At 46.2% G+C, this 1,153,433-nt stretch overlaps 1 long non-coding RNA gene across 1 annotated transcript; it reads left to right on the forward strand.

The window, feature by feature from the left end:
- Positions 1-38,204: 38,204 nt before the first annotated feature.
- On the forward strand, positions 38,205-539,113 carry LOC138581969 (uncharacterized). Its single transcript, XR_011304909.1, has 4 exons — positions 38,205-38,316; positions 106,785-106,858; positions 159,103-159,210; positions 538,352-539,113. It is a non-coding gene; the product is annotated as an uncharacterized lncRNA (long non-coding RNA).
- Positions 539,114-1,153,433: the final 614,320 nt, after the last annotated feature.

Consider the following 1,153,433-nt stretch of genomic DNA (forward strand, 5'->3'; position numbering starts at 1 on the left):
GTTCCTCAGTGAAGACGAACAAGCACCAGCCTCATTGCTGAGATATGAGCGCCATCTCACAGGACACACTCTGACCCTCAGTGAAGACAAACCAGCACCAGCCTCATTGCAGAGATTTGAGCACCATCTCACAGGACACACTCTGACCCTCAGTGAAGACAAACAAGCACCAGCCTCATTGCAGAGATATGAGTGCCATCTCACAGGACACACTCTGAGCCTCAGTGAAGGCAAACAAGCACCAGCCTCATTGCAGAGATTTAACATATGAGTGTCATCACCCAGGACACCCTCTGAGCCTCAGTGAAGGCAAACAAGCACCAGCCTCATTGCAGAGATATGACATATGAGCACCATCTCCCAGGACACATTCTGAGCATAAGTGAAGAAAAAGCAAGCACCAGCCTCATTGCTCAGATGTGAGCGCCATCTCCCAGGATACACTCTGAGCCTCCGTGAAGACAAACAAGCACCAGCCTCATTGCAGAGATATGAGCACCATCTCCCAGGACACACTCTGTGCCTCAGGGAAGGCAAACAAGCACCAGCCTCATTGCTGAGATGTGAGCGCCATGTCACAGGATACACTCTGAGCCGCCGTGGAGAAAACCAAGCACCAGCCTCATTGCAGAGATATGAGTGCTATCTCACAGGACACACTCTGAGCCTCAGTAAAGGCAAACACGCACCAGCCTCATTTTTAAGATATGAGCGCCATCTCACAGCACACACTCTGAGCCTCAGTGAAGACAAACAAGCACCAGCCTCATTGCTGAGATATGAGTGCCATCTGAGAGGACACGCTCTGAGCCTCAGTGAAGTCAAACAAGCACCAGCCTCATTGCACAGATATGAGCGCCATCTCACAGGACACACTGAGCCTCAGTGAAGGCAAACAAGCACCAGCCTCATTGCAGAGATATGACATATGAGCGCCATCTCACAGGACACAATCTGAGCCTCAGTTAAGGCAAACAAGGATGCAGGGATATGACATATGCGTCATCTCACAGGACACACTCTGACTCTCAGTGAAGGCAAACAAGCACCAGCCTCATTGCAGAGATATGACATATGCGTCATCTCACAGGACACACCCTGAGCCTCAGTGAAGGCAAACAAGCACCAGCCTCATTGCAGAGATTTAACATATGAGAGTCATCTCCCAGGACACACTCTGAGCCTCAGTGAAGACAAACAAGCACCAGCCTCATTGCAGAGATATGAGCGCCATCTCACAGGACACACCCTGAGCCTCAGTGAAGGCAAACAAGCACCAGCCTCATTGCAGAGATATGACATATGAGCACCATCTCCCAGGACACATTCTGAGTATAAGTGAGGAAAAAACAAGCACCAGCCTCATTGCTCAGATGTGAGCGCCATCTCCCAGGATACACTCTGAGCCTCCGTGTAGACAAACAAGCACCAGCCTCATTGCAGAGATATGAGCACCATCTCCCAGGACACACTCTGTGCCTCATGGAAGGCAAAAAAGCACCAGCCTCATTGCTGAGATGTGAGCGCCATCTCACAGGATACACTCTGAGCCTCCGTGGAGACAAACAAGCACCAGCCTCATTGCAGAGATATGAGTGCTATCTCACAGGACACACTCTGAGCCTCAGTGAAGTCAAACACGCACCAGCCTCATTGTTAAAATATGAGCGCCATCTCACAGGACACACTCTGAGCCTCAGTAAAGACAAACAAGCACCAGCCTCATTGCTGAGATATGAGTGCCATCTGAGAGGACACGCTCTGAGCCTCAGTGAAGTCAAACAAGCACCAGCCTCATTGCACAGATATGAGCGCCATCTCACAGGACACACTCAGCCTCAGTGAAGGCAAACAAGCACCAGCCTCATTGCAGAGATATGACATATGCGTCATCTCACAGGACACACCCTGAGCCTCAGTGAAGGCAAACAAGCACCAGACTCATTGCAGAGATATGAATTCCATCTCAGAGGACACACTCTGACTCTCAGTGAAGACAACAAGCACCAGCCTCATTGCAGAGATATGAGCGACCATCCCACAGGACACACTCTGAGCCTCAGTGAAGGCAAACAAGCACCAGCCTCATTGCTGAGATATGAGCACCATCTCACAGGACACACTCTGACCCTCAGTGAAGACAAACCAGCACCAGCCTCATTGCAGAGATTTGAGCACCATCTCACAGGACACACTCTGTTCCTCAGTGAAGACGAACAAGCACCAGCCTCATTGCTGAGATATGAGCGCCATCTCACAGGACACACTCTGACCCTCAGTGAAGACAAACCAGCACCAGCCTCATTGCAGAGATTTGAGCACCATCTCACAGGACACACTCTGTGCTTCAGTGAAGGCAAACAAGCACCAGCCTCATTGCTGAGATATGAGCGCCATCTCACAGGACACACTCTGACCCTCAGTGAAGACAAACCAGCACCAGCCTCATTGCAGAGATTTGAGCACCATCTCACAGGACACACTCTGTGCCTCAGTGAAGGCAAACAAGCACTAGCCTCCTTGCAGAGAAATGGTCGCCATCTCACAGGACACACTTTGAGCCTCAGTGTAGACAAACAAGCAACAGCCTCATTGCAGAGATATGAGAGCCATCTCACAGGACACACTCTAAGCCTATGTGAAGACAAACAAGCACCAGCCTCATTGCTCAGATGTGAGTGCCATCTCCCAGGATACACTCTGAGCCTCAGTGAAGGCAAACAAGCACCATCCTCATAGCAGAGATATGAGCACCATCGCGCAGGACACACTCGGAGCATCAGTGAAGACAAACAAGCACTAGTCTCATTGCTGAGATGTGAGCGCCATCTCACAGGATACACTCTGAGACCCCGTGAAGACAAACAAGCACCAGCCTCATTGCAGAGATATGAGTGCCATCTGAGAGGACACGCTCTGAGCCTCAGTGAAGTCAAACAAGCACCAGCCTCATTGCACAGATATGAGCGCCATCTCACAGGACACACTGAGCCTCAGTGAAGGCAAACAAGCACCAGCCTCATTGCAGAGATATGACATATGCGTCATCTCCCAGGACACACTCTGAGCCTCAGTGAAGACAAACAAGCACCAGCATCATTGCAGAGATATGAGCGCCATCTCACAGGACACACCCTGAGCCTCAGTGAAGGGAAACAAGCACCAGCCTCATTGCAGAGATATGACATATGAGCACCATCTCCCAGGACACATTCTGAGTATAAGTGAAGAAAAAACAAGCACCAGCCTCATTGCTCAGATGTGAGTGCCATCTCCCAGGATACACTCTGAGCCTCCGTGGAGACAAACAAGCACCAGCCTCATTGCAGAGATATGAGCACCATCTCCCAGGACACACTCTGTGCCTCAGGGAAGGCAAACAAGCACCAGCCTCATTGCTGAGATGTGAGCGCCATCTCACAGGATACACTCTGAGCCTCCGTGGAGACAAACAAGTACCAGCCTCATTGCAGAGATATGAGTGCTATCTCACAGGACACACTCTGAGCCTCAGTGAAGGCAAACACGCACCAGCCTCATTGTTAAGATATGAGCGCCATCTGACAGGACACACTCTGAGCCTCAGTGAAGACAAACAAGCACCAGCCTCATTGCTGAGATATGAGTGCCATCTGAGAGGACACGCTCTGAGCCTCAGTTAAGTCAAACAAGCACCAGCCTCATTGCACAGATATGAGCGCCATCTCACAGGACACACTCAGCCTCAGTGAAGGCAAACAAGCACCAGCCTCATTGCAGAGATATGACATATGAGCGCCATCTCACAGGACACAATCTGAGCCTAAGTGAAGGCAAACAAGGATGCAGGGATATGACATATGCGTCATCTCACAGGATACACTCTGACCCTCAGTGAAGGCAAACAAGCACCAGCCTCATTGCAGAGATATGACATATGCGTCATCTCACAGGACACACCCTGAGCCTCAGTGAAGGCAAACAAGCACCAGACTCATTGCAGAGATATGAGTTCCATCTCAGAGGACACACTCTGACTCTCAGTGAAGACAACAAGCACCAGCCTCATTGCAGAGATATGAACGACCATCCCACAGGACACACTCTGAGCCTCAGTGAAGGCAAACAAGCACCAGCCTCATTGCTGAGATATGAGCGCCATCTCACAGGACACACTCTGACCCTCAGTGAAGACAAAACAGCACCAGCCTCATTGCAGAGATTTGAGCACCATCTCATAGGACACACTCTGTGCCTCAGTGAAGACAAACAAGCACCAGCCTCATTGAAGAGATATGACATATGAGCGCCATCTCACAGGACAAACTCTGAGCCTCAGTGAAGGCAAACAAGCACTAGCCTCATTGCAGAGACATGAGCGCCATCTCACAGGACACACTTTGAGCCTCAGTGTAGGCAAACAAGCAACAGCCTCATTGCAGAGATATGAGAGCCATCTCACAGGACACACTCTAAGCCTATCTGAAGACAAACAAGCACCAGCCTCATTGCAGAGATATGAGCGCCATCTCACAGGATACACTCTGAGCCTCAGTGAAGGCAAACAAGGATGCAGGGATATGACATATGCGTCATCTCACAGGACACACTCTGACCCTCAGTGAAGGCAAACAAGCACCAGCCTCATTGCAGAGATATGACATATGCGTCATCTCACAGGACACACCCTGAGCCTCAGTGAAGGCAAACAAGCACCAGACTCATTGCAGAGATATGAGTTCCATCTCAGAGGACACACTCTGACTCTCAGTGAAGACAAAAAGCACCAGCCTCATTGCAGAGATATGAGCGACCATCCCACAGGACACACTCTGAGCCTCAGTGAAGGCAAACAAGCACCAGCCTCATTGCTGAGATATGAGCGCCATCTCACAGGACACACTCTGACCCTCAGTGAAGACAAACCAGCACCAGCCTCATTGCAGAGATTTGAGCACCATCTCACAAGACACACTCTGTGCCTCAGTGAAGACAAACAAACACAAGCCTCATTGCAGAGATGTGACATATGAGCGCCATCTCACAACACACACTCTGAGCCTCAGTGAAGGCAAACAAGCACTAGCCTCATTGCAGAGATATGAGCGCCATCTCACAGGACACACTTTGAGCCTCAGTGTAGGCAAACAAGCAACAGCCTCATTGCAGAGATGTGAGCACCATCTCACAGGACACACTCTAAGCCTATGTGAAGACAAACAAGCGCCAGCCTCATTGCTGTGACATGTGCGCCATCTCACAGGAAAAACTCTGAGCCTCAGTGAAGAAAACAAGCACCAGCCTCATTGCTGTGACATGAGCGCCATCTCACTTGATACACTCTGAGCCTCCGTGAAGGCAAACAAGCACTAGCCTCACTGCAGAGATATGAGCATCATCTCACAGGGCACACTCTGAGCCTCACTGAAGGCAAACAAGCACCAGCCTCATTGCCGAGATATGAGTGCCATCTCACAGGAAACATTCTGAGCCTCAGTGAAGGTAAACAAGAACCAGCCTCATTGCTGAGATATGAGCGCCATGTCACAGGACACACCCTGAGCCTCAGTGATTGCAAACAAGCACCAGCCTCATTGCTGAGATATGAGCGCCATCTCACAGGACACATTCTGAGCCTCAGGGAAGGCAAACAAGCACCAGCCTCATTGCAGAGATATGTGTGCCATCTCACAGGACACACTCTGAGCCTCAGTGAAGACAAACAAGCACCAGCCACATTGCAGAGATATGACATATGAGCGTCATCTCACAGGACACACTCTGAGCCTCAGTGAAGACAAACAAGCACCAGCCTCATTGCAGAGACATGAGCGCCATCTCACAGGACACACTCTGAGCCTCAGTGAAGGCAAACAAACACCAGCCTCATTGCAGAGATATGAGTGCCGTCTCAGAGGACACACTCTGACTCTCAGTGAAGACAAGCACCAGCCTCATTGCAGAGATATGAGCGCCATCTCACAGGACAGTCTCTGAACCTCAGTGAAGATAAACAAGCACCAGCCTCATTGCTGAGATATGAGCACTATCTCACAGGACATACTCTGAGCCTCAGTGAAGACGAACAAGCACCAGCTTCATTGCTGAGATATGAGCGGTATCTCACAGGACACACTCTGAGCCTCAGTGAAGACGAACAAGCACCAGCCTCATTGCAGAGATATGAGCCCCATCTCAGAGGACACACTCTGACTCTCAGTGAAGGTCAACAAACACCAGCCTCATTGCAGAGATATGAGCGCCATCTCACAGGACACTCTCTGAACCTCAGTGAAAATAAACAATCACCAGCCTCATTGCAGAAATATGAGCACCATCTCCCAGGACACACTCTGAGCCTCAGTGAAGGCAAACAAGCACCAGCCTCATTGCAGAGATATGAGCGCCATCTCACAGGGTACACTCTGACCCTAAGTGAAGACAAACAAGCACCAGCCTCATTGCAGAGATATGACATAGAAGCGCCATCTCACAGGACACACTCTGAGCATCAGTGAAGGCAAACAAGCACCAGCCTCATTGCAGAGATATGACATATGCGTCATCTCACAGGACACACTCTGACCCTCAGTGAAGGCAAACAAGCACCAGCCTCATTGCAGAGATATGACATATGCGTCATCTCACAGGACACACTATGATCCTCAGTGAAGGCAAACAAGCACCAGCCTCATAGTAGAGATATGAGTGCCATCTCAGAGGACACACTCTGACTCTCAGTGAAGACAATAAGCACCAGCCTCATTGCAGAGAAATGAGCGAACATCCCACAGGACACACTCTGAGCCTCAGTGAAGGCAAACAAACACCAACCTCATGCTGAGATATGAGAGCCATCTCACAGGACACACTCTGACCCTCAGTGAAGACAAACAAGCACCAGCCTCATTGCAGAGATATGAGCACCATCTCACAGGACACACTCTGTGCCTCAGTGAAGACAAACAAGCACCAGCCTCATTGTAGAGATATGAAATATGAGCGCCATCTCACAGGACACACTCTGAGCCTCAGTGAAGACAAACAAGCACCAGCCTCATTGCAAAGATATGAGAGCCATCTCACAGGGTACACTCTGAGCCTCAGTGAAGGCAAACAAGCACCAGCCTCATTGCAGAGATATGACATATGAGCGCCATCTCACAGGACACAATCTGAGCCTCAGTGAAGGCAAACAAGCAACAGCCTCATTGCAGAGATATGAGTGCCATCTCACAGGACACACTCTGAGCATCAGTGAAGACAAGCACAGCCTCATTGCAGAGATATGATCGCCATCTCACAGGACACACTTTGAGCCTCTGTGAAGACAAACAAGCACCAGCCTCATTGCAGAGATATGAGCGCCATCTCACAGGACACACTCTAAGCCTCTGTGAAGACAAACAAGCACCAGCCTCATTGCTGTGACATGTGCGCCATCTCACAGGAAACACTCTGAGCCTCAGTGAAGAAAACAAGCACCCACCTCATTGCTGTGACATGAGCGCCATCTCACAGGAGACACTCTGAGCCTCAGTGAAGGCAAACAAGCACTAGCCTCATTGCAGAGATATGAGCATCATCTCACAGGGCACACTCTGAGCCTCAGTGAAGGCAAACAAGCACCAGCCTCATTGCCGAGATATGACCGCCATCTCACAGGACAAACTCTGAGCATCAGTGAAGGCAAACAAGCACCAGCCTCATTGCAGAGATATGAGCGCCATCTCACAGTACACATTCTGAGCCTCAGTGAAGACAAACAAGCACCAGCCTCATTGCCGAGATATGAGCGCCATCTCACACGACACACTCTGAGCCTCAGTGAAGGTAAACAAGCATCAGCCTCATTGCTGACATATGAGCGCCATCTCACCGGACACACCCTGAGCCTCAGTGATGGCAAACAAGCACCAGCCTCATTGCTGAGATATGAGCGCCATCTCACAGGACACACTCTGAGCCTCAGTGATGGCAAACAAGCACCAGCCTCATTGCTGAGATATGAGCGTCATCTCACAGGACACACTCTGAGCCTCAGTGAAGACAAACAAGCACCAGCCTCATTGCAGAGATATGACATATGAGCGTCATCTCAAAGGACACACTCTAAGCCTCAGTGAAGACGACCAAGCACCAGCCTCATTGCAGAGATATGAGTGCCATCTCAGAGGACACACTCTGACTCTCAGTGAAGACAAGCACCAGCCTCATTGCAGAGATATAAGCGCCATCTCACAGGACACACTCTAAGCCTATCTGAAGACAAACAAGCACCAGCCTCATTGCAGAGATATGAGCGCCATCTCACAGGATACACTCTGAGCCTCAGTGAAGGCAAACAAGGATGCAGGGATATGACATATGCGTCATCTCACAGGACACACTCTGACCCTCAGTGAAGGCAAACAAGCACCAGCCTCATTGCAGAGATATGACATATGCGTCATCTCACAGGACACACCCTGAGCCTCAGTGAAGGCAAACAAGCACCAGACTCATTGCAGAGATATGAGTTCCATCTCAGAGGACACACTCTGACTCTCAGTGAAGACAAAAAGCACCAGCCTCATTGCAGAGATATGAGCGGCCATCCCACAGGACACACTCTGAGCCTCAGTGAAGGCAAACAAGCACCAGCCTCATTGCTGAGATATGAGCGCCATCTCACAGGACACACTCTGACCCTCAGTGAAGACAAACCAGCACCAGCCTCATTGCAGAGATTTGAGCACCATCTCACAGGACACACTCTGTGCCTCAGTGAAGACAAACAAACAAAAGCCTCATTGCAGAGATGTGACATATGAGCACCATCTCACAGGACACACTCTGAGCCTCAGTGAAGGCAAACAAGCACTAGCCTCATTGCAGAGATATGAGCGCCATCTCACAGGACACACTTTGAGCCTCAGTGTAGGCAAACAAGCAACAGCCTCATTGCAGAGATATGAGCACCATCTCACAGGACACACTCTAAGCCTATGTGAAGACAAACAAGCGCCAGCCTCATTGCTGTGACATGTGCGCCATCTCACAGGAAAAACTCTGAGCCTCAGTGAAGAAAACAAGCACCAGCCTCATTGCTGTGACATGAGCGCCATCTCACTTGATACACTCTGAGCCTCCGTGAAGGCAAACAAGCACTAGCCTCACTGCAGAGATATGAGCATCATCTCACAGGGCACACTCTGAGCCTCAGTGAAGGCAAACAAGCACCAGCCTCATTGCCGAGATATGAGCGCCATCTCACAGGAAACACTCTGAGCATCAGTGAAGGTAAACAAGCACCAGCCTCATTGCTGAGATATGAGCGCCATGTCACAGGACACACCCTGAGCCTCAGTGATTGCAAACAAGCACCAGCCTCATTGCTGAGATATGAGCGCCATCTCACAGGACACATTCTGAGCCTCAGGGAAGGCAAACAAGCACCAGCCTCATTGCAGAGATATGTGTGCCATCTCACAGGACACACTCTGAGCCTCAGTGAAGACAAACAAGCACCAGCCTCATTGCAGAGATATGAGTGCCGTCTCAGAGGACACACTCTGACTCTCAGTGAAGACAAGCACCAGCCTCATTGCAGAGATATGAGCGCCATCTCACAGGACAGTCTCTGAACCTCAGTGAAGATAAACAAGCACCAGCCTCATTGCTGAGATATGAGCACTATCTCACAGGACATACTCTGAGCCTCAGTGAAGACGAACAAGCACCAGCCTCATTGCTGAGATATGAGCGCTATCTCACAGGACACACTCTGAGCCTCAGTGAAGACGAACAAGCACCAGCCTCATTGCAGAGATATGAGCCCCATCTCAGAGGACACACTCTGACTCTCAGTGAAGGTCAACAAGCACCAGCCTCATTGCAGAGATATGAGCGCCATCTCACAGGACACTCTCTGAACCTCAGTGAAAATAAACAATCACCAGCCTCATTGCAGAAATATGAGCACCATCTCCCAGGACACACTCTGAGCCTCAGTGAAGGCAAACAAGCACCAGCCTCATTGCAGAGATATGAGCGCCATCTCACAGGGTACACTCTGACCCTAAGTGAAGACAAACAAGCACCAGCCTCATTGCAGAGATATGACATAGAAGCGCCATCTCACAGGACACACTCTGAGCATCAGTGAAGGCAAACAAGCACCAGCCTCATTGCAGAGATATGACATATGCGTCATCTCACAGGACACACTCTGACCCTCAGTGAAGGCAAACAAGCACCAGCTTCATTGCAGAGATATGACATATGCGTCATCTCACAGGACACACTATGATCCTCAGTGAAGGCAAACAAGCACCAGCCTCATAGTAGAGATATGAGTGCCATCTCAGAGGACACACTCTGACTCTCAGTGAAGACAACAAGCACCAGCCTCATTGCAGAGAAATGAGCGAACATCCCACAGGACACACTCTGAGCCTCAGTGAAGGCAAACAAGCACCAACCTCATGCTGAGATATGAGAGCCATCTCACAGGACACACTCTGACCCTCAGTGAAGACAAACAAGCACCAGCCTCATTGCAGAGATATGAGCACCATCTCACAGGACACACTCTGTGCCTCAGTGAAGACAAACAAGCACCAGCCTCATTGCAGAGATATGAAATATGAGCGCCATCTCACAGGACACACTCTGAGCCTCAGTGAAGACAAACAAGCACCAGCCTCATTGCAAAGATATGAGCGCCATCTCACAGGGTACACTCTGAGCCTCAGTGAAGGCAAACAAGCACCAGCCTCATTGCAGAGATATGACATATGAGCGCAATCTCACAGGACACAATCTGAGCCTCAGTGAAGGCAAACAAGCAACAGCCTCATTGCAGAGATATGAGTGCCATCTCACAGGACACACTTTGAGCATCAGTGAAGACAAGCACAGCCTCATTGCAGAGATATGATCGCCATCTCACAGGACACACTTTGAGCCTCTGTGAAGACAAACAAGCACCAGCCTCATTGCAGAGATATGAGCGCCATCTCACAGGACACACTCTAAGCCTCTGTGAAGACAAACAAGCACCAGCCTCATTGCTGTGACATGTCCGCCATCTCACAGGAAACACTCTGAGCCTCAGTGAAGAAAACAAGCACCCACCTCATTGCTGTGACATGAGCGCCATCTCACAGGAGACACTCTGAGCCTCAGTGAAGGCAAACAAGCACTAGCCTCATTGCAGAGATATGAGCATCATCTCACAGGGCACACTCTGAGCCTCAGTGAAGGCAAACAAGCACCAGCCTCATTGCCGAGATATGACCGCCATCTCACAGGACACACTCTGAGCATCAGTGAAGGCAAACAAGCACCAGCCTCATTGCAGAGATATGAGCGCCATCTCACAGTGCACATTCTGAGCCTCAGTGAAGACAAACAAGCAAAAGCCTCATTGCCGAGATATGAGCGCCATCTCACACGACACACTCTGAGCCTCAGTGAAGGTAAACAAGCATCAGCCTCATTGCTGACATATGAGCGCCATCTCACCGGACACACCCTGAGCCTCAGTGATGGCAAACAAGCACCAGCCTCATTGCTGAGATATGAGCGCCATCTCACAGGACACACTCTGAGCCTCAGTGATGGCAAACAAGCACCAGCCTCATTGCTGAGATATGAGCGCCATCTCACAGGACACACTCTGAGCCTCAGTGAAGACAAACAAGCACCAGCCTCATCGCAGAGATATGACATATGAGCGTCATCTCACAGGACACACTCTAAGCCTCAGTGAAGACGACCAAGCACCAGCCTCATTGCAGAGATATGAGTGCCATCTCAGAGGACACACTCTGACTCTCAGTGAAGACAAGCACCAGCCTCATTGCAGAGATATAAGCGCCATCTCACAGGACACACTCTAAGCCTATCTGAAGACAAACCAGCACCAGCCTCATTGCAGAGATATGAGCGACCATCCCACAGGACACACTCTGAGCCTCAGTGAAGGCAAACAAGCACCAGCCTCATTGCTGAGATATGAGCACCATCTCACAGGACACACTCTGACTCTCAGTGAAGACAAAAAGCACCAGCCTCATTGCTGAGATATGAGCACCATCTCACAGGACACACTCTGTGCCTCAGTGAAGACAAACAAACAAAAGCCTCATTGCAGAGATGTGACATATGAGCGCCATCTCACAGGACACACTCTGAGCCTCAGTGAAGGCAAACAAGCACTAGCCTCATTGCAGAGATATGAGCGCCATCTCACAGGACACACTTTGAGCCTCAGTGTAGGCAAACAAGCAACAGCCTCATTGCAGAGATATGAGCACCATCTCACAGGACACACTCTAAGCCTATGTGAAGACAAACAAGCGCCAGCCTCATTGCTGTGACATGTGCGCCATCTCACAGGAAAAACTCTGAGCCTCAGTGAAGAAAACAAGCACCAGCCTCATTGCTGTGACATGAGCGCCATCTCACTTGATACACTCTGAGCCTCCGTGAAGGCAAACAAGCACTAGCCTCACTGCAGAGATATGAGCATCATCTCACAGGGCACACTCTGAGCATCAGTGAAGGTAAACAAGCACCAGCCTCATTGCTGAGATATGAGCGCCATGTCACAGGACACACCCTGAGCCTCAGTGATTGCAAACAAGCACCAGCCTCATTGCTGAGATATGAGCGCCATGTCACAGGACACACCCTGAGCCTCAGTGATTGCAAACAAGCACCAGCCTCATTGCTGAGATATGAGCGCCATCTCACAGGACACACTCTGAGCCTCCGTGAAGGCAAACAAGCACCAGCCTCATTGCCGAGATATGAGCGCCATCTCACAGGAAACACTCTGAGCATCAGTGAAGGTAAACAAGCACCAGCCTCATTGCTGAGATATGAGCGCCATGTCACAGGACACACCCTGAGCCTCAGTGATTGCAAACAAGCACCAGCCTCATTGCTGAGATATGAGCGCCATCTCACAGGACAGATTCTGAGCCTCAGGGAAGGCAAACAAGCACCAGCCTCATTGCAGAGATATGTGTGCCATCTCACAGGACACACTCTGAGCCTCAGTGAAGACAAACAAGCACCAGCCTCATTGCAGAGATATGACATATGAGCGTCATCTCACAGGACACACTCTGAGCCTCAGTGAAGACAAACAAGCACCAGCCTCATTGCAGAGACATGAGCGCCATCTCACAGGACACACTCTGAGCCTCAGTGAAGGCAAACAAACACCAGCCTCATTGCAGAGATATGAGTGGCGTCTCAGAGGACACACTCTGACTCTCAGTGAAGACAAGCACCAGCCTCATTGCAGAGATATGAGCGCCATCTCACAGGACAGTCTCTGAACCTCAGTGAAGATAAACAAGCACCAGCCTCATTGCTGAGATATGAGCACTATCTCACAGGACATACTCTGAGCCTCAGTGAAGACGAACAAGCACCAGCCTCATTGCTGAGATATGAGCGCTATCTCACAGGACACACTCTGAGCCTCAGTGAAGACGATCAAGCACCAGCCTCATTGCAGAGATATGAGCCCCATCTCAGAGGACACACTCTGACTCTCAGTGAAGGTCAACAAGCAACAGCCTCATTGCAGAGATATGAGCGCCATCTCACAGGACACTCTCTGAACCTCAGTGAAAATAAACAATCACCAGCCTCATTGCAGAAATATGAGCACCATCTCCCAGGACACACTCTGAGCCTCAGTGAAGGCAAACAAGCACCAGCCTCATTGCAGAGATATGAGCGCCATCTCACAGGGTACACTCTGACCCTAAGTGAAGACAAACAAGCACCAGCCTCATTGCAGAGATATGACATAGAAGCGCCATCTCACAGGACACACTCTGAGCATCAGTGAAGGCAAACAAGCACCAGCCTCATTGCAGAGATATGACATATGCGTCATCTCACAGGACACACTCTGACCCTCAGTGAAGGCAAACAAGCACCAGCTTCATTGCAGAGATATGACATATGCGTCATCTCACAGGACACACTATGATCCTCAGTGAAGGCAAACAAGCACCAGCCTCATAGTAGAGATATGAGTGCCATCTCAGAGGACACACTCTGACTCTCAGTGAAGACAACAAGCACCAGCCTCATTGCAGAGAAATGAGCGAACATCCCACAGGACACACTCTGAGCCTCAGTGAAGGCAAACAAGCACCAACCTCATGCTGAGATATGAGAGCCATCTCACAGGACACACTCTGACCCTCAGTGAAGACAAACAAGCACCAGCCTCATTGCAGAGATATGAGCACCATCTCACAGGACACACTCTGTGCCTCAGTGAAGACAAACAAGCACCAGCCTCATTGCAGAGATATGAAATATGAGCGCCATCTCACAGGACACACTCTGAGCCTCAGTGAAGACAAACAAGCACCAGCCTCATTGCAAAGATATGAGCGCCATCTCACAGGGTACACTCTGAGCCTCAGTGAAGGCAAACAAGCACCAGCCTCATTGCAGAGATATGACATATGAGCGCCATCTCACAGGACACAATCTGAGCCTCAGTGAAGGCAAACAAGCAACAGCCTCATTGCAGAGATATGAGTGCCATCTCACAGGACACACTCTGAGCATCAGTGAAGACAAGCACAGCCTCATTGCAGAGATATGATCGCCATCTCACAGGACACACTTTGAGCCTCTGTGAAGACAAACAAGCACCAGCCTCATTGCAGAGATATGAGCGCCATCTCACAGGACACACTCTAAGCCTCTGTGAAGACAAACAAGCACCAGCCTCATTGCTGTGACATGTGCGCCATCTCACAGGAAACACTCTGAGCCTCAGTGAAGAAAACAAGCACCCACCTCATTGCTGTGACATGAGCGCCATCTCACAGGAGACACTCTGAGCCTCAAGTAAGGCAAACAAGCACTAGCCTCATTGCAGAGATATAAGCATCATCTCACAGGGCACACTCTGAGCCTCAGTGAAGGCAAACAAGCACCAGCCTCATTGCCGAGATATGACCGCCATCTCACAGGACACACTCTGAGCATCAGTGAAGGCAAACAAGCACCAGCCTCATTGCAGAGATATGAGCGCCATCTCACAGTACACATTCTGAGCCTCAGTGAAGACAAACAAGCACCAGCCTCATTGCCGAGATATGACCGCCATCTCACCGGACACACCCTGAGCCTCAGTGATGGCAAACAAGCACCAGCCTCATTGCTGAGATATGAGCGCCATCTCACAGGACACACTCTGAGCCTCAGTGATGGCAAACAAGCACCAGCCTCATTGCTGAGATATGAGCGCCATCTCACAGGACACACTCTGAGCCTCAGTGAAGACAAACAAGCACCAGCCTCATTGCAGAGATATGACATATGAGCGTCATCTCACAGGACACACTCTAAGCCTCAGTGAAGACGACCAAGCACCAGCCTCATTGCAGAGATATGAGTGCCATCTCAGAGGACACACTCTGACTCTCAGTGAAGACAAGCACCAGCCTCATTGCAGAGATATAAGCGCCATCTCACAGGACACTCTCTGAACCTCAGTGAAGATAAACAAGCACCAGCCTCATTGCTGAGATATGAGGACCATCTCACAGGACACACTCTGAGCCTCAGTGAGGACGAACAAGCACCAGCCTCATTGCTGAGATATGAGAGCCATCTCAGAGGACACACTCTGACTCTCAGTGAAGACAAGCACCAGCCTCATTGCTGAGATATAAGCGCCATCTCACAGGACACACTCTGAGCCTCAGTGAGGACGAACAAGCACCAGCCTCATTGCTGAGATATGAGAGCCATCTCAGAGGACACACTCTGACTCTCAGTGAAGACAAGCACCAGCCTCCTTGCAGAGATATAAGCGCCATCTCACAGGACACTCCCTGAACCTCAGTGAAGATAAACAAGCACCAGCCTCATTGCTGAGATATGAGGACCATCTCACAGGACACACCCTGAGCCTCAGTGATGGCAAACAAGCACCAGCTTCATTGCAGAGATATAAGTGCCATCTCACAGGACACTCTCTGAGCCTCAGTGAAAACAAACAAGCACCAGCCTCATTGCCGAGATATGAGCACCATCTCACAGGACACACTCTGAGCCTCAGTGAAGGTAAACAAGCACCAGCCTCATTGCTGAGATATGAGCGCCATCTCACAGGACACAGTCTGAGCCTCAGTGATGGCAAACAAGCACCAGCCTCATTGCTGAGATATGAGCGCCGTCTCACAGGACACACTCTGAGCCTCAGTGAAGACAAACAAGCACCATCCTCATTGCAGAGATATGACATATGAGCGTCATCTCACAGGACACACTCTGAGCCTCAGTGAAGACGAACAAGCACCAGCCTCATTGCAGAGATATGAGTGCCATCTCAGAGGGCACACTCTGACTCTCAGTGAAGACAAGCACCAGCCTCATTGCAGAGATATAAGCGCCATCTCACAGGACACTCTCTGAACCTCAGTGAAGATAAACAAGCACCAGCCTCATTGCTGAGATATGAGGACCATCTCACAGGACACACTCTGAGCCTCAGTGAGGACGAACAAGCACCAGCCTCATTGCTTAGATATGAGAGCCATCTCAGAGGACACACTCTGACTCTCAGTGAAGACAAGCACCAGCCTCATTGCTGAGATGTGAGCGCCATCTCACAGGACACACTCTGAGCCTCAGTGAGGACTAACAAGCACTAGCCTCATTGCTGAGATATGAGAGCCATCTCAGAGGATACGCTCTGACTCTCAGTGAAGACAAGCACCAGCCTCATTGCAGAGATATAAGCGCCATCTCACAGGACACTCTCTGAACCTCAGTGAAGATAAACAAGCACCAGCCTCATTGCTGAGATATGAGAGCCATCTCAAAGGCACACTCTGACTCTCAGTGAAGACAAGCACCAGCCTCATTGCAGAGATATAAGCGCCATCTCACAGGACACTCTCTGAACCTCAGTGAAGATAAACAAGCACCAGCCTCATTGCTGAGATATGAGGACCATCTCACAGGACACACCCTGAGCCTCAGTGATGGCAAACAAGCATCAGCTTCATTGCAGAGATATGAGCGCCATCTCACAGGACACTCTCTGAGCCTCAGTGAAGACAAACAAGCACCAGCCTCATTGCCGAGATATGAGCGCCATCTCACAGGACACACTCTGAGCCTCAGTGAAGGTAAACAAGCACCAGCCTCATTGCTGACATATGAGCGCCATCTCACAGGACACACCCTGAACCTCAGTGATGGCAAACAAGCACCAGCCTCATTGCTGAGATATGAGTGCCATCTCACAGGACACTCTCTGAGCCTCAGTGAAGACAAACAAGCACCAGCCTCATTGCAGAGATATGACATATGAGCGTCATCTCACAGGACACACTCTGAGCCTCAGTGAAGACGAACAAGCACCAGCCTCATTGCAGAGATATGAGTGCCATCTCAGAGAACACACTCTGACTCTCAGTGAAGACAAGCACCAGTCTCATTGCTGAGATATGAGCGCCATCTCACAGGACACACTCTGAGCCTCAGTGAGGACGAACAAGCACCAGCCTCATTGCTGAGATATGAGAGCCATCTCAGAGGACACGCTCTGACTCTCAGTGAAGACAAGCACCAGCCTCATTGCAGAGATATAAGCGCCATCTCACAGGACACTCTCTGAACCTCAGTGAAGATAAACAAGCACCAGCCTCATTGCTGAGATATGAGGACCATCTCACAGGACACACCCTGAGCCTCAGTGATGGCAAACAAGCACCAGCTTCATTGCAGAGATATAAGCGCCATCTCACAGGACACTCTCTGAACCTCAGTGAAGATAAACAAGCACCAGCCTCATTGCTGAGATATGAGGACCAACTCACAGGACACACTCTGAGCCTCAGTGAGGACGAACAAGCACCAGCCTCATTGCAGAGATATGAGCGCCATCTCACAGGACACACTCTGCATCAGTGAAGATAAACATGCACCAGCCTCGTTGCTGGGATATGAGTGCCCTCTTACCAGACACATTCTCTGAGCCTCATTGATAACATATGAGCCCCCCCTCACAGGACGCACTGCGCTTCAGTGACGCTGATGTGCAGAGAGAGCCTGCCCTGTGAGGGCACGTCCAGTACGGGCGCGGCGCTGCCATTTCCCGCGTGACTCCTTGTTTACAACCGAGAGCGCAACAGGCGTCCCATCACAGCAGGCCGTTTATAAGCATATCTGACATTAAGACTGTCCGCGGTAACGCACTTGCTAATTAATGATTTTTTAACGTGTGCGTGGCCGGCTCCTCGCTATGGAGAGATTTGTCCCGCAGGTCCCATTAGCCCAGGATTAAGAGCCTCGGCCAGTCCTCATTATGTGGGCTGGATAATGTCTTATAAATCACAGCCCGTCCCAGGACGCGGGTAAAAGCTGCCTGGGTCAGCAGCCGAGCTCCGCAGCAAGCCAGTTACAGGGACCATTGCTGAGAATGTCCGCGATGACCTGCTGCCACCCACCATCGTCAGCTGGTGGAAGTTCCACTTAACAAGATACAAATTACGTACACTGGATCCAGTTGCCAAGAAACATGTTTATTGAAACATAGCAAAAGGATTTGAAGAAAAAAAAATGTCGATAGTGGCACCATGACAGTGATTATTGATGTATATAGCCTGTTTAGTTTCTATTTTTATTTCATAAATATAATTTCATATTTTGTACACTGGGCAAGCGCAGTACATTGTAAGAACCCTTTGCATCTGGTTCCAGTACAGGCCTATTCATTGTTCTACTATAATGTATATGAGGGGAGTTTGTCTAGTTTATTATTTTGCTCTCCCTCTCGCCTCAATGCTACTAATCTAGACATGCGACCCCTCTCTTGTGAGCCCCTCCCTGTCTACAGAGGACTAGGGCTGCGAGAATAATTTCGGGTAAACCCTGATTTGCTCAATTGACCGGATTTCTGTGGATCCGTCACAGCAGGCGCCTTATTTTTAAAAGCCTTCAGGAAAAGGGAATGCCTCTGCAAGCCAATGCAACATTTTTAAAAATGCCAGGCTTCTACTGCATGGGCTAAAGGTTCACATAGGAATTGAGGTACTGCACTAGAAGGGCTCAGGTCTTCCTCCGCGACCGCTCACCGCGTATAACGGATAGATTTACATATGATAAATCTCCCTTTACCTGTGAGGGTTCCTCACTAGATTTGTTCTTTCACTGTGGTGTTTAGATGTGAACGTGATACCCTGCCGCTCCCTCCCTGAAACATTAAAACCGCAGGTCCCATCTGAGGATCAGGCTGGGGAAAGATGACAGCAACCATCTGAGGATCAGGCTGGGGGAAGATGACAGCAATCATCTGAGGATCAGGTTGGGAAAGGATGACAGCAACCATCTGAGGATCAGGCTTGGGGAAGATGACAGCAACTATCTGAGGAACAGGCTGGGAAAGGATGACAGCAACCATCTGAGGATCAGGCTTGGGAAAGATGACAGCAACTATCTGAGGATCTGGCTGGGAAAGATGACAGCAACCATCTGAGGATCAGGCTACGGGAAGATGACAGCAACCATCTGAGGATCAGGCTGGGAAAGGATAAGAGCAAGCATCTGAGGATCAGCTTGGGAAAAGATGAGAGCAAGCATCTGAGGATCACCTTGGGAACAAATGACAACAACCAGCTGAGGATCAGGCTTGGGGAGATGACAGCAACCATCTGAGGATCAGGCTACGGGAAGAAGACAGTAACCATCTGAGGATCAGGCTGGGAAAGGATGAGAGCAAGCATCTGAGGATCAGCTTGGGAAAAGATGACAGCAACCATCTGAGGATCAGGCTGGGAAAAGGTGACAGCAACCATCTGAGGATCAGGCTGGGGGAAGATGACTGCAATCACCTGAGGATCAGACTGGGAAAAGATGAGAGCAACCATCTGAGGATCAGGCTGGGGAAAGATGACAACAACTATCTGAGGATCAGGCTGGGAAAAGATGACAGCAACCATCTGAGGATCAGGCTGTGGAAGATGACAGCAACCATCTGAGGATCAGGCTGGGGGAAGATGACAGAAACCATCTGACAATGAGGCTGGGAAAAGATGACGCAACCATCTGAAGATCAGGCTGATGAAAGATGACAGCAACCATCGGAGGATCAGACTTGGAAAAGATGAAAGCAACCATCTGAGGATCAGGCTATGGGAAGATGACAGCAACCATCTGAGGATCAGGCTGGGAAAGGATGAGAGCAAGCATCTGAGGATGAGCTTGGGAAAAGATGAGAGCAAGCATCTGAGGATCTGCTTGGGAAAAGATGAAAACAACCATCTGAGGATCAGGCTGGGAAAGATGACAGCAACCATCTGAGGATCAGGCTGGGGGAAGATGACTGCAATCACCTGAGGATCAGGCTGGGAAAAGATGAGAGCAACCATCTGAGGATCAGGCTGGGGAAAGATGACAACAACTATCTGAGGATCAGGCTGGGAAAAGATGACAGCAATCATCTGAGGATCAGGCTGTGGAAGATGACAGCAACCATCTGAGGATCAGGCTGGGGGAAGATGACAGAAACCATCTGACAATGAGGCTGGGAAAAGATGACGCAACCATCTGAAGATCAGGCTGATGAAAGATGACAGCAACCATCGGAGGATCAGGCTTGGAAAAGATGAAAGCAACCATCTGAGGATCAGGCTATGGGAAGATGACAGCAACCATCTGAGGATCAGGCTGGGAAAGGATGAGAGCAAGCATCTGAGGATGAGCTTGGGAAAAGATGAGAGCAAGCATCTGAGGATCTGCTTGGGAAAAGATGAAAACAACCATCTGAGGATCAGGCTGGGAAAGATGACAGCAACCATCTGATGATCAGGTTGGGGGAAGATGACTGCAATCACCTGAGGATCAGGCTGGAAAAAGATGAGAACAACCGTCTGAGGATCAGTCTGGGGAAAGATGACAACAACTATCTGAGGATCAGGCTGGGAAAAGATGACAGCAACCATCTGAGGATCAGACTGTGGAAGATGACAGCAACCATCTGAGGATCAGGCTGAGGAAAGATGACAGCAACCATTGGAGGATCAGGTTGGGAAAAGATGAGAGCAACCATCTGGGAATCAGGCTGGGGAAGATTAAATGAAATTAAATGAAATGAAATGATATTTTATTTATAACGCGCTCATACACAGGTGTTTCAGGGTGCGACCAGACAGAAAGGGAGGGGAACAAGGGCAAAAAAACAGAAAAACAGTGATCTTACTAGGCTCAGTAACATTTAAGAAAGCACAAGTGCATGGGAAAGGAAAATGGGGGAAAAGTCCAAGGAAAAAGGGGTGGAGTGGAAAGTGCGAAGCAGAGGAGAGAAAACATAAAATATTAAATAGAATAAATAATAAATAAAGGCATTAAGCCATGGTAGTGCAGCCAGCAAGTGGCATGTGAAAGTTAGTCAGAAAGGTATTTCTGATAAGTGCAGAAGAAACGTGGGAGGGGGACTATATGGGTACAGGTAAAGAACCCTAGTGCAGATGCTGGCCTGGAGGCAGTGTAGGAGGGTGGCAGGGTGAGCAGGTACCTGGGCCCAAAAGAACAGAGGGTGGCCAGGTGCACAATGTCATGAGAAGAAACAGATCAACAGGGGAGAAAGGGGGCAAAGGCAGAGACAAAGAGGAAGGTCTTGAGAGTTTACGGAACCAGAGATGTTTTTCCTCAAGTTTCAAGATGGCCGGGATGCTGTTCCAAAGGGAGGCACCAGCCAAAGATGACAACAAACATCTAAGGATCAGGCTGGGGAAAGATGACAACAACCAGCTGAGGATCAGGCTTGGGAAAGATGACAGCAACCATCTGAGGATCAGGCTGGGGGAAGATGACAGCAACCATCTGAGAATGAGGCTGGGGGAAGATGACAGCAACCATCTGGGAATGAGGCTGGGAAAGGAAGAGAGCAAGCATCTGAGGATCAGCTTGGGAAAAGATGAGAGCAAGCATCTGAGGATCAGCTTGGGAAAAGATGAGAGCAAGCATCTGAGGATCAGCTTGGGAAAAGATGACAACAACCAGCTGAGGATCAGACTTGGGAAGATGACAGCAACCATCTGAGGATCAGGCTGGGGAAAGATGACAACAAACATTTCAGGATCAGGCTGGAGGAAGATGACAGCAACCATCTGAGAATGAGGCTGGGAAAAGATGACAGCAACCATCTGAGGATCAGGCTTTGGAAGATGACAACAAACATCTGAGGATCAGACTGGGGAAAGATGGCAACAAACATCTCAGGATCAGGCTGGAGGAAGATGACAGCAACCATCTGAGAATGAGGCTGGGAAAAGATGACAGCAACCATCTGAAGATCAGGCTGAGGAAAGATGACAGCAACCATCGGAGGATCAGGCTGGGAAAAGATGAGAGCAACCATCTGGGAATCAGGCTGGGGAAGATGAAAGGAAATTAAATTAAATGAAATTATATTTTATTTATATCGCGCTCGTACACAGGTGTTTTAGGGTGCGACCAGACAAAAAGGGAGGGGACCAAGGGCAAAAAAACAGAAAAACAGCGATCTTACTAGGCCCAGTAACATTTAAGAAAGCACAAGCGCATGGGAAAGGAAAATGGGGGAAAAGTCCAAGGAAAAAGGGGTGGAGTGGAAAGTGCGAAGCAGAGGAGAGAAAACATAAAATATTAAATAGAATAAATAATAAATAAGGGCATTAAGCCATGGTAGTGCAGCCAGCAAGTGGCAGGTGAAAGTTAGTCAGAAAGGTATTTCTGATAAGTGCAGAAGAAACGTGGGAGGGGGACTGTATGGGTACGGATACGGAACCCTAGTGCAGATGGTGGCCTGGAGGCAGTGCAGGAGGGTGGCAGGGTGAGCAGGTACCTGGTCCCAAAAGAACAGGGTGGCCAGGTGCACAATGCCATGAGAAGAAACAGATCAACAGAGGAGAAAGGGGGCAAAGGCAGAGGCAAAGAGGAAGGTCTTGAGAGTTTCCGGAATCAGAGATGTTTTTCCTCAAGTTTCAAGGTAGCGGGAGTCTTTTCCTAAGGGAGGCACCAGCAAAAAAAGACAGCAACCATCTAAGGATCAGGCTGGGGAAATATGACAACAACCAGCTGAGGATCAGGCTTGGGGAAGATGACAGCAACCATCTGAGGATCAGGCTGGGGGAAGATGACAGCAACCATCTGAGAATGAGGCTGGGGAAAGATGACAGCAACCATCTGAAGATCAGGCTGAGGAAAGATGACAGCAACCATCTGAGGATCAGGCTGGGGAAAGATGACAGCAACCATCTGAGGATCTTGCTGGGGAAAGATGACAGCAACTATAGAAAACAAACATGCTTGCTCCAGATCAGGGTTGTCCAACTGCAACATGTCAGAGTTTCAGGATACCCCTCATTAATATTCATGAGATAAATTTGCATACAACGATTCTAAATATATGCACATTTATCTCAGGAATTTCAATGATGGATATCCTGAAACCCCATCCGGTTTGCAGCCCTCGAGGACTAAAGTTGGACGCCCCAGCTGCAGATCATCCATGACTGGATAAAAGAGAACAAATTAGCCATAAATGTCTCATAAACCAGAATTCCGCTCTGCGGCCTAATAGACAGGCCTCACCTTCAATTCTCTTGCTCTCCCAACAGGTTGGCCGGCTTCCTCAGTAGATAAGTAGAGAAACATTTGACACACACCACTCGTTTGTTCCACAAATCTAATCTCACTGAGCCTTGCCACCACCTACTTCACCTTCTCAGGAAAGGCCTCCCTCTTCACGACCTGCCGAGCCAGAAAGAAGCAGAGCAGACCTTGGTTTCGTTGAAACTGCCCAGCTGCAATGCCTCTACGTGGGCCCCCCAAAAAAGGCACACAAGACTTACAGATGAATTAAAATGGAGCAACAAGCCTTATCTTCAGCTTAAAAAAGCAAGACCATTTGTCTGAATTGCTCCAGTCACCCCACGTGCTACAACAAAGAGAACTCATAGTCCTCTGCATCCCAAAGAGCACCCTGTGCAGAATTGCCCTGATCCGCATAAAGAACCACCCGAAACCTTGGATGCCTACAAGGAACCTCTGCTTTTCATCTGGAAGCCTTCTCCACTGAGGGTGCCCAAGCAAGAACTGGTGTGGCGAAGACAGTTGTCCGAGTGACGCTGCAACATGCTTCGCAATGTTATGTTAATGTTAATGTTAAAGGACATTTGTACCACGCACTATCACCACCGGAGTGGTCCCCTGGCGCTCTGGCGGCTCTGAAAGATGGAGGGAGGGCGGGTGAGTTAGTGGGTGGAGGTTGGAAAAGTGCAAGAGAGCAGTGATGTACTGTTGGCAGCCTCAGCCCGGTGGGTCCGTCGGCTGGGCCTGGGGTGTATGCGGCCGGTAGTCGTTGTGTACTGATGTGCGGGTCTATGTGCATTTATTGTTTTGTTGTTGCAGTGTGGTGAATTTGTGCGGTTTGTTGTGCTGGAGGTTTGTGGTTGTGTTTGGTGTGGAGTTTGAGAGGTGTATGCGGAGGAGGAAATTGTTAGTGGTCTCGGTTAGTTGGCATCTATATCCTGGTTGACCAGTTGTGCTCGCGTAATCTCGCTCGATGGGGGGTGCTTGAGCATCATGTGCCTCTGGAGGTTCGTGCTCGTTTTGTATACGAGGCCCCTTGAGCATCTCACTGCCTCTTCTGCCCGTTCTGTCAACAGCGTTGCATGCTCCCCACCCCCACCCACATGGCCAGTGCACCTGCCAGTGTCCATATCTTAGTTAGTGCAGTGATTGGTGGTATCTCGCTAGTTCCACAACCCAGTGGTACCTAGTTGTAGCTATACGGCGGTTGGGGATGGTAAGAATTGGCTGGGGTTGTTGCCTCTGTGGGTCTCGCATGTGTACCACTCTGTCTGGCGTCACCTCTCCTGGTGCCCTGAGTGCTTATCAGTCAGTTCTGGGGCTTGTCAGTGTCCTTTCTAGTTTAGTCGTTTGTCTTACTGCTGCTTTGGTTTTAGTCTCTGGTATCGAAGACAGGTTTTTAGTAATTTTCTAAATTTGAGGTGATCTTTGGTGTTCCTTATTTCTTTTGGGATGCTGTTCCAGGTTTTTGCGGCTAAGTGGTAGAAGGCGGTGCCTCTGAGTTTTTTCTTGATGTAAGGTTTTAGTTCCAGGCGGATTTCGTTAGTTGATCTGAGGTGTCTCGTTGGCTTGTAGATTGTTATTTTCTTTTGAAGGAATTCTGCTCCTTGTCCGCAGATTGCCCTGTGCGTTATGCACATTGTTTTGAAGGTGATACGTTGTTTTACTGGGAGCCAGTGTAGTGTTATTAGGGCAGGGGTGATGTGGTCTCATCTGGATAGTTTGAGGAGTAGTCTGGCTGCTGTGTTTTGGATCCGTTGTAGCTTCTTTAGTAGGTATTCTGGTATTCCTAGGTAGAGGCTGTTTGCATAGTCGATACTTGACATGATGTGGCCGACGATAGTGAGTGTTTTGTGTGTGAAGTAGAGGAAAGGTAGTATTTTTCTTGCCGTGTGGAGGAGGCAGAAGCATTTCTTGACTGTTGCGTTTATTTGCGGCTCTAAGGTTAGGGTGTTGTCCATCAGGACTCCCAGATTTTTTACTACCTTAGATGGTGATGGTGCGATTCCAATTTCCGTTGGCCACGGGATGGCGGTTTCCTTCTCTTGGTCTTTGGATATGATCATGATTTCTGTTTTTCCTGGGTTGATTTTCAGGTTGTTGGGATTCATCCAGTAGTAGATTTCTTTTAGACAGTCGGTTAGGTTAGAAAGATCGGCTTGGGTGTCTTTGATTTTGTAGATGATTTGAGTATCGTCTGCGTAGTTTTAGCATGTGATGTTGTGTTTCTTGAAGATTCTGATAACTGGGGTTTGGTAGATATTGAAGTACAGTGGTGCTAGTGAGGATCCTTGTGGCACTCCATAGTCATTAACTCGTGGGGTGGATTTGAAGGGTTTAATCCAAACGGTTTCCGTTCTGTCTGCTAGGAATGATTTAGTCCAGCGTAGCGCTGTGTCGGTTATGCCTATGTCTTCTAGTCTTTTGGTTAGGGTGTCATGGCTAACTGTGTCGAAGGCTGCAGAGAGGTCAAGCAGAATGAGGGCTGAAGTTGTGTTGGAGTCTGCGTTTGTTTTTAGGTCGTCCCAGATCGATAGTAGTGCTGTTTCTGTACCTCTTGTGGGTCTGAAGCCGACTTGAGTTTGGTCTAGCAGTTGGTGATTTTCAACGTATTCTTGCGTTAGTTTGTATACTTAGGTTTCAAGGATTTTTGCCGGGTAGGGGATGTTGGAGATTGGTCTGTAGTTGGAGAGGTCATCTACGTCGCCGCTTGTGTTTTTCAGAAGTGGTTTGATGTAGGCTGATTTGAAGATCCTTGGTACGGTGCCTGTTGCTAGTAATAGATGTAGAAGGTTTCTATAGTATTCCGCTGGCGTTCCTTGTGCGAGGATTGATTTGTAGATGTCCGGGGGGCAGGCATCCATCGGTGAACCCGCTTTCTTGCTGTGTTTTACCAGCATTGCGAATGCCTCAGATGATATTTCAGGAAAGTTATTGAGTTTGTGTTGTGCTTTTGAGGTAGGTTCGTTTTGTTGTATGTTGCTGTTGGCTGGCCTCTGTTGGATGGTTTGTCGGATGTCGTTGATTTTTTTTTTGATGTGGTCAGCATGGTCATTGCAGAGTTTCTCAGAGGGGGTAGGGGTGTTGTCACAGCCTGGTGGGTTTCTCATTTCTTTAATGATGTGAAACATTTCTTTTTGTGTGTTGGTGGCCTTTGTGATTCTGTTATCATAGTGCCTTCTTTTTGCTTTTAGAATTTCCTACTTGTATGCATGGATTTGCTTCTGGAACAGTGTTTTTTTGTCTTGGTTGTAATGTTTTCTCCATTCAAGTTCCATCTTTCTGTTTTCCTTTTTCATGGTGCTTAATAGTGGGGTACACCACTTAGCCATTGCTCTCTTTTTTGATGGTGTAAATGGTTTTTCCGGAGCTATCTTGCCAATTGTATCTGCAATCCATTTGTGTAATATCTCTGCTTTCCAGTCTAGATTAGCTAGCTCTAGTTCTGTTGTTGAGGGTTTGGTTAAATCCAGTTGTTTGAAGAGGTTGCTTTCTTTGACGTCTTTCCAGTTTCTTTTTGTGGTGGGTGAGAGTTTAGGGGGTTGGATTGAAACTTGCGTAGGCAGACTGATTACGAATGGGATGATGAGATGGTTGCTCCAAAGTATTTGTATTGGTGGTGCTGTGGTGATGAGTTTTTCCTCAGCGAAGATTGCGTCCAGAGGGTGTCCTGTCCAGTGTGTTGCCCCTTTTACTAGTTGTCGTAGTTTCATGGTGGTGAGTTGTTCAGTCAGTGAGTTTTGGGAGTTGGCGTGATTGTCTTCGAACCAGATGTTGAAGTCCACCAGGATGATTAGGTGTTCATGGTTGATGGCTATGTTGGTGAGGGCTTCTATGAAGTTGTCGATGAAGGATGCATCATAAGCTGGAGGTCTGTACACTAGGATGAATGTGATGTTGGTTTTTGGGCTCGCTGTTAGGTGTATGACCATGGATTCGCAGTTGACGATGTTGAGTGGTTCGCCTGTACTTATTTTAAGGTGTTCTTTGAAAGCTATCGCGATGCCTCCTCCTCTTTTGTTTTTCCTGTTTGTTTGAAGGCATTTGAAGTGGTGGTCAGTCATAATTTCGACAGTAAAAATGTCGACAGTCAAAATTTCGAAAAATAAATGTCGAAAAAAATAATGTCGACAAACAATATTGTCGACATTTTTTCAATATTTTTTCGAAATTTTCTATTTATTGTATAAATAAATAAATAAATATATATATAACTAAAATGTGTTGAGTATGAGGGGTGAGATGGTGGTGGGGGGTGTGGGGGGGTGGCAGGGGGTGTTGGGTGAGGGGGGTTGGGGGGGACACCCCCATAGTAAATGATACTCTTTTTATTTAATTAATTATTGAATAAATAAATAAATAAATAAATAAATAAATAAATAAATAAATATATAATTACTGGGCCTCATTCCGAGTATGGCGTTAAGGGATAGCGGCCACCGCTAACGAGAGCGGTGGCGGTAATCCCTTACCGCCATACTCCGAGTTCCCTTAGCGCCATGGTGCTTTTAACACCTGCTTTTAGCAGGCGTTAAATACCATGGCGCTAAGGGACCTTGATGTTAATTACGCCACCGTAATTTACGGTGGCGTAATTGACGCCTTCCCCACTCCCATTATGCCCTATGGGGCAAGAATGGGAATGGGGAAGGGTAAATGGGGATTGGGGAATTACCGCCCCGCCAACCTTGGAATGGGGCGGTAATTCCGCCAACCACCAAGGCGCTGCCGGTCCGGGTACGGCGTCAACCAAGGCGTTAATAGCGCCATTGGTTAGCGCCGTACTCGGAATGAGGCCCACTATGTGTTGAGAATGAGCGGTGAGAGGGTGGTGGGGAGGGTGTGGGGGGGTGTGGGGGGGTGGCAGGGGGGTGTTGGGTGAGGGGGGTTTGGGACCCCCCCATAGTAAATGATGCTCTTTTTGTTTATTTATTTATTGAAAAAATAAACAAATAAATATATAATTAGAATGTGTTGAGTATGAGGGGTGAGAGGGTGGTGGGGGGGGTGTGGGGGGGCGGCAGGGGCGTGTTGGGTGAGGTGTTGATAGTTCTAATTGACATTTTTCTACATTTCTTTTCGACATTTTTGTTTGTCGACATTTTTTTTTCGACATTATGACTATAAACCTTTGAAGTTTGCTGGAAGGCAGCTTTGGAGTGTGATTTTGTAGTTGTCGTCCAGCCAAGTTTCTGTGATGAATAGGATGTCAATACCATTGTCATCGAGTAGGTCGAAGATCTCTGTAGAGTGTTTTGACATGGATCTTGCGTTTATTAGGTTGCAGTGTAGTTTGGAGTTGTGGTTTAGTTTGGCTTTTCTTGTTAGGGTCGTCTTCTGATCTTGTTGAGGTGTAGGTTTCGGGTTGTTGGCGTCCTTGAAAAGGTCTTCTAGGTTTAGTCTTGGGTTTAGGTTTTCATCGAGTTCGTCTCCCAGGTGTTGCGGTTGTCGATCTGAGGGGCTACTAGCTTTGGTGATGTAAGGTGTTATCGCTTCGGTTTTGTGTTTGTTGTTTCTGGTGGTGTTCATCCTTCTTCTTCGTGATTTAGTTAGGTTGTTTGATGTTGCTGCTTCTGACGTTGCATTGGTTAGGTCTGGTGAGCCGTTCTCACCGAGGTATGGAGTTAGGTAGAGGGATTTGTCTCTTCTCTGAAAGTTGGTTCAATTTTTGATCCTGTCTGTGGGGTTGTGTTCTGTTGTTGTGGTTCTTAGTTGCAGTTCTGAAAATCAACGCACACAAAAAGATGCTGCGCACCAAGAAGACGCGCGTACAGGATACCAACATTGCTACATGAAGTGTTTTGGAGCTTCAGACCCTATCTATTCAAGTTAAATCGGGTGTTTTGCTGCTCCTAAGAAATAACTGGGATGCACGAGTGGAGCTTCGTGGAACATTTTGATTGCAAAATGGACTATGAAAAGCATTGTCCACTGCGGCTGGACTCTCTCCTCATACCAAGACTTTCTTAACTGCAGTGACACTTTCCAATGTGGTTGGGACTCTCTTTAGGCAACAGCGAGTGTGGGAAAGACTCTCCACAAGGCCCAACAAGAAAAGCTCTATTCCTGAACGATAAATAATGTCCTCCACGGCGTAGTCTTTTGCACATGGGGGGGGTTTGCAGTCTCATGTTCTTGAATGGGCTTCCACAGCATAATACTTCGAAGCAGTGCACCAAGACAGGACTCATTTTGCATGCCATGTTGGTACAGAGATATCCCACGATCAGGAAGACTTCTCAGGGCAAAACACCATTCATAGATAGGAGGGACAGATCTTGACTTTAGTGAGTGCGCACAGAGCAGATATTCTTGTAGGTCAGGCGGCCCTAAACCAAGACTTATTCCTACCACTGAATGAGGAGGTTGACTAATATTGTCATTTGTGTTAATGTCCTTTTAAAAGTGCTTTTTGCGTTGAATTGTCAAAATTATGTATGTGTATGATTGTTTTTCATGGTTGTACATATGGGTATGGTTGCCTGTATTGAAAAATATTGCTCATTATGGTAGTCAGACAAACAATATTGTTTCATTTTCCTCCTTCAATTTAGTTATTTTGGATTTAGTCTTGATTTAGTCAATATTTTGAATCAATTAATTCATGATTTTGATACCTTTGTAATTAATTCCTCTGGGTTTATATCTTTTCTGCTATTCAATGTATTATTGCCAGGCAGACATCCCACCACATCATTGCTTCTCAGACTCTATCATACAGGGCATTTTCCCAAAGGAGAGGTCACTGCCATCCTTCTCTCCAGCTGGAGTTTCCACTGGCAGATATTAACCATGCTATTGCGGCAATCAGATATTTCCAGCTACAAAATCCCAAACACAGCATCATTCAGCTTTTACTTTGGGCTGAGACTCAGAGGAACTATTTATTTAAGAGCTATGGCATACATTTCAGCTGTAGCAGGTTCATTTAATTTAACTTTTTTTTTTACATCTGTTTGTTTCGCTCACTGAGATTTCCCTGAGGGAGTCTCCACATACCTTATACTCACTACAAGATTACACTTCATTCCAAAGCATTATTTAATTTAATTTAATTTATTTTATTTTATTTCATGTGTTTTATTGAAAAATGTTAATTTTGTGAAAGTTCTTACTCTGTATAGATCATCTCACACAAAAACAAAGCTTTATCAATTGAATTAATATCAAGTTCACATTCTTATTGCAATGGGGCTTTCTTTACCCTAATGACATTGAAGCCAAATGCTGAAAGGTGTCTATAATTAAACTTATACCAACAATCTTGTCTGTTCTTGTTAATAGCACAGCCATCAATCAGCCCCATGACATGTTAGGACCACTGTGATTCGGGATAGGATGGTTTTGTCAGAGTAGAATTCATCAAATTCAGATTTGTCAATTTTCTTAGCCAAATTTGGCTGCAAATATATGTCGGGGGAAAGATACTAATTAAGGTGAGCGGAAGTCGGGTGTGGGGTTGCGTGGGGTCTCCCCTGCATACATTTGCGGTCAAATGGAATAAAAGAAAAACACACTTCGACAAAATTAAATTCAACTAAATAAACTCAACGAAATCATATAGAACCCTGTGATCCATATCTTGAGTCTACAGATGTTTGTACATCTCTGATCTCCAGGTGTCAATGACACATGCAGCAGTTAAAGAAGGTATAGGCTGTGGACGGTACTGGTAGCCTCTTGTTAAAACATAAATCAGGCCTAGAGGAATACAGCTTCAATTGAGCCTGCCTCACATTAAGATATGGGACCCTGGTGCTGGATCAGTGCCTTAGACACATAAGTATCGTTCTGGATTCAGAACCGCAGACATCTGTGTATAGTACTGGTTCAGGACTTCAGACACACAAATATGGCATTGGTCCGAGCTCCAGACACATGGTTCTGCTGGTTGTTCACGGCCTCGGACATATGAATCTGGTCAAAGTTCCACGCCCCATAAACTTGAATCCCATGATTGGTCAAGAGCTCAAGGTTTGACGCCTCTGCTGTGTGGCTCTGGTGATGTTTAAAGACCTTAAACACAAACATCTGGTACAGGTCAACAGCGTTTTACTTCTGCAACTTGTGAATATTTTTCCATCACAGATCCACCACTTTTGGAATCGATTGATTGTTCCACACTCACTGGATCTCACCTACCAGGATCTCATGGGGTTTGTGTCCTCCACCTTAGAGCCCATCAGCCAAGCACCAGATAGTATTACACAGCGCTGATCCCAGAACCCAGAATGTGCATGTCTGATGTCTACTCTGATTGGAAGGTGCCCGGATTCTTTCCAGGTTTGGGAGGTCAGGAGTGTTTTTCCATTTAAGTCCAACATTTACTCTCATGGACCAGACCTCTGTCCTCTTCCTGTGCACCTGTGTCATTTGGCTCCTGACCTCGGGCCGCTTCTTCTTCACGGGACCATCGTTGCTACCACATTTGCAGCCACAAACCTTTGCAAATTTGCTCTGTCTTGGTGTGTGTATGTATGTATTGTGAGAAACCTGAAGGTGTCTCACCCGCTGGTCCCTGGGGATTGTCATCCAAGTGGCCAGGACACGGCCATCGCTTTTGGATCCAGTTCCTGGGGGTGGACCAATGCGGGAGGATCAACTGAATGAGGGGTCTTCGGGAAGTGGTGCACCGGATGATGAGACTCAGTATCCCCTTTCCTGTAACACATTTTCCCCATCCTACCAGGTAGGATACATAGGAACTCAATCCTCACACCCCCTTTCCCGACAGGAACACTTTCTCAAAGACAGTTCACTGTAAGCGACAATAGACTAACACCAGAGCTGTATACCTGACATGTCCTAATATGATGGTCAGGCAAGGTCACGCAATTACTGATCATTACACACACTTCCCCACACGGATAAGAGGCTGAGCTGGAAAGCACACTCTGAGGAAAAGCACATGAGGAAACAGCATTTCCAAGATGGCAGTTTGATACAAGGAGAAAGTCGGCAAGACCAGAGAGTGCTCTTTGACCTTTAAAGACGGTTACTTTCGTGAACCTTGGAAAGTAAGAAGCCTAAGACTGTGAACTAAAGATGAACAAACCTACACTGTGCATCGAAGGTACCCGGGGCTCTCCCACGTCGATAACTGAGGCATGGAGGAGCAATTGCCACTGTGGTAGTGTCCTTGGCTCCTACAACAAAACAGTGCCAGTAAAGACAGCACAGCCGGTGAGTCGGAGAGACTGATACCAAACCAGCTTGTGTTTGAACCAAAGTAGCAAGCGGCAACATTGTATGAAGAAAACCAACGAGGACAGTGTGTGAAACGCATGTGATGAGCGTCGCCGATATAATTGAAAACCAAAGGAGTGAATGAACTTTGGGAGGCCAAGTGAGATACCATATACAGAGGGGTCCGGCGCCACGTGGGTGCTCATTTGAAGGTCTCTGTTAGGTATCCAATTGAATGACAACTATATTGTAAAAAGGAAGTTTTTATCAAAGTGGTCCTACAACGGGTCAAGATAAATCCTGTGCACATTCGAAAGTCTTCGATAAACTAAGGTGCAAAGCACTCTGGTTATGACCTCATGCATACAGGAGATTGTTGGGGGGACTCAGCATTGGATCATTATGGTAGGGTTAGCCCACACAAATCACTGTGGCCTATTTGGCTTTAATAGAGGGCTGAGACCTCTTATGGGCAGATTATCTGAAGACTTTGCAAGGAGTAACAAAAACTCATTTGGACCCTAGCGGAAGGTAAATTCCGCCTTACAGCTTCCGCCAGTAAAGGAAGACCAGGATTTCCAAAAAGGCAAGCGAGATCCCTCATCTAAACATTTCCCAGGGAACAGAGGGAGATACTGAATCTAGAGGACCCTCAGGCAGCTCCAGAAACCGCACCCACCCAGCACTCAATGTCCCTGCTAAACTTTGCAGCAAACTTCTGAGGTGGAGAGTGCCAGAGAGTCTCTGAACCAAATCAAGGACAAGGCAGCTACCTCCAACCCTCTCCTCAGCTTTGGGTGGTCCGCCTTAAAGGATGACATGAGGCCAGTGAAGAAGCTAGGAGGAGTGCATTGACAAGCATCTATCGACTTCCTCCTGAAAGGGCATTTTCGAGCCAGTCGAACCCCTCGAGCTGCAACCGACTGCACCACTGACTGTTGTTAAAACGCAGTCACTAAATCCGTCCGAGATGCCACAACCAGTGATTAAGAACCACCAACCACCACTGAGACAATGATTCCCGACCGGACCCGCCATGTAGGCCGGCCTGCAACTGTCCGTCCAGCCTCGCTTGCCAAACTGCTTGCCGCCTGATACCCACAGCTGTCTCTCATCTTAAACTCTGCCGCAAAAGCTGCAAAGCGCCCTGAAACCAACTCTACACTGTCGAGCACCAAGAACTTCCACAAGCCCAAGGTACATTGTGGTTCTGTCCCCCTGGTCCTTCTCCGAAGGCCCCTAGTGACATTTTATGATCCATTACTCCCTTTGTGTTGAAAGTATCCTTGAACTATTGTGATTAATTACTATATTGACTATCCTCCTGTCAGTATCCATAGTGCATCTTTTCCTTCTTTGAAACTGTCTACCCTCTGCATTCCTTTACAAGGGGTGTTGTATTTTGTAGTGTGCTAGAACTGTCTGTTGTGATAACAGTAAAGAAGATATTTGTATACAACCTTGACTGGATAGTCTCTTTTATTATTGGGTAATAATTGTATTTTCGCGGTGTTGCAACGTGATAATAGTAAAGAAGATATTTGTATACAGCCTTGACTAGACAGTCTCTTTTATTATTGGGTAATAATTGTATTTTCGCGGTGTTGCAACTAACCAACCATCCATGACCTTTCGGAGATAAGCCTGCCGTTCCGTCCACGTTACCAAAATTGGACATAGAGGTTTATAATTGCCTTGTGCTTCAAATCTGTTTGGATCCCTTCTGGTGTACTAGAGGTGTGGGGTTGATGGATGGTTTAGAAACCAATATTCATCCCTGGATCACTGAAGTTGATTCGTCACACCTCTATTCCTTTACCGGGCTCGTGCTGTGTTACCCATTAAATGCAAATGGAGTATTTCCAGAGAACAAAAGAAATGGGTGAGATCAAAAAACAAAAAAAATGAGGCAGCAATAGACAGAGGCAGAAAAAGACTTGATGACAGATGGAAAGAGCGTGGGAGGGGGACCGAGATATCACGAGGGGACAAAGGAGAACGGGGAAAAGTTGGTAATGAGCTTAAACAGTAATAACAGGTCTGACACTGGAGGAGGCAGCAAGACAATCATCAGAACACGGATGAGCCTAATGAAGACAGGGCCTTTAATTGTTCTGCGCCTGCAGAAGCCCCGGCTTCCGGAGCTCTCCCTTTATTGTTTAATTATTATTGTCTGCCTCCGATGACATCTCTCTGTGAATGTTGGCAGCGAGGCTCCTCTTCGCTTCGGAAGCCGGGGCGGTGCAAGTGCAGATGCCTCCATCGCGAGGCGTGGAAATATATGGGCCTCATCACAAGTTGGGCGGTGCGGGTTACATGCAGCGGTATTACTTTATGCCGCCGCATTACCGCACCGCCCAACTATAGGTCGGGAGGAAAGTTGGAGGGTTCACCACCAGTAAATCTGCCAGCTTTCCGCCAAATTTCAGCGGAATTAACACTGCAGTAATTCTGCCGAAAATACCCCATTGAGTCATATGGATTAAAAAAATTGAGATTTACACCGCCACTGCCACGTGTAAACTGGTGGTAATTCCGCCGGACCAAGTGGCACTAACAGTAATCCAGTTTGGTGGTATCTGTGTGGATTTACCGCCCAGATACCATCAAACTCGTAATGAGGGCTAGAGGGGTTCATGCGTTCTTCTGCCTCTGCGGGGTCATCTGCTCCTGACAACTCCACTCTCTTCTACCCTCTAGCTCTATTGCCCCTCCCCGCTTTCCCTCCAGCGCTTTGAAGCACCCTAGAGCGCCATAAGATGCTATATAAGAACATCACGTATCTTACCTTCCTTTTGCTTTCTGCCCCCATACGTCCTTCCCGGTCATCACTACGCGGTCGCGCAAGGATGTAAAAATGCTTTAGAGCAACAAAACCATAAGTGTTTTAAAGCCATTTAGTAACATGCGTTACCAAGCGCCATGAAACTGGCGTTTCTTGTGTGCGGCACTACATATAAAAGATTATTATTATTACCGGCAGCCGAATGACCAAAACACTTCCCCTTTCCTACTCCCCTGTACTCCAGCTGGGAGGTATACACTGGCACTCCTAAATTGGGTAGCATTGCTGGGTTACTAGGCGCTAGCCGGCGAGCAGCAAATCTCTAACCTTGGGCGGTGTGATGGGTTCTGAACCAGTAAGGGTCGCATGGGCGGAAGGGTTGAATCGGGAGATGGTCTATTCGGGTCTTGGGTGGGGGCTGTGTGCCTGGAAGCAGGGGGAACCCCCTATTGCCAACTGATTATCTATGCGTGTTTGGATGCTAGATGCTTTGGGCAAGCTCCCCAAAGACCACACGTGTAAAGTGCACCTTTTCAGGTGCGTGCAGGCCCCCCCCCCCTCACCCTCGCGCATCGTGTCATGTCTTCACCAGTCCTTCCAGCCGCCGAGGCACGCTCCAGACTGGGCCAGGGTGTCGCTTGGCCACGGAAGCCCTGCCACGCTGGCTGCTGATCGTGGTTCTCAAGAGAAGCGAGAGCCGGGGGTGCGGCCTACACCCGCAACGTGTCTGCAGGTGTGCAGGCACGATGTGTGTGGCGACAGAGCCAGCCACCCCCCACTATCATGCCTCCTGCCCCCTAGATCGCACTTCCAGTTTCAGCATCTCCCTCGTTGCTCGCCAGGGCTCTCTCGCTCGGGGCATATGGCAGCCATCTGCTGCAGACACCTCTATGCCACTGACGTTCTGAAGCCAGTGCTGCATCTTACGCGGGGTGGCCAGAACCCTACCGGTTTAGGGGAGGGGTGGACAGACCCGGTTTTACAGGCCCTCCCCTATAGTCGAAGGTTCCATTGAAGCTAGATCGCCGTCAGTTCCCCTGACCTCACTGATATAAAGGGGTCACTGCTGGTCAGTAAACGGTCTGGCCGGCTCTTTGCCATTATGCCCAACGGGCCAGTCCGAGTCTGACTTCACAATACTACCAGTAACAGTCGTTTTGTGCCTGCTTAATGGTACAGCTGGATAATCAAACTCTCGTGGTCTCAGGAGGATAGCTCAGGGGCAACGTGGTCGCCTTGGAAACAAGACGACATGGAGCAACACAGGTTCGATCCCCGGATCCGCGCTTAGAAGCCCCTCGGTATTAAGCGCGTTATGAATAACCGATCATATCACAAGGGGGCCTTGTGTACTGGGCGGAGAGGGAAATGGAGCCGTGTGTGCCAGGCGTACTGCATTTGCCTCTGTTTTCCACAAGTGCTGAGAAGGGGCACAGAGCAAATCCAAAATGTCCGCCATCTTGTGTCAGCAGTGAGTTTACACCTGCAAGAGATTTTCATACAGGAGTGAAATGAATAGATTCACGTGGAATCCGCCTCGGTTCAGTACCTTCTGCAAAGTCTAATCTGAAGGCAGCGCTTACTTTTTTGATCAATGGAGGGTAAAAGTAAAGAGTTAAGGAATGTGTACCTTCTTTACTCATTATTTTTGTACTGTGCCTTGCACATTGTTAGGGGTCCCTTGCATGCATTTAGCACATGTTTTAAAATGACCACCCCCCCAGAGAGTATTAACATTTCCCATCAATTAGGTGCTGAGATCTCAGGACCAGACCGTCGCGTGTCTGATTTTGAGCATCGACTGCATTCAGCAGATCAGAATAGAAATCTGTGGCCTTACCCAAAAGTCAATCGCAGGAGTAACTTACTGTAGAAAAATATCCAGAAACACTAACCGGCAAGAGCCCCTTAGTTCATCAGCCTCTGCTGTACATGTTTAGAGCCAAGATAGCTCAGACAGTTAAGCGCTCCCCTCAGACATCTGTTTAACCTGCAGGACACAGGTCTGAATCAAGGCAGGGCGAAATCCCTTAATTCTTCTGAGGTTGATCATTTGGATACAATTAATTTAGTCAATGAAAGGTTCTATGTGATTTCATCAGTTTTATTTCATCGATTTTTTTATAGGACATTTCATTAGCTGGCGAGAATGTCCCTCAAATCCACCCCATTGTAAGAAGCTCACTGCTTCCCATCAAATTTCATTTTTTATCCATTGTACGTTCTTTTGTGATCAAAAGAGCGGTGTTCCTCCTGTATATAAACAAATAAATAAATAAAATAAATGAACTACTTTCCTGCAAGGCACTCCCTACAGATTAATCTCTTCGTCTTATCATTCTGTACTCTCATACCACTTCCCCAACTGCCCTGCTGCTGCCTTGGCACGGCTCCAAGGGCGCTACCTTCGCCTCATCCTTGCCTTCTGTCTTGCCCAGCTCCTCTTCCTCCCGCTCTCAGCAGCACCCGGACGGATCCAAGGGCACGTTCCCAGCAATCACTGCCGCAAGGAAATAAGCAATGATATTCTGCTGTGCCAGCTATGGAAGCAGGGCCTCTTAAAGTAAGCCGCAGACAGCTTGGAACAATGCCTAAAGCCTGCTTGGTGGATGCCCGGGATCCTTTAAGACGAGGAGTCCGGCTGGCACAGCGCAGAGGAATCGGGCTGTGTAGGTATCTCCAAGACACAAATCACGGCTGAGGGTCTGAAAGCTTCATTCCTGGGAATGCTGCACCTGGGTAAGAAGGTAAGCAATCAGTACCCCTTCTATGGACCAGTGCAGTAACTAACCCTTAGATGAGCAATTTCTAGCCATATATGTTTCTATGCATATCTCTAGCCATTAAATGTCCTTATGCTTTGAGATGGGCCATCTGTAAGTATGAAGGAGCGAGGGTGGGTCTATGAATGGTAGGTGATCCCTTGACCCCGTGTCTAGATTGTAACAGTAAAGAAATAGCACTAGGAAACATATTTTGCCCAGGTTGTAAGAGGATTCAATTCAGCACTACAGCTAAGTTAACGCCTAGTCTAGAATACTGAATGAAAACCCTTATTGATATATCTTTAGGTCCAGTTCATGCGTTCTGGATGACTACCCCTATATAACACCCCTCTCTTGGAATCCCCCTGACCCCACTGAGCCAAGAAGTAGTTCTGTTTTGCAAGTTTAAAAGGTTTATTTGATAATTTAAAATAGATATATATATCACGCTTTATAATAAATTAATAATTGAATAGCACACTTAATCTGATATGATAAAGATCAACAACGGAGAATCTGGCACTAGCACACTTCTTATAATCAATAAGGAGTTGAGATGAAATGGATAAGGTAGCACACTGGTAAATAGGTACAGAAGTATAATGTGGTAGAGGATGCTTTATGTAAGCTCAGGTGGATGCAATATTCAATGAATGCAGTACAGAAAATACTCAATATGATTTCAACCAAACAATGTAATCACTTTTCTCTGGCTATTCACTCCCCCCCTCTTTATGCAATGCAAGGGAATGGGAGGGAAGCACACAGTTCTCAGAAATGCAATCAACTGTAATTCAGTTCAATCCAGCAAGCTTACAGAAAACAGATAGGAGTTTTGAAAACACAGGCCCAAATGCTTTGATATGTGCTAGCAATGGATGAGAAATATGCTGGAAATGCTTTTTAATTCCCTTTCAGAGGTTCAGGGTGAGTGGTATCTAGTTAATATTAGTCCAGGCTCACACTAGCAATGATGCAGGGATAGTTAGCAGGTTAAACGAATTTCTGGCAAATGGAAGGCAAGCAGCAGCAGTTTTTACATGTGAAGAAATTCGCAAATCGCGGTAAAATTCGCAAATGCGTGTTCCGCGATTGCGGTAAAACTATAAGGGGTAGGAATGCGGTTCTTGGTGCGATTCAAAGCTACGATTCTAAGCTATCAGAGGAAAGTTACTGCAAGTCTCTAGCCCAAACGGTCGCGGAGATATGAGCGATTTAATAAAGGTCGTTTTTGGGTTTGCAAATTTCAAAAGCTCAAAATGACAAGTGCAGCTTGCAACTAGCAAATCACAGGTGACAGCTTTACAAGTGACAGGTGACAGTTAGGAGACAGTTCTACTTAGATTAAAATAGGATTGAATTATATTATTTTAACTAAGAGATTGGTTCTGCACAGTTTTCTAGGTACTCACACTATATTCTTGAGTGAAATGGGCCTCGCCACGGATCTGGTCAGGGTTTTAGACTGGACTCTGGTCTGGTCCGGTCTGGCCTCTGCACTTCACAGTGATCTGGGTCAGCTCTCTCTGCTGGTCTGGGTCTCTCTGGGTACAGCACTGCTTTCTCTCTGGTTCTCTTAGTTCTGGATAGATTGAAGTCTCTAGTTTGGCTTTCTGGAGGTTGATGGAGGTAAGTATGGATTTTTCCGGCAGAGCGTCCCGCTGCAGATGGATTTGGAAAGTCCCTATCTGTCCTGTCTGTCTGCTTTTATGTGTTTAGAATGTGGGTGTGTTCTAGCATCACTGACCCTACCTCTCTCTCAGCTTCTAATTGGTCAAACTTCCATTTATCATTTGATTGGGGAATGAACTGTGAGTCAGAGTGATGTCATTTTACAGCCTGCAGAAAGTCCACTCCTCCTGTCAACTTACACACAAATCTAGATTTGAAACAAATACATATTTGCAGAGGTACATATTGTTTTAAAATCATATGCACCCATCATGCATTACAGGAGGTATACCCTGTTCAAACTCTGCTCTTCCTGGGAGCTTGCATTCAGAAATGGCACATATTTCACTTTTTAACTGATTTTGCAATTTCTGACATTGACCCAACTTTACATACATGTGCGCAGGGAGTAGGGACATTAACTGATGAAGTTTCAGATTTTTAACATGCATACATTTAGAGTTATATCCACTTTTCCGCTGACACCCCCCTGAACATGCCACCGGGTCGAAAAACCTCTTAAAATGTGGGCAGAAAAATCACAAGAGTTATGGTGTCATTTATAAAATTTTCACATGTCCGCTCTATGAGTTATTTATCTTTTTAGAGTTATGTTCTGGCTCCAAAGGGGTGTGGTTTCCTCTCAGCAATCCAGTTCTGCCAAGCCAGCTTGCTCTCACAGGCAGTGCTCCTCCCAGCTCCTGCCAAGAGGAAGCTACATTTTACGACTGCGGTAATAAAAACCTTTGCCTGAGTGAAGAGGGCTTTGTTCACTCTCCTGCAGAGCACAGATAATTCAATTATCAGATAGATGGCATATCCTTAGTGTGGGCAGCAAAAGGAAGGTTGGCCTGGGAACACAGTGGTGACTCAAGTTTCCCTCCTGATGGGGGTAGTTGCCAGGCAGAATTCAGTTCCTTAAGCCGGGTTTCAGATAAAATGTCACTTTTTGTTCCCCAGTTTCTGCATTCAAATAAAACTAAACATTTTTACATATGCATCTAGAAGGCTGATTCTAAGTTTAAAACTATGACATTTAAACAGTTACAAAGGCATGTGACACCAAACATAGCTCACTCATTTAATCTAAACATTTTCGATTTTAGTGTCTTTAAATCCAGTGCAACTTAAACTGCTGACTCCATAGTAGTTTTGTTATAAGCATTGTTTTGGGCTCTTCATTTCCCAGATTTTGTAGGCACACAACACTCCATTCTACCAAATGTCTGCTGGTGTCCAGTGAGTTTTTAGATGTGTTGCAATGTTTAAAATAGACAGTTTGAGCCTGCCTTCAGAGAAACACAGGGTGGTTTTAAACTGCCGGCTTTTGGATAGTGGTGAGTACTGGTACTGCACCCATTTTTGGGATTTAAGAAAATGAATTCCCAACAGTTATGGGTTTGCTTTTGGCAATCAGCATTGCCACTCCCAATGGTTTCAGACTACTGTGCGGGTAGTCCAATGGTGGTTTTAAAGCGCTTTGAAGCTAACCGGCGCTACTGTTTTTCCTTTGGCAACCCGGCCTTTCATTCTCGCACTGGTGGGTGGCAAGTGAGGCAACCATTTTGGTGGGCGCACAAACTGCGCAGCTTTCCTGGATTTCGGCGCACATGTGGGTTTTCCGCCATCTTGAATTTTCTAAGCCCACAGCACCAAATGTTGCAGCATGATAGCTTAAACGTGGGTCAGGACACCCAACAAGCCCCCCCACGCGACTACACTTTGAATTTGAGTCGATGGGGAGTCGGGTGCACAAGGGTTTTGACCCACGCACCGGTCTGTCCGCATAATCTTCTTCCTCTTCTGTAGATGGCACAGTTCAGCATCTTCTTCTCCATCCGGTACTGATCGATCGGTTCTCCTCGCCAGTCCTGATGGGAGTATTGGGCGGTCCACTGGGCCCATTGGATCTTCGTTCCCGGTCTCCGGATCGTCCTCCTTGGCCAGTCTCAAGGTCTTCTTTCTCCTAGGACGACAAAGGAAGAGCGGCAATACCTACTCATAGACGTTTTTCCACCACTGTTGAGATGGTGGGATAGCATATGCATTTTATCATAACGAAACTTTACATTCTTATTTTAATAAAAACAGTATGACTAAGAGACAGTTTCATACAAATCACAGTATGTTAGAGACTAGATGTGGTATGTTTTATGATTGGAACAGAATTAGTCTGAGACAATACCCGCTAGGATTCCAGAGGATTCCTCCAGTTGTTGCAGAGTGTGCCTGGGATGGCAACATTTCAACTGGTTTATGTGTACCCACTTGTCTTCCCCCGCTGCCAAAGGACCTTTGGGGATGTGGATTTTGTAGGCCACAGGGGAGATCTTGTCGATGATCTCAAAGGGTCCCTTCCATGTAGGCAAAAATTTGCGCTGCTTGGCCTGGTTCCTTTGGAAGTTGTATAGATAGACCCGGTCCCCCACCTGATATTCCTTCCTGGAAGTTTTCAGGTCATAATGGGTCTTCATGCTATCAGCCGATCTTTCTAGATTCCGCTGAGCATAAGCAAAAGCATGTTGGAGGTGTTTCCTTAAATTCTCCACATACTCATGAGTAGTGGAGGCATTTATTAGTGTCTGCTCTTGGGTCCTGTAGAGCAAATGCTGAGGAAGCACCATCTTGCGCCCAGTCATCAACTCAAATGGTGACATTTTGGTTGCAGACGAAGGGGTAGATCTGATGGCCATTAGGACCAGAGGTAATCGGATATCCCAACTTGGCCCAGAATCTGCCACAAACTTCTTTAATATGCTCACAATTGTCCGGTTATATCTCTCTACTGCCCCAGAAGAAGCTGGTCTATAAGCAATATGCAGCTTTCTCTTGACCCCCAGTATCTCCCACATCTTTGTCATTACTTCACTGGTGAAGTGGCTACCTCTGTCTGACTCAATCCTTTGAGGTAGACCAAAACGGGAAAAGATGTGGTTAATCATCAAGGCAGCTGCAGTTTCTGCCTTGCAATTTGGGGCTGGGAGACATTCCACCCACTTGGTAAACAAGCATGTCACGGTCAACATGTACTTATTCCCCCTAGCCGAGCGAATCACAGGGCCTGCAAAGTCGATTTGTAAATCTGACCATGGCAGTGTCATCCCCCTCTTTTGTAAAGGCGCCCGGTGCGTAAGGGATGATGGCTGAAATTGTGCACACACAAGACACCCCTTCAAGTATTGGTCGAGGTCCTGCCCCATGTGTGGCCAGTATGCAACCTCTCTTAAGATTTCCAATGTTGTGTGAAACCCCCTATGACCGGCGGTGGCCACATCATGGGCGTGACTTAACATCAGGCTTCGGAATGAGGTAGGAACCACCCACTGGTCGTGGCCAGCTTTGGATTTCCTTACCAACAAACCGTCTTGGATCCGGAACATTTTTGGACATTTCATCAACACTCTTAGGTCCTCTTTCCCAATGTAATCGGTATCCGTCAGGGGAAAGTTCTCAGGGTCCTCAAGGTGCTGGTAAAATTTACCAATAATTGGATCCCCCTTCTGAGCGGTAATCAAATCATCATCAGGGGTCTCCTTACTCCATTGTGCAATTGAAAGGTCGTTGTGAGCATTTGTCTGGGACCTAGTGATAGCAGTGACCTGGATTTCCCCCAACAGGGACTCAATCTCAATTAGATCCCCTTGGATGGCCCCGGTCTTGGCCAACTGATCAGCTAAGTCATTTCCAGTTTTGTCTGGTCCCTCTACTTTGGAATGACCCTTGATCTTCTTCCAATAGATGGTCATCTCATTCGAGGTGACCAGATCATCAATGTTTTGGATCAACTTCCCATGTTTCAAGGGTTTGTTGTTAGCACATAACATGCCTCTGGTTTTCCAATTAATCAGGTGCTCCACGAACCCGTTCCGTACATAATCCGAATCTGTGATTATGACCAGTTCGTGGAGTTGATGCTGGACAGCAGTGAGGATGGCCTGATGCACAGCCATCAATTCTGCCACCTGACTACTTCGGGGACCAATTTTGTATCCAGCGGAGGGTTCTGGGGACTCATTCACCCATGCATTCCCTACGCCAGCCACCAGTTCTTTCTCCCCGTTGTTGTCAACATGGTAAGAGCATCCATCCACATAGACAGTGGGCATTCCCTCACACTTGTCCTCTTCAAAGACTTGGTGTGGGGAATTAAGGTATGCCTCCGTGTTGTCCTTTATTTTTAGACTCTCGTCCTCGAGACAGTTTTCTCTGGCACAATCATGCAAGTCAGCCAGACCTTGCGCGAGGGGACTCTTCTTGTTTTGGCCATATCTGACTTCCACAGGAAAGCCTTGCATTGACAGAATCCAGGAAGTAATTCGGGAATTACTCACATTTCCGGCCCGGATTCTGTCACTTTGGAGATATTGCAGAGGCTGGTGTGGAGTCTCCACTATGATGTGTTCCCCCTGGATAAACGGGCGGTAATTCCTCAATGCCCACACCGTTGCCAGGAGTGCCTTCTCACAATCGTTGAATTTTTCCTCCACAGAGGATAAAGTTTTGCTCGCATAGGAGATTACTTTATTGACCTTGTCATGCTTTTGGTATAATACTGCCGTCAAGCACGTATTAGAGAACCCTGTCTCCAGGAAGAACTCCTTGTTTCTGACAGGGAAAGCTAGGCAAGGCGCTTGTGAGAGGCTTCTCTTGAGTTGTTTTACTGCCTCGGCTTGTTCTGAACCCCATTCCCACTTGACCCCCCCCTTCAGGAGATGAATCAGGGGTCTGGTGATCTCTGCGTAGTCCTCAATGAACTTTCTGCTGTAATTAGTCAGTCCAAGGAGGCTCCTTAGTTCCCGCAGAGTTGTGGGGTCTTTCAGTTTCTGAAGTGCTTCCACTTTCTTTTCCTGGGGACAGAGGCCCTGAGGAGTAATCTCATGCCCCAAGAAATTAACACGGGTTCTACACCACTGTGCTTTCTGAAAGGAAAGTTTTGCTCCGGCGGCCCTCAACTGTGTCAGAACATAACGGATCTCCGCTATATGTTCCTCCACAGATGAACTTTTGATGAGGACATCATCTACATAAGCCAGGTTACCCCTTGCACCCAGGTCGGGCATGGCCTTATGTAGGAAAATATTGAACTCATTACCGGAGTTAAGGTATCCGAAGGGAGTCCGGGTCCATGTGTACTGCTGGCCCCCAAAGGTAAAAGCCAGTTTGTATTGGTCCTCCCTACTGACAGGCACGGTCCAGTACCCATTGGTCAGGTCTATTGCAGTGAATACCTGTGACCCCTGGATCTGGGCCAGCCCTTGGTCAATGTAGGGCAGAGGCCATCGGGAAGTATGGACCCGTTTGTTGAGCTCCCTGAGGTCGGCACAGAGTCTCCACTGGCCGTTTGGCTTCAATATTCCCAGCACCGGATTATTGAAGGTGCTGTGGACTGGACGGATTATTCCCCGGGACTCAAGGTTCTTAATTATTTCAGTAAGGGACTCCATTGATGCGAGAGGCAAGCGATATTGCTTCACAAACACAGGAGTCATGCCAGGGTCCGTGGGGAATGTTGTTGTGTGGATGTCAGTGCGACCACAGTCATATGAGTCTACCGCAAAGAGATCTTGGAAATCCAAGAAAACTTGTTTCAACTTTTGCTTTTGTTCCAGAGTCACACAGGCATCAGCTAGGTTGACTCTCTCTTCCACCATCTGCCTGAAGCCTGGAAAGACTTCTGGTTTGGCTATCTCCGCGGCCTCCTCCAGCTGGGTGGAGAAGTCCCTGGTCAGAGTGCTGATTTGGACTGGAGGCTTCAGGTGGGCAAGGCAGCCTTCATGAACCTGGAAAATCACCTCCTCCCTCCTGAAGTCACAAGTCACATCTTCCTTACCATAGGGGCAGGAAGTGTACACCAGGAAGTTCCCCCCATGCCGGGTAAAAATCCTGTCTGGTGTTGTATGGTCCTCACTGTCACTGTCAAAACAGTCCTTGGGGATTGGTCCTAACAGTTCATTTACAAGATCAATGGAGAAATGTCGGTCATCAACCGCCATTCCAATAATGGTGCCTGCGGCTAGAGTAATACTCTTTAAGTCGCTGTTATCCACCTCTATTAGAATGGTTTCATGTTCTATGTTGACTAATGGAGTTGGGTTTACCCCCAACCCTTGCTGTTGGAGAGAAGCATTTAGATGTATGTAAGCATCAGGGTTTTTCAACTCTTGTCCCCTTTTAACTTTCACTTCCAGGGAGAATTGTCGGGTCCTTTCTGGGATGGTTACTTCCTCTTTAATCTGAATTTCAACTGCATAAGGTAGCAATTGAGCTGACCTAAATGCTTTTTCTGGATCATCAAAGCCCATGGGATTATCCGCTAATCGGGACCAAGCTTTGAAGTTTATTAGGTCCAAACTAATGGCAAAGCGATTGAGAATGTCACTGCCTAAGTAAAAGGCGGCAGGGACGTCTCGCACGACCCAACAATTATGGACAATGCTCTTGTTGCCAATGGAGATTTTGAGCATACACCTGCTTGGCAGGAGATGTTTGGAATTAGGTGCTTCCAGGTCCATTTCCCATTTGTCTATCAGTTTGAAGGTGGGAATGGCTGGATCTTTTGGGAGTTGGCGAAACATGGCTTCGCTGATGAAGCTCTTACCGTTGTTCACACACACTCGAGCGAGAACAGAGTCCTTCCCATCATTTAACTGAACAGGGATGAACAACTGCTCTTCAATTTGCTGAATATCAGCCAGGCTCTGAGCTGATTTCACATCTTTCTGGACTATAGGAGTGGGAGTTTCTGATTGTGGATTTGTAAAGAATTTCAGAGTGTTTCCTTCCAGTGTGGAATACCACCTTAAACTGGAAGGAAGGTTGATTTTCAGAAATAGAGAGGACCCCCCATCACCAGTCTGTTGTCCTACTGCTATTACTGTCACGTCTGGAATTTGGTTGTTCTGGAAGTGAAATTCTACTTGGTCAGATTTTTGTTCAACCATGTGGCAGGTGCCGTTTAAACTAACATGGTTGACACTCTGTTTTAATTTTATTGGTCGGCTAGTCTGGGTCCAGAGGACCTTGTTTACACAATCTATTAGGGGTGACAACCTTCTCAGGAGGTCATTCCCTAGTAAACAAGGGGTGCCCTCTGGGGTCACAACTATGACCGGGTGTTTCAACTTGTGTCGCCCAATTTTAATATCCAAATCTGCAGTCCCCTCAATGGGAATTTCCTTCCCGTCAAAGTTCTGGAGTTGTCCAGGAAGTGAGGTGAGAGGAATTTGGTAATTCTCTCCCCTTCCTGCATTCAGTTCGTCAAAGGCCCTTCTGGACAGAAGGGTAGCTTGAGATCCAGTGTCCACCAGTGCCAAAATTGTACCCTGCCCCTGTACTTGTACCGGGGCATAGTATCTTCCCTCCTTCTCCTCAAGGGGGCACAGATAATGTACATTTTTGGACAACTGGTGGGCTCATTTTCTGGTTTTGGACATTGCAAGAGAAGAAATTTGGGCAGAATTCTGTGGAGAGCCTTGGGAATCTGAAAGAAAAAGTTGGCAACTGGAGATCAGAGCCATTGTGGGTTCCCCTGGCTCCGGTTCTGGGCCACCCCCCCCTTTTTGGAGGCAGTCACCAGGATGGGTTTGAACCAGGGGATTTTCTTGCTGTTGGTTCTGGGATGAGATGGTGGGCGGCGGTAGCTCAGTCTCCACATCTCCCCAGTCTGGATTTGCATCCCTAGGGACCCATTTTTCTTTGGGAGGAGTTCCCCTCTCTCTGAAGGAGAAGATCCTTTTCCCAGGATCCTCTGAGGATCCCTCTCCCTCAAATTGGAAGATCTGTACCTCCTCCTCAAACTGGGTCTGTTTGGGTCTTTTGTTTCTCCTACCCCCCCTCTGCTCCTTAGGAGGCAGACTTTCAGGGGCAAGAGATTTTGTTTCCGGTTCCTGGGTTTCCAGGGGCTGTTTACAAGTGAGGAAGGAAGCTTCCTCCAAGGCTTTACACCCCCCTTCCCCTTGTGCCTCCTCCCTGGGAACCGGTGAGTTATCGGGGTGCTGCCCCCGTCATTGTTCTGGGGCACCAGGTCCAGAGTTGGGTGCGTTCTGCGCCGGCATGCCGATCTGAGGGTTCTGCTGAGCCCTCAGTATGTGACCCAGATCCCGCGCCATGTTTTGAACCTGGCGCTCTAACTGGGAATCCCGCTCAGGCTGATACGGGGCCCTGTTTTCTCCCCTGGGCTGATCCCGGGAAGGGTAGCTGTCCCTCCTCTGTTAATACCCCGGGTTGGGAAGATTTGGGTACCCCTCCACCCTTGGCCTCCCCTCTCCCAGATTAGGTTGTCTGGGCTCAGGGAATTGGGGAAAGAAGGATGGATGATTTTGGGGTTGGAAATTGGGTGGATACCTGGGGAAAAAGTTCTGCCCAGGATTTGGAGAATTTCTGCCCTCCTGTGGGAAGTTGGGAGGGAAGTTCCCTGGGTTAGGTGCTTGGCTGGATCCCCCCCCTTGGGCTGGAGGAGTCCACACATAACCCAGGATGGGTCGATTTGCCTTGTAACGGGGACTTACATAATCAGGAGAGCGAGGGACCCCATTTGTGGGGCTGCCTCCCTGGCTCCCTGTCTGTGACTGGCCCGAGGACCTTCTGGGCCTAGCATTATTAGGTGCAGGTAGGTTTTTAGGCCCCCCCATCTCCAACTCTAAAACGGGGGTGACCTTTACCTCTGCCACCTTGGCAGCAGCAGGGGTGCTGTTGGCTTTGGGGTTTTTCTGAGCATTATTTTTGCTATCTAACGGTTTCTGCACCTCATAGATCCGGGTAGCCTGTTCAAGGACCCAGTCTAAAGATCTTTTCTCGTGAAAATCCCTCACAAGCTGGGTCATTATGTATTTGGGCAAGGCATGAAAAAATGTATTGATGAATTCTCTACTGTCTGTGCGCACCCTTCTGGTGGTCTGCGCAAAAGCACGTTTCAGTTCTTGCACAAATTCTTGTGGGGCCTGATCCTCCCCACATTGCAAATTGTAGGCCGCCTTGCGAGCCTCTTGAGGATTTCTATGAATGGAAAAATGTTTCAAGATGGCCGCCTTATAGGTGGACCATCTTAAATGATTTTGGTCCTCCAGCCCCGCAAAGAAACTGGAGTATTCCGGGGAGAAGGTCCACTTTACATATTGAATACAGCTTTGGCTGTCCTTCAAATGCAAAGTCTCCATCATTTGCTCAAACAACTCTAAGTGCTCCCAAACAGAATACTTAGCGTTCTTATGGTAAGGCGTGATGACGCTCCTGATCGCCTTAATCTGCTTTAAGGGGTCCTTAAGCAAGGCCTTTTTTGCCTTATTGGCCTTTTTGGTTCGGGTAACTCTTGTCCATTCATCCTCTGACTCAGAGGCACTGCTCCCAGAGGTTCCCGTCAGATCTTCCAGGTTTTCCCGGATTCTGCGAGCCTGGGAATGGCTGGCAGAATGTGGGGACCTGGTCTCCTGTTTCCTGTACCGCTCAGAGGAGTCTTCAGATCCCTCCTTGCTGCCAGGATTTGCTGGGTACCCCCCCCACTGACCTAACTGGGCAGAGGTTTTCAGGATGCCCTTAATGGGCCTACTCTCCTGGGGTTCCCCACTGAACTGTACTGTACTTGGGTGCCCATACCCAGATGCCCACCCCTCCATTCCTGAGTGGTACTGGCCTATGAGCCCCATACTTTTAGCTGGATAGTAATCTGCCATCCCTGTGGCCCTGTGCTCATGTGCGCCAGGGGACATGGGGGTGGTAGAGTCCAGGGACTGGGAGAGATGAAGGCCCCTGGTGTTAGGGCTCCTGAGGTTATGGTCAGGAGTCTCTCTTTCCCAGCGGACCTCATCTCTATCCGCCCCTGCTCCCTGTTGCAATGCAAGAGCCTGCATTTGTGCTTTCAGTTCCTCAGTCAAGGCCTTACTAGACTCTATCAGTCTCTCCTGCATCGCTACCTGTTGTTGGAGCCTATCATTGTGTTGACAGAGGGCCTCATTTTCCCTCTGTGCTTCCTGGTTGGTCCTGGAGAACTGGGCCAGTCTTTGCTGCAGGAGGTTTACCTCCTGAGTCCCATCCCTACCGGCCTGCTCCTTTCTTGCCAGAGCATCTTCCACCCTTCTGGTGTGCTCTACCAAGTTCTGGTTTTCTTTTTGGAGGTCACCCAGCCCCTGGAGGGCCAGGTGATTTTCTTCAATTTCCTTTTTTAAGTGGCAGACTTCCTGGCCTAAAGTGTCTCTTTCCTGACTGAGAGCCTGCATCTGTGCTGCCAGGTCGTCCCTCTGCCTTTGAAGGGCACCAGCTTTCCGGCGCTCTTCATCAAACTCTGCCTGCTTATCCAGGTCTTTCAGGATCAGTTTATTGCTTTCTGCCTTTTCCCTATCTAGGTGGCCTTGCAGGGTGACTACCTGCTCAGCACATACCCTGTTGAAGTCCAGTTGTTGCTCCAGCTTTTTCTGGCTTTGCAGTAGGGAGTCCAAACCTTCTTGGTGTTCCTTCTGCAAGGCCCGAAATCTGGTATCCTGTTCTGACTTTTCCTTTTGCAGCACATCCATATCCTCCTTTATTTTAGCGATGTACTGTCTGGTCTCATTTTCTGACTCCTGGCTTCTGTGCAGCCTTTGCTCAGAAGAGTCCAGATCAGATTGGGCCTTCTCTAACGCCATCTGTTGCCTTTTTGCCAGATCATGGCCTTCAACACATTTATTCTGTATGGCTCCCATATATAAATATAAATATGCCGCTATCCTAACAATCTTGTCGTGTTCATCTTTGGCCTTAGGAGCCATATATAGTTCACTCAGGGCCACATGTAATGGACCCTGATCTCTCCATAAGTCTGACCCTGTTTCAGTGGCCTGTCGCGTGATGGCCTGCAACCAGGCCTCCTGGCCCTGCTCAGCCCATTCACCTCTCACAAATAACTTATGTAAGAAGTGCTCTCTGGCTATTTTCATGTCTACTAAGGTCGTCATTCTAGAGATTGGTCTCTGTCCTGACTTACAGAAGTTTGTATTTTATTTTTGCAGAACAGAACTTTTCTTGGAGTGTCCCTTTTGAGGAATGCTTTACAGCGTAACACAGCGTGGTGATCCGACCGGATATGTGTATCTGGTCAGCTGGCACGCTGTATTAATCTGCACAAATGGTAGATCTAACCCAAACGTCCGGCACGAGCCCCCAATTTGTAAGAGGATTCAATTCAGCACTACAGCTAAGTTAACGCCTAGTCTAGAATACTGAATGAAAACCCTTATTGATATATCTTTAGGTCCAGTTCATGCGTTCTGGATGACTACCCCTATATAACACCCCTCTCTTGGAATCCCCCTGACCCCACTGAGCCAAGAAGTAGTTCTGTTTTGCAAGTTTAAAAGGTTTATTTGATAATTTAAAATAGATATATATATCACGCTTTATAATAAATTAATAATTGAATAGCACACTTAATCTGATATGATAAAGATCAACAACGGAGAATCTGGCGCTAGCACACTTCTTATAATCAATAAGGAGTTGAGATGAAATGGATAAGGTAGCACACTGGTAAATAGGTACAGAAGTATAATGTGGTAGAGGATGCTTTATGTAAGCTCAGGTGGATGCAATATTCAATGAATGCAGTACAGAAAATACTCAATATGATTTCAACCAAACAATGTAATCACTTTTCTCTGGCTATTCACTCCCCCCCTCTTTATGCAATGCAAGGGAATGGGAGGGAAGCACACAGTTCTCAGAAATGCAATGAACTGTAATTCAGTTCAATCCAGCAAGCTTACAGAAAACAGATAGGAGTTTTGAAAACACAGGCCCAAATGCTTTGATATGTGCTAGCAGTGGATGAGAAATATGCTGGAAATGCTTTTTAATTCCCTTTCAGAGGTTCAGGGTGAGTGGTATCTAGTTAATATTAGTCCAGGCTCACACTAGCAATGATGCAGGGATAGTTAGCAGGTTAAACGAATTTCTGGCAAATGGAAGGCAAGCAGCAGCAGTTTTTACATGTGAAGAAATTCGCAAATCGCGGTAAAATTCGCGAATGCGTGTTCCGCGATTGCGGTAAAACTATAAGGGGTAGGAATGCGGTTCTTGGTGCGATTCAAAGCTACGATTCTAAGCTATCAGAGGAAAGTTACTGCAAGTCTCTAGCCCAAACGGTCGCGGAGATATGAGCGATTTAATAAAGGTCGTTTTTGGGTTTGCAAATTTCAAAAGCTCAAAATGACAAGTGCAGCTTGCAACTAGCAAATCACAGGTGACAGCTTTACAAGTGACAGGTGACAGTTAGGAGACAGTTCTACTTAGATTAAAATAGGATTGAATTATATTATTTTAACTAAGAGATTGGTTCTGCACAGTTTTCTAGGTACTCACACTATATTCTTGAGTGAAATGGGCCTCGCCACGGATCTGGTCAGGGTTTTAGACTGGACTCTGGTCTGGTCCGGTCTGGCCTCTGCACTTCACAGTGATCTGGGTCAGCTCTCTCTGCTGGTCTGGGTCTCTCTGGGTACAGCACTGCTTTCTCTCTGGTTCTCTTAGTTCTGGATAGATTGAAGTCTCTAGTTTGGCTTTCTGGAGGTTGATGGAGGTAAGTATGGATTTTTCCGGCAGAGCGTCCCGCTGCAGATGGATTTGGAAAGTCCCTATCTGTCCTGTCTGTCTGCTTTTATGTGTTTAGAATGTGGGTGTGTTCTAGCATCACTGACCCTACCTCTCTCTCAGCTTCTAATTGGTCAAACTTCCATTTATCATTTGATTGGGGAATGAACTGTGAGTCAGAGTGATGTCATTTTACAGCCTGCAGAAAGTCCACTCCTCCTGTCAACTTACACACAAATCTAGATTTGAAACAAATACATATTTGCAGAGGTACATATTGTTTTAAAATCATATGCACCCATCATGCATTACAGGAGGTATACCCTGTTCAAACTCTGCTCTTCCTGGGAGCTTGCATTCAGAAATGGCACATATTTCACTTTTTAACTGATTTTGCAATTTCTGACATTGACCCAACTTTACATACATGTGCGCAGGGAGTAGGGACATTAACTGATGAAGTTTCAGATTTTTAACATGCATACATTTAGAGTTATATCCACTTTTCCGCTGACACCCCCCTGAACATGCCACCGGGTCGAAAAACCTCTTAAAATGTGGGCAGAAAAATCACAAGAGTTATGGTGTCATTTATAAAATTTTCACATGTCCGCTCTATGAGTTATTCATCTTTTTAGAGTTATGTTCTGGCTCCAAAGGGGTGTGGTTTCCTCTCAGCAATCCAGTTCTGCCAAGCCAGCTTGCTCTCACAGGCAGTGCTCCTCCCAGCTCCTGCCAAGAGGAAGCTACATTTTACGACTGCGGTAATAAAAACCTTTGCCTGAGTGAAGAGGGCTTTGTTCACTCTCCTGCAGAGCACAGATAATTCAATTATCAGATAGATGGCATATCCTTAGTGTGGGCAGCAAAAGGAAGGTTGGCCTGGGAACACAGTGGTGACTCAAGTTTCCCTCCTGATGGGGGTAGTTGCCAGGCAGAATTCAGTTCCTTAAGCCGGGTTTCAGATAAAATGTCACTTTTTGTTCCCCAGTTTCTGCATTCAAATAAAACTAAACATTTTTACATATGCAGCTAGAAGGCTGATTCTAAGTTTAAAACTATGACATTTAAACAGTTACAAAGGCATGTGACACCAAACATAGCTCACTCATTTAATCTAAACATTTTCGATTTTAGTGTCTTTAAATCCAGTGCAACTTAAACTGCTGACTCCATAGTAGTTTTGTTATAAGCATTGTTTTGGGCTCTTCATTTCCCAGATTTTGTAGGCACACAACACTCCATTCTACCAAATGTCTGCTGGTGTCCAGTGAGTTTTTAGATGTGTTGCAATGTTTAAAATAGACAGTTTGAGCCTGCCTTCAGAGAAACACAGGGTGGTTTTAAACTGCCGGCTTTTGGATAGTGGTGAGTACTGGTACTGCACCCATTTTTGGGATTTAAGAAAATGAATTCCCAACAGTTATGGGTTTGCTTTTGGCAATCAGCATTGCCACTCCCAATGGTTTCAGACTACTGTGCGGGTAGTCCAATGGTGGTTTTAAAGCGCTTTGAAGCTAACCGGCGCTACTGTTTTTCCTTTGGCAACCCGGCCTTTCATTCTCGCACTGGTGGGTGGCAAGTGAGGCAACCATTTTGGTGGGCGCACAAACTGCGCAGCTTTCCTGGATTTCGGCGCACATGTGGGTTTTCCGCCATCTTGAATTTTCTAAGCCCACAGCACCAAATGTTGCAGCATGATAGCTTAAACGTGGGTCAGGACACCCAACAAGGTTATAGAGGGGTGGCTGGAGGAATGAGGGGATCAGCATCAGGATGTCTAGGCATACCCTCTGGCCATTTAGAAATGGTCCTTTCCACCCTTGGTTTGATTGCGTATGTCTGATACCACTGTGAGGGGAACCACTGTTCCCTTTGTTATAACTGTTGAATGCAGCGGCTTCCAGTCAAAGAATCCCAAACTTGGTGCTCTGGAGTTAGGTTTGAGGGTACTCACTCGAACCTTTCAGGTAGTCTCTTTGGTTTAACTGTGAATTGTTCTTGTGAAGGACCCCCCCTAGAGAACAAATGGTGTGTTCTTTGACGTTGCCGGGAGACGGTCGTCCATGACCCGGGACAGAGCGCAGCGGGTGGATTTTCAATGTCTGTCTGGGGATCCATTATCTCCTGCGTGCAATCAATAGCCATTACATTAACATTGTACGGGCAGAAGGTGCCAGTCTCTGGAGCCTTGATGAAAAACATTCTGTTGACCTTCTCCGGCCATTACACTTAGAAGTTCAACCCTTTAGATGAGCAAACATTTCTCCATACCCCAGCACTGTCTGTTCCTCACCCCGGGTACAAACCCCAAGACCTTAGAACCATTGACTGTCTCTAACCGGCCGACGAGCAGTTACTAGTCCATACATTAGTAGGCTCTGATCTACAAACCACCACTTGGATTATAATTTGGTAGTCACTGGATTAGTAATCTGTACACTTCAGATGGACATCTTGCCCTCCTATTTGGGTTTTATCTAGTTATTAAATTAGCCATCATTTGCCTTGTATGGCCATTCCTACTCCTTTGATTACTAATTATCAATTGAGAATATTTTTACATTTGTATTCTTGTTGTATGAACTGTATTTTATAATTTAAATCTTAAAATGCTGAATAAAAGTATGCTTGGTGATGATGCTGATGATTACTAATGGCAGCTCTTCGATTCTCATTTCTTGCTCTTGGTTTAGCAAGATAATGGATCTCTCCTGCTACAACCCGCAGTCTCTAGTCCATAGGGTACTATTCTTTTGCCCTTAATGTAGCTACCTCCATCCCCTAGATTAGTCACCTCTAGAGATTAGGCAGATATCTCCAGTCCATCCATTACACGTATTTTCTTCCGGGATAACAATAAAGATATCTAACCCTTTGATTGGCAATATTTAGATCTTAATTGAGCAATCTGAAGCACCCCAATGTTTAATCTATATTTCTTATGTGACCATCTCTAGTCCTTGGGTTAGTAATATCTAGGCATTTTATTATATGTCTCTAGCCATTAGATTAGCTAATTATAGAACCTGATTAGCCGCTTTCTGGTCCAGGGATTAGAGCTCATATTAGCACATGGAAATGCATACTGACCTCTTCTCAGCCAATCATAATGTTCATAGTGCAGTCAGTAACTACTGGCATAGACTGCATTGTGACTATTCTTTCTTCAAAATCATACATGGAAACAACAGTGCCGTTTGCAGACCATAATAGAGAAAACAATACAATTTCAGGTAACATACAGACAACTTTTATTTTTATATGGCCCCAACACATGCCCGCGTTAAACCTGCTCCAGTTTAACCAAGTTTGCAATTGAATTGCTTAAAATATGAAGACAGTCATTTTATTTAAATACTACAAAATAAAACCATATTTAATTTACTAACTCAGTTTTCCAATTTATTTTCTCATTATTAAACTCGCCAAAGCTCCAAAACATGTATTGGTGCAGCCATTATGAGCTAATAACCTTATAATAACCATATAGACCTTGGGAGGGGGCATCATCTTTTGAGATGATACCCTTCCCCAATGCATATCCCTCGACTTTGTCTCAAGCCGTAACTTGGTGGTGGGTCATTATACCACGATAATGACTGCACCCTTGGTCTATATGCCTATATTAGTACACCACTTATCTTTAAATTATCTTTATGTTACCAATCTCTGGTCCTGTGATTACCAATATTTAACCCTGGATTATTAACATGTATTTCTTATATAGACATCTCTAGGCAATGGATTCCCAGTCTCTAGCAATGGGATTATCTCTACCCTTCTAACTAATAATCTCTTGCAGATGTGTTGAAAATCTCTACTCCCATAATGGACGCTTTAGAGCCTTTATATCATCAATCGCTAGCACTTTCATTCCCCATCCTTACGCCTGATAACTCTCTAGCTCTGTGATTGCTTACCCATGACCCATAGACAGAAAATGTACTCCTATTAAATATGCCACTTCATAGACCAATGTTGGGAAAGTGCAGGGTTTTACCAGCCCCAAGCTTTAGTTCTTTACTCAGTCACTCTACACCAGTCCTTCAATTACCAACTTCTGGCTTCTTTTTATTCATCGCTAACCTTTCACTAGAAACCCCATCTTTATATATTTGTGTCAGAATAAATATGCCTTTGATTATGTACTTGACCTGTGATAGCTAGCCATGGTCATTAAAATGAAATCCCAACCCTTATGCTATTATCTATTAACCATCAGGGTTCAAGGCCCCTAACTCTAAGAGGTCTCCAACTTCTAGCACTCAGGTTGTTAGCCCAGAAGGAGATAACATGATCTGGCCAGGATCACAGCATTTGGTAGAATGGGAGTGATGGAATTTGAGCCTAGATTAACAGATTGACCATTAGTCAATGTTTTATCCTTACACTGTGCAGAAACCTGAGCTGAGTTGGGGGTCTTGTGAACAGTCTTCCTTACACTTGTAATATTCTATTTACAGAGAATTCCGGTGGGAACATTTACTGACAAGATTAATTAGGCAATCAAATCCTGAGGGAAGCAGGGGCTTTAACGTGAGCCCCGGGGCATTACCTGACCAGTAATGACTCCCTGCAAAGGTTCTTTTAATGGAAGCCTATTTATATATGTATTTGTGTTTTATAAAGTGCCAACTGCAATCACATTCAGCACCACAAAGCAATGGCACAACCATCTGATCTTTCTTGGGCTTTGGAAACATGCAGGTCAATAAAGTGCAAAAGATGAGGGAATGGAAAAAGTGAAAGTGCAAAATTTGCTACAATAAGTGCAGAATATGAGTGCAGAACACTTAGTGCAAAGCTAGGAATCGGGGCCATGGAAAAGCATGAATAGTGTGGGATTGTGATGCATTTGCAGATGGAAGGTGCAACAGGATGGGACAGTGTGAAGCTTTACAGGGGGTCCATAAAAGGCAGGGTAATAGAAAGTCATGTGTTCCTGTGGGGATATCTCCCGATCGCGGGAGCGTATTCTCGCGAGATCGCACCTAATGAGATCTCGCGAGCCCGAGCTCCGCGGGAAAACGTTCCCGCTTCAGAGCTGGCAGCCCGCCAGATGAAGCGGTCGCATGAGAGCGCTGCTCCTGATGAGGAGCCAACAAGGCAAGAACTTCCAGCAGCCGTACAGCCCAGCTTCTAGGGCGTAACACCACAGCCACAGGAGGTTACCTGGGGGCCCCAGAAGCTTACAGCGTGCCACCCTAGTGCACCCACTTCCCTCAGTGACTCAACTGGGGAAGCCCTGAACTGAACTGAACTGTAAGTACGCGCATGACAAGAAGTTGGACATATACAAGTCCCCACCAGCTGTAAAATAATAAAGTAGAGTAGATCCACTACAGCGTCCTGTCGTCCTTCTAGGCCACAACATAATTGGCGACGAGGATTCCAAAGACCCCACGGCCTCACCATGCAAGGCGCCACGCCGCCCCCTGCCTTTCTCCCGTCACTGGGGACACCAGCAATTCCATGGATGCAGTGGGAGCCCCTGTTCTCCACCTATCTGGAAGCGATAGGCGGCACGCGGTATGCCCCCGTGAGGAAGAAGGCGATGCTGTTAAATGCGTTGGGGGTTGAAGGGCAGCGCATTTTCGCTGGGTTGAAGGAGATACCTGCGGCCGATGATGACGACGACGACGACGTCTACAAGGAAGCGACCCGTCGCATCGTGAAGAGGTTCACCAATAAGGAGAACGTTGTACTGCACAGACTGAGGTTCTACACCCGCAAACAAGAAGGGAGCGAACCCGTGGACGACTACACCACCAGGATGAGGGAGCTGGCCTCTATTTGCGCCTTTGGCGAGAACGCAGAACAGGTCATCTGCGAACATGCTCGTCGTTCACACCAACTCGAGGAAAGTGCAGGACAAGCTCATACAAGAAAAGGAGGTCACCTTTGACAAGGCCATCCAAATCGCTACGGCGGAGGAGGAAACCTCCAGCAGACGCAAAGAGGCGGGAAGTCACCTGCCCGCGCCCGAACTTGCGGCGCTGCAATGGAGAGGGCGCAGAGACAAGCAGTCCCGCGATGGCCCCAGAGACAAAGGTCCCAGGCAAAAGGAGGCACCCAAATGCTATAGATGCACCAGCACCAAGCACATGGCGAATGATCGGGACTGCCCCGCGAGGAATAAGGAGTGCTCTAAGTGCGGACGCATTGGCCACGTGGCTCAGGCATGCACGTGGCGGGAGAAGACGGTTTCCTGTGTCGATGGTGACTGCGTTTCAAGCGACGATGATGACCAGCAGGACAGACCCATGGTGGTCATGGTCAACGCTCCCCAGGCCTGGAGGGAAAAGCCCCACTGCACCATTAAAGTTGACGGAATGGAAAAGCGCGTCATGGCAGACTCGGGATCCGACCTCACAATCCTCCCCATCAACACGTACAAGGAGATGATGGGTCGAGCGCAAGTAGAGATCAGAACGACCAGGCAAAAGCCGACGGTGTTCGGTGGTGCAACTGTCGACCTTTTAGGCTACATCAAAGCCCGGATCGAATTCAAAGGGAGGTCCACCACAACCAAAGTGTATTTTTCACCCAGAGGCCCAGCTGTACTGGGATGGGACGATCAACACAAACTCAGCATGAAACTGGATCCCAGCTCTCCGGAACAGGTTCTCATGGTCTCCTCAGGAGCAGCGCTGAACTTCAAGGAGATGTTCCCGGACCTGTTCTCCGAGAACCCAGGGAAAGTGAGAAACTATGTCCACAGGATTCGCCTAAAACCCAACGCCATACCGGTGAAACACAAAGTCAGGGCAGTGCCTGCCACAGCGAGAGCCGCGTTGGAGGCCCACCTTCGGAAGATGGCCGAAGAAGGAACCATCGAAACCGTGGAATCCTCACAGTGGTTGAGCCCAGTAGTTTTGATCAAAAAGAAATCCAGCAACGACCTTAGGATCTGCATCGACCTGAGAAGCCTCAATCTAGAGGTGATCACAGATAGCTTTCCACTCCCCAGTATCAATGAGATCGTCCTCATGATGAAAAAGGCGGCGATTTTCACTAAGCTGGACATGCGTGATGCCTATCACCAGATTCCCCTGCACAAAGCCTCTCGCCCCCTTACAGCGTTCATCACACCCTTCGGCACCTTTCAATATACCCGCATGCCATTCGGGTTGTCATCGGCGGCATCCGCATTTCAGAGAATGATGAACTCCTTACTCAAAGGACTCACAAATGTTTCCTTCTTTCAAGATGATATCCTTGTGTACGCCAGAGACAACGAGACCCATGACAAGGCACTCAAGGCTGTCTTGAGCAGGCTTCAAGAGGAGGGCATTCACCTACGCCACGAAAAGTGCGTCTTCGGAGTGAACAAGGTAGAATACCTTGGGTACTGCATTTCAAGTGACGGCGTAAGTCCCAAGAAGGACCTCATGCAAGCCATAACAGAAGCCCCGGCTCCGGTGTCCAAGGAGGAGCTACGCTCATTCCTGGGCCTAGCGGAGTACTATGCCAAATTCGTCCCCAGGTTCTCCGAGACCACGTCTCCCATGAGGGAGCTCCTGAAGAAGGGGGCAGCCTACTCGTGGGGTCTGGAACAGAACGAGGCGTTCCATGAAATCAAAAAAAGAATCTTATACGCGCCGTGCCTGAAACCATACAACCCTGAATGGGACACCTGCATTACCACAGACGCCAGCGCGTATGGCCTGGGGCCACCCTGACCCAGAAGAAGGGAGACGCTGAGAACATTGTGGCGTTTGCATCCAAAGAGTTATCCTCATCAGAGAAGAATTACTCCCAGTCGAGAAGGAAATGTTGGCATGTGCATGGGCTGTCGACTACTTCAGATCGTACGTATGGGGGACGAGATTCAAGCTGGTCACCGACCACAAGCCCCTTATCCACATGTTGAGCCAGGGCGGCACCAAGACGGCCACCCCAAGGCTGGCCAGGATCGCCGCAAAGCTTCAAGAATACAAGTACGAAATAGCGCACATTGCGGGGTGGAAAAATGCACAAGCGGACTGCATGTCCAGACTCCTGAGCCAAAGAGCCCCCGACACCACGTTCCTGGAGGATGAGTGTGTCGTGGCCTCCATCAGTGACTTGAGGAACGGCGAATACATGGACCTGAGTGAGCGCCACTGGCGGGAGGAGTTCGAACAGGACGAGGCCCTACGGCACGTCAGTACCTAGGTTCGCGAGGGATGGCCCAGCGAGAGAGCGATCCCCGAAAGTCTCCGTCCCTACTGGAAAGTGAACGAGGAAATCTCCACCATGAACGGCCTCATCTTCAGAGGGGATCAAATCATCCCTCCCAGCGGCATCCGCAAAGTGATAATGTGCAGGGCACATTCAGGCCACCTGGGGTGCAACATGACCAGACGCAGGATACGCGACACCTACTGGTGGCCAGGCATGGACCAGGACATAAGACGAATGGTCGAAAGGTGCCACGACTGCACCAACAGTGACAAGCGCCTAACCGTGAGGCAAGCCCCCATGCTGCCCACCGAAGTGCCCAAAGGGGTGTGGCGAAAACTAGGTTTGGATTTCATCGGGCCCCTGGACAACATGCCCCCAGAGCACAGATATGGGATAGTCATGGTTGATTACTTCTCCAAATGGGTAGAAGCTGACCTCACGTCAGACATCACCACAAGCACAGTCATTGAAACACTCACCGCCGTATTCCAGCGGGAAGGTCTACCAGAAGAACTTGTCACAGACAACAGAGTCCAGTTAGTCTCCCGAGAAAATGGAGAAGTTTCTCAAGCTCAACAACATTCGACAACGGAGATCAAGCCTGTACCACCCACAGGCCAATGGCCTGGTTGAGCGAGCAAACCGCTTCATCAAAGGGGCACTTCAACTGGCTCATGCCTCGGGCTCTGACCCGTACAAGACGGTCAAGGAAGCAGTAGCAGCACACCGCCTCACCCCCAACGCCGTCACTGGCTTCTCTCCATTCCATCTGCTGAGGGGGAGAAGGGCCGCATCCTCACTGGTACCACCCTGGCTCCATCAAGTGAGGGCTGACGAAGACGTGAACATGGACGACGTAGCATTTCGAATGCGGCGCAACAAAGAAGCAATGAAGGCCCAAGGGGACTTGCGTCGAGCCGCTCGACACACAACAATTAACAGAGGTGACCTGGTGAAAATACGCCTTCCCCACAAAGACAATGACACCGGCTCCAAGTACAGCAGTCCCATAGAAGTCATGGAGAGAGGGTCAAACCACATCTGCACCAGCGACGGAAGGAAGTGGAATCTGGAGGGAGTGGCCATGTACCGCAGAAGGGAAGACGTGGAACAACCACACTGGGACACTGGAGAAGAGCAAGACCGCCAAGGGCCATCCGAAAACCCCTGCCGCTCAGAAAGGGGTGTCTTGGAGCCACACCAGGGCAACGAGTTCTCAAGCCCCGACTCTCCAACCACACCCAGGGAGGCACAGCGAAGAGCAAGGGAAGAAGAACTTGAATCACCCGCATCTGCTCAAGGGCACTCCAGCAATCCTGTCCCATATACAGATATAAGCAGACCTCAGAGAGAGAGAAGAAAACCCAGCAAGTTTGCAGACTTTGTCATGGAATGACCATGCATCCTTCTTCCCAGCAAAGGAGGTGTGTGGGGATATCTCCCGATCGCGGGAGCGTGTTTTCGCGAGATCGCACCTAACGAGATCTCGCGAGCCCACGCTCCGCGGGAAAACGTTCCCGCTTCAGAGCTGGCAGCCCGCCAGATGAAGCGGTCGCATGAGAGCGCTGCTCCTGATGGGGAGCCAACAAGGCAAGAACTTCCAGCAGCCGTACAGCCCAGCTTCTAGGGCGTAACACCACAGCCACAGGAGGTTACCTGGGGGCCCTAGAAGCTTACAGCGTGCCACCCTAGTGCACCCACTTCCCTCAGTGACTCAACTGGGGAAGCCCTGAACTGAACTGAACTGTAAGTACGCGCATGACAAGAAGTTGGACATATACAAGTCCCCACCAGCTGTAAAATAATAAAGTAGAGTAGATCCACTACAGCGTCCTGTCGTCCTTCTAGGCCACAACAGTACCCTTTTCTGGAGCCTCGGGTGGTTCTTCACGGATCTGTGGACAATGAGGAGTCCAATGAAAGTGGTTGCCCTGACAGCGTCCAGTGTTTTCCCACCCTCTGTTTCCTGAAGTACCATTCACCAGGCTCCAAAGGCAGTGAATGGTAGTCTCGTGAGGACAGCTCAGGGGCAACGTGCTCGCCTTGGACCAAAAACGACGCATAGCAACACAGATTCGATGCCCGGGTCCGCGCTTAGAAACCTATGGATGTTAAGCGCGTTATAAATAACTTATCATATCAGTAGGGTGTGGGTGATAGATGGTATTGGCCACTGAATGGCCTCTGTTCGGGACACAAGAGAGAAAGAAAAAGCATCACTGCTGACCCCTGCAGGTGAGCATTAATAGCAGAAGCAGGACCTTCCCCCTCCCCCCTCAAGACACATGCAGGGCTGCTGAGTTGGCATTTACTGATGTTGGGTGGGCCTTCCCTACCCTGTCTGCGCCTCTGAGAACAGGGCCCCTTATAAGTCGCTTCACTGCTGCCTACCTATGGACAAATGACACTGCATTAAGCATTATGGCCAGCAGTAAATGGAACTCAATGCCAAGCGACATGCGGATCACCTCCCACCTCCCACCTCATGCATTTTTCACAAAAGGCAACAAACATCTTTAGCCACTTAGCCTTTTCAGGTACACACACAGCATTTAGATCGGATCATATGTTCCCGACCTAATCCCGCATTAGCGCAGGCAGCGCTCTATGTTTGAAATGCAATGGAAATAGATTGCGCTCCTCATCTCCCTTCCCCCTCTCTAACTCCATTGATGCAGTGCCCCCCTTCATCGCACTCCTCCCCTCATCGGCTCTCCCTGCTAGACATCCTCCCTCTCTTATTATATTTTAGGCAAAGTTCACCTTCAACCTTCAACTGGAATAATCACTATCAGTTGAGTCCCCCTCCTCCCACACCCAAACGAAATGGTATTCTTACTTTTTTTTTTTTGCATTTTTTGAAGCGCTCACACAGCCCACGGGCATCGAGGCGTTACAGGAATTGTTCGTTTTTTTTAGTTGCGTAATTGTTATTTTTTGTCTTAGTTGTGTATTTGTAACGCGCTTAAACACCCAGAGGTTTCTGAGCATAGACCCAGGGATCGAACCTGTGTTGCTTTGTGTCATTTTGCTTCCAAGGCGTGCACATTCCCATTAAGCTATCCTCCCAAGACGTATTGTCACGTGAGTTCAGCCTCTAACCACAAGACCGGGGTTGAAGCCATGCTGCTAGGGCATTGTAGGCGTAGACAGGGTAGGGCCTGAGCGGGGAATACCCAACCAAAATCTGTGAATGCCTGCTCAATAGCGCTGTGAGGGCATTTACAGTTGTTAATGCCACTGCGGTGGGCTCAACTACATTAACTTCAGACCCCACTTGTTAGACACCCGTGGCTATGCCGGGGCGACGGCAATGCTTGCCTAACCTCTGGGTTTTCCGGGCATAACCTCTGGGTTTTCCCCGGAAACTCTGGGTTTTTAGCCTCTTCTCCTGGTCTCCGGGGAAGACCCTGGAGTGTCTGGGATTTTGTGGGCGTCAGCAAAATCAACGTTGAATACTGTTTTCAATCCGGTGTTGAAAGCAGTATTACCACCTTTATTTTGCTTAAGTTTTCATTCTTTTTGGCCAGTTTGCCTTATGTTTTAGTCGCCCTAAATTGAAGGGGCACTAAGACATAAGGTAAACTGGCCAAAAAGAATGAAAGCTTAAGCAAAATAAACGTGGTAATTATTACGAGTTTCTTATTTTTTCGGCTTTCATTCTTTTCGGCCCGTTTGGCAGGGCTCAAGTTGAGGGTACACGCGAGTGCACAGAGTCCACCCACTTTTTTCAGAGGGTGGACTCAGTCCCCCCCGCCAGCTAAAAACAAGAAACATTGAAGGTCCTCTTTGAATTCATGAATTAAAGCAGACCTCAGGGATTGAACCTCAGTCGTCAGGCTTGCAGGCTGGACACTTCACCACTGCACCACATGACCTGACGAAAAACAGCGGACAAGTAAGGTGAAAAGTCTAAGTTCGGTACTGCTAGTTCCAGGGATAATCTTTGTATTAGTTCTTGGAGTTTAAATCATGCACACATTTTAACATTTGCAAAAACACTATTTGAAGAAAATATCCTCTCTTGGTTTTGTGTGTGTATTGATTTTATGGAAGGCATTTGCCATTTGTCCTATGCAATGTGGCTGGTGAATAGCCAATTTAATGATCAATTTAATTTAATGAATGTCCCTGGAGCATAGCTCAGCGGCAACGTGCTGGCCTTGGAAGCAAGAGGACACAAAGCAACTTAGAAACCTGTGGGTATTTAAGTGCGTTATAAATACGAAACTAAGACAAAACAAAAAAAAAACAACTATGCAACTAGAACAAACAATGCACCTTAATTCCCGAGGGCTGTGTGAGTGCTTTAAAATGCAAATAAAATAAATTTCATTTATTGCAGTCCACTGTAAACTGCAAATGTTGACATCTGGGCGGGGCATGTGGGTGGAGCCGTGTGCAAAGGGGCGGAGTCTTGTGTGGCTGTGGGCGGGGCATACAGATCAGGGTTTTGATTTTCAAATGTAGGCAGCAGGGGAGTTGCTAGGTCTGGCAAAGACCCGGGGCTAAGCTGATGTCAGAACTGTTAGGACTGGGGGCTAGCTAGTCTTTTGGCTGTAGCTCCTGAGATTCTATCCGGGGCTACAACCAAAAGATCAGGGGCTATAGCCCCCTTACCCCCCCCTAGCAACGCCCCTGGTAGGCAGGTATGGTGATGGCTGTTGTCCTGCTTCCAAGGCAAGAACTGGCCCTGAGCTAGTCCCGCCCCCTCCAGGAAAGGCAGTGGCTCACATGGTATGCGCCCTGGTGGATTGCTGGAGCTACTCTCATTAGTGATCGCAAAGGCAATACACTACACAGTGCTTCTTTTATTAAACGAGACAGTAATACTGATAGCCAGGCTCTTTTATAACAGCGTCCCTCCTTCATCTCAATTTTCTAATCTCCTGATTGTAAAGAAAATATCAAAATTTGTCTCGTACCATAGTTGAATGTCATCACATTTCAACACAGCAAAATGGGAAACAGGCTGCCAAACTGAAGGTGCATAGGCAATATCCCCCCAAATATTCATTTATTTATATAGCGCTCCAAACCCGAGGGCATCAGGGCGCTGCGTACAGCAAACTTTGCCGTGCATTGGAAGTAAATAGATCTTAGGTCCTTGGTTACAGTTACAGTATGTAGCATTATTGTAAAGGCAAAAACAGGGGCATTAGGCGCTGGTGACAGAAGGCCGCGTCAACTGCAGCATAACACGGGGGCCCATGCATTTCCTGACTTGAACAATAGTAACGACGTCTAGGAAGTCAGAATGATTGTCATTACCACACTGAGTGGTGGTTATGAGTCAAGTGGAAAGAGCCAGGTTTTGTGGGTTTCACGGAATTCACGGAATGTCCAGAAAGAAGGTTCCGTTCTTTATTTTGAATCACTTAAAGTTTTGTCATGTTTGCAGCAGTAGTGCCTGCTGGGAGGGCGTTACAGTAGTCTAGTCTGGAGATAATAAGGGCTCTTGCAATTGTCACACAGTTGTCATTAGTGATAAAGGGTCAGCAAGCATTAATGAGTTTGGTCGTGTAGGCTGCGCACAATGCAATTGCCTTAACGTGTCTTGTTAGTGACAGAGTTGAGTCTAGATAAACCCCTAATGTTTTAATTTCTTTGGTGACTGGGATAGTTCTACTGTCAATGAAGAATTATTTGTATTTAGTATCCAATTTGTTTAAAGAGTTTGTGATCCTACAAGGAGTAACTCAGTGCTGTCATCATTCAGACACAGAGAGTGAGTGCCATCCTGGCTTGGATGTCTTGGTAGACTTTGCCCAGTGATTGAGAGTCAGTGCCATATGATTCGGAGAAGGGGAGGAGGATTTGGGTGTCTTTTGTATAATTAATATAGGAGATACCCAGGGTGTCGAGGAGGTCATAACACATATCAGGGGGAAAAAGGTTAATCAGTAATTGACTAACATTGTTAATAACACTGAAGTTATTTCCCCATATATATAATCATTTTACTTTAACACTGACCTTTAGAATTTTTAATGACATTGAAAGGCGCAAACTCAATATTTGTTCAAGATTTAAGTGTTTTAGCGAAGTAATATTATAGTGTCAGCAATAAGGACCAAAAAGTTATTGCACAGGCAGAGTGCTTTTCCACATGCTTATAACAGTGGTGCTGTTCGACAAGATAGCACAAAATGGTCACCAAAAATATAGCCCCTACTCTGAATTGGAATGTTTTTGTGGTTTTGTAAAGGTTTCAAAAAGCTTCACAGGGTCGCATACATTGCATTTCCTATTCAATGTCTAACAGGGCAAACTTTGATCTCTCCTACAACAACCATAGCCACAGGACAGATGGGTACCAAGTCTTACTGAGTGGCTGAAGTTTGGCCCTGAAGAGCTGGTCTTCATTTGTTTGGTGCAAATCTGTCCAGCCGTTTTTTACAAATCTGATCAAAAGTGGCCAAACGCCTGTTAGGGATTTGCATAGAAATGTCTGTGCCCCACAGGGCTGTTAAAGGGTGCCGATGGCTACACATTTTTAGTAAGGGGCAACCACATTGCCTAACTCAAAAGCACTCAATCTCATTATTATAAGACCCAGAATATCTTTCCAAATGGCTGCCATTTTTGATCAAAGGCTCTGCCTTGCACATATCTTGAAAAGGGGCACATAGCAACCCCCTGGAAGATCCTCCACTCGATAAAGGGGTTTTTACAGTTTAACAGTTGCAGTTAAAAGCAACCCCAACTTGAGCACCGCCAAAGTTAGGCAACCAAAACTCAGGGGTGATAGTTGTGATTGCAGTTTGACCCTCCGTCATGAGGGAAGAAGCACATTTGCTGGCTCAGTATCTCACCCAAGTGGTCCGGCTCTGTGGTCCTCACAAGGCTATCACGAATACATGCATCTTACATATTTTCTTTATAATCAGTGATGAAGTATAATACATGTACCCTTGTAGGAGTAACATGTAATTACTTTGTATTTGTATGGACCTGATCAACCAAAAATATGGCATCTCTGTGATGAGTCCATGATATACTGTGCAAAGATTGTCACATTTACAACATGTGCAAGCCACCGTATTCACAATGACTGCGTAGCCGGTCCCTAATAACTGCATAAGTGTCGTGCACACAGTTCATTGGCTCCCAGCATCCCGGTGGGTGGTAACCTATAGCCTCCTGAAGTTATGTAGTTATGTCCTGTTTTGTGTCCTGTTTTATGTGCGCATTGAGGCCACTGGCGTGGTGCGTTTTACAATAAATAAATAAATCTCCTGGCATGCCATAGTGGGAGTGCAAGTCTTCACAATAGACCTTAAATGGTCAGTCATGAAGACATGTTTACATTAATACCAGCATGTTCACTCTTTACAAAAGTGTAGAAATGGTACCTGCTCACGCCACCGGCAAAGGAACCTACCACCACCAAAGAGATTGGTGCATTGAGTATTTTCCTACTCCGGTGTCCAAGAGAAGAAAGAAACTAAGTGAGTGCTCCCAGTAAGATCATGGATATACCTCACCACATTAAATTGCGTCAATCGACCGTTCCTCGGGTATCCGGTGATCTGGGTGAGCACGTATTTTAAGCTTGGTAGTCATTCAGAGTGTTCTCTTATGAAGAGGTGCTGCTAGCCATCCACAAGTTAAAATCTGCCTCCCCCGCTTATCGAGTCCAGTTGACCGTCATGAAGGACATTCTACGGTGCATGATCTCTTTTGTCACACAAGTGGTTAATATGTCCTATCAGTCGGGATATATTTAGCAAGAGTTAAAACAATCTATTGTAGTTCCTCTCTTAACAAAAATGTCACTGGAGTCTTCTGTTATGGCTAACTTTCGACCCATCTCTCTGCTTCCTTGCTTTATGAAACCTCTTTAGTCCTTGGTTGCTCAAATTTTGTCTTCCTTTGGGGAGGAGCAATCTTTGCTTGATCCCTGTCAGTCTGGTTTCTGGCCAGAATAGGTACCAGGAGTGTTTTGGTATCCTTGGGGGATGTTCTTACCAGTCTGGTTGATGCAGGAGGAGTGGGGGTCCTGATATTGTTAGATCTGTCAGCGGCCTGCAACACTGTCGACCATGCTATACTCCTGACCGCCTAGAAGCGGCCGCCATCTCGGGGCCTGTTGTCAAAACCAGACAATCTTTGTCACAACCCCCTCTTTGCCTGAAGCCAATTTGCAGCCAAACTTTCCTCATAAGAGCACAGTCTGTAGGAGTATGAGAAAGCACAGACTAGGGGCTTGAGTGAAAAGGCAGGAGCAGCAACAGAGCTAGAGGAAACAACAACAACAGCTGTTTACTACTTTGATCAAAAGTACCAACCGTATCTGACACCACCCCCTAATTCCCACTCTTACCTGCTCCGTGAAGAACAAGACCCGAAACCTGCATGGCCACAACGGAGGAAATGGAATGAAGAACCAAATAAAGAAGGTCCAGGAGAATTCCCGTAATCCCAATAGGAAAGGATTGACAACAGTTTGTGTCGTACTGCAGAGCGTCCAGGTATTTAGTGAAAAGGAGTGACCAAAGAAGAAAACCGTAGAGCGTCCACAACAGTCACTCTTGTGTCCAAATGAAATAATCCTCGTGGTTCAGCAGAGCGTCCCATGGTGGAGGTAAATGAGTCCGTGTATGGAGCTATGGATGGGGGGCAAAATAAACAAGGATAGAAGGAGTAAAGGAATGGAAATAAAAGAGAGGAAAATACAGGTAAGGAGCGGGTCCAAGCGGGAGCGGGAGGTTCTTGACCAGGTTTCAGAAGTGATACCGCTGAGTTGCAGAGTTCCGGGGTAGCGACGTAACAGAAGGGTAGGCAGTGGGAGTCCAGGTAATGTATGCCGGGTCAGGGGTAACAGGAATCAATCCGAAGGAGCCGAATACCAGAAATCAGGGGCAGTTCAAAATGGGCAATCCGTAATAACAGGCCAAAGAGTCAAAACAGGTTCAAGAAACAAGATTGCAGAAAACAGACACTACAAAACTGGCTGTAGTACTCAGTTAAGGAGCACCATTCAATGTGCACAGCAAGAATAAGTAGTACTCGCATACAGACGTGAATGATGGTCCGTGCGTTTCACTTGACCGTAACGCCTGACTCGAGTATTAACACGGAATGCTGGATGCTGCAGTCCACACAGAACCACGGTGTTTTTGGCGTTGAGACAGACGCCAAGGAATCTTCCAAGTGATTGGAGGGGCCATCGCAAGTCTTCGTGACTTTAAATAAGGTCGATTCACGACAGTACCCCCCCGCAAAGGGCAGCGCTCCCTGGAATCTCGCAGGCGTGTTTGCCAAAAGGAGCGCAAAAGTCGAGGAGCATGTAGGTTGGAAGCCGGGTCCCAAGTCCTGTCTTCCGGACCACAGCCTTTCCAATCGATCAAATATGAGCGCACCCCGTTCCTCACTCGGGTGTCCAAAATTGTGTTAACCTCGTATTCTTCTTCACCCTGCACTTTCAGTGGAGCTGGGGATACAGGGAGACGATTGCCAGAAACATATGGACGGAGTAAGGAAACATGAAACACAGGGTGTACACGGCAATTGGAAGGGATTCGTAGACGTACGGCAGCTGGATTGATGCAATGCGAAACCTCATAGGGGCCTAAATAGCATGGCAGAAGCTTCTTCTTGCCCCGAATAGTAAGGTGTTTGGTTGATAACCATACCCGGTCACCTGGAGTGTAAACAGGGGCTGGAGAGCGATGTTTATCCGCTTGTTCCTTAGTGCAATGCTGGGTGGCTTGGAGGTGGCAAAGAACAGAGGTACGTATAGAGAGCAGTGAATCCCTCATTTTCTTAGCAGCAGGAACCCGGTCTAAAGAGGGAAGGACGGCAGGAAGAGTCCTCGGGTGCAGGCCATACAAGGCGTAAAACGGAGAACACCCCACCGATGAATGTCGGGAATTGTTGTAGGCAAATTCAGCAATCCCCAACACAGACAACCAATCTGACTGATATTGTAGACATAGGCCCTCATTACAAGTCAGGCGTTAAGTGTTTAACGGCGCCGTCTGCGCCGTTAACCCTTAACGCCTGATCCACACTTTAACGCCTGCTTTTTGCAGGCGTTAAAGTCCAAGGCGCTAGGCGACCTTGGTGCTAATTACAGCACCGTAATTTACGGTGCCGTAATTAGCGCCTTCCCCATCCCCATTATGCCCTATGGGGCAAAAATGGGAATGGGGAAGGGCAAATGGTTAATGGGGAATTACTGCCCCACTCACCTTGTAATGGGGCGGTAATTCCGCCATGCACCATGGCAGAATCCGGCATGGACCATGGTGCTAATAGCACCATGGTCCACCGCCGGACTTGTAATGAGGGCCATAGACAGCAAAGGTACTGTTCCATGGTAGCATTAGTATGCTCCGTTTGACCGTCTGTCTGTGGATGATATGCTGAAGACAGACGAGCATCGATGCCCAGAGCAGTGGTTAATGCACGCCAGAATCGTGACGTAAATTGCGATCCCCTATCGGATATCACCACTGTGGGAAGTCCAAAAAAGCGGACTATATTGTTGAAGAACAAAGAGGCCAATAGGGAGGCAGATGGGATACCAGGACACAGAATAAATCGAGCCATCTTGGTAAACTTGTCCACCACTACTAGGATTGCCGTCCTACCCTGAACCATAGGAAGATCCACTACAAAATCAAACTTAACCATGTACCATGGGTGCGGAGGCAATGGCATATTCATCAGAAGACCGACTGGTTTACCTGGTTGGCGCTTGCATTGGGTACAGACGGCACACGTGGCAACATATAAATCGACTTCTTTTTTCATCCTGGGCCACCAACACCATCGGCTTAATAACTCATGAGTTTTGGTCCGGCCTGGATGTGCTACCAGTTTGGAATCATGGGACCATTCAAGAGCCATTCACCTTGTCTTGTTGTCTGGCAAATACAAGAGGCCATGAACATAGGGAAGACCCGACACCAGTGTAGCCCCCAGTTCTTCAAGAGAGGAGACATGATCCTTGGCACACTGCCGGACCAGATCCAATAGCGATGGAGAGGCTGCACAAACACAGACTACTGATGCAGTTGGCAAAATCCATGTTACCGGTTTGTTGGGAGTACAATCGGTGCCAATCCGGGACAAAGCGTCTGCCTTCCCATGTAGGGGGCCAGGACGATAGGTTACAGTGAAATCGAACATTGTGAAGAAATGTGCCAGCATATTTGTCGAGCATTGGTACATTTGGCCTGTGACAGAGCTTGCAAGTTCCTATGATCGGTATAAACGGTAACTGGATGTCGGGCACCCAAGAGATGATGCCTCCATTCCTTAAATGCAGCCTGTATGGCACAAAAACTCTCGGTCCATTATTGTATAATTGCGTTCAGCAGGGGACAACTTCCGGGAGAAAAATGCCACAGGGTTCAACTGTTGCGTAGAAGGTCAGATTTGCGAAAGGATAGCTCCTACAGCAACAGCAGAGGCATCAGTTTCTACAATAAACGGGACAGATGGGTTTGGATGTTGTAGAACAGGCGCTGTTGTAAAGGCCTCTTTCAAAGCTTGAAAGGCAAACTGTGCATCAGAGTTCCATACAAAAGGAACGGTAGGGCTGGTAAAACGTGTAAGAGGAGCTACGATTTCTGAAAAGGAAACAATGAATCTGTGATAAAAGTTCGCAAAGCCCAAGAAGGATTGTAAGGCTTTTACAGAAGTAGGAACAGGCCGCTCGAGCACTGCCTGGACTTTGGAAGCACACATATGGACTCCGTCTGCTGATATTTGGAACCCTAAGAATTCAACTGAGGATGCATGAAAAACACACTTTTCCAGTTTTGCGTATAAGGAGTTTTCTCGTAAACGTTGCAAAACAGAGCAAACATGCTGAACGTGTTGAGACAAATTATCAGAGAAAATCAAGATATCATCCAGGAATACCACTACATAACAATCCAGCATGTCCCTGAAAATATCGTTGACAAAATGCTTGAAGGTGGCTGGGGCGTTACAAAGGCCGTGAATCACACAGTATTCATATAGACCAAACTTGGTTTTAAACGCGGTCTTCCACTCGTCCCCCTTTCGCATCGTGACCAAATTGTAAGCCCCTCTTAAATCCAACTTGGTAAAAATGGTGGAGGATGTCATTTTGTCGAGCAGTTCGGATATCAAAGGCAGTGGATACTGATTCTTTACAGTGATTTTGTTTAGAGCTCTATAGTCCACACAAGGACGTAAATCCCCCTCTTTTTTGGGCACAAAAAAGATGGGGGACGCTGCAGGAGACCGAGATGGCCGGATAGGCCCCAGCCGTAGGGCATTGTCTATGTATTCTCGTAGATGGTCCTCCTCTTTTTGTGTCAGGGAGTAAACCCTGCCATGTGGAATCACTGCCCCAGGGACTAAATATATTGGGCAATCATAACTTCGGTGTGGAGGAAGCTTTTCAGATAACTTCTTGTCAAAGACATCAACATACTGCCTGTATATCTCAGGTAACTCCGGGGTAGGTGTTTGCGACGTGGCATTAACCGAGGACATATTTGCGACCATAGCCAAGCAAGGCGAGAGCTCTGGAGTCCATACATTGCTTGCGGCAATGTTCGGAAAAGAATTGCACTGTTTGCTCGAACCAATCAATAACAGGATTATGTGTTCGCAACCAAGAAAGGCAGAGAATAATCCCGAATTGTGGAGCTGAAATAAGGTCAAACATAATGTACTCCGAGTGACCTTCAGCAGTCGACATCCGAAGAGGCCCCGTCTGTTCCGTTATCTGACCTGATATCAGACGGGAACCATCAACGGCATGTACTTCTTCCGGGATCTCTTTGATTATAATGGATAATCCATGGCGATTAGCCAGCTGGACGTCCATGTAATTCCCACTTGCGCCGGAATCGATCATGACAAGGCTGGAAAATGCCTCCAAACCAGGAGCAGAAAAGGACATATGAAGGTATACGTGAGAGGGAGAACAACTGACCCCTGAGCCTTGTATCTGCTGACTCGTCCTGCAGACTCGAGTTAAGGACGAATCTTGGCGTTTCCCGCCAATTTAGCTGGTCTTTTGGGACAGACACGAATGTAGTGACCTGCCTGGCCACAATAAAATCAAAGGTTGTGAAGCACACGTCTTTCCCGTTCCGTCTTGGAAAAAAGGCCCTCTGATAGCCCCTATTTGCATGGGCTCTGCTTCACTTGAAGCACTGGCAGTACCCGTGTCTGGTTTGCCGGAGGTGCGGAGTTCCGGGTGTCTGCGTTCTCCCCGTCTCTGCCGCTGTCTGGCATCAACTTGTAAGACTAGGTCTACCAGTTCTGAAAAAACAGACGGTACTGTTGGTACTACTGCTAGGGCATCTTTAAGTTCGTCGGAAAGGTCCTTATACAAGACAGCCGCTTTTTTTTGTTCTGGCCACGAGGTTTCAACCGCTAGCTGGTTAAAGCGAGCAAGATAGGTCACAAGGTCCGTTTTTCCCTGAGGGGTAGCCAGAAATTCAAGATCAGAGGCTTGCGCCTTGTGTCTCATGTCAAACACTGCATCCATAGCTTGGATGAGAGTGTCAAAGTTATACAACACCTGGTCGTTCCCCTCTAAAAGAGGGTTAGCCCAGGCAGCTGCCGTCCCACCCAAATGGGACAGAACAAAGGCAGCTTTCGTTGTGGCATCTGGAAACGCAATGGGTCGGCAAAGAAAATGCAAACAGCACTGGTTTATAAAAGTGCAATACGTTTTAGGGTCTCCCATAAAACGTTCTGGTGGAGCAAGAGGAAAAGGCCCGGGCAATACCACTGGGGACGGAACAGGAGGGACAACTGGCGTTGTCGGGGGCCTGCAACTGCTGCAGCCTCACCAAATTCCTCATCAGGAGGTAACGGTTGTACAAAGCTCTGTAACACGTCCATACGTTGGTTTAAAGATGTATGGGCCGAAGCCATATCTGCACGCAAGGCTGACAGGCTTGCATGAGCGCCTGTTCTGGATCTGGCCCCAGATCCATTTCACAGGATGATAATAAAGGCTACTTAATCTGTGAAAACCAGACAATCTTTGTCACAACCCCCTCTTTGCCTGAAGCCAATTTGCAGCCAAACTTTCCTCACAAGAGCACAGTCTGTAGGAGTATGAGAATGCACCTAACAGACTAGGGGCTTGAGTGAAAAGGCAGGAGCAGCAGAATCAGAGCTAGAGGAAATGACAAAAACAGCTGTTTACTACTTTGATCAAAAGTACCAACCGTATCCGACACCACCCCCTATTTCCCACTCTTACCTGCTCCGTGAAGAACAAGACCCGAAACCTACTTGGCCACAACGGAGGAAATGGAATGAAGAACCAAATAAAGAAGGTCCAGGAGAAGTCCCGTAATCCCAACAGGAAAGGATTGACAACAGTTTGTGTCATGTTGCAGAGCGTCCAGGTATTTAGTGAAAAGGAGTGACCAAAGAACAAAACAGGAGAGCGTCCACAACAGTCACTCTTGTGTCCAAATGAAATAATCCTCGTGGTTCAGCAGAGCGTCCCAGGGTGCAGGAAAATGAGTCCGTGTATGGAGATATGGAGGAGGGGGCAAAATAAACAAGGATAGAAGGAGTAAAGGAATGGAAATGAAAGAGAGGAAAACACAGGTAAGGGGTGGGTCCAAGCGGGAGCGGGAGGTACTTGACCAGGTTTCAGAAGCGATAACGCTGAGTTGCAGAGTTCCGGGGTAGCGACGTAACAGAACGGTAGGCAGTGGGAGTCCAGGTAACGTATGCCGGGTCTGGGGTAACAGGAATCAATCCGAAGGAGCCGAATACCAGAAATCAGGGGCAGTTCAAAATGGGCAATCCGTAATAACAGGCCAAAGAGTCAAAACAGGTTCAAGAAACAAGATTGCAGAAAACGAACACTACAAAACTGGCTGTAGAACTCAGTTAAGGAGCACCGTTCCGTGTGCGCAGCAAGAATAAGTAGTACTAGCATACAGACATGAATGATGGTCCGTGCGTATCGGATGCTGCAGTCCACACCGAACCGCCATGTTTTCGGCGTTGAGCCAGACGCCAAGGAATCTTCCAAGTGATTGGAGGGGCCATCGCAAGTCTTCGTGACTTTAAATAAGGTCGATTCACAACACCTGTCCTGGCATGGTTTACCTCTTTTTGACTGACAGAGGCCCATCACTTTCTTTACCTCCTTTTCTCTCATCTTCCTATTCACTGTTTTGTGGGGTGCCCCAGGGTTCTGTCTTGGCCCCTATGTTATTTAACATCTACATCCAGCCACTGATTGCCCTCATCTGCTCCCACGGCTTCAGGTACTACTCTTATGCAGACGAAAACCAGATCATGGTCTGTCTAGATCAGGACAGCAGTGGGGTGTCATCTCCTCTGTGTGAGTGCCTAGGAGCCGTGAGGCGTTGGATGAGTGACAACTGGCTTAAACTCAATGGGGACAAGATTGAGGTTCTGGTAGTGGGGGTTCTTCGGGTCTGGATACTCAGTCTTCTTCTTTCTGTCTTGATTCACTGTGTGTTTTCCCTTCTCTAGTGCCAGTTGTGACACATCTCGATGTCTATCTCTCTTCTTCTCTTTAGATGGCCCATCAGGTGAGTGAAGTGTGCAAGACAGCACATTCTTTGTAAGACTCTGACTTTCCCGCCAGTGCACCTGCACCCTGCAGCGGTCGCCTCACTTGCCACCAGCCGCTTAGATTACTGTAATGCCTTGTATCTAGCTCAGCCCATCGGCTTGGTTCATCGTCTGCAGTTGTTGCAGAACCTTGCGGCTATGTGTTCATGGCCTCCCTCATGGCTCTTATATTAGCCCGGTGTTCAGATCTCTTCACTGGCTTCCGGTGAAAAAGAGGAACATTTTAAAATCTACTATCAAGTGGGGGCTGTTTTTTTGTAGATAAAATGTGCACCTTATATTTCAGCTCTAGTAATGGGTGTTTGCTCATGTTTAGAGAGTAGGGGGCGGGCTTTCTCTGTGGCTGCGAGCAGGCTCTGGAATCATCTTCCAGCCCGTTTGAGGCATACTGAGAATCATTTGCAATTTCGCTGTCAGCTTAAAACTGTTGTTTTAAAATACTGGCGGACCTTGCTTTTCTGTTGTGTTTGCCCGTGCCAAGATGCCTGTTAGGTGAACACGCATGCTACGAATACATATAAGATAACATAAAATAAACTGTTTTAAATACAAGTACACCCTCTCCACAACGAGCTTAGCATAAGGGCGCACTGGCTGTTACAGGTGCATCTGAGCATTCAAAAGCCCATTTGTGAATTTGCAATTGTGCGTATTTGCACATTATTCCCTTTGTGTTTGCACGAGTGCGCGCACAAATGGAACCCTTGTTTCTGAACTGAGCTCTATGGGTCTCATTAGGAATTAGGCTGTGTTCCTGCTAGTAATACTGCCACACTTATTTATTCAAGTATCTATTTATTTATATATACAGGGAGTAACAATGCTCTTTTGATCACAAAAGAACGTTCAATGGTTATGAAATCGGATGCGACAGGAAGCAGTGAGCTTCTTACATGGGGTAAGTTTGAGGGACATTCTGACCAGGTTGAAGAGGGTAGTAAATACAGTCATTGGGGACAATACATGACTGGACATACATAGATTAAGGAGAATCAACATTAGACATTGTGATTTGTAATTGTATTTGTATTTGTGAATTGTAAAGTTATTGATCGAACTATAGACAATAAATAAATAATAATAATTACATTAGACATTTTTAAGTGCAGCCAGCTGTCTCTGGGATGTGACCATGATTGATGAAGTGCTAGAGTGGAGGCAGAGGAAGTGAGGGAAAACTGTTAGCGGGAGGTCAGTTAAGAGGATAACTCAGAGGCGAGGAGGTTGGCTTTTAGTTTGGCTTTGAATAAATACAATTACCATTACCACCTACCAGAGTTTTTAGAGTCAAAATGTCGCATTTGGGCTCCATTTTAGAGTCCCATTGTCTCCACCGGGGACATGAACTGTGGACGCTAGTGATACTACCACATGGGTTTATACCGCCAATGTAAGTGGCGGTAACCGCTCCACTTGCAACCTGGCGCTTTTTATACATATTTGTCGTAAAACCCATAATTATGTGCATCAGTTAAGCCAGCAACATTCTTTCTGTTTCACTGCTACTGCACAGCTCGAAATGAGGCCCAATGTCTTTCAAAATAGATTGCTGTTTGAATATGACAGACAAATGTGTGCTAATGACCCTAATCCCTGTCATATATAATCCTAGCACTTTAGTTACTAAGCCCATCTGTACATTACATAAGCCCCTCTGAAGTCAAATGATTCCTGTGGCAAATCTGTCTGCAGCTAAGCCCGGGGATGTAGGCATGGGCGCCGGTGCACGGTACTCTTTATTTGCCTAAAAAGACCCTTTAACATTGAGACACTTTGGCATTCTTCGTTATCCTTTTGACAGCAGCACCCTGCTCATTCACACTAAGCATTCAATTAGCACCGTCGTTTGGCATACACACACCACTTTCTTCAATTAAGCACTACCCTCACAGTGGGGACAAAACGTGTATTGATAGAGTTAAGACTTTTAGAGATTACAGCAAACAGCACAGGCAAGGAAACATCAGAGATTCATCGACTGTTCGGTTAACAACACAGGTAAGAATACATCCCAGTATCATTAGACTACATAGTACAATATACAGGTCAGACTAATTCCCAGTATCCCTATACTATACAGTAAACAACACAGGTAAGAATGCATTCCAGTATCACTAGACTACACAGGACACAATGCAGGTAAGAATAATTCCCAATATCCTTATATTATACAGTAAACAACACAGGTAAGAATACATCTCAGTATCATTATACTACAGAGTACAACATACAGGTAAGAATACGTCCCTCCCAATTCCTCTCCATTATTCCCTCTGGCGCTACCCATTCTGCTGGACAGACGCTAGGTGCCATCATCCACTCCATCCTCAACCTCTCTACTCCCATGGTCACCCCTCTCTCCTGGTCTGACCCCTCTCTCATCACCACTCAGTTGGGTCCCTAAGGCCATGTGACAGCTCCTCATAATGCTCTTCCAACCTCGTTCATGAACATCCGTCCGTTTAAACGAGTGTCAGCGGTCACTTTCTCTTCCACCTTCTTTCCCCTCTGCCCACCCAACACAGACTCTTCCACTGATTCTGCCCTCAGCAACCTCTATCTGTCCATTACCACCACCCTTAGCATCCTTGCCCCAGTCATGAGGATCCGCCTGAAACCTGCCTACAAGTGTAACACCTGGTATGACTCCGAACTTGCAGACCAAAAACGTACGTGCAGGGCTGCTGGACAGAAGTAGCACACTTCAGGCTCATCCTCTGACAAACTGGCCTGCCACCTGATCCAGAGACACTACAGACTCTCCATCCGTGCCACAAAAAGAGGCCACATTCAGGCACGAGTGTCTAATATGTCCAACAACACGGCTGAACTCTTTAAAATCTGCTAGGGATTTGCCAACCCATCTGCAGTATCTTCTACCCCTACTCCTCTCCACAGGCCCTTTGCAATGTACTCGCTGCTCATTTCACTTCCAAAACCCCAGACATACTGAATAGCCTTGTCACACACTCCTCCAACTCTCCCCTCTTACCTCTGCCCCTCCTTCCTTTCACCATCCTCCTTCCTCCTCTACTCCTTCTCCCCTGTCTCCCCTGAAGAAGTCACCAGAGTGTCAACTCCATGAAGGTCTCTTCTAAACAAGTTGCCCCTTGCTCTTCCAGAACCATCAAGGAAAACATCTCCTCTCTCACCCCTGCTCTTGCTGATCTCTGAAACCGCTCCTTTGCTACTGATCTCTGCAACCACTCCTTTGCTACTGGTTCTTTTCCATCCTCCCTCAAGCACTCCCTTGTGTGCCCCCTCCTCAAAAAGCCCTCTGCAGACCCAACCTGCCCAGCCAACTACCGCCCCATTTCCATCACCCCCTTCCTGGGGAAACTGCTTGAGAAGTTGGCCCTTCCACAACTCACTTCCCATACCGGACCTGTTGGCAGTCTTCATGACCACCAGTCTGGATTCTGAGCATCCAAAGGCATGGAAACTGCTCTTCTGAACACCTGTGCAGAACTGCTAGCATCCCCTGATTATAAATCTCCTGCTGTCCTCATCCTACTTGATCTCTCTTCTGCATTTGGCACTGTGAACCATTCCATCCTGATTAAAAGACTCCATGATACCCTTGCTATCTTGGAGGGGGCACTGGGCTCAACTCCTTCCTTACCGACGTTCCTCCAATACCATTTTGGACCCTTTCTCCTCCCATACTTCCTCTTCCACCTGTGGCGTCCCCCAGGGCTCCATTCTTTCACCCTGGGTCTTTAACATTTACCTTTCCCTGCTGGCATGCCTAATTTCCTCCTTCTCCCCCAACTTCCGGTGCTATGCTGATGACACATAACTCTTCTTCAAACTTCCTACAGACACCCTTGCACATTCCCTCATCCTTTACTGCCTCTGCGCCATTCAGGCCTGGTGCACTACCAATGATCTCTGACTCAATGCCAGCAAAACAGAGATTCTCCCTATTGGGTCCCCAGCACCCTACTTCTTTCCTTCACTCTGGCATTCCTGCATGGGCTCCCTCCTTTCCTCCTCCTTTGTATATAGGAATCTCAGAGTCATCTTCGACTCCTCCCTTTCCTTAATTCCTCATATTTAGGATATTATCAAGAAGTCCCACTTTCAGCTCTTACTTCTCAATGGAACGCTACCCTTCCTCACCTTCCCCCAGAGACTCAATGCTACCCATGCTCTGGTTCTCTCCAGGCTAGACTATTGCAATAGCCTCCTCCTTAATCTTCCTTCGTCCACCTTGCGACCCCTCTAGCTAGCCAAGTGTTAGGGAGAATTCTCCAGAATGGCTAATTAAGCTTACCTACTGAGTCCCTCAGCAGCTTTGCTGGATTTTTAGGATTTATTTTTTTCACCTGGTAAGAGTGTGATCCTTTTTTCCCACTCTTACATGTTTTTTGCTGTGTGCGTTTTACATTTTTGTGTTCATAGACTGTGGAGCCTCACCTACTCCATAGGCATCATCTTTTTTACTGTGTTTCACACAGCACCTTTATTGCAGTGACACAGGGTTGTCTTTTTCAGACTTCCCACTTTAAACTCCATTTTCTGGGTATGACTATTGTCTCCCAGAACATATAAAGTTGCCATTGACTTTATTAGTCTTCTTAAATTCACAGACCCAGTACAAACTATCTTCCATAGAGTACTGGAAAGGGTTAATAGTTATCCCTTTTTGTCTGTCTCTCATGGAACATTGTTTAGTTCCCCTTTCTTTATGATTTGGCTGGTGGCAGTGGTATCTACCATATTTTTCCAACTGCGGTCTATGAAAATAGCCTTGGTACTGTTTTAGGCAATTTTAGTAGCCTAAACTTAAATCCGCTGGACCCCATTTACTTTTATTTGGTTCTGGCAGGGTTTATTCATCATTTCTATTTGTAAAGGTCTTTCTCGTGTTTTACTGTGAGCCCAAACCATGTTTGGTTCCTTTGTTCGCCGTCCTTTGGCGGGCTTCTGCACAGCAGCCCTCCTTAGGTGCCTGAGAGTCTAAGTAGACAGGATGTGAGGGAGGGGTTTTAGGTCCCCTGCACAGGGTCTCCTTGGAGACCCAAGTCACACTCTTGTTTGATTGGCTAGGTGACTGTCCTGCCAGGACAGCCACTCTGCTGTGTGATTGACAGCCAGGCTGTGTGAATGGGGGAAAACTGCATGAAAAGCAGGTCTCTGGGAGTTGGAAGGCAGAGTCACCACTGGATCGAGAGAACCGAAGAGAAGCTGAAGAAAGTGGACTGCTGCAACTACTGAACCTCCTGGTGAAGCCCTGCTGTGGGTCCGAATCTCCTAAACTTCAATGACAAAGAAGATCTGCAAGGAATCTTCTTCCCTTGAGCTGGTGGGACCAACCAGTTCGGCAAACACCAGGCTGTGCACCGCTGCAGTGAACCGGATAGCAAAGAGGACCGGACCTTGTTTGGGTATTAAGGAGCGCACCTTTTATTCGTTGCTTTGCTCTACTGCTGGTTTCTTCCCTGGGCAGTGCAGGACCCTACAGTCTTCCTCCTTCATGTCAGTCCAACATTCACATCAGGACCGTGAGCCTCAGCTACAGCATTCTTCTTCTTCTAAGGTACTGTTCAAACTCTGTTGTTCATTTTGTCTGACCACAGTGAAAGTGTTTTAAATCTTTTGCCAATCTGAGGGCTTGTCCTTCTCTACTCTTATAAGTAACTTTTCGTCCGACCAACTTCGTTCAAACTCTTGGCAAAGACTTAACAGCAAACTACTCTGAACTGTGTGATCCTCTGCAAAGACTCTAAACTATTAACATTGGCCCATGCCAATTGATCTGAATCCTAGTTGTAGTAAGCCTTTTCTAGATTGCCCTGCCTACTTACTTGTTGGTGCTGCTTGATTTTGAATAACCTTGTCTTTCCCTTTTTTTAAATGCTGGAGTGCCATTTTGCTCACACTTCATTTTGAGCTTAACTTGTCCAGAATTGATTGGGTGTTTTGTAGTATATTTAGATTGTGATTTTTTGCTGCTTTATAGTAGTGAATTGTTTTACAACTGATGGTGTAAATAAATGTATATTCTTTTACTCAGAAAAATTGAGTCAGTGTTTGTTTGAACCATAACAATTGCTGTCCTTTGTGTAACTTCTGATACTGCTCACTTTACTCTTGAGATAAGTTTGGCTGCTCAGCCATTGCTACCACTTCACTGTGTAGTACAGGCTTGTACCAAAGGTGAATCTGTACTTGCACTTGTAGTCTTAATTGTGTGTGGTGTTCCCAAAGGGTACTGCATATGATTCTGCCTAACACTGGTGTACAGTGGTGAGGATAAAGTATAGTGATTACACTTAGAGTGCTCAACTAACCACAAGGCTAAACATCACTAAAAAGCAAATTTTAATCATGTCTGATATGGAAAGCTGCAGTCAGGAGACCCTCCTTAGATATCAGAATCAATTAAAAGGTTGTTAGAGAAACAAAGTCTGGAGAGTGGGCTTGAAATACCAAACCCTCCAGCAAATGTGGAAAATGATGAGGTTGATAATGTGTCAGTTATTATGGATGAGTTAGATGAGGCAGATGTGTCTCACAATGTAGTCCTTACTGCTCCTCTACCTGCTCAGCAACCTCAACCTTTGTCCACTGGGACCCATCACGTCCTACACTGAGTCCTGAATTCATTGCTCTAGAAAAGATAAGGCTTGAATTGGAATTCAAACGTATTAATGCCCAAACTGAACAAAAGCATCAAGAACTTAAGCTCAGAGAAATGGACTAGAAATGAAGAAATTGTCTATTGAAAATGCTTCTCTCCCAGAGTCTTCTAGGTCTTCCAGTCCTAAGAGACCCTGTATGCCTAAAGAAATTGTTGGTATGTGTGAGGTTAAGCTTCATATTTTGGATTGGTTGGCAATGTTTGAATATAGCCATGGGATTCAAGACATTACAGGGAATCCGCTGCTTCCTTGGCTCTTCTCTAGGCTACCCACTGTTGCATCTGATGTTGTGATGGAGTTGGGGAGGTGGATAGGATGGTTTATGAGTGTGTGAAGCTAGCTTTAATTGCTAGATTTGGGAAGACCCCTTCCCAGTGCGTTAAGAGGTTTAGGACCCTAAAAAAAACATGATGGTACCCCTTGGGCTACCTGGGTATGTGAATGTTTGAACAACATAGATGGTTGGGTTAAGGGTTACATATTAAACACTTATGAAGGTATGAGAAATCTTGTTATGTTGGAGTCAATATATGATGCCTGCTCTCCTGAGCTCAGACAGCATTTAGCTGATTCTAAGGAGATAGAAGTTAGCTAAGGCTGCTGACTTGTGGGTTGCCAGCAGGGCTACTCACAAGGATTCTGGGGCAACTCAGAAGAAGGAGGAGGGAAAGCAGCCAAAGAAAGATAACAAGAAGAATTCTAATACCTCCAATCCAAAAAAGGCCCCCAAACAAAACAATAAGGGTAAACTACAAGGGAAACCGAATCAGGCTAGTACACCATATGGACCCAAACCAGATGGGGGTCAGAACAAACCCCCATTTATCAAAACATTTGGGAAATGTTATGTTTGTGGGTCAATTGATCATGTGAAAGGGGATCCCAGATGTAAGGGTAAACCTTCAGGTGTCCACACTGTCTCCTTAGCATTCTCCCCAGAGGAAGTAGTACCCATGATAAGTGGAAACTTTCACCTACTGGCTGAGTAACCCACAAGAGTCTCAGCTAGTGGTTCTTTAGTGTCAGTGGGTTTGTGGGAACAACAGAATTTAGATGTCAATAATTCCATCCCAGATAATACTAAAGAGTATTATAAATATAGTGCTCTTGTGAATGGCCAGGAGAGCCCTGTCATCGGAGACACTGGAGCCAGCATAACTGTGGTTGATGAATCATTTTCCAAGATGGAGAATGTTGCTAAGGCACCCAAACACCTAACCAAGTTAGCTGGAGGACCTGTGCAAATGCTTCCCCAGTTACCAGCTCTCATCCAGTGCAATGACATGACTGTCAAGATACCTGTTAGTGTGCAGAGTGAAGTGCCTGGGAAAGTCCAGTTGAGTAATGACCTAAAAACTCTTGGAGTTGCGTCCAGTAACCCCCAGGCCTCCCAGTAAAAGTAAACAGGAGCTCACTAGGCCTGCAAGGGAGAGGACTTTGAAAGATTCTCCAGTGGAATTGATAGAGGAAACTATCACCACCAGTCAACAGGAATTGCTCACTGCTATTTCTGGAATGAAAGAGGCAAAGGGGAAACCCAAGACCTCAAAGAAGAAGGCAGCTAACACCCCTGTGCTACCAACAAGGACATCCCCAAGATTGTCCAAAGTCACAGCTCTGACTCCTCCACCTGCTGAGGCCGAGTGTGAGGTACAACCCTGTGTGGTTGAGCCAGATTCTGAAGAGTCAGAGCTGGAAGAAGACATAACTCTAGTTGGAGATCTGGATCCTGTTGACCATCCTGAGCTGCAGTCTTTACTGGCAGAAGGTGGATGCAACAGGGCAGACTTCAGCAAAGGACAAAGAGAGTTTCCCATTCTTGAAGGTCTTCGACAACATGCAGCTTCTCAGCTTGATGGGCAAGAAGCTGGGAAGCATAGGTTGCACTGGGAGGATGGCCTCTTCTACAGTGAACCGACTGAGTCTACCCCTGGGGACTGCAAAATACTTATAGTGCCCCTAGAAAATAGACTCCAGTTCTAACATTTTGCCCATGAGATACCTTTGGCTGGTCATCTGAGTTTCAAAAAGACCAAGGAAAGGCTCTCTTTATACTTCTACTGGCCTAAAATGGGTTCAGAAGTTGACACATTCTGTAGGAGCTGTCACACTTGCCAAACCTCTGGCAAGAGTAGAGCCAAGAATGTGGCACCCTTGGTGCCTCTCCCAGTGGTGGGAGTTTCTTTTGAGAGGGTAGGCATCAACATTGTTGGTCCACTTGACCCTCTCACGTCTTCAGGAAACAGGTTTATCCTGGTTGTAGTAGAGCATGCTACTAGGTATACTGAAGCCATACCTATGAGGATTGGTACGGCTCAGGCTAGGCTAAGGCTCTACTTGGTATTTTTACTAGAGTAGGGTTTCCTAAGGAAGTGATATCCGAAAGGGGATCCAATTGTATGTCCCACTACATGCAAGCCATGTGGAAAAACTGTGGTGTCACTTGCAAGTCCTCAACAGCCTACCATCCACAGACAAATGGACTGGTAGAGAGGTTTAATCATACTATGAAGAGCATGATAGGTGCTTTAGAGGAACACCTTAAAAGAAAGTGGGACCTTCTACTGCCATGCCTTCTCTTTGCTTATAGAGAAGTCCCTCAGGAGGGAGTTGGCTACAGTCCCTTTGAACTACTCTATGGCCATCCAGTAAGAGGTCCATTGGCCATGATTAAGGAGGTGTTGGAGAGTGCTCCTTCCCCCAAGCCAGTCAGAGTGACTGACTATGTGATAGGTCTCCGGGGAGAATGTCACACATGATGGCAGAAGCAAGTGATAATTTGAAAGCAGGTCAGGCTCTAGTCAAACATTGACATGACCAGAATGCCAACATGGTTGAGTTTACTCAAGACCAGCTTGTACTAGATATGGTGCCAACAAGGCAGAGGGCCTTGCGGGACAAATGTATAGGACTTTTCAAGGTTGTGGGCAAACTTGGAGAGGTGAACTATCTGGTGGATTTAGGCAGACCTAAGGAAGCTCCCAGAGTCTTTCATACCAACTGTTTAAAGGCATATGTCTCGAGGCCAGAAGTGGGAGTTTTGCTTCTAGCTTCAGCTCAAGAGGAGGAGGAGACTGAACCTCTACTTGACCTACTCAGGGCCAACCTTTAGATGAGAAGATATAAGGAGTTAATCTCTCTTCTAATCTGGCATCTGAACAACAGGATGAGGGCACGTTTCTGTTAAACAAGTTTGCCTCACTGTTTTCACTTTCACCAGGCTTGACCCCTTGGGGCCAGCATGAAATTCTAACTGGTGACTTTTTACCTGTGCAAAACAGAGGTTACAGAATGGCAGCCTTTTCTAGATTGCCCTGCCTACTTACTTGTTGGTGCTGCTTGATTTTGAATACCCTTGTCTTTCCCTCCTCCCTTTTTTAAATTGCTGGAGTGCCATTTTGCGCTTACTTCATTTTGAGCTTAACTTGTCCAGAATTGATTGGGTGTTGTGTAGTATATTAAGATTGTGATTTTCTGCTGCTTTATAATAGTGAATTGTTTTACAACTGATGGTGTAAATAAATGTATATTCTTTTACTCAGAAACCTTGAGTCAGTGTTGGTTTGAACCATAGCAATTGCTGTCCTTTGTGTAACTTCTGATACACAGTAAACAACACAGATAAGAATGCATTCCAGTTTCATTAGACTGCACAGTACATCATACAGGTAAACATACATTCCAGTATCATTAGACTACACAGTACAAGATACAGGTAAAAATACATTCCAGCATTATTAGACTACACAGTACAACATACAAGTAAGAATACATCCCAGTATCATTAGACTACACAGTATAACACATAGGTAAACATACATCCCAGTATCATTAAACTGCACAGTACAGTACACAGTTAAGAATACATTCCAGTATCATTATTCTACACAGTACAACACACAGGTAAAAATACAGTCCAGCATCATTAGACTACATAGTACAACATACAGGTAAGAATACATCTCAGTATCATTAGACTACACAGTACAACACATAGGTAAACATACATCCCAGTATCATTAGACTGCACAGTACAATACACAGGTAAGAATACATTCCAGTATCAATATTCTACATAGTACAACACACAGGTAAAAATACATTCCAGCATCATTAGACTACACCGTACAACATACAGGTAAGAATACATCGCAGTATTATTAGACTACACAGTGCAACACATAGGTAAACATACATCCCAGTATCATTAGACTGCACAGTGCAATACACAGGTAAAAATACATTCCAGCATCATTAGACTACACAGTACAACATACAGGTAGGAATAATTCCCAACATCTGTATGCTATACAGTAAACAACACAGGTAAGAATGCATTCCAGTATCATTAGTCTACACAGCACAACATACAGGTACAAATACATCCCAGTATCATTAAACTACACAGTACGTACAAATACATCCCAGTATCATTAGACTGCACAGTTTAACATACTGGTAAACATACATCCCAGTATCATTAAACTACACAGTACAACATACAGGTACAAATACATCCTAGCATCATTAAAGTACACAGTACAACATACAGGTACAAATACATCCCAGTATCATTAGACTGCACAGTTTAACATACTGGTAAAAATACATCCCAGTATCATTAAACTACACAGTACAACATACAGGTACAAATACATCCCAGTATCATTAGACTACACAGAATTATTTTCAATATCCTTACACTATACAGTAAACACCATGGGTAAGTATGCATTCCAGTATCATTAGACTAGACAGTACAACATACCGGTGAGAATAATTTACAATATCCTTATACTATAAAGTAAACAACACAGGTAAGAATACATCCCAGTATCATTAGACTGCACAATACAATATACTGGTAGGAATACATCCCTGTATCACTAGACTACACAGTACAACATACAGGTAAGAAAACAACCCAGTATCATTAGACTACACAGTACAACATACATGTAAGACTGATTCCCAGTATCCTTCTACTAGACAGTAACAGCATAGGTAAGAATGCATTCAAGTATCATTAGACTACTCAGTACAACATACAGGTACGAATAATTCCCAGTATCCTTATACTCTACAGTGCACAACCCGGGTAAGAATGCATTTCATTATCATTAGACTACACAGTACAACATACAGGTAAGAATAGATCCCATTATCATTAGACTACACAGTACAATATACAGGTACGAATATATTCCAGTATCATTAGAATACACAGTGCAACATACAGGTAAGAAAACATCCTAGTATCATTAGACTAAACAGTACAACATGCAGTTAAGACTATATCCCACTATCATTAGACTACACAATACAACATACAGGTACAAATATATTCCAGTATCATTAGAATACACAGTGCAACATGCAGGTAAGAATATATTCCAGTATCATTAGACTGCACAGTACAACATACAGGTAAGAATTATTCCCAATATCCTTATTTATTTTGTTACTTCTTTATTTTCTATTAAGTGTCTCCGGTCAAAAGACTTTTACACTGAACTCATCACATCAGATAAGAAACGTTACCATTATAGTTCATCAACATTTCATCAAAAATTAGATAAGACACGTAAAAAACATTTAAACTCATCACCAATTAAAACAGTTAAGGAATGACAACCATCAACTTAATAAAACAAAAAAACTATTTACGCATAGGGACACACGCAAATTTGCCTAAGGGCCTTTATTCCAGAGGCTATGCCTTATATCTTGCAAAGTAGAATTGTTTAGGCTTTGCAGCAAAGGAGGGACTCACAGGGCAGCCAGTTTTGTCCACTTTTTGCCAAATGTGATATGCAGAGGCAGTTGTTACCATGGATCTTGCATAAATGACGGCACTCCAGAACTGGTCAGATGTATATTCCCTACATTCTGGATATCCCTTTTGATACAGGAAATGGGGCCTGTTTCATTGCGTAAGCAGATGCAGTGCTGGTTCCACAGCTACCGTGCAGAGATGACATAAATTCCCATGTTTTGCCAAGCCAGACCAGGCGCCAATATTCTCATAATCAGGCAGCCTAGCTAAACGTAGGGACAGAATAAAGTGAACCAATTGAGGGGAGTAAGTATTGGCCAGATAGTCACAAGCAGTGCTTAAATTCAATCCCTGGGTGGAAAAAAGAATGTATTTGCTCTTACTTGCAAGATAATAAATTGGCTGACAACGGTCATAGTCCCTAGATTTTCTGAAAAGTCTATAGCATGAACTTCTCCCAATGAACCGGGCAAGGGTTTCAGGCCTATATTCCTGCAATTGTTTAGAATAAGTTTTTGAATTTCAGAAAACCAAATGCTGGTCCCACAATAACGTGAGTGATTGTTAGCTCGAGGTAAGAGTCTGCCAATTGCGCATAAACAGATGGTACCCCTCAATTTACAGACAAACATTACCCAAAGTACGTGCACAGAAGGCAGTCCCAAAGGCATGGCTTCAATTGCTGCAGAGTTAAGAAGGCCAAGCAATGATTTAATAAGCTTGGCCTCCAATTTCATAAGCTACGTTACAGATCCCTGTGGTAATGTTTCCAAACCATACAGGATATCAGGAACTATAGATTGCCTGTAAGCAGAAAACGTTGCCTGTATCGATCACCCTCCTTGTCTGTCTATTACATTTTTTTGAGTTAGCCATTTTGTCCATGCCATGCAGGAAACCACTCCTTCATGTCTGGAACCATTCAAATTGTGTGAGATGTGCATACCAAGATAATTATAGGTCTCAACTTGTTCCAAGCTACAACCTCCCAGTTGCCAAGTAAACCTCTTCCCCGATAGGCACCCTTGCCAATGGTCATGATTTTAGTTTTGCCTGTATTAACACGGAGTGCGTTGAGATCAGCGTATTCCGCCAGCGTGTTCAGTGAGCTGCAGACAAATATAACAGTATCATCCATGTAAGTCAAACACCGTAACTTCTCACCCCCATAACTAAGTGGAAAACTACATACAGCCTCTAGGGCTCAAACAAAGTCATCCACATATAGATTGTATAGTGATGGGGGCGAGAACACAATGCTGCTTGAGGCTAACAGATGTAGAAATGGATCTTGTAAGCTTGCCGTCCTTTGTCAGCCTCACCCTCACAGTAGTATCCTCATCTAACAGCCTGATGAAATATAGCAGCGAAGAATCAATGCCCCATGCAGATAATTTTTCCCACAATCTGCCCCTATCTACTGTATCAAACGCAGAGCTATAGTCCACACAGCACAAATAAACATTTGTGCCTGGATCATGTAGGGCGTCTGAAATGAGCGTGAGGAATACCTATAAAGCATGACTTGTGCCGAGCCCTTTCCTAAACCCCTTCTGTGTACAGTTTAATATGGACTTTGCTTGAGACGACGTGGAGAGAAGCTCCAACAAGATTTTAGAGAATAGCATTGAACTACTGTCCAACATGGCCAGTGACTGGTAATTACAGGGGTCTGTTCGGGGGCCTTTCTTATAAGCAGTAATCAATATTGAGTATAGCCACGTTGAAGGATATACGCCATTCTCACATAGACATAGAAACAGGGCCCATAATAAGCTAGCCCAATAGCAGGGATTATTTTTAGGGACAGCGTTACATAGGCCATTTGGACCCAAGGCCCTCGATGATTTTAACTTCCCTATTAATGGGACAATGTCTGCCTCTTTAACATGATACAAGACTTTTGTGCCAATCTTGTTTGTTTTTACCACAGGGTGTTTAGGCTCAGAGGGCGAGTAACACATTTTGGAAATATGCATGGCCCAAGTCTTTTCAGAGATGCAATACACCGAACGGTCAGTGTTGGCAGTGCTAAGTTTTCTTAATAGGAACCAACATTCTTTGGTGTCATGAGTCTTAAGTAGTTGATTGATGGTTCTCCAGTTGCAAGCATTTTCATTGTACTTCTATGCGCGCAACCAATTTTTATAGTGGCTCCAGCTGTCCCTTTGAGGTATTTTGTTTTCGCTAATGGGAATTAAGTCATTTTTTTACTATATCACAAAGAGTAGATTTCAATAGTTTCTTCCTTTTAGCTATTGCCACGCCAATAAGATATCCAGGCCCCCTTAATTGTTTATACCTATTGACAAGTTTCATAGCGTGTACATCATATCTGTCGAGCAGGCATTTCAGGTCCCAGTCATAACAACTAAGGAGGTCTACTGGAGTCTTCATATATGATCGGAGTGTAGAATTGATATAGCTGATGTTAATGGTAGACCAGACAAGTGTGTTACTCTTAGAATTAACCATAGGATTTCCACTCAGGAATGTGCTGTGTTTCATGACTGATGCTTGACATCCGATGCTAAGTACTGCATGATCACTAAGGTCAATTGCACCCACTAACCAAATTGGAGAGAATTTACGAATTAAAAAGTTGGCAAAAATAATGTCAATACAACTTTTATATGTTCCATTTGACTAGGTCACCACTGGAACCCCAGAACCAACAACAACCATTTCCAGGTCAAATTCCAAAAGTGCAGAACGCCAAGCCAAGTCTCTTGACTGGGCTTCCAGAGCACGACTTCCCCTTCTTGCACCACGAATGCTTTCATACAATCTACATTCAAATACCCAGTGAGTATTACACTCCAGCGAGGATGACTTCTATACAATATTCTCAAAGTTTCAACAAATGCACACATGAGCGGGGGGGCGCTAGAGAGCCAGACGCCAAGATGGTCACCTTCTTCTGAGCTCCTGTGCAGCCCAATTCGAGGGGAGGACTAATCTGTGCCCATCGTCCAAATTCATGCAGTGAAACTAGCATTGCCCATGGGAGAGGCTGGAGAAGCAGAGTGCTGAGTTTGGGAAGAACCAAAGCCCCAGAACCTGCCCGACGAGCGGGTGTGTGGAGGGTGTCGGGAGGCCGAGAGCGCTGCTTGGAGTTGACAGTGTCCGAGTGCCTATGCGCGTCTGAGAAGGGCAACACAGACAGACCGCCATTACCGGCACCAAATCTGCATATTGTTGAGACTTGCCGTGGCCCCTGAGCGGAGTGACCCGGGAAGTGTCTCGAGTAGTAGTCCCTGCACGGTAGGGCGGCGTTGGTAGTTGGAAAGGAGGAGCAGAGAAGGTGACCCCTCTGGGGGTCGGAGGAGGTGGGAGTGAGGTGAAGTGAGCCACTCCAGGCCCCCGGTAGGAGGTGGCAGCAAAACGGCAGCGTCGGTTGCTGATATGGAGTGCAGGCGAACTCCCGACCCAAGACCGAAGGCTAGACCCTGAGAGCGGCCCCCAGCAGCCGACCGGGGGGCCACACAAGTAAGTTGCATTTGCACCGGCCGGGTAATGGGCGCAGGTCCCAGCGACCCCGACGAGAGAGTGTCAGCCATCCGCCAATAACCGCTGCAGCAGAGGGACTTAGAGTAGAGTGCCCAGGACCCAGAGACATATCCCGGCTAGCCCCGGTGTGGCAAAGGGCCTTATCACCTCACAGTAAAACACTGGCGAGAGCAACCCACGGCACCCTGTGGAGGGGGGACTCACTGGATAAGGGGGGCGGACCTCTGAGGGGGGACAAGCACATAAGCGGCTGCCCTGGCGGAGCTGGTGCATGTAGCCACTGGATAAACAACAAGGAGGAAGGAAGCCCTGCACGGGGGTGAGGCTGGGGACGCCTGAAACCCTCCTCCGCTGAGAAGACAAGCTAAGGCACTCACTGGGAGTGCCACAACCCGGCTACATCCATATCATACAGCAAGACAGCTACAGGTACTGCTACAAGAGGCACCACAAGACAACAGAAGGTGCATGCATCGTGGAAACAGCCACAAAGGTGGCGGCCAGTACCTTCCTCATTCCACAGAAACCGCAGCCAGCACAGTGAAGCCTGGAACCCGCACAGCACCTCTCCTGCCAACTCAGAGGCACTGGCATAGGGGAACTCCATAGCAAGTGCATGTGGCGGAGCGCGTTACCATGGTGGCTGAAAGGAATTAATTCCCCACGCCCCAACAGGCCCAACAGCAAAGACCATAGAAGACAATACAGGGGGGGATAACAGGGACGCTGGCCCCTCAGCACCCACATATAGTGGGGACGGAAACGAAGACTGATCAGAAGGGGTCCCCACCCTCTTGAATTAAGGCAACAACCACACTGTGCTGCAGCATACAACCACACTGTGCTGCAGGATGTGAGACGACAGGCATCTGCGATTTTGCTGCTACACAGTACTTGCCTGGCGCTGGGCAATAAGAGGCATATCCACCTGCCATATACGCAGACTGCCCCCTCGCAGCCCCCAGCCATGGTGACCTCCCCAGCATCAGGAGGTCAACGTCAGGCACGAGTATGTATGCTCCCATGTCGGAGCTGAGCTTAATCATTGCAGAAATGCGGAATGGCTTTGCCACCATCAACACAAAGCTGGATGGCCTGACATACAAAGTAGACAGGATGCAAGAATGAACTTATAAAGAGAGTAGTAGAACCTATGAGGTGGAAACCAGGGTCAGCACACTATAAGATAGCAGCAATGATACAGTACAGGCGGTCCAAGAACTGCGGAGAGAGGTAAAGGCAATAAAGGACAAGAATGAGGACCTTTAGGCAAGGTCACGCAGGAACAACATCAGGGTGGTGGTTATCCACGAGATGGTCCTGCAGCAGATCATGGAGGTCGTTATGGAAACCTTTATTACGGAGGTGCTGCATGGGCCTACTTTGTCATCTCAGTTTTTAGTTTCAAGGGCCCACAGAATCTCACAACTGGCCCTGAGACCAGGCCAAAAAACAAGACCGGTGAATGCTAAGCTAATTAATTACCGAGAACGGGATGCTATCCTGAGGAGAGCGCAAGAGCTCGGTGACCTCACCTTTGAAAAGTGCAGAGTTTCCTTCTACCCGGACTTCACTCCCGCCATCTAGAAGGCCCGTATGTAGTTCACTGTGGCCAAGAGGGCGCTCTGCGACTGGGCACTCCAATACTCCATGCAATACCCCTCCAAGCTACGGGTACAGTACAACGGAAGGGCACACTTCTTCACAAATCCAGAAGCCGTGCACAAGTTCATAGAATCACTCTCAAAATGACCTACAACACAGTTGTCCCGGTGCGGACGGAGATTTGACCACTGGAAGACTGTTGAAAAGAGGCAATACTTCAACAGCCAAAGACAGCAACGGCTCGATTTAGCTTGCTAGATTGCCATTGGTCCAATGGGCATAAAAACAATAGCAACAGTCATGTAATGATTCAGCCCAGCAGCATATCAGTAAAAGGAATGAGTAGCCCATCCTCCTCTCGATATCGGGAGAACAAGGGGCCACTTGGGCGACGGTGTCTGGCGCCCCCGGGCTGTTGCTCATGCAGATATTATTGTTGGGGCGATTTCAGGGAGGGCAAGGGGCCAATGCTAGTTGGGGTAGGGCAGTGTGGGTGAGAGGGGGCGTCTAGGGCATTGTTTGGGGTAGGATGGGAGTTGAGGGAATTCGCTGCCACTATGGCAGATTTGGGTTAATGCAAAATGGTTCACGTCGTCTCAGTTGGATCACAAGCTCATCAGCAGAAGGTATAGGCAAATGGAGCAGCTTAGCCTTTCTATTCAGCCTGCACCCAATAATGGCATATGAGGCAATCAGTTGGAATGTGAGGGGACTGAATGACTCACAAAAAGCGTGGAAAGTGATTCAATACTGTGAGAGACATGGGGGTGAGGATAGTCATGCTTCAGGCGACCCATCTTAAAGGCAAATGGAATGAAGGAGTGGCCAGGAGCTGGGGAACCAGTAAGTTCTACACGACATACTCAGCCTACTCGGCAGGGGTTTTGACGCTGGTCCACAGGTCACTGGGATTTCAGGTGAGTGACACTGTGATAGACCCAGGAGGGTTTTATATAATTGTGTCCGGTGCGATAGGGAACATGTCACTGACTTAATATATATGGGCCAAATGTAGATGACCCCGAATTCTTTATCACGTTCCTTGGGCTCTGCCTTAAATTCATGCATACCAACCTGTTGTGGGCGGGAGACTTAAATGTGGTACTGGACCCTCGGATGGATAGAACAGGAGGGGAGAGAAGGCGATCAAAGGTGGCGCAGGCAGTGCTGAACACCATGGAATCACTTGAATTGCAGGACGTCTGGAGGCAGCTACACCCACGGGTGGATGGCTTTACACACCACTCAACGGCTCACAACACCTCATCCAGATTGGACTACATTTTGTTATGCCTGTACCTGGTTCACTGCACGGGGGACTGCGCACTACTACCAAGGCTGCTCTCAGACCACACACCAGTTTCAAGGTCCTTGCGTCTAGAGGAAACACCTCCCCGCTCACGCTGGAGGTTTAAACCTGCAGCGCTGCTAGACATAGCCTTTAAAAGCGAAATACACAGTTTAATCAAACATTTCTTTCAGGAGAACCTAGGTACAGAAACCAGGAGGGGAACACTGTGGGAGGCCTTCAAAGTGGTGTTAAGGGGAGTATGCATGTCTACAGAGTTGGGGGTACTCAAGCCGATTCACAGGAAGCTAACCTAAACAGAACTCGATATTAAACATTGGGAGGTGGAGGCAGGGAGATTGAACACGCTGAGCATGCTCGCTAAACTGAAGGAGGGTATAAATTGGTTTCATGAACTAGCTAAACAGGAGGTGAAGTACTTTGCTCAACCAGCAATGGCGCAGAGATATGGGGAGGAGGGAAGGCCCGTAAACACTTAGCGACACTGGTAAGGCGTGAGAGGGGTCGCAGAGAAATCTCTGCAGTGAGGTCGACAGGGGTGGGGGTAGTTGTGAAACCCAGTGAGACCGTGGAGGTCTTCCGCGGATACCATGAATCCCTGTACTCAACGTGAGGCACTCTCCCAGCAACGGCTCTCACGGAATATATTGATGCAGCGGCTCTCCCCAGACACAGTGAAGAGGCGGCGGAGGCCCTGGCGGCCCCCCTCATGTTAGAGAATATACTGAGGGCAGTGCGAGATCTCCCATTATCCAAAGGGCCCAGAACCGATGGTATAACGGCAGAATTTTATAAAGAGTGGGGCCCAGAAGTGGCATGTCATTTGTTGGGTGCCTGGGAGGAGGGCATGGCATCGGGACAACTTCCATCTACTATGAGGGAAGCTGTGGTAACCTTAATCCTTAAACCGGGCAAGCACCCGCTGGACTGCTCATCATATCGTCCGATATCACTCCTTAACTTAGATACAAAAATCTTCGCCAAAATACTGGCAGACCGCCTGCTTCCGTACATCACGCAGGTAGTTCACAGAGACCAAGCGGGGTCCATTCCGGGGAGGTCTACCTCACTGAACCTGAGGAGGCTCTTTGCAATTCTAGCCCAGATAGACCCCTCCAGGCAGGTGATCGTGGCGCTGATGGACATGGAAAAAGCATTTAATTTGGTTGAATGGGACTACCTGTTTGAGGTCTTGTCCCAGGTGGGGATCCCAGTGTACTTCCTAAGGGTGGTAAGACTACTATACGCAGGCTTGGGCACCAGGATTAGCATCGGGAGCTCACAGTCAGACCTGTTTAGACTGGGGAGGGGAACCAGGCAAGGGTGCCACCTCTCCACCCTAACATTTGCTATAGCAATTGAGGTACTAGCATGCAGACTGCGGAAGTACCACAGGCACAGGGTCCTGCTTATGGGGGGGGGCAAACAAACTCATCTCATTGTACTCTGACAATGCCATTATGTACCTCAAAACCCAGAGTTCAGCCTGGCCCCTTGACTCAAGAAATAGCGGATTTCAGAGTAGCCTCGGGACTCCGATTGAATCGTTCCAAGTCCACGCTGTTCCCTCTCAATGCCAAGTAAAACACGCCCGCCTAACACCGAAGGGTTTGGGTGGGAACAGTCGGTCATCACATATCTGGGAATCAAGGTCAGAAGAGAGGTACAATCTCTACTCAGAGACAATCACATGGAATACTTGCAGATCCTAACGAAAAATGTAGACAAATGTTTAAGGCTCCCGCTCATTATGGCATATAGAAGTCCTAGTGCCAATTTGCGACATGTCCCTGGCATGGGATTGGGGAAGGGCAGGGATTGAGCAGATGGAGGATTTATACCCGAGCTATTTATTGATAGGATGGGGAGAGATATCCAGTGTAGACTCCACTATCTCAGGATGAAAGCAGCGTTTAGGGAGTGGTACCCAGCCTTCCCCGCCATGCCAGAAACCACGCCACTCCTACACTATATCAAGAATTCCCTTGGCTCTAGAGGGGTTATATCATCTATATACAAAATTATCCAGGCAGACACACATCGCGAAACCCATGAATGCAAAAGTAGGTGGGAGGAGGACACCGGGGAGTCATTTAGTACCAAACAACGGAAGGTGTTGTGCAGAGTTACCAACACGGGAGCCCTCAGCTCCAGGTTGCAATTATTACAACTCAAAACACTTCATAGAGCTTCTATCACCCCAGCACAGGTCCAGAAATACGATACCTCCAAGTCAGCCAGGTGCCCGAGATGTTCCACAGAGCCTGCAGACATCACTCCCATGTTATGGGTGTGTATAAATTGAAGCCCCTTTTGGAGGAATGTAATGCAGATAATGTCAGAAATGTTGTGGCACACAATCCCGTGTACACTAGTGTGTGGAATGTTTGGATGGTCTCCGGGGGTGCCGAAGTGTAACCGTAAACTACAGGTGACCTGTATGATACTAGCTAGACAGTGTATACTGATGAAGCGGACTAATGCATCTCCGCCAGGAACGTCCAGATGGCTGAGAGATTTAATCTGGATGAGCAATACCGACAGGGACTATGCTGCCCTCTGTGGGACCCAGAACAAACCAAAGAACATTGGGGGCCCCTCACGGCCTAGCTGTTGACACAAGATAATGCTCTGAAATGAGGGGGATCACACAGGGGAGGGAAAACAAGACTATCCGGCCCCCAGGGAGCTCCAGCGTGGAAGTACCTAGACCAAAGTGGGTTAATAATTGCATCCTACATGCTCATTTGTAAAGTGTACAATGACGGCTGGGGCGATGAATATATACTTTTCTCTTTGTACCAAGGTGATCTGATGAGGTGATGTGAACTGGTAAATAAAGACATGTTTAAAAAAAAGACTGCACACATGAGCGTCTTCTCACCTCCCGGGGGGTCGTACATAGTTACCAGCAAAAGTGGCTCTGGCCTTATGGGGATTTGGACAACGTTACGGCCAAAATATCTTTGTGCATCGGCCCATCAAAACTCTATTAAGTCATAACAAACATTTGCACCAATCCAAAGACCCCTTTTTGTGTGACCCTTTGGAACTGGAGTGGCCAGGTGGTGGTCCATATTATACCAATTTAAATCAGATGAGAAAGTCATCCAGGTTTCCTGAAAAGTAAAAACCTTAGCCCCTGTCAAACAAGCTAAGCCTCTCTGATTATTAACAAAAGTGTTGAAGCCTTTAGTGTTCCAAACACAATCTTTAGTAGGGCGGTGAACGGCGAGACAAGAATGCAGCGTCTGGGATGCACATTGACCAGCAACCCTCAACCCTTGTAGCCGTTGCTCTATAGCCAGAAGTCGCATACTCTGACGTTTGTCGAGCATGAGCGTCCATAGCCCCCATAATTGTTGACTCAAGGCCAATAGGCAGAAAAAAGATAGCTCGAAGCTCAGATCCGCAAAAGCATGAGCAAATTACAGATCCGTTCGATTGCAATTGATGAATAAAATAAACAGCCACCCAGTTTGACATACTCGAGTAATGAGGCAGCTGTAAAGACACTATGGGCCTCATTCCAACTGTGGCGGCCATGGTATGAACGGTGCCGGTAAGGGACCGGCACCGTTCATACCGAGCCGCCACATTACGAGTTCTGCAGCGGGTCCCGCTCTGTACGCCTGGCCAGACCAGACATGCAGAGAGGCACCTGCTAGCAACACAGGATGCTAACAATGCACCCGTCATTAACGGGTCCTTTGTTAGCATCCTCCCCATTCCCATTGAGCCCTATGTCCGGGTCCCGCGAATGGGAATTACCGGGCCCGCAAAGGTCGGAATGGCCTGGTAATTCCCATTTTGCTGCAGAAGGAGCAGAACCCAGGGGATTTGAGATTGATTTCATTGATTTAGGTGCAATTGATGTCAAGCCCTCTGTCACTGGCCTTTTTTTGCTCCAAGACACTAGGTTTATTTTTCCCCAACATCGCCTAAATTTCTATCTGATGGATAAACTCTGGAGAGGATGGTGTGTTCATCATTGACTATTCAGTGCACAAGGCCGAAAACACATGTTCCTCAGAGTCAGAAGATACTCTAACAAAGTCTACCTGCACATTAACCTGGTCCATGATATTCGATGACCTTGGACTTGGAAAACCAATTTTCCCGGTATTGAACTGGAGGTACCCACCTCCCCTGATGCAAAGGACATGACTACGTCCATTGAAGTTCTGGTTTTTGAATTCATGTGATGAGATTTGACTGTATTCACTGGGTGATAAACTTTTGGCAATTTCCGCTAATACCTTTTGGTTTTATTTCCCACCCCCTGGAATGCTTGTAGTGCTCAAGGACCTTTCCCAAGAGAGATCTAACAACCCTTTGATCTTCACCTATTCTGGCACAAAGATGGAATAAGGCCTCCATTTTACACTCCAGGTTGTTAAGTTTACTAGTTTTTACCACAGTCACATCTTTCGCTGTAGTTGAATTCCATCGGTTTTCGAAGTCAACAGAGGGAGCTTCAACTTCCGAGTCCTCATCAGTCGAAGAAAATTCGGAAGACCAGAGTATTAGAAAGTGCCGACCAATTACATTGCTATAGTTTAGTTTTTCATGGCCCACATATATGCGGCGGATGTTCAGACATTGATTCATTAAGGACCCATTGTTGTCCATATTTGAAAAAGTGGGTGAATGATCTATCACTGAAGTAACGTGATTCAGTGTATCCACTACCACTTGATCAGTCGTGGCTGGCATCTGTGGTAGGACTTCACTAGTCTCAGTACGTGCTCCTCAGATGAAAATGGTGATTTTTGGTTGTGTTGTGCCCTGCTACCCCGTGGGATCTTTTTGTCTCTCTGAGGGAAAGGGGGCCACCAAACACCTGCTTACCCGCAGCCAGATTTCTGGGACGGTTCCCCTTACGCTGCACTGCGCTGTGTAGACCATAGGTGTGGAGGTTGGATTTAGTGATAGTATCACTTGCCGCCTTCACTTACTGCCTTCGCACTTTGGCGTTATTTAAAACAATCCACGGCTTTGCGCAAACTGCCCTTCCTGGCAGAGTCTAATCGGCCGGTCAGTAGAGTATCAGCGATGTAGAAGTGAGGTGATGCAAATACCTATTGCCAGCCCCAAAAACAGTTTGTGTTGACCTCAATAGTGATTTTCTCACTGACAGTGAAGATACGCCTTCCTTCCGTCACCAGCAGACTCAGGCCTCCTCAATGCCCTTCTACCCGGCAACAGGAAGACCTTGCAGCTAGTAAGCCAGATGTGGAGGAAGCTGCCTCCCCTTTTCACAAATAATTAATACTGATTCACTCCATAGACTCGAAAACGAACTGCAGCTCCTGGGTGTATGCAGGGAGAAATATAGGGTGTGGTTGCACTCACTGCTCTCCGCGCAGGTGGATGCACTGGGCCCAGGGCACGGCCACAATTGCAGTGTCCCTGACCGCTCTCTGCGAGCGCAGGAACACAGAAGTCTCCAAAACACAGAGCAGCTCTCCATTTGCGCTGCAATTTGGCTCTCCAGTGTTCTCACCAGCTCTCATGAGTTCTCCGAGTCGTGGTCACGGTCAGCCTGCAGAGAAAAAGCAAGAACAGGTAGCATTGGCCCCTGAAGGGGCAGCAGATATCGGCCTGAGCAGCGCAGGCAGCTCCATTCGCCTCCCCGCTGCACCAATCCTCCTGCAGACTAGCGCAAAGGCCCTAGCAAAGTTTCAGCATGCGTCAAGCTGCACCGAGAGGACAATATCATTATACTATACCATAAACAACACAGGTAAGAATGCATTGAATGCATTCCGGTATCACTTGACTACGCAGTACAACATACAAGTAATAATTCCCAATATCCCTACACTGTACAGTGAACAACACAGGTAAGAATGCAATCCAGTATCACTTGACTACGCAGTACAACATACAAGTAATAATTCCCAATATCCCTACACTGTACAGTGAACAACACAGGTAAGAAGGTATTCCAGTATCACTTGACTACGCAGTACAACATACAAGTAATAATTCCCAATATCCCTACACTGTACAGTGAACAACACAGGTAAGAAGGTATTCCAGTATCACTTGACTACGCAGTACAACATACAAGTAATAATTCCCAATATCCCTATGTTATACCATAAACAACACAGGTAAGAATGCGTTCCAGTATCACTTGACTACGCAGTACAACATACAAGTAATAATTCCCAATATCCCTATATTATACCGTAAACAACACAGGTAAGAATGCTTTCCAGTATCACTTGACTACGCAGTACAACATACAAGTAATAATTCCCAATATCCCTATGTTATACCGTAAACAACACAGGTAAGAATGCATTCCAGTATCACTTGACTACGCAGTACAACATACAAGTAATAATTCCCAATATCCCTATATTATACCGTAAACAACACAGGTAAGAATGCGTTCCAGTATCACTTGACTACGCAGTACAACATACAAGTAATAATTCCCAATATCCCTATATTATACCGTAAACAACACAGGTAAGAATGCGTTCCAGTATCACTTGACTACGCAGTACAACATACAAGTAATAATTCCCAATATCCCTATATTATACCGTAAACAACACAGGTAAGAATGCGTTCCAGTATCACTTGACTACGCAGTACAACATACAAGTAATAATTCCCAATATCCCTATATTATACAGTAAACAACACAGGTAAGAATGCATTCCAGTATCACTTGACTACGCAGTACAACATACAAGTAATAATTCGCAATATCCCTACACTGTACAGTGAACAACACAGGTAAGAAGGTATTCCAGTATCACTTGACTACGCAGTACAACATACAAGTAATAATTCCCAATATCCCTACACTGTACAGTGAACAACACAGGTAAGAAGATATTCCAGTAACACTTGACTACGCAGTACAACATACAAGTAATAATTCGCAATATCCCTACACTGTACAGTGAACAACACAGGTAAGAAGGTATTCCAGTATCACTTGACTACGCAGTACAACATACAAGTAATAATTCCCAATATCCCTATATTATACAGTAAACAACACAGGTAAGAATGCGTCCCAGTATCACTTGACTACGCAGTACAACATACAAGTAATAATTCCCAATATCCCTACACTGTACAGTGAACAACACAGGTAAGAAGGTATTCCAGTATCACTTGACTACGCAGTACAACATACAAGTAATAATTCCCAATATCCCTATGTTACACCATAAACAACACAGGTAAGAATGCATTCCAGTATCACTTGACTACGCAGTACAACATACAAGTAATAATTCCCAATATCCCAATATTATACCGTAAACAACACAGGTAAGAATGCATTCCAGTATCACTTGACTACGCAGTACAACATACACGTAATAATTCCCAATATCCCTACACTGTACAGTGAACAACACAGGTAAGAAGGTATTCCAGTATCACTTGACTACGCAGTACAACATACAAGTAATAATTCCCAATATCCCTATGTTACACCATAAACAACACAGGTAAGAATGCATTCCAGTATCACTTGACTACGCAGTACAACATACAAGTAATAATTCCCAATATCCCAATATTATACCGTAAACAACACAGGTAAGAATGCATTCCAGTATCACTTGACTACGCAGTACAACATACAAGTAATAATTCCCAATATCCCTATATTATACAGTAAACAACACAGGTAAGAATGCGTTCCAGTATCACTTGACTACGCAGTACAACATACAAGTAATAATTCCCAATATCCCTATATTATACAGTAAACAACACAGGTAAGAATGCGTCCCAGTATCACTTGACTACGCAGTACAACATACAAGTAATAATTCCCAATATCCCTATATTATACAGTAAACAACACAGGTAAGAATGCATTCCAGTATCACTTGACTACGCAGTAAAACATACAACTAATAATTCCCAATATCCCTACACTGTACAGTGAACAACACAGGTAAGAATGCAATCCAGTATCACTTGACTACGCAGTACAACATACAAGTAATAATTCCCAATATCCCTACACTGTACAGTAAACAACACAGGTAAGAAGGTATTCCAGTATCACTTGACTACACAGTACAACATACAAGTGATAATTCCCAATATCCCTACACTGTACAGTGAACAACACAGGTAAGAAGGTATTCCAGTATCACTTGACTACGCAGTACAACATACAAGTAATAATTCCCAATATCCCTATATTATACCGTAAACAACACAGCTAAGAATGCATTCCAGTATCACTTGACTACGCAGTACAACATACAAGTAATAATTCCCAATATCCCTATATTATACCGTAAACAACACAGGTAAGAATGCATTCCAGTATCACTTGACTACGCAGTACAACATACAAGTAATAATTCCCAATATCCCTATATTATACCGTAAACAACACAGGTAAGAATGCATTCCAGTATCAGTTGACTACGCAGTACAACATACAAGTAATAATTCCCAATATCCCTATATTATACCGTAAACAACACAGGTAAGAATGCATTCCAGTATCACTTGACTACGCAGTACAACATACAAGTAATAATTCCCAATATCCCTATATTATCCCGTAAACAACACAGGTAAGAATGCATTCCAGTATCGCTTGACTACGCAGTACAACATACAAGTAATAATTCCCAATATCCCTATATTATACCATAAACAACACAGGTAAGAATGCATTCCAGTATCACTTGACTACACAGTACAACATACAAGTGATAATTCCCAATATCCCTACACTGTACAGTGAACAACACAGGTAAGAAGGTATTCCAGTATCACTTGACTACGCAGTACAACATACAAGTAATAATTCCCAATATCCCTACACTGTACAGTGAACAACACAGGTAAGAAGGTATTCCAGTATCACTTGACTACGCAGTACAACATACAAGTAATAATTCCCAATATCCCTATATTATACCATAAACAACACAGGTAAGAATGCATTCCAGTATCACTTGACTACACAGTACAACATACAAGTGATAATTCCCAATATCCCTATATTATACCATAAACAACACAGGTAAGAATGCATTCCAATATCACTTGACTACGCAGTACAACATATAAGTAATAATTCCCAATATCCCTATATTATACCGTAAACAACACAGGTAAGAATGCATTCCAGTATCACTTGACTACGCAGTACAACATACAAGTAATAATTCCCAATATCCCTACACTGTACAGCGAACAACACAGGTAAGAATGCAATCCAGTATCACTTGACTACGCAGTACAACATACAAGTAATAATTCCCAATATCCCTATATTATACAGTAAACAACACAGGTAAGAATGCATTCCAGTATTGTTAGACTAGACAGTACAACATACAGATAAGAATAATTCCCAGTATCCTTGTACTCTACAGTACACACTACTGTTTTTCCCAGAATACTTCCCAGTAACATAAGACTATGCAAAGCGGCAGGCCCAGACTTAATTCCATCTGACCTTTACAAGGACGAGGCTCTCATCTGGGCACCTATATTGTGTTGGGTGTTTAACACAGTATTGTCAGAACAAAACAGGGTGATTAATTTCAATCAGGCAAGGTTCCAAAAGGGGCGTGGGACAGTGGATCAGTGCCTCGCGTTATCTCTCATTCTGCAAAAATGCTCAGTCCAACAGAAAAGACGTTTGCAGATTTTGTTTGTGGACCCCAGGACAGCATTTGAATCTGTGCTCCGAGAGCGACTATGGCATGTGCTGGTGAATCATTAAGCACCAGATTATTTGATTAGTATAATATCATCACTCTACTCAAGCACTATGGCCCTCATTACGACCCTGGCGGAGATCCATGGTGCAATTTGCACCATGGACCATGGCGTAAAGCTGCCAACACCGCCATGGGGGTTGGCGGATTTACTGCCCCATTCCGACCTTGGCGGGGCGGTAAATCCCCAATCCCCATTTTACCCTTCCCCATTCCCATTCCTGCCCCATAGGGTATAATGGGAGTGGGGAAGGCGTTAATTACGCCACCGTAAATTACGGTGGCGTAATTAACAACAAGGTCCCATAGCGCCATGGATTTCTCCGCCCGGAAAAAGCAGGCGGAAAAAGGCTCCATGGCGCTACGGGAACTCGTAGTAGGGTGGAAGGGTCCGCCATGATTTCCGCTGGCGTAAACCCACTCCGCCAGGGTCGTAATGAGGGCCTATGTCCTGTGTTTGCTACCATTTGGGGCATGATCAAATATTGTTCTTTGAGGTGGCTCTGGGTGTTAGGCAGGGCTGCGCCCTGGCCCACCTTTTATTTTCTCTCTATATACATGAGATCATCGACGAGATATTAAGGGGGGCCAGGACTGCCTTAAGTTGTCTAGAACCAAATATCCGGCATTATTATATGCGGATGACACTGTTTTAATAGCAACTACACTGCAGGCCTGAAGGAATCCCTTTAAATCTTTCTAAGGAAATCCAGGGAGTTGGGTCTTCCAAAGCAATGCAGCAAAAACCGAGTCGATGTTAGTGAAGCCGAAATGTGGAAAGAATGTTTTGCTCCAATTGAAGATCGATGATATTTTAATCAAACAAATCCATAGGTTTGATTATTGTAGGGAGATTTCAGGCTACTCCAGGATGGGTCCATCAGATGATCAGGGCTGCTGTTACACGGAACATATATAGCAGAGCTATTCTATCCTTTTTTATTCCTCATGGGAGTGGTGCAATATCTCCAGCATTACAATTTTACCAAAGACATGCGGTTTCAGCTGCCCTCTATGGTTCAGAGCTATGGGAGTCTGACAAAGTTGAACCGATTCTTAGAACGGAAAACAACTTCCTGAAGAAACTGTTACTATTACCATCTAGTGCTCCGACCGGATTAGTTCATTTGGAATGCGGCACCCTCCCTTTGAGCACTGATATTATGTTTCGCCTGTCTGTTTGAACATGGGTGAGTTTTGGAAGGGCCCTGGAAGGCTTTGTGCATCGAGCTGGAGCAGATTTAAGCCCCTTATAAAACAGAGAGCAAGGGACCTGCACCTCCTCGAAGCTTTGAAGCTAAAGTTGGGCCCATGTTATCTGGATAAGAGTCACACAGAGGACTTTAAAGCCTACCTGGACCAGATCAGGCCCGCCTATGCGCGTTCCCTCTACATCAGGTTTAGATTAGGGATCCTTCCAATTACCGCTTTTACCTCCAATGCACGGGCACTGACTTAGTTAGTGGCCATTGTGTGGGGCCATCGAGGAGACAATTGCACACTTTCTTTTATTTTGCAAGTCCTACCTGCGGCTAATGCAGTTATATTTCAGACCCGTTCTGCTGGAGACGGGTACTACGAGAAGGGGTCACGCCCTAGACTTTTGAGTCCAAGGCCTCAATACCTCGATGGCGTTCTTGGTGGGCCGCTATTTACATAGAGCATGGTTGCTCAGGAGAGTGTGGCAGCACTTTACCCGGGATCCAGGCTGCAAGCATTCCTCTCCTGGTGTCTCACCTGTCCGGTGGTATGGCGATGCCCACTTGTTTGTGATAAACAAGACTCTGTACTGTCGCATTAACCCTTTCTAGTATCATATTATATTCTTTTATTTAAGCTCTTTTTTTAGTTATGTAACTTTGACTGTACGATTTTCTTATGTATTTTATTTATTTTTGCAGTGTCTTGTAACCTGATGACTGTATGTCGAATACAGGTTTTGTAACAGAATAAGACTATACAGTACACAATAAAGGTAAGAATACTTCCCAGTATCCTTTTACTATACATTACACAATGCAGGTAAGAGTACGACCCAGTATCTTTAGAGTATACAGTAAACAATACAGGTAAGAATACTTCCCAGTATCGTTAGCGTATACAGCACACAATACAGGTACCAATACTGCCATAATTCCAATTATCCTTAAACTATACTGTCTGCAATGGAGGCAAGAGTACTTCCCCGCATCCTTTTACTATACATTACACAATGCAAGTAAGAATATGCCCCAGTATCCTTAGAGTATACAGTACACAATATAGGTAAGAATACTTCCCAGTATCGTTAGCGTATACAGCACACAATACAGGTATCAATACTTCCATACTTCCCTTCCAATTATCCTTAAACTATACTGTGCATAATGCAGGTAAGAGTACTTCCCAGTATACTTGTACTACACAGTACACAGTGCAGGTTAGAGTACTTCCAGTATCTTTAGAGTATATGGTACACAATACAGGTAAGAATATTTCCCAGTATCGTTATCGTATACAGTACACAATGTAGCTGACAATACCTCCCAGTTTCCTTCCAATATACAGTACACAATACAGGCAGGAGTACTTCCCAGATTCCAAAGAATATACAGTACACAATACACGTAAGAATAGTTCCCAGTTTCTTTAGAATGTACAGTACACAATGCAGGGAGGAGTACTTCCCAGATTCCAAAGAATATACAGTACGCAATACACGTAAGAATAGTTCCCAGTTTCTTTAGAATGTACAGTACACAATGCAGGGAGGAGTACTTCCCAGATTCCCAAGAATATACAGTACACAATACACGTAAGAATAGTTCCCAGTTTCTTTAGAATGTACAGTACACAATGCAGGGAGGAGTACTTCCCAGATTCCCAAGAATATACAGTACACAATACACGTAAGAATAGTTCCCAGTTTCTTTAGAATGTACAGTACACAATGCAGCGAGGAGTACTTCTCAGATTCCCAAGAATATACAGTACACAATACACGTAGGAATAGTCCCCAGTTTCTTTAGAATGTACAGCACTCTGCAGGGAGGAGTACTTCCCAGATTCCCAAGAATATACAGTACACAATACACGTAAGAATAGTTCCCAGTTTCTTTAGAATGTACAGTACACAATGCAGGGAGGAGTACTTCCCAGATTCCCAAGAATATACAGTACACAATACACGTAAGAATAGTTCCCAGTTTCTTTAGAATGTACAGTACACAATGCAGGGAGGAGTACTTCCCAGATTCCCAAGAATATACAGTACACAATACATGTAAGAATAGTTCCCAGTTTCTTTAGAATGTACAGTACACAATGCAGGGAGGAGTACTTCCCAGATTCCCAAGAATATACAGTACACAATACACGTAAGAATAGTTCCCAGTTTCTTTAGAATGTACAGTACACAATGCAGGGAGGAGTACTTCCCAGATTCCCAAGAATATACAGTACACAATACACGTAAGAATAGTTCCCAGTTTCTTTAGAATGTACAGTACACAATGCAGGGAGGAGTACTTCCCAGATTCCCAAGAATATACAGTACACAATACACGTAAGAATAGTTCCCATTTTCTTTAGAATGTACAGTACACAATGCAGGGAGGAGTACTTCCCAGATTCCCAAGAATATACAGTACACAATACACGTAAGAATAGTTCCCAGTTTCTTTAGAATGTACAGTACACATTGCAGGGAGGAGTACTTCCCAGATTCCCAAGAATATACTGTACACAATACACGTAAGAATAGTTCCCAGTTTCTTTAGAATGTACAGTACACAATGCAGGGAGGAGTACTTCCCAGATTCCCAAGAATATACAGTACACAATACACGTAAGAATAGTTCCCAGTTTCTTTAGAATGTACAGTACACAATGCAGGGAGGAGTACTTCCCAGAATCCCAAGAATATACAGTACACAATACACGTAAGAATAGTTCCCAGTTTCTTTAGAATGTACAGCACTCTGCAGGGAGGAGTACTTCCCAGATTCCCAAGAATATACAGTACACAATACACGTAAGAATAGTTCCCAGTTTCTTTAGAATGTACAGTACACAATGCAGGGAGGAGTACTTCCCAGATTCCCAAGAAAATACAGTACACCATACACGTAAGAATAGTTCCCAGTTTCTTTAGAATGTACAGTACACAATGCAGGGAGGAGTACTTCCCAGATTCCCAAGAATATACAGTACACAATACACGTAAGAATAGTTCCCAGTTTCTTTAGAATGTACAGTACACTATGCAGGGAGGAGTACTTCCCAGATTCCCAAGAATATACAGTACACAATACACGTAAGAATAGTTCCCAGTTTCTTTAGAATGTACAGTACACCATGCAGGGAGGAGTACTTCCCAGATTCCTAAGAATATACAGTACACAATACACGTAAGAATAGTTCCTAGTTTCTTTAGAATGTACAGTACACAATGCAGGGAGGAGTACTTCCCAGATTCCCAAGAATATACAGTACACAATACACGTAAGAATAGTTCCCAGTTTCTTTAGAATGTACAGTACACAATGCAGGGAGGAGTACTTCCCAGATTCCCAAGAATATACAGTACACGATACACGTCAAAATAGTTCCCAGTTTCTTTAGAATGTACAGTACACAATGCAGGGAGGAGTACTTCCCAGATTCCCAAGAATATACAGTACACGATACACGTAAGAATAGTAACCAGTTTCTTTAGAATGTACAGTACACAATGCAGGGAGGAGTACTTCCCAGATTCCCAAGAATATACAGTACACGATACACGTAAGAATAGTTCCCAGTTTCTTTAGAATGTACAGTACACAATGCAGGGAGGAGTACTTCCCAGATTCCCAAGAATATACAGTACACGATACACGTAAGAATAGTTCCCAGTTTCTTTAGAATGTACAGTACACAATGCAGGGAGGAGTACTTCCCAGATTCCCAAGAATATACAGTACACGATACACGTAAGAATAGTTCCCAGTTTCTTTAGAATGTACAGTACACAATGCAGGGAGGAGTACTTCCCAGATTCCCAAGAATATACAGTACACGATACACGTAAGAATAGTTCCCAGTTTCTTTAGAATGTACAGTACACAATGCAGGGAGGAGTACTTCCCAGATTCCCAAGAATATACAGTACACGATACACGTAAGAATAGCTCCCAGTTTCTTTTGAAGGTACAGTACACAATGCAGGGAGGAGTACTTCTCAGATTCCCAAGAATATACAGTACACAATACACGTAAGAATAGTTCCCAGTTTCTTTAGAATGTACAGTACACAATGCAGGGAGGAGTACTTCCCAGATTCCCAAGAATATACAGTACACAATACACGTAAGAATAGTTCCCAGTTTCTTTAGAATGTACAGTACACAATGCAGGGAGGAGTACTTCCCAGATTCCCAAGAATATACAGTACACAATACACGTAAGAATAGTTCCCAGTTTCTTTAGAATGTACAGTACACAATGCAGGGAGGAGTACTTCCCAGATTCCCAAGAATATACAGTACACAATACACGTAAGAATAGTTCCCAGTTTCTTTAGAATGTACAGTACACAATGCAGGGAGGAGTACTTCCCAGATTCCCAAGAATATACAGTACACAATACACGTAAGAATAGTTCCCAGTTTCTTTAGAATGTACAGTACACAATGCAGGGAGGAGTACTTCCCAGATTCCCAAGAATATACAGTACACAATACACGTAAGAATAGTTCCCAGTTTCTTTAGAATGTACAGTACACAATGCAGGGAGGAGTACTTCCCAGATTCCCAAGAATATACAGTACACAATACACGTAAGAATAGTTCCCAGTTTCTTTAGAATGTACAGTACACATTGCAGGGAGGAGTACTTCCCAGATTCCCAAGAATATACTGTACACAATACACGTAAGAATAGTTCCCAGTTTCTTTAGAATGTACAGTACACAATGCAGGGAGGAGTACTTCCCAGATTCCCAAGAATATACAGTACACAATACACGTAAGAATAGTTCCCAGTTTCTTTAGAATGTACAGTACACAATGCAGGGAGGGGTACTTCCCAGAATCCCAAGAATATACAGTACACAATACACGTAAGAATAGTTCCCAGTTTCTTTAGAATGTACAGCACTCTGCAGGGAGGAGTACTTCCCAGATTCCCAAGAATATACAGTACACAATACACGTAAGAATAGTTCCCAGTTTCTTTAGAATGTACAGTACACAATGCAGGGAGGAGTACTTCCCAGATTCCCAAGAAAATACAGTACACAATACACGTAAGAATAGTTCCCAGTTTCTTTAGAATGTACAGTACACAATGCAGGGAGGAGTACTTCCCAGATTCCCAAGAATATACAGTACACAATACACGTAAGAATAGTTCCCAATTTCTTTAGAATGTACAGTACACAATGCAGGGAGGAGTACTTCCCAGATTCCCAAGAATATACAGTACACAATACACGTAAGAATAGTTCCCAGTTTCTTTAGAATGTACAGTACACCATGCAGGGAGGAGTACTTCCCAGATTCCCAAGAATATACAGTACACAATACACGTAAGAATAGTTCCTAGTTTCTTTAGAATGTACAGTACACAATGCAGGCAGGAGTACTTCCCAGATTCCCAAGAATATACAGTACACAATACACGTAAGAATAGTTCCCAGTTTCTTTAGAATGTACAGTACACAATGCAGGGAGGAGTACTTCCCAGATTCCCAAGAATATACAGTACACAATACACGTAAGAATAGTTCCCAGTTTCTTTAGAATGTACAGTACACAATGCAGGGAGGAGTACTTCCCAGATTTCCAAGAATATACAGTACACAATACACGTAAGAATAGTTCCCAGTTTCTTTAGAATGTACAGTACACAATGCAGGGAGGAGTACTTCCCAGATTCCCAAGAATATACAGTACACAATACACGTAAAAATAGTTCCCAGTTTCTTTAGAATGTACAGTAAACAATGCAGGGAGGAGTACTTCCCAGATTCCCAAGAATATACAGTACACGATACACGTAAGAATAGTTCCCAGTTTCTTTAGAATGTACAGTACACAATGCAGGGAGGAGTACTTCCCAGATTCCCAAGAATATACAGTACACGATACACGTAAGAATAGTTCCCAGTTTCTTTACAATGTACAGTACACAATGCAGGGAGGAGTACTTCCCAGATTCCCAAGAATATACAGTACACGATACACGTAAGAATAGTTCCCAGTTTCTTTAGAATGTACAGTACACAATGCAGGGAGGAGTACTTCCCAGATTCCCAAGAATATACAGTACACGATACACGTAAGAATAGTTCCCAGTTTCTTTAGAATGTACAGTACACAATGCAGGGAGGAGTACTTCCCAGATTCCCAAGAATATACAGTACACGATACACGTAAGAATAGTTCCCAGTTTCTTTAGAATGTACAGTACACAATGCAGGGAGGAGTACTTCCCAGATTCCCAAGAATATACAGTACACGATACACGTAAGAATAGCTCCCAGTTTCTTTTGAAGGTACAGTACACAATGCAGGGAGGAGTACTTCTCAGATTCCCAAGAATATACAGTACACAATACACGTAAGAATAGTTCCCAGTTTCTTTAGAATGTACAGTACACAATGCAGGGAGGAGTACTTCCCAGATTCCCAAGAATATACAGTACACAATACACGTAAGAATAGTTCCCAGTTTCTTTAGAATGTACAGTACACAATGCAGGGAGGAGTACTTCCCAGATTCCCAAGAATATACAGTACACAATACACGTAAGAATAGTTCCCAGTTTCTTTAGAATGTACAGTACACAATGCAGGGAGGAGTACTTCCCAGATTCCCAAGAATATACAGTACACAATACACGTAAGAATAGTTCCCAGTTTCTTTAGAATGTACAGTACACAATGCAGGGAGGAGTACTTCCCAGATTCCCAAGAATATACAGTACACAATACACGTAAGAATAGTTCCCAGTTTCTTTAGAATGTACAGTACACAATGCAGGGAGGAGTACTTCCCAGATTCCCAAGAATATACAGTACACAATACACGTAAGAATAGTTCCCAGTTTCTTTAGAATGTACAGTACACAATGCAGGGAGGAGTACTTCCCAGATTCCCAAGAATATACAGTACACAATACACGTAAGAATAGTTCCCAGTTTCTTTAGAATGTACAGTACACATTGCAGGGAGGAGTACTTCCCAGATTCCCAAGAATATACTGTACACAATACACGTAAGAATAGTTCCCAGTTTCTTTAGAATGTACAGTACACAATGCAGGGAGGAGTACTTCCCAGATTCCCAAGAATATACAGTACACAATACACGTAAGAATAGTTCCCAGTTTCTTTAGAATGTACAGTACACAATGCAGGGAGGAGTACTTCCCAGAATCCCAAGAATATACAGTACACAATACACGTAAGAATAGTTCCCAGTTTCTTTAGAATGTACAGCACTCTGCAGGGAGGAGTACTTCCCAGATTCCCAAGAATATACAGTACACAATACACGTAAGAATAGTTCCCAGTTTCTTTAGAATGTACAGTACACAATGCAGGGAGGAGTACTTCCCAGATTCCCAAGAAAATACAGTACACAATACACGTAAGAATAGTTCCCAGTTTCTTTAGAATGTACAGTATACAATGCAGGGAGGAGTACTTCCCAGATTCCCAAGAATATACAGTACACAATACACGTAAGAATAGTTCCCAGTTTCTTTAGAATGTACAGTACACAATGCAGGGAGGAGTACTTCCCAGATTCCCAAGAATATACAGTACACAATACACGTAAGAATAGTTCCCAGTTTCTTTAGAATGTACAGTACACCATGCAGGGAGGAGTACTTCCCAGATTCCCAAGAATATACAGTACACAATACACGTAAGAATAGTTCCCAGTTTCTTTAGAATGTACAGTACACAATGCAGGCAGGAGTACTTCCCAGATTCCCAAGAATATACAGTACACAATACACGTAAGAATAGTTCCCAGTTTCTTTAGAATGTACAGTACACAATGCAGGGAGGAGTACTTCCCAGATTCCCAAGAATATACAGTACACAATACACGTAAAAATAGTTCCCAGTTTCTTTAGAATGTACAGTACACAATGCAGGGAGGAGTACTTCCCAGATTCCCAAGAATATACAGTACACGATACACGTAAGAATAGTTCCCAGTTTCTTTAGAATGTACAGTACACAATGCAGGGAGGAGTACTTCCCAGATTCCCAAGAATATACAGTACACGATACACGTAAGAATAGTTCCCAGTTTCTTTAGAATGTACAGTACACAATGCAGGGAGGAGTACTTCCCAGATTCCCAAGAATATACAGTACACGATACACGTAAGAATAGTTCCCAGTTTCTTTACAATGTACAGTACACAATGCAGGGAGGAGTACTTCCCAGATTCCCAAGAATATACAGTACACGATACACGTAAGAATAGTTCCCAGTTTCTTTAGAATGTACAGTACACATTGCAGGGAGTAGTACTTCCCAGATTCCCAAGAATATACTGTACACAATACACGTAAGAATAGTTCCCAGTTTCTTTAGAATGTACAGCACTCTGCAGGGAGGAGTACTTCCCAGATTCCCAAGAATATACAGTACACAATACACGTAAGAATAGTTCCCAGTTTCTTTAGAATGTACAGTACACAATGCAGGGAGGAGTACTTCCCAGATTCCCAAGAAAATACAGTACACCATACACGTAAGAATAGTTCCCAGTTTCTTTAGAATGTACAGTACACAATGCAGGGAGGAGTACTTCCCAGATTCCCAAGAATATACAGTACACAATACACGTAAGAATAGTTCCCAGTTTCTTTAGAATGTACAGTACACTATGCAGGGAGGAGTACTTCCCAGATTCCCAAGAATATACAGTACACAATACACGTAAGAATAGTTCCCAGTTTCTTTAGAATGTACAGTACACCATGCAGGGAGGAGTACTTCCCAGATTCCTAAGAATATACAGTACACAATACACGTAAGAATAGTTCCTAGTTTCTTTAGAATGTACAGTACACAATGCAGGGAGGAGTACTTCCCAGATTCCCAAGAATATACAGTACACAATACACGTAAGAATAGTTCCCAGTTTCTTTAGAATGTACAGTACACAATGCAGGGAGGAGTACTTCCCAGATTCCCAAGAATATACAGTACACAATACACGTCAAAATAGTTCCCAGTTTCTTTAGAATGTACAGTACACAATGCAGGGAGGAGTACTTCCCAGATTCCCAAGAATATACAGTACACGATACACGTAAGAATAGTAACCAGTTTCTTTAGAATGTACAGTACACAATGCAGGGAGGAGTACTTCCCAGATTCCCAAGAATATACAGTACACGATACACGTAAGAATAGTTCCCAGTTTCTTTAGAATGTACAGTACACAATGCAGGGAGGAGTACTTCCCAGATTCCCAAGAATATACAGTACACGATACACGTAAGAATAGTTCCCAGTTTCTTTAGAATGTACAGTACACAATGCAGGGAGGAGTACTTCCCAGATTCCCAAGAATATACAGTACACGATACACGTAAGAATAGTTCCCAGTTTCTTTAGAATGTACAGTACACAATGCAGGGAGGAGTACTTCCCAGATTCCCAAGAATATACAGTACACGATACACGTAAGAATAGTTCCCAGTTTCTTTAGAATGTACAGTACACAATGCAGGGAGGAGTACTTCCCAGATTCCCAAGAATATACAGTACACGATACACGTAAGAATAGCTCCCAGTTTCTTTTGAAGGTACAGTACACAATGCAGGGAGGAGTACTTCTCAGATTCCCAAGAATATACAGTACACAATACATGTAAGAATAGTTCCCAGTTTCTTTAGAATGTACAGTACACAATGCAGGGAGGAGTACTTCCCAGATTCCCAAGAATATACAGTACACAATACACGTAAGAATAGTTCCCAGTTTCTTTAGAATGTACAGTACACAATGCAGGGAGGAGTACTTCCCAGATTCCCAAGAATATACAGTACACAATACACGTAAGAATAGTTCCCAGTTTCTTTAGAATGTACAGTACACAATGCAGGGAGGAGTACTTCCCAGATTCCCAAGAATATACAGTACACAATACACGTAAGAATAGTTCCCAGTTTCTTTAGAATGTACAGTACACAATGCAGGGAGGAGTACTTCCCAGATTCCCAAGAATATACAGTACACAATACACGTAAGAATAGTTCCCAGTTTCTTTAGAATGTACAGTACACAATGCAGGGAGGAGTACTTCCCAGATTCCCAAGAATATACAGTACACAATACACGTAAGAATAGTTCCCAGTTTCTTTAGAATGTACAGTACACAATGCAGGGAGGAGTACTTCCCAGATTCCCAAGAATATACAGTACACAATACACGTAAGAATAGTTCCCAGTTTCTTTAGAATGTACAGTACACATTGCAGGGAGGAGTACTTCCCAGATTCCCAAGAATATACTGTACACAATACACGTAAGAATAGTTCCCAGTTTCTTTAGAATGTACAGTACACAATGCAGGGAGGAGTACTTCCCAGATTCCCAAGAATATACAGTACACAATACACGTAAGAATAGTTCCCAGTTTCTTTAGAATGTACAGTACACAATGCAGGGAGGGGTACTTCCCAGAATCCCAAGAATATACAGTACACAATACACGTAAGAATAGTTCCCAGTTTCTTTAGAATGTACAGCACTCTGCAGGGAGGAGTACTTCCCAGATTCCCAAGAATATACAGTACACAATACACGTAAGAATAGTTCCCAGTTTCTTTAGAATGTACAGTACACAATGCAGGGAGGAGTACTTCCCAGATTCCCAAGAAAATACAGTACACAATACACGTAAGAATAGTTCCCAGTTTCTTTAGAATGTACAGTACACAATGCAGGGAGGAGTACTTCCCAGATTCCCAAGAATATACAGTACACAATACACGTAAGAATAGTTCCCAGTTTCTTTAGAATGTACAGTACACAATGCAGGGAGGAGTACTTCCCAGATTCCCAAGAATATACAGTACACAATACACGTAAGAATAGTTCCCAGTTTCTTTAGAATGTACAGTACACCATGCAGGGAGGAGTACTTCCCAGATTCCCAAGAATATACAGTACACAATACACGTAAGAATAGTTCCTAGTTTCTTTAGAATGTACAGTACACAATGCAGGCAGGAGTACTTCCCAGATTCCCAAGAATATACAGTACACAATACACGTAAGAATAGTTCCCAGTTTCTTTAGAATGTACAGTACACAATGCAGGGAGGAGTACTTCCCAGATTCCCAAGAATATACAGTACACAATACACGTAAGAATAGTTCCCAGTTTCTTTAGAATGTACAGTACACAATGCAGGGAGGAGTACTTCCCAGATTCCCAAGAATATACAGTACACAATACACGTAAGAATAGTTCCCAGTTTCTTTAGAATGTACAGTACACAATGCAGGGAGGAGTACTTCCCAGATTCCCAAGAATATACAGTACACGATACACGTAAAAATAGTTCCCAGTTTCTTTAGAATGTACAGTAAACAATGCAGGGAGGAGTACTTCCCAGATTCCCAAGAATATACAGTACACGATACACGTAAGAATAGTTCCCAGTTTCTTTAGAATGTACAGTACACAATGCAGGGAGGAGTACTTCCCAGATTCCCAAGAATATACAGTACACGATACACGTAAGAATAGTTCCCAGTTTCTTTACAATGTACAGTACACAATGCAGGGAGGAGTACTTCCCAGATTCCCAAGAATATACAGTACACGATACACGTAAGAATAGTTCCCAGTTTCTTTAGAATGTACAGTACACAATGCAGGGAGGAGTACTTCCCAGATTCCCAAGAATATACAGTACACGATACACGTAAGAATAGTTCCCAGTTTCTTTAGAATGTACAGTACACAATGCAGGGAGGAGTACTTCCCAGATTCCCAAGAATATACAGTACACGATACACGTAAGAATAGTTCCCAGTTTCTTTAGAATGTACAGTACACAACGCAGGGAGGAGTACTTCCCAGATTCCCAAGAATATACAGTACACGATACACGTAAGAATAGCTCCCAGTTTCTTTTGAAGGTACAGTACACAATGCAGGGAGGAGTACTTCTCAGATTCCCAAGAATATACAGTACACAATACACGTAAGAATAGCTCCCAGTTTCTTTAGAATGTACAGTACACAATGCAGGGAGGAGTACTTCCCAGATTCCCAAGAATATACAGTACACAATACACGTAAGAATAGTTCCCAGTTTCTTTAGAATGTACAGTACACAATGCAGGGAGGAGTACTTCCCAGATTCCCAAGAATATACAGTACACAATACACGTAAGAATAGTTCCCAGTTTCTTTAAAATGTACAGTACACAATGCAGGGAGGAGTACTTCCCAGATTCCCAAGAATATACAGTACACAATACACGTAAGAATAGTTCCCAGTTTCTTTAGAATGTACAGTACACAATGCAGGGAGGAGTACTTCCCAGATTCCCAAGAATATACAGTACACAATACACGTAAGAATAGTTCCCAGTTTCTTTAGAATGTACAGTACACAATGCAGGGAGGAGTACTTCCCAGATTCCCAAGAATATACAGTACACAATACACGTAAGAATAGTTCCCAGTTTCTTTAGAATGTACAGTACACAATGCAGGGAGGAGTACTTCCCAGATTCCCAAGAATATACAGTACACAATACACGTAAGAATAGTTCCCAGTTTCTTTAGAATGTACAGTACACATTGCAGGGAGGAGTACTTCCCAGATTCCCAAGAATATACTGTACACAATACACGTAAGAATAGTTCCCAGTTTCTTTAGAATGTACAGTACACAATGCAGGGAGGAGTACTTCCCAGATTCCCAAGAATATACAGTACACAATACACGTAAGAATAGTTCCCAGTTTCTTTAGAATGTACAGTACACAATGCAGGGAGGAGTACTTCCCAGAATCCCAAGAATATACAGTACACAATACACGTAAGAATAGTTCCCAGTTTCTTTAGAATGTACAGCACTCTGCAGGGAGGAGTACTTCCCAGATTCCCAAGAATATACAGTACACAATACACGTAAGAATAGTTCCCAGTTTCTTTAGAATGTACAGTACACAATGCAGGGAGGAGTACTTCCCAGATTCCCAAGAAAATACAGTACACAATACACGTAAGAATAGTTCCCAGTTTCTTTAGAATGTACAGTATACAATGCAGGGAGGAGTACTTCCCAGATTCCCAAGAATATACAGTACACAATACACGTAAGAATAGTTCCCAGTTTCTTTAGAATGTACAGTACACAATGCAGGGAGGAGTACTTCCCAGATTCCCAAGAATATACAGTACACAATACACGTAAGAATAGTTCCCAGTTTCTTTAGAATGTACAGTACACCATGCAGGGAGGAGTACTTCCCAGATTCCCAAGAATATACAGTACACAATACACGTAAGAATAGTTCCCAGTTTCTTTAGAATGTACAGTACACAATGCAGGCAGGAGTACTTCCCAGATTCCCAAGAATATACAGTACACAATACACGTAAGAATAGTTCCCAGTTTCTTTAGAATGTACAGTACACAATGCAGGGAGGAGTACTTCCCAGATTCCCAAGAATATACAGTACACGATACACGTAAACATAGTTCCCAGTTTCTTTAGAATGTACAGTACACAATGCAGGGAGGAGTACTTCCCAGATTCCCAAGAATATACAGTACACGATACACGTAAGAATAGTTCCCAGTTTCTTTAGAATGTACAGTACACAATGCAGGGAGGAGTACTTCCCAGATTCCCAAGAATATACAGTACACGATACACGTAAGAATAGTTCCCAGTTTCTTTACAATGTACAGTACACAATGCAGGGAGGAGTACTTCCCAGATTCCCAAGAATATACAGTACACGATACACGTAAGAATAGTTCCCAGTTTCTTTACAATGTACAGTACACAATGCAGGGAGGAGTACTTCCCAGATTCCCAAGAATATACAGTACACGATACACGTAAGAATAGTTCCCAGTTTCTTTAGAATGTACAGTACACAATGCAGGGAGGAGTACTTCCCAGATTCCCAAGAATATACAGTACACGATACACGTAAGAATAGTTCCCAGTTTCTTTAGAATGTACAGTACACAATGCAGGGAGGAGTACTTCCCAGATTCCCAAGAATATACAGTACACGATACACGTAAGAATAGCTCCCAGTTTCTTTTGAATGTACAGTACACAATGCAGGGAGGAGTACTTCCCAGATTCCCAAGAATATACAGTACACAATACACGTAAGAATAGTTCCCAGTTTCTTTAGAATGTACAGCACTCTGCAGGGAGGAGTACTTCCCAGTCTTATTAGAAGACACAGCAAACAAGACAGGTAGGAATACCTTGGAATATGCAGTGCAGAAAAGAGCTAGGGATACTTCTGAAGTTCCGTAGAATATATAGTTCCCAAAACAGATAGCAATACTTCCTGCTTTTGTTAGCACACACTGCATCCTGGTTCCATGTCATTTCAACAAATTAAATTACTTAGATGTATTTTACTTCGCCGGTATTACTTCAAAAGGTTACTTCCCTTTTTTAAGGGGGGCTTCCACTCCATCCCCCTCCATCCCCTTCTCTACTACCCCTACCACAGACCACTCTCCTCCCCCCTTTTGCTCCTTACCCTACACATACATATACAAATTAGTACTTCAAAGTAAGATCCACGAAGTAAATGAAAACAAAGTGATTTACTTTATGGGAGCAATGGGATACCCTCATACTATACCGGTACGACTACATCACAGGTCCCTTAGACTATACGATACTGAATAGAGACCGGAATACTCCTCTATTTCTTTAGAATATACAGTGCACAATACAGGTGGCAATACTCCTCAGTGTCCTTAGAATACACGGTACAAGATAGAGGTAGGATTACTTCCCAGCTTCGTTTGATTTTAGAGCAAAAGCACATCTAGGAAAGCCTCACAGTTTCCTTGCAATATACAGTGCAGAAAAGAGCTGGAGATAGTTCCTAATTGCCTTCGAGTATACAGGTGGCAGTGCTTCCTAATGGACTTGGAATATACAGTAAAGAATACAGGAATACAGTTTCATTTGAATATACAGAAAACAGTACAGGTAGAAATCATTTGCTGTGTCCTGAAACTATAAGAAAATATAACAGGTAGGAATACTTTTCATTTTCCGTACACTATACCTTATACAGTAAAGGTAGGAATGCATCCCAGGCACCTTAGAATATGCGTCCTGCACAGAGACGGGGATACTTTACAGTATACCTTATGCAATACATGTATCCCAGTTACCTTAGAATATGTGTTCTGCATGGAGACGGGGAAACCTCCCAGTACACCTTATGGAATACTGGTATCCCAGGTACCTTATAATATGCGTTCTGCAGTGAGAATGGATACTTTTCAATATACCCAATGCAATACAGGTATCCCAGTTACCTTAGAATATGTGTTCTGCATAGAGACGGGGATACCTCCCAGTACACCTTATGGAATACTGGTATCCCAGGTACCTTAGGATATGCGTTCTGCATAGAGACAGGGATACTTCCCAGTAGACCTTATGCAATACAGGTAGGAATACATCCCAGGTACCTTTGAATATGTATTCTGCATAGAGACTGGGATGCTTCCCAGAATACCTTATGCAATACAGGTATCCAAGGTAGCTTAGAATATGCGGTCTGCGTAGAGACAGGGATACTTCCCAGTATACCTTATGCAATACAGATAGGAATACATCCCAGAATATATGCTTGCCTTACCTTAGAATATGCGTTCTCCATAGAGACGGGGATGCCTCCCAGTATACCTTATGCAATACAGGTATCCAGGGTACCTTAGAATACACATTCTGCATAGAGACGGGGATAATTCCCAGTACACCTTATGCAATACAGGTATTCCAGGCACCTTAGAGTATGCGTTCTGCATAGAGACGGCAATACTTCACAGTACCTTATGCAATACAGGTAGGAATACATCCCAGGTGCCTTCGAATATGCGTTCTGCATAGAGAAGGGGATACTTCCCAGTATACCTTATGCAATACAGGTATTCTAGGTACCTTAGAATATGTGTTCTGCATAGAGACAGGGATGCTTCCCAGTATACCTTATGCAACACAGGTATCCTAAGAACCTTAGAATATTCATTCTGCATAGAAACAGGGATACTTCCAAGTATACCTTATGCATTACAGGTAGGAATGCATCCCAGGTACATTAAAATGTGCATACTGCATAGAGACAGTGATACTTCCCAGTATACGTTATGGAATACAGGTATGAATACATCCCAGGTACCTTAGAATATGCATTCTGCATAGAGATTGGGATACTTCCCAGTATACCTTAGGCAATACAGGTAGGAATACATCCCAGGTACCTTACAATATGTGTTCTGCATATAGACAGTGATACTTCCCAGTATACCTTTTGCAATACAGGTAGGAATACATCCCAGGTACCTTAGAATATGCTTTCTGCATGGAGACAGGGATACTTCGCAGAATACCTATGCAATACAGGTATCCCAGGTACCTTAGAATATGCGTTCTGCATAGAGACTGGGATACTTCCCAGTATACCTTATGCATTACAAGTAGGAATACATCCCAGGTACCTTAGAATATGCATTCTGCATAGAGATGGGGATACTTCCCAGTATACCTTATGCAATACAGGTAGGAATACATCCCAGGTACCTTAGAATATGCATACTGCCTAGAGACGGCGATACTTCCCAGTATACCTTATGAAATGCAGGTATTCCAGGTACCTTAAATATGCATTCTGCATAAACACAGGGATACTTCCCAGTATACCTTATGCAGTACAGGTATGAATACATCCCAGGTTCCTTAGAATATGCGTTCTGCATAGAGACGGCGGTACTTCCCAGTATATTTTAAGCAATACAGGTAGGAATACATCCTAGGTACCTTACAATATGTGTTCTGCATATAGACAGCGATACTTCCCAGTATACCTTTTGCAATACAGGTAGGAATACATCCCAGGTACCTTAGAATATGCTTTCTGCATAGAGACATGGATACTTCGCAGAATACCTATGCAATACAGGTATCCCAGGTACCTTAGTATATGCGTTTTGCATAGAGACGGGGATATGTTCCAGTATACCTTATGCAATAAAGTTAGGAATACAAGCCAGGTATTTTAGAATATGCATACTGCCTAGAGACGGCGATACTTCCCATTATACCTTATGCAATGCAGGTATTCTAGGTACCTTAGAATATGCGTTCTACATTGAGATGATGATACTTCCCAGTATACCTTATGTAGTACAGGTAGGAATGCATCCCCCGTACCTTAGAGTATGCGTACTGCATAGAGACGGTGATACATCCCAGTTTACCTTATGCAATACAGATATGAGTATATCCCAGGTACCTTAGAATATGCGTTCTGCATAGAGAAGTGGATACCTCCCAGTATACCTTATGCAATACAGATATCCCAGGTACTTTAGAATAAGCGTGCTGCATAGAGATGGGGATACTTCCCAGTAGACCTTATGCAATACAGGTAGGAATACATCCCAGGTACCTTAGAATTTGTGTTCTGCATAGAGACAGTGATACTTCCCAGTATACCCTATGCAATACAGGTATCCCAGGTACCTTAGAATATGCCTACTGCATAGAGACGGCAATACTTCCCAGTTTCCTTACAAGATGCACCGTATACCACAGTTATCATACAGCTCCTTTTCCTTAGTCTACACAGTACTGAATAGAAGTAGAAATGCGTTCCAGTTTCCTTTTAACACAGAATATGCAATACAGGTGGCAATATTTCTCATGTTTCTTAAAATGTACAGTACAGAATACAGGTAGGTTTTATTCTCGGTTTCATTTGAATATACAGCAAACAGCAAGGTAGGACTACTTGCCAGTTTCCACGGACTAGACGGGACAGAAAACAGGGAGGGGTGCTTCTCAATTTACTTATAATATACAGCATATAATGCAGGTGGCTACACCCCAGTTACCTTAACATATGCAGTTCTGAGTGGAGGTAGGAATATGTCCCAGTTTGCTTGGAATATACATCATGCAGGAGAGGTTAGGACACTTCCCAGCATCCTTAGAGCATAGGGAGCACAAAACTGGAGGAATTATTCTCAGTGCCATTACAATATACAGTGCACATTACAGGGAGTGACACTGGGCCTCATTACACGGATGGCGATAAGGATTTACCGGTACCGGTAAAATACCGGTACCGGTAAATCCTTACCGCCTTACTACGAGGTCCCTTTGCGGGTTGGAGACTTTAACGCCTGCTTTTTGCAGGCGTTAAAAACCAACCCGCAAAGGGACCCAGGGAGCTAATTACGGTACCGCAATTTGCAGTACCACAATTAGCGCCTTCCCCATTCCCATTATGCCCTATGGGGCAAAAATGGGAATGGGGAAGGGCAATGGTGGAAGGGGGAATTATGGCCCGCCAACCTTGGAATAGGGCGGTAATTCCCCTTTCCGCCAAGGCGGTGCCGGTATTTTACCGGCATGAACCATGGTGTTTATAGCGTCATGGTTCTCCGCCATCAGTGTAATTAGGCCCATTGTCTAGATTCCATAGAATACACAGTAGTGTACACAATCCAGATAGGTATACCCTCGAGTTTCCTTTTGTGGTTTGGGCATATGTTTATATAAAAAAGTCCAGTAGATTGTTAAAAGTTCAAGCTGATGTCCTGAACCAATCAAAAGTGGCGTTTCAAAAGTGACCATTTACGAGCACCTGTGTCCACGATTGATCGAAAGAAGAGTAAATACCGGGATCGCCTTGTCTGTAGATGTCTCTGGTGGTCGGAGTGTATAGGGACCCTACATTAAGCCCAGCTTTATCCTGGCTGCACCAGACGTCTGTCTACCCTCTGGGGGTCCCGGGTCTCTTTGAGGTTCTGCTTCTTTAACGCCCACCACTTTTGCAGGCAAAGGTCTGTTTTTTCACTTTAACAATTTGGATTCTAAAGGTGAGACCCAACCCATGTTATGAAGTCAAGAGCAACCAGGCTTGTCTTATTTTGCCACTGGAACAATGGGGGTCCCTTTTTAATGCACACATGTGTTCCATACAAACACGCATACCGAGAAACAGCCTCCCCTAGGCCCCAACACATTCCAAATTCGTATCTTTCGAATATTAAAAAGCACGTGGGGTCTCAGGTGGCTTAAGGGTGTAGCGTGTAGATCAGCAGGTTGAATGCCACCGTGAAAGGCTCAGCAGTGCTCCTTGAGGTGTATTGTGTGGTATGTAATTACAGACATATCCTGCCCACCCTGCCAGGGGCAGCGTATGATGTATCGTGGCAGCAACATATTACTATTAGGAGTGTCCAACGATTGGGTCCATGAAGTTTGCCGCCAACAATTTCCTCAACCGTAAACCTGAACCAAAAATCCTTACAAGTAGTCAACATCAAGCTGCACCTATAGTGCCTGTTCCAGTAAATGCCCCGTGCATGTGCACTCTTAGTATCCCCCACCTGTTCCTCTACCATCTTTTATCTTCTCCTGGGTTGGTATGCTCCAATCTACCCCAGGGTTTCAGAGATCAAGACACTAGGCCATTATAGCCAGATCCAGGAGTAGCTAGGCCGCTCGGTTCATCCATTGCGACCCCGGCACTGGGTGGATGGAGCAAGCGTGTATTTGCATGCGGTTTAGAAGATTGGGGTAAGAGGCAGTGTGATTTGGCCACTCAGTGTATGTCATCTGTGAAACGACGAAACATGTTTGGGGATGCTTGTGGTCTCATGATTAAGATTAATTCTAAACCTTCCTGCAATCACCTCTTTTGTTTTTCTTTAGTCAACCTTAGTGGGGCGGGTATGCCCAGGCTTGGGTCCTGTGCCTGCTGGCCCCAGAGACCCAAGCTACTCCTCACTGATGAGGTACAACAAGGCTGAAACATGTTTGGGGATGCTTGTGGTCTCATGTGGAGGGGATGTGAACTAGCAGTTGGGGCTGGACTGTCCCTTTTGGGGTGGGACCAAGCCTGATTTGCATATGGTCTTTCCCCTTCTGTAATGGCTTGGCAGGTGAAGAACGATGGTCTGGAGGCTTACCCAGAGCGATGCCAGAGGTTAAGTCTAAAGCTAAACCTTCCAACCATCACCTCTTCTGTTTTGCTAAAGCTCTGCACCCTTGCATTTCTATCTGTCACTCTGCCATCCTGTTGCAAGGGATACCCTCTTTAATGCCCACCATTTGCTGCCCTCTCCTAATCCTGGGGTGATGGTAGCTCAGAGGAAACACACTTGTCTTGCAAACAAGACAGCGAGGAGCATCATGTGTTAGATACCCTGTCCCGCACTTATAGGCTGAACTCTGGCATGAAGCACAATATTATTATTATTTTTGTAATCCTAGAGTGGCGGGTACCAGACTGCATACTCGCATATCACTAACACTCCCAAACTCTATGCCGAAATGATAATGATGTGTTATTTATATAGCGCCTTTATCCAAAGCATTGTAGCATTGCGCCCTGGAGCCGATGCCTGACCGCTCTGGCGAAGGCGGGTGTTAGGGTCTAATTCGCAGCATCCTGGCAATGGCGGCCTCTCTTTGTCCCTGAAGCCTTTTTGCGCCAAGAAGTCCTGCTGATCTAGGGAAAGTCACTGGTGGGCACATGCTCTGACCTGAGTTATGTAGGCATATTATCCATATTATGCATCAGGGTTATGGATGTGAGAGGGGGAGGGGCGCGGCAGGAGGGAGGGACGGTGATAAGGAACAAGGCTCTCGAGAGGGAAAGCAATGAGGAGGAAGAGTGATACCTGGTCCCGCTCTGCCCTAGTTCCCCTTCTCACTGCTCCCTACGTTCTAACTCAATTATTCTTCCCACAGTCGAACCCCTCATTTCTTCCCACCCCAACCACTCTCGTCTATTCCCGCACACTGCTTAGGAACTGGCTCAATGCAGTTTCAAGTGACACTCAGGAGTCCTACATATGTACTTTTATTTTTAGAATGGATTTACACATTCAGTTAATTGCGAGACATTGCAGTTGTCATACACATTCATGGATACGGCCAGGTGAATGTACTCATTAGAAATCACACATGGGCTGAAACACATTGGAATATCCCAATTAGGGCTAGCCATTTCAAAATATTCCCCACCAGCTCCTGGCAGCCACTGAGCATCTGTCACTATCCAGAGAGTTAAAACCTGTATGTACAATGATGACCCACATACACATTTCCTACTTAATTATAGCATAATATTTGGCAGAGGCATACCCTCCGGATCCTTTAGAGTGTAAGTAACCAGTATGTGAAGCGAGGCGCACCACAGCAATGTTCCCTTTGCCCAGGCAATACCCACCCTCGGATGCTAACTGTCCAACTCAACAGAACTTAGTAACATACATTCAAGTTCTGTAGGCCCTTCTTGCAAACAATGGCTCACAGAAATTCTTTTCATGGTGAATCAATGGTGATTAGTTACTCCATTAGTCAGCCAAGGCGGTGGTTGATGCCCTCTCTGGCCACTGAGCACAGCCTTGAAAATAAATAGAGGCCATGCCCCAGCCTACATAGGCTCTAGCAAAAGGAATGATGCATTAGTGCTTCCACCACAACTTTGCCCCAAATGCGTAGACACACATAGGCAAGGCTGATTCCTGGGGAAATGCTCTGAATAGCCTTCACTTGGGCCTGTTCAAGCCTCAACTGTACAAGGGTTCTCTGGTTCTCAATAACCAGCAGCCCACTCAAATAGCGCTGCATCCCGGCAAAGCATTTGCAGATGGTATATAGTCGACTGGCCATTTGGACTGAAGGTTGGTCAGGTCCAAGATTCCAAGCCTAGACATTGGGCATTAAATTTGCAGTTTGCCCACAGCTGAACATATTGCTGGTCTGTTTGTGGTTTGTACATACTACGTTCCCTGTGTGCAGCCTTTCCCATAAGTCCAAGTTTACCCTGTCCAACTCAAAACCTTGGTACGGCTCTCTTAGCTTGCTTAATATAATTAGCATTAATGTTTCTCTAGGGCCATATTGATTGCATAGGACAGGCTTGGACCGTACAACTGAGTTATTTGTGATTTTTCCCAGTCCCTCCTAAAGTTCTCCTTGCCACCTCCATCATTCCAGCTATGGACTAAACCATCTACCCTTCTGTAACCTCGGGAGTCCGTGACCATCGTCCCATAGAGCATGCGACTTCCTTGTCTCACCGGGAGCATCAAGTCTCTTTACTACTTAGAAGAACCACAGCGAGCTGCATGCTGAGACCTGAACTCCACCAGGAACTGGTGAACATGTCCTTCACCTGGTGATGCGCAGATCTTCCAATTCTGAAGGCCTTCGCCTTCCGCCATGCTGAAGGCCACAGCCTGCCACCATTCTGAAGGCCTCCACCTTCCACCAGGCTGAAGGCCTCAGCCTTCCGCCATGCTGAAGGCCTCAGCCTTCCACCATTCCGAAGGCCTCCACCTTCCACCAGGCTGAAGGCCTCCGCCTTCCACCATACCGAAGGCCTGAGCCTTCCACCCATGCTGAAGGCCTCAGCCTTCCACCATGCGGAATGCCTCAGTCTTCTATCATGCTGAATGCCTCCACCTTCCACCAGGCTGAAGGCCTCCGCCTTCCGCCATGCTGAAGGCCTCAGCCTTCCACCATTCCGAAGGCCTCCACCTTCCACCCATGCTGAAGGCCTCAGCCTTCCACCATGCGGACTTCCTCAGTCTTCTATCATGCTGAATGCCTCCACCTCCCACCAGGCTGAAGGCCTCCGCCTTCCGCCATGCTGAAGGCCTCTGCCTTTCACCCATGCTGAAGGCCTCAGCCTTCCACCATGCGGAATGCCTCAGTCTTCTATCATGCTGAAGGCCTCAGCCTTCCGCCATGCTGAAGGCCTCCGCCTTCCACCAGGCTGAAGGCCTCTGCCTTCCGCCATGCTGAAGGCCTCAGCCTTCCACCCATGCTGAAGGCCTCAGCCTGCCACCATGCGGAATGCCTCAGTCTTCTATCATGCTGAATGCCTCAGCCTTCCGCCATGCTGAAGGCCTCAGCCTTCCACCATGCGGAATGCCTCAGTCTTCTATCATGCTGAATGCCTCAGCCTTCCGCCATGCTGAAGGCCTCAGCCTTCCACCATGCGGAATGCCTCAGTCTTCTATCATGCTGAAGGCCTCAGCCTTCCACCATGCGGAATGCCTCAGTCTTCTATCATGCTGAATGCCTCCACCTTCCACCAGGCTGAAGGCCTCCGCCTTCCGCCATGCTGAAGGCCTCAGCCTTCCATCATTCCGAAGGCCTCCACCTTCCACCAGGCTGAAGGCCTCAGCCTTCCGCCATGCCGAAGGCCTGAGCCTTCCACCCATGCTGAAGGCCTCAGCCTTCCACCATGCGGAATTCCTCAGTCTTCTATCATGCTGAATGCCTCCACCTCACACCAGGCTGAAGGCCTCCGCCTTCCGCCATGCTGAAGGCCTCTGCCTTTCACCCATGCTGAAGGCCTCAGCCTTCCACCATGCGGAATGCCTCAGTCTTCTATCATGCTGAAGGCCTCAGCCTTCCGCCATGCTGAAGGCCTCCGCCTTCCACCAGGCTGAAGGCCTCCGCCTTCCGCCATGCTGAAGGCCTCAGCCTTCCACCCATGCTGAAGGCCTCAGCCTGCCACCATGCGGAATGCCTCAGTCTTCTATCATGCTGAATGCCTCAGCCTTCCGCCATGCTGAAGGCCTCAGCCTTCCACCATGCGGAATGCCTCAGTCTTCTATCATGCTGAATGCCTCAACCTTCCGCCATGCTGAAGGCCTCAGCCTTCCACCATTCGGAATGCCTCAGTCTTCTATCATGCTGAAGGCCTCAGCCTTACACCCATGCTGAAGGCCTCAGCCTTCCACCATGCGGAATGCCTCAGTCTTCTATCATGCTGAAGGCCTCAGCCTTACGCCCATGCTGAAGGCCTCAGCCCATGCTGAAGGCCTCAGCCTTCCACCATGCGGAATGCCTCAGTCTTCTATCATGCTGAATGCCTCAGCCTTCCGCCATGCTGAAGGCCTCAGCCTTCCACCATGCGGAATTCCTCAGTCTTCTATCATGCTGAATGCCTCCACCTCCCACCATGCTGAAGGCCTCCGCCTTCCGCCATGCTGAAGGCCTCTGCCTTTCACCCATGCTGAAGGCCTCAGCCTTCCACCATGCGGAATGCCTCAGTCTTCTGTCATGCTGAAGGCCTCAGCCTTCCGCCATGCTGAAGGCCTCCGCCTTCCACCAGGCTGAAGGCCTCCGCCTTCCGCCATGCTGAAGGCCTCAGCCTTCCACCCATGCTGAAGGCCTCAGCCTTCCACCATGCGGAATGCCTCAGTCTTCTATCATGCTGAATGCCTCAGCCTTCCGCCATGCTGAAGGCCTCAGCCTTCCACCATGCGGAATGCCTCAGTCTTCTATCATGCTGAATGCCTCAGCCTTCCGCCATGCTGAAGGCCTCAGCCTTACACCCATGCTGCTCGTCTTAAGGATTTATGAAATGGTCATCAACTTCCTTGGCGATATCAGAGCAGTTTGTGGGCACTGTATCAACCTGCAGTCGTTTGGGCAGTTACTCAGCGTTTCTTCTTCTCCTCGCACATGGAGCTTCAGGACTGCAGTCATCTTGCCCTTTATATTGCTGGACTCCCAAGCTGACCCAACCTCCCAGTGCTCGCCATCTTCCGCTTCCCACTCTCAAGCCCCTTTCTGTCATCCCTCCTTCCTTCCCGCACTCTGAAGCAGTTTCCTCTACATGCCGGGCCACACTGCACACAACAGTGAAGAATTACATTAAAAATAAATAGACTTTTGGAATGTGGTGTGGGTATCGCGTTGATTTGCTGACAGGAGTTTTTTCGAAGTAGTTGTTAAGAAAGAAATTACTTTGAAAAATCGAATCGAAATATATACGGGTTAAGGGGATTAGAGGGGTAAAGAGGGGGTTGGGGTAGGGATAAAAAATATACGGAAGAGTGGGTTGGGGGGGACACCAAAATATTTTAAAAAATATATTTGTTTAAAATTACTGAGTTTTGTAGAAAGACATTACTTCGAAAAAACTCCTGTCGGCAAATTGTGTTGCATTTCAGTGTACCATGCTGGGAGTATGTTATTTCTCTTTCCATGACAAGCACACGCCTATGGCATGTAAAGGCTTATGCAGCAGGGACCCTGGGGAAGGTGAAGCTGGCAGAACACAGCCACATTGCACTCTTTTCCGGTGTCCAGGTCCTTTTCCTTGCATCAGAAAGCTGGGTCCTCTTCCGTGTTGGTGGGCGGGAGAAGAGCAAAGTGACAGTGCCTGCTTCTCACGTGCACTGGCATTGACGAGAACAGGTGTCTTCATTGGGCAAGTACTTGGGTACATGGGTCAAAAGCTTAAGTATGGTTAAGGGGATCAACTGGAAATATAGCTACATTCGTAGTTCTCTTTCAGTTGTACAAAGCTTCTGTTGGAAACCCGCGTGAGTGCATATTAAGGGGACATTAAATGAACCACGCCGTCAAACTTTGTCCCACCACAAGGGCAACAGGAACCCAATCTTAATCTTAGAGAACGAGCATTGGTCGAAAAAGGAGTGTGAGCTGAGTTCCCCTACCATGCTCTCAGGTACTACATCCACCCCAATACACCTAGAGATGAGTTTCAACGCCATTTAATCTTCCTCAGGTTACATTCGGGTACCTGAAATTAAAAATAAATTCTATGATAATGCACAATGCCCCTTGCGCCACAGGTATGGATACTAACATTGAGATGGCAGTGTTCCACCAGCCACGGTCACCCCTCGGATTTCCAACATCTCGCCAGGGTGAGGGGAAGTCCAAGCTCCCTTGCACGCCTCGGGTTCCAGGCACTGAAATACCTCGCCAGAGAGCTTCCGTCTGGCCTATTCCTCTTTGTTACTTTATTTCTAGGCCGCGCTTAGATGAGCACCATACGTCACATCAGAATCCGCGAGGCACCATTAGAATCCTACTCTACATAATTTTTTCCAGTGGGTGAAAAAAATCCACCCGGCAACTTAAAAATACGCATATACACGTGGTGAGTCACTAATTGTGGCAGCACACATGGAGGAGGGGCAGCGAGGTGGTCATTTAAAATCTGAACCTTCCTTTGGCCTTGTTACGGGATGTGAACAAGACCCTGGAGCCCTTGTAATGTCTATTTGATGCAAGGAAAAGTGAAGAGAAGTCTGGCCATGCCTTGGCATACGATTATGGTATGCAACAAGGAGGCGCAGGGAGCTCCCCCTGCTCTCACCCGCAGCCTCCCTCCTCGACTCCACCACTGCCTCCAGTGACCATAATGCATATTTAATTAGTACTCCTCTTTAGTTTTAAGCACATGCCCCCCTAGATTATTGTTACCTTTGTAACTCACCGCTTTTCTTATAAACATGTAGTTTCTGTTTCTTTTGTTTTGTCCCTGCTATATGTGTTCATTTTTACACCATCATAAACTGGCTCACTACTTGGTCTCATCTTGATGCTATTGCACAGGCACCCTTCGTGGGAATGGTTTCAACATCTGTAAATGTGTTTGTTATTGTAAGTCATTTCTATTTGAAATTGACACCCCCTGCTATTCAAATAAAAACAAAATACATGTGAATTAAGACCAATAGGGTGCATTGACAGAGTGCTCCTAATGCAGGTTTTAGGACTCTGCAACATTAAAATGCAAACTGGCTCCGACCAGTCTGTGGTAGCAAGAGCAGTGGCGCGATGACAGCTGTTTGCATTCCCACTCTGGTGCTGTCGCCTATTGAGGCAGCGTTAACGAGGGAAAGCTCACTGTGGGTCGGCACAGTGACGTCATACAGGTGGATCGGTCGCCACCAGTCCCTGATTTGAAGGCTGACAATGCGTGAGACCATCTATGGAGCTCATGGCCATGCAGTGACGCGTGACTGTGGCAAATGCTGTGCCCGTGCAAGCAATTATTGCAGCACAGCCGGCCCAGACCAAATAGCCAATTAGGAGCAAGTTACAAGTGGAAGGCAGTGAAGTGGGGGAATTGAGGGAGAGGGCCAGGACCTACAGGGGCCACACAAACCTAAGCTTTTTGTTATTCATAATTGACATGAGTCTGAACATGGGCAACATTTCGGCCTTCATGCCAAGATGTGCTTCACCGGCAGTTCCCCCAAACATTGCTTTGAAATGCTTTAGACCATGCATGTGCGGCCTTCTCCAAGATGCAGGCGGTATCCAGCAGGGGTTAGTGGAACCCGCCTGTCAGGTTGTTAGTGAGGGCTCTGCAGCCCCCCCACATCGTTGTGTGGGCAGACCGCCGTTGCGGTCTTAGTTCCCCGGACAAGGGGAAGTGACGTTGGGCTAGGGAGGGGAAACGTTGGGGCAGTTCCTGTGAGAGCGACTAATAAAGAGGTCGCATTGTATCCCGGCTCCCGTGTGACTTTTGTTCAAAGCAGTTTACGGGGCCCGCGTAAAACCCAACATTTGGCGACGAGGGGTACATCGTACCCACTCGCATCCACAGGAGGCCCGCAGGCGACCAAAACCAAGAGAGGAAAGACAGGAAAACATGTCCAGGCTCCTGACACCAAAGACGCCGAACCACAAATGGCCGCTCACCAAAGTGACTGGGATCGAAAGGACCTATGTAGACCATGGAGTCTTACCGGTGAACTATGCCATGAGACAGATAGAACATCCATGTGTTTCCACTTGACAGTCAACCAGATGGACCCAGATCTAATGCATCTACAGAAATTACAGCCACACGCTTCCGCCTTCACCTGCAAGAGAGACCCACTCCGCTCCCTGGCCCCAACAACCATTGGATAAATGAGCGGACAGACCATCATAAGGCAGGACCACATACACACCATCTCCACACGGAGACAGGTCAGGCTTCTTTTGTAGGGGAAGAGCTTTTAGAGAATAAAACCACTGGCCCTTGCAAGATGGCCGTGGACATTCCGAGCATGCAGGCATGGAAAGCATCAGGGGCCGCCGGCGAGTATAGGGAATAACGTTGTCTCCTTAAAGAGTCAGACACTCATCTCTGATGGTTGGTGCCCTTGCCTGCCACAGAAGTCATGTTATTGACTTTTTGGAGAATTTTAAAGCCTCTGTTCTTCAGGTAGGCTTCCACAGTGTTGCTCTTTCACAGACCTGCACTTCCACAGGGAGTTTCCATGACCAGAGGATACCCAAGTCATCATAAGAGGCCAAAGACTGGTCCTTCTGGAAACAAGCAGTAGACGTAGGGACCCGTCCATGCAACCAGCGGAATCTACCTCCATCTTTTGCCATCATCGCTTGCTGTTCCACTGGTGCCAGGAGGACAGAAGGTGTCCAGCCAGCCATGGCAGCCTCGAATTATGAAGATGCACCATTGGGAGGGGTGGTTTAGGGTGAGCGACGGAAGGGGACTTAACACTGCTTAGTGCTTATCGGGGCAGCTGGAGCACGGCGCTGCGTCTTGCCAGATGCCTGGCCCTGCCTGGCACCGTTGCCAGCCGAATAATGATCACGCCAGATCCCGTTTCAGCCGGGGTCTGCTGGCAGCCTTGACTCACAGTGTCGATCACAACCAGAGTGGCGGGAAATGAATGCTCGAGCGGCCACTGGGGGGAACTTCCGCTCACCCCCGTGCCCCACATTCCAGCAGCCTGCGTGTCCCTGCGGGCATGCAGCGCACGGCTGGCGCCACTTTACCCCCTGCCCAGCTGTTACCCCACCACTCAGAGGCCGCCATTGACACGAAATTCAATTATGGCGCATTAAACAAATTGGCTGCCATCCTTCGCTGTATTTAATTATAAGACTGAAGTTCCATGTAGCATAAACTCTTGGCGTTCTGCTGCGTGTCTGTGTAAAGAGTTGTCTGTGATCGAGAGAGAGAGAGAAGTGAGCTTAAATTGGTCTTGATTTCGTTTCTGTGCTCGACTGCTCCTGACACAATGCTCCACCAGCGGAACGCCTTCTTCCCGCTGAGGGATGTTATGTTATTGGCAAGTGGCATCTGCGCAGGGCTTGGATCCTGTGACCGGTGGCTGCCAGGCTGTGATATGAAGAGGGGGGCAAAGAGCCACAGAGTTGTATGAACACGGCGCTATAGCAAAGCAGAGGGTTTGATTTCCCAGGAGGCTTTGTGGGGACGTGCGTCACAGAGGTGGGACCACGGGCCTCCAAGACCGCTGCCCTTCACCCCAAAAGACTGTGACAGGTCAGCCCACCTGTATGACATTGGCCCTCATTACAAGTCAGGCGTTAAGGGTTTAACGGCGCCGTCGGCGCCGTTAACCCTTAACGCCTGATTCACACTTTAACACCTGCTTTTTGCAGGCATTAAAGTCCAAGGCGCTAAGTGACCTTGGTGCTAATTACGGCACCGTAATTTACGGTGCTGTAATTAGCGCCTTCCCCATCCCCATTATGCCCTATGGGGCAAAAATGGGAATGGGGAAGGGCAAATGGTGAATGGGGAATTACCGCCCCACTCACCTTGGAATGGGGCGGTAATTCCGCCATCCACCATGGCGGAATCCGGCATAGACCATGGTGCTAAGTGCACCATGGTCCACCGCCTGACTTGTAATGAGGGCCATTGACTCCTCTTATCAGTGGCGCCAGCCCCCCTCCACTCCCTGAAATGTTGGGCTATGTTGACTCGACTTGGCTGACCTACGGAGCACACCTGCCTACCTTTCAAAATCATACCCCTGGTCAACGCCACGCCCAGAGCTATTCGAGACTCCACCCACCTGTCCCGCCGACATGTTAAAAAAAAGAACTTCAAACGCAGGCTGGGGGCTGTTTACCATGTTCTTGGCATAGAGTGCACGATAAGACTCCTCCTTGCCACATTGCACTTCTAAGGCTGCCAACATCTGCACCCATTCCCCATGGCCAGATAAATAGCAGCTGGCATATGAGCAAGTATACCCCTGCAAATGTTGCCAAAGGTGCTCATTGCATTATCTTTCCACAAAACACACCAAGTACCCATCAATGCATAAAAGAAAAATGCATTGTAAACTATTTTCATATCAACATTATTTAAAAAACAGATGTATTCATGCCTCCAAAACATTCCGTTTTAAATCCAAGAGTGTTCATGTGGACTGCTTTCCTGTTGTGATCCTCTGCCATTCAAGCCTCCTGTCAGCTCTTGCTGTTGTGATCCTCTGCTGTTCAGGCCTCCTGTCAGCTCTTGCTGTTGGGATCCTCTGGCGTTCAGGCTTCCTGTCATCTCTTGCTGTTGTGATCCTCTTCCGTTCAGGCCGCCTGTCAGCTCTTGCTGTTGTGATCCTCTGCCGTTCAGGCCTCCTGTCAGCTCTTGCTGTTGTGATCCTCTTCCGTTCAGGCCGCCTGTCAGCTCTTGCTGTTGTGATCCTCTGCCGTTCAGGCCTCCTGTCAGCTCTTGCTGTTGCGATTCTCTGCCGTTCAGGCCTCCTGTCAGCTCTTGCTGTTGTGATCCTCGTTCAGCCCACCTGTCAGCTCTTGATGTTGCGATCCTCTGCCGTTCAGGCCTCCTGTCAGCTCTTGCTGTTGTGATCCTCGTTCAGCCCACCTGTCAGCTCTTGCTGTTGTGCTCCTCTGCCGTTCAGGCCTTCTGTCGGCTCTTGTAATGTTATTAACAATTGGCAATGGGCGGTCTTCTGGCAGAACAAAAGCAGTGGGGTCAACACCGCTCAAGGTGGGCTCCAGTTTCCCAGATAGAAAAGCAGATTTCCATGCTGCCGTTTATAACCCTTAATTGTCTTTAATCTGCGGGTCACACGCTTGAGTGAAGCCACTCTGCAGCAGTGAATCACTGACAGTCATTACTTTGGAATCCCAAAGGTTTCGCACTCTTCCCTGGAGACCCGGAGAAGAACCTCAAAACCCTGAGTCTACAGGGTAAACCCAGAGACTAGGCAGGTATGCTACAGAGCCGTGGCCGGACAGAACAGGACAGAGATGTTAAAAGGTGCTTGGGTTTCTTTGTTAACAAAGGCCAAAAGCATTTCACTGTTAACACCTGCATTCATATGCATACATTTTAAAGCAATTTAAATTGTGATGTGGGGTTAGGTTAATGCTTGCTTGCCAGTGGAGTGAATGGAAGGGTAGAGCGGGGACAGGTGACCACTCATTCTCACAGCCTTAAGTGGGTGCTTTCAGACTTAAAGGAGAGAGTTAACTGCTTGTAACATTGAAGCTGCACTAGCATGGTCTCATGATGTGCAAGGTTAGCTGCCCCCCACACAAATAAGTTTGCCCCTCACCCACCGTCTCTGAAGTTAGTGCCTCTCACAACATTTGAAGGGTTTGCGCACCCCAAACCTGAAATGTAGGTTTTATTGCATCCCTGCCTATTATCTGCACCACTGGATGCAGTGGCATCACCCTTGCACCTACGTTTGGTAGCGGTTATATAAAAGTAATGATTTCATCTTACCCAGTGCTTTAAATGGAAATACAGAAGTGCAGCTACTCACTTTCCCAGAGTGCCTGCTTACTGTTGAGAAGTGCCGGTACTCCTCCATAAGCACGGATCTTACCACATAAGCCTGGCAGCGGATACGTAAAATAACCACTTAAGTCTGGCTACAGGCATATAAAGGAATTATTTCATCTTACCAAAAAAGCCTGGTAATGGGTGCATGAAGTAACCACTCAGAGCATATCCATTAGTCTGGCTGCCGGTGATAATGGGGGGCATCTGGATGCGGCTCCTTAACCCCTTAAGTGCCAAGGACGAGTATGCTTGTCCTTTTTGCATAGACTTGCATAATAGCCAAGCAGTTAATATGTGGTGTACAGTTTACAGTAATAGGGCTTCTACTTTGAGTGAATTTTAAAACACATTTTTTTTCTTTAAGGCTTTTTTCAAGCAAGGTTTTTCAGGTGTGTATATTTTCACCTAAACGTTTACTTTTAAGTATAGTGCCATGATGCCCTTGGGTGGGTGTTCGCTTTATACCTTTGTTTAATAATAATAATAATAATAATAATAATAATAATAATAATAATAATAATAATAATAATAATAATAATAAACCAAGATGTCTACTTTAATTCTTGTAGGAGAAGAATCCACTTCTCGATTCCAGGGAGGTGGGCATAGGATTGCGCCATTGAATATTGGAATGAGGGGTTTCTTGTCTGTCACCACCTGAAAGGGTGACTATAAAGACAAAAAGGATGCGGCAATCGCATAGAAGCACAGTGGCTTCTTTGTTTACTTATGAGTATCTGGTTTAATTGGGGAGGGCATAGGCTCTGCTTTAGAAGGGAACACAGAATGCATTTTCTGCAACAACAAGTTGGTTAAGTACCGTCCCAAGGTCATGGGGGCTGTCATCTTTTATGAGTTCAGTCTCTCTCTTTGGATCAAAATAGGCCATCCTTGGTCACCTAGAATGCAGTTGTCTTTCGGTCTGCTACCTTGGATAGTCATTGTAGCAGTTCCTTGAGTGACGCAATCTTGGGGGTGAATCTTCGACAGCAGTTAGCCATGCAGAGCAAGCTTTGGGTCTCTGAGTGTTTATTGGGGGACCAGTGCCTATTTGATGTCACTGAGCTTTTGCAAGTTTTATAGATGCTTCTGGAACACAAAGCTGATGAAATCTAGCCTGTCTCTGTTAAACTTGCACTTCTCCTGATTCAAGGTGATGCCTTGATCTTTCAGCTGCAGACAGATTTACTTGCGATGGTCGTGTCACAGAGGAGCTAGCACATAGAGGTCAGTCCAACCATCCACTCCACTCCACCTCATGTCACTTGACATTAAGCTATGAAATATTAATTAGAGATACATATAATTCATTTATTATTTTCACATGCAGGGCATCACCTAAAACAAATTGTCCTGAAGAAAGCAACAGTCAAATCTCTAGCGAGTTGCCGGAAACATCTTATAAGAGGAAGTTAGGTTCCTTAACATTGTAAAATTGTTAACCGGCACCTGCCCAGACCCAGGTTAATTCAGTTGAGACGTAGACCTGAACAAGAAGTTATCTCTTGGAAAGTTTGAACAATTAATTTCTTACAAATTATATGTAATGTACATGTTATGAAAAGATGTTTTGTTCTATGTTGTGTTTGAATTGTCTCTGAATTGTTTTTCTGCACCCAATTACGTTATTGTTACTTTTGTTCTTCAGGAATTACTCTGATTACTTGTTACCGCATGCAAATTATTAGCATACAGCTATAATAAAGATATCTTTTTCAAATTTCATGTATTGGTTAATGTGGGTAAGTTGATGGTTTGATTTGGAAATTAGGGGTAAAAATATCCTTTTTGGTTTCATTTGTTAATCACAAGGGTCAAAAAATACTTGTGTAATAAGGTATTACATAGCCATGTTTAAAACAATGTTGTGTTCATGTGTTGGGAACATACCCATATATGTTGATCGTTCAGCCGCTGCAGAGCATCTTGCATTCAATGGTGGTGTGCAGGGGTTTTTACGATGATGATGATGTCAGTGCTCACATTTGTTATCATGAGGTTCCCTGCCATGAATCCTTTGATCATGTTCTAGAAGTGTCTTTGCATTAGTACACCAAAGCTGAGGGGCTTATAGCATTGCAGGCTTATTGGTGAGGTAATTGTGGCCATAAGATAGGAGTAGTCTTTATGAAATGGGCATTATTGTAGAACAGCATTGAGGTTGAGTTTGTAAAAGTGCTGTGACCCTTCTATGTTTGAAAGCAGGTCATTGGGGGTTGGTGTGGGGAGTTTCTCTGATTTGATAGGCGCATTTCAATGCAGATGCACACTTAGTATAGTTGATTTGGTTTGCGCACTACCACAATCGGCGATAACCAGGGTGTCACCCCTTGAACCTTTTCATTAATACCAGCCCTCTCTAGCTTGCGTAGTTCCTCCTCCAGCTTGGGTCGATGGTGAAATTGGATGCACCAGTGTTTTAAGGCTATGGGTTGGATGGGTTTGTGGATGTAAAGGCCTACCTGACCTGCCATTTGCAGATGATGTCTTCTAACACTTCTTCATGGACATTGTATGCAAAGTGAAGGAGCTGTAGATCTTGCACTCTGCCAGTGCTGTGGAGCATGGTGGCATCCACTGATTTCACATACGCTTTTCCCTCCACCTTGACACCACCATGCTGAAAAATGTTGTGTGCAACAACTGCTGAGGGAATGGGTGTGTCTGCAAATATTTTCACCTTAGTGAGCTTCAGTTGAGTTTTTGGTCACAGCATTGCACATTGTGAGATACACATGACATTGAGTGAAGATCCTGTGTCAAATGAGTGCAGGCAAGAGAGTCTCTAAAATTAATATTCTGCAACAACCATTTGTTGTTGTGTGTATCCCTTGCTCAGCACTTTCCACATCTTCCCTCTCCCTTGCAATTTCCCCCTTCCTTTTTCCCTGCACTTGCACATTCTCAATGTCACTGACCCTTGTAAGATCATTGTTTTTGTCCTCATTTGTTGCCCTTCCTTGCCTTGTCGCGCTCTGAAACACATGTTTATGAGCATGATACAAATAAAATATCATCTCATATCATAGCAAGGCTTGCGACATCTACCTGGGTTGTGACTTAGGCCAGGGATGAATTACCCTTCATTTTCATCTTATGCAGGAATACCTCTTTCATCTGCCCTGCACAAACTTTTGCTGGTTCATCCAGCGGATATTTTTCAGACCGCGCTGGATTGAGAACTCAGCTTCTCACTGTATTCACCTACTCAGCTTGTTCGAGTAGCACCATTGTATTTGCTGGGCCCTTTGTTCATCCATATAGTCTATCAGTCTGCGAGTGGCGACAAGGTTCTGTAGCTGGGTTTTGGAAAGCATCAATGGGCTTATGTGCCACCTGCCATGCTTGATAGAGCTGAAATTGTTCAATGTCAGCATTGGCTCATGCATTGCAATAATCTGAAAGTACATGCCGTGTCATATTATGTGGTGGAAGTCTACAGTTAAAGTGAGTCGTACTTTCATGGGAAAAAATGAACTGCTAATAACCTTTGACTTCTGCAACAGATTTGGTGGAAATCCTGAAGACATCTAGGTACTCCAGGGAGCCCTCAGACTGCAAATGTTGGGAATGATATGTTAAAAAATAAAAAAGTTATTAAAAAAATAAAAAAACAGCTTTTTAATACCTGGAGCTGCGTTGCTATTTTGAAAGCACAAGTTTTTTCCTACTATTGCTGCTTATTTGACTGTTTTTGGCCCTTCCAAGATGGCCGCTGTGGTTTTTTTTGTTGTGTAGGCAGGCTGTGCTTAATCACCTCTACCTGTGCTGCACTCCCATTGGTTGCTGAGTGTTTTCTTCCATCCAAACAGGGACCGGCAGGCTTCAGCCAGCCCTCTCAGCAAAGGCCCACTTCCAAGGCCCCTGTCTGCTCCCTGTCCGCTTCCGGAATGCTAATTGGGGTCCTCCCTGCACCTTAACCACAATGATGCTGCCACCTCACTCCTCTAAGAAATCAAGACTGCCTTGACTTTGTCACCTCCAGAACTATGGGTTAGTTCCCTCCTTATGGACTCACTTCTACTGCCTTTGACTATCACTGTTCTTTCTGCTTGCTACTCCCATGTTGTCATCCTGCTGCACAGTGCTGCCTAAAACCCTTTGCTAACATTCGATTCCAAGATTGAAAAAAGTCAAATCTTGCTGTTTTTGCTTTGTTCAAAAAAGTCAAATATTGCAGCCCAATGCGAAATTCTCTGTATTTTGCTTGTATACTGTTTCTTCTCTGTAACTTGCCAGCCCAGTGACCTCACCACTCTCTTTTGTCTCACACCTACCTGCCTTAGCCCCCCCATTATCTCCATCCTCTCCTTACTTCCACCCCAATGGTGCTTTCAGTTTCTCCTATCTTCTCCAACTGCTTCTCCATTGACTATCCTTCCCTTCTCACTAAGTCTGGTAGGAAGAAGTTCAAAAAGGATATCTTGGCCTCTAATCCTGGTCTTTCTTCTTTGATAGGCGCTTCCCTCGCCTCATCAATTTCCTCTCATCACCTGCTGTCCCCTCCTCCCCCCCCTGGGCTACCTTGCCCTCTCTCTCCTCCTCCTCTGCTCCTCCTAGGGCTCTTTCTCCTCCGCAGGGCGTACCTCTGATCTGTACCCTCAGGGCGTACCTCTGATCTGTACCCCTCCCCAGAAGGTCTTTAAGACTGGTAACCTCTTCATATTGCCACTCTCAACTCTCGCTCTGCCGTCAAACACTCCTCTGACATCTGCCACCTCCTTGAAGAACTAGACCTTGATGTCCTTGGTCTTACTGAGACATGGTTCACGCCCAGCTCTGTCACAAGCTTTGACACTCTCCTCCCTGATGGCTACAAGATCCTTTCAGCACCCAGAACCTCCCGGTCTGGTGGGGGGGTAGCCCTGATTTTTCCTGAGTGGATTCCTGCCTCTATCATTCCCGCTCAGACCTACTCTTCTTTTGAATGCCTTGTCTGTAGGCTTTCTCTCTCGCCTACCCATTCTCTTAATGTGGTTACCATCTACTGGCCTTCTGGTCAAATCACCTCATTTCTCTCTGAGTGGGCAGACCTCTCCTCCTCCCTCCTGGCCTCTACCACTCAACTCCTCCTCCTCGGAGCCCTAAATATACATTTAGACTCTCCTTGCTCCTCCTCTGTACTCTTCCGTGACCTCTGTGACTCCCTCTCCCTGTCCCTCCTCCCCTCTGGCCCGACTCACTCTGCAGGTCACACACTCGATGCCTTGATCTCCTCTGACCTCCCCCTCTCCATCCCTCTGACCACTCCTCTCTCCTGGAGCGATCACTCCCTCCTCTCATCTCTCCCTCTCTTCCCCCCAAGCCAAGCCTACCCCAACACTGCCACCTACCTTCTCGGACATCCGGCCCATGAAGCGTGTGTCAGTTGAGGCTTTTGCCGCCACTTTCTCTCCCCCCCTCGACCTTTGGCTGTCTCACATCCTGACACAGCCCTGTCTCTGCTCTACTCTTCAATTTCTGATACGTTTGATGCTCTTGCCCCTGTCATGAGGATCTGTTTGAAGTCCAAAGCCAAGTGCAATTCCTGGTATGACTCTGATCTAGCTACACTTAAACGTAAGTGTAGGGCAGCTGAGAGGAAATGGAGGACTTCCTGTTCATCCTCTGACAAACTGGCCTGTCTCCTGCTACAAAGGCAATACCGACTCTCTGTCCTCACCAAGAAGAGAGTTAACATTCAAGCTTGTGTCTCTGCGGCATCTAACAACTCGGCCAAACTCTTTAAGATCTGCATGGAGCTGGCCAACCCTGCTGCAGTCTATACCCCTCCTGTTGCCTCCCAGGCTCTTTGCAATGCCCTTGCCTCTCACTTCATTTCAAAAACCCAGGACACACTGTCCACCCTCTCCACCCACACCCCTCCTCCTCCCTCTCCATCTGTGCTTGCTGACCCTCCTTTAGCCACCCTCCCACCATCCTTCTTGTCCTTTCCTCTTTTCACCCCTGACGAGGTTGCTAGACAAGTCCGATCCATGAAAGCCTCTTCAAAACAGGTTCATCCCTGTTCCTCTAAAACCATCAAGGACCACATTGACACCCTCGCTTCAGCCCTTGCTGATTTTTGCAACCACTCCTTTGCCTCTGGATCCTTCCCCTCCCCTCTGAAGCACTCCTCTGTGCATCCTCTTCTCAAGAAACCCACAGCTGATCCTTCTTCTCCAGCTAACTATCGCCCAATTTCCATTACTCCCTTTCTTGGCAAACTCCTGGAAAAGTTGGCCATCTCTCAGCTTAACCTTCATTCCAATTCTGTTGGCTGTCTCCATGACCACCAGTCTGGCTTCAGAGCTGCCAGAAGCACGGAAACTGCTCTCCCGAACATCCGTGAAGATCTGCTCTCCAACCTTGACTCTAACATTCCCTCTGTCCTCATCCTCCTCGATCTCTCTTCTGCCTTCGACACGGTCAACCATACCATCCTGCTCAACCGTCTCCGTGAAAACCTGGGTATCACTGATCAGGCTCTGGCCTGGCTGACCTCTTTCCTCTCAGATCGACCCTCCCAGGTCCAACTTGGGTCCTTCCTTTCATCTATCTTCTGCTCTACCTGTGGTGTTCCCCAGGGGTCTTACCTCTCGCCCTGGATTTTCAACCAATACCTGGAAACTCTCGCCCACTGCATTGCCATTTTCTGCTCAAATTTCCAGCACTACGCTGACAACACTCAACTCATTTTCAGGCTGCCCTCTGCCATCTCCTCTCCCTCTCTCATCTCTGATTGCCTAACTGCCATTCAAGATTGGTGTGCCGATAATGATCTTTGTCTGAATGCCAGCAAGATGGAGATCCTCTGGCCGGCCTCCCTTGGCCCTCCTCCTACACCAACCTGCGAGGCTAAGAACCTCGGGTCATCTTTGAAACCACCCTTTCCTTCTCTGCCCACATTTCAAATTTCTGACTGCACCTCCTCAGAGGTACTCTGCCTTTCCTCTCCTTCCACCAGAAGCTCATGGTATCCCAAGCTCTGGTTCTCTCTAGCTTGGACTATTGTAACATCCTCTTTCTAAATCTACCTGCCTCTACTCTCCGCCCTCTGCAACTAATCCAGAACAGGACTGCGAGACTTGGCCTTGGCCTCAAGCCCTGGGATCGTATCTCTCCAGCTCTGAAATCTCTCCACTGGCTCCCAGTGGATGCAAGGATTAAATTCAAAACCCTCTGCATTGTCCACAAGGCTTTCTGGGGCCTGGGTCCAAAATACCTTCAGCTATCCCTCCGCAAATACCTCCCCTCTCGAGCTCTTTGCTCCTCTACCTCCAACTCCCTCAGGGTCAGTCGTTTTTCTAAGAAACGAGCTGGGGGTAGATCTCTGTCTTCGGCTGGGGCCTCCCTCTGGAACAACCTCCCTGCCACTCTAAAACTTGAGGAGAACCATCTCCGGTTCCGGAAGCACCTCAAGACCTTCCTCTTTTCTTCTGCCTTCACTCCCCCTCTCCCCTGCTGATCTGTTCTCTCTTGGCACCGTGCACCTGGCCACCCTCTGTCCTTTGGGCCCAGGTACCTGCTCATCCTGCCACCCTCCCGCACTGCCTCCGGGCCACCCCTTGCACTGGGGTCTGTATCTGTACCCATACAGCCCCCCCTTTTTCTTCCTGCACTTATCAGACCTACCCTGTCTGCTGCCTTAAACCTAGCACTTGCAAATTGCTGGCTGCATTACCATTGTTTGTTGCCTTTATTATTTATTTATTGTTATTTATCTGTTTCTCCTCTGCTTCGCACTTTCCACCTCTCCCCCTCTCCATGCACTTTTCCCCTCCCCCCTCCCATGCACTTACGCGTTCTCAATGTCACTGGGCCTAGTAAGATCGCTGTTTTGTTCTCCCCTGTTCTCCTCCCTTGCCGCGCTCTGAAACACTTGTGTACGAGCGCGATACAAATAAAATATCTATCAATCAATCAATATATTTTCCCATAGACAAACAAGGTACATTTTCGCTGGTCCACACAGTCCAAACCGCTGGACTGATTTGGTCCAGGTCTGCAACAACTTGGGCACAAAGCCTTTACTGCAGGCCTTTTTGGGGTTATTCCATGCAGCAGTTTTTTTAAATATTTGATGGAGAAAGGTTGCCCTTTCTTCACAATAGACAGCTATATCTCGGGTAAATTGCCAAAACTGGGTGATTTTAGAAATGAAACAGCAGCCATCTTGTTTTTCTCTTGATGGCAGAGATAGACGCATCTGTAGCAGAGTATATCGAAAATCAAATGCAAGAAAAAGGCAATTTCCGATACAAAAAAAGCTGTGTCACAGAAACAGTGTGTATTGTGGGGGGAAGGGAAAGAGCAGGACAGGTGAGGAGGCCATCTGGGGAATATGGGGAGCTGGGACAGATGATACGGATGCAAGATAGCATTTTTATTTACCCGCTTTTCTGATATTCATGGCTATAAAAACTACAGATAACCGTGGCTATCTGTAGTCCATGCATAAAATGGCTACAGATAGCTGAGGGTACCTATAGTGCTGTACACATGGTTATAGAAACAAGTAAAAAAAAAAGAGATATCGTGACAGCTACAGTGACATCAGGATTGAAAAATCACTGACCATGCCCATCCAGGTCTCCCATCCATGCAGTAACCGGGACTGACCCTGTTTACCTTCAAAGTGAGGAAGGGGCCAGACCCCTCAGGCCATGTCGCCTAATAAATATGCCCCAGTTACAAGAATGCTAAGAGTAACAAGGCCTGAGGGTGACGTTCCCTTCCTTGCTTTGATGCTAAGCAGGGTTGGTGACGGTTACTGCATGGGTAGGGGACAGTCCACAGTCCCGGATGTTGTGTGTTTTCTTAGTTTTAAATATCTCATAACACACTAAGAAAACACACGGCACCACATGATTTTTTTAGAAACCATGCTACTGCCATTCTTTGAACGTTTTGCACACAGAGACCATTTTTTTGCCTTTTGCTGAATTGGAATCTGGTATTTGAAGTCTCTCAGTCAAGATGGGGGAAAAATGCCACAATTGTACACTTTCTAACTTAGTTCTATAAGGATTTATATATTTGTGTGACACTATGATATGTGTGCTTTTCAAGTTTTCTATATAATGTAGACTATTGTTGAAAGCCAGACATGGGGGTGAGGAGTGTAAGTCATTTCAATCCGGCACACACCCAAGTCAATGCCTATCATGTAATGCACAACTGAAATCCTTTTTTATTTTTGTCTAAAAGTTCTTTATTCTGAACGATGTACCACTCATATCACACCCCTCTCCTGGAGCCCCTCCCCGGTCACACTGACCAGGAATGAGGCTGGTTTGCAAAGTTAAAATATGTATTGATGTATTTACAATTGAATCACACTATGTTGTAATGGGTATACAATAATCACCAATGGGGTGATGTAACACAGAATAATCTCTTTAATACACAAGGAGTAATAGTGAGCAAAACAATTCAGCACAAAAATAATACTTGTGTGTGTGTGTGTGTGTGTTCAGGCCAAATAGCACTGTGGTTAAAGGTTCCCCCTGCACACCCTTCAACCCCACAATAGACAATGTAAAGAGATAGGAGGAGAGAACAGGTTTTCAGGAATGGCAAAATTCAGTAGTATATCAATCCCACTTTCTCCCTTTCAAACACAAGAGAAAACAGAATGGACTGTCAAGCTGTCTGAATGGCTTTTAAAGTTATCTTGAGAATGGATTGGGCAAAAACATGAGGCTGAGGATCCACCCCTGGCCCCTTGAACACAAAATCTACTTTTGGCACCATACATGTTTGCACATGTGCAACCTCTATAAGAATCACATATACAGATTACATATTTTATATAGCATCTATCCCTCCAAACCCCGTAGTGGTAGGATCGTGCCTCAGCTTTTCACAGAATTTTGCCCTTTTCATCAGGAACACAATGTCCAATTTATGAGCAGATTTATAGACGTGTGCGCGTTTGACATGGGCATACGTGTGTAAAGTTTCATACTTCTAGCAGCAATACATTTTGTGTAAAATCACATTTTCTGCCATTTCTTTCCAGAACATGTCACACGATTTTGCCGTCTCTTGAAACGTGCACCCAAAAATTAGATTCACAAATCTGTTACTGCTATATCTTACACAATTTTCACTGGCAAATTATAAGTCTTTTAAAAAGTGTTCTTTGTGAAGGTTCAGCCACAGATAGTTGTTTGTCTCCACCTCCTTCTGTCTCCCTGCAGTTCAGAAGCAGTGTCCTCCCTCTTTGCTTTTGGCAGAGGCTATTTACGACTGTCCTCACACCCGGCATTTCCTTAGTAGCAGCTGTTCATTGTTCCCTTTTGCCTCTGTAGACCAGGTTCTTTCCAAACCCTATAATTATCACTTTGGTCCATCCTTCTGGGGAGAAACCTGATATTCCAGTTTGGTCGCTTTTAGCTAGGCTTGATTTAATTGTTAATTCTGTTGCATTTTCCCATAGCTTAAAACAAACTTGTGTTTTCAAAAGAGCCAGTAGAATACGTATTCAAGGTTTTAAACCATGGGACCAAAACAATTACAACATAAGTTACCCTCAGTAACAGGCCTCTTAGATTGCAAACATTTGATTTCAGTTTATATACATGTTTAAAGTTTAATCAGGCAGGCTTCTGACAGCTGTCATTCAGGCGGCCCAGGGTACTGCACCCAGATTTTTGACAGATCCACAGACAAGCCACTTTTGCTGTGGAATTTTCTTTATGCTCTCAGCTTTTCAGGACCTTGCAAGTTCACAATGATTTCTTAAACTAAGTGAATTGTAGCACCCAGCAAGAATTTTGGGTGTTGGAGGGTGTTCTGCATTTTCAGTAGCAAAGAAAAAAGGATTAAAAGCAAGATTTTGGGGTTTCCTTTAGCAACACTGGTTTTTCCTTCTGTGCTCCATTTTTACTTGTTGTGGAGCCCAGTGACATATTCCAGGAGTGAGATCTCTGTTCCACCACTGACAACATGCGTGGCAGATTGGGCACCCATCTTTTTGGGCATTGCAAAGCGCGATTTTCAGAGGTTTTGGCTCGCACAAGGGTTTAGCGGCCATTTTTATGTTTCGGGCACCATCATAACACAGTGCAGCATCATAGCAGAGCAGAAAGTGGGTTGAAACATCCCACAGGAGGGAAATGATGAGAGGGCAAGTAAGTCATGAGTTTTTGCCCACGATGTGGCAAGAGAGTCTGCAATCCTGGACACTGGTGCAGTTAATTTCCACTGATTGTTGCTGCTTTTCAGGGCACAAGTAAAGGACACATGAGGGTGCACAGCAGTACTTTATTTCACAGCGCGGACACAATCCCTTGTTTTTTTTTTGATGTTGGCAAGCATGCTCAAGTATTTGGCTACCAGTATTTTACTCAGGCTTTCATGAAGCCATGGAGTGAAGGCCTGGAGGATAGGCCAAGCTCCCTCTATGCAGCTCTGCTGCGAGGGGAGGATCAGCTGTTATCCACATCAGCTGTTGGAACCCTGCGTAGAACACCGGAGTGTTCGAATATATCTGCCTCCGCCCAGAAGAACCACACGGCCCGAAGGAACCATAAGATGGGCGCCGCCGTGGTTGCTACAGTGACCAGGCATCAACAAAGCCTGGATTGGCTCCTGCACCCTGTCCGGCCCTCCCCTCCTGCTTTAAATGGAGGGGAGATGCGCTGGCAGACGAAGCCGTGGAGCGAAGGCCTGGAGGAAAGGCCAAGCTCCCTCTCTGCAGCTCTGCTGTGAGGGGAGGATCAGCTGTTATCCACAGCAGCTGTTGGAACCCTGCGTAGAACACCAGAGTGTTTGAATATATCTGCCGCCACCCAGAAGAACCATGCGGCACGAAGGAACCATAAGATGGCCGCCGCCGCGGTGCCCCGGTGAACAGGCATAAACACAGCCCGGATTGGCTCCTGCACCCTGTCCGGCCCTCCCCTCCTGCTTTAAATGGAGGGGAGGTGCACCGGCAGGCGAAGCCATGGATCGAAGGCCTGGAGGAAAGGCCAAGCTCCCTCTCTGCAGCTCTGCTGCGAGGGGAGGATCAGCTGTTATCCACATCAGCTGTTGGAACCCTGCGTAGAACACCAGAGTGTTTGAATATATCTGCCGCCACCCAGAAGAACCATGCGGCACGAAGGAACCATAAGATGGCCGCCGCCGCGGTGCCCCGGTGAACAGGCATAAACACAGCCCGGATTGGCTCCTGCACCCTGTCCGGCCCTCCCCTCCTGCTTTAAATGGAGGGGAGGTGCACCGGCAGGCGAAGCCGTGGATCGAAGGCCTGGAGGAAAGGCCAAGCTCCCTCTCTGCAGCTCTGCTGCGAGGGGAGGATCAGCTGTTATCCACATCAGCTGTTGGAACACTGCGTAGAACACCGGAGTCTTGGAATATATCTGCCTCCACCCAGAAGAACCGCACGGCACGAAGGAACCATAAGATGGCCGCCGCCGCGGTTGCTACAGTGACCAGGCATCAACAAAGCCCGGATTGGCTCCTGCACCCTGTCCGGCCCTCCCCTCCTGCTTTAAATGGAGGGGAGATGCGCCGGCAGGCGAAGCCGTGGAGCGAAGGCCTGGAGGAAAGGACAAGCTCCCTCTCTGCAGCTCTGCTGTGAGGGGAGGATCAGCTGTTATCCACATCAGCTGTTGGAACCCTGCATAGAACACCAGAGTGTTTGAATATATCTGCCGCCACCCAGAAGAACCATGCGGCTCGAAGGAACCATAAGATGGCCGCCGCCGCGGTGCCCCGGTGAACAGGCATCAACACAGCCCGGATTGGCTCCTGCACCCTGTCCGGCCCTCCCCTCCTGCTTTAAATGGAGGGGAGGAGCGCCGGCAGGCGAAGCCGTGGAGCGAAGGCCTGGAGGAAAGGCCAAGCTACCTCTCTGCAGCTCTCCGCTCCTCCGAGCTGCTGGATGCAGATTTCCATGCCCACCTCAAAGGTAAGGGTGACACTGCTCCCTGCGATACCCTCATCGCTCACACCCATAATGTATCCCGCCGTAACGGAAATCTCCGTCTGCGCACCCTGCGCCACCAGCTCCCCTGCACATACCCGCCTAGCGCCTCCATGCGTAATGCACGCCTCGGCTCCAGACCTGCAAAGCGCCGCACTGCAAACCCACACCCCAGCTTGCATAGGGATAGGCTCTTGTCCTTTCTTATCCAGGCCGCAGGCTCCAATGCTACTGCTATAATGCCCCACGCCCCGACAACCTTACTTCCACTATCCCTAGAGCGCTCCCGTAACCCTTACTCTAGGCTCCTCAGCCACGCTACAAAGGCACCCCACAAGGCCGTTATGTGGAGAGGCACAAACCGCAAGTTACTCGGGAAGGCGCCACTAGGCACGTAACACACCCGTGGGTGCTTACCCACATGCATGCAAGGCGCCTCATGTGATGCAGATGCCCCTACTGTTCTGCCGGGCCCTGATGCTCCTATTGCAATGCTGGACACTGATGCCCCCAATGTGCTGCTGGGCCCTGATGCCCCCAATGACTTACTGGGCCTTGATGCCCCTAATGCTCTGTTGGGTCCTGATGCCCCTATTGCAATGCTGGACACTGATGCCCTCAATGTGCTGCTTGGCCCTGATACCCACAATGTGCCGCTGGGCCCGGATGCCCCCAATGCTCTGTTGGGCCCTGATGCCCCTATTGTTATGCTGGGCACTGATGCCCCCAATGACATACTGGGCCCTGATTCCCCCAGTGACTTGCTTGGCCCTGAGGCCCCTTTTGCAATGTTGGGCCCTGATGCCCCCAATGCTCTGTTGGGCCCTGATGCCGTGATTGTAATGCTGGGCTCTGATGCCCCCAATGTTCTGTTGGGCCCTGATGCCCATATTGTAATGCTGGGCCCTGATGCCCTCAATGCTCTGTTGGGCCCTGATGCCCCTATTGTTATGCTGGGCACTGATGCCCCCAATGACTTACTGGGCCCTGATGCCCCCAATGAGCTGCTGGGCCCTGTTGCCCCCAATGACTTGCTTGGCCCTGATGCCCCTTTTGCAATGTTGGGCCCTGATGCCCCCAATGCTCTGTTGGGCCCTGATGCCCCAATTGTAATGCTGCGCCCTGATGCCCCCAATGTTCTGTTGGGCCCTAAGGCCCCTTTTGCAATGTTGAGCCCTAATGTCCCCAATGTTCTGTTGGGCCCTGATGCCCCCAATGTTCTGTTGTGCCCTGATGCCCCTGAAACTAGTGATACCACCCTGCCCATTGCCCCACCTGCCATGGCCACCAACCAAGGGTCCACTCAACCCTCCTCAGCAAGCCCATCTAGTGTCTCCTCCTCTTTCCTTAACTATGCCTTAGTGAACGCCCGTTCCATCCCTGCGCACACCCTTGATGTGCACAACCTCATCACTAGGGATAAGCTTGACCTGCTCTTTCTCTGTGAGACGTGGTTACAAGACTCCTCCGGACCAGCTCTTTCACTGGCAATCCCAACTGGATTTACCATATTTAGGCAGGATCGAGTAGGACAAAGGGGGAGAGGTGTGGCTATTATAGCTAAGGACACTCTTGACATCAGAAGAATTCAGGGTGAAATAGGACACAACTCAGAATACCTTCTCATCAAATTCAAAATCTCCCCTAACTCTACCATTGCATTCCATCTTGTGTATCGCCTGCCAGGCCCATCCACTGACTTCCATGAAGTCCTTATCCACTCTCTCTCAGACAACTTGAAAAAAAACACCAAAGTAGTACTACTAGGTGACCTAAATCTACGGCTTAACAACACTAATGATGCCAACGCCCACTCTCTGCAAAAAGCACTAGCCACACTAGGGTTTGCCCAAGCCATCACCAAGCCCACACACATTAAAGGACGTACCCTAGACTGGATTACACAACATAACTGCCCCATTCTCCTTCCCACCATCTCTCCTATCCCCTGGTCAGACCATTTCTGTATAAACATTCACATCGACACCTCCACAGGACCATCTAAACCCACCATCATACTCCCTGCCGGACTCTCAAGGAGCTCTAAAAAACTTACCAAAGATACGCTCCTACCTCACCTGCTTGTTCAAGCTATGCTACCACCCTTCCCTAATGATCCTGTCCTTTTAGCCAACACTTTTAACCAAGTCATAACAATGGCAGTAGATGCCATCGCCCCTCTCACCACCAAAAAAGCCAAGAAAACTAAACACTCCAATGCCTGGTTTTCCCAAGAACTCATGGACCTCCACACCTTAAAAAGGACATTACTTGCCACTTGGAAAAAGAACCCTACTGAGGCCAACAAAATTGCCTTCAAGTCCTTTGATAGAGAATGCAAAACAGACATCACGCTTGCCAAAGCTGAATCTTACAACACTAGGATTAACAACGCCAACTCAGGGACTAAGGAAATCTTTGCAATTTTCAGGGAACTGGAGGTGCCATCACCCCCTTCCCCCCATCTCCTCTCACCAAGGACGAATACTGGTGCAACCAAAGCCAAGCAGCAATGCTACACAAACTCGACTCCCTACAGACCAAAATATTAGCTCACCAAAAATCTCTATCTACCCTACCAGCCTGTCCAGCTGCACCCCTTACCTGTAACACCTCCAACAAGGTACCTAAATTTGAGTTCTCTGACATGAGCGAAGCAGAAGTCACTGCCCTCATAAAATCTATAAAACCCACCAATTGTAAGGGTGATGCATGCCCGGCCCACATCATCAAGGACTGTGCACCAGCCCTGGCTCCCTTCATCACTGCCTTCATTAATTAATCCTTCCAATCCTCACATGTACCAACATCCATTAAAGAAGCTTGGGTCCGACCACCCCTCAAAAAAACGACTCTTGACCCATTGATACCAGGGAATTACAGACCCATTACTATGGTCCTCTTCTTGCGAAAGATTTTGGACAAAACAGCTTACCTTCAGGTTCAAAAATGTATTGAGGATAACCACCTTCTTGGACTACGCCAATCCGGCTTCTGTCCTCGTCATGGCACCGAAACGGCACTACTTGACCTAGAAAATCAAATAGATGACCTAAGAGACAGAGGCAAACATGCACTCCTACTGCTCCTAGACCTCTCTGCAGCGTTTGACCTGGTAGAACATAAAACACTATGCCACCATCTCGCCGCTTGATATGATATGATATGATATGGCATTTGTAACGCGCCTATACAAAAGTGTTTCAAGCTTCAGCCAACTTCTCTCCCAAGGCATTTGAATGGATAACTTTGTTCCTTCAGGAGAGAGTAATGAAGGTCTTTTCTGACTCAGCTAATGCCACCCCCAGTCCTATCAAATGTGGTGTCCCACAGGGTTCCTGCATAGCCCCTACTTTGTACAACCTCTTCACGAGACCTCTGTTCAAAATCCTAGATGACCTGGGCATCTCATGTACGAATTATGCAGATGATACCCAGGTACTCATCCCCCTCTCTGGGGGCTATCTAACCGATATGAACACCCTCAACTTCATCTACTCCACCATTCAATCCTGGATGGATGACAATTGGTCTAAACAATGAAAAAGCCAAACTTCTGTTAGTTGGGTCTCCATCCACATTGGGCAAACTTGACAAGAAGTACCACTCGTTCTCCATTGACAATATCCCTATCACAGTTTCTCAAAACAATCAAGACTCTAGGCGTGTGCCTTGAACCTAGCCTTACCTTACCATGGGTAGGCAGGTCAATGCCATCGCCTCCTCAGCAGCATATCATTCTAAATTGATAAATGCTGTCAGGCCATTCGTGTCCCAGAAAAACTGCATCACCATAGCCAGAGCCATCATCGGCTCCAGACTGGACAACTGCAATGCCCTCTTTATCGGTACCTCTCAAAAAAACCTGGCGAAACTCCAGATTGCACAAAATAACACCTTACTTTCACGCAGGGAGCACATTTCTGGTTTTAGGAGGCAGGTACACTGGCTTCCCATGAAGGAAAGGGTTATCTTTAAAACACTTGCCCTAACACATAAATGTCTTCACGGTCTGGCACCTATGTACCTAGCGCAGAGGGTCTCCAAACAAACAGCCTCTAGACCTTCAAGGTCCGCCTATGCCAACCATATCACTGTCCCTTACACGCGCAGTGTGCGTGCGGGAGGCACCAGCTTCCCAACAATGGCTGTAACCATGTGGAACAACCTCCCAGCACAAATCAGATCCTTCGACTCACACGCAGCATTCCGCAAAGCCTTAAAAATGAGGCGCTTTGTCTAATGAGCTCACCCCTATAAGCCATTTATTACACATGCCACCCGTTCATCACCTGTGACCACGCTTCTGCTTTTCATTAATATGTCACTCCATTCTATGCATCACATAGTACTATGTAACAAAATGTGTCAACAATTGTAACCTAACTGTCTGTATCTAAGCACTATTCTTGGGCCGCTTATTGTAACCCTCAAGCAAGCCTTCTTAAGTATCCTTTAAGCGCCTCGATGCCTGTGGGCTGTAGTGCGCTCTACAAATCCAAAATAAATAAATAAATAAATAAATAAATAAATAAATAAATAAATGTTCCCAGTGCAGACGCTTCCCCACAGAACCACAAGCGCTTGTTTTGTATTGCAATTTTGTTTTCCTGGTAATATTTCACAACAGACTGCTTGGTTTAAAAGGTAGGCACCTTTTTTTTTTACTTTGCCAGCATATTTATTGGAATATTTCCTGCCTCAGGTCAGGTGTTCATTACTTTTTTAAAAATCCAATGCTATTTTGTCTTGCACACTTTCTTCTAAGGGGAAGGTCAATTGAACTACCTTTGTATATTTTACTTTAAGATATACGTTCACTTACTGTACGCATATTCATGGGTGCTATTTTTAGATTTTCGCCTTGAGGGAAAAAGTACCTGGGCATATGTTATTCTTGCAGATGGTCATTTTTGCCATGCTGCTAAAATGAGGTTAGTTGGGGTTGTGCGATGTATCACAACAGTCAACAAGGCAAAGGATATAAAACAAGGGGCTTGTAGCACGCTGCTTAACCAAAGTGTGTGATACTCAGAAAATAATTTAATCTGACTGCACAGTGCCTAAAAAATTGTGAGTTCTCAAGTCCTGCAGTCTTTTAAACCTAACAATATCAGTGTCAAAACAAGTCAAAATCAGTTTGTGATTGATGAATGTCTTTGAGTGATGGGTTGCAAGTATTTTAAAATATAGAGTGGCCGTGCCCACCGGCCTTGGCCAAAGGCCATGGCTCATGGTCTGGTGGTGTTCTAAAATGGACAGTGGGCACGTCTGAAGGCTGTGCCCACTGGCCATGGCCGAAGGCTCTGGCTAGTGGATTGGTAGTGTTAAACAATATGCAGTGGCACGGCCATAGGCCATGGCCACCAACCATATGCAGAACAAATCTATGGAATAACAAAACCCTTGAAATTCAAGGAAACAAATTTAGCTGCAGGGATGTTAAAGTGAGAACTTAACACAAGAAATCCCCTGAAATTCAGCTAAAGCCACCTTAAACTTGAACCCACTGTTGCACAGCCTTTAACCACAATGATGACATCACTGATAGCATCACTAATGACATACACAAAAGTCATTGTATCAAAAAATGTGATACTATTTAAGGATTACTTTTACTTTGTACAGTATGTGTTTTATCTAAGACACACAGAAAGAAATATACATCCATGTACATGTTTGCAAGCACATGTTGAATTTGAAAACTTCATTTATTTTCTATACATATATAAATCTAGAGTAATAATCACTTTGTTTCAATCCCTGTGTATGTAAATCTTAAAATATATCCTAATACCTAGGTGTTTCTTGTTTTGAAGCTTTTATCATGTCATTTAGAAACTGATATGTGTACACATATATCTTACGATCAAACAATTGAGTATTTACGTATGTTTATTTAAAAAGTAGTACATAAATAGGGTTCAACATGTGCCTCTATTTCTACTCATGTATATACAGATTATATTATAGTGAACATGTATGAGATATATTTGGCACAAACAGACTCATTCGAAGCAGTGTACTATGTATAATTCAAATATAATCTTTTACCAAAGTACTACAAAAGAAAGTAGTGATGTCATGCATGTGTAGATGTTTACTGTTTTAAACAATGAACTCACTGTTATGAACTATTCTAAAATGGTAATATCACATATGTAGAAACATAAAGGTGGTTTAAATATGGACAAATACCTACAGTGGTCTTATGTCTGATACCATTAGTTAAATCATCATTATGTCATATACAATGCAATTAGGGATGTCACCAGTGATGCCATCAGTGATGACATCAGTGATGCCATAGATGATGCCATTAGTGATGTCAGTGATGTCATCATTGTGGTCATAGGCTGCGCAACAGGGGACGCAAAGTTAAGGTGACGTTAGCTAAATTCAGGGGTTTTGTTGCAATAAGTTCTCACCTTAACATCACTGCAACTAGTTTGTTCCTACATATACATATATATATATATCTATATATATATATATAAATTACATGGCCTGTGGTAGCGGCCATGTAGTTATGTTTAAGTTGCTAAACCCACAGGAAGAGCCCTTTTTGGGTGGCTTATAGCTTCGCTCCCCCTGGACGGATCCTTTGTAAACAAAAGTATATGGCCCACTCTGAATTTATTTGCAAAGTTTTGTGAGGTTTGGTCGAGGGGGGGGGCAAAGTTATATGGGTCCCAAAATTTCAATTTTTTCCCATAATGGGAAAAAAATGTACCCACGCCTACAGCCCAAACCGCTGAATGGATTTTCACCAAATTTGCAGCAGGAGCGGCGGCTTGGTCCCGAAAGCGTGCTTTTGTTAATTTGGTGTAGATCAGTCTAGTAGTTTTTGTTTAAACAACGAAAATGTAAGGCAAAATAATTAGTGACATCTATGTCCGCTCCGGACACACTTCCATGTTCACTGCGTGCACAGGACACCGATTGGCTAATAGACTTGCGTCATGTCTGCAGACACACAACGTGTTCACTGATTGGTTGGCATGAAGCGTGAGGTGTGTCAGATTTTTGGAAACACCCCACATCTTGGATTAGCAGACATTGGCCGGTGTCCATGGACAATGCGGTAAAAACATATTAAAAAACACAACATTACATTTGTCAAATTTATCAAATAATCTCTGGGGAGGTGAGGGTTGATGAGGATGGGATGGAATATGGCTGCAAGAAGCAAAAAAACAAGTGTTTTTTTCTGCAAAAGTCTGTGAACAGTCCAGATGTTCACGAACAGTCCTGTGAAAGTTTGCGGACACCTCTGCATTACTGGTTTGGTGAAAAGCAGTCTTTGATGGCTTATAACTTTGGCACCACTTAATGGAACGCATGTAATTTTGCAGTTATATTCCTAACCTGATCCCAGATGAGTTTGCAAAGTTTGGTGGGATTCTGTTAAGAGGGCGCAAAATTCGAAGGGGGTCCCAAAATAATGCAAAGGCTTATAAATGAGGTGCCATTTGACAAAATATATACTTAATTTGGCAAACTGATAATAGATCTGGATATAAATGTTTTTGCGAAGTTCAGTGGGATTTTGTCAAGCGAGGGCAGAATTAGAGGGGGGGGTCCCAAAATATTGTAAAGGCTTATAAATGTGGTGCCATTTGACAAATCTACACAAAGGTTTGCAAAACGATTATAGATATAGGCATAAATAGATATAGGCATACATTTTTTCATACGGTCTGATAGGATTTTGTCAAGTGGGGGCTAGGTTATATGAAGATTGTATGTGCATCATTTGACACTATTGAAAAAATAAACCATGGGTGGATTTCCAGCAAACTTGTGTAAGGAGCATTGAGAAGGACCTGAAAGCATGGTTTTGCAAATGTGCCCGTGTTTTATTTTTTGACAAGTGTCATAATGTAGGTACAAAAAATAGTGATATACCTTTGGTGACTGAGGTGTAGCCTGTGGCCATGGGCAATGGCCAGATTGTCCGGGTCATGGAATAAGGTCATGATCCAGACACTCTGTCTACTGGCCATGACCACGAGGGACAAAACATGGGGTTAAAGTGGCCATGTCTACCTTGGACTGGCTTTGTGGTAAAGTTATTCGAAATTGGGATAGATTTGAAAAGGAAAAAAATGTGCTTGTGGTAATATGGTCATAGAGTTCTCTTTTTGCCTTCTGCAGGCTGCCATGGAAAGCGAAGAGTGGCCCTGTATGGAAACCCACTTTCCCTTTCCATGGTGGCCATCTTGGAAAAGGATTTTTCTTCCTACACCGGGACACCGAGGCATTCCGGTTTAGGAAGAAAAATCCTTTTTTTTAGCACCCTGGGTTCCCGCTTTGGGAACCTAGGGTGCGAATGGTCTTCATCCCCCATTACAGGAGCTGGAATGGGGGGATAATGGTCCAGAGACCTCGTTATCCACTCATGCTTCGCTTGGGCTGATAACTTGGTCTGCCAGGCCGGTATCCTCCATTCCATCCCTGGAACGGAGGATAAACGCCACAATATTGCCATTAGCATAACATAAAATGCAAATGGAAAAGTTGGAAAATCTTGTTGAGTCTATGTACTTTACTGAGAAATATAAAGTAGATGGAGTCTATAAAAATGTTTTTAATTCTATTTTTTAACTGTGAAAGTTGGTTCCTAAAGGAACATTTCTTTTATTGTTTTTTGATGCATTTTTTTATTTTCTTTTTGGCAGGAGAGCTTAGAACGAAACGTGGGGCGGGAAATGACGGAAGAGGCACCAAACACTAATATGGACGGGCAGGTGGACAGGGGAAAATATTGTGCATGTGTTATTTCCAAGGTAGGGGGCAGTGTTTCTCATGTGCCTTGATTACAGCAGTGGTGGTGTCTCTTGGGCAGGAGGGATGGCACTAGCTGATTCCATTCTAAAAGTATGTACCGTGTACTAGATTGTTAATGGATGAGTAGGAATAGGTGTAGGAGCTGTGCAAGGGAAATTTTGAAGTTGAAAGTTCCTAGATCAGTAGAAAATGCAGTTTCAAACTGTCTGCGAAGCACGGATCTTATCGTGAAGTGCAGATGGGTTCTCAGACACGTCATCATGCTGCGCGCCAGTATCTGGTCATGTGGCACTGTCCGGAAGGTCTGCAGTGAAGTCAGATGTTCATAGACGTTATGGTTATGTTGCACTAATAAAAACGTATGCAATTCAATGAAAAAACCTTGTTAAAGGGACATTATGGTTACAAGTAAAACCAAAATAAACCTGAAATTCGCCAGTTTTGGTAAGCTAAACAACCATAACTTGCTCCAACGCCGTGCACTGCTAAGAATAACACCCATGACATCAAATATGACATCACAAACATGATTGATGACATAAGAATTCCTTAAACACTTTATCAATCACATATAATAATTTGTTAGTGAATGGCAAAGGCTACCACTGGATAACATACAAAACCTTAGTAAGAAATGCAATTTAATAAGATTATTCTCCCTCACACCCTCAACCTAATATTCTTCCATCTATCAACATTTTTCTTAATATTCAGAACCACTTTCTCCACATTAACAGGCATCGTTTTCCTCATATCCCACACTAGTGTTATCCCTAAATCTACAACACTCTCCTTAGACCACTTGCAATACCAACCCTCAAAGTCACCTGGACAACAACCTTCAGCCAAGGGAAAAATGACACTCTTTGACCAGTAATTTCTTTTACCAGAACGTGAGCAGACTTCATTAAAAACACCCCACAAAATCAGACAACAAACACAAGGGTCCGATAATGCAACTACCAAGTCATTTGCAGAAGCCAACACCTTGAGTTTAATTGGTCCAAATCACAACCCCTGAATCCTAAATCTGATGGATAAATCTAATCAACAGTTCTAGGGCTATGTTAAACAAAAATGGTGACAAAGCTCAAACCTGTTGTGTGCTCCTATACAGTCGAAATTACTCTGAAACAGTACCTTAACCCAAATCCTCACCGACACACCATAGTGCAAACAAGTCACCATATTAATAAACGCCTTACCAAAACCCATCCTACCAAACGTGAATTCCAAAAACATCCACTTAACTCAAAGGCCTTTGCCACATCGAAATAAATGAGGGCCGCCTTTGAGCATATTTAGAAGAGTTCTAACTTATCATATCCAAAGCGTTGGCTTACAAACCCAGATTGTGACGTATGAATCACCTCACCAATACAGCCACTCAACCTATCTGCAAAAACCTTTGCTAAAATCTTCACATCAACATTAAATAAGGATATCGGTTGATCATTTTCACACCTAGAATGACCCCTGCCAGGTTTAGGAAGCAAAGTAATAAGAGCTTCCTACATCGTCAAACACAATTCCCCTCTCACCAGTAGAAAACTATAGAGATTGCAAAAGACTGGGGAAAGCACACTGGAGAAAGACCGACAGAACTCCACAGGCAGGCCATCAAGTCCTGGAGACTTACCAACTTGTAATTGATTAATAGCTAAAATAATCTCAGCCTCCATAACCTTTTCTTCAAGCCTTAGGACCTGATTCATGGAAATGTTTTATAATGGCGCAATCCCATAGGAAACGTTCCATGAATCAGACCTTTAGACTTTTAACCTCTGACAATGTGGTCAGATCAATTTTTACAATAAAGGGTTCCAATCCCTGACACATAGCCCGATTTTCCTGTCAGAGTGAGGCCATGGTGTCACTTCCCAAACCCCTGTGATGCTCTAAAGACAAATACCCCCCATTGCCGCGGCCCATCAAACACAGCAGGGCCCCATAATGACGTAGCACTTTCTCCTAGCAAAGCTTTTCATGTAGGAGTGCTTCATATGTCATGGCTAATTTGAGAGACTATTGTTTAGGACAAGGCGTTCTTAACATTTCCATGTGCTAAAGTGCAAGGGCGCATTTTTATTCTGGAAGCACACACAATGCACCAGTTAGCTGCCTAAATCTACGCCCATCTCCAGGTCAGTTGAAATATATCACACAAAACAGTTTTAAACTCCCTACATTATTTTCAGATGTTCATATTTAGCACAACAAAAGCGTTTATTTTTGATAGAATGGAATATTTACATCACATGATATATGAAGTCTGCATTTGACAAACATTGAAATGCAAAGAGGTAATCTTTTTACACATTACCTTGTCGTATGAGTCTTTAAGTGCTGAAAGTACAGTTCATTTTCTGCCTCCTGCTGAATTGCATTCTGGTATTTGGAATCTTCCATTCAAGACTGGGGGGGTGGGGGGGGATAATGCCCAATTATTGTACATGTTTTGCTTAATTTGTGTGAGTACCTCCCAATGGTTTGTGTACTTTTCAAGTCACCTTTATAAAACAGAGTATTGTTGAAAGCCAAACATGGGGGTGAGGAGACGAAATGATGAGAGGGCAAGTAAGCTATCAATATTTGCTGAGTATGTGGTAAGAGAGGTTGCAATCTTGGAGACTGGAGCAGTTATTTTTCCCAGGTTATATCCATGTGCTGCTTTTCATGGCACAAGTAAAGGATATATGTGGGTGGACAAAGTTGCTTTTTCCAGAGGGTCGGCACACCCCACCTTAGGTGTTTTTGAGGCCAGCAAGTTTGCTCAAGTGGATGTCTACCTACCAGGATTTCACCCATTATTATTATTAATATTATTTGGGTATTTATTGAGTATGGACCTAGCTTCGGGAAGCAAACTAGCGCTTTATAATCATAGGGGGGAGAGCACAGTGATGGAAGCAGAGAACAAGGAAGCAGGGAGAAAACAAGAGGGGAGGGCGGGGAAGTGGCACCAAACAAAGGATCTATAAGCAACCAGGGTAGAAAACAGCAAAAAGCAGATCACACAGTCTCAGGTTGGGGGGGAGGTGTAGGCTGTGTGGACCTGGGTGTTAGGGAGGAGCCATTCTTTGAAGAGGAGGTTCTTGAGCTCTTCCCTGAACTGTAGAAGCGATGGGGGGAGTCTGATTTTGATGAGGAGTATGTTCCAGAGTTTTGGGGCATCAACAGAGAGCCTTCTTCTGGTTCTTTCCCTTCCTGCTTCCTGCACCCCGCCACCACTGGATGTTGTGCTGCCACTGCAGAAGATTACATACAAGACTACATACAAGTGTCATCAAAGCACATGTCTTGTTTTTGGATTTTGTTTTCCAAGGAATATTTCACTATAGCTTGTTGGGTTGAACAATGTGGTCACCTTTTATACTTTACCAGCATAGTTATTGGAAAATCTCCTCTATTAAGTTATTTTTCTGGTGTTGATTATTTTTTATTATAGGCCAATGCTCTTTTGTCCTGCGCACTTTCTTCTAGGGGGAAAAGAGAAATTTAACTAAATGTGTATTTGTCATCTTAAGATATGTGTACTTACTCTGCATATATTCATGGCTTCCAGCTTTTGATTTCGCTATGGGGCAGACATTCTGAGTGAAGAGAGTGAGCCATTCTCATCCCCAGGTCGAAACAAAACACTGTGCAGCACATTTTACTCCAGGAATTGGAAAAAAAGCCATATGATTTACTTGAAGGTATAAACATATATCAACAGACCAACAGTCACCCAACCTGCTGAGCTGCCTTTGCAGCATTCTGCTATAAGATCACCTGCTTCCCCCTGCTATTCCTCCACCCAAAAATAGCTTTGGCCTGCTTTCCTCTTCCATTTAAGACTTAGGGGGTACATTAATGAGTCTCCCTTCTCATTTTGAAGTACACCACACTTGATAAGTTTGCAAGATGCTTCCTAACACATCACCTAGCCTGAACCCAGTAGGAGAAGAGACAGAAATCCTGCCACACCCAGCGATATAAAGGAACCCAGCAACCAATCTGGATTTATTTTTCATTTTTGGTAACCTCATGCAAATACTTTGCATAATCTCCATAGGGGCAAAATGAAACTCCTGCCCTGTTGTTCAAATTGATGGGTGCAACTGCACCCTTTTCCCCTTTGTACTCGGCTTCTATAAGCATATTTGTGAGCCTCCCACTTAGGACTTGAAAACTAATTGTGTTAACATTTGAAGACCTGGGAAATAGCTTACTTCCCTGCCTCAAGACCTCCCAGGTAAATAGGCTCTATCGCACTATAAGGCAATCCTGCAACATATGCAGCCTGCCCAGTCTGCCCCAGGCCCAATCCCTGCCCTGACATGACATCCATGGAGACTGCTTGGAGTTTATTTATTTTAAAGTCAAAATAATTCTTACCTGTAGATTCTGTAAATAACACATTTTTCTCCAAAAGACGTTTTGCAAACAATATTTCTACCAATTACATCTAGGAAAAGATGTGATCTCAAGTGCCTGAATTGTAGACTGTTCTCAAATCCAGGCTTCGCCTCTTACCAGAAGTGTATGCTTTCTGTCAAATCTCTTTATCTCACTATGCCTTATCTGCCAAAATCAGAAGTCTCTACAAGGAATTCAGTACATACTGCTACTTCACAAAAAAACTCACTCCTGATATTGCCACATAGGTAAATATTAGCAGAGACAATCCATTTACTGGGGGCACAGTTTATTTGTCTCCAGCCTTATTCATAGCAACATGCTATTAATGTAATTTCCCATAATACATTTACGTATTATAGAGTCATTCAGTGAGATTATTTTCTGTAATATCACTGATGTCACTATTCATCCTTTAAGAGAGGCCCCCAATACCGTTTGCTGCCCAGGGCACAGAAAATCCTAGGGCTGGCCCTGATTAGGTGGTAACTGGACCCCACCCCCACATCCCTTTTCCCACTACTGAAATGTATTCACGGTAGCAGTGTGTCAAATTGAAGTCCTTCTTTTCTGTCATTGGCCTGTCCCCCGGCAGTCTCAAAAAGTGGGGCTGAGCCGGGGCTCTGCCGGGACCCCGGGGTTCCAACACACCACAGCAGGACATTATCAGTCACAGCGGACTTCTTTAATCACCACAATTAATCTCTCCTCAAAAAATGGACGTATCTTGACACCATCATTTCTTCAGTGTCTATGATTCAAGTACACAGAAGCAGTTTCGTCTTTAACCAATTGCGGAGCACCAATGGTGGACTTCATGCAGCCCAGGGTCTGAGGGGCTCCAGAATTGTACCCTTCAGGTTTTGAAACAAATAGCACAGGAGTAACTGGCAGTTCAAAGCCTAACCGCGTGGATGTCTTTGGCTAGATTGGAATAGGGGATGTTGTGTAGCTGGGTGATGAAGGTTGTCTGGTTAAAGCACAGACGTTGAGCCCAGGGATACTCAACTGGACCACTGAAGCCAGGAAAGCCTTACCTTCCTACTCCATTAGGGGCAGCCAGCTAACCCGGTTCTGCAGTGGGAACTGGCCCTCCTGCTCACCCGCCACATCTGGGCCGTTCTTTGGCAGTGGTTTTCGCGTCTCCCGTTGATGGGAACGCTCTTAGAATTCCTTCTTCCCTGCGCAGGAGTTTGAATGCCAACGCGTGCTGTCCAAGACACCAAAGGGGGTTGCGATACATTTGCAAATATCTGGCGACTTTCAAACACCCCTATGAAATTAATAACCACTCCCAGGCGCATTATCTCACCGCAAACTGGCTAAAGGTGAACGGCAGCCCTTACACCTCTTTCACATAAAGGCCTCATAAATATTGAACCCTGCGTAAGAGCAGTCGCACTCTGCATGGAAGGGCACATTACTTCAAACTAAGTTATTCCATGTTACCAGTCTGTCGTGTTCCCTTAGATGGCAACTGATGTATACATGCTGGTTCCCAGTGCTTAGTGGGCCGGGGCTGAGACTCAGCAGTCCCCAAAAAGTGGTGGCTAAGCATCGATGCATGGAAAGCGGGTGCAGTCAGCAGGCTCACAGCAACACTTTTCTGGAAAAGAGCACATGCTGTACCTTTTCAGCGCTGGTTCCTGGAGGGCAACAGAGAAGGCCCAGATGTGCCTGAATGAAGAGACATCTCCTGATCTGCATGGCCTTCTCTGATGCGTCTTCCACTTCTAGGGGAATTCATATATACAGGGAGCTGGCAATGAAGGCGTGATGAACAACAAGTGCACAATATAGCTCGTGCACATTCGGATGGCAACTGTTGCCATATGCACTTAAATATTTAGGCCAGACCATTTTTTACATGTTCTTCTTTAGGCCACGCCCATCATGCACGCCACGCCCCCAAATGAGGGCCCCCCTCAATTTCTTACCCCACTTAAAGCACCCACCCAGTTACAGGCTGTGACTGGAGATTAGCTCTTCCATGCTGGAGCAGAGGTGTGTGGTAGAACAGCTCAGGGCACCTCGTCCAGAATGCCTGGGAGCCAGAACAGCTGGGGACAAATGCTTGCAGGCCTCAGCGTAAATGCGAAGCACATTTTGAGGTGCAGGTTACTTGAACAGGGGGCCATCCTGAGGGCGGTCATCCCTTTGCAATTTGATTTTTGCCCTATTTTACGAAAATGGATGCTCCATCTCTACTCTTGTACGTTTGCTGCAGGGGTTTCACACCTGGTCTGATAAGTTAAAATTGTCCACAGGTACTCCATAGCAATGCTAAGAGTTCCATTGCAATTATAGCACACTCTGCCCGTGATGTGCATTTAATGTACTCCACCAGCATGTTGCTCTGATGCGTTCCCATCCGATTTCATCTGTTCCGCTCATCTCCCACATGCAACCAGCGTCAACAAGCACAATGTGTGTTTCTCTGTGAAGGGCCTGGGGTTTCTCTTCCCACTGTCTCATCATAACCCTTCACCCTCCCTGTAAGTCATTGCCAACCTTTTGTTTCTCACACCTGTTGTGGGGTGTTGCTAGGTCTGGAAAAGATCCGGAGCTATGCTTAAGTCTGGACTGTCGGGACTCTAGGCTAGCTAGCCTTTTGGTTGTAGCCCCTCAGCTTCTATCCGCGGCTACAACCTATAGCCCCCCCACCCAGACCTAGGCCATGTCCTGATCTTCAAACTGTGAGGCGGGCATACCCTGAGAGGGCCCGAAGGGTGTCCAAGAGGAGCACGACACTCTTCCAAAAGGGAGTATGAAGACTGCTTTTATTAGAACATAGAAGCAGAAATGGCATTTGGGGGACCCATGAGCTATATGTTTACTGAGCAGGGGTGTAGTGCAGCAATTATTGCAGGCTCTGCTCCCCTGCCTTCCTCAGAAGAAACTAAATTCTAAGATAAGAAGTAGGGAACAGACAAGGCATTAGCTTGCACAATTAGTGTGTTTTGAAATAGAATAGAGTAGGTGACAGGAAGGCGTATAGACAGGATAGGGACTCACTACACAAGTAGGGCAAAACAACGGTAGGCAGTTAAGGTTGTTGTTACCAATAGGGAGAAATATAATGTGACATGCATGCACCAGGAAATTGGTAAATATCAAGCAAATGTGCCCTGCAGAGGAAAATAACGTGACAAGCAGTTGCCATTTTAAAACTTCACCAAACACAGCAGAGAATTAAACACTGCAGCTATAAGAGAGGACCCAGTTAAGCACACTATTTAAACAAATACATTTAATTCGGGAATATGCTTTGGCCAGCTAGATGGTCGCTGCCTCAAAGGAATGCCAAAACCCACGGCTCCGTATGGGACGGTTACATGGTGAACAAGATACCATTGCATGCATCCAACTGTCAAGGTAAATCAAGTTACGGTAACATGGCAGATTATTCAAAGTCTATGCAACTAACTGAACATCCCAGGAAATTTCATAAGTAGGTGGCTGATTAATGTCTCAGCGATCGGCTAGGTGTGACAGCGAAATGCGGATGTGGATAATTACCGAGCACATGGTGAAAGCAGAAGGATTCATAATAGCTGTATTCATATATGTTTCAAGAACAGAGTGGCGCTGGTACTGTTGTGGGTATAAGGTGAAGCGGAATTATTAGAAGTGGTCCCTGAGATTCAGCGACATCATGGCAGAGATAGCATGGGCTCTTTGATTTAATTAAGAACAAAGGTGACACGATTGTCTTCTCTTCCCATCTACATAAAGCATGTCATCATGCCGTCAGTTCACGGAGAGTGTGACCGCATGTTAACCGATAATCACATGTCCTTTTTCACTGCAGAAGTAATTTAGAGCCTACGGATAAAATTCAAGCATGATGATGTAGCACATTTTTATGGGATGGTTTATGGGTGGGATCTTAGATAAAGGATTGTCCAATTATTATTTCTGGACATATATAATTATATATGTAGCTCTGTAGAGAAAGCCAATGACCAGAAGCGATAGGTTTTCATAACTGTGACATCAAAATGCCTATAAAAACTGCAGTTTCCTGTTGAGATGAGGAGAAAAATCTTGAGTGAGAGCTTGGCTGTTAATCTTGTTTTCCCCCCAGTTTTACATTGCAATTAAAGCTGGGTTACCTTGCATTTGGCATACATCAATCCACTCTGTGTTGTCTCTTTATTGGCAAATACCAGTTACAGGACTATATGGCTTTTTGACCTCTGTTTCAGGGGCTTGGTATACAAACATTTGAATACCCCTAGACTAGGGAGTTGCAGAGGTATACTGGTCATAGTCCCACATCCCTCTTTCCTCTGTGCTTCTCCATGTACCATACATGTTTTCTAGTAAAAGGATGGAGGTGTGTTGTGTTTTGCTTGTATGAGGAACAGACTCTACAGTCTTTGTACAGGGAACAATGCCGGCTCAGCCTAGACCCTTGTAACCACATAAAACCATACACACTGAGGACCGTCCATTTGCCGGGGATGCCTACTGGAAAGTTGGAGGCTCAATAAAAGATGGAAGCAAGCAGGAAGAGTGCAGGAAGATGCCAGGTGATAGTTTTGGAGGATAATTGGACAGGCAGAGTATTAGAGAAACCGTTGGGGTAAGAAGAGATGAGTTAGCCAAAAAGAGTTTAGGTCCCCAGAACCTGCCCTACAACCTGACGGACCCAGTGGTGACTGTCTCACTGAGTCCAGTGGGTAGGTGTCACCCACTAGAACTGGTTGGGAGGCCATGTGGGTGAGACCACTAACTTAGAGGACGAAGGCAACCTAGACTGTGCATGACACGTCTCCAGGGGCGAGTTTGATTGGAACTAAGGAGGAAATCAACAGCACAGGACGGAGGATTTGAAATCTCAAAAGCTGTAACAGAAACAGGGATATGGAGAGAAGAACAGAGATGGATAGAACTAAGCACAACTAGCAGCCATGAATGTCAGGAATGGGTGTGCTATCTTAGAGCTAACAAATGAGTAAAGAAAGAAACCGAAAGGCACACCTGTTGTGCCAGCATGACAGAAATGGAAACCGGTGGGCTGGGTACTCAAGGGGGGGGCGGGGTGATGGGAAGTAAGTAACCACACAAAACCACACACACGAATACTATGCCTGAAAGCAGATGGCAGGAAGAATGCAAGTTTGTGGCAATCCTGCCTACATGCAAAGGTAAAACCCAGAGAAGAACATCCTTCAATGCCCCGCCCCTAATCTCCAACACTACAACCATCTGTATCACCCACATTTAAAACAAATAAATCTCAAACAAAACAACAAATTATGTCAGTCTGAGTGGGATTTACACTCAATACTTCGGGGGCTCATTATAATTTACCTGCTCTGGAAAAAATGTCAGAAAAATTCTGGTAATTCCAGCACTGGCATTTTTCCAGACAGGCAAAGAACATGTCTGCCAGTGTGGGCCACGGAGCTCCCGGCTGGCCTGACCGGCCTGTAGATCAGGCCCCCACCAGCAGATAAATGACTGAATCACCGGCATCGGTAAAGCCGGTGCCGGTGATTTAGTAGTTACCATCCCATGGCGTCCTAAAGGACTCTGTGGGAATGGGAACTTACTGTTACTTCTCCACCCCTAATATCCCGGTATTTCCAGGATATCGGGCAGCAGAGGCAGTATTTCAGCTTTCCCAGTATCCCGCCGGAAGGACCGGCGGGATATCGGGAGAACTGTAATGACCTCCTTTGTCTCTTCCCACACCGCCATGTGATTGGTCACTAGCGGTCCATTTGTAGCCAATCACATTGGGGCGAGGGTGGAGTTCCTCGGACTGCCAGAAATCCCAGAGAGTCCACGCTGTTCCCCGGAGACCCAGAGAAGAGCGTAAAAACCGAGAGTGTCCAGGAAAAAACCCAGAGATATACAGGTCCTGCCTGTGGCGATGTGCTGTGGGGGAGATGTGCTGCAGGGAGGCATTGGAAAGAACTGGAGTGGAAGACGGAAGGGAACACCTGACACTGTTAGAGGCAGGATAAGGGCTGCAATAAAGGGTTCCAGACGGAAGAAAGTGGCTGGAGGGGGGAGCAGACGAAGCAGAGGACCCCAGTAGCTAGACACGGAAGGAGTACACAGCACCAACACATGTGCAACCAATGAGGCTTTCAAGGCCTTACCTTCCTAGGGCAAGCACCCACATGGCCCTGGTCAGCATCTGACATATTGTTTGTTTGTTTGTTTGTTTGTTTTATTATTTGTAAAGCGCACCAGACCTAAGGGTATCAGGGCACAACAGATACAAGAATATGTGAAGCTTAGTTACAGTGATTCATACAATGAAATACATTACTATACATTATTATACAAAGCAGGATATACAGATATTTACAAATATTACAGGTATTGTACATAGAGGTGAAGTACCGCTATAGGATGGGATAAACAGGTAGGAGTTGCGAGTGAGTTGCATTTTGGTTACACAGTCGTGCAGTTAGTGGTCAGTGGATTTTAACCACGAGATGGTTTGGCTGCTTTCACAGGGAAGCTGTTGCCACCAATCGTAGATCATTTGAATCTGGGGATGGACGGGCAGTCCAGGTTTACTGATCTAGCTGGTCTTGGGGATGTCCGTTTGTGGAATCTCTCAGAGAGGTAATGGGTGTGGCGTTGTTAAGAGATTTATGGTTGAGCAACACCGTTTTTAGTAGGATTTTGTCATTTGTCCGGAGCCAGTTTTTTTGTCGTCTGCTCTCAGAGGTGTGCTCGGCCCTGTCTTCTGCCTTAAACCTAGCACTTGCAAATTGCTGGCTGCACTACCACTGTTTGTTGCCTTTATTATTTATTTATTGTTATTTATCTGTTTCTCCTCTGCTTCTGTTTCTCCTCTGCTTCACACTTTCCACTTCTCCCCCTTCCATGCACTTTTCCCCTCCCCCTCTCCCATGCACTTGTGCGTTCTCAATGTCACTGGGCCTAGTGAGATCACTGTTTTGTTCTCCCTTGTTCCCCTCCCTTGCCTTGTCGCACTCTGAAACACTTGTGTATGAGCACGATAGAAATAAAATATCAATATCAATATCTTCTGGAGATACCTAAGGCTGCTCTAAGGGCGTTGTTTTGTAAGGTTTGGATTCTAGTAATGATGGATTTGTTGGAGCCTATGTATAGGGCGTTACAATAGTCCAGGCGGGACAGGATGAGGGCTCTGGCTGGGATGGTACCGCTATTATTCGAGAGAAATGGTTTACCATTTTGAATAAGTTTGCAAATGTATGCTGTGGAGGACGCTAGCGTGTTGGCCTGTTTAGAGAAGGATAAGGTGGAGTCGAGGTAAAAACCTAATGTTTTTACCTCATGTGCTACCTTAATGAGGTTGCCGTCTATTATGAAGAAGGTGTAGTCAGGTCCTAATTTTTTTAGGTTAGTGGGGGTGCCCAGTATGATGAGTTCTGTTTTATCTTCATTCAGGCATAGACCGTGCATGGCCATCCATGCTTGGATGATGACGTACACTCTTTTTACCAAGGCCAAATCCGTGTCATAATCCCCTGTAAGTGTGAGGAGGATCTGAGTATCATCTGCATAGTTAGTGTAGGTGATACCAAGTTGGTCCAGATCGTCGAAAAGGGGCTTGGTAAATATATTATACAGTGTGGGCGAGACGCAGGACCCCTGTGGCACCCCACAGGAGATAGGTATGGGGTCTGCCGCTGTTGAGGGCGAGAAGACCCTCATTGTTCTGCCTCTTAGAAAATATCTGATCCAAGTTATGGCATCTTTGGAGAAGTGTGCTGCTGTGTCGAGATGGTTGCATAGGATTGTATGATCTACCAAGTCGAAGGCAGCTGAGAGGTCCAGCAGTAGCAGCAGAGCTGATTTGCCACTGTCTCTGAGCTCGTCGATCTGGGTTTTAAAATCAATGAGGGCGGTCTCAGTTCCATATTGTGGGCAGAAGCCTGACTGTCTAGCTCCTAACAGGTGGTGTAGTTCCAAGTATTTTTGTATTTGCATGTAGGCCTCTTTATCTAGTATTTTTAGAAGGAAAGGGAATGTTGTGATTGGCCTATACTTGGTGGGAGTTGAGGGATCAAGAGTAGGTTCTTTTAGGAGTGGGAGTACCCAAGATTCTTTGAGGTTACTAGGGATGGTGCCGGTGGCAAAGGAGGCGTTGATGAGCTTGGATATGAAAGGCGATAGGTCTCGAGCTGCATCCTTGATGAGTTGTGCCAGGCAGAGATAGCCGGTCAAGTGGCACAGCGAGTAGAGCGCCCGCTTTGACACCCGTGCAGAGCCTGTTAACGCAGGTTCGAATCCCGGCGGAGCCAAACTCAGCCTTTCATCCTTCCGAGGTCGATAAATGAGCACCACACACCGTGGGTAATAATAAGCAGCGCTCAGATACCTGAGGGTTTGTAGCGCTATATAAAAGCCTAATTATTAATTATTATTAGAGATCACCCTGGCAATTGGTTGGTTTGAGAGATAGAATAATTTTTTCCATCTCAATGATAGTTACTTTAGAGAAGTTAAATTGGATGGGGTGGTTTTGAGCGGTATAAGCGGACAGTTTAGGTGTGGGTGGAGTATTTAAAGATGCTTTTTTTTGGGATATTTTATTTTGTAATGTAGATACTTTATTAGCTAGTGTGAGCTGGATATCTGAGCACCATTTTTATCTTTGGTGTAGGTGTCTAGTACTGCAATGGGGCACTCTAGTTCTTTAAGAATAGTAAATCATTTTTTCATATTAGAGTTATCTTGGGAGATACGGGTGTCGTAGGTGTCCCTTTTGGCTAGGCAAACTTCTTTTTTGTAGAGTGGTAAAAGTTTTGTAAGCTTTAGTTTGTTGGCTTCTGATGGTAGTAGTGTCCATGCTGCATCGCAGTTTCTTTTTTGTTGCCTTAGATTTTTTAGGAATGGTGTAAACCATTTGTTTAGGTGTTTTCTTTACTTACTTGGTCTTTGTTTGAGAGGGGCAATCTGATGTAGGGAGGAAGCCATAATTTTGTTGTACTCATTGACCATGCTTTCAGGGTCATTATTGTTAGGAAGTGAGTTAAGGGTGGGGAGAATAGCGGGGATGAGCCTATCCGCTGTAATGCTTGTTTCTAGTTAAGGTGGGTGGAGCCCTAGGGGCAGGTATGGGTGGGGGTCTGTTGGTGGAGAGCGTAAACGAGAGTAGATAGTGGTCAGTCCAAAGTAGTGGTGAAGTGGAGAGGATCTTGGCATGACAGTTGTAGTCTGCTACCCAATCTAGTATTCTCCCTTTATTGTGGGTGGGGGTTTTGCTTCTTTGGTTAAGGCCATATTCTGAAAGGATTTTTGCTGTTGCTAAGGCAGCCTGATCCGAGGGGTTATTGAAACCTAGGTTGAGGTCTCCAAGTTGTAGTACTTGGGTAGAGCTTTTGTGGTTAATAGAGAGTATAGTGTGGATGTCTTCCTCAAATGTCCCGGTTGGGCCCGGGGGGGCGGTAGATCTAGTGGATATTGAGCGTCTGGGAGTTGATCAACGGTAATTTGACAGAAAGAACTTTGCACAAATGGATGTCGTAAGGGGGTGCTAGTCTCATAGAGAGGGTGCATTTGTGGATAATGGCAATGCCTCCACCTCTGGTTCCTTGTCTATCTTGTCTTAAGATTGTATATCCCTCAGGAACTGCTAGCATGAGCATAGGGCCTGCTGCAGCGCGCAACCATGTCTCAGTGATTGCGAGGAAGTCTAAATTATCGTTCAGGATCAGATCAGCAATCCCTGTGGCATGTGCTACAAGAGATCTGGAGTTTATTAGAGCTCCTTTAATAGGTGGGCTTGTGAGAGTTGTATTTGCTAGGTGGGAGGTTGGGTGGTCTTTACGTTTGGAATGCTGTTTGGGTGCGCAGTTTTTAGTCCTACGAATGCTTTTGTGTGCTACTTTTGTACTCGTGGGGTTTGGGTCGGGCAGGGTTTTTGGGGTCTTCTTTCCTGTAAGGGTGGGTAGCGATCTAATGGGAGGCTCGTATATTTTGGCTAGTCTTGCTCTGAGACGCGAGTTCCTGGCCTCTGTTGTGCAAGGGTTGCTAGGGAATAGGTATTGGAGGTCATTCATAACTAGGGGATGTTTGATTATAGTATTGTTGGTTATAGCAAGGTATGGCATGCTTGATAGGTCCCCAATGGATACTGTGTGGGGTTCTATGAAGCAGAGTGTAAGACTCAATGTGAAAAGTGAGATGCAGACAGTCTGGTAGGTGGCTGTAGTGAGCATAGGGCTTAGCTGTGTGCTTAATGCAGTAGTCAGATGGTCAGGCATAGTAGGCTAGATGCAATGGTCAAAAGGTAAGGCACAATAGACTAGATGCAATAGTCCAAAGGTAAGGCACAATAGGCTAGATGCAATGGTCAAAAGGTGAGGCACGATAGGCTAGATGCAATAGTCCAAAGGTAAGGCACAATAGGCTAGATGCAATTTTCAAAAGTTAAGGCACAATAGGCTAAATGCAATAGTCCAAAGGTAAGGCACAATAGGCTAGATGCAATGGTCAAAGGTAAGGCACACTAGGCTAGATGCAATGGTCAAAAGGTAAGGCACAATAGGCTAGATGCAATAGTCAAATAGTAGGGCACAATAGGCTGGGTGCAATAGTCAAGAATCGGGATTGCAATACACCAAATGGGACCAGTTGTATTACAGTGCCATGGGCATGGGGCACTATGGATGTGTGGAGCAGCATAAGCAGCATAAAACAGTGGGGCTAGGCAGTTACACTATGGTGCAGCGTAGAGCAGCAAGGCAGTACAGTTACAGTGAAGTATACATAGTGCACTGATAGGTAGTATGGCATGGAGCAGCCTGCAGTAGTGAGGCAATACAGTTGACATACAGTATGCACGGTGCGCTAATGTGGCGCGGCGAGCAGCAAGCGAGCAATGCAACTTGGTAGAAGTGGTTACTTCATATAATCAGGAAAAGTTGGCTGGTAGGTGGGGTAGAGTTAATAGATGCGCAAGTTGCAATTAGTGTAAATGGTAATGTTGGTCGTTGCTCCATTGGGTGCTAGGCAACCAATATAAACAAATTGGGCACCAGTGTGAAGGTGGCCATCTTACCTGCAGGAGATTCGGGAGCACACCATATGGCTATGATAGGGGCAGTATGGCCAATATGGTACAGACTTCGGTTTTGTGGCTGGTGAGACTGTTCGTAGTGCAGAGGGGTGTCACGGAAGGCAACAGGCAATGTGATGCGGCTGAGGGGAGAAGGCGTTTTACTGACCCTGCAGCGCTGATGCTGCTCGGTGGTCGCTTGTGAGGCGCTGCTCCTACAGCCCTGGATGGGTCAATGGGGGGCTCCTGCCCGGGTGAAGGACTGTTGTGGCAGGTGGAGGCTGAAGATTAGCAGGGTGTCTGACCGAGGGCTCGTACGGACACGGACAGACACAGACAGACTTTGGGTCTTCTGTGGCGAGTCCGGCTCTCACCTTGCGGTGAAGCCGGATCGAACAAGTGCTGCGCTCTGACCAATCAGGCTGCGTAGGTCAGCTGAGAGCGTTACTAGGCAACAGGTAAACAAATGGGATCAGCAGGCGGCGGCCATTTTCTCATCTCGTAGTACGGACAAAGCGATGGAGAAACAAAACGAGGAGGCTAATGCGTGAAAATTGCTTCAGGGCGCTACCTCGATCACAGAGCAGCACACAGCAGTGCAGGGGCACAAGGAGGCTTAGTGATACTGCATCAAGCGCAGTTAGCCTTACCCTTGATGACGGTCTGCTCCTTGCAAGGACGACAGTCGGGGGAAGGTGGGCTCCTGCCCTCCCTCCCAGGAAGAGATGTGACGAGACAGACAAGACATTGGGGGTCATTAAGACTTTGGAGGCAGCCATGGTGCTATTAGCACCATGGCTGCCTCCAAAGTCGTGTCCAGGTCCGGGTAGTCGGAATGGGGAATTACCGGGTGATTCCAACCTTGGAGGACCTGGTAAGTCCCCATTCTGAAAACCATTCCCCATTCCCATTCGAGCCCCCATAGGGCTCAATGGGAATGGGGAAGGAGCTAATAACGGAGCCGCAAATAGCGGGCCCGTTATTAGCTCCCTGGTTCCTTAGCGGCTCCCGCTAAGGGCGGCTGGTAAAACCACCCAGCCTTAGTGGGACCCGCTAAGGGACCTCGGAATGCGGCGGTAGGGGGTTAACGCCACTGGCATCCTTACTGGTGCCATTAACCTCTTACCGCCGGCCTCGTAATGAGGCCCATTGTCTTTCTGTGGTAAGAATGCTGGGTGTGTAGCGAGGGTGATGATGTGAAGCCTTTGAAGGAATGTCCCCTTCCTTTTGTGTTTTTTATAGCAGTTCTGGGATTCCTGGTTTTCAGGTTCCTCTTGACTTCCTTCTTCCTTTCATCTCACTAGTGCTACAACCTGAATACCAGTGCAGTGTCTGGAATAAAGCAACACACCTCTCTCACCTGGCTCTACATCTTACTGGACCCCAGACTACCTTACTTCACAATGCTGTACCAAATCTTTTCCTTTGAACTTATTATAAATAAATGGACTGATAGAAGAAACTTCTAGGCACCGAAATGTGCGACTAGAGACATGCTGAGTGCACGAGGAACACAGAAAGAGACAAGAAATGAGTCAGTCCTCGCCAAAGACCCACAGGCTCAGAGTGTAACAGTGACGCCCATCTCAACATAACCATGCCAAAAGCCTAAAGTGACTATGCCAACCAAGCAAGCAAACACTGAATGTCACCACACAGACTTCACACAAACCCAATCACCCACACACACACACACACACACACACCAGCCAATCAATGTACACAGGCCACAAGAAAAGAACAGTACAGGTGTTTTATTTCAAAAGATATAAGCACGCACCAATGCAGCAGTACAAGGACACATATCAATTGAAAAACAATGGACATGTTGTATTGTGAAAAGGAAAATGGCAGATCACACAGAACAGCATTGCTTTAAGTGGGTATACATGAGGGACTCTAAACAATAATATTGCCCTTGTCTGCACCCCCCACCTCCAAATGTCGAAGCCAATACACATCTGTACCCTGATGGCATTGGGAATACCCTAAGCCAATGCACATCTGTGTCCTGGTGGCATTGGGAATACCCTAAACCAATGCACATCACAAAGAAACACCTGCACAAATCATACAAAACAAGCAATATCTCATCTCCTCCAGCTATTGTACACAGACTGCCACTATACTACCTTTCGGAACACTAAGGCAGGGGCATAGTCATTCATGGATACTACAGGCACCAGGATGAGGGCACAAAAAGTTCACCAAGCACAGAACAATGTTACACTACATCAATCAATCAAAACCATTTTTTTCCGATTTCTCCATTAAAAAGACATCAGAAGGTGAAGATGTCCGTCGCCAGGGGCAACCTGGATTCTCCCAGGTGGCAGGTCCCCCAGTGCTGTAAACAGCTACACTACTATTAAGGTCCATAACCGACAGTAACGTCGGGTGGACAGGAGACAGGACGGTGCACCAGGGCAGTGAGGCGAAGCACGGGAGAGTGGGGATCTTGACACCTTTGGATTGTGGAAGGACGCCGAAGGAGTGGAAAACTCTGCTCGCATTTGTGTGGGGGAGCGAGCAACTGGAGAACACCGCGCCGCAGTAGAGTCCTCAGATGGGAGCAATCCATACAGGTACCTGACAATTGTGTGTGACGTTCACAGGCCGGGAGCTTGTGGTACAGTAGTATGAGAGAGGGCCAAATAACAGACGGAAGAACAAAAGGCTGCGTACTTTCAGAACTCCGGCCCGACACACAGTGGAGCCCCAGTAACCCGGTGTGCAGACCATGTGCCTGGGGTGCAGTGTGGAGACAAGAAGGGCCAAGTAATGAACAGAAGATACAAGGCACATATCCTTAGGAGGCCAGGCAGTACTACAGAAGGACCACTGATACCTCGTGCATGGGCCAAGCGAGGGAAGAGTGGTGGTAGAGGCAGCACCCGGCTCTTGCAGTTCTGAGGGTGCGGGAGGCATGGAGGTGAGGGCTGTCCAGAACCGAGGCTGGTGGAACAGGCACAGTTGAGTCGGGACACAACCCTGCCCACTAACATTGGGCGAGCAACAGGAGGCACAGGCTACCAGCGTGCCCCGATTTCCACGCTGCCCATGGGGGTGGGTACAATAAAGCAGAAACATTGACGGAGAGGGCAGACAGTGTCCGAGGAGTGGTGATCCTCCTGTTAAACTTGCACATCAAGTGTTCTGATGCACGGAGAAGCACTGCATGCATGAACCAATAAGAGGGCAGCACTGATAAGTCCTTGCAACTGCAGCACATTGTCAACCTCTGTCAGAAAACAGTACCAGGGACACCAAGTCGAGGCGGCATTGTATCTCCGGCTGACAAGACAGCCTTTGTTCGTAATAGAGCACACGCCGGGGTCTGGGTGACGGTGCAGAGCAGGAAGGATTGGGTGCGGTGTAGCCATCAAGTTAGACCTGCACCAAAATTTCGAAAGCCCAGGCAGCTAAGGCAAAGCAGTCCATACTGGATAATTTTACCAAAGTGGCAACCACAGCAGGAACTGCCTCTGTGGCAGATGAACCTCCATCGGACGAGCAGACACCAACAAAAGGAGACCAACAGGTACTGGATGCAATTGTGGTACTGATGATGGCACTGGAATTTAAGATGGATACTATCAGCACAGATGTGAACCTTTTGCTGAGGATGTTCGGGCACTCGCAGAGCGCACTGGAGTGCTGGAGGAGGAGGTGGCTAGCCACACCACAGGCCTTCAAGACACCGCCAGAATGTATCAGTGCTGCAACAACAAGTAAAGAACCTGGAAGGAAGAGTGGAAGATGTGGAAGGGAGAGCCAGGCGTAATAACGTCAGAATCATTGGACTTCCGGAGGGCGAGGAGGGAGCGAACCCAACAGAATACATAGAAACTATTTTACAGGAAGAAATTGGCCCTGGTAACCTTACCCAGGGCTTCACGGTGGAAAGGGCGCACAGATTCGTGACGAGGAAACCACCACCAGGAGCCCCACCACGGCCCATCATCGCCTGGATCTTAAATTACAGAGACAGGGGGCCTCATTACACGGAATGTGGTAAACCATGGTGCTATTAGCACCATGGTTGCCGCCGGTACCATACCGGTACCACCATGGAGGAAAGGGAAATTACCACCCCATTCCAAGGTTGGCGGGGCGGTAATTCCCCCTTTCGACATGGCCCTTCCCCATTCCCATTTTTGCCCCATAGGGCTCAATGGGAATGGGGAAGGAGCTAATTACGGTACCGCAAATTGCGGTACCGTAATTAGCACCAAGGTCCCTTTGCGGGTCCCAACTTTCATGGCTGGTCTACACCAGCCGTTAAGGTCGGATCCTGCAAAGGGACCTCGTAGTAAGGCGGTAAGGGTTTACCAGTACCGGTGCCCTTACCGGTACCGGTAAACCCTTACCGCATTTCATGTAATGAGGCCCAGGGAAAGGATATTGGAACATTTCTGGAAGGGAGGCATAATACAGCGAGCATTGGCCAATGTCACGGCATATCTGGACTACATCCTGCAGGTACAAAGGCAGAGGATAAACATCATTGCGGTGAAAAGGAGGCTGCACACGTCAAACCTCAATACATGCTGCTGTACCCGGAAAAACTTAAGATAATAAGCAATGGGAGATCGATTTTCTTTGACACCCCGCAAGAAGCCCAAAAATGGATGGACAAGGAGAATATGCCGACTGGGAAGAAGATCACAGGTCAAGAGAGGTGGGCACAGGCTGACTCGCCACAGATGCAGAGCTGGGCCATTGGCAGACGCTGTGGACTGAGCGTAGATGTTGGTGATGTATCAGGAAGAACATGTTTTAGATTATAGGAGTAACTGAAGGAGTACTCATTTGGGAGTGACTGGGGGGAGTGTTCTTTACCTATAGGGTTAGTTGTTTAGGATACTAAGTATAGGTATCTGCCTGTTACACCTGGAACCAGTATAGACGACTAGGGAAAGGGTGAGAAGCAGCTATGCCTGAGCGCAAAATATTGAGCTGGCCAATTTGTTTTGGGGGGGGGTAGGTTTATTTATGGGAATTTAGCCTATGGTAAAATTAAGGATATGCGAGTGGAGAACATTGCGCTGTTGAGACAGGAGGGGATGCCAATTCATGACCGCGGAACTTAAAGTAGCCTCTTGGAATGTCAGAGGCTTAAATAATTACATTAAGCAGGACAGGACTTATCTGAGGCGGCAGAAAATAGATATAGCACTGTTCCAAGAAACACATTTTACAGCAGAGGAATTAAAGGTCCTAGCCGGAAAATGGTCGGGGACAAACCTGTGTTTATCGTACTCCACATATGCAAGAGGTGTTCTGATATGGATTGCGCCGATGGGACCGTTTAAAGTGTTAATGACCTCAATGGAGATGGAGGGGAGGTTGGTGATAGTGCCGAGGCTTCTAGAACCTAGAAACATACGTATAATCAACACGTATGCACCAAATTGCGACACAGCAAATTATTTTCAAACATTATGTCCACATATTGGCGCACATAGAAATAGAATCGTAGCGTGGGGAGGAGATTTTAATTGTACGCTATGTCCAGCATGCAACATGTCCGATGGCAAATTGAAATAGCCTAGCCCGGCGGCCAAGGCCCTAAACACGCTCTTACAAGTGTTTAGTCTGACTGACATATGGAGGTCTTTAAATCCAACGACAAGAGGTTATTCACATTATACGGCCCCCTCAGATTTATACCCTAGATTGGATTATGTTTTTACAGGGGCAGAGACAATGGGCGAATTTAATACGGTGGACTACAAGGCATGGGTAATATCTGACCATGCCACAATGGTGGTTTCATGGCATAGCTTGCCCCCTAGGGCATGTATTCCGAAGTGGAGGATGCGTAGTCAATCTCTGAAGGACCCGGAGTCTCGGGAGCAATTGAGAGAGGGAGTGATAGATTATTTCAAAACCAATACGGGGAGCGTGGTGTCGGCGGGTATTTTGTGGGAGGCCTTTAAAGTTGTGATCAAGGGGACTGTGATAAAGAATGCAGGCGACCATTGAGAGAGATCTAAGGAAGACAGAAATTAACCTAGAGGAGATAGAAAAGGCAGGCACAGCTAGCAAACACCAGAACCGAGAGGTCACCCGATTGACACAGGAATGCTTGGTGCATTGGGAAAGGCTAGGCAAGCTGAGCTATAGGAAATATGTAGAGAGACAACACACAGAGTGAAACAAGCTGGGACAACTGTTGGCCTGGCTCTGTAAAAATGAAAAGAAACAGGAAATTATAAGTGAGATCACGGTGGAGGATGAGGTGTCCATAGGACACATGAAAGTATAAATCAGCAATTTCGGAAGTACTACAAGGTGTTATACCACTCTGCAACTAGATGCAGAAGCAGCCAGCCAGCTAGAAGCCCCCATAACTAAAGAAGAACTAGTTTCCACCATCAGAGGGCTAACGACAGGTTAGGCGCCTGGGACGGAAGGACTTCCCAGTGAATTCTATAATGAAGCAGAAGTGGTGCCCCTGCTACTGGCAATGCTGACGGAAGCTCTAGAAGGAAGGGAGTTGCCGAGGACGTTGCGAGGACGTTGCGGGAGTCAGTCATTTTTCCATTATTGAAGCCAAACAAGTCCCCCGGGGAATGTGGCTCATATAGACTCCTATCGTTGCTGAACCAGGATAGGAAGATACTTAGAGCCCTGCTAGCTAACAGGTTTAAGCCATTGATAGGCAAGCTAATACACACAGACCAGTCAGGATATGTCCCGGATAGGATCATTGCATGTAACCTGAGGAGACTAAATCACATTATAGATAGCACCCAACACAGCTCCGAGCCATATGTGATGGCCTCGTTAGACGCAGTCAAGGCATTTGACTCGGCGAGTGGCCATGACTGCTTGTGGTCCTGTGCAGGTTCGGCATGGGACCAACTTGCATAAGATGGGTACAGCTGTTATATAGCAAGCCAATAGCAAGGGTTAAAATGGGCACTCACATCTCGGACCAATGGCAGCTAGAGAAATGAATGAGACAGGGCTGCCCGTGGTTGCCCATGTTGTTTATTTTGGCCCTGGAGCCGTTGGCGGCGTATCTCAGGGTAGAATACCGGGAGGCGGGCATCGAAGTGGGAGGCATGGATAACTTGATTTCATTATACGCAGATGATATGTTGCTATATTTACAATATCCGGAAGTCAATTTGCAGTATTTTCTAGTTCTGGAGAGGTACACCGAGATATCGGGAATCATGATCAATGCACAAAAGTAAAGCTTGTTCTCCTTGGCTGGGTATATAGGGAAAACAGTGGAGGAATTGCGGTATTACTGATGCGGTATTACTGATTGTGTGGGAAGTGGACTCATTTAGATATCTGGGAGTGGATATATCGCATGACTCTAAGGTAGAACATGTGCGCAACAGGGCGATAGTGGCAGACACCATTGAGAAATCTATGATTTTTTGGGGTAGACCACCACTCTCGGTGATGGGCAGGGTGGCATTGTTGAAGATGATAGTACTCCCGAGGCTCTTGCACTTTTTTACTAACATTCCGTACAGCATACCCAAAGGTTTCTTCTGGAAAATCGATACAATAAGCTGTAGGTTCCTATGGCACAATACAAGATGCAGGGTAGCGCTGACGAAATTGAAAAGGCTATATGAACAAGGTGGCATCAGGGTACCCAATTTCGCTGCATATTTCCTGGCGTGTCAACTGCAGTTTGTCAGGAGTAGGCTGTCGGATGTGCAGACCCAGGAAACGCACATGCTGCATTCGGCCTGCACTCCATTCTTCCTAAAGGAGGTGATATGGACGAGGGCGCAGCGGGCCCCAGTAGCCCCACTATTGTTGACACTGGGGAAGATCATATGGCTAGGGGGGGTTCGTTTTGTACAGAATGACACATCCTACTCACCCCAGATCCCACTAGTTACACTGAAAGAGGAGGATACCCAGGTTAGACTACATGTAAGGAAATATTGGGAACCGAGGGCGTCATGACAGTGGGGGATTTTCTATAGGAGGGCAAACTGAAGTACTTCGGAACATTTTCACTGGAGACAAGCATACATGGGGGACAACATATAATATATGCCTCTCTCACTTCCATAGTTAAGCGGAAATGTCCGGAAAGGGAAGGGGGATTACAGGAGGATGACAAGCTGGACACTTTATATGATATTTCAGAGGAGGGATACGCCGTGTCAAGGATATATGAGCCACTGATGTCCCAGGACGTAGACATGCTGGAACAAACTAGGCTCGGCTCGGAGGCAGACTGTCAAGAGAAATTCAAGGACGCGGCTTGGGGCAGGGTGTTGATTTATCATAAGAAAGTGTCCAGGAATGCGAAGCTCCAGCTAATCCAAGTGTATATAACACACAGAGCGTACTTAACCCTGCAAAGCCACCAAAACGAAGTGTCCAAAATGTGGAGGGATTAACGCTGATCTGGTAGACATGTTCTGGGCCTGTAGTAAGATAAGGCAGTACTGGGAGGACATCGCTCAGGTCCTGGCCAAGGTGGGATGGGGTTGGACATAGGGTCTCCTAAAGCATGCATGATCGACCTGTTTGCGTGCCCTAAGCGGGCGAGTCATGTGTCTAAACTGAAGGGTATGGGCCCTCAATACGAGGTTGGCGGCAGCCATGGAGCTATTAGCTCCATGGGCGCCACCAAACCGGGCTCGTTTACCGGGTTCCTGCAATGAGGAATAACCGGGTCATTCCAACATTGGAGGACCCGGTAATTCCTCCTTGCAGGAACCATTCCCCATTCCCATTTGAGCCCCCATAGGGCTCAATGGGAATGGGGAGGGAGGTAACAACGGGCACATTACAGGTGTTTACCTGGTTTTACCAGGCGTGCGATCCGGGTCCTGTGATGGGAAGCTTGTGATTGGCCCTGACGGAATGAAGGATGCCGGTCCTGTACCAGCCCCCTTCATTCCGTCAGTGCCAGCCTTATAATGAGGCCCATGGTGTACATGCTGGAAACATGCAGGATAGTGATGGGGTGGAAAAGGCATGACGGTCCGGAACATAACTGAAACATGGGTACCAGGCGTGTCCTACATCAGCGGCCCACAATCTGGCAGAAGCCATCACGGTGTTCCATCAGCAGGCACAGTACACGGGTAACTCACGGAAGCTACCTATAGACGACTGGCAGATTGGGGAAGGGGGAGCGATGGGCTGTCTACGAAACACGTTCAGATTTCACCCCATAATCGCAAATTGAAAACCACATGTGTGAGGCCCTTTCAAGTGCTACGGTTCTACATGTAAGCTTTAAACCGCAGATAAAACACCTCTCAAGTCAGCGCGTGGCTCTAAGCGAAGGTCAGAGCACCTTCCGGCGTCAGTGAACAGTCCCAAAGCATGATCATAGGGAGCGATGCTGGGGAGCAAGATAAAGGCCCGTCAATCATTCTACAGATCTTTCAGATCAGGAATCCCCAGGAACTGGGTGCTTTCAGGGAGTGGGGCACTGTGCGTCTTCTCAGCAGCCTCCCGGTCAGCTGTGGCTCTCCATGAGTTAACCGTGCACTGCAAAGGGCTATCAAAGAGCAGCTGTCCAACAGGCTGGGGATTCGCATGCCGCCTGTGTATGAGGGACATTAATTGCATAGCTCCTGCACAACATACTCATTTGCCTGTCAGTCTGCTACACTCACGCCCAGCTCCAGCCCTCCTACCGTGTCACGTCCCCTGCCATTAGTGCCAGCCTACGGCTGTGTGTGCCACCACACGTCTCTTCAATATGATTATCAGCACTCATCAGCTGTCTGGCTTCGCTTTCCTGGCCCTCCCAGCCACATAGTTCCACTCGAACCCTTGTGGTGTGTGCCACTGTCCTTGCAGAGACTGCCTCTCAAACCTCATTTCACTGAGTGACTCCCTCTACCCTGTTTACCCCTGTGCTACCTCAACGATACCTGGGACACGTGACTGGGTCTCTTCTACTGGGGGGTGCATTGTCTGTTCCATTCCTCTTCTGGACTGCTACCACATAAACATCTGTCTGATACATTGCTTCTCATTTCGTCTGTCGCCTGCATGTACACACCAGCGTCCTGTTCCCCCTGACTGGTGGTATTGCTTGCTGGGCCCCCATCTAGCAGGTATGCATCTTTTCCAGGGAGCTCGTGGAGGGTAAGGCCTTCATCTAGACACTGCAGAACTACCTTAGGCCTCCCCAACTAACCCTCAAGTTATTGCATACCATCCCTCCAAGTAACTGCAACCGTGTCCTGCCAAGTAGTCCTGGACCAGCAAGGTCGGACTGGGCCATAGAATTGCCTCGGGCATCAATGAAAAAGTGGCCCACAGTTAGAATTGGCTATTCATTCCTTTTGTGACACTGCGGGAATAGTACCCAAGAGGGTGTTTTCTGATAAAGTGTGATGCAGATTGTGTATTTTAAAGATTATTTATTCAGCAACACTCGTCAAAACTATTAGCCGCACTAAGCAAAGTGGCCCAAATTGGCCAAAAAGTGGGCCACTTGGACTAAAAAAGCTGGCCTCCACCAGCACTTTGTGTGTTTCGCTCTGTCTGGACCTACTGGCCTATAGGCCAGTTCGAGCCTGTGCACTGGTGTGGCTGCACTGTCCATTATTCTGAAGTGGTCCCTCTTGTTGAGCCTTTAGATGAAGGACTGTGTCTGAGAGTGACATGTGCGCATGCAGGTTATTGTTCTTAATGGAACTGCTCATCTCGGTGCGAATAAAGGTCAAGATAAAGGACCAATTAAAATGGCATCCTTGACTGTGCTTCGAACTACAGCTATGCCAGACCACTCATCAAAATAGCATCCATTACAATGCAGAACATTGAGCTATCAGAAAAGAAAACAAAGCCACCTGCATTTCCGATTCACAATCCTGCATTGCTATGTCTGTTCACAAATGTAAAGGAACATCGCGTGGGTGTGGTCAGACAAGAAAGGCACCACAGCATTTTGCAAGACATATTTCCACATTGCGGATACTCACACAATCAGGTGTTGCTGTAAATAAGAATCCAGCTACACATGAACACAATAGCACAATATTTATAAATCCACACCATCAGGGAATTAATGAGTGGATATAGTAAATACTTTGGAATATGCTTTACTGAATAATAGTGGCTGAAACCCCCATTCCAAGATGGCAACCAATGTACAGTGCACTCTTTTTCCTTTTGGTTTTGAAAGAGCATATAAAGATATTGTATGATGAGCGTATTGTGAAAAAGGGCACATCATGTGTAGGTGAGACTACTCTATTTCATTTTCCATCCATGATAAAGCAAGCATAGTAAATGTTATTACGTGGCTACAATGGCAATTTGGGGCAGCCATCTTGGAGTTCAGTGGAGTGTTGAAGATTGACATGCAGCCGAGTGTTGGCGGTCTATAGAAGAGGAAGCAAACCGTACATGAGACACTGAGAGTAAACCATACCACTCAGGAGTCGCAAGAACCACAATCTGATGAAACAATGATGGAAAGGAGTCCAGAAAAGAGAGTGATCAACTACCGACATGAAGAGTGAAGCAGTTGGAGCAGAGAAGCCAACATAAGCTCATGAATACATGTGCGGGGAGAAAGCCAGAAGTCACCAAACGACTTCCAAGATGGAGACTGAAGTGAGGGAAGCAGAGAAGCATGTCTAACCTCGTGCAGAAGGCCAGAGTGAGAGGGACCACGAGTGCAGGGAGAAAGGTTGTTACTGAAGCACCCCCTGACAACAAAGAGGCGACATATGGATTGGGTCCAGAAAGGATTGCATGGAAGGTCTGGCAGACAATGATTCTGGGCCAAGAGAGATGACAAGTGAGTTGAGGAAATGCAAATGGAGACCAGATTCTGAAAGGCGCACTGGAGGTGAATTAGAGCCAGAATTGGTAATTGTGGTCCTAACTCTCTGAAAGTCTAGCAAAGTGGTGCTGAAAAGGTTAAGAGAAACATGGTTCTAACCCTTTGAGTGCCTAGCACAGTGACGCAGAGAAAGCTAAGAGAACCAGAGAATGATTGCATACTGAAGCTGTGACCCCACACTTCAAAAGCCTAGCACAGTGTTGTTGATGAAGATAAAACTATCTCAAGTAGAATTGCACACTGGGATTTGTGGCCCTAAAGCTCTGGAAGACCACTGAGGGAACGATGACAAAGAGAATAGTGTGATTCTAAACCTAAAGAGACATTGCTCATTGCGGCGGTTCATCTGAACGCTTCAGATGCCTAATGCCTTGCCTGTGACAAAGAAAGTCAACATATAATACAGCGGGATTGACATGACTCGGACACCCCAGGAACGCAGCGTGGTGAGGCTCAGAAGTGAATAACAAGCAGCTGATACTTTCTTCTCTGGCTCAGGTCTGATTTTTTCATGTAAGATTATTGTGGCAGATGTTTGAGGGCAGATTCACAAAAATTGCCCTTCAGCTAATCATAGGAAGCCCTGAACCTCTCAGATGTGTAACTGCTGCCGTATACCTTATTAGCAAAGCCAAGAATTGGAGCAAATCTGCAGCTTTGAGATGCTCATATGAAAATGTGATTCACAAAGATTTCATCTTTTAATTTTGGGAATCGGTTACAAGGTAGCAGGAGCACTTCCCAGATGCTCATGGCATCTCCCGATTTGCTCCAGTGCAAATCTTGATGAATAATGCGACGAACCGCTTGATCTGGAACCCCATGTCCACCCATAAATGTAATCATTTTTTGAGGGGTTGGCTTGATTCAACTCTGGTGAAGGAGGTAGAGGACGATCTCTCAGTCTTAAAGTTTGCACCCTTTATTAAAGGTGGAACTAGAGAGATGGGGACGGTCGCTTTTAGACCCCCTTGAGAGAAAACCATGGGGCCTATATATGATGTGATGATTCAAGTTCGGAAAAGGGAGCTGAGGAAGGACTTGCGTGATTTGAGTAATGTAACTGCACCCAACTAATCCAGGGTGAAGACTAAGAACCTAAAACAGACATTTAAGAACTGGGTCAAATGTCAAAAGGTTTATTTATTTCATCGAGAGGGTGAGAAGATCCACCATATTCTAAAGAATAAGGATACTAAAGAATTCTGAAGAGTTACGATTGATAAACCAGATCGGCAACAGTTTGTGCAGGCTAATGGCATAGCAGAAGAGGTATGGATAGAGAATCTTTTCTTTTTTTTAAATTAAATGATTTCGTTTTTTACAAACTTTTCATTAATTCCTCCAAGTTCATGTCTGTTCATAACAAGAAGTCCAGCAGTGTTGAACACGCAACAAAGAATTGGAAACAAAAGAAGAAGAAAAAAGAAACAAAAAAGGCCACTTTATAAAAGCAAAGGAGGATTATGGCTCAGTATAGATGTAACTAAAATTAACACAATCTGTGGTGTAAGAATCCATTTGGGTGATGGTTGCTATATGCAAGTCATTACAATCAATTCTCTCCAAAATTGAACAACTCTGAATAAGAGGCTTATATGTCCCCCCAACATCAAGGTGGCCCATCGATCTTCTGGGGATAAAGAGGCAGCTTCTGCTGGTAGCATGGCACTGTACTTTCTTCTTTTCTTGGCTAGGGCTTCGCATACCATTATGAGATGGTATAAAGATTCTGTTTGCCAACGGGTCTTGACGGAAAGGACATGCACTGTAAATGTCCAAGATTTGTTTGGTTTGTACTAAGACCTATCTTGCCGGTAATAGGTTGAGATGCATTTGGAGGAACAGGTTTCGAGTCTGTTGGCATGTGAAAAGCTGTAGGTATGGCGGTAACTGATTCAGAGATCTGCTTTCCTGAAAACGCCTGTTTGTATTGGCTTTTCTTATCTATGGTTTCAATCCAGTCGTTACGTTGTATTTTTGCCTTCACTGTCAGTGGTCGCAATTGCAGCGTTTTCATTGAGTATTCCAGTTTGTCAATCAGATGTGCACGGGCCAATTTCCATTTGTTGAGAACTATGTCGTGCAAGGTCTTGGATCTTGTTCTTAATATATCAATTGGTGGCAACTTGTCTTCCACTAGCTTATGCTCCTGAAAAGAAAACAATCAACTTTGTACTGAAGGTACACCTGGCAATTGGGATCTTGATTTGGATAAAGAATATTTAGAGCACCTGATTAGGGGGACAAAGCCCTCACATGCACCAGGCCATGACAAGATCTTTAACCTAATAATAAAAATTGATCCAGCTCTTTGGGTGAATATATAATTTGTCTTATTTAAGATATATTGGAAGGTAAAAGGATCCCGTAGTCCTGGAAGGTTGCGATTCTGGTGCCCTTTTTCAAGAAGGGTGATAGGCTCTTACCTACGAACTATCGGGCTATCCCTTCCTTGATTTGTGTAGTCCAATCCTTTCAACATTGCTTCTTGAGGCTCTGAACGAATGGACCAGAAATGTAGAAGGCCGTTATGATGATAACCAGTCTAGGTTTAGGAAAGGGTTGGGCACCCAGGTAAATGGTTTTATTCTGTCTATGATGGTGAAGATTACATGAATTGAGAAAAAGCCACTATATCTAGTGTATATAGACCTCTCATCCGCTTTTGATAGGGTTGTGATAAGTATCCTATGGCAGAAATTAAAATCTTGGATTATTGCACAGTTCCTGTTAGAGATTCTCATTCGGTTACATGAAAATGCAAAAGTCCAAGTATGATTATATGGTGAGGGAAGCCTCACAGTGCCAGTGAGGACACACCAGGGTGTTAGACAAGGGGGTGTCTTGGCTCCGGTCTTATTCAAATTGTACCTCTCGGATTTAGAAGTATGGCTGGCTGAGGCAGTAACCTTTCCTCCCCATAGTGGTTCTATGAAATTTCATTACCTTCTTTATGCACATGACCTTGTCATTATGGACCAAACTCCCATTGGCCTACTGCACGTCCTAAAGGCTTTATCAGTGTTTTTGCGCATGGCCTGGAAATCAGTTGCCAAAAACTAAGGTAACGTTCTGTGGAAGTAAAAAGAGGAACGTTTTGTTTGTTTGGAAAGTAAAGGAAAATACCATTGAACAGGTTGGCAGCTTTGTGTATCTAGGCTTTGCAATCCATGGATGCCCTAAAAAGATGACCTCATTTGAAACTATGAAAAACAAATTGAACATTTTTGTGGCACAAATGAAGAGGATTGTGTGGAAACTGGGGAAATTCTCTTTAGCACCAGATGTAAGCTACTGTAGGGCAAAGGTGTTGCCAGCCTTAATGTATGATGTAGATATCTATGCACCGAGGGGTGAGCCGGATTGGTCCCTATTGGAAGGACACATGTGGCGCAAAGTTTAAGGTTTGCCGAAAGATGTGCCATCTTCTATATTATTGTATGAATTAGGTCTTCAATCTATGAAATCCTGTTTTTGTAAGTGTTTGTCTTTTTTTTTGTAAGATCAGATTGCCTAAGGAGAACTCGCTCTCTATTTCAAGTTGTAAAATCTATTGGCAAATGAATCTGGGGTGGGCAAATAGTATCGCAGCCAATGTTTTGGATTTGGACAGAACGATGGAGTCATTGGATGCAAAACCGTCTAAAGTGAAAACGTCGGTGATCAAGAGGGACTGGATTTGTACAAGTAAGGCGGCAGGAAAATATTTTCTGTTTTGCAATGTGGTAAAAATCATAAAGCCCCACTCAGTTCTCGAATCTTATATTGAAAGATTCCCAGATTCTTTTTTGTTGAAGAAAGTTCATTCATTTTCGCATTAACCTGCTACTTACCAATGAGATTGTAGGTGCGAGAAATGATATAGCGAGAACTCATGGGAACTGTAGGTTTTGTAAAGATCAAAGGGTGATTGAAACATTGGAACATCTTTTGTTAGGTTGCCCCAAAACGGCATTGGTGATATGTAAATATGTGTATCCTTTTGTGAGACAATATAAACATTTAGAGCAGGAAACGTTTTGGGCCCGGATTGTAGGGAGGGGAATCAGTTGTGTTGACGCGGCAGCTGTCCGATGCATTGAAGAGATTTTAGGTTCCATTGTAGAAATATGAGGGATGTGAATTAGGGATGTATGACGGAATATTTTGGAGATTATAAATGTACATTTGAGGAGGTGGGATTGTATTTGATTTATTGCTATGGTGATGTTTTATATGCATTGTTTGCTCTTCTTTTTATATTTATATGTATATGACTGAATATTGTCTTTGGTGTTAAATATGTGTAAGGTTTCTTTGTTAAACCATAACACAATTAAAAACAACAGTATGAATCAGGGTCCAGGTATTTATCTAATAACATCTGACCATCATGGTCAATACCCTGGTATCTGGTAACTATTGCAATATGGTTTATTTGGGTCACATGTGATGTCAACAGCTAATTCCATTCTATACAACATGTGGTGACCACTGTTGCCTCTAGCCTCACCATGATGTAAAGGCAACCTATATCCTTCACAACATGAATGGCAAAAGATTCCTCTCATGCTGGTAAAGGCTCCCTCTAACCACAGCTTTATGTGGTTGCAAGAACTCTCGTCTCTATTCAACATGAAGTGGTGGCAAAGAATCCGGCCACGTCCAAACCTGTTTCTCTTTCTTCCCTGTACCTTCCGTTCAGGTCTGTCCATTGGCCTTACAGGGAGTGAGACCACCGGTGATTAGACAGAGGTAAATGGAGTGACAGCAGTCACTGTAGAATGGATGCCTGGACAAATCAACAGGGCAGTCATGGTTCAAGCGGAATTTGACTGCTATTTTAGCTGATAACATTTTAGCCTTTGAATGTGCAAAATCTTCAAAGGGATGCTGATCAGGGCACCTAACAGGAATTAACGCCCTTCTCAACAATGGGCAAATTCCTTCCTGAATCTCTTGGTCACCCAACATCATTTATACAAACCCTTCCTTCCGATGGTGCCTTGTATTGATTTAATGTTAATTTAATGTTATTAGGAATTACCCACCTTTGACTTTGCTGACCTGACTGAAGCAGAAATTATAGACCTTATCAAATCCATTAAGCCTTCCAAACTGTAAAGGGGATGCCTGCCCGGCACACATCATTAAAGAATGTGCCCACTCCCTGGCTCCCCTCATCACCGCTTTCATTAATTCATCCTTCCTTCAGGATAGCTCAGGTACCTACCTCACTGAAGGAGGCCTGGGTCCGCTCACTCCTAAAGAAAACTTCCCTTGACCCAATGGTCCCAGGAAACTACAGACCAATGACTACTGTCCCCTTCCTGCTAAAGATTCTTGATAAAGCAGTTTACCTGCAAGTTCACAAATTCTTGGAAGAATACCAGCTCCTAAGGCTACGCCAATCTGGCTTCAGACCACGGCATGGCACAGAAACTGCCCTACTGGATCTCAAAAATCAAAGCGATAACTTAAGAGATGCCGGCAGGCCTGCTCTCCTTCTCTTGTTAGACATGTTCAGCCGTATTTCATTTGGAAGATCACAAGACCCTATGGCATCATCTGTCCTCCACTGCCAACTTCTCCCCAAAAGCCTGCAAATGGATAGCATCCTTCCTCAAAGAGAGAGTGATGAAGGTGTTATCCGTCTCCTCTAGTGCTGTCCCTAGCCCTATCAAATGCGGTGTCCCTCAAGGGTCCTGCATATCACCAACTCTCTACAACCTCTTCACAAGGCCACTGTTCCAACTTCTTGACGCCATGGGCATCGCATATACCAACTATGCGGATGACACACAGGTGCTCATACCTCTGACCGGTGACTACCAGACAGACACGAATACTCTCAATCACATCTACTCCACAATCCAGTCCTGGATGGCTGAAAACTGCCTGTGCCTAAGCAGTGAGAAAACAGAACTCTTGCTAATTGGATCCACAACCACACTCAGTAAACTCGATGCGCAATACAGCACATTTCCAATAGACAACTTGCCCATTACTGTGTCCCAAGCCATCAAGACTCAAGGCGTATACCTGGAACCGAGCATGACCATGGACAGACAGCTTAATGCCATTGCTTCCTCAGCTGCTTACCACTCCAAACTAATTAATGCAGTGAGGCCTTTCATATCACAAGACAACTGCATCACCATTGCAAGGGCCATTATAGGATCTAGGCTAGATTACTGTAACATACTCTATGCCGGCACCTCCCAAAAAAACCAGGCAAAACTTCAAGTTGCTCAAAATAATGCCTTGAGGGCCACAACGGTATAGATCGCAGATAGCACATCTCTGGGGTGAGAAGGCAGGTCCATTGGCTGCCGTCAACAAAAGGATCATTTTCAAAACACTGGCCATTTCACACAAATGCATCCATGGACTGGCACCTACCTACTTAGCTCAGAGGATCACCATAAAAACACCCGCCAGACCGTCCAGGTCTGCGTATGCCAATCGCCTCACTATTCCACACACACGAAGAGTCAGAGCCGGTGGCTCCAGTTTCCCTACCTTGGCTGCAAGTCACTGTAACACCCTCCCTGCCCAACTCAGGATCAATGAATCACACACAACCTTCCGTAAAGCCCTGAAGACTAAGCTTTTTGCCTAAAATTGCCTCCCACTATTGTCTCACTTTACGACTGTCTATGCTTACTGTTCCTGACTTGTAACCTACTGTATTCGATGTAACTGTTTTATTAATTGTACTGGTTCGCTATCGTGTAACCCGCAAGCAAGCCCACATACGTATTCTTCTCAGCGCCTCTATGCCCACGGGTTGCGCGTGCTATACAAATACTAAAAATAAATTAATAAAAATAAAAAAGAATATTAGAAACGATTGTGAGAGTTAATTGTGTGATCTATGGAGAGTAGGCCTTCAATGTAATATAAAGCCATCTTGTAGGGTCCACTTATTTTGGTGGCCACATGGCGTGTGCCTCTGCAAATAGAAAGAGAGGCTACTAATAGAACAGAGGGAGAGGCATGAGTGCAGGGCTTAATTCCCAAGTCGTGAGCGCCTGTTTGATGCTGTGAGATGTGTGGCAGCGGCACCCAATATCTGTTAGCTAGCAGCACCGGGACACCCAGACATCCACTGGTGTGATGGGAGTGGGGTGTGTGATAGGGATAAAGGTATTGATGGCTGTGTGGAAGGATGATGTGCTGTAGGTGGTGCTGGCGGGCATAAAGCTGCACTGCGTTTGGAGCCTTAACATATAATGTAATACATAGTGTAACCGGGAGTGAGCACATATATATAGTGCATGAGGGAGGTGCGGTGGGGGATCCTCTTATTGGAGTTCAATATTGGTCTGAATTGGAGCTCCAGTAAGTTGTCGGGGTGAAAGAGGAGGTCCAGTTGTGTAGTAATGCATTGGGATAAGGTGTTGTTGCTATTCTGGGTTCCATTTTATGATAGTAAGTATGGTGTTGATGTCCTATGTCCGAAGACTATAAAATTGGGGAGGTTGACCTGAGTGAATCTGTTATCCAGAGTCTTCTTGATTTAATCCTTGTGTGCAGGTGTATTTGACATGTCAGTGAGGCTAACCTGAAAGTGTCCATTTCTATTTTGATCTTGTTTGTGAAGTTGGTAATTAGGTCGATCTTTGGGACAAATTTGTAATGGCTGTAATTTGATAGAAGTTACAATCATCCGGCTTGTGGCAGTTGAGTACCTTAATATAACTTTTTTGTAGTGTACTTTGTATTTTCTTTGTAATTTATATAGGGCTTTACACCAAAGTGCTGAACAAGGATACACTTACAGTAAACTCAAAGTGAATTAACGGAGTATACAACATTTCAATGTAGAGCTGAAGAAGGTAGCTTTTAAGAGAAGAACCAAGTAGTGAGTAGGAAGTAACAGAATGAAGAAAAAGCGGAAGAGAGGCCCCTGCTCCTCCAGACCCATCAAGGTCCACATTGACACCCTCGCTCCAGCCTTGGCCAATTTCTGCAATCAATCTTTTGGCACTGGAACTTTCCCCTCTCTCCTCGAGCACTCCTTTGTGCATCCTCTCCTTAAAAAGCCTTATGCTGATTCTGCCTGTCGGGCAAACTATCACCCAAACTCTATCACTCCTTTTCTGGGCAAACATCTGGAAAAGCTGGCCAACTCCCAGATTGCTGTACAAACTGAATCTGGTGGTTGTCTCCATGACCATCAGTCTGGCTTCATAGCAACCAGAGGCACGGAAACTGCTCGCCTGAACACCTGTGAAAATCTGCTCACTAATCTTGATTCTGTCTTCCTTCTTGATCTTTCCTTTTTTTCTGACCTGGTCAATCACACCATCCTGATCAATTGACCCTGTGAGAACCTGGACATCATGGATCAGGACCTGGAGTGGTTGACCTCCTTCCTCCTGGACCGACCCTCTCAGGTCCAACTTGGGACCTTTCTCTCCACCACCTCTCTCTCTTCATGTAGTGTTCCCCAGGGCTCTAACCTCTCACCCTGGCGCTTCAAAGTTTACTTGGCCACTTTGGCCCACCTAATCTTTACCTTCTCCTCTAACTTTCAGTTTTAATGCGGATGGTACTCAGCTCTCTTTCAGACACCACCGAGCTTCCTCTCCTCTCTCGCTCATTCATGACTGTCTATCCGTGATTCAGGAATGGTGCACCTTCAATGATCTCTGCCTAAATGCCATTAAGGCTGAGATACTTCTCATTTGGACCACTGCAACCACTTTCCCTCTTTCCCTCTGACCATCCTCCTTGAGCCCACTTCCTTTGCCTTTCTGTGAGGTAAAAAACATTGGTGTCATCTTCAACTCCACTTTCGCCTTCTCTCATAACATGACAGACCTTACCAAAAAGGCTTGCTACCAACTGCACATTTGCAGAGGTATTCTTCAGTTTATCACTTTCCCCAAGAAGCTCACTGTCTCCAGAGCCCTGGTTCTCTCTAGACTAGACTACTGCAACAGCCTCTTTCTCAATCTGCGTTCCTCTACTCTCCGCCCTCTGCAACTAATCCATAACAGGACTGTGAGGCTTGTCATTGGCCTTAAGCCCTGGGACCATATCTCTCCAGCCCTGAAATCCCTCCACTGGCTCCCAGTGGCGGAAAAGATCAAGTTCAAGACCCTCTGCATCATCAATAAGGCTTTCTAGGGCTGGAGCCTGCACTACATCAAACTCTCTCTTCCAAAACACCTTCCTTCTCGAGCAATCTGCTCAGCCACCTCCAACTCTCTGAGGGTCTGACGCTTCTCCAGGCAAAGAGTGAGGGGTAGATCTCTCTCCTCTGTAGGTGCCTCCTTTTGAAATGGCCTACCTGCCCTTCTAAAACTTGAGCCGGACCACTTGAAATTCCGGAAGCTGCTCAAGACCTTCCTTTTTGCACCTGCTTTCTCTCCCTCTATCTCTCGTCTTCTGACCCTCCTGTCCGCTGCACTGACTGGTTGCCTGGCTACCCCCAGACTCTCACTTGGTACCAGGCTCATCCATGACCAGTCTCCCCTGCACTTCCTCCTGGACTGCCGTGCACTTAGGGGCTGTAACTGTAACCCTACAGTCCCCTGCCTCCTTGCACTTACCCAGAGCCGCGCTTGCCTAGTTGCATGTCCTCAGAGCAAAGCTGCACTGATGGCACTTCCACCTACCCTATCCCTAGCACTTTGCGTTGTTTGCACTTGCACGATCTGAATGACACGTCCTAGTATGATCATTATTTTGTCCATCGTCTGTCTTCCCCCCTTGTCTTGTCATGCCTAGAAACACTTGTGAACAGGCATGTTATGAATGACTTATCATATCATATCATATGCCTATTTCCTTCAATGGCTTTCCCAGAAAACCTCTTAAAATGCACTCTGCCTAGCTAAAACTCCCCCTGGATAAAGACATACAAGTTTAATTTTCCATGTACTTGTTTATTTATAACAACATCCTATTGAGTCATATATGTAAATGGAGCAAAACCAAACAGCAAAACTATGTGTGTTTTCTTGGTCCTTCTGTAAGAATGCAAACTAGGCCTCAGACCTGTGGAAAATGCCATGCCACTTAACATTAGTAAGATTTGATTGATTTTGATTTTGAACATTTCTAATGCGCACCATACAGATTCAACCATATTCGGGCGCAGATGACAACTATTAAAAAGATGTTAGCAGTGTATGAATTCGTTATGTATTCTATGGGAGGGACGGTCTATCTGCACAGAAAGGTTTTCAACTTCTTTCTGAACAGAGTCAAAGATTTACATGCTCTAATCTCAAATGGAAGTTGATTCCAAAGTTTAGGCCCAAACACTCCAAGTCTCCTGTCTCCCCTGGAGACCAAATTGGAACGTGGAACGCAAATCAAATGTTTGTCTCCAGAGCAGAGATCTCTACTTGGGCAATACCGGACGATCTTAATCGCAAGGCAATCTGGGGCAAGCCCACTCAAGCATTTGTAAATCAGGTACGCCACTTTAAATTTGATCCTATCCATAAGCCAGTGGAGGGATTTCTGTAGAGTGGATAGATGGTCCCTCTTTCTAAGGTGTCTGATCACCCTAATTGCGGCATTCTGAGCCTTCGTCAGTCTGCTCATTTGCTTCGCTGAGATCCCTGCCAACAGGCTATTACAGTAATCCAGGTGGGGGTTAGTCATTGGTACCACCACCACTGCACGATCTTCCGCCGCGATGAAAAGGAGCACATTCCTCAGCAGCCGCAGTGCATGAAGTACTGCCTTAACCTTGGCCCCCACCTGAGCTTCACTACCAAGATTCTCATGCCATATGCAGCCCACATTTTGATTTTTTGGCATTATGGAGTTGTTCCCCCAAAATCAAAGGGGGTAACCTTTGTCTCTCAGTTAACATTTTACCCTTTGGGCCACACAGTATCACCTCCATGTTAGCTGTGTTCAGCTGACGCTGACTGTATCCCATCCAGTTATTAAGCTCATCCGTACACAGATTTATTTTCTCAAACGCATCCTCAATATTCTTTATCTCAATATAAATGTGTGCGTCGTCAGCATAGGAATGAAACCGCAGACCATGCCTCCTAAGAATGTTGAATACTGGATGGAAATACAAGTGGAAAGTCAGCGGAGACAGAGATGAGTCCTGTGGTACCCCACAGTCAAGACACACCATCTCTGAGGTAAAAGCCTTCGAGCACCACTCTTTGCATCCTGTCCTTCAGGAAGGAACCAAACTGCTTTGCCACGTGTTCCAATGCCTTCCCCACATTCCTGATGCGTTGAAGCATAATCCGATGATCCACTGTATCGAAAGCTGCGGACAGCAGTAATACCGTGGACTCCCCATTGTCCACAGCCTCCAGCAGATCATCGTGCACTGCCAGAAGTGCTGTCTCCATCCCGTATTTGGGGCGGAACCTAGATTGAAGCTTATCCAACAGGCTCTCCCCTTCCACAAATGCCTGAATTTGTGCACATACTATCTTCTCTAGTATCTTTGTTGGCCAAATTAGATTAGCGACTGGGTGATAATTCTTCAGGGTTTCCGGGTCCAAGTTAGATTTTTTTTAACAAAGGTCTCACCAATGCTGTTTTCAGGGCCTTTGGGACCTGGCCCTCCTGTAGTGACTTATTCACGAATGTTGTAATAAACGGTGTAATGTTAGCCACCAGATGTTTAGCAATACATGCCAGCATTGCACAGGAAAGGTCATTTGTTGGCTTCAATTGGGTAACAAGGGAGTAAATCATTTCCTCGTCCACACCTTGGAAAAAAAAGCCCTCTTCCACCACCCTCTTCTCCCATTTGTCTTCTTCTTCTTCCGCCGGCGCCTCCTGTCTCTTGGACCCTTCCCATGGCGATACTCTTTTGGATCATTGCTATCTTTTCCTTGAAGAAACTATTAAATTGATTTGCTTGGTCCTGTGCGGGAGTTATCGTAGTATCAGTGCAGGCTGGGCTTCCAAATCTGGAAACAACCTCAAACACTGCCTTTGATTGATTCCCAGCTTTCTTAATTTCCTTAAGTAAAAACTCCCTTTTCGCTTCAAACATAGCCATCTTATATGATTTTAAGACCACCTTTGCTCTAGTTTCATCACTGTTCCGTTTGTTTAATCCCCATGTTTTGTTAGCTTGACGCAGTTGTTTGCGTAACAAGCCCAACGCTGGAACAAACCAAGGTTTGGACTTTCTAGTTCTCTTTAGTTTCAATGGGGCATAATTGGAACAAATATCCTCCAAAATGTCCATCCCATTGGTAAAGAATTCTTCACACGGGAGCGAGGCGTCAATATTTGCTAGCCTCGCCTGTATTTCTTCACCTGGGATCTTAGCCAGGTCATCAGCTCTGCGCATCTAGACTTGCGGGCTTTCCCTTCCTTCTCCCCTCTGCAACTCATTCCCTAGTAGTCCAAATAATTGGTCACAATGGTCTAACCATAGTATGTGAACGTCTCAGAGAAACCAACAGTCTTTCCCCTAGAGGCTATGAAGTCTAAACAGTGTCCTTTATAAGTAAGCATCAGTGGTAGGCAACCGGTGGATACAATGATCACCTGGGCCCTGAGGAAGACTGGATCCTCTCCTCTACTTCACCACTGTGCCCTCAAGACTCCCTCATTAACAACGTAATGATATGATAGGTTATTTATAACTCACTTCATACCCGGAGTTTTCTAAGCACGGACCCAGGGATCGAACTTGTGTTGCTCCCTGTGGTCTTGCTTCCAAGGCGAGCATGTTGCCGTTGAGCTATCATGAGGTGAATATGATGGAATGATGGAATATGGACAGCTCCCACAATTACCAACAGTCGCAGCCAGCACGGTCAATGGTGAGGGACGATGGGAGTTTTAGGCTAAAACGTTTGGAGACCGTCAAGATGAGTAAAATGTGTTTACTGAGGCCATATGAATACACATGGGAAGATGCATATAGCCCTCAAAAGTGATAGAGTTTGACTGTAAATCTAATGCCTACAATATGTCCTGTCTGTCACAGTTCAGAATAAGGCGCTATCACTTATAAGAAGAGAGCAGCTGCTGCTCAGATGCTGTCTGTAGATCCAAAGAGTGAAGTAGTAATGGCTGTCAATTTGTAAGCTGCACAAGTAGCATGGATTAGCCCACACTATATTTGATAATTATCTGTTTATTTATATAGCGCTTTAATCCAAAGCACCTTACAGAGCACATATTTACATACAATATCACCCAACCGAAATTGGTACTCATTTAACGACCTCAGAAGGATGAAAGGCTGAGTTTGCTGGGATTCGAGCTTGCGACCTGCAGATCATGTTCAGATCGCAGCAGGAAGCGCTTAACGTGCTGCGCTATCTTACTGGCTATGGGCAGGCATGTGAATGCTGCAGCATAGGCAGACCACCAATGAAGGGTAGTCTATACTCTACTGCAACTCTGGAAGTAGAAGACAAGTGCCAACTCAAGCTACTACCATACCAGTGAGGAACTGCGAAATGATAAGCCGTGACTGTACAGAACATTGTTCTATGGGACATTTGCACCTTTCTGCCATGTGCATCATACATCATCACATGCAATAAGGTGTGATGAACCTGGACACAAAAGCAAGGACAGCACTTTCCATGGCAGAAGATGATGGCCAACATATTTCTTTTAATCGGCACCTGTGCCTGCAGAACAGTAAGTGTGATGTAGTGGTGGCCACAGCGTGAATGCAGTTATTAGTAATAGGATGAGGAACAGCTGCTTCATATGCACACATTGTTAACACAGAAGCATTGTTTCATGAAATCCCACAGAATTAATGATGTCAATAGACTGGGCACTTGCTTGTGTGCCTTCCCTCCAGTCCGCTCACTGCCCACCTCCACCTCGCCATGGCTGCACTTTCATGGGCTCTCTCACTACCGTACTGGGCGTCTGAAAGGTTTTGGGAGGTTTCACTGGATCCATTTGGTATCATAGGTCTCTTGTCCTCACACGTTGCAAGCCTCAAAGATCAAAGCACAGCTAACACCTTCCTAATCAGGGGCAATTGACCTGTGTATCCTGGGCAGACAGTAATCACCAATCTGAAAATGTGTGAATCGACATCACAGAAGGGGCACTGACCCCTTAGCCAACACAGGTCCATTATGCATGACAATGGACCGGGTCTGGGCTTATGAAACTTAAGCAAGGGGGTGGTTGAGCAGGTTGACCACAGTTCCCAATGTTAATTGCAGGCATATTGCAATATACATATGCTGCAGTGAAATGCTCAGTTGATAAGATAGCTCAGTGGGGTGAGTACTTGCTGCTGAGAGTTGGGTGCAATCTGCAAGTTGAGAAATAAGTATTGTCCTAAGTTGGGGGACACTCCCGTCCCCTGCACACTCTTAATACTGAGAAAGGTCAGTCAATATGTGAGGTTAACTGAAGCCAGTTTTCATATTAACAGGTACAATTCAATTGATCTGTGCAGAACTGACTACGGTCTGTTCATTTTTAATGTAGGGTTGATAATCAAAATGTAACAATAAACATAAACAGTGGTGAGCTCTACGTGTTTCGGGTGTACACCCTTCTTCAGGAACCAATCTGTGTGCCTCATTAGTCCAGATTCTTCGATTTCATGTCTATGAATCGAGAACACATATAACCAATAATGTATCCAAAGATTCTACAGTTACTACCATGTGATGAAGTTTATCATTCACCAGGACTTCATGGCAGGATAACCAAGAGCCCAGTGGACTTCTTCATGCAGTTGCCAAGGTGCTGTCGAGCAGTGCGAGGTATTAATGGACACTGCAAAATAAGAGTGTGTGGAACCTATGATCAGTATATTCTAGTGTGGCCAATTGATTAGAGATATGTTTATAAGAGGCCAGATGCCTTACCTTAAGGTCCTAGATGAGTTAACTATTCGGCCAATAGTTTCAAAGTGCCGGAATCTATACAGGATGTCAGTTGTGCAACAATGTATTATGCAGTGGTGATATCTAGATAAAGTGTATTACACAGTCCAACTATGGAACCTCAGTGCTGTCTCCAGTTTATAATTGTCAGTCCTTATAGGTAAATGAAGAGTATCCTCTTAAAAGGGGTGCTTACCTTTCTGTTGTGAAAAGAGATCAAAAAGCAAACTCCCGGCTATTCGTGATGCGGTAGCTGGCATTTCGGAAATGGCGACTATATAAACTGCACGCCTAGATTGATGGCATCATTGCATTAATGCGCGACGTCCGCTCATAATATTTACAAGCGTGGACTGGCGCTGGGTTTAAAGTCTATATGGATGTCCTCTAGCTTCAACTTCTAGAAGTGGAACTAGTAAAAAGATATAGGAATTGGGCGATGTGTAAGTGTAGTGACCCAACGGAGAGGGGAAAGGAAGTAATAATCATATGTTGTATTGAAGAGCTAATGAGATGTGGGAACGGGGCAATAGGTACTTTAAGGAACTCATGGTGGCAACAGTAAAGACAGACACAAGTGATCACAGTTCAAGGGTGTTTATTGAACAATAAATGCAGGGTGGATAAACGCCTAACCTAAACATAAATCTAAGATGGGAGGAAGCATCGTGTGAAATAAAAGGGCCCATACTAAGAAAAACCTGTTACCAAGTCCTTACAACTAATTACAGAAAGAAGTGTCCTTAAATCATAAGTCAGTATGGCTTTTAGCCAGAGGTCTCCCTTCCCCACGTTTTGAGCATGGTTGAGCATGGGACAAAGTGGATCTCCTGAGCAAAACACACGCTCCAGCTTTCCCAGCATGAGCCAACAGATCAGTATCAACTATCAGGTTCTTTGAAGGCCAAGTCTCTTTTCCCAAAAGTCTCTTGGCTTCGAGGCCTGATGTATCCAACAAACAAATACAAAGTTCTGCTTCACATATACCTTGGGTGATGGCTTCACCACTGGATATCCCACTTCTTGACGTAGACTCTTCACAAATTTGTATGCAAAAATCAATTAAACAGTTCCTTTTTCAATGCACTTTCAGTGACAACTTTGCACCCCTGATCTCCCTCTTTCAAAGTGGGACCCATTTTAGACGTTTGCCTCCCTCTTCCAAGCTCACTGTGGCTTTTCTTACTTTCACAAATCTTAATGTCTTTTTGAAGAGTTCTTCAGGCTTTGCGCCTTTTTGTCGGCTTCCCTCTGCCGGGTTAACTCTTGCCAACCTTACAACACACCGTTCATAGTGACTTCAGCAAATGTGACTCGTTTCCCTTAGCTTCTCAAACATCTGTCGGTCAAAGACTTTCAACGGTACAGAGGAATTTACAAGACCCCTCTTTGACCTCTTCTCGCCTCTTCCCACGGGCTTCTGGTTACGGTAGTTTCTACCATCGAGTAATCGCCCATAGTTTCCTGCCTGACCATCAATATGGTGCCGGACTCCTCTGTTGCTGGCTTTCCACCTCTCTCATCAATTGTAGCTTTAAGCTTCTCAAAAGTACAAATTAGCCATTTGCTATTTATCGTTCAACACGGTTAGGTTTCTTATCGGCTCTTCCCTCAACTCACCGGCTGTGATGAACTGCTTGGCTTTCTTCTCCTTCGAGTCAAGACTGGTACCATCGAGACCCGCATCTCTTCCTGGCTTGGTTATCGGCAGAGGAGAGTCTCATGATCCGTAGACATCTGCTGTAACACACGCTGGCTATTGTTTGTGGACCTATAATGCCCTCTGCTGAGGTTTCACAGGCCTTGGTCGTAAAGGGCAAAGTCGCACCTCTATTTGTCACCCTCTGGGTCTTCGTCGTCTTTCTCCTCCTATTGAACTGCCATGCTGAGTTAGCTTTCACGTCGCACGACTGTGTTGCTCGTCCTGTACTCTCGTGCTCCACCTTTTATCACTGTGGGGAAGGGAAAGGGCCGTCAGGTGTGTGCGATTCAGGTCAGTTGCCTGACTTTGCCTGACTCTTGTACTGGGCATTGGCAGGTAAATGGCTCCGGTGTTAGTCCATTGTCTTTCGTGTTGTGCAAAAGTGTTTGTGTGGGAAAGAGGGGGGCAGTGTTTTGGAATATCCTACGTGGTAGGATTGGAAAAAGGTGTTGAAAGAAGGGGTTTCCTCATCTCACATGTCAGTGATTCCTTCCCACTCCCCAAGGACCCCCCGTCCAGATGATCCTTCCACAGTGGTCCAGCACCAGGAACTTCATCCAATAACGATGATGGCCATGTCCTGGCCACCTGGATGACAGATCCCTGGGGACTAGCTAGGGCGACACCTTCAGGTTTCTCACAGTACCTCTAAGTGGAGTGCTCGGTCAGACCAGAAGCGAAAACCCCGGGAGTGAGCCAGTCCCGTTGGCAAAATATAAGATGATCTAGATGGAATCAAAGGAACAACCATCAAAGTAGGGATAATAAGAGTAAGATAGCCTGTTATGGTGTAAGCGGGCATGTTTGAGATGGACCATCTTCTGAAGGGGTGAGTGGCAACTTAAATGTGAATCCAGTAGCATGATTAGCGCCCAACATGTTCACAATTTAGTTTGATGTCAGTCGGAGATGTATTTGATTGCAAATAAAGTAGATAGCTCCTATTCCCTTGGGACTTGTGAAGGTCACTAATAACAGTGTCTGATAAAGTCTTACACATATTGATAACTGTTAAGGTGGATTTCTGAGCTCTGACCTGGAGGGGTAGAGGTTCAGAAGGCCAGCCTAGTTTCTTGGAACAGGGTAACCTCTGGACAAGCCAGACCAATCAGGGTAGCTATGGCAGGTGGTCAAGACTAAGTCTCAGGAGGGGTGAGGGTGACTGAAGGACCTCAATGAGAACACAAAGCAAGGACACTTACAGATTACTCCAGACAAATGTTATATCAAAAATATAGACACATTTATTACAAGGCCTTTGTAACATAAACCACAGCAAATGAATCACAGTAACACAAAGTAAACCAACACAACACTATCAACACAATGTATATACAAGACCCTTGAGGTCTGAAGGGTTAAATGCACAAAATATGTCGATAGCCTAGATGGGAAGGAAACAGGCAGTGCAGATAGTCTTTTAGGCCCTTTCGACATCGACAATACACCTAACTAAGAGGCAGTCCAAGCCCTACGAAGAGAGGAGCCTTGTGCTCAATAGTACATGCAATGCAAGCACATGCGGTTGTTCCAATGGGTAAAATAGGGTATTTAGCTGCTCGGGAAGGTGGATGAGGAGATGAGGAACAAGTTCCCACTATTCAGGGGGGACCTCCACTTGAAGGCAGAGGCAGCACCAGAGAGCGGGTTGGAGTTGGTAGTTCGCACTAGCAGTGGAAAGGAGAGGGGCCCCAGGAGCCACTTGTGTGTAAAAATGGGCCACCGGTTAGGGTAAGAAGTACTCACCAGTCCCCAATGCAAGCGGACTCAAACTTCCCCCGTTCAGTCCACTTGGGTTGAAGGTTCAAATACAACAAAAAGGATGTCTCTGCGGTTTTCAGTTCCTGAAATACAGCGATGATTCCCAAATGGGACAGCAGCGATTTCTCCACTTTGGGTGGATGAATCGGCCCAGTTTCAATGCAGCAGGCTTCAGGGGCAAGAGGGTCACAAATGCAGCATACTTGCAAAAGACGTTGCCGTGGCAGGGCAACACAGTAACTGCGTTCACTCAGGTCCTGGCGCACTCGTCTCAGTTCAGACCTGGGAATGCCAAGTGTACGAAATTCGGTGTGAGGGTGCCAGGGACACAGAGCTATCAGTATACTAAGTTTTGAGGGCCTCCTCGAAACGGCGGCGGTGACAGAGCAAAGCAACTGGGTAAGCTGGTCAGCCCACTGGTTGGCCCAGGGACACTTTCGAGAAAGCTTACTTGCAGGGTTTGATGAAGGTGCCGAGAATACTTACACTCTGTACACTCTGTGGCACCCAAGATGTGTATTGGACTCAGACGTTCCAGCCCACATTCTGGGGTCACACACACAAGGCATGCAGAAGTCAGCGAAAGCATTGGGTTTTGCGGGAAAGTGCATGACCAAATAAGGACTGACCCGGGTCGACTCAACCTGGGGAAGGTGAAGGGGGAAGATGGCCAAAGGACAGGATAAAGAACCTAGTGGCATGGCCATTTTGGAGCCAGGACACCTATTCGTGCCAAACGCGGTTAACATGGTTAACATGACAGGAAGGAAGATAGCTGCCACCAGTCCTGTCCATGACACATCTGCACAGTTCATAAAAAGTCCAGCAAGAGTATCTAGGGCCTTGGGAAATGACTATAGACCCATGTGAGCTGTATGGCACTTGTTACATGTTGCACAAAAGTTGCAACACAGGAAAAGGACTAAGACAAACAAAGTCTCCCAGTACTGACTGTCTTAAGGGCATGTCAGTTTCCCCATAAAAACTGAGCGAAAAGCCCAGAGGAGTGCAGCTGAAGGCTGTGCTTCTCTGGAAAAGTCAGTCAATGGTGTCTAATCATCAGCAACATATTTGGGGGTGTACACATGAAGGGAAAATTACATACAATTATGAAATCTTTCCTAACACTAACGTCATCTCTGATTGAGGACATCAGTCACATTAGTACAGTATTGTTCACAGTCTAGTTTGGTGTATATCAGAAATGTTATTAATTGCAAAATAACTTAGCATAGCTCCTATTCCCCTGTGACTCATGTAGGTCCCTACTGACAGTAGAAAAGGTGTGTATGAACCTCAAACACCAAGGGGCTTGTTGTGTATATTTCTAGTTCAACCAAATTGGTTTTCTATGTGGATCAAGAGAAATGATCAGTCTTAGTTGACTCAAAAGGTTTAGAGTGCTTGTTTTATTAACATCTGAGGTGCCGACATGTGTTTCAAACCAGCAGGGGTCTTAATCAAGGCATTTATTAATGTAATTATATCCGGTGTGGAGGACGGGCGGTTCTGGATTTCACTCTGCTGAATAGCGAGCGTGAGGGCCAGGATGGTACACCAGATATGCTTAAATTAATAACCGACTTGTTAAAGACCTCTGTTCGGGTTGAAACATGTGTCTGCACCTCAGATGTTAATAAAACAAGTACTCTTAACCTTTTGAGTCAACTAAGACTGATCATTTTTCTTGATCCACATAGTAAACCAATTTGGTTTAACTAGAACTATAAACACCCAGCGCCTATGTGTTTGTGGTTGCTACAAACCCTTTCTCTTTTCTAACCATTGGGACAAATGAGCACTGTCCCCTGGGAACTGGTGAACCGGCAGCAGGATGCTCTAAAAATAGGTTGATCAGTGCAGCAGCCCAGTGTTCCTACTGCTCTATTCCTTATGTTATTCTATAGAGACAGTGTCTGATGATATCTTACACATGCACATACTGATAAAGTTATCTATGATTACGGATATCAAACACATTTTTACAGTATTGATATTCCACCGTCTAAGCAGTAAAGCAGTAATGAAACATTAATTTGGAAAATAACTCCAATGTAGACTAGCTATCATTACAGTTTTGCTACATTGATAGGACCTTAATTCGGAAAGTGATTACAATATAGTTTGGATATTGTTGCAGTCTTGAAACATACACCATAGGTATCTTTGAAGTCTTTATGCATATATCATAGTTGAGTGTTCAGCTGTCCATTACCTCTAGTAAAGAGAGTAAATCATTATAGGAATACTGATGTTAGAAATTCCTCGTTCATGCCTGTTGGTTCTAGAGAATCAAACTTAGGTATCCAGAACATCTCCCTGCACATCAGTAGGTCATTCATATTACCTCCTCTAGGTGGTACTTTGACTGTTTCTAAGATTAAATATTTGAGTTGATCAATACTGTGTCTGTGCTGGTCAAAGCGTCTTTCTACAGGTGATTTATGGTTTTTAGTCCTGATATTGGACTTATGTTCTGTAAGTCTGTCCTTTATTTTTCGAGTTGTTTGACCCAAGTAGAAATGCCCACATGGGCATACCAGTCCATAAATTAAATTTTTTGAACCGCAAGTATCGTAATGTTTCAGAGATATTGTTTGACCTGTCAGTGGGTGTCTAATGTGTCAGGGGTTTGACACTTTCAAGGGGTACCATGGACCTACGAGGTGGTGTGGGGAAGCCGGAGGGGTCTCCTGTCCGTGGGTCTCCAGTATGCATGAAGCCACATATGTACATTGGTGCCTCCGTCCAAGACCAGAAGCCTATCAGCCTATGTTCTTGCAAAGGGTGAAGTTGGAGGAGCTGGAGGAAGACCAACTGGAGGTAAGGTATTGGCACTGAGAGGGCAGTACCAATTTGTTTTTGTGTGTGTGTGAGTGAGAGAGTGTTTGAAGATAATTTTGGAGAGATATAGGGAGGGATGTTGCGAGTAGGAGTGTGAGAGAGGGGGACAGACAGACAGAGAGAGAAAGAGAGAGATAGAGAGAGAGAGAGAGAGAGAGAGAGAGAGAGAGAGAGAAAAGTGAGAAGAAGGAGGATAGAGGAGTGTGGAGGCAGAGATATTGTTTGGAGGAGTGAGATACAAAGGGAACCGGATAAGATCAGAGGGAACTGGAGGATGACACAGGAAAAGGGGGATAAATCAATAAGACCAGGAGACAGAAAGAAGGGAGGAAAGAGGAGAAAAGTTGATAGACTGTCACAGAAGGTCCTTAGAAAATCCCTGAGGAAGACATATAGAAAAGGATATATAGCTTTTAGGCCTCCCTATCATAGGTCTGGAATAGACAGTAGTCACCTGGCTGTAGCGAGAAACCTGTGTTTACATCAGAACTGTTGGAGTAGGGAGTCTGGCTAGACACCTGGGCTAGTGAGGTAGGATCCCTCCTTACAGATGAGAGGATACATGGATCACCCCTAGACTGTGGCCTCAACTTGACTTGTTATTGTATCTTTATAAAATAAGTGGAAAATCTATTCTTTTTGTCTTTTTGTTATTTAGAATTCTTTTACAAGTTATATCAATCTGGGATATTGTATGTCCCACTTCAGAGACGCCCATCACAATAACATAGAAGAGGAGCACCCAGTCCTCATAGCAGTTAGAATAAAGAATTTGGCACACTCCGCAACCGAGTGACCCTCAAGCGGCAGGGTGTGGCTTGTGTAGCGATGAGGACATTGCTGAGGATACTAGTGGGAAGGTCTAAGTGCAGAGAGGGTTGAAGGCAGCCATAGCACCATAGAATTATGAAAGACTCACACCAATATCAGGAATGGACTGTGAATATACTGTAGAAGTGGGGGCTCGAGTGGTGGGTGGTGATTACACAGGGAATAGAAGGTGGTCCTGTTTACTCTCAGCAACTTTTCATATCAGATCCACCCAAGGCAGACCATAGCCTCGTTGATATGTGAGCACATTGATCAAATTATACCAATGATAGAGGGGGTAGAAGAATTGGAGGAGACAGAGAGAGGAGAATCTGTTTTTCAGAGAGAAGAATGTGAGGAACCATAGTAATCAGGGATCATGGGGATCCCTGCTCCTGGTGCCCCTGAAGTTCGCAGAGACATAAAGAATGGACTTCTTTTTTCAACAAGCCAGCAGGAACATTGTATCAGAAGCTGAGGGGCGCATCCCGAAGGTACCATATTTTACAACACAAAAACAGGGTGGTTGTAACTGGGGAAAGTAAACCCAAAAAGCGATGGAGTGCATCGATACCAGATCTTAGTTCCCAAACAATTTCAGAAGGTATTTCTGGAACTGTCTTACTCACACCTGACGGCAGGGTACTTGGTTATTTCTGGACAGGTATTAATGCCCGCATCAACAATTACTGTGAGATCTGGGCCCTCTTCCAGAAGACCTCAGCCATGGATGTGCCAAATGTGCGCTTCAACCCCAGCCAATACTTGACATCGCTTTTCAAAGAATTGGGATGGACAGAGTAGGACCACTGAGAGACCTAGATCTTGATATAAATGTGTCCAGGTAATCATGAACTCCACTACCAGGTATCCAGAGCCATTTCCCTTGCGGAACAACACTACCACAGCCATACTCAAGGTGCTAGTCCTGTTCATCACCAGAGTGGGGATTCCAAAAGAATTGCTGATGGATCAAGTGTACGGTTTTATGCCTGATGATGGAAATTAAGGCTCTTATGACCATTAAGACACTACGGACTTCAGTCTATCATACTCAGACTTATGGGCTTGTGGAATGGTTTACTCAAACCCTGAATTAGTTGCTGTGAAGGTTGTTGGATGAAAAAGCGTGGAACTCAGAGGAGTTTATTTCCTGGGTCGAGTTCACGGTTCGGAAGTCTATGGCAGGAATTCCAGAAATGCACACAATATCTTGAAGGAAGTTAGGAAAACTCAGAGAATTCCCAGACAAGTGTCCATCCCATCATACAGTCACTAAGGTGTCACAAGGCTGAGAAAACGCACAACAACTTACACAATAATACAGTTAAGGGTTTTATTAAGTAAAAGTAAAACATCAGACTGTTGCATGGAAATTGCTACAGTATGGCAGTAACATGAAGGTCCTTATGAAATGTAGTGCTTGAAAGCAGGAATATATATGAAGAACGGCAAATAAAAAGGCACATAGAATGTTCCAGAAAGGAAGGTCTCAAGCTTAGTGATTTCTAGAGCTCAGTTGCCATTTTTTCTCAGGACCACCATGCCACTCCTCTGTCTCAGGATTTTAGGGCTTCCTCCTTTTGCCAGGTGTCCTAAACGTCCTCCCCTTCTTGGGGCTTTCCTCTAGTCAGTATGATGGCTCAGTGGTTTGAGTGCTTGATGCTGTGATCGATCTGCGGTCACAGGTTCAAATCCCGATACGGCTACTTCACCCTTTCATTTTTCTGAGGTTAATAAATGAATATGAACTTCAGTTGGGTGACAATTGTATGTAAATATGTTCTATGTACAATGGTTTGGCCAAAGCGCTTTATATACATAACAAATCATTCTCTCTATTATTTATTTCCCTCTTGCTCCCCCCTCTGTTACATATTCACTCTCCTTGACATCAATGTCATTTTCTCTTTCGTTCTCTCTCTCTAGAGTAGCACACCCCTCTTCTGGGCTCAGCGGGCTCTCCACTCCCTCACTGGAGCACACATCTCCTCTGGCGTTCAAGGGGATCTTTATTTCTGTTACACATCCCCTTTTCTGGGGATCAACGTCACTCTCCCTCTCTTACTACTTCTCATCCACTGTTTTGGGGCCATGGGTCTCTTTCTTCTGGTCTAAAGTAGCTCCCAATCCTCTCACTGGGGCACATCTGTCTTCTGGGGATAAAGGCCCTCTTCTTCATCTCACTGCAGCACACCCCCTCTTCTGGGGTTAAGTGGGCTTGTATCCACTTCATTGGAGAACACTCCTCTTCTGGGCCCAGGGGGCTCTTCTCCCGTTCACTGGGCACATCTGTCTTCTGGGGATAAAGGCCCTCTTCTTCATCTCACTGGAGCACACCACTTTTCTGGGGGTTGAAGGCTATTCTCCTCCCACAATGGAGCACTCTCCTCTTCTGGGCAAAAGAGTTCCCCTTCTCTGGTGCTCTCCGGCTTTCTCAACCAATTCCTCCCCTCAGCTCCCAGCTCAGAGACACTGTCAGTGGAACTTAGTCTCTGTTTCAAAGCCCTCACTGTACTCCCCTTGGCTGGGGCAACCTTTTGAATTGATTAGTTAATTGGCTTTCTAATCCAAACCACGGGCGGGAAGATTTTGGATTTCTGTCAGTTTGTTTCCCATGCAGGAGCTGGTGTTTTCCTGCTGCTCTGCTCCTGCCTTGCTTCCTGGCTGTCTTCCGGTACAAAAGTTTGTTTTGTGGGTTCCTGGTGTTTAAAAGAGCATAACAAGGGACAAAAAAACCTCTAGTATTTTTCCACCTGTGTATAATCTTGTTTCCTTTGCGAAAGGAAAGGAAGTATTTCTCTCTTTAAATGCTGTAACTACAGTGGAGGGAGTTCTCCGCTCTCACTGTTCTCCTTCCCAAGCACTACTTCTGGGAGGAGGTTGGGGGGGGGGAGGGTTGGAATAAATTGTATTTTACTTTGTAAATCCACACCTGTTGACTAAGGGATCTCTAGAGGTGCTAGTGTTTCCCCGTAGCATACCCTTTTCTGAATCCCTGAAAGTCAGAAGAATCCTCTGTTGGTATAATAATCTCTGCCACCAGCTTCAGGGCCTAACAAAAGAACAGGGAAGGCCCATGGAGCCGTTGTAAGTTAATCAGGCTGCGCATGGCAAGGGGAAGTTTGTCCTCCCACTTCTTTGAGATGACATTGTGCCCTCCTATGTTGTCACATTCCATCTAAATATGACAGGGCGTACTGTGCCTATGCCAGAGTACACAGGCCTATGCTTTTGTTGTGGTTTGAGCATAGGAAAATTGTGGATTAACCCCACACATTTTCCTGAGGTCGCTCTACCAATATTCCATTTATGTAAAAAATGTCCAAAAAGCCCAGACGAGTCCATGGCCTCCATGCGGATGGTTGAATTGCTCACATGACTGATATTATAAATGTTGATAACAAGTACTGTGCTAATGTTAGATATAATCCTCCGGGCCCTTGCAGCCTGACCATCCCCTGCATGCTAAATCACTGATTGTTGAGCTTAGCCCTCCCTTTAGCCCTTCTCTGGAGACCACCATCCCCAATGACCTCTTCCAGGAAGCCCATCAGCCAAGCCGACTTTCCTTCCCACATGTCCCACTAACACTCCAAATCTCTCGGTCTGGCTCTTCCCCCATCATCTTACCAGATCCTGATGCACAGCAGCCAACAGCTGCCAAGAAGTTCACGTGCAAATTAGCTTGCGTTTCTTCCCCGGCTCAACCACATGATGGGGATCTCGCCTAATCCCCACCTCCCCCGCCCCCGCAGCAGAATGAGCTATTTCCAGTGATACAACATCCAGTGCCTGTTTAAGTATCAGCTGAGATCCCGCTTCTCGCAGGTGCCAGAAGCAATTGGCCTGCAGAAGGCAACAGCAACAGGGAAATGGATGCGGAAGCTCGGAGTTCGTTAGCAGAACGCTGACTCAGGGATGCTGGGAGCGCAGTGCAGGCCAAGACTTCACGGAGCAAGGGATGGCTGGTGGAACGGGGCTGGAGGCGGGAGAGGGCGCTGATCACGATAAGGAGGGGTAAAGAGTTAGTGGATTTGGGTAGGAAAGGAAGTGGTGTAGGAGGGGAGCAGGAAGGGATGAAGTGTGGCGAGAGTGTAGGAGAGGATGATGGGGAGGTTGTTTGACAGAGAATTCTGAGGGGAGGAGAGAAGGGGAGTCAGGATGAGGAGAGAAAGAGAGAGGGGGTTTGGGAGGGTGATAGAGTGAGACAGGAGAGGGCACAAGTAAAACTAGAGCTGGGAGTGGGGGAAGGCAGAGAGAGGCAGGCGTTGGGCAGTGGCATGTCCTGGGAGAGGCCTGGGGTTTCACGTGCTACCCATGGAGTTTCATTAGCCACCCAATGTACCACCCCAAAATCCTAAACTATGATCATGATGTGTGTGTGCATGCTCGTACTTCATGCCACCGCTGCATAAATCAGTGCCCCACTTGGGCCACCCCAGTCAAAAGATTCTGGACTTACCACTGTCGTAGGGGGCAGTGGGGTAGCCAGGGAATGAGGGGTGGCTTAAAGTTATGGTCAAGTTATGTGGAGTGAAACGGGTATAGAGTGAAAAGGACGGATGGGGAGATGCAGAGCAGAAAGGCAGAATGAGGCCTCGCGTAGTAAAAGGAGGGATGGTGAGGGGCAAGGCTATGGTGAGATAGTCGGGTGAGGGGGAGAGAAGAGGGGGATAACTAGAAGAACAGCAACAAGAAGCAAGCAGGGGAAGTGGATACAAGAGGGGGGATACGACGCAAGGAAAGGTAGAATCAGGGAGTTTAGGGGTGGGGGGATATAGGGTTTTAAGTGGGTTGGGGTATAGCCAGAGGACCCCAAATATGCCCCCAAGCCAGGGATCTGCCAGAGCTTCAGACCCGATATCCTCATGCTAAATGTCAATGAAAAGATGAGTAGCGACAATACTGACCTTCCTCACTAGATGTCACCTCTACCCATGGTTACATTAACCCAGAGGTGTTGCTGGGGGGGTGGGGCTAGGGGAGCTATATCCCCGGCAGGGGTGGACTGGGAACTAAAAGAGGCCCTGGAAATAACTACTGGGGACCAAAAGAGGCCCTGGAAATAATGTACAAAGTGGCCCTACATGACACATTTTCAGCAAGCCCAATGCTTTTCCTATGAGGAAATGTGGAAATGCCACACAAAAGAGGCCCAGGGTGCAGAGGCCCACCGGGAAATCTCCAGAGTTCCCTATAGGCCAGTCCATCCCTGATCCCGGGTCTTTTGGTTGTAGCACCGGATAGAAGCTCAGGGGTTACAACAAAAAAGGCTAGCTAGCCCTGAGTCCCGACAGTCCCAAAAGTAGCGTAGCCCCAGATCTTTTCCAGATCTAGCACCACTTAACCTCCTTAGTTCCAGGCAATATAGACAATATTAGATTTGATTATGTGCACCCTATTATTGTACTGAAGCCTTTTCATTGGAATGGTTTCATACAATTAACGAATATATAAGAGTTATATAGATTTCATTCAAAATGACTGTGGTACTTGAACATTCGTTGTCCCGTTTTGATTGTGATTTTGCTTATATTATTAGAAGATGTTACTGTCCCTTTGTTAGACTGCTGGTTACTTGTATAATAATGAACTCATTCTCTAAAACAGATGTGTTTCCCTTTCACGTCACCTCTCCCAGCAGTCCACTCTGCCCATTGGGCCTCGTTACGACCCAGGCGGTAAGGGGTTTACGGCAGCGTTAACAGCGCCGACCCTTACCGCCTGAGTACGAGGTCCCTTAGCGCCATGGCGCTTTTAACACCTGGGGCCTCATTACAACTCAGGCGGTAAGGGGTTTACGGCAGCGTTAACAGCGCCGACCCTTACCGCCTGATTACGAGGTCCCCTAGCGCCATGGTGCTTTTAACACCTGCTTTTAGCAGGTGTTAAAATCCATGGCGCTAAGGGACCATGGAGTTAATTACGCCACCGTAATTTACGGTGGCGTAATTAACACCTTCCCCACTCCCATTATGCCCTATGGGGCAAAAATGGGAATGGGGAAGGGTAAATGGGGATTGGGGACTTACCGCCCCGCCTAGGTCGGAATGGGGCGGTAAGTCCGCCAACCACCATGGCGTAAACGTAGTTTACGCCATGGTGGTAAAGTCACGGCCCAGGCGGTAACTTACCGCCTGGGTCGTAAACGGTGGTGACTTTACCACCATGGCGTAAACTACGTTTACGCCATGGTGGTTGGCGGACTTACCGCCCCATTCCGACCTAGGCGGGGCGGTAAGTCCCCAATCCCCATTTACCCTTCCCCATTCCCATTTTTGCCCCATAGGGCATAATGGGAGTGGGGAAGGCGTTAATTACGCCACCGTAAATTACGGTGGCGTAATTAACTCCATGGTCCCTTAGCGCCATGGATTTTAACACCTGCTAAAAGCAGGTGTTAAAAGCACCATGGCGCTAGGGGACCTCGTAATCAGGCGGTAAGGGTCGGCGCTGTTAACGCTGCCGTAAACCCCTTACCGCCTGAGTTGTAATGAGGCCCTTAAAATCCATGGCGCTAAGGGACCATGGAGTTAATTACGCCACCGTAATTTACGGTGGCATAATTAACGCCTTCCCCACTCCCATTATGCCCTATGGGGCAAAAATGGGAATGGGGAAGGGTAAATGGGGATTGGGGACTTACCGCCCCCGCCAACCTCGGAATGGGGCGGTAAGTCCGCCAACCACCATGGCGTAAACATAGTTTACGCCATGGTGGTAAAGTCACGGCCCAGGCGGTAACTTACCGCCTGGGTCGTAATGAGGCCCATTGTGTCTCCCGAGCACTTCCTGGAATTCTCGGCCCACTTAAAGCCACAGGAAGTGACGTTCAGGAGGATGGGAAAACTGGAGCCATGGGTGCGGGAAAGCAGAGAAGTTTTTAGTTGCAGTTCTCAGCGTGAGGATAGGGGAGGGGGGGGGCTTGTTGTAATGCAGCTGTGCCGGATAGAATCCCTGGTAAAGCAGGGGTCTGCCACTTCCAATATCCGCTACACTAACATGGCGCCTGCGGCGTGGAGGGGCTGCTTGCAAGGGCGGGGGGGCTCGTGTTTTCCAAATTAATCTGATCGATGTAATCCATCAAGGTCCCTCTGCGCAGTCAACCCCTCTCCCCTCCTCTCCTTTAGCCCCAGCGCCCCCATCAATCGCACTCTCGGCACCCCCTATGTTTACTCGCAGGTACCAGGGAGACGGGGGAGGCGACGCCAGCTTTTAGGCCGCGGGAGCAGCGTGACTGAGGCCGCCGTTTTCTTTGGGTACCAAATTAGATTTTTCCCTCTGCCTAGCTTCGAACAAACTGGGCCTGACGTTTGTAATCATAGCAGGGCGAGCGGGAAACGGCTGCGCCGCTGCCTGGCAGGAGCAGGAGACAGGGGGCTGCCCTCCCCATTGATTGCCTCTTAGTGATCCTCCTGCGAAGCTTTTAAGAGCTGCGAGGGAGAAGCAGTGGGCGGAGGGAGACGGACAAGGAGGCTTGGAGGCAGGGACGGCTTCTGGGCCTTTCGGCTTTTTTCAAATGAAAGGAGCTCTCTTGCCGTCATGTTGCCAGTCAGCAGTCTTAAAACATGGCAAAATATTAATATCCCTATTTTCGTTCTGAGGCTTCAAATGTGCGCTTTGCACTGCTCGCATTAAAGGTGTGTTTTCTCTTCCCACTGGATATACAGAAGTGTTATCATCTCATTACCTTCTTGAATTGGTTCCTCCACATTGGCCCTTAACCGACAAAGAAGGGTTTAGAGCTCTTCCGTGGGCATTAGTATTCAAGCTCACTGCCGGCTGGTCGTCTCGCGGCTATTAACCTTATCTTTGTCGCCATTGTGAGACTATTTTTGCTCTTAGCAGGGGCCCCCACCATCATTTTAAAATGGGCCCCCCAGCCGGGCCTGTCTGTGGGCAGAAAGAGACAGACCGGCGGGGCGAGAGGAGGAGGGACATGGGAAGAGAGGTGTAGACTATTAGGAGAGATGGACAGAATACGGTTTTGCAAGAGGAGCAGTCTTTTAAATGGAAGGTACTCATTAATCTAGGCTTTGTGTGGGACAGGACTCTCATCCAGTAAACTCCCCGCCCAGTCACGAAGTTCTCAATTCTTTTAACTTTCTACCTTGGTCTTTGTGTCTCACTGTCTATTCGTAAAACTTTATATCTCTCTCTTCCCGCTTCCCCACTCCCATCATATTATTTCACTCTATGTAATTTGCTTCTTTTCTGAGCTTTGAACACACAAACCTTACAATCAATGATTCCAACGATAAACTCAGTATAATTGTGTATTTCTAGGTAATTTGCTTGATATTTATGTGTTTCTAATGCAATGACCTTTCAAAGACGTCCAACAATCACAGACTGGTTTTGCCCTATGTTGGCACCAATTTTGTGATGTACAGAGGTTGGCAGGCTTTGAAGTAAAGAGGGTCCGAAAGACAACTAATACTATATGAATGACTTTAATCTATGGCTAAACTAGGGATCTTAAAGAGAAAAGTCACTGATAAACTCTTGCAATCCTCATTGAAACCTATTGAGGGACTCACGGTGGCTGCATAAAGGAAACAGTGAGCTGATCGGTGTGCAACGTGGCGCCAAACCTGTTCATCCTAATGAGTTGCTCTGCAGACTTAGATGTGTAACTTGGTTTCAAACCAGATCATCTGAGTAGCTGTGCAGATGTTACTGAGGGCAACGTGCCACGCCTACTTCATGGTTTGAAGTGGGTCATTTTCTTCCCTCTGCTAATTGCAGAGAAAGGACCACTCCTTAATGCTGGCGTTTTAGCAGTCCCCGGACCCAAGTTTCAGAGCTTTCTTTGAACTTCGTAATGCAATCCAACATGCCTCCTGCCATGTAAGTGCCTCCTCGCGCCTTGAAACACTTGTGTATAGGCGCGTTATAAATGCCATATCATGTATGTGCATGGCATGAGGCATTCATGGGCGTAATTTTAGGGGGGGGAAGGGGTGTTTGTCCCCCCGCCCCCAACTTTCACGGTACACTATTTTGTCCCCATTCATTTGGCTGGGGCACCTCTTCTTCAGCTGTCATGTCCCCCCAACATGTTCAGCAAAGTTACTCCACTGGAGGCATTCCATGAATTCCTATGGAATCCACCAGCCATGCCCGTTGCTAGAAGCTAGCCGATTCCAAAGGAATCAGGTGCCCACAGATATGCATTCATTTTTGAAAGATAGAGCAGATGGGGTGGTAGGCACTTAAATATTGCTCTGGGTTCCCATCCAAGCCAGTCAAAACCTTGAAAATCCCCAGGAATGGCAAAAGAGGTTAAAAAAAACATGGCCAAGTCTTGTACACATACTTTATTTGCCGCTCTGGGAGATTGAGAGGGGTAACCTTGTAGGAGGCAGGAAAAGGGGGAAATAAACAGGTTCTGGAAGAGATAGAAGTGCAGAGAGTCAGACACAGGGGTGGAGGGCAGACAGAAGGAACAGCAGTGTGAGACGCACATTACAGGAAGCAAGGGCTAGACGAGGAGAGAGGGAACGCAACAGGTTAGGGAGAAGCTGGGCGGAGAGAGCTGGGAACAAAGGCAAGGTGAGGAAAGAAGAAAGAACAAGCACTGAGAGAATGGAGGGAGAGAAGGAGGCAGTAAGAAGGAGGGGGAATCAGAGGGAGCAGTGAGAGGGAAACATTGTATGTCTTGGCTGGGAAGCTGGGCAGAGAAACGCAGTCAGAAAGACAAACAGCGAGAGATAGGTTGGCCAACTTTACCCAATGGTTTTGCATGGCACTATGCACTGGTACATCAGAAGCAACCTGTGGAGCACACAGGTCCTTATGACATCATTTGTGCTTTAGTAACATTAATGGCAAATGGCATTCATGGTGCATGATTTTCTTTTTCAAACATTGAAATAATCACCAGTAGCACCATGGGCATTGCAATTGACTATATGTAAATATGCAAATTAGTCCCCAAATTGAGCCCTCAAATTGATTCCTGTGGGAGCTGAGGACAGGCATTTCAGATTGAATAATTGTCACTATGCAACAATTATTACAAAGTAGCAAGAATAGATTGATCACTCGAAGTCTGGCGTTGTTCATCTCGGGTAACCTACTACTTGAGACACAGGGCACATCTATCATGAAAACACTTATTGAGAGAGGATTCGTCCGGACAGTAGGTGTCGCACAAGCGCAGAAGCTGGCTTCCCGAAGCAAGAGCAGGAAGTGACACGAGGCACCAAGTCGGGAGTGTATGGCCTCGCATTTACTGACCAATCCACCGGCCAGACACCAAATGGCAGCAAGGCCCGTGGAGCGCTGACTGTGCTGCACCCAGAGCAGCATCAAGCAACAGAGACGATGGGGCAGCAACATGGCTGATAGAGTCCAAAAACCGAGGATGTTTACAAGCTCTTATTGAACCTAGTGTCCTGATGAAGGTGGTATGACTGTAAACCCCCTGAAACTGGTAGACCATTGTGGGTGCGTATGCGTTGACAGCACGCACCACGTCGAATAAGTGAAAGTCAGACTCATGAGTGGAGGCTCTCCCTACTTACGTTTCTCTTTTGTTGCCAACAATCTATTTCGTCCTTTCTGATTTTTCAATTTTTTTCTTATCGTTCCTTCTCACAGGAACCAGAGAATTATACTTTTTCGTGGTACAAGTTTTTGATATTGTTTAATGCAATGGTAATGAACTTATAATAGACCACTTGTGTATCACAAACATGTTTAGATGGGGAGAGTGTCTGTCTTCCACCGAGATAAGCGGCCCGCCACCACCACCGACTACGGACAATACACTCACACACAGTGGGAAAGTTGGAGTCTGTGCAGAGACAGCTAGCTATGTGATAGATTGAAAAATAACATCCAAAGTTCCTCTCTCAATAAGTGTTTTCACCATAAAATGAGGGCGCCAGAGGTACAGGTGCACAGCCCTATAGGCCCCTAGTTGTTGTTTTTCTACGTTGTATCATCACACTATGCATTAGACAAGTTTAATATCCATCAGGGTCTATCTCGCACACTATCTGGAATGATCTTGTCTGCTGAGTAGTGCAGTAACTAAATGTGGGCCTGGGTTTACATTCAAGCAGGGTGCTGCCTCACATGATCCAGCCATGACTATATTGTTACATTGTAGCAACTGCTTCAGTGTAGCAAAGATGAATTCTAAAATGCACCCCCAGAATCCCAGGATTCAATGTTCTGCATTCAGGACACCGACATGTTAATTTCTCTACAAGGCCGGACCTAGGATTTCCTAGGCCCTTTGAGACAAAAGACATTGAGGGCCCCTTATTTGCATGTGAATTGACATCATCTGAAGTGGGCCATAGAAAGGTACACTACAAGGTGACATCATTCTTTGATACTCGGGAAATCATGGGAAGTGACGTTGCCATGTGTAAGACAATAGACAAATAACTTTGTGGTGTGTAATATTTGAATGGTCACTATTATATACTGAGCATCACTATAGTGGCTCATGAGCAAGGCTTTTTTTTAAAATAGCAGAGCTGAGAAATGAAACATCAAGGGACTTTAACTTTGGACAGAAAATATATTGTAGGATTCACTGATTTACACAGGGTCACACTTTGGTTCAGAGATGAACCTGGGATTTGAGCCCAATCAGCAATTTATAAAGTTAAACACATATCTTACCAGTTGTAATTGTTTGCAAATGTGTTGTAAGGTTTGGCTTTCTGGAGCTAAAATAGTACTTAGAGAATTATGCCTTAAAGAGTGCACGAATTCCATTATAGGTAAACAAAATAAATATGATTCTACCTTTATTTTCCACATCCCAAATAGAGGATTGTGGCATCAGTAGACAGTGTGTTGTAAAATAAACAAATGTCCTTTGGGTTTTAAAACTATATTACTGTTTCTTTCAATAAAGTTGCATGATACAACCACATGCTTGCAGTCATTATTTGTTAGCTTGCTGCTTATTTTGCACTACTCCTATTTCAAATCACCAACAATTTGCACATATTAAGGGCCAAAAGTCATCCCCCCAATGGCTCACTCATGGCTTTGTCTTTTGCAATCTACTTTTAGAGCTCGAACGAAGGACGTGTTACAATAAGCTATTTTACAGACACCAGAGACAGCCACGGTGTGTTTGAAATACAATGCAAATATAGACAAACGGAGCCCTTTCCAGGATGAACTCTGAGCACCGGGGAGGCAGTGGACTGCTGATACTCTTGTAAACGAGAAAAGACGAGACTTTTCTGCGTCCTGCACTGGTTGTGCGCAAGACCTGGGGCACAGGCCTTGACATTGGGGCAGTCTTGCAAAATACAGGATGGTTGCCCACCCTAGAGAGAGAGAGAGAATGAGAGGTAATGGAAAAGGATACGAGAAGAGAGCAAGATGATAAGCAAGAGTTTTAGGAAGAGATAGGCACAGGAAGAGGGTGAGGAGGCATGAGACAGGAAGAGGATGAGAAGCCCGAAGGCGGAGAGGATTTTATAGAGACAGGAAAAAGAGTAGATAAGAAGAGAATAGGAGGAGACCGGAAGGAAATTCAGGGAGGTCAGGTGAAGCGAGACATAGGAAAACTGGGACACAGGAAAAGGACATAGAGGAAACAGGTAGGAGACAGAAATTCTAAGAAAAAGACTGAAAAAGGGAGACAGGAAGGACATATGCGGGCGACAGGAACAAAAATGCAGGAAGAGTAAAAGAGAGACACAGAGTGGGAGACATGGAGAGTAGAAGATGTACACACAAAGAGGAAGATAAGTTGATAAGGAGACACAAAGAGCAAGACTTGAAGTGAAGCAGAAAGGAAGAGAAGTGGACAGGAAGAGGATATAACATAGGTAGCAAGCAAGGGAGGCAGGGAAAGAAATGGGGATAGACTCCACTTGCCCTCTGTGTTCCCTGAGGAATTAGGGCATTTTTGGGGGTAGTTTCTGTAGTCGTTTGCAACTTCACTGAGAAACTGATCCCTAGGAAGACAGGCCTTGCCTCTCTTGGGTTCTATAAGATGACAATCCCTCCTTCAATCACATTGCCGGGCAGGCTGAGTTCAACGCCCTGTATAATAGTTACTGACGGCTGCAATAGGTTTACAGGCCTGCAGTGTTAAAGTTGATAAGGATAACACATTTTATCTGCTTGGCTTGTGCAAAGAACAAGGGGCTCATGCTCAACGAGCAAGAAATGTAAGTGACCGCTATAAAAGCCTATGCAAGGCCCTTTCATTCATGCTATGGCTCATTTTCAATCATTTGCTTGGCGGAGAGGAGGGGCGGAACACAACTTGTGTTTACACCACCTCCCTTCCTCTCCGCCATGTCCAGGATTTGGGTCGGCATGGATTTTCATGCAAGTACAAATGCTGGAGATCCTTACGGGGTCCACCTGTCTTATCCACCAGCATAACCCATAGGGAACCATTGTACATGCTGCCACGTGTGCAATTACAATTAAACCCTGCCTGACATGCACGCACTGCCAGCCAGTGTTGACTCACATTGTACAGCAGAGTACAAAAGTGCAGGGAAAAAGGCAGCATACATACTTGTTCGCTACTTTTGCCCCCACCTTGCAAATTACAAAAATGTGGTGGCGTGGAGCCACCTGCATGTATGTCAACACATAACGGGTCCCCAATGCCAAATTACTAATTTGTATGAAACGCGGTCCCTGGAGTTTACCAATTGGAGGATAATGTAAAATGTTTATATCCTGCTAGGAGTGAGCTACAACTTTCTTTTTTCAGAAGTTTTATTTGATTTGTGGAGAAACAACACTTTCTGCAATCAACTTAAGTATAAAAGGGATTCAACTAACGGGGGTAGAAAATCTTATCTGGAATAAGGTATTTGGGCTTCCGAATTCAATACCTAAGCCCCTGCTCCAGTCAGTGTTTGGACTAACCTAACTCAAAGCCCATGTCCTCTGGTAGAAGTTATGGATCTTTATCAAAATCTCAAACTCTGATAAAAACATGTTATATAAGGAGTTAAAACGTGTGTGGTAAGGAGGGAATATTCCGCCCATTACTACATTTATGGCTTGCAATTAACTCCTACTGGCCAAGCTTAGTTGTGATGGTGATGTTCTGACAACTATTCCCCTCTTGGTGAAAAAAATTATTACTCAACATTCAATTAAAATTTATTTAATTTAATTGTTCACTTACATCGCGCTTAATACCAACAAATGGTTTCGAAGCGCGGGATCGGGATTCAAACCTGTGTTGCGCTGCGTTGTCTTGCTTCCAAGACAAATGCGTTGCCCCTGAGCTATCCTTCCCCCCCCAATGGCCTGGGTTAGCACTAAGACTAGAATTTGGAACATGTGCATCACGTCAAGAAAAGGCTAGAATCCCTAAAGGTTGGGATTCAATTTCTGCATGGATACTAAGATTTCCCTCGCCCCAGCATAGATTGGAGTACCTCCGATTTTGTCTAAACGTATTACTTACATTAGTGGTGGCTGGGGCCAGAGGCAAATTATATAAATGTGTGTGCAGATTGTGTTGCGGTGCGAAAATTGGAACCATGAAACATCCTCTACTGGAATGTGAGCCAACTCGCGAATTAAAATTGTTTTTAAATGTGTATATAATATTTCTCTGCTGTCAATGGAGTCCTTCTGGAACCGCCTGTTGACAGGAAATCAGTTATATTTAAAAATGTCCACAATGAAAGCTATCTATTATTTACAGAGAATATTACAAGTAACCTTGCCTTCCTTTTGGGAGGATTTACGTAAAGTATTTGATTGTATGTAATTTATGAATTAAATGGTTTTTGTAATTAGTAAAAATATTTGTACTTAAAGTGAAAATTTGTGTGAAAGGTTTTCTTTATAAACCAAAACACAATAAAAAATAATAATAAAAAAGATGCAAATATATGGTTTTGATAACCCATTGGATACCACTCAGCAGTCTAGACGGGTGAGATATATTTGATATTACCGAAGAAAATTTCAGAGTGGTACATTTCACCGCAACCAAAATACCGAAAAAATACAGAATTTTGGAAAATGCTGACTCTGCAAATTACTGTCTCCCAACTTTGCCACTCGACTGGTGCTTGCAGCACCCATCACCTCAACCTATCCCTGGGAAAACATGGATAGAAAATGTGAGAAACCTGAAGGTGTTTCCATGTTTAGTCCCCAGGGATATGTCATTCAGGTGGGCAGGACACGGCTATTGCTATTGGATCCAGTTCCTGGGGGTGGATTGGTGGGGGAGGATCACCTGGATGGGGGTCCTCGGGGAGTGGAAGTGGGACACTGATAGGTGAGATGCTGTATCCCCCTTCCTTATAACACCTTTTCCCCATCCTATGACGTAGGATAAGCAGACACTCCAACACCCCCGGCCCCCTTTCAGACAGAAACACTTTATTACACCACGAAAGACAATGGACTAACACCAGAGCCATTTACCTGACACGTCCCAACACAAGGGTAGCAAAGTCAGACAATTTACCAGAATCCCACACACCTGATGACCCTTTTCCTTCCCCACAGGGATAAAAGGTGGCATAAGAGAGCACACTACAAGCAAGGCTGACCTCACGACAAGACAGCTATCTAAGTACGTGAGTTGAAGAGGAGGAGAATGTCGGCGAGAGCCAAAAAGGGTGACAAGGAGAGAAGCGGCTTTGCCCTTTCCGACTCAGAACCGGACCCGCAAATCCTCCATGGAAGGAATCGTAACACCGCAAACAATAGCCAGCATGTGTTGCAGCAGATGTGAACAGTACACAGAGCATGCCTACACTGATAATCAGAACAGAGAGAGATGCTTGCTACCGGGGTACCAGGTTTGATTCTAGAGACAAGAAAAGCCATGCGGTTCATTATAGCCGGTGAGTCGAGGGGAGAGCTCATAAGAAACCGAACTGTGTTGAACGAAAGTCACAAATGGCAAAATAAGGGAAGTTCAAAGAACTGTTAACATTAAGTGAAAACCAGCTGCAAAGGCTTCCTGCATCACGTGGGTGCTTACACGAGAGACTCTGGTAGACCTCCCTTTTATTGAAACTACCGATACAAGAAGGCCTTAGGAGAGCCCCAAGGAAGAGGCCAAAGTGGTCATACAGGGGTCTAACAAAATCCTCTGTACAGTTGAAAGTATTTGACCGACAAACCATTGGAAAGCTAAGGGAGATGAAACCCGATAAATGCGAAAGCAAAAGGAACATTGTGTTGACACAAGTGAACCCGACAGAGGGAGATCCACAGTGAATTGTTTAAAAAGACATAACTTGTAAATGCAACAGATGAAATTGTTTGGAAAAGCTGTATTGAACCCGACTGAGGGAGACTAACATTCAAGAGGGGTCTGAGCCCGGGAGAGGGAGATCCAGGCGTGAAAAGCCATCACCCAATGACACGTGAATGCAGTAGTGAACCCGACAGAGGGAGGCAAACATTTGAGAAGGGTCTGAGCCTGGAAGAGGGGGAAACGGCTGAAGTCATCACCCAACGTACATTGGAAAGGAACTTTTTGTTTGTTATTTTTGGAACACATCTGGTCCTCGGAGGCAAGAGACTTTTCGTAGAAAAAAGACTTAACCACAGAAGGTCCTGATACATGAGAACAGAACTGGTGTCTTGTGCTGGGAAAGCTGGAGTGTGTGCTGTGCTCAGTGGACCTGCATTGTCCCGTGCTCAAAACATGGGGAAGGGAGACCCCCGGCTACCACATCCTGATGTATCATTTGTAAACAGTTCTTTCTTGTGAACACTATCCCACACTCTTTTGTATTTAGTTGTAAGGATTGGTAATATTTATTTTTGGTATAGGCCCGTTTATTTTACAAGACGCCACTAGGACTGCCTTATTATTATTTGATGCTCGTAGCTTGCTCCCATCTTAGATTTAGGTTTAGATTGGGTGTTTTTCCAAAATACCTATACAGTTTAATAAACAACCTTGACATGTGATCACCTGTGTCTGTCTTTACTGTTACCATCATGAGTTCCTTAGAAAGGTGACTGTAGACCTGTCTGCCTTGCTGAAGAAGCTTACCCAACAATACTCTGATTGCTGTGAAAGTTACTTAAGTCTGAAGGCTCGTCAGTAGGGCCTAGACGACTCAGAAACAATGGGCCAGAGCCAGCGCTTAGAATGGGTCCTGAAGAAGCTGGAACATTCATTGGACACTTTGCGGTATTACATGGGCTAGGGATTGTGAACTAGTGGGGGCCCAGTCAAATCCCTTTAGTCTGTCCAGGCCAGATAAGACCTCACAGGCATTGAAACAGTTGGAATGGCATAAGCCTTTTCATCACAATAAGAAGTGCCAGCAGGAAGCACCTGAAGATAGGTCTGACATTGCAGATCTCTAAGTGGTCAGCGTCTTGGGACTTCTCTGAATGGTGACATTGTTGCTCCATCCTAGAGGCTAAGTCAGAAGGTGATTGTGCCACAGAGGACAGATGTGTCCTTGGATTCGACCACGGGCAATCTCAAGTCAGATTTATCTTGGCCTACTGCTCTGGTTGGAGTCGCAGGCCAACATCTAGTAATTATTTTGTTATGTTTCGATTAACATTGCTTCTCGTAGAAATCCATGTTAATTATGATCTTTTAACCTCATTGAACCATTAAGCTTATTTTCCAGCGGGGTGCTTTTATCATTGATTTTCTTAGAATCTTATTGTGTAATTAGATTAACATATTAGTATTCTAATTAACTTGGTTTGCACATTATTACTCCTAACTCTTTTGAATGTTGAGCTTGTTTTTAACCTATAGTACCAATTGCACCCTTTATGTGTAAGCCTTTAGCTTGGCCCACGTTACCAAAGGGAAGATAAAGGATACCATTGTGGTTCTCGGCCTCCACACTCCTCCCAAATAAGAAACCTTTTTACATATATAAAGGGAATAGTGAGGGGACAGTATAAATGGAGACTCTGAGCATGACGGAGAAATTAAGGAGGAAACCTGAAGAGAGGGAGACAGGAAGAAAGAGAGCTAAGAACAGGATAAGAGGAAGACATGAAGGCAGAGTGACAAAAAGAAAGAAAGACATGACATGGGTAAGAGGGGAGAAACACATAGGAAGATGGAAAGAGATGGGAAAAGAGGCCTGAACACTGATTAAGAGTTGGAGACAGACAGGGAAGGACACAGGCATTGCTCGTCTGGCCACTTGGGACATAGGCATATTACCTGGGGGTGGGATTTGATGTGTGGCGTTAGGCTGGTGTTGGAGAACACAACCCTAACAAATCAATGGCACACTTCAATTTTGAACATTTTCTTTTATAATGTGATTTGGGTGTTTCATTGTTTGCTTCGACCTTTTAATAGACAGAAAGAAAAACAAATTGCATTACGTAAACAGGATTCTGGAGGAAAGAAAATGTCACTTGTGACAGCGACTGCCTTTCTGAAGAAAATTGGTGTATAATCACTTCTGGGATTTCTTCCAACCCCACACTCCCTTGTCTCTATCTTATATTATTACTATACTCCGACTATCCCCTGCACCCTTCAATTCCTGAGCTCTCTACTGTACAATTAGTAAGAGCGTGTTGTGGCTGCTGTGGGCTGCAACTTGCAATGTGGGAATAATAGATATAGTGCCTAACCGGAGTTGGGCAGAACGGTAAAAATGTGGCGGTCACGCTTATGCTGCCGCATGACTGTTCCGACCGATCCTGAGTTTGGGCGGAAAGCGGGAGGTTTACCTCCAGCTTTTTGCTGGAAGAAAAAACCTCCCCTTTCTGCCCATTTCCGGCGCTATTACCGCCAACGGTAATATTTATTATTTATTTATTGTTTGCTTGTTAGGCGCTTATGCAGTTAGTCAAATCTATTTTAAAGCACCCACAGGGCAACTGGGAGGGAACATGGGATTGAAAACATTAAATACATTGGAGGGAAAAAGGGACAAACCTGCTATGTCTTGTGAGTATTCAGAATGTGCAAGTGCAGCAAGGAAGAGGGGGTAGGTGCTGGGTTGTTGTGCTCATGGGAGAGAGGCAGAAGAAGTGCATGGCACAGTAAGTGCTACACGGCCTGTAGCCGCATTGAGTGGAAAATTGCGAGCCTCCAGGGCGGAGGCCGGAGGGTGCTGAAGTAAGTGCTGAAGGTAGACAGAAGCTGGGGAAATTGGGTGTTGGAGGTCAAGGCCCTGAGGATGCATAAGGGCCTAGGACACCAATTACAGCAACTGTGAGATTAGCAGAGGAGGGAACAAGGGAAGGAGCAGGTAAAGAGGAAAGTCTTGAGGAGCTTTCGGAATTTAACAAAGTCCTGCTCAAGACATAGAGAAAAGGTGAAAGAGTGATCCACAGGAGGGAGCCAGCTGATGAAAGCGATCAACCTCCTGCCCTTTGTTTAGTGAAATGCTTTTCATATAAAGAGTTGGTGCCAGAGGAACGTATAGGTCTAGAGGGAGATTATTTAGTGAGAGAGGTTTGCAGGTAGTGTGGTCCCCGGCCGCAGACAGCCTTGTGGATGATGCAGAGGGATTTTAATTTAATTTGTGCAGTAACCAGAAGCCAGTGACTTATTAGGGCAGGAGAGATGCGGTCCCTGGGCTTAAGGCCAAGAATACGTCTTGCTGCCCTATTCTGGATTAGCTGGATGGGTTGCAGAGTGGAAAAGGTAGATTCAGGAGGAGGCTATTGAAATAGTCAAGCCTAGAGAGGACCAGGGCTCGGTAACATTGAGCCTCTGGGGGAAAGTGGCAAAACGGAGAATTCCTTTGAGAAGGAAGAGTCGAAAGTGGGACTTCTTGGCAATGTCCTGAGTGTGAGGGTGGAAGGAGAGGAGTCGAAGATGACTTCAAGGCTTCTGGTCTTAGATTAAGGAGCAGGGGGCAGAGCCCATGGAGGAAGGCCAGAGTGAAGGGAAGAAGGATGGAGCAGGGGTCCCAATGGGCAGGATCTCAGTTTTGTTGGCATTGAGGAAGAGATTGCTTGAAGTACACCAGGACTGGATGGCAGATAGCCAGTCAAGTATGATGGAAGGTGCAAGAGGGTCAGCAGGAAGTTTGAAAAATTGTTGTGTGTCGTCTGCATAATACTGGAGGTTGGGGGAGAAGGAGGAGATTAGGAATGCCACCCGAGCAAAGTAAATGTTAAAGAGCCATGGGGAGAGGTTAGAACCCTGGGGTACACCACAGGTGGAGAAGGAAGTAGGAGAGAAGATGCCCAGGATGACTTGGGAAGAGCGGTCAGTTAGGAAGAAGGTCAGGCAGTCCAGTGCCCGTTCAGAGATACCAAGGGTATCGTGGAACCTTTATATGAGGATGGAGTGGTTGACTGTGCCAAAGGCAGATGAGAGATCGAGTAGGATGAGGACAGCTGGGGATTTGGAGTTCAGAGATGCAAGCCGTTCCTCGTGGTTGTGCAGAAGAGCAGTTTCCGTGCCTCTGAATGCTCGGAATCCAGATTGATTGTCATGGAGACCACCAACAAGTTCAGTGTGCGAGGTGAGTTAAGGAAAGGCCAACTTCTCCAGTAGTTTCCCCATGAATGGGGTAATGGTGATAGGGCGGTAGTTGGCTGGACAGGTAGTCTGCTGAAGGTTTCTTCAGGAGGGGGCACACAAGGGAGTGTTTGAGGGAGGAGGGGAAAGATCTGGTAGAAAAAGAGTGGTTGCAGATATCGGCGAGTGCAGGGGCAAGAGAGCCAATGTTGTCCTTGTGTCCTTGAAGGTCCTGGATGAGCAAGTGGAAACCTGTTTGGAAGAGACCTTCATGGAGCGGACAACTCTAGTTACTTCTTCAGGTGTGACAGGGGAGAAGGAGGAGAGGGAGGAAGGAGGAGGACGAGAGGCCACGGGAGGCAAGTGAGTGAGGGATGGGTTGGGAGGGTGAGTAATAAGGGATGTTCAGGATGTCCTGAGTTTTGATGGCGAAGTGTGTGGCCAGTGTGTTCCAGAGGGCATGGGAAAGAAAGAGGGGAGGAGGAAACTGCGGACGGGTTGGCTAGTTCCCTGCAGATTTTGAAAAGTTCAGCAGTGTTGTTGGATGCACCAGAGAGCACCGAAAAGCCCCATAGACTCCTATGGACTCTGAATAAATGGGGACTAACAGCACAACTGCAGCTTGGGATCTGGCTCAATTTGCGCCAGACCGAGTTGGGGTAACACTAATAGCTTTGGGTGTTATCCTGGCGCATTTACCGCCGGGATACCGCCCAACTTGTGATGAGGCCCATAGTTGTTTTGTAATAGTTATGGAAATGTAGAAAGGCCCAGGTAGAGGGCACACAAGATATTCTAGTACAGCAGTCAACATATAGTGTATAGGAATGATGACATAGACCCTGGTCTCAGAAGTGAGAAGTCCTGAAGCACTGCCATATTGGAAGTGAGGTCTAGTATTATGCAATCCCTGTTGAAAGTGTGGCAGCGTAATGCGATAGAAAGTTCAAATCATCTCCCCTTCCCAAGCCCCAGCAGTGAAACCGAGCATAGAGGCCTTCAGGCCAAACAGATAAAAGTTCAATTGTATCGAGATGGAAGCCTGTGAAACCAGAAAGGAATGTGTATGAACAAGCATAGATAATGCTGAGCCCGCCCTGAAGGCCAAACCCATGGGAGCAGGGGTAGAGGTATTGAGCTGCCAACATACCCAGTCTAGATTTAAGGGCACTAGAATCCCCCCAGGAGATTAGCCATCCCATTTTAACTCCCTGATGCCCATTCATCAGAATACCTAAATCCATCAGAATTTGGCTGATTAATGTGGTCCTCAAAAGACCCAGGGCAAGCTCCAGAGAGGGGCTGCTGATAAGGGGAGATCCAGAAGTGAAACACCCTGTGATTTGTGATATGAGGAGTAGGAGGTGATACCAACATACTTACTTCAGCGATGGGGAGGCATTGAGGGGGCACCCACATGTCTGGCATTAAGAGAAGTGTACCATTATTCAAAGGAGTCAATTTGACCTTGTTAACGACCAGGTGCACACCACGTGACCAAGCCAATGGGGAGGGTAACATTCCAGGTACCTCTCCAATCAGGTAGCGGAAAATCAAGATGACGGGGTAGAGGGGCCACGTGTTAGAGTACAGGGGTAAATTAGTCTGTGGCCAATCGGTCAAGTGACTATAGGGGACCAGTAGTATGTATAAATGTGGTAGCCAATGATGGTGGAGAGTTAACACTTTATATTCTGTAGGCCACAAGTAACTCTGCCTTTACTTAAAACCTCATACTTGCTTTGAACTAACAGTGAGCCCTGTACCATTTTGGTTCTTCGGTACCATTTGTCACCTGTTTTCCTTTTTGTATATAAAAGAAACTTTATTTTCTTTGCAAAGAGGTACACCAGGCCTTTTTCCTCAGAGGAGTGTTTTATATTGTCTGGTTGTCTGGAGGTCTTGCCTTTCACACTTCCATCTACATTCTAGGCCTCCCTATTCCATCTTCTCCTTTTCTCCATCCCTGTGTGCTCCTTCTGCTTTCCACTTCTGCACCTCCCCTTTTTTCTACTACCCTCCACAGTGCAGTCCATCTATTTCTTTCTCTCTCCCAATCGTGATTTCCACCCCTTCCTTACTCCCTCATAATTTCTGATTTTTATTATTCTTTCTCCCATTCTCACTTCAGCGTGGATCTGCTTCATTCACTTTCTTCCTCTCCATTCTTATGTTAGATCCATTTATTTCTGCCTATCCGTTTCTACTCTCCCTTCTCCCTTCTTCCTCTTGACCTCGACTATAATTTCTAAACATGGAGTGGAGGATGCCATTGTTTTTCTCAAATGTTGGTGTACAGTGATTTAGTCGCTGGAAATAACATTGATGATAATTTTTCAATTGGAAGCCAGTTGAAACTAATGTGACTCAATATTGTGACTCAATATTTTTTTTAAAGGCACTAGCCAACACTTTCCCCAAATATTCTAGCACTGGAGTTTGTTTGTATAATTGCACCAGTCCTAAAATATGTTGGGGAGGGTGTTTAGTGCCTTAATAAAATATTGAGTCACCCTCGATATTTTTTCCAGCGATTATACAACATATAACCCAAATGTCATGCAATGGAAGACAACCATATACATTAATATAAGCCCTGGGACAGGGAAGGGAAGGTGTCTTTACCAAACCAAGTTGAAATGTTATACTTTACTTTGTCGATTCCGACCTAGCTAAGAATGTATCATCATGATCTCAGATATTATTATTGGTTACCAGTCATTTGGTCGAAAACCAAATGATCGAATGACCATTTGATCGAAGTAAAATGGTTGAAAAAAAAGGTCACATTTTTTAAATTTATTTTTATTTTATTTTATGGGGGGGTTCCCCCCTAACCCCTCTTTTTCTTTATTAAAAATATTTTTTAACCAACCAAAACCAAAAAAAAATATGTAAATAAATAAATAAAAGAATTCGATCTTTTTTTTTTCTACCATTTTACTTCGATCAAATGGTCATTCGATCTTTTATTTTCTACCATTTGACCGGACACCATTATTATTATTAGGGTATTTATTGAACGTGAACCTAGCTTTTTCTTTTGTGGGGAGGGGTGTTCCCCCATCCCCTATTGATTTTTTCTCTATTCCTAACCCCGTCATCACTTATATGCACTCCCTGCCCCTATATTTTCTGATGATTTTTTTCATTGAAAAATTTTCATTAAAAAAGCAAAAAACGTCTGTCGGGGGGAAATTCTCTCGGGGTCGGCTGGCCCGTCCGCGGACCTCCGGGCAGGGAGGCCCCAACTCCTCCCGTATATCCCAAAAAATGAGTATGAGGCACACGCAAGAAGCAAGGTGATTCTGCTGTTTATTAAACAAAACGGCAGGGATGGGTCAAGGATCGTACGCGTCCGTCCTGACACTCTCTTCTCAATCGTGTGGCTCACAGGCCCTTTTTACCTTAGTATGACGCGCTACTTGTGTCACCTGGGAAAGTTACCAAAAAACCTATCGCCACTCTGGATTGGTTCCTCGAGTGGTAGGGTTAGTATAGCATACGTATAGAGAACGTTGTTAGTGGTTGAGGGTCAGTCAGGTGGTATACTTGGGTTGTCCCTTCAATTTGATACATGAAAATTGTTACATGAAGACCCCTGAGGATTGGCTAATGTTAATGGCGTCAGTGATAAGAGCCCCATGTTCTGATTGGTCCACTCGCCAGCCCCCCAGTTTGGGACCATCGCTGTTCCCAGCTCGCGGTGCACCTGTCATTTGCAGCAATGTATCACTATGGGTATGTGTAGACAATGTGGGGATTTATTCATATGCTGGAAGGAAGACTACTCCCACTGCCGCAGATGTCCATTGAGTCACTTAATTGTATCTGCCTGTGTCTTAAAATGTGGGATCCAGGCGCCTCCCTCCTCCTGGGCCTGGCACCCTGTCAGGTTCGGCTTGGTCACGTGAGGTGAGACCGTGGTTGAGGCAGAATTCTGCACATTTAATATTGCATTTTCCACTGTGTGCCTGGCTTAATTTGCAGGTGTGACCTTGGCGTCGGCGTGCGGCATGTGAGTTTGCAACATTGTGCCCTTGACTGTCTGCTCTCACCGGGCTCATTCTGCAGGGTCAGCAACTGTACTCTTGCTCATTCAATGTTCATGGAAGCTCTTGCTTGCGGCCTACTTGGGCCTGGTGCATAGGTAGAGGCGTTTGATGCACAGCGCTTTAGGTTATGGTATCATATTGCTTTATCCCCAGTATCATGTCTTTGTTATATTTCTCATTGCAATACATGGGTTTAGAAGAAGCGTGAGCAAGCATTTTAGATGAGTTCATTGTGCCTCTTGCGTTTCTGCATTTTGAAAAACCTATGTGAAAAATAATAAAGATGCGCGTCAGTGGGTGTGTCCGTCACCTACGTCATAGCACTGAATATGTTCTTCGTGTGGATTGGTGTGGGAGTGTCCAGTGTGCATGTTTGCACGAGTGTGCTGACCGTTGGCTAGGTCGTCATGGCATCTCTAACGATGTGTTCATTTACTGTTGAATGGTTCAGTCGAGTTCATCCATGCCGCAGGTGTCGGCATGGGCAGGGCAGGCTGGTGGGCAGGCTGGTGGGCACATCCGTATGTTCCTGTACCAGGGTATCTGGTCATCTGGTAGATGGGCAAACTCCTCTCGTGGCGGGTGTCTGGGCCGCGATCCTCTAGGCAGGGGAGTGAGGGGATTGGTGGGAGCCTTTTGTTCCATTCTCCCACTTCAGTCCCCCCTCTGGTCGACTTGTCGACCACAAACATATCCTTTTCCTTATCTCCTCTCACTCTCCATATTTTAGTTACTCCTCCCAAATGTCCATAGTGGTTGACATGGTCTTCAAATGACCAATACATATATACACAGGTTCCTCCAGGTGTGCAGTATACCCATTTCCCTATGTAGCTCCTTGGGTTTTCGAGCTTCACAGATGGTGGGTCCAGGTGGTTGGTGATGATCTGTTTGCGCAGTTTTTCTCTCTCTTTTATTATCGTGCCTGTGTGCTGGCCATCATCTGCCGGCATCAAGGGGTGCATACGAACCATTTCGATCATTTCATCTGTGGTGCGTGCCTTCCGGGCCTTCCAAAATCTAATTATGATCAGTGCAGCTCCAGCCAGTATTATGCATCCAACTATAATCTTCAGTCCGTCCGACAGCCAAGATTGCATCCATGACCATAATAGTGAACACCAGCTGTCATCCTTCTTCACTCCTTTACTTTCATCCATCATTTTGGAGTGCATCTGGGCCAGTTGTGATACTGCTTCTGTCAGTGTACCATTGTCAGCATCGTTAGCAGGAATGAATGTGCTGCATGATTGTCCTATCTTTGCGCAAACTCCTCCTTCCATTGCTGTGAGGAGGTCCAGTACATATCTGTTCTGTAGTGCTACCATCCTCACTGCTCGCAGTTCCTCTTTTATTGCATTGAATCCATTTACTGTAGAATTAATTGTCATCATTATTTCCCATTGAGTTATCTGGAACCATTTTGCGTTTGCGTAAGCTTGTAGTCCCGGATGTATTATTGAGGAGAAGAACATTGCTGCTCTGCTGAATAGTCTGTGTTCTGGTGGGATTGAAGTGAGTGCTGTTTCCGACCTTCCCCATAGGTAGTTTCCTGTAAGAGGTTCTCCTTGTCTTTTCTTTCTATTCAGGACAGTGTTGTTGCTGTTGTTTTGGTTCTCTGGCCCCTTCTGAGGTTGTACAAATCTCTTCTTCCTCTTGTTTCCTTCATCCATTTTAGGGAAGTTCGCCACGTTCACATGTTTCTGGGGCACCACTAGTGATGGTACATTAACGTGTACCATTGTGCAAACACCATTCCACAGAGGGGGCAGTGTGTGGTATGCCTTGTCTCCGCAGGCCCAGTGATGGTCCATTAATACTGCTGTTCCTGCTCCCCCCTCAGGTAACTCCATCACGCTTGCACAGTTGGTGTTGTATCCCACGTCCACTTCTCCTCTATGTTGGTAGCATACTTTAGGTGCAGACAACGGCAGTATTGTTATTGGGTCTTCATCCTTCTCTATCCACGTTAGCATGGGTACGTACTTGACCCAAGTCATCCAACATCTGTCATTGTGTTCAGCAATAGTTGTAATATTTTCTCTTGTTACCATGTTGCTGCCAACCACTCCTGTGTCCTATTTGTTGTCCAGGTACACCTTCCCTGTTATTGTTATCAGTGGTCTTTCCCAACATCCATGTTTACCAGGAACTTCAGTGGCGTACCAATCACATGGTAGGTTTTGTAGTGTTACTTTCTTTGTTTCTCCTTTTTCAGGGCCACTTGTCATGTATCTGAATGCTTCAGCATGCAAACCGGTCTTGTGGTAACTCAAATAAATCTTGAGGAAGTTGTTTTCCTATGGATATGTGTCTCGCGTTTTCCATACCAGGTGCACCACCGTCCCTTGAAATCTCCCTCTCGTTTGGAACAGTGCCAAGTATACTATACATCGTGCTGTCTTTTCATCTATTTCCGTGGCAACGAAAGTTCGAGAAGCGCTCATGGCGTATGGGATCAATGAGCAGACGTAGCAGCTGTCTTCTGTTGTCTGCTTACCTATTTGGGTCATGTGTTGGTACCACATGTTGTTCGAGACGTGTGCTGAATCTTGTATGTAGTTGTCAATACCTTTATTGTCTGAGTATGTGCTGCGTTTAACTCTATTTCCCTTGTGTGGAATTTTGATAGTACCACCTGACGTAACACCTGTTGCAGCCGTGGGTGGGGGTATATTAGGTTTGGGTGCAGCCAAAATTTTGATAGCATAACTTTTCTGCCATACAGAGGCAGCCAAAAACCCGGTGATCATCAAAATCCCTATCATCTTTATTACAGAGGCTAGTCTCACCGGCATTTTGCTCTTACCTTGCTGCAGTCCGGCAGCTTATTCTTGCGACGTTAAAGTTGCCTGCCTGAAAATTCTCAATATGCTTGTTATTAGTGTTAGTTGTTGTTTTCAAGCTCTCCCTATCAAGTAGTCGTTCAGTGCCCAGGCGAAGAGCTGTTCCCACGCCAATCTAAGCGATCTATCAAGTGTTGGTGAAGATGGGGCATTGATTGTTCTATGGCCACGAGAAATGCTGTGTAGTAGACATGCACCCTCCTTCTTTTCAGGTACTTTGGCCTTTTTATGTGATAGACAAATTGGTGTGATAGCTCTTCAGGGTAGTTATCGTCTGGGGGTAGCATCTACTCCTGGGCAATGAACTTTGTTAGTTATCTGTTTTCTTTAGCAATACAATAATACGCGGTACCTGCATGTGCGAGAAAGAAAAAAGAGAACATTCAAGTGTTTACATGTGTATATGTGCAAAACAATGTCCTTCAGTTGGGTGATTACTGCAGTGGGTAGGGGGTTGAAGGGCAGAGGGTTTGGGGCTCAACTGGCGGAAGTCTGTTTACTCTTTGATCGTGTGACCATGGGGTGGGCGGTATGGGAATTACCCCTTTCTATGTCAGTAGTTGTCTCTGGGGAATCTGGGGGGTGGTAGGGTATGGAGACACTTAGGTCGTCAGCTGTGGTAGAAGTCTCTTCCTCCGTGGGTGACGTTGTTGCTGTTCTTGAAATGGCCCTGTCGGTGACGCTAGGGCGGGTCTGGAGTTTGCAGATCTTTACGTCGTGTAGGTGATTCCAAGCACGTTTGTCCTGCAACTTTACTGCTCTCGTAGATACCTCCTCTACCAGGTGGGGGCCAGTGAAGCGTGGGCTGTTCCACTTTCTGTTGAAATTGCGGAGTAGCACCTGATCACATTTAGCAATTTTGCACAGTTTTTCCTTTTCAAATTCCTTATCCGCGTCTTCTTGTCGATCACTCTTAGACCCGCCCCGCGTGCGCTCGAGCTGTTGAGACACAAACACTACACTAGTAATCAAAGAAGACACATATTTGTACATTTCATCACCAAGAACAGTTGCAGTGTTTTCATAATCTGTTAATGCTCTTGATGTTGGCGTTAGAGGAAGGCGCATTTGACGTCCGGTCACCACCTCGTGAGGAGTGAGGTGGTGGTCGGAGCCTGGTCTATTCCTCAGCTCAAATAGAGCTAGCGGAAGGCAATACAACCAACTCTTCTTTGTAGTTTGCTGTATCTTTGCAATTGCCTCCTTCAGTAGGCCATTCAGGCGTTCGCATACACCGTTGGCCTGCGGGTGATATGCACATGCAAATTTATGCTTGATGTTCAGTAAGGATGTGATGTGCTGGAACATTTCATTAGCGAAATGCGGACCATTATCCGACCGCAGTACCTCGCACACTCCCCACCTGGGGAAAACCTCCCTCACTAGAAATTTAGCTGCTCCGAATGCATCTGGGTGTGAGCAGAGTCCTGCCTCAATCCACCTGGAGAATGGGCATACTACTACAATCATATACCTATTTCCTTGACATACGTTGATCATATCAACATAATCAATATGGATGTGTAGGAAGGGTCCCTCTGGCCGGGGTATAGTACCTTTTATCACTTTCAGCGTGTGACCGGCCGTGAACTGTTGACATGTGAGACAATTGCTGATAAAATTTGTCACATGGGAATTTAACTCGGGACAGAACCAATCTTCCCTAATTCGTGCTGCAATAACTTCCTTGCCTGTGCGGGCTGGGTGGTGGAGTTGGCTCAGGGCGGTGTTCAATAGTGCCAATGGCATTACCATCTTTCCAGTGTTACCCTGGCGCCATAGTGCGTCAGTTGGTGACATTGTACATCCTCTTTTTACCCATATTTCTTTTTCTGCCATTGGTGCAGCCGCTTGTAGCTCCATTATCTGTGTGGCTGGGAGATGGGTGTACCCCTCTCATCAACATCTCCTTAGCTATCCCCCTCCCTCTCCCTCTCTCTAACTCTGGGGGGTTCCATATCTCACCAAAATATGCAGCATACTTCGCATGTGCGTCTGCTGCTGCATTTCCTTTTGAGATATGATCTTCTCCATTAGTGTGTGCGGTACATTTGACCAAAGCTAATTCTTGTGGGTCATTTATTACTTCAATTAGTTCAGCTAATAAGAGGGCATGTTGCACTGGGGTGCCGTCAGCTCTCCTAAACCCTCTTATCCTCCATTTGGACAATCCTGAGTGGACAGTAGACGTGACATATGCGCTGTCAGAATATATAGTCACTCTTTTGTCAAAGCTTTCCTTCAATGCCAAGATCAGTGCAACCAATTCAGCTGCTTGAGCGGAGTAATGCTGTGGTAATTGTACGCATTTCACCGCCACACACACCGGTTCCTCTGTCATTTTTACCACTGATGCCCCCGTTCTCCTTATCCCATCACTTTGGTCTATTGTTGATGACCCATCAATGAACAAGAGCTCTCCTCCATCTAGTGCGTCCTCTTCAACTTTCCTAGTACATGAGTACATTTCGGTAGTCTGTGTACAATCATGTGCATAGTCTCCTTCCTCAATTACTTCTGCTATAAACCTTGCAGGATTAACTGTGCTGCATCTAACAATTGATAATTCTGGTCTAGATAAGATGATCTCATAACCGGACGCCCTCTGCGTGGTTAGTGTGGACTTAGGCTTGTTCAATATTGCAAATAGTGCATGTTCCACAAATAGTGTGGTTGGGCACCCCATTGTTATCGATGATGCTTTCTCTACCGCAAAGGCAGCTGCGGCGAGACCTTGTTCGCAAGGGAAATGTCCTAACATCACAGGATCCAAGTGGCCACTGTAAAACGCTACTGGTTTGTAACCCATGCTTGTTTTTTGAGCCAACACTGCTTTCATTACTGCTGAGTCGCAATGTGAAAATATAAAGAATTGTCGTTCATAATCTGGGGTGGCCAGTACCGGAGCAGTTGATATTGCATCTTTCAGTTCATCAAAGGCCTCTTTCATTTCCATTGTCCACCCCAATTTTTTCTCCCCTTTGTTAGCTTCTTTTAATGCCTCGAGTAGGGGTCCTATGTATGAGCTGTAATCAAATACCCAGGCTCTACAGTAGTTGCACAGTCCCAGGAACTGCTTCGGTTCCCTCACTGTTTGGGGCAGCGGCGTTTTTGAAATGGCCTGTGCTCTTTGTGGTACAATCTTTCTTCCGTATCGGGATATGAGCTGACCAATGTAAAGTACCTGTTCCTGACAGTACTGTAACTTTTCCTTGTCTACCTTGTAACCCTTTCCAGCCAATATTGTCAGCATCTTCAATGAGTCCTCTCTGCATCTTTTTCGCTTGTGCTGCAAATTATTATGTCATCAACATACTGCAACACTGTGCTTTCCACTTCAATGTTACCCAAGTCCATCTGTATTACTCTGTTGAAAATTCAGGGTGACTTGCAGTACCCTTGTGGCAATCTGGTGTGTTTCCATTTTGTGTTTCTGTACGTGAAGCTCGTCAGATCTTGTGAGTCTGGGTGCAGGGGTATTGAGAAAAAGGCATTTTTGAGGTCTATCACTGTAAATCGTGATGCCTCTGCTGGAATGCCACACAATATTGTGGCCGGGTTTGCTTCTATAGGGTATTCTGATTCCACTATGTTGTTCAAGGGCCTGAGGTCCTGGATGAAGCGCCAAGACCCCCCTTTAGCTTTGCGCACTGGGTATACAGCTGTGTTACATGGTGATTCTGATGGTACCAATATGCCATTATTTATAAGGGCCATTATTGTTTCATATATGCCCTCATCTGCCTCTTTTGATAGTGGGTACTGCTTCACTCTGGGGAGTATTGCACCTTTTTTCAATTTTATTCTTACTCCCCCTATACTTTTTATGCACCCCACATCATAGGGACTAGTAGTCCATAATGATGTTGGTACCTTTGCCATATCCTCCTCAAAGAAGGGAACTGGGGTGGATGTGGGTGCTTCAAGTGCCATTGCGATTTTCTGTGCCACTTGTTTGTATGTCACTCTTAGCCATATTTCTACACTCATCATAAATACCATTTCACCTTCTTCCTTTTCTTCTGAGAAGAGCTCCTCGTCTGACACCTGGGTGAGCCTACATCCCTCTGCTAGGGCTATCACTGCCCTCCATGCTCTTCCTTCTCTGTCTTGGGCATGAACTGCGATGTAATCAGCAGTTGCTATAATGCTCTCTAGGTTCACTGAAATCACCTTTCCTTCTGGTTCATTGGCTGGTGTTTCTGGTCAAAACAAATAGGCTGCTGGCCTCCTCCAGATCTTTCCTTCTATCCATGGCATCCATGCAAATGCCATGTCTGTCCCGTACTGGAACAGTTCACCATCTACTGGCTCAGCTCTAATCACTGTCTGTCCACAGTATGCTTGCATAATTTGTCGTGCAGTGAGCATGTTTATTCCTGGAGTGGAGCAAATTATGCCGTCCTCCGTAAAGGAGATCGTCATATTCAACGTGCTCATTATGTCTCTCCCCAGTATGTTTACTGGTGAGGCCCTAGAATATAAAAGCGGGACTGACATGTCATAATCCCCTATTGATAAGGGAATGTTATCAGTAAAGGGAACCAACCCCCTAGCCCCAGAGAATCCTTGGGTGTTCATGGCTTCACCTGACATCTTAAATTTACCTTCCCTTATGCAAGACCGGGTCGCCCCGGTGTCAACAAGGAATGATAATTTTTTGTCACCTATCGTAACCTCTATGCGTGGTTCCTCCGCACTATTAGGTGAAACCGACAGTATGGGACACACCAAGGCCGTCTGTGGGCTGTCCTATTGTGGGTATAATGATTGACCACTTGTGTAAGGGTTGTGTCCCAGGACCGTCACCCTTCCCAGTTGTGTTTGCTGTAGTTGTTTATTGGTAGAGGTTATGTTATGGTCTTGAATTTGGGCAGGTTGCTGTACTTGCTGTACTTGGGGTTGTTGTGTTATCGCTACCTGTTGTTGTGGCAGTGAATATGTCTGTGGCTGTTGTTGTGTTACTAGTTGTTGCTGCCCATTTCCCTGTTGCAATGCCTGCTGTTGCTGGATGCCCTGCTGTTCCTGTGTAGGCCCTTGTTGTCCCTGTTCTCCCCATGATGGTGTGCCTGGTCTTACTCTGCACGTGCGTGACATGTGCCCTACTAATCCACAAATCCAACACACCGGTGGTTCCCTGTTCTGCCATGGAAAGCTTCCTGAGTTGTCCTGGTATACTGGTTGCCCGGTGGGGTAGAAATTTCTAAATCCTCCCCCTTGCTGTTGTGTGTTATATCCGTATCCCCTCCCCCTCATCATTCCTCCCCTTCCCCTGTTGTAATTATAATATCCAGCTCCTGGCGTTGAGTATCCTCCTCCCATGTTAGTCGTGTATGGTTGGAGTGGCGGCAGCTGTTGTGTTACAATCTGTGATGATTGTATTTGGGAGGGATCTTGTGCAGCCACTACTTGTGTGGGGTTTTGAGTCATTGTTGCAGGTGTAGTTATTAGTGCACCTTCCATTGTGTATTTAGTAAGTTTTTTTCTGTACCAATTTAGCCTCTTCCGTTTTTCTATCCTCTTCCTTTTGTTTCATCTTTTCTTGCCATGTCCTACAATGATGCACTATCGTAAGTTGTATTTCTGGCCATGCTTTTGCTTCCATCCCCACTACTTTCTTCAGTTGTTTCTGAACCGCTTCTGGGAGCCCTTGTACTAGTATATGATAGAATATTGCAGGTGTTTTGTCCCATTGTTCTCTAGTTTCCATACGCCACTTCTCTTGAATTTCCTGGATATAATCAACAGGATCTTCGTTCTCACGCATCTTGCGTGAGGTTATTGCTCCTATGTCTGATGTGTCTGGGTACTGTACCCTCAGAGCTTGCCATAATGCATGTCTGCAGTTTGTGAATGGTGCCCCATCGTGTGATGTGTTTGTTATTGTGACCCCGGGGAAGCCTGCTCTCTTCCAGATGTCATCTGCTGCATCCCCCAATATTGATATTAAAAGGCACTTTACATCCCCCACTGCCAGTTTCTGTCCTGCGGTGTGTTTTTCCATTTCATATATCCACTTTCCCGCACCTCCACTTAAAGATGGGAGCCTGCACTTTATATTTTCCTTGTCTGCATGCTTCCAGGGGACGTATTGTGGTCTAACCCCTCCCCTCTCCAGAAGTGGCATTAAGTTGTGTCCTGGTTTGCCCCCTGGGTTCCACAGAATCGAATCCCTACACCCCTCCTCTTCTTCCCTGTCTTCTACATCGTCAATGGGGTCCATATTTCCCCTGCTCGTAACTGTTTCTCCTCCATCTCTTCCCCTTCTTTTATCATTTCCTTTATTTAATGTGGGCGTGTGTATTCGTTCTCCCTGCCTGCGTCCAGGGAGGTCTCTAAGCCTGCCTGCATAGGGTGTCAGTTCGTGGGGGAAGGGTGCGAGTTTAGGTGGGCATGTTGCACGTAATGAGCGTGAGGTAGTGGAGCATGTTGGACGGGATGGTGAGGGTGTAGCTGCACGTGTCTGCCTTTCCACCATTCCTTGCTCTTCCTCCTCACTTCCCTCCAGTTCTTCCTTTCTCCTGCAGATCCATGGTGATTCTCTATTTGTCCGGGTGATGTATAATTTATCTAAGCTTTCCCTTTCACTGTTTCTTTCTTCCATCTCCATTCCTTCTCCTTCCTCACTGCAAAAGTCCTCCATTAATGGAAATCCCCCAATCTGTCTTTTTCCCCCTAATCGTTACTGTTTTTAAGTCTATTAGATCCGTTCCTCCCTTGTCTTCTTTGCCAATTGCTCCCCTTTGTGCTGATGTTGTTGCTACTTCTGTGTCTCTGTATACATACCTCCTCACTTCACTCTCCCCTCTCCTATCTTCTCCTTCCCCTTCATTTTTCTCCGCTATTTCTCTACCAATTTCCTCTCTTTTCTTTTTCAATTCCTCCATTACTTCACTATTCATCTTTTCCATTATCCTTTCTTCTTCTTTCTTCCTTTCCCATCTCGCTCTTTCCCGCTCTAATATACCCTCTATCATCCTCCCTTCTTCGTATTTCCTTGTCGTTTCTGATAGTAATCTCCTCTTCCATATTTCCATTTCCTTTTCTTTCTCTTCTTCCTCTCTTTTCTTGTCACGCAGTGCTGCTCTGGATACCCTTTCTGCTACTGCCTTCACCCTTTCTGCTTCCCTCTTTTGCTCCTCAGTTCGTTCCCTCATTTTTTCCAACTCATTCTTGCTTTCTTTCCTTTCCCGTGCTCTCTCTCTTTCCTCTCTCTCGAGCTGCTTGATCAGTGCATTCTGCTCATCCCTTAATTCTGCTAATCGTTCCTCCAAAATCTCTTCCTTTTGTCGTAACAGTTCTTCCCCCTTTCTTTTCTCCTCTTCCCCTTTCCTTTCACTCTTCCTGGTGTTATCCTCGTCCATTTTCCTTACTACCTCCTCCTCTTCTTCTGTTAATGAACCTCGTAATTTTAATAATACCTGCGCAGCTACCCACTCATCCTGTCCTATTCCTGCGATCTGCTCTTCGCCAATCCCCCCTTCCCCTGCGGGCATTTTCGTATGAGCTGATCCCGTCGTACTAGTCTGCTCCCTTCCCGTGTGGCTACCTGTGGCTGTATATGGTGGCGGGCTGTATGCCGGGTTCGAGTACCCCTCAGCCGCCCTTAATTGAACCATGTCTCGTAGCTCTGTTAAAGGATATAACCCCCCTTCCTCCTTTTTCACTACCCTCGCTAGGGGTATATCGTTGCTCTGCTCCTTTTTTATTTCCTTTTCGTTTATGTTGTTCTCTCCTCCCTCTTGTCCGTTCCCCGTGTTCTGTGTGCCTTCACTCTCTTTTTCCCCATTCTCTCCTTCCTCCTTAATCTTCTCCTCTTCCGTTTTTTCCCCCATAATGAACATTCCGTTTGGTCCTGGTCGGGACCCTTGGAACATCCTCCATAAATTAAACACCTCCACGTGGTGTATCAACTTCTTCCCCTTGTATGTGTTATGCAGATGGGTTAATAGTGAATGTTGGGTATATGGATCGAAACTGCCATTAGGCGGCCATGGTGTCGTCATTTTGTTGTCCGTCCCCTGTGTCCATTCTATGCTATACTTGATGAGTTTCTCCCTATGGGGTGACAGTGTTTTACATATGTGCTATAGCGGGGTAGTGAGGGTGTTCCCCCATCCTCCCGATCCTGTCCCGTATGACATAGTAGCGCTTCACTTGTTATCCTTCCCCTATTTGGTAGCGGTTATCTTGCTAACAGTGTACACTATACAGTCTTAGATCTTTACCTGGCCCCGTAATTTTGGGGACTTGCGATTGTCCGCTAAGGAAAAATAGTAAAATACAGCATTTGCATTTGTATATTCTTTTCTTTCTTTTCTTGCTTTACCGAACACCTTTACGGCCCCCTGCGGCCGAGGCGCACGTAGCCCCCTGCGGCTGCGTGCCCCGTGTGACGTTCTTATACAGCCGTCCCACTTTCTCTTACCCCTCCTCCTCTTTCTTCACTTGCCGTGGCCGGCGTTCCCCGTGCGCAGCCACGTCCCCCTTTTCACCTTCCCCCGATCAACTCGTTACCGTTTATCTCCGTCTCCACTCCCTTACCATGATTCTCTTCCCCACCACTCTCCGAAAGAAAAAATGCCTTGTGTTCGAGATATCCTATGAAAGCCCTACTGGTGACGTCACCGATCTCTTCAAAACTACTGGTAAATTCTTCACATGTTTTTAAAAGTTCAAAATACGCTTGCAATCTACCCCCGTTAATCCCACAGCTGTCTTCCTGTCACGCCTGGAACAAGGTAATCAACAATATAATCGAACTGCGCACGCTGCGTCGCCTCGCGTGTGATACGCCCTTCGACAGGAGGGCTTAACCAGCCAATTATCTTCCGTATTAGGCAACCAGCTAGCTACCGTCTCCAGGAAAACGTCATCTATCTATCGAATTTCCTGCTCGATCAATAGGGATCCTCATCTACTCATTGATCAATAATCACCAAATCGTAGGAAACCGCACACACACACACCTTTACACGTGGTCGCGACCTAGGCCAATCAGTGTCTACGAGCGGCCGCACGTGATGTTTTCGTGCCCCGCCCCCTCCTCTTTCGTAATGTAGCGGACTGCTCTCGCACTTGTCCAGCTATCATTCACTTCACCGTCAACATTAATTTATCAAACCTTTGCTGCGCACCTGTGTAACACCTCCCGCCTCCCGTATTCAATTCCTCCCCCCTCCCTCACAATTTCACATTGCTTGTTGTGCGTGGCATACTCACCAAGTTCTCTTGATGATGGGTCGCTCGACTGCGTGCACCCCTCCAAGCGGCTCGCCACCTCCCCTCGTCTGGACCACGCCTGGACACTCGCCAACCGCGGGCGGGATACTTCTCAATCAGCTCCCGAAGGCCAATATCCGGATTGCGCTGTCCGGTCTTCTCGCAGTTCCGCGATGGTCCTGTAGTCCTCAAAAGGGGGCAGCGGCAGAGGGGGCCGTGCCGCCGGGCCTCCTCGCAAAGGGAGTACTCGGAAAAATAAAATAAAAGCAGATCTTAAACAGATCTCAGCAGTGCCTCCAACTTGTCGGGGGGAAATTCTCCCCGGGTCGGCTGGGCCGTCCGCGGACCTCCGGGCAGGGAGGCCCCAACTCCTCCCGTATATCCCAAAAAATGAGTATGAGGCACACGCAAGAAGCAAGGTGATTCTGCTGTTTATTAAACAAAACGGCAGGGATGGGTCAAGGATCGTACGCGTCCATCCTGACACTCTCTTCTCAATCGTGGGGCTCGCAGGCCCTTTTTACCTTAGTATGACGCGCTACTTGCGTCACCTGGGAAAGTTAGCAAAAAACCTATCGCCACTCTGGATTGGTTCCTCGAGTGGTAGGGTTAGTATAGCATACGTATAGAGAACGTTGTTAGTGGTTGAGGGTCAGTCAAGTGGTATACTTGGGTTGTCCCTTCAATTTGATACATGAAAATTGTTACATGAAGACCCCTGAGGATTGGCTAATGTTAATGGCGTCAGTGATAAGAGCCCCATGTTCTAATTGGTCCACTCGTGAGCCCCCCAGTCTGGGACCATCGCTGTTCCCAGCTCGCGGTGCATCTGTCATTTGCAACAATGTATCACTATGGGTATGTGTAGACAATGTGGGGATTTATTCATATGCTGGCAGGCAGACTACTCCCACTGCCGCAGATGTCCATTGAGTCGCTTAATTGTATCTGCCTGTGTCTTAAAATGTGGGATCCAGGTGCCTCCCTCCTCCTGGGCCTGGCACCCTGTCAGGTTCGGCTTGGTCACGTGAGGTGAGACCGTGGTTGAGGCAGAATTCTGCACATTTAATATTGCATTTTCCACTGTGTGCCTGGCTTAATTTGCAGGTGTGACCTTTGCGTCGGCTTGCGGCATGCGAGTTTGCAACATTGTGCCCTTGACTGTCTGCTCTCGCCGGGCTCATTCTGCAGGGTCAGCAACTGTACTCTTGCTCATTCAATGTTCATGGAAGCTCTTGCTTGCGGCCTACTTGGGCCTGGTGCATAGGTAGAGGCGTTTGATGCACAGCGCTTTAGGTTATGGTATTGTCGGGGGAAATTCTGCCGGGGTCGGCCGGGCCGTCCGCAGACCTCCGGGCAGGGAGGCCCCAACTCCTCCCGTATATCCCAAAAGAGATAGAGTATGAGACACACGCAAGAAGCAAGGTGACTCTGCTGTTTATTAGACAAAACGGCAGGGATGGGTCAAGGAGCGTACGCGTCTGTCCTGACACACACACAATCGTGGGGCTCGCAGGCCCTTTTTACCTTAAGTATGACGCGCTACTTGCGTCACCTTACAAAGTTTAACAAAAAACCTACTTCCACTCTGGATTGGTTACTCGAGTGGTAGGGTTAGTATAGCATACATATAGAGAACGGTATTAGTGGTTGAGGGTTAGTCAGGTGATATACTTGGGCTGTCCCTTCAATTTGATACATGAAAATTGTTACATGAAGACCTCTGAGGATTGGTCAATGTTAATGGCGTCAGTGATAAGAGCCCCATGTTATGATTGGTCCGCTCGCGAGCCTCCCAATCTGGGACTATCGCTGTTCCCAGCTCGCGGTGCACCTGTAATTTGCAACAATGTTTTACTATGGGTAGGTGTAAACAATGTGAGGATTTATTCATATGTTGGGAGGTCGACTACTCCCACTGCTGCAGATGTCCAATGAGTCTTTTAATTGTATCTGCCTGTGTCTTGAAACGTGGGATTCAGGCGTCTCCTTCCTCCTGGGCTTGGCATTCTGTCAGGTTTGGCTTTGTCACGTGAGGTGGGACCGTGTTTGAGGCAGAATTCAGCACAATTAATATTGTTTTTCCCACTGTGTGCCTGGTTTATCTTGCAGGTGCGACCTTGGCTTTGGCTCGCGGCGTGCGAGATTGCAACATCGTGCCCTTGGCGGTGTGCTTTCGCCGGGCTCATTCTGCAGGGTCAGCAACCGAGCTCTTGCTCATTCAATGTTCATGGAAGCTTTTGCTTGCGGCCTACTTGGGCCTAGTGCATAGGTGGAACCGTTTGATGCAGAGCGCTTTAGGTTACGGTATCATATTTCCCTATCATCAGTATTGTGTCTTCATTATATTCTTCATTATGGTACATGGTTCTTAGAAGAAGCGTGAGCAAGCCTTTTTAGATAAGTTCATGATGCGTCTTGCGTTTCTGCTATTTGAGAGCCTATGTGGAAAATAATAAAGATGCACGTCCGTGAGTATGTCTGTCGCCTACGTCATAGCACTGAGTATATTCTTCGTGTGGATTGGTGTGGGAGTGTCCGGTGTGCATGTTTGCACAGGTGTGCTGACCGTTGGCTAGGTCGTCATGGCATCTCTAACGACGTGTTGATTTAGTGCTGGATGGGTCAGTCAAGTCCATCCATGCCACAGGTGTCGGCATGTGCAGGGCAGGCTGGTGGGCACATCCGTATGTTCCTGTACCAGGGTATTTGGTCGTCTGGTAGATGGGCAAACTCCTCTCGTGGCGGGTGTCTGGGCCGTGATCCTCTAGGCCAAGAGCGAGAGGGGAAGGGCGGGAGCCTGTTCTTCCATTCTCCCACTTCAGTCCCCCCTCTGGTCGACTTGTCGACCACAAACATATCCTTTTCTTTATCTCCTCTTTCTCTCCATATTTTAGTTATTCCTCCCAAATGTCCATAGTGGTTAACATGGTCTTCTAATGACCAATACATATATTCACAGGTTCCTCCAGGAGTGCAGTATACCCATTTCCCTATGTAGCTCTTTGGGTTTCTTGGGTTTTCGAGCTTTACAGATGGTGGGTCCAGGTGGTTGGTGATGATTTGTTTGCGCAACTTCTCTCTCTCTTTTATTATCGTGCCTGTGTGTTTGCCGCCATCTGTTGGCATCAAGAGGTGCATACCAACCATTTCGATCATCTCGTCTGTGGTGCGTGCCTTCCGGGCCTTCCAAAATCTTATTATGATCAGTGTAGCTCCAGCCAAAATAGTACATCCAACTATAATCTTCAGTCCATCTGACAGCCAAGATGGCATCCATGACCATAATATTGAAAACCAGCTCTCATCCTTTTTCACACCTTTACTTTCATCCATCATTTTTGAGTGCATCTGGGTCAATTGTAAAACTGCTTCTGTCAGTGTACCATTGTCAGCATCGTTGGCAGGGATGAATGTGCAGCATGATTGCCTATCTTAGCGCAAACTCCTCCTTCCATTGCTGTGAGGAGGTCCAGTACATATCTGTTCTGAAGCGCTACCATCCTCACAGCTCGCAGTTCCTCTTTTATTGCGTTGAATCCATTCACTGTAGAGTTAATTGTTATCATTAGTTCCCACCTAGTTATCTGGAGCCATTTTGCGTTTGCGTAAGCCTGTAGTCATGGATGTATTATTGAGGAGAAGAACATTGCTGCTCTGCTGAATAGTCTGTGGTCTGGCGGAATTGAAGTGAGTGCTGTTTCCGACCTTCCCCACAGGTAATTTCCTGTCAGAGGTTCTCCTTGTCTTTTCTTCCTATTCAGGACGGTGTTGTTGCCGTTGTTCCTGCTCTCTTGCCCCTTCTGAGGTTGTACAGATCTCTTCTTCCTTTTGTTCCCTTCATCCATTTTGGGGAAGTTCGCCATATTGACATGTTTCTGGGGTACCACTAGTGATGGTACATTAACGTGTACTATTGTGCATACACCATTCCACAGAGGGGGCAGTGTGTGGTATGCCTTGTCTCCACAGGCCCAGTAATGGTCCATTACTACTGCTGTTCCTGCTCCCCCCTCAGGTAACTCCATCACGCTTTCACAGTTGGTGTTGTATCCTACGTCCACTTCTCCTTTATGTTGGTAGCATACCTTAGGCGCAGTTAGCGGCAGTATTGTTATTGGGTCTTCATCCTTTTCCATCCACGTGAGCATGGGTACGTACTTGACCCAAGTCATCCAACATCTATGGTTGTGTCCATCAATAGTTGAAATATTTTCTCTTGTTACCATGTTGCTGCCAACCACTCCTATGTCCCATTTGTTGTTCATGTACACCTTCCCTGTTATTATCACCAGTGGTCTTTCCCAACATCCGTTTTTACCAGGGACTTCCGTGGCGTACCAATCACATGGTAGGTACTGCAGTGTTACTTTCATTGTTTCTCCTTTTTCAGGACCACTTGTTATGTATTTGAATCCTTCAGCATGTAAACTGCTCTTGTGGTAACTCAAGTAAGTCTTGAGGAAGTTGTTTTCATATGGATATGTACCTCGTGTTTTCCACACCAGATGCACCACTGTCCCTTGAAATCTTCCTTTCGTCTGGAACAGTGCCAGGTATATTATACATCGTGCTATTTTTTCATCTATCTCCGTGGCAACAAATGTTCGAGAAGCGCTCATGGCGTATGGAATCAATGAGCAAACGTAGCAGCTGTCTTCTGTTGCCTGTTTACCTATGTGGGTCATGTGTTGGGACCATATGTTGTTTGAGATGTGTGCTGAATCTTGTATGTAGTTGTCAATACCTTTATTATCTGAGTATGTGCTGCGTTTAACTCTATTTTTCTTGTGTGGGATTTTACAAGTACCACCTGACGTAACACCTGTTGCAGCTGGGGGTGGGGGTGCATTAGGTTTGGGTACAGCAATAATATCAATAGCATAGCTGTACTGCCATACAGAGGCAGCCAAGAACCCGGTGATCATTAAAATCCCTATCAATTTTATTACAGATGCTAATTTCACCGGCATTTTGCTCTTACCTTGCTGCAGTCCGGCAGCTTATTCTTGCGACGTTACAGTTGCCCGCCTGAAAATTCTTAATATGCTCGTTAATAAGGTTAGTTATTGTTATTAAGCTCTCCCTATCAAGTAGTCATTCAGTGCCCAGGCGAAGAGCTGTTCCCACGCCAATCTAAGCAATCTATCTCTTAGGGCAGGCAAGTATGGTTGGAGGTGGGGCATTGAGTGTTCTATGGCCAAGAGGAATGCTGTGTAGTAGACATGTACCCTCCTTCTTTTCAGGTACGTTGACCGTTTTATTTCATATACAAATTGGTGTGACAATTCTCCCAGGTAATTATCGTCTGAGGGTACCATCTACTCCTGGGCAGTGAATTGGTTAGTTATCTACTTTCTTAACAGTACAATAATACGCTGTACCTGCATGTGTGAGAGAAAAGAAAGAGAACATTCAGGTGTTTACATGTGTATATGTGCAAAACATTGTCCTTCAGTTCAGTTATTACTACAGTGGGTAGGGGGTCAATGGGCAGAGGGTTTGGGGCTCAACTGGCGGAAGTCTCTTTACCCTTTGATCGTGTAACCATGGGGTGGGCGGAATGGGGATCACCCCTTTCTTTTGTAGTAGTTGTCTCTGGGGAATCTGGGGGGTGGCAGGGTATGGGGACACTTAGGCCGTTAGTTGTGGTAGAAGTCTCTTCCTCCGTTGGTGACACTGCTGTTGTTCTTTCAGTGGCCCTGTCGGTGGTGCTGGGGCGGGTCTGGAGTTTGTAGATCTCTACGTCATGTAGGTGGTTCCAGGCACGTTTGTCCTGTAGCTTTACTGCTCTCGTTGATACCTCCTCTACCAGATGGGGGCCAGTGAAGCGTGGACTGTTCCACTTCCTGTTGAAATTGCGAAGTAGTACGTGGTCACCTTTAGCAACCTTGCACAGTCTTTCCTTTTCCAATTCTTTATCCGCGCCTTCTTGTTGACCGCTGTTAGACCCGCCCTGCGTGCGCTCGAGCTGTTGAGACACAAACACTACACTAGTAATCAGAGAAGACACATATTGGTACATTTCATCACCAAGGACATCTGCAGTACTCTAGTGGTCAGTAAATGCTCTTGATGTTGGCGTTATGGGAAGGCGCATTTGACGTCCGGTAACCACCTCGTGAGGGGTGAGGTGGTGGTCGGAACCTAGTCTATTCCTTAGCTCAGATAGGGCTAATGGAAGGCAATACAACCAACTCTTCCTTGTTGTTTTCTGTATTTTTGCAATTGCCTCCTTTAATAGGCCATTCAGGCGTTCACATTACCGTTGGCCTGTGGGTGGTATGCACATGCAAATTTATGCTTGATGTTCAGTAAGGATGTGATGTGCTGGAACATTTCGTTTGCGAAATGTAGGCCATTGTCTGACCGCAGTACTTCGCACACTCCCCACCTGGGGAAGACCTCCCTCACTAGGAATTTAGCTGCTCTAAATGCATCTGGGTGTGAACAGGGCCCTGCTTCAATCCACCTCGAGAATGGGCATACTACTACAATCATATACCTATTTCCTTGACATACGTTGATCATATCAACATAGTCAATATGGAGATGTCGGAAGGGTCCCTCTGGCCGGGGTATTGTACCTCTTATCACCTTCAGAGTGTGACCGGCCGTAAACTGTTGACATGTGAGACAATTGCTGATGAAATTTGACACATGAGAATTTAACTCGGGGCAGAACCAGTCTTCCCTAATTCGTGCTGCAATTACTTCCTTGCCTGTGTGGGCTGGGTGGTGTAGTTGGCTCAGGGCGGTGTTCAATAGTGCCAGTGGTATTACAATCTTCCCAGTGTCACTCTGGCGCCATAGTGCGTCGGTTGGTGACATTGTGCATCCTCTTTTTAGCCATATTTCCTTTTCGGCCATTGGTGCAGCCGCTTGTAGCTCCATAATCTGTGTGGCTGGGAGATGGGTGTACCCTTCTCTTATCAACATCTCCTTAGCCATTCCCCGCCCTCTCCCTCTCTCTGACTCTGGGGGGTTCCATATCTCACCAAAATATGCAGCATACTTCGCATGTGCGTCTGCTGCTGCATTCCCTTTTGAAATGTGGTCTTCACCATTGGTGTGTGCGGTGCATTTGACCAAAGCTAATTCTTGGGGGTCATTTATTGCATCAATTAGTTCAGCCAATAGGAGGGCATGTTGCACTGGAGTGCCATCAGCTCTCCTAAACCCTCTTCTTCTCCATTTCGACAGCCCTGAGTGGACAGTGGACGTAACATATGCGCTGTCGGAATATATGGTCACTCGTTTGTCAAAGCTTTCCCTCAACGCCAAAATCAGTGCAATTAATTCTCCTGCTTGAGCGGAGTAATGCTGTGGTAATTGTACACATTTCATTGCCACACACACCTGTACCTCCATCATTTTTACCACTGCTGCCCCAGTCCTCCTTATACCATCCCTTTGGTCGATAGTTGATGACCCATCAATGAACAGGAGCTCACCTCCCTCTAGTGCGTTTTCTTCAATCTTTCTAGTACATGAGTACATTTCAGTTATTTGCGTACAATCGTGGGCATAATCTCCTTCCTCAAGTACTTCTGCTAGGAACCTTGCAGGGTTGACCGTGCTACATCTAACAATTGATAGTTCAGCTCTGGATAAGATGATCTCATAACCTGATGCCCTTTGCGTGGCTAGGGTGGACTTAGGTTTATTCAATATTGCAAATAGTGCATGTTCCACAAACAGTGTAGTTGGGCACCCCATGGTTATTGCTGATGCTTTTTCTACCGCAAAAGCAGTTGCGGTGAGACCTTGTTCGCAAGGGAAATGACCTAACATCACAGGATCTAAGTGGCCACTGTAAAATGCTACTGGTTTGTAGCCCATGCTTGTTTTTTGAGCCAACACTGCTTTCATTACTGCTGAGTCGCAATGTGAAAATATAAAGAATTGTCGCTCATAGTCTGGGGTTGCCAGTACCGGAGCAGTTGATGTCGCATCTTTCAGTTAATCAAAAGCCTCTTTCATTTCCATTGTCCACCCCAACTTTTTCTCCCCTTTATTAGCTTCCTTTAACCCCTCAAGCAGGGGTCCTATGTATGAGCTGTAATCAAATACCCATGCTCTACAGTAGTTGCACAGACCCAGGAACTGCTGCAGTTCCCTCACTGTTTGTGGGATTGGCGTTTTTGAAATGGCCCGTGCCCTTTGTGGTGCAATCTTTCTTCCATGTTGGGATATGAGCTGACCAATGTAAAGTACCTGTTCTTGACAGTACTGTAACTTTTCCATATCTACCTTGTAACCTTTTTCAGCCAATATTGTCAGCATCTTTAATGAGTCCTCTCTGCATGTTCTTTCGTTTGTACTGCAAATTATTATGTCGTCGACATACTGCAACACTGTGCTTTCCACTTCAATGTTACCCAAATCCATCTGTATTACTCTGTTGAATATTGAGGGTGATTCGCAGTACCCTTGTGGTAATCTGGTGTGTTTCCACTTTGTGTTTCTGTAAGTGAAGCTTGTCAGATCTTGTGAGTCTGGGTGCAATGGTATTGAGAAAAAAGCATTTTTAAGGTCGATCACTGTAAATCGTGATGCTTCCGCTGGAATGCCACACAATATCATGGCCGGGTTTGCGGCTATGGGGTATTCTGCATCTACTATGTTGTTCAAGGGCCTGAGATCCTGTATGAAGCGCCAAGACCCCCCTCTAGCCTTGTGCACTGGGTATACAGCCGTGTTACATGGTGATTCTGAGGGGACCAATATGCCATTATCTATAAGGGCCGTTATGGTTTCATATATGCCCTCATCTGCCTCTTTTGATAGTGGGTACTGTTTCACTCTGGGGAGTATTGCACCTTTTTTCAATTTTATCCTTACCCCCCCTATACTTTTAATGCACCCCACGTCATAGGGGCTAGTAGTCCATAATGATGTGGGTACTTTTGACATATCCTCCTTAAAGAAGGGAACTGGGGTGGATGTGGGTGCCTCAAGTGCCATTGCCATTTTCTGTGCCACTTGTTTGTACGCCACTCTTAGCCATATTTCCACACTCATCATAAACACCATTTCACCTTCCTACTTTTCTTCTGAGAACAGCTCCTCATCTGACACCTGGGTGAGCCTACATCCTTCTGCTAGTGCTATCACTGCCCTCCATGCTCTTCCTTCTCTGTCTTGGGCATGTACAGCAATGTAATCAGCTGTTGCTATAATGCTCTCAATGTCCACTGGAACCACCTTTCCTTCTAGTTCGTTGACTGGTGTTTCTGGTCTGAACAAATAGGCTGCTGGCCTCCTCCAGATCTTTCCCTCTATCCCTGGCATCCATGCAAATGCCATGTCTGTCCCGTACTGGAAGAGTTCGCCATCTACTGGCTCGGCCCTAATCGCTGTCTGTCCGCAGTATGCTTGCATAATCTGTCGTGCTGTGAGCATGTTAATTCCTGGAGTGGAGCAAATTATGCCGTCCTCCGTAAAGGAGATCGTCATATTCAACCTGTTCATTATGTCTCTCCCCAGTATATTTACTGGTGAGGCACTATAATATAAAAGTGGCATTGACATGTCATAATCTCCTATAGATAAGGGAATGTTATCAGTAAAAGGAACCAACCCTCTAGCACCAGAGAATCCTTGGGTGTTCATGGCTTCGCCCGACATCTTAAATTTACCTTCCCTTATGCAAGACCGGGTCGCCCCGGTGTCAACAAGGAATGATCATTTTTTGTCGCCTATCGTTACCTCTATGCGTGGTTCCTCTGCACTATTAGGTGTTACCGACAGGATGGGACACACCAAGGCCGTCTGTGGGCTGTTCTATTGAGGGTACAACGATTGACCATTTCCTGTGTAAGGGTTGTGTCCCAGGACCGTCACCCTACCCAGTTTTGTTTGTTGTGCTTGGGGTTGTTGTGTTATCGCTACCTGTTGTTGTGGCAGTGAATATGTCTGTGGCTGTTGTTGTGTTATTATTTGTTGCTGTTCATTTCCCTGTTGCAACGTCTGCTGTTGCTGTATGCCCTGCTGTTCCTGTGTGGGCCTTGGTTGTCCCTGTTCGCTCCATGACGGTGTACCTGGTCTTACTCTACACGTGCGTGACATGTGCCCTACTAATCAACAATTCCAACACACCGGTGGTTCCCTACTCTGCCATGGAAAGCTTCCTGTGTTGTCTTGGTATATTGGTTGCCCGGTGGGGTAGGAGTTTCTAAGTCCTCCCACCTGCTGTTGTGTGTTATATCCGTATCCTCTCCCCCTCATAATTCCTCCTCTTCCCCTGTTGTAATTATAATACCCAGCTCCTGGCATTGAGTATCCTCCTCCCATGTTGGTCGTGTATGGTTGGAGTGGCGGCACCTGTTGTGTTATTGTCTGTGAGGGTGGTATTTGGGAGGGATCTTGTGCAGCCAATACTTGTGTGGGGCTTTGGGTCATTATTGTAGGTGCAGTTATTAGTGCCCCTTCCATTGTGTATTTAGTAAGTTTTTTCTGTACTAGCTTAGCCTCTTCCGTTTTCCTGTCTTCTTCTTTTTGTTTCATTTTTCCTTGCAATGATGCACTATTGTCAGTTGTATTTCTGGCCATGCTTTTGCCTCCATTCCCACTACTTTCTTCAGTTGTTTCTGAACTCCTTCTGGGAGCCCTTGTACTAGTATATGATAAAATATTGCTGGTGTTTTGTCCCATTGTTCTCTAGTTTCCATGCGCCACTTCTCTTGGATTTCCTGGATATAATCAACAGGATCTTCGTTCTCACGCATCTTGCGTGAGGTAATTGCTCCTATGTCTGATGTGTCTGGGTACTGTACCCTCAATGCCTGCCATAGTGCATGTCTGCAGTTTGCGAATGGTGCCCCATCATGCGATGTGTTTGCTATTGTTACCCCAGGGAATCCCGCTCTCTTCCAAATGTCAGCCGCTGCATCCCCTAATACCGATATTAGAAGGCCCTTTACATCTCCCACTGCCAGTTTCTGTCCTGCGGTGTGTTTTTCCATTTCATATATCCATTTACCTGCACCTCCACTTAGTGATGGGAGCCTGCACTTTATATTCTCTTTGTCTGTATGCTTCCAAGGGACGTACTGTGGTCTAACTCCTCCCCTCTCCAGAAGTGGCATTAAGTTGTGTCTTATTTTACCCCTTGGGTTCCATAAAGTCGAGTCCTCACACCCCTCCTCTTCTTCCCTCTCTTCTACATCATCAATTTCGTCCGTATTTCCCCCGCTCGTAACTCTTTCTGCTTCATCCTTTCCCCTTCTTCCATCATTTCCTGTATTTAATGTGGGCGTGTGTATTCGTCCTTCCTGCCTGCGTCTAGGGAGGTCTCTAAGCCGGCATGCATAGGGTGTCAGTTCGTTTGTGAAGGGCACAGGTTTTATTGTACGTAATGAGCGTGAGGTGGTTGAGCATGTGGGGCGGGATGTGGGGTGGGATGGGAGAGGATGTGATGGTGACGGTGTGGTATCATGTGTCTGTCTTGCCGCTATTCCTTGCTCTTCCTCCTCACTTCTCTCCTGTTCATCCTTTCTCCTACAGATCCATGGTGAGTCTGTATTGGTCCGGGTGGTGTATAGTTTATCTAGACTTTCCCTTTCACTGCCTCTTCCTTCCTTCTCCATTCCTTTTCTTCCTCACTACAAAAGTCATTCACAAACGGCAGCCCCCACTCTGTCTTTTTCCCCTTGATTGTTACTGTTTTTAAGTCTATTAGGTCCGGTTCTCCCTTTTCTTCTTTATCAACCGCTCCCCTTTGCGCTGATGTTGTTGCTACTTCTGTGTCTCTATATACATCCCCCCTTACTTTACTCTCCCTTCTCCTATCTTCTCTTTCCCCTTCATTTCTCTCCTCCATCTCTCTACCAATTTCCTCCCTTTTCCTTTTTAATTCCTCCATTACTACACTACTCATCTTTTCCAATATCCTTTCATCCTCTTTCTTCCTTTCCCCTCTCACCCTCTCCCTTTCTAATATACTCTCTATCACCCTCCCTTCTTCGTATTTCCTAGTTGTTTCTGATAGTAATCTCTTCTTCCACATTGCCATTTCTTTTTCTTTCTCTTCTTCTTCCCTTTTCCTCTCTCGTAGCACTGCTCTTGATACCCTTTCTGCTGCTGCTCTTACCCTGTCAGCCTCTTTCCTTTGCTCCTCAGTTCTTTCCCTTATTTTTTCCAATTTGTTCTTACCTTCTTTCCTTTCCCTCGCTCTCTCTCTTTCCTCCCTCTTGAGCTGTTTGATCAGTTCATTCTGCTCATCCCTTAACTCTGCTAGTCGTTCCTCCAAAATCTCTTCCTTTTGACGTAACAGCTCTTCCCCTGTCATTCCACTCTCCCTAGTATTATCCTCGTCTATTTTCCTTACTACTTCCTTCTCTTCTCCTGTTAATGAACCTCGTAATTTTAATAATATCTGTGCGGCTACCCACTCCTCATGTCCTATTTCCACAGTTTGTTCTTCTCCAGTCCTCTCCTCCCCTGCTGTCATCTTCCTATGAGCCACATATGGTGGCGGGCTGTATGCCGGGTTCGAGTACCCCTCAGCCGCCCTTAACTGTCCTCTTTCTATTTCTCCTAATTCTCTTAAAGGGTACAACCCCACTCCCTCTGTTTTCACTACCTTTGCTAGGGGTATATCGTTGCTCTGTTCCTTTTTTATTTCATTTACTTTTGAGTTATTATTCTTATTCTTTTCTCCTCCCTCTTGTCCATTCCCCGTGTTCTTTGGTTCTTCACTCCCCTTTTTCCCATTCTCTCTTTCCTCCTTAATCTCTTTTTCTTACGGTATTTCCCCCACAGTGAACATTCCATTTGGTCCTGGTCGGGACCCCTGGAACATCCTCCATAAGTTAAACACCTCCACGTGGTTTGTCAACTTCTTCCCTTTGTATGTATTATGCAAATGGTTTAATAGTGAATGTTGGGTATATGGATCGAAGCTACCATTAGGCGGCCATGGTGTTATCATTTTGTTGTCCATCCCCTGTGTCCATTCTATGCTATACTTGATCAGTTTCTCCCTATGGGGTGACAGTGTGGTACATATGTGTTGGAGTGGGGTAGTGAGGGTGTTCCCCCACCCTCCCGATCCTGTCCCGTGTGACATAGTAGCGCTCCACTTGTTATCCTTCCGCTATTTGGTAGCTATTATCTCACTAGCAGTTTACAATATACAGCCTTATATCGTTACCTGGCCCCGTAAGTTTGGGGACTTGCGATAGTCCGCTAAGGAAAATTATAAAAATATACTATTTACATTTGTATATTTTCTTCTGTCTTTCTTCCTTTACACGACACCCTTATGGCCCCCTGCGGCCGAGGCGCACGTAGCCCCCTACGGCTGCGTACCCCTTGTGACGTTCTTATACAGTCGTCTATTTTTCACTTGCTCCTCCTCCTTCTTCTACACTTGCCGTGGCCGGCGTTCTCCGTGCGCCGCCACGTCCCCCGTTTCGCCTTTCCTCGATCAATTCATTACCGTTTATCTCCGTTTCCACTCCCTTACCACAGTTCTCTTCCCCACCACTCTCAGAAAGAAAGATGCCTTGTGCTCGGGATATCCTATGAAAGCCCTACTGGTGACGTCACCGATCTCTTCGAGCTACTGGTAAGTTCTTCATATATTCTTTAAGTTCAAAATACACTTGCAATCTACCCCCGTTAACCTCACAGCTGTCTTCCTGTCACTCCTGGAACAAGGTAATCAATAATATAATCGGACTGCGCACTCTGCGTCGCCTCGCGTGTGATACGCCCCTCGACAGGAGGGCTTAACCAGCCAATTATCTTCCGTATTGGGCAACTAACTAGCCACCGCCTAGAGGGAAACGTCATCTACCTATCGAGTTTCTTGCTCGAACAATAGGGATCCTCATCTACTCATTGATCAATAAATGCCAAATCGTAGGAAACCACACACACACACACCCTTACACGTAGTCGCGACCTAGGCCAATCAGTGTCTACGAGCAGCCGCACATGATGTTTTCGTGCTCCACCCCCCTCTCTCGCGCAACGTAGCCTACTGCTCTCGCACTCGTTCGGCTACCATTCATTTCATTGCCAACACTAAATTGTCAAACCTTCGCCGCGCACCTGTGCAACACCTCCCACCTCCCGTATTTAATTCCTCCCCCCTCCCTCACAATTTCACATTGCTTGTTGTGCGTGGCATGCTCACCAAGTTCTCTTGATGCGGGGCCGCTCGACTGCGTGCACCCCTCCAAGCGGCTCGCCACCTCCCCTCGTCTGGACCACGTCTGGACACTCGCCAACCGCGGGCGGGATACTTCTCAACCGGCTCCCGAAGGCCAATATCCGGATTGCGCTGTCCGGTCTTCTCGCAGTTCCGCGATTGTCCTGTAGTCCTCAGAAGGGGGCAGCGGCAGAGGGGGCCGCGCCACCGGGCCTCCTCGCAACGGGATTACCTGGAAAAAAGTAAAAATAAAAAAGCAGATCTTAAACAGATCTCAGCAGTGCCTCCAACTTGTCGGGGGGGGAAATTCTGCCGGGGTCGGCCGGGCCGTCCGCAGACCTCCGGGCAGGGAGGCCCCAACTCCTCCCGTATATCCCAAAAGAGATAGAGTATGAGACAAACGCAAGAAGCAAGGTGACTCTGCTGTTTATTAGACAAAACGGCAGGGATGGGTCAAGGAGCGTACGTGTCCGTCCTGACACACACACAATCGTGGGGCTTGCAGGCCCTTTTTACCTTAGTATGACGCGCTACTTGCGTCACCTTACAAAGTTTAACAAAAAACCTACTTCCACTCTGGATTGGTTACTCGAGTGGTAGGGTTAGTATAGCATACATATAGAGAACGGTATTAGTGGTTGAGTGTTAGTCAGGTGATATACTTGGGCTGTCCCTTCAATTTGATACATGAAAATTGTTACATGAAGACCTCTGAGGATTGGTCAATGTTAATGGCGTCAGTGATAAGAGCCCCATGTTATGATTGGTCCGCTCGCGAGCCTCCCAATCTGGGACTATCGCTGTTCCCAGCTCGCGGTGCACCTGTAATTTGCAACAATGTTTTACTATGGGTAGGTGTAAACAATGTGAGGATTTATTCATATGTTGGGAGGTCGACTACTCCCACTGCTGCAGATGTCCAATGAGTCTTTTAATTGTATCTGCCTGTGTCTTGAAACGTGGGATTCAGGCGTCTCCTTCCTCCTGGGCTTGGCATTCTGTCAGGTTTGGCTTTGTCACGTGAGGTGGGACCGTGTTTGAGGCAGAATTCAGCACAATTAATATTGTTTTTCCCACTGTGTGCCTGGTTTATCTTGCAGGTGCGACCTTGGCGTTGGCTCGCGGCGTGTGAGATTGCAACATCGTGCCCTTGGCGGTGTGCTTTCGCCGGGCTCATTCTGCAGGGTCAGCAACCGAGCTCTTGCTCATTCAATGTTCATGGAAGCTTTTGCTTGCGGCCTACTTGGGCCTAGTGCATAGGTGGAACCGTTTGATGCAGAGCGCTTTAGGTTACGGTATCATATTGCCCTATCATCAGTATCGTGTCTTCATTATATTCTTCATTATAGTACATGGTTCTTAGAAGAAGCGTGAGCAAGCCTTTTTAGATAAGTTCATGATGCGCCTTGCGTTTCTGCATTTTGAGAGCCTATGTGGAAAATAATAAAGATGCACGTCCGTGAGTATGTCTGTCGCCTACGTCATAGCACTGAGTATATTCTTCGTGTGGATTGGTTTGGGAGTGTCCGGTGTGCATGTTTGCACAGGTGTGCTGACCGTTCGCTAGGTCGTCATGGCATCTCTAACGACGCGTTGATTTAGTGCTGGATGGGTCAGTCGAGTCCATCCATGCCACAGGTGTCGGCATGTGCAGGGCAGGCTGGTGGGCACATCCGTATGTTCCTGTACCAGGGTATTTGGTCGTCTGGTAGATGGGCAAACTCCTCTCGTGGCGGGTGTCTGGGCTGTGATCCTCTAGGCCAAGCGCGAGAGGGGAAGGGCGGGAGCCTGTTCTTCCATTCTCCCACTTCAGTATCATATTGCTTTATCCCCAGTATCATGTTTTAGTTATATTTCTCATTGCAATGCATGGGTTAGGAGAAGCGTCAGCAAGCATTTTAGATGAGTTCATTGTGCGTCTTGCGTTTCTGCATTTTGAAAAACCTATGTGAAAAATAATAAAGATGCGCGTCAGTGGGTGTGTCCGTCACCTACGTCATAGCACTGAATATGTTCTTCGTGTGGATTGGTGTGGGAGTGTCCAGTGTGCATGTTTGCACGGGTGTGCTGACCGTTGGCTAGGTCGTCATGGCATCTCTAACGATGTGCTCATTTACTGTTGAATGGTTCAGCCTAGTTCATCCATGCCGCAGGTGTCGGCATGGGCAGGGCAGGCTGGTGGGCAGGCTGGTGGGCACATCCGTATGTTCCTGTACCAGGGTATCTGGTCATCTGGTAGATGGGCAAACTCCTCTCGTGGCGGTTGTCTGGGCCGCGATCCTCTCGGCCAGGGGTGTGAGGGGATTGATGGGAGCCTTTTGTTCCATTCTCCCACTTCACGTCTGTCGAGGAAAGGACATTGTACCACCAGGGCACAGGGACAATAGTCAGCAATGGATTTACAAGTAACCAGGGAGCAAACAGTGGGGATCATATCACACAGTCTCATGTAGGGTGAGGAGTGTGGAAGGTATGGACCTAATTGTTCGGGAGGAGCCATTCCCTTAGGAGGAGGGTCTTGAGCACCTTCCTGAACTGTAGAAGTGAGGGGTTGAGTCGGATGTTGATGGGGTGGAGAATCAAGAGTCTGGGGATATAGACAGAGAAGCCATGTATTCTGGTTCTTTCCTTCCCTCACTGGCAGAGTTCAAGTCTGCACATGTCCTTAATTCTGGTGGATCGTAGACCTCGAGAGATGCTGAGTTTCTCAGTGAGGAAGCTTGGGCACAAGGATTTGAAGATGATACAGACTTGTAGCAGGAGCCAGTGCAGTTCGAGGAGGGTCGGGGTGATGTGATCGAATTTTCACAGTCAGACCATATATCTTGAACTTGCTTTTCAGAATATATATTAAAAGCAACATTAACATAATTGTGTTCTTTTTGAATGATCTATTTCTTGTACCACACAATCGCTGTGTTTCAAGTACTTTTGAACTTTTCCTACCAGTAGCAGCAAAGGTTATGTAAAGGACTGGATTCTTAAAAAATTTTGGGCTCCAGTGAGGAGATGCGCAAATCATGGCAGGGTCATTTTGACGCTGCATGATTTGTTTTTGAAGGGTGACAGCTGCTGTCACACTTGCATTTCGATTCCACACATTTTTTTCTGATAATTTTTCAATTGGAAGCCAGTTGACACTAATGTATGCAGGGTGGCTGGACAGCGCATATCTGCCTAGCCCCTCCTAAAATGTGAATAAGTTGACCAGAGCATTTCTAAAAATAGGGCAAATTAAACAAGCACATTCTCTGCGCTACTTTTTGAGAACCTGACCTAAAGTGAATTGTGCACAATAGCTTCAACCATTTTTATGCACGTATGCACTTGTTTTTTATGGCAAGTTAATGCCACATCAGGTCACTCAAAATCCTGTGTTGCATGTCCAGTAGCTGATTGGGCGTGAGGCTGCATAAAGACAATGGGGTAAAACAGCTTTTTCGTTTTTCAACAAAAGTTCTGATCAGAGGGTTCTTGTCAAACATGAACTCACAACATGGAGTCACTTTTCAGTCAGTTCACCTTGGGCTGCTTGTCTGTCCCTAGGTTGATTAGGCTTCCGGATTCCTGCACCATTCTTCTACTCTTTGTGTTCATCAGGCTTCAGGTTTCCTGCACCCTTCTTCTACTCCTCATGTTGATTGGCATCAGGTTTTCCTGCACCTTCTTCTACTCCTCGTGTTGATTGGCATCAGCTTTCCTGCACCCTTCCTCCACCCTTTGTGTTCATTGGCATCAGGTTTTCATGCACCCTTCTTCTACTGTTTTTGTTGATCAGGCCTCAGCTTTCCGGCACCCTTCCTCTAACCTTTGCATTGATTGGCATCAAGTTTTCCTGCACCTTTCTTCTACTGTTTGTGATGATCAGGCTTCAGCTTTCCGGCACACGTCCTCTACCCTTTACGTTGATTGGCATCAGGTTTTCCTGCACCCTTCTTCTACTGTTTGTGTCTACCAGGCTTCAGCTTTCCTGCACCCTTCCTCTACCCTTTGTGTTGATTGGCATCAGATTTACATGCACCCTTCTACTCTTTGTGTTTATTTATTTGTATTTATTTATTGTTTGCTTGTTAGGAGCTTATACAGTAGGAACATACTGTTTCAAAGCGCCCGCAGGGAGGGAGAGTGGAAAATAAATTACAACAATACAATACAAAATTTAAGATCAGAGTGGGAGGGGGGACGAACCTACAATGCCTTGTGAGTATTCAGAACGTGCAAGTGCAGAAGGGAAGGGGGGTAAGTGCTGGGGTGTCCGAGCCCATGGGCGAGCCAAGGACGAAGTGCTAGGAATGAAGAGTGCTACATGGCCTGTGCCATGGAAGGTGTAAGTGAGAGTCTCCCGAGCAGAGGGTGTGCAGATGCAAAGTGCTGTGGAGAGACAGGAGCTGGTAAGAATTGGTGTGGGAGGTCCAGGTCCCAAAGACGCATAAGGGCCAAGGACACCGATTGAGCAACTGTGGGATTAGCAGAGGAGAGAAGGAGGGAAGGAGGAGGAAAAGAGGAAAGTCTTAAGGAGCTTCCAGAATTTGAGAAGATCCTGCTCAAGGTGCAGGGGGAGGGAGAGGCTATTCCAAAGGAGGGAGTCCACAGAGGAAAGTGAGCGACCCCTGCCCTCTGTTAAGCAAAACACTTTACACCCAGAGATTTGGTTCTAGAGGAGCGAAGTGGTCTAGATGGAGAGAACTTAGTGAGATAAAGTTGAAGATAGTGCGGTATCCGGGCCCAGACAGCCTTGTGGATGATGCAGAGGGATTTGAATTTAATCCGTGCAGCAACCGGGAGCCAGTGAAGAGTTTTTAGTGCAGGAAAGATGCAGTCCCTTGGTTTAAGGCCAATGATTAGTCTTGCTGCTCTATTCTGGGTAAGCTACAGGGGTCGCAGAGTGGAAAAAAGGAAGATTTGGGAGAAGGCTGTTACAGTAGTCAAGTCTAGAGAGAATCAGGGATTGAGTCACATTGAGCCTCTGAGGGAAAGTGAGAAAAGGTAGTATTCCTTTGAGAAGGAAGAGCTGATAGCTGAGGGAGGAAGGAAAGAGAGGAGTTGAAGATGACTCCAAGGTTCCTGTCTTCAGTTGATGGCGCAGGGGGGAGCCCAAGGAGGAAGGCCAGAGTGAAGGAAAGAAGGAGGAAGTAGGGGTCCCAATGGGAAGGATCTCAGTTTTACAGGCGTTGAGGCAGAGATCATTGGAGGCGCTCCCGGACCGGATGGCAGATAGGCAGTCAAGCTTGATGGAGAGTGCAAGAGGGTCAGCAGGGAGTCCGAAGAAGAGCTGTGTGTCATCTGCATATCACTGGAAGTGGAGGAGAAAGAGTAGATGAGGCGTGCAAGGGGAGCAAGGTAGATGTTAAAGAGCCATGGGGAGAGTATAGAGCCCTGGGGGACACCACAGGTGGAGATGGAAGTAGGAGAGGAGAAGGGGCACAGGATTACTTGGGAAGTGCTGTTAATGAGGAAAGAGGACAGCTAATCCAGTGCCCGTTATGAGATACCAAGTGTATCGTGGAGCCTTTGTATGAGGATGGAATGGTTAACTGTGTCAAATGCAGAGAAGTGTAAGGACTGCTGGGAGTTGGTGTCCAAAGATGCAAGCAGTTCTTCACATGTGTTCAGAAGAACAGTTTCCGTGCCTCTGGATGCTCGGAATCCAGTTTGATGGTCATGGAGTTCAGTGCGAGAGTTAAGTTGGGAGAAGGCCAGCTTCTCAAGTAGCTTCCCCAGGAAGGGAGTGATGGAGATAGGGTGATAACTGGCAGGGCAGTTAGGGTCAGATGATGTTTTTTTCAGGAGTGGGCGCAAAAGGGAGTGCAAGATCCAAAGATAAAAGAGTGATTGCAGAACTCAGCGAGAGCAGGGGCAAGAGAGCCAATAGACCTGTTTAGAAGAGACCTTCATGGAGCGGACAGCTCTGGTAACTTCTTCAGGTGTGACAGGAGCGTAGGAGGAAAATGAGAAAGGAGGAGGGAGGGATGTGCGGCGGGGACAGAGTGGGAAGGGTTGTGAGGCATTAGGTTTTTCTTCACCCTTCTTCTACTTTTTGTGTTGATTGGCATTAGGTTTTCCTGCACCCTTTCTCTACACTTTTTATTGATTCACATCAGATTTTCCTGCACCCTTCTACTCGTTGTGCTGATTGGCATTCGGTTTTTCTGCATCCTCCTTCCGCTCCTCATGTTGATTGGCATTCAGACTCCCCCATACTCTTCCCCTGCTCCTCTCTTAACTTCTCCCAGGTGCACCCATCATTTGTGAATCTCTTTATTTTATCCAAGGTAGATGCTAGGAATGTTCCTGTCCTAGCTAGATGCCTCATCTGCCTGACATTCTATGAACCTCTATTTGCCTTAGCTACCATCTGCTTCATCTACCATCTGATCCTTATCTTAACCAACTTCTTCCTGATGCCACTCTCATCACATCTTCCTGCTGTCTCTCTCCTGCTTCCTCCTCTTGATGTTCACCCACCACCTCCTGCTGTCTCCCTCTCCTCTTGATGCTATCCAACCTCCTCCTGCTGCCTCTGTCATGACACACACTTTCCGCCAGTTGTGGGCTGTCTGGAAAGCCTGACACCATATGGCAACGGCCATTTTGTCCCCCAATATGACCGCCGCAGCTGTTGACCCATGCCGTTGTAGCAGTCTAGTCTTTCAGGCGCTCCCAGTGCATCATCATGTAAGCGCCGGCTAACTGAGGGACAGCGTGTCTCAAGGCTCGGTTGTTAGCCTTTGCTTCGCCGTGCTCAAGGCTAACCTTTCTTTCTGGTTCTACGAACCGCTGCTCTGTTCCTTGTTTTATTCCTTCCTGGTCGCACTGCTCCTTCCTTTCCCACACTGCCGCTTGTACCTCGCCTTCTCATTTCTTCTGAATTTCTCTGTTTGCCGCTCTGCCTGCATTCAACCCTGGTTCACCCCCACGCTGTTGTATCCTGATATGCTCCTACCTGGCTCTTGGCCAAACTACGGAGCAGACTACTTCCTGGATCTACAACATCATGACATTGCAATCTGCATAATCATAGTTTTTTTTCTTCCCTTATGGGTTTTTGCCTGTTGCTGGACAGTTTCCCCGGTGCTAGTCTATTTGGTCATTCAGAGCCAGCAGAGTGGCATCAGGGGAGGCTCTCCCCTTTCTGCATGAGACCCGAACTACAAAAAAAAGGACAATCCTCCGTCGAAGAAGAAGACAGCCAACAAATCTCAGGTGAGCCAAGAACCATCACTTGCTAAACCTGACAGCCTCCCTCTCCTCCTCTTGATGTTAACCAACCTCATCCTGCTGCCTCCCTCTCCTCCTCTTGATGTTAACCAACCTCCTCCTCTTGATGTTAACCAACCTCCTCCTGATGCCTCCCTCTCCTCCTCTTGGTGTTAACCAACCTCCTCCTGCTGCCTCCCTCTCCTCCTCTTGATGTTAACCAACCTCATCCTGCTGCCTCCCTCTCCTCCTCTTGATGTTAACCAACCTCCTCCTGCTGCCTCCCTCTCCTCCTCTTGGTGTTAACCAACCTCCTCCTGCTGCCTCTCTCTCCTCCTCTTGATGTTAACCAACCTCCTCCTGCTGCCTCCCCCTCCTCCTCTTGATGTTAACCAACCTCCTCCTGCTGCCTCCCTCTCCTCCTCTTGTTGTTAACCAACCTCCTCCTGATGCCTCCCTCTCCTCCTCTTGATGTTAACCAACCTCCTCCTGCTGTCTCCCTCTCCTCCTCTTGGTGTTAACCAACCTCCTCCTGCTGCCTCCCTCTCCTCCTCTTCGTGTTAACCAACATCCTCCTGCTGCCTCCCTCTCCTCCTCTTGGTGTTAACCAACCTCCTTCGGCTGCCGCTCCCCTTCCACCTGCGCCAGATGTTTACCAACCTCCTGCTTCTGCCTCCATTCTACCACCTCCTTTTCTCTCTCTGGGCTCAACCCTCATCTCGTTCCTCCTGCCCCTTTCTTCACAATTCACCAAATCTCTCCAAACACCTGCCATAGCCTCCTCCAAACACCCAAACAGACAGACATAGCTTGTGTGTTTTAATGGTCTGAGCTTCTTCTCCTTGAGCTGGGTTCTTTGTGAGGGTTTTCACCCGGGTCCTAAAATTGGTGAGGAGCAGTCATAGGTTGCCACTAATGTGCTTGTCTGAGCCAAGTCTAGGTCCTAGGTGATGGACTAAGCCTTTAATTGGCCTGTTCACCAGATTGTCAGAGAGGCTGAGAGCTCTTCTGATTGTTCAACATGTGAAATTCCTTTAAAAGTTATTCTGAATCCTCGGTGTGTGAAAGAAATGGAAAGCCACTTTGAAATTGCAATTTTCCATCACCCACGTGGATTGATAACATTCTATCACTTGTGAGTAGTGTGTTATGGGGAACACCTCCCCCTGAAGCTGCAGGCCATTGAAGCTGTGTTCATGTATGTTCTCTCCCAGACTTTGGGTCTGGCTAGATGGAGCTCCAAGCTCTTTAATATGGGCAGGGGATCTGCATATTTAATTTTCTCGGTCTTCCAAATCCCATCAGGGCAGTTCCCCATAGGCTAAAGGAGAGGCTCCTGTGACTGTTGCCTTGCAAATAAACCGAAACTAATTGGGGTGCACCAGGGGTGCTTACCGCCTATATACCCATCATGCACTCCATTAGGTGGCTCCCAAGCCCTTTGGCCACCGCACTAGAAGTCCCCTGGGGCAGACATGAAGAGGAGGAAGGGAAGGGGTAGTGCAGGGTGAAGGAGACGTTGGAAAGGATGATGGCAAGTTTAGGTGACGTGGTGATGTTTGGATGAAGCATCAGGGTTAGATAATGGATGCAGAGTAATATGGCACATGTGAAAGTGGCATGGGGCCATGTTTTGGGCATGTGTACAGAATATGCCCGGACCCACTTTGTTAGACACATATTGAGAGATATAGTTCATGCTCGTGAACCCATAGTTTTCAGTTTTCCAATGAGCACAGGACTGACACGAGGCAAATCAAGCGCCACCTGAGCTTAATCAAATGAAGGAATGTCAGGTAGTCCATCAAGCTCCGGTTTTAATGACTGGGCCCACTCTGCGCGTGCCTACACCGCTCGCGGATGAGGGAAAACGAAGAAAGGCAGGCCACCTCCACCCGACAGCTTGAGAACAGCGAGTGGATACGGTTTCCATTGAGGTGCACTGAGGAGACGTGATTGTGCGTGGGAACGTCATGCAAATTGGCCGACAAGGGAACTGAAGCACAGGGGGGAGAAGCGATTAGGATTCAGATCTTCTGGTTCCAAAGTGAGGAAGTTGGGACTTGGGCAAGGCGAGGATTGCGCGGCGGCGTAGCATATCCTTGTGGCGCTACATACTGGTGCTTGCCTGATGCTATGCTTATTTCTTAGCATTCAGGCATTTGTCAAATAAGAATAATGTAGCAAAGGAGATCGGGGAACATACATTTGTCCAAGATCACACAATTATGTGTAAGTGGGGAACAGGGGATTGTAATCAACGACAGCAAATAATTCTCAGCCCCAATGATGGCATTCTTTCATGGAAACCTGCACACTGTTAATATACAGTCATTAATTACACTTTTATTACATGCTGAATACCAGAGAGTAGTCCCTAAGTGTGGGACCTGGATTTGAACCTGTGTTGCTCTGTGTTGTCTTGCTTCCAAGACAAACATGTTGCTCCTGAGCTATCCTCCCAGCCTACAGGGCTGTAAAGCAGTCGACAGTGATTGCAAGCAGTGACACCATAGTGGTAGTAATTGCTACATCAAACATGCAACCCACGAATGACTGGTGGGAGCTCTGTTAGGGCTGCAAGGCCCAGGAAATAAGGACGCACACCAGGAAGGAAACATACGTCTTTCTTTATTCGTACACAACAGGATACTGCAATGCTTTCCCTTTCCTCCTCCTCACTCCCACAACATAACCCACGTGACCCTGTCTCTGTCTTAAAGGGACAGGGCACGCTAACAACACCCCTGGACAAATGTCCTGCTTCCCTTTAACATTCCTCAACCAGGCAAAGCGGCTTCCTGATGGTTTGCTGCAGCCGGGAAATGGCGATACCACTTGGGGCCGATCCTGGATTGTCTGTCGGCTCTGTCACGTGGTGACTGGACAGCCCAGGGGGAATCCACGGATCATCCCTAGATTCACGAGGTTTGGGATCTCCTTGTGACATCTTTTTGGGAATTCGCAGCCGTCGCCATAGTCCCTTTAACTACGGTGACCTAAAGGGGGCAAAACGAGAATCTGTCTTTCTGGACATATCTTGCTGCACCCACACTTCATCTCCTACATGAAACTCCTTTGGTCTAGCTCCTCTCCTTTCGTCAGTTTCCACCCGAGCTCTTGCCTTCTGCTCCGTGTCCCTCCTGATGACTTTATGTTCTGCTTCTGGCCGGCCTATCGGGTGCCTCATGATGCACATGTCAACTTGATACTTCGCAGGGGTCTTGTTGGTGGCCTTGTGGGGTGTGTTGCAATAGTCCCACAGCAGTTGACAGAGCGCTTGGTGTGGGTCAGCACCCTCAATGCGGGCCCTTTGTATGGTTTTCTTGATTGAGGCCATGAACCTCTCAGCCATTCCATTAGCTTGTGGCCATCGGGGCGTGGTCTTCTGGTGGGTAAAACCCATATGCTTTGCGAGGTCGCAAACTGCCCACTGAATGGCGGGCCGTTGTCGGACTTGATGGTGTCCGGGATTCCCCACTCGCTTATGACCTCATCGAAAATCGCAGCCACCTGGGCAAGCGCTGTTGACGTTGACTTCTTCACTATTGGAAATCTCGAGTGTTCATCTATGAAGAGTAGCAGATATTCTCCCGATTCAAGGGGACCATAGAAGTCCACGGCCACCTTTTCCCAGGGGTGTTCAGGGATCTGCATTGGTTGAATTGGGACTGGGGCCTCGGTCCTGGCAGTGCATTGGCATCCTATGCAGTTTCTCACCCACAGGTCAATCATAGCATCCAGGAACGGGAAACACACGTGGCACCTGAGCTGCCTTTTTGTGTTGTCCGCGCCTCAGTTACCCTCATGGGCTGTCTTGATAACTTCGGACCGGAGGGTCGCTTGAATGACGAATCTGCACCCTCTCAGGAGTATCGTTTTGTCTTTTACAGCCAACTCTGAGTGCGCCTTGGCCAGTCTTTTCAGTTCATCTGTGCTCACTCCCAGATGGTTTAATACGGTGCGGCGGTAGTCCTTCCACCTGTTGTTTTCTGTCAGTCTGATCGACAGGGCCATGGAGGGGTCCACCGCTGAGGCTGACGCGACAGTTTAAAGGGAAATAGTCGGTGGAAGTGCGTTTGAGGTCACATAGTTAATGTTTTCTGTGTCGCCATGTGTAGGAATGGGCTTGCCAGCTGGGTGTCTCGACAGATCGTCTGCCGGATTGTTCTCTGTGGATGATTTCTAAGTCACATTCTTAGAGCCTGATGCCCCACCGTTCGATCCTGGGAGGCATCTTGGTCTTGGGGTTTCCAAAAATTGACAGCAGAGCTTGGTCATCGGTGATAAGGGTGAACCTTTTCCCTATCACAAAGTTGTGGAAATGCTTGCACGCCCATATGGCTGCCAGACTCTCCTTCTCGGGCCTGCGAGTAGGCGCATTCAAGTGTGGCCACTGCTCGGCTGGCATAGGCCACGTCGGAGAGGGACATCGGAAGCGGCCTCTACTGATTGCTCTGGTGGAGGTGCAGCTTTACGTTTTGTTGTAGCTGGAGTAAGGGTCCTTTACTCTGAATGCCGCTGTGTGAAGCTTGGTTTGCTGTACGACCACACTCCAATTCGGTGCAATTCTTCGGTGTGCCGAACGGAAGTCCGTGGCACCTGGGTGGCCGGCTGGCCGTGGCTGGAGCTGGAACGACCAGGTTTTCCACTCCGGCCCCTTTCTCAAAGTGCCTCCTTATACGCCTACCAGACATTGAAACAGAGGTGAGTGCTAAAGGCCAGAGGCACTGTGACAGACTAAGAGCCAAGTGTGCGCACAAGAGCTCTGATACTGTGTGGTGGAGTTTAAAGCAAGGACTGCAGTATTGCAGTGTGTTCCTGATTGGTAATTAGTGCACCCAGCGCTCTGTTAAGAGGGGTTTAGCCTATTCCCCATTTGAGATCATTAATTCTCAGAGCTGCAGGTAATTTATTGGCAACTTGCTGAATATCCAGTACCTTTTACAGGTCTGACCGTGCCCCCCGATGACCTGAATTGGTGTGTGCAGGACTAAGCATCTATAGGCCATGATGTGCCTGGGGGGAGCGTCAATCCCATTTGTCTGAGCTAGTATGGATCCTAGCTCTACGGGTCTTGCACCTACTACGATTTTGGTGTGCCAATCCGGGTCAAAGTAGGCAAGTCTCCGGACTTCCGCTAGGGCCTGCTTTACGTTGTCAAAGGCCCCTTGACATTCAGCTGACCATGCAAATGGGGCGTCCTTCTGCAGCAGTCTTCATAGCAGCTCAGTGATGGAGGCGTAATGTGGGTTATACATCGTGCAGTAGCCTGCCATCCCGAGAAACCATTGCACGTCAGCTTCTTGGCATGGTTCTTGAAGTTTGAAGATGGTGGAAACCTTGTTGGGATCTGCCGTCATGCCATTTCTGGAGTTAATGTGCCCGAAGAACTTCAGCTTGGTTCTGTTGAATCAGCACTTGTCGATATTGAGTGTCAGCCCCGCACCATGAATGGCGGCTCAGGTTTCAAGCAGAGCAGAGTCATGCTCCTCGCCCGACCTTCCAAAAGCGAGGACATCGGCACTGTAGTTCAGTGCCCCCCACACTGGCCTGATGACTTGTCTGATGGCCTCCTGGAAGATCTTGGCCGTCGATGAGATGCCGAAGTTTAGGCATTTGTAGCGAAAAAGGCCATTGTGGGTTGCAAAGGTGGTGATGCCTCTTGTTTTGTTTGTTTGTTTTATTTATTTCTATAGTGGACCTTAACCCAGAGGTATCTGGGTGCATTTGACAGTGTCAAGTGTTACAGGCATACATGGACATGGCATACAGAGTTTAGAGATATTTACATCACATCTTGGAAACAAATGAATAATTACATACAGTATAAAGACCACAAGTCAGCTTGTGGAACCGTGGTAAGAAAACGCAATTGATTGATTACATACACTTTGCAGGCCAAGAATCAGCTTGGGAATCTGTGGTAGTAAACAGTGAGGCGAAGTGTTATTGCTTCTCAGATAGCCATTAAATAGACTTGCTTCTGAAGTTGGTGAATGAATTGGTCGTTTTCAGTGAAAGAGGGAGTGTGTCCCACAGCTGAGTAGCCAAGACTGGGAAGCTACTCCCCCCTGATGTTTGTAATTTGTATCTAGGGACTAGCAGGCTGAGGATGTTGGAGGACCTGGTGACTCTAGTTGAAGACCTGAGGTTAACATTTTATGTTAAATATAGAAGAGCTGCATGGTGCAATGATTTATATGTGAGCGACATAGTTTTAAGTTGGATCTTATCATTAATCGACAACCATTTATGCTGTCTTCTTGTTTCCGATATATGAGCTCTGCTTGAGATGTTTAGAGCAGATCTCAGGGCGTTATTTTGCAATGTTTGTAATTTATTGAGAACATATTTACTTGCTCCCAAATACAGTCTGTTGCAATAATCCAGCTTGGAAAGTATTAGTGCTCCGCAAAGGTTAATGCCGCTCTCCTTGGAAAGCAACGGTTTACATGCCCTGATCATTTTCCCCATGTAGGCAGTATCCGAGGCTGTGGCGCTCACTTGTTTGTGCATATTTAATGTAGCGTTGAGATAGAAACCAAGAGTTTTTACCTCTTTAACCAATGGGATTTTGTTTCCATCGATGTTGAAGGAGGTGTAGTCTGTATTTAATTTGTTCAGATTGGATGAGAATCCCACAATCAGCAGCTCAGTTTTATTGTCATTCAGGCATAGGCATGAGTGGCCATCCATGCCTGGATGATTAGATTAAATTTAGTTCACTAGTAAAACATCACTGTCATAGATACCAGTCAGAGGAAGGAGGATCTGGGTGTCAACTGCATATTTAGTGCAGGTGACACCCAGATGGTCCAGATCATCGAATAACTGCTTTGTAGAAATGTTGTACATAGCGGGTGATACGCAGGAGCCTTGGGGCACTCCACATGTAATGGGAATGTGGTCGGCTGCTGCTGATGGAGTGAAGACTCGCATTGTCCTATTGTTTAGGAACTATTGTATCCAGGAAGTGGCATTCTGAGAGAAATGGGATGCTGAGGCGAGGTGGTTGCACAAAACGTTATGGTCAACCAAAGCGAAAGCCGCCGATAGGTCCAGGAGTAGTAGCAAGGTTACTTTCCCATTGTCCTTAAGTTCATCTATCTGAGCTTTTAAGTCAATTAATATAGATTCAGTTCCATGTAGAGGTCTGAATCCAGAATGTCGAGTCCCTAGGAAGAGGTTGGTCTCAAGATATTCCTGGATCTGTAGGTAAACTAACCTGTCCAGTATCTTCGGTTAAAAAGGGACTGTGGTAATTGGCCTATAGTTTGTACGGATGGTGGGATCCAATGTTTGTTTATTAAGGAGGGGTAAAACCCATGATTCTTTTAGGTTTCTGGGCACTATACCAGATGTTAGAGATGAAGGGAGCCAGGTCTCTAGCAGCATCTTTGATGATTTGCACTGGGCAGCTTTCGCCTTGGCATTTTGATGGTGTATGGGATGCAATGATTATGTGTACCTCAAGGACAGTGACTTTGGAGAATTTAAAGTCTTGACGTGGTTTGGTGGTAGGCTTTGAATTGTTGTCGTGGATTCCTGAATTTTGGAGGTTTAGGTGTTTTTTTCTCAATTCCAGCTTGTAGGGTGGCTATTTTGTTGGTTAGAGCATTCTGAATGTTTGCGCACAAGAGTTTGTCCTTGAAACACGGGTCTGTAGGGATAATGGGTGTCTCCATCTCTTTGAGGATGACAAATAACTCTTTAGTGCTAGAGCTGGCTTGATTGATTCTGTTGTTGTATGAATCGCGTTTGGTACGAAGAATTTCTTCCTTGCAGATACGTTTATTAGATTTGTTTTATTCTCTGTGGAAGGGATGTGTTTCCATATGGATTCCAGTTTTCCTTTTTCTGCACGTAGGGTTTTTAATTTAGGAGTGAGCCAAGAGTTCATGTGTGCTTTTAGTTTGCCTTTACGCAGTTTGAGGGGAGCGATGAGGTTGAGCGCTTTGGTCATGGAAGAGTTGTGCATCTCTACTAACTCGTTGAGATCCTTAATTCCCTCAAGAGAGCTCAATTTGGGGATCACAAGTGGCAGGACAGCATCCACCGTGATGTTGCATTTGTTCCTTGTGTGACAAGGAGGAGCTGTCAGGTTTTTTTTTTTCAGTGTTTATTGAGAGGGTAAATGACAATAGGTGATGATCTGTACAGGATTGGGGCGTGATGGCAGTAACTTTGGTGCCACAGTTAAGGTCAGTTACCCAATCAAGGGTTCTGCTTTTGCTGTGGGTAGGTTGGGTGACCTTTAGGTTGAAACCTTGTTCTGTAATAGTATTGGAGACTGCTAGTGCTTGGTGATCATTTGGGTCATTTAGACCTAGATTGAAATCACCTAATAATACCATTTGAGAGGATGATTTGATATTCTCCGTCATTAGTAGCAACAGATCTTCCTCGAAGGTGCCAATGGGCCCAGGGGGTCTGTATACTAGTTGTATAGTTATGGTGTGGGAGTTGTCAATTGGTATTTTTGCTGTCAGTAGTTTGCAAGATGAGAGTTTAGGGGTCATGGCTAATCTGGGCTCTAGGTTGGATTTAGCTATGATGGCGATTTCGCTGCCTCTGTCATCAGCTCTGTCAGCTCTTACAATTATCTGGTACAGCGAGTAGAAGGGATGGTCCTGCTGCCGCATGTAGCCAGAATTCTGTAATGGCCAGGAAGTCTAGATTGTCGGCAGTGATTAGATCAACAATGTCTGTCGCGTGCGCTACTAGCAATCTGGCGTTAATTAGTGCCCCCTTGATCGTCTGAGTGCAGACTTTATTAGTGGAGGTGATTTGCTTATTCTGTTTGGCTAACTTGGTCTGGTTAGTTAAGCTTTTCGTTGAGACCTTCCTAGGTCGAGTGATGTTTGTGGTGCTGGTTGTGAACAGATTTATATAATGGGTGTCCAACAATGTCTGGAGTCTAGTGCCTAGTCTGAAATTTCTGTCTCTGGTTGGGCAGGGGCGATTTGAGGGCACAGAGAGGATGTGTACCCCATTGTCATTGTGCGTGTTGGGTAGCGACTGATTTCTGTTAGCAGTCAGGCAAGACTGACTTGTGGTATGGGATCCATTAGGGTGCAGAGTAGGTATGAATGGAAGGTGAATCTCACCACTCAGGGGGCCTAAAGTTTGCGTGTTCTGGTAAGTGTTTAACTTGGGTAGAAATTATGATGGCCTAATGGATGAGTCCAGCTAGCTATGGTTAAGCACAGGTAGAAATGGTGTAGCCTTGATTTCCTTGGAGAGGGGGACCATGGTTGGCCACAAGTCCTCTTGATTCGGGATGGAGCTCCATCTGATGATACCCCTAGTTGAGGTCGAACTTGGAGAAAAGAACAGCCCTGTTTAACCGGACGATCATGTCCTCTAAGCATGGGCCTGGGTGTCGTTCTCTCTGGATGGCGGTGTTGGCCATCCTCATGTCCACACAGAGTCTCAGGAGTCCACTTTACTTTGGCACGATCACCAGTGGTGAGACCCACGGGGTCGGGCCAGTGGCTGGTTCGTTGATGCCATCATCCAGTAACTGATTGAGTTTGTTCGACACGGCCGCTTGTAGGTGAAAACCTTCTCTCCTCGGGTGTTGGGGGACAGGGCGGATTGATGTATCTACGTGCAGGTTTTACGGGGGGACCTTTCATCTTGCCTAGCCCTTTACACAGGAGTGGGAATTCCTTCAGAATCATGGCTTTCATGATGGGGCATCTGGACGGATGTCCATTCCAAATGGTGCAGTCCTGGTCCTTTGAGTCGGTGTGGGAAGCAGTCGAGTGGATGGTGTTGCCTTCCTGCAAATGGATGTCAATGAGTCCCAGACAGGACGCTGTGAGGTAGCTAAGCAGACATCTCCCTTTGATCGGGCTCTGGATCACATGGATGATTGTGTTGGTGGGCTATGAAGATTACCCCTGCTAACTGCGCAGGGAGTATTAATTCTATTAAAGACTAGGAGGCGAGCATTATGCTTCAACTTCTTTAATTTACTACTCCTCAGCAGTTTCAACAAAACCAATAAACTCAACAGAAAACAGAAAAAACGTCTCAACAGACTTTTCTTGCTTTAAAACTACAATCCCCATAGTCTCTGTAGTCCACCTTCTCCTTGCTCAGCTATGACCACTTCCTGTCCCTGAGCTTCTCTCCTCTTTACTTGCTCTGAAAAGTCATTCCCTAAACTCCACACAAAGTCCTGCTAACTGTGCGAAGACTTGAACCACTCCAAACCGAATGTCGAACTTCCTCGACTCCAGGCGACTACCGTTGCTAGTCTCCTACATCAATTATTCTTATGCTCTTCCCCTAGGAGAATGCAAAATAGAAATATCAGGGTAGTGTCCATGTATTGCTCACACTATAATATCACTTAACATATGACAATCAAATATATCATACAACAATACATAACTTGGGTGGGAATTTAATGCTCGCCTCCTAGTCTTTAATAGAATTAATACTCCCTGCGCAGTTAGCAGGGGTAATCTTCATTCTATGAAAGACTGAAGGCGAGCATTATGCTTGTTCAAAGCTTCCCAACAATGTCACCGCTAAACTCTTGGTCGGCTTGAAATAAAACTCTTTAAAAGTTCGAACATTCGCCCAATCCGCTGCCAGCATAATATCTCTAAGGGATACTCCTGACTTAAAGGTTTTAGATGCCATAGCCCCTCTTACTGAATGTGCTCCATACTTTCTCACATCTATACCTGCAGCCTGCATGATCTCTTTCACCCATCTGGCAATAGTAGCTGTGGATACGCCCTGATAAGGCCTCCTGCGCGCTATAAGCAGTTGCGTGGTATTCACTGCTCTATGTTCTGCTGTCCTGTTCTCATACTCTTTGACGCAGCTTGCTATGCACCATTTCGATGTACTCGTAAAATATGGATAGTGTACTGAAGAAGTCCCCGTCTTAGTCCTCTGCACTATGGTGTACGTTACTCCCTCCGGTCCAAATGACCTCCTATCCACTTCCAATGCCTTAACATCTGATACTCGCTTGCACGATACTAGGCACAGTAGTATCGCCAATTTTCCTGACAATTGTTTCAGGGATAAATATCTATTCCCGGGCCAGCTCTCCAATAGCGTAAGGACGACTCGAACGTCCCATACTGTATTATACCGAGGTTCAGGGGGAACTTTAAACTTGGCTCCTCGGATGAGTCTGACTACTGCCGGATGTTCTCCTGCCGGAACTCCCTCTATCGGCAGATGTCCTGCTGATATTGCGGACCTGTATACTCCTATAGTGCGAAATGCTTTACCATCTTGTAATTACAGTGCTAAGAAATTCAGAATCATCACTACAGGTGCAGAAATGGGATGAACACCTCTCCCCTTGCACCAGCTAGACCACTAGGCCCAAGCCGCGTCGTATCTCCTTCTCGTAGATGGAGCCCAGGATTCTGCGATGAGCTGAGCAGCCTGCTGCGAAATACCCGGCAGCGCCCAGCGTCTCCGGATATCCTGCACGCGATGAGTGGGAGAGTCCCTCTCACTCTCAGAGGATGATATGACCCAGCTGGGTCCGTGAGTAATCCCTCCCCTTCTGGGAGTATCCTCGGCTGATCTACTGCCAGCTCCATGAGCGTTGGGAACCACACTTGGGAATTCACAGCGGCGCTACTACCAACAGCTCCGCTTTCTCCCTCCGACACTTTGCCAGCACTCTGCTCAGCGATATAAACTGGGGAAAAACGTAATGGGGACCTCCGCTCCATTCCTGCAGGAACACGTCCGTCCCCAGAGCTCCCGGGTCTAGCCTCCAGCTGTAGTAAGATGCTGTCTTTGCGTTTAACCGAGATGCGAAGAGGTCTATGTGAATCGGGCCCCAGCCTCTGGAATACTGCTGGATCCAGCCTCCAGTCGCTGGAATCCGTGAGGTATCACGAGTTCCAATCTGCTACAACATTCAGTGTTCAGTGTAATGTGCTGTGACTGACGTCTCTGACTGCAGGCAAAAATGCCAGAAGTCCTTCGCTAGCTCGGCTAACATCCTGGACTTTGCACCCCCTAGATGGTTTATGTATCGAACTGCCGATATGTTGTCCATCCTCAATAGGACACACAATCTCAACTTCCCTTTCGTGAAGGCCCTGATCGCAAACGATCCTGCTAGTAGCTCTAGGCAATTTATGTGGAGCCGAAGATCTTCCTCGCTCCATTTCCCTCCTGTCTGTAGGTCTCCACACCTTGCTCCCCAGCCCAGCCGGCTGGCGTCGGATTCTATGATTAAATCCGGTCGGTCTCCGAAAATGGCACGCCCATTCCAGGCGTCTATATTCTTCAACCACCATTCCAGCTCTGTCTTGGATTCTGGGTCCAAGGGAACTGATTGATGATATCTCAAGCCTTGCTGAAGATGCCTGATCTTTAGCCTTTGAAGAGCTCGATAGTGTAATGGTCTTGGAAATATGGCTTGAATGGAAGCTGCTAGAAGCCCCACTATCCTCGTCAGTGTTCTGAGGGAGACTACTTCTCTTGCTAGACACCCTCTTAGTTCTCTCTTGATATCGCGGATCTTCCGAGCTGGGAGCTCCAGCGTCTCTTTCCGGGTATCCAATACAAAGCCCAGGAAATCTAGCCTCTGTGCTGGTTCCGTATCTGATTTATCTGTGTTCACTAGGAACCCTAAGGACGCTAGTAAACTCTGCACCCATTCCGTCTGATATCTGAGGGTCTCTTGGTCTTCTGCCAGGAGCAGGAGATCGTCTAGGTAGATGATTAGCCTTATTCCTTTCTCCCTTATCGCCGCTGCCACTGGCTTCATCAGCTTGGTGAAGGCCCAGGGAGCTGATGCAAGCCCGAAGGGCATGGTCTTGAATCGCCTAAGCCGCCCTTTCCAGCGAAAAGCCAGGAAATCCCTGAACTCTTCTGCCACTGGGATCATCAGGTAGGCATCTTTCAGATCTAATAATAATAATTAATAATAATTAGGCTTTATATATATATATAGCCTCGTCAGCCAATCTTTCTCTCTGAGAGAGTCTCGGAGCTGGTGGATGCCCTCCATCTTGAAATGTCGGTACACTACCCAGCTGTTCAGCTCCTTCAAATTTATCACGGGTCGGACCTTCTCTTTCCTGTGTACTAACAACATATTGCTTATGAAAGTGGGGTCTCCTGGGCATTCCTCTATGGTGATCTATTCCTCTATGGTGATCTAACAGCTCCTGCTCTGCACGTTCTAGCCGCTGCTGGTGAGGCCTGCTGCTGGTGAGGCCTGCGTTCTTGCACGGGGTGTTCTATGAATTCTAGCTGAAGACCTAGAATCGTTTGTAACACCCAGGCATCGCTGGAAAGCGCACACCAGTTTTCCCAGAACATACCAGTTCTCCCCCCCACTGGAGGGTAATGCGCTGCTCTCACCTTGTGTGAATCCTTGACCACGACCTGCTCCTCTCCCTCTGCGACCTCTCTGGAATCACCCTCTGCTCGGGAAGAAGGAGTCCTGTTGTCTATTCTCCCAGTATTGGGCCCTGGGATTCTGGGGTCTTCGTCCTCTCTGGTTATGACCAGCCAAGCGACCCCTGTGGTGACTGGACCCGGCAAAAACTCGGTTCGGGAAGATCTTACGAATCGAAACTTGTGCTTTCTCCAGCGACGTGTAGGTGCCGACAAAGCGGCCCATCTCCTTGCCTAAGGTTTCGCTGAAAAGGAGGCCTTGTGCTGCCTCTCCCGCTTCATAAGAGGCTTGGTCACTGAGCTTTGAGTCTATTTTCAGCAAAAGGCCTCTCCGGCGTTCTGAAGCGATGGCACAGTTCGCATTGCCAAGGAGGCATACTGGTCTCTGCGCCCATCCTGCCAGGGCGTCGGGGTCCACTTCCTCCACTATGTCTCTGGCCCTCTCTGCTAGGTCCATGATTTTCGCCAGTGGGCCCGCCAGATCGGGAACCTTCTCCTGAAAGCTACGCCAGGATCTATCGATACCCTTGCGGGGGTCCTTACAGGACTTCGATACAAAAGTTAGCATCTTAGGATCCAATTCCGGGGTCTCGGCTACCTTGCCCGGGAGGTCTGGTCTGGGACACTCCGCACGAAGGCGCTGTCGGACTTCTTTGTCTAGAGCTTTCCTCAGTCTTTTGGTCATGTACTGGACAACCCTTGGTGATGGCTGCCAGTCTGAAGACCTCGGGTTTCGGATACTGTCCGGATCAAACATATCCTCTTCTGCCTCCTCGAGGTGCTTTTCTTTGCGGATTCTCTTCCCTCCGCTGTGTCTTACTTCCTCCTCCTCCCTTAACTCGTCCTCGTCCTGGGAGAGAGGGTCTCCTTCCTCTGGCCCCTCTTCCGAGCCTGGGTATTCCTCTCCATCGTCTTCTTCCCCCTGGAGCGGGAGGTCCGGCACTGTATATTCCACATATGTTTTTTTTTTCTTTTTGTGGCTGCACCGGATTGATTAGTAATCTTTAAAGCCTGGAATGGGCTTCTGTCGTGATGGGCTCCTCAGAGAGTAGGGCACTGCGCTTCTATTAAGGCTTAGCCTTTCTTCACCTCACGAGGCTACTGCACTTCCTCGTGCTGTATTCACTCACAACGCACGGCCCTGGAAGGGTTTATTCATGGAGCTGCCTTGCTCTTTACTGCTCCGGCTTGTAGCGCTGGTTCTGTACACTTAATAATTAGTGTATTCTTGGCTGAAATCACCTCCGGGCCCAGCTCCGAGATGAAGCTCTGTTTCTTGTTGTAGCCAACAATGCGAGCGGAAATGGGCTCATTCTCAATCTCCTCCCTCCTAACGGAGGGGGTCGCCGCTCTCGTGCGGTTAGTTCCGCCTCCGCAAAGGAGGGGCTGGAGCGCTTCTACGCTGGGCAGCTCTCCCCCCTTCTGCGAAGGAGAGGGCTGAGAGCTTTTGCGCCTGTCGGCGCTCCTGAAAACGAATTATCCCCGCCGGCGCTGTACGAACCCTGCGGTGCCAGTCATGAGGCACGGGGTGTGTGCGCTGCGGGGCTGCCCTCTCGAACGGGCTCAACTCGATGCGCCTTAAAACTAAATGCTGCGCTCTACGGCTGTGTCGCGCTCGTGATAAAATGCTAAACTTCGTAAATGCTCTAAATGATCTGCAGCTTTACTCTGAGGCGCTGACACAGTGTATTATTCATTAAATAACATCCTTTCTACAATTGCTTTCTGCTAATCTCATCCATACATACACATAGAGAGATAGTCCAAAATAGTACTTTTCTGCTTGAAGAGCAGTAAAAGAAGAGGAGGAGCTCAGGGACAGTAAGTGGTCATAGCTGAGCAAGGAGAAGGTGGACTACAGAGACTATGGGGATTGTAGTTTTAAAGCAAGAAAAGTCTGTTGAGACGTTTTTTCTGTTTTCTGTTGAGTTTATTGGTTTTGTTGAAACTGCTGTGGAGTAGTAAATTAAAGAAGTTGAAGCATAATTCTCGCCTTCAGTCATAGAATTCTCTGTGGGAGAGCCGGCGCCTGAAATATCTGATGGAGAGTACGGTTAGGTCAGCTCCCCCTTGGAACATTTTGGACACTGTTAGGGCCAACGTTGACCTGTCGGGTATATGAAGACATTCTTTCTCCCCCATGATGTTTACAGTGGCCCCTATGTTGACCAGGAAGCATAACTGTCTCCCGTATATCTCCACTGGTATCCTAGGTGCCTCTCTTGCTTCTCTCTCATCCATGATGAGGTTTACCTATTTGTTTTGGGCATACTGGTCGTACTGGTCACTCTCGTACTCCAGTCCTTGGAGTGATGCCACGTACTGGCTTTGGCGTGGCTGTGGAGCTCCATCGTATTCATCCCTGACCCGCGGGTTCTGTTCGTAGGTTTCGAAGTCTTGTGGGTCGTCTTCAGGATACTGGTCCTCTACTACCCTCACATAGCTTCTCGGCCCTTGCTGGTATGGGTTCATCTGGTAGGCCGGGTACTGCGGGGTCCGATTGTATGCCCTTTACTGTGGTGGCAATGTCATGCGCAGGTAGGGGAAGGGCCTGTCTTCCCTACAGACTGACTGGAAATGGCCTTCTCTGCCGCAGTTTCCACAACTCTGGGTGAGCACAGGGCATGTCCCAGAGTGGGGAAATGCCATCCCACAGTGGTAACACTGCCTCTGCATTCTGGGGGCCGTCTGGTATCGCCCCCCTGAAGCTCCTGTCCCCAGGTCTTGGATTGCCTGGCTGGACCGGTGCAATGAGCTCCCCCTTATTTTGTTTGGACGTGGTGCTCCCTGACATCTGGGTTACTTGTACGTCCACGCTCTCAAAAATTCTGGCCATTTCATTGACTTCATCGATGGAGAGCGGTTTCTTAACCAGTTGTTTCTTGAGTGTCTGGGACAAGCACCCCTCAATCATCCTCAGGCGAATAGCTTCATCCAGCGAGAAGGCATGGAACTGGCAGTGTGCTCCTTTAATCCTCAGTTGAGCAATGAATTTGTCAACTGTCTCTTCGCCCCTTTGGGTACATTGATTGAACACGTACCTTTCGTAGTCCCTATTTGGCTCAATCACGAGTCTTTTGTTGAGGGCCGTGATCAATGTCTCAAAATTGGGCTGCTCGGCAGTGGGGATCATCCTGATGAGTGTCTTGACTTCACTGCCGGCTATGTTGAGGAACATATTGCGTAGTTTCTGAGAGTTTTCCTCACCAGCTGCTATAATAAAGTTATTGAAGTCTTCCAGCCATTCCACCCACCGTGGGCCCTTGTCGACCTGCGGTGTCATGGAGAATGGGGGTGGCAGTCGCCATGCAGTGGCTATGGGTCTCATAAGAGGGTCTAGTGCGGCCTGAGGTTGCGGGGCAGGACTAAGTGGTGAGCTCATGGTGGCAATCAGGATACTCTGGTGGCTGCACCACCTATCTTGAGCCCCACTATAGGCAGCAGTGGCAGCAGTGGCCCCTAGTGGTGGGCAGAAGTTGGCGAATAGCTAGCGGTAAGGCACGTGGAGCAGTGGCAGCTCCCAGGAGACTGTGTCCCCCCCACTGGGCTTGATGGTGGAGCCAGTTCCAGTCTCAAGGCTCTTGGGAAAAGGGGGCATGCTGGGCCCTCTCTGGAAAGCTAGGCAGCTGGTGAGCGGTGTGAGTCGCTGGCGTTTTGCAGGCTATCCAGGACACAAAAGGTGAAAGGGGTCACCCACCTGCAGTTACACGCGCTCCAGCACGTGTGTGGGCCCCGGCCGCTGGCGGATTGCTGCGCGGCAAAAAGAGAAGACGCTCTTCTCCTTCTGTGCCTTGTGCACAGAATGCCCGTGCTGCGTGCACGAGGGGGAGGGGGCCTGGAATCAGGCCTCGCCGTGTTGGCGGGATTGCAGGAGCAGCTGCGGATGCAGCCTTTGGGCGGCCGCTGGAGCAGGCACAGCAGAGTGGGATCACTCGTGTGAGGAGGAGGAGGAGGACTCTGGCATGCAAATGCAGTCAGCCTTGTCGCCAGTTGATAGGGATGCAAGGCCCAGGAAATAAGGACACACACCAGGAAGGAAACGTACGTCTTTCTTTATTCATACTCAACAGGATACTGCAAGCTATTCCCTTTCCGCCTCCCTGCTCCCACGTCATAACCCATGTGACCCTGTCTCTGTCTTATAGAGATAGGGCACGCAAACAACCTCTTGGTTCCAAAATGTATGATTTAGCCACTAGACCACACGCCTCGTTACCAGTCTCTTGTGCATAATATTGTACTGCATTTTGGTAATCAGCTTGCTTGAAAGCCTCCTGACCGATAGGCTGGCACAGGGAGTTAATGTGATGCGTCCAAGTTGAGAGTTTTTGGTCAAATGTGAAATTTGGGATTGTAACTTGGATCATAAGATTCTAAATTCGTAAACGTTGCTGATAGGCTGCATCCGGCACCATACCTCTCCTCTGATAACATTTTGATTTAACCTAGCACATTAAACGGATGATGGGTTTATTTCTAAGCACTCCCATCTTTAGCAGATAAAGACATTGAGTACAAGAAACTAAAGGAGCATGAGGAATCAGGAATGAAGCAATATATAAACCCTGTTTATCGTTATTAAAAAGTGATATGCTCAAATCACAACATTTTATACAAGTTTTCAAGACAGAACTAAAACTTTGGAATCGAGATTTCTGGTTTAAAATCTGACTAATTATCTACTAGACCTCATCTTGTCCTCTTCTTCCTGTTCTGTCTTCTTCTCTCTATACCCTTCCTGTGATTTCCCTTCCTTGTCTGTGGCTGGGGGCAGGATGACATAATGGGGAAGCTGGGCACGCCCCTCTGTGGGTATAGATGGAAGGTTATGCTCTTTCTGTCCAGATATGAGGTTGGATGTGGGTGGAGAGGTTCCTCCTCGGGTTGATGGAGGATGCATACGTGGAATAGTGTCGAGATGTGCCTCAGTCTGTGAGGGCGGTGCTGGAGACTAACGCTATGCCTGTAGGCAGTCCTCCAGATAAGATTTTGAAGTGGGGCTATTTTACTCCATATTTTTGTAAGTTGTGAGTAACAGGATTTTTAACAAATAAAATTAAGTCCAGTCCTAACGTGAGAATTGTATACGTGATAAAAAAATCTGTTTTAGTTCTACCTAGATGACCTCCACCTCTGCGTCACTCCCCTTCAGAGCCAACCCATGTATCCCCCACCGTGATACTAATGTGTACCTGCTGCAGAGCCTACACTGCGAGCTTTGTGTGTGTGAAAGAATGGACCTGGAGCTCTCTGGGATGCGTGTATAACCTTCCTGACATTTGAAGCGGTGTTGAATCTGGCCCGACCCGCTCTGCAGCTCCATACACACACCAGGCAAACACGCTGATCACAGGCGAGCCTGCAACGCCATACCCTTCAGCGGCCTACGAGGAGTGTGTCGGCGGCTGTGGGTCGGTGTGCCGCTTGTATGGGGGTGTCCTTCCTCCGAACCTGGAGACATCGCACTAGGGATATCGCCGGCCCCCGCTTGCCCGACAGCTGCTCTCCAAGGTCGAAGGCGCGGAGTGAGTGCACCCCTCTCTCACAACAAGAATACAGGCCTAAGGTGAGCTTTAGAGCGAGAGCGAGACCACGCAGCCTCTAAGCACACAGCCCCAGATATCCGACACTGCTGGAGATGAAGCACCCCAACAGGAACAACCTCCTTCTGTTCTCCCACGCTGCAGCTGCCCATCTCTTCGGCAGTGGAATCGGGGAGTAGACCTTGATCTCCCCAATCCGGTGCTGGTCCCCTCCCTCATGGACAGTGAGGTGAGCCTAATTCTACATGGTCCGGAGACAGGGACCCATGAGGCGGAACCTAGGAGAGAGCTGACCTGCCGCTAGTGCACTCAATTGATAACATCCCTGAACACGTGAGTAGTGACTCGGGGGGCAATACGATCCCCATAATTCAAACATTCTTCATCAAAACAGGGGGGGAGTCGGATGTGTCCCGTGGAGCTGAGTCTACCAGTCCCCCAATGTGCATTTTTAGAAGAATAGTCTCTCCAGATCACGTTAATGCTCCAAATCACCTCATCCTGCTTTTTTATTTAAAACAACAAGCCTGCAACAAGGGGGAGTGTATGCTGACCCTACTAACTCGGTTCCGCACAAACAGATATCATCTTGTCCAGCTGCACCCACTTCGGTCAGTTGGCCCTTAAACAGCGGCTGGTCACAATGCCTTTATGGGAACAGCGGTCCAGGGACAAGAGTGGACCCATCTGACCTCTCCTCCTTACCCCTCCAATATTTCCTCAGCTTTCTAGTGAGGCTGAGTGGGAAACGCTCACCACCCTATGGTCCAGTTAGTAACATTGGTGTAAAGCGCTACATAAGCCTAATAAATACAAATACAAATTGGGGCTCCAGACACTGCACTGTGTGAGGGAGCTGGGGGTACCGTGCATGATCTCCACTGACACGCAGCTACCGCACAGCTCTCACCGCACTGTCCCATGGAAAACAGATATCTATGAGTAAACCGGAACAAACAGCATTCTCGTCCTGGCACATCAATCGAACAAAGGATTTCAAATACCCACAAATTTATGAACTGGTCTGCCCCTCTTCAGAAATTAAAATTATCCCTGTCCCCCGACCTACACCAGATGTTGTGGCCATGACAGATTCGACCATGTCGGATGATGTGACGTCCATATGGAGAGACATGGCAGCAATAATGGAGTTAATCAAGGGCTTCAGATCAGACATTGGATGCCGGCTTGACGGTCTGGACAGTGTGGAAAACCTAAAGGTGTCTCACCCGCTAGTCCCCGGGGATCTGTCATCTGGGTTTCAAGGACACAGCCATCACTGTTGGATCCAGTTTCTGGGGGTGGACCAGTGCGGCAGGATTACTTGGATGAGGGGTCCTCGGAAGTGGAAGTGGGACAACAGAAGGTGAGATGCGGTATCCCCTTTCTTGTAACTCCTTTTCCCCATTCTAATAGGGATGATACCTAGGAACTCAACCCCCCCTTTCCCATCATGAACACGTTCTCATGAACAGTTCACCATGAGCGACAATAGACTCACACCAGAACTGTATACCTGACATGTCCCAACACAAGGGTCAGGCAGAGTCATGCAATTACTGATAATTGCACACACCTGACTTCAATCAGACTTCCCTGCACGGATAAAAGGTGGAGCACAAAAGCACACTCTGAACAAGGCAAAACACCTGAGGAAGCAGCAGTTCCGAGATGGCAGTTTAATACAAGGAGAAAGATAGCAGGACCAGACGGGGTTGCAAGGAGGGAATTGCCCTTGGCCCATCAAGAGGATAAAAACTGTTACGTCCAGGAGCTCTTGAGGATAAGAAACATAAGACTGGGAATTAAAGCTGAAGAAAGGGGCATTGTCTATCGAAAGTACCTTGGGCTTTCCTGCATCAACGGCTGAGGCGGGGAGGAGCGATTGCCACGGTGGATCTTGATGTCCGGGCAGCAGTCAGAGGGCTGAACTCATCCAGCGGTGGGTGCTTAGGTCGTGACGTCATAGGCCATGGTTTGGGCGGGAATCAGGGGAAGGGATCATCCCATTTTCCCTCTTCAGCTGCTTTATAATTTTTTAATGGTCGTATCTTGCTCCCATCTTAGGGTTAAATGGGAGTTTATCACACCCTTGATAAGGTTTAATAAACACCCTTGAACTGTGGTCACTTACTTTGATACCATGCCTTCCTTACAACAGAGAGGTAGATGACATGGATGATAGACTCCAGAGGCTTGAGGCCAATCAGTCCTCAGTAGATATCCTGGAATCTCAAATCGATTTGAGTATTTCAGAGTTAGAGAGAAGAGAAGAAGAATATGCCCTGAAAAGGGGCGATTTTGAAAATCAGGATCAGCGCAACAACCTTCGATTCTTCGGGTTCCCAGAAAAATAGGGTGAAACCCAAGGGGACAATATTAAAGCAATTAACAAAGTTATAAAAAAACATTTCATCAAGGATAACACCACAAAACCCACTGTCGACAGAGCCCACAGAGCAGCTCGTGGAGCTCGGGGCCCACACTCAGTGTTGGCAAGATGCGACTATTACTCTGAGAAAGCAAGAATCTTAGACAGAGCCAGGAAAGTGGGCCCAATAGAGTGGGGTATGATTTGTAACACCATCTACCAAGATCTATCAACATTGACTCTGTCTAGGCAAAGGCTGTGCGCCCCGCTGACGAAATGGCTTGCCACACAGGGGGCCCGATATAGGTGGGGTGGCAGACTCACTGATACGAATGGGGAAGGCAGACCCTCCGTATACATACTACTCCAAATTCCACAACACAAACTCTAGGATAGACTTCCTTGATAAATAGGGTAACAAAAACTATCACTAAGCCTATCTCATGGTCAGACCATGACCTGGTTAGAGTGAATGTAGGAGATAGGTCTAGAGAAAAAAGGAGGGGTAGATCTATATACAATTATCTACTCTTAAAAGACAAGGAATTGGCACAGGGCTTGTTGAAATTGATCAAAGAATTCTTCCAATCTAATGACAATGGAGAAGTAGGGCTACCGACAGTATGGAAAGCATTTAAGGAATCAATCCGGGAGGAATTAATGCGATCGGGGGCTAATAAAAAGAGAGAAAGAGAAAACGCGCTGTCAGAACTGAGGAAGCACATAGAGGCCTTAAATCCCAAGGGAACTCTGAAAACCCAAGTCTCCCTGGGAAATCTAGCAAAAGTGTAAAAATGCGAAACACAGTTAAGGGCTTTACTGGTATATCAAACAGAGAGAAAACTGGCATTCCTTATCAGAAGTATATTGATTAAGGGGAAGTGCACAGACAAGATACTTGCCTGGAGATTGCGTGATCAAAGAAACATCAGGAGAGTGGGGTCATTACAGCAGGCACAGGCTGAAAGAGTATATAAGGACGGCAAAATAGCAGAGGAATTTGGCAAATATTATGAACACCTCTCACGTGTGAATTTATGGGAGATGGCGCTCAGATAGATACATTCCTGGATAACCTACAAATCCCCGGGATCCCACCTGACAAAGCAGCCACATTAGATGACCCAATCACGGTAGAGGAAATCATCTTGGCTTTGGGGAATATGAAAGGGGGAACAGCACCAGGGGATGATGGTTTCACAGTACGTTTCTTTAAAGCATTCAACTCTACTGTAGCACCCTTTATGTCTAAAATGTTTAAACATGTGTTAAAAACAGGAGCCCTGCCTGACTCCCTTCTGGGGTCTTAATAGTAGTGATCCCGAACAAAGGAAGGGACCCAACACATTGCCAATCATACCACCCAATCTCCCAGTTAAACACAGACGAAAAGATATTTGCAAAAATACTGGGTAAAAGTCTAGAAAAACTAATGCCAATGTAGAGAAGGAGCCATGTGCCCCCACCTCAACCACTCCGCCCATATTGCCTAAATGTTGGGAACCAGAGTGTGAGACACGAGCAAAACCATTGAATATACAGATACCAAGGAGAATCCTGGAAGCAAGGTTCCCATTGAGAAAACCACACTTGCACACGAGACAGTATTTATTTATTTATTTATATTTATATAGCGCGCAAGAAGCCCAGGGGCATTGAGGCACTGTTACTTGCAATAACTTAGTTACATGGTACAGGCATGATAGCGATTGTTGACATATTATGAATACTACAAGATATCATACTGTTGTTATAGATATGGCATTTGGTTGTATATTACAACATATATGATAAGTATTCGTGCTGATGTCTCGGGCCTTATGTGAAGAGGGTAGTTTTCAGAGTTTTGCGGAAGGTGGTGAGGGAGGCCTCACCAGGGATAGTGGGAGGTAGTGCATTCCAGTGAGTGGGCGCGAGATAGGGGAAGCTGGATCCGCCCGCTTTTACTATTTTTACTAATGGCACAGAGAGCATGTTGGTGTACGGTGATCTGGTTGGCCTGGTAGTGGAGACAGGGTGGATCCTTTGAGAGAGGTATGCTGGAGCAGTGAGGTGAATGCACTTGTGGGTCAGTGTTAGGGCTTTGAAAACAATCCTTTCCTTTATAGGGAGCCAGTGGGGTAGTTTTCTGGCTTCAGAGATGTGTTCTCTTTTAGCAATGCGTTGGGCTGCCCGGAGAGCATTGTTCTGTATTACTTGTAGTCTCTCTATGTTTTTGTTGGAGGTTCCTAGAAAGAGTACGTTGCAGTAGTCTAGCCTGGAGCCGGTGATGGCTCTGGCTATGTTGGTGCAGTTCTCTTCGGAGAGAAAGGATCTGACTGCGTTGATAAGTTTGGCATGATATGCAGCTGCGGATGCTATTGTGTTGACTTGTCTATCCATGGATAGGCTGGAATCCAGGTAGACTCCCAGAGTTTTGACAGAATCGGAGACCGGAATTTTAATGGAGTCAATGGTGAAGTGGCTGAATTGGGCATCTAGATTTTTTAGCGTGTCGGGGGAACCTACCAGGAGGAGTTCCGTCTTGTCAGAGTTGAGGCATAGTCCGTTGTCTGCCATCCAGGCTTGGATGGTGTTGTAAAGGTTGTTGAGGGTCATGGAGTCAGTGTCATAGTTACCTGTGAGAGTGAGGAGGATCTGAGTGTCGTCGGCGTAGTTGGTGTATGAGATTCCCATAGCGTCGAGGATGAGGAAGAGGGGTCGTGTGAAGATGTTGTATAGGGTGGGGGAGAGACAGGAGCCTTGGGGTACACCACAAAGTATAATGGTTGGTGATGCGGCGGCTAGGTCAGAGAATACTTGCATGGTTCTGTCTTGTAAGAAGGAGGTGATCCAGGCTGTGGCCTCTGGGGAGAATTTGGCAGTGGAGGAAAGGTGATGGTATAGGACGCCATGATCCACGAGGTCGAAGGCCGCGGATAGGTCAAGGAGTAGGAGAAGTGCTCGTTTACCCATGTCTCTAGCATCATCCATCTGGTTTTTCAGGTCAAGTAGGGCGGTTTCGGTCCTGTGTGTGGGGCGGAAGCCAGATTGGCAGAGTCCAAGGAGTTTGTTCTCTTCAATGAAGTGCTGGACCTGCAGGTAGGCTTTTTTTCACATGATTGCCATTTGAATGAAATGCCAGAAGAAACAGGATAGCTGAAAGGAAGAAAAGAGTGGTGACGTCACTGTCACACAAAGCAACCTGACGTACATTAGAGATGCAGAGACAAGAGAATAAAGATATTCTATAAGGCATCAAGAAAGTATCAAAGATAAGTGACATCTTGGGATCAAGATGAAAAAACTTATTCTACAGAACTGATGAAGATGTCAAGTCATTTTACACGTGTCCATGTGCAAAGAAACGCAAGCAGACAAAGGCCCTCATTACGACCCTTGCGGAAATCGAAAAACGATGGCGGAAATGCAATACCGCCATCGAATAGCGCTCGGTGCGATTATGACCCGTCACCGTAAAGTACGATGCCATTAGCGACACCGTAGTGAACGCCAACGCTAACTGCACCAAGTACGCGCGCGCGCGCCATGCCAAACCGTAATTAGCACCATGGCGCAAGGGTACACGAATTCCGACCCTAGCGGACATGTACTTAACGCCATCAAGCACGGCGGAAAGTACCATTCCGCCATGGTGAGAAGTACGGCATCGCGAATCAACCGTAAACGGCCCCACTGAGTGCCTGTACACCGCTCCCTGGCCACATAGTACAACTCCCCGTAGGTGCAACGAAGTCACAATGCAACCAGTGAAATGTACAAGTCACCCATGCATGCCAACGAACAAAAGAATCACAAGAGGGGCCAATGGGAGCTGCAGGGCACAGATGGCACGAATACAGAAGCTATACCAATGGACATGACCTCAGTCTCCCACCAAGAAACGCACGCAAACACAGGCACCTGTGACCAGCAATATTCCGATAATCACATCATTCCACCAATCCACCTGGCTGACCGGCATCTGTTACACAAAACCTAATCCCCCGCCCCTGAGCATGACATCATTCAAACAGTCATATTGGCAGCCCTCACCCCTGACCTCACTGGGCTTCGTAGGCAAACGCGCCCAGCACAGTACCACGCAACTATACTCCGAAGCTGGAACCCAATGCAGATCTCCTCACAATACATCGCTCCCCAAATAGGAATATGCCACATCACTTGCAAAGAAGAACGCTACACGGCCCATATCAGAATAGAAATTTAATGCACAACAAATTCACCAAGCCCATACAGCCATTAGGCCATGAACTCCAAAACACATTTCACCATTGTGGGCTGCATCCGCAATAAATGACCAGCTACTTCTTGTGTGACGCCCTGTTCCTTCATGGTACACAGGGGCTACATTCTCGTACGAAAAGGCAACATGGAAGCGCCTAGAACCGCAGGGCCGTCCCAATAGGGAGGCACTAGTCCAGCTGAAAGGCCGAAATGTTGCTCCGAGCCACTAGTACTGCGTAAGGGCATGTGGCCCATTGGCGATCGTCCCATAAGATCGTAATGCTGCTCCACTGATTAACACGAAGCAGCAGGTGTCGGGAGTAAAACCCATCTGCAGGAGTGGCATACAGATGGCAGTGGCAAAAGGGGAGGAGATACCTGTCAACCAAAAGAAAAGAAAAAGAATAGAATGGCCATCAGAACTACATTCGAACAACTCACTTCAATGATCACACTAGATCCACAGCCATATGCATGCTAGCCCACTCCAAAGGATCATCACCACCCCAAAACCACTTGCGACTCATAACTATCCATATCGAGGTGAAAACACCATCACAAACGAGTGTACCTGTGCATGCGTCTGTGAAAACAGAATCCATCAGATGGGATTGGTAACGTGCATGGACACAAGTGTCTGAAGGCGCGTCGAGACAGGGAGGGCTCAACAAGGCCAGATAGACGATGATCCCACTATGGCAGCCCTGCATCACATAGCGCAGGGGAGGCGGACAGATTCCAAGAAGCCCTGTACATGGCAAACACCGTATCAAATCATCTGTCCATGCATCCATTCATCATTCCCTCATCCCGTAATGATAACGCCTGTTTCCATACTCACATAACATGTGAGAATTCCATTGAGTCTGTGCGTTATGCAGCCTGCAAAATCCACTGTGCCCCAGCCCGTAATTCCAGTGTTGTGAAGTAACATGTATTTGGGAACGTCCCGCCTCATCATCCACTTCGCTATTGCGCATCCCAAACTATTCATATCAATCATTGCATCCTCGCCATGGCCCCTGTCCCAAGGACACTGAACAATAGAACGTTATATTTGCAGTCAGACCTGTGGGCATCTCCTCGCCGCTAGCCGAAGACCGAAAGCGCCGCCCTTCGAATTCCTCATTTGCAACATCACGTCGAAAAGGCATCTGTGGCCGCTTGAAATCACAAATTAATCCATCTAGTGCGGCTGTGTGTGAAAATGGCAACTGCCTTCACTCACAAATGGCACGCCCCGCCCGTCGGTGAACCTCTGTACAGTGATGCATGAGGGTCCACCGTTACTCGAGTACTACGTTCCACTGACCCTTCACAAGTCTGTTCGCGACTGCAAAGAATGCATGTGTAACAATGGGACCATAGCCGAATGAACATATCAACCAATGTTACACGGCCATCGGGTACTAATACATGATTGCAATAGCAAGATGCCATTCCTCGAATTGCAGCGTTGTGTGCGGGACGTGCTCGCCCAAAGGGGAGAGCAGCTTGCATAGGTGGAATGAATCACCACAGGTGGAGGCCATGCAGCCTGAAAACACATAAATTGCACACCCAGTCTCCTCCCACAACCACACCCACTCCGAAATGCTACCGGCAGGACTCGCGATGTTGGCCCTGGGGGACCTGATAGCACTGCAAGTACTCCAACTCCAAGAAGAAGACGAACACCAACTACAACCGGCCGCACGGAGGAGACGCAGGAGGAGGAGGAGGGCAAGGCAGGGCCAGCAAGGGCTGCCAGCACAGCCACTACCACCACGCAGGCAGCCCGCAATCCCACGCCTCCGAGCACATCCGTTCAACCTCACTGATGAGCAGATCCACACCCTCTACCGTTTGGACCGGGACACCATAGCCGCCATTGTGGACATGACACAGGCTGACCTTGTCAGCATGATAGATAGCCCAACCGCCATCCCACCCCTACTGAAGGTGGTGTCTGTACTCCACTTCCTGGCCACAGGCACCTACCAGCACACAGTCGGACAGTTGCATGGCATTTCTCAGCCACTGTTCTCACGGACACTATTGCAAGTGCTCGATGCCCTCCTGCAGCACGCAGACGACTACATCTCTCTACCACGCTCGGAGCAGGAAATAACCAACACAAAAGTGGGATTCCATGCACTTGGCGGCATACCGGGTTGCATTGGTGCCATCGACTGCACCCATGTGGAATTGGTCGTCCCACATGCCATGGAGGCCCAGTACCGCAACCGAAAACAATTTCATTCACTGAATGTACAAATGGTGTGTGACTCCAACAGGATCATTACACATTGTTGTGCCCGATTCCCTGGATCGACCCATGATTCTATGGTCTTGAGGAACTCTACAATACCACGCTACATGGAGCGACACGCAGGGAACAGATCCTGGCTACTCGGTGAGTCTCATTTCATGCATGATGATGTGGGGTATGTGATGCGGCAATGACCTGGCAGGAAGGGGGGGGGGGTGCGTACGTAGCAATGGCATTCCACATAATTCGTTTATCGTCCACATACAGGTGATGCCGGATATCCACTGAAGAGATGGCTCCTCACACCAGTCCGGAACCCACGGGACCAGCATGAGGAGGACTACAACCATGCCCACTCACGTACCCGTGTAGTCATTGAACAGGCATTCGGCCTACTGAAGACCCGTTTCCGGTGCCTCAGCAGGTCTGGCGGGGCACTCCTGTACCGCCATGAGTAGGTTGCAAAGATGGTGATGGCATGTGTCATGCTCCACAACATGTGCGTACGTAGAAATGTGCCCATGCCCCCTGACGCAGAACTGCAAGCACCTGAAGATGGTCATGATGAGGGTGGGGATGTGGCAGCACCTCAAGGAGTCTGCGAGGCACAGGAGGGCCGTTAAATTCGTCAGCATCTCATAGATGCATGCTTCTAGCACTCACGCCTGGTGGCTGATACATGGACACGGGACTCGTGGCACTGTGTGTGTCTGGTACATGCACAATATGGACTGTACGCCTATGATGGCCTAGTACACAAAGATCATTGTCCACACATCTCATTGTTTGATCGTGCATTGTTTATGGCATATGTGATATCATGTTGAACACCCTATCGACCCGCCACCCAAGTGAGCCCAACACACCCCCTCCACCCTCCTACCTCCCCCCCGAACACCAGTGTCCAAAGATGCTCATTGTCAGTGGGCAGTCGCTATTGCAAGCCCCCTCTCCGGGTATCAGGGGCACCCCTGCCTGTGGAGCGCAGGTTCCTCCCAGATCTACGTTGGGGGCTGCCCTGGACGGAACTTGCAACGGATGATGTCTCTGCCTGCTCACGTCCATGCATGTCCCTAAGGGTTTGTGAGAGCTCAGTGAGCACACGGCGCACTGCGGCAAGTTCGGCACATACGTCTTCGGACGTCGCATGCAGTTCCCCCCTGAGGCTCTCGGTGCTTCTCTCCATTTGGACTCTCAGGCTCTCGGTGCTACTCTCCATTTGGACTCTCAGGCTCTCGGTGCTACTCTCCATTTGGACTCTCAGGCTCTCGGTGCTACTCTCCATTTGGACTCTCAGGCTCTCGGTGCTACTCTCCATTTGTGCCCTAAGTGTCTCAGTTGATGTTTCTATGTCTGCCTTAGTGCCCCCACATCCATCGGCATGGTCCTTGAGGAGCGTGGCCAGTTGCTGCTGTTGCACGATTAACTGGTGGAGGGACTGTTGCCTCTGCTGGGCCATGGCCATTTGCGGTGGTGTCACAGAGGGGCTGTTCGCCTCATGTTGCCCTGCCACAGGGCTTGTGGGGGATGGCCAGTCGTCGTCTTGTGGGTGCCCCTGCGTGGTATCCTCATGGTGTACGGGATGGAACAGACAGGGGGATTGGGACAGGTCATGGATGGATCTGACTTCGACATCCCCGTCTTCTGTGTCGGAGCATGCTGCCATTAATGGGGTGTCACCTATGGTGCTGCTGCCACCAGAGGCAGTACCTTCTGTGGCATCCATTGGGGGGACCTGTGGTGGTGCTGTTGTGGGCATGCTGGCTGCTGGGGTGCCTGTTGATGTTCCCTCCTGTGTGCTGCCACTTGATATGTGCTGCTGCCGTGTCTTGATGCGTGCAGCTGAGGTGGAGGGTCTTTGGCCGTCGGTCTTGGCCCTCTTTGCAGGTGTGCTGGTAGGGGTGTCCTGGAGCTCGTCGTTTGGATCGGACCCTGTGGTGGAGTAAAGGAGGGCGAGCGTTATTAATGGGTCTGTGGGAATTGGAATGGCAATGTATCACATGCATTGGGGTGGTACCTGAGGGTGATTTGGGTCGGGGCCTTGGAGGTGCTTTCATTTGTGTGTGGAGTGAGGGTGCAGTTGTTTGGCAGCCTGCAGTTAGGGTGTGCCTGCTGCACGTGTAGTGGGTGTTTTTGGGGTTTTTACTTATTTATGTATTTATTGTGAGTTTTAAAGTGCGCTATCAGGCCAATGTGTGTGGACGTTCTCCTGGCCATGTGTTGCTGTTGCGCTATGTGGACACATGTGAGTCACATGATTGGACATTGTGGATTTGGCATGGTTTTATTTGGGCCACCTACCTGATTCTCCGGATGTCTGCACTCCTTTCTCCATCCCTCCGACTCCCTCTATGCTCTCCATTCCAATGGTGGAGGCACAGATTTCTTCCCAGGGGGTCAACTTGATGGGTGATTCCGATCCTCCCCCGGTGGCTGTGGCAATGTTGCGGTTGGCAGAAAGTATGCTACGGACGCGTATCCGCAGGTCGTCCCACCGCTTCCTGCATTGCTGTGGGTTGCGGGGTGCGGTCCCCACCGAACTTACCCGCTGTGCCACCAGGGCCCATATGGCCTTCTTGTTCGCAAGTGCCGTCCTGGTCATTTGCGTGGAGAAGACGGCGGCGGCATTCTCCTGGAGGGTCTCTGTGAGCACGGTGAGTTCCTCACGGGAGAAGTGGACCTGCCGCTTGAGGTCGCACGCTTTCTTCGCTACTTTTCCCATTTTTCTTGGTTTCACTAGGGTGGATGACGGGTTGGGATGTGTCTCAGAGTGGTGTTTTTAGTGGTTGTGTGTATTTTGTGGTTTTATAGGTGTACGGGGTGTTGTTTCCCGTTCCGGGCCCATGTTTTTACTTCCGTTTCCGTATATTTACGGTCACCGTACTTTACGGTTGGCGCTCACTGCGGTGTCCGCTATGATGGGTGGCGGTATTGCACCTAGGGCGCCGTACGGCGGCGGTGTGGGCCGTTTTGGGGTCATTTCCGCCATCGCGGACTTTGCACTTCCGCCATGGCGTGGTGCTCGTGCCCGATGGGTCGGAATGGGCCGCACTTTGCTCCATCGTGCAATGGCGGAAACGCTATTTACGCTGTGGCGGTCCGGTCAGTCACTTTCCGCCAGGGTCGTAATGAGGGCCAAAGTATTCTGGAGGCTAGCTTTAGAGTGAATAGATTGAGGCATGCGCCAATGTATACATATATATATATATATGACCGAGTAAAGAATGGATGTTTCCATTACGTATTATAGCAGAGCTGGACTAAAAAAGGAAGGCCTCTTCTCCAGTGTGTCGCAGTTAAAAAAAATTGAATTAACAGGGGTGAAACTCATAAAGGCAAGGCTGGATGAGCCCAAGAAGCCAAGGTCGTATCAGGCTGGGGTGAGCAGACATTGAATACAAATCATGTGAAAGAACAAAACTCCTGTTCAGGAGACATGGACAAAAACAAGGAAGACGTCCGAGGTCTATTAGAAAATAGTATTTTAAATGCAACAGAAGCTCAATTTTGTGGTCTTCTGTCACGTGGAAGGATGAAGTTGGAGGAACATGATGACCACACCTACGCATGAGGGCAGAGCGTGCCTTCACTCCCTTGAATTCTCCAGAGCAAGGAACATTACCAAGGTCGAGTTGAGCGCCTTCATTGACGTGCAGACCACTGAGGTGATGATAGATGATATGCTAATTGGTGGGAAGCTATGGTTAAGACTAGCTCACCAGCACCTGGAATACCAGCCTGCGTGCTGCTAACGTAGGTGGAAACGTACTGACGGAGGTTAGAATACCAACCAATTGGTGTGTAAGTGGAAGCAGTCACTGCAGTCTCCAGCTTTTTCGTTTGGAATCTGTGCAGCAACTTGGTTTGGAGTCCTACCTCTCTGTTTACCACTACTGGCTGTGCAGGAGTTAAAAACTCCCAGGACCGCGAAGCGGAGCGAAGTGGTGTGTAAGTGGAAGCAGTCACTGCAGTCTCCAGCTTTTTCGTTTGGAATCTGTGCAGCAACTTGGTTTGGAGTCCTACCTCTCTGTTTACCACTACTGGCTGTGCAGGAGTTAAAAACTCCCAGGACCGCGAAGCGGAGCGAAGTGGTGTGTAAGTGGAAGCAGTCACTGCAGTCTCCAGCTTTTTCGTTTGGAATCTGTGCAGCAACTTGGTTTGGAGTCCTACCTCTCTGTTTACCACTACTGGCTGTGCAGGAGTTAAAAACTCCCAGGACCGCGAAGCGGAGCGAAGTGGTGTGTAAGTGGAAGCAGTCACTGCAGTCTCCAGCTTTTTCGTTTGGAATCTGTGCAGCAACTTGGTTTGGAGTCCTACCTCTCTGTTTACCACTACTGGCTGTGCAGGAGTTAAAAACTCCCAGGACCGCGAAGCGGAGCGAAGTGGTGTGTAAGTGGAAGCAGTCACTGCAGTCTCCAGCTTTTTCGTTTGGAATCTGTGCAGCAACTTGGTTTGGAGTCCTACCTCTCTGTTTACCACTACTGGCTGTGCAGGAGTTAAAAACTCCCAGGACCGCGAAGCGGAGCGAAGTGGTGTGTAAGTGGAAGCAGTCACTGCAGTCTGTGCAGTCGGCTGAGGCAAGGCGGGGAACTCCGTTGGATTATCCATCCATCCAAACTACCAGGTAAAATCTGCATTGACTTGAATTGCGATATCTACTAATTAGTTCAGTGGAACTGGTGGAACTGGTGGATTTCGGTATTGTCCGTCTTTTTAACTCAGCGAGTGCCCACTGTAATTGCTTGAATAATTGAGTAATTGAAACGTGTCGGTGTTCCCTCTACACGTTCAAAATATCTGAAAGATATCTGAAAGAGCCGGCGTGTGCGAGGAGTTAGAGGAACTTTGCAGAACGATTACGGGATACATTTCCGTTCGAACACAACCTCCTTTTCATCTCAGCGTGGGACGTAGGAGAGGGGCTGAGCGGCGACTGCGGGCTTTGAAGCCTTTGAGCCGCCAGCTGTAGTTTCGTGTTTTCTCTCCGTGCAGGCAGTGGGAGGAGCGCCATTCGGCGACTGCTGAGTCCTCTAACATCTGAGCCGATCGGCTCCACTGCGGCCTGTTCTTTATCTGATAAAGTGGGGGTGGAGCAGAGCGGCGCCTCTAAACATTGCTGCCTTTGAAGTGTGCTTTGAAGTGTGCTAGACAGTTTTACTGTGCTCCGCGCTCGCGCGTGGGCTTTTGGCTAACACACGCAAAAGACACAGCTGCTCTGCGCACTACACTTCCCCCTGCTGGTGGACTGTTGGAAATCTCTGATATCTTACTTTATTGCTGCTTACTATTTGTAAAACCGCTTCATGAAATTAAGGAGCACTCCATCTCAGGACGAGATGGGACCCCTAGAATGGGAGGATCCGGAATTGACGAAATCTGAATTGGAAAGTGGAGTTAAATGCCCCTTTGATGAAAACAGTATGGACAAAATGACGGAGGTTGGGGAATCGCAAACACAAATCCAAGCGCTTGTGCATGTAAATCCATGCCTCTCCCTTGCCTCCACGCCTGCCAGATGTGGGGAGTCCTTGGATTCTGAACCCTCCCTAACTGATAAATGGAAAAAAGGGCTTGAATACACGATAACAACGAACAAAATTCACAAAAAAATAAAAGATCATTTTGGGGCTACAAAAATAATGCCTGAGAAAGCTACTCATGAACTAAATGATATATTATCAAGCCCCTCAGAGGGCGAATGCCAGCAGAATGTTTATGATAATTGCCACTCTGCTTTGGACATGAATGCTCCAAGACTAAGCATTCTAAATCTCTCAAGCACTGAAGACATCCAAATACCTGAAAGTCCAGCGCAGGTTTTCCAACTGGCTGAAACACCTGCTGCACTTAGTCCAAATGCAACACAGGAAGAAACTGCAGCTGAGAAGACGGAGCCGAATATCAACACATTAACTGTTCTCAGCTACGTGTTGAATTCCTTGGTCTCTGTCTTTGAGCTCCTGAAATCGGAAGTTCAAATTCAATCTGGGTCGATGATGGAATTAACGAAAGAGGTAGCCACTTTGGATGGCTCCATAGCAGGTTGTTGTAATGCCGTTAATTCATGTGTTTTGCCGAAGTTACAACTGATGCAACTGGAATTCACCAAACAAGGTCTGGATATCTCTGCAATATACAGGTCCATTGCAGATATTCATAAATCCAAAGAGGCCGATAGGTCCTTAACACAGGAATTACTGAACCAACTCCAGATGTATAATCGAAACTCACAGGGACACGTGAGAACAGAGTCTATGGAGGCAGACCCCACAAATGATGGCGAGTCATCTCTCTCAGCGTCCACATTGGAAGAATTTATGAGACTGGCAAATATGAATGAGGATCTTTTCCAAGTAGTCTCGATTGAAAAACCCTTAAAAACAAACCGCCAGTCAGCTGAACTCCCGAGAGGTTGTAACAGAAGAAGTTACACTTGCGAGTCCACATCAAGATAAAAAGAAAATGAGGAAGAGGGCAGCAAGAAGGACCAAAAGAATTAAAGAAAAATCCGTTCAACGGAAAAGAGACAACTCACAGAAAAAGACAAAGAATCAGAGCAAGGCAAAACAAAATAAATCAGTTACTAACCTATTTGTTAAGAGAATTGGAAATAATCATTTGGCACCTACAGAGGAAGAGAAGAAGACTGGTGATCCAACATTCTCCGTCTGTCCATTGAAGGGAGGGGATTCACAGAGTAAATATAAACACATAAATCCTCCTCAATCTGCTCATGATAATAAAGAAACATCGAGCACTATTAAAGTTATGGCTGGACGTAATGTGCTTACGAAGGGATCTCAAACAGAAAATCTGTTGTATAAACCAGTTATAGCTCATGTACCATCTAAACCAAAGAAGTCAATTCCTTTGGCCCCCATATTTTTGAAAGGCAAACAAAAGTTGAGAGCAAATGTGTCACGGAATGCGGGTGAAAATGTGGTGGTAAGAAATTCAAGTGTGAAGATTGCGCCAATCTTCTTGAAGAAAAATAATACCCGGCAGATTCCAACTGTACCGAGTGACTGTGAGCCAAATAATAATACAGATGCGAGCTCGCGAGCCAGAGCCCAACCTTACTCACCATTGGACGCTTTGATAAAAGTAATCTCACATAGGGAGTCACAGAGCTTACAGTGGCCCTCATTACGACCCTTGCGGAAAGCGAAAAACGATGGCGGAAATGCAATACCGCCATCGAATAGCGCTCGGTGCGACTATGACCCGTCACCGTAAAGTACGATGCCATTAGCGACACCGTAGTGAACGCCAACGCTAACTGCACCAAGTACGCGCGCGCGCGCCATGCCAAACCGTAATTAGCACCATGGCGCAAGGGTACGCGAATTCCGACCCTAGCGGACATGTACTTAACGCCATCAAGCACGGCGGAAAGTACCATTCCGCCATGGTGAGAAGTACGGCATCGCGAATCAACCGTAAACGGCCCCACTGAGTGCCTGTACACCGCTCCCTGGCCACATAGTACAACTCCCCGTAGGTGCAACGAAGTCACAATGCAACCAGTGAAATGTACAAGTCACCCATGCATGCCAACGAACAAAAGAATCACAAGAGGGGCCAATGGGAGCTGCAGGGCACAGATGGCACGAACACAGAAGCTATTCCAATGGACATGACCTCAGTCTCCCACCAAGAAACGCACGCAAACACAGGCACCTGTGACCAGCAATATTCCGATAATCACATCATTCCACCAATCCACCTGGCTGACCGGCATCTGTCACACAAAACCTAATCCCCCGCCCCTGAGCATGACATCATCCAAACAGTCATATTGGCAGCCCTCACCCCTGACCTCACTGGGCTTCGTAGGCAAACGCGCCCAGCACAGTACCACGCAACTATACTTCGAAGCTGGAACCCAATGCAGATCTCCTCACAATACATCGCTCCCCAAATAGGAATATGCCACATCACTTGCAAAGAAGAACGCTACACGGCCCATATCAGAATAGAAATTTAATGCACAACAAATTCACCAAGCCCATACAGCCATTAGGCCATGAACTCCAAAACACATTTCACCATTGTGGGCTGCATCCGCAAGAAATGACCAGCTACTTCTTGTGTGACGCCCTGTTCCTTCATGGTACACAGGGGCTACATTCCGTACGAAAAGGCAACATGGAAGCGCCTAGAACCGCAGGGCCGTCCCAATAGGGAGGCACTAGTCCAGCTGAAAGGCCGAAATGTTGCTCCGAGCCACTAGTACTGCGTAAGGGCATGTGGCCCATTGGCGATCGTCCCATAAGATCGTAATGCTGCTCCACTGATTAACACGAAGCAGCAGGTGTCGGGAGTAAAACCCATCTGCAGGAGTGGCATACAGATGGCAGTGGCAAAAGGGGAGGAGATACCTGTCAACCAAAAGAAAAGAAAAAGAAAAGAATGGCCATCAGAACTACATCCGAACAACTCACCTCAATGATCACACTAAATCCACAGCCATATGCATGCTAGCCCACTCCAAAGGATCATCACCACCCCAAAACCACTTGCGACTCATAACTATCCATATCGAGGTGAAAACACCATCACAAACGAGTGTACCTGTGCATGCGTCTGTGAAAACAGAATCCATCAGATGGGATTGGTAACGTGCATGGACACAAGTGTCTGAAGGCGCGTCGAGACAGGGAGGGCTCAACAAGGCCAGATAGACGATGGTCCCACTATGGCAGCCCTGCATCACATAGCGCAGGGGAGGCGGACAGATTCCAAGAAGCCCTGTACATGGCAAACACCTAATCAAATTATCTGCCCATGCATCCATTCATCATTCCCTCATCCCGTAATGAGAACGCCTGTTACCATACTCACATAACATGTGAGAATTCCATTGAGTCTGTGCGTTATGCAGCCTGCAAAATCCACTGTGCCCCAGCCCGTAATTCCAGTGTTGTGAAGTAACATGTATTTGGGAACGTCCGGCCTCATCGTCCACTTCGCTATTGCGCATCCCAAACTATTCATATCAATCATTGCATCCTCGCCATGGCCCCTGTCCCAAGGACACTGAACAATAGAACGTTATATTTGCAGTCAGACCTGTGGGCATCTCCTCGCCGCTAGCTGAAGACCGAAAGCGCCGCCCTTCGAATTCCTCATTTGCAACATCACGTCGAAAAGGCATCTGTGGCCGCTTGAAATCACAAATTAATCCATCTAGTGCGGCTGTGTGTGAAAATGGCAACTGCCTTCACTCACAAATGGGAGGCCCCGCCCGTCGGTGAACCTCGGTACAGTGATGCATGAGGGTCCACCGTTACTCGAGTACTACGTTCCACTGACCCTTCACAAGTCTGACCGCGACTGCAAAGAATGCATGTGAAACAATGGGACCATAGCCGAATGAACATATCAACCAATGTTACACGGCCATCGGGTACTAATACATGATTGTAATAGCAAGATGCCATTCCTCGAATTGCAGCGTTGTGTGCGGGACGTGCTCGCCCAAAGGGGAGAGCAGCTTGCACAGGTGGAATGAATCACCACAGGTGGAGGCCATACAGCCTGAAAACACATAAATTGCACACCCAGTCTCCTCCCACAACCACACCCACTCCGAAATGCTACCGGCAGGACTCGCGATGTTGGCCCTGGGGGACCTGATAGCACTGCAAGTACTCCAACTCCAAGAAGAAGACGAACACCAACTACAACCGGCCGCACAGAGGAGACGCAGGAGGAGGAGGAGGGCAAGGCAGGGCCAGCAAGGGCTGCCAGCACAGCCACTACCACCACGCAGGCAGCCCGCAATCCCACGCCTCCGAGCACATCCGTTCAACCTCACTGATGAGCAGATCCACACCCTCTACCGTTTGGACCGGGACACCATAGCCGCCATTGTGGACATGACACAGGCTGACCTTGTCAGCATGATAGATAGCCCAACCGCCATCCTACCCCTACTGAAGGTGGTGTCTGTACTCCACTTCCTGGCCACAGGCACCTACCAGCACACAGTCGGACAGTTGCATGGCATTTCTCAGCCACTGTTCTCACGGACACTATTGCAAGTGCTCGATGCCCTCCTGCAGCACGCAGACGACTACATCTCTCTACCACGCTCGGAGCAGGAAATTACCAACACAAAACTGGGATTCCATGCACTTGGCGGCATACCGGGTTGCATTGGTGCCATCGACTGCACCCATGTGGAATTGGTCGTCCCACATGCCATGGAGGCCCAGTACCGCAACCGAAAACAATTTCATTCACTGAATGTACAAATGGTGTGTGACTCCAACAGGATCATTACACATTGTTGTGCCCGATTCCCTGGATCAACCCATGATTCTATGGTCATGAGGAACTCTACAATACCACGCTACATGGAGCGACACGCAGGGAACAGATCCTGGCTACTCGGTGAGTCTCATTTCATGCATGATGATGTGGGGTATGTGATGCGGCAATGACCTGGCAGGAAGGGGGGGGGTGCGTACGTAGCAATGGCATTCCACATAATTCGTTTATCGTCCACATACAGGTGATGCCGGATATCCACTGAAGAGATGGCTCCTCACACCAGTCCGGAACCCACGGGACCAGCATGAGGAGGACTACAACCATGCCCACTCACGTACCCGTGTAGTCATTGAACAGGCATTCGGCCTACTGAAGACTCGTTTCCGGTGCCTCAGCAGGTCTGGCGGGGCACTCCTGTACCGCCATGAGAAGGTTGCAAAGATGGTGATGGCATGTGTCATGCTCCACAACATGTGCGTACGTAGAAATGTGCCCATGCCCCCTGACGCAGAACTGCAAGCACCTGAAGATGGTCATGATGAGGGTGGGGATGTGGCAGCACCTCAAGGAGTCTGCGAGGCACAGGAGGGCCGTGAAATTCGTCAGCATCTCATAGATGCATGCTTCTAGCACTCACGCCTGGTGGCTGATACATGGACACGGGACTCGTGGCACTGTGTGTGTCTGGTACATGCACAATATGGACTGTACGCCTATGATGGCCTAGTACACAAAGATCATTGTCCACACATCTCATTGTTTGATCGTGCATTGTTTATGGCATATGTGATATCATGTTGAACACCCTATCGACCCGCCACCCAAGTGAGCCCAACACACCCCCTCCACCCTCCTACCTCCCCCCCGAAAACCAGTGTCCAAAGATGCTCATTGTCAGTGGGCAGTCGCTATTGCAAGCCCCCTCTGCGGGTATCAGGGGCACCCCTGCCTGTGGAGCGCAGGTTCCTCCCAGATCTACGTTGGGGGCTGCCCTGGACGGAACTTGCTACGGATGATGTCTCTGCCTGCTCACGTCCATGCATGTCCCTAAGGGTTTGTGAGAGCTCAGTGAGCACACGGCGCACTGCGGCAAGTTCGGCACATACATCTTTGGACGTCGCATGCAGTTCCCCCCTCAGGCTCTCGGTGCTTCTCTCCATTTGGACTCTCAGGCTCTCGGTGCTACTCTCCATTTGGACTCTCAGGCTCTCGGTGCTACTCTCCATTTGGACTCTCAGGCTCTCGGTGCTACTCTCCATTTGTGCCCTAAGTGTCTCAGTTGATGTTTCTATGTCTGCCTTAGTGCCCCCACATCCATCGGCATGGTCCTTGAGGAGCGTGGCCAGTTGCTGCTGTTGCACGATTAACTGGTCGAGGGACTGTTGCCTCTGCTGGGCCATGGCCATTTGCGGTGGTGTCACAGAGGGGCTGTTCGCCTCATGTTGCCCTGCCACAGGGCTTGTGGGGGATGGCCAGTCGTCGTCTTGTGGGTGCCCCTGCGTGGTATCCTCATGGTGTACGGGATGGAACAGACAGGGGGATTGGGACAGGTCATGGATGGATCTGACTTCGACATCCCCGTCTTCTGTGTCGGAGCATGCTGCCATTAATGGGGTGTCACCTATGGTGCTGCTGCCACCAGAGGCAGTACCTTCTGTGGCATCCATTGGGGGGACCTGTGGTGGTGCTGTTGTGGGCATGCTGGCTGCTGGGGTGCCTGTTGATGTTCCCTCCTGTGTGCTGCCACTTGATATGTGCTGCTGCCGTGTCTTGATGCGTGCAGCTGAGGTGGAGGGTCTTTGGCCGTCGGTCTTGGCCCTCTTTGCAGGTGTGCTGGTAGGGGTGTCCTGGAGCTCGTCGTTTGGATCGGACCCTGTGGTGGAGTAAAGGAGGGCGAGCGTTATTAATGGGTCTGTGGGAATTGGAATGGCAATGTATCACATGCATTGGGGTGGTAGCTGAGGGTGATTTGGGTCGGGGCCTTGGAGGTGCTTTCATTTGTGTGTGGAGTGAGGGTGCAGTTGTTTGGCAGCCTGCAGTTAGGGTGTGCCTGCTGCACGTGTAGTGGGTGTTTTTGGGGTTTTTAATTATTTATGTATTTATTGCGGTTTTAAAGTGCGCTATCAGGCCAATGTGTGTGGACGTTCTCCTGGCCATGTGTTGCTGTTGCGCTATGTGGACACATGTGAGTCACATGATTGGACATTGTGGATTTGGCATGGTTTTATTTGGGCCACTTACCTGATTCTCCGGATGTCTGCACTCCTTTCTCCATCCCTCCGACTCCCTCTATGCTCTCCATTCCAATGGTGGAGGCACAGATTTCTTCCCAGGGGGTCAACTTGATGGGTGATTCCGACCCTCCCCCGGTGGCTGTGGCAATGTTGCGGTTGGCAGAAAGTATGCTACGGACGCGTATCCGCAGGTCGTCCCACCGCTTCCTGCATTGCTGTGGGTTGCGGGGTGCGGTCCCCACCGCACTTACCCGCTGTGCCACCAGGGCCCATATGGCCTTCTTGTTCGCTAGTGCCGTCCTGGTCATTTGCGTGGAGAAGACGGCGGCGGCATTCTCCTGGAGGGTCTCTGTGAGTACGGTGAGTTCCTCACGGGAGAAGTGGACCTGCCGCTTGCGGTCGCACGCTTTCTTCGCTGCTTTTCCCATTTTTCTTGGTTTCACTAGGGTGGATGACGGGTTGGGATGTGTCTCAGGGTGGTGTTTTTAGTGGTTGTGTGTATTTTGTGGTTTTATAGGTGTACGGGGTGTTGTTTCCCGTTCCGGGCCCATGTTTTTACTTCCGTTTCCGTATATTTACGGTCGCCGTACTTTCCGGTTGGCGCTCACTGCGGTGTCCGCTATGATGGGTGGCGGTATTGCACCTAGGGCGCCGTACGGCGGCGGTGTGGGCCGTTTTGGGGTCATTTCCGCCATCGCGGACTTTGCACTTCCGCCATGGCGTGGTGCTCGTGCCCGATGGGTCGGAATGGGCCGCACTTTGCTCCATCGTGCAATGGCGGAAACGCTATTTACGCTGTGGCGGTCCGGTCAGTCGCTTTCCGCCAGGGTCGTAATGAGGGCCAGTGTCTGGAGGCAGAGCCGACAGTGAGAACGAGAAGTACAAATGACATCATGGAAGCAAGATGGAATAGTGGGGAAGATGCAAAGGCCCATAGATCTGAAATTAGGAAAGCAGTAGATGCTTACATGCAAGGTCTCTCCATTCCTCCACTCACAAACCCAACTTCATCAATTAACCTCCATAAATCACATAATGATGCTGATAAATCCGTGGAATTTGGGAACCAAGCACAGAAGGGAATTGAAATTGGAGGGACTGTCCCAATGATCCAAGGAGCAGCAATATCAGTGACCAGCGCTACAAACTTAAATGCAAACACTTTAAGGATTCCCATCCCCACGCCCGATTCTGACTTAACTTCCCTCCCACCATTGGGTTTACCTACAGACTTTTCAAAAGATGTCTTAACGCTGATTAAAAATGCACTAGGGGATTTGGCTGCGAACACAAAAGAGAAAACGATCAATGTGATACCTACAAAAACTGTCAAAACACAAGATATGTTGGGAATGGGAAAAGTCACTCCTCGAGTGGCACTGTGTTCTATGATTGTGAAATGTAGACCAGCACCATGCACGCAATATGACCTGAACAGAAGAGCGATACTAGCAATCTTCTCAGACATACCGCTGCTCGAAGACATAAGCTCAGCGGATTTAACCTTGGTGGAATTTATCTTAAATCAGAACCTAAATGCAGTTCGAGTGTGGTTTCAATCCAGAGCAATTCGTAATCTGGTATGGCAGGCGAAGAACTCACTATTCGATCTAGGTTTTCAGCTGGATACAGAAATGGACGACACATTAGAACCTAATACGTCAAGTATTGTAGAACTTATGCCAAGGGCAAAAACTGGCGTGGCAAATGGCCAAGATTTAAATCAACTGTCAAATGACAGGAAGATGTGTGTATGCAATTGTAATAGTAACTCAAATTAGCTATTTAATCTGACAAAGTTATCCCCCCTTACTTTGGTGAGCTGGAACTCGCGGGGATTCAAACATTTGCTGAATAATAATGAGAGTGGCCTAAGAAAATTCGACATAATCTTGCTGCAAGAAACCTGGTTACTAAGTCCAATACTCTGGACAGGATATCAAACACACTTGAACCCAGCTAGGAAGTCCATTATAGGCAGACCTACGGCTGGCCTGCTGGTGGCGGTAAAGGATGAACCGAGAACATCGTCACAGATGTGGGCCATGCCGAATTCGCATATGCTTCTTATAAGAGCGGTGATCAACGGTGACACCTACGCAATTCTGATCATATATTGGAATCCAGCAGCTATTACTACGGAGTGCTTCTTTAGGGACCTGAATTTGATATTTGACATTGTATCCGCGGATGATAAGATCCTGTACTTTATCTTAGCAGGGGATTTGAATATGAACTGCTTGGCAGCAGATGGGACACATAAGAGTGAGAAACTGTTACAATGGAACACAATGGTTACTCACAGAAACCTGCAAATGCTGAATGGTGCATTTAATACTGACATGCCCCCTGCACCAACTTGGAAGAGAGGAAACTCTACATCTACAATTGACTATATATATGTAAATTGTGCCCTATGGTCAGCAATGTGCTCTTTTAGTGTGTCCGCATCTGTGTTAAGTGACCATAATATGTTGTGTGCTAGTTGGCAGACCATGGCCAAAACTAAGGTTATTGAACCAGAGCAAATAGGTGGCGGTTGTATGGTGGTAAATGGTGGTAAGAATCGACTCTGATGGTCAGAGAACGCCTTATGGCACTTTAATCAAATTCTACACGATTCAACTAACTCTATTAATTGGCAATCCTCCGACATAGGATTGACATATAGTAACACAATGCAGCTATTCAGCCAACAGAAGGCGGGTTATTCCAAAAGAGAGAGCCATATTCATGTTTTTGACAGTTCTATACTCACTAGGAAAAGGGCTTATCGTGCCGAGGTAAGAAGTCTAGCAAGGCTTCGTCTCGACATTAAACTAGATCTAACTAAAAAAGCACGTTTGAGTTACAATAACTGGGTCAAAGGACATCGAGCAAATCTTTATCAAAAAGATGGAGCCATTATGTTGTCGACTCTGGCTGATAAAAACATCTCAAAAATGTGGGCAATATTAAATCAAACTATTAAAACCCGACAGTTAGATCTCCAATCCACAGTGGTTGAAGCACATCAGTGGGTAGATCATTTCCAATCCCTATATGCCCTACCTATAAACACGATCTCGACACTAAATGAACAAGAAGCGATGGGGTTTTGGTTGAATATTGATCAGAAGGAAATTAAACATCTAATCATGACCTCTAGCAACTCGCGTGCAGTAGGCCCTGATGGGATTTCAAACACCCTAATGAAAAAACATCCTGAAGTTTGGAGCTCAATTCTCTACAAGATATTCGCCACAATAAATAAACATCAGAAATTACCCAAAACATGGACGGAAGCCGTTACAGTTCCGATCTATAAAAAAGGCGACCGCCAATTACCAACGAGCTATCGCCCAATCTCTTTATTGGACGCTCCGGCGAAAATATTCTGTAGAATAATACTAAAAGAGCTCAATGAGTGGGTAGATCAAAACAGTCTAAGAGACTTATTTCAGTCAGGCTTCGTTAAAGGCATGGGCACAACACCGAACATTTTAGCACTCTCAATGATTCAATCGGAGCAAGCAAATGGTGGACTCCCCTTATATCTGGGTTTCATTGACTTCAAATCCGCCTTCGATTATATTGACAGAAATATGTTAATAACCAAACTTAGACAGCATCGGTGCCCAACTTCTCTCACAAATCTAGTGGCATTACTACACACCTCTACATCTATGCGAGTTAAATTAAACATGGGTGGTAGACTATCACCTGCCATCCAGACCCACAGAGGAGTGAAGCAGGGTTGTGCTCTTGCCTCTTTTCTATTTAACTTCTACATTCTGGATATAGGCCCCGTACTAAGGGATTGTGTAACAGATGCACCTCGTATAGGCTCTCAAAGGGTTCCCTATCTACTATACGCAGATGATCTAGTGCTGTTATCCTGTACACCTATAGGCTTACAAAACATGCTAAATCAACTAGGCACATATGCCACATCAAACAATCTTGTGATCAACACAGTTAAATCCCAAATATTAGTGTGTAAGAACAACTTCACAAAAAAATATCACTTGGAGTGGTCCCTTCAAAATTGTGTATTAACCAGAGTCGCCAAATATAAATATCTTGGAGTTTATATTGAATATAAAAAAACCCTAAGTACCATGACAGCTGAAACTAGGGTGAAGTTAAACTCCTTGATCTCACAAGCAAAAATCATTCTTAGAAGATATGGGAAATTCACAGTGAAACATGTTGTGCACTTCTACAAGGCCAAAGTAATTCCAATTCTGCTATATGGTGTTGAGGCCCTGGCTCCACAAAATCGTAAATTTTGGGATAGCATAGAAGCTAGATTTTGGAAAAAAGTTCTAACACTTTCGCCAGGCACACCTTTGGCCATATTGCGATATGAATTGGGTCTGATCTCCCTATATACCCATGTAATATGGAAGCAATGTGCTTTTCTCCGAAAAATGTTGGGTAGTATGGGGAAATGTAGCCTTCTACATGTATTGGCCCAAAATCTATTAACCACCAAAATTGGTATGCCTTTGAAGTGGAAAAATCATACGCTAAATGCGATTGCTGATGCTTCAGTAACGATCGAGCTCCTATTGACAAATCCTGATCGTGCAAAAAACAAAATTCATCAAGCAGACTGGATTTTCAACATGGCAATCTGCTCAAAACTTAAAGATTTTAACTCCGAAGCATTTGGTGTTAAAAGGTATGGGGTAACATCAGAGTATCTACTAAAACACCCATCTCCTGCATGTCGTCAGAGATATCTAAGATTCAGACTAAATCAATATGAAACTAATGAGATTTTATATAGAAGGAGAGCAATATCAAAGGATCGGAATTTCTGTCGGCATTGTAATGATAAAGGACAATGTGAAACATTGCAACATCTTATAATTGAATGCCCTGCCCTACATAACATTAGAGCAAAATGCTTTGGAAATAAATTGTTGGTCCATAGTGGTACTAGTCACAGACAGCTATGGAATCTCTTATTCTCTAACCCAAGATTAACAATACAGCTTGCAATTGTGCAATTTCTTAATCAAATATTCCCTGATACGAAGTCTGCGTGTATCTATGTAAAGTGAATGGCAATCTGGTAGTCATAACATTATACATTTCGCTGTTTCATGCTGCCTTGTAATGATTTGCAATGAGATACAAAGAATAATTCACTTTCTTTTATTGTTGTAAGTATAGACATGTAACTACAAATATGATAATGAGTGTAAATATTTGAAAAGTTGGTTTACCAGCTAAAACAAATAATAAAAAAAAAAAATAATAAAAAAAAAAAAATACCAACCATTTGTAGAGAGCAGAGTGATTAAGGGTCCTATAGATTGTGTAACCAATGGGACGTTGTGTATTTACTGACGTTCATAGTGACCTGTTTGAGGGGAGGGTTTAGTTGCCCCATCTGATGTTAAGAAGCCTATCACTTTCTTTCACTTTCTTAGACTAGTATGGAATGTATACTTAGATGTTCCCTTACAACCAATCACAATAGCCACTAGGTTTTTGTAGATTGCCACTTAGGATGATGTTAGTAAATACGTAGGTTAAAAAAGAACGCTTTTTATTTAAGATGCTTTGAGAAACTTTGCGCGGAGACATCCGTTGACGTCCGTTGTACTCCCTGTTTTAGATAATTGATGTTAAAACAGTTATCTTTTGCCAACTACCTGAGTCATTTCGATTATTGATGTTTGAGTAACTTCTGCATCCCCATTCATCTCAAGGGTATTGCTACCTCGTCTTAAAAGGCTTTAGTCTCCCAGTTCACCAACATTTATTCATAGGGATCAAGTGGGATTTATCCCCGGGAGGCAGGATGCGGATAACATCAGGAAAACAATTGACTTAATGCACATCGCACAAGAGCAGAAGCTAGACATATACCTAGTCTCCATGGACTCAGAAAAGGCTTTTGACCAGATTGAATGGTCCTACATGGGGAAAGAACAATACTGTAGAAAATGGGCTTCGGCCCTAACCTTCGGCGGTAGATCTCAACACTATATACAGATCCGACGGCCAAGGAACTAGTGAATGGTATAATCTCAAACGCCTTCCATCTAACTAGAGGTGCTAGGCAGGGCTGCCCCATCTCCCTGCTCTTATATGTGCATACTATGGAACCCCTACCAATAGCAATTAGAGAAAACCCTGGTTCGCAGGGATACGATGCTGCAAAGTTGATTTCAAACTCTCCCTATTTGCAGATGACATTTTATGTTACCTAACTGATGTACCTAGATACCTTCCAAGATAGCTAGATCAGATAGCCTCCTTTGGGAATTTCTCAGCCCTGAAAATACATGGATCTAAGTTCAATGTCATGCCATTACAGTTGAATCACTCCCCCCATGGAAGACCTGGAACCACTGGGAGGGATCAGAATTGAACTTAAAGAAATTACCTACCTGGGATACAACTACCTAGAGATCTTGATCAGTTGAGTGATGTTAATTATACTCCTGCAATTAACAATCTTAGCTGTGACCTCAACCGTTGGGCCTTCCTGACCCTCTTATGGTACGGTAGAATGACATTTATCAAAACTACTGTCCTCCTGCGTTGACTATACCTGTTCACCGCCATCCTATCACCGTTCCCTAATATCTTCTATAAGAAACATAATTCGATGATATCCACATTTATTTGGCAAGGGAAAAGACCCAGGGTCAAAAGAACCACCCTGGCCCTATCCAGAGACTTTGGAGGTTTCGGACTCCCAGTTTTGTACATCTACTACAAGGCTACCACATTGCTTATCTTGTTAGAACACATGAGGGACGACATGGGCACATATTGTACGTCCTTGGAGGACTATTACACCCACCCCAGGCAAGTTAGAGAGCTGCTATGGGCCCCAACTTCAGGGCCTAATTCATAGAAGTGTTTTATAATGGCAAGACCCCATTGGAAAATGCCCAGTGAATAAGGGCCTAAATCATCCCAGCAAGGGTTAGGAATCACCCATCGTTAGAGGTTCTATTGTCATTATGGAAGAATTATTGTCCCAACGAACGGCTCTCGACCTGCAATCCCCTCTGAGCTTGCTGTGCGGAACGCCACTCCACCTGGGCAAAAAGGCTTTCAAACACACACAACTATGGTGAGATTGAGGCCTGGAGAGGGTGGGGCAACTCTTTGAGACGGGACAATTTAAAGACTCCGAGACAGTGAAAGAAATGCTAGGGGGTGGTGTATTTATTGTTTTTGAATATCTGCGGTTACAGGGTATATGTGCAGATCCCAGAGTGCTCCCCAAAATCTCATTGCCATAGACAGGCTACGAACAAGCAATTAACGATGCCACCTCCAGAAAAGGTTATTGTATCCAAGATGTACAGAGCAATGGTGACAGCAGGGAGACAAATCTTTAAATAATATTGGGCCACACAAACTGGATTGGACATAACTGAGGATACATGGGGAAAGGTCTACGAGATTGTGTGTCACAGAAACCGTATTACTTCTACAATGGAACATAATTTCAAACGTCTACATTCCTGGCACTTATCTCCCCAGAAACTTTCAATAATGGTCTCTGGAGTGTCCTCCCTCGGCCCAGGGAATGTGGCCAGCAGGGTACCTCATATCATCTATGGTGGACTTGTCCTAAGATCCAAGTGTTCTGGGCTGAGGTCATTAGCTGGAGGAAGGAGACTGTGGGAATATCTTTGAACCTTGAAGCACTGTAAATACTTTTGGGTGTTCCAGGGGATAGCAGGGATGGTACCCCACTTCCGATAATGTGGGAGGCTCTGTTAAGAGTTGGGAGGGTGGTAATTGCTCAAAGATGGAAAAGTAAATCAGCCCACTCAAAAACGGATTGGATGAATAAACTATGGGATATTTTCATCCTAGAGAAGCTCACTGCAATAATGAATGACGGCGTGGAAGCGTTCTATATAGTATTAAAACAAGCTTACAAACTAGTGAGCAGTTTGGTCCAATGCGGAGAGAGTCTTACGTATTTTACATTGTGGGTCTCCGAATGTGCCATCTTCCAAATTTGATTACGCGTGCGTCCTAAGATATATGTTCTGTATCTCTGTACAGTGCAAGTTCATAGGATCAGTAGTGGATAGGGGTAAGGGGGAGAGTTGAAAAGGGAACATAGGTCTTGGTAAGATGTATTGCTTTTGTTGATGTTCCTAATGTCAAGAAAAAGCGAATAAAAATTGAAGTTAAAAATAAATAAATCTGTTTTAAACCAAAAATCGAAATGTTGCTGTAATAATATTTCTGTGCAATTAGTTATTCATACACATTAAAAGATACATTGTTACCTCTTCAGATCCAGCAGTAATAGCTACTCGTGCACACATATCCATGCAGCTTGCGGGGGAATGCAGGGGACAGGCACTGTATGTGTCAGGTTCCTACTTTTTGTTGGGAGCATTTTTTCTCTCTATTTTAGTATTTGCCTATTTTTCGGGAGTAAACTCATATGCCCCTTCTCTCTAGGACTGACTGTATGAGAGTGTAAATGGTGAATGTTGGAAGATAACTGTCTCTAGACGGGTGTGTAGATTCTGGTAATGTGCCTGGCTGACTGGTGGGAGAGTCACACTACACCTGTGTGAATTGTGAAGTGAGTAGATTATTAGAATGGGCCTCATTACGCGGTAGGCGGTAAGGGATTACCGGCACCGGTAAGGGCACCGGTGCCGGTAATCCCTTAGCACCCTATTCCGGTGTCCCTTAGCGGGTCCCTTCCTTAACGCCTGGTTTTACCATGCATTATGGAAGGGACCTGTTAAGGGACTTCAGAGCTAATAATGGTACCGCAAATTGCGGAACCGTTATTAGCTCCATCCCCATTCCCATTGAGCCCTATGGGGGCTCGAATGGGAATGTGGAATGGTTCCCGGAATGGGGACTTACCGGGTCTTCCAAGATTGGAATGACCCGGTAAATCCCTATTTCGGGAACACAGACCCGGAATGCAGTAAGGGGGTAGCCATGGCGCTAACAGCACCATGGCTACCGCCTACCACGTAATGAGGCCCATTGTGTCTCTGTTGGTGATTGCATCTGAAGATATCCCTCGGGCTATTGATGGAGGTGTGTGATTTCCCTGTGTGGGGATAAAGTGAATGGAGGGCATTTAAGTGGCTGTAGTTTGAGAGTGTGTCTGTGGGGCTCTTGTGGGGTGGCGTGCATGTATGGTGTGGGGTTGTGATGAAAGGGGTGCATATACCTGTCAGGGAAGTGTGAGGTTGTTTACGTGAAGGCAAATGTGGTGACGTTGAATTGGATACCTTAGCAAACAATGGGCCTCATTACGGCTTTGGCGGTAGCCATGCCGCAATTGGCGGCATGGCTGCCTCCAAAACCGGGTCTGGGTTCCCTGAATTACCGGGCCATTCCGAGTTTGGAGGGCCCGGTAATTCCTCCCTCAGGGAACCCAGGCCCGGACCTTCCGCATTCCCATTCGAGCCCCCATAGGGCTCAAATGGGAATGGGTGTAGGGAGCTAACAATGTGCCGATTACGACTGGGCCGTTGTTAGCTCCTTACCGGGTCCCGCGAGGGGACCTCGTAATCAGGCGGAATGGGTTTAACGGGTCCGCATCCATTTTCGGCACCCGTTAACCCATTCCGCCAGGGTCGTAATGAGGCCCAATGTCTAAGTTGTCTCCTTTGTAATTATTGCTAATAATGCATGCGATCTTCATGCCTGGTGGTCTATATTGATAAAACTTCATATGGTCAATGATGCTAATAAGCTCCCTCCCAATATTGGTTCTCTCCTAACAGTTGATCATTATAGCATTACGGATTATTGCCTAACTGTTTGCAGCATTGCTAACACGGTCAGGTAGTCATTAGTGATCATACTGACTGCGGTCAACATTGCTTATCCTGGCCTGCACTCATTATTTCTGATCTCTTTCCTGAAGGTCAATATTGCAAATTTCACTGTCCCATTGTCGCTAATACCTCCCGATCGACATTCGTAATAGTCATGTCTGACATCAGTATTTCTCTCTGAAGGGCAGTGACGTGTGTCTTACTGGCCAATGGACTTGTAATGCAGTAATTTGAACCCAGTTAAAACAAATACTGATCATACCCCCTTAACATGGTTCTGCCTGTTTGCTACATGACCCGATGTAATACCAACGTTGGAAAAATGTATGAGTGATCTATGGCTTGTTGGATATTTTTTGTTTTAGTAAGGATTGTGTTGGGCTGATTCAGGGGTCAATGTGAAAATGGCCAAGAACCATTATGGGGCAATCTGAAAGTGCCATGGGCAATATTAGGAGGGAAACAATAAAGAGGACGTTATCACTTCTGTGGGAAATGCAGAATTTCTATGGAAAAATGCTCTTAGGAAAATGTGAAAGCAGCATGGGGAAAATGGAGTCAGTAAAAGTGCCATGGGGCAAAGTTTTGTGGGTATCATGAAAGAGGTGTGGTAATACCGGAGCAAAGTAAAATTTCATGAGGTAACATTCTGGGACCATGAGAAAGTGATCTGGCACACATCTATTATTATTATTTTATTATTATCTAGGGCAATAGGAAAGTGACATAGGACAATGAAAAATTGGTCGTGGGCAATGCAAAGTTGTCATGGATCAATGTTCTGGTGGCAATAGGTATTTGGCTTGTGTTATTTCTCTGGCAATTTAATTGTGGCACCGTGCCCTGTGAACCTTTCATGGGAAAATCATTTGGGGAAAATGTGCAAGTGACTATGGGCAATGTGCAAGGTGTAAAGGGCAATTTCAGGGCAATAGTGAGAGGCAGTGGGGCCAATCTGGGGGCATTGGGTGCCATAAGGTAATGTGTTGCAACCAACTTGAAACTAATATGCTTCAATTGTAGAATTACAATGAATGTGCTAGGGAAATTCTAGAACAATGCGAAAGTGAATTGGGGAAATGCTTTTGGAATATTGTGGAAGTGGCATTAGGCATTTTTCTTGGAAAATGTTTCAGTCCTGTGGGTTAACTTTTGGGGAAAGGTAAAAATACAATCGGGCAATGTTCTGAATGTAATGTCAACGTGGCAATGGGCAGTTATTGGATAATGTTAAAGTGCTGTGAGGAAATGTTTGAGGGCAATGCTAAGGTGGCATGAAATAGTTCTGGGCACAATGTCAAAGTGATATGGGGAATGGTTTTACAGCAACTTGGCTAATGGCTTAGGGCAATTCTTGGAGCAATAATAAGGTGGTGTGGGGAATTTCTGTGGGAAACGCAAAAGAACCACTGGACAATGTTCTAAGGACAATGTGAAACTGACATGGAGCAATGCTAGGGCAATGTGAACACTGCATGGGACAATACTGAAGGCAACATGAAAGTGTCATGTATATATGTATAAAGAAAAGCTTCTAGCACCTAAAGCCGCCTTCAGAATTCTTTAGACAGTTCGTTTCACACTGTACCTTCTTTGGGCTGAACAGCACAGCAACAACCAAGACTCGCATAAAGTGGAAATGGTTGCTTTAATTTGACAGTCTCCAGATTACGAACAACTGCCAACCTGGCTCTTTGGCGTCAGAGACTAAACCAAATCACATAAACACAGCTCTTGAAAACCCTAACCCATCCCTCTTGTAAACCTCACCTTACACCCCCCCCAACAGCCTAACTATTCCGCTCTCCCTCTCTGCGTGCTGCCGCTGCGATCTCCTTCTGCCAGTACCTCCCGCCTCACTGTACTCCCGGACTAGCCAGTCCCTCCAAACAGAACTAACCTCTCTCCTTAACAATAGCATAACTGTATACCTTAACCCAACTGCCTGACCTTGCTGTGCACCCGGCATCTTAAAGCCCTCCCCAGAGGTGCTATTTCTGCCCCACCCTCTCGGTAAGCACTACCCACCTCCACTTAACAGCTATGCCAACCCCAATATTTGTGCTTACCCTATCCCCTCCACTGCCACCCATACCTGAACACAGCGTACCTACTCTCCTCCTTCCCCAAAACCTTGCTATCCCACATCCCTCAAAAACCTCCCATGTCTTTGCCATCTCGTCCTATCCAATGCCACCCTTTACTTAAAAAGGGCCCGCAAATCGTTTTTGAAACTTCATTTTCTCCTGCATGTGCATTAAACCCTAGGTACCAAGTATCCACCCCCTACCCATTACTCAGCCTAAGATTGGTCCCTTAGCCCCCCCCTCAGTCACCTGGGTATGGCCACCAAATTCTAGTGCAGTCCATCTTTGTCCCAAAATATTCTCCTCCCCACCTGCCGTCCTGCCCAAAAATGTCCCAAATGGAGGCCTCTAGCATGCGTCCCCTGTATTTTATCACCTGCAAAAACAATACCAAAGTCACTACCTTCTAATACATCATGTAATCCCCAATCTTCCTCCTTACCCTCCCTCAAGTCTGACCAAGCAACTAGTAAACTTGCTCACTCCCACTCTCCAATTTCCTTAACTCACGCTCCCCCATTACTAACCTCCTTCCTTAACCCACACCACTACTGTGCATAAGCTACATCCTTTTTATCCACAAAAGATCCTGCCCCCCTACCTCTGGATCCATTCGGCCTTCCATAATAATATGTCTGAACTCCGTAAACATTGCCTCTTCCCTCCCTCTCAACTCTGACACTCTAATGAGCATCCATAACACAGCCCTGCCATAGGCGACTACCCTGCCCATACCAGCACCCTTCCACCAGTGCAAGATCAGCACCCTCCTGCCACTGACCTCACCTTTGTCCGAAATGCACCCCTTACCCCAGGTCCCCTTCCAGCATTTTCGTAGCTATTCTTCCCCCTCAGTCAATACTCAAAGACTCATTGATTGGAAAAAAATCCCAAACGATTTGCCAGCCCTAGACAGATCCTTAGCCATCCATCTTGCACTGCATTCTCTCCCGTCCTCCCTTCTACTTTCCTCATAATCCAACCACCCCTTCCAATCATCCTACAGGGGACACTTCACAATAATTTCACCACCCACTGTGGAGCCCTCACAGTCCCAATTGAACCCCAATCCCCCTCCAAGCCAGGCTCCTTCCCTGACCACCCCTTAAACCACCCCATCCCCCAACACAAAGAGTCATCCGCCACCTACATTATTCTAAGACAGACCCCCATTACAACCACCAACATCTGCCGCCTCGCCAACTGTCTCACCATTTGCACCACAAAACCCTCATAATAAACCTTGCACTTCACCTTCCTGTTCGAGAACTTTGTAACCCAAATACTACAATCTGCAAAACTGGAAACATTCTAGGAACCCTCTGCTGTGCACCCTGCCTCTCCAACCTTCTGTCACCACCCCGGTCCCAATACAAGCCAAAACGTCTGCTTGCAATGTCTTGAAACATTCAACCAGCCCAAATCTCCTGATCTCCCGGCAGACAACAAAGACACTCTGCCGTTCACCGCCAGAAACAAAACCCCACTTGGAGGACCCCTCTCATTGCCCCAACCACCTTACCCTATGGTGCAGAAACTTAGCCCAAGGCATCAGTGGGAGTGCTTTCAACAGCAAGTCCATCCTATCGCAACCCCTTGCATGGCAAGTTACATGTCCTAACAATTTCGACTAACTTCCTCAAATACCAGCTCATCAACGAAGAGGCCGGCAGCGCAACCTACAAACCTTTAGCCACCATCTCTTATGCAATGGCCATGTCTGTAAACACTGTGGCAAGCTCCTCAGTTTCTTCTGGCACCAATTGCAACCCCACTCTCCCTTCTATGCTATAACCTTCTGCCCCAATTATTCATGTTCGACCATTACCTAACCCTTTCCCGATCCAGCCCCATCCACTTAAGCAAATCCCCTTTAAGAAGCTCTCTTAGCTCAGACAGAGAACACCTTACTACTCCCATAGCACATTTTTGTCTACAAATAACAGTAATCTACAATTATTATTATTTATTAATGTGATACAGTTTTAAACAAATGTAAAAAACTTTACACATATATTAACATCAAATATCTAAAATGCAAGAATACAATACAATACAATAAAATACAGTACAATTCCAAATCTTGATATAATCCTTGATACGATTTCTAAATAATTAATTTGTATATGGATTCGGGTCAAGACATCCTATTCAAATTCATAATTAAAATAAAACATTTCATACTTGCACAGGAAAAATGTCATTACTTATCGGGGAAAGACCCCCTTGAGTTTAATTTCATGAGAGCAACTGCCACTCGCCAAACCTGAAAAAGTGCTAAATGCAATTTAGGGTTATATGTGTTAACACACTGCTTCCAAAAATCTGCCTGGCCCATATAGTCTGTATTATGAACAAATTTGCCCAGATACTTAATGTACTCTGTTCTCATCCTGCAACAACTTGTCAACACGTGTCGCGCCGTCTCAGGTTTAGTAGGGAGATCACAAATCCTGCAATATCTTTCTGCTAGGCTTAGCCCCAGTTCAGGGCCCTGGGTAGATAGAATCGGTAGATGATTGAGGCGCATTAATAGAATAAACCGCCTCAGATGTTCTGATGGGCACTGATTTAGATAGAGTTGTGCCTTTCCATAGGTATATAGCACAAATAGAATGAAGCTATAGCTTTTCAGACTATTAAGATGATTAAAATTATTCTGCCAATCCCACAGGTTGAGGCGATTGCGCATGCTGGTGATCAGGACCTCATTTTCCCGGCCCCATTCAGGTGACCAGCTGATTTCTTCTGTCAAAGACCGAATCTGATTTTCAAATTTAGCCTGTCTACCAGCTGCACAATCTTCCCTGATCGTCAGTAATAGATTGTTTGTTGGTTTATTATTAAGTCTGATATGGAATTCCATCCTCTTTCTTAATACCATGGCTCTAAGGGAGAAGATTCCTAGCTCGAGTCTAATAATTGCCATGGGGATACACTGTGGAAGGCCGAGGATTTTTCTCCAGAACTTACCCTCTATCAGTTGTAGCCATCCTAAGTTCATATTTATCAGTGGGTCTAAACCATACGTCACCATAGGAGCCAAACATTGAATATATAACTGACGTGCTGCCCATATTGAGAATCCACATTGCTCTCGTGTGAATTTATAGACTAAAGCTGTAAGTTGGGCAGCTTTTGTTTTGCGCTCCTGGATGCAAGTGAAGTTTCCTTTGTTATCAAACTCTACCCCCAAATATCTATACATATACGTATATTCAATTTCGATCGGTCCCATCATCATTCTTGGTCTAGCCACTCTACCTACAGTGTATAACAACAGCTTAGTTTTACTATTGTTAATGACTAATTCATTGCTTTCTGCATAACGCCATAGCTGTTTGGCTGATCTCAGGATGCCACTAAAAAGTGTGATCCATGATCACCAAATCATCTGCATAAGCTAGAAGTGGGCAGTCGCAGGAACCTATCTTAGGGGGACAGTTATTAATCCCTAGGAGACATTTGGGTATATCTGAAATAAACAAGTTGTACAATGTTGGGGCAGTGACACATCCTTGCTTTACTCCTCGACTCTGGGGGATGGTCCAACCTAACTTGAACAGTATTATTTGAATGTAATAGCTCCAAGTAATACAATAGAGGTTCAGGGCAGCCCAAAATCCTCAATTTGTTCCATAGAAGGAAGCGATTGACCGAGTCAAAAGCCGCCTTAAAATCTATATGTAGTGCATATAGAGGGGGATTTGAACGAGACAGAGCCTTATTTCTCAGAATATTCATAATAAATATATTGTTGGAAGTAGAGTAGCCTGCTCTAAAACCACTTGATCTAAGATCCCAGCTTTCTCTACCCATGTTAGCAATTCTTTCAAAATAAGTGCTGCAAACAGTTTCCCAGAGCAATCCAGCATAGATAAGAGCCGGTAGTTCATAGGATCGGACCTGCTACCTTTCTTGAAGACAGGTATGATGATGGCTGCCTGCCAAGATGTCGGTATACTACCTTCATGCAGTACCTTATCAAACAATATTTTCAAGAGGTTTGCCCAAAAAAGGGGATTACTCCCCAGCACCATATTAGAAAGGCCATTAGGCCCTGGGGCTCGTGAGGTGTTTAAAGCCTTAATTCTTATCTGTAGATCGTCCACAGAAAAAGAGAATGGGGGAATAGGGGGTTTGCTAGCCTTGGGAATATAAGTCCCACGGCAGCTCCCCGTGTTTCTCGTTTCCAAAAAGGAGATCCATTTATTACATCCTATAGGATTAACCATACTGGGTAGGGTTTTCCCTTTCGCCTTCCCCAATATGGACCAAAGTTTGCGAGTGTTCTTACCACATAATATTCTGACTGCATGTTGCCACCTCTCTACCTTCCTTGTGTTTTTGTGTATTTTTAACCATATTTGGTAGGTGGTCTTCAGCTTTCTTATTTTGAGAGCAATCACCTTTTTGGGATCAGGGCCATTTCTTATATACCTCATGTCTCCTCTAAGCTTGCGTTTCCTATCTCTGATCGCACAGTCATATTTTAATTCGTTTGAAGCCTTGCCCACCATCAGGCCCATTTTACGAGAACGGTGTAACTCAGAGAACTTACTTATCCAGTTTTCTATTTGTTTCGGTGACTTTTGCATAAACATATTTAATTGTTCGATACCCCACTCTTCGGACGCCCTTGTGGCCTTTAGAATATTATTCGTTGACCAGGAAATGCGATTTAGGGAATGATTAATTACGAGGTCTCCCAAATTTACAAATGCAGCATCAGGGTGGCTGTGTCCCAATGATAATATCAGCGGGTCATGATCACTCCATTTGTATTCGCTCACCTTCATATCTTTAACAATTAACGCAATCTCTACACTAGTATAGATATAGTCTAAGGTGCTCTCGCTGCTCCCATTCTTCCATGTGAATTTACCAGGGCTATCGTTTCTAGTACGACCATTAATTATTTCAAGGTCCCAGCATTCAAAGAAGCCCCTCCAGCACATCCCCTCTATATCCGTAAAAGCCTGATTCCATATACTGTTGCTTGTTAGAAGCTGATTGTTACTTGTACCACCACCACTGTTGATTCTACAATTTAGGTCCCCGGCTAAAATTACAAAATCTCTACCGTTGGTTAAATTCCAATCACTTAAGAGATTATGCAGGGTATCTTGTATACTTTCCCTATGCTTTGCGCCCGGGGGATTATATATGTTTATTAATAATATTTCTTCCCATCTCGCTTTAATCCTGAGGGTCAAAGCAGCAGCACACAGATAGTCACTATCCACTGGGATCATTCTACTTTTCAACTTATTGGATATCCCTATAGCTAGGCCCCCATAAGGTCGTCCCCGTATGCCTTTCTTCGCAAGGGTGTGATAAATAGTATACCCGTCCATGGCTGTCTGCTCCAGCAGCCAAGTTTCTTGTAATAGAAAGATGGGATATTTACTTATTGATAGAGAGCCCTTGTTGGTAAGAAAATGCTGATGACCACGTGTATTCCAACTTAGCAGGGTTTGATCTCATGATTGTTGTAAAACTAGAGGCAGCGAATCTGCCAGCCATTTCAGTGTATTATGGATATCTGACATCTGTACATTCTTTCCCGTTTTTTGAGTGGGTATACCACTCTTATTTGGGGCTGCCAATGGCTCAGCACTTGGAAGTAAGGGATCTTCCTTCTCTTTACAAGCGTCTACTTCCACCCCACCTGTAAAAGACATTGTTTATGAGATCGAATCAATTGAGCAGATGCCAGGACACAACAATGGAGGGCTGTCACATTGGGGTTGCATACAGTAAGTGGTTCCACAAAAGAGAAGTCCTCCGAACGGATTACCCGCAATTGTGGAATCAAATGCAGTTTATTCAAAACCTCCGTTCTTGTCAGCCACTTGTCCCTCTTCTTTTGATTTAAGTTTTTGATGATGCATATTTTACTTGTATTAGGAATATCGATTTCTGTTGTTTCCAGTGGATTAGGAGGTCCCTTGTTGTCCACTTTATGCTGCCCATCTTGGTGCGAACATAGTGTCCACTTCAGCTGAGCTAGTAGAGAGGTCAGAGTTCGGGTCCTCTATAATCGTGCTGGTGATTTCCTGTGATATATCCGGGATGATCCAACTTGTTAGGGTCCTCATTCCTTTCTTAGCATTTTTCTTGGTTTTTCGCTTCTTGCGTTTTGATTTTTTAGCACATATTGCTGGGACGTTGGTGGCAGGTAAAGGGGAGGCTATTTCAGCCACCAAATTTTTTGAGGCTAGGCGTCTTTGTTGACGCCGCTGTTTTGTTGTCAGAGGTATTGCCAAGGCTTTCTCTATAGATTTATCTAGATTGTCGGGTGCCATCTGTGGATCCAGTCCCTCATCTCCATTAAGGGGATGTTGGTTAGGTAGATCTTGCCCCATGGGAATGATAGGATTAGGTAACCCCAGCTGTATTATCGAGTTTGCGTGGATCCTCCCGCATAGTTTTAGCAGTATTTTCATAGCAAATTGAAGAGATGCCACTGAGGCTTGCAGATCTATGATGGCTAGGTTGTTACAGACTTCGGAGTTTCCACTGTCTCCTTTGTCCATACGTTCCGGATCTTCAGAGCTTATATAGAGATTTGGGGAAGTTGATAGCCGTTCCTCTGACAACACCACTGAGGAAATAGAGGAGGGGCGCATAGGAAAAGAGCGCGATAGATTTGATGTTGAGTTGCCTGGTTGTCTTGGGCTAGTAAGTCCCCCAGGCTTTTGCTGCCCCCCCTGGGCTGCGTTTAGAACCTGTGCCTCAATCACAAGTGGACAATCGTTGGATAAAGTAGGGGGATTGTTTAATGGGGCCATTGATTTTTGAATTGATAAGCATAGATCTAAAAGAGAATTATTGTCAATATCATTAAAATTAGTATTATCCAAGGAGATACTGTTATTATGTTGGAATGGCGGTTGAAAATTACTGGCTTCCGTTCCTGGTTTATCCCCAGCGATAGTTGCCTTGGTGTGGATTTTCCCAAACATAGCTGGAATAGTCCCTTTAATCGATCTACCCACCTCCTCTGTAGGATTGATATTCTTATTATCTTTCTGCAGTAGAAGGTCCCTAGGCCCTTCTTGGCCTTTACGTAGGTTATATCGAGTTTTGTTCTGCCTGGTTTTGGCCATGGGTTTTGGTGGGTTTTAATCACCCTTCTTCTTAAGAGAGGTAGTGATGGAGAAATAGGTACAGCCGTGTAGGTACTGTCTCGCTTCGATTGTATCAGATTCCCCAATGTGTAAGAGCAAAAGTACACCGAAACACTGTGTTTATAGGTTTATATTATGAATAGCTCACCTCCTCAAGTTCCAAGTTGAGAGTAGCGCCACAGCACCAAACATTCACGAAACAGTCAGCGCCCTTCACCCCTGTCGGGCTTAACGCCGCAAGGGTGGTAGCCTGTGTCTTTTGGCTGTTCCCGAAGTCACGTGATAGATCACGTGCCGTGCGTGGCTCCGCCTCCTCCAGGAAGCGTGTGGCACGGCTGGCGGCAGCAAGAGTCGAGGAGCGACTCGCAGTGCCGGTCTGTAAACAGAGCTCCAGTTAAGGTAAGTTTCAGGGTCTCCAGGTAGTGGCACAATTCACGGAGCGGGAGGCAGCCTGTGTCATTTGGCTGTTCCCGAAGTCACGAGATAGATCACGTGCCGTGCGTGGCTCCGCCTCCTCCAGGAAGCGTGTGCCACGGCTTGCGGCGGCAAGAGTCGAGGAGCGACTCGCAGTGCCGGTCTGTAAACAGAGCTCCAGTTAAGGTAAGTTTCAGGGTCTCCAGGTAGTGGCACAATTCACGGAGCGGGAGGCAGCCTGTGTCTTTTGGCTGTTCCCGAAGTCACGTGATGGATCACGTGCCGTGCGTGGCTCCGCCTTCTCCAGGAAGCGTGTGGCACGGCTGGCGGCGGCAAGAGTCGAGGAGCGACTCGCAGTGCCGGTCTGTAAACAGAGCTCCAGTTAAGGTAAGTTTCAGGGTCTCCAGGTAGTGGCACAATTCACAGAGCGGGAGGCAGCCTGTGTCTTTTGGCTGTTCCCGAAGTCACGTGATAGATCACGTGCCGTGCGTGGCTCCGCCTCCTCCAGGAAGCGTGTGGCACGGCTGACGGCGGCAAGAGTCGAGGAGCGACTCGCAGTGCCGGTCTGTAAACAGAGCTCCAGTTAAGGTAAGTTTCAGGGTCTCCAGGTAGTGGCACAATTCACGGAGCGGGAGGCAGCCTGTGTCTTTTGGCTGTTCCCGAAGTCACGTGATAGATCACGTGCTGTGCGTGGCTCAGCCTCCTCCAGGAAGCGTGTTTGCACGGCTGGCGGCAGCAAGAGTCGAGGAGCGACTCGCAGTGCCGGTCTGTAAACAGAGCTCCAGTTAAGGTAAGTTTCAGGGTCTCCAGGTAGTGGCACAATTCACGGAGCGGGAGTCAGCCTGTGTCTTTTGGCTGTTCCCGAAGTCACGTGATAGATCACGTGCCGTGCGTGGCTCCACCTCCTCCAGGAAGCGTGTGGCACGGCTGGCGGCGGCAAGAGTCGAGGAGCGACTCGCAGTGCCGGTCTGTAAACAGAGCTCCAGTTAAGGTAAGTTTCAGGGTCTCCAGGTAGTGGCACAAGTAATCTACAATTGCACTATGCACTTCCCAATATCCTCTCCCCACAAGTGAAAAGTGCACTTGATGCCCCATTTTCCTGGCGGGCCCACACACCCTTATACCCTCCCTTGCCTAGCCCCTGCAACACCTGCTACTGCGCCAGACTCCCCCTAGAAATCTATAACAGACTCCCCCAGCCCCTGAGCCAGGATAAAAGAAGCATTAACTCCTCCCATCTTTGCTGGCAGAACACCTCACCACTCCCGCTGAAGCCTAACGCAAGTGACACTGGCCGTATGTCCAAACCCCTTCTTGGGATCACCCCCCCCCCACCCCTTAGAAATCCACCAATGGAAGAGGAGGAGGTATTCTTTATCTCCCCAATCCTTGGGAAAGGATGGGAGCAAAATCACCAATCAAGGTGCACAGTGAATATTCAAGAGAGAGACATGATTGCACCACTCAAGACCGGTGCCTGAGTTAACTCAATGGTGGACTCCCATTATATCGTTCTATGGGAAGTGACGCCACTGTACCTCATCAGCGTCAGGATGTACACTTTAGGAGGTTCAGACCCCATCCTGTTTGAAGGAGGAGCGTTTGTGACAGACGACTGCCAAGGCTGAAGGAGGGTACATCCCTGATTGTATGTCACCAAAATACATGAGAACACTCTGTTAGGGTGTAAGGCAGCAGAGGCCCTTGAGGTTATCAGCTTTGCATTTGGGGTGTACTTCGAAGATATGGTGATCCTGATCAAGAGAGGTGGGAATTTGTTTCAAGCTGTAGCATCTCATAAGGCCCGCTCCACATTGATGTGTTTATAGACCTCATGGCCCTAAAACTTAGACAGGTGCTGTTTCCCCCAAGGGACGAGGTAGAACAGGAATTGAAGGACATACTTGAAAGTGTGACAGATGTGACCAGATCTGGGCTTGTCCCTGGCAGGGTTGATATGGAAACTCTCTACCTGGGGCAGGAGAACTACCTGGGGTTCAGTCAGTCCTGATGCATGGTTGGGTTGAGAGAGTTGGGAGGGCCTCAGACTCTGCCTCCCCTTTATGTACCTTGGTGGAAGTGGAGGGTAACATTATCAATCACCCATTGCCTGCCATACCCCATTCCGGCCAGTATTCTTGATTTTATTTTACAGAACTACAATTCCCTGAAACACACATGGTAAACAGAGAAGTACTTGACCCACGAGAGAGAGATGTGGTGCAGACTGCAGAAAACAGCTCGCAATGCACTGGCAACACAGACACACCACCGAGGCGAAAGAATAACATTACGCCAGACAAACAGCTTCTAGCACTGAATGTCAAGAGACCTTTTAAAGCTGTTCACCTGTGTAACCTGACCCCTGCGAAAAGACAGATGTATATCGGTCCCTTGGAGCAGGTGATAACTATACTGAACAAATGATAGAGCACTATATATAGTAAGGGAAGGAAGTGCTGAGAGTAGGTTGTTTGGGTGCGGTCTGGTGGAGAGCTCGTGGGAGAGATTTTTACAGGTAATGTATTGGTTATGAGAGGGAGTGGTACATGTTGGTCCCAGGAGGATAGCTTAGCGGCAACGTGCGCGCCTTGGAAGCAAGACGACACGAAGCAACACAGGTTCGATCCCCAGGTCCGCGCTAATAAGCAACTAAGACAACAAAAAAAAAAAACAATTACACGACTAAAATAATAAAATGTGTATTGTATAGGAATGTGTGCATGGAGTGGGGGTTAGAGCAAGAGGAGTGTGAGACTGAGTACATGCAAGTGGGAGGAGGGATGGAGTGAGTGCAGAGATGAAGACAGAGGAAACTAGAGTGGCGGCAGCATCTTTGGACAATTCTCAAGTACTAGAGCGAATCTCTTGGATGCATGGATGCATGCATGCAGACCCAAAAAGGAGACCGAAGTGGATGACCTAATGCAGAAATACGTGGTTTATCCTATCCACAATGCACCTGAGCATTAACACTGACCAGCCCTTTATATCGATCAGTGGTCGTGGTATCCTGAGGACTCTCTCCACAGTAGCCAGGGATGTCATTCCTGTACTAGAGAAAGTGTACCAGAAGACATCCACCTGACAATGGAACCGCATTTCAGGGAGGTAACGCCAGGCAATTCCATCATCTTTGGACATAAAGTACAATTGCAGTTCCTGTTTCCTTGCACTGGTCTGGGGGCAAGGGTGCTCCCCTCCTCACCCCAGGCCAGCTGCAGTCCACATGGGAACAAACCATCCCCATTCACCAGATCAGCTGGAAATGAAGGGGCACGCTGCAACCTGCAAGCAAAATCATAAACAGGAGATGGGCTAAGCCCTGAGTCCTTATCTCATTCCTTCATGAGACACAAATACCAATAGGGACCCCTCTTTATTTATAAAAACACATAAAACACAATGGGCCTCATTACACGAAAGGCGGTAATGGTTAACGGTCACCATGGTTAACGGTCACCGTTAATGGTAACGGTGACCGTTAACCATTACCGCCTTACTACGAGGTCCCTTAGCGGGTTGGTGCTTGCAGGCGTTAAAAACCAACCCGCTAAGAGATCTTGGTGCTAATTACGGCACCGATTGCGGTGCCGTAATTAGCACCTTCCCCATTCCCATTATGCCATATGGGGCAAAAATGGGAATGGGGAAGGGCAATGGTGGAAGGGGGAATTACCGCCCCGCCAACTTTGGAATGGGGCGGTAATTCCCCTTTCCACCAAGCCGGTGCCAGTATTTTACCGGCATGGACCAAGGTGCTAATAGCATCTTGGTCCTCCGCCTTCCGTGTAATGAGGCCCAATATATTTATAAACATTCCCTCCTATCCACAAACCCTAAGCTCTGTCCCCTGCCATGAGTTATTTCTGAAGGATCTGCCCAGTCCGCCCACCCTTCCTTTGTGGGGTCCTATGAAAACCCATAAGGTTACCTGATGGCACAGACCCATAACTCTAAATGGCAGCACTCAATGTAGAGGAATGGCAGTAGATGCCCCCATTGGGTGGTTACACCCTCTCGATGCAGCCATTGGCAGGCTGCTCCTTCTCTTGTCAGCATCATGCCAGGGTATAAATAACACCCTTTTTTACTTCTGCACCCCTTGCCTTCCCATATCTATGTACATCTCCCCACTTAATCCCCTACCCAATTCTAATCCCCCTATTTAACTATTGACTTTCACTATATACTTCGCTGCGTTCTATCCAGAGGATTTTACCATATGTCCTCCTGGAGAAATGACTTGTTTCGGATCGGAATCATCCCCTGCTAAGATGGGCTACCGTATTACTGAGGAAAATCGCACCCTGGATGAGGAACATACCTCCAACGATCAACCTGATTGGCTGCAGCTGCTTCCTGTATCCACGGCCGAGGTCCACTAGACAGTGGAGCCGGCAGACTCCAAAGGGTGAAGGAGCTGTCTGCAGCTCTCCGCAATTGACGAAGAGCCTACCGCTGATAAGCATCTCCAACTTCCCAAATGCTGAAGGTAAGCCTGAGGTACTGCCACGTACTGCTGGCACTTATATTGTTCATTCTGATTTGTGCACCTCACTCTATTGCCCACGGCATCAGCCCCTACCATGCCCCTGACCACTCCTGCCTGCCTGTATGCCCTGCCTGCGCATAGCTACAGACCAAGCTCCCAGCGCACCGCCCATTAATTTAACGTACCCTTGCAGCCACCCACTCCCGTACTGGGCCTCTCTACAGCTGCACTCACCTGACAGTTACGATCCACTCACCTACACTACCTTGACCCAACACAATAACACAACAGGTCTTGGCTACACAGAGTCAGCGCACACTGACTGCTCGCCTCCTACGCTGTCAGTTCACCTTGACCTAATCCATTTCACAGGCACAGCGCTACACCTACGCCCCCCTCTGGAAGAGCCTGATCTTGCCCGGCAGCATCCCGCGCCCGATACTCCCGACTTCGCCATGAGCACCCCCTCTTCAGCAATAAACTGACAGCGTAGGAGGCGAGCAGTCAGTGCATTGCCACAGACAACCCACCAAAGCCTGCACCCTCTAGGAGCGCCATACCCACCCATTATAGGCACTCTCTTACATCAGACAGCCATCCATACAGACACACCACAGCCTTTGAGCACTGTTGCACTCAACTCCAGACCTCGCCTAAGAACCTCCACTTACCACCCACCCACCTCCCAGCCTCCACCCTCTTCAGAAATGCCCACCTCAAATCGAGATCCAAGATCTCTCACCACCCCTTACAAACCATTATGACCTGAACTCTCATTTTGAGTCACCACACCTCAACTTGCCTCCTCTTCCCCACTCCACACATCCATACAAAGGTGCCCCACTCAGCCCCCGGCTAGCAACTACTCCTTAGCCTTCCCGGCTGATGACCTTGCTGCTACATCCCCTCCTCCTGACAACAGCCAACCCATCCCCATCACAACCACCTGTAACCCCCTACTCATCTATGGTGTGCTTATATACACCACATCTATCCCTGCCCATGCCCTAGACTTAAATGACCTGATCTCCCACAATAAGCTAGACCTATTACCCATCATAGAAACATGGCTTAACCAGGCTTCTGGCCCTGCACTAATCTGAGAACTGCCTGAGGGTTTAGCCATCCTCAGGTGCGACAGACCCGACTCCCGAGGAGTGCCTCTCATCTACAGAGAGGACCTGCCAATCAGAAGCACCCATCAATCCACAGAGGACCACTGTGAGCTCCTCACCATCAAACTCACTACGGCCCCCACAGAATCCATCACATTACACCTAATTTACAGGCTACCAGGATCTCCAACTCGTTTTGAGGATAACCTCACCCACATGCTAGGAAATATAAAACCTACCTCAAGAGACATACTATTGGGTGACCTCAACCTTGGCCTCCACGACCCAGCAGACTCAGCAGCAGCCATCACAGCTAGCACTCTCAATGACCTTGGTTTTACAAACTGTGTTTCCTCCCTAACACACAACAAAGGTAGGATCCTTGACTGGATAGCTGACCTGAATAGCCAGGTGAGCATCTCCACTAACACCCCCTGCCCATGGTCGGACCACCACATCATTACATTCTCATACCCTGCTCTCAAACATACCCGATGCTCCCCTACCTACTCTCCCACCTACTCTAACCCATAGTAGCCACAAAATCACAAAAGAATCCCATCTCCCTCTCCCTCTTACCCATCAGATCGATAGCACCCAATGTAACTGACCACCAAACCCTAGCAGATCTCTATGCCAACACACTCACCAATGCAGTCAACCTAGTGGCTCCTCTGCTACCTAGAAAGGCTAAGCCAACCTGTAACCTCAATACGTGGTTCAATCTAGAGCTCGAAGACCTGCACACAAAGAAGTGTCAGGCAGAAGCCCTCTGGAAAAAAAGACCCCCTCCAGTCTTCTTAAAACATCATTTAACAAAATAGCAAAAGAATACAAACTAGTTATCATGGCTGCAAAAGCACAAACCTACAACACAAGAATCAGAAATGCCAATTCTAACTCTGAGGAACTTTTCAAAATCCTCTGGGAACTCGACACACCTATCACAGCCCCAATCGCCATTGACAAAGATAAGACCTGGTGCACAAACATCCAGAATGCCAAGAGCGAGAAAATATGTTGGTTACAGGAAGAATTTAAACTCAATCATTCCAAACCTATTCCCACTACCACACCCATTCCCACCAAAGTACACCAGTCACCAGCCTTCCACTTCAGACAAATATCTGAGCTAGAAAATAGCAACATTGTTAACAATATCAAACCGTCAAACTGTAAGGGAGACTCCTGTCCTGTGAAACCATATTGTATGAAGAAGCCTGGTTTGTTATCATTAGAGAATCATTACCCATTTAGGGATTTAGTTATCCGTCATTCTGATTAGTAGAGTTATTAGACTATCCACATTATTCTGTCACTTTGTATGCATTTGTATTTGCTATAGATTTAGGCCTGTTATATTTGAAGTGCCTTGCTAGTGTCATATAGAGACACATGTTATATTTGTAGAGACATGTAGATGTATGTTATATGCATTATGTATGCATTTAGAGACACAAATGAGTGTGCACTTAGAGTATGCATTGAGTCTGCATTATAGATAGTGCTTGGTATGAATGAATGCGTTAGGCACTAAATTTGAGAATAGAAAGCATGAAGCCTATGGCATTTTGAAGCCATCCTGAATGAGACAGAAGGGATGCGCCACGGCACTGCGAAGTTGTTATGGTACACTGTGAAAGATTGGAATCCGTAAACAGTCAGACAAAGATAAGAGGTCGCCTATGCCTTAGTAGAGAGCGGAGAAGGGCATAGTATTGTCAAGCCTGCCTGGCTGGTGTTCGCAGACAGAAAAGGTGGGGGCAGGCAGCAGAGAGCCGGGAGTGTTTTGCACAGAGAGACATGCAAGAAGAGAGGGATTTTAGTGGAGTGAAAGCAGAATATTGAGATGGATGGATGGTATGGTAACACGTAACACTGATAGCATGAAAAAGATTGGCTGAAATGTCACGATGACAGAACACGCTGAAATTGAACAAGTACAAATACGTGCATCACAGACATTTAGGCACTGCTCGGATTTAGAAATGCTGACAGATAGACTGAGAGGCATTTTAGCTTAGAGAGACATGTAACCATGGATATGTATGTACATCATTGAATAGTATAACCAGAGGTGAGGCTTTGAGAGTTTCTAGTTCTAGATGGAGTTTGAGATGGAGATGCACTCTGACTCTGAGATCGAGGGAGTTTTGGAAGGAGCTTCTCTCTGGGAGATTGAGAGATCGAGGGAGCTGCTCTTTGAGATTGAAGAGAAATGTTTGGCGGTGGCATAGGAGAGGCATTTTAGATGGAGATGACTCTGAGAGGGGAAGAATTCTGATGAGAGCTGATGCAGATCGATCTGGCAGGGAGACTGGCAGAGATAGTTGGCAGGAAGACCAGACCACTGAGAGGAGAGGCCCTGACTGACTGGCTGGTTGCAGAGTGGGAAGCATGCACATTGCAAGAAGGGGAGTATTGATCTCAATAAGACATGTGCATGGGGAATTAGGACAGACACTCACACAGAGCTTTGGCTGACATGATAGATGGGGTAATCAGACAGGGATTGTCTTAGAGAGAGGGAGTGAAGTATGTTGTGGATTGGAGAGGAATGCTGAATGCTGACACTTGCATTAGGGTGTATTAGACATGATAGCTCCAGCAGGACTGGATAAGTTGCTATCAGATGCTAGTAGATTTCCACCCAGAGAATAAAAGGTGCAAATTCGAGATTTGAATTATAGTAGTGTTTGCATCATGCATTGCTGTGTATGAATAAAAGTGTTTCTATTGTTGAATCTATTCATGTGTTTTCTTTTTGTCTTATGTTAGTGTGTCCATATTATAGTAACTTAAGAGTAACACAGCACACAATTGCCCTGAGATCCAAGAGCAGGGGGGAATAGTGATTCACACCCCAGAGGTAGATTTGTTTGGGACTGACAGTCCAGCATCAGTTATCAAAGATTGCTCGGATTCTCTCCCTTTCATCACAAAATTCATGAATGCCTCCTTCTCTACTAACCTTGTCCCAGCCAGCCTCAAGCAATCCTGGCTCCACCCATTGCTCAAAAAGACCCTTGCTCAACCCCGCCGATCCCAACAACTACCGCCCTATCACTACAGTTCCATTTCTTCTCAAGATTCTGGATAGGGCAGCCTACAACCAGATCCAATCCTACCTTGAATCCAACCACATCGTAGGCATGCGTCAATCAGGCTTCCGGCCAGATCTCAGCACGGAATCTGCTCTGCTGACTTAAAAATTCAACTTGAAATACTCAGGGACAATGGCAAACCTGCCATCCTGCTACTGCTTGAACTATCGGCTGCCTTTGATCTAGTTGACCACACCACCCTATGCCACCACCTCACATCATCAGCAAATTTCTCCACCAATGCCACCTCCTGTATAGCCTCCTTCCTAGAAGGTAGAACTGTTATGATGTGCTTATTGCCAGTGCATGCCTGCAGGAATGTTGATGTGTCCTATCTTGGAATGCTAAGTGAGCCTGCGGAATGTTTGGCAATGAATCATGCCCCAGGGTTCCAGCCTGGTCAGTTGAGCCTGGTCTAGGCCTTTGATTTCAAAAATAGCTTTCAGAGGCTTGTGATCCGTTCGGATCACAAACTCCACGCTCCACGCCCCACACAAAATTCCTGAAACGCTCGACAGCCCAAAAACATGCCAGGGCCTCCTTTTCTAGAACAGAATACCTCAATACCTGGGATCAGGAACCCAGCGCTGCTGGGGCAGCTAGAAGCCGTTACACGGGAGTAGCTCCACAGCTTACCATAGCGGCTGTGTGACTGGTGATGTCACAACGGGTGCAGAGGGTGATGGCGAGTAGTGGAATGCCATCCACGATACGTGTTTAACGGAAGTGCTGTTGGCGATGTGAGCAGGGCGCCGTGGGATCCGTATTTCAACAGTATAGAGGAAAGGACCTCTAAGCGTGGAGGTGACGTGATGACGTCCGTAACTTCAGAGAAAGGAAAGTAGTGTCTTTGTGTCTCCAGCAGTGTCGGTTTACCTCTCTGCTTATCAAGCTAGCACAGCAGGGCGCCTGGTTTTGGCGAGGAAAATAAACCATGGCTTCATGAGCGACAGTGGAGCTTCGTTCTGCGCAATGTCAGAAAGTTTTTTTATTTACCTCAAAGAGTGTCTCGCGTGGCGAAGCGGTCCCACAAGGTGATGTTGAGTCGAGCCTGCAACCACTAGGTGAACATATGCGGCGCTGATACGGGGAGAAGCCGCACCAAGCATGAGCGCCGGGGGCCACAAGGAGGAGCAGAGAATCATTACGGGATGTCGAAGAGTGTGGAAGTGGAGGATCAGCACAAGGTCCTCCATGGGAGGAAGTTTCCATACTGAATAAAGATTTCGTGTTGTATGGAAGTTAAGTGCAGCTTTATGATGCACACTGTTATACTGGAATCTGCATTCTTTGAAGTTGAAAGTTGGATGTGTATCCTTTTACTGTTTCATCATAGTGTTTGAAATGTCAAGCGAGGAATGTAACAAATTAAGGATTAGTATGCATGGGAGGTGCATGAGAAGTTTTTGTGTGGATAGAAGTGTGCAGCAAGTGAATTTAAGGAGTTAAAATGTATTAGATCTAACACATTTGAGGCTTTTTAGGGTAATAAGAGACTAATTTGGACTTCCTATATATAAACTCAGTGTACGTAGTAAGTGTGCTAGTCAGTGGCAAGGTGTGAGTGTGGTTAGAATAATATTTTGAGGCATTTCAGGTTACGTTGCAAATAACAACATGGTCTCTTAGGATGATAAAATGCTGTTTTCTGTTTAATTGTTTAAAGGTTGCACTGCACCAAAGCAATGGACTTTTATGGACTCTTAGTGAGGTATAGGTTTACATATTGTGTTTATTTGTAACAAGATATACTAATGTCAAAAGTAAGCTGCATGTGTGGAAGAATGGTATGTCAGTGTATCCCGTATGAAGTTTAGAGGTTTTAAAGTTGAAGTGACATTCCCTCCCAGAGTTGTAAAACCTGAAGTCTGAAGCAAATATAAGGAGTACCTCCCGGAGCGGTTGAGCATGAAGTATGAACTTTGAGGGATTATGTCCCCTAGGGGTAGGTAAGAAGTCTGAAGTAGGTGTAGGAATTTCATCCCATTTCATTGAAGTCTGAAGCCAGTATGGGGATTGCGTCCCCTAGCAGTAGAGTTTGAAGTCTGAAGTATGTGTAGGGTTTTCCTCCCTTATTATTATTAAAGTTGCGAAGATGAAGATGTTGTGGGGATTACGTCCCATTTTAGTAAAGTATTGAGTCTGAAGTATGGGTAGGGATTACGCCCGAGGTAGTTTTCCATGAGAGCTAGAGCTATAGCATTATTGGTGAAGCTGTAAGCGCTTTATATGAGAAGAAGTAGGGGTTTAGAGCATTTACAAAGTGTGACTGTTGCAGAGGCAGTACCAGGAAGAATTTCCACTAAATGTGGAGGCAAAACGCACAGGACTAAAAATGCCTAAGATCTGTGTTTAAGTGATGCTTTTCAGTAAAAGAGACAGTGTATGAGTAGTGAATGTGGTCCCGACATCGAGTGATCAAGAATGCAGATGCCCATAATGTGTATGCGCTAAAGGTAGTGGCGTTATTGGTGGCAAGAAGCATTGAGGAAGAATGACGGTTGGCAATCAGGAGATACAACATGTTCCCAAGTAAGATAGAAAATGATGATGTCACTGTGTTGAGCGGCGTGTTAGTGACGGAACAGAACGTTGTGAAAGCTTTCATGCCAGCCGTTACGTTAGTTCGGTGCAGGCAAGATGACACTGAGGACAGTCAGAGCAAAGTACCCTACAACGTAGATACAATGTGGGCAAGAAGTAGTGAGTACACCAGTATAAGCGGAGAAAAGGGAAGCTATGCCGATTATAGATGTCGAGCAGAGTTCTGTAAAAGCAGTAGGGAGCCTAAAGAAAATATAGCGTTTGAAGAAATAATGTTGGTCATCCAGTGCTGCAGTGCGAAGTACGTTATGTAGGAGCAAATAAGATCGTAATGAGAAAAATAATCCACCGATTGAGCGGGAAGAGCACTGCTCATTTGGGACTGATACTTGTGGGTACAAGGGAAATTGTCAGTTGACAGAGGAAGTAACCTAATTTTGCCTCCGTTGATATAAGAAGTAAAAATGCCCAGATGTAAAGATCTCGTTGGCAGGGGGTACAGGTTTCTTTTGTCCAAGCCATGGAAAATGAACATAGCCTTTTTCAGATGTACTGCTTTCCGTGTAGAAGGGAAAGCACTGTTGGTATTAATTAGAGCCAATGTAGAGGAACCCAGAAATATGCAAATGTTATGATGCTACAAGAGATGTGTGAGGTTAACATAACATGTTGTGTGTGTATTGAGTATGAATGCACCGAGTGACATTTGAGCATAAAAGCCAGTTATGGATGGTATATATATTGAAGTTCAAAGATGTAATCTATTGAGGATGTTCTGGAAAACATGGGCTTATATGGACGTTTTAAGTTTTTGATGATCTTAAGAATGGTGTTTGCGTCCATGAGAGTGTGAGTTAGGACTAATGATCTTGAAGAATGTCAGGAGTACGTTGTCCAGTGGTGACAAGGACTTTTAGGAAGCTGAAAGGAATGAGCAAGGTGTAAAATTAGGCTGCCAGAGGGCAGCATGGACTTTTAGTGCTCCATATGTTGGCAGTTTTACAGTTATAAGAATATGTAAATGCAAAATGTCCTATGGATGTGGTAAGAAGTTGTTGATGTTCTAAAGGGGAGATGGCGTTTCCCAATGTCCTCGGTGTGCTCAAAGAGTTGAGTTGAGTAGAGCTAGCCAACTGATGAGGTAGTCGGAGGGCGAAGCAAGTAGTGGAGGGTAGCGCCTTCCCATAGTTCGCTTAATGTGAAGTATGTGTAGGTATTTCTTCCAGTGTATGGGGGGATGGCGTTGAGATTCCATCCCAGTATAGTGGGAGGGTAGTGTCTTCCCGTAATAAGTGTGAAGACTGTGTAGGGATTCTGTCCCGGTATAGTGGTAGGGTAGCGCCTTCCCATATCTAATAAGTGTGAAGAAAGTGTAGGGATTCCGCCCCGGCATAGTGGGAGTGTAGCGCCTTCCTATATCTATATATCTATATATAGACTAATTGGCATGATGTAGGAGTGGATCTCCATTGAGTGGTGCGGACAGGTATGGATACCCTCCAATGGTATAAGGGATAGCGGCCCATTTAATTAGGGATAGAGTCCCACTGAAGAAGGGATAGCGTCCCATTTAATTAGGGATAGCGTCCCATTGAAGAAGGGATAGCGTCCCATTGAATTAGGGATAGTGTCCCGTTCTAAGTAGGGATAGCGTCCATTTGTAAGTAGGGATAGCGTCCCGATGAGAATAGGGATAGCGTCCCATTATAAGTAGGGATAGCGTCCCACTGTCTGAAGGGATATGGCCCCGTTGGAGAAGGGATGGCATCCCATTGAATTAGGGATAGCGTCTCGTTGTAAGTAGGGATAGCATCCATTTGTAAGTAGGGATAGCGTCCCGATGAGAATAGGGATAGCGCCCCATTATAAGTAGGGATAGCGTCCCACTGTCTGAAGGGATATCGCCCCGTTGGAGAAGGGATGGCATCCCATTGTCTGAAGGGATATTGCCCCGTTGGAGAAGGGATAGCCTCCCATTGTAACCAGCAGCATGGTTTGACTTTGTCCCAAATTAATAAAGAGTGAAGTTTGAAGATAGAGTAGTGGTGAAGGGATTGGGATTACATCCCACCTTAGTGAGGTATCGAAGTTTGAAGCTGTCAAATGGTGGCGAAGCATCTCAAGTTTCTGATGTTGTGAAAACTGAAGTTTAATGTAGATGCAGTGACGCCTGTTCTTTTGTGTAACATCTCTCCAAAAGGTGTTTGGGATTATAATTTAAGGCGTGTGTATGTGGCTTCCCTTTGTTTGGATTGTTATTCGAAAGAGAGGAGATGTGTTATGATGTGCTTATTGCCAGTGCATGCCTGCAGGAATGTTGATGTGTCCTATCTTGGAATGCTAAGTGAGCCTGCGGAATGTTTGGCAATGAATCATGCCCCAGGGTTCCAGCCTGGTCAGTTGAGCCTGGGTTATGGGACCCGGTGGTCTCTCCTAGATAACAGCTTATGTAACTTATAATAAAGCACTTACAAATAAACTCAAGAAGACTACAGAAGCTGCTTTATAACAAGAACCATGAGAGTTTTCTCCGACACCGCCAATGCCGCTCCTACCTCCGCCCCCTGTGGCGTCCCTCAAGGCTCCTGTGTCTCCCCCTCACTATACTAAACCTCTTTTCAACATTGTAAAGAAGCCACCAGACCAGGTATGTGGTAGACAGTTTATTTGTCTTATCTTCAGCAGCATACCATAAGACCCCAACACAAGCAGCATCCAGGGTACAACTGACTAAACTCGAATGTAAACATATTGAAGTAACATCATTCCAGAATGGTACAATAGGCAGGGATCCATTCTGGAATCACAAGTGGCATGCCTAGCATAAACATAGCTGCAGCAGAGACACCATAGCAACAAACAAAACATAATGCATTTAACCTTTATACAACACACCCTCCTCCCCTAAGGAATAAATTTCTTTATTGTGAGAAATATACCAACTTAAAAGATACTAAAACTTCTATCTTTTTACCTTTGCAATTCTGGACAAACACCAAATTTGACCACTTTCTACACACACAGCATTTTTGAAAACTCGTGTGACTCTAACAGGTTCTGTGTAGAGCGGCTCCCCTTTCTTAGAAATAACCGCTTTCCTTATCCGCACCCAATCTCCAACCTCGACCACAGTAACTTTTCTTGGATGTTTCTCATTTACTTTTTCCACCCATTTGTTTTTTCGGGCATCCATCTTTTTCTTTACAACCTCCACAACCACATCTGTTGCTCTCGCCCTGCCCAACCAAGCTGGCGCCACACAAGTGTTTGCTTTTCGCCCTCTCATAAATTCAAATGAACTAATCCTTGTTTCTATTTGCGGAGCCATCCTCGACGCATACAACCTGTCTCTCATTGCAACTCTTCTGTCAAGACCACACGCAATCGCTCCACGAATAGCATCCATAATACATCGATTTACTCTCTCGACCATACCATTTGCTTGGGGATAATACAAAGGGGTCTTTTTGTGTTTAATTCCGCATTTATGAAGATACTCTAAGAATAATTTTCCCATGAATTGTGGACCATTATTAGTGAGTATGCTCCTGGGTAAACCCTCCCTCTCAAACACATCCTCCATGAATTCAATTATACACCGACACGTGACTTCCCTCAAGATCTTAAATTCTGTCCATCTTGAAAAAATATCAACCATAACCAAAATGAACCTTCCTCTACCCGCACCCATGTCTACTGGACCAAGAACATCCATGGACAAATCTTGCCACACTCCCTCCGGAATACTTGTTTTTCCCATCGGTTGGGACACCGCTATCACATTTTTTCCTGATTTGGTACAATCATTGCATGCACCAACCTCTTTCTCAATCTCATGATCAATCCCTGGCCACCAGTAATCAGCTTTTACAACTTCTTTTGTTTTACAAACGCCAATATGTCCCTGGTGAGCACAGTTTATTAATTTCCTTCTCAGACAACCTGGAACCACCAACTTGTCCCATCTATACAACAACTCTCCCTTTACTGACAATTCATTCCTCACCTCCCACATTGCCCTTTCTTCACCGGATTAGAGCCTTTTCTCTGGCCATCCACCCACCACAAAAGCCATGATCCGCTTCCACATTTCATTTGACTTTAGGACTTGAATCCACTCTTGTTTGTGTATAATTCCTTCCACGGTTGCAAAAACCATTTCATTCTCACCACACACATTACCTCCTCTAACACTATCATTATCTTCCAACTTCACTCTTGAGGCATCGTCAGCCTGTACATTCTCTTTACCAGCAACTACTTCTATTTCAAATTTATGACATTGTAGCCTGGTTACCCAACCTGCCACTCTCCTTGAAACCTTGTCGAGGCCTTTACTTTCAAAAATCGCTTTAAGTGGCCTGTGGTCTGTTCTCAAGATAAAATCTTGACCCCAGACAAAAATTTTCATTTTTTCTATTCCCCAAATGGCACGCCAAAGCTTCTTTTTCCAACACTGAATAGTTCAATTCTGCGCCTCTTAACATACGGGATGCATGCATTACAATCATCTCCGTACCATCAACATCTGGCTGCAACATAACTACTCCTATTCCTGTGTCACTAGCATCCACAGCCAGAATGGTTTTCTTTCTCGTATCAAACATCGATAGGGGTTTTGCCATATCAATTTTTCTTTTCATTGCTTCAAATTCTTTTTCACATTCATTGCTCCATTCAAACTCCACAACTTTCCTTAACAACGCTCTCACACTGGTTATGGAATCAGCATAATTATCAACAAACCGATGATAAAATTCAATAGTACCTAGAAATGATCTCAATTCGGCCTTATTCTTTGGTGATTGTTTTTCAAAATAGACTCAACGAAATTCCTTTTTGGTTTGAGTCCTTGCTCAGATATCTCATGACCTCAACTACTTGAGTCATAAAAACACATTTTTTGCCACGCAAGGTTATCCCTCTTGCCTTAAAGATCTTAGGAACCAGATCCAGTCTTGTTTTTAACTCTCTCTCTTCCTTCCCACATATCAGAACATCGTCCTGAAATGACCACACTCCACCGACATCCTTCAATAATTTGTCCATAACCTTTTGGAATACGGAAGACGCTGATACCAATCCAAATGGAATACGCTTAAATTGATATATTCCCTCAGAAGTAATGAAAGCAGTTAGTTTGTGCGATTCATCATCTAAGCTTATCTGATGATACGCACTCGCCATGTCAAGTTTTGCGAAGTATTTCGCACTCCCTATCCTGCTTAACAATTCCCCCATATTTGGAAGAGGATTGCGATCCGCTACAACACACCGATTGAGTTGCCTTAAATCGATGCATACCCTCAAATCCCCATTACTTTTCTTCACCACCACCAAGGGAGATATCCATTCTACTGCCCTAGCTGGCTCAATAATTCCCTCTTTCTCCAATTTTACAAATTCATCGCGCACAGCCTTCCGCATAGATAAGGGCAAGGGTCTGAGCTTTGACGCAACTGGACTGCTCCCTGCTTTTATCTCTATTTTGTGTACAATCCCTTTGAGACATCCCACTTTGTTACAGAATACCTCGGGGTATCTAGCTACCATTTCACATTTGGATTTGTTGCTATTAGGCTCAGAAGAGTTAACCACATTGAGAACTTGTTCTTTGCTATTGGGATTTAACTTAATTCCCAATCCCCTTTTCTCTTTCCAACCTATCAATGTTTCACCTCTTTTGGTAATATATAAGCTGGTCAGATAGCACAGCGAGTAGAGCGCTCGCTTTGACATCGTGCAGACGCAGGTTCGAATCCCAGCAGGGCCAACTCAGCCTTTCATCCTTCCGAGGTCGATAAATGAGCACCGCACACTGTGGGAAATAAGCAGCGCTCAGATACCTGAGGGTTTGTAGCGCTATATAAATGCACAAACAAACAAACAAACAATATATTTTCCCATGTGTTATTCTCCTTTTGAACTTGAACTCCGCCTCACAACACCCCAAAATTTCTATTTTGTCTCCATTATATACCCCAGGCATTTTATCTGAAGGAACCAGACCTCTGATATCGCCTCCAATTACATTTTTAAAGACAGTTTTGGACATTAATGTGATTTTGGAGCACGAATCAGCAAGCATTTTAACCGAATGACCATTTACTTCTATCCATGCTGAGGGATTCTCACACTCATCGGACCCCGAGCACTTTACCATATGAACAGTAACTATTTCATTCTCTGAAATATCAGCCTCTTCAGATGATGCACCATCATACTCTTCAATAAGAAGTGTTCCCTTTCCACCTCCAATTCGATAGTTTTTGCAGCAATTCTCAAAAAGCCCCCATTTCTTACACAAACTACAATTCACACGCCTCCCAGGACAAATGGGAGATGTGGACAAATGTCGTGAACTCCCACAACGAAAACACAGTCTATCTTCCCTTTTTACATTAATTTGGGGAGTGTCCTTTTGAAAACGCCTATTACCCTGCTCACCGCCCCCACCCTTAGTTTGGGTATTCTCATAACGCTTATTGGGCTTGGTTTTTTGTTTCTTCTTTTCCTTCGGGCAACCTCCCTTCTTTTCTCCAACCCTTAATACCTCAACACCTGGTGCTGATTTATTTTCCTTGATCGATATTTTTGCTACACACTGTAAGGTGTGCTCGATCCTCTTTGCTATAATAATAACCTCCTCCAAATTGGGATCGTCCTTCAACCAAATCTCCTCTTGTATTTTATCATTAGAACAATGAATCATAAATTGATCCCTTATGTGTTCCTCTAATCCACCACCAAATTTACAATTTAGAGATAAATGTCTCAAAGCAGTTATATAGTCTTCAACAGATTCTCCTTCATGTTGACATCTCATGCCAAAGTGATATCGCTCCAATACTGTGCTAGTTTTTGACTCAAAATGCTTATCAAGTTTGATTAATGCCAGGTCAAAATCATTTGTTCCCTCTTCCAAATCCAATTCAGTAATATCAGGAAGCGTGTCATAAATCCTCTGACCTTCATAACCCAAAAAATGCATTAACATTGCTACTTTGCGTTCTACAGACATCCCATTTCCACATGTGGCTTTGACATAATGCAGGAAACCCTTCTTCCAAGGGGCCCACTTAATTTTTGGCGGACCTGGTGTGGGCATAAATACTTGTGGACCGGGAACTCCAGACAGAGCCATGTGTTCTTCCCTTGATAGGCTGTGCAGCAACAGTAACTTTCACCAGAACTAAAATGCAGTACTAAAACAGCAATTGAGGTGTGTCCACCGTGCAGAACACAAGAAAAAAGAATTCTTCCAATTGTGTCAGATGGCAACTTCTAGAACACAGAACATAGTCAAACGTCACCTTGAATGTAAACACTCCCAATTAAGAATGTTCTCTCCAGTCAATCTCCTTGTGGACCATCCGTTCCAGCAACCATAAGGATTTTTTTTTTTCTTCCACGTGGGCTGGGGAAAACACACACTCCCTGACCTGTGATGCTCCTTGACAATGCTCCCCTAGCTCGCCTTCCCATACGGGGCCCTGGGCGAGACGTCAGTTAGTTTCCCTTATTACGGCGCTATCAATCGTTGGCGCCACATCTGCATTCAGGCTGGCTGCGTATCACGCGAATACGGATCTTCGCTTCCGCGTCGCTTGCTGGGTCCCATGATGGGCACGTACGGCCCAAATCTCCGTCGTTGATGCCAGGGAACTGCAGCTCCACCTGCAGACAACCCTCCGCTGTCCGACACCGGCGAACCGGCAGGAACACTAGTGACATGGCAGGACTCGCCGAAACACCGCAGCTCGCACGCGAACCAGCTGGGACGCTGACAGGGAAAGAGGATGTCCTCCCCGTAGCACTGCAGCTTCACCCTGCAGCCTCCAGCCCAGTTCCAGCGACGGCCGTGGATCGACCCCAGAGCCAGCAGCGCTACTCCAAAAAAAACGAGTGCGCTTCCGCGGGGCCCCCTCCAGATACCAACCTCGAGACAGGCGCACCTCGACGCCTCGGAAAAGTGGATGGGGACACCTTTCGCTTGCGCCAAACTGCAGGCTCCGAGCGGACTCCTCCTGGATGTCGGCTCTCACTGACCGCTCCTCACAAACACCGCTTCCAGACACGGTTGGGGGTCTTGGCTTCAGCAGGGCTCACGTCAGACTTCCCATCCTCGTCGCCATTGTAAAGAAGCCACCAGACCAGGTATGTGGTAGACAGTTTATTTGTCTTATCTTTAGCAGCATACCATAAGACCCCCAACACAAGCAGCATCCAGGGTACAACTGACTAAACTCGAATGTAAACATATTGAAGTAACATCATTCCAGAATGGTACAATAGGCAGGGATCCATTCTGGAATCACAAGTGGCATGCCTAGCATAAAGATAGCTACAGCAGAGACACCATAGCAACAAACAAAACATAATGCATTTAAACTTTATACAACAAACATCCTGGATGACATCAGCATATCTTACACCAACTATGCCGGCGACACCCAAATCCTTCTTCCCTTATCAGGGTCCTATGAACAAGACTCCTTTACCCTCAACCACATCTACTCCACTATTCAAACATGGATGGCCACGAATTTCCTTTGCCTCAATGACGAAAATGAGAGAAAAAATGGGCGGAACCCTCTTTTTTGTAAAAGGGGCCTGACTCTTGAGGGTGGGTATAATGGAAGGAAAGAAAATGGAGTCAAAGGCTACCCTAACCCAAAACGTGACAGGGGGTCACAACATTTGCAGCGAAGCTAGGTAGTGGCTAGCTTGAAAAGACAAACACCTTAAAAAGGAAGAGTGTATCAAGAAAAAGGTTTATTAACACTAACACAATAGACATATTTTCAAAAACGAGACATATTTTCAAAAGAGTGCCATTGCACTAAGGGTGTGCATCATTGAGCACATAAATATCTGCTTTTTCGTGGGTTAGTAGGCAGAGTGAAGAATTAATACATGTATTGCTTGGAATCACAATACAATCGTTTTGTCGACACAAAGACTGGTGTTTCTGGTTCGGTGTATTTGATGATATGTTGCAGTGGCTGTACAGGGTGGAGCAGCGCTGCTTGGATGTACCGAACGGTCTTCAGGACAGTAAGTTGTGGTTGGAGCCATGGTGGTGAAGTGCGTCCATCTAAACATTTTTTGGGAAAGGACTGGGTTAGTCTAGGGGTGGTGGTGTCAATGATTAAAAGATTTGAAGAAAGAACGCTGCAAAAAGTGGACCTACCATGTTCGGGTAATTGTACGTCTAGGTCAAGGTCCAATACAATTATATTTGGACTGGCGGGCATCTGCAAATAAGTCAGATGTCAGGAGCTGTAAGTCACACAAATGAAAAGATAAGTAGGTATTGCCCTGATTTGTGGCAACGAGTACTTGAAAGTGTTGGGTACAGGTGGTCGTGCAAAAATTATTATGTACAAAGAACTGGTGGTGCATCCAGTACTGGTTGGGCAGAGGTGCCTCACCGCTGATGTGGATCATAGCGGCGTGTGAAAAACATGCAGAATTGTTACTGCAGGTAATCGTTGGTGCAGTGCTCGTCTTAATGTGAAAACCTGCACTTTAAATGCTAGTGGGTTGTGTCTCAGTGGGCATGGCAGCGTGAGCACTCATGCCGATAGACGTGCCAGCCTATGGATTGATTATGTGCGATGATTGGGATAGGGCAGGTGACCCGGAGGGGGCAAGCATAAATACCTGGTATTAGTCGGCTGGGGAGCTGTGCTGCGTCCGGCGCTCGGTCCCGTGGTCCCGTGGATAATGAGCTGCGTACCTCGTGAGGACAGATAGTGCGCCTGCGCGTTGGCGGGTCGTTTTTAAAGAAGCGAGACATGGGCAGCAGTGCGCATGTCGCCGGGGTTTAGTGTACAGGCGCATGAGTCGATGCGGACTGAGCGCCACTTCGTCAGTCGGGAGTTAGTGTCTAATCAGGCAGATAAGTGGTTGCCAGTGCCTATGGTGATAGGCGATCTTGTTAAAGAGTTGTCAAGGCACCTGGACATGGGCCCATGCACTTAATGATGCATGTGGTATTTGCAATACAATACATGTCGTAGTACATAATCGTGATACTTTGAATGTTGGCATCCGAAAAGTAAACATTCACTATTGTGGTAAAGAAAACATTTTAGAATGGATGTCAAGAATGTGACAAAGTAGGCAAAAGGTTTTGGCTTACAGGTTAGATGGCACGCCAGTACATTTAGTGCAATTGACTACTTATACATACAATTTTTTATAGTAAGGTGGTCAAATTTTAGCAAGACCGACATTGGTAGGAAAAACATCGATTGTGACATTTCTTAGGAAGGAACATTGGTTAACAGTCGGCACAAAAAACAAAAATTGTGTATTGCGGCTCGTATGATGGATCCTGTCCGAACCAAAGTGGACATTTTATTACAGATATTAGCATTTTTTACACAGAGCTCTGTTGTTAACAAGTACACCTCAGTGTATGTTTTGGGTGACAGCTAAAATAGGCAGTTTCCTAACTAATTATGGGCAATAAGGCCAAACATGTTTGCAGGCTGATGCTTTGTTGTGAGGATCGCTTTATTTGTTAAAAAAGAGATTCCATTCGATTGAAATATTTAAACCCTGTTTGGCAGAATCTAGGCGGTAGATCCATTTCTGTTCAAGTTTTCGCAGGGCCAGGTCCCTGTTGCCTCCGTGAAAGGGGTTCCCTACTATTTGCAGTACTGCCCAGAAAATGTCATTGTGGGTATGGTTCTTGGCTTTGAAGTGTGCCACCAGGGGTTTGTCATCTACTTGGTTGCGCACACAAGAGCGATGTTCGCATATACGTTGCCTAATCTCCCTTTTGGATTTGCCAACGTAGATGAGGTCGCAGGGACATTTGATTATGTATACAGACCATCTGGTTTTACAATTAGAGAAGGAATTAAGGGTCCACTGATGGCCCTTCAGGTCAATGGTTTTTAGGTTGGCTGTTAGGGAGCAGACCGAACAATTGCCGCATTTAAAGTGTCCTTTTACTGGCGGAAGGTGCCAGAGGGTGGTTTGTTGGTTTCTTGAGGTCTCAATTTCGGTATACGTGTGAACCAGGTGATCTTTAAGGTTGGGACTTCGTTTAAGTGCGAATCTTGGTTTCTCTGGTTTAAAAGAGTCGGTTTGGAGTATGTCCCAATGTTTGAGGATCACCTTTCTGATGGTGTTGCAATGACGAAAAGACATAGATCATCCTGGCAGGCTCACCCTCTCTGATTCAGATTCTCAGCCCACAATACTCCTCCTTCAGGAAAGATAGCTTCCAGATCCCTGTTTCTGCCATGATAAAAACCCTCAGCATACATCGGGACTGTGCATTATCCCTCACCAAACAAGTCAGCGCTGTTGTTCCTTCAGAAGCATACACAGCAAAACTCATCTCTGCTGCTAGACACTTTTTGACACCAGAGGGCTGCCTGACCTTAGAAAGAGCCACTACGGGGGTGAAAATGGTTTTACTGCAATGTGTTGTTCGCTAGAACATCCACAAAAAACATTAAGAAGCTCCAGTTATTTCAAAATAACTCCCTCAGAGCCACATTAAACATCCAGAGGAGAGACCACATTTCAGCTGCAAGAAAAAAAGCACACAGGCTCCCAGTCAGGGAAGATTCATCTTTAAAACTCTATCAATCACTGAAATGTCAGAGCAACACCGCACTGCGTTACCTTGCCCAGAAAATTAAAAGACCAACATCCAACAGACCAACTAGGACTATCTACGCCCATAGACTCATGCTCCTCAAATTCAAAAAGAGCTAAAGGAGGGGGGGGCAGCTTCCCATCGATAACAGCAAATGCCCTTCCCACAGCCTTGAGATCGGAAAGCTCATACTGGACCTTCCAAAAGTTGCTGAAAACATGGCTTTTCGCCTAACACAATGCTCCTCTTTGCAGGAACTACTGACTCTTTTCTGTATTAACTTCACCTGAGTTGTTATCTCATGCCCACAGCAGTACTTTGTATTGCCTCACCTAAGCATGTGACTTGTAACTGGTTGCAACAGCGCCCTGGTGCCCCAGGGTGTGGGCGCTTTATAAATGTCAAAATAATTACATAAATTAATATGAACAACTATACTTATAATTAGGGTTTCCGGTTTTTGGTAAAATCCAAAATAAGCCAGAAAAAGTACCCCGAGATTGTTCTTTTCTTCCTCGGGAGAATCCATAAAACACAAGTTTTAGTGAAACTCTGAGCTCTGTGTGCCACCCAGCAGACAGTTTCGTTGTTCTTGTGAGAGGGAGAAGGAAGCCTGTCGCATAGGCAGGGGTGATGTAGGGATTAGAAGGCTATCAGAAGGACTGTAGATGGCATTGTTCTGATTGGTTTTGTGTGTGTGTCTCTGTGGGCACTGGATGCACATAGCCAGGTTTTCTAAAGTTATCACCATGCACACCGCCTCTGCTTCCCGCATGCCCATTTGAACCGAGATAGCAGCTGCCACCTCCTCTTAGCATTGCTCACTATTTGCCTCTACCCACTCCCTCGGGTGTCACAGGTCTCCCCAGCAAGGCCACATGGCCACTCCAGGTCCAGGGTGGCTTCATCACTGGGGCATATCACATGTACTACATACACTTGTGCCAACCCACCCCCAGTCCTGCCTGCATCAGTGTGTGGTAGGAGGATACAGTACTGAATATGAGTAAAATAACTAAGTTTTCTCTCTGTAAATGCTCAGGGACAGGAAGCTCCTTCCCTGCCAAGTAGGCAACCTGTGGCGTAAAATATGTTATTAAAGAAAAATCTGTGTCCCGAGTTGCAGGTAGTACGAGTGTTGGAATGACCAACTGTGCAGTATGGTTCACACTATTTTTCAAAAGCTTTTGTTGTATGTGTGCAGAGAGTAGCCCAGTGTGTAACTGTGCACGTTCATTGCAAGGTCACGAGTGCTGGCATGGGTAGTGGATAAAATGTGAAGGCCAGTATTGGCTGTGAGCAATATTTCACCTTGAAATTGCTTATTGTATTTAATCATGTATTGAGTATCCTGGACAAATGTGAGCGTAGATGAAGTCGCACAGTAGGAGAAGGAGCACCAAAGAGTTTTTGAGCCTAATTTTGCCTTTGTGCGGGCGAGCTGATATATCCCTCAGTCAGTCAGGATCACATTGCGATACAGTGAATGCAAATACTTGTAGGCCTACACAAACACTGTTGTCATGTATGTGTCCCAAGGTGCAGGTAGTACGAGTGTAGGAGTAGCCACTTTGGGCTGGTAGACACATGCAGCCTGGTCTCAGGGGCTCTTATTGATTCACCCCAGACCACAGACCGCAGTCCTGGGACTCTAGTGATATGCCCGTCTGGTCTGGCATTAGGTGCCCGGGATGCTCTAGGCATGCAGCCCAGACTCACAAGACTGATGCGGGGCTGCTTGCACATGCTGCATGTTTTTATTTGTACAAGTCAATAGGCCCTGGGTGACCATACAACGCCACAGCCCCCCCAGAGAGTTGACAGTTCTTTCCTTCTGCTTCTTATTTTCTCCTTCCTTTCTCCTTTGGGGGGTTGGATGGTTCAGTCCAGGTAAGTTACTAAGTAAAATAAAAACACATTCAATTCATAAACACTAAATAAAGCATTTATTTTCCTACACACTGGTATCTGTGTCTTTATTTCTATATTTCCCTTAGCCAGGCCAAATTTAGTACAGCAATGTTGGCCAGCACCAACCCGGGAAGTGGAACACTTCATACGTACCCTATGTGCTCAGAATTACCCAGAAACAAGGTATTTGCACCTGTAGGGCTCTATATGAGTTATTCAGGGGTTATTAAACAACTCCCAGCATGTCTCTTGAAGAATCCCCGGCTTTGGCCCCCACAGGAAGATGTCTTTGAGGCACATCCCATCCCGTCATGGAGTATCAAAACCTTGAACATGAGGTGGTCAGGGAAAGACAAGAAGATCACAATGCAAGGAGAGGTTACGCCAATGGATGGTCACTATCAACGTCAGAGAAGATTATGATGTTCTGGTCAAGGGCAGAGGCCAGCCAGCAAGCTGGGTCTACATTTGGAGCCTCAACCCAGGAAGGATATCAACTTAAAGGGAACTATAGTAGTGGCTCAAAGAGACACTCAAACTGTCACCAGAAATGTTTGTTTATTTTGAAATCTCAACAAGGGAGATCAACATCTGAAAGATTCTGCCCATCTGCAAGAGGAAATACATAGCAAGAGCGGTGGGGATTATGATGGTTCATCCCTGGGGTCATCAATATTACCCTTAAGCAGGGAAGCAGAGGAAACCTGACTAACAGTGATGCAGGATAACCCGTCTTCAGGAGTCACAGTGTGTTCAGCACCTACCAGGTATCACAGGAGTCTGAGGAGGTCACTACTCAGGAGACTGGGACACTATATTTTGTACAAATGAAATTAACACTTTAAGCCAGGTAGCCCTCAAGCCTTGCTAAGTATATTGAATGTTATTAGTGTTTTGTGTTATGGTTATGATAAAGGAGGGATGTTATGACATGATATCAATCACGTCAGTGAGCATAGTGATGAAAAAGGCATAACCATGGAAATATAACAAAAAAGCTGTCCCGAGTCGAGTCACAACAGTTTCCGGCACGCAAGCCACCAATACGGCTGTGTGTGCTTTATTCATAGGTGCAGAGCTGCGGACCCGCACTAATGCTCGAGAAAGGCCAGCTCGAGGCATGGGCAGTCTGTGCTATTGCCCAGGGCACTTCTGTCATGGTGACCTGGAGGCATCAGCTGCCTGCATAGTGTGTACAAAGTAATACTGTTGCCAAAAGGGTCTGTGTTGCTTCCAAGTAGGAGGCTTTCTGTTTGTCCTGCTGAGACCACAGTGCCAATGCTGAATCCCCTGTGTGAATCTCTAGAGGAAAGTACCCCCTCCCAGTGGCAGAAGCTGCAGAACCCATAATTACTGATTATCACTTTATTTCTTCTAGCAGAGCATTTCAAGGCGGAGTGATTTATAAGTGATGGCTCATTGTGGGACCATTCTTTTGAACAAGACGTTCTTAACGTTTCAGAGTTAGACAATGCAAAGGTTCATTTTTATTCTGAAAGCACGCACAAAGCACCAGTATTCTGCCCAAATCTATGCCCTCCTCAAAGGCCAAATAAAATATACAGCATAGTTTTAAATGATCTGAAAAGTGTTATTTTTTGGTAGAATGTTACCTTGTCCTCATGTCACATATGAAGCATGCCTTTGCTAACAACTGAAACACAAACAGGTCCCCTTTTCACAAATTGGGGATCATTACAGGCTCTGCGGTCCCGAAAAAATGTTGTTCAAATTGCTGGTAATTCCGGCACCAGCATTTTTACTGTACCGGGGAAACAAACGTTTTCCTGTGGGGGCCACGGATCTACTTCCAGGCCTGATCTGCCGGTAGATCAGGCCCCCATCAGCAACACAATGCTGCAATTACTGGCACTGGTAACACCAGTGCCAGTAAATGCAGCAATCCCCTTTAAGGAGTCCTCTGGGACTCCATGGAATGAACAGTTACCAGCATTCCCGCCACCCGTAATACCCCGATAGTACCAGGTTATCAGGTGGTTGGAATGCTAATACTGATTTGGCGGCTTCCCGGAATGATGGCCATTTGCTGTTTTTTATCAGTCTTTAAGTCTTGAAAGTATTTTCTTTTTTAAAAACCTAACCCATCTTTTTGACTTCAGTTGAATTGGATTCTCGTATTTGTAGTCTTCAGGGTGGGGGGATAATGCCACTATTGTACACCTTTTGCCTAATATATTTCCATAAAAGTTTATACATCTGTGCCAGGAATATAATATGGTTTGTTTACTTTTAAGTCATCTTCATAAAATAGTGAGTATTGGTGAAATCCAAGCATAAGGCCTGGGAGGGGAAAGAGTCAGAGGGCAAGTGAGTCAAAAGTATTGACCTTGCCAGAAGAGGTTGCAGTCCTGAAGAGGATATTTTCCCTGGTTCTGTTCCTGTCCTAGTTTCAGGGAATAAGTTGAGGATATGGGTGGCTAGACAGCACCCACCCACTTTTTCAGAAGGCTGATGCAACCCCCCTTGGATGTTTGGAGGCTGCATTAAAACAAAAGTCTGCTTGCTCAAGTGTTTGGCTACCGGGATTTCACCCCGGGTTGTCTTGTTTCCATTTCAGATGCTTACCCATATGGCCACATAAAAGTGTCATCAATGCACATTGGGCCTCATTAGGACCCAGGCGGTAAGGGGTTTACGCCGGCGTAAACCATGGCGCCCCTTACCGCCTGAGTACGAGTTCCCGTAGCGCCATGGTGATTTTTACGCCTGCTTTTTACAGGCGGTAAAAACCATGGCGCTAAGGGACTTGTTGTTAATTACGCCACCGTAATTTACGGTGGCGTAATTAACGCCTTCCCCACTCCCATTATGCCCTATGGGGCAAAAATGGGAATGGGGAAGGGTAAATGGGGATTGGGGACTTACCGCCACGCCAAGGTCGGAATGGGGCGGTAAGTCCGCCAACCACCATGGCGGAGTTGGCAACTTAGCGCCATGGACCATGATGCTAATTGCACCATGGTTCTCCGCCAAGGTCGTAATGAGGGCCATTGTCTCGTATTGGGATTGTGTTTTCCAGGGAATATTTTACTATAGATTGATGGGTTTTCCAGCAAAGTTATCTTAAAATCTCCTCCCTGTGGTTATTTTTCTGGTTTGGATACATTTTTTTGAAAGGCCAATGCTTATTTCCCTTGTGCTCTTTCTTCTAAAGAAAAGGTCAATCTAGCTAAATATTTAACTTTAAGAAATGTTGACTTACTGTGTGTTTATTCATGGGTTTCAGTTTAAGATTTTCAATTTGGGGGCAGAAATTCTCACACTGAGTGATGCGAGGGAGCCGTACCTATCCCCGGGTCAAAACAGCACACTTTACAGCACATATTGTAGCAGGAATAGGAAAAAGCTGTATGTTCTATAGGAAGGTCTAAACATATAACCTCTCAGCAACAATCCCCTAACCTGCTGAGTTGTCTTTGCAACATTCTGCTACAAGAACCTGTGCTACTCCCACAACTGCCAAAAAGCTTTGGCCTGCCCACCCCCTTAATCAAGGTTTGGGTGGTCCATTAATGAGACTGCCTTCCCATTTTGAAGTGAGCAGTTGTTACTAATTTTGCAAGATGCATGCCAACATGTCACTAAGCCTGAAATCAGCAAGAGAGGAGACAGACACTCTGTTGCACCCAGTGATTTAGATAAGCATGGCACTCAATCAGGATTTTATTTAATTTCTTTGGCCCCATGCACATACTTTTCAAAATCTTCCTGAGTGCAGAATTACACTCATTGACCAGTTATTCAAGGAGAAGGTGTGCAACTGCATCTTCTGCACCTATGTACTCGTCATGTAGGTATATGTTATTAAGCCCCCCACTTTTTTAAGAACCCTGTTTTTTGTTTAGAGCCTTGTTGATTTTTTTTTAACATTTGAAGTCCCGAAAAATTGCCCTAAAACCGCCCAGGTAAAAAGGCTCTGTCGTACTATAATGCAATCCTGCAGGAGACACAACCTTCCATGTCTGCCCCAGGCCAAATCCCTGCCATGACATCACATCCTTGGAACCTACTTGGTGTTTATTTCTTTTGACAGTAAAAAAAAGGATATATAACTTCTGGAATAAATGCATCTTGCTAGTTTGGACAATATGGCCACATTTGTAAATAATAAACATGTAAAAATATATGAACAGTGAACTGCAGGTAGCAAAACACAATCGTCATATGTTTGTGGTGCCTTCCACAGTCAGATGGTGTTTCCAAATCAAAGTTTCAAAAATACCTTTTGCAAACATTTTTCTACCAGTTACATCTGGGAAGACTCTGTTCAAGTGCCTGAATTGCAAACGGGTCTCTAATCCCAGCTTCACCACTGAACCAAAGTGTGTGCTCCCGGGCAAATCCCTTTATCTGACTATGCCTTATGTGTCAAAATTAAAGGACTCTATGAGCTATTCAGCTCAGACTATTTGCTACTTCAAAAAAGCCTCACTCCTGATATTTCCACAAACACAAATATTAATAGTAACAATTCATATGCTGCATGTCACCCTGTTTTGTGTCTCCTGCTTGTCTCATGGCAGCATGTTATTAATGTAACTTTCCACGATACCTTTGCGTATAAAAGACTCATTCTGTGATATAATGTTCTGTACTATCACCGATGTCACTATTTATGCAAATAAGGGGACCCAACACATCTTTTGCAACCCAGGGCCGCAGAGCCTATGGCAGTCCCTGGGCACACAGGCTCCTTTACATTGAACTGCTCCTTTACATTCCTTCTCTCACGATCCGGGATGATCAAAGAGAGAATTGTTCCTGCTGTGTCGCATCTGTCATAGTGCACCTCTGATGTAACCCCCGCGTACACCCCGGGTTCTTCCTGTTTCCTTCTCTTGCTCCCTTTTATTATCCATTTTCTTGGATGTCTGGTCCTGGCCCCTGCATTAGGCCTCTTTGACAGTGTGGTCCTGATGTGACTCTTTGATTTTCTTACAATCACCGCTGACGTGTTGCCTCGTCCCTGTGCATCCTCCTTTTCCTCTTTTGACCGTCTGCATCTCTATTTATTTTTATTTTTTTACAGCTCAAAAAACACATTTATCACAGCAAAGGGGACCCTTTTACCAAATGTTACAGATATTACAAAAGTTGAAAACATTACAATTGAAGCTTTTCATTTTTTTTGTTGCAATCTTCAATAACATGAGCAATTAGAAGAACTAATCTGCACCTATTGATAATACCCTCTCTCCATAGTGGACAGTGGTGTAACGCCTTTCCAAAAGTAATAAGATGGAAAATCTGAAACTATAAAAAGAGCCACTATTAAGCACTTTATGCATTACAGTTAGAAAACGACGAGAGAAAAGAATATCTGACATTGTTTAAAAACAATATGCATTCCGAGTGAGATTTCCTCTATTAATCTGACTACACTATGAGTGTGCATAGAATAAACTACTTTCATTAGAGTAAAATCAATAAACAAGAAGAATTGCAATGATTCAGGCATGTTTTCTATAGTTGTGTTTGTTCGGTTTCTCAATACGTTCTTCAAATATCACAGGACCTTCTGCATCTCCACCCAGCTCGAATTGTGATGGATTACCCCCAGCTCCACCATTAGCTCAATTTGGAACTCCAACCCTTTTCAAACTTCTGGTTTCTACCCTTACCTCCTTGTGCAGGTAGCTTGGTCAATATGTTCTGCCCCCGCTCCCTTTTCCCTCTATTTGTCCTTTTGGAATTGTGCAACTTAAGCTTCCCCTACCACACTCTAATGTAGAAGAGCAGGTTGACACCTTCCCCTCCCACCACCCTTAGCACCATCCCATTGAAATGACAGATAAAGAGGCACAATTGGGAACCTGTGCATGAATCCTTGCAATATTCCTGTGCCACATTGAGTATATGAGAGACGATATGCACTCAGGCAACCATTTAGATTTCCCCCACAAGCTGACATAGTGGAGGAATGTTACCAAGAAGGATGCCCTTTGCCGAACTGTCAAAATGCAGCCAGAAACAGAATGGATGTATGTTAAAACAAAGTCTGAGGACAGCAAATGAATGTCATGAAGGGGATATAAGAACCTATGCTGAAACAATATGAAAATACTTAAGAATGACGATGTAACTGGAGCACTAAGAGAAACATGCACCCAATGATACAGTAATCATGAACATAGAAAGAATTAAGTGACTCACTGGTCAATAACTGTAAATACGCCGTACAGCAAGGTAGACAGAACATATAGAATCTTGCTTGTAAGAGGTACAATTCAGCGTTTAGGATGACCATTAGGAGAAGATGGATGATGCCTAATGTCAATTAACCCAGCTACCTTAAAATACAACCCCAGGATCATGAAGTGGAAAGACGATGAACTTCCTGTGAGGGTAGGTCAGTCTTTCAGCTGCAAGTCGCATGGAGCAGCTGTTTTTTTTTATAAAGAGGTGTGATTTAATATTTCATCCAAAGGGGGTGGTTGTAATGAAACATAAATGCAGGTTGTGTCTGCATAAGAATGCCAAAAGCTCTGCACTGCATGTGCCCCGACTCTACCATGCCGCAAATGTATTTTCACTGAATTTTCATTTAGCATTTTTCAACACTGAAACATCTGCATGCCGACTTACGACAGCTGCACATACCTTTACTGACAAACCTTGACCCAGCAAGGTTTTCATTGATGATCACTACCCCTAGTAAGTGAAAGACCAACCTACTCTCACAGAATGTTTTCTCATGTTATTCGTCTGGCTTTGAAGAAGACCTGCAACCAGTTCGAAACACGTGTCATCTGTCCTTGATAACAAAAAGCTTTCTTATGCAGGCCCAACCTGTATTTATGTTTATTTCCAACCACCCACTTTGGACGACATATTGAAGAATACCTCTATCAAAATAAACGCCTGCTCCACGTGCATTGTTGTCTTGGGTATCTGGCTACTTTCTATGGCTTTCCCATAAGCATCTAGCTGTTCATCACTTGGAGGGTTAGATGGGCAGTTTTTCTTTCTTATATCACCCACCGAGTGAAGCATTCTAGGTTTCTGTCCACATATGATTGCAGCTTTGCTGAAATAGACTTTCCTGGTCCTCTGTACGGTTGCTATTGGTTCTGTACAGAATGGATATGGCCTATTAGTTTAGTCCAGAGTTACTCTTTTGGGGTGTGACAAAGACTAATTTGCATTAGGTTTTTCCCCTTTGAAAATGCCATTTACCTGCTTTGTCCTCTCTCTGGGCATCTCAACTCCTACAGAACGTGGGGCTCTGTGACAAGTTAATGGCTCATCCCCATCACATCCCCCCTCCATCTCCCTGCTAACAGGAGCAGCTTCTCCTCCGACACGCTAACAGCCATGATGCTATGGCCACAGCAACATCTTCTCGCACAACCCAACTGTTGGTTTCATGCTCTTTCCCACACACCCGGCTCATAACTTGTGCTAGTGGTTTTACTGGCCGGGAAGGGGGCTTTAACTCCCAGCTATGGCCCTTCTTACTATGGCCCTTAGGCTAGCAGGCCATTATAAGCTGGCCAATCCATCCTGTTGGCCATTAATGCCTCGGTAACATGCAATGTGTAGCATGGGTATGCCTAGATATGGCTTGTGAGCTTGCTGTTCCAAGGATCCCATTCAATGCCTCACAAATGATGAACAATAAAGCTGTACCATGTTAGGTTATCCTGTGGTCCTGTGCACAAAGTGAACATCAAAGTGGAGTGGACTGACCCTTTGTTGTAATCCCAAGACTGTTTTGCTGATGGGTTTCCCGCTCTGTAATGGTAGAGACGGGTTTAAAAAGAGATGGAAGGTGCCCAAAGCAATTGGCAGTAGGTATGAATGATGGAAATCTTCTCATCCATCCACTTATGGTTGTCCAGTGGGCCTGGATGCATTAGTAGCCCCCTAGCAGTCAGCCAGGTCCCAGATATTAATGTGTACCTACATGGACCCTGCAGCGATGCCTGCAGCTCAGTGAATGAGACATCTTTTGGTGCTGGTGGGGGAGAGGGGCGGATGGCCCCTGTGGGGGGCAGCAGAATTATAAATGTTTCATGGTCAGTCACAGCTGGTGAGTCTTTTAGAAGAGAAGCTTATATATTTCCATGAATTAGCGTGAGCGACCAAGCAATGCGAGGGAGCAAATATTTATTAAGGAAGGTTTGGGTGGGCTTTCCCTTGAGAATTATTTGTTAAATAATGTGTTGAAATTGTGCATTTTGAAAACACAGTTTAAAAAATGAATGGGTTAAAAAGCTGTACACTTTACAATTGGTTCTCTAGAATAACACATTATAATGTCCAGTAAATGGCATGATTCACAGTCAGTCAAGTTTGATGAATATTTTTAGCCGAGGAGCCTACAGGCCTCCTTACAAATTTGGTAGTGTGGGTAAAAAGTGGCAGTAATTCCGTTATCGCCACTTTTTGGGGTGGTACTGGAATTATTGCTGTGGTAAATTCAATGATTTCTTGAGGAAGAGTGGTCGATTCAGCTCCAGTTTGTTGCTGGAGGTAAATTCTCCACTTTGACTCCAAAAATGAGGGGATTTACCTAGCTGTAATTCCTCCGGTGAAAATCTGCTGACAAAAACCTCATGGAGCTCTACGGATTCCAGAACTGGGGCGTTACCACCACTTGTAATCCTGTGGCAATCCCAAGGGACCAAATGATGATAAATGTAATCGAGTTTGCCGGTAATTCCACAGAATTATCACCAAACTCATTATGATGACCTATATATTTTCTTAAGTACGCACGCCTAACTGGGTGTAGAGGGAGCTCGTTTTTTTCGGGGGATTCTTCTCCAGAGAATTATTTTTAAATAATGTTTTCAATTACAGCACAATTGTTGAGAAAAATGTGGACATAAGCCATACAATTTCAAATTGGGAGTCTAGGTTAACACATGAAACAAATCCAATAAATGCTATGTCAGCAGTGCACAGGAGTATTTTACACTATTTGAAAGAGACTGTTACCACAATCTAGGCAAGGGATAATGATCACTGTAGATCACCTACAAGATGCTGTGGCCAACATTTATGACAATAATTGTCCCTGTAATCCACTTGCATAGGTTTCAATTCACAATATGTCTATGCCTATTACGGTCACTGTAAATCCCCTGCATCAAGCTGAGTCCACAATCTGACTATGCCAATAACACATGGTCACTATAAATCAATTGCAGGAAGCTGCAGGCACAATATGGCTTAGCTAATAATAATGGTCACTGTGAATCACTCACAAGGCAGCAAACACAATCTCTCTATGTCAATAATAGTGGTCCCTGTAAATCACTTGCATAAGGTTTTGACAAATACTGTCTAATCCTAAACCTAATGCACTTAGTCCAAATCCTACTTGACTAACTGGTACTACCACTTTAGAAAATCCAACTAAATGGATAAAGGGAGTCTTGCACAACAGCCTCGGAATAGGCTTCTGCCTGACCCAACTTGTATGCAACTTATTTTCCATATCAAAGTTAATTTGAAATATAGTCATGAAGTACACAGTTGGTTAAAACACAAATATCCTTCTTCTTGCTTCCTTTTCCCTTTGGATTCTTCTTATATTATTTTTTTCCACATTTCTATCAGTGGTCAAGTCCCTCCAGGATGATTATGAACAAACTTCTCTGTAATCCACCATCCTGGCGCTGCAGCCCCCCCAAAGTCCTGTCACTCTTCAGCAGGTTGATTGGTTCTCAATCCAATCAATAAATGTAGGGCATCTTCCCGTTTGGGTATTACAGGGTCATGTGCTTTGGTTGACATGTCTGGGATATTTGCAGAGTGTTGATACTCCTTTCGCTCTGTTCCACATGGGACATTGGTCGGCTTTCCCAGCTTGGCATAAAGCACACCTATACTTCTCATTCCATTTTACATAGGACGTGTGCCGGTTCGTGTTCTCCTAAGCAGTTGTACTGTTGGCAGCTTCTCCAGGTTTGATATACACATTTTGTATCTCTTTCACTCTGTTTTACCTAGGTCATATGCCTGTTCCGTTGTCTCAGACTCTCGTACTGTTTTCGGTTTCGGCAGTCTCGGAAGCTAAAGTTCATAGCCCTCACCGACATCCACGCTTTGGAAGCTTTCTCTTCCCTGTTGGTGCTCTTCTCATCAGCAAAGGCACTTGCCATGTGGAGCTCTGGCAGCCGGGGTTCCTTTCCTTTCCCTGGTCTCAGCGTCCATTGCCGGGTGCCAGGCCCACCCCTGTTCTCCAGTGGTCGCTCCACCAGGGAAGACAGTTTTCTTTACGTCTTCATTCCTGTCTTGAACGGAGCCTATTGCTCAGTCAGAGAACCTGCTTCTCAGCCTGCAGCTAGCAGATCGTGCTTCTCCCATGCCACCAGCGGCTCCATGGCTTGGCATTGCTCCACCCCAACAGGACGTTGGCTATACAGAGGCTCACCTCTGTGTAGTGATGGCTCTCCTCCCTCCATAGGAATCTCTCCTCCATATGCAGTCCCTGCTGCTTTTAAGCACATCATCAGAACAAAAATGAACAAGATGATGTTCAGCATTACCTGAAACCAATAGAGTGAATGAAGGGTCTTTGTTATAGTCATTGAGGGGGATATTTTTATTTATTTATTTTTTTATTTTTTTATTTATTTATATTTATATAGCGCGCAGACAGCCCAGGGGCGTTGCGGCGCTGTTATTTGCAGGAACTTAGTTACAGGGGGTACAGGATTGGTAGCAGTAGTTGGCACATTATGATTGCTACAAACATATTAGTCATTACAGCTCATGCATCTTTGGTTATTACATTACAGACAGTTTGTTGGCACACATGGTGCTGCAAAGACCTTATGTGAAGAGGGTGGTTTTCATAGCTTTCCGAAAGGCAGTGAGGGAGGGCTCGCCTCAGATTGTGGGAGGTAGGTCATTCCAGTGTGATAGTGCGAGATAAGGGAAGCTGGAACCTCCAGCTCTGGCTCTTTTTACCAGTGGTACACAGAGCATGTTGGTATATTGTGACCTGGTTGGCATAGCGCAGGATACAGGGTGGATTCTTTGTGAGAGGTAGACAGGGACGGTGAGGTGGATGCACTTGTGGGTCAGTGTCAGAGCTTTGAAGAAGATTCTTTCCCTTATTGGTAGCCAGTGGGCTAATTTTCTGGCCTCAGAGATGTGTTCTCTTTTCATAATACCTTGGGCAGCGCGAAGGGCATTGTTCTGTACGATTAGTAACCTTTCCAGGTTTTTGTTGGAGGTTCCTAGGAAGAGTACATTGCAATAATCTAGCCTAGAGCCGGTGATTGCTCTGGCTATGTTTGTGCAATTCTCTTTGAAGAGGAAGGGTCTGACTGTGTTGATTAGTTTGGCGTGGTACGCAGCTGAGGAGGCTATTGCGTTGACTTGTCTGTCCATGGAGAGGTTGAAATCCAAGTAGACACCAAGAGATTTGACCAAGTCCGAGAGAAGGTATTTTAATGGAGTCAATGGTGAAATGACTGAATTGGGAGTCTAGCTTTTTTAGCGTGTCGGGGGAACCTACCAGGAGGAGTTCTGTCTTGTCGGAGTTGAGGCATAGTCCATTGTCTGCCATCCAGGCTTGGATGGTGTTGTAGAGGTTGTTGAGGGTCAGTGAGTCAGTGTCATAGTTGCCAGTGAGGGTGAGGAGGATCTTGGTATCGTGTAGGATATAGATACCCATGGCGTCGAGGATGAGGAAGAGGGGTCGTGTGAAGATGTTGTAGAGAGTGGGGGAGAGGCAGGAGCCTTGGGCCCACCACAGAGGATGATGGTGGGTGAGGCGGAGGCTAGGTCAGAGAATACTTGCATGGTTCTGTCTTGTAGGAAGGACATGATCCATGCTGTGGCCTCAGGGGAGAATTTAGCGGTGGCAGAGAGGTGTTGGCATAGGACGTCATGGTCTACAAGGTCGAAGGCTGCTGATAGGTCGAGAAGTAGGAGGCGTGCTGGTTTGCCCATTTTCCTGGCGTCGTCCATCTGGTTTTTCAAACCAAGTAGCGCAGTTTCAGTCCCGTGTTTGGGGCCGAAGCCAGACTGTCGGAGACCTAGGAGTTTATTCACTTCAATGAAATGTTGAACCTGCAGATATGCTGCTTTGTCCAGTATTTTGAGGAGGAATGGGACAGTGGTGATTGGTCTATAGTTGTTGGGGGAGGTGGGATCAAGGGTTGTTTTTTTTAATAGAGGGCGGACCCAGGCTTCCTTGAGGGAGGCGGGGACTTTCCCGGTGGCAAAGGAGGCATTGACAAAGGCTGTCAGGAAAGGAGCTAGTGCTTCAGTGCAGTCCTTGATGAGGGTAGCTGGGCATGCATCACCTTTACAGTTAGAGGGTTTGATATTCCTCATTATGTTGATGATGTCTTTCTGCTGTATGGGTTTGAAAGAGAAAGGTTGGGGGTGTCAGAGGCTGGCGCGGGGACAGGGATGTTTGTGTTAGGCATGGCTTGTTTAGTGGTTGATATTTTCTTTTGGAGGACGTTCAGTTTGGCTTGCATGGCTGTTTGTATTTGGTCGCACCAGGCTTTGTCTTTGGTGAAATTCTGGGGGGCGGGAGTGGGCGTCTCTAGCTCCCTGAAGATAGCAAAGATTTATTTAGTGCTAGATTGGGCCTCGGAGATTCTGGATTCGAAGGGTTTGGCCTTTGTTTGGGTGATTACGTTTTTGTATTTGGTAGAGAGGACTTTGAAGATTATCTTATCTTTGTCCGAATGGGAAGTTTGCCATTGTGTGAGTGCAGCCTTTTTCTCGTTGCGGAGTGTGAGAAGGTCTGGGGTGAACCAGGAGTTGGAGTGGGTGGTGGGTTTGGATTTTCGAGGTTTCAGTGGGGCAATGGAGTTAATGGCTCCTTTGATGGCACTGTCATATGCTGTTGCAAGTATTTCTGGGTCTGTGGAGAAAGGAGTTCTGAAGGCTGGGCCTTGGAGGAAAGGCAGTAGTCTTTCCTTAGTGAGCTGCCGGGAGCTTCTTGCGAGGCAGGGTGGCAAGGGTTGGGGTGCCGGGGTGGAGGGGCAGGTGGTGGGGATGCTGAAGGTGATGATATGGTGGTCAGACCATGGGGTGGGCGTGTTATCAATGATGGTGAGTGGACAGTTGTGCTGTGCAATCCAGTCGAGAGTTCATCCCTGGGTGTGGGTAGGGCTGAATATGGTGTTTTTGTAGCTGAGTGCCTTGAGGGCTGAGTCAATGGATTTAGCTGCTGAGTCCTTACAGTCAAGGAGGCCTAGGTTGACGTCTCCAAGGAGAATGGCTTTAGAGTTCTTTTTAAGGTTGTCTGAGAGGCGGTGTAGGAGAGAGGCTTGAAAGTCACCTATTGGGCCTGGAGGGCGATAGACAATGTGAACAGCAATGGTATAGTGGGGAGAGAGGTTGATTTTGACTTGGAGGTAGTCACTGTTGTTGTGCAGGGATTTCTCTATCTTTGTAATGGAGAGAGAATCTCTGGCAATTATTGCTACACCTACACCTTTAGAGAGGCGATCTTGTCTTGTGATGGAGTAGGCCGGAGGTAGTGCAAGGGAGAGTGCAGGACCGGAGGCTTCATGTAGCCAAGTTTCTGAGATCATGAGCAGATCAAGATCATGGGAGATTATGAGAGCATGGATGTCCAGAGCGTGGGCATTAACGGACATGGCGTTGATCAAGGCGCATTTGAGATGTAGTTGTGTAGCTAAAGGGGGGGAGAAGGGAGCGTGGGAGAGGTGGTGGACACACATGTAGTAGCAATTGGCACAGTAGCATTCAAAATGGTGGTAGAAGATTTGCCTAACACAGATTTTGCATTGGGGGGCATGTTTTCAGTGGTGATGGACACACATGGATTAGCAATTGGCACAGTAGCATTCAAAATGGTGGTAGAAGATATCAAAGTCTTTCCAACATCCATTTAGGCAGAAAGTTTGTTTTGGACTGGGAGTTCCTCATTGGAATGGGAGTCCTAGTCCCCAAGAGGGGAGTCACTCCCAATGAAATCCCAGTAGCCCAGATCCCTTTGGAGGTTCTTGTGTGGTGGGCTCACCTTCCTAGCCACAAAGGGGTTGTCTCCCCACTGCAGAGAAGGGATGAATTTCCCAGATTATTCAAACAATAAATGTCTCCTAACAACTCACATCAAAGGCAGGTGATGGACTAAATGTACACTTTTCATACAAACGATTTTACATGTGTACATAACACAATTAACATTTCCTAAAAACTCACATCAAAGGCAAGTCATAGCTTGCTTTGATGTCAGTTTTTAAGATGATGGAATGAATGTACATTTTTCATACAAAATGTAAACACAATGTGTGAGTTTTACAATCCGCACACTACATAGAAAACCACCCTGACAAATGGATGGGTAATGACAGTAAAAAAGAAAAAAGTTCCCTACATAGGGAACTCGTGTCCCCTGCACATTAGCACAGGCCGTAAAATACAGCCAGACATTCAAGAAATTGTTTAAACCGAACAAGATTCTCTAGTCTTATTGTAGCTTTATTCATTACATTGCTAAACCAATATTAAGGACAAAATTATTGTACAGTGTATACCAGAAAACAATTCAATATAACATGTGTTTATTTATGTGTGCCAATGCATTTTGAGAACATCTCTCTTCATCAGGGGCAGTTTTTCAAAGATTTCTAAAAGATAATCATATAGAATCATTCATCAGTGTACACTTATAGTTTATCATTGTAAAAACTGTTCTGATAAAGTCTATTCTTATTAACACATCTCTAATTGAAAAAGTGCCTTTTAACTCCAAGAATTGACATGCAGTCCCTCTCTAGAACCTGCAGTTTTACTCAGTTCTTCTATATATTGGAACCCGGTCAACTGATGAACTTTTCTATATGATTATCTTTTAGATCTCTTTGAAAAACTGCCACTGATGAGGAGAGGTTTTTTCGAAACGCATTGGGCAACTTAATGTACAAAGCTACAATAAGACTAGAGAATCTTGTTTGGTTGAAACAGTTTCTTGAATGTCTGGCCATATTTTACGGCCTGTGATAGTGTGCAGGGGTTGCAAGTTCCCTATTTAGGGACTTTTTTTTCTTTTTTACAGCTGACTTTGATGTCAGATTTAAGGTGATTAAATAAATGTACACGTTTTACACAAACTGTACCAAGATGAATACGAGTTTCATAGTTCGTACATAACACAGTTTACATCTGGAAACTCACATCAAAATCATTGCTGGTTTTACATGTGCTCCTACTGCACCTGACATGTGGACGTATAACATGTGCTCGCACATGCACCTATAACAAATGCACCTATGGAACATGCTCCTACCAATCACACTTACAATGCAGTTACTGCACACTCTTAAGACATACATTCTAATGACACATACTCCTGCAACACATGCTCCTATGACATGTGCTCCTATGACATGTGTTCCTATGACACACGCTGCTGTGACAAGTGTTCCTATAACACACACTCCTGTAATACATGTTCCTATGACATGCTCAGCTACTACACAAATGCCTAATACACATAACATGTGGATTTACAACATGCACCTAAAACACATTCACATGCATGTTCCTACGATAGATGCCCCTACAACACATGCTCCTAACACACATGCTTCTACCACACACAATTATCAGACACTCTTATGGAACATACACCAGTGACACACATTCCTATGACATGTGTTCGTATGGCATGTTCTGCTATTACATGTGCTCCTACAATGCACATTTCTATGATGCATGTTCCAATGAAAACAACACCGACTAGACATGCGTCTATTACACATACCATGTGAATGTTAAGAACATGCTCTTAATATCCATGCTCCAACCACACACACTCTTAGGACACACTATTATGATGCACACTTACCACACACTTTTACGACACATTATTATGACACACACATGCATACAACACACGCTCCTATAACATGTACGCCTATGATACATGCAGCTACTACACGTGCTCCTACTAGACACTAAACTAATAAACAAAATAAATTGTTCTTAAAATGTCTAATATGCCAATTGCCCAAATACAGTGTTGCCTGCAATAAGATATCCAAGGTTCAAACATCTATCAAAACCTCATTTATTCATGAGTAAAGCCAAACTTTGGAGTCTTGGGTATTCAACGCATTAGAGATTTATTTGAACACCAGTTTATTTGTTACATTTTAATGTTATTTTGTGGAGGTAAATGCCACTAAACTTTTTCTGTCTATGGTATTTTAATACTTTTTTTAAGTGTATGTTTTATTTGTTACAATGTTATGTTTATTGTTTAGTAAATTATTAAACGGCCCGCGGTAGCGGTCGTGTAGTTATGGGTATGTTGCTAAACTCATAGGAAGAGCACTTTTTCGGTGCTTTTAACTTCGCTCCCCATGGACGAATCTTCAACAAACCTTGCAAAAATAGTATATGGTCGGCTCTGAATCTTTTTGCCAAGTTGGGGGATGTTTCGGGGGGGTGGGCTAAGTTATAGGGGGTCCCAAAAAATATGTTTTCCATAGACTGAATGGGGAAAAACTTTGTGCACGTCTACAGCCTGAACGGCCGGCTGGATGGATTTTCACCAAATATGCGGGTCAGAAAGCATGCTTTTGTGTCTTTGGTGGGAATCAGACCAGTACTTTTGTTGGAAACTACTGAAATGTACGTCTCTAAAAATTAGTGATATCTGGGTTCGCTCCGCTGACCCATTTCCCTGTTCGCTCCGCAGACCGAAAATGTCATTGGCCTGAGGCACGGCGTGCAGTCGGAGAACTTTGGATGTGTCCGGTGGTTGGTTGGAGGGAAGCGTGCTGTGCGTCAACAATGTTTGCAAAACACCACCATGGTGTCTCGGAGGACAGTGCGCTAGTGGAAGGGTCTGCGACATGTACTGTTCGCCATGGGCTGACCGCAGCAAGGCAGGGAAAGAGTGGGGGAGTGACAAGTGGTTAATGTGACATATGTAAGTAGGTGGAAGAAAAAGGAGCAGTGGCTGCAGTATTGGTGCATATAGCATGATTTCTCAGGTACCTAGACAGCCAACACCTTTGTATGGTGATTTCAGGCAGCTGTCGTAATGGCACGCTAGCTTCTGCCGAGAGTGGTTTGCAGTGACCTCTTTCCGTGGTGAGTGGTGGCAGGTGATTTTGCATAGGGTGGGTGGGAGCACGGGTGCCTGGACTATGTGGATGGATTGCAGTAGCTGGGGGCATGGTGGCATGCATGGGTGCATGTAGTTGCGGTTGGTCAGTTGAAAGATTAGACTATTGGTTGCATGGCTGGAGGCCTATGGCTGGTGCCCATGCTTTGAGGAGTCTAGAGCTTCAGCTCACCCACTGATACTATGCATGTGTTGCTCTGTATCCGGTAGAGGGGGGTGCTTGCATAGTGTGGTGTGTGCAGATTGGTTGGAGTAGGGCTACTGTTGCGGATGTGTTGTGTTGTATGTGGATAGGTTGACAGTGATACCATACTTTGTGAATGGAAGTGGGTATGTGCGTACTATGTGAATGAAAGTGCAACGTGTTTTGGTTCTATATTGGCGACCTGTCTGCGGTGACCTCTTTCCGTGGTGAGTGGTGGCAGGTGAGGTGGGAACATGGGTGCCTGTGCTATACGGATGGAAGCGGTGGTTTGGTTGGGGACATGGTGGCATGCATGGGTGCATGCACTTGAGGTGGGTTTTGGTGAAGGATTACACTCTTGGGTGCATGGCCAAAGGTCGTAGGCTGGAAGCCATGCTTTCAAGAGCCTCTGGGTTTAGCTCACACACCGCAGCAATGCAAGTGTGAGTCTGTATCCGGTTGAGGGGGTTGCTTGCATAGTGTGGTGTGTGCATATTGTTTGGAGTAGTAGCAATGTTGTGAACAGCATGTGGGTAGGTTTACAGTGACACATTACTTTGTGAATGGAAGTGGGTATGTATGTACTATGCGAAGAAAGTGCACAGGGGTGCAGGAGACAGTGTTGTGTTTCTATATTGTGGTAAGTGTAGAAACTTTTTCCTGTATAGCTGTATGGCGGTGTGCAGGTTCAGTAGCACTGCTGGTGACAGTGCTGTGTATGTGGATTTTTGTAGTTGGTGACATGGTGAAATGGATGGTGCCATTATGTAGCAGTGAGAGTGTTGAAGGCCTAGACTGTTGGGTGCATGGCCAAAGGCCATAGGCCATGCACTCAAGAGGCTAGGAATTTAAGACACACACGACAGTAATGCATTTTGGATTTTACAGCTGTTACAGGGTGGTGCCCTGACACAATAGAGCAGGAGAAGTGAGGTGCCATGCGTGCATGTTTGGTTTTGCAGGTGAGGACACTGTTAGAACATGATATAGGTTTGTATGTGTACTTGGCGATGAGTGCTGTGTATGCATACTGTTAGTATGGAAAAGGATATGGTAGAAGTGCACCTTAAATGTGCTTGGTAATATGATGTGTGCTAATTTGCTGAAGTAGGGCCAATGTTGTGAAAAGGTTGTGGGTAGGTTGGTAGTGACACAATACTTTGTGAATGGCAGTGGGTAGGGGTGATGGAGGCTGTGGTATGTTTGTGATTGCTGCTAATTGCAACCTCTTTTGTGGATGGGTGCTTTCTGGTGTGAGGGAGTTGGGTTGAGGTGCTGTTTTATATGTTACGTTTGTGCACAATGTTAGCGGCCTACATGGTCGCATGCATGGATTCATGGGGTCGTTCTGGGTGTGGGCAAGGGTGGACTGTTGTGTGTGTGGCCAAATGTGTGTTGGGTGCGCTGCAGGATCATTGTGGATGCTGAAATCGAGCATCCTGTAGGAAAAGTTAATGGTGGAGGGGCTTTGGTAGCAAAGGGAACGTGTTCTTAGACTGCTTAATGGGAAATATGGAGGTGTGTACAGTAATGATAGTGTGGAATGCCGAGGTTCAGTGAGGGATTGGTGCAGGCGTTTTTGTAAATTTCATAGTCGCCAATAGCCGCCAGTAAAGGAGTGTTGGAAAGTTGAAGTGCAAAGGGAAGAAGTATTGTGTCGGCTTTACTAGGGCGTGGCCCTAGCTTAGCTAGGATATCCCACGTGCCACATCATGGCCATGTGAGGATGGAGCCTTCACAAATGGAACTGTGGGGATTTTCCAATGAGAATTCGAGAGTGTGGTTCACCAGAAGGGGCAGTGACATATTTACCCAAAGTAAGATGCAGTGAAGTTGGCAGAGATGGACAAACGGTGAGTGCTTATAGTCAGTGATACCTTTCTGCACGATCTGCACAGGTATGCCGTGGAAAGAGGCTTCAATACTGACTTTCAGTTGGATGGAGTGTAGGCTTTTGGGGCACAATTTATGAGTGGGGTTTCAGGTGCATGGATCTCCTTTGCAAATGTGTGGCCTCTGTTGGTACTGTAGATGTGGTGGTCATGCATTTTGGAGGACTATATTTGGGGCGCATGTCGTGCTCACGTTTGCCCGCTTACTTAAAAAAGTTGCTGACGGCTGTGATGCAGATATTTCCTACTGCAAAGGTGATTTTTCCATTACTGACACCGAGAGGACATTGGGAGCATGCCAGTGTAATTTGTCCACACCAGAGTTTGGGAGACGTTGGATAAACAAAAGCATGCGCGACTTTATGTGCAGTGCAGGGATGTTGTGCACCGACTATGAAAACATTAAAAACCAGAAAGATTTCCAGTGGTTCCAAGGAAATGGTATTTATTTGACTTCTATTGGCAATGCTGTTTTGTTTGCCACTCTGCACAAGGCTTTGTAGAGAATCCTGTAGCAATATCAGATAACCGTTCATCTTCAGTCGACAAAAATGTCAGGAGGAGAGGCAAACAGACAGTGAGCAATAGAGAGAAAAACAACAACAAAAAAGAGACAATCCTAAAGACACAATCCCCACCCCTGTCTTACATCCCCCGCTAAAACACCCCCTGAACCCCTTCCCCCTCCAGTTTCTAGCACGGTAATGCCGCGGATTCCGCTGGACTTTGCGGATTAGACGTGGCAGATCCGGCTGTTATTAGGATGGCACCTACAGCATTGGCACTGTGAAGGCTAAGCCATTGGGCAATGTGGTTGCTGGTTGTGGTGTGTACACAAATACTGTGACTGAAGGTCTGTTTGTACAGATAAATGTAGGAGGCTATGGTGAGAGTGTGCAAGGTAAGGGGCATGCACCCTGTTTGTATGCATGCACTGCACTCACTTGCTTAACATTGCTAAAACACATTCCCTGCTGCTTTTGTGGGATGCCTTTTCTGACATTTGTAGTACATGCATTACAATGGGAAGACCGTATTATGAAGTGCACAAGGTACGTGGAAGGCATCATGTTCCTATGAGTGCAGTGTGTGCATCATATGATATGATGTGCTATGGTATTTTGTGCCATTTGTATCGCGCCACTATATGATATGATATGATATGGTATGGTATGATATGATAGGTTATTTATAACGCGCTTAGTACCCAGAGGTTTCTAAGCGTAGACCCGGGAATCGAACCAGTGTTGCTTTGTGTCGTCTGAGCTATCCTCCCGGGTATAAGTGTGTGAAGGCATGCCGAGGAAAGGGAGGCGGAACAGAGGCCACACAGAGACATTGATTCCTCTAGGCCAGCTGACATTGAGAGTGCGTAAGTGAATGGGAAGTGGGAGGGCAAAGTGCAGTACATATGAACAATTAAAAATAGAAATAAAAAATAAAAATTCAACTACGCCCGGTGGTGGCAAGTGCAAGGCTAAGTGTAGACATCAAGTGGTGGCTGGACTGTTAGGCTTTTAGAAAACAGTCCCTAAGTGCGTGGGTTGGCAGAAAGCCAGTGCAGAGTGTTGGAATTGTAGGGAAGGAGGTGGCCTGGGGCACAGATTGTAGGGGGGGTGGGAAACCAGTGCAGAATACTTTTTAGCCAGGACATGAGCAGGGGAGAGGAGGGGAAAACAAAGAAGCACATGGAAAGGTTTTCAGGTGCTTTCAGAGCCTACAATACTTATCTTCAAGGTCCAGGGAGACAGAGAGCAAGTTGTACAGGGAGGCCTCGGCAGAAGAAATACATCTACCATCATCTGGTTGCATGTAGGAGCAACTGACCCGGAGGGAGTAGGAGGCGGATGAGGGAAGAGCTGGAGCAAGCACATATTTAGGAAGTGAGATTGAAAGGAATTGAGGTCCCATGGACTAGAAGGCCTTCTGCATAATGCACAGGGCTTTTATTTTATTGTTTGCAGCCACTGGGAGCTATTGCAGCCATTTTAGTCGAGCAGAGATACGATTCCTGTCATTCAGGCGAAAGAAAAGTTGTGCTCTCCTCTTATGGATGACTTGCTGAGGGCGCAGAGTGGAACCTGGCAGATTTAAAAAGAGCCTGTGGCAACAGTGCAACGTACAAAGCACCACACTTGTGCAGACACTGACCTTTTGGAAAGTGACTGCAGGTTGCTAAGATACATTCAGTGATGGCTTCAATGACTTCTTTTTCTGAGTTATGTAGTAGGTGGGTTAGTGGGGAACAATTTGCATACCATTGTGGGAAGGAACAAACAGAGTTCCTGTTTCACTAATATAGTGTATGATATGTGTAAATGAAAATTTTGCAAGCAGATACCAACAAATTGCCAGTTCATGGTAGAAGACGGAGGAACATCATTGTGCGCAGAGGCACCTATAACAGAGTTCTGACCATACGGTTAAAAACATAAAAACATTTTCATACCTTTGTTTTGTGGTGATGGGTGCTTATGTAGATGAATGTGCATGTATAACTCCTGGAATGTTTCACTGAACTTTCCACAGTACGTGCTTTCCAATAACAGCACACTTGTAGGCTGATTTTGTAAAGGTACATATCATGTCTTTTGGCGAACTGTGATTGTAAGATGGTGAAGTCTTGAAGGGCATTGGTGGATGCGTGTGTGAGTACTTACCAATATCCAATAAGGGCACAGTGGGAAGTGGATAGTGGAAAGGGAAGAATGACTGTTCATGATTTACTGGGGCATGGCTCTCATGATACTTTGTGAGGTGCATGTGCTACATTTTGTGCTTTTCAACATGTTGGCCAATGGAAATGCGATTGATGCAATTGTCCAATCAGGTGGTTAGAGTGTGCATCACAAAAAAGGGTGGCCATATTTGGTTTCATTACTGTGTGTAGCGAGGCTGGCAGAGATGGCGAGATGCATAGTTCTCAGAGTGGGTGATCGCTTTGTGCTAGATCTGCTCCAGTATGCTGTGGAAAGAGGCTTTAGTGGCAATTTAAATTTGGAGGAAGTGGACGCTTTGTGGGGCGGTGTCCCTGTCCATACTTTTGACCATTTGCTTGCAGAATGTCGACAAGTGACCACTTTAGGTACTGTACACGTTGTGGTAGTGCATTATGGAGCATTGCTTTTGGGTTCCATAGCTTCTGCAAGTGTGTACCGTGAAATCAAAAAAATTACGAAAGAAGTGCAGCGCTTTTTTGCCAGCGCGAAGGTGCTTTTCTCATGTATACCACCAAGTCCAGTATATAACTATTCCAATGAATGTCGTCGGCAACCAGAAGCATGTGTAACTTTTTGCGTGCTGCTGGAATGTACTCCTGTGAGAATGACAACATTGGTTCTCGATATGTGCACTTTCTCAATGGAAATGGCATTTCATTGTCGCCCAGTGGCAATGACATTTGGTTTTCCAATCTACAGGATGCACTGAAGACACTATTGTACTATAGACACTATTGTAAGAATGTGAGGTGACGTGCAACAAATGAAAACAATTATAAAAGCCTGAAAAAAGAGTTGTTACTATGGAAGCTGGTTTAAAAAATAAAAAAACAGCATTTTTAAGAGCCACAACTACAAAGGACATCCCCTACCCTGCTTGACATTTATTCCCATACTCCCGTGCACACACACTTGCAAATGTCAGCGGACATCGCGACAGTTGGAGGGTTGTTCATGTAACATTCACCACTTTTGCATATGGCCATCTTATATTTGGGATTGTAGAGGACACGGGATTGTGCAATAGGATTTATGGATGTGGAGTGCCTGCACAGACTGTGGTATACGGTACATTTCTCGACCTACATGCAGAGGGTGAGCTTATGGCTGTGTGTTGTATGCAGCATATGCTTTGTGGGTGAATTGTATTGTATTGACAGTGAATGGAAAACAAAGTCCAATGGGCGTTGCATGGACTTTATCATGTGGGTTTATATGCGTATGGAGCACCTACACTGCAGTGATTGCTTTTCATTTTTGTGTGTGAGACTTTGGCGACTCTCGATCCCTTCGATATTATTATTGAACGTCCCTGTAACAATGTTTTTCCATTCAATTTCATAGGTTTTTGCTAGTGCAACTTAACCATAACGTCCCTTCAACAATGTTTTTGTTAGTGAATATGTATTTACAATGACATGTGTATGTTAATTGATATTTGTATTTATATTTCTATTAATGTATAAAGTTATTTGTTAATTGATATTATTGCATATGGAAAGTTTGACACTTGAATGCTTATGTACATTTTGTTATTGTAGATGTATGCTTTAAAATGTTATGTTTATTTTGTATTGCAATTTAAGGAATTATGCTTTTGTATATTATAATTGAAGTGTGTTATTATGTAGTAATTAGGGTTTACCAAAATATGGCATACTTTCTGTTAATATGTATTATAGATCTATATTTAATATACTTTTGAATGATTTACATTTTATACAATTACCTGTTTTAATGTGAGGTAAAAGTTATAATTTATGATAATAATGTTTCTTTTTAGTGTGAGTTAAGTTTACCATGATATTTGATTTAAATGTATTTTTGTAATGTACTAATACAGTTTATTATGTTGTTACCTTAACGTTATTATTTCTGATGTTTGTAGACATTAAGTTTCTGTTGGTTTTACCTTAAATCTTTTGTAAAAATAAATGTTTTCAAATAATTGCAACTTTTATTTTACAGTTAAGTGATTATTGATTCTGAGTGTTTGTTGTAATACTAGCATGTGTTGTGAAAAGATGTAGTATAAGTGTGTGTGTGGCATACAACCATGCTGCATAACAACACGTGACATAAGTGCATGTGTCGTAAGTGTGTGTTGTAAGTTTCTCTGTTGTTAAAGTGTGCATCATAAGATTATGTGCCATGTGTATTGAAGGAGCATGTATTGAAGAGGCTTGTGTTTTGAGAGTGTGTTTTATAGGAGCATGCGTTCTAAGAGGGTGTATAGTAAGAGTTTGTGTTATTGGTGTTCATATACAAACTGTTAATCTCACACATGAATATGTCAGGTTTCAATATAAAGTGTGATAGAACCATGTGTTGCAGGATTTAATGATGTAGGAGCAAGTGTCATAGGAGTGTGTGTCATCCGATTGCGTTGTATGTGAGCAAGTGCATAACAGCACGTGGCATACGTGTTTGTATCGTAAGTGCATGTGTTGTAAGTTATTGTGTTGTAAGAGCATGTGCCGTAAGAGTGTGTGAAGTGTGTGTTCAATTAGCATGTGTTGTAGTGACATGTGTTACAGGAATATGTGATGTAGGTGCATGTGTTGTAGGAGTGTGTGTCATAAGAGCATGTGTAATATGAGTGCTTGTTGTAAGAGTGCATGTTAAGTAAGTGTGTGTCATAGGAGCGTTTGTACTAAGAAGGTTTATAGTAAGAGTTTGTGCTATTGGTGTTCATATACAAAATGATATTCTCACACATCTACGTGTAGGGTTTTAATATAAAATGTCATAGGACCATGTGTTGCAGGAGTGTGTGTTGTATAAGGAGCATGTCTCATAAGAGTGTGTTTGTGTTTGTATTGGGTGCATGTTTAGTAGCTGCACGTGTCATAGGAAAACATGTTCTAGGAGTGTGTGTCATAGGAGTGTGTGGGAAGTGTGCATCATAAGAGTGCACCTCATAAGAATTTGTGTTGTAAGAATGTTTGTGGTTGGAGAATGTGTCGTAAGAGCACATAGAGTAGGTATGCATTGCAGAGGAACATGTATCATAGCAGTGTGTGTGTTGTAGGAGTGCTTGTCATAGCAACGCATGTTGTAGGCACACCTGTCATAGGGGTATATATTATTAGAGAATGTGCTGTAAGAGTGTGCGGTAAGTGTGTGCCATAAGAGTGAGTGTGGTAGGAGCATGTGTCGTAGAAGCATGCCATAGGTGCATATATCATAGATGTCTGTGTTGTAGGTGCATGTGTTTTAGGTACATGTATCATAGGTGCACCTGTCATAGGCGCACCTCTCATAGATGCACATATCATAGGTGCACCTGTTATGAGTGCACACATCGTAGTTGCTCATGTCATGAGAGAAAGTGTCATAAAAGTGTGTGTCATAAGAGTGCGAGTCATAGCAGTGCATGTTGCAGGGGTGCAGGCGCCCATGTGGTAGCAGTATGTGTTGTAAGAGGGTGTGTTGTAGGAGCGCATGTCTTAGGAGCGCAAGTCATAGGAGCATGTATCATAGAAGCGTTTATGTGTGTGTATTAGGAGCATGTGTTGCAGGTGTGTGTCATAAGAGTGTGTATCAAACATATCATAGGAGCACATCTCACAGAGTGTGTGTTATGTTACTGTGTGTATGTCGTAGGATGGCATATTAGGGAAGTCTGTGTCATAAAGCGTGTGTTTTAAACATTAAATTTAAAGTTCATTTTCATACATATAGGAGGCAGACAATGCACAAGCAGAATGAAGATACATTTGATATTAAAACCCTACACATACATCTGTGAGATTAACATTTGCATATGAACACTAACATGCATCATTTTGCTATGTAGCCAGATTTCGACAAAGACATCTAACACTGGATATCATATGTAGCAGATAACTTGGTGTAGAATGAAGCGTAGATTGTTATTGGAGCCTGAACAGACAAGAGACTATTGTCCCACTGTTTAACGGAAGACAGGTGAGGAAACAAATGGCCAGAAAAGAGCCACAGACAAATCCACAAATGCACTTACCGTTGCTTCGGTCTCCCCTTCCACCCTCCGATGGAAAGGGAAATGTCCACAGCAAACCTGCTCCTGAAATCTGCAAATGCACTGCGGGTTATCTTTCTAGTGTTTAAATGGGTTCGCTGGAGCATGATACAGAGAATCATTTGGTGACTAAATATATATTTGCTGAATTTCCTTTAGTTAAGGTATAGTTACGTTGAGTGGATTTAACACAAGATAACCCCGGCACATTCCCTCGTGTTACTTTTGAAATCACTAGGTGGCCAGGGCCTTTGGCCGTGTCCACTATACATGCCTTTTGGGACCACTAGCCAGGGCCTTTGGCCCTGGCCAGTGAGCATGGCAGTTGGACAAAAGAGTTCCTTCTGGACCCAGTAGGTGGCCATGTCCTTTGTAAATTTTTCAAACACTAACCATGGACTTCGGCCATCTCCGCTTTACATGTTCCCCCAATATGTTTCTTCTGAACCCAGTTGGTGGCCACGTCATTTGGCCATGGCCAGTATACCTGTTTTATGGGCCCACTAGCCAGTGCCTTTGGCCCTGACGAGTAAGCACGGCCTTCAGCCTTGCCTACTGTATAGTTTAAAACACTTGCTATCGGCCACTGTACATGGTCCACCAATATGTTTCTTCTGGACCCAGTAGGGGTCTGTTGTATCCCACGGCCAGTGCTGTATATTTTAACACACTACTGGGCCACTATCTATGACCCCCCCACTCTTTTTTTTAAAACGTTATTCCCATAACAGCGGTTATAGTGGCAATGTACTATAAATAACCACAGCTATCTCTAGGGGCCCCTAAATAACTTCGCTTATTGGTAAAATGGGCACAAAATCAAAATGTCTGCACTGCCCTCCGAGGCCCTCACCAAGTGCCCCCCTTCTCTTGGCATGCTCCCCCACTACAACCATCAGGTGCTCTTTCCCTCCTTAGACCTCTCCTATTTTCCCCAACACTTGTCCTTTCATCTTACACACTTTCATTCCTGATCGAGTTTCTATCATAACCGCAGTTATCCTGACGGATAAATCCAGTTATGCAAAAACGTTTGAGCTCTGACCTTGGGCCCCAGTTTCCTCCCTAATACCCAATTTCACATGGTGTCCTCTTTCCCCCTCCTCACCTATACCCTGATGCCATTGCATCATATTTCTTCCTCCAAATGGCATTTTTGCCACTTTTCTTTTTCGTCTATACTCAGTTATACCCATCGTAACTGAGGTTATCTCTCACATCAAGCAAAAAATTATAATAGTGGCTTTTTCATTTCTGAAAAGCCTCCCTGACACATTGTGGGACACATATATAGTTATGATTTTGGGAAACGTGGGCACCCCCTTCTCCGGCAAATATTTTAACAACTATTGGATGGAAGAAATCATGCAGCCATGATTGCAACCGCGCCGGTCTACCAACTGTTTCTTATGGACCGGGACTCCAGTAGGGGGGTGGTACTGCTATTATTATCAAAAACTCTCTTATTGCCTACAGACTCCATACTACCCTTATTGATGACTGTGAACATACAGTTATGAAAATTGTTATTGATGCAAATACTACTATCTGTATTGTCAACATCTATCGACCTACCACGGCTATGCCACTATTTGAGGAACAGATCCTCGTGCTCCTCGGCGACCTTATAAAGACAACTTCCTACGTTGTCGTCCTTGGTGACTTCAATCTCTGGGCTTCTCATATCAATGACCATCAAGCTACCAATCTAGCACAATCCTTAGAAGCCAATGGCCTTCATCAATATATAAAGACTCCCACCCATAAAGATGTTCATGTTCTGGATTGGGCTCTCTCTCATCATCTTACTCTGAACAATTTCGACATCACAACCTGTCCTTTGTCTGATCATAGTTTCATTTCTTTCTTTTTGGACCTGCCGGGAAAACTAGCTAGGCTTAACACTAACCCTTGTGAGATGCAGGCTGGCTTCTAACCTTTAAGTGTGGCCTAATATAAAATGGAGTCAGCAACTAAACAAAATGGACTCTCGTGACATGCATGCCATGCACTGTTATGTGTCATTCAATGGGTACCGCACACCTTGACCAGAGGCACTTGGTCAACCATGGAATGAGCATTTCATGTGCATTCAAATAAGAATGAAGGGGTGCCTGGGAGACCCTTCCTCCCTTACATTCCCCCTTTTGTTACTTAGGTAACGAATATTGTAATTCTCCCAAATGTTTCCGTTCGGCTTCCTCAGCTACTGCTTCATCCCAAGCCGGAATTCCCTTTCTTGGAATCCAGGCCCGACACACCACCCTTAAGCTTTCCCCTGCTCGTGCATATTCATCTGGGGTGCAGGTCATATAAATACACCCCCCCAACTCCCTCCAAGTCTACCCATACCTCATCATACCATTCCAATTCCCGGGGCTCCTTAATTGTTGTATGCCAAAATGAATCTACAATGTACCTAGTGTTGTATATTACAGTAATTCTATATTTTGGTTCTGCCTCTTCCCCCGTCTGGACCTGGGCATCATGTGTCTTCTGTGCTACTCCTGCTGCGCTACCCATTGTCACCATCATCATTGCACTGTGAGGTATATTTTTTGCACAGCACCTGAGACCCAGTTGGCACACACACAAAATCAGGAGAAAAAAGACGATGATAGATATCTGTAGCTTCACGGTCATTCCAAGCCATGACGGGACCCACTCGAACAGATTGAAGAACCATGTGCTGGGCTGCACTCCTCCTTCTTGCTTCATCCTTTCGCAGAGGTTGTACACCACTGTTATCACATGCGAAAGAGTCCCATTTTCTGTGTCAGCAGAGGGTAAGAAAGTGCAACATGCACTCCAGATTTTTCAGCAAACACTGCTGTCCATTGCAGTTAGTAGGTCCAAGATGTAGCGAATCTGCATGGTCATAAGTCGCAGGGCTCTCAGCTCCACCTTGATGACATTGAACCATTCTTCTGTGTCGTTAGCCAGTTATATGAGCTAACAGCGGGTTATTTGCAGCCATTTTGCATTTGCACGAGCTTGAATGCTTGCGACAAGGGACGCGAAAAATGTCTCTGCTGATGTGAAGAGTTTAAAGTTATCAGGTATTTGCACCAAAAGTTCATAGGATGCTGCTGAGATATAGTTGGATGACCTCTGCTTCAGAATACTGTGCTTTGCAGCTGCTCTTCGGATAAAACGTTATACGTAGGGGGTTCTTCGGTTGTTGATGGGGGTGCCTGAGACATCTTCGCTGGCACCCTCTCCCTGTGGATATGACTTTCTGGTATCACCATCAGGGCTGAGTGCAGCGTTGCCAGAGCGCAGGTGCCCCTCCATGACTGTGGATGGTGCAAATATGCCTGTTTGCCGCACACCCAGTAAGTGTCCATTAAAGCTGCTGTCCCTTTTTTCATGTCTGGAATGATGAAAGTTTTGCTGCAGTTCTTGTTTGTGCCCAGAGTCACCTTCCCTTCTCCATGGAAGCACAGTTCATATGCTATTTCACGTTGCAACTTGATCGGTTTCTCAAGAGCTGTAACCCACGTTAGTTTGGTGATGTGGTGGGACCAGATTGGGGTGCAAGTATTTTAGATCGATTGTAGCTTCTCATCCGACAGTCCTCGCAACGCCTCTGCTTTACACGTTACTTGCTCTTCATGCCATTTGTTATCAGAAAAAATTGTCCCTTGTATTACAAAGAAAGGATCCTTGATGCATATTACTCCTTGTGGTAGAAGGTTTTCACATTTTGTAGCATTTGTAAAGTAACAGTGTGTGCTTGATAGCTTCTTTTAATTTGACACAGTGCAAGATGAACTAGACACTGGGATTCCCCAATAGGCGCCTCCTGGGGTAACAACACTTTAGGTGTTCCCGAGGCATGGGGTAGTAAAGAGCACACAAAGCAACTTTCGTTTGTAGTCTCCTTTGCCATTGTGCTCACGTCTGCGTACCATTTATTGGATTGGTGTGGGTGGCGTGGATCTTCTATTGTTTCTAGTCCTAAACCGTGATATTCATTATACCTTTTCCGTCCTACCCCCTTTTCCCCCCCTCCTCCCCCTGAACCATTCTGCATTTCTACTAATTCTTGGTACATGATTGGGAATATTCCAGTTATTAGCTCCGTCCCCACCCTGTATTTTGCTGGCCACCCAATTTATCATGCGCCAGGGAGGTCTGGTATTCATCATTTACATAATTGCTTTCTGAGGTAGACTGTGTGGTTGCATAGAGATCATCATATTGCAGTGTGATGGCAGAAAGGTTGGGGTCATTCATGTCATATACATTAAAATCATTTTCATAGTCAACTATGGAATAGTTTATCAGTGGGGCTCAAGAACGGTTTTGTTCTTGTGTATGGAGGTGAGGTTTGTAGGGACATTATGGGCCCACATTAGCTTAAACCCGTCCCATACTAAGTGGGCCCCTTCTTGTATTAGGTTTACTCCTCCTCCCTCCTCTTTTATATCTATAGATATGAAAGATATTGCCCAATACAAAAGTAGGCCAAATAACAGTGTAAAAAATTCCATTGCGGAGAAGCATATCCCGCATTCATAACTATACATCCTAGTAGCACTTATTGTTCTAACATTTCTCCTATTGCTATCTATTGTAGAATCGCTGGCATTGAGGGCCTTTGTTTCTGCCATTTCGGGACCTACAGTGTGAGATATAAGTGGGTTAAGTATACACTACACATTTACTTTTTATATTACACTTTTGTTATTATAAACGCATTTGTAAAATATTAATTTCTTCAAATCAAACTATTATAGTAAGCACAATGAGAAATAAAGGTAAGAGAAAGAGAGAGATAAAGAGAGAGAGAGAGAGAGAGAGAGAGAGTCAGACCAAGTAAATTATGCAATTTTCATATATTTTCTTGTTAACGTTCTTCATGTTTTATTTATTTTATCCTTGCCATTATATCCATATTTTTTTCTTCTTTTTCTTTCCAGTTCACCTTTTTATTTGATTTTTTTCCTGTTTCTTGTCGACATTTGTGCAGTATGAGCACTTGTCATTCGTACTACTACTATGTTTGAGTTGTTCTTTCCTAAGCATTTTCTTCCTCCTCAGCTGTAACGCTATTATGTGCTTTACGCACGACTGAGAGATGTATCCAATATTTCAGCCCCTTCACTTGATTTGGGGTAGGCGGTTTATAGCACAATGGGTAGGCAGACTGAATATTTTCTTTCTATAACATGGCATTTTGTACTCACATAAGTGGCAAGGCCAATATGATGTGTGTTCTTACATGGGAAGGGTGGGGGCATTTGTCCTTCCCCTCCTTCCTTCCCCTACATCCCTATGACCTCTTATCTAATGCTGAATGTAAGCCCTTCCTCATCAATCCCCCCTGACTCCTTCCCTACCCTCCCCACCTACCCTCTACCCATCCCTTCCCCTCCCACCTTTCTCCTCATCCCGATGACCTCATACTGGAAGCTGTAACCACCTAAGGGTGTTATACTCTCCCGTAAACTCCCCTCCTCCCACCTTCCCCCGCCTCCTACTGAGCTAATTGTTCTATATACTGTACCACTGGTTTGTTATAATTTTGGAAATTTGCTTCTTCTCATGTATTGTTGTTATTCTGTAAAGCGCTTTGGCTTAAAGCGCTATATAAAATCAATAAACATAAACATAAACATAAGTAAATGGTTTCTTACTGTAGCATTGCATATTTGTACTGGCTCTGAGGGCAAAGTCAACATGAAGAGTATTATTACATGGCGGGGCGGGGATTGGGCAAGCATTTGTGCAGCAGCAGTAACATGTTTTCTACTTGTGGTGGTAGATTTTTACTGGCATTAAGGGCAAAGCCAACAAGAGAATGCTCATACGTGGGGATATTAGCATATATTGGAAGAGCAAGCATGACCATGTTTTCTTATGGTATTACTTTGCGTAATCTTACTGGTCGTGCACAGAGCTGGTTGGTACATTTGGGTGTCAGGACTCAGGAGCCAGGCACTGCCCCCTTGTTTCTACACTTGGTGAGCGATTTAGGGTTTCATTAAAACAATTTCATCTTTCACCTAATACAATGCACGGTGTGACCCTGTGGCAGAATGATCATCACACGCATGTGCATGCATGGTGGTCCAGGCCAGCCCGGAGTGTGGGGCGACCCGTGCTTTGTCGCCAAGTTTGAGGTGGGCCATCAGCATGGTTCACAGGGGGGCCCCCACATTTTCTGTTACGCCACTGTAAGAGGGGCTCACTTTCCTGTGCTGGGGCCCACATGATTATGGGAGCACTTGGTTTATGCTCCAGGTAATGGGGCATGGTGTAGAGGGGGCAGTCATTTGAGGCAACAAATAATACCATCCCTGTGGGGTTTTCTGGGGGCTCGAAATGTTCCCCGATGGAGGTTTATCCGATTTTGGGTTAGACGTTTTGAACAGAAAATCTTCAAAGGAAATGATAACGATTAAACCTGACCTTGTGAAGACAGGGTAATGTAGGGTCCTGGTAATTCTAAAGTCAGAGGTCAAACAAGAATATCTAATGGCTGTTTTACCACATTCCCCAGTCAATGTTATTAAAAAGGACTTAAGGGAGGAAATATATTGACAGGTGGCTGAAGAATCCGTCAGGGAAAAAGATGGCAAGGGGAAGACAGTGGGCGGTCAGTGATGGAGGGCTGTTATTTGCTATTAACAGAAGGAGTCTTTCAGACGATTCAATGTTTGAAGCATTGTCTACAGAGTGCATTAAATGCAGGGATGGTGTCAGGGTCGTTTAACCTTTTCAAATGAAAGGGAGCTCAAGCCTCAGAGGGGCCCCCAGCAAATGTCCATGCTGCCGGTCAGCAGTCTTGCATCAGGCGCTTGCATTACAAGCTGTGTTTCCCGGGGCCTTTCCGCCTATCGCTTCCCATGGGATATACAGACGTGTTATCACCTCATTGCCTCTTAACACTGGTTCCTCCACAGCAGCCACTTGCTGACAAAGAAGAGTTTATAGCTCTTCAGTGGGCATTTAGTTTAAGGTCCCTGCTGGCTGGCCATCTCCTGATAATCTGCAGCTATTAACCTTCTTAGTCGTCATTTTAATGTATGCACCCCAGCAGGTGCTCAGACTGTTTTCACTCTAAACAGCGTGCCCCCAACCATCATGTTGAAATAGGCCCCCACACACCTTCAGCTGGGCCTGATAACATGCCTCCTTTGTACATGACACACACGTGTGGGTTGCCAGTGTCACACCAGCTGGCTCCCAACACGCCGATCAATCAATCCCCCTGCTACCTGTCCGCGGTGTGCGAGCCAGTGGGTACCCGGTGTCTGGCATTAGGCGCGAAGCAGCCCTGGGAGGCAGGCACGGCTTCCCCAGTCTCACGGGAGCCTTGGAGGATGGGGGGAGGAGGAGGCAGAGCGGAGGGAGGACATGCATTTATTTTGCTGAACAAGCAAAGCATGACGGAAAGAAGTGGCCCAATGCCCTGTTCATTACTCGTAAATGCGCGCTGAATGATTTGCTCTCTGACACCGTTGCTATTTTTATCCAGAGTCTGCCGGAAGTTGATTTCAGCTGCTAGTGCTGGCCGGCGGTGTGCTGTGTGGCCAGCGAGTCATTTCCTCCAACTCCTAGGGTTCACGGAAGTGGAATTACGGGCACATTAACAGTGATGACATCACAGGAAGTGAAGACTTAAGAACTTTCATTGGTTATAGGTTGGTTTAAAATACTGAGAACTAGAGGTCACAGCGTGTTCAGAACTAGTCACAGGCTCCAATAACTAACAACTAAAACTCGAAAAATGTAAATGTACCTCACCAGAATAGCACGTCGCTACTGCATACATGTATCAATTTCTACCGCCGTTCACATATAACTGGCTCTCTCGGTTGGCTAGTCCTGTGTCCAGTTCTGTGAAGTTTTTATTTGCATCGGGAGAAGGCTCCGAATAGGATGTATGATGACAGATGGTGGGGAAAGATGAGGTTTACTAATGGAGCCTGGTGACTTAGGATTTAATATAAAGAATTAAGTGACCCCTGATGCACTCCTATGGGACCATCCCAAAACAATTTGAACAGGTAAATGTTGCAAGCAAGTGTGAAAATGTGACTATTAGTTCCAAAAAAGCACCTTGCTCAAGTTCAAAAGAAATTGAATGCAAGGAAAATATATTTATTGAAAAAAACATTGGCAATGACACTGAGCTACGCCAACACCTTCATGATATGCTTGGAGACGGAACACGTTCTCAATTCAGCCAGGTGGATGCAACATTTGGCGATGTATGTCCGACACATTGATGACTTCTTTGGGATTTGGAGAGGAGCGGTAGACGAACTGACATTTTTGCTAAACGATGAACAACATGCACACACGCATTAAATTCACCACACAACATAGCACATCCAGCTTTCACCTCTTGGATGATGAAATATACCTGGATAATAACACACTCAACACTATCATTTTCATTAGGACAACGGATCGCAACACTTTATTATTACCTACCAGGTATGGTAGCGCAGGAACATCTCCAACATGGAGGAATACAAGAGACACGCAAAGGGCCTACAATCCAAATTTGTAGACAGACATTTTAATCAAGAGCTGATTGTGGGTGTAGTGGAGCAAGTTGAACAAACCCCTAGGCAATCACTGTTGACACCCAGTTCATCAAAAACCAATCCGGTAATGGTCCATGTGACCACCCACTCAACCCAGAGTGCTCAAATCAAGAAAGTAATTAAAAGACACTGGCCCATACTGCATATGGATCCGATATTACACAGTTTCCTAATCCCCCCACCTTTGTGTACAGAAACAGCAGGGCGCTTATACATTCACTTGTGAGGGCTGTATTGAAAGCGCCTAAGAGGACAAAAACACAATTCATAAACTTGTCGCAACTGCCATCATTGCAACAACATCATTAAGGGTGACACCATCACACACGACACACCCACACTCAGGAAGCAAAATCCAGTTAAACACTCCTGCATGTGTGATTCTGTAAATGTGGTGTATGGTTTAAAATGTCCATGTGGGTTCTTTTATGTGGGGATGACCACTAGAAAGGTGGCGGTCCACTGGACCAAACATGAGTCCAATATACAGACTAAGAACCTTAGTCTCCAGTGTCTATGCACTTTGTAGAGGCAAGATATAACATAGCACAAATGAAGGGCACCATTTTGAAATAGGTGAACCGATCAGGAAGGGGAGGGGATCTTAAGAGTAAAATACTGCAGAAAGAAATTGTATGGATTGATCGTTTGGATTTTATGACACCTAAGGGCATAAACTGTGATTGGGACTTGACATGTTATCTTGCATGGGCAGTTGCGTACTGATGGCTGTAGTTGGCCATCATCCGTACTTACGTACTTGTGAGAGTTTGTGTACTTACGTACTTGTGAGAGTTTGTCATTGGGGAAATTATTCACAAGTGGTTTTGGCCCTGAAACACTTGTGTATAGGCGTGTTATAAATGCCACATCAGATCATGAGTGGAACTGAGATTGTGAGCAGAGGTTTCTGAGAGACACCTTTCTAAAAATATCTTCTAATTCAGAATGTGATCAGGCATGCCTGTGAGGAGACTGAGTGACATGCTTTGAAACTACCTTCCATTCTAAATTGTGAGCAGGCATGCCTGTGAGGTGTCCTTTTACACTCTTTTAATAACATATATATTGGTCTGCGATGTAAAAACCACATTCAAAATTAGGTCCTGTGTAGCCAGTGATATTAATGTGATTCTAGCATGACGTGCAGAAGGTTTACTAGATATGGTTTCGCTCTGTATAACGTATGCACGACTTGAATTACTGTACGGAAGGGACATATAGTTATTTGGCTGTTTTGTTACATGGAGAAAAAGAATTGGATGGTGCAGGGTAGGCACAGTGATTGGTGAGCTGTATCCCGTTGAGCACACTGTCCTCTCACCTTGCCACAGTCACTTATAAATCTGACATGGTAATTACCGAAGAGATCTAAAATAGTGATCTGTGATAGGAGGAAACTTTAGATAGCTTTGGGTGGGCGTAGTGATCTGAGATCCGTGACCAATTACAAAGCCTTGGTAACTTGGTCAATGTCAATCTGATGATAACCTGGACAACACACAGTGATCGTTGCGCGGTGACCTGCCTGGTATTCTGTTGCTTAGCAATGTAAATAATCACTTGGATTATTTAAATTTCACGATGACACCTTGGTATAGCTAAATACACCTAACTGGGTGGGTAAGACTTTCTAAGGCTATTTACATATGCTGGTACCATCAACCTTGTAACAGAGATGGTGATATACATGTTTGTGTATTTTTTAATAAGTAAGCAGAACCAGGCTAGTATCTACAAGAAGGCGCCCACCGTGGAGATGTGGTTCTAGAGAGTCTTGAGAGATTTACATGGTGGCACGGACCGTTTATCACTTAGTCTCACACATAGTTAGACAGCCAATTTTGAGCTATTGAGATATAGGCTAACATAATGATAATCTTGCAAATGCTATGGCAATTGTGATCGACTGTAGTTTACTTTGCGGCTACATGTGCTGTTATTTGCAGGTGTTGGTATATATCCTAGTTATCTCTTTTAATGAGTCATTGATTGTAGATGGCGGACATTCAACCTTTAGTTTCTGCATACAAAATTAGTAAGTACAAGATGGCTGCCGAGCCTGACCATGTAGCTCCTCTCACCCATATGTGGGTGCACAAGGCTATTTGCTTCATAAGACAGATGCAGGGCACCCAACCGGTTTCTCCAGTCTGTTGCCCCACGGTCCGCTTAATTCTTTGCGCCAACTTTGGTGAATGTTCAATACAGGAGCAGCCCTAATAGTATGAAGCTGGGGAGGGAAGGCTAATTTTTCTGTACATTCTTTTTTTGTAGATAATTCAGAGCATGTCCACGGAACCTATAGTCTTTAAAGCACGTGTGCTACATGACATCCAGATGTGGGTGAGTGTATCCCTGTAGTTTTGTAAATGTGGTATACATTGGTAGGCTCTTTTAATGTCTTCAAAAGGCTTATTCTTCTGTTTTGCCTTTGACTTTAGGTCTCTACCCACATTATGGGAATTCCATCAGAGAGGTTAGGAACCGAGATGATCACATGTCATTAGTTTGTTATTATTGTTGATGAAGAATTAACTAACAGGTTATCATGCTTTTTTAGGAAGTTATGAAATCAATTTAGAGTAAAAGCATTATAACGGCCTTGAAAACAGATACTGGATCTGAAATGCGTCAGCAAATGTGAAGTGTTAGCGATTAACATCACTAAGATCGAGCACTTCTTATTTAACTGCTTGGTGCTTTGAGAATGTATATTCTTTTTGATACAATGTTTCTTGTTTGTTAAAGCAAGTGATTGTAATTTGCTCGAAGGCTTCTGGGACCTGTAGTTACATAGGAAACTTCTAGGAAGACACATTTCCAAAATTGTTTCTCTCTTTTTTTAAATAGAATTTTGCTCTAGCCGACCTTGCGACTTTTCACAATAAATAAAAGATACATTTTTCATTAAATACTAAACATAAATAACAAAGATTACAAAGGTAAAAAGAAACAAAGCCTTCTTTAGAGAAATGTTAGCTCCTTCAACATACTCACAACTTCGCATGTTAACAATGTTTCAGGCCCAGAACCCATTCTTTCCTAAAAGGATGTCGTTTAAATGGATCTACATGATATTACCGAACCAAAAAGTTGTTCGACTCCCAAAAGCCCTCCCACCTTACCCCTATACATTTATTATTCACTTTACCCCATAATTTTGTACAATACCGTTTAAATCCACCAATTATGATCTACAAATCTTGAGAACTTCTGAATTCTACTCTGAGTCCCACAATAATTCGTCATGATATGTCTGAATGTTTGAATACTTGAGTTTTCCCAAAACACGCGTAGATTATTGGCATATTGGTTTTTGTGTCTAGTTTTGTGTCTATTCAAACAGAATCTAGTGAAGTTATTTCTACATTTTGAGTTGGGAAAGCATTTTAAATATCCCAATAGGAGGTCCTGTGGTTTGTCACTTTAAGATGGAGACTGGTGTTATATGGTTGTGTGCATTTCTGTTATAGCTCTTATCAAGTACGTTCTTTTTAGATGTCTTTTCACATGCATGGTGTTACATATTAAGTCCCCTTCTGTACAATTACATTTCTGTAATATTATGAGGCATATGATCTTGAACTGCACGGATATTCATTGGAATTCATAGGAAGAATGCCATTTATATGTTCATACAAATACATTTCCGTTGGTATTAAAATAAGCATGTACAGTGATATTATTTTCCACTCGACATATGAACACAAAGATTCCAGACCTACTTCATATCTAAAACAGGTCATAGGCAAGCTTTGAGGAAGGATTAAGACATTTTTTGGTAGCGTATCCTGGTCCAGGTTAATGGTTTACTTATTGGACTGATGCCTTTGCCATAACCTAAAGAAGGAATAACTTTGTCAGTGTAGAATTTGATCAGAGGAGCCAAAGAGAATTTACAATAATCGTGATTAAGCTTTTTCATTCGGCATTTTAGTTGGGCTAGTTTACCGTCAATGATTTTTTTTATATGTATCTCTGTGAGGGAAAAGATCTCAGTCTAAACCCCAAATATGTAGCTTTACTGGCGATTGATATTGTATTATCTGCAAGTCTCCATTTGAATGGAAGGGTCTGTTTTGTGTGGATGTTTAAAGATCAAGATTTTTGAATTGGAGGGATTTAATTTCAGTTCATTGGTGCTTGCGTACAACCCCAAGGCATCCAGCAAATGCTGGAGTCCTACCGGGGTGCAGTCAAGCAACACAATATTGTCCCTGTGTGCCAACCAATTTATCAGCCTCAAGCCGATCTTTGGACTTGGCGGGCGACAGTTGTCAAGACTGGTGGCGAGATCTGCCAAATATAGATTAAAGAGGCATGAGGCACATCGCTCAGCATTAATATGTACAAAGTCCCGCGCAGATCTAATCTCACCGTAAGTAAGATTGTTCATGAAGTGCTGCCTCAATTGCTAAAAGTGATGTTGGTATATCCCACTGTATGAGTTTTAACCATATGTGTGCTCTGTTTGCTGTATCAAAGGCCTGTGACAGGTCAATCCATGCCCAAAACAAGGAGGCGTTAAACGTAAATTGTATAGTGCCTCCTTTATATTCATATTGGCCTAAGCCTAGTCGCTTTCTGAGGAAAACCGTGTTGCAAAGTTCCGATTTTGGGTTGAGTTTGCTGCCATTTTAAGATTCATCCGCCATTTTGATTTCTACTCATATGTTCTTCGTTCTAAAATGGTGGACTATGTTTTCAACTTGCAACCAAGCTTCCTGACCTTTGAGTTCTGTTAACGTTTAGACTGTCCAAGAGCCGACTGTTTAGACCAGGTAATGAGGCCTTGTACTACACATGAACTGTTGTCCTAGCATTGTCTGCGCTCACAAGACTCATCCTTGAATAAACATTGGGGACAATGTGAAGCAAACCCCGAGCGTAGGCACAGGCCGAATGCAATTGTAAAGGTACTTGGTACAAGGCTTACTGCAGGATTTGAGAAAATACATTGCTATTGTGTCTTCATGGAAATGCAAACCTATGTAATCCTTTGCACAATATTGTTTAATCTGTATGTGAACTAGGCACGAACTATAGACCACAAATTATTAACGTGAAGAGAGGCTGGACAACATTACTCAGAATTGTATAAAAGCACGAATGTTTAGATGTCCAGCACTCTCTCTCCTCTCTCTGACGGGCTGGTACTCATTGTGGGGTGTTGAGAGCCAGATAGCTATCTGTGTTTCTTTGTAACTGTACAGAATAAAGATCTGTGAATCTTTCTAGCCCGTGATTGGTGTATTTCCTTTTGTTGTACTAAGCCTCGATATTTTCTTGTTCTTTCAGATGGCGCCCGAATAGGGACCTTCAAGATTGATGCCATCTCGTTGAGGAGTTGACATGGCTATCGGACCGGGATCGGAAAGTGAGAAAAGGGGCCCCTTCTTGGATGAGACGTGACACCTCAACAGTACTGCACGACCCGATGCCTGGACTGTGAGCTTGCGGTCCGAGACGGCATCTTGACCAGGGTCCATATATCGAGGCGGTCAGTTTTGCCGAAATCACCAACCAAAAGGGTTGTTTGTTGTCCTTTGTAATCCGATTGGACCTCTCTTTGTCCTTTGAATCAGGTGAGTCATGCCCCAATTCCTAAGTATCCTGATATTTGATTTGGAGTATTGTTCTCACGAGTACAATTATTGCCAGGTAACACCAGTAATCTGACATGCCTGAGAAATTGTCTGCCTGTTTCAGGGCATTATTCCGCAGAGACAGACAATCCCACAGGAGGAGTCGCCGGCATGTACTATGTACTGTAAGTACGGCATTGGTAGTATAGTGTTTAACGATATTTGGCACAGACAAACTAGACATGCTTCCGAACTTCAGTGGCCAATCAATGGTAGCTTTGAGATTTCCCATATAGAGTATTTAGAATCTATATTGTTAAAGAAAAAAGTTAGACCTGCAGCATTTGATATATTACAAAATTGGAAAAAAGAAGCTATGCAGCAACTTAAAAGTGGGAGAGAAACATGCGTGCCGACATAAGTCCAACGCTGAGAAAGCATTATTGTATGATCAGCAAAAACAGTCAGAGTCTGTTAGAAACATGGATAGGGCTTGTCATCTTGGTATACAGATAATCAATCTGTGTAAAGAGTTTCATGCATCTGTCAGGATTAGTCAGGCGAGTACAAAGGCAGCGAATATGGCAAGGGAAATATGCACTAATTCACACAGTGAATAGCTTCGAATTAAACTACGTGCACACAGGAACAACGACTCATGTATGCTAGAACCCAGGAGTGCAAATAGAGTGTGACAACAAAACCAATATATGAAAAGGGATGTGGGGTAAGCACCTGACCGCGAGGAAAGTCGGCAAGCGCCTTACCCCCAATTGCTGTTACAGGTACTGACAGCGCTAAACCCACGTGGAGGGCAAGCAATGACAGGATCTGTGAACTAACACTCTTGATGGTATTAAATAAGGGAACTAAAGAACAGTACTCACGAGGACGAGATAAACCTCTTGAATGTCAGCTAGTCCACGAATCCTGTTGATGAAACTGGGACCCAGAAAGGCTATAACAGCAATGGGAGGAAAGCTAAATACCTAAGTTGGAATAGTGATTACAAATTAGTGAGGAAAACATAAGCATTCACACAGGAGCTAGCTACAACAGCACACCACACCTAATAATCAAATGGGAAATAAATGCAAAAGTGCAATGGAAAACATGGAATGGATCCCAATGGAAAGTAAGGATCAGGAGCAGGGAAAAACGAAATAACCAATGCAAACTTCCCCCTATCCCTCCAAGGAAAAGACAGGAAGCTAATCTAAGAGGAAGGCTAAGGCATACGGGTTTACAGCAGCAAAGGACAAAGTCAAAGAAATATAGAACACAGACAAACTGGGCTGCATCTAAAAGGGGAAAGCACTGAGAAATGCTGCCTGCAAACAGAGGAAGACAAAAAGGGAATCAAGGGAGCAGAAATCAATTTAGCGCATGAATCTGAAATCCAGGGCGGAGGAACAAGAAAACAGGAACTAGGAACTAGGTACAAAAGCTAAGATCAAGGAAAAAGGGACTAGTCACAACAGGAAACACTGCAACGATGACCAGCGCTGGACTGAAGTAAGACTGATGCTTTTAAAGCTGCTTAACGAGCACACGCCTCAGGTGTGCTGATTGCTGCACCTGCAGCCACAGGTGTTGCCTATCCTCCACCCAACCTTGTCCTGCAAGGGTGGAGGTGAAGCAGTGGGCCAGGCATTCTGGGAAGCATAGTCATTTGGTTAAAGAAGCATGCTGGCTGCCAAAAACCTGGAATGGATCCGGAAGGGAAGTAGCTTGGAAAATAGGGATTTAGCGCTCCCAATTCATCACAGCACTGTAGCATAAGGTTCGGAGGAAAAGTCCAGTAGGGAATAAACCCCAAATCATGCCCCCAAGTGGTGGGAACGGGAGCGAAGGGAGCGAGTCGTGACAGTATACCCCTCCCACGGCCGTCTTCTGGTGCCCGCCACCCGCACGAGACATCTTCTTTCCATGATGGGAGTGCTTTTTCTTTGGAGGTGGCACTGATGGAAATGGTGGCCTGTGGGCAAAGGCAGATGGACTTCCATGATAGGAGCGCTTTGTCTTTGGAGGTGGCACTGATGTAAATGGTGGCTTCTGGGGAGGAAGAGACTCATGGTTCGAAGAACGGCATGAAGGACTTGCAGGACCTGAAGCAGAGTTGGAAGGTCCAGGAAGCTCAGTCACTGGGAGTGGACACTTATAAGTCTTTGAGGAGGGAGGCAGGCTGGTGCAACATGCCTTAGACAGCCCTGTTAGCCTTTCTGCCGAGAGTGGACATGCGGGAGGTGAGGAAATTGCTGGCTTCAGGAAAGGTTTATGTTCAGCCATTAGAGAAGGTGGCGGCTGAGGTAGAGGTTCAGATTTTCTTCTGTCATCCATCTGGGAAAAGGCTTGTGGTTGAAAGTGACTAAGGTTTGACTGCACATGTTCTACGCCTTGGAGACCTGGAAGTCCAATGGGTTGTACAAGGCTGGTACTCCTGGTGACAGTCGTGTAGCCACTTTGTTGCACATGGGATACAACAGCAGGGACGTTTGGCATACTGATAGGAGTGATAGACGCAGTACTTGGTATTTCAGGCACACTCGCAGAAGGAGCAATAACAGACAGATTTTGAACTGCAGCAGTCATTCCCTTCCTTTGGCTACTAGCACCCAACTGGTTCTTCTTGGCGGAATTCTGTTGCACAAGTCCTGTAGGTAATACGCCGGTCTGCACCACCCCCTGTGCACACCCAGATGAGTGGTTCTGACTCATCACTTGGTCCAGCTTGATGACTCTGAAGCGGGAGCTGGCAAAAGTCTCAAACTCTGATGCTGCATATTTAGGAGGCTCTGATGCTAAAGTGAAGCAGTTGGGAGAATCGTCTTGTGGAAAAGGCAGGCATTCTGGTGCTCCTCCTGAAGCAAAAGAAAGGCAGGCCAGAGGAAACCTTGAGGCTGAAGGCATGTAAGCTGGAGCAATCTCGGTTGCTGGATACAAACATGTCCAGGTCTTTGGGACTGGCTCTTGAATAAATGGCAGACATGGCAGCGGTTCATTGGGTGAAGACACGTGTGCCAAAGATGACTGCAGGGCTGTGGGTTGGATCATAGAAGAGTCAATGGTTGTAGGAGGACAGACAGAAGTCTCAGAAGTTGACAGACACATTGGTGGCTCAGGAATGGAGGGCACCTTTAGGGCAGTAGACTCCTTGGCACCAGTAACCAAAGACTGAGCTGTACCCTTGCAGTCCCTTTCTTTAGTGGTTGACACAGAGTCTTTTTGTTTGTAGAAGTCAAATTCAACCAGTGAAATTACCATAGTAAAGTCTCTGTTAATCAGGATTTCGTCAATTGTCCATTCCTCTGTCTTAGCTTCTGAAAGAGGCAGATTAACAATCAACAGTTCAGGAATCGCCTGCCGGTTTTTTGGTTCTGTATACTGTGGAATGAGTCCATCAGAAGATGAAATCTGTACTGTTTCTGACTGTTCGGATTGATCAGAATTGGCAGAAGGAAGAGTGAACCCAGAGGTAACATCGTTTTCCACATCAGCTTTAACATCTACTTCAGTCTCAGCAGCTGTATCAAGAGCAGGGCCTAAGCCTACTGTAGTGACTGAATCTGTGTATGCCACCATTGTGGATTGTGTTTGGAAATCAGAAGCTTGCATGTGTGCTAGCTCAGAATTATGACAAACTGCTACACAGGAAATTTTAGGTAAAGGAGTGGCTTGTAAATCTTCAGCTAACTGCAATCCCTGACAAACAGCAGAACAATTGTTAGAAACTGTGCCCAGATTAAGCGCTGTGCTAGAAGAAAGACTTTCACTCCCAATAGATCTAACATATTGACAATATCATGGTTTACCAAAGTCTCTGCACTCAGGGGCTGAACAGTGTTCACTTCATTAACAGATAAAGTCTGAGGTGTATTCAGTAAAGAGTGCAAGGTCTTATTCTCCTCTTGTAAAGAAATGAATTCTTGTCTTAACTCCTCAAGCTTAGCTCTTAGCATGCCCTGCATTAAATGTACATCCCTATCAGTAGGCACAGGGGAAGGCATGGTGGCATCAGGGCTGGATCCTGCACTAGCAATCTGGATGTGCACCGATTGTACATTGTCATCTACTGCTTGCAGGTTCTGTGATTTATACTTTCTCTTACCAACTTGGTCTGTGTTTCCCTTAAGCAAACTATTGACATTAGACCTCTTGGCATTAGGGACTACAGTATGTACCTGTGCAAAGGAGTAATGTTTAGACTGAGGATAGAAAACAAAAGTTATGCAAGGAACCCCTCCATTCTTTATGTTTGTACCATGAAACTGTTCAATCTGAGGTGAAGCACAACTGGAATCATGGGGTTCAACAACAGAGGTACTCCTGTATAATAAGTCTAACAGTGTGTTGTTTTCTGCGGCTAAGGCTTGCACTGACATAGAATCTGGATCTAAATAAAAGACAGAACTAGGATCAGGCAATGTAGGATGTGCCATCCTGTGGGAAAAATACTTTGCACGTAAATGCCCATTCGTGACAAGGAGTTCCTTTAAGTCAGGACTAGTGATTTGATTGTCACAGGTAAATGTAGGGGAAGCTTTCTGTACAAACTTGTTAGAGGCCTTGCTTCCTTTCTTTCTTAAACTTGCCATATTCAATGGGAATTTTAGGCTGGTCATTCTGTCAGGATTAGTCAGGCGAGTACAAAGGCAGCGAATATGGCTAGGGAAATGTGCACTAATTCACAGAGTGAATAGCTTCGAATTAAACTACGTGCACACAGGAACAACGACTCATGTATGCTAGAACCCAGGAGTGCAAATAGAGTGTGACAACAAAACCAATATATGAAAAGGGATGTGGGGTAAGCACCTGACCGCGAGGAAAGTCGGCAAGCGCCTTACCCCCAATTGCTGTTACAGGTACTGACAGCGCTAAACCCACGTGGAGGGCAAGCAATGACAGGATCTGTGAACTAACACTCTTGATGGTATTAAATAAGGGAACTAAAGAACAGTACTCACGAGGACGAGATAAACCTCTTGAATGTCAGCTAGTCCACGAATCCTGTTGATGAAACTGGGACCCAGAAAGGCTATAACAGCAATGGGAGGAAAGCTAAATACCTAAATTGGAATAGTGATTACAAATTAGTGAGGAAAACATAAGCATTCACACAGGAGCTAGCTACAACAGCACACCACACCTAATAATCAAATGGGAAATAAATGCAGAAGTGCAATGGAAAACATGGAATGGATCCCAATGGAAAGTAAGGATCAGGAGCAGGGAAAAACAAAATAACCAATGCAAACTTCCCCCTATCCCTCCAAGGAAAAGACAGGACGCTAATCTAAGAGGAAGGCTAAGGCATACGGGTTTACAGCAGCAAAGGACAAAGTCAAAGAAATACAGAACACAGACAAACTGGGCTGCATCTAAAAGGGGAAAGCACTGAGAAATGCTGCCTGCAAACAGAGGAAGACAAAAAGGGAATCAAGGGAGCAGAAATCAATTTAGCGCATGAATCCGAAATCCAGGGCGGAGGAACAAGAAAACAGGAACTAGGAACTAGGTACAAAAGCTAAGATCAAGGAAAAAGGGACTAGTCACAACAGGAAACACTGCAACGATGACCAGCGCTGGACTGAAGTAAGACTGATGCTTTTAAAGCTGCTTAACGAGCACACGCCTCAGGTGTGCTGATTGCTGCACCTGCAGCCACAGGTGTTGCCTATCCTCCACCCAACCTTGTCCTGCAAGGGTGGAGGTGAAGCAGTGGGCCAGGCATTCTGGGAAGCATAGTCATTTGGTTAAAGAAGCATGCTGGCTGCCAAAAATCTGGAATGGATCCGGAAGGGAAGTAGCTTGGAAAATAGGGATTTAGCGCTCCCAATTCATCACAGCACTGTAGCATAAGGTTCGGAGGAAAAGTCCAGTAGGGAATAAACCCCAAATCATGCCCCCAAGTGGTGGGAACGGGAGCGAAGGGAGCGAGTCGTGACAGCATCAGACAAATTGATTGCTAAACTCTTGAATGAACGTAGGCCTGGTGCCACCGCACCACCTCCTTATGTACCTATTCCTGATGTTTTACCTCTTCCTGCTGTCGTTCCTCCTCCCGTAGCAATTCCTGCTCCTCCTATAATTCCTCCTATGGCTCCTCCACCTCCAGTTATTGCTCCATTTCCCATTGTTGCTCCTCCACCTGTACCTCCACCTTTGCCTGCTGTCGCGGGTCTGGTAGATTTGTCTTTTAAACCAGTAATAGCGCCTTCATTACCTATTGTACAAGATTTGTATACTCTTTCTCTTCCAAGTGGTTCTGCTCCGCTTGTAGTTGATAAGGGAGTGGAATCAAAAATTGTAACTCGTAATACAGTTTCTAAAGAGAGAAAGAGAGACCTGAATGCATGGGCTAGACAGTGCATGGAGAAAGGTGAACAATCTGATGTTTTCTCTACACTCTCTAATCTAGAAAGTTTTCCTGAGAAAAATGTCTTTATTGAAGGAATGGGAATCCATTTAACTGTAATGTGGAACAGACTGAATGATGTAGATATCCCACAAGGGTTGAGGGATCTGAATGTAGATCCCTCAACCCTTGTGGGATTTATCATATTCAAGAGATACTCCAGAGAAAGTATATGCACGTCAAGAGGGTTTTTGAGTTTAGAAGGGAGTTAGAAAGATTGCGGAATGATGTAATAGATGGTGATAGTTTGGACGCTATTTTTGTACAGAAATGGTTCCTTCCTCTTTGTAAGTTGATGACTGAAGAAACATGAATTTGCACAAGAGATGCACTTAGATGGATTTCAGAAATGTCGATATCTCCCGTAGAAGTATATGACACGTAAAGTCAGAAATGCAGAGGAAAGTGATACAGGTAATGGTTGAATACTTGCAGGATGAATGTATAAAAAGAAAAGTTTGTTGTCCCGCAGAATTATTGAATATCTATAAGGGAGCTTTTTCATCTGACAATGCTTCCACCGCTTTAGCGCTCGATTTAGCTCTGTTGCTTAGTAATCGTTTGGAGTTGCCTTCTTCTCAGTTGCCTATGAGAGCGGTTCCTCCGACATTTGTCCCTAAAGTTAAAGTCCCGGCTAATGCTGCGACAGGCATAGCCGCCTATGATATTGATGCACATTATGTATCACAGTTTGTTCACGTCACGTTCTCAAGACAGGAAGTGAATACTATTAGACAGTCCATTCCAGACATTAGGAAAAATCCGACAGGGTTTTATAAAGAGATAGAATCTGTCTTGCAATTGTCAGTTTTCACTTTGGGTGATATAGAGTTGTTGTTTCCTGTGCTCCTACCTGCTGATTTGTGGAAACAGATTAGGACTGTAGATGATGTAGCAGGGTTGGGTGACACATGGGATTGTTGGTCAGGCAAGATAGAGAAAGGAAAGCTGGTGAGAGACCACCACAGGTGAAACTGACTTTGCCTGACAGAATAGTAGCAAAATGAAAGACCTTCATTCCAAAGAGAAGGATTGTTTGGGACAAACTCACTGCTTGTACCCAAGGAAAATCTGAAGGTGCTACCGAATTGTTTAAACGGTTCGAACAAGTATTCTCAGATTTTAGTGGTCAGGATTTAAGCACTGAGTCAGGTAAAAGATTATTGGTGGACAAATTTGTGCGTGGATTGTTGCCTGACACCTAGTCACAAATTATGACTTCCGAGAGTGCTTGGCAAGCTAAATCACAGTCCGAAGTATTGCATATGGCTCAGTACTATGAAAACAGAGTCAACAATGAGAAAGAAAGGATTGAAAAGAAAAAAGTAGAACTGAAAACTAAGGTATTATTACAACAGATAGTTAGAGGACCTAGAGGGGGTAGTACACAGTTTCGAGGTCAGTTTAGTCCATAAATAAATTTGCCGTTGGGTCCTGTAGACGCGAACCAATGTGCTTATTGCAGACAAGAGGGTCACTGGCGAGCACAATGCCCAATCCTCCAGAAAGGTCGAATAACACATATGGTGTCATGGGTAGACGATCCAGAGGCCGCCCTGGGTTAGGGGGTCCTGGTAGAAGTCAGTTTGCTCAGAATTCTCAGTCCTTTTAGCAAGATAGTCAGCAATGTAATGTAGATAGCAGAAACATCTTTGATAATCCTTCCACTGCCTATCTTTCTGAAGATCTTGTCTTCGATGATATATTGTTCCGTTAGGACAGCCCGAAGCAGCGTCTGGAACCAACACCTATTCCCGTTAATCAGAAAGGTCCCTACATTGAGATGATGGTGGGGAATAGGAAGCATCTATTTTTGATAGACACAGGAGCACAGAAGTGTTCCATTGACCATTCACGGGTTCCAGACATTCCACCGTCAGGGCAAACTAATGTTTCTGTAGGGTTTTCTGGTACGCCAGTCCGGTTTCTTTGCCGATACCGATTTCACTGGGTCCATTCACGGATTACTGTCCGTTTCTATTGACAACAAACTGTGGAGAGAATTTGTTGGGGTTGAATCTGTTGAAGGAATTAAATGCAGCAATTCATTGTTCTTCGGATGGAGTGTGTTTGAAGATTTCACCACAGCAATTTTCTGCCTCACAGTTTCTGACTAGACCTTTGCAGCTGGAATTTAGTGAAGTTCTGGAGTGTTTATGGGCGATTGATGACAATGATGTTTGTGTTTTGCAAATTGAGCCTGATAAAATCAGGAGTTAAGTTGCCACGAATTCCACAGTATAAGATTTCAGTTGATGGTGAGCAAGCTTTGAAGTGTAGAGTTTCTGATTTTGTACATCGTGGGGTAATTGAAGAAATTGCAGGAAGTTTGTGCAATAGTCTGAGTTTACCTGTGTATAAGAAAGGGGATAATGCAATTCCTTTTCGTTTCATTATCGATTTATGCGCTATCAATAAGATTGTTGATCCACAATTTTCAATTGTGCCTGATGTAACGACGATACTAACGATGATTCCAGCGCCTGCTACTCATTTTAGTGTTGTGGATTTTAAAAATGCCTTCTTTAGCATTCCCATACACGAGGATAGTAGATATCTGTTCGCGTTTACCCTAGGGGGACGCTTGTTTACATTCACCCGTGCGCCACAAGGATACACAGAGAGTCCGAGCATTTACAGTAGGGCTTTGAAAGAGCAGCTCTACACACTTGAGTTGCCTACTACTTGTATATTGCTGCAATATGTCGATGATCTTCTTTTAACTGCAGATTCAGAAAGTGCCTGAAAGCAAGGCACTTTGTTATTGCTTATTCATCTAGCAAAACATGGACATAAAGCTTCACTGAAAGAGTTTCAGTAATGTCGACAGGAGGTTGCCTATTTAGGCTATCTCCTGTCAAAGGAGGCAAGAAGATTGACACCTGAACAAATTAAAATCATTTCTAGCATGTCTGTCCCAAATACACAGCAGGAAGTCAGAGCCTTGATAGGAATGGCTTCTTACTGTAGACAGTGGCTCCCAAATTTCTCACTAGTGATCAAACCAATGTTTGCGTTGACAAAGAAGGGCCTTTCTTTGCCATTGCCGTGGAAATTGGAACACCAGGAAGCTTTTGATCTGCTCAAGACTGCACTGTGTTCAGCACCAGTTTTGGGCACACCAAATTATGAAAAGGCCTTTGAGTTGTATGTGCATGGACGTGATGGATGTGCTTTGGCTGTGTTGACACAGGAACATGGGGGGAAGAATAGGCCGTGCGGTTACTTTTCCTCAACCCTTGATCCTGTTGCATGTGCTTTGCCGAGATGTCTGAAAGCTGTTGCTGCTGCGTCTGTAAAACAGAGCGAGGGTATGGTCCTAGGCCATGCTTTAACCTTGTTGGTACCTCACTCTGTAGAAGTTCTATTAAATAGAACGCAACACAACACCTTACTTCCGCACGATTAACAAGATATGAATTGATCTTGTTTGCACCGCATATTCAAATTAAAAGGTGTTGCATATTGAATCTGGCTGAACTGTTACCTCTTCCGCAAGATATTGCTTGCAGTGATTAAATGTCACATGACTGACATTATGCCACAGAACAAGAAACTAAAGGCAGGATTGATTTGAAAGATACACCTCTGAATGATCCTCAAGGGGAGCTGTTTTGCGATGGCTCCTGATTCAAACTTCCGGATGGTACATCCACTGCTGCTTATGCCATCACTACACTAAGCACGATTGTGGAAACCAAAAGAATCTCGCATTACTCTGCGCAGGCCGCAGAGATTATTGCATTGACTCGAGCTTGTGAACTTTCCGAAGGGCTTAGAGTGAATATATTTACTGCTAGTCAGTATGCTTTTGGGGTGGTTCACAACTTCGGTATACTTTGGGCAGAACAAGGTTTCTTGACCTCACATGGGATGAAAATCCAATATGGCACCTCGATAGTTCAGCTACTCTGAGCGCTTGCGCTTCCCACTCAACTAGCAATTATGAAGTGCGCGGCACATCAGAAAATCATAGACAATGTAGGAAAAGGGAACGCTTTCGCTGACCAGATACCCAAACAGACTGCTACTGATCTCCATTCAGATATGTACACTACAAGGGAAGCTAGGGGGTGGAATCAGGCTACCTCTTCCTCTGAACACTTACAGGTGTAGTACAACATACATGAAACAGACAGTAGTACTTGAGATCTGTGTTAATATTCAGTAGATCTCATCCTTTTTATGGTGTATAACATACTTTATTACAATACAGGGAGTAGCATCCTTTTAGAATTTACATACAAAAAATGTAAAAGCCCATGTTTTTCATCATATTAAATCATATAATGTAACTGTCTCATAGCCATAGACAGTGTGAGGGTTAATAAAAGGTGACTGAGAGTGCAGTGCTTATGGAGATGCACCTATCGAGTCAACACTTTTTCCCAAGAACAAAGCAGACCACTTCACAACAGAAGTCGAAGTAAGAAAATTCTTCAGGACCGCTCTCCACCCTCTTTCTTCAGCTGAGCATGGAGAGCGGTTGCCGGTGGCCCTAGAGGAACAGCAGGCCTGGGAAGCCCTGCCTGGGCCTCCGTGAGTGCTTTTAAAATAATTTTGTTTAATTTTGCTTTTCGCGCTCTGAGCGCAGTGTTTGGCCTGCTCCCCCCTCCCACTTCCTGGTCCTCCTCTCCCTCCCCGCCTCCCTGCCCGCCCACCCCCCCCCTCTGATTGGCTGTGTGCCTGCTTCCCTTCTGGCCTACTCGACGGCCGTTCCCCCCGCTCGCTTCTTTCTTCAGCTGAGCGTGGAGAGCGGTCGCCGGTGGCCCTAGGGGAACAGCAGGCCTGGGAAGCCCTGCCTGGGCCTCCGTGAGTGCTTTTAAAATAATTTTGTTTAATTTTGCTTTTCGCGCTCTGAGCGCTGTGTTTGGCCTGCTCCTGCTCCCCCCACCCACTTCCTGGTCCTCCTCTCCCTCCCCGCCTCCTGCCCGCCCACCCCCCCCTCTGATTGGCTGTGTGCCTGCTTCCCTTCTGGCCTACTCGACGGCCGTTCCCCCTGCTCGCTTCTTTCTTCAGCTGAGCGTGGAGAGCGGTCGCCGGTGGCCCTAGGGGAACAGCGGGCCTGGGAAGCCCTGCCTGGGCCTCCGTGAGTGCTTTTAAAATAATTTTGTTTAATTTTGCTTTTCGCGCTCTGAGCGCGGTGTTTGGCCTGCTCCTGCTCCCCCCTCCCACTTCCTGGTCCTCCTCTCCCTCCCCGCCTCCCTGTACGCCCACCCCCCCCTCTGATTGGCTGTGTGCCTGCTTCCCTTCTGGCCTACTCGACGGCCGTTCCCCCCGCTCGCTTCTTTCTTCAGCTGAGCGTGGAGAGCGGTCGCCGGTGGCCCTAGGGGAACAGCAGGCCTGGGAAGCCCTGCCTGGGCCTCCGTGAGTGCTTTTAAAATAATTTTGTTTAATTTTGCTTTTCGCGCTCTGAGCGCGGGGTTTGGGCTGCTCCTGCTCCCCCCTCCCACTTCCTGGTCCTCCTCTCCCTCCCCGCCTCCCTGCCCGCCCACACCCCCCTTCCTCTCCCTCTGCCTATAACCTCCCCCTTCCTGGGCAGCCCTCTGCCCGGCAGCCCCCGCGGCTAAGGGCCCCAGGCCAAGGGCGACTCCTACAGTGCGGCTCCCTGTGTGTCTGCAGGTGTCCGCAGGGGACGCCAGGCGCCAGTTCCACCTGTTCTCCGTTCCCCGGCCCACCCCTCCTACTCCTGGTTACATCCGCATGGGGCCTTGCCTCACTGTATTCACAGTTGAGGTAAACTAGGGTGTTTTCTCCCCTCGCAGGTTTCTCAAACTTAGGTGGCCCGGTACCTAATACGCATTAGTGTTTGCTCTGAACTGTGGTAAACTAGGGTGTTTTTCTCCCCTCGCAGGATTCTCAAACTTAGGTGGCCCGGTACCTAATACGCATTACTGTTTGTTTGCTCTAATTGTGGTAACTTGTGCTTGCCGCTCACTTCCTGTCTGCGTGCTCTCGTTTCGTCTGTCTGCCCCCCTCCCCCCTCCCTCCTACTCCATGGTGCTCTCTGTCTCGCCTATCTTCTCTAACTGCTTCTCCATTGACTATCCTGCTCTCCTCACTAAATCTGGTAGGAAAAAGTTTAAAAAGGACATCCTGGTCTCCAACCCAGGCCTCCCTATCGCTGACACCTACACTAGTGCCTGCTCTAAGGAAACTCTCACTGACATCCTCTTTTTCGTGCCTTCGCCTGACCTATGGACCCTTCATATGGTCTCTGTGCTCTCTCCTTTCTCCTCCTCTCCCATTAATGGTGGCACCCATTTGGGATGTCCTCTTGGCCCCCTTCCGCTCCTCTAAGGCCATCAGCAATGTCTACGCTAATGGGACCATCTTGGTCCAAGGCCCTCAGGCCAACCTTCTCCTCTTTGATAGACGCTTCCCACACCTCATCAACTTCCTCTCCTCTCCTGCTGTCCCCCCTCCTCTATCCTTGGCTACCTTGCCTCTACCCTCCCTCCCTGCCCCCACTCGTGCTCCTTCTTCACCTCCTTCTTCAACACCTCCGCAGGGCGTACCTCTGATCTGTACCCCTCCCCGGAAGTTCTTCAAGGAGGGCAACCTTCTCCACATTGCCACTCTAAATTCTCGCTCTGCCATCAAGCACTCCTCTGATATCTGTCACCTTCTTGAGGAACTGGACCTCGACGTCCTCTGTCTCACTGAGACATGGTTCACAGCCAGCTCTGCCACCAGCTTTGACACACTCCTACCTGACGGTTACAAGATCCTCTCCATGCCCAGGCCTAACCGTGCAGGGGGTGGTGTTGCCCTTATCTTCCCTGAGTGGATTCCTGCCACTGTCACTCCTACGCAGACCTACTACTCTTTTGAATGTCTTGTCTGCCGACTCTCTCTCTCTCCTAGCCATTCCCTTACCGTGGCTACTATCTATCGGCCACCTGGTCAAATTTCCTCCTTCCTCTCTGAGTGGGCTGACCTCTCCTCCTCACTCCTGTCCTTAACCACTCAACTCCTCTTTCTTGGCGACTTCAACATCCACCTTGATGCCTCCAGTCCCCCCACTGCTCTCTTTCGTGACCTCTGCAACTCTCTCTCACTCTCTATTCTCCCGTCTGGGCCTACTCACTCTGCTGGGCACACTCTTGATGCTCTGATCTCTTCTGACCTTCCCCTCTCCGTCCCTCTCTCCACTCCTCTCTCCTGGAGTGATCACTTTCTCCTATCCTCCCACCTCACCCTCCCTACCCCACAGGCAAAGCCACCCTCTTCACTGCCACCCACCTTCTCGGTCATCCGACCCATGAAGCGTGTGTCAGTTGAGGCTTTCGCTGCTACCTTCTCGCCCCCCCCTGCCCCTTCGGCTGACTCCCACCCTGACACAGCCCTCTCCATGCTCCACTCTACTATATCTGTTACTCTTGATATCCTTGCCCCCGTCATGAGAATCCGCCTGAAGCCCAAAGCCAAATGTAACTCCTGGTATGACTCGGATCTCGCCACCCTAAAACGCAAGTGCAGGGTTGCAGAGAGGAAATGGCGTGCTTCATGTTCATCCTCAGACAAACTGGCCTGCCGCCTGCTCCAAAGGCAGTATCGGCACTCCATTCTCACCAAGAAGAGAGCCCTTATCCAAGCCCGCATCTCTGCGGCATCTAACAACTCCGCCGAACTCTTTAAAATCTGCAAGGAGCTGGCCAACCCTGCTGCAGTCTCTACCTCTCCTGTCCCCTCCCAGGCCCTCTGCACTGCATTGGCCTCTCACTTCATCTCTAAAACTCAGGACATCCTGTCCTCGCTCTCCTCCTTTCACCTCCCTCCCTCCCTTCCCGGCTCTTCCTCTGGCCCTTCTGCAGTCACCCCTCCTCCCTCTTTCTCTGCCTTTCCACTTTTCTCTGCTGACGAGGTTTCCAGACAAGTCCGATCTATGAAAGTCTCGTCTAAACAGGTTCACCCCTGTTCCTCCAAAACTATCAAGGACCACATCGACTCCCTGGCTCCTGCCCTGGCTGACTTTTGCAACCACTCCTTCGCCTCTGGAGTCTTCCCTTCCCCCCTCAAGCACTCCCTTGTGCACCATCTTCTCAAGAAACCCTCTTCCGACCCCTCCTGCCCGGCTAACTATCGCCCTATCTCCATCACTCCCTTCCTGGGCAAGCTCCTGGAGAAACTGGCCATCTCCCAGCTTAACCTCCATGCTGAATCTGTTGGTAGTCTTCATGACCATCAATCTGGTTTCAGAGCTGCCAGAAGCACGGAAACTGCTCTCCTGAACATCCGTGAAGACCTGCTCTTGAACCTCGATTCCAACACTCTGTGTGTTCTCATTCTGCTCGATCTCTCCTCTGCCTTTGACACTGTCAACCATGCCATCCTGCTCAACCGTCTCCGTGAAAACCTGGGTATCACTGGTCAGGCTCTGGCGTGGCTGACCACTTTCCTTTCAAATCGACCCTCCCAGGTCCAACTGGGGTCCTTCCTCTCCGACATCTTTTTCTCCACCTGCGGTGTCCCCCAGGGATCTAATCTCTCTCCCTGGCTGTTCAACCAGTATCTGGCACTCCTTGCCCACCGCATCGCCGCTCTCTGCCCTAATTTCCAGTGCTATGCGGACGATACCCAGCTCATTTTCAGGCTACCCTCAGCCTCCCCCTCTCCTTCCCTCATCCCTGACTGTCTGTCTGCTATCCAGGAATGGTGTGCCGCCAATGACCTCTGCCTTAATGCCAGTAAGACTGAGATTCTACTCATCGGTACACCCACTCCCTCCTTCCCTGCAGCTCTCTGGCCTGCCTCCCTTGGCCCCCTCCCTGCTCCTACCTGCAATGCAAAAAACCTTGGGGTCATCTTCGACTCCACACTCTCCTTCTCTCCTCATATTTCTGACGTCGCTATGAAGTCACACTACCAGCTGCACCTCCTCAGAGGTATTCTTCCCTTCCTCTCCTTCCCCCAGAAGCTCACTGTCTCCCGAGCCCTGGTTCTCTCGAAGCTGGATTACTGTAACAGCCTCTATCTTAATCTGCCTGCCTCCACTCTCCGCCCTCTGCAACTCATCCAGAACAGAACTGCGAGACTTGTCCTTGGCCTCAAGCCCAGGGACCGTATCTCTCCAGGACTGAAATCTCTACACTGGCTCCCAGTGGCTGCGAGGATAAAGTTCAAAACCCTCTGCATTGTCCACAAGGCCTTCTGGGGCCTTGGTCCTAAATACCTTCAACTCTCTCTTCCCAAATATCTTCCTTCCCGAGCCCTTCGCTCATTCGCCTCCAACTCCCTCAGGGTCAGCCGCTTCTCGAAGCAACGAGCTGGGGGTAGATCTCTCTCCACGGCAGGGGCCTCCCTCTGGAACAGCCTTCCTGCCTCCCTGAAACTTGAGGAGAACCATCTCCGGTTCCGGAAGCACCTCAAAACCTTCCTCTTTGCTTCTGCTTCCTCTCTCCCTCTCCCCTGCTGAACAGCTAATATTCTTCACTGAAACTGCACTGATTCTGCAACTGGACCACTCTTAACGGCCTCTGTCCTGGGCCCAGCCACTCTCCACTTGCACTGATGCCCTGGAATCCCCTCTGCACTGCGGGACTGTCTCTGTATCCCTACAGCCCCCCCCTTTCCAGCACTTGTTCTGCACTTACCTTGCACTTGCCACCAGCTGGCCCTATTTATTTATTACTTTACGCCACTTACCTTGTACTGCACTTCCCCCCTCCCCTTCCCCTTGCACTTTTCCCCCTCCCCACCCCTGCACTTGCGCGATCTGAATGACACCTGGCCTAGTAGGATCGTTGTCTGTCTCCCCTTGTTCCTCCCCTCCCTGCCTCGTCGCGCCTTGAAACACCTGTGTACGCGCGTTATAAATGCCATATCATATCATATCATATTAATATGCCTCAAGTACTTCTTCAGAAATTCTACCCAACAGAAACCTTAAGATCCTACCATCAATGGACTAAAACCAAAATCTACTTTTACACCAGTCACATCCATGGTGTGCCCAAAGATACTCGCATTCGAAAACAAAGTCTTGAGAGAAATGGAGGTTATTTTCAAATTAAAAAAAACATTACAGAGATAACTTGACTAAAGAAGAGTGAAACGACCTCAACCATCTAGAAAACCACAAAGACTTCCTAATCAAGCCAGCTGATAAAGGAGGGGGAATAGTGCTATGGGGCAGTAAACTGTATGAAGAAGATCTACAAAAACACCTGCAGGACATACACTTTTACAAAAAACTGGACACGAATCCAACAACACATCTGGCAGATGAAGTCAAGAGCCTGATGATTTTTGCAGAAACTCAGGGATGGATAGATGAAGATGAAAAATCTTTTCTCATCAAAGAACATCCAGTCACCCCAGTATTTTACTGCATCCCAAAGATACATAAACAAACCACCAAGCCACCTGGTAGACCTATTGTGTCAGGGATAGGCTCACTCCTGGAGCCTCTTTCTATCTAAACTGACGTATTTCTATGACCTTTCATCAAGAAAATGAAATCATACACCCAAGACACTACAGCAATGATACATCATCTGGCTAATATCAGAATGGAACAAGACAACATTTTAGTTATCTTTGACCTTTGACGTGGAAGCTCTCTACACCAGCATCCCGCAAAGAGAGTGCATAGATATACTCAAGCTCTATTTAGACATAAGGGCAGATCAGACCACACCGACATCATTCATATTGGAATGCATACGCATAGCACTCACTGAAAATTTCTTTATATGCCAAGGTCAATTTTTTCAGCAAATACGAGGCACCAATATGGGGTCCACTTTCGCCCCCGGACATAGCAAATCTATATATGGACCATCTGGAAACTACCAATATCTATAATGAAGACCACAGGTACAAAAACAAATTGATAGGCTGGGTCAGATACATCAATGATATTTTCACCATATGATCACTTTAGTAGATGATGTATCATAAACCAGCTGTTTTTTTGAATTCAGCAATAGACTTCCTATGAATTTCCCCAGATTTAGAAGATGGAAATTGAAACAGAGTCTTAGATTAATAACATGGCTTGCCAAAGTGACACATTATTGATATTTGAACTATCGTTGTATTATTACCACATGTTGAAATTAAGGACAATATGCCACCTGCCAAGATGACAGATGTAATTGTTGATATGATCATCATTGTGAAAATATATATATATATATATATATATATATATATATATATATATATCATGCTACATGTATCCACCTATGTCTCACATTGTAGAATGACGTGCACTAGCGTAGGGGCTTTAATCAGATCTTGTATGCCATATGCCGACATCACAAACCGTTTCCTGCACACAACTCCACGCACACAAACCATTTGCCGAAATGTGTTGTATTGGGCCTCTAACACAGGGGCCTGTTTAGACCACCACATTAGAATTATTGGATCACACGGTTTCTAAGTCTGTGCATTGACATGGTTATGAAACACGGCCCACCAGCTACGACGACTACGCAACCAACGTTTGAATCCTTTAGTCCAATATCACCTGAACAATTTTGCAAACTTCTATCTGCCTGCAAACCATCTGGCTCATCACTGGACCCTTGCCCAGCCACAACCTTCAAAGAAATGTTCACATCCACCTGCGCAGGAGAACATGCAAGATCCATCATAAATGCCTCCCATTCCTCTGGTATCTTTCCTGACACATTCAAAATGGTTCATAATTAAAAAACCCTCGCTCGACCCTGTCGAGCCCAAAAACTACCGCCCCATCTCAAACACCAGATTCCTTGCCAAACTCATTGACTGAACTGCCTACTCCCAACTAAATGCCTTGTCGAAGCCAACAATCTCCTAGACCCTGCTCAATCAGGTTTCAGAGCCCGTCATGGAACTGAAACCACACTAACCTCTATTTGGGATGACCTTAAAATGACGGCAGACTCTGCGGGATGCGCAGCACTAATCCTTCTTGACCAATCCACCGCCTTTGATACAATCAATCACTCAATCCTCCTAGACCACCTCTAATCCCTAGGAATTTGTGGAACCGCTCTTAAATTGATAGCCTCATTCCTCAAAGATCGGTACCAAATAACGATACTCTCCACCTATACCTCCCAAGCCCGATCAGTCGACATGGGAGCCCACAAGGAGCATGCCTATCCGCCCTCCTTTTCAATCTCTACTTGATCACCCTCCCACCAATAATTTGTTCGCACAACATCCTGTGCTACAACTATGCCGACGACACTCAACTAATTCTAAAACTCCTGAACTCAAAACCCAACTCCCGACCTGACCTTGCCTCCCCGACATAGGACTCTGGATGACCCAAAGCCACCTCCTGTTAAACCCCTCCAAAACGGAAATCATGATATGTGGCAACTCCGAACTCCTTCCGCACCCACTACCCTGGCCATCTGCCATGGGCAACTCACCGACCCACTCCAACTCAGTGAAAAATCCTGGATGCACCCTTGTCTCTGACCTAACACTCTCGCGCCAAGTCAACAACGTCTCAAAGTCCTGCCACTACCACCTTAAAACCCTTAGGCGCATCCTTCCATATCTCTCCTTTCCCAACAGACTCTCGGCGGTCCAATCAAACGTTATATCAAGACTGGACTACGCAAACCCCCTATACCTTGGAGTCCATGCGTACCAACTGAATAAACTCCAAAGAGCACAAAACGCGGCAGCCAAACTGCTACTTGTGCTCGGCCCAAGAGACCACATCTCCCCAGCCCTTAAAATCCCGCACTGGCTTCCAGTAGCCCGAAGGGTGACTTTTAAAACCTTGTGCATCTCCCATCGAGCACTACATAAAACCGGACCTCAATATCTTCAAGACAAGCTAAAACCCTACAACCCCCCAAGCACCCTAAGATCAATCTCAGCCGGTCTCCTAGTCATACCAAAGACAAACTCAATCAGGTTAGGCGGATCATCATTCTCAGCCTTGGCCCCCACGCTATGCAACTCACTCCCACCCCACATCCGCCTAACTGAGGATTTAATGTCTTTCCGCAAACTGCTGAAAACCTGGCTCTTCCCCTAAAAAACAACCCGTACCAAACTAACCCAAACAGACCAACAGCAACTCAAGGACACCAATCCATCAAACCACCCGATGCAAGAATCTAACAGCAAATAACCCCTAATATAAACTAGAAGGGCAAACAGAATTAAACGAATAAAGTAGATCAAAGCAGTGAAAGGGTTAATAAGAGTAAATCATACGGAAACATTAAAGAGATTTAAACTCCTGAAAAGAACAGAATGCATGTGGAGTGAACAAAATGAATGCCGTGGGGGAATTAGTTAGAATCAATGAATCAGGTAAAACAAAGGAATGGGCTGAGTGAAAGAATGCATGAGTGGAAGAACAGTGTAAAACAGATGAATGTCCAGAACAGATGAGCGTAAAGCGGATAAGTGTGTAGAACAGATGAGTATGTGGAGCGGATGAGTATGTAAAGCAAATGAGTGTGGATAACGGATGAATATGGAAGTGCGGGAGTGTGTAGATCATTGGAGCAGATGAATATACAGACCTGGCGAATGCAGAGAGTATGTAGATCACTGGCGCAGAAGAACGTACAGACCTGGTGAATGTATAGAGCGGATGAGTGTATAGAGCGGATGAGTGTATAGAACTAATGAACGTATATGGCGGATAAATGTATAGAGCGGATGAGGGGATAGAGCGGAAGAGTGGATAGAGCAAATGAAAGTATAGAGTGAATGAATGTATAGAGCGAACAAATAGACAGAGTGGATAGAGTAGATAGAGTGAATGAATGCATAGAACAGATGAGTAGATGGAGCAAATGAGTGGATGAGTGGATAGCGCGGATGAGTGGATAGAGCGGATGAGCGGATAGAGTGGATGAGTGGACAGAGCGGATGAGTAGATAAGTGTACAGTGAGGATGAGTGTACAGAATGGATGAAGGTATAGATCAGATGAGTGTAGAGATGAATATATGGAACAGGATATTGCTGTTGAATGCATGTAAAGCACGAGTGCTTAAAGCGATGAGTGTGTAGAGGCGATGAGGGCGCAGAGGCGATGAGGGGGCAGAGGGGATGAGGGTGCAGAGGGGATGAGGGCACAGAGGGGATGAGGGCGCAGAGGGGATGAGGGCGCAGAGGGGATGAGTGCATAGAGTGGACGAGTAGATTGAGTGGATAGAGTGGATAGAGCGGATGAGCAGATAAGTGTATGATAAGGATGAGTGTACAGAACGGATGAAGGTATAGAACTGATGAGTGTAGAGATGAATATATAGAACAGGATATTGCTGTTGAATGAGTGTAAAGCTTGAGTGCTTAAAGCAGATGAGTGTGGGGAGCAGATGAGTGCGTAGAAGCAATGAGTGCGTAGAGGGGACGACGAGTCCGTAGAGGGGATGAGTGCGTAGAGAGGATGAGCGCGTAGAGGGGATGAATGCATTGTACATATGAGGACATAAAGCAGATGAATGCCGGAGCGAACAAATGGCAGAGTGAACAGACGTGTTGTGTAGAGCGGACGAGATCGTAGAACGAACAAGCACAGACTGCATCCAATACTGATGAGTGCGTAGAATGGATGAATACGTAGAGCTGCCGAATGCGCAGGACATGGCACAAACAGGAGTGCATGCGTGGGTCAGACAGAAGTGCATACGTGGAGCAGACAGGAGTGCATGCGTGGGACAGACAAGAGTGCATGCATGGGGCAGACAAGAGCTCATGCGTGGGGCCGACTGGAGTACGCACGCGGACTGGAGCGCGCGGTGCGGTCACGAGCGCGAGGGGCGAGCCGAAATGCATGAGTATGTGGAACGGACCAGAGTGTATAGAGCAGGCTGGGACACATGGAGTAGATAGGAGTGCATGGAATGGACTGGAGCGCATAGATTTGCGTGAAGTATATATTGGAAGAGCATACAACCCATCATATCACACCACCACGCTTACTCTCTCCTTCACATCACCACTCAACTAGAACACAGAGATACTATGACACCATTCGGTATAACTGATCTCATACCAACATCCGCCGCTCACTCCACATCATTCTAAGCAAACACTGCTGGTTATACACCCCCCAGCCAGGCGTTCTCCTCAGGCTTAACGCAGCCACATCTGGTCTGGATACATCCTGCCAGAACGAATACATACTCCTGATCTCTCAGCCACCACACCTACCGCTAAGAAGCAGCTATTGCACTGATACCGCACAAGCTGCACACATACCCGGTGCTCACAAGCACGTTTGACTCTCCCTACTCTCTCTACTGATCTGAACTTCGGTTCCCAAGGGCGTTCAACCTACAAATGCCTTCAGACCATACCAATGGTATATAAGGCGCTATATAAATGCAAAATAACAATAACAATAACAATATGCAGGGGTACCCACACCGAATTACAGGAATTCCACACATGGCTCAACACCATAGACCCTTGCATTAAATTTACAATCCATTCTGATAAAAACAACATTCCCTTGCTGGATCTCATCATCCAAACTACGGATGACGGAATATTGATGACGACTCTCTACAGAAAACTGACAGACAAAAACACCCTGCTCAACTTCAAAAGCTTCCATCCCCAAGCACTCAGAGAAAATCTCCCATTCGGTCAGTTCCTTAGGATAAGAAGAAACTGCACAACATTGCTGGATTACGACCACAACAGTAAAGATTTAGAAGCACGTCTAAAAGCGAGAAGATACACATCAAAAACCATCAGAAGGGCACAAAAAACAGCAAGAAACACCAGCAGGGAGACATGCCTCACCAAACGACTAAGAGTGGAACATACAGAAAAATTGACATGTGTGACAACATTTTCGCTAGTCAGTAACAAAATCAGAAAAATTATTTTGGCAAGTTGGAAACTTCTACAGACCAATGTCTTCAGTCCAGAGAAACCGAGATTCGCATTCAAGAGGAGTCAAAATCTGAGAGACCGACCCCAATCCGGTACCCGCTAAAACAAGACAAACCAATTTGTGGAATTTATCTCCAGTGATCGGACACTTCCGATGTGGAAAATGTTCAGTGTTCAGTCTAACAAGAGATCAAAAAGAAATCTTACTAAATGGAACAATCTGGAGACACAGTACCTTCACAAACTGCCTGACGAAATGGAGCATCTATGTAATAAAATGCCCCTGCAACCTCCTATATATAGGGAAGTGCAAAAGGGAAATTAGACAGCACATCTGTGAACACAGGTCATGTCTTAAAAACGCAGTTGAAGACAAACCCATGGTAGCTCATTTCAGTAAAATGAAACATAAACACACTGATTTCCAGTGGTTCATCATCCAGACCATCAGTGTAAAAGCAAGAGGAGACAGAGATTTGGCACTCAGAAATCTCGAACAAAAATGGATCCACAAGCTGGACACAGTGAGAAATGGACTCAACATTTGCATAGAGTGGAACTTATTCTTTTAGCACCCATCCACAATAGCAACCAACCCACCTGTCCTTCGAGAGAAATACACTTCTAAAGGGGTCCTTTAGTTACTTTTCCTGATAGTCCACCGTGTGTTCTATGCCCTGATAGGTAAAGACAAGGTCAATATACACATCCACAGTCATGTATGTACCAGGCGTATCAAATGTTCATACTTGTGTAAATGCCAGTAGCAATGCGCTTGTACAATACTCAGCTTTTCAATGTATGTATGAAATCACAATGCACCCGGCTGAAAAATTGTATAGAAAAACTTTGTAAACAAACAAGCATAAATGTATAATATTAGACTGTATGGTTTCACTGTGTAACTGGTCAGCATTTGCCCCCTAAACATATCGTGTGGCCCCACCAGTAGAATACGCAACAGATGTCCCTGTTTAGTAGCTGCCATACGCATACACACATGCGCATTGAGTAGTGCTCTGTCTGGTCACATAGCAACCAGCGCACACTATTTAGATTCATATTTCTCTCACATAGCCTCTACACACAAATGCGCATGTGCAGAGGACTCACGGAGGTCTCCAAGGAACACCGCTCACTCGGAGGCAGCAGACGAAGGAGACAAGGTAGGATACACCATCAGCAAGGATGAGCGGCCCCCACGCACCAATAGTGTAAGGCGGGCACACACACTGAATCTGCTTCAGTTTCCCCTCACGTATCTGAGACGGCACCATTTTCTATGCAATCCACAACACGGGCTTGCCGCCCCTTTTTAACTTATGGCCAAACCACTGTCCTCCTCACAGACAAACCATGCACCGGTTTATCTAGGTTGAAGACCACCAGCTAAGGTCCGCAACACACATGTTGGTTACCGAACTAGGCACCACTTAAACAAATGGTTCGGTCAGAAATGTTTATTGTCCCTACGGGTCGGCTATGTGTTTTTAAGCTTGAGTCGGTCGATATTAGAAAAATGTCCTATGGACCTTACCCAAGTTTTCGTCCATTATACACACGCGAAAACAGGCAGTAATGAGCCACCATTTTGTGATAATCTTATCACTTGCCGCATCACCCTGTGTGACCTTATTTTGCGGCACTAAATCATATCCCCCGCCCCTGAGCCTGTCATCAGCAGACGCGTACCGCCCATTTCACAACACAAAAGCACGTCTCGTGTCAACATTCGCTGTGCTTCAGCTAATGGCGTGTCACCATGGAAATGGCAGGACGCCTCTTTACTCAATAAGTATAAACAGTCCGTTTGACAACACACAGCAGCAGATTTTCAATTCCATTCCTCTCTCTGTGTTACTTTGAGTATTCAGTGACTCGTTTCTGTGCTCTGGTCAGCTACCTTCGCCGCTTGTAGCACGTGTGAACAGATACCAGTACCATCGCTATAAATTATGTAGTTTGATTACCACACAATGGCTACAATAATGCCCTACATGTACAAGCTCGAGTATACAGAGGAGGAACTACTGGAAAAGGAAACATGCGAAAACGATGGGGCTTCGGACGGCAGTTGGCAGGACGAATCAACGGATGAAGACACTGGACCTAATCGCATGGACGGTGTTTCCACCTAGTGCACATGCAGTCGGTGTAAGCTAATGCCAACCGAGGAGGAGAACTGCTGCTGCTGTGAAAACTCTGGATGCGTGGCCTACATTTCGGAAGTCGAGCCACGGCCGCAATCCATCACCGAGCTGCCAGACTTCAGGGCAGCCTGCCTCACATGGTCCGTGTTGAGGATAATGATGGTGCTTATGCGCAAACTTTGTGCAACTGTTCGATCTCATAATCTGAGTAACGAGTAAGTATAATCTGCTTCTGATGCCACTACTATTTCATAGTCGTCTCCTATATTCAAAATTACATCTACATATTATTGTAACGCATGAAAGTCATTCAATAGTGTGCAGTGTCTAGATAGCATTTGTCCGAGCAGAATGCCATTAGTTACAAGAATTGTTATTGACAACAAAGGTTTAATAACCTTATCTTGGTCATTTAAAAACAGTTTGTATCATTCTTTTTCACAGGTGTTGCAGGCTGGTGGCCCATCGTTCCTTTACACGGTGGCTTCACGGGAGGCTTGGACACCGCGTTTGAAGAGTAATACCCGCCTGTGCCGTTGGTGCCATAAGACAAACTTTCCCAAGTGACAGCGGTCAGTACAGGGGATTTTCCCTCGCTGTGCTGCAACCTGACCTGTACAATGTGTAAAGTTTTGTATTTTTGTGCCATCAAAATAAGAAACAAAATAAAACACATATATTTTAACAGCGGTTGTTTCAATTTTTAAAATGAATCAAGTGTGTCTCCATTCAAGAGTCTTCCTGTGCCTTGTCTGCACGCCCACCGGCCCATCCACCCCTCCCACCCCCTATCAAAGGCAGTTCGCACCGGCGATGAGCGCTGCCATGATGTGCTGTCAGGGGCGATAACGGCCAAGGTGCCAAACACCATGTACACTTCAAAAGGTATCCCACGCCCAGGGGCCATTGCTCACATGGCCTCCTCAGACCCCGTGTATCCAGGCAGGCCTCCCATGAAGCAGGCCGCCCCCTGCAATCCACATAAATGTGTTTTCATTCAGCAGTGTTCTGGAGCCTTGTCTGCACGCCCCTGGCCCCTCCACCCCCCCTATCAAAGGCAGTTCGCACCCAGGGATGAGCGCTGCCATAGAGTGCTGTCAGCGGTGATAACGGCCAAGGTGCAAAACACCATGTACACTTCAAAAGGTATCCCACGCCCAGGGGCCATTGTTCACATGGCCTCCTCAGACCCTGTGTCTCCAGGCAGGCCTCCCCTGAAGCAGGCCGCCCCCCTTCAATCCACAAACGTGTGTCTCCATTCAGCAGTGTTCCGGGGCCTTGTCTGCATGCACACCGGCCCATCCACCCCAGCCCCCTGCAAACCACATAATTCCACGAAATATACAAGTCATTCATTCACAAACACACCCCTGTTTCTAATACTTTATAAACCACTTGATATGTCTCATGAGAACATCTTTGTGCTTTGCAAGTCAACTCCTGAACGTGCTACCTGAGAACCACTGAGATCGATGCTAATCTGCTCATCGTCATGCTATCTGTGAACTTCTGTGACCGCTTCGAGCAAACTCGTCAGTGTGCTAGCTGTGGCCATCTACCTGTTCTACTGCCACAAACTACTGGGCTTGCTGAATCTAACTGTTTGTTGGTCAAGGCAAGGCCATGTATCACAGTCATATTTCGGTCATTTTTAAATTTCTATCTATTTGCGAGTAGAGTACTCAATAGTGCTATGTTCATTGGTCTCATTGCTATTGACTTGAGTTTCAATTGTTATGCTATCAATAGATCTATTTATTTTCATCTGTGTCAATTGTCATCGAATTGCATCCGTCGCGGGTCCTGTCTATAATGTAAGTATGTTTCCTTCTCGTGCAAGACAGTACATCCAAGGGACGAGTCAAATGTTCAGAGTGTAGTTCCATCATTTTTTAATTTTTGAAAGTAATGCAAATACTAATCCGCACTTGATGAACTGGTATAGTTCTGGCGACCAAAACAAACCTTGCATTGAACATTGTTTGGTTCATTTACTTTTTTATGGCATTTTTATTCATCAAGGTTTTATAATAATCTTGATATTTACTTTTCAGAATGTTCAACAATGCCTGCCTGTTCGATAAGCGGTTGCCCTTCGAAGACCCATGCTAAATCTGAAGGCACTACAATGCATGTATTCCCTAAAACTGTTGATCGAATAAGAGAATGGGTCAGACATATCCACCGGAAGAGCTTGAAAGTAGAGTCCAACCAATCGTTGAGGACAAGAAGGGTGATCGATACTGCATCTGCAGCCGGCACTTTTCCTCGAACATGTACGCTACATCTTGGGTAACAAAGAAGAACGCTATTCCCACTCTATTCATCCACATTCCGCCACTGGTGAGTCAAGTGTCCGGATTTAGCTTCATGATTTGCGGTAGTGTGTTGGTAGCCGAATGGATTAATTGATATTTTAGGTGTTGTGTCCCTTGTAATATTTTCGATATTGATATGAGTGTATAGCTTTTTGAATAATGACATTTATCAATAAATTATTTTTCGATTTTATAACCCTCAAAGGAAATCTATTTATGGGCACAGGGAACTGTGCTATATTGCAGACTTTCAATAGCATTATTCTCAAGTATTCTGTCGCCTTACATGGTAATTTTTAATATTGGCATTTCATTATCAAACAATAATTTACCTTTACAACTGCTTGACCATCCACTGAATCTGAAGCAAGAAAATTCTACATCTGTGATGTGCCCGCAGTTATCAACCACTTCTAGCGCGTATCAGGTAATCTTACTTAGCTATTACGCTACAGACTTGTTTTATGCATGTCAAGTAATAGTTTTTATGTATCGTGTAATTATTTTACCGAATGTTTGGTTCGTGCTTTCCAATTGATATACACCTTAGTTGTTGTCCCCTAGTGTTTGTTTTCAGTTATAATTAGTGTTATCCATACTAATGCAAGTACTGTCTTTCAGGGAGATGCTGAAGCGTCCACCAGATTGACAACATCCATAGATATTCTTCAGCAGCACGAGGTATGGATACTGACAGCTCCATCGAACTAGATCATCAGAGCTGGAATACTTGTCGCTTGATTGTTCTATACAATGTTTCATTTGTGGTTAGCCATTGATATGTACCTGTGCGGTCAACCCCAAGTGAGTGTTATGTTTTCAATATTGTAATCCTTACTAATGCAAGTACTATGTTTCAGGCGGTAGATGGAGCGTCAACCCCTGCACTTGATGCAGAGCCTGACATTCAAGTAATTCCAGGGGAAGTGAAAGCGGGACCATGTGTATACGAATCGGTGCAACAGCTTTCAGAAGTGCGCACTACATTTACAACATCCATAGATATTCTTCAGCAGCACGAGGTATGGATACTGACAGTTCCATCGAGCGTGATCATACAACGTGATTCCATTTGCTATACTTTCTTCCTTATTAACGCAAGTACTGTGTTTCAGGGAGACGACATAGCTTCCTCTACAATCACAACATCCCATTTCGACGATGCATATGTATATAAATCGGAGAAATAAGTCGATTAAATCAGATCATATTTAGATATCCATTGTTTCTTTTAGACAATGCATCATTTGTGGTTATCTCTTTATATGTGTGTGTTATGTTTACAATATTGAAAACCATACTAATGTAAGTACTGTGTTGCAGGGAGTTGCTGAGGCGTCCTCTCCAATGAAATCATTCATGGCAGTCTTTGCGGAGCCAGAGGTCTGGATACTGACAGTTCCATCAAACTAGATTGTCAGAGCTTGAATACTTGTCGTTTGATTGTTCTACACAATGTTTAATTTGTGTTTAGCTATTGAGATGTACCTGTGTGGTTGTCCTCGCATGTGTTTTATGTTTTCAATATTGTGATACATAGTAATGAAAGTACTATGTTTCAGGGAGTCGATGGAGCGTCATTCCGTGCTGTATATGCGGATCCAGAAAATATAGTCGTTGCAGCGCAAGAGGAAGGGCAGACATGCGGAAACAAATTGGAGCAACAGAGTGCAGATTTTGAAGTTCGAGTCAAGAAAGTTGCAAAGAAAAGAAACAAAGAAAGGTTAGTTACAAACAGTTCATATTTTTATAAATTATGTGCTGGGGACTATATTATGTTTTTTTTCTGTCAATTGTACTATACTTTATCTTGTGTTTAAACTGAACATCCCTTTTCCAATCTGTCCTCTAGTTACCTGTGGGTGTACGAACTATACATACACAGACAGTGAACCAAATGAGAGATGTTGCTTGCCAGACCATTTACACTATGGAGGAACTATTAATTCAGGCATGGCGTGTTCAGCCTCGAGATGCGATTGTCCAATGGCCAGAACATGAATTGAATGTGTCCGGAGAATCCAGCAAAGTTGTATTGGACCATTGCTACAGTTCGACTGCACCACCACAAGAAGATGATACTCGATGTATTCACGATAGCTCTGAAGTAGTCGCATATCAGTTCACACAATCTACACCAGCAAAAAAAATGCCACCCAAAAAGCTGTCGACATTGTTGTGTTCTCCCATCAATGTTCAAGTAACAGATGTTGAAATGACAGCGAATGAACCAGCAGTACTATTCACTGATGCACAGAACATGATATCAGCAATATTAGTTTCAATTCTGGTGATATGTACACAACGATACAGTCCGAAACAACTGTGATGCAGGATGACAGTCAAATGCAAGAGGGCAAATACATAGTATTCGACAGTTGTTTGATGGATATTATAAGTATGCTGAAATGTGGGCATTCAGTTAGAGGGGAAGTATGTGGGAAGACATTGATTCATGTGACTCGTCAAACACAAGGCAGTAACGTCAAAATACATGCCGCCTGTACATTACATCATACGTTCTCATGGTCTGCATAACCGATGCTGGGGAACTGCCAGCAGGCAATCTACTGTGTGCAGCTGCCTCACTTTTTAGTGGGTCCAGTTTTAAAAAGTTAGAGTCTTTCTTTCAGTTTGTGGGACTCCATTTCATTTCTAAAATGCAGTACTACAAATTCCAACATGATTATCTATTTCCGACCATTAGTGATGCTTGGAAAATTGAACAATTGTCTATAGAAAGTACATTCGAAGGCAAACGATTCAGGCTAGCCGGCGATGGACAGTGCGACAGCCCTGGATTTTCTGCCAAGTACTGCACCTACCACTTCCAGGACATGGAATGTAAGAAAATGGGGAGTTTGGTGGTCGTGCAGGTGTCCCAATGTTAATCCTCAGTGGCAATGGAGAAACTAGGATTTATAAAATCATTGCAATATCTACAATGAAGGGGAATGCACATCGACCTCATAGCCATGGACAGACACGTTTCAATAGCCAAGACAATGAGAGAGCAGTTCCCACACATTAAACAAATTGGCGTATGGCATCTTGCTAAATCAATCAATAAGAAAATCTCAGCTGCAAGGAAAAAAAAAAGTTTGGAAAGTATTTCACAGTGGTCTCAGTCTATCAGCAACCATCTGTGGTGGAGCTCCAAAACTTGTGAAGGGTCAGTGGATCTCCTACTTGAAAAATGGTGGTCACTGATGCACCACTGTACCAACATTCACCGCTGGACAGAGAACCAACATTTCCACCAATGTGAACATGGCCCTTTGTCCCCAGAGTAGGCACAGAAGAAGAAGTGGTTGATTCCATCTTCACCTACACACAATGAGAAGATTGTTTTTGATAAAACTCTATCAAGAAATTTGAGGGGACTGACAGAATTCTGTCACACAGGAGGTTTGGAGGTGTTTAACAATATGTGCGTAAAGTACAGGCCAAAGCGATTGCATTTCGGCATACAGGGCATGAAACATAGGACTCTACTAGCGGTCTTGGCCCATAATGAGAATGTGTGCCGTGAACAGTCTAGGACTATGGGAAATGTAGGGATGCTTCGCTACACTACGGCCTTTGCAAAAAGAAGTAAGAAATGGGTGGTCAAACCAGTATATGAGGAAATGGAGTTCAACTTTGTTAAAGGCCTTATTGTTAATGTACTAGAGAAGCACACACATGGAATTTTGAGCAATTCTGTGCAGAGCAGAGATACATTGCTACCAAACATTGCCACTGTGCCATGTCCACCCAAAGAAGAGCTTGTTGAGAAGTACAAATCCCGGTTTAAATGATTGTAATCTTATTGTCTTTTTGAAAATAATGTTATTGTACAGTGTGCATACAAAGTATGCTAACCCTAACCCCTCCCTTCACCATCCTGGGTGGCGAACAATCCGGGTCTCATCTTTGACTTCTCTCTCTATTCACCTCAGATCGCTGACCTTGTCAATATGTGTATGTATATATTTTTGTTGTTGTAACTAAGCTTCGCAATTTCATGTAAATGCTGGGCACTGTTACCTGGGGGGAGGCTTGCGCATTACAAATAATAAAACAAACAAAAAATAAATCTCACTTTCAACTCAACTCCTTGGGTACTTTATACTTTTCCTCACCTTCCCCCAAAAAGTCAGAGGGCCTCATTACACGGTATGCGGTAATGGTTTACCGGTACCGGTAAGGGCACCAGTACCAGTAAACCCTTACCGCCTTACTACGAGGTCCCTTTGCCGGACCCGACCTCAACGGCTGGTTTTACCAGCCGTTAAGGAACAGGCCCGCAAAGGGACCTTGGTGCTAATTACGGTACCACAATTTGCGGTAACGTAATTACCTCCTTCCCCATTCCCATTGAGCCCTGTGGGGGCAAAAATGGAATTGGGGAAGTGCCTTGGTGAATGGGGAATTACCGGCCTCACCTTGGAGTAGGCCGGTAATTCCGCCATCCACCAAGGCGGACACGGTAAAATACCGACGGCAACCATGGCGCTAATAGCGCCATGGTTACCGCATACCGTGTAATGAGGCCTAATGTCTCCACAGTTATGGTTCTCTAGGGTTGCAAAGCTTGCGGACAACGAGTACAAACTTGGGGGCCTTAGAACACGCCAAGCGAGGCGTTGCAGATGGGAGAGAAGCCAGTTCGCATTAGCACAGTGAGGCCTAGTACAAAGATGGAGTCGAAAATTCAAGTTCTCACAGATGGCTTTACACGGGATGTTGCAAAGTAAGAATGTATGCTGATGCAGAGTGAAGGTCAGCAGCTTTGATTTTTTGCTGACGGGCTGGAGAGGCCCACGACTCACACTGGCAGTATAAGGTTCTATTGTTTTTTGACCTTGAAAGACAGGGACCATGCCGAAATGACTTCATTTGAAGGAGGGGTGCAATAACGTAAGAGTCCATAAGGCTGAACATTCTGAAATTTCATGTTAGTTCAGTATATGGAAAATCGTTGCCACAAACAGAGTGCAATTTACAGACTGCATTACTCAGACAATGGAAACAGCAAATATAACTCTTTAGACGATTTTATACCGAAATATAATAACAATAGCGTTCAGTTAAAGACAGATTAAGTTGTACTTGTTCGTTCTGTGTGGCATATTACAATGAAAAGCAAGTAAAACATTTCTGGGGTCGTCTTTCTACCGGGCACATGGGCATGCATTTGCCCATTCGACATGCAATTAGACAAATAGTCGTTTCTCAGTGGTTCAACGTTAATAAATCATTACTTTGTGCGTTAACCTCGATTTCTTTTGTCATTTTTCGCATTGCTTTTAGACCCGAACAAACTCCATTGCACTATCCTCGCAAGCAAATAGTTTCACCTCAGCCCTAATAAATTAAATGAATAATAGTAATAAAGATCGGCTGGCGAGACTAATTTTAATTTTTATGTTTTCAAAACAGGTACATCCTACCTTACTGCGACTGCCACCTATTCCAGACCCCGGCAGACGGATTCTTCCATCGCCAGCTGCAGCTTCTTGTAAACAACTGCACTACAATGACTATCTTATGGGACGATCGCCAAGGGCCCATATGCCATTACGCAGTACTAGTGGCTAGAAGCAACATATCAACCTTTACATAGTGCCTAGTTGATGGAACAGCCTTGCGATTCACCGTGCAACCAAAGCGCTTCTTTAAACGAAAACCAACACCCTGTGTACCATGAAGGAACAGTGTGTGACTCACGATAAACTTTAGCGGATTTGCAGATCGAGAGAAAAGAAAAAAAAATCCATTCCGATTTAATATGCCAATTGCTGAGTATTCTCTAAACATTTAATGTCAAATAAATGTACTTTACCAAATGTACAATCTTGCTGTTTGATTTTAAAGTACAGTTTCATATTCCGAATTGTGGCGCGCTGTGTTGTGAGTTGATCTGTGTTGGTTTCCGGGTTCTGTGTGAAGTCGCGTAGAAGACGACTGGGCGCGTTTGCCTACGCAGCACAGTAACGTCACGGAGAGAGGCGGAGAATATGAATGTTTTGATAATGTCAGGCTGAGGGGCGGGGGATATGATTTAGTGCCGAAGCAGGTCACACAGGGCGATGCGGCAAGTGATAAGATTATCATAAAATGGCAGCGCCCTACTGCCTGTTTTCATGTGTGTTTAATGGACGAAAACTCGGGTAAGGTCCATAGGAAATTTTTCTAATATCGACCGATTTAGGCTTAAAAACACATGGCCGACCCGTAGGGACAATAAAAACTTCTGACCGAACCATTCCTTTAAAAGCACGGGCTCACCGCCCTTTTGCTTAATATTAAGCATACCTGTCCCTTATAAAGACAGACCCTAGAACAATTTCTTGCTCATGTTTGCAGATTACCAACAAATGACTGCAAGTAGAGCTGAGCAGCTCTCTCCATATCTGGCAACGGAAGCACGCCATTTATAGACTCACCCAGTCCCGAGACACACAAATTGAGGAAACAGGTATGTTATGTTACACAGACATGACAAGAACTCTTCTTGTTTGTAGACACATTTTAATATACATTTTTATATATGTTTTTCTACAGAGAGATTGGTCCTCTGTTGACACATGGATGATTAGCCAACAGCATCTTGCCCAACCCAGTCCTGAGGAAAGCTTCAGAACACAACTACACCAATACCAGGTTTTTTATTCTAAGCTGGAAACACAAAAAAGTTTCGACTTGAAAGGTGCATCCCCATAAGCACTGCAATCTCAGTCACCTTGCACTAACCCTCACACTGTCTATGGCTATGAGACAGTTACATTATATGATGATATAATATAATGAAAAACATGGGCTTTTAAGTTTTTTTGTATGTAAACTCTAAAAGGATGCTACTCCCTTTATTGTAATAAAGTATGTTTTACACCATAAAAGGTTGTGATCTACTGAATGTTAACACAGATCTCACGTACTACTGTCTGTTTCATGTATGTTGTACTACACCTGTAAGTGTTCAGAGGAAGAGGTAGCCTCGTTCCACCCCCTAGCTTCCTAGTGTTTACATCCTCCAGACCTAGGCCCCTCTATAACAAAAAAGAGGTCACCCCCTAACCCCCCCTTTTACAAACCACTACAAGGGAAGCCATAAATGTCTGTACTATAGATGAAGGGATTGAATATCCAAGCAGATGCCACTCTAGAAGAAACAAAACAATGGGCTGAGGGCTGAGGGCTTGGTGAGGTTGGATGATGATGGGTGTTGGGTGGAAAATGGATGTTGCCAGACGCGTACGTCACTGTGATGATTTCAATGGCTCATGGTCCCACTCCCATATGTGCTAGGAAAATTTGCAAAATGTTAGAAACTGGCTGGGTAAATGTTAACATCCCAAAAATTGCTGAGGGTTTTGCTGAGGGTTTTGTCCAGAGTTGTATGGTCTGCCTACAGCATAATGTGGGGAAGGGTACATCGACTCTGAGGGGTAGTTTTGGTCCATCCTCTGTGCCTTTTGAGGTGATACATTTCGACTTCATTGAGATGAAGCGCTTCAATAATTTTAAATATGTTTTGGTAGTCGTCTGTGCTTTTAGTAAATGGGTTGAAGCCTTCCCTGTGAAAGATGCCACAGTAATGACAACGGCGAAAACCATGCTTAAGGAATATTTTCCTAGGTTTGGTTTGCCGAGGGTGTTCTGGTCGGATAATGGTCCACATTTTATCGCTGCTGTTATTCGGCAAGTATGCGCGGAATTACAGATCGATAAACGGTTCCATTCGGCTATACATGCTCAAAGTGCTGGACTTGTAGAGCGTCACAATGGTATTTTAAAGAATAAAATTGTGATGGTCTGTGCCAGCAGCAATTTGAAGTGGCCGGACACCTTACCACTAAAACCTCTATCAATGCGCACGACCCCACAGACTAGAACTGGGCTCACCTCTTATGAAATGGTGATGGGGAGGCCAGCCAATATCTGGAACCTCCCCAAACCTAGACACCTTAAAGATGTAGAGCATGTACTACTTTCTGAATACTGTGATCGGTTAACTCAAAACTTGTATTTGATTTATCAACAGGTGCGAGAACCTCTGCCAGTTAAATACGAGGGGCCAGGTCACAGACTTCGACCCAGCGACTAGGTGCTCACGAAGTCATTTGAGAGAGCATCCAGTGTTGCACCATGTTGGAGAGGGCCTTTCCAGGTCCCATTGGCCACACAGACTGCCGTACGAGTAGCTGGAAAGAGACATTGGATCCACGCTTCGCATGTCAAGAAGATACCTTTCCCTTTGCCACACGACGAAGAAGACAAGGAGAAACATACTTGCGCTGTTCCCTGCGATCAATCAGCATTGAGCAGCACCAAGGGTGTTTCGGAGACACTTCCTGAGCCCGTGGGGCCTGGGGAAACTGCTCCTTCGTCTCCACACTCTTCTACAGATCCTTTTGCACCTTTGTCTGGTTCTGCTGCAAATTCATCACTTCCATCAGGAAGCAACGACACACTGTTTGCAGATCACACGGTATCAGGAGTTACAAGGAACATTCTGCGTCCACGGCACTAGTCTCACGGCATAAATGTCACTGTGCCCATAGGAGAACAGCCACAGAGCTTGTCCCTTTGCCACTTTTTGCACTGAAGGAAAGTAGGTGGCTGGTGACTAGGAAAGACTAAGAAACCACGTGATCAGGAGATCACCAGCAAACTGACTACCGAGTTTATTCGCAGGAACTTTTCTGGAAAAATCTTTGAAGGAACAATGCCTGTTGTTATCTCTACTCGTATGGGGCGATCGACCAATTGTGTGGCCAACAATGACATTGGCAATTGAATACATGGTCCTTGAAGGCATATTGTTTTCTTGTAATTGTGTTAACCAGTCTTACAGTATTGATTGCTCTTGGGTTCTGGTATATGGAAGAAGTACGCCCACTTGAAACATGTTTGCCTACTGAGAATGTTCCTACTATGTCTACACCTTTCGTGCGTCTGCACACTCTATCTACTAGGGACTCTCAACACAGGCAGAGCTATCACAACAATACACTTTTGTTAATAATGAATGCAACACATGCAATACTGAATAGAACTAACTGTTGGATCTGTTTGCATTTGCCACAGCATGGGGACAAAGGGTTGGGCTGGTATATACATCCTTTACCTTTAACTACTGCATGTTATGCCTCTCTATGGGCACTATTCTTTGGTCGTTGGAATGATAGCATCTCAGGGAACTTTGACGGGACTAATTTGAACAAATTTGAAAGTCGAATCCTAACGCCTCTGGGATGTTCACTCTTCGTTAATAGGAGCAAGTTAATGTTGCTTCTATTAGGCCTTCCGATAGACTATCACAAACTTTCCAATAATTGATTTCTTTCAAGATGGCTCCTGTATGCAACCGGGATGCCACGCCACCTTCCTACACTATCAATCATAGCCCCAACTCTGTCTCCTTTTTCATACAAAGGAATGGTTCTCAGTCAATGGGCGATTTCAAAGGTTGTAACAATATTGCAAACTTGACCAGTGAGGACAGACCTATTTAAGTAGGCGAACCTGTTTATTTCATTTGCGGTAATGAAGCTTAACCGTGGCTACCTAGGGATTGGCAGGGAACTTGTTATTTGGGTATCTTGCTACCAGGGGTATATGTAGCTAGTACCACTGAAATCTCTAGGGCTCGTCCAAGGCGGGACGAGAACGATGATACTCATTCACAAGTCATGGGTGATGTAGCAAAATCCTTTGTTCCATTTTGTGGACAGATCATGAATTCCGAGGATATTAGGAGACTGGCAAGAGTACTGGAGAGAACCATCAACCGGACCACTGACATGCTCTACAACATGACTCTAGAACAGAAAGCAATTAGATTAGTGGCTCTACAGAACCGGATGGTGTTAGATGTCATCCTGGCTGAGCGTGGTGGAGTATGCAAATTAGTGGTATCCACTTGCTGTGTTTTTGTACCTGATTCCTCCCCAACCGTATTTAAGGCAATACAAAATCTGCACGTCCTAAGCTCAGAAGTGCATGGTTTTGGGACTTCTTATGGTCTTGGGGATGGAAGCTTCTCTCAGTCTTAATGGTAATCCTTGGCATTCTGTTGTTGTTGCATACAATGTCTTCCTGCCATATGTTTGATGTTAGGGGGATGTTGTGCGCAAACTGTAGGAACATTAGGACCGAAAGTGCTCACACCTGAGAAGATTACTAATGTATTTGTGATGAAGGATATTACTGTCAAAAATCTCATGGCAATTGACATATCTGATGAATGTGATTCAGGATGTATGGACATTGAAACGTGGAGTTACGAGTAAAGCAACTATTTTTAGTAAAGCTCTTGGTTTAGGCCAAAAGGAGGGTTTGTTAAACGGAAATTGTATAGTGCCTCCTTTATATTTATATTGGCCTAAGCCTAGTCGCTCTCTGAGGAAAACCGCGTTGCAAAGTTCCGATTTTGGGTTGACTTCGCCGCCATTTTAAGATTAATCCGCCATTTTGATATCTACTTATATGTTCTTCGTTCTAAAATAGTGGACTATGTTTTCAACTTGCAACCAAGCTTCCTGACCTTTGAGTTCTGTTAATGTTTAGACTGTCCAAGAGCCGACTGTTTAGACTAGGTAATAAGGCCTTGTACTACACATGAACTGTTTTCCTATCATTGTCTGCGCTCACAAGACTCATCCTTGAATACACATTGGGGAAAATGTGAAGCAAACCCCGAGCGTAGACACAGACCGAACGCAATTGTAAAGGAACTTGGTACAAGGCTTACTGCAGGATTTGAGAACATACATTGCTATTGTGTCTTCATGGAAATGTAAACCTATGTAATCCTTTGCATGAAATTGTATAATCTGTATGTGAACTAGGCACAAACTCTAGACCACGAATTATTAACGTGAAGAGAGGCTGGACAACATTACTCAGAATTGTATAAAAGCACGAATGTTTAGACGTCCAGCACTCTCTCTCCTCTCTCTGACGGGCTGGTACTCATTGTGCGGTGTTGAGAGCCAGATAGCCATCTGTGTTTCTTTGTAACTGTACAGAATAAATATCTGTGAATCTTTCCAGCCCGTGATTGGTGTATTTCCTTTTGTGGTACCCAGCCTCGATATTTCCTTGTTCTTTCAGAGGAACCTCCCTTCTTCATTGATGGGCTGAAAACCATACTCCTGATAAGACCATTTAGTGATTTTGATAGTCCACGGCAAAAGCCTATTTGAGGAGGGAGATTGGGCAATAGTTCATCGGATCAGCCCAATCTCCCTTTTTATATATGGGAGTTATAGCCCCATTCCGTGATTCTGGTATGGTCATGGACTCAACCACTTTGTTGAATAAATGGAACATTGTGTATGACCATAATGGACTATCCGACTTCAATATTTGGTTGGAGAGCCTTTTAGGCCCTGCTGCCCTGGAATATGATGATATTTTGGTAGGTGTTCTGTTGTTATGTCTTGTGTGATTGTTAACTCCCATTTTACTCTGCTTAGACATATTTGAGGACTCTTGGTAGGTAATGCATAGAGGGATGTAAAGTGTTGATACCATACTCCCTCCTTGATTATGTTACTTTGAAGAATACATTGGGCCTCATTACAAGGATGCTGGTCTGGAAACAGCAGTGCCGGGAGTTCCTTACCAGCACCTTTTTCCAGCCCGGCATAGTCTGCGTAGCGATGCCTGTAACACTGGCACTGCAAGTGACCCACCGCATCCGGCATCACCATTGCCAGTATCTACGGAGTGATGCGGAAGCCATGCCTGCCATACCGCCATGGCATTACTAAGTGCACATTACGAGAAGCACGGACACGCGGTATGAATGTGAAATCGATGCAGGAAAACACTGGCATCACGGATATGGCGATAAGTAGATTTATGTGTGTATAAACATGCTGCAGGTGAAAGAAATCAGCACAGGTGCTACAAATCAGCAGTGCTAGAGCACAAAAGGACCACTCCACACCCCACACCCCTTACAACACCACAATGCTAGCAGTAGCAGTAGCAGTACTGGAGCTGTGGTCCATGCCTGCAGGACTATTACTTGAAGGGGCAAGGAGGCAGAGGATGACGCGGATGCGCTTGAGGAGAAAGAGGGCCATCATGGCCCAGCAAAAACCCATTGTCCAGCAGGTTGCACCATGCAGACAGCCACCAATCCCTTGGTTAAGGGCCACACCATTAAACCTGAGCAATAAGCAGATCTACACCGTGTACTGGCTAGACAGGGACACCATGATTTATATAGTGGATCTGATCCATGATGACCTGGCCAGCATCATAAATATACTATATATATGTGCTACACTTCCTTGCCACAGGCACATACCCAGTACACAGTTGAAGAGCTGCATGGGATATCACAACCCTGTTTTTCAGGTGTCCTGTTCCAGGTCATTGATGCACTACTGCCTCACGTTGGAGACCACATCAGTCTACCCCGAACAGCAGACCAGGTCAATGTCACAAAAATAGCCTTCCATGCCCTTGTAGGTATACCGAACGTTATTGGTGCTTTGGACTGCACACATGTGGAGCAAGGCATGCTGTGGGGGCTGTGTACTGCAACAGAAAACTTTATCGTTCACTGGACGTGCAGATGGTGTGGGATGCCTGCCTCATCAACCATTGCTGTGCCAGATTTCCCGGTTCCACGCATGACTCCATGGTGCTGTGCAACTCCACACTGCCTTGGTACATGACACATCAAGGTGGGCAGCGCGCCTGGCTGCTGGGTGAGTCGAACTACAAGGCCATGATCACATTTGAATTTGGGGCCATGTCTAACACACATCACCAGTGGCTGTGCACATTGAATGCTTCATTCCACCTTACATCCCACTCATCTGTGCTCCTTAAATAACATAAACTCGATGAAATGGAACATGTGCAGGATAGGGAGTGTAAAGGGGAATGGTTTCTATGAATAAAACTAATTGGTAGGATTCAAGCCATGAGTACTATACGTACAGTCACTAAATGAAAGGGGAGAAGTATCTAGGTTGTGTTGTGTGTGCATCAAAAATGAACGTGTATAGGTGTGACTGAAGTTGTTAAACAGTTATAGCATGCCTGACTACAAGGCCTTAACAGGTGTGCCACAATTTTAGAAATCGATTCAGTGCATGCATGACAGCAGCTATTCTGTACAACTATAAACAAGAAAACTACATGTACCACAATGCACCACAACAGATTGCAAAACATAAAGCAATAAACACCTGATGGACTGACACACAACCATACTGCACCCACCCACGTAACAGTGTATGTCAACACACCAATTGTACATGCCCGCTGCCTGTTAGAGCCACACAATCACACATGCTTATCATTTCAAATCTAAAAGTACACTAGTACATGGACTTCTTGTTAACTTGTTCTTCATAACACAAGAATGAAAGATGCAGATTTTCAATTTCAGTCTTTGGTACTACAAAGGTCGGAGGTCATATTGCATGTAAATGACCCAATTGAATGCCACTGCAGACCACACAACCTGTACCCATTTTGACATAGTGCATTTCAGGTACCTAACACAGGACATATGTTAGCTGAACTGAATGTTGCATGTGCATGTCTGTCCACTCAAATGAACACTATAGAGCCTGTGCCAACATGACATCGACAGAGGAATGACATTGTACACTTTTTGATGCCCCGTGCAATTGTTGCTGGTTACCCCCTGTCGCCATGGTTGATGACACCCGTGAGGCAACCACACAACATCCATGAGCAGGCATACAATTGTGCCCATGTATGCACTCTGGGCACAATTGAACAGACATATGGCCTGTTGAAGGCAAGGTTCCACTTACTAAGCAGATCAGGGGAGCAGTGATGTACAGCCCGGAAAAGGTGGGAAAGATAGTGCTTGCCTCGTCTGCACAACATGTGCATCAGACGCAACGTCCCCCTGCCCCCTGACATGGACATGCACCCACCTGAGGCTGAGGATGACAGTGATGATGATCAGGGAATTGGCCAGCGCTGTGACGGAATGGATGGACATGTTGCACGGGATGAACCTGTACAGCACTACTTCTAATCACTTGTCACACACATGGAACAGGACACCTTGCGCACTGGGCACTGCACGTAAATAAATACAATCACAGGAAATGATGAATGTCCAGTCATTATTTCAGTTTGCCACACCAACTATATTTTGTGATTAGAAACTATGTACAAATGTTAAGTTACTATACTAGTGATACTGGGCACTCCAACTATCCCCACACCCCCACAAACTCGCCCCAACTATCCCTCCCCACACCCCCACCCCAACTATCCCTTCCCACACCCCCTCACCAAACTGTCTATGCCCAAATCCTGTCCTGTATAACTATGTACATTAGCAAAATTGGCAGACAGGCCACCCATAGATCCATAGCCTATTTGCAGCCCCTGTTATGCTCCAAGGTGGGGGTTTGTGCAGGCCGATACAGCTGTGCCGAGCAACGCCTCGGGCATCTCTGTACAGAACTCCCTGTTGTGGTGCTAGTGGAGGAGCTGGTGGTGATGACAGGGGCCTTCGGTCCAGGAAGGCCTGGAGCAACATGGCCATTTTTTCTTCTATTGAGGACATGACACTGTTGCCCTCCCTCACCCTGCATGACATTTGTATGATGGCACATGTGCATCGCCTCAGAACTGGCCTGCACACTCTCTTGCATCAGATGTGCCTCATTAAGGTGCTGTTGTACAAGTGATGTCAGAGCATCCCGGTGTTGTTCAATATGTGTAAGTTACCATTCTATGTCCTACACACTGTGGAAGGGTGGAGGTTGGGGGCTTATTGGGCCCAATGAACTGAAGGGCACGGGCTCTTCGTAGCTGTGGTCTGTGTCAATAGTATCAGCTCAGGCCGCGTGATCCAGTGTTTTCACCAGGACACCCTTGTGCCCATCCTTGCGGCTGATGAGCAGGTGCAAACGGGATTGAGGGCGGCTCAAGTGCAGGTGCCACTGGGATTGGGGCCAGCTGGGGTGCAGGTGCCACTGGGATCTGAGGCGGATGGGCTGCAGGTGCTACTGGGATCGGAGGCAGCTGAGCTGCAGGTGCCACTGGGATCAGAGGCGGCTGGAGGGAAGCGTGGGGGGGTCGCACTTTCATGTCTGCCTTTGGAGTCTGTGGAGTCCTGTGTCGAGGTGGTGGTGGTCCTTTTGCGGTGAGGCCTGGTGGCCCACGATATACTTGGCTGGTCAGCCTCATTGCCAGATGATGAGCCTGAGAGAGTCAGAAAAAGGCAGGGCATCAGTGATGGGTGTGGATTGATGAGACAGGCATGAATGCTAGTACTTTTTGATGACCACTCTGTGTCAGGGACATGGTGGGGGACATGGCATAGTGCACATATGCTTGTGTCAGGGATACTGTGCGTGTGGATGTGTGGTGTGCCTACATGGTGTATGCAGTGATGCTTCTGTGGTGTACTTGTGTTTTCTGGGTAGGGTGTTATGGGTGTGGCACACAAGATGTATGATATTATGTTGTGGCTGGTTGTGGCATGGATGTGTTAATCCTGTGCCTGATGCCTGTGGCACTTACTGTATTGGTGATGATTTGGCAACATGGGTCGTGGTGGATGGGACGAGGGGGTCACATGTTTCCTTGGTGTGTGCGGCAGGTCATTTGTTCATGGTGTAGGTGCTTGGCACTGATGTGACTTTGGATCTGTGCTAGCGCGGCAGTAACAACACAAGTTATACTGTGGCAGTGGGATGTGTGTCTGATTGCCTGCAGGAGCATCTTGTGAGGGTGGTACAGGGGGCCTGTGTTATGTTCACTGTGTGAGTGGGGTATGAATGAGGTTCGGGGGCAAGGTGTATGTGGATGTGTGCAACCAGGTTTCTGGGGTAGGGGGTGTTTGGCCAGGCTGTTCTGGCGTTGTGCACAATGTATTTGACGTGTTTGGCAACTCTAGTGTATGCAGGGTGGACAAGGAGGTTTATGTGATATTGGGGTTACGGGTACTCACCAGTCTCCTCGGATGTCATGGCTTAGGCCTCCGCTGCACCAATTCCCTCAATTGATTCGAGGTGCAGCATGCTACTGCAGGTCTCCTCCCAGGGCTGCAGGTGGATGAAGGATTCTGTGCCGCCCCCTGTGGCCATGTCTTCAGTGCGCTGGGCCAACAGGAGGTATCGCATCCTCAGACGCAGGTCGCCCCACCTTTTATGGTAGTCTCGAACGGTGCGGGGTGTTGATCCAACTGCTGTGACCTTCTGTGCCACCTCCTCCCAGATTGCCTTTTGTCATAGCTGGGCCTGCCTTCTGAGGTCGGTGCTGAAGAGTTGGTCAGCATGCTCCACTATCGTGTAGGCAAACATGTTCAATTCAGCCTCGCTGAAACGCGCCTTGCGCCTCTGGGTTACAGGTACCCTTGATGCCATGTCTTTCGCTCTGCTTCTGTGCTCTGGATGTGAGCATCCCTCCTGTGCTCAGAGGATTGCAATGGAATGTGTTTTTATTAATAGCCGCCGGTCGATTTCCTGTTCTGGCGAACAATGTATTTCTGGGCACAGTAATAACAGCACCATTGTTACTGGTGCCGGTGGGACTGGGAGCGTGGTGCTGGAATCTGAGTCACCGGCACTGAGGGTGACGGTGTTGGGATTTGGGGGGGGGGGTTTGGTGGAATTACCTGCATGCCGGTGGCACTTTTTCCGTTTGCCGTTGATTCCAGCAGCAATGCTTCACGGACACAATAACACTGGCATGCCGGTAATTACGATTTCTTTCCGTCGAACCCGTAAAGAGGCCCATTGACTAGTTTGTCTTGAATTTATCAATGACAAAAAGTTTCTGGAGTTAGCCCTACCAACTGTGCATGACATTTGTTCACCATCCTTTTGCAATGAAAGATATGTTTGTGATGTCGACCTATTTCTCTATATGGACTGTAATTCTTTTTACTTTTTAAGATAGTTTCATCTCTCTGCAATGATTTGTGTTTTATTATTCGGCTATATCTTCTTAGTTCTTTCTTTTTGTTCTGTGTGTCTTCATCAAAGATGTGGGAGTGTGTAGGGTTGAATTTCTTGCTCAAAAGTGTGGGTGGATTGAGGTCCACAAAAATTTTACAAATCATTGGGAATTGCATGGGTATATGAAATCAGATCCCATGGACAAAATAGCAGTATTCAAAAGCGCCCGATTACATTTTTTGCCACCCCCACCAACGTTTACTACTCGATTTTTTCTATTGTTAAACAGCGACGTCATGATGTTATTTTTGCATGATTTAGCATGTGATTTGATAAAATCCCAGTGAGCATATCATGATCACTTGAGCTTTTTTCCTTGACTCGGAAGTGGGTGCATTTATCAAACATGTCTTTTGACAAGAAGAGATAGTCAAACGTTGAATCCTGGGACCTTCTATTCCAAGTCAGTGCTGGGGGAACGTCACCCTCAATGTTTCCATTGGCTGTATGAAGATTCCAATCAATAAAAAAGGAAAGCCAATGTTTGCCTTTGGGTGTTGGTTTCTTGATCGTGTGTTGTTTTTTGATTGATTGAATGCATTGGGAGTTCAAGTCAACTGTCAGGATGATACTCACTGATCCATAGGTCATTTCGATTTGAGTTAGTACATCTCCCAATGATGTAAGACATTCTATGAGGAGGGAGTTCCTAATGTTCCAATATATATTGATTACCACCAAAGTATGAGTAGTATTACCCCTTTTCAATTGACTTTTTATGACCAGTATTCCTGAGATTTTATTGCACATCACTTCACTTGAAGACATGAGTGAAGTCCTCCAGCGTGTCTCCCCCTGAGTTGAATCTGTGCAGGCTGCTCTATAATTGTGAATCCATTTACATCAAAGCTAGAGGCCAACCATGTCGCTCGGAAGGTTATAATATCATAGTTATTACAAATCTCATGTCTGGTTGGTTCTCGAAAGAGCTGGAGCGCCTTGTATTCCGCCCAATCAGTTTCATCTCCTGAGTGACTAGAGAGACTCCTCAGCTAACCCCAGTTTCTGAAAAACCTGCGAGATTATTTCAGGAACTATTGTCCAGACATTGGATTTCTGATCAGAACACTGAATTGCTCTTGTAACGATTCTCTTCTCCGGTTTCAAATTATGTGAGTCCACCGACTTGGTTGATCCTCCAAGCATGTTGACGATTGAATGAGATGAGATTCATGTATATTATTTACTCTTTTTTGGTTAGCATTTAGAGGCTCAGCTGAAACCCCAAGGCCTTTCTTTAGCAGAACTTGGGCAGCTAACAGAATTGTGTTTGCTCCTAGCCTGTTTATTTCATATATGTGAATCAATTGTGATGCTCAACTAAATATATTATCCTTAGTATCAAGTTTCTTTCGAACGTCAGCAAAGTGCTTCTTTGGAACTAATAATAACATTCTCACACTTGCATGCAACATTTACCTTTTAAATTGTTTTGGGATCAGTCCCACAAGAGTGCATCAGGGGTCGCCTCTGGGAGACAACAGGTTTATTCTTTTTACTATTGCGTTGAGGTCCTGTATGTCCAGGGCCCTTTACCCTAATGCACCTGAAAATCATTTAACCACTGAATGTTCTAAGGGATATTTAATCACATTATTGACTCAGTAGTGGACCTCACAACTCCAGTGTTGACGTAGGATCTTATTCCAGCTATGACAGCCAAACCATCTACTCCCTCTGCCCCTTCTTAACAACAATCTATTCATCACCCACCCCTCCACCAGTTCTCTCTCTTTCTAGCCCATCAATGGACTTGATACCTCTGCCTCTTGCCGAGAACAAAAGGTCTGGATTCCCTTAAGCCCATGCCCTCTACCACCCTCACATAACTGTTGACTGTTTTCTTCAACCAACTTCTACTACTCATCACCACCTCCCTCACCTCTGGAATCATCCCTACAGATTTAAAAAAGAACGTCAGCATCAGACCTGCTCTTAAAAGACCAACTTGGCATTACTCTCACCTCAGAATCTGCTGCCCTGCTTCCAGCATCCCTTTTTCTGATAAGATCCCTCAATTGATCACCACAGACCAGCTCCAATCCTGCCTCAATGATTACATCCTCCTGGAAAATAGTGAGGCTGGTTTTTACCCTCTACATGGCACAGCCTGTGGCATCACCTTAGTGCTGCACAACCTACAAATGCTGACACATGGCAACCTACCAAGAGCCCTGGTGCGCGTTGACCTTCATGCTGATTTTGATATAATTGAGCACACAATTCTTCCCAACTGCCTCTCATTCCCATCCAGAACTGTACTGAATACTGGCTAAAAACCTTTCTCCCCGAAAGAATCTAATTCATTGCCCTCACACTATCAATTCAGCCTCATATTACTCCGATATGGTGTTCCCCAGGGGTCCTCCCTCTCCGCCTCCTATTCAATGTCTACCTACGACCGCTTGCACAACTCACTCATTCCTACAGTTCCACTTTGTACCCCTACCCTAATACCACTCAGACTGTTGTGAGATCGACAAATTCCCCTTGGCCATGACCGATGGCCTCCATCGATGCACGCCTGCCATGCAGTGCTGGATGCATGATCACTGCCTAAACTCAGATCCTCATCCCAAACCAACACACGCACCCCTGGCCCACCTACATCTGGCTCTCCTCACTTGGCCGCCACCCTCCGCCATCTTCATTGCTCAATATTATAGGATTACAGACAGACATTGCGTGCTCACTATCTTTGCAAATGAACTCCATCATCAGCACCTGTTTCTTTGAGCTTCACGCCCATGAAAGGGCTATGGAAACTTAGCCTACCTGGGCCTTCCACCCCTCGAGCTCTGCTCCGCCGACTCAGAAGAGCGCAGAACTCTGCTGCTCAGCTATTCTTACATCTCACGCGAGATGACAACATCACACTGACTCTGTCCTCCCAACATTGGACACCAGCTCCCAAATGCATTTCCTCAAATCCTATTGTATCAATCACTGAACCCGCTGGAAGAAGGGTGCCCTCTTCCTCTCACTGAAAAGTAAGCAGTAATCTATCGCAACAGTCTTAGGTTAGTCATACATTTCTCTACTCACGACCCTCACTGGCAACACATCTCACATGGGATGCTGCACATGTGCTGCCCTTGTGTGTAGAATCTGAGACCACTTTCCTCACCGGTTCAAGAACATTTCGGACCACCTCTCCTTCCGACAAGACGAAGAAACCTGGCTCCACCAGCAAAATTGAATTTTCTGAACTCTCTCCTTGCCGCCAGGATAATCAGCGTCTCTCTGGGTTGATCTATTCTCCTGTCACCAAGGACAGAACTTATTTTGTTAACCTTTCAACCAGCGCATTGATGGCCATGCCTTTAGAGTGCTTTACAAATGTATAAATAAATAAATAAATAAATAAATAAATAAATAAATAAATAAGAACCCATTCCACTAAGTTGTAAATATTGTAGGTAGCGCCAACTGTGCAATGTGCGACCTAGCCTCAAAAAAAGTCACCTACTTTCTGCCCCCTCCCCACCTAATTCTGGTGTCTGTAATAACCTGGTAACACACGCATACACATACCCCCGCACCCACACACCCACACCCGCTCCAAATAAACATACTGGCTTACGCAGCGGGTCGCGCCTACGAAGCTCATGTCTATAAAAGGTTTCTGGTGCTGTCAGTTACCTGGGCAGAAAGCGAAACCCTTATGTGGGTGGCAGCGGCATTCCTTCAACCCAAATGAGTCGGACCCCCGGTGAGCACAAAGCGCGTCGCGAGGTGGAGGCGCGTGACGCATAGCCAAGAGCACAAAGTGAGAATCCAAGGGGGGGGTCTACCTTCCCCTCTCTCATCAGCTTACCTGGACTGATCACTGAGTAGCCTGCATATAACAGACACCTCTAACGTGATAGATGATATCTCAGTGTGCTTTTCTCCCTGAGTTTAACAGGTAATCCTCAGTGCCAATTCCTTGCTCGGTGGAGTACTCTGCATGTCAATATCAAGACTCCATATTGTCCAAACCTTCTCATCGTGAGGAGCATCATTATCCTGGCAGAACTTTGCTAGAACACTAGCTAAAGCTGGCCTATCACAAGCCAGTCTAGTGCCTGGGTTCTCGATCCCCTTCTCTCTGGGCTCTCGTTTTCTCACTCTCTCTGGATTAGAGTCGGGCTGTCAGGTTGCCCTTTTCTAGAGCCACCCGGCTCTCGCTCACACGAGCGCGACCAGGGTCAAAGGGGGTGCGGGAGTTGTGTTTGTTATGGTCAAATGTTTAATAAGAGCAGCAGAGGCAACCCCCGGGGAGGTGACTAATCTGGTAATTGGAGACATATATTGTCATTGTGTATGTCTCGCTGGAATGTTGCAATCACATGTGTGAATTGTTCACGTGGGAGATGGGGAGGGCACCAACACGCTGACTAAAGGTGGTAGGGATTTGCCAGACCTTCCACGTGGCCAGATGCCCAGGCGGCAGGGTCAGCATTGCTTTATTTTTTGTTTTTTGTTCATGATTAGTGTTTGTGTATATTGTGACAAATGCATAGATCAGCAGCACTACCAAGCAAGCTGTGGCCAGCATGCACAACTAATCATTGTGTTAAAGCTCAGAGAAGAAACAGCTCATTCGGTTCAATCAGAGTGGGACGCATTCCCCGAATGTTTAATTTTAAGAGAGAACATGGTTGACATGGTGTGTACTCTCCCAAATGAAGCTATTAAAAAAAGGAAATTACTATAATTGTATATAGCCACTGTAATAATTTTCAAGCTTCATTTCTAATGATCACTTCCAGTATATTTTGTAGTCATAATAAGCATATTACAATTGCACACTAAGGAAAACACATTATCAAAACCTTGAATAAGCATATAAATTATTTTCTGATAAAAGGTTATCATTTCAGTCTAGTACACGCCTATTGTACTCTTTCCAAAGACTCCAATGAAAAAGGGGGAAGGACAAATAGCACAAATGGGGCTTCCTGATTGCTTTGTATAAAATCAAAGAACATTTTGGGAACATAAGAAGGACCACAGATCTTAAAAGTTAGCAAATACGCCTGTGATAAAACTGTTGAATCACTAAGTACCTAATGAAACCTGAGCTCAGTGGGCTTTTATTTTTCAAAACATCCACTCTGACATAGTGTTTGCAACCATAGCCCATGTATGCTCCTTTAGACAGTCTCTGGATTTGGATGTAAGGATACACTAGCTGATTGATCACTCTATAGGGGACCCATGGCTGTAGGGGCAGAGGGCTGTATTGAGCCTGATTTATAGAAGTGGAGGGGCTAATAGGGGAAGCAAGCGTGGATGTCTTCTTCCCAATGCACAGACATCTGAAGAGAACTGTATATATAGGATTGGTCTTCTGATATATTATTTTAAAGAAAATCGTGCACCTTGCGTAGTATATTTGAGCAGCAATATGCCCCTGGAAAATAACTCACATGCCGGAGTTGCTCGGAGAACAGCACTCACATAGCGCAGCATACCTGCATAGCAATATCCTCTTGTCACATCATAAGCACTTGGTGCGGTAGTTCTGGGAACATGACTAAACAAAATGGGCCTCATTACGAGTCTGGCGTTAACCGTGCCTGAAATTCCAGCAGGTTACCGCCGGACTCGTATTACCATTCCGCCTCTGTGATTCCCGGAATTACTGGGGCATTACAACCCCGGTGACACGGGAACTCCGGAGGCGGAATTCGGTAAATCCCCATTCCCATTCAGTCCCATAGGACTCAGTGGGAATGGGGAAGTGGAAACACCGGCACCATCTCGTGATGGTGCCGCTGTTTCCACGTCCGCCTGCAGGCCAGACCTGGCGGGAATGACACCTCTGCCTGCAGGACTCGAGATCACCCGGTATCGAAACAAGGGTGGCGGTGGGTTTAACGCCACCGTTATTTCCATACCGGGTGACTCGTAATGAGGCCTAATATGTATGAATGCCCATCCGTCTCGTGCTGTGTTCTCTTGCAACAGTATTCTGAGAACATGATTTAGTTCAACATATATGCATTGCAAGATGCCTCTAGCACAGTGTGAACGAGGCAGAGTATTGTTCGAGAAAAACATTCATGTGTCACTGGATACCAGTCCCCAGGGTGCAAGTCAATTGCCAAACTATTTGCCAGCAAAACGTGCAGATGGAACAGTATTAGTGAGCAACAATATTCTTCTGGCACATCAATCATTTGGCACAGTATTTCTTAGATTTCTTAGGCCATCATTTACCATTTTGAGCAGCAGTGCCCCGCTCACACCTTATTCATTTGGCACATTTTGTTTCAGCTGTCATAGTTAACTTAGCACAGAATTTCGGAGAGCATAATTTCACCTAACTCAGTATGCCTCATATATTATCCACTTGGCACAGAATTTCGGAGAGTATAATTTCACCTAGCACAGTATGCCTCATACATTATCCACTTGGCACATAATTTAAGAGTATAATTTCACCTAGCACGGTATGCCTCATACATTATCCACTTGGCACAGAATTTCGGAGAGCATAATTTCACCTAGCACAGTATGACTCATACATTATCCACTTGGCACAGAATTTCGGAGAGCATAATTTCACCTAGCACAGTATGCCTCATACATTATCCACTTGGCACAGAATGTAAGAGTTTAATTTCACCTAGCACAGTATGCCTCATACATTATCCACTTGGCACAGAATTTAAGAGTATAATTTCACCTAGCACGGTATGCCTCATACATTATCCACTTGGCACAGAATTTAAGAGTATAATTTCACCTAGCACAGTATGCCTCATACATTATCCACTTGGCACAGAATTTAAGAGTATAATTTCACCTAGCACAGTATGCCTCATACATTATCCACTTGGCACAGAATTTAAGAGTATAATTTCACCTGGCACGGTATGCCTCATACATTATCCACTTGGCACAGAATTTAAGAGTATAATTTCACCTAGCACAGTATGCCTCATACATTATCCACTTGGCAGAGAATTTCGGAGAGCATAATTTCTCCTAGCACAGTATGCCACATACATTATCCACTTGGCACCGAATTTAAGAGTATAATTTCACCTAGCACAGTATGCCTCATGCATTATCCACTTGGCACAGAATTTAAGAGCATAATTTCACCTAGCACGGTAAGCCTCATACATTATCCACTTGGCACAGAATTTCGGAGAGCATAATTTCACCTAGCACAGTATGACTCATACATTATCCACTTGGCACAGAATTTCGGAGAGCATAATTTCACCTAGTACAGTATGCCTCATACATTATCCACTTGGCACAGAATGTAAGAGTATAATTTCACCTAGCACGGTATGCCTCATACATTATCCACTTGGCACAGAATTTAAGAGTATAATTTCACCTAGCACGGTATGCCTCATACATTATCCACTTGGCACAGAATTTAAGAGTATAATTTCACCTAGCACAGTATGCCTCATACATTATCCACTTGGCACAGAATTTAAGAGTATAATTTCACCTAGCACAGTATGCCTCATACATTATCCACTTGGCACAGAATTTCGGAGAGCATAATTTCTCCTAGCACAGTATGCCTCATACATTATCCACTTGGCACAGAATTTAAGAGTATAATTTCACCTAGCACAGTATGCCTCATGCATTATCCACTTGGCACAGAATTTAAGAGTATAATTTCACCTAGCACGGTATGCCTCATACATTATCCACTTGGCACAGAATTTCGGAGAGCATAATTTCACCTAGCACAGTATGCCTCATACATTATCCAATTGGCACAGAATTTAAGAGTATAATTTCACCTGGCACGGTATGCCTCATACATTATCCACTTGGCACAGAATTTAAGAGTATAATTTCACCTAGCACGGTATGCCTCATACATTATCCACTTGGCACAGAATTTAAGAGTATAATTTCACCTAGCACAGTATGCCTCATACATTATCCACTTGGCACAGAATTTTGGAGAGCATAATTTCACCTAGCACCGTATGCCTCATACATTATACACTTGGAACAGAATTTCGGAGAGCCTCTTTCGCTTGACATAACAAATCTGAGTAGCAATACCCTACCGCAAAATATGTCAATGGCACACTCATTCTGGGAGCATACTCCTCTTAATACAGTATTCCATATGGCCATTATTTTCCTACTAGGGATGTTGCACATTTTGTATTATGTGTCCCTCTTTCTCAATGGATGCCATTTTTCTCGTGGCGAATCACGATTTCTAAAACGAAGGTGTATGTTCATGTTCCACTGCCTTCGCCAAATGCTGTGCGTTCACATTGCCAATTCCTCTCACACTTGCCTTTAATACGCCACTCTATTAACAGACATTTCCCGACCGCTGCAAATGAGCGATGCTGAAAATTGGGAGCTTTGCACTGTGAAATATTAATGATGTGCAGCCCGCTCGAGAGAAGCGCTGCGCGAAACACATTGTGTGCCCCTGTCAGTGTCAACACACCTCCCCTCTCCTCGCAGCCTCCCTGGCCAGATGCCGTGCGGGGGCCACCTCAGCCAATGGCAGCGCGGCGTGTGCGCGCGCCGGACTGCGCGGGCTGTCCTATTGGCCGCGCCGAGGCTGTTTACTCGCAGCTTCCGGCGGGGAGGTTGGAAGTCAGTCATGCCCGCCTATTAGCATCTCTGATGAGCTGCCGGGCGCATGCTTGATTTGCCTGAGAGCTCTTGAAGCTGCAGAACGTGTGTTGAAAATGAGAATCCGGGGTAGAGGTTTTTATGTGTTGGGCTGCGGGGAATTTAGTCAAAATGTATCCGCCTTGGCCCCGCCAGTCCCCTCGAGCGCCTGAGGTGTGCCACGTAATCCCCGTGTAACACTATGTAACCCTGGCCCTGAATAATAAGAATTGCAGGCCTCCACTCACGCTTAATTGCCGAAGAACCCCTTAAATGTCTACTCATTTGCTGAGGAGTGCATCGAGTGTGTATTTATGCCTCTGCTGAGTTGTAAAGGCAGTTTCCACTCATGGGTCTTTGCCAGGCTCCCTCAGTAGAGTGGTAACTCACTGCTAAGGTCTACCTCTAGTGTTCACTCATAACTCATTGCTGTGAAGCCCCATCAGTGTCGACTCATGGGTCATTGCTGAGCTCCCTTGGGGGTGCACTCATAACTCATTCCTGTGGTGTGCCTTTAGTGTACACTTAGGCCTCACTGCTGAGCTGCACATGGAGTGTCCACTTACCATTTCCAGGCTCTCTCGGTGGAATACCCATTACTCATTGCTGAGGTGTGCCACTGTAGTGTCTACTCAGCTACATGCTGATCACTCCCTTGAGTGTCTCCTCAGGACTCAATGCTGAGCCCCCCCTCCCCACCTGGAGTGTCTTCTTATGAGTCACTTACAGTGTCCACTCATTTCTCAGTGTTTGGCTGCTGCTGTAGCATCTACTGGTTTCTTTGATCCCTCCTGCAGGGTTTACTCATGGCGTGATGCTGAACTCCCCATGTAGTGTATTTTCAAGACTCAATGCTAAGCTTCACTTGGGTGTCCACTCATGGCTCAATGTTGGGCTGCTGCTTTAGTGTCTGCTAGTCTCTCTGAACACCCTACAGAGTTTACTCATGACGCATTGCTGAGCTCCCCCTCTCGTGTCTTCTCATGTCCCGTTGCTGAGCTCTTCCTCTAGTATCATCTCATGACTCAGTGCTAAACTTCACTTTGCCGCCCACTCATGGCTCAATGGTTGGCTGCTGCTGTAGCCTCTGCTAGTCACTCTGAACCCTCTGCAGGGTTCACCCATGACTCAATGCGGAGCTCCCCCTGTAGTGTCTACTCATGACTCAATGTTGAGCTCTCCCTATGGTGTCTTCTCATGACTCGATGATGAGCTTCCATTGTGGTGTCAACTCGAGACTCAAAGTTGTGCTGCTGCTGTAGCTTTTGCTAGTTTTTCTGAACCCCCTGTAGGGATTACTCATTACTCAATGCTGGGTTCTCCCTCTAGTTTCTTCTCATGACTCAATGTTGAGCTCCCCTTGCTCAATGTTGGACTGCTGCTATATCATCTACTAGTTTCTCTGAATCACCTGTAGGGTACTGGGATGCAAGTGCAACGTCCCAACCATGGAAAGAGGTTTAGGCTGCGTAAATTAGTGGTCATTTACTGCCAGTATTTTGCTGTTTGTTTTGGCAGTTCTGCACACGTGTTATTTGTAGTTAGTGTTGACACACATTAGAGAGCATCAGAGAGACTTACACGATGAAAGAAAGGGCAACAATGTAATAACTCTGCCTATTATTTGTAGAGGTTAGAGCCAGGGCGTGTTTATTACATTTTGTAGCTAGTAGTAATGATTGATGTTGCGTTTTAGTTGTACTAAGGAGACCTCAGAACATGCCATTTTATTTATATCCAGGAAAGCTTCTGGGAGAAGGTGAAAAGGTAGCTGAAGTGTCCAGCAGTGAGATAGGGTACACGCGTTCTATAGTAACATGAGTGCTGTGTGCCGTGTGAGCAAGAGTTCCGCCATTGATTAGGTCTCATTAGAAGTAGCAGCTTCTGGTAGTTAGAGAATGATGCCACCTTTGGAGCTTTTGCTCTGTCCACTTAATTAGAGTTATGCATCCCTCGCCCCAGCGAGTGTGTAGACATCCAAGGTTTTGGGGGAAGAGAGACGCACAGCACAGATAGCAGTTAATTGTGCCAGGCCGAGCGCTGGTGTTTAGCATTGCCAAGGTGTTGAGCTAGGTTTAGAGTAATACTGCCCCCGTTGAGAAGCAGATGGTCTATTTGAATTACAGGTGTCTGAGCAAATAGAGCAAATACATATACGATATTCATCCCCAAGAGCAGTGCCATGACTGTGTTTTTTTATAAAGCACCTGGTTCCCAAGAGAGATAAGGTAAGAAGTGTGCTAGGGAAGTAATGTGTTGTAAGACGGGAGTAGCAGGAGGTGATGCCAAAGAGTACAGCTGCAAGGTCGAAGGAACTACCTGGGAGTGCCAATTTGGCTTGGCTCATGAGGAAGCAATTGTATCACCAAGTGCGGTTGACCTCCTTGTTCACATTCGCTTCTTGATTGGGTCCTGTTGGGGGTATGCACATCACGAGTTTGCCAAAGTTCCGTTGACCAATAAGGAAAGTCCATTGTTGCAACAAAGTACCTGAATATAGTGGACCCATCACATCAGAGTGTTTTCTGCTGACTGTACAAATAGGTAATCTTGTAAGGGGTTGTATTTAGATATGCACAACCAATAGGGTAATGAACTATAAGGAATGTTTAGATATTTGTATAGGCGTTAGCCAATGGGGAACGTGGTATTATGTTGGTTGTGATATGTTTTGCTTTGCGGTTTTCCGCTATAAAATATGTAACTCAACATTGGCGTGTCGAGCTTGGCTTAAGTTTGCAGTGTTACGGGACTCACTGACACCCTGGGTCATATTTCTTTTTACTCGTTTTTATTGCCATTTCTTTTTCACTTCAAATCTCCCCCTCACATCCCACCCTGGTCCCCCCCTCCGCCCGCTCTGCCCCCTTTATGCGCTGTGCAAACATAAAGCTTCGACAATACAGAATGAGCCCGCCTCCATACACTTGCCACAAACTCAAGCAATTCCCAATATACACAGTTTTTGGGGACAATAGATAACATTGTAGGCTTTTTTGTAAAAAACATAACACTATATTCCAGATATTTACTGAAAAGTCGATTGATTCTCCTGTATGGTATACATTAACCATTCTATTTCCAAAACGAATTCCAAACTTTGGAGTACCAGTCTGTAACATGAGGCGGGTTCTTCACCTTCCATTTTTGGGCTATAACCAACAAAGCTGCAAGTTGCAAAATAACATATGCTTTCAAAATAGGCTTCGAGTGCCCGTCTGAAATCCTCCTCAAACAGCAACAACAGACATGATCGCATAGATTGTGATTCTTGCAAAGCAAACATTTGTAACATACATTTATTTACTTCCTCCCAATACTGCACCAACACGGGGCAACTCCACCAAACAAGTTCCCAATTTCCCACCCGTCTGCACTCCCGCCAGCATTTGTCCAAGATGGAGGGTTTCATTTTCCTTAATCTGGCAGGAGTATAGTGCTATTGCACCATTAAGTTCTACCAAAACTCTCAGATTTGGGTTGAACTAGTGAGTTTAGTAATTACTTTCCATAGCGATTCCCATTCGGTATCCATAAAGCCTCCCCCAGTGTTAGTTGCCAGCAGTGTTTATACTTCATGGACCCCTTTGAGTTTGTGTCACACAACAACCGGCAAAGGTTTGAAATGAGAACTTTATTTCCCTGATTAGTTGTAACACATTTCTCAAATGGTGACAACTCTCTTACTGCCTCTTTCTTTACTAGCGGGGCAAGAATCCAATGTCTAACTTGGAAATATTGAAATTTGCTACACTCCTGCAGTTCTAGCTCCTGTTTACATTGTGTAAATGATTTGAGGTCTTCTCCCTGAAACATATCTCTCAGTTTCTCACAGCCGGCCTGTTTCCATTCCATGAAAGCCTTGGAATCTAGTCCCGGGGTACATTGTGGATTATGAAACAAGGGTGTTAGGAGGGATGGGAACGTTGTCAGATGATGCGTTTTAACCGCTGTATCCCAAATTTCCTCCACCGTTTTAGTAATTGCACTTGCATGTATATTGGCAGGCCAATCCCATTTCGGCAATCACAAAACATCCCTAAAACGAGATCCCCTCACTGCTTGCTACACTGTAGCCATCTTTTCCCTGTCTCCCCCACTGACCAATCTTTGATGATCCATATCTGAGCTGCCTGATAGTATTTCATAAAGTTTGGGAGGCCCAGCCCAACCAGCTCTGCTGGAATAAAACAACGTGCGAAAGGCTAACCTTGGGGTTTTATTTTTCCATATAAATCCAGTGCTTGCGCTATGCAATATCCCGAAAAATACTTTTGGGACCCGTATAGGTAATGCTTGGAAGAAGTATAGGGCTTTAGGAAGTGTGACCATTTTCACTGAGTTTATTCTACCCAGCCAGGAAATAGTACGGGGACCCTAATTCAATAACTGGGTTTCAATTTCCTTTAGGAATGAAGGGTAGTTAGCTGCAAATAGCCCTTTAATTGTAGGAGTAATATTCACCCCAAGCAATTTAATCCACTCCTCTGCCCAGCCGTAATGTACATGTAACTATAAAGACTGCATTTCTGCAGATAATAAGGACAAACTCAAAACTTCAGATTTAGTTTCATTTATTTTTAGACCCACCACTTTGCCAAATTTGGCAAATTCCTGAGTATGTGCTTGTAAAGTGTTCAAGGGATCTGTTGCCATAAGTAGCATATCATCATCATATGCCATGAGTTTGTGCTGGTTTCCCCCAAATGTGATTCCCATAATTCCCTCTGTCTCTCTAACCCTTGCTAGTAGAGGTTCTAAGTGTACTGCATATAATAGAGGTAAAAAGGGGCACCATTGCTTATTGGGAGAGACAGTTGGCCATTTATTAATAGTATCGTGATCGGATGTTTATAATTAGCCTTAACCATGTGAATACATTTTGGCCGGAACCCCAATATTGCCATAGCAAAAAAAAGGAACAACCAATCGACCTGATCAAATGCTTTTTCCACGTCTATGGAAACGAGGACTTACGGAATCTGTTTCTACTCTATTGTCTCTAAAATATGGCACACTCTATGGATGTTATCATGTGTTTGCCTAAGCTTTATAAATCCTGTTTGGTCTGGGTGTATCAATAGAGGTAATACGTTTTCTAGCCTGTTGACCAACACCTTAGTGTAGATTTTGGCATCTATATTTATTAGAGCAATAGGGCGGTACGATCCGCAGTTGGTTAAATCTTTTCCTGGTTTAGGGAACAACACTATTTTCTCTTCTTCCATCGTAGGGGAGATAGTGCCAGAACGCAAAAATGAATTGTACAATCAGGTTAGTATAGGAGCTAAAATATTACAAAATGTTTTGTAAAACTTTGCCGGGTATCCATCAGAAGCAGGTGATTTATTTATGGGGAGATCTCTTGAATAACCCAGAGTACCTCTTCCTGTGTAATCTCCAAGTTTAGCCCTTGACTTTCAGCTTGCGTGAGCCGGGGGAGGGTAACCATCTCTAAATATTCCAGTTGGTAGTGTGTATCTGGGCTTTGAGATGTATATAATTTTGAGTAGAACAAATTGAATTCTGTAAAAACATCAGTCGTTTCTGAAACTATTGCCCCTGAAGAGATCCTGATCTGCTATACTATCCTAGATGCAGCCTTCTGACAGCGCTAGGAGGCCAAGAGGCGATCCGTTTTGTTAGCTTTTACATCATATTTTTGTTTAAGGAAGAGAAGGGATTTCTCTGCTTTCTTGATTTGATAGAGATTATGCCTGCCAGCTGCAGTCCTAAACACTTTCTGCATCATCGGGCTATGTTTGTTTCCATCTTTTTCAGTATCTGATTGAGTTCCTTCTCTAGTTCTACTTCTGGTGCCATTTTCTGTTTACGTCTATTTGCCTCCACCGCTATGAGAAAGCCCCTCAATGTTGCCTTAAAAGCATCCCATGTTACAATCATCAGGGTTTCCACCATTGGGTTGAAATCAAAGCACTCCTTAATTTCTACAACAATGTTCACCCTAATAATTTGATCCTGCAACAATTCTATCGCAAATCGTAAAGTCCAAAGCCTTTGCTTCGCCTCTGGGATTTTCGAATCCAACGCAACTGGAGCGTGATCAGATAAAGTGATAGTATGGGCCATGATGTGCGTGACATTACCCAAAAAAGAGGTGGAAATACATGCATAATCAATACAGGAGAACGATCGATGCATGTGTATTCCTTATCATTCCCCACATATTTAACCACACATCCACCAGAGACAATTTTTCAAATTTCTGTTGTAAATAAAATGAGGGGGAGATTTCGGCACTACTTGCCATCCTGCTTCTGTCATGCTCGGAGTCCCATGCCACATTGAGGTCTCCTAAAAGTTATATTTCCCCTTCCGCAAAGGATTCCATCAGGGCAATCATGGACACTCCCGGTCTTATTTAGCTGTAATATAACGTTGTTCTCCTTACAAACAGTGCATTTCTTATTGATCCCCATGGAGTTTGTTTTATTGATCAGTTTCTGGGCCTACCCTACAAGGGTTTACTCATGACTCAATGCTGAGCTCTCCCCGTAATGTCTACTAGTGACTAAATGTTGAGATTACTCTCTATTGTCTTCTCATGACACATTGCTGAGCTCTCCCTGTAGTGTCCACTCAGGGCTCAATGTTGGGCTGCTGCTTTAATGTCTACTAGTTCCGATGAATCCTCTGTAGGGTTTACACATGTCTCAATGCTGATCTCCCTTTGCGTTGACCACTCATGAATTCATGTGCAGATCCCTCTAGTCTCCTTTCTGGATTCATCACTGGGCCTCCCCTGTAATGTCTATTCTGCACTCAGTGCTCAGATCTCACTGTACTTGCAAATTCTAAATGACTGCTCCGCTCTTGCTGCAGTGCTTACCAATGGGTCCTGCTCTGCCACTTCCCAGTCCACGCATGAAACATGTTTGAGCCACCCTGCAGTGTTGACGTATGAGTCTGTGCTGAACTCCTTCTGAGTTTTGGATTCCTCAGTCATTTTTCTGCTCTCTCTGGGGTGTCCACTCAAGACTCATTGCCAGTCTCCCTTTAAAGAGCCCACCTATTGTTCGTTACATACCTTCCTCAATGAAATCTACTCTTAATTGCCCTTTTCTTCCTGTAGTCCCCACTCAGGACTCATTGCTCTGGGTCCCCAGTATTGTCCACATGTGACATATATCCCATCCTTTTTGTGAGTGTCCACTCATGTCTCACCACCGACCGTTCTCTGTAGAGTGATGCTTTGCTGATCTTCCACTGAGCAGCCACTGTAGTGGCCACTCAAGAGTAAAGAGGGAAGCTTAGCAATGACTCCTCTTTCTATTTCTTTTATATCTGGAGATTCTAGGAATCGTTGATCAGATTTTTGAGATTTGTTTGCTTGAGGATGTAAACATGTTTGCTCTTATTGGGAATATTTTGTATTTCGGCAACTAATAGACCCTATTCCCAATAGGGTTAATGTGAGACCCTGTTTTTCTCGAAGGTATTTATAGATATTGTATGGAAAATAACCCAAAATCCGAACGACAAAAACAATCCCAAATAGGCCAAACAATCAATACACCATTTGCAAGGGAAACAAAGTTGTACATGCAAAAGTATCAGACAGTCCCGTAGAATCAAACAAACACAGAGCTTGCCCCACCCAAAGGAGTTAAATCTTTTACAGCAGAAAACTGCACATTAACAAGGCCATGCATAATAAAGATTACAACATGATCCCACACTACCCATTGGCTAACACCTATATAAAATTATAATGATCCCCTATAGTCCATTTCAATATTGGTCACACATTATCTGAAACACATTCCCCCAAAAACGTGACCTGCTACACCATCATTGTGAAACTTTAGGATTTGATTAACTACCAAGTACATTGTTACCATAATACATTTCTTTCACAAATAAATATTCTTAACCATCACATGATGTGTAGCCCTCTGCCAGAGCCTTATCCATTTGCGAGTGGCGAGGTCTACCCTGCTTTGATAATACAATGGGCCTCCTCATTATACCAGAAACTGTGGCATGCACTAACCGCTCCCTGCCCTTGGAGGTACATGTGTTGGCATCACCTCTGCTCCTCCCATCCCAAAGTATGGTACAGCCTTAGCACGTATCTTCCCTTATCTCCCTGGGAACCCAGGTGCCCATGAATGATGTGATCGGAGCACCACTCTAATGTTTGAATTTAGCTTATTTATTGATCCCTAGTGTGCAGTGTCTGTAGTTCACATAGGATGACCATTCTTCGGGTGAGGGCAGCATCTTCTCCAGGCCTCTTGGCATCACAGAACCCCATGCCCTGCTCACAAGAATTGAACCTTCAAAGGCGTATCCTTACCCTTCCTCCCTGGACCGAACAACCATTTCCCAGCTCCTCCGAGCTCTGCAGCTTGACTTAATGAACTGTAATTGGCACAGTGCAGCTGCTTTATTCTTGTAAATTTTGCAGCAGCCTTATTCTTGTAAATTTTGTATGAATGTTTAACTCAACTGTGACATGATCTGTATCTGTAACTCTGCACCCAAGCTAAAGCGCCTAGATACCTGAGGGTTACCTAGGTACTTAAGTGCGCTAAAGAAATAAATAAACTAAACTAAACTAAACTAAACTATGGCCTTGACAGCATACCTTCTCTCTGAGGGGATGGATGGGAGACTTGTCTCTGGACCAACTGGACAGAGCCGCAGCTCCACGTTAGACCTGTTTCTCATATTTTCCCAAACTGCATCCTGCAACGTGCCATAACAGAACTCCTGCTACCTTAATCCCCGAACCCCACCTTCAACACAACACTTCTCGGACTCCATCTCACACGCCTACCTATGTCAGCTACATACTCACACATCCCTTAAAACAAAGCTTTTTGCAGAATACATCACCCTATGTTTAACCTTTGCATTGTTGCACTTTCTGTGTGATTATATGGTGTTTCTAAGATATTACCCAAGTTGACCGTGGACGATTTTCTCACGACCGATTTGGCCGAATTGTTTGAAGCCGTTTTGATCGCAAATATATGTGGGGGTGGGTTTGGGGTAATAAATAATATAGGGTGATTTGGGGTGGGGTTATCAGGTGGTTTTCCGCTGCATATATTTGCTTTCAAAACCGTAAAAAAAAGAAGAAAAAAAAACAGCCTTTTCGGCCACGGACAAATTTATACGAACAAATCGTATACATCCATTTCTAATATCTGTCAGTGATACATGCACATTTCGCCACGCCCACTAAGAACTGCTAATATGTTTTGCACAGTCTAAATCACTTTGCCTGCCTAGGATATTGTACTTGCACCCCAACACTTTGTTTGAGTTGTCTGTCTCTTATTCTCATCATCATAATCACCATCAGCTTTTTATTCAACTCATTGTCTTACAAGCAAAATACATAAAATTTATCAAGACAATGGAATAAAACGCATGAAACTTTCTAAAACTTAACAGCCAGCAAAAAACATATAACGTATATAAAATGAACGTGCGCATAATAACGCGCCACTGCCCCCAAATCCAAAATTATCTATTTATCGAGAGAAATTAATACATGTGGTCCTGCATTACCAGGCTTTGTATAAAAAAAATGCAACAGGACAAGTTGCTAATTTGCAGATGAATTCATCAACCTTCAAGGTTCTTAAACTAAACTCTTTTAAAAAACAATATCAAATAAAGCCTCATAAATCATTATACAGGGGCAATGACATAATAAAAGTTCTTAGGTCTATTGCTGTACAATGATGACATAAACTTGCAGACCTGGTAGCCCAGTTCTTCGTTAAGGACCCTAACGGAGGCACCTCTACTCTAAACATGAGAAATAGGGAACTCGCTTAAGTGGGGGGGTGGTGGGGTGGGGGAGTCCACCGCATCAAGGTACCTCACATAGCACAGATTAGCCTTGACTAATGAGTGCCTTAAAGAATAGCCTATACGACTCCCAAAGCCACTGTTAAATGATGGCTTTAACTCTTGACTTTGCAAACCTTTACATATAATTGGGGCTTTCCCACAGACCACTTAGGCCTTAGTTGTGTAACATCTTTTTAACATGTTTGAGCAAAGGATGTGAAATAACTCCCACTTGGTTCAATAAATTAACAAGAGCCTATCTGTATCGGTGCAAGTGTTTAATAAGACCATGCCAAAACCAATAAGTATACAGCTTTAAATGCAATAATGGAATCTTTTACTTCCAAATTCAGTTTCATAATTAAAGGTATCGCTGGTGTACGCTTACGGAGGTTCAATATCTTTTTAAAAATAATTATTCACAGGGGCCGCTAATTTCTGCGCACCTGAGAATCCCCATATTTCTGCCCATCGAACAGTTGCTTGCCTGGTTTAAGCCTGCATATCTCGAGGGTGGTTAACAAAGCTTTGTTTATAAAGTATTTAGCCAACTTGTGTACCACATCAGAGTATCTGCTGTGTTGTATTGTGTTCCTCACAATACAACACAGGGTATTTTTTCCAAAATCCCTAAATTAGAAAACCTTATACCTAATCCGTCTCTTTGATATCGGTATGAGGTGTTCTATGGCTTGCGTTTCTTCTGGAAGAGCAAATCGTACGTTTTGTCCTATTATAATTTATCTAGAGGTCTTTTTCCATTCAAAGTTCATTCAACTTTACTATGAGGTTCTTGCTCTGCATCAGTGATTTTAATATCAAAATGGCATCATCAGCAAATGGAAGAGTATGGATTTCCTCTGTCCCTAGGTTTGGGGCATCAGCAGATACTGAAGATAATGATCTGACTTTACTAGTCCATTTACGTAAAAGGAACACAATACTGGAGTCAGAACACATACCTGACAGACCACCTTTTGTACAGGAAAATGCTTTGTCTTCTCGCCCTTAAGCCCCCATTTTACTGCCAGATAATTATAATCTTATAGCCCTCAGATATCTTTGAGCAAATATGGGGGTATAGCTTGTTCTTCAATTGTATGCCGTAATTCTAACCTGGGGAGCCCCATTGAAGGCTGTCTGAAGGTCGATGAGTACAACATACGTGCACATTATCCTCAGAAAAACATGTTTCTAGATGAAAAGATAAAATCTGAAGGCATTATCAATGACATTTCCTAAAAGATGCCTGAAGGCGAAATATAGTTTTATTGTTCTCCAGCCAAGATTCAATCTGTAATAACAAAATGTGTTTTTCCTGCAGCATCCAAGCGGGAGATGGACCTGCAGTTAACAGTTATCTCTTACTTTTCATGAAAAAGCACAATCTCTGCTTTTGTCCAATTGAGGGGGGGCTAGCTGCCCTAGAATCGACACTATATTCAACAGAAGCAGAAAATATAGGACCCTGGTGTCACTTTCCACCCTGAAAAAAATAAATAGGGTTCTTTTCTGGCCAGAGGCTTTGCCCATTTGTCCCCGGGGAAGTGTGACTAGCCAAACCGGCCGGCTGGAACAGTGCGCTAGAATACATACATTCTCTGCCCACTGTTTCCAGCCACCCGAGGCCCTTCCCCTGGTGGCACCATCTTTTTCTTTATGTAGGGAGGCAACAAAGAGCCTCTCCCCTTTGACTACCCACCACCCCACCTCTCAAAAAAACATACCCCTTCCCCACCCCTTCCTTCTTCCCCACTTACTTGCAACCTATGCTTTGTGCACCATTCCCAGTGTTCCTTCCATTGCAGGCCACCATAGATATGGAAAAGGGACTTTGTCCCTTTTCCCTAGGGGGCGGCAATCTTTTTTTCTTATCTGCAGATTGGCGTTGCTTGTGCTGCCAATCTCCCAAGGGAAAAAACAAACCATTCACACCCTGGATAAACCCTGGGGTACGATTGGCTTTCTCCCTTTTTTTCCCAATCACTAGTTGATGTTCTGATGTTGCCTTCTTTGATTGCTGCTGATGTTTCTTCCTGTTGATGTCAAACTCTGACATCTTCCTTTGTGGAGTGTCCTTGGCGACACGTGTACGATGTTGTGTGTCTTTACTCTGTGTGGAAGGACTATCTAGATTAGGTTGACCGTCACCATTCAGTAAGAATCTTAGAGAACTATCAGAAGAGTCTGTGTCCATAGTCACAGGCATGTACTGTGAAGTTGACGTTCTTTGTTACTGCTACAGGCCACTGGTAACTTGCACGTCCATATCCTTTTCCTTATACAAGGCAACGCTACATGCAAGCCTTTATGTCTTTGCCTTTCTCACCAACATGACCCTGACACATTTGCTGGCATGTGGATCGCCTGCAGTGGTAGTCTGCATCTCTCCCAACTTGTTGCACATGTTTAAGCATGCAATTACATCTTTCCATTTTTTTTGGTCAACTAGCTTGCACTTAATCTGTTTGTAAATGGATGATCTATCATCATTTAAAATGGGATATCTCTGTGGTCGAATTGGGTCAGGCTGCAATAAATCCTTGAACCAGTTCCATTTCAGACAGCGAATTAGAGTGTTTTCTTTCTGAAGCAGTTTTGCCGTTCAAGCCTTTTGATCACTCTGGGTTGATACAATGGTTGCTTCGTTTGACAGATTCTGTTTCGGTGAAGAATGTTGGAAATGGGTTTGGAGACCAATTGAAAACCGTTGTCGTACATGGCAACACTAGGATACCATTCCCTGCAGAAACGCTCAGTTAGTGCCCTGATGGTGGTGTCTGTGGTGATTTCATGTGGAAACATTAGTTCCGGCCATTTGGAGTACATTGTGCTGAACAGCCCACATTTCTGTTCCAGGTTCTTCTGTTCTACCAACCCAACGAAGTCAAGACCCATCGTGTGTTTGTTTGTTCGAAAAGGTTTCTTCTGGAGTAGATCCCTCCATAACAACGAACATTGCAAATAAAGTTACTACACATAAATATAGCCCTCCAGTCATAGTTTTAAACATCATAAAATAATTCATAAAATGTTTCTTCAGAATAATGACATAATTGTTATAGTATCTATTAGGAGAGAATTTCAATCATGTATTGGCTAGCCACACAAAACATATCCAGGTTTTTGTCAGTAAAGTAGGGTAACCCTACCTACACCCATTCTCCTACAGCAAACGTAACAGGTGCAATCTCCTGAACTTTCTAAATAAGGAGCAAAATAACATGTAATGCACCAGGGTTTCTGCCCACATGACAGGTGGTGTGCAACTCCCCACATTATCCCCAAGTCTGCATAACATGTGGTAACTCTATTGTCTTCAGCATGACTCTAGACAGAATCTTCCAATGTTAATTTAGCTTCACCAACAACAAATGACCCATTACCTTTAAGTATTGTAGATTTAATAAATATATGTTTTGATGTGAAATTCCCCTCCCAATGGGGACCTTCAAAACACTGCCTTTTTTGGTTGTGGCGTAGCATTCTTCAAAGGGCGGGATTTGCATCCATCAGAGCGTTTCACTCCAGAACCCTCCATCCATCGCTTCTTGCTCCCTCCTACTCCGCCTTCACAGCTTCATGATCAAACCACTAATCCCGGCACGTCCCACCTGATGCAACCATGACCCACCCTCATCCAAATCCCCCCGTGAACCACTCACAGCCCTCCAAACACTTTTTGTGGCCCTCGCTGGCGCCCACAACCTTTGGCTGCAAGGGTCTGCAACCTTTGGCTCGCCAGATGTTTTCTACTGCATCTACCATCAGCCCTAGCTAGCATATTAAATGCTAAGGGATCATGAGAGCTTTATTACAGAACATCTGGAGAGCCAAAGGTTGCAGATCCCTGCCCTAGATAATGAAAGAGGGCAGACGTAAGCTCTGCTTTACCATTTGTTGGAATTTCCTCAGGCATAAAAAACAAAACAGGACTCCCAATAACACTAATAACAGGTGTATTGCGTGAACCAAAGAATAATACTCACTGCACACGATCGGAGGATGTCTTTTACAATAATCTGTGACAGATATGCTTTGGTATTTTTCCAGAGAAAAGCCCACAGAATCCAGTTGTGTGTCTTTTTAAGAACCACAACATCGTCGATGGGTCTTTTGCTGGACTCTTAACTGCTCATCAGGGTCGGACTTGGACAAGAAATCGGTCCGGACACCCAAACGAAAGTGGCCCACCTCTTGCCTCAAAAAAGTGTCCCAACCCTCGCCTCAAAAAAGTAGCACACTCCTCGGCTCAAAAGAGTGGCCCACCCCTCGCCTCAAAAAAAGTGTTCCTTTAACCATCATTTGTGAATCGTGTCGATTCACGACTTTACAGAAAATGCTACTTATGGGGGGTTTGTATTTGCATTTGTATTTCATTTATTTGTATTGCGCACCTTGCCCTGGGGCATATGGGCACATTGGTTACAAGTAGATGGTTACATACATGGTAGCAAGTTTCACATAAAGCACAATCAAAACACAGATAGTAGCAGGTAGTAACGTTAAGAAGATCATGAGGATGCATCTAGCTCAAATAGCCAGAGTTTGATTTTGTTCTTAAATGCGTGGAAGGTTGGTTCTGTTCTGAGTGAGGTGGGTATTGTGTTCCACAGTTTGGCTGTGAGGACTGGGAAGCTTGCTCCCCCGGCAGTCTGCAGCTTGAAGCTAGGTATAGCTAATGTATGCACATAACTGACCTCAATGGTCTGTTAGCAGAATGTCTCGTGAAGCGATTGACCAGATAGTCAGGTGCAAGATTGTTCTGGGCCTGGAAGGCTAAGGCTAGAGTATTAAGAGAGATTCTGTGCGTGACAGGGCTTGGTGTTGGAGGCAAGAATAGATGATATATCCTCAATAAATGTGGAGATAGATGACGTGCACTGTAGCAGTGTGCTTCGGAAAGATGGGTAGTTTAATGGAGAGTAGTTCTGCAGATGACATCTGGGTGTTAGGAATCAGCCTAAGTTCAAGGGAGCTTTTGAAGATAATGGCTAATCCACCACCCTTTGCTTGATTAGTGTCCCTGTCACGTCTGATGATGGAGTAGTTCTCTGGGACAACCAGTGCTTTAAGTGGGCCGGGGCCTGCCGGGGCCGGGCCCCGCCAGTCTCCAAAAAGTGGGGCTGAGCCGGGGCCCTGCCGGGGCCCCCCGGTCCCACCACGCCATGGCAGGACGCATTATCCCGCCACGGCCGCAGCCGCGACCGGAGATGCGCCCGCCAGTGTAACGTTCGGCAAGTGGACAGAAGTGCCAGCCAGCCGCAGCGTCGCTGAGGCTGGCTGGCACTTCTGTCAGTCACTGTAACTTCCCTGATGACCCCCCATCTGAGGGGTCATCAGGGAAGTTACAGTTCCTTTGTTTGCCCTCGCCAGGTCACTGACCCTCTGTGAACCTGCGGGCTCCATGATCTAATATGCAGATTAGATCACGGAGCCCGCAGGTTCCCAGAGGGTGAAAGGCGCCTCGGGCTCAGTGAGAGCCCGAGGCGCCTTTCTCCATCGGCAAAGCTTTATAAAAGATGCCTTGAAATGTGTACGTTTCAAGCCATCTTTTATAAACGTAGAAATATTTCTACGTTTATAACAGACGGTTTGAAACGTACACAGTTCAAGGCATCTTTTATAAAGCTTTGTCGACGGACAAAACCACCTTGGGTTTTGTCCGTCCTCAACGCTTTATAAAAGATGGCTTGTACGTTTCAAGCCATCTTTTATGAACATAGAAATATGTTACAAATGTCTATGTTTATAAAAGGTGGCTTGAAAAGTACACAAACCATAGTAAGGTAAGCACACAAGTGTGCGTAACTTACTATGGTTTGTACACTTTCAAGCCACCTTTTATAAACATAGAAATATGTAACATTGCTATGTTTATAAAAGAAGGCTTGAAAAATACACAAACCATACTAGTACGCATACAAATATATAAATGCTCTACTACATTTATATATTTGTTTGCGCACCCTACTATGATTTGTGCACTTTTAGGCCACAAACACAGCGGATGCCACGCCCCCAAACGAGGGCCCCCCCTCAATTTCTTACCCCACTTAAAGCACTGGGGACAACCAACGATAGTGAAGGGCCCGCTGCCGCATGCAACCAGGTTTCAGTGATAGCCAAGAAGTCTAAGTTTTCAGATGCGATCATATCTGCTATATCTAGTGCATGTGCAGTGAGAGATCGGGCATTACCAAGCGCACCTATGAGCTTTTTGCCTTTGGCATTGGTGTGGCTAGCGGTCAATGTTTCATGTGTCTGTTACATTACAACACAACTCATAAAATAACATAACTTTGCATACAGTTCTGCGACAGGGTCCACAGCTCTGAGGTGCAGGAGTGGCATGAGCCATCCTTCCCCACTGCAGTTTTGGGACCTGCTGCAAGTCGATGCTTATACAGTGCTCCGCAACCCCATCAGGGAAGGAGGGTTAGGGTGACGATGGTTGGATAGGAAGGGGGAAGTAGGGAAACCGGAAAGAGGTTTAGGGAGAGGTAATGGATTGGTTGGGGATGTTAGGGTATGGTTTTGATCACTGTGCACACTTCTAGCCAGCTGTTACACTTGTAGAAATATGTTATTGCATAGCACCTACGCTTAAGCTCTTTTTCATAGAACAAATATGCATACAATATCACCAAACCTCTGTTGATACTCATTCATCGACCTCAGAAGGATGAAAGGCTGAGATGGCCTTGCCTGGATTCGAACCTGCAGATCACACACATATCGCAGCAGCAAGCCACTGAGCTATCATATCGGCTATAGAAAAATGAGCAATTATTCTGTAGTGGATACCATTAAACCGGTAACTGAGATTTAACAGCAGGCCAGTTAATTTCATCTGCAGGTCTAGTGCAAAGTTGGCCCCATGTCAAGCCTGTGTGCATCTACTTTCAGGCTTCAGAGGTTAGCAAAATAGGGAAAGCAGCACACTCATAGGACATCCCATACTCTGAGCCCTCGTTACCTCATACATGCAAACAAACATCCTGAACATCATGCCAGGAAGATGAGAAAGATAGACACATTACAACAAAGCATTCATTGTGGCACAATGAAGTCAATGGCTACTTGGGGGAAGAATCGGCAACGATGCACCATATACGAAGTGAGCGCATTATCAAATATGCAGAAGGCAAACATTCACAAGAGGACAATGGATTTTGCTTACTTTTAGATTGGGGAATAATCGCTACACTAAAACATATGGACTGTGTTTTTGGCAACCATTCATCTACATAGAGCCTAAATCTGCAGGGGCTCATGTGAATTGTGTCATTGTCCCCTCTCAGCATGTAGCTTTTTTCAGCCTCACGTTGCAATCACCAGCCATTCGCTCCTCTTAAGGGACATGCCCAGGACCATGGCCACTGACACACCCCTACCATTACCTGCCAACACCTCTGTGCAGGGACCTCATATCACCAAAATGCCAGGGGTAGCGGAAGTGACATCACATGACCCTTGACCCCCTGATGACATCACAGGAAGTGATGTCATTTGACCCCACCCCAAAGTGATATTGCGGGAAGCGATGTAACACGACCTTACACCCATTGACAAAACAGGAAGTGGCATCACATAGCATTGTACACTACAGAAAATATGGTTACGATATCACTATAATGTGATGTACATTTCATACAAGAATGGATCGCCAAATGTATCGTTAAGATCAGTGTGTATAGGCCCATATTACCAAATTACTGTGAATGCAAGCAGACGTCCATGACCAAAGGATAATGATGTGTTATTATGTAGCACTTACATCCAATATCACCCAACCTGTGTTGGTACTCATTTATCGATCTCAGGAGGATGAAAGGCTAAGTTGAGGCGTTTAAGAACAGACTAAATCAGTGACTTACCCCCTGTAGTGTGCCTGAAATAAACCTTTAATGAGTCTAGCAATTATTGTATAGAATTCCAGAAAGACACATTGGGCCTCATTACGAGTCCGGCGTTAACCGTGCCGGAATATCTGGCAGGTTATCGCCGGACTCATATTACCATTCCGCCTCCGTGATTGCCGGAATCACTGGGGCATTACAACCCCGGTACCCCGGTGACCCGGAAATTCCAGAGATGGAATTCTGTTAATCCCCATTCCCATGGAGTCCTATAGGACTCCATGGGAATGGGGAAGTGGAAACACCGGCACCATGCTGTAATGGTGCTTTTGTTTCCATGTCCGCCTGCAGGTGCGTGGTGTTAAACCCGCTAGGGCAGACCTGGTGGGAGTGACACCTCCCGCCTGCAGGACTCTTAATCAGCCGGTCCGGAAATAACGGTGGTGGTGGATTTACCACCACCGTTCTTTCCGGACCGGCTGACTCATAATGATGCCCATTATTTGGTATTCCTATTCTTTCTTATTTAGGGTCAGTGCTGAAAGTTTTAGACTTGTGGCACTCCTGTTCTGTTATTATTTTTCTTCTTTTTTTAAGGGGCCTGAACAAGAAAGCCAGCCACTCCAGAAGTAAAGAGCACCATGGTGCTGGCCACAGCACAGGAGCTTGCATTAAAAAAAAATGTTTTTTTTTGTAGAGGTCGCAAGGGAGACCACAGAGGTCACAAGGGAGACCTCAGAGGTCGCAGTTGCGACCTCTGGCAACCCCTAAATGACGTCTCTGCCTCTGTGCCTGCACAAGCTCCCCTGCACCCAAAGCAATTCCCAGATTGCTGCCCGACTGCTTGGGAATGGGCTTTGTGTGCAAGCAGCCCTTTGAAATGAACAAACCTTAGCCAGCACTTTAAAGTAAGCGGAATGAGGTTTAGCAGACGTTTGTTCAAATCCCCAGCAGGGGGGAAATTATTTAAAATAACAATGAACATTCCTACCATCCTGGGACGGTATACCAGGTCACATACAGTAAGGAAACAAAGGCAGATTTCCCTGCGAAGTAATAAGTAATAAGTAATAATGCTATAAGCAAACCAGATGCAAATGGTGGGGGGAGCGTCATTTCAGGAATGTGTAGGAGCGAGGCTCCAGCGTTGCGTCCAAGTTGCTACACTTTTATCAGTTCCACAGTAAATTTTGTCATGCGATTTGATAATTAATTCTCCTTGTAATTGGCGTTCTCTCGTTTCTGATTTGCTTGGAGAGAAACGTATATTTAACTGTTGAGTGTGCGGCACGGTGCAGCCTTCCTCTCTGACTGAGCAAGCCCGCCGTCTTCCCTCCTCCCACCCTCGTTGTGGATGGCAGGTGGTCCCGGAGCCATGTGCGTGTTTGGGAGTTTTCTTGATGCAGGCTTTTGCTCAATGGCCGTGGACAACAAAAGGATATTAGCTTTTCTGGGCAAGGTTCCTCGCTTCTGATTGTCCCAGGTTGGCGGTCAGGCCTTCTCGGTGGTGGGTGGCGCTCCTTCCCTCTGGCCCTGCTGAGGATGGAGAATTATTTGACCTTTACGAGATCTCTGAAGACCTATCTATTCTAGCTTCTCTTCTATTTGTTGGGTAGCACCATGATGCCCTCGGGTGACCCTGCGCTTTATACTTTTGGTATAAATAAATATAAATAAATCTTTAGTAGGTGCATTAGTCTTTGGGACACACACCATAATAGTGACCTTCATGTGCACAGTAGGTTAAATTACTCCCAGGAGAAGAACTACCTCCTCGCTACCCACCGTCCACTCAGAGCCCCTCAAAAAGCCTCTCTCCCTCATGAGCATCCATTTTGTCAGATACCTTAGCACACAAACATCTTAAAAGCAAGTTAACCTCATCCCATTGGCTCTGTGGTTCAAAGTTTGCTCTCCTTAGGATCATCCTTTCTTGAAAGGCAGGACCCCTTACTAACTCATGAGCCAGTGCTAGACTTTGCATTATGCAAGCTATATCTTGCAACCTCTACTGAAAGAACTAGGGGGACACAATTTATTTGCGTTGCTGGACTGTGTTAATTGCCATGCAATTTCTAAATATCCAGGCCAATCAACGATTGGTTTCATATAAGAGCTACGCGGTCCCTGTGAAGGGCCCACTGGCCTCTCCCAACCAGGGGTGTTGCTAGCTCTGGAAAAGGTCCGGGGCTACGGTAATGTCAGGACTGTCGGGACTCGGGGCTAGCTAGCCTTTTGGTTGTAGCCACTGAGCTTCTATCCAGGGGTACAAACAAAGGACCCATGGCTATAGCCCCGCCTAGTGACGCTCTGCTCCCAACCCAGCCCACGCTTCCATCCATAAGTATGTAGTGGCTCGGCACAAGGGCAACGTCGGTAGTTGTCTCATAATATCTTGTTTCAGTGCCGGGACTTCAGTCAAAATGACTGTCAAAGATGTAATTTTGCGATATTTTTCTAAAAATGTTTTATGGACCCGGCAATGCATTCTGTTGGTCATTCCCCTTCGGTACTGCATGGCTCCCTGCGACCAATGGTGTGACCCCATTACTGTCTTGCATTGACTGTACATGGGTCTTAGTTGAACTGGATTTCATTTATTTGTATTTTTAAAGCGCTCACACAGCCCGAGGGCATCGAGGCACTGTTACAGGAATTGTTTGTTCCAGTTGCATAGTTGTTTTTGTTGCGTATTTATAATGCGCTTAAATACCCAGATGTTTCTAAGCGCAGACTCCAAGGCGAGCACATTGCCGCTGAGCTACCCTCCCGGGACAACTTACATGAGACTAAGCACGTCACTAGTCAACCTATCAAAGCTCAAAGGGTGGTGCAGTGCTATTAAGGACTTATATCTTGTGTACCCGATTGTGCTGCCCCATATAATACTGGGTAATTGTTTCCTCCCCTCTTTAAGGTACAAATGATACAGCAGCAGCAACTGAACACACACAGTTCCCAGTTCTTACAGTTTGCCATGTCAGCGATACACCCCCTCAGGCCCTAGCCTGGCCTTCTTGTTCCTCATACTATTTTTGACTGAATAAGTACACGCTTGACTAGAATGAACCAATCTTACCAAACCCCTCTTCATTTTTCAAGTTAGCCTTATCTAGTCAATCTTCCAATACGTTATGTTATGTTAATATGCTTTTACACAGCACCAAATCACCACCGTGGTTGTCTCAGAGGACCAACACTCGGCGTTTGAGTGGCATACTGTGCCCCAGCAGGGGGTTTCCAGATCCTAGACTGCTGGAAGCAAGGAAATGAGCGAGACAAGGATAAGAGTGTGGGAAAGCGGGACGTAAATGATAGCAACCAGGGATGGAGGTGTGTAGAAGGGGAAAAAGGATTTGTGATACCATGCGTTCCTGTCAGTCCTATTAAGTGGACTATGGTTCAGCAAAAGGATGAAAGCGGATAGGCCCTAAATGGTTGTCATGTGTGTGTGCTGTTCCCTATCTCATTTGGAGATTTGTAAGTTAGCATATGATGTAATGTTGGATGCGTGCGTGTCTCGAGATTGTGCTCGGGCAATTCTGGGAGTTTGGCGGCTTATTTGTCTGGCCGTCTCTATACGTCAAACCCCAGGTTAAACTCCAGAATGTTAATGTGCCCGCATTCTCCACCATCATTTAATAGGCACCGCAAGGAAATAAAATAACACAACAACATAATAACATGATTTCTTTTTTTTTAGTACTTAATTCTATGACTGTTAAGTCTAAGCCAAGAGAGGCATAGTCAAGGATAGGCTGTGCATGAAGGTGAATGTTGTTGGTAACTAAAGGAAAGGGAATTGAGTGGTCACATTTAAAAAAAAAGACTAGCACCTTGACGAAAAGGACATTGTTAAGAGTGTCTTAAAAGCCGTGTCATGCTAGACCTTATTTAAGTTCATGGTGAGACAAGGTGGTGCTCTGTCTGGAACCAGGATATCAAAATATATGAACACTTGGCCTTCTATATTGAGAAAATGTAGCCTAAGCTCCAATGCGTGTTCATTGGATGATGCAGAATGCAGAGGTGGATGAGTAAGCAAACAGGTAGGGAGAGAAGCGCCAGATGTCTGTCCTTCTGTGTACAATGAAAGACTGCCACCTGTCTCTCATGTTATGTATACTATACTTTGGCTGTTGACCTGAGGCCATGTTAAGCTCTGTACAGCACTATATACCACAGCATGGACACCACATGGTACTGAGGATCAGGGAGGGAAACTTTTTTTTTGGGGTGCAAGCCAACCAACCTGCACAGCAGTGGCACTGAGAGGCCGTTCAGCCAGCCAACCAAACTGGAGCGAATGGGCGTGAAGAAGAAGGGAACGTGCCCCAAAACTGATTCACAGGCAAGCGTGAACTGGGTAGCTTTTACAGCTGGACCTCCTTTTAATAACAATAAGTCAGTAACAGTCCTCGTGAGTGTAAAATGGTTTGTTTGTGTCGCCAGCTTTCCAGAAATATAGTTTGATCAATGGCCGACCGTTCCTCCAATGAACGTTGCTCATCCAGACCTGTATACCATGTCTGTCCTTATGGTGATATTAAGAATCCTTGCCCAACAGCAGGGTCCTCAGTGGGCTCCTTAGGGCTTGCCTACCCTCCTTCAATAACTCTCCAAAGGGAGAACCATTGGGCAACTGTTTTTCTACTGCTTCACGATCCAATCCAGCAGATCCTATGGTAAACTAGCTTGGCTGCTCTGATGCTCTGACCACAGGCGGTGTGCCCTCTGCACCAAAGGTAAGTATTACAGCGAGGGCAGGCGTCTTCAAGGAAAGTATGTCTAATGCCCGGTTCACATACTGCTGCGGATATGTTTCTGCGGCTACTGGCAGCTTACATTCCACCTGATTATTTATTTATTTATTTATTTGTAAAGCGCAGCCAGGCCCTCGGGCAACCGGGCGCTTCTTCTTGAGAGCAGTTACCATACAAACAATGTAGAAAATATTTACAACACAATACAGAAGATATATACACAGTCACAGTATATTACAAGTCAGAGCCATATCTTGGGTACAGTGCTTCATACATTCGGCAGGAACAGCCAGGATTTGGTTTTGTTCTTAAAGGTTAGGAAAGAAGGCTCCGTTCTGATAGGAGTAGGCAAGGAGTTCCAAAACTTGGTGGCTAGGAAAGGAAAGCTCACCCCGCCAGCTTTTTGGAGTTTTAATCTGGGCATGATAAGGCTGTGACTATGTGGAGTTCTGGTAGGTCGCGTGGAGGTGTGGAGTGTGAGTCGAGAGGCTAGGTAAGGTGGTGCTTTGTTGTCCAGGCATTTGTGGCTCAAGGCTAGAGTTTTCAAAGCGATTCTATGTTTTACTGGGAGCCAACGTAAGTCAGAGCGGGTGTTAGAGATGTGGGATCGCCTGGGGATGTTAAGGGCGGCCCTGATGGCATTGTTCTGGACTGTTTGCAATTTGTTGAGGTTAGACTGACTAGTCCCCAGGTAGAGGTCACTGCAGTAGTCGATTTTTGACATGATGAGTGTTCTTGCCAATGTAATACAATTGTGTGGGTTGAGAAAAGGTCTACAGGCGGTGATAAGTTTGCAGGTGTAGTCTGAGGCTGACCTAACTTCATTTGTTTCAATGTTCAGCGAGAGGGTCATGTACAGGTAGACGCCTAGGGTTTTAGTGTCTACCGATACCTTGATGTCATTGGCGTCGATATATTGAATGACTTGAAGGCTTAGTCCAATTTGCTGGGACGTTGAGTCGAGCCTCGTAATAGTAGCTCCTTCTTTTCATCGTAAAGGCATAATTCATGTTGTGCCATCCAGGCCTGAATGACCAGATAGACATTGTTCAGAGATGTGGAATCGGCTATGTGATCACCAGTGATAGGAATGAGTATCTGGGTGTCGTCCGCATAGTTGGTGTAGGAGACACCCAGATAGTCGAGCACATCGAAGAGGGGTTTAGTGAACACATTTTAGAGGGTGGGTGATACACAAGACCCTTGGGGGACGCCGCAATGAATTGGTGAGGGGTCTGCAGATGCTAGCTGCGAGAAGAACCGCATGGCTCTATTGCTTAAGAAGGAGTGGATCCATGCATTGGCTGAGTCCGAGAATTGGGCTGCCGATTTGAGATGTTAGCAAAGTATTTGGTGATTGACCAGATCAAATGCCGCAGAGAGTTCTAAGAAAAGGAGTAGCGCTACCTTCCCATTGTCTTTTAGAATCTCCATTTGGGTTTTCAGGTCGATTAAGGCTGTTTCCGCCCCGTTTTTGGGGCAGAAACCGGATTGTCTTAATCCAAGAAGGTTATTAGATTCAAGATAGTCTTGGACCTGCAGGTGTCATGATCTCTGCTTCCAAAAGGTCAGGGTTTTCCCAACTCCCTTGGAAGCAGATCCATAACCCAGGTTCCGAGTGCCAACCAGTCCCAATTGGGACCTTTTGGACCCAGTCCTGGCGCCAGTGGCACCAGGCTCATAAATATGCCCAGTCCCAGCGCTGGAAGCGCCGGGCTCATAATGCTTGGGTGGACTTACCTTCAGCAGACCATGCTGCTTACTTGCCTGCCAGTTGAGCCTCTGATCCTCTTCTGTTTGGAACTACTTTTCCTGTTGGGTGGGGCTGGAGCCACTCCCTAGATTCAGAACACTGGAACTCTTCTGGAAGGCAGGAACTCTTATCTTACAAGGAACTCTTTTCGTACTTAGGCGTGGCTGTGGAAGGAGACACCTAAGCAATACAGGAGGCTATTTAAACCACACCCGGTGGATGAATCTTGCTTTGCGTTATTCTGCAACCTCTGCAGCAGAACGCTCATCGTGTCTTCTGCATCCGGTCCTGGGCCTAAGGAAAAAGGCTTACCATCCTGAATCCAGTCTTCAGCAACACCTATAAAGACAAGAAAGAACAGGTTAGCATTCCGGCATCTGAAAGGCAAAGGCTTACCATTCTGAATCCAGTCTTCAGCAACACCTATAAAGACAAGAAAGAACAGGTTAGCATTCCGGCATCTGAAAGACAAAAGTTTACCAACTCTTCGCACGCTCCGGAGGCCTTCGGCGCTGCATCCCGCATCTGAAAGACAAAACAAGATGCGTTTAAAGACATTGGGGAACTTTAATACTCACGTGCCATTACTCCTTTCCACATCTAATCCAGTGGGTATTCCGGCACCCTGCAGCCGCTCCGAACTCGTACCTGCAAAATAAAAAGACAGTTAGAGCGCATAGTGAAGCAGGCAACAAGCGCTTACTTACGTGCTTCCAGGCGCTTCTATTCATCACACGGGCTCCATCTTCAACTCACTTCAGCCCGTCATCCGCCATCGCCGGAACCCTGCAAAACAAGAGACATCATTACTAAAGACTTTAAAGACATTTGAATGACTCGAAACTTACCGTTCGTGCAGTAAACGACGGACAGCAGTCCTCTGAAGTCAAGAGGCCTGCGCTACCTATCCAGTGAAGAAACTGGTTACAGCACCCTGCCCCGAGGCAGATGGAGAGCTCGGCATTCACTTACCTAAGGTGAGAGCGTTAACCTTTGGGGGTCTACAGGAGAGGAGAAGAGGAAAGAGATAGGGACACCCCAATAACCCCAGTTCATTAACCCCATATTTTCTATCTGCAGACATCTTACTCTACACGTCAGGCATACAGTGCACAGAGGTCCAGCCCAAAGAGCCAACCGGGTGCTACACATCACCTTTGAAGATACGGTAGTCGCCCAGTCAAGACCGGCGCCTCTGCGAGAATCAGGTGAGCATTACAGCAGGTATGCTGCACGATCAAGGATCTTGAACAGGAAGGGGACAGTGGTGATGGGTCTGAAATTGGTCGTTTTATTAGGGTCGAGTGATGGTTTTTTGAGTAAAGGGATTATCCAGGCATCCTTGAGGTTGTCAGGGACAATGCCCTTTTTGAAGGAGGCATTTATGAAGGCCGTGATGAAGGGGGCTAATTCATGTGAGGCTTCCTTGATGATGGGAGCAGGGCAGGGGTCACCTTGGCAGTTGGAGTGTTTGAGATTATTTATAATCCCTTCTACCTCCCACGTGGTAAGAGGGGAGAATACGAATGGTTTACAGAGTGGGTTAGTTTGGCAGGTGTTAGGCGTGGGAACGGTCAGGAGTTGATCAGACTGTAAAGAGTTTTGTTTGTTTTTGATTTTGGATTGGAGGGTTGCAATTTTGCCCAAAAGTGCTGACTGTATATTGGAGCACCAGGTGCTATCTTTAGTGCGGGAGTCGGGGGGGAGTTGCAGGAGTCTCAAGTTCCTTGTGGATTTTGAATAATTCCTTAGTATTAGATTGTGCTTTTAGGATACGGTTATTACAGGAATCTTTTTTGGCCTGAAAGATGGCTTCTTTATAGCTGAGAGTAGCAAGGAATAGACTGCCCTTGTGGGTATCAGACGGGTGACTTTTCCACTGTGCCTCCGCAGTACGTTTCTCTTTGCGCAACACTCTAAGCTGAGGTGTGAACCACGAATTGAGGTGTGCATGCTGTTTAGGACTCCTTAGTTTAAGAGGGGCGATGGAGTTTATGGCTGAGAGCACTGTCTGGTTGTAGGTATCAGCCAGGGTGGTGGGGTCTGAACAGAGATTGGTGAGGTTGTTAAGTGTAGGAAGGATAAGGGGGAGAAGCTTTTCGGCAGTGATGTTCTTTTTGTTTCTGGTGGGGATGGCAGGGGCAATGGGAGGCTTAGGCAAGTGAGCTGCTTCAATGATGAAGGTGATGATGTGGTGATCTGACCAGGCGCACGGAACATTAGAGAGCAGGCTAATGTTACAATTAGTGTTGCTTAGCCAGTCTAGGGATCTCCCTTTAATGTGGGTAGGTTCATGTATATGATGGGAGAAGCCTAAGTCGTTTAGGGTGTTAGTGAGGTTGGTGGCCGTGAGGTCATTGAGGTCTTGGTAACCTAGATTGAGATCTCCAAGGATGATTGTTTCAGAATTCGTTTTAGATTTATCAAGTACTAGGGACGTGATGTCGTCCACAAATGTTGTGGGAGGATGGGGTGGTCTGTATATTAGATCTAGCATGGCTGTTTGATTGGCAGATATGGGAAGTTTGACAGAGAGTAGCTCAGCCGATTCCAGGTTTGTACTTGGAAGGGTTCTAAGTGCAAGTGAATTTTTATGGATCAATGCAATCCCGCCACCTCTGTATGTGCGGGCGCACCTCGAGATGGTATAATCGGGGGGGATAGCCAAGGATAGTGCAAGACCAGAGGTGGGATGCAGCCAGGTTTCTGAGATGGCAAGGAGATCAAGCTCCTGAGTCTTGATGAGATCAGCTATGTTCAGTGCGTGTGCTGCGAGGGATCTTGCATTGACCAGCGCAGCCTTCATCTGTGTGGCTTTACTTGGTGGGGCTGAGACCATCTGGGAGTGAACAAGAGTGTGTGAAATGGGAGATTGGTGGGACGGGCTAGGCATTAAGTGATTGGACAGGATACGAGGGTGTATAGGATGACCCATCCTGCTCAGGAATCTTGTTCCTAATCTTTTGTTTCTAAAATGAGTGGAGCATGGTTGGTTGGGTGTGGGTTTTTTGGTGAAGAGGTCTAGCCATAAAGCAGGGTTTTTTAAGTAGATGTTAGGTAGCCCAACGCTCTAGAGGGCAGTCGAAGGTCTACATGTAGGGGTCATAATTACAGATCGGACAATGCTGAGTGCAGCTAGGCTGTCTAGTGCTAGAAGTAGTATATTGGTGTAAACCCCCAGCGCACAGTGCGTTGTCCTCAGTGAAGAGAGCAGTTGCCTTGGGGAAGGATACGCTTCCCCTGGTAATTCCACCAAACTATCCAATCCTTCTGAGTCACCCATGATATTGTTATCAAGACAATTGGTTGTATTAGTCAAGTCCTTTTTCGTTGATGATGGATTTGAAATTCCAAGCCCTGAAATATCCTCTACTGTAAGATTGCTTGAAGATGGGTGTCTGGTTCCTTACTTCAATCTTCTCATACCTGTATCTCCTCTGCCTAAATTACCACATTTATCTCTATCGACTCCCCCTTGGTTGCAGACCGCGGTCACTCTGAGATTATCCCCCACTGGGATAGACATCAAACTCCCTTGTATTAAACATGTGCATTTTAGACATGTTGCCTCTTGCACCAATGACTAGCCCTTTTTTCAATTGCCTTTCTCTTCCGCTTTATGGCAGGGACGATTGATAACCACACTGTGGCTTTTCTGTTTGCGTGCTCAGGCACAGTTTCGTACGAAGAATCTATAAGTCTCCGGCATACAAACCGTACCCCTCTGGCTCCACTCTGTCTAGGTTCAATGACCAGACAGCTCTACAGCAGGATGCCATTTTAAGAGATTGTTTAACCTAAGTATTCAACCTGATGCTGTGAGGAAAAGTATTCACTGTGTTGCATTGTACATATGGTGTTTTGGAGTTTGTGAAGGACTGTGCAGGGTGCCACCTCATGCTCATCTTGCAAAGAGCCATGTATCAAGATGTCGACAAGGAAAAAGACAACATGTGCTATGTCTCTGAAAAGATGCGTCGTCAATGTCATCCATGATAAATTGAAGCAGCAGCTAAGAAGAAAGATGGCATTATGTTATGTTGAAATGTGACATCTGGATGACATATGTCACGGGGTGCTTCGAGGAAGAATTCAGAAGGCTCTGGAGGTGTGTGGATTGCATATGCAGTTTTGAGAAGGATGCTTCCCTCAGTTATAGTATTAAGACACTTATATTGGGCAGCGGGAAATGGTTACCAACTATGTTCGGTTTATGTTCGGTTTAATCTGCGCAGATCCACACAGAATCGCAGGCCTTTTCCATCAGGTCTTTTTGCAAGGATAATGGGCGTAAGCAATTTCCAGGCTTCAACTGGCTCGATTATCCTGCTGTCGAGTAATTGATGTAGGAGTCTTTCATCACACTAGGAGCCAGCCAGATTAGGTCCATGATGGCTTGTAGTGTGATGAAAGCCTTTTATGTTGATCAGGATTGGAACCTTTGTGTGGTTGAAATGTGTGGATATAAACGTTTCGAGCTCCATTCGACTCCTGGAATCTGCTTCACAATAAGGTCCATTCATGAGAATTTTGTATTGCCTATCGAATTGTTGTTGTCAATGGGTCCAGTTTTTATTTGTATTGAGCCTCGTTCTTGCAACGTCTGTTTTCCCCTTGCAGGGCTTTCAGGTTTCTATATCCCTCCAGGCCAGTCTTGTGATCACCTTCAGCACCTCACCCTGTTGCGGAAGGATGGTGGTCATGAAGAGGGTGTGGACCAAGTGTCTTGAACATAGTTGCTGACAAAATGGTGTATTCCGACCCAGAATCAGCTGAGCTATGCCAAAACCCTGCCGAGTAAAAAGCAGGGTCTGGTTACTTGTGCCTTTGGAAATTGTTCCATTGGAGAGGTGCAGAACCAATTTGCTCATGGCATCGTCAAATTAATCTGATTCATCATTGCTATCAACTAGGGTGACGCGGTTAGATTCTTCTCATGGACACACTTTGGCAATGGTTTTGGCAGAATGCACCTTCTTTGCCTCAGGATAGGTAGTCCTCATTGTTGGCCAGGTGTGATTATCCCCACACTTGAAACATTCCCACACTTTTTCCCTTCTGCGATTACAATTGAGTTGTTTTTGGTGGGATCTGGTCTCTTGTTTGGGATGCCATCTGTATCTATGTTTGGAGTTAGAGAAGTGCCACAGATATTGTCCTTGGGTTCGGGTGCTCTGATTTCTTTCAAACATTTACTAGATCACTTGACCCTTTTAGCAATCATGATTGCTTCAAGCAATGTAGTACATTCCCTGTTGAGACGGCACGCCTCCTGAACATTGACGTTATTGTAGTTGGGCATTGAGTTGGTCTCCGATCAAGTGATCGCTAATGGCGCTTAATAAGCACATTCTGGGTATGACCCTTAGACCTGTCGAGAAGTTATCAGTGGTGTCTATGGGGGATGATAGCCTCATTTAGAATATCTGGTGGTCCCTTATCACGTAAACATTTGCATTCGACTCGTGGTACTGCTTCTTGAAAATGGTCGTTGCAAGCTGAACCACAAGGCTTCTTCACTACAGGGATCCCCAGGAAAGTTATATGGCCTCTGGTACCAAGCACATCAAGGAACGCTTACCTTTTAGTGGGCATCTGCATATTTAGAGCCATCTAGTGCTTCAGGGTAGTTATTGACCGTGGTGCACCATCACAACCTTGGCATAGGGGGCACACCAGAAGTAACCAATAAAGGTGACGGCACCACGCCTTGCATTGGGTACTAGAAGAGAAAGAATTAATGCTGCTACTATAAGTACCTAATTTCTTGTCTCTCAGCGGCAGTGTGGTGGTGGGCGTGGATGGCAGAGTCAGCGTGTGATACCAGGAGATGTTGCCATTGTGGTATTCCAATGAAGTAGGATCTTTGGTTCAAATGAAGCCTCCAATTCACGTGGTCATAACAACGTGTTCATGTGCAGCCCAGCACTCCCAGCTGTGCTTCACTCTCAACTACATGCGCCTCGTGCCATGATCCTATCAAACACTCGTGCGGCTCCTGCGTGTGCTTTGCCCTCAGGCATCAAGGAGACACTAACCACAGATGCAGGAACCGAGAGCAGGTGGGTAGCCCTGGGAGGGGAAAGCAGTGGCATACTCTGACTGAGCTGCCTCTTTGGTGGTACCAATCTCTGCCTCCTCTTTCGCAGTGTTTCCAGCTGTGATTGCAATTACCCTGTGGAGAGTTTTGTAGCTGTGTAGGTGTGTGTGTGAGCAGCTCTGTGGTTGTTGTTGTTTGTCACTCTGGGTTACCCCTGCATCGGTGCTTCTCTGCTCCTCTATGTTGACCACTCACAGTGGTACTCACTTTCTTCGCTAGATCCTGTCTGCGACTCTGCATATAACTCCCTGGTGCGGTGTCCACTCAGGTCATGTTCAGTTCCTATGTTTCCGTTTCTTGCTTCACACCGAGGGAGGGCCCCCACGCTTCCTGTTGTCTTTGTGCCGCTCCTTCCACATTTTACTGTCTTCTGATCGTAATGAGGGGTCTGTTTGGCTTGTTTAGACAAGTACAATGTGAATTCCCGCATATATAGAAATACGAATAGCATTTGGGAAGGACCATTGTAACAGGTGTACAGCAAAGTTCTAGGGTGTGGCACTTTCCTGTAGGGTGTCGGTTTTACCAGTTTTCTGTTGATTAATAAATTCATATCCATCAATACAGCTCACGCTGTTAGAGCAGGTACTGGTGCCTTAAGCGTAGTGCCCCCATAGCGACACAAGCATTGGCAATACCCACAGTTTGTGTTTTTTTGTTGCCATTGGATAGGCCCTGCCATAACTGTACTAACTTACCATTAATGGTAGCACCTGCAATATGATGGAAGTACCTGGGCATATAATAGCAGTACCTGTCAAATGCCGTTGGCTTTGGCAATGCTTGTTTTAGCAGGACATTTTTATTACACCAGTAGCACATTCAAAGCTCCCACTAAGCCATTAACTCCCAGAAGAATGCTTTGAAATAAAACGGGTACCCACATCCAGCCCAAAGGTTGAAGTTTCTGCTTCATAAAAGGCATCTCAAAGAAATCCCAAGAGAATTTGATTTTGGCAGGAGGGGCAGGAAGTGGGTGATATGATAGGTTATTTATAATACGCTTAATACCCAGAGGTTTCGAACCTGTGTTGCTCCATGTCGTCTTACTTCCAAGGCGAGCACGTTGCCCTGAGATATCCTCCTGAGAATGGCAACAGGGATTAGCATGGCAATGGGCAGTCAGTAGGTCATTACATAACAAAACAAGACCCACAAACTTTGTGTCCCTCCTCATATCTGGTTTCCCTCCTAGTTTTCCTCCAGTGCATTAGTTTCAGCTTAAATATGGTGATTTGGTGCCACCTAACGGACAAAGCTATCAAGGGTGAACACGTTGAACCTGAATCTTGTCTTTTGATGCAATCCGGATATTCTGCACTTCTGTAATGTATCTCGGACAAAAGGTGCGGCAGAGCAGCTGCTGTTGTGAAGCAACGAGTGACAAGTATTGGCAATGCCAACAATGAGGGCCTTTGTGTAGGAATGGCAAAGGCACTTGCCAGGCACTACCGTTGTGGTATTAACTGGCCATTGATGGTAGCAGCTGAAAAACGATGCAAGTACCTGGGCCTCTAATAGCAGTGCCTGGCAAATGCCAAATACTTATACAGATGCCGAAACTGTTGACTTTGCCAATGCTTATTTTTAACAGGACTTCTGTGAAGGATATGCATAGTGGTTATAAATAGAGTGGCTGAAAGCAGGTCTGTTCAAGACAGTTTTATTACACTTGTAGGGTGTTTACGGGTCCAATTAAGTCACTAACTCTCAGAAAACTGCTTTGAGAAAACACAAACAAGCACTTTGAGTGCAAAGTTTGACAATACGGCTAGATTAAAGTAAGCTGAAATAGTTCCCATGAGGAGGTGTTTTGGGCGGGGAGGGACAGGAACTTGGTGGGAAGGGACATGGGGTTTAGCATGGCCAGTCAATGGGTTGGAAAATAGCAAAAAAACACAAGCTTTCTGTACCTCCTCCTATGCATTTCTCCCTATCTGTATTATAATGCAAACGTTTTTGGCTCATAGGTGGCTCAAACACCACCTAATAACCAAAACTAAAAAGACAGATATGCCACAGGAAATGCAGACATTTAAGGGTGGTGGAATGCTTATCAACCATCACCATCAAACCTGCGACATGATTTTCATGATAAGAAAGGTGTTGTGATGCTGTGTTGGAAATGCAAACAACTGAACATTCCTGGCAAGAGCGGGACAGCTGGTCACCCCAGTGACGGTATCAGGAAATATTATCCCCGTATATATGTTCGCCGTAAATAATATCGCCGGGAAAAGGTTGCAGCAATATTATATGGGTGACCATATATATGGGGACAGGGGCAATAAAAAACATTTTTTAAAAAAGAACAAAAAAAAGTTTGGGAGTTGCGGGGGTGTCCCCCAGCATGTTCCATGCAATAATGTCGCCACAAAAAATGGCAATTTTTCGGCAATATTTTTGCATGGCGAGATTTTTGTGGCGACATTATTACATGGAACCCCAGTGACCATGTGCCAAAGCTTCGGCCATGGTTCTTGATAGCACAGAGATCCTCTGTCATGGCAACTACCTGACTGTGCGGCGTGGCACGTCCCCAGGCAGTTCTAAATCTACAGTCACCTCATCCGTGCACTTCTCTCCATTTCCTAGTCATTGACAAATCCCTCTGATCGCCTTCCTCTGGCCCTTAATTAGCTCTAATGAAAGTTTAATGAAATTGTTCATTTGGAGGGATGGAAGGGTTCGCGTCTTCGCCATGGTCCGGACGCTCCCAAGAGCGAATTTTCTGGCCAATGACGTGGTAAATCAGCACCTCGTAGGCAGGAGGGAGTTGCTGAATGAAGATGGGGATGACAAAAGGGTGAAAAAATATACATGTGAGACGGCATGCTTTTGATTTTACTCGTATAACTAATTGTAGTGCTCCAAGGTGACCACAATAAATTGAAACCCTCGATATGGTAACACCGAGGGCTAATCAGGGCCTCACATCATGACTTTTTCTGAAGGTCTGAGCCATGTGAAGGTCTGAGGTACTAGGCTTTCCAGGAAGTTACAGTAAAGGGCAAGTCTTTCCAGCCTTGAGTTGTCCTTGATTCTATCCGGCTAATTTCTATCGAGTGGCACAGCCTTCACAATAGTAACCAGGCTGTGACCCCCAACTGCTCAGCTGGACGTCGTGGATTATCAAGGTAATGATTGAGTTTACGTGATCAGGGGTGTATGGCTGGAGTGCGGGGGACATTCCATGTACAAGTTGAACTCATGTGCCCTCTTCTATGTTTGCTGGCTACTTTAGTTATTTCATTTACCACCAAGTCAGTATGTATTTGTAATAGGTTATTTATAATGCTCTTAATACCCAGAGGTTTCTAAGCGTGGACCTGGGGATCGAACCTGTCTTGCTCCGCGTTGTTATGCTTCAAAGGTGAGCACGTTGCCCCTGAACTATCCTCATGACACAGTATGACATCTGCCATACAGCTCAAGATTCCCAATCCTATCAACACCTGGAATGCCCACCCTATACTGGCAGAGGTTTGCAATCATTTCTTATACTGCTGGGCATCTGCTGGTATCCGTTCTTCTTTTCGAAGAGAGCACGTGGCCAGTTCACCACTATACTTGATGAGGCTCAGCTTTCCAATGCCGATGATTTACAGTTTCTGATTGGTCTTGAGATGATCTTGGGTAAACAACAACAGTGTTTACAATAAGTCTTTCAATGGATGCATTCTCCACCAGCTTAAATTTGAAAGATGTGATGGAAGCATTATGAAGATACACTTTTTGGTAAAAACACTGGGGCAACTTGCACGCCCAGATCCTACATGCAATAAATATGTGTAGGGTGTAAGGGTGTACCCAGAGCCAGTTTCTTTAAAGGGAAGATCCTTCTTCAGATCAGAGAATGTTGGTGGCCACATCATCGCTAGTTTATGGATGTTACCTGCTTTTTGGGAATGCTCATCTACCACTTTGACAGCAACCACTGATTCAAAATGGCTTCCCAACAGCTCACAGGCGTACCCTATAGCGAAAATATTTCACTCAAGATGAAGAAATTCAACAGATTTTGAAGATAAGTCTCAAAGTTAAGGTTTCGTGCATTTCTCAAAGAGGTTTTTAATTGTCAGGCTCACCCTATCTGCTTGAGGATCTGGTGAACAAATTGGCTTCATGACACCCGCTTATTGTGAGTTATCCTTATTTTGGTTATGCCCGTTTAGTGGGCGGTGGAAGGGATTTTCAAGTTCAACCAACATTTCTTCTGAATTCTCTGCCGCACCAATGCACTTCAATGACCAGTCCCCCCAACACAATGACCCTTTCGATTGAGGCTCAGCCAAACAAAAGTCTCCAATTGGGTGCATTGTAAATCAGCAAAATAATTAATGAATAATTGTTCCCAGAAACACACAGGGGGGCCATTTGACAAAATATTTTAATTGAACTCAGGGCGCCGACAATGTAAGCAGTTGCATGCTGTTGGGGCCTCTGCATGACATTTTAAACATTTACAAAGCAGAGCTTTGAAGCGAAGAGGTAAATCAGGTAACTTTTCCTTTACTCTTCCCTCACTCTATGCAGGTGGCATTTACACATAGATTCCTCTGGATTACACCTTCTTTTAGCAGCCGCTAAGTGGAGGTGGATTCCACAGGAATCCATTGATTTAATAACTATAGGACAATCTCATGCAGGTGAACTGGGATTGCCGACCCAGCCCTTTAAGATGAGGTAGCAATACTTTGAGATGTATGAGGATGCAGAAGATACTCAAACATCAATAATCAAAATGAAGTTGGCAACGTTTGGACTGTTTTAATGTCAATTATCTAAAACATGGAGTACAACGGACATCAACGGACCTCTCAAAGCATGGTCTTAAAGCAGTTCATAAAAAACATGAGTTATATAGGAAAAACTCACCATTACGGGCCTCAACCTACGTAATTGCTAACGCTATCCTATGTGGAAAACTACAAAAACCTATTGGCATAAGTGATTGGGTCTAAGGGAATCTCTAGTTATACGTTCCATACTAGTCTCAGAAAGTTATAGGGTCTTTAACGTCAGGTTGGACAACTAAGCCCTCCCTTCAAACAGGTCACTATGAACGTCACTAAATACACAACGTCCCAATGGTTACATAAACTATAGGGCCCTTAACTACACTGCCCCCTATAATTGATTGGCACCCTTACATCTGTCAGTACTTTTACACCTACGCCAGCAGCAGTTTTCTGGTGGGTTGGTCTTGACCATCACTTCCCACCAATTAGCATATCATCTATCATCACCTCAGTGGTCTGCACGTCAAGTATGGCTGTGAACTCAGCCATGGAAAGGTTCTTTACTCTGGAGAATACGAGGGAGTGGAGGCACGCTCTGCCTCCTTGCATAGCTGTGGTTCGTCATGATTGTCAATTTTCACCCCTCCACCTGACTGAAGACCACCAATTTGAGCTCTGGTGCATTTAAAATACTATTATTTAATGAACCTCTGACGTCTTCCTTGTTTTCGTGCACGTCTTCTGAACAGGAGTTTGTTCTTTCACACAAGTGTAGCTAATGTCTGCTCATCCAAGTTAAAAACGGCCTTGGCTTCTTTGGGCTGGTCCAGCCTTGCCCTTCTGAGATTCACAATACAGCTCTGCTACAATGCATAGTGGAATCCTCCACAGTTCACTCACACCTGCATATACGTTGGAGCTTGCCACAGTCTATTCACTACATAGCTAGCCTCAAGAATTCTTTGTCTGCTTGTGTTTCTTTGCCTCTGTACATGTGTAAAATAACTTGATATCTTCATCGTTTCTGCAGCATAAGCCTTTTCATCTCAAGCCTGAGAGGTTAGTTATCTTTCAGACTTATAGAATATCTATGTTTTCTTGTCCCGGCATCTCTTCCAGGCGCGTCAGTCTTACTTCGTGTGATGTCACCAATCTGCTCTTTTGCTCATCTCTGACTCTTCTTCTGTGATTTCATTCAAATGGACATCATACTGTCTTGTCTGCAGATATGGCTTTCTTAATGGGAACCTTGCTTCCAGGATTGTCCTGGGTATTGGTATTTTCACTGGTACTACATGTACTTCACACTCTGGTTCTCAGCATATAGGAAATATCGGCGAGATGCTTGAGGTGGGGATACTTAGATGCTTCTCTACACAGGCATTGGACGAAGTGCGCTTTGAAGACAGAAGAGGAAGGGACAGCAGAGGTTTCACCTTTGCTTTGTGCTCCTTCCCTACCTTGAGATCAATTGAACATTGCGTGCAGTGGGTCTTGCGATAGGGATAGGGGGGATTTCCCGTGGGAGATTTCGTCGAATTCGATTTCATCAAATTTATTTTAATGAATGTTATGTTAAATATATGTGGACAGTGGGTTTAGGGTAATAAATAATGTAGTGGGTTTATGGTGTGAAGGATGGTGCGGGAATCTCTCCCCTGCATACATTTGGGAAAAAATCTACCACAAAAAAACTATTAGATCAAATCAAATTCAATAAAATCTTCACAACAAAATCACATTGAACCTTGCTACATAGATTAAACTTTATTATTAGGAAAAATGTATTGTCGGTTTGGTTGGCATGAGCTGGAAATTACTAGCGCAGTTTAAGGGAAGGATTTCCCAGAATGAATGGGTCTATTTTATTTGCATTAAATTCTAAGGAGTCGCGGTTAGCAAAGAGTGCCGCACTGCATGTGGGCACTCAACTTTTCAAATATAGAAGGCCCACCACCCCCTTGAGCAATCTGCTGCAAGCAGGGGCCACCTTAGTAGCAGCAGCGCCCTGGGCGAATTGGCACCCCTCCGTGCGTGCCCCTGGTCAACAGGGGGGAGGGCCGGGCAGGAGTTTCCCATTTCTTTCCAACTCCCCTTTGCGATGGGACCTCAAGAACTTGAGTTGCGGAGATCCCGCTGAAATGGTAATTTTGCGTGAATACGGACCATGTCTAACACGCTGTCCGCAGATATGGCAACATTGGGTGTTGGCAGGTGCATCAGAAACCTATTGTTATTAAATGCGTCTCCCCCCTGCCCCCCGCCTCTGCTGGAGCATTTAATAACAAAAGGGCACCTGCTGCACCTTCTCCCACTAGGCCAGCTCGGGAAAGCCCTTGAAAGGCAACACCGAGCTGGCGTGGGAGGGGGCTAAAGTCACCCTGGGCGGACGTGCGGCCCACCCTGCCCTTAGGCAGGCTCTGGCTGCAAGCCACTACAAAAGGCGATCGAAATCAAACGCAGTGTCAGTGTTAATCTGGCTGCTGGCCACTAGGAGGCACACCTTTTCAGCCGTATCTGATATCGCCTTCAGGGCACAGAGCAATTTATGGGGATGCGTTGCTGCCTCTTACCCTCAGCTCTCGGCCGATACTGCTTAAAGTTATCCCGTGGTGGTAGCAAGTGGGCGCTGTGCCACAGCTCCAAACACACCGGAAAGTGTTCATCATTCCTAGAGCACCACCTGATCCCTCTCCCCAGTTTATGTCCTGGCTTTGACCAGAGCTTAAAGGTGAAGGTGCATTAGCGCCTCGAAGAGGTTGCAGACTAGTTCCTGGTGCAGAGCATGCATCTGATCCCTTAGGACCCATCTGCCCCGCTCTGTGGCCTGCCCAAGACCTCCACTCCAGAGGTCAAACATCTGGGAAGTTGCATCGATTTCTAGTGGCATGCAGTAACGAGACAAGTAGCCAGGCCACAACACAGTACCACCCAGAGAGCCATTGGGGGATCAACGTTCCACTTCATTTTGGCCCATTTCCAGCACTGTAACCCAGGTGCGTCATTTCAACAAAATGCCAAGGGTAGCGATGGAACACGACCTTTCACCAGTTGACAAAACAGGAAGTGGCATCACATAGCATTGTACACTACGAAAAATATGGTCACTATAACGTGATGTACATTTCATACAAGAATGGATCGCCATATGTATCGTTAAGATCAGTGTGTATAGGCCTATATTACCAAATTACTGTGAATGCAAGCAGACGTCCATGACCAAATGATAATGATGTGTTATTATATAGCACTTACGCTTAAGCGATTTATACAGAACAAATATACACCCAATATCACCCAACCTGTGTTGGTACTCATGTATCGACCTCAGAAAGATGAAAGGCTGAGTTGAGGTGTTTAAGAACAGACTAAATCAGTGACTCAACCCCTGAAGTGTGCCTGAAATAAACCTTTAGTGAGTCTAGCAATTATTGTATAGAATTCCAGAAAGACACATTATTTGGTTTCCTATTCTTTCTTATTTAGGGTCAGTGCTGAAAGTGTTAGACTTGAGGCACTCCTGTTCTTATTTTTCTTCTTTAAGGGGCCTGAACAAAAAAGCCAGCCACTCCAGAAGTAAAGAGCCACATGGTGCTGGCCAAATTCCAGGTGCTTGCATTACAAAATAAATAAATAAATAATTAAATAATCATTCTTTGTTTTCTTCTTTTTTTGTAGAGGTCGCAAGGGAGATCACAGAGGTCGCAAGATCGTCCTCGGAGGTCGCATTTGTGACCGCTGGCGACCCCTAAATGACATCCCTGCTGTAACCTACTGCATACTGAAAATCTGCTGCTTTTGTGTCTGGTTGGGCTTAAATGGGTGTCTGGTAGGGTCCCCTGGTCACCTCTCTGCTTTTGTTTCTCTAATTAAATGAGCTAGTATTTGCTTTTCCCAGAGCAAGAGAAAGATATGGAGTAAAATGAACCTCTCAAACCACATCACCCATTCACCAATGTCACAGAATTTCTGAAAGTTACTCTTGTGCTTTCTATTAAAGGGGGATGATTTTTCACACCTTTCCTCTACCTTCTAGGTAATTATGGTCTCTCTTCCACACCTTGGTTTGCCAGCTATGCGCCCTTCTCTAATACCTCTCTCTTTGCGTTTTAACGTGTTACCCCTTTCCCCCATCTCCGACTCCTTCCCAGGCGCTGGGCCGAGGCATCAGATCTCATTACGGATTCGGGAGCGGCGGCGGGCAGCGGCGCCTCATTTCCTCCGCTTCCCACCCTCACCCCGGCCCCGCGCGCTGCCGCCATTCCGCCGTCTCGCCCATTGTTTCCAGCGCCGAGGTGGAATTTGTCAGAGATGGAATTTTAATGTAGAAATAATAACCTGAAATGCATCTAATTAATACCTAATTAGGGAAATCTGCTCGGGCTTTCTCAATGCGAAGGCTCAGCGCCTCTGAGCATTAATTCATCTCCGAGGCCGCAGCACTCCGGGATTTGAGAAACTCGGCACAGTGGCGGTGGGGAAGCAACAACAACAAAAATACCCCTGAACTCTCGCCCAATCAGTCAATCAAATTCCTTCTGCGGAGCTTCTTGGCTGTAGAGATACCACGCATCCCCCCCTCCCCCTCCCCCACCATCGCGCACCCCCAGTGGCTCCAGATCCTTTCATGTTCGCCTATATTTAGAGTGTTGAAGGATGCAGCAATCAAGTAGCGAGTGGGTAGGAAGTGGCCCCACGTTCCATCTCTTCACCCGCACGCGCAAGGGTGGGTGGGGGAACAGGAAGGTTTTGCTGCACGTGCATCCCCGGGGTGGTCACCCGTGGAATAGCCACAACTTCCTAAATGGCTCCTCTGTGCGCCGCGCTCCACCTCTCGGAAACTGAGACACTCTTACTGGGTTCTCCGAGTGGGCCTCGAACAGAGGGAATACTGGACGAGGGAGACACCAAGGACCACTTCTAGGACAATGACCTGAAACATTAGTACAGGTGGGACTTTATTCCAGGGACGTCATTTCACCAAAATGCCAGGGGTAGTGGAAGTGACATCACACAACCCTTGACCTCAGATGACATCACAGGAAGTGATGTAATTTGACACCACAAGAAGTGACTTCACGAAGCAATGGAACACGACCTTTCAACCCTAGACGAAACTGGAAGTGGCATCACATAGCATTAATCCACGACGAAAAATATGGTTACATAATCACTGTAATGTGATATACATGCATAAAAGAATCTCTATCCATATGTATCGTTAATATCAGTGTTTATAGGCTCATATTACCAAATTACTGTAAATGCAAGCAAATGTCCAAGAGCAAATGATAATGATGTGTTGTTATATTGCGCTTATGCAAGCCCTTTAGTTTATATTGAACAAACATGCATACAGTATCACCCAACCCGTGTTGGTACCAGTGGTCGAAGTGTACGAAAAGAAGTAGTGGAACTATGTTCCCTGCTAGCCTGTACGCACTCCCCACAAACCCCATCACCACACCGCCTCGCACGCACAATACAAACTCCCAAGCACATGCACCTGCTATTTGAGGTAATGTTCAGTGCAGTGCACTGAAAGTGCATGTTTCAACTTATTCCTACACTGTTATTTTAAAACGAAAATATTCCAGAACGTTTAAAAAAAAAAAAAAAAAGTATAGGAGCAGTAAAACTTAATTAAAAAAGTAGAGGAGCACCTCTCCCAACCGCTCCTGCTCACTTCAACCACTGGCACTGGTTGGTACTCATTTATCAACCTCAGAAAGGCTGAGTTGGCCCCACCGGGATTCAAACCTGCAGATCACACACAAATTGCAGCAGCGGGTGCTCAACCTACTGTGCTATCTTACCAGCTAGAGCTATCTTACCAGCTTTACTAAAATGAGCAATTACATGTCTGAATGTTCTCAAAGTCAGAAAGCAAATAACTGCAGTGGAGACCATTAAACTGTTATCTGAGATTTAACACCAGACCAGTTCATCTGCAGGTCTGGTGCAAAGTTGGCCACAAGTCAAGCCTGCGTGGATCTACTTTTCAGGCTCCAGATGTTGGCAAAATGCATACCATTGGGAGGGTTCATAACTGTGTATTAAAGAATTTAGAATAGCTTAGGGAAAGCAGCACACTCACATGGCATCCCCTACTCAGGGCACTCGTTACCTCATACATGCAAACAAACAATCTGGACTGTGTGACAGGGAGATAGGAAAGGTATACACATTACAAAAAAGCATCAATTGTGGCACAATGAAATCAAGGGCCACTTCATGTGCTGTGGTCAAACATGTCTACACTGTACACAAACATTTAGGCACAAGGATTTTGTCAAATGACCAAGGACACTGAGATGGAATGTCTTGTTGGGGAGGACCTCCAGGTATGCCAGAGCGATACTGGAAGTCTGTGGACTTGGAGGGTCCAACATCCTTCCCCAGGATACAAGGAGGACTCAGTCAACGGCAGGTTCAAACTGCATATTATTACAGACAAAACTAACAGGGATCAGCACAGGAACATGGAATTCCATGCACATCTCGCTCTTCCTCAGCTCGCAGGCCAGTTTTACCCCAAAATAGCATCATTACTTCACCACAAGCTGGGCCCTTCTCAAGAAAACCTATCAGACCATGTGATTGGACACTGAGCAATCTATAACCTATACATGACACTGTAGATTTTATACTACTGGCCCTCACATGTCAGGTGGCTGGCATGTCTCTTCCCCAAAATCCAACTTAGTACATTGTTTCCGAATAGTGGATTTACCATCGGTTCTAGCCCTGGCTACCCACCACTAGGGTACTAAACTGTGATTGGCTAGAGCTGATGGCCCCAGGCATTGGATCTGAAATGATTCTCAGCTCACTGTGTACCTCTTCAAGGTGATGAGAAAGATTATTTGTCTGTATTGTAACTGGTGTGCACCACTTCTGCTGTATGAGAATATTCTCCTGTCTGGCACAACACTTGTTGCATACTTGTTGTAGTATGTGTCTGGGTGCCTGAGACCGACTCTCCATTCCCAACACAGATCACTGCCCAATGTCTGCTTCAGCCACGCCACGTGTTTAGAGACCAGGAATTTGAGCTCTGCAGCTCTGAATTATGAGGATTTATTAGTATTTTCTGCAGCTGTTCTCTTTGTCTCTTGACCTTGGCTGCTGGTCCTGTCTCACACGTCTTGCTCTCTGTCCAGCCTGAATCAGTTCAGCTTGTCTCTTGCTCAGAGGCCGTGACCTGCCGTAATTTCCCTAAACCTTATAATGCAGTTTCTACAGTGTTCATGCTATACTACATTTCCCATAGGTTAGTCACACTTGGCTCTGTCAGACCCCATAGTTGCTCCTGCAGTTCCATGGGGTTATTCGTGTTTAAGTATCTGCAGGCTCTCTTGTGCTGTGCAGTTTCTGCATTGCTACATTTGGCTTATGGCAAAATAATCCAAGCAATGACAGTATGTGTATGTATGTATCCTCTAACTATAGAACTGTATGCTCATGTTTTACATGTGTTTGAGGGTGTGTTTATGTCCTGTGTGCTTCATGTCTAATGCTGCTATGTCATGGTGTCTCTATCAACGTCAGCAACATGGCTTTGTGGTGCTCTAGTCCAGGCAGTCCATATAGGTGTCTCTGACCATGGCCTGCGGCTCTTCATCCACACAGGACACACCATACCCACTCTCCTTCTTAGTACTTTGCATCAAATGGGTTGTCCAGCTTCATTGCAAGTGGGAACAGTTCACATTGCGCGATTATCTCTCTTATCTTGATCCTTTCTGCCACAATCTCATCCTTTGCTCCTCCTATATTCACATCCATCAGGTCCTGCATTCCAATGGCTTCCTCTGCAGTTTTCTAGCACATTTCTATGCAGATTTTTATCCCACACATCAAAATTGCTGCTAGTATTGATGCGCCCATTATCACATTTAGTCTGTCGGACAGCCATGACGGCATCCATGACCATATGTATGCTATCCAGCTCTGGTCATTTCCAGTTCCCCTTGCTTCTTCCTCCATTTTAGCAGGCATCTGTGATAGCTGGCGTAGCGCTTATGACAGGGTACCATTGTCTTTGTCGTTGGCAGGATGAACATGCAACAGGAACTCCCAATTTTTGCACAAACTCCTACTTCCATAGTTGCATTCATGCACATTTAGAGTTCCTTCTAGTTCCTAAAGCTCGCCAAAATATGCTGCACACTTTGCCTCAAAATCTGCTACTTTGTTCCCCCTTGAGATGGGATCTTACCCTTCAGTGTGTGCTTGGCACTACACTATTTCTATCCATGCTGGAACATGAATCACTTCAACCAATCAGCCCAATCAAAGTGCATGCTGTACTGGAGTCCTGTCTGCCCTCCTTAAGCATTTTCTGAGCCACTGTGACAGTCCTGAGTACACTGTGGATATCACATAGGCGGAATCAGAGTACACTGTCACCTCCTTCTCCCTGCTTTGTTCCAGTGCTAGTATTTGGGCCACTAGTTCTGCTGCTTGTGCTGACTAATGGGATGGTAGCCGCGCACTGGCTGCCACCTCACTTGTCCCGTCTTCCTTCAATCTTACAACTGCAGTTCCTGTATGCCTGATCCCATCCGTCTGGTCAATTGTTGAAGACCCGCCAATGTGGAGCACATCTCCCCCCTCAAGTGCATCCTCCTCCTCTTTGCGAGTGTCATTGAACATCTCTATGTTTGCTGTGCAGTGGTGTGCATGGTGTCCTGTCTTTAGGATGTCTGCTAGAAATATTGCTGGCTTGACAAGTCTGCCTCTCACTATTTCAGTGCTACATTAGATAGTATCACCTCGTGCACTGATGCTTCTTGTGTTGTTAGCGTGCTATTTGGCTTCTGCAGTATCACAAAGAGGGCGTGCTCCACGTAAAGAGTGGTGGCGCCCCCTTTTGTCTTTGCTGCTGACTTCTCCACTGCAAATGCGGCAGCTGCCAAAGCTTGTTCGCACTGACAGTGTCCTCTCATTACTGGGTCGAGTTTCCCACTGTAGTAGGCTATTAGCTTGTGTCCCTTCATCACTATACCATCAGTGTGTGAGAACAGGAAAATCTCCTTTCCGTAATCTGGGATCCCTAGCATTGGTGCTGCGATGATTTCCTATTACAGCATGTCCAATGCCTCTGTCATTTCTGTGGTCTATGTCAGTGTTTTGTTCCCTCTCTGTGCCTCCATCAGAGCGCCCAGTAGGGGCCTTGTGTATGTGCTGTAATCAAAGACCCATGCTCTGCAGTAGTTGCATAACCTTAAGAGCTGTTGCATTTCCCTCACTGTTGTGGGCGTAGGTGTTTTGCGTATTGTCTGTGATCTCTCTGGGGTAATCTGTCTGCCATTTTGGGATATTGTCTGTCCAATATATAGCACCTCCTTCTGAAAGTACTATAACTTGTCCTTGTCCGCCTTGTATCCCTTGTCAGCTAATACACTCAACATGTGTACCGAGTCCTGCCTACACTGATCTTCTGTCTTGCTGGAAATCAAAATGTAATCTATTTACTGCTAAACTGTGCACTCCACCTATATATTGCACAAGTCCATCTATATCACTCTGTTAAAGATAGATGGTGACTCGCAGTACCCCTGAGGATGTTTTGTATATTTCCAATACTGGTATCCATACATAAAGCTGGTCAAGCCTTGTGAGTCGGGGTGTAGTGGTACTGAGAAGAATGCATTCTTCAAGTCAATGACAATGAAGCAGGCAGCTTCTGCCAAAATGCTGCACAAAATTGTTGCTGGGTTTGCAATTAAAGGATATTCTGCTTCCACAATGTGGTTGAGAAGCCTTAAATCCTGTATGAAATGCCATGAGTCCCCTGGGCCTTCTGGACTGGCTACACTGTACTGTTGTATGGGTACCATGCATGGAGACTCTGATGGTACAAGAATGCCTCTCTCAATCAGTGCTGTGATTGTCTCATAAATGCATTCATCTACTTCTTTAGTTAGGGGGTACTGCTTTACTCTTGGTAAAATTGCTTCTGGCTTCAGCTTGATCTTCACTCCCCCTATACTCGTTATATGACCCACATCATAGGTACCTGCTGTCCAGAGGGTGCTGGGTACCTTTGCCATGTCCTCTTCACAGAATGGAGGTTGCACCTACAGAACCATCACAATCTTCTGTGGTACCTCCCTGTAGTGTATATTTAGCCAGTAAGTAACTCTCATCTTGAACACCATCTCTATTTCTAGTCTCTCTTCCCTGAATAGCTATTTGTCTGGCACTGGGTTCAACTTGCACCCCTCTGCCACTGCGATCACTGCTCTCCTTGCTCGTCCCGTGTCATCCATCCTGTGCACCACAATCAAACCTCTATCGCAACCGCTGCCTCTATTTCTATTGGCACTATGGTTCCCTCTTCCTTGTCCAATGGTAGCTCAGGCCTGAATAGATATTCAGATTCTGGTTTGGGTGAGCTTACAGATGACAATGCGCCGTAAAATAAAGAGATGAAGAGTTCTTTGAATGGAAATTGTGTATTCCTTTTATTTTGAGTTAAAGCCTTTGCGGATGACACGTGTTTCGGCAGAATTCACATTTGCCTTTTTCAAATCCAGGCTAGATAAACATGTCACATGAGAGAAAAAGAGAAAGAGCACCAAATGGAGCATTACAAATATATATATATATATATATAAAGGAACACATAATCATTTTGATTCCAAAATGTAACATACACAAAAGAAACACAAAAATATACCATGTCAGCATTTGATTCAAAATGAAGTGCTCCAAACAGTTAGGGAAAGGAGAGTGCGGAAAGGTCGGGAGAGGAACTGTTACTAACTACTTTGGAAAACAACATCTTTATTTTTGATAACAGTTTTTACAAACAAACATGTGGAGTTGCAATGGGTGTTATATTTGCTCCTGCCCTTGCTAATTTAGTAATGGGAATGTTCGAAGATCTCTTTATTTACCAACTACCATCCTTTAAAAACAACATTGTTAAATGGACCCGTTACATAGATGATGTGCTATTGATATGGAACGGAACTCAAACTAGCCTTATGGACTTCTTGGAACAAGCAAATAACAACACCTTTGGCTTACAATTCTCAGGAATCATAAGTGATTCAAATATCAATTTCTTAGACCTCAAAATTTCTGTTTCCGGAAACAAACTATCAACCAGAACCTACAGGAAGGAAACAGAAGTGAATTAAACTCTTTTTGCTAACAGCTGTCACTACAAACCGGTCAACAAAAATATTCCCAAAGGTGAATTTATTAGGGCAAAAAGGAACTGTACTAACACCTCATCCTTCGAATCAGAATGTGAACTACTTTCTAGGAGATTTCTTGCTAGGGGGTACCCCACAAATGATATTAAAAATGCTCGATTCAAAGCCAAACAAATGACCAGGACAACAACACTGATCACTCAAACCAAACCTCAAAATCGGCAAGATATGGTACAATTTAGCACCACCTACTGTGAAAACACCAAAGCAATTAGGAAAGTACTTAGGAAAAACTGGTACCTTATCAAACTAGATCCTCACATTTCCAAGAACATCAAGGTTACACCGACTTTAGTTTAAAAGAAAGCCCAAACTCTCAAAATGAGCATCAGCCCATCTCTACTACCGGACCATGATGAAACCATCAAGACCAACTGGTTAAACCAACCAGCATTAGGTTTCAGAAAATGTGGCTTTTGTACTATGTGCCAGCATGCTTTTCCAGCAAGTACCATATTCACAGACAGCAATGGGATTAAAACCACCATCAAACAACAAATAAATTGCCGTTCGAAATTTGTGGTCTATGCAATTCAATGCACATGTAAATTCGTTTACATTGGATCTACTATACGTGAACTACTAACCCGTATCAGGGAGCACCTTTCAGCAATAAGCAGTCAGGACAGCAACTTGCCCCTCTCACAACACTGGCAAATGTCTCATCAAATGGACAATAAAAAGGATATCAAATTCACTGGCTTGCAGAAAATTCAGGGAAACATAAGAGGAGGAGACCATGAACTTTTCCTCAGACAAGCTGAAGCAAGACTCATCTGGCATCACCGATCAGTAGATTGGGGATTGAACTCCGATAATGAAATGGCACATTTCCTCTGATGTACTGCTTGGTTATTATTTGTAGTCTTTTTCTGGATCCTACTAACATCCATATGTCTAACTTGCATCCTTATCTCATGAATATGTGTAAATTACATTTTCCCTTTTTCCCATTTGTAATTACAGCGGGCTCATACAACATTCTATCACTAAAACCACAGACATTTTTTGGATCTCCATATTTTGCCCAGCACACTATACTTCAGGCGAACTCCCTCATTTCGTCCCCCTCCTTAGGCGTTTTTTGTTTCAACTAAATAAACCATAATGCCCCATTCCGGTGGCATAAACTGCTATTTCTACTATTGCCACAAGTAGCACCTAATACATTACATCAATATGTATTTTCTATGTAAATTCATCTCAATCTAATGAGTAGAGATATGATCAATTTGTCGTTTTTCCTAGAACAGAGAAACTAAGCTTTATTTTCGCATTATTCTTATCCCTCACATGTTGGAATGGACACTTTCCCATTGTGTTTCAGTGTCCGCACGCTTTTTCTTCCCTAAATATGGCCGCCAATAATTGACACTAAAGAAGGACTCTTTCACTAGTTCACTCGCTCCACTGTTCCAGGAGCGGACCACCCAGCACACGGAGGACCATTCGAAATGAGGTAGGACCCTCTTCAGTTCCCACCTACACTGGGGGGATCGCAATAGACTTGCTTTCATCCCGGGCCTACACGTGTTGCTGAACGCTGTGCACGTGTTTTTTAAATTGACTTCTTTTAGAATTTCAGTATGTTTTTGTTCTTGGGTGTGTTTTCATTTTACCCTGCTTAATGCATTTAAGAGCCGACAGCAAACCACGAGAATATAGGTACACAATCAATATAATATTGCGACTTTTCTCGCTCCATGTCTTGAAACTTAACCCAGCAAATATGTGTTTATATATAAAAAATGCAATCATTGTGTAACGATACGTGCAGCACTATTTCTTTTCCTTTGGAGTTTATTCCATTGACCCAGGCGAATTAAACTCAATACCAATATCTTAGCAGCCTATTTTAAAATGCTGTATATTAAATGCTGCATGATACTACTGTCATGTCACCATGCCAATTCAAATTTTCCAACTATATCCCATAGACATAACATGTGGGTGGATGGATATGTGTTTATGAATTACCACCATATTCAAACCTAACACAAATAATGTCTCTATAAACTCCACACAGGCAGGATTGATCCCATGACATACTGCTCTTCCTTGCAGTATGCTGATATTAATCTGAAACAGAATCAGGGTAAGAAATCCAGGTTTTTCTATTTTGTTCACTACTGCTGAAACCACAGCTGCTCTGTCCATCTCCTACCATCTATATCTCACCGTTTGGCACAACTGCAAGGACTACTACCCCCAGTTCCTCTCCCGACATTTCCGCACTCTCCTTTCCCTAACTGTTTGGAGCACTTCATTATGAATCAAATGCTGACATGGTATATTTTTATGTTTCTTTTGTGTATGTTAAGTTTTGGAATCCAAATGATTGTGTCGTACATTGAGCATGAGTATTCCTGGTGTAGAGCACACTATTCTCTTGTCTGTGAATGAAATTGTCATGTTCAGCCGGCTCACAATGTCTCGTCCCAGTATGTTTACAGGTGTCTGTTGAGAGTAAAGTAAAGGCAGTAAAAGATTGTGATCTCCTATAGATAGTGAGATGTTTCTTTGAAAGGAACCACTTCCAGAACCCCAGAGGATCCTTGAGTGTTTCATGGCATCACCAGACTATGTAAATGTTCCTTCCCTAAAGCAGGACCTAGTCTCCCCTGTGTCAACAAGAACAGAAATCGTTTTGTCACCTATTGCCACCCCTATACGAGGGCTGGGTGTGATCGACCGGATGAGACACATCAAGTTTGTCTGTGGGCAGTCCTATTGATGGTATAAGGACATTCCATTCCCTGTAAAGGGGTTGTTCCCTACCATGATAACTCCTCCCAGTTGTCTGACGGGAACAGCCACGTTTGAGTCCACGTGTGCTGCTGCATCGTTGTTCTGTATCTGTGCTAATTGCTGTGTGGTCCCTCGGATCTGTGGTGCTTGTAAGTATTGTGCTACTGGTTCTGGCATCTGTGGTGCTTGCATTTACATTTGTGGTGCTTTTACTTGTGCATTTGCTTGTGGCATCTGCTAATGGGTGCTCTTCACCTGTCCTTGCTGTTGTTGGTCCTGTGTATTGAAATCGTCTTGGTCCCTTTTATAGGGCTGCTGGCCCTGTGTTCCCCAATTCTGCTGTACCCCCTTGCTCCCGCACACTCTCGAAATGTGTCCTTATTGCCCACATGTCCAACACTGTTGTGGCTCCCTACCATGCCCTTGGAAATCCCTGGAAAAATCCCCTGGGCCTTGCTGCATCTGCTGCCCACATCCCAGAAACCCTCCTGGAAAGCCCCTTTAGTTGTAATGCCTCTGTGGCCCAAAGCCACACCCTCTCTGTTGTCTCCCCTTCCTCGACACCCTTGCTGCTGGTACGCCAGCCCCATGAACCCTCCCCCAGTGGGTGGTGCAAACTGCTGGGGTTGTTGCTGTGGCTGCTGTCCCTCTGGGGTGGGGCTAGTTAGTACCACCACTTCCATTGCATACTTCATAGTTTTTTCAGCACCTGTTATGGTTTGTCTATCTTCCTGTCCTCTGCCTTTTTCTCAATCTTCCCCTGCTTTAGCCTACAATGGTGAACTATAATGAGCTGTATCTCTGGCCACCCCTTTGCTTCCATCCGTACCAATTTCCTTAAACTTTTCTGGACGGGCCCTGGCAACCCTTCTACTAGTATGTGATAGAATATTGCTACTGATTTGACCCAAGGCTCTCAAGTTTCAAGGTGCCAAATCTCTTGAATCTCCTTAATATACTGCACTGGGTCTCCGTCTTCCCTCATGTTGCAGGTTGTATTCGCAAGATGTCTGACGTGTCTGGGTTTTGAGTCCTTAGCGCTTGCCATACTGCTGCACTGCAGTTTGCAAACAGCGAACCGTCATGTGCTATGTTTGTGTCATTAACCACGGGAGCCCCACCCTTTTCCATACGTCATCTGCTGCATCCACTAAGATCGACACTAGAAGTCCCTTTACATCTGACACAGCTAACCTATTTCCTGCTATCCTCTTCTCCATTTCATAAAATCTACTTCCCAGCCCCTGCGCTCAACAAGGGCAGCATACATTTCACATTCTCCTTGTCTGCATGCTTCCCTGATATATACTGAGTTTGTACTCCTCTTCTCTCTAATAATGGCATTTACGTAAATGCAGCCTCCTCCTCATGCATTCTTCTAGTCAGTCTGACCTTAATACAATATAATGGCAATACATGTCAGTGTCTATGAGCCTCTCTGGCTCTGCAACTTATCAGGTGTGCTTAGCTCACTACCCCTCCTTCACAACCACAGACTCTTTAGGTGCACCCACAATCTTGCGCATACGTCTTCCGCGCACTGCCACTTGTCCACCTCATCTGCCACTCCCAATCCACCAATTCTAGCTCCTCACCGTCTCATGCTCTCCGTGTCCTATGTGCAAACCTATGGGTGACTTCACCAATTTACCAATAAAATAGTGCTAAGAAAATTAAAATACGGCTCTCACACTGTAATATCCAGTTTCTCGTAAACCGCCATTTTCATTCAATGAACGGGACGCTGCGTGTATCCTATTCATTGAATAAAAATACTTTACAAAGATGGACACCATGGTTGGAGAAGCCAGTTCTTCATACAAAACTGCTCTTCTATCTCCATGGCGGCCGGCAAAGTGAAGCTGCTGATGCTGCAAAAGTGAGGCTGGATGGGAAGAGGTAGGAATATATGGGATATATCACTCACTGTAATCGTATTTCTGATGCTTGTATCTGCTTAGATTCACATGCTGTGCATGGGCCAACATCTAGTGGAAGCTGCAGAGTATTACAGATGTTGTTTTCGAAATTCGAAAAAAAGGGTGTGCCAGTAATACTATCCTAAGTGTGATGTCCACTGTACCCGTGGTCCTTCATGCGTCGAGGTTCCTCAGATTGTTATTTTTCTGACATGAGGTAGCATGAAGTGTAGTGTGAGTACAGATGTATCCAAGCAGATATGTATCAGAAAGGCTCATAAGCATCCATACACCTTCTATCCAAGGGGAGGAAGGGTGGGCGCATGAGAATCTAAGCATCAGAAATACAATTGCGGTGAGTAATGGATCCCTTCTGAGGCTTGTGGAATCTGCTCAGATCACATTCTGTGCATAGATTAGTGAGCAGTGTTAGGAGAAGGCGTTGGAATGTGAGAAGGTTCATGGGTGAACAGATGTCTTAGACCCGCCTGTCCCATCTGTGTATTTGTTTTGGAATGTGTGTCAATGCAGTAGTGCTGAGTGAAAGTGTGTACTGAGCTCCATGTAGCTGCTTTGCAAATGGTGTCTAGAGGGATATTTGTATAAATGCCAGAGTAGCTCCTGTGCTCCTCTTGGAGTGAGCTCTTGGCGTGAAAGGCAGTGTCTTATCTGAAAGGGAATAGTACAGTTGTATTAACCTGACTATCCATCTGGAGATGACATTCTTGAACATGCAATCCCGTTCTCTGCCTGGGGCTACAGAGACAAACAGTTTGTCTGTTTCCCTTAATGGTCTGGTCTTGTTTACATAGTAAAGTACCGCCCTCCTTAAATCTAGTGTATGGAGTTTTACCTCAGCTGAGCTTTTTGGGTTCTGGAAGAAAGCTGGAAGCTCAGTGGACCGGTTTAAATGAAATTTAGTGATGAATTTAGGAGAGAACCTAGGATGAGCATGTAAAACCAGTTTATCTTTGTATATGACAAAGAAAGGGCCCTGCACTGACAATGCTTGTAGTTCACTAACTCGTCTCATGGAAGTACTAGCCACTAAGAAGGCAGTCTTGTAAGTCAGGTGTTTTAGACTTGACTTGTGCATTGGCTCGAAAGGGGGTCCCATGAGCTTAGCGGGTACTATATTGAGATCCCATCCTGGTAGCAGATTTGAAACCGGAGGATGAAGTCTCTTTACCCCCTCCATGAATGCCTTGATGACCGGCACCTGCCACCATGATACCTTATTGTGAGAGGTGGTGTAGGCTGAATAGGCCGACAGGTGGACCTTCAAAGAGTTGAATACTAACCCTGAGTCTAGCAAGTGGAGCATGTAATTTAGAATGTGGGATGAGGTACATTATATGGGGTTAATTTGTTTAGACTAGCACCAAATTACAAATCTCCTCCAGTTGTCGAAATAACAGTGTCTAGTGTTAGGCTTTCATGCTTCCTTCAGGATATCCATACATCTCTGTGGTAGGTAAATCTCTCTGAACTCTATGACTTCAGGAGCCATGCTGCCAAGTTCATTGAGTGAGGTTGAGGGTGCACTGTTAATCCCCCGTGCTGAGTGAGTAGGTTGGTCAGATTGGTCAGGCACGGGAGCTTGATGGGATCGCACATCGACAGATGTGTATACCAGGGTAGTCTTGCCCACATATGAGCAACTAGGATGAGCGTCACTTGTTCCTTCTGGATCTTGTTCACCACCCTGTTCCTGAGAGGAGTCCGGGGAAAAGTATAAGCAAATTTCCCTGATACGTTCATCCATAGGGTGTTCCCCTTGGAGCCTGGCTGGGGGTACCTGAACGCAAAGTCTGCGCGTTGACAATTTTCACTTGTAGCAAACAAGTCTATTGTGGGGAAACCCCTTTTAGAGAAGTGGTGCTCTACGACCGCTGTGTCTAGTTCCCATTCGTGTTCATCTGGTAGGGGATCTCTGCTCAGTGACTGCCAGAGAGTTGAGTTCCCCTGTAACGTGCTGTGATGATAGGAATATTTTCCGTCTGAGTGCCCATTTCCAAATTTGTTGCACTAGCTTGGACAGATTTGGATAATTTGTGCCCCCTTGTTTGTTGATGCAAAACATTGCTGTAGTTCTGTCTGTGAAGACTTGCACTGACTGGTTCACTAAGTGAATCTCGAACACCTGAAGGGCCTTGAATACCGTCAGAAGTTCCAGCAGATTGATGTGGTTCTGCGCCGTAGCATGAATCCACAGACCTTGTGCTGTGTGATGAAGGTAATGATCCCCCCACCCGGCGAGTGAGGCATCTGTTTTGAGAATCGCTTGCACTTCCGGATCGTGGAACAGTTTTCCCTTCAACAGATTGGGCCTCATTACAAGTACGGCGGTAAGGCAACAGCAGCGCTGGTATCGCTACCAGCACTGTTGCTACCGTACCGCCATACTAGGAGTTCTGCTCGTGGGTGCCCCTGCAGCCATCAGGTCTGACCTGGTGGCCGTACCAGCACCCGCGAGCAGAATATGATGGTAGCACCGGTACGGTTATCAATGGTACTGGTGCTACCACCCTCCCCATTCCCATGAAGTCCTGTGGGGCTCTATGGGAATGGGGATGTACCGGGCCCGGCACCCGCGAAAGGGCAATTACCGGGTCCGGCTGGGCCAGAATAGCCTGGTAATTGCCCATTTGCGGGTGCCGAACCCGGATGCAAGTTTGGAGGTAGCCTTGCCGGTAAAACCGGCATGGCTACCTCCAACCTCGTAATGAGGCCCATTTTCTCTTGTCCACCAGCGAAGGTTTTGTACTAGAATTGGCAAAACAACCACTAGATCGTCACACTAACTGCTCCACTGTTCTGCCAATCACTCCTGCATGGGCCACATGCGCAGGCGTGCGTGTGGTACCAGGTAAATGCAAGATGCTATCAAGCCTAGCAAACGCATAGCTTTGCGTACGCTTATCTGGCAACTGGCTTGATAAAGAGGAATTTGCAGTGACATGTTTTGACTCTTTCCTCTGATTGAAAGACCAACCCCTCTTCTGAGTTTATTACAGCTCCTTGGAACTGTTTGGATGTGCTTGGAACAAGGCTTTATTTTCTTTTGTTTATTGAGAAGCCCAATTGAAAGAGAAGGTTGATAGTTCTTTGAATGTTTTGCCTGCAAACTTGAAGAGTCCCTCCTGTAATCAACCAGTCGCCCAGGTAAGGATACACTGGGATTCCCTCCCTGCGCAGGTGCACTGCTAGCGCTGCCAGTACCTTTGTGAATAACCTTGGTGCGGATGCTATTCCGAAGGGTAGCACTTTGAATTGGTAGTGTTGTTTGCTATCTTGAACCGCAAGAATCCTCTGTGCGCTGGGAACATTGAAATATGAAAATAAGCATCTTTCATATCCAATGTTGACATGTAATCGCCCTGCTTTAGCAGAGGGATTACTACTTGTTGTATAGTCTTGCAGAACCTTTGTGTCTTGACATATTTGTTTGTCTAATACTGGGCGCATTGTTAGATATTTCTTTGGCACAAGGAAGTAGGTTGAATAAATACCCTTGTTTACCTGCTTGGCTGGGACGATTTCTATGGTGTCCTTTTGGAGCAGCGTTGCGATTTCCTCGAGGAGGATGTGTTGGTCTTCCCTCGAGTGGGTCTTCTGGCGGGGATGATTCCGATGTCGATGGATGAGCTCCACACAAGAACCACCCGCTACGGCAGATAGCACCCATTTGTCTGAGGTGATTCCCGCCCATGCTTGGGTGAAGTTTGAAATACGCCCTCCTACTGGAGAGACATGGGAGGGAACCTGAAGTGGGTAGTCACTGTTTTGGAGGTGTGGTACCACTGTGAAAACAAAATCAAAATATTGAGACTGAGTACCCCAAAAGGAAATACACCAAACACGGGTTACAAAGGACCATACAAAGTACTTTATTTTATACAGAACAGTTTTCTAAGAAAAGAAACAGATAGCTATCAGCCCTCAGTACAACACAACAAACTCCAGCGTCGTTCAGTGTGTTCAGTGAGAGACGCTGTACATTAGAATTCGTTGCTCTTTTATACTATTTGCGAACATGATGTCCAACCCTACTTCGGGTTAATATTCCTCTAATACATTACTGATCTAGGGTTCATGCCGAGTTCGCATATCCACATGTAACTAGTTTGCCTTTAATACATACGTCAACAAGCCTACCCAGCAACTGTGTGTTTTGGGATTTCCCATGCAGGTCTACTCAAACATGAATACAATGTAGTTAAACAAGTGTTCTTAGTTCAGTATTTGAATACATTGTTCTTAACATATGCTTGCAGATTAGTTTAATTGACGCGAGTAATCCTTTACACACAGGTCAACGAAGGACAAGGTCTCAGATCACAACCTCAACAAGTGGCCTGCGGGCAAGTTACATATTAATTACACACAGAGGTCAAGACGGCCATGTTGTATTTCGGAATGACATCATCCACCATTTTAACTCACAGGGTGACTTTACAAAGCGAACGTAAAATAGCGGCTTACATTGATTTGAAGGTTAGGACCTTGCAACACAGATTTCTTCGCAAGTGTCTTACAAGCAGCTTGGCGTAGGCCAATATACATATATTCATTGCAATAGGAGGCACGATATAGGGGGTAATTCATAGAAATTCCCGCACAAGTGGTGCATGGGGCTGGCATACAGTGCGCGCGTGCGAATGTCTGCGCTAAAATCCATTTATGCGCACAGCGTATTCATGGATTTTAGCCTCCCAAACCAGTCGTGGCGCAGAGTGGCGCAGCGTCCCTGCAGCAGCGCCAGTTACGCCCCCAAGAATGCCCCTAGCGCAAGGAAAAGCCATCAAGATCCACAATCTAGCGTAAAGGGCAGCGCTAACCCTGGACCAGTTTACAGGGCTGCCAAACAGCAAACGCCAAGCGGGGAACGGATATTAGTGGGGTTCGTGTGAAGTTTCACACGCGATAGGCCCTGTGCGAATGGGGTACATGGATAACTGGGGTACGCGGGAAGTCTCACACGCGATTTGAGCAGGGTACGTGTATTTCAGGGGTGCGCCGGAAGTTTCACACGCGATTGTCCCTGTGCGAGTGGGGTATGTGTATAACTGGGGTGCGCGGGAAGTCCACACGCGACTTGAGCAGGGTACGTGTATTTAGGGGGTGCGTGGGAAGTTTCACACATGATTGGCGCTTTGCGAGTGGGGTACGTGGATAACTGGGGAGCGCGGGAAGTCTCACACGCGATTTGTGCAGGGTACGTGTATTTCGGGGGTGCGCGGGAAGTTTCACACGCAATTGGCCCTGTGCGAGTGGGGTACGTGGATAACTGGGTTGCGCGGGAAGTCTCACACCTGATTTGAGCAGGGTATGTGTATTTCGGGGGTGTGCGGGAAGTTTCACACGTGATTGGGCCTGTGCGAGTGGGGTACGTGTATTCCTGGGGTGCGTGGGAAGTTTCACATGCGACTTAAGCAGGGTAGGTGTATTTCGGGGGTGCGCAGGAAGTTTCACACGCGATTGGCCCTGTGTGAGTGGGGTACGTGTATTCCTGGGGTGCGCGGGAAGTTTGACACGTGATTTGAGCAGGGTACGTGTATTTTGGGGGTGCGCGGGAAGTTTCAAATGCGATTGGCCCTGTGAGAGTGGGGTACGTGTATCCCTGGGGTGCGTGGGAAGTTTCACATGTGATTTTGCTGTCAGAGTGGTGTACTGAATTTCGGGGGTGCACAGGGAGTCCTACACATGAATTGGCAGTGTGGGTCCTCCCAGGTGTTCCCTCTACACCCCTCACGGCCCCTGCAGGCAGCCCACACCACAGGGGACTACCCTGCACACCTGGTCATGTCCCGCAGGCAGCCCATCTACCATGGGATTGCCCCCCAGCCAAGCCACATGTCAGCTTGCACTACTGATCACCCACTCATGTCCCTTTGCACCCCCACCCCCTAGCAGTCAGGGGCACCTGCCAGCAGGCCCCCACTCATGTCCCACTCATGTCCCCCTGCACCCTCACCCTCCAGCAGTCAGGGGCACTTGCCAGCAGGCCCCCACTCATGTCCCCCTGCACCCCCACCTCCCAGCAGTCAGGGGCACCTGCCAGCAGGCCCCCACTCATGTCCCACTCATGTCCCCCTGCACCCCCACCCCGGCAATCAGGGGCACCTGCCAGCAGGCCCCCACTCATGTCCCACTCATGTCCCCCTGCACCCCCACTCCCCAGCAGTTAGGGGCACCTGCCAGCAGGCCCCCACTCATGTCCCCCACTACACGAAATAAAGATGCACAGCTATGGCCCACTTCTACACCAAAAAATACCACATCACGCCACCCCATTCTTGAAACGCAATGATTTCCCAATCCACCCCACACTGACATGCCTATCTCAAGACACAAACCAAAACTCAACTATGTACATCAACACATGTCCATCACACACACTGGTTGGCATTGCTTCACATGCATGCTTTCACATGCACCACATGCATCAACCCAATGAGCAAATCCCACACATGGAACTAAAATATGAAAATGTATTACGTACATAAATAAATAAATCAAATGAAAGCATACCAAAATATCAAACATGAAATTAAAAGCATGTGAAAAAGATGAGTGAATGAAAATGATAAGCAATGCAATAAAATTTGAAAGAACAACAGTCAAAAACATTACTCCATGTCCATAATGAAAAACAAATCCAAATGAATCCATGATGTAACTATATGCAATCCATTGTCCAAAATAAAAATCCATTAATCCATGTGCAAAAATCCCAAAAATCAATCAATCCATTGTCCAACGATGTAAAGGGGCCATGAGCCCAACTAAACAAATGAAACCTACCTAAGAAACTACCTAAAAATATAACTATATACAAATGTGTGTGGCATTGTCCATTGACCAAAAATAAAAGGAAAACGAAAAGGAAACCTAACTCTAAAAACTATTTACAATGGCAGCGGGCTAGTCAGACGGCTCACTTTTGGATGTCCCGGGCCCGGAGTCCAACTCCGACCTCCGCCTCTTGGACCTTCCCTCGGCAGCTGCGGCCTGGGAGGCGGCACCGGACTCCTCACTCCCCGACAAGATGACAACCTGGGAGGGGAGCCGGGCCTTGCGTCTCTGGCTGGCGGGTTGATCCCTGCCGCTGTGCTCCACAGCACCCTCTCCGCCCTCTTCTTCAGTTGACGTTGCAGACAGGGAGAGATAAAACACAGGCATCAGGGCACTGTACAATGGACTGATACACATATGAAAGTTGTACATGAGTGGCATTGTTTAACTTCAGACACGGCATCACACTCCACGACACACATGTCATTTTAACTCACACACATGAACATTTAAACAGCAATGTTGCACCAGGCAGCACCATCCATACACATACAACAGCATGAACAGCCAAAGGTGAGCCTGACATCACATGACACACAAGGAGAGCACTAGACATGCACACACGCCACCACACTTACATGCATGTCTACATCTCCTCCAACTGTTGCAGTGATGAGATCGCCATACATGTCACATCTGCCATTCATCGTTCTACATACATGTCACGTGCATCCATGTTGCATCACAGTTGCACACTTGTCAGATACACATACATGCACATGTACACAGTGCAGATACATGCATTATGAACCACCATCCATGCCACAACCATGCCAATGTACATACACAGAAATTCAAACATGTGCTCCCACACCTGCATTTGCCCAGCATGCTTACCAACACATACACCATCAATGTGTCTCACAACTGAAAGGACTCACATGGGGCAGCCTCACGCCCATGTTCATACACATCCCTACATGCCAGTAGTGTGCAACCTGCACACTACTGGCACACCACGACATGCACAGCGTACTATCAACATACATGTACATGTAGACGGGTCTGCCTCTCAAGAATCTGGACGTAGAGCACTGGGCATACGCATTCCAGGACCCTCATTTGATGGTTTGACAGCTGGCCCCGGCGCCCCTTGGCATCCGCTGCCTTAGCGAGGCGCCGGGCCTTGTTGAGGGTCCTGGACCTGAAGTCCTCCCAGCGCTTCTTGACATGATGTAAGTCACGGACTGCCACCCCCTCCGCGTTGATGGCAGTCACGATGTCCATCCAGATCCTGGTCCATCCTTCATTGTCTGCGCGCAAACTTCCAAAGAGGGCATCATACTGCCCCAGGACTTGCTCCACCAGGACACCAACTTCGGTGGCAGTGAATCTGGTGGCCCTCTGCCTCTCTGGCTGGGGGTTGCCAATGCTGCCAGATGGTGTTGTGCTGGACATGGCAACCCCAGAGGCAGGAGTGGGTGTGCAACTGGGTCTGGGGGCTGGGCTTGGAGCGATGGAATCCCAGTCGGGAGTCTTCGGTTCCAGCAGGGGTGGTCACAGCAACTACACCCCTGGCTGACGTGCAGGCAGCAAATGGCAGAGCACGTGGGCAGCAGGCAGTCAGGCAGCAGCAGATGGCAGGTGGGAGCGTGCTCGAGGTTCTGGGGGGGAGTAATTCGGCCTTCTGGGCAGGAGCGTGGTCTTCCGTGTGTTTTCGCGTGACCAGCTTGATACGGAGTGATTTGGCACCTGAAAAAATTGCACGTCAGCGTGTAATTCGAGGAAAGGGCCTTAGCGCGTAAGTGCATCAGCACACGCACGCGATTTCATTGGACCAAAGGCCCTTAGCGCGTAAGCGCGTAAGTTACATTACGCACATGGACGTTTCCCTCATAGCATGTGATGACAGAGCACACGTGGAAAAACTGCACGTCCGAGTGTCATCGCGTGTAAATGGAGGAAAGGGCCCACGTACACGCGTACATGACGTGTACGTGTGGGCCGGTTTAAAAGCTACGTGTAGGACGCCATTTCCTTGTACGTGCTTTTCGTGGAGAGCGAGTTGGTGAAATCTGTACTTCTTGTCGGTTCACACGCGATTACTTCACAGCGTTTCTAGTTCGTACTCCCTGTTACCTCTGACAGCTCTTTTCAGGTTTTTTGATGGGCCTATTTCATCAAACAGAGTTCACTTCTCCTTTTGTCCTGTCTCCTCAGACAGCGTACAGTTCTTCTTTTGGCGGGGGTTTTGCCAACCTGCACACGCGCATATTTTTCACGTTCTTTTTCCAGGCAGACGGTGAGGTCCGCATCCGCACGTACTTAGCAACTGTGCTTGCCCCGTGTGTCGCGTTCCCCTTCAGAGGTCATTGTAGGCTGCGTGTATTACGCGTACGCTTATTTTTGTGTTTCTGGGTGCCACAGCATAGTGCGGGTTCATTTTTTCACGCACGTGGTCTACGAAGGGTTGCGTGCACGTTAATTTTTTATTTTGGGCTGCCTGTGCGTTGCGTGACCCGTCATCTTCCCCAGGGGTCACAGACAGCCTTGTTAGAGCACTAAGGTACGAATTCCATCTAGTATCCTACACCTTTGACCCCCAATTGCCCAGGACAATAGTTTACTGCAACTCCCATACACACAACAACATCAGTGCCATGGTTGGGAGGTGACCAAGCGGTAAGAGAGGCAAAGGTGGCCGACCTTCAAAAGGTGGGCGTGGTGGACGCGGTAGGGGACGTGGCCGGGATTTGCAGGGTGCCACTATACCCCCATGTGTGGAGGAACAATCAGGGACACCCATGCCCCCCCCCATGGTTAAGGGAAACGTGGCTGACACCATCCCAGCTCAGCCCCTGTTGCACCAGCCTATTGTGGCACCTGACCTGGCACAGGATGACTCCCAGGCTGACTTCCAGGTCAGCAAGTCTAGGCCACGTGTGGCGGTGCAAGTTGTTGTCACCAAGCCACGTGGATCTGGGGCAGCTATGTCATCTGCTGCCCTAAGTATGCAGGGTCGGGCGGCTGCAGGGGCAGCTGCAGCTCCATCCGCCCCAGCTCTGACTCTCCCAGCCAGGACAGTGTCATTCCAGGTCCATCAAACTGACGTTCCCCCTGCCAACATTACCCTGCAACCAATGCCTGCATCAAGACTTATGGTCATTGTGCATTCCCACACTCCTACTACCCAGTCCACCGGTGATTCTGCTTCTACTGACCAGAGCGGCGTAAGCCACTCTGGCTCCGCTCCACCTTTAAAGAAGAGGAAGAAGGGTGCTCTAGCATGACAAGCTGAGACCCCAGACACGGCTACACACTCCGGCACGTCAAGGAAGCCTAGCTTTAATGACGCAGAACTTGATGCACTTGTGTCCTATGTGTTGGCACATAGCCATGAAATGCTGGTGACTGCAGGGTCCAAGACCACAACTGGTCAACGTAAGGCACACTGGCAGATCATCGCCGACCGCATAAGTGCCCTTGAATTTGTGAGGCGCACAGCTGATGATTGCTAAAAGCGGTGGAATGACCTGAAACGCAGAGCAAAGGACAATCTGGCCTCAAATCATGCCGCTACTCTGGTGACTGGCGGTGGGTCTCCACAAGAGGACAACAAACTCACTGAACATGAGTCTGTTGCTGGGGCCTTCGTCACAGAGGAACAGATCCAAGGTGTGGGAGAACTACCTGATTATGATGCATTGTCCGGTGAGTGCCCATGCATGTGTGTGTAATGCATGTTTATGTTGTTTGGGTGACGGGTTCTGATTGAGTGCCAGGTGAGGGTGTGTGTGCCTGAGTGGTATGGGTCACCCATGCGCTTCATCCAAAACATTCATCCGCCTTGGATTTGTGTGTGACAGTATCCCTTCAGCCCACAATAGTAATTTAGCGCAACATTAGGGCAGTTGCCCTTGAAGTGGCATCTTGCAACAACATTGTTTGTATTTTTCAGTGTTCGTTCAGGCTGATTGTTTCATTTCTCCCATTTTTGCTACGCATTCCTCAGCCCTATTGTCACATTTGTGACATGCTTCTGTCATTGATGAACCCCACATTGGCCCACATGTGTTACCTTGTTAGGTGAATGATTTGACCATTCAGGCTGCTTGAGTATTGGCCTGATCACATACATTTTTGGGGCCTGTTTGAAAGTGGAACATGATAGTTGTTTCCTGTCATATTGAAGTGCACAACCATTGATGTGTACATCGGCCTGCAATCACTGTATTTTTGTACACTGGATGTGTTGCAGTATGTGGCACATGCATATTTTGTCACACTATGTAGCATTTTTCATCTCATCATGTCCATCTCACATGGATGGCTGACAGTACTCATTCACTGACATATGGATGTACTTGTGGAATGTACCACGGCTATGGTACATGCCATCTGTGTGATGGCATGTGTCATGTATGTGTATTGGACATGCCACTCACAGGCCAATGTGTGATGGCAGTGCTACCTAGCATGCAGCAAATGTGTTGCTCTTCCATCTTGGTGTCATCAGTGTCTGCCTTTTGCCTCCCCTTCCAACTCAGTGACAGTGCATGCATGGGAAGGTTATAGTCTTGTGGGACATGTGTAAATCATGTACGGGTTCTGTAGCTTGTCAGGCCTATTTGTGTGCTATGGTGCTAATGCCTGTTTCCATTTTTTGTCTTTCATGTTTTTGCAGGGGATGACGCACTTGATGCTGTTGAGGTTGAGGACATGGTGCCGACCCAGGAGGAATCTCAGGCACGACCGGGCACCAGTGGGGGACGTGGTGTGGTGGTGGGTGAGAACCCAATCTTGCTGCAGACCATTCTGTCCAGGGGTGTCTCTGGGTGCTCCTCCCCAGACCTCTATTCAGGTGCTGATTCGGATGATGAGACCTATGTGCCATCACAGGTAAGTGTTTCTGGCAGGGATTCTGTTCTGTCCAACCCACCTGCACCAGGGGTAGAACCTTCTATGGGGATGTCAGTGTTGGTAAGTCCGCCTTTGGCGGTTACGGATGCAGGGTCACACTCCACAACATCTGATCCTGTTCCTGGGCCAGCAGATCAGAGGGGGAATGCAGTCCTGCAGCCTCAGGCAGTGCCGGCACAGCAAGGCGCAGATCGCCTTGCCCTAAACAGGTGAGGTGCCCGCCGACGCGGTGGCCATACTCCACCAGGCAATACCGTATGCGAACAATCCTTGTACGGTATGTCAACCCTACAGGCAGCATCAGTTGGGATGATGGCTCAAGCAATGGAGAGGGTGGCCACTTCCATTGTCCCCACTGAAAGGCAGATGGAGCAACTACAGCAGGCAACAGACTCCATTTGCCAATCACACAGGGAAGACATGTTGGCATCCAACAGGGACCGACGGGCGGCACTGGAAACTCTACGCCAATCGATATCAATAGAGTCCCAGGGCCACAGGCAAGCCCTGAGGGTAGAACTCCATCACCTCAGGGAGACTCTTGTTGACTATAGGGTCAAACACATAAAGTCAAAAAGTCGAAATCGCCCTGTATGACACGTGTTTCAGCTCAATAGAGCCTTTCTCAAATCTGGGCTACTCAGGTGTATTCCTGAGGTACATGAAATATCCACTGATAGTGTTGCACTGGTTCAGAATTATATTGGGTTTAATCCCATGCTCCTTCTCTTCTAACGGCTAATTCACCCGCGTTGGCGTTGTTCGGGAACTTTCTGACTTTTTGACTTTATGTGTTTGACCCTATAGAGGGCGTATTGAGGAAACAAAAACATTTTTTGATTCAATAAAAATCAGATTACTTTTTGAAAGAAATTGGCGCAGAGTCACAGAGTTATTTCTTGATTTAATGCAATTTCACGGTATAGGCTTCATACCGACAACTCTGAGGAATTTCGACATCATGTGTAAAGTATAATTTTCAAAATTCTGAATTCTGAATTTCGATCTGGTGGATCATAGGGTCCTCTGCAAACACTTGGACAGTGCTGCACACTTCCCTACGCATGCCACCAAATAGACTGAATCCTTTCTGAGTGAGAGACCAATGAGAGTCTTCTCCCCCTCGGCAGCAGCCAACCCTCTTCCAATCACGTGCGGCGTCCCTCAAGGCTCCTGTGTTTCACCAAACCTGTACAACATATTCACTAAACCCCTTTTCGATGATCTGGACCTTCTAGGTATCACCTACACTAACTATGCAGATGATACACAGATTCTCCTCCCGCTTTCTGGGGATCACAGCAAGGACAGGGAGTTGGTGAATAGGGTGTACCTCATCATTCAGGCATGGATGGCATCACATGGCCTCTGCCTGAATGATGATAAGACTGAGCTGATCATTCTGGGCACGCAGGCCAATATCAACAAACTAGGCAAGGACTACTCCACATTTAACATAGATGGCAATTGCATTAAGGTCTCGAGTGTAGTAAAAAACACTAGGTTTCGATCTGGACTCCACCATGTATCTTGCCAAACAAGTTAATTCCTTAGCTTCCACGACAGCCTATACCTGCAAATTAATAAGAGCAGGTAAACCTTTCTTATCCAATAACAGTAGCATGATCTTAGCGAGAGCCTTAATACTATCACAACTCGATTATTGCAATGCCCCTTACAGTGGCGCCAACAAAACTATCACCACAAGGCTACAAATCCTCCAAAATAACACCCTTAGAGCCACCTTGGGCATAAACAAAAGGGAACATATCTCCTCCACTAGACAACAATACAAATGACTCTCCACCGACAATAAAATTCACCTAAAAATGCTCTCCCTGACGCACAAAGCCCTCAATAACGCTGCCCCCATTTAACTGATGCACAAAATAAAAAGAAAAACCTCTAGCAGATCTACAAGAACGCCCAACTCCAACTGTCTGGAAATTCCAAGATTTAAACTTGCCAAAATTGGCGGCACAAGCTTCCCTGTGCTAGCCGCTAAATGGTGGAATGCCCTGCCACAAAACCTTAGATCAGACCAACCTTTCCCCCACTTTAGAACGAACCTCATCAAACACCTCATTGACAACAACATGTAAGGTTTGAAAGACTTTATTTGTGTTATGTTACTCATCTGAATGTATATATGTACCTTCAAAGATTCATCACTATTGTAAATTTTAATTATGTAACATTGTAATTTGCTGTAACATTGTAATTTCCATGCAACTTTGAAAGCTTTGTATATTCTGCTCACTGCGCCCGGTTACCCTTGGGTCTGGCGCGCAATACAAATAAATGAACAAACAAACAAACAAGAAGTGTAATATCAAAAAGGAATACTAAGGAGTCGCCCACAAGACCAGCTGTAAACAGTAAAAGCCAAACACGTATTTCAGACTCTTGTTGACCTTGAGACTTCCACTAACTTGAGGACAGAACAGCAGCTGGAGCGGCTCACATGTTCGCTCTCAGCTGAGATGCAGGCAACTCGGGAGGAGATCCGGGCATCACGTCAGGTGCTGCATGGGGATCACCGCACTATAATCCTCCAGAACGAGAACTTCCACACCCGCATGCTTGCTGCCATGGAGGACCATACCAGGGCTTTGCGTGGGCTGCCTCCCATAGCACCACCACCTCCTGATGCAGCAGCAGAGGGTGATGAGAGCGACAGCAGCAATTCTCCCACATTGGCATAGCCGTGCAGGCCATGAGCCCATGGAGGTGTTTTTTTTCCCAACATCCACGCAGGTGGCTATTGGTACACACCCTGTCCTCAGACCTCCTGGGTGCCCCCCCCCGATGGCCATTTTTGATTTTTGATTTTTGATTTTTGATTTTTGATTTTTGATTTTTGATTTTATTTTACAGTGTGTTGCCTTGTGTGGCCCCCGTGGGCATCCACTGTATTCTGGCTGGGCACATGCAGGCTTGTCCTGAATTTGGGTTAGATGCTTGGGTTCGTGAGACACACACCCCTCCTGCTTCCCGTTTCCATGGGCTTGCAAAGGGTGTGCCCAAGTGACAGTGAATTACACAGTGACGTTGGACTCCCATGAGCTGTGTGGGCAGTATGTAGTCAATACTGTGTATACATTCCTAGTGGATATTGTTGTTGTATTGTACACTGCATGGAGTATTGATATGTGCTTGTGCATCCATTTCTTCCTCCTAATTTGCAGGTTCATTCCTCATGTCTTCACAAGGCCGTCTAATTTGGAGATGGAGTTCATGTTGTAAGCAGCGCACTTACACATTTGCGTGGCAGCAACACTGTACAGTTGGAAGGGGTCGATGTGCTGGCATAATCAGGTTGTAAGACTACCATTACTTTAACTTAGTACTGTCATGTTTTTGCTATGTTTGAGGTTGTGTAGCTGCATTGTATTGTTGGTAAGTATTTGGTCATGTTGTATTTTGCAAGGGGGTAATGAATTTAGCAGCATAGAAGTGTGTCTTTTGATGACACAGCATTGGTGGTGTTTGTGTAGGTAGGGATGCACACAATGTAACACTTCCAGGTGACAAATCTCAGACTGGTATGGTTGTGACAGTTGACTGTCCCTTATGTCATCATCATTGATTGTCAGGGCTGTGTGCACTCCACAGGGGTGTGATTTTAGGTGAAGTAATTAGCCACCAGCTGCGTACGGCCTGCCTCACCCCGTGCTCTTTCCCCTCCCATGCACAGCGGCCGTGCATGTGGTTGGGGATGTGGGGGCACCACCATGTCCACCGGCAGGCCCCAGCGTGTTGCAACATTGTGCAGGACACATGCTACCACTATGATCCTGCACACTACTGGGGGAGCGTATAACAGCTGCCCGCCAGAATGCTCAAGGGAGCGAAAGCGTGACTTGAGCACTCCGAATGTGCGCTCCACTATGCCCCGGGTTGCAATGTGGGCTGAGTTGTATCTTACCTCGGGTGGCGTGGTGGAGTTCCGAATTGGCGTCATCATTTGGGTGCTCAGAGAGTAGGCACTGTCCCCTGGGGAGGTGGTGATGGGTATCGTTAGTGGGGTTGTGACATTACTCAGTATCTGACATGCATGCCTGTGCTGTGGCATTTATACTCACCGAGCAGCCATGTATCGCCATGCCGCCCAGCTTCTAGGTCCCGGTTTAGGGTTGACATTCTGTAAATAAAACTGTCGTGGGTGGACCCTCGATAGTTGGCATATACTGAGGTGATGATTCCCTTGGCATCACATACTACATGCACGTTGATGGAATGCCAGTGCTTGCGGTTTCTATAGATGTGCTCTGATGCCCTGGGGGGACGTAGAGCCACATGGGTGCAATCAATGGCACCTAGGACTTTGGGGAATTGTGCCACCCCGTAGAAATCCTGGACAGCAGCCTGCCTTTCTGCAGGTGTTCTGGGCTGGTATATGTGCCTGTGGACTGATGGGCGTGCAGTCATGATGGCCAAGACCTGGTCTAGGCAGCGTGACTGCGTGGCCTGTGACACCCCCCCCACTATAGCACTTGTCCACTGAAATGATCCAGTGGCCAAGAAGTGCAGTACATTGAGGACCTTCTCCAGGGGGCTGAGTGCTTGGGAGCACAGGGTGGGTGATGTGAAGTCATCCTCCCACTCACTCACCAGGTCGAGTATTATGTGAGGTGGAAACCTGTACCTCCCATACACCTGGTCATCAGGCATCCCAAAAAGGCTGGTTCTGGATGTGAAAATACTGGCCCTGACTATCCTCCTCCTCCTCCTGCGGTATCCCACGACCACTGCTGCTAGGAACAGTATATTCATCCTGGCGTCTGAGCTTGTTTGTTGTTTGCGCGCACTTTTATGCTGCGTGGGTCCATGTACGCCTGCTTCCTGCTGGCGTACTCGTTTCCGGATTAGCGCATCTTTTTTGGCGCGCGTGTTAGCCCCGTTCGATAACATGAATAGGTGTTTTGAACGTGCATGTGGGCATTCCGTGCATTTGCCTTCTGTACTTCCCCCGTGACGCCCACATTTTCACGTGTTGTTTCCCATTCCGCGTGGCACGCCCCATGTTCCTCCTACTTTTGTTGTGTGCTCCGCGCTATGCGCGATTTCGCTGTGCACGTAGCGCACGCTGTTTGGAGACGTGTGCGCCAGCGTGCTCCACGCAGAATTTTGGTGTACTTGCTGGGATTTACATGCGCACGAACTTCCATGAATCGCTGTGCGCGGGTTTCGCTGCGATTTTCACACTGGCACTGCGATTCGCACACTTTTGCACGCTTTCGCACGCTTGCACTGAAAATTTCAGCTGGTCATTTCTCATTTGACAAACCCTCCTTTTGGCCTATGCCAAGTGCTAAACTACTTCGGAACTCCTAGCAAATAACTCCATGCATCATCGTCCATGCACCCTGAATCGCTGTCAGAAATATCTATTGCCATCAGGTCATTCGCTAAAATTCTTTTAACACATATTCCTTGGAAGTTTTATATGGGGCATACACTTTATATCCTATCGTACCTATCGCTTGTGCGCAACATCCTCCAAGCATCGAACATATACTAAGACACTGAATACAACAACAAAGGAACAACAGAATTCACAAAATGATCAGTAAGACCGAAAGTACCTTCCAACCCCAAGATCGCAAGAAGTCCCAGAACCAAGTGCTAAAATCCCAGTTTCCCTCAGGAACATGCACATCTGAACTAAGGACGTGCAGATTCTGTATTGCCTTGAAGATAGTTGGGGAGGAATCTGGTGCGAAAACACAGCAAGCGGACCCCACTAATTTACACACTCCACCACGTTCAGCCAGAATAACATCTAATGCCATCCGGTTCTGAAGCGCTACTAGTCTTATCTCTTTCTGTTCTAATGTCATATTATAGAGTATGTCCGTGGTCTGGTTGATGGTTCTCTCCAGTACTCTCGCTAGTCTTCTGATATCTTCAGAATTCGCTATCTGCCTCCAAAATGGCACAACTGATTATGCTATATCTCCCAAGATTTGTGTTGGAGTGTCACCGTTCTCGTCCCGCCATGGAAGAGCCTTTGAAACTTCTATTGTACTAGCTATAAACACCCCAGGTAACAGGATCCCTAAATAACAGGTTCCCTGCCAATCCCTGGGCAACCATGGAAATGCTACATTACCGCAAACAAAGTAGACAGGTTTGCCTACATACAAAGGTCTGTCTTCCTCAGTCATATTTGCAACGTTGGCACAACCTTTAAAATCTCCCATTGAGTACCATTCATCTGCATGCAAAAAGAAACTGAATCGGGGCTATGGTTAACAGTGTAAAAAGGAGGCATGGCATCCTTATTGCCTATCGGAGCCATCTTAAAGGAAATCAAAGATTGGAAATGACGAGACAGTCTATCAGAAGGCCTAATAGAAGCAACATTGGGCTTACTCCTATTTGCAAAAAGTGAGCATCCCAGGGGAGTCAAAACACGTTTCTCAAAACTATTCAAATTAGTGCCATCAAAGTTCCCTGAGATGCTATCGTTCCAACGGCCACAGAACACAACTCTAAGAGAAGCATAACAAGCAGTTGCTAAAGGTAAATGATGTATATACCAACCTAGCCTCTTATCCCTGTGTTGCGGTAAATGTGAGCAGACCCAACAGTTAGACTTATTAAAAATGGCATGCGTAGTATTCATGATAAGTAGCAGAGTATTATTGCGGTACCTTTGTCTATGCTGAGAGTCCCTAGGGGACAGAGTATGCAAATGTACAAAGGGAGTAGGAACAGTAGGTACATTTTCAGTTGGTAACAAGGATTCTAAAGGATGCATTTCCTAGAGGTACCACAAGCCTAGGACAGTGACTATTATAAAACCAAATATCTTTATAAAAACACAGCAATACGTTTTTGGGGCCCAGGTGCATCGTCCATTGTCCTGGTTGGTCACACAATCATTTACAAGTCCCATAAGAGCGGTAGCGGTGGCAGGCATTGTAGTCTTCAAACGGAAACCCCCAATGTTTGTTGCTGGCGACCTCCCGGCCGTGCATCTTCTTAGTCCTTCCACAACCCTAGGCAACAGAATCCCCTTTCTCAAATTTGGGCAAAAACAAGCCCTCGATGATCCTTTCCTTCTCCGAATGCACAGCCGAACCGTGCCGTAAGTCTATCAGATGCACAGCAAAACCGTGCCGTAAGTCTATTTTCTTGGACTCAGATTGTACCTTGCTTTTTCCGGTACTGATTGATCCGGAAACAATGTTTCATCACTTCCCGTTGGAAGCAACGTATCAGAGACAAGTGAAGATGCCGAATTTGAAACAGCAGTTTCCGGATGCAAAACCTTTGGACAGTGTGGAGATAAAATGGCTGCTTCCCCAAGCCTCACAGGTTTAGAAAGATTCTCCAACACACTCTCGGTGCTATTTACTACTTTGGGATCTTTGGTTGCAGCGTTATCGAGGGGTTCTGTTTCTTCTGTATCGTGTGGCACAGGGTGAGGAAGTTTCTTGACGTGCGACGCGTGGATCCAATTCTTTCTTCCAGAACAACAGGACCAGGAATGGGCCCTGCCAGCGAGGTGCAAGGCAGGAAGAGCGCTCAAATGCCTTGATGAGCACCCAGCTTCCAGGCCATATGCTGTGGCCTGGGCCCTCGTATCGCACAGGAAAAGCCTCTTGCACCTGGTGATAAATCAAATACAGGTTTTTAGTCAACTGGCTGCCATAATCTGAAAGTAATACATTTTCAACGTTTCTCAAGGAGCTACATTTAGGAAGATTCCAGATATTGGCAGGTCTCCCCATTACCACCTCAAATGGAGAGAGCCCTAGTTTGAGGGGTTGTACGCATCGATAATAACACGATCGATAAGGCGTCCGGCCATTTCAATTTAGTGCCGCCACACGTCTTAGCGAGCTTGTTCTTGATGATACCATTGTGTCTTTCTACTAGTCCGGTGCTCTGAGCCTGTCTGGCCGAATGGAACCGTTTGTCGATCTGTAATGCCGCACATATCTGCAGAATTACAGCAGTGACAAAATGTGGACCATTGTCCGACCAGATGACTCTTGGTAGCCAGAACCATGGGAAGTACTCCTTTAACATGGTTTTCGCAGTAGTCATAGCTGTAGCATCTTTGACAGGGAAAGCCTCAACCAATTTACTAAAAGCACAGATGACCACTAGTACGTACTTCTTATTGTTGCATTGTTCCATTTCAATAAAATCAAAGTGGATGACTTCAAAGGGGACAGAGGGTGGCCCAAAACTTCCCCTTGGAGTTGCTGTCCCCTTTTCCACATTGTGTTGTAGGCAAGTCATGCAACCCTGAACATAGCGCTGGGCAATTTTTGAAATGTTGTGATTTGCCCAAACTTTCTCTAACATTTTTGTTACTTTCTGGGTACATACATGTGTAGGACCATGGGCCATGATGACCATCATCATTACATACGCGTCAGGGAGTAGCCATTTCCCTTCAACTATGTCCACCCAACACTCGTCATCATCAATTTTCCCCAAGCCTTCAGCCCATCTCTTGGATTCTTCTAACGTGGCATCAGCTTGGATATCCCGTACAGACCCAACACCCTCGTCCATTGCATAGGCATTTACAGTCTCCCTTGAAACATACATCTCCGTACAGAGATCGGTAGATGTTTGTCTAGCTATCTGATCAGCGAAAAGCATTCCCTTTTCCTATGTCATATGTAATCTTTCGATGTGCTGCACATTTCATAACGGCTAACTGAGTAGGGAGCGCAAGCGCTGAGAGTAGTTATATATATTAGGGAGCCATGTTGGATCTTAGTGGCATGTGAAGTTAAGAAACCTCTCTCTGACCAAAGTTTCCCAAAGTTGTGAACCACCCCAAAGGCATGCTGACTATCAGTATATATGTTTACTGCAAGTTCACAAGCTCTGATCAATGCTATAATCTCTGCAGCCTGCAGCCTGCACAGAGTTATGCACAGAGTTATGCATGATTCTCTTGGTTTCCACAACCGTGCTTAATGTGGTGATTGTATAAGCAGCTGTGGATGTACCATCTGGAAGTTTAAAGCAGGAGCCATCATAAAACAGCTCTCCTTGCGGATTATCCAAAGGAGTGTCTTTCAAATCAATTCTACCCTTTGTCTCTTGTTCGGTAGTATACAGACAGTCATGTGGCTCTTCATCGCCGCAAGTAGTATCTTGCAGGAAAGGTAAGAGTTCAGCCGGATTAAGAACACAACACCTCTTAATTTGAATGTGAGGAGCAAACAAGATCAGTTCATATCTTGTCAACCGTGCGGAAGTGAGGTTCTGTGTTTGGGTTTGGTTCAGTAGAACATCTACAGAGTGAGGCACCATCAGGGTTAGATCATGGCCTATACCATTCCCTCACTCTATTTTACAGACGCAGCAGCAGCAGCGACAGCTCGCAAACATCCTGGCAAAGCGCATGCTACAGGATCAAGGGCGGAAGAAAAGTAACTGCACGGCCTATTCTTCCCTCCATGTTCCTGCGTTAATACAGCCAAATCACATCCATCACATTCATGAACAAACAACACAAAGGCCTTTTCATAGTTTGGTGTGCCCAAACCTGGTGCAGAGCATAATGCAGTCTTGAGCAAATCAAGCGATTGCTGGTGTTCCACGTTCCACGGCAATGGCGAAGAAATGCCCTTCTTTGTCAAAGCCAACATCGGTTTGATCACTAGCGAAAAATTTGGGATCCACAACCTACAGTAAGAAGCCATACCTATCAAGGCTCTAACTTCCTTCTGTGTATTTGGGACAGACATGCCAGAAATGTGTTTTATACGTTCAGGTGTCAATCTTTTTCCCTCCTTTGACAGGAGATAGCCTAAATAGGCGACTTCCTGGCAACATTATTGAAACTTTTTAAGCAAAGCTTTGTGACCATGCTTAGCTAGATGGATAAGCAGTAACACAGTGCCCTCCTTACAGGTGCTCTCAGAATCAGCAGCTAAAAGCAAGTCATCAACATATTGAGGCAATGTACAAGTAGAGGGCAATTCAAGGGTATCAAGCTGTTCTTTCAAAGCCCTACTATAGATGCTAGGACTCTGTGTGTACACTTGAGGTGCACGAGTAAAGGTGAACGTGCGTCCCTCTAAGGTGAAAGCGAACAAGTATCTACTATCCTTGTGTATAGGAATACTAAAGAAAGCATTCTTTAGATCCACAACACTAAAGTATGTAGCTGTAGCTGGAATCATGGTTAATATTGTCGTCACATCAGGCACAATTGGAAATTGCGGAGAGACGACTTTATTAATGGCACGTAAATCAATTATGAAACTGAATGGAATTGCATTATCGCCTTTCTTGTACACGGGTAAAATCGGACTATTGCACAAACTTCCTGAAATTTCTTCAATCACCCCGCGATGCACAAAATCGGAAACAATGCATTTCAAAGTTTGCTCGCCCTCAACTGAAATATTATTCTGGGGAATGCGTGGCAGCTCAATTCCATGTTTCAAAACTATCTTAACAGGCTCAATCTGTAAAACACCGACATCTTTGTCGTCAACAGCCCATAAGCTCTCTGGTGCATCAATGAATTCTGGCGGTAGAGGTCTAGTCAAGAATTGCGAGACAGAAAATGGCTCTGGTGAAATCGTCAAGCGCACTCCATCAGAAGAACAATACATCACTGCATTTAATTCTTTTATTAACAGGTTCAACCCTAGCAAATTCTCCCCACAATTCGGAGTCAACAGGAATGGACAGTGGTCCGTAAAGGGACCCAAAGAAATTGGTACCGGTGAAGAAACTGGACAAACAACTGGCGTGTCAGAAAACCCTACAGAAACATTGGTTTGCCCTGACAGTGGAATGTTTGGAACCCGTGAATGATCAATGGAACACTTCTATACTCCAGTATCTATCAAAAACTGATGTTTCCTATTTCCCACCACCATTTCAAGGTAGGGACCTTTCTGATTGACGGGAATAGGTATAGGTTCCAAACCCTGCTTTGGGCAGTCCTAACAAAACATAATATAATCAAAAGGAAGCTATTCAGATAGATATGCAGCAGAAGGATGATCAAATATGTTCCTAGTGTCCACACTCAAAGTCTGATTATCCTGCGAAAAAGGCTGCTGAGGATCCTGTGCAAACTGACCTCTACCAGGGCCCCCTACACCCGGGCGACCTCTGGATCTTCTACCCATATTCCCAAATGTGTTATTCGAGCTCTGTCGAAGGTCGGGGCATTGTGCACGCCAATGACCCTCTTGTCGACAATAGGCACACTGGTTAATGTTCACAGGACCCAGGGGTACATTCCCTTGCGGGACATACTGACCTCTAATCTGCGAACTACCCCCTCTGGGGCCTCTAACAATTTGCTGTAATAGTACTTTAGTTTTTAAATCTTCTTTTTCGTTTTTCGACTCTATCTTTTTCATTATTGACACGATTCTCGTAGTACTGAGCCATATGCAGTACTTCTGATTGGGACTTCGCCTGCCAAGCACTCTCAGAGGACATAATCTGTGACTGGATGTCAGGCAGCAATCCACGCACAAATTTGTCCACAAATAACCTTTTCCCAGACTCTGTGTCTAAGTCTTGTCCGCTGAAATCCGAGAATACCTGTTCAAACCGATTAAAGAACTCGGTAGCACCCTCAGACTTCCCTTGGACACAGGCCGTAAGTTTGTCCCAAATCATTCTTTTCTCTGGAATTATGGTTTTCAATTTTGCAATGATTCTATCAGGCAAAGTTAGTATCACCTGGGGCGGTCTTTCACGAGCTGGCCTTTCTCCATCAAATCTAGTTATATTCGCCCATGTATCTCCCAACCCTGGCACACCGTCTATAGTTCTAACTTGTTTCCACAAATCTATGGGCAGGAGTACAGGAAATAACAAATCGATATCGCCTAAGGTGAACACTGAGGACTGCAAGGCGGACTCTATTTCTTTATAGAATCCTTTCAGATTTTTCCTAATATCAGGAATAGATTGTCTAATAGTATTCACTTCTTGTCTTGAGAACGGGACGTGAACAAACTGTGATATATAATGTGCAGGAATGTTCACAGCGACAATACCCTGTGTAGCATCGGCCGCAATCTCAACCTTTGGGACAAATGTCGGAGGAACCTCTCTCATAGGCAAGTGAGAAGTAGGTGACTCCGAACGCTTACTAAGCAACAGAGCTAAGTCGAGCGCTAAAGCAGTCGAAGAAGTGTCAAGTGAAAAAGCTCTCTTATAAATACTCAATAACTCTGTGGGACAACTAATCGTTCTTGTTACACAATCATCCTGTAGGTACTCTATCATTACCTGTATCACTTTCCTCTGCATTTCTGGCGTGTACTGACTATATGTGTCATATACCTCAACTGGAGTTATCGACATATCTGAAATCCATGTAAGCACGTCCTTTGTACAAATTCTTGCTTCCTCAGATATTGATTTTCGACAAGGAAGGAACCGTTTCTGTACATACATACTTTCCCCCTCGTCATCCTCATTCTGTAACCTTTCCAAATCCTTTCTATACCCAAATAACCTCTCGACATGCTCATTTACTTTCTCCACAGTGTCTCTTGAAAAGGCTAAAGTATTTAGATCCCTTAACCCTTGCAGGAGATCTGCATTATTTAATTTTCCCCACATTACACATGAATGAATCCCTAAATCTTCAATAAAAACATTTTTCTCAGGAAAATTATCCATATTATAAAGTATGGCAAAAACATTAGCCTGATCATCCCTCTCCATCCCTCTCTGCTTAGCCCATGCAATCAAATCACGCTTCTTCTCTGGTGGTACAGTATTGCGAGTGACAACCTTCGACCCCGCACCTTGATCGACTACAGGCAGCACAGGACCACTTGGAAGAGAGGGGGAAGGCAAATTCAATGGAGATACTGTTACAGGTGCGATAAGAAGAGGTGGAGGAGCTGGAGGAAGAGGAACATTAGGAGGAGCAGGAACAACGGAAACAACAGCAGGTAGAACAGGAAGAGCAGGAGGAAGTGGCAAAGCAGCAGGAAGAGGAACATACGGTGGCGGCGCACAGGCACCAGGCCTTCGTTCATTTAACAATTTGTCTATGAATTTGTTGGAAACATGAAGGTCTTTAGAAGGATACATTTTCTGTATTCCAAGTGAGAAAGCCCTATCCATATTCCTAGTCGATTCAGAATGTTTATCTTGGTCATACAATAATGCTTTTTCGGCGTTCGTCTTATGATGGCGTCCAAGTTTTTCTCTACTTTTAAGTTTCTGTAACGCTTCTTTTTTCCAATTTTGCAAAACATCAAATGCTGCCGGTCTAGCCTTTTTCTTTAATAGAATTGACTCTAAATACTCAATACGAGGGATTTCAAAACTACCATTTATTGGCCACTGAATTTCGGAGGCATGTCTGGTTTGTCTGTGCCAAATATCATTAAATACTATACTTCCAATGCCATGCTTACAGTACATAGTACATGCCGGCGACCCCTCCTGAGGGGCAGGATAGCTACATTCCAAAGATTGTCTATCGCTGCGGAATAATACCCTGAAGCAGGTATACAATTTCCTAGGCATATCAAATTATTGGTGTTACCTGGTCAATAATTCTGTCTGCAGATACAATACGCCAAAATCAAATAATCAGGATTATATTAAGAGTCGGGTCACGACTCACCTGATCAAGCCTATGAAGGTCCAATCAATTTCAACGAATCTTACCTAACTAATCTTACCTCGTGTGTGGTGATTTCGGCAAATCTGCCCACCTCGATAAGTGGACCCTCGTCAAGATGCCTTTCTCGGACCACAAGCTAATCTTCCAGCGATCGGGTTGTGCAGCGCTGCTTAGGTGTCGCGTCTTGTTCAGTGGGCCCCTTTTTGTCACACCGTCCGATCCCGGTCTGATAGCGAGAGTCAACCTTCGATAATCCGGCATCAATCTTGAGGGTCCTTGTTCGGGCGCCAACTGTGAAAACAAAATCAAAATATTGAGGCTGAGTACCCCAAAAGGAAATACACCAAACACGGGTTACAAAGGACCATACAAAGTACTTTATTTTATACAGAACAGTTTTCTAAGAAAAGAAACAGATAGCTATCAGCCCTCAGTACAACACAACAAACTGCAGCGTGGTTCAGTGTGTTCAGTGAGAGACGCTGTACATTAGAATTCATTGCTCTTTTATACTATTTGCGAACACGATGTACAACCCTACTTCGGGTTAATATTCCTCTGATACATTACTGATCTAGGGTTCATGCCGAGTTTGCATATCCACATGTAACTAGTTTGCCTTTAATACATACGTCAACAAGCCTACTCGGCACTGTGTGTTTTGGGATTTCCCATGCAGGTCTTCTCAAACATGAATACAATGTAGTTAAACAAGTGTTCTTAGTTCAGTATTTGAATACATTGTTCTTAACATATGCTCACGGATTAGATTCATTGACGTGAGTAATCCTTTACACACAGGTCAATGAAGGACAAGGTCTTATTTCACGACCTCAACAAGTGGCCTGCGGGCAAGTTACATATTAATTACACACAGAGGTCAAGACGGCCATGTTGTATTTTGGAATGACATCGTCCACCATTTAAACTCACAGGATGACTTCTTTACAAAGCGAACCTAAAATGGCGGCTTACATTGATTTTAAGGTCAGGACCTTGCAACACGGATTTCTTTGCAAGTCACTTACAAGCAGCTTGGTGTAGGCCAATATACATATATTCATTGCAATAGGAGGCACAATATAATTTCTCATTTGACACCACCTCTAGACAAGGAGGACCTCCCCCGGCCACGGGATCTGAGCTGCCCCCTCTGGTAACCTTGTGAGGCCTGGCCTTGATTGTTACCCCGGGATGCTCCCTGATTCTGATTGTATCCTGAACCCCTCTGTGAATTTTGTCCATGTGAGCGACGAAAATTACTATTGTCTCTCTGGCTAGTGGGTTTATTAGTTAGCTGGCCCAATGACTTTAGTGTATCGTATTCTTCTTTAGCAGTTTTAAAGGTGTCTTCAACGTCCTTTCCAAAGAGTATGTAGGGCTCAATCAGCATATTAAGAAGCGTTGCTTGCGTCTCTTGCTTGAAGCCGGACTGGCGTAGCCAAGCATGACGCTTAATAATTGTTCCCTCTGCTATAATCCTGCCTGCATTGTTAGAGGCATCAAGATTACTTTTTAACATGCCACTTGAAACTGCCCTGCCTTCTGCAGCCACAAGGGCCTATTGTGTCTGAAGGGTTTCAGGGGCTGATGATAACAAAGCTGATACTTCATCCAATTTATGGCAGTTATAACTCACCAGAAGAGTGGTGTTATTAACTATCCTCACCTGAAAGGCAGCCAAAGAGCCCACTTTCGTCACCATTGTGTGCAGCTTCTTGCTCTCCTTGTATGGAGGTGCCTCAGAAAAGGATTGGGGTGTTCCTGTTCACTCCTTTTGTTGTAACTACAAGAGAGTCAGGTTTGAGCTGTCCCCTGATATAGTTAGAGTCTGATGAAGCAGGTCATAAGAGCTTCTTGATGCGGGGATTAACAGCCCGTGCCTGGTTAGGCATCTTCTGCGAGGGTTGTATCTTCTGCTGAATAGATTGCAGGAGGGGAATGAACTGAGTGACAGCCTTCTTATCCCCCAAAATGTCATCAACAAAGTCTGTGGGCCTCATTACGAGTTTCGAGGCAGCTGTGGAGCTATTAGCTCCATGGCTGCCGCAAAACCGGGCTCCTTTACCGGGTTCCCTGAATGGGGAATTACCGGGCCATTCCGAGTTCAGAGGGCCCGGTAATTCCTCCCTCAGGTAACCTGGGCCCGGACCTTCCCCATTCCCATTTGATTTGAGCCCCCATTGGGCTCAATGAGAATGGAAGAGGGAGCTAACAACGGGCCGATTACGACCGGCCCGTTGTTAGCTCCCTGGTCCCCTCGCAGGACCTGGTAACGACGCCTGGTTTTGCCAGGTGTCCTTACCGTGTCTCGCGAGGGGACCTTGTAATCGTGCGGAATGTTGTTAATGGGTCCGCATCCATTAGCGGAACCCGTTAACCCATTCCGCACAGGTCATAATGAGGCCCTGTGTCTTGTTGAGTTTCCTGCATTTTTTATCTGGAAGTGCACAGCTGCCTTGATGAGCATGCCGTTTAGAAGTGGCTGGTTGTCTTTAGGTGAATCTGCCCCAGGGGAATCCTGGTTAATGGGAGAGTACATGATATACTTGTCTGGCTCTTCATCATCAGCACCATAGTAGGGATCTGCGGCCTCTTGGGTTACATAGAGGTCCTCATTGTCAGTGTCCAGGTCATACAGGTCAATGACTGGAGGGTCTTGCTGCAATGCAATAGGGAGGTTATCGGAGCAAGACCTCTTAGAAGGGGGTTGAGAGCAGTGGCCGATATAGGGACCTGAAAACTAGTGGGTGCTGTTGTGGGTGGGGTGGACTGAAGACTCTGGAAGTAATTAGGGTCCTTTTTCAAAAAGGTTTGCTATGAAGGTCATCCTTCTCATGACCCTATCAATATCCTCACATGTTCATTGGGCAGAGCTAGGAATGGACATAGCGTCCAATGGAAACCCCTGATCCTGAGGAGTGAATGGGACCTGTGGTGAAGGCGGGCCTTTTTTCTTTAGGGCTGTAGACAAGGAATCCTGTTCCTGTGAGTCTTAACCCTTGTGAGGGGACCTATCCTTATGGGATCTTTCCCTGTGAGGGGTCTTAGAAGTCTTCTTCTTTAACTCCTTCCCCTTTATTAGGCCTTCTGGGACGTGTTTTTTAACCAAATGGGCTAGTCCTGCCTGTATAGGGTTTTTTACAGTTTTCAATGAAGAATGTTGAAATTCAGCTACAGAAAGGTCCGGAGTCTCGTCTACTGACGTGCGACGTTCGGGAATGGATTTAGTCACAACGGCTGTTCTGTCTTTCGACAGTGGGGCCTGTCATGTGGCGATCAGGACCTCGAGTGCCCAGAGGACAGTGATTCTATGGCCCGCTCCCTAGACGTCGTGCGCAGGCCTTTGTTCGACAAACTTGTCGAGTCTCGGACGTGGGTTGTGTGCTTAGTGGAATGGATTGTGAGAGCACCACTAATGCTGGATGTCTTCCCCGTAACAGGGCCCCCGGCCTGTCTGATGGGGTTGGGGGCCTGCGCTTGGGAAACTGAAGTATCCCCATCGCCTTTGCTGTCAGAGAACGCAGCGTTGCTGCCATCGCTGAAAGTCCCATCCACGTCAATGCTGGCCTCGACTTGCATGTCGTGGTAGGCCCATCGCTTGGTTAAACGGTCGTTTAACGTCTTGGGTTTAAAGAGCTTACAGGCTCGACAGGTACCTTCGACATGATCCCAAGGGAGACAAAGGTTGCACACAAGGTGCTTGTCAAGCCAAGGGAATTTTTTGTTGCACTTAGGGCAAAATTTGAAAGGAGTTCTATCCATAATGGAAAGACACGGCCACTAGGCGAGAATAATGAACGAAAAGGGGCAAATACTTTCTGAAATGTCCTCCCCCTCTCTCTCTACTTTGTGGGCCGAAGCCCGAAGCAGACTTCCAAGGCCGGATGGATGCGCCGATGTGAGTATTCGACGGTCATTTCTTCACCGCTGTCAGATGTTCACGATAGTCGGTGATGTAGAATATAAAGGATAGGAAGAGAATTTGTATAAATCAATGGAGGTATGCCGAAAGGAGAACTCTGCGAAATAGAGTCCGTCTACGATGGTGGAAAAAAACTATCTGAGGAACTTCAAAGTGTGAAGGACCATGGGTACAGTGGACGTCACACTAGGGATAGTATCAGTGGCACGCCCTGTTGACATCCCTTTTTGAATTTCGAAAACAACAACTGTAATATTCTGCAGCTTCCACTAGATGTTGGCCTATGCACAGCATGTGATCTAAGCAGATTCCACAAGCCTAAGAAATATATTTTTTTAAGCAGGGGGGTTAGGGGGAAGATGGCAGGGAAGGGTAGGCTGTCGGTGGGTTCCGTGGAATAAGGTCTGAAATTAGAGGTCTCAGCCGCAATCCGCAGAACCTGATTGGATGTGCCGCCCAGCCCGGGGGCTAAGAATAATTCGCCCATATATAGCCTTTGTCCTTTGATAGTCGATACTCTATGGAGAAAAAGTGCACAGAATTAACTTCTATGACTATCATTCCCTCAGTATCCTGATGAAAAATAATTGTGAGTCCTACAAATAATTAGGTCTGGTGCTTCTATAACTAGACCATGAGCGAGCACTGGGGCCTGTGATGATTAATGGGCAGGAGCCCAGGTTTTCGAAAAAGAACATCTCAGAGAAACAGAGCCATCATGGCATGATACAGCGAGCACAAAGAGGGCAACATCAGAGAGTTAATCAAGAGGTCTGGTGGAAAGCAAAGAGCATCTGATACTAGGAGGTAGACTTGTGCAAGCGAGGGAGACTCAGCCATACATAACACAGGAGAAAGGAAGGCTTTTCCAACCATCTCGAAAGCATGCAGTGGCCGTCCCTGATTACTGCCCGGGGGTGCTGGAGAAAGGACATCCCTTGTTGCAGAGAAACAGAAAGCAAGACTACTCTCTTGCAGGATCACAGAGATTCTTCTGGATATAATACCAACCTGCTTGCAAAAATACTGCTGGCGCAAGGGCATCTACAAGAGATCAATAAATAGCCCTTCTAACAAAGCCATGCTGGTCTTCCTATAATGACTTGAAGGAAGCGCAAATGTGCTGGGACACATCCTCACTGAGCCAGATGGAGCCCAGCCGTGCCAGGCCAGCCTCCCCACAAGAAGGTTCACCCCATGCTCTAAACCTCATTGAGTGCTTCCTTATGACACATCTTTTATAATGCGGCTTGTGGCAGCCTTCATTTTAGGATCATTTCACAAAGACCATCCGGGTTCTTTCATGTAATCGATTCAACTGTAGACTTTGGGATCTTGGGAAATGTAGTTTCCAGATGCAGAGCTAACTGCAAATGGCATCATCAAAGGTTGTGTAGACCCTTGGCATTGATTCAAAAATAGCCATTAAGTTGATGGCAAATGCAGTTTCTCGTATCATAAATAGCAGAGGAACACATTAAAAAACACACGTAGCATAACATAGCTTTCACCTACATTGCATCAGGAATTTGGGAAATGATGCTTGTGGATGAAGCTCCCAAGGTCATGGGGCATGGGAATACCATACAAATTCTTGGAATTGACTGAAATGTAGCCTTTATGTCTACTGATTGCTAAATGAGACAAAAGGCATAACTCAGCTCTGGTATCAAACACATTCCTAATCACAGACACAGGCTGCCATGTTTTGTTGACAACTGCCTTGAATTCGGACATAAAGAAAAACCAAGCGTGACTATTTCCCTTTCCAGGTTGGCATTGTTTTTTAAATGCTTTTTCTCAACTCGTCCCAGTGGAGTTATTTTGTGGTTGCATTTGTTCTTATTGGTCATTAAAAGTGAAGAGAACACATCATGCGATCAAGCGCAATGGGGGTGAGGCTCGCATCTCAAAGCCCTGGTCCCTATAAAAGTAGGTAGGGAGGTCAGAAGTTTGGAGGAATAGTGGCCCCCTGCGCTATCAATTTGTTTAGTAGATTGATCGGTTATTTCATGCAGCCCGACACATGGTTTGCTTCGGAAACGAAACTCCAAAAGTTTCCAGCGGTGTTATGCACTGGTGGGTAGGCAAACCTTGTTAGCATTGGCGCTGGAGAATGGTTGAGAACATGTTTTGGGATTGCTGGTTGAAGGACATCAAAGACACCTCATTCATCTTCACACATAGAATTTTTATTTGTTGATTATAATAACCAATGGCCTGGCACAAGTGTGCTAGGTGCATGTGAGAAAAGACAACACGTGTGCCAACCCAAGTCTTTGTCAAGGCAGTGGGCGAGTGCATAAATGCCAAGAACGCCGATTCAGCAGCTGTGGGATTAGCAGAGGAGAGAAGGACAGAAGGAGGAGCAAAAGAGGAAAGTCTTAAGGAGCTTGCGAAATTTAAGTAAGTCCTGCTCTCAGTGGGGAGGCTATTCCAAAGGAGGGAGCCTGCCGAGGAAAGTGAGCGACCCCCTGCCCTCAGTTTAGCAAAATGCTTTACACACAAAGAGCTGGTGCCTGAGGAGTGAAGTGGTGTAGAGGGAGTGTATTTAGTGAGATAAAGTTGAAGATAGTGTGGTTCCTGGGCCCAGACAGCCTTCTGGACAATGCAGAGGGATTTGAATTTCATGCGTGGAACCACTGAAGACATTTTAGTGCAGGAGAGATGCATTCCCTGGTGTTAAGGCCAAGGATAAGTCTCTCTGCCCTATTCTGGATAAGCTGCAGGGGTCGCAGAGTGGAAGAAGGAAGATTCAGGAGAAGGCTGTTACAGTAGTCACGTCTAGAGAGACCCAGGGCTTGTGTCACATTGAGCCTCTGGGGGAAAGTGAGAAAAGGATGAATTCCTTTGAGAAGGAAGAGCTGGTAGGTGGAGTATAAGTTTGCGTTTATTTTGCTATTTTTAAACTGCTGCATGCCACAAGTGACCTTAGTGGGCAAGAGTACAAGATGGTCAGAGGGAGGCATTGTCCCATGTCTTGTGTAGTTCTTGTTGATGCACATTCAGGATGCATCTATTCTATATGTTAGTACGTGTAGATCATATCAGAACTGGTCATATCCACACGTTTCAGGCAGTATACGGTCACACCTTACTCGCTGTACCTTGTTATATAGAATTCCTCTATTGATACACTGTTGGGTGTATTCTTTGGTGTCCTGCATTTGGTTGGCAAACGTTATTTTCGATTGTCTGCATAGCTTGGCACACCATGACCCTCATTACGCGTCCGGCGGTAACCATGCCGGTAAGACCGGCAGGTAGCTGCTGGACCCGTAATGATTTACTGGAACCTGACTTGGTGGAAACACTGGGGCATTACATCCCCGGGGATCCGGTAAGTCAGGCGCTGAGAATTGTAAATCAACATTCCCATTTGAGTCCCATAGGGCTCAATGGGAATGGGGACCATGGAAGCACTGGCACCCTTAATAACGATGCTAGTGCTTCCGTGAAAGACTGCAGACTCGTAGTTTGCCGGTCCGGAAACAATGGTGCCGGTAAGCTTACCGGCACTGTTGTTTCCAGACTGGCAAGCTTGTAATGAGGGCCCATGTTTTTAAACCCCGAATGGCTCAGCATAGCATCTTTGAAATAACCCAACATAGCACTTATTCCCATAGCCTATTTTCCAACAATATTTTTTTCACTAGGGTTTAAAGTGTAAGGCTATTATTATAGGAAGTCAATGCCTGCTTTCTAAGAGCCATCTGTGACCATGGAAATGTATTGATTGCGCTGGCTCCTGCAGTTCTGTTCGCATAATAATATCCTAGCAAAGTTATGACCATTGATATCCTGTAATGCGATTAAGCGATGGTGCATTGGGTGTAGGCTTTTTCCTATCTTAAAGAAAGGAATACGGTTACTTTCCTTTCACACCACCATTATCTGCTTTCCGTCCGTTCTCCTCCCAGAACTTTCTCTCCCTGGTCATTTCCAGCAACACGGCAGGGTCTCTGGAAGGAAAGAACATTGCCACCTCCAACATCTACAAAATGATAACTAAGCAACATGGACTAATACCCACCCTCCTATCTTTTCTCAGTGCCTCTCTAGAACAGGGTGGAAATCAGCCTTCAGTAAATCTCGCCTTAACAAAATGGCCGACTCAAACGACCCAGCTAACTGCTGCATAATGTGCCACACATCTTGCATTAGTGATACTCTCAAAAAAGTTAATTTACCAACAGATATAAGTATGTTTTGAATCAACAACCTCAACCGTTTCAGACAGAATTTTCTCTAAAGGAGACATGATGAAGAACAACGCCTTTAAAGACCCATGCAGTGCACTAATCCTCTTGGACATTTCAGCCACATTGAACACCATCTGTGCCCGGATTCTACTACAGAGGCTAGAAGACACCTGAGTAAAGCAATTTCCCTATGCTAAATCACTTTACTGAGAGAAAGGAAACAACAGGCAGGGCTCTTTCAACTACTCGCATTCTGATATGAGTACCGAAGTACCCAGCCCCCTGCCCCTTCTCTTCATTATACATGAACTAGCAGTTGTACCTTTGCTTCGCACAGTAATTCCTACTAACAAAAAATACATTGATAAAGGTATATTTATAATTTATACTTTTTACCTTGTCTACACCATGGAACCTACCCACATGCCAAATCTTAGGTTTGTAGCATGTTGGGAAGTATGCTGAACATTTTATACATACACACACATATCCAAGCATTTCAGACTTCTTTAAAAAAATGCTTACAAAAATGTAAAAAATTATTTTTTATACTTTTTACATTGTCTGTACCATGGAACCTATCCCAATGCCAGAGTTCTGGTTTTTAGCATGGTGGGAAGTATGCAGAACATTTCGAAGAGACACACGCACACATATCCATAAACGTTCCCCCAAAAAATAAATGACACAAAGGTATATTAATAATTACACTTTTTACCTTGTCTACACCATGGAACCTACCCACATGACAAATTTCTGGTTTGTAGCATGTTGGGAAGTATGCAGAACATTTCAAATGGACACACACACAATTCCAAGCATTGCACCGCTTAAAAATAAACAATAATTAAAATGTATATTTGATACTTTTTATATTGTAGGCACCATGGAACCTACCCGCATGCCAAATTTCATGTTTGTAGCATGTTGGGAAGTATGCTGAAGCATTTGAACAGACACATACATATCCACAAATTTTCCTTTTATATATGTACCATCGGTACCACCCAGCACTGCCTGGGTCTGTAGCTGACATGCAGGTGGTTGTCTGCTATAGCCTTGTCCATGTTTTATTGCATCATAGCTTCCTATTTTTGCAAAATGGACAATCTCCCAAAATTGCCTATACTGATTCCACCCCTGTGCAGGGCAAATGGGTGTGGTTGGTCAAATGTCACTATCGCCAGTACACTTCAGACTGGTAGGCCGACCTCCGGCCAACATTTCAGACCACCAACTGTTGGGGCTGGAGCCAACAATCGCAAAATTGTCAATCTCACAAAATCCCTAAATGGATAGCAGAGGGTGAGATCCTGCCCTGTGCATGGTGAATGGGTGGGGTAGGTTATATTTCACTATTGCCAGTACACCCCAGACTGGTATGCCAACCTTGGGCCAAAAGTTCTGCCCACCAACTGTTATGGAGCTGGAGCCAACCCCAAACAAACAAACACACTTTCACAGAAAGGCCTCTCTGTACCTAGTACATGCGCTGTGTCTGGAAACTCTTGGATGACTTTAAGCTTAACCTAAACCAAAACCAAAGAGAACTCAAGATCTAAGCGTGCAACAACACCACTATCTCTTGCTGGGCATACTGGGTCATTTACCACTGGCATTGTCTACTCTGAGGAACCCCGGAGGAAATCTTGTTACCTGCCACCTGCCACCTTGTTACCTGCCAAGGTATGTGTGGAAGAAATGGCAGAGCAATGCATGTTGACAGTGCGATAGGATAAGAAGGCAGACAACCCAGTCAAAACATTAACCACCTGAAACATTCACCCTGGCGTGAAAGGGGTCAAAACTCTGCGGAATGCACCAGCGCACACACGCCCCCATGCCACTTCATAAGATTTGATAGCGTTGGAGTCCCAAAAGCACCAGATAAGTGCAGCAGCTGACTGCGAATGACCCTCAGGAGGCCACCAGGAATCAGCCATGCCACCAGCGGTGGACGCTCCCCCAAGACCAAAGGGTGAGGATGCAGCTCGGATTCTTGAGCAGGTCTGGGAAGTCCAACAGGAGAACTGGTGATGCCATGGACAGCTGCAGAGCCAATGCAAACCAAGGATGACCTCGTCAAAGAGGTGTGATCTAAACTACCACAGCACCCTGGATCTGGGCCTTAAGGAGGAACCGTTCAATCGCAGACAATGGTGGGAACCCATATTCCCTACCGGGTTCTGGATGCCAGCTGAAAACCCCTGGTAACTGCATGTTCAATTGGGACACAACGACTGACTTCCACAGCCAGCAACATGATCGGGCACTGGTCCATACAGAGATCTTCCTGGCAGCCAACCGGATCATGCTGCTGGACAGTCAGCAAGTCCAGTATTTAAGCCACTGACTGTCTCAGCTGATCAGAAGAACTGCAGATCCCCTGGGACCCTCTCAGCCTCCAGCATCCACCTGGGCACATTGCGCTCAGTGTTACCAAAGCACAGGCAAGATGGACACCGCCGAATGCAACAGCCACCTGATCCAGACTGCCTTCCACAGCAAGCAACATGATTGTGCACTGGCTCATACAAAGATGTCCCCAGCAGCCAGCCAGATGGCACAGCAGGAAAGTCAGGAAGGCCAGTATTTAAGGCCGGTATCTGCCTAGACTGCCGCACCATGACCAATCCACCCCAGGCTGCTAACATTCTTTCTACCTTTGATCTGAACACTCCTTCATATGTATAAGGTAAGCCGAGTAAAGCATTGTCAATTAGCCGCTGCGTTGACTGTATGTCGCCTCATTCATACGGATAGATCATTCACTTCACATGTGCCCAATTCATCCCACTGTCTATTCCTACTCCCTTGCTGACCCCGATGCTTCCGGGATTCAATGGTCCCACAATACCTGTGCACTCCGAATGTGGTAGACCCCATCTGCCCGCGAGCCAGTGACGCTGCGATTGCTCAACGCAAATGTACCGAGTCTCCTGCGAAACTGAGGCTCACTGACAGAGTATCTGCGTGCGCCCCCCACTCTTACTACCGGAGTTACAGCCCAGCACTCGCTGACCTTAGTCGCGGGCTTGCGCCTAAATGTCCAGGTGGTTCTCTGATCAGAACCCGTCTCCTGTCCAGTCCACCTCTGGCAGCGACTCTTGAAACCTGCCCCAGCTCAGAGCATACTCCTCGCAGTATAAACCATTACTGTACCGCTAACCTTGCAAGCTGCACGCCCCCCTCCGACCACCCACCTCAAACAGTCGTGCTGAGGAGTGTCAATACGCAAAGATTGCATCAGTGTGCTTTCTTTTGCATTGTAATGGCACAGAATTCCCAACTCAGAGAGTGCATAAATACAACACACACATTGGGTGCCTCCAGAACTGACCCTCTCCACAGCCATGACAAAAAATGTCAAGGTCCTGAAAAAAATGTCATCTGCCCAGTGATGTCTGCAAAAATCCCTGAAAATAATGTACTCCGCCCTGTAATGTATGCACAAAGCCTTGTAAACGTGATCAGCCCTGAGAATAATGTACACATTTTTCATGTCCTAGTGGCCCACGTTACACCCTCAAGCGTACAAAACCACATCCATATTCAGGAAGCCTACCTTTCTCTGGCTACCCATGTTCGCCGACTTGCTCAAGTTGATCCTGTACCACAAGGTGCCTCCAACTCCACCCCACTATGAAAACTATACCCCCAAACTCCCAAACAGCCAAGTCCTCCTGGCCCACGCACCACTTTGCTTTGGTCAACGCACGCTGCCTACAAGCCCACACGCTTGAAATATATGACCTCTTCACTACACTCAAACTAGAGGCCTTGGCCATCACAAAAACATGGCTTCTTGCAGTCTCCGTTCCAGCCTTGTCACTAGCATTCTCCGGCTTTACCATATTCCGGAATGATAGACTTGATGCCAGAGGCTTAGGGGTCATTCTAATAGCTAAAGACTCCCTTCCCATAAGGCAGTTCAACACCTCCCTGAGGGGAACTGCAACATCCTCTCGATTAAACTCACCACCTCACCCACAAACACTATCTCAAATCATGTTATCAACCGTCCAACAGGCTCCATCCTAACCTTCAAAGAAGACATTCTCCCCACTCTGGGAGACAATATCAAGTCCACACCTAAAGTGATTCTCAGGTGACCTAAGCCTGGGCATCAGGGACGATTCTGACCCTCAGGCATCCTCAGTTGCCAACTCCCTTAATGCACTTCGGTTTAGGCATTGTATCAGCTCTCCTACCAATGCCAAAAGTTGCACGCTGCATTTGATTGCAGACATTAACTGCTAGGTACCCTCTGCTCAAAATCACCCTGCCCTTGGTCCGCCCAACTCATTATTGCCTTCACTATCCCACACATCAAGCACACCAAACCTACTACCCTACCTTTGCCACCTTCACTGGCCTGTAGCTCGCGCAACCTCACCAAATACCACATTTTACTCCTGCTCAAGAACGTCAAACAAGAGCATCCTCAGTCAAATGTATTAGCAGATCTGTATGCCAGGACCCTGACAACTGCAGTAGACATAATTGCCCCCCCTAGCTACTCGCAAAGCAGAACCTGCTGTACATATCAATTTGTGGCCGCCTAGAACTGCGCACTAACAAATGGCTGGCAGAAGCAAACTGGGGAAAAAAAAACACCATCAGACGATCTGAGTTTAGTCTTCACGACAGCATCCAAGTTATACAAAGAATTGATCATTCGTGCTAAATCTACTACCTTTCATTTTAGAATTGCTAATGCTAAATCTAACACGGGTGAGATTTTCCTCAGGGAACATGGACATCCCTAGCCCCACACCCCCTCCCACTCTTAATAAGGACAAAGGATGCTGCACCAATATACAAAATGCCATGCTTCTCAAAATTGACACATTACACAAAGAATCTTTGCTAAACAAGTCACTCTGATACCTGATACCATCTCAACTTGCCACAGCCACCACCGCTTTACCTACAGCCACCAGTCAGGTCCTCCCTCTAGTTTGCCTTAAAAAGGTCTCAGAGCTTGAAGTTCTAGCTATCTTAAAGACCCTGAAACCATCTAGGTGCCAATGCAATGTATACCCTGCCACTCTCCTTAAGGACTGCTCTAACGTACTGGCACCCTTTATCACCATCTTCATTAATGCTTCCTTCGCTGCTGGAATAGTGCCCTCTATCCTCAAGGAAGGCTGGGTTCTGCTCTTGCTAAATTAACCCTCGCTAGACCCTGCAGTCCCAAATAATTGCCAGCCTATCACCACCGTCCCCGCCCTACTGAAAATCCTGGACAGAGTTGCATACATCCAAATCCAACATTATTAGGAAATAAACCACAACTTGGGAATGCATCAGTCCAGCTTTCATCCAGGCCATGGGTCTGAATCATCTCTTCTTGACCTTGAAAACCAGCTCAAAAAGATTAGGGATGAAGGGAAGCCTGCTCTTATTCTTCTTCTTGATCCGTGTGGTCGACCACAACATCCTCTGCCACCACCTTACCTCCTCTGCTAATTTCACACCTGAAGCTACGACATGGATTGCATCCTTTTTAGAAGGTAGAGCAATGAGAGGGTTTGCTGAGAACTCTACTGCACCAATGGCACTGATCCCCGGAGGTATATCCTGTGTATCCCCCACTCTCTATAATATCTTCATTAAACCTCTTTAGGACCTTCTTCAATCCATAGGCATAGCCTACACCAACTATGCCGATGGTACACAAATTCTCCTCCCCCTCTCCAGAAACCACTCTAAAGACACTGACATCCTTAACGCTGCTTACTCGACCATCCATGGATGGCAATGCACCGACTTTGTCTTAATGATGATAAGACGGAGATCCTTCTTGCAGGGCCTTCTGCAGTGCTGAAAAAGTGCAATACCCAATATGCTGCTTTCAACATTGATGGCATCCAGATCCCAGTCTCCACCTCAGTGAAAATGCTGGGTGTCTACCTTGATGCCACACTATCAGTAACATGCCAAGTGAACCCTATCACCTCCTACGCAGCCTAGAGGACAAAACTGATAAATGCCCCCTTTCTTATCCCCGAACATTTGTTTTACCATTACACAAGCATTCATTGGCACCAGCCTCAACTACTGCAACATACTCTTTGCAGGTACCTCCTCACACAACCTCCAGAAAATGCAGATCATCCAAAACAATGCACTTTCGAGCAGCCCTTAACATTCCCAAACTTGAACATATCTCGGCTGCAAGAAGAGCCGTACACTGGCTCCCGATTCGAGAACAGATTCTATGTCAAGACCCGGAGGCTCGATTATGCTCCCCTTTACACTTTACTTCTGGAGCAGCCAATATAAAACATCATAACCATAAATAAACAATAAAAAGAACTGCAATTCCCATGAAAAAGAAGTGGTTTTGTAGTTTGTCTATTATTGGTTCCTTTTTCCACCTGACTTCATATATTCAATCACAGCCCTTAATTCGGTATAAGGTCCCCTGACTTCCTTCCTTCTTTCTCTTTCTTTGCTGCTCGAGCAGATAAGTGAAACTTTATTCATTGATTTAAGTGTGTGATTGTTGTACACCGTGTGAGTGATTATACTGTAGTGGACAGCTAGAGGCGGAGCGTAGCAGCTTGGCAGGTCACATCCACAGTAGATGAAGTCGGAACATGACAGGCTTGTCGGGGCCCCGGCATTCGCAGGAAGCAATGACATGAGGCAATAGCCTCATGGAAGTCGCAGCAGGGTATGACGGTACCCCTAGAGGTTCCGGCGCCGGTGCGCAGAGGACATCTGCACACAGTGCTGCCATTTTCTCTGAATGTGTACCGGTGTCAGCGGACACAACGCTGCGTGATGTCTTGCTGTAACGATTGTCATACAGGTGCTATCTACTGGCAGCAGTAGCACATTGCATGTATACGGCAAACTCAACAGCGGTGAAGGGAATTCACACAGTACTGACACAGGCTGTTAATATTATGGGCTTAGTCCCAAGATAAACTGTTTGCAGCTCCAGAGGGTCACAAGCCCTGGAGCAGATTTGTGACATACGGGCGCAGTCCCAAGAAAAACTGTGGAGTATTACCCATAGATCCACCTAGCTGTGAAATAAAGGGTTAATAAATAAAATAGGTGCATCCCAAGTGAAATGAATTATCTAATATACTTGAATCATTAAACTAGGAATAATGAGCAGGAGAGAGATCTCAAATGAGGACTCAGATGGCCCACACCTTAGTGGCGTCAGAATGAATCAGGCGGTTCAAAGGGCACTGAGTGCCGGCAGAGGCCCATTGACCAGAAGCATGAGTATTATGGATGTGCTCTTGACCTTCTCTCAGGGAATGGAGGAATTGAGGAGGGGAGAGGCACATTGAGAAAAAGGGGAAGAAAGAAAAGCTGCAGGGCACACAGCGCCCAGAACCCTACCAGGTACACCACATATAAAGCATAGTGGCAAAAGAAGGGTGAAGTCGTGGGGAAAGTATGGTTAGGAAAGCTCAGATGATTCCACAGATGAAAGCTGGCAGAGCAGGGATGAATCATCTGTCAGGAGATCAAACGAGTCAGAGAACTCATCATATAGGCCCTCTGGAAACAGACCGCAATGGGGGGAGCAGGAGAACCGGCGCGTCACCCGTTCTTTCCATCGAGAGGAAGAGGTAGAGGCAGAGGCTGGAGGTCTAATGGCAAACAACCGCACAGTAACACAGGTAAGAGCCTTGCTCACAAGGTGAGAGTGCCTGCTAGGCACAAATATCCTACCTGTGCAGTGATTTCACAAGTGGAGAGATATATTTTGAGACTCCTGGGTATTGCAAATGGTACCAGATTTCCGACTAGAATTATGCAAGAGTCAGTGAAGGTCTGATACATTTTTGCCATAGAAGATGAAACTTTATTAGACAGCGATATAGAAAATCTGTGGCAAAACAATGCCATCACACCAGCAGCAAAGGTGCTGGGTGGCTTCTAAAGCAACATGTTTTTAGTAAGAGGAAGGCGCAAATTCAGACCAGTAATCAACTTCAGGGCGCTGAATGCCTTTCTGGTATACAGGCATTTCAAGATGGAGGGAATGCATCTGCTGAGGAAATACACCAGAAAGGGGACTGGCTAGCCCGAGTAGACCTCAGAGACGCCTACCTGATGGTCCCCATAACTCAGAATCAGGGTCATCTACTCCATTTCCTCTAGAAAGGGCAGAGATGGGAGTTTACAAGTCTCCCGTTTGGGCTAGCATCGGCTCCTTGGTAATTTACCAAGCTGATGAAGCCAGTAGTTGGCCATCTCAAGGAACAAGGCATCAGATTGATTATATATCTGGATGACATATGTCTAATGTGCCAGGATAAGTAACTGCTCTTGGAGCAGGTGGGGACCACGGCCGGATTACTGCAACAGTTGGGGTTTCTGATCAACTGTGAGTAAGCAGAATTAATCACGGCACAGTCAATAGAATTTCTAGGTTTCATTGTGGACACAGAACAGAGAATCCTCAGATTACCCCGAGACAAGCTGAATTCCATCAAGAAAGAAGTAAAGGTCGGATGGCAAAATAATCAATATCCATGAGGGGATTATCCTGGCTAGTAGGCTGTCTAACATCTTCAATTCAGGCTATATTTCCAGGACCCCTACATTATCGAGTATTACAAAGCCTAAAAATACAACATTTCGAGCACAGATTACCATATGAACAGAGTCCCCATTTCACAGGAGGCAAGGACGGAACTGGTGTGGTACTATCACCATATGGAGGCCTGAAATGGGAGGGTGATATTTGGATCATCGCTGGACCGTATTATAGAGTCAGACACCAGCCGATGGTACTGGGGAGCCCAGTGCGGCGATCTGATAACAGGAGAAAGATGGTTGGAGGAAGAGTTATCCCTCCACATCAGCTGCCTCGAATTGCTAGAAGGCTCATTCGCAGTGCAATGGACCAAGAGATGACCAAATGTTCAATACTTCTCAAGATGGACAGGACAACCTTTCCGTGGTCAGGTATACCAATCGACGGGATGGGACAAAATCCAAGATGCTGGCATAGATAGCGAAAGACTTTTGGCATTTATGCCTTCAAAGGAGGGACAGCGTGACAGCGAAGTATCTGCCGGGTGTCCAGACCAGGTGGCAGGCTGGATTTTGAGATACATGAGGGACTCCAGCGATTGGGTTCTGGACAAGACAGTATTCCAAGAGATCATGATTCGAAGGGGCCAATGTCAGACAGATCTGTTCACGTCGAGATTGAACAGAAAGCTGACACGGTTCTTCAGCTGCAGACCAGATCCGGAAGCAGCAGTGATGGATGTCTTTCTCCAGGTCTGGGGCCCAGCCACAGAATGCACCATTCACAATCAAACCCTGCAAACCCACACAAGTAAGGAGACAGAAAGCGGGAGTAATAATAGTGAGTGCATGGAGAGTGCAGACTTGGTTTCCGGATCTGTTAGAGATGTCGTACACCTTACAGGCCAGGATAGAGTCTATCATACAGGGACCAGCAGGAGAGTACCACCCTCTGGTTCAGATAGGGAGCCTGAACTTAATAGCATGGGTGATTTCAGGAGAACCTGGACTAAGCCATGACTTTTAGGAGAGGCTCGGAAACTCATTGGAGACACCTGTGCTACCAGAACCAAGAAAACCTATAGGGGTGCATGGTTTAAGTGGTACAATTGGTGCATGGAGAGGGACATACATCCCGTTCAAACAGATGTAATCCATGTAGTATATTTATTAGCCAACCTAGCGATGCAGCGTATAGCACACCGAACAATCAACACATATCGTTCAGCGATTTCAGCTGGACATGAGAGAGTAGAAGGTAATCCTATTGGGAAACATCCACTAGTATGTGGACTGATCAAAGGAATAACAATCATGAAGCCACCAGCTCTGAAATATTCACGTCTGTGGGACATTAGTGAGCTGTTGAGGCTATTTGAGACATGGCCTGACAATGAACATTTTTCCAGGAAGGCTCTATGGGCAAAGCCGATTATCCTACTCTGCCTTATTTCATGCAAAAGGGTCTCGGATGTCAGAGCTTTTGAGGTGGACAGGAAGTCTTTTTTTGCCAACCGGCCTAACTTTCTATTTAACAAAAAGGACAAAGACAGGCATGAAGACGGTTGATTACACAGCATTTGTAGATCGGCCTAAACTGTGTCCGTTCAGATATCTGAAAGCATATAAAAACATGTCAGCATAGTTCAGAACCTCTGGGGAATCACAGTTATTAATAGCGGTGAGGAAACCTTTTACTGCAGTGTCTACAGCTACCCTGGCAAGATATGTAAAATGGTGCATTAGCCAGGCTAGCATTGATATAGAACCATATGGTTCACATTCAATTACGGGTGCCACGGCATCCACAGCATTCAAGATGGCGGCACGTTTAGAGGATATTTTGATGGCAGCTGACTGGTCAAATGTGTCGAGTTTTAAGAACTTTTATTTTCGACCAATCAACAAGGTGATCTGCGTTGGTGGTGAGTAAGCTTTAAATTAGCATAATCCGAGTCTCCAGGTTTTGACATAGTTTACAGATTTTCAATACTATTGTGATAGAAAGTCATGATTCTATTAAAGACACAGAGGCAAAGGATTATCCCACCCTAACAATCACAAAGATTTTGATTAATTTATGTATTTCTTTTTGGGTGTTTATATTGCGCCTATACACAATGTGTTTCAATGTTCAACAAGGCAGGAGGGGTGAGCGGTCCTACTACGCCTTGTGACATTTGGATCGTACAAGTGCAGCATTTGTATTGTATTGATTACATGTCTGATGTTGTATTTTATGCGATTGCCCAGTCAATGGCTGTTTTCAATAATACAGTTACTATCTTGGCAGGTGCAGAGCCCAAAGCATCGGGATCATGAAGATGAGGAGAAATGTCAGTGGATGTTCACGCGTTAATCGGTTGGGACGCAAGTTTCAGTTCTGGATCAGCTAAAGAAAGAGGAAGAAGGAAGGGAGTCAGGGGATGTAATACCGGATTAAGGACTGTGATTGTATATATGAAGTCACCTGGAAAAAGGAACCAATTAATAACGAACTACAAAACCACTTCTTTTTCATGGGATTTGTAGTTATTTTTTGTTTGGTATTTATGGGTATGATGTTTTCTATTGGCTGCTCGAGAAGTAAAGTGTAGAGATGAGCATAATCCTTCGCCTTCGGGTCTTCAATAGAAGCATGGCTTTCTATTATAATAGTATTGAAAATCTGCATTATCTTTAAAACCTTTTCTATCACACACAGGTCCATCTCCAATTCTGCACATACCTTATCTTTCTCAGAAAATCACCAAGGCTCACTCCTCAAGACCTTCCAGAACACCCTATGCCCCCCGTATTCTCCAGCCGAAATTCCAACCCACAAAAGCTAGAGGCTCATGTTTCCAGTCAATCACAGCTCATCAATGGAATTCTCTTCTACTCACACTGAGAGCAGAACATTCCTACCAGGCCTTCTGGAGAGCCCTCAAAACTTGGATCTTTGCTTAATTAGGAAGACCCCCCCAAATGTACTGCCCTGTTAATGTTGTCTGCATGTAACTGCTAACGTTGTCTACGAGTAACTGATTTTGTAACAGCGCCTCGATGCATTCGGGTTTAGTGCACTTTACCAATGTACAAATAAATAAAGAGATCCAGACCGAAATGACCCAGAATTCTCTGGAGCCCCAAAACCAACCGGTGATGAATTCTCCAATCGCTGATGTCCACCGATTGAAGAGAACACTATTTCACCACCAGGTTGAGAGCCTGCTGGTAGGAATTCGGCCTGTATCTTTATACTGAATCTTAGGCAAAAATGCAGAGGGCTATCGCTAGATCTGACTGGGATCGGGAGCAAGTAGCGCCCAGCTTGTTGATGTAATGCACACTGCCATGTTGTCCATCAGAAGATGAACCACTCAGTGAGAAAACCTGCTTTCAAAGTACCTGGCCACAAAGAACCAGCAAGCATCTATAAACAGTTTATATGTCAAGACGACTCCAGGGCAGACCATGGCCCTCCAGTTTAGATCGCACCACACTGTGTGCCACAACCCCTCTGACTTGCATCAGACTCTAATTTCAAATTGGTGAAGGTAAGAAAGATAGCCCTGCCATTTCATGCATCTAGGTGTCTTCCCAACTAGCGCAATTCTTCTTTTGCATTGGTGGAAAATGGAACAAGAGCTCTCAAGTTTCCCATGACCATGCGTGAGAAGGTTACCCAGTACTGTTTTTCCCCCTTTAGATTCTGGGACTTGTATTTTCTACTTTCCCATTTCAAAGATTGGAAAACTACAAGAATAGATTTTCAGTCAGAGCGCTGTAATATGTTTTCCCTGGTAAAATGGGCAGAATGGAAGATGATAGAAGGCCAATCAATGCAGGCCCTCCTGATCTCCATTATCAGAACAATCAGTCGCTTGAGGGGACGTCTGAGGGTAATTGGGCTGGAATCTTTTAGAAATCCCCAAAATTGAGTCCACTGAGATGGGACCAGATTGGATTTCTGGAAATTCCGGATTAACCTCAGAGTCAAGTAAGCACACCATTAAGTGAGCATGGGACCGTAATATTTCTTCCCTTTCTCACCCCATGCCCTCAGATACTCTGTCATCAGCCTGGGCAGTTTGGTAAAGCACCAGGGCGTGGATGTGCCAGCCCAGGGGTTACCGGGCTGAGGAGAATCACCTCAGGAAGCCACCTATTCTGGGTGTTTCCTCTTACATAAAGGTTTCGCCTGCCTTAAATCCACATCACTCTGCCACGCCCATAAAACCTGAGTATCATGGGAAGTACTAGGATTCCCCAAGGCTAGAACCTCAGACACTGATGCCTGAATATCCTGAGAAAGAGAGGGCAATTTCTGTTCAAAATTCATTATGCACTGCCTGGGCAAGAGAACAGTTCTGATATGATATGATATGGTATTTATAACGCACCTGTACACACGTGTTTCTATGCATTGCAAGACAAGAAGGGGGAGACAGAAGGAGGACAAAGCAACGATCTTACTAGGCCTTGTTCATTCAGATCACGCAAGTGCAGGGAAGAGGGAAGGGGAGAAGTGCCAGGGGGAGGGGAGAAGTGCAGGTAACTCATACATAAAGACCTGGTGTATTGTACATCTTTACAGGGGACCAAAATATCTGAATTGAGAAAGGGAAGAACGAATTAAATTCTATCTCATAGTCACAGTTCTTCATATGTCAAAAAATATAAAAAAGTTGATCAAAGAACAGCAAGTGTTTAATTAAACAAGAAACAATAGATTAAATTATAAAAAGTAATTAAATACTCAATCTTAAAATTGCATCTAAATTACATCACTCACCTGTTCAAAAAACTTAGCGAGATCAAAAAGTCTGAAACAGAAAAAATACCAACACTAGAAGCAGCAGAAATACACCATTAGTCAATATACTGAACTATCACGGTACATACACAGATAAAAATCAAACATTTAACCATGATGGATTTTCAGGGCTCCTATACAACAAATGGGGTTTCAAGGTGCCCAGGAGAAATAAAGGGGGGCCAAGGGAGAAAGATAACAATAGCAGTCCTACTAGGCCTTGTGACCTTCGGATCATGCAATTGCAGTAACAATAAGTGCGAGGGAGAGGGGGTGTGCAGGTTGCGTGAACGAAAGAGGGGGAGAGGGAAGGATGTAGAGGAAAGGAGGGTCTTGAGGAGCTTCCATAACTTACGGAGATCCAGCCCAAGCCTGAGAGGGGCAGGGAGACCATTCCAGAGGGAGGCTCTTGAGGAGTAGAGAGTTCTACCCCCACTCTCTGCTTAGAGAAGCGTCTGATCTTCAGAGAGTTCAAGCTAGAAGACCGAAGGGCTGTATCAGGGAGGTATTTAGGGAGAGAGAGTTGGATGTAGTGGGATCCCAGGCCCCAGAACACCTTGTGGATGATGCAGAGGGTCTTGAACCTGATCTATGCAGCAACCGGAAGTCAGTGGAGAGATTCTAGGGCTGGCGAGATGCGGTCCCAGGGCTTGAGGCCAAGGATAAATCCAGCAGTCCTGTTCTGGATTAGTTGAAGGGGGCAAAGGGAGGATAAAGGAAGATTGTGGAAGAGGCTGTTGCAGTAGTCCAGCCTAGAGAGGACCAGAGCTCTGGAGACATTGGGTCTCATTACGATACGGTAAGCCTACCGGCACTGTTGTTACTGGACCAGCACACTCTGAGTCTGCAAGCGACTGCAGACCTCCCTGCCAGGCCTGACCTGGCGGGGCGGGACAGCACCCGCTCGCAGACTTACATGGAAGTACCGACAATGTTTCAAACCATGCCAGTGCTTCCATGCTCCCCATTCCCATTGGGACTCAAGTGGGAATAGGGATTTTCCTTTTCTGGCGCCTGACTTCTCGGACTGCCAGGGCTGTAATGCCCCAGTAAATCCGGCACACCATGCGCCGGAAAATCTTGCAAGTATTTGTATTTGTATTTATTTATTTATATTTCGCAGCCTCCCCACGGGCATCAGGGCGCATGTTTGGAAAGGTTACAGTGAGAAGTTACAGAAGGCAGTTACATATTACATAATATAAATATACAAAGAGCAAAGAAATATACATACATTTACAAAGTCTGGCGGCAGAATGCCGGTTTTACCAGCAGGGCTACCGCCGGACTTGTAAGGAGGCCCACTGAGTTTCTGGTGATCGGTGAGGAAAGGGAGAATGCATCTGAGGAGGTGCAGATGATGCAGGCCTTCTTGGCAAGGTCCGCAATGTGAGGATAGAAGGAGAGAGAGGAGTCAAATTGACACCACTTTTTTTGCCTCACAAGAGGGTGAGGAGAGGGGACCCTTAGAGGTCGGCCAGAGGGTAGGAGCAAAGGAGGGTGCTGGGGTCCCGAAGAGAAGGATCTCAGTGTTACTGGCATTAAGGCAGAGATCATTGGCATCTCACCCTGCCTGGATAGCAGTCCGGGATGAGAGAGGAGGAAGAGGTGGCGGTGGAGGGAAGCTTGAAGGAGAGATGCATGACCTCTACATAACACTGGAAGCAGTGCCATCTTAACCACTTTTGGGGCTCTGGGCACGGACATATTTGGGGCCCCCGTCCACCAAACCAAAGGAATTAGATGATGAAGAATATCTGGTCGCACCACCAACCCCTCATCCTGATCACAGCCTATAGGTTGATATGCTGCCTTGCAGCATGCAAAAGTAAGCATGTTTACTCCTTAAGTCCCCTTACCCTCTTCATTCTTGCTCTAATCAGAATGATAAACAAGTAGCATTTGAAGGACAACATTAGCAGTCTATGAAGAGGTTACTTCTGTTTTAGTATAGATACGGGAGACTTTGTATCAACATCATCCAGGAAGGTATGCAGCCTATAGTATTAATGCAGGACCATATGTACAAGGTACATGTAACCCAGAATAGGCAGAGAACTCACATTAGCTTCCACAGAGAATGCAAAAGTGCTCAAGCATGGCTGGAGGAGACTAATTGGAAGGAAAGAGAAATCTACACATACACTAGCATGGATAGGGATTGCAGATTAAAAGCTACCAGGAAGGTGTCTGTATCCAGACAGATTGAGATAAGAAGTGGGATATGGTTTTCAAATAATGTGCCATTAGAGCTCAAAGGAACAAGTGCTGTGGTGTGCAATATATCAAAGCTCACTACTATAGAGGAAGCAACACTATAGCCAGTGAAACCATGAGTGGGGCTTTTATAAAGATCATATCATGAGAAGGAAATCACTCTGAAGGGCTGACAATTTTGAAAGGTTTAGGGACTGGCAATCTTGAGAGATTAGGCAATACAAGATCAAATGAGATGCCCAGGATCCCACATTGCTTAGGAGGTGAAGCTGGGATTTGTGCCAACTCTCCAACTCTGCAATTTCTGCATTTGAACACTTTCTTTTCCAGTTCTTATCTTGAACTAAAACAATCTCATTTGATAAAACTGACTTGGAAAGTACACAAATCACATTACCAAACATGACCATTTATACAAACAAAATATTATAGAAGGATGTTACGCAAAATGGGAATGATTCTAGCTTCATTCTCTTCATTATCAAGGGAAGAATATAAATAGCCGCATAGCAATCGATGTGATTTAACATGTTTAATCTGGGGTTTTCTTATGTATTTTAAAGCTTTAAATACTGCCAAAACAATGTATGTGACATTGTCATTTGTAAAGGTGAATAAAAACCTTTGACTTTTACAAAAAAGCAAACCACAGACCTTAAAATATGCTTGCCCGAGTCCTGCAACATCTGGCCTGCTCTCTTCTGTCTACCACCCCTTCCAGTCAAAAGTCCTACATAAGAAGAAATATCAAGTAATGGGCTAAACAATACCACTGCATGCAAGAAGGCAAACCTCACATAAGACAGCACAGTAATGTAAAAGATATTAGATGATTTGACGAGGATAACTGTTTCGTCTGTTGACAAAGCCAGGATACAAGCATGAATAATTTGTTCCACAGTCTTGAATTTGGATACTATTCACCTCTTGGACTAACAGTTTATGCTCATCGTTGGAGGTGATTGCCTAGGTTCTACAACACTCCATCTGAACAAACCAATTTCTAGACCTTCACCATACAGATGATATGTTAGTTTTTATAGCAACCCCTATCTGGTGCAGGTACATTGCTGATAAAAAGCACCTGTTGTGCTATAAAACAAAGTACATATGCAGGTAGGTATATAAACTTCAGACATAGGAAAGGCTCAGCCAGCTTTGGTGGAATGTGCTATTCTAATCGTGCATATGTACACAACTCTCTGCAATGAGTGCTTGACACACTGAGCTATTGCATTTCAACTTTAGCTATTCCACATGATAAACATAATTCCCACAGGAAGGAAAGAATGCCGCAGAGTTGTGCCGTTAGGGACACACAAACTATGTATACCACAGTGAACACAGAAGGCATTACATGATGAATTGATCATGGCAGAATGTACTTGTCAAACCAGAAAGGCAATGGGCTTAGTTGTGAGATAACCAGCTTCTGAAGTAGTTTGCCCAGGAAGGGGGTAATGGAGAGAGGGTAGATAGTAAGCCAGGCAGGACGGGTCAGCAGATGACTTTTTGAGGAGAGGATGTCCCAGTGAGTTCTTGAGGGGTAGCGGGAAGGATCCAGTGGCAAAGGAGTTATTACAAAAACCTGCCAAGACTGGCACAAGGGAGACAATGCTGTCCTTGATCGTTCTGGAGGAGCAGAGGAGACCAATTTAGAGGAGTCTTTGATAAAGCGGACTTGTCTAGAAATTTCATCCGGTACTAGGGGTGAGAAAGAATAGAGTAGGAGGGAAAGGGCGAGGGGGCCCAGGGAAAGTCTGAGCGCTGGAGAAGGAGGGGTCAAGAGGAGAGTGAGGGCTGTGAGGACTGTGATCATATAAGGGAGTTTAGTACATGAACATCGTTATTGACCTCCCTTCAGACAATCAGAGTGTTCAGAAGGCAGTCAATAACTACTGTTATTAACTGCATTCTGAACATTCTGTCTTCATAACTAAATACAATTCAGTTTCCAGGGAAGATTTCTTTTTTTCAGCAATGTACTTGTGCTCTAGGAGCTTTTTCTGCCCCAACATTCCAATTTAACACAACAAAGAGAAAGCTAAAACATGAGGAAATGCTTTCACTTGTACATAAAACTTAATGCATGTTCATGTTAAACCATATCCAGTATAACAAAGTTTGGTGTATTTAATTTACTAACACAATTTGTCTATTTACCATACGCACTATTAATGTATGGGTTTTCACGTCATAACGATAACTCTGAAACATGTGATATGATATGATATGATAGTTTATTTATATAGCGCCTATACACAGTGTGTTTAAAAATCGCTTCAAGGCAAAGGGAGAGAACAAGGGAAAATACAATGTCATTCTTACAGGCCATGAACAGTAAGGATGAGAAATGAACTATCGTACTTGGCCTGACGACATTTCAGATAGGGCAAGAGCTAAAACATAGATATGGAATGGAGTGGGAGAGTGGAAGGAAATGGAAACAGCCAGGTGACCACTGTACTATGCCTGACGACATTTCTGGTAGAACCAGAGAAAACGAAAGGTGAGGGAGAGGGGTGCAGAAAGGGAGGGGAGGACCAAAACAAGCGACTATCGTACTAGGCCTGACATTTCAGGTAGTGCTGGGGGGGGGCAAATAAAGGTAGGGGAGAGGAGACAGATGAGGTTGCTATCATATTAGGTCCAGGGACGATGGCTGATAGAGTAAATGCATAGAAGAAAGTAAGTGGAGGAGATAGGAAAAGGGAGAAAGGGAGAGGAGAGGAGAACAGAGAGTAAGCAGTCAAAAAGAGTGGAAAAGCAAGAGGGGAGAGCAAATACAATTGCAGAAGTCAGTAGTAACACATAATGTTGCAAGCCTGGATACACATAATGTTGCAAGCCTGGATACAAGATGAAGATGGGAACAGCATGATTCAGGGACACCATGAGAAAGGGTGATGACCTGTGAATCAATGAAGTCCATAAAAGTAAAATCCAGCATTGGCCACAAGACAGCGATGGTGAAACCAGAATGTATCAGGACAGACTCCTGCAGACGTAGGTTGGGGGCGGGGGGGGGGAGAGGGAGCCGGTAGAAGAATCAACCAAAACAAGCAACACCTGTGTGCGAGAAGGGGGAGGCACAAGGGAACGTCACGAGGGGAACAAAGGGGTGGGGGTGGCTTGTGGGGACAGAGGGAGGAAACACATGTTGGTGCATGCTTACCTGCTGTCTGAGCAGGGGTTCGGGCCCTGGATCCTCCTGGTCCGTACAGGTCCAAACAGGATTTGCCCTTTTCTTTGTCTGCCCATCGGCTTCGGACGCCGGGAGCGAGACTATTGCTATTACCTCTATGTGCTAACAGCTTGATAGACTACAGGATTGTCCTATTCCCCATCTTCTGGCCCTTGGCTTCGGATTGGCCCATAATATGGTGTTGGTTCACTAGCCCATGATAATGACCCTCCTCACGTGTATTGGGCTATATTATTGGATAGAATGGCTTCATAAAGTGTGAAGAAAGGAGGTACCTCAACGGAAAACTGACCACCAAACCTGTTTAAAATTCCCTGGAGGAGGGGGTAGATAGCCCCATAACACAAAGTGAACATGCAGTCTGTGGCCATCTCCACATCTGGCAAGTGGGTACCCAAGCAAGGGTGTGACTCTCTCTCACCAAAAGATCCTGATCTGATGCCTATTCATAAAATCCATATGATGAATGCCAGGTTTTGCATGGTACGCACTACTAGCTACCAATGAGTGGTTGGCCAATTTAACACAGCATCTGCTAATGTGTGATACTGTTGGTTTTTACATACCGGGACTTGACCATGACCACACTGGATGGATGCTCTTAGTTGCCCACTAGGTCCTCAACTAACCTTTCTGCATTAACCTTCTCAACCTCTGCACTCAACACACTATGCGCATACTTACTAAGACATTTTTAAATGGCAATTTAATAACCCTCCAAGCGGAATGCTACACAAAAACCGTAAACTTGCATATCACAGTCCCCGCCAATGCATCGTAGCACCACAGGCATGCAAGACGCTTGACCCTCCCAAAACCCAGATTCCCTGTGCTCTTGACTCAGGAAACATAGACACAGACCTGTGAATCAGTTAAACTGTGCTAGCCTTATCTGCCCTCCAACCTTTCTGACTCTGTGTGTTGTAAGGGCCCACAAGCAATTGTATAAATCCATCCTTGAGTCAAACAGAGAGTCTGTTGCACTAGGCATGTATGCTAATAGAAGGCATGTTGTTTTAACTATCTCAGACACTATACAGCCGTACTTGTTATTTAGTAATAAACTATATGACTGTTGGGCACTTGCAAGAGCACGATTTGACTGTTTATGGCTGGGTGCCCGTACAAAAAACTGGTCTCACAATGCTCAACCTCAGGCTTGTCCTTGCTGTCAGTACCCCGTGGAGGACCTTTTGCACTTTGTGTTGTTTTGTCCAACATATATGGACTTAAGGAGGAAAACACTTTTGCCACTATTGAGGTCAGCTGGATTGTCCCAAGCCAGACCAGCCCTTTGCTATTTACTCTCAGCTGCCACGTTGCCAGTGGCATGGGGCTCGGGGGACTATTTGAGAAAGGCCTGGCACAGGAGAACTAAAATCATCTCTCAAAATCTGACTGAATATTGACAATCTAATGACTATTCAGGCATTCCCTTGGAGGATATTAATCGCCATTCACATATGCACTTTTAAAGTCCTGCCATTTTTTATTTAATGTGTTTCTTTTTATGTCATGTATTTTGTATTATATTTTATCTTGTATTGTTGTTTATGGAAATTAGTTTCCGAATAAACGTATTGATGATAGAGACAGACCTGTATTCAAAGCGCAGTCTGCATGCATCAACACAACATCACAGATATTTTGTATTTTCCTGTCTATCCACCAACCTACCCGACTTCCCTTCAGATCTGGCAGAGCACATTGACCCCATGAAATTGACAGCCGTGCATGATTTAAATCCCAAAAAGCATATCGTCACATATATGATATGTTGCATTGCTCATTGTGTCATGCGATGCATGATAGACTGTCATAACTTGCAGAATGCAGTGTCTTATGTACCATACCACATGCTCTTAGGTACCCATGTGCTTTTTTTGAAGCTTATAAACCAAGCTTTGTCAACCACGGCACGGCTGGTTGACAAAGTTTAGAGACTTGCCGAACCTTGCTTGGTTGGTGTTGCGCCCTACAAACCTTTTAACATGTTTTTGAGATTTTTCTGGAAAGGTGTGAGTGCGAGGAATATGACCATCTGCACAGTGGGTGTGCGCTTGCCTGGGATTTTTTGAAATTTTAAATGAAATTGAACGGTGGTAGATCAACCTCTGAAAAATGTGTTGGGCTAATCCACACACAGTTTCCTATGCTCACTGCACGACATCCGCATAGACCTGTGTATTCTGGGTGCACACAGCCTATAAGCACAGTTGCCCCTGTCATATTTAGTTGGAATAGGACAGGAGAAGTACACAATGCATCTCCAGAAGGGCCAGGGCCAAACCTTCCCCCTGCTGTGGCCAGCCTGATTAACTAACAAAAGCTCATGGATTCTCCCTGTCCTTTTCTTGGGCCCTGCAGCTGTTGACAGCGATTTGCATACCATTTATAGGGTAATTCAAATGGACCCATATGGGGCCTGGCTGCAGAGGCTAACATAGAAGGCAGGAAACCCCAGCAACCTTGCATATGCAACAGTGCCAACGTGAAGCCAGCTCCCGCCCCCAGTATCAATTGACTGTGAATGGTCATGTCTGGGACTGCTTGTTTACAGTAGTGCACCCCGCAGGCGGACTCCATTCATAAGGTATGAGAATGTGGTTTGCCGGAGCCAGAGAGTCTGGTCTCGCCGCAGCGTCAAGGGAGACCTGCTGCTTTAATCAGGCACCATAGAGAGCTCCATTAACCAGAGAGACCCCCTGATCCACAACAGACAGGAAGATGGGTGGGACTTGCATGTTTTCACTCCTTTAAAACTGTTCTGTTGCAAAGAACTCTGGTTATGACCTCACGCATACAAGAGATTGTTGTTGGGGACCCAGGATTGGTTCATTAAGATCGGCTTAGCCTACACCAATCCCTATGACTCTAAAAGAGAGCAAAGCCTCCCTTTTGGCAGCTCATCTGAAGGCTTCACCAGAAGCAGAAGAAGAACTCATCGTTGTACCGTGGCTGAAGGTCCAGTCAGCCTTACATCTTCCGCCAGTGAAGGAAGGGCAGGACCTCCAAGAGGGAAGCAAGCGATCAAAGGAACAAGTGCTGTGGTGTGCAATATATCAATGCTCACTACTATAGTGGAAGCAACACTATAGCCAGTGAACCTATGAGTGGGGCTTTTATGAAGATCATACCCTGAGAAGGAAATCACTCTGAAGGGCTGACAATTTTGAAAGGTTTAGGGACTGGCAATTTTGAGAGATTAGGCAATACAAGATTAAATGAGATGCCCAGGATCCCACATTGCTTAAGGGGTGAAGCTGGGATTTGTGCCAACTCTCCAACTCTGCAATTTCTGCATTTGAACACTTTCTTTTCCAGTTCTTATCTTGAACTAAAACAATCTCATTTGATAAAACTGACTTGGAAAGTACACAAATCACATTACCAAACATGACCATTTATACAAACAAAATATTGTAGAATGATGTTACGCAAAATGGGTCCAGTCAGCCTTACATCTTCCGCCAGTGAAGGAAAGGCAGGACCTCCAAGAGGGAAGCAAGATCCCTCCCCTAAACATCTCCCAGGGAACAGAGGGCAATACTGAATCCAGAGGATCCTCCAGCAGCTCCAGAACCAGAACCCAGCCAGCACACAGCGTGCCCTCCTAGGCTCTGCAGCAAGCTTCCTAGGTGGGAAGTGTGAGAGAGTCTCTGTTCCCGAAACCATGGACAAGGCAGCTACCTGCGACACATGCCTCAGCGTTAGGATGTCTGTCTTAAAGGACGACACAAGCCCAATGCTTCCTAGCCCAGAGCCTCTATGTAGGCCAGCCTGCAGAGATTCATCCAGCCTTGGTCGCGAAATGTTTGCTGCCTGATACCTGCAACTGTGTCCCATCATGAACTCTGTCACAAAAGCCTGCAAAGCACTCTGAAGCCGACTAAACCCTGTTGAGCATTAAGAATACCTACAGCACAAGGTACATTGGGGTTCGGTCCCTCTGGTCCTACCCAGAAGGCCCCTAGAGACATATTAAGATCCATTCCTCCCTTTGTGCTGACGCCAACTATCCTTAAACCTTTGTGGTTATTAACCGGGTCCGCGCATTTAAGGGCAGCGCTTAAGGGCTCCTTCCTGTCTTTTTCCGGATGACCTCCACCCAGAAGGATGGCCCCCTCGTCCACCGTGGGACCTTGAATGCTGTGACTACATCCTCTGCAGTAGCCGGCGAGGCCATGCCAAGATGGCCGCCGAGCTTCCTTCTTTGTTTACACCGTCCTCGGCGCGTGGAGGCATGTCCCCGTTTTCTGCCTCCTGATTGGCCCCTGCCTTCATCAAATGCAGAGACCCTGCCTAGCCGTGAAGCGAAGCCGGGTCCGCGCATTTAAGGGCAGCGCTTAAGGGCTCCTTCCTTTCTTTTCCCTGTCCTTTCCATGGACTTGCCTATGGATTTTTGCCTGCAGCCTACCCTCCTGGTCACCCAGCGTTCTGTGCAACACCTTGATGCAGGGTCACGGCGCAAAGGTAAGGTGTGCCCGTACCTCCACTTGCCCCTCCTGTTCCATGTCTACCTTCCCTTCTTGAATCCACCGAATAACCCAGCACCCTAGTGCTCTTGACAGCACCAACGTGACTCTTTTACACTGCCCTCCATCACCAGTTGACTCTTGTTTCGGCCTCTCTACCTGCCAGTGGACCCTAACCCTCAGTGCCACAACAAACAGTTGCGGTTTTTTGGCACATGTTTTATTTGCATGCCATCATCTTCATGAGCTGGTCATCTACAGTCTCCAATTCCACCTCAGTGGAATCTTGTAACCCAACACTGTTAATACTGCTTGTAGTTGTCTGTTCACTAATTTTGTATACCGCACATCTGCCCTCCTTTGCATTGGGGGATTTACCCGTACCTCATCCATGTTTCACCCTTCCCCTAAACAAACGCACTGCAAATGTTTTGGTCCATTATCTATGCATTTTCCTGTGTTGCATTCACTGTTTTTAACTTACCTTGATTTCCTACTTCTGTATAATTTGTGCCATGTACACCTCTTCTGACCCTTCTACTTCTCCCCCCCCTTTTTTTGCCCCATTCCCCTCCCCTCTGGTCGTCTCCCTCCCTCTCTCATCTCACTCCTAATGCCTTAGCGTGCCCGCCTCTGTCAGACATGGTCCCGTTACTGCCTGACAATGCCATTTGCATGTCCACGTCTTGCCCCTGCCTCCGGACCTTCGTGACCTTCCTCCCCTGCTCTGCACTGACCCTACGCACGCTCTAGAGGTGCCCACCCTGTGCTATGTGCTAGGTCCCACAAACCCACCCTCTTCTTCTTCCCACTCTCTCTTGCCTGCATCGCCCCCTCCTATGGGGACCTAGACACTTCCTCGAGGTCTTCCTCTCCTAGCACTTACTCCTATCATCTGTTCCTTAACCGATGATAGTAGCTTGTCTGTCCCCCTCTTACCCATTGTTCTCCATTCCTCCTCCCCTGCTTCTAAATTTATCTGATGAATTTGCTCAGCAGTTGTCTTGTTCCTCCTCACCCCCTCTATCCCTGCCCCCCCTCCCAACCCTCCTCTTGTATTCCTCCTGCACTGCGTGAATTGTCGTCAGACATAGAAATGTTACTGCTTTCTTTGTTCTTCTTCTCCATTACCTCCTACCCTACTTGTTTTTTTGGCACTTACACTATCAGAAATGTCGTCAGGTCTATTATGATAGTTTTTTTCACATTCTGCTTTGCTTCAAGGACATTAACTGAATGTACTGTATTTTTCCTATGTTCCCTCCCTCCTTGAAGCGCTTTGAAACACTTCTGTGTATTGGCGCTATATAAATAAACAATCATATCATCATATCATATCATAACCATATCGACTACCGTCCTGTCATCCAGAGTGCATCCCTTTTTATTCTTTGGAACTGTCTGTCCTCTGCATTCCTTTACAGGGTGGGTTGTATTTCATAGTGTTGCTAGAACTGTCTGTTGTGATGATAATACAGTAGAGTTTTTTTATACAACCTTGATTGAATAGTCCCTTTTATCACAGGGTAAAAATTGTATTTTCACTGTGTTGCAACTAACCAATGATCCACAACCTTTCAGAGATAAGCCTGTTTTTCTGTCCATGTTACCAACATTGGACAAGGAGGTTTATAATTTGCTTGTTATTCCAATCTGTTTGGGCCCCTCGGGTTCAGAGATCGAAGTTAAGATTTGATAAGCAGGAACTAAAACTAGCTCCTGGCTAAATAGCTCCCACCTCCCCTCAATTTTATACCCTTTGGTGTCCTAGTGGTGTGGGGATGAATGATGGTTTAGAACCCAATAATCACCCCTGGACCACTGGTGCCCTGGAAGTTGATTCGTCTCAGTGAGACCACTCAATGGTAGAAATAATAGGGCTCAGAAATGAGGGCAGACTGCTGCCATCCCCACCAGGGTCCTAGAATATGCCCTTCTGGGAGGTCCCGCAGGGAGTGGGTCATGTTAAATATTTTTTGTACTGGAAATTCTAAAATGTTTCAACTGTTCTTGGACTGCTAGAGAGTTTGGAGGAGGGAAGTGGGGTGGCAGGGGCAAAGGATGCCTTGGGAGGTGTGGGGGGGGGCCCATTTGCACCCCCAAAAGTGATCCAGAAATGTTCATAACCTTTTTTTGAGTGACATGTGACTATTCACAGTACAGATTTGGTGAAGTTCCCCCAGCCTTAGGCAGAACACAAGTTGAAAGGACAACTCACTCAGCCATACCTCACTACGTCTAGGATGAAGAAGGATATAAGGAGGAACACAACGTTTGTAGGTATTGTTGGATCTATGTGATTTTAACGAATATAAAAATATATATTTCTTTTTCACCAAACCATAAATAAGGAAATAAATACAAACTTTCTCCCCAGTTTCCCCGGTTTCCTCTTGTTTAAAATCCCACCTCAATCCCCTCCCGACCAGATTTAGCCCCTTAGCCCACCCCAATATATATTTTGTATACAACATTTGGTATTTTTTCAGTATGTTTTATCCGTTATTAAAATAACGTCATTCATCATTTTGCATTCACTAAAATCACTGGATACCAGTATTGTTTGGTAATTTACCCACCCACTGGCTCCATATGGCCATGGTTACTCCTCTACTCATTCCCACCCATTTCCTCCCCTGCCCACCAAATACACATCCTTCTGGATTCTCTCTGAGCTAGCGTTATACAGTAGTAACATCAAACGTTTTGCTAGAAGTGCTTGGCTGTGTTATTTCTAATCAGTCTCCTGAGAGTTAATGGCTGAATTGGAGCTGTACATGCAATGTCCTTTTAAAGACAAGTATTGGCAACGCCAACAGTATTGGCTTGTCTATGAGTATTAGATAGGCATTTAGCAGGGACTGCTATTATATGCCCAGCTACTCACCACATCATTGTACAGCTGCTACTATTAATGGCCAGTTAGCTTCACTACAGAAGTGCCTGATAAAGGCCTTTCCCATGCCTACACAACAGCCAGAAGTGTTGGCATTGCCAGTACTTGTTTCTTCAATATTTCTGCATGAGGCGGAGGTGTAAATAGCACAATCCACTAATTCCCTGTTGTAATTAATGGAAGCGGTGCTGTTTTTGCCCTGACTAAGCTCCCCAACAGCCCAGGTGCTATTGGCAACATTGCGCCTAAGGCCTCACTCCTTTCCCTGCTTTCCTTAATGACTCCACAGTAGGACGCGGCTCGCCTCCTCAGAAATCACCCAGAGCAGTAATTATTTCTTAATTGGCGGACTTGCCCTTTTCTTTTTTATACACATTCCTAATACATGTAGAGTTTCTATTCTGAAAATGAGCCAGCATGCCCTCAGAGGGCTGTAGAGTCAAAGTGATGGGGCTGAGAACTCAGCATGCCTGCATGCACGTGTGGGGTTGCATTTGGGACCTACAGCATACTGGGATGTTTTCGAACAGCAGGTCGAGTGGTAAATGGAGACAGGAAGAAAGCTGGTATGGGATTTAATAGTCTGTGTGAGCCAGGTTCATAGCATTTTGGGTGAGGCCTAACTCCGTCGTGTTTAAACAGAGATGGGGAATAATGAGTTCAGGACAAACAACCAACTCTACAATAATTTGCACCACCTGCCTTACGTTGTGAGTTCCTGTACATTGTGCAACTATCTTATCCTTCTCCCCTGTCCCTCTCCCCTGTCTCTCTCCTCCGCTACTCCCATGGTGCTCTCTATCTCTCCCATCTATTCTAACTGCTGACTGCTATTCAATCACCTATCCTGCCTCTCTCACGAAGTGTGGAAGAAAAAAGCTGAACAAAACTCTCCTGGTCTCTCATCCAGGCCTACATATTGCTGACACCTACGTCAATGCCACTTCCAGGCCCGCTGTTACAGACATCTTCTTCTCTTTCTCCTTTATTCTCCTCACCCATTTAATGGTGGCACTAGGTGGGGAGTACTCCTGGCATACTTCTTATCCTCTCTAGGTGTATCATTAATGTCTATCATAATGGCACTATCATGGACCAAGTTTCTCAACCTACTCTTCTTCTCGACCGGCACCTGCCTTCTCTCATAAACTACCGCCCTTCTCCTGCCACTCCTTTTTCCTCTCCTCTCACCTCTCCAACACCACAGATGTGAGTACTATGCCCCTGCAGCCACCTCCAAAAACCTTCAAAGGTAGTAACCAGTTTGGCTCAGCTTAACTTAGCCACTCTGAATGCACGCTCTGCTGTCAAACACTCCTCTGACATCTGCCTCCTTCTCGAAAACTTTGACCTAGATGTCCCCGGTCTTAATGAGACGTGGTTCACTGCAAGCTCTGTCACTGCTCTTGACACTCTCCTTCCTGAGGGCTACAGAATCCTCTCCAAACCCAGACCTAACAGGCCTAGAGGTGAAGTAGCCCTGATCTTCCCTGAGTGGGTCTCTGCCTCCATCATTCCTACTCAATCCTACTCCTCTTTTGAATGCCACGTTTGTCGGCTTGTGGTCTCACCTTCTCTCTAATCCTCACCACTATCTCTCTCTTCTTTTCTGAATGGGCCAACATCGCCTCCTGCCTCCCAACCTCTTCCTCCAAACTCCTCCTCTTTGGAGACTTCAACATCCACCTCGACCCCCTTGATCATCCACCTCTCAGTTCTGTGTCCTCTGTTACACCCTCTCTCTCTCTGTCTCTATTCTCCCTTCCGGCCCAACTCACTCTATCGGTCACACATAGATAGGGATGTTGCCCTCATCTCTGGCAACATCCCTGTAAATAAACCGGTTACCACCCCCCTCTCCTGGTCTGACCACCTGGGTTCCCTTGGTCCTCTTTCTGAGCCCCAACAGCACTGTCAGCGTTCTTCGCTGTCATCTGACCTATGAAGCATGTGTCAGTTGCTGCTGTCGCTTCCACCTTCATGCCCACCTACCCCCACTTCTGACTCTCCCTCTGATACTGTCCTTGCTAACCTGCACCTCTCCATCTCCAACACCTTAGAGATCCTTGCCCCAGTAATGAAGATCCACCTAAAACCTGCCTTCAAGAAAAACAGCTGGTAAGAAGTTGATCTAGCATCTCTGAAACGCAAGTGCGGAGTTGCTGAATGGAAGTGGCAGACCTTCGGTTTACCTTCGGACAAACTGGCCTGCCGCCTGCTCCAGCTAACAATCTTTGCTTTAATGCCAGTAAGACAGAGATCCTTCTGATTGGGACACCTGCTACCTCTTTTCTCCTACCCTTTGGCTACCCTCTTTGGGCCCTCTACCCTCACCATCCTGTCAGACCAAAAACCACGGGTCATCTTCGATTCAGCTCTTGCCTTCATCCCTCATAGCATGGACCTTACTAAGAAGTCCCACTTCTAGTTCCACCTCCGCAGAGGCATTCTTCCTTTTTTCCCCTTCTCCAGACGCTCAATGTCTACAGAGCTCTGGTCCTCTCCAGGCTGGACTACTGCACCAGCCTCCTACTCAATCTCCCTCTTGCCTCCCTATGCCTCCTCCAGCTAATTCAGAATAGGGCTATACGGCTTATCCGTGGGCTCAAGCCCAGGGAGCCCATATCTCTATCCCTAAAATCTGGCTCCCAATGGCTGCATGGATCAAGTTTAAGACCCTCTGCATCATCTAAAAGGCTCTCTGGAGCCTGGGACCACGCTATCTCCAAATTTTCCTGCCTAAATACTCCCTTGCTAGAGTCCTACGCTCCTCTAACTCTTACTCTAAAATCTCTGCTGTTTTTCCCTCTTTCCCTTCCCTGCTTACCATCCCGCAGCCGCTGTGACTGCTGACCTGATACTCATGGGTCTCACAGGATCCCAGGTCCTCTTCCCATTCGATTCCAGCACATTACTGCACTGCCTCATGATACCTTGCTTTGCGGCTCTGCATCCAACCCTTGGGAGTCGCCTGCACTAGCACTTAGCCTGAGGTTATCCTCTTGGCTCCCCTTATCACTTCCCTCCCGGGCCCCCCACCAGAACTTGCCCACTCCTCTGCTTCCCCCTCCCTGCCTATCTCCTGTACTTCTTGTCACTGTACTTGGACGTCCGAATTACACAAGGCCTAGTAGGGCCACGACTGTATTTGACTGTTTTGCCATTGTAATGTTTTCTCCTGTTCCCTTCCCATTTAGCCCTGTGGCTCTTTGAAAAACAATTCAGTTGTATAAGCACCTAACAAATTCTCAATAAAATAAATATAATTACACAAATCAAGCACTATACCATTTGTGATGTCATCTTTGATGTCCTGGATGTTAGTGTGAGCAGTGTATGGCAGTGGGGCAAGTTATGATTGCGCAGCTTAATATAACTGGCACATTACTTTGGTTTTTCGATTTTACATTGCAACCATACGTCCCTTTAACCATGTTTTTTTCACTGAATTGCATAGGTTTTTACCAGTGCACCCTAATTTAACAGCAACTTCATAAGTTCTCTTCACAAACGTTGTACTTAAAAATCATTCTGCGCTGCCACATAGAAGCTATAATGTCTGCGAACAGTATCGCTAGTCCACAAATGTGCATGGGGACAGACGGCATCAATATTACTAAAATACACAGAGCACCCAATATTCTTTTTTTTGTTTTAGTAGAAAAATTATACGCAGACCAACAATACAAATAATGAATACAACCAAGTTTTACATCCCTCATAACTTGGGAAAATTAAATACTGTTTTTAAAATGAATGCACAATATTATGGATTGTTCCAAATATTTAATACAACTGTATAGGATGTGTAAACAATTCACTTCAACACCCAACAGGCACTGAAGCATAACATGGGTTCCAGTGAGGTACATCATTTCATAACTTCAGTAAGTAAACAGTACCTTTTCATTTCATTTATAAACATGCAGTATGTAATTGTAATATGTGTGTGAAAATGCCATATAACTAAATATAAACAGTATATATTGTAATAGAAATGGCAAACACTCTAGAACGGCTAGAGTTATACTTCACAAAATAAGATATAACTGAAGTAGTACCTACTAATGGTAAATTACTTTATGTTTTACAAAACCATGCAATTCTGTTATGTATACATATTAAATTCTATGTATTACACATCTCTATCTAGAACAACAAGAAGAAGAAACAAATCTTGAAAACAAGAAAAACCTTTGAAAATAAATTAAATAAAATTGAAACTCAGATGAACACAGTATGTGTACATATGAATCAAGTTACAAGTCAAATTACAGAACTATGTACAGATGTAAAGAATCATTTGATTCGATATATTGATTTTTATTGCCCTAGCTGTACATGTTACCCTGTACGTGAGATTTCTTTCCCTATATCACCCAATCATGAACATGTACCACCCCCAAACGCCCCTATCTTTGTTTCCCGCAGGGATTCTCCCGCCCGATCAAAATGTATTTTAATTTAAATGTGATGTGAATATGTGTTCAATTTTTTTAAAACCACAATCTGAAGTCTGCATACTATATACATGTTCGTGTCTGCACCATCCTATACGGTGATGTCATGCGGCATGCTGACGTTCGCAAATAGAGCACATGTCTGAGATGCCAATGACACACTTTTACTTAGTTTATGAATGTCAGGGTGTGAGTGCAGTCTCCATAGCTCTCCTGAATGCTGTCAGCTGGCGTGCAAACTTTTGCAAACATCAAACGTGTCATGTGAAATGACGTGGAAAACTTTTAATTAGTTTGCGACTGTCTGGGTGTGGCCGCAGTCGTCGCATCTCAACCAGGTGACATCATGCCCGTGAATGCCATGACGTCATGATGTGACCACGCACGTGTTGTGTGATGATGTGTCCGATGTCAATGCCACAGACATTTAAAAATCCAATTTGTGACCCCCCAACCAACTCTTATGTTGACATTTTACCCTTCAACAACTGCTGCTACAATCCCTTGCAATTCAATAAACCGTGTACAGCTTTTCACACCCTTTTTTGGCCTCTGAAGTTCGTGGACAGGAAGAAAGACTGTGAACTGTTTCTTCGAGGGGACCCACCCATTTCTTAAAATAATTCACAATCTGGCAGAGCAGAGGAGAAGAGCCACATTTTGGGGGCTGATGATCTGTTCAGAATGACCTCAGTCATGGCCATCCTTCCACTTCAGGGGCCACCACTACCACCACCACCCCCATCACCACCTGGATGACCTGCAGAGGGGAACAGGGGCACTGCAGCAGGGAGAGAATGATGACGGCGCTGTGGAGGAGGTAACTTCCATGTCGGGTGGTCAGAAGAGTCCTTGGTGTGGTGGTTTTTTGGTTGACCAATGTTGGGGGAGTGCCCAAGGTTCAGGCTGCGCGTGTGCACTGCACTGAGTATGGTGTCACACTCAGCTGGGACCAGAAGGGGCAGTACTCCTTCTGCACCACTAGCACGCGTCGCACACCTGTACTTTCCACCCAACTGCCCTGAGAAATGCAGTTTCTTTCTCAGTGATGTAGAAGTACCTCTTCTACTGTGCCATCAGCTTCCACTCCTGCCCAAACTTGTTCCACCTCACTTGGGCAGAGGATTCCTGCTGCTGCATCGCAGGTTTTACAATAGACAGTTGATCCCTACTTTCAGAGGACAACAGTCCTACCTATATACTGTGATGTACTCATCTGCAGGGGATAGCAATAACACAGTGCATTGGAAGCTGCTGTGAAGTCCCACAAAAAGAATTGCCCCCTACCTTAGTTTCATCAGCAGTGCTTGACATCTTCCTTTCTCAACTTGTTCCTCCTTTATAATGGTTGGTGCTCCTACCCTCCCCAACCTTCGCTCCCTCCTTCTGCCAAAAAACATACAAAATAACAACAAATATTTAAAAAACGGTCAGGTTCAATGGGGAACCACCTTTCAAAGACTGAAAAAAGAATTTAAAAAACGTGTAAAGTAGATCCTTATGGAGTCCACCTGCTTAATGATGACGCATAAAGCAGGCAGACTTTATAAGAATTGCTATCATTTCTATTAGCATTAATTCCATGCTAGTGCAAATACTGAAGCATTTGTATAGCACAGAGGAAAAAAAGGTGACAGAAATGAAGTTCTGTTCCACCCCTCTTCTCTGCCATAAAAACAATATAAACTGCAGCGTGGAGCAGCTGTGAAAGCCATACTCAGGGCTTTTAAACATTCCATTCACATTACACCACCAAAGTACATGAGCTCCCTTTGTATGTATTTCCACCCTTGATGTCCGCAGACAGGAGAATATATCCATGGGCTATACGATAAAAAAACGTAGAATAGAAGATGTATGATCTTGACTCATTTTTTTGGTACTCTTTGATGTTGGCCCTTAAGATAGCATTTTCATTCTTGTAAGACTCAGATCTTAATATGTACACATGCAATGTATACTCATACATTGTTTCATTACATCCTCTGCTTCAAATTTAATTTCTTTCACAATAAAATGTGAATTGCATTCCGATTATTTTAAAGAAAATGGTCATGTACTCCATCATTTCTAAAAATGTTCACTCTATCTATCATGTAGTATATTATTATATTATTATTTTCAAAAGATGACATTCTGAAATCTTGTAGAAATGCATACGGATTTATCCACATTCCATCTTGCTTTTTCTATGTGTGAACAAAACAGTATTGGATCTTTTCCCCACTTGTCTCTGGTTAATTCATGAAAAAATAAACATGGTTTGTGTGAAAGGTTTTATCAGATTGAAAGTATCTTTCATGGCAAACTGCAAAGATACACCAGTTACATAACCTAAACTATTACCATCACAATGTACTATAATAATTTCTGGCTGTTTGAAATGTAACCTCTCTTCACACATGGGTAATAGTTTATGCCATTTCATGCTGCAAACTCATTACCATACCACTTCCAATTTTTCAAAGCCAAGTGCGTGTGAGATACCAAGCTGCTCTGGATATATCTGCAGATAATTAACCCATACATCTCCTATAACCCAAAGAGTCTTCTTGTTGAGCTCCATGCTTTCAGCAATTCAAATCAGAAATGAAGCACTTGCTGCCCTGTCCTCCTCTGAAGTTCAGCTGCTCCTCCACAAAGAGAATGCCTGATTGGTTGAGGCTCCCGACATCCGCAGACATCTGCAATGTCTGCGGCCTGAGCAGTCCTCTTACGTTGCAGGGCAGGGCAAAAGTGCTGAATGGCATGTGCGGCCCATCCATGAACAGTCACGTATGTCCACGGACGTAAGGGCATAGGGTAGCTCTTCTTCTCCTTTTACCCTTAACTTTGCGTCCCTCCCTGGTTGACTTCTTCCAAAAAGTCACACTCATGCACCCTACATCTAACCCTCTCACCTTAGTTCAACAGTTCAGATGTATCTTTCAACTCTGAAAGTGCATTTGTGCTGTAATTCAGAACCTCCACTATCCTATCACAACCTACTCTATAAACCTTTACAGATTTCTAACTCCAGAATTGACAGGATCTACATACCACAATCTACATCTACGAAGACATGACAGGTAAAATACCAACGTGTTTTATATGACTTCAAGAATAGCTGATTTTCTGTGCAACAAAACATGCTTCACTGCAGTTCATTGGGGCTTTTAAAGAGATTTCTGCTTACAGAATTACTTATATGTACTACTACTTATAGCATTGAACAATTCCATAATTAAAAGTACCTGAAATATCAAGCTACAGTACAACAAATAATACAATTTGCTTAAAAGAATGACATGTCTTCTGTCAAACCTATAGCAGACCTTTATATTACCCTGTATTACACAATCATGCTTTAAACTTCACTTCAGCTATAGCTGGCAAAACATGCTTCAATGCAGCACCCATCCCAGTAGCTCATTAATGATTTAAAAAGTACTTCTGCTTATATAGAGACTGCTACAAGTGTTACTAGATATACCAGTGCAAAATTCCATAATCAGAAATACCTCAATTATCAACCTAGAATACAACAAAGGACATCTTTTTTTTAAATGACCTACTTTCTGTCAAACTATAGCAAGCCTTCATATTACAAAGTATTATATAACCTTCCCTTCAACTTCAACTGCAAGTAGTTTTCAATGCTGAAAAACATGTTTCACTACAGCAGCCATCACAATAGTTAATAGTACTTTTAAAATTACTTTTAAAATTACTTCTGCGTCCATAGTGAATGCCATATCCTACTACTTATAGCAGTGCTGAATTTTCAGACATGCCAACAATATTACAAAGTTTACCAAACCTACTGAAGAAACAAAACTCTTCAATTTCTACAAACTAAGTATATTAATGTAGCATGTATGTCGTAACAATTTTTTTAACATAACTATACCTGTGTATTATCCTAAACTAAACACTCCTACTATACTTTATGATAATTCCCACTTCCTCATTCCATTGCGGCAATCGCACTCTTTTCTATTACAGCACACCTTTCCGACTTGTCGTATAACACTACCACTCTCCATCCCATAACACTACAAACATTGGGCCTCATTACACGGTAGGCGCTAAGGGATTACCGGCACCGGTAAGGTCACCGGTGCCGGTTATCCCTTAGTGCCCTACTACAAGGTCCCTCAGCGGGTCCCGTCCTTAACGCCTGGTATCGACGGGTCCCTCTGAGGGACTTCAGAGCTAATAACGGTATTGCAAATTGCGGTACCGTTATTTGCTCCTTCCACATTCCCATTGAGCCCTACGGGGGCTCAAATGGGAATGGGGAATGGTATTTGGAATGGGTACTTACCGGGTCCTCCAGGGTCAGAATGACCCGGTAAGTCCCCATACCACCTACCCAGACCTGGTATGCGGTAAGGGAGTAGCCATGCCGCTAATAGCAGCATGGTTACCTCCTACCGTGTAATGAGGCCCATTGCATCACACAGCCCATATCAACTATACATATTTCATCCACAAACCACTTTCCAATTGCACTCCATTTCATGTACCCAACACCATGCAGTTCTACAACCTCTCACTCTACAAATCTTTTCTACCACACCTCCTATCACCCATTCATCTCTCTGACTCATGTTACTTGCAAAATTGAATGTATTCGATCTCTACAACAACCTTCTTCCTCATCCCACTACCCACCACTAATCTATATTGTTATGCTTACACCACTCTCCATCGAGTAACTTCACTAACAACAATTCATTCATTGATGTATTTCCCCTTCCTCATACCATTGCTAAAATCACATTATTCTGCATTATCCCCACATCTCTCTTCCTTGTACCACTACACCAGAGGTCTACAACTCTTCATCTACCAATATTTTAGTCCTCTGCTCCCATTAACTAATAATTCCTCTTCCACATCCTACTAAACACCAATAATCTATATTATTACTCCAACACCCCTCTTTCTCATCTCAGTACCCTATACGAATTTATATCTGTATGCTTACACCACTCTCCCTCAAGTGACTTCACTAACAACAATGGATTATTTTGTGTACTTTTCCCTACCATTGCTCAAATCACACTATTTTGCCTTATGCCCACATCCCTCTTCCTCATACCACTACACAATTATAATCTAAATTATGATTCCAACACCCCTGTTCTTTGTCCCAGTACCAAACATTATTCCATATTGTTAACCATACACCACTCGTCAGATACAAAGCAATGCCTACTAACTCTCAGGTCCTTAGAAAACAAAGAAAAGATTGAGCAAATAATAAGAAGTAAAAGGCATATACTAACCCTGCACTAAAGGAATGTATAGAAAAAGTGCAAGCGAGAGAACAAGTAACACAGCTCTTACTAAATAAATGTGTAGTAAGAAAACTACAACTGAAAATGAATCTCAAACTATATCTAGCATGTCAATGTAATCACGATACAACATTAAAAGAAAAAAAACATTTCTAGAGTTCTTATCAATCTCATAAAAAGATCTGAAAAGTCAAGTTCCTCACTTCAACAGAATCAAACAAAACTGATTACTTTTAAACAGAATAAAACCACCTACAAAATGAATGAAAAAAACTACAATAAAACGTCTAAGCATGCGCAATGTGAACATAGATAGCTTTTCTGACTTCACAACCAACAACAAACAAACCTGATTGCCATAGAGTATGACATTCAGGAAGAGGCTATTAAATAGTAGGAGATACCATTATGAAACCTTAATAGAAAAATCTTTCCCAACAAACTTTCAATGAAATGTTTCTCATGTCCACGCAGGTCGTCCAGTGTACAAATGGACGTGCAGCTCAATATGCAATATTCAATCAACAGTCATTCAAATGTTTATGACAATTCCTCAATCACTATGCTAAAATAAAAGACACAAATAGAATACAAATTTTACGAAACATGGACTTCCCTCTGTCCAGTGCGCATTCAGACTGGACTACGATGGCATTCAATAGCATGCATTTCAGGAACCACTTGTAAAAGCACCTTCCATCACATAAAAATGTTAGTGATACACCATTCTACAATGCAAAACCTTGTGCATAGATTGTACAATGCTAAAGGTTCCGCTGTAGACCTACAAAAGCTCAATGAAAATCTCCTAAATCCTTGCATCCTTAGATAAATAGAACACATAAAAAGTCAATATTTTGAATCAGAACAAGATTTTGGAGAACACAGTTAACTTACAAAATATTAACCAACAACTTTCTAACACTATCCTTCTTAAAAACACATACAATAAAGAAATAGCAAAGTATGTGTCTGTTGTCGCAGATTATTCTACACAAAAACTACAAAAATTGTAGATATGTCCTACAAGATAGAAGACAAGGAGGCATCAGAATGGTTCAAATTGACCGTGTATGTGACAGCAGAAAATACATACATTACTGATCCCTTAACAGTGTCCATATACTGTAATAGTAACTTGATGATAAGCAAATGCCATCTCAAGCTATCAATACATCTTACCACTTACAAATGCTCTCCAACAACATAATCTGTATAAGAGTATCATAATTCAAACAGTACACCCATTCCAAGCTGTAATATATCTGCAGCCCAAGACGGCAAAATTGCTTCTATCAGAACTACTCAAAGGCATTTGTGGCAAGGTAGTTTTATTACCATTGGATCTTAATGAAAATGTGTAAACACACAGAGTAGGACGACCAGTACAGCAATTCCTGACTATACTAGTTAATGGTGTGCCAAACAATAACAAAAAAGTCAGCAACTAGTTGACTTAATCAAAGTTAAATGAGCCGTAGAGTATCTTAAACAAAACAATGATTACTACAAAGATATAAAAATAGAAGAAAACTGAAAATAAACAACACAAATGTATGAAGATATACTACAAACTAGCCAGTTTGAATGTGTTGATCACTACAGAGAACATTCTTGTCTTGTCATGACATGACAGTGTTCCTTGTGGAGGAAATGGAAATGGCTGTATTCCATGGTGCTGTTCCATTATCCTTGTAATGTGTATTTCAGGTCTTGTTGTTGTTCTCAAGATGGCTTCCGTGTTTCTATTTACACGAGAAAGCTGCTGAGAACCATCACGTTGCAACCCTGCACGTAGAACGCTGTTGGTGTCTTAGCCTGATGCTTAGTTTCCAGCTTTTCCTCTTGCTTGCTCACTAATTCCCCTTTGTCCGCTCCCTCCTTCTTTTCTCCACTCAAGATTCCTCTCTATTTTCTTCTGCCAGCTGTGCCGTCCGTCATTGTTCATTGCTGGCTTCCTTCTAAATTTCTCCCGTTTCTTTCCTTTGTTCTCACGTCCACTCCCGTTCATCATTTGTGGACAAGACCTTTGCCATTATACCTTTTCCGTTGACTACATTAGCAGCAGAGACTTTTATCAGCATCAGTCATTGCCGGCAAGGATTCAACTCTTGGTATACCGGATCTTCTACAGCTTGTTTTTTTTTTCAGCCTGTGCTTTTTCCCTAATATTTGGACTTATCCACCTGTGGCCTCTGTGTCTGGCCTGTATCTATAGACAGGCACTGTGGCTACTGGGGGGGGGGGAATTCCCTTCCTCTACAAGGAAAGCTCTGCAACAATGAAAGTACAGACAAGAGGAAAGAAGACAGCTAAGGCATCCCATAAGGAAGGTGAATCTGACACAGAGACTGTGATTTGTGATAATTCTTGACCAATATACAATTCACTTACTACATTTCAGACATACCATGGAAGATGCATTAGAAACATATTGAGGGGCCGATTCATGCAACAAACGTGCGCCGAAAATCTCAGTGCAAGCTGGCGCAAGGTGGCGCAAGCGTGAAAAAGCAAGCGCACGCGTGCGATACAGGGAAGGGCCTGCACGTGTTGTCCACTGGTTGTGTGCCAAATCCGTGCGTGGCGCACGCAGGCGCACACGTCCTTGCAACAACCCGAACTCTGTGCGCGATGCGCACAGGGAAAGCGCACAACATCGGCACACACACCAAAAAGGGGGCGGGTCACGGGGCATAACACGTGGATTGGGGAACAACGCATGAAAAAGAAGGCATAACTGGGGAAGTACTGCCGGGAAATATATGGAACGCCCACACGCACGCAAACAACTCATATTCATGGATTCGAATAAATTCGAATAAAAGCGCACGCTAAAAGACACGCACAGGTATCAACATGTCCGCCACAGTAAGGCAGGTGTAAGCGTCCCCGCGCACAGTTTAAAAGTGCGCACAAACAACAAACACGCATATACAGCTATGATGAATGCCCCATTTGTCGCAGCACTGACCGTGGGACACCGCAGGAGGAGGAGTATAGCCAGGGCCCGCATTTTTTCCCCCCGGACTAGCCTTTTTGGGATGCCTGACGACCAGGTCTATGGCAGGTATAGGTTTCCACCTCGCATCATCCTAGACCTGGTCAAAAGTGGGGAGATGACCATACATCCCCCACCCTCTGCTCCCAAGCATTGAGCCCCTTGGAGAAGGTGCTCAATGGCCTGCATTATTTGGCCACTGGGTCATTTCAGCGGACTACTGCCATAGTAGGGGGGGTCTCACAGACCACGCAGTCACGCTGCATACACCAGGTGATGGCAATCATGACTGCGCGCCCCTCAGTCCGCACTCACATATACATGCCCAGAACACCCGCAGAAAGGCAGGCCGTAGTCCAGGACTTTTACAGGGTGGCACACTTCCCCAAAGTGCTCAGTACCATAGATTGCACCCATGTGGCCCTACGTCCACCTAGGGCCACTGAGCACATCTATCGAAACCGCAAGCACTGGCATTCCATCAACGTGCAGGTGGTATGCGATGCAAAGGGAATCATCACCTCTGTCTATGCAAACTACCCAGGCTCCACCCATGACAGTTTCATATACAGAATGTCCGCCCTGAGCCGGGCCTTGGAAGCTGGGCAGCATGGCGACACATGGCTCCTAGGTGAGTACAAATGCCTGTGCACATGCATGCATGTCACACACACACACAAATACACAAACCCCAATAATCACAACCATTATCACCTCTCCAGGGGACAGTGCCTACTCTCTGAGCAACCACATGATGACGCCAATCCGGAACCCCACCACACCACCCCAGGTAAGATACAACGCTGCCCATATTGCAACCAGGGGCATAGTGGATCGCACATTCGGAGTGCTAAAGTCACGCTTCCGCTCCCTTGACCGCTCTGGCGGGCAGCTACTCTATGCACCCCCAGTAGTGTGCAGGATCATTGTGGCAGCATGTGTCATGCACAATGTAGCAACACAGCAGGGCGTCCCGGTGGACATGGTGGTGCCCCCACAACCCCAACCACAGGCACAGACGCTGCCCATGGGAGGGGATAGGGCACGTGGCGAGGCAGCCCGGACCCAGCTTGTGGCTACATTTTTCACCTAAACTCCCACCTCTGCGGAGTGCACACAGGCCTGGCACATACTAGGTGACAATCGATGATGACAAAGAGACAGTCAACTGTCACAACCTTACCACGCTGAGAATGTTGCCATGGAAGTGCTACATTGTGTGCATCCCTAGCTACTAAAACATGAACAATCGTGTGTGACCAAAAGGAACACATGCAAGGTGTGCATCACACACCCCTGCAAAACAGGCCATCACAATCCCTGGAATGTCATCCAAACCCTCCTAAACCACATCACCCTTGTTTGATACACCATCACATGGCAAGCAATAGCAAAAGGCCAACACATCACCAATACACAAAGTGAGATGTGATAGATGGAAATTTCCTTCACACAATGACGCCTGTCATGGAATCTGATGAACTGACTGACCAACAACCTCCCACACAAAACAAGTCATACCCAAATGCATTCCAACAGTAGTAGCATGAACATATCAATCAATGCCTGTTCACATGCAAATTGGCCAAGGCAAAATCCCTACTGCTGAATACGTGTGCTGTGTGCATCTCCTCCAACACACTGCTCAGCACACAGCATAGTGACCAGCCATTGTGACAGAGACACTTTGAGCATCACATGAAAAGGACAAAATAAACAAATAAATAAACAATTGACGCATGTACAGGATCCACAAATGGTCATAGATCATGTGCTGCAGGGAGACAGTGGTGCCCAGAAGGCAAACTGTGTGCACATTTGGACATGGAAGGGTGGATGTACATGTGGTGGAGCATAGTGTGACTGTGTGTGTCAGTAGGGACATGCACTCAATACATGTATGTCCAATCAAGTGACCATCAGTGTCCTCTACACATCACATGTGAACATTGTCCATGTGCACACCCCAGCATGGCAAAACACACCAATCCCCTCACACCTGAAAGGTAAATACAACACAGGAACAGGCATTCACCGGCAGAACACATCATGTACATAGGACACCACAATAACAATGTCAGGGTTCCCATCACACTGCAGGCCACGACAACTGTCCAACAACCAAACACCTTCCCTCATTCAAATATCACCATTACCTACTGAACAACCGTGTCTGGGGTATGTAGCCTTCTTCCTTGAAGTCTACCTGGCCACAGGATCACCCTACCCCTTTGTCTCCATCTACCACCTTGCGTGTAAATAGTGTCCAGCACCCTCAGAGGCCACCCTGACTGGCAAAAATACCAAATCGAAGAGAACTCAAAGGAGCCAAACACATAAGCCAGCCAAAAAGCCTCTAGGCAGCAAAAACACTTGAAGAGTCTCCAGTAGATGACTTGAAGTAGCAGTAAATTTCAAAGCACATGTACAAGCACAATGATGGAGCAACCAAGTTAGCACACTTAAACAATGCTACATCAGGATGTGTACAATGTTTGCTAAATAATATACAATGATGCAGCACCAACTGATGAGTAGTGTCACTGCTCCATTGTCCACGCGCAGGAGTGACACGAACCAACCACCTCCTCCGTGGACTGGGCGCCTGCAAGGTCAAACTTACACAGGCCTCTGAGACCACGGTGGGGAAGGAGGGTCAGGGATATGTTGACTGGACAAGCATTGGTATTCTGGATAACCGGAAAGAGGGGCAGTAGAGGGGAGTTGGATTGTGAAGGGAAAGTAAGGAAAAGACAAAAATCTACTATTCACAATAACACATACTCAATCAGAAAAACCATGTACATCATGCACATTGTACCAAATGACTCAAATGGAATTCAAAGAGAGACTTATCTCTGGGGTGAGTGCTGGCCTCCTGCCTGCGCACTCTCAGGTCTGGTAACAGGAGCAGTTCAATGCTGCAAAGATAGTAAGAGTTACTAATCTGTGTGTGTCCATAACACACACACACAACACCATACATGCCCCAAAGCAAGTAACTCCTCCACAAACAAACACTCTTGTCTGCTGCTTCGTACCCATACGTAAGACTCCCCCCGTGATGGTTCATACACTGTCAATGCAGTAAGTCAGGCGCACGTGGGCCTGTGGCAAGTGGAAAAGCAATGTGTCAAGATTCACACATCATGCAATGGTCCCTGGGTAAGCAGCTACACGCATATAGCGAGGTACGACTTCAGTAAAAGTAGTGTTCTGGCATCCCCCAAATAAAAGAGGTAGTGCATGTGTCAATTTGAACATGCAAATGATATGCACTGCACACCAGTCTGTCCCTCGCTGGGTGTCCCTGTGCGCAGCTCAATTTTTCCAGGCTTTGAACGCTAATGGGCGTATACATCTGCTTCAATGGAGCATGGTGGACTGGAGGATGTGTCTGAAAGCCCCTGCATGTGCCCCTGACAACTTGGAAAGCAACTTGCCTTGTGTCCACCAACTCATCTTAGCTGTACTGTGTGCTTCAACACCAATAACTGTCCAAGCTCACCATCAGTGGCGCTACTTAGAATGCATGTGCAATAGGCCTAGTGGAAGGTTGGCTGTGGTGTGTGCCCCTAGTGCTGCTCACCTTGCATGAAGTTCCTGAAAACACGTCTGCTTCTGTTGGATGTATGAGCACAAGCTCTGTGGCACTGCTTGCACACACATGCGCATGTCTGCACCACCAAACGTGGCCAGCTGCCAGACCTACACTGGCCCATGTCTGCCGGCAAAGGTGGTCTGGAGGCTCATTCTCCTGCAGAAAGGGCACAAAACACAAAATTAATGCAGGAAAGTCACCTGTGTGTGTCTCTTCATGCTGGTTGTGACTGGACAATGTCAGAGACGTACATCAGATACCATCCCACCATCAGTGTGATTTTGACAGGCAAAGGGTGGCAAACACTCTCTACAGCATGAAGTGCATCAAGCACATGTACATTAAAGAAAATAAACATACAACACAATGCATAGCAATTAATGGACACCTGATTTCTGAAACCACCCATTTCTAATGCTGAAATGCCGTCAATAAGACCGCTACTATCCCCACTAGGGGTGTTAACACAAGTAGTACAGCAGCAGACAGGCCACAGATATGACAGTCCAAAGCCCTTGTGAAATAGACTGCAACACCGAACCATCCTTGCGAGCCCATGGATATGGGAAGCAGGAGTGGCCTATGTGAGTCAGGACCCCAAGCTGCAAACACATACACGAGACAAGCTTGAATGGCCCAGCTGGAACAGACAGCGGATGCTTTCAAAAGCCACAAAGCACCACACCGTCACATGAAAGCACAATAGACAAGCAATTTTAAACTATATTAACTAATTACATTAACTATAAAAAACCTACATTACCTAATTAAACTAACTATCTAATCGAATGTTAACTAACTAAACTAAAATGAAAAATAAAAAATGGCCACATACGACCCAGGGGAGGTTCAGGGTGCACCTCTACACCCACATGCGATGATGTTGAGGAAAAAAAAAAACCTCCATGGGCTCAACACCTGCACAGCCCGACCTGTGTGGGAGATACCTCGTCATCCGAGTCTGGCTCTTCATGAAAAGGAGGACGTGGCACAGGAGCCTGACCACGCCTAGCCACAGCTTGCCCCTCGTTGGCAGCAAGTCTGCCGGACGGGTGAGCCTGGTTCTGTGCGGCGATGACACATAGGTCTGCATGCAGAACCTCCCGTGATACGTGCTTCCTCTTGCAAGGTAACACGTGTAGCACAGAGTTCTTCCTGCAAGGCCTGGCTGGACAACTGATGCACCTCCTGGCAAGCATGTAGCTCAGCTGAGATGGTAGGCTCAAGCTGTGCAAACCTCTCCTCTGACCGCGCCCTCTGGGACATCAAGAGGACACCCAGAGTGGATCCGAGGGCCTCATACTCAGCCCCCAGGGCCTCCATGTGTGCCTCTGTGTGAGCAGCAATTGCTTGACGCAAAGACAACATCTCAGACCGGCATGCTCTGTCTGAGCCCGCCATGCCCAGCCTGAGAGAGTGGGCCGTGGACTGTGCCGCCCGCTTCTGGAGAAGCACCTGCGTGGCAGAGGGAAGCACGGGTTGGGCCACACGCTCCATGCTCACAGTTATGTTTTCCATTGCTGCCCCCTGGCGTTCTGAATTGGCAGTCATGTCTAGCTCCCACTTAGTGTACCTCGGTGGTGCGCACCCACCGCGCTGCTGGGCTTGACACTTGCGGGACCCAAGGACCGGCCGTCCTCGTTGGGTTGGCAATGCCCGCGGATGCACAACTACTTGCCCCCGTCGACGTGATGGCCCAGGCCCATCAGCGACTGGTGTGGAGGGTGACCCTGCATCCCGATCCACCACAGGCAGAAGTCCCACCACTGTCTGACCCCTCAGTGCAGGTGTCGCAGACAGAGCAGTGTGCACATCAGAATCACTCACCCCTGACGTATGGACCTGATGCACATCCAACTCGACATGGACGTCAGAGTGGCCATCTGGGCTGAACTCATTGCCAGCCAAATACTGTGTGGGTTGGCTGGGGGGCATGGACTGTAGCACATGTGGGTTCTCGTGGTCTACCACCCCACGACCCCCACTTGTGCCGGGTTGCTGTAGTGATAACAACCCTGTGCCTGGCATGACAACACCATCCTCCGGCTCCATTGCGTCATCATCTGAAAAGTAGAGAAAAAGAAATATCAATGCACATGTTAGAAGAACACAACACACACACATAGACATCACACAGACAGCTAACACATGAAGCAGACATGTCAACACAAAAGAGAACCTGCCATGCATGCCGGGTCAACTTCACATTGCTACTGTGCTTAGGCATGTAGAATGGTGTTATGCCACTCAGAAGTGGCTCGATGCAGTGCAGAACATTTGTACATTACTCACTATCTACATGTACAAGTACTTCATGATGTGTATATGAAAACGTGAAGGCAGTGCAAGGTCAAGTTCAGGCATCGTCAAGTTCAGGCATCACGTGCAATGTGCATGCAATGGGTTGCATGGCTACAAGCAAAGCACCCCTCTCCCTAAGTGGAAATGCAGGGATGCCTTGCATGGTATCAAAAGGATGACCAGACACCTGTTTATCGGCAGACAGTGTTAACTAGCATCAATTGCATCATCGGAGTCAACTGACAACACAGCAGATGATGATGGGACAGTAAGCAGGCCACATGATGAGCCCTCAGTAGTACACCCACGTGTGCAGAAGACACTACACCAGTTGGACAGAGTCAGTGGGCCTGAAACAGGCTGAGGCCTGTGACCCACACAGACTGTCACACCCTAAACATGTGAGACGCAGGACTGAGCCACAGTGGCCAGGGGAAGGCTCATGAAATGCCATGAAATGTAGGTCACCCTGGACACGTATTACAATGATCATCAACTCAAGGACACATAGGGGCATGCATGGAATGCAAATGGAGCATGAATGGGCACTCATGTCCCTGCGGAGCATCTGACATCTGCACAGTCCAAGTGAGACACCCTGCATCAAGTACCAATGATATACCCCACTGCATGTGTCTGGCGGGTTGGGCTGGTGAAAGTTAGCATGTACACAGGACTCATGAACAGGCCATTGCATTACGGCAAAATGATGCAGACCAGTGCAAAGGTGATATTGGGGTGCAGAGGTGGGTGGAGGGGCAAGGGAGCATGCCTACGTGGAGTACCCACATGCAGGCAGAGGACACATGCACGTTAGTCATGCTATGACATAGTCCCAGGGCTTAGAGGAAGGACACCCCAGGCTACATGCAGAAGGGCCAGTGAGCTGGAAAATTGACCGGAGGGGCATCCAGGTGACCAGCATGTGAGTAGGGTGCAAGTGTGGTGATGCGGGCAGTCCCCGTCTGCTCCACATGTCCACCATCCTGCAGAGCAGCCATGCATCAGTGAAGCATTGCATTACTTGCACATCTGAACCATGTACACATGACATGTAGTGGCAGTCATGCACAACACATTACACAAGTAAAACACACATGGCCTCGACAAACACGCAGCAACACTCACTGGACTGGGCATCAAAGTCCGGCATCTCTCCCACTCCTTCGACCAATTCAGGTGGTATGAACTCTGGAACGAGTGACTCGTGCGGAGTGAGGTCTTTCTCCTCACGTGCCGGCCCACTGCCAGTCACCAGAGTCATGTTGTAATTTGAGGCACGCTTTGCCTTAGCGCTGCGTTTGAGGTCATTCCAATGCTTTTTGCACTCTTGCGTCGTGTGCACCTCATGGCCGAATGCACTCACCTGTTCCGCAACTTGCTTCCAGTGTGTATCACGGTGGGCAGCCGTACTTTGACAATTAGGCCCCACTAGCATGTCACGGTTGTGGTCCCACACGTAGTCCACGAGGAAGTCCAGTTCCTGTGCACAGAAAGGCTTCTTCCTCGATGTGCAGGAGGTCGTGGCTGTGTGTGGGGTCCCAGCCTGTGCTGCAGGTGCAACCTTCCTCTTCTTGGATAGTGGTGCGGACCCTGGCTGGCAAATGCCACCCTGATCAGTATGGCCAGTGGCAGCGGTGGATTGAGCCAAGACAGTGGCCGGTGGAAGGACGACCAAAGGCCTGACTTGCGTCAGTGGCTGCTGGGTGCCCTCAATGGACCCTGCGCAGCAACATTCGCTGTGGCAGGGTCATTGACCGCGACTGTCCTGGTTGGTAGACTCACAACCGGGGTGTTGTTGGCTGCATCTGCCCCTGCACTTGCCAACACCCGGCTGGTTGGGGCAGCAGAGGACATTACTGCCCCAGGGACACGTGTCTCTGTCAGGGCAGCCCTGCGTGCACCTACAGTGTTCCTCCTGCCCTGTTCGAAATCTTCCATGGACTCTTCAAGTGCCAACACAGCCTGCGCTGGCAGACCCTGAGCCTGGATGGTGGTGTCCACAGCTGCACCTGCAGCTACCACTACCCTTGGGCCTGTGCCAGTCGATGAAACGGACTGCCGGGTCACATGGGCGCCAGTGCCAGAAGCTGCATCTCCCGGAACCACAGGGGGTGGTGGCATGACTGCACCAACACATGGCACAACATTGTGCCGAAGTGGCGCACCCCTGCCTCTTCCCCCTCTGCGGCCACCCTGAACACCCTGGAGTCCCCCAACGCCCTGGTCACTCCGGCCACATCCCTGACCACGCCCACCATGAGGAGTACGCCCAGCTGAGGCGCCCCTCACCTTTGATGGCCTCCCAACCATAGCATAGATGGAGTAGTGCCGGCACAGATGTAGAAATGCCAATGGGAGGTGTACACGACAATTGTCCTGGGCAAATGGGGCGAAGGGGGTGGTATGCAAGATGTTAACAGCACCCCTGCACCTGCAAGGCTGTATGTGACCCCGGTGATTAAGTGACGAGTCACGCAATGCTCAGGCACCCCAAAACTGCAGTAAAACCGTGCACGCAACCCCTGCAGCCGACGTGCGTGGAATTAACCTCCCGCAGTATGCGGTGGCACCCAGGAACATGAAAATACATACGCGTGGGACACGCAAGCTACTATGACCTCAAAACGGGTACGCGATACAAAAGGGCACCCGCAGTGGGAAGAATAGCGTGCACGACTCATCGTCAGACTAGCGTGATGATGAAAAACACGCATAGCCAATACCCCCGCCAAAAGTAGAGATACGTCCTTGATCCATTGTGAAGTTGTGATGGCGCGCGAAACAACAAGAAGTAGCAACACACACGTCGGTCTCCACAAAAGGCACGTACAGCGAACTGCTGGCCCCGCACACCTTTAACCCGTGCTGAGGGAAACACCAGCGGCGTCACGTCACTTACACACTTAGGCCCTTTCCTCGAATGGACGTGTGGTTTTTTCACGTGCTGTTCCACTATGCACCCGTGTTGAGGGAAACGCCTGTGCGCATTACGTCACAGATGCGCTTACGTGCTAAGGGCCTTTCCTCGAATTACATGCTGATGTGCACTTTTTTCACGTGCCAAATCACTCTGTATCAAGCTGGCCACGCGACAACACACGGAAGACCACACTCATGCCCAAAAGGCCATTTTCCTGCTCCTAAGAGCCCCAAGCACACTCTCACATGCCATCTGCTGCTGCCTGCCTGTTGCCCACGTGCCCTGCTATTTGGTGCCTGCACGTCAGCCATCTGCAGGGGTCCAGTTGCTGTGTCCACCGCTGCTGGAACAGAAGACTCCCGACTGGGATACCATCACTCCACAGCCCAGCCCCAGGACCCAGTTGCCCACCCACACCTGCCTCTGGGGTCGCCATGTCGTGGTAAACACCATCCGAGACCACTGGCGACCCTCAGCGAGAGAGGCAGAGGGCCACCAGCTTCAGTGAGAAGGAATTTGGTGTCCTGGTGAAGCAAGTTCTGGGGCATTATGATTCCCACTTCACACCATCGCGCGCCGACAAGGAAGGACGGGAGAGGATCTGGGAGGACGTAGTGGTTGCCATCAAAGCGGAGGGGGTGGCAACCCGTGACATCAAGCACATCCGGAAGCGCTGGGAGGACTTCAGGTCCAGGACCCTCAACAAGGCCCGGCGCCTCATGAAGGCAGAGGATGCAGAGGGGTGCCAGGTCAGCCTGACCAACATCCAGATGAGGGTCCTGGAATGCATAAGCCCAGCGCTCCACGCCCAGATCCTTCGGAGGAAGACCCGTCTGGAGTCGAGCGGTAAGTGGCCATGCATTGCTGTGTGAAACAGGGCATGTTGCAGTGTGCTGGTAGTCAGCTACTTGCCTGTATGTGTGACATAGGCCATGGATGGATGTGTGTGTGCAGGGTCATCATGGTAATGCATGTGAGACCAGTAATGCGTGAACCACATGAATGGTGCATGTGTTCCAATGCAACATGGGGAGCAGCATGCGGAATGCACACATGAATGCATGCCTGTCCCTGTTCTTGGACATGGATGGGGGTGAGAGATGGGTGCTGCTCTCATGTACATGTATGTTGTACATGTCTTTGTCTGAGAAGCGTGTGTGTGACTTTGAAATGCCATGGATGCATGACACATGTCCGTGACAATGTTTAGATTCACTTATGCAGTCTAGTCACCCTTGTATCCACTGTGTCTGTGGTGTACGAGCCATGATGCATGACCCTCCGGTGATGTGTGTGCATGGGATCAGTATGAGCCATGATGCTTGTGAGTTTTAAGGTAACATTTATGTCAATAGAGGCCCTTGTACATGGATGCTGATGTTGATTGCATGCGCCGTGCCTGTTTCTGCATGTATGTTGCCTGCATTGACCCATGTGTTGTGGAGAGACAGGATGGAAGTGACGTTTGACAGTGCCAATTATGTGTTATTGCTTCCTGTCTAGGGGACTGTTGTACAGTACCCTGATGCTTGTGTTCTATGTCTCCCTCTACGCTGCGTCGAGTGAAGAAGAGGTCGGAGACGGTGCTGTGGAGCTAAGCAGCGGGGATGCCTCCACCGGGAGGCGACGCAAGGATCAGCCGCCCTCCCAGGAATTGCCATCATCCGGGAGCGAGGGGACTGGTGCCCCGTCTGCCACTACGGCTGTAGCGGAAGGGCCGGGTGAGCCCCCACAGGGGCTTGCAATGGTGAAGACGGTGCGGAGACATCCAGCTTGGTGGTCTCCACAGAGGAAGCGGAGCCTGCTACTGAGCCTCACATGGGCCTGGTGGGGGTAGTACCAGTGGTGCAGTCCAGGGCCAGGGTCAGGAGGCAGCACAGGTCGCCGCGGAGGGGCCTGTGCATGTTGCTGTCCCTGTGACTGCACCACCATGCACCAGCAGGGATGCCCCGTCCCAGGCCCGTCCGCAGGTAGGGGTGAGGCCCAAGTCATCTGGCTCTCCACTACCTGCGGACGAGGAGTCCCATGACCGTATGGGCTCCGTCTTGATTGGTGTCGCGTTGCACATGCGTGTCATTCATGATGACGTTCGTGCTTCCTGGGGGGACCACGCACGCCATCACGAAGAGCTACGTGGCTACGTGGCACAGTTGGGAGGCGCCATGATCGGTGGGTTCCTACATGTGTCGCGCACTCTGGCGGACGTCTCCTCCTCTGTGGAGACTATGCGCTAGTCGTTCTCCCTGCCGTCTTTCGGCCCAGATTCCAGCAGGGCCCCCTGTGTACCTGGCCTGACCAACACAGCCAGCTTGGTGGAGATCCCATCCCTGCCACAGTCTGGAGTCAGCAGTCCAGCAGGGGTGGACACCCCAACAACTGGAGACCAGCAGATGGAGGATGTGCAGGCATCATCGGACAGGGCACGTGGACAGCAGCAGCAGCAGGGTCCAGGTGGGAGCGATGATGGCTTGGGGCCATCAACATCAGAGGGGCAGGCATCGGCCAGAGGGCAGGAGGACCCTGGAATGGGAGTGTCCTCCATGTGGCTGCGGTTGGGCCAGCGGATAGATGTGGAACGGCGGCGGCAGAAGCGGCGCAGCTCACCATGGTCAGGGCGGAGTTCTCCATGCGCCGGGCTTTGAGGCGGGCTGAGTGCCTCAAAGCAACTCGCAGGGAGTTGGAACAGGCCATGACTGCATCCCTGCGAGACCTCGGGGCCAGGGCAGAGGTCCGCCTCCAGGAGATTGACATGGAGTTCGATGATGCCTTGGCCCACAACATCACATAGTGAGCCGTAGGACTTGCCCGCCGCCATTGTATATAGTTAGTTAGTGTTAGGTTTCCTTTCTCTTTTTTTTCTTTTGGGACGCTTGGACAATGCCCCACGTTTTTGTATATAGTTGTTAATTAGTTCTTAATTAATGTGTTGGGCTCATGGACCCTGGTTTCAATCTTTGTACATAGTTGAACTGTGGATTTCTCAGAAAATATTATTTTACATCACCATCGATCAATGGATTGTTAAATTTAGGTTTCCTTTGGATTTGCTTTGGTGGACTGAGAGTTTGGACTAACTTTATTTTGGATTACTTTGGATTGTGACTTCATTTTTTATTTTTTCATTTTTGGACATGCGTTTTTTTCTTGTTTAAAATTATTTTCATGCTTTGATTCCATTTGCTTCATTTTGTGCACAATACATTTTGATTTATTACTTCCATGTGTGGCATTCGCTCATTGGTTTACTGCATGCCACAATGTGGGTTTACACAATCACTGGCACCAAGTGTGTGTGTGTGTGACGGACATGTGTCGATGAGCATAGTTGACTTTTGGTTTGTGTCATGAAATAGGCCTTTCAGTGTGGGGTGGATGGGAAACTTGATTGTGTCGCAAGACTGGGGTGGCGTGCAGTGGGATTTTGGTGGACATGAGGCCCATGAATGTACATTTTTATGACATGTTGGGTGGGGACATGAGTCGGGCCTGCTGGCAGGTGCCCTTCAATGCTGGATGGGTGGGGGTGCAGTGGGACATGAGTCGGGGCCTGCTGGCAGGTGCCCATCAATGCTGGATGGTTGGGGGTGCAGGGGGACATGAGTCGGGGCATGCTGGCAGGTGCCTGTCAATGCTGGGTGGGTGGGGGTGCAGGGGGACATGAGTCGGGGCCTTCTGGCAGGTGCCTGTCAATGCTGGGGGGGTGAGGGTGCAGGGGGACATGAGTCTGGGCCTGCTGGCAGGTGCCCGTCAATGCTGGGTGGGTGGGGGTGCAGGGGGACATTAGTCGGGTCCTGCTGGCAGGTGCCCGTCAATGCTGGGTGGGTGGGGTTGCATGGTGACTTGTGGGTTGGCTGGGGGGCATGGCCAGCGTGGATGTGCTGCCTACGGGACATGACCAGGGGTGTAGGGTAGTCCGCTGTGGTGTGGGCTGGCTGCAGGGGCTGAGGAAGGGGTACAGGGCACACCTGGGAGGACCCACATTGCCAATTCACGTGTGGAGCTCCCCACACACCCCTCAGAATACACGTACCACGCTCACCCAGCTAAATCGCGCGTCTGATTCTCCCTGCACATCCCCGAAATACATGTACCCCGCTCGCACAGGGCCTATTGCGTGTGATTCTCCACGTGTACCCCTGAAATACACGTACCCGCTCACACAAGGCCTATCGCGTGTGATACTCCATGCGCTCCCCCGAAATACACGTACCCGCTCGCACAGGGCCTATCGCGTGTGATTCTCCCCGCGCACCCCCGGAATACATGTACCCCACTCGCACAAGGCCTATCGCGTGTGATTCTCCCTGCGCACCCCCGAAATACACATACCCACTCGCACAAGGCTTGTCGCGTATGATTCTCCATGCGCATCCCTGAAATGCACATACCCGCTGGCACAGGGCCTATCGCGTGTGATTCTCCGCGCGGACCCCTCAGGATACATGTACCCTGCTCGCACAAGGCCTATCGCGTGTGATTCTCCACGTGCACCCCTGAAATACACGTACACACTCGCACAGGGCCTATCGCGTGTGATTCTCCATGCGCACCCCCAAAATACACGTACCCCACTCGCACAGGGCCTGTCGCGTGTGATTCTCCATGTGCACCCCCGAGATACACGTACCCCGCTCACACAGGGCCTATCGCGTGTGATTCTCCCCGCACACCCCTCAGAATACACGTACCCCGCGCACAAGGCCTATCGCGTGTGATTCTCCACGCGCAACCCCGAAATACACGTACCCGCTCGCACAAGGCCTGTCACGTGTGATTCTCCATGCGCACCCCCGGAATACACGTACCCCGCTCGCACAAGCCCTTTCGCGTGTGTTTCTCCCCACGCACCCCTCAGAATACACGTACCCTGCTCGCACAAGGCCTATCGCGTGTGATTCTCCATGCGCACCCCACTGCGAGCGAGGTATGTGTATTCGGAGGGGTGCGCAGGGAGTTTTACAGATGTTTTCATGGTTGGGGGGCTGTGTGCTGGTCCACTGGCCTGTGCGCCATGTATGAGATTTGTGCGCTGTTCATGGCGCACGGGGCGGGGTTGGGAAAGTAACTGCAGCCACTCTGTGCCACGGCTGGTTATGGATGTTAAAATCCATGAATACGCTGTGCGTGGAAATGGATATTGGCGCACGTGGCTGGCGCAGACTGCCACACGCGCACACTCTGCGCCAGCCGCGTGCGCCACTTGTGCGCCGGATTCTATGAATTACCCCCTAAATGCGTATTGGTAGTCAGAATTATCTTGCAGTTATTATGGGCTGCCTATGGGGCATGACCAGGGGTGTAGGGTAGTCCCCTGTGGTGTAGGCTGGCTGCAGGAGCTGAGGAGAGGGTACAGGGCACACCTGGGAGGACCCACACTGCCAATTCACGTGAGGAACTACCCGCACACCCCTCAGAATACACGTACCACGCTCACCCAGCTAAATCGTGTGTGATTCTCCCCGCACACCCCCGAAATACACGTACCCCGCTCGCACAGGGCCTATCGCGTGTGATTCTCCACGTGTACCCCTGAAATACACGTACCCGCTCGCACAAGGCCTATCGCGTGTGATTCTCCACGCACACCCCCAAAATACACATACCCACTCGCACAAGGCCTGTCGCGTGTGATTCTCCATGCACACCCCCGAAATACACGTACCCGCTCGCACAGGGCCTATCGTGTGTGATTCTCCACGCGAACCCCTGAAATACATGTACCCCGCTCACACAGGGCCTATCGCGTGTGATTCTCCACGCGCACCCCCGAAATACACGTACCCCGCGCAAAAGGCCTATCGCATGTGATTCTCCACGCGCACCCCTAAATACACGTACCTGCTCGCACAAGGCCTGTGCCGTGTGATTCTCCATGCGCACCCCCAAAATACACGTACCCCGCTCGCACAAGCCCTTTCGCGTGTGATTCTCCCCGCACACTACTCAGAATACACGTACCCCACTCGCACAAGGCCTATCGCGTGTGATTCTCCATGCGCACCCCGCTGCGAGCGGGTATGTGTATTCGGAGGGGTGCAAAGGGATTTTTACAGACGTTTTCATGGTTGGCGGGCTGTATGCTGATCCACTGGCCTGTGCGCCATGTACGAGATTTTTGCGCTGTTCATGGCACACGGGGCGGGGTTGGGGGCGTAACTGGCGCTGCTGCAAGGTCGAAGCGCCACTCTGTGCCACGGCTGGTTATGGATGTTAAAATCCATGAATACGCTGTGCGTGTAAATGGATTTTGGTGCATGCGGCTGGCGCAGACTGCTGCACGTGCACACTGTGCGCCAGCCGCGTGCACCACTTGTGCGCCGGATTCTATGAATTACCCCCTAAATGCGTAATGTCAAAGGTTCTCCAATGAGTATATTGTAAAAAGTTTAGAAGCACATTCTTTTCCTCTGCTCTTCCCCACAGGAAAAGGAGGAAGAGACACTGAAAGACCAGTATATAAAAATAATAATGATAATAAAAATCAGTGCATCAGAATATCGTTAGCTAAGAATGTAGTCTAAAGATTCAAGATACTTGCAAAATGTTGAACCCATTTCCATTTCTTGATTGAAAGTGATCTAGCTACTCTGTGTTGTGGCGTTGAACAAACACTAAAAACAGGGACCCATTTTCTAAACATGTCAGCTACTGAACTCCTTCAAAGATAAAAGACAAAGATTAAGTGTTCTTGCCAAATATTACAAATCTCTTGGCAAATATGTGGCTTACAAAAGAATAGTGGTTCCAATGTCATGCTGAGGTACACTGAATATTAAGGAACCTAGGCCCCCTACATGGTGTGTTACTCGGAATTGTGCAGAATATGCATGGGATGACTTCTATGACTTCATACATATTGCAAACCAAAATAAAGAAGGAATAAAAATACAAAATGCAGGACAACTCGGTTCTCTCGATCCTGCTAATGTCTCAAGATACTTTCTCAATGCTCTCATTACCATGTTAAACTACATCTATAATAAAAACGATCCCCCACTTGCAGAAGTAGAACACTTCTTTGGGAGTAAATAATGTCAATCCAGAGGAGCAGCACAGATCCACATGTCATTCCCCAGTAGACAAGGTTTGCCCTCTGTAGTTACGACTATCACCGGGTGTGTCACCCTATGTTGCCCAATTTTTATTTCCTGATCCGCAGTCCCTTTGATGGAAATATTATTCTCATCAAAGTTGTGGAGTTGTATGGGAACCGGTTTGAGGGGAATTTGGTGAGTCTCCCCCCTTCCTGAGTTCAGTTGGTCAAAGGCTTTTTTGGACAGGAGGGTGGCTTGGGATTCAGTATCCACCAATTCTGATAATGCACACTGACCTTTTACCTTCACGGGAGCATAATATCTTCCTTCTCTCTCCTCAAGGAGGCATAGATAATTTGTATTATGTTCTAGATATTCGGTTAACTTTTTTATATTGTACTCCGACACTTTGTGATCTTGGGGCAGTTTTCTGTGTTGGAGTCTGGGAATCTGTAAGAAAAGGTTTGCAGCCAGAAACAGATGGAGTTGGGGGATCCTCTTGAGCCCCTGATTCTTTACTGCCCCCTTTTTCTGGAGACAGTTCCCAGAAGCTCTTTGGGGGGAGGATACCTAAGTGATTTCAGGGTCATCTGGGGGACATTGTTGAGGTTTAAGAATGTGTTGCTCTGGGTCCGTTTGCATACTTACCAAGTCAAACTCAGGGTCTTTTGGGGCCCATTTTTCCTTGTGAGCGATCCCTCCGTCCCTGAAAAAGAAGATTTTCTTACCTGACTCCTCCGGGGATTCTGCTCCTTGAAAAGGGATAATGCGGACTTCCTCCACAAAGTGGGTTTTCTTTTGCTTCCTCCTACTTACCCTCTGTTCTATAGGTTCCAGCTTTTCGTGGATCGAAGATTCAGGCTCAGAGCTATCCAGGGGCTTTGTTCTGGTGGAAAAGAATGCTTCTTCTAGGGCTTCACATCTCCCTTCCCCTTCTTCAGGAACCTATTGGTAGTCAGAATTATCTTGCAGTTATTTCCCCGGGGCATCAGACCCGGATGTTGGGTTATTCTGGGCAGCAGGTTCCATTTGAGGGTTGCACTGAGCTCTCAGCATACGACCCAGGTATTGGGTTAGTTGTTGGACCTGTCGCTCCAGTTGTAAAACATTTTCTGGTTGGTAGGGAGGTCTTCATTCATACCTTTTCTGCTCCCAGAAATAACAACTGTCCCTTCTCCCAGAGGAGCTAAGCTATTGGAAATTTCTCTGATAACTTTCCATTCTAGGTCTCCCTTCTCCTGTGTTCAGGAATCTATTGTCTTGAAAGTAGGGAGAGAGAGGATCTTGCATAAACTCTCTAGGCACCTGGTCTTCCCCACACTGCAGTTTGTATGCTGCCTTGCAGGCCTCCTGTGGGTTTCTATGAGTAGAACATTGTTTAAAAATACCCACCTTCTAGGTGGACCATTTACAGTGACTTTGATCCTCCTGCCCTGCAAACAAGCTTGAGTATTCAGGGGAGAATGCCCACTTGACAAACTTGAAGCAGTTTCCATCAATTTTAATTCTACATGATGTCATCATTTGTTCATATAGCTCTGAATGCGCCCATACCGAATATTTTGCATTCTTGTGGTAGGGAGTCATGAATCTCGTTATGGCCCTTATCTGTCGATTTGGGTTTTTCGCAAGAGATATCTTCTGTTTGGCAAACTTCCTTTTCTACTGCACCTGAGTCCACTCACCTTCTGACTCAGTGCTGATACTGTTGGTGGTCCATTCCCTGTAAACTCGGTACTCCCTACCCCTATGAGACAGGGAAAATCTCCCAGAATTACCGGGTCTGGGTTCTTCTCTCCTGTGGTGCTGTGAACTCTCAGGGTCATTTCCCTTGTAATCCCCTATTTGCAAAGGAGAGTACACATCCTCCTCTTCCCTCCTTCCATGCATGCAGGGGAATTCAAACATCCCCCTGAATGTGTTGAGGTTTTCAAGATGCTCTTTCTAGGCCGAAACCCTGGCTGTTATTTTTTTGCAAAGTGGACTAGGTGGTCCCTTTGTAGTTTCATGTTCTGCCAGTCCAACTCCCTGATCTTTTCATCATGAGTCCTCCTGGTCAGAAGTACTCACTAGGGTATTTTTGATTTCCCAGAACCCACTGGCCTATCCACCTTACCTTCTGCTTGGTAACCCTGAATCCTCATTGATGTCAGATAAGGACTGACCTTCTGGATGAGTTTGACTAGCCCTGGGTGAGTCCAGCTGCATCATGTTTCCCTGTTCTTGATAAGTGTTACGCATGAGGCCAGTGGCACTCTGAACATATGAAGTGGTTAATTGGCTTGAGGTCCCTGGAAGAGAGGTCCCCACTCCATGATCGGAGGGTGATTTTCCATACCCTGACAGGTAAGGGTGCCACAAATCCTGTTTATCTTTGCCTATTCCCGTTAATTACTAATTTACTTTCATGCAGCATTGATTTCTATGGTGCACAATTTGAAATGTGTTCTGCAACCTTATGCACTCTCTATGCAAGGGCAAAATCCCAACCTGTTCTGGCTTAGTTTCTACTCACAATGTCAAATCAAAACAATTCTATTCAATCTTATGTTTTATCTATACACCTCCCTGGAACCAGGGTTCAAGTCTGAGTGGCACTTTAACAGTGCAAACACAACTTTCTATCCACTGTAATGTAATAACACCCAAATCAATATCAATAGTCTGCTGCTATTGCAAATGTTACAAGTGAAAACTCTCAACCGATTCCCGACTCAAGCCTCCAATTTGTCACGGTTAATTGGATTGTCACTCTCAACTCGGGGAGATCCTCCCCACCCCCCAATCAAGATGTAGCACAACAAAGCGCTTAGCAGATTCTAATTTGGTTAGGTCTCCAAACTGTATAATTCCATCATTATTATTATTATTATTATTATTACTATTATTATTATTATTATTATTATTATTATTATTATTAATTATTATTACTACTCAACTGATACCGCCTGTATCACCAATAAGCCTTGAACCAGGCTGGTGTATAGAAATGATATATATTTATTTACAGTTTCACAATTGATAGTACGTTCTTTACCATAACACAAACCACAAACTCTGTGGCACATCATAATAATCACTTATGAAATTTGTTTGCATCAATATGACCAACATATATTTTTGAATAAACTTTCAATTGTCACAACAACACAGATTGAATTTCAAATCAGCACAATGGAATTTATCTGCACTTTCATACATAAGAAACTTTAATACTGCACAATCTTCACTTCATTGATCAACATGCTCATTTCTGCCAGCACCCGCCCCTCCTCCCCCTCCACCCCATCCAGGCATCAGTCATCAGTGACACCTCTGAGTTCAAAGTCTACTTTTAGGGAGTGGGAATAGGTTGGGAATTTCGTGTTGTCTTTTTTTTTGGAAAGGCTGGGTTTGGGAAATAAACTCAATGGGGAAATATTTTTGGAACACACTACATTAAAAATGACGTGCACAGCTTTTTGCAATTCTGGTTTGGGAAAAAAGGGGAAAATAGGATCACCCAATTACTTTATCAACTATAGTGGCTGTAAAACACTGGAAATTAGATTTATTCGCTTTTGAATTTTAACAAAACTCATAAATATGAATTCTATAATTTATGACAAATCAGGGGACACTAATTTTATCACAGCATGACCTTCCTGGGAGGATCTGTCATTTTGCACAGTTTATTCATGAGCTGAAATAGTTATAAATATCAAACTTCTCAGAACACACATTAATTTATCTTTCTTTCAGTTCATCAAGTTTCAGATTCTTATGATTTATAGGAGTGTCACAACCCCATTTTCATCTCTAACTGAAACTACACACATGGCATATGGTTAATATTTACATAGAACTGATGGGTGTTTGATGATCTTCAAAATGAGTCCTAAATGAGCCCATCACCCTGTAGGGTTCTCCTATTATTAATGAAAAGGTGTGCAATGTGTTTAAAATGGCACTCAATATAGAAGCCTGCAGTTTCACATCTAGCTCACCCCTGATGCGTTTCCATTTCTCCAAAGTCACATGACTTAGACATCTGTTTATCAGTAATGTCTATTTCTACACAGTCTTTGAAGATCCATTAGTTGTTCTAAGAGGCAGTTTATTGGGGTCAAAACAGTCCTGAAAGGTCAGTTCTGTTGGCTGCTTTATCTGAACCTTCCACAATTTTGATCTAATCTTTGGATTTAACTGAAACCACCCTGTTTTCCTGGTGGGCCCCAGCCAAAGGTTTTTGAGGTCAGAGTTCCAGGGACACAGAATTTAGTTCAATGGGGAAAACAAGCATGACATTTTGTATTACCTTTGGGCCAACTGTCCATGAGTAAAGTATTTCTTTAATATAATAGTTTAAAAGACATGAGTGTAGTTATCAGGCTCGGGCTGTAATGGTTCCAATTCCTGATCCCCCTGCTCCCAATCCTCCTCCTCACCTGGTTTGGATTCCGGGTTTGCTCCGAACCTCTTCCTCCACAGTGTTTTTTCTTTGCTGTGCCGATAAGGCCGGCCGCGAGAGGAAGCCACCCTGAACCCGTTATTAGGAGGTCCAGGAGGGGCCCTCCTTCCGCAGCAGGCCGGTCCGGGGAAAAAGCCTTACGGCATAAAAAAACCCTGTCTTGTTGGATGGTAGAGGAGAACTGCAGGAATCCGAGGGTTCCGGTGGAGTAGTTCCTTGGTCGTTCCAGCGGACGTGCACTGGGCGGTATAAGGTACGTTGAAGTCATACAGCATGTAAATGTGGAGATCAGATGGGGGAGCAGACAGAAGAAGAGAGGGGAGCACTAGAGCAGCATTAGCAAGGCGGAAAGCAGGGAGGGTGGAAGGGAAGCAAGAGCTAGAGGAAAAACAGCGTGTTAACCCGAAAGCCTAAACGCGAAGGGTTGCAACGCGTCGGCTTCCGGGTTGAACGCAAAGAAATGGACTTGCAACGGCGTACTCCGAAAAAACTAGACCGTCACAGTACGGTGGATGGGAACGTGGCGGCAATATCAATGGCGGCTCATGCGCCAACGGGGCCACAACCGCCAGCTTCCTCGGTTCGTGACAGTATACCCCCCTCCCAAACCTATACCACCAGGTTTACCCGGATGGAGTCTATGGAAGCGTCGGGTGAGTATAGGAGCATGAATGTGGGAGACAGGCTCCCAGGAATCCTCAGAACGAGGATAACCTTTCCAAGACACCAAATACTCCAGTCGGCCCTTTCTGTATCTGGAATCTATTATGGCCGATACCTCATACTCTTCTGGGGAGGATGGCACTAAATCCGGTATCCCTTTCTGTGTAATGGAAGGGGTGTCCGGATCTACCGGACGAAGGAGGGAGGAATGAAATACTGGGTGTATGCGATGCATACTTTTGGGAAGCAGCAGTTTAAATGACACGGGGTTAACCCTCTTAGCAATCTTGAAAGGTCCCAAATACCTAGGAGATAATTTGGATGGGTGGAGCCACCGAGGGAGGAACTTAGTAGATAGCCATACTCTATCCCCTTCCTTCCAATCGGGACAGGGGGTACGAGAACGATCCGCCTGTCCCTTGTATCTCCTTCGAGATAGAAGTAAATTCTGTTGAGCCACCTTGTGGGCTAAGGTTATGTCAGCCAAAATGGATTCTATAGTTGGAATGGTGGAAGGGGGATTATGAACAGGAAGTATGCCTCGAGGATGTAATCCATAAGTGCAGAAAAAAGGGCTAAGGCCTGTGGCAGTATGTATGGCATTATTATAAGCGAATTCTGCTGTTGATAATAAGGCAACCCAGTTATCCTGCAAGCTATTAGTATAACACCTGAGATATTGTTCCAGAGAGGCATTGAGTCTTTCGGTTTGGCCATTCGTTTGAGGGTGGAAACCAGAGGAGAGGGCCCGCTCAATACCTAATCGCTGACATAAGGCCCCCCAGAAACGAGAAGTAAACTGGCTCCCCCGATCAGATATTATCTTGTCTGGCAGCCCGTGTAACCTAAATATCTCCTTGAGAAACACTTCTGCCATCACCGATGCAGATGGGACTCCTGGAAGCGGAGTGAAGTGAGCCAGTTTCGAGAAAGAATCCACCGTAACCATCAAACAAGAGAACCCCTGGGACGAAGGTAAGTCGACTATGAAGTCTGTTGAAACCTGAGACCATGGACGAACAGGCGCCTCTGATTGCACTAGCAAGCCGTAAGGTTTGTGAGTGGAATATTTACTCTTGGCACAAACCTGACAGGTACGGCAATATTTCTTAACGTCTTGAGTGAGAGAGGGCCAAAAGAAAGAACGGGATATCAGGTCAATGGTACCTCGTATGCCTCTGTGCCCAGAAATAGCATGGTCATGACCCCATTTCAGGATCTTTTGTTGGAAAGGCTTTGAAGGGATGCATAATCTTCGGTCAATGAATAAAAGACCCTCAGACCATCTAGCAAGCCTCCGCAGGTTGAGAGGCACCCTATTTTCCAGCTCCGGGGTAGTAATCGCTTTGACATCCTGGAGGAAGGAGGTAATGATTCCCACCAACCGGTTACGGGGAAACATGTACTCCAACGGTGGAGCCAACTGAGTGGCAGGTGAGTCTCTTCTGGACAGGGCGTCTGCTAGACTGTTTTGGGTGCCAGGAATATATGTGATGGAGAAGTCATATTGGCTAAAAAAGTGGGCCCAGCGTGCCTGTCTGGAATTGACACATTCCATGTTCCTGAGCACCTGTAAGTTCTTATGGTCGGTGCGCAGTATAACCCGATGGGCACTTCCTTGTAACAGATGTCTCCATTCTTCACACGCTGTCTTAAGGGCCAACAATTCCTTTTCTATTACTGAGTAATTTCTTTGGCTTGCTGACAGGGTCTTTGAGAGATAGGCCACAGGGTGTTCTTCTCCATCCTTGGATTGTAAAAGTACGGCTCCCAAAGCATTTGCAGAGGCATCAGCTTCTACTATAAAAGGTTGATTATGGTCTGGCTGAAGCAAGACAGGGGCAGTACAGAACATCTTCTTCAATCTCTGGAAAGCTAGGTTGGCTTGGTCGGTCCATGCAAAGTTTCTGGCCTCTTTCTTGAGCAGAGCTGTGATTGGTAGAACAACTTGGGAAAATTTACCGATAAACTTCCTGTAAAAATTTGCCAGACCCAAAAACCTTTGTACATCCTTCTGGGAGGATGGAGCGGGCCATTCTAATATGGCCGTCACCTTCCTGGGATCCATCGATATGCCTTCTTGGGAGAGGATGTAACCTAAGTAAGGGACAGAGGAGGTCTTGAATACACACTTCTCGGGTTTGACCAGGAGGTGTTGGGATTGAAGACGTAGAAGGACCATCTTCAAATGCTGGGCATGTTCTTGGGGAGACGGTGAAAATACCAAGATGTCATCGAGGTAAACTATTGTGTTCACATACAACAGATCGGAAAACAGGCGGTCCATAAACCGTTGAAAAATTGCCGGGGCATTGACCAACCCAAAAGGCATGACCTTGTACTCAAATAAACCAAAGGGTGTTCTGAAAGCGGTCTTCCATTCATCCCCTGTTCTTATGCGTAGAAGATGGTAGGCACTCCGTAGATCTAATTTCGAAAAGATGGTGGCTCCTTGAACGGCCTCCAAAATGTCGGAAATTAAGGGCATGGGATAGCGGTCACGAACGGTGACCCTATTAAGGCCCCTATAATCTATACAAGGCCGTAGCTCAGCTGAATCCCTTTTCGGTATGAAAAAAAGAGGGGCACCGGCTGGGGATTTCGAAGGCTGGATGAGCCCATTGGTAAGATGAGAATCCAGGTAGGTGCGTAGGACCTTCTTTTCTGTGATGGATAAAGAAAACATGATGCCGAAGGGCACCAATGCATCTGGTACCAACTCTATGGCACAATCCTCCGGACGATGTGGGGGTAATTCCAAAACCGGATTGTTACTGAATACTTCCCGGAATTCAGCCAACTCAGTGGGTATAGTACAAATGTCACATACTTCCTTGCGTTCGGAAGTCAAAATCTGCACCGTCTCTTTTGGAATACGTGACAAACAACTCTGTCTACAGTATTCCGACTCAAAGGCCATGGTGTTTCGGGTCCAATCGATGGCTGGATTGTGTTTCCTAAGCCAGGGGATCCCCAGGATGATGGGGAAATGGGCGGCCCGAATGAGATCGAACTGTAATTGTTCCATGTGTTGGAGTATAAGTACCTTGAGAAGTTCAGTAGAGTGGGTTATGGGACCAGAAGACAAGGGTGATCCGTCCACACTTTCCACTTTTTGTATACCTTCACGTTTCTGTAGGGTGAGTCCTTGTTGGTGTGCCCACTGGGTGTCCATGAACATGCCTGCGGCACCGCTATCCAAAAGGGCCATGGTATGAAGTACTGAGGTGGGAGTTTCCAGTCGGATGGCCACTACCATGAGACGCGAGTCCATGGTGTCTGGGGGTGAAGAGATGGTTACCGTGACATAGGGACTTGGGGTTAGACCTCGGAGACTCGTCCCCATTAGTTCCGAGGTAGGTCGTTTCCCGTCTTCCTAGGGGGTACATCCGGACAGCTACGAAGCAGGTGTGTATTTGAACCACAATACATACAGAGGCCCGACTCTCTTCGTCTTCTTCTCTCATCTGAAGTTAAGGGCGCTCGAGCCGCCCCTATCTGCATTGGTTCTTCCCTTTGACTTCGGGATGGCAACATAGGCAGGGAGGAGGCACCAGGAGTGTGGGGCACGGGAGGCTTATGCTTTCTTCGTTCCACCCTTCGTTCATTCAGCCTGTAATCAATCTGGAGCACAAGAGACATCAGATCCGACAGGGTGGTAGGTCGGACTATGCGGGCTAGTTCGTCCTTGATCTCCTCCTTGAGACCACGACGAAATATGGTATATTGAGCCCGTTCTGGCCAACCTGCTTCAGTAGCAAGTCTCTTGAAAGTTGAAATGTACGTAAGTAGATCACTAGAGCCTTGTTGAACGTCTAGGAGTTCTTCTGTGGCTACATGCGTGATCTCGGTCTGCTCAAAGGTTTGTCTAAGCCGATTCAAGAAAGCCCCATAATCATGTGTGACGGGATCATTGTTTAAGACTTGCGGGGTTGCCCAGGCTAGGGCATTTCCAGTCATGTTGGATACCATAAATCCGACTTTGGTATGATCTGAAGAAAAGGTCTGGGGGCGGAATGCAAAATAAATGGAGCATGCTTCCATAAATTCTTTTAACTTCTTGGGGTTCCCGTCATATTTGCCTGAAGACAGGATCATAGGGGATAAGTCCATCTCACGCGTCTCTCGTGTAGCGATCATCTGTCTTAAGGCAGTGTTGTCAGCTTTAACATTCTGTAGTTCAACATTCATAGCCTGAACCGCATTAATGAGTTCTTGGATCTGTTCGGGAGTGGCCATTGCTACACTTAGGCGTTGCAAACTATCAGGCTCGGGCTGTAATGGTTCCAATTCCTGATCCCCCTGCTCCCAATCCTCCTCCTCACCTGGTTTGGATTCCGGGTTTGCTCCGAACCTCTTCCTCCACAGTGTTTTTTCTTTGCTGTGCCGATAAGGCCGGCCGCGAGAGGAAGCCACCCTGAACCCGTTATTAGGAGGTCCAGGAGGGGCCCTCCTTCCGCAGCAGGCCGGTCCGGGGAAAAAGCCTTACGGCATAAAAAACCCCTGTCTTGTTGGATGGTAGAGGAGAACTGCAGGAATCCGAGGGTTCCGGTGGAGTAGTTCCTTGGTCGTTCCAGCGGACGTGCACTGGGCGGTATAAGGTACGTTGAAGTCATACAGCATGTAAATGTGGAGATCAGATGGGGGAGCAGACAGAAGAAGAGAGGGGAGCACTAGAGCAGCATTAGCAAGGCGGAAAGCAGGGAGGGTGGAAGGGAAGCAAGAGCTAGAGGAAAAACAGCGTGTTAACCCGAAAGCCTAAACGCGAAGGGTTGCAACGCGTCGGCTTCCGGGTTGAACGCAAAGAAATGGACTTGCAACGGCGTACTCCGAAAAAACTAGACCGTCACAGTACGGTGGATGGGAACGTGGCGGCAATATCAATGGCGGCTCATGCGCCAACGGGGCCACAACCGCCAGCTTCTTCGGTTCGTGACAGTAGTTTTCTGCATTGTTCAACATAGACCACAGTTTACCATGGGAAACCAGTGTTCACCTTTAAAACCAAGTATGACTTTCTTTTGAATTATGCCATTTTGGATGTTGGAAAGTAGGTGTTTACATTTGTGTCAAATGTAATATGCTCAGCTTCACTTAAGTTCCTGGAACACAGTCTTATGCTGCATAGACGTTAATGTAACATGCTGCTATCGGTCTTTTCCAGTCAAATAGTGCCTTTTCACAGTTTATGAAAACAGCGTTTTCAGCCACACATGTCGTTTGTCATGCATTGTGCACATAGAGCAGTGTTAGGTTCTCAGGCACATTTTCCTTCACTTGAGCGCCTGTCCACGTTGGTAAAGTTGAAAGAGGCCTGTTTTGTTCATTCACTAGGCCTTATGTCGGAAATCAATATTTTTGAACTGGCCTGCATATTCCAATGGGTCTCAACATCAGCCAGCTGCTCTCTCACAATAGGGGCCTTGCATGGCTTCTCGGTTTCTGTCACTCTGGGGATGCCAGGGAAAATGAAAACGGCATGTTATGAGCACCCTTTTCTTCTTGTCGCAGCAATGATTGTTTGGCCAATTTTCCTTCCATGAATGGACTCTACCCATGAGGGCATTTACAGCAGACATTGTGCTAAGAGGGCAGACACCAAGCAGTAGGCTGGCCCTGCTGGTAACGGCACAACCAATCCCACCATAAGTGCAAAACCTTGCCTGGGGCCTTATCATAGAAAGAAGACTGTTACTGGCAGAGTTGACCCATTGGCTACATACTTATAACCTAAACAATAAATTACAAGCAGATTGCTGCCACCAATCATTCTATGGAGACAAACAACACATGCTCTCTAAAAAAATGGATTCATACATGATGTTTCTACTATATAAGATAATATCATTACAATTCATAGCACCAGCTAGGTCTTGTCCAAGAGGCCATGGCTCTATGAGGGCATCTTCTCCTGTGTCAGCGTGCTCTCAACACTCACAGACTAAATTCACAGAGTTCTGCAAATATATGTCTGTTTGTTGGACAGAAATATGGTGCTCGGGGTCTCACGCTTGAGTATGTCAGATGTCTTCTTGACATGTCTCATTGATATGCTCTATACAAATTCAAGATACCATAACATCAGTGGTTGAAGTGAGCAGGAACGTCCAGGAGCAGTTTCACTAGTTTTTACTGTTAACAGTTCCACTGCTCTTTGCACCCATTTTCACCATTCCTGAACTGTTTTTGTGAATTTAAAGCACATGTCTCCACTGTAACACCCAATGGCAGTTACGGCTAAACTGAAGTCTGTTTCAACTCATCTGGCTGTCAAGCAGCATGGCTGCAACCCTTTAAAAATGTGTTGCGTGTTGCTCCCTGACCAGGTCACAGTTCCACTACTTTTTTGGGTGCCTTTCTAAAACCGTATTACACAAGCCAAGCTTTTAAAACTGGAAGCTATTAGTAGTGGATGGCTGTTCAACATGCTACTGTAAAAATATATATATTTTTGCTATCATGATAGTATGTGCTCTGTGTACTTTTCAAGTTATTCCTATAAAACATTATTTTAAGTATTGATATTGAAATATTAAAATGTATTTGTATCAATTAGACCTGAGAAGTGTGTTGAAGTCAGATGCCTGACTCTATCCCCATGCATAGAGCAGACTCTCTAGATAAGGAAAGTCAGCCTAGTTGTACCAAAACCGTGAGGTACTTGGAGGCTGGAAATAGTGGGATTAATAGAGTTCCCTCTTACTCGAAGTCCCCTCTCTGAGTCAGAATAAAAGAACCCCAGTTATGACTGCCAACAACGGGGCTCATGATCCCATCTCCTTAAGCCATGCAACCCTGAGGTACATTATGTAAGGACCCAGGACACCTCTTCTTAGGAAGAAGGACCAGGCTCTTTGTCCTAAAGACAAGAGAATCCTAGTATCTATTTTCCATCCTCAGCACCGTGGAGACCAGGCCCCATGTCCAGTTTGAGAGGATGCCTGGAAATTCAACGACCATTGCAAACCATCCCCATGGGGCCTTCGTTACCTGATGCGGCCCTCAATGAGATTTACAAAAATGACGAGATGTCCAAAGAAGCTGCTGCAAGGAAATTCTGCTTGCCATCCTTCACCACGGGGTCTCGTACCCCAAATGGTACCTTTACAGAAATGTACCCAAACAAATGAGGAAGCCTGAAGGTAATGCATTGATAGTGGCTGGAAGAAGTACAAGGGCGATGCAAGGCTTCCAAGCACTATATCACAATGTGTACCATATACAGGCTCATTGATATTCCAGTCATTAAGGTCAAAGAGGTAGAAGGTGAATTGTATACCTCCTTCAGCTCTACTTTAACAACAGGTCCTAAGTGCTGCTACAAAGATGTGAGTCAGCACTGGAAGCATCCACAAAACTGTAATAGGATAAGCACCAAACAAAATAACTGCCTCGGCATGGCTCTGTACACAGGAAACTAATAAAAACATTAGAAACACACGTCTTTAAGGAAAGTGCACAGATAATGCAGCGTGCAATCTATAGACCGCATACTCTGGGTCTCATTATGCAAGAGGGAATACATGCAGAAAGAATTAATAATACAGGGATACCATGCAACATCAGTTACTGTAATAATGGCTGTGGGCCAGGTGGATAAAGATGACCTAACCTGTACTGATAACCCACTGGAAAAGCTAAGGTCTCCGGGTGCCTAAGACTGCTTTGGAATTGGCACATAGCCCATGAGTTCAGTACCTTAGTCTCTTAAACTGGCAGGACAGCGTCAAACAAGCTTCTTGCAGCAAAACATTCCATCCACGAGTTTCGATGGAGAAGGTGGCACACACTGGAAAGGCAGCCAGCTGCAGGACGTGTTTGGCATTTCAGTCAAAGCTGCAGATTAGGATTGCAGTCACCAATCAATCTCTAATATGCTGAGTACCAACGTATGTCAGGGGTTATTCCCTCGGCTTCAGAAACATGCTGTTGGTTCAAAAACAGATTCCCTTGAAGACTAGTGCCCCTCGTGTGCCCTTCCCACGCCAGGGAAGGGTGCCATTGTCACTTTCTGGATGCTTGCCACAAAAGCTGCAGTCAAGCTTTTGCTGCTTCCAGCAGGTCACGTCCCTTTCCCCAAGAGTTGGTTGAGAAAAGGGTTATAACCCATCCAGCTTGTCTACATCCATATGAAAAGGCTTTTTGAACGGCTGAAAAGGATGAGGGGGGCTCACCATTTAAATAGCAGCATTCTGGTGGGGTATTTGTGGGTACTCAACCCTTCCACCAGTAACCAAATATAGCCACTGTATAGTCACCGTAACAAAGATTTGTCTCTTAGTTGATGTCCTTCCAAGAGTTCCAAGTCTTGCAGGGAGTCATGCAGGATATAAGATAAATGGAAGGCAGAAAGTAGGTCATTATTGCGTGCTTGTCAGGACACGCCGGGAGGTATGTTATGAAAATATGGGCGAAATATAGAATAATGAAAGTCAGGAACAGGGTGGGGTCTCTTAGCTGGAACTAAGGGGACACCATTGCACAAGTCAATACGCAAAGATCCTAAACCGACAGATAACTTGATTGTTATATTAGCACCATGGCACGGGAGCCAGCCAATCAGGTGGCTAGGAACACGCCTTGAATCGTCTTGAAAGCCCACATTCCAGGCAACCTGACTGCCCGCTACCCCGCGGTCATCTTACCCCACCCTCTGTTCCTTTTTTGTGTTTCTTTCACCCTCCCACCCCACACTTACCTTATTTCTGCAGCAGTGAGTGCCGCTGCTGCAGCCGCTCCTTCTCCCCTGCTCTTGCTGACCGCCATGGAAAGGGAAGAGGAGCTCCGTACTAAGCCCCGCCTTCCTTTTCCCTGGTGGCCATCTTGGTAAAGTATTTTTCTTTGTTCAAATGGCCACCCGTGGCGTCCCTGTGAACAAATGAATATACTTTTTTTTTAGCACCCTGGCTTACCGCTTTGGTAATTTGGGGGGCTAATAGCCTTAATCCCCTGTTCTAGCCCTTCGAACGGGGGATTAACTCCACATTAAGTCCTGTGTACATTGATTCAAAACATGCTATAAAATATGATATTGCATACATTACTGCGAAGAGATGTGTGTCTAGCCTTGAAGAAGCTCACGAGAGGCCACAAGAATTAGAAGTGTGACCTATTCAAGTAGCACGTGTTGGCACTGACACTGAAGGTTTTGGAAATGCGTTGATGACAGAGCAACAGTAGAGCAAAACAGTGTTGACATGGATGTGGCACAATAGGGTGCTTCTTGAAAAGTGAAGTATCAGTTTATATGGACTCTTACAGGTTGAAACCTAACAAACCCCGTGCAGCCTCCAAGATCAATTCACTGAGTCAGAGTTAAACAAACATCAGGTTAGTTGCTTTTTTTTAAACAAAATTGCAGTGCAATTGGGATCACTTCTGGAACCTGAATTAGGAAACACATGTAAAGGAAATGATGCAGGATCCTTCTTCTCTGGGTGTCACCCTATATCTCCACTTCACTTCCCACAACCGCGGCCACTGTAGATCAAAAGGTCTCCTCTGTAATTGTCTCTCCTAAGGCTGTCCACCCCCTGCCAGCAGTTCTCTTTGATTTTTAAGGCCTCAATACCTTCAGCTCTCTTTTCCCAAATATCTTCCTTCTCGAGCTCTTCGCTCATCCGCCTCCAAATCCCTCAGTGTCAGTCGCTTCTCCAAGCAACAAGTTGGTGATGGATCTCTTTCCTCGGCTCAGGCCTCCCTCTGGAACAGCCTCCCTGCCTCCCTGAATCTTGAGGAGAATCATCTCTGGTTCCGGAAGCACCTCAAAAGCTTTCTCTTTGCTTCTGCTTTTTCTCTTCCTCTCCCCTTGCTAAACTTCCTGGCTGAAACTGCACTGGTTACCTGGCCACCCTCTGATCTCAGGCCCAGGTCCCCTCCCCCACCAGTCGCATACCTGCACTGCCCCCCCTGGCAACCCCCGCACTGGTGCCGATTGCGTTAACTTCATGAATCCACAATGACTCTATCAGCTAATCGGAACCTGTCTATTGCTGCATCTTAATAAGCAATGTTGTTTTAGCATGCTTATATTACCCTAGCAAAACGGAATCTGCCTATTGCTGCATCCTAATAAGCAATGTTGTTTTAGACTGCTTATATTACCCTAGCAAAACGGAATCTGCCTATTGCTGCATCTTTATAAGCAATGTTGTTTTAGCCTACTTATATTACCCTAGCATAATGGAATCTGGCTATTGCTGCACCTTAATAAGCAACGTTGTTCTAGCCTGTTTATATTACCCTAGCACAACGGAATATGCCTATTGCTGCATTTCAATTGCAATGTTGATTTAGCCTGTCTCACACTGCCTTAGCTAAACTGATCTTGCCTATAAGTGCACATCATTTGCAAAATCGAACCTACCTATTGTTGCATCTTACTAAGCAATGTTGTCTTAGCCTGCTCTACACTGCCCCAGTAAAATTGAATCTACCCTTGGTCAGCACACTTAGCCTGTGCTTATGGTCTCTCCCACAGCGATTAAGTGTCAGTGTGATCCCACCTCCTTCTCTGCCACCAGGTGTGACCTATCTTGCATCTAGGTGTCGTGCACTTCCATCATGCTCCTCAGAGCGCTCCTTTTACTGCATTACGTTCTACCCTTTCAAGCAGCCATTACCACCCAGTTACTCACTCTATTCGACACCTTGACTCACCCAAGCCCTCTCCACCTGACCCTGTCCAGTGTGATCCCTACAATGGGCCCTGCGACCACCACCTTAGGCCCACACCACATCAACAACTACACCAACTTATATCTTAATGACCCGGCTCTCTGGTTGGAACACTTCGCTATGAAACCTACGCCGAATCAACCATGCTCTTTATCTCTCAGAAACAAGAGATTAGGCACTAGATTCCGCATACGACCTACCTGCAGTAACATCTCCAAGCAAACACTACACACACCACGTGCTCACCCCCTCTAACCACTAACAGCATACCCTCTACTACAGAGGCTAAACCGCTCCTCAACAAGGGCGCCCTTATCAACGTCAGATCTCTTACAGCGCACGCATTAGACATTGCAGACCTCATCACATCTTCAGATCTCGACTTTATTGCCATATCTGAAACTTGGCTACATGCCGCATCCGGCCCCTCACTGACCCTTGCTTTACCACCCGACTATGGTATCATGCGATGCGACCGCACCACTACCCAGGCCATCATCCATAAAAACACTCTCGATCTAAGAGTGTCGATCAACTTAACCAAACTTGAGTCAGCTGACTTACTCTCAGTCAAACTCTCACTAACGCCCAATCAGACTGCCACCCTTCACCTTATCTACAGGCCCCCAGGCCCTGCACCTACCTTTGTCGGCGAAATATCCACCCTCCTTCTCGACAATATCATCCTAGGAGACTTTAATCTGGGACGTGGCGACCCTAAAGATCATATTGCACTGGACCTGGAGCACGCTCTAACCAACTTTGGTTTCACCTTGCACACTCAAGAGCCTACTCATACAAAAGGCAGGACCCTTGACTGGTTAGCCAGTTCCAACTGCAATATCAATGTCCTTGCCAACACCCCCTGCCTATGGTCTACCACCACATCATCACCTTTAATATTGAAGCCACCCCCCATGTCCCGACTCTGATAGCTCCAGCCCTCCCCACTAGAAATAAAAGAGACATAACTAAGGAGAAACTAATCCCTCTGCTACTCCCATCTCTTAATGCTGCCACTAACTCCTGCAAGGATCCCACCGCCCTAGCAGACATCTACAACTGTAGTATGCTTCCACTATAGACTCCATCGCCCCTAGCAAGGTCAGGAAGGCTAAATCACGTGCACACCTGAACAGTTAAGAGTGCTCCGCAAATCCAAACGTTGTGCTGAAAATCGCTGGAAAAGTCACCCTTCTGATAAGCATAAAGACAGCTTCTTCCTTGCATCGCTCACATACAAATAAGCCATTATCGCTGCAAAAAAAGACTACCTCAATAACCGTATCGTGCAAGCTGACTCCAACACTAAGGAACTCTTTAAGATCCTAAAAGAGCTTGAAACTCCAGTCACCCCCACCCCCCGACACCTGCATTAAAGATAGTAAATGGTGTGACAACATCCAGGCAGCCTTACTGAATAAAATCTCCATGCTACAATCCAAGATTAAAGACAAACAAGTTAGTCTAAAATTGGACAATCGCCCTTCCACCCACGTAGGGGCCTTCTCTCCTGACTTCCCCAATTCTAAACCTTTTGCCTTTTCATCGCTCACTAATGCTGAGGTGGAAAACATCATCCAGAGGATCAAACCGTCCAATTGCCAAGGTGATCCGTGCCCCGCTCCCATCGTTAAGGAATCTGCCCACAATTTGGCCCCATTCATTACGGCCTTCATCAACTCCTCCTTTAAAACAGGTATTGTCCCTGACAACCTTAAGGATGCATGGGTGATCCCATTGCTAAAATAACCTTCCTTAGACCCAAGCATACCTACTAACGTCAGACCCATAACTACTGTCCCGTTCCTGCTCAAAATCTTAGACCGTGCAGCATACCTGCAGATCCAAGAGCATTCGGAATCTAATAATCTTTTAGGTCTCAGACAATCTGGATTCCGTCCCAGCCACGAGACAGAGGCGGCTCTGATAGATCTCAAATCACAAATTAAAGTCTTGAAGGACAAGGGTAAACTAGCCATGTTACTCCTCCTTGACCTCTCTGCGGCATTCGATCTGGTCAATCCCCAAATCTTATGCAGGCATCTCCACTCTGCCGCCCACTTCTCTCCATCAGCCATGGCTTGGATTAAATCCTTTCTGAGTAATAGATCTATGCGGGTCTTTTCTCAGTCTGCAGCTGCAGATCCTTCCCCAATTCACTGTGGCATCCCTCGGGGTTCTTGTGTGTCACCCACACTCTTTAATGTTTTTACTAAACCTCTCTTTGATGTACTTGACTATCTGGGTGTCTCCTACACAAATTACGCCGACGACACCCAGATACTCATTCCCATTACTGGAGACTACCCAGCTGACACCAAGGCCCTGAATCATCCAAGCCTGGATGGCACAACACCAGCTTTGCCTCAATGACGACAAGACGGAGATCCTCATCCTGGGCACTACACAATGCCCTCGCAAACTTGAGCTGTCCTACCAGTCGTTCATCATTGATGGCAATACCATCCACGTTTCAAAAGACACAAACACCTTAGGCTTTTACCTTGACGCCACTCTATCCTTTTTTCGACAAACAAATGCAGTCAAATCTGCTTCTGCATACACCTGCAAACTCATCGCAGCCTGTAGGCCTTTTCTGACCACCCCCAATAGTGTCACACTAGCCAGAACCCTCATTATGTCCAAAATTGACTATGGCAGCGCCCTCTACTTAGGAACTAGCCAAGAGAACCTGAATAAATTACAAATCACCCAGAATAACGCTATCAGAGCTGCCTTCAACATCCCTCGCAACCACCACATCTCTGAATCTAGAACCAATCTACAGTGACTACCCGTCAAACAGAGAATCTCGCTGAAATCTCTAGCTCTCACGCACAAATGCTTGGCCAACAAGGCCCCCCGTACCTCTGCCGTCGGCTATCCCGCCACGCGCCTACCCGGCCTCAAAGAACCGCCCAGACCTACTGTTTATCGATCCCTAGGTTCAAACTTCAAAAAGCGGGTGGCACAAGCTTCCCTGTCCTTGCCTCCAAGCTATGGAATGCCCTCCCCATCTCCATTAGATCTGAAGACTCTTTTAACGTATTCAAGTCTAAAACGAAATCATGGCTTTTCAGTCAGCTTTGAAAGATGCTCTGCACACCACTGAGCATCAGCCTACTTATCGCCTGCGGTACACTTTCAGGCTAATTCATAGAATCCAGCGCACAAGTAGCGCACGCGGCTGGCGCACAGCGTGCGCCTGCGATAGTCTGCGCCAGGCACGTGCGCTAAAACAGATTTCCGCGCACAGCGTATTCATGGATTTCAAGCTCCCAAAACAGCCGTGGCGCAGAGAATCGCAGCGAGCCTGCAGCAGCGCCAGTAACGCCCCCAAGAACGCCCTCGCGCACGGAAAAGCCATCAAAAGCGCTAAATCATCGCTAAGGGCTGCGCTAACCCCGGACCACTTCACAGGGCAGGCAAACAAGGAAAGCAAAGCGGGCAATCTCCAAATCAGGAGTACGCGGGAAGTACTACACGCGACTAGAGAGGGAACGTGAATCACAGGGGTACGCGGGAATCATCACACGCGAACAGCCAGGGTGCGTGTATTACAGGGGTAGCGGGAAGTCCAACACGCGATGGGCCAGGGAACGTGTATTACAGGGGGACGCGTGAAGTAGAACACGCGATAGGCCAGGGAACGTGCATCACAGGGGTACGCGGGAATCATCACACGCGAACAGCCAGGATGCGTGTATTACAGGGGTAGCGGGAAGTTCAACACGCGAAGGGCCAGGGAACGTGTATTACAGGGGGACGCGTGAAGTAGAACAAGCGATAGGCCAGGGAACGTGCATCACAGGGGTACGCGGGAATCATCACACGCGAACAGCCAGGGTGCGTGTATTACAGGGGTAGCGGGAAGTTCAACACGCGATGGGCCAGGGAACGTGTATTACAGGGGGACGCGTGAAGTAGAACACGCGATAGGCCAGGGAACGTGTATTACAGGGGTACGCGGGAATCATCACACGCGAACAGGCAGGGTGCGTGTATTACAGGGGTAGCGGGAAGTCCAACACGCGATTGGCCAGGGTACGTGTATAACAGGGGTGCGTGGGAATTATCACATGCGAATAGGCTGGGTGGGCCCCCACAGGTGTACCCTGTACACCCTCCCCGGCCCCTGCAGGCAGCCCACAAAATAGTGGACTACCCTGCACACCTGATCATGTCCCCCTGCACCCCCATCCACCCGGGGCACCCTCCACCAGGCCCCCACCCATGTCTCCCACCACCCCCACCCCCCAGCAGTGCAGGGGCACCTGCCATCAGGCCCCCATCCATGTCTCCCACCACCCCAACCCCCATCCACCAGGGGCACCCTCCACCAGGCCCCCACCCATGTCTCCCACCACCCCCACCCACCAGCACTGTGGGGCACGTGGCCAGCAGGCAGTCAGGCAGCAGCCGATGGCAGGTGGGAGCGTGCTCAGGGTTCTTGGGGACTTAAATTCGGCCTCCTGGCCAGGAGCGTGGTCTTTCGTGTTAGAACGCGTGGACAGCCTGATAGGGAGTGATTTTGCACCAGAAAACCCCACACTCATCGCGCGAAAACCCGCATCGCGCGAAAACCCGTCACCAGCATATGTGCGTCAATAGTTACCTGCACGTGCAGTGTCAAAGCGTGTGATTGGTGAAAAGTGAGCGACACGCAGGAGTGTCGAAGCGCGTGATTGGTGAAAAAGGATCCACATGCAGGAGTGACAAAGCGTGTGATTGGTGAAAAGTGAGCTACACGCAGGAGTGTCGAAGCGCGTGATTGGTGAAAAAGGATCCACATGCAGGAGTGACAAAGCGTGTGATTGGTGAAAAGATACCTACACGCAGGAGTGCCAAAGCGTGTGATTGGTGAAAATGGGCCAAGCACGTACACGCCGTAAGTGACGATGTACGTGTGGGCCTGTATAAAAGGTAGTGTTGAACACAATTTCCTTGTACGTGCTTTTCGTGGCGAGCGAGTGGGTGAATTCGGTACTTCTTGTCGTTTCACACGCGATTTACTTCACGGCGTTTCCAGTTCGTACTCCCTGTTACCTCTGACAGCTCTTTTCTCTTTTTCCTCTTGTACTGGTTTTCCTGGGCCAGTTCCCTCAAACAGTGTCCCCTTCTACAGTTGTCCTGTCTCCTCAGACAGCGTACACCTCTTCTTTTGGCGGGGGTGTTGCCAACCAAAAGTGCTATTTTTTCACGCTCTTTTACCTGGCAGACGGTGAGTCACGCACGTATCTAACATCTGTGCTTGCCCCGTGTGTAGCCTACCCCTTCAGAGGTCAATCTAGGCCGCGTGTGACACGCATACGTTCATTGTGTTACTGGATGCCACAGCGTAGTGCAGGGTTTTCCATCAGCACACGTGGTCTAGGAGGGGTATTGTGCACGTTCCTTAACTTTTTTGGGGTGTCTGTGCGTTGCGTGACCCGTCATCTTTCCCCAGGGGTGTCATATAGCCTTGCCACTGCACTAGGGTACGAATACCATCTGGTACCCAACCCCTTTGACACCCAATTGCCCAGGACAATTGTGCACACCCACTCCCATACGCACAATACCATCAGTGCCATGGTTGGGAGGCGTGCAAGCCGTAAGGGTGGCAAAGGTGGCCGAGCCACACGTGGTGGCCGTGGAGGATCCAACAGGGGACGTGGTTGTGACTTGCAGGGCGCCCCTGTTCCCCCCAGTCTGGAGGAACAGTCAGGGACACCCATGCCCCCCCCCCCCCCCCCCAGTTGAGAGTCATGTGGCTGATACCAACCCTGATCAGCCCATGTCGGACCAGGCCATTGTGGCACCAGACCTGTCCGAGGGTGATTCCATCGCTGACATCCAGGTCAGCAGGTCCACTGTACGTGCACCGGTGCACATTGGTGTCATCAGGGCACGCGCATCTATGCCAGATAGGTCATCTGCTGGCCCCCGTAGCCAGGGTGTGGCTCAATCCACCCCACCTCTCATACACCCTGCCAAGACTGTGTCGGTCCTAGTTCATGCACCTCAGATCAGGCCTGACCCCATCCCACTACCCCCAATGCCTGCACCTACTCCCATGCTGAGTGGGCAATCACACACACCCAGTACAGAGTCCACCACGGCTCCTGCCCCTAGTGTCCACAGCGGCGTAGGACACTCTGGATCCCCACCCCCTTCCAAGCGCAAGAGGAAGAGTGCACGTCCGGCACAGGCTGATGCCCCAGACACGGCTGCACAGTCCGGCCCATCAAGGAAGCCAAGCTTCACAGACGCCGAACTTAATGCACTTGTTCAGTATGTGTCAGATCATGATAGGGAAATGGTCATCGTTGCAGGGTCCAAGACCACACATGCCAGACGCCAGGCACACTGGCAGACCATTGCTGACAGAATAAGTGCCCTTGGAGTAGTGAGGCGCACAGCTAGTGATTGCCAGAAGCGCTGGAATGACCTTAAGCGCAGGGCAAAGGATAAGCTGGCCTCAAGTCATGCCGCAACCTTGGTGACTGGAGGTGGGTCCCCAGCACAGGAAATAGAACTCACACCACACGAGTCCGTAGCTGGATCCTACGTCACCGAGGGACAACTCCAAGGTGTGGGAGACCTCCCTGATTACGAGGCATCATCCGGTGAGTGCACATGCATGTGTGTATCATCCATGTGCATGGTGTGTGTGTGAAGCATTCATGTTGGGTGCCTGTCAAGGGGGTGTGTGGCAGAGTTGACAGTGGCACCCATGTGCCTCATCCAGTATGTACAGTGCAACACCATCTGGCCACAGCACTATCCCTACTGGCAACAGTGCACATATGGGCCAACACCATGGAAGTTGCCCTTGATTAGTAATTTTGTCACTACATTGTTGCTCATACTCCCCTGTCTATTCATCTGATGTCTTACATACCATTCCTCTCCTTTCCCCCAGCCATTAAAGTTTCATCTTCACATGCCTGACATGCAATGATACCACATGCTAATGCGTCCTCTGTATATAAATGCCTACCAACATGCAGTCATAATGTGGATGTAGCCTTGACATCCACCTCCTTCCTGGGTCCTTTGGTACCGTCTGGTTTCGAGCCCCATTCCCTCACACTCCATGCTGCTCTTCATGGTCTATCTTCCATGACTTCTACAGTTCAGACCATCGTGCCCTACGCACGACACCTGCTTGCCAAAAGTCAAATGAGGGCAGCCTGCCCTCCAATGCGACCCACCCTATTGCTGACCAGTGCATCTGAGCCTACTCTAAGCTAACTCTCACTGACATCTGCTCATACATGCCTTTGCCTGTCCCATAGACCCTTCACATGGTCCCTGTCCTCTCTCCTTGCTCCTCTTCCACCATCATAGGTGGGACCCGTTGGGGTGTACTCCTGGCCTCCTTCCAATCCTCAGATACCACTAATGATGTGCATGGTAATGGGAGCGTCTCAGTCCAAGGCCCTTAGGCCAACCTCAATCTCCTTGAGAAATGCTACCCACATCTCATCAACTTCCTTACCTCTCCTGCTGTCCCCCCTCCTCTCTCCTCATCAATCCTGCACTGCCTCCCTGCACCCTCCCATGAACCTTCTCCGCCTCCCACTCCAACTCCTACACATGCGGCACCTCTGATCTCTAGCACTCCCCGTAAGTCCTACAAGGCTGTCAACCTCCTCCACAATTACACTCCTTTCACTGCGGCTGCATCAGGCATTCCTCCGATAACTGTCACTTACATGAGGTTATGCACCTTGACATCCTTGGTCTCATGGAAACATGTCTGACGGCCAGCTCTGTCTGCATCCTTGACCCTCTCCTTGGCCCGCCACTACTGTGCAGGGGGGGTGTGCCCTTGGCTTCCCTGAGGGTATTCCTGCCACTGTCACACCTACTTAGACCTACTCCACTCTGGAATGGCTTGTGTGAGGTTTCTGTCCACCACACCTTGACATTCCAAACAGTGCGTACTGTGTCTGGGAAAACTGGTCAAATGTACTACTTCCTTTCTGAGTGTCCTCACCTCTCCTCCTCACTCATGTCCCCAGACACAGAATTCCTCATCCTTGGTGCGGTACGCATCCACCTGCATGCCTGTTGACGCCCCCACGTGACCTTTCTGTGACCTCAGCAACTCCCTCTCACCCTCTAGACTCCCGTCTGTCCCTACTCATTCTGCAGGGCACACTCTTGATGCTCTGATCTCATCTGACTTTCCCCTCTCCGTCCATCTCTGCACTCCTCTCTCCTGGAGTGATCACATTCTCCTCTCCTCCCAGCTCACCCTCAACACCCCACAGGCAAAGCCACCCTCACCACTGTCACACACCTTCTTGGTATTCCGACCCATGAAGTGTGTGTCAGTCGAGGCTCATGCTGCCAAAATGTCCCCCCCATCCAGCTCCCCCTTAGGCTCACTCCCATCCTGACAGGGCCCACTCCATGCTCCACTCCATGTCAGGTACACTGGATGTCTTAGCCACGGTCATGACCACCTGTCTGAAGCCCCATGCCAATGCAGAGTCCTGGCATGACTCGGATCTTGGGAACCCAAACCACAGGTGCCGGGTGGCAGAGAGGGAATGTCCTGCATCATGGCCATCCTCTGGCAAACTGGCCTGCCACATGCTCCAAAGGCAATAGCGCCTCACCCTTCTCACCAAGATGAGATCCCCAATCCAAGGGCACATATCTGCGGCATGTGACAACTCTGCAGGACACATAGAAATCTGAAAGGACCTTGCCGAGCCAGAGGCAGTGTGTACCTCCCCTGTCCCCTCCGAGCCCACAGCACAGCATGATTGTCTCTGTACCCCTATAGGCCACCCCCCCAGCACTTGTCTGCGCCTAACACCATCTGCCCTTGACGTCAAGTCCTACTTACCTTGTACAGCACTTCCAGCCGCCACTCCCCCTTGCACTTCATTGTGCCACCCACCCCTGCACTTGCGTGACATGAATGACACCAGCACCAGTAGTATTGTTGACTGGCATCCCCTTCTGCCCCACCACCCCTCAGTGCTCCGCTGCACCTACAAACATTACTTGACCGGTGCTTCACGAATGCAAAATTATTCCGTTACAGGTGTTGGGGAGGTGGAATCACAATGTTTACTGCATTATGTTGATCTAGACAAGGCACTGTGCATCGTTGCCAATTTGGACTAGCAGATCCATGTACAACATGTATACTAATTGATGTGACGATGCAATGTCAGGACCAGAGTGGTAGAAATCCAAAAAAGTAGCCCTCCTCTCCCTCTTCACTTGGTGGCTATGTCACATGCCATGTGTGTGATGGCATGTGCCTTTGACATGGCAATCACCGCCCAATGTGTGATGGCAGTGCTAGGCATCAAGGTGAGCAGGCGTTGCTCTCCAATCAGTACATAGTATGCCCTGAGCCTCCCCTACAGACCCAGTGATGGTGAATGCATAGGAGGACTCCCAGTCATGTAGGACATGTGTCGTAGGACTACTGCCTATGTTGTTCATCAGCCCTTGTTGCATGCCATGGTGCTAATGCCTGTTTCCATTTTTCTCTTTCATGTCTTTGCAGGGGACGAAGCACTTGTTGATGCTGGGGATGTGGTGGTGGAGCCGTCCCAGGAGGGCAACCCGGGCCGACCTACCACAAGTGAGGGACGTGGTGTGTTTGTGGGTGAAAACCCACAAGTGCTGCAGGCCGTGCTGTCGAGGGGTGTCTCTGGGGGTTCCTCCCCCGAGCAGTATTCAGGTGTAGACTCGGAGGATGACACCTATGTGCAGTCGCAGGTGAGTGTTCTTGGGAGAGAATCTCCTCTGTCCGACCCACCTGCAGCCAGGCCATTGGCCTCAATGGGGATGTCAGTGTCGGCAGATCAGCCTCCGGTGGTTACGGATGCAGGGCCACACCACCCAATCTCTGATCCTGTTCCTGGGGCTGCAGATCAGAGAGGGAATGCAGTCCTGCAGCCTGAGGCCTTGCCGGCACAGCAAGGCGCAGTCCGCCTTGCCCCAGGCAGGTGTGGTGCCCGTCAACGTGGTGGCCGTATGCCACCTGGCAATACCGTATGGGAGCAATCCATCTACGGTATGGCCACCCAACAGGCAGCATCATCCGAGATGATTGCACAGGCCATGGATAGGGTGGCCACTTCCATTGTCCCCCCAGAAAGGCTGATGGAGCGACTGGAGCAGGCTACAGAGTCCATCTGCCAGGCACACAGGGAGGATATGTTGGCGTCCAACATGGACAGGCGGGCGGCACTGGCGACTCTGGGGGAATCACTTTCCATGGAGTCCCAGCGCCACAGGGAAGCCCTGAGGGAAGAACTCCGTCACCTCAGGTCGACCCTGTTAGAGCTTGAGGCTTCATCCCATAGAAGGACAGAGGAGCAGCTGGAGCGTCTGACACGGACGCTCTCGGCCGAGATGCAGGCAACTCGTGCGGAGGTCAGGTCATCCCGGGAGTTACTGCATGGGGACCTCCGCATGATTATAACCCAGAACCAGAACTACCAGACCCGCCTGCTTGCAGCCATGGAGGAGCAAACTCGTGCTTTGCGTGGGCTGCCTCCCATTGTCACACCATCTTCTGAGGCAGCTCCCCCACCTCCAGAGTCAGCTGCAGGGTCTGGGCAGAGCCATAGCGACTCATCTCCCACAACAGAGTAGCCGTGTGGGCCACGAGCCTATGGGGTGTTTTCCTTTCCCATGATCCACACAGGTGGATTGTGGCGTGCATCCTGTCCTCGGACCTCATAGGTGGCCCCCCCCCCCCCGCCGGCCCTTTCATGGCCATTTTTTCTCTTTTTCATTTTTATTTTGCAAGAGTGTTGCCTTGTGTGGGTACCTGGGCATACACTGTATTGTGGCTGGGCACATGCAGGCTTGTCCTGAGTTTGGTTTCGATGCTTGGGTAGCAGACATCCACACCCCTCCTGCTTCCCTTTCCATGGGCTTGCAAAGGGTGTGCCCAAGTGACAGCAAATTACACGGTGACATTGGACTCCCATGAGCTGTTGGCCAGTCCATAGTCAATACTGTGTAGACATTCATAGTGTTCATTGTTGTTGCACCTAACTATGCATGATGGTATGATATGTGCCTCTACTTACATATGTTGCTCATGTTTTGCAGGTATTTCACACAGATCTTCACAAGGGCATACTCTCTGGAGTCACACTACATGTCGGTAGATGTGCACTGACACTTTTGCATGGCGCCATCACTGTACATCTGGACGGTGAGGACATACCAGCTGAATCAGGTAATGAGACTACCATTGATTACATGCAATGTGTCTTGTTTGGGTGGGCTTCAGGGTGGGTTGGTGTGTAATTTGATAGAAATTACTCTTACACAGGTGTGTAGTAGTGGCTCCAGGGCGGTTAGCTGCTCAAGTGCGGCTATGTTCCATTTGGGGCACTGCTATTTGTGACACTGGTGTCATGTTGTGATGGCCAGTTTGTTTGCTGTCACATACCATGACATGGTGTCCTCAGTGGCGGGACTGTGAAGGGAGTGGGTGACATGGCAATGTTGTCATGTAGTGAATCGCCTGTGGGAATGCATTTTAGATTGATGGAGTTGTGTCTTTGCGTTGTGATGCATAGCTGGTGTATGTGTAGCTAGGGGTGCACACATATTGACACTTCCATGTTAACAATCTCAGGCTGATGTGTATCTGACAGTTCATTGTCAAGTACTTTTCAGACATTGTCAGGTAGAGTCATCATTGATTGTCAGATGGTATGTGCCAGAGCAGTGTGCACTAGCCAGCACTGTGGTTCCTAGGTGAAGAAGTTGGCCACCAGTTGCGTACGGGCTGCCTCCCCCCGTGCCCTTTCCCCTCCCATGCGCAGCGGGCGTGCATGTGGTTGTGGATGTGGGGGCACCACCATGTCCACGGGCAGGCCCCGGCGTGTTGCAACGTTGTGCAGGACACATGCTGCCACTATGATCCTGCACACTATTCGGGGAGCATATAACAGCTGCCCGCCAGAACGGTCAAGGGAGCGAAAGCGTGACTTGAGCACTCCGAATGTGCGCTCCACTATGCCCCGTGTAGCAATGTGGGCTGTGTTGTACCTTACCTTGGGTGGCGTGGTGGGGTTCCGGATTGGGGTCATCATGTGGGGGCTGATAGGGTAGGCACTGTCCCCTGCGGAGGTGGTGATGGGTATCATTAGTGGTGTTGTGTCATGACCCAGTATCTGACATGCATGCATGTGGAGTGGCATTCATGCTCACCAAGCAGCCATGTATCTCCATGCTGGCCAGCCTCTAGGTCCCGGCATAGGGTAGACATTCTGTAGATGAAGCTGTCGTGGGTGGACCCTGGATAGTTGGCATATACTGATGTGATGATTCCCTTGGCATTGCATACAACTTGGACGTTGATGGAATGCCAGTGCTTGCGGTTTCTATAGATGTGCTCTGTTGCCCTGGGTGGACGTAGAGCCACATGTGTGCAGTCAATTGCACCAAGCACTTTGGGGAATTGAGCCACACCATAGAATTCCTGGATGCACGTCCGCCTTTCTGCATGAGTCCTGGGGAGATATATGTGCCTGCGGACTGAAGGCCGTGCAGTGATGATGTTCAAGACCTGGTGTAGGCAGCGTGACTGCGTGGCCTGTGACACACCACCCACTATGGCACTTGTCCGCTGAAAGGATCCAGTGGCCAAGAAGTGCAGTACATTCAGGACCTTCTGCAGGGGGCTGAGTGCTTGGGAGCACAGGGTGGGTGATGTGAGGTCATCCTCCCACTCACTGACCAGGTCCAGTATGATGTGTGCTGGAAACCTGTACCTCCCATACACCTGGTCATCAGGCATCCCGAATAGGCTGGTTCTGGGTGTGAATATTCTGGCCCTGACTCTCCTCCTCATCCTCCTTTGGTAGCCCACTGCCACTGCTGCTAGGAACGGTATGTTCATCCTGGCATCTGGCTTGTTTATTGAAAAGTGCGCAAATTAATGCCTTGCGCGTGTAGTAGGCAGCGTGTGAGCCTCGCACCCCTGGAATCGGGTTCCCACTCCAATCGCGTGTGGAAATTCCCACGCTGCAGGCATACAGGTGCGCTGACGTACTTGGCTGTGTAAGTGGCCGCGCGCCCCTGAAATACACGTATATAGGCCAATGGCGTGTAAGCGCACTTTTGGGCAATTACACGCGATGAAATACACGTACATAGGCCAATGGCGTGTACGCGCACTTTTGGCCAATTACACGCGATGAAATACACGTACATAGGCCAATGGCGTGTACGCGCACTTTTGGCCAATTACACGCGATGACACTCTGACGTGCAGGATTTCCACGTGTGCTCGTCTTCACGTGCTGAGTGGGGAACGCCCGTGCGGATCACGTCAGACGCGCTTACGCGATGAGGGACTCTGGTCCAATAGAATCGCGTATGCGTGCTGACGCACTTACGCGCTAAGGGCCTTTCCTCGGATTTCACGCTGACGTGCAGGAATTTCACGTGCCAAATCACTCCGTATCAAGCTGGCCACCCGAAAACACACGGAACACCACGCTCCTGCCCCGAAGGCCGAGTTACTGCCCCCCAAGTGCCCTGAGCAGCCTCCCACGTGCTATCTGCTGCTGCCTGCCTGCCTGCCTGCCTGCTGCCACCGTGCCCTGCCATTTGGTGCCTGCACATCAGCCATCTGCAGGGGTCCAGTTGCTGTGTCCACCCCTGCTGGAACTGAAGACTCCCAACTGGGATTACATCGCTCCACAGCCCAGCCCCAGGACCCAGTTGCCCACCCACACCTGCCTCTGGGGTTGCCATGTCGGGCACTTCTACATCTGGCACCAGTGGCAACCCCAGGCCAGAGGGGCAGAGGGGCACCAGCTTCACTGCCACCGAAGTTGGTGTCCTGGTGGAGCATGTCCTGGGGCAGTATGATGCCCTCTTTGGATCGTCCCGCGCCAGCAAGGAAGGACGGGAGAGGATCTGGGCCGACTGTGTGGTTGCCATCAACGCGGAGGGGGTGGCAACCCGCAACGTCTTGAAGATCAAGAAGCGCTGGGAGGACTTGAGGTCCAGGACCCTTGTGAAGGCCCGGCGCCTCGTGGAGGGGGGCCGGGGCCACATGAGTTCCATCCAGAAGAGGGTCCTGGAACGCGTACGCCCAGCGCTCCACGCCCAGATCCTTGAGAGGGAGACCCGTCTGGAGTTGAGCGGTAAGTGTCCAAGCATCACTGTGTGAGACAGGGCATGTTGCGGTGTGCTGGTTCTATGATACTTGCCTGTATGTGTGCCATGTGCCATGTATGCATGTATGTGTGCTGGGACATCATGGTAATGCATGTGCGACCAGTGATGTGTGACCCACATGGTTGTTGCATGTGTAGAAATGCGGCATGGGGAGCACTATGCAGATTTGGGACATGAGAGCATGCCAGTCTCTGTACCTGGACATGGATGGGGGTGAGGATGGGTGCTGATGCCAGGTACATATATGGTAGCCATGTCTGTGTGCCTGACCTGCATGTCTGTGACTTGTGCATGCCATGGATGCATGACTCATGTGTGTGACAATGCACAGATTCAGTGACGCACCCACCTTACCCTTGTTTTGCCTGTGTTTGGTGTGATTGTGGCCAGATGGATGTGACTGAGGTGTAGTGTGTGCATGTGATATGCATGAGCCATGATGCATGTGAGTTACATTTCATTGAATGTTTCAAGAGTCAATTGGACATGCATGGAAATGTGCATGGCATGCACCATGCCTGTTACTGTGTGTGTTTTGCCTGGACTGACCCATGTGTTGTGGAGGGACATGATGGAAGTGTACTTTGACAGGGGTGCTCATCTGCTATTGCTTCCTGTCTAGGGGACCATTGTACAGTAGCCTGATGCTTGTGTTCTTTGTCTCCCTCTACGCAGCGGCTAGTGAAGAAGAGGGCGGAGACGGCGCTGTGGAGCAAGGCGGCGGGGATGCCCCCACGGCTGCAGCGGAAGGGGTGGGTGAGCCCCCACAGGGGCCTGCTACGGCGGGAGACGGTGAGGAGCCATCCAGGTTGGTGGTTTGCACAGAGGAGGAGGAGGCCGACACTGGTGCAAACATGGGCCCTGGTGGGAGCATCCCTGCTGGTGCAAGTGGTGCAGTCCAGGGCCAGGGGCAGGAGGCAGCACAGGTCACCGTGGAGGGGCCTGTGCATGTCGCTGTCCCTGACCCTGTGAGTGCACCACCATGCACCAGCAGGGATGCCCCGTCCCAGGCCCGTCCGCAGGTAGAGGGGATGTCCATGTCAACTGACTCCCCTCCACCTGCGGCCGTGGGAACCCCTGGCCGCGTGGAGCAGGTCCTGATTGGGGTCGCGATGCGCACGGCTGTGATTCGTGATGCCGTGCGTGCTTCCCGGGAGGAGCACGCACGTCATCACGAAGTGCACCGTGCCGACGTGGCCCAATTGGGATCGGCCATGTTCGGGGGGTTCCTGCATGTGTTGGCCAATCTGACGGCCCTCTCCTCCTCTGTGCAGGCTATCCACCAGTCGTTCTCCTTGCCGTCTTCCGGCCCAGATGCCACCATGGCCCCCTGTGGACCTGCCCCGACCAATGCAGCCAGCTCGGTGGGGATCCCATCCCTGCCACAGTTGGGAGTCGGAGGTCCAGCAGGGGTGGACGACACAGCAAGTGGACCCCAGCAGATGGAAGATGTGCCGGCATCATCGGGCAGGGCACGTGCACGACGGCGTCGGTGGTTACCATCAGCCTGGATGCCGTCGTGCTGGCAGAGGCAGTGGCGTCGCAGGCAGCAGCGGGCTCGACGTGGGAGGCATCATGGCTCAGGGCCATCAAGATCGGAGGGGCAGGCATCGGCCGGAGGGCAGGGCAACCCTGGCATGGCGGTGTGTTCCGTGTGGGAGGAGTTTGGCCAGCGGATAGGTGCGGAGCGGCAGCGGGCGGAAGAGGAGCGGCTCGCCATGGCCAGGGCGGAGATCTCCATGCATCAGGCATTGAGGCGGGCTGAGTGCCTCGAGGAGGCTCGCAGGGAATTTGGAGAGCACATGGGGTTGTCCCTGCGAGACCTCGGGGCCAGGACTGAGTCCCGCCTCCAGGACATTGACGTGGAGTTCGAGGATGCCCTGGCCAGCATCACCAAGTGAGCCGCAGGACTAGCCCGCTGCCTTTGTATATAGTTTTTTAGTTAGTTAGTGCTAGGTTTCCTTTATTTAATTTTTTTTTTTTGGACCGCTTGGACAATGGCCACTTCTTTGTACATATTTTTTTAAATAGTTAGTATTAGGTTTAATTTGTGGTGTTGGGCTCATGGACCCTTGAACAATCCTGTAAATATAGTTATTTTTTGTGAGATAAATTTTTTAACTTTCATATTGGTCACACCATGTCGTAATGGTTTATCTTTCATTTCATTCTACATGTGTTTACTTTGGACAAAATCTATTCATTTTTCTATCCTTTGTTTTTTGGTTTCTCATTTTTGTTCCCGGACATGGACCTTTTATTTGCTTTACCAGATAGTTGTCAGAGTTTACTTTATTTTTATTTTTAATACATTTTGATATTATCTTACACTTGTGTCATTTTTTCTTTGGTTTCTTACATGCCATGATATGGGTTTTGACATTGACTTGCACCCATTGTGTATGTGTGTGTGGCGGACATGTGTTCTTTTGCTTACTTGCCTTTGGGGTTGTGTCATGTGATTGCATTCACTATGTGGGTGCATGCAATCCTTGCCTGGGTGTTTGTGCTGGGTATGCTGGTCATTACTGCCATTATTGTGTATCGTCAGGACCAGGGGCCAGGGGGACATGGGTGGGGGCCTGGTGGAGGGTGCCCCAGGTGGATGGGGGGTTGGGGGTGGTGGGAGACATGGGTTGGCCATGGGTGGGGGCCTGCTGGCAGGTTGCCCACAGTGCTGGGGGTGGGGGTGGTGGGAGACATGGGTTGGCCATGGGTGGGGGCCTGCTGGCTGGTTGCCCACAGTGCTGGGGGTGGGGGTGGTGGGAGACATGGGTTGGCCATGGGTGGGGGCCTGCTGGCAGGTTCCCCACAGTGCTGGGGGTGGGGGTGGTGGGAGACATGGGTTGGCCATGGGTGGGGGCCTGCTGGCTGGTTGCCCACAGTGCTGGGGGTGGGGGTGGTGGGAGACATGGGTTGGCCATGGGTGGGGGCCTGCTGGCAGGTTCCCCACAGTGCTGGGGGTGGGGGTGGTGGGAGACATGGGTTGGCCATGGGTGGGGGCCTGCTGGCAGGTTCCCCACAGTGCTGGGGGTGGGGGTGGTGGGAGACATGGGTTGGCCATGGGTGGGGGCCTGCTGGCAGGTTGCCCACAGTGCTGGGGGTGGGGGTGGTGGGAGACATGGGTTGGCCATGGGTGGGGGCCTGCTGGCAGGTTGCCCACAGTGCTGGGGGTGGGGGTGGTGGGAGACATGGGTTGGCCATGGGTGGGGGCCTGCTGGCAGGTTGCCCACAGTGCTGGGGGTGGGGGTGGTGGGAGACATGAGCAGGTGTGCAGGGTAGTTCCCTGTGGTGTGTGCTGCCTGCAGGGGCCGTGGAGGGTGTACAGGTAATGCCTGGGAGCTCACAGCCAAATCGCGTGTGCAACTTCCCGCGCACCCCTCAAATCCACGTTCCCTGCCATATCGCGTGTGGAACTTCCCGCGCGCCCCAGTAATCCACGTACCCGGCCATTTCGCGTGTGGAACTTCCCGCGCACTCCTGCAATCCACGTACCTGGCCATATCGCGTGTGGAACTTCCCGCGCGCCCCTGATAACCACGTACCCAGCCATTTCGCGTGTGCAACTTCCCGCGCACCCCTCGAATCCACGTACCCGGCCATTTCGCGTGTGGAACTTCCCGCGCGCCCCTGAAAACCACGTACCCGGCCATATCGCGTGTGCAACTTCCCGCGCACTCCTGCAATCCACGTACCCGGCCATTTCGCGTGTGCAACTTCCCGCGCACCCCTCGAATCCACGTTCCCTGCCATATCGCGTGTGGGACTTCCCGCGCACTCCTGAAAACCACGTACCCGGCCATATCGCGTGTGGAACTTCCCGCGCACCCCTCGAATCCACGTTCCCTGCCATATCGCGTGTGGAACTTCCCGCGCGCCCCAGAAATCCACGTACCCGGCCATGTCGCGTGTGGAACTTCCCGCGCGCCCCTGATAACCACGTACCCGGCCATTTCGCGTGTGCAACTTCCCGCGCACCCCTCGAATCCACGTACCCGGCCATTTCGCGTGTGGAACTTCCCGCGCGCCCCTGAAAACCACGTACCCGGCCATATCGCGTGTGCAACTTCCCGCGCACTCCTGCAATCCACGTACCCGGCCATTTCGCGTGTGCAACTTCCCGCGCACCCCTCGAATCCACGTTCCCTGCCATATCGCGTGTGGGACTTCCCGCGCGCCCCTGAAAGCCACGTACCCGGCCATTTCGCGTGTGCAACTTCCCGCGCACCCCTCGAATCCACGTTCCCTGCCATATCGCGTGTGCAACTTCCCGCGCACTCCTGCAATCCACGTACCCGGCCATTTCGCGTGTGCAACTTCCCGCGCACCCCTCGAATCCACGTTCCCTGCCATATCGCGTGTGGAACTTCCCGCGCGCCCCAGAAATCCACGTACCCGGCCATGTCGCGTGTGGAACTTCCCACGCGCCCCTGAAAACCACGTACCCGGCCATATCGCGTGTGGAACTTCCCGCGCGCCCCTGATAACCACGTACCCGGCCATTTCGCGTGTGCAACTTCCCGCGCACCCCTCGAATCCACGTACCCGGCCATTTCGCGTGTGGAACTTCCCGCGCGCCCCTGAAAACCACGTACCCGGCCATATCGCGTGTGCAACTTCCCGCGCACTCCTGCAATCCACGTACCCGGCCATTTCGCGTGTGCAACTTCCCGCGCACCCCTCGAATCCACGTTCCCTGCCATATCGCGTGTGGAACTTCCCGCGCACCCCTGCAATCCACGTACCCGCCCAGCCCATATCGCGTGTGGAACTTACCGCGCACCCCGGTATGCACGCACACGTTTATTTTTTCTCTCTGCGCGTGTCTGTGTTTGTGGGTACCCCTTTGTACGTCATTTGTCCAGGAGGGCAACAGTATTGTACATTGGTCATGTCTGTATATAGGTGCTATTTGTTGGCGCGCCTTTTAGCGCACATTTCTTGCAGGCGCAGACACGCTACCGCCTGCTTTCTTGTGGCGGTCGTGTTTGTGCCTGTTTGTGCCTGTGCGCTGCTTTGAGCGTGCGCTTTTTTGCCCTATTCTATTCCATGAATACGTGTTGTATGCGAGCGTGTGGGCGTTCCGCGCACTTGCCTCCTGAACTTTCCCCGTGCCGCCCACATTCTTCCCCATTCCGAGTGTTGTGCCCCATTTTATTCCCCATTCCGAGTGTCCCGCCCTGTGTTCCGCCTACTTTAGAGCTGTGCGCTGCGCTCGGAGTGATGGCGCAGTGGCCGTGGCGCACGACGTTGGTTGACCTGTGCGCCGGCCTGCGCCGCGCGCTTTTTCGGCGCACGTCCTCTGCTTTTCTTGCGCACGGACTTCCATGAATCGACGTGCGCTGGTTTCCCTGCGCTTTGCGCTGATTTTCGGCGCAGCGCACGTATTGGCCCCTCTGCGCCGGGATTTTCGGCGCACATTTATTCCATGAATCGGCCTGTATGTCTCTATGCCTCATGTAAATATTCGATCTGTAAACTATGTATATTGATATACTCGTTGATTACTATGTTTGTACATTCGCCCTGTGTCTACAATGCTGTATATTATATGCTCTGCATGCAACTCCTCACAAGTTGCGCCCTGATGCCTCCGGGCTTGATGGTGCGTGTTACAAATAAAACAAATACAAATACAAATACTTAGGGACTGTTTTCTGTATCCCTACAATTCCACTACCAGCACTTGACACCTGATGTCTGCACTTACCCTTGCACTTGCCACCAGCTGGCCATATGTTACTTATTGTTTATTATTCTTTATCACATGTACTGCACTTTCCTCCCTCCCCCTTCCCATGCACTTGTGTAATCTGAATGACACCTGGCCTAGTAGGATCGTTGTCTGTCTTCCCCTTGTTCCCCCCCTCCCTGCCTCATCGCGCCTTGAAACACTTGTCTATAGGTGCGTTATAAATGCCATATCATATCATATCATATATGGTAAGCCGCTGCTCGAGAACAAAGGGGTCAGGTGTCAGATTCTCACTGGGCAATACAAAGATTTCATTGGATGCCCTGGATTATCTGTATACGTCCAACCAAATATTTGTAACAGCAAATTCCAGACTAGATAAAACTAACATCATCATCATTCAAATGTATTTTGTATTAATACAAATACAATAAACCTACACAACCATCACATCTTACTATAATATAAAAAGACAAGGTTTATGTTTGTCCGATGCAGTCATGCACAGTAAAGACAGTGCCAATTCGCATTGTTCCGCCTGTTGTCACCGCTAGAGGGCGCGGTTGCCTTAGTATATATAGTGTTCCTACTGTCTTAATAAAAACCTGCACTTTGGCCCATGTACACAGGCTCTTACTCTAGTTTAATATAATGCATAAAACATATTCCAAATAGCACATAAAATGCATGATCAACACCATCACAGATTAAAATCAGTCATAAATCAACCACATCAACTATTAGCATCCAACATGCGCTGGAAGAAATACAATGTTCGCAATATATTTTCTGCCCCAGAAATTTATGAAAAACCTTCATCACCTGCCCCGGTGTTAATACGTGCCCGCACATTTTCTTTTTTTTTCCATAGACTGAATGGGGGAAAACGTTGCGCACAGCTGCAGGCCGAACGGCTGGACGAGGCTTGGTTCAGAAAGCGTGCTTTTGTGTGTTTGGTGGAAATCCGACCAGTACTTTTGTTGCAAAGAACTGAAATGTACGTCTCAAAAATGTAGTGATATCTGGCTATGCTCTGCGGACCCATTTCCCTGTTTGCTCTGCGGACAAAAGGCTCATTGGCTTGCAGTACGCCATGATGTCGGCGAACATTGGACGCCGCCGGTGGTTGGATGGAGGGAAGTGTGCTGTGCATCAAAGTTTTTGGGAAACGCCGCCATGCTCTATCGGAGGATAGTGCTGCGATGTAAGGGGTTGCAAAACATGGTTCGCAGAATTGTGTGTGTGAAAGAGGGCATGAAAAGGTTGGGGGAGTGAAAAGCTGAAAATATGATATATTTGTTTAGGTCAAAGAAGACGGTGTTGTACGAGGGGTGTACGTGAGCAATGCAGCAATTTGCGGGTAGCTTCTCAGGCAACAACCTTCTGTGGCGGCTGCATGGACTGCATTTCAAAGGATGCAAAGAAATGGACAATGTGTTATGCGGTTGGCTAGGGGTGTCGGTGCTTATGCTGTTTTTGTGGGTTTCCATTGTGTTGTGGCGGTGGTTAGGGGTGTTGGTGGCAGTGGTAGGTTTGGCAAGTACGGTACATGGCCAAATGTTTCCATGCATGCCTACATTGCCGTGTAGTGGTTGTGGGCAATGGCTAGGCTTTTGTGTCCATAGGCCTCGCTCATGCACCCAAGAGGCTAGGGCTTGGGCACAGCCTTTCGTCAGGGAGGGCAGTAAGACATTGCCACATGGAAGGATTTTTTACCATCACAGTTTTGTGATGTGGACCTTTCACTCAGCTACTCCCATATACTTCATTGGCGGGTAGCTACACAGGCGACTATCTTTCTTGGGTGAGTTCAGGCAGACTCCATTGGGGATGGGGAGTGCTTTGGAGACAATATGAGGATATTTCCAGTCATTGTACTATGTTGCGTTGTGCCTGCAAAGCCCCTACTGCCTTGTGTACATGGCTAGGGCCCTTGAAGGTAACACTCTGGCCACTGGTTGGAAGTAGGTTTGAGAATGTTGCCTTGTTTGGGTTTGTTACTAAACCCATACGTACCTGTAGTCAGGAAAGCTACGTGGCCACATGTTCCCATGCGTGGCTCTATTGCCTTGTAGTGGGTGTGCCCAAAGACTAGGCTCTTGGGGCTCTTGGTTGCAGAGCCTAGGCCTTGAGCACAACCCCCGCAACTCAATGCAGCCATGTATGGGAGCATTGTGCTATAGGTAACTGCATTGCACACATTTGTATAAAGAATGGATTTATTTTGCCTTTGCTCATTTGGATAAGTTATTATAACCATACCTTCTTACAGACCACACACTTTTAAATATGTAAGTGTCCATGTTTGCAGAATCATTGTGGAGAACATGTTAGACTTCCTACAGCAGCAGTGGTGAGACATGCCACTATTTCCCTTTGGAATGATGTGGCCGTGAACAGAGCCTTGCTTCAGAGAGTGTAGTAAGACATTGGAACATGTAAGGATTTTGTTACCATCACACTTTTGAGATATGGACCATTTACGCAGCTACTCACTTATAAATCATTGTCGGGTACCTGCACAGGCAACTACCTTCAGAGCCCATTGGGAATGGGGAGAGTATGGCAGATGATATTGGGATATTTCCATTTGATCTCCTATGTTGTGTTGGGCGTGGCAAGCCCCTACTGCCTTATGTGCATGGCTAGGGCCCTTGGAACTAACAGTCTGGCCACTGGTCGGAAGTAGGTTTCAGAATGTTGCTTTCTATGGGTCTGTTCCTATACTGATATGTAACTCTAGCATACACTCTTGGAAGTATGCATCTCTCCTGTGGGTGGTCACCATTACAGAATGGGTGTGGAGGACATTTTGCAGTTGGTACACCACCAGAGGTGGTGTGCAGTGCCTGCACTTTTATATGGTGTACGTCATTGAACTTGTTGCTGTTCAAGGACTGACATGCCACATTTTCTGTTTGGTATGGTGTGCCACTGATAATATTCTGTGCTTTGAGAGCGAAGAAAGACATTGTGACATGACACGAGTTACTAAGCAGCACACATTTAAAGTATGGATAATGTACAGACCGACCCATATACATTTGCACCGAACAAAACCATCTACGCCAATAAGACCTGCTATATACAGGACGACAGGCCATCTGACTCTTAGCTTTCTTTTGCGTACTTCTTGAGATGGCCAACAAACGTGCTTGCCATTTCTATTGTGTGCAATTCCAATGTGTGCATCCCTTCCATTACCTATACGTGTGGGCACGATACACCATCGCAACAGTCACTGGCATAGCTGACTTCAGTTGTGGAGAATTGTTGCTCACGGTGTGCACTCCAGGTATTTTTATTTCGTGCGTGCCAAGCGTAGCACACTTTGTCATGTGAGCAGCTAGCTCCGGAAAGGAGCAACATAAACAAAAGCAAAAGCACACAAGCGCACACAGTGCATATGGTTCCAGAACATTCCCATACTTTATGACCAACACTATGAATTGTTGCAAGAGCTTTATTTTGCTACAGGATGATTACACGAACGTGTAAGGTGGCTGCTATCACTGCTCTTTTATTGTGCAAACAAAATCCAGTGTGCAATGCAGTCTGTGCACTTCTGCACTTTTTTTGTCATCTGGCAAAGTGCAAAAAGGAATAATTTATGGTCCTTGGTGGCCCGTGTGGAAGAAGGCATTTTATTTGCAAGGTCAAGAAGGTAGCAGTTGTTGCCTCTGTGATGCCTTACATCATAAACGCTTGCAGGTTGGTTTGTATTGCCGGAACCGCAAATGGACATACAGGCCCAAATCGGTCGGCCCAGATAACGACGGAAAACACATCACTTATGGTAATCTTGCAATGCTTGGTCCACCACCTGTCTGTTGGAATGTGGAATGGGTGGCACACACAGTAAGGTAGGAGAAAGGTAGGGCGAAAAGGAAGGTGATCTCTTTTTTGTTTAGTGGGGGCTTGACTCAAGAGAACAAATATCAAATACTGAAAGAGGCAGAGTCAACAGCTACCCCGGTTCAGCTTACGCATTTAGTGGTAGGTATGAAGAGCAGTGGGCTAGTTTAATACATACTGGCTAGGGGTGGTCACATAAAGGCTGGAGTATTTTGGGATAAACAAATCAATTTAATCAAGACTTAGACCATTTTTTTTAAAATTCATGGGTCCAAATACACAAGTAGGACCTTAAAAGGTACATATATGCCCGGGGGGGTGACAGAAAAAGCTCAAAAATGTACACTCCACATTTAGGTGAGGGTTAGTATTTGTGCAGATTCCGACACTACTTGCAAATAGTAGTGTGCAATTGTTGACAACACAACAATTGCGCACTACTATTTGCAAGTAGTGTAGGAATCAAGTAATAGGTGGCTTCCTCATGGTCCATGTACTGTGTGTTACCGAGTAGCGGCATATGTTAAACCACTGCCTTACTCTTTGTTTTGTAGGTGATACTGTTCTTGTTCGGCTCCACAGAAGTGAAATGTCTTTGAAACGTTGCCACCAGATGCTCCTTTCATGTGTTTCCTTTTTATAAAAAATAACAGTGCTAGTGAGTGTTGTTAGACCCACGCCATAATATATCTCTGTGTGTCGAAAGGAAAAAAGTAAAAAAAAAAGAAGCCTCATGGGGGACCCTTTGGATTGCAAGAGAATGCAGGAGCTGTTTTGCTAAAACTTGCAACATTGAAATGTGACCTGGCCAAGTTTGTGTGCCGGTTGACTGGTGCGTGCACCTCTAGCCATTATTACTTTGAATACAATGAGGGTGCGTAGAACTGGTAATTGTAAGAAAGGGCATAGTAAAGACAAAACAGGGAATGTAGCATTGCACGAGTGAGCATAAGGGGTGCTGTTTTACAGCATGAATTGAGTTCACTTTTCGTCTTGTCCTTTGTGTCTGGTTTTCAGGGGCTGGGGAAGAATGGCAAGAAAACAAAGTACAATCACAGTTGCAATGTACAGGGAATTGTAGAGACATGGCACTGTAACGGCGCATGAATACTGCAGTCACAAACCTCTGTGCAATGCAAACAGAGAAAGTGTGCGGTAAAATAAATTCATATTTATGCACACAGAACTGCAGCCTAATAAATTGTAATCCTAATACACATGTGATGTAAAGTTGGACTTACATAACTTCGGCAAATTCCATGCTTTTATTGGGTGCATGACAATTGCAGTGTACAGCGTATTGCATCATTACAGACTACCTATGGGGCACATGGGCAGAGTAAAAGCACTGTAAGTTATCTTTCCTTTTTTTCTACAATTCCATACAATGTCTGCCCTTGGCGCTAATCTTGCTTCCCACTCAAGGCTGTTTTACAATGAGCATTTGTCCTGTTGAACGAGAGGTATGTTAGGATTCACTTTCTGGAGATGATGCTGAAAAAAAAAAAGGATCCAGGCGGCAACGTGTTTCGTTTGTACCATGCATTTCTGAATGTTGGTAGTGTCATTACGGTGAAGTTAGTATGACGCATAAGGAGAAATTATGGTGCCGTACACATGCTGCATTGAATGCATAGATGGCAAAATACATAAAATATGCATTTGCAGGCCCTAAGGTACATTTATATGTGTTGTGGGTTTCAAGGCAATGGTGGACCATGGCAGACTGTGTATGCGCTGGTTCAGTATACGTGGGTGGCTGGGCCATCGTACACAGTTTGGTGTCTTGCAGCGCGAACATGTTTGGGACTGTAGTTAGTTGTGGGCAGGGTGTACAATATTGCGTGCATGGCAGGAGCCCGTACACTGTACTGGGTGTAGTGAAGCGTGTAGAGCGTAGGCACAAGCTGCGTATTGTTTTATAGGTGTTCATTGCAAATTGTGGCATTGCTATGTGCATTGCAGAAATAAGTGCACACATTTCACTGTGGACATTGTAGAGAAGTATGATAGCAATAATTTCATACTTACTGTTTGGATTGAGGAGGGCCAGTGCTGTTTTTTGTGTATGGAATGTGAAATGTTGTAGTACTTGTTACAGCATTATCTGTGGGGAAAGAGAACAGAACATGTTAGAGCAGGTATTTTGTTACTTTGTAGTCCACAACATTGCATATATGTATTTACTTTGTGGACCCTTATAACTAGTACTTCATAAGTGCTATGCTTTGAATCAGTGTACTGTGTAACGTGCACAGTTCCTGTGTTTCTTTGCATAATCATTGGGTGTGTGGGGAATCAAAATCCATGCTGGGTTAAAAAAAAAAAAAAAAAAAAACTTAAAAATGTCTTTGCTGCTATGGTGCACAAAGATTTACAGTAATGCTTGCAGTGGTTATGACAATTGTTAAGGAGTGTTCTTGAAGTAGGAGGGAATGTAATGGTTTGTGATTTCTGGCATATACATGTTGGTAGGATGGGTGGCGTTGTATAGGAGTTGGTGTTTTGTAAATGTTCACCTGTTTCCTTTTTGCAGCACTGCTTCATAATGCATTTGGGTGTTGCTGGTGTTTTTGTCACAATTCCAGTGTGGGTACAAGGCAGATGAGTCAAGGCTAGGAGGAGCTCCCCCCATGACAGTGTAGGGAGATGATGGGTTTGTGCGATGGCTGGCTGGCAGAGGTGCATATGGAACAAAGCAGCAACCCATCCCATTATGGCTGCCAAAGAGGAACCCACTGTGGAACCCAACATGGCACCGGATAGAATCTGACACCCTTGGTGGCCTAGTGCGGTCAGGCCGCGGCTATAAAACCATGTCTTGCGCTTAGCGTTTCGTCTGCTTCCTAACAGAGCAGTGTTACGCATAACGCTCCTGTTTATTTTGCATGTGTGATCAGCACCTTCGTGAGTTTGTAGCATTCTCACCCAGAATTCAAGAACTACTTGCCCCGGCGGGCTACTGTTTCGTGTTCAGTCTCGATCCTTACCTTGACCTCGGTAGACTTGTGGCTTCCCATCCTGGTAACCCGGTGTTTCCGGTCCTTCATCTGCAGTCCACAGTAATCATAGCTCCTGGGAACCTGAAATCAGAAAACGACAATTGTAAGAGCCTGAAATACCACGTACCTCCCAGTTCCTTTACCCGGTTCAACTTGGACTCACTTGATTACAAGTTCCAGCGTCTTCGCTTCACTCTGAGTCCAGACAGCTTGCCGGTACTTCACCTAGAAGTGAAGAAATAAAGAGACTATTAATATTGAACGCATCAACAAAGACATTGTACATACAAGCTACGATTTACATTGAGAAGCAGCGAAGATCTAGAATAACGCCTCACCAGAACTTACCTGCTTATCATCTGTATCCAGTGTGTCACAACCGGTCTGGACCACCAGTCTTCAGTGAAGTAGCTGGAGTTGGATACCTACCAGCTAACCTTGGCCTTTAGTCTCAGTTCATTACGGTGAGCTAAAGCCGCGACCTGATAGCCACCCACCTACCTTAGGGAAGGGGAGAAACGGGAGGTGGGAGAGAAAGCAATAGAAACCAATATAAAATACATACACTTACCTTTAGGTTATCCAGACACCCCGAACACCATTTTTGCAGAGGAACCAAGTTCATCCAGGTCCCGCCCAGCCTCACGCTCCTCTGGAGGTTAAGCCACCAGCAGACCGCTGGGAAGAGAGTGGCTGGGGTGTTCTTCAGTACACAGTTAACCCGAGTGAGGGGGCAACGCATCAGAACAGTCCGGACCAGGCACTCCTGCATGGCACCAGAGGTAAGCGTTACGTTTTTGCAAATATTGTGGCATTGTACTGTGCTTCTGCCGAATTGTGATGGTACTTACACACCTGTTGGCGTACTGTAACTGCTCATACTTTGGAAGTGATTGAGGATATGTTTGTAGAACAGTGGTTGTTGAAGGTTGAGTTGGGTTGTTGTAATGCTGCAAATAACATTGTAGTATTATGGTTTAAGGTACATACCAGGTGGTGTATTCTAACTGTTTACAGTGTCCCATTCCTGTAGGATAGGTTTACAAGCTTGTGCATTCATGTTGCTACTTTCACATCTGTCTACATTCTGAAGTGGTGGTGTACCACTATGGGTTTACATAGTGATAGTTCCATATGTTTAGCATGTGTATGCGTATTCTTAGAGAGGTGATGACTCATTTGCGTACTTGGTGGTTTCAGAGGTTACTGAGGATAGTTTTGAACCCTCATACTTAGTCCTTTCCCTTTTGAGTATCATGTGGAAAATAGTGCTACTGTCATTTGTGTACACATATTGTTTGTCTGAGTGTACTCATTGGGTTCACAGGGGATAAAATTATCCGACACACACTTTACTGCATTTCTTGAATGCGTGCTGTATGGTAACTTGCTTTAGGACGACAGTGTGGAAGGTAATTCTTTATTTGTGCCTTTACGAGGGTACTGGTTGGTTTTGGGGAGTAAGGTTTAGTAGTTCTGTGCATCAATGACTACATTTTGCCTTCAAGAAAATTAAGTAGGCATTTGCAAGATTTGCAGGCACTCTCTGCTTTGGAATGATGGAAGTATCCTTGCATTCCCACCATGAGCATTGCTTTCCAATGTATGCGGTATAGGGGCCTCCACTGGTTGTGTCGCCTGTGTGGTAGATTATGGCTACTGTTGTGAAGGTTTTCTTGGCAAGTGATACCTGAAAATCTGTGAAGGCAGTACGTTTGCAGTTGTTTTTGGTTGTGAGAGTATATGTAGCATCGACCGATTATCAGAATTGCACGGTGTACACAATATGCTATAGTTTGCATTGTGCACCAGTTACTGAAATGGAATGGAGTCACAGTTAGGTATTGGTACATACACAAAGCATTTGTTGGGGACTTGCTCCTGAATGAGATGGTTTCAGAGACTACATGTATGTTTGCACATGTAGGGAATGTGAAAGATTTCATTTATGAGTATGTTTTTCCTTTCAGTATTTGTAGTAAGTACATTCAAAATTCCTGTGGATCTTCTTGTCAGTTTTTCATGCATTTCACCATTCCAGCAGAGTAGTCCAATTCTTGCCTTACTCCTGAGACACTGTAAATGTTGGCAGGATTACTTACTGCATTTCTGTCCAGGACGAGCATTTGTAAACACAACTGGTCTGCACCATTTAAATACATGTTTTGCACAATTGCTGGCATTTGAAATAGAACATTTATTGTGACATTTGCATAGCAATCAACACCTGTTGTATTAGACAATTTGATTGGACCAGTTCGTTCTGTGTCTGAGTATTTTGATGGAAGGGTACGTGGTGTGTTTGAAGAGGCACTTTGTTTGTGTGTAGAGTTGGGTATGTCTTGTCTTTTTTACTCATTTTGTCAGTGCTTTTGGTAGTTGATGTAGTATGAGATCATTTCAATTTCTTTGGTGGTACTGTTGGCAAATAATTTACTGATGTGCCTTTCAGAGTTTCAATGGGCTTCTTACAACCCTCTGCAGGGGATGGGAGTGTCACCAGAATAGACACTTTTCTTTCTCGTTTTGTTGCTTCACACTTTGTGTCAGGGTCTGTTTTCCTCCCCTGCACCCTGAATGATTATTGAATGATATTGATAGTCTAAATGTTGTCTTTTGTCAGCAAACAAGGTCTGCACCTGTAGACTCCTGTTTACCAACAAAGGAAAAGGGACATATAAATTCAGTAACACTTTACATATCAACCTTTATTTGCGCCCATTAATAGCCACTATTCAGAAATGGAAGGGGGATCAAAAACAGATACATATACTGGAGATTTCAGCATTTCTACAAGTTGGTGGTGAGGGGAGGAAGGGATTGAGGTCTCATTGAAGCGTCTCTCATGACATGAAATTTGCAGGGCTTGGGACTGGGAAATGGGGAAGGGGGCAGGTGGGGCAGTGGTATTTTATTTTCTCCATAATACGTTCTTGTACAAAATTATGCAAGGCGACAAAATTGTTCAGCAATTCATCCATTTTGGCGTTCAGGTGGTCTACTTTCATATTTACAGCATTTCCTTCGGTTTCTGTGGCCCTATGTTTCTGTGGAAGAGGTGCTGCTTCTGGTGTACTCCTTTGTATTCCTGTACGTTCTGTTATGTTATGTCATCTTTGATGTCATGGGTGTTAGTCCTTACAGTGCACAGTGGTAGCACGAGTTATGGTTGCTTAGCTTACCATAACTGGCAAATTTCTGGGGGTTTTTGGTTTTACCTGAAACCATAACGTCCCTGTAACAACGTTTGTCCATTGAATTGCAAAGGTTTTTACTAGTGCAACTTAACCATAACGTCCCTTTAACAACGTTTTTTGTCAGTATATATATATATATATTTTCCGAAGATAAGGCAAGATAGCCTTCACTGAATGGAGCTGCACTCCCAACACACCGGAATGGCACCAATCCATGGCTGCAATTTGCGGAAAAATTAGGCTTTAGGAACTCTGAAATAACCGCACTTGCAAATATATGCAAAAGTAGAAAAAAGTTTTATTTTAACATATCATGGCGGTTAAAAACCAAGGCTTCCCAAGAAGTTAGAGCCTGGCTGACGTTTCGCCACACTCCTGTGGCTTGTTCACAGTTGCTCCTCCCAGTCATTGGAGTCAAAATTTAAACACTCTACAACAAATACAAAACAGTGAAAAGGTGACTTACTGGCTATTTGCAAACTCAGGTGGCCATTTTGGAACGGGTTCAATTTACTTGTAATGCATGCCATGGATATAAATGCTGAAGTGTAACTTCATGCATGATTAAGTGCAAATGTTATCTGAAAATGCTAATTATATCCATAGTGGAATCTCAACCATGCACATATCGAGACCAAATACTGTTTGAGCATTCGTATTCATTTAGCCAACATAAGAAAAATTCATGCACAGTGCACGATAAAAACAGACATAGGTTTTCACGAAGAATACATTCCTATGAAATAGAATACAGTAAAGTGCTAGTGCCTTACTTAAAAATAGTAATCATATTCATGGCCTTTGCAAACAATGAGAATGATACTCTATAATATTGGCGATTAATCAGGGTGTCATAGATTTTAAAACAATATGTCTGTGCACCCTTATTTTGTAACTTCATTGCCCGAATGGGAATACAAATAACATTAATTTATATCATCAAACCTTTCGCAATCCTAAAATAGTAGGTACTGATTTGGCCAATGCAGAATAAGGTGCTTGTACCCGGGATTTAGACAGTATGGCAATTGTGGACGTTGCGAAGACCTATCTAACTGTGTCCCGATACACACATGATGGAAGAAACCGTTGATCATATTTCCTGACAGGTATGCATCTTGTATTAGTAAAATGAAAAATAGAACCCAAGGTCTTATATTCTAATGTCAATGTAAGTCACATAAAAATAAAAAAGTGTTGGGGCTCAAATGGGAATGGGGAATGGTTTTCTGAATGGGGACTCACCGGGTCTTCCAAGGTTGGAATGACCCGGTAAGTCCCCATTCAGAGACACCCACCGGACCCGGGTTTGGAGGCAGCCATGGTGCTAATAGCACCATGGCTGCCTCCAAACTCAAAAAGATGCCCTTTGTGTAATAAGGGATAAAGCTGCCTTATGGAACCTACACAAGATGTCTGAGGATCTTTGATTATTACAAGATGCAATGGCATTCATTGCTGGGGTAGCCATCAAAGGGCAAAGGACAAAGCAGGCAGCAGGGTGTTGGTGGAAACTGCAGGTGGCTTTCGGACACAAAACCTTCAAATACAATGATTAGAAGTGTACGTAATGGGGGTTTTGGTCACCTTATCATTGAGAATTATTACAAAAGTGTTTTGATTAAAAAATCAATCTCCTATTTCTTGATGAATGAGTCAGGGGTTCCAATATGGGCTCAGAGAGAAGAGTTTAGAATGAGACCCATCCGAATTGAATCTTTGTACTCTCATGGTAAATTACCTAAATCGGCCAGTAATTTGCAGACGGTGCTTGCTACCAAAGACGCAGTCACATCAATGATTATAGGCGGGGGAAGGGGCTTTATTTATATGGAGAAGCCTCCATTTGGCAGAATCCGGGGTTGCAGCTCAATAATAAGATGGTATGTTGGAGAAGTTGGATGAATAAAGGTATATTACTTCTGAGAGATGTCTGGAGTGAGGAGGATATCTTATCATTTGAGTCTCTGAAGATGAAGTTTGCACTGCATAATAGGGAACTGAGGAGATATAATTTGTTGAAGGATTTGATTTCTGAGAGATTATTAATGCTTCATGTACCTTGGTTACAAAGACTGGAGAGGTGTCGTTTTATTGTAGTTGCTCCTCGTGAAGTGTCTAGTTATTTGAAATTGTTCCTGGAAGAGGAAAAGTTCAGATGTTCATGGAACGCTTTATGTCTTGCGTGGTTTGATGAATTGGGTGGGCACATTTCTATGAAGGATTAGGAAGGTCTATGGAAAGTCTCAGTTAGGATGAAGATTGATCTGAATCTGCGGTTTATTCAGCAGAGGCTTCTGGGAGGCCTTTTTTGGACTCCAGTCAGAATGCATAGATTTGGTCTAAGAGAAGATAATAAATGCTGGAGTTGTTCTAAAGATGAAGGCACTATGCTCCCCATGTTATGGGATTGTTTAAGGGTTAAGGATTTTTGGAGGGATGTTTTAGGTAGAGTTGATTTGGTTTGGAACATATATTTTCCTAGGACACCGTTATCGGTACTTTTGAAATCACCAACCACGTGTCATTTGAGCTATGCGTCTCTGTGTTGGGTTACTAAGGTGTTTCTGGTGGCGACACAGCAAATTTTGCGCCTCTGAAAAATGAGGAAAAAGCCATGCATTGATGAATGGTTATTGTAGGTGCAGTTACTCTCAAGGTTTGAAAAGATTAAGGGGGTAATTTATAGAATTTAGCGCACAAGTGGCGCACGCGGCTGGCGCACAGTGTGCGTGTGCGAATCTCTGCGACAGCCGCATGTGCTAAAATCCATATCCGCGCACAGCGTATTCATGAATTTTAGCTACCAAAACCAGCCGTGGTGCACAGTGGCGCAGCGACCCTGCAGCAGCGCCAGTTATGCCCCCAAGAACGCCCCTTGCGCAGGGAAAATCCATCAAAATCCCCAATCCAACGCAAAGGGCTGCGCTAACCCTGTACCAGCACGGCTAGCGGGGTACATGTATTACTGGGGTTCGCTGGAAGTTTCACACGCGATAGGCCCTGTGCGAGTGGGGTACATGTATTTCAGGGGTGCGCGGGAAGTTTTACATGCGATTGGCCTGGGTACATGTATTTCAGGGGTGCGCGGGAAGTTTTACACACGATTGGCCTGGGTACGTGTATTTCAGGGGTGGGCGGGAAGGTTTACATGCAATTTCAGCAGGGTACGTGTATTTCAGGGGTGCGTGGGAAGTTTTACACACAATTTTAGCAGGGTACGTGTATTTCAGAGGTGCGCAGGAAGTTTTACACGCGATTGGCCTGGGTACGTGTATTTCAGGGGTGTGCGGGAATTTCCACACGCGATTTCAGCAGGGTACGTGTATTTCAGGGGTGCGCGGGAAGTTTTACACGCGATTGGCCTGGGTACGTGTATTTCAGGGGTGCGCGGGAATTTCCACACGCGATTTCAGCAGGGTACATGTATTTCAGGGGTGCGCGGGAAGTTTTACACGCGATTGGCCTGGGTACGTGTATTTCAGGGGTGCGCGGAAATTTCCACACGCGATTTTGCTGTCAGAGCGGGGAACGCATATTTCGGGGGTGCGCGGGGAGTCCTACACGTGAATTGGCAGTGTGGGTCCACCCAGGTGTCCCCTCGACCCCCTCCATGGCCCCTGAAGGCAGCCCACACCACAGGGGACTACCCTACAACCCTGGCCATGTCCCCCAGAACCCCCACCCCCCAGCAGTGAGGGGCACCTGCCAGCAGGCCCCCACTCATGTCCCCCTGCACTCCCACCCCCCCAGCATTGACAGGCACCTGCCAGCAGGCCCCGACACATGTCCCCCAGCACCCCCACCCCCCAGCAGTGAGGGGCACCTGCCAGCAGACCCCACTCATTTCCCCTGCACCCCCACCCCCCCAGCATTGACAGGCACCTGCCAGCAGGCCCCCACTCATTTCCCCCTGGACCCCCCCAGCATTGACAGGCACCTGCCAGTGGGCCCCCACTCATTTCCCCCTGCACCCCCACCCCCCCAGCATTGACAGGCACCTGCCAGCAGGCCCCGACACATGTCCCCCAGCCCCACCCCCCAGCATTAAGGGGCAACTGCCAGCAGGCCCCCACTCATGTCCCCCAGCACCCCCACCTCCCCATCATTGACAGGCACCTGCAAGCAGGCCCCCACTCATTTCCCCCTGCACTCCCACCCCCCAGCATTGACAGGCACCTGCCAGCATGCCCCGACACATGTCCCTAGCCCCCCCAGCCCCCAGCAGTGAGGGGCAACTGCCAGCAGGCCCCCACTCATGTCCCCCAGCACCCCCACCCCCCCAGCATTGACAGGCACCTGCCAGCAGGCCCCCACTCCTTTCCCCCTGCACCCCCCAGCATTGACAGGTACCTGCCAGAGGGCCCCCACTCATTTCCCCTGCACCCCACCCCCCCAGCATTGACAGGCACCTGCCAGCAGGCCCCAACACATGTCCCCCAGCCCCACCACCGCCCAGCAGTGAGGGGCACCTGCCAGCAGGCCCCCACTCATGTCCCCTAGCACCCCCACCCCCCCAGCATTGACAGGCACCTGCCAGCAGGCCCCCACTCATTTCCCCCTGCACCCCCAACCACCCAGCATTGACAGGCACCTGCCAGCAGGCCCTGACACATGTCCCCCAGCCCCGCACCCCCCAGCAGTGAGGGGCACCTGCCAGCAGGCCCCCACCCATGTCCCCCAGCCCCCCACCCCCCAGCAGTGAGGGGCACCTGCCAGCAGGCCCCCACTCATGTCCCCCAGCACCCCCACCCCCACCAGCATTGACAGGCACCTGCCAGCAGGCCCCCACTCATGTCCCCCAGCACCCCCACCCCCCCAGCATTGACAGGCACCTGCCAGCAGACCCCCACTCATTTCCCCCTGCACCCACAACCACCCACATTGACAGGCACCTGCCAGCAGGCCCCGACACATATCCCCCTGCCTCCCACCCCCCAGCAGTGAGGGGTACCTGCCAGCAGGCCCCCACTCATGTCCCCCAGCACCTTCACCCCCCCAACATTGACAGGCACCTGCCAGCAGGCCCCCACTCATTTCCCCCTGCACCCCCACCCCCCAGCATTGATAGGCACCTGCCAGCAGGCCCTGACACATGTCCCCCAGCACCCCCACCCCCCAGCAGTGAGGGGCACCTGCCAGCAGGCCCCCGCTCATGACCCCCAGTCAACAGGTCATCACAATCTAGAACCCTGGCTCTTATGGCCACCCAAATCCCACCCCAGGCCACCCTAGTCCAAACACCCAACCAAGCTTTACATCCACTCCAAATTGAAATCCCCATTACGTGATAGATCATAAATAAGCAGTATGCGCATGAGTACAAGTCTGTCAGACCCACACAATGGCAACACATGACTGAGAAGACCACACATTGAAGTAAGAAACACAAATGTATTAAAGTCAAAATGAAGGGAATGAAATCAAAACACACAATAATGCCAATAATAATCAAAATGCAGCATGTCCTAAAAAATTATAAATAAATAAAATGAGAATCCAAATTAATCCAAATGAAAATGCGTCCAAAGTCAACATCCAACAAAGCAAATCCAAAGGGAAAGAAAAGCGTAATATCCATTGCTCCATGGTGAAGAAAAAGAAAAGATGAATGTGAAAAATCCACTGTAAAACTATGTACAAATAGCAAATCCAGGGTCCATGAGCCCAACGACATAAATGAAACCTACAATGAAACCTACCTAATTACTAACTATATACAAAAATGTGGGGCATAGTCCATGCGCCCCAAATGAAAGAAAAAAGAAATGAAACTTAACACTAATGAACTATATACAACAGCTCACTTGTTGATGTCATGGGCCAGGGCATCATCGAACTCCTGTTCAATGTCTTGGAGGCGGGCCTGTTCTCTTGCCCGAGATCTCGCAGGGATAACCCCATGTCCACCTCCAACTCCCTGCGAATTCCCTCGAGGCACTCAGCCCGCCTCAGCGCCCTGCGCATGGAGTTCTCCGCCCTGACCATTGTGAGCCGTGCCTCCTCCACACGCCGCCGTTCCGCACCTATCAGCTGGCCCAATCGCTGCCACAGGGAAGACACTCCCATTCCAGGGTCATCCTGCCCTACGGCCGATGCCTGTCCCTCTGATGTAGATGGCCCCGAGCCATGATGCCTCCCACGTTGAGCCTGCCGCTGCCTCCGACGCAACTGCCTCTGCCAGCACGACAGCATCCAGGCTGATGGAATCCACCAACGCCGTCGTGCACGTGCCCTGCCCAATGATGCCGGCACATCCTCCATCTGCTGGGGTGCAGTTTCTGTGGTGTCCACGCCTGCTGGACCTCCGACTCCCGATTGTGGCAGGGATGGGATCCCCACCGAGCTGGCTGTGTTGGTCAGGGAAGGTCCACAGGGGGCCCTGGTGGCATCTGGGCCGGAAGACGGCATGGAGAACGACTGGCACATAGTCTCCACAGAGGAGGAGACGGCTGCCAGAGTGGCCGACACATGTACTAACCCCCGGACCATGGACACTCCCAACTGGGCCACGTTGGCACGCTGCTCTTCGTGATGACGTGCGTGCTCCCCCCGGGAAGCACGCACGTCATCACGAATGTCACACCTGCGCAACGCGACACCAATCAGGACCTTCTCCATACGGCCAAGGGTCCCCTCGTCCGCAGGTAGAGGAGTGTCAGATGACATGGACATCCCCCCTACCTGCGGACGGGCCTGGGATGGGGCATTTCTGCTGGTGCATGGTGGTGCAGTCACAGTGTCAGGGACAGTGACATGCACAGGCCCCTCCACGGCGACCTGTGCTGCCTCCTGCCCCTGCCCCTGGACTGCACCACTTGCACCAGTGGTACCACCCCACCATGCCCCTTGTGCGGCTCAGTAGCGGCCTCCTCCTCCTCTGTGGAAACCACCAACCTGGATGGCTCCACACCGTCTTCCGCCGTTGCAAGCCCCCGTAGTGGCAGACGCAGCACCAGTCCCCTCACTCCCGGACGATGGTAAATTCTGGGAGGGTGACTGGGCCTTGCGTCGCCGGCCGGTGGGGGCATCCCCACCGCTTTGCTCCACAGCGCCGTCTCCGCCCTCTTCATCACTTGCCGCTGTGTAGAGGGAGACATAGAACACAAGCATCAGGGTACTGTACAATGGTCCCCTCGACAGGAAGCAATAGCAGATGAGTGGCACTGTCAAACATCACTTCCATCATGTCCCTCCACAACACATGGGTCAGTGCAGGAAAAACAAATGCAGTAACAGGCATGGCGCATGCAATGGACATTAGCATACATGTCCAAGGGACTCTTGAAACATACAATGCTGGTTTGAAACTCACATGCATCATGGGTCATGCCTATCACATGCACACACTTCACTGTAGTTTCATCCATCTGGCCTTGTACACCCCAGACACAGTGGATTCAAGGATGAGTAGGCTGCATCAGTGAATCTGAACATTGTCACAGACATGTGTCATGCATCCATGGCATTTACAAGTCACAGACACGCAAGTCAGACACACAGACATGGACACCATACATGTCCATGACCGCAGCACCCATCTCTCACACCCCATCCATGTCCATCCAAGACAGGCATGTATTAATGTGTGCATTCCGCATGCTGCTCCGCATGTTGCATTGTAACACATGCACCTACCATGTGGTTCACACATTACTGGTCTCACATGCATGACCATGATGTCCCTGCACACACACATACGTACATGGCCTATGTCAGACATACAGGCAAGTATCAGAGAACCAGCACCCTGCAACATGCCCTGTCTCACACAGCAATGCTTGGCCACTTACCGATCAACTCCAGACGGATCTGCCTCTGAAGGATCTGGGCGTGGAGCGCTGGGGCTACGCGTTCCAGGACCCTCATCTGGATGGTACTCATACTGCCCTTGCCCCCCTCCACGAGGCGCTGGGCCTTTGTGAGGGTCCTGGACCTCAAGTCCTCCCAGAGCTTCTTGACTTGCTTGATGTTGCGGTTTGCCACTCCCTCCGAGTTGATGGCAACCACAAAGTCGTCCCAGATCCTATCCCGTCCTTCCTTGTTGGCGCGTGATGTTTCCGAAGAGGGCATCATAATGCCCCAGGACATGCTCCACCAGGACACCAACTTCCTTCTGACTGAAGCTGGTGGCCCTCTGCCCCTCTGGCTGGGGGTCGCCAGTGGTCTCAGAGGGTGTTTGCCCCGACATGGCGACCCCCGAGGCAGGCGTGGGTGGGCAACTGGATCCTGGGGCTGGGCTGTGGAGCGATGGTATCCCAGTCGGAAGTCTTCTGTTCCAGCAGGGGTGGACACAGCAACTGCACCCCTGCAGATGGCTGATGTGCAGGCACCAAATAGCAGGGCACGTGGGCAGCAGGCAGTCAGGCAGCAGCAGATGGCAGGTGAGAGCGTGCTCGGGGCTCTGTGGGGCAGGAAAATGGCCTTCAGGGCAGGAGCGTGGTCTTCCGTGTGTTTTCCCGTGGCCAGCTTGATACAGAGTGATTTGGCACGTGATAAAATTGCACGTCAGCGTGTAATTCGAGGAAAGGCCCTAAGCGTGTAAGCGCGTCAGCACACGTACGCCATTTCATTGGACTAAAGGCCCTAAGCGCGTAAGCGCCTCTGTGACGTATAGCGCACGGGCGTTACCCTTTCGCGTGTGACACTTCCCGCGCACCCCTGAAATACACGTACCCTGCTGAAATCGCGTGTAAAACTTCCCGCCACCCCTGAAATACACGTACCCTGCTGAAATTGCGTGTAAAACTTCCTATGCACCCCTGAAATACACGTACCCTGCTGAAATCACGTGTAAAATTTCCCGCGAACCCCTGAAATACATGTACCCTGTTGAAATCGCATGTAAAACTTCCTGCGCACCCCTGAAATACACGTACCCTGCTGAAAAGCGCGTGTAAAACTTCCTGCACCCCTGAAATACACATACCCTGCTGAAATCGCATGTAAAACTTCCCGCGCACCCCTGAAATACACGTACCCTGCTGAAATCGCGTGTAAAACTGCCTGCGCACCCCTGAAATACACGTACTCTGCTGAAATCGCATGTAAAACTTCCCGCGCACCCCTGAAATACACGTACCCAGGCCAATCGCGTGTAAAACTTCCCGCGCACCCCTGAAATACACGTACCCTGCTGAAATCGCGTGTAAAACTTCCCACGCACCCCTGAAATACACGTACCCAGGCCAATCGCGTGTAAAGCTTCCTGCGCACCCCCGAAATACACGTACCCCACTCGCACAGTCGCACAGGGCCTATTGTGTGTGAAACTTCACATGAACCCCAGGAATACACACTCAGTATATGCATGCTTTTTATTTGTACACACTTTTGTGATGCGCAGGGACGCTACCGCCTGCCTTCGTGTGGCGGACGTGTTTAGGCCTGTGCGTGTCATTACCCGTGCGTGGGTTTGCCCTATTCGATTCCATGAATACGTGTGGTTTGCGTGTGTGTGGGCGTTCCGTGTACTTCCCAGCAGTACTTCCCCCGTTACGCCTTCTTTTTCACGCGTTATTCCCCATTCCGCGTATTACTGCCCCTGTTCCGCCTACTTTTGTTGTGTGCGCTGCGCTTTGTGCGCTTTCGCTGTGCGCTTAGCGCACGCTGTTTGGAGACATGTGCGCTAGCGTGCGCCATGCACGGATTTGGTGCACAACCAGTGGGAAAGTAGCGCAGCGCCTTCCTTGAATCGCATGCGTGCGCGTGCGCTTGCTTTCTCACGCTTGCGCCTACTTGCGCCTGCTTGCGCTGGGATTTTCGGCGCACGTTTGTTCCATGAATCGGCCCCTAAATGTTGTGCTTTAAATAGAGAAGATTTTTATAAGGAGCAGTGGAATGCTTTTAATGTTCTTTACGTTTGAAGTGAGCACTAACAGACTCTGGTTGGACTTATAATCAACTTTAGGGTGGTTAATTTGTTGTATGTCTTGTTTTATGTGGTAGTGTGTTTTGTGTTTTTTCTTGTTTCTCTTATTTTTTAATCTGTATCATTTCAAATTGTGATTTTTATATTTTGGTGGGAATATTTAGATCATTTCGCTTATTGATTCTGTTGTATTTTTTTATTTTATCGACTTATTTATTGTTATTTTGTTTTACTTGCAATTTTACTATTTCCATATATGTTGTTTTGGAATGATGTATTTTATTTGAAATTGTTTAAATAAAGTTATTTTTTTAAAAAACCTTCAAAGGCTTATTGCCAATGCAGTTTCTCCTATCCTATCCTGCAAACAACTGCAATTGATGCTGCAGCCACCAGCCTTCCACCAGCATCATTCCTTTACCTTGAAGTAAAGCAATGAACCAAGCAGTCATACATGTAACCGTTTCTTGGTTGGGTGTGCGATCCTCCAAGTGTATTGGCAAATAAACTCTGCATTCTACAGTTTTAAGAGCCCATCACTTGCTTGCCATGACTCCACCCCATGCAGTGTCACTCAAGCCCACCCATGGAAGTGCAGTTAGTCCCCAGCTTACATATTTTCCATTTCCAACCCTTAATTCCTCCCAGAAAGGCACATGTTGCTACTATGCTCTTCCCAGTAGACTGAAGAGCAAGCACAACAACGGAAAGACCCTTGGAGGTGGAAACTTAAGTGATGCAATGCATGAGGACGGGACCCCAAATCCTCAGGCACAACAGCCTCCTTCCCTACAGTCAGACTCGTTCATTCCCTGCATAGGTAACACTTCAGATCTCACAAATGCTCCCAGAGTGAAATAACATGATATTTGGCAGCCGGCTGGAAATGGACTACAACTGTGTGGGTGTCCTCTTCCCAACTAATCATGTGCCGAATGATTAGTCCGAACCCCGAATTACCTGCCATAGTATTTGGGCGATTTGGTTTCAGCAAAACTCTTAATATATTTGGATGACAAATTTGGGTTAAACTCATAAAAATGTAATCTAAATGACAAATAGCTTGCATCTGTTTTTTTCTTTAAAATAGAAACCATAATTAACATGAAATAAAATAAAATGATTTAAAAAAATAAAAATACTTAGTGCCAAATTCACACATATTAATTAAATACTAAAAATGTACGCAGGATGCATGCATTACTTTGTGAAATGCACAGGTCACCTTATTCACCAACTTTGTGAACAGGGCACATCTTTTTTGAGTCAAAAGGTTTGAGTAGTTACTTCTAGACAGCAATTGGCAGAAACCCCTTTACCGCTGTGGATGTTAACATTTTAGCATTGTACCTTTTTGATTATGAAAGCAACACATCTCTATGTATAGGTCTAATTTCTCCTTAGACTGACTGTTCTTGGGTAACTATCCAGCTGCCACCAACCTGCTTTCAAATGTGCATAATTCTTGATGAATGACGAAAGGTCAAAAGAACACAACAGAGCTGTCTGTGAGCTACACACCTGTATACAGTATAACAGGACTGATGGGTAAATCCTATATGGTTGAGGAGATCTACCAAGGGAACAACACAGGAGACTGTAATAAAGTAGCTTCCATGTATTTCCTGACTTAATACATGGGGATTAAAAGACTCCCACTCCAAAATCTTAAATGGAGCACCGGGTGTCACGCAGTTATAATTCACATACATGTATTCTGAGTCCAGAGTAAAGGGACCAGGGTCACACAGGTTGAAAATCGGAGCCATTGCAAAGAGTTACACAAAATACAATGCCCTCGTGTGAAATGAGGTCCTGGGGTACAGGTGCTGAAATGTCTTGTGGCCTATCTTCTCTGCTCAGAAATCAAGATTCCCAGCTTGAGGTTACTCCTTTGGCCCTGGGTGGAAGCAACGTGCTACCCTTTACTACCCACTGACTCTGCATTGGGTTTCGATCCCCGAAAGTAGGGTGGATGTCCAACTGGGCAAGTATCGAATTGAAAATGACACCACATCTGACAGCAGCGTGCAGAGAAGGATCAGTGCCAACTCTCATGGTAACTCTCAGAATCAACAGCACACAATTGGATCAACTATTTGATGACTCCATCATCACCTTGCAACATGAACAAATCCTATTCCCATGCACCTTTCTGCTTATAGAAGTTCTGTAGTGAGTCTCAAAAGTGCCATTATAGCTGGCAAGTATGATAGTTACAATTCTAGGTTGTCGTCATTGATACCTAACTCGTGTGAACTGTTCACCATCCTTAAGGAATTGGAAGGGAAGTCCGAAGCATTATCCACCATTAGTATCCGGCACGTTCTGTCCACGGGAAATACTACACGTGGATTGTTTCTTTTCCGAGCCATACCACACAGTATTCCTGTGGACGTACGAGCGTGCTGGCGTTTATTCCCGGCGGCGGGCGTGGCAGCCCCTTAGCCAATGAGGAGGCTAGAAACAGGGCAATCCCTGCTCCGAGCCTACCCAAGGCTGGAGGCTGCCTTCGTCTCCCTCCGGGGACTCAGGTAAGTTTTCTTTTTTCTCTCCACCACCTCCCCTGCAAACTATCCCCTCCCCACCCTCGTTAAGGCCCTTGCTACGCTCGGGTCTGTAACTACAGCCCCGGGGGCATTACCTGGGGCGGTATTGGCCTGCCGCCTTGGGTCTTATTGCCACATTAAGAAAGATGCAGTTTGATGTCAGTCAATACATAACGAGTTTGATCTAAACATATCAGGTCATAGTAAATCTATTGATTAACAAGTCAGTATTATCCCACCAGTCAACATGGCACAGACCCACCTATTTGACCCACTAGCACAATCTCCTAAGAATGGCTCCCTCCAGATGCCTTCCCATTTCCAGCCTTCTGTTACGCTGGGTCCCTGGCCAAGAATGACACTGACATCATTACAGGAGCAATCAACTTCTTCACTGTCCTCCATGTACATCAAACCAGGTACATCAGTTCAGGTAAGTACATAGGGACAGAAACATCCACCAGCATCCTCTCTCTGTCACCCCGTCATCTCAACTTACATTCATGGAACCACTCATAACATAACATTCTCTCACTCAGCATTCCACGTCAGTCACTCACAGTATTCCATCCATACCAAGCAGGGTGCAGGTAAAGCTAAGTCACAACATGTGTCCCCCCTTTACCAACACAAAACAACACCCACAAAGCAAGGGACATACATACACACTGTACTTCGGCAACAAATATTTTTCCTTTAAACATTCCTATAGTCACATAAACATTTCTTACATATTAACTGATGTACTAAACTGTGCCCTTTAATACATTTTACTCTTCTCAAGGTGTCCATAAAGTCCAACCTGAAAATTAAAAGTTAAAACAACTTACTTCACAACTTGCTATTCACTGACAGTGCAAACTCTCTAGGTTCCGCTAAAGGTCCATCTGTGAAAAGAAACATTAAGACGTTGCTCTAAACATCTCTGCAAATATTCATTAATTGCACTCTAAACTTACTTAAGCAAGCACATTCATAATGCACCCCAACTCAACTTAACAGAGGCCACGCTTTCATACCCATTGCACATCCCTCACCTCACTATCAAACACCTCCAGCAGCATCTGCTTGCAACACCACCACCCGGCAGCACCTCACTGCTCAATTTCAGGACCCACCTGGCCATCCTGCACACTGCAGCACCTCACTACCGCCCTGTGGCACCACACTGCTCTATACCCACCGCAGCACCTCACTAAAAAAACACAGGACCCACCCGGGCCATTCTGCACACCGCAGCACCTCACTACTGCCCTGTGGCACCTCACTGCTCTATACCCACCGCAGCACCTCACTAAAAAAACACAGGACCCACCCGGCCATTCTGCACACTGCAGCACCTCACTGCGACCAAGCAGCACCATACTGCGAAATAATCAGGACCCACCCGGCCATCCTGTACACCGCAGTACCTCACTGCCACCCTGTGGCACCTCACTGGTCCATATCCACTGCAGCACCTCACTACAAAACACAGGATCCACCTGGCCATCTTGCACACCACAGTACCTCACTGCCGCCCTGTGGCACCTCGCTGGTCCATAACCACTGCAGCACCTCACTACAAAACACAGGATCCACCTAGCCATCTGCACACGTAGGCACCTCACTGCAAAATACTCAGGACCCACCCGGCCATCCTGCACACTACAATACCTTACTGTGCAGCACCTCACTGCAGCACCTCACACTGCAGCACTTCACTACTCAATAACCTCACTGCAACACCTCACTCCAAAACACAGGACCCACCCGGCTATCCTGCACACCGCAGCACCTCACTGCCACCCTGCTGCACGTCACTGCTCAATAACCTCACTGCAGCACCTCACTACTCCCTAACCTCACTTCAGCACCTCACTACTCAATATCCAGCATCCACCCAGCCATCCTGAAAACAGCAGCACCTCACCCTGCAGCACCTTACTACAAAATACAGGCCACACCTCACTGCCCTGCACCACCATACACCTTCCAAAAGGCCTCACATCACGTCATACATACACAACACAAAAGCTAATTGCCCTTCTGGATGAAACGTTTTATTTTAAACTGGCAGAAACTGCCCACAACGATCTCATACTCAAATTCATCACTCTTCCTGCTCCTGCCAGCTCCGGCTCAGTACCTCTGGGGACACGGCCCCCTTGTCCTCTGAACAACTATAAATCCGCTTGAGGAAGGGATCCCTTCTTGGTTGGTTGTTTGTATCCTCACACAGCTCCATCCTGACTACAAACACTGCGGCTTATCTGAAGAAAGAATGCTAGGATGAACAACGTTACGTTACAATGGGCCTCATTACAAGTTTGGAGGTAGCCATAGTGCTATTGGAGCCATGGCTGCCTCCAAACTCGGGTCCGGGTCCAGGTAGTTTGAATGGGGACTTATCAAGTCATTCCAACCTTGGAGGACCCGGTAAGTCCCCATTCTGAAAACCATTCCCCATTCCCATTCGAGGCCCCATAGGGCTCAATGGGAATGGGGAAGGAGCGAATAACGGGCCTGCAAATAGCGGGCCCGTTATTCGCTCCCTGGTCCGATAGCGGCTCCCGCTAAGGGCGGCTGGTAAAACCAGCCGGCCTTAGTGGGACCTGCTAAGGGACCTCGTAATGCGGCAGTAGGGGGTTAACGGCACCGGCATCCTTACCGGTGCCGTTAACCCCCTACCGCCGTACTCGTAATGAGGCCCAATGTCTCATAACCTTGTAAGGTTCTTCTTCTTCCTTCACTGTTCATCCCTGCACGAACATTCCCAACACTGACGTCCTCATAGCACTGAAGCCATCACCATCTCCCCAGGCATTATCCTTGACGTCATCACTGTAGGTGAGACACGTCAAGGAACAGAGCTCTTAGCTCCAACTGTCTATGTGACCGAAGCGTACCTCCTGCTGCATACATGACTACTCCCCAAGTAAAGCTTTCTGTCCCACACAGCTCCAATTGGACACTGCCACACAGCAGTTTTACCAGAACAGCACTTCCTCTAGCAGCCTGGGTCACTCTCCGCCTTTCCAGATTTTCTCTAAACAGCTCAAATGTTTCTCTAAGCAGCTCCTCCACTCGCCCTCCCAGAAGGCAGGTAAGACTTCTCTAAAGTCTCGCTAATTTACTTTGTCATTTACTTAAAAGCCACAGTCTCTCGACTGTCTCCCACAGCACGGCTCCATCTGCCCATTAGGACTTCTGGGCCAAACGCCTCGCCCCTGAAGCAGCCACTTCTCACAATCCGGTTAAGTACTTTGTCCCTTGCAGCGATATTCCCAGATTACTGCTCCACTGCATGTACAGCAATGATCACTGACTGTTGCTACTGCCCACAACCACATAGCCCGCAGCATGCAAAACAGTACTGTCTTCTTCTGACAGCTATCCCACAGTCAACTGGGCCCCAGGCACCTCCAATGCTCTGTAACGGGTTCCTAGTCCCCCAATTTCTTCCTCTATGCTCCTTTGGAAACTCACTGGCCCTTGATAAACTTGCTGGCACTTGGCCCAGGCAATTCCTCTGTCTGCCCACTGGCAGATTCGCTGGACATTGGCCATGGCGCTGCTTCAATACTTCAATAGTTGGGCCTCACCTGTCCCCACTGCAGCTTGCAGTGCTCCTACCTAAGAGAGGATTTTCTCAGTGTTTGGAGGGTGGTGGATGCCCCCTTCATGGCGCTGTCCCCCCAGCACAGCCAGCATCCTCGTCGCCAATGTTACGTTGGGTCCCTGGCCAAGAACGATACTGACATCATTGCAGGAGCAATAAACTTCTTTACTGTGCTCCATGTACATCATACTAGGTACATCAGGTCAGGCAAGTACATAGGCACAGGAACATCCACCGGCATCCTCTCTCTGTCACCCCATCATCTCAACTGACATTCATGGAACCATTCATAACATAACATTCTCTCACTCAGCATTCCACGTCAGTCACTGACAGCATTCCATCCATACCAAGCAGGGTGCGGGTAAACCTAAATCACAACACCTTCCTCTGAAGATCAGATTTGCCATATTGTAGCTAACATGAAACCTACATCTTGTCTAAGTGACTGTTGCCCATCCAGCCTTTTCAAAGACTGCATTAAAACTTTGGCACCAAGGGTGATATGTCTTGTCAACAAGTCCTTTGAGGAAGCAAATGTTTCCAGGAACCTCAAGGAATCATGGGTGATCCCTCTCTTTAAAAAAAACACCTTGGACCCTTATGATCTGAAAAAATTATCAGCCCATTAGAAATGTGCCATTCTTATTGAAGATACTCGATCGGGTGGCCTATCTGCAACTGCAGGATCACCTAGAGAGTAACCTAAGCAACCAGGCTTAAGGCCAAACATGGTACGGAAATGGCGCTCCTGGATCTCAGGTCTAATATTGCCAGCATCGTGGATAAAGGTAAACCAGTACTCCTAATGTTGCTCAACCTTTCCGCAGAGATTGACCTGATTTTTCCTGCTTTTTCCCCTGTCACACCTGAGGAGGTCACTAAGCAAGTCCGGTCTATGAAAGCCTCTTCCAAACAGGTGGATGGATCCATGCCCTTCAAAAACTATCAAGGACAACATTGACACTCTAGCTCCAGCCTTGGGGGACCCCTGCAGCCTCTCCTTCGCTTCTGGAGGTTTCCCCTCCTCTATCAAACACTTGCTGGTGTGCCCACTACTCAAAAAACCTTCTGCCGACTCTTCCATCCCGGCAAATTATCACACGATTTCTAGTACTCCCTTCCTGGGCAAACTACTGGTGAAGTTGCCTATCTCTCAGCTTACTCCCCACACTGAATCTGGTGGTTGTCTCCATGATCAACAGTCTGGCTTCGGAGCATCCAGCGGCACAGAAATTGCTCTCCTGAACACCTGTGAAGACCTGCTATCAAATTTTGATACAAACTCTCCTTCTATCCTCGTTCCCCTTGACCTCTTCTCCGCATTCAACATGGTAAATCATAACATGCTGATGGATCGCCTCCATGATACCCTGGGCATCACTGATCAGGCCCTGGTGTGGCTTTTTTTCTCCTTTCTCCCAGACTGACCATCCCAGGTGGAACTCCATCCCTTTTTCTTTACTATCACTATCTCTACCTGCGGGGTCTCTCAGCGTTCTAACCTGTAGCCCTGGTTTTCAATATCTACATGGCCGCCTTGGCCCATAGGATCTCTTCCTTCACTTCCAACTTTCTGTGTTATGCGGAACATACTCAGTTCTCCTTCAAGCTACCCTCAGCCTCTTCTTCCTCCTCACTCATTCATGACTGTGTGTCCGCAATTCAGTCCTGGTGTGCAGCTAACAACCTCTGCCTTAATGCCAGTAAGACAGAGATTGTTCTCATTGGGAGCCCTGCCCTGTTTTTCCCGCTCACATTCTGGCTGGCATCCCTTGGTCCTGCGCCCACATCCACCAGTGAGGCAAAAAATCAGGGGGTCATTTTCGATTCCACTCTGTCCTTCTTACACATCTCAGACATATCCAAGACATCTCACTACCAGCTGCACCTCCTATGAGGTAACCTACCTTTTCTCACTTTCCCCCCAGAGACTTGCTGTATTCAGAACTCTGGTTCCCTCTAGACTCGACTACTGTAACAGTCTATTTCTCAATCTTGCTACTTCTGCAATCCAACCTTTACAACTCATCCAGAACAGAACCGCAAGACTTATCCTTGGCCTCAAGCCCAGGGACCGGATCTCTCCTCTGTCTTCTCTCTACCTCTCCCCTGCTAACCTCTGCTCCCTACCTGCAACCTCCGCCTTTGGCTCAGCTAGCTGACTGGTCTTCTGAAACTCCTCAGAACCTTACAAGTCCCAGGCACCCAGAAAGGGCCCTGCACTTGCTTCTGGGCCCCTGCACTTCTTGCTGCACTACACACTTCCCAAAGAGATAACCCTCTGCACTTAACCCGGCCCTCTCAGACAAGGCGCATTTCCTCCTTCCTGAAGCACAAAGTGGCATTCTTCATTGGCAGTAAGGATACCTATCCCGCTTCATTTTTGTCCCATGTTAATAACTTAACATACTTGGCCCACGACTTCAAACATTTATCATTCACTATTTGCACTATCTGCACTGATGCTGTCATTAATACGTGTGTACTACAGGCCAACATTCTGTCTTCCCATACTGCGTTTGTTCCTACTTGTCCATATACTACTAGCTGACATCTTTCCCCTCATCCTGGCAATCCTGGCGTTTCCGATGCGTCTTCAAAATCCAGTCTCTTATGCTCAACGATCCTAATCTGGTCTCCGGATATACCATCAAGGGAATACATGAGGGTTCAATTTAACCAGGCTGGATCTTTTTCCATTTGCTGCATTTTATGTATTCATCTTCATATGGAAATGTCTTCCTCAAACTCCATCTTAGGGTTGACCATTTTCCTTCAAGTTGTCATCTTGTTGTGCACACTGCTAGATGGCTGAGGCACTTCACATAATGAATGCATAGGTATTTCTCTTGCAATAAATGTTCTGGCTGTGCTCATGGCATAAGGAATGAGAGAACACACGTAGCAACTTTTATCTGATTTACTCCTCCCTACCTCCTTCATGCTCTGATACCACGTTATTCTTTAAATGGGCTGAATTATCAAGAAATACATTTATATCCTCAAGATCTTCTCCAGCATCTCTCTTGAGTAGGGTAATTTGTTTAGAGATAGGGAAAATATTATTGTGCTTTTTTTAGGGATAAAAGGAGATGTCTCATTGCTCAATACTTCGTCTACATTATTAATCACTATTTGGTGAAATGCCATAAGGAAGAAAAGACAAATCATTGTACCAAATGAGATTACAAGTATTCCAAAGAAACGTATCTACTTGATGGCAGTGATTCTCTTATACCTTGGAAAACTCAGATTCTTTAATTCAAAGTGTAATTTTTGTCACTTTTTTTAAAGCACACTTTTTTATTGTTAAATGATCGCAATGATGATCCTGAAAATAATAGGACTGTTTTTAGGATTTCTAAAGAATGTTATAACATCAACGTGTCGTTTTTACTAAAGCTCTGTAAAACTGCATTATGTATGTGCAAACAGTATACAAGAATGTCTGCAACATTAGTGGTATAGGTAACAGAAAGTGTTGTGTGCTCTTCTTCTTTGTATGTGATCACCAACACATTGGGCCTCATTTCGACCCGGGCGCAAAGAGATACCGGGCACCGGTAAGGACACCGGTGCCGGTAATCCCTTTGCACCCTATTCCGAGGTCCCCCAATGGGACCCGTAAGGTATGTTTGGTCAGATCAAACGTACCTTGCGGTTCCCATTAGGGGACCAGGGCGCAAATAATGGGCTTGCCATTAGCGAGCCCGTTATATGCACCCTCCCCATACCCATTGAGCCCTATGGGGACTCAAATGGGAATGGGGATTGCCATTTTCAATGGGGACTTACTGGTCTCGCAAAGGTCGGAATAGACCGATAAGTCCCCATTGGACCAGGGCGGACTCGGTACCGTTATTGGAGGCAGTCATGGCGCTAACAGCGCCATGACTGCCTCCAATCTCGGAATGAGGCCCATTGTCTCTTGAGCCTATATAGAATAGCGCTGGAACTGCTGCAAAGGTTTGTAGTTATTTTCTTGTAGACATGGGAACTTTTTAAACATTGAAAGTTTCTTTATCTCGGTAAGTCTTTATTTTGGATCTTGTTCCCCGATCTCAGCATCATCCATGAGGCTTCTTGTATTGCTTCACTGTCAGTGTGTGCAGTTAGGGTCAAGGCCTCTCCTTTATATGGCTTTATGTCATTCATATGCAGCTAGGCTCTTCTTCCTACATGTTTTACTGCAGTGGGAGTGAACCCTTCAACTAGGTGCTGTCCTTCCAAGTGGGGCTTGTTCCAAGTGCGTACAAAGCTGCTTACAAGCACTTGGTCCCCTGGATACAAACTACGCTGTTTTAGTAAGCCACTCCGATCAACTGTGTGGCTGTCTTCTTAAATTATCTTCGACCCTTCCCTCCGATTTGTAATCTGTTGAGAATAAAAAGAAACACTAGTGGTCATATTTGTCAAATGATCATGCATCTCATCACCTAATGTTTTTGCTACACTGTGGGTATCAGTTTCTATTCGAGTGGGAGTCTCAAGAGGTACTCTCATGTAGCGTCCAGTCACCAACCCATGAGGAGTCAAGTGGTGATCTGAGCCAGGCTGATGTTTAAGTACAAATAATGCAAGCGGTGGGTAATGAAACCATCCCTTCTTCAAAGTTATCTTGATTTTAGCTATCTTTTCTTTAAGGAGTCCATTTAATCTCTAGCATATACCATTCACCTGTGGGTGACAGGCAGATGGAAATGTATGCTTTATACCTAATAAAACAGTGACCTGTTCAAATAGCTCTTTCACAAAATGCGACCTATTATCAGACCGCAGGACTTCACACACACCCCATCTAGGAAACATCTCACATATGAGAAACTTGGCGGCTGTCATGGGCGCTACTCCCGAGGGGCCAGGACTGGCCCAGCGCCCTCGGAAGCAGACCCGTCTTCCACTACTCCGGACCCAGCAGACCCCTACAGGGGCCCTTTGGACCGTGTCCTGGCGTCTTTGGCGCCAGGCTCATGAAGGGTTTCAGTCCCGGCGCCATAGGCGCCGGGCTCATATTGATAAACAGTGTAATAATGCTTGGGTGGACTTACCTGAGGCAGACCATGCTGCATATTTACCCAGAACAATCCAGTCTGGTTGAAGTCCCCAGCCATCAGGGCTGGGAGGAACTATTCCCTCCATTCAGGAACTCTTTTCTTACCTGGGTGGAACCGGTGGAAGAACACACACTGGAAGCACTTCTCTGCTATTTAAACCACGCCCGATGGAAAACACGTGCTTCGCGTTATTCTGCAGCAGCAGCAGGACGCTCACCGAGTCGGCTCCTGCATTCCAGGTCCAGAGTCATCTTCAGCTTCCGCACAGCAACCTGTGGATGAAGAAAGACACAGAACAATACTTACCAGATCCCGGAATCCAGTCACCGGCAAAACCTGCAAAGAATAAACATAAGGTTAGAAAAGTGCAACTCGCTCGCAGCCGCGCCCGCTTACCTGATCCATCCGTGATTGCAACGGAGATAACCGCGGCCTTCTCTTCGGCAGCTTCTCTGCACCTGAAAGGCAAAGGACATAATTAAAAAGGGGTTCGGGTGAAGGCAGTCGCATTCATCTTAACTTACCAGTTTTTGCATGCGCAGAAGCGGCCGCATCAACCGCAGCATCCCGGCACCTGAAAACTAGAAAAAGGACATTATTAGAGGTGCCATTAAAAGCGGCCAACGAACATTATACTTACGTGCATCGGCACGTGCAGCGGCAACAGAAAACTACGCCCACAGCATCCCGAGGCCTGAAACAAAGGAAAAGGGACATTATTGAGGTGCCCATCTTTTAAAGCCTAAAGACTACAGTATACTTACAGGCACCCGCTCGTGCAGTAACGGCAGCATCGCTCTTCGGCATCCCAGCACCAGTGCCACAACTAAGGCCGCAAAAGACTTGAGCCTCAACACTGAACTCATCCAGTGACGTAACTGGAATCCACGCACCCCTGCACCAGACGCAGGATGGAGAGCTCAGCATTTATACGCCTAAGGTGAGAGCTCGCCGAGACAAGTAGAAAGCTAGGCTGTGGGAGATAGCAGCCCAGCCGGGATCAGCGCCTCCGTGGGAATCAGGTGAGCGTTACAGAACGCAAAGCCACCAATAACCTCCTACCCAGGCGCTATGGAAACTTGCGACACAGACCAACTGGCCCAGTTATTAGGGGAATTAAGAGCTGAAGTTCATGCTGCCCGCCAGGAAACGAATGCCCTTAGGAGGGAATTGATAATATCAAAAGAACAAACTGATGATCTCGCCAGACAGTTATTACAGACACAAGCGGGGCAAACCCCGCTACCTAATTCAGGAGGGAGCTATATCCCAGCGGCTTAGCCAATCCTGTTCAAATCAACCTACCCGGAAATGTGCCATTGGCACCGCCTGAACGCTTCTCTGGTGACCCTAAAAGGTTTGCGGTGTTTATAAATCAATGCTGATTGCACTTTCTTTGTAGACCTGCAGCCTTTCCGACTGACCAGACTAAGGTAGCCTTTGTGCTTTCGTATCTTAGCGGCAGTGCCGCTGATTGGTCGATCCCTCTGGTTACATAGGATGACCCAATCCTTCGTGATTTCCCGACCTTCCAGGCAAATATGGAAAGACTTTTTGCAAGGCATTCCCAGGGGCAGGCCCTGGACAACGAACTCCTTTCCCTACGACACGGCAATCAAGATCTTTTGGCCTACGTTGCATCATTCAATAGGCTAATCGTGGAAACCAGATGGCCTGAGGACAAAAGAATCACGCTTTTTCACAGGGGTTTGCGTGGCGAACTCAAAGACGTCCTTGCCCAGATAGTGAATCCTCCTCAGGATTGTTCACAGTACATTGATTTGGTGGTCCAATTGGATCACAGACTACAAAACAGAAAGGCAGATCGATCCAGGTTTGAAACATGAGTGTTCCCTCAGCCTCAAAGTCACACCAAAGGAGTTGAAGCCGTCGAACCTATGCAAATTGGGGTTGTAAAGGGTCCCCTAACCCAGAAAGAACGCGACAGGAGACGACAAATGCAACTATGTCTCTATTGTGGAAATTCAGGATATTTTCTTCGAGATTGCCCGGTGAAACCACCTAAGAAGACAGTGGGAGCTTCTGATAAGAGTTCTGAAAAGCCTGAGCCGGGTAACGACCTCGCCCGACAAGTGTAGAGGTCCGCTTGCCGAGCGTAAAAACCAGTTCTTTGACCTCACACTTCATAATGCCAATGGTCCTCGTAAACCCAGAGCAACAGGATCGTTTGCATGCAATTAAGGCATACATTGATAGCGGAGCAGTTGGAAATTATGTGGACCGCGAATTGGCTTCCAGGATGAACTTACCTCTTTGTCCAAAGGTGGTTAAAGACGTCATTACCACGGTGGATGGGACGGAAATCGCCTCCGGACCAGTGACCCATACCACTATTGAAGTGACGATACTAGGCCAAGACGGGCATCAGGAGGTAATTGTGTTCGACGTGATCAAGGCTCCTCAATTCCAAGTAATTCTAGGGATTCATTGGTTGGAGAAACACAAACCTCAGATTGATTGGCGAGCAAAGACGATAAAGTTCCCAGAGTGCACACCAACTTGTTATCCACGACCCAACATTGGCCTAGCGTCAGTGACGGCTGACGGTCCACAATTACCTCTAGAGTATCAAGAGTTCCAAGATGTTTTTCAAAAGGAACAGGCTAACACCTTGCCACCCCACAGATCATACGATTGTCAGATAGATTTGCTACCCGGTGCAACTCCCCCTTGCAGTAGGATTTACACCCTTACCAAGCCTGAGAACCTTCATCTGCAACAGTATTTAGACCAGTACCTGGCCAATGGCTTTATCCGTCCGTCGAAGTCCCCTGCATCCTCGGCTCTGTTCTTCGTACCAAAAAAAGAAGGTGACCTCAGAACCTGTATAGATTATCGTGCTCTGAACCAGATAACAATAAAAAAACGGTTCCCCTTACCTCTGATCCCGGAACTCCTTGACCAGGTAAAAAACGCCTGTATTTATACTAAGCTTGATCTCCGGGGAGCTTATCACTTGGTACGGGTCAAGGAAGGAGATGAATGGAAGACGGCCTTTCGCACTAAGTATGGGCTATTTGAATACCAAGTGATGCCCTTTGGACTATGCAATGCACCGGCCGCCTTCCAATATTTTATGAATGATGTCCTCAGAGAGCTCATTGATGTCTGCATTGTCGTCTACATGGATGACATACTTGTGTACTCATCTTCAGAAGCTGACCATCGAAATCATGTTAGGGCGGTCCTTGAAAAACTTCGCCAACATAAACTTTTTGCGAAGCTCGAAAAATGTGTTTTTCATGTCACTAAGGTCGAATTTTTGGGATTTATTCTGACACCCAAAGGAGTCCACATGGACTCGAGAAAAGTAGACGCTATCCTCAAATGGCCGTCTCCTACTTCCGTGAAAGGCGTTCAAAGCATGCTAGGCTTTGCCAATTTTTACCGTAGATTTATTCCAGTGTTTTCACGAGTGGTACAACCCATCAACGCCCTCTTAAGAAAAAATAAACGCTTTGAATGGTCCGCAGAAGCAGAACAAGCCTTCCAAGAGGCAAAGGCTAAATTCACCTCGGCGCCAATACTGAAACACCCACGCCCGGACCTCCCTTACATCGTTGAAACCGACACCTCCAGCTTAGCAATGGGAGCAGTCCTATCACAAAGAGATCCAGAGACTAACCAACTACATCCTGTGGCATTCTGGTCTCGGAAGTTCTCGGCGCCTGAGATCAACTACACCATCACAGACAAAGAGCTTCTAGCGATTAAATCAGCCTTTAAGGCATGGCGCCATTATCTCCTCGGGGCCAGACACACCGTCACAGTGATCACCGATCATCGAAATCTGCAGTATCTGAAAACCGCCAAGGCTCAATCGTCCAGACAGCTTCGCTGGGCTCTATTCTTTGCTGAATTTGACTTTGTGATCACTTATCGCCCCAGCAACAAGAACGGCAAAGCGGATGCTCTTTCCCGAATTGGACTGGGAGATAACGTTGCCAATCCAGAACCTGTACCAATAATTCCTGAACAAAGGATCGTGGGTCTGATTTCTTCACAATCCATTGAGGATATTGAAGAAAAAACTAAACAACTTGTAACCTCACCAGACTTACTAAACTGGTTACAAAAAGGAAAAGATTTCACCGTAAGCAATGACTTGCCTTATTTCCAAGGACGATTGTTCCTACCACACGCCGATTTACAAAGACAGGTAATCTCCTGCTATCATGATTCATTAATTGAGGTCACCCTGGCATTGCCAAAACCACAGAAAAGGTGAAGAGACACTTCTGGTGGCCTTCGTGGAGAAAAGACATAAAGGAATTTGTGCTCAAAACAAGGGTCAGAAGAAGAGGCCGGCTGGTCTTCTGCAACCATTAGACATCCCACCGTGTCCCTGGCATACCCTTTCCATGGACTTCATCACAGACTTACCCTCCTGTTCCGGGTACAACACCATTCTTGTTATTGTGGACCTGTTTTCTAAAATGGCCCACTTCATTCTGCTAAAAGGCTTACCTTCAGCATCAGTCCTAGCCAAAGTATTTCTTGAAAACATCGTCCGGCTACACGGCTTCCCGTCAGTACTAATCTCAGATACGGGGAGCCAGTTTATTTCCCACTTTTGGCGTAGCTGTTGTCGATTAGCTCAAATCGATGTAAGACTTTCGACCAGCCATCATCCCCAGACCGACGGGCAAACCGAGAGAACAAACCAGACTCTCGAGCAATATTCACGATGCATGCTACAACAGTCGGAGAGTAACTGGAAGGACATCCTTTGGATAGCTGAATATGCTTACAACAATTCAGTCCATTCGGGTACCGGGAAGAGTCCCTTCTACATCTTGTATGGGATTCATCCTCGAACCTCCAACCTTGATCCACCTCAAGATCTTGAACACCCGCCGTGGATCAATTGCACACCGTTATTACCCAAGTTTTTAAGGAAGCGACTGCACATCTACAACAAGCTAAAGAGAGGTACAAAAAAGGAGCAGATCAACACCGAAGCAATGCCCCTCAATACCAGGTTGGGGATCAAGTCTGGCTGTCCACCAAACATTTATCGCTTAAAGGGCCTCGCACCTTCAACCCCAAATACCTGGGACCATATCCAATTACGGCCATAATTAATCCAGTGGCCGTTAAATTAGAATTGCCAACCCATATGAGAATACATCCTGTATTTCACGTATCTCTTTTGAAACCCATGCAATCTGGAACCAGATTGACCAATCCTCCAGAACCCATTCAAGTGAATGGGGAGCTCGAATTTGAAGTAAAAGACATTTTGGACTCTAAAATCATCAGATCGAAGCTATTCTACCTAATCGACTGGAAAGGCTACGGACCTCAGGAAAGGTCATGGGAACCCTATGGCCACGTCCATGCTCCTCGTCTAGTCCAGAAATTTCACCGAACCTTTCCCGATAAACCAAAACCCCCGGGGAGGACAAGTTTGGGAGGGGCCTTGAGGGGGGGTGCTGTCATGGGCGCTACTCCCGAGGGGCCAGGACTGGCCCAGCGCCCTCGGAAGCAGACCCGTCTTCCACTACTCCGGACCCAGTAGACCCCTACAGGGGCCCTTTGGACCGTGTCCTGGCGCCTTTGGCGCCAGGCTCATGAAGGGTTTCAGTCCCGGCGCCATAGGCGCCGGGCTCATATTGATAAACAGTGTAATAATGCTTGGGTGGACTTACCTGAGGCAGACCATGCTGCATATTTACCCAGAACAATCCAGTCTGGTAGAAGTCCCCAGCCATCAGGGCTGGGAGGAACTATTCCCTCCATTCAGGAACTCTTTTCTTACCTGGGTGGAACCGGTGGAAGAACACACACTGGAAGCACTTCTCTGCTATTTAAACCACGCCCGATGGAAAACACGTGCTTCGCGTTATTCTGCAGCAGCAGCAGGACGCTCACCGAGTCGGCTCCTGCATTCCAGGCCAGAGTCATCTTCAGCTTCCGCGCAGCAATCTGTGGATGAAGAAAGACACAGAACAATACTTACCAGATCCCGGAATCCAGTCACCGGCAAAACCTGCAAAGAATAAACATAAGGTTAGAAAAGTGCAACTCGCTCGCAGCCGCGCCCTCTTACCTGATCCATCCGTGATTGCAACGGAGCTAACCGTGGCCTTCTCTTCGGCAGCTTCTCTGCACCTGAAAGGCAAAGGACATAACTAAAAAGGGGTTCGGGTGAAGGCAGTCGCATTCATCTTAATTTACCAGTTTTTGCACGCGCAGAAGCGGCCGCATCAACCGCAGCATCCCGGCACCTGAAAACTAGAAAAAGGACATTATTAGAGGTGCCATTAAAAGCGGCCAACGATCATTATACTTACGTGCATCGGCACGTGCAGTGGCAACGGATATAAAGCCCGCAGCATCCCGGCACCTGAAAACTAGAAAAAGGACATTATTGAGGTGCCATTAAAAGCGGCCAATGAACATTATACTGACATGCATCGGCACGTGCAGCGGCAACGGAAAACTACGCCCACAGCATCCCGAGGCCTGAAACAAAGGAAAAGGGACATTTGAGGTGCCCATCTTTTAAAGCCTAAAGACTACAGTATACTTACAGGCATCCGCTCGTGCAGTAACGGCAGCATCGCTCTTCGGCATCCCAGCACCAGTGCCACAACTAAGGCTGCAAAAGACTTGAGCCTCAACACTGAACTCATCCAGTGACGTAACTGGAATCCACGCACCCCTGCACCAGACGCAGGATGGAGAGCTCAGCATTTATACGCCTAAAATGAGAGCTCGCCGAGACAAGTAGAAAGCTAGGCTGTGGGAGAAACTGGCGATTGGTGGGAGAAGACATCCCATCAAACGGTGATTAACCCTTTTTCTTCCACCTGCCGAAAACTTACCCTGCAAGTCAGACATTCAATAAGAGGAAGCCCAGTCCTGAGAGTCGTCCGAGCTCTACGCTTCTCAATTGAAGAAACGATAGCAGCCCAGCCGGGATCAGCGCCTCCGTGGGAATCAGGTGAGCGTTACAGCGGCACATGTGGCATTGAGGTGCGTACATGGACCTGCATCAATCATCTAGAAAAGGGTCATACTACCACTAACACATACCCATAACCACTGCATGTTTGTAACATATCCACATAAACTATATTTGAATGCTGACTAGGACCATAAGGTCTTCGGATTGCTCCTCTCAACGATCACAAAGTGCAAGAAATCATGTCTGCCCTCTTAGTATGGTCTGCGTACTTCACCACAGTGATAGCCAATGGGAGTTTTAGTGCTTTAATAAGTTTGCTCAATAAGGATGCATTTTGCACTGGTGTTCTGTCTGTGCAGATGAAGCCCCTCCTTTTCCAGCATGACAATCCTTTGTGTACAGTTGACATCAGAACCAGAAAACACTGTCACTTCCTCATATCTCTAAGTGCGGCGATAAGCACCACCAATTCTGCAGCCTGTACTGAACAAGACAGTCTTGCACTTGCCACTAGTTCAAATTCATCACTTCTTATAGCTTCACTACTGCAGTTCCCATATGCCTTTCTCATGTTGTTTGGTTAATTTTCAAAGAGCCATCAATAAATAGGATTTCCCCCGTCTGATAGAATTTTCCCTAACATTGTAAATAGCATCATAAAATTCAGTTGTGCAATTATGTACATAGTACTCCTTCCCCACTGGTTCTGTTTTCAATGCTGCTGGATTCTCTACTGTACATCTAACAATTTTGATTGCTGTGTTTAAAATAATTACCTTATATCCTGATGCTCTTTGTGTAGTCAATGTACTTTTGGACTTCTCTGAAATGGCAAATAAGGAATGCTCGACAAATATTGTCATTGAGCACCCCATTGTAATGCTTGCAGCCTTTTCAATCGTGAAAGCAGCAGCAGCTAATGCTTGTTCACAAGGATAATATCCTTTTATTATTGGGTCTAAAATCACACTAGAATAGGCTAATGGTTTATTTCCATGTCCATGTCCTAATGTAATTTTCTGTTTGAGAACTGCTATCAATGCTTCTCTATTTGAGTGTGAGAATAGTGGAACTATTCGTTATAGTCTGGAATTCCTAACACAGGGGCTGTACAGATCTCCATTTTTAATTTTTCAAATTCTTCAGTCATCTCATCTGTCCATGTTATCTTACTTTTGCCTATCTGTGCTTCCTTAAGTCCTTTTAAAAATGGTTGAAAATATTTACTATAATCAAAAACCCAGACCTTGCAATAATGACTTAGGCCTAAAAATGGTTACATTTCCCTCACTGTCTCCGTTGTTGGAGTTTTTGCAATTGCTTCTGCTCTCTCAGGTGTCACTTTTCTCCCTTCTTGAGAGATTAGCTGTCCTATGTGCAGGACTTCTTCCTGCCAATATTGCAATTTCTCTTTGTCTACTTTATGGGCCTCATTACAAGTATTGTGGAATGGGTTAATGGGCACCGCTAATGGTGGTGGGCCCGTTAACACCATTCCGCAATATTACGAGGTTCCCTCACGGGACCCGATGTGGACGTCTGGTTTTATCAGACATCCTTTCCGGGTCCCGCGGGGGGACCAGGGAGCTAACAACGGGCCGCTCGTAATCGGCCCATTGTTAGTTCCCGCACCCATTCCCATTGAGCCCTATTGTTAGTTCCCGCACCCATTCCCATTGGGGCTCAATGGGAATGGGGAAGGTCTGGGCCCGGTTTCCCTGTAGGAGGAATTACCGGGCCCTCCAAACTCAGAATGGCCGCTAATTCCCCATTCAGGGAACTCGGACCCAGACCCGATTTTGGAGGCAGCCATGCCCTTACCTCCAAAGTCGTAATGAGGCCCTATATCTTTTCTCTGCTAATATGGCCTTTGGTTGAACTGAGTCTTATCTGAACTTTTCTTTTGTCTCGCTGCACACAAATATATCAACTTCATACTGAATTATTGTGCTCTCGATTTTTAAGTTACCCAGGTCAATCTGGAGGACACTATTAAAGATCAAGGGGGACTCACAGTACCCTTAAGGCAATCTCATGTGTTTCCAGTGCTGGTTTCTATACGAAAATGAGGTCAGATCCTGTGAGTCCACATGAAGGGGAATTGAGAAAAAGGCATTACTTAACTCTATTACTGTAAAAAATGTGCCTGTGGCTGGAATATTGCATAATATCGCAGCTGGATTTGGAACTAGAGGACATTCTGCTTCGACTATATTGTTTAGGGGACAGAGATCCTGAATATATCACCACAACTGCCCTGTTGATTTCTACACTGGGTACACAGCCGTATTGCAGGGGGATTCTGATGGTACAACTATTCCCTAATGAACTAATGCATAAATGGTTTAAAATATAGCTTCATCTTCTTCTCTGGACATGAAGTACTGTTTTGCTTATGACAAATTTTCTCCTGGTTGGAGCTTAATTTGACTTGCTCCTGCTCCACTCGATAGGCCCACGTCATATGGCCTGCTGGTCCACAAGATGCTTGGTACCTTCGCTAAATCATCTTGCAAAAATGACGGTTTCTTTTCTACCATTGCCATTCTCTGTGGTAATTCTCTATTATCTACATTAATCCAATACGTAAGACATAAAAAAAAAAATACAAACTCATCGGCTGAATAATCATCTCTAAACAATTCTTCAACTGTCAAGTCTATTAGTCTATATGTTTCACCAAGAGCTATTACTGCTCTCCATCCTCTTCCCTCATCATCTGTCCCTTGGACTGTCGAAACTGATATAATATTGTTTCATCTCCATTCTAAATGTTGGCCTATGCCCAGTCGCTTTGCGAGGAAATCCGTATTGCAAGGTCGTGACCTTAAGTTAATCAAGCCTCCAATTTAGGTTAAAGCCGCCATTGTGTCTTATCGTGCAAAGTCACCCTGTGGCGTAAAATGGCCGACCTGTGTTCTCTTGTTCTTACTTTAACCTCTTCAACCTCTGTAGGCGAGTTAATGTCCAACCTGCCTGCAGGCTACATGTTAGGGTCATGTAGACCTTGTCCTTTGTTGACCTAGGGATCAGGGGAATATTCGAATCGGCGATGTTAACCTACAAGTATACAAGAACGATAACGCTATTTAAACATGACATGCAAAACATCTGTTTGACCTGCATTGAAGCAAATGTGTAAAGACTGTAAAGTTAAACCCAGAGAATAATAGTATTTGTTAGTAAATGTGTTAAGAAGTAAACCGAATGCATGAGATTTGTAAATTAGGAATGAACCTGGAGCGAACCCTAGCCCAGTACATGATTAACTTGTAGGAGGCTGGACATTGTTATGAAGAAACTGTATAAATATGCTGATGTCCAGCTAGCAATTCCTGTTCACTGCTCACATTGAACCTGCTGGTGGTCTCTGTGAAGTACTGACGGCCAAATAGCTATTTGTGTACTTTGTTTTGTAAACTGTTCAGTATTGCAATAAAGATTCTGGGAATCTTTACAAGCCCATGTTGGTGTATTTCTCTTTGCATGGTGTAAAAGCCTTAATATTGTATTTTCTGATTCCACAGATGGCGCCCGAATAGGGACCCTCAAGATTGACTTTGTCTCGTTGAAGGTTGGCTCGGCTATCGGACCGGGATCGGACGGTGCCAACAAAACGGCCCCTCTGGACGAGAAGCAAATTCCTTGACAGAACAGCACGATCCGATCCCTGAACGGTGAGCTGTAGCCCGAGACGACGTCTTGACGAGGGTCCATATATCGAGGTGGGTAAATTTAACGAAATCACCAGACACGTGGGTCCTTAGAATTGTCCTTAGTAACCCGATCGGGCCTCCCAGTCCTTTGGTCAGGTGAATCGTGACCCGATTCTTAATTAAACCCTGACAATTTGAATTTGGCACATTGTACTCGCGAGCACGATTATTTGACCAGATAACACCAGAATTCTGATATGCCTGGGAAATTGTCTGCCTGCTTCAGGGCATTATTCCGCAGCGACAGACAATCTTTGGAAGATAGCCGTCCCGCACCACAGGAGTGGTCGCCGACATGTACTATATACTGTAAGAAAGGCTTTGGTAGTACAGCATTTAATGATAATTGGCACAGACAGACCAGACATAACTATAATCTTTGGTGGCCAACCAATGGTAGCTTTGAACTCCCTCATATAGAATATCTAGAGTCTGTATTGGTAAAGAAAAAGGCTAGACCTGCAGCATTTGACGCATTGCACAGTTGAAAAAACAGAAGCTTTGCAGCAACAAAAGAGTAGAGAGAAACATATGCACCGACATATGACGAATGTCGAAAAAGCACTGTTATATGATCAAAATAAACAATCGGAATCAGTTAGGAACACGGACAGAGCGTTTCAATTAAGCATTCAGAAAATGTATCCTTCAAAAGATTTTCATACGTCCGATGAATTGATTAATAAACTTTTACATGAACGAAGGCCCGATCCCTCTGCGCCACCCCCGTACGTTCCTCCTCCTGGTGCTTTGCCCCTTCCTGTCGTTATCCCTCCTCCTATAGTTCCTCCGGTCCTCCCTATTGTTCTTCCTGTTGTTCCTCCAGCCGTCGCTCCTTTGCCTGCCCCCTTGTCTCCACCTATTGACATTCAGAATGTGCCTACTCTTCCTCTTCAAAGTGATTCTGCATCGATTGTAGTAGACCAGGGAATGGGATCAAGGATTGTGACTCGTAATACTGTGTCCCCAGATAAAAAGAATGAATTGATTGCTTGGGCTAAACATTGCATGGAGAAGGGTGAACAAGCTGATGTTTTTTCCACACTCGAAAATTTTAAAAAGTATTCTTGAGAAAAATGTTTTTATTGAAGGGTTAGGGATTCATTTGAGTTTAATGTGGAATAGATTAAACAATATAGATCTCTCACAAGGGTTACGGGATTTGAACACCTTAGCGTTGTCTAGAGATACTGCAGAGAAAGTATATGAGCATGTCAAGAGGATTTTTGTGTATAGGAAGGAGTTGGAAGAGTTACAGAATGAAGAAGCAGATGGTGATAGTTTAGGTACTATGTTCTTACAGAAACGGTTTTCTCCTCACCGTGAATTGATAAGTGAGGAAGCGCAAATTTGTATAAAGGATGCGATAAGATGGATTTCGGATATGTCGATAACTCCAGACAAAGTATATGACACGTATAGTCAGTATACGTTAGAAATGCAAAAGAAAGTGATCCAGGTTATGGTAGAATACCTACAGAATGAGTGTGTAAAAAGAAAATGTGTTGTCCTGCAGAATTATTGGGTGTTTATAAGAGAGCCTTTTCGATTGATACCTCTTCGACTGCCTTGGCGCTTGATTTGGCTCTGTTGCTTAGTAAGCGTTCTGAGCTACCTACTTCTCAGTGGCCTATGAGAGAGGTCCCTCCGACATTTGTCCCAAAAGTTGAGATTGCGGCCGATGCTGTACGAGGTATAGTCGCTGTGGACATTCCTGCACATTACATATCGCAGTTTGTTCCCGTCCCGTTCTCGAGACAGGAAGTGAACACCATAAAGCAATCTATTCCTGATATAAGAAAGAATCCGACAGGGTTCTATAAAGAAATAGAGTCTGTCTTACAATAATCGGTATTCACCTTAAGTGATATTGATTTATTATTTCCCGTACTCCTGCCAGTTGATTTGTGGAAACAGATTAGGACTGTAGATGATGTACCTGGGTTAGGAGATACATGGGATAATATGGTTAGGCTCGACAGATAAAGACCAGCTGGCGAGAGCCCGCCTCAAGTGATATTAACTTTGCCTGATAGGATTATTGTAAAATTAAAAACTATAGTTCCTGAAAAAAGAATCATTTGGGACAAGCTTACGGCCTGTGTCCAAGGAAAGTCTGAGGGTGCTACTGAGTTCTTCAATCTGTTTGAACAGGTATTTTCAGATTTCAGTGGACAAGACTTAGGCACAGAGTCAGGGAAAAGGCTGTTTGTCGACAAATTTGTACGTGGATTGCTGCCTGACATCCAGTTACAGATTATGTCCTCCGAAAGCGCTTGGCAGGCGAAGTCTCAATCAGAAGTACTGCACATGGCTCAGTACTATGAAAATCGTGTGAATAATGAAAAGGAAAAACTTGAGAAAAGAAAGGGTGACCTGAAAATAAAAGTACTATTACAACAGATCGTTAGAAGCCCTAGAGGGGGTAATCAATTTAGAGGTCAATACGTTCCACAGGGAAGTACGCCCCTGGCTCCTGTAACCATTAACCAGTGTGCCTATTGTCGACAGGAAGGTCACTGGCACGCACAATGTCCGACCTTGCAGCAAAGGTCATTTGGGAACATGGGTAGACGATCCAGAGGTCGCCCAGGTGTAGGGGGCCCTGGCAGAGGTCAGTTTGCGCCAGAATCACAGCAACCTTCTTCACAGGGTAAACAAGTTTTGAATGTGGATAATAGAAACATTTTTGATCATCCTTCTGCCGCGTACCTCTCTGAAGAACTTCCTTTTGACGACATTCTGTTTCGTTAGGATTGCCCGAAGCAGGATTTGGAACCAACGCCTATTCCCGTTCATCAGAAAGGTCCATACGTTGAGATCGCGGTGGGAAATAGGTAGCATCTATTTTTAGTAGATACGGGAGCACAAAAGTGTTCCATTGACCATTCACGGGTTCCAAACATTCCCCTGTCAGGGCAGGCCAACGTTTCCATAGGGTTTTCAGGCACACCTGTAGTTTGTCCAGTCTCTTTGCCGGTAACGATAACACTTGGTCCCTTCACGGAGCAGTGTCCATTTCTACTTACTACAAACTGTGGAGAGAATTTGCTGGGGTTAAATTTGCTGAAGGAATTGAATGTAGTAATACATTTCTCCTCGGACGGAGTTCGATTAACAATTTCACCTCAGCAATCACTCGCCTCTCAGTTTTTGACTCGACCTTTACCGCCAGAATTCAGTAACATTCCGGAATGCTTATGGGCAATTGATGATAATGATGTGGGCATTCTTCAAATTGAACCTGTTCAAATTATTCCGAAACATGGAGTAAAATTGCCTCGCATTCCACAACATAAGATCTCAGTTGAAGGCGAACAGGCTTTGAAATGCATAGTTTCTGATTTTGTACATCGTGGAGTAATTGAGGAAATTACAGGTAGTTTGTGTAATAGCCCATTTTTGTCAGTGTACAAAAAGGTGATAATGCGATTCCTTTTCTGTTTATAATTGGTTTGCATGCTATTAACACAATTGTGGCTCCTCAATTTCCCATTATACCTGATGTTACAACGATACTAACTATGATTCCAGTTTCTGCCACTCACTTTAGCGTTGTTGACCTCAAAAATGCATTTTTCAGTATTCCTATACATAAGGGTAGTAGGTATTTGTTCGCGTTTACCCTAGGTGGACGCTCGTTCACATTCACTCGTGCACCACAAGGGTACACTGAGAATCCAAGTATTTATAGTAGAGCTTTAAAAGAGCAACTCGATACTCTCGAGTTGCCTACTACTTGCACGTTGCTACAGTATGTAGATGATCTCCTCTTGTCTTCTGATTCTGAGAGTGCCTGTAAAGAAGGCACCATGTTGTTGCTTTGTCATCTAGCAAAACATGGCCACAAAGCTTCACTCAACAAATTCCAATATTGTTGTCAGGAGGTCGCCTATTTAGGGTATCTCCTGTCAAAGGAGGGAAGAAGGTTGACACCTGAACGAATAAAAACTATTTCTGGCATGTCTGTCTCAAATACGCAGAAGGAAGTTAGAGCCCTGATAGGTATGGCTTCTTACTGTAGATTGTGGATCCCTAACTTTTCGTTAACGATTAAACCAATGCTGGCTTTGACAAAAAAGGGCATTTCTTTGCCATTGCCATGGACTTTGGAACACCAGACAGCATTTGATTTGCTCAAAACCGCGCTGTGTTCGGCACCGGTTTTAGGAACTCCAAATTATGAAAAGGCCTTTGTGTTGTATGTGCATGAACGTGATGGATGTGCTTTGGCTGTGTTAATGCAGGAACATGGAGGGAAGAATAGGCCGTGCAGCTATTTCTCATCCATCCTTGATCCTGTTGCATGTGCTTTGCCGAGATGTTTGAGAGCTGTCGCTGCTGCTGCTGCGTCTGTAAAACAGAGCGAGGGAATGGTCCTGGGTCATGCGTTAACCCTAATGGGACCTCACTCTGTAGATGTTCTATTAAATAGAACTCAAACGCAACACCTTACTTCCGCACGATTGACAAGATACGAATTGATCTTATTTGCTCCCCACATTCAAATTCAGAGGTGTTGTATATTAAATCCGGCTGAACTTTTACCTGTCCCGCAAGATACTGTTGATGGTGACGAAACGTCACACAATTGCCTTTACACTACAGAACAAGAGACTAAAGGTAGAATAGATTTGAAAGACACGCCTTTGAATAGCCCACAATGAGAGCTATTTTGTGATGGCTCCTGTTTCAAACTTCCGAATGGTACATCCTCGGCTGCTTATGCCGTCACTACCTTAAGCACGATTGTGGAAACCAAAAGAATTATGCATAATTCCGTGCAGGCCGCAGAAATTATAGCATTAACTCGAGCTTGTGAACTTTCTGAAGGGCTTACAGTAAATATATATACCGACAGTCAGTATGCCTTTGGGGTAGTTCACAACTTCGGTAGACTTTGGAAAGAACGAGGTTTCTTGACCTCACATGGCACAAAAATACAGCACAGCACTTTAATAGTGCGATTACTTTCAGCGCTCGCACTCCCTGTTCAGTTAGCCATTGTAAAATGTACAGCACATCAGAAGGATACAGATGATATAGGAAAAGGGAATGCTTTTGCTGATCAGATAGCTAAACAAACTGCCACTGATTTTAGTTCAGAAATGTATGCTGTAAGGGAAACTGTAAATGTTGGAACTTTTGGTGAAAGTATTGATTCTGTAAAAGACATTCAAGCTGATGCTATTGTAGAGGAGACCATGAAATGGGTCGAGGGTGCAGGGAGATTGGATGGTGATGGGTGTTGGGTGGACAATGTTGAAGGAAAATGGTTACTCCCTGACGCCTATATTACAATGATGGTCATTATGGCTCATGGTCCGACCCATGTCTGTGCTCGTAAATTGACTTAAATGTTACACAGTGTATGGGCCAATGATAAAATTTTCAAAATTGCGGAGCGCTTTGTCCAAGGGTGCATGGTCTGCTTGCAGCACAATGTAGGAAAAGGTTCCTCGACTCCTAGAGGAAGTTTCGCTCCACCTTCTGTTCCGTTTGAGGTCATCCACTTTGATTTTATTGAGATGGAACGTTGCAACAATCTTAAATTTGTGTTGGTTGTCATTTGTGCATTTAGCAAGTGGGTTGAGGCCTTCCCTGTTAGAGATGCAACGGCCATAACCACAGCAAAAACTCTGTTGAAAGAGTTCATTCCTAGGTTCGGGCTGCCGAGAGTCATCTGGTCGGATAATGGGCCACACTTTATCGCTGCTGTAATCCTACAAATATGCGAAGGATTAAACGGTTCCATTCGGCCAGACATGCCCAAAGTGCCGGATCAGTGGAAAGGCATAACAGCATTATAAAAAACAAGCTCGCTAAGACGTGTGCTGGCACCAAGTTAAAATGGCCGGACGCCTTACCGATCGTGTTGCTGTCGATGAAAACCACCCTCAAACTAAGACTGGGCTCTCTCCCTTTGAGGTGGTAATGGGGAGGCCTGCTAATATTTGGGGTATGCCAAAGAGTCGCTCATTGCGGGATATAGAGAATGTGCTTCTTTCAGATTACTGTAACCAGTTGACTAAAAATCTATTTTCAATTTATCACCAGGTGCGAGAAGCATTACCTGTACGATACGAGGGTCCCGGTCACAGTCTACGACCGGGGGACTGGATCCTCACGAACGTTTTCGAAAGTCGTCTTACCTTGCACCTCGGTGGAGGGGTCCCTACCAGGTCCTGCTAGTCACCCAGACTGCGGTGCGGGTAGCAGGGTGGAAGAACTGGATACACGCAACACACATCAAACGGATCCCGCAGCCCGTGCCATACGATACAGAAGACACAGAATCCCTTTCCAGTGCTGTAACCAACGTGCCCAAAACAGCAACAACCGACAAGAGAGTAACGGAGACCGTTCCAGAGTTCGTAAGGCCAGACAAAACAGCCATCTTGTCTCCACACTCTCCAACAGTGGTACTTCCGGATCATCCATTTTCTGATCCCATTTCCGTTCTCTCGCCACCTCCAGTGGGAAGTGACGACATACTGTTTTCTGATCCTTCAGCACCAGAAATTGTGAAATATAATTTACATCCTAGAAGATAGACGTATGGCACGGTCTGACTGTGCGATTGAGGAAATCATTTGAGGGCTTTCCTTTTGGCCCGACTGTACGAAAGGATTCTGTTGGCTAAGGGTTGTAGGAAAGACATTAAGAAGACGCGCGACTGGAGTCGCCAGCAAACGAACAATTGGTGTTTTTTCGATTGAAGACTACGATGCCTGCACCCGCTACCGCTCGTACCGAACTTTTAGATAAATATGTGACTAGCAGAGACAATGATCAAGCGTGTAAGGGGACCCCGAAAATGTATTGTTGCCTTTTTGTAATAATAACTGGGTTTTTAGTAACTATTGGTTTTGGGTTATGGTACCTGGAGGAAGCATATCCGCTAGAGGACTTTTTACCTGTTGAAAATGTATCTGTTATACCCACTCCTTCCGTGCAATTGCATACCTTGTCGCCTAGAGATTCTTCGCATAGACAGAACTATCAGAATAATACTCTTTTGTTAACAATGAATGCCACTCATGCAATTTTTAATAGCACCAACTGCTGGATCTGCTCGCATTTACTGAAACATGGGGATAAGGGGCTAGGTTGGTACATTAATCCTTTACCTTTGACAACGGCTTGTTATGCTTCTCTTAGAGCACTATTCTTTGGCCGTTGGAATGACAGCATCTCAGGGAACTTTGATGGTACAAATTTGAATAGTTTTGAAAAACGTGTTTTGATGCCCCTGGCATGCTCGCTTTTTGCAAATAGGAGTAAGCCAAACGTTGCTTCTGTTAGGTCTGTTAAATTGTCTCGTCCTTTTCAGTCTCTGATCTCTTTCAAAATGGCTCCTATAGACAATAAGGATGCCACGCCTCCATCTTATTCTGTTACCCATAGCCCCGATTCATTTTCCTTCTGCATACAGAGGAATGGAACACGGTCAATGGGTGATTTTAGAAGATGCGCCAACGTTGCGAATTTGACTAGTGAGAACATACCTCTGTATGTAGGTGAACCTGTCTATTTCGTTTGCGGTAATGTGGCATTTACATGGTTGCCCAGGGATTGGCAAGGAACTTGCTATTCAGGGATTCTATTACCTGGGGTATTTATTGCCAGTACTGCAGAAATTTCGAAGACTCGTCCACGACGAGATGTGAAGGGGGATACTCCAGCTCAAACTCTAGGAGACATCATGAAATCCTTTGTGCCATTTTTTGGGCAAATTATGAATTCAGAAGATATCAGGGGTCTAGCGAGAGTACTGGAGAGAACCATCAACCGGACAACTGACATACTCTATAATATGACGTTAGAACAGAAAGCGATAAGATTAGTAGCTCTTCAGAACCGGATGGCATTAGATGTCATTCTGGCTGAGCGTGGAGGAGTATATAAATTAGTGAGGTCCGCTTGCTGCATTTACGCACCAGACTCCTCTCCAACGATCTTTAGGGCGATCCAAAATCTACATGTTCTTAGTTCAGAAGTGCATGTTCCTGAGGGAAACTGAGAACTTAGTGCATGGTTTTGGGACCTCCTACGGTTGTAGGGATGGAAGTTGTTTTCGACCTTGCTGATTATCTTGGGTAGTTTTCTGTTCCTTTGTTGTTGTATACAGTGTCTCCCTGGTATATGTTCGGTATTAGGGGGGTGAGGCGCACAAGCAACAAGTGTATTAGGGCATAAAATATATGCCCCAGATAAGAGTTCCAAAGAGTATGTGTTGAAAGAAACTCTAGTGTCTCATCTAATGGCAATAGATATGTCTGATAATGATTTGGGGTGTATAGACCTTGAAATGTGGAGTTAGTCGCAAAGTGATTGAAGGTAGTTTAGCGCTTGGCATAGGCCAAAAGGAGGGTTTGTTGAAACTGATATAATATTGTTTCGTCTCCATTGTAAATGTTGGCCTATGCCCAGTTGCTTTGCGAGGAAATCCGTATTGCAAGGTCGTGACCTTAAGTTAATCAAGCCTCCAATTTAGGTGAAAGACGCCATTTTGGCTTATCGTGCAAAGTCACCCTGTGGCCTAAAATGGCCGACCTGTGTTCTCTTGTTCTAACTTTAACCTCTTCAACCTCTGTAGGCGAGTTAATGTCCAACCTGCCTGCAGGCTACATGTTAGGGTCATGTAGACCTTGTCCTTTGTTGACCTAGGGATCAGGGGAATATTCGAATCGGCGATGTTAACCTACAAGTATACAAGAACGATAACGCTATTTAAACATGACATGCAAAACATCTGTTTGACCTGCATTGAAGCAAATGTGCAAAGAGTGTAAAGTTAAACCCAGAGAATAATAGTATTTAATAGTAAATGTATTAAGAAGTAAACTGCATGCACGAGATATGTAAATTAGGAATGAACCTGGCGCGAACCCTAGCCCAGTACATGATTAACTTGTAGGAGGCTGGACATCGTTATGAAGAAACTGTATAAAAATGCTGATGTCCAGCTAGCAATTCCTGTTCACTGCTCACATTGAACCTGCTGGTGGTCTCTATGAAGTAGTGACGGCCAAATAGCTATTTGTGTACTTTGTTTTGTAAACTGTTCAGTATTGCAATAAAGATTCTGGGAATCTTTACAAGCCTGTGTTGGTGTATTTCTCTTTGCATGGTGTAAAAGCCTTAATATTGTATTTTCTGATTCCAGAGGACAACCACCCTTTTCTTGCTTACCACTTCTGCTTCTAACTCTAAAGCGATAACCTGTCCTTCTTTGTCACCTTCTTTGTCACCGATAAGTATTTCTGGCCTGAACAACAATTCTCAACACTTACCTACTTGTCTAGGAAGCCATGTCAACAACATTTTTACTCCACATAAAAATACCTCTGGTTCTAAAGGAACTGCTTGTAATGCTTTTTCACCTGTAAATGCTAATATCAACTCTCTTACATTTATATAATCTATCCCTGGAGTGGAACACACTATTCCTTTGTCAGTAAAAGCTATTGTCATGTTTAATTTTGTCATCAAATAATGTCCTAATATGTTAACTTGGGTCTGCCCAGAATACAATAGTGGCATAGATACATCATGTTCTATAGAAATTGGTAGTTCGGCAGGAAAGGAACTAAGCTAATAGCCCCAGAGAATTCCTGTGCATTCATGGCAATGCCAGACATTGTGTACTTCCCTCTCTTGGACTGGAACGAGTCGCTCCAGTATCTACAAGAAACAAAAATGTCTTGCCTCCTATCGTTACTCTGGCTCTAGGTTCCTATTAGGGGTCTGGTGTCACTGATAGTACTGAACACATTAGGTCACTCTGTGGGCTTTCCTGTTATGGATTTAAATTCATCTCCATACCTGTGAAAGGATTTCCTCCTACCACGGTCACACTCCCTATCCTGGGTCTAGATGCTCGTGGTGCTTCATTATTCACACCATTGATTTTTCTGTCTGTACCTGCTGGGTCTGTACTTGTTGCATCTGCATAGGTGCTTGCTGTGGTTGTCCTTGTGCGTGTCCTGACAATGGAACTTGCTGCGCCTGCAATATTGGCGACACATGTGTCTGATTTGGCGTGTGATCTTGGGCATAATATTCTTGTGGTTCTGTATTGTACTGTGGAGAATAGCCCATCCCCCCTCTTGGAGATTCCCAGTTCTACTGAATGCCGCCTTTATTTCTACATGTTCATGACATATGTCCTATCCTCCCACGATTCCAGCATTTCTGCAGCTGTCTTCCAATAAATCCTCCTCCTCCTTGAGGCTTTTGAAATCCACCATGCCCTCCTCTATGTCCATTCCCTCTACCTTGTTGCTCGAAATTATACCCACATTGATCTATTTGATACCGTATATTGCTTGGCTGCGTTAGCTGTACCTCTCATGTTGCCACACCTTCACCACTTGTCAATACTGTTCCTTCTATTGTGAATTTTGACAATAATTCAAAATTCTTCTTCTTTTCTAGTAACAATCAACAATAATGTACAATAGTCAACTGTATTTCTCACCATGGATTCGGTTCCATCCCTACCTGTTTCTTTATTTGCCACTGCACTGGCTCGGGCAGTACCTGACATAGAATATGATAGAATAAGGCTACTGTTGTATACCATGCTTCTCTCATTTCAAGACACCAATGTTCTTGAGCCTCTTGAATAAAGGCAGCAGGATCTTCGTCCTCACACATTAACCTTGTCATAATCACAGCCATGTCTGATGTGTTAGGATGTACTCTAAGCGCCCTCCATACTTCTGATCGGCAATTATTAAATGACGCTCCATCCTGTGTCGTGATTTGTGCTCTGACACTCGCACACCCTGCTTTTCCTCAAATGTCATCAGCTCTTTCCCCTAGAATGGCTGCTAGCAGGCCTTTTATGTCGCCCACTGCTAACGTCATTTCCGCTGTCATCTTTCTAAATCATGAATCCATTTTCCTGTACCTGCAGTCAAACTAGGTCAATTTCATTTCAAATTGTCTTTATCCATTTGTGGCCACGGTATATATTGTGGTTGTCCCCACCCTTTCTCTAATAAGGGAAATTGTGTAAATCCTGGTCCACAATCGTACCCACCTACACTTTTTGTCTTTCAGGTGGGGCTTGTTTAAACCATTCAGGTCCTTACGACCTTAATCTGCTTACATATGGTGGGGATAAATCCTGTGCGCTGTGTGACGATGCTTGTGGTTGTTCAGTATATGTGTCGGTTCTGGTGCTTTTTCTTTGGATATCTTCCAAATCTGACCACTTTACCTTTCTTTCTATGCTTGGGTGTATTGAAAAACCGCATGCGCCTTCTCTTCGTGCTCTTTCATTTTCTTCCCTTTCTTTGTCTGAATTTATTATATCCCAGCTTGTATGGCTGTCGTCCCTTTACTCATCATCAAGATCTAGTCTACTTATGGACAATGTTCTATGCTTAGCCGTTATTACGTCATCCAATCCTCCTCCTGTTTTCTTTGGTGGAGATCCTGCTATGCCCCCCTTTGTTTTATAACTATCTTTCTCCCTCATTTGTCTATATAAACCCCCAATCCTTTTCCTTTTGTCTTCTGCCTCATGCTCATCAGCCCATGTCTGTATCCTCTGTATCCCTGACAGATCCCTATGGGGATGCTGTGACCCTCTTTCTTCTTCCCATCGTTCTCATGCATCGATTGGCGCTATACATCTATTAACCAAGTGATCTATTTTGTCATGCCTTTGTCCCCTTCTTCTTCTCATTTCTTTTTCCCTTCTTCTCATCTCCTTTTTCTATTCTTTCTCTCACCTTCTTTGCAACAGATGTTCTTTCAATCTCTGTGTTTCTATTTCATCCCGTTTCTTTTACTTTACTCGCTCTTTCTTTTTCTTTTATTCCTCATACCTTCTTCCTTTCGCTTCCTCTATCTCTCCTTCTCCTCTTTGTATGCTCTCTCTCATTCCTTTTCTTTCTTGTCCTGTTCCTCTCTATCTTCTCTTTCTCTAATGCCATCAATGCCCTTTCTGTCTAACTTGAGTAACATATGTCCTCTCATCCACTTGTTCTGCACTATTGTTACTTCGTTGGCTTTGTCCTTCCCTTCATTTTGTCTCTTAGCTTCTTACTCAATCTCTGTCTTTCCCTTCTTTCAACAAGCTTTTTATATATATTGTGAGTTGACATATATTTACATTCTTTAATCTTGCTTTCTTTCGTGTTGTCCTCACTATTATAAACGGGGCACAAATATGTCGTTTTAACATTCCCCGCTGCTGCCTTTAACTCCTTTAAATGATACAATCCCTGTTTCTCTGTATCTGTACTCTCGTTTTCAGAAGGAGAAAGGAGCCACCAGCATTTTGTCCTCCCCTTTATGCTGATTAAGCATCCACTCCTTTTCGGGCAGGTCTTCATTCTCGCTCTGTTACATTTTCCATAGTTCTAAAATGGCTAACCTTTTCTGTAACTCCTTCCCTGTGTATGCAGCATGCTTGTATGTGCATGCATGCAAGTCATGTGTTGCAATACGGTTCTTGATAATTAACCTTCTTGAGGCCATGGCATATGCATTTTGTCAGCCGTGCCTTTTACCCATTCAGAATAGTACTTCCCAATCTTGTGTAGTGCTTACACAGGTGTAGCGGGGGTCTGTCCCCCATGATGACCAGTCGTTTTTGACTGTGAACCCTTACCAGATGTATTGTTCTTTGATTACTTTAATCAAATACACCACAATAATCAATTCGGGGAGGCACCATCAATCGCTGCCCATTGCCTTGGAGCCAGTCCTGGCGCAGTTGGCATAGGAGACGCTTGCCAGGACGGGATTTCTATGGACAGAGGACAAGCATGGCCGCCCCCATGCGGAATACTGGGGAACTGCATTCTGCGGTCTAGCCTTCAGAGTGGGCATTCTGCGGTCTAGCCTTTCACCTGAAAGACTTACCCAAAAGAAGGAGTTGCAGCCGGTCTGAAATCCGGCCCTCGCCAGTGAAGAAACTCGGCGGTACGGTGCCACCATTCGACGTGCCCCTGCCCAGTGCGGCAGGACGGAGAGTGCATCCTTATAGAAAACAAGGTGAGAGACAGGGAGACAGGGAGGTGTGTTGCAAGGAAAGAACCGAAGCTTATCTCCCCCTCCTATCTTCTAGAGTTGCCCCTCGATTATCCGGATTCCAGGACAGGCGAATGGTTCCGGAGAGCATCCCAGCTATTCGAGAGGTGCCTCCGTGGACCAACAAGGTGAGCGTTACATCGACCTGGGGGTTTCTCAGCATTCTTGTGCACCTTTGTTAAAATATAAAAGGCTGGGGTGTGTGGGTGTGACTTGTTCAGAAAGGTATATTCATCATCCCAAATCCAGGTTTGTTCAAGTGCATGAGTGAGACTCTTGATTTCTTCCTGTAAATCTTTTGTCGGATCCCGGTCCAGAGGCTACTATGAGTTTCTGTAGCCCAAGAGACGTAGGCATTCTCTATCTTGGTCCTCTGTCTCCAGAATGACTATGCCTCCGCTTTAATCGGCCGGCATGATAGTGATGATTTGTTATTCTTTAGAGATGTCAAAGCAGTCTGCTCTTCTTGCTGCAGGTTGTCAAGGTAGTAATTCTTCTTGCTCAGGCCCATGGTCACTGTCTTGGTGACCAATTTCTTGAACGTGTCCAATTAACATGGAATTGTATGTGGCAGTGGAAGGAAACTGGACTTCACTTTGAGGCCTGTGGTGTTCTCGTCTGGTTTGTTGGTTCTTGGTTCAGTAGTTTCTACATGACTGGAGTATTCTAGGAGGTAGATCTCAAAGAAGTATTTGAGTGGAATGTTTCGATAGAATCTGCTGAATTCTAATTCAGTTTCAAAAGCCTTCGCTTTTGCTGCTGGAACAAAGGACAAGCCTTTTTCTAGGAGTCTTGGTTCTGCTGAAGTCATCACATGTTTCTTCTGAGACCTCAGTTAAGCCTGTTCATTAATTAGTAGCATGCCTTGGTGTGCCATGTGCACTATATCAGCAGCAAACTACGGGATGCCACGTCCACATTTTAAGATGGCCGTCACTTTATGACCTTTGAGTTTCCATGGCAACCGCACACTTTTCCAGTAACAGACGGTGAGAGGCTGCTCGACTCCCTCGTGGACACACGCACTTGCACTTCTACGAGCCATGCACGGTAAGCTTGTGCTTCCCCCGATTGTGATCGGCTCCACGCATTCACGCAGATATAGCAATCTGTTGTCTTCCACAGACCCTGGGATCTAATATTGCAGATGTCACCATATATGTGCACTGCTACACACTCAGCCATTCTGCACCTTTCTCTGCAGCTCTTGGGCATCACACCCAATGTTGGTCCACATTACATTGAACACGAGCGCTTAATTTCACTGAGTAGATATAGTTTTTATGCACAGCATGGGTCTGGCCACAGTAGTAACCTTACACTGCCTGCATCATCCATTTAAGTGTTTTGATCCTTTGACGGAACCACGCGCAGTACCCTAATGACTGCCCTGCTTTTTTCAACAGCAACAACCTTTTCTGAGATGTTGTGCCCATCTTCACGTGATTCCACACGCCAATGCCACCCTCATCTGACTTACCCAGTCTACTGGTAACCAGCGGGTAAGCACTCCTGAATATAGATTACACTACTCGATTGGAGTACATGGTCTGTCCTCGTCTCATGTACTTTTTTGGTCATTAGCCACAGATTTGACCTTTGCTGGAATTTTTAAACCCTCGTCTGATGATTTGGACATTTGGACTGTTGCCCCGCTGCAACACATTACGGTAAGATCCGTTCTCACTCAGTCTCTTCCTAGAGACTTATAATAATAGCATTTATTGCTCTTTGAATACTAAAGTTGTCCTTGAACCCCACACACTCCTGACCTCCCTCTCTGTCTATTTTCTGAGTCTATAGGACACCTCGTCTTGTTGGATGTATTGACCCACTCCGCTATGCTATGCGGCATCACCCTGCCAGTTATGGGGAATGAAACAGCAACAATGGCAGCAAAACCCTTGTGCGTGCCAAATACCTACAAAAACCTACCAAAACCGTGTGCTTCAGCACACAAAAAGAGGGATGCACAACCTGCCACCCATGGTACATGTGCAGTGGAATAGAGCACACGCTGCAGAAATGTGCCAGTGGGTCCCACGACCAGCAAACAGAGTGCAGAGAGAAAAGCAACACTTTGCAAGTGAAACCAAAAATGTGCCAACAAATGACATTTGTTTGTTGCCAAAAACTCCAAAATGCCTATAACACTTTTCAACATTCACAATCTTGCCTGGTGCTAAAATCCATGTATCGAATGAAACATTGTGAAACATACAAACATACATTGAGAAAACGTTAAAATGACCTAAAACTCAAAAGTCTGCTGAATTAGCAAACATAAACAGAATTGTTTCCAAAGAGGAATACAGATTTTAGTTGGGTTTTTGATTCCACAGATTTTAAGGCCAAGAAAGAAAGGTATTTGTATGTGATGCAACAGATGTGGTTTTTGCTAAGTTTAAAGGTTAATTAGCTTTTCTGAAGCTGCAAAGAACTGTAAAAGCAGGTTTTTCTCCCAGAGGGAGGGCCTTCCTCTCAGCAGAAAGTCACGGGGTGGTGTTAATCGCAGGTTGGGACAGAATCTTGTCTACAGAGGGCAAAGGAACAATGACAAAGTTGCAGCCCAGGAAACTGGAAGTGTGAAAAGGGACGTAAATGGCCTCTGGAAGGAACAAGCCAGGAGGGGGATGCCTTGGACTGCAGGGAGATAAAAAGAGGCGGAGCCAAGTGACCATGTGTTGCTAAACATGAACAAAGAACACTTTTTAAAAAGACTTATAACTTGCTATTCAAAATGGTGAAAAATATAAAAATGACAGAGTTGTTAATTTAATTTCTGGCTGCACGTGTGAAGAGGCAGCAGAACTGTGTGACATGTTATGGGCAGGAATGGAACGATATTTGGTTATATGCAAAATGTATTACTGTTAGAATTGTGAAAATTCACACGCATATACCTATGTTAAACACGCAAATTTGTTGAAATTTGCTTAAAAAGTGGAAAGTATGTTCATAGCGAAAAGGGCAAAAATCTGTAGAAAGTCAAGACAAGATCCCACCACTGCGGGGTTTTGCGGAATAGCTGCTATGCAACATATGGCATCTTTCTGTGTGATTTGTATAACGGTGACCAATGTAGAAATGTACAGTTAATACAAAATCAGATTTTGAGACCAGTGGATGAAGGGAGGTCTCAGAGGATTGTAAAGCAAATCATTAAATGTGACATCACCCAGCCTTGATCCAATCACGCAAATTGCAAGGTGGAGATGAAGTGTGGTCCTATCCCTCCTCACAGGGGCAAGCCTAGCTAAGCCAGCCCGCACACTCTCTTTGTGATGTCATTTTTAGGCATAAATAGAGACAGCTGACAACACATAGAGACAAACAGATCCACTCACTCTCCTGACTGCTGTCGGAGCGCCCTGCTGCTGAAATCTTCCTTTTTCCAGACTCCAGAAACTTGGCAAAGCAAAGGCCTATTGATTAGCTGAACCATTCTCAGCTAAGCCTCAAATTCTAGAACAGAATCCCAAAATCCTAAGGGAAGCATCATAATACAGCTGGGCGTGCTGTTAATGCATGCCTGCTGAATTGAAATATCCTCAGAACCAAGAAGGGCAGATCCCGAGCTGTGCTGGGCCATGCTGTGACCAGAACGCCTTGCTGACCTTATCCAGTCCGATGTACCCAGCTGTCCGTCCCTGATAGATCTGATTCAATGGTCCAGAATCCTGCTTAAATCCACTTTGTTTTGTGAGTATTAACAGGAAGCTAGAAACTGTTGATTCCTGTGCATTATTTTTTCCCCTCCTAACCTCTGAACTATCCTCACTTCCATGATCAGTAATATTGTTTAAATCCGTAGTGAAATCTTATTTTGTTTATCTGTAAATGCATTTTTTTCCTAGTCATTTTGTTAACTTTGATCTATTAATTTTATTCAAGTGACCAGCCTAGCGCTCCAAGGTGGACAGCGAGGTACCAGGACTGAGTCGCAAATCACTCCTGACTCTTAAGTTGTGCCGTCCTGGTGGCTTAGCTTGGATGCTCTAGTCCATAGTCAATATTTTTCTGATTTGAAAACTGAAGCCTCTTTCCATTCTTGTGCCTATCTCGCAAAAACGACCTTCACTAAAACCTCTATACCTCCTCCCTTTTTGTGATAGAAACGAAATTTCAACTCCTACTTGTACCTAACATCGATAGCTATCCAAACAGTGCAAATATCACACACAGAAAAGTTTGCCGTGAATTTTAATTTTGAGAAATGTTTACATGTGTGAAATAGCTTCCATTTGTTTCCGACTTTGATTTTAAGATTCCAAATGTTTTCTGCTGACTAAATCATTGTTTATGCTTGTGTGCAACTGTTCAAAGCACCTCCCATAGGAATTTAGAATAATTTCAGCATTTTTCCACACATTTAGAGTTCTTGCTCAGCCACTTTAAAAGTCATCCTGACAGTTGAAAGGCCCACATCGTTTTTCTCTTTCTGTGAAAGGGGGGAAGAGGCAAGTGAGACACTGTGTGATCTGTACTATTCCTGAATACATGCTCTTTCCTTCCATCTCTTTTCATTGCCTATTGGGGGTTGAGGGGTGTTGCAGGGGGAACCTCTAACCATAGTGCTATCTGATATGAACCAACACAAAAATATCGGTTCTGTGCTGCATTTGTTTTGCTCATTACTTATTTCTAGGGTATTAAAGATATTATTTTGTGTTCTGTGACCCCATTGGTGATTGTTGTTTACTTATTAAAATATATATTATGATTTTGTCCTTAAATAAATAAATAAATAAATAATACCTTTTGCAAATCAGCCTGATTCCTGGTCCAGTGTGACCCGGGGTATTTTTAAGTAAGGGGTGTGATACGAGTGGTACATCTTTCAAATAATTAAATCTATATATCAAATAAGTTTTTCCATTGTGCTGTACACTAGGCGGAGAGCAGAGTGTATCGCCTGATTGAAATCCTTAACACTCTATATAGTTCTCCCGTCCTGATGAAGGCCAATCAAACTACAGCTACACCAGCCTAGCTCTATTAGGCCGAAACACAGCTGTGTTGACTTTTGTCTCAGTATTTCACTAGTGCACCATCTAGTTCAGTGACTTGCACCCTGTATTACAAATGCACTTCTGTTTCTCATGTTTGTCCTGAGTAAGGGACCATAGAGAATGTATTTGTTTTGAATTGTGATCAAAAGAATGTGTTTTGGATGAACACTTTTTGTACCATTTTGTGTAAATTGTTCGAGTGTCCTATAATTCTTGATGTATTAACGACATATGCTTCTTATGTATTAAATCTTGCAAAAAATAGCAGTCATTGTCACCATTCGATTTTTGACAGTCAGGAGCTAGTGTATTTTGGGGTTCCATAACCTTGCCCACGTGTGAGGAGAGCATGATTTTGTCAATTTTGACCTTTAATTTAGTGCTTTTTAATTTAATTAAATTGGGTGTTATTACTCCTCTTGGCCTCTTGAGAGTTGGTTGCTCTATCTTCCATATGCTTTCTGCATCTTAAATCAGTCAATACTTGACTCTAGCAAATTTGTTCTCCTTCACTTAATCTAAGAAAAATATGTCATGGGTATGTATCATATCCTCTTTGACTCCCCTTGTGCTGTGCAGTTGCCTCTTGATGTGGCATCCTTGATCCCATGACACTCAAATATTCTATATTTCCTGCCACTGCCTGAGACACCACTCATTGCAGACCATTATATGTTTTCTGTTTGTTTCTGTCGTGTGAGCGCCCTGAGGCCTTCGGGCGAGTGGCAAAATATAAAAAACATATAGATAGATATATATTCCTCGTACAAAACTGTTTTTCAGCGCCTGTCAGCTCTGCAGTTCTGGTGTCTCCCTTCAAGGCTTCTTGCTTATTAAATATACAAAACCGAGATCCAGATTTCAATCATGGCCACTTTACTTGCGTTATATTTTCTCCTGCAGCAAGCTTCTATAGGTCTCATCCACCTTGTGTTTTCTGTGTACATACATTTGCTGGTTCTCGTCTTACTTATCTTCTCAGTGTATATGATTTCTTTGCATTTGCATCAATGTTTCTCTTGTCACTTCAGTTACATCTTCATTCTTTAAGTTTTCATATATCGTTTCAGTGCACCCTAGTGTTTTCTCTTCATGATGTCACTTTACTCTGGTCTGATTTTACTTACGGCATGGCTTTCAGTGCGCTTTCGATCATCCAGGCACAGTCCGTCTTATCCTTTTATTATAAACGTAAACTCTCAGTGCACTAGTTTACAACACTCACAAAATCACTGACCACATGGGCGTAACTTTATGGGGGCGGGGGCAAGGGTGTTTGACCCTCAGCTTTTGCAGCACACCATTTTGGCCCCCTCATTTGGCTGTGGTTGTTTCGTTTACATTTCATGTCCCCCCCTCAAAACATTTTCAGCAGAGTTTCTCCACTACTGTCCACTCTGGTGTGCAACCTCACATTTGCATGACACCCCTAGTGTGAATCACACATCCATATAAATTGTCTGTGTACAAAGACACACCTGACGCCCTGAAGAGTAACCTGTGTGCTGTCAGCTGGAAAAGCTCCAAGCTCTACGAACTGTATTAACAGACCATTTATTTATTTATGTACTTATTTATGTACTTATTTATTTATTTATTTGTCATTAATAAAGCGCACAAAGCCCACAGGCATCTATGATATGATATGGCATTCATAACCCACCTATATACAAATGTTTAAAGACACAATGAGGCAAGGGAAGGGAAACAGGGAAGACAGTGACAGCAATCCTACTTGGCCAGGTGACAATGAGATTGCGCAACTGCAGAGGAGGGGGAAGGGGAAAAGTGCAGGGGGAAAGGGGAGGGGGCAGTGCAGTACATAGGATAACAGTAAAATAAATAAAGACAATAAATAAAAGTGCAGCCAGCTGGTGGCAAGTGCAAGGGTAAGTGCAGACATCAAGTGTCTAATGCTAGTAGGGGCTGTAGGGATACATAAACAGCCCCAGAGTGCAAGGGTTGCCAGAAGGGAAGTGCAGGTGTGCAACTGGCAGGGTTGGGGGGACCTGGGACAGAGATCAGAAGGTAGCCAGGTAACCAGTGCAGTTTTCAGATTCAGCCAGGAGATCAGCGGGGAGAGGAGGAGAGAAAACAGAAGCAAAGAGGAAGGTCTTGAGGTGCTTCTGGACCCGGAGATGGTTCTCCTCAAGTTTCAGAGAGGCAGGGAGGCTGTTCCAGAGGCAGGCCCCAGCAGAAGAACGAGATCTACCACCAACTTGCAGCTTGGAGAAGCGACTAACCTTGTGGGATTTGGAGGTGGATGAGAGAAGAGCTCGAGAAGGAAGATATTTAGGAAGAGAGAGCTGAAGCTATTGAGGTCTCAGGCCCCTTAAGGCCTTGTGGACAATGCAGAGGGTTTTGAACTTAATCCTCGCCGCCACTGGGAGCCAGTGCAGAATTTTCAGTTCCTGGAGAGATGCGATCCCTGGGCTTGAGGCCAAAGACAAGTCTTGCAGTCAGGTTTTGGATGAGTTGCAGAGGGCGGAGAGTAGAGGCAGGGAGATTTAGAAAGAGGCTGTTGCAGTAGTCCAGCCTAGAGAGAAACAGAGCTCTGGAGACAGTGAGCATCTGGGTGAAGGAGAGGAAAGGAAGAATAGCTCTGAGTAGGTGCAGCTGGTAGTGTGACTTCCTAGAGACATTAGAGATGTGAGGAGAGAAGGAAAGTGTGGAGTTGAAGATGACACCAAGGTTTTTAGCCTCACAGGTGGGATCAGTAAGAGGGCCAAGAGAGGCCGGCCAGAGAGTGACAGGAAGGAGGGAGCAGTTATGCTGATGAGGAGAATCTCGGTCTTACTGGCATTAAGGCAGAGATCATTGGCGGCACACCACTCCTGGATGGCAGACAGACAGTCAGAGATGAGAGAAGGAGAAGAGGTGGCTGAAGGGAGCATGAAAATGAGCTGAGTGTCATCTGCATAGCACTGAAAGTTGGGGCAGAGAGCGGCAATGCAGTGGGCAAGAAGTGCCAGGTATTGGTTAAACAGCCAGGGAGAGAGGTTCGACCCCTGCGAAACACCACAGGTAGAGCTAGAGATAGAGGAGAGGAAGGAACCATGTTAGGCCTAGGAGGGTCGATCAGAGAGGAAGGAGGTCTGCCAAGCCAGGGCCTGAACAGTGATACCCAGGTTATCACGAAGACGGTTGAGCAGGATGGCATGGTTGACAGTGGTGTGTCAGGAGCCAGGGTGTCAATGCGGTCCTTGATGGTTTTGGAGGAACAGGGGTGAACCTGTTTTGACGAGACATTCATAGATCGAACTTGTCTAGAAATCTTGTCTGAGGATAACAGGGGAAAGACAGAGAAGGAAGGAGGAGAGGTGGCCGAAGAATGGCCAGAGGAAGAGCAGGTAGTGGCGGGAGGAGGAGGAGAGGAAGAGAGAGAGGATAGGATCTCCTGAGTTTTAGAGATGAAATGAGAGGCCAGGGCTGTGCAGCGAGGCCTGGGGGGACATTAGAGGTAGAGACTGCAGCGGGATTGGCCAGCTCCTTGCAGATTTTAAAGAGTTCGGCTTGGATGTGGCGCATTAGCTTAAGAGATTGGTTACATAATGGGTTTGTATGAGATAGTTACAGTCAGGCATATACACGTCCATGCATAGGTGGCATAATACAGGTTACAGCCTTATATAGCCTTACATTGTTTCATATCTATTGCAACAGTAGTCCATTACACATATTAAGAATGTTACTTAACGCAGGGGTGCAACAACAGGTGAGTACTTTCTTGAAAGTGAGGCATAACAATCATAGTTCATACAATGGTGTCATGCAAAGAGTAGTCAGTGTAGTGATTACCTGGGCAATCTCTGGTCTAGAGTTAGTTGCGATCTTGAGAGAACAGCCACGTTTTGAGGTTTTTACGGAAGAAACATAAAGAGGGGTCTGTCCTCAATGCTAGGGGCATGGAGTTCCAATTTTTGGCTGCAATCACTGGAGAGCTGCAACCTCCCGCTTTTGTAGTCTAAATCTAGGTGTAGTGATTAGGTTGGCATATGTGGATCGGGTAGTCGCTGAGACCATGACACCATGACTCCTTTGTGTATCGAGTGCTCATAGCACAGGATCGACAATACAGTTCATTGCACACGAGCAGCAGTGTCACAATTGCACAGTTCGTCATGATGTGCAAGATGTCAGGTGAACCAATGGGTTGGCTGAAATCACTTCATTTTGATGTATGGTGATGCTCCTGCTTAAGGGAGCAATAGAACTTTGTACACAAAATATCAATAAAAGGCAGAAAACTATGTAATTACAATGCACATTTAGAGAGAAAAGCTCAGTGGTAACATTAGGCCTGGGAACAAGTCGGGAATAGGGACAACGTTGGTGGGCATCTTAAAGCAGGCGACAGAGCAATCACAACTCCAGGAGCTGACCTTGAGAAGGAGCCTCCTCCCAGCATTGGGTGGAGTACCCAATGTATGACCAGGAGCATCTCCTCTGGGAACAGGAGGGGGTGCATATTTTGACCCTGCCTGCAAAGCACTGAAAGCCACAGAGACCAACTTGCATTTGCAGATCGCATAAACCCAGAGAGACGTGCACCAAGCATGAGAGCTGCCGCATCATTTGAGCAGCTGCGTTCTGCACTGGCTGACATTCACATGCTAGATACACCATTGGCTCTGCATGTAGCGCATTTCTGACGTGCTCATGTGCCGACACAAAAGCATGCATTCATGATTACAAGTGGGTGGGAGACAGAAGTGGATTGGACTCTCCAGTGCTCCAACCACAAGGAAGACACACTGAGTATCCCAATGGGGTGAAGTGTATATATGGTTGACTGAATCCTTGAGAGCTGGCTGTCTTGCGTTGTGTTGTCATTGGTTGATAAAGCCATGTTCACAAAGTGCTGTCTTATAAGTTAAACACCGAGCAAAGTACAGTCGAAGTGCCTCTTTGCCTGAGTCTCTGCTCGTTGCTTGCTTACTGTGGATCCATTTATTGCATTCTACCTGACACAGTATTATCACTCACAGCAAGGACATTAACTGGCACAAAGTATTGTATTATGAACATTGTTCTCAACTATGTTTATCTCTGTTTCATTGTTTAGAACTTCCTAAAGTCTGTTTGAGGTCTGTCAACTACGTATTGAATAAGACCCGCCTATATGGGCACAGAGTTTTAAAAATAGACCCACGCGCACCTAGCGAAGTACCGCCGAAGTGCCTCTTTGCCTCTTTGCTGCGTTCATCATGGAGATTTGGAGATTGGTCAGTACTTCCAGCTAAACTAGAATGTATCACACTGTCTGCATTCTAAAAACTGGTATGCCGCCCACAAACGTCTCAACAATGCAGGTTAACGGGCAGAATTTTCCGGCAGTTACTACTCGTAAACGAGCATTGAACTACCTGTGTTCGACCCCAATTGGTCGTCCTGATCGAAAATCTTTCAAACTCTCTTCTAATGCGGACAAGAACATTGACATTCACAAGTTTTGTAAACATCTCCCGGCAAATGACGTAATGAAGTGCAAATTATTGCCGACGTCAAAACAAACAGTGGAAGTTCCACCTTCAATAGCCGGAGTTAGAAGTGCTCCGATATCCAAATCTGTGGATCAAGGACTAACAATAGTTTCCTCCATAAAAATGACCAAAGCAACTACAAAAACAATTCCTGTGTTTAACCAGAATGCCAATGAACTTGTGATAGCTGTCTCAAATCTTGCTGCTAATACGGGAAATGTCTCCTTAAGTGATAGTATGATGCTGAATATTCTACCATCTAAGGCGGCTATTGATGGTTTTGGCAATTTACCTGCAGCCGTACCGGTTGATGCATCAGGGATCAATCTTGATCCCAATGGCTATGGCTTTTCGGCTCAAACGCTACCTGACAATTTATCTGACTCTACAGTATTGTTTACGGATATCAGTCACTCCGACTCTCTTACGGTTGCCTCATACATAGAAACTACACTGTGGAGACCAAAGGTATCAGTAAATAATGTAAGCATTATAAATAATGTAGAACCTACTGGTAAACTTCTAGTTGTAACACTGAATGCTATGAATCTTGCTACACAATGATTAGGCAAATTATTTGAAGCACTAGATGCCAAATTGAGCCATCAGGCTATCCTAATAGACAAAATACTTATGTGACAAAATGATGTCAATTTGCTTTTGAGCCTCAAAGCTGTTTGTCATGAGTGATCAAGACAAAATGAGTGTACAATATGTCTCTACATCCTGTCAAACTGTGCCTTGGGTTGCTTCAGAAACTGCTTTGACAGGAAACGCAAACACATTAATACATGATGGTATAGCATCATCGGTGCCATACATTGATAAAGTTATTTATCACATATCAGAACCTATTACATCCACGCAACTAGGGGTCATAGACTCATGTAACAGTCAATTAAAAGTTTTAACTGCCCCAAAAATCGCATATACAATATTTACTTCAATTCCCCCTGTAAAAATGAAGAATATTCCCAAAGATAAATTGTCAGAAAATCAAAAACTGACAAAGAAATCCTCCTCAACTGTGTCCAAACATATCTTTTTAATCTATTAGCTTGCCTAAAAATCGTATGGTAAAAGCATCTCAGGCTGTAATAAAAAAACATTTGTTACAGTCGCAAGCCAAAACAAACACTACCAGATCTATTTCTGGTGCGAATATACTTCCATATGCCCCTTTAGATGAATTAGTCAAGGAGGCTACTCACCAGAATGGTATTATTGACAAACAATTAAAGGGAGATGAATCAATTAAGAATAATGGACAATCAAATACTAAAATTAAAACAATCAAAGAAACTAACTCACTTGAATTACATCGACAAGAAATTCATAAGGCAGTAGATGCCTACATGGCTCGGCACCCCGTGTTACCGACTCTTGATCGATGTAGTATTAATGGCCAAAGTCCATTTGTAAACAGCCAAAATGGAGAAAAAATCCTACAAACCCAGCGGCAATACTCAAAATTGAGTGTGCACCGAGCAACCTACTCTGGCTGATAAGACAGTGGCAATAGCCATTCAAAAAAGGATTCTGTCACAACTGTTCCATCAATAAATGCAGACATTACCCTATTACAAGTTGCTTCTAGTACATCCTCATCTGATATTAAGTCACACTCACCACGGATTAGTGGAAATACTGCAATAGCTGAGATAATTCCAGCAATTATGCGCTTAATTAAAACTGCATTAACAAATATCAAAGACAAAGGAATATCAAATAATGAGAAATCTAAAAAAAAATTACTCAATCTTGTACCTACTAATAATTCAAACTCGCAGCCACTTGAACGACTAGCATCCTATTCACTAATATCGGCTTGTAGACCATCACCATGCGTACAATACGATCTTAATCACAGGTCCGTGATGGCTATATTTTCAGATATATCTCAATTGGAAGAAATTAATTAATCTGAAATTGAACTGGTGGAATTTTTGAATGATACAAACTTAAATTCTGTGAGACTCTGGATGAACACGCGTGTCGTCCAAAACACCATTTGGTCTTCCGAACATCTACTATACACAATGGGATTTGTGCTCTCTGTTGAGTTGACATCCCTAACAGAATCTAAATTTATCAATAAAGAAATTCCTTCTAAAAACAATGAATATTCTCTCTATGAACGAGAATAAGATTCCCACAAATTACAATCAATGTCATTGCAAGTGTTCGAGTAATCAAAAATAACTAGGTATTGGTGCGCAGAACTTTGATATTTCCCTACTTAGCTGGAACACGAGGGAGTTCAAACATCTTCTCAACAATGACAGAAATAATATTGAACATTGAAATAGTGCTACTGCAAGAGACGTGGCTCACTACTCCACCAGTATAGGATAACCATGATATTTATTTGAATCCTGCAGCCAAACCGACATGGGGAAGACCATCCTGTGGCTTATTAATAGCTATAAAATCAAGTATGGAAAAAACATCTGAAATTTGGGCTGCACCAAATGTATACATGCAGTTAGTAAAAGTTTGGATTCAAATGACTACATGTGCTCTGATCACCCTATACTGGAACCTGGTGGGAATCAAAGATAATCGTTTTTTTAAGGATCTAAATGATTTGATGGACCTTGTTGCCCTTGATAAATCTGTCACCTATGTTATCATAGCTGGAGACCTCAATCTTAATTGCTTTCAACAAAATACCCTACATCATGAGGACAAACTACTTCGCTGGAATCTATGCCCGAAGTTTGCATATGTTAAATGGCACCCATAAATCTGATATTCCCCCGCATCCAATGTGGCGCAGAGACAATAATGTATCCACGCTCGACTACATATACGTACATGATGCCCTTTCTCCCCATATTACGCAATTTCGGGTTTCAAAGTCTCATTCGAGCGATCACGATATGCTGACAATTAAATAGTCTGGTAAAAATGAGGATGTGACTCCAATAAGTTCATATCATCGAGGTTGTATGATTGTAAATCCTAGGTTGAACTGGCTCTGATGGTCAGAAGACTCCTTACTGTAATTTATCAAATAGTTATCCCCTTCATTAGATCAGGAAACTAAGGGGATAAATACTGATGGGATTGTCTATAGTGATATGAGTTAACTCTTCCAGCATGGCACACCAAGATCATTAAGAAAACAATATAATCTACACATATACAATCACAATGCTAAAAAAAGAAAAACATTGTATAGATCTCAAAAAAGGGAGGCCTTAAAATATCCTTCTGACATCAGGAACGTTCTCCTAAAACAAATTAAAACCAAATATAAGAACTGGTAACTCAGTTATACCAAAGAGATGGTGTAAATATTTTAACTGCCATATTAACTAAGAACACAGCCAAAATATGGGTAACCATAAACCAAATTACACATGGTTCTCAAACAGCTATCCAATCAAGCAGTGTTACTGAAAAAAAATGGATGTCCCATTTTAGTGAGCTCTAAAGGCTTCCTAAAGGCTGTGCAAGTCTTGTTTTCAACTTACATTTGCCTTGGCAGATATTTTATTTTATATAAGCTGTTCCAAAGCATCTGGCCTGGATGGTCTATCAAACTATACCTTCAAGCAACATCCGGAGCTATGGGCATCTATTTTGCATAACATAGTTACTTCTATAAATTGTACACAATCTCTACCAAAGACGTGGAAACTCTCAATCATATTGCCAGTATGTGAAAAAGGCGATCAGCAGCTTCCAGCTAGCTATAGACCGATTGCACTTTTAGATGATCCGGGAAAGATCTTTTGTTGATTAATGCTGAAGAAGCTAAATGACTGCACATCATAATTTCAGCTAAAAGACTAATTTCAATCAGGGTTTGTTGCTGGTCTTGGTACCATTCCTAACATTGTCTCCCTCAATATAATCAAATCTCATTATGCCTCCCGGAAGCAATCATTATTGACTTCTAGGTGGAATTTGACTCTATTGATCGTACCTTGCTCTACAATAGACTAAGACAATATCAATGCCCACCTTCCCTGCTTGCATTGATTATGCTTTTTCATCTAGATACTACCATGCAGGTTAGATTGACATTTGATGGTCGACTGTCCTCCTCAATTATTACCCAACAAGGTTTAAAACAGGGGTGTACCATGGCCTCTATCCTATTTAACTTGTTTATACTGGATATGGGTGAGATATTCATCAACACAATAGGAGATCCCCCAAAGTTGGACATTCATATAATCAGGTATCTGCTTTATGCGGATGACCTGGTGTTACTTTCACAGACACCAGTTGGCCTACAAAATATGTTGCACAAACCTGATATCTATGCTCATAGCAACAACCTTGTGATAAACACAGACAAAGCTCAGATTGTAGTCTGCATAACAATGCTAGGCCAAAAAAGAATTTTCATAAGTGGAAACTACACGAGATTGAACTTGTTGTAGTTCCACAATATAAATACTTGGGGGTGACAATTACCAATTTAATCGATGCCGACCTGTATAACCAAGAATTAAAAAGCAAACTGCAAAAATTAACATCTCAAGCTAAAATTCTTGCCTATGAATTTGGTAAATATTCTTTTGAACACATTATGGCATTCTATCAACAAAAAGTAACACCAATTTTACTTTATGGGGCAGAAACTAAATTACCAAGAGACCAGCAATACTGGGATATGTTAGAATCTAGGTTTTGGAAACAAGTTTTACAACTTCCGTGTTGCACAACTTTACCCATTATGTGTTTTGAACTGGGTCGTTGTCCTTCTACTCTCAAGTTTTGGGGAAGATGTGTGCATTATTGAGGAAATGTTTGTTGGGCCTACACACCTAATATCTTATGGGTAGTACCTCCTATCATCTAATCATATTTTCCCTAGCAGCTGGCGTAATTGTAAACTTAATGCTCTAGCTGATGCATCTGTTACTCTGGAATTATTGATTCATAATCCTGGTCGATGGAAAATTAAACATTTTCAATATGATTGGACATGTAATCAGATCAGTTTTAATACTTATAAGGATTTCAATGTATTCCTATTTGAGATCAGAAGGTATCGAATAATGGACGTTTATATGACTAAATGTCTCTCTCAATACATTAGTCTGCAATATTTGCGGTTCAGACTCAACTTATGGCACATTGGAGATGTGTTAGCTAGGAGATAACAAATATTGCAAGATCCAAACTATTGTTGATTTTGTTGAAACATCCTTCAGGAAGAAACTCTTACTGTGGAGCGTCTATGCTAACTTTGAACCGAAGGACGTTCTTTAAAAATCTAGTTGACATAAATAGTCCATTAGGATCTGATCAAATATGGCAATTGATCTTTTCAAGCACAAGATTGGCAGTGATGGTAGCGATAGTTCATTTTTTAGGAGTAGTCTTACCAAAATCAGAGAGTTAGCGCATAGGGCCAATCAGTGATAATCCTAGTATACTCTAAGTATTCTGCAGGTCACGCTGTAATGAAAGAACTCGGATAGTATATATTTTATTTGTGTATCTTGAAAATTTCTTTTTTTGCATTGAATTGTTTTAAACAAATTTAATGACCATTCTAATGGAATGTCAATAAGTTACAAAGATCAAAGAAACTCAAATTGTTTTATGATGTCAAGTTATATGAGTTAATTAATTATGTAAAAAATGTGATTGTTAATGTTGAATTACTATTTGAAAGATTGATTTTATCAACCAACCAAATAATAAAAAATAGAAAAATAAGTTAAACACAATTTTCTGGAGCAAAAAGCATGCTTTTGATACAGTTTTAATACCCACAAAAGCATTGCTCAGTTTTTCTGAACTGGAGGTGAACATTCCAGGGATAGCTAGCGGGTGGCATTTCTGCATGCCTGGCTTAGATGAAATCGCCTATTCTAGTGTCCTGACATGCCCATCCTTAATCAAGGATTCCAGAGCTGTCTCAGTCCTGCCTCGGAACGAGACAGAAAGCCGAGAGTCACCAGAATGGTCCTGCAACTGTGTACCACACCACAGAATGTCTCCAGTGTGAAGTACAAAGTTTCATTATCCATCATAGGACATAATACGGGCCTGCACTTAAAATGGAAAACCCACGACTTTGATTGATTGATTGATTGATTTATTTATAGAGCGCTTTACACCAATAGGTGATGCAGATGAGACCAGACCGAAAAGACCCACCTACTCCCCATCTCTCCTATGTCCATGTCTGGGGCATACCTAACTGAAAACCCACCAGGTGCTGCGACCATCCCAATGGACGGTAGTTGCCATGAGTATCAGCAATGAACAACTGACGGGGAAGGCACACAGCAATAGTGCCACACACCCATAGAGGACTAGACACAATTATCCTGGGTTTTTCACGTGCACGACTCACATGGATGATCCCTCTATATCAGCATGGGCCCTGATCCTATGAATGAGAGAAAAGGACTGGTTCCCTCACTGCACACAGCAAGCCACCACCCACCATCAGCATCAGAACCGTCTATAGCCATCTGCACATGCGTGTACACAGTGCAGATGTAAAATAATACAACAACCCTGCAGCAGACAGTAATTACTTCGGGAGCTCACTGAAGGTAGTCAATGATGCACCGTCCAATCATTTAACACAGTGATGCAGTCCGCATCACTAAAAGCTGAGTTTCACCTCTGCTAGCTTGCTTTCATAGCTATGCACTGCTTCCTAATGGTGAATAAAGATAGGGGACGGGGAGTGTCATCAACATAGATTCCTTGCTGCTCATCACCAGTGAAGTCTAGATAATCCGTCATTCCCATAGCCAACCAGGTCCTTCATTTGGACATCCACTATCCCACACCGAACGTAAGGAAGTCCCTCCTAATCTGAAACTAATCCACGCCTACCCTCTGCCCGCTCTATTATAGATCCCGCACGTTCATTTTAATACTGCAATTTCCACGCATCCACTACCATGCCGACATTGTACCACATCAGCATCTTACTAGGCACGCCGGAATCCGCCACTAGAGAACCACATTCCCAGAAGAGTGCAATGCTCCGGAACCTGATCATACGCACCCATACTATCCCAAACTGCACATCGGTACTGCTAGCTAGCAATGCATTCTCCAGTCCTGAAAAGTCTTTTTGAACCAACTTATGGAGATGATAATTCAGCACTCGTGATAGCTTCGATGCCGGCTCCTTCGACTCCAAGGAAATGCTTAATGGCGAAATATTCTGCAAACTATTTTAAAGACTATAAAGATTTCATTTAGGATGAGCATTGCTATGACATGATGCTTCTCCCACTACAGATTTAATCCTCTTTTGAGGGAGGTTTTCCGCCTTCACAATGCCACTTCATATAATTATGGCCCTTAAAGAAATAATTGAACGTGCTGATAGCTTCGACGCCGCTTCCTTCGACGCCAAGAGATGATAATTCAACGTGCTGATAGCTTCGACGCCGCTTCCTTCGACGCCAAGAGATGATAATTCAACGCGCTGATAGTTTTGACGCCGGTTCCTTCGACGCCAAGAGATGATAATTTAACACCGATGAGAGCTTTGACTCAGGTTCCTTCCATGCCAAGAGATGATACTTCAACATTCTAATAGCTTCGACGATAGTTGCTTCGACGCCAAGAGATGATAATTCAACGCACTGATAGCTTTGACGCCGCTTCCTTCGACGCCAAGAGATGATAATTCAACGTGCTGATAGTTTTGACGCCGGTTCCTTCGACGCCAAGAGATGATAATTTAACACCGATGAGAGCTTTGACTCAGGTTCCTTCGATGCCAAGAAATGATACTTCAACATTCTAATAGCTTCGACGATAGTTTCTTCGACGCCAAGAGATGATAATTCAACGCACTGATAGCTTTGACGTTGTTTCCTTCGACGCCAAGAGATGATAATTCAACACCGATTAGAACATTGACGCCAGTTCCATTGACACCAAGGAAATGCTTCATGGCTGCAAATTTCGTTTACGACACACATTAACACAATAGGATGCTTAGCCCAATCAATGTACCATATAGGATAACTACAGGGCTAAAACTCGGCTTGCAGAGGCTTCCCACCTCTTCACCAGCTCATAGACTTGTGGCCCTTTTGTGCAACTCTCGGATGAACTCTTCTATAAACAGATTGCATGTTAATAAAAAGGACTTCAGTGCATGGGAAGAGTGCAAGCGGCCGCATTGAAGCACCTTCAACGGTGCTTTATGCGCTTTCTTTCTGTTTGTTTCCCCCTGTGCAAAGAGAGCGAGGCCATTCCGAGGATAAAAGAATGCCTGAAATGCTCGTCTCAATTATCTCTCACAGATAGCTATGCCCAATGCACATCTTCTTTCCAGCAGAGGAATCTGTGCAGGGAATGAACATCTCATTAGACATCATGTTCTCTCGGAGGCCCAAAGATAATGGCCAGTGCCCAGCAACCGCACACACAGCGACACACTTCAAGGGAGAGATAGGCTCATGCTTGAGCAGTATGTCCTTGCTGACCCTCTAATTAAAAGGCATATTAACTGGGTACGGAGGAGGGACGTAGGAACCAGAGCCAGCTGAGAATTAGGTGTGGGAGGGGGCGGATTTTTTCCCAATGGCTTTCACACATAGTTGTAACTGCGGGACATCAGCAGGGACTGGTGGCTATGGGCTGACCCCCTCCGAACTCACCATGAGATGCAAAACAGCTGCGTGTCAGGGGCATCATGGGTGGAAAAAGGGCATGACTCTTGGTGAGGTATACCACGGGGAAGGAGCACTCCCATGGGATACACAAGGTGAATTCAAAGATGGCAGCGTCCTTGGATCCTTGAGGGTGAGGTAAAAACACCAGTCTGTTTTGGATTGCTCTGCTTGTCCTTAGGTGGATCACAGATCAAGAACGAGGTAGGGGAGAGTGTGTGAGGGGTGTTGGTGGGGAATTAGGCATGGGAGGATAATGATGTCATGGGGCAGGACTGGGAGTAGAAAGAGTGGAATGTGTTTGGAGGAGCTAGAGACTACTGGCCATCGACCACACCTGAGTTGGAACCCTGACCTATTATGAGTGGTGAGGAGACTGTGCTAGTCCTCATTATGGAGTATCTTTGGAACCCATTGGCGTTAGGATGATTTACCACTAGAGGGAATTCACCTGGTGACATATCCGCCATTATTTCATGAGGATATACCTCCAGCATGGTGCTGGAGGTATTTCCTTTTAGTGCCTTCCAAACTTGGAATCTGGCGGTGCAGTAAACCCATTAACGTCCATTGTTACCATTACTGCCTTCCTCAAAATGAGAACCACATTCTAGCTCATGCCCTCTGAGACCTACAGGCTGAACCATCCTGTGGGGACTTCCTATTGCGAGATCTCGTGCTCGTGAAGCGCGAAGGAGTGGCCTCACGGCAGAAGCTGGCGGGATAGCGCAGTGTGTGGACTGCCCCCGCGCTCCTCCTGAACTACGGACCCAGCAGGCTCCCAGGCCTGCACATCCATCACACACACACCAGAGTATAACGCCATGGCTGAGGACAGCCTCCTAGGGGCTCTGGTGTGAATGGTGTGGCTCATTCCAAGGGACTTGCAAGTTACAGTGAAGCAGAAACTGTGATAAGGACCATCAGACTGTGAGTACAGTTATGCCCCTGCCCCAGGACACCATACTCCCAAGTTAATCATGTTACCTCCTGTGTCCAATAAATACCACAGTTAACTCATTTGGCGTCTTGTCTTCATTAAGGCCACCACATAACTGGCGACGAGGAACCAGAACCCAGTGCCACCACCATGCAAGTTCCCACGCCCCCCCCCCCCCACGTTCCTCCCCTCGCCCGGGACCCCAGCAATACCATGGCTGCAGTGGGAACCGCTTTTCTCCACATACCTGGAAGCATTGGGCAGAATGGAATACGCACCGGCCAGGAAGAAAGCAATGCTGTTAAACGCAATGGAGGTCGAAGGGCAGCGCATATTTGCAGGACTAAAGACCATACCAGTGGCTGGCGAAGACGATGATGTATATCTGGAGGCAATTTGCGGCATTGTAAAGAGGTTCACCAACAAAGAAAATGTGGTGTTGCACAGACTGAGCTTTTACACCCGCCAGCAGGAGGGAAACCAACCAGTCGACGACTATATTACCCGAATGAGGGAATTAGCAGCCCTGTGTGGATTTGGAGACAATACAGAACAAGTCATTTGCGACATGCTTGTGGTACACACCAATTCCAGAAAAGTGCACGATAGATTCATCTGGGAGAAGGAAGTGGACCTTGACAAGGCCATCCAAATAGCCAGAGCCTAAGAGGAAACCATAACTAGACGCAAAGAGGTCGGGAGTCCGTCAATGGTACCCGACATTTCAGCGCTGCAATGGAGAGGGCGCAGAGAAAGACAGCCCCGCGACAACCCCAGAGACAAGGGTCCCAGACAAAGAGATGCACCGAAGTGCTACGCACGTGGAATGGAAAAGCCGTCACCCGCATCGACGGCGACAAAGTGTCAAGTGAAGATGACGAGCTACACATCAGATCCATGGTCATAATGGTCAATGCCCCCCAAGCCAGGAGAGGAAAGCCTCAAAGCACAAAAAAAGTGAACGCCATGGAGACACGAGTCATGGCCGACTCAGGTTCGGATCTCACCATCCTGCCAATTAACACCTACAAAGAGATGATGGGGCGAGACAAAGTTGAAATCAGAACCACCAGACAAAAGCTGATGATCTTCGGAGGTGCCACCGTGGATCACTCTGCTACATTAAAGCAAGGATTGAGTTCAAAGGCAGGTTCTCCACGACAAAAGTCTACTTCGCTTCACAAGGCCCCACCGTATTAGGGTGGGACGATCAACACAGGCTCAGCATTATGCTAGACCCCAGCACACCAGAACAGGTGCTAGCGGTCCCTTCAGGACGAGCGCTGAGTTGGAAAGAAGCCTTCCCTGGCCTCTTCTCCGAAACTCCGGGAAAAATAGAAGAAATATGTCCACAAGATCTGCCTCAAACCCAACGCAGTGCCTGTAAAGCACAAGGTCCGGTCCGTATCTGCCACAGCGAGACCCGCGCTGGAAGCCCACCTCCAGATGATGGTCGAAGAGGGCACCATTGAAATGGTAGAGTCCTCAGAATGGTTGAGCCTGGTGGTACTCATTAAAAAGAAGTCTTCAAATGACCTCATAGTCTGCATTGACCTCAGAAGCCTCAACCTAGAGGTTGTCACCGGCAGTTTCCCACTCCCCAGCATCAGTGAGATAGTGCTCAAGATGAAAGTAGCAATGATGTTCTCAAAGCTGCACATGCGTGACGCATACCACTAAATCAGCTTGCAAAAATCCTCGCGCCGACTCACGGCATTCATCATCCAGTTCGGCACGTTCCAGTATACCAGAATGCTGTTCGGCTTGTCCTCAGTGGCGTCCGCGTTCCAGAGGATGATGAGCTCCCTGCTGAAAGGAACTGCAAACGTCTCCTACTTCAACACAACATACTCGTATACGCAAAGAACTCAGAGACCCACAACAAAGCACTCGCTACAGTACTAAGCAGACTGCAGGAAGCAGGGGCCCACCTGTGCCACGAGAAATGCGCTTTCGGTGTAGGGGAAGTCGAATACCTCAGCTATGACATTTTGAAGGAGGGAGTCAGCCCCAAAAAGAACCTTTTAGAAGCCATAACCGACGCCCAGGCCCTGATGTCCAAAAACGAAATACAGTCCTTTCTGGGCCTTGCGGAATACTACGCAAAATTCATCCCACGATTTTCAGAAACCACGTCCCCCATGAGCGAACTCCTAAAGAAAGGGGCGAGCTATGCATGGGGGCCCCAGCAGAACGAAGCGCTCAAGGAGATCAAAAGAAGGATCCTCCATGCACCATGTTTAAAACCCTTCAACCCAGAATGGGAAACATGCATCACGACCGACGCCAGCGCCTACGGTCTAGGCGCCATCCTAACCCAAAAAAAGGGTGAAACAGAGAACATTGTAGCATTCGCCTCAAAGGCCCTGTCTGCATCGGAGAAGAACTACTCCACAGTAGAAAAGGAAATGCTAGCGTGTGCCTGGGCCGTAGAATACTTCTGGTTGTATGTCTTGGGTACAAAATTCCAATTGTTCACCGACCACAAACCCCTCATACACATAGCCCAGGAGGCACAAAGAACGCCACACCGAGACTGGCCAGAATCGCCATCAAACTCCAAGAATACACCTATGAGATAGCCCAAATCACAGGCTGGAAGAACGCCCAAGCAGATTGATTGTCTAGGCTCTTGAACCAAAATACAACAGGAACCACATTCCTCGAGACAAATGCGTAGTGGCCTCTATAGGCGACCTCAAGAACGACAACTTCATGGAACTAAGCGAGCGCCACTGGCAAGATGAATACGAGCAGGAAAAAGCCCTCCGACACGTAGCAGAGTGGGCCTGCTAAGGATGGCCCAATGAAAGAGCAGTCCCAGAAGGGCTACGCCCCGACTGGAAAGTGAGGGACAAAATTACGGCCTCATTCTGCTAGGTGACCTTGTGATTCCCCCAAAGGCATCCGGAAAGTCATCCTGTGCAGAGCCCATTCGGGCCACCTAGGTAGCAACATGACGAGGTGTGGAGTATGAGACGCCTACTGGTGGCCAGGCATGGAGCAGGACATATGAGCCATGATAGAGAGGTGCCACGAATGCATCAACAGCGACAAACGCCTTTCCGTGAGGCAAGCCCCCATGATGCCCACCGAGGTTCCCAAAGGAGTGTGGCACAAAATAGGACTGGACTTCATAGGCCCACCGGACGGCATGTCCTCAGAGCACAAGTATGGTATCGTCATGGTGGACTACATTTCCAAATGGGTGGAGGTCGAATTTGCCTCAGACATCACAACCAGCACAGTCATCGAGGCGCTCACCGATGTCTTCTTGCGCGAAAGCCTTCCAGAACAAATAGTGACCGACAACGGGATGCAACTAGTCTCCCGAGAAATTGAGAGATTCCTCCAAAAACACAACATTTGACAGTTGAGAGCGAGTCTGTACCACCCACAAGCCAATGGGCTCGTCGAGAGAGCAAACTGCTTCATCAAAGGGGCGCTACAGTTGGCGCATGCATCAGGTTTGGACCCCAGCAAGACAGTAAAAGAGGCTGTCGTGCCCACCGCATCACACCAAACGCCATCACAGGCGTTTCACCCTTCCATCTGTTGAGAGGGAGAATTTTGGTGGTGTCAACGCTGGTACCTCCTTGGCTACACCAAGTAAGGGTAGACAAAGAGGTGGACATGCAAGACATATTATTCTGCATGCCAAGAAACAAGGAAACAAGGAGACCATGAAGGCTCAAGGGGACAAACGCAGGGCCGCTCAACGCACAGCAGTTAGCAAAGGTGACCTCATGAAGATACGCCTTCCCCATAAAGACACCATGACCAGCTCCAAATACAGCAAACCCATAGAGGTCATTGCCAAGGACCCAAACCACATATGCACCAGCGATGGTAGGTGATGGAACTTGGAAAGAGTGGCCATGTACCGCAGAAAAGAATCAACTAACCACCCTTCCGAAGAAGCACGAGAAGGGCAGTCCGAGCAAAGTCCGTCCAGCAACCCGCATCATACCAGGAAGAACGCATCAGGAACGCAGCATCACGAAGAACCCGCAAGCATGAATCCGTCGTCCCCGCCTGAGGGAGCACAGAGAGAAATGACACAAGGAGAAACCAATCCACCTGAATCTCCCCATGTCCCATGTCGCCTTCCATATCCGCCCTCCGAACAAGGCAGACCCCAGCACGAGAGAAGGAAACCCAGCAACTTCTCAGACTTTGTTATGCACTGACCACCCATCTTTTTCCCACCAAAGGAGGTGTGTGAGGTCTTCCTATCGCGAGATATCAGCTTCACGGCAGAAGCTGACGGGAGAGCACAGTGTGAGGACTGCCCCGCGCTCCTTCGGAACTACGGACACCATACTCCCAAGTTGTTCACGTTACCTCCTGTATCCAATAAATACCACAGTTACCTCATTCGGCGTCCTGTCTTCATTAAGGCCACCACAGATCCCTACGAGATTAACTCAATAAAGTTAACGGAATGCTTATAAACAAAATGACTGCCGAGTCCCGCGGGAATGATGGGATGCTAACACCTCTATCGGAGGATCATTTATTTCTTCCTAAAAGCGAAGAAGCATAGATCCCTCAATAGGTTTGTGAGGACAGATTCCAGCACAGCGGAAGTTTGATCTGCCCACTGGAGGAAAGTAAGACAAGTAAGACAAGGAGGCTCAGAGTGGTTGTTATTAATGAGCGGCATAGCCCACCAGTTGGAGTTTGGTGTCTTCACCACCCGAACCATAGTGGGAAAACACAGGAATCTCAGGGGAGGTGATAGCTGTGGGAAACATACAGAGATGGTCTTTATTTTGTGGCGCAAGGTCTGCAATGCGGTGATATAGAAGTAGGCGATACAGAGGCAGAGCCGAAAACAATAGCGGCAGGAAAAAGGATCAATTCTTAATTCTTATCTTATCTTATGGGATTTATATAGTGCCTAACACCGTAAGTATCTACCAACGCTGGGAAAGAAAGACAATGCATGACACCCTTCAATTAAATGCAATGATCTACAGTCACGGCGAGGCTAAAGAAAAGCCCTGTACTGGAATAGTGTGTTCTCAAGGGAATGGGCCCACCTGGTAACATTACCCTTGCTCACCTGACCTGACCTGCCATTGCATTGTCATCACAGAATCGCCGGCCAGAAGACTCACACATCCTTGGTGCATCAGAGGAGAAATAAGGGATTGCTGTGTTATGCTATGAACACTCATAAAGCAGAAATAGCTGGAAAAGGAGTGGCTTCTGGGTGCTAAGTGCATAGTGAACAGTCACGACGCCAATTTACAGGGTCAATATTATAACCTTTCTCAGTGGTAAATGGACCTCCAAACAAGGACGGGCCCCTTATTCCATAGTTCTGCTGCCAGCACAGAACACTCCCTGCCTCCCGTCCATTGTTTACTGAACTTGGATGGCAGAAGCAAATGTAAACAAGCATTGGCAAGGCCAATCAAGTGCTCTGTGCTCTGTCAGACACCTCAAGGAAAAACATGCCACACCTTAAAGAAAGCGCTAAAGTTCATGCCATTACATGAGAAAATAGTAATTATAGTACGTTTTATCCATGAACTGATAGTCATGCACAATGCAGACTTTGCCTCTATTATGGAAACAGGGATTAACGACTTTAATCTCTACGCCCGAAAGTAAGCAGCATTACCGCCTAAGTATAGAATTACATTCCAAAATACACCCCTCAGTTTTGGGTGGCAGATTGGCGTTTTTCATTGCATATCTTCAGGGCTATTCAAATAGACACACTGTCATGTAGAGAGGTATTTTCTGCACGCTAATTATTATTCACACCAAATGCCTAAACCTATTATATACATAATTGTAATATACTGGCCTCAGGTCTGGACCCGGACTTCCATGGTTTTCGGATGGACTATCAAGCAGTTAACATGGCCACAGCTTCCCACCTTTTCCATGTCTGAGACATGACGTATGTCATGGACAAAATTATGCATGACCCCCAAAAATCAATTATTATTGGATTTGCTCCAGAATCTAAACCTGAGTGAGAAAATCAAAGCAAAAACACATTGGGCCTCATTACGAGTTTGGTCATGCGGTAACGGAATTAGCAGCACTTTTACCAAATGGCTGATTTCCAAGTTCAACTGTGTTCCTGTAGGTAAATCATCCACTTAAAAGGCAAAAAGCAGTGGATTCACTAAGCAAAATTACTATCCACGGTAAATCCCTCCAAAATCCCTGTGGAGTCCTAGGCAGTCCAAAAATAAGCACTTTCACCACTAAACCACCACTCGGAATCCATGGTAATGCCACTAGACTGATTGGCCCTGACAATAAACAATTGAGGTGGTAAATTGGTAGATTTCCTGCCGATTTACCGCCAAACTCTCAATGAGACACAAAGTCTAAGATACATACTGGGTGGTGCTTTTGCGATAGACCATATCATTCTGATTGACAATGAAAGGAAGCGAGTCTGGACAGACCATGCCGTCATTCCATATGGAGCTTAGAAACGGGGATCTTCTGCCCCCAACATGGAGACAAAGATGTCGTCCATTATCCCAACTGGTCCACAATAAATCCTGCAACTCTCTACACCCATACAACCGGAAACCTAGCTGAAGCTAAGGTTTCTTCTATACTCAATAATCACTCAAAGCATTGAATGAACAAGCTCCAGGAAATAAAAGCAAGCTTTGGCTCCTATGAATAATTCCCAAGCGTGACACAATGAAGGCTTTGCTACAGAAAATCACAAAGTAAACTATTTCTTATTAGTACTGGATGAGGGGGGCATGGCGGCCTCCCAGCCAATCAGGAGGCCCAGAACGGGATCTACGGCACACAGTAAAGACCCAGCTCTGAGTTTCCTCAGATCCAGAGGCCGTCACCTTACCTCTAAGGGTTCAGGTAAGTGTGGTCCCCTTCCTCTGCACGTCCTCATCCCCGCACTCTAGCCCCCTTTCATATTTACCCACCACCTACACATGCCCCACTTACCTACCAGTAGTGTTCCCGGCACGTCTCCGACTCACCAATGGTCACCATGGAGAGGGAGAAGGGCCTACGTGTAATTCCCTTCTCACCGATCCATGGTGGCCATCATATTTTGTAGTTTTTTCTCAAGTTAAGAAATGGTAAACACGCCGTTTCTCAAATTTAGAAAAATACATCAGTACAATGTGCAGGGGTACTCGTAGAAATATAACCCTTGGACAGGGGTCATTAATAGACCTGTAATCCCACCCCCGTGCTCTGTATTTTCTAATAGCAATTAGAAAATACAGATGGAAAACACAAAGTCAATATTACCATCAGAGGATATTCATCCAACAGTATAGCCAAAAAAGTCTTCATATGAACTAACGAGCTGCGGACATCATTATAGTCTACACAAGAAAGCTGAAGCCTCTACTGACCAAACTTCACCCATCACTAGTCTACACATAAAACCCACCAATATAAAAACCCCTCCTTATTTTGACGGCTATCATCCACATAGCATGAGAATCAATTCACCATGCTGTCATTTTTGCCACATTAGGAGGAATTGATGATAGATGAATAATTAGAATATGTGAACTGATTGAAAGAAAAGAGCTTTTTAGAGTCATTAGGGGTCATTACGAGGTTGGAGATAGCCATGGCGCTATTAGTGCCATTGCTACCCCCTTACCGGGTACCGGGTCCGGGTTCCCTGAATCAGGAATTACCGGGCCATTCCAACCTTGGAGGACCCAGTATTTCCCCGTTCAGGGAACCCATCCCCATTCCCATTCGAGCCCCCATAGGGCCCAATGGGAATGGGCACCATAGGGCTCAATGAGAATGTGGACCATGCTAACAACGGGCCCGTTAATAACGGGCCCGTTGTTAGCATGCTGGTCCTTTAGTGGTTCCCACTAAGGGCTCCTGGTAAAACCAGCCGCCCTTAGCGGGACCCGATAAAGGACCTTGTAATGCGGCGGTAAGGGTTTAATGGCACCGGTACCCTTACCGGCACCGTTAACCCCTTACTGCCAACCTCGGAATGAGGCCCATTGAATGACTCTTCTGTCCTCAGAAACGAAGAGCCAAAATGGGGACAGATTGATATAAGTTCGTACTTTAAATCAAAAGAGCAGCACCGGCATCTGATCAAGGATTATGGAATCTCAGCCTCTGTTCTCATTTAAGAGGGGGCTGAATTTGCAGGAATGTCTAGTATGAAGCTGTATAGTGAACTGGAGCCATTCATTAACCCCCACAAAACATCAAGGACTCCCGGATGAAGGAGGCCATTATCAATGTAGAAATTATTTGTCTTGCCCACTCACATATGAAATTAAGGAAATTAGATGTGGCGGGTTAACATTGAAATTACAATTCTTTGTGAAATGTAATAGTCAAAACATGATTTTTGTGATTCAATGTCCGAGTGAATTCATTTTTGTGGGTTGTGCCTCTCGTAAAGTGTCTGTGAGAATTGAGGAATGTCGCTCGAGATATGGAGTAGGCCACGCAAGGACAATGATGGTGGAACATTTTTAGGGTAAAAACCATTATGATAATGGTTTGAAATGGCTGGTTATGGATAAAGTGATGCGGTCCCAGAGTAAAGGAAATATTTCCTTCTCTTGATACAGAAAAGGCAGTGCTTTTGGATAATCCTTTTGAGAGCAACAGATATAGGTCTGAAATAATTGTTCAAATTAGAAATCATCTCATTTTTTCATTCAAATTGGCAACACTCACTCATTTTTTTAAAGTGGAGACAGTAAAATGTCCAATTATGTTTCAGATTTGGCGTTATCCATTGGATACACATTGATTATCAAACAGTTGGAGTTGGCATACTGACACTGTTTATAATGGTTTGTATTTAAAGTTATTAATGAGTAACAATGAGCTCTCTGAACATATATGGAATTTATAACTAGTTAATCTATAAGATTATCGAGCCAACTGCAAGTAGGTAGCGCTATATTTCCCAGGAAACTATAGATTTGAGTGGTAAGTGCCGGAAGATGCCAGAGGTTACACTTCCATACCACACATCTAATGGCTCAATATTCACTATTCACAGAGAATCTGAAGCTGATACACGATCAATTGGAATAGCATGTTCATGTAGAAATGATTGAGGGTAAGTGAAACCATTATGCTTCGGTAAAGTAAGATGCCTCTATGCAGACATATTTTGATTGGAAATGATTTAAATTTGGAAATCAAATTTAGGCTCATTTTAGGGTCCTGGAATATGTTTCAGAATGTATCAATTCATATTGAAATGTGGGTGCTACAAGCATGAACAAGGAAGTTGATTATCCAAGTTAAAAAGTCAGGTAAGTTGAGAAGTAAAACCTGTTCTATGAAGTATTTATTGGAGAATATGATAGAATCCTCGATCCCTTATCTGAAATGTATTTCTATTTGTTTTCAGCTACAAAGGCGGGTGCTTATTTATGCACCCCAATTATGGAATATTTTCTGGTGTCAGATGCAGGGACATCTATATTTACCAGTTATGTCTCCTAGGTTTTGTTTCTAGATTTTAATCTTGAAAGTCAATATATTATTATGTTCTAATTGGAGTGTATGTGACTTTGTGAATTTGTTCCCTTTTTGGTACACTACATTGTTATACATCTGTCTCTCAAAATTCATAGGATGTCTGTGAAAGTTATTTTGATTTCAACTTAGATAGGATTGAACAGTGAGCTATATCTAGTTTCTTAATTAATTAGAAATATGAATGTTTCCCTAATCTCTTTCAAAAGAACATTCTTGGAACTGACATTTTTTGAAGGTGGTCCTGAGGAAAATGTAGGGGTAGGTTTATTTTACCCAGTATACATTGAAACATGTCCAAACATTAACTCCACCCGAGGGTCACTGTGCTACTAATGAAGTTTACATCAAGAGATACTGTATATCATGCAATTGTATATGCTTCTTCATAGGGAATAAGCACTTTCATTTAGTCTGGATTGTGTAATGGCTTGTTGGATGCTCACTAAAAAGAAATCTTAAATCATCTTCATATCTAAACTATTTGACAGGTTGTTTTGAACATGTCAGACTGATTTTCATTATGTTGGCTACTAATTTGTTAATATGGGATGACATTTTATTAATGATGTATTATGTATCTAATTTTAAATGTTTCTACACATGAGCAGTGTGTTATTCTGATTATAGGTCACCCTTGAATTATTATGCATCTAATTTATTTTGTCTTCCTGTTTATTAAAGGTGATTAATTAATTGAATGGTTATATCAACCTTTTGTAGTTTTGTTATTGAATTTTAGGCTTAGATTACATTTTTCTCCTTGGTTCAATGTTGTCCAAATCTCCACAGAGTACCCTTTCTGCTTTAAAAAACAAAATAATGGGCTGCCTGCCACAGAGAGGAGTCATTTAATACAACATTCACCAATGTATTTCATACTGTCAATCTTTTCTATGGCGAAAAACCAACAATATAGCAAAGTAAAATGAAGAGTACCAGGTAAAGGTTGGAGTCTGCTAATGTGTTGTCAAGGTATGGATTGTTCTATTGTGGAGTCGGGAGTTGAGTGTGCTATTTTGTAGCAAATTAATTTTAGAGTTCTATTTTGGAGCCAAGCGGTGGAATGTTTTGTTGTGTTGCCAAGGGATGGAGTGTTATGTTATGTTAAGTACAATTCTAAAGCGCAATGTACAACCGAAGACATCTTGGCGCTACAAACCATTCAGGCCCAGACCAGGGCAGCAGAGAGAGGGGACCAATCTAAAACAGATGGGTCTAGGAAAAGGCTTGTGCCCCTACACGAGAGTGCTTTACAGAAAGGATGCGAATAGTCAAAGACGATTGGGAGCGCAGTGACCTAGAGGAATATAGGGACAGAATTTGGCCTGAATGTATTCAGCTCCAATTTTATAGAATGCTCTGTGCACAATAGATATAGGCTTGAATAGAACACATTTCTCTACCAGGAGCCAGTGTAATTGGTGTAGGAGTGGGGTCATACAAGAGCTAAATGGAGGATAAAGAATCACCCTGGCAGACATGTTTTGTAACAACTAAAAGCCGCAAAGCAAATAAGCTGTCTGTGCCAGGTAGAGGGAATTGCAGTAATCAATACTACTAAGAACCAGAGAGGAGACAACTAGGGCACGACAGCTGGAGGGAATAAAGGGAATAACCTTGCGAAGAGTCTACAGCTTTAAGTGACCAGATTGACAAAAAGTGGAGACCTGATCCTTAATCGACAGAGAAGCTGACATTTTCACACTTAGATCCTTCACCACCGCAACTGGAGATGGGCAAGGTCCAAGAGTGGAAGGCCAAAAATCAGGTGTCAAGTAGAGGGAAGGATCAGAACATCCTACAACCATCACCTCTGTTTTCTCAGCATTAAGCTTCAGCCAGTTGGCAGCCATCCTCCCCCCACGGCATCAAGGCAGTTTCTCTGCCGTGCAGCCATCTCAGAAGAAGAGAGATCAAGCCGCAAGATAATTTGTGTGTCATCGGCGTAGGAATAGCACATGAAGCCGTGGGAGAGGATGAGCCGCACAAGTTGCTGAATGTAAATGTTAAACAGAATGGAAGATAGAGAGAGCGGAGCCTTGAGGGACTCTGCAGATTAAGGCCAACACTTTAGGGTAGAAAGGTCATAGAAAGATACACTGGGGACGACCCTCCAAAAAGGAGGAAAACCATGCCAGTACCTGTCCAAAGAGACCAGCACAGGATAGACGAGTGATCAGGGTGCGGTGGTCAACAGTATCAAAGGTAGCTGACAGGTCTAATAAAATCAGCACCCCCACTCCACCCTGGTCAACAAGGCGTGTCAAGTCATCCATTACTGATCCAAGTATGGATTCTGTACCCCTACCAGGATGAAAGCCAGATTGAAACAGATTGAAGAAATTAGAAGACTCTACAAAGGAACTAAGCAGGGGAGTGATCAAAGATTCCATCAATTTCATAAGGATTGACAGAAGTGAAATTGGGTGAAAGTTAAATGGTACAGAGGGATCCAGTTGTGGTTTCTTCAGGAGCGGGATCACAAGTGCATGCCTCAGCTCCTCCTTGATAATTCCTGCTGTAAATGGGTCATTGACTGCAGCTGTAATCCAAGCAGTGCTCTGGGTGGAGATGTTCTTAAGCATGGCCAAAGGGATAGGGTCCAGGGGTGAGGTAGATTTTAATTTATTCATAGCTTCAGAACATCCTCAACAGTAAAAGAAGGGAAGGTGGACCATCCCGTGTCAGCATTAGAAGCAAGTGCAGGCAGAGGATGAAGACGTGGCAGGACAGTAAAATTAGCTATATCACTACGAATAGTGTCGGTTTTACCCTCAAAGAAGTCAGCCAGAGAGTCGCAAACATATTTGGAATGGGACAATCGAGGACTGAGTGGAAGCAGAAGAGTGTGCTATTGAGGAGCCAGTGAACGGAATGTGCTATTTTGGACATACTTTAGGAAGTCTAAAGATTTTGTTTCTTCTCCTTGTCAGAGACACAACCACAGTGTAAAGCAAACAACATGAGGAGTTCTCCCTCAAAGTGCCCACTGATTGAAGCAAGGCACTAAACACACAGAGTTTAATGGTCAAAGCGATGGACACTACATAGCTGTTTGAGCAAGCCTGAAGGCTCGTAGCCAACCAATGCGTATACATTTTGTGTGCACTTAGTTTCTTGGGCCGGATGCAGACTACTTTTGTGCGGCCTGTTAACAGACATGTTACACATATCTACCTACCAATTGCCATTTTGTTCCTTGTTCCATTGCACAATTATGTTTCTCACCATTCAGACTTGCAGCTCAGGCTTGTGAGTTTGGGGTTGTGATTGTGTATATACATAGTTACGGTTATAAAGGTACACCATGTCACTATTGCCATACTGACTACACAATTCACTTTACTAAACAAAGTTGTTACATTTACAGATGTTATGTTATGTTAGAAATATTATTTACTGTGTGCATCAGAGTATTATTACTGATACTACAGTTTGGCATACGTTTACGGGGATCCTAGGTTTGCCATGTTCATGCCAGGTGGAGGCACTAACTTAGTTACTTTAAATATCCACGTGTTCAGGCGGAACACCCCATAAAGACTAAAATACAATCATCAGTCATCCCGTGTCAGGATCAAATACCAGCACTTCCCAATTACCATCACAGAGGGATAGAGGGCTAGAACTGTATTACTTACTTTAATACAAATTGATGCATTTTTAATCAAGCCAAAACCTACCTTATTTCCCGTACTTAACACAGCCAGACTGCCATACCTGCTATTAGCACATGGCGCTCGTTATTGAGTTCTTCGCAACCAATCAATGCTCAGTCTGCAGTCAATATTACTGGTATTGACTGCATTTTCAACATTCTGACTTTAAAAGCAGACAGGGTAACAAAAAACTATTTGCAGGCAAGGCTTCTTTCAAAAAGGCACTTGCTCTCTTGCAGAACCTTTTTTCATGGCAACATCCTTTTAACAAACAGAAAGAAACCTAAAACAAGTGGATCTAATTTCACTTTCTTAAAAATAAACTGTTTACATACACCTAATGTATGTTCATGTTAAACACACTCCATTTAAACCAGGTTTTCAATTAAAATAGTTAATTTATGAAGACAACGTTATTACTTAAAAGTACAAAATGAAACAACATTTAATTTACTAACTTTTGCCTATTTACCTGTGAGGAAGTCGACCATCTGCAGGGGAGTGTGCGCTTGACTGGGCTTTTTTGAAGTTTTGTAATTAAAATGAATGATGGGAGATCAACCTCAGAAAATTTGTGGGGCTAATCCGCACAAATTTTCTTATGCTCGCCGCACAACAAACACATAGTCAAGTGTACGTCGGGGGGACACAGCCTACATGCGCAGTCCTCCCTGTCACATTTAGCTGGAATGTGACAGCCAAGGGTACAAGAAATCATCTTAGGAAGGGGGAAGGCAACAATTTGCTCCGGCCATCGTCAGACTAATAAAAATATGAAAGGTACCATGGATCCGCCCTGTTCTATTGTAGTTCTGTGTGGTGGCAGCGCATACTGATGAGAGTTAATTGAAGAGGCCCGCAAGGTTTTTTCACGGAACACAAGTCACTTGAAACACCAACACCTCTTTGATATGCAATGTGTCAAGTTGAAACTAGCTCCCACCACTCTGTATGAAGGGCAATGAATGGCATGTCTGGGACACTGTTTAGAGTAGGCACCCCCTGGTGGGAGACCCCTTTTCAGACAGAAGAAGTATTTGAATTGATGGAGAGAGAAAGTCTGTTCTCACCACAAACCTCAAAGGAGACCTGCACTTTGATCAGGAGCCACAGAGAGCTCAATTAACCAGAGAGACACTTTGATGCACAACAGACAGGAAGATGGGTGGGACTTAGTAGCACGCGTTGACACCCCTTACTTTTCCTGTTGCAAAACACTCTGGTTATGACCTCAAGCATAACAGAAGATTGTTGGTGGGGACCCCGGATTGGTTCATTAAGGTAGGCTCTGCCTGCACCAATCACTGAGGCCGATTTGGCTTTAAAAGAGGGCTGAGACCCTCACTTAGCAGATCATCCGATGACTTTGAAAGGAGTAAGAACAAGGACTCATTTGGACCCTGGCTGAAGGTTCAGTCTGCCTTATGTCTTCCACCAGTGAAAGAAGGCCAGAATTTCCAAGAGGGAAGCAAGATCCCTCCCCTAAACATCTCTCAGGGAACAGAGGGAGATACAGAGGACCCATCCAGCATCTCCAGAACCGGTACCCAGCCAGCACACAGTGAGCCCTGCTAGGTCCTGCCAGCAAGCTTCGTAGGTGGGAAGTGCCAGAGAGTCTCTGAGCAAAGGACAAGGAACACTCTCCTCATTTTTGGCCGGCCGCCTTAAAGGATGACACAAGCCCTGTGAAGAAGCTATGAGTGCCACAACAAGCATTAACCAGCATCCATCTTTTAAGGACATTTTGAGGAAGTGGAGCCCTTGAACCATGACCGGCTGCACCACTGACTGTTGTCACACGCTGCAGTCACTCAAACCGCCTGAGACGCCTCAACCAGCGTTCCATACCCACCAACCAGCACAGAGACACCGATTCTTGACCCAAGCTACCATGTAGGCTAGCCTGCCTCCATCAGTCCAACCTCATTTGCTGCACTGCCTGTCGTCTGATACCCTCAGCATTCTCCCGTCTTGAATGCTGTCGCAGAAACTGCAAAGCATCCTGAAACCGACTTGACGCTGTTAAGCATCAAGATCATCTGACGCACAAGGTACATTGTGGATCTGTGTCCCTGGTCCTTCTCGGAAGGCCCCTAGTGACATTCTATAACCCCTTTCTCCCTTATTGCTGAAACCATATAACCTTGAACAGTTAAGACTGATTGCTTTACCGATAATCCTCCTGCCTGTATCCAGAGTGCATTCCTTTCCATCAAGAAACTGTCTGTCCTCTGTGTTCCTTTACATGGTGGGTTGTATTTTGTAGTGTGCTAGAACGGTCTTGTGGAATGTTTTAACCCACTTTGGCTCTGCTATGCTGGAGCACTGTTTTATGATGGTGCCAAAAATGACAAAATGGCTGCAAAACCCTTGTGTGCGCCAAAACCTCTGAAAATCACGCTTTGCAACGCACAAAAAGATGGTTGCCCAATCTGCCACGCATGATGTCAGTGGTGGAACAGAGATCTCACTCCTGAAATATGTCACTGGGCTCCACAACAAGTGAAAATGGAGTACTGAAGGGAAAAGCAGTGCTGTGCTAAATGAAACCCCAAAATCTTGCTTTGAATCCCTTTTTCTTTGTTGCTGAAACTGCAGAATGCCGGTACAAAACATCCTCAAACATCCAGAATTCTTGCTGGGTACTACAATTCACTTAGTTTAAGAAATCATTGTGAACTTGCAAGGTCCTAACAAGCTGAAACCATGAAGGGATTTCCACAGCAAAAGTAGCCTGTCTGTGGATGTCAAAAATCTCTGTGCAGCAGAGGGCTGAAGGGACGACAGCTGTCAGGAGACCCCCTGATTAAACTTTAATCATGTATAAACTGAAATCAAATGTTTGCAATCTAAAAGGCCTGTTACTGCGGGTATCTGATATTGTAATTGTTGTGATCCCATGGTTTATTGCTATTTTGAAATCACAAGTTTGTTTTAAGCTAAGGAAAAATGCAACAGAATTAACAATTAAATCAAGCCTGGCTAAAGCTAACCAAACTGGAATAACAGGTTTCCTCACAGAGGCCTTTCCCTCAGCAGGAAATCACACCAAAGCGATAATTATAGGCTTTGGAAAGAACTTGGTCTACAGAGGCAAAAGGGAACAATGAACAGTTGCTGCCAAGGAAATGCGAGGTGTGAGGACAGTCATAAATGGCCTCTGCCAAGAGCAAACAGGGAGGAGATTGCTCCTGAACTGCAGGGAGACAGAAAGAGGCAGACCCGAACAACCATCTGTGGCTGAACATTAACAAAGAACACTTTTCTAAAAGACTCATAATTTGGCAGTGAAAATTGTGAAAAATATAAAAGTAACAGATTTGTGAATATCAATTTTAGCTGCATGTTTCAAGAGGAGGCAAAATCGTGTGACATGTTCTGGAAAGAAACGCAGAATATGTGATTTTACACCAAATGTATTTCTTCTAGAAGTATGAAACTTTATACACTTATGCCCATGTCAAACGCGCACACTTGTAGAAATTTGCTTATAAATTGGACATTGTGTTCCTGATGAAAAGTGCACAATTCTGTGAAAAGCCGAGACAAGATCCCACAGCTACAGGGTTTGAGGGATAGCTGCCATATAAAATAGATAATCTGTATATGTGATTGTTATAGAGGTTGCACATGTGGAAATATGTATGGTGCCAAAAGTAGATTTTCTGTTCTAGGGGGTAGGGGTGGAGTGTCAGCCTCATAAAATCACACCATAAGGGTGACACACTGTTTCTCTCCTCTTATCAAGGCAGAGAGGAGACTCTGACCCAATCACCTGCCAAAGGGGTTAGTTTAGGATAAACCAGTCCACACACCCTTCTATCATAGAATAAATAGAGACAGCTCACTACTCAAAAAGGAGAGACAGATTCACCCACTATCCTGATACTGGCGGAGCACCCTGCTGCTGAACTCTACATCTTCCTTGCTCCAGACTCCAAAAACTTGGCAAAGCAGAAACCCATTGCATAGCTGAACCATTTTCAGCTAGGCCTCAAATTCCAGAACCAAAACCCCACAAACATAAGGGGGAGCATCAAAATACAGCCGGGCTGCGCTGTACTACTTGCCTGCTGACATAATTATCACCAGAGCCAAGAAAGACAGATCCAATCCAGTCCTGTGCCGTGCTGTGACCAGAGTGCATTGCAGATCCAGTCCAGTCCTGTGCAGTGCTATGACCAGAGCGCCTTGCTGATTGCAGATCCAATCCGATGTGTGCCGTCTGTCCTAGAATCAGATCCAATTCCCTCACCAGAATCTTGACGGACCAGAATCCTGACGGTTCTGTTTAAAAACATATCTAGTGGGTATCTATAGATAGAACTGTGTCACTAGCATATGTACCTTGCTTAGTCCAATCTCCATCTTTAACCCATCCTATCTTGTATTCACAACCCATATTGTTAGGAGTACTTTTGAATTTTCTGAACTCTGTATAAAATCCCTACAATCTTCCTCCTGTACTAGTATTGCTAAAACTATCTCTGCGCTGATCTTTTCTCATCTGAAGAAGGCGAGTCCTTAGCAGGCAATCATTCTGATCAAGTGGGTTTGTTCCTGTGGGGTATTCGTTTTTTTCATAGTCATCCTCCAGTGTAAGCAATCCATATGTCATTTTAAAAGTGCATTCCTGTTTTCCATTCTTACGCCTATCTCAAAAAAACGACCTCCACTAAAACGTCCATAACTCCTTCTTTTTTTGTGCTAGAAAAAGAATTCCAACTTCTGCTTGTAGCTAACATCCACAGCATTAAATCGTACCTAAAACCGTATCCAAATCCTTACGGTTCTCCCGTTATCACGATTATCGCACAGTGAAAATGTTGCCACAAATTTTCATTTAGGGAAATTCTGACAAGTGTAAAACAGCTTTTGATTGCTTACGACTTGCATTTTAAGATGTCTAACGTTTTCTTGGCATTAAATCATTGCTTGTGTTTGTGTGCAACTATCCAAAGTGGCTCCCATAAGAATTTATAGTAATTTCAGCAATTTAGACCACATTTGGTGTTTTTGCCCAATCCATTCTCAAGATAAGTTTAAAAGCCATTCTGACAGCTTGACAGTCAATTCCGTTTTTTTTTTGTGTTTGCTGGGGTGAAGTGGGATTGATATTTTGTTTGAATTCTGCCATTCCTGAATACCTGCTCTCTCCTCCTATCTCTTTACATTGCCTATTGGGGGTTGAGGGGTGTGCAGGGGGAACCTTTAACCACAGTGCTATTTGATCTGAACACAAACACACAAGAAGCATTTCTGTGCTGAATTGTTTTGTTCACTATTATTCCTTGTGTATTAAAGAGATTATTCTATGTTACATCACCCCATTGGTGATTATTGTGTACCCAATACATCACGACCCTGGCGCTAAGTGAAAAACGATGGCGGTAAATGGTTACCGCCATCTTTTTCCGCCAGGTCCGATCATGACATGTGACCGTTAACTACGATGCCATTAGCGGCATCGTAGTCAACGCTGCCGCTAACTGCGACAAGGGTCCGCGCCCGCGCCCGCCCACACCGTACTTAGCGCCATGGCGGAAAGTTACGCAAATCCCGACCCAAGCGGACATGCACCTAACGCCATCACCCAGCCCGTTAAGTACCTTACCACCATGGTGCTAACAACGCCATCGCGAACCAACCGTAAAGGGCCATGTTAAGTGAATGCAGCTGCCACAGGTGCACTGAAACAGCACAGGTGAAGGCAATACAGACTCAGGAAGTACAAAAAGAGCCCACCCCACCCCTTCCCACACCCAGACACACTCCACAATGATACCAATTCGAATGGCAATGTTGGGGCTGGAGGACCTGATAGCAATGCATGTGCTACAACAGCAACAACAACAACAACAACTACTACAACAGCAACAACACCAGGCAGCACAGAGGAGACGCAGGAGGAGAAGGAGGGCAAGGCAGGCCCAGCAAGCCCCACCTGCACAGCCAGTGCCACCACGCAGGCAGCCCCCAATCCCACGCATCAGAGCCAATCCATTCAACCTCACTGCTGAGCAGATCCACACCCTGTACCGTTTGGACCGGGACACCATCACCGCCATCGTAGACATGACACACAACGACATCGTCAGCATGATAGAAAGTCCAACCGCCATCCCCCCCCCTACTGAAGGTAGTGGCTGTACTCCACTTCCTGGCCACAGGCAGCTACCAGCACACAGTGGGGCACCTGCATGGCATTTCACAACCATTATTCTCGCAAACACTCATCCAAGTGCTCGATGCCCTCCTCAAGCACACAGACAACCACATCTCATTACCACGGACTGCACAGGAGATAGCTAACACCAAAGTGGGTTTCCATGCACTAGCCGGCATACCCGGTTGCATTGGTGCCATCGACTGCACCCATGTGGAATTGGTGGTTCCACGTGCCGTGGAGGTACCGTACCGCAACCGGAAACAGTTCCACTCAATCAACGTGCAAATGGTCTGTGACTCCAACAAGATCATCACACATTGTTGTGCCCGATTCCCCGGATCAACCCATGATTCCATGGTCCTGAGGAACTCCACAATACCACGCTACATGGAGCAACATGCAGGTCCAAGATCCTGGCTACTCGGTGAGTCCAATGTAATGGAAGTGGGCAGGTGAATGACGTACCGATGCATACTCCACCTGGCAGAAAGGGGGGGGGAATGCATACTCCACCTGGCTGAAAGGGGGGGGGGATGCATACTCCACCTGGATGAAAGGGGGGGGGGAATGCATACTCCACCTGGCTGAAAGGGGGGGGGGATGCATACTCCACCTGGATGAAAGGGGGGGGGGATGCATACTCCACCTGGCTGAAAGGGGGGGGGATGCATACTCCACCTGGCTGAAAGGGGGGGGGATGCATACTCCACCTGTCTGTGAGTAACAGGGAGATCGGAGACAGAGGATGGGCACTTACAATGCACACAACCCCTCTGCATACATTGGGTGATGGCATGCAAAACAGGCCATGGAAGCCATGAGCATATACAGGTAGCATTGTGTGAATAAATTAGGTCATGTAGATGTGAGCCAAATTAACAGTTGGAAGCAAGCCATGATGGAACATCATGTTCCTGATCAGACAACATGACTGACACATACATTCTCGCCTACATACAGGTGATGCTGGCTATCCCCTGAAGAGTTGGCTCCTTACACCAGTCCGGAACCCGCAGAACCAGCACGAGGAGGACTTCAACCGTGCACATACACGTACTCGTGTGGTCATAGAGCAGACATTCGGCCTATTGAAGGCACGGTTCCGAAGCCTCAGTAGGTCTGGTGGGGCACTCCTGTATGGCCATGAGAAGGTGGCAAAGATCGTCATGGCATGTGTAATGCTACACAATATGTGCGTCAGGCAGAATGTGCCCCTGCCCCCTGACGCAGAACTACAACCACCTGACGATGAGGATGAGGAGGGAGCAGATGGGGCGGCACCCCATGGAGGAGGCGATGCACAGGAGGGGCGTGCAATGCGCCAAACTATCATCGACCACTGCTTCTAGCACACATGGCTGGTGTGTGTCATATGGTGACTGCACTTGGGGCACTGTGTGGCACCGGGACATGCACACTGTGGACTGTACACCAATAAAGCACACATGCGCAAAGAAAAAATCAACACACTCTGGGTTTTTTTTCAAGGTAAAAGTGTATTCAAGACATGGAACGTTGTGACCCACCACCTCCCACCTCCCCCCTGCACACACACCCCTCCCAAACTCCCCCCTTAACTCCCCAACACACCTCCCCGCCACCCCCCTGCACACCCCAACACACCCACTCCCCCCTCCACCCTCCCCCCCCCTGGAATCCCAACAAAGGTGTGAGTTAGTCTGTGCAGCAGTGTCAGAAGTAGGATTCCTACACTGTCCGGCCACTATTGGCAGCCCCCTCCACTGGCCCCCGGGGCACCCCTGCCTGTGCTGCGGAGGTTCCTCCCCGATCGGCGGATGGGGCTGCTCGGTGTCGAGCTGGCAACCGAGGAGGATCCTGCCTGCTCATTTGGACGCATGGCCCGTATTGTCTGCACAAGGTCAGTGATGGCGTGCCGCACAGCAGCTAGTTCCGCGCAGATGTCCTTTGTGGACGACTCTATAGCTGCCTTCACTGTCTCTGCACATTTCTCCATTGCTGCACATGACCCCCCACATTCAGCAACATGTTCTTCGAGCAGCGAGGAAAGTTGCTGCTGCCGGGTGGCAATCGCCTCCAGAGAATGGTTGGTATTCTGGCCCATGGCTAATGGCAGTGGTATTCCCATTGGGCTGATCTGCCCCTGCAGCGGGGATGGAGTGGCTGGCCAATCGTCATCCTCTGGCTGACCCTGTGTGGCATCCGCATGCGGGCTGCTTAGGGACAGGTAGGGGGAATGAGGGTGGCCTGTGGGGCTTCTGACATCACTCTCCTCAAAGATCCCTGCTTCGCTGTTGGAGGAGGCAGCAATGGCAGCAGTTTCCCCAATTGTGCTGCTTGCAGCAGAGGCTGTGGCTTCTGTGGGCATGATTTGTGTGATGTCTGCTGCTGCTGCTGCTGCTGTACTGCCTGCTGGGGTGGCTGTCTGTGCCCTGTCCTGTTTCCCTTGCATGGATTTTGGCTGCTGTGGGGTTTTCCTCGGGAGGGCAGAGGTGGAGGGTTGTGGTGTTGGCACAGTTGGCCTGGCCCTCTTGGTGGGTGTGGAGGCAGTGGTGTCCTCTTCCTCAAGGTCGGAATTTGAGCCTGTGGTGGGACAGAGGAGGGAGAGTGTTATTGATGGGTCTGCGGACATTGGCCGGGCATTGTGGCGACTGGCATCTTATCAGTTAGTACATGTGGCACATTTCATGCAGGGGAAAAATGTTGTCTCCCTTTTGTGTGGAAGTAGCATGGAGGTATGTGGGTGGCTGCAGTTAGGGTGTGCATACTGCATGTGTACAGGGTGCAGATCGGATGTATCTGTGGGCAGTCTCTGGCTGATGTGTTGCATTTACACTATGGGCCAACATTGTACTTCACATGAATGGACTTAGGTGAGATTTGTATGCCTTGATTTGAGCCACTTACCTGCATCGCCCGATGTCGGGGCTCCTCTCTCCATTCCTCCTACTCCTTCAATGCTCTGCATTCCGATTGTGGAGGCACAGATTTCCTCCCATGGCTGCAATTTTATAGGGGACTCCGATCCTCCCCCAGTTGCCATTGCCAGGTTCATGTTAGCTGATAGTATGCTCCTGACTCTGAGCCGGAGATCGTCCCACCGCTTGCGGCACTGTTTGACATTGCGGGGTGTTGTTCCCACGGCACTGACCCGCTGAGCTACCAGTGCCCATATGGCCTTCTTCTTGGATATGGCCGGTCTTGTCAGTTGGTTGGAGAATACCACTGCAGCGTTCTCCTGGAGGGTCTCCGCTAGCATGGTAAGCTCCTCTCTGGAGAAGCGGTCTTGCCGCTGGCGGTCACAGGCTTTTTTCACAACTTTAGGCATCTTACTGCAGGTAGAAGGTTGAAGCCGGTATTTGCGGGGTCTCAGGCTCGGATGTCCAGTGGTTTCGGAGGATGGCAATGGATTGTGTTTTTAAAGATGGCCGCCGTGCTCTTTCCCGTTCCGCCGCGGTGACGCTACTTCCGGTTCCGCTTATCTACGGTCAACGCTAATTGCGGTGACCGCTAACTACGGTCACCGCTATGTACGGCGGTGGCGGTGGTGCACCTTGCGCCGCATACGATGCCGGTAGGTGCCGTTTTGGGGGCACTACCGCCATGGCGCAGTTTACATTACCGCCATGGCGTAATGCTCGTGCGCGATGGGTCGTAATGTGGCGCCCTTTACGCCATCGTCCCACGGCGTTAACGTTCATTACGCCATGGCGGTAATGACGGCGGATTACCGCCAGGGTCGTAATGAGGCCCAGTGTGATTAAATTGTGAATACATAAATAAATATTTTAACTTTGCAAACCAGCCTGATTCCTGGTTCAGTGTGACCTGGGGCGTTCCATGAGAGGGGCGTGATATTAGTGGTATATCGTTCAGAATAAAGAACATTTAGACAAAAATAAATAAGGATTTCAGTTGTGCATTACACGCTAGGCATAAACTTGGGTGTGTGCCGGATTGAAATCACTTACAGCTTGGGTGCTCGTCACGAGATCCTGACTTAGACATACCACTTGTGACAGTCTAACACAGCGTGCTAACTGACGGGGTACATACACCTTGTTGGGCTACCATACTGTGCTACACTGTAAAAACACCCTTCAAAAGAAATACTCAAAGGAGTTGGGCCTGTTTGCAAAGGTAAAAATAACCCTGAGTAAGTCAGAAGGAAATTAATATTTCCGGAATGGCGACCCTAGTGGAAATCAATATGGCAAAAGAACACCTACTGCACACAATGTTTGTCAGGGGTGAATGGTTGGAGCAGGATGACAATGTCTGGCTGCAGGAAATCAAACAACAAATCACTGCCAGAGAATTAGATACATGGCAGGACAATGGTCCATTACACCAGGCATTTAGTGAATTGTGTATGGCCCCAAAAGCAAAAGAAGAGCAATGTAAAATGGCCAAAAAAGCGGCTTACCTATACCTCCACATTGGAGTAATTTAGGAAAAATATGCCGAAAACCTAGATCTGGCAAAGAGGAAAGTACAATCCCTAGAGAAAACCCAAACTGATTTGGACTCTGCAGAGCAAAGGCTACAAAAGAGCCAAGATTCAGAGAGAGAAACCAGACAGTACCAGACGAAATTAAAGGAAGATCTGGATCTCCTGCAGCAAGAGAAGGTAGAACAAGATACCAAATTACTGACAATGCAAAAAGAGTGTGAGGAAAGATTGGACTCTCTACAACAGAGCCAACAAAAGCTGGAACAGCAATTAACCTTTAACAGAGCATGCGCAGAACAGATGGTCACTTTAGAGAACCGCTTAGACAAATTAAAAGAGGAAAATAAGAAATTAATTATCAAAGACCTTGAATCCCAAACAGAGTTTGATGAAGAGCGCCAGAAAGCTGGGGCAATTAAAAAACAAAGGGACAACCTGGCTGCACAGAGGGGTACTCTAATTCAGGAAAGGGATGCCTTAGGCCAGCAAGTCAGCCATTTAAAAACCAAGGTGGAAGAAAATCACCTGGCCCTTCGGGGACTGGGTGAACTCAAAATGGACTACGGAAAACTGTTAGCGCACACCAGGAGGGTGGAAGATGCTCTGGGAAAGAATAATCAGGCTAGCAAGGATCAGACTCAGGAGGTGAGCCTCCTGCAGCAACAATTGACCAAATACTCCCAAAGCAGACATGAAGCACACAGAGACAACAAGGCTCTCTGTGAAATAAATGACAGGCTCCATAGACAGATAGTCATGCAGGAACAACTGATAGAGACCAGTAAGGCCTTAATAGAAGAACAATCTGGGAGTAGGGGCTGAGAGAGATGAGGTCAGATGGGAGAGGGAAACCCCTGGGCATAACCTCAGGAACCCTGGCACCACAGACTTTAAATCCTTTCAATTCCATGGACTCTGCCACCCCCATGTCCACTGGCCCACAAGAACCAAAGGCCACGGGGATGGTGGACTTCAACCCAATGGGAAATATGGGGCTAATAGGTCAGTGCCTCCCAGAAATGGATGGGCGGGCATCTATGTACAGGTTGCCAAGTCTTAGGGCCATCTTCTCTGATCAGGGAGACTCCAGTGAGGGGAGAATCAGAGAAATGGATCCTCAGAAATATAACCTACCAAGAGATCAGAGACTATGCCCACCAAGAGCATACTAAAAACCTCTTCCCAGCTAGGACAGTGGGGAGGGTACTCAACCAATCCTGGGAGCAAGGAAGAGTCAGAAGACTCTTCTGAGCACCACAGGTCCCAAGAGATTAGGCCCCCACATTCTGCCAGCCATTCCCAAGCTCGCAGAATCTGGGAGTGTCTAGAAGACCATACAGCCACCTCTGGTAGCAGTGCCTCTGAGTCATAGGATGAGCGTACCAGGGTGACCAGAACTAAAAAGGCCAACAAAGTTAAGAGGTCTTTACTCAAGGATCCCCTGAAGCAAATAAAAGCTATTAGGAGCGTCATCACGCCCTACCATAAAAATGCCAAATATTTGGTTTGGGAGCACCTTGAATTATTTGAGCAGATGATGGAGACTTTCCATCTGAAGGACAGCCAAAGCTGTATTCAGTATGTAAAGTAGACGCTTTCTCCTGAGTACTCCAGCTTCTTTGCAGGGCTGGAGGATCAGAACCATTCCAGATGGTCCACCTATACGGCGGCCATACTGAAACATTTTTCCACTCATAGGTACCCTCAAGAGGCTCGCAAGGCAGCCTACAACTTACAATGTGGGGAAGACCAGGCCCCACAAGAATTTGTTCAGGAATTGAAACGCGCCTTGTGCAGACCACTAGAAGGGTGCTCTCCCGAAATACATTATGACCCAGCTAGTGAGGGACTTATAAGAAAAGATCACTAGACTGGGTCATTGAACAAGCAATGCGCATCTATGAAGTGCAGTAGCCGTTGGAAAGTAAATCTTAGCAAATGCCTGAAACCAACCAGCACCCCTGCTGCTGCTAAGGTGGCAGAGGTGAAGGTTTCCCCCATTTTAGATCTGGAGATGGGGGGGCCTAAAAACCTTCCCACGCAGAATCCGACCAACCCCAAACCCAGAAGGCCCTCGGGCCAATCCCAAACAGGGAGCCAGGGAGGTAACCCCACAAATGGGACTCCTAACTCCCCTGACTACATAAGCCCACGCTACAAGGGAAATAGACCCATCCTGGGCTATGTGTGGACTCTTCCAGCCCAAGGGGGGGGTCCAACCAGACAGCAGGAAACTCAGGAAACTTCCCTCCTCACTTTCCCCAGGAGGGCAGTAATCCCCCAAATGCCGGACCAAATTTCTTTCCCCGGTACCCGCCAAACTTCAACCCCCAAAACAACCCATCTTTCTTTCCCCACTTTCCTGAGCACAGACAGCCCAATCCAGGAGAGGGGAGGCCAAGGGTGGAGGGGTACCCAAACTATAGTTACCAGGGCTGTTATGCGATAGTTACCCTTCCCGGGATCAACCCAGGGTAGACCTGAGGACCCTGTACCAGCCAGAGCGGGTGTCCCAACTAGAGCGCCAGGTCCAGCAGAACATGGCACAGGATCTGGGTTGCATGCTGAGGGCTCAACAGAACCCTCAGATGAGCATGGCGGCTCAGAATTCCTCAAATCCAGGGTCTGGTGCTCCAGAACAATGACGGGGGAAGAACCCCACAACCCACCGGTTCCCAGGGAAGAGGCACAAGGGGAAGGGGGTTGCAAAACCTTAGAGGAAGCTTCCTTCATCACTTGTGGAAAGCCCCTGGAAACCAAGGAACCAGAACCAAAATCTTCTGCCCCCGAAAGTCTGCAACCCAAGGAACAGATGGGGGTTAGGATAAATAAAGAGCCTAAAAAGGCCCATTTTCTGGAGGAGGTTCAAATCTTCCAGTTTGAAGGAGAGGGATCCTTAGAGGATCCTTGGAAAAATATCTTTTCCTTCAGGGCTGGAGGAACAACTCCCAAAGAAAAATGAGTCCCAAAGGATCCAAATCCAGACCGGGTAGATGTGGGCACCGAGTTAAAAACGCCCATCATCAGTACCCAGAATGACCGGCACGAAAATCCCCTCGTTCAAACCCATTCTGGTGACTGCCTCCAAAAAGGGGGTAGGGGGCAGCCCAGAATCAGAACCAGGGGAACCCAAAACTTCCCCTATATCTAGCTCTCACCTTTTTCTTACAGGTTCCCAAGATACCAAACAGAATCTGCACAAATCACCTCTCTGTCGGTATCCAAAGCAAGGAAATTAACCCTCCAGTTGCCCCCTTGAGGAAAAGGAGGGGAGATTTTATGCCCTGGTACCAAATTCTGGCACTGGTGGACACTGGATCCCAAGCCACCCTTCTGTCAAAAAGGGCCTTTGATCAAATGAATTTGAGAAGGGGGAGAAATACCAAATTCCTCTCACCCCTCTTCCTGGGCAACTTCAGAACTTCGATGTGAAGGAAATTCCTATCGAGGGGACTGCGGACATAGACATTAAAATTGGGCGACACAAGGTGAAGCACCCAGTCATAATTGTGACTCCAGAGGGCACACCTTGTTTACTAGGGAATGACATCCTGTGTAGATTGTCTCCCCTCATCGCTTATGTAAACAAGGTCCTCTGGACCCAGACTAACCGACAAATAAAATTACCGTATTCCTCTCACCTCTCTTCCTGGACAACTGCAGAACTTTGACGGGAAGGAAATTCCCGTCGAGGGGACCGCAGATTTGGACATTAAAATTGGCCGGCACAGGGTGAAACACCCGGTCATTGTGGTGACCCCAGAGGGCACCCCTTGTTTACTAGGGAATGACCTCCTGAGAAGGTTGTCACCTCTAATAGATTGCGTAAACAAGGTTCTCTGGACACAGACTAGCCGTCCAATAAAATTAAAACAGAGTGCCAACCATATTATTTTAAATGACACATGCCACATGGTTGAACAAAAATCGGAGAAAATTAAGTTCCACTTCCAGAATAATCAAATCCCAGACGTGACAGTAATTGCAGTAGGACAACAAACGGGTGATGGGGAGTCCTCTCTATTTCTGAAAATCAAACTCCCTTCCAGTCTAAGGTGGCATTCCACACTTGAAGGAAACACTCTGAAATTCTATACAAATTCACAATCAGAAAATCCCATTCCTATAGTCAAAAAAGATGAGAAATCAGCTCAAAGCTTGGCTGATATTCAAAAAATTGGAGAGCAGTTGTTCATCCCTATTCAGTTAAATGAGTGGAAGGACTCTGTTCTCGCCCGAGTGTGTTTGAACAACGGTAAGAGCTTCATCAGCGAGGCCATGTTCCGCAAACTCCCAAAAGATCCAGCCATTCCCACATTTAAACTGATAGACAAATGGGAAATGGACCTGGAAGCGCCTAATTCCAAACATCTCCTGCCTAGCAGGTGTATGCTCAAAATGTCCATAGGCAACAAGAGCATACTCCATAATCGTTGGGTCGTGCGAGATGTACCTGCTGCATTTTATTTAGGCAGTGACATTCTCAATCGCTTTGCCATTAGTTTGGACCTAATAAACTTCAAAGCTTGGTCCCGATTAGCGGGTAATCACATGGACTTTGATGACCCAGAGAAAGCATTTCGGTCAGCTCAACTGCTTCCATATGCAGTTGAAATTCAGATTGGAGAGGAAGTCACCATCCCAGAACGGACCCGACAATTCTCACTTGAAGTATAAATTAAAAGAGGATAGAAACTGAAAAATCCTGATGCCTATGTCCATCGTAATGCTCAGTTCCAACAGCAAGGGTTGAGGGTAAACCCAACACCAGTAGTCAACATAGAACACAACAGCATTCCAATAGAGGTGGATAACAGCGACCTAAAGAGTATCACTCTGGGAGCAGGAACCATTATTGAAATGGTGGTTGATGATCGACATTTCTCCATAGATTTAGGTAATGAACTGTTAGGACCAATCCCCAAGGACTGTTTTGACAGTGATAGTGACGATGAAACAACACCAGACAGGATCTTCACATGCCATGGGGGGAATTACCTGGTGTACTCTTCCGCCCTTATGGTAAGGAAGATGTGACCTGTGACTTCAGGAGTGATGAGGTGATCTTTCAAGTCCACAAGGACTGCCTTCCCCACCTGAAGCCATTAGTCCATGTCAATACCCTGACCAGGGACTTCTCCACCCAGCTGGAGGAGGCCGCTGAGATAGGCAAACCAGACGTCTTTCCAGGCTTCAGGAAGATGGCTAAAGAGAGAGTCAGCCTAGCAGATGCCTGTGAGACTCTGGAGCAAAAGCAAACATTGAAACAAGTTTTCTTAGATTTTCAAGATCTCTTTGCGGTGGACTCATATGATGGGGGTCGCACCGACATCCACACAACAACAATTCCCACGGACCCTGGCATGACTCCAGTGTTTGTGAAGCAATATTGCTTGCCTCTCGCATCAATGGAGTCCCTTACTGAAATAATTAAGTACCTTGAGTCCCGTGGGATAATTCGTCCAGTCCACAGCACCTTCAATAATCCGGTGCTGGGGATTTTGAAACCAAACAGCCAGTGGAGACTCTGTGCTGACCTAAGACAGCTCAACAAACGGGTCCATACTTCCCGATGGCCTCTTCCCTACATAGAGCAAGGGCTGTCCCAGATCCAGGGGTCAAAGGTATTCACTGCCATTGACCTGACCAATGGGTACTGGACTGTACCTGTCAGTAGGGAAGACCAATACAATCTGGCCTTTACCTTCGGGGGGCAGCAGTACACTTGGACCCAGACTCCCTTCGGATACATCAACTCCGGCAATGTATTTAACATCTTTCTACATAAGGCCATGCCCGACCTGGGTGAAAGGGGTAACCTGGCCTATATAGATGATGTTCTAGTCAAAAGCTCAACTGTCGAGGAACACATAGCAGAGATCTGTTATGTTCTGACCGAGTTGAGGGCTGCCGGAGCAAAACTCTTTTTCAAAAGGCAGTGGTGCAGAACCCGTGTCAATTTCTTGGGGCATGAGATAACTCCTGAGGGTCTCTGTCCCAGGAAAAGAAAGTGGAAGCACTCCAGAAAATAAAAGACCCCACAACTCTGCGGAACTAAGGAGCCTCCTTGGACTAACTAATTACAGCAGAAAGTTCATTGAGGATTACGCAGAGCTCTCAAGACCATTAATTCATCTTTTGAAGGGGGGGTCAAGTGGGTGTGGGGTCCAGAACAAGCCGAGGCAGTAAGACAACTCAAAATAAGCCTCTCACAAGCACCTTGCCTAGCTTAACCTGTCAAAAACAAGGAGTTCTTCTTGGAAGCAGGGTTCTCAAATACATGCTTGACTGCAGTATTATATCAAAAGCATGACAAGGTCAATAAAGTAATCTCCTATGCGAGTAAAACTTTATCCTCTGTGGAGGAAAAATTCAACGATTGTGAGAAGGCACTCCTGGCAACGGTGTGGGCATTGAAGAATTACCGCCCGTTTATCCAGGGGGAACACATCATAGTGGAGACTCCACACCAACCTTTGCAATATCTTCAAAGTGACAGTATTTGGGCCGGAAATGTGAGTAATTCCCGAATTACTTCCTGGATTCTGTCTATGCAAGGCTTTCCTGTGGAGGTCAGATATGGCCAAAACAAGAAGAGTCCCCTCGCGCAAGGTCTGGCTGACTTGCATGATAGTGCCAGAGAAAACTGTCTCGAGGACGAACGTCTTAAAATCAAGGACAACATGGAGGCCTCCCTTAATTCCCCACACAAAGTCTATGAAGAAGACGAGAGTGAGGGAATGCCCACTGTCTATGTGGATGGATGCTCCTACCATGTTGACAAAAACGGGGAAAAGGAACTTGTGGCCGGCGTAGGGAATGCCTGGGTGAATGATGCCCCAGAACCCTCAGCTGGCTACAAAATCGGTCCCCAAAGTAGTCAAGTGGCTGAGCTGATGGCTGTGCATCAAGCCATCCTCACTGCTGTCCAACACCAACTCCACAAACTGGTCATAATCATAGACTCAGATTATGTACGGAACGTGTTCGTGGAGCACCTGGTTAACTGGAAAATCAGAGGCATGCTATGTGTTAATAATAAACCTTTGAAACACAGAAAATTAAAACAAAATATTGGTGATCTGGTTACCTCGAATGGGATGACCATATACTGGAAAAAGATCAAGGGTCATTCGAAATTATAGGGACCAGAAAAAACAGGAAATTACCTAGCTGATCAGCTGGCCAAAACCGGAGCCATCCAAGGGCAGCTACTGGAAATCGAGTCCCTGTTGGGGGAAATCCAGGTCACTGCTATCACTAGGTCCCAGACAAATGCTCACAATGAACTCTCAACTGCACAATGGAGTAAGGAGACCCCAGATGCTGATTTGATTGGCTCAAAAAGGGGATCCAATAATTGGTAAGTTTTATCAACACATTGATGACCCTGATAACTTTCCCCTGATGGAAACCGATACATTGGGAAATAGGGCCTCAGAGTGTTGATGAAATGTCCAAAATTGTTCCGAATGCAAGATGGTTTGTTGGTGAGGAGATCCATAGCTGGCCATGACCAGTGGGTGGTCCCTACCACATTTTGTAACCTGATGCTTAGTCACGCCCTTGATGCGGCCACCGCCGGTCATCAGGGGTTTCATACGACACTAGAAATCTTGTGAGAGGTTGCATACTGGCCACACATGGGGCAGGACCTCGACCAATACTTGAAGGGGTGTCTTGTATGTGCACAATTTCAGCCAACATCACTCACACACCGTGCTCTGTTCCAAAATAGGGGGATGACACTGCCTTGGTCAGATTTACAAGCCAATTTTATCGGGCCCATGATTCGCTCCTCTAGGGGGAACAAGTACATGTTGACCGTAACATGCTTGTTTACTAAATGGGTGGAATGTCTCCCGGCCCCAAATTGCAAGGCAGAAACAGCAGCTGCCCTGATTATCAATCACATCTTCTCGTGTTTTGGATTACCCCAAAGGATTGAGTCAGACCAAGGGAGCCACTTCACTAGCGAAGTGATGACAAGGATGTGGGACATACTTGGGGTCAAAAGGAAACAACACATTGGCCCTCATTACGACCCTGGCGGAAAGTGACTGACCGGACCGCCACAGCGTAAATAGCATTTTCGCCATTGCACGATGGAGCAAAGTGCGGCCCATTCCGACCCATCGGGCACGAGCACCACGGCATGGCGGAAGTGCAAAGTCCGCGATGGCGGAAATGACCCCAAAACGGCCCACACCGCCGCCGTACGGCGCCCTAGGTGCAATACCGCCACCCATCATAGCGGACACCGCAGTGAGCGCCAACCGGAAAGTACGGTGACCGTAAATATACGGAAACGGAAGTAAAAACATGGGCCCGGAACGGGAAACAACACGCCGTACACCTATAAAACCACAAAATCCACACAACCACTAAAAACACTACCCTGAGACACATCCCAACCCGTCATCCACCCTAGTGAAACCAAGAAAAATGGGAAAAGTAGTGAAGAAAGCGTGCGACCGCAAGCGGCAGGTCCACTTCTCCCGTGAGGAACTCATCGTGCTTACAGAGACCCTCCAGGAGAATGCCGCCGCCGTCTTCTCCACGCAAATGACCAGGACGGCACTTGCGAACAAGAAGGCCATATGGGCCCTGGTGGCACAGCGGGTAAGTGCGGTGGGGACCGCACCCCGCAACCCACAGCAATGCAGAAAGCGATGGGACGACCTGCGGATACGCGTCCGTAGCATACTTTCTGCCAACCGCAACATTGCCACAGCCACCGGGGGAGGATCGGAATCACCCATCAAGTTGACCCCCTGGGAAGAAATCTGTGCCTCCACCATTGGAATGGAGAGCATAGAGGGAGTCGGAGGGATGGAGAAAGGAGTGCAGACATCCGGAGAATCAGGTAGGTGGCCCAAATAAAACCATGCCAAATCCACAATGTCCAATCATGTGAATCACATGTGTCCACATAGCGCAACAGCAACACATGGCCAGGAGAACGTCCACACACATTGGCCTGATAGCGCACTTTAAAACTCACAATAAATACATAAATAATTAAAAACCCCAAAAACACCCACTACACGTGCAGCAGGCACACCCTAACTGCAGGGTGCCAAACAACTGCACCCTCACTCCACACACAAATGAAAGCACCTCCAAGGCCCCGACCCAAATCACCCTGAGGTACCACCCCAATGCATGTGATACATTGCCATTCCAATTCCCACAGACCCATTAATAACGCTCGCCCTCCTTTACTCCACCACAGGGTCCGATCCAAACGACGAGCTTCAGGACACCCCTACCAGCACACCTGCAAAGAGGGCCAAGACCGACGGCCAAAGACCCTCCACCTCAGCTGCACGCATCAAGACACGGCAGCAGCACAAATCAAGTGGCAGCACAGAGGAGGGAACATCAACAGGCACCCCAGCAGCCAGCATGCCCACAACAGCAGCACCACAGGTCCCCCCAATGGATGCCACAGAAGGCACTGCCTCTGGTGGCAGCAGCACCATAGGTGACACCCCATTAATGGCAGCATGCTCCGACACAGAAGACGGGGATGTCGAAGTCAGATCCATCCATGACCTGTCCCAATCCCCCTGTCTGTTCCATCCCGTACACCATGAGGATACCACGCAGGGGCACCCACAAGACGACGACTGGCCATCCCCCACAAGCCCTGTGGCAGGGCAACATGAGGCGAACAGCCACTCTGTGACACCACCGCAAATGGCCATGGCCCAGCAGAGGCAACAGTCCCTCGACCAGTTAATCGTGCAACAGCAGCAACTGGCCACGCTCCTCAAGGACCATGCCGATGAATGTGGGGGCACTAAGGCAGACATAGAATCATCAACTGAGACACTTAGGGCAGAAATGGAGAGAAGTACAGAGACACTAAGGGCACAAATGGAGAGTAGCACCGAGTGCCTGAGAGTACAAATGGAGAGTAGCACCGAGAGCCTGAGAGTCCAAATGGAGAGAAGCACCGAGAGCCTGAGGGGGGAACTGCATGCGACGTCCAAAGACGTATGTGCCGAACTTGCCGCAGTGCGCCGTGTGCTCACTGAGCTCTCACAAACCCTTAGGGACATGCATGGACGTGAGCAGGCAGAGACATCATCCGTTGCAAGTTCCGTCCAGGGCAGCCCCCAACGTAGATCTGGGAGGAACCTGCGCTCCACAGGCAGGGGTGCCCCTGATACCCGCAGAGGGGGCTTGCAATAGCGACTGCCCACTGACAATGAGCATCTTTGGACACTGGTGTTCGGGGGGGAGGTAGGAGGGTGGAGGGGGTGTGTTGGGCTCACTGGGGTGGCGGGTCGATAGGGTGTTCAACATGATATCACATATGCCATAAACAATGCACGATCAACCAATGAGATGTGTGGACAATGATCTTTGTGTACTAGGCCATCATAGGCGTACAGTCCATATTGTGCATGTACCAGACACACACAGTGCCACGAGTCCCGTGTCCATGTATCAGCCACCAGGCGTGAGTGCTAGAAGCATGCATCAATGAGATGCTGACGAATGTCACGGCCCTCCTGTGCCTCGCGGACTCCTTGAGGTGCTGCCACATCCCCACCCTCATCATGACCATCTTCAGGTGCTTGCAGTTCTGCGTCAGGGGGCATGGGCACATTTCTACGTACGCACATGTTGTGTAGCATGACACATGCCATCACCATCTTTGCAACCTTCTAATGGCGGTACAGGAGTGCCCCGCCAGACCTGCTGAGGCACCGGAAACGTGTCTTCAGTAGGCCGAATGCCTGTTCAATGACTACACGGGTACGTGAGTGGGCATGGTTGTAGTCCTCCTCATGCTGGTCCCGTGGGTTCCGGACTGGTGTGAGGAGCCATCTCTTCAGTGGATATCCGGCATCACCTGTATGTGGACGATAAACGAATTATGTGGAATGCCATTGCTACGTACGCACCCCCCCCTTCCTGCCAGGTCATTGCCGCATCACATACCCCACATCATCATGCATGAAATGAGACTCACCGAGTAGCCAGGATCTGTACCCTGCGTGTCGCTCCATGTAGCGTGGTATTGTTGAGTTCCTCAAGACCATAGAATCATGGGTTGATCCAGGGAATCGGGCACAACAATGTGTAATGATCCTGTTGGAGTCACACACCATTTGTACATTCAGAGAATGAAATTGTTTTCGGTTGCGGTACTGGGCCTCCATGGCATGTGGGACGACCAATTCCACATGGGTGCAGTCGATGGCACCAAGGCAACCCGGTATGCCGGCAAGTGCATGGAATCCCACTTTTGTGTTGGTAATTTCCTGCTCCGAGCATGGTAGAGAGATGTAGTCGTCTGCGTGCTGCAGGAGGGCATCGAGCACTTGCAATAGTGTCCGTGAGAACAGTGGCTGAGAAATGCCATGCAACTGTCCGACTGTGTGCTGGTAGGTGCCTGTGGCCAGGAAGTGGAGTACAGACACCACCTTCAGTAGGGGTGGGATGGCGGTTGGGCTATCTATCATGCTGACAAGGTCAGCCTGTGTCATGTCCACAATGGCGGCTATGGTGTCCCGGTCCAAACGGTAGAGGGTGTGGATCTGCTCATCAGTGAGGTTGAACGGATGTGCTCGGAGGCGTGGGATTGCGGGCTGCCTGCGTGGTGGTAGTGGCTGTGCTGGCGGCCCTTGCTGGCCCTGCCTTGCCCTCCTCCTCCTCCTGCGTCTCCTCCGTGCGGCCGGTTGTAGTTGGTGTTCGTCTTCTTCTTGGAGTTGGAGTACTTGCAGTGCTATCAGGTCCCCCAGGGCCAACATCGCGAGTCCTGCCGGTAGCATTTCGGAGTGGGTGTGGTTGTGGGAGGAGACTGGGTGTGCAATTTATGTGTTTTCAGGCTGTATGGCCTCCACCTGTGGTGATTCATTCCACCTGTGCAAGCTGCTCTCCCCTTTGGCCGAGCACGTCCCGCACACAACGCTGCAATTCGAGGAATGGTATCTTGCTATTACAATCATGTATTTGTACCCGATGGCCGTGTAACATTGGTTGATATGTTCATTCGGCTATGGTCCCATTGTTTCACATACAATCTTTGCAGTCGCGAACAGACTTGTGAAGGGTCAGTGGAACGTAGTACTCGAGTAACGGTGGACACTCATGCATCACTGTACCGAGTTTCAACGACGGGCGGGGCGTCCCATTTGTGAGTGAAGGCAGTTGCCATTTTCACACACAGCCGCACTAGATGGATTAATTTGTGATTTCAAGCGGCCACAGATGCCTTTTCGACGTGATGTTGCAAATGAGGAATTCGAAGGGCGGCGCTTTCGGTCTTCAGCTAGCGGCAAGGAGATGCCCACAGGTCTGACTGCAAATATAACGTTCTATTGTTCTATGTCCTTGGGACAGGGGCCATGGCGAGAATGCAATGATTGATATGAATAGTTTGGGATGCGCAATAGCAAAGTGGACGATGAGGCCGGACGTTCCCAAATACATGTTACTTCACAACACTGGAATTACGGGCTGGGGCACAGTGGATTTTGCAGGCTGCATAACGCACAGACTCAATGGAATTCTCACATGTTATGTGAGTATGGAAACAGGCGTTATCATTACGGGATGAGGGAATGATGAATGGATGCATGGACAGATGATTTGATACAGTGTTTGCCATGTACAGGGCTTCTTGGAATCTGTCCGCCTCCCCTGCGCTATGTGATGCAGGGCTGCCATAGTGGGACCATCGTCTATCTGGCCTTGTTGAGCCCTCCCTGTCTCGACGCGCCTTCAGACACTTGTGTCCATGCACGTTACCAATCCCATCTGATGGATTCTGTTTTCACAGACGCATGCACAGGTACACTCGTTTGTGATGGTGTTTTCACCTCGATATAGATAGTTATGAGTCGCAAGTGGTTTTGGGGTGGTGATGATCCTTTGGAGTGGGCTAGGATGCATATGGCTGTGGATTTAGTGTGATCATTGAAGTGAGTTGTTCGAATGTAGTTCTGATGGCATTCTATTCTTTTTCTTTTCTTTTGGTTGACAGGTATCTCCTCCCCTTTTGCCACTGCCATCTGTATGCCACTCCTGCAGATGGCTTTTACTCCCGACACCTGCTGCTTCGTGTTAATCAGTGGAGCAGCATTACGATCTTATGGGACGATCGCCAATGGGCCACATGCCCTTACGCAGTACTAGTGGCTCGGAGCAACATTTCGGCCTTTCAGCTGGACTAGTGCCTCCCTATTGGGACGGCCCTGCGGTTCTAGGCGCTTCCATGTTGCCTTTTCGTACGAGAATGTAGCCCCTGTGTACCATGAAGGACCAGGCGTCACACAAGAAGTAGCTGGTCATTTCTTGCGGATGCAGCCCACAATGGTGAAATGTGTTTTGGAGTTCATGGCCTAATGGCTGTATGGGCTTGGTGAATTTGTTGTGCATTAAATTTCTATTCTGATATGGGCCGTGTAGCGTTCTTCTTTGCAAGTGATGTGGCATATTCCTATTTGGGGTGCGATGTATTGTGAGGAGATCTGCATTGGGTTCCAGCTTCGGAGTATAGTTGCGTGGTACTGTGCTGGGCGCGTTTGCCTACGAAGCCCAGTGAGGTCAGGGATGAGGGCTGCCAATATGACTGTTTGAATGATGTCATGCTCAGGGGCGGGGGATTAGGTTTTGTGTAACAGATGCCGGTCAGCCAGGTGGACTGGTGGAATGATGTGATTTCGGAATATTGCTGGTCACAGGTGCCTGTGTTTGCGTGCGTTTCTTGGTGGGGGACTGAGGTCATGTCCATTGGAATGGCTTCTGTATTCGTGCCATCTGTGCCCTGCAGCTCCCATTGGCCCCTCTTGAGATTCTTTTGTTCGTTGGCATGCATGGGTGACTTGTACATTTCACTGGTTGCATTGTGACTTCGTTGCACCTACGGGGAGTTGTACTATGTGGCCAGGGAGCGGAGTACAGGCACTCAGTGGGGCCGTTTACGGTTGATTCGCGATGCCGTACTTCTCACCATGGCGGAATGGTACTTTCCGCCGTGCTTGATGGCGTTAGGTACATGTCCGCTAGGGTCGGAATTCGCGTACCCTTGCGCCATGGTGGAATTTATGGTTTGGCATGGCGCGCGCGCGCGTACTTGGTGCAGTTAGCGTTGGCGTTCACTACGGTGTCGCTAATGGCATCGTACTTTGCGGTGACGGGTCATAGTCGCACCGAGCGCTATTCGATGGCGGTATTGCATTTCCGCCATCGTTTTTCGATTTCCGCCAGGGTCGTAATGAGGCCCATTGCCTACTGGATAGCCTCTAGTGGTGGAGTTGAGTGATACAACAAGACTATTGTGAGCATATTACAAAAGTTTGTGGCAGATTCTGGGCCAAGTTGGAACATTTGATTACCCCTTGTCCTGATGAACATCAGATCTACCCCTTCTTCTGCAACAAAAATGTCTCAATTTAAGCTGATGACTCGGTGAAGGATCATGCTTTCCCAGCATCTGCTCTACAGCACCCAAGAGCAGACCTTGATAAATGCCTCCACAACTCATGAGTATGTTGAAAATCTGAGAAAGCACCTTCAACATGCTTTTGCCTATGCTCAGCGGAATCTAGAAAGATCTGCAGACAGCATGAAGACCCACTACGCAAATTCCTTCCAACTTGACGGGGTCCTTTTGAAATTGTAGACAGAATCTCACCAGTCGCCTACAAAATCTGCATCCCCAAGGGCCGTTTGGCAGAAGGGGAAGACAAGTGGGTCCACATAAACCAGCTGAAGAGTTGCCATCCCAGTCATACTTTGGGGCAAATGGAGGAGCCAACCGGAAACCCAGATGGGGACATCCCGGATACCTAGAAGAATCCACCTGTTAAAACCAGTAGTAATTACAGGTGGGGAATATTGTAAATTGTATTTAATGTATGCATCTGCCCCACTACATGAGTAGTAGTGGAGAAATGTCAATAACCATGCTCTGTCTGTCTCATAGCACTGAAACCAAGGATTTCTAAGTACCAAGGAGGACCACTCGGGGACCGGGAGGAAAGACCCAAGGGGCCCAGAGTATCACTCCATACTCCCATCTAAAACCGTCGAGGAGAGCATGTCGATCCAGTACTGATGGAAGAAGCAGACGACTTTCTCCACCTGGACCAAAGAAAGAAAGAACATCCCAATCTCCCGACTTCCCCTTGATGGACAGTCAAACTCAAGTCGTGAGGGAGGCTCTGTGGGATGTTTTAACCCACTTCAGCTCTGCTATGCTGTAGCACTGTTTTATGATGGTGCCAGAAATGGCAAAATGGCCGCAAAACCCTTGTGCACACAAAACCTCTGAAAATCGTGCTTTGCAACGCACAAAAAGATGGTTGCCCAATCTGCCACACATGATGTCAGTGGTGGAACAGAGATCTCACTCCTGAAATATGTCACTGGGCTCCACAACAAGTGAAAATGGAGTCCTGAAGGGAAAAGCAGTGCTGTGCTAAATTAAACCCCGAAATCTTGCTTTAAATCCCTTTTTCTTTGTTGTTGAAATGGCTGAATGCTGGTACAAAACATCCTCAAACATCCAGAATTCTTGCTGAGTGCTACAATTCACTTAGTTTAAGAAATCATTGTTACATTGCAAGGTCCTGAAAAGCTGAAACTATAAAGGGTTTTCCACAGCAAAAGTGGCCTGTCTGTGGATGTCAAAAATCTCTGTGCAGCAGAGGGCTGCAGGGATGACAGCTGTCAGGAGACCACCTGATTAAACTTTAAACATGTATAAACTGAAATCAAATATTTGCAATCTAAGAGGCCTGTTACTGAGGGTAACCCATATTGTAATTGTTGTGATCCCATGGTTTAAAATCTTGAATAAGAATTCTAGCTGCTAGTTTGGAATCACAAGTTTGTTTTAAGCAAAGGAAAAATGCAACAGAATTAACAATTAAATCAAGCCTGGCTAAATCTAACCAAACTGGAATAATAGGTTTCCTCACAGAGGCCTTTCCCTCAGCAGGAAATCACACCAAAGTGATAATTATAGGGTTTGGAAAGAATTTGGTCTACAGAGGCAAAAGGGAACAATAAACAGTTGCTGCCAATTGGACATTGTGTTCCTGATGAAAAGGGCAAAATTCTGTGAAAAGCCGAGACAAGATCCCACAGCTACGGGGTTTTGAGGGATAGCTGCCATATAAAATAGGTAATCTATATATGTGATTGTTATAGAGGTTGCACATGTGGAAACATGTATGGTGCCAAAAGTAGATTTTGGGGATAGGGTTTGGATTCTCAGCTCATGAAATCACACCATAAAGGTGACACACTGTTTCTCTCCTATCAAGGTAGAGAGGAGACTCTGACCCAATCACCTGCCAAAGGGGCGAGCTTAGGATAAACCAGCCCACACACTCCTTTATCATAGCATAAATAGAGACAGCTCACCGCTCAAAAAGGAGAGACAGATTCACCCACTATTCTGATACTGGCGGAGCACCCTGCTGCTGAACTCTACATCTTGCTTGCTCCAGACTCCAGAAACTTGGCAAAGCGGAAACCCATTGCATAGCTGAACCAATTTCAGCTAGGCCTCAAATTCCAGAAGCAGAACCCCACAAACCTATGGTGAAGCATCAAAATACAGCCGGGCTGCGCTGTACTGCTTGCCTGCTATAATAATTATCATCAGAACCAAGAAGGGCAGATCCAGTCCAGTCCTGTGCCGTGCTGTGACCAGAGTGCATTGCAGATCCAGTCCAGTCCTGTGCTGTGTTGTGAACAGAGCGCCTTGCTGATTGCAGATCCAATCCGATGTGTGCCGTCTGTCCTAGAACCAGATCCAATTCACTCACCAGAATCTCGACAGACCAGAATCCTGACGGTTCCATTTAAAAACATATCTAGTGAGCATCTATAGATAGAACTGTGTCACTAGCATATGTACCTTGCTTAGTCCAATCTCCATCTTTAACCCATCCTATCTTGTATTCAGAACCCGTATTGTTAGGAGTACTTTTGAATTGTCTGAACTCTCTATCCAATCCCTACTATCTTCCTCCTGTACCAGTATTGCTAATACCATCTCTGCGCGTGTCTTTTCTCATCTGAAGAAGGCGAGTCCTTAGCAGGCAGTCATTCTGATAAAGTGGCTGTGTTCCTGTGGGGTATTCGTTTTTTTCATAGTCATCCTCCAGTGTAAGCAATCCATATGTCATTTTAAAAGTGCATTCCTGTTTTCCATTCTTGCGCCTATCTCGAAAAAATGTCCTCCACTAAAACGTCCATAGCTCCCTCCGTTTTTGTGCTAGAAACAAAATTTGGTGATTATTGTCTACCCATTAAAACATGCGATTACATTGTGAATACATAAATAAATATTTTAACTTTTCAAAACCAGCCTGATTCCTGGTTCAGTGTGACAGGGGGGGTTCCAGGGAAGGGACGTGATTTGAGTGGTATATCGTTCAAAATAAAGAACTTTTAGACAAAAATAAATAAGGATTTCAGTTGTGCATTACACTCTAGGCATTGACTTGGGTGTGTGCTGGATTGAAATCACTTACAGTCTGTTGTTATAATAATTAAGTAGATATTTTCTGACTGGATAGTCCCTTTTATCATTGGGTAATAATTATATTTACGCTATGTTCCAACTAACCAATGATCCACGACCTTGCGGAGATAAGCCTGCCGTTCTATCTACGTTACCAAAATTGGACAAGGAGGTTTATAATTGACTTGTGTTTCCAATCTGTTTGGATCCCTTCTGGTGTACTAGAGGTCTGGGGCTGATTGATGGTTTAGAAACCGATATTCATCCTTGGAACACTGGTGCCCCGGAAGTAGATTCATCACATTACCTTACTTTTCAATTAAGGTTTTTACTTCAGCACCAAAACCCCAAAGCATGTATTTCTACTATCACTATATGCTAATGGCTTTGTAGACCTTGAGAGGGGTAGTTATTACTTGGGACAACAACCCTTCCTTTTTTAAGATCCTCGGCTTCGCCTCAGGCTTTAACTTGGTGGCGGATCATTATCCCATGATAATAACCCCTTCCTCGGTCAATAAGGCTATATTGTTTGCCTATCCTAATCTTCCTTTTCTGTTCTGAAACATTGTATGTTCTTTTTCACATCCTCCCATTTATCTATGTAAAGTGATCCCTGACCCTGTAGGTCATAATAACAATAATTATAGTAATGAAGTGTAAGCATGGATGACATCTAATGTGGTCTAAAAGGGTTTCATCTATAACTGCATGCTCACATCTGTTAAGACACAGGGCCTCATTACGAGTATGGAGGTAGCCATGGTGCTATTAGCGCCATGGCTACCCCCATACCGCATACCGAGTCCAGGTTCTCAGTATGGGGACTTACCGGGTCATTCCAACCTTGGAGGACCCGGTAAATCCCCATTCTGAATACCATTCCCCATTCCCATTCGAGCCCCCATAGGGCTCAATGGGAATGGGGAAGGAGCTAATAACGGGCCCGCAAATAGCGGGCCTGTTATTAGCTCCCTGGTCCCTTAGTGGCACCCGCTAAGGGACCTCAGAATGTGGTGGTAGGGGGTTAATGGCACTGGCATCCTTACCGGTGCCGTTCACCCCTTACCACCAGCCTCGTAATGAGGCCCACAGAGTTTCTATGTTTGAGGAATACTTTTATGGCATGAACTTTATGTGATCGCTAAAAAATCAATACATAAGGTACCAGACACCTCATCCCTTTTTGACCTATTGCAAGACAAGCCTGTGCAATAGGATGGAGAGTGCAGATGTGCAGCGGCGCAGCAGCGCTACCTGTAATGTTCCATTTTGCTCTGGGGCACATCTAGATTATAACTGTACTCACCCCCTTGATTCTTGCTATGATTGGTTAGGGTTTAGTGTCTGTTGCCGCAGAATTGTTCTGATTAACAGTTAGGGTGAGGCAAGGAATGAGAAATATGTAGGAAAAAGCCAGTGGTTTGCCAAATACCTATAGGCCATTGCAACTGAAGCAAAACAGCGCATCACTTTTTCATCACTTACTGCCAGTTCTAGTCTTTATAAATTCTCTGCACGCATGAATTAGAGTTTAACTCTGTGCCTCTCTAATTTAGACAATACTCTATCCATTTAGGATACCTTTGCGGAATGCACACAGCATTCAGCGCTTTTACACAGGTGGAGTGCTTCAAAGCGCTTCAAGACGGGAAGGGAATACATTAATCATTCTTAAGCCTTAAAGTTTCTGAATGATCCAACAGAAAAACTAGCATACGAGGCCTGACAGCATATCTCCTAGTGCAAGTAACATGTAGTGTTGCAGTTGCGACCAAGATAGGGAGGGGGGACAAAAAAGGTGGGGGGGACAGGACAGACAAACTTACTAATCATAGTAAATTTAGGTTAATCATGCATACACATGGAGGTGTGAGGAAGGAGTGGGTGGGGGGGCAAACACGTCCAGTCCAGCAGGGCCCTGGGTTAAGTGCAGAGAGGTTGCCCCGCTCATGGAGCGTAAGCTGTAAGTGCAGCAATGTTGAAAATAGTGCAGCGGCCCGGAGGCAAGCGCAAAAGACTGGCGGGGAAGCCTGGGACCTGTAGGCTCTGGAGGTGAACCAGGCAACCAGTCAGCAAAAACTGCACAGAGTTAGGGAGGAGAAGGAGAAAGGAAGGTAGAGAGAAAAAGAGCAGAGGTTAGCAGGGGAGAGGGAGGAAGAAGGAGGAGAAAAGGAGTTTTTGGAACTTAAGGTGCTCCGGCTCAAGATGAAGGGAGACAGGCTCAGCTGTTCCAGAGGGAGGCAAAAGCAGAGGGTTAAGATCCCTAAAAGTTTTCCCTATCTCCTTTCCTCATTTTTTCACCCCAATAAGTTTAAAAAGCTAAAAACAATCCCCCTTGTGTGTTGTATTCATAAGGACTTTGGTATTCCTTTCCTAATACCAAATGGGTACGTGTTTGTCCTATTAGGACTTCCTTCTGTAACTTGATCTGTCTGTTTCCTCTGCACATCCAATACACATGTTCCCTTTTGTATTCCATTCCTGGTCGCTTGTGAAAAATAAAATAATCTTTCCATTTGCCTGTAAACCAGAGAATCTTTATCTTTTAGTCGCATCGCTTAGTGTGTTTATAAAAACCTGTGTGAACCTTTTTGTGTGCCCTGCTCAGTCATTTGCCATTGTTGTTATTATCTTGTGTTATTCTTTCCTAAGCAGAAAGAAATTAAAATGATGCAGTTGGGTATGGATTCGAAGGAGGAAGTGGACGTTGAGTTGGAACAACGATTTTGATTACAAGGTGGAGGTATTGGAAATTAATGGTGTAGCTCTTCGGATTCTTAGCATTCACAGAGAGCACATATTGTGCCAGATTGCAATCTTTTGTGGGCAGGATAGCCTGAAATGTATTGCCTTCGAATAATACAATAATGTGGGTAATTCTGTTTCTGTAAGTGAGATCTGCTATTCAGATAACCATTTCTTAATGCCCTGTGCCAAAAAGCATAATACACACATGTACCGGGATGTGACTGTGTCCTGACATCCCCACCAGCTGACTTGCAGTGGCAGCAGGGTAGGCTCAAAAGACATATGTGCATTGCTGAGCACAGCTGCTGGAACACTAAGTTCCAACAGGCATAGGTGCCTTTTTTTAAGCATATGCACCTATGTTTCAAAGCATTATTCCTGTCTAACCAAGACTGTTGGCAGTTAATACCAGCATTGTATGCCATATTGTCAGCTTGGTGAGCAGTGACTGAGTTATGACAGGGCTTGTTACGTACTGGCTGTCTGGCCTGGGAGTCCTCACAACAACCATGTGGAGCCCAGCCTAGAGCTCCTCTTTGATCCCCGAGGATAGCCAAAACCTCCTGAGAACTGGAACCCTCCCTGGGAGGTCCCCTGGGAGCCGATGCTTCAAAGACAGTCCTGTTATTGCAATGGTAATCTCTAATTACTGGATACTTTTTGATGTAGGCAGACAGGGGAAGAGGGCGGGGTTGGAGTAGACCAGAAGAGAGGTTCAGAGCACAAAGGGGTCTCACCAACTTGCGTCCCAAATCTCCTGTCCCCCTCCTCACTTTGTGCAGACAAGGCACGCTGGGAATGACAATAGAAGGCAAATAACACTTGTTGCAGCAGCCTGGATTGGACCATTGACAGCAGGCCGGCTCCGGGCCACTCCACTCTAGCACTTTTCCTATATAGGGGGACAACGCTCCCCTTGGTTGATTCATCATTGGATTACAAGAGAAGAAGGATTCAGGTGGGACTCTGTTGGGTTTACTGATTATTCCAAAGCCCTCTGCCATAGAGGTGAAGACAGAGAGCTCTAAGGAACAGGAAATCTCTTCTCACATCCCACCTCAAGAGAGTATTTGGTGTGGCCAGCTGGCTAGACACGGACTACTGCAACTGAGACACTGGTACCCAGGACCCTGCTCTTTGGAGGTGATAGAACTTTGCAAGTGCTCTCTAAAAAACATGTTTTTTGAGGGAAGGATAGAAGATCACACTCATCTTGCTTCTTAGATCTTGGACTGAATCTCCAAGCAACCAGAGAAGCACAGAAGTAACACCTGACTCACCATGCAACTCGGATCCGATTTGGAGACAGTTTGGGCACCTTCCTCGCTGTCAACTTGCTGTAAAAGAACCACCAGTATCCTCTTTGACTGGACGCTTGAGCATTTCAGCATCTCTGAGTTGTGCTCAATGCCTGGGCTGAAGCTCCATTGTCTCTGCATCTGAGACTCACTGATCCTTCCAATGTCCCCAACTTGACACTGCCTGCCTGATTACAAGCTTCTTCGAGCTCCAAGCCATTTCTGCTGCGTCACACTGACCCTGTGTTGAGCCAGCTAAGCCTGCTTGCCACTGCTTGCCACTGCTTGCCACTAAGACCAATCTCCACTTCTTTGTATCCATGTCCGCCAAATCTTCCACCACCACCAACTCGACATCACCTGTCATTCTCAGCATCTTTAACTTGTATTTTTCTCCACTGCCGAACCAGAACCACATTGTTGCCACCACTCCCTGAATCACTCAGGACTGGTGCTGAAAGTGCGCATATGGCTATCAACGTCAATAGGCCTGACTCCATGCTGTTGAGTCCCACCAAAGACAAGAAACTATAGATGTTTGTTGTGCCCTATCTACATAGTCTGCCTTTTTAAGCTCCCTTCTCTACCTTTTTGAAAGACATTGAAAATAACCTTTTGCTGCTGATGTCTTTGCTAAGATCACTCCTGGCTTCAGACCCAGAGCACCACACCTATTTTAAAGCCTGATTTCTCTGTGTTTTCCCTTATGGGAGGAGGTGGCAGAAATATTTATATTATTTGTGTGCTTTTTTGGTAAGCTTATTTAAACATCCTATTTTTTTTATATAACCTTAGTTGGACATTATTTTATTTTGGTATCACTGTACAATTGATGTTTGGATTGCTTCTGTATCATCGCGCACCGTTCTTGATGAGTATAGCTGCCCTCGGCTAACATTTTCAAAAGAGATGAGTGAGGTTTATCTATCAGGTCAGGCTTGTTTCATCTTTATAATGGGGATCACTGCTGGTTTACTAGTAGTTTGGGGCTGAACAGGTGCTTTAGCCACTCCTGATCCAGGTACTCCTCAAAGAAGCCTGCATTGAGGAATGGCTTGGGAAGAGGGGTGGAGGTTGGCCCAATGTAGGTGTTGCAAATGCCATGGGGGCGGGGGGAGGGCGAGATTTAGAAGGAAGAGGCAGGGTTACTGAAGGACGAGGCTTTACCACTGCCTCAGGAGAAGATGTCAGAGGTGGAGGGGGTGGGTCAATGCAGGGAGATGTTATGCTAGAAGTGTTGGATATTACTGGGGAGGACTGGCCGGTCATATTTTACTTAATGCAGGATATAAGCTCTCTAGTTGCAGATCCACCACTGGACAATGCCAGAACAAACTTTGCAGTCACGTGAGGGGAATGCACAGGTAGTGGTGCTGGAGTAGACAGAAGAGCAAACAGTGGAGGGGACAGAGGTGGTCTGTTAGCAGATGTCTCAGGAGTAGACAGCTGCTGAGGCATCTGCACCTGCCCCTGCTTCTCCATAGGAGACAATGCAACACACACAGACAGCTCTTGCCATTTGTCAGGTGGGACAGGAGACATCCCGAACCCAGACAGTGCCCAGAACATAATGTGTCTGATTGCTTTCTAGGTTTGCCACAGGGGAAGACATTGGAGTGACAGGAAGGTCTGTCAAATGCATGTTATGCAACACACGAGTGAAACGGGTTACACCAAAGAACGGTTGCTCGTGGAGTACTAAACAATATGCAACCATATGGACCTGAAGCATAGCCTGACTTGTCCTGCATGGAAGCTAGCTTCTAGGTACCCCATACACACCACCACACCCTTCACTGTTGAAGACACATATGACCTTCACTAGTCCCTGACACACCAGCACAAGCAGTCCTTAGCCCCCCACACTCTCAGTCTACCAAAGTACCTGTGCCCTGCCTGCATTCTGTGCAAGAGGCACCATTCAGCAGTAACCTGTTCCTACTATGAACATCAAAGCTTTTTATGAATATGCCTGTGGGTGTGCCATTATTTCAGCAGGCATGAATGGGCCCAAGGAAGCTTTATTCTGGACGCACTTTCTGAAATGCCTGATGACCATCAATTAGGGGGAGCTAGATGACACAACAGAGGATGCTCTAGGGGCGGCCATGATCCAGCATAACCCAATACTTTTTTATGTGACCGACTGGGCTCTGGGAAGGATTGCAGGGAGAGGCCGGCAGAGTGACTGTCTGGGGAGCCAGAAGGATGCTTGTTACATGTTTTATTTATTTATTTTTATGTATTTGTATGTGGTTTATACAAACCTTTGCTAAAATCTTTTTTTAAAAAAGAACCTACATACAATAGTACAATATCAGTATCAAAAATACATATTAAGATGCAGAAAAATATCAGTAAAATGTCCTCAAGTGACAAACACAGTACAGTACTACTTTCCTACTTATCCTACACGTCTAACCGGTATACATTACTATCCAAGTTCTACACATTCTCAACTTTTCCGCAATACCCTGTACATATTATATTGTCTGGTTTTAATCTATTTTACAAACAGTTTTTAGAAATGCTAAAACTCTTAACTTTAATGATATTGAGCCCCCATGTAACAAAGCTAACCAAAACTGACATCGTTGAATCCATTACGTATTTACAAAGCCTTTAAAATACTTTATCCTACGATTCAGTTTCCAGAGGGTTTTTACATTGGCCCTGACTATAACTCTGGCAGTAGCCGTGCCCTTATTAAGGGCACAGCTGCCGCCAGAGTTGTTTTTTTTCCGGCACCCACAAATGGTCAATAACCGGTCATGCCGAGTTTGGCGGACCCGGTAATTGCCCATTCGCAGGTGCCGTTGTGGCCGGCCTCGGGGGTCGGGAGCATGGTGGCACCGGCACCGTTAATAACGGTGCTGGTGCAATCATGAGTTCTGCTTGTGGGTGCCGCTATGCACGCCTGGTCAGACCAGGTGTGCAGTCCGGCACCGGCGAGCAGAACTCGTAGTGTGGTGGAGAGGTAACGACAGCGCTGGTAGCACTACCAGTGCCATTGTTGCCTTTCCGCCACACTCATGATGAGGGCCATTGTCTACGTATCCCATTAGTCCCTTCCCTCAGATTCCAAATTAAATGTATTTCATTTGTTGACAAGACATTAAATCTGAACCTCATAATCCCAATGTTCACCTTTCTGCTTATGTATTTATAAAGAGAGGTCTACATTGAGCCAGGAATTTTTTTGGGAGATACCACTTGGGCATGAATTCGGGAGTCAAGTATCTCCAACCTGTTCCTCTCCCAGTCCAAGCTCTTAGTAATATTTTTTACCTTTGTTGGTTTAGTTCTTAATATGTCCAGAGAGAGACCCAGATTTTCAAGAATGATACCACACTCTTCCCTGAAATCCTTCATATAGCCTGCTGTATCATGTATACCCAATCGTGCATATAATGTCCAATCATGCAAGGTTTCACACTTTCTTAGCAGGCATAATTTTCTCCATGAGACTATACTAATGATGGACTGCAGACCAATCTCATAACATATTACTTGCAGCGGAAAACATTTAGGCAGAAAATACAGGATAGATCACCAAATCACACTTTCTATGGCTTTAAATTCCGACCCCAATTCCTTTGTCCAAAATTCCCGGCCATAACAAAAAATTGATAGAACTTTGTCCCTATAAAGTTCCATACATAGTGTAAACAAAAATTTACCTAATTTCTGATCCATTTACCTCATTTGATTTATCATTCCTGTTACTTTTTCTTTTAAATAGATTTTTAGAATATTTTTTTGAATATTGCCACAATTGGATAACCTATAAATTGCAAATTATCCTGTATTGCCAACACACTGTTTTCCCAGATTGACTTCAACTTTCGTACCTTATTCTCCTTCCCTTTGGCCATTCCCATAATCACTATTTTAGAAGGGTTTATTTTTAGTTCTATTGGTAACATGTATTGACCAAATAAGCCTTTGGAATCCTACTGGCGTGGAGTCTATCAGCAAGAAATCATCATAAGCTGCCCAATTTAATTTTAATGCTCCAATTTTAGGGAGACACCAGCGTTTTCTTATCTAAAACCTTGCCTACATCTGACATGTATAGATTGTATAGCTTTGGTCCCAGGATGCAACCTTCACGTATCCCTCGTATAGTTTTACATTCCTTAGATAGTAACCACTCTCAATTTAATCTGATCTTTATTTTCGAGTCTTTATGTAGATGTATCACCATGCTCAATAAACCCTTTGGCATTCCTAATTGATCTAGTTTTTTCCAAAGTAAATTCCAGTTCACCACATCGAACGCCTTGCTTAGATCCATTGAGGCTAAAAATATTGCAGAGTTTGTAGAAGAACAGGCTAATCTCTGGAGACAACTCACCAATAGCCCCCCACAATCCGTGCCCATATGTTTTTTGGAAGCCCATCCGTCTATAACCAAGTATGTTGTTACTCGACCTCCCTTGCTCAATGTGTTTCAGCACAATCGAAGTGAACATTTTGGAAGCCATATCCATTATTGAAATGGTTCTATTGATGATAGTCTCGAGCCCTTCTTGAAAATCAGCACTATATAACACATTTTCCATGAATCCAGAATAATATGTGTGCCCATTACATTTTTTAATTCTATCTGAAGAATCTTGGCCCGCAACCCTGAATTTTGTTTAATATAACATTGGATAATTTGTTGGGCCATGCTCGTCTTGATGGGTTGGAAGTCCTAATGTTCCTCTCAATTTTATTCACAGAAATATCTCTAACCCACCCTTGGTCCTGTTTTAAACTAACATTGGTTTCCAGGCAATCAGAGGTATGCATGTCCTCAAAATATTGAATCCAAGTTTCCTCAGGAATAGGATTACTTACAAGTGAACTGTGGTTTTCTTCTGTTTTATTTCTTAGGTCCCAAAAGGCTCTTGAGGTTTTACCTTTAACACTTTCCAACATTCTTTCTCCATTTAATTGGTATAGTCTTGCTCGTTTGAACTTTAAACGGTTTTTATACCTCTGTCTTAATAACCAGATTTTCTCTCCTTTATTCACCTCCTTCACCTTCGTCTTTAAGATTTTTAGAATCTCACTATGCAAGACATTTTTATTTGCCCTTACCTCTATATTAAACATGTGCCTTCCTTTTTTAATAGTTTGAGGTATTTAGCCCCTTTCAGGATTCACTTCCCCAAAAATGGGTTCTAGATATTCTGGAAGACCCTGTTTTGAGTACCTTAACAGTTTCTCATCCATAGGGCTAGAATCGAATTCCCTCATCATGGTAGTATTAAACGGACTCACTTTCTTAGTGGACCATCTGTTTCCACTATTGTTCACCATTAATTCCCTCAGATTGTCTGAGGATACTATTTTTTGTAGACACTTAAACTGCACACATATTTGTGCATGATCACTCAAATCCGTTGGCTTGATTTAATTGTTCAGTACCCTAGAGAAAAGATTACTGGATACAAATATGTAATCTATCTCAGAGGAGAGTCCTCTTGCAGCCCATGTAGAGGCGTCATTCTACAAGAGAATCAACCCCCAGGTTTCTGCAAAATTAAGTTAGATAACCCCCTCTATTGTTTTTTTCTTTCCTCTTGTGACCTGTGCATAATCTGTCATAGGAAAGTTCATTTTATCAATATTTATGATATTACAACTTGCATTAAGATCTCTTCTATTTTTCGATTCAGCTTGCCAATTAATGTTTCCAAATTAAGATTAAGGGGCCGATACACATAAATTAATAAAATGGCAACTGTTCCGTTTTCAACCTTCATTTCAACCCTCGTTCCCAGAAGGATATCCATTATCCTCCATTCTTCAATTCTTTTTTATCTCCCGGCCCTTTATGGGTGCTGTAGTTAAACCCCCCACCCGTTTGGTCTTCCAGTCTACCCCTGCACAGCACATATACTTATCATGTCAAATCCATCCCAATTTAGTTTTGCTCTTACCCAGGTTTCTTGAAGAAATACGACATCATTTTCTTTGATATCCTTACAGACTTTTGCATTAGTAAGCAAATGCCTATGCCCCCTGGTGTTCCAAATCAGGAGCTTCAAGGTATTATTATTTTTAAAGTGGTTGACGCAAGGTTTTCAATTGTTCTATCAATTCTTTTAGTATGGGTGTCAGCCACCACCAATTGGGAGTTTCACCACTTGGCGGCCTTTGTCTCCAATCCTCCTCTTTCACTCTACCCCCTCTTCATACTCAAAGTCCTCCCTCTCCTTATTTTCCTTTTGCTCTTTTGCTTATATTTCTCATTGTTATATATCGAAATAGTATATGCGTATTTTTGCAAACTATGTGCTTCTTTCAATATTATGTTCCTAACCAAGGGAGAATTAATTATTAATCTCACATAATCGTAACATTGCGGATAGATAAAATCCACCAATTGAATATCTGCCAAGGTAATCAGTCTTAAGGCAGGTATTTCATCAAATAAGAATTAGGCCCACCCTCATCAAATAAGTAATTCAAGATTAAACTGGGGGCATCCGGTTGTTTAGGAAATCTTAGTTTGTGTGTTAGTTCACTAACCTCCTCCTCTCCTACCCTAGATATTCTTTTCCCCTTCTCTTTATCCCATCCCTCTTAAGACTAGTTAAGATTTTTTGGTTTATGGTCTTTCCATCGAAGGAAATTAATCAAAATGCATTTCCATCTATGGAAATCGATCGAATGCCATTGTATCAAAATGGTATCTTTTACATGTAAAAGTGCATTTCCATCTAAACCAGTCCATCGAAAATATAAATGGATTGGTTTCAATGGAAATGCACTTTTACATGTAAAAGATAGCATTTCAATGTATTTATTTTCTACATTAAAACGTTACATGGAGCTGTGCAGTGCTGAAATGTTGGCACTGGCCAGCGCCTTGTAACGTTTGAATGTTTTTTTGTATATTGTGGGGTTCCTCCCAATCCCCCCAACCCCCATCCTCCACCCCCTAGGCCTAACCCTAACCCTGACCCTAACCCTAATCTAACCCTAAATCTAATCCTAGCCCCAACCCTAACCCCTAACCCAAAATCTAACTCTAACTCTAACCCTAACCCTAACCTAACCCTTAATCTAACCCTGGCCCTAACCCTAACCCCTAACCCTAACCCCTAACCTTAACTCTAGTTTCAAATATACCATTGAATTATAATCAATGAAAAGGCATTTCGATGGAAATGCTTTTTGTTGGATATAATTCGATGGTAAGGCATTAGATGAAACTGATTTCGATGGAATGACCAGATACCGATTTTCTGCATGCTCTCTACACTCATTGTCACTTCCTTGCTCACTACACCTTACCTGCATACCCTCCCCTCCCTTTTGTCCCCCTGCTCATTTCCAAACTTTTTTTCCTCCAATAAATCTCTTAAAATATTTCTTACCTCATATTCTGAGAAGATGAGACCTTTATTTGTACGTTCCCCCTCTTGTACCAGGGCCACCTCTGTCTCAGGTCCATTCTCCTTCCCTATGTCATCATCCCTATGTACTGTTATAGATCTATTTAATCCCTTCACATACGTATTTTGCGCCCCTCCTTCTTGGCCCTTTTCCACATCCCAAATACTTTCATGAGTCATGTGTTGACTCATCTAATGTGGCCTCGGGAGCCTAGTTTGAAGATGTAAAGGCTGATTAAATATTCCAAAAAGTTGTTTCCCTTCATCTGCTGTTTTCATTTCCACCCCATAGGTCTTTTTTTCTGTTTCAATAGTCTACAAGTGTCATTTCAGCCATTGAATATTCTTTTTTTTATTTTCCCTTTTTGTTATTCTCAATCGTATCCCTTTCATTTATCTCTCCCTCTTTGCTTTCACCTCAGCATCCCTCTTCCTCCAATATTGCCTGCTCAACATTTAGGCCCTTTCCAGTTGGCCACAAAAACATGCAAGAGTTTGTCTTTATATTCTTTAATTCAGCCGCCTTCAAAACTCTCATTTTCTTTTCCTCTTTTGTTTGCATTTTTCAAGACTACAATTCGTAGAGGTTCCTCTTCTTCCCTTTTTTTCATTCTCTGAACCATTTCCTCATCCGGCAACACAATCACATCCCTCTCACCTCCCACTCCTAATTCCGTTTCTAAGTCGGGGCACCTTTCTTTTGCCTTCTCCCTCTCAATATCATTTCTCTTATCCTCCTCTTTTGCCGTACTTCTTAGTTTTATCACCTGATCTATTATAGCCAGTCTCTCTATAATATTTATTAGGCAGCTAGATTGTTCCTTTAGTTCCTTCTTTACCCATGATCTCATTTACAATAACGTACATAGTATCAACTTTCTATCAGAAGTATCATTGCTAAGATCCTGTGCTTCCTCTTCCTTATCTTCCTCCTCCCCCTCCCCAGCCCAATAGGTTTTACCTTCATTGCCAGTTGAGTTATTACTCCTTTAGAAAAAATGGCATCCAATAGAGAGTTATCCTGTTTACCCCCCCCGCCCCACCCAGCCATCTCTCTGTTCTTTATTTTCCTTCGTACCCTCCTCGGTCTGCTCCCTGTCATCTTCATATAATGATTGAGAGTGGCCCTGTACACCTCCCCCTCACATAAAGCCACCCCCACTTCTGTATTCTGTATCCAACATTGCTTCAACCATTAGACCATCCATGCACTCCACTTCCCTTCTCTCCATCTAGTCTGTCCGACTCAGATTCCAAATCAGGAGATTGTGGGAGTGTCAAAGGGTTCCATGTGTTACTATCCCTGCAATATAATCGCTATACAAAAATATCGCCATATCTTTGTGGCGATATTGAGCCATGGACCCCTCGCATTATTTTTGAATGCGCGGGGGACACCCCTGCAACCTCCGCTCCCACACATTTTCCCCCAAAAAATATCGCCTATGGCGAGACAAACAACCATATGTACGGCAAACTTTTTGGTGGGGATAATATGTAGGGATACCTGGTAAAGCTAATGCTCTTGCCAACGTGCTCCTTCTGATTGTAAAAACCAGGGGAGGCAACATTGTATCCTTCCATGTTATGATGGCTTTCTTCTTCATGCCTTTTTACCCTTCTAATATGTGGTCTCCTTCTTTGCCACACATCTTTGTAAACTCCTTACAATTGCCCCCTCTCCAGAGATGTATTTCAATTTCAACACCCCTTCACATGAAGTGCATCAAAACCATAATTCTTTTGTTCCTTCCAATAGTGCAATTTTCTATCTATGCGCGCCAACCAGCTGCTAAGCCTCCAATTTCCGAAGTCCCTTCAACTTTACCACAGGCTTATACCATTAGTGGGTCTTCGCCATTCAGTCCTTTACATTTCCTTCATTCCCTCCATGATGATGACCGCCCCTCCCCTTCGACCTCTGTGTTCTATACCAATATTGCATCCAGTAGCGAACCGTTCGTACTGGGCCAACAACTCAAAATGTACAGTATAAACACTTATTATCAACACACTAGCCTACAATTTATTTATTTTATATATTTATATAGCGCTGCAGCCTGCGGGCATCAGGGCGTATTACATATAGACAAGGACGACAATGTGACAGGACAACATAACAATGCTGTCTCTAAGTGTCAGTGCATTAAGGGAAAAGATTAGGGTCAATAATCAGGGCCATTATTTAAACAGTAAGGTTTTACGTTTCTTTCTGAAGCTTAAGTATTTTGATTCTGCACACAGGTGACCAGATAGCTCATTCCACCTGGTGATTACTTTGGAGGAGAATGCCCTGCCTAGTCCGTTGACTCTTTTTGACTACTTGATGTGTAAGAGTCCTTGGTCCCTAGATCTGAGGGTGTGACTTGGCTCATACCGGATGAAGTGCTTCTTTAGGTATGAGGGGGCGGTACCAAATAGACAGTGATGGACTAGTGTCAGTGATTTGAAAATGATGCAATCCTCTATAGCTAGCCAATGTAGATCTTTCCTTTCACCTGTAATGTGCTCTCTTTTGGGTTTGCCTGTGATGGTCCTTGTGGCGTTGTTTTGGATAATCTGACACTGCTTGATGCATTTTCCCCTAGCTCCTATCATCAATGAGTTCCCGTAATTGAGACGTGAGAGGATAGTGGCTCTGGCAATAGTTGCACTATTCTGTCGACTCAACAGTGTCCTGGTTCGTCTCAGGAGTCTTTTCTGGTATTGGCAGTTAAGCTTGAGATAGGCCACTTGGGCTTCTGCCACCAGTGAGGATTGCAAATAAACACCAAGCGTCTTAACCTTATCTGAGATTTTGATTGCTGAATCTTTGATTGTAAAAGAAGAATAGGCAGTGTCTAATGTGTTTCTGGCACAAGAGGAGCCGAATGTCATTAGCTCGGTCTTAATGCCATTGAGGCACATCCAATTTGTTTTCATCCATGCTTCTATGGAATTGTATATGACTGATAACTTATTGTTGTCCGTGGTATGGTTGCCACTCAACTCCATGACCAGTTGGGTATTGTCTGCAAAATTTGTAAAAAATACGCCCATGTTTGTCAGTAGGGTGGATAAACAGCGTAGATACACATTGAAAAGTAATGGTGAGAAACTGGAGCCTTGTGGCACGCCCCAGTCTACTGGCCTGGATGAAGAAGCGTAGTCACCCCAGATGATCTTAAAGTATGTGTCTTCGAGGAAAGAGGGTACCGAGTCAATACTAAACCAACATCATTCCAGCTACAATTATTACCACCTGCAGACTAATTTCCAGCGCAGCCGCTTGCAAGTGGATGCAATGCTCGGATCCTATCACAATTTCAAAAGAAGACTATTTTCTAAATATATAACCATAGAGGAAAACGTTGGTTAGCTCGTGCAGGTGTGACTTTGTTCATCAACCTTGCATCAGTACTGCCAATGGTAACCGCTTGCGTACCATTAGATATAGTTCCCTGGAGTTACCTACCAGTTTGCCTGTGAATTTCAGGGTTTACGAGCTTCCCGCGGTAAAAGTTGCAACATTATTGTCATCCAACCTATTGCAGCACTATTGCCCCCGTTCCTCGGGCTAACTTAAAAATGGAAACGATATGTTTACAAACAGGACAGAAGAACTTCCAGCCAAACAGGCACTTCCTTGGCACCTCTCTGAATATTGCAGCAGTGGCCAAGTCTGTGAGCCGGTCATAACGAGTAACAGAAGCCACTTAGTTGCATCATGGTGGGCAGAGCTAGCAATAGAAAGAAAAAAAGTTGAACAAGGAGGTAAGATGTTAATTAGAGTTAAATTAGCTAGTCTAGACCAGAATAAAATGAATGAACCAAATCTTGGCTCGATGATTTTGATCTGCAAACATAAGTTGATAGGACTCTACCACCAAATCATCACATGGCAGAAATCCAATGACTTATGTTCTTTGCTCTCGAGACTAACAGGGAAATGTTCCTGTCTGCTACTCATGTTTCACAGGAGGAGCTGAAAAGATTGCCTTGAGTACTTGTATACATTACTGTGGTTGTAAAATGGTGGTAGCAGCACTCAAGACTCAAGAGCTTACCAGTAGTAGCACAAATGACAGTGGTATCCATAGCACTGGCCAAAACCCCACCCACCTGGTGCCTTCCTGGTTGCCGCTCTTTTTCCCCACTTAACAAGCCCTGCCCACCTGGTGCCGTCCTGGTTGCTACTCTTTTTCCCTACTTAAGGAGCCCCCCGGCCTCTTTTCATTTGCAGATGGGGAGCAGGTGCAAGTGGATCTTGGTCACCTGGCCTAAGCCCCACCGACCTGGTGTCCTTCTAGTTGACACTCTTTTTCCCAATGTAGCAAGCCCCGCCCACCTTGTGCCTTCCTGGTTGCCACTCTTTTTCCCTACTTAAGGAGCTCTCCAGCCTCTTTTCCTTTCCAGATGGGGAGCAGGTGCAAGTGGATCTTGGTCACCTGGCCTAAGCCCCGCCCACTTGATGCCTTGCTGGTTGCAGCTCTTTTTCCCCACTTACCAAGCCTCACCTACCTGGTGCCTTCCTGATTGCTGCTCTTTTTCCCTACTTAAGGAGCCATGCAGCCTCTTTTCCTTTGCAGATGGGGAGCAGGTGCAAGTGGATCGTGGTCACCTGGCCTAAGCCCCACCCACTTGATGCCTTCCTGGTTGGTGCTCTTTTTCCCCACTTACCAAGCCCTGCCCACCAGGTGCCTTTCTGGTTGCTACTCTTTATCCCCTCTTAAGGAGCCCTCCAGCTTCTTTTCCTTTGCAGATGGGGAGCAGGTGCAAGTGTATCTAGGTCACCTGGCCTAAGCGCTGCCCACCTGGTGCCTTCCTGGTTGCTGCTATTTTTCCCCACTTAGCAAGCCCTGCCCACCTGGTGCCTTCCTGGTTGCTGCTCTTGTTCCCCACTTAGCAAGCCCCACCCATCTGGTGCCTTCCTGATTGCCACTATTTTTCCCTACTTAAGGAGCCCTGGAGCCTCTTTTTCTTTGCAGATGGGGAGCAGCTGCAAGTGGATCTTGGTCACCCGGGCTAAGCCCCGCCCACCTGATGCCTTACTGGTTGCCACTTTTTTTCCCCACTTAAGGAGCCATCCAGCCTATTTTCCTATGCAGGTGAGGAACAGGTGCAAGTGGATCTTGGTCACCTGGCCTAAGCCCCACCCACCTGGTGCCTTCCTGATTGCCGCTCTTTTTCCCTACTTAAGAAGCCCTCCAGCCTCTTTACCTCTGCAGATGGGGAGCAGGTGCAAGTAGATCTAGGTCACCTGTGCTAAGCACTACCCACCTTCTTAGCCGTGCCTCTCCCTTCCTGCTCTTAGCTCTTAGATCAAGGGCGTCTCTTGCCCGGGTGTCCGAAGCAAAGGGCAGACAAAGAACAGGGCAATTCCTTTTGGGCCAGGAGGATCCAGGGCCTGAACCCCTGCTCAGACAGCAGGTAAGCATGCACCAACTTGTGTTTACTTCCTCTGTCCCCAAAGGCCATCCCCACCCATCTGGTCTCCCTGTGGTGTTCCCTTGTCCCCCCCTTTCTTGCACACAGATGTTGCCTGTTTTGCTTGATTCTTCTGACCTGTTCTCCCTCCCCCCATGCAGCCTACTTCTGCAGGAGTCTGTCCTGATACATTCTGGTTTCACCGTCACCATCTTGTGGCCAATGCTGGATTTGACTGTTATGGACTTCATTGTTTCAGGTTGCGTCACCCTTTCTCATGGTGGCCCTGAATCATGATGTTCCCATCTTCATCTTGTATCCTGGCTTTCAACATTATGTGTGACTACTAACTTCTGCAATTGTTTTCGCTCTCCACTCTTGCTTCTCCACTCTTTTTGACTGCTTACTCTCTGTTCTCTCCTCCTCTCCCTTTCCCCCTTTTCTTATCTCCTCCCCTTACTTTCTTCTATGCACTTACTCTATCAGAATTGTCCCTGGACCTAATATGATAGCAACCTCGCCTGTCTCTTCCCCCTCTCCCCTTACTTATTACCCCCCATACTCCCTCCAGCACTATCTGATATGTCGTCAGGCCTAGTACGATAGTTGCTTGTTTTGTTCTTCCCCTCCCTTTCTCCACCCCTTTCTCACCTCTTGTTAATCGCCGTCTCTACCAGAAATGTCGTCTGGCCTAGTACGGTAGTCACCTGTCTGTTTCCATTTCCTTCCCACTCTCCCCCTCCCTTCCTTATCTATGTCTTGGCTCTTGCACTATCTGAAATGTCGTCAAGCCGAGTACAATAGTTAATTTCACCTCCTTACTGTTCATGGCCTGTAAGAATGTCATTGTATTTTCCCTTGTTGCCACCCTTGCTTTGAAGCGCTTTGAAAAACATTGTATATAGGCGTTATATAAATAAACTATCGTATCATATCATATCATATCATCATAACGAGCCTGTCAGTCTCACTACCGTCACAACTAGAGTTATGCCTCAAATTAAAGCAGCAACATTTTCTGGGGGGGACATACAGATGTGGGGTGGCATGGCAACTGCTTACTTTTGGGGAGAGGGTTATTCTGGGTGCATCCTAATCCTGTGCAGGGTGTGGTGTCTAATTTGGTCTAAGACGTTACCTATACAGTTTAATTGCAGAATGCAGATGGTGATGATGACATTGTTTGTTCTGTGGCAGGAAGCACTACCACACTTTGGACATACATGCTGGAACAAGATGTTGAGTCCTCCTATACTCTTGTGGCCAACAATGTGATGCAGGAAGGGGCACAGTTAGTGTGCAGTAGCACCTGGAGCATTCCAAGTGCCAGATGGAATTACCAATAAAGATCTGGGACCCAAATAACCAGACAGACTCAAAGAAATTGGCAAAATACTACTTTATTATCAGCTAAATACAGTAGGGAAACCTGGCGAATAACAAATCGTAGTCCACATATTCACGTTAATAATTTGATTATGCACAGGCTTTATAGCTCAAAGTACATCAGTTATGACATCATCCTACATAGCAAACTTAAATAAAATATCAACGGGAAGGATTGGTTAAGGAAATAATGTACATATATCTCAAATGAGTGTTAGTATCATCATTGGATGCCCCCTTATCTGATAGGCACGCATTGAAGTACCTCTAAATATGTATAATACAAATTAATAGCAGAATTAAAGCAGCATATTGGTTTCTGCAACAATGTGCAACGCACTGCTCCATAGACCCTTATGAATGGTTGGCATTCTCTCCCAACCTTGGACTTTCTGCTTGTTAGCAGCATGTAAGCAAATCAAAATTCAGGTGCAGAGAACAACGTCAGGCTACTACCCACTTCCCCAATTAGTCCATTATCTCTCATTGGTCGGGCCCTAAACCAAGGCCTCTTCTTTGTAGATGACCTTGCGGACTGTTCGCTTCTCTAGGACTTTTAAGGGAGTGTAGGTACACCACTATGTTCGTCTGGAATTTAATGAATAGGCCATTTGAATAATGTGTGAAGAGGCCAGGATTTTGTTAATTTTGACATTTTATTTAGTGCTATTTAATTCAATGAGGCTGGGGCTCATTACTGCTCTCGGCCTCTGGAGACATGGTTGCTCTACCTCACATATGTTTTCTGCATACTTGATAGTCCAATACATGGCATTTGCAGATGTTTTATCTTTGCTTTATGTAAAAGAAATATGTGTTATGTACATGGGTCATCCTCTTGACTCTCTTTGTGTCTTTTGTGCAATTATTCCTTCATGTGGCATCCTTGATCCCAGGCCAATAGATACAATGTGTTCCTCACTCAAAACTATTTTTCCAGCGTTTCTTACCTCTGCAGCAGTGGTCTGCTTCTGAGGTAGCTTGATTGGTTTCAACATGGGTCCGGCATCCATCTTTTCATCATGGCTGCTCTAGTCACGTTATATTTTCTTCTGCAGAGAGCTTCTATATGTCTCATCTACCTTCTGTTTCTGCGTATGTACATTCACTTCATCTTTTCTCACTTATTTCTTTGGTGCACATGATTTCTTCATATTCGATTACATGTTTCTCTTTTACTTCAGTTACATCTTTATTCTTTAAGTGTTCACATATCGTTTTGGTGTGTCTTTGTGTCTTCTCTTTATGACATCGCTCTGCCCTCATCTTATTTAAATTACAGTTCTTCAATGTCCAATGGTGTAGGAAAACATCCTTCAACCACGTCAGTACGAGGGTACTTTCGATATGATTGTCTGAGTGCATAAGGTCTCTAGTATCTCTGACGCGATATTGGAATGATACCTATTGTCACACATAATTTTCTCTTACTGTTTTTCCAGTATGACAGAGGTGAGAGGGTGTGTACTAGAGATGACACGAACACCTGCTCCTCTACATTAGTAGTGTGGCTGCTCCACACTGATGTTGTGCACTTGCACTTCTCATAGGCTGTCTTTGAAAGACTCTGTACCAAGGTGGAAACATTGCTTTGTCCTTCTTTCCAATTTCTATACTGTGTCCTTCTCCTCGTCCATATCACTGGTGCAAAAAATCATGATGTGGGTGCATCGACTCAGATGTCTCACCAGCTTTATCTTGGTCATAATCATCATCATTATTACCATTATCATCAGACTCGTCAACAATGGTTGGCGTTGGAAGAGACCAGGAACACTCTGCAACCGGCAACTCTGCTCTTTTTCCTCCCGGCTTGTCAACAGATATAATCTGTAGCTCTGCTCCCATTTACTCCCCACAAATAGAGAGCTGAGCGTTCTCTGCGTGTCTTCTGATCCCTTCAACACGTTTTTGTGCTCCGAACATATTGGAACTCAAAATGTTTACTTCTCCATAGTCAGAAGACGATGGCACATTGAAGACTTAGTTATAGTCGCCTAAAATAGTCTCTTGCCTACCAAAAAATGTTTAAACCTTTCTCTTTGTTTTTGGTTTTTGTGTACCCCCCAGCCCCACCTGCATTCCCTCCCTGTGATGTTTGTGTGTGTGTCCAAGCCCCCCCTTGCCACCTATGATGTGTTTGTGTGTGTCCCACAGCCTCCCCTTGCCACTCGTGATGTTTGTTTGATTTTTACGTGCCCCCAGTGCCCCCTTGCCCTTCGTGATGTTGTGTGTGTCCCAACCCGCCCTTGTCCCCCGTGATATTCGCGTGTGTGTCCCAGCCCCCCTTGCCCTTTGTGATGTTTGTTTGGTTTTTATGTGCCCCCCAGCCCTCCTTACCCCCATGATGTGTGTGTGTGTCCCAGTGCCCTCTTGCCCCTCATGATGTTGTGCCTTTACCCAGCCTGCCCTTGTCTGCCGTGATGTTTATGTGTGTCCCCCAGCCCCCTCTTTCTCCCTGTGTTGTTTGTTTGTGTCCTCCAGACCCCACTTGCCCCCCCATGATGTTCATGTGTATCCCCAGCTCGCCTGCCCCGGTGATGATTGTGTGTGTCCCACAGCCTCCCTTGCCCCACATGGTGTTTGTCCCCCAGCCCCCTCTTGCCCCCGTGATGTTTGTGGGTCCCCAGCCCCCCGTGATGTCTCTTTGGTTTGTATGTGCCCCCCTGACTCCTGTGATATTTTGTGTGCTCCCTGCTTTACCTCTGTGGCCCCCACCCCGCCACCCTCTGGTCACCTTTGCTGTACCTCTTTGTCCCCCTAAACCCCTCTTCAGGAGCAGTTTTGATACTTTTTTAATCATTATCATTGTCCTGTGGCCAATACTGGATTTTTGACTTCTGACTACTCATTGACTCTTGGTGTTTCACCCTCGCTCAACTTCTTGCGGGACTTCCACTGCATCTGGAACTCATGTTGGCACCTAAACCATGCTGTGAACTTCCTCAACTTGAATCCTGGTTTGCATTTGATTGTCCTCTTGCCTGGTTATTTGTTATTTCTGTCTCCTGAATCTGTATATCACGCACCCCTCTGGTCCCCCGTATTGTCTCTGTTCACCCCTCCCACTCCCCTGTTGCCCTGTAGTCTTGACATGACTGCCCACTTTAATCTCTCTTCTTCTGTCCCACCCTCTCCTCCACTCCCCCTTTCTTCACTTTATCATTTAGCACTTATGCTATTGAGATATGTTGCTTGATCTATATGATAGCTACTTGTTTGTCTCCCTACCCCCTCATTTTGTCTTTCCCTCTCCCCAGCACTATCTGAAATGTCGTCAGACCTAGTACGATAGTCACTTGTTCTGTTCTTCTCCTCCCCGTATACCCCTCCCCCACACACCGCCCTCCGTACCTCTTGTTTATTTTCCGGCACCACCTCAATTGTCATCAGGCATAGTAAGGTAGCCGCTTGTCTGTCTCTTTCTCCTGCATACCCCTCCTCCCTTCTCTTCAATGTCAATAGCTCTTACTCTATCATTGATGTCTCATGACCTGATTTGATAGCAGCTTGCTGTCTCTCCCCTCCTCCTCAATTGGCTCTCCTACCCCCTCCCCCCCACAGCACTATTGGAATTGCCGTCAGGCCTAGTATGATTGTTGCTTGCTTTGTTCTTCTCCATGTCCTTAACTCCAACCCCCCCAACACCCCTCCCTCTTGTTGAATTCCGGCACTACCCCACTTGTCGTCAGGCATAGTAATGTAGCCGCTTGTCTGTCTCTTTTCTCCCTCACCCCTCTCCCCCTTCATCATTGTCTATAGCACTTGCACTATTTGAAATGTCGCCAGGCTGAATATGATAGTTATTTTTCACATTCTGATTGTATCAAGGACGTGTTAGAATGTTCACTGTATTCTCCCTTGTTCCCTCCATGCCTTTAAGCACTTTGAAACACATTGTGTATAGGCGCTATACAAATAAACAATCAATTCAATTCTGAAACCAGTATTTGGTAATGCAACGAAAATACAATGCATTCACATACCATCAATTAATATAATCTACTGCTTCCTGTAAAGAAAGTTAAGACTTTTTTTTCTGCAAATAGTATTTGGTATGGCAACTAAAACACAATGGCCCTCATTACGACCCTGGCGGAAAGCGACTGACCGGAGCGCCACAGCGTAAATAGCGTTTCCGCCATTGCACGAAGGAGCAAAGTGCGGCCCATTCCGACCCATCGGGCACGAGCACCACGGCATGGCGGAAGTGCAAAGTCCGCGATGGCGGAAATGACCCCAAAACGGCCCACACCGCCGCCGTACGGCGCCCCAGGTGCAATACCGCCACCCCTCTTAGCGGTCACCGCAGTGTGCGCCTACCGGAAAGTACGGTGGCCGGAAATATACGGAAACGGAAGTTAAAACATGGGCCCGGAACGGGAAACATCCCGGCGTACACCTATAAATACACTAAAACCACACAACCACTAAAATCACTACCCTGAAACACACCCCAACCCGTCAACCACCCTAGCGAAACCAAGAAAAATGGGAAAAGTAGCGAAGAAAGCGTGCGACCGCAAGCGGCAGGTCCACTTCTCCCGTGAGGAACTCACCGTGCTAACAGAGACCCTCCAGGAGAATGCTGCCGTCGTCTTCTCCACGCAAATGACCAGGACGGCACTTGCAAACAAGAAGGCCATATGGGCTCTGGTGGCACAGCGGGTAAGTGCGGTGGGGACCGCACCCCGCACCCCACAGCAATGCCGCAAGCGATGGGACGACCTGCGGATACGCGTCCGCAGCATACTCTCTGCCAACCGCAACATTGCCACAGCCATCGGGGGAGGTCCTGAATCACCCATCAAGTTGACCCCCTGGGAAGAAATCTGTGCCTCCACCATCGGAATGGAGAGCATAGAGGGAGTCGGAGGGATGGAGAAAGGAGTGCAGACATCCGAAGATACAGGTAGGTGGGCCAGGAAAAACTATGCCAAATCCACACAGTCCATCCATGTGAAGTACCATGCGTCCACATAGTGCAACAGAAACACATGTCCAGGAGAACGTCCACACACATCGGCCTGATAGCGCACGTTAAAACCCACAATAAATACATAAATAATTAAAAACCCCTAATACACGCACTACACGTGCAGCAGGCACACCCTAACTGCAGGCTGCCAAACAACTGCACCCTCACTCCACACACAAATCAAAGCACCTCCAAGGGCCCGGCCCAAATCACCCTCAGGTACCACCCCAATGCATGTGACACAATGCAATTCCAATTCCCACAGACCCACCAATAACCCTCACCCTCCTCTACTCCACCACAGGGTCCGATCCAAACGACGAGCTACAGGACACCCCTACCAGCACACCTGCAAAGAGGGCCAAGACCAACGGCCAGAGACCCTCCACCTCAGCTGCACGCATCAAGACACGGCAGCAGCACAAATCAGGTGGCAGCACAGAGGAGGGAACATCAACAGGCACCCCAGCAGCCAGCATGCCCACAACACCACCACCACAGGTCCCCCCAATGGATGCCACAGAAGGCACTGCCTCCGGTGGCAGCAGCACCATAGGTGACACCCCATTGATGGCAGCATGCTCCGACACAGAAAACGGGGATGCCGAAGTCAGATCCATCCATGACCTGTCCCAATCCCCCTGTCTGTCCCATCCCGTACAACATGAGGATACCACGCAGGGGCACCCACAAGACGACGACTGGGCATCCCCCACAAGCTCTGTGGCAATGCAACATGAGGACAACAGCCCCTCCGTGACACCCCGCAAATGGCCTTGGCCCAGCAGAGGCAACAGTCCCTCGACCAGTTGATCGAACAACAGCAGCAACTGGCCACGCTCCTCAAGGACCATGCTGATGAATGTGGGGGCACTAAGGCAGACATAGAAACATCAACTGAGACACTTAGGGCACAAATCGAGAGTAGCACCGAGAGCCTGAGAGTCCAAATGGAGAGAAGCACCGAGAGCCTCAGGGGGGAACTGCATGCGACAGCCAAGGACGTATGTGCCGAACTTGCCGCAGTGCGCCGTGTGCTCACTGAGCTCTCGCAAACCCTTAGGGACATGCATGGACGTGAGCAGGCAGACACATCATCCGTTGCAAGCTCCGTCCAGGGCAGCCCCCAACGTAGATCTGGAAGGAACCTGCGCTCCACAGGCAGGGGTGCCCCTGATACCCGCAGAGGGGGCCTGCAATAGCGACAGCCCACTGACAATGAGCATCTTTGGACACTGGTGTTCGGGGGGGAGGTAGGGGGGTGGAGGGGGTGTGTTGGGCTCACTTGGGTGGCGGGTCGATAGGGTGTTCAACATGACATCACATATGCCATAAAAAGTGCACGATCAACCAATGAGATGTGTGGACATTGATCTTTGTGTACTAGGCCATCATAGGCGTACAGTCCATATTGTGCATGTCCCAGACACACGCAGTGCCACGAGTCCCGTGTCCATGTATCAGCCACCAGGCGTGAGTGCTAGAAGCATACATCAATGAGATGCTGACGAATGTCACGGGCCTCCGGTGCCTCGCAGACTCCATGAGGTGCTGCCACATCCCCACCCTCATCATGACCATCATCAGGTGCTTGCAGTTCTGCGTCAGGGGGCATGGGCACATTTCTACGTACGCACATGTTGTGGAGCATGACACATGCCATCACCATCTTTGCAACCTTCTCATGGCGGTACAGGAGTGCCCCGCCAGACCTGCTGAGGCAGCGGAAACGGCCCTTCAGTAGGCCGAATGCCTGTTCTATGACTACACGGGTACGTGAGTGGGCATGGTTGTAGTCCTCCTCATGCTGGTCCCGTGGGTTCCGGATTGGTGTGAGGAGCCATCTCTTCAGTGGATATCCAGCATCACCTGTATGTGGACGAGAAACGTATGATGTGGAATGCCATTGATACGTACGCACACCCCCCCCCCCTTCCTGCCAGGTCATTGCCAATTCACATACCCCACATCATCATGCATGTAATGAGACTCACCGAGTAGCCAGGATCTGTTCCCTGCGTGTCGCTCCATGTAGCGTGGTATTGTAGAGTTCCTCAAGACCATAGAATCATGGGTTGATCCAGGGAATCGGGCACAACAATGTGTAATGATCCTGTTGGAGTCACACACCATTTGTACATTCAGGGAATGAAATTGTTTTCGGTTGCGGTACTGGGCCTCCATGGCATGTGGGACGACCAATTCCACATGGGTGCAGTCGATGGCACCAATGCAACCCGGTATGCCGCCAAGTGCATGGAATCCCACTTTCGTGTTTGTAATTTCCTGCTCCGAGCGTGGTAGGCAGATGTAGTCGTCTGCGTGCTGCAGGAGGGCATCGAGCACTTGCAATAGTGTCCGTGAGAACAGTGGCTGAGAAATGCCATGCAACTGTCCGACTGTGTGCTGGTAGGTGCCTGTGGCCAGGAAGTGGAGTACAGACACCACCTTCAGTAGGGGTGGGATGGCGGTTGGGCTATCTATCATGCTGACAAGGTCAGCCTGTGTCATGTCCACAATGGCGGCTATGGTGTCCCGGTCCAAACGGTAGAGGGTGTGGATCTGCTCATCAGTGAGGTTGAACGGATGTGCTCGGAGGCGTGGGATTGCGGGCTGCCTGCGTGGTGGTAGTGGCTGTGCTGGTGGGCCTTGCTGGCCCTGCCTTGCCCTCCTCCTCCTCCTGCTTCTCCTCCGTGCGGCCGGTTGTAGTTGGTGTTCGTCTTCCTCTTGGAGTTGGAGCACTTGCAGCGCTATCAGGTCCCCCAGGGCCAACATCGCGAGTCCTGCCGGTAGCATTTCGGTGTGGTTGTGGGAGGAGACTGGCTGTGCAATTCATGTGTTTTCAGGCTGTATGGCCTCCACCTGTGGTGATTCATTCCACCTGTGCAAACTGCTCTCCCCTTTGGCCGAGCACGTCACGCGCACAACGCTGCAATTCGGGGAATGGTATCTTGCTATTGCTATCATGTATTTGTACCCGATGGGCGTGTTGGATTGGTTGTTATGTTCATTCGGCTATGGTCCCATTGTTTCCCATTCCATCTGTGCAGTCGCGAACAGACTTGTGAAGGGTCAGTGGAACGTAGTACTCGAGTAACGGTGGGCCCTCATGCATCACTGTACCGAGTTGCAACGACGGGCGGGGCGTCCCATTCGTGGGTGAAGGCAGTTGCCATTTTCACACACAACCGCACTCGATGGAATAATTAGGGATTTCAAACGGCCACAGATGCCTTTTCGACGTGATGTTGCAAATGAGGAATTCGAAGGGCGGCGCTTTCGGTTATCAGCTGGCGGCGAGGAGATGCCCACAGGTCTGACTGCAAATATAACGTTCTATTGTTCAATGTCCTTGAGACAGGGCCCATGGCGAGGGAGCAATGATTGATATGAATAGTTTGGGATGCGCATTAGCTACGTGGGCGATGAGGCCGGCCGTTCCAAAATACATGTTACTTCACAACACTGGAAATACGGGCTGGGGCACTGTGGATTTTGCAGGCTGCATAACGCACAGACTCAATGGATGTTTCTAATGTCATGTGAGTAATTATTCAGGCGTTTTGATCCCGGGATGAGGGAATGATGAATGGATGCATGGGCAGGTGATTTGATACAGAGTTTGCCATGTACAGGGCTTCTTGGGATCTATCCGCCTCCCCTACGCTATGTGATGCAGGCCTGCCATAGTGGGACCATCGTCTATCTGGCCTTGTTGAGCCCTCCCTGTCTCGAGGCGCCCTCAGACACTTGTGTCCATGCACGTTGACATTCCCATCTGATGGATTCTGTTTTGACAGACGCATGCACAGGTACACTCGTTAGTGATGGTGTTTGCACCTCGATATAGATGGTTATGAGTCGCAAGTGGTTTTGGGGTGGTGATGATCCTTTTGAGGTTATTTTTTTATGATAGTTATTTTTCACATTCTGATTGTATCAAGGACGTGTTAGAATGTTCACTGTATTCTCCCTTGTTCCCTCCATGCCTTTAAGCACTTTGAAACACATTGTGTATAGGCGCTATACAAATAAACAATCAATTCAATTCTGAAACCAGTATTTGGTAATGCAACGAAAATACAATGCATTCACATACCATCAATTAATATAATCTACTGCTTCCTGTAAAGAAAGTTAAGACTTTTTTTTCTGCAAATAGTATTTGGTATGGCAACTAAAACACAATGGCCCTCATTACGACCCTGGCGGAAAGCGACTGACCGGAGCGCCACAGCGTAAATAGCGTTTCCGCCATTGCACGAAGGAGCAAAGTGCGGCCCATTCCGACCCATCGGGCACGAGCACCACGGCATGGCGGAAGTGCAAAGTCCGCGATGGCGGAAATGACCCCAAAACGGCCCACACCGCCGCCGTACGGCGCCCCAGGTGCAATACCGCCACCCCTCTTAGCGGTCACCGCAGTGTGCGCCTACCGGAAAGTACGGTGGCCGGAAATATACGGAAACGGAAGTTAAAACATGGGCCCGGAACGGGAAACATCCCGGCGTACACCTATAAATACACTAAAACCACACAACCACTAAAATCACTACCCTGAAACACACCCCAACCCGTCAACCACCCTAGCGAAACCAAGAAAAATGGGAAAAGTAGCGAAGAAAGCGTGCGACCGCAAGCGGCAGGTCCACTTCTCCCGTGAGGAACTCACCGTGCTAACAGAGACCCTCCAGGAGAATGCTGCCGTCGTCTTCTCCACGCAAATGACCAGGACGGCACTTGCAAACAAGAAGGCCATATGGGCTCTGGTGGCACAGCGGGTAAGTGCGGTGGGGACCGCACCCCGCACCCCACAGCAATGCCGCAAGCGATGGGACGACCTGCGGATACGCGTCCGCAGCATACTCTCTGCCAACCGCAACATTGCCACAGCCACCGGGGGAGGTCCTGAATCACCCATCAAGTTGACCCCCTGGGAAGAAATCTGTGCCTCCACCATCGGAATGGAGAGCATAGAGGGAGTCGGAGGGATGGAGAAAGGAGTGCAGACATCCGAAGATACAGGTAGGTGGGCCAGGAAAAACTATGCCAAATCCACACAGTCCATCCATGTGAAGTACCATGCGTCCACATAGTGCAACAGAAACACATGTCCAGGAGAACGTCCACACACATCGGCCTGATAGCGCACGTTAAAACCCACAATAAATACATAAATAATTAAAAACCCCTAATACACGCACTACACGTGCAGCAGGCACACCCTAACTGCAGGCTGCCAAACAACTGCACCCTCACTCCACACACAAATCAAAGCACCTCCAAGGGCCCGGCCCAAATCACCCTCAGGTACCACCCCAATGCATGTGACACAATGCAATTCCAATTCCCACAGACCCACCAATAACCCTCACCCTCCTCTACTCCACCACAGGGTCCGATCCAAACGACGAGCTACAGGACACCCCTACCAGCACACCTGCAAAGAGGGCCAAGACCAACGGCCAGAGACCCTCCACCTCAGCTGCACGCATCAAGACACGGCAGCAGCACAAATCAGGTGGCAGCACAGAGGAGGGAACATCAACAGGCACCCCAGCAGCCAGCATGCCCACAACACCACCACCACAGGTCCCCCCAATGGATGCCACAGAAGGCACTGCCTCCGGTGGCAGCAGCACCATAGGTGACACCCCATTGATGGCAGCATGCTCCGACACAGAAAACGGGGATGCCGAAGTCAGATCCATCCATGACCTGTCCCAATCCCCCTGTCTGTCCCATCCCGTACAACATGAGGATACCACGCAGGGGCACCCACAAGACGACGACTGGGCATCCCCCACAAGCTCTGTGGCAATGCAACATGAGGACAACAGCCCCTCCGTGACACCCCGCAAATGGCCTTGGCCCAGCAGAGGCAACAGTCCCTCGACCAGTTGATCGAACAACAGCAGCAACTGGCCACGCTCCTCAAGGACCATGCTGATGAATGTGGGGGCACTAAGGCAGACATAGAAACATCAACTGAGACACTTAGGGCACAAATCGAGAGTAGCACCGAGAGCCTGAGAGTCCAAATGGAGAGAAGCACCGAGAGCCTCAGGGGGGAACTGCATGCGACAGCCAAGGACGTATGTGCCGAACTTGCCGCAGTGCGCCGTGTGCTCACTGAGCTCTCGCAAACCCTTAGGGACATGCATGGACGTGAGCAGGCAGACACATCATCCGTTGCAAGCTCCGTCCAGGGCAGCCCCCAACGTAGATCTGGAAGGAACCTGCGCTCCACAGGCAGGGGTGCCCCTGATACCCGCAGAGGGGGCCTGCAATAGCGACAGCCCACTGACAATGAGCATCTTTGGACACTGGTGTTCGGGGGGGAGGTAGGGGGGTGGAGGGGGTGTGTTGGGCTCACTTGGGTGGCGGGTCGATAGGGTGTTCAACATGACATCACATATGCCATAAAAAGTGCACGATCAACCAATGAGATGTGTGGACATTGATCTTTGTGTACTAGGCCATCATAGGCGTACAGTCCATATTGTGCATGTCCCAGACACACGCAGTGCCACGAGTCCCGTGTCCATGTATCAGCCACCAGGCGTGAGTGCTAGAAGCATACATCAATGAGATGCTGACGAATGTCACGGGCCTCCGGTGCCTCGCAGACTCCATGAGGTGCTGCCACATCCCCACCCTCATCATGACCATCATCAGGTGCTTGCAGTTCTGCGTCAGGGGGCATGGGCACATTTCTACGTACGCACATGTTGTGGAGCATGACACATGCCATCACCATCTTTGCAACCTTCTCATGGCGGTACAGGAGTGCCCCGCCAGACCTGCTGAGGCAGCGGAAACGGCCCTTCAGTAGGCCGAATGCCTGTTCTATGACTACACGGGTACGTGAGTGGGCATGGTTGTAGTCCTCCTCATGCTGGTCCCGTGGGTTCCGGATTGGTGTGAGGAGCCATCTCTTCAGTGGATATCCAGCATCACCTGTATGTGGACGAGAAACGTATGATGTGGAATGCCATTGATACGTACGCACACCCCCCCCCCCTTCCTGCCAGGTCATTGCCAATTCACATACCCCACATCATCATGCATGTAATGAGACTCACCGAGTAGCCAGGATCTGTTCCCTGCGTGTCGCTCCATGTAGCGTGGTATTGTAGAGTTCCTCAAGACCATAGAATCATGGGTTGATCCAGGGAATCGGGCACAACAATGTGTAATGATCCTGTTGGAGTCACACACCATTTGTACATTCAGGGAATGAAATTGTTTTCGGTTGCGGTACTGGGCCTCCATGGCATGTGGGACGACCAATTCCACATGGGTGCAGTCGATGGCACCAATGCAACCCGGTATGCCGCCAAGTGCATGGAATCCCACTTTCGTGTTTGTAATTTCCTGCTCCGAGCGTGGTAGGCAGATGTAGTCGTCTGCGTGCTGCAGGAGGGCATCGAGCACTTGCAATAGTGTCCGTGAGAACAGTGGCTGAGAAATGCCATGCAACTGTCCGACTGTGTGCTGGTAGGTGCCTGTGGCCAGGAAGTGGAGTACAGACACCACCTTCAGTAGGGGTGGGATGGCGGTTGGGCTATCTATCATGCTGACAAGGTCAGCCTGTGTCATGTCCACAATGGCGGCTATGGTGTCCCGGTCCAAACGGTAGAGGGTGTGGATCTGCTCATCAGTGAGGTTGAACGGATGTGCTCGGAGGCGTGGGATTGCGGGCTGCCTGCGTGGTGGTAGTGGCTGTGCTGGTGGGCCTTGCTGGCCCTGCCTTGCCCTCCTCCTCCTCCTGCGTCTCCTCCGTGCGGCCGGTTGTAGTTGGTGTTCGTCTTCCTCTTGGAGTTGGAGCTCTTGCAGCGCTATCAGGTCCCCCAGGGCCAACATCGCGAGTCCTGCCGGTAGCATTTCGGTGTGGTTGTGGGAGGAGACTGGCTGTGCAATTCATGTGTTTTCAGGCTGTATGGCCTCCACCTGTGGTGATTCATTCCACCTGTGCAAACTGCTCTCCCCTTTGGCCGGGCACGTCACGCGCACAACGCTGCAATTCGGGGAATGGTATCTTGCTATTGCTATCATGTATTTGTACCCGATGGGCGTGTTGGATTGGTTGTTATGTTCATTCGGCTATGGTCCCATTGTTTCCCATTCCATCTGTGCAGTCGCGAACAGACTTGTGAAGGGTCAGTGGAACGTAGTACTCGAGTAACGGTGGGCCCTCATGCATCACTGTACCGAGTTGCAACGACGGGCGGGGCGTCCCATTCGTGGGTGAAGGCAGTTGCCATTTTCACACACAGCCGCACTCGATGGAATAATTAGGGATTTCAAACGGCCACAGATGCCTTTTCGACGTGATGTTGCAAATGAGGAATTCGAAGGGCGGCGCTTTCGGTTATCAGCTGGCGGCGAGGAGATGCCCACAGGTCTGACTGCAAATATAACGTTCTATTGTTCAATGTCCTTGAGACAGGGCCCATGGCGAGGGAGCAATGATTGATATGAATAGTTTGGGATGCGCATTAGCTACGTGGGCGATGAGGCCGGCCGTTCCAAAATACATGTTACTTCACAACACTGGAAATACGGGCTGGGGCACTGTGGATTTTGCAGGCTGCATAACGCACAGACTCAATGGATGTTTCTAATGTCATGTGAGTAATTATTCAGGCGTTTTGATCCCGGGATGAGGGAATGATGAATGGATGCATGGGCAGGTGATTTGATACAGAGTTTGCCATGTACAGGGCTTCTTGGGATCTATCCGCCTCCCCTACGCTATGTGATGCAGGCCTGCCATAGTGGGACCATCGTCTATCTGGCCTTGTTGAGCCCTCCCTGTCTCGAGGCGCCCTCAGACACTTGTGTCCATGCACGTTGACATTCCCATCTGATGGATTCTGTTTTGACAGACGCATGCACAGGTACACTCGTTAGTGATGGTGTTTGCACCTCGATATAGATGGTTATGAGTCGCAAGTGGTTTTGGGGTGGTGATGATCCTTTTGAGTGGGCTAGCATGCATATGGCTGTGGATTTCGTGTGATCATTGAAGTGAGTTGTTCGAATGTAGTTCTGATGGCCATTCTGTTCTTTTTCTTTTCTTCTGGTTGACAGGTATCTCCTCCCCTTTTGCCACTGCCATCTGTATGCCACTCCTGCAGATGGATTTTACTCCCGACACCTGCTGCTTCGTGTTAATCGGTGGAGCAGCATTACGATCTTATGGGACGATCGCCAATGGCCCACATGCCCTTACGCAGTACTGGTGTCTCGGAGCAACATTTCGGCCTTTCAGCTGGACTAGTGCCTCCCCATTGGGACAGCCCTGCGGTTCTGTGCGCTTCCATGTTGCCTTTTCGTACGTGAATGTGGCTCTGTGTACCATGGGGGTACAGGGCGACACACAAGTAGTGGCTGGTCATTTCTTGCGGATGCAGCCCACAATGGTGATTAGTGTTTTGGAGTTCATGGCCTGATGGCTGTATGGGCTTGGTGTCTTTGATGTGCATAAATTGCTATTCTGATTTGGCCCGTGTAGCGTTTTTCTTTGCAAGTGATGTGGCATATGCCTATTTGGGGGGCGATGTATTGTGAGGAGATCTGCATTGGGTTCCAGCTTCGGGGTTTAGTTGCGTGGTACTGTACTGGGCGCGTTTGCCTACTGAGCCCGTGAGGTCAGGGATGGGGGCTGCCTATATGACAGTTTGAATGTTGTCATGCTCAGGGGCGGGGGATTGGGTTTTGTGTAACAGATGCCGGTCAGCCAGGTGGACTGGTGGAATGATGTGATTTTCGGAATGTTGCTGGGCACAGGTGCCTGTGTTTGCGTGCGTTTCTTGGTGGGGGACTGTGGTCATGTCCATTGGGATGGCTTCTGTATTCGTGCCATCTGTGACCTGCAGCTCCCATTGGCCCCTCTTGTGTTGCTTTTGTTCGTTGGCATGCATGGGTGCTTTGTACATTTCAATGGTTGCATTGTGACTTCATTGCACCTACAGGGAGTTGTACTTTGTGGGCAGGGAGCGGTGTACAGGCACTCAGTGGGGCCGTTTACGGTTGATTCGCGATGCCGTACTTCTCGCCATGGCGGAATGGTACATTCCGCCATGCCTGATGGCGTTAGGTACATGTCCGCTAGGGTCGGAATTGGCGTACCGTTGCACCATGGTGGTGTTTGCGGTTTGGCATGGCGCGCGCGCGCGTGCTTGGTGCAGTTAGCGTTGGCGTTCACTACGGTGTCGCTAATGGCTTCGTACTTTGCGGTGACGGGTCATAGTCGCACCGAGCGCTATTCGATGGCGGTATTGCATTTCCGCCATCGTTTTTCGATTTCCGCCAGGGTCGTAATGAGGGCCAATGCAATCAGTAAATGCCAGAGAATTCTCCTCCGCCTACCAAAAATGTGTAATATTGGTAGTAATAATTTGTATTTGGTATGGCTACTGAAAGCAATCACACTAATTAACCTTCACTGGCTATAATCTTCTCCTGCCTACCAAGAAATAGACTTGTTTGATATTCACCTTTGCTGCCAAGACACAATGATTTAAAGCCACAGAGTATAATATAATATGTTGCCGACAAAGGCATAATAGACTTTTCCTAAGCAACTTATATTAGGCAGGGCAACTAAAATAACATGTGCACAGCCAGAGCCACTTAAAATATACCCCTCCTGCATACAAATATACCCCTCATGCATATCCAGTGGCTAAAGAACAAATACCAATAACCGACTTTGTAATTACTGCAAATTTCCGTCAACCTGTAACTCTTTTATAATTGTACTCTACTATCTCCTGTAACTGCATTTCCTCACTGCGCCCTTGTATAATAATGTAAATAATGTACAGCACTGTAACTAAGCTGAGAATATACTTGCAATGCCTGCGCCCTCATACCTTCTGGTCCGGTGCGCCATATAAATAAACAAACAAACAAAACAAACAAACAAACAAATAAATGTGACACTTTTTCTCTGTAAATGTTTTTCTCTGCAAATGTCATTTGCCATGGCAAAGGACGACACAATCAGATACAGTTAATGAACAGAATCCCCACTCCCTGACTACTAACAAAATACAAGAGGTTTTCTCTGCATTTTTTAATGTATTCTAGAAAGATATTTATCTGTATGGGAAAGAAAGTACAATGCACTCAGTTACAACCACTGAAAATACTCTCCCCCTGCCGACCAAAAAATATGAATGCATTGTACTCTCCTGCTTGTCTCCAAGCGCTTCTGGTGTGTTTTTCACCTCACACTGACAATGCAAAGTCACTTGTGTTTGCCATGCTAGGCGGACTGGTGACTGGGATGTAGTAGAGACCGTAATAGTGACGTGGCAAAAAGATGTCCTATCCTATTTCAATTTTCGAGCTCTATTTAACCTTCTCCCTATCCCTTATACAAAGCCTTTCCACCGTCTGTTCCCACAACCTCCTACCTCCTTCTCGGCCTGTCAAGACTGATCACAACATGAGCCATGCCTGCTCACTCATAGATCACCCAGACTACTGATAATATATAAAGCAACTTGACTCATCAAAAGGGTGCAAATATCAGGTGATTTAGTTAACATCTGAAATCTTTCGTCCAAGCTCACCACTCGCCAGCCATGGAGGAGATTGGCAGAGAGCATCAGTATTTTTGGATATTGTGGGCTCTGCCGTGGGTGAAGAGGGAATTGTGGAGGCAGTAGAAATCGAGGCATACATCTGGTTTAAGGACATGATTTGCAGTTTTCTTAAAGAGAAATATGTGTGACCCGACCTCCTTCCCTCACCTTTTATCCTTTTACTGATCCTGTCCCAAAGAGAAAAGCTGGCGGCTGAGCACAAGGTTAGACCTAAGAGATCATGCTCTCGGAGAGGGCAGATACTCCACTCTTTCAGTCCAGAGTGTGACAAAGAGTGCTGAGTGTCTGCAGCACTTTTTAATTAGGATGCTTACTGAAACTTTGCACCAGTGAATTGATTTCAACGCATTTTTGCACTAAGGCATTTTTTGCCCTAGTCCTAGTAATTTGCTGGTATCAGGTAATATTATCCCTGTATATAATGTCACCATACATATAGTCGCCGGGAAATGGCATAGGTGACATTATATATGGGGACAATATCTGGGGTAAATGGGAGATGGGAGCGGGGGTTGCGGGGGTCTCCCCCACTCCCTTTAAAAGAAAAAAAAATGTGGTGGTTTCCAGGGCTGTACCCCACAGGTTCCCTATGAAAATGTCTACGCAAAAGAACTGTGACATTCTTGTATGGCGACATTTATGAGGGGACATTATCACATGGAACCAATTTGCCTTGGTATAAAAATGCAATGTAAGAATATCTTTTCTCACTACAGCAATTTCAAGCCCTGATTCTAATTGCACTTGCACTGATGCAAAGTTTCTGTAATATGGCCTTAGATGTTTGTCTAGTGACGGGACACAATACAAATGATGAGCACAAATAAAAGAAATTCAATCTCCGCTTGAAGACAGAAATAGTGGCTAACGTTGTTACTGAACCATGTGTCCAAGAGAGGCGTCAGAAATGCGTTTATGGGGTGATAATGCAGGCATCTAAGGTGCCACATTATCACTCAGGGGTACACCAGTCAAGGTTTGTTACTTAAGTTAAACCTTCACGTAAGGGGCACAAACAATTTACCTTGCTGGGGGACGGTGCAGCATTTTAAACATTTTGGGTTGAAGTTGAATTTAGCAGTAGTTGCAGATTGATTACGTATTGACCATATTCATTATCCCCTGAAGACCAGCTGCCCATTAGACCAGGAAAGGGAGATTTTCAGTAACATCACCTAGCACTCACATCAGTGGTATATTATTGTCCCTCCTAATACGTTAGGCGGTAGGAGTGAGCCATGCAGTATTTCAAATACCTCCTTTTTTCCATCTGCCTAAGTATGATGTCATGATGTATTAAACCCGTGCAGTGTGTATGACTTTGTCTTGCCAACAGGAGATTGCTCTAGTTTCCAAACATTATTCGTTTTCATGTGCATACTAGAATTGTGGTAAATATTCCATTCCGTATCCTATCTACTTTTAGATAAGTGGCACACCAGTGCATGCTAGCACTAGAGGGAAATATAATTCTGTCGCAGGGACGACCCCTACAGAATTGTAGGCACTCCAGTGTGGTTTTTTTTACTGGAAGGAAAGAACCAGAATACAGGCCTTCCCTGTCTACACCCCAAGACTCTGTAACCTCATCGTCGACATCAGACTTGCCCATTGATTTTACAGTTCAGGAAAGCACTCAAGACCTACCTCTTCAAGGAATAGCACCTTCCTAATACCCAGGTCCACACCCTCCACTCACCATTCTACCTGGGACTCGGTTATCTGCTTGTCACTGTTTCCTCCCCTGTGCTTGTACATCCCTTGCTGCAAGTTGCCCAACCTTGTCTCTGCTTCCCTCGATGTGTTCTTCCCCTATGATTGTAAATAGCTCTGTTGCTTCCCGATAATGTGCGTGTCCCTAAGCGCTCGTCACACGTGTAAATATGCTTCTTTTTTTGTTCGAGGGTTCACTCCCATTGCCTCCCTTCGATGGGCTTACAGAGCAAGTATCTATTAGAGCTTGGCTCTATAACCTTTGTCTCTCCAGATGTTTTGGACTCCAACTACCATTGGCCATAGCCATTTTAGCGAAGAAGGGTTGAGTTTTGCCCACACTTATGAAAGTGCATCCCAAATTCACAGAACCAATGTGCTGTAAAATGCCATAAAAGGCTGAGGTTCTGTATGCATCTAGTTGAAAGTCATCACGAGGGGCGGGGTGAAGATGCTACATGGATGCACTGACGATGTGATGATTCTCTTTTAAACGGAACAGAAGCGGTTTGAACCACTGCTGTTCTGCTTCCATTTCAGTCCTGTAACGAATGTATGCAAGGGGACTGGCCAGCACTTCATTCACACCTGCGCTCATCCTCCCTTTGCGAATAAGGTGACCTGCACATTTCCAGAAATGTGACCTCTAAAAATGCATATCCTTTGCACTTTTTTATTTGCCTGATTTTTAGTGAATTGAGCCCAGATTGTTTGTCCAGTGGTGGAGTGTTTTGCCCTATTAGTGTTAGAAAGCAGCTTCTGTAGTCTTCTTGAACTTATTTACAGGTACTTTATTGTAAGTTACATTAAGCTGGTAACTTAGAAGACCACTGGGTCCCATCACCCAGACTCAACTGACAAAGATGGAACCTTGGAGCTGGATTCATTACCAAACATTCTGCTGGCTCACATAGCGTTCCATGCTGGCTCACCACAGCATCCCTTGCAGACATTAACTCATAACAAGTACATTATAACAATTAGTATATACTTTTGTTTGGCCTTCTGGAGTAATGCGCTGTACTGCTCATGCACATTATGTCTTCGGAAGCGGGTGTGTGGAATGTGTTTAGGAATGTTGGTGGCTGCTTGACTGAGTGAGTGTCCTGTCACCGGCAGTTGGTGGAAGCTGGCTTGATTTATGGATGGTCCAGTGTTTGTGTCTCTCTGTGTCAGTGTAACTACACTTGAACTACTGGTGCACAACTGGACATAATCACCACACTACTACTTACCTATGGTCTCCAGCGTGGTACCTCGTGAAGAACACATCTTCCGTTATTTCACCCTCTCTTTAGTTTTTCTACTTCCATGCCTTCGAAACAACAGCCCTTGAAGGACTCCCAGCATCCCCTCCTTACCATTCCTTTTCCCAAGAGTTTAGTCAGGTATTTCATGACCTACCCTGTGTGCTCCTATCAGACTGGAGCATGCTACCTGTGGGGCAGCTATAGTGAGTGATGAAGAGTGTTTTCTGGGATGTATAGTCAACTGAGGGCGTTTTACAGGGAGACAAGCATAGTGCACTATGGGATCTGGGTTATAAATACTGAGTGAACCTGGTGGCATGTATGTTAGCAGTGGTGTAGTCGGGAAACCATGAAAGTGCGGATTCACACTGTATACACCTGGCCCTAGGACAGACAGAGATCTGTGTGTGTGTGTGTGTGTGTGTGTGGTGCTCTGACCTGCATGAATGGTAAATTTAGCCCCGGAGACAAGATGGTGTAGCAGGCCCTTCAGGCCAGTAGCTGTCTATGTTATTGCTTCCAAAGTAAGGCAGAATGGTTTTGGTGACCTGACATCATCACCAGGCTGATACAAAGGGCTTTCTGGGACGTGTAGTTTCTAGAGCCTCTGATCTGGGTTAGGCAGAGTGCATTGTAGTGCATATATTCTTTTGGGAGATGTGTACTGAAATAGATAGTGTCCTGTTGAGAGCTCTGTTGTCAAAGGGGCACTGTTCATTCTAGATGGGTTTAAATGGATGCACCTGTTATATGATGTCTGCATCTGGCCGTATGAGGCTGTTCCTGTGTCTGTAATGTCTGTAGCTAAACATATAACTATACCAGTGGTGTGAAAGCAATTCAGACCTATTGACTTTGTTAATTAGTGCTGAGTTAGTTTAGCTTCCAAAAACGAACCCTGGAGGTGTGACAGTTTTGTAAATGAAGAAGACTTTAGATGGTTAGCAGATGCTTATTGTGAGTGAAAGCAGATTTGCTTTGGTGTTAAGTTTTCTTGCTGAAGTGAAGATTCAGAACTGTGAATTTATTATTTGTCTTAAATCTGAGATGTTGAAAAAAAGAGGCGACCTGAGTGTCTGTGTATGGATACTGTCACGAAGCTGAACAGGAATTAACAACAAGCAGACACCACGGTATATGGTTTAAACGGGCCGCATTAAGGCTATCTATAAAGGTAGGACACATTTGCATCATAAAACAACTTAGATCACTCTTCCGTAATAACAAGTGGATGTCTTCACCTGTAATCCAGTGGAAGCAGGGTTCCAGGATACACCTGGCTAGCATCTCATGGGGTTCAGTGTGATTAGATCAGCAGCACACTTGGACAGATTCTCCTTGCTGTCACTCCCCTGGGTTCCCTAATCCCCAATCAGGGTCTCTTTTCTCAGACGTTTTGTGAGATAATCTGGGATTTTATAGCTGTCCCCAACACTTCTTTCATGTTTGGAGGGCTCCGATCTTCTGCTTCGTTTATCTGTACATGGACGTGACACGGTTGAAGGCCCTTCTCAGAAACCTCCAGTCTCACATTTATCTGGACTCTTGGGCGGCAAAGCAATGGGGCTGTGATATTGGGGCGGTCAACAATCTCCAGAATTCCCACCAGGGAATAAGAAGTAGCAGAGACCTCCTTTGAGGGTGCTTCAGGTCTATCTGTTGGCAACAACATGATTGCCAACAGATCATGTTCAATCGTTACCGGCAATACGAAACACCGCGAGCATCAAAACTAGCGTGGACACGGAAACACCGCCAGAAAAATGGCGTTAAAACCGTGATCACGGTGGCGGTACCGCCGCCACCACAAACATGACGTTAAACAGTGCCTGCTGAACGGAATCAGGGCACAGGTGCACCAAATCAGCCCAGCTGGACCCAGCAGCACACTGGGAGCCTACAAAAGTGCCACACCCAGCCCAACACAACACAGTAATGGTGCAGAGGAGGAGGCGGAGGAGGCGCAGGCGACAACCAGCCAACCCTGCACCTATGGCAAACCCCATTGTCCAGCCAGGACAACCCCGCAGGGAGCCTGCAATACCACGCATCAGGGCCTCACCCTGGAACCTTACCCCAGGACAGACCCACACACTATACCGCTGGACCGTCCAACAATCCTGTATATCACTGCCATGATTGAGGACAACATCAGCAGCCACATAGACACCCCCACTGCCACCCCCCCCTCCTGAAGGTTGTGTCTGTGATGCATTTCCTTGGCACTGGCACCTATCAGCACACAGTCGGTGAGCTGCACGGCATATCACAACCCTGTTTTTCAAAAATACTGGTACAGGTACTGGATGCCCTGTTGCGCCATGTGTCGGAACACATAGCCCTACCCCGTACCCTCCCCGAGGTCATTGCCACCAAGTTGGCCTTCCATGCCACAGCAGGCATGCCAAATTGCATAGGTGCAGTTGACTGCACCCACATTGAGCTGACAGTACCACGTGCAATTGAGATGGTGTTCCGCAATAGGAAACAGTATCACTCGTTGAATGTACAGATGGTATGTGATGCCATGCTACTGATTAGACACTGCTGCGCAGGTTTCCCAGGCTCAACCCATGACTCAATGGTACTGCGGAATTCGACGTTGCCACGGTACATGGAACGCTATGCTGGACAAAGCACATGGCTATTAGGTGAGTACAGCTGACAATGCTCCGACCCTGTTGAAGTGGTGTGTGTGTCTCCAGGCCAATGAGCAATGTGAGTGTGCCGCTGTGACTGCACATGCATCACCCCCCTGCCATCAACCAAATAGACAGCGGATCCCAAACATCACAAAGGAAGACATGACAGGTCAACACAGTGTGCCCGTAAACACCCTGCCACATGACACACACAGCTGATACTGTCGCTGTCCCATACACTTTGTGCCACTGCAAACACCCACCCACAAATGGAACACTGCCCTCCCAATGCACATGATGCCTGTAAATGAGACGTCCTGCAGTAACTACTTCATTACAGTGGAGTGACTCTGCCATGTGTGCACATCACTGCACTATGCCATACTCACAATCAAATGTCACCCGCAGGGCAGAGTACACATGCACGTAAATGTGTAGGTCAAGATCCGTTTGGCTAAATCCACTGTGATGGCCAATAAACACTTCCAACCACTGCATGGCACACATGCATGAATGAACAATGATACAAGATAGCACAGCATCAGATGAAGACATGATACCACAAACACTGACATGTCCCCCCATCTACATCCCTTGTAAGTGATGCTGGATATGCACTCACTCCATGGATGATGACACCTGTACGGAGACCAAGGAACAGGCATGAAGAGGCGTACAATAGGGCACATGTCCGCACACGTGGAATGATTGAGAGGACATTCGGTCTGCTGAAGTTCTGGTTCCGCTTGTTTGAGCAGATCTGGCGGATCACTACTGTACAGCCCAGTGAAGACGGGTAAAATCACGCTCGTATGTGCCATGATGCACAATCTTTGCCTGCGCAGGAACATCCCAATGCCCCAGACGCAGATGAAGAAGATGGGGATGGAGATGGGCATGGGGATGGAGATGGAGATGAGGATGTGGATGGGGATGGGATGGCACCACCTACCCCTCGGGGTCCACTTGATGGCCAAAGAGCACGGGATGAACTGATTCGCATTTACTTTTGAGACACAGCACATTCACAGCAATGCATGGACATGGTGATGACAATAAATGATTTGTTGTACTGCAAATGAAATGATAGATGTCCACACATGTATGTTTTGATTTCAAATGATGATATATTGATGAATTAACAACAGGGAAGGAGGTGCAATGGTTAGGGAAGCTGTACACCCGTGCCCACCCACCACCCAAACGTACCCACCCCCACACTGGCCCCAATGTTGAAACACCCAAAACAACCTCCCCCACCACCCAAACGTGCCCACTCCTCACACCCTTCTAGTCCACGTGTGTCCTGCAGTTCCCCACACACATGCCATCACTTCCATGTGCACGTCTGTGCCTGTGCATCCTTGCCCGAGAGCCCCGTTAGCCGACTCGAGCGCCTCCTTGGACTGGCAGTAGTGGAGCTGGATGGGTTGGTGGTATTGGATGGCACAGAATCAGGTATAGATGGCATACGTGCAATATTTGCCTGTTGCCCAATCAACATGGACTCTATGAGCCTGGAGGTGTTATCATTACCCTCCCGCACATGGCGTGCCAGGGTGACAATAGTGCTGGCAAAGCATCCAATGGACCTTGATAGGCGACGCACTGACGTGCTGTAGCACTCCTTCTGCAGCCTAGATTCGTCGAGCTGCCTCTCCACCAGCTGGGTGAGGGTAACCTGTTGCTCCTCCATCCGCTGCATGCAGGAATTAAGCTCTGCCGTAGATGGGGTGGGTGACCTCATGGGAATTCGGAGTGATGTGGGGCTAAACTCCAGCTGATGGAAGGATCCGAGGTCATCAAATGTGGGCATCTCCCCCTGCGGCCCAGTATCAGAGTGCTCTGCCGGGTGTGGGATGTTTTTACCCATGCATCCAAGCCCTACCATATAACTGTGCATTACTGGCATTGAAAACATCATGATGGCCAGAACTCCCCAGAGAGTGCACAGGGAAAACATGAAGAATAGGCTGCCACCCATTTTTGCCTATGTTGTGAGCACAGGAGGGCACTGCCTAAAACCACCATTGGGCTACACACACAGTAGCCTGAAAACATTGGGAATGGCAATGCTGATTGCCAAAAGCAACCCAGAATTGATGCAATACTGGTGCTCACCACTATCAGAAAGCCGGCGTTTTAAAACCACCAGACTTTTGTGTAGAACTGAACAAATGAACCCAAACCAGGCCAAGGAAAGACTTGCTAAGAGGTGGATACAATATAAAACTATATTCTGAAATGACTTGAAGGAAGTAATTATTTAATGTATATATAAACAATAGCTGGGGATGTCAGCAGCTTACGTGAATTTGGGTTTAAAGCCACTAAAATCAAAATGTTTAGAATGAATGAGTGACCTACTTGTGAGTGTCACATGGGTTGCAATTGTTTAAATGTCATAGTTTTGAACTTAGAATCAGCATTCTAGCTGCATGTGCAAAAATTGTCAGTTTGATTGGAATGTAGAAAACTGGGAACTAAAGTGACATTTAGCTGAATTCTGCCTGAAAACTACCCCCGACAGGAGTTGAACTGGCTCAACAACTCCATTCTGCTGCCCCTACCAAAAGGAGGTGACACCTCTCTGATTGGATTAGGGGAGGAGCACCTGGGGACTACAGGAAACTAAACAAAGCACTGTCCCTGGCTCAGGCAAATGTTATATTGGGGGGGTCGTAAAATGGCTTCCTCTTGGGAGAAACTGGGAGGGGCAGTGCCTGTGAGAGCAAGCTGAGCTTGGGGGAAGCGGATAAACCAGAAATTCCACCATGGCTTGTGAAAACCACACCCCTTTGGGGCCAGAGCATGATTTAAAAAAAAATGGATAATTCATAGTGCGGACTTGTCAAAATTATATAAATAACATCATCATTCTTGTGATTTTTCTGGGCACATTTTAAGAGGTGTTAGGACCCTGTGGTATGTTCTTGGGGATAGTAGCGGAAAAAAAGGTTGTTACTCCAAATGTATGCATGTTAAAAATCTGACACTTTATCATCTGAAACCCATATTCCTGGGGCACATTTGTGTAAAATCTGGAAAGATTTAGAGGTCGTTATCTGGATGAAAAGGGGAGAATTCTGTCATAAGTGGACACAACATCGTACAAAGACAGGGATCGGATGGTTTGGTGCTACAGAAAATATGTTAACTGGACCTATAATATTAGAAAAATGGTACATAGATAAATAGGTATTTGGGTCAGAAATAGATTTGTGTGCGATTTGACAAGGGGAGGATCCTCTGACCATAAACCTACCTCATCACTCTGACTCACAACCCAGTTCCCCCAATCAAGGAAGAGAGGAAGAACTGGCCAATGATAAGTGAGAGGGGCAGGCTTGGCTAGGCCCAGGCACACACCCATTTTCAAAACACATAAAAGGAACATTGAAACCCAGGTAGAGACATTCACTTTCCACTTTCTTGCGGGACGCTTTGCTGGGAGACTTCAGACTTCACATCCAGAGATCCAGACTTCAAATCCATCAATCTCCAGAGACCAGAAATTAACTCCAGAATTTGTAGCAGAGAGGCCTGAATCCACGAGCTGAATCCTCTTCAGCAGGCCTCAAAACCAACCAAACTATCCAGAGACCAGATCGCTGTGAAGAACAGCTAGCAGAAGTCCAGCCAATCCTGACCCGATCGGTGACGAAGTCGCATTCCTGTCCAAAATCTATTGTGAGTACCCAGCTAGCACTGTGCCAAAACCAATCTCTTAGTTTAAAATAATCTAATCCAAACTATTTTAGCCTATTAGAACTGCCTCCTAGAATTGTGTCATTCTGTCATCCTTAAACCTGAAAACTGTCTTCTGTCATTCTGAGCTTTAAAATTTCAAATCCGAAAAACTACCCTTACTAAATATGCCGTATCTCAGGAACCGTTTGTGCTAGGAGCTACCCCTTATAATGCCTCCGTAATTGCGCTCGACTCACGTGACTAAATTTGCAGAGATTTGACATTTTGCTTAATTTCAGCCACGTGTAAAAATATTTGTCCTTGCTTTCCTTTGCTAAAATTCGTTTGCAACCTGACAATCATTCATCGAGCATTGCTAAAGTGATCCTGAACTAATACAAAGTAGCTGTCACCCACCCTGAACCTCTAGAGGGAATTAAAAGCATTTTAGCATATTTTTCACTTCTTGGCATACCACCTTTAAAGTACTTTGCCTGTGTTTAAAATCATCCCTGTTGCTCTAAGCTTGCCAGGGGGGGAACTGAATTATATTTGATTGCATTCCTGAGAACTGTGTGCTATTCTTCCATCTCTTTACATTGCATAAGGGAGGGGGGTGAATTGCTACCAGGGGGAAAAGTGATTGCATTTTTTTGTTTGGTTGAAATCATATCAAGTTTATTTTCTGTACTGCATTTTCATTCATCATTGCATTGTCCTTGAAGCCATAAAAGCATTCTCAGCTACTTTATCCTCTCTATATCAACTTCTAAGCCATTAAAAAGAGTGTACCACTATAACATTATCCATTGTTGATCAACATCATATTCTCAAGTGTGATATCAAATATTAATCTACTATAAAATTGTGATAGATATATATTGTTTATTTTTCAAATAAACCTTTTAATTTGCAAAACAAACCTACTTCTTGGCTCAGTGGGATCAGGGGGATTCTAAGAGAGGGGTGTTATATAAGGGTTGTCATCCAGAGAAAATGAACTGGACATAAAAATATATCAATAAGGGTTTACATCAGCATCCCAGACTAGGCATTGACTTAGCTGTAGTGTTGAATTGAAGTCGCTTACAAAGTGGGGGCTCGTAGCCAGGATATTCTGGATTTGGTTTACCACTTGTGCAGCTTAATACAGTGTGTCAACTGACCGGATACACATATCCGGTTAGATCACCACGCTGTTTTACACTGTAAAAGCACCCCTCAAAGGAACGCTCTAAGGAAACGGTCTGTTTTGCAAAATAAAATACAAACTTCTGTGAGTCAGGAAGGAACTCAAATTCCAGAATGACAACACTGGTAGACATCAAAATAGCCAGAGAGCACTTCTTACATAAGCTATTTGTGAGAGGTGAATGGACTGAGCAGGGCCAGGATGCGTGGTTGCAGGCAATCACACGACAGCTCACTGCAACTGGGTTAGATATCTGGAGAGATCAGGGTCCCTTATATGTGGCCCTGAGTGAACTATACATGGCTCCTAAAGCTAAAGATGAACACGACAAGATGGTTAGGATAGCGGCATATTTGTATCTATATATGGGAGACATGTGGGACAAATGTGCTGAAGGCCAAGATCTGGCAAATAGGCAACAGATCGCATTAGAGAAGGCCCAATCTGACCTGGTCTCTTCTGAGCAGAGGATGCACAAAAGCCAGGAGTCAGAAAATGAGAGCAGACAGTATCTCATTAAAATCAAAGAGGACATGTGTATCCTGCAACAGGAAAAGTCTGACCAGGATACCAGATTTCTGGCCTTGCAGAAGGAGTACCAAGAAGGTTTGGACTCCCTACTGCAGAGCCAGAAAAAGCTGGAGCAACAATTAGATTTCAAAAGGGCATGTGCTGAGCAGGTAGTCACCCTACAAAGCCACCTAGATAGGGAAAAGGCAGAGAGCAATAAACTGATCCTGAAAGACCTGGATACCCAGGCAGAGTTTGATCAGGAGCGCCAGAAAGCTGGTGCCCTTCAAAGGCAAAGGGACGACCTGGCGGCACAGATGCAGACTCTTAGTCAGGAAAGGGACACCTTAGGCCAGGAAGTTTGCCATTTAAAAAGAAAAACTGAAGAAAATCACTTGGCCCTCCAGGGGCTGGGTGACCTCCAAAAAGAGCATCAGAACCTGTTAGAGCACACCAGGAGGGTGGAAGAGGCTCTGGCAAGAAAGGAGCAGGCCAGTAGGGATGGGACTCAGGAGGTAACCCTCCTGCAGCAAAGACTGGCCCAGTACTCCAGGACCAATCAGGAGGCACAGAGAGAGAATGAGGCTCTCTGCCAGCACAATGATAGGCTCCAGCAACAGGTAGCCATGCAGGAGAGACTGATAGAGTCTAGTAAGGCCTTAACTGAGGAACTGAAAGCGCAGGCTCTTGCATTGCAAAAGGGAGCAAGGGCTGATAGAGATGAGGTACGCTGGGAAAGGGAAACGCCGGAGCATAACCTCAGGAGCCCTAGTACCAGAGGCCTTCATCTCTCCCAGTCCCTGGACTCTGCCACCCCCATGTCCCCTGGCGCACATGAGCACAGGGCCATAGGGATGGCAGATTACTATCCAACCAAAAGGATGGGGCTCATAGGCCAGTACCACCCACGAATGGATGGGCGGGCAATTTAGTGGGGAACCCCAGGAGAGTAGGCCCACTAGGGGCATCCTGAAAACCTCTGCCCAGTTAGGTCAGTGGGGGGTACCCATTAAATCCTGGTAGCAAGGAGGGATCTGAAGACTCCTTTGAGCGTCACAGGACACAGGAGATCAGGTCCCCACATTCTGTCAGCTATTCCCAGGCTCACAGAATCCGGGAAAACCTGGAAGATCAGACGGGCACCTCTGGGAGCAGTGCTTCTGAATCAGAGGATGATGGACCAGGGTTACCCGAACCAAAAAGGCCAATAAGGTGGAAAGGGCCTTTCTTAAGGACCTCTTAAAAACAGATTGAGGCAATCAGGAGTGTTATCACGCCTTATCATAAGAATGCCAAGTATTCTGTTTGGGAACACTTGGAGCTCTATGAGCAAATGATGGAGACTTTCCATTTGAAGGACAGCAGTAGCTGCATCCAGTAGGTCAAATGGACATTCTCCCCTGAATACTCCAGTTTCTTTGCGGGGCTGGAGACCAAAACCATTAAAGATGGTCCACATATAGGGCGGCCATCCTGAAACATTTTTCTGTACATAGAAATCCCCAAGAGGCTCGCAAGGCAGCCTACAATTTGCAAGGTGGGGAGGATCAGGCCCCACAAGAGTTTGTGCAAGAATTGAAGCATGCCTTTGCGCAGACCACCAGAAGGGTGCGCACGGACAGCAGAGAATTCATCAACACATTTTTCCATGCTCTTCCCAAGTACATAATGACCCAGCTCGTGAGAGATTTTCACGAGAAAAGATCTTTAGACTGGGTCATTGAGCAAGCCACCCGGATCTATGAGGTGCAGAAGCCCATAGAAAATAAAAGTAATGCGCAGAAAAACCCCAAAACCAACAGCACCCCTGCTGCTGCCAAAGTGGCAGAGGTAAAGGTTGCCCCTGTTTTAGATTTGGAGATGGGGGGGCCTAAAAACTTGCCTGCACCAAATAATTCACAGCCCAGAAGGCCCTCGGGCCAGTCACAGACAGGGAGTCGAGGAGGTAGTCCCACAAATGGGGTCCCTCGCTCCCCTGACTATGTAAGTCCCCGCTACAAGGGAAACCGACCAATCCTGGGTTATGTGTGGACTCCTCCAGCCCAAGGGGGGGGGATCCGGCCAATCACCTGACCCAGGGAACTTCCCTCCTAACTTCCCACAGGAGGGCAGAAATTCCCCAAACACTGGGCAGAACTTTTTTCCCAGGTATCCACAAGGTTTCCAGCCCCAAAACCATCCATCCTTCTTTCCCCAATTCCCTGAGCCCAGACAACCTAATCCGGGAGAGGGGAGGCCAAGGGTGGAGGGGTACCCAAATCTTCCCAACCCGAGGTATTACCAGAGAAGGGATAGCTACCCTTCCCGGGATCAGCCCAGGGGGGAAAACAGAACCCTGTATCAACCTGGGCGGGTTTCCCAACTTGAGCGCCAGGTCCAAAATATGGCACGGGATCTGGGTCACATACTGAGGGCTCAACAGAACCCTCAGATGAGCATGCCACCGCAGAATGCCCCAAACTCTGGACCTGGTGCTCCAGAACAATGACTGGGGCAGCACCCCGATAACCCACCGGTTCCCAGGGAGGAGGCACAAGGGGAAGAGGGGTGTAAAACCTTGGAGGAAGCTTCCTTCCCAACTTGTAAACAGCCCCTGGAAACCCAGGAACCGGAAACAAAATCTCCTGCCCCTGAAAGCCTGCCTCCCAAGGAGCAGAGGAGGGGTAGGAGAAACAAAGGACCCAAACAGACCCACTTTGTGGAGGAGGTACAGCTCTTCCAATTTGAGGGAGAGGGATCCTCAGAAGATCCTGGGAAAAGGATCTTCTCCTTTAGAGATGGGGGAACTCTTCCCAAGGAAAAATGGGTCCCAAGAGTTTCCAATCCAGACTAGGTAGATGTGGGGATTGAGCTGTCGCCGCCCATCATCCTATCCCAGAACCAACAATACCCAAAACCCCTGGTTCAAACCCATCCTGGTGACTGCCTCCAAAAAGGTAGGGGCGGCCAGAACCGGAAACAGGGGAACCTAAAACCGAATCAACAGACTGGGTGGATGTGGGGATTGAGCTGTCGCCGCCCATCATTCTATCCCAGAACCAACAATACCAAAATCCCATGGGTCAAACCCATCCTGATGACTGCCTCCAAAAAGGGGGGGCGGCCCCTAACCCGAAACCATTTCCAGTTGCCAACTTTTTCTTTCAGATTCCCCAGGCTCTTCACACAATTCTGCCCAAATCACTTCTCTCGCCATGTCAAAAACCAGAAAGTTAGCCCACCAGTTGTCCAAAATTTTGCATTATCTGTGCCCCCTTGAGGAGAAGGAGGGAGGATACTATGCCTCGGTACAAGTACAGGGGCAGGGTACAATTTTGGCACTGGTGGATACTGGATCCTTCTGTCCTTCTGTCCAAAAGGGCCTTTGATTAACTAAATGCAGGAAGGGGGGAGAATTACCGTGTTCCTCTCACCTCTCTTCCTGGACAACTGCAGAACTTTGACGGGAATGAAATTCCCGTCAAGGGGACTGCAGATTTGGATATCAAAATTGGGCGACACAAGGTGAAACACCCGGTCATAGTAGTGACTTCAGAGGGCACCCCTTGTTTACTAGGGAATGACCTCCTGAGAAGGATGTCACCCCTAATAGATTGCGTAAACAAGGTCCTCTGGACCCAGTCTAGCCGACCAATAAAATTAAAACAGAGTGTCAACCATGTTAGTTTAAATGGCACCTGCCGCATAGTTGAACAAAAATCTGACCAAGTAGAATTTCACTTCCGGAACAACCAAATTCCAGACGTGACAGTAATAGCAGTAGGACAACAGACTGGTGATGGGGGGTCCTCTCTATTTCTGAAAATCAACCTTCCTACCAGTTTAAGGTGGTATTCCACACTGGAAGGAAACACTCTGAAATTCTTTACCAATCCACAATCAGACACTCCCACTCCTATAGTCCAGAAAGATGTGAAATCAGCTCAGAGCCTGGCTGATATTCAGCAAATTGGAGAGCAGTTGTTCATCCCTGTTCAGTTAAATGATGGGAAGGACTCTGTTCTCGCTCGAGTGTGTGTGTACAACGGTAAGAGCTTCATCAGCGAAGCCATGTTCCGCCAACTCCCAAAAAGATCCAGCCATTCCCACATTCAAACTGATAGACAAATGGGAAATGGATCTGGAAACACCCAATTCCAAACATATCTTGCCAAGCAGGTGTATGCTCAAAATCTCCATTGGCAACAAGAGCATAGTCCATAATTGTTGGGTCGTGCGAGACGTCACTGCCACCTTTTACTTAGGCAGTGACATTCTCAATCGCTTCACCATTAGTTTGGACCTAATAAACTTCAAAGCTTGGTCCTGATTAGCGGATGAACCCATGGGCTTTGATGATCAAGAAAAAGCATTTAGGTCAGCTCAATTGCTACCTTATGCAGTTGAAATTCAGCTTAAAGAGGAAGTCACCATCCCAGAAAGGACCCGACAATTCTCCCTGGAAGTGAAAGTTAAAAGAAGACAAACATTGAAAAACCCTGATGCTTACATTCATCTAAATGCTTCTCTCCAACAGCAAGGGTTAGGGGTAAACCCAACCCCATTAGTCAACATAGAACATGACACCATTCCAGTAGAGGTGGATAACAGCGACTTACAGAGTATTACTCTAGCCGCAGGCACCATTATTGGAATGGCGGTTGATGACCGACATTTCTCCATTGTTTTAGGAAATGAACTGTTAGGACCAATCCCCAAGGACTGTTTTGACAGTGACAGTGATGACAATACAACACCATACAGGATCTTTACCCGGCATGGGGGGAACTTCCTGGTGTACACTTCTTGCCCTTGTGGTAAGGAAGATGTGACTTGTGACTTCAGGAGGGATGAGGTGATTTTCCAGGTCCATGAGGGCTGCCTTTCCCACCTGAAGCCTCCAGTCCAAATCAGCACTCTGACCAGGGACTTCTCCACCCAGCTGGAGGAGGCCGCTGAGATAGCAAAACCAGAAGTCTTTCCAGGCTTCAGGCAGATGGTCGAAGAGAGAGTCAACCTGGCTGATGCCTGCGTGACTCTGGAACAGAAGCAAAAGTTGAAACAAGTTTTCTTGGATTTCCAAGATCTCTTTTCGGTAGACTCATATGACTGTGGTCGCACCGACATCCACACAACAACAATTCCCACGGACCCTGGCATAACTCCAGTGTTTGTGAAGCAATATCGCTTGCCTCTCGCATCCATGGAGTCCCTTACTGAAATAATTAAGAACCTTGAGTCCCAGGGAATAATCCATCCAGTCCACAGCACTTTCAATAATCCGTTGCTGGGAAATTTGAAGCCAAGTGGAGACTCTCCGCCGACCTTAGGGAGCTCAACAAACGGGTCCATACTTCCCGATGGCCTCTGCCCTACATTGACCAAGGGCTGTCCCAGATCCAGGGGTCACAGGTATTCACAGCAATAGACCTGACCAATGGATACTGGACCGTGCCTGTCAGGAGGGAGGACCAATACAAACTGGCTTTTACCTTTGGGGGCCAGCAGTACACATGGACCCGGACTCCCTTTGGATACCTCAACTCCGGCAATGAATTCAACATTTTCCTACATAAGGCCATGCCCGACCTGGGTGCAAGGGGTAACCTGGCTTATGTAGATGATTTCCTCATCAAAAGTTCATCGGTGGAAGAACACATAGCAGAGATCCGTTATGTTCTGACACAGTTGAGGGCCGCCGGAGCAAAACTTTCCTTTCAGAAAGCACAGTGGTGTAGAACCCGTGTTAATTTCTTGGGGCATGAGATTACTCCTCAGGGTCTCTGTCCCCAGGAAAAGAAAGTGGAAGCACTTCAGAAACTGAAAGACCCCACCACTCTGCGGGAACTAAGGAGCCTCCTTGGACTGACTAATTACAGCAGAAAGTTCATTGAGGGCTATGCAGAGATCACCAGACCCCTGATTCATCTCTTGAAGGGTGGGGTCAAGTGGGAATGGGGTCCAGAACAATCTGAGGCAGTAAGACAACTCAAGAGAAGCCTCTCACAAGCGCCTTGCCTAGCTTACCCTGTCAGAAACAAGAAGTTCTTCCTGGAGACAGGGTTCTCTAATACGTGCTTGACGGCAGTATTATACCAAAAGCATTACAAGGTCAATAAAGTTATCTCCTATGCGAGCAAAACTTTATCCTCTGTGGAGGAGAAATTCGCCGATTGTGAGAAGGCACTCCTGGCAACGGTGTGAGCATTGAAGAATTACCGCCCGTTTATCCAGGGGGAACAAATCATAGTGGAAACTCCACACCAGCCTCTGCAATACCTCCAAAGTGACAGAATCCGGGCCGGAAATGTGAGTAATTCCCGAATTACTTCCTGATTTCTGTCAATGCAAGGCTTTCCTGCGAGGTCAGATATGGCCAAAACAAGAAGAGTCCCCTCGCACAAGGTCTGGCTGACTTGCATGATTGTGCCAGAGGAAACTGTCTCGAGGACGAAAGTCTAAAAATCAAGGACAACATGGAGGCATACCTTAATTCCCCCCACAAAGTCTTTGAAGAAGACAAGTGTGAGGGAATGCCCACTGTCTATGTTGATGGTTGCTCTTACCATGTTGATAACAACGGGGAGAAAGAACTGGTGGCCGGCGTTGGGAATGCATGGGTGAAAGAGTTTCCAGAACCCTCCGCTGTGTACAAAATTGGTCCCCGAAGTAGTCAGGTAGCAGAGTTGATGGCTGTGCATCAAGCCATCTTCACTGCTGTCCAACATCAACTCCACAAACTGGTCATAATCACAGATTCGGATTATGTACGGAATGGGTTCGTGGAGCACCTGGTTAACTGGAAAACCAGAGGCATGCTATGTGCTAATAACAAACCTTTGAAACATGGGAAGTTAATTCAAAACATTGATGGCCTGGTCTCCTCGAATGGGATGACCATTAACTGGAAAAAGATCAAGGGTCATTCCAAAGTAGAGGGACCAGACAAAACTTGAAATGACTTAGCTGATCAGCTGGCCAAAACCGGGGCCATCCAAGGGGATCTAATAGAGATTGAGTCCTTGTTGGGGGAAATCCAGGTCACTGCTATCACTAGGTCCCAGACAAATGCTCACAATGATCTTTCAACTGCACAATGGAGTAAGGAGACCCCTGATGCTGATTTAATTATGGCTCAAAAGGGGGATCCAATAATTGGTAAGTTTTACCAACACATTGAGGACCCGGAGAACTTTCCCCTGATGGATACCGATTATATTGGGAAAGAGGACCTAAGAGTGTTGATGAAATGTCCATAAAGGTTCCAAATCCAAGACGGTTTGTTGGTAAGGAAATCCCAAGCTGGCCAGGATCAGTGGGTGGTTCCTACCTCATTCCGAAGCCTGATGTTAAGTCACACCCATGATGCTGCCACCGCCGGTCATAGGGGGTTTCATACAACACTTGAAATCTTAAGAGAGGTTGCATACTGGCCACACATGGGACAGGACCTCGACCAATACTTGAAGAGGTGTCTTGTGTGTGCACAATTTCAGCCAACTTCCCTCACACACCGGGCGCCTCTCCAAAAGAGGGGGATGATACTGCCATGGTCAGATTTGCAAATCGACTTCGTAGGCCCTGTAATCCGCTCATCTAAAGGAAACAAGTACATGTTGACCGTCACTTGCTTGTTTACCAAGTGTGTGGAATGTCTCCCGGCCCCAAACTGCAAGGCAGAAACAGCAGCTGCCCTGATGATTAACCACATCTTTTCCCGTTTTGGTCTACCTCAAAGGATTGAGTCAGACAGAGGTAGACATTTCACCAGCGAGGTAATGACAAAGATGTGGGCGATACTGGCGGTCAAAAGGAAGCTACATATTGCTTACCAGCCAGCTTCTTCTGGAGCAGTAGAGAGATACAACCGAACCATTGTGAGCATATTAAAAAAGTTTGTGGCAGATTCTGGGCCAAGTTGCGATATCCGATTACCTCTGGTCCTAATGGCCATAAGATCTACCCCTTCATCTGCAACGAAAATGTCACCATTTGAGTTGATGACCGGACGCAAGATGGTGCTTCCCCTGCATTTGCTCTACAGGACCCAAGAGCAGACACTGATAAATGCCTCCACAACTCATGAGTATGTGGAGAATTTAAGGAAACACCTTCAGCATGCTTTTGCCTATGCTCAGCAGAATCTAGAAAGATCAGCTGATAGCATGAAAACCCACTACGACCTGAAGACCACCAGGAAGGAATATACTGTAGGAGACCGGGTCTATCTATACAATTTCCAAAGGAACCAGGCCAAACAGCGAAAAATGTTGCCTACATGGAAGGGACCGTTTGAAATTATAGACAAAATCTCCCCTGTAGCCTATAAGATCCACATCCCCAAAGGTAGTCTGGCGGAAGGGGAAGACAAGTGGGTCCATATAAATCAGCTAAAGTGTTGCCATCTTAGGCACACTCTGCAACAACTGGAGGAATCCTCTGGAATCCCAGAGGGGACCGCTCCAGATTAATCCAGTTCCAACCTAAATTATCCCATGTACATAGTCTCTAAAATATTACGATTCTTGTAAAAATGTTTCCTGTTATATCTTGTTTTTAAAACAAGACTGAAAAGTGTAACCGGATGTATAAAATGTATGTGTTTGCCACACCATTAATAGTGGTGGAGAAATGTCTACGAATAGGTATTGCCGCTTTTGCTTTATCATCCTAGGAGAGATGAAACCACGGAGACTGACCAAGGAGAACGACCCGGAGACCGGGAGCAAAGATCCGAGGGACCCGGGGTACCGCCCAATATTCCCATCAGGACAGGCGAGGAGAACCGATCGATCCAACCGGATGGAGGAAAAGACGCTGAACTGTGCCATCTACGGAACTGGAAGAAGATGAGGCGAACATCCCAGATCTTGCGAGTTCCATCAGTGAAAGTCAGAATGGCCATCGCAAGAGGGGGGCTTGTGGGATGTTTTTACCCATGCATCCAAGCCCTACCATAAAACTGTGCATTACTGGCATTTTAGGCATCATGATGGCCAGAACTCCCCAGAGAGTGCACAGGGAAAACATGAAGAATAGGCTGCCACCCATTTTTGCCTATGTTGTGAGCACAGGAGGGCACTGCCTAAAACCACCATTGGGCTACACACACAGTAGCCTGAAACCATTGGGAATGGCAATGCTGATTGCCAAAAGCAACCCAGAACTGTGGGGAATTCATTTTCTTAATGTCAAAAATGGATGCAATACTGGTGCTCACCACTATCAGAAAGCCGGCGTTTTAAAACAACCCGACTTTTGTGTAGAACTGAACAAATGAACCCAAACCAGGCTAAGGAAAGACTTGCTAAGAGATGGATACAATGTAAAACTATATTCTGAAATGACTTGAAGGAAGTAATTATTTAATGTATATATAAAAAATAGCTGGGGATGTCAGCAGCTTAAGTGAATTTGGGTTTAAAGCCACTAAAATCAAAATGTTTATAATAAATGAGTGACCTACTTGTGAGTGTCACATAGGTTGCAATTGTTTAAATGTCATAGTTTTGAACTTAGAATCAGCATTCTAGCTGTATGTGCAAAAATTGTCAGTTTGATTGGAATGTAGAAAACTGGGAACTAAAGTGACATTTAGCTGAATTCTGCCTGACAACTACCCCCGACAGGAGTTGAACTGGCTCAACAACTCTTCCCAGGCCTGGCTGCATTCTGCTGCCCCTGCCAAAAGGAGATGACACCTCTCTGATTGGATTAGGGGAGGAGCACCTGGGGACTACAGGAAACTAAACAAAGCACTGTCCCTGGCTCAGGCAAATGTTATATTGGGGGGGCGTAAAATGGCTTCCTCTTGGGAGAAACTGGGAGGGGCAGTGCCTGTGAGAGCAAACTGAGCTTGGGGGAAGTGGATAAACCAGAAATTCCACCATGTGCTTGGGAAAACCACACCCCTTTGGGGCCAGAGCATGATTTAAAAAAGATGGATAATTCATAGTGCGGACTTGTCAAAATTATATAAATAACATCATCATTCTTGTGATTTTTCTGGGCACATTTTAAGAGGTGTTAGGACCCTGTGGTATGTTCTTGGGGATAGTAGCGGAAAAAAGGTTGTTACTCCAAATGTATGCATGTTAAAAATCTGACACTTTATCATCTGAAACCCATATCCCTGGGGCACATTTGTGTAAAATCTGGAAAGATTTAGAGGTCGTTATCTGGATGCAAAGGGGAGAATTCTGTCATAAGTGGACACGACATCATACAAAGACAGGGATCGGATGGTTTGGTGCTACAGAAAATATGTTAACTGGACCTATAATATTAGAAAAATGGTACATAGATAAATATGTATTTGGGTCAGAAATAGATTTGTGTGAGATTTGACAAGGGGAGGGTCCTCTGACCATAAACCTACCTCATCACTCTGACTCACAACCCAGTTACCCCAATCAAGGAACAGAGGAGGAACTGGTCAATGATAAGTGAGAGGGGCAGGCTTAGCTAGGCCCAGGCACACACCCATTTTCAAAACACATAAAAGGAACATTGAAACCCAGGTAGAGACATTCACATTCCACTTTCTTGCGGGACGCTTTGCCGGGAGACTTCAGACTTCACATCCAGAGATCCAGACTTCAAATCCATCAATCTCCAGAGACCAGAAATGAACTCCAGAATTTGTAGCAGAGAGGCCTGAATCCACAAGCTGAATCCTCTTCAGTAGGCCTCAAAACCAACCAAACTATTCAACAGCCGGGCGAGCTGTTTGAATTCTTTTCCAAGAACTTTTGCAAGAACCTGTAGCAGTATCCAGAAAGCAGTGCTATATCCGGAACTGCTAGCAGAACCGATAACAGAACCAGAGACCTAGAGACCAGATCGCTGTGAAGAACTGCTAGCAGAAGTCCAGCCAATCAAGACCCGATCGGTGATGAAGTCGCATTCCTGTCCAAAATCTAGTGTGAAAACCCAGCTAGCACTGTGCCAAAACCAATCTCTTAGTTTAAAATAATCTAATCCAAACTATTTTAGCCTATTAGAACTGCCTCCTAGAATCGTGTCATTCTGTCATCCTTAAACCTGAAAACTGTCATCTGTCATTCTGAGCTTTAAAATTTCAAATTTGAAAAACTACCCTTACTAAATCGGCCGTATCTCCGGAACCGTTTTAACTATCATCTTAAAGCTAAGATTCTAAGCTTTCCGACGAACCTAAAACCAACTTGCTACCCCTTATAGTGCCTCCGTAATTGCGCACGACGCACGTGACTAAATTTGGCGCGATTTGACATTTTGCTTAAGTTCAGCCACGTGTAAAAATATTTGTCCTTACTTTCCTTTGCTAAAATTCGTTTGCAACCTGACAATCATTCATCAAGCATTGCTAAAGTGATCCTGAACTAATACAAAGTAGATGTCACCCACCCTGAACTTCTAGAGGGAATTAAAAGCATTTTAGCATATTTTTCACTTCTTGGCATACCACCTTTAAAGTACTTTGCCTGTGTTTAAAATCATCCCTGTTGCTCTAAGCTTGCAAGGGGGGAACTGAATTATATTTGATTGCATTCCTGAGAACTGTGTGCTTTTCTTCCATCTCTTTACATTGCTACCAGGGGGAAAAGTGATTGCATTGTTTTGGTTGAAATCATATCAAGTTTATTTTCTGTACTGCATTTTCATTCATCATTGCATTGTCCTTGAAGCCATAAAAGCATTCTCAGCTACTTTATCCTCCCTATATCAACTTCTAAGCCATTAAAAAGAGTGTACCACTATAACATTATCCATTGTTGATCAACATCATATTCTCAAGTGTGATATCAAATATTAATCTACCATAAAAGTGTGATAGATATATATTGTTTAATTTTCAAATAAACCTTTTAATTTGCAAAACAAACCTACTTATTGGCTCAGTGGGGTCAGCGGGATTCTAAGAGAGGGGTGTTATATAAGGGTTGTCATCCAGAGTAAACGAACTGGACATAAAAATATATCAATAAGGGCTTCCATCAGCATCCCAGACTAGGCATTGACTTAGCTGTAGTGTTGAATTGAAGTCGCTTACACGGGGCACTGTTGTCACTACAGGCCGCCTCCTCTGCAGTGCAGCTGCCTTCTCTGTTGGTTTGGGTGGGCATGATGGGTTCCTGTGCCACCTGTGTTGCCTCAGGCAGCGTGGAGACGCTGGGGATATTGGTGGTGGTGGCCGGCACATTTGTTGCAGTTGGTACTGGGGGCAGAGATGCCGAAATGCTGGCAGAATCCTCTTGTGCAGGGGCGGTGGCTTGGACACGTGCTGGTGCAGATTGCCTGGCCTGTTGTGCAGTATCACTGTCACTTGATACGGCTGTGGGGACACAGAGGACATGCAATTATTGTTGTAGTGGTGGCTGATGGGTGCATCACATGCATCATACAGGTTGATCATTCAATAGTGTTAGTTACATGCATCTGATTGTTGGGGGTATGCATTGTTGTGATATTGGTTGCCATACGGATCATGATGGGTCCTTTGGCCCAGTCATGCACTGCTTGTAGGGGGGGGTTGTTAATGGGTCCTTTGGCCCAGTCATGCACTGCTTGGGGGGGGGGGGGGTTTGTTAATGGGTCCTTTGGCCCAGTCATGCACTGCTTGGGGGGGTTGTCAATGGGTCCTTTGGCCCAGTCATGCACTGCTTGGGGGGTTGTTAATGGGTCCTTTGGCCCAGTCATGCACTGCTTGGGGGGGTTGTTAATGGGTCCTTTGGCCCAGTCATGCCATCAACATATTCTCATGTGGCATTCAAGTTTCACCACTTACCAGCATCTGTAGGTGGGCTCACTCCTGCCTCAGCCTCCCCGATCCCATGGATGCCCTCAAGGTGGAGGACACTGCTGCAACGCTCCTCCCATGCTTGCAGCCTCAGTATGGAAGTGGGTCCTCCACCTGTCCCACTGCTGCGTTGGCGGTGTGTGGAGATCAGGTTCCAAACCCTCAGCCTGAGGTCGTCCCACCGCTTGTGGCAGTCCTTGACACTGCTCACAGTCACGCGCACAGCGGTGCACTTGCGAGCTGCTTCCGCCCACACTGCATTCCTCCGCTGCTGTGTGGCACGCCGTTGATCGGCACTGAACAGCCTCTCTGCATGCTCCACTATATGCTCCACCAGAACAGTTAGCTCTGCCTCACTAAAGCGCTGTTTGTGCTGCCTCTGAGCTGGAATTCTGGCAGACATGCTGGTGGTCCCTTTTGCCTTCTCACAGTGTGGATTCTGCTTGTGCTGACTCTGGATGGCAATGGATTGTGCTTTATATAATGGCCGCCTCTCTGTTTCCTGTTTTGGCGATCATGGTATTTCCGGTTCCGTGTCCGTGGCGACGGAGGCGGACATGGGTTTTGCGCTACTTGTGGCAGCGCTATATCCATTTCCGTGGCTTTTTCCATGATGGCAGTAACAACGTTTCCGCGTCCGTGTGGTATGCGCGACTGACAGCACGTAATCGGACGGTCTTTCCACAACCTTGCGGACACGGAAACTTTGTTACTGCCGTCGCGGAATCACTGCGGTCCAAACCTGACAGGTTGTAATGAGGCCCTATTTCCTGATGCACATATAGATTTACAGATCATCCAGACACTAACCTCTGGGCCAGATCATTGTCATTTCGTCTGCATATACCTAATCAAAAACTATAAAAAAGAGAACCCTCAAAAACTAACCAAAACCCACATTTCCTATACAGTGAATTCCATAAAACTCAAGTCATTGTCCCCCACCTTCTTTTCGCGCCTTGAAACACTTTGGTATAGGCGCGTTACAAATGCCTTATCATATCATATCATATCATAAGCTAACGCTGTTTCATTACCAGGTTCCCCAGTGTAGACGGAGTCGCCACATACAGGCAAACCTGTTCCCTTCATCCCCAACCTCCTGATCCTCCTTGACAATTTGCAACAATTGGATCTTTCCCTGCCAGTCCGTAGCATTCTGATACTGCCAATATAATCCATCTGGATAGTGTTTGCCTGGTAATAGCCATACCCAATTTGTGACCTGAATAACCCACGAATAATTGGTCATCCTGTCTGAACTTTGTCATTCTAGATATATAAAAGCTCAGTGCACGTTTAGGGTCAAGCCTGTGAAGTCTCTCCTCTTCCTTACCAGGATGTGGAGGTGGATAAAAAGATGGTGTTCTCCTGCATCCTCCGCTCTTTCCCATTATTGTTCTTCTAATTTGCTTTTTTCCTCAGCTACTTGTATAGGAATACTCATGACGTCCTTCTGAAGTGTTTCGGTCACTGTACCTGTGTAGTGCCCCTCCTCTTCCTCCTTGACACGCTCTGCCCCTTTCACAACTCAACCCCTTCTAATGTCCTCCTCACAGTTTTGATCAACCAACTCTCCAACATCCCTTACATCATCCTCCTCTCGGCTCCCCACACGTGCAACTCTGTGGTCAAATCGGTGCAAATGTTGATCTGTCACCTGGGTATAGTATCTTGTGGTCTGAGAGTGAGTGGCAAGTCCCAGTTCTGTGATGAGGACTTCCATGGTATATGTGCTCACGCCACCCTGGTGACTCTTCAAGAGCTGCCCCAAAGGAGGAGTCAGTGCACTTTTCTAATGTTTGTAATGGATCAGCCCTCCGCATATAGACACAGAGAGATGTTTTCTCTTGGGAAATCTTTGCCGGGCCTACTTTGGTGGCCTGTTGTGAACGAAGATGCTGTAGTTCTGCAGAAAGGTCATACGTCCCGCAACTGGTCCTCCCATTCAGGAGTATGAGTCCTTCCAGAGTTCACATCACATTTCACAGCAGCCCCCTGTAGCACCTGTAAACATATATATATATATATATATATATATATATATATATATATATATATATATACCAATGGACCACGTGACAATTCTTGATCTTTCATCACCAGCTGGGGCACACAATTATGAGAAAGACGGACCAAGAGGAATGCGTTCCATGTAATAATGTCTCTGCAAAAATGTCACCTGGCAAAAAAGTCACCAAAATGCCTGTTTTTTTCCAGGGACATTATTACATTGAACATGCGGGGGGACACCCCAACAAACCAAAAATATTTTTTTTCAAGGGCTGCAGTGGACACCCCCGCAAACCCTGCTTCCCATGACCACATATATATGGTCACCATATATAATGTCACCACAACCTTTCCCCTCCACAACGTTATGTATGGCAACCATATACAAGGGGAAATATGACTGTATACCGGGGAATGGCGGAGGCTCTATAAAGTCCAGAAAACCTGGAGCCTCAGAAAGAGAGTGAGGAGCTGACAAGAAAGTCAAAGAGACTGCAGGAAGTCTGTGAAGGACACCAGGAAGGAGGTGGGGTGAGTGTGTAAGAAGACTGTGGGGAGGCAGGGAAAAGGAGGAGGTGAATGTATCAGGAGGAGTCGTGAGGAGGATGGGAGGAGGTGCTGTGCAGGAGGCAATGTGAAATGGCATGTGTTGTTCTGGAAGCAGTGCAATTAGTAAGCAGCAATTGGGGTGCTGTGTGGCAAGTCATCAGGCAATTCTGGGGGCACTGTGAATTAGCACTGGAAGTTCTGGGTTCAATTTGAGTGCCATGGGCCACTTCTAGGAGCAATGTGTAGTGGCAAGAATCAGTTGTGGGAGTGGTGTGAGACAGACTGCTATCCGGTTCCTTTCCACGTTCCACTTCAGAGCCGACATCCACGACCTAGAAAAGGCGTGAAAGGGGTGGTGAGGCGAACGGCAGCAGGTGCAGTTCAGGAGACGCATGTTTCTTTTCGGGGAGCAGTGCGATTAGTAAGCATTACCTATGGGGTAATGTAGTATATCATGAGCCAATTGCAAGGGCAATCTCTGAAGTAGCATTGGAAGATCTGGGTGCGCTGTGAGTGATCTGGGGTACCTTCGTGATCTATAGGTAGTGGAATGAAGCCGTTGCGGAGGTAGTGTGGGACAGCGTGGTAGCAGCTCTCCTTCCACAGGTGCAAGGCCCCATGTCCCCTTCAGAACTGTCATCCAAGCCCTGGATCCTTCTCACCAGGATAGTGGCAATGCTTTCTGGTGGGACTGGCTGTGAATGGATGGAGTCTTTTAGTGGAACGTTAAATGAATGGGGAGGATGAGAGGCGGGAGAGAGATGGAGGACAGATATGTGAGGTCGTTGTTGTTACTTTTAAAATGAAAATAAAAGAAGATATGTCAAAATGACAACATGGGTCTTGTTTCATATATTGGAGAAGACAACATAACACCTGGCGACGAGGTTGTGGAGTGACGAGCTCCCATTACCTGCGTGTGGGCAGGAAGTTGCTGAAGGGTCAATGCCCAGAAGAGAAGCAGCTGACGCTGAGCGGTACGACCTCAGCAGGTGTTCCATGTGCTGCGGAGATCGCAGGGAGCCAGGCCCAGTCGGATGCTTCTTGCTGCTGGTCCACCTTGGAAATGCACCGGGGGAAATCGAGTGCCTGTCCGCACATCGCACTGGGGCCTGCAGTGGAGCTTACATGCTAACGGAGCGCAGTACCATGCTAGGCATTTCGGATGGAGAAATCAGTGCTTCTCCAGCGCTCGCATGCAACTGCTGTCAAGCCCAGCTGCCATCGCTCATGTGCCGGTATAACAGACAGGCAGTACTGGCAGCCATCTTTGGGCCAGGAACCTTTGGGACATACTAATTCAATCACAGTTTGCAGCATTTATAACATCAAGCAAACTGACTAAGTTACAGAGGGACTTTGTGATTGTGGTACAGTCAGTGGCGTCACCAGGGTTCAAATTTAGGAGGGGCACAGAGTGGGCCAAAGACAAAAGTAGGGGGGCGGGACAAAAGTAGGGGGACTGCCTATGAAAGGGAATGCGTGATGTCACAAGCACTCCTGCAGATAGACTTTTGTGCACACCAACTACCCACACCCCATTGTACTTCCCCTTCCATGAGAATACAGGCACAAAACAATTCAGTGACTAATGGCCCATCATTAGCAGTTTCGTGGCTATATTCTGATGCGAGGGGCTGCAAGCTGCTCCATCACTACTAGCTTTGAGACAAAAGGAGTATTGCTGTGTGATGTGCAGACATTTGCCTCAGTGAGTGTCACAAATTACACCATTAACAGAGAACATGGTCACTGCTCACCTTAGGTAGGGGGGAACTAAATGAGGGCACAGGATTTCAGAGGGGAAGGGCACTGCCCTCCCAGTGCCCATCCCCCTAGCGACGCCACTGCCTACAGTGGCAGCATGGCGAACACAGCAGGTCCTCTACTATTTCTACCATCTCCTGGAGAACCAAATGCCAAATGGTGCGATTAGGAGAGGTTTATTAAGTGTGTTGGCAGTGTTTGGGACACATTATTCCAATGAAAGGAAAGAGACTCGATTATCTAATTCTTTGGGCGCTGCTGGGCACAGGGTACTCAAGAGACTACACTACCAGACCCAGTTGGTATGGGAGACATGGGTCAATTTGATGTGAGCATTGCCAAGTTAGTGAATCACAATAAAGTAGTAGCTTGTTATCATTTTGCCATCAGAGGCCGAAAGATTGGGGAATCTATTGAGGAATGTGTTACAGCTCTGAGAGGATTAGCAATACAGTGCTGTTCTGGGCATTGTCAAGAAGAGCACATAAGAGATCAGCTCATGATAAAATGTATCAACGGCAATGTTTGCAAGGATGTTTGGAGGGAAAAAGACCCAATCTTGGATAGAACCATTGAGGTAGCAAAAATCATTGACCATACCTAGAGCTGCATCAAGGAACTTCATATTGATAAGGGTAGTGATGTGGAGGGGGCGTGGCCAACGCTGATGGCGTAAAGACGTGACTGTGTGGAGCTCCCGTCCCGATCCTGGCCTAGATCCTTTATTCGACCCTTATTCCTGGCCCGATTGTGTGCCAAAACTTATACCCAAGTGGGGGAAGTGATTCTGACCCCGTTCGGCGCTGGAACGAGAAGAATCGGAACCAGCGTCCCCGAAAACGCAACCTCGGAACTGACGCCCCCGAGCGAAACAAGATGGCGGACGACAGCGAGGCCTGACGGAGGGGCGGACCGAGCGGGCTGCGAGGCGAAGGGAAGAGGTTCCATCGGGCTTCGCCTCCCCTGTCCCTACGCAAGTGGCGGAAAGTCCCCAGCAAAGTCATCGCCCGAAAGACCGGACACCCTCGCTTTTCCCTGCTCCTCGGGACTCGTCCTGCCGCTGGATGCCACCGAGCACATGAGGAGACCACCGCACTGCCAAGGGGAGCGGACGGAGTCACATCCATCGCCCCGGGACCACTGCGGAGGGGACACGAGATGTGCATAGCCCACTGACGCGATCTGCTGACCGCGAGGAGCTCTGTGCGAAGGAGCGGCGGAGACCTAAACAGGGGCCCTCCTCCTCTCCCCCCGAACGGACGGCCCGAGGACTGAGGAGTGAACAGTTTACCCACCAACGCACCGGTAAGCCTGCAGACCCTATCCTAGCGCTTGGGAGCCGGAACTCGCCTGTACCATAGACGACGGGGCCCAGCGAGGCCACGGCCCGGAGTGTCGGGAAATCGCTGAGTGCCCTGTCGCACTGCCGGGGGAACACCCTGCATCGTGTCGCCAAGGAACACCGCTGCTCTTCACTGAAATACGCCGTCCTGTGGGGCCGACGGAGGGCTCATCCCTGTTACCACACTACCAGGTGGGACAAATGTCTACTTCGCGCAACAAGAACAGGGGTGCCACAATCATGGACTCATTCTCAGGGGCTAAACCCAAACAGCCCAACCAACATGAGATCCCCACGCAGACTGAAACCCCAACAACTGCTACCGACCCCAGCAACGCCCAAGTGCTCCAAGCTATCGCAGCACTCCAAACGTGCATGGAGACCAGGATAGACGAACTCAAGGTGGACATGCAGCTAATCCGCCAAGACGCCCGCAACATGGCAGAAAGAATAAACAAAGTGGAAATAAACCTCCGGGACACCACGGACACTGCCAAGGACTTAAAGCAGAAAGTCATCACACTTGAGAGGCAAGTGGCTCATCTTGAAGCGAGATCCGAAGAAGCAGAGGGTAGAGCCCGCCGCAATAACATCAGAGTCCTGGGCGTTCCGGAGGGGATGGAAGGCGCTGACCCCACAGAATTTATCGAGTCCCTACTAATGCAGGAAGTCGGAGCTGGCAAACTCACACAGGGCTTCTCCATCGAGAGAGCCCACCGCGCCCTACAAAAGCGGCCCCCTCCGGGATCACACCCTCGCCCAATGATTGCCAAGGTCTTGAACTTTCGTGACAGGGAAACAATCCTCAAATTCTCGAGGGATGGAGGTGACATCAGACGCGATGGCTCCAAGATTGTAATCTATCCCGATTATACCCCGCAAGTCCAGCGAGCCAGGAACTCGTTCATACCTATCAAAGCCCAACTGCGGAAGTTCGACCTTAAATACATGCTACTGTACCCCTCGCGCCTCAAGATTCTACACAAAGGTAAAGCCGTCTACATGGAGACCCCGGCGGCAGCCACTATGTGGATGGAACATAATAACCTGGCCGAGGGAGAGGACCACGTTTCGACACCCAACGGCTAAACCCAAACAGATCCGATACAACAATGATTGATTAGTTCTCTCAAGGACGGGAGTTCCGCGGACCACCCCACAGACATCGGCGCAACCCACCCCACCCCAAGCATGGCTGGCCCAAGGCCAACACCACAACCGCACCACATGACCTGGACAGGCCGATGGGTAGCGGATGCCCCCGAGCGTTGTCCTCCCAGAACAGCTGCTGGGAGCAACACACAGTTAACTTTTTTGTTCAATCCACCTGTTCGAGTGGAAGTTAAATTCGTTTATAAGTCTCCGATTAACACGTCAACGCAACAATCAAGGCCAACAGGAAGAAAGCAGAGCATAGACCCTGGGGGCGACCACTCGGCACACAGAGCTGGCTCAAGGAGGGTGGAGCCAGCGCCCTGGCCACATTGCCATCATCATGCCCACACGCCTTAAAATCGCCACCTGGAATGTGAGGGGCTTAGGTACCTACTTACGCCGGAACAGAATAAAATCCTATCTACACAGAAAGAAGATAGGGTTGGTCCTATTACAAGAAACACATCTAACCAAGGAAGCCATGGCAGCACTCCAATCATACTGGGGTGGACAAGGGTTTGGGTCCACATACTCCAAATTCGCCAGAGGGGTGTTCACCTGGATCAGCCCTCACATCCCCTTCCAGCTCACCAAAATCGAACAGGATCCTGATGGAAGGTATGTCATAATTCTGGGCCACATTGAACAAACAGAGATCTGCATAGTCAACTCATACCTCCCCAACAACAACATCCCTGCGCACCTCACCAAGTTAAGCACAAAGATTGCGCCCTATAGAGATGCATTCCTTATCTGGGGAGGCGACTTTAACTGCATCAGTGACCCTGCACTCGACAGGTCGACCCCCCCCTTGGCTGGCCCATCAACTGCCACCACCGCCCTGAACACCATGCTGAACCGCCTAGACCTGGTCGACATCTGGCGGGAACAGCACCCCAAGGATCGTGGCTATTCCTTCCACTCCTCACCGCATAATCTTTACACCAGAATCGACTACCTCTTCATTGGCAGAGAGAGCTTCCCCCAGATCGACTCTTCCAACTACCTGGGCCGCACCATCTCTGACCACTCTCCCCTTGTAATTGAATGGAACATCACTGGACCCAGATCCCCCATACCCACATGGAGGATGCCCACTGAGGCACTTAAAGACCCCGAGTTCAGGGAAAGCCTTAGAGAAACCATAGAGAACTACATCAATGAGAATAAAGGCAGTGTAGCCCACCTAAGCACGGTCTGGGATGCTCTCAAAGTGGTTGTAAGGGGAGAGGTCATAGCAAAGGCCGGAGGCATGAGGAAACGCCTAAGAACTGAACTCGAATCACTAGAAGCTGAAATAGAACAGCTAGAATCCAACACCCTGGACCTCCAACCACAGGAAGTCAAGCTGGCCAGCTCTAGGGCCGCCTGCAAGGAAGCCTGGGACAGATTGGCCAAATTTGATTATATCACCAGAACCAACAGAACGCACGCCCATGCCGACAAACCTGGCAGACTACTCGCCTGGCTGTGTAAGAAAGAACACCCTAAGTTCCCGACCACTGCCCTAAGAGATGCCGATGGCACGCTACAAAGGTCCCAACAGGGAATTAACGACACCCTTAGGCTGTTCTACACCCAGCTGTACTCCCACGCTGAAGAGGTACCCCCCGAGGACATCTCAAACACCCTGGACGAAATTGGCTTGCCCCTTCTCCCCCTGCCACACAGGGAGGCTCTAGATGCTGACATCGATATAGAGGACATAAAGGACGCCATTAAGTCACTGGCCACCTGCAGGGCACCGGGCAGTGACGGGCTGCCCGCTGAATTTTACAAAGCCTATGAGCCGGAACTGTCCACGCTGCTACACGAGGTATTCCAAGAAGCCTACGAGTCGGGCACCCTGCCCGAGAGCATGCGAGAGACTTTATTGGTTCCGCTCCTCAAGCCTGGTAAGCCTGCGGATGACTGTGACTCCTATCGCCCTCTCGCTATGCTCAATTACGATGTTAAAATTCTCACAACCATATTGGCCAAGCGGCTGTCCAGGGTGATCGGAGAAGTGGTGCACCCCGACCAGAGTGGCTTTGTGCCGGGCCGCAACACCACTGCCAACCTACGCAGATTACAACACATATTGTCACATCCCTCTCACACTGGGCAAGCCCACACATTACTTTCTTTAGACGCCATCAAGGCATTCGATTCAATTTTCTGGGAATGGCTGATTGCGGTACTCAGGGAGTTTGGCTTCGGAGAACGATTCATTCGCTGGATCATAATTCTCTACACCAAGCCGCGAGCACGGGTGAAGACTGGTCGACTCATATCCACGGCATGGGATATACAAAGGGGCACACGGCAGGGCTGTCCGCTCTCCCCCATGCTATACATAATAGGGCTTGAACCCATTGCCATTTTTTTCAGGAAACAATTCTTTGATGCTGGTATCAGGATTGATGGGGTGGACCATATAATTTCCCTGTACGCGGATGATGTTCTCCTCTACGTGAGGGATCCGCAGCTGAATGTCCCAACTATGCTGGAGGTCCTTGACAACTTTGCCAAGGTGTCAGGCATACACTTTAGCAAACGCAAGTCCTGTCTGTTTCCGCTGGGCGCCCTCAGGGACACACATGTTGATGACCTCCCCTCACTGGGTATAGGATGGTGCCCCACTACGTTCCGCTATCTAGGCATTAATATTTACCACACGCCTGAACTCATGCACGCCAACAACACGGTAGCGGCACTTCCCCCCTTGCGCAAGTCAATCGGGTTTTGGGCTCGCCTCCCCCTATCCATGATGGGCAGGGCTTCCATCATTAAGATGATCGTCCTCCCCAGATTTCTCTATGGCTTCCAAAACATTTCGTATTACATTAGGGCTCCCTTCTTCCGTCTCTTAGGGAAGATACTTACAGACTTCCTGTGGGGAACTAGTAGGCACAAATTTGCATTATCCACCCTGACCCTCCCTTACGAGCAGGGAGGCATCCGGCTCCCTGATCTGGAGCGTTACTATCTGGCTGCTCAACTAAGCTTTGTGGCTAAATGGCTAGCCGATGATGTTACCCCTGAAACACTGCTCTTACAGCACTCGACGGCCCCAATCCGATTAAATGAACTCATTTGGGCCCCTCAACGTCTTGTGGGGGGGATACCCTTCTTAGCTACCCTGGGTCGTCAGGTATGGCAAAGGGTTAAAAGTCTTCTCCGCCTACAGCACAGTTACAATCCAGACACACCGCTCTTAGCTGACCTATGCCAGAACTCAGTAGACCTTGCCTCTATTCGACACTGGGAAAGGCTGGGAGTATACACGTGGGGGGACCTATACAGTGAGGGCACTTTCCGGGACTTCTCCTCCTTGCAGCTCGATGATGGCGTCCCAGCCGGTCAATTCCTTTGGTACGCAAGGATCCGCAATTTGGCTAGAACTAAATGGGACACGTGGCCTGAGGAGCCCGAATCCGACACCTTCATAACGCACCTATACAGCCTGGGAGACGGGTGGAGGCCTGTGTCCCGCATATATAGCCACCTAATTGACAGGCCTAACCCCCGCAGCAAGGACCTCAAAACCAGGTGGGAGAGTGATTTGGGCCACGAACTGTCCGAAGCTGAATGGAATAGAGCATTAGCGTTCCCCAATGCGGTATCCAGAAACTCTAGATTTAAATTAATTCAACTCAACATGCTATATCGATCATACTTGACACCGCTTAGAATAGCCAAAATATATAACCTACCCCAGCATAACTGCCCATGGTGTGGTAGAGATGAAGCCAATCTATTACACATGTTCTGGGGATGTGTCCAGGTCCGGAGACTCTGGGCGAGAGTTGAACTCCTCTGCAGCGAGGCAGGCATGACCAGATATGAATGGACTCCGTCAGAGTGCCTCCTCGGAACGTACCCCAGACTGGCCAAGTTCAAACACTCAGTCAGACTAATGGATCTGGTATGCATTCTGGTCAAAAGGACCATTGCCATGGCTTGGAAGCGACCCAGAGGCCCACAATACCAGGCATGGCACAACGAACTTGAGCGCTGGATAGGGGCGGAAACTTCAGCTTGGGAGAATGGTCTTACCACTTCCCCCGAAGACACGAGCTTGGGACTTGCTGCCTGGAAAACACTCACCTGGGCCTTACTTAACCCCCCCAATGACGATAAACCCCCCTGAACAATCAGCCCCCTGTTGACTCACAATACCTGAAACGGAACACTGGCACAGTATCCAACCTGTGCTCTCCTGCGGCCAGACCCCCCCCTTTTTGTTGCTTACATCATTGACATTATGGAGACTCGTTAATGTTGTTATTGTTTTGTTATTTCTGTTTAATTGTTTCTTCACAAAAGATCTATTTTGATGTATTCCAAATTACTACCACTGTGATTGTTTGGATCAGTGACGCAACTGTTTTATAACATAAACCCCAATAAAGAAACTCGAAAATAAAAAAAAATAAGGGTAGTGATGTGAATAAGACCCTATTGGATAAAGGTGCGGTCAATAAAAGGATGGGCGCAATGGTAATTAGCAAAGTCCTGGTGGCAGTAACATATACAATCAGAAGAATAAAGCAATACCAAGGAGGGCACAGGATTCAACCACAATGCAAATGGAGTATCACAAGGATGTAGTACACAGCCCAAAAGTAATGAGAGGAATCTGGGATTGAAACATTGTTATCACTGCAGAAGTGCTAATCACTTTGCGAAGCACAGACTGTGTAGTAGTACACATCATCTGTCGAGTGTGGGGTAGAAATGGACCCCTTTCTAAGTGTTGCAAGAACTTCAAGGGCACTCGTGGAATGATATGTGAGGTTCATGAAGAATAATTTCAAGGACGCGGAAGAGTCAGGGAGAGAGGTAGTGCCCTCGGCGAGTGCGGTCTCGGGAAAACTGAAGCGGTAAAAGTGCATGTTGAAATACAAGTTAATGATGTGCAGGTTTTTAGTCAACAGTGGAGCGGACTTCACTTTAATAAGCAAGTGTGGAGTGACAAATTCAGATGTACTTTGAAGGACCCGGTTACAAAGGTCAATGCTTATGATGAGATTCCCATTGACATTGTTGGAACGTTTGAAGCAAATTTCCAATTCAATGGAAGGAAGGTCAATTGGATAGTATGAGCCTCATTACGAGTCTGGCGGTAACCGTGCCTGAAATTCCGGCAGGTTAATGCCGGATTCGTATTACCATTCCACCTCCGTGATTCCCGGAATTACCGGGGCATTACGACCCCGGTGACCCGGGAATTCCAGAGGCGGAATTCGGTAAATCCCCATTGAGTCCAATGGGACTCAATGGGAATGGGGAAGTGGAAACACCGGCACCATCTCGTGATGGTGCCGGTGTTTCCACATCCGCCTGCAGGCGGGTGGTGTTAAACCTGCCAGGTCAGACCTGGGGGGAATGACACCTCCCACCTGCAGAACTCGAGATCACCCGGTCCGGAAACAATGGTGGCGGTGGGTTTATCGCCACCGTTATTTCCAGACCGGGCGATTCGTAATGAGGCCCTATATGGAGCAAGGAGATGAGGTGAAATATTCACCAGGCAGAACTAGCCATCAATTTGGATCCACTCGATCCAGAATAAGGGATGCCCTAGTCAATGCTGCAAGTGGCACAGGAGAAAGTGATGAAGTATCATTGTGGTTTCCTGAAGTGTATGAGTAGGCCGCTGCAGGTAAGCCCAATGCGGCTGTATAATATTGTAACTACGAGCCATTTAAAAATGACTGTCCGCTTTCCACGACCGGCACACTAGATGTCTGCCTTCCAATATGCCCGCCCTTCCCTGCCTCTGATTTGCCAGCTGACACAGAAATGATGATGCCTCCAGGGTTCCGGCAGGCGATGCCGGCCCTCTTTAAAGGCCTACTATTAAGGCCAGGGGTGGAGACCAATGTCTGGCCCTGTCAAGCCATGGAAGGCCTTAAGACTGCATTACATGCAAGGCATCTCATTATTTGCTTATCTGACACTAAAATCTTTCTTTTAGCACCAAAGAACCTCAGCATCCACACAGCAATTCCCCCCTCCACCTTCCTCCCTCCCTGCAATTCACCCCGTAATCTCAGTGCATTTGACGCCACCCTCTCCTCACCCCCCGATTCCACAAAGAAACCTCACATGTGGCAATGCACATTGGTGCCATGCTTGGGCAACAATTGGCGTACACACCAGCCCTCAGTCTCCTCCTTCAAATAACGAGCGCAGCTGCTTGTACTCAGTCTATTCTAGCCCACAGCATGCCTCTATAGCTTACCACCATCTGGATCCTTCCAGCAATACTGATATCAGCTGTACGCCCACTCTTGCAGTCATCTGTCCACCGAGAATCAATAGCTCATTCACTGCATCTGTGCTCGAAACACCTCAGCCCTACCTACAGGGCGCCTCTACGAAAGTCACAATTAACCAACAAGCCTTACCTGGTATACCCTCAACTCCTCACAGACCCTGAATCATCTCAAGACTCAGTGACTCTCTGTCAAGTCCTTCTTCAGAGAACCTTATGAACGTTAATCCACACAATTTAAAGAGCAGGCCATTGACTTGCCCACTACTACCTTAAGACGTACCAAGAACGCAAAGCCTTGATGCCACACTACTGCGCTCAACCCTACCCTGCATTGGACACCTCTTCCAGGGCACTGACCACACTGACATCTTCACACCTTCTCATACCCAGAACTAACCTTTATGGAAACCCACAAGTACTCCTTTAAAGGGACTATTAGTGAATGCAAGGTCAGTTATTGCCCACCCTCTCAACATCTCTGATCTCATCATCTCTTACACATTGAATATATTAGCTATTTGTGAAACTTGGCTACACCCAGCTTTGTGCCCAGTACTATCTTTAGCAATACCGCCCAAATACACTATTCAGATTATCTTTTAGAGGTGGGGTTTTTGCACTTAAAACTAGAGACTCGCTCCTTATGATCCGGAGAAAAAAGAAAGGGGTGTTTGGGGGGGTTACCCCCCAAAAAAACAAAAAATAAATCGATGTTTTTTTCAACAAACAAAAAACCGCGGCAAAAAACCCCTGTGATGAAAAGTGCGGCGATGATATCACCGCACGATTATGCTACAGCTGGCCTATTGTGCACCTGGCCCACTCCTTTCCTTTGTAGAGGGCGTCTTAAACCTTCTCGCTCATGCCCAAAACCATTCTCCTGGATGACCTCAACCTTGGTCTTAATGCTGTGACAGACAAACATGCCTCATCCCTAACCAGCTCTCTTAAGACACTAGACTTTACACAACAAATCTTTTGCCCCACACATACTAAAGTTTGAACCCTAGACTGGTTAGCAGACCTTAACTGCAACACAGTAGTCACCTCCAATCTACCTTTCCCCTGGATTGATCACAACATCATCCAATTCCACATACTAGTTTTTAACCACACCCCTACTGTAGCTTCCCCGCTGCCCCAAAAGCTTCAAGGGGCACTTGTAATATAACCAAGACCAGTACCTGCCTAGACTAGTTGTCTTCTCCACAAACATTAGCTGCTGACCCTGCCTCCTTGATAGACTTGTATAACCAAACCCTTACACAAGCTATCAATATTGTGGCCCCCTCTCCCTATGGAAAGCTAAACCTGCCTTGCATCTTAATGCCTGATTCTCTGTTGACCTCAAAGCACTTTGTCTATCAAAACGTGAGGTGGAATCAAGTGGAGAAACAACCTTTCAGTGCCTACAAAAACTGCTTCACTGCCACGGCAAAGAAATATAAAAAGACAATACTCCATGAAAAAAAACACTACCTTTAATATCAGAATCGCTAACGCAAGATCTAGGTTCCGCAAACTCTTCATGATTTAGCATGAGCTGGAATCTCCTGCCCTTCTGCCAATGTGCTCAGGCATTCAAAATGCCTCACTACAAAAAATAGATTTGCTCCAGAAAAAGATCCTTTTAAAGAAAAACACCCTAAGTAGAAGCTTTACTGCCTCATCTGCCATTGGGGCCTCAGCTGCTCTCCAAAATCTACCTCTATTCTACTTTAAACCAGTCCCAGAAGCCAAGGTTATTCAGATCATTAAAGGCTTTAAACCATCCAGTTGGCAGGGGGCTGTCTCCCCAGCAGCAATCATCAAGGGCTGCGCTGAACGCTTTGGACCTGATTTCACCTCTCTCATTAAGGCCTCATTCACTTCAGGCTCAATGCCAACCAGCCTAAAGGACGCTTGGGTCCTCCCCTTGCTAAAGAAAAACAACTCTTGACCCGCCCATCCCAACAAACTACTGCCCCATCACCATCCCCTTCATCCTTAAAATCTCTTGGATTGTACAGCATACCTTCAGATCAGTTATACGTGGAATCCAACAACCTACTAGGTCTGCACCAATCTGGTTTCCGACTCGGCTATGGCACTGAATCCACCTTAATGAATCTAAAGACCCAACTTGACGAGATCAAAGATGCCGGCAACTCAGCCCTCCTCCTTCTGATTGATTTGTCAGTTGCCCTTGTAGACCTCTATATCCTGTGTCATCACCTTGCCTCGGCTGCACACTTCTCTCCTGAAGCTATCTCATGGATCTCCTCCTTACTTACAGACAGATCTATGAGGGTCTTCTCAGCCAACACTGCTGCCTACATGTTAACGTCACCTGCAGTGTCCCCCAAGTATTGTGTGTTTCCCCAACGCTCTACAACATCTTAACCAAACCCCTGTTTGACTTGCTAGATGACACAGGTATATCCTGCATTAACTATGCAGATGATACAAAGATCCAGTGACTCAATCGCTCTGCACTCAGTCTACCAAACCATCCAGACCTGTATGCTATCCCACCTTCTTTGCATTAACGATGACAATACTGAAATTCTCATAGTCGGCTTGTAAAGCTCACTCAGCAAACAAAACCAAGACTAAAAATCATTTAACAATGATAGCAATACCATCCTAGTATCGAGCATTGTCAAGACATTGGATGTGTACCTAGATGCCACCCTGTCACTAACAAGGCAGGTCAAAGTAATTGCATCTCCTGCGGCATACACCAACAATTATATTAATCCCTGCAGATTCCTTCTGTCTACTGATAGCTGGCTTATTTACTTTTATTTATTTGGTATTTATAATGCGCTTATACAGAAAATGGTGTTTCAAGGAGCATCAAGACAAAAGGGAGTCGACGGGGCAGAAGAAAAACAAGAAAACAAACAAAAACGTTCCTACTGGGTCTTGAGGCATTCGGATCGTGCAAGTGCTGTAACATGACATGCAGGGAAGTTGTGTTGTGTGCTCAGAGTCATGAACATCAGAGAGACAAACATTGGCTTGGCTCCCACCCTCGTTTCAGGATGGAGTTGGTCACCTTGCACTTAAATTAACTCTCCAATGAACTCATGACTCAATCCAGGAGGCGATAGGAAATGCTTTGTGCAGATTTGAGGACAAGTGAGTCACATGCAACATTTCTGGGGCAATGTAACTGCCATGGTGCAAATCTGGGGTAGGGTAAATCTGACATAGTTTGGTGCAATTCAGGTATTTAAGAGGACTGGCCACTTCTTACAGAAAGCTTATGACATCAGGTGGCACGAGGGAGACTCGGGACAATGTGCCTTGCATGGTGCTATTTTGGGGGCATTGTAAATTGGCCCCAAAATCTAGCACCAGGAGTCCTCTTGTGGTGCACTATATAAACATTGATGCAAAATACCTGGAGTTTGGGTAGGAATATGAGCGACATAGGCAATTCTGGGGCAATTTGAAGTGGTTAGGGAAGTCTGGGGCAGTGTGAATAGCATTCCTCTGGAGTAATGAGGGTGACATATGGCAAATGTGGATGCAATTTGAATAGCATGAGGCAATTCTGGACCAAGGTCTTGTGACATGGGGATGCCAGTGGGCAATGAGCGGTATGGGCAATTTAAGGACAAAGTGAAGCGTAATGTTGTTGGAGCAAAATGAGTGACATGGGCCGCATTTGGGGTAATATGCAATGGCCTATATCAATTTTAAGTGGCTGTGTGACATTTCATAAACACTTTTTGGGGGGTAATGTTCCATGTAGTAAATTTGGAGTTAATTTGACATGGCTAGTTCAGGGGAAATAATGGGACGGGCATGGTCTGTTCTTGGGAAAGATGAGTGATGTTTCAACATTATAGGGGCAATGTGCAGTGGCGTGAGGTAATGTTCTGGGAACTTTTCGCATGATCTGTTTCTGAGGGCTCTGTGAAATTGACATGATCAGTTTCTAGGCGCACATTAGAAACTTCATGACAATGCTCTTACCTAAGAAAAAAACATGTATTTTTTTTAGCATTTGTATGGTGCCTTTACATCAAACAAGTGTTTCCAGGCGCAGCAAGACAATGGAGGCACATAGGAGAAATAACAGTAATGGTCCTACTAAGCCTAGTGATATCCGGATTGTGCAAATGCGGTAAAAGACATGTAGGGAGAAGTGAAAGGGGAGCGGGGTCCAAGGGGCTTGGCAGGTGCTAAGGGAGGCCGAGGAGGGCAAGTGCTGTAATGGGGATAGGGGTAAGCTAGTGCGAGGGAGGGGAGATGGACCAGACTCAGTAGGCTTGTCGGGGAAGGACGCCCGAGGGAAAGTGCTAGTAAGCGGTAGGGGGACACTGGTGGAAGGAGGGCCTACCCAGTAAGGATCATGAGGGATACAGGCCACAGGACATAGAGACAGGTAGAACTAGCAAGGGAAGGGGAGGTGAAGGATGAGGAGAAAGGGAAGGTCAAGACAGAGAGGGGCAGGATGGCCATTCCAGAGGGAAGCTCCTGCCAAGGAAAGAGATCTACCCCCACTCTCTGCTTAGAGAAACATCTGCCTTGCAGAGACTAAGAACTAGAAGACCAAAGAATTCTAGCAGGGAGGTATTTTGGGAGAGAGAGTTGGATATAGTGTGGTCCCAGGACCCAGAAAGCATTATGGATAATGCAGAGGGTCTTGAATTTGATCCATGCAGCCACCAGGAGCCAGTGCAGAGGTTTTAGAGCTGGAGAGATGTGGCCCCTGGGCTTGAGGCCAAGGATGTGTCTCAAAAGACATTGTTGAAATTTGCATGGTTATTTTCTGGTGGAACGCTGAAAATGACAATCATTTGACCCACAAGCTGGCACATTGCAATCAACTCTGGCATTTCCATAAGTACGATTGTTTATACAACGTGACAAAGTCACATTACATCCAGTCCCCAGAGCACAGTAGGACTGACAGGACTAGTCCTGAACTACTTCCCTGAGAGAGCAACTGGTTAGGAACTACCAGGACCCAAAGAAACAGGACATTCAGCACTACATCTCCCAAGATGCATCAGGTTTTGAACTCCAAATCCGAGAGCGGATTCCTGAATGACTTTCAGGAATTCAGGAAAATATATGCATATCCAAAAAGTCTCCATTGTCTGCAGGTTTGCATCCACAAAAACAAAAACAAAACAAACAAGTATACCACCTCTCTCCACATTCCAAGCAGCAGTGCTTGTGAAGGAGAACTGTTTTCTTCTCCCCTGCAGCTGTAGCTTTTCAAGAGTATGCGCACGGGGCAGCAAGAATAGAAGGCAGGAAGAGAAAAGCAGGTAAACCCCAGCTCCTACACGGGAAACAAACCTCTGTTCCCTGGCTTGGAATAGGAAACCAATTAACCAATCAATCTGAAAGTTTGCTTCAGCCAATGGAGGGACGGTGAGGGCTTTTGATTTGAGGTTCTGATCCACAGTGTTTCTGAACAGGGAGATGAGGAAAGGAGTTTGTTGAGAAAACCGGGGAGCAACAGGGAAGGGGGACCCCTTGAGCCAGAAGAGGGATGTGCTCCAGTGAATGGGAGAAGAACCCCTTAAATTCTAGAAGAGGGGTGTGCTGGAGTGAGGGGGAGAATAGTCCACTTAACCCCAAAAGAGGGGAGTGCTCTGATTAGGGGGAGAAGAGCCCCCTGAAATCCAGAAGAGGCGGGTGCTCCAGTGAGGAGGAGAAGAGCCCCCTGAACTCCAGAAGAGGAATGTGAGAACCTCTTGGACTAGAGAAGAGAGGGCAATGGTACTCCAGTGAGGTGGTGGAGAGTCCCTTGTGAGCAGAAGAACGAGACATTTGACCCAAGAGGGGGATGAGAGAAGTAAGAAAGAGAGTGACTTTGATCCCTAGAAGAGAGGATTTGTAAAAGAAGAGGGGAGCCCCTCGACCTTGGAGGAGGGTTGAGCTTCACGAGGATCATGGGACTCCCAAAAGCACAGAGGAGGGGTGTGCTACGGTTAACAGAGAACAAGAAGTAGTGAGTTTGATCATTAGGAGAGGGGATGAGTAACAGCGTGAGATAGACCATTTGCCTTGGAAGGGGGGAGTTAGCATAGGCGAAGCGAGAGCCGGGAGGATAGCTCAGGGAAACGCGTATGTCATGGAAGTAAGACAATGCATAACAACACAGGTTTGAATCCCAGGCTTGCGCTTAGAAACTGTTCCTGGTATTAAGCACATTATAAATGAACAATTATAATTATAATGCAATCCCAGGAGAGGTGGCGAGGTGTGGTCCCCAGAAGAAGGATTAGTTCTCTGATGGTTATTTGCCGTCCTTTATAGTTAATCCTGCTTTCAAGGACTATGTTTGCTAAGATCCTTTGTGTTACATCCATCCTGAAAGCATTTCCATACAAACGTTTTTTGTTTTTACCTTTGCTTAATAAAGCCCTTTAACTGTATTCCGCTGTCTGTAGTTGTGTGTTGCCTCTGCCTTTGGACAATGAGTATCATCCAGGGCAGATTCGCACATTGAGCATCACTTAAATAGCAAACATGGAAAAATATACCTACATCCCGCTATCATTTAGCGCCATGGAATATTTTAGCAGAACCTGAGTGTGCAATCAAAGTCACCTGCCATGTGGGGGAGGTTCCCTTACCAGCAAGTGTGATTCTATCATATTCTCTAAACATTCTAAATGTGTGAATACGTGCACAATAGCAATGCTGTCCATTATATCTCCGAAATTTTAACCTGGTGTAGTTTTAATAACATAGGGCTAAGGTTTCCCACTGACACACTCTGACAGGCACTGCTTGATTGGTGTGGCACACATATGTGTCTACCTTGTATCCAGTGTTTTTGATGGTCACAGAAGTGATTTGCCGCTGTGAGATGCTCATGTGTGCTGTTCGTGATCTGGCACCAAAAGTATTGGAATATTCCATGTATTCCCATTCAGAATGGGCAATACATTCTGCAGCTTTTTATCCAGTTTCTTGAGAAAAGTCTGCTCGAAAATAAACTGTTTTGACCCTATGAATGCAGAAAAGGCTTGTGGAAAGCAGCTGAGCCCCAAAGCCGTGTTAGGGTTCAGGCTCCGATTTAAGCTGTCAATTTCCTCGCCACTTATTTTAAAGTTCACCAGCTGCCCCAGTGGCTAGAGTCCAGAGCGTTGCTTTAGTTCTTAGGTAGGAGAGACCTCAAGGCTGGAAGAGAGCTGAGGGTGTGCAGAGTGCTTTGGTATGAGATTCTGTAGAGTTGGCAGAGCGCTGTCTGTGGTTAGAGTTCTTGTGCATAGGAGACTTTAGGGTTGGCAGAGTGCTCAGGGTGAGTGCTTGTCTATAAGAGACCGTGGGGTTGTCATAATGCTCAGGGTGTTTATTAAAGTGCTTGTGCATGAGAGACCTTAGGGTTGACAGAGTGCTCAGGCTGGTTAGAGTGCTTGCATATAAGAGAGCTTTGTGTTGGCAGAATTCTCAGGGTAGTTGGAATGCTTGTCTATGAGAAGATTTAGGGTCCACAGCAAGAGTGTTAGTATATAAGGTTCCTTACGGTTGGTGCTGTTAGAGGGTTTGAATAGCAGAAACATTGTGGTTGTTTTGGCTTGTGGGATGTCTTAACCCACTCATCCAAGCCCTGCAACATCATTAGGCATTGCTGGCAGCAGAAACATCAGAATGGCCACTGGAAAGCATGGTGCTCACTCAAAACTAGCAAAAAATGTCCAGTAAAAATCTGAAAGATAGGCTGCCATCCACTTTTGCCTATTTTAGTGAGCACAGGAGATCACTGTCTAAAGCCACCATTGGGCCATCCACAAAGCAGCCTGAAACCACTTGGAAATAGCAATACTGATTGCCAAAAGCAACACAGAGCTGTTTGGGAATTCATTTTCTTGATTGCTAAAATGTGCTAAAATCATGGCTCACAAATCACCAAAAAGATCAAACCTCCTTGTTGGGTGTTCCACATTATTCTACTGCAAGAATCCACATCAGTACAATATCAGCAAGAATCCTATACGATCAAAGTAAAATCCCCTTTTTAAAGATATTGATGGAAAGACAGCTGTCAAAAATGGGTGCAGTATGATATGATATGATATGGCATTTGTAACGCGCCTATACACAAGTGTTTCAAGGCGCGATGAGGCAGGGATGGGGGGAACGAGGGGAAGACAGACAACGATCCTACTACGCCAGGTGTCATTTATATCACGCAAGTGCAGGGGTATGGAGAAGGGAAAAGTGCAAGGGGAAGGGGAGGGGGGAAGTGCAGTACAGGGTAAGTATAATAAAAATAAATAAATAGGGCCAGCTGGTGGAAAGTGCAAGGTAAGTGCAGACAAGTGCTGGGAAGTGGGGGCTGTAGGGATACAGAGACAGTCCCGCAGTGCGGGGGTTGCCAGGGAGGCAGTGCAAGTGGAGAGTGGCTGGGCCAGGGACCGAGGTCGGTGAGAGTGGCCCAGTTGCAGATTCAGTGCAGTTTCAGTGAAGGATTTAGCAGGGGAGAGGGCGAGAGAAAGCAGAAGCAAAGAGGAAGGTTTTGAGGTGCTTCCGGAACCGGAAATGGTTCTCCTCAAGTTTCAGGGAGGCAGGAAGGCTGTTCCAGAGGGAGGCCCCTGCCGCGGAGCGAGATCTACCCCCAGCTCATTGCTTCGAGAAGCGGCTGACCCTGAAGGAGTTGGAGACGGATGAGCGAAGGGCTCAGGAAGGAAAATATTTAGGAAGAGAGAGTTGAAGGTATTTAGGCCCCAGGCCCCAGGCGGCCTTGTGGACAATGCAGAGGGTTTTGAACTTAATCCTCAAAGCCACTGGGAGCAAGTGTAGAGATTTCAGTCCTGGAGAGATACGGTCACTGGGCTTGAGGCCAAGGACAAGTCTCGCAGTCCTGTTCTGGATGAGTTGCAGAGGGCGGAGAGTGGAGACAGGCAGATTAAGATAGAGGCTGTTACAGTAGTCAAGCTTCGAGAGAACCAGGGCTCGGGAGACAGTGAGCTTCTGGGGGAAGGAGAGGAAGGGAAGAATACCTCTGAGGAGGTGCAGCTGGTGGTGTGACTTCTTAGAGACGTCAGATATATGAGGAGAGAAGGAGAGTGTGGAGTCGAAGATGACCCCGAGGTTTTTTGCCTTGCAGGTAGGAGCAGGAAGAGGGCCAAGAGAGGCTGGCCAGAGAGCTGCAGGGAAGGAGGGAGTGGGTGTGCCGATGAGTAGAATCTCAGTCTTACTGGCATTAAGGCAGAGGTCATTGGCGGCACACCATTCCTGGATAGCAGACAGACAGTCAGAGATGAGGGAAGGAGAGGAGGCCGAGGGTAGCCTGAAAATGAGCTGGGTATCGTCCGCATAGCACTGAAAGTTGGGGCAGAGAGCGGCGATGCGGTGGGCAAGGAGTGCCAGATACTGGTTGAACAGCCAGGGAGAGAGATTAGATCCCTGGGGGACACCACAGGTAGAGAAAAAGATGTCAGAGAGGGTAGGACCTCAGTTGGACCTTGGAGGGTCGATTGGAAAGGAAAGAGGTCAGCCACACCAGAGTCTGACCAGTGATACCCAGGTTATCACGGAGACGGTTAAGCAGGATGGAATGGTTGACAGTGTCAAAGGCAGAAGAGAGATTGAGCAGAATGAGAACACACGGAGTGTTGGAGTCGAGGTTCGAGAGCAGGTCCTCACGGATGTTCAGGAGAGCAGTTTCCGTGCTTCTGGCAGCTCTGAAGCCAGATTGATGGTCATGAAGACTACCAACAGATTCAGCATGGAGGTTAAGCTGCGAGATGGCCAGTTTCTCCAGGAGCTTGCCGAGGAAGGGAGTGATGGAGATTGGGCGATAGTTAGCCGGGCAGGAGGGGTCGGAAGAGGGTTTCTTAAGAAGAGGGTGCACAAGGGAGTGCTTCAGAGGGGATGGGAAGACTCCAGAGGCGAAGGAGTGGTTGCAAAAGTCCGCCAGGGCAGGAGCCAGGGAGTCAATGTGGTCCTTGATAGTTTTGGAGGAACAGGGGTGAACCTGTTTAGACAAGACTTTCATAGATCGCACTTGTCTGGAAACCTCCTCAGCAGAGAAAAGGGGAAAGGCAGAGAAGGAGGGAGGAGGGGTGGCTGCAGAAGGGCCAGAGGAAGAGCCGGGAAGAGAGGAAGGGAGGTGATAGGAGGAGAGTGAGGACAGGATGTCCTGAGTTCTAGAGATGAAGTGAGAGGCCAGTTCAGTGCAGAGGGCCTGGGAGGGGACAGGAGAGGTAGAGACTGCAGCAGGGTTGGCAAGCTCCTTGCAGATTTTAAAGAGTTCGGCCGAGTTGTTAGATGCCGCAGAGATGCGGGCTAGGATAAGGGCTCTCTTCTTGGTGAGAACGGAGAGACGGTATTGCCTTTGGAGCAGGTGGCAGGCCAGTTTGTCAGAGGATGAACATGAAGCACGCCATTTCCTCTCTGCCACCCTGCACTTGCGTTTTAGGGTGACGAGATCCGAGTCCTACCAGGAGTTACATTTGGCTTTGGGCTTCAGGCGGATTCTCATGACAGGGGCAAGGATATCAAGAGTATCAGATATAGCAGAGTGGAGCGTGGAGAGGGCTGTGTCAGTGTGGGGCTCAGCCGAAGGGGGAGGCGGGGCGAGAAGGTGGCAGCGAAAGCCTCAACTGACACGCGCTTCATGGGTCGGATGACCGAGAAGGTGGGTGGCAGTGATGAGGGTGGCTTTGCCTGTGGGGTGGGGAGGGTGAGGTGGGAGGATAGGAGAAAGTGATCACTCCAGGAGAGAGGAGTGGAGAGATGGACGGAGAGGGGAAGGTCAGAAGAGATCAGAGCATCAAGAGTCAGCAGAATGAGTAGGCCCAGACGGGAGAATAGAGAGTGAGAGAGAGTCGCAGAGGTCACGAAAGAGTCCAGAGGGGGGACAGGAGGCATCCAGGTGGATGTTGAAGTCACCAAGAAAGAGGAGTTGAGTGTTTGAGGACAGGAGTGAGGAGGGGAGGTCAGCCCACTCAGAGAAGAAGGAGGAAATTTGACCAGGTGGCCGATAGATAGTAGCCAAGGTAAGGGAATGGCTAGGAGAGAGAGAGAGTCGGCAGACAAGACATTCAAAAGAGGAGTAGGTCTGCGTAGGAGTGACAGTGGCAGGAATCCACTCAGGGAAGATAAGTACCGTTGCTCGCCTCCGACAGGTGCTGGCGATCTCTAAATTCTGACAGGAGAGCTGTGTGTCAGAAGCTAAATATGCCAAAGAAGAGAATTCCATCAAAATGCCCTATAGATTGCCACACAGTGATTTCATTCTGAAAAAGACTTGATTTAAAGATATATTGCTTATTTTAAGTTTATAAATATATGTTTTTTTCACAAGGGACTCTGTGCAATTGATCAGAAGGTAGTCTGATTTAATTAAAACTTCAAGAGGCCTTCTGTCCATGGGAATCCTTCACATCTGGCCTTCCTACCAACAGGAGAGGATATCACATGTTAATTAGAACTGTTGTAAGAGGAGTAGATTTCCCCTGCTGGCAGGAGGAAAGAGACAATAGACACTTTCAACTGAATAGAATATGCTGATTTGGGTGTGCCTGGTCAACAACTGCTCTAGCAGGAAGGCAGGCCATGTGACCATCTGACTCACCCAGCTCTGGGGGCGGACCAGACAGGGATGTGGATTTAACATTGCACCAAATATATGTTTAAGGAAAATGGTTCTAAAATATTGTGACAAAAATGTACAACTTTGAGATTGTGACAATGAAAAATTCACTCACAATTTAAGACTAAGCTGTACGTCGTGCGATGTTCTGAGTCCAAACTCCGGGATTTATTAATATTGCAGCTGTAGTGTTGTTGCTATGAACATAAGAACTTACAGTAGTATGCTCATAGAGGGTGTGTATGTCTGTGTAAAATTTGGTGCAGAAGCAATATTGCGAAACCCATCAAAAGCGCAAATAGGTTGTCATTTCTGAACCCAAGCTAGTAGGAACATGGGACTTGAACAGAGATGTACCTTGATTAATTTGTGATGTGTGTATGTATTATGAACAAGTTGTGCACCTTGGAAATATGTTTGTTATGAATTTTCTAAGTAAAAGCAAAGGGGAGGGATGTCAGCTAAGCCATAAACACAGCATCAGGATGACACCTCATGACACGCTGGTCCTTTCTCCAGTCAGAACCCAGAAAATCCTCTAACCTATGAAATCCTTAGTGGGGTTGGGCATGTAGAATCAGCCTCCACACCCACTTTGGAAACACATAAATAGGAACTGCTGAGACCCAGATAGAGACTCATTTTTTCCACTACTCACCAATTCCTGTGAAGCACTCTGCCGGACCAGATCCAGACAATATCCAGATAGAGACTCCAGATCTAGATCCAGAGACCAGAACTTAGAATCCAGACTCTAGAACCAAGCTCTAGAACCCTGAAGCAAAGGCCTAATTCACAAGCTGAATCCTTCTCAGCAGGCCTTCAGAATCTTTTGCAACCTGATTCTAACCCCTAAACTTTCACGGGGCCTAACCAAACCATTTAACAGCCGGGCCAGGCTTTTTGCTTCTAGCTAAGAACCCTCTGCTAGAACCCAGATCCAGACCCAGAGAGAGCAGTGCTGTATCCAGACCCGTCAGATCCAGTTCAAGAGACCCAGACCACCGTGCAGTGCTGAGAGCAGAACCCAGAGGGCCTGAGACCTGTCCGGTGGCGAGAGTGAAGCCAAACCATTGACCAGATCTTTGACGCATTCCATTCCAAAACTAGGAGTATCTAATCTAGAACTGTACAGAACCAATCTCTTAATTTAAAGTAATCCTCTTCCATTCAGTTCAACCTATCCAGAACCGCATTATAGAATCCTGTGTTCATCCTGTTGATTCCAAATCTGTAAAGCGCCATCTATCATTCTGAAATCTTGACTTTATTTCTGAAAATCTACCTTCACAAAAACATCCGTATCTTTTGAACCGCACGTCCTAGAAGTGAAATTTACTGTCATTTTAAAGCTAAGATCCTAAGCTTTCCAACAAACCCAAAATGCGATTTCGCACGCAAAAGAATTGCCGCAAATTGCAATTTAGCTCCATTTCACCACTTGTAAAAATAGCTGTTTCTTGTTTGCAACTGCTAAATTTCGTTTCCAATTTGATAATCATTCATGAATCATTGCTAGTGTTGACCTGAACCAATCTGAAGTAACTATCACTCATCCTGAATCTCTTTTAGTAAATTAAAATCAATTTTGCAGATTTTCCCATCCATTGCAATGACTTTCTAAAGCGTTTTTGCCTGTTTTAAAATCGTACCTGTTTTATCTCAGCTTGCTGGGGGAACTGGAATTGAACTGCATTCTTGATTGTATTCCTGAAACCTGTGTGCCCTCATTTCCATTTCTTCATATTGCATAGGGGGGGAGAGAGTAGTCACAGGGGAAAAAGTGATCACATTACCTTTTGATTGAAATCATATCAAGTTATTTCTGTGTTGCATTCTTTCCCATCATTGCATTTCCTTGAATCATATAAGGTATTATCTGCTACAGTATCCTTCCTATTCATACTCCTAAGTGATTAAAGAGATTGTCAGTTTTGTAATATACCCATTGTTGATTACCGTCCATATTCATAAGTGTGCTATTCAAATATTATTGTATTCATAAAAGTGTGATATATATATTGATTAATTATTCAAATAAACCCTTTTAATTTGCAAAACAAACCTACTTCTTGGCTCAGTGAGGTCGGGGAGAGCCAAAGAGAGGGGCATTATATAAGGGTTCATCATCCAGATTCAAAGGACTTTTGACATAAAAATATCTAAATAAGGGCTTCCATTGGGCATCCCATCCTAAGCATTGACTTAGTTGGATTGCTGGATTGAAGTCACTTACGGGATAGCAGAGACATTGTGGTTGTTTTAGGTAGCAGAGACATTATGGTTGTTTTAGGTAGTAGAGAAATTGTGGTTGTTTTGGAAAGCAGAGACATTGCGGTTGTTTTGGATAGCAGAGACATTGCGGTTGTTTTGGACAGCAGAGACATTGTGGTTGGTTTGGATAACAGAGACATTGTGGTTGTTTTAGATAGTAGAGACATTGTGGTTGTTTTGAATAGCAGAGACATTGTGGTTGTTTTGGATAGCAGAGGCATTTGTGGTTGTTTTGGACAGCAGAGACATTGTGGTTGGTTTGGATAACAGAGACATTGTGGTTGTTTTGGATAGTAGAGACATTGTGGTTGTTTTGAATAGCAGAGACATTGTGGTTGTTTTGGATAGCAGAGGCATTTGTGGTTGTTTTGGATAGTCAAGACATTGTGGTTGTTTGTTTTGAATAATAGAGACATTGTGGTTGTTTTGAATAGCAGAGACATTGTGGTTGTTTTGGATGGTAGAGACATTGTGGTTGTTTTGAATAGCAGAGGCATTTGTGGTTGTTTTGGATAGTCAAGACATTGTGGTTGTTTGTTTTGAATAATAGAGACATTGTGGTTGTTTTGAATAGCAGAGACATTGTGGTTGTTTTGGATGGTAGAGACATTGTGGTTGTTTTGAATAGCAGAGACATTGTGGTTGTTTGTTTTGGATAGCAGAGGCATTGTGGTTGATTTGGATAGCAGAGACATTGTAGTTGTTTTGAATAGCAGAGACATTGTGGTTGTTTCGGATAGCTGAGGCATTTGTGGTTGTTTTGGATAGTGGAAACATTGTGGTTGTTTGTTTTGGATAGTAGAGACATTGTGGTTGTTTCGGATAGCTGAGGCATTTGTGGTTGTTTTGGATAGTGGAAACATTGTGGTTGTTTGTTTTGGATACTAGAGACATTGTGGTTGTTTTGAATAGCAGAGACATTGTGGTTGTTTTGGATAGCTGAGGCATTTGTGGTTGTTTTGGATAGTGGAAACATTGTGGTTGTTTGTTTTGGATAGCAGAGACATTTTGGTTGCTTTGGATAGCAGACACATTGTAGTTGTTTTAGATAACAGAAGCATTGTGGTTGTTTTGAATAGTCGAGACATTGTGGTTGCTTAGGGTTGTTCAGTGCTTGGGCATGAGAAGCCTTAGCATTGCTAGTGTATGGAAAGTTGTAACATGCACGTGAGGGCCTTCGCCTGTGCAACTGTATTGAGACCAAAGCTGTGTAAGTGTTGTGCTGTCACCTGGGTGTGGGCCATATTGTGGCCTGAGAGACTTTATGGGCATTAAGGTGGAGTGTGTAAGAACCATGCTGGACTGTCAATCAAAAGTGGCCCTGGGCATATTTTTAAAAAGCGACTTAAAATTGCACTGTTTGAGTGAATGTACCAAACCAAAAATGGTTCAGCAGGCATGCACCTCAAGAAAACATGTACAGATGGGTTAAAATGTTGATATCACATATTTATATTTATATTTAAAAAGTAGTTAAACTGAACAGGACCATGACACAAGATTTGATTAGCGAGGGAAATAGCATTCTTGAAGCTGTATAACAAATTATAAAACATTATTTATTTCAAATGGATGTGAGGGAGAGATGGAAGGAAGGGGCAGTGTGGATGCGAGGGAGGGTAAGAGGAGCAGAATACCAGGGTACCTACGCAAAAGTGGCTCCTCGTCCAGATGCTGTATTAGCCAGACCACCTCCACCAGTGGGTCAAGTGGCATTAGATATCGAGCCGGGCCTCGCCCGGGAGTGGCCTAAAAGGGGCAGGGCCTAATGGCCACATTCAAATCAGGTAAGTGTTGACTCTCCTAAATGTGGTGCCGAACCCTGCCAGACACCCCTTTACATCTCTCATCACCCTCTCACCTGGGGTGGTAGGGTGACCCCTGCATCTCTTGTTAAAGGGGTGACTTGCAGGAGTTGGTGCCACAATTTAGGAAGAAACTGCCTTTTTTTCTAAAACCTGAAGCTCTGTGAGAATTTCAGGTTTTTAAAAAAACTTGCATGGTTTCTATGAGCCGGATGAGCTGGGTTTACCGAGGGACTTTAGGGAGCCATGGCAGCACCCTGCACCAGACAATTTTTGGGGCCTCTTACCTAACCCTGGCCCACTTAAAGCCCTGACCTCCTTCACTGGTATGAACGCAACTGACAGGGCATCTGGTGAAAGGTGAGCACAGTGCACATGCGCACAAACACTCCTTCCTTGACTGCCCTTCTAATCTAGCTCTGCAGGTCTTCTAAGGGAACGAGTGTGTCCTCCCACGCTGCCATATCGAGCTTGCCTTTGTTTTCCAAAATGTTTTACTATGGCTGGCCCTCGGCTGAACCTTGTTATATCCGCTCCATTTCCACAAGGAGGCCGGCCCTGGTGTCTTTCTCGGCAGGCAGGGCCTCAAGAGAGGCGTGTGACCGGAATGCAGACACGACTCCCCGCCACGAGACTAAGCCTCGCAGCAGGCGGCCTTGTTTGGCCGATCTTCCCAGAAAGTGCCTTATAATGGGACTCAAAGCCCTTCAAAGCCTTGTCATGGACGGTTCTGACACAAAGGAATTCCCAAAAGGCTCTAATCCATTATCTCTGCCTTGTGACACTTAACAAATGACTACACAATTTGAAAAGGGCTTCTTAATTTTAGTTTACAAGGCAGTGAATGTGTCTCAGGGGATAGGGTCGCCGCATATACAATACATTAGTGAGCTTGTGAGACCATTAGTTAAACAAGCACAAAGGGGTAAGAAAATGATAAAGTGCCATTGGAGCCAAGAAGGGACGAAGGACTAAATGAAATACTCGACAAAGGACGAGCCAATGGCATGGACGGAAAACACAAAGGAGGCAAAGAAGAGGAAAGGACCTTCGCCAGAAGCACGCAGTGCTGGTCAACAGGAAGGGGGTGACGCCGTCATTTCAATTAAGGATCATTGGTTTTGCAATACAGTTTCACCAACATTTGAAAGTTAACGTTAGAAAACCCATCGTTTTTTTTTTATGAAAGCCTTTTTTATTATTTTCATATAAGAACGTACAGTAAACATTATTGCTATTGCCTATCATACATAGTATTTCTTACTGCGTCACACCCAGGTTGTACAGCTTATCTCCCCTCCCTCCTTCACCCTCCCTAAAAAACACATCTTTGTGTGTCCTTTGCATTGCTGCGGCTTTAAAGCAGCGACTGCCAAGTGTGTTGTCCCTATGTATTGCTCAGGAATAGGTTTGGCAAATGTTCACTTGCAAAGTGAAATTCGTGCATTTCCCCCCATATGTTCATCTTTTGTCATTTCACAGAAAAAATAAGCATTGGCAATACCAACAGTTTTGTGTAGGCATGGGAATGGCACTTGCCAGGCACTGCCATAGTGGTATTAACTGGCCATAGATGGTAGCAGCTGCAAAATGATGCGAGGGCAAATAACTGAAGTGCCTGATAACACTTATGCACAAGACAAGGCATGTTGGCTTAGCCAATGCTTGTTTTCAACAGGACTTCAGTGAAGGGCACGCACAGTGATTATAAAGCGAGTGGCTCAAGGCAGACTTAGTTAAGACATTTTTATTACACCAGTAGCAAGTTTAGAGATCCAAGGAGAGTGTGTTTTGAGCGGGGAGCACCAGACAGTGGGTGGGTATGGCCATAAGGAGTAAATGGTTGGGTAAATAACCAAACAACACCTACAAGCTTGGTGTCCCTCCTCATTTGCCATTTAGCCCTAGCTGTATTCCAATCCAATTTTTCGAGTAATAGCTGGCGCTGTTGCGCCGCTTAAAAGGCCAAACTATTTTCATGCAATAACTATTGCCTGCGCGTAAGCCAAACGTTTGCTTTTCTTATGGCGGAAATTGCAGCAATGTTGCAATTTTGTGACAATTACGGCCATGTTCACTTGTGAAACATTGTAAAACTCTTACCACAGGAAACTCCCATGTTCAGGTGTGGCTAAATGTGACCAAATGTTGCATGAATTTCTGTGTCATTTCTGCAAAAGAGATTCACAGCATTTCACCCACCCATGTCCAATACGTGCATGGCAATGTTCTCAGGGCACTTTCTATAATTGCCGTCGCCGTAGAGACCTCAGGCTCTTAAGTGATATAATGTAAGTCTGAAAACATGTATTTTTGTACATTTCGTTTGCTAATGTTATGCTTAAAATAGCCTTCCCGGTGCTGCTCCCTTCACGCTCCCCAGGGGTTCCATGTAATAATGTCTCTGCAAAAATGTCGCCTGCTAAAAAAGTCACCAACAAACTGCTGTTTTTGCAGGGGCTTTCGCAACCCCCGCTCCCGGTGACCCCCTATATATGGTAACCGTATATAATGTTGCCACAGCTTTTTTCCAGCAACATTACCTGATACCTCCCCGGGTCTGTCCTGCCTTCTTTCCCAAAATGAAAGACCCCACCCTACGGTTATGGATTTATTTTTAACAAATAATATGGGATATCTCTACTGATTTCTTTCTACCATCCTTCTTACCCTACCTCCATTGTACCAAACTGCTAGTGGGCCGTGTTCCTCCCCATGTTAATTGCACTAGAGGGCACCCACCCTGCTTGCTCTTTGGGTTGAGAGGTCCCCTCGGTGCAGTTTTACTGCTTTCTACCTCGCAGTGGGAAAGCAAGGAGTAAACAAGGTGCAATTTCAGCCACCCCTCTTTACTTTTCCCCGGCGTGCTGGAAAAGCGTCAATTTTGACACAAAGGTATGCTTTGCAGGCAGTATTTACAAAGGGTTCCTATATAGTCCGCCGACTCCTACCAGGCGGCAATCAGGAGGATTCCATTGGAATCTATTGCATTAATGGCAGCTGGAAAATCCATGCTGGTGTTAATGCACCCACATACGTTGGCGCAGAGGGAAACAGAGGTAGACACGTTATGCCCGCTTCACTCCGCAGCTGCACCATAGAACCAGGACTGTGTTCACACTTGCTACCACTAAAAAAAGATGTGATTTTTTTTTTCACTGACTCTCCTGGGCTGTGGCCAGTGCCATGTGGCTCTTTGTTTCTGTAAAGATGGAATTTATGTTGAGGCCTCTTAAAAAAAAATCAGGGGGTTCCACGAGTTTAACACTGAGCAGCGAACGAATAGGAATAACAAATAATTTGTCTTTGTGGAATTCTATACAATAATTGCTAGACTCATTAAAGGGGTGAAAGGTCATATTCTATCGCTTCCCATGATGTCACTTCGGGGTGGGCTTAATTGACATAATTTCCTGTGATGCTGTGAGAGGTCAAGGGTCATGCAATGTCATTTCCGCTACCCCTGGCATTTTGGTGCAATGACGTCCCTGCATAGAATTTCAGAAAAATTAGGCAGATTGCAAAGCAAAGGTGGTAAGCAAATTGATAGACCTTTCTTTCCGATCCGCATCGGGAAAACTTGACCCCCTATGTCCAGCAAACAAGCGTTGGCAAGACCAATAGTTTTATCTCTTGCATGGGCATGAGATCAGTATTAGCATAATGGTATACTACCTGGCATAACGCTACTGCTGGCAAAGGGTGTTCGTACCTGGGCATATCATGGCAGTTCCTGGTAATGCCCAAACACGTGCCAAAACTATTGGCTTTGCCATGCCTGTTTTTACCTGGAATTCACTGTAAAGACACAATATTGCGCATAAATTAGTTGGCTGATGACACACTCAGTTAAGATAGGGCAGTAAGTCAGACCTAGGAGACGGACAAGAGGACATGTTTGCAACAGGATACTTTATAAAAAAAAAGAAATGCCTTCCAAGATGTATTTAGGTGTGTAAAGTTTGTCTATTGTATACAATTTATGATTTACTATGTGTCATTTCTATGTTCTTCTTATTTTAAGTATGTAATTCATTGCATTGTCTGCACAGCAGCTGTTCCTGTGTTAAATGATTTAACAAATGATTTTGCATCCATTTTTTTTCACAAATATATCCCAGCAACACTGTACAATGTGTGTGTGCTAGTTCTATTCATTAAGAATGATTAGAGAAAGGTACCCGTAACCCAGTTTTGTAACAGATATAGATATGGCCCATTGGTTCCTAGGCAATGGGCCCTCTCTTGATTCACAATATTCCTCATTGAAAACAACAGGTTCTCCTGATCGGGATTGGTCGATATTCACAGAACAGAAAATGGATCTCACCCCAAGCTCGAAGTACTTTGCGGCTTGAAGTGTTTGGGTTAATTCCCTTGCTCATCCGTGCTTAAGTGGTGAACTTCTTATTTGGTGTTTTGGCCCGGCCTGGGCTCCTCAGCTCATCAGCCTCTCATAGTAGTTCGATTCTCTAACCCCTCGTAGGGCATTTGGACTCTCACCCCTGTGTGGGCTATGTGCCTGCTCAGCCCTGCTTTGATTCTCTGTTTCCACACCCCTCGTGGGGTAGTTGTATTCTCAGCCCAGTATGGGCCATGGGCTTTCCCAGCCCTATTTCGTGTCTCTGTTTTCTGACCCCCTCGTGGGGTATTCGGTTTGTCAGCCTTGCGTGGGCTCTGGGCTTTCTTAGCCCTGCTTTGCTGTTTTGGTTTCTCACACCCTTATAGTTTAAGTGGATTGAATGTCTGCGATGGCCTAAGGGCTTTCTCAATCAACTATGCTTCTCATTTCTTTCACCCCCCCTTCGTGGGGGATGCAGATCCTTAACCTGACGTGGGCTGGGGGCTTCTTCAGCCCAACTGTGCTTGACAGTTCTTTTCACCCCCTTGCGGGGTGTGCAGATTCTCAGCCTGGCCTGCGGTATGCTGTGGCCTCACCGCCCTCCACCCACTACTTGTCCAAGGCTTCGTACCTGGTTTCAAGCTGTGGTGCTCGTGAGGGAAAGTGGCATCTCTAGCCAGAACTGATCCGTGCTCTGAACCTCACATGGGTCAGTGCAATCGGATCTCCTGTGTTGGTTCCCCCTGTCGCGGACTAATGGGTCTTGGCGTTGTGTACTCTGGACGCCGGCAAACCACTTCTGGCGTGGCTTTGCTCCCTTCTACCTCTGCAGCTCCGAGCTCTTTGGGCTCGCCACTTTCCTCAAAGCGTAAGTATTCTGCAGGCTTCCTTGATTCTGCCCACAACGTTGATGGAATGCTTCTTCCCCCAGGCTCCTCCTACTAGGGAGAAACTCCCTCTCCTTCACGTCTGTGCAAGCCATTGTTTCTCGCTCTCTGGCTGTGTCTTCCCTCCTGCTGACGTAAAATGGAAGAATCAAATGGTACCGCTCTTCATGAAAGGGCAGCAACAAGTTCAAGTCAGTAACCAAGCCAGATACTTTTAAAGTGCCCTCCACACAAGTGCCTCGTTCAATCCCCACATGACCAACAAACACACGAGGGAATCTAAAGAAAAGGGAGGTAGAGCAAAACCCTTACTTGGGGGTTCCTTGTCCACCCAAGGAGGGTCACCCCTAGTTGGATCCCGCTCACCCTGGCCCAAGGGCGCGTTAAGCTTTGCAGGCTCACCTCCCTAGCCCCAAAGGGGGTAACTCCCCCTAGGAAAGAACGGGCAAATTCCCTGGATCCCATTTATTATACCAGGAGCTTGTCTACAAATGCAATTAAGCCATTACCTTTTTGAAAACTGTTTAACCATAACATTGACATCCCCTTGAAACACAGAGCTAGCTCACATTAGGTTGTGTGTGTGTGTGGTTTGCCTATGCAGGGTCATTTAGTGAGTGGGGGTGGCCAGAGGGATTTGCATGGCCATGTGTGATTTATGGCGGAGTACAATGCAAAACAACTCCCTCGTGCGGTGTGCCCCTCCTCACATCCCATCATTCTCCTATTGTCACTTCCATGCCAATCGTTTTGGCTCATAGGCTGTGCGTATAATACCAGCTAGTAGACACAACTAAAAAAGTTCCTTTTAACATTAAAAAAAGATGGCACACCTCTGTTTCCCCTATGGAAACACCTAACCATCTGCTTATGTTTACTGTTGTGTTTCATCTCAGTTTTAGTTTTCAAACATTTGAGTTTCCAAACTTCTTTTTTCTAACTTTAGTCTTGCAAACCTTTATTTTTGCTTTTAACGGCACGCACGATCGGTTGGTCCTTCATTAATAAGGTTGTGAATTGGAGTGTCACAAGTGTCTGCATCAGGGATTGAAATACAAAGTTAAAAGGTGGGAGATAAAAGTAGTTCCCCACATAGGAGCTCACCCAGTGAGCAGGGGCTACTTCGGGCGAACACAGAGCTAGCGTGCAGGAAATCCGAGGCAATGTTCCCATCAAGTGTCATGGCAGAGTTATAGGCAAATATGTTTTGAGGGCATTCTAGAGGAGCTCAAAGTGTTGGAAGGAGACCACATTTTAAAAAAAAAAGTATACGGATTTAAAGTCCGAGAGAAATGAGGACCTAAGAAGTTCGGGTGAGGGGCATTTTAAAAACCTTGGGCAAATATAGCTTGACATGATTTATGTAAGACGTTTCACTGGGTTCTGTCCTGCACACGTATTATAGGAGTAAGCAAGGCAGGTTTTACCACCATGCAATCATAGGGCACAACCATCAGGAGGCAATAAGTCTCGGCTTACTAATAGCACACTTAGCCCCACTGAAAGGGAGGGTGCCCAATGCCATGTGGCTGAAGGCACAGAATTCCTTGCACAGCCCTGGAAGTATGTATGCAATCAAGCCCCACTTATGCAGACTCCCAGCATCTTGCAGTTTGTGAGCATGCCCAATTGGATCTAGGCCACATGTCCTAAGACCCATCTGCATATCACTAACTGTTAATACTTTGGTGCCTTCTTCTTTTGCCAATCTTGTTTTATTTACTTAATCAGCCTTCCAGCCTTCCAACCTCTTTCCTTTTGCAGTTGGCGAGCTTATGCATGCACATCTAGGCCATGTGACCTTAGCCCCATGCACCTGCCAATCACTGCTAATGTTTTGGTGCCTTGTTTATCTGATCCTTTTTTCGCTGCTTTACCAGCCTCTTTTGTTTAGCAGTCGGTATGCTGGTGCAAGTGGATCTAGCTCACATGACCTCCTACCTAAGCAGCCTGACAAGCCCTTTAATTTGGCAGTTTGTGAGCCTGTCACACACCAGTCAATCATTGCTAATAATTACTGAAATGTTGCTTAGACCCCTCTACACCTTTGAAGTCCTCCTACTCACAGTTACAGTATACAACATACTGACGCATGGGAAAAACTGGAAGTGGGGTGGCATTCTTCCAAATGATCGACCAGGCTACACTGTAAACCTGACCGATGCACACAGCTCCTTAGGACCCCTTTCATTCTAGTTCCCCATTTTAATCTACGACTTAATTATATTCCACCTTATTTACAGGCCAACACATGGGAGAGGTAACTTTGTGACATGATCCTTGAATTCGCAAGATTGTCTCACCAGTGGTTTCTTTGTGGCAGTCTTTTTGTGGAGTTGTCCTTGTCATTTGGAGCGTGTGTTGCGTAGAAAAGCACGAGCCTCTCCAGACACCACCCTGCCTGCAAGGGGTCCCAGGCCGGGTAAGCTCAGGAGAAACTGACAAAGAACTATAGGAAAAACCTTCAAGAGGAAGGAACAAACCTGGCCAGTAATCCACGAATAAGTATCTATTAGTGAAGTGTTATAATGTGGCTTAGAGGAAGCATTGTTATGTCACCATGAATGTTCCTGGGTCATGTAGAGTGTTGCCATGACGAGGTTCTGATACTTGTCAGTGTTTTTAGTTTACATTTGTGTGGATTCTGTGATTCGCCAGTTGGAGGGTGCCAGAGCTTTCTGCTGGCGACACGGACTGAGCTGGGGGTCCATTTACTAAATAGCTTGTATGATAAAGACTGCACTTACTCAGCTGCCTTTGTGCGTCATCATCTCAATATGAAGTAAGGTTGTTTAGCATGGGTAGCACACGGGAACCAGCGAGAGCAGGAAGAAGAGAAACCAGTAGAGACCCACTGAGAAACAAGAGGACTGCCAGGCTGGCAAGAGGGAGAGCACAGGAGGAAGGACCAAGGGAGGAAGTAAAGGAACATGCACGGAGCACTGAGCAAGGTATCAGGGTACGGAGCATTGAGACGCGAGGTGCAGCGCCTAAGGCGTGCTTAAATGAATGAGACTTGTGCTGCCTCTGCCAATCCAGGGAGGAATGGACCGCCGACAATGCTTCCGCGTAGAGTGGCAAGCCGCCATCTTGGGGGAAAAAAGGCGCCTGCTATTCTCAGAGTGATCCGCCAAGAGCACAGAGTGACCAGGGGCGAAAACGTATGACAGTATGCCCGTTCCAAAAACTAGCTCCCCCGACATTGCCTGGATGTAAGCAATGAAACCTCTGTAGAAGGAGAGAAGCATTGAAGTCGGAGAAAGGTTACTTGGAGCGTACGCTGGGAGGATAACCCTTCCATTCCAAAAGCTAATTGAGATGGCCTCTCCGACACAAGAGTCACAAATCCTGGCAGCTAGGAATTCGACTTGTTGGTCATCGCCTATCGCTGGCGGTGGAGTTCTTAGTGACCAGGAAGAGGCGATATAGGGTTTCAGCAAGGAGACATGGAAAGCTGGGTGTATTCTCCTCCAGGTCTGAAGTAAGTGCAGTCGAAAGGTTACTGGATTTATTAGCCTCTCATTAACAACATTTGCATAATATCTGGGAGACAGCTTATTGGGACGGGGATGCCTGGCAAGTTACTTCGATGAGAGCCAAACCAAATCACCAACAGAATACAAGGGGCTGTCCTTATCGTGTTTATCAGCAAAATGCTTGGTAGCCACTCTTGCCTGGAGCAGTTGTTTTTTAGCAGTCCTGTGTGTTGAGGTAATACTGGTTACCCACTCCTCGACTTTGGGGACAGTGGTGGTCTCCATCGGTCCTGATGGAAAAACTGACGGATGCAAACCATGTGTACAAAAAAAAGGATTGGTCTTCAGAGAGGGATGAACAGCATTGTTATATGCAAACTCTGCAAGAGGGATGAGCGACACTAATCATCATTCACCTGAGTGGTATAAAACAATTGAGATACTTTTCTAAAGTCTGATTGGTTCTCTCAGTCAAACCATTACTCTGAGGATGGAAACCCAAAGACAGTGCAGGGTTTACACTGAGCAGTTGAAAAAGTTTAGTCTAGAACCTAGATATGCACAGGCTTCCGCGATCGGAAATTATAGTGGAGGGCAAACCATGGAAACAAAATATTTCCATTAGGAAGACATTGGCCATTTGTGAAGCTGTGGGGAGTTTGGCTAACGGAGTGAAGTGAGCCAGACGGGATAAAGTATCCACAGTCAGTAACCATCATAGTAATGCAGCTCAAGGATGGAGGGAGTTCAACAATGAAGTCTGTGGCAATGATTAGCCAATGTCTGGTGGGTAGCTCAGGCTGATGCAACAAACCTACAGGTTTTTCTCTGGGATGCTTATATTGAGCATAGACCACGCAAGAGCGTAGATAGCCCTTGTCAGAGCGGGACATAAACAGCCATCAGAACTGTCTGTGTAAGGTATGCAAAGTGGCCACTGCTCCTCTGTGTCCTGTAGGCACAGTGTCATAACATAGGTAGAGAGCAGTTTTCTGAGTGGAATTGGATGGTAGATACAGGGAATTATTTTTGAAGAGTAACCCATCCTTTTCATGAAGGATACATGGATTGGATAGTGGTAGTTGATGCCATTCTGAGGATATAGCTGTGTCCCAACGGAATTGATCCAGGAATTGATCGACATGATGGAGAAATACAGTCTCTTGAAACAGTTTGAGGATACATCAGGTCTGGTCGACAGGAAAATGCATCCACAATCAGATTTTGTTTCCCAGGGAGGCATGTGATGTGAAATTGAAACTGCACAAAAAAATAGACCGACCAGGCTTGGCTGCTGTTGCGACATTCTAGTGATTGGAGGACCTGTAAATTCCTATGGTCTTTTGGAACCTGGACTGGGTGCACTGAGCCTAAGAGAAGATATGTGTGATTTTTTTCTTCAGAAGGGTGAAGGCATGATCTTGTTCTGCTGACCAGACGTATGGTGTGTCTTTCTTCAACACACCATACCACACCATGATTGGTTGCACTATTACAGAAAACTTTGGAATTAATTTCCTATAAAAGTTGGCAAGTCGTAAAAAGGACTGGACTTGTTTGACTGATGTTGGTGGTGGCAAGGAGGTGATCGGCGTAACCTTACATGGATACATGGAAATTCCAGACTTGCAGATGATGAATCCCAAGTATGGGATAGAGGTTGCGTGAAATTGACATTTTTCCAGTTTGGCTAGTAAATGATTTTCTCGAAGGCGGGCCAGAATGCTGGTGACATGTACGTGATGTTCCTCTAGAGATAGTGAGTATATCAAGATATCATCCAGATATACTATGATGTACTGGTAAAGCATATCCAAAAGACCCGGGTGATGAACTGTTGGAAAAAGGCAGGGGCGTTCATCAAGCCGAATGGCATTACGAGGTACTCAAAGTGACCAAACAGCATCCTGTAATCAGTCTTCTATTCATTTCCGGCTTTTAAACTGACAAGATGATAAGCGCCACGTAGGTCTAATTTGGAGAACAAGGCAGCTCCTTGCAGAGCTTCAAGAAGAGCTTTGTCGATGATCTTACCAACTTTCTCTCTTCGGCAGGGGTCTAGTATCTCCCAATAACATCCTCCTCAGAGACTTCGATGCCCAAGAAACCCAACCAGCAATATGCCTACTTGACTCCCTATTCTCTCTGACTGACCCCAGGGACCTTAATGAGCGTGTACTCTCCCCCATGCGTGTTAAAGGCTGCATGCACAATCTCGTCTTCACCTCCTGTATGCATCTAAGTACTCAAACGAACTCCCACTCGACTGTGCTGACCACACTGCAATCCCCCTTCTCAAAGCACACAAGAAGCTGCCCAACAAAGCCAATGATAAATGCCCAATGATTGAGTGCTGCTCCTTCAAGAATCTCCTGCTCAATCAGATCCCTTGAAACATTTTGGTGTAAGGACCTCAGTCCAGAGGATCTCTCATCCCTAAAATCCCTGTGCACCCAACGCAAACATATGATCTCCAAGGCTTAGTTGGCTTACTAGACCTCCACCATTGAGGCAGCCTATAACGGGTGCAAAGCATTGTTCGAAGTAATCAAGTACTGTGCCCAGCTCAGACATTTGCCAGAGGTTCCGGCTTCACTAGAAAAGTGACACAGATTCAACATCTTCTTCATAAATGAAATTGATCAAATCGGTGGTCTCATCGATTCCTCAAAACCAGACAGATCACCACAAACCACCCCCTTGTACTATCTTCCTGTACCCTCCTCTCTCCTAAGGATCTCTCAGATACACTTGCTTCCTTTAAACATGCCACTTACACAGAGAACTTCTTCCCGGTCCCCCTGATTAAACAACAAACTGGCCCAATGCTCCCCACACTCCTCTGTATTGTGTATGCTTCCCTCAACATAGGTGAATTTCCATACTCATTGAAAACTAGACACATATGACCTGCTTCTAAAAAAAAACTCACTTGACCAAAGGACATAGCCATCTAAAGACCCATCACGAGCCTGTCGTTCATTGCAAAGCTTATGGAGAAAGTAGTTGAGGCCCAAATCGACCATCTGGGCCTGCTCCACAATTAACCATCAATCAATCAATCAGCTACTTGTATAGCACACTTTCACCAAAGGCTTCATGGCGCTTTGAAATAGACAACCGCAGAGTGATAGGGGAAACAATGGAGAGGGCAAAATACCTGGTGGAACCCTGAAACAGGGAGACACACACAATGTTTGTGTGTATTTTCTCTACTGGAACAGAAACGTTTTTAGATTCTGTTTGAAGCAGGGAAGTTCATGGTGGTTCTTAGGTAAAGGGGCAAAGAATTCCAAAGCTTAGGCCCTGCCATCGAGAAGGCTCGTCCCCCTTGCCGCTCTTTCCTATATTTAGGTATCCGCAGAAAAGCTGCGTTTAAGGATCTGAAGGAGCAGGCTGGGATATATCGGCACATTTTCTCCTAAATTGCCTTACAACCTTTGCCGTTCAGCACCCAATGCATAATGCACAGGGCTTTAAACATAACCCTGGCTTCAATGTGCAGCCAGTGGAGAGATTTCTGAGCCCTTGTTAGTCCTGCACCAGCCAGAATATGTGTTACCAGGCGTACTGCTGCATTCTGCAGTATTTGCAAGCGTTGGATAAGGCCGGCTGGCATTACAATAGTCTAGACTTCCGTTTACACACACTGACACAATCTGGGCATGGAAGCTGTCATGAAGAAAACGAAGAACTTTCTTGAGTTGTTTAAGCTGGGCAAACCCTAATCCATACAATGGCCCTCATTACGACCCTGGCGGAGAACCATGGTGCAATTTGCACCATGGTCCATGGCGCTAAGCTGCCAACTCCGCCATGGTGGTTGGCGGACTTACCGCCCCATTCCGACCTTGGCGGGGCGGTAAGTCCCCAATCCCCATTTACCCTTCCCCATTCCCATTTTTGCCCCATAGGGTATAATGGGAGTGGGGAAGGCGTTAATTACGCCACCGTAAATTACGGTGGCGTAATTAACAACAAGTCCCGTAGCGCCATGGATTTTTCCGCCTGCAAAAAGCAGGCGTAAAAATCACCATGGTGCTACGGGAACTCGTACTCAGGCGGAAAGGTGCGCCATGCTTTACGCCGGCGTAAACCCCTTTCCGCCAGGGTCGTAATGAGGGCCAATGTGTTTACCTGAGCCTCCATTGATAGAGATTTGGGTATCTTAGTGCTCAGATTTCAAACTGTTTTTGCCGGTTCTGGCAAGGAACCAAGTGATGCTGGCCAGTAGTCATCTGTCCAACTGTCCAGCCTCCAGCCCAAAAGCAGAATTGAGCCTGTATTTGTCAAGTGTTGAATGATAGGCTGTGCAGGGGCTCATGGCTCCTATTCCTCTTTAGTCTCTCAGCTGTCTTCAACACGGTTGACCACCTAAGGATGGGCTTCTCTGGTACTATCCATAAATTGTTTGCCTAGAAACCAGGCTGTACAGATGGGTTCATTTAGATCCACCCAACTCCCAACCGAGTGTGGGATCCCCCAAGGTTCCGTTCTCTCCACAATTATCTTCAATCTATATATGGGACTCTCAGGAACTCCCCTAAAAGACCCCAACATAGCCATCCATCAGTATGCTGATGGCACTCAGTCCATTGCTCACCTCCACAAACACTTTTATCCAAACATGGATGTCAAATGACTACAACAAACTGAAGTAAACCGAGACCGAATTCGACTTCATCAGTACCCTCACCAAACACCAACTCATGCTACAATGGCTGGATGACATATGCCTGGAATTAGTCACCCCATACACTCAGCAAAATACTTGGGCTTCATTATCGACAGTAGCTTTTCCATGCAAAAGGACATAGCCAAAAAAGGTACAAACTGCATGGCTATAGATTGCCCCACTCCACAAAATCAAATTCTTCATCTCCCTGCATGACTTCCGCACAGTGGTCCAAACCCTAGGGATCTTACATATCAAAAAGGAAACACCCTCTTTACTGGACATTCAGCACAACTGCCCCCCTTCAAGTCATCCCACCTTATTACAGGTTCCCGCAAACCGGACATCATCGCTCCAATGCTGGTCAAGCTTTACTGGCTCCCCCTCTTTGACAGAATCATATTAGAAACTACATGTATCACCTACAGACCAGTCTCAAACTAATCACATATATACTTGGCGGATAAACCCCACGCCCCTGCCGGCATTTGTGCGTCACGTAGCAAAGCTAACAAAAGGGTGAGTCTAAGCTAGCCCATGAAGGGGAGATTCACAAGTAGTCCTTCTCCTGCCACGCCCCGACCATCTGGAACTCAATCCCAGCAGGGACTCAAAAGTACTCCACCATCCTCCAGTTTTGAAAAACACTAAAAACGTGGCTCTTTCAAGACTACCTGCCATAAGAATGGAAATCTGTCTCTCCCTCCACCAACTGACATTACTGTCCTTCTGTTCAAAATGCCAATCTCAAAGCTGGCAACACCTGTGGTGTAAACCCCTCCACTGCTCTTCAGCTACGTTTGTGCTATGACCAATAAAATAAAACTATTGTATAGGACAAAGGCTTACATCAACCTGAGACCACCCTGAACAGACTCTAGGGAGTGTGAGCAACACGGAATGTACATGCCTCCAAGTGTCTGAGAATGCCACCATTTGGGATAAGACCAAGAGCATCTGCTCTCAACTTTCAATCACCAGAGCCATGGTCTTTTCTGTCCCTAGGCAATTACTCTTAAGGAGTCGTAGAGAGTCATCATGGCAAAACGACCTCCTAGGTTGCTGACCTCTGCATATCCTGCAGGAATTCCTACCCAGACTTTTCAGCCCGTGACGTCATGATTGGCTAAGATCATCAACAACTCCCATTCAATGAAGTCGATGTTGTGAGCACTGCAAAGCCCTAGGTGCGTTCACTCAAGAACTGGGAAGGCCAGCATATGTTGCTTGATTTAAAACCGCTTGCAGACTAATGTATCCTGACATTATATGCCAACTGCAGCCCTAGGCATTCACATTTATTTCCACGCCCAGGCCCAAACTCATGAGTCCAGTCCCAGCGACCAAACAAACGCCAGTTCCATCCACATTAGCCCGGGACTGGTTAACATGCACAGGATCTCCAACCACATGTGTTATTTACCTGAGTACAGAGGCCCCGCAGGACTCTTTTCCCCAGAGTGCACTATTCCTAACGTAGAGGCTAAGCTTCTATAGCTACATCTCTCAGACATAGACCTACTTAATGCAGATGCTCATATATATAAGAGTGAATGTCCCACGGCGCATTCTGCAAAATCGCGTACTTCGGGCCTCACTCAGGAAAGAGATGCCATAAAACTACATTTCCCAGAATGCTATCTGCTTCAGTTGCTGAAGGAGCCTACATATATCCCACATATACCAGAATGCACTCTTCTTCACTTGATAGTGCAAATGCCATAGGACTACCAGTCTCCTAATAAACTTGATCAAAGGGGAAGGCTCACCTGCTGCCAAACGTCATCTCAGAGTCAGGATTACAGATGTGAAATAGAAGAAAGCGTTTTAGCTAAAAAGGCAATTAAAGCAAACACATCTGTCAACAGCATTATTCAAAATGCCATAAACAAATGGAGCATTTGAACAAGATAGAGTTACATGGGCTGCTTTTCGTTTTCTGTGGAGCCCAAAAGGGGACTGGAAGCCACCATGCACTCCTGACAGGTTCCTCGAATCGACTGGCATCCACATGTTATGCTGTGCCCCTCCTGAGTAAACGGATTGTCTCTGGGCACCTTCAATTCCAGAGGTGCTTATATTTCCTATGAAAACCATTCATTGTGCTTCATTTTAAAAAGAGCCTTCCGCCATCCAAGACCATATTCAGGTGGCATGCCCACAGTCTGAAGACCACTACTTTCTAATCAAACAATGAACCCAGGACTTGCCAAGCAATGCAAGAAAATGTAGAATACAACTAGAAATGTGTGGCGGCAAAGACTGAAGAGAAAGCGAAAACGGCTAAACCTAGGATTAGTGCCCTAGAGGAAGAGGCCAGCTAATCGCCAGCGGAAAGAAACATTAGCATAAGCCCGCTTTTACTCCTGACGGCCAGTGCCCTCCCCTATGCGTCCCCCCTTTGCATCTGTGTCCCTAGCCCTGCCCTACCCGCACCCACATGCCGCCCTCAGTGCCGCCTCACCCTCCCGCAGTCTGCCAAGCCATCAACCAAGTGCCCCAACTCTCTGCCAGGCCCTGCAGTCTTCCCCCAGCAGTCATAGGGCATGGAGCAGCCCTAGGCAATTAGCCGACCCGAAATGATTACACTGAAACCGTAATTATGGATAATAACAGGCAGTGGGCTTAATTATTTACAGAGAATCATAAACTGTACTGGTCCCGGTGTGTGCTTTTGGGTACCAGGAGGATAATAGAGGATAGCTCAGGGGCAACGTGCTCGACTTGGAAACAAGACGACACAAAGCACAGGTTCGATCCCTGGGTCCGCGCTTAGAAACCTCTGGGTATTTGCAATCATATCATATCATACATCATGGTCAGGAAGAGGGGTGGCCTTTTTCGCCAGCGTTACTTCTACTCCCAGGTCTGCGTTATTGGGACCTGTCATACTTATCTTTCCAGATCCGTGTGAATGGGACCTGTTATGTCTATTTGTGGCGGGCGCTGTGTCGTTTGTGTTGAGGGCAGTCTTCCGCCTGACACGTGTCTTATGTGTTGAGGGCAGTCTTCCGCCTGACCCGTGTCTTATGTGTTGAGGGAAGTCCGCCTGACACGTGTCTTATGTGTTGAGGGCAGTCTTCCGCCTGACGAGTGTCTTATGTGTTGAGGGCAGTCTTCCGCCTGACACGTGTCTTATGTGTTGAGGGCAGTACGCCTGACCCGTGTCTTATGTGTTGAGGGCAGTCTTCCGTCTGACCTGTGTCTTATGTGTTGAGGGCAGTCTTCCACCTGACACGTGTCTTATGCGTTGAGGGCAGTCCGCCTGACCTGTGTCTTATGTGCTGAGGTCAGCCTTCCGCCTGACCTGTGTCTTATGTGTTGAGGCAGTCTTCCGTCTGACCTGTGTCTTATGTGTTGAGGTCAGTCTTCCGCCTGACCCGTGACCTTATGTGTTGAGGGCAGTCTTCCGCCTGACACGTGTCTTATGTGTTGACGTCAGTCTTCCGCTTGACCCTGCCTCCATCTGCCCATGAATTCGTGACAACGTTTGTTGTCTGTGTTTTCTTAGTCAATGCTGATCTTTGCTCCATTGTTCCTATTTTTGTTATATTTATATCTGCAGGGTGGGTAGAGTGGTAAAAACAATCCTGTAAACATGCTCCGTGCAGACCGTGATGTGGACAAGACTGTTTGTGTATGCCCTCAGCCCCCCGCTACTTATGGGGAAAAATTGGTCCCTTTCCTTGCACTGGGTGGCATGATCAAACAACCAGTTTCGGTCGCCCGGCACAGGCCGGTCTCCCCCTCACCTTGCCCATCGTCTTTGTTTTGTTTTGCATTTTCACACTTTCTTCTTTTGAGGGATAGTGTGAAAATGCCTGCACTTGCTGCCATAGCGTGTGAGGGCTTTGGGGGGTCACCTGACAGGTTCTATTCTCCCCCTCATCCTTCACTTGCCTTTCTGCCCACCTCCTAACTCCCGTGCCCCGAAACTTCATGCCTGCTGTCATTCCGTGGCACAAGGCATAGGACGTGGAGCAGCACAAAGAAATTAGGCGACCTGAAATTATTACACTGAAACCATAATTGTGGAAAATAACAGCCCTTAACACAGGGCTTTAAGTGGGCTGGGGCTTGCCGGGCCGAGTCCCAGAAGTCTCCAGAAAGAACTCTCGGGCCCCACAACGATTTTCCCCAGCCAGCAGACTCCTCAGGCAGCCTGGTTTCACAAGCTGCCTGCATGTGCCAGTACTTCCTAAGTACCGACACCTGAAAGCAGCAGGTGTAACCGTGCAGTGTGGGCTGCCTGATGGCTATGTACTCGAAAAAGGAGAAGGGCTGGACTGCCCAGCTCTCCTTTTGTTTCTGAGTAAATAGTTATTTACTCAGAAACAAAACAAGAGACTGGGACCTCCAACCCTCCTCTTGTTTCGAGCACATAGACATCAGCAGCAGGGAGACCTTCCATTCAAGGAGCCCGTGGTTAAAGCGGACTCCTTGAATGAAAAGGCTGCCTGCTGAGTGCGAGCTGGGGCACACTGGTGTCACACCTTTGTTGTGCCCAGCCCCGTCGTTTGTTTAAAAGGAGGGACTGGGCGCATCAAAGGTAATAGGGTAATGCTCTCAATGAGAGAACCCCCTCGATTTCTAATCCCACGTAAAGCACTGGCCATAGGTTTTTTTTCATTTACAAGCAGAGACTAATCAATTTTGCAAATCCCAGTGTGTGCTTTTGGGCACATCAGGGTCAGGAAGAAGGGTGCCCTTTTTCGGCAGCATTTATTCTACTCCCGGGTCTGTGTTAGTGGGACCTGCCATACTTATCTTTCCAGATCCGTGTGCTAGGGACCAGTCGTATTCCCGGGTTCGTGAAAATAGCACCTCATGTCTATTTGTGGCTGAGCTGTCACTTGTGTGTTGAGGGCAGTCTCCCGCCTCACCCATGCTGCCACACCTGAGTGGGTCCACGGCCGCTCAGGTTCCTTCAAAAGTGTTTCTAAATGCATCCTCTATCGTCTAAAGCACTGAAAACACCTGCAGAAAAGAACTCCATGGGCCTCATTACGACCCTGGCGCTCCCGAAATGAAGGGGGCCGGTACAGCACCGGCCCGCTTCATTCCTGGAGCGCCGATTACAAGCTTCCCATCGAGGGACCCGGATCGCACGCCTGGTTAAACCAGGCGTGCTTTCCGGGTCCCGCGAGGGGAAGAGGGAGGCAATAACGGGACAGATGTAATCTGCCCGTATTTACCTCCCTCCCCATTCCCATTGAGCCCTATTGGGTCTCAAATGGGAATGGGGATGGGTTACTGCATGGAGGAATTACTGGGTCCTCCTATCTCGGAGTAACCCGGTAAGTTCCCATTGCAGGAACCCGGTAATGGAGCCCGGAACGGTGGCAGCCATGGAGCTAATAGCTATGGATCAGGAGCTGTCTGTCTAAGGATGGGGGGACAATGAGGAAACTCGTTTTGACGCATAGTGGGCAACTGCGGTTGTCGTCTATGCAATATAAATTGATAAGCCTTCTTTTCCCGAGCTGATTTGTTTTGGACTTTTTCAACATTATGGGCATGTATTCCTTGCCCGTGTGAACATCCTCTATGCACAGAATGTCTTCATGTGCTTCTGGCTATAAGTTTGCTTACTCTGAATGCCCCAAAGTATGCCAATGCAAGAGCTGTTTAAATAACTTTGTCTCATAAGTATTGGTGCATATATCACTCATTGTGCCCACTAATATCATAATTTTCTTATAATTCAATTGATGTCTCATATCTCCTTTGTCACCTTCCAACCTAGATCACGCTTTCAACGCATATTTTACTAATCCACCATGTGTTGGGTCCATGCGTCCTGTCAATTTCTCAAAATTTGCTTTTGCCGAAAGGTGTGAAACCACCCAAGATTAACTTTTATTATGTGTGAAAGCCCATTCTACAAACTGATTAACATCCTTTTCCTTTATCTCTTTGGTGTTTTCCACCTCTGGTATGTCTTTAAATGTAATGAGAAACCTACTGTATTGTATCGCTGTTGATGAAGCCAAAGCTTTAGTCACCAGATCCTATAATACACACTTCAATGCCTGTGAGGAAAAGGGCAAAAGCAGCACAGAAAAAGCTGAAAGCCAACAGAGGGAGGGTTGAAGGATGATTGATGGGTCCGGGCCAGCCACAGTCTTACAAAAGTATACGCCGGGTGAGGTCCCAGCACTTTTCTTGTTAAAAAGGGTAGCACGCATTACACAATGGCCAGCAGACAGACAGAGTCACTTCTTTGCCCCTCTAATGATGGCGGAAATGCAAAGCGCATACCAGACGGTGAACCCGACAGGGGAAACACTCTACGTATATGCAAACATAATGGTACTAGAAAGGCTGGGACATGATGAGAAGGCTTACAGAGTGAAATTCCGAGAGACAAGACTGATGACAGAGGAGATGCCTAGGCAGATTTTTCATTGTGTAAAAGAATTCGCCTATAAATGGCTTCAAACGGCCACCTCCACGACCCACGAGATGGCTGATAGAATCGTTTTGGAGCAGTTTATGGAAGCCCTACCACTACCAATACAGTGCTGGGTACAGCAACACAATATATCACGTGTGACGGAGGCCGTCAATATAGCGTCAGCTTACCAAAAGGTGGGACAGGGGATATTTATGACAAATGGTCAGTCTGGGAGAGCACTGGGTGACCTGAAACCCCCCTCCCACCTGTAACATGGGTCAGTATCGGATGCTAGTCCAACCCCATGAACAGAAGAATGGAAGCAGAGGGCCTAAAAGAAGAATGGAAGCAGAGGGCCTAAAAGCGCGAACGGGAAGTGAAAGAGGTATGCTGAGCAGGTATAGCTGTATGATGTCCAGGGGGCCCCAGTGTTTCGACTGCAGGAAATGGAGCGATGTCACCAGGATATGCCCGAAAAGGAATAAAGTGGAGCCGATGCACATCAGGGTCTTCGATGCACCAAGATAAGGGAACTATTCCGAACCTGAAAGACCCCAACAACCTTTATATACGTACACTTGTTAGGCAGAGGTGGATGGCCAACCAGCTTGAGCCATGATAAACCTGGGAAGTCTGCAAATGGCTGTCAGTACAGATCTGGTAGGTGACGTGTGTGAGGCCAATATGGGCATTCCTATCAGGTGTGTGCATGGGGATGTGTAGAGATATTCAACGAAAGATACACAGATTAAGTTGGCAGGGGAGCAAATAGGTTTGAGAGTGGCTGTGTTACCTGTACTGCCTGAACTCCTAATCATTGGCTCCGACGTGCCAAATATGTCTCACATCATATGAAAAATCGAACAGGGGTGGCTGGAGAGAGTCCCATTTCACGACAGCGAGATCTCTACTTCACCTACCAAGGTACATAGAAGCAGGGCAGAAAAAAGGAATCTGTAACGGAAATGGCATGAGTGGGCTGTGCTCCCAGTAGCTGTTGACTGGAAACTAGATGAGCAAGGAGATAGTTTCCGGATGGCCCAGGCATTGGACCCGATGCTGAGGAACACCCGGGAAGCCATGGGGGGAGAGCAGGAAGGAGAAAGCCCTTTACTTCAGGCTCTGAAACACATGTGTGCGCGCGCAATACAAATACAATATAAATTCAATAGTTTGTGAAAAGTAAGGGATTATATTATCGGGCTATGACCAATTCCGAAAAAACCTAAAAACCCTCATATTCCGCTAAAGTTTATCCACATGCACATTTATGCCTGGACTGTAACCACAGCAAAGCATAACCCTCTAATTTCAATGTTCTATTTCAACCAACTGTTTACTCTGTTACTCTGTACCACATGCACAGTTATGCTTGCATTGTAACCACAGCAAAGCATAACCCTCTAATTTCAATTTTCTATTGCAACCAACTGTTTACTCTGTTACTCTGTACCTATGTTATGTTTAAGCTTAAGCCTGCTGTAACAGCGCCACGATGCCTCAGGGCAATTCTGTGTGCTGTATAAATGCAAATAAATAAATAAAATAAAAAATAAGGGGGGTCCATCAGACAGCTGCTGGTACCCGTCAAATATCGAACCACGGTCCTAGTGGAAGCCCACCTGCAAGTGGGAGAAGGACACTTAGGAGCTGAGAAAACAATACAGAAAATACTGTGAAGATTCTTTTGTCCAGGGGTCCATGGGCAGGAAACATGTTTCTGCCAACAGTGTGCAGAGTGCCAAATGAAAAACAAAGCCAATGTGCTCAGAGCCCCATTACAATCTATGCTGCTGATATTGGAAACTTTCCATCATATAGGAATGGACATTATGGGACCCCTAGACCCCACGAGCCGGGCCACAAATATCTGTTACTGATTGTGAACTACGTCACCCATTACCCAGAAGTCTTTCCCCTTAGGAGCACCAATGCATAACAGATTTGTGATGTTTTGATCCCGTTCGTAGCCCCAATGGGCATACCCTGAGATATTGTGACATATAGAGGCACAAACATTATGTCTACAGTCCTCAAACAAGTCTGTGAAACCTTACACATTGAACAGTTACGAACAGCTGTCTATCATCCACAGACTGATGGATTGATGGAACGGTATAACCAAACAATTAAGCAGATGTTGAGGAAGACCCTGAAGCCAGAGGAAATAAATTGGGACTGGTTGGTTCTATGGATATTCATGACTCCCCGGAACACGCCACAGTCCTCCACAGGATTTTGCCCTTTCAAGTTGTTGTTCGGATGACCAGTGAGGACCCTCTTGGACCTACTGAAGGAGGGTCGGGAAGAACAACCCCAACAGGATATCAACCGAACTGAATATGCAGCACAGCTAAGTGAAAGGGTAGAGAAACTGCAGACCATTGCACAGACCCACCTCCAACAAACTCAGTGGGGACAAGAAGAACAGTACAACAAAGATACCCGACTGTGGACCTTTTGAGCTGGACATAAGGTGTTAGTACTCCTACCCACCTCTGAGAAAAATATGCTAGCAGCCATGAGTCGACCCTACGTGATGGTACAGGTCATCAGACCTCTCACATACAAAGTGCGCCAAGATGGCAGGAAGGTTCCCCTACAGACCTATCACATCAATCTCCTACAAAAAATTGATTGAGCCACCCACATCCATGGCCTTGATAAGCACAGAAGAAAGTGGCCTTGAAGAGATACAACAAAGTGGAGACCACATCAGGAAGGAAGCCCTAAACATTAATCTGGAGCTGCAACTCTAGGAGAGAAAAGACCTAGAACAGCCGACTAACAAATTTGCCCCGTGTTCTCACTACAGGGGCATACCAACAGAGCCTACTACAGTATTGAGACGATCCCAGGAAGCACGGTCAGGTTGTAGCCCTACAGAATCCCGGAAGCCAGAATACAAGCTGTCAACCAGGAGATTCAATCAATGCTACGGATGGGGATGATAGAGCTGCCCTTCAGACAATGGTGCTCCCCCATTGTATTAGTGGCCAAACCAGATGGCAGTGTCCAGTTCTGCAAGGACTTCCGGAAGCTTAATGAAGTTTCAAAATTCAACGCCTATCCAATGCCCCAAATTGAAGACCTCTTAGACAAACTGGGGCAAGGTACATTACCACCATAGACCTTTGAAAAGGGTGCTGGCAAATCCCCTTGCAGTTGTGAGACAAGGAAAAGACCGCCTTTGTGACTTCTTCAGGACTGTACCTGTTACGGTGCTCCAGTTTGGCCTCCATGGAGCCCCAGCTAATTTTCAATGACTAATGAATACCCTGTTAAGATCCCATGGCCAAAATGCAGGGGCCTACATGGACATAATTGTATACAGTCCAAACTGGGAAAAACATCTGAAACACCCGAGAGCCATCTTAGGTACGCTACTCCAAACTGGACTACATGTCAAACCCCAGAGGACACAGATGGCATGTTTTCACACAAAGTATGTTGGGTACTTTGTGGAGCAAGGCACAATTCAACCCCTAAAGGAGAAGATGGAGTCAATTTGAAAACTACCATTCCCAGCCAACCCTAGACAACTAAAGGCTTTCATATGCTTTGTAGGATACTATCGACGCTTCATCCCTCTTTTCTCAACCACCACCTGAATCCCTGCAGTTCTACCTATTGGGTCGTCAGTTCACCTTGGTGACTAATCAGGCTCCCTTGGTCTGCTTGACCTGAAACAAGGCCATGAATCCGAGGATCCTACAATGGTTTTTGTCTCTACAACCATTTTCCTTCCGGATGATCGACCGCCCGGGGAGACTGATGGCCCAAGCCGACTACTTGTCACACTTCCATGCCCTTCCCAAACGAAAGGGCCTAGGAAGGGGGGTCTGTGAGGAAAAGGGCAAAGGTGGCACAGAAAACACTAAGAGCCAACAGAGGGAGGGTTGATGGATCCGGGGAGGGACCGAGGGAGTCCGAAATGTACAGGTGCTTTTCTTTTTTCTGTGCGTTGTTCCCCTTCAGGTGAGGCAGAGGGAGAGCCATTGGTGTGGGCATAATGAGAGATGCTGGGGAGAAGAGAGGAAGAGTCAGCGACAGTAAGGAGCAAGTGCAGAGAACGACCGTAGCAGTAGCTGTGAGTTGTTGGCTCGTGTTGAGGGCTCAAGTTACCCTTTGATACATCGAGCAGCTTCAGAGCAGTAAGCCGGAGAAACAGGGCCCGCACACCAGAGAAGAAGTGCAATTACATACAAATAGGCCTCGGTTTCCCGTGACACGATATTGACAGCGAACCTGGTGAGAGGCCATTAAAGGAAACCCCGGTCTCCCGTGACACGATATTGATGGCGAACCGGGTGAGAGGCCATAAAAGTAAGCCCTGGTCTCTTGTGCCACAACAAAATAAACAACAACATTGTGAGAGCCTATCAAGAGAAACTCTAGACTCCAGGGCCATGCTAAATGAAGGAAACCTGGGAAGAGGCTAGGAAATCAGCCCGGCCCTTATGTTTTTTATTGTTGTCTACAATATCCTCTCTATGGGCTATGAAGTATACACCCTGAGAAGAAGCTGTGAGATGTCTAAATAAAAGTTAATGTGTTTGCAGTTGACGGTGGCCTGCCTTATTCCTTACTAAAACCTGACATTGCCTCACATTCCTTCCACTTGAGCCCACCATGTGTGACATCCCTCCCTGGCATGAGATCTGCTGGTCTGTGGATCTCTCTTTCTTTGCCCCCGCTGTTCACCGTGGTATTTTCCATACTCATTTGTGATCCACCAAAATTCGACACACCGCCTCTGGTACTGCTCCCATGTGCTGGTTTGCGTCCGGTCTGTGATTCCTGAATGTTCCCCAATGTAGGCGAGACAAAGCATCAGCAATGTCTTTTTCTTTGCTCGCAATATGTTTTGCTTTTCCTGCAATACTGTACTTTAGAGACTTATCTGTCATTGCCCTTAACACCGTTGATAGCATTTGGCAGGATGGGGATCTCCTGTTGATTACTTGTGCCAGAGCTGTATTGTCTGACCAAACAGCCAGCTCTTTGCCCCTTGGTCTTTGACCCTTAGGCATAAGGCTATCCAGATGAGAAAGATTTCCAGTAACTTGATGTTACTGGTCCAACTGTTGTCCTGCCAAGCCTGAGACCAGGGACCCACGCACTACTTTCTCCTCAAAATTGCCCCAAAACCTATACTGCCTGCTGCATCAGTGATTATAATCTCCTGTCTTCCTCGTTTAATGGCATGTGCCATATGACTGACCCATTGAAGTTTCTTAGAAATTCCTCCCACATTGCGAGGTCCTTCGTGACATTCTTCCCATGCCTTATTGAAATGTGTTGACCCCTTTTTGTTTTTAATTCGATGCTTCTTAGAAAAGCTCACCCTTGTGGTATCAGCCTGCCTGCGATACCTGCTACTGACTGCAGCTCCTACCCTGTTCCTTCTCCTTTCTGATCAATACGGCAATTGTTGCCAGCAAGTATGTGCTTTTGTATTTTTCCCTCACAATGGGCATCATTATAAGTGTGCCGGTCCAGTAACAATGGTGCTGGTAAGCTGCCCGGCACCATTGTTACCGCACCGGCACACTACAGGTCTGCTTGCCAGAGTTGCTGTGCTCGGTGCCTGTGCTTCCATGTTCCCTATTCCCATTGGGTCCTATGGGACTCAAATGGGAATGGGGATTAACAATTCCCGGCACCTGACTTACCGGACCACAGGGGCTGTAATGCCCAGTGTTTCCGTGAACCCAGGTGCTGGAAAACTTTACAACTCCGGTGGCAGCCTGCCAGTATTACCGGCACGGCTACCGCCGGACTTATAATGAGGCCCTATGTCTGGATCATCCCTTACCAACGTAAGGTTATTGGGGATGTCCTGTGAGCTGCTCCCTTTAAAGGGTAGGATAAAACCATGTGTAAAACCTTGTGTAAGAAAATTGCTGATCTCTTTGTCTGGACAAACCTGCAGCCATTTTAACATTGCCTGTAATTTGATTGGTGAGTCGGCCAGCGCCCTTTCAAGCTCAGGCATTTGTGGCTTAAAATGCTCTGCGTATGATCCTTCTGCATGTGTTGCGGATGTGCTCTCCTCTGCATTTGCAACACTGATGTCTGCATCTGCACTCCGTTCCCCAGGAGAAAATACTTTTCTCAAATGTCCAACACCCACTCTGCATGACTCCCCAGGCTGTGGGTGAGAACTGTGGTGTGTTGCAAGTATATATTTTTTGACCCCCACCATTCTCTCCTATGAAGGGGCTGACCCCCTTCGCTTCTTTGACCGTAGTTGTCTTTGGATCTGTGTGTGTTGTGATAGTAGGATTTCCCTGTTGCCGCCAAGTGTAGGCAGGTGCCGGTGTCATTTTCCCTTTTTAACACATTAAACATTGACAGATTTGCTTCTTTCTAATCCCCTCCAAGCTCATGGCAACTGTCCATAAACATCCCAAATTCTCTATCGTAGTTAAGCCACGCGTCTCCTCCAAATGTTTTGTAGACTTTACGGACTGTGTTCTAGTAAGTGATCAGTGCTAAAACCTCTTCAGGGAATTTATGGAGGATTATGGATGCCAAAATGTGGAAGGCTGCTTACCAGTCTTGGAAGGTGCGCTCCACTGGTACTTTTCCTATCAGATTTCTCTCAACTTCATTGTTGTCATATTTGGAGAAAAAAATCCAAACCTTGCTTCTGAAACTGTAGCGGGAAAAATAATTGTTTCTTCCAAACGTTATTTTTCAATATGCCATGACAGAGTTCTTTTGAATCTTCTCTGCGTCTCTCTATCTGCTGTGTGTTTCCCACATTTAGTTTTAAAAACTCATTTACGTGTCCCATTCTATTCCCCCATTTTTGTTCTTTGTCGTATTCTTCTACTTAACCCATGCTTTTAAATGTCCCCACTCTTTGTCACTGCTGCTGTCTGTATCATCTATGTCAGTACCTTTCCCCTTCTTCATCTTCGTTCCTTTCTTTATTAATTATTCTTTCAATTTTGTTCATAATCTGCTTTTCCTGCACTGGTTTCTAGTTATTCATTACTTTCTTTCTAGCTTTTAAAGATTTCTCTCCAGAAGAACCGGTATTTTTCTTCTTCTCTGTGTGCTATCTCCTGGTACAGCATTCACCGCTTCTCCACTGTTCTGCTCTTTTGTCCTTGGTGGTGCCCCCTCCATGTTGTCGCCATCACTGAAATCCACATTGCTTGATTCTCTGAATTGGATGTTGGACTCACTTCCATCTGGTGGGTGGTGTCCTGACGTAACTTCTCCCTGGCCCATTCTTGGCCGAATTCCTGCTCTGCCACTGTTTCCAGCTCATTTTTCCACTGCTCCTGGGATGCCATACGGTCCGCTTGCACTTCTGATGCAGGCAGCTGAAAATGCTGCTTTCCTTCCTCGCCACTCCTTTGTTTTGGGTGTGGTGTTTGCACTCGGGCGCCGACACAACCAGCCGCACCCGTGCGGAGCGCGATTCCCACTGCAAGGAGCTTCTCCTGTTTCAAGCCGTCACCAGTCCCACCACACAACCGTGCGCTTCTCAAATGCAGGTGCTGGCTCAGCCTGCATTACTGTGTGCTGCCAAAGAGCGATCCCTGTTCTCAGCCGACTACAGCCCCATGACACAAGCATGCCCTTGGTCACTGATGCTTGGCAAGGCTGGTGCTCCCCGAATAGCCCCAGAGCCTTTCCTGCTCTCAGCCAGCACCAGCACCACAAACCCAAGCGTGCACCTGATAAATGTAAGAACCTGCGCGCTCCATACAAAGCAATTCTCCTGCCATGTTGTGTGATACATCACCCTCGTTATGTGGAGGTGGGGCCAGGGTGGGGGTAACGGTAAGGAAGTGACACAAATAGATAGGAAGCTTTTGTGAGGAAGTCAGTTGAGATAAAGTAAGAGTTGAAACCAGACGCATCCTGAGTGGGTCTCTTACATTGCGTGCGCTGCGCACCAAACACTGACACACGTGTTTTGTATGCGACTGCCAGTAGCAGTCAACACTGGTGACGAGAAGGAAGAACCCGGCCGTGCCAACACACTGGAGCACCACCTACCTCCCACGACTCCAGCCACAGAGACGTCTCACAGTTTTGACCTGACCCGGGTGGCAGTGGTGGCCAGTGTAACAACAAATGGCAGTCACTGGCTGGCGGCACGATTAAAGGAGTGCAACGTTTTTTCCCTGGGCAGCAGCGGTGAGCTGTTTGGTCAACCACGGCACACCCGGTGATAACGTGTACACGTCGAGGTGCCACTAGGTGCAGTGCCGTGTCTGCGGAGGAAGCAATGTAACGTGCCTCATTGCGCACATCTCACATACTGAGGGATTCTGCTGGAGCAACAGTGGAGGTAGGGAAGAAAGGGGTTTACATATGGAGAAGAGATTCCCTAGAAGAGCATAGAACATTAAAGGCATGGTGCCATACAGTGTCAGCAAAACACCCACACTGGTACCAAAATGTCAGAGGAGAACCTACCTTTCACACTACTATGCAGGAGAGAGGTGAAACCCTTGACAATTTTGTCATGAGACACTGCATCCGCGTCAAGCACTGCGCATTCCATCGATACTTAAATGAAGTGGCGTTGCACTCTCAGGTCATAGCAGGATAGGATTCACCCAATTTAAAAAAAGAAACTGCTCCAGAAACAAAGATCACTGGATGAGATCCTGGCAATGGCTAGAACGGACTCTGCCATATCACAACAAGTTGTTAACCTAGGCAGAGTGAAAATATCTGCATTGCCAAAGGACCAGAAGACTGTCAAGAAACTCTCCCCAGTGGCACAATGCACCGTTAAGAATGTCAATAAGACAGGATTTAGTGAACAGAACAATTGGCTCTCCATCAACGACAAAATTCTGTTAAAAACTGCATTGCTCACTCACAAATCCCTCAATAACGCTGCCCCTACCTACCTGATGAACAGATTCCACAGACAACCTTCCCTGAGACCCACCAGAACTGCCTACAAAGACTGCCTCTCTGTCCCTCACTTTAAACGTGCCATCATAGGGGGCAACAGTTTCCCAGTGAAAGCAGCCAAGCTGTGGAACTCCTTACCACCAAATCTCAGAGAGGACCTGCCTTACCAGAACTTCCGCTCTTAGGTAGTTTCTTGGCTGAAAACGTAAACTGTCAAAGTCACCTCAAGCGCCAGGCTGTCCCCCTGTCGTGCCACTCGCGCACATTGTAACCTTGTGCGCTCATTTGTCTATATGTATATTATATCTATGTAACTCATTGTTGATTTGTATATATTATTGGTGTACCATCTTCTCTCTCTGTATATTCTATTACTACTGTAACCAAGCTTCGCATATTCTTGTAAAGGCTGTGCCCTGATGCCCTCGGGTATGCTTGCGAATTACAAATAATAAAACAAACAAACAAACAAACAATGCTATCAGTGTGGTTATGAATTCTCACATGAGGGCACATGCCCTGCTTTGGGAAAGAAATGTGCTGCCTGTGGTGGTGATGACCATTCCGTGCCATGTACAGGAACGCTCCTGCACCAACACCACAAGGGACGTTGCCATGAAACAGCTGACGTCACCCGAAATATCACCCGGAAGATCGGAGACCAGGCCTGATGGGGAAGGTGAGAGGCAGACATTGCAATGAACACATAGATCCCCAGACAGGAAAGGCACCTACAGAGCGAGACGGGGCGTGTGATATGTGGGGGTAAGATCCCACTCTGGAAGTGAGTTATCCTCATCTCTGGATGACCAGTGAAAAAGGGGTTATGTTGGGCATTAGGACATGAGGCCGGGAAAGAACACAGCCCCACCCTGGTCCTCCAAGTGAATGAGACCCCAATAGACTTCCTGATTGATACGGGTGTGACAGTAAATGTCATGAATGAAGACACATATGATCGGCTCCTACACCCACCAAATGTAAGACCATCGATAGTGGACATATACCCATATGGTTTGAATAACCTGCTGCAGTACAAAGGGATATTCTCCACAACCTGTGCACACAAGTCTCACACTCCCCAGATACATGTGCTTGCCACCAAAGCAAATAGACGATGCATCTTAATTTTCCGCACAGCCATTGACATGGGTCTCGTCCACATCATTTACCACATAATGGCACATAAATATGTGGCCCCAGAGGGGGATGTAGTGAAGACATTCCCCAATATATTGAAAAGTATTGGAAAATTGATTCACTGCAAGGTACGTGTCCACATCGAGCCCACGCCCAAACACATTGCACAGCATTCTAGGCCCCCCCCCCTTGAACATCCAGAAACAGGTTGAAGAGGAAATCTGTGGTCTTCTGGATCTAAACGTCATTGAGCCGGCAGTGGGGTCAACTCCTTGGGTCTCACCTATTGTACCCGTTCCGAAGAAGACAGCTAAATGGTCCATTTGACTCTGTGTGAATATGCGTCGTGTGAATATGGCAATCCAATGAGAGCGACACCAGGCTCCCAGAATAACGGACATGATGCATCTTCTCAACTGAGAGATTGTGTTCTCGAAGCTCGACCTTAATAAGGGTTACCACCAGTTGGAGCTTGCACAGGAGTCACAATACATGACCACTGTTGTTACTTACCTGGGACTCTATCGCTACAAACAATTGAGTTTTGGAATATCCTTGGTGGCCGAAATATTCCAAGAGGAAATTCATCGGGTCATGAAACACATCCCTAACTGTCTAAATTACAGTGATCACATATGGAAAGACCTCACAGGAGCACCAAAACACATTATACCAAGTCTGCATGGCACTGAAAGCCGCCTGAGTGACCTTAAACAAGGATAAGTGCGAATTCAAGAAACACATTTTAAAATTCTTTGGACACACATTTTCCACCAGGGCATGTGCATGACCCGGATTAAGTTAAAACCTTAAAAGAGACCCCACATCCGACAAATATATCAGACTTATGATCTTTTCTAGGTCTTGCAAGCTACTGTTCCGGGTACTTGGAGAACTATGCCACAGTGAGTGCCCCACTCAGAGAATTGAACAGAGACCACCAGGACTTCACGTGGTCCACTGATTGTGAGGTCAGCTTCGAGACTCATAGACTCATAGAAGAAAAGGGTTAATATGTACATTTTGTATAAGAAGGGAGATGGTGTCATGTTGTGTGATACATCACCCTTGTTATGTGCGGGCGGGGCAAGCATGGGGGCAGGGGTTAGGAAGTGCCACACGTAGGCACGAAGACTTTGTGAGGAAGGTAGATGAAATAAAGTAAGAGTTGAAACCAGACACATCCTGAGTGGGCCTCTTATCATTGCACACGCTGTGCAGCAAGGACACAAGTGTTTTGCATGCCACTGCCAGTAGCTATCGACACCTTCAGTTAAACCTGCAAAGGTGCTCTGTGGAGAGGGCAATGCATGTGAAACTGTTTGTGCGAGCTGTCTGTCTTCTTCTTGCTGATAGATTTTATCCATCAGCAGTGATTTTTGTATACCGAGGCTTTAGCCTCATTACTCCATTTTCTCGGGTGAGAATGTAGTCATGGGTTAAGAATCTTCTTGGTCTATGTGGACTTGTCACAGTAGGGCTGGTTTCACAGGGTCTTTGCCGTGATGGGTGCAGATAGCAGTCTAAGGTATTTGCAGTGGTGGCAGTGAGTCCTCTGATCAGAGGGTTCAAGTTCTGATCCAGTCCTTGGCAAAAGGTCTTACTCAGCTTCGCTAGATGTTCATCCAACATCTTGATGTCCTGTTCTCTGTGAAGGTTAGCTATCCTTGTGGAGATTGGAGCTCCAGATGATATCCGCTGGTCCTTGTCCTGGACTATCTGAAGCTGCTTCCGGTGTTGCTCATGGCAGGTCATCCATGCTGGGGAGGCATATGTCAGGGTAGGTCTGATGATCGCCTTGTAGATGTTGATCTTTGTCCGGAGGGGCATGGACTTGGTATTCAGGAGTGGGTACAGCACTGCCATCGTTGCTGTTGCCTTCTGCTGAGTATTCTCGATATGGCTCCCCCAGTTGAGTTTTTTGTCCAGGGTCACACCGATCTAGTGGCTGCTGCTCTCTTACTTGATGGTCTCCCTGTTGAGGCTGATGTGTGGGTGCTCTTTGACCTTCTTTCTGGTTAACAGCATTGCAGTTGTCTTGCTGGTGTTAAATTCTATCCACCAGTCGCTGTACCACGTCCAGATGGTATCCAATGAAGCTTGCAGGTTCTTCGCCACTTCCTTTTCGCTGAATGACTCTGCGATGACTGCAACATTGTCCACATACAGTGCCAGGTCGGTCTTGTGGAGATCTATCAGGATGTCCTTGGTGAAGATGTTGAACAGGAAGGGTCCGAGGTTCGATCCCTGTGGCATGCCTGCTTGGATGGGATGTAATGAGGACATCTCAGACCGCATGGTGACATGGAAGGTGAGTCTCCCAGGTAGATTGCAATCGTCTTCACCAGGTAGTTCAGAAATCCCAGGCCAATTACCTTGTGCAGCAGTCCCTTATGCCAGACTCGGTCAAATGCTTTGGCAACATCCAAGTAGACGATTCCTGTAGATTTCTTGATGTTGAATCCGTGTCTGATGGTATCCACCACTTTCAGCAGCTGATGGATCGTTGCTTATGCTTTCAAAATCCAAACTGTTCTTTGCTAGTAGATTTCTTTCAGAGGCAAAGTCACTGAGTCGGGCAAGGAGGACCTTCTCTAGGAACTTCGATAATCCAGAGAGCAGGCTGATGGGGCGGTCGTTCGCAGGATCCCTCAGTGGTTTCCCGGCATTTGGAAAAACGATGACCCTTGCTTCCTTCCAGGATTTCCGGAAGTGATGGAGCCTCATGCATGTATTGAAGATCTCTGTGAGGTGTTGCATTGATGCCTGTGGGAGGTTCTGGTGTCTTGCCGTTCACCAGCTTCTCTGCAAGTCCCGCTACCTCAGAACTTGTGCACTCCCTGATATTATCTGCCTCCATCCCATGATTCCATGATTCACCAAGTCAAAAGCGGCGGACAGGTAAAGCAATAGCAACATGGCCAGCCCGCCCTTATCTATGGTATCGGCTATGCATGATTTAACATACACCAATGCTGTTTAAGTCCCATGCTTTTTCTTAAAGCCTGATTGAACTTTGGCCAAGATACCCATCTGTTCTAAAAAAGTGTCATACTGAATACATGCAACGTTACCTAAGAATCTAGATTTGTAATGGGGCTGTAATTGTCCGGGTCATTTGGATTCAGATTCAAGTTTTTTAGCAGAGGGGAAATCTAGGCCTATTTGATGAAATCCAGGTCATATCCTCCCTCAAAGGATCGATTGATGAATGTTACGACTGATGGGGCAATAGACGAGAAATACTCTTTAAAATGTGAAGTGAGGAAGGTATCTTCCTTGCAAGATGTGGGATTCATTTCTGCACCAATATCTGAGACTTTGGGCCTCATTACACGGTAGGCGGTAAGGGTTTACCGGTACCGGTATTTTACCGGTACCGTTAAATCCTTACCACCTTACTACGAGGTCCCTTTGCGGGTTGGGGAATTTAACGCCTGCTTTTTGCAGGCGTTAAAAACCAACCCGCAAAGGGACCAGTGGAGCTAATTACGGTACCGCAATTTGTGGTACCGTAATTAGCGCCTTCCCCATTCCCATAGAGCCCTATGGGGCAAAAATGGGAATGGGGAAGGGCAATGGTGGAAGGGGGAATTACCGCCCCGCCAACGTTGGAATGGGGCGGTAATTCCCCTTTCCGCCAAGGCGGTGCCGGTAAATTACCGGCATGAACCATGGCGCTAATAGCGCCATGGTTTACCGCCTACCGTGTAATGAGGCCCTTTGACGATTGTTAGTGCATGAAAAGAGAATTTACTAATAGTAACGTCTATCTCAATGTTGTCAGCTTTTGACTTACATCCTGAGAGTAGAATGTGGCGTGTCTCCACCGAGATGTGGGTCAGATGTTGTCTGATTTTATTAGGGAACCCATCAAGAATTTCCTGACACCAAGCATCATCAATATTCACCTGCGAGTCAGGAACTGTGCCCCTGAGCTCGTTCAGCATTATGAACAACTCTCTAGAGGTGGATTTTGCTCCCATATTCTGTTCCTCTAGTTTGTGTTTTTGAGCCTTAAGAATAGTTCTCTGGAAGCTTATAGCTGCCTACATGCATATTGTAAGTGAGGAGTCTGAGGGTTTTTTTCTTCGGCTCCTCTCGGCCATACAGAGAAGAGAGAGAGTGCAAGAGTGCTCTCTGCCATACACTTAAGCTTTCTGGCTGATAACATTTCCCGAGAAAACCAATGATTCATGATTGGCTTAGATTTCAGTGTTAGCCTTGTTGGTGCTAAGTCCTCATAGGCCTCATTCAAGATGGCACGAAGCTCTTGCCACAAAATGTTCCAGTGGACTTAGCTCATCCAGGGAGCTGAGGGCAGACAATCGAGTTGAATGCCTCATGGGAGATATTGCGGGTACTTCTCAAAAGGATACCTTTAGGGGTCCCACATGCATTTGCCCCTGGCATCTTAGAAGTTATGATATGAAACTGTAATTGTGTAGTGACCTGACCAATGGTAGAGTCAAGTCTTTCAGTTCTGCTCTTTACCCTTTGGTATCTCTTCGGCCCCATGGTGCTTTACAAAGATGTTGAGGCCTGTTGTAGGTTTTATGCCAAGCAAGTGTATTCGATTGCAGATTTATTTAGACAATATAATTATGTTTGGTCAGGATCCAGATTAAGTCAAATATCATAGAAATGTTACTCTACCATTGTTGTTGGATCTAGGTTTTCGGGTGAATTTGAAGAAATCTGTTACCCGTACAACAAAGCATTTGATGTTTTTGGGTTTTGTAATAGACTGCTGGGCAGCCACAATGTGGTTGCCTATTTCAAGGGTTCACAGTATAAAGAAACAGTTGAAGATAACCGTGGCAAGGCAAATGTTGGCAATCATAGTACTGATCACAGGACCATTGTACAAATACTGAAATCATTCACAAGATCATTGAATAAATATTGAAATTATCATGCCAGCGCATGTTCATGGAATACATTTGAATTCCTGATTGTTATATGTAGGTGGGGGTAACCTACGGTTCCATTGACTGCAGCGGTCGTACAAGTACTCACATCTCTAAATACCTTTATTGCAGCACACCCGATCCCTGGTTACCCCAAATCTGTAGACTATTCAGATTGGCTTCAACTTTCTGTAGATGCCAGGCAAGAACTAAAGTGGTGGTTGTCCCACATGGAAGCATCGAATGGAAAGAACATTTTCGGTTCTTCCCCAGATCTGCTCTAAGAATCCAATGCCAGTCGCAGCTGATGGGGAGCATTGTACGATTGATTTGACTGGAGGGAGATGGTTTTTCAGGAGTCTCAGGAGCATATCGATTGTTTAGAAAGTCTTGCAGGGTTTTTTGCAGTCAAACGTTTTGCAAAAGGAAAAAGGTTCTGTGTCTTCTGAATGAAGATGGACAACCAATCAGTGGTAAGGTATATCAACAAATCGGCGGAAACCGCTCTTGGTGTCTGGGGCATCTGGCATCTGAATTCTGGGATTTTTGCCTCCGGTTGACGCAACAGGTGGAATTTCTACTGCGGCTCAGCAATCAGCCAACGGATTGGTGTTCCTGTTTCTGGGGGGATCCAGCAGATTGGCTCCTTCACATGATAATTTTTATTTTAGAGTTCAGTACATTTGGGGTCCATTGCAGACAGCTCTGTTAGCTTCCAGGCTGAATGTCCAAGTTACCTGGTTCTTCATCTGGGGAAGCCAGAACGGGATGCCTTGGCAACGGATGCTTTCTTTCAGGACGGGGGACACGGAATGCGCTATGATTTCCCTCTTTTTGCGATGATCTCACATTTTGAGGTATGTGTCCAGCAACAACAGGGCCAGATGGTACTGATTGCACACTTTTAGCCCACACAAGCTTGGTTCCCTCTGGTCTTGGAAATGTTATTACCTGGTCCTCGAGAGCTGCCCCACGTAACAGATTTATTGGCAAACCCACAGGGTGAGGTGCAGACGTTAGCAAATCAGAGCATATTGAAGTTAATTGCCTGGAGAATAGAATGAATCGATGGATGCAAAGGGGAATTTTGCACAGGGTTGTGCAGCTGGTGGACCTCTCATGGTCTCCATCACAAGGCGTTCCTATAAGTCTGACTGGGATGCTTGAGTTAGCTGGTGTGATAGAAGGGGTTGCGATCCCGTTCATGCAAATGTAGTTTTTGTGGTGAATTTTTGAACCAATTTGGCCCATTCTACGGCTTATCATACAGTCAATGAATATATATTGGTCATCTCTATGTACCATGCATTGGTAGATGGGTTCCCGGTGCGTGAATATGCTTTAGTGCTGCGTCTGTTGACCGGGATCTGATGCACCAAACCTCCATTGCCAAGATATTCTAGGATGTGGGACAATACTTTGGTCTTATCACTGTATTGTTCCTGGTCATGAAATTAGCTGGTCTCCTTTAAATGGCTTTCAGAAAAATGAGTGACGTTAATGTGTTTAGTGGCATTCAGACAGGTGTGTGATGTTAGAGTTCTGGATCAAGCAGGTCGAGTGTTTACATTCACTGGTGTGACAATCAATATTACTAAACATGCTAAGTGTGGTTCTTTGTCATTTGAATCGTCTGCATTACCAGAAACCAAGGTATTGTGTGTTGTTGCTTGTCTACGACATTATGAGACAGTGACCGCAGACTTGAGAACATCCCATCATGATTTATTTATTTCATTTTATAAACCTTATAAGCCAGTCTCTTCAGCCACTTTGGCTAGGTGGGTCAAATTGGTTCTTGCGGAAGCTGGAGTAGATATTTCAATTTTTGGGGCTCACTCTTCTAGGGTTGCCATGGCTTCTAAGGCCTTTTGGGCAGGTGCAACAATGGGGGATAATGCCAAGGCGGCGGACTAGTCTCAAGTTTCACAATGTTTTACATTTTACTGTACATCTGTTATACACGCTTCTGCAGTTGTGTTACCACAGCTTTGAAAACTGCATAATAGGAGCCTCTGTGTATTGCCTTAGAATTCTGATTGCTTCAAGTATTTTTATGATTGACAGTTGTGATTCTGTTTATGGCATGGTGGTGAGTATTATCCCTCCCTTACCAGCCATGGTTATTAGATACATTTGCTGTTGTTTCTGTAGATCATATGGATGATCAGGGTCAGATGGTTTTTTGAGGATGGAACTTTCGTTTCCATGATGGATGAACTCTGCACGGCGTGGAGCAGCTGGTGACGGCACCAGCCGAAAGAGGAGGAAAGAGAGAAAGAAAGAACGGATTTATGAAGGGGAAGGATAGCAGATTAGATGAAGAGAAGAAAGCAACGAAGAAAAGAAAAAGAAGAAAGGGGTTATAGGAGCAGTAGCTTTTGTTTCGTATTGATCTTCCAGATTAAAAAATTCAAAGGAAAGAGTGCACTACGTAATGTGTGTGAATGTGAGTGAATGTGTGTGAATGTGTGTCTTTCAGTTCCTGGACATTTTAAAGAAGGGGTTGAAATGTCTGGGGGTATATGGAAGGGTATATGGAAGGTGTCTTTGAACGCATTCCTTTCGTAATTCATTATCATCTGAGGGGAGAAGTCAGGGCAAGCAGGCAAAAGATTTAAAGGTATTACGCGGTGGGCCTCGGGGAGATAAGAGCGCTATGAAGGAGGTGGCACTGGAGAGGATACTGGACTGGGTTCCATTACAATGAAAGGATTTGTATTTGCATGTAGTGAGAGCAGTAACATTCCTGGGGTTTGGTTTGCGGCCATTCTTAGGTGATGTGGGCTGGTCATTAGGGGTGGGGAGGATTTCTGGGCTGTAACTACATTGGGTTTATCGGATTAGATGGTAAGATGGTCATGGTTGGGGGCATGAGAGTGGGCCATTTGCTCTCAATTTCAGTGAACAGAGGAGAGAGCCATAGTAAGCCAGCAATGATAGTAACCGGTTTGGGGTAAAATGTAAAAAGATTAAGGGAGACGGGCGGTCATGCAGGGTGATTGACCAGATACGCAGTTGTAGTGTACTGAGTTACTGCCTTGTAGTGCATGGCGTTGGGTGGTGAGTTAGGTGATGATATCCAATGCAAGAAGGAAGTTGCCTATGGCGGGGCAGAAGTCAAGTGAGGAGGGATGGGGCAGAAAGAACAACTCTAGGGATGGGGGTCCTCTGTGGCAGATACACAGAAATGTCTGCTTGTAGTTGTAGCAAAGAGCTTTGGTAGTCAGGGTTTTATGTTTATCTTTATGTTTATTTGTTTGGTAATGCGCACCAAGCCCTTGGGTAGCCGGGCGCAGCAGTACACAAGAATTCCTGTAGCTTAGTTACAGTACTTAGCACAAATATGTACAACAGGTACATGAATGCATAAGGATACAGAGCATGGCATTGGGGTTCAAGGAAACACAAACAAGTATATCTATATATACACATAAACAGCCATGCACATATACAACAACATATATCTATATTACATATGTATATGTATATATAACATTATAAATAACCATGCATGCGCAATTGCCTGGAATACAGAGTGATTCAGCTAGTTCCTCCCGCTGTGACCCGTTTGAACCCAGGGATCTCCGACATGAATGTGTTAGCAGATCGTGTAGGGCGGGTGGCTGTTCTCCTGGTCATTTTTTCTGCTAAGTAAGGAGGTGCTAGGTTGTTCAGGCATTTGGAAGTGAAAGAAGTTATTTTGAGGAGGATTCTATCCATTATTTTCAGCCAGTTAACCTCTTTCCTGACTTTGGTAATGTGCTCTCTGTAGGGGATATCCAGTGCTGCTCTTAGGGCGTTATTCTGCAGTCTTTGAATTTTATCAGTGATATATTTGTTGGCTCCTGAGTACAAGGCATTGCAATAATCTAATCTCGACATGATAAGAGCATTGGCTAGTGTGATACAGCTAGCATTAGAGAGGTACGGTCTGGATGCTCGGATTAGTTTGCACGTGTAGGTTGTAGAGGAGGCACTTGCTTTTTAAGTGTGAGGGAGGAGTCCAAGTAGAATCCTAGAGTTTTAACCATGGACATCACCTTGATAGGGTTGTTATCAATGTTGAAGATGGCATAGTTTGGACTGTTTTTGGATGTTGGCTTCAGAGCCTACAATTAGTATCTCCGTTTTATCGTCATTCAGGCAGAGGCCATGGGATGCCATCCATGCCTGAATGAGGGTGTAGATCGTGTTCACCAAGGCTGAGTCCACCTCAAAGTTGCCCAAAAGGGGTATGGGGATCTGGGTGTCATCTGCATAGTTAGGGTAGGTGACACCCAGTCTGTCCAACTTTTCAAACAGTGGCTTGGTGATGATATTGTACATGGTGGGGGAGACATAAGATCCCTGTGGGACACCGTGGGTTATTTTGATGGGGTCAGCGGAGGCAGAGGTGGAGAAGACTCTCATTGTGCGATTAGCTAAAAAGGATTGGACCCAGGCTATGGCATCTCCGGTGAAGTTGGCGGCAGATCTGAGGTGGTTGCATAAGACTACATGATCCACCAGATCGAAGGCTGCCGACAAATCCAGTAGGAGAAGCAAAGCTGTTTTTCCGTTATCCTTTAGCTCTTCAATTTGTGTCTTAAGGTCTAGCAAAGCTGTTTCCGTGCCATGGAGGAGGTGGAAGCCAGATTGCCGTGAGCCAAGTAGGTGGTTGTTTTCCAGGTAGTCCTGGATTTGTATGTAGGCAGCTCTAGCTAGGATTTTAAGTAGAAATGGCATGGTGGTGATCGCTCTGTAGTTGGTGGGGATGGTGGGGTCCAAGGTTTGATTTTTAAGTAATAGGAGGACCCAAGATTCTTTGAGATTGGCGGGTACCTTGTTTGATTTAAAGGAGGAGTTTATAAGCTTGTAGATAAAGGGGGCTAGGTCCCTAGCCGTGTCCTTTATTATTTGTGCTGGGCACATGTCGCCCTTACAGTTTGAGGGTTTAAGGGAGGGTATTATTTTTTCTGTGCTAATTATGGAGATAGTCTTGAATCTAAAGGGTGGGGTTGTCCTAGTCTCCTGGGTTGAGATGTTTGTTGATTAGAAGGTGGCAGTGTGGCCTTTCCTTTTGCAATTTTGCATTGGTGAGAGGAGATTTTGTTTGATAGAACATTTTGTATGTTGGTACACCATGCTTTGTCTTTAGGGGCATTGTCAGTCGGTTGGATAGGGGATTCTAATTCGAGGAGGATGGAGAATAATTATTTGGTATTGGAATTAGCTTTCGCAATCCTATCATTGAAGGTGTTCTTTTTAGTTTTGGTTATTTCTTTTTGGTGGTGGAAGTGTTAAGAATGGTTTGGTTAGTATTGTTTGGACGGACAGGCTAGTCCATGAGAACACTGTGGGGGGTGGGGTGGATGTTGAATTGGTAGGAATAGGAGGGACTGGGTACCCTAAAATTATTTCTTAGAATAGAAGTCTCAAAGGGATGAGCATACAGGATGTAATGGTGAGCAATTGACACTTAAGCAAAGTAGTTCAGTAAATGGGGGAGGGTGTAAGAAGGAGGAAGCAGTGGATGGGGAGGAGCTAAAGTTACCACTTTATGTTACATGTTTTGTATGTTTATTCTGAAGGTCATATTGAGTCAGGTTTGCAGTGAATTATTTGCTTAGACCGCTCACAACACAACATTTTAATATTAAAAAGAGTGTGGTGTACTTGGGGCCATGTGCCCCAGGAGTCTCTCCATGCTTCTTGTCTTGTCCTTTTTTACACTGTTTAACTATTACACTGGCTTACGAAATGTGAATGCTTTGAGAAAGTTCCTGAAAGGCATGCTGGGACTTTCAGTGTATTATCTGCATAGACAAGTACAACTCGACACAAATATGATTTGAATTAAAAATACAAATAAAGTTTTGAAAATGAAGAAAAACAGAATAGTTGAAGACATCTAAATTATGTATCCACTCATAAATATTGGTGGTACGTTTTCCCAAGTACAATAGAGGTTGTTCTGCTCCACTACTGCTGCCTTTCCTGGATGGTGTGTTATTGCATGTGCCCACTGCCAAAACTATGAGCACTGCCAGTACATGGGTAGCATTCACTCACCACTGTTCACACATTAGAAAACTCAGGTTTATCAATTCTGTAGGAGTATTTGAATAAAGTATTTTTCTTTTTTAGATTCGATTCGCCCTCCTATGAGGTACTTAGAATTCCTTTAAAAACTGCTTCAAAGGTTATAAAATATATTTTTATTAAGTTTCCCTATCCACAGGGTGTTAAAAAGAAATACATATGACCGTATTCCTATTGGATACTTGTATTTATTTGTCTCAGAAAGTATTATCCAGTTATTTAAGTTTTTTTCAAGAGTTCGATTCTCCAGTGTTTTTCTTCTGTTCTGATATTTTTCATAATTTCTCAGAGTCCAGTTCAGAAATCTTAGTGATTCCCATCTTTTTTCAGGGGAGGCAGAGATCAGGAAGTCCGGCGATTTTTGATTATTTACTCATCTAGGACTATTCCTGATATTGAAGCCACAAAAAGCCTACCGGTTTCAGTGGCAAGGAGGCCACATTCATCAGGGCTGGGCGGACACTTCAAGACTGATGTGTCAGCGTATGAGTAACTGGTCAGATGGTACCAGAGGATCCCACCTGCAGATGGGAGGGGGATGGGGAGAGAGGGGGGACAAGAAAACACCATTACAATTGTTTGTCAAAGTCACAATGGTATATTTTACATTTTACAGGTGCTATCATGTAGCAAAATGTATCTAGGTCTTACCTAGTTGAAGAGGTCTCCACGTGTATCCGTGTGGTTGGAAAGATTAAGTGCTGTACTTCCCAGGGAGGCATGAAACAATGGTCATGCTTTGGAATCTGGAACAAAGGGTAATATTTTAACTTTGGCCAGAGGGGGCGAACACAACTGTTTATAAGCAGTTAAAAATATATATAGAGAGTGCTCAACTAGAAGGGTCATAATGAAATAACCCCCGGCAAATTTCATACAAAGGGCTCCAAATTGTAGGTGCTATATCTACTGAAGGACTTAGCTGTCTATGCTATGAGGATGCTGTTAACTCTAATGCATAAATCCTATCGAATGCACCCTTAAGAGGGAGTCTATTTATTCATCCTGCGGAGTAAAAAAATAGATGAGGAGAGAGTTCTACTCGTAAATCTACTGTAGCCCAAAAATATAACAATTGGGCTCAAGTACCAGACTAGGAGCCGATGCATTGGCGCCCAAATATTTTCCGTGGTGCGTGCAATTTGGGCTTACCTTCTCTGTTTTATTCGAAGTTCCCAGACGGGGAGTCGGCTCACAAGCGATGCCGGTCCGTATGCAGTTGTTTATGGCTGTACCCGAAATCGCGTGCGGCCGTAATTTATGACATGTTTCCTACGGGTCTGTATTGCAAAGTTAGATGGGGCCTAGACACAAAGAAGGGGCTGAATCCTGGTCCGCGCCATCATGCATGAGTGTATGCGCACGCTCAGTGGGGAAATCCACTCATTACTATGCGTACAGACCATTTTCTAATTGTTATGTCTACATGTATTCCCCAAGGGATTAGAATTGTTACTACCATTGTGAAAGGGCACAGGTGGGTCCCCAGAGGAAAAAGCTGGTAGGTTTAAAAGCAGTTTTTAACAGCAGTTTTTTAAATCCCGCCCTAAAATGGTAGATTATATTCGTTGAGTCCTAGTGTATATATAAGACTGAAGATAGTGCCAGAAGGCTCATATCTGTGGATATCCTGACGCATAGGAGGCATCAGGGCTCGGTTAATACCTTAGGAAACTGGGCAACACTGAGTGCAAGCAGGACCCATTTGTTGCAGATGGTGTAAACCCAAACATATTCGGTGAAAACATGTGACTAAAGAGACATAATGAGATATACATTTCAAACAAACATCAACATAACAGGATCAGCCCAGTTGGCTTTTTTCATAACAGGTAGTTTTTTCATAATGTAGCCAGGGTCTGCCAGCTGGTTGGTTCATTCAAGCCTGTTTTATCTGTTTTCAAACGGAAAATCGATAATTGTTCTCTTTTGAAATGTAGATCATGAATGTTTCCCCCTCGTTTAGGGACATTGACTTTTTCAATAACTGTCCATTTGAAATCCATCACTCCGTGCTGATGTTCGACAAAGTGAGTGACCATGGGGGCAGTCAATTTCTTGGTGCGGATACACGACCGATGTTCAGCCAGTCTGGTTCTAATGGACCGGGTGGTCATACCCACGTATCGTTTATCACAGGGGCAGGTGATTAGATAAATAACATTCTTACTGTTACAGTTTGTGAAATTTTTCTGAAGCCATGGATAGTGCCAACCAATGTTGATAGATGTAGTTCTGGTAGTTCCTATACATGCGCTGCAAGAGCCACATGGTGCATGTCCCATGGGTTTTACCTAATTCCATAGAGTATTAACAGTGGGTTCCCTTTGTTCTTTATAAGTGTGGATAAGGGAGTCTCGAAGGTTCTTCCCTCGCTTGATCGCAAATCTTGGTTTCTCCAGATTTGACTCACCCACATTCAGGAGTGGCCACAATTTGATCACTTCTTTTTTGATCTTAATAGTTAATAGTGAAAAACTGAAGATCGCAGTGATTTTCTCTTCCTGTTCATTTTTTCTCGGATGCTGTTCCAAAGTCGTATCTCGTGGGATGTTTTTTGCTCTTTTTCTAGCTCTCTTTATCGTGTGTTTAGGGTAACCACGATCCTGTAGTTTAACACAAAGTTGGCCTGATTGTTGTTCATATGCCTGCAGGGTTGAGCAATTCCTGCGGTACCTCAGGAATTGTCCAAAGGGTAAGTTGTTTCTTAAGCTTGATGGATGATAGCTCGTATATTTCAAAAAATAATTCCTGTCTGTGGTTTTGTTATATACCTTGGTGTTTATTTGATTGTTTCTTATCTCCAGATTCAGGTCTTGCTATACGTTTCCGAGAAAGTGAGAAAAGGGTTCTGTTCGTTAAGCCAGATCATAAACGTGATGTGTTCTTGTTCATTGCCTTGGAAAATCATCAGAACATCATCAATATATCTCTTCCACAGTTTTGGGCTGATCCTGTTATGTTGATGTTTATTTGAAATGTATGTCTCATTATGTCTCTTTAGTCACATGTTTTCACCGAATATGTTTGGGTTTACACCATCTGCAACAAATGGGTCCTGCTTGCACTCAGTGTTGCCCAGTTTTCTAAGGTATTAACCGAGCCCTGATGCCTCTTATGCGTCAGGATATCCACAGATATGAGCCTTCTGGCACTATCTTCAGCCTTATATATACACTAGGTCTCAACAAATATAATCTACCATTTTAGGGCGGGATTTAAAAAACTGCTGTTAAAAACTGCTTTTAAACCTACCAGCTTTTTCCTCTGGGGACCCACCTGTGCCCTTTCACAATGGTAGTAACAACTCTAATCCCGTGGGAAATACATGTAGACATAACAATTAGAAAATGGTCTGTACGCATAGTAATGAGTGGATTTCCCCATTGAGTGTGCAAATACACTCATGCATGATGGCTCGGACCAGGATTCAGCCCCTTCTTTGTGTCTATGCCCCATCTAACTTTGCAATATGGACGCGTAGGAAACATGTCATAAATTACGGCCGCACACGATTTTGCGTACAGCCATAAACAACTGCATAAGGACCGGCATCGCTTGTGAGCCGACTCCCCGTCTGGGAACTTCGAATAAAACAGAGAAGGAAAGCCCAAATTGCACGCACCACGGAAAATATTTGGGCGCCAATGCATCGGCTCTTAGTCTGTTACTTGAGCCCAATTGTTATATTTTTGGGCTACAGTAGATTTACGAGTAGAACTCTCTCCTCATCTATTTTTTTACCCCGCAGGATGAATAAATAGACTCCATCTGAATGGTGCATTCGATAGGATTTATGCATTAGAGTTAACAGCATCCTTATAGCATAGACAGCTAAGTCCTTCAGTAGATATAGCACCTACATTTTGGAGCCCTTTGTATGAAATTTGCCGGGGGTCATTTCATTATGACCCTTCTAGTTGAGCACTCTCTCTATATATTTTTAACTGCTTGTAAACGGTTGTGTTCGCCCCCTCTGGCCAAAGTTAAAATATTACCCTTTGTTCCAGATTCCAAAGCATGACCATTGTTTCATGCCTCCCTGGGAAGTACAGCACTTAATCTTTCCAACCACATGGATACACGTGGGGAACTCTTCAACTAGGTAAGACCTAGATACATTTTGCTACATGATAGCACCTGTAAAATGTAAAATATACCATTGTGACTTTGACAAAAGATTATAATGGTGTTTTCTTGTCCACCCTCTCTCCCCATTCCCCTCCCATCTGCAGGTGGGATCCCCTGGTACCATCTGACCAGTTACTCATACGTTGACACATCAGTCTTGAAGTGTCCGCCCAGCCCTGATGAATGTGGCCTCCTTGCCACTGAAACCGGCAGGCTTTTTGTGGCTTCAATATCAGGAATAGTCCTAGACGAGTAAATAATCAAAAATCGCCGGACTTCCTGATGTATGACTCCCCTGAAAAAAGATGGGAATCACTAAGATTTCTGAACAGGTCTCTGAGAAATGATGAAAAAGATCAGAACAGAAGAAAAACACGGGAGAATTGAACTCTTGAAAAAAACTTAAATAACTGGATACTACTTTCTGAGACAAATAAATACAAGTATCCAATAGGAATACGGTCATATGTATTTCTTTTTAACACCCTGTGGATAGAGAAACTTAATAAAAATATATTTTTTCACCTTTGAAGCAGTTTTTAAAGGAATTCTAAGTACCTCATAGGAGGGCGAATCGAATCTAAAAAAGAAAAATACTTTATTCAAATACTCCTACAGAATTGATAAACCTGAGTTTTCTAATGTGTGAACATATAAGGGTATACTCAGGTATGAGACCCCCCCTCCTCCTGGTACTTTTATGTCAAGTGATTGTTCTAACAGCCTCTAGCTGTGGACCACAGCTCTAAAATCTTTATAGCAAAACCTTTTTAGTTAGTGCACAGCAATTTTTCTTCATTGGAGTCTTCAATTTTTCTCCAGCAGAGTCCCTGACTTTGAAATAAGTACAATATAATCATCGAAAATGGCAGAAAATCTGTATTTGGCGTATGCAGAAGATTTAGTAGAGAACCTCCTAAGTAACCCCTTCATACTGGGCACAGATGGGATCCCTGAGATTGGGACCAATGGAAATGATTGGAATGAACTCGAAGTTTTGAAAAAACAGCTAATCCGAACTGAGCTCCATGGAGCGATAATGACTGAGTATTTCCGGGCTCACGCAGCCCCGATGGGCTTTTTGGTAAGGATCGAACCAAGAATATTCCTGGAACAAATTCAGTTCAGGAAGGATTGGTCGTATATCTCTAATAAGTGCACACGAGACTGGTTGGTGCTGATCATCAGCACAGCTAAGACAGTATCCGAGAAACTAATGAAGGAGATTGAAGAAAAACAGGACGCTCTAAAATTAGCCCATGTCCTTGAGTCCTACAAAAAAAGCATTGAAGAGTTAGAAGCCTCCATGACGGAATTTAAAGAACTAAATTTAAATAAAAAAGTGTTGAAACTCAGGAAAGATCTAGCTTCCTATACTCAAGAAAGAATACATCCATACATCACGGATGCCCACTATGAAGATCAGAGTCAGACTCCCTCGATGCCAGGCCAACTCTTCAATCAATTTAATAGGAAAAGGATACAAAACAACCGTCCCAAACCACAAAACTGGACTTTCTCTAGTGGTAGCTCTAATGGAAGTAACAGCAGCATTGCAAGTACCAGCAGTGCTGCCAATAACCAATCTAACCGCAATGCTACCTCAGCACCCCAATTTTTTCTTCGGGGACAAGGGAAAACCAGAAACAGAGGGAGAGGACAGTGGCAAGCACCATGGCAGAATCAATCACCACGGGTAACACGCAGCAAGGGACGAGGGCGGACATCAACGGCCCCCTAAAAAGTGCCCTCAAGAGAAAGAAAGTGACTTGGCATGATGAGGACATGAATCGAATACATGATAGACAAGAAATGCTACAGAGACCTAGCACCAGTGTGCCCCAGATAAACACTGATCCAATCCCTAACGATCTAAGACCTTCGAAACAGCTAAGGGAGAAATCTCTAGTGATGAACTTCTCCAGTCATAGATTGACCAAAGACCAGCACGACCTCCTGGAAAAAGGGTTATCTTTCATTCCTACCACTACACATGATCTGTTTCAAACCTGAATCGAAGTAGCGTCATTAGTCTGCAAAATCAGATTGAAACAATACTTTGATAATATCACCTATACAGAATCAGAGAAAAGTGTGACTAATCCCAGGGGGAAATCCACCTTCTACCCAACTCCATACGGAATAACTCCGGAATCCATAACCTTTGAAAAAGCATTGCTCAGGAAGATCGAGGAACTGGAGAGGGAACAACCAGAAACATTTAACAACATCTCTTAGCAAGAAAGACTGGCATTACGAGCATTGACCGACAATGAGCAAATAATGATTAATCCGGCCGACAAAGGTGGAGCCACAGTGCTCCTAGATATACAGGATTACCAACAAATGGTACGAACTCTACTAGAGGAAAGAACTAGCTACAGGCAACTGGGAAAAGACCCGACGGAAGATATCAAACAACTGATAGTACCGATCCTGGAGGAAGCCCTAGCAGAAGGTTATATCAGCACAAAGGAGTACAATTACCTGAACCCGAAAACATCAAGGAGACCAGCGTTCTATGCCCTACCTAAAGTTCATAAGGGAACCATTCCAATCCCCTGGAGACCTATAGTGTCAGGCATAGGTTCCATTCTGGAGCCATTATCAGAGTTTGTAGACTTTTTTCTGAGACCTAAAGTGAGTAAAATGAAATAACATCTGAAGGACACCACTACCGTTCTCACGTTACTTAAAGACCTCCGCTTTGACAGAGAAGGCCAATTACTCGTCACTCTGGACATTGAGCAATTATACACCAAGATCCCGCAAATGGCAACTCTGCAAGTGATTGAAAAGATTCTGAGAGACACGATTCCTCCACTTGAAACACCCATTTACCTCATCCTGCAATTAGCTGAGATTGCCCTAACCAAGAATTATTTCATGTACGAAACTTCATTCTTTGAACAAATATTTGGCACAGCGATGGGTGCTACCTTTGCGCCAACCTTGGCGAACTTGTATGTGGCGGATTTCGAAGAGAAGACCATCTACTCAACTACCAACCCCTGGGGCACAAATATAAAACTGTGGAAGAGATATATTGATGACGTTCTGATGATTTTCCAAGGCAATGAACAAGAACTCATCACATTTATGATTTGGCTTAACGAACAGAACTCTTTTCTCACTTTCTCGGAAACACATAGCAAGACATCTGTTCATTATTTAGACCAGAATCTGGAGATAAGAAACAATCAAATAAACACCAAGGTATATAACAAAACCACAGACAGGAATTCTCTTTTGAAATATACGAGCTATCATCCATCAAGCTTAAGAAACAACTTACCCTTTGGAAAACTCCTGAGGTACCACAGGAATTGCTCAACCCAGCAGGCATATGAACAACAATCAGGCCAACTTTGTGTTAAACTACAGGATCGTGGTTACCCTAAACACACGATAAAGAGAGCTAGAAAAAGAGCAAAAAACATCCCACGAGATACTACTTTGGAACAACATCCGAGAAAAAATGAACAGGAAGAGAAAATCACTGCGATCTTCAGTTTTTTACCATTAACTAATAAGGTCAAAAAAGAAGTGATCAAATTGTGGCCTCTCCTGAATGTGGGTGAGTCAAATCTGGAAAAACCAAGATTTGCGATCAAGCGAGGGAAGAACCTTCGAGACTCCCTTATCCACACTTATAAAGAACCAAGGGAACCCACTGTTAATACTCTATGGAATCAGGTAAAACCCATGGGACATGCACCATGTGGCTCTTGCAGCGCATGTATAGGAACTACCAGAACTACATCTATCAACATTGGTTGGTACTATCCATGGCTTCAGAAAAAATTCACAAATTGTAACAGTAAGAATGTTATTTATCTAATCACCTGCCTCTGTGATAAACGATACGTGAGTATGACCACCCGGTCCATTAAAACCAGACTGGCTGAACATCGGTCATGTATCTGCACCAAGAAATTGACTGCCCCCATGGTCACTCACTTTGTCGAACATCAGCACGGAGTGATGGATTTCAAATGGACAGTTATTGAAAAAGTCAATGTCCGTAAACGAGGGGGAAACATTCATGATCTACTTTTCAAAAGAGAACAATTATGGATTTTCCGTTTGAAAACAGATAAAACAGGCTTGAATTAACCAACCAGCTGGCAGACCCTGGCTACATTATGAAAAAAACACCTGTTATGAAAAAAGCCACCTGGGCTGATCCTGTTATGTTGATGTTTGTTTGAAATGTATCTCTTATTATATCTCTTTAGTCACATGTTTTCACCGAATATGTTTGGGTTTACACCATCTGCAACAAATGGGTCCTGCTTGCACTCAGTGTTGCCCAGTTTTCTAAGGTATTAACCGAGCCCTGATGCCTCCTATGCATCAGGATATCCACAGATATGAGCCTTCTGGCACTATCTTCAGCCTTATATATACACTAGGTCTCAACAAATATAATCTACCATTTTAGGGCGGGATTTAAAAAACTTCTGTTAAAAACTGCTTTTAAACCTACCAGCTTTTTCCTCTGGGGACCCACCTGTGCCCTTTCACAATGGTAGTAACAACTCTAATCCCGTGGGGAATACATGTAGACATAACAATTAGAAAATGGTCTGTAAGCATAGTAATGAGTGGATTTCCCCACTGAGCATGCGCATACACTCATGCATGATGGCGCGGACCAGGATTCAGCCCCTTCATTGTGTCTAGGCCCCATCTAACTTTGCAATACGGACGCATAGGAAACATGTCATAAATTATGGCCGCACGCGATTTCGCGTACAGCCATAAACAACTGCATACGGCCTGGCATCGCTTGTGAGCCGACTCCCCGTCTGGGAACTTCGAATAAAACAGAGAAGGTAAGCTGAAATTGCACGCACCACGGAAAATATTTGGGCGCCAATGCATCGGCTCCTAGTCTGGTACTTGAGCCCAATTGTTATATTTTGGGGCTACAGTAGATTTACGAGTAGAACTCTCTCCTCATCTATTTTTTTACCCCGCAGGATGAATAAATAGACTCCATCTTAAGGGTGCATTCGATAGGATTTATGCATTAGAGTTAACAGCATCCTTATAGCATAGACAGCTAAGTCCTTCAGTAGATATAGCACCTACATTTTGGAGCCCTTTCTATGAAATTTGCCGGGGGTCATTTCATTATGACCCTTCTAGTTGAGCACTCTCTCTATATATTTTTAACTGCTTGTAAACAGTTGTGTTCGCCCCCTCTGGCCAAAGTTAAAATAGTACCCTTTGTTCCAGATTCCAAAGCATGACCATTGTTTCATGCCTCCCGGGAAGTACAGCACTTAATCTTTCCAACCACATGGATACACGTGGGGACCTCTTCAACTAGGTAAGACCTAGATACATTTTGCTGCATGATAGCACCTGTAAAATGTAAAATATACCATTGTGACTTTGACAAAAGATTATAATGGTGTTTTCTTGTCCCCCCTCTCTCCCCATCCCCCTCCCATCTGCAGGTGAGATCCCCTGGTACCATCTGACCAGTTACTCATACGTTGACACATCAGTCTTGAAGTGTCCGCCCAGCTCTGATGAATGTGGCCTCCTTGCCACTGAAACCGGTAGGCTTTTTGTGGCTTCAATATCAGGAATAGTCCTAGACGAGTAAATAATCAAAAATCGCCGGACTTCCTGATATATGACTCCCCTGAAAAAAGATGGGAATCACTAAGATTTCTGAACTGGACTCTGAGAAATTATGAAAAAGATCAGAACAGAAGAAAAACACGGGAGAATTGAACTCTTGAAAAAAACTTAAATAACTGGATACTACTTTCTGAGACAAATAAATACAAGTATCCAATAGGAATACGGTCATATGTATTTCTTTTTAACACCCTGTGGATAGAGAAACTTAATAAAAATATATTTTTTCACCTTTGAAGCAGTTTTTAAAGGAATTCTAAGTACCTCATAGGAGGGCGAATCGAATCTAAAAAAGAAAAATACTTTATTCAAATACTCCTACAGAATTGATAAACCTGAGTTAATGTGTGAACATATATGGGTATACTCAGAGACCACCCCTCCTTCTGGTCCTTTTGTGTCAAGTAGCATTCACCTCTGCCATTTTACGTCCAGTATGTCCCCCAAAAGTAGACGTTTGACAGGTCCACCTACAATAGATGAAGTGTACAATCTTGTCGAATTTTAATTGAAGTGTTCTGGGCCTTGACAAAAATAGAAAAGCTGGTTAGAGAAGCGAGGAAAATGTATGGTGTATGCAAAAAAACAGAGGTAGCGTAACAGCAACTTTGTAAAAGGCATTTTACCACTGCATTGCCAGACCGACATACTATGGATTTGGAGGTAAAGTGGTGGATGTACCTCCAATATTACGCCGTTTGCGTTAAATTCAATAACGAAAAACCTTGGAGTCTTATAGAATCCATCACCCGTAAACCCGGGGTAATGCCATGGGACCTAGTGGCTGCAACAGTAAATTAATATGTTGGCAATTCAACAGATTTACTGCCAGATTACCAGAAAACTCAGAGGAGGTGGTATTTCTGGAATACCTGCAGAGGTATTTCAGGAAATTTTGCAGAAATTCCATTCTGGAGATGTAAATCCAGTCCTTTTTTGACCATTAAATTCTGGGACCTCTGTCCTGAATTTCCTCATTACAAACCCAGGACTACAAGTTACAGAATGCAAAGGCCTGGACTAGAATCGCCCAGCTGGAAGGAGGCACGTTGGCATGTATGCTGTTTTGACACATAATGAGTACAATGCAAACCACGCTTGCATCACACACATAGAATTAAGGACTGATGGCGGAAAGATGAAGGTGAGCGGAGGGGTACGGTCAGTGCTGTGAATTCAAGTGATGTTGGACAGTTTACATTATAGCAGGAGGTTGCAGGGGCGAAAATCCATGTTTTGCCAATGCATAGCGGGGAGCAGGGAGCGGGCAATTGTGCCTAACTTGAACTGAAACGCCCTATGCCTTGACAACATTAGAGAAGCTGGTTAGAGAAGTGAGAAAATGTATGGTGTATGCAAAACAACAGAGGTGATATAGCGGTAACTTTACAGCTACTTTACCGCAGCATTACCGCACTGACATTCTATGTATTTGGTGGTAAATTTTGCTGTTCCACTCTATGCACAAAACTGCAGATTTATCATGCAGAATTACTGTTTGGTGTAAATCCGGGAGAAAAAAACAGACTGCAAATCCATCACACAGGCTGCGTGGGAAAAATCACACACACGTGCTTTGCGTCACATTCCTCCTGCAGCACCCACCGTCAATAAAGGGGCTGGTATGTTTGTACAATGGGCCTCATTATGAGTTGGGCAGTGCAGGTTGAATGTGGCGGTTTCACCTCCACCTCTGAGCTGTAGGTAAATCTGCTGATTTTCCTCCCATTTTTGGTGGAATTACCACTGCGGAATTACTGCTGCGGGACACCACCGACAATTGTAATCCGCGGGACGAAGTAGTGGTAACAGTCATCCAGTTTAATGGTACCTGGGCGGATTTACATCCTTTGCAACTCATCCAGAACAGGACTGCGAGACGTGTCCTTGGCCTCAAGCACAGGGATCGTATCTCTCCAGGACTGAAATCACTACACTGGCTCCCAGTGACTGCGAGGATCAAGTTCAAAACCCTCTGCATTGTCCACAAGGCCTTCTGGGGCCTTGGGCCAAAATACCTTCAACTCTCTCTTCCTAAATATCTTCCTTCTCGAGCTCTTTGCTCATCCGCCTACAACTCCCTCAGGGTCAGCCGCTTCTCCAAACAACGAGTTGGGGGCAGATGTCTCTCCGCTGCAGGGGCCTCCCTCTGGAACAGCCTTCCTGCCTCCCTGAAACTTGAGGAGAACCATTTCCGGTTCCGGAAGCACCTCAAAACCTTCCTCTTCGCCTCCGCTTTCTCTCCCCCTCTCCCCTGCTAAAGTTACTGAAACTGCACTGAATCTGCAACTGGTGCCACTCACCGTTCTCGGTCCTTGGCCCAGCCACTCTCCCCGGCACTGCCTCCCTGGGACCCCCTGCACTGCGGGACTGTGTCTGTATCCCTACAGCCCCCCCTCCCAGCACTTGTCTGCACTTACCTCGCACTTGCCACCAGCTGGACCTTGTTATTTATACTGTATGCTATTTACTGCACTTTCCCCTCTCCCTTTCCCCTTTGCACTTTCCCTTCCCCTCTACTCTTGCACTTGCGCGATCTGAATGACACCTGGCCTAGTAGGATCGTTATCTGTCTCCTCGTGTTCCCCCCCCTGCCTCATCACGCCTCGAAACACTCGTGTATAGGCGCGTTACAAAAGCCATATCATATCATATCATTCCCGATACCCCCAAACTTGTAAAGTGGCCCTATGTCTGTCCCTCTACGGCCTTCTCCCCCCTGCCTTCATCTTTGCTTGAATTATCCCTAGGCGTCAAGTCCTAAAAATTAAAGTGGGGGGACTCCGCAACAAACGCGATTGGATGCCATGTCACCGAAATTAGCATAGTGTGGTGAAATATGCACATTTCATTAAATTGGCTTTGCATAACCACCCAAATTGCGCAGGACGAATGGAATTTGCCTTTCAGAAAATCAACACACACACACAACCAAGAGAGGGTATGTTCCTCTAATAGTGTTTTTGAAACCATTAAAAGGTGTGCATGTTTTAAACTCCAAGAAGCAATACAAATATTTCCCTTGGGACATGCAGTACTGAAAAGTGAAATTTCACCTTTAGTTGGTTGTTATTTTGCATCAGGTTATATAGTGCAGTGCTGAAGTCGCCAGCCTACAAACCTGAGACTGCAGTCTGATCCTCGAGGTAATCTTTAATTCATAAATTCAAAGAGGTCATTCAATGTTTCTCATTTTAGGTGGGGGGACTGAGTCCACCCTCTGAATAAAGTGGGTGTACTCCGTCCCCCCACGTGTACCCTCGACTTGAGCCCTGATCCTGCCCCTCGCCTTCATCCAGGTGGCGGCCTCCCATTTCTCTGCATCCCTGTGTGCAGTCTTTCAGCAGCTCCTTGCTTTCTTTTCTGAGCCCCCTGATCTTATGGGACCGACATGAGACCATTCCCTTTGCACCGCCACCTCCTCCCCCCACCAGGTCACATGACCCTCTATCTGAGAAAGGACCTGTTAAGGCCTAGCTTCAAAGTCAAAGGGCCTGGTTTACAACAACAACATATTTAACGTGGGAAGGTCCCATTGAAAACATTTGTGTAAATCATGGGCAACGTATTTTCGAAAAACTGGGATACCCCTACTATTTATGTATTTATTTATTTATTTTATATAGCGCACCAAGCTCAAAGGCATCTGGGCACTTTCTTACCGTAGAGAAATGTTACAGCTGCAGTTGTTACACAAAGAAAAATATACAGGACAGACATGTTGCATGGTATTAACATTACAGAGAAGGCATGGTATATACAATTCCCAGTAGCAGCAGTATTTGAAGGTGTGCTGTGTGATGTGAGGGTGTACATTAGTAGACGCGCACTCCTTTCTATGGAGAAGGTTCTTGGACTGCCCCGCCTGAAGCTCCTTCTATTACTCAAGACCCGTGTGTGCTGGAGCCAGACCTCCCCTCCGTCTATGACAGCCCCCCCCCCCGCACTCCACTCCCCCCTCCACTCCCACCACCGCCGGAGTGCCAGAATCCTCCGCTGAGGCCCAGGCAGCGCTTGGTTCACCGAGCCCAGAGGCAGCGCTCTCTCTCCGGCGGGTTGCTTAATATTTTACAGCCCCATGCATTATTAACGGGCCGTTACTGACTTAATCGAAGCGGGAGCAGCGCGGGTGCACGGGCGAACAAAGCTAATGCAGTGGCAGGGGAGCCGGGCCAGGCGCGTGTGGTTGAATAAAGCCGGCGGCGGCATGAGGTGACGAGGGCTCGGCTGCAGCCCCGGCTGCGCCCGGCAGGGGGGCGCCGCAGCCCGTCATTTACGTTGGCTAAATATGCAAGTGGTCCGTTTCAAACCTGCCTATCCTGTCTCCCTTTGGCTGGGCCCTGGAAGAGGTTTAGAGGATGGTTTGTGCAGGGGTGAGCGCGAGGTGCACACGGCGTGGTGAGGCTGAAGCACGTCTCCCCAGGGCCCCCCTTTCCTAAGCTTTCTTCCCACAGCAGTTCCCATTGACTCGATGTGAAGTATGGCAACGCTCACTCAGGGGGGCTGCCTCTGCAGAGAAGACCCATCTCTCACCCCAAGTGGAGGAAACGCGCGTGTACAGCATACTGGCTCCATCCCTTCTGTGTATCCCCGCAGCCATATCTGTCTATCCAGCAACCCTACTATCTATCTAGCTATCTAGCTATCTATCTATCTATCTATCTATCTATCTAACCAGCTATCCTACTTCTATCTATCTATCTATCTATCTATCTATCTATCTATCTATCTATCTATCTATCTAGCTATCCTACTATCGATCTCTCTCTCTCCCTCTCTCTCTCTGGCCCTCCAAATCCTTCCTCCAGTCTTATCTATCTATCTATCTATCTATCTATCTATCTATCTATCTATCTATCTATCTATCTATCTATCTATCTATCTATTTTTCTATCCAGCTATCCTACTATCTATCTATCTATCTATCTATCTATCTATCTATCTATCTATCTATCTATCTATCTATCTATCTATGTATCTATCTAACTATCCAGCTATCCTACGATCTATCTCTCCCTCTCTCTCTCTCTCTCTCTCTCTCTCTTTCTCTCTCTGGCCCTCCAGCCTTATCTATCTATCTATCTATCTATCTATCTATCTATCTATCTATCTATCTATCTATCTATCTATCTATCTGTCTGTCTGTCTGTCTGTCTGTCTGTCTGTCTGTCTGTCTGTCCGTCCGTCCGTCCGTCCGTCTGTCTGTCTGTCTGTCTGTCTCTCTGTAAATCCCATCCATCCATCTATCCATCAATGCGCTTGGCACCCTGTCTAGCCATGAATCCTACCAATCTATCAATCTCTCTCTGTCTCTGTAAATCTGTCCTCCCGTCTTTCCTATCTATCTATCTATCTATCTATCTATCTATCTATCTATCTATCTATCTATCTATCTATCTATCTACATATCTCCATCCATCCATCCATCCGCCTGGCGCCCTGTCTAGCCATTAATTGTACCAATCTATCGATCTCTCTGTCTCTGTAAATCCTTCCTCACGTCTTTCATATCTATCTATCTATCTATCTATCTATCTATCTATCTATCTATCTATCTATCTATCTATCTATCTATCTATCTGCATATCTCTCCCTATCCATCCATCCATCCATCCATCCATCCATCCATCCATCCATTGTCTGTCCTGTTAGTGGCCGAAATACCCCTTGTAACTTGGATACAGCGATGCGTGCCCTGCTGCTTTCTGGAGGCCACTCTGGCATGAGTGGTCCAAGAGGGATACATAGATTGGATCATGTCCTTCCATGGTTTCACCTCCATGTAATATTCACTCGGCCACTCAGTCACTCTATAAACTCACTCATCCATCCATCAACCCATATATACACCCACCCATCAAAACAGATCCATCCACCAAGACATCCGCTTGTTGGTTTGTTCGTTCATCCATCCATCCCAAAATGTCCATACCTATCCACCCCACACCAAAGCACATCTATTCCATCCAGCAGTGCCCTGCTTCCACCCATCCATCCTAAGCAACTCATTCATCAAAAACCATACACCCCATTCCATCCCATTCATCCATCAACCTATCCGAGCATTTATCTGGGCACATTCACCTTAATCCATTCACTCGGCTATCCATCCATCCACTGACCAACCAACACATATCCATTCAAAGCATATCCACCTCACCCATGAAAACCCATTCATACTGATCCTACCAGCAGCCCTTCCACTGTAATCCATCCACCGATCCATTCTCCATCAATCCGACCATTCATCCATCAACAAACCAACCAACACACATCCACCCTAAACCATACACCCACCCATATCCCACCAAAGCACATCCACCTCACCCATCTAAACCCATCCATACTAAGCCCATCATCAGCCCTTCCATTCGAATCCATCCACCAATCCACTCACCGTCCATCCGCGCATCCTTCAAACCCAGCAACCAAAAAACATCCATCCAAACCCATCCACCCCACCAAAATACAGCCAACCCTTCCATCAAAGCACATTCATCCTAAGCCACCCATCTACCCTTCCATTTTAATCCATCCATCCATCCATCCATCCATCCATCCATCCATCCATCCATCCATCCATCCATCCATCCATCCATCCATCCATCCATCCATCCATCCATCCATCCATCCATCCATCCATCCATCCATCCATCCATCCAGTAATTTATCTGGGCCCATTCACCTTAATCCATCCACTTAGCTATCTATCCATCCACTGACCAACCAACACACATCAATCGTCCAAGACATCCATTAACCCCATTCATCATAACCCTTCTTTTTCTAACCCATACATCCATGTGAATTGTTTTTATGCACATATCTCATACTCTTGTTATTGGTGCAGTGGCAGTTTCCCAAAACATATATGCCAGAGTTCCGTGGTCCTGACCTGCAACCTTCCAAGGTTCTGAGACGAGGGAGCCCACATATCTCTGCCAAATCCTCTGATTCTCTGCAACCCATACCGTCCCAGTCAGGGGTAGACTAGCCTATAGGGAACTCTGGAGATCTCCTGGTAGGCCTCTCTCTCCTGGCCATATTTTGTGTGGTATTTCAACTTTTTCTCATAGGAAAAGGCTTGGGCTTGCTGAAAATGTGGAATATGGGGCCGCTTTGAAAATTATTTTGAGAGCCTCTTTTGGTTCCTAGCCTCTTTTGGTTCCTAGTCCACTCCAGGTCCCAGTGCTAAGCCCCAGACAGATCCTGCAATGCACTCATTTGCCGGCCTATATCTATTTATATGGTTGTCCGCCGGTCTATCCAGCAGACTTTCTGCACACATAGATGATGCCAATCGCTTCCAGGCCTGGCCCGATGCTCTTGCAGAGCCCTCGGGCCCCGCGCGCAGCGCAGCGTACAGGTGGCAGTCACTGCGCAAAGCAGCGGAGCAGGTGGCGGTGTCCTTGGCCCGCCAGACGCCCCCTTGGGCTGTGTGCGTGCTCTTACTGGCAGGCCTTGATCTAACAGGCCATCCCAGAGGGCTTCCGGTGACATCCCGCTGAACCCAATGCTGACTCACTCCCAGGCCGGCCTTGGCGAGGTCCAAGGCGGGAGGGAGCGGAGGAGAGTATGCGAGGCGGGAACCGGGAGCAGGAATGTGGAGAAGAAAGCAGCTTGAAAGTTAATTATCAATCGATGAATATTTCATGGCGCAGGCCTGGCTACGAGACAAATGCGAGGGGAGCAGCAAGCGATCTAACAGGCTGCCTGTGTGTGTGTGTGTCACAGGCAGTAGAATCAGCGATGACAGAGAGGCGTATCGTACAGCACAAGGAGCAAAGGAGCAGGAGGATTAAGGTCATACCTGCAACGTCAAAACCTTTCTTTATGTAGTCTTGCCAAGAACACGTGTAGCAGTGAAGCTCTAAGAGGTGGTGCAGAGATTTTGGGTGGGCTTTCTGCCCACAAAAACAACTGCACACCTCTTCCTAAAGTCTTTGTCGCTCTCTGAAACACTTGTGTACTACAAATGCAGACGGGTGACAACGCTCCACAAGTTGTTTCATAGTGGATGCTCACATGGCATCCTCACTGCAGGGATTGGAACATAGCATCAGGGGTCAAGTCCTAAAAATTAAAGTGTGGGGATTCATCAAAAAATGCAATGGCATGTGACGTTCGCAGAAATTAGCATATCAAGGTGAAATATGCACTTTTCATTTAATTGGCTTTGCATAACCACCCACATTGCACAGGATGAATGGTATTCGCATTTCATAAAATCCACACACAAACAAAACCAAGACAGGATATTTTCTTCTAATAGTGTTTTTTAAAACGTTAAAATGTGTGCATGTTTTAAACTCAAAGAACCAACACAAATGTTTTCCCTGGGACTTGCAGCACCGAAATGTAATTTTTCACCGTTAGGTGTTTGTTGTTTGACATCGGGTTTTAAAGCGCAGTCGTGAAGTGTCTGGGCTACAAACCGGCTGACTGCGGTTTCATCCCCAGGTCGGCTTTAATTCATACATTCAAAGAAGACATCCAATGTTTCTCTTTTAGCTGGGGGGAACTGAGTCCACCCTCTGAATAAAGAGGGGGGACTCCGCCCCCCCCCGTGTACCTTCGACTTGAGCCCTGCATAGCATGTGTTATTTTAAGCGATCCGACCGGAACATAGTTGACAACAAGAGGCAGGCAGCGGACTCAGAGCCTGAGCAGAGTGCTATGCAAAATCACAGCTCATGTTATTTCTGTTTTATGGAAAATGTGCCTTGACTTATTTTCATCAGCCAACCGGATGGGAACCCCTCACCACAGGATCGGGACGGGCGCGTTTCTATTTTACACTTTTACAAGTGAGGTCGCTGAAATGAATGTCAACCACATAACACAACACGCAATTTTGTAAGACAAATGATTGTGTAAACTAAACTTTGATACATGTCCCTCTATGACATGCATGGAAGTATGTTTGACCACGTTTGCCCGCCTCCTTGGTCCTGTGCACTTATCTATGTCTACAGTGACCTAAGCAACAAAAACACAGAGAGGAAGAAAAAAATGGCACCCTTTCCCTTGAAAATCGAGGAAGCACATCTCCTCGATTTCAAGTAATAATAATAATTTAGCATTTATATAGCGCTACGAACCCTCAGGGAACTCAGCGCTGCTTACTATTACTCACAGTGTGTGGTGCTCATTTATCAACCTCAGATGGATGAAAGGTTGAGATTGGCCCTGCCAGGATTCGAACATGTGTCAGCAGGCTCTACACAGATGTCAAAATGAGTGCTCTACTACTGTGCTATCAGAACGGCTGGTATTTCAGAATAGTGGAATTCATTATTTTCTGGGAAAAGCTCGATTGTTTTTGTATGTAGTGGTTCGCACATGTAATGGATGAATGGTTCTTTTTTGTATTGTTTTAACTAATGAACCCTTTTCTGGGAAACGTTTGATTGTTTTTGGATGTAGTGGCATTGATACGTGAATGGATGAATTGCTCTTTCTTTTTTAAAAGTCATTGTACAACTGTATACAAATTAAAAAGGGGCAGCAGCAACAGGAGTGCCAAGGACGAGTACAATGAGACATGACAAACACACAGGTGCTCAGCTAAGCCATAGCATGAAGGGCGATTTGTGTATTTCCCAGCAAACAATGAGGTGTATCCAGTTTTCGAAGTGGGCGGGAGCGCTTGGGAGCAGAGCTCCTCTATTTAAGAAAAAGAAAAGGTTTTACTGTTCCAATGCTTTTCTTTTAAACAGAGACCGTTCCGGAATGGTTTCGTTTTAAAATAAAAGTGCAGGAAGAAGTTGAAACTGAGCATTCCCTTAAGCAGCAGGTGTGTTTGGGGGTTTGGATTGCATGTGGGAGGGGGCGTGGAGATGGGGTTTGTGGGGAGTGGGGCAGAGCAGCAGGGTACATAGTTCCACTACTTCTTTTCGTGCACTTGAACCACATACAACTTAAAATAAAGTGAGATCCTTCATTTAATTTAACAAACTATTACATGCAGAAATTGCCAACCTGCAGACCCATGACCTCCTCTCCCCCTCACTCAATTCTCTACCCTCTCTATCTGTTGACTCACCACCCTCTGACCACTCTCTTCCACACATCATTGTCTATCAGCACACTGCCCTCCCCACCTCTCTCCTTCCAAAATAAACAGAGATGCAAACCTGACTTAGTGCACCCCCTACCCGGACCCAGGGTTAGACTGGCGCATAAAGCTTCCTCAGCAACAATGAAAAAGTGGCCCACGGTTGCCAATGGCAACCCATTCATTTTGTGACAGACTGTTTGAGTACTACCCAAGGGGAAGGCTTTTGATAAAATGTGATGCAAATTGTGAATTTTAAAGAACAGCCATTCAGTAACACTGGTCAAAACTACCAGCCGCGGGGTGCTGTAACTTATCAAACTGGCTCACATAGTCCAAAAAAGTGGGCCACTTTGACCAAAAAATCGGGCCAACACTAGCATTGTTCGGTTTTAGTTTGGGCATTGCCCTATAGGCTAGTCCAAGCCTGCCTAGACCAGTTCCATGTGGTAATGTCCCCGCAAAAATGTCTCCATGCAAAGAATTTGCCGAAAAATTGCAGTTTTTTGCCAAGATATTATTACATGGAACATGCGGGGGGGATCCCTGCAACCCCCAAAAACATATATTTTTAAAGAGGAGCCAATGCCACCCCCTCAATTCCCGCTCCCTCTGGTCCTATATATATGGTCACGTATATAATGTTGCCACAAACTTTTTCCGGCGACATTATTTACAGCAACCATATATATAGGGACATTATTAGCTGATAGCCTAGACCAAGGCAGAAATTCCCTTCAAGCTCTCTTCCCACCTATCTTTGGAACCACTGAACTGTTTTTTCTGGAGTTCCGTTCAGCACTGGCAGCTCCCTTGCAGCCCCATCACCTCTCTCACATCTTCACTCTCTACCACCCACACCCCCATAAGTAGGTCTAAAAATTGGGTACCGGAATCATGGGCTACTTCAACACAATCACCAGTGAAACTCTTCACTTTAAAATCCCTCGCAAACTCAATATGATTTATGGATCCTTTGATGTGTGACACTGATCCGCACATACATCTTAGTGAAATCTACAACCAAGAGTTAGGAAGTGACAACACCCTAACCTATCTCCTCCTCGCCCCAAAATCTCTCCCACCTTCAATTAACTGCTCAATACTAAAATCGTGCCACTTTACGCTCCCCACAACCGTTCAGACCACCAGCCAGGTCTAGTGTACGTAACACTCACTGACCCTATACATCTGTTGACAACCATTCTGTCAATCCTGCACTCCACAACTTGAGGACTGCCCCTGCAGCAAACCTTCCCCGGCCCGTACCAACCACAAACTACATGGCGCTGTTCAACTCGGCGCGAAGATAATGGATATTCCCAAACTGCAGCCATCACAACCACAGGTTTACGCATCGGCCTTCCCGCTATCGACGAATATACCTTGCCCGATTTTATTACTGATCAATGAACAGTGAGGTCAACATTGTTGGCAGAAGGGAGCTATATAAGACTACTTTCATCACATGACAGTACATGTATTCAATGAGCATGAGCATAACCATTCGTGACTTTTACCCAACACTGCATACCATCTTCCAAAGCCGCAGTCACCAAGCGTGGCAGTGAAACAGAAATGTATGTAACAGGTGCAGACTACTCGAAGGGCCTTCACTGGATGAGGACCTGGACCAATCAGGGTTCTCGCTAGCAAGGGCCTCCACAGAATTAGCCCTGAATGTAAAAGTGGGAACCTCATCAATGTTCTTGAGTTCGAATCCACAGTGCTGGTGGGATAGGTATTATGCCAACCTCGCCAATGGGGAATGCGTGGAGGAGGGGCAGAAGTGCACCCGAGTACTGAAGACCTCAGAGCACACTCAGTAAACTCAATAGGCAATGAAGAACCAAACCAACACAAATGTACAGTAGCATATGAAACCCCTTCACAAGGAGGTGAGGTAATGGGAGACTTAATGTGCAGAAGGATAACTGTAAACCGAGGGCAGTGATAACTGACACCCTGGGTGCCCCTCAGACCTTAGTGTTTGTAAAAATGAATTGGCAGATAACAGTGCAAGGTAACTGCAAATAATATACAGCATGGCAGAGTAACATGCAGGGCAAATTCAAATGAGGCACAACAAGGCAGAATAATGTGTAAGGACAAATCAAGTGATAGAGTAAGGCAGAATAATAGCAGCTTACTCTAACACGGGTACAATGACAGCAAAGTAGAAAGGTCACAGTTCCATTGGGGAACACTTTCAATCTGGTTGAATATTGCAGATAGCTCAAAGTAGGTATGGATGTTTTGAATACAGAGACAACTCAAACAGCTCAAATGAAATACTGTCAACTTTTAATTAAAGAGGCACACCGAGTAGCCATTCTTTGGTAAAGCCACACACCATAAATTAAGACTTCACATAGAAAAGACTTCTTAGAAGAGCACACAGATTTATTTTACAATCGCAGTTACCTATAAGCTGCTTTGTATATTTCACATGCATCAAAACGTCATTTATGTACACGTTGTTTTTGGAAAAATAGGGGGATTATTTGAAAAATAGTTAAGAGTGGAATACCATATTCGACAAGAACTGGGTTACTCAGGGCAGGTTCGGCCATTGCTTCACTTATGGGGTGTAGGGTAGGCATGGGTTAAGCACTGCTGTAGGTCCTCCTTGATTAGTAGTGTATACATTTACCAGGGCACCAGCAATTGAGAGACTCTTTCTTTGTCCTCTGGTTTCCGGGAACTGCAGCCAGCAATGTGCAGCGTGGGCCGGCACAGCAACCTTCTTTCTCCTTACCGTTACTGGGGTTGGAGGACTCTCATTTACAGGACAGGCAGCGGTATCGGATCCCTCGATTCCCTGTGATTCTCTGGTTTTGGAGCTGAAACAGCTCTCTCACAGTCCTAGTCCAGCTGTGGCTCAGTAATGGACACAGCTACCTCAGGTGTGTCCCCAAAACAAGAATCAAGTCTGGGTGCAGGACAGAACATGACACAGGCCAGAAGACCCAACAGGAAGGTGTCAGGACAAGACCTAGCTCAGAGCACAACTGGATGCAGGAACAGGCTCCCTGGGAGATTGTCTGGAAAGCACAGGGTGATGCTGCAACAGGCTCATATGGAAGAGCAACATAGGCAAGCCATACTGGAGCATTGGGGGAATTGGTTGTGCTTGGTGGTTATAGGAACTGATGTTCCACAAGATGAAGATAATTCATGTTTTTTTAACTTTACAAGACAAAGATATTCGAGAGACTGGAAATGCAGACATTGAAAGACAGTCACTCTGGGAGCATGAACGCGCTGCTTCATATGGGGTTTTCAGTCTTTTGATCATCTCCTGAGAGCATCAGTGGTCTGATCAAGCTGGGGGCAGATTGCTGGCCTGATGTGAAGCGTCCAAAGGTTGGCTTAGGGCCTGAAAATCAGGGACATCACCTGGTGCAGGAGCATCTGGGGCAGCACCCTCAGGGCACACAGGTTGAAAACTAGAAGTTAGCATAGTTAGCATGTATATATCATTGCCCCTTGGCCAGAGCAGAATCAGGTGTCCAAAAGATTGAATTTTTTTGTTTTTTGTTTTTATTGATACAGCTGATTACAATCAACTTTTCAATATAACATATAAACATATAAAAAGAGAAAGAAGAAAAAAAAAGAGAAAATAATAAAGTTTTCATCAAATCAGGGAGTGAAGTTAATACAATGATTTGGCTGATTCCCAGTCCTTAGTTAAGTCCATATTATTTAGAAAGTTTATTATGGCATAGCCCAGCTTTCTATTGTCTACTTGTATCAATCTTCGCCATAAGTCTTCCTTGCTAAAGATAAGCATATCTTCAAATAAACCTTTAAAACATTATGTCCTGATTTCAGATAGCGATTTACACTCAGTTATTAAATGTTTCATTGATTCATTTGCAGATTTACAATATCGACATACGTTCTCTTTATGTTGAATGATCTTACGTCTCGCTTTTAATTCATTGGTGTTACAAAGGTTCAGTCTGAATCTCATGATACTCGTTCTATTAGTTAAGCTGGGAGATTTTATCAGATACAATGGAAGCTGGCCGTATTTCTTTATATAACAAAAATTGGGATCAAAGTTTTTGTATCCAATACATTGATCGCCGGTTTTTATCCAATCAGCTCAGCACATTTTTAGCTTGACTTTTTCTGGATTTGCTATTAAAAGTTCAACTGTAGCATTAGCTACTCTTAAAGTCAACTCCACCGATTATCTCCATGATGTAATGAATTTATGAGATGAAGTAGTTAAGTAACTAGCTAAATATGACAATACATTGTTTGTGTCTTTAGCAGTGATACATTTTCTGTATAACACACATTTTCTCCACTTGTACATCGCAGATAATGATAAGAGTCCCATTTCATGTCGCAAGATTGGCATAGGTTCAGATTTTGGCAGATTTAAAACTGCTCTCCAGTATCTGGCACCAAGTTTTTGCCAGTAGAAATCGGATTTAAGTGGTTTTGTTTCAGCACTGTAAAGAATTACAGGAGTGACTGTTTGTTTGTAATATGTTGCACTATTTCTGACTTTTTGATGTTTATAGTTGGACAGTTTTTTTCGTGTATATTCTCCTAGTGCATTTAGTAACAATTGCATACCCTGCGGGGTTTTCGATATTAAAACCAGGTTGTCGGCATATAACAACCATTGGATGTGCATTTGTCCTAGTTTTGGAGAATCTGAATTTATATATTTAAAGCTGTTGCCTATATCAAAGATATAGTAATTAAATAAAGCAGAGGCAAAGGTACATCCCTGTTTTAACCCTTTAGCAGTAGGGATGGGGTTGGTAAGCATACCATCAGTGGTTAACCAAATTTGAACAGTAGTACCCATGTGAAGTTGGTAGATATAATTTATTAGAAATTCTGGACATTGATCATCAATACGTTTTTTAATTAGCATGTCTCTAGGTATCGAGTCGAATGCCATTTTGAAGTCAATATACGTGTCCACAAGATTGCACATAGGTGCTGAGATTACCGTAGTATTTCATTTATTTCCCTTATTTACTTGGAGAGAGATAGGGCTCACAATTGATGTTACTAGGAATGTACCAGGCGACGGTGCAGCCCATGAAATGCAGTATAAAACTGATCAATATTATTATATACAGAAGGACATTGCAGTATCGTAAACCATGCACAAATGATGACTGTTGGTTAGTGCACAATTTCACTTTTTGATGATCATTATTTCGGCCTACAGGAAAAATGAGGCATAATAAGGAAAAAGTGATTGCATAGGTTGGTCCTCTGTGGAATGGAAGATTTGAGGCCAGATTTGGGTTCTATGAGTTACAATCGTAGCACAAATGGCAGTTTACACAAACAATTGCATCAAAAAGGCTGTGTTGGATCCATGTAATGGATGCAGGGGGGAACCCTGCAATCCCCGGACCCATCATACCATTTAGGGGAGCGGAGGACAGCCCTGCAACCCATGCTCCCTTTAAACGGTACATACCACTCAGAGGCCATTTCCACTGCTCCATGGGAAGATTTGAGGCAGGATTCTAAAGAAAAGGAAGGAGTTAGGCAGTGGAGAAACACAGGGCATTCAAAGCTATATTAGGTAAGGTTATGTTACATGAACGTTGCCTTGAAGCTACTTGAGAGCATTATACAAGAAGACAAGTGGAGGTAGTAGACTGAGGTAAAGCAGGCATGTTGCCATATGGCACGCGTGCTTAGGCAAATTATAACTCTATCTGCCAAATGGTGTGATCGCACGGCCATTTAATGACAAAACCTGGCACATTGTGAGTGTACTGAGTTCATGATGCCAATATCTGGAAAGTGGCATGAGTATTTAGTACATAATTGCAATAGTTATCTAATGGTGTAAGTACATGGGTGCCTAATATTTGGCAAATGGTGGCATGCCGGGTGATGCGCAACATGCACCTTTTTGGTAAAGGGGCTATACCATGCGATACAGCTTTGAGACAACAATCGCTCAACTCATTCCCTGATATATTTTGCAGTGCAACGTGAGTGCAAACTCACTTCCACCCAGTCTCTGTGCCAGAGGTTGCCAACATCCTAAAGAGCCTAAGACCCTCCAGATGGAAAGCAGGCACCATTCATCAAAGAATGTTTGGACCTCCTACTACCGCAAATTACCAACATCATCAAAGCCTATTTTGCCTCCTCTGTCCCTGTTTCACTTATATAATCATGGATCTCACCCCTCCTGAAGCCTTCACTCAATTCTTCCATCCCTACCAACCACTGGCCCATCACTACAGTCCCCTTTCTACTAAAAATCATAACCCAAGCTGCATAAATCCAGATCCAGCAACCCCTCGAGCGATATCATATCCTTAGCCCGCATCAATCCGAATTCTGCCCGACGACGGAACAGAATCAGCACTTCTCTCCACAAGAACTAGCTTGACAATGACAGAGACTCAGGAAACCTCTCTCTCCTGATGCTCCTGGACCTGTCCGCAGCATTTTATTTCATTGAACCTGGCCGACCATTCTGTGTGCTGTTAAGCAAAGTGAAAAAGTTTGCATGGGGTTGGTGCCAACCCAATCACAGTGGACCAAGTAATCTAGTGTCCTATAGTTAGTAGAACCAATGGGACGTCATACTTTTAATGACGTCTGCAGTAGTCATTTTTGAAGGAAGGGCCTAGATGCCACCTGACAGTGTTTACCCAATCCCCGCACTCCGTTACCATATACAGATATAGTACCTATAGTAAAGTTACCTTTTCTGAACCAATAGAATTGGATGTTAACTTTTGAGTGTTACACGTCAAGGATGATGAGTTTTTAGTATAAATATTAGGATTTTTATGAAGTTGATTGTAGTTGAAGCGAGAAGGAAGATCGCACCATTGCTGATATTCATAACTCACAGTTTTTTGTACTTGTCATTAAACGGTCTACCTTTGCCAAACCGTTCAGTTGACCTTATTGATTGGTGTTGGAGTAATAAATCTGCACCCCCATCTATCTCACGGGAGCTGCTATCTTGTCTTAAAGTGCTTCTGATCAAACCCAGACTTTATGGGCCCTGTTGGGGGTCTCGAAACACAGTGACCATGTATATCAACGTAAATTGACCCTTTTTATCCATGGACAACAGCTTCAACATCACCAGGGCCATCATTGGCTCTAAATTGGATTATTGAAGTGATCTTCTGGGCAGCACCTCAGAACGAAATCTAAACAAGTTGCAAACTATTGTGAATAACGCACTCAGAGCTGTACTGGGCCTTAACAAACATAACCACATCACCACAGCAAGGAGAGAAGCACACTGGCTCCCAGTCCGAAAACGGATCAAGTTCAAAATTCTCACCATTTCCCACCACTGCCTCGACAACACTGCCCCTGGTTACCTTGCTGAGAGACTCTCCAAAACAGCCACCTCCAGGCGCACATGTACTGCCAACTACAATCACCTATCCCCTTACAAGATTCAAGCGGGCCACACTTTGTAACTCCCTCCCCCCTGCCTTGCGATCCGAGCCTTCCTACACCTTATTCTGGAAAAGACTGAAAAACTACCTGTTTCATTAGTAGCCTTATCGCTTGCTAACTGTTGTTTTAACTGTGTAAACTGTAACTAGCGCCTAGACACCCACAGGTTAAGTGTGCTCTACAAATGTATAAATTGAAAGAACAAAGAAATATTGAGGCTGAGAACCACAAATGAAATACCCCAATCACGGGCTGAAAAGATATAAGTACCTTTTATTACTGCACAGTTTACAAAGCAAAACAGATAGCTATTTGGCTCCCAACACCTCGCAGTGTGTACCAGCCGACACAGTGAGGAGAGAGAGTGCTGGACATCTAAACACAGGCACATTTATACATTTTCTACAATATTGTCCAGCCTCTCTTCATGTTAATATTTCACGGGCTAGAGTTCGTGCCTAATTCACATGACAGATGTTACAATATTATGCAAAGGATTATACAGGTTTACATTTCCATGAAAATACAATGATGTTTGTAGGTTCTTGGATCTACGGTAAGCCTTATTTCAAGAGTCACTACAATGAAGTTTAGCTAAGGTATACGATCGAAGTTTACTCTTCATTGTTTTGGTGTTCATACAAGGATGAGGCTTGTGAGTGCAGACAACAATTAAATGGCAGTTCGTATGAAGCACAAGTTCTCTTTGAACAGTTGGCTCTCGGTCAACTTAAACATTAACAGAACTAAAAGGTTGTTCAGCTCCACTGCAAGACGAAAACACAGTTCACCATTTTAGAACAAGGAATACGAGTAGAAATCAAAATGGCGGGTGAGTCTTAAAATGGCGGCGAAATTAACCCAAAATCAGAACTTTGTAACACGGTTTTCCATGTAACGCGAATTGGTTCAGGCCAATATTCATAATAAGGAGGCACCATATGATTATGGTTTAACAAACCCTCCTTCTGGCCAAAGCCAAGAGCATTACTAAAAATTTGCTTTACTCAAAACCCCACATTTCAATGTTCGTCCATCCTTAATTACATTCATTAGGTATATCAATCGCCATTAGACCCTTGACAGTAATATCCATCATCCCAAAAACATTAGCTATTTTCTCAAGTGCATGTATTTTTGGTCCCAAAGTACCTACAGTTTGCACACAACATCTCCCTAACATCGAACATTTGGCAGGAAGACATTGTATGCAACAACAACAGAACAACAGAATACCAAGAATTACCACTAAGGCTGAAAGAGCTTCCATCCCCAAAACCGTAAAAAGTCTCAGAACCAAGCATTAAGATCCCAATTTCCCTCGGGAACATGTACTTCTGTACTTAGGACGTGCAGATTTTGTATTGCCTTGAAAATGGTAGCAGAGAAATCAGGTACGAAAACACAACAAGCAGATCCCACCAATTTACATACTCCATCACGCTCAGCCAGGATGACGTCTAACACCATCTGGTTCTAGTTGGAGCCACTAATCTAATTGCTTTCTGTTCTAACGTCATATTGTATAGTATATCGGTGGTCCGGTTGATGGTTTTCGCCAATACTCTCGCCAGTCTCCTAATATCCTCGGAATTCATGATCTGTCCCCAAAATGGCACAAAGGATTTCGTTACATCACCCATGACCTGTGAAGGAGTATCACCGTTCTCATCCCGTCTTGGAAAAGCTCTAGAGACCTCAGAGGTGCTAGCCACAAATACCCCTGGTTAGCAAGATACCCAAATAACAAGTACCCTACCAATCTCTAGGTAGCCAAGGATAAGCTCCATTACCACAAACAAAATAAACGGGATCGCCTACATACAAAAGTCTGTCCTCACTAGTCAGGTTCGCAATATTGGTACAACCCACAAAAGTACCAATTGACTGAGAAACATCCCTTTGTATGCAGAAGGAAACAGAGTTGGGCTATGATTGATAGTGTTAGAAGGAGGCATGGCATCCCGGTGCCTACAGGAGCCATCTTGAAAGAAATTAACAATTGGAAAGGTCTAGAAAGTCTATCGGAAGGCCTAATAGAAGCAACATTGAGCTTGCTCCTATTTGCGAAAAGGGAACATCCCAGAGGCATCAGGACTCGCCTTTCAAACTCATTCAAATTAGTCCCATCAAAGTTCCCAGAGATACTATCATTCCAATGACCAAAGAATAGTGCCCTTAGAGAGGCGTAGCATGCAGTAGTCAAAGGCAAAGGATAAATACACCAGCCCAATCCTTTTTCCCTGTGTTGTGGCAAATGCAAACATATCCAGCAATTTGGTCTATTCAGAATCGCATGGGTTGCATTCATGATTAACAAAAGTGTATTATTGTGGTAACTCTGTCTGTTTTGGGAATCCCTAGAAGGTAGAGTGTGCAGATGCACGAAAGGAGAAGACATAGTGGGAACACTCTCAATAGGTAAAAATATCTCAAGTGGACGCACCCCTTCAATATACCAAAACCCAAGCGCGATCACAACTCTTAGACCAGTTAACATAACTACAAGAAAGCAGTAAGTACTCCAGGACCATGAATTTTTATGTCCAATGTCTTTGTTAGCCACACAATCAATCGGTTGCTTCATATGTGTAAAATTTGTGACAGGCATTATTCCTCAAAGTTCGTTCCAAAAAGTCTCTGCGACAGACTCCTTAAGTTTGTTTGTTGGTGATTTCCTGACCACGTAATTTATCTTGATTTGAAGATAGCTTTGCAGGCCCTGGCCACTTACTTATGTTTCAGTGAGAGAGTGGCAAGGGACTAGCTCAACAGTCATTTCGTGTGGGCAGAGCCGTGCTGTGCTCTAAGTCTAGTGCCGTGGATGCAGATCGTACCTCAAGACTCCATGTACGGCGTGATCTGCGAACAAAGTGTTATTGCTTCCTGATGGAAGTGTTGAAACAGAAGCAAGATTGCCGAAGGGTGCAAAAAGATCCGAAGATGAATTCAAAGACAAAGCAACAGTCTCCCCAGGCCCCACAGGCAAAGGAAGAATCTCCGAAACACCCTTGTTGTTGTTCAAGACAGGTTTATCTTGTGAAGCAGAGCAAACAGTTTCATTCTTTTCTTCTTTGGCGAGTGGCAAAGGAAAAGGTATTTTCTTGACGTGTGTCGCGTGAATCCAGTGTCTCCTGCCAGCTACTCGTACAGCAGTCTGTGTGGCCAACAAAATCTGAAACGGTCCTCTCCAACGCGGTGCGAGGCTGGATGCTCTTTCGAAGGCTTTTGTGAGCACCCAGTCCCCAGGTCGAAGTCGATGACCTGGCCCCTCATACTTAACTGGGAGGGCTTCTTGTACCTGTTGATAAATCAAATACAAGTTTTGAGTTAACTGGTCACAGTATTCAGCAAGAAGCAAATGCTCCACGTCTTTCAATTTCTTGGGCTTTCGTAGATTCCATATGTTAGCTGGTCTCTCGATTATGATTTCGTAAGGGGAGAGTCCAGTTCTAGTCTGTGGGGTCGTCCGCATGGACAGTAAAACTACCGGTAAGGCATCTGGCCATTTCAGATTACTGCTAGCACAGACCTTTACTAGCTTCTTTTTCAGGCTACCATTATGGCGTTCTACAAGTCTGGCGTTCTGAACGTTTCTAGCCGAATAGAACCGTTTATCGATCTGCATTCCCGCACATACTTGCAGGATAACAGCAGCGATAAAATGTGGTCCATTATCTGACCAGATGACTCTCGGCAAACAAAACCTTAGAAAATATTCCTTAGGCATGGTTTTCGCCGTTGTCATTGCTGTGGCATCTTTCACAGGGAAGGCCTCAACCCACTTGCTAAAGGCACAAATGACTACTAGAACATACGTGTAGTTATAGCAGCGTTCCATTTCGGTGAAGTCGAAATGAATCACCTCGAAGGGCACAAAGGGGGGACCAAAACTTCCCCTAGCTGTCGACCTACCCTTCCCCACATTTAGCTGTAAGCATACCATACAGTTTTGGACCAGACACTCAGCAGTTTACGCTATAGTTACATTTACCCAAACAAGTTCTAACAATTTAAAGATTTTCCTACCACATATGTGAGTGGGGCCATGAGCCATTGTAACCATAGCGGTGACATATGCATTGGGTAGCATCCATCTTCCTTTTAAACTGTCTACCAAACACCCTTCCTCATGCAAACTTGCTAAACCTTCAGCCCAGTGTTTAAGTTCTTTTGGAGTGGCATCACCTTGAATATTTCTTGTGGAATCAATTCTTTCTTCTATTGTACAGGTATTTGTAGCTTCTTTCATTACATATATTTCTGATCATAAATCAGTAGCGGTCTGTTTAGCTATCCTGTCAGCAAAAATGTTTCCTCTCCCTACATCATCTATCACATTATGATGTGCGGTGCACTTCATGATTGCTAGTTGAGTAGGAAGTGCAAGTGCTGAGAGTAGCTGAACTATGAAGATGCCATTTTGGATTTTTGCTCCGTGTGAGGTCAAGAAACCCCGTTCTGCCTATAGTCTACTGAAGTTGTGAACCACCCCAAAGGTATACTGGCTATCTGTAAATATATTTACACTAAGCCCTTTGGAAATTTCACAAGCTCGAGTTAGTGCAATAATGTCTGCGGCCTGCGCAGAGTTATGTGAGATTCTCTTGGTTTCCACAATTGTACTTAGTGTAGTGATGGCATAAGCAGCAGTGCATGTACCATCTGGAAGTTTGAAGCAGGAGCCATCACAAAACAGCTCCCCTTGTGGTTCATTCAGTGGCACATCATTTAAATCAATCCTGCCTTTGGTTTCTTGCTCTGTGGTAGTCATGTGACATTTCGTCACTGCAAGCAGTGTCTTGCAGAAGAGGCAATAATTCAGCCGGATTCAATACGCAACACCTCTTAATTTGAAAATGCGGTGCAAATAGGATCAGTTTGTATCTTGTTAATCGTGCGGAAGTATGATGTTGCGTTTGCGTTCTGTTTAATAGAACGTCTACATAGTGGGGTACCATTATGGTTAAAGAGTGACCCAAAACCATGCCCTCACATTGTTTTACGGATACAGCAGCTGCAGCAACAGCTCTCAAGCATCTTGGCAAAGCGCATGCAACAGGATCAAGTGTGGAGGAAAAATAACCTCACAGTCTATTCTTCCCTCCATGTTGCTGCATTAACACAGCCAAAGCACATCCATCACATTCATGCACATACAACACAAAGTCCATGTCATAATTTGGTGTGCCCAAAACCGGTGCTGAACACAGTGCAGTCTTGAGCAGATCAAAAGCTTTCTGGTGCTCCAAGTTCCACGGTAGTGGCAACGAAATGCTCTTCTTTGTCAAAGCCAACATTGGTTGTATCACTAGTGAAAAGTTAGGGATCCACTGTCTACAGTAAGAAGCCATTCCTATCAAGGCTTTGACTTCCTTCTGTGTATTTGGGACAGACATGCCAGAGATGCTATTTTATCCGTTTAGGTGTAAATCTTCTTCCCTCCTTTGACAGGAGATAGCCTAGATAGGCGACCTCCTGTCGCCAATACTGAAACTTTTTTAATGAAGCCTTACGCCCATGCTCTGCTAGATGAATAAGTAATACCACAGTACCTTCCTTGCAAGCAATTTCTGAGTCTGCAGCTAAGAGAAGGTTGTCACCATATTGCAACAATGTACAAGTGGAAGGCAACTCATGTGTATTGAGCTGTTCTTTCAAAGCCCTACTATAAATGCTCAGCCTCTCCATGTACCCTTGTGGTGCACGGGTGAATGTAAACGAGCGTTCCCCTAGGGTGAACACAAACAAATATCTACTGCCGACGTGTATGGGAATGCTAAAGAAGGCATTCTTAAGATCCACCACACTAAAATGAGAAGCAGAAGCTGGGCTCATTATTAAAATCGTGGTTACACCAGGCACAATTGGAAATTGTGGAGCAACAATCTTATTAATAGCGCGCAAATCAATAATGAAAAGAAAAGGAATTGCATTATCCCCTTTCTTGTACACCAGTAAAATGGGGCTATTGCACAAACTTCCTGCAATTTCCTCAATTACACCACGATGGACAAAATCTTTAGAGCTTGTTTACCATCCACTGAAATCTTATATTGTGGAATACGTGGCAACTTAGCTCCTGGTTTCAAAACAATTTTAACAGGTTCGATTTGCAAAATGCCGACATCATTGTCATCAACCGCCCATAAAAATGCCAGAATTTCCCAAAATTCAGGTGGTAAAGGTCTATTCAAAAACTGTGAGGCAGAAGATTGCTGGGGTGAAATCGTCAAACGTAGTCCATCCGAAGAACAATGAATTACCACATTTAATTCCTTCAACAGATTCAACCCCAACAGATTCTCACCACAATTAGTCGTTAGAAGAAATGGACAGTCATCTGCTAATGGCCCCAGTGAGGGGTACCATTATGGTTAAAGATTGACCCAAAACCATACCCTCACATTGTTTTACAGACACAGCAGTTGCAGCAACAGCTCTCAAGCAGTTGCCCCAGTGAAATTGGTACAGCAGCTGAAGCAACATGCCACAGTGAAATTGATACTGGCAGAGAAACCGGACTAACCACTGGCGTGCCAGAAACCCTAAGAAACGTTATTCTGCCCTACAATGGAATAACTGGAACACAAAAATGATCAATGGAACATTTCTGTGCTCCTGTATCTATCAGGAATAGATGCTTCCTATTACCTACTTTCATCTCAATGTAGGGCCCTTTCTGATTGACGGGAATAGGTTCCAGTTCCAGACCCTGCTTCGGGCTGTCCTAACGGAACAATATATCATCAAAAACAAGATCTTCAGAAAGATAGGCAGTTCAAGGATTATCGAAAACATTTCTGCTATCTATACTAGGTTGCTGATTATCTTGCAAAAATGACTGTGGATTGTGTGCAAACTGGCTTCTACCAGGACCACCTACCCCAGGGGGGCCTCTGGATCATCTACTCATGACACCATATGTGATATTCGATCTCTGCCGAAGGATCGGGCATTGTGCTCGACAATGACACTCTTGTCTGCAATAAGCACACTGGTTCACGTGTACAGGACCCAACTTTGTATTATTTTGTGGAACAAGCTGACCTCGAAACTGTGTACTCCCACCTCTTTGTCCTCTATCTGTTGCAATAAAACTTTGGTTTTTAGGTCTCCCTTTTTCTTTTCAATTCTCTCTTTCTCATTATTGACTCTATTTTTGTAATACTAAGCCATATGCAATGCTTCGGACTGCGATTTAGCTTGCCAAGCACTTTCAAAAGTCATAATTTGTGACTGAATATCAGGCGAACAAATGTATCCACAAACAACCTTTTTCCTGCCTCAGTGCTTAAATCCTGTCTGCTAAAATCTGAAAATACTTGTTAGAACCGATAAAAGAATTCGGTAGCATCTTCAGATTTCCCTTCGGTATAAGCAGTGAGTTTGTCCCATACAATCCTTTTCTCAGGGACAAAAGTTTTTTTAATTTCGTTACTATCCTGTCTGGCAAAGTCAGTATCACTTGCGGTGGGTTCTCACCAACTTTCCTTTCTCCGTCTATCCTCACCAAGTTAACCCTTGTGTCACCCAGCCCTGCTTGATCGTCTACAGTCCTAATCTGTTTCAATAAATCAGCAGGTAGGATCACAGGGAACATAAAGTCTATATCAGCCAGAGTGAAAACTGACAAATGCAAGACAGATTCTATTTCCTTGTAAAACCCTGTTGGATTTTTCCTAACGTCTGGAATCGATGGTTTAATAGTGTTCACTTCCTGTATGGAGAACGGGACATGAACAAACTGTGATACATAGTGAGCTTCAATAGTAGTGACTGCTATAACTACTGGGGCATCAGCTGGAATCTCAACTTTAGGAACAAATGTCGGAGGAACCTCTTTCATAGGCAACTGAGAAGTGGGCAACTCCGAACGTTTGTTAAGCAAGAAAGCCAGATCGAGTGCTAAAGTGGTAGAAGCAGTATTGGGTGCAAAGGCTCTCTCATAAATAATCAACAATTCTGTGGGACAACAAATGTTTTTCTTTATACATTCATCCTGGAGGTATTCGACATTACCTGTAACACTTTTTTCTGCATTTCTGGAGTATACTAGCAAAAAGTCTCATATACTTCTATGGGAGATATCGACACATCTGAAATCCATCTAAGCGCATCCCTTGTGCAAACTCACGTCTCTTCACTCGTTGATCTACAAGGAGGAAGGAACCGTTTCTGCACATGCAAAGCGTCCTATCTATCACCATCTACTTCATCATTCTATAACCACTCTAACTCCCTTCTTAACTCAAAACCCCTCTCGACATGTTCATTTAATTTCTCTGCAGTGTCCATTGAATAAGCTAAACATTCAAATTCCTCAACCCTTGTGGGACATCCATGTCCGTCAAATTATCCACATTACAGCCAAGTGTATTCTCATTCCCTCAATAAAAACATTCTGTTCGGGAATACTTTGTAGGTTAAGATGTGTAGCTGAGACAGCTTATTTCTCACCTTTCTCTATACATTTCTTAGCCCATGCATACAAATCTCTTCTCCTATCTTTAGAAACTGTACTATGAGTCACTACATTTGATTCAACACTCACCCCTTCATCAGCTACAAGCGGAGCAGAACAGCTTGGGAAAGAAAGAGTGGAAAAATCATGTACAACAGGTAGTGCAGACACTACCGTTGGCAACAAAGACGGAATCACAGGAACAGTGATAGTCGGTAAAGGTGGAGATACAGAAGGAGAAACAACAATAGGAAGAGGAGCAACAGCTGGTGGCGGAAGAGCAACAGAAAGAACAGGGATTACTGCAGGAGGAGGTGCAACAGCGGGAAGAGGTAAGACAGCAGGAAGGTACATACGGAGGTGGTGCAGTGGCACCAGACCTACGTTCATTTAAGAGTTTATCAATTAGTTTGTCTGAAACATGAAAATCTTTAGACGGATATATTTTCTGCACACCAAGTTGAAAAGCCCTATACATGTTTCTAACAGACTCTGACTGTTTTTGTTGATCGTACAATAATGCCTTTTCTGAATTTGACATATGACGACGTGCATGCTTCTCCTTATTCCTAAATTGCTGCTTAGCTTCTTTTTTCCAATTCTGAATTAGATCAAATGCTGCAGACCTAGCTTTTTTCTTTAACAATATAAACTCTAAACATTCTATACGAGCTATCTCCAAACTACCATTGACTGGCCACTGAAATTCGGAAGCATGTCTAGTTTGTCTGTGCCAAATATCGTTGAATACTATACTACCAATGGCGTACTTCCAGTACATAGAACATGCCACTGACCCCTCCTGTGGCGCCGGTCAGCCAAATTCCAAAGATTGTGTCTCTGTGGAATAATCCCCTGAAACAGGCAGACAATTTCCCAGGCATATCAGATCACTGGTGCTACCTGGTGTTGTTTGTGCTTGCGAGTACAAAACTCCAACCAAATATCAGGATACTTAGGAATCGGGGCACAACTCACCTGATTACAAAGGACTGAGGAGGTCCGATTGGATTACAAAGGACAAAGGACCCTCGTGGTTGGTGATTTCGGCAGAACTGCCCACCTCGATATGTGGACCCTTGTCAAGATGCTGTCTCGGACCGCATGCTCACCGTCCAGGGATCGGATTGTGCAGTACTGTTGAGGTATTGCATCTCATATAAAAGGTTCCCCCTTTTTCTCACTGTCCGATCCCGGTCCGATAACCGCCTCTTCTCTTCAACAAGGTGGCATCAATCTTGAGGGTCCCTATTCGGGCACCATCTAAAAGAACAAAGAAATATCGAGGCTGAGTACCACAAATGAAATACACCAATCACGGCTGAAAAGATACAAGTATCTTTTATTACTGTACAGTTTACAAAGCAAAACAGATAGCTATTTGGCTCCCAACACCTCGCAGTGTGTACCATCCGACACAGTGAGGAGAGAGAGTGCTGGACATCTAAACACAGGCATATTTATACATTTTCTACAATATTGTCGAGCCTCTCTTCACATTAATATTTCACAGGCTAGAGTTTATGCCTAGTTCACATGACAGATGTTACAATATTATGCAAAGGATTATACAGGTTTACATTCCCATGAAAATACAATGATGTTTGTAAGTTCTCGGATCTACGTTATGCTTTATTTAAAGAGTCACTACAATGAAGGTCAGCTAGGGCATACGATCGAAGATTCCTCTTCATTGTTTTGGTGTTTATACAAGGAAGAGGCTTGTGAGCGCAGACAACACTTGAATGGCAGCTCGTATGAAGCACAAGGTCTCTTTGAACAGTCGGCTCTTGGTCAACCTAAACATTAACAGAACTCAAAGGTTGTTCAGCTCAACTGCAAGACGAAAACACAGATCACTATTTTAGAACATGGAATACGATTTGAAATCAAAATGGTGGATGAGTCTTAAAATGGCGGTGAAGTTAACCCAAAATCGGAACTTTGCAACACGGTTTTCCGTGTAACGCGAATGGGCTTAGGTCAATATTCATAATAAGGAGGCACTATATGATTACGGTTTAACAAAATAAACAAATAAAGGAGTGGAGCAGAAGGTGGAGAATGATAGAAGAACAGCGAAGGCTGTTGGGGAGCATATGTAGGAAGATACTGGAAGAAGAACAGAGATGAGTAGAGGCAGAATTGCAAAGGTTGGAGGAGAGACTGGAGCAAGAGGGGATAGTGAAAGAAAACATCATGATGAGGTTGAATGAAAGATTGTAGCCTGTTGTTGTTACTGAAATTCTAAGTTACACTTTTAGAGATGTGACTCTATCCTGTAAATAACCATGATAAAACTTTGTTGAACTTCCAGTGTCAACCTTTTGTTGATCCTCGTCTGCTTCATGACACCATCTTTGACAACATCAGAGTGCCCATGAAAGCGTCTGAATGGTTAAGCCCAGTGGTCCTCATGAAGAAAGTGGATGGCAAAAGAGATCAGACTGTGTCTTGACCTCTGGAGTTTAAGCCTGATTGTCAGACTTGATCTTGCAGCTAGGAAATGCTTCTGATTTCTAAAAATTATACGTATGCAGTGCACACTACCAGATAAAATGACACCAAGCATCAAAGCACTTTACCGCCTAGGTAACTCTAGAAGCCCCTGTCCAATACACAAGATTCTCATCCAGCCTGTCTTCAGCCGCATCAGTGTTTCAATAGTTTATGACATGCCTTTTCAGAAGTGATGCCAATGCCATCCCTTTCATACCGTTGCAGAAAGCAACCCAAAAGACACCAAACAACACCCTCTTCAGGCTCCCACATATATTGTACAATAGTGGGCCCACTATTCAGAGAGGAAATGTGTTATTTTCACAATGGCAAGTAGAGTAACTTCAGTACTACATGTCAGACAAAAGCCTCATACAAACAGATTCTGGATGAAAATATTAGGTGCGCCCAGAGGCCAATCAGCAAAGAACAGTTGAGTTCCTGGTGGAGTATAACATTGTCCCTAGATTCTCTTTCAAGATTGAACAACTGCAGAACCTTTTTGAAGAAAGAAGCAATCTTTCAGTTGGACAGCAAGGCTATACCTCCATTCAATTCTGTCAAACTAGACATAATGCAGTCCCAGACTCATCAGCCATTTGATTAAGTGAAATCCACCAGCATTGCAGTGGATGCAACTGTATAAGTCATAATTCATGCCAACTCAACAAAGGAATTAGGCATGGATTTGCTCACAGAACCCTCGGTGACCAAGAAAGTCATTATTCAGGCACAAAGAGAAGCATGTTGGAGTGAGCCTGGACCACTAACACTAGCAGACCTGCATCAATGGTAAAACATTCACCTTGTGTATTGACCACAAATGCCACCTGCTCATTTTAATATCTGGAGGGATCAATCAAACCACCTCTAGGCTTCATCTTCTTACAGGCAGGCTTCGCGAGTTCACCTTTGTAGTGGAATATGTAGCTGTGGTTTGTACAACACACAGGTGGACTGTGTTATAAAAAAAGGTTCTGGAGGCAGCATGGTAAGTCCTTAGGTTACTTATTGTGTTGCACGCATACAGGTTACATCTGGAACATCAGGTACAGGAGATGGTAGGTAGGATCATAAGTATTACAGGGAGAGCCCACTGGCTCCCACCACCCAGCCTCCATGTATGTCGAACCGTTTCTGGGCGGATCCGAAACTCAAGGCACAACATTCCTGGCACCTGTATCAGCATATGCTGTGCATTCCATGACATCACAGCCACACAGGATGGATCTACACAGACAAGCCAGAAGGTGTGGGAGCAGGATATAATACACCTCCTACCATTAGCCAAACAAGAAGTCAGACCATGCAAACACACAGCAAATAGTTGGACACAGAGAGAGATACAACACAGCACACCTTCTCTTCTTAAACTAATCAAGCAGGAACAATGTGCAAAGCAACACACAGGAAGAAGCAGCAAGGGATGTGGTGACACCACGGCACACCACCCTTCCACCCCTTCCAGGGAATCACAAATAGACCCAGCTACCATAAGCATGGGATTCTGAGGGCGAACACAACATGCTGGAACAAGTGCTGGAACAACACAAATGTGGTACAACCAAAAAGTATTTGAGGCAAACCCCTTAGGAATGGAACAATAGACCTACAAAAGGCATGGCACAGAGGAACAGAGCTATACTGCTCTGTCACCATCACAATAACCTGGTGGTGACAAACCCAAATGGAATCCTCCAGACTGTCAACAACCTGAGCTCAGAGCTGCTGGCCAGGCAACTAAAAGCCAAACTGCTATTACACTGCACACTAATGAGGACCAAGTGGGAAGATGGAACCTCTCACCAGGCTGACCAACCACTTTACTCAACCATGAAGGGATGAACTGGGCTGAGCTGTTAAGCAGCACAAAATGCTGAAAGAAAATCAACACACAACAGGGTCGGTAAAGTACATTGCTGACACTGACCATGACTGTGTACCGCACGTCCGATCCCCATCAACTCAAAGGTGCCAGTAAATGCTTCCCTTACCATCAGAGGCAACCGTGGACAACACACCTGGACGCAAAATCGAAATCACCATGAGCACCTCAGCGAACCTCTCAATTCCCATGTGAGAAGACCGCGGACTGCACGGCTGAAAACTCAACTCACTACCAAAATGCAGTGCCCTCCTGACACATTCCAAAACACAAACACTTCGCTGCGGGGCCTTACTGTGTCCTCCTGATAAATGCCCCATGAAGCCGTACAGCGTCTTCTGTGATGTATGCCTTCACCACAATGCAACTGTGGCTTTGCCGTGTCTCCCTGACACAGTCAAAAACAAACACTTGGCTGTGGTGCCTTACAGCGTCCTCCTGGGGAATGCCCTATGAGGCCTTAAAGCATACTCCTGGAGTCATTCCTACACCACAATGTAATCGTGGCTTTACAGTGTCTTCCTGACACTTTCCAAAACACCAACACATTCGGCATGGGGCCTTATAGCGTCCCCCTTGATGCTTGCCCATGAGGCCTCGCTGCGTCATCATTGACGCATGCCCACAGACACCAAACCAAAAGACATGGTGGCCTCACTGTATCTCTACAGACCATGCTCACACTACTTCTCAATTCCGGAATGACATGTAGCTCGACATGTCCGCTGGCCTCATGTCCTATTCCTGACACCACCAGTATTTCCGTTCCGCCATGAGTATAACACCACCCTCATTCCACATGACCACAAACTATGCAACACTCAACACACTCCCACGCAAGCAGTTCAATGTTAACGCATGCCCCACACAAAAAACTCTTTTGTGTGATCATTTAAACACATCCAAAACACATCAGAGATTGCATTGATGTTGCTAAAATTCCATTGCTGCACAGGTGTGCAACCTAAAGCTGAAAATTCCTCAAAATATGTCAGTGCCCTGGATTTCATCAATGCCTTGAAATGGTTACATTTTTAAGCCTACTAGTCCCTGTTGCTTCCATGCAACATAACGATACAATTCCCCAAGCTTGTTTTAACTAAATGCATATATCAAATTAGCATTTGTTCGATTTTATAACTTTAAAGGTAAGCATTGTTTCCTTCCACAACCAAATTCAAAGGCAGTGCTCCAACTTGGCAAACATCCAATGCACGTTCTCATGATTCAGGTGTACCATCCAACACGTAAGCAAAATGCAGGCTGCACTTCTCTGTGTACACGTTTAGCTCTTAAGCGTGAAAATGATTCACACCAGGCTAACCATCCACACTATTCCCACAGGGAACATTGGAACACAGAAGTGCATAATAGAAAACAAGAACACCCAATGACATCGCCCACAAGGTTGGCACAGTGTTTCACAACTGTCATTTAAAATCACCTGCGTATCATGCATAAATCACTTAGACATCAGATTAACAACACCATAAGAAATGTCACTGCATTAGCAGTTGACAACTGTTGTTGGCTACAGTGTTAACAAAGGAGGAATCACTATAACACTAACGTAGAATAAGTCCCATCTGTTGAAAACACAAGCAAATCACCAATACAATACACTCAAGCACAGTTACAATAACTTGAACTGTACTTGTGTCGCAACGTTGGACGCACACAACATCCAACCTCTGCAATACTTGTCACCCCCCATTTACCACATACTTCAGCATTTAGCGTTCCACTGGAGTGACCGTACGAACTTCAAAGTAAACCTTGCTGAGTCCTTTGTTCGAAAACTCCTAACTCAGAAGAACTCCCGCCACAACTGCGTGCAGTCACTCATAGCAGGGACACTAGAAACATTCCACTTCGACCTTCGCCAGACCTCCCGGCATGTCCATGACATCACCATAAGACTGAGAGGCGGAACAGAGAGCGGACCTCTGCCTGCTCAACCGCCGTGGCGGACCCAAAGCAGACGTAGCCCAAAGGTGCGGGCTCCGACCGCCCGGCAACCACTCCTCGGCTCACACTCCTGGCCTAATTTCACACTGGTCATCATTCTCGTGCCTCCTCTTGTTTCCTTGCGGCTACTCGCTGTACCTCTTACACTCCTTGTCGGACATCCTGTGGAAAGCAACACACGGAAACAGCATACTTCCTTCCCCAAGGGGACATCCTCCACTTGCTTCAAAAATGCACCAGGGGAACACCAGGGGTACATTCCTCAAGTCCATGCTCCTTTCCTAGGCAGCTTTCCTGGGAGCTAGTGGCATGACCTGCTTCTCAGATAGTTTAACCTCCTCTTGGGAAAGTATGTCCTCCTTCCCCAGACAGCCTTTTCTTCTTCTGGGAGGTGTCCTGGGTGTATCACCTTGCCCTGGGTGGTGGGACTATCTCCTTAGGGGGCACCGGGTCTCCCTATCCTCCAGTTCCTTTGTCCTGCACTCTGCAACCTCCGCAGCACCCACCTCACCTCTCCACTTTTCTCATTTTCAGGAACCTGCAATACGGGCTCCTCTATCAGCGTACGCTGCACATTCCTTGACATCACTGCCACACAGGATGGATCTACATAGACAAGCCAAAAGGTGAGGAATCAGGATACTACAGACTGCCTGTCTCTCGTGCTTGCCCTGAACCTTCAACAGCAGTGAGTGCAAATAACATATGTGTGGTGTGGGGAGCATCACTGATGCTCTGATGCAGTGAAAGGCTCTGTTGGGCTCTTCAGCATTGGCGTCGAGTTAATCGTTCTGTTGAGTCAATTGTTCTGCAGCAAATGCCCATCAGATGTTTTAATTTTAATCACGTGAACACTGTTCCAGTGGGAAAAAAAAAACATCTGTTGCTCATTTTGGGACCATATAGGAAGGTGTCCGATGAACGGAATGTCCTGGTAGTGCTTAAAGTCATGTTTGTGCCCCCCCACCTCAATCTGATTTGCCCTCATCGCCACAGCGCACAAAGGTCTCCGGTGATGATGCTTAGTAAATGCAGATTCAGAGAACACTGCAGGTGTTTTTAGGTCCTTTGAAGTTCATGGACCCTGATAATCGACATTGAATAGCAGTGAAAACACCACACTGTGCACCATATTCAAAGTTTAGGAATTTATCAGGTGGGAAGGAGATCGCAGGATGCAGTGTCGGACAACGGCTAGCAATTTGTTTCACCCAAAAGGACCTTTGATTGTCATCGGACCGCAAAAAATTGTGTCTTTTTAGTACCCTCGGGGAAATGGCCAAAGGCTTCATCAAGGAAACATTGCAGTTAGTGCTTTCCAGTGGCATTCATTTGCCTGTCCAAGGTCCAAGAAGCCATAGCAGCGTGCAGGGTGAACAATCACAGAACAGACCATGGAATCCCTCTTCTCTTTATGAGCCAACAAAGACATCTGCTTTAGCCCTCAAGGAGACCATCAAGGCCAGAAAGCACAACAGATAACGGGAAAACGCTGTATATTGTAATCCGCGTCACACCACAAATCTCCATGATTTTCAAAAAGGGAACTAATTAGTAGTAGAAGCAATTGCCCAAGAAAAACGGTTGCACTGCTTTCGAGTACAAAGAACCAACCAGTCACCCTGACATTTGGCAAACCGGTGGAATGACAGCCGCTCAGCCCTCTGCGAAGAACGGTACCACCATGCTAGGGTTTTATTTCAGAGCCCCTTGTCACAGTCAACAGTACCGGCAAAGAACCCTCTGCCAACCCCATGGAGAGTCAAAAGTGATAAAGTCAACCAGTGTTAAGAGGTGTTTGATTAAGGGACTTTGGAGTCCCGATCAAGGGACTTTGGAGTCCCGCAATGAGACTGAAGGAACGCCCACATTGGACAGCCGTGAGAAAACAATCCTGCCAGGAAGCATCATAGACGCAGAAGTCACCACCCGCAAAAGCCAGAGGATAAAGACAGCACCCAAAGGATACAGAGACTTCGAGCAGTACTAGCCCATAATTCCTTCCCATGAAGGGAGATTGCAGAGATCCCCAATCTCCAGCTTGCACCACCCAGAAATCTTCCTCGCCAGTTACCCCAGGCCTCTTTGTCGAGGACAAGAAGGAGGAGGTGCTACAGTATTGAGACCACCATGGCCGTGTAGTCTGACAGCCTCAAAGATACACAGCATGTTATTGTACTATCTCAGAGAGTGGTCATATGGGTATGAACTGCACAGGGGGAATGCTAGGAGGCTACTGATGTGAATCTTGAGCCTGTATAGTAGGCGGGCAGAGGAAGACCACATTGCTACTGCTTGAATCCGAAGCAGCAACCATCTCCTGCTGTACCCACCCCGCCTGGGCCATGCAAGTATGCAATGCCCATTGACCTAGCTAGGTGTCAATTGAGAAGAATTTGAGCGCCAAAAAGTAGGCATCGCTGGCAAACCCAGGCAGAACTGATGCAACTGCGATTGCAATCGGCAGCAAAATGCCCATTGGTGAACCTGCAGTTATGTGGCCCGCCTAACGCAGTTGCACTCAACATTTGCTGCACCGCGCAGGGCTGCAGACCGCCAGGAGAAGCAGCACTGCCAGGATCAGTTCATCTGTGCCTCAACCAGTGTCCCCAACTAGTCCTCCACTGCATGCACTTAGCCAGAGTTCAATAGGCAAATAAATGACATAAATACCCAACCGTCCACAATGAATGAACGTCCAATTGGCTCATTATTATAAATGCGAGGTTGTGTTTGAATCGAACAGTTATATTATTTATTGGAAATGTTACACAATGACGAGTGACTGTCATTTTCTGGTCATTTGCACATGGGTAATTGACAAGTAAATGGCACGCATGCACAAGGTTCCATCATTAAATCGTGTGTATGTGCCTAATTGGTGCAGGCAAAGGATGTGTGTTATGCCATCATGCGTCATATCTTTCAGAACTGTTCCAGACATGTCTTTGTCTGCTAGGGGAAATGCATGCCAAATAGTCCAGGATGTAATTATGTGAACAACTTCTCATTAAAATCAAATGAACTTACTGTCCATTTCCTATTGCAATGCAAATACATTTCTTATAATATGAAAAGGTAGAGCCCCCAGGCCGTTCTGTACAGTGAGCAATGTTACTGTACCACACACCACTATGTTTTACTAAATATTCCTTGGGGAGTAACAGGAAAGCATCAGTAAAGTTCTTTAGATCCTACACATTTTGGCCACTCTTAATGGGCTTGTGTGCTGAAAAATGCCTCATCCTAAATTGATACTCCTTGTAAACACCAGTGCACTCTAAAATGAAGTCAAGGGCCAATACATATTTGCCTGGAATAGATTTGCCTTGGGACTAGATTACTGTTAATTGCTGGGCATTGAAATCTTCTACTTCTAATATTAAGGCCCTGATAAATGGAATTGATGTGCGTGTAAAACGGGGATTTGCGTGCCATTCTGGGCTCAAATCCCTGTTTGATGAATGGGGATTTGCAGGCAGAATGGCACGCAAATCCCAGTTTTGCATGCAAATATTTCCATGAATCAGGGCCTCAATGTATTACAGTAATCTATTTTTCAATAATTTTGCCAACACCTGAAAACAGAGGTCAAGTCCTAAAAAAAAATACCTGGTGGCCGGGGGTGGGGGGGCATTAACATACGCAATGGGCTGTAACGTCACCAGAAATTAGCATAGCAAGGTGAAATATGCACATTTCATTCAATTGGGTATGCATAATCATACAGGACCAAAGGGAATTTGCCTTTCATAAGACCAATACACACAAAAAACCAAGAGGTGACATTTTCTTCTAATAGTGTTTGAAAATGTTAAAAGGTGTGCACGTTTTAAACCCCAAGCTCAATGCTAATGTTTCCCCTGGAACATGTGGTCCCGAAATGTAACACTTCACCTTTAGTTGTTTGTCATTATACACCAGGTTATGTGGTACAGTGGTGAAGGGGCCTATCTGTGGATCTGTGGACTCTGGTTTGATTGGCCAGGTTCCATGTAATGTCATACATTTGAAAAAGACAGTCAAGGTTTCTTGTTTTACACACGGCCTCTATGGTTGGGGCGGAGCTCCCGTGTGCACCGTCAGCTTGATCCCTGCCTGAAAGACGACACGATACAGATGTTGCTCACCATTTCATTTGATATGCAAATGTTGCTCATCGTCCACTACAAGTGGGGGACCCCTGTTGTAGTATCTTAGCAACCATGTGTACGCAGTTCATCCTTCCTCGTCTCCATTCCCTCTTCCTGCATCCAGCTCCTGAGAGCGTGCAGAGCGAGTGAAGAGAAACATGTTGCACAGACCAAAGCTCTTCCCACAGGGCAACCTGAGGAGGTGCAGGCCTCTGTTATGCTAGAGAATGAAGTTTACTCCTTCCTGAGGCACTAGCTACTGTCACTGCGGCTCGTCATTCAGGAACTCGATGCCAACAATTGTCAATTGTGCTACTTTGTATGAGGCAGGACAGCCTGAAACAGGACTTACAAATTTCAAAGACACTTCTTCCCTATTTAGGGCTTTTCAGGGAGGGGTACTGCTCACCTCACTGTAGAACATTTATTCATCGAACCAGAATTGTGGGTGGGCGGGGGGAGAACACGCAGATGCCTAAAGAAGGATTCATCTCATGAGCATCTTGAAACAGCGGTGATTAATTGTTCTAAAGAAATTGGACAAAAACACATTGAATAAAAGACAAAATAACATTGTGTCCCACAGGAGAGCAGGTCCTTAAATTGTAAGACTGCCTAATGCGTAGGATGTTACACCTTGCATAGTCAACCAATTGAAATCCAAAGAAGCAGATTAAACACGTGTGGGTTTGTAAATATGGCCTGGGCTTCACTCATGCCCTACAGAATTCACAGCAGTCTAAGCGCATGCATCGGTGGTAGCCAGGGGCGCAGATTAAGCGGGTGCTCCAGGCCCAGGCACTCCCTGGGAAAAGCCACCTGCGCTAAAAGTTCCTATACTTTCATTCAGACTTCCTAAAAATCTGTCCACCGGCCCCCTGCTCCCCTGGGAAAATCAAAAGTTAGCTCTTCTGGTGGTAGCCACGGCTTTGCCCCAAGCTCCCTCTGGGACTGCTGGCTTGGCAGAATCCCATCTCTGACTTCTCAAGGCATAATCAGGGGGATTGAAATCTCCAGACCCTATCATTTAAGGCAGTACCCTTTCTTGGCAGCTCCAAGGCAGGCAGATGGTTAGCGCGCTCAATGCTATGACTGTACAGGGAGATTCCCACGGCTCCCATATTATTTTTTAAAAGGTTACTTACAAGCCCGTCCATAAAGTGACGCATTCACCAGCTTATGTTCTGTGGGAACAGGCAGCAGACATGATGGCATAGCTCACTGCACTGATCGAACTCAAAACTACCTTCCAGCGTTGCATCGAGCCGAGAGGGAGCAAGAGTGGACGAAATTTCCAGACTATTTTTAAAGCAGACTCTCTGTCCCATTCACATGGGAACTAGTGGCGTGGAGCAGCAGTGCCTCATACTGTGTGGCAATAGCTTTAAACTCAATAATGAGTTAGAGAAGTTTTGCATTAGGGACCTTCTTCTCAGATACATCTTTGAGAGATACTGGTTTGGTATTTATAAACGGGGTGATCACCTCTGAAACTCAAAGTTAACAACCCCTCTCTGTACCCATTTGGCTGCTCAAGCCTTACTTGGCGTCACAAGAAGTAAAAATCAACTTCAATGCCATATATTAAATTTGCTGTAATTAAAACGTTTGTAATTGGATCTTGGTATCAAGCTGGTGGTCAACAGTGAGCCATGAAACCTCCTGCCCAGCCCAGACCCTAAGTCCTTTTGTCCCCTTGATTCTCTTGACTGTGCTGTGGGTCAGGACAAGGGAACCCTTTCAGGAGGACAGAAGCAAAGTGCACCAAACAAGAGCAGCAACCGAGGCAAAGGACCGGGAGGATAGCACAAGGACAACGCATTTGTCTTGGAAGCAAGACAACGCATAGCAACACAGTTTTGAATTTCGGTCTCGTGCTTACAAACTGGTCTCCCATATTAAGTGTGTTATAAAAGAACAATTATAATTTAAAAAAATAACATGGCGGAAAACAAAGAAAGGGAAGCATCTAGAGAGTGGCCGGTTCTCCACAGCGGTGAGATGAGCAGCTCTGTTCCAGAAGACTCGTTCTAAGGCGTCTGGAAACAGCATGCAGTATCAGTCAGCATTAGACCGCCGAGTCACTATATCAAGTGCATGCACGTGGTGGTGGCCATATGTGAGGAGACGCACTATGTTCCCGGTGCACAGTGCCGATGTCGCGACAGGGTACGCGTCCCTTACATGGACAGACCAAGTCCATAAATTGACATCCAGGCATCCCAAGGCAAGTAGAGTAATTCAAATGCTGAGCGAGGGCTTGACCAGACAAGCAAGCAACCTCGAGTCAAACCTTCATGCAGGAGTATAGCACCGAAAAATTGGCGGACATCATCTGTGAGATGTGATTTCATCAGAGTGCTTAGTGGGCTGTGCGAGGAGCGGTCGGGTTAGCTCATAGTTCTGGTGGCGTAGCTCCCAACACCGGATGACTCTTAGGCGTTTTGTTGCATTAAATCAGCACCTTAGCGTCACCTCAACTAAGGTTTTCTTTTTACTATATATGTGTGCCCATAAAAATACACTGCACACTAAATTCAAAATGTCTTAAGTATGGTCATTCAGTGTAATGAATGAATGCGTATTTTGATTAAATGAATCTCTCCATGTACTGTTCCTGTTGTAGCATCCCATGCTTATTTGCCTTGCATGTGGGGACGGATGGCCTCTGCATGTGGTAGAACGTTAGAGTGTGTGCATGGAAGATAATGGCTGCCTTGGAGGCAAGGAATCTGCCCAACGCAGAAGATGGCTTTCACCAAAGGACTATTGTTGTGGACTCTAATCAACTTCAAGCTCATATAGCCTATGTTTCCAGACAGTTGCTGGCTTTCTTCATGGAGAGGGAGCCGTGGAGAACGGTGCAGCCAGGGTTTCAGAAGCCCGCTTTCCACTGACCTATGACCCCCGTAGCGGGAACGCTGCTGTCCACCTGATGCTGCACTGCTTTGCGGGGATAGAGACATGACACACCTGTGAATATTGGTGCTGAGCTCTCGAAGTGCACACGGGCCCGCCTCCTCACTATTTGAGGTAGCCTGAGAATACGTCTATCCATGCTTCTGGCACAGTCCTCTCTTGCTGTCTACAGAACACTATTCCTGGTTAGGAGCAGCCATAGAGGGATATTCCTGTACAAATGAAACTCGTACTAATGAGGAGCAATTTCTGATCTGCCAGCTTAGATTCCTTTAGGGGACTCATTATTACATTTCCTTTTTTTTTCTTTCTTAGATTACAGCTGTCTCTATTACATGCTGTTTTTTATGAGGCGGTGGCACCTTTGGTATCGCGCACCGAACCTCTACTCCCCAGCATTGTTCCCATGGCTTCTATGTCGCGCTGCAAAGGGGCCTAAAAGATGATGAACTTAAAATAATAAAAGAATGATTCAGGATTGGAAGTGAACGGTAGCAAAAAGAACGCATACGTTACCGGGCTTTGATGACTGCATTCTTAAAACACATTCTTGTTTATCTATTAATTTCTCAAAGCTTCTCTAATTCTGGTCAGTTCCTGAGGACCTGACTGTTCCTTCTCTGTATCCACTTTCAACCTGAATGTATCCTGGTCAAAACCAGTTGTAAATTCAGTTGTTTCAGAATATTTACATTCTGACGCATTTCATCAAACTCCTTTTGGGAGTCCATCTCTTTAATGATGGACTGACTATTTTCCTTTTCCAATTTCCTAATTTGTAGTTTAGGGTCCATGCATAAAAACACGTTACATTTGCAATGCTGTACAATTTCGATTTGTCTTAAAAGGACAATTATGAGTTTACTCACACATTTGCTCAAAATAAGCACAGGGTGATTTAGCAGTGGGTTTTTCAGAACCCCCTACTTTGGTCTAGGTTGGGGAAGTCGGACAGAAAAATTGGGATGATTGAAGAATGTTGGCACAGGGAAGCCTGTACATCCCACTCTTTCAAATCTCAAGACCTTGCCCAGCTCCCCATTCTGTCGCTGACTGGCATGCCTTCTCGGCTCCACACCATATCCCTCTGTATATGTGGCCTGCCCACTGTTTGGAGAAGCTGGACAGCAAAAATTGGGATTATTTGAGAATTTGGATTTCAGACCCCCCCCTCCACTTAAAGGCCTGTGTTGGGGAAGCTGGAAAACAAAACCTGGGATGATAGGACAATGTTGGGATTTCAGTCCCACCTCCAATTAAAGACCTGTGTTGGGGAATCTGGCAGTTTAGGGATTTTTTTAGTCTAGGTACAAAGACACCCCTCTTCTTAAAGAGGTTGTGGTCAACACGACAAATAGGATCACCCGATTAAATGACAGTCTATAGTTTTCAGCACACAAAGCGAATGATCTTTGCTAATTTTGAATTTTACCAGAAATCACCCCATGGTGATCCGCCAATGGGAATTAATTGAATTTATATTTTTAGTTAATTAGGCTAAGGATCTACATCTACACCCCCGCTCAATATAAAGAGAAAGGATTTAAGGCAAGCAGACTCCTCCATATCATATTTTGTTTCCCCCAGACTCAGTTCTACATACATGGAAAGCCTCTCTTAAAGTTTAGGATGGCCAGCTGCATTTCAGGTCCCTCTTGGAGGATAGGGCAGGGGGCTGGTCACTCCACTCTCAAGGATGGCCACCTGCACTCCACCATAGGACCGAGAGGCAATCTCTTCAAAATCTTTTTGGTGTTTCCTTGCGGCAATCAGATGGTAAGTTTCAGCAGCACCACCTTCTTCATAGTGCTTTCACTTTATAAAGCAGCAATGACACCATCAAGTTTACAATCTTGGGGGAGTACCCTGCATGAGTTCTCGCAAATATGATTGGATGGTTACTTTTCTCTCTCCTCCCAACTCCAGCCCATCTCTGAGGATTGGTTTATGAGTCTGAAACAGACATATGGTAAATCTCATCAGTAATTCACCATTTGTTTTCATGTCACATTTTCGGCAAAAAACTAGTTATGTATCAACAACTTTGTGATTTACTTGTAACCACCACAATCTATATATTTTCTGATGCAGCTAATCAGGGGGAATTTAATCAAACAACAGCCTGGTCCTCACCATGTTGCATGGCTGTTTGTCATTTTTCTGCCATTTCTATAAAAAGTATAATAGTTAGGAACAAAGAATGTATTACCCATATTCCTAATTTTACCCTCCATGAGCACGGCAACTCTCACATTTGTAACATTTTCAGATCAGCCAGACACCCATTTGAAATGTCCATTGCAGATCCCTGAGTCATAGCTGGAGGAATTTTATATCACCAAAATCACCTGGAAATAATTTCAAAAATGAAACATACATGTGATCAGTTCGACTTGAGGTTACTGAGAAAAAGGCAGATGTTATAATGGTCCTTTTAAAAAAAGGAATCTTCATGTGTGCAAATATGAGCTTCCCTTCCTCCAAGCCATTTATTTTTCTCGGCCAGTGTTTTTATTAGTCTCTTTGAAGTTGGTTGCCTGAAGTTGTAAATACTTGGAATGTACCAGTTAGAACATTTGGCCTGCTCAGAACTGTCCTTTCAAAGACACCCAGTCTGGGGAAAGTCTGTTTTCAACACCATTTAGCAGCCACACTTTATTGCAGTTGTAAATAGCTGGGAAAATGTAAATTCCAGGCTTTCATTGGGGGAGTTCTTTGTGAATTTTGCCCAGGCCACCACCATTTGTCCTTGACTGAAATGGATTCAGATATTGAATTGTCTGACATAAGCCTTGGTTCCTTGCCATACCATTTTTGTTTTTCTGGGTCCACTTTGCTTTTTCACTGAAAGTACAGGGCTGTTATTTTCAGTCATTAATGCTGTTCGTTTTCCTGCTGAAAAGTGATGGGTGGCAGTTTCAGTGAAAATGCAGCATTTTATTTCTCAGCCAGTAATGTGATCTGCTTTTCCAATCTGCACTTGAATTATTTTTTTGTTTTTGATATAGCCTTCTGTTGAGTGCCCTTGCAGAAAGACACCCAAAAAGTCTGCCTAAATAGGCCTAGAGGAACATTTCATGGCAACCAAGCAGGCTTTTCTTTTCAAATGTTTTGCCGGAAGTTTGCATGTGAAGCATAATCTACCATTCCTTTTGTCATTACACACGCCATGTGGTTTCCCTGAAATCTTTATTTGGGCAGGTGGACATTTTTGTCATGTCTTGCTTTAACTTTAAAACACACATGCAGATCCATTTTTTGTGTTAGGGTTCAAAAATTCTGTTTTCCATGTAAAAGGGACATTTGAATTTGTTCTGCCTTTGTGAATTAAAATATTGCTTTTCCTTTGGTAATGACAGGCAGGCCTTTTTCACATGGAGCTCCCTATGAGAGAGCGAGAGAGTATTCCCAGACATGGGTCCCTTGCTCGCTGCTCAATAGGAAACCAAGCTGCACCTCACTGATGAGGCCCAAGAAGGCTGACACATTCGGGGGCTGCTTGTGTGTCTGTGCAGAGGGGAACTGGCCTAGCAGTTCCGGCTTGGCTGCTCCCATTGGTGGCAGTACCTGACTAAATTTCACTCATTTTCACTTGATTTTCATTTGGCTGGACCCCTTTTGCAATGGTACAGACGAGCTAAAAAACAATGGTGTGGAAGGTTAACCAGAGCAGTGCCAGTAGTTCAGAGTAGCATTCAACACAGTAGGCCACCAGACACTCACCAAATGTCTACATTGTCACAAGGAGATCAGGTAGACCACCCTCAGCTGCTTCAGATCTCATATTGCCAAATGCCACCAATTAGTTGAAATGGATTCTTCCTGATCACAAACTCTACCAATCACCTGTGGCATCCCCCAAGGACCTACAGTCTTGCCCTAAATATTCAACCTTTACATGGAGAGGTAGAAGTAGGGACATAGCATCAGAAGCGGCTGACCATTGTTCCGATCAGTGGAGCTTGATGTTTGTTTGCTGAGGAGATTAAAAGGCTGAACGTTACTAAGTACTTTCCTCACAGCTTCTCCAGCTTGTGCAGGCCTGTGCCTGTACTATCTGACTGGGGCTCTTTGTGGATTCGGCCTGCCATTACTGTGTCATAGCGGCGGCTCTTGCGGCGAACTATGGAAATTCTTGGCTAGGAGGGAAGCTTGAGCAGCACATGCTTTTGTATGGTGAAAGAGAATTCTTAGTCCTGGTAAGTGCAGTGGTGCTGTGGACCATGCCACTGCTGTGCCATTCATTTCTCTGCACCGCCACCATGCAACGGTGTCCCCTTTGGGATCCGCTTGTCCCTCACTTGTTATCATTTATGAGTCAGGAGCCACTAAATGATCAGGAGGTGGGGGTGTATTTTGGCTGATTGGTCCACTCCTGTATTGCTGCTATGTGCTGATCTCTACCCACCTTATTGAACTTGGCTAATGTTCTATATGCCTGAACAGCGAGGTTTGCTTTATGAGCATCCCTGATATGCTGTATAACTTCCGTAGTGTTGGCCAAGGCATGGTGTGTGCATCAAATTATATTAATTCAAACGCACTGCTAGCTGCATTGAATTCGGGTGTATCCATAGCCAGTGATTTTAATGAGCTGCGAGAGGCTCAACTTCGGGGGGGGAAATTACCTCCTTTTCTAGAATGAAATTGGGGATACAGCAGCAAAGTCATTGGGAAACTAAGAGAATCAAGCTGAAGCTACTGGACAAGATGTGCATATTGACAAGACAAGCACCAATAGATACCAATTCCCTGTTAGTAATGTGCCTGGAATATCAAAGAGAGGTTACATTGAACAGGAACGCTGCAGCCCAGGGGATAATGGCTGTTAAGGCAATGACCCTGGCTGCTACAAATCTTTCAGGAACACCTAATTTGGAGCAAATTTCAAATACTGCTATCACGTATCATAGTGATTTAAGCTCCTGCACGCTTTTATCTAGTGCACCTAGTAGGGACCTTATAGCTACATGCTTGAAATCTAGATGAGCAGGTTTCACTATTTTATTTATTTATTTGTATTTATTTTTTGATTTGTAAAGCGCCTAAAACCCTTAGGTACCAGGGCGCTGTTGCGAACCAGTTACATGATACAAAGCTTCATTGGCGGAGTGTCTATGATACAGGATGTGAAAACAGAATCAAAATATCGAGGTTGAGTACACCAAAAGGAAATACACCGAACACAGGTTACAAAGGAACATACAAAGTACTTTATTTTATACTGAATCCAGTTACAAAAACAGAGCAAAATCAGATAGCTATCGGTCCTCAGTACAACACAACAAACTCCAGCGTGGTTGAGTGTGTTCAGTGAGAGACGTTGTACATTAGAATGCATTCGCTTTTTATACACTTGGTGGGCGCGATGTCCAGCCCCACTTCGGGTTAATATTCCTTTTAATACATCACCGATCTAGGGTTCGTGCCAAGTCTCAAACAACCGCATATAACTGGTTTGCCTTTAGTACATGTATCAACAAACCTATGCAATAACTGTGTATTCTAAGATTTTCCATGCAGGCCTTCTTAAACATTAATACAATGTAGTTTAAACAGATGTTCTTTGTTTAGTATTTGAATACATTGTCTCAACATATGCTTGTGGATTAGTTTCTTTGCATGAGTAATCCTTCTACACATAGGTCAACAAAGGACAAGGTCTCAGTTCACAACCTCAACAAGTGGCCTGCGGGCAAGTTTACACATTAGCTATGTACAGAGGTCATGTTGTATTCTGGAATGACATCGTCCACCATTTTAACTCACAGGGTGACTTTTACACAACGAATCCGAAAATGGCGGTTTGACCTAAAATGGCGGCTTACATGGATTTAAGGTCAGGACCTTGCAACACGGATTTCTTTCGCAAGCGACTTTTGAGCAGCTTGGCGTAGGCCAATATTAATATATTTATTACAATAGGAGGCACAATATACTTTCTCTTTCGACAAACCCTCCTTTTGGCCTATGCCAAGTGATAAAAACTACTTTGGATCTCCTTGCAAATAACTCCATGCATCATCGTCCATGAACCCTGAATCACTATCGGAAATATGTTTTGTAATTAGGTAATTTGCTAAAATATCCTTCAACACATATTCTTTGGAAGTCTTATCTGGGGCATACACTTTATGTCCTATCGAACCTATCGCTTGTGCGCAACATCCCCCTAGCATCAAACACATACCAGGTAGACACTGAATACAGCAACAAAGAAACAACAGGATTCCCAAAAAACAGGTTCCCTGCCAATCCCTGGGCAACCATGGAAATGCTACATTACCGCAGACAAAGTAGACAGGTTCGCCTACATACAAAGGTCTGTTCTCCCCAGTCAAATTTGCAACGTTGGCACAACCTAGAAAATTTCCCATTGACGGGGTTCCATTCCTCTGTATGTAAAAAGAAACTGAATCGGGGCTATGGTTAACAGTGTAAGAAGGAGGCATGGCGTCTTTATTGCCTATTGGAGCCATTTTAAAGGAAATCAAAGATTGGAAAGGACGAGACAGTTTATCAGAAGGCCTAATAGAAGCAACATTCAGTTTACTACTATTTGCAAAAAGCAAGCATCCCAGGGGAGTCAAAACACGTTTCTCAAAACTATTCAAATTGGTGCCATCAAAGTTCCCTGAGATTCTATCATTCGATCGGCCAAAAAACAGTGCTCTAAGAGAAGCATAGCAAGCAGTTGTCAACGGTAAAGGATGAATATACCAACCTAGCCCTTTATCCCCGTGTTGGGGTAAATGTGAGCATATCCAACAGTTAGATTTATTAAAAATGGCATGCGTAGCATTCATGATAAACAGTAGAGTTTTATTGTGGTACCTTTGTCTGTGTTGGGAATCCCGAGGGGATACAGTATGCAAATGTACAAAGGGAGTAGGAACAATGGGTGCACTTTCAGTAGGCAACAAAAGTTCTAAAGAGTGAGTTTCCTCGAGGTACCACAATCCTAAGGCAGTGACTATTAAAAAACAAAATATCATTATGAGAATACAGCAATACGTTTTGGGGCCCAGGCATTTTGTCCATTGTCCCGGTTGGTCACCCCCTTATTTACAAGTCCCATACGAGCGGTAGCGGTGGCGGGCATCGTAGTCTTCAAACGGACGCTCCAAAGTTTGTTGCTGGCGACCTCCCGGTCGAGCGACTTGTTAGTCCTTCCACTACCCTAGCCAACAGAACTCTCTTTCTCAAATTTGGGCAAAAAGCAAGCCCTCAATGACTTTTTTCCTTCTCCGAATGCACAGCCGAACCGTGCCGTAAGTCTATCAGATGCACAGCAAAACCATGCTGTAAGTCTATCTTCGTGGTCGTAGATTGTATTGTACTTTTCCTGGTACTGATTGATCCGGAAACAATATGTCGTCACTTCCTGCTGGAAGCAACGTGTCGGAGGCAAGTGAAGGGGCTAAATTCAAAACAGCAGTTTCCGGGTGCAAAATTTGTGGAGGGTGCAGAGCCAAAATGGCAGCTTCCCCAAGCCTCCCGGCTCAGAGAGATTCTCCGACACACTATCAATGCTGCTTACTGCTTTGGGATCATTGGTTGCAGTGTCAGCGAGGGGTTCTGTTTCTTCTGTAACGTGTGGCACAGGGTGAGGAAGTTTCTTGAAGGGACGCGTGGATCCAGTTCTTTCGCCCAGCGACCCGCACCGCTGTCTGGGTGACCAACAGGACTTGGAATGGGCCACACCAACGAGGCGCAAGGCAGGAGGTGCGCTCAAAAGACTTGACGAGCACCCAACTCTCAGGCCGTGTGCCGTGGCCCGGGCCCTCGTATCGCACAGGTAAAGCTTCTCATACCTGGTGATAAATCAAATACAGGTTTTTAGTCAATTGGCTACAATAATCTGAAAGTAGTACATTTTCAACATTTTTTAACGAGTTACATTTAGGAAGGTTCCAAATATTGGCAGGTCTCCCCATTACCACCTCAAATAGAGAGAGCCCAGTCTTAGTTTGAGGGGTTGTGCGCATAGATAACAACACGATCGGTAAGGCGTCCGGCCACTTTAGTTTGGTGCCGGCACACGTCTTAGCGAGCTTGTTCTTGATGATACCATTGTATCTTTCCACTAATCCGGCGCTCTGAGCATGTCTGGCCGAATGGAACCATTTGTCAATTCGTAATGCTGTACATATCTGTAGAATTACAGCGGCAATAAAATGTGGACCATTGTCCGACCAGATAACTCTTGGCAAACTGAACCGTGCAAAGTATTATTTTAACATGATTTTTGCAGTAGTCATAGCTGTAGCATCTTTAACAGGGAAAGCCTCAACCCATTTACTAAAAGCACAGATAACCACCAGTACATATTTCTTATTATCGCATCGTTCCATTTCAATGAAATCAAAGTGGATCACTTCAAAGAGGACAGAGGGTGGCCCAAAACTACCCTTTGGAGTTACTGTCCCCTTTCCCACGTTGTGTTGCAGGCAAATCATGCACTCCCGGACGTAGCGCTGGGCAATTTTCGAAATGTTTTCATTTACCCAAACCTTCTCTAACATTTTTGTCATTTTCTGGGCACATACATGCGTAGGACCATGGGCCATGATGACCATCATCATGACATACGCATCAGGGAGTAGCCATTTCCCTTCTACTATGTCCACCCAACAGCCGTCATCATCAAGTTTCCCCAAGCCTTCAGCCCACCTTTTGGATTCTTCTAACGTGGCATCAGCTTGGATATCCTGTACAGACCCAACACCCTCATCTAGTGTATAAGCATCTACAGACTCCCTTGAAACATACACCTCCGTAAGGAGATCGGTAGCAGTTTGCCTAGCTATCTGATCAGCGAAAGCATTCCCTTTCCCGATATCATCTATAATCTTTCGATGTGCTACACATTTCATAACTGCTAACTGAGAAGGAAGCGCAAGCGCTGAGAGTAGCTGTACTATTAGGGAGCCATGTTGAATTTTGGTGCCATGCGAAGTTAGGAACCCTCTCTCTGACCAAAGTCTCCCAAAGTTGTGTACCACCCCAAAAGCATACTGACTATCAGTATATATATTTACTGCAAGCCCTTTGGAAAGTTCACAAGCTCGGGTCAATGCTATAATCTCTGCGGCCTGTGCCGAATTATGCGTGATTCTCTTAGTTTCCACAACCGTGCTCAATGTAGTGATCGCATAAGCAGCTGTGGATGTACCATCCGGAAGTTTGAAGCAGGAGCCGTCACAAAACAGCTCTCCTTGCAGATTATCCAAGGGAGTATCTTTAAAATCAATTCTACCCTTTGTCTCTTGTTCGGTCCTATACAAAAAGTCATGTGGCACCTCATCGCCGCAAGTAGCATCTTGCGGGAAAGGTAGGAGTTCAGCCGGATTAAGGACACAACACCTCTTAATTTGAATGTGAGGAGCAAACAAGATCAATTCATATCTTGTCAACCGTGCAGAAGTGAGGTGTTGCGTTTGAGTTCGGTTCAGTAGAACATCTACAGAGTGAGGCACCATCAGGATTAGATCATGGCCTAGAACCATTCCCTCATTCTGTTTTACAGACGCGGCAGCAGCAGCAACAGCACGCAAACATCTTGACAAAGAGCATGCTACAGGATCAAGGGTGGAAGAAAAGTAACCGCACGGCCTATTCTCCCCTCCATGTTCCTGGATTAATGCAGCCAAAGCACATCCATCACATTCATGCACAAGCAACACAAAGGCCTTTTCATAGTATGGTGTGCCCAAAACTGTTGCAGAGCATAATGCAGTCTTAAGCACGTCAAACGACTGCTGGTGTACCGCGTTCCATGGCAATGGCGAAGAAATGCCCTTTTTCGTCAAAACCAACATCGGTTTGATCACTAGTGTGAAATTCGGGATCCACAACCTACAGTAAGAAGCCATAGCTATCAAGGCTCTAACTTCCTTCTGTGTATTTGGGACAGACATGCCAGAAATGTGTTTTATTCTTTCAGGTGTCAATCTTCTTCCCTCCTTTGACAGGGGATAGCCCAAAAAGGCGACCTCCTGACAACAATATTGAATTTTTTAAGCAAAGCTTTGTGACCATGCTTAGCTAAATGAATAAGCAATAACACAGTGCCCTCCAAACAGGCACTCTCAGAGTCAGCAGCTAGAAGAAAATCATCAACGTACTGAAGCAAAGTACAGGTAGAGGGCAATTCAAGGGTATCAAGTTGTTCTTTCAAAGCCCTACTGTAAATGCTAGGACTCTCTGTGTACCCTTGAGGTGCACGAGTAAATGTAAACGAGCGTCCCCCTAAGGTGAACGCGAACAAATATCTACTATCCTTGTGTATAGGAATACTAAAGAACGCCTTCTTTAAGTCCACAACACTAAAGTAAGTAGCTGTAGCTGGAATCATGGTTAGGATTGTCGTTACATCAGGCACAATTGGAAATTGTGGTGCCACAACTTTATTAATGGCACGTAAATCAATTATGAAACGGAATGGTATTACATTATCGCCTTTCTTGTACATGGGTAAAATCGGACTGTTACACAAACTTCCTGAAATTTCTTCAATTACCCCACGATGCACAAAATCTGAAACAATACATTTCAAAGCATTTCTTATACTCAGGAATGCGTGGCAGCTCAATTCCATGTTTCAATTCTCTTTTCGGGAATCATGGTTTTTAATTTAGCAACGATTCTATCAGGCATATAGACTATTTTTACAGGCTCAATCTGTAAAACACTGACATAATTGTCGTCGACAGCCCATAAGCTCTCTGGTACATCAATGAATTCTGAAGGCAAAGGTCTAGTCAAGAATTGCAAAGCAGAAAATTGCTGTGGTGAAATCGTCAAGCGCACTCCATCAGAAGAACAATAAATCACTGCATTTAATTCTTTTAACAGATTCAACCCCAGTAAGTTCTCTCCGCAATCCGAAGTCAACAGAAATGGACAATGGTCCATAAAGGGACCCAAAGAAATAGGCATTGCCATAGAAACCAGACAAACAACTGGTGTACCAGAAAACCCTACAGAAACATTGGTTTGCCCTGACAGTGAAATATTCAGAACCCGCGAATGATCAATGGAACACTTCTGTGCTCCAGTGTCTATCAAAAACTGATGTTTCCTATTTCCCACCACCATTTCAACGTAGGGACCTTTCTGATTGACGGGAATAGGTGTAGGTTCCAAACCCTGCTTCGGGCAATCCTAACGAAACAGGATATCATCAAAAGGAAGTTCTTCAGATAAATATGCAGCGGATGGATGATCAAATATGTTCTTGGTGTCCACACTCGGAGTCTGATTGTCCTGGGAAAAGGTTGCTGAGGGGCCTGTGTAAACTGACCTCTACCAGGGCCCCCTAAGCCCTGGCGACCTCTGGATCGCATACCCATATTACCAAATGTATTATTCAACCTTTGTTGAAGGACGGGGCATTGTGCTCGCCAATGACCCTCTCGACGACAATAAGCGCACTGGTTAATGTTCACAGGACCCAAGGGCACATTCCCCTGCGGGACATACTGACCTCTAACCTGAGAACTACCCCCTCTGGGGCCCCTAACAATTTGCTGCAATAGTACTTTCGTTTTTAAGTCGCCTTTCCGTTTTTCAATCCTACTTTTTCATTATTGACACGGTTCTCGTAGTACTGAGCCATGTGCAGTACTTCTGATTGTGATTTCGCCTGCCAAGCGCTCTCAGAAGACATAATTTGTGACTGGATGTCAGGCAGCAATCCAAGGACAAATGTGTCCACAAATAATCTTTTCCCAGACTCTGTGCTTAGGTCTTGTCCACTGAAATCTGAGAATACCTGTTTGAACCGATTAAAGAACTCGGTAGCACCCTCAGACTTTACTTGGACACAGGCCGTAAGCTTGTCCCAAATAATTCTCTTTTCGGGAATTATGGTTTTTAATTTAGCAACGATTCTATCAGGCAGAGTTAATATCACCTGAGGTGGTCTTTCGCCAGCTGGCCTTTCCCCGTCGAGTCTAGTTATATTCACCCATGTATCTCCCAACCCGGGTACGTTGTCAATAGTTCTAACTTGTTTCCATAAATCTATGGGCAGGAGTACAGGAAACAACAAATCAATGTCACCTAAGGTGAACACTGAGGACTGCAAAACGGATTCTATCTCTTTATAGAACCCTGTCGGATTTTTCCTAATATCAGGAATAGATTGCCTAATAGTATTCACTTCCTGTCTTGAGAACGGGGCGTGAACGAACTGCGACACATAATGTGCGGGAATGTTCACAGCGACTATATTATGTGCAGGATTGGCGGCAACCTCAACTTTCGGGACAAATGTCAGAGGAACCTCTCTCATAGGCAACTGAGAAGTAGGTGACTCCGAACGCTTACTAAGCAACAGAGCCAAGTCGAGCACTAAAGCAGTCGAAGAAGTGTCAAGTGAAAAATCTCTCTATAAATGCTCAATAACTCTGTGGGCCAACTAATCTTCCTTTTTACACACTCATCCTGGAGGTACTCTATCATTACATGTATCACTTTCCTCTGCATTTCTAGCGTATATTGACTATATGTGTCATATACCTCAACTGGAGTTATCGATATGTCTGAAATCCATCTAATCACGTCTTTCTTACAAATTCGCATTTCCTCCAATATCGGTTTACGACACGGAAGGAACCGTTTCTGTACATACATATTTTCCTCTTCGTCATCCTCATTCTGTAACTTTTCTAACTCCTTTCGATACCAAAACAACCTCTTGACATGCTCATTTACCTTCTCCACAGTGTCTCTAGAAAGCGCTAGAGTATTTAGATCCCTTAACCCTTGCGGAAAATCCACATTATTTAATCTTCCCCACATTATACATAACTGAATCCCTAAACCTTCAATAAAAACATTTTTCTCAGGAAAATTATCTGTATTACAAAGTGTGGCAAAAACGCTAGCTTGATCATCCTTCTCCATACAATGCTTAGCCCATGCAATTAACTCACGTTTCTACTCCGGTGGTATGGTATTGCGAGTGACAACCTTTGTTCCTGTACCTCGATCGATTACAAGCGGCTCAGGACCACTTGGAAGAGAGGGAGCAGGCATATTTGATGGAGGTACTATAACTGGTGCGATAAAAAGAGGTGGGGGAGCAAGAGGAAGGGGAACATTAGGCAGAGCAAGAACAACGGGAACAACAACAGGTGGAGCAAGAATAACAGGAGGAAGAGGCAAAACAGCAGGAAGAGGAACATACGGAGGTGGCGCAGAGGCACCAGGCCTTCGTTCATTCAATATTTTGTCAATAAACTCATCAGAAATATGAAGATCTTTAGAAGGATAGATTTTCTGAATACCGAGTGAAAAAGCCCTGTACATATTTTTAGTTGCCTCAGACTGTTTGTCTTGATCATATAACAACACTTTTTCAGCGTTCGTTTTATGACGGCGTGCATGTTTCTCTCTACTTTTAAGTTGTTGCAACGCTTCTTTTTTCCAATTCTGCAAAACATCAAATGCTGCAGGTCTAACCTTTTTCTTTAATAGAATTGACTCTAAATACTCAATACGAGGGATTTCAAAGCTACCATTGATTGGCCACTGAAGTTCGGAGGCATGTCTGGTTTGTCTGTGCCTAATGTCATTAAATACTATACTTCCAATGCCATGCTTATAGTACATAGTACACGCCGGCGACCCCTCCTGTGGCTAAATTCCAAAGATTGTCTATCACTGCAGAATAATGCCCTAAAGCAGGTAGACAATTTCCCAGGCATATCTCAACTTCTTGGTGTTACCTGGTCAATAATTGTGTCTGCACATACAATGAGCCAAAATTCAAATTGTCAGGGTTAAATTAAGAATCGGGTCATGACTCACCTGACCAAACCTAAGGAGGTCCGATCGGATTTCTAAGAATCTTACCTAACTAATCTTACCTCGTGTATGTTGATTTCGGCAAATCTGCCAGCCTCGATAAGTGGACCCTCGTCAAGATGCCGTCTCGGACCACCCGCTTATCGTCCAAGGATCGGGTTGTGCAGCGCTGCTGAGGTGTCGCGTCGCGTTCAGGGGGCCCCTTATGTCACATTGTCCGAACCCAATCCGATAGCGTGCGTCAACCTTCAACAATCCGGCATCAATCTTGAGGGTCCCTATTCGGGCACCAACTGTGAAAACAGAATCAAAATATCGAGGCTGAGTACCCAAAAAGGAAATACACCGAACACGGGTTACAAAGGAACATACAAAGTACTTTATTTTATACTGAATCCAGTTACAAAAACAGAGCAAACTCAGATAGCTATCGGCCCTGAGTACAACACAACGAACTCCAGCGTGGTTCAGTGTGTTCAGTGAGAGACATTGTACATTAGAATGCATTCGCTTTTTATACACTTGGTGGGCACGATGTCCAGCCCCATTTCGGGTTAATATTCCTTTTAATACATCACCGATCTAGGGTTCGTGCCAAGTCTCAAACAACCGCATATAACTGTTTTTTCCTTTAGAACATGTATCAACAAACCTATGCAATCACTGTGTATTCTAAGATTTTCCATGCAGGCCTTCTTAAACATTAATACAATGTAGTTTAAACAGATGTTCTTCGTTCAGTATTTGAATACATTGGCCCTCATTACGACCCTGGCGGAGGACCATGGTGCAATTTGCACCATGGTCCATGGCGCAGAGCTGCCAACTCTGCCATGGGGGTTGGCGGACTTACCGCCCCATTCCGACCTTGGCGGGGCGGTAAGTCCCCAATCCCCATTTACCCTTCCCCATTCCCATTTTTGCCCCATAGGGTATAATGGGAGTGGGGAAGGTGTTAATTACGCCACCGTAAATTACGGTGGCGTAATTAACAACAGGTCCCGTAGCGCCATGGATTTTTCCGCCCGGAAAAACCAGGCGAAAAAACCACCATGGCGCTACGGGAAGTCGTAATCTGGCGGAGAGGTACGCCATGCATTACGCTGGCGTAAACCCCTCTCCGCCAGGGTCGTAATGAGGGCTATTGTCTCAACATATGCTCGTGGATTAGTTTCTTTGCACGAGTAATCCTTCTACACATAGGTCAACAAAGGACAAGGTCTCAGTTCACAACCTCAACAAGTGGCCTGCAGGCAAGTTTACACATTAGCTATGTACAGAGGTCAAGACGGCCATGTTGTATTCTGGAATGACATCGTCCTCCATTTTAACTCTCAGGGTGACTTTTACACAACGAATCCTAAAATGGCGGTTTGACCTAAAATGGCAGCTTACATGGATTTCAGGTGAGGACCTTGCAACACGGATTTCTTTCACAAGTGACTTTCAAGCAGCTTGGCGTAGGCCAATATTAATATATTTATTACAATAGGAGGCACAATATACTTTCTCTTTCGACAAGGAAACTCAGAAAAGGCAAGAAGTTCTTAAAAGGGCCACAGCACCGATGGACTTGGCCCACTCCCATATGGATGGATTCCAATCTAGTATGATAGAGGTTGATGCTCATCCTCCTGATGTCCCAAATGGTGATATTTCAGAATTGGTTATTTCATGCGTAGAACAGCTGGAAGCCAGGGTGTCCGGCGAGAGGGACAGAGATCTAGGAGTTGCTGCTGGCGAAAATGATTTGAACCACACGGCTGTTAGCATTGACTGCATTCCTTATACTCGTCGTGAGCATGGTAGGAAAATCTGAGGGAGGAAAATGTCAAAGAAAGAGTTGAGCTCAAAAGCCATCGGTTCCTTAAAAGGGCACCCTCCATAATATCAATGTTGCAATGAGTTCTGGAGTTACGCTAATCGAGTCGGATGAAAGGTAAGAGCTGCCAGCATCTTTCAAGTTAGGAGCTTTCTTCCCTTCCATTAGCTTGGGTTGGTTCCCAGTCATAGGATCGACAACAAAAGGATCGACGGGTCAAAGGATCGAAACAAAAGGATCGACGGGTCAAAGGATCGAATTTCATTTTTCTTTTTTTTTCACTTTTTTTTTTGGGGGGTCCCCCTTAACCACTGTTTTTGTGGTAAAAACCACCTTTTTCCCAAACGAAAACCCCCCAAAAATATATAATTAAAAAGAAATTTGATCATTTGACCCGTCAATCCTTTTGTGTCGATCCTTTCACCTGTCGATCCTTTGAATTCGATCCTTTGACCGGACACCGCCTGGGTTACCTAAACAGATAATTTGTGTCAAACTTGTTGCATATAATACGCGACTTGCAGGTGGTGGGATCTAAAGATATTGAGTTAGCTATTCTTCCCGATTCAAGACATCCAAATGAAAATTAGTCACATATTCATTTTACATCTGAGTACTTGGTGGAAGTAAATTGCAATTATAGTTTTGTATGTAATAATGTCCCAGCAAAAATGTTTCCTGACAAAAAAGTCATAGTTTTTTGTGAGACATTATCACATTGAACATGCGGGGGACACCCCTGCACTCTACTATTTCTTTTTTACATGGAGAGCACGTGACATCCCCGCAATCCATCTCCATACATAATGCCACCATATTTAATGTTGCCAATGGCTTTTTGTGGGATGTATTGACCCACTTTTCTGTGCTATGAGGTATCACTCTAATACTTATGGTGTGAGGAACTGCAACAATGGCGGCAAAACCCTTGTCTGTGCCAAAAACCTACAAATACCACGTTGTGCAACACACACAAGATGGATGCACAACCTGCCAACCATGGTGCATATGTGGTGGAATAGAGCACACACTACAGAAAATGTGCCAGTGGGCTCCAGGACCAGCAAACAGAGTGCAGAGGGAGAAGCAGCGCTTTGCAAATGAAAGTCCAAAATGCCTATAACACAACACTTCTCAACATTCATAATCTTACTTGGTGCTAAAATTCATGCAATCTAGTGAAGCATTGCAATTTTTGGCTGCAAGTTTTAAGAGGCGGCAGAACTGTGTGAAATGTTCTGGATAGGAATGGCAATATATGTGGTTTTATAGGAAATTTATTAATCCTAGAATTTGAAAAGTTACACACACACCCCTATGTTGAACACACACATTTGTGGAAATTTGCATAAAGTTTGGAAATTGTGTTCATAGCAAAAAGGACACAAATCTGTAGAAAGTTGAAACAAGATCCCACAGCTGTGGGATTTTGAGGAACAGATACTATATAAAATATGGAACCTTTGTGTGTCATTTGTGTAAATGTGACCAATGTAGAAATATGCATTTAGTGTAAAATCCGATTTTGAGACCAGTGGCTAAAGGGAGGTTTCTAAGAACAGTAAAGCAAACCATAAAATGTGACATCATCCGGCCGTGATCCAATCACTCAAATGCAAGGCAGACATGAAGTTTTGATCCAATCCCAGTTTACAGGGGCAAGCTTAGCTAAGCCGGCCCTTACACCCTTTTTGTGATGTCATTTGAAAGGATAAATAGAGACAGCTGACAACACATAGGGACTCACTGATTCACTCACTTTCCTGATTCCAGCGAAGCACTCTGATCCAGCATTCTACATCCAGCTTTAACATCCGTTCAGATCCAGATGCCAAGACTCTTGCAAAGCAGTAGAGAACTATTGATTTCTGCAAGGCCTAAATCCTCAAACTTATTCTTGCAACCCAGTGAAGCGCTGTGGTGTGAGAAGGCCTTTTCAACTAGTATCCTGAATTTCTCTGGCTTGCTACTACCAGGCTTGCCTGAGGAACCCGCTATCCAGCTGATTCAAATATCCACAAACAAGGAGGGCAGATTCGTGCAAATCCGGGGACCGGCATAGCTGATCCAGTACCATGCCTGATGTGCTGTTCTTCCTTGACAGGGCCACCTTTGCGCCGGACATAGCAAATCTTTTTATGGACTCTTTTGGACTCTTTTGAGACTAACTCTATCTATGATACCACAAACCCATTTAAGAACCAGATTGGCTGCTGGATTTGTTACATCGACAAAGTCCTGATGATATGGAAGGGCAACGAAACACAACTTCAGGAATTCTTCACCTCTGTGACGCATGCATAAAATTCACCATACAATATGACAAACAATCTATTCCCTTCCTAGATCTCACAGTCTACAAAACAAACACCTTGGCTACCACTCTATACCACAAACCCACTTCAAAGAACACATTGCTGGAATTCCACAGCTTCCACCCAGCATCTCTGAAGATAAATCTACCATTTGGCTAATTTCTTCACCTAAGACATAATTGTACTACACGGGAAAACTACAACACCACAAGCCAAGCCCTATCAATCAGATTAAAAGCAAGAGGATACCCCGGACACATCATCCGAAGAGCCCAAAAAAGAGCTAAGAATACAAATAGAGAATCTTGTCTCAACCCCACCCCTCGTGGAATATGCAAAAACAAGATCACCTGCGTCACCACATTCACTCCTTTAAGTAACTCGATCAAGAAAAACATCCTGCGCCATTGGAATGTCCTTCATACAGAATCTTTCAAAACAACAAAACCTCGGTTTGCGTTTAAACACAGTAGGAACCTAAAAGATTGCATGGTAAACACGTACATTGAACCAATTCCCCCAATCAACCAACAACTGACACTGTGGAATCTACCTGCAGTTACAGGCCACCACAAATGCAGATCCTGCTCCTTATACTGTCTGACAAAAGACATGAAATCAATCGACTCGAATGGAAAAACATGGACTTTCAACAACTTCACGAATTGCAAAAGAAAATGGACAGTCTATGTGATCCAATGTCTGTGTAAACTACTATATGTAGGCAAAAGTAAACGAGAAATAAGACAACGCATATGCGAACACAGATCATGCATTAAAAATGCCATACCAGAAAAACCGATGGTGGTACATTTTCTAGAAAAAAAACACAGCCACAATGATATATTCTGGTTTATTCTCCAGACAGCCAGAAATCCCTTTAGAGGAGGTAACAGAGACTTACCCGTTCGTAAACTGGAACAACAATGGATTTTCCGCTTAAACTCAGTAAAACAGGGCCTAAATGTCAGTAATGAATGGAACCTTTTCTTTAGATAGACTCCCAAAACTACTTTGGGAAACCATCATCAGTTATGCAGCCTTTGACGATTGACATTGCAGAAATTACCTCAGCACCACTCACAAATGACTAGTTCTGGAATGAAGTGCCTCTTACCAAGAGCATGTCCAAGAAACTCCGAAAACCATTGTCAAGCCTTGTCAAATATTGTTTGTACACCCAAGGTATTTTCTATAAAGGACAACCTCTAGAGCACACACCACCTCTGTATATGTTTAATCCATTTATTTCTGCAAAATGTCTATCTATATCATCAGTGCCATAGTTATCACATCATGTGTTCCAACATGCCCAAAGCACATTTACAACTATCCCTAAACCTTATATCAATATTATTTGCACATCCAAAGCATTCAATAAGTTATCTCTTCCGCATATGTTTAAGTGATCAACGTTTCTTAAATGACTATACATAAAGTAAGCACCATAACTAACACATGATGCTTGCTTTACCTTAGTAATATGCCTAGGGTAACCTTCAAACAAAGACTATAGTAACTTTAGCCTAATACAGGAATGTAGTTGATAGTGTTCGAGTGGCTTAATGATGATGATACACTAAATGTTCTGTTTATAAGAAAATCTCATGCTGAAAATATGAAGTCACATGCCATTTCAGAGATCGACTATATCCATACATATGTTACGTCCATAGACATACAAACTGCATGCCCTGTCTTCTTGCTATTCATGCACAGTGCAAGCTTGCAATAAAGCTTTACACTTTTCAACTCATGCCGGCCCTCAACTGCGCACGCGCGCTAGCTGCTACACTTAATACTGACAAACACAGACACAGCTCGGCAGACACAGACACAGCTTCACATACAATGCCGTACAAACGCACAAGTTGGCAGTTGAAACCTGGGCGATTAGGTACATTGCACCTTTTGAACTGATTCGCTAAAGCTCAGTTCCAAATGTGAGACATGCGCCCTGCCTCCATTTTTTTTTTTTTTTTTTTTTACCCCAATATTTAAACACGTTAGACTCGATCTCAGTCTGCACGATACTCTTGCACGCACAAGCGCAACCCTCAGTTGTATTCCTTCTCACCGCTATGGATAGTATTTCTTGATGTCTACTACATAATAATTGATCTATTCACGCAGTAATACATCCCGTACTTGGGCACGGTCCGGAATTGCCACTAACATTAATGCCTAGGCTCTCCTCTATTTAGTCTTAAATCCACCCAATGTCAGCTGGCACTTACCACAGCCACAAGCCTCACCTCTTTATTATCATGCACACTGGCATTACAAAAATCACACCGTGTCCACAAGCTGCATGTGCATGTCAAACCAACCCTCACCTATAGCACTGATAGCTCTGCTATAATTGACCCTATCTTCCGTATTCCCACGCCGAAGACATGTATTTTCCTACTATCTAGACGCTCTTGGAATTTCAAGACCACGTGACATCTTCAGTCAGCTTTAAGGGACCGTGCCAAATCACTGCCTCAGGTATGGGCCTAATAACTGCACCATATCCCTTGACAAATAACCATTGGACCAGTAGTTAACCATATGGTACCCCTCCTTTCCAATAGGTGTCCCATTTACAAGGAACACCCCGATCCCTACCAGTATAATGAACATGCTGTCTCCATTCATTTGAGTTCTACCAACGCCATTACAAAGGTAGGCCTTTGTTCTGCAGCACTTAAACACGTATCTACTATGTGGTCTCCGATCCCTGAAACACATCATGTCATCTGTCTCCTTAGGTCTTGACACCGTTTGGTCCACCAGCGACCACGTCCTTATGACAGTTTGGACCCTTCTATAAACCTGCTATATCCTAGTACTTTCGGAAGGCCTCTAACACCCCAAACCAGAAACACCAACCTGTGTATGTGTCGACAATAAAAGCATACTACCAATCAAAATTAATATACAAATCTGCACAAATATCTATGCTACTAACCCTCATTCGAATGTGAAGTGTAAATATTTGACTTTGTAGCCCCCACTGGGCATATATGTGTTTTTAAGGTCTAACCCTATGTACCTAGACCTACAATTTGTATGTGTGTCCAATCTCTTCTCTTTTGATTACAATAAATTGACTCCTAGAACTTTCCAGTTCTCCTTTGTTGTGACCACCCTCAGCTAGTATGTGTTAAACCTAGCCTGCTGCTTTTCATGCCTACCCCCAATGCGTGGTTGGACAGGGGTAGCTGTTGACTCTGCTCCTTTATCTTTGTGTTACTCACCTTCTAGGGTCAAGCCCCCTTAAACAAAAAAGAAGGCCTCCCTTTGCCCTACCTTTTTCCAGATCCAATCCATGACCAGAACTGATGGTCCAATTTAATAACCTATTCTGTGAGTATTAATAGGAAGAAAAGTGACCCTAATATATCTGCATTGTATGATCCCAATCTCAAAACCCTGCCATCTGTAATTCAGAATCATAGTATTGCTTGAACTATGTTTGCGCTGCCTCTTCTCTCATATGTGTTTCTAAACCCTAACTTCTTATTCATTGATTAAGAAAAGTAATTCCCAAACCAAACGGAAACTAGAGTATCACACATGAACTGTTATGAGCGGCCGTGAATGAACTTCCTGTGTGGCATTCTCCTTTTTGTAGTCTTTAATATAGCATAAGAAAACCTATCTGTCATTTCTAAACACAAATTTCTGTTTTCCTTTCTAGCACCTATTTTACAAAAACTTCAACTCCCACTTGTACCTAACGTCCTTAGCTATCCATAGAACCCAAAACCGCAGTGCAAAACAGTGCGATTCACCCATTATAGCGAATATCGCGTAAGGAAAAGTTTGCCGCGAATTGAATCTCTGAAAGGTTTTTACACGTGTGAATTAGCTTTAAACTGCTTCCGACTTGGACTTTGAGATTTCAAATGCTTTCTTTTGCTAAATCATTGTTTGTGATTGTGTGCAACTGTTCAAAGGGGCTCCCATAGGCATGTATGATCATTTAAACATTTTTGGACATATTTGGTGTTTTTGCCCAGTCAATTCTAAAGACAATTTCAAAGCCATACTGACAGCTGAAAAGTCAATTCCGTTTTTCTCTTGTGTTTGAAGGGGGAAGGTGGGAGTGATATTCTGTTTGATTTGTGTTATTCCTGAATACCTGCTCTCTCCTCACATCTATTTAATTGACTATTGGTGGGTTAAGGGGTGTTGCAGGGGAAACCCCTAACCATAGTGACATCTATACAAAAGCAACACAAAAGTATTATTTTCTATGCTGCATTTGTTTTATGCTCATTCCTTGATTTCTAGTGTACTAAAGATACAATTCAGTGTTCTGTCACACCACTGGTGATTGTTGTTTACCTATTAAAATATATTGTGATTTGAAATCTAAATACATAAATAAATATTTACCTTTGTAAACTAGCCTGATTCCTGGTTCAGTGTGAGGGGACGGGGGGGCTCCAGGAGAAGGGTGTGATATTGGTGATATATTGTTCAGAATATTGAACTTATAGATAAAATAAATAAGGATTTCAATTGCTCACTACATGCTGGGCGGGACTTGGGTGTGTGTCGGATTGAAATCACTTACATTTTCCTGGCAACTTTGTATGTATGGGGACATTATTACCTGTTACCAGTTATAGTCCGATGCATAATCCAAAGTCAATGATCTTGTAATACATTTGACAAAGACAAAAATAATGTGTATGTGTGGAAAATCCAATTGATTTACATGAAGGTTCATGAATATGCTTTGCTGCAGGAAACATGTTTTAATTATCATGGGACATTATTGCGCTCTCAAAACTGCACTGAAGCTTTGAAAGAGAATGTCACAAAAAAGCTTGATGGCAACCAATAGTTTCATTCGAATGGAAGGCGGTAATTGGTAGGAGGGTCTAAAGAGACATTATTCATCTTGTATTGTGCCTAACATAATCTATGCGTTAGAAGCATTTACTGAGAAAGATCACACTAACCCCCATAAATAAAAAAAAAAGGGAGTTTTTGCCGATGAAAGGGTGGCGATGAAAAGTCCCACGATGTAAAATCATTCGGCGAAATAACGTAGAACCCAGAATATTAACACTGTGCAATAGGGTTCCGGTGGAAGCCATGAGATTGTAGTTGGGGATGTCTTCATTATATATTAATCATAAAATCAAGCAAAGTTTATGGTTTTTAAGATTGATGACTGCCGAAGACAGTTTGATGTTGACAGATTTCAGTGTTATGTTGAATAATGGTTCGTTTGGGACATCTAGGATTCTGAATAACCTAGTTATATCCTGTAGAGAGTTCCATCGGCAGATCCAGTGTCTCCCTAACATTAAAATAATGATTAGCTTAACCAAAAAAGAGCTGTGTGAAAAGGGTGCTTGAATGGGATTGGTTGCTCTGAAAAACACTTCTGAAAACGCAAGGCAATCCTGTAAATGTTGAAACATTCAAAATTACTTAAAGGTCATTCAGAGTAGAGATCTTTTGCAATTTGTGATGTAGCTGTGATTCAATTGTCTTCCGTCTTTTGCAATAACCGGGGATGGTGTACTACTGTATGTCAATTGAGGATTTGTAGGCAGTTCCATGGATATATGGTGCCAGGTCGCCATTTGCTAACGACGTGGGGTTCCCTCGAATCAGCTGATGAGGTGCAATATGGGAAATGTGTTCATGATATGCAATCAAGTAATGAGAATCGGTTTCGGTCATATTTGTTCTCTGGCCAATCAATAGTGTTATCTAATTGTGCCTACAGCATTTGGAAAGTAGCTATGGGGAAAATGTATTGATTAAATAATGAATGAATGCAGCTATGTATTGGAGACAAATTGTATCACAGGACTGTAAGTCTTTTACGATGGATTTTATGATGTTTATGTCGCTACTCTTTTAATTTAATTTTTTACTAGAGATCAGTTTTACAAATTGTATGTAATAATATTTGTACATTTTGTATTGTTATAATGTCCTGTAATTTTGTATTGTATTTATTTGTACCGTGTTTAAGGTTGAATTTCAATCATACAACAATAAATAGAAAATTAAAACATCTTTTACATAGAACTGCGTGGAACCCTCCTTGCTCCACACCAAAATCACATCCGCATCCACCATTATGCAGATGACAGGCTGCTTTAGATACAGAAGACATCCACAGGCTCAAGGCCTGCCTCACAATGATCCATTCTTGGATATCCAAAGCTCACCTGAAGATCAACCCTCCATGACCAAATTCCTACTGCTGGCCAACAACATCAAACACCCTGACATCCCGGCCTTACTCTCCAAGATGAACCTCAAGAGACCGGGAGGATAGCTCAGGGGCTACGCGTTTGTCATGGTAGCTAGACAATGCAGTGAAACACAGGTTTGAATCCTGGTCCTGCGCTTACAAACTGGTCTCCGGTATTAGTCGAGGAATAAAAGAAATATTAATGAAATAAATAAGTCCCTTCTTGGGTTCTACATCAACAGACACCACTTCTTCAAGGAGAACATAATAAGGAAAATACAAAAGGCTTGGTACCAGCTTTAATTCCTCCAAACATTTGAAGCCCTGCATCCCATCAATCAAGCATTGGTCCTCTCCCACCTACATGGTGGCCATGCATACCCGGAAAGCTTTCCGGGGACCACCATGGCACCTCTGAGATGTGTCCTACATGATGCAGCATGGCTCATCAAAGGACTCCTTAAATTTGCCCACATCTCCCCAACACTCATTGAACTGCATTGGCTCTGCTGAAAGCACGCAACATATTCAAATACTGCTGCATCATTCTCACGGCCATTGCCCTGAAGTCCCCAAGTTACCTCACCGAGAAGCATAGTATCTCGGGAGGCCTAGGGGCTATAATCCCCCAAAAGTAAGGACATGGGCAGACTGGATCTCCACCAGTGACAGAAGGAAAGAACCAGAAGAACGGCCTTCTCTGTCTACGCCCAAGATTCTGGAGCCCCTTTTGCATCTACGTTTTGGGATGGAGCTCACAACCCTCCTCTTCAAGGAATGGCTCCTCCCCAATACACACTCTCCTCTCCCCACCTAACCGAAGACTGGGCGATCCGCTCCCCTGTTTCCTCCCCTGGTTGCTTGCAGATCCATTGCTGCCAAATTGCCTGCCCTCCCCCTCCCTCATTGTTAGCTCCCTGCTCCCTTGTATCTCTGATTTCCTGACTGTGTACTACCCCCCGAGACTGTAACGTGGCCTGTTGCTTCCTGAAGCTGTCTGCACCCAATAAATAACCTAATAATAATAATAATAATAATAATAATAATAATAATAATAATAATAATAATAATAATACCCTCTCTTCAGCTGTCAGCAACAAAAAATATGTACACATTCAAACCAGAGAGATCTATAGTATGTGTTATGCATGACTTCAGGGTCACCTTAGTCTCTTCCTCCTTTCCTCCATGTCAGCACTACCAGCACTACCAGAATCGTCATTATTGAGCAGATGAATGAACTTGTAGCATGTCTAAAACCTGAAGGATTCATCTCAGACTGTAAGAATAACCCCCATTACCTACTCTCCATCTGTTTGGTCACTGCATGCCCAATCCTTACACTCCACGTATTGTATGTTGGTATAGGAACATGTCTATAGAATAGTAAAATCTGCTTAAGACCAACCAGCTGCACCAAGTTCAGCCTGCAACCTCTGAACCTGAACTGTAAAAAGGCCTCCTGAGGCCAGCCATTTCCCCGAGATCATTGATTGCAGTGCAGTCAAATTCAATGATACTTATACACATCACAATCCTGGCTCAGCAAGTCTGGATCCTTTAAGTAGTGGGGATTTTGACTTCTTTCTTACTGAGTCTGGTGTGTTCCCATCCAAGGACACTTCCTCCAATGGGATCACCTTCATTGTAGAGTAGGGACCCCATACCTTCAGCAGCATGAATTAGGCCCTTTCTTATATTCTGTTGCCAATACCCCTCAAGCTGCACTTGCTGCTTGGCATCTATGGCCGATTCCTTTTTGTCATGTCGAAATCCTGGTCGGTGAAATCCATTGTCTTCTGATCCTTTTGTAATCTGAATTTTGAATAGGTTCCACAATACTGTAGCTTACGCCTCATTTCCGTAGCTCTGTTCTCAATGCTAAGAAATGCCTACACGTATCTGTGGTCTTTTTATAGAAGTCCGCACAGATATACATTCTGTAGACTTCCCATTGGATCGGACTCTACTTCTAGACCATTGCCAATATTTTCCACACATGTTGGTGTCTGAGAAAGCATGGAATGCTCCCAAATGATCTTCCTGCTACTATACGAGCACTCTGGATTTCTAGCATGCTGACAAATTGAAATTATTAGTGTGATAGTGATCCATTATGCCAGAAAAGCTATTTGGTTATCTCCTTCTGTCTTTTTAAGAAATCCCAAAAATCACAGATTAGCAATTCTGCTGCCATGTTCCAAGTCAGTATACGCTGCTTTAAGTTCAACCATTGCATCTACTTGTATTTGTACTTTATTTAAATTTATATAGCACCTAATGCATAAGCGCTTTACAGAAAATATTCACAGGATACAGACTAACAAGTAGTTGTAAAACATGTTCATTATGAAGGGGAAGTAAATGAGATTTTAACTGGACATGAAAGGAGGTAAAGAATGTCATATACCGAATAGAAAGAGGAAGAGAATTCCATAATTTAGGGGCCAGGAGTGAGAAAGAGTGGAAGCGTGACTGGGTACAACAGGGACGAGGACTGGTCAGCAAGAATTCGGATACAGAGCACAATGATCGAGTAGGAAGATACCAAAGGATGAAGGATGACAATTAGGAAGGGGCTATAGCATTTACAGATTTAAAAACAAGACAGTGTGGCATGGTGGAGTGAGGAGACAGACAAAGAGGAGGCATGTTTCAACAAAGCTTTATTTAGAAACAAAGAAAATAACCCACCTTTCCCCATCCCTACAGGTTTATCCCTACCTCAACAAATTTCAACTTGAGTGCTCGTCATCAGGATGTTTGTCTCCTGTCCAATAACCTACTCTAGCCCTACCACTAAATTATAAAAGGATTCAGCATCTTAAGGAAAATAATACCAGGATAATGAATCCCTTCTCCTGGTGAACTGGCTCAGCCTTTACCTCTTTTCCAACACTCTTTTGCACAAGCTTCTAATTCAACAAAGAGAACATGCTCAGGGGAATACCTCCCTTCTCCCGACACACCTTGCACATCCTTAAGGGCTGTCTTGGGATAGTCTTTGGTAATAGTCCTCAAAAGTCTCTTCAGCTCTTCCAATGAGCTCCTGAAAGGTTGCTTTATATTTCCAGCAATTCTTCCCTGTTGTATGCCTTTCTCAAGATTGCATCCAGACAGCTCTTGCTGTCTGATATTCTCTTTAATCCTTATTGGATTATCACTGTAATGACTGAGATTTCCCTGAATGCACTCATTACTCTTTGGGTATCACCACTGTGATGAGGGAGATTACCTCCAAGGCTCTCATGACTCGTGGTTCTATGACTATCACTACTGTAACGAGGGAGATTACTCCTGAAGCGCACTGGATGTTTGGTTCTCTGGGAATCACGACTATGATGAGGGAGATTACTCCTGAGGCTCCCTTGACTCTTTTTTTATCACCACTGTGATGAGGGAGTTTACTCCTGAGGCTCTCTTGACTCTTTGGCTATCAGCACAGTGATGAGGGAGATTACTCCCTGTGTTCTCTTGACTCTTGGTTCTTTGGGTACCACTAATGTGACAAGGGAGATTACTCCTGAGGCTTTCTGGCATCTTAATCTTAGGGGGGTCACTACTTTGATGAGGGAAATTACTCCTGAGGCTCTCTTGATTCTTGATTCTCTGGGTATCACTAGTCTGAGGAGGGAGATAACTCCTGGGGCTCTCTTTACTTTTGGTTCTCTATGTACCACTACTGTAATGAGGGAGATTACTCCTGAATATTTCTGGACCCCCAATTCTTTTGGGGTGACTGCTGTGATGAAGGAGATCACTCCCGGAGCATTCTTGACTCTTGAGTTGCCCCAAACTGTAGCTTGTCGGGATTGCATTGCTGGTTCTTCCTGGTGTGAGGGCCTAGCTCATGTTGTTTCCGCGCTTCCTGCTTCCTTCACTTCACTCGCCGCTTCATCCTTACAGCTCCACAGAGACTTGGGTCACACAGCTCCTTTGAAGTTGAAGGACCACACAGTTCACCTTCCCGAGGTCACACTGCAGCTGGCTTCTGGTCCACTCTTCCACTGGTCAAGAGCTTGGCTTCCCCTGCAGTGCTCCGTCGACCGTTCCTGGATGTCCCTACCGTTGTGGGTCAGCATTCCTGCAGCTTTGTGTTCCCACATTCGAACTTCCCAGACTTGGCTGGCTTCACGGTTGTGATGTCCTGATCACGTGGAGAATCAGGTGATGCAGGGAGGGTGCTGGAAGGAATGGTGATCATTGTGGGTGGAAGGGGAGGAGTAGGGAGTTAAACAGTATGTAGTGAGTAGTGGTAGAATCAACAAAGTGTCTGCACCTCAGTGTTCCTGGAAGGCACAGTGCGGGATATGTTTACAGAAGCCTGTCCCATCCTACATTTGGCGAAGATAAGGGAAGATCCAGATACCCGCGCTGAGTCGGGCTAATGTGAAGCACGCCTTCCGACGCAAGGGTGTGATGGAAATACGGGTCAGAGCCCTGCCAGCATTTGGAGAAGTTAGGGACCGTCCCTCTGGAGGTGAGAGGTCTCAATCCAAGTGAAAGACTGCAGGCAAGAGTATCATTGAGTGTGAAGCTGGATGAGAGGTGGTGGCGTGCCCACGCACTGCAGCCCAGCATCATTTTCAAAGCAAGTTGCTTGTTTATTCTCTAATTTTGCCACTGTGGAATCCTGTCGAGGAGGGGGGAGGGGTGAACAGTCTAGCCCCACCTTCGCTGAAAGGCAATCCAGACCAGATTGTGGGTCCACAAACAATGGCATAGGCGCACCCTGGGTCACATGTGAACATTGAAGCCTGCTTGGCGACCAGAGCAAAGAAAGAGTTCCAAGCCTGCCACTGTGCAATGGACTTACAACACAGCATGCTGGTGCAACCTGTGCAAAAGTCAAGGGGTCCTGCAATATCTGGGCCTGGAGAGTGTGTCAGAGCAGCCCACATTAAAAGGCAAGAGCAGACAGAAGTAGACAACGGGGCACAATCAACAGTAATACCATGTCCGCACCCAACCAAATTGCAGTGCCTGCGACACCACCACCCACACCACAAGGAGGCCTACAAACTAGTTTGAAAGACAGTCTGGTCATGCGGCTTCCCAGCCATTTTGACGTCATGGAGACCAGTACGTTGGGGCCCAGATGAAAGAGGTGGGTCAGAGACCTCGATGACTACATAAGAGCCATTGGCCCATTAGATGACGAACAGAAGCACAGCCTGTTGTCGTTGTCGATAGGGCCGAATGTGAGGGACATTGCGGAAAAAATCCCAGTTGACGTCATAGATTGGAGAAATAGAATACTGAAATGAAATACAGCATTTAAGAGTTTCACCTACATAACCACAGGGCCACAAGGGAGGGGTAACCAGTTGTCTCTAATGCATACTATTTGCCATCTTCCCACCTTAAAACTGGTCCCCCGATAACAAAGAATTGGGAAGTACCCATAATCACACTACTGAACTACTGAACTATAGTGATGACATACTGGTATTTGGAAAAGATCAGGACCAGCTCCACCACACTTTGGGCCAAGTATGTATGGAATTGGAGGCAGCCAATCTCACTTTGAACCAAGAAAGTGTCAATTTTGCAAAGGGACATTGCCATTTTTTTACACATATTTTCGGCACAAGAAATGATGCCTGATCCAAAAAAGGTTTCGGCTCTCACCAATGCCGTACTGCTCACCAAAGTAGCTGACCTGCAGTTGTTCCTGGATCAGCTACTGTACGAGAGACATACCAAACTTTGCATCAGTGAGTGAACCTATCAGCAAGCTCACTAAAGCACAAGTACCATTCATATGGTCTGAGACATGTCAAGAACTTTTGAAACCATCCGTCTATGCATTTCCTTGGTGGACAACATGGCATAGTTTAGCATGGCTCCAGAGACAGAGCTCACAGTGGATGCCAGTTTTGTGGGATTGGGGGCCATCCTGACCCAAGTGGACCCGAAGTCACCACACAAAAGAAACATCCTGCCAACAGGAGCCTAGCTCACATTGAGCAGGAGTACTCACAGGCTAGGAAGTAGGGGTTGAAGGTTTTCTGGGCGTGTAAACACTTTCTATTATTTTTATATGGGAAACCATTTACAGTAGTGACCGATCATCAAGCTCTTCTGCTCATATTTGGAAATCCACAAGCCAAGGTACCTCCTCGAATTGCGAGATGGGGTCTCGGACTCCAGGAGTATTCATTTCGGAGTAAACACAGACCCAGCAAGGAAGAAAACATGGCAGATCTTCTGTCACGTCACCCAGTCACATCGCCAGAGACAAGCCCCACAATTGCGGACCAATATATTCACAGCATGGTCCAAGCAGCCACCCCAGAGGGGGTCAGCATCTTGCAGATTGTGATGTTTACGATCAGGCAGTTGGAAGAGGGCCAGACAATTTGGGGAAAGTACCTGCCCCGAAACACAAAGGGCCTTTCAGGGATTACTCCTGGTAAAAGATTAACTAACCTGGGCTGAAGAAGGCCTACTCTTGTAGGCAACAAAACTAGTGATACCTAGAAACCTGAAGAGGAAGATGCTGGAATTGGTTCTTGTTGGACATAGGGGCATAGCGTCCACCTGCGCCAGAAGATCTAATATTCTCAGTTGGATAGCCATGTGGAGGCACTGCTCAAAGATTGTCCTACTTGTGCTGTCCTTAAACCCACACACCAGTCCTGATCCTTTACAAATTACGGAGTTGCCTGAACATGCCTGGGACTTAGTGGGCATTTACTTCTTTGAAACCATTGCAGGAGGCGAGCATATACTTGTGGCTATGGACGAATATTTGAGATATCCAGACATACATATAGTGTTGTCCACTGCGGCTTACCCCACCATCCCGGCGTTGGATAGGATGTTTACAGCCTATGGAGTACTACAAATAGTAAAATCAAATAATGGCCCTCCATTTACGGGACAGGACTTAAAAAACATTTGCGGTGTATATGGGGATCAGACATAGAAGAACCCTCCTTCTGTGGCCTCAAGATAATGGTACAGTCGAACGTTTTATGAGCAACATCAAAAGAACTGTCCAGTTTGCTCATTTGATGGGAGAACCGGTGGAGAAGATACTGTATCAACTTCTGCATAGCACCACGGGGAAGGCTCTCTCAGAGGTCATGTTCAGGTGAAATGTCAGAACTCGACTACCACACATCACACTACCTGAGAAAAACTATCCCGAAGATCAAGAGGGGAGGTAGAGTGTTGTGGATGCTAAGGCCGCCATGAAGCATCATGCTGATACCAGAAGAAGAGCAAGAGAAGCAAGCCTACAAGAAGGCACTGTCATTATAAGACAACCTTGCACGTACAAACATATGAGCGCATTTAGCAGTTCTCCGCTGACCATCACCCAAGTCAAGGGCTCCTTAGTAACCACAGGAGATGGGCAGTGGTACATTACCAGAATAGAAACTCCTCTCAGTTTATGACGTTTCCAGGGACACTGGAGGAGGAGCCAAAGAGAGATGAAGCTGAAACATGGGAATTAGAAGAACCTTATGATTTATGATAGTGAGGAGTCTGAAGCCGAGTGTTGGAGCCTTCTGAACAATTGAGCCCAGAGTGAGTGCAAGAGGCTCCTCCGGACAGCCTCAGTGGGCTCGAAGGAAACCAAAGAGCCTGATTGAAGAGATGGAGTAAAGTGTATTCCTATGGTTAAAAATGGGGGAGGTTGTGATGTGCTGATCACGTTGAGAATCAGGTGATGTGGAGAGGGCGCCGGAATGCACGGGGAGCGGAGTGGGCGGAAAGGGAGGAGTGGGGAGTTTAACATTGCATAGCGAGTAGTGTAGGGGAGGCATGGTATCACAAGTTTGACACTGACACAACAGGTACAATTTGTAAAATCTTTATTGAAGTTTCTGGGGTTGGAGAAACTCCTACTTTGCCCCATAACTAGGATGGGAGAAGTCTTGACCATTTTACGATAAACAAATCTGTCCTAGTAGAGTCTGTCAAATCAAAATGGCCTATGCTAACAAAACCTAATGCCAGCCCTATCTCTTGTACATCAAGTGTATAAAGGACAAATGTATGTAAAGGAAAAATCAGTGTTCAAAAGAATAAATGTAGCTGAATCAGCTCTCCCCACGTTAGACCATTCGGAGTGAGGTGGTCCTTATAGGCAGGATGACACACTCTGGCTCGGGTTTTCAATACAATGAGGAGTTCCAAAACATGGATCGAGGCCCGCTTGGCCTTCCACGTTAAAGTATGTCTTTCCGACCTCCAAATAATGTTTCAACACAAAGTTCACATACACACCACTATGTCAGGCGCAGACCTCTTCAAAACACATTTCATGTGTCTCCTCCTCTGTCGGGCTCAGACCTCTTCAAAACACCATTCACGTGGGTCCCCCTCGGTCAGGCTTAGACCTCTTTAAACACAAAGTTCACATAGGTCCCCCTCTGACGGGCTCAGATCTCTTCAGAACAAAGTTCAAACAAACTTGCAAAGGGGCTCCTTTCCCCAAGCTTATTACGCTTCGGGTCTCCCTTAGCCAGGTTCACACCGCTTTCGGATGTCGAACACTTTTGAATGTGCGTGGCATTCATTACAGACCTCCGCAGGACCACTTAGACTAAAAGTTTAAGGTTCATCTTTCACTCTCCCCTTCTGTAGGAGTCAATTTTGCTTACTTCGCTTTTTCAGTTCATTTGCTTTATCGTTACAAACAAGACACCTTTCACAGACACTTTCGAGTGGACTACTTCCTTTTTCCAGACCACTCTGTTACTCAGTATTGCTGATTTCACAGCTGTTTAACTTCAAGTTCATTCACAGGTCTGCCTATCTACGTGTCTCATCCACACGCATGCAGCCTTCACTTGCGATATAATGACGCCACTTCAAACTTTCTTTAACACACACTGGTCTCTCAGGTCGCTTGCCATCGCACCGGCTGTGTGTGTTTCTTTCTTGGTTTTACGATTTCCAATTCATGAGTCAAGATTAGTAAGGCTTGGCCTTGCTTCCCCAACTCTGCCATTCAACCAGGAGGGTCGCTGGCATCCTTGAAACACAATGCAGCATTCACTTGTGTGATTTGGCCTTCTCCAAGTGTCTTTCGTGGCCTGTCGGAGGCAACAACCTCCAGTAGGGAACACTTGGGGTTTTCGACCCACTGCTCTCGTCCCTTGGTCCCTTGCTCTGCTCCAATAGCTTTTCCTTCACCCTGGAAGTTCTGCTCACACTCGTGTATGTCTTGCTCTGAGTTTGTCTTTACGTTCTACCTTTTATCCATGTGAGGAGAGCTAATTGGTATCAGGTGTATGCACTTAAAGTCAAGTGCCTGACTTTGCCTGACCTGATTAACGGGACATGTCCAGTACGATGTATGAGATTTAGTCTTGTTACTCTCAGTCACCCTCTTCCTCGGTCCAGTGTTTGTGTAAAAAAGGGTGGGGGATTTGGGAACTCAGAGAATCCTAAAAAAATAGGATGGGTTGGGTGAACAAAAAAGGGGGGAATACCACATCTCACCATCGGCTGCCTCACCCCCATTCCCCGAAGACCCCTCACCCCGATGATCCTCCCATACTGGTCCACCCACAGGGTCTGGATCCAAAGGCGATGGATCTGCCCTGGCCACTTGAGAGAGAGATAGGCGGGGACTAGCGTGTGAGATACCCTCTTGTTTCTCACCGTAGTGGTAGAATAAAGATTTGCAAGCAGCCAAGTGTCTGTTCCTCTTTGTTCCTGGATGGCGCCATGCAAGATATGCTTTCAGAAGCTTGTGCAATCCTACAAGGCCTGTCTCTCTCTCTCTTTCCCAGTCCTTGCTCACTTTTTATTTCCTGTAGCTGGATCCTCCCCAACATAAGGTTAAAATCCTTCTTTACTGTTGTTGAAGTAATATTTATGCTTCCTTGTGGCCAACTCTTCTCAGTACTATGATAAGGTAGGCTGTTATGATTCTGCAGATTTCTTTGGCTTTTCTTCGTCTTGGTTATATTACTTTGTGAGTTAAAGACTGTAGAGACATCACCATAACAGACAGTAGTATTATCAGGAATTTCTGACAGGGACTTGATCTCCAGGGAAAAGGGGCTAGGTAGTTTCTTCACGGAATGGGGGTCCTTACCCGCATCAGAGGAGTCTCTTGCTGTGAAGTCCACCATTGCACCACCCCAAGGGGGACTATTGAGTAGCGGCCTCACCTCCCTACCCTCACAGAGAAGAGTCCCCCACTTGGGGAGAAATGACGAGATCCTGTGAATCGTCACAACAGAGAAAATTAAATTTGAGGCAAGAGATAAAAGATAACCATTATAAAACCCACCAATGAATTCACATGTGGAACAAGAACAAGTAAGGCAGATAGAAGAATTGAAAATAGATTGTAGTGGAGCAAGATGACAAGCAGGTAGTTCGAGGAGAGACAAGCAATAATCCAAATGAGAATAACTAAAACTGGAGACAAGACGTTTAGTGGCGTTAAAAGGAAGGAACAAGCTGATTTTACATTATGTACATTAAATAAGTGGTAATAACAAGTTTTAGCAAATGAAGAGATGTGAAGAGAAAATAATTTCGAGGAATCGAAAATAATGTTCAGATTGCGGGATTACTTTGAAAGAGAGAGATGAGATGTAGGAACGAACGAAAATGGTGGATGGTGGTATGGGGGAGGGGATGCAAAAGGAGGGAAAAACAAGATCTCACTTATTGCCACCTATAAATGGAAAAAAAAATGTGTGTCATCCAAGATTCGATGGCAGTAAGGATGGCTGAAAGGCGGAGATGCAGAGACTCGGAAAAAGTAGAAAATTAAAAGAAAATGTGCAAGTCATCTGCATAGAAGTGGTAAGAGAAACTGAAAGATGAGATAATAGCGGAAATAGGAATGGTGTAAAGAGAGCAGAGAAGAGGGCCACGTCGAGAACCCTGAGGAACTTTGAAGCAAAGGGTGATAGGAAGTAGAAGAGTGGCTGACTCCTTTGACAGAATAGGAACCTCCAGAAAGATAAGAAAAACGTCAAATGTGAACAGAACCAGCGATGCCTAAGGAAGAAAGCCTGTGGGAAAGAATAGCGTGATTCCCTGTGTCAAAGGTCACAGATTGCTCAAGTAAGGTCAGCAGAGATGATTGTTTATTATAGTGAGCAGATAGAGAGGTGAGAAAAACAGAACAGGAAAGAAGAACATGAACAGAAAAAGTAAGGGGAGTAGACTGTAGTGAAGAAAAGTAAAGATGGGAAGAAAAAATAGGCGATGAGCCCGAGCTATGGGGAGGAGGAGTTGGAACTTGGGTCAAGGGATAAGAGTAAATTAGTGAGGGAAAAAGCAGGAGATTTCAGAGTCTATAGGTGAAATACATAGGCACTATTTTTTGCACTTCAGATAGGGTGTGAATTTGTGCATTTCTGCACGTGGGCGTCTACACTGGTAATTGCTGAGTTCAGCCTGGCAGGTTGTTGTATAAGGAGGGCCACTTTCGCGGATGATTGGTAGCACAGTTATGCTGTTCGCACGTAGTGTGGACATTGCGATTCTGTAGAGTGCATTTATGCAGGTTATCATTCCATCAGCTGGAAATGGCAAGAGGGTACCATATAGGTGTTAAAGGGTCTGTATGCTGCAGATATTGTGGATATAGTTCAATGTTGTCGATCTTCAAGCAGCATATACCCCCACCATGCTCGTGCATCGACATGCTGATATTAGCATTGGTATCCTGCAACCTGTTGCCTCTTGCTGGCAGTCATAGCAGACTCAGGCATATGACACGCCAACACATCAAGCAAGGAATCAAAGAGGAAAACAACAGTCCATTCAGAGCAATAGCAGATGGTGCTAAAGTGAAACACTCGTCACTTCCTTGTCTTCAGTGGTTGTCCTGAAGGACTATGCAACTTAAGCCACTTCAACATGGCCGCCACATTTGCCCTACAGGTTTTTGCCAGATTTGTGTAGGTCATGAAGTCTCCTCAATCAGTGATTGTTTGTTACTACCCTTACCTCTCTGCTTTATGAGTACGGACCCTGTCCCTGGCATTATCTATCTATTAAAGGGAACTGGGATAGCCCCCCATCTAGAGTACTACAACCCTGTATGTTATGCTTTATGCATCCTCTTAACTCTGGGGGTAAGATGAATAAGTATCACAATGAAAACATTGTAGGCTTTCCACTGTGCTCCGAAGTAAAATAGTCTCACGTGTGTGGGTTTTGTGTTTTGTCTATGCTGTCATGTGCCACTTTCAGCTATGCATTGTTCTGCTGTGTGTGCAGTCACTGGGCTGGTTGTGGAGTTCGCTTGAGGCCATGGCTCAAAATGAGTTAAAGCACCCTAAGGCAGCAGCTGCTCACGATGCTGAGGTGAAGGTATCATGCTCCCACCAATCTACTCACCATAGAAGGCTATCACCTAGTATCCCTGCTGTCTGCCCATGACTGTCGTCACTGCAGCTCCATGCGCTATCTCCGGTTCAGCAAAGCACCCACCATTCCTGTCAAGGTCTATGCGGCACTTCAATCTGCTCATCATCACTCGAGCTCCCCCATCATGTGAAAAAGGAGAGGTGTGAGTTGAGGGAACGGCTGATATCAAAAGACAACACAGGAAGGTATCATGAGCCCTGGAGTTAAGCGGCCATCTTGTTGGCTGTTGGCTCTGCTCCTCCACAATGATTCTTTGACTCAGTTTGTTAAGTGGAATCCCAACATCAAATGACTAGGTGCTGACAATAGATCCTTTTCTCTCAAGCATGCACATTGTGGACCTGTAATCGGATAGGACTGAATTCTGTATCTGTTTTCAAGCTGACATTTCCTTCCTAACCTTGGTATGTGTGGTGTGGGTTCCGCAGAGGTCTTAGGAAGGCCCACGTGTGTTCCTAATATACTTCTCTTTCCTCATAGTTTATTCTGACACTTGCCCCGGTGTAGGGTGTATCATGAAAGAATCGTGTCTGGCCATCTCTATCAACTACTACAGCTGTACTATTCATTGCTGCATCTCCACGCAAGTGAACCCTAGCTTCACTCTTCAAATGTTTCCCCTTCTATAGAACTTGAATCGACCATGTGGTCTAGTATACAATATGCCCCTTCTGTCTGGTTTTAAATTAAGGATATTACTAGTAGTGTGCAAAGAAAATGCCTTTCTTCCCACAGTCACAAGTTATCGTCACTCAGTGGAGGGCCACTGACTAGAGACTTCAGTCTGTGGAGCTAACTCCCACGCACAGGGTCCCTGCCAGTCAATAATTGTGACCTGCGGTCTCGAAGAGCACAGCCTACATAGCTTTAAATACCCAGAGTCGATGAACTGCTATGCTGTGCCTAATAAAACAGGCAGAGAAGCACGTCTTAATTAAATAAATATATGCTGCATTAACATCACGTCATGACCACACTAGAGCAACAGGTACGACCAGTAGTTTCTATCACACATTGTATTATAAGTGCCAAAGACAAACCAGCATTTACTGCAATCAGAGACCCCTTTGCAATCCTCAGAGAACTCCATACATGGGTTTCCAGGGTGAGCCTGGTCAACGGAACAGGAGCGCGACCAGAACCACGACTGGTAAGTCTTTAAAAGTCCAGAACATATCCAATTGTTTAGTGTGAATCTCAAATGAAAAGGAGAGGAGTTCGCTGATGGTGGCTAGGATGCGTAAGCCTCTCCTAATACCCTTCATTGGTGCACTGGACTATCCAGAAGAGTTGGGTGCGATGGGGATGAGGAGCGAAGCTCAGGCTGGCCAGGAAGGCTGAAGAAGTACCACTGTAGGCGGTGTCAGGAGCCCGCAGACACGCTTTCAAGGGGACCCTGAAGTCAGACAGCACCTTGGCCCCTGAGAGGCATACACAGTCTTGTTTTTCACAACCAGCAGGGAGACGGGGTGCCCAAGTGCAAGGTGTACTTTGAGGGTGGACTTCTTTACAATAAATCAAATAAAGGCCCTTTAATAGGAGCATGAACCCATGTTACTACTTTTCTCTGTTGCCGAGAAAGTTTGGCAAAGGATGTCTTTGGCTGGATACCTAGGTTGCCTAGATAAAGAAACAGTTTCTTAAATGGTTTTAATTGGCATATCATCAGCTAATGAGTTGTAGCCCTTTAGTAAGATGTGCCGTAATCATCAGTTTGTGGGCAAGGCATGAGGGAAATCTAAGGCTTCCAGAGATCCCTTTTATGTCAGATTGGTGCTGTTCCAAGGAGCGGGACTCAACATGGAGGATCCCCTGCCTCCTCTCATGAATGGTGGAACAGGCATAACCTCTCCACCACAGACAACTGGTATCATTGACCCCCACCCTGTACCATATGGTGTGTAATAACAGTGCCAGCCCTAATCCAATGCCTGCACCACCCCTCAGTAGAAAGACTATCCCCTTAAACGAGATGGGTGAAGAGCCAACAGAGGTGGTCTGGGGGATCTCTGGGGCCCAGAGAGAGGCGCGCACTCTTGTGATTTGAACATCAAACCAGTGTAGATGAAAAAAAAAAACCTGCACAAAAAGCTTAATACCACCCACACTAAACAGAAGGTGGGACCATTAGGCCAGGTACAATCAACTAGACAAAAGTTTCCAATCAGGTCCACCATTGTTCCAGTAACGATATCAGCATCAGAATATAAACAGGCACATGCCTCCTTCTTTTGAGGGTGTTAGGATGCTGTTCCTGAGAGAGAATGTTATTGCATTGGACAGAGGTGGAGAAAGAGAACTAGGAGAACAGATGGTGTATTGAACCAGCCAAGAAGGCCACGTAGTGGAAAGGAGACAAAGAGAAAGCGAACCAGGAGAGCAGAGCATCTGTTGGCCAAGTTATGAGTGTCAACTAGATGAAAGTTGCTGGTCCAGCTGAGCAAGAGCTTGAGAGAGGCCAGGCTAGAATCCGAAGCCTGATGAGAACATGGGCCCAAAGACTATCAGGGGCCAAGCCTTGAGGAAAGACCTCTCGGAAGTCTAGCTTGGATTGAAGTGGCATTTGCAAGACCACCAACACAAATACAGAAGCCTTGGTAACTTCTGCGAACCCAATTAGAGAGGGTCTAAAATGCCTCCTAGAAGTACCCGGCAGGGGGGAGAATATGTTCAAGCATTTGTCGAAAAGAAAACCATTGTGGGAAGAGATGTCCAATAAAGTGCTTCCCCAGTAGCAGATGTGAGGATTTCATCTTGTCCTGGGATACAGCACCAAGACAAACGCCGTGCCAACCAAGACTTTGATGGCAGCCAAGAGCAAGAGCAAGGACCACACAAAGAGCAAAGACATTGTGAAAGAACCATGCGATCATGGTCTCGGGAGGATAGCTGTGGGGCAATGTGCTCGCCTTGGAAGCAAAACGACAGGAGCACCACAGGGGATGGTCCGCGCTTAGAAACCTCTGGGTATTAAGCACGTTTTAAATAACCTATCATATCATATCATGCAGACATCTCTTAAATCCCTGTGAGTGTGAGTGACTTGGAGAATACTATCGTGGGTGGGAGCTCAGGGCTTGAACCTTGGAATATGAAAGAGGGTACCAACATCTTGGCCCCTAGACCGAATTCCTGTTAACCCTCTTTCCTTTCACTGTTCTGATTAGTGTTCCCACGTTCAATTGCATACCCGTCCCTTGGGTCATGCTCCTGCCTTCCCATGTTATACAAGTAATCGTGTTTAAACTGATTTGTTGAGTCTGTGTTCAATGGCAAGAACATATGACAGCTTGCACCTTGCATTCAACAATGAAGTGCTCCCTCAATTGAGTCTAGCTTTGGAAAATTCCCATGCCAGTCACCTATTGCCCCTAACTATGCAAACCCCTTAGATGGAGGCACCCTCATCAACTCTGGTTTGCATGTATCCTTGGCTAGTACCCCTGGACTCCCCATTGTGTTAGACTGGAACCCTGAAGACAGTGCCTGGTTTCCTCTGCCCTACTGTTGTGCCACTTCCTGGACCTGCTCTCTGAGGACCTGGCTCAGAGGGAAGATATCCGAATGTGATTAACTAGATTCCTATCCTCCTATCCTCTCCCATGTCACCCTGCTGTTCACCTGCTAAGCATACTGCTGGCCGGTTGCTTTCTCAAACATCTACCTGTTTTTAAGGATGAAGACAGGAGGAACGCCCTGTGGCAACGCACGGGTCTTGGAAGCAAGACCACGCTGAGCAAACACAGGTTCAAATCCCGGGCCCATGCGTGAAATAAATAAATAAATAAATAAATAACGAGCGTGTTATAAATGACCTGCTTCCACAATGAAACTAGCACCTACATACCTACAGGTTGCGTGTGCTGTAAGTAACTCCAAAAATAAAATAAATACATAAATAAATAAGGCCCTGAAACATGTAACATTGGTTCTATTTTTTCTATGTGGGCGCTTAAGCTTGTAAGTCTACACCCACATCTCTGGCTGCCACAACTCAAAGAACCGCTTGCGTTTTCTATGAAGGTTCTTATATGAGTTTCTGAGATGAACCTGGCTTGTGGATTTTGATGCATGAGGGTGTCACTGTAAGACTCCAGCCACATACTGCGGATCTATTCATTTATTGAGCGTGCGGCTGTTCCAAGCTGCTCTGCAGCCTCTCTGGTCTTCCTGGTAAGGAGAGAGAAAGGAACCAGGGCATGCTCCTTCATCATGGCTCTTGCTGTCACACAAACCTCCTTGAACATGTTTAAGACAGCAAGGCTATCTAAGTCCCCTGGGGTTACAGTGTGACAGGATAAGGGTGAATAGGGCTAGTCCTCTCAGGGGCCCCTTTGTTTCACTTTCAATACTGCACTCCCCTTCAGGGTCTCGCTAAAGCTCAATGCAGCAATAAAGATCATAAGACATGGGTTCCAGGGGCCACCTGCTGAATTGGGCTCTGCTTCACTCTTGCTGTCTAGATCAGGTGGGGAATACCGCACTCAGAAGAGAACTACTCTAGGTGATATGAGCCTCGGGGTCAGGGAGCATTCCTTCCATCTCTTCCATGCCATCCCACTCACTGTCCACTGCACCTGAATGCTTCTGAGCAGCACCTTGCATTCGGCGACCTGCTTCCCTTATTGTTCCAGCATTCTCTGTGCCAGTCTGGCCTTGTGTGGGATTGAAATGATCAAGGCTAGGAGGATCTCAGCGAGACCTTAGCTGGCTTTGACTTCTATCACCATGGTGACTCTAGCTTGGTACATCCTCTTCCACTGCCTAGAAAGCCTCTCCTCATGCCCTTCTCACCCATCCAGTTTGTTTCCCTCTGGTGGGAAAGCTAGCAAGCATGTATCCCCCACCCTTCAGCCATGCTTCATCCTTTGCACCAGTCCCAGGCCCAGGTTTGGACCTGCAATGTATTATTAATGATCTTCTCATGGGGCAGACCAATCACAGCGCAGAAGAGCCTCAGCTCATTAAGGCTATTTTCTATCACCCGTAAGAAAAACCTTTCATGGGATCGTAACCCCTGACCAACGTGACATGCACAGTATTTATTGCTATGTTCATTTGGGCACACAAATCTGATCCTGTGCCCCACTGCTGAGTTCGGATATGATGCGGGACCCATGAACCATAGGCAGGGGTGTAACTAGGATTGTAAAAGATCTGGGGCTACGCTAATGTCGGGACTGTCGGGACTCGGGGCTAGTTAGCCTTTTGGTTGTAGCCCCTGAGCTTTTGTGCGGGGCTACAACCAAAAGACCCCTCCTCTACCCCCTAGCGATTCCTCTGGCCATGGGCCCCAGCAGTCATTAATTCCTTCTGTTCTTTAAGAGCAGAGCCCCCAGGGAGAGTTGAGGAACTTACATCAATGAATAAAGATGCATGGTTTCTACAAAATGTAGTATGTATTTACAACACACATTAATCGCACTACAGCTAGAAGCAACAGATTAGCAAGCAATAACAGTTAAATATACCAATCAAACGAAGACAAAAAACAAAAAACAAAGAACACTCTGACCCCTGGGGAAAGCCTAGCTCCACAGAGCAGCACCAATCACTCTTTCAGGCAGGCGGTTCTCCGCACAATGGGCAGAAACATAGGTCACGGGCTTGGTAGGGACACTCTCCTTCGTTCCATCAACACTTGGTTTAGTTTTCTGAGAGTCAGAGATAGGCTTTTGCTGGGGAAGATAAAATACAGACCGCCCCAAAAACCCCCAAACCTAATACAGGGCAAATCCCCTTGAAGCAGCAAGAAATCCTACCATGATTTTTTAGGGTCACTTTCTGCATGGATGGAAAGATGGCGTTCATGGCATGAGTGAGCGATGTAGTGGAACATTTGTGGTTGTGGTCTCTGCATACCCGTTGGGGCAGCTTGGCCTCTGGAGGGCCTCTGCACCCAACCCACTCATGGGACTAAGAGTTGACTGAAGAGTGAGCACTTGAATAAGTTAGCTATGTGCCTGTCTCTCCCTGGTCTAGTCTGCTCTTGATCTCTCCATTTCTCCTCTTAATGCCTGGCTGATATATAGTTCCTGACCTAGAGCCACACATGTGACAGTGCCTAAAACTCTTTAATAAATTCTCTAACAGAAGTGTTTGCCAGGGGTGTACCTTGGCCCTGTTGCTTTTTTATAATTTTGCATTCATATTTCATGCCAGGCTTGGTACAGATAGGGCATATTTCACTAACATTGAACTGTGTTAAGTACCCCACCCTACTACATGCTGATGATGCCATTTCACTAGACTTGACACCAAAGATATCGAGCATAGTCTGAGGTATGAAGCTTGTTATTTTGAAGCCTGGCCTAAGCTTGGATCTGAGTAAAACCAAAATAGTGGCCTTCGGTACCAGTAAAAATAAATCTACCAGCTTAATAAACATTGTTACATTGTTAATGTTCAGCTGATTCTTATCACTACTTGGGTGCTATTCACAAGTAAAGGCACATGGTCGGCACACCTGTAGTCACTTAAAAATCGGTTAAGCACAGGCCTGGGTGGCTTGATGCAATTTTACTATAAGCATGGCAGTTTCGCATTTATAAATGTATTCAGGTTCTTGAGATAAAGATACATTCTTCTGTTTTGTATAGGAGTGATCGTTCCTGGATCATATTTTATATATTTACCCGAGGAAGCTGTTGTCCCTGGGCCCGAGTGCCCCAGGTCCTGCCCTTACCATAGAAGTGGGGTCCTCGAGTATAGGTTTGATCTTATGGTTCTTTGATTGATTGATTGATTGTTTATTTGTATAACGCCTATACACAATGTGTTTTAAAGCACTTCAAGGAGTAAAGGAGCATGGGAAAATACAGTTACATTCTTACGGGTCCTTGAAACACTTCCGAATGTGAGAAAGAAACTATCATATCATAACAGATAGTACAAGTGCATAGAACAATAAGGGAGAGGTGGGGAAGATAAAAAGAAGACAATACTAGCAGTAGCATTACTATGCCTGACAACAATTGTTGCAGTGCAAGAGTCACAAGAGGAAGGGAAGATAGTTGGGGGAGGGGAAAAGGAGAGGAACAAAACAAGTGACTATCTTAGAGGTTCAGCGACTGAACCGAGATAGTACTGGGGAGGGAGAGGGAGGAGAGGACAAGAAGAAAAGGGGGGGGGCAGACAGGCTAACATCAGAGGTCAAGGGACAGTGATAAGAGTAAGTGCTATGGTGGTAGTTAGTGAAAGAGGGACAGGAAGGGGAAGGTGGCTGCAGGAGGCAAGCAGCTACAATTACTGTGCCTGACGGCAATTGAGGTAGCGCCCAACTTACACAGTGTAAGAAGATTCAATTCAACACTACAGCTAAGTCAATGCCTAGTCTGGGATACTGAATGGAAACCCTTATTGATATATCTTTATTTCCAGTTCATGAGTTCTGGATGAATACCCCTATATAACACTTCTCTCTTAGAATCCCCCTGACCCCACTGAGCCAAGAAGTAGTTCTGTTTTGCAAGTTTAAAAGGTTTATTTGAGAATTTAAACAATATATATATATATCATACTTTATAATAAATTAATATCTGATAGTACACTTAGACATATGATGTTTATCAACAATGGGTAATCTGGCACTAGCACACTTCTTTACAATCAATGAGGAGTTGGTATAGGATGGATAAAGTAGCAAAAATACTTTTATGATTTCAAGGGAAAAGCAATGAGGAATAAAATGCAGTACAGAAATAACTTGATATGACTTCAACAGAACAAGAAATCACTTTTCTTTGACAATTCACCCCGCCTTTATGCAATGTAAGAAATGGAAGGAGATGGAAAGAGGAGCACACAGTTCTCAGGAATGCAATCAAAGACAATACGAAATTCAATTCCCACACCAGCAAGCTTAGAGGAAACAGGTATGAGTTTTAAAACACAGGCCCAAGTGCTTTGAATGTGGTGGCAATGAAGTGAGAAATATGCTGAAAATGCTTTTAATTCCCTTTAGGAGGTTCAGGGTGAGTGAGAGATACTTGGGATGAGTTCAGGCTCACTTTAGCAATGATTCAGAGATGGTGATTAAGAGGCAAACAAATTTTAGCAGTTCAGGCAAAAGCAGCTATCTTTTTACAAGTAAAGAAATCGGGCCAAATCGCAAATCCCGGAAAAATTCGCGAGTGCGTGAATCGTGATTACGGCAAAAGTATAAGGAGTAGCAAGTCGGTTTTAAGCTTGTTGAAAAGCTTAGCTTCTAGGCTTTCAGAGGAAAGTTAAACCAAGGTCTTAGCCCAAACGGTTCCAGAGATACAGACAATTAAATAAAGGTAGTTTTTCAGATTTTAAGTAAACTCAAAATGACAGGTGACAGCTTTGCAGCTGCAGAATTGACAAATGACAGTGGTGCAGCTTTACAAAATGACAAGTGACAACTTCTAGGAGGCAGTTCTGGTTAGATTAAAATAGTTTGGGTTAGATTATTTTTATTAAGAGATTGCTTCTGCACAGTTCTGCTAGGTACTCACAATATATTTTTGAAATAGGCCTCGCCACGGATCTGGTCAGGTTTTGGACTGGACTCCGGTTCTGGTCTCGGCACTTCACAGTGATCTGGGTCAGCTCTCTGGTTCTGCTCACAGCGGTCTGGGTCACTCTGGATCTCTGGCCTCTGGTTCTGGATACTGCTCTGATTTCTCTGGGTACAGCACTGCTTCTGGATCTTACTGGTGCAGGGTTTCAGGCCAGAATAAACAGCTCAGCCCGGCTGTGAATAGTAGGCAAATGATTTTTGGGCCTGCTGACAAATACTTTTGCTTGCAGTGGGCCTTCTTGGTTCAAAGTTCTGTAGTCTCTGTTTAGCTTGGAAGTCTAAGTGTAGGATCTCTGGATGTGAAGTCGTCGGTCAGCATGCTCCGCAGCAAATGGAATTGAATGTCTCTACCTGTCCCAGCAGTCTCTTTTTATGTGTTTTGAAATGGGTGTGTGCCTGGGCCTAGCTAAGCCTGCCCCTCTCTACTTGTCATTGGCCCAAATCTCCCCTCTCCCATGATTGGGGGAAGGAAAAGTGAGTCAGAGTGATGCTGTAGGTTTTATGGGTCAGAGGATCCTCCCCTGGTCAGTTTGCCCACAAATCTATATTTGACCCAAATACATATTGCACAGATACACAGTTGTTTAAAATTACATGCACCCATTACATATCACATGAGGTATACTCTGTTCAAACTCTGCTCTTCCTGGGGGCTTGCATTCAGAAATGGCAACATTTTGCGCTTTTTAACTGGTTTTGCAATATCGGACATTTACCCAAATTTACACACATGTGCGCAAGGAGTATGGACATTAATTGATGAAGTGTCAGATTTTTAACATGCAGACATTTGGAGTGAGACCCTATTTTCCGCTAGCAACCCCCTAGAATACACCACAGGGTCCTAACACATCTCAAAATGTTCACAGAAATATCACAAGAATTATGGTATGATTTAGATAATTTTGACAAGTCCGCACCATGAGTTATACATCTTTCTTAAAATCATATTCTGGCCAACAGGGGTGTGTCTTCCCAGGTCACATGGTGGAGAAACCAGTCTATCCACTTTCTTTAAGCTCAGCCTGTCCTCAGAGGGGGCTGCCCCTCCCCGTTTCTGCCAAGAGGAAGCCACTTTTATGACACCCCCAATATAACATTTGCCTGAGTCAAGGAAGGACTTTGTTCAAAAGGAAGCCATTTATGACCCCCCTAATAAAACATCTGCCTGGGCCCAGGACAGGCCTTTGTTGAACTCCCTGTAGCTGCTTCACCCCTAATCTAATCAGAGAGGTGACAACTCCTTTTGGCAAGGGGAAGAGTGGCTGAGCAGGTTTTAACTCCTGTGGGGGTAGATGTCAGGCAGAATTCAGTTTCATTAAGCCAGGTTTCAGATAAAATGTCACTTTTTGTCCCCCAGTTTAAGTCAATACAATTTTTACATATGCAGCTAGAATGCTGATTCTAAGTTCAAAACTATGACATTTTAACAGTTACAACCTATGTGACACTCAAAAGTAGGTCACTCAGTTAATTTAAACATTTCGATTTTGGTGGTTTTAATCCAGTTTCAGTTAGGCTGCTGACATGCATAGCTCAGCCAGTTTTGTTATGAACATTGTTTTGGGCTCTTCATCTTCCCAGATTTTGTATGCACACATACTTCATTCTGCCAGATGTCCGCTGGTGTTCAGTGAGATTTTTGGATGTGTTGCAATGTTTGAAAACAGGCATTTTGAGCTGGCATTCAGAGAAACCAAAGGTAATTTTAAAGTGTTTTTTAGCTAACAGGCGCTGCTGTTTTACCTTTGGCACCCATTCCACTCATGGCACCCTGGCCCATCATGCTCGCACTGGTGGGTGGCAAGTTAGGCAGCCATTTTGGTGTAAGCACAAACTGCGTGGTTCTCCTGGATTATGGTGAACATTTGGGCTTTTTGGCCATCTTGGATTTTCTAAGCCCACAGCACCAAATGTTGCAGCATGATAGCTCAAACGTGGGTCAGGACACCAAACAAAGCCCCCCACGCGACTGCACTTTGAATTTGAGTCGATGGGGAGTCGGGTGCACAGAAGGTTTTGACCCACGCACTGGTATGTCCGTATAATCTTGTTCCAATTCTGCAAATGGCACAGTTCAGCCTCTTTTCCTCCCTCCAGTCGATCAATCAGTTCTCCTTGCTGGTCCTGGTGGGAGGATTGGGCGGTACCCTGGGCCCCTTGGGTCTCTGCTTCCGGTCTCCGGATCGTCCTCCTTGGCCAGTCTCCAGGTTTTCTTTGTCCTAGGACGACAAAGGAAAAGCGGCAATACCTATTCATGGACATTTCTCCCCCACCATTGATATAGTGGGGTGGCATATATATTTTAGAACTCAACAGATATGAACATGCACATTTTTTTAAATTAAGAGACAGGAACACATAAACTTGAGAAACATAGAATTTGATAGGCTATATGTAGGATATTTTAGGGTTGGAATTGAATTACTCTGGAGCGGTACCCTCTGGGATTGCAGAGGACTCCTCCAGTTGCTGCAAAGTGTGCCTGGGATGGCAACACTTCAACTGGTTTATGTGGACCCACTTGTCTTCCCCCTCTGCCAAACCGCCTTTGGGGATGCGGATCTTGTAGGCCACAGGGGAGATCTTGTCTATAATCTCAAAGGGTCCCTTCCATGTAGGCAAAAATTTGCGCTGTCTTGCCTGGTTTCTTTGGAAGTTTTATAAATAGACCAGGTCCCCCACCTGATATTCCTTCCTGGAAGTTTTCAGGTCATAGTGGGTCTTCATACTCTCGGCTGATCTTTCTAGATTCCGCCGAGCATAGGCAAAAGCATGTTGAAGGTGTTTCCTTAAATTCTCCACATACTCATGAGTTGTGGAGGCATTTATCAACGTTTGCTCTTGGGTTCTGTAGAGCAAATGCTGGGGAAGCACCATCTTGCGTCCAGTCATCAACTCAAATGGTGACATTTTGGTTGCAGATGAAGGGGTAGATCTGATGGCCATTAGGACCAGAGGTAATCGGATATCCCAACTTGGCCCAGAATCTGCCACAAACTTCTTTAATATGCTCACAATGGTTCAGTTATATCCCTCTACTGCCCCAGAAGAAGCTGGCCGGTAAACAATATGTAACTTCCTTTTGACCCCCAGTATCTCCCACATCTTTGTCGTTACTTCACTGGTGAAGTCGCTACCCCTGTCTGACTCAATCCTTTGAGGTAGACCAAAACGGGAAAAGATGTGGTTAATCATCAGGACAGCTGCTGTTTCTGCCTTGCAGTTTGGGGCTGGGAGACATTCCACCCACTTGGTAAACAAGCATGTAACAGTCAACATGTACTTGTTTCCTCTAGACGAGCGAATCACAGGGCCTACAAAGTCGATTTGCAAATCTGACCATGGCAGTGTCATCCCCCTCTTTTGGAGGGGTGCACGGTGCGTGAGGGATGATGGCTGAAATTGTGCACACACAAGACACCCCTTCAAGTATTGGTCAAGGTCCTGCCCCATGTGTGGCCAGTATGCAACCTCTCTTAAGATTTCCAGTGTTGTGTGAAACCCCCTATGACCGGCGGTGGCCGCATCATGGGCGTGACTTAACATCAGGCTTCGGAATGAGATAGGAACCACCCACTGATCATGGCCAGCTTGGGATTTCCTTACCAACAAACCGTCTTGGATTCGGAACATTTTTGGACATTTCATCAACACTCTTAGGTCCTCTTTCCCAATGTAATCGGTATCCGTCAGGGGAATGTTCTCAGGGTCCTCAAGGTGTTGGTAAAACTTACCAATAATTGGATCCCCCTTCTGAGCTATAATCAAATCAGCATCAGGGGTCTCCTTGCTCCATTGGGCAGTTGAAAGATCATTGTGAGCATTTGTCTGGGACCTAGTGATAGCAGTGACCTGGATTTCCCCCAACAGGGACTCTATTTCTATTAGATCCCCTTGGATGGCCCCGGTTTTGGCCAGCTGATCAGCTAAGTCATTTCCAGTTTTGTCTGGTCCCTCTACTTTGGAATGACCCTTGATCTTCTTCCAGTAGATGGTCATCCCATTCGATGTGACCAGATCATCAATGTTTTGGATTAACTTCCCATGTTTCAAGGGTTTGTTATTAGCACATAACATGCCTCTGGTTTTCCAATTAACCAGGTGCTCCACGAACCCATTCCGTACATAATCCGAATCGGTGATTATGACCAGTTCGTGGAGTTGATGCTGGACAGCAGTGAGGATGGCCTGATGCACAGCCATCAATTCTGCCACCTGACTACTTCGGGGACCAATTTTGGTATCCAGCGGAGGGTTCTGGGAACTCCTTCACCCATGCATTCCCTACGCCAGCCACCAGTTCTTTCTCCCCATCGTTGTCAACATGGTAAGAGCATCTATCCATATAGACAGTGGGCATTCCCTCACACTTGTCTTCTTCAAAGACTTTGTGTGGGGAATTAAGGTATGCCTCCGTGTTGTCCTTGATTTTTAGACTTTCGTCCTCGAGACAGTTTTCTCTGGCACAATCATGCAAGTCAGCCAGACCTTGATCGAGGGGACTCTTCTTGATTTGGCCATATCTGACCTCCACAGGAAAGCCTTGCATTGACAGAATCCAGGAAGTAATTCGGGAATTACTCACATTTCCGGCCCGGATTCTGTCACTTTGGAGATATTGCAGAGGCTGGTGTGGAGTCTCCACTATGATGTGTTCCCCATGGATAAATGGGCGGAAATTCTTCAATGCCCACACCGTTGCTAGGAGTGCCTTCTCACAATCGTTGAATTTTTCCTCCACAGAGGATAAAGTTTTGCTCGCATAGGAGATTACTTTATTGACCTTGTCATGCTTTTGGTATAATACTGCCGTCAAGCATGTATTAGAGAACCCCGTCTCCAGGAAGAACTCCTTGTTTCTGACAGGGTAAGCTAGGCAGGGCGCTTGTGAGAGGCTTCTTTTGAGTTGTCTTACTGCCTCGGCTTGTTCTGGACCCCATTCCCACTTGACCCCCCCTTCAGGAGATGAATCAGGGGTCTGGTGATCTCTGCGTAGCCCTCAATTAACTTTCTGCTGTAATTAGTCAGTCCAAGGAGGCTCCTTAGTTCCCGCAGAGTTGTGGGGTCTTTCAGTTTCTGGAGTGCTTCCACTTTCTTTTCTTGGGGACAGAGACCCTGAGGAGTAATCTCATGCCCCAAGAAATTAACACGGGTTCTACACCACTGTACTTTCTGAAAGGAAAGTTTTGCTCCGGCGGCCCTCAACTGTGTCAAAACATAACGGATCTCCACTATGTGTTCCTCCACAGATTAACTTTTGATGAGGACATCATCTACATAAGCCAGGTTACCCTTTGCACCCAGGTCCGGCATGGCCTTGTGTAGGAAAATGTTGAATTCATTGCCGGAGTTGAGGTATCCGAAGGGAGTCCGGGTCCACGTGTACTGCTGGCCCCCAAAGGTAAAAGCCAGCTTGTATTGGTCCTCCCTACTGACAGGCACAGTCCAGTATCCATTGGTCAGGTCTATTGCAGTGAATACCTGTGACCCCTAGATCTGGCTCAGCCCTTGGTCAATGTAGGACAGAGTCCATCGGGAAGTATGGACCCATTTGTTGAGCTCCCTGAGGTCGGCGCAGAGTCTCCACTGGCCGTTTGGCTTCAATATTCCCAGCACCGGATTATTGAAAGTGCTGTGGACTGGACGGATTATTCCCCGGGACTCAAGGTTCTTAATTATTTCAGTAAGGGACTCCATGGATGCGAGAGGCAAGTGATATTGCTTCACAAACACTGGAGTCATTCCAGGGTCCGTGGGAATTGTTGTGGTGTGGATGTCGGTGCGACCACAGTCATATGAGTCTACCGCAAAGAGATCTTGGAAATCCAAGAAAACTTGTTTCAACTTTTGCTTCTGTTCCAGAGTCACACAGGCATCAGCTAGGTTGACTCTCTCTTCCACCATCTGCCTGAAGCATGGAAAGACTTCTGGTTTGGCTATCTCAGCGGCCTCCCCCAGCTGGGTGGAGAAGTCCCTGGTCAGAGTGCTGATTTGGACTGGAGGCCTCAGGTGGGAAAGGCAACCCTCATGGACCTGGAAAATCACCTCATCCCTCCTGAAGTCACAAGTCACATCTTCCTTACCATAGGGGCAGGAAGTGTACACCAGGAAGTTCCTCCCATGCCGGGTAAAAATCCTGTCTGGTGTTGTATTGTCATCACTGTCACTGTCAAAACAGCCCTTGGGGATTGGTCCTAACAGTTCATTTCCTAAATCGATGGAAAAATGTCGGTCATCAACCGCCATTCCAATAATGGTGCCTGCGGCTACAGTAATACTCTTTAAGTCGCTTTTATCCACCTCTATTAGAATGGTGTCATGTTCTATGTTGACTAATGGAGTTGGGTTTACCCCCAACCCTTGCTGTTAGAGAGAAGCGTTTAGATGTATGTAAGCATCAGGGTTTTGTAATTTTTGTCCTCTTTTAACTTTCACTTCCAGGGAGAATTGTCGGGTCCTTTTTGGGATGGTGACTTCCTCTTTGATCTGAATTTCAACTGCATAAGGTAGCAATTGAGCTGACCTAAATGCTTTTTCTGGATCATCAAAGCCCATGGGATTATCCGCTAATCGGGACCAAGCTTTGAAGTTTATTAGGTCCAAACTAATGGCAAAGCGATTGAGAATGTCACTGCCTAAGTAAAAAGCGGCAGTGACGTCTCGCACGACCCAACAATTGTGGACTATACTCTTGTTGCCAATGGAAATTCTGAGCATACACCTGCTTGGCAGGAGATGTTTGGAATTGGGTGCTTCCAGGTCCATTTCCCATTTGTCTATCAGTTTGAATGTGGGAATGGCTGGATCTTTTGGGAGTTGGCGGAACATGGCTTCGCTGATGAAGCTCTTACCATTGTTCACACACACTCGAGCGAGAACAGAGTCCTTCCCATCATTTAACTGAACAGGGATGAACAACTGCTCTCCAATTTGCTGAATATCAGCCAGGCTCTGAGCTGATTTCACATCTTTCTGGACTATAGGAGTGGGAGTTTCTGATTGTGGATTAGTAAAGAATTTCAGAGTGTTTCCTTCCAGTGTGGAATACCACCTTAAACTGGAAGGAAGGTTGATTTTCAGAAATAGAGAGGACCCCCCATCACCAGTCTGTTGTCCTACTGCTATTACTGTCACGTCTGGAATTTGGTTGTTCTGGAAGTGAAATTCTACTTGGTCAGATTTTTGTTCAACCATGTGGCAGGTGCCATTTAAACTAACATGGTTGACATTCTGTTTTAATTTTATTGGTCGGCTAGTCTGGGTCCTGTGGACCTTGTTTACACAATCTCTTAGGGGTGACAACCTTCTCAGGAGGTCATTCCCTAGTAAACAAGGGGTGCCCTCTGGAGTCACTGCTATGACCGGGTGTTTCACCTTGTGTCGCCCAATTTTGATGTCCAAATCCGCTGTCCCCTCTACAGGAATTTCCTTCCCATCAAAGTTCTGCAGTTGTCCAGGAAGAGAGGTGAGAGGAATACGGTAATTCTCCCCCCTTCCGGCATTTAGTTAATCAAAGGCCCTTTTGGACAGAAGGGTAGCATGGGATCCAGTGTCCACCAGTGCCAAAATTGTACCCTGCCCCTGTACTTGTACCGGGGCATAGTATCTTCCCTCCTTCTCCTCAAGGGGACACAGATAATGCACATTTTTGGACAACTGGTGGGCTAACTTTCTGGTTTTGGACATTGCTAGAGAAGAGATTTGGGCAGAATTCTGTGGAGAGCCTTGGGAATCTGAAAGAAAAAGTTGACAACTGGAGATCAGAGCCATTGTGGGTTCCCCTGGTTCTGGTTCTGGGCCGCCCGCCCTTTTTGGAGGCAGTCATCAGGATGGGTTTGAACCAGGGGATTTCGGTATTGTGGGTTCTGGGATGAGATGATGGGCGGCGGTAGCTCAGTCTCCATATCTCCCCAGTCTGAATTGACATCCTTTGGGACCCATTTTTCCTTGGGAGGAGTTCCCCCATCTCTAAAGGAGAAGATCCTTTCCCCAGGATCCTCTGAGGATCCCGATCCCTCAAATTAGAAGATCTGCACCTCCTCCACAAAGTGGGTCTGTTTGGGTCCTTTGTTTCTCCTACCTCCTCTCTGCTCCTTGGGTGGCAGACTTTCAGGGGTAGGAGATTTTGTTTCCGGTTCCTGGTTTTCCAGGGGCTGTTTACTAGTTGGGAAGGAAGCTTCCTCCAAGGCTTTACACCCCCCTTCCCCTTTTGCCTCCTCCCTGGGAACTGGTGTGTTATCGGGGTGCTGCCCCCGTCATTGTTCTGGAGCACCAGGTCCAGAGTTTGGGGCATTCTGCGGTGGCATGCTCATCTGAGGGTTCTGTTGAGCCATCAGTATGTGACCCAGATCTCGTGCCATATTTTGGACCTGGCGCTCTAACTGGGAAACCCGCTCAGGCTGATACAGGGCTCTATTTTCTCCCCTGGGCTGATCCCGGGAAGGGTAGCTATCCCTTCTCTGGTAGTACCCCTGGTTGGGAAGATTTTGGTACCCCTCCACCCTTGGCCTCCCCTCTCCCGGATTAGGTTGTCTGGGCTCAGGGAATTGGGGAAAGAAGGATGGATGATTTTGGGGCGGGAAATTGGGTGGATACCTGGGGAAAAAGTTCTGCCTAGGATTTGGAGAATTTCTGCCCTCCTGTGGGAAGTTGGGAGGGAAGTTCCCTGGGTTAGGTGCTTGGCCGGATCCCCCCCTTGGGCTAGAGGAGTCCACACATAACCCAGGATTGGTCGGTTTCCCTTATAGCAGGGACTTACATAGTCAGGGGAGCGGGGGACCCCATTTGTGGGACTACCTCCTCGACTCCCTGTCTGTGACTAGCCCAAGGGCCTTCTGGGCTGTGAATTATTTGGTGCAGGCAGGTGTTTAGGCCCCCCCATCTCCAAATCTAAAACGAGGGCAACCTTTACCTCTGCCACCTTGGCAGCAGCAGGGGTGCTGTTGGTTTTGGGCTTTTTTGGCGCGTTATTTTTATTTTCGAACAGCTTCTGCACCTCATAGATCCGGGTAGCCTGTTCAATGACCCAGTCCAAAGATCTTTTCTCATGAAAATCTCTCACGAGCTGGGTCATTATATATTTAGGGAGAGCATGGAAAAATGTATTGACAAACTCTTTGCTATCTGTGCGCACCCTTCTGGTGGTCTGCGCAAAAGCACGCTTTAATTCTTGCACAAACTCTTGTGGGGCCTGATCCTCCCCACATTGCAAATTGTAGGCTGCCTTGCGAGCCTCTTGAGGATTTCTGTGAACAGAAAAATGTTTCAAGATGACCGCCTTATAGGTGGACCATCTTAAATGATTTTTGTCCTCCAGCCCCGCAAAGAAACTGGAGTATTCTGGGGAGAATGTCCATTTGACGTACTGGATGCAGCTACTGCTGTCCTTCAAATGGAAAGTCTCCATCATTTGCTCATAGAGCTCCAAGTGCTCCCAAACGGAATACGGAGTGATGACACTCCTGATTGCCTTTATTTGCTTCAATGGGTCCTTAAGAAAGGCCCTTTTTGCCTTATTGGCCTTTTTGGTTCGGGTAACCCTGTCCATTCATCCTCTGACTCAGAAGCACTGCTCCCAGAAGTGCCCGTCCGATCTTCCAGGTTTTCCCGGATTCTGCGAGCCTGGGAATGGCTGGCAGAATGTGGGGACCTGGTCTCCTGTGTTCTGCGCCGTTCAGAGGAGTCTTCAGATTCCTCCTTTCTGCCAGGATTTGATGAGTACCCCCCCCACTGACCTAACTGGGCAGAAGTTTTCAGGATGCCCTTAATCGGCCTACTCTCCTGGGGTTCCCCACCAAATTGCACTGTGCTTGGGTGCCCATACCCGGATGCCCACCCCTCCATTCCTGGGAGGTACTGGCCTTTGAGCCCCATACCTCTGGTTGGATGGTAATCTGCCAACCCCGTGGCCCGGTGCTCATGTGCGCGAGGGGACATGGGGATGGCAGAGTCCAGGGACTGAGAGATATGAAGGCCTCTGGTACTAGGGCTCCTGAGGTTATGCTCAGGAGTCTGCCTCTCCCAGCGAACCAGGTCTCTATCCACCCCTGCTCCCTGTTGCAATGTAAGAGCCTGCGCTTTCAGTTCCTCAGTTAAGGCCTTACTAGATTCTATCAGTCTCTCCTGCATCGCTACCTGTTGTTGGAGCCTATCATTGTGCTGACAGAGAGCCTCATTTTCTCTCTGTGCCTCCTGATTGGTCCTGGAGTACTGGGCCAGTCTCTGCTGCAGGAGGGTTACCTCCTGAGTCCCTTCCCTACTGGCCTGCTCCTTTCTTGCCAGAGCCTCCTCCACCCTCCTGGTGTGCTCTAACAAGTTCTGGTGTTCTTTTTGGAGGTCACTCAGTCCCTGGAGGGCCAGGTGATTTTCTTCCATTTTCCTTTTTAAATGGCAGACTTCCTGGCCTAAGGTGTCCCTTTCCTGACTAAGAGTCTGCATCTGTGCCGCCAGGTCGTCCCTTTGCCTTTGAAAGGCACCGGCTCTCTGGCGCTCCTGATCAAACTCTGCCTGGGTATCCAGGTCTTTCAGAATCAATTTGCTTTCTGCCTTTTCCCTATCTAGGTGGCTTTGCAGGGTGACTACCTGCTCAGCACATACCCTATTGAAATCTAATTGTTGCTCCAGCTTTTTCTGGCTCTGTAGTAGGGAGTCCAAACCTTCTTGGTACTCCTTTTGCAAGGCCAGAAATCTGGTATCCTGGTCAGCCTTTTCCTGTTGCAGGATGTCCATAACCTCTTTTATTTTAATGATATACTGCCTACTATCATTTTCTAACTCCTGGCTCCTCTGCAGCCTCTGCACAGAAGAGACCAGGTCAGATTGGACCTTCTCTAACGCCATCTGTCGCCTATTTGCCAGATCTTGGCTTTCAGTACATTTATCCTGCATGTCTCCCATATATAGGTACAGGTATGCCGCTATCCTGGCAATCTTATTATGTTCATCTTTGGGTTTAGGGGCCATATATAGTTCACTCAGGGCCACATGTAGGGGACCCTGATCTCTCCATATGTCTGACCCTGTTTCAGTGACCTGTTGCACGATGGCCTGCAACCAGACCGTTTGGTCCTGGTGAGTCCACTCACCTCTCACAAATAGCTTATGTAAGAGGTGCTCCCTCGCTATTTTCATGTCTACCAAGGTCGTCATTCTAGAGATTGATCTCTGTCCTGACTTACAGAAATTAGTATTTTATTTTTGCAAAACAGACCATTTCCTTAGAGTGTCCCTTTGAAGAGTGCTTTACAGCATAAAACAGCGTGGTGATCAGACCGGATGTATGTATCCCGTCAGTTAGCACACTGTATTAAGCTGCACAAGTGATAGATCTAACCCAGACGTCCGGCTCGAGCCCCCAATTTGTAAGAAGATTCAATTCAACACTACAGCTAAGTCAATGCCTAGTCTGGGATACTGAATGGAAACCCTTATTGATATATCTTTATGTCCAGTTCATGAGTTCTGGATGACTACCCCTATATAACACCCCTCTCTTAGAATCCCCCTGACCCCACTGAGCCAAGAAGTAGTTCTGTTTTGCAAGTTTAAAAGGTTTATTTGAGAATTTAAACAATATATATATATCACACTTTATGATAAATTAATATCTGATAGTACACTTAGACATATGATGTTGATCAACAATGGGTAATCTGGCACTAGCACACTTCTTTACAATCAATGATGAGTTGGTATAGGATGGGTAAAGTAGCAAAAATACTTTTATGATTTCAAGGGAAAAGCAATGAGGAATAAAATGCAGTACAGAAATAACTTGATATGACTTCAACAGAACAAGAAATTACTTTTCTTTGACAATTCACCCCCCCTTTTTGCAATGTAGGAAATGGAAGGAGATGGAAAGAGGAGCACACAGTTCTCAGGAATGCAATCAAAGACAATACGAAATTCAATTCCCACACCAGCAAGCTTTGAGAAAACAGGTATGAGTTTTAAAACACAGGCCCAAGTGCTTTGAATGTGGTGGCAATGAAGTGAGAAATATGCTGAAAATGCTTTTAATTCCATTTAGGAGGTTCAGGGTGAGTGAGAGATACTTGGGATGAGTTCAGGCTCACTTTAGCAATGATTCAGAGATGGTGATTAAGAGGCAAACGAATTTTAGCAGTTCAGGCAAAAGCAGCTATCTTTTTACAAGTAAAGGAATCGGGCCAAATCGCAGCAAAATTCGCGAGTGCGTGAATCGTGATTACGGCAAAAGTATAAGGAAGCAAGTCGATTCTAAGCTTGTTGCAGAGCTTAGCTTCTAAGCTTTCAGAGGAAAGTTAAACCAAGTTCGTACCCCAAACGGTTCCAGAGGTACGGACGATTAAATAAAGGTAGTTTTTCGGATTTTAAGTAAACTCAAAATGACAGGTGAAGAATTGACAGCTGCAGAATTGACAAATGACAGTGGTGCAGCTTTACAAAATGACAAGTGACAACTTCTAGGAGGCAGTTCTGGTTAGATTAAAATAGTTTGGGTTAGATTATTTTAATTAAGAGATTGGTTCTGCACAGTTCTGCTAGGTACTCACAATATATTTTTGAAATAGGCCTCGCCACGGATCTGGTCAGGTTTTGGACTGGACTCCGGTTCTGGTCTCGGCACTTCACAGTGATCTGGGTCAGCTCTCTGGTTCTGCTCACAGCGGTCTGGGTCACTCTGGATCTCTGGCCTCTGGTTCTGGATACTGCTCTGCTTTCTCTGGGTACATCACTGCTTCTGGATCTTTCTGGCGCAGGGTTTCAGGCCAGAATCAACAGCTCAGCCTGGCTGTGAATAGTCTGCAAATGATTTTTGGGCCTGCTGACAAATACTTTTGCTTGCAGTGGGCCTTCTTGGTTCACTGTTCTGTAGTCTCTGTTTAGCTTGGAAGTCTAAGTGTAGGATCTCTGGATGTGAAGTCGTCGGTCAGCATGCTCCGCAGCAAATGGAATTGAATGTCTCTACCTGTGCCAGCAGTCTCTTTTTATGTGTTTTGAAATGGGTGTGTGCCTGGGCCTAGCTAAGCCTGCCCCTCTCTACTTGTCATTGCCCCAATTCTCCCCTCTCCCATGATTGGGGGAAGGAAATGTGAGTCAGAGTGATGCTGTAGGTTTTATGGGTCAGAGGATCCTCCCCTGGTCAGTTTGCCCACAAATCTATATTTGACCACATATTGCACAGATACACAGTTGTTTAAAATTACATACACCCATCACATATCACATGAGGTATACTCTGTTCAAACTCTGCTCTTCCTGGGGGCTTGCATTCAGAAATGGCAACATTTTGCGCTTTTTAACTGGTTTTGCAATATCAGACATTTACCCAAATTTACACACATGTGCGCAAGGAGTATGGACATTAATTGATGAAGTGTCAGATTTTTAACATGCAGACATTTGGAGTGAGACCCTATTTTAAGCTAGCAACCCCCCAGAATACACCACAGGGTCCTAACACATCTCAAAATGTTCACAGAAAAATCACAAGAATTATGGTATCATTTAGATAATTTTGCCAAGTCCGCACCATGAGTTATACATCTTTCTTAAAATCATATTCTGGCCAACAGGGGTGTGTCTTCCCAGGTCACATGGTGGAGAAACCAGTCTATCCACTTTCTTTAAGCTCAGCCTGTCCTCAGAGGGAGCTGCCCCTCCCCGTTTCTGCCAAGAGGAAGCCACTTTTACGACGCCCCCAATATAACATTTGCCTGAGTCAAGGAAGGGCTTTGTTCAAAAGGAAGCCATTTACGACCCCCCTAATAAACCATCTGCCTGGGCCCAGGACTGGCCTTTGTTCAACTCCCTGTAGCTGCTCCACCCCTAATCTAATCAGAGAGGTGACAACTCCTTTTGGCAAGGGGAAAAGTGGCTGAGCAGATTTTAACTCCTGTGGGGGTAGATGTCAGGCAGAATTCAGTTTCATTAAGCCAGGTTTCAGATAAAATGTCACTTTTTGTCCCCCAGTTTGTCAATACAATTTTTACATATGCAGCTAGAATGCTGATTCTAAGTTCAAAACTATGACATTTTAACAGTTACAACCTATGTGACACTCAAAAGTAGGTCACTCAGTTAATTTAAACATTTCGATTTTGGTGGTTTTAATCCAGTTTCAGTTAGGCTGCTGACATGCATAGCTCAGCCAGTTTTGTTATGAACATTGTTTTGGGCTCTTCATCTTCCCAGATTTTGTATGCACACATACTTCATTCTGCCAGATGTCCGCTGGTGTTCAGTGAGATTTTTGGATGTGTTGCAATGTTTGAAAATAGGCATTTTGAGCTGGAATTCAGAGAAATCAAAGCTAATTTTAAAGCGTTTTTGAGCTAACAGGCGCTGCTGTTTTACCTTTGGCACCCATTCCACTCATGGCACCCTGGCCCATCATGCTCGCACTGGTGGGTGGCAAGTTAGGCAGCCATTTTGGTGTACGCACAAACTGCGTGGTTCTCCTGGATTCTGGCGCACATGTGGGCTTTTTGGCCATCTTGGATTTTCTAAACCCACAGCACCAAATGTTGCAGCATGATAGCTCAAACGTGGGTCAGGACACCCAACAACAGGAAAAAGAGAAAAGGATAGGAGAGGAGCGAGGGAGGGAGGCTGATGCATAAAACAGGCAGCTACAATTACTATGCCTGACACCAATTGGGGTAGTGCCCGAATTAGAAAGAAGGAGGGAAGGGAGGGGAAAAGGCAGGGAGGGTGGACTGAGGGAGTATCGTGCAGGCAATGGATGGAGTTCACAGAATTCCTCTGAGTCCAAATAATCAAACCAACTCAGGAATATGGCAAAGGTTGCTGTTTTCTTAACCTACTATCTAAAACAGGGAGATTACAACAGAAATTAACAGACATTTGTTCAGTTCTCAACAAATTTCACATAAAACCATCCTTATATACAAATGATAAGTCAGCAGTGACATCATACTACGTGGAAAATAAAAGAAATCTACAAGGGATTGTGATACAATCAAGAGGAACATCTGAATATACTTTCTATAAGGGCTGGGATTGTGATTGGCTATCTACTGTCAGGTGGACACCGTATGCCTACCTCTAAAACATGTCATCTTTTGGCTCCCAAAATATAATGTAACACAAATAGCTGGATCGCCTGGATGTTGGGAACAAACTCAAGTCTTAGTCTATGAACGAGTGCCACCCAGTGCAGCATGCATCCTTTTTGGATAGACTTATCAAGGCACTACAACTCCCAGTAGAAATAGCGGTAGTTAAATGCGCAGCACACACCAAGCGAATAGATTTTATTTCTTACAGGAATGAAGGCCCAGACGAAGAAGCACAGATATTTTGAGTTTTGATAATGAGAATGTTAAAGAAAAAGTAGTTACAATCATGCTAGTGCAAGAGGGGTTTAATTAATTATAAATATCCCAACCAATGGAGATTCAAGGAAGTGCACCACTGGAAGAGCAGGGGGTGTTCTTTATCCCCAACAGAAGCATTATGGCGACAAGATAGCACCGGAAAGCTGGTGATGTCAATATCATTATTGAAGGTTGCACTTAAACAGCTGCATTACTCTGCACATGTAACTAGGGAAAGTCTTGCTACTATGATTATGGAAGACTGGTTCATTCTGAATTTGTTGGAACACGCTGCATTATTTATAGTGAACTGCATCATGTGTCAAAGGTTTACTGCTGGGCATACACTGAGGACAGTTAGAGTTGTGATACCTCGACCAAATGGTCAGTTTCAACCTTTACATGTCGATTATGTCGATATGTTGCAGGTGTGTAATGGATATAGGTATCTATTAGCAGTGGTGTGTCACTTTTCCAGTTAGATCAAGGCAGGTTTGTGTACACACCCTGATGCCGCTTGTGCAGAAAAGATTTTAGTGCGCAAAGTCTTCCCACGATGGGGTGTGTGTGAAGTGCTGACATCCGACAATGGGGCACATTTTGTTAATGAGCTATTCAAACAGATAGGGCTTCTATTGAACATTAAACATATGTTTTCTTCTGCTTATCACTCGCAAGCAAATAGAGAGACTCAATGGCCTCCTTAAAGAAAGGAGCGCCAAGATAAAAATGACTTTGAAGAAGGGATGGCTGTATTGCCTACCTTAGGCATTGTATGTCCTTCAGAATCAGCCAGGATCAGACCATCACCTGACCGCTCATGAACTAGTAGCAGGGCGGCATATGGGAACTCCCCTTACACCTCCATCTAGGAGTAGAAGTGATGGCCAGAGTGTAGCTAAAACGTTAGGTGATGAAATACATAGTTATTTGACATATATGACCTCTAGCATCTCTCTCATTTCAGATCAAGTCAAGGGTATGGGGGGTTGGTCTCAGAACACAGAAGAAGACAATTCAACAACCAACCCAAGTCAATTATTATCGGCACCTAAGTTATATGCTGGAGACCTAGTCCTAAACGAGAATTTTACTAGAAAGTGGCATGAGCCACGTTTTAATGGTCCCTTTTTGCATTGAGAATATAGCTCCTTCAGCTGTGAAAGTCCAAGGGAGATGAGCTTGGCTTCATTTAGCGGATGTAAACTCCTACAACTGTGAGACCCGCCCTCCCACCGTTGCTGATTCAGAAGCAAGGCAAGAAGAAGAATTTCAGCATGGACAGACCCGATCAATGACGAAGAAGGACGATAAAGCAACTACTAGGGGATAAAACAGATTTATCTTGGACTGAAATTCAAATGGGCACTCCTTATAGATATTCTAGCAGTGAGTGAAAAGACTTGCAGCAAATTTCAGTAGGCCAAAAATGAACTTTAGAAATACACATTGAAGTGTCAGTGTAATGCCTAAACGCATGTTTTTTATTAGAAATTGGAAACAGGATCAGTATCCAGATTCATTTTGTAGAGAATATCTGTTTTAAGCAGTGATGCATCTGGTGCTTACCGACAGTGACGTTCATCGACTTTTGCTTGCTGTCTTTGTGTTTATACTCCAAGCTTACCCCGCTCATGTGAGAAGAAACGTTGTTGTTCACACTTTTCTACAGGATCTTAAAAGTGGCCCAATGATAAGAAAGCTCCTTCTTGCCATTATCAAGCAGATTTTGCAGTTACAAATATAAAATAATTTTGATGAAATTGTATTAAAAATGATTAAAGAGGAAAGTGGTATGGTTCAAGATGAAGAACAAGTGAAGAACAAGTGCAACAAGTAATAGGATGGAGTGAAAGATGGATGACAATGTTCTCATGCATAATATATGCTTGCATGATTGATCTCTTTGTCTTTCTCGTCCTCATCTTCCACACTATCATGTTGGTACTTCTGCTGAGGGAGAGGTCCCTATGGCTCTCCCCACTGTGAGATCTACTTTTAATGTGCTTCATGAGTATTACACTACATTTGGGAGACACAGGAGAAATGCAGAGGATGATAGTGAGGGGATAAATACCTATTTAGATAATGCAGAAAATGTGTGGAATAACATGTGGTATCAGCACATGAGAAAGGTGGGAGAGAGAACATCTAAGGAGAGTTGCTATGTCTGCTCTCTCATACCCTATGCTATGAATACAGTGCAAAATTTAATTGCCAGAGAAATTCCAGAACACGATACTAGGTGCCTCAGCCATCTTGCAGCACGTATCACCAGATGACAATTTCAGGGCAGGTTGGCCACTTTGTGATGGAGATCGAAATGGCCATTTCCATTCCAGAATGATTATATCAAGACTACACAGATGGAAAGGGAACCTGGGTGGGAAAGCAAGATGCTTGTGTATCCTGCAGCAGGACAGGAAGAGGTAGTCATTGAAGACATGAAGAGAATGGATTGCCCTGATGTAACAGAAATAGCCCATCTCTCATCACCCATACCTTCTGCCATGCAGATTGTTTTTGAACTTGGCCTTGAAAAGTATCCTTGTCTGAGGGAATATATGGGAGTACAGGCTTTCACTATCGTTGTTCTAGGACTCCAAGCTCGACTCTATTTCCATCCTCAGCTCATGTGACAAGAAACTATGATTCTGGTCTATTCTTACAGTAATGTAAAACTTGGCACTCTTGGTGTTCTTTCTTTTCCCCTTGATAAGGGATGATTCATCCTTCTAACATTTACTGCTTTCAAGAATAGATAACCAACCTTGGCTACTTCTGTTTTGATGCCAGGCCAGACAGCCCTGTCAGGCTCTTCCAGGATTTAAGCTTATTCGTGCTGCAACAACATTCTCAGCAGTTATTCTTCATGGGTTTCAACTTACTAAAATGCATGACACTGATATCCAGCTTCTATACAATGGCGGCTTTGCCTGCAGTCTATTCACGATGTATAGCCAGCTTCTATGATCACTTAGTCTACTTGTGTTTCAGCGTCTGTACAATCAAAGAACTGTCACATTTCTATAGCACTTTGCATGTGTGCAATCTTCTTTTCTGCATATTAAAGTTTACTTGAATCTTTACTTCGTCTTCAGTTTCCACAAGACCCATACATTCTCTTCAGCTCGTATTCTCAGTGCGTCACGCTCATCTCTTGTGAATTCACTGGTTTCTCTTTCCCTCTTTTTCATATTGCTCCTCCCTCAGATTGTCATCTCTTCGGGGGTACATGCGATAGGGATTTCTCAGAGGATACATTTTCTCAAACACCCGCTGCAGAATTGGCACAACTGCTGGTGTCAAACATGATGCAGTCTCTGACTTCCAACTTATAGAAGGCAGGGGGGTGGGGTTTCCTGGAGAGGCATGCAGCTGCTCCTCTACAGGGGTATGGGCCGGTGTATTGCTCTCCCCAAAGTGCACAGAAAATCACAAATCACCAATGCAATTACAGAGCAAATACTTTGAACGCAGAAAGACGCAATAACACGCAGCCACACACTCTTAGAAGATAATCAGCACTTATATGGCTATTTATTCAAAGTTTAGAAGCAACCAGAGATAACAGAAATAACTCACAGCCGTAACATAGACATAAATCACAGAAGAAGCAAAGAATTCAAAAGGAAATACATCACTGTGAGCGTAATTGGATTCCTCATCTTGCCCAGAAGCGGCTGGAAGACCCCAGCAACATCCAAGCCCAGAGCACCACAGCTCAAAGGAGTGCCGGACGTAAGCGTCCTCCTCCGGCTGAAGTCTCTCATGACCACCTCTGGGTTTCCGCTTATATACACACTCCGCAAAGGGGTGGCAGTTCTTGAACCTTCTGGAAATGGCACTTGCGCAGTTGATGAGCAGCCGTCGGTTGCCAGCTGGGTCAATCGAGAGCCACCCTCAAGGAGCAGAGTGCCTCCCTCCTCTAAAAACACGCTCAGCGGAGAACAGTAACAAACCAAAACAAAGTTAGCTTTCCCAGCAGAAATGTCCTTGACCGCATACCAGGTTTGGAAAGCATGTTTTCCTCAGCACCATGAATCTAACACTCAGCAAAATGTGTGCAGCTTTTCACTGCGGCATGAAGTAAATATCCATCATGGCTCCGAGCGCTCCCAGAATACAATGCGCACCAGCTCCATTTTAGTTCAAGCATAACAATTCCACCCTTGGATATTTACCTTCCATAGCCCGGTGACAAAGGAGCCGGCATCTGAAACCTACGAAACATTAAAACTAAATTAGGAATGCATTGAATACAACAACAAAAAGCTATTATGATAGCTAATATAATAAAAATGCAAGCAAAAGCGTAACGCAGTGTACCCCCAATGTCAGGTATACATGAAAATAACCAATCCCACCAATTCCCAGTACGATCTTGAGACACTTGAGAAATGAGATCCCTCAAACCTCGAATATGACTTTCAATGGATCGTGATTGGTCACTTAAATTGAAACAACACATACCTTCAAATGCGTTACACCCTAAATTATGCTTTAGCAATAGGTAATCAACAGCAGCTCTGTTCTGCAAAGTTGCTTTTCTAATCACTTGACTATCAAGGAGTAACTCTTCTAATGCCTGAGAAGTATGATTAAGGCTTTTGACTACTAAACATGATAATTTCATCAAAGATTTGTAACCCCCAGCAGCTAAAACCCAAACTCCCACTAATGAAATAGTTAATTCTAGCACCTCAGCTTCTGATAACAAGTGTACATGTGAATCACAATCAGGAGATAGACCTACAGATTCGAAAGTTGACCTTTTACCTCGAGTTATCGCTGGGTGTAAAGGAAACATCATTAGTCCTAATCGAGTTAAAGCACATGGACCTCCGGAAATGTTAGCTGGAATATGTGTATGTGATGTTGCCACATGAAAAGAGCCATCCTGTTGGAAGTTTCACATGATTCAAATGACTGGCAGCTATCACTGTATGATTACAAGACATAGTATTATTTACACTGGTGCATGTGCGTGGCACTCGTGAACACTGTCGTCTCTCAAACCTTGTGTGATTGTGCTGTTGGGTTAAATCGATCTGTTGGCATTTGCCAATTTCTTGTGCATTGCATGTCATAAAATAACATATATCACCTTGGCTTACATTATAAGTAATAACACGTGTCAAATTTCTCCATTTGCGATCGGTTTCTTGGCAGAACCTACAGTACTCATAAACGGAAAAAGATTGCCTAATATCCGAATCTTGAACTAAAGAATCATTGTGTGTGACGCCGAAGATATGCTTTAAAACCGGAACAGACGTCGAAACTGCTACTAAGCACGTAGTCAGGAAAGCTTCAGCATTATGCACATCAGTAAGACAGAAGTGCGATATGTTCAGCACCTGCTGTGCCAGATATATCCACATATTCTCTGTCTGGGTGATCATAGGAGAATGTTTTCGCCGTCCTGAAAATGCTTCTCGCATGACTGGCATCAAGGTTGTTTTCACTTGCTCCTGATGTGTTTGCTGCATTTCACGAATCCATGTCTTTGGACTGGCTGGCTTTTCGGCATCGGCATAAGGCTGCTTTGCGATAACATTATTCATCACTATCAGTATCCCCTTGATCACTGGCACAGATGTGACATTTTTCGTTGGTAGCAGCAGACTGTTTAACTCTCCCAAATGGAGTCCATTTAGTACCACAATTACACCAGCCAGACACAGGATCTACAAGGCAAACCCAGAAAAGAGATATCAGTGTTGCACATCACTCTCTCAGGTAACATTTGTCTGCGGGCACATATTGCCATTTCTTTCTACCAGGCTCCATGACTAAAACTACTTGATCTTTGCCTGATGCAATGACATCTGCGGGCACTGGTGGGCCACTTGGCTTTTCCACCCACACCTTTGCACCCGGTACCATACTGTCTGAAGAGCCAAAACCGCGATCCCCACAGGTAGTTAACACTGTAGGAGGCTCCCCCCTTCTTACCCTTCTTAATCATGGACAATTTAACGGGAATAATGATCAATTGGGCCACTCGATCACCCTTGTGGATCGATAACAATTGGTCCCCACTATTCATCAGAATGACTTTAATCTCGCCTTGGTAATCAGCATCAATTACCCCTCCTAACACTTGAACTCCCTTCAATGCTAGGCCAGATCTAGGGGCAATCCATCCCATATGCTCTGGGGGAATTTGTACTCCAATCCCTGTTTCAATTACAACAATCCATCTCGGGTCTAATCTGATTTCTTCATGGGAATGCAAGTCTACCCCTGCTGACTCTGGAGTTGCTCGATAGGGAGCTAAAGAACCTGGCGTAATTTCCCAGTACAATAGTGTTTCTCTGACTGAATTGGATTGAATCTGTAAAGTAGGAGTCATTAATCGCATCAAAAGTGTTTCATACTCATTCACAGGCCCATTGTTTAATACTTGCACTGCATCAAACACACGATCACGCCAGCCTGCCAAATTGCTGTCTCCAGATTTGCGCAACTGTTCTTTCAATAACCCATTCATCCGTTCAATTAACCCTGAAACAGCTGGGTAAAAAGGTACTCAATGCTCTTTTCCTGACAAAACTCCTGGATTAATTTGCCTTTGAAATGTGACCCATTGTCACTTTGAATCTGCAAAGGCACTCCATAATGTAGTATGATCTGATCTAACAACCTGATGGTGTTCAGTTGTGTTGCACGTTTGCACGGCAAAACCATCAAATATCCTGAGTATGTATCCACAATAGTGCATGCATACTGACAACATCTACTGATTGGCATGGGACCGATATAATCAATCTGCCAAATTTGACCTGGTAATTTTCCTCTTCGCAATGTACCCCAAACAATTTGAGGGATAGGTCTATGCAGTTGGTGTTGGCACACTGGACATTGCAAAATGATCGTTTTCACTACTTCTAAAGGAAGACTGATTCCTTGAGCTTTTGCCCACCTGATAGTAGCCTTTTCTCCAAGGTGCCCACATTTCTGATGGGCCCATTTGGCCAAACCCTCCAAATCGTCTTCCTGAGCCTCTGCATCCACAGATGAAATCTTGGTGTGTTCGTCTGCAACAGAATTAAACCAACGATCTAATGAGTCTGTGGCACAATGCGCGTTCACATGATATACAGTGACTTCACTTTGTGATAACATTTCTGCAATATCTTGCCACAGTTCTTTTCCCCACAACTCTTTTGAATGAATCTTCCACCCATTCTTTTGCCAAGTTGGCAACCACACTGCCAATCCATTCGCCATTGTCCACGAATCTGTGTACACATAACATTGACCAGGGGTCTCTTGTTTTAACGCTTGGTAAACTGCGTAAAGCTCTGCAAACTGACTGCTCTTCCCTTTCCCTGTCATTGTCAACATCTTTTTTGTCTTGGGATTGTACGACACTGCTGTCCAGTACCGCTCAGTTCCCACTTATCGAGCTGAACCATCCGTGAACCAAGCATGCTCTGTTTGCTCCATGGTCAAATCACTGTAAGGTACCCCCCATTTCACGGGAGACTCACGTTTTTCAGGCACTTCCGATGATTTGTAATCTGAGGGCGGCATGTTGGCTACTTGTTCATGTAGTTTTGCCACTCCACCCTTTCCTGATTTGGCTCTGTCTTGAATATACCATTTCCATTCAATTATGCTGGCTTCTTGAGCATGTCCTATTCTATGCGTTTTAGGAGAGCTCAGTACCCATTGCATGATCGGTATTTCTGGTCTCATTAATACATCATGTCCCACCGTCATTTGCTCGGTATCAACAAGGGCCCAATAACACACCACCAATTGCTTCTCAAACAGAGTGTATGAGTTACCAGCTTCGGGCAACCTACGACTCCAAAACCCCAATGGCACACGTTTCCTGTCTTGTTTCTGCCACACACTCCAGTTAGCGTAATTTTCTTGTACAGACACATTTAATTCCACTTCGCCTTCCTTCAATGGCCATAAATCAAGCACCTGCTGTACGGTGCCTTTCGCCAGCTGAAAGGCTTTCTGTTGCTCTTCCCCCCACTGAAACTCATATTTCTTTCGTGTCACCTGGTAGAGCGGGCCAATATCTGCCCTGAATGGGGAATGTGCTGTCTCCAAAACCCAAACAGCCCTATAAACTGCAGACCTTGCTTTTGTTCATTGGAGTGGTGAATTCAATTATTTTCTGTCGGGCTTTTGGCACCATTTCTCGATGCCCATGATGCCACTGAATCCCTAGGAATATCACTGTTTCAGCTGGACCTTGAATTTTTTTCGGGTTAATCTCCCACTCTTACGTCTTCAATCCTTCCATAATGACATCTAACTGACTTTGCACACTGTGCTCATCCTTGCCCTGAATCAAGATACCATCAATGTAATTAGAGATTTGTATGTCAGGTTTACACGGTATCTTGTCTAAGTGCTCTGCCACCAGCCGGTGACAGATAGTCGGGCTGTGTATGTACCCCATAGGTAGCCTCGTGAAAGTGTACTGCCGTCCACTCCACGAAAATGCAAACTGCTCTTGACACTCTTCAGCAATTGGCACAGAGAAAAATGCATTGGCTAAATCGATCACTGCATACCAAGTCCCCTCAAACTTTTGGACATTCTCAATCAAGGTAATGGCATCTGGGACTGCGGGCACTAAGGGAGGTGTGTGTTTATTCAACTCCCTGTAATCCACCGTCATCCTCCACGACCCATCTCCCTTTTTAATAGGCCAGAGCGGATTGTTCCATGCGGTGGTAATAGGGCGTAATACACCCGCCTCCACGTACTCTTTGATGGTGTCTGAAATGTCCTTGTGCCCCCCAGGAATGCAGTATTGTTTCATTGCTACACGCTTGGTTGCCATCAGCACTTGCACTGGGGGCATCTTCAATTTGCCTACGGTAATGGGTGTACAGATCAATGCACTCACCCCAAACTGGTACGTTTTACCGCCAAGCCCCAAGGTTAACCCTTCCAAAATGTCAAAGCCAATTATATATTCAGGTATTGGAAGAATCAACACTTGGTATTTTTGCCGATTCAAATTGCCTATTTTCATCTCCACTTTCGTTTGTACTGCGGGGGTCTCCTTTCCCCTAGACCTGTAATAGTAAACTGTTTGCCTTTAAATCGTGTTGGATTGCCATGAATCAAAGAGGCCTCTGCCCCGGTGTCTATCAATGCTCCCACCCCTTGTGTATTTCCTGCCCCCCAAAAAATCTTAACATCGACATGAGGCTGCCTATCAACTTTTATGCGGGTAGATGCTGCCGGAGCTTGGCCGAAGCCCTAGTCAAACTTTGAATGAGTGTGACTCGACTCCGCCTCTAACATTGCACTCACCACCTTTCTCAAATCAGCGTATGTAGGCTGGTACGGGGAAGGTGTCCCCATAGACCCTTCGTCTTGTTCTTCCACAGGGCGAGCAGAAGGTGAGGTATCTCCCTGTGGCGTGGTGACTACCTATTTCTTAACTTGTTTATAGCGCTCTTTGGCTGCAAGTCCTCGTTTTTGTATAATTCATACATTACTCTGGTTTCAATGCCATCAATTTCTTCGTGTGACACACCATCTTTTAACAAAGCCAAAAACATGTCTTTTCGGGACACTCGGGAGTCTCTGCTATCTTGTCGCCTGCCTTCTGTTCTTCTCTCACTATGCCCCTCTCTCTCCCGTGGCTTGTTATCGCTCTTATCCCACTCCCCTAAATCTGCAAGCTGCTGAATGGCATCCGCTACCTCATCAGTAGCTTTGCCCGTCATACCTATGAGCAAAGTCATAATGACACTTTTATATGCAGGTGGCGTGGTTCTAATCACCATGTTTCGAGTTGAAACTGAGAGCGGCACGGCTCCCATGTGAACAGGAGCATCTATATGAATAGCCTCTTTCATAGCATGCTCTCTGACTTTTTGAATTGCTTCTCTCAATGTATACCACTGTGTTTCTTCGCTAGGCCAATCTGTGGTAATGGGCTATTTATGGTTACATGCTTGGGCTACCAAGTGCAACAAAGACACCTGAATGTCTTGACCATTTGCGTCAGGGGGTGGTCCTGCCCTTAAGACCTCCTGTACTTGGTGTCCATTGACAGGGGTAAAAAACGCGGTGAATCCGTAGAATCTACCAACAACCCTGCAGCACCCCCTTCTAGCAATCTCACCATCCATGTCAATAAAGCTTACCCTGATTTTTGCCTCAAACGGGTAATAATTTCCCCAACCTCCTGTTGTGTGTAATCTTCCAGTGTGGTTAAATCCACCATTCCGCCAGCAGGATTCTGCGGGTGGGGTCCGGCTCGCCGTCTTCTAACGGGCTTAGCCGCCACTTTTTTCTGTTTCACTTCCATATTGGGGTCAGACTCATTTGCGGAGCTACTTTCTAAACTGGTTGAGTCAAAAATATCACCATCCCACTTATCCGGATCCCAGTCCACACCAGCGGTAGCGATTACAGTTGCCACCTTTCTTTTGTTGACCCCTCCCGTCTTTTCCTATACTTATACGGGCTACTTTGACTGCTGCCCTCTCGGCCACAGCCTGATATGTGTCAGCCTTATCTTTAAACAGTTTCATTTGAATCTGCTGCATTAATGCAGTCTGCCTTTCTGCAGCCAGTTCTCTCTCTAATCGCAAAACCTCATTTTTCATTTCCACCTTCATTTGATGTATTTTCCTATAAGCATGCAAAAGAACCCAACCTCGCCTACCTAATGCCGCACATTCTCTGCCACGTCATACTGGAACTTGTTGCAAGCATGCCATTACATTAGCCGGATCGGCATCTCCCAATCCTTGATCCCATGTTTCACTTAGACCTGCACCACATGCCCACGCCTGGGCCAACTTATCATATGGACTTATAGTCCAGCCTGGAATAACTACATCAGAACATTTACCGCCAGCGTTAACGCTCTTTTTCCTGAACAAAATAGTCATTATCGCAAACAAAACAAAACCTCTTTATATTTATATATTTCTTCTCTCCACACTGCAATCACCCCCACAGGCACGCACACACCGGCAAAGGAAAAAAGAAAACTTCACTTGCAAGATAACCGAATCCTATCTACGTTCAAACAGATTCTTGAATACCCGGAACAGCTCATCACAAGTATCCTGTTTGTGACGCCAAAAATGTATTGCCCTCCCCAAAGTGCATGGAAAATCACAAATCACCAATGCAATTACAGAGCAAATACTTTGAACGCAGAAAGACGCAATAACTCGCAACCACACACTCTTGGAAGATAATCAGCACTGATACGGCTATTTATTCAAAGTTTAGAAGCAACCAGTGATAACATAGAAATAACTCACAGCCGTAACATAGACATAAATCACAGAAGAAGCAAAGAATTAAAAAGGAAATACATCACTGTGAGGGTAATTGGATTCCTCATCTCGCCCAGAAGCGGATGGAAGACCCCGGGAACAGCCAGGCCGAGAGCACCACAGCTCACAGGAGTGCCAGACGTAAGTGTCCTCCTCCGGCTGAAGTCTCACCTGACCACCTCTGGGTTTCCGCATATATACACACTCCGCAAAGGGGTGGCAGCTCTCAATCCATCTGGAAATGGCGCTTGCGCAGTTGATGAGCAGCTGTCGGTTGCCAGCTGAGTCAATCGAGAGCCACCCTCAAGGAGCAGAGTGCCTCCCTCCTCTAAAAACACGCTCCGCGGAGAACAGTAACAAACCATAACAAAGTTAGCTTTCCCAGCAGAAATGTCCTTGACCGCATACCAGGTTTGGAAGGCATGTTTTCCTCAGCACCGTGAATCTAACACTCAGTAAAATGTGTGCAGCTTTTCACTGCGGCATGAAGTAAATATCCATCATGGCTCCGAGCGCTCCCAGAATACACTGCGCACCAGCGCCATTTTAGTTCAAGCATAACAGCCGGATTCAAATTCTTGGAATACTTTGGGAAATTACTGTCTAGCCCCTTGGTAAATACAAATGTAAGAATGTAATGGAAATATTAGCCAGATATTCTTCTTGTTACATTTATCCCTGGTACAAGAAATGCTCCACATTATGCAAAAAGTGGGCTTAGATATTAAACATCTTTGGGGGCTTGATCAACCAGCGTCACCTAAAAATGAAAGCAAGACAGCTAGAACGCTATCAAGTCATGAATAGTATGATGAACCTCTGATCACTGAGGCACTTAATGATGGGATGTTGTCAGTGGTGTAAAACAAAATGTGGGCGTCCCCCAGCAAGCCATGCTGAGGGCCACTCTTCCCCCAACTCGGCAACAAAACACTGGTCGCCCCACACTCTGGGCTGTCCTAGATTGCCACTCTTGTGCAATACACCCGAACGTACTGCTGCAGGGCTACACAGCACACTGCACTAGAAGAAAGATATACATATGTGTTTCAATGCATTATACAGCACACTTTCTGAGAAAAATTGGCTAAAATGCCAGAGTGTTTGCAATTGTTTTGTAGGGTAACACCAATCTAAAAATCCCATACATGCAAGTCACCAACAGTGCACAGGAACATCAATGCTTTAATAAATATAATTCTTTGCTATTAAAAGTGCCATGCCACATTGAAAACATGTCTGCACAATGTAGACCAGTCTAGACACATAAAATGCCAGTCGAAGCAATAACAGTTGTCATGGTTACTTTATGAAAGATGCCCAGACAAATATACAATGCTGCATTAAAAAATGGCCAGCCTGGCAGCACAGAAATGCCGTGTAGGCATGTAACTATACTTAGCAGGACTGCTTTATCAGGGATGCCCCGTTAAACAAAACTCAAGCCAAACTAAGAAATTACGAGACTGACTGCACCAAAATGCCTCTCTAGTCACTAATATCACATAGAAAGCCTGCTTAGCAAGTACATAGATGACCATTACGATACATCGCACAATCCCTGTCCGACCCCATGCCACCCACACCCCCACACATTCCATATCCCTTCCACCCCCTACCCCAACCCCCAAAATCAGCTTCTCAGCCCAGAATTACCTCCACGTCCCTTTTCCTTTTCCCACTGCTTACGTATTAGGCTCCATGCCTCATAGGTAAGTACTGGGGTGAGGAAGAGTGGGACTAGGAGTAGTGAATATTACAGGTATCTAAGCCAGGCATTACCTCCATGTCCCTCTGCCTCATCCCAGTACTTGTGTATGAGACAAAGTGCCTCATACACAAGTACTGGGACAAGGAAGAATAGGGCTATGCGTAAACACAAGAAGTGGTGCAACACCATTGAGCTGGCTGAGCTTTAGCCCTCATCCCCACACCTCCTTTGACATTTTGGGCTATGTTGATTCAACCTGTCGGACCTGCAGAGCCGGTGCCAGACAGAACGGGACACAGATGTTAAACAGCACCTGGGTTTCGCTGTTAATAAAGGCCCACAAATTGCTAACATTAAAGGTAATGTAAAGCATGTCACTGTTAGCACCTGCATTGAAATGCATATTGCTTCAGGCAATTGAAATCTTGATGTGCATTTAGTACTTGCATTCCAGGTAAGTGACTGGAAGGGTAGAGAGGGGACAGAAGACCGCTTATTCTAACAGCAGTCCATAAGTGGGTGCTTTCAGACTTAAAGGAGAGAGTTAACTGCTTGTAACATTGAAGCTGCACTAGAATAGTCTCATTAGAATGCATAAAGAAGTTAGATGCCGCACACAAATAAGTTTGCCCCTTCTCCACCACCCTCCAACTTCCCCACCGCCCGTGAAGTTAGCACCTGTCACAACATTTGAAGGGTTAGAAATGTAGGTTTTATTGTGACACTGAACACAAGCACACACACACAACCTCAGCAAGCAATCCCTCAAAACAGGTTCCAAAACCTTTAACTAACAACAATCATGCTTGCGGGTAGAATGTCGTCTCAGGGTGGGCACCAAATCCTATCAAGCAAGTATCACTCTTCTTAGGTGATATACTGGCTAAGAGTTTGTCTTTCAACTCATAAAACAGTTGAATTATAATCACAAAAATATACTTTTGTTTTAATAAACATGAATTAAAACAATTTAAGTTTGTTGCAAAATGCACAACAGTATGTGAAAAGACAGTTGAATACAAGAAGGGGTTGTAATAGGTAACTCTAATCATATTAAAGTGACAAGTACTGTGCAAGATGGATTCTCAAGTTAAAACTCACAACAGACATTCAATTTGCACTATTAATCAGTCACACAATCGTGTATTGTATTGTATTGATTGTATTTTATTTATATAGCGCACCAAGCCCTGAGGCAACTGGTCACATTTCTTAAGTACACAGAGTGATACATTATTTACAGTTACAGGCATATTCGTTAACAGCGTTTATACAATTTACAGGTAATGTGTTTACACAGATTATATAAGACACAGTTTATATAAGACACAGAATAATTACACAGTAGCGCAAGATCGAAGAGAAAGTATTCACAAGGGTAGAATGTGTACAAGGACCTGCGGGTTAGTTTTCATTCAGAATGAGCCAGGATTTGGCTTCTTTCCGGAATTTATGGAATGAAGGTTCTAGTCTGATGTTAGGTGGTAGTGTGTTCCATGTTTTGGCTGCGGGGACCAGGAAACTTTTTTATCCTGCTTTTTGAAATTTTAACCTACGTATGATAAGGTCTTTGGATAGGGATGATCCAGTTTGTCTTGCTGAGGTGTTAAGGATGAATTTATCGAAGAGGTATTTAGGTGCCTGGTTGTGTATACATTTGTATGTGAGGGCGAGGGTCTTGAGCTTGATTCTATGATTGATTGATAGCCAGCAAACACTGCGACTCAACTCCGAGATGTGCAGTTTTTCCAGGAAATTAGTTGCTGCTCTGAGTGCCTTGTTTTGATAGATCTGAAGTTTGCGCAGATTGTACTGACTCGTGCCTAAGTATAATGCATTGCAGTAGTCTAGTTTGGTTAGTACAAGTGCCCTGGCCAGAGTGATACAGTTATCGGGTGTCAGGAAGGGTCTAGAAGCATTTATGAGCTTGCATGTGTAGGCAGTGGTGGATGCATTGGCATTGATTTGTCTTCCCAGTGAGAGTGTGGAGTCGATGTACATACCTAATGTTTTGACGTCTTTTGAGACTTTGATGTTATTGCCGTCAATGATGAAGGTGTTGAATTTGTTGTTGAGTTTGTTGATTTTAGCTTAGTACGTACTAGGAGAAGCTCAGTCTTGTCATCGTTGAGGCAAAGACCGTGCTGTGCCATCCATGTTTGGATGATAAGATAAATGTCATTGAGTCGTTCTGTATCTATGTTGTGGTTGCCCGTGATGTGGATGAGGATTTGTGTGTCATCTGCGTATTTAGTGTATCAGATGCCTAGATGGTCAAGTTTGTCAAATAGGGGCTTCGTGTATATATTTTAGAGTGTGGGGGAGACACAAGAGCCTTGTGGTACCCCGCAAGTGCCTGGAGATGGAGATGCAGAGGCTGTTGGTGCAAACACTCTAGTTGTTCTGTTGTTCAGAAATGATTGTATCCAGGCAATGGCATCGTTAGAGAAATGTGCTGCTGAGGAAAGATGGTTACAGAGGGTTTTATGGTCAACAAGGTTAAATACCGCTGATAGATCTAGTAAGAGAAGGAGGGCGAGGTTGCCTGAGTCTTTAATATATTCAATCTTGGTTACTAGATCTATCAAGGCAGTTTCTGTGCCGTGTCTTGGGCGAAATTCGGAGGTTGTTGCTTTCCAAGTGGTGCTGGATTTGCAGATAGGCTGCTCTGTCAATGACCTTATGAAGGAAGGGTACCATGGTGATTGGTTTATAATTCAAAGGATTGTTGGTGTCCAGGGATGGTTTCTTGAGGAGTGGCATAACCCAGGTGTCCTTGAGGTTTGAGGGGATGGTATTGGATTTGAAGGTGGCGTTGATTGGTGGGTAATGAAAGGGGCGATCTCTTTTGCTGTCTCTTTTATGATAGGTGCAAGGCAAATGTCGCCCATGCCTCTCGAGAGTTTTAGGCTTAGGATAATTTCTTCTACTTCTTTGACGCTGAGTGGGGTGAATTTGAATAATTCACATTCGTCAGGTGGAGGTGTGGGTGTTGTAGCTGAGGGAAGGTTGTTGGTTAGGATCACCTTTTTTGGTCTCAATTTTTCTTTGTAGGAGCTCAATCCGGCTGATAATGCTTTCTGGATGTTCTGACACCCGGTGGAGTCCTTGGTGCAGGTGGGAGGGGATGTTGGTGATTCTAGCTCTCTAAGTATGGTAAATAATTCCTGGTGTTGGATTTGGCATTGTGGATACAATCATTATATGAGTTAGATTTGGCTAGGAAGATAGCAGATTTGTATGTAGCTGAACCTGATAGGACTTTTTCTTTCTTAGGAGCTGAAGGGAAGCTTTTCCAGCTCATTTCGGAAGCTCTTTTGATTTTTCATAGTGATCTCAAATGTGAGGTAAACCATGTATTTAGGTGGGAAAGAGGTTTGGTTTTACAAAGCATTTGCAGTGCTATTTTGTCAATAGCATTTAGCATGGTAGTGTTATAGAGGTTAACCAACTGAGTAGGGTCTTCGATTGGGTCGGTGTCAGTGACCACCTGTAGGAGTGGTTGCAGCAGTGGGAGTAACTTGAGGGCTGTTATATTCCTTGTATTTCTGGCTGATCTAGGGGGGGCTGATGTTTTTCTTGAGTGGGGTGTTTCTCGGAATGGAGAAGAGGATGGAATGATGGTCCGTCCAGACGAGCAAGTGGTTAGCAGTGATAGTGGTATTAAAGTTGCAGTCGGCTATCCAATATAACTGTCTCCCCTTGGCATGTGTGGGTTGAGTGATTCATTGAGTAAGGCCTAGTTCAGTGAAGCTGTTGCTGATTACTAGTGCGTTTTTGTCATTGGTATCATGGAGGCCCAAGTTAAGGTCTTCGAGGAGGAGGGTTTGTGAACTTGGTTTCAAATTGTTGGTCAACAGTAGAGTGAAGTCTTCTTCAAAGGAAGAGAGAGGGCCAGGGGCTCTGTAGATCAGGTGGGCTGTGATGGTTTGTGAGGGTGATAAAGGCAATTTGATTGATAGGTGTTCTGCAGATGGGAATGTTTGGCTAGAAACCTGTCTGAGGTGTAGGGAGGATTTGGCGATAATGGCGACGCCACAACCTTTGGAGGATGTTCTGTCTTGTCTGATAATAGTGTACTGGTCTGGTATGGCTAGCTATAGGAGTGGGCCTGATGCTGGGTGGAGCCACGTCTCTGTGATGGCTAGGAGGTCTAGGTCGTTGGATAGTATGAGGTCATTGAGGTCAAGAGCATGGGCTGTTAGTGACCTGGCGCTAACGAGGCCTCCTTTCATGGTCTCAGTGATGTTTGGTGATTGGAATTGGTGATTGGTGGTTTTGGTTGGAGTATTAGGTAACAGCTGTAGATTACTTGAGATGTTCGCCTTATTCTGGTCTGCATTTTGGGGCTGCATTAGAGAGTGGTTAGAGGATGCCTTACAATGTCTTTTAAGGAATCTGTGACCTAATGTTGAGATCCTTTTTGTGGTAGGACAAGGTATGTTAGGTGTGGGTTTCTTGGAAAATAGGTTAATCCATTGTTGAGGTGTGAGGTATTGATGGGAGGTCTTAATCGTGCGTTTTACACCAGTTTGATTATTCTTAATAAAACATTCTCATCCATCACAAGCAGGAACTCTAACAGAAACAACAATTGCCACTAAGCATTTTAAAACCAGTCCCAAACTACCCTCTGATCAAGCAAGCAGGCTCTCATTATGTTGTAGCTTAATACTGGGATTTCAATATTGTCATTCTAGGAATAACTCGGGTTTCCTGGCCCGGTCCAGTAGTTTCAAATTAGCACAATAAACGTTATGCATTTCAAAATTCGGCTGATGCGTAATGCTAATGGGCATTCTAGAAGGGGTTACCCTCATGTCATGGTGTAGAGGGATAGAAAGCTAATGAGGGAGAAGTGACAGCTACATAGGGTTTTCTCTAATCACAAAGAAACCACAAGCTATAATGATCTGTATGTAGTTTTATTAGATTGCAAGCGGACTCACCAGTTCAAGTTGGTATTCCGCCGACAATTGTGACCGGGCAGACTCGATTGATATTGCTGGGTGGGAGCTCTATTAATGTTGTTGCTGACGTCTTCCAAAGCAGACCGCTACTCGTTCACTGCGGGTGACGAAAATGCATGTGCTAGAATCACTGGCTGTGGTTCCGAGTCTGATTGTAACAAGAGACAGTGGGCCTCGTTATAAGTAGGGCAGTACAGTAACAATGGCGCTGTTGCTACCGTACCGCCATACTACGAGTTGTGCTCGTGGGTCTCGCTCTGCCTGCCAGGTTGGACCTTGCAGGCAGTGAGCCAACCGTGAGCACAACTCGTGGATGCATCGCCACCGTTATTAACGGTGCTGGTGCATTCGAACTACCCATTCCCATTCAGCCCTATGGGGCCGAATGGGGTCGGGGAGACCATTATTACAGGCATCCGTGAATGGCCGCGAATGGCCAAACTCGGCATGACCTGGTAATTGCCCATTCACGGGTGCCAGATTTTTTTGTACGTTTTTAATGAGGCCCAGTGTCTGGTACGCGGATTTACCGGAGCAACAAACTAGGTTACCTGAAAATCAGCTTGTTGCATACTTTGGTGCAGTTGGCAGAACACTAGGGCTTAATGACGCTGTGTCTGCGACACGGAGACACATCACGCTTCGCCTTCCTTCCCTTGAGCATACGGTTCTGTTGGCCTTACTGGGCAAAATGCACCATCAGCTGTGAAAAGCATATGGGGAGCCAGTTAACTACAAGTGAGGACCCTATGGGAGAGCAGATTGCCGGCTGGCAAACACAGTCTAAGTCTACTTACCGATTTGGAATGCAATTGTATAAAATGCTCCGTACTTCCAGTTGAGACCTCAGTACTGGAGTTCCTCTCTTCTCCTACGTTTGAAAAAGGGTTGCAGAGGTATGCACGTCTTAGTTCCTTTTCTATTGTTGATGGAGGGCTTATGCTGACTCGTTACCAGTGCATGTTAGCATTGGCTTCAGTCCTCTTTTGATCTCTGAAGGCAATGTATCGGTATCGGAGTCCCTGTGTCTACTATTGTCACGACGGAGGTAGCTGTGGATGACAGACCCCACCCATATTGCGCAACTTATGCTGAGGAAACCAATCCACAACACAAATGGGTGATGAGTGGTAGTTGCTTACTAGCAAGCTAAAAATTGTGGTTCTCATTTAAGAGTGCCTTGATTGCATATTTCTTGATGGCCATTTCTTTGGCTAAGCGCAATTTCACATCGTGACAGCCTATGGTTGGTTAACACAGATCTCTAGGCATGCTTTCTCCGTTACCCATTCTTGGGGGGATTGTGAAAGGCGGTATTACGGAGTTAAACCAACCAGTCCAGTTTTTCATTGAGACCCTTCTCACCGCTGTTCGCTAGATATATTAGGTGCTGTTCTTTCCTGTGGAGCGTTATTTTATCGTGGTTGCTGTCCATGCCTGGTTTCAGTTTAAACAGAACAGACCATCTCAGTTCACCTGGTTGGTGTATCTGTTGGAGCCAGTGTCCCACTAAGGGCGCATTGGGGGTCCAATTTTTCAGACAACTTTTGTGTTCACTAATTCTTAGTTTGATCTTCCTTTCAGTTTTTCCAATGTACATTTTATTAAAAGGGCTCCCGATGCCATATATCACCATAAAGGAGTTGCATTTGGTAAATGTTCTTTGTTTCCATGGAAAAGCTAATCCTATGTCTATTTAGGTGCTTTTTGTGGTAGATGGACAGCACATGCTCTTACTGCATGGATAATGGCCCGTGAGTTCCGGCATGCCCTTTTGTTCAGGCAGAGATTTTTGTTTTGTTAGGTTCAAGCTGATGTCATTTCTTGATATATACTCTTTGAGATGTTTGCTTATTTTGAAAGCCACTATTGTCTGGACAAACGTTTCTTACCTTTTTCTAAGATGTTCCAATTTTGAATGAGTGTCTTTTTGATGGCATTGGAAAGGTGACTATAGGTATTCACAAATACAAGTTTGTCTCCTGTATTTTTATTCTGTGATTCTTTGTATTCTAGAAGAGCATTCCTATTGTTGTTTTTGGCTCTTTTTGTTTTTGGCTCTTTTCAGTTAACGTAGGTGGATAGACACTCTGTTGTAAACCTTCATTCATCACCTTAGGTTCTTTTTTAAAGTCATCCTTATTGGTACGGTTTTTCTTAAACCATAAAAATTGTTCTAGAGGGAGGTTATCCCTCACACTGGCGGGGATGAAAGCAGTTGTAATGGAATACAGAGTTTCTGTCAGACGGTTTATGAAAAGGTTTCACAAATAGGATTTTTTTGTCTTTTTCTACCATAATGGTGATGTCCAAAGTTCTACAATACTTGTGTTGAACGTGAATTTGAGAAATTGATCTTGTCTATTAATCCATTTGCCAAACAGTTGTAAATCTGCATTGTTGCCATTCCATATTACAAAAATATCATGAATATATGGGCACGTACGTTTTTGGCATATGGATTCTGAACGCTATGGATTTTTTTAAGCTCAAATGCTTCCATATAAAGGTTTGCGACACTATGTGCTAAGATCGCTCCCATCGATGTGCCGTGTGTTTGTTTGAAGAAATCCCTGTTGAAATGAAAGTAGCTTTCCGTGATGGTCATCTCAGAGTGCCAGAGTGATACTGGAGTCATTGTTACTGTAGAGTCTTGAAGTAATTTTTCTTCCAGCATCTCAACGGATTCCCTTTGTGGAATACTGGTGTAGAGGGCCACCTATACATTTATGTGTGCACACTTTCACCATACAGGCACACACAGGCAGCCTCCCATAAATGTATGTGTGCCACCTTTCACCATACAGGCACACCCAGGCAGCCACCCATACATTTAAGTGTGCACCCTTTCACCATAAAGGCAAACACACCCAGGCAGCCACACATACGTTTAAGTGTGCACCCTTTCACCATACACTCACACAGGCAGCCACCTATACATTTAAGTGTGCTCCCTTTAAACATGCACTCGCACAGGCAGCCACCTATACATTTCAGCGTGCCCCCTTTCACCAGTCAGGCACACTCAGGCAGCCACCCATACATTTAAGTGGGCACCCTGGCACCATACACTCGACACACACACGCCGCCATCTATACATTTACGTGTGCACCCTTTCACCATACACTCACACAAGCACACGTTATAGGGTTGAGAGGAGCCCTATTACTTCAAAAAGAAACTCCAACTTCTTAAAGAAATTATTTCCGTTAAGGACCAAACTATAATGGAAATAATTTCTTTATGAAGGCAGAGTGACTTCAAAAAGAAACTATTTCTTTTTGAAGTCACAGAGCTCCCCCACCTCATAACATGGAGGCCTCCCGTCTAGAGGCTTCCATTTCCTAGGGAGTGGGGGGAGCCAACAGACTTAAAAATGAAATTGTTTCTTTTTGTAGTGCCTCTGCATTCATAAAGAAATTATTTCTGTTACTTTTCTTTTTCTTTTTAGTACATGGGGCCCCCTACTAGGACATGTGGTGGTGCACCGCAGGGGGGACAGGGGCCCCCATTACGCCAGTGCATGCTGGACTAACATGGATAATGTCTTGGTGAGCTTAATTCAGTCACCCTCTCAAAGATGTATTCTAGCTATGACGAGATTAAATGTCTTGACATTAAAGGGTTGGATGTCATGGCAAATTAAGACTAGGTATTGTATCTGTTGTAGCGGTGCAATCAATGATCTACCTCACTTTTTGCTTATTTGCACACAATTATTAGATCTGAGAAGGAAGTGGCTGTGAAAACATTTTATTTGTAATAATATTAGGTCAGTCTCAGCTGCAATGGTTTGTATTCTGTTGTGTGTCGATGTAAATTATGTTACTGATTTATGTGAATATGTTTCTGCTTATGTTTAAACGTTTGGAAAGAAAAAATGAATTCATGTTTTAGTTGCAGGCTCTTTTAAGGTGCTTTCAGTACATTTTAAGATAGCCATTGAAATATCACTTGCTTTAATGGTTCTAATTAGTGTATGTTTGTATGGAGAGTTTATTTGTAAATGGTGCAAGCCAAAATTAAGTATTTACTACTACTTTAAGACATTCAGCCCAGTTCCTTCCTGGGTCTAAGTGTGGTTTAGCCTGCACTATACGCAGCTAGTCTGTAAAGTCTCCCGCCGAGGTTCGACAATGCAGCCATTTTGTTCCAATCTTACAATATGTCAATTCAAGATAGGGAATAATATTTCGGGTTATTCATTCTCAGAACTTTCTTTCATGACTGTGTCCAAAAAAGCGGATCTCACACAGACACAATATGTGAAGTTTAACAGTCAAGGCACAAAGCAGGCAGTACTTTGCAGATCTGCCTTTGTAACCTTCCGTGATAAATGTTGGGGATCGAGGGGTAACTAGTGTAATGCTGGAGTCATTATAGTAAAGTGTAAGACCAATGGCATAGGAATAAACAGCGTGTAGATAGTTGCGGGGTGGCAATCCTTTGCAGTGACCGTGTTTATTAATATAGAGTTTAGATAAATGTACTGACATGTGAAGCCAGCCCCATGATATGATATGATATGGCATTTATAACGCACCTGTACGCAAGTGTTTCCAGTCCCCTAAAGATAAGGGGTGTATCGGCCACTTTTACTCCCTAAAAATAGGCAAATACTTCCAAAAAATAAAAATAGGGAGTATAAATACTTAAACAAAAAATAGGAAACAAACACGTAGGACCTTGTGCTCCTGCTTTCACCCACACAGCTCCATGGATATGTTTGGACCAGTAGTGCATGGCATGTTGTACCGCAGGAAGAAACTACTATGATTAGTGTCTGATCTGAAGAAGTTAACATGTATCTTTTAATGTGCATGAATAAACTGGCAGCAAAGAAATATTTATTACAAAAACATTTCTGTTTTCCAGTTGAAACATATTTTTCCACACTTATAAAATGCTCCTGTTGGGAATTGGATTTACAGTTTAACTCCCTAAAAAATTATTTTACTCCCAACTTTTAAAAATAGGGAGTAAAATACTTCCACTTCCGAATCTTATGTGGAGACTGGTGTGAACCCATAGCTGCATCTACTTAAAAATGGAGAAGCCTCTCTGCGGCTCACCCTATACAAGGGCCCTGTTCACCCAATTGGACAGGTGGCGGCACTACGGCGCTATATACCATGGCAAGCACTAGACGTCTGCTGTTACTGCACTGGCTTGTAGAGCCGGGATCCACAGGGATAGAGAGTATAAATCGGCGGGAATAGCTGTAAACCATCTCTTGTGCTTAGAATCTGGCATTGCCCTTTGCTATACAAAAGAGATGGATTACATAGACAGTAGGTGTTTTCACCTAATGTCAACACTTGGGCTTAGCATCTGATGACTCAGTGTTACCATTCCTATGCATATTATCAATAATTAAATAGAAAGATAATGATTTCGGAATGAGGGACCCCTCATGAATTAACATAATTGTCCTCCTATATTTGTTTGTCTAATGTATAACAATTGCACTGCCAATTCCAAGGAAGCTGTATAAGAATTCTGTAGGGAGATCTAAGGCGAAAGGAGGTGGCGGTGTATATGTTCCAAGGTTTAATCAGCCATTTTAAAAATGGTTCTGTCATCCGCTACAGGCCTGCAGGCATGTCCCATGGTGGTCTTTAATACAGAAAATGTAATCTCCGTTTAGTAATGTGTGTGGGCCCAGCGGCAGGCCAACATGCAAAGTGTGTGGTGATATCTCCTGGCGGATCCTTTCTTCAGCGTTTTGTCAGCACAGCAGGGTTGTTTAATCTCCTGATTAATCCATGTCCTTACTATTCCCGCAGACAGCCGAGTGCGGCGGCCTCCTCAAACTGGAAGGTTGTAATCCCCGGCTTCCGCGGTCGTTCGTATCCCTTTGTAGGACCGGGCGGATTGAAAGATGGACGTTGTCTATTGGATCTGTCCTGTCACCATTGCTTTCTTGGATCCGGGCCACGGGGACCAGGCGGGGCACACTGTCTAGGGTTGCCGTAAGTCTAGATATGAAGGCCTTTCAAGAAAGGTCAATTTTAGCTACTGTGTTATATCGTGACTCATGCTACCACATGGGAGCGGTGTGGGTAGGAAGCCCCGAGAGTCCTTGACAGAAGAGTACCCATCATGGGACTGTGGGGGTGAACCATTAAATAGTTATATTTTTTCTTAGTGATCTGGCCCTCCCAATATTTAGTCAAAGAAGGGACCACAACCTGTCCAGCCATCTCCTTGGTCCTTGGACATCAACACTACTATCTAGGGCAGTGTATTGTAATATTAAGTATGTATGTCACTCAATGCCCTTCATAGCCTTGATGGTAATGATTCAGTAGGCATTTTAGAATGGTTAAGAGCAGGTGGAGCTAGTTTCTAGGTGTCTGACCCAGTACTCTGGAATTTGCTACCCATTCACATCAGAAATGAGCAATGTTTCTCTTCTTACAAAAACCGAATCAAAACCTATCTGTTCGACAAATATGAAGAATGTCTTACCTTGGTTTGAATACCGTGGCCAATCCTTACTGTTCTGCTTCATCAACTATGTACTGTACACCGCTGTGATACCCTTGGGTCTGGGCGGTTTCATAAATGTAATAAATAAATAAATAAATAAATAAATAAATAAATACAATTAAATATGCTACTGTGTAAGTTCAGTATCCCCTGACTACTGTGAAGTTTAAGTAACTTTGGTTAACACCTCACCGCTTGGGAGGACTTTGCAAGCCCACTTAGATCAAAAGGTGTTAATTCTGCATTCACCGGCTCATAGTCTATTATCCCAGTGACAACAGTGATGACACTGTGCCTCCTTTGCCCAAGAAGAGTGCTGTCACTACATGGCTGGAGCGTTGTTGTGTGGAGCAATAAGTCTGGCATTATTTAAATTGTGCTGAACACCACCTTGGAGGGTACGCAAGCCATGGAGCCACTTCTAAGTGGGCTGAGCGTCACCGGTGCTAGATTTATGAAGATCCTGCCACAATTGGCAGAATGAGTGTGACAAAAATGTTATTCATATTCCAAAGCATAGCTCTTTCTTCCCTCATGTCATGCTAGTTGGCAACTCTCAGAAAGAGCTCTTTGTATTTAGAGCAAGCACCCGATCCCATCCGAAGACTTCTAGTCCATCACATATTCTTGGGATTGTCCTCATCTTTGAGGACAAGGTCGTCTCCATCCTTTCTTGCATTGCTGCTAATTAGCCCTTCGTGTACTAACCTATACTTATTACCTCCCTGTATCTCGGCCTCAGTAGCTTCACCCAAAGCTACATTCACTAATTTCTCAAATAAATAATAAATGAGCTCAATCACTGGACCCTTGTCTGAACAGGATTCTTAAACCTTGTTGCACCCCTATCTATGAAGCACTTCTCTCTTTGGTCAATGCATACCTTATTGCACGCACCACCCTTTCTTCCTTCCTTTATTTATTTATTTATTGAGCATTTGTTAGGCGCCTATACCACAGGATAGTGAGTCCAGGTGCCACAAGACAAAGTGAGGAGGGAACAGGGGAGTAAATAACAGTGGCAACAACTGTAAATATCCATTCGTGATCATACTAGACCTCATGACATTTGGACATGCAAATGCAGTGAAGAGAAGTGCGGGATGTTTGCAAGGGAGGGGGGAGGTATGGCTAAGTGCTGGTGGTAGCATGGGAAGGAAGTGCAAGGGGAGCCAGGGAGGAGGCCACTGGCTAAGTGATAGGGCGGAGGAATCCCAAGGGCGGAATGCACAGCCACCAGGCAGGGGGCCCACAAGCGCAGTGCTGAGAGGAGAGGGGAGGAGTGCTGTTGTTGAGGGGGTATAGGGCCTGGTAACCTGTGAGATTTATGAAGGTCCAGGCCACCAGTCTCAGTGGCAGTGGGGTCATTAGCAGGTAAGGTAAAGAGGGAAAGATGTAGAGAAAAGCACGGGTTTGAGAAGTATCTGGAATTTAAGGAGGTCTAGCTCAAGTCTGAGAGGAGCAGAAAGGCTGTTCCAAAGAGAGGCACTAGCCGAAGAGAAAGACCTGACCCCTACTCTCCGCTTGGAAAAGCATTTGACAAGCAGAGAGTTGCAGTTAGAGGAGTGGAGGGTTCGAGCAGGGATGCATTTAGGGAGGGAAAGGTGGAGATTGCATGGTTTCAGGCCCCAGAAAGCCATGTGGATGATGCAGAGGGTCTTGAATTTGATCCACACGGCCACCGGGCGCAAGTGGAGAGATTTTAGGTCTGGAGAAATATGGTCCCTGGGCTTGAGGCCAAGGATAAGTCTTGCAGCCCTATTCTAGATTATCTGAAGGGGGCATAGAGAGGAAAGGGGGAGATTGAGGAAGAGACTTGCAGTAGTCCAGTCTAGAGAGAACCAGAGCTCTGGAGACTTTGAGCTTCTGGGGAAAGGTGAGGAAATGGAGAATGCCTCTAAGGAGATGAAGCTGGAAGTGGACCTTCTTGGCAAAGCCCAAGATGTGAGGAGTGAAGGAGAGAGCAGAGTCGAAAAGATGTCCCCAAGGTTTTTGGCCTCACAGGATGGTGAGGGTGGAGGACCCAAGGAGGACGGCCAGAGGGTAGGAGGGAAACAGAGCTCAGGTGTCCCAATGAGAAAGATCTCCATCTAACTAGCATTGTTAGCCGTGTACCATGACTGGATGGAGGTCAGACAATCAGGGATGAGAGAGGAGGAAGAGGAGGAAGTAGAGTGAAGTTTGGAGGAAAGCTGTGTGTCATCAGCATAACACTGCAAATGAGGAGAAAAGGAAGAGATCATGTGAGCAAGAGGGGGAGGCATATTGGAGAGCGATGGCGATCGGAGAGAGCCCTGGCGGACAATGCAGGTAGAGAGTGAGGTGGAGGAGGAGAAAGGGCCCAGGTGCAACTTTGAAGGGCGGTTAGTGAGGAAAGAGGTCAGCTAATCCAGTGCCCGGTCCGTGATGCCAAGGGTATCACAGAGATGTTTTATGAGGATAGAATGGTTGACCGTGTCAAAGGCAGATGAGAGGTCGAGGCGAGTGAGAACAGCAGGAGAGTTGGAGTCAGGATTTGTGAGCATGTCTTCAGGGGTGTTCAGAAGAGTGGTTTCCGTGCCTCTGGATATCCGGAATCCAGATTGATGGTCATGGAGGCAACCAACAAGTTCAGTATGAAGGATCAATTGAGGGAGGATCAAATTCTCCAAGAGTTTACCCAGGAAGGGGGTGGTGGAGTGATAGTTAGCCTGGCAGGAGGGGTCAGCAGATGTATTTTTTTAGGAGACAATGCACAAGGGAATCCTTAAGTGATAGAGGGAAAGAGTCAGCAGTGACAGAGTGGTTACAGAAGGAGAAGAAGATGTTATCCTTAATGGTACTGGAAGAGCAGGGGAGCACCTGTTTGGATGAGACCTTCATATATCGGACAACTTTGGAAACCTCAGCAGGTGCTATGGGTTGGAGGGAGGAGAGTGCAGGAGTGTGGAGGGAGTGTAGCCAAGGGAGGCAGAGGAGCAGGAGCGGGAGTGGAGATGGGGTGGTGGGGAGTGAGGACAGGATGTCCTGAGTTTTAGCTATAAAATGAGAGGCCAAAACGGTACAGAGAGCCTGGGATGGAAGGAGAGAGGTGGCGATTGCAGTTGGATTGGCTAGTTGCTTGCAGTTTTTGAAAAGCTCAGCTGTGTTGTTAGTGGCACTTGAGATCCTGGCTTGGATGTGGGCCCTCTTCTTGGAATGGATAGAAAAGCGAAATTGCCGTTGGAGCAGGTGACAGGCCAGTTTGTCGGAGGGTGAACCTGAAGTCTGCCACTTCCGTTCAGCAACCACTGCATGAAAATGATAGTATACTAATGTTCTCAGATTGGTAAAACATGGTAACCCCATCCCTGTCTCTAATAATACTAAACCCCTTGGTATCTACCTCGATGCCATATTATCCTTCACCAAACAAACCAATGCAGTAGCGTCTTCAGCCGCCTACACATGTAAACGTATTACAGCATGTAGGCCGTTTATCTCCACTCCCAACTGCAGTACTCTTGCTAGAACGTTAGTCTTGTCCAAAGTAGATTATTGTAATGCCTTCTACTTAGGCACTAGCCGCAAAAATATTCACAAACTACAAGTAACTCAAAATAACGCCATTGGGGCAGCCCTCACCATCCCTAAGAAGTCGCATATCTCTGAGACTAGACGTAATCTGCATTGGCTCCCTATAGAGCACAGAATATCCCTCAATGCTCTTGCCCTTACCCACAAAGCCAGGGCTAACCCCGCACCATTTTACATCTCTAACCAACTTACCCCACACACATCTACAAGACCACTTAGAACAGCTTAAGTTAACACTATATCTATACCAAGATTCAAACTCCATAACTCGGGAGGAGTTAGTTTCCCTGTACGAGCCTCAAAGCTATCAAACACTTTACCTGTTCCAATCAGGCTGTAACCTCCTTCAACCTATTTAAAAGCAACACCAAACGTTGGCTTCATGACCTGGACACATTGACAGCTTAACATCTTAGAGCTTAGATTTACTGCCTACCCACTGTACATATTGTAAATAATATTACTATCTGTCTCACCTTCGGCCCACCGCCGTAATTGCAACATGTATGCTTGAACCTGTAATACCAATGTATGTATTTATTTGTAACCACAACTATTGTAACTGTTGCCTACTGCTTGCTAATGTAACTGTACTCTTATGTAACATGATCAAAAAACGTATGCGCCCGTATGCCCCTGGTCCTGGTTGCGCTTTATAAATAAACCAAATACAAATACAAATACAAATTGCGTAACCTCAACTTTGCAACAGTTTACACTGCTATTGTAAACATTTTGCAAACATAATGGCCTCATTAGGAGTTTGGAGGTAGCCAAGCACTTCGTAAGGCCATGGCTACCTCCAAACGAAAAATAACCGGGCCATTCCGACCTTTGCGGGCCCGGTAATTTCCCTTGCATGGGATCCGGAGCCGGTACGTCCCCATTCCCATTTGAGCCCCCATAGGGCTCAATGCGAATGGGGAGGATGGTTGCTGCGGTCCCGTTCATAAGGGTACCGTTGCTACCATCCTGTTCTGCTTGCGGGTGACGCTCTGCACACCTGGTCTAACCAGGCGTGCAGAGCGGCACCTGCGAGCAGATCTCGTAATGTGGTGGCAAGGTAACAACAGTGCTGGTAGCACGACCGGCGCCATTTGTGCCTTACCGCCACAGACGTAATGAGGCCCAATGTCTACTTGCAGTTTACACAACATTTGCATGAGTGTACACTACCTTTGCAAACATTTTACAACATTGTAAACTATGTGCAAAACCTAGTGTTTACAATGGTTTGCTTGTTTGTAAACCATACCCAATGCAAGTGTTACAAATGTTCTGTAAAACATTAACAAAATGTTTACATAGTTTACAACAATGTTGCATACCTTTTGTTTTACTGGTTCACAAAAATGTGTAAACCTTTCAAACCGTAATTTTGGTTAGGTTTACAAAAGAGCAAACATTGTAAATGTAAGGTATTGCATGCAGTTTACATTTTTGTAAAACATAGGGAAGCAAGGTGAACACCCATTTAAATATTGTACAAACTTAAATAAACACTAAGTTTGTGAAATGTTTAAGGGAGCTTTCTAAACAGTTGCAAATGGTTTACAAATCTAACAACATTGGAAACTGTAATTTGTATCAGAGAAGCTAGATCAGAGCCACATCATCCGTTACACTTGGAGGCAGACCTTAGGCAGATCCTCATGACAAGGGCAAGGATTTCAAGGGTGTTAGAGATGGGGAGGAGAAGGTTAGTGAGGATAGAGTCAGAGGGAGAGTCAGAAGCAGGGGTGGGAGGGGGGATGAAAGAGTAGGCAAAGGCAGCGACTGACACTCGCTTCATCAGCAAATGATTGCGAAGGAGGCTGGCAGTTTGGGAGGCAGCTCGGACAGAGGGCTGAGGGGCCACAGGCGGGATGAGAGGAGAGAGTGGTGGGCCAGGAGAGGGGAGGGAGTAACACTGTGTTAGAGAGAGGGATGTCACCAGAGATCAAGGCATCCAGAGTGTGTCCGGCTGAGTGGGTTGGACCAGACGGAAGAATAGTAAGAGTGGCAGTCACTGAGGTCACGGATCCATGAGGTGGCTGATTCGGGTGAGTCGAGGTGGATATTGAAGTCACTGAGGAGGAGGAGTTTGGAGGTGAAGGTCTAGAGGGAGGAGTTGACCTTGCCCATTCGGAGAGGATGATTGGGATAGGGACAGGGTCCCATAGATGGTAGCAAGGGTCAGTGGGAGAGTGGGTGAGACCCCAAGCCTACAGACAAGACATTAAAAAGAGGTGTAGGATTGAGTAGGTATGGTAGTAGCAGTGACCAACTCAAGGAAAATCAGGGCCATCCACCTCCGGCCAGTTTGCCCTAGGTTTGGAGAGGAGTATGTAGCCATCAGGGAGGAGAGTGTCAAGAGCAGTTACAGAGCTGGCATTGAACCACGTCTTGGTAAGGACGAGAATGTCGAAGTAAAGGTTTTCAAGAAGGAAACAGATGTCAGAGTAATGTTTGGCAGCAGAACAAGCCTTCAAAGTAGCTAGGTGAAGCTGATTACCACTTTTGAAAGTTTTCCGAGGAGGGGGACAGGAGGGTGGTACTCCCTGTCGGTGGTGGTGGAAAGGTTAGGGAGGAGGAAGGAGGAGTAGCAGGAGGAGGGGGAAGACAATGAGAGAGGACAGGCAGTGGTCGAGGAGGAGAAGGATAGGTTGAGAACCTTGGGCCATGATAGTGCCATTGGTGATAGACAATAATGATGCACCTAGAGGATGAGAAGTATGCCAAGAGTACTTCCCATCTGATGCCACCATTAATGGGTGAAAAGGTGAAAGGGGAGAGAGTGGAGACCAAGTGGGGAGTCCATGGGTCTGGGGAGGGGACAGAAAAGAGTATATCAGTAATAGTCTGCCTGGAAGTAGCTTTGACGTAGGTGTCAGCAATGGCTTTAGCATGGCTGCAGTCTCCCTGCATCTCGCACATTCTCTAGACCTTAGTGTCATCCTCACCAAGTTCCATCTTATTTCTCTTCTGCTGGACTCCAGAAACGCCTGGAGATCATGCCAGGACCCAACTCCAACATTTTGCCGAGAACAAACATACCCTCCACCCTTTTTAGACCAGATTCTGTCTAGGGAGTGTGACCGAGACGGCACTTCTATGCACCTTAGATAAGACCTGAATAGCAACTGACACAGGAGGTGTGATTGGCCTGGCTAAGCTTGAGCTCTCTGTGGCATTAGACACTGTGTACTATGACATTGGAATCAGCTGCCCTCACTCCCAGGAATGGAGGGAATGTTGATTACTTGGCTTTCTTCTTATTGTGAGATCAATCTCTCTTTATTCCTCTGTTTTATTCCCCGGCTCCTCAAGGATCTTCATCCTCCCCATCCTTTTCAACCTATATGTTCAACGTCTTCCAACCCTTATTGCATCTTTTGGTTTGCCTTTTAAACTTCCACAGATAAAACCCAGCTCCTTGTCTGCTGGGACATGGAGTCGGCGAGATGACCTCACGCTTCCAATCCTGTATGAGCGCCATCTCTCTTCGGATGAACAGTACCTCTCTAACGCTCAACTCAAATAAAACTCAGGCACTCAATATTGGGGGACCTCACAACATTTGGAACCACGAGTTTTGGCCCGATGGGCTAATTAACCATCCCAAACTAGTCTGTTGGTCAAGAACTTGCGAGTCAAGTTCGGCAAAGGCCCTTCTCACCTGCAATGTTTGAACCAGGTCTTCCTCGCCCATTGGTACTACCTCTGTATCCGGCACCCAATCGTCAAGCCCCCGCCCCCCTTCTTCTGCGCACATCTCCATGCCTTCATCTCTTATTCAGTTGCATTTGGTCTACTCCAGTTCCCGTTCAGTGTGCACCTCTGCACACCATTTGGTGTTTCTTCATGTACTGCAAATCTTGCTTTGTCTCATTGTCAGGCTCCATCACCCCTCTCGTACTTCTCTTTACCTTGTCAAACCTTAACGACTTCCTATTATGCAAAAGGTGCAATTTAAAACCCTCCTCATTGTCTTCCACTGTTTTTCCACTGTTTTTTCAGAACACGAAACACTTGCCTCTCTGCTACAGTCCCGCCCTGGCATTTCTTTGAAACATCCATCTGTTTGCATTCCACCTTTCCCTCTGCGTGCCAAGCACCCACTCTGTGGCAATTGAGCACTGTAAAAAATACAATAAATAGGAATATATTTGAACACACTATTGTTGGTCACTTGCTTGCATTGGGGCAAAGGGCAGCAGCTATATGTTTGTCATTCATTCATGTTGCTTTAATGATTTTCCTTTGTGGCTGCATCCAGGGGGTACATCTCTTCCTTTTTCCTGTCATACAGTGGCATCTTTTCATTGTAACATTGTGTAACCTAGGAGGGTATAAGCAGGTGTGATGACGAGGTTTGGGTGAACCTTCTGCTGGCTCCCGCAAATCTCGTAGTGAGGTTCATGGGTTCCCAACAATTTATCTTCCAGTCTGAATCTGCCCAAATCTCCTTTAAGACCCATACAACTTTCGGGAAGTTCAGAAGAAGTTTGGACTAGTGCAGGCTGATTTGTGGGGAACAAAACATCTATAAAATATCTTAAAAGCCTTTAGAAAGGGAGGGAAGGGTGAGGGGAAACAGGGGAGTCAGTTGGGCAGGAGGAAAAGGAGTCGTATGCATTTGTGAATGTTATCCAAGGAGAACCGTACATTAAGCTCTGTAGTAAGATATCTCACCAGATAAAAGCACCTACTGTAGAGATCTATGTCGAACTTGCAGTGCTCAGATTTGAATCTGGGTAAGAGGAACTCCGTCTTTCATCCTTCTGAAAGTGATGAAATTAGTAACAATGAAATATACAGAGAATCCGTTACAGCCATGAAGCTATAGGGCCGGGGAAGAGTCAGTCGTGCACTATTGATGCATTCATTTTCAACCTGCTGAGTTTGCTTCCAAGAGCACTCCTGAGGTTATTTATTTAATATTAGGTATAGTCTTTGACTGCTGTCAATGACCTCAGAAAGGCCAGTAGGGCTGAAACGGAGTCATTCACATGTTATGCATTCATAATGCAGATTCTGACAATCCTTAAAGGAATTCCGCTTAGTCAGGCTGGATTGCATGGCTATGAGCTCTGTACCTGGAAAACACACGTAACACATATCTGCAATACATGGTCCATGGATGCAGTGAGGGCCACACATGCTTCTGACACTAATGTATGCAAGGGGACTAGCAAGCACATATTTTGTGCTTTGCCACAGCACCTTGATATGCGCAGGCCACCTCTGTGAATAAGGCGACCTGTGCATTTCTCCAAGTAAAGCAAATAAAAAACGCATTCTCAGTGCATATTTTTTTTCCATTTCATGTTGTGCATTTGGCACTAAGGGTTCATTACGAGTCGGGCAGGATTCTGGTGGTAAATCTGACAGAATACCACCCAATGGAATTACCATTACCGCCATTTGGTTTCATGGGATTACGCCAGATTACAAGTGGTGGTGGCAGAGTTAATCCCAATTTTTTGACAGTCCATTGGACTCCATGAGCCATTTTTGGCAGAATTACTGCTGCAGTAATTACACCAATTCGCCAATTTTTTTGCTGTAAATGGGAGGGTTTACCCCACTCCATGGCCATTCTCGTAGCAGTATAATGGTGCAGGAAAAGTGGCAGCAATTACGTTGCTGCCAATTGTTTCCTGCACCGCCATACTTTAAGTGTTTTTATTTTTTAAGATTCCAACTGATTTTTTTATTAAGAGTTAAAAACAGCCAAGTGCAAAACATTAGTCATTTAGATTTCGAGCGCATCCCTGGCAGGAAAGGTCTGAACATCCGACCTAGTCTATTTCCTTTATACTCGCCGCCATAGCTCCGGGCTGATTGTACGCTTTATAAATGCAAATAAACAAATAAATACATAAAATCCTTTGTTTGCTTTGAACATGTGCTGGCAGTCAAACCTCTGCCCTCTTCCACCGTTCCCAGCCACCGTTCATCGGCATGACTTGTCATCAACTTAACCCAAATGCCCTGCACGTTTCCATACACTCAAGTACAGTGAAAATACGGGCTAGTCTACTTTTGGCTGAAGCTACCAGGCTCATGTTAGTGACGATCTATGGGTGTACTTCTGGTCGGATTTCATTCTGTGAGAGAGAGAACCGCAGGAGAAGGCTGAGGACGCGGGCACCGAAATCTGCCCCTGGAACCTGCTCCTAACTTAGAAGGCATCCCACCCCTTATGAGGGGGAGGGGGGTCCCTCATGCAGCTGCTGGTGGCGCTACACCTGGAGATGTCAAAGCGAGAGCTCTACTCGCTGTGCCACTTGACTGTGCCACTTATTCTAGTGTGAAGGATGGGGGTGGAGTGTGGTGATTTGCTTTTTATGGAGCTGTGTTTACTGGGTGGATTTATTGTATTGTTTATTTATATAGCGCCTATACACAGGAAAGTGTTTCTAAGCTCTCATTTATCGAGCACCTGCAGTGTTGGCGAGATATACTGGAAGCCAGTGAGGGTGGGTGTCTACTGACGTCCCCATACCGCCTCTGTTTTACACTGGTGCTAGTTTTACTGTTCGCTTAGCAGCAGCAGCCAGGGCTGTACACTCAGAGGGTGCCCAACTTTCTGCCCCAGGATTGGCCGCCTTGGGTGCTCATTAGGATGGGGGCGGGAGGCCAATGATGGAGTTGGAGTGTGCTGCAGCCGCTCCAGGAGTGCCTCTCGGGTGCTCTGAAGGGGGCATAAAGCGTGCGCTGCTGTTCGCCTGCTGTGGCTCGAGATGCCACACAAGTGTTTGTGGCACGGAGTATGGCATGAAATGGAATCCATTCAGAAAGTGTTGTCAGATGTTCCTGTGTGCTCATTTGAGATGCAGCGCTACCTTTGGATTCTAGGTGTTGTCTCCACGTGGGGATGGGACAGGAATTCTAATGCGACATGGAACACTAGTCACACACCCTCTGCTTTTGCCTGTGATGGTTCTCCAGTATTTTCCTCATGCCACTCCTAATCCCGCCAGGCCACCTCCCTGCCTTCCTGTCCTGAACATATTGCAACTTCTCTTTTCACCTCCCGCACTTTGAACTTTGTAAGGTGCTCCGATGTCCCCATGGTAAGGCCAGTGCTTTACAAATGTTCAAAATAAATACATATTTTCCCCTGATACCTGTTTTAAACTTTTCAAATTAACAAAGGGTGTTGGGGGGTCCTGGGAGTCCCTCTGCCAGACATTAGTCCTGGTTACGAGAGACTTACCCAGAGTCTTTAGCTCACTATCTTTCACAGAGAGGAAATATCCCAAACATATCAGTCTTTGTCCTGCCCTGGGGCAGTCCAGCACCGAAATGCTAGGCAATTCTCCTCTGAACAAGAGTACCAACAGCATCCCCAGACACGTGTTTCCGTCTGGTTGGACCTAATCAGTAGGGAGGAGCTGTGCCTCTCTAAGAATAGTGAGCAAGGGGTCCACGTCTGGATTCCCCTAGTAACTTAGGGTGAGGCCCAAAGTTACTTAAATATGCAAAAGACAAGGGGGCGGGGGGTCCTGGGAGGCTCTCTTCCAGACATTAGTCCTGGTTGCGATAGCCTTACCCAGAGTCTTTAGCTCACTATCTTTCACAGAGGAGAAATATCCCAAACATATCAGTCTTTGTCCTGCCCTGGGACCGAAATGCTAGGCAATGCTCCTCTGAACATTATGCAGCAATTGTAGGAGGGCAAATGTGATTGCTCATACATGGAGATAGTTTTCATAAGCCTACTAACACATATAAAAACGAATTAAATTTGAGGAAGCTTTGTGCATCGTACAATTCTGGCAGGGGCAGACATAACAACGTTCGTAATAGAGGTTTAGAATACACCTCATTTTACAACACGTTAGAATTTTCGCAGTCCACATACTAGCGACAGGGTACTAAGAAGTTTGGCAATGTATCTCTCTCTCAGCGCAGGTCAGCACCCCTTGCATGGGCTCTTCAGCCTGTGAAAGAGCGCTATGGTGCACCCCTTGCATGGTCTTGTCAGTCTGTGAGAGAGCGCTGTGATGCACCCCTTCTTTAGTCTCTGAGAGAGTGCTATGGTGCACCCCTTGCACTGACACTTCAATTTGACAGAGAGTGCTATGGTGCACCCCTTGCACTGACACTTCAATTTGACAAAGAGTGCTATGGTGCACCCCTTGCACTGACACTTCATCTGTGAAAGAGCGCTAAGGTGCACCACTTGTATGGTCTCTTCAGACAGTGAGAGAGTGCTATGGTCTCGTCAGTTTGTGAGAGAGTGCTATGGTGGACCCCTTGCATGGGCTCTTCAGTCTGTGAGAGAGCGCTATGGTGCACCCCTTGCATGGTCTCTTTAGTCTCTGACAGAGCGCTATGGTGCACCCCTTGCACTGACACTTCAGTATGTGAGAGAGCGCTAAAGTGCACCACTTGTATGGTGTCTTCAGCCTGTGAGAGAGTGCTATGGTGCACCTCTTGCACTGACACTTCAGTCTGACAGAGAGCGCTATGGTGCACCCCTTGCATAGGCTCTTCAGTCTGTGAGAGAGCGCTATGGTACACCCTTTGCATGGTCTCTTTAGTCTCTGTGAGAGCGCAATGGTGCACCCCTTGCACTGACACTTCAGTCTGACAGTGAGTGCTATGGTGCACCCCTTGCATGGGCTCTTGAATCTGTGGGAGACCACAATGGTGCGCTCCTTACATGGGCTTTTCAGTCAGTGAGTGAACGCTATGGTGCACCCCTGGCATGGTCTCTTCTGTCTGTGAGAGAGCGCTATGGTGCACTCCTTACATGGGATTTTCAATCAGTGAAAGAGCGCTATTGTGCACCCATTGTATGGTCTGGTGCACCCCTTGCATGGTCTCTTTAGTCTGTGAGGGAATGCTATGGTGCACCCTTTGCAAGGGCTCTTCAGTTGGTGAGAGCGCTATGGTGCAACCCTCGTATGGTCTCTTCAGTCTATGTGAGAGAGCGCTATGGTGCACCCCTTGCATGGCCTCTTCAGCCTGTGAGAGAGCACTATGGTGCACCACTTGCATGGTCCCTTCTGTCTGTGAGAGAGCACAATGGTGCACCCCTTGTATGGTCTGGAGCACCCTTTGCAGGGGCTCTTCAGTTGGTGAGAGTGCTATGGGGTACCCCTCGTATGGTCTCTTCAGTCTATGTGAGAGAGCACTATGGTGCATCCCCTGCATTTGCTCTTCAGTCTGTGAGAGTGCTATGGTGCACCCCTTGCATGGGCTCTTCAGTCTGTGAGCGAGCGCTATTGTGCACCCTTTTCATTGGCTCTTCAGTCTGTGAGAGAGTGCTATGGTGCACCCCTTGCATGGGCTCTTCAGTCTGTGAGAGAGCGCTATGGTTCACCCCTTGCATGGTCTCTTTAATCTCTGAGAGAGTGCTATAGTGCACCCTTTGCATAAGCTCTTCAGTCTGTGAGAGAGCACTGTGGTGCACCCCTTGCATGGGCACTTCAGTCTGACAGAGAGCGCCATGGTACACCCTTTGCATGGTCTCTTTAGTCTCTGAGAGAGTGCTATGGTGCACCCCTTGCATGGGCTCTTCAATCTGTGGGAGAGTGCTATGGTGCACCCTTTGCATGGGCTCTTCAGTTGGTGAGAGCGCTATGGTGCACCCCTCGTATGGTCTCTTCAGTCAATGTGAGAGGGTTCTATGGTGCACTCCTTGCAAGGGCTCTTCAGTCTGTGGGAGAGCGCTATGGTGCACCCCTTGTATGGTCTCTTCTGTCTGTGAGAGAGCGCAATGGTGCACTCCTTACATGGGCTCTTCAGTCTGTGGGAGAGCGCTATGGTGCACCCCTTGTATGGTCTCTTCTGTCTGTGAGAGAGCACAATGGTGCACGCCTTACATGGCCTTTTCAGTCGGTGAGTGAACGCTATGGTGCACCCCTTGCATGGTCTCTTCTGTCTGTGAGAGAGCGCTATGGTGCACTCCTTACATGGGCTTTTCAATCAGTGAAAGAGAACTATTGTGCACCCATTGTATGGTTTGGTGCACCCCTTGCATGGTCTCTTTGGTATGTGAGGGAATGCTATGGTGCACCCCTCGTATTGTCTCTTCAGTCTATGTGAGAGGGTGCTATGGTGCACCCCTTGCAAGGGCTCTTCAGTCTGTGAGAGACGCTATGGTGCACCACTTGCATGGTCTCTTCTGTCTGTGAGAGAGCACAATGGTGCACCCCTTGTATGGTCTGGTGCACCCCTTGCATGGTCTCTTTAGTCTGTGAGGGAGTGCTATGGTGCACCCTTTGCATGGGCTCTTCAGTTGGTGAGAGTGCTATGGTGCACCCCTTGCATGGCCTCTTCAGTCTGTGAGCGAGCGCTATTGTGCACCCTTTTCATTGGCTCTTCAGTCTGTGAGAGAGTGCTATGGTGCACACCTTGTATGGTCTCTTCAGTCTGTGAGAGAGCACTATGGGGCACCTCTTGTATGGTCTCCTCAGTCTGTGAGAGAGTGCTATGGTGCACCGCTTGTATGGTCTCTTCTGTCTGTGAGAGAGTGCTGTGGTGCAGTCCTTACGTGGGATTTTCAATTGGCGAGAGAGCACTATGGTGCACCCCTTGCATGGTCTCTTCTGTCTGTGAGAAAGTGCTATGGTGCACCCATTGTATGGTCTGGTGCACCCTTTGCATGGTCTCTTCAGTCTGTGAGAGAGTGCTATGGTGCACCCCTTGCATGGGCTCTTCCGTCAGTGAGAGAGCGCTATGGAACACCACTTGCAAGGTCTCTTTAGTCTGTTAGAGAGTGCTATGGTGCACCCCTTGCATGGGCTCTTCTGTCTGTGAGAGAGTGCTATGGTGCACCCCTTGCATTGGCTCTTCCTTCTGTGAGAGAGTGCTATGGTGCACCCCTTGCATGGGCTCTTCAGTCTGTGAGAGAGCACTGTCGTGCACCCCTTGCATGGGCTCTTCCTTCTGTGAGAGAGTGCTATGATGCATCCCTTGCATGGTCTCTTTAGTCTCTGAGAGAGCGCTATGGTGCACCCTTTGCATGGGCTCTTCTGTCTGTGAGAGAGTGCTATGGTGCACCCCTTGCATTGGCTCTTCCTTCTGTGAGAGAGCACTATGCTGCACCCATAACATGGGCTCTTCATTCTGTGAGAGAACACTATGGTGCACCCCTTGCACTGACACTTCAATTTGACAGAGAGTGCTATGGTGCACCCCTTGCACTGACACTGCAATTTGACAAAGAGTGCTATGGTGCACCCCATGCATGGTCTCGTCAGTCTGTGAGAGAGTGCTGTGGTGCACGCCTTGCATGGTCTCTTTAGTCTCTGAGAGAGCGCTATGGTGCATCCCTCGCACTGACACTTCAATTTGACAGAGAGCGCTATGGTGCATCCCTTGTACTGACACTTCAGTCTGTGAGAGAGCACTAAGGGGCACCACTTGTATGTTCTCTTCAGCCTGCGAGAGAGTGCTATGGTGCACCCTTTGCATGCTCTCTTCAGTTTGTGAGAGAACGTTATGGTGCACCCCTTGCATGGGCTATTCAGTCTGTGAAAGAGTGCTATGGTGCACCCCTTGCATGGTCTCGTTAGTCTCTGAGAGAGCGCTATGGTGCACCCCTTGCACTGACACTTCAATTTGACAGTGAGTGCTATGGTGCACCCCTTCCACTGACACTTCAATTTGACAAAGAGTGCTATGGTGCACCCCTTGCACTGACACTTCAGTCTGTGAGAGAGCACTAAGGTGCACCACTTGTATGGTGTCTTCAGCCTGTGAGAGAGTGCTATGGTGCACCCCTTGCAAGGTCTCTTCAGTCTGTGAGAGAGCATAATGGTGCACCCCTTGCATGGGCTCTTCAGTCTGTGAGAGAGTGCTATGGTGCACCCATTGCATGGTCTCTTTAGTCTCTGAGAGAGCGCTATGGTGCACCCCTTGCACTGACACTTCAATTTGACAGTGAGTGCTATGGTGCACCCCTTGCACTGACACTTCAATTTGACAAAGAGTGCTATGGTGCCCCACTTGCACTGACACTTCAGTCTGTGAGAGAGTGCTAAGATGCACCACTTGTATGGTGTCTTCAGCCTCTGAGATAGTGCTATGGTGCACCCCTTGAATGGTCTCTTTAGTCCCTGAGAGAGCGCTATGGTGCACCCCTTGGAAAGGCTCTTCAGTCAGTGAGAGAGCATTATGGTACACCCTTTGCATGGTCTCTTTAGTCTCTGAGTGAGCGCTATGGTGCACCCCTTGCACTGACACTTCAGTCTGACAGAGAGCGCTATGGTGCACCCCTTGTATGGTCTCTTCTGTCTATGTGAGAGGGTGCTATGGTGCACCCCTTGCAAGGGCTCTTCAGTCTGTGAGAGAGCGCTATGGTGCACCCCTTGCATGGGCTCTTCAGTCTGTGGGAGAGCACTATGGTGCACCCCTTGTATGGTCTCTTTTGTCTGTGAGAGAGCGCAATGGTGCACTCCTTACATGGACTTTTCAGTTGGTGAGAGAACACTATGGTGCGCCCCTTGCATGGTCTCTTCTGTCTGTGAGAGAGCGCAATGGTGCACTCCTTACATGGGCTTTTCAGTCGGTGAGAGAACACTATGGTGCACCCCTTGCATGGTCTCTTCTGTCTGTGAGAGAGCGCAATGGTGCACTCCTTATATGGCCTTTTTAGTCGGTGAGAGAACACTATGGTGCACTCCTTACATGGGCTTTTCAGTCGGTGAGAGAGCGCTATGGTGTGCACCCATTGTATTGTCTGGTGCACCCCTTGCATGGTCTCTTTAGTCTGTGAGAGAGTGCTATGGTGCATCCCTTGCATGGCCTCTTCAGTCTGTGAGAGAGCGCTATGGTGTGCACCTTGCATGGGCTCTTCAGTCAGTGAGAGAGTGCTATGGTGCACCCCTTGCATGGTCTCTTTAGTCTGTGAGAGAGTGCTATGGTGCATCCCTTGCATGGCCTCTTCAGTCTGTGAGAGAGCGCTATGGTGCACCGCTTGTATGGTCTCTTCTGTCTGTGAGAGAGTGCTGTGGTGCAGTCCTTACATGGGTTTTTCAATCGGCGAGAGAGCACTATGCTGCACCCATTTTATGGTTTGGTGCACCCCTTGCATGGGCTCTTCCATCAGAGAGAGAGAGTGCTATGGCACACCACTTGCAAGGTCTCTTTAGTCTGTTAGAGAGTGCTATGGTACACCCCTTGTATGGCCTCTTCAGTCTGTGAGAGAGCGCTATGGTGTGCACCTTGCATGGGCTCTTCAGTCAGTGAGAGAGCGCTATAGTGCACCCCTTGCATGGGCTCTTCTGTCTGTGAGAGAGTGTTATGGTGGACCCATGAGTATGGTCTCTTCAGTCTGTGAGAGAGCGCTATGGTGCACCCCTTTCATTTGCTCGTCAGTCTGTAAGAGAGTGCTATGATGCAACCCTTCCATTGGCTCTTCAGTCTGTGAGAGAGTGCTATGGTACACACCTTGTATGGTCTCTTCAGTCTGTGAGAGAGCATTGTGGTGCACCCTTTGCATGGGCTCTTCAGTCTGTAAGAGAGTGCTATGGTGCACCGCTTGTATGGTCTCTTCAGTCTGTGAGAGAGCGCTATGGTGCACAACTTGTATAGTCTCTTCAGTCTGTGAGAGAGCACTATGGTGCACCTCTTGTATGGTCTCCTCAGTCAGTGAGAGAGCGCTATGGTGCACCCCTTTCATTTGCTCGTCAGTCTGTAAGAGAGTGCTATGATGCAACCCTTTCATTGGCTCTTCAGTCTTTGAGAGAGTGCTATGGTACACACCTTGTATGGTCTCTTCAGTCTGTGAGAGAGTGCTATGGTGCACCCCTTGCATGGCCTCTTCAGTCTGTGAGCAAGTGCTATTGTGCACCCCTTTCATTGGCTCTTCAGTCTGAAAGAGAGTGCTATGGTGCACACCTTGTATAGTCTCTTCAGTCTGTGAGAGAGCACTATGGTGCACCTCTTGTATGGTCTCCTCAGTCTGTGAGAGAGTGCTATGGTGCACCGCTTGTATGGTCTCTTCTGACTGTGAGAGAGTGCTGTGGTGCACCCATGTTATGGTCTGGTGCACCCTTTGCATGGTCTCTTCAGTCTGTGTGTGAGTGCTATGGTGCACCCCTTGCATGGGTTCTTCCGTCAGTGAGAGAGTGCTATGGCACACCACTTGCATGGGCTCTTCAGTCTTTGAGAGAGTGTTATGGTGCACCCCTTGTATGGTCTCATCAGTCTGTGAGAGAGCACTATGGTGCACCCCTTGTATGGTCTCTTCAGTCTGTGAGAGAGTGCTATGGTGCACCCCTTGCATGGTCTCCTCAGTCTGTGAGAGAGTGCTATAGTGCACCCCTTGCATGGGCTCTTGAGTCTGTGAGAGAGCGCTATGGTGCACCTCTTGTATGGTCTCTTCAGTCTGTGAGAGAGTGTTATGGTGCACCCCTTGTATGGTCTCATCAGTCTGTGAGAGAGCACTATGGTGCACCCCTTGTATGGTCTCTTCAGTCTGTGAGAGAGCGCTATGGTGCACCCCTTGCATGGTCTCATCCGTCGGTGAGAGAGTGCTAGGGTGCACCCCTTGTATGGTCTCTTCAGTCTGCAAGAAAGCGCTATGCTGCACGCCTTGCATGGTCTCTTCTGTCTGTGAGAGAGCGCTATGTTGCACTCCTTACATGGGCTTTTTAATTGGTGAGAGAGTGCTATGTTGCACCCCTTGTATGGTCTCTTCAGTCTGCAAGTAAGAGCTATGGTGCACCCCTTGCATGGTCTCATCAGTCGGTGAGAGAGCACTAGGGTGCACCACTTGTATGGTCTCTTCAGTCTGCAAGAGAGCGCTATGCTGCACGCCTTGCATGGTCTCTTCTGTCTGTGAGAGAGCGCCATGGTGCACTCCTTACATGGGCTTTTCAATTGGTGAGAGAGCGCTATGGTGCACCCATTGTATGGTCTGGTGCACCCCTTGTATGTTCTCATCAGTCTGTGAGAGAGCACTATGGTGCACCCCTTTCATTTGCTCGTAAGTCTGTGGGAGAGCGCAATGGTGCACCCCTTGTATGGTCTCTTCAGTCTGTGAGAGAGCTCTATGGTGCACCCCTTGTATGGTCTCTTCAGTCTGTGAGAGAGCTCAATGGTGCACCCCTTGTATGGTCTCTTCAGTCTGTGAGAGAGCTCTATGGTGCACCCCTTGTATGGTCTCTTCAGTCTGTGAGGGAGCTCTATGGTGCACCCCTTGTATGGTATCTTCAGTCTGTGAGGGAGCGCTATGGTGCACCCCTTGTATGGTCTCTTCAGTCTGTGAGGGAGCTCTATGGTGCACCCCTTGTATGGTATCTTCAGTCTGTGAGAGAGCGCTATGGTGCACCCCTTGCATGGTATCTTCAGTCTGTGAGAGAGCGCTATGGTGCACCCCTTGTGTGGTCTCTTCAGTCTGTGAGAGAGCTCTATGGTGCACCCCTTGTATGGAATCTTCAGTCTGTGAGAGAGCGCTATGGTGCACCCCTTGCATGGTCTCTTCAGTCTTTGAGAGAGCTCTATTGTGCACCCCTTGTATGGGCTCTTCAGTCTGTGAGAGAGCGCTATGGTGCACCCCTTTCATTTGCTCATCAGTCTGTAAGAGAGTGCTATGATGCAACCCTTTCATTGGCTCTTCAGTCTCTGAGAGAGTGCTATGGTACACACCTTGTATGGTCTCTTCAGTCTGTGAGAGAGCGCTATGATGCACCTCTTGTATGGTCTCCTCAGTCTGTGAGAGAGTGCTATGGTGCACCGCTTGTATGGTCTCTGCTGTCTGTGAGAGAGTGCTGTGGTGCAGTCCTTACATGGGTTTTTCAATCGGCGAGAGAGCACTATGCTGCACCCATTTTATGGTTTGGTGCATCCCTTGCATGGGCTCTTCCATCAGAGAGAGAGTGCTATGGCACACCACTTGCAAGGTCTCTTTAGTCTGTTAGAGAGTGCTATGGTGCACCCCTTGCACTGACACTTCAGTCTGTGAGAGAGCGCTAAGGTGCACCACTTGTATGGTGTCTTCAGCATGTGAGAGAGTGCTATGGTGCACCCCTTGCATGGGCTCTTCAGTCTGTGAGAGGGTGCTATGGTGCACCCATTGCATGGTCTCTTTAGTCTCTGAGAGAGCGCTATGGTGCACCCCTTGCACTGACACTTCAATTTGACAGTGAGTGCTATGGTGCACCCATTGCACTGACACTTCAATTTGACAAAGAGTGCTATGGTGCACCCCTTGCACTGACACTTCAGTTTGTGAGAGAGCCCTAAGATGCACCACTTGTATGGTGTCTTCAGCCTCTGAGAGAGTGCTATGGTGCACCCCTTGAATGGTCTCTTTAGTCCCTGAGAGAGCGCTATGGTGCACCCCTTGCATAGGCTCTTCAGTCAGTGAGTGAGCACTATGGTACACCCTTTGCGTGGTCTCTTTAGTCTCTGAGTGAGCGCTATGGTGCACCCCTTGCACTGACACTTCATTCTGACAGAGAGCGCTATGGTGCACCCCTTGTATGGTCTCTTCTGTCTATGTGAGAGGGTGCTAAGGTGCACCCCTTGCAAGGGCTCTTCAGTCTGTGAGAGAGCGCTATGGTGCACCCCTTGCATGGGCTCTTCAGTCTGTGGGAGAGCACTATGGTGCACCCCTTGTATGGTCTCTTCTGTCTGTGAGAGAGCGCAATGGTGCACTCCTTATATGGGCTTTTTAGTCGGTGAGAGAACACTATGGTGCACTCCTTACATGGGCTTTTCAGTCGGTGAGAGAGCGCTATGGTGTGCACCCATTGTATGGTCTGGTGCACCCCTTGCATGGTCTCTTTAGTCTGTGAGAGAGTGCTATGGTGCATCCCTTGCATGGGCTCTTTAGTCTGTGAGAGAGAGCTATGGTGTGCACTTGCAAGGGCTCTTCAGTCAGTGAGAGAGCGCTATGGTGCACCCCTTTCATTTGCTCATCAGTCTGTAAGAGAGTGCTATGATGCAACCCTTTCATTGGCTCTTCAGTCTCTGAGAGAGTGCTATGGTGCACCTCTTGCATGGCCTCTTCAGTCTGTGAGCGAGCGCTATTGTGCACCCTTTTCATTGGCTCTTCAGTCTGTGAGAGAGTGCTATGGTGCACTGCTTGTATGGTCTCTTCTGTCTGTGAGAGAGTGCTGTGGTGCAGTCCTTACATGGGGTTTTCAATCGGCGAGAGAGCACTATGCTGCACCCATTTTATGGTTTGGTGCACCCCTTGCATGGGCTCTTCCATCAGAGAGAGAGAGTGCTATGGCACACCACTTGCAAGGTCTCTTTAGTCTGTTAGAGAGTGCTATAGTGCACCCCTTGCATGGGCTCTTCTGTCTGTGAGAGAGTGCTATGGTACACACCTTGTATGGTCTCTTCAGTCTGTGAGAGAGTGCTATGGTGCACCCCTTGCATGGCCTCTTCAGTCTGTGAGCGAGCGCTATTGTGCACCCCTTTCATTGGCTCTTCAGTCTGAAAGAGAGTGCTATGGTGCACCGCTTGTATGGTCTCTTCTGACTGTGAGAGAGTGCTGTGGTGCACCCATGTTATGGTCTGGTGCACCCTTTGCATGGTCTCTTCAGTCTGTGAGTGAGTGCTATAGTGCACCCCTTGCATGGGTTCTTCCGTCACTGAGAGAGTGCTATGGCACACCACTTGCAAGGTCTCTTTAGTCTATTAGAGAGTGCTATGGTGCACCCCTTGCATGGCCTCTTCAGTCTGTGAGCGAGCGCTATTGTGCACCCCTTTCATTGGCTTTTCAGTCTGAAAGAGAGTGCTATGGTGCACCGCTTGTATGGTTCTCTTCTGACTGTGAGAGAGTGCTGTGGTGCACCCATGTTATGGTCTGGTGCACCCTTTGCATGGTCTCTTCAGTCTGTGAGTGAGTGCGATGGTGCACCCCTTGCATGGGTTCTTCCGTCAGTGAGAGAGTGCTATGGCACACCACTTGCAAGGTCTCTTTAGTCTATTAGAGAGTGCTATGGTGTACCTCTTGTATGGTCTCCTCAGTCTGTGAGAGAGTGCTATAGTGCACCCCTTGCATGGGCTCTTGAGTCTGTGAGAGAGCGCTATGGTGCACCTCTTGTATGGTCTCTTCAGTCTGTGAGAGAGTGCTATGGTGCACCCCTTGTATGGTCTCATCAGTCTGTGAGAGAGCACTATGGTGCACCCCTTGTATGGTCTCTTCAGTCTGTGAGAGAGCGCTATGGTGCACCCCTTGCATGGTCTCATCCGTCGGTGAGAGAGTGCTAGGGTGCACCCCTTGTATGGTCTCTTCAGTCTGCAAGAGAGCGCTATGCTGCACGCCTTGCATGGTCTCTTCTGTCTGTGAGAGAGCGCTATGTTGCACTCCTTACATGGGCTTTTCAATTGGTGAGAGAGTGCTATGTTGCACCCCTTGTATGGTCTCTTCAGTCTGCAAGAAAGAGTTATGGTGCACCCCTTGCATGGTCTCATCAGTCGGTGAAGAAGCACTAGGGTGCACCCCTTGTATGGTCTCTTCAGTCTGCAAGAGAGCGCTATGCTGCACGCCTTGCATGGTCTCTTCTGTCTGTGAGAGAGCGCTATGGTGCACTCCTTGCATGGGCTTTTCAATTGGTGAGAGAGCGCTATGGTGCACCCATTGTATGGTCTGGTGCACCCCTTGTATGTTCTCTTCAGTCTGTGAGAGAGCGCTATGGTGCACCCCTTGCATGGTATCTTCAGTCTGTGAGAGAGCGCTATGGTACACCCCTTGCATGGTATCTTCAGTCTGTGAGAGAGCTCTATGGTGCACCCCTTGTATGGTATCTTCAGTCTGTGAGAGAGCTCTATGGTGCACCCCTTGCATGGTATCTTCAGTCTGTGAGAGAGGTCTATGGTGCACCCCTTGTATGGTATTTTCAGTCTTTTCAGTCTGTGAGAGAGCACTGTCGTGCACCCCTTGTATGATCTGGTGCACCACTTGCACGGGCTCTTCAGTCATTGAGAGAGTGCTATGATACGTCAGCTCTTCCACTTTTGACCGGCATGAAGGGCTGCATGCCCGTGTAGGTAAAAGTGAAGAGCGTGGAACGGCGCATCTTCATGCCAACAAGAGCCTTGCGTGGAGGAGCGTTGACGAGAACCAGTGCCAGGAGGGTGCTCAGGGAGGATGGTGCAAAAACAATGTGAACAGAGAGGAGTTTCAGAACGAGGCAGATTTAATACTCGGCCAAGGGACAAATGCCCACGACGTGGCCCCCTGACCTTACTTTCTCACGTCAAACAGACCAGCTGCACAGGTCCTCCCACTGAGATCTTATCCTTTTAACAGGCTCAGCAAGCACTCCATTTATGTTGGTAGTCAATACAGTTAGCACAAAGGGTAATTTCCAATCAGAGCAATAGGCTTAGTAGTCAAAATATTGCCATGCGACAAAGGGTAGGTACAATAATATGGTCAAGCCGTCATGTGAGGTGGCCGCTTAGGAGCCAGGCAGATGGCTCACATACTCCGAGAACTAGCAGTGCTACATGCATACAAATAATAAATGGTGCAATTGTGGATGATTGCTTCAAAGTAGTTTGCAGCAAAAGGTGATAGGTCGTAGTCCGGTGACAATAGTTATTGGGTCCCTTAAAGGGCCGCATGGGAGAATAATAAGCTGGGTACCTTTGAGGATCAGTGAAGATGTAAGCGGCCGTCAATCGGATTGTTCAGGCCCCAGGCGTTGGGAGAGCGTTGATGTGAAATAAGGTTTGCTGCACGGACTAGCCGCGGACAGGCTGCAGACAGGCAGAGTGGCCTTATGGACCAGGCCTTGGACGATCAGGCAGGCTTCCGCCTTCCGTTTCTGGCTGACTGCAGTTGTGAGCCAATCAGGGTGCAAGTGTTTGGAAAGCAGGTTACTAGGCAACGTGTATACACAGCATGGCGGCAGCCATCTTATATTACCTCTGCATTGAAATCAAATTACGGCGGGATCTCGTGGGTTGCTGGTAAACTGTAGAGGCTGGCAAATGCATGTGGGGTGGGTGATGAAGTTGGTGGCCACACGCAAAGGGGGTGGTGTGGCTGGCACAAAGTGGTTGCCGTGAATGGCGGGCCCACATGAGCATATGGGCAGCTCAATGATGGGCTCTGGCCCTCCCTCCCTCCTCCCTAGATGGGATCGACGATGAATGAGTTTCTTCAGTTTTTCATCAGAGAATGACAGGGCATTAGTCTACTTTTACCGCTGCTGGTAGCTATAATTAGATACTGGTTTATGGCAAAGACATACAGTCCTCGGGGAAGTAGGCCGTTTCATGTATTTAAAGGCATTTACATTCGCTTTTCCTCTGCAAAGCACTGACAACTAACACATTAAGCTTCTAGCAAGAGCAACATTTAACAGCGTTTTGCTTTTAACTAGGTTGCATTTTGCACTTTTTCACGACTAAATATCACTGCCTCACATCTGAGCGTACTTTAGTGAAATATATTTAGCACACCTTAATGGCAGAATGTTACTTCCCTTACTTTTCCCAGCATGCAGAATTTAGCAGGGCTGTCTGCCCTCCTACCAAGTCCAGGTGAAGCAGTCAGTTAATGGGAGCAATGGATGGAGTCCTTGTAAGAGCCCCTCTTCCATCTCCTCTTTACGGAGCCCCTCTTCCATTTCCTTGGTGGCCCAGGAGGCTGCCGCGGCAGCGGTTGTGCAAAATGAATCAGGTAGGTCGAGGTGGGAGGGTACCGGAGGCCGGGAGGAGGCTGGGGGGAACATGGTGGGCTGGTGGAAGCAGCCAAAGGCTTGCTTGGAATTGTGGGATTCATCCTGCGATCCAAGCAACCTGATTGGCTCCCATGCCCGCGTGCTAATAAGTGTTATATGCCAGGTAGGTATCTTTTTCACCTGCATCCTCCTGTCACTTCCAGGCTAGTGACCCACTTTTAGTTTGAGAGTCTTACTGTATTCATTGCTACAGTGTAAATGTCTGACTGCCAGGACGTCCATTTTAGTTAGTACACTTCTTAATTTCCCTGTATTTCTTGCGTCTCCATGGCTACACAGACACATGATACAGACCGCGGGCTTCTTGCAGCCGGCCAGACCATATTCTGTGCCCCCACGCCCTCTTCTGCTCTTGCTCTCCTGCAGAACCAGGCTAGGCATTGAACTGTTTCCTACTGCTAGAACACCCTCTGCATCTCTGTCTCAGTGAGGCTTCCAAGTGTATTTTTGTGTTGCCCTTGGCCATTACCAGGGAGAAAGCCATACATTGCCCTGGGCTTGCTGAGCTAGGAGACGAGGGTATGATCATGGAGAGGGGACAATAAATAGATGGAAAAGAATAAGGAAAATGTAACGTAAATTGAAAAATTCGAGAAAATGAAAGAGAGACATGAATACAAACAGATATGGGCCGAGCAAGAGTAACAACTGGAAAAAAGAAAGTGACTGAAAGCAGGGGACACATGCACAATGAATTAAGAGTGTAAGAAAAAATGTAACATTGGAAGGGAAACTCATGGAAAAGAAAGAGAAAATAGAAGAGCACAGATGAAAAGAAGACAATAAAAAAGGTCTGAAAAAGGGTAGAGTTCAAAATGAAAGAAATGAAAGAGAAGTTAAAGGAAATGAGGATGATGGAAATAAGAATGAGTTGTGTACGTAGGGCGTAATGCTGGTCCCTTAACTATAGGTGTTACTTGTGTCCAATTTAAAAGAGCTTACATTAAAAGGATCGACCTCGGAAGAACAAAAGGCTGAGACAACCTGCCTGGATTCAGACATGAATGAACACAGATCTGAGCATTGAGCGTTGAACTCACTGAGGTAGCTGAGGGGCTCAGAGGGATACATGGGGAAGGTGGAGCTGGAGAAAGGGCCCTAGAAGCGAAGTAGAGGAAGCTATGCGGTCAGGAAGTTAGAGGGCAATGCCAATGCAAGAATGAGAGGTGACAGTGAGCAGTAAACCAGTAGGAAACCTCTGATGAAAGAAGGAGTTACCATGAGAGTTAAACATTGAGAGACTAAGAGGCAGAGATGTCATTTGGGGGTTTCCAGAGGTAGCAGCCAGGGGCGTCATTTCATTAAAATGGCAGGGGTAGCGGAAGTGACATCACATGAACCTCGACCTCTGATGACATCACAGGAGGTGATGTCATTTGATCCCGCCCGAAGTGATATCATGGGAAGTGATGGCTCACAACCTTTCAACCCCTTGACAAAAAAGGAAGTAGCATCACAGTTCCTTAGTACACTAAGAAAAATATGGTTACAATATCTCTGTAATATGATATACATTTCATACAAAATGGATGACCATCAGTTGCCACCCCTGGCAACCTCCAAATGACATCCCTGGTAGCAGCTACTACCCCTGCCTCTCCCCCCACCCACCGCTACCCCTAGACCTGTCCTTGCCACCAACCCAGGTCACAGGACAAAGAGGCGGTGCCAAGAGCAGATATCTGTGTTGCACCTGAAAAAGGCGATTGTAATTGCAGCTAAATCTGCCACAACCTTTTTCACCTGGAACCTCTGTCTCACAGGTGAGATAATTAATTTACATATAGTTGACCTCTGCCTTTGAAGTAAACCAACTGTTGATTCCTCAAGCAAAATATATATATATATATATATATATATATATATATATATATATTTGGAAGCATAGCTCAGGGGCAAAAACCTTGCTTTACTAACAAGAGGATGCAGTTCAACATGGGTTCAGTTCCTGTTGCAGTGCTTAGAAGCTGGTGGAAGGCTGGCATTAAGCAAAGTAAGCATGAAATGTATATCATATTACTGTGATATCATAACCATATTATTCTTAGTGCACAGAGCAACAATGCTGTGTGATGCTACTTCCTGGTTTGTCAAGGGGGGGAAAGGTTGTGTGCCATCTCTTCCCATGTTGTCACTTCGAGTGGGGTTAAATGACATCACTTCCTGTGATGTTATCAGAGGCCAAGGGTCCTGTGATGTCACTTCGCTACCCTTAGCCTATTAATGAAAAGCCGTCCCTGCTAAGAGGAGAGGACTACAGAGGAGAATGAATGAGGAAGGTGGCGATTTCAGAAGAAAACAAGACATAGCTGTGGATGGACTAAAATGGGGGAGGGGGTGAGGGGAAACTAAAGCATCTTGGAGCGATGTGAGAGAAAGATGTTTTGAGGTAGGAGAGGGAGGGATAGGAAAGAGTGAAGTAGATGCCAAATAGAGTTGTGAGTGAGATGCCCCACAGAAGATATGAAAGTGAGAGTAGGACAGAGGTAGTCATCATAATGGAGATGTAGGTTGGAGAACAACTAGGATAATGTGCGATTGAGAGGTAGAGGTCATGGTGGAACTGAGAAAGATAGGGGTGAGAACATTACAGAGGTAGAAATGAAGATGAGAGAATTCTCAGCTGGGTGAGAAGTGAAGGCGATAGAATGAGAGGTAGAGGTCATGGTGGAACTGGTAAAGATAGGGATGAAAACATTACAGAGGTAGAATTGAAAGTGAGCCAAATACAATCAGCTGAATGCGAGGTGAATGCAATAGAATAATACGTAGAGGTCATGGGGGAACGATAGATGGGAGAACATTACAGAGGTAGAAATGAAGGTGTGAGAATTGTCATTATCGGGATGAGGCATGACGGTAATAGAATGAGAGGAAGAGGTCACGGGGAACTGGGAACGATAGGGGTGAGAACATTACTAAGGTAGACATTAAGGTGGGAGAATGTTTATAGGCTGGATGAGAAGTGAAGGCGAGTGAGTGAAGACGGAGAAAGAGGAACTCTCGGAGGGGAAGATGGACAGTGGGAAAGATGGAGGAAAGATTAGAGGGTGGAGGCGAGGGGAGAACAATTGAAGAGAATGAATGGGTGTGGAGCAGATGGCGTTTATGGGGGGCACGTGCAGCTATGGTGAAAGGATGCACGCGAGACCTCAGAAGAGGCATTCCTCGGCATCTAAGGAAGTGTCAGACATGTCAAGAACCAATGACACGTGGACGTGCTCAGCTTATTCAGAATGGATGTCAAGGTTGAGGAGTGAACATCTGATCTTGTTGGGGCGTTTTTGATATAATCCCTTGGCACTCGGGGAGGTATCTTTTTGGAAATATAGTATTAACTCTGGCAACACCAGTTCAATGATAGCACTTTATAATGTCTAGAAGGTTGCTTGGGATATTTTAGAGACATTTGAACTGGACAGAAATGAACTTGAAGTATTTTGATCAATGAATTTGAAGTACAGCAACTAATGTAAATAAATAATGATGCCTTGCTTTCTTATTATGTTTAATACACATTGATATATGTATTTTAGAGATATTTAATGATGTAGGCAAATGTGTACAATCTTAATAATAATGTGTGAATGGAGATGAGAAAAATGATTTGAATTACAGCACCTCACATTAAATAAAATATTAAAGGGTGAAAGCTCCATTGGCATGCGACAGGCAGCTTGGGAGAGATATCCAATGCGAAGGACAGATGAGGAGATTTTGATGAGAGAGGGAGATGTGGAGGCAGTGGTGCCAGCTGTGTGGGCGCTGGAGAGGTTCAGCTCCCACCGGGAAGGGGGGCTGAGCCTCCTCCCAAGCCAGCAACCCACAGACCTGAGGGGGTTCCTGGATCATTGATTGTGAAGAGACACAAGCAGAGTTATCAGCAGTGTGATGGAGAGCCATTATCACATCAGCGTGACATGCCCCCCTCCTGTCACACCGTGGCCTCTCACGCAGAGTAAAGGTATTCGGTAATCTCTAAAGACCCAGATTTATTTTGTAACACAGTTCGGCACTTCTCTCAAGAAACAGATGCCACTTAAGGCGGTTCCTGCTTGAGTGTGATCTCCCTCAAGGCTTTTTTGTGTGGAGGGGAAGGGGCTGGAGTTATTTCCCTGACATACAGGGTGAATGAAGCCTGTTCATTTAAAGGATGGCATGGGAACATGAAGGACGCGTTTAGTGGAAGACACATGAAGCATTTAGAATTTTGCAGGATTGCAACTGTCACATACTAGAATTAATGTGTTGTTTGCAAGTGGCACATATATGGTGATTTTAGGGATTAAGGGATATTTTTGGGAAATAGTTTTATGGTGGATTTAGGACAGCGTCCACTCATTGTCCTGTGGGTCAGACGACTACCATTAAAACTCATTTATATGTAGTAAAACCTACTGTATGTTTAGTATTGTTGTAGGAATGCAACTTGTATTCCCACCATCCGCACCAACCAGACACAACGCTGTTTGGAATTCTGACCAACAGATGGCTGTAGGGGTCTCAAAGGTTATGGATGTCTAACAAACTGGTATGACCATTAGCCTTCATCAGTAGAGATAGCACATTGTCAGTATTAGTGTGACTAAAGTGGGAGACAGAGGCAGAGGATGATGGTAGAGTAGGTGAAGTGTAAACTGGAGGAGGAGGGAGTGTAGCAAGGTCAGGAGAATCTCTAATTTTGGATGTATTCAGCTAGGTCATTAGCTGTGAAAGTGGAGTTGATAGTCATAGACTTTTGAGAAGTGAGGGGTGAGTGTAAGGTGCCCTGTAGCCGGTGAGGATGGTTCGAGTAAGAGTCAATGAGTGTTAGGTAGAATTCCGTTTTTGCTCTATCAAGAGTGGGCTTGAGAGAGTTCAGGGCAGAGAGGTAGACTTTCAGGTGCTCATGCGAGTGGACACTCCTCCATCTGCGCAGCCGATGCATGTCTGTGCGGAGAGAGCATATGAATGGGGTGACCCATGAATGATGATGCTGAGACATAGGGGTGAAAGTAAGCAGTGCAAAGTGAGAGGAGAATGAGTCATATAATAGGGATTAGAGGCTGCAGAAGAAAGTGTTGGTGGAAGAGGAAGCGGGTGTCAAGAAGGAGGAGAGTGAGAACTGAAGGTCAGAGAGAAAGGGGGCAATGGTAGAAGGTTTACATTTACTTTTAGTAAAAGGTGAAGCAACTGGTGGGGAAAGGTCAGAGGGTGGAAAGGATATGGTGGTGAAAACAAATGAGCGATCAGATATGGATGTTGTGACAGTCTTATTAGTGGCTGAGAGAGAGGTGGAATTGAATAAGAGATTCAGAGAGTTACCCTCTGTGTGGGTAGGTAAGTTATGGATAGAGTGAAGAGCATGGTCACTAGGAAAAGACTGAAGTTCAGATTTCTGAGAGGTGGTTGAAGAGGAAAGGTTGAAGTCACCTAAGAGAATAATGTAATGTTTGGTGGAAAGAGAATTAAGAAGTTGCTCAAGATCATCGAAGAATGGTCCAGTGGGACCAGGAGGGCAATAGATGGAGATGATGTGAACCGATTGATCAGAGCAGTAGTAGAGATACTGAGTTTAACAGAGGTAGGAAAGGATGTGGTATTGCAGATTTCTGAGGCATAGAGGCGGGAAGAGAGTGGGTGTCCGACACCTCAACCTCTACCAGCCAGTCAAGGAGAGTGAATGAAGGATAGTTTGGAGTCGTGTAGGGCCGACAGAGTGGCTTTGTCAGATGAAGTAATTCAGATTTCAGTGATAGCAAGAAGGTCTAGCGGAGGAGAGCTGGATTGAAAGTAGTCAGTGATAAAGGACGTTTTGTGGCATACAGACTGAGCATTCCAGGGTGCAATGTTCAGTTGATGAGGCAAGGAAGAGAAGATAAGTGGAGTCTGAGAGGAATAGAGGTGATGTGGATAGGTGTTAGAGGATGTATGGCTAGCTCGTTGGCTTTGTTTGTTGGAATGAGGTGGAAAATAGAAGGAGTAGTGGGAGTTTCAAGTTGTGAGTTTTATAACAGGTATAGAAAAGGAGGAAGTTGTAACGTGATTGGAGAAAGACTAGAGAGAGGTGAGCAGGTGGAGCAGCAGGAGACGCAGAAGGGAATGCATTATAGGTGAGTAGCACAGTTTGGAGAGACAGTGCAGTCATTTGGAATCTTGGGGTACACACTGGTGCAACAGAGAGAGAAGGCAAAAGCAAAGTCATGTCACCGATCCAAGATGACCTCAGGAAGTGATGTCACCAATTCCAGATGGCCACTGGAAATGATGTCAACAATCCAAGATGGCCACTTGCAGTGAAGTTCCAGACGGAAAATGAAGCCAAGAACCAGTCTGATGCAATACGCTCAAGTCAGCTGATCCCCTCGTCAATCAGTGATTGGTTTCCCTGGTATTGTCCCTGGTGTTGCTGTGAGTAAGCGATTTCTTCCTGATTGATGTTTTCAGAGGAGTCTCTTGGGCCTTTGGTTGGAGATGTTCTTGATCCAAAATGGCCACTGGAAGTGATGTCACTGATCCAAGATGGTCACAAGAAGTGGTGTCAGCAATCCAAGATGGCCCTGCAGTGAAGTTCCAGACAGAAAGTGAAGACACTCTCTGGTGTTAAAATCTACCAAAACAGAGGTGCTCTTCTTCCCCGCCAAAAGCTCTCTTTTATCTCTGCCTCTGCCTATCCAGTACCCACTTGATGCACTCTCCTATTCTTCTTCAGCTAGTAACCTCAGTGTCATCTACTCCCCTTCTCACACCTTCTTTCTGTTCATCTCCAAAACTGAAACAGCAGTTTGCCTCAACCTACTAAATATTAGGAAAATCAGGCCCTTCCTTACTTTCAACACCACCAACCATCATTTAACCACTCTTGTCTTCTCTAAACTGGACTACTGTGATAGCATCCTCTTTGGTCTCCCCAAATATTATTTCAGTCCTCTTGACAAAATCATTAATTTCATTACCAGGACTCTCTTTGAACTCCCTAACTTCCACCCACTTCCCCGCACTGTCACCAGGCTGGATAGCTGATCATGCAAAGCAGAGCCAGATTTAAATATCTTCTGGTTCACAAATCTATCCACAGTAAGGCATCACTATACTTGTCCTCCTCTATCCAACTCTACAAGCTTGCCTCCTTGACTACCCTTGTGGCTCCTCACCCTCCTTGTGCTTCCTCTCACTTCCACTCTTTCTCTCTTCTTGCGCCACTTGTAAGGAATTCTCTTCCTTTGGACAGCCGAGAAACAGTCCACACGGATTTGTTCAAAACCAAGCTAAAAGCCTGCCAACTCACCACCGAGTTACCCTCGTATTCTACCTCTCACCTGTGTGCTAGCTAACATTTTTCCCTCGCCTTTAACCTGCCTCTCTCCCTCACTTCCTCTGCCTCCACTCTAGCACTTCACCCAATCATGTTCACATCTTGAGAACAGCTGGCTGTACCGCCTACTGCACTTAAAAATGTCCAATGTTGGTTTTCATTAATCTATGTATGTCCACTTATGTATGTCCACTTACGTACGCTCACCAGTGACTGTTCCATTTACTCCCCTCGACAACCGGGTCTTTATGTCCCTCAAACTCACCCCATTGGAAGAAGCTCACTGCTTCCCGTCAATTCTGATTTTGTATCTATTGTATATTCTTTTGTGATTAAAAGAGCATTGTTCTTCCTACATAAAAATAAATTAATAAAAAAATAAACCACTTAAGGAGGCAGACTAGCATCAGATGAAAGGACAAGTAAAAAGGAACGTACGGGGAACAGTGTGACAAATGGTCTAGACATTTCTAAGCAAGGGAAAGATGTGTTGGCTGGAAGATTTAGAATTAATCTTAACCTCTGGCATTGCTATGGGCAACCCTCCGGACCACCGTTCTTCACCTGCCAAGCCATTACAGAAAGTGGAAAGACTATATGCAATTCAGGCTTGGTCCCACACTGAAAGGGAAGTTCAGCCTGAACTGCTGGATCACGTCCCTTCTGCACGAGACCACAAGCAGCCCCAGACATTTTACAGCCTCATTGGGCATCATCAGTGAGGAGCAGCGTGAGTCTCTAGGCCCAGCAGGCACGGGACCCACGTCTGGGCATAGCTGTCCCACTCGGGGTGACAAAGCAAAACAAAGAGGTGATGGCTGGAGGGTATAGAATTAATCTTAACCTCTGGCATTGCTCTGGGCAACCCTTCAGACCACAGTTCTTCGCCTGCCAATCCATTACAGAAAGTGGAAACATAATATGCAAAGCAGGCTGGGTCCCACCACAAAAAGGGCAGTCCGGCCCAAACTGCTAGATCCCATCACTTCTGCATAAGACCTAAGACAGGTACATTTTGGAGCAGTCCTTTTATTGATAAAGGGTAAGAAGGCCCTTACCTGTGTCTATTCACAAATTATTTAATTGTTGTTTCTGAGGAGTCAATCCTTATCCATCCAAGCGATGGGCCACATTACGCATTTGGTGGTGCTGTAAAAAGTGGTGTCATTCTGTTCCCACTACTTTTATTTGAAGAAATAGTTTAATCCCCACATTTTAATGCAACACTGAGAATTTACCTCCAGCATGATGCATGATGCTGCAGGTAATTAATTCTCTGCTTTAATGCCACAAATTGGTTTATGTACCTCACAGTATTATCACGTATGGTAAATCTGGCAAAAATCTGCATGGGGTCTCATGAACGCAGACAATTGGGATTTACACCACCCTACCACCACTCGTAAGAGGCGGTGACGGTAAACGAGTTTGGTGGTAAATCAGCAGATTATCGCTGATTCACCATCAAACTTGCAATGTGGCCCAAGGCCCTCATTACATGTTTCCTGGAAAAAACGATGGTCATTCTGGCGAGCCCATCTTACCCTTACCGGCAGACAGACTGACGGAATTACTGGCACATTATAGGTCCGTGGGGGTGTGCACATCTCCTACCAGAAACGATAATACCATTGCACCAGAATTACCAGTGTTGACAACAAAGAGCAGGTGTTTCTGGCAGAAATGTGCTGGTTATTCCGTTACCGGCACCCAAACTTCTAGAATCACCTGTGCCGGTATTTCATCATCACAGGAATGGGAAGCTCGTTGGCGGGAAGCACGTTGGTGGCATTTTTAAAAACTAAACACATTTTGAATCTCCCACTTCCTGCTGCTATCCACCCCATCTGAGAGTGCAGACATGCCTGGAAGTGGGAAATCAATAGTCCAGGTGGTCTGGCTTCGCAAGCTGATGTTTGCAGAGGCAGAGCTGGCTGCCCTCGCAGACAGGGCTGTTGCTAGGTCTGGAAAAGATCCAGGGCTATGCAATTGTAGGGACTGTCGGGACCCGGGGCTAGCTAGCCTTTTGGTTGTAGCGGCTGAACTTCTATCCGGGGCTACAACCAAAAGACCTGGGTTATACCCCCAACAGACACCCTCAATCAACGCTGCTGCTTGCAGACAATGTGGTAATGCACGGAGTGGCCTTCTTTGGGGCTGGAAATCGCAGGACAAGCCAGAGGAGGAAGAGAGCCATATGGCAGAAGGTGACCGACAAGGTCACAGCTATGGGACTATGTTATGCACACCCCAGGACTGCCACAAGCGGTGGGACAACTTGTGGCTGAAAGCCCATAAAATAAATCCTGGCCACCCATAGGAGGGAATCTGCTGCCGAAGGAGGAGGGATGGTGGCTCCCCTCACCCTACTGCCCTGGGGGGAGACATGCAGCTCCATCTTGCACATGGAGGGAATTGAAGGAGTCGGGGCAACTGAGGCCGGAGCTGAGACTCAAGGCGATGATGGTAAGTGCAACAAACATAATGTGAATTCAAATGTTGAGTCCAAATAAATGCATCCCCAGGCAGAGAATCACCAAATGAGCAAGGGAACAGGTCCAACATGTGTCAGCAAAATCAAATATGCCAATCACACACACATGCCAGATGTAGCCAAGCACAATCACCACAGCCAAAATGCACTGTCACACACATGGACAAACAACAAACACCAACGTGTGCCAAGGGAGAACAGGACAGAAATCATAGGCCCACCGAATACACAAGAACAAGCCACCTTGGCAGACCCACAGTTAATGTGCACTCCCACCACCCACATGAAGAAGCACACATCGGAGCAAACAGTCCAAAGAAACAGAATTACAAGAGCAGGATTCACACAATGTAGCATGAGTGCAATACAAGCCCGCAGATGAGACTCCCAGAAGACTAACAGCATGCTCATCTCACCCCAACAGGCACATTGGCCCTCATTAGGACCCTGGCGGAGAGGGTTTTACGCCGGCGTAGTGCATGGCGTACCTCTCCGCCAGACTACGAGTTCCCGTAGCGCCATGGAAGGATTTTTACGCCTGCTTTTTGCAGGCGGAAAAATCCATGGCGCTACGGGACTTGTTGTTAATTACGCCACCGTAATTTACGGTGGCGTAATTAACGCCTTCCCCACTCCCATTATACCCTATGGGGCAAAAATGGGAATGGGGAAGGGTAAAATGGGGATTGGGGACTTACCGCCCCGCCAAGGTCGGCATGGGGCGGTAAGTCCGCCAACCACCTTGGCGGAGTTGGCAGCTTTGCGCCATGGACCATGGTGCAAATTGCACCATGGTCCTCCGCCAAGGTCCTAATGAGGGCCATTGTCTGATAGCGTCGCATCTGGACAGTCATCACGCCCAGCACCTGTGGGCAGACCTGGGAAGGCTGCACCACTGACCACCTCCTGCACCAGCACCTCTGCCACCAACTGTGCCAGCAACACCACCAGATGTGCCACCACCACTATTAGCTGTGCCACCTCCACCGCCAGCTGTGCCACGACCACCACCAGCTGTGCCACCACCACTGCCAGCTGTGCCATCACCAACACCAGATGTGCCAGCACCACCACCAGTTGTGCCACCACCACCACTACCACCACCACCACTGCCAGGTGCAGCCAGAGCCACACCTGCTGTCGCTCCTGTGCCCTCCAGACCACCATGGGCACAAAGGCCACCAGGACATTGTGGCCGGTAAAGCACATCGGAGGAGGAGGACAACCACAACCCCTACCTGACCCCATCATTCAGCCTGGCAGCACTACACAGCCGCCCTCCTCTACCCATGCCCAGCTTCTGGGACATGGATATGCGGCTCGTTGCAATGGAGGACCGGCACAGGGCGAGGACAACACTTGCCCAGCAACAGCTCAATGTGCTGCAACTGCTACGGGAGCGCTTCCAGGCCAGCGGCTGCAAGAGCGCACCAGCACAAGTTCGGACTACTGCCCCACTCATGCTGGCACTGTCATGATCTCTGCTTCCAAAAGGTCAGGGTTTTCCCAACTCCCTTGGAAGCAGATCCATAACCCAGGTTCCGAGGGCCAACAAGTCCCAATTGGGACCTTTTGGACCCAGTCCTGGCGCCAGTGGCACCAGGCTCATAAATATGCCCAGTCCCAGCGCTGGAAGCGCCGGGCTCATAATGCTTGGGTGGACTTACCTGCAGCAGACCATGCTGCTTACTTGCCTGCCAGTTGAGCCTCTGATCCTCTTCTGTTTGGAACTACTTTTCCTGTTGGGTGGGGCAGGAGCCACTCCCTAGGTTCAGAACACTGGAACTCTTCTGGAAAGCAGGAACTCTTTTCTTACCTAGGCGTGGCTGTGGAAGGAGACACCTAAGCACTACAGGAGGCTATTTAAACCACACCCGATGGATGAATCTTGCTTTGCATTATTCTGCATCCTCTGCAGCAGAACGCTCATCGTGTCTTCTGCATCTGATCCTGGGCCTAAGGAAAAAGGCTTACCATCCTGAATCCAGTCTTCAGCAACACCTATAAAGACAAGAAAGAACAGGTTAGCATTACGGTCTTCAGTGACAGCGCTTCACTTACCAGATCCATCGGCTGTCATCAATGCCTCGCGCTGCATTCCGGCATCTGAAAGACAAAGGCTTACCTACTCTTCGTGCGCTCCGGACGTTTTCGCACTGCATACCGGCATCTGAAAGACAAAAGCTTACCAACTCTTCGCACGCTCCGGAGGCCTTCGGCGCTGCATCCCGCATCTGAAAGACAAAACAAGGTGCGTTTAAAGACATTGGGGAACTTTAATACTCACGTGCCATTACTCCTTTCCACATCTAACCCAGTGGGTATTCCGGCACCCTGCAGCCGCTCCGAACTTGTACCTGCAAAATAAAAAGACAGTTAGAGCGCATCGTGAAGCAGGCAACAAGCGCTTACTTACGTGCTTCCAGGCGCTTCAATTCATCACACGGGCTCCATCTTCAACTCACTTCAGCCCGTCATCCGCCATCGCCGGAACCCTGAAAAACAAGAGACATCATTACTAAAGACTTTTAAAGACATTAGAATTACTCGAAACTTACCGTTCGTGCAGTAAACGACGGACAGCAGTCCTCTGAAGTCAAGAGGCCTGCTCCCCTTATCCAGTGAAGAAACTGGTTACAGCACCCTGCCCCGAGGCAGATGGAGAGCACGGCGTTCACTTACCTAAGGTGAGAGCGTTGACCTTTGGGGTTCTACGGAGAAGAGAAAGGGAAGAAGAGAGAGACATTCAATAACCCAGTTCATTAACCCCATATTTTCTATCTGCAGACATCTTACCCTTCGAGTCAGACATACAGTGCACAGAGGTCCAGCCCAAAGAGCCAGCCGTGTGTTACACATCACCTTTGAAGATACGGTATACGCCCAGTCAAGACCGGCGCCTCTACGGGAATCAGGTGAGCGTTACAGGCACAAATGGTCTGCCAGGGGAATGGTGGGCTCTCTGCCATTGCTGAGTCCCTCTCGCACACCCTGCATGTCACCCTAGAGCACTTGCAGGACGATTGGTCTGACCCGTCATCCAGCATCACTACTCCTGGGAGCTTGCAGCAGGGCAGCCCAAGGCGCTGCTCCGAGCGGATTTCCTTGACACCTGGGCCAGCCAAGAGCTCCATGACAAAGAGGCAGCGAAAATGGCCCTTGGCGGGACACTTTGGTTAACTTAGTGACAATGTGGATTTTGGAGGGGGGGTGTGGGGATTGGGGGCTGTGGAGGGTGTATGTGTTGGGACAGGGGTGTGTAGGCAGGGGGAAAGGTGTCAGGGTCGGGGTGTGAGGGCAGGAGTGGGGATGGGTTTGTGGGAGGGGAATGTGGGTATGTTGGGACAGGGGTGTGTTGGGATGGGAGGTGGAGGTGGGTGTGTGGGGACAGGCTGTGTGTGGGTAGAGGGAGATGGGATGTGTGGGCAGGGGTATGTGGGGAGGGTGAGGGGCTGTATCCCAACAGTCAGTCGGTGCATGCATGTCCCATGTCTCACCAGGTCATACATCTCATGACCCTAAGGGTCCTAGTCTACAGATTCCCTGGCATTTCAATGAACGGGGGGGGAGTTGCATTCTGGTACCTGTAGTGCATTACATTTGGATGTCCTTGTGGGTTTGAAATGGCCTGTTCAGTGACTGCTACATCTCCAGTCATGCGCTACTTCTTAGTGTTGTGGCCTGTCAATTGAGGTGTGCACTGGTTGGACCCAGGGTGCTCTCCTAACAGACCTCTGACATAGTCCCCCCTTGCAATGTAGGTGTAAATGTTCATGTGCTCACCCAACATCCAGGTCCTTTGTCTTATGTGATGCACCATGTAAGCCAGCAGGGTGCTGCTCCATAGGACCATGGAGTCGTGTGTGGAGCCTGGAAACTGGGCACAGCAGTGTGTGATGGTCAGGTTGACACACAGGGCACCTGGATATTGAGAGAATGGAACTGCTTCCAGTTCCGTGGACCTCCTCTGAGGTGTGGGGACGGACACCTGCTCTATGTGTGTGCAGTCCAGTGCTGCCAACACATTGGGTAAGCCGGCAATCACATAGAAGTGCACCTTGGTGGCATTTAACGGTGCCTGGGTGGTGGGGAGGGCGATGTGCTGGCCCACATGGCACATGAGGTCCTCAGTACGTGTACCAGAACTCTGGAGAAGGCAGGCTGTGAAATGCCTAATCACAGAGCCACTGAGTGCTGGAACGGGCCACTGGCCAGGAAGTGCAGGACCGCCACTAGCTTCAGCAGCGGTGGTCTGGCTGTCCTGATGCCAATCCTGCTCCCAATGTCCTCCTGGATGAGAGTCATGAGGTCGTGAATGGTCTCCCTGTTAAGGCGGTACAGGGTAAATATCTGGCTGTCTGTGAGGGCACAGGGTGTGGCCCTAGTACGAGGGGTGACAGCATACCTCGGCCTCACCACCTGCATCACCTGTATCCCCATCCTCCTCCTTCTCCCCTTATCCTCTTTCTATACCTGGCTTCCTGTTACCACTGCTGCTGCTGCAGCACCAGCAGCTGGACACAGAGCACCTCCAAGTCTATGGTGGCGGCAATGAGTGGCAGTGATTGTGTTGGAAAGCGTTATTGGGGAAGGTGTGGCCCTTAAGTACTTTTCCTGTGTGCATTGGATGCACCTGGGTGGACTGGGTGCACCTGTGGCCTTGTTTCCCTCATGTGTATCCATTTCCCGGCTGCTCTGAGGTGATGTTATGTTCGCCTTGGTTTTGCCAGAAATACCGACAAAAATCTGCCAGTGTTACCGCCAAAACCATTCTCATGATTCTAATGCCAGCAATACCATTGTGCCGGTATTTCCGGTGTAGGTTTCCCACATTGCCGGTTTTTCGTTTGCCAGAATCACTGGCACCTGTAATTCTGTGTGAGGTGGTCTGGGTGCCGGTAATTCTGGCAACTGTGTTTCGGAGGACTCCTGCATTGCCATACAGGTAAACATGTTTTGGTAAACGGTATTACTGGCACTTCCACCGTTTACCAGCACAGTGTAATGACTCCCATAGCCATGAAACACTGAGCTTCTTCCTGTGAGTAGGGAACTAAAACCACTTGTCAAATTCAATTCAATCTTATGCTTAGTGTTACTGGTCCAAAGTGCTTTAAAATGACCAATTCGTCATAAAGTTAGTATTGTCACTGAAACATCTCTGTACATGATGTCACGCAGAGAGTGGCTTTCGAGTGGATCCTGGGAATTAGAATACACGCAACTGTCAAGAGACAAATAAACGTACAACATAATCCATGCAATGTCCACTGTTATTATTAATGGAGCAATTCCACAAGTGAGGATTGTTTTGAGTAGCGGATAGTGAACTTAATAACACCTAGGCACTAAATTTGGCAGGTAAGACACAGTGAGAACAATTGATTTGTCTGTGATCACACAATTTATTGAAGTTGCGGAGCCAGGTTTGGAGACCAGTTTTCAACTCAAACACTTGAGAGTGTATTTTTCCCCATAGTGAATGCAAGACTACAAATAAAAGAATGGAATTCCATGTGGGACAAACCAATGTCCTCTGGGTTGTGTGAGTGTACTTCAAGTCTTAACAGCTCACAACAAAAGACACTGGGCCTCATTATAAGTTTGCCGGGCGGAAACAAGGGTGCCGGTAAACTCACTGGCACCCGTGTTTCAGGACCGGAAAACTACGCGTCTGTCTGCCGTGGCCAATGCGGCCGACAGATATGACCCTGACAGGCGCAGCGGCCACGGTAGGCGGGCCGTTCACGGAAACGCTGGCACCGTTAACAGTGATAGCGCTTCTGAGTCCCCACTCCCATAGAGTCCTCTGGGACTCTATGGGAATGGGGACTTACATTTTACTGGCTCCTGACTTCCCCGGCCTCCGGACTTGTAATGAGGCCCACTGAGTGATAAAGTTATCCAGTTGTAGTCATTGTTTGACAAAGGAATGCTTCATGTATGATGTGACTACAATGTGACATTTCACAAACAAAAATAAGCACACATGAAATGATGGGACATAGTTTAAAATTGTTTTGTTTGACATTTGAATTCTCCTGAAAGAAGGCACATGTGTGGGTAGCTAACTGGAAATTGGTATGGGCTTGCAGAGTTAACATGGGTCCTTTACTGCATTTACCATAAAATAAATATTGAACCCTAAGGTCCTGTCAAAACAATTGTTAATGAAATTAACCATGGAAAGCTTAGCGAAGTATCTGGGATGTCCCAGAGATCTGCAGTGCTGAGTCAGGGAGAAGGTGAAGGGACAGTGGTTGTTTCCAGGGTGTCATAGGGGTTGGTGAAAGTCAGCACAACGTCCCAGGGGACTGACAGGGAAAGGGCCTTTTACCTAGAAACAACCCTTCTAAAGTGCACTGTCCATTAGATTGCATGCACCTGGTAACTGCTGGATGCAGGCCCGTTGGGTACGGAGAACTTGGCAACTACTCAGAATGCCTGGGTCCAGTTTGGGACATGGAATTCTAGTGGGACAGCCATGATATGATATGATATGATATGATATCGTTTATGATATGATCGTTTATTTATATAGCGCCTATACACAATGTGTTTCAAAGCGCTTCAAGGTAAGGGAGGGAACAAGGGAAAATACAACCACATTCTTACAGGCCATGAACAGTAAGGATGTAAAATTAACTATCGTACTCGGCCTGACGACATTTCAGATAGTGCAAGGGCTAAAACATAGATAAGGAAGGGAGGCGGAGAGTGGGAAGGAAATGGAAACAGACAGGTGACTACCGTACTAGGCCTGATGACATTTCTAGTAGAGCCGGAGAAAAACAAAAGGTGAGGGAGAGGGGTGCAGAAAGGGAGGGGAGGAAAAAAACAAGCGACTATCATACTAGGCCTGACGACATTTCAGATAGTGCTGGAGGCGTGGGGGGGAGGAAAAAAACAGTAATGGGAGGGTGGAGGAAACAGACGAGGTTGCTATCATATTATGTCCAGGAGCAATTCTGATAGAGTAAGTGCAAAGAAGAAAGTACGGGGAGGAGATAGGAAAAGGGAGAAGGGAAAGGAGGAGAGAAAAGAGAGTAAGCAGTCAAAAAGAGTAGAGAAGCAAGAGTGGAGAGCGAATACAATTGCAGAAGTCATTAGTAACACATAATGTTGCAAGCTAGGATACAAGATGAAGATGGGAACAGCATGATTCAGGGCCACCATGAGTACAAGATGCAAAGGAAGTCCAGCATGAGAGTTGAGAAAGAGTGACGAAACGTGAATGAATGAAGTCCATAAAAGTCAAATCCAGCATTGGCCACAAGACAGTGATGGTGAAGGAAGGCACCAATTGGGCGGGGCTTGCTAAGTGGTGAAAAAGAGCAGCAGGCAGGAAGGTACCAGGTGGGCGGGGCTTAGGCCAGGTGACCTAGATCCACTTGCACCTGCTCCCCATCTGCAAAGGAAAAGAAGCTGGAGTGCTCCTTAAGTAGGGCAACAGAGCAGCAAGTGGGAAGGCACCAGGTGGGCGTGGCTTGCTAAGTGGTGAAAAAGAGCGGGAAGCAGGAAGGCACCAAGTGGGTGGGGCTTGCTAAGTGGTGAAAAAGAGCAGCAAGCAGGATGCACCAATTGGGCGGGGCTTGCTAAGTGGTGAAAAAGAGCGGCAGGCAGGAAGGCACCAGGTGGGCGGGGCTTAGGCCAGGTGACCTAGATCCACTTGCAGCTGCTCCCCATCTGCAAAGGAAAAGAAGCTGGAGGTTTAGCCCGCCACTGTCACACTTTAAAAAATACCATGGCAGTGTCAGAAATGACTCTGCCATGCTTCGCCTCACCCCCTGCAATAAAAGGCACAGGGGGATGCAGGGACGTCATTTGGTGTTCGCCCTGAGGTCTCTCTTGCTACCCCTGTAGACTCCCTTGCTGCCCCTAATGTAAGTTCTTGCGCTGTGGCCAGCGCCAAGTGGCTCTTTGTTTCTGAGGTGGCTGACTTCCTTGTTCAGGCATCTTAAAAAAATGTTGTTCCACAAGTGTAACACTTTGAGCAGTCACCGTAAATAAGAAAGAAAAGGAATAACAAATAGTCTTTCTGGAATTCTATACAATAATTGCTAGACTCATTAAAGGTTTATCTTCAGGGGTGAGTCGCTGATTTAGTCTGTTCTTAAACACCTCAAATTCACAATCCAGACAAAAACATCAAAAAAGCATTTAAAGTAGAATAAGCATCCATTTCAGACTATGGGCCTCATTACACGGTATGCGGTAACCATGGCGCTACTAGCGCCATGGTTGATGCTGGTATTTTACTGTGTCCGCCTTGGTGGATGGCGGAATTACCGCCCTACTCCAAGGTGAGCGGGGGCGGTAATTCCCCATTGTCCAAGGCACTTCCCCATTCCCATTTTTGCCCCCATACGGCTCAATGGGAATGGCGAAGGAGCTTATTACGGTACCGCAAACTGCGGTACCGTAATTAGCACCAAGGTCCCTTTGCGGGCCCGTTCCTTAACGGCTGCTAAAACCAGCCGTTGAGGTCGGGTCCGGCAAAGGGACCTCGTAGTAAGGCGGTAAGGGTTTACCGGTACCGGTGCCCTTACCGGTACCGGTAAACCCTTACTGCGTTCCGTATAATGAGGCCCTATATATTTTGCTTTTCGGAAGTTGTAGCTATAGCATGGTTTTTTCTGCCGTTGTCTTACAAGATATTCCATCTCAATGTCCTTGGTCACTTGACAACATCCTTGTGCTTAAAAGCTTGTGTACAGTGTAGAAATGTCTGCCCACAGCACATAAAGTGGCCCTTGATTTCATTGTGCCACAATGAATGCTGTCTTGTAATGTGTCTATCCTTCCTATCTCCCTGGCATGCTGTTCAGGATGTTTGTTTGCATGTATGGGATGCAGTGTGAGTGCGCTGCTTTCCGTGCGCTACTCTAAATTCTTTAATGCTCAGTTATGAACCCTCCCAATGTTATGTATTTTGCCAACCACTGAAGCCTGAAAAGTAGATCCACACAGACCTGACATGTGGCTAACTTTGCACTAGACCTGCAGATGAACTGGCCTGCTGTTAAATCTCAGTTACCAGTTTCATGGTATCCACTACAGAGTGTAATTTGATTTCTGACTGTGAGGGCATTCAGACATATAATTGCTAATTTTACTATAGCCGGTAAGGTAGCTCTACCCATAGCCGGTAAGATAGCTAAGTGCGTTGAGTGATTGTTGTAGCGATGGATGTGTGATCTGCAGGTTGCTGGATTTAATCCTGGCTAGGCCAACTCAGCCTTTCATCCTTCTGAGGTTGATAAATGAGTACCAACTCAGGTTGGTTGATATTGTATGTATACTTCTTCTACATAAAGCGCTTAAGTGTAAGTGCAATATAACAACACACCATTGTCGTTTGGCATTGGACGTCTGATTGCATTCACAGTCATTTCGTAATATGGGCCTATACACACTGATATTAATGATACATATGGTGATCCATTCTTGAATGAATTGTATATCACATTACAGTGATATCGTAACCATATTTTTGTAGTGTACTTAGGAACAATGCTATGTGATGCCACTTCCTGTTTTGTCAAGGGGTAAAATGTGTTCCATCGCTTCCCGTGATGTCACTTCGGAGTCAGGTCAAATGATATCACTTCCTGTAATGTCATCAGAGGTCAAGGGTTGAGTGTTGTCAATTCCGCTACTACTGGCATTTTGGTTAAATGACGTCCCTGGGGGATGACCGTCATTTCTGCGCATTTTATAGTGTATCTCGTTAAGGAATTCGGGATGTGCTTTATAATACTCAGGAACGCAGCTTTCTCTGTGCAAATGCACGAAGGGGGGGAAAAGGGTCTGCATGAACGCATCTACGATGTTCTTATTCAGATCCCCTTTGAGAATTGGGCAGCCTTTTTTTGCCTCAATTACGAAAATGTGCTACCACATCTATTTTCGTGCGGCAATTTGCAAATCTGGCCCATTGGGTCTCATTACCAGTTGGGTACTAAGTGGAAAAAGTGGCGGTAACAGAATTATTGACACTTTTACCATTCTACATAATTAAGAAAATCTTGAAAGAATTAGCCCCTGCTGTAATTCCACTGGTGGAATTAGCACCATGAGTAAAAATGCTAAATCCACTGCATTACAAGGGCAAATACAGTCAAATACTGCCAAAAATGGGTGCTTTTCCACCAAAAATATACTGCAGTGTGTCTTTGGTGGAACTACAGCCCGAAGGTGGAGGTCAATGCACGCACGTGATGGAAATTAAGCCACAGGTGCACCTTGAAAGGGTATGTAATGCCCACACCTTCCCCAAACACACTTCTTAACACCATGCAGCCACAAGTAGCTGCAAACCTCGAGATCCAGAACCTCCTGATCTACATTGAGCTTCAGAGGCATGCAGAGCAGCACCACAGGGAGAAAGTGGCAGGAAGGAAGGAAGGAAGGAAGGAGGAGACGCCATACAAGGGGAGCGTCACCATGGACACTTACTGATGGCAGCGGGTACGCCTTAACAGGGAGCCCATAGCAGAGCTACTCACCCTGATGATCTACAAAAATGGATAACCATCACAACAGCAATACCACTACTGCCGAAGCTTGTGTCAGTGCGGCACCTTGCAGTCCGCATTTTCTATCGTCCTTGGCTAGGTGCTGGAGGGGCTCATGCAGCATCAAACTACCAACCACCTCTGCACAGGTAAATGCAACAAAGGCATGTGTCTATCCAGCTGTTCATCTCTCTAATAGGATCACAGCCCTGGACTGTACACATGTCATATTTGTGGGCCCTCAGGCCGCCTATAGGTGTACAGGAACAGGAAACAACAGCACACCCTTAGAATACAGGCGATCTGCTCCATCCATGATGTCATGGTTCTGCGAAACAGTACACTGCCAGCATCTACCGTTGAGAGGGGGTGTAAACACCTATTTGATGTCAATATTAAGCATGCTCGTCACAGCCGGTGCATGAACGACCTGCCCTCTGACACAATGACACACACATATGAAGCAACATCCCACCAGACAAGGCCATGCATGACAACGTCAGAGTTTGACAGAAATGCATGATCCAGAACGTACTAAGAAATGGAACTGAGAGTCTACTACAGGTACCACAATGCATAGGGAAACCATACCTACACACGACACAGCATAGTTCTCCTGTTTGTGATGACAGGGCAACACTGACAGTCAGCGAGGGTATGAACCCATGACTGTCCTTTCCCAAGAGCAGCAACACCATCACAAAGTCGACAAGATTACCAGCATGCTTACCAGAACACATGGATGCCAACCCAGTGCTCGACATTCACAGACAACATGTTCATTGCTAATCCTGATACAGTGTATAGCTGTTACATTAGGAGGGTCAGTGATGAGAGGAATGTGGGACTACCCAAATGGCAGTACCATTCCTCCCTTATTCCATGAGGCATTACATAGTGTAGGGATCAACAAATAGAGATTGCAACTGTGCCAGTCGTAGATATGCTGACCGCCGCGTCATGACCATTTCTCACACTAGCGCATATTCCTGTAACTGAACCTATCCCCATTGCCTTGTAGGTGACTCTGGCTGTCCGCAGCTCCCGTGGCTGATGACACCTGTCCGGAACCCACACACAGCACAGGAGGAAGCCTACAACGAGCCACATATTAGAACCAGGCTCTGCACAGAGCATACCTTTGGCATGCTAAAAGGCCGGGCCGGTGTTTCCATCACGCAGGAGGTGCACTAAAGTACAACCCAGAGAAGGCGGGCAAAATCTTCACAACATGTGCATTCAGAGAAATGTTTCCCTACCCTGAGATGTCCACATGCCCCCCACCCCTGAGGATGATGATGATTCACATGCCGGTGAGTGCTTGCTGCCGTTCAGTAACCATGATGAAGGAAGAGACGAATGTCTGATTAGGCAAGAATTCATTGAAATCCTCTCTAAAGGACATTTGATTTAACTTACCTTACATCATTGTTTACAGTCACACACTCAAGTGTGTGTGTGATTTTATTTCTATTACAATAAACATCTGTGCCCTTCCACCTGACTCATCCCCAACAGCTTTGCCCTCCTTCCTACCTCATCCCCAAAACCCTTGCCCTTCCTCATCCCCAAAAATGTGGCCCTTCCTCCTCCCTCATCCCCAACACCCATCCACCCCCACCTCACTTGTACCTGGTTGAGTTCAGGTGTACTCCAGTGTAACTTACGTGACCTCTTGGGCATGGCATCTTGCTCTGTCTCTGTGCATTGCACATTTCTTTGTGACTGGCAATAGGGGCTGTAAGGCAGTGAGCCTTTTGTGGGGATGACAGAAGTAGAATGCTTTGACACCCTTACCCTGCAGGGCCTTAGCACATGCAGAGATGACCTATGTGAGTCTCCTGGCTTTCTGGTCCACTACATTGTTTGATGCCATTGCCACTGACTGGGGGCAGCATTGCCAATTCATGGCTAATGCTATTCTGCAGGATGATCCCTGCAGAGCAACCCTGATTGCCTGCTGATATTGCAATTGCTGCTCTGCCATGTTCTCCTGGCACTGCTCGATGGCATTTAGCCCCCTCCATAACCCTTGTAGGGTGTGCTGTGGCATACTCTGAGCTGTAATACTGGTCTGGAGCACCCACTATGCTACTTGCCCCCCCCTGACCACCAATCAAATGCCATCATGGTCTGTCCCTGTGCTGGTGGCATTGGATCGATGGAACACTTGAGGAGGGGGAGTCAGGGGCCAGCAGTGTGGTTGCCTGCGTAACCGTATGGATAGGCGGGGTTGAATGGGAGTCGTCACTGGTCTCCACAGGGGCCTACACACTAGTGGTCTTACCAGCAGGTGTGGGCGTGGCTGCAGCATTGACAGCTGTGTGACTGTAGAGATGTCTGGTGGAGGGACATCAATGGCATCGGCATCAGTGTTGGTGGGGTCAGTTGCCACACTTGGGGGGGAAGGTGCCAATGTGGCTGGTTTGTGTAGCAGGCATGCTGTTGGTGGCAGATTATTTCTGCAGGGCTCTTCTTCCATGTCCCATGGATGCAGACTGCAGGGCTGGAGGCAGAGGTGCTTGAGCCTATAGTTGTGCCCTCAGATGAACTGGGCCCGGCTTCCTCTCCCTGGGTGAACTGTGTACTTGTTGGGTGATGAATGATGTGGGAACTAGTACATGGCATTTCACTTTGGAGGAGGCTGGCCAATGCTAATGCATCTAGAGTGTGTTAACATGAATGTCTACCCTACAATTACCACATATGACCTCTGAGACGCAAACACCATGCAGGATGTGAGGGCTGACTTTGATGTGACATGGTGTAGTGTGTGAGGTCCATCTTGTGGATTGCTCTTTGTGGTCAGCATGGGACATGGTCAGGGTATTTTGCCAGGTACATAGACACCACATGCACGCTTGGACTAGAGTGATTAGGCATGGGGACTTTCCCCACCATGTATGCAGGCCCTCAATGGCAGAAGGCTTGATCGTATGACTTTTACGTGTCTCAGGCCAGTCATTGGTGTTGGTGTTACTATGTGGATTGTTTGGCATTTGGATGTTTCAGGAATGTATTTGGGCAGAAGGAGTTTCAGTTGAGGGCATTGTCAAGGGCTGCCCTAATAGGTGCATCTTCAGATTGTTCATATGTATTGTATGTTTCTATGTTCTCAGTCACAGCGTTGCACCATGTATTACACAGGAATGTTGTTGCCCTGGCATCGGTCACATTGACGTTTGGCAGGCCATTATCCTGGCCATGGTGGCCATTTGACTATGCAGGCAACCACATGCATGGGCTAGGGAATCAGGTCATACATTCTCATTAAAGAGGTGACAGTCATACTGAACAGCCTGAAGTTGGCTGGGTGCTTCAACCTCAGCTCCTCCAATGCCTTCAATGACTTTCATGTGTTTGACAGCGATATGATATATGACATGATAGGTTATTTATAACGTGCTTAATACCCAGAAGTTTCTAAGCGCCGACCCGGGAATCGAACCTGTGTTGCTCCGTGTCGTCTTGCTTCCAAGGCAAGCAAATTGCCCCTGAGCTATCCTTCCAAGACTATCCTCCTAGCCTTTTCCTCCAAGAGTGTGAAGTTGAGTGACTCTATTGTGCCACCTCTCCTTGACATCTGTATCGCCTTGGTGAATGGACAGTAGGCTGCAGACCCTGGCACCAAGGTCTTTCCTGCAGGTGACATTGTCATGGGGTACGTGCCAACCACCACAACCCTCTCCCTAATTTCAGTCCAGATTACATTTTTCCTCTGGTAAGAGGTGTTTTGCTGGAGTTCCTCAAACAACTCATCTGGATAGCTGACGACTTCATCCGCAAGGACCTGCAACTCTGCTTCAATAAATGGGAGCTATAGTAGCTACATTTCAGGCCCCTTCCCTTGCCTTTATCTGCATGTTTGTCACTACGTCTGGGCTCAGATGGCAACAGAAAAGGGGTGATTCAGGATAGATTGTGTTTTTAAAGATGGCCGTCTCTGAACTTCCCACTTAAGGCCTGACACTTTTCTGCTCAGGGCTAATTTCTCTGTCAGAATTACCATTCGGTACTTCCTCACATTTTCTAGCATCTACAATAATAGCTATGATGGTTTTCAGCAGTCATTCCGTTTACTGAAACTGCTGTTACTGCCGATGGTTGGAGCACGCACCTGTCCACTTGTAAGGTGGCAGTATTTCTGCTGGATACTATGGAAGTCATTCCATCTGACAGAATTACCACCAAAACTACTGCCAAGCTTGTAATGTGGCCCATTGTCATAAAAACAATTTTCCCATTGGAAAGAGAAGAAAGACAGCCAACAATAAATGGAATGTCTGTGCACCCACATGAAGAGGTGTGATTTACAGGGTAAGACAAAGCTCAATCAGGACACAAAACCACTTGGTTTTGTTATGTAAACTCATGTTTGATATGACAATAGTATGGGAGCTAGCGGTACTCAAAGCTTTGCTAAGGATTCACCACAGTAAGGTATGTGAGTTACTGCATAAGTATTCCTGTGTGCACTGCATAGAACAGTTACTGCATTAGACAACAGTATAGTACTTATATAGAGATGATAGTTGTATGGACTCTCGAGAATACATATTACAGCGTAGTTGAAAGTGCATGAAGCAGTATCTGTGACTAGAGTACATATTCTCGGTATATTAGCACTATTGTCCCGAATTGCAAGCTTGCGGGACACAGTAGCCACCAATTATTTGTTGACTGGTGTCTACCATTAAGTTTAGGAGACTTCCATGGTATGCGAGGGGCCAACGGTTCCCAGAGGTCTATGCGGAAAGGACTTATCCGTATGCTGGATTAGTGGCATCACCCCATTCGTGTGCATTGGGCCAATTGGACTGGCTGCAACCAGCAAGTGGCCGACGATAAAGAACACAGATGTAGGATATGCTGTGCTTCTCAGCTGCTGTGGCCCATATCTTTGCGTTGCTGAGGTACATGGAGAATATCATTTTGTGGATTTCTAACTAACTTTGTCCCTGACCAGCTTTCTGGATTACCCTACTGCCATTGGTGAACTTGCTTGACATGCCCTTGTCTTGATCCCAGCCTGTCCCTGATTTGTGTTGGATTGCCATGCTGGAATTGAGGAACTTGTTTGGGGCATTATCTTAACCCCGGCCTGTCCCTGATCTGTGTTTGGATTGCCATGCTGGCACTGGTGAACTTGTTCAGAGGGTTACTTGTCTTGACCCCGGCCTGTCCCTGATCTGTGTTTGGGTTGCCATGCTGGCATTGGTGAACTTGTTCAGAGGATTACTTGTCTTGACCCCGGCCTGTCCCTGATCTGTGTTTGGGTTGCCATGCTGGCATTGGTGAACTTGTTCAGAGGATTACTTGTCTTGACCCCGGCCTGTCCCTGATCTGTGTTTGGATTGCCATGCTGGCATTGGCGAACTTGTTTGGAGGATTACTTGTCTTGACCCCGGCCTGTCCCTGATCTGTGTTTGGGTTGCCATGCTGGCATTGGTGAACTTGTTCAGAGGATTACTTGTCTTGACCCCGGCCTGTCCCTGATCTGTGTTTGGATTGCCATGCTGGCATTGGTGAACTTGTTTGGAGGATTCCTCGTCTTGACCCCAGCTTGAACCTGACTTGTGCTGGGATTACCGTGCTGGCTTTGGTGAATTTGCTTCAGGTTCCCTTGTCTTGACTCCAGCCTGTCCCTGATATGTAATTGGGTTACTCTGCTGTCATTGAGGAGGTTCTTTGGAGGATCCCTCATCTTGACCCCAGCTTGAACCTGCTTGCTTTGGGGAATTTGTTTAGAGGATTCCTTGTTTTGACCTTGTTTTCTGCACGCTAGGACTTCCTGGGTGGAGAATGAATTAGACCCTCCCTTCCGCTGGCAACGTTTCTTCTTCTCCACATTGGGCCTTTGTGCACCATAGACTCCCCTGATTCTCCGTAGGAATTAGTGGATCTGTATTCTGCTTAAGCGACTGTGTCAACAAAATTCCTGGAGACTGTGAACCTGATTGCCCACTTTCCCATCTGTGTGCCACATTAGTCACGTTCAGTTCCCACCCAGGACAGGTCACTGGGAACTGTACTATTTTATAGGTGGAATTGCTGTGTACGTTGGAATAGGAGGGAAAAGGATGGTGGGATAGAAATGGAGGAATGGAGTAAACCACCAGAAGGAAAAGGTGGGAGAACGGGTGAGGAAATGGGGTTTCCGCAGGGAGGAGGGGACAAAGAATGAGCCTTCCCACCATGGTCATTTGCAGTGGAGTAACTTTGCTGAAAATGTTGGTGGGGGCATGACATCCGAAGAAAAGGTGCCCCAGCCAAATGAATGGGGAAAAATTGTGTGCCATGAAAGTTGGGGGGGTACAAACACGCCTGTCCCCCCCTAAAATTATGCCCATGGTCATTTGGGTGATTGGTACAGCCCACTTGAGAATAGGGGACTGGCTCATGGGTCGGACTAAAGGCATTGGCCTACGGATTCTAGAGTTCTAACCATAGTTTCACCAACTTGTTGGATTACAGGCTTTGTCCACGATGTTTGGGGAGTTACAAAAGAGATGCTTGTGTGCCGGTATCAGAGAGCGTACCATCTGGGGAGGAGAAAGAGCAACTTCAATGGGTAACTGGTTGCCAGCAGTTGGATGTTCCCAGCCTGTTTCAGTGTGGGTTCCCATTCATGTCGCAGGTGAGTGCTGGAGTGTGGAGAATGGGGAGGGGCACAGGCTGATCACCCAGCACTTGGTATAGCATTGGCCATCTCCCAGGCAACTAGTAGCTATATCTCCTCCCCCTGCAGTTAGTGCAGACCTCTCAACATGCTGCAGATGAGTGCCGGGAAGCGGAGGAGTCAGGGTTTTATCACTGAGCACTGGTTTAGTCACTTGGAATCATGCATCTTTACCAACCTCAGCAGTGTCATCCCCTTGTGGTGGAATTAATTAGGATGTAGGAGTGTTTCCCATCTCCCTGGTATCTCCTACCACTGCAGGGAGGGAGTACAAGTGACACACAGACTAATTTCAGACAAGGCTATATTGAGGAGAATTCAAAGCCAGTGTTTAAGGAAGAGCCTTACTGGAGGAGGTGGGATCTTCTAGGGTAGAAGCATGGTGGGACTTGATTGGTTTTGCAAGAGCTCATTCCAGGTCATGCAGGTAGTGGCCAGTAGGTGTTATAACGCCATGACATATGGCGACTCGGAGGCCGCGGACATGATGGACGGGTGGGGGGGTCAATGAAAGAGATCGCCCGTACGTGGCGGGCTGTTCCAGGCCTTGCGTGTATAGTTGCAACATTTGGAAACAAAGGTGGTGGACAAGCCACGGTTGGACCTGCTGAGCATGGTCAATGATACAATCGCAGGGCGTTACACCACTCTGCTGACCTGCAGACTGCCACTCCAGCTGTAGCAGCATGGACCGGCACGATTGCACAACAATTGCAGTTCTATGGTGGCATGCGTCCCAGGAGAAGAAAACATATTTTGTGCTGTACTTCCCTTTTCCAGCTCACTGGGGTTCGCCCACATACGCCTGCACTGGCTCTCCAGGTCAGTGATCTCCTGGGAGGGAGTAATAACGTTTGTAGGTCCTCTTCGTCCCTGCTCAGTCTGGGTGCTCATGCTGTGTACCAGAAAATGCGATAACACGGCCCTCTCCTCCATCCACATTAACACCCATGTTACAGCAGGGCCCATCGCCAGCCTAGAACATGACTCCACGCCCGTGTTCAGACAAGTCGTTAAGGGGGGAGCAGAGATGAAGAAGAGGACAGGAGGATGTGGTGTCTTTGTCCACTCCTCCATGGCCATGTGATAGAGTGATGAGACAGACGGACACCAGAGACACGAGGAGACCTGTGCGAGCCAACAATTTTGCAGTTGCGATGTACCAGAGTGTGACATATTTAGATCCAGACCCGCCCTGAGCCTCGATAGGCTTTGTGGCAAGAACATCCAGAAATGTTTTTTGCTGTCACAGGAGCAGAGGATGATGGCACCAAGAAATTGTTTCTTCTATTTTATTCTGGAAGTGACATACACAAGCTCCCACAAGCTATTTGAAACGCATCCTGAAGGCAATAGCTTTTACGCTGATACAGGAAGCACCCAGACAAGCTATTTCACTCCAATGGAGAATATCGATTATGAGAGGTTCCATCTTGGAAAAGCAAGTCAGTACCCAACAGAATCCATAGATGCATACTACCATTGTCTGGAGGCTACATGTGCCCTTACAGACGAGCAAGGAAAAATCAGTGATCAGACCATCTAAACTGTTTTTCATCGCAACTGTGAAAACACATTTTGAAAGAACTAAATCTACCACTGCTAAAAATACTGGTGCTGAGTTGGGTGATGAACTGGAGAGTTAATTGTTAGCTGTATATGGAAGAAGCCATGAAAGAGCTCAAAGTAGAAGAAACTCTCCAACTTCAGGCTTCTAAAAAACGTGCCGTTTTTGCTCAAGATTATCGATAGGATTGCCTACCTACAAACCCGAAGTTCATAGATACCAACAAACTCTGGGCTAATGAGCAATCCGGCTTTAAAGCCAAACATGGAACAGATACTGCTCTTTTGGATCTCCAGGCCAATATTGCTAGCATTGTTGAGAAAGGAAACACTGCCTTGCTGATGTTACTTGACCTTTTCTCAACGTTTGATCTTATAGATCATGATCTTCTGGCTAAGAGATTGAAATCAACTGGCAGATGTTCTCCTTTACCAATAAATTGGTTTAAATCATTCTTAGGTCCAAGGATGGCCACAGTTGTAAAGGGTAATTTTATCTCCTTAAAAACACTACTGACCTGTGGTGTACCGCAGGCCTCATGCTTGTCACCTCTGCTCTTTAATATCTTTTCGAAACTTTTATGTGAGATGCTTAAAAATATGGGTGTCCAATTCACAAACTATGCTGATGACACTCAGCTACTCTTTGAATTGCCAGGCTCCTATGAAAAGGATGTGCAAAGAATTCTGAAGTGTTCAATGCTATACAAAAAATGGATGGCAAACAATTCTCTCGCTCTTCATGAGGCAAAAACAGAACTTCTAATTCTCGGCACACCTCAAAAAGTAGGGAAACTAAATCAACAATGCAAAAGAATTAAGATAAATAATAGCTTCATTGAAGTATCACAGCATGTTACGATCTTGGGCATTTTTATGCACTCACATCTCTCATACAAGAGATATGTTTCCTATCTAAAATCTACATGCGCTTTTTTTATTAATCATATATGTCAAATCTGAACATACTTGTCAGAGCAAAATTTAGCGCTGATTGCAGGAGCTATAATTAACTCTAAACTGGATTACTGCAATAGCCTTCTGATGGGTACCTCTAAGGGTAACATCAAAAAATTGCAGACCATACAGAATGGTGCAGTCAGGGCTGTCTTGGGCTTGAGTCGGCGGGAAAAAAACGTCAGTAGCCAGAAAAAAACTTCACTGGCTACCAGTTCAACAGTGACTACAATTTAAATGTTCTGTTATGACCTTTAAATGTCTGACAGGCATCGCCCCTAACTATCTCACTAAGCGATTAATTAAGGCTCCGGTTCAAAGAACTAATTGATACAACGATAAAAATTATTTGCAACAACCACGTAAAAGTTTGGAAAGAGTAGGTGGTACTAACTTTTCTCACTGGGCTCCGGTGACTTGGAATGCCATGCCACCACCCATAAAAAACAGCTGCTTAAGACGCACTTGTTTGATGAAGGAGAAGTCTAATAGAATCTCTTATTTCGTCTTCTTGCAGTCTTTTGTTCCATGTTGTTCTGTTTCTGTGTGAGCGCTCTGAGGCCTACAGGTGATAGAGCGCTATAGAAAAATCAGAATAGATAAATAGATAGATAGATAGATAGATAGATAGATAGATAGATAGATAGATAGATAGATAGATAGAATGCATTTGGTCAGAACTGGCCAATCCAGAGGGTCACACAACAGAGAAAGAGCATGAGGTCGTACTGCAGGACAGCAACCTTAGGAACCCATGAAGAACCCATGTGAGTTCTGTGGTGGCGCCCTACCACACTCACAAGAGTTGCCTAGAATTGGGCAGGCAATGTGGCCGATGTGGGAGAATGAACCATTTCTGCAACGTCATCAGGGCGGCCTGGCCGCATCGACCATTACAAAATAACCGACCTCGGACAAAATGATGGCCAACTTAAGTGGCTGTGGTCAACCAAGCCACCCCTTAAGACAGCACAGACACATTATTTATTTCTGCAATATTGCCAGGTGCTCTGGGAAGTGAAAAAACAAGGAAATATCGAGGCTGAGTACCACAAAGGAAATACATCAATCACGGGCTAAAAAGATTCACAGATCTTTTATTACTGCACAGTTTACAAAACAACACAGATAGCTATCTGGCTCCCAACATCCCGCAATGTGTACCAGCCCAACAGAGAGAGGTGAGAGAGTGCTGGACGTCTAAACATTCATGCTTTTATACAATTACGGGTAATGTTATCCAGCCCCTCTTCACATTAATAATTCGTGGTCTAGAGCTCGTGCCTAGTTCTCATACAGATTATACAATATTATGCAAAGGATTGCATAGGTTTGCATTTCCATGGGGGCACAATGGTCATGTATGTTCTCAAATCGTGCAGTAAGCTTCACACAACATCTCTTTACAATTCTATTCGGCCTATGTCTACACTCGAGGTTTGTTCTACATTGTCCCAATGTGTATACAAGGTTGAGTCTTGTGAGCGTAGACAACACTTAAACAACAGTTCATATTCAGTTCATATCCAGTGCAAGGTCTTTTTGCCTAGTCTAAACAGTCAGCTCTCGGACAGCCTAAACATTAACAGAACTCAAAGGTCGGGAGGCTTGGTTGCAAGTTGAAACCATAGTCCACCATTTTAGAACAAAGAACACACGAGTAGAAATCAAAATGGCGGATGAACCTTAAAATGGCGGCGAAGTCAACTTAAAATCGGAAATTTGCAATGCGGTTTTCCTGTGTAGCGTGACTAGGTTTAGGCCAATATAAATATCCACCATTGATCACTGCTCTGGCTACAGACCAAGACACTCTGCATCCTGACTCTCCTCCATTGATCGCTGCTCTGGCTACCACCAAGTACCTCTTCATCCTGACTCTCCATCATTGATCGTTGCTCTGGCTGCCACCAAATACCTCTGCATCCAGACTCTCCACCATTGATCACCGCTCTGGCTACCACCACGTACCTCTGCATCCAGACTCTCGCTCCATCATTGATCGCTGCTCTGGCTACCACCAAGTACCTCTACATCCTGACTCTCCACCATTGATCATTGCTCTGGCTACCACAAGGGCCTCTGCATCCATAGTCTCCACCATTGATGGTTGCTCTGGCTACCACCAAGTACCTCTGCATCCTGACTCTCGCCCCATCATTGATCGCTGCGCTGGCTACCACCAAGTACCTCTGCATCCTGACTCTCGCTCCATCAAGATATTTTCATCTCTTGCAGGTCAATTTCACTACAAGAGGCTTAGCTTTGGGGTGTCCTCAGTGGCAGACGTTCTTACAACATACTGTGAGAGGATTATTAGCAGACCTTGAAGGAGCCATTAATGTCAGTGACAATATTCTAATAAATTCCAAGAAGGGGCTCGCCATACATGAAGGAGAATTTCCTTTTCCACAGCGGAAACAATGGTTCTCTGAATTTTCTTTTTTAAGATAAAGGTGTGCCACTGACCCTAAGAAAATCACAGCCATCAAAGACTTTGTACTTCTTACTAGCCCTTTGAAAGTACAGAGCTTCTTGCGGATAATACATTTTTGCTGAAGGATTATCCTCAATTTGATGCCCATAACCTAATTTACAACGATCAAGAATGGGAGTGGAGCCGAAAGGCTCAAATAGCATTTGAGGAAGCGAAAGCGGCACGGGAAGCAGAAACAATGGCTTTCTTTGACTGCAATTGGTAGTTTGATATACTGGTCAATGCTGTGTCAGTTGGTCCCGGGGTGGTTTTTTGGTCAAATCGATGTGGAAGGCATACAGCAACCCAAAGCATTAACACCAATGGAAAGGAGGTACGCCCAAATTGAAAGAGATGCTCTAGCAGTACTATGAGGGTGTCACCACTTTCACCTGTATGTCTTTAGACACCAGATCATGGTTGTAACCGACCATAAGCCGCTGCTATCAATTTTACAAGGATCATTGCTGTGAACCACACTCTCACTGGGGTGTTGGATGCTACAACTGCAGGACTACGTAGTTACCCTGCATCTCAATGGCAGAGCAGGCAACCCTGAAGATGCCGATATTGAAGCTGAAGTGCTTGTGAACATGATCAGAAGGATGGCCATCCCCAGGTCAATCTCATTGTAGGACGTTGTTAAGCGGCTTCACTTCAACACTACAGCTAAGTCAATGCCTAGTCTGGGATGCTGAGGGAAACCCTTATTGATATATTGTTAGGTCCAGTTCATGTACTCTGGATGACAACCCTTATATAACACCCCTCTCTTAGAATACCCCTGACCCCACTGAGCCAAGAAGTAGGTTTGTTTTGCAAATTAAAAGGTTTATTTGAAAAATTAAACAATATATATATATCACACTTTTATAATAAATTAATATCTGATAGTACACTGAGACATATGATGTGGATCCACAATGGGTAAGGATGAGGTAGCTGAAAATGCTTTATGGTTTCAAGGAAATGCAAGGTGGAATAAAATGCAGTACAGCAAATAAACTTGATATGATTTCAACCAACAACAATGTAATCACTTTTTCTCTGGTAATTCACCCCTCCCCCCCCCCATGCAATGTAAGAAATGGAAGGAGATGGAAAGAGGAGCACACAGTTCTCAGGAATGCAATCAAATACGAAATTCAGTTCCCCCCCAGCAAGCTTAGAGGAAACAGGTAGAAGTTTGAAACACAGGCCCAAAATGCTTTTAAATGTGATGGCAATGGATAGGAAAATGTGCTAACTGATTTTAATTCCCTCTAGAGATTCAGGGTGAGTGAGAGATGCTTGTTGGTATTAGTTCAGGCTCACTTTAGCAATGCTCTATGAGTTATTACCAGGTTGCAAACGGATTTTAACAAAGGAAGGAATGGAGCTGCTATTTTGACAAGTGGAGAAATTGAGCCAAAATCGCAAATCGCGGTAAATTTCGCAAGTGCGTAAATCGCGATTGTGGAAAAAGTATAGGGAGTAGGAAGTAGGTTTGTTGGAAAGCCTAGAATCACAGCTTTAAAATGAAAGTTAAACCAAATTCCTAGGACAAACGGTTCCGAAGATACAGACGATTTAATAAAGGTAGATTTTCGGATTTAAAGTAAAACTCAAAATGACAGGTGACAGCTTGCAGCTGCAGAATTGACAGGTGACAGTTGTGCAGCTTTACAAATGACAGATGACACAATTTCTAGGAGGCTGTTCTAATTACGTTAACATAGTTTGGATTAGATTATTTTAACTAAGAGATTGGGTTCTACACAGTTCTGGCGGATACTCACTCCTAATTTTGAAATGAATGGGCCTCATCACGGATCTGGTCAACACGTCCAGCGGCGGTTCTCTCTGCTCGGCGGGTCAATCAGGCACCGGTTCTGCTCACCGCGATCCAGATCTCTGGTTCTGCTCACAGCAGTCTGGGTCTGGTCTGCGGTTCCGGCAAAAGTTCTTGGCAGAGAATTCAAACAGCTCGCCTGGCTGTTGAATAGTTTGGTTAGGTTTGCTGGATTGTGAAGGCCTGCTGAGAATACTTTTGCTTGCAGTGGGCCTTCTAGGTTCAAAGTTCTGTAGTCTCTGTTTAGCTTGGAAGTCTAAGTGTTGGATCTCTGGATGTGAAGTCGTCGGTCAGCACGCTCCACAGCAAATGGAATTGAATGTCTCTACCTGTCCCAGCAGTCTCTTTTTATGTGTTTTGGAAGTGGGTGTGTGCGTGGCATAACTGAGACTGCCCCTCTCTACTTGTCATTGGCTCAATTCTCCCCTCTCCCATGATTGGGGGAAGGAAATGGATTGTCATCATGATGAGGTCTGTTTATGGGTAAGAGGATCCTCCCCTGGTCAATTTGCCCACAAATGTATATTTGATTCAAATACATATTTCCCAAATACACAATTTGTTGAAATTAAATGTACACATTATATATTCCTTATGGTCCATGCTTGTCCGCCTCTGATCTTTCCTGGGGGCTTGCATTCAAAAATGACAACATTTTGCGCTTTTTGACTGGTTTACCAATATCGGACATTTACCAAAAATTACACACATGTGAGCAAGGAGTATGGACATTAATTGATGAAGTGTCAGATTTTTAACATGCAGACATTTGGAGTAAGACCCTATTTTCTGCTAGCAACCCCCCAGCATACGCCACAGGGTCCTAACACCTCATAAAACGTGCACAGAAAAATCACAAGAATAATGATATTACTTATATAATTCTGACAAGTCCGTACTATGAATTATCCATCTTTTTTAAAATTATGCTCTGACCCAGATGGGTGTGGTTTAGGTTTCAAAGCACATGGGGGAAGCTTCTGTCTGCCCCCGCCTCCAGCTCGGGTGGCTCCCAGAAGCACTTCTCGTCCCACTTCTCCCAAGAGGAAGCCACTTTACGGCTCCCCCAATATAACGTTTGCCTGAGTCCAGGACAAGGCTTTGTTCAACCTCCTGCGGTGCCCCTCCCCTAATCTAATCAGAGAGGTGTCAACTCCTTTTGGTGGGGAAGCAGGATGCAGCTAGGCCTGGGAAGAGTGGCTGAGCAGGTTTCTCCTGTTGGGGGTAGTTGTCAGGCAGAATTCAGCTAAATGTCACTTTAGTTCCCAGTTTAAATCAAACTTACACTTTTTACAGATACATTAAATAATTACTTCCTTCAAGTCATTTCAGAATATAGTTTTACATTGTATCCACCTCTTAGCAAGTCTTTCCTTGGCCTGGTTTGGGTTCCTCTGTTCAGTTTTACACAAAAGTCTGGTGGTTTTAAAACGCAGGCTTTCTGATAGTGGTGAGTACCGGTATTGCATCCATCTTTGGGATCTGTCTTGAATTACTGCATTTCAATAGAGTGGTCTTTTGCTTGATAGTATAGGACCCTTGCTTAACATTGTTTTGATGGCATCCTTACAGTAGAGTGGTGATGTGGAACCCCCCACAAGAAGGTTGTATCTTTGGAGTGGTCTTGTGCCAACTGCGCAGTTCTCCTGGATTCTGGCGTGAATGTGGGCGGTGACAGCTCATCCCCACATCCACCCAGTCTATTGATTTAGTTTGTTCTGGGATATAATAATGGGCGGCGACAGCTCATCCCCACATCTACCCAGTCTAAGGATTCAACATGGGTCAAAACCCTTGACAACGTTGCACATCCCAGTGAGCATGCAGCGTGTGATGGACCAACGAAGGGTGGATTGTGGCGTTCATTTTTATCTGACCAAGTTCACTACATGCCAGACACGCACACATACCTGCAAGGTCTCTGGCGGGTAATGTCATTCCTACAGTACTAAAGAAAAGTGATACAGATTGCTCATAGAGGGAATCAAGGGATTGCAGGAGAAGGTATGGTTCTTGGGATTAGAAAGTTTGTTGAGTTACGGTTGGGCAGCTGCAAGTGGTGTCAAGCAACCTGTGAATCACTTTGAGCACCCCAATTGAGGCCCCGATCAGAGGAATGTCCTCATGGCAGGCAGTGGGCAGGGACCGTACATCAGGACATGCTCTTTCTGGTGCTATTGGAAAAATGTTAAGGTATCCCAAAGTGAGGTTCTCACCTTGAAATGGTTCTCCCGTTACACGAACAAATCTTTGAAGGCTTGCTGCCACCCGCAAACTCTATTATCGCACAATGGAATGCAGATTCAAAGAAAAAACTTTCTGGAATTCAAGCCCTTTTATGGGGTACGTCATCATCATATCACCCCATTGCGGCCACGGGCAAATGGCGATTTGAACTGCTTCATGAAGACCCATAAAAAGATGTTGCGCACTGTGCGCAACATTGCATCATACGGCCACAGGCGTGGCACCGGCAGAGTCATTCCACAATAGAAAAGTCAGGTCCCTGATGCCTGAGATTGAATCGAGTAAAAACATTACATTGAGACAGTGATTTCACCGGCAATGACAAAGAGTTGTCAAGCGGGCGACGGGTGCCTTATAATGTTTCTGTAGGATACAAAGCATTGATGCACAACAAAATGCATCAACACAAGCTGTGCCACCCACAAGAGTGGACACCATGGACAGTCACCAAGAGAAAGCGATTGATGATCATGGAGACAAGAGACGGAGAAGAAGTTACAAGAAGCTGCAGCAGGGCAGGTTCCATTGACATCGATGCTCTCCACAAGATGCAGATGATAGGTCAGAGAAGAAGCAGACTATACCACAATTGCGTGCTGATCTCACATAGTACACTCAGAAGAGCGCAAGGGCTATTAGGTTGTCAAGGGCTACTAGGGTGTCGGTGGCGATACGTCATCTGACAAACGCAGCCCGGCCATAAAGAACTCAAGCGACCACCCCCTATGCTGTTGCTGCTGTTGGGTTGCTGGACTGCTTCTAGCATACGCAACCCAACTTACAAGGACTGTGGGACGCCTCGCTCACTGCTGCTACACTACAGGCCTGCAGATAAAGTATGTTTTAAAAAAAATAGTTACTAGTGCACCACTGCACTGTACAATGACTCTTCTTGAAATGTATTTTTAAGGACTCTATTATATATTTGTAAAGAATTGTTGATATTTTCAATAGGACTCGTTTAGTGTTTTGAAATCTTGTTTTTTGCTGCTTAGGTATAGTGATAGTGAATATAGTGTCTTTTGATTCCCCTCTTTTTATAACAAAAGTCTAAAAACCTCTGTTTCTCTGGAAGAAAGGGAATACCTAAATCCCAATCTAAACGTACGGTGCACAAGCATTTCTCAGTCTGCCTTTCCTTGTATGTCTTTTTAAAGTTATTATAACCTCGTGTTTTTCCCTAGGGGATTCTGGAATGCTAACCTTTGCCTTTTCATGCCACATTAATTTGCCATAGAGATGCGACAAGGTGATCTCGTGTTCAGGTAAGCAGGGCTTGCTGGAGACAGGCAAGCGGCCGGGTAAATATTTAGAAGATAAAGCCCGATAAAAAGTATATTGCTGCGCCCGCCTACGCCTCTCTCCCATTCAGTGCGTTAAAACCTCACCTAGGATACAAATGCACCTGCAAAGATATTCCCATAGGGATAACAGGAAAGTGCCGGAAAGACTGGCAAATTATGTAGAAATGTGCCACACAGCATCATTGGCTTTGAATTGATAGTCTGACATACGGTTCAAATCTACCCTAGTTGATGTTATGTTTAATGCCGGGTAAGTAGATATGTTTGTAGTGTTTTGCATATGATCAAACATAATTATTATAAAATCATGCCACAAAGCGTCCTGGAGGCTGGTGGGCATTATAATATATTTAAACGGTTATTTATAACGCAATTAATAAATACCCAGAGGTTTCTCAGTGCATATCCTGGGATCGAACCTGTGTTGCTCCACGTCGTCTTGCTTCCAAGTAGAGCGTGTTTCCCGTGAGCACCCCGGGCGTGACATGACAGAGGGAATCAATTTAAGGCACAATCTTTCCAGGACGAGCATTTCCAAACCAAATAATGTGTGTGCGCGTGATTTCAGGAGCGTGGAATACACTGGCCCTTACAGTTACAACAGTAGGGAGGGGTATGTGGCGTAGGCTAGGATCTGCACGCGGGCCAAGGGACTACCAGCATGGATATGGCGACAGAAGTCCTGTTGTTGGTGCTTATGTTTGCAAGTACATTTAAGCATGCTCAGTTGGTTGGGGGCAGTGGCAGCTATGAGTGAAGTGAAGGCTGAAAGATATGTTTGCCCGCAAGGTGGGGAAGAGAAGGATGAGTCTCCCCCTGAGTCATGTTGTCGATTGGTACAGCCCGTCTAGCATTAGGGGATTGGCCTGTGAGAGAGAGTGAAGGGTTGCTCTTTTTTCCTCCACTCTAATAAGGTTTTCACATTGAAAGAGAGCATACCTCCCACCTTCACACTCGCACAGGAGCAGGGCAGTGCTTTGAAAGATTAAAGAGGGACTTCTGGCGCTGGCCATGATTTATGACCGGTGTAGGTGCTAAGGGGTCTTGAGGTTTGTAAACGGTTTGCTCTGGTGCCTGGCGAGTGTCTGCAGGGAGACAAGCTTGCATAGTGAAGGGTTAGGAGATGTCAGATAAGTGGGGTCTGGTTACACAAGAATTGCAGTTAGCAGCTATAGCGAAGAGCTTTGTTTGCTAGGATTTTGGTTGTTGTAGAATTACAGGTGGGCTTAATCCCCCCAACCCCCTCACAGGCCAATCCCCTACCACTAGACGGGCTGTACCACTCGACAACATGACTCAGGGGAGACTTTCTTTGTTTTTATTTTTGGTTTGTCTTGTGATCGCCCTGAGGCCTTTGAGCGAGTGTGCGCTACATACACATTAGATAGATAAATAAGATAGACAGATAGATAGATAGATAGATAGATAGATAGACAGACAGATAAAATAGATAGATAGATAGATAGATAGATAGATAGATAGATAGATAGATAGACAGACAGACAGACAGACAGACAGACAGACAGACAGACAGATAGATAGATAGATAGATAGATAGATAGATAGATAGATAGATAGATAGATAGATAGATAGATAGATAAAATAGATAGATAGATAGATAGATAGATAGATAGATAGATAGATAGATAGATAGATAGATAGATAGATAGATAGATAGACAGACAGACAGACAGACAGACAGACAGATAGATTGATTAGATAGATAGATAGATAGATAGATAGATAGATAGATAGATAGATAGATAGATAGATAGATAGATAGATAGATAGATAGATAGATAGATAGATAGATAGATAGATAGATAGGCTTGGTTAGTTCTATTTGGCCAGGAAGACTACATGAGTGGAAAGTTGGTGGTGAAGTAGGAGTAGATGAGGTGAGCAGGATCCATGATAAATCTTCATGGTGTGGCGGGTGCCAGTGAGAGAACATGGAAGGGCTCATGCTTGGCAATGGGCATTTAGCAAAGTGCCACAAGGAAAGGTGAAGGGATGCCAGAGTGTGGTGGCAGAGGAGGGACAGGTGTTAACGTTAAGTCATGCCATGCTGTTTATACCGCGGACCGCTATCAATCAGGGTCACTGAGTAGCTTTAGTGAATAAGCCAATCTGAGCGAGATTACCAGTTCATTGGAAGCTTGTACCTGTCACATCAATGAGCAGGTATTTTCCACTTAAAAAGTGTTTGGCGTGTTTAGTGTAGTCTCACACAAAGAGTAAGATAAACTTACTTGTTGAAAAATAAGAAGTGTGTGCGTGGAGGTGAGCTTTTAGTGCCTGGTAGCCGGTTGGTCTTGAACCAGCGCTGTCCCTCGCCTTCAACAAAACCTGCTGCCTGCTGCCTGCTGCCTGGACATAGCAGCATCTTAAAATGGCAGTACTGTGTCACTGTAAAGATGCCAGCCATGTTGGGTCTACAAAGCGCATGCGCAATATCTTTACTGGTTCTCGGGCCTCCCGCGGCCAAAGCAAAGCGTGGTTCTCATGCTCTGGCGTCTGGTTAATTCTCGCTGACAAATTCTATTTCTAATATGAGGACTGCTGCGGTCACCTCCATTCAACCTCCCACAATGCACTGCGCGTCTTTACCTTTCGCAGCATGGCGGCCATGAGATATTCATGAGTCCCCCTGCCAGCTTCCCCTGCGCTCTTAGCTTCAGTCTAAGCGGCATGTGGCTGATGTTTAATTCATGTGTCGTGCGGTGTGTGTGTGCGCTAATGTGTATAAACCAGCATGTGAGCGCACCAGCGTGCCAGTGTTTGTGTGGGTGTACCTGCAGTGGCGCTCTGTTTGAAGTGGTACCCAAGCCTGTCCTCGCTTTCAGACACGACCGTAGGTGGTCTTTAGCGTCGCCCACGCACCCACGATCTTGGGGGCCCGCAAACACAAGCTGTCAATTGTATACAGACTATTGCAAGGTGTACTTTGGGGGCCGAGTAGGTGGGCCTTTTCTGCTGCCAGGGATGAAAACATTCTTCTTCTGCCTAGCGAGGCCGGGCTGCCACTGTGAGGCCCTAGAGACAAGGGCCCAGTGGCCCAGCAGAGACTGCGCTAGGGGCCCCACTGGGGCCCTGCAAATACTTTACTGCTTAACGCTCTCTTTGCTATGCCAGAGTATTCAATGGGAAGCCATTTACAAGTGATGTTTCATTTGAGTAAAAATTGTTTTGCACACGAACTTAAGTTTTAATAGTTCGGGGGTAAGACCTGTAAATAGGGGCATTTCCATTCTGAAAGCTCACACAAAGCACCAGCTGCAAGCCAAATGTGTGTCTTCTTTCACGACAATTAAAATTGCGTCGCAAAAAACATGCTTTCAATTTTCTCCCTTACTTTTATATTTTTGAAAGAATCTTTGCCAGAGGCCATTTTCTTTAGCATCAGATGGAATTGTATTCTGGTATTTTTAGCCTTTCCTTCCCATCTAATCACACTCTTTCTGCGTGTCTTATTTCTATGCACATGTATATATTTGTCAGCGTGCTGTATTATGGTTTCTGTACTTTTCAAGTTACCTCTGTAACTTATAGTATTGTTGAAAGCCAAACCCACATTTCCAGCAACTAGAACTGGGAAGATATGTTGACAAGACGTTACATTGAAGACGGGACGAGTACCCTGGCTTCACCACTTAGCTCAAGTGTGTGATCCTGGGCAAAACATGTTATCCTATCTGCCAAAATTATACTTTTTAGAAGTGATTCAGTTGACACTATCGGCTACTCAAAAAATGACTTGCAACATTGCTCAATATGTAATAATAAAAGGAATATTACTATTACTACTGCTTCTATTACTGCTGTCACTACTGTTATTACTAATGCCACTGCTACTACTATCACTACTACTGGTGCTACTATTACTACTAGAAACACACGTCACTCTAATGCTTCAACCACAACTATTACTACTACTATCACTAACTACTACTTACACTAATGCTACTACTACAACTCCCACTACTACTAGTACTACAACTACCAATACTAATAGAATTACTACTGGTGCTACTACTATTGCTTCTATTACTGCTGTTACTACTGCTATTACTAATGCCACTGCTACTACTATCACTACTACTGGTGCTACTATTACTACTAGAAACACACATCACTCTAATGCTTCAACCACAACTATTACTACTACTATCACTAACTACTACTTACACTAATGCTACTACTACAACTCCCACTACTACTAGTACTACAACTACCAATACTAATAGAATTACTACTGGTGCTACTACTATTGCTTCTATCACTGCTGTTACTACTGCTATTACTAATGCCACTGCCACTACTACTACTACTGGTGCTACTATTACTATTAGTAACACACGTTACTCTAATGTTTCTACCACAACTACTACCACCACTACCACTAACTACTACTAACACTAATGCTACTACTACAACTACAACTACTACTAGTACTACAACTACCAATACTAATAGAATTACTACTGGTGCTACTACTATTGCTTCTATTACTGCTGTTACTACTGCTATTACTAATGCCACTGCCACTACTACTACTACTGGTGCTACTATTACTATTAGTAACACACGTTACTCTAATGTTTCTACCACAACTACTACCACCACTACCACTAACTACTACTAACACTAATGCTACTACTACAACTACAACTACTACTAGTACTACAACTACCAATACTAATACAATTACTACTGGTGCTACTACTATTGCTTCTATTACTGTAGTAACTACTGCTATTACTAATGCCACTGCCACTACTACTACTACTACTGGTGCTACTATTACTACTAGTACCACACGTTATTCTAATGCTTCTACCACAACTACTACTACCACTACCACTAACTACTACTATCACTAATGCTACTACTACAACTGCCACAACTACCAATACTAATACAATGACTACTGGTGCTACTACTATTGCTTCTATTACTGCTGTTACTACTGCTATTACTAATGCCACTGCCACTACTATTACTACTACTGGTGCTACTATTTCTACTAGTAACACACATTACTCTAATGCTTCTACCACAACTACTACTATCACTACCACTGACTACTACTAACACTAATGCTACTACTACAACTACAACTACTACTAGTACTACAACTACCAATACTAATACAATTACTACTGGTGCTACTACTATTGCTTCTATTACTGCTGTTACTACTGCTATTACTAATGCCACTGCCACTACTACTACTACTGGTGCTACTATTACTACTAGTACCACACGTTATTCTAATGCTTCTACCACGACTATTACTACCATTACCACTAACTACTACTAACACTAATGCTACTACTACAATGCTACTACTACAACTACCACTACTATTAGTACTACAACTACCAATACTAATACAATTACTACTGGTGCTACTACTATTGCTACTACTACTGCTGTTAATACTACTATTACTAATGTAACTGCTACTACTACTACTGGTGCTACTATTACTACTAGTAACACACATTACTCTAATTCTTCTACCACAACTACTACTACCACTAATGCTACTACTACAACTACCACTACTACTAGTACTACACAATACTAATACAATTACTACTGGTGCTACTAATATCGTTACTACTATTGCTGTTACTACTACTATTACTAATGCTACTGCTGCTACTACTGCTCGTGCTACTACTGCTGCCAATACTAATGCAACTTCTACTGGGGCTACTACTATTGCTACTACTATTTATACTACTTTTACTACTACTAGCGATCATGTACTGCACATCCCAAAGTTGATTTGGCGCTTAACTTATTCCTGGCAACCTCTTATAATGTAACTTCTCATGATCCTCTCGAGAATCAAAGTCTGATATCATTCTCTCTGACACACTTTTCTGCGATGTCAATTCATATGCAAATGAGGGGGTCTTCACATATTTTGTCACCCAGGGCTTTACAAATCCTAAGGTTGAGCCTGTTCATTATTTCAAAACACCCTGTTCTTTGTATGTCACTTTATTTTAATGCCCGCATATTCACGTCCAGTGATTTGGTCATGTCTCCTTAACAATTTTTCAGATGCAGGTTTGCAACATCTTTATCTCCAAGTTTTCTTTGCCTGAAATGTACCACGAGGAGCTTTTTTCCCCTTTTAATCGCCCTTAAAGCATCTTTACCTTCTCTTTGACCTGAAAAGTCTCATGTCCTCTTTAGTATCTCTCTTTTAACTTCTGTCTCTGTTTCACTGCTCTCTCTGCCTCTCCTCCGCATTCACTATTTTCCAGAAACATCAATTGACCAAACTGGCAGGGATGGCAAAAATGACATCACATTAATGATGGCATCACAGAAATCGATATCACCTGACCTTCGAAAATGAAATTGCCACAGTGTGTGTTGGCACATTCCTTTTGGAAGTGGCATCACACGCACACAAGGTACATGTGCAAGATAAATGAAGCCTGCGGTACTCGTAGATCATACGCCAATCGCGCGCGCTCTCTCTCTCTCTCTCTCTCTCTCTCTCTCTCTCTCTCTCTCTCTCTCTCTCGGTGTGAGATGTATTAGCAGGTGCATCTTGAAAGTGGTTGAAAGTGGAATGAGAGCAACAGCAACAGGGGAATACCTTGAGGTGGGGACAGGTCTGTTATTTGGAGACATATATTGTCATTGCATGTGTCCTGCAGGAATGTCACCACCATACTGAGTGCACATTGTCTCTAATGGAGGATGGTGAGTGGGAATGCGGATTGGTTCTGCACAGGTTCTGTGACTCCGAGAGACCTTGTCAGAAACCACTCCACCAGTCTTCAGGGTTGTTAGTTATTGGTATTTGTATTTACAATGATAAGTGTACTGGTAGTGCAGCAGTATGAACCAATCTGTGGCCAGCATGAAAAATTAATCCCAGTAAAAAACTGGTAATTGGTTGTAATCTGAGCATGGCCCTCCCCAAGAAGGAAGGACATTTTGAGAAACAAAATGGGGTGTATTCTCAGCAAGGGAAAGATATCAAACAAAAGGAAATCGTATAATTGCTCTAATTCCCATCCTCCACCAATCATACTCAGAAACTGTACACCATTGTGAAGTCTCTCTCCATACCGTCGTCTACACGACCATTCACTTCATTATGCAATTCTCTCATGTACTACTACTACTCTAAAATACACAAAGGCAAACACGCCCTTCCCTCTGCTCTCACACTATCAACCCCTATTCCCAGCCATTCAAAAACATGTGGCCCTTTCCACCCCATCGACAGAGACCCATTCATCACCCTTACTGGCAACTCAAAACCCACACACTTTCTGGATGATGCACGCCCACCTCAATCCACATCCTATTGCACCACCACCCTGGCTCCAGACTGGCTCAACATCATCAATGCCTATCTGTCGCATGGCACTACTCTCTCTGCACTAGAAATTGGATGAATCTCCCACTCCTCAAAAAACATCTCTTGACCCACACTCCCATAAACGACTGCCCCTTAACATCTTGCCATACCCTCACCAGTATCATGGAATGCTCTGTCACAACCCAAATGCAGCAACACATCACCACAACCAATCTCCTCTACCCCTTCCATTCTGGATAACAAACTTCATACAGCACCAAGATCACTACATATCCCATCCTCAATGACCTACACAACATCACCGAAAACAGATTCACAGCCCTACTCATACTCCTCAACCTCTCCGCAGCCTTCAACACCAGCAACCACACCATTCTCCTCCACATCCTATCGCACAAGATGAAACTCTCAGGCACTGTCCACGACAGGTTCACTTCCTTCCTCACTGACAGAACAAACTTTGTTTCCAAGCGCCCCTTTTTGATCTGACACCACCCCAGTCAAGTATGGGGTCACAAAAGGATCCTCTTCATATCCACTTCTCTTCAACCGATATGTAGAATCCCTCAGCAAAAACAGCATCCATTTACACCAATACGCAGACAACACAAAATATATACTGCCAAATCACGTCTCGTTCACAGCTCCACACCCTCAACAACTGTAACTCTACCATTAACACCTGGATGACTACCCAATTCCTCAAACTCAACCCTTCCACCACAGAATGCCTCTTCCTATTCCCCACAGGCACAAACATGACAATGCCCCAGGATCAAAGACGTCGCCACACATATCTTCACACCTGTTAAATCCCTTGCCTTCACTATCCACCACCACCTTTCCTTCACACACCACATAGCTGCTGTCACCAAACCTTGCATATACAACTACACCTCCTACGGATGATACAACGCGTCCTCCCCACTGACTACTTCCTCACCACAGTCCAAGCACTGGCCCTGTCCAAGATGGACTATAGTAATGCTCTCCTCCCTGGACGCCCTGTTAGAACCCTTGCTCCGTTGCAAGCCATACAAGATGCAGCAGCAAAACTACATCCACAACATCGCAAACATTTACACATCACTTCATCTCTTGCCCAACTCCACTGGCAGCCGTACCCAGAGCATTGTCTTTAAAGAACTCTGCATTTCATCATATCCATCAAGCTCAAAACACCATCTTACCTTCTTGACAAACTGAAGCCTATCATCCACAAAAGCGAGCCAACATGTTCTACACATGCCACTATGCAAAGCAACATGAACACAAAAACAAGCATTTGTCCGGTGGGCACGTGGGCACCAAGAGCATGGAACACCCTACCACTTCACACCTGCGCTGCGCCCTCCAGCATCACTTTCCGAAAGAGTCTTAAAACATACCCCCTTCCCTGTAATCCAGGCCCTAGCCCTGTTTGCTACCACATTTCTACTTTATTTATTTATTTGTATAGTACTAGGACAGGCCCCTAGGCACAGTAGCACAGACATAACAATTTATTTTATTTATTTTTGCAGCACTCACTCAGCTGAGCATCAAGGTGCTGTCACAGGAATTGTTTGTTTTTTATTTGTGTAATTGTGTTTTTTTTTGTATGTGTCTTAGTTGCGTATTTATAATGCGCTTAAATACCCAGAGGTTTCTAAAGGCGGATCTGTGGTATCGAACCTGTTTTGGTTCGTGTCCTTTTACTTCCAAGGCGAGAACATTGCCGCCGAGCTATCCTCCCGGGACAATGTCACCCACCAACATACATCTAGAAGAGCAACAACAGGTGGGAGATCAGTAGAACACAGATGTTTTCAATCCCTGTTTGAACTTGGCAAGCTTGGCAACTCGTCTATTCTAATTCTCCCATCCTATCGTGAAAACATTTCCTAACTTCTATTTCACCTCCCACCTTTTTAACTTTTGTAACCTTGCAGTGTTCTCCGAGACCCACATGGTAGAGCCAGCTCTGAACAAACATTCAAATAAAATAACATTTACCAAAACAAAACAACATTAAAAACGGTAATTCTTTTAAATGGTACAATGTTCATGTCTAATGTACACTTACTGTATATATTGGACTAATAATCAGAATGTTATATCTTACAAATTTAGAATAATTTGCCATATAAAGGATTGTCTGATCAAATATATTATTCCAAGATGGATAGAGGGAGGGGGCAAGTAATCAGGGTGTGGTTGTGAGGATGAATTGGCTGTGACAGCTATTATTCCTCTGCTATGCCATTTCCAGAGATAATGGTCCTCATTATAAGTTTGCTGGTCCGGAAATAGGTTTTACAGATTGGCAAACTCCAAGTCTCCAGTAGGGGCATTGGACTACTGGCAGGCCTGACCTGCCAGTAGTTCAAGCCCCTACTGGCAGATTTCTCACTGAAGCACCGGCACCGTTACCGACGGTGCCGGTGCTTCAGTGTTCCCATTCCCGTGGAGTCCTGTCCACGGGAATGGGAAGTTACCGTTCTTCCACTGCCTGTAACTTCCCGGTATTACCGGGATATCGGTTGGCGGAAACGCGAAGGCGAGTCTGACAGTAGACCGCCGGTAGCACCAGCGGCCTACCGGCTACCTCGTATTGAGGGCCAATGACTTCTCCCCCATGTGAGGAGAGCCTCATAGAATTTTAGAAGAGGAGTGACTGTGGTAGGGGTGTGTGTGTGTATGGAGCTGTGCCCAATGCACAGACACCCTTAAAGTATTCAGAACAAAGACTGTTTCATCTACCCATTCTGTTTTAACTATGGTGCTAACTTGATCTGGCAAAAGCACAGCTTTGATATGCCTGGCCATCACATCAGAGCCTCATGGCAGTCGTTGCCTTATCGGCTAGGTACAGCTATCATGTGCTAAATATAGACTCACCTGCCCAGGTGCTGCCACTATATGCCGCCATCATTTGCCAAGTGCAGAAGCTAATAGCCAGATGGTACACATCTTATGTCAGACCTTGCTAGGCATGCGTAATCATCACATGGAAGGTTCAGACTCACATGCACTTAGCAATCAGAGGAAAACACTAATTAACATTCCCACGAACTGTTATTTTAGGCGAGATATAGCAAACTATGCCAGGTTTAGTCATATCATGCGTAAAAAGGCAGTCTCGTATGCCGAGTTGATGACTGTCATCATATGACAAGTGTGTGCTCCTATAGCAATCAGTCAGATTGAGGTGGGTATAGGGAGGGAAATCCCAGGCCGGGTGGGCGTTGCACAGATGGGGGCACCTTTTCACTCCATGTTAGTGAATGACTATTCATGGCATAAAAACAAACAATGTTTCACATCTGGATGCAGTTAAAACGAAAGAAATCATCCCGAGAGCAAGTACACGTATAGACAGACCTTAGTGGCAGAACACACAGGCATAAAAAACAGACTGTGCACAGGTGTGATGAAGACAATTGCAAGCATGTTCATCGTTATTAGTATAGTTAGCTGCATAACACAGTACAGTGTTGCCAATACAAGGCTATGTACCATTAGAGGTTTTGTATCCCATTTTAGCAGGGTGCTCCTCCAGATACAGCTGTGCTTCACACCTCTGTAGAGTGATCCCACAATGTGTGGTGTATCATGATGGAAAGCTCCCTACGGTCAAGTGGCACATCATGTCACTGCAGAGTGCTTCCCAAGACGGAGCTGTGCACCATATCAAGAGCTGCATCCCTCTCCTGCAGGATGTTCCTCCAAATAAAGCTGTGCATCACACCACTGTAGAGTGATCCCACACAGTCTGGTGTATCATGATGGAAATCTCCCTAAGGTACAGAGAGCCATCATGTCACTGCAGAGTGCTTCCCAAGACGGAGCTGTGCACCATATCAAGAGCTGCATCCCTCTCCTGCAGGATGTTCCTCCAAATAAAGCTGTGCATCACACCACTGTAGAGTGATCCCACACAGTCTGGTGTATCATGATGGAAATCTCCCTAAGGTACAGAGAGCCATCATGTCACTGCAGAGTGCTTCCCAAGACGGAGCTGTGCACCATATCAAGAGCTGCATCCCTCTCCTGCAGGATGTTCCTTCAAATAAAGCTGTGCATCACACCACTGTAGAGTGATCCCACACAGTCTGGTGTATCATGATGGAAATCTCCCTAAGGTACAGAGAGCCATCATGTCACTGCAGAGTGCTTCCCAAGACGGAGCTGTGCACCATATCAAGAGCTGCATCCCTCTCCTGCAGGATGTTCCTCCAAATAAAGCTGTGCATCACACCACTGTAGAGTGATCCCACACAGTCTGGTGTATCATGATGGAAATCTCCCTAAGGTACAGAGAGCCATCATGTCACTGCAGAGTGCTTCCCAAGACGGAGCTGTGCACCATATCAAGAGCTGCATCCCTCTCCTGCAGGATGTTCCTCCAAATAAAGCTGTGCATCACACCACTGTAGAGTGATCCCACACAGTCTGGTGTATCATGATGGAAATCTCCCTAAGGTACAGAGAGCCATCATGTCACTGCAGAGTGCTTCCCAAGACGGAGCTGTGCACCATATCAAGAGCTGCATCCCTCTCCTGCAGGATGTTCCTCCAAATAAAGCTGTGCATCACACCACTGTAGAGTGATCCCACACAGTCTGGTGTATCATGATGGAAATCTCCCTAAGGTACAGAGAGCCATCATGTCACTGCAGAGTGCTTCCCAAGACGGAGCTGTGCACCATATCAAGAGCTGCATCCCTCTCCTGCAGGATGTTCCTCCAAATAAAGCTGTGCATCACACCACTGTAGAGTGATCCCACACAGTCTGGTGTATCATGATGGAAATCTCCCTAAGGTACAGAGAGCCATCATGTCACTGCAGAGTGCTTCCCAAGACGGAGCTGTGCACCATATCAAGAGCTGCATCCCTCTCCTGCAGGATGTTCCTCCAAATAAAGCTGTGCATCACACCACTGTAGAGTGATCCCACACAGTCTGGTGTATCATGATGGGAATCTCCCTAAGGTACAGAGAGCCATCATGTCACTGCAGAGTGCTTCCCAAGACGGAGCTGTGCACCATATCAAGAGCTGCATCCCTCTCCTGCAGGATGTTCCTCCAAATAAAGCTGTGCATCACACCACTGTAGAGTGATCCCACACAGTCTGGTGTATCATGATGGAAAGCTCCCTAACGTACAGAGAACCATCATGTCACTGCAGAGTGCTTCCCCGAAACGGAGCTGTACATCATTCCAGGTCCTGCATCCCACTGCTGCAGGAAGTTCCTCCAAATAAAGCTGTGCATCACACTACTGTAGAGTGATCCCACACAGTCTGGTGTATCATGATGGAAAGCTCCCTAAGGTACAGAGAACCATCATGTCACTGCAGAGTGCTTCCCAAAACGGAGCTGTACATCATTCCAGGTCCTGCATCCCACTGCTGCAGGATGTTCCTCCAAATAATGCTGTGCTTCACACCTCTGTGTGATGAATCATGTGCAAGACTCTCTAAGGTAAAGAGGTGCATTGTGTCACTGCACAGTACATCTCCAAACAGAGCTGTGTGTCATGCTAGTGCATTGTTTGCAAAACAGGACTCACCATATTACTGGGCTATTCTCAAAAGAGCTGTCACTCAAAGCACTATAGAACATTTTAAAAACAAAGCCGTAGTTACACTTCCAAAGAGCGCTGCCTAAAAGAGCTATACTTTCTACCAAAACATAAGTGCGCATTATATCATGAGGTAGCCAGACTTTTCAGCACTCCTGAGCAGCATGGGTTTTTACTGCTTTACTTAAGTGACAGCCTCAGATGACATGAATATGAAGCCTCAGATGACGTGTCTCGGGTGGATAGCTCTGGGGCGACACATGGAATAGGGGATTAAGGAACGTGGATGTCTTTCTGAAGTTTAAACCCAGAGAATACTGAAAAAATATAATCAGAGTGCAGATTCGAAAGGCACATCACATTGCTGGCTGAGAGTTAAATGCAACATTTTACTGAAAATGCCACACATTGAAATGTGGTGCGCTATGACATCTCAAACCCACTTTTCAGCATAAAAACAAACAGCAGATAATTAAAAATATATTTTATGAAAGACTGAAATAAACAGCCCTGCACTTTCAGCTCTGATATTTAAAAAAACAATTCTGTGTGAAAAGAAAGAGAAAGAAGGAGTCCACCGATGCAAAAGGAAAGTGAACCATGATCAGTAAAATACAAAGTATTTCAAAGAATAAAAGCTGATGTTAGAAAATACAATGTGTGAGTTCATTTCAGCCAAGGACAATCTGTGGGTCTCTGGACAGAATTTCGCAAATGGCGTCTCCCATTGCTAGCCTGTTGGCCTCTGGACCTGGAAAGGGAATTCCTTTGAGGCTCTTGCATCCCAGATATTTACAACTACAATAAAGTGACTAGCAGCTCTGGGTGAGGAAAAATACAAGAAAGTAGAAGGTTTTAAGATCGAAAAGGTGGCCAACTTCAGATAAAAGGACCAATGCCATATGTCAGAATGGCCTAATCACATTACAGTGCAGAGATGAACGGTCTGCTAGCTGATAAAGATCTTCTCAACCCATTCAGTTTTAAGATCAAAGAGACTAATGGCTTTTGCTCCTGCATTAGATAAACATTCAGGCCAGGAAGCTCTGGTCACATGCTTGCAGAGAATTGAGAAACTGTGATGTGAAACTAAATATTGTATATGTTAATGATGTGGCCGTATACTTACATTGGACATGTGATTTTATTCAGCAATTGGTCATCGGTTATAGTTAGAGACTTGTGATTTTAAAGATAATTTCAAGGCTATTTTGTTGAAAGTTATGGAATTGCAATAGCCAGCTAAAATGTGTTTCTGGATGCCCTGAACATTTCCAAATTTAAGAATTAGTGAGCTGATGGAGTGTAAAATTAGGCATCTGGGGAGTAAATTGCATGTTTATAACTATTATACTTTTTGTATCAACTGCAAAAATTCACCACATGCCTGAGCAAACATGGCTGTTGTTTTATTAAATCCCTCATGATTAGCCTAAGCAGAATATATATATCATGGCATTAATTAGTAAATTAGGTATTGGCATATAGGTATTTTTTTGCCAAAAAGTGGACATGAGAAAAAAGGGTACTATCAAATGGGAGTTGCAATATTTCTGTTTGAGACTCCTAAATCAATCCTCAGGCCGGACGTCTAGGGTGTAGCGATGAGTGAAGGACCAATCAAATATGTGAGAATTATTTCAGGGCACTGCCCAATATTGAAATCCTGACTGTGCCATCACTGCTATATAAAGTGTATGCCCTATGAGAGAGGGAGACAGCTGCCAAAAACACCAAAGGAGATCTACTGAAATGTCATCCGGGGGAAATGTTGGAAGAGATGGAGACTATTGCTTGGGAGACTAGAAAGCAGATGCTGTGATTCCTCACTGGAGCTAGAGAGAGAAGTGCAGTGGGATCTAATTGACTGGAGTGCTGGGTAGAATGCTGTTTTTCCCTACAAGCTCTGCTCTGCTCAGTCCTGAGTGCCAAGCTCAGAGATTTCCAAAAGTAAGTTGATTGTCAACAAAAGGTCAACATGAGGATCTATTTAATTAAAACATTCCCTTTCACTGGTGGGTTAATTTTCATTGGTGGGGAGCGGGGGTCAAACCGTGTAGATCTGTAGCATATTTGAGTGAATATTAATTTAATGAATTGCCCTATAGCAAACCACTCTGGTGCGATTTTTGTTAAAATTTGAAAATAACAAAGCTCATTCCCAGTGTACGCTAAAAACAATAGCCTGAAATGTAATTGGGGAATCCTATTTTTTCTGTTGACCTCAACTTCTTTAAGACCTTGGGCCTCATTACAACCCAGGCGGTAAGAGGTTAACGGCGCCGTAAAAGGTTGCGGCGCCGTTAACCCCTTACCGCCTAATTACGTGGTCCCTTTGCGGGTCCCTACCTTAATGGCTGGTCTTGACCAGCCATTAAGGATTGGACCCGCAAGGGACCTTGGGGGTAATTACGGTACTGCAATTTGCGGTACCATAATTACCGCCTTCCCCATTCCCATTGAGCCCTATGGGGCAAAAATGGGAATGGGGAAGGGCCAATGGTGAATGGAGAATTACCGCCCCGCCAACCTTGGAATGGAGCAGTAATTCCGCCATCCACCATGGCGCAATCGTTAAAATAATGGCGTCAACCGTGGTGCTAATAGAGCCATGGTTAACGCCTGGGTCGTAATGACCCCCATGTCCCTAAACTAAAAACGAAACATCCCTAGACTGTTTACATCCCCCAACACAGGCCCTTAAGTGGAGTGGGTTCTGAAAATCCAAAATTCCTAATCATCCGCCTTTTTTTCTGTCCAACCTCCACCAACACAGGCCTTTAAGTGAGAGGGGTCTGAAAAGAAATTCGAAACTGTCCCCACTCACTAGACCTGCCCTTCGAATAGAAGGGTGCTGCATGTAATTGATGCTTGCGCTTTTGGGGTGGGGGAGAGGTGCTTTTCAAATGTGAGACCTCATATATCCAACACTGAACATGTGATGTATGTCTTGCTTTAAATTCACCCTGTGTTCATTTCGAAGCAACATTTTAGGTGAAATAATAATTGCCATATTCATATGTTCGGTAAACCAAACATCTAGCCTTTTTAAGTGTGCAGGAAAATCGAAATTGCACAGCACTGCATATGTAAATTGATTTGTTTCATTGACCAGTGTTGATTATTCCTTAAATTGAAATCCGCATAAAGTATTGTGATTTGTTTTTTCAAATCAACGTGTGTGATCTATTTATGTGAAAAGAAGTTTAATTGTGAGCCACAGAGAAGGTGGCGTGTGTAGTTTTAATGCGATCTCCATTAACTATAATTTGAATAAATATAAATACATTTTCTGTACACCAGCCTGGTTCTCAGCGTATTGGTGGCACACGGGGAGGGATCCAAGTGGCATGAGTCTGAAATAGGGTTGAACAAAGAATCCATTAAACAGGTTGTTGTGTAAAACCTTGATTAAAGGAATTCCCCATGTTGAGGGTGGTCCATCAATAATCGTTAGACTGTCTGCACCCCATAAGCAGGATAAGTCTTTCATTGTAAGGTGGCGCAGGAGGACAAAGTGTGTCATGGAGAGGGCAGGAAGAGGACCTAACCTAGGGGAGGAGGGAGGATGTAACACAGGGGAGGGGGCAGGATCTGGGAACAAGGAAGGAAGTATAGAGAGAATGGGGAAGGGGGACAGTGGAAGCAGGAATGGGGGATGCAGAAAATGCAAAGTGGTAAAATGGGGGCTCCCCTTCCAAATGACACCATGGAGGGATTGGGCTAGTGGCCGCCCTGGTGAAGGGATGAAGAGGCCCTGGTCTCTGCTACCTGCATGTGTGTCTGCTGTCTGGTGACTGCATGGCAGAGTGAAAGGGAGGCTCCTCCTGGTGAGAAACTTTGAAAGTGAATGTGGACAGTTTCCACCTTGGAGTGTTTCATGGATACAAACCACAGGAGAGACATATCATTAGAAAACATAGTTGCTTTATAGAGTTGTATAACTATGCACACAAAGTCAAATTCCTCACACGCTGAGATCTGTGATTTACAGACAAACTGATTTTGTTTTCCATCTGCTGTCATTGCAGAGCAGCCAGGCACAGATCTAGTTTCACAGCTATTTTGTAAAGCTGGAACTGATTCCTTTCACCCGTCCCCCCCGCCGCTGTTCCTTTCCACCTCTTCTCCTTCGCTCTCTCCACTGTTTAGTTATCATGTTCTGAACCCCCCCGATTTCTCCTGCACGCTCACCCTCTTCTCTCCATCACCCTCTACTGCATCACACAGTCCTTCCATCGCAATTCCCCTTCATTGTTTAGAATAAGCCCACTATTAGGCATCTGTAATAATATAATGTATTCGCTTCCGGTGAACTCCCGGAATAAATTCAATACTCTGTGCGTTACTCACCATGCAATTCACAATATAGGCCCAGAGGATCTACAAAATAAATTGATTCATTACCAGCCCGCTAGGTGTCTACGTTCGGCCTCTCAAAACGTATTTATTATAAATTCCACGCGATCGTAGAGTGCATTTAGGTAGTCGATCTTTTTCAGTTTTGGCCCCCACCGTTTTCATAGGGCTTTGAAAATGCATCTGTTCTAGTTATTTTTTCCAGACTTACCGGGTCTCTGCCTCTCAACACCTAGATCCTTTGGGCCTTAGTCTGCACTATATAAGTACCATAAATAAACAAATAAACAAATAAATACATAAATAAATAAATAAATCATGTGATCTTCTCCTTCTCCTCCCTCACATTCCATCTCAGAGCTTTCAAGCTGACTGCAGCAAGTGTTTGCGCTATTCGAACAAGCCACGAGGCATGATATTCTGTTGCCACCTTCTCTCTCCTTCAGTACTTTTAAAGAGCCTTGTGCTGTGTAAATGCAACACAAGCACTAGCATTAATTACCTGGACTATCTTTGCTTTTATTCGAATCTCTTTTACCACACAGATCTCTCTTCAGAAGAAGCATTCACTTGCTGAGTTATGTTGTTAGAATTGGAGTATGTGACTCTGAGCAAGGCACTAATGGGCTCTGAAAGGAGTATGGACCCTCAGTTATTTAACTGGAACTGAATACAGGAGATTAATCTGCAGAGTTGCCATGCCGGGACTGCATACAGTGACCTGAAGGTTACGCACCAATCTATGCAGCAGGCGCATAAATACACCGCATCTAGAACCTAGGTGGTAGGGATATTGATCACTGCATTAAGCTAAATCTGATCCTTGCTTGGAGCGTCTTGCCAATTGTCCATGTGTGATGGAGAATAGCACTGCCTGTGTTATAACCCATCTCTGTCCTCCAACCTGAGGCCACAAGATTGCACAAGGATTGCCCCGAAAGCTGTGAGCAGGTCACCCTCAGGGGAGGTGAGAAGTGTGTGAAACATCTCCTCCATGATTGCCATTACATTTCTGTTTGCACTCAGGACAGTTGTGTTTCTCTGAGTATAATGTCTTTTGCCAGCATCCTCTGAGGTGAGTGGTGTGCAAACCCAGCAGCCCCTTTGCTGTTTTTCATTTCAATTTAAATGCACTCTCTGGCACTTGAGAACCCCTGCCTGCTCCCAACCAGCCTGCTACCGCCTCTCCTCTTCCCTCCACCCATAGCCTGCCCTTCTCCATCCCGATTGGTCTGGAAAGACCTTAGCTTGTAACACAGGGATCTTGTCCTAGATAGCCCAGAGGCACTTTTGCCTTAATCCTCTAAAGGTGAGTGGCGTGTGACCCCCACCATCTCCATGGCTAGTTTTAATTTCAATTTAAACATGTTCTCTGGCACTCAAGACCCCTTCCCGTGCCCACCCAGCTTGCTTCTGCATTGTCCCGTCCTTCCACCCACAGCCCACCCTCCACCATTCCAATTGGCCTGGAAAGGCCTTTTCTGTCACTCAATCTGGGCAGGCTCCGCCTGGGCAGCCCTCGATGAAGGGCCCCAAGGCAAAGGACAGCTCCTGTAGAAGCAGCTCCAGTCTGTGTTTGACTGTGTTCTCCTGGGAAGCCAGCTGCCAATGTGGAGGGTTTTGACCCATGTGGAATCATTAAACGGGGTAAATATGGGGATTAAGCTGTCGCTGCCCATCATTTTACCCCAGAACAAAAATAAATCATTGGAGTGGGTAAAGATGGGGATGCGCTGTCGCCGCCCATCATTTTATCCCAGAATCCAGGAGAGCTGCGCAGTTGTGCGCATACCAAAATGGTTACCTAACTTGCCACCCACCAGTGTAAAGAAAGGTCTTTGTTAACAAAATCCACTGTTACTGATGTCAAAAAGTTTCTGAAATCGTGACTCATTGGACCACTTTAAAGATTCAACCCTTTTGTGGGGTTCCACATAACCATCTTACTGTAAGGAGCCCCATCAAAACAATGTTAAGCAAGGATTTACTAGCATGTAAGAACCATTCCTGTTTAACATGCATTAATCCAAGAAAAATCCCAAGGAGGGATGCAGTAACCGCAAAATCCTGAGGGTGGCGCTAGCGGTCTAAACTCTGACAGGAGAGCTGTCTTGCAAAACTGTCTAGTGCAAAGAAAGGGGTCTCATTTCATCAAAAGTTCAAAGGGGTTGCCTGTCCTGAGAACTCTTGACACTTCAGAACTCAACACAAGAATCCAGGAAATCACAGGGTTCTGTTAATTAAATGCAAAGTGGCTCCCTGGCCTCCTGATCTCAGCTTCCCAGAGACCACACAATGGCCCCTCTCCTCTGAAAGGAATATGTTGATTTTGACTGTTTAATGTCAACAAAGGCCTGCCTGCCAGAGGACACGTGACTGACCCACCCAAGTCTTGGAGGCGGACTCCAACACTCTGAGGACTGAATTGAAAGTAAAATATATATTTTACAAAAACACTGATAACTCTTTGTAATCAAATGACAGAAATGTATAACTTTGAGAGACTTAATTTAAAAAATGTACCTTTAATTCAAGCCCAAACTCCAAATTGTGGGATATTCTGGGACAAAACCCTGCTGTTTATTAATATTACAGACTCCCTGTTTCAGCTAGACAAACGAAAATGCATTGGTATGTGGGTAGATATGTGAGGAACAGTTGTATAAAATTTAATGAAGATCCAATGTTGTTTAGCACATTAAAAAGTGCTAAAAGTTGCCATTTTTGAATGCAAGCTCTTAGAAACAGCAGATTTGGGACAGAGTATACCTCATGTGATATGTGACATGGGTATGTAATTTCAAACAACTGTGTAACTGTGAAATATGTATTTTGATCATATATAGATTTGGGTGCACAGATGACAGGGGAGTTTTTTTCAAGAGATCATAAATGGCTGACATCACTCTGACACAACTTAGCTCCCCCAATCAGGGGAGAAATGAAAGCTGGACCAATGACAAGTGAGAGGGGCAAGTTTAGTTATGACCAACACACACACCCACTTGCAGAACATATAAATGGACCACTGAAACTTAGGTAGAGACATTCATTTCCATCTGCAGCGGGACGCTCTGCCGGAAAAGTCCATACTTACCTCCATCAACCTTCAAGGAGCCAACACTTAGACTCCAAGATAAACAGAGACTACAGAACCTTCACCAAAAAGGCCACTGCCAGCAAGAGTATTTGTCAACAGGCCTGAAAATCTTTTTGCAACTGAACTCTTCAGACAGCCGGCTGACGCCGTCTGAATTTTGCCAAGAACTTTTGCAAGAACCCGGTGACAGAAATATCCAAAGAGAAGGCAGGACCCGACCCAGAGAACCGGTGCCTAGCAGAGACCAGGCCATTGTATCCAGAGTGCTGACCCCGATGCTGTGAGCAGTTCCAGAGGCCAGGCACTGTGAGCGGAACTCGGGAAGACCTGACCAGACTGAAGTCCGTGACCAAGTCGCTTTCCGGTTCAAAATCTCTTGTGAGTACTCAGCAAAACTCAAAACACATCTCTTAGTCAAAATCATATAATTCAATCCATTTTTAATCTAAATAGAACTGCAGCTTAGCAATTGTGTTATTCTGCCATCATTTTTAAAGTTGAAAAAGTGTTGCGTTTAAAATTTGCAAAACCAAAAACGACCTTCACTAAATCGCTCATATCTCCGCGACCGTTTGTCTTAGAGACTTGCAGTAACTTCCATCTGAAAGCTTAGAATCTTAGCTTTTAATCGCACCAAGAACCACCTTCCTACCCCTTATAGTTTTACCGCAATCGCGGAACACGCATTCGCGAATTTTGCCGCGATTTGCAAATTTCTTCATGTGTAAAAATCTGCTGCTGCTTGCCTTTCATTTGCCAGAAATTCGTTTAACCTGCTAATTATCCCTGAATCATTGCTAGTGTGAGCCTGAGCTAATATTAACTAGATATCACTCACCCTGAACCTCCTAGAGGGAATTAAAAGCATTTTAGCATATTTTTTTCTACATTGCCAGCACATATCAAAGCATTTTGCCTGTGTTTTCAACTTCTGTAGTCTAAGTTGCTGGGTGAACTGAATTACATTTGAATTGCATTTCTGAGAATTGTGTGCCTTCCTTCCATTTCCTTGCATTGCATAAAAGGGGGGGTGAATTGTACAAGAAAGTGATTACATTGTTTTTGCTGAAATCCTATCAAGTTATTTTCTGTACTGCATTTCATTCCACATTGCATCCATTGGAAACCATAAAAGTATTGTTGCTATCTTATCCATTTCATGTCAACTCCTTAGTGATTATCAAGAAGTGTGCCAGTGCCAGATTCTCTGTTGTTAATCTTTATCATATCAGATTAAGTGTGCTATTCAATTATTAATTTATTCTAAAGTGTGATATATATACCTATTGTTGAAACTATCAATTAAACCTTTTAACTTGCAAAACAGAACTACTTCTTGGCTCAGTGGGGTCAGGAGGATTCCAAGAGAGGGGTGTTATATAGGGGTAGTCATCCAGAACGCATGAACTGGACATAAAGTTGTATCAATAAGGGTTTTCATTCAGTATTATAGACTAGGCGTTGACTTAGCTGTAGTGTTGAATTGAATCCTCTTACATATTGGGGGCTCAGCCGGGATTCTGGGTTAGAATACCACTTGTGCAGCTTAATACAGTGTGCTAACTGACGGGATACATACATCCAGTCGGATCACCACGCTGCATTACGCTGTGAAGCATTCCTCAAAAGGGACACTCCAAGAAAAGTTCTGTTCTGCAAAAATAAAATACTAACTTCTGTAAGTCAGGACAGAGACCGATCTCTAGAATGATGACCTTGGTAGATATGAAAATAGCCAGAGAGCACTTCTTACATAAACTATTTGTGAGAGGTGAATGGGCTGAGCAGGGCCAGGAGGCCTGGTTGCAGGCCATCACGCGACAGGCCACTGAAACAGGGTCAGACTTATGGAGAGATCAGGGTCCATTACATGTGGCCCTGAGTGAACTATATATGGCTCCTAAGGTCAAAGATGAACACGACAAGATTGTTAGGATAGCGGCATATTTATATTTATATATGGGAGCCATACAGAATAAATGTGCTGAAGGCCATGATCTGGCAAAAAGGCAACAGATGGCGTTAGAGAAGGCCCAATCTGACCTGGTCTCTTCTGAGCAGAGGCTGCAGGGGAGCCAGGAGTCAGAAAATGAGAGTAGACAGCACATCATTAAAAGAAAGAGGGATATGGACATCCTGCAACAGGAAAAGGCTGACCAGGATACCAGATTTATGGCCTTGCAGAAGGAGTACCAAGAAGGTTTGGACTCCCTACTGCAGAGCCAGAAAAAGCTGGAGCAACAGTTAGACTTCAATAGGGCATGTGCTGAGCAGGTAGTCACCCTGCAAAGCCACCTAGATAGGGAAAAGGCAGAGAGCAATAAACTGATTTTGAAAGACCTGGATACCCAGGCAGAATTTGACCAGGAGCGCCAGAAAGCTGGTGCCTTCCAAAGGCAAAGGGACGACCTGGCGGCACAGATGCAGGCTCTCAGTCAGGAAAGAGACACTTTAGGCCAGGAAGTCTGCCACTTAAAAAAGGAAATTGAAGAAAATCACCTGGCCCTCCAGGGGCTGGGTGACCTCCAAAAAGAAAACCGGAACTTGGTAGAGCACACCAGAAGGGTGGAAGATGCTCTGGCAAGAAAGGAGCAGGCCAGGAGGGATGGGACTCAGGAGGTAAACCTCCTGCAGCAAAGACTGGCCCAGTTCTCCAGGACCAACCAGGAAGCACAGAGGGAAAATGAGGCCCTCTGTCAACACAATGATAGGCTCCAACAACAGGTAGCGATGCAGGAGAGACTGATAGAGTCTAGTAAGCCTTGACTGAGGAACTGAAAGCACAAATGCAGGCTCTTGCATTGCAACAGGGAGCAGGGGCGGATAGAGATGAGGTCCGCTGGGAAAGAGAGACTCCTGACCATAACCTCAGGAGCCCTAACACCAGGGGCCTTCATCTCTCCCAGTCCATGGACTCTACCACCCCCATGTCCCCTGGCGCACATGAGCACAGGGCCACAGGGATGGCAGATTACTATCCAGTTAAAAGTATGGGGCTCATAGGCCAGTACCACTCAGGAATGGAGGGGTGGGCATCCGGGTATGGGCACCCAAGTACAGTACAGTTCAGTGGGGAACCCCAGGAGAGTAGGCCCCTTAAGGGCATCCTGAAAACCTCTGCCCAGTTAGGTCAGTGGGAGGGGTACCCAGCAAATCCTGGCAGCAAGGAGGGATCTGAGGACTCCTCTGAGCACCACAGGAAACAGGAGACCAGGTCCCCACATTCTGCCAGCCATTCCCAGGCTCGCAGAATCCGGGAAAACCTGGAAGAACAGACAGGAACCTCTGGGAGCAGTGCCTCTGAGTCAGAGGATGAATGGACAAGGGTTACCCGAACCAAAAAGGCCAATAAGGCAAAAAGGGCCTTGCTTCAGGACCCCTTACAGCAGATTAAGGCGATCAGGAGCGTCATCACGCCTTACCATAAGAACGCTAAGTATTCTGTTTGGGAACACTTGGAGCTCTATGAGCAAATGATGGAGACTTTTCATTTGAAGGACAGCCAAAGCTGTATCCAATATGTAAAGTGGACATTCTCCCCAGAGTACTCCAGTTTCTTTGCAGGGCTGGAGGACCAAAATCATTCCAGGTGGTCCACCTATAGGGCGGCCATATTAAAACATTTTTCTGTTCACAGAAATCCCCAAGAGTCTCGCAAGGCAGCCTACAATTTACAATGTGGGGAGGATCAGGCCCCACAAGAATTTGTGCAGGAGTTAAAGCGTGCTTTTGCACAGACCACAAGAAGGGTGCGCACGGATAGCAGAGAATTTATTAATACGTTTTTCCATGCCTTGCCCAAATACATAATGACCCAGCTTGTGAGGGATTTTCACGAGAAAAGATCTTTAGACTGGGTCATCGAACAGGCGACCCGGATCTATGAGGTGCAGAAGCCAATAGAAAATAAAAATAATGCGCCCAAAAACCCCAAAGCCAACAACACCCCTGCTGCTGCCAAGGTGGCAGAGGTAAAGGTCACCCCCGTTTTAGAGTTGGAGATGGGGGGGCCTAAAAACCTACTTGCACCTAATAATGCTAGGCCCAGAAGGTCCTCGGGCCAGTCACAGACAGGGAGCCAGGGAGGCAGCCCCACAAATGGGGTCCCTCGCTCTCCTGACTATGTAAGTCCCCGTTACAAGGGAAACAGACCCATCCTGGGTTATGTGTGGACTCCTCCAGCCCAAGGGGGGGGATCCAGCCAAGCACCTAGCCCAGGGAACTTCCCTCCTAACTTCCCACCGGAGGGCAGAAACTCACCAAACCCTGGGCAGAACTTCTTCCCCAGGTATCCACCCAATTTCCAGCCCCAAAATCCTCCACCCTTCTTTCCCCAATTCCCTGAGCCCAGACAACCAAATCCAGGAGAGGGGAGGCCAAGGGCGGAGGGGTATCCAAATCTTCCCAACCAGGGGTACTACCAAAGAAGGGATAGCTACCCTTCCCGGGATCAGCCCAGGGGAGAAAACAGGGCCCCGTATCAGCCTGAGCGGGTTTCCCAGTTAGAGCGCCAGGTTCAAAACATGGCACGGGATCTGGGTCACATACTGAGGGCTCAGCAGAACCCTCAGATCGGCATGCCGGCGCAGAACGCACCCAACTCTGGACCTGGTGCTCCGGAACAATGACGGGGGCAGCACCCCGATAACTCACCGGTTCCCAGGGAGGAGGCACAAGGGGAAGGGGGGTGTAAAGCCTTGGAGGAAGCTTCCTTCCTCACTTGTAAACAGCCCCTGGAAACCCAGGAACCGGAAACAAAATCTCTTGCCCCTGAAAGTCTGCCTCCTAAGGAGCAGAGGGGGGGTAGGAGAAACAAAAGACCCAAACAGACTCAGTTTGAGGAGGAGGTACAGGTCTTCCAATTTGAGGGAGAGGGATCCTCAGAGGATCCTGGGAAAAGGATCTTCTCCTTCAGAGAGGGGGGAACTCCTCCCTAAGAAAAATGGGTCCCTAGGGATGCAAATCCAGACTGGGGAGATGTGGAGACTGACCTACCGCCGCCCACCATCTCATCCCAGAACCAACAGCAAGAAAATCCCCTGGTTCAAACCCATCCTGGTGACTGCCTCCAAAAAGGGGGGGGCGGCCCAGAACTGGAGCCAGGGGAACCCACAATGGCTCTGATCTCCAGTTGCCAACTTTTTCTTTCAGATTCCCAAGGCTCTCCACAGAATTCTGCCCAAATCTCTTCGCTAGCGATGTCCAAAACCAGAAAGTTAGCCCACCAGTTGTCCAAAAATGTGCATTATCTGTGCCCCCTTGAGGAGAAGGAGGGAAGATACTATGCCCCGGTACAAGTACAGGGGCAGGGTACAATTTTGGCACTGGTGGACACTGGATCTCAAGCCACCCTTCTGTCCAGAAGGGCCTTTGATGAACTGAATGCAGGAAGGGGAGAGAATTACCAAATTCCTCTCACCTCTCTTCCTGGACAACTGCAGAACTTTGACGGGAAGGAAATTCCCGTTGAGGGGACTGCAGACTTGGACATTAAGATCGGGCGACACAAGGTGAAACACCCGGTCATAGTAGTGACTCCAGAGGGCACCCCTTGTTTACTGGGGAATGACCTCCTGAGAAGGTTGTCACCCCTAATAGATTGTGTAAACAAGGTCCTCTGGACCCAGACTAGCCGACCAATAAAATTAAAACAGAGTGTCAACCATGTTAGTTTAAACGGCACCTGCCACATGGTTGAACAAAAATCTGACCAAGTAGAATTTCACTTCCAGAATAGCCAAATTCCAGACGTGACAGTAATAGCAGTAGGACAACAGACTGGTGATGGGGGGTCCTCTCTATTTCTGAAAATCAACCTTCCTTCCAGTTTAAAGTGGTACTCCATGCTGGAAGGAAACACTCTGAGATTCTATACTAATCCACAATCCGAAACTCCCACTCCTATAGTCCAGAAAGATGTGAGATCAGCTCAGAGCCTGGCTGATATTCAGCAAATTGGAGAGCAGTTGTTCATCCCTGTTCAGTTAAATGATGGGAAGGACTCTGTTCTCGCTCGAGTGTGTGTGAACAACGGTAAGAGCTTCATCAGCGAAGCCATGTTTCGCCAACTCCCAAAAGATCCAGCCATTCCCACATTCAAACTGATAGACAAATGGGATATGGACCTGGAAGCGCCTAATTCCAAACATCTCCTGCCAAGCAGGTGTATGCTCAAAATCTCCATTGGCAACAAGAGCATAGTCCATAATTGTTGGGTCGTGCGAGACGTCCCTGCCGCCTTTTACTTAGGCAGTGACATTCTCAATCGCTTTGCCATTAGTTTGGACCTAATAAACTTCAAAGCTTGGTCCCGATTAGCGGATAATCCCATGGGCTTTGATGATCCAGAAAAAGCATTTAGGTCAGCTCAATTGCTACCTTATGCAGTTGAAATTCAGATTAAAGAGGAAGTCACCATCCCAGAAAGGACCCGACAATTCTCCCTGGAAGTGAAAGTTAAAATGGGACAAGAGTTGAAAAACCCTGATGCTTACATACATCTAAACGCTTCTCTCCAACAGCAAGGGTTGGGGGTAAACCCAACTCCATTAGTCAACATAGAACATGACACCATTCCAATAGAGGTGGATAACAGCGACTTAAAGAGTATTACTCTAGCCGCAGGCACCATTATTGGAATGGCGGTTGATGACCGACATTTTTCCATCGACTTAGTAAATGAACTGTTAGGACTAATCCCCAAGGACTGTTTTGACAGTGACAGTGAAGACAATACAACACCAGACAGGATTTTTACCCGGCATGGGGGGAACTTCCTGGTGTACACTTCCTGCCCCTATGGTAAGGAAGATGTGACTTGTGACTTCAGGAGGGATGAGGTGATTTTCCAGGTCCATGAGGGCTGCCTTTCCCACCTGAAGCCTCCGGTCCAAATCAGCACTCTGACCAGGGACTTCTCCACCCAGCTGGAGGAGGCCGCGGAGATAGCCAAACCAGAAGTCTTTCCAGGCTTCAGGCAGATGGTGGAAGAGAGAGTCAACCTAGCTGACGCCTGTGTGACTCTGGAACAAAAGCAAAAGTTGAAACAAGTTTTCTTGGATTTCCAAGATCTCTTTGCGGTAGACTCATATGACTGTGGCCGCACCGACATCCACACAACAACAATCCCCACGGACCCTGGCATGACTCCTGTGTTTGTGAAGCAATATCGCTTGCCTCTCGCATCAACGGAGTCCCTTACTGAAATAATTAAGAACCTTGAGTCCCGGGGAATAATCCGTCCCGTCCACAGCACCTTCAATAATCCGGTGCTGGGAATATTGAAGCCAAACGGCCAGTGGAGACTCTGCGCCGACCTCAGGGAGCTCAACAAACGGGTCCATACTTCCCGATGGCCTCTTCCCTACATTGACCAAGGGCTGGCCCAGATTCAGGGGTCACAGGTATTCACTGCAATAGACCTGACCAATGGATACTGGACCGTGCCTGTCAGCAGGGAGGACCAATACAAACTGGCTTTTACCTTTGGGGGCCAGCAGTACACATGGACCCGGACTCCCTTCGGATACCTCAACTCCGGCAATGAATTCAACATTTTTCTACATAAGGCCATGCCCGACCTGGGTGCGAGGGGTAACCTGGCTTATGTAGATGATGTCCTCATCAAAAGTTCATCTGTGGAGGAACACATAGCGGAGATCCGTTATGTTCTGACGCAGTTGAGGGCCGCCGGAGCAAAACTTTCCTTTCAGAAAGCACAGTGGTGTAGAACCCGTGTTAATTTCTTGGGGCATGAGATTACTCCTCAGTGTCTCTGTCCCCAGGAAAAGAAAGTGGAAGCACTTCAGAAACTGAAAGACCCCACAACTCTGCGGGAACTAAGGAGCCTCCTTGGACTGACTAATTACAGCAGAAAGTTCATTGAGGGCTACGCAGAGATCACCAGACCCCTGATTCATCTCCTGAAGGGGGGGGTCAAGTGGGAATGGGGTCCAGAACAAGCCGAGGCAGTAAAACAACTCAAGAGAAGCCTCTCACAAGCGCCTTGCCTAGCTTACCCTGTCAGAAACAAGGAGTTCTTCCTCGAGACGGGGTTCTCGAATACGTGCTTGACGGCAGTATTATACCTAAAGCATGACAAGGTCAATAAAGTAATCTCCTATGCGAGCAAAACTTTATCCTCTGTGGAGGAAAAATTCAACGATTGTGAGAAGGCACTCCTGGCAACGGTGTGGGCATTGAAGAATTACCGCCCGTTTATCCAGGGGGAACACATCATAGTGGAGACTCCACACCAGCCTCTGCAATATCTCCAAAGTGACAGAATCCGGGCCGGAAATGTGAGTAATTCCCGAATTACTTCCTGGATTCTGTCAATGCAAGGCTTTCCTGTGGAGGTCAGATATGGCCAAAACAAGAAGAGTCCCCTCGCGCAAGGTCTGGCTGACTTGCATGATTGTGCCAGAGAAAACTGTCTCGAGGACGAAAGTCTAAAAATAAAGGACAACACGGAGGCATACCTTAATTCCCCACACAAAGTCTTTGAAGAGGACAAGTGTGAGGGAATGCCCACTGTCTATGTGGATGGATGCTCTTACCATGTTGACAACAACGGGGAGAAAGAACTGGTGGCCGGCGTAGGGAATGCATGGGTGAATGAGTCCCCAGAACCCTCCGCTGGATACAAAATTGGTCCCCGAAGTAGTCAGGTGGCAGAATTGATGGCTGTGCATCAGGCCATCCTCACTGCTGTCCAGCATCAACTCCGCGAACTGGTCATAATCACAGATTCGGATTATGTACGGAACGGGTTCGTGGAGCACCTGGTTAATTGGAAAACCAGAGGTATGTTATGTGCTAACAACAAACCCTTGAAACATGGGAAGTTGATCCAAAACATTGATGATCTGGTCACCTCGAATGAGATGACCATCTATTGGAAAAAGATCAAGGGTCATTCCAAAGTAGAGGGACCAGACAAAACTGGAAATGACTTAGCTGATCAGCTGGCCAAAACCGGGGCCATCCAAGGGGATCTAATTGAGATTGAGTCCCTGTTGGGGGAAATCCAGGTCACTGCTATCACTAGGTCCCAGACAAATGCTCACAACGACCTTTCAATTGCACAATGGAGTAAGGAGACCCCTGATGCTGATTTGATTACCGCTCAGAAGGGGGATCCAATAATTGGTAAGTTTTACCAACACCTTGAGGACCCTGAGAACTTTCCCCTGACGGATACCGATTACATTGGGAAAGAGGACCTAAGAGTGTTGATGAAATGTCCAAAAATGTTCCGAATCCAAGACGGTTTGCTGGTAAGGAAATCCAAAGCTGGCCACGATCAGTGGGTGGTTCCTACCTCATTCCGAAGCCTGATATTAAGTCACGCCCATGATGCGGCCACCGCCGGTCATAGGGGGTTTCACACAACATTGGAAATCTTAAGAGAGGTTGCATACTGGCCACACATGGGGCAGGACCTCGACCAATACTTGAAGGGGTGTCTTGTGTGTGCACAATTTCAGCCATCATCCCTCACGCACCGTGCGCCTCTCCAAAAGAGGGGGATGACACTGCCATGGTCAGATTTACAAATCGACTTTGTCGGCCCTGTGATTCGCTCTGCTAGGGGGAATAAGTACATGTTGACGGTCACATGCTTGTTCACCAAGTGGGTGGAATGTCTCCCAGCCCCAAATTGCAAGGCAGAAACAGCAGCTGCCCTGATGATTAACCACATCTTTTCCCGTTTTGGTCTACCTCAAAGGATTGAGTCAGACAGGGGTAGCCACTTCACCAGTGAAGTAATGACAAGGATGTGGGAGATACTGGGGGTCAAAAGGAAGTTGCATATTGCTTATAGACCAGCTTCTTCTGGGGCAGTAGAGAGATATAACCGAACCATTGTGAGCATATTAAAGAAGTTTGTGGCAGATTCTGGGCCAAGTTGGGACATCCGATTACCTCTGGTCCTAATGGCCATCAGATCTACCCCTTCATCTGCAACCAAAATGTCACCATTTGAATTGATGACTGGGCGCAAGATGGTGCTTCCGCAGCATTTGCTCTACAGGACCCAAGAGCAGACACTGATAAATGCCTCCACTACTCATGAGTATGTGGAGAATTTAAGGAAACACCTCCAACATGCTTTTGCTTACGCTCAGCGGAATCTGGAAAGATCGGCTGATAGCATGAAGACCCACTATGACCTGAAAACTTCCAGGAAGGAATATCAGGTGGGGGACCGGGTCTATCTATACAACTTCCAAAGGAACCAGGCCAAGCAGCGCAAATTTTTGCCTACATGAAAGGGACCCTTTGAGATCATCGACAAGATCTCCCCTGTGGCCTACAAAATCCACATCCCCAAAGGTCCTTTGGCAGCGGGGGAAGACAAGTGGGTCCACATAAACCAGTTGAAGTGTTGCCATCCCAGGCACGCTCTGCAACAACTGGAGGAATCCTCTGGAATCCTAGCGGGTACTGTCTCAGACTAATTCAGTTCCAATCATAAAACATACCACATCTAGTCTCTAAAATATTGTGATTTGCATGAAACTGTCTCTTAGTTATACTGTTTTTTATCAAAATAAGAATGTAATGTTTCGTTATGATGAAATGCATATGCTGCCCCACTATCTCAACAGTGGTGGAAAAACGTCTATGAGTAGGTATTGCCGCTCTTCCTTTGTCGTCCTAGGAGAAAGAAAACCTGGAGACGGGCTAAGGAGGACGATCCGGAGACCGGGAGCAGAGACGCAATGGGCCGGGGTACCGCCCAATCTTCCCATCAGGACCGGCGAGGAGAACTGATCGATCTGACCGGATGGAGAGGAAGATGCTGAACTGTGCCATCTACAGAATTGGAAGAAGATAATGTGGACATACCAGCGCCAGGGTTCAAAACCTCCCTTGCAACCGACTCCCCCTCGACTCAAGTCAAAGCGCAGTCGGGCGGGGGGGTTTGTGGAGGGTTTTGACCCATGTGGAATCATTAAACGGGGTAAATATGGGGATTAAGCTGTCGCTGCCCATCATTTTACCCCAGAACAAAAATAAATCATTGGAGTGGGTAAAGATGGGGATGCGCTGTCGCCGCCCATCATTTCATCCCAGAATCCAGGAGAGCTGCGCAGTTGTGCGCACAGCAAAATGGTTACCTATCTTGCCACCCACCAGTGTAAAGAAAGGTCTTTGTTAACAAAATCCACTGTTACTGATGTCAAAAAGTTGCTGAAATCGTGACTCATTGGACCACTTTAAAGATTCAACCCTTTTGTGGGGTTCCACATAACCATCTTACTGTAAGGAGCCCCATCAAAACAATGTTAAGCAAGGATTTACTACCATGTAAGAACCATTCCTGTTTAGAATGCATTAATCCAAGAAAAATCCCAAGGAGGGATGCAGTAACCGCAAAATCCTGAGGGTGGCGCTAGCGGTCTAAACTCTGACAGGAGAGCTGTCTTGCAAAACTGTCTAGTGCAAAGAAAGGGGTCTCATTTCATCAAAAGTTCAAAGGGGTTGCCTGTCCTGAGAACTCTTGACACTTCAGAACTCAACACAAGAAGCCAGGAAATCACAGGGTTCTGTTAATTAAATGCAAAGTGGCTCCCTGGCCTCCTGATCTCAGCTTCCCAGAGACCACACAATGGCCCCTCTCCTCTGAAAGGAATATGTTGATTTTGACTGTTTAATGTCAACAAAGGCCTGCCTGCCAGAGGACACGTGACTGACCCACCCAAGTCTTGGAGGCGGACTCCAACACTCTGAGGACTGAATTGAAAGTAAAATATATATTTTACAAAAACACTGATAACTCTTTGTAATCAAATGACAGAAATGTATAACTTTGAGAGACTTAATTTAAAAAATGTACCTTTAATTCAAGCCCAAACTCCAAATTGTGGGATATTCTGGGACAAAACCCTGCTGTTTATTAATATTACAGACTCCCTGTTTCAGCTAGACAAACGAAAATGCATTGGTATGTGGGTAGATATGTGAGGAACAGTTGTATAAAATTTAATGAAGATCCAATGTTGTTTAGCACATTAAAAAGTGCTAAAAGTTGCCATTTTTGAATGCAAGCTCTTAGAAACAGCAGATTTGGGACAGAGTATACCTCATGTGATATGTGACATAGGTATGTAATTTCAAACAACTGTGTAACTGTGAAATATGTATTTTGATCATATATAGATTTGGGTGCACAGATGACAGGGGAGTTTTTTTCAAGAGATCATAAATGGCTGACATCACTCTGACACAATTTAGCTCCCCCAATCAGGGGAAAAATGAAAGCTGGACCAATGACAAGTGAGAGGGGCAAGTTTAGTTATGACCAACACACACACCCACTTGCAGAACATATAAATGGACCACTGAAACTTAGGTAGAGACATTCATTTCCATCTGCAGCGGGACGCTCTGCCGGAAAAATCCATACTTACCTCCATCAACCTTCAAGGAGCCAACACTTAGACTCCAAGATAAACAGAGACTACAGAACCTTCACCAAAAAGGCCACTGCCAGCAAGAGTATTTGTCAACAGGCCTGAAAATCTTTTTGCAACTGAACTCTTCAGACAGCCGGCTGACGCCGTCTGAATTTTGCCAAGAACTTTTGCAAGAACCCGGTGACAGAAATATCCAAAGAGAAGGCAGGACCCGACCCAGAGAACCGGTGCCTAGCAGAGACCAGGCCATTGTATCCAGAGTGCTGACCCCGATGCTGTGAGCAGTTCCAGAGGCCAGGCGCTGTGAGCGGAACTCGGGAAGACCTGACCAGACTGAAGTCCGTGACCAAGTCGCTTTCCGGTTCAAAATCTCTTGTGAGTACTCAGCAAAACTCAAAACACATCTCTTAGTCAAAATCATATAATTCAATCCATTTTTAATCTAAGTAGAACTGCAGTTTAGCAATTGTGTTATTCTGCCATCATTTTTAAAGTTGAAAAAGTGTTGCGTTTAAAATTTGCAAAACCAAAAACGACCTTCACTAAATCGCTCATATCTCCGCGACCGTTTGTCTTAGAGACTTGCAGTAACTTTCATCTGAAAGCTTAGAATCTTAGCTTTTAATCGCACCAAGAACCACATTCCTACCCCTTATAATTTTACCGCACTCGCGGAACACGCATTCGCGAATTTTGCCGCGATTTGCAAATTTCTTCATGTGTAAAAATCTGCTGCTGCTTGCCTTTCATTTGCCAGAAATTCGTTTAACCTGCTAATTATCCCTGAATCATTGCTAGTGTGAGCCTGAGCTAATATTAACTAGATATCACACACCCTGAACCTCCTAGAGGGAATTAAAAGCATTTTAGCATATTTTTTTCTACATTGCCAGCACATATCAAAGCATTTTGCCTGTGTTTTCAACTTCTGTAGTCTAAGTTGCTGGGTGAACTGAATTACATTTGAATTGCATTTCTGAGAATTGTGTGCCTCCCTTCCATTTCCTTGCATTGCATAAAAGGGGGGGTGAATTGTACAAGAAAGTGATTACATTGTTTTTGCTGAAATCCTATCAAGTTATTTTCTGTACTGCATTTCATTCCACATTGCATCCATTGGAAACCATAAAAGTATTGTTGCTATCTTATCCATTTCATGTCAACTCCTTAGTGATTATCAAGAAGTGTGCCAGTGCCAGATTCTCTGTTGTTAATCTTTATCATATCAGATTAAGTGTGCTATTCAATTATTAATTTATTCTAAAGTGTGATATATATACCTATTGTTGAAACTATCAATTAAACCTTTTAACTTGCAAAACAGAACTACTTCTTGGCTCAGTGGGGTCAGGAGGATTCCAAGAGAGGGGTGTTATATAGGGGTAGTCATCCAGAACGCATGAACTGGACATAAAGTTATATCAATAAGGGTTTTCATTCAGTATTATAGACTAGGCGTTGACTTAGCTGTAGTGTTGAATTGAATCCTCTTACACCAACCAGCTGTGACTTACAAGGTAAGTGTGGTCTGGGTGGGAAGCACAACAATTACTTTATTCCATTAATGTTCTACCACTCTCATTGACTTACATAACACAGCACTCCCTTGTTAGCCAGACAGAAATTGACTTTCTAATCAATGCTGTGCCTCAAATTTAGTTGTGTTTCCATCTACTGCTGTGGCTCACATCTAGGCCTTTCTCCCACTGCCAAGTGTCTGAAATGTAGGGGTTTCACCATTTACTGTTGGTTCTCAAATGTAATTGTTTTTCCAATTGCTGCTGTCTCTTTAATTTAGGCATTTCTCCCACTGCTCAAGTATCTCAAATGTAGGTACTTTTCCATTTACTTTTGGTTCTCAAGTCTAGGCGTCTTTCCATTTGCTGCATCTCTAATTTAGGTGTTTCTCCCACTGCTCAAGTATCTCAAATGTAAGTACTTTTCCATTTACTTTTGGTTCTCAAGTCTAGGTGTCTTTCCATTTGCTGCATCTCTAATTTAGGTGTTTCTCCCACTGCTCAAGCATCTGAAATGTAGTTGGTTTGCCATTTACTGTTGGTTCTCAAATGTATTTTGCATTTTGCCCACTACTCAGCTATCTCAAATCTAGGTGTCTTTCCATCCGCTGTTGCATCTCTAATTTAGGTATTTCACCCACTGCTCAAGTATTTCCAATGTAGGTACTTTTCCATTTACTGTTGGTTCTCAAATCTAGATGTCTTTCCTTTTGCTGAATCTCTAATTTGGGTGTTTCTCCCTCTGCTCAAGCATCTGAAATGTAGGTCTTGTATGGGAGGAAAGGTCCTTGTGACCCCCTCCCCTCCATTCCAACCCACATGCAGATTATGATTTATCTACTGGCCATCCATGCACCTGTGGCCAGGGATGCGGTTTGGCTGTAGGACGACCCATATGTATGCACACATTGACCAGAAAGCTGATCCCAGCCTCCATTTTGTACCACAACCAGACTCCATTTTGTACATGGTACCACAGGCCCCATAGACAAATTCTGCCTACAGAGCTACAGCTCTCCCCTCGAGTTCGCACACAGCAAAGCCGGTCACCTCCCTCACCCCCTCCCCTCTGCATGTCACCCAGTAGGCCCGTTCCCACGTTCAACAAGCTACATGACAAACACTGTATCTTTCACCTTCCGTAGTTCATCACTGACCTGTGAATGACCAAACTACAGCTTGGGTTTGAGGAAAACAATGAATCTCCACAAACATTACCTGTCCCCTGGCAGACCCCACATTTATGACATATACTGTGGTTAACCCCCCAACCTTGCTCTCTTTTTGAAGTAACAGATAAAGATCCAACGCCTGTGTGCCACTTTGTTTAACCCATACTGTTAATCCCTCTGTAAAGGTTATAAATCCCCTCTTGTAGGTGTTTATTAAGGGATTGATTCTAGGAAACAAAACACAAAGGTCTTTACTTATTTTGCTATGCATTAAGCTATTGGTTATATGTATAGTCCCCATATTATTGACAAATCTTGTTCTCTGCAAAACACTCACTGTAATGTATGATATGCCAATTTACTTGTTCGATATAATGCAAGGTACACGATCCAGGTGCTCACTACACTTTCAAATATACGTGTGTTCATAAATATGTTCAACTTGCATACTGTTCCAAATGTATATAATGCAAGATGGTGAAGCCACAAGACAGTTGTAGATAGAATTTACTTTGTAACATAGTGCGCATGATAAACATAAACGTGTAACCTATATTATGATCATAGCTTGCATATTATTCGATGTACCTGTAACCACACTGGCCTAATTCTACCTCATGTTCTAATGATTCGTATGTAACCTTGCAAAGTAGACCAGCTAGAGGCCACAGGGCCCTCTCTCCCTTCTCCTGCAGCGCTGCATACTCAACCCCCACAATCCTCCCCCCTCAGGCTGGGCTGACATCTAAAGGCCCATGTTTTACTGGTGCTGTAATAGTGCAAATGTACCCCCTCACCCTTCTGCTGAGCCCGCATCAAGTATCCACCTTCCCCTAAACCTCCTGATACACGATGCCACCATAAGACTTGCTCTGTGCTTCCGTACTCTGTTTAAAGAAATACGGGCAGCAAGCCCCTCATCCCACCGCCTTTTGTTGTACCGGCTATGTGCCCTCTGACCCGATAGTATCCCAGCTCACCCCAACCCTGGCTGACCATGGTGGTAGTATATTTGCTTTTGTACTAACATACTATAAAGATGTCCCCCGCTAGATCTAACAAAGCAGAATGTTAGAGGTATCCCTGACATGTTCCCCCTGATAAGGCACCTGAACCTATGAAGCAGTCCCTTTATCGCATAGTGTTTTTTATGATGAGATAGGAGCACCTAGAGTTATGTGTTATTTCGCTTGTGATGTTAGATTAAAAACTTGTAGGATTTACAGAGCATTATGAATTATAGTTAACACAGAATGAGCATGCGTGGCCACAAGGGCAAATGTTAGTGCAGCTAAAATGTATCCGTTCAGACGTCTCCTGATCCGGTACTCCACCCGATGAACCCAGCTGACCTACATGCATCTCCATGACACCACGCGGAGCCTCACCAATCATGAAGTTTCGACCCTACACATTCTATAATGCTTTTCCCCTTGCCCAATCTCATCGATTCATTTATCCCTTAGCTTCCGCGTCATACGTGACGTGCTTTTGTAACAAAATGCAGATGTTTTCTGATGTTTGGCGGAGCGCTCTCGGAGTTTGCAGAGTTCTCTACTTGCCCTATTTTGGTTTTGGATAAACTTACTCTATACTTTCACCCGCACTTGGTCTTGGTCTCATTCCCTCCAGGGGTGCGTCCATTATTGACTCTCATTTGGGAGTTTTGTGCTGCATTTTTGGGGAGGCTCCCTTTCAGTCTTTTGCCATTTACTGTTGGTTCTCAAGTCTAGTATTTTTTCCATTTGCTGCGGTGTCTCGAATTTAAGATTTTCTCCGACTGCTCAATTACCTCAAATATTACTGCTGTGCACCCTCCCTGGTCCTTTAAACTCCAGGTACTGTTGCCCAGCTGTGATCTCCGAATCTACTCCCCGCCCCCCCCATTATTTCAGATGCACCATCCATACATGTGTGAACTCTCAACTAGGGGTGCATCCTATCCACAAGACATTCACCATGCCCCACACTACAAAAACCAGAGCTGCATGCTTGCGCACCAGTAAGTCTAACAATGCCGACTCCACCCAACCCCAACCCTCGTCCTCACAGAGCCCAAACACCCTAAACTACACCCACTCATGCAGCCCCTTCAAACCCTCCAACACTGAGTGTTATATGGCCTTCCTCCAGCCATGTTCAACTGCCCCTCCTTCCCCCCACTCCAACCTCCAGAAACATCTTGCTCCTCCCAAGCCAGAGTGGCACGTTGGAGAGCTACAGTTGAAAACATTGACCTCCTGAGCATCTTGCACCTCTCACCCACCCAGCCCCGCCAGCCCTCCAACCCCTGCCCCCACTACCTCTTGCTACCTCTTTGCTGCTGCTCCCACATCTCACCTCCCACTAACGTCACTGCCTTCTCCCTCCAAACTCACACTTCCTTTCAATTAGTGGCGCAAGGACAGCCCTGGCCAACACCACTATCTTAATAATGCCCCCCCACTCTCAACCACCTGAAAGACAACAAAAAGGCCAGGCCTAAGCCACCTCAAGCACCTATTAGCATCACCCTTGATCCACCCCAGATGCCAATCCTTGACCCCTCCTGCTCCCAACCCACTCTATTCCCCTCCTTCCCCAACCCCTGCTCTCCACCTTGACCCCTATGCCCTCCACCGGCCACCACATCCCTCATGCTATGAGAATTCAACATTTGATTTGACTCCCCCTCACCCCCCATGACCCGCCCTCTCACAGGTAACCTAGAAGCTTTCAAGATGACACAACTCATTACTCTTTCCACCCACAATGCAGGCCATACCCTTGATGCGGTTTTCAGCACCACAAACTAATTTCCACTCTGCCTAGATGCATTCCCTCTTCAACTTACTCCCAGTATTCTCCGTCTAGGAAGGCCCTTCCCCCATCAAACTCTTCGACCACTGGCTCTCCAGCGCCCTCACGCCCCTCACTCCAACAAAACAGACCTCTCAGAGATCAAGCCCTACCCCCAAATGGTACACAGCCCCCTCTCAATCATCATCTGGAACAGACCTGGAGAACCAACCCGATCCCCCAAAACAAAACCCCCCTGGCAAGACTAACAAGGGACTAGAGGCTCGAAATTATAAAAGCCAAACAAGTATTCTATGCAAACAGAATCTTGTACTCTCACAACCCAAGCAAGGAATTGCACAGAATCATCTCAGAATTCAAGTTGTCAGGTTGCTCAACCCCTCTACACTCAACTCTCAACCCCTATGCAATGCCTTATCCGAACATTTTCACAACAATGCTGTTTATAGACACATTCTCCTCAATCTCACACCAGGAGTTCCTCTCGCTCCCAGTGCAAAGCTGCCGGTGCTTCAGTGACCCCATTCCCATCAAGTCCTTTGGCACACCACCCCACCCTCCGCAGCTCATGATATCCCGTTGTCGGAAACAATGTTACGGGCTCGGCAGAAGTCCGCCGCATTCCAGCTGGTTCTACTGCCAAACTTGCAATGAGGTCTAATGTGTAGATCTCATGGTCTCTCTGTATTCCAGACTGCACTACCAACCTGCAGTACACTGATGAGCCGGTTCCATGTAACCACTGCAGGGTGTGTGTAGAAAAGGAAGTCTGGCCTCTGGCCTCTGTTGGCTATAAGAAGGACTGTCATGGTGGCCTGTATCCAGTGCTTTAAGTGGGCCGGGGCCTGCCGGGGCCGGGCCCCGGCAGTCTCCAAAAAGTGGGGCTGAGCCGGGGCCCTGCCGGGGCCCCCCGACCTCATCACGCCATGGCAGGACGCATTATCCCGCCGCGGCCGCAGCCGCTACGGGAGATGCGCCCACCACTTTAACGTCAGGCAAGCTGACAGAAGTGCCAGCCAGGCACACCGTTCCTGTGCCTGGCTGGCACTTCCGTCAGTCACTGTAACTTTCTCTGATGACCCCTCATCTGAGGGGCCATCAGAGGAAGCTAGAGTCCTTTAGTGTTCCCTCGCCAGGTCACTGACCCTCAGCGAACCCGCAGGCTCCATGATCAAATATGCAGATTAGATCACGGAGCCCGCGGGTTCGCAGAGGGTGAAAGACGCCTCAGGGTCTGTGATCTCTGCTCAAAGCAGAGATCACTGAGCTCGAGGCGCCTTTCTCCTTTGGCAAGGCTTTATAAAAGATGCCTTCAACTGTGTACGTTTAAGCCATCTTTTATAAACGTAGAAATATTTCTATGTTTATAACAGACTGCTTGAATCGTACACAATTCAAGGCATCTTTTATAAAGCTTTGTCGACGGACAAAGCCACCTTGGGTTTTGTCCGTCCTCAACGCTTTATAAAAGATGCCTACTTTTCAAGCCGTCTTTTATAAACATAGACATATGTTACAAATGTCTATGTTTATAAAAGGCAGCTTGAAAAGTACACAGACCATAGTAAGGTAAGCACACAAGTGTGCGTAATTTACTATGCTTTGTGCACTTACAAGCCACCTTTTATAAACATAGAAATATGTAACATTGCTATGTATATAAAAGAAGGCTTGAAAAGTCACAAACCATAGTAGTACGCAAACAAATATATAAATGCTCACATACATTTATATATTTGTTTGCGCACCTTACTATGATTTGTGCACTTTTAGGCCACTCCCACAATGGAAGCCACGCCCCCAAACCAGGGCCCCCCCTCAATTTCTTACCCCACTTAAAGCACTGGGCAGGTGTGTGTTAGGAATGCAGGGCGGGGGTGAGGAATGGCAAGCCAGGCTGCCGGTGAGTGACAGCCCGTGCTTGCTGCGGCCTGCCCTCCCCACCCCATCTCTGCTGCATGTCAATGGCGATTAGCGAGCTGAGTTTTCATCAGCAAACATTTGCCACGCTTGCCCAGCCGCGGCTCGCACGTTACCCTCGGCGGTGTCCTTACTCATTTGCCCAGGTAATTACCAATAACGGAGATAATCTCCCCCTCCCCGGCCCTGCTGCTTTCTGTTGAGCCTACCCCTCCCTAACCCCATTGGTAACGAGCATACAGCCGCTAGGAGGCCCGCTGAGCTCTGATAGTTCCCTCGTATTCGCGGATATTGCCTCTGCCCTGTGCTCACTTAATCTCTTCCCCTCGAAAATTGGATGTGCCCGGGCAGGTGCGACGCTCCGTTGCGCAGGCAGCCTCTGACGTAAAGGTCAGAGCGCCCTTTAAAGAGTCCCTCCGTTCTGTGTTCACTTTGCATTGGCCTCCGGGGCTTCGGCCAGATAGGTAGGGGGGATTCTACACCTCCTCTCCATGGAGCACTCCAGATTTCCACAGCACTGCCATTGCAATTCAATCCGGGTTCCGCAGCAACCTCTGATAAGCCACCGCTGTGACTCCAGGCCTTCCAGGGATCCCAAGTGGGGGTTGCGCAGGATTGCACTCAGGGGCAGCGTCATCACGCGCCTTGAAACACTTGTATATAGGCGCTTTATAAATATCATATCAGCACAAACTCAGAGCCTGAGATCAAAGGCGTGGAAATAGAAGGATGTCTGTAGGGACACGTCAGGCCTCATTACAGGGCTCCTCGGCCACCTAGCGCTGCAGTTATGATGTATTATTGTGTTGTTTAAAGCTAGACCTAGCTCAAGAGCAGCGGGGCACCGTGCACGTTTAGGGTAGCTAGCCTTTGAGCTGGTGTAGAGCAAGGGGCGCTCCCAACTCAGGTCCAAAAAACGGGGGGAAAACAATCCACAAGACTCAAAAAGGAAAGCACCACATGCAGGAAAAAACACAAGCGGGAAGAGGAACAAAACAAACCAACTTCGACTGCCACTAACAGAATAGTGGCATTTCATAGAAGAAGTATAACAAAAACATGCTAATATTATCAACAGCTGATCATCACCTAAAGAGCCCTATACATTGGTTCAAAACTATTAGCAGTTAACATTTTGTCACTTAAGAAACACCACCCACCCAACAAAGTAAACCCCCCTTGATTAACCCACAAATGCACAAATCCCATCTGGGGAAAACAGTTTGATAGAGGAATTCATTTTAGTTGGACAATGCCACCTCAGATAATTGAGCCTGTCACCCCGACCAAGATGGGCCAATAGGGAAACAACCAACAGGCACACACCTCTATTAATTTCCCATTCCCACCATCTGCACCTGCTCACTACTTAACTCCCTATCTTGTTACAAGTTGTCAATCCGGTACACCCTCTTCTTGCACCCTCCGTGCAATTAATTGCCTGCATATTATTCAGCGCCTATCATACTGGGGCTGCCTGAGTACCTTGCTGGGGCCTTCACAAGCAGTATTTATTATTTCCCAATCGGATGAGGCAGCACTGGGATAAGGCATTTGCCCCTTAATAAACACTTCCTTGGCAGTAAAGAGCTGGCAACTACCTCACACCCCTCCCAAAGGTAAAGATTGCAGGGATGCCAGGTTGGGTGCGCCGTGGACAGCCACTGGCAGCAGTGGGCAGAGGCATCCTGTGTGAACCACCTCAAACTGGTTTCGGGTGGCGGATGCCGACCATGGTCGCTGGTGGATGCCTGGTTGGCGGGACGCAGCGGCGCAAAAATCCCACATAAATGGAGGATGGAGAGGCAAGCGATTGTAGGTCTCCACCTCTCCTGGGAAATCTGTGCGGCCGTGCTCCGGCTTCATGGGCCCACAACATCACGACCACATTTCTGATTGGATTTTTACCAGGCCACCCACCCTGACTTTCTGAATTTGCCTGGTCGGGGGGAGGAAGGGTGGAGGGAAGTAGCAGGTGGGGGAGGTCTGTGTGGGCATTGGGCTGCCCCCTCTGGGGGTCTGGGGGGCTGGAATGATGTTTAGGGAAGGGCAAAGGATGCCCCACATCATAATGTTTGAACTTCCAGCAGGGGGTCCCAGTGGGCGAGATGCTGGAGGGGGATCAGGAGGCAGGCAGTTAGGGCTGTTGATGAGGGGTCTGCCTCCTGGTATCGCCTCGTGAAAAGGGCATGGTGGGGAGGGGGCAGGGGCCTCACCAACATGCATCGCCCTGGGGTGGGGGGAGTCATGGTCCGCCTGGACCACCTGTCCGTTCGATATGATGAATTGAGTTTGTGTGGTGTGTGTTTCCTTTGGGGGAGTCACATTTTGCTTTTTTCTGTGGTAATGGTTTTTTGTTATGATTTCATGTTTTATTAAAAATGTGGCCAGAGTGGCATCCATACGTGTGTCTAGTGTGATAATTGCTGCACTGGCACTGCCCTCTGAAGAGCCTCCCACCTGCCCTTGAACTCTCAGCCTGTTTGCAGGGGGGCAAGACGAAATTCAATCAAGTGTTCTCAGCTAACTACCGCCTAATACACCATAATAGCAGCTTACTGCCTCTAACTGAGGCCTATTCAAAATGGCAGAGCTGTTGCTTACAGTGCCTGGCATCCCTATAGGTATATGACATAATAATGCTGTGCCATGTGCTTCACGCCATGTGTTCTAAACCTACCAAAAGCAAAAAGGTAAGCATGCCTCTCACACCTAAAAGGTATCATGCAGTGAGGAGCGGGGTTGGGGGTGTGGGGGTGTGGTGTGTGTGTATGTTTGATGTACCAGAGGACATTGTACTCTTAATGCCCTCCAAACATCATCAAAGTTTGACCCATCGTGTGTAGTGCTCTGTGATGTAACCCTGGGATAGCCTGCTCTTTTCCATATGTCTTCTGACTGTTCCTCCAATATGGAAGCAAATAAACACTTCATATTGCCTACTGCCAATATCATTCCCAACCTTTGCCTTTCCAACTCATAAATGCACTGCTCTGCTCCTGCTGTGAGTGATGGTAATTTGGTGATGAAATCGTCCTCCTCTGTTTGCGGCCATGGTATATCCTGAGCCTTCCGTGTGTTTACAGCCACTACAATCAATCTTTCTTTCTTTCTTTCTTTCTTTCTTTCTTTCTTTCTTTCTTTCTTTCTTTCTTTCTTTCTTTCTTTCTTTCTTTCTTTCTTTCTTTCTTTCTTTCTTTCTTTCTTTCTTTCTTTCCACCTAATAGCATACCAGAGTTCAGGTTTTAATCACTGCTTCGTGATTCAAACATCTGTTGCTCCGCATGGTCTTCTAAGTTCAGCGCGTTACCCCAGTGATATTCTCCGTTCACCTTTACCGCTACACTATTTGCTCTCAGCTTTGTAGATTCCTGTACCTATTTTTTCCTCCCTGAGTTTACTGGAAGTATCCCCGGGAGTGAGGGAAATTCACTTAATATTTGTTTGTCATCCCCCAGATCTTTTAATATGTCCTTTGGTGTTGCAGGCATGCCCGTTTGAGGTGCTTGTGCTGCCTCCTCATCCTCCTCTTCTTCCTCTTCCCAATCATCTTCTTCTCCCTCACTTTCTTCTATCTCCCTATTACAACCACTTCCAATACCTTCCCTTACATACACTCCTCTTTCTATCTCCCATACCATGTCCCTGCTAACGCTTTCGCAATCCTACCTTGTGTTCTCTTCTTTTTACCTGTCCTCTGTCACTCTTTTGCTAATACTAGCATTAATCTCCCTCCTGTACCTGGCTCTTGTTTTCTCCTGCTCGTTCCTTCTTTCCAATGCCTTCGTATTGTCATTATCGGTGTTTGCCCCATCTTTTTAAATACCATTTGCCCTCCCGTCCTTTTGTCTTTGGTAATTGCTGGTTCTTGTCCCCCTTTACTCATGCAGTGCACCCTTTTAATTCTTCTTTTACTTCTGCCAATTGCACTTTACACTATGCAGCACATCATTTTCAGCTTGCAATGCTAATGCGCTTCTTGGGTCGCAATTCGTACCTTGCACCCTGATATCATCTTGCTCCTTTGGGGGGGTAAACATTTAGGATTTGTATAGCCTGCTGCTGCTTGCAACAGCTATAACCCTGGCACAGTTGTAAACAAAATGACCTTGATTGTGGATTAGAGGGAGGCGCCGTTAGTTGTACATGCTCTTCTTCTCGTAACTTATCAATATGCTGTTTTTTAATCTGCTCTTCCTCCTCCTCCAGCATATTCCATAGCTCAAGCATGCCTCATCTGCTTCACATGTTCTTCCCTTTATTTGTGTAATGTATGTACGCATGCATGTGTTGCAGAAAGCTTTTCAAATGTGTCTCTTCTTGAGGCCACAGCTGTAACACTTTATCAGCTGTCTCTTAACCCATGGTACTTAAAAATATTCTATTCATATTGGGGGAGAGACTTACACACATGAGCAATGGGGGTGTCTAGCATTATGATGATTCAAAGCAATTCAGCTTACCATATAAATCAGCCATTGCCACTCCAATGTGATTTTACCTCCTTCCCTTGTTCACATCCCTCCCCCTTGACCTCCCTACCATGTTAACACAGGATTCTGAACTCAGTCACAACAAAATAAAATCCTCCTACACCACACCAACAATACACAATCCCAATCTACTCCATATTTACCATCTAATAAACCTAACTGCTACACTATCATCACTCATAAACACCTCTATTGTCTTATTTATATACAGCAACAATGCCGCCATAAAACAAAACCTCTTCCAGAGCTGATTGTTGAGGAATGATTGTGGATTCACCTTTCTACAGATATGAAACAGGTTTCTGCCCTGGCTTCCTTGAAATGGTGGATCCCGGTCACCAGTGGCATGTTATATGCTACTGTCATGTGTGTTTTTGGGCTAGGAGACCTGCCTTCCCTGTGTATAAATGGGGCCAGAATCTTATGGGTTAGCCACAGAAACAAATTTCATTGGGCTTTTGCTTGTTTAATGGTAAGGTGACTCTTTATTTCTATGGGCTCAGGGCTCAAGTCGAGGGTATACGCGGGTGGACGGAGTCCACCCATTTGTCCACTTTTTTCAGAGGGTGGACTCAGTCCCCCACAATCTAAAATGAGAAACCTTGATTGTCCTCTTTTGAATTTATGAACTAAAGCCGACCACAAGGATCGAACACCCTTTGTCAGGTTTGTAGGCCAGATACTTCACCATTGCCCTATATAACCTGAAGAAGGGTGAAATTGGTTCTTGGAGTTTAAAGCATGCACATATTTTAACGTTTTCAAAAACACTATTAGAAGAAAATATCATTTCTTGGTTTTGTGTGTGTGTGTTGATTTTATAAAAGGCAAATGCCGTTTGCCCGGAGCAATTTGGGTGGTTTTGCAAAGCCAATTTACTTAAAAGTCCATATTTCACCTTGCTATGCCAATTTCTGACCATGTCACATCCCATTGCGTTTGTTGATGAGTCCCCCTCACTTTACTTTTTAGGACATGACCCCTGTAATAGGCTTATTTTGTTGGTTCCATTTGTGTTCAGCACTATATTGTTTATGTTTTGGTATTATACCACCCTTTTAGGCTGCTGGTAGGGGAGTTGCTAGGTCTGGAAAAGACCTGTGGCTACGCTGATGTCGGAACTGTTGGGACTGGGGGCTAGCTAGTCTTTTGGCTGTAGCTCTTGAGATTCTATCCGGGGCTACAACCAAAAGATCAGGGGCTTTAGCCCCCTTATCCCCCTCCTAGCAAGCCCCTGGCTGCTGTAATTTTATTTCAGTGTGGTGCTCATACCACCCGATCTTCCCCAACTACTCTTGGAAGTAACTTCTGTCTTTTATCTCCAATACCATTTTTTTTACTTAAAACAATACAAACTCTCCCCTCCCCACAGGTAACTTCGTAACTTCGTGCACAGGTATACTCACAATCTTAGGAACCCTGAAGTCTGCCGGCGCTGAGTCCCCTCTATCTGCCTGCTCTGCCTGCTGTGCCCACCGTGCCGCATGAGAGACCGGGCAGGACTTTTATGGGAAAATTGACTCCTGCCAACCTCTTCTTAAGTGCGCACTCGAATCGCACCCCGCAGGCAGACTACGCTGTTCAGGGGAGGCGCAGCAAGGATCCCTTGATCCCCTGTCAGACACTGAGTATCCCAGCAGTGCCTCCAAGTGTTAATGTGTCCCATTCAATAATCAATAATCAATAAAGAAACAAACTCAAGAACATTTCAGGAAATACAAGTGCACAAGAACACACAGCTTTATTCAAACTTGAATCCGCCGAAAAAGACAAAAAAGCATTCTCAATGCTACAACGTAAAAACAAGCTTATAAGTACAAAATACATCACACATGACGTCATAGTTAGTGATAAGAAAACATCTTTTAACATTGGTTAAGGGAATGTAGTACCCCTATATCTTATCCATGATGGCAACTACTTTTGGATATTCTTAATACTACTATTGGATATTCTCTAAATTATCGATTGTCCATTGTGTTGCACTACTGATCACTGTGTACCTGAAGCACGCTATTGCTCCATCACTCTAATCCTCAATCACATGCTTGCTCTTTCAGTCTATCACTCTATCATCTATTCATAGCATAGTCATTATCACTCTATCAATCTAGTTCTGGGTCAGGGGTTTCCCTTACAGTCCTTTTCCTCCACACTTGAACTGAAGAAAAGGGCCCTTTTTGCTATCTGGCCCCCACTGCATTGATTTTCTGACTAGAATACTAAACAGTAGATCGAAAATACAGACTTTCTGCCAACATTTTAGAACAACTCTTGTTTTGGGAATACACACACAATCCAACTTTTGATATCCTTTATTAGTTGGAAGTTCCAGGCACTACACTCACTTTGCCCCAAACCTATGCTTAAAAGTGGCTGAAGCAAGGGGAATAGGTCATATGATCAGGGAGAAGCAAGTGTATATGCATCATCTGAGGCATGGGGAATAGATCAAGTGATCAACAAGAAGCAAAAGCTTATGCATCATTTGAGGCAAGGGGAATAGGTCATGTGATCAGAGAGAAGCAAGTGCGTATTCATCATCAGAGGCAAAGAGAATAGGTCATGTGATCAGAGGGAAGGCAGTGCTTAAGCATCATGTGAGGTAAGGGGAATACATCATGTGATCAAAGAGAAGCAAGTGTGTACGCATCATCTCAGGCATGGGGAATAGGTCATGTGATCAGATAAAAGTAAGTGCGTATTCATCATCAGAGGCAAGGAGGATGGGTCATGTGATCAGAGGGAAGGCAGTGCTTAAGCATTATGTGAGGTAAGGGGAATACGTCATGTGATCAAAGAGAAGCAAGTGCATATGCATCATCTGAGGCATGGGGAATAGGTCATGTGATCAGAGAGAAGTAAGTGCGTATTCATCATCAGAGGCAAGGAGAATAGGTCATGTGATCAGAGGGAAGGCAGTGCTTAAGCATTATGTGAGGTAAGGGGAATACGTCATGTGATCAAAGAGAAGCAAGTGCATATGCATCATCTGAGGCATGGGGAATAGGTCATGTGATCAGAGAGAAGTAAGTGCGTATTCATCATCAGAGGCAAGGAGGATGGGTCATGTGATCAGAGGGAAGGCAGTGCTTAAGCATCATGTGAGGTAAGGGGAATATGTCATGTGATCAAAGAGAAGCAAGTGCGTATGCATCATCTGAGGCATGGGGAATAGGTCATGTGATCAGAGAGAAGTACGTGCGTATGCATCATCTGAGGCAAGGGGAATAGGGCAGGTGATAAAAGAGAAGCAAGTGCGTATGCATCATCTGAGGCAAGGGGAATAGGTAATGTGATTAACGAGAAGCAGCACCACCTTTAAACCAAACCTATTGCATTGTAGTACAGCAAGGAGGGAGAGGGGATATGAGAGGGAAAACACAGTTTGTAGGTGTTGTTTGGTTATTTACTCACCCATTGACTTCCCCTGGCCACGCTACTTCCTATTGTCATTTGTACCCACTACCTGCCCCTCCTACCCAAAACACATCCGCCTGGGATCTCTTTGCGCTGGCTTTATTAAGCAGTGATATCAAATTGTGTCCTGTAAGTGCATGCCACTGTTATTTCAAAGCAGTCTTCCGAGAGTTAACGGTTTATATATACCTATGAACAACCTACTGGTGTAATGAAATCTCTTAACCAAGTATGCCTTCAGCCACTAAATGTATAAGCTGTACGCATGTGTTAGCACTAAACTCCTGTTAAAAACACGCATTGGCAAACCCACCAGTTTTGGATTGTGTTGTGGTTATAGATAGGCATTTGCCAGGCAGTGCTTTCTTATGCTCTAATGCTCCCACCTCCGCTTGGCCCAAAAACAAACCAGAGTGCGAAACATCTCTCTTTTGTCGTGATAAGGTGTGGACAGTGACTGGGGGTGAATTAAGTTTTGCCCCTTATCACTTGCTGGTGGTGCATACAAACCCTCCCACTGCTATATACAATACCCCTGAGCCAGTCACTTGAAATGAGAAGTGAATAGTGACAAAAGGTAAAGAAAACAAAGGAATTACTTCACATTTATAAAAATGCTACCCCTTTCTGTTGCCCCCACTGCAAAAGACAGTTCCATCTCTTGAATCTGCAAAAGGAAGACCATAAGGAAATACTTAAATGGCAGGCACTTCCCCTCTGTCGCCCTCCCGTTCTTCTCCTGCAGAGGGGCATCGCTCTTGTCCCATTGGACATCAGAGATGTGAATCCATTGGCACATTCCCTCAAACTTGACGGTGGTGGGGATCACGAAGATGATGGTGTATTGGCTGTGAGGAGCTCGGAATGAGACGCACAGAGCGGACACATGGTTTTTGGTTACAAACTTTTATTAAATCAAAAGGGGGTTGGAAAATGTCTCACTAAGCCTACTCTATGAGGTATGTCCCTACCTCATCCAAAACTAAGGGGTCTGTCCTTTGTCAAGCTGTCCAAAGCAAAATTATGTCCAGTTCCCGAAATCCTATTCTGGCCTTCAAAAACTAACTCTAAGGTGCAAAGAGTATTGTCTCTGATTTTCAAAGTGCAAAAATGTTCCAATCCAACACAAAGGTATACATCCAACCAAAAAGTTTCCAAGTGGACAACGTTCAAAGTTCCAGGGAATCGCTCCCTTCCACAGAATCATTGTTATGAATATGAAAAGTTCAAACAAATATCCAATTTTCTTGTTTGTTTGTTTGTTTGTTTGTTTATTCATTAGTTATGCACACCAGACTCGTAAGTAAAAGGGCTCAGCAGTATGGAGATGCAAAGCTTACAAAGTTGCGAAATATGCACAGGATACAGTATTTACATGCTTACAAGATATACACAGTGTACAGAATAGGAGCAAAGACTAAAAATGGCCTATGTAAGTACTGAAGTAAGCAATACTCAATGTACAAAGAATATATATTACAGGAGTGATGCCCTTCACATATCACTTAGGCTCGCAGGTAGACTGGATTACACATGGTCTTCAGATGTTAACACAGTAATACATTATCAATGCAGGGTTAGAGCGACTCTACAGATGTGGGCAGGTCCACAACGGGTACTGGGAGACTAGGGGCCAGTAGCGATGATGTATTTTGTTACATTTTTTCTGAAGGTTAGGTAGGGTTGGTCGGCTCTCAGATCTTGAGGCAGTGAGTTCCAGAATTTAGCTGCCTTTACAGTAAAGCTATTGCCACCGATAGTGGTGAGCTTATATTTAGGTATGGTAGACAGTTAACATTCCCAATTCTGTGAAGTCTGAGAGAAATTCATCTCTGGAGTTTATCTATAAGGTAGCTATGGGCTGCATTGTTGAGGGATTTGTAAGTCAAGGAAAGCATTTTTAGTTGCATTTTATTGGACGTGGATAACCATTTATGCTGGCGTCTCAAGGAGGAGATGTGTTTTTTTTTTATTTATGCCAAGTGCTGCTCTTAAGGCATTGTTCTGTAGTATTTGGAGCTTTTGAACGGTAGATTTGTTGGCACCATTGTATAGGGCATTACAGTAGTCAATTCTGGAAAGCATTAAGGCTCTGGCCAAGATCAGGCAGCTGTTGTCAGAGAGGAATGGCTTAACAGCACTGAGTAACTTGCAGGTGTAAGCCGTAGAGGAGGTAAGGGATTTGACCTGCTTATCAAAAGACAATGTGGAGTCCAGGTAGAATCAAAGGGTTTTTACTTCCTTAGAGACTTTGATGGTGTTCCCGTCAATATTAAATGAGGAAAATTCTTGGCCTAGTTTTTTAATGTTAGCCTGTGAGCCCAGAATTATTAACTTGGTCTTATCATCGTTCAAGCACAAACCATGAGTGGCCATCCATGCTTGGATGATAAGATATAATTTGTTCTCCAATCCCGTGTCTATACTGTAATCCCCAGAAAGCGGGAGGGGAATCTGAGTATCATCTGCGTAATTAGTGTAGGTGATACCCAGATGGTCCAGATAATCAAACAGTGGCTTAGTGAAGATATTGTAAAGGGTTGGTGAGATGCAAGAACCTTGGGGAACACCACATAGGATGGGTGTTGGGTCAGCGGCTTCCGAGGGGGAGTTTTGTAACCCAAAGAGGAAAGCTCCCTCCTCCTAGGCTGTTTACAGTTCTCGGGGAAATGGCTCCCTTTCCCAGGTGTCTCTTCACATTCAAGACAATTCAAAATCCTAAGGGCATGTCTTCTCCTTGGGACTCTCTTTTCACTGTTTTACAATGTGGGTGTGGGTCCCAGACTCGTAGGTCACCTGGTATACTCCCCTGCCAGACTCTTTTCCACATTTACAACAATTCAAAACTTTAAAGGCATGGATCTTCCTTGAGGTTCTTCTCTTACTGTAACATAGTGGACACACTTGACTTTGCCTGGTAGACTCTCCTGCCAGGACCTCTATACAGTCTGTCAGGCACTTGCAGTTACTTTCAAACTCTTAACTTTGCCTGGTATACTCCTCTGCCAGGACCTTTATGCAAATGCTTTCGAGCACTACGTTTTGCCTGGTATACTCTGCTGCCAGAACTCGAATGCAGTTACTTTTCATTTTATCCATGAAATGATATTTGCACAAAGTTGGCTTATCAAGGCTCGTTTGTCAAAGTGTGTTTTAATATTCACTTCTTCTCTCACATATTGGGTCTCTGCCCCTTTTTCAAGACCATTCAAATTTACTTTGCTTTCTCTCCTGCGATATGGGTTCAGCTGCACGTTCGTAGCACGGTTCACAAATATATTAGTGCTTTTACAGGCTTCACTTTGCGTTTCTCGTGTGACTTTCATGACACGACACACACTTTCAGGCAAACCGGTAATCCATCCATCTTCCCTGGACTAAGCAGTTAATTTAGTGTCTCTTGCATTTCTCTGCTTCAATTTCTTTCAGTCTTTTGGGATGCTATACATCCTGTTAGCTGCTACCGTCTTCACTGCATCTCTCTCTACTGTGCCCGTTTCCAGCTGTCTCGTGTTTTCTTTCTGCTGCCTGGATTCGCCTCCAGAACACTTCCTATGTCGTGCTTCCTCTGAGCGCTCTGACCGATGTCAGCACAGGTCGCGGCACAACTCAGCCTCTGCAGTTCTCCATTCTTTCTGTCAGCTGTGACAGATTTAAGAAGATTCCCGGCATGATTGAACAACTTCCAAAGATTAGACCGCTGTGTTGGATTCCCAGTCTTAGTCATCTTCATTGCTCCGTCCATCTTTTTCATCTCAGTTGTTACTATGCTGTTCCTTATAGATATTGGCGAATACTTTAAGTAGATATAGTAAGTGGAGCAGGAAGACTGTTACAATATGCCATCAGGGCATGAGGAATGATGGGAACATCCTAAAAGGGAATGGGGGGTTATGTAAACTTCTCCAATGATGTCACGTCATCCTCTTGAGGGTTGCCTCCTCCCATGTGGTCCTCCCTCATATAATCACCCCCAGGATCAGGAACAGGTAGTGGCTGCTGCCCCCTGACCCCACGAGGAGAGGCTACCTCAGGAAAAGGAGTGTTCATCACAGGGCCCAGAAAGCAAGCCTCACTCCACTTCTTCCTGGTTCCTACTCAGTATTTTGTTTCAGTTCTAGTGGTGGCAGGAGGTCCTGTTACGCTTGCTCTGGAGACACTTCAGAGGATGGTGGTGCCGGCCGGTGTTGTCGGGCGCATTCTGTAGGGCGATAAATCTGAGAGATCAAGTAAGCTCCTAGCAACCAGGAGTACTTGATGCTTCCTAGATGCAAGACCATGAAGGCTGAAAATGGAGCTTTTTACTTTGCAGCTCCAAAAGCCTAGAATCATTTACCTTTAGATCTTAGATGTCAGAAAACCATGGATCCATTCAAGAAAAAGCTGAAAATGTTGTTCGTTTGATTTTTGCCTTGCCCCTCTGTCATGGTCATCGGGCCAAGGACGCAGACCTTACATAGTCACACACACAGGGGGCCCAAGTGGACACAATCCTAGCGCCTTTGGCGCCAGGCTCATGAAGAACAATAAACAAGACATTCATTTGGGTTCAAAATATCTTTATTATGGACATAGCACCTCATTTCGGATGCATCGTGTATTTAACATTGGAACTTTCATCTTTTAAGCAGCCCCACGTGCACTCTTGGGTGGGGCTACTGCTATTGGGTTGCCTGACACGTGCTGACTCACTAGGAGTGGCAGGGTGTTGCAGGCAAGCCAAGCCTAGTGGGCGTGCCCACAATCACAGCTATATAAGCTTCTCCGATCCATGAGGCAGACGCTTCGCGTTATTCTGCACTTCCATGCAGTTTAACGCTCACCGCCGCCTGGGATTCAACTTACCTTGGAACTCTTGTCTCCTGTCTCCATACCTACCATCTGAGGATCCTGTTCTCACCTGTGCACGTCTTTGTTTACATCCCGGCTCACCTTCAAATCCTCCGGAATGCAGACACCTTCATCTTGGCACCGCAGCTCACCTTCAAATCTTCCGTAACGCCAACATCTTCATCTTGGCACTGCGGCTCACCTTCACATCTTCCGGGAAGCTGAAATCTTCATCCTGACACCGCAGCACGACGTGCTCCATTCGCAGCCTCAGCACCTCCAAATAAAAATGAAAGGCAAGGTTAGACATTTAACAGACATTAAGTTTAAGATCGCGCCACCACCAAACCTCGCGCTTTCCCTTAAATCATCACTCACCACTGTCAGACATTGTGGTTTAATCCATCTTCATCCATGCCGCGTTCCGCACCTCCAGAGCTGCTTTTGGGCCGCATCTCCATCTATTTGGAAGAAAACAGAAGTGAGAACGTTATTCAGGGATTAACAATAACATTGAGAGCAATAATACCAGAACACAGAAAGGGGAAAAGACAAGAGATATTGAGAGAAAACAGAAAGGGGAAAAGACACGAGACAATCGAAGACACTTACCACCAACCAGGAGAAGCATAGCCGCATCTGGACTGGAATATTACTTACCCGGGATCAGTGAAAGAACTAGATCCCATCGACAAGCGCCCCTGCCAGAAGGAGCAGGACGGAGAGCTCATCATCCATACTTACCAGGTGAGCCTTATGGGCCGGTACGTGCCCACAGAAATCACACAGTGGATAGAAGGGTTTGGGAGGTACAACAGACACCAATCAGCGCACTCACGTTTTCTCATATCCACGCAGGAGCAGTGCTACCAAGTGTCGCCGCCCACAGCTTGTCCGCAGGGGGAGAGACCTGAAGGGGGTGATCTAACTCCTGGGAGGGCTGCAACTGTGCCCCAATGCCTCTGCAGAGACCAGGTGAGTGTAACACCCTCTTGCCTGAGTTTGTCTGGTTCTGGTTTACATTTCATGTCTGTCTGCGCCCTGATGCCCACGGGTCCATGCATTGCACATTATACATTTATTAAAGTAAAGTAAAGTAAAAGGTACCCCCTAAACCCCTCCTCAAATATGTCAGCAATACTGTGAGCATCAGAGATAAAGTGAGTGTTTCGAGCAGGGTCCTTCAGTGTTAGCATCTGCCTGCCGGTCACAATCTCATGAGGTGTGAGAAGGTGATCAGACCCCGGCTGATTGTGAACAGAAAAATGTGCATGTGGTAGGCAGTGGAGCCAACTCTTGCCAAGGGTGTCACACAGCTTCGCAGGACGCTCCTTGACCAGACCGTTGAGGCATTCCACTAGACCAATGGTTTGGGTGAAAGAAATGACAAAGTATATGTTTGATGCCCAAAAGGGCGGTATTTCTTTAAAGAGCTCATTGGAGAAGTGTGTACCTTAATAATTTGCACACTTCCCACAGTGGGAAACCCTCACGAACGAGGATCTTAGCTGCTGATTTAGCATCATAGTGGACACATGGTACCTCATTACGACCCAGGCGGTAAGTTACCGCCTGGGTCGTACCTTTACCACCATGGCGTAAACTATGTTTACGCCATGGTGGTTGGCGGACTTACCGCCCCATTCCGAGGTCGGCGGGGCGGTAAGTGCCCAATCCCCATTTACCCTTCCCCATTCCCATTTTTGCCCCATAGGGCATAATGGGAGTGGGGAAGGCGTTAATTACGCCACCGTAAATTACGGTGGCGTAATTAACAACATGGTCCCTTAGCTCCATGGATTTTAACACCTGCTAAAAGCAGGTGTTAAATCCGCCATGGCGCTAAAGGACCTCGGAATCAGGCGGTAAGGGTCGGCGCTGTTTACGCTGCCGTAAACCCCTTACCGCCTGAGTCGTAATGAGGCCCATGGTCCTTCCTCAAACCAACGGGAGAATGGACATGCCACAACTATTACATAGCGATAAGTGGCTTACCTATTTTGCATATCAATGTAATCAATATGCAAATGACGGAAATGCCTTTGAGGGGTGAGGTAGAGTTGCTTTAATAGTTTTCAGCATATGGCCTGCTGTGAACCGCTAACATATCACACAATTGGCACTGAATTTGCTCATGCAAATTTGGAATAAACCACTTTGCCTGGAACTCGGCTGCAATGCTTTCTTTTGATTTGTGTGCTGGGTAGTGGAACGTTCAAGACCCACTTTAAGAGAATCTACAGGCATTACTGGTTTCCCTGAGATATTCTGTCCCTAAATTAAATTGGTGGGGGACAAGGAACACCCCCTATTTTTCCATAACTGCATAGAGATCCCACCCTGTAATTCTGTTATCTGTGTGATTGATAGGGCCTTATAGCAGTCTGCTAACTGCACCTGCTGCTGTGTCATGCCTGTGAATATTGGTGGCAATCAGTAAGATAGGTCAAATAAGATGCTTGTTAAGCCGCCATGTCTGTTGCCTCATTGCCACATGAAATGAAGACTACCTCCTGTAAGGGGTCAGTAATGCGATGTGGACACATGTTTGATGATTTGATAACATATAACATTTTATTCTCAAAGAAAATGTGCTTAAAAATGCCTCACTATCCCTACTCTGAGGAATTCCGTGTCTAACCAAAGCTAAGGGGATACCTGTCCCTCACACTAAGCAACAAATACATAAAGAAAATATATTCCAATACAACATAACATGAACAACATTCATATTCTCTGAATAACAATTACCAGTTATACAGTTGTTGGTCAACAGTTAGTATTCTCCTGGTTACAGTTGCAAGCTTCACAATGGTACATTTGTCAGGATGACTTCTTACTGCTGCTACTTCCACTTCAACAACTTCACTTCTACTTGATTCACTGTGAGAACTGTAAACTTTATCTCACAGTACTTCACTACTACAATATTGCATCCACTGACAACTAGATGTATCACTTGTGAGGAACTTGAGGGTGTTTACACTCCTACTCCCCTTGGATCCTCTGCTCAGGTGGCCAGGGAAAGGCCATTGCTCTTGGTTCCTGCCCCTCGGGGTGGAGAAGCAAGGGAGAATCACCTGTGTGGAGGGTCCTTGGGGATTGGGACTGAAAGGTCCTCAGGTGAGATGCGGTATTCTGCATCTTTCTTTCAGAAAGAACCCTCTATCTTGGTGGTAGTAATAAGGTATTGCCAGCCCTATCCCACAGATACAGAATAAACTCAAAGATAGTATGCTCCTAGAAGCGTTAGAAAGAGAAGGAAGATACAAGGGGTCAAGGAGCAAACATGTGAGACATAGTATCATCTTTTTCCTGTTAAGGACCAACCTAAACCTTCCTTTATGTGCTATTATAAAGCTGTTCTCTTGATTTCCACACATATGACACTTGACAGTGCTTAGACGAGTCACAGGAGACTAAGAGTAATGAACACTACACCCGTTCACCACTCTAGTACTTGGACGAAGAAGATGCCTGCAAAGTGTTGCAAGAGTCAGGCATGTCCCTTTAATCAAAGGCAGGTAGACCCAATTTAGAGAACACACCTGCAACCTGTTGAACGGTTGCAGATGTATAAAATGAGACAGCCAACACCAAAGAGAGCATCAGGGAGGCCTGTGGAAGAGAGACCAGCAGGGGACCCATGGAAAAAGGAGGCAGCCGTGGTGGGACTCAAGAAGGAGCCAGGATGCCAGCATCTATCCCAGAGGACTTGTGGGATCCAGATGGATCGGGCCATTTCACTGCCGTAAGCCTGGGAGCCTCCATAATACTGAGCGTGGAGCCAGAGCTGTGTGACCACCAGGAGAAGAACGGATGCCATTTGTGTCCGTGAAGCAGCTTTCAGGTTGCCAGTGTGCAGAGGAGAGCACACAGCAGATGAGCTAGGCTTGTTGTAGTGGACCTTCAAACCTCAGAAGTGCAGAGGAAGCAGCGGGAGTCGCCGAGAAGAAACGTCTGAAGACGATGAGTGTCGGGGAGGGTGCTTGCACCAGGATGCTCCTATCGGACCGAAATTAAGTAGCGGTCCGTGAGATTGAGTAACACAGATGCATATTGAATACCAAACTAAATGGAAACTTCAAATTAAGCAAAACAAATGCATATTAAAGGCCAAACTGAATGGAAACTTACAATTAGGCAACATGAGTGTATATTGAATATATTGAACAACAATGTGATTACAATCTTAAAGCTAAACCCATACATTTTAAATGGAAAAAAACCCTCTTTATGGACAGAGCAAAAACAGGGAAGTGCCCAAGTGCCCATGTGAAAGTGAATGACAGAAAGAGCGCAAGTGTGTGGGGCAGGAACAAAATACCCCAAAGTGAACATTTGTGAATGAATGCAGTGCGGCAATGCCAAAGACTGGCAAGAGGTGTGAGACATGTGTTGGCAAAGCCAAGAGGCTGAGAAATGGAAGCTAGAGGAGTGTAATATGGATCTGGATTGCTTGTTTGTGCCACATTTATTCGCTGCTGAACTAACTACAGCCTAATTGCTCAGGCACCATTTATTTATTTCATTTATTTGGCCCCTGCCACCATTGCTATGGAAGCGGGGGAAACCCCTGAACCGCCAAAGCCCCAACATACCGAACATGGTTAGCAGGGGACACCCCTGCAGCCCCCGCTCCTCATGTTTGGTTATTTTGGTCTCAAACTAATTGGCAACACCCAATTCGACCAAAATGCCCATACAGTTAAGTGGGTGTTACCTATCATACAACACACAGGGCCAAGAGGCCAACTAAGAGGAACTAAGTGGAGGTGATTTGGTGCTCAGAAGGAAGTGCCAAAGAACCTGTGCAGGCTGAAGAGCCCAAAGATCCTGGTTGCATGACCTGTGATGACTTGACTGTGTGGTCTGACAACTGTGCCTTGACCAGTGAGCCCTGAATGCTGAAAGCCAAAGACATTGTGAAGGTAACCAACAAAAGAACTACAAGTACAACTGGTGAGGCAAACCAGAAGGATGGTCAAGTGGACCTCGATTTGTGTGACACCTTTTAAAAAGACTGAAGCAAGTATGAGTGGTGAAGATGAAGTCTTGGGGAAGGGAACCCTGAGATTTGAGAAACCAGGCGTGTTGTCTTGAGAATGGAGCCTCAAGACCTTTTGTGTTTGAACTGTATTGCTTGGAACTTGGGGAATGGAACCCTGAGGATTGTTTGGAACTGTGTTGCCTTGAACTGGAGAAAGGTAATCTTGAGACATTCTTTGTGGAACGCTTTTGCACTAGGGGAAGGTGAGCTGAAAGAGAGTTGAGGACTAGAAGACGCTCAGAACATTGTGTCGAACACTATTTCTTTTATTATTGACATCCCTACACATTCTTTAGCTTTAGTTGTGATGACAAGTATTGGTTTTGGACACAGACAGACTTTTAAGATTAACTCTTTGACTCAGACCTGTCTTATTTTTATTCAGGTAGGGATCTCCAACCTTAGCATAGGGTTAGTTAGCCTTCTAACATCCTGACATTTCATTTAATAAATTATTTTCTTCTGAACTTTAGGTCTGTTGCCTGTGTCTTACTTCATGATGCCTTCACACACCACAGCTTCAGTACATTGGACTACTATCACAGCTTCAGTGATTTGTACTTCTAGACAGGCTTCGACGAGGCATACTTTAAAGTACTTCAACAAGTAGGCAAGGCACTCTTCCTCTGAATAACCCCCCTACTGCATCGTTGGCTCTCTTGTCTTTCTGCCTCAATAACAACCTGGGTTTGCCTTTAAGACTCAATTCTCTCTGTCTTCCACAGTCCCTGGCACTACAGGTTGTGTCAACTTCAAAATAGTCTTTACAAAAAGCCAGTTTCTCTTCCCCAGCATTACATGCACCTTTCTGCCAGCTATAAGGTCAAGTAATTACCCAGAAGTCCTGGTGCCATTCTGTTAGATTCAGGTAATGCTTGCACACTCGTATCTTAGGCCAATTTAATGTTATCAACTTCACAGTACAGATAGGATTCTTTTTAACTTTAAAAAAGGTTGGTTTCACTGTTAATAAGGGGAGAATCTTGGCTTGGGCAATGTTTGTTCGCTTCTTTAACAGTTTTGTTTTAACTCCTTATAAATGAAATGTATGCTGTGTCAAGCTAAATAATCAAATTCAGTCTTTATTTAGAAATCACAATTAGGTACACACAACCGCTTCTTAATGTCGTTTTCAAGGTTCAAAGATTGCTATAGAATTATATTCCCTGTCAGAGCACTGCATCTTATCCCACAGGATCTCCTCACCGCCCTGGCCCCTGTCTCTTCCAAGGTGATCCTCCCACTGTACACCACGCCCAAAGTCAGGATCAGGAAGTGTCTGCCTTTCACTGGCCACTTGCAAGGAGACTTTAGGAAGGGTTTGAGTGATGGATCCATAAGATTCTTCACATACCCCTCCCCTAAAGAGCTGTCCTCCCGGTCCATGTTCCTGTTCCTCTCTCTTCACCTGCCTCCCCAGTATTCTTAGTCGGTCCACAAGTTTTCAAGTCCTAGACTGGGTCCTTGGGAAAGAATTCTTCATGAGTCCATGAATTGCAGGGAGAATATGAACATTATTTTCCCTTCTCTTGAGTAATGAGATTTTCTTTTGTTTTTAATTGCATTGGTGCAACACGGAACATCCATACATCAAATCAAGGAGTTTCACTACCCAACAAGATCTAGGAAGATCAGTTATTACTGCCACTAATACTGAAACATTGATTTATAACATGGTAACATCAAGAATGGTTAAGAGATGTTTTTCTAGTTAATCATGTGCACAATTTATTTCATTATTGCACAAATGTTTCCAATTAGATGGAAGAAGGCTTACCTGTACAGCAGAATGTTTACTTCCAGTGTCTAGCAGGGCCCACATTGTTTTCCCCTAGAGTAGTACTACAGGGATTTGATAGCTGGTTTTCTCTCCAGTACAATCCATTTTCCCAGGTTTTTTTCTCACCCTTTTCTTATTTTTCTTCCCCTTTTGGAGAGATTTCTCTGGGCTCTCGGTTGACATCTTTTTCGGTTGGACACAGAGAATACTCACATAGATGGTTCAGTCCTTATCTCCTTATCTTGTCCACTCTGAATGGGATCCTTTAACAATGAAGAGGCGGGGAAATCAATTCTATTCAATGGGCAACACAGTGCTTGATGACCAGCCTCCCCATAAGAGAAACACATTTTTTAATCCAAGGGTGGAGATGGGGGAAAAACTAGATGGCATATTTTCTTCAGATACTTACCGATGGGAAACTCAAAGTCCTGCCATGAGAGAACCAATTCCTCTTCATTTTCATCTTCAAGGTAGTTGCTGACCTTGATAAGATATCCTCCTCAGACGGGGTGGAAATGACATCCAATGAGGAGGTTTGGAATCTTTTAAACTGGGAAACTTCACACTCCAGGTAATGGGTTGCACAAAAGTTGAGATTTCCTTTACCTGGAGTTTTTACTAAAGATACCTCTATTAGCTGTGCACATGTATCATCACTCTCTGAAGTAGCAACTGGAATAACCATGGTTTCAACTGTATTACAATGTCCTGTTCTCGCAGAGAGACAGAAGTCTCTGTTAGCATGGGGATCTCTAGATTTTTTCTCTCTTCCCGAATTAAGCTTCACTCATTTTGTGTGTAACTCGATTCAAAGATTTTCTGTCTACCACTGTAAATCAGCCGAAAATATTTCAGAGCCCCCCTTGTTTTTCTGGGCCTTCTTCATCTCCCTGCTTAGTGTCAGACTGGAGCAGAGATTCCCATGGGGTTTCATGCACCAAATATTCAACCAGTTCACTCTCTTAAGTTGTATTTGTGAATATGAAAGAAATTCACTAGAGCAATTTTCCTTTCTTTCTCACCAAATATTTGAGATAGTACCCTTAATATTCCCTTCTCTCTCTCTCCATTTATGGGCATAAGATAAACAGCTGAGCCTGATGGCACTTCCACCATAAGCTCTAGGGACATTATGATTTTGGCCCTAACGAGTACTGGATAAGACTGGGAAAAGAATAGGTCTTAAGTGTTACCCTCGGCATGTTTTCCAGTGGGAAGAATGGTTTGGTTAGTCAGGGGTTGAATAAAAGAAAACTTCTGGGAACGGGGATAGAGAAGGGGTACACACTCTCTTTCTAAAGGTTCCAACCCACTGGTAGATAATTTAACTGTTTTAGATCTGTCTTCATTTATAAAAGGTAAAGGTCTGTACCCTATATTGGGAGAGGTGATTTTATTCTCCTTACTCCCAGACATACCAACATTCTTAAGGGGCCACTGATTAAAAGGGACTTCTCTTATCCCTCTGGTTCCTTAGATGGAAAAGGAATCAAAGCTTCTTTTTTGACTCCCCTGTGAGATAGTTATAAGAACCATGTTCTGAATGGGAAGTACAGGTGGCATGAGTTGTGATATGATATGGCATTCATAACGCACCTGTACACAAGTGTTTCTAGGTACGACAAGACAAGGAAGGGGAAACAGAAGGAAGACAAAAAAATGATTTCACTAGGCCTTGTGTCATTCAGATTGTGCAAGTGCTGGGAAGAGGAAGGGTAGAAGTGCCGAGGAGGGGGGAGAGAAGTGCAGGTATCTACGTAAGTGCAGCCAGGGAGTGGCTCATAAGTGAAGAGAGAAGGGACTGTAGGATTACAGATATAGACCATAATTGTTGGGGGAGCCCCAGAGGCAGTGCAAGAGCAACTGGACATGTAGGAGTCAGGGCCCAAGTTCAGAGGGTAACCCGTTGACCACTGCGTGGAACAGTCGGAACATTAGCAGGGGAGTGGAAGAGAGAAAGTGGAAGCAAAAATTAAGGCCTTGAGTTGCTTCCAGAACTGGAGGAGGTTCTGCTCAAATTTGAGGAGGCTGTTCCAGAAGGAGGCCCCGATCGAAGAGAGAGATCCGCCCCCACTCTCTGCTTTAAAAAGCGTCTGACCCTCAGAGAGTTGGAAGTGGATAAGCAGAGAGCTCAAGAAGAGAGATGTTTAGGAAGAGAGAGTTGGAGGTAGTGCAGTTCCAGCCCCCAGAAAGCCTTGTGGACAATGCAAAGGGTCTTGAACTTGATCCTTGACATCACAGGGACCCAGTGAAGAGATTTCAGAGCTGAAGAGATATGACCCCTGGGCTTGAAGCCTTGAAGTTCTGTTCTGGATAAGCTGGAAAGGTCGTAGAGTAGAGGCAGGAATATTTAGAATGAGGCTGTTGCAATAGTCCAGCCTAGAGAGAACCATAGCCCTTCAGAAAGTGAGGAAAGGAAGAATATCTTTGAAGAGGTGCAGCTGACAGTTTGACTTCTTAGAGACGTCAGCAATGTGAGGAGAGGTGGAGAGGGTGAGTCGAATATGAGAACAAGGTCTTTAGCCTCACAGGAAGGAGCAGGAAGAGGACCCACAGTGGGCTGCCAGAGAGAGAGAGGAAAGGAGGGAGTGGGTGTCCCAAGGAGGAGGATCTCAGTCGTATGGGCATTAAGGCAGAGATCATTGGCGGCACACCACTCCTGAATTGTGGCCCAACAGTCTATGAAGTCATGAACATCATTACGCTCTTGTACAGGCTGGGTGACAAAAGTGGCCTGATTGACAATGTGGCACCTCATGATGTGAATTGCTAGATTCTAAAGTATAACCCTATACCCTGACACTCGTTTAGTAGTGAGGGTAGACTTAATTTTTCCAGAATAGCAAATATTGCATGCTCTACATAGAGCTTCATTATGGCAGAGGACTTTTCATTTGCAAAAGCTGGTATTGCAAGCCTCTGATGATCGCATGCAAAATGCTCCTGCATCAGTGCATCTGAAATATCACTGCTATTTGCCAGTGGCTTGTGTCATTGGGGCTTTTTCTGAGTGAGGACAGCCGTCGATACTTCCCAATTGGACTGGTGGGGGGGACAGAAAAAAACCTCTTTCTTGTAATATGGTGTTGCTAGTACCGGTGCATGTGTTATTGCATCTTTTAGTTCCTTGAAGGATCTTAGCATTTCTGCTGTCCAGGTGATGGAACCCTTCACCATCTGTGCTGGCTTCAGCCCCTGCAGTAATGGTTTAGTGTAAGTGAAAAGTCAGAAATCCAGGACCGGCAGTAATTGCACAAGCCCAGGAACTTCATCATTTCTTTTACTGTGTTTGGTTTGGGTGTATTCTGCACCACTGCCGCCCTTTGAAGTGTTAATCTCCTCTGCTCTGATGACAATATGTGCCTAGTTAAATTACCTATTTCTGGCAATTTTGTAGCTTTTCACTTTGAAACTTGTACCCTGCCTGCCAATAATGTCAATAGTGTTATTGAATCCTCCCTGTACGATTTCTCGGTGGCATTGCACACCAGGAAGACCTCCACGCATTGTATCACAGTAATGTGTGTCTGTAAATTTCCCAAATCTGCCTTCAGTACGCTATTAAATATACTCGGGGACTCACAGTACCCTTGTGGAAGTCTCATGGGTTGGAATCGCTGACCGAAGTAATTAAACACAGTGAGGTACTGGGAATTTGGGTGTAATGGTATTATAAAGAATGTGATCTTAAGATCAATCACTGTGAAGCATATTGTCCCAGTGGGAATACTGCACATAATCGTGGCTGTTTTTGATATCAGCAGAATGTTGTTTAGTGGTCAGAGATCCTGTACCATCCTCCAAGACCCCTCTTCAGCCTTTTGCAAAGGGAACCCAGCCGTGTTACGTGGGGAGTCTGAGTGTTGTTTTATGCCCTGTTCACATTAATGCTACAATGGTGTCATATATTCCCTCATCCGCCTCCTTGGACATGGGGTCCTATTTCACCTGTGGCAACATGGCCCCCTCCTTCAGTTTGATGCGTACTGCCCCTTTCCCCCTTCATATGTCCTACCTCATTGGGCCCGTGGGTCCAAATCTCCACAGGCACCTTCTTCAAATATTCTTGCAGGTTCGTAAGCTTTTCATTCGTGAGGAGGGCCAGTTGTGGAACATCCCTATGCTGTATGCGCAAGTTACATGGTATACAACTCTTGAACACCATCTCCCCTATGTCCTTGTCATCATCAAAAAGTAATTCATTGGGGGACATGGCCAACATGAGAGCAGTAAAGACGTGAGTCCTGAGTGCTCACCTAGCCGCCGGCATCATCCTGCAGAAATATCCAGCTTGGCGGAACGAAATGTAATGAAATTGCACCTACAAAAGGGTGAATGTGTGCTAACTATTTGTGCAAAGTTACAACTCCGGAATCAAATCCCAATCGGAGCTACTCGACGGTGACTGTCGTGACCGCAGGGTGCAAAAATACCCTATGAAGATGGCTGCCGCAGTCCGAAGGCGCTGAGAAGGAGGGCTGTCGGGGTCGGAACGCGACCCACTGCGGAAGCTGCAGCCCAGCATCAGATAACTGGCACAGAAAAGACAGAGTGTGCAGAACATTCAGCCCTGAGCGGAGCACTGGAGACAGGCCTGTGGACCGATGCGGGCATTGTTCACTTGACGCCGTGCACAAGGTGCGAGGGGCCGTGGGTGCCGACAACGGGAGTGATGCGGGCATGAGTTTAAGGAGATAGGAGAACCTTGCGGCAGCAACTGGAGGATCGGGTGTACGGTGGCAGTCGGAGTGAGCTGCAACTCCATGGCTGCAGGTTGGGAGGCGTACGGGCCCACGACTGGGGTTGCTGCATACAGGATCTGTTGTGCCACCCATGTGAGGCACTTCCCTGGGGCTCTTGCTGGATCTGGGCTCCTTGGGGTGCCCTCGATGGGAGGAAGTATGGCGGACTGTACTGCTGCATTGTATTCTGCAGATATAGAAGAGTGGCAGTGGGGGCTGGTGACCTGGGCAGCCCCTGACACACAGGATTCCTCCCCAGTGTACTTGTGTGGCTTTCACACAGGGAGCAGAGGTGGGGTGAGAGGAATTGCAGCAGACTGCTAAATCCTGCGGTCACTGTATTCGGATGAGGCAAGTTTGCTCCCCACGGCATTTGGAGTGGCAGCGACTGTCGGCTCAAACGCACAGTCTCCGGGTTGGAAGACGCTTCACGATCCCCCGGCGCAGGGCTGCCTGCATACTACGGAGGTGAGCGGTGGTGCACCTGAAGGCTGCAGAGCATCCAAGCCGGCAGTTACATCAATGAGTGGCCGCAAGACGCAGGTTAGTCCTCCTCTGGAGCACCGAATCTATCTGTAACAAGAATAATGACCCATTCTGGATGAGACTGACCCTCCTCCCGCCCGATTTTCCTGAGGACAGGGGGGAATCAAAGGAGTCCGAGGAGCTCAGTGGAGTGGTTAGGTTGCTGGACAGGACCAACACTATCAAAGAGGTGACCCTGGGACACCTTAATACGCTCCGATTTGCACCGAGGGGCAGTGAGAACCTGGCGTTGCCTCTCCTGAAGCAGACCATATAAATATGGCGGATGGGCAGGGGGGCTCCATGGGTCCGCTGGCAACTTGAAACAACTCAATATCAGATCTCCGAGGGGGGAAGGAATCTGGTCCCTGGTAAATACCTATACCCGTACTTGGACACGACAAGGGACCCAGAGGCGAGGATGGTGCCCGGTGGGTTGAAGAGGCTGCGAACAACCCAGGGCGATGCCAAAAATCCTGCAGAGCGGGAGTAACTGTGGTCTCCCCACTGGCTGGGAAAGGCGGAAAGTGATCAGCTACCACTCACAAGAACTATATATCGCAGAGCTGCACCATATCCTGCGTTCGACCTTCCACACTGGGGCCGGCGGGGTCTCCCTCCAACACCGTCACTCAGACGACTGATACGGAGCCACAGATGCCCTCTACATCCACAGTTGAATCTTAATCTGAAAGATGTGATGGCCGCCATTGCCAACTCTCGCTCGTCCATGGAGAAACAGATGGACGGCATCTCAGCTGAGGTATACTTTCTCCACCACGACCTTCCAAAGTTGTCCTCCCGCACTGGAGAGGTGGAACACCGTGTCTCAGAAATGGAGGACGACCTAGGTGGAGTGCACTGACAGATCTCGCAGACAATGGTGCTCCTGAAGACACTGGAAGCGTGAGTTGAGGAGGGTGAAGGTAGATTGCGCTGTAATAATACTCACATCCTGGGCCTTCCAGAATATGCATAAGGACCCAGTATGGAACTCTTTTTGGAACAATGGTTGACAGAACTCTTTGCACCAAAATCCTTTTCTAACTTCTTCTCGATAGAAAGAGCTCACCGGATGCCGGCAGGGAGGCCGATTCCAGGGGCCTCACCAAGAGCAGGTATTGCCAAGCTGTTGAACTATCGAGAGAGGGATGCCATTTTACAAATGGCCTGTGCAAAGGGACGATTACGCACAATGACTCTAGAATCGCCTTCTTCCTGGAATATACCCGAGAGGTGCAAAAGGCCAGTCAATCTTTTGAACATCTGAAGAGGAAACTCCATTCCATTCATGTAAAATATGGACTGCTCTTCCCAGCTCAACTATATATGCAACACAAGGGCACCACAGTGCACTTCACAGACTCGCGGGAAGCCTGGAAGTGGGTGGTAACCCACATTGAGGGGAATTGGGACGTGAATGGCGTGGATCCTTGGGGCAGACCCCGAGCCCTGTGGAAAATTGGGCAGACTGCGCAGCAGCCGCCACCGTTGGAACAAAATGGCCCGGACCGAGAAGCGGACTCTTAAGATTGGAGGTCTGAATGGGAAAACAGAGGAACAGGGTGGATACAAGGATGGAAGAAAGATGCTACATCCACCCGGGTGTCAACAGATCTGCCCACGCTTGTCTCCTACCAAAGGTTACCGCAGCAGCAACGGACACCTGCGCCACCACCTAGGATTTTAAGCCTCCAGCAGGGGTAGTACGTTTTTCTTTGGTTTCGCTGAGAGCTGGTTTTACGTGTCTCTTAGCCGATGTTCGGGCGACATATACTTTGGTTTGGGGTGGAGTATAGGGTGAGGGGTGAGAGGGGGGATGTTTACTGTTGTTTTTTGTTGAGATGTGTTCAACGAATGTGGGAACACCGCAAAACATACAATTACCCAAACCTATTTTTACCCAGTGGTAGTGCCACCCATCTGTGGCTATATTCTTACGCATTCCCATGGCACACACTCAGTATACGCTAGGAACCAAGTGCCTGAATAGGTCCCTTCGGCTTCTCGCTTGGAATGAGAACGGTTTAGGGTCTGGGATAAAGAGACGATTGGTCACCCAGTTCCTCAATAGGCACGCCCCTGACATTTCCCTTATAACTGAATCACATTTAGCTGGCACGACATGCATGCTTTTTCGCAGGATTATTTATCGCACTGCGCTACACGCAAGCTTCACTACGGGAATATGTGGGGTTTTGGTCTTAATACACAAGCGGCTGCCGCTTACCCTGACCTCAGTGGAACAGGACGCCAATGGCAGATTTGTCCTGGTACAGGATACGCTATGGAACGAGACGGTAGGTATCCTGGCCGTATACGCTCCACCCACACTTACTCTGGGGCTTTTGACGGAAATCGGGAAAAGGATGATGGAGCATCACCCGATCTATGGATCTTTGGGGGGGATTTTAATGATGTGATGAGTATCACGAGAGACCACAAGCATGTCAGAGGGACGAACCCGGATACACCAACTAAACTCAATATATTTGCATCGGCCTTAGGCCTCTGTGACGTATGGAGAGAACTCCACCCACTCGAGAGCGGGTATTCGTTTCACTCAGGGGCGCATGCCTCACTGTCCAGAATGGATTACTTTTTCCTCCTGACCCCGAATGCCTATAGGGTCACTGCAGCATCGCTGTTGCCTCGGGGCATATTAGACCATTTGCCTCTAATGATAGAAATAACCGTCAGCATCCCATCGCCCCCTAGATCATGGCGGCTGAACAGCTATGACATGGGTTTCCCCAAATGTGTGGATCAAATCCACGAGAAAACAGTGGAGTACGTCAAGATTAATTCATCCTCAGTTGATAACCAGGTAGTGGTTTGGGAGGTCTACAAAACGGTACTCCAGGCTGAGGTAATCTACTGGACATCCGCAAAGAAAAGGGAACATATGCGAAAGGTGACAGATGCGAAGAAAGGAGCCGCTGAGTGGGAGCCAAATATATACAGGATGGCTCCCCCGAGATGCATAGATCCATTCTAAAGGCCAAAGAGTGCCTTAGGAATGTCACCCTGGACAATGTCAAACAGGCCCATTAGGCAACATCGGTGCCCTTCAAGGAAGACGGGTACAATGCACTGGCCTGGATAGAAAAACGAGATGAGGGGCACGGGCACGTCAGGGAGGTCCTGAACAGTGGGGATGAGCTGGTGCGGTCAGATTCTGCCATAGCGAGACATTTGCCGAATATTATGCTGCTCTCTATCGGAATCTGACCGGACCGGTGGATATCTCTCTGCTGGATGAGATCTTGCTTCCCTGACTGACTGAACAACACACACCGCTGAATTAAGAATTTACAGAAACCGAAATGCGGAGGCAATCACCCAACTGAACTCCGGGAAGGCACCTGGCACCGATGGACTGGAGATTTGGCAAAAAACTGGGCCGAGAAACAATAGTGAGCCAGTTGCATAAATTATTTCTCCACTGTAGAGACCAGGGGACCCTCTCTCCAGATATGAGCAAGGCCAGCATAGTAGTTATCCACAAACCCAGGCAACCCCCAGAACTGTGCAGTTATTATCGGCCGATCTCGCGAATCAATTGAGAGGCCAAAATCTTAGCAAAGGTGTTGGTGACCAGGTTACAGACAGTTATCCTCTCCCAGGTCCACCCCGACCAATGTGGCTTTATGCTGAACAAATCGACCCATACGAATTTAAGATGCCCTCACCTGCTCCGTGAACGCGCTCCAATTCTTGACACTCCATTAGCCATGTTGGCGATAGATTTTGAGAAGGCATTCGACACAGTGATATAGGAAAGCCTCTGGGAGAACATGTGCAGGATGGGATTTGGCAAAATGTTTCTGGGATGGGTGAGACTGTTATACAAGTCCCCATAAGCGGAGATCAGGGTTAATGGATGGCCCTCCAAGATCTTTCCACTGCGTAGGGGTACTCGGTAAGGGTGCCCCCTATCCCCCTTATTATTCGCATTGGCTTTCGAGCCCCTGGCCTTATGGCTTCACCAATCCGACGCATGGAGGGGCTTCAGCTGGCCAGAGGGAACGCAGGACAAACTCGCTCTATATGCAGACGACCTCCTGATATACCTGGGAGACCTCACTCTTGTCCGGTGGTCACACAGATGCTGGAGAGATTTAGTGTGTTCAGCGGACTGCAAGTCAACTGGGGAAAATCAGTCCTCTTTCCAACAAAGGGGGGGAGCATGCTATACCACCTGACTGCCCATATCAGATTGATTGCGAATGCTTACGATACCTTGGCATTCAGATAACAGGAAATCACACACAGTGTGTGTCCCTAGACCCAGGTTTAGAACGGTTTCCTGGTGATGGTCGGCATTGGATGCATCTCCCTCTGACACTGCTGGGCAGAGCGGCTCTGTTTAAGATGCTGACACTGCCCTGGTTTTTGTATGCCCTCCAGAATGCCCCACTCTAGATACCTGATCTAGAATTATGCCGGATAGACTGCCTCCTCAGGGAACTCATATGGGGGGGAGAGGGGGCTGCGAATTGCCCTCAGCACGCTTCAACAATCAGCCTGGGAGGGTGGCGTAGGCCTACCACACCTACAGACATATTACTGGGGAAGCCAAAGGGCAATCATTAATGACATGCTACATGGTAATCTGGAACTACTGCATATTAGAGCTGATACACAGGGACGACCCAACACCTCGCCTAAAGCGCTATTCTAACAACCCCTCCCTAAACCGCCCCCGCAAATGACAGCTGCACATATAACCATGATCTGGGGGAGAGCACCCACGCAAATCAGCTGGGGCAGCAGGGTGAACCAGGTGGAGCCCCTAGGGAATAATAGTAGTCTAACAGAACTGAGTAAATTGCCGATATGGCCGTGGCTCAGATATTGGTGGACAGAGACGTCCTTGCAGGGAAAGCCTTTATCTCTTTTGATTCACTCCAGCAAAGATACAGCCTTCCAGTAACCGAACATTACCACCATACACAAACTATCCATGCACTGCGTAAAGATATACCCCTACTCGCGAATATACCACAATATACTCACCAAGAATGCAATCGTTTGATGGAAAATGTACCCACCAAAGTTACGTCCACACTATACAGTGCCATATCGGCTTTTGCCACCCCAGAACTAGTCGCTCTAAAGCAGAAATGGAAAGTTGATGTGGGAGCTATCAAACCGGAGGATTGGATCCTAGTACTGATGCATCCTAGGGAAATAGCGATCGACTCCATAATCTGCCTAATACAGCTGAAAATACTGCACAGGGTGTATTATCCCAGGGTGGCGCTGTATGGCTGGATGCGAATCCCCAGCCCAAACTGCTTGAGGTGCCGAGCTGGGGAGGGAACCTTTATACATATCCTATGGGGATGTCCTCAAATTCAAAGGTATTGGCGACAATGTTGTGATGAATTGGCTGCAGTACTGGGGAGAGAGGTGCAGATGGACCCACAATTACTGTTGTTGGGCATACCCGATGAACACACTGATAATAAATGGGAAAAACTGTTTATTTCCAAGGCAGCCAGACTGATTAAGTGAAACATTTCCCGGTTGTGGGGCTTCCCCAAAAGTCCGGTGCTGGCCCAATGGATTGGAGCTATGGACATATGTGTTTCGCTGGAACACCGCACACACACGGAACGTGGACGCCAAGTGAAGGCTACAAGAATATGGGGAAAATGGGAAGAAAGGGACTAACAGAACTTTTGGATTGCTGCAGGGGGGGGGGGTAAGGCCTACCTACTTGGACTGAATTAACAATGTTTGCTACTTTTCTGTATTAGCGATCTGCAATGCCAGCCAAATATTAACAAATAGGAAGTGTATGAGTATTATAGTTTATGCATGTTTCTTAAAACAATAAAACGATTCATTTAAAAAAAAAAAAAAGTTATTCATTGGTTCGCTTTGGGTGGGGTCAATACACAGTACAGTGAGCAATTCAGTACCATCCTCATCTACCGTCAAGGCTTCACACTTCCACCTCCATCGCCAAGTCCCTCGGGATCCACATCGACAAACAGCTCTCGTTCAAGACACACATAGCTAGGTAAACTCAGACAGCTTGGTATCAGCTCTCCCTCCTGTGGAATGTCAAGCCTTTCCGTCCTCTGGACAGCTTTAGAGCCACCGTTCAAGTACTAGTTCTATCCCACCTCGATGAGGGTACTGCTCTCCTTGAAGGCCTCCCGTCATCCTCCCTTGTGCCCCTGAGAAGTGTCCTACCCGTGGTTGCACTCCTCATCAGGTGTCTTTGCTGATATGACCACATCACCCCGGCCCTCATCGGCTTTTACTGGCTCCTACTGCACATACAATTCACCTTCATGTCTTGCTGCATCATCTATAACGTAGTCGCCCTCAAGTCACCCAGCTACCTTGTAGAGAAACTCAGCATCTCCAGCGACAGTGCACCACCAGAAACCAGACATGTGCAGACTTGAAATCTGCCGCTGCAAAAAGGAAAGGTCCAGAAAACAAGCCTTCTCTTCCTACGACCCAAGACTATGTGACCCTCCCATCAGCATCAGACTCGCCCACCCCCGCTCCTACAATTCAGAAAAGAAAACAAGACTCAACTCTTAAAGGAATCTCTCCTCCTCAACACCTAGGCCATCACATCGCCCCTCGCGCCACCTGACTCACTAGACTGCGCACGCCCCTCTGCTCCCTTTTACCTGGTACAGCTGTACCCCTCCTCTGATGCCCTCTGTACAGACCATAAGTGCTGTGGGAGCCAAGGGCAACTGGACATGAAGGCGTCTGGGCACAAGTTCAGAGGGTAGGCAGGTGCCTGTAAGTGGAACAGTCTGACATAAGCAGGGGAGAGGAAGAAAGTAAGTGAAAGCGAAAAGGAAGGTATTGAGTTGCTTCAGGAAGCAGAGGAAGTTATGCTCAAATTCGAGAGAAGCAGGGAGGCTCTTCCAGAGAGAGGTCCCGGCAGAGGAGAGAGAAGAGAGAGATCTGCCCCTACTCTCTGCCTTGAAAAGCATATGACCCTCTGAGAGTTGGAAGTGGATAAGCAGAGAGCTCGAGAAGGGAGATGTTTCGGAAGAGAGAATTGGAGAGAATTGGAGGTAGTGTGGTCTGAGGCCCCAGAAAGCCTTGTGGACGATGCAAAGGGTCTTGAACCTGATCCTTACCACCACAGGGAACATACACATCAAAAACACAGCCAATCCAAATTCAAATACCTCATCCAATACTACCTTTAATACAACAAAACATTCCTTGCCTCTAACCTTACAAATTTAAGACACACCCCTATCCACAACAATACACCTCAAATTGTACATTTCTAAACACCACTATTACTTCTTCTCATCCTTCATAAATCAACAAACCTCTTCTGTGCAGTGTGGTAGCTATTTATCCCAAATGTTACTCCACAGCAATATGTCAACACTACTCTACTTATGACATCTTTCCTCCCAAAGGACGAGATCCCTGTCCTTAACCCACAGGCACTACAATGCTACAATACTGCCCTCAATATGATGTCATTTTTCCTCCCAACAGAGAAGATCCCGTTACCAAATCCTCATGCATCACTGTACCGTGCCATCTTTCTCCACCTCTGGAGAGATCCCCTTTTCAATCCGCATGCACTATTACACAACACAGATTTTCCCCAACTACGCACTAATTGCACTACTCAATAATAAAAAGAGAGAAATGAAACATCAACAGAGTCAAATACCACTCTGTGCCTTGTGCTTTCATGCGAAGGTGCGCCCACGTGTTTCTTGATCCTCCAACTGCGATACCTTCTCGTTTGTGTGCACTGGAACTGGTATCTACAGGCTGGCCTCACCTCCCAGGGCATGCAGCAGAGAGCCATCAGCCCCTCAGGTGCTGGAAATCTCACTGGGTCCTCCAAATGTAGAGCTTGGGGTGCTCCCACCTCCGGTCCAAATAACAGGAGAAAAGCAATCCACAAAACCTAAAAAGGAGTGCACCACGTGCAGGAAAAAACACAAAATGTATTTGTGCATCACAGCCGGGAAGATGAACAGAACAAGCCAACTTTGCGGGCCTCAACATTTTATAGCCACAAACAGAACATAAGAATATCATAGAAGAAGTGTAACAAATATATCCTCCTAATATTATCATTGGCTGGTCATCACCAGCCATTTAAAGAACCCTATACATTGGTCTAAAACTATTGGCAGTTACTATGTGTTCACCGAAAAACACCACCGACACAACATAGTTAAACCCCGCCCCCTCTTGTTCAGCCCCTTGATCAGCCCACCAAAAATGCACCAATAACATTTCAGGAAAACAGTTCGATCAAGGGTTTAATTTTAATTGGAGCATGCCACCTCAGACAATTGGACCCCCCCCACGTCTCACCGAGATGGGCCAATTGGCAATGACCCAACATGGCACACACCTCCGATCAATCTTCTTGCAAAATATAGAAGGCCATCTACCCTCTTAACAGACAGCCGAGGATCTGAAGGTTTTGATATTGTGTAATCTACTGGGGCATTCCTGTTGCCCTGCAGAAAGGTATTTACCACAAATACAAAGCTTTTTCTGGATAGGAGCCTCTCTATGGATAAGAACTTCCCAAAATAATCACCTAAGCTCCTAGAAAGACCATTCTCTAGAATGTTCTTGTTGCCAGTGATAAGTGATGAAAAAATCAAACTGGGAAAAGTAATAAGCCCACCTGGCATGTCGAAAATTATGACACTCCATTTGTTGGAGGACCCAAAGGGTACAGTAATCTGTTTGAACTTCAAAGGGATGTGAGGTGCCTTGGAGCAAGTGACACCATTCTGCACAAGCATGTTGGGTAGCCAGTAGCTCCTTCTCCAAAACTGAATAGTTACCTTCACTAAAAGTGAGAGTGTGTGAGTAGTAGGCCACTACATGTTCTTGCTTGTCTGGTACTCGCTGTAAATGAACATCCCCAATGACACCTCTAGATATGTCTGTTTCCAAAATAAATGGTGCAGATTCATCTGGCTGTAGAAGAATCGGGGAGGAACAAATAAAATGCATCAGCCACTGGAAGATGATGTTGGCCTTAGGATTCAAAATAAACTGAACACCCTTTTTTAGGAGTGCAGTTACGGGTAGGACCATATCAGAGAAGTTTCTAATAAACTTCCTATAAACATTTGCCAAACTCAGAAAGCATTGGACATCCTTAACAGATCATGGTACAGGCGACAGCATGATAGCCTTTATCTTTTGAGGGTCCATCTGGATGCCTTCCTTGGAAAGAAAGAAACCCTGGTAGGGAACAGAAGAAGCCTCAAACACGCATTTCTCTGGTTTGACCAGAAGCTTGTGGTGACATAGACGGTGTAGGACCTCAGAGAAATACTGATTATGTGCCGTTCTAGATGGAGAAAAAAACAAGATATTGTCTAAATAAACAATAAAAATATGGAAAAGGAGGTCAGCAAAGATATTGTCCATAATATGTTGGAGGACCACCTGGGCATTCACTAAGCCGAAGAGCATCTCTTGGTATGCGAAATGCCCAAAAGGTGTTCTAAAGGTGGTCTTCCACTTGTCTCCCTTGCTAATGCTAAGAAGATGATATGCACCAGCCAACCAGCCAAGGCTAGCTAGTGAAAACCATAGCACCTTGTACTGCCTGCAGGGTCTCCTTAATAAGAGGCATGGAGTAGAGATCTTGAACAGTCACAATATTGAGGCTGCTGTAATCAATGCTAGGTCTCAGTCCCATAGAATCCTTTTTATGCATGAAGAACAAAGAGGCCCAGGCCCAGGACTTGCAACCTCTTATCAACCCATTCTCGATGTTATTCTTCAGATAGTCTGTGAGCGCTTCTTTCTCTGGAAGGGATAATCAGTGCATGCCTTCAAAGGGAACCGAAGCATTGGGAACCAGATCTATGCTACAGTCTTCCAACTAGTGAGGTGGTAGTTCCTTAGGCAACTTCTCCTTAAAAACATCTCTGAAGTTCTCATATATGGCAGGTATGCATAGAATCACAGATGCTGGCATATTCACAGGCATGGCTTCTTCTAAGCCCTCATTACCCGCTGGACTGCAATTTATAGAGCAATAGCCAGATTGAAATAGAATGGTGTTCTCAGCCCAATCTATAGTGGGATTATGCCTGCATAGCCAGGGTATGCCCAGAATAATTTGGAAATGGGCTGCATCGCAGGGAGACGCTATCCGAAAGGCTCTGACAAGAAGGGGTTGCCATCTCGAAAAACAACTAGACTGCTAGCAGTTCTACGCTAAGGACGTGCCGGCTTCTGAGTCCATTCTCTGGAAATTGGTCACGTAAATCAACACGTCAGACTGTCCCTGGCAGATGTCAAGAAAAGACTCATAAGGTGAATAGAGGACTTCTGGCTATTCAATTATTATTATTATTATTATTATTATTATTATTATTATTATTATTATTATTATTATTATTATTATTTTAATGGACAAAGGCTGGATAATCTTGTAAAATCGGATTATCTGCAGTCACTAAAGGTGTGGCCTGGGCAATGTATTGCCTATCAAGTTGGAAACCAAAAACCCGACCGTAGCAAAATCTGAATCGTAAGCCTTTGGGCAGAAGGAATAATACACTATACAAGCATCCAAAAATGTGCAGAATCTACAAGGGAATCCATTATATTTCCCGAAGGAAAAGCCCAAAGGCAGTAGGTCACAACTGTGATCTTCTCTAGCTGCCACATGCTGTTGTAAGGACACGTTTTCAGTTTTTAAGTTCTGCACTTCAACAGTAAGGCCCAAAACAGCTGCAACCACCTCCTTGTACTGTTCCCAACTGGCCTTTGCTTCTTTGCATTGCAAGCTCTCAAATCCACTAATATCCTCTCCAGAAGGCTCACCTCATGAGCCCTGAAATGCTTCTTGGGATTTTCCTTTCTTCCTCTTCTTCTTTTCTCGGGCAGTCCACTTGGCAGTGAAGAAATACGGCCTACCTCCGTTGGAGGCCACTGTGCTCCCTTAGATGGACAATTCAAGCAGAGTGACCATCCGGGAGGCAGCTCTTGCGGGGAAAAATCTGACTTGGCACAAAAACACTAAACAAGGAGTCCGTCTATAATCCTCGGGTAGCGACCGTTCAGGTTGGTAAATGATGACAGGCTAAGCACAGCTTTACAAGGATCTGTTAACTTGGCGGAATGTTGTACTGGACAGATACGGAATAGGGATAAGGACAGAACAACAACAAGGACAAAGAGTGAATGAATCAACAGCAAGGGAGAACAAAGGAAGGCAGTAGCAGAGGGGAAACACTACCGTCTCACAAGGAATCCGATGGGAAGGGTTGCAACGCAGGGAGACGCTATCCGAAAGGCTCTAATAAAATGGAGCGGCCATCTTGAAAAACAACTAGACCGCTGGCAGTCCTACACTGAGGAGGTGCCGGCGTGATTGCGGAAGCCTGTCTACAATGATTCTACAGATCCCAATAGCGCAGTATGACATGTTATAAGGTGCCTATACACATGTGTTTCAAGGTGCCACAAGACAAAAAGGAGGGGGGGGCACAAGGATATAAAAACAATAACGGTCCTACTAGGCTTTGTGACATTCGGATCATGCAAGTGCCGCAGTAAGAAGTGCTGGAGGAGGGGAGGAGAGGATTAAGGGGAGGGGGAAGGAGGGCCCAGGGATAGGCAAGTACTAAGGGCAGCCCAGGAGTGCCAGGGGATGACGAGGGAACTCTGTCAAGTGCAGGGGGGTGGAACTAGACTTAGTAGGGGCCCCAAACCTCAAGCTGGTCAGGAAGGGGGCCCAGAAAACATTGTTAGGTTGCTAGGATAGGCAGGTGCTGAGGGAGACTGGACGGGAGGGTCTGGTGCTCTATAGGACTCATAAGGGATCGGGCCACAAGTCTCAGCAGACAGTGGGGGCATTAGCAAGGGAGGGTGAGAGGGAAGGAAGTAGAGAAGAATAGGGTCTTGAGCTACTTCTGGAACTTAAGGAGATCCGGCCCAAGTCTGAGAGAGGAAGGGATGCCATTCCAGAGGGAATCTCCTGCCGAAGATTGAGATCTACCCCCCACTCTCTGCTTGGAGAAACATCGAATATGCAGAGAGTTGGTGCTAGAGGACCAAAGTGCTCTAGCTGGGAGGTATTTATGGAGAGAGTGTTGGATGTAGCGGTGTCTCAGGCCCCAGTAAACCTTGTGGATGATTCAAAGTGTCTTGAATTTGATAAGTGTAGCCGCTGGGAGCCAGTGTAGAGATTTTTGGGATAGAGAGATGCGGTCCCTGGGCTTGAGGCCAAGGATAGGTCTTGTAGACCTATTCTGGTTTAGTTGGAGGAGGCGAAGAGAGAAGAGAGGCAGATTGAGGAAGAGGCTGTTGCAGAAGTCCAGCCTACAGAGGATCAGAGCTCTGGAGACATTGAGCTTCTGGGTGAAGGTGAGGAAAGGGAGAATGCCCCTTAGGAGGTGGAGCTGAAAGTTGTCCATCTTGGCAACGGTCATGATTTGAGGGGAGAAGGAGAGAGAGGAGTCGAAGATGACACCAATGTTTTTTGCTCACAAGAGGGTGAGGGGAGGGGGCCCAAGCAGGGTGTCTAGAGAGTGGAAAGGAAGCAATGAGCAGGCGTCCTGATTAGTAGGATCTCAGTCGTACTGGCATTAAGGCAGAGATCATTAGCCGAGCACCATGCCTCAATAGCAGTCAGGCAGTCAAGTAGGAGAGAGGAAGAAGAGCAGATAGTGGATGGAAGCTTGAAGGAGAGCTGTGTGTTATCAGCATAACACTGGAAGTGTGGAGAGAAAGAGGAGACCAGGTGGATCAGATAGGCAAGGTAGATATTGAAGTGCCACAGCAATAGGATAGAGCCCTGAGAGACGCCACAAGGTAGAGTGTGAGGTGGAGGAGAGGAAATTGCCCAGTTGCAAATGGGAAGGACAGCTAGATAGGAATGAGGCCAGCCAGGCCAGAACTAGGTCCTTGATGCCAAGAGTATCATGGAGACGATTTATGAGGGTGGCATAATTGACCGCGTCAAAAGAAGGGGAAATATCGAGGAGGATGAGATCTGAGGGTGAGTTGGAATCATGCTTTGAGGGCAGGTTTTCAGGGGTGTTCAGGAGAGCAGATTCTGTGCCTCTGGATGCTCTGAAGCCATACTGGTGGTCATTGAGACAGCTCAACCATTCAGGGTGGTGGATCAGCTGAGGGAAGACCAGTTCCAACAGGAGTTTGATCAAGAAAGGGATGATAGTTAGCCGGGCTTAAAGGGTCAGCGGACAGCTTTTTCAGGAGAGGGTGCAGAAGGGAGTGCTTGAGGGGAAGTGGGAAAGAGCCAGTGGCAAAGGAGTGGTTACAGAAATCTGTGACGATAGGGGCGAGAGAGTTGATGTGTCCTTGATACTTCTGGAAGAGCAGAGGAGCACCTGTTTGGAGGATACTTTCATAGAGCGGACTACTTTAGAGACCTCATCCGGTGCAATGGGAGAGAAGGAGGATAGTATGGGGATGGTCGTTGGGGGGCCAAAGGAGGTAAGAGAGGTGGGGGGGTTGAGAAGGGAGTAGAGAAGAGTGAGGACATGATGTCCTGGGTTTTGTAAATGAAGTGGGAGGATAGTGCAGTGCAGAGGGCCTGGGAGGGAAGACGAGAAGTGTAAACTGCAGTAGGATTGGCGATTTCCTTTCATATTTTAAAAAGTGCAGCTGTGTTATTGGTGGCCCCAGAGATACAGGCTTGGACTGAAGCCCTATTCTTAGAGCAGATTGAGAGTCGATATTGACTATGGAGCAGTCGGCAGGCTAGTTTGTCAGAGGATGTGCTCGAGGCCTGCCACTTCTGCTCAGCAACTCAGCACTTTTGTTTCAGAGCTGCCAGGTCAGAGTCTTACCAAGAGTTGTGCTTGGAGGCAGGCTTCATGCAGATCCTCATGACAGGGGCAAGGAGGTCCAGGGTGTTGGAGAGATGGAGATTAGCAAGAGCTGTGTTGGTATGAGAGTCAAAAGCAGGGGTTTGAAGGGGAATGAAGTTGACAGCAAATGCGGTGACTGATACTCGCTTCATCAGTCGAATGATGGAGAAGGATACTGTCAGTGCAGGCAGAGGCTTAGCCAGAGGACCCAAGAGATCCAGAAGGGTAGAGAGGAGAGCATAGTCAGAAGAGGAGAGAGGTGTAGTGAGGGGGTAGAGATAGGGATAGCTACAGAGATGAGCGCACCCAGGGTGTGTCCAGCTGAGTGGGTCGGACTGTAGGGAAGGATTGTGAGAGAAAGAGAGTCACAGAGGTCATTGAAGAGCACAGTAATTGCCTCAGAAGAGTCAAGATAAATGTTGAAGTCTCCAAGGAGGAGAAGCTTAGAGGAGGAGGTCAGGAGAGGAGAAGTCGGCCTATTCTGAGAGGAAAGGGGAGATCGTTCCACAGGGCCTATGTTTGTTTGTTTGTTTGTTTGTTTTATTATTTATAGTGCGCACCAGACCCGAGGGTATCAGGGCGCAGGTCGCTAAGAATTCTTTCAGCTTGGTTACGTTGCTATACAAGTGTATTCAATAACAATACAGATACAAAGTACACAATCAGGGGTATATACAGATGGAGGCATATGTACAGCAGTAATGAGTATCAAAAAAGACAGTCAGGATAAATTGTACAAACAAGAGATCTACAATATGTAAAGGAGGCGTAGTGGACACATTTGGTGACAGAGAGTCTGAATTGTGGGAAGGTTTGGGGATCTCTCAGCGCAGGGGATGGGAGTTCCATAGCTGGGCAGCTCTAAAAGAGAAGCTGCATCCTCCGGTTTTGGAAAGCCTGAATCTGGATATGATAAGGAAGTTGGAGTTGGTTAGTCTTGTGGGGCGGATAGAGACTTGTCTTTTGAATCTATTGAAGTGGGCCAGCATTATTCAGGCATTTGTACGTGAGGGCATTGTTTTGTAGGATCTGGATTTTTGTTGACGATACCTTTTATTGGCTCCTACATATTGGGTGTTACTGTAGTCCAGTTTGGAGAGGACTAGAGCTCTGGCCAAACTGATACAGCTGTGTGTGGATAGGAAGGGTTTGGCGCCTCTGATTAGCTTGCAGGTGTAAGCGATAGCTGAGGCCATGGCGTTAACCTGCTTGTTGAAGGTTAGGGAGGCATCTAAGTAAAAGCCCAGAGTTTTGGCTTCTTTGGATACTTTGGTTGAAATGCCATTGATAATGAAGCAGGAATATTTGTGGCTGAGTTTTCATGAATTGGGAGTGGTTCCGGGGATGATAAATTCTGTCTTATCATCATTCAGGCTTACACCATGGGTAGCCATCCATGCCAAGATGATGAGGTACACCATATTCACCAAGGCCAAATCCTTATCATAATCTCCCGTCAACGGGATGAGGATCTAGGTATCATCTGCGTAGTTGGTGTAGTTGATACCAAGATCATCTAGATCATCAAAAAGGGGCTTTGTGAATATGTTGTACATGATGGGTGAGGCACAGGATCCCTGTGGTACACGGCAGGTGATGGGAATGGGGTCAGCTGAAGCTAATGGTGAGAAAATGCGCATAGTCCTGTTGTTGAGTAAAGATTGTATCCAGACGATGGCTTCTTGAGAGAAGTGTGCTGCCATGTCAAGGTAGTTGGAGAACACTTTATGGTCGACCAGATCGAACACCGCTGATAGGTCGAGTAGGAGTAGATTGGCCGTTTTACCATTGTCCCTAGTGTGTCAACTTGGGCTTTAAGGTCTAACAGAGCTGTCCCATGTTGGGGTCTGAAGCCAGACCGTCAGACTCTGAAGATGGTTGCATTCCAGATATTGTTGAATTTGGAGATATGTGACCTGGTCCAGGATTTTGAGCAGGAAAGGGATGGTAGTGATGGGTCTATAGTTCGTGGGTATGGAGGGGTCTAGGGATTGTTTCTTAAGGAGTGGGAGTACCCACGATTCCTTAAGATTACTGGGCGATGGTACCGGTGGTGAAGGATGCATCAATTAATTTAGCAATGAAAGAGGATAGGTCTCTGTCCGCGTCTTTGATCATTTGGGCGGGGCAGGGGACTCCCTGGCAGTTAGAGGGTTTGGAGTAAGGATGGTTTTTTCCACCTCTAGGGTGGACACTTTAATGAAGCTAAAGCGGTTAGTGGGTTTGTAGTTGGGCGTGGGATTGTGATGTGGTTTTGTGGGTGAGTTGTGGAGGAGATCTTTTTTTGTGATTTTGTCTTGTAGGGTGGTTACTTTGTTGGTTAAGGCGTGTTGGATGCTGGTGTACCAGTTTATCTCTTTTACGCAAGTATCTTTTGTGCAGATTGGCGTTTATAATTCATTAAGTATTGTGAATAGTTTGTTTGTGCTAGAGTTTGCTTGTATAATTCTCTTATTGTAGGTATCTTGTTTGGCTAGTATTATTTCCTTTTTGTAAAGTGTAGATATGTTGTTGAGATTTGATCTATTGTCATCTGTGGGGTGGAGTCTCCAAGTGGATTCACTCTTCCTTTTATCTAATCTCAGTGACTTAAGGTGGGGAGAGAACCATGAATTTAGGTGCCTTTTGGTTTTCCTCTTGCATATTTTTATTGAGGCAATGGCATCTAGAGCTTCTGTCATGGTTTCGTTGTATGCCTCCACTAGCAGGGAAGGGTCAGTGGATTCTGGGAGGGAGTCCAATGTTGGAAGTATTAGGGGAACAAGTTTTTCAGCTGTGATGTTTATTTATTCCTGGTGGGCAAGGAGGGTGCCATAGATGTGTTATTCGTGTCTCTCGGTGAGGTTTCTATTGAGAAGGTCAGGAGGTGGTGGTCCATCCAAGACTGTGGGGTAATGGTTTTAATAGTGGTGTTGCAATCATGGTTTGCCACCCAGTCAAGGGTTCTACCTTTGATATGGATGGGCAAGGTTACTTTTTGGCTGAAGCCTAATTCGGCCAAGGAGTTGGCGATTAGTTCAGCTTGCAGGTCTTTTGCATCTGGAAACCCAAGGTTTAAATCACTTAATAGTAGGACTTCGTCAAAAGTCAGAATGGGGCCAGGTAGTCTATAAATGAGGTAGACGGCGATTGTTGTGGAGTTGTTAATCAGTATTTTGGCAGTTAGAAGTTCACAGGACTTGGACACAGGTGATGGAGCTGGTCTAATGTTCATGTTTGTTTTAGCTATTAGGGCTATGCTACCGCCGCGAGACTCAGTTCTGTTGGCTCTGAGTATAGTGTAGTCCTCGGGAACTTCAAGCGAGAGGGCAGGGCCAACAGCCGTATGGAGCCATGATTCAGTGATGGCCATGAAGTCTAATTCTTCTAGCTGGATAAGGTCAGCTATCTCAGTTGCATGCACCACTAATGAGTGGGTGTTTAGTAAGGCCCCATTGAGGAGTGTAGGTGTTTTCCTCGTGTGTGCTTTCAAGGGGGATTGGGAGCTGGAGTCGGCTATGGAATTTGTGTTAGGGAATTTGTTCTGAAGGCAGTTATCCATGTGGGGAAGGGAGGGGGTATGATGAGTGTCGTCAGGTGAGGTGTGGAATGGTTTATGGAGAGGGTCAGGTATTCTTGTAGTAGGGTTATAAGTTGACCTGGTGGCTGGTTCAAATAGCTTGGAGAGTCTAGACCTTAATCTAATGTTTCTGGAATTCGAGCTGCAAGGTCTAGCCAGGGTATGAACGTTAGGATTAAGAGAGCATGATTCGGTCACATTGTTAGGTAGAGATGGATTGTTAGCTGTGGTGAAGTTTGTGGGCAAGTGGGCTATCATGTTGGGGCTGTGGGCTGGTAAGTGGCCGGGTCTTAGAGGGCTGGTTATGCAGATTAAGTTAAAGATGGCCCTTAATAGGACAGTGTATATGTTGGTCATATGCATAGTGATAGCTAGTTGTATGCTTGAGATGGGCTAATTTCAGGTGGCCCTAGATGTGCATGGCTAGGACAGGTATGGAATACTAGTGCTGTTCTGGAAATAGGCTAATTGGTTGAGACACAGTTAGTGGCGAGTAGGCAGAAGAACGTTACTAACACTGATATTTTCAACATTGCTAACATTGTGCTGAGGATAGGCTACTTTTCAGGTTGATGCACATTTATAATGCGTTGGTAGGTATACAATATATAGATGGTGGTGAGAGTGAAGGAAAGTGTTGGAGAGACACCAAGTCTACAGACGCGGCATTCAAAGCAAGAGTAAGTTTGAGTGGGTATGCTAGTAGCAGGGACCCATTCAGGGAAAATCAGGGCCACTCCACCTCAAGGAAAGAGAAGTGTCAAAAGCTGGGACACAGCTTGCCTTGAATCGTGTCTCAGTGAGAGCGAGGACGCCAAGGTGTTGACATATGCCAGCGGAGTGTTTGACAGCAGAGCTGGAGTTGAGGGTGGCTAGGTGAAGCTCATTGACACCTTTGAAGGCCTTCCAAGGAGGGGTGCAGCGGTTGGGTACAACCTCACAGGAGGCTAAGGGTGGCAGGAGAAGGTAGGAAATTAATGAGAGAAGGAAGACGATGATCCAGAAGGAGGAGATTGGGCTGAGACGCCTGGGCCATGACAATGCCATTCTGGGAGTATGAGGTTGGCATCTTGGAAGGAGAGACAGACAGCAGATTTAAAGTTGAACAATGTTTTATTAAATAAAAGTAAGGATAGATTAACGCTTAACTTGCCCTATACTAAGGTGGGATTTAACTACCTAAAGAAGCTAAGAAAGTCAGTGTCTGTAAGTTCAACATAAACATGTGCTTGTGTCAAAATCCCAAACTTTCCCTCACAACTAACACCAAATAATGTATAGAAACATCACCATAACTCGAATAGTGTTCCAAACATAATGTTCAGAACTACTTCCAGCTCCTGCTTACTTGTCAGCCTTCTCTCTCAAATGTCATTAGGTTCACCACAAAGTTCTATCTCTCCTCCTTTGACTGTTAGATGAAATACAGTTTTATAAAAGTTAGTGTGACCTTCCCCAAGTTCAATGCAGTTCCAAATTAACACCATAACAGAACCCCAAAACTCAGGGTTCCCTTCCCCCTGCTTAATGTCGATATCAAAAGTAAATAGCTTGAAGCTTTGAGTCTTTGAATTGGATTTATACAACTCTGGGTCTCGTTCCCCAAGTCTGAAGATTATCAAGGGTTGTTTCCTGATTAGACCACAGCAAGCTTCCTTGGTGACATACAGGAATTCTCTGGTCAAGGCATAGTTTCAGACCAATGGTCCACCCATTACAGGTCACATAACCAGGAATGTTACATTTGCTTTTCAATCATCCTTGGTTCACAAGTGGTAGTTTTCTGGTCTTGGCACAGTTTCAGATCACACAGTCCACCCATTACAGGTCACACAAGCAGGGATTTCAGGTTTCCTTCAAAGTTAGACTTAATGGCTAGTTTCTTAAAGTGCAACTTCAATTTTAATATATTGGCATTTTCATTTCATTTAGCTTCCTTTTGATTTTCACTTTAATGTTCATTATGATTGGTTTATCTTTTACCATTGCATTCATATCTCAAATGTCTGTTGGCTTCTGCCTTTCAGTTCTGTATTCAAAGTAAAGGTCAGCTTACTGCCTGTATTACAGAGTTCAATAAATGTGCCTTCATTCAATACAATCACTATGGTATTAAAAAATATTTATTTTCACTTGTTTTATTCACTCTTCAACATGAGCAACGTGGTCCTTTTTGTTCTTTTCAATAATATTGCTTTTACTTACTTCACTGGATTCAGTATATTTAATTCAGATCGGTATTCAATAGCAGCTATCTAATCTGTTTCATTCAATGTCAAATGTAACTTTCATTCATTTCATTCAATAGTAGTAACAGGTTCAATTTCATTCAATGCGGTTTGTTACTTTAACTTAGTTTGTGCGCTTTGGTCATAATACATGGACTGTGATTATCTGCACTGCCTCCTTTGAGCGCCCCAGGTATTATAAGTGTCCCAGACACTTACCCAGTCTCAGCAGCTCCTCTGGCAGTTAATTTGCCTTTCTTCTCACTCCTGAGGTACCGCCAAATAGCCGGGCACTTCTCTTCACACTCGCCGGCTAATGAATGGAGCTTTGCCTCCGCCTGCTGCTCACCTCACTATGGGTGGGATCTCCAACCCACATTCCCAGTCCAACAGGATTCCAAAGGTTTCCTCTGGCATGCTGGTGTCTCTGCTTTTCCTCTCCTTCGACTTCCAGTCTGGTTGCCCTGCTCTGATTCGGACTCCCACTCCATCAATTGCTCTGACCTGTACCTTGACTCGTGCTTTTTGTTCTGCCTGCTGTCATGGCTTTAATCTACCTGTGTTGGGCTAGCAGGATAAAGATGAAAGATGGCTGTCAAGGGTTTGCGTTGCCTGACCATAATTAAATAAATGAGTGCGCCATGTCTCACCTTTGAGGCCTCTTCTTAGCCCCCTAGTACTTGAATGGGTAATGGAGGTAGTTTGCATTGCTCCCAGTTGTTTCTTCCTCCTCTCAGTATTGGCATAGAGTTTAAATGGAGAGAGAGGTGGAATACATTTACAGTAACCCATAAATGTCGGAGAAGCATCAGGTTGACTATTCTGAGGAAAAGGGGATAGCATGTTTCACTCAAAGGTACCTCACGCCAATCCTCAAGTCTCCTCCACCCAGGTGATCCTCCCTCACTTGTCCACCTCCAGGGTCAGGATCCAATGGTGATGTCCTTTCCCTGGCCACCTGCATAGAGGGTCCAAGGGGAATAGGAGCAAGAGAACCCTTAGGCTTCTCACAGTAGGCAACATTGATAGTGAGCCAAGAGCACTTCCCATCTGGTTCAGCCTTTAATGGGCGAGGAAGAGAAAGGAGAAAGGACAGAAACCATATGGGGAGTCCATATATTCGGAGACGGAATGACAAAGAGGTTGTCAGTGATAATCTGCCTGGAGGAAGCATTGACATAGGTGCCCATAATGGGCAGGCCTGGGTTGGAAGCCAGGCAACCCTTCTTAAACCTTTTTCTTCCAGGCTTCGATAAAGAGGGAGGATAGGTGAGAGAGTAGCAGTTAGAGTAGATAGGGGAGATAGAGAGGACCAAGAAAAAGGGGGCTAGAGAGGTCCCAGGAAAAGGGGGGGTTTGAGAGGCTGCACAATGCACACAGTCTCACCAGTTGGTCTAGCAGCCATACTAGGCATGAAGACTCTGTGGGGTACACTTAAGGCCCTCAGCAGAAATCCCCTTCAAACCAAAAACCACATTAAAATAATGCCACGGAAATGGCTATGCTTTTCTTTTCCTGGCACATGTGTGGTAAGCATTGGACACTGCCACCTAAAGAATGGCTCTGCATTTGCTTTACTTTCAATGTGAATCATCAGAAAATGATCTTCAGTCAGAACGACTCTACATTTTCCTGTCCTGTCATCTGAAAAATAAAGCTGTGCACAGCATTCAAGGCGGCCCTGCAATTGCTCTTTCTTTCATTCAAAACACCACAAAGTTGTGTGCTCCATTGAAACATACCGCTGCATGCTTTATTTCATCTGATTGCCAAAAAGTTAGGCAATACCTCACAAGAACGGCATTGTCCACTGATAAATCACATGATGGGCAGAGAGTTCTGCTTTTCTCTCAACACAGCTTTTGTTTCCTTTAATGTGAACCATTGCGCTCAAATTGCAGTAAATGAAAGAAATAACATGGTGTTTCCTTTTCCAGGTCAATTTCAAAGAAATTCAGTGCAGCATTCTTTGTGTCCATGAATCAACAGTATATGCAAAACCTCCCAGAAGATTAATTGAAACCATCATGTGGTCTGCAGAAACCACATTTGTAAACTTGAAATGAAAGGAAATGAACACATGTGTGGATCTGCTCTTTTGAAAATAAGGATAATTCTGTTTAAAAGTTAATGTCAAATGAAAGCTTTTGCTTGCACAGAAATGTGGTTGAATATGTGGGTGGGGGTTTGGTTATATAATGTACATTATATTTGTCCTCAAAAGACTTGGTTACTTAGAAAAGACTCAAAAACCGGTAAAACTGTTTTTGGTCCAGGTACTGAATTCAATGGCCAGCCCTGACTTTCACTGAAAATCTCACATGCATAAGTGAACCGGCCCACAATGACATATGAAAAGGCAGAGAGTGTGAGGATTCACTTCCCTGCTAGACTAGCAGGAAGCCCTGGAATAAGGAACAATGGAAGCCAGTAGGGGCAGTAGGGCTGGTGCATGACCAAGATGTGCGATTTCCTGCAGGGCATCATAAAAGGCCTTTGTTGTAAGCCGAGCCTGGCAGGGACAGTTTGCTGTGGGGGTCTGCAGCACCACCCACACATGTGACAAATCCACCCCATTGACATTAAAACACTCCTGTCTTTTAAGACATTCTTACCAGCAGCCTGAATAAGTAATAATTGTGTAGTATGCCAGGTTTCCATGTGATTTTTAGGTGAATGTAAATAGACCAAGCACATGTGTCTAGCACTTTGTGAACTGAAATGGCCACACATTTCACGGTGAATTATAAATCGGACAAATATGAAACTAAGTGGGAAGATACAAATTGTTATTGGGAATATATGTAGTAATTGGCAGAAGTTTAAATATTATGCATTTCATAAAACGGTGAAAATGTGCCAAAGGGAGATGTGACCTTGCACAGAGTTGGCGATCAGATTGTACAATTCCCTGTGACCTATTGAATCTGCATATCTACTTCTTATGGCAGTGGCTAGTATAAGCTTGAAATTTTGATCTATAACTCATGTTTGCTAAAAAAGTAGGTTGGAGAGACAAAAGAAGGGCCATGAATGCAAACACATAAATTATGTAATTCCCCTGAACCAATTGGCCCAGGGGGAGGAGGGATGTCCGGTAGGCTGTCCTATCCCAGGAGAGCAATAATTCCATAATACTTCACCGCAGGTTGTAAATTCAATGATGTAATTTTGGCTATATAAGGGAGAGTCAGAGAAACACAAGGGACTCGTAAGACTCATTCCAGACTCAAGAATCAAAATCCATTCAAGATCCAGAATCCAGGCAGATCCATCCATTCATCCAGAATACAGGGAGAATTGAGAGGAAGCTACTGATCCCATCCTAGAGAGTGCAGTGACCAGACCTTGCCTAGCTGTCCAGCATCCCATACAGGAGAGGCCAGTGACCTGATCCCTTGGCCCAGCTGTCCCAGTGACCTCATCCCTTGGCCAAGTCATCCAGAGTGACCAGATCCCATGGCCTAGTTGTCCAGCGGCCTCACTGGCGATCCAGAATCGCAAACTCAAGCTTACATTGTAAGAAGCACAAAACCCCAGTTCCCCAAAATGCATATCCCACTGCTTTGACCCTTGCACCCCATTGAAATCCCATTCAAGTTGCCAGTATAAATCAGTTCACATTTCCATAAACAAATCTGCTTTAGCCTGTGTATGTTAGTGCATCCCTTTCATAAATCATTCAAAAGTCTGTATAAATCCTTTGCATTATTTGCAAATAAATCAATTAATTCCCCAATAAAGAGATTCACTGTGAGTTGGTTGGCATTTGAAACCAACCCCCTCATGTCCAGTGCCTTTCTTTAATGATTATAGCCAGTAAAATATAACCTCAACAAAACTAGCCTTTGTGTAACAAAAACTGAATGTGCCTGTGTTTTGTGTGCTTTCCTACCAATTCTGAGTTGCATTTGTCCATAGAAAAACCCAAACTTTAGTCCCATTGAAAGTAATCACTTTCTGTCAGAATCCTATCTGTTATGTGCCTCTGTTCCTTGTCCTGAAAACCAATTGTCGATTTTGACAGCCAAGCCCTTTCTCTGGCTGCCTTTTACCCCAAATCCAGTGTAGAAACAAATTTCCACTCTGCCGCATGTGTTTTCTTTTGCATTTGTTTTTATTTCCAAAAATAGATATTCTTACCTTGTGTTCACGTTCCCTTGGTGCCCTTCTTAGTCTGTAAGCTTCCGTATCTCTCATATATAGCAACATCAATTTCTGTCCTAGCTATCCCACTGCGGTTGCAAACTGCTGTGCAAGTAATAAGTGAAATCTGAATATGCCATTTTGCTCGTAAATAAGGTTTTCATTTTCTTTTCCGGCCTCCTATCTTGGGTTGGTGGGTCGAATCCTAAATCTGATACCTCTATCTTCATACTGACTCCTTGCCACTGCCTTCCATCCAAAAAGAATTTAGTTAGCAGATGTTTGGGGTGGAAGGCTGCAGGGGGAGTGTTTAACCTGAATGCCATCCGTTGCTTTTAAGAACGATTTCTCTTTTGCTTGCTTTTAAAGTTTTCTGTATATTGGGTTAGGAGTTTGAATTAACTGTGTTGTGGGGATTTTTGCATTTGTATTGTCACAACATCAGTGGCTGTTGCCCAATTGTTTGATTTTGCTTGATTTTTCATTTGGCCATAACATTAATAAATATTATATAGTTACACACTGGCCTGGTTCCTGGTCCATTGCAACACAGCGACACAGGGTGTTTGTTAAGGTGGATGTGAGACTGGTTGGGGGCCCACTCAAATAAAGAACATGTGGTTGATTAAAGATTTTAAAAAATGTTTTTTTATAGTGCGCCACATTTTGTCAGTGGAAGGAGTCAATGGCTGGAGTGTGCTGTGTTATAAAACCGTTACAACTCAGGAGCACGACGTCCCACGGGTCACTGACGGTGATTGTGCAGCTCCAGAGGTGATTGCGAGTCTCCAGCAGTGATTTCTAGGCTCCAGCGATGAATGCAAGGCTCCAGCACATCGTCCCACAGATCACAGAGTGAAGATTGCGAAGTGGGGTGAGTGCCACACAGCACAAGTCCAAGGGCGGAAGAAACCTCAAAAAAGTAATCAGAAGATGCATGGAACAGAAGGTGCCTGGTGTCAGTGGCAGCAGGGATTGCGGCACCCCATTGGCGCCAAACACCATCTGCACCTGCTCACCACTTAACTCCCTATCTTGTTACATGTTGTCAATGATGGTATACCAACTTCTTTCATCCTCCATGCAATGAATTGCCTTGTAGAAAAAATGGGACCGGTCCACTGCTGAACACCACTCCTGGACCATTATTTATGTTAATTTCTCCATATTATTCAGTCCATTTCATACTGTAGCTGCCTGAGAACCCTTGCTGCTGCCTTCACAAACATTATGTATTTTTTCCCAATCTGATGAAGCAGCACTTGTTGTCTGAGACCAGGCATTCGTCCCTTGAGAAACCCTCAGCTGACAACTATGGCCTAATACACTATAATTGCAGCGTAGTGCCTCTAACTGAGGCCTATTGAATACGGCAGAGCTCTTGCTCACAGTGCCTGGCATCCCCATAGGAATAACACACAATAATGTCAGGTGCTGCACACTTTGCCTTCTAACCCTCCAAAAGCAAAAAGGCCAATTATATGAAAAGATATAATGTGGTGAGCTCTGTGTGTGTGTTGCACCAGATGATGAAAGTGTTCTTGTGGCCTATGGTGCTTCTGTCCAGCAGCCATGTAACTCGAAGTTGTGGTGTCAAGAGCTGGGCTGTGGGCATGTGTGTCCCATAATATGCTGCATGCTTTCCATGAGGTATGATACATGTGGGAATGTGGTCCCATGTACCATGTATTTTCGGTAATCATGACATGCAGGCAACGAGTTGTAGGTACACTGGCATGCAGAGTGCTGCAGGTCATGCTCGCACATGTGGGAATGTGCTACATGAAATTAATTGTGTTGCGTCCTCTCTATGAAATGCGGTGTATGCAAGCAATACAATCTGACATGCCACAATGCAGGCACAAAGTAAAAGTATAATGCAGCCACTGCCTATGTTAAGTGCAAAGCAAAAATTATGAACCCTGTTAATGTCCTTGTGGAGCACGGTCATTACGTCACTGCCGAGGTCCTGATGCCCTGTTAGAGGGTCATTCTCAGATGGTCCTACGCTCACTTTCGAGGTGGTGCCCCTTCATCTGAACACAGAAGCGTTGTTGATCTGGGTTGCCTTAATTGCATCTAGTGGGATTAGTCCATCGTGCCGTGCTGTTGAAAGAGCCACGTTTTGAGAGATTTGTGAAATTGGAGAATTGTGACTTGGCCGCCATCTTGCCCACTGAATCAGCGGTGGAATGGGGCCTTCGTTCCTGGGTGATGCCAACTCTCTGTTTCTCCTCAAATGCAACCATCTTGGCTATCTGGATAATTATATTGCGTCACCTTTATATGTTCTATTTTATTTTAGTCAGGGGTCAAGTCCTAAAAATTAAAGTGGGGGGGACTCATCAATAAATGCAATGTGAGGCGACGTCGCCAGAAATTAGCATATCAAGGTGAAATATGCACAATTTGGCTTTGCATAACCACTCAAATCGATCGAACAAATGGCAATTGTCTTTCATAAAATGAACACAGCCACAAAACCAAGAGAGGATATTTTCTTCTAATAGTATTTTGTAAACATTAAAATGAGTGCATGTTTTAAACTCCAAGAACCTATACAAATGTTTTCCCTGGGACTTGCAGTACCGAATGGTGATATTTCACCTTTAGTTGGTTGTTATTTTTTTATCAGGCTGCATAGTGCAGTGGTGAAGTGTCCTGGTCTCAAACCTGATGATTGCGGTTTGATCCCCAAGGTTGGCTTTCATGAATTAAAAGAGGACCTTCAACGTTCAACTCTGTCCCCCCACATGTACTCTCGATTTGAGCCCTGATTTTAGTTAATAATAATAATCTTTTTTTTTTGTTGAAAATCATATTTTATTAGCTTTCGTACATGTATTACAACAATACGGAGCATATTTAAACTTTGATAAACAAGAAACCAATTATAACCCACCACCTCCCACCCCATCCCTCCCCCACCGCCCACCAGTTCAAGTTCACACTAGTTGTTTGTTAGACGGGTTCCGAAAGAGCGTAGCAATGTCTTCACAATGTGCACATAGCATGCCAAGGTCATGGGCCGAGCTTTGAGAGACTCGCAGTGGGGTTGGTGTGCACTGGCCTAAGGCCCCTGAGGGAAGAGTCCTCCGGATCTGGTGTTTAACATTATACTGGGCGGCCGTATTTATCGAAGAAGGGGAGCCATATTGTCATGATGCCTACCCCCGGGGACCCAGACCAAGTCCAGCAACCCCGGAAGCAGGCATCAAGTTATCCCAAACAAGCCCAACAAGCCCTGCTAGGGGCTATTTGGGTGCAGTCCTGGCATCTATGGCGCCAGGCTCAAATGGAGAGTCAGTCCTGGAGCCATAGGTGCCAGGCTCATAGATTAAAACTTACCTGATGCACACCATGCTGCAAACTTACCTGATGCAGACCATGCTGCAAGAGCTCCAAGCCAAAAGAGGCTTGGAAGGGACTACTTTACCTAGGGACTATTTTTTACTCAGGGGGGGGCTGGGGAGGAATACTTACCTGGGACTACTTTTGAGGCTATTTAAACCACGCCCGAGCAGCAGCACACGCTTCGCGTTATTCTCCATCCAGCGGCGTAACGCTCACCGTGCCTGCAACTCTGCATCCAGTCTTCTGCCACGCCCGCCTCGAGTCTGGGGCTCCTAGAAAAAGGGAGAAAGAAGGAGAAAAGGTTAGAACAAGAGCAATACCTTTAATCCTTACCTGAATTCCTGATGCATCGCGCCTTCGAGCTGGAAGAAAGAAGTTATTTTATGTGCGTCGCCTCGCCTGCTGCAGCGCCGCGCTAATCTCACCGGCCTTCGCAGCATCTTCACATTCCACCGCATCCACCTGCATGTTCCCACCGCACTCCGGCACCTAAGGGGAAGACAAGAACAGCAAGGTGAGCCAAGGGAATACACAGAGGTAATATTAGTTACCCCCCATAGACTTACCTGATTTTACCAACAGGGGTACTATTCCTCTTCACGGGTCGGCGCAGCTTCCACTGCATCTTCGCCGAACCCCGGCCCCTAAGGGGAAACAAAAGGACAGCAAGGTGAAACAAAGGGACAAACAAGGGGAAACCTCCTCACCACAATAGACTTACCTGATTTTACCGCCGGAGGCATTATTCCCCGAGACTTCATACTTTCTCTCAGCGCCTGAATAAGGGAGAAAGCAACAAGTTACATATTGACATTATTTTATCAAACTGTGTTGGATAATACAAATCCTTACCTGAATATTACCGGTTGCCACGGGGAACTCTTTGCTAGGGTCAAGCTGCAACCTGCAAGGAATCGGACAAGAGTGAAAGTCAGACATTTGAACTCTTACGAACTACATACTTATGGCGTCTTGCCGGGAATCTCGGAGTCAATATTGTTCTGGAACTCACCAATTACTTCGAGCCAGTGAAGCAACTGGTTATCTACGCACCCCTGCGCTCTACGCAGGATGGCGAGCTCATCTTTCCAAACCATCAAGTGAGACTGTAAGAGGGGACATCAAAGGTGATCAGTGGGGAGAACAGTGGGAGTGGGGGGGGGTTAAGGCCTAACTCCACGGTGGTTAAGTCCCTTTTTCCATTTGCAGAAGAATATTCCTACAGGCCAAGCAAACAAAGCTAGGTGGGCCAGTCCAGTCCGTCATCTCGGCACTACGAGTCACATTGGTGGAGACCGCAGCTGTCCAGTTCAGATCGACGCCCCTTTGGGAGCCAGGTGAGCTTAACACATATTTCCTCAATGTTGGATCTAGATTCGTCAAGTAGATGTGTGAGGAATTCCATGTCGTAAATGGCTCGCACATTGGTTACCCATGCTTTTTCCCCTGGCATTCCAGGGTTCTTCCATTTTTGCGCCAGACAGCACCTGGCCGCCACCAACATAACCTGTAGCATGTGGTTCTGGGTATTTTCCTGATCATCTCCAGTTTCGATTCCGAAAAGGAGAAGCCAGGGGCAGGAAGACCGCTCCACCCCATCCACCCCCTTAATCCAGGCCAGTACCTTTTCACAGTATTTTTGAACCACTGGGCACCTCCACCACATGTGAATATAATCTCCCCACTCAGTCTTACACTTCCAACAGTGTGGGTCGTACCCTGCCCTCATTCTGGAAATCTCTGTGGGGGGTAATGCCAGCGATGCAATACCTTGATGGCTTGGTGGCGATACTGGAGTGAGGCCGTGGAGCGATTGGCCCGCCTACACATGTCCGCCAACCTTTCGTCGTCAATTTCCTCGCCCAGGTCCCTTCCCCATTGTATGCGTGTAGTTGGAGAGTCTCTTGGGATAGAAAAAAGGAAGATCTTATAGAGGCGAGATATTCTCCCCTTAGAGCCCCTCGCAGAGAGGAGGAGTTTTTCAAAGTCTGTGAGGTCTCTCCTGAGGGTGTCCCCCCAGGATGGTTCGGTGAGGACTCCTTTAAGCTGAAGATAGCGAAAGGGGGACAGGGTGCCTATTCCCAAGGCCTCCTCCAAGTCACTCAAGGGCAAGAACGAGCCCCCCCACCCAGAGGTGGCCAGTCCTGCTAAGGCCTGCCTCGAACCACTTTTGGTATGCCGCTGGCTCTGCTATCTTGGTCAGAAAAGGGGGGGCCCTAATACAGCTTAGTGGGGAGGGCCAGGTTGTAAGCCAGCAGTAGTAACCTCCTCCTTCCTTCCATAGGGACCACAGCACTTTTAGGACTGGGTGATACAGGACACTTCTAGGGATCTTCTTCCTTGGGACCCAGAGCCATTCCTCTATGGTAACGGGCGCAAGGGGCCCGTTATCCATGGCTACCCATTGTTTTTTCGTACCAGGGGCAAAGTGATCGACCAGGACCCTCAGCTGGGAGGCCCTGTGGTATGTTTCCAAATCAGGGTATCCCACCCCGCCATCTTCCTTCGGCCTGGTTAACACCTCGTAAGAGATTCTATGTTTTTTACCTGACCAGAGGAAGTTGAGGACTCGCTTCGTTTCCATGAAAAATGTTTTGGGGATCAGTACCGGGAGCATTTGAAAGAGAAACAGAAACTTGGGGAGTATTACCATTTTTATGAGATTAAGACACACCTTCCAGGAGAGACTCGACCCTGCCCACCTCTCTGTGTCCCTCCTGATTGCAGACCAAAGGGGGGGAAGTTGGCCGAGTATAAACCCTCGGGATCACGGGTGACCTGGACCCCAAGATACCAGAATCCCTCCTGCCATAGCTTAAAGGGAAGCCCATTCACAAAGGCTGTCTCTGAGTCGGATATGTTTCCCCCTATGAACGCCACCGATTTCTCAAGATTGACTTTGTACCCCGATGGGTTCCCGTAGTACGAAAGACCCTGTAACATTCGGGGACTGTTTGGGATGGGTTGATGATATAGAGCAGTGCATCGTCTGCAAAGAGGCAGATTTTGCATTGCATGTCTCACACCTGATACCCTAATGGCCACATCGTTGCAGACCGAGATTGCCCATGGTTCCATTACAAGTGCGTAAATTAGCGGGGACAGAGGGCATCCCTGCTGCGCACCACGCTCGAGGGGGAATGTTCTCGACTTTTGTCCCATTTGCCACCACTCTAGCGGAGGGGGAGGAGTAGAGTGCGGACATCCAACCTAGCCATCTCGGGCCCATCCCCAGAATTGTAAAGACCTCCCCCATAAAAGCCCAACTAACCCTGTCAAAAGCTTTCTCCGCGTCAAAGGCCAGCAAGAGTACGCCTTTGTCACAGACCCGCTTCGAGGTAGGTACATGGAGTGTCTTTCGCATGTTATCGAAGCTCTGCCTGTTTAAGACAAATCCTGCTTGATCGGGGTGTATCAGGCGTGGAAGGCAGCCCTCTAGTCTGGAGGCCAGGATTCT

Source organism: Ambystoma mexicanum, chromosome 3q (assembly GCF_040938575.1).
Source record: "Ambystoma mexicanum isolate Mex_15411 chromosome 3q, UKY_AmexF1_1, whole genome shotgun sequence".
Lineage (NCBI taxonomy): Eukaryota > Metazoa > Chordata > Amphibia > Caudata > Ambystomatidae > Ambystoma > Ambystoma mexicanum.